The 1,153,433-nt window shown below is 44.9% G+C and overlaps 1 protein-coding gene across 1 annotated transcript; it reads right to left on the bottom strand.

Annotated features, from left to right (window-relative positions):
• Nucleotides 1-443,864: 443,864 nt before the first annotated feature.
• DPY19L1 (dpy-19 like C-mannosyltransferase 1) lies at nucleotides 443,865-987,525 on the bottom strand. The gene is made up of 22 exons (XM_078688229.1): nucleotides 987,121-987,525; nucleotides 951,512-951,536; nucleotides 926,827-926,914; nucleotides 853,435-853,572; nucleotides 818,179-818,299; nucleotides 796,995-797,088; nucleotides 763,673-763,730; nucleotides 707,991-708,082; nucleotides 694,294-694,393; nucleotides 685,369-685,446; nucleotides 676,307-676,393; nucleotides 657,940-657,999; nucleotides 654,252-654,332; nucleotides 653,174-653,275; nucleotides 646,675-646,746; nucleotides 631,009-631,076; nucleotides 614,469-614,493; nucleotides 577,607-577,726; nucleotides 531,480-531,654; nucleotides 492,094-492,193; nucleotides 475,936-476,061; nucleotides 443,865-444,459 (listed from the first exon to the last, which is right to left on the bottom strand). The coding sequence occupies exons 1-22, from the start codon at nucleotides 987,449-987,451 to the stop codon at nucleotides 444,303-444,305; spliced, it is 2,298 nt and encodes a 765-aa protein (XP_078544355.1). The 5' UTR covers nucleotides 987,452-987,525; the 3' UTR covers nucleotides 443,865-444,302.
• Between the last annotated feature and the right edge of the window lie 165,908 nt (nucleotides 987,526-1,153,433).

Here is a 1,153,433-nt window from a genome sequence, read left to right as displayed (position 1 = left end):
GAGGCAATGTGTAAAGTATTTATGCAGCACTTCAAAGAGAAATAAAGTGAAGACACAACTCAAAGAAAAACCCACACCAATTTAGAACAATAGAATACATTTTAATGAATAAAAAAGACCATAGGACAAAACTACAATCAGTAGAACTGGACATATGCAGTTTCAATCATTTCAGTGAATATAGCCCCAATTAGCACAAAGATCTAACTGTGGATATCTGATCCTGCTAGACTTGGACAAAGTCACAAGTTCAGGCCGACCACTATGTAGCACAGGCTGGATACAGGAACCTAGTTAGGCCTGCTGAACAAGAGTTCCTTAAATCCTGGTTGCAGAGCGTCGTTAGGTCCCTCGTTGAGGCTGTCATGCAGACAAGGAGATGCAAGATCCGGGTCGGAGATGACTTAGACAGCATTGGTTCCAGGGAGCTGCTAGGCTGGGATGCAAGGTACTGAGTCGGCGTCAAGAATGTGGTCAATGCGGGGGCTTGCAATGCAAAGTCCTGCATCGAGTATTCATCGCGCACTGGCTGGTTCCAAAGAAACTGTGGGGTTTGTGATGCGGAGTCCTTCATCATCTCAATCGCGGATGTCATTGAAGAGGGGCTTTCAATACAAGGGCCTGCATCAAGATGCATTGCACAGCGGCAGTTCTGATGAGGATGCAAGCTGCGAAGGCAATGCAATGTCCTTGCGACGAGTAAGTCCACGCAGTAGGGATGATGCATTGGTTCCGCTCAGGTTGTGCTACGTAACAGAGGAGTTACATAAATTATGCTGAGCCCACAGACGGGCTTGCAGGGCACCTTCAGGCCCATTTCCAAGGTTCTGGAACTAGGGTGGCACCACTTGGCAGGGCAGGTCTCATAGTTGCAGAGTCCAGGTGGTGATTACAAGAAGCTAGTACTTGGAGTCACTCTGGCAGTCCTGGGTACCGTTTGTAGGTGCAGTCATTTTCACCAAAGCAAGAGGCAGCAGGTCAGTACAGCAGAGTGGCAGTCCTTTCAGTAGCACTGTTAATCAATCACATTTGTATAGCACTTGGCTGCTTTGTCAGAAGCATCCGGTTCTCAAATATCAGAGGCTGGGCACAATAGACCTTCTTCCTTGCAGAATCTTCCACAGATCCAGAAGTGTACTGAAGACTTGGGAATAAATATCCAGGGCCTCATTTATGTATTTTTGCAGTAGGACAGCACAGCAGGAAGGCTACCGTACGGCAAAAGAAAAGGGCAGGAATGCGCGGTATCTATGAGATACTGCGCAATCCTGTCCTTTTCCTCTGCGCTGGTGCACAATAGGCTGCCCTGTGCCAACGCCGGCACCTTTGTCCCATGTTGCAGGGGTGCCTGCGTTGAGGACATGATTGTTTTTAAGCAGGAAGGGAAACCTTCCTGCACAAAAACAATCGCAAGAGGATTTTTCCTTTTTCTCTGTGTGCTGCTGAATGCAGCACACAGAGAAAAAGGAAAAACGAGGAGAAATAAATATATTTCTCCTCGTTGTGAATCCTTTATGTCTCCCCTGGGGAGCCGTATGTTTTTGGCGCTGCCTCAGAATTACGATTTCTCATATATCTGGGGCAGTGTCAAAATGCCATGGATGTTGCTGGGAACGCCCCCAGCAACACCCATTGCACATCCCTTTAATGCATAACACTGTGTTAAAGGGGACCATATTTACGAGGCAGCAGTAAGCAAGTAAAATAGTGCTGTCTCGTAAATATGGAGCAGGCTCCAGCACCAAGGAACTTCACAAAAAGTGAAATTCCGACGGCGGAACGGGCCTCATAAATGAGGCCCACAATAGGTATACCTGGTGCCCACTTTGAGGTGTCAGGCATCGCCTTCCTTCCTGTCCTGGCCCTAGCTTGTCTGGTGTCACAAAAGCCCAGTGTCAAACCCGTTGTGTGAGTGCTAAAGCAGCATGGTAGGTGACAGCTCCCCCCTCATTTACTCAGAGTGCCCCATCCTACCAGCACTTATTTTCCCTTTGTCTCACTGTCTGGGAGGCATACATAAAGACCAACTGCCAGCTACACTGTAACAAGTTGGACTCAATGGATGTAAAAAGACTAAGTTGAAGTAGAAACATTTATTGAAAACATCCTAGCCACAGCTGAAGCAACTGTCAACTTTACAGTCTCACAAACCATCAGCATTGTGAGTTCTAGAACTCTCAGCATGGAGCATTCCAATAGGAAAAGCAATGGAAACAGAGGTTGAGGTGGAAGATACTACATATATTCCTTTTCTAAAAATCAGATAAGAGAAATGAAAACTAGACAATAAATGAACCAACATGCCAATGGTGTGGGTGAATAGTTGTACAAAATGTTAACATAAATAAAACATAATATCAAAATATGAATTACAGGAATTAAAACTATTTATCACTAAACAGCTCATTCGCTTACATAGTCTTTGAGATTCCCCTGGGGATAAGAAGAGTGAGCACTCAATCTATGTATTTCACTTCTAGGGGCATATTCTCAAGGAGCTATCACCGAGTTAACGGCACTTTATTGCAGCCAAAGTTGCAATAAATGTATCGCCCCATTCACAAGCTGGTGTTAACAGCCCATAACACCAGTTCACCTTCAATAGCAGCCGCAAAAAACATCGCCACAGATGACCCCGACAACTATCACTAATAAGATGCAGAGTAGGCGTTCCCGTGCCAAAAGCCGCAACAACACCACTCCGCAACATTCTCAACGACCAGCCAGATTTGCAAAAAGACCACGAAACATGCGATAAGGCACGTTAGCTGGAGGAAATGAACACCTTCCTTGACCTGGTGTAAAGTCGGACGGCAGCCTGCACCACATAATGGAGCCCAGCCCACAGTCACACCTGAAGACCAACAGATGCCATGGAGCGACTGAACATGCGGGCCGGAGACCCAAGAGGGCCCCAACACCCACCTCCACCACCCGCAGGACCACCCCCACCCCCGGACACCCACCGCCCCCCCCAGACCAACACTGAGGCAGCACAGACAAAGTCAGCGACCCTCCGAAAATGGACCAACCTCACAGACCCAACACCAGAGAATGTCATAACACACTACATGCTCAAAGGGACAACCCTCCTCCACATCCTGACCACTATTACCCACAGGCTGACGGTACCAACACAGCAGATAACCAACATCCCACCGCAGACAAAGCTGCTGGCTTTGCTGCACGTGTTGGCCTCTGGTACGCTCCAACTAACATCTGCCTGAGATGGAGGAGTCACACAGCCAGGCCAATCCAAGTCCCTCACAATAGTCCTGAATGACACCATCAGCTTGGTACCCCAGTACCTATACTTCCCCCACACTGCGCAGGAACAGCTGGAGACCAAGCAAAGTGTCCACGCCACAGCTGGCTTCCCGCACGTGTCAGGGGCAATTGACTGCACACATGTCCTACTAGTGGCCCCTGGCAACACTGCATACAATAAGCGCAACAGGAAGCGCACGTATACCACCAATGTGCAGGCAACGGTGGACCACCGGGGAATCTCCGCCAACGCCGCAGCAAACCACCCAGGCAGTGTGCATTATTCCTACACCTTCCGACAGTCCACCATCAACCTGCGCCACCAGGATGGCACCTACGGAAATGCACTGCTCGTTGGCCAGTACCAAATGCACACACCTCACACCTTAACTCCACGATCATGCAACACACAACACAGGAAATGCACATGTCACAAGCTCACATTCAACATGCACACCCACCAGGCACGACAGCTCGACTCACTGTGGGAACCTGGGCCAGTCATGTACATTAGCCATCAACGACATGGCACCTCAGCCACACAATAGCAGAATGTCGGAAGAGGTGGGGACTCGGCATGTGCGAAGGAGGTAAGGGACCCATGAATGAGAAGGTACACAATGCCAAGTGTGGCGTGAATGTGATGGCTAGACTGCAGTATGCAGACCACACACATATCCAAGTCGACATACACCGCTGGTGTATGGAGTGTAGTGGGCAGTGGACGCAACCATGTCACCCCCGCCAGTGGAGAAGATCGCAGAAATGTAGCTTGTTACGTCCCCGTCCCATAAGCGTGAGTAGAGAGGGCTGGCCTGGCATAAGTCAGACCAGCATAGGGGTGTGAATAAAAAGCATGCAAATCTGAGCGTGGTCGTCTTACGAAATGCCCAATGTCTCTACCAGGGCGGCACCTCTCACCCCGCCACAAGGCTGACGCCATGAGTGGTGTCGCCAGTGATCCTGTGCGCCTGCTGCACCCTGGGACGCTGGTCCCTGAACCAGTTCTGCCCGCCCTTGCGCACCCAGGCCTCAATGCCCACCTGCCAACACCGGCGTGTGTCGAAGAGGGCCCACCACGTGCTGGTGCAATCTCCAAGCCTGTGGCCTGCGACCTTGGCAGCCACCTCAGACCATCACGGCCTCCGCAACACAGGCCTTCAGTTCTCTTTTCTCGTTGGCGTACTCCACCAGTATGCACAGCAGACAAGTAAGTCACACATTTGGAACTGAGTCTTGATTACACCAGGGCAGAGTACAATAATTATGGCTGAGTGTATGTCACAATACACCCTTCGACGTGGTGCCTCCAGGTCTTAGTCGTACATCACAACCGCAAGATTCTGTGAGCCCAAGCAGACTACTGCTCTCGGCCTACGCTGCGCTCGAGTAGGTCACATAATTGGAACTGGGCATCGATTATTCAAAGGCAGAGTACATATCATTGCATGCAAGGAGAGGCGTAAGAGGATGACGCGTTGCATTTGGGAGGAAAAATGGATCATCATTACAGAGGTGATCTAACACTACTAACAACTGCCCTGGTGTCACTAACTCTGTGCATATCGAACTTACGACACATGGCTGTGGGCCAATGCTGACCGCTGCCACCGGCCTACACTGCGGTCCAGTAGGTCACAGAGTCTTGAATTGACAATGGCGGAGTTCATATCAAGACAGATTGCATCCCCTCTCAGCCCCCTTGCCACTAAGTCTGTTCCCCAACATTCATGGACACACTCTGTTCGTACATTGGTGTTGTCTATGGACTAAGGGGTAGTTTTCTTCCTCATGTAGCTGAAACAGAATTGGTGGTGGCAACGAGGCTGTCGCTTTCCACTCCCCCATTTGCTGCTTCCTGATAACATCAGACCTCTGCATCATGCCCTGGAAGACACCTTCTACTGTCCCGCGCAAGGCTCTGCCACATTCACCTTCGACATCGACGAAGACCCGCTCAGTCTGCGTGGCCCTACCTCAGCGGACCGCAAGTCACCGGCCAGTGGCAGGGTGCCTTGCCAGCCACTATGCATCCGGAGCCACTAACTCTGTGATGGATGGATGGACCCTTTCTTCTGTGATATTGGATGACCTCTGAGACGGTGGTCTTGGGGTCATCAACACCATGTGTATGTGGCCCTGCGCTGTCCGCTGCCTCTAGCCTCAACTGCGGTCCACCAAGGCTCACACATCCAATCAAGTCCTGACCGGCCAGGATGTGGCATCATCGCAGGAGGCACACACCACCATCGCCAGAACCCCCTCCAACCGCCATCTGCCAGAGTCTAAACAGTGGTACTGGCAGACTAACGGAGTTGCTTACACCTGTCGTAGATGCCATCATCTGCCTGAACCCCTGCTTAGCATTCCACATGCCACTGACTCAGTGCACCGCAACTCATGGACCGTTGCTGATTGAGTTTTGTGCTGTGAAGAGGTTGCGCAGCAATGTCACCTCAGGCAGTGTGGGAGACCTGGGATGTTGATGAGGAAGATGATGCAGGTCTTACACACCCCACTACATCTGCATCAGGAATATCCCAAATGGACACAAGCCTAGGCATTTTCATTACATGAGCGCGCTCAGCTCTAGTGCCCCAACCTCAATGCACTGCAACTCGCGGACACTTCTGTTTGCATGTTGGGGGACCTCTGTACTTGCTCTGGCTCCCTCCATGTTGCACAGCAGTTGACTCTGTTATGCAGGTCTTTTATGTTTCCATTGCACTGGTGTCCATTGTTCATGTTGTTGCCAGCACCAAGTACTCCATGCGGCCTGGCTTATACTCACCCCACACACATCCAGCACAGGCATCACTGTACATATGGCCCTGCCAATAAAGGAGCCGGGCGCACGTGCCAGTAGCCAGTTCAACATAATATCTGCGTGTGTCCCTGTGGTCTTGCCCTGGGACCTATGACATTATATTGTGCTGTGTACAGAGGACGCAGACATATCACCGCAGGCAGTGGGTTAGAGCTTGGAAATATAGTTTTGTTGTCACCCACTCAATTCATAAGGGCAGTGGACTGGGCCATCGTACGCAGAGCCAACATGGGTGTGTGACTGATATATGCAGGCCCCTGGGCGTTGTTCTATACTGGGAATGTGCATCTGCATGTATCTCTATGGCAGTGTAGGTCTCCTTTGTGGGGTGTAGGTGGTCCCTGAAGGGTATTGGACACCCATGTTTGTGATCTAGTTCGCCTTCCATGGGTTCGGACCACACCCACACCTGTTCGGCCACCTCCTTTTGGCATTCTGACACCTGGCATTGGGGTGCCATGTGTGGGTCAGTGAAGTGTTGTGAGCCAGCCATGCTTGAAGGTGCTTCATGCTGTGGGGTCTTTTGTAGGGGCTGGGTTCTCCTCTACATAGCTTGACTGCCCTGGTCTTGGTGGTGGGTTGTGTGGGATGTCCATGGGCTGTTGTAGGGCGTTGGTGTCGAAGGTGTGGTGGTCCTCTACGGCAGCACTGATGTGTGGTCTTCTGTGCTCTGCTGGGGGGTGTTGTGTGTCCCTCTGCAATGTGAAGGGGCGATGCATGTTGACATTGTGTTGACATGTATGTTGGTGCATTGTTCTTGTTTACATGCAGACTGAATGTCAATGTACATAGTGACTGTTTTGGAGGTGCAGGATTTAGATGCGGGACAGTGTACATTTGGACTACATGACGGATGTGAGGTTGTACGCGTACATTTCCATTTCACAGTTTCCAGCTCTGTCAGATGTAGTAGGCCTGTTTCTGCGCATGTGCGGATCCAGTTGTGTCCTCTGTTCTGCAGTGTCGGGGTTGGATATTGTACCACATTGTCGTCATTGTGGATGTGCTGTTATTCCTATGTGTGTGTGCTGCAGTGTGCCACGGGGATGAGGGACATGATCCAGGGTCATTGTGGGTGTGCAGTGTGCTACACATCGTTGTGCATGTGGGCCATTGTGCCCTTCTCCCCATCCCCCTAGTCCCTGGTCTTTACTCACCCTGTTGATGTTGTGTCAGGTCCTGCCGAGCTGTGTCAGCACTCCTGACTCCTTGCACCGTCTCCACAATGATGACTGTGGCCTCCATTTCCTCCAGCTCCTCCTGTGGTGCAGGACTCCCACCTTCTGTCGCCATTGCTGCCTTCCTGTTGGCAGCGGCTTTGTGCCTGGTTTAGATTTTCACATCATGCCAGCGCCTCTTGACCTCCTCGACACTCCGACTGCTAATTGTGGGTCAGTTGATGGTAGCGTTCTGTCACCTCTGTGACGCTGATCTGGTTTTGCTCCTGACTGTACCCTGTCTTCCTCTCCCTCTTCTCCCTGGCCTTTGCCAACCCTGCTGTACCTTGCTGGTGGTCGTAGGGCTTGTGGGGTTCAGGTTGGCCTCTGCGCTGGGTCAGGATGCATCCATGTTGCTACGCACTTTGGATTGTTTCTGGTGTGCTGTTTTTGTATCTTTTATAGTGCATTTTCCCGCCAGACGTGTGAAATTTGCAGGCCTGCCGCTGGTTTTCGCTGCTTTTTGTATCGGGATTGGCCTCATCGCACTTTTTTTACATTTGCTTTTCGCATTTTTGCGGTGTGTCGTTGATTTTAACGCAGTCAGTTGACGCATTGTCTGGAGACTATCGCATGGTACTGCCATGTTGTGAATACTTGGTTAACACTGTGTAAATTTCCCAAGATAGATTGCAATGTTGAAGGTTGTGTTAAGTTACTTTTGCGATGTTTATCACACGTTCTTGAGAATATACCCCCTAGAGTTACAGAAACCTGTGTCAACTCCTCTATACTCACTATCATTTGTAACATGATCAATTTCTTTTTCTAACTGCTTCGCATAACTAACCTTAGAGTCACCTTATTTTTCATTAACCTCCTCATATTGTATGGTCTATATGTCAGGTTGTTTATAAATCTGCTGTATAATTCTATAATTCCTAGAAAGGATCGATACTCATATTTATTCTTTGAGGAAACTAACTTCAGTATGGTGTCTGTCAATTCTTTCTTTGGATGCTAGTTTTCTCAAAGCAGAAAAACATTCTTCAACTCACTCACCCTCTTTCTGTGACCTTTTAACAAGATTATATAATTCTAGAATAGGGCTTTTATGAGTAAGATAACGTATGTCTAATTTTTAAAGCAAATATCAAAAGCATTAAAATCTCCCGAATCTTCCAGGCTCAAATCTGATGTGTTCTAAAACTTGTTGATCTTCTGCACCCACACAATATTGTATTTGCACAAATGTTCTTTCCAACCCCAAATTTGGTCCACAGACTGCTGTATAGTTTATAAATACTTTTTTCCATTATCTCCCTATTAGCGGAAGATCTCTGGGATTTGACAAGAAGAAATGTGGTAGAGTTACGTTTTGCATGTGGGTCATGGTGAAAAAAATTGTACAGTCGAATTACAGATAGTATGTGCATCACTGAAAATGTTTTCATAGCTCCCTGTAAGCATGTGGATCGCTGTAGAAAACTTCAAATCCTGTGACAATGTGTGGAACCATGATGAATTAGAACATTACAAATTTCAGCTTTTAGACTCCTAAGTTCTACTGTTAAAGTGTGCGGATCACTAATAAATAAATGAATCCACAACTTTAATTGAAGAAATCATGTTTTAGAGTGTGTATCACTGTACTAAATGGTGATACACAGCAGTTGCGGCTGCTGCCAATATGCAGTTGTGGGGCGGCAGACCAGTGGTGGTGGTGGGGGGTGAATTAAAAAAATTACCTAATCCTGTAGCCGCCTCATGCTTCGTTGCTCCCCCATTCTCCTGCTGCTCCCAGCAGTCCCTGGGACAGACTTCCTATCGAATCCAGATGCTGCTCTCATACTATGAGAGCAACAGCGGATAGGCATGAGTTGGCTGGTTTGACGCTACGCTCAGGCAGAGGGAGTCTCTGCCGTTTCTCCACCCGACTGTAGAATACAGCCAGGTTAGAGAATCCTATGTGTGTATGTCTGTTTGGCCGGCATAATACGGCCAAACAGACATCCACACTTAGAAGTGCAGATAGCACTCCATCCCATAGCCAGGCCCCTCCTCTCCCTGCACAGCTGGCACAGCCAGCACCTGAAAATAAAACAGTAATAAAATATATTTTAATTTTTTAGCTGCCTGCTCCAAGCCAGTGGGGTGATGCTCCTCCGCCAATGCGAAGGAGCCGCCGCTGATACACAGTATATTTGCCTCCAACCATAACATTCAAAGGCTTATTTACACGCCCCTTGCACCGCCAGTGCGCCACTTTTAACATGGGAAAAAGTGACGTACGGGCGGCGCAAGGGGCTTGTAAGTAAGCTCCTAAGTCTCTATGGGACTTATTTACAAGCCCCTTGTGTCACTGGTGTATCACTTTTAGTTTAAAGTATTTTATTAGAAGATTATTGTATATACAGTACAGTACCAGTACAGTGAGGGTAAAACATGTAAGTTCCAGACGCCGTAGGGATTACAATAGGCGTGACAACGATAGTTAATGGTCGGTTGGGTGGCTGTTCCGCGATCACATGCTTGGTGTGTCAAGTAACGCTTAGTGTTGTGTTACCCTCAAGAAGAGGAAATGAAAGTGGGAAGGTGAGGGGGATAGGGGGAAGTGTGCAAAGAGAGAGAGAGGGGGGTGTGGGGGGGTGTCGAGTAAGTTTGGTGGCAGTCGTGTGCCAAGCCTTCAGGACCTGCGGACGCTTCTGTGTGCTGTCTAGGGGGGTTTGTGCGGTTCCAGGATCTTGTCCAGAGAGGCCCACATTTCCACTCTTGCCTTGTAGGTGGGTGAAACTTTTGCTGTCATATTGTCCGCCCCCCTGAGGAAGGTCACCCAGTTGATCCATGCTTTGAAGGACGCCCTTCCTGTGTCTTTCCAGTTTGTTAGGATTGTTTTGACCGCTGCTGTAAGTAGAAGGTCTACCAGGTCCTTGTCCTCTATGGATTCGAGTTCAGGTGTCATGAATGCAGTGGTTATCCCCACGACGTTTGTCTGTATGTTGTGTCCCACTACCTTATTAATGAGGTCCCACACCTTGACCCAGAATGTCCTGACCTTGGCGCAGTGATAGATCAGGTGTGCAAGATCGCCTTTTTCCTTGCCGCAGTTCCAGCATATGTGATTCTCTCGGACTCCGACCGCCGCTAGGCGGGCCGGAGTCCAGTACGCTTTATGGAGGAGCCAGTATTTGGTTTGCGCTAGTTGGGGGGTTACTTTGTTCTTGGATGCTGAGGCCCACAGGTGGTGCTTTTCTGTGTCGCTGAAGTTCCTGTTGTACAGTGTTTCCCAGAACTCTAACGTTTTGGCATTTAGGTTCGCTGTTGTGGGGCTCAGGAGTTTATATAGGTGGGATGTCTGATGGCCTATCTTGTTTAGTTTTCCCATGTATTGTATGATGGATGGGACTTCCTTGCTAAGGTTTGCTCTTGTGAGTGCTGCTTTGATTTTAAGGAACCCGAAAAATTCGATATCCGGTAGGTTGTGTAGGTGTTTCAAGGTGTCGAATGTTAGTGGTGTGTCGCTCTTTTCTAGTTGTATGGGGGTAGAGACTCCCCTCCCGTACCAGGCCTTCTTATCTAGTGTCCTATCCTTGTATTTTATCTTAGAGTTGAACCAGATAGATTCCCACTTCGTGTTTTTGATGCTTTGTTCCATCTTTTTGTTGACCTTGAGGAGGGCTGTCCTGGTGTTTTTAAGAATTGTGTTGTTGGCTTCGGGGTGTTTATTTGACGTGAGCATGGCAATGGGGTCTAATCCATCTAGGGATGCTCTCTCTAGTGATAGCCACACTGGTGTATAGTCTGGGGCCGGTGTGAGCCAGTATCCTCCCTGTTTGGCTAGGCATGCTGTTTGGAAAGTTTTAAAGTTAGTGATGTTGAGTCCTCCTAAGTTTTTGCTTAGTCTTAGCTTTTGCAGGCTTATCCTGGGCTTCTTATCTTTCCAAATGAACTTGTTCGTCATGTTATCGAGTTGTTTATGGAAGTCTTCTGTCACCATGAGGGGCAGCATACTGAGCATGTAGTTCACCATGGGGGTTACCATCATTTTGAAGGCTTCTACTCTACCCCACCAGCTAACCTCACCTCCACCAGCAAGGATCCGGCAGTTATGATCGCACTGGATGCTGAAAAGCATTTGACGGGGTATCATGGGCCTTCCTCGAATTATGTATGCAGAAATTCGGGCTAGGAGCCAACTACAGAAGGATGGTAATGGCACTATATAATGAACCGAAAGCCCGGGTGGTAGTAAACGGAAGCACATCCGAACCACTAACACTGGGGAGAGGAACAAGGCAAGGGTGCCCCTTGTCCCCACGCTAGAACCAATACTCGCCATGATCAGATACAATACTGATATAAAAGGTATACCAGTAAAGGGAGACATTGTCAAACTAGCAGCCTATGCGGATGATATTTTAATAATAACAGAGAACCCCGCCACATCGATAGGGGCCCTTATGAGCACCATCGAGGAATACGCCCAAGTCTCAGGCTACAAATTAAACAAGGACAAGTCGGAATGCAAACCCCTGAATGTCCACACCACTAGCGCAGTCCTAGGGAATGCAGGGCTGACATGGCAAAAGAAGCCCCTAAAATACCTGGGCCTCTACTTTGACAGAGATCTCAAGGCTACGCTGGACCATAATGAAGTCACCTTACTCAAGAAAATCAAAGAGAAATTGAACTCCTGGTGTATCACTTTTAATATGGGAAAAAGTGACGTACCAGCGGCGCAAGGGGCTTGTAATGTCTTAATACTATTTAGTTCTTCTTTTAACCACTAGGAGAAGCTGTTGCTTAATTTCGCTGGATAATCACAGAGAGGGCACTACAGCAGTTGGCTGAAAGTTGTACAAGACCACTCTTCACGTGAGTTCTCTTATTGCACAGGTTTATATTTAAAACGATTTTGAATTGCCTTGCTTAACTATAATTGCTTTCCAAATCATGGGTGGCAACCTTCATGTTTGCAGTCTATTGTTAACTATTTCTATCTAGTCGTTTTATTCTGTTTGATGACATACAATAGCTTTCATGAATTTTGTTTAACTGTTGTCAGGAATATGTTGCGCTTCACATTTTCTGACTAGAAAACTTGAGTTTGTTTTTCAATATTCATTCTTACACAGCCTGCATTCTACTTTATATGCACGGAAGCAAATAAGTGATGTGTGTAATCTGATTTAATACTTGAGGAGATAGCTGCCTGGCACGTCCTAGAAACAAAAGCTCCTGCTGACAAGTGTATAATTAATTGAACTTGCGGTTTCTGAATACTTTTTTAGAATGCACACTTATAAAACGTTTCGTCGAGCATGCCTGAGTGTTTGCCAAACTAATGATCTGTTATGTAACCAACCACACTGCCAGGAATGTTCACGTGCAAATACTTCTTTTTTTCTTTTTTTAAATACACATAGCAGTTCATCTTCTCCTCATAAACTCCTTGTTCTTAACCTTTGCCCCAGTTTACAATACCTTAAAGTCGAGCAGGGTCTTTTTCCTTTTGTTCTCTGGGCATAGTTTCAAGTGATTTATTTTTGTTTGAGAGAACACACATTATTTTCTTTTTTTCTCCAAGTTGCTTGTCATCATGTCCATTTCTTTTTGAACATCTCCCATCAATATTGGTGTGTTTGTGTATCTTCACTTGTCACTTGTCAGCAATGTAACAAGTTGGTCTCAATGGAAATACAGAGTCTAAAGCTGAAGTAGAAACGTTATTGAAAAAAAACGGAGCTACAACTGAAGCAACTGCCAGCGCAACGGTTTCACAAACCATCAGCATTATGAGTTCTAGAACTCTCAGCATGGATCGTTCCAATTACAAGGCCAATGGGAACAGAGGTTGAGATGGAAGATCCCACATACACCTAGTCATGTCATTTGTGCAGCAAGTTAATATAAATGGGAGGAAATTAACTTCTTGAGGGATACTGGAGCTTTCCGCACTAAGGTTAAGAGGAACTTCCTTAAGCCTGATGAGATACTAACTGGGTCCAGGTTTGGTAGTCAGTGGCGAGGGCATGGAGTATCCTCTTGCCAGGGTTGACATTGAGCTCAATGGCATGGCTGCATGATTGATTTTGCAGACAAGGCAATTATTTGATAGCCCCTGACTTGAGGCCAAGACCTAGAATAGAGTGTCCAGATAGGTCGTTTTTAAATTACTCATACAAGACTTCGGTGCTTTGTTCTAAAGCCCGTGTGTTTTTTATTTCACTTCTTTTTATACTTTTTGTAAACAAGACTAAACTAATATTCTCATGCCTTTTGTCGGGCCACACACATTTTTTACAAACATATTTACACATTCAAAACAATATATAGTATTGTAACATCACAAAATGCATGATAAAAATCACAGTGCAATACATATTACATTAGATAAACAATACAGATATAGATCACCAGTCCGTAATTTTACAAATACACCTGGCGGACACTCAAACATAGTCCCAAAGTATCCTGCCTTTTATCCTGCCTATGTGTAACGCTCAGGGAGAACTTGATTCAAAGGGTGTAGGGGGACAAAAAGATGTATAAATTCCCTCAATGCCCACCCAGCTGTTAGTCCCATGAGCACAAGCCAACGCGTTTCAAACCCTATTCTGCTTGAGGGTTCTCCTCGGGACTCGGACTTGGTGGTCTTTGTGAACTTAAATTAAAGCCAAATAATGTTTTTTTTAGTATTGTATCACTCACCCTCACCCAACCCCCTATGTAGATTATAATAATTTTTATTTGACCTACTTTATTTCAGCTACTGAAGGGCTGCTTCCGTGTTACACCATTTTTCTCCATTTCTCACTGCTGTATTGAAATAGGACATAATTATACTCTAGGGCAGAGCACTTTTAGCCAGTAGTCATAGATAATTTAAAAGAAACATATAACATGTACTTTAATCTTTCTTTCTTTTTGTGTCTGGTGCCCGATTTCTTTTGAACACTGATTCCCGTAGGATCTCGTTACTAAAAACCACGCAAATTACACTTGCGTCAGAGGCATGTAGATTCAAATTCTATCTTTTTGGCAGCTGTTCTCTTTCAGTTGCACTTGAGAGCTTATCCACGCATATTTTTCTAAACACATTTTGAGCACAGAGGGGTCCCAGCATTTAGCAGCCCGTGGTTGGTTTGCAGTCGAAAACTTTCATAGTTACTGCGTGCTACAGCCCCCAGTCACTTGCCTTTCAAATGGGTGTCATTGTTCTCACTGGTCCTTGCTCGTTCTGCTTCAACAGACGAATTTCAGTTAGACTGTTTTTTGAAAATCATTTGCAAATTTTCAAAGCCTGGAGAGGATTTCAAAGCAAGCAACTTGATACATTGCATTCGGGGTATCGTAGATCGCAAAGTTGGAAATTCTATCAAGTGTCTTACAACTTCACTATTTTTGATCATTCATTAAGCCCTCTTATTGCAGTGTCAAATTTCATAATCAGAAATGCTTCCCTTTGGGTCAGCAGTGTGTCATAGTCACTTCTTAATGTTGATTTAATTGAACTAAGAACTGTCCATTTGAACTCATTCTCAGAGTGGTTGTTTGCAATGAAATGATTCACTATTGGTGCTGTTAAAACCGTATTCTTTAGTCTGGAACGATGTTGTATGATCCTTTGTTGCACTTCCTGACTGGTTTTGCCAATATACAACATTTTGCATGGGCAAAAGATCGGATATACGACATTTCGGGTCTTACTATTGGTGAAATCATTATTGCGCCAATGTGGTCTAGTCCAGATACACACATGCTCTAGACCATTCCACCACATTTGAGTTACTCACATAACCAAACCATTTCAAAATGGTGCCGGCGTTAATCGACCGGAAACTAACAGCCCTATTTCTAGCTCCAAACAACAACCGCGGAGTTAATGGCGGCTCGTCCACGATTCCGACATGACCGCATAGAATCAAGAATACTATTCATCACATCACATCACGGCAGGTAAGACACAACTGTGTCAGCACGGAACCGATATGAAGATAGGACACATTTCACTTTTATGCACCGGAACAGTTAAAAACTTAGTGCTTGATTCACTGCAAAGTTTAAAATTTCTGCTTTTTTTCCACAGCGTGCTAGATGCACATACTAGCATTCAGGTGACTAATAATATTGTACCCACTGAATGCGTTTAACCAGAATCTTTCACTTTTTACTCTTTGGCTCACTTTTTTTTTTAACACATGTTAACTTACCAGTTTTATTTATGAATGTCCCAGCACGCCGTTAAAACATCATCCACATCTTGTACTCGAATTACGGGGTCACCATTGACATCCTGTTGCATTAAACAGATTATCGCACTGAATAGAGTCTTTAAAAAATGTACATTAATTGTAAATAACAGTGAATATCTACGTTTGTAGCATATTATCCTCATATGAGTTCATTAATTTTTTGATTTAGATATTCCCCTGATGAAGTGCACTTCAGTGCACCAAATGCATTGGGAATGCCATTTGAAAATGTGAATGTCTAAATGAACAACATATATATTTGATGAAAATAAAATTTTCGAAGAAGCAAATGCATACAATTTATCCTGAATAAATAATTATATTAAAAGAGTAAACAATCCAGAACATTCATTGGACAATTAATGCTTAAGAAATAATCGCATCAGCGTTCAGAGCTGGTACTAGAGGGTCATCCTCTAAATTTAGAGGATGCTTATATTGAACTAGTCCAGATAGTGCATAGACCAAAAGCTTCCATGTTCACTAAGACCTAGAATAGGGCACAGGCTGCACATCAGTCTCAACGTAAGACAGGATGGCTCCTCTTTTGCAAGATTCTGGACAAGGTAGAGTACAAGAAATGGCAGACTCCGGGAAGGCAAAACCCCTTGGAGGTCATTGATTTTGCTCCAGAGAGAGGGAAGGGTGAAGCTCCAGAATCAGACCAAGAAGTTAGAGTCTGGGTCGCTTCCAGAGCTGCAGAGTTTGCTGGCAGCAGAGGGGCCTACCTGGGAAGGTTTCCGCAAGGCACAGTAGGAGTGCACTACCCTTGTGGGACTTCGAAAGGAATCCCAGTAGCAGGTCAGTAAAGTCGTGGTCGGGAAGCATTATGACTGGGAGGATGGCACACTTTATTGTGAGCCAGTAAATCGTTAGCCAGGAACTTGCAGGAGACTAGCGGTTGCATTAGCACACAGGAACTTCCTGTTGTCATTGGTTTATGAAGTGTCCTTAGCAGGACACATAGGGACTAGAAAAACCCAGGTTGGAGCCTCTGTTCTACTGCCCAGGGATGCGTGGAGGCACAGAGTGGTTCTTTAGGAACCGGTCCTGCATGTCAGATGAATGATAAGACAGGAGGGAGGACTAAGCCATAATTAGTGTCTCTACTAGTCATAGGTGTTCCATTTGAGTGGGTGGGAATAGACAGAGTTTCTCTATTTAACCCCTGTTCACAGGTAGGCAAAAAGTATATCTGGGTTGTTGTGGATCACATCACCAGGTACTGTGAAGCTGAACCTCCGAGGATTATGACTGTAAGGGTGGTAGCTAGAGCTCTGCTGGGGAATTCTTCTAGCGTTGGAGTTCCAAGGATGTTAATGTCTGACAGGTGAACCAATGTCATCTCTTCAAATATGAGAGAGATGTGGGAGCAAGCTGGTGTGAAATACCACTTCTCCACAGCATACCACCAGGAAACCAATTGTTTGGTGTAACGGTTTAACAAGACACTGAAGAGCATGATTTGAACTCTGCCAGAAAACCTAAGGAGAAGGCCAGAGATTTTGCAGAAGGTGGTAGGGTTCAGTCCCTCTGAGCTTCTGCATGGACGCCCAGTATGGGGTCTACTCACGTTAACCATACACACACAAAAGGGGGCACCAATCTCAAGAAACTCCAAATAGGATGTCAAAAGGAGGAGTATCTCACAATAGTGGTGTTTAAGTCTGTCCTCTGATATGAGAGGAACAAAAACATTTGAAGTTATGGTTTCACACACTCACCCGGGTCTCGTGCTACATCATCAACCAACCTACACTCGCCCAACTGTTGTTATAGGGGGGGAGTGGGCTCATCAGCATAAAGCGAGAGCTCTTTGTGAAAAAAGTGTACAGTGCAAACTAAAAATATAAGTGAGTCCATATAAGAAATGAATGCAGGTTAAAAATCCTAACCTCAGACGAGAACATAAAACTTTAATTTGAGCACATCGGTGATTGGATATTAAAATAGTGTGGGGATATCTAAGTTGATAATGATTCCAGTCCCTAACCGGTCGACATGTTTCTGTTGCTATTCTGCCCAAATAAATGTGCTCGTCATCGGGCAGGACCAGAACAATCGAAACCACTGCTACGTACTCACGCCTTACTCACCAAGTGAACATGCAAGCACATTCCGAGGTGTACAAAAATATAAAAATCAAGAGAACGTGGACCTGTGATGTAAATTCAAGTCCTCATTCAGTGTAGTTCCATGGGCACCCAACAGAGGGACAAATATCACCCCACAAATGAAAGGCTGGGGGCTCGCACCCTGTAGTCACACAGTTGACTAGGGGCCAATGCCCGCTCCATCAACTGTATGGTCCTGTGGGAGTGCCCTGCAGGACACGCAGTTGATGGAGTGGGCATTGGCACCTTGATGACTGTGTGACTACAGGGCGTGCCCCCCTACCTTCCATTCATGGAGGGATCTATGCCCCTCTATTGGGTACCCCATGGACCTACACTGAATCAGGAACTGGCTTTTATGTTTCAGGTCCCCTTGTTCCCATTTCTTTTTTCTTATATTTTTTGCACACCTCAGAGTGCATTTGTATGTTCAGTTGTTGAGCAAGGTATGAGTACTTAGCAGTGACTTCGATTGTTGTGCTCCTGGTGATTGCTGAGCACCTTTATTAGGGCAGAATAGCGGCAGAAACATGTTGAACTGTTGGTAACTGGGTTCATTATAAACCTTGAGTTTTTACACAGGCAATTCAAAGTGTGTTTGTCGATTCACTGAGAGGTTACAAGGAAGGGGCCTGGGCACATCTCAGGAAGGAGAAAAGGCAATCATAAAAAGTACCTTTTGATGCAGATATCCAGACACTCCCATGGCATGTGTTGTGAGACTGATGGAGCAAGTTCTCAGAGAAAAGAGACTTGCTCGGAACCAATCCGCTCGATTAACTCACTGACAAGTTATTAACAAAGTTTTGTCAAAACTAATATCCAACTACATGAACATTTTTAGGTTAGTGAAGCCTGCGTATGCATATACTAATGCTTATAACATTGAAGAACGAATAATACTGCTTTAAACAGGAAACTGTTTTGCGCATACGTCAACTACATGTACATAGGATGACGAACTAATGCTTGGAGGGAAATTCTTTCGCATGAGCAGAAGCTATTAAAATGGCTAGTTGAAGACTCGCGTGCATGGCACCTGCTTAGCTGACATAAAAGCAAGCTATTTTACTAATACTAATGCGGGGAAAAGTTTAATAAATAAATTGGGATAGAGTAGAGGTGGGTGGTATACAGTGAAACACATTATTCGAGAAATTACCATTTGTCTTTTGATTTTATCATTAGTGTGTATTTGAGCCTTTCTCGCATAACTAAATTGAGCAGAGGGATGCGAAGTCTGCGCTTGCCCACTGTGGGAAATCATGACGGCCATTACAAAGCAGTTGAAAAGGAGCAAAATATCAAGTGCAACATTGTGGGAACAGGATGGTGCAGAGTTCAATCATGAAGAAACACATTCATATTAAAGTTTAATTTGTTGCAGTATCGTTACATTTAGCACATGGGAATAAAATGTATGAATAAAAAGTAAGGGGTTGGGTTTACGAACAATGGTTTAGCTGAAACTTGTGACATGTAAGCATGGTGTGATGAAGACCCCCCCCCCCCCTTTCCCTGACCAATCAAATTTCGTGTTTTCCCAATATTGAAACATTAGTGGGTGGAACATGCAAAACGAAAGGCATAAATAAAATAGCTTTAGTTAGTTAAAAAAAAGAGTGAATTGTCGGGGAGATGCTGATGATGAAGCCTTGCTGCTGGGAGAGAAGCTGACTGCTGGGAGATGCGGGAGATACTGAAGAAGAACTGATTGCAGAACCTGAAGCTGAACTTTCAATCCTAATTAATTGGGTTAGAGCTAAAGATTGTGGAAGAATTTCGAGGAGGACGAGAGGGTCAGAGAGGGGTGTGACCCAACCGTTAATATCTTAGAGAGGTTAAGTATCCTGTCCTAACTCCTGTCCTGAAGTATTTGTCTCCTGTCCTGAAGTATTTGTCTCCTGAATCTATCTCAGGGGATTGGTGTTCCACACCATCCTTGGTAACTATAAATTTCTGTTATTTGCTAATGTTTCTTTATCTTTTCTTTCTATCCTCTCTCTTTCGGCATTGAGTTTTTGTGTAAGTCTGAGATAAATGCATTGTGTTTATCAATTCAATTTTCTCTCCTAAGAATGATGGTGACTGCACTGTATTGAGATTGTTCACATACATCTGAAAATTTAAATAGAGATTTTAAAACTTTCTTGAGTCGGTGGTGATTTACTTAAAAGTATAGAAAAGTTAGTTTATGTTAATTATCACCATCAACTAGTTCAACTAATGGTTCATCGACCAGAGGAAAGAACTTGTTGATCTATGAAGGGTTAGTTATAAATGAAATGAGATATTGATTAAACTAATCCTAAACAGTTTGTGAAAAATTATAAAACTTGACAGAACCAGCGGTTTTCACCACTGTGAGTTTTATGGTCCCAGGTGAGTAGATGGTAGTGGAGTATCTGTTATTGGTGAACCGCTGGATCAGTTTTCTGGTAGCAGAGCTATTGTTAATATTGACTAGATTGGTGATAAGTATTAATTATTGATTATTGATTTATGTCTAGCATAAAGAGTTAGCGTAGTGTTTTATGTTGTCTAGAAAAAAATTAGGGGAACTGTGGGTGGAGGATCAGAGGTCATGAAAAACCTGTGGGTTAGGTCAGTGGGCGGAGTCAGAGCTGTGGCAGAAAGAGTAAAATATCCCCATTTTTAGTATTTGTTTGGTATTTTACTAACCGGTTAGAGCTTATTATGTTATTTAATTTAACCAATGGATACACATGTTTATTTAAGGTTCAATATGACATTAAAATACATTTACAAAGTGGGATATGTTCCCAATCACAGAATGTCCCTAATATCCTTAAAAATAGAATCGCAAGACATTTGTCTCCCAGCCATTGAGTTTCTGTCATCAGCACTTCTCCTCCCTTTTTCCACAAGTGCAGTTCAGATATGATTGGCAAAATATCCTCGTTTGCAAATGTTTTCCTCATAATTATGTCTCTGCCATATTTGCCACATAATACATCATCTGCTGCATAAGATGACGATTTTAACTAGTAAATTGTTTATAGCTCAAACGGATCAAAAGTTCCTAAAAATTGTGACATGTGCTGCTGTGAAGTTGAGGGCCCTTTGCAAAGGTTGACAAGGTTGACGGGTCACCTTTCTCACTGATGTAGTTGTAGGTTCCACTGGTACTAATAAGGAAAACTCTTTGCACAGACTGTTAGCATGTGTACAAATAACAAAATAATATATAGAAAATAATATCAGAACATTTACAGCACTAATACCAGTGTAGGGTGTCAGACCATTTTAAATCACACATATTACACAGAGACAATCAATCATACCTGTGTAAATAACTGTATTGGAAATGGTAACTAAGACAAAGGATGACAAGGTGTAGGAGTCACATGACAACCAAACTAGTAGGCTGCATAGTTTTATAGTGATTGGTCTGGAGAAATACAAACTCAGAATTTCAAACGTAATACCGTAATACCAGAATTGATTTCTACCCAAATGAACCCTTTTTCTGCAACATTAGGATAATCAAAGAATGGGGAAAAAAACATAACGCTCTAATTTATACCTTGCAGTTTGCATGCAGCTCTTACATCACAGTTGAGAGCTCACTGTTCTATGTTAAGATGTTATCTTATTAACTGCAAGTAACAATAGGGTCTCTCTGACAAGAGCAACAACCCACTGACCTATTTACATTATTTGCACTTTATGATCTGCATGGTACATGTTGTTGGCAGCAGGCACATGAACTTTCTGCAGTTCCTTTCCATGAGTCAAAACGTCCACTAGACAAAATACCATCTCTCCACTAAGAACATTAATCACTGGAGTTATCATGAAATTTGTATTGCTGCACAAAATTGTTGGAGGCCAGGAATGAAGCAGCAAGTGCCTTTAAAACTAATTAATACTTACAAACACGATGCCCCCAACCTGAAGTCAGCGTCAGCCGCTGTTTATGCAGGTAACGGCAGTGGGCAGTGGGGCAGGGTAAGGGGGGATTTCGAGGGACGATGTAGAGGATAAATTCATTATTTATTTCATTTTCCCTCTGCATCGTCCCTCCGCCCACCGCTGTTACCTGCACGGACCACGGATGGTCAGCGCCTGGTTCAGTCACACTGCACTAGAGCCATCCTGCTGGAGGGTCCTTTGACCTCAGTTACAGAGTCACTGTCACTCTATGGTGTGCTGCTTCATAGGCCTGCCTGCAAGACTGGATGTGAACTTCAGAATTAATAGTGGCGGACAGGCCTTCAAGGATAACCTACACCTGCCACTGCTAGGGTCCACCACCTGCTGGTGCTAAGACACCAGGGCTTTTAAGATCTTGCGGGGTCTTCTAAGGTCTAGCGGAGTCTTCTAAGGTCTAGCTTGAGAATGTGCTCCCTCAGGGGGAGGGGTCTGGTGGACTGGTCATGAAGGCTGAACCTGGTTTCCCAGTTCCAAATTGAGCAGCTCTTACCATAGTGCCACATCTTCTTCCCCACTGAACACCATACTGCCCCACTGAGAGAAAATTGCACTGCACTTACCCGCTATAAACACCTGTATGTGACTCAATTCAAATTACGCACTAGACAAGAGCAATATGCTGCCTAAAAAAAGAACATCATCCTAGAAAAACCATTCACTCATAGGAAATGCAAGACTAAGTAAACCATGTGAAATGTAATTAGGAACGACATGGTTACCTTTCTCTTTTTGCACTCATTATTCAGAAATTAGTGAGTGTTTTTGCCTGAAAAGTTAAGTCCGAAATACAGGGCCCAGAAGGGACACGTTTCAATGTCCATTGCTTATATCCTTACATAAAAACGTAAGCAGTATGGTTTAAAAAGACCACATTGTAAATACAGAGCCGCAGTATGCATTTTGATTTCCAATTCACCCATCAAGCAGATATTTCAGTACCTCCAGTAATAGTGCACTTTCCCACCAAGGGAATGCAATATTGTTCAAAGAGCGACGAGAAAACAAAAGTAGTGCTTCACTGGCAAACACTGTAAAGTGGCACTAATGTGTTTAGGTGTGAATAAATCAATCGGGCCACCTTGCAACCATCTGTCTTGCTTTAGTTAGTGAGTTAGTTTTCAGATTTTGAATGTTTTAGTTCTCTACCCCGAGGCTGCACTTAGAAATTGTCGGAAAAGGAGACGTTTGCAGCAAAAGTGTTGTTTTAGGTCTCGGCCTGACATAAGCCGCGCATGCGCTGTTTCGTCATACAAGCCTTCTTGGAATCAATACGATTCCAGAAGCCTCGTCCCAGCTCCACGTTCAGCTTTGTTTCATGCGCGTCGTTTGGCGTCACAAATTATGCCAAAGGCAGTGCAATGATTGCACTGAAAGCATGTCGATCGCTGCTTGTTGCCACCCTGTCTCCTTTGATCCATGCCCAGCGGGACTGGATCGCTTACTGGCGGCGGGAGACAGTGTCTCCTAATTAGCCGCTAGGCACTTTTTTGTTAGCATTCGCCTTTGGCAAAGGCAGCCACGAATTTAGTTTTTGCATCACGCTTTCACTTAAAGTGAAAGCACGATGCAATTATAAACAAGCGGCTGCCTTTGCCAAAGCCGAGAGCTTGTTTTTTGTTTCCTTTGGCTAGTGCTCCCTTTTCTGGTCTCTCTTTTGCCGCATTTCTCCCACCCTTGTTCTCTCAACCTATACCTTTATCTCTCTGCTCGCCTCTATGTTGTTTCCTATTGGCTGCCTCTCTTTGCCCTTCTCCCTCTCACAATGTGTGCATCTCGAGCACCACTCTCTCTCTTACACTTTTACATTGCCCCTTCTTGCTAGCTGTCTCTCTCTTTCTCTGACTTACCAACTTTTTTCACTCCCTCTTCTGTGCTCTCTCAGTTCCACCCCATTCATCTGCTCCCTTTTGGAACCTATCTCTGCCTACATGTTTCTCTCGTTTGCATTTCATTCCCCTCATCTCCTTCCAACTCTACCTTCACTTACCGTTGATCGCTCTCCACATGCCACAGTGTACCAACGAACACATTTCCCAATAGAGGCAGTATGAGTAAAACTCTTTGATAAATCAAGCCCTTAGTATGTTACTCTTTATGCCCCAAACCCTGTTGCACTGCTATTTCGCTCTGTTTGTCTTTATATTTGCCATGATCTACCAGCTTATCTTTCCTTCATTGTATCTCTCAGTTTCTCTCCCTTCCTCCTCTCTCTCACAGTGTTGCTCTTTGCCTCTCTCTCTCCCACCCATGTCTCTTTCACCACCCCGCGCCTTGCACTACCAGTCTTTGCCTCTCTCGCCCTCAGCCGGCTCCCCTTCCTTCACTCGCTCTCTTCCCCACAGCTGGATGTAAATTCAAACCCTCTCTGGGACTGCGCTCGGCACTCCCGCGCCTTTTCACTCAATTGCTCGCAGTGTACTCCGTGATTATTGTTGATGGAATTAACCTTCATTAACCTTTTATTTCCCTCTCCTAATAGGCTGGAGTTTACAGTATTTCTGTTCCATTCAGTTAGCCTGAATGGCATCCGGGCTGCGAGGGTGCAGTCTTAGGAAGGGTTGATGACCTCTCCCCCCATACTAGCCAATGCCACAGCACGCTCCCTCCCACCCCAGCTCAAGGGCAGCTCGAGAGACCCTCAAGGAAGGTGTCAATCCATTCATTGGCGCTATCACCAGATGCAATGGCTTCTTTCTTCCCAGAGGGCAGCCTGACCGGAGGTCCTTTAGGCAGCAGGCTCAAACTAAGTGGCTTAACGCAAAATGAAGCCTCTCCCCCTGACCGAATTGGGCGATGGCCTCCTAAGACTCACGTATCTTAAAGATGTATTAGACCGTCCTTGGCTGAATAGGGTCCCCTGAATGGAGAGTGCCCCCTGTACATTAGGGGCTAAAGGCTTAGGCTCCTGTTACACTGAATTTCATTTCAGGATGAATAAGATGGCAGGTCAGGTTGACATTGTCCCAGTACTAGGTTGCGAGTTCCATCAAGGACAATCACAAACTTCTCAGGTCTGTGTATTCATGGTTCTGCATGTGGGGTGGACCAAGCAAGGCTGTTTTTTTCTCGAAATCCATGCTGGCTCTAAGCCTAGAAGGCAATTTCCTTGTTTTTTTGTTTCAGAAGCATAGTCTTATGTATATCCCAGTGCACTTATATCAACTGGCTAACTTCCTCTCCTGGGAGAGTTCATTTGAGCAAAAATGTCTTGAGGAAATTACAAAAATAGATGTCTGATACACTAGCAGTTTTCACCGGGTGGCTATGCAACATGGAACGTAGTGAGGAAAAGATATGAAAGGTCTTTTATGCTTGAGCACTGATGGTGTGAATGATTTCAAGGTAAACAAGCATTAAAAGTTCAATAGGTCTCGCCTTTTATCAAGTTGAAGCAATTTGCTTAGCTATACAATACCATTAGCAAAGCGAATGGCTTTAACTTAATCAAAGGCGAGACCTATTGCATTTTCAATGCTTGTCTTTTTCGGATCCGTTTCACAGGGGAGCAGAGAAGGTAATACCTGTTTCTTCAAGTCTTGGTTTTCACAACATGAGGAAGAGCGAGACAGAAAGAGGGGGAAGAGGAGGACCAAAGGGGGGGGGGCAGCTTCCAGCGGCAGGAGAATTGGACGCTGTCCTTGTCTTCTTTGGGCACAAGGAAAAGACAGAATCCTTTTACTTCTCTGCCTGTTCTAGTCCGTCTGCAAAAGCAGAGCCTTAGCCATCGGCCTTGGTGATTTCTGCTGTCCGGGAGGTATGTTTAAAATAAGAAAGTAGGGGAACGGACACTATGACATTAAAGAAGTGTGGGCACGCCGTGCCCTGCCGATCACACCCACTTCGACCACTGAGTATACGAACGGTGATGGTGTTTTGGCTTTTCCAGATCATTGTACCTTTAATGAAAGGATACTTCAGAATTTGAGAAATCGAATGAATGTTTTAGAACCAAATCCTAGGTTGACACAATATGAAGCTTTGGAAGAATGGGAGATTGAGCCATTTGAATGAGAGAAATTCAGAAGAGGTAGGAGATTTAGAGGATTTTTGCCAAGATATCCGTATGAGTCACGTGGAGATCAGATGAAGCGATGGAGAAGAACTGTGGTAAGAGGGTTTGTATCCAGTGTTGATGACTGAAAAGTAGTCTGGAGGCAAGTGTAAGGAAAAATCGAAGCACATGAATGTGTCAGGGTATTGTGAATCAGATGATGAACGGTTGGAGGATATTTTAACTAAAACCCCTTCACTGTATCAAGAGATTCCTAGCAGGGTCACCGCGAGTGCACCAGTGATGGGAATGCCATTAGTTCCACAGATTTTGCATGATACATCAAACAATAGGGTGTTACAAGATAGTGAGAGAGAAGCTCTGAATAAGACTAGAGAAGAAATAGTGCAGAAAATAAGTCAGTTGAATTTAAGTATTGAAGCTTTGACAGTGCCAGTGACAATTGGTCCTGTGAGCTCATTGTATGGAGATAACAAGAGTAGTCCAAAACCACAAACAGTAACAGAAAGATTGAACATTTATAGTGAAGGGGAATTGTTCTTGAGCTTGTTTTTCTTGTGCAAAAGCATGACTAGAAGAGCCAAAATGTTCCATGAGAAATTAACAGAGATTGCTTCAGAGATTGGAATAGATACAGAGAGATCGAAGTTGTTGCAGAAACTATATCGAGTGGAGTTTACTGAAAAGGATTTATAAAGTATAAATACTTCTGGTAAAAGACTTCTAATAAAAGAATTGATGAATATTTTGAGCAAATGGGGAGACATTATTAAATGGAGAACTAGGTGGATGAGAAAGAAAGAGGAAGCACAAGCTAAAGAAGCATTGTCTGCATTTCAAATAAGGGAGTCAGAAAAGACTGAAAGGGTATGTCCAATGAGGGAAGTACCTGGCGGTGGATATGTTGATGTTCCATGGAGGAGACAGGATATTTTGTCATTTACGAATGATTTTCCCAGGTTGGGAGAAAAACCTGTTGAATGGTACAAGCAAGTGGAAAGGTTTGTGAAGGTTTCAAAGGTATTGTTGAAAGATTCGGATAGTTTATTTGATATTGTGGTTCCTGCTGAATTATGGACCGAGTGTAAGATTACAGTTGATTGGCTGAGTGAATAATACGCAAGAGATTCCAAAACAGGAGCACTATCAGAAGAGGAAGTATCACCAAGTGATTACTTTCTTAAAGGGAAAAATTCCTCCTAAAGAAACAGATCGGGTGAAAATAGACCGAATGACACAAGAGCCTAAGGAATCTGTGTATGCGTATTATGAGAGGTTATTACAGGTGTTTAAGCAGTATAGTGGCTTTGGAAATATTGAGGATAAAGATATGAGACATTTTGTATATTGGTTTGTATATGGTTAGAAACCGGAGATTAGTCAGATGATTCAACCACACATGTTGTGTTCGCAAATCAAGTCAATTAACGAAATATTGAAATATGCTAAATATTGCAGTGACGGCATTGAGGCAAAACATAGAAAGTAAAAAGAGAAAATGATGTGGGCACAAGTGAAGTTGGCAGAGCAGCAAGAAACAAATGTTGTTTCTCAAATTGATAATCAGACGAAAGGGCAGAGTCAGAATGAACAAGTGTTGAATGGTGGTAAAGGAAGAGGACAAATGAGTAGAGAGGCAGCGAGGAAGAAATTTCCTTGTCATGCGTGCAGAAAGCATGGACATTGGAAGAACGAGTGTACAAGTATTCAGTATAATAATGGGGCAAATCTAAATGTAAATCCACAGATGCAGAATTAAGTGGTTGTGAACCAGCAACAGCAGCAGCAGGTAGTTACTCCACAGTATCAGGTGCCACAAGCTCCTATGCCAAACCATGTGAATATTCAAAAATACAGTGCGAACACTGGATTTCACAGAGAAAGTGGTAAGAATACCGCTGTGGTTTCACAATATTTGCAGCAGAACAATGAAGATAACTTGAACTATACACAATGACGGTGCCTGAGGGGGGAGGAAGAGGAGTGTTTGCTTGGCACATCCTTGCCGGTAGATCAGACTGGTCCATTTATTAATGGGAAACTAGAAGGAAGTGACATCACTTTTCTATTGGCCACTGGTGCTACCCGGTCTACTGTAAGAACAGCAGACATCCCAAACCTACACCTCTCGGGATAGACTATCCAAGTTGTAGAAGGATCAAACAAACAGATTAGAACCCCAGTTATAAGACCAATGGAAGTGCATATTGGAAATTGTAAAGATATGCATCAGTTGTGGTATACGATTCAAGACCAGTGAATTTGTTAGGGAGGGACCTATTGTGCAAGATGAATTGTAATATTTATTGTACTCCTGATGGTGTTGCTTTTCAAACCCCTCATGAAGATGTTGTCTATGGGGGCGTGGCTAAGCACGCAATGGCGACGGACGCTACTAGGTAGAGCTCCGTAAACAGCTCCCCTTCCCTGCGCCATTTCTCCGGTATTTTTCCCTGTGGCCGCCCGAAATTGGAAGCGGACCCCTCCGGAGCCCACTGCGGCACTCTGGGCGGACTTTCGGTCCCGGACGCCGACGGGGCCGACCCCAACCTCTCCTGCAGCCCTCCTGCGGGACTGAGCGCCACCTGGCCGGCGGAGCGACCAGGGGGGACCGCGGCTTGGGCCTAGCGTGCAGGCCCAAAAGGACTGACTGCACCGCACTGCCTGAGACCCGCGGGCCGCCCACTGCCCCGCCGGTAGAACACACAGGAGGTCCGGAGGCCACCCCGCATAGCTGCGGGACACCCGGGGCGGCACTGGTCGGACTGCGGAGCAGGCGCTCCCCGCCCATGCTGCGGCCTCCACACGCCTGCAGCCCCGGATAGAGGTGAGGCACACCCGGGCCCCCACTTGACACGCCCGCAGCAGCAGGGAGGCGGGGAGCGACCCAGGAGAGACACGGGGAGTGGCGGGAGCCCCGGCCGGACGGAGGTGAAGCGCACCCGGGCCCCCACTTGGTAAACCCGCAGCAGCTGGGAGGCGGGGCACGACCCTGGAGAGGCACGGGGAGTGGCGGGAGCCCGGGCAGACAACAGCCCTCCCCCGGGACACCACACCGCAGCGAGCCCACCAACCTCTCACAGGCACTGAGGAGTCGACGTGGAGCAGCCGCCCCCAGGCCCGACACTGAGGACTTGAGCCCCCGGCCTGGGAGTCGCGCCGAGGACGGAACGGCTGCCCCCCCCCACACCGGGGACGCACGGAGAGACCCTTGTCACCTCCTGCCTGGAGGAAAACGGGGCACACGTGTTGGGAAGATCTGGCCTGGAAAGGTGACGCCCAGACCCCACGGGCGCACTCGCTGCACACGCCGCCCCGGCCTCCGCCACTACCGGACCGACGGAATTCAGCCTAAGGGTGGTGGGGCGTGGACCCCCCCAGCCGCGACGACGACAGCCCTGCTTGAAGAGGCGACTGCTGACCTCTGACCCCCCGCCCAGGAGAGAAGCGCGTCCGGAGGTGCCACCACCGAAGTGGGCGACGACCCTGCTGGACAGACACCATCTGCACATGTCCGGGGGAGTGCGGACACGCACCGGGACGGGTGGGGACCCGTCAAAGGGAAAAACCGACAAACTGCTATACAAAATGGCCGCTGACCAATTGGCCGCGAGACTGGACAGCGTGCTGGCGGCAGTGGAACGCATGGAACAATCGCTCCAGCAGACCAGAACCTCTCTTGAGTCCAAAATAGACGGAGTCGCTGTGGACCTGACCCTCCTGCGAGACGACCACAGGAAATTATCAGATCGGACCAAGACCCTGGAAGGCGCAGTGAAGGAGATAGAACCCAAGGTCGCCCAGACGGACAGACAGGTGCAGGATCTCCTGAACAGAGTGGAGTTCCTGGAAGACAGGGCTGAGGACGCGGAAGGGAGGGCGAGACGCAACAACGTCCGACTCGTGGGGGTCCCTGAAAAATGGGAGGGGAACCACCCAGAGCGGCATGTGGAAGACTGGCTCCGGACCCTGCTGCCCGAGGGCTCGCTATCTCCCCATTTCGTTGTGGAACGCGCTCACCGAGTGCCGACAAGGCCCTATGCCACTGGCGCCAACCCGAGACCACTGATCTTCAGGATCTTGAACTATAGAGACAGGGACACGGTGCTGCGGGAAGCTCGACGTCTGGGAGACATACGTATCGAAAATGCGACAATCATGTTCTTTCCAGACTATACCGTCCAAGTCCAACGCCAGAGGCATGACTTCATGGAAGTGAAGCGGAGACTACGCACCGCAGGCCTCAAGTACTCCCTACTTTTCCCCGCCAAGCTGAGAGTGGTGGCGGGGGACAACACCTACTTCTTCGGCACCCCCGAGGAGGTCAGTGAGTGGCTTGACGGGGGCACGGACGCAGCACCTAAACACTCCTGTGGGGGTGGGCCGAGACCCAGGCTGCGCGGGCCTCGGCGCCGCCGTAGGCCGAGAACCCAACAGTCCCAGCACCAGGAGGAAGGGCCGCGCCACTCTCCCCCGGTCGACCAGATGCTCCGGGAACAGCGAGACGCACTCCGGAAGGTTTCCCAGCTGAGTGACCCACCCTCACAAGAGATGGTCTTAGACGACGGCCAACGGACGATACCAAGTGATGACGACGAGGCCATCTACGGGATCCCGAACTCACAGATCTCCGTCGACCTGCCTGATGTAACGCCACAAACCTCTGACCTGATTCACTGATTCCGAGGGTGAAGTTTGCGATGGTTAGGCCTTGGAGGGGGGAGGCCGGCAGTGGCCGAATGGACGATGGAGTGCGGCTGACACCTGCTACTGCTGGGGATGTCTCCCTCCCCCCCCTGCCTGCCGTTTGAACAGTGGACACCTGGAACTGTGAGTACTGCCCTTGTGGCGCGGGTGGTTGATGGGGTGGGTCATGGGGGGGTTGCCACTCGACATACACCCAGCACTGATCGCCCCGTGGGCGGGTCTGGGCGAGAAGGGGTTCCTTCCGGCGGAGGCCCGCGGCCCGTGGCACGGGACACTCTGCCCCACACCTGCAGAGACTCACACTGCTGAGACCACACACAAACAGAGTCCTTTTGAGCATCGGAGCACGGACTGCGGCCGCCAACGCCCGGCGCTGCTAGGCTCAGGGAGGGGATATGCTCTCCCTCACTAACTACATATCCTCCTTGCCGAGACTGTGCTTGGCGCACACTGCCCCTTAGACGAGTAAGGTTGTTTCTCTCACTTGAGAGCATGGACGGTGGCCCGTTTTGCCACTGCCCTTTTGGTATTTTAGTGGGATACGCCCGCTGTTGGTTATTGTTATACATTGTTTTTCCTCACCCTAATGTCTTCCCGAACATTGTTGAGTGTACTGAGGGGGGGGGAAACGGGAGAAATGGGGGAACGGCTGTGGGAGCGCCTGGCGGAGCTGCTGTTCGTAGAACTGTTGGGGGGGAGTGTAGGCTGCCAGTATGACTGCGATAAAGCTGTGTACCTGGAACATTAGAGGCATGCACACACCTGCGCGTAGGTATCAAATATACTCCTACCTGAAGAGACAACATGTGCAGGTCGCACTCCTGCAAGAAACACATCTGAGTGGGACAGAGGTGGATGCGCTGCGGCGAAGATGGAGGGGACAATTGTATGCCACTGATTACTCCTCGTTTGCCCGCGGAGCGCTATTGTGGGTGAAACCGGGCACTCCCTTCACAATGTCCGAGATACACACAGACCCCGAGGGGAGGTATGTCCTGGTAAAGGGCCGCATGGACGGGCAACCAGTAGTCCTGGCGTCCATATACGCTCCCAACACTGATCAGGGTACCTTCCTGGCGCGCGTCTCAGAGAAACTGGCACCTTGGCATGGAGTCCCGTGGATACTGGGAGGCGACTATAATATGGTACTGGACCCTGCGAGGGACCGCTCGGTCCCGCCCAGGCCAGAGGCAGCATCCCTGGGGGCCACAAGGGCACTCACGCAGTGGGCAACACAATGGGACCTGAAAGATGCTTGGCGCGCGCACAACCCAGACGCTAGGGTGTATTCATATTACTCAGGGGCACACACGCTACATGTCCGCCTTGACAGGTACATGGTATCAACGGAACTATTGCCACACGTTACTGACTCCCAATACCTAGGCCGGACACATTCGGACCACAACCCTCACACCCTGCACGTGGCTTGGGACCGCCCGCACCCACCCATCCCTACATGGCGGCTACAGCCTGCTTTGCTATTAGACGGCCCCTTTAGGGACTCCCTGCAGGCCTGCGCAGCGCAATACTTCGAGGATAACTCGGGCACAGCGTCCTCCCCGAGAGTGGAGTGGGACGCCTTTAAAGTGGTGGTGCGGGGGCACTGCCTGAGCACTCAGGGAAACATACAGAAAAAGTTGGAGGCGGAACTGCGCAGGGTGGAGGCGGACTTACTCCGCTGGGAGCGGGAGGCGGTGGGCGGCACGGGAGACCGACTGAGGGAGGCCCGAGCAGAACATGAAGCATTGCTGGAAAGGCTGCGACGCGTCAACTTCGCGGCTCACTCGGCGCGAACACACCAATACAGTGACAAGCCCGCTAGGCTATTGGCCTGGCTGGTCCGACAGGAGAACCGCACGGAACCAGTATCCGCCATCCGCACGGCTGAGGGAGACATAGTGTACACCCAAAATGAGATACATCAGGCGTTTGTGGGGCACTACCAGGCCCTCTACAAATCACAATTACGGGTTTCCACGGCCTACATTGCGGATTACCTTGCGGACATCCCACTGCCTTCCCTCACGGACGCGCAGAAGGGCGCTCTAGGGGCGCCATTCACCCCAGACGAAATGCGTGAGGCAATTTTCGCGTTATCCAATGGCAAATCCCCTGGCCCGGATGGTCTGCCAGCCGAATTCTTTAAGGCGTGTTCGGACTTACTGATCCCGGAGATGCTCAAATTGTACAACAACGCAATTGAGGACTCGACACTCCCGGACTCGCTCAATGAGGCGAACCTGGTCTCACTACTGAAGCCAGGCAGGGACGGTACACACATGGGGTCTTACAGGCCGTTAGCCATGCTGAACACCGACTATAAAATCTTCACCTCCCTCCTGGCCCGACGCTTGGCCCTGGAGGTCCAGACCCTGGTGCATGAGGATCAGAATGGCTTCATGCCGGCGAGGAGCACCTCTCGCAACCTGCGTCGCCTCTTCCGGGTTCAGGAAGCGGCCACAACACATTGGCCGAGATCAGGGTGTCTGGTCTTAGACCTGGAAAAGGCCTTTTACTCTGTGGAGTGGCCATACCTGGGGGCAGTGTTGGAAAAATTAGGTATGGGAGATGCCTTCGCGGAAATGGTCGGACTGCTCTACCAGAGACCCAGTGTCCGAGTGCGGACGGGCAAGCTCCTGTCAGAGAAGGTCAGGGTGCGCAGAGGCACCCGACAGGGCTGCCCCCTATCGCCCCTCCTTTTCTCTCTGGCCATTGAACCCTTGGCGGCCTTGCTACGGGACAGAGGAGCGGAGTGGGGGATCCCACTGGCCGATGGAATGCACACGGTTTCGCTCTATGCGGATGACCTGCTGCTCTATGTGCGGGACCTCACTGAGATGCCCGCCGAGCTGTCGGACATCTTCCAGACCTTTGCGGAGGTCTCGGGCCTCAGGGTCAACTGGACCAAGTCGGGCATATACTCGTTCAGCCCGGACCAGGGGGAATGCGATGTACACCTCGGAGGGACTCGGCTTACATGGTACCCGACCACGTTCAAATACCTTGGGCTACACATTTACAGGGATCCACAACACATACTGGAAGGTAATTTGACACGTGCCATCTCCTCACTGAGAGCCCAGATGTCCTTCTGGAAGACCTTGCCATTGAACGTGCCCAGCCGGATAGCACTGTCTAAAATGATAGCGCTCCCCAGGCTACTCTACCACTTTGCGAATATCCCAACATATGTCCCCTCGCGGATATTCCGCGACCTGGAAACAATGCTTCGCGGCTTGATCTGGAACACGGGACGCCCGCGCGTGGCCCTGGCTAAGCTATATTCCCCAACTACGGAGGGTGGACTGGCAGTCCCAAACATGGAGCTATATTACCTAGCTGCACAGCTACAATGGGTGACGTACTGGCTTAACGGCACCCACCTTGCCGACACGGCCACCGCGGGACGTCAATGGACCCACTCCCAGGTGTGCGCCCTGTTCCATCCGTTAACTAAGGGACCTCGCCCCCTACCCCTGCACATGGCTGTGGCCCGCAAGTGCTTTGTCCGTAGCCTGAAGCTGACGCAGGCCGTCAGACCGTATGCCCCGGCCCTCCCACTGCTGGGCACCCCCAGGAGGAACGGGATGATAACGCCTCGCAACCTGGAAAACTGGACCGCAGCCGGAGTGGAGACCTTGGGCGACCTGTATGCTGACGGGGCCCTGCTTCCATTTGCGGAATTGTCGGGGAGCACAGGCCTACCGGCAGGGCAATTCTTGCTCCACGCGTCGGTACTGCGGGCATATACTGACTCCTGGGGGGACATCCAGGAGGAGCCACCGATGCATTATCTAATCCAATACCTGCATGTTATGGGCAGAGGCTCACACATTACACACTGGTTGGCACAGGCGCTTCTCATCCACACAAAGAAATCCACACAGCAGATCAGGGACAAATGGGCAACCCACAGAGGGAGGGACTGGACGGATAAAGAGTGGAACCTGGTTCTAGCCGGCCCTGTGAACGTCCCCCGCAACTCCCGCTTCCGCATTATCCAGTTGTACATATTGCACCAGGCTTACTTGACACCAGATAGGATAAATAAGTATTTTGCAATAGACACTGCCGCATGTCCTAGATGTGACTTGCTGGGCGCGGACATCCTACACATGCTCTGGTACTGCCCATCTCTGGCTACATACTGGGGGGAGGTAACATCGCTCCTGACTCACTGCACGGGCCCGGGATTGCCTGACACGTGGGAGGCTTGTATCCTCGGGTTATATAAAAGGACTAAACTGAATAAAACACAAGCCCGGTTCTGGGATCTGGGCCTCATCACGGCAAAGAGACTGCTCACTAGGCACTGGAAACGGCGGGAACCACCCACCACAGCACACTGGTTCGCATCCTTCACCAACTGGGCTAGAGCGGAGAGCACAGCACTTCGCCGGGAGGAAATAGCGGGCCTACGGCAATTCCCGATCGCGCAGCATTGGGATGGCATCCTGGGGTCCTTGCAGGGAGAGGGTGCGATCAGAGGACTCACGTAGAGCAAGCTGTGCTAGACGAGCGCCATGGGGTGATAGCATAGTAGGAGGCACCGCCATCACCATCGCGCATCGCGCCCCCCCCCCCCAGCCCTGGACACCGACCACCGCGCGCGCAGGCCGCAGACGCGGACGGCCACCCGCACGAGTGCTCTCCAGCCGATGTTCCCTCACCACTCGTCCCCAGCTCCGAACCGTTGCACCGCTCTCGTAAGTACACTCCACCCCCCCCCCTTCCCCTTATATGTTTATTTGTTTGAAGTATCGGACTCCTGAGTCACAACTGTAGCCCCAGCACCCCTCCATGCCATGGCGGACAGACGCCATTAGTCGCGCCCCCGACGGCGAGTCCAGGCGCGAACGACATTTGCCACCAAAACAGCTGGGCTACCCCACTTGACTGCTACTCGCGCCACTAGCCTGGCAGGCGACAGGCGAGGCACCACGACCCGCTGGAGCTGTCCCAATCCAAGTTTGCGTTTTCTTTGCGCGAGTGCTCCACTGACCCACTAATAAACTGCCACACTGTCAGTGTTCACTGCACCATACAGAGGGGTCTTACTTTAGCACCGTGCACGCAGGACAAACACGACGCGGCGCAGCTGCGGAAGCGACACAGGGACATGCTGATACGAACTGTTTTGTTTCGTTTGTTGAATTCATGGTTTAGTTCTAGTAAAATTGTAAAATAAGACGTCACTTACGAAACTGTATAACTACTGACAGGAAGTGATGTGACTGCAATATTTGAAGTTCAACCTGCCGGCAACATGAGGGGCGCAACAACACGCCCTCCTTTGCAGTCCTTCACCCTCGAGATCTACTGCCTTTTTGCAGCCGGCCCGCTGGGTTGTAGGCTTGGCTATATGTACTGCACTTTTTTTTTGAATACTAATAAACGTCTTACAAAAAAAAAAAAAAAAAAAAAAATGAAGATGTTGTCTATAAGATGTTGTTAGCTATGCAAAATACAGAAGTAGATGAGATGTTTTAAATATTGACTGAAAGCAAATTGCCAGAAGAATTGAAAACCACAGTGAATCCAGATGTGTAGGATTTTTCAGGAAAAGATATAGGGTTAATGACAAATACTGATCAAGTGAAAATAGTGGTGAAAGAAGGTGCAGTTTATCCAAACACACATCAGTATAAAATGAGCCCAGAAGTAAAAGCAGGAGTTGCTTCAGTAATTGAACAAATGATTGAACAAGGAAGTCTGAAAGAAATAATGGGAGGTCCTTGTATTTCGCCGATTGTGGGTCTCAAAAAGCTTAGTGGTAAGTACAGGATAGTACAGGATTTGCGAAAGATTATTAAGATTGCAGTGCCTTGTTTCCCAGTAGTGCCAAATCCAGCACTAATCCTTTATCAGATAACTTGGGATGCAAGTTGGTACACAGTGATTGATTTGTGGCAAGCATTCTTTTCCATACCTTTGCACCCGGATAGCCAGTATTTGTTTTCTTTCTGGTTTAGAGATTGTCTTGGCAGATTCCGAGTTCCTCTAGGGTACACAGAAAGTCACTCGATTTTTAATCAGATCTTGAAAAAGTATGTCTAGAGTCATTAGTAATGCCCGGGTAATCAGTTTTGGTTCAGTACATTGATGACCTACTGGTGGCATCAATGACACAAGAAGGTTGTGTCACTGACACAATTGCATTACTGAACCATTTGGCCGAAGGAGGACACAAAGTGTCTCCAGAGAAACTGCAATTTTGTCAACAAGAAGTTAAGTATTTAGAGCATAAAACAGAAAGAGGAGTTAAAGAAGTGACCCCTGAAAGGATAAAAATAATCAAACAAATGCAACTACCTCAGACACAAAAGGAGATGAGAATGTTTCTGCGAGTGGTTGGGTACTGTCGGCAGTGGATACATGGATTTTCCCTGTAGGTGAAACCATTGATACAATTGACTTGGAAAAGAGCAAAAGATCTGATTGATTGGTATGATGAATGTTTGGAAGCATTTGTAAAGTTGTGAAATTTTCTGTGTGAGGCGCCAGCCTTGAGAATGCCAGATTATTCAAAAGAAGTTGCATTATTCTGTTGTGAAAGGGAGAGTTTTGCACTTACAGTTTTGACTCAGAGGCATGGACTAAGCTGACGTCCAGTGGTGTATTTCGCTGCCACTTTGGATCCAGTGGCTTCAGCTTTACCTGGCTGCCTGTGCTGCTACTTGCGTGAGTCTGGAGCAAAGTGAATCGATTGTGATGGGACATCCAGTTAAGTGCCTCAATAGCCCAAGTATTCAATACTGGAGGTCTTGGGCGTGGGAGGTGATTCCTATGTTGGCGTGGTTCTGAGAGGTATGATTCCAGTCTGGAATCATATCCGGCAGAACCCCGCTATTGAGCCAACAGCACCTTATACACGGCGATTGAAACGTGAAGCACACATTAGCGTCTCCCCCCATCCACTTTAAATGCGAGTCCCTACTTAACCGGACGTGCCAACATAACAATCACCACCCACGCCCAAGACCCCCAGTATTGAATACTTGAGCTATTGAGGCACTTATCAAACAGGCATGCAACCAATGTCCTGATGATGATCCGTTCATTCGCTTAATGGATCAAAACGCCGTAGACACCTTAAACACACCTTATACGCCTAAACTTTCATTTACTTCACTGTAAAGGTGTTCTTTTTGGGATTTGTTTTCATGATATTATGTATTCTTTATGTCTTACAAACCAAAAACGCTTTGCCTGAGCCCTCTGTTGTTACAGGGAAAATCCATGTATCCACTGCCGACAGTACCCAACCACTCGTTTGGGTACCCCTGTTGTTTGAAAAAATTACATTCCTGACAAAAGTAAGGAAATTAAAGAGTATATTAAGAATATTACAAGAATTCATGAAGATTTTAACCAACTGGAGGTTGACAGTGTATGGGAAAGACTAACAAAAAGTATCTCTTCAATAGGGAATTGGTTTTCTAAATTTGAAAAAAGTTTTCTAGGTCAAATAAATAATACCAGTAGTTACAATAATGACAATAGTGCTAATAGTAATGATCACATGCAAGTTTTGCAAAGGCAAAGGAAAAAGGACACATGCAGGAATAGATGGGAAAGGAAAGAAAGAGAGAGATAGAAGAAATCCAATTAGAAGAGATAAAAGGTAAATTATATAAAAGAATGAAAGAATGAGAAGAAAGGAAGTAAATGATGAAAATATAAGAGAAGAAGAGGAAATTGAGAATTATTGATGTTAGCATCCGGAAGGGATGGGTAATTTTGTGATGGCTCAAAATGCCATCAGAGAGGGGATTGATGGAGCAAGTTCTTGGAGAAAAGAGACTTTATTTGGAAGCAATCAGCTCGATTAACTCACTAACAAGTTATTAACAAAGTTTCGTGAAAACTAATGCGCAACCACATGAACATTTTAGGGTTAGTGAAGCTTGCGTATGCATGTACTTACGCGGATAACAATGAAGAAGGACTAATACCGCTTTAAACAGGAAATCTGTTTTGTGCATGCGTCAACTACATCTACGTAGGATGACAAACAAATGCTTAGAGGGAATTTCTTGCGCATGAGCAGAAGCTATTTAAATGGAGACTTGAAAACTCGTGTGCATGGTACTAGCGTATCTGACATAAAAGCAAGCTATTTTACTAATGCTAATGCAGGGAAACGTTTAATAAATAAATTGGGATAGAGTAGAGTCGGGTGGTATACAGTGAAAGCATATTATTTGAGAAATTAACATTTGTCTTTTGATTGTATCATTAGTGCATAAGTGGGCCTTTCTAGTAAACTGAATTGAGCTGAGCGCCTCGAATTCTGCGCATGCCCACTGAGAGGAGCCATGAAGGCCATGAAAAAGCAGATGAAAGGAAGCCAAAGATCAAATGCAACATCGTTGGAACAGGATGGTGCAGAGTTCAATCATGAAGAAACGCATTCATATTAAACTTTAATGTGTTGCAGTATCGTTACATTTAGTACATGGGAATAAAATTTATGAATAAAAAGTAAGGGGTTGGGTTTATGAACAATGGTTTAGCTGAAACTTGTAACATGTAAGCATGGTGTGATGAAGATCCCGTTTCCCTGACCAATCAAATTTCGTATTTTATCAATATTGAAACTTTAGTGGGTGGAACATTCAGAACGAAAGGTATAATTAAGATAGCTTAAGTTAGTTAAAAAAAGAGAGAATTGCTTGGGAGATGCTCATGATGAATCCTTGCTGCTGGGAGTGAAGCTGACTGCTGGGAGATGCGGGAGTTGCTGATGAAGAACTGATTGCAGAACCTGAAGCAGAATTAATTGGATTAGATCTGAAGATTGCGGAAGAATCTCGATGACGAAGTAAGTGTCAGAGAGGGGTGCTGATGGTATCTTAGAGAGGTTAGGTATCCTGTCATGAAGTCTTTGTCTCCTGAATCTATCTCAGGGGACCCCTACCAGCCCTTTGGCCAGGGGTTTGGTCTTCCACACCATCCTTAGTAACTATAAATTTCTGTTATTTGCTAATGTTTCTTTATTTTTTCTCTCTATCCTCTCTCTTTCTGCATTGAGTTTTTGTGTAAGTCTGAGATAAATGCATTGTATTTATTAATTGAATTTTCTCTCCTAAGAATGATGGTGACTGTATTGAGATTGTTCACATACATATGAACATTTAGATAAAGATTTTAAAACTTTCTTGAGTCTGTGGTGATTTACTTAAAAGTATAGAAAAGTTAGTTTATGTTAATTATCACCATCAACTAGTTCAACTAATGTTCCATCGACCAGAGGAAAGAACTTGTTGATCTGTGAAGGGTTAGTTATAAATGAAATATGGATTAAACTAATCCTAAACAGTTTGTGAAAAATTATAAAACTTGACTGAATCAGCGGTTTTAACCACTGAGAGTTTTTTGGGCCCAGGTGAGTATAGTAGTGGATTATCTGTTGTTGGTGAACCGCTGGATCAAGACTACTAGCTTTGGAGACACTCCTGCTGTGAGAGTGTTTTTTAAGAGGAAGAGAGAGTAGCGGAGTGGATAATTCAGAAGAGTCAGAACCCCAACATAAAATTCAAAGACTCAGACCCTAAGTCCTATTTAGGGGTCCATTATGACGTCGGGCGGTGGCATCACCATGGTGCTGGCGGTGCGGAAACATGCATTTTTCTGCCCGCGAGCAGCGGTACTCACATTTTCCATTTTAGTATGGCCAAGCATAGACCAATTCCCATTTGCCGCTGTGCGACACGCACCACTATTAAAGTACGCCTACCCCCGTGGTGGTTTGAGCCGATTGAGACTAACCGCCGTGCGGAATGACGTCCGCCACGCTCGACAAATTAGGATGGCCCAAACAAGCAGACGCACCACAGTGGAGACACCGCCCAACCAGAGACGGCAGAAGCTCGACTGCGGAGTGTGAAACCAGAGTCCCACTCCTCTCCACCCAGTCACGACAGCCATTGATCCAGCTCTACACGTTTTTCCGGTGCTGTATGTGCTACATCACCAGCAACTCATGGACCACCGCGGACGCCGCCGCAGGAACGCAACTACACACACACAGCACATGGGCTGACACAGGGTCCAAATCCACATCAGACACCCTGCTGTGGACAGGAACACATCCACAAGGGCACCCACATATGACCCACCTGCCACCAAGTCACCCCTCTGCATCCTGGACACACACCTACCGCGATCTTACATCAATGTACCGGTCACGTCACCGCAGCGGAGAACACAAGGGAATACATGCACACAATGCAGAAGGCAGGGCCAGTCCCAGTCATGGGCAAGGCATAAAGACCACAGGGCCCCACCTCTTCCCACCACACATTAGCACACCTCATGAAGGCACATGCCATGTGCCCATCCTTTTCACCCCCATGCACGACAAGAAGCCAGGTCAAACCACACCCTGCACCACACAACAAACAACAAGAGAGACAGCCACAGCAGGAGTAGCTGCACAGGAACACACAACACAGTAGCACAGGGCCAGGGAAGCACACACCACAACACCACCACACTCATGGAAACAAACATGAGTACAAGCACCAAATGAACACATCCAAGGAACAAACATACAAATGGGCACACAACCTGCATAGTCACACATACATACCACAGACTGACACACAGACACATAAACACCCCAAATGCCAACAGCAATGGAGCACAACAGATAGGAAACCCAAAGTGGGATGCACACAAATGGAAGGCCATGGAGACACACAACAAGCATGTGCACATCACATGCAAGATAAGGAACACAGAACAACCCCTCAGACCATCAAACAACACATGGCTGCTACAGTCAGTGAAGTCAAACCACAGGCATCACAGTGCAAAAGCACAGGGAGACAGCAAGGCAATCCAGGTATAGGCACAAGAATGAAAGGAAGGCCCGGAAGTGAAACTGGGAACAGCCACACGTGCATACAACCACCTCACAGGAGTACACCAGCAGAACAACACACAGGGCCCATTGACACACTCCATGACTACCAAACACCAGAGGAATGTACACTCATACCTCCCTCACACCAGCAGTAGAGACACCAGTGCCATACACACTGAAGGCTGCCAATACTTGCCAGTCCATACACACACAAACAAACACACACCATGGGTGCAGCCACAAACATCATACACACACAGGGATGCCACAACAAATGTCTGCATCAAAACAACACACAAACACATAACACAATTGTAACACACACAGAACCACAGCAAACACAGACAGACCCTGTTAGAAAAACTGTGGAAAGGCAATGGTAGCAAGACACAACCGGAGTGCACAGCCTCATCACTCAGAAACAATGCACACACAACATACCACAACACACACAAGAAGTGCACCATCACAGAACAACACACCCATATCAAACAAACAACAGATGCCCAGGCAAAAAAACAGAACAAACACTGCAGGAGATCAGGGGATGCCCACCAGGCAATGACAAGGCAACATACACACAGCACTGTACGCACAACAAGCAGTGTGTGCACACCAAGCATAACAGACACACACAGACATGAGTGACACAACATCAACCCACACAACACAAATCAGCACAGCACAAACACAACAGTACACCCAGGAATTGAAGCAATACCGCAATACCACAGCCAATACACATACATACAACACAACAACAACAGATGCACACATCTGGGATACAAAGGTGGAATCAACTTGACTAGAGGGCTGGGCAGCACACACAGCTGAACAGCAGATGAGCAACCATGACTGCCAAACAGCACAAAAACATCACAAATAAACAATTAGGGAAATATTCTGAGTGGCACAAAGCTCCTGGCCAAAGAACTGTATCACACAGCACAATGTCACAAATAAAGTGATGAGGAGGCACACACACACATACAAACCAAGGTGACAGCCGACATTTAAGTGAAGTGTACTGCAGGTCAGTAGTGGATATGGCAGGAATGCACCAAACACAAACAGAGGGAGTCCAGACCCACACTGGGTAAGCATAAGAAGCACACATAGGGGATGGCATTACACCACACACAACATGCCATACTGGAGGCAAAAAGGCACCATGTGCCAGCAATGTATGACAAAACACAACTACAATGGCAATGTGGAGCAGCAGGTCTGCACAGTCTACACAAACAGAATCAAGACACATTGATGATCAACCAAGCACAACACTGACGTGCCAGTCACACACTCTGCACACTCACAAGTGACAAAAACAACAAGTAGGAGTCAGACAGAACTGCACGGACACACCAACACACTGCACAGTGCACAACATACAACTCACACATGTGCATACAACCACATCCACAGGGCTGAACAATCCAAACAACAGGCACTCAACTCCTGGGTGACACATGTGTGCAGTTGACAATGCAGGGGCACACACACATATCAACACTCCCGACAAAGTCACCCCCTTCACACTGCACATTTCTTGACCACCCTAGAGCACACATTGAAAGTAAGTCATGGGACTAGGATGACTGGCCATCACAAGATGACCATACACATACACAGCTGGGCACACATAAAGGAATAACACATATACATGATGACATTGCCCAGCCTGCATGCAAACCTGTGCACAGAATCACACCCTGTGTTGGCAGTATCCCCCAACCTGACATGTGAAGAATGTAGCCAACATTTACAAACCATGAAAATGACAGCTGCATTACAGGTAAAATTGACTTCACAGACTCAACAAGTATCAGTGTCAGAAAGAACTGAAGTCCCTGTCACCCCAGTGAAAAAAGAGTAGACGAGCAAAGACATTGGCAATGGTGAAGTGCCATACAGAGCATGGGGCACAGTCAACCATATGCACACACCAAAAGAACTTTATTCAGTAAGGACACTGACAAAACAGACAACAGGAGTAACTGTCTTTATTCACATATTGCACAGATAGGCACCAACAGCAGAGAAATGCAAGGTACAAAATGCAGAGCATATCCATGAGAATCTGCACACGCAAGGATAAGACAGGAAGCCCAGTGTCCATGGCAAAGTGCAGAGCAAGTACATGAGAGGCTGCACAGGGAATAGTCCAACACAGCAAAGATCAACAAGGCCAGTGTCCACGGGAAAGTACAGAGCGAGTACATGAGAATCTACACAGGCAAGGGCAAAACAGGAAGGCCAGTGGGCAGGGCAAAGTGCAGAGCAAGTACATGAGAGGCTGCACAGGGAATGGTCCAACACAGCAAAGAGCAACAAAGACAGTCTCCAGGCCAAAGTGCAGAGCATGTCCATGAGAATCTGCACAGGCAAGGGTAAAACAGGAAGCCACGTGGCCAGTTCAGGGTGCAGAGTGAGTACATGAGAAGCTGCACAGGGAATAGTCCAACACAGCAAAGAGCAACAAGGCCAGTGTCCAGGGCAAAGTGCAGAGCGAGTACATGAGAGGGTGCACAGGGAGTGTGTCCGAATGTACCCTTCCATGGGTAGCAACACAGGCAGGGGGGTAACAAGGGGCAGTACAGGCCCACCTGTGTGAGAGACAGGTGTGCGAGGGGGAATACCACTCAGACTTGGCTGTCAGGCGGACTGGGAGCTTGCTGTGTGTCAGGGACAGTTGGAGCACTTGACTGGGGAGAGACAGCGGCCCAGGTGAGGTAGTGCTATCAGTGGCTTGGCAAGCCGGAGGGTTGCTTGGACCAGGTGGTGGAGTGGCACATGGAGGTGGAGTCATGCGGATCTGAGATACAGTGTGGCTGGAAGATTGTGGCTGTGTGCCTTTCTACTTCATGGGGATTCAGAATGACTTCCCTGTACTGGGATTAATGGAAATTTTTGTGGACACAACAGGCACATACACCAACAAACCTGCCTCAGGTGCAGACACTGGCACTCCCTCTAGGTATGTGCTGCATCCATCGGAATGCTTCTTCTGGCTTCACCTCTGACCCACCTTCCCATGTTTGCCAGGTGTACCCCCTACAGTGCCCTCCTTCCCCTGCTTCACTGGGCTTGGAATGTGAGTCGAGGGGGTGGGTGAATCTGCCTTCAAGCCCTTCTTAGGTGTACCCTTGCCATGCACCACCTCAGTGGGCACAGAAACTGCATGCCTCACTTTGCGAGATGCTTTAGGGACAGGAGAGTCATTTGCTGGGGATGCCTCTGAGGCATGTGAGCCTGAGGTCTGCTTCTTTGCTTTTTGGGCCTTGCTTTTGCCTGATGGGCTTTTGTCTTTGCATTCTGGGGTGGCTTTGCTCTTCTGTGGGGATGGTGTCTGCTGGCGGGACCGCTTGGGTTGTTTCTGCTGTGTGCTTCGTGAACTGTATTGTGACTGTGACATATGTGAACCTTGGTCACTATCATCAGACGTGGCCACTACCTGAGGGTGGGCAAAAGCCCCGGAGCAGGAATCGGAGTATGTGCCTGTTGAAGTGCAGACGTCACTGTGGAGGACAAAGCCTGGACAGTACGGTGCAGCCCACCCACTTCGGAATGTATGCCCTCCATGTAAGCAACCACCTGGGCTAATTTTTTGTCATGGTCAATGAAGTCATTGAGGAAAGCTGTCTGGCCCACTCAAAGCTGGCACAAAAGTTCCACAGACTCAGCACTGAGGGCAGCAGGGGGGACAGGGGCAGCAGTGTCAGGTGTGAAGGAAACTCGTCCCCTCTTACTGACCCAGACTCGGGCAACACCAGAGTAAGTGGCTGGGAGGGTGGGCACTGGCCACTGTGTGGTTGAAGATGATGCAGAGTCTCCATTCCCTGTGCCCGCAAACACGAATGCATCACCGCTGGCATCAGATGATGTGGTACTTTGCATCTCAGGCTGTGATTCCTCCTGCAGACTCCGGTCCCCCTCTGAGGTGCTGGTGACATCTGTGTCACTGGGCTCCTGTGCAGCTGTAGTGCTAATCTCACCCCAACTGGTGTCCGGCTCCTGTCCCTCCATGACCACTGGTGAATCTGCATGAGAGAGAGAGATGCAGGGTCAGGTTTGTGGCAGCAACAGAACAAACCAATGCAATCAATGCAATACAAAAGAGGACCAAATTGACATGTTGCACACCACACTCTGCAATCACATTGCGACACCTCACTACATAGACCCCAACAGTGCATGTAACCCTGATTCTCTGCCATGACTGAGCCATGTGATGGCCACACAACACAACCTGCCTGTGGCAGTAGTCTACAACAGCTAGGGACATGGTGGGGCACACCACTTGTTGCCACTGACAGACCTAGATGGAACAGGAGAGGGTAACACAGACACCTATTACAACATGACAGTCCAAAATAGCAAAGAGCCCATGCCAACCACCATGTTGTACTCTGGGGACCAAAGACTGGTGCACATTGTTGTCAGATGTCTAGGCCTCAACATTCTGGGTGCATGCAATGGAATCATTGATGAAGTCACACGCAGATTGGGAACACTGCTGTTCACTTCCAATGTGATTCCCCGACTACCCCAATGCTGAAGAACCTTGAAGAGCACAACTCAGTCTGCAATGGGAATGCACAGCATGGAGAATTACCTTTGTAAGAACATTTTGGGCAAATGCATGACAATGGCACCAGCCCAGCAGCCACTTACATGACACTGCACCACTCCACTAACATCACATAGGCCAGCGCTGGTACATGCCCTTTACACATGCAGCTCTCCCAGCCAAAGTCACCCTCCACAAATACTCACCCCAGCCTTGCTGCTGATGCTCCTTCAGACGTGCATCCTGCTCAGGCTGAGTCACCGCCAAGATGTGGCCCATCAGTGGTGTCATGCTGCGCCATGCCAACTCCCCAGTGCGAGGAAGCAGCCCCAAGGTCATCTCTGCCACATTCTTTGCCAGCCGGCTGATGTCGTCCCACCTCTTTTGGCAGTGGGTGCGCCGTCGGTTGGAGACCCCCAGAGCTCGCACCTTTGCTGCAATGGCCCTCCACACGGCCTTACACTGGTGTACCTTGAGCTGCAGGCATGGTAGAGAAGAGGGGCAAATGATCAGTGACACAGTGGGATGTACCGACATCTACCAGTATAGGAGCAAGATGCAAACTCATTACAAATTCTACGATATGTCCATCCTACACTAGGGTACACCTCACATGGGACATGTGCATGGGATTACCTGATGTGATTGCATTCAGTTGTGAGGGGGAACACAGTCCCTGCACATCTCACACACATGCAGATGCCAGCACTGAAACTCCTATGTGACTTGGACACATCTCCAGTCCTTTGCATGTCTGGGCACCACATTCATCGCATATCAACCTGTGTCTGGGGGTGGACTCATTGTGTCCAAGACTGCGCAGCACTCAATGTCCCTGCCCTGTGAATCTATGAGTATGTCATGTGTGTGGCATTGAGGGACATGGGCTCACAAACAAAAAATACCTCAACACAAGGCCAATCGTGTGCAATCTACAGGGCTGAGATGGTGCATAGCTGGAGTGCAATGTGAATAAAACTAGTAAGGACACAGTTAGTGAAGTGATGTGACCGTCTTGGTGGGCGAGCACTTTTCTGACCATCTGGGCTCACACTGAGATGGACAACAGGGGCACACACAGCCATTCAGCCAAGCAATCACTGTCCTGGCACCTGCATGACCAACATACTGCGTCACTGTATGGTTGACAATGCAACACACTTCACTTATACCTACAATTGCAGGAAGGAAAACCTGTGACATTGGGACACACACTCCTTCCCCCTGGAGACAGCATGTTTGTCATATGCTGGATCAGTCCAACTACATGTATGCCCCCGCCCTACTCCTCCGCTTTTGATTACTTACCATTACATGTGGGGCACCACACAGCCTTGGGTACTGTGTGAGCACCTCGTCCATAGGACATCCAGCTCCTCGCTTGTGACTGGCACAGATCTTCTCTGTCCTTGCCATCCCTGTGGACATGGAACAACTGTGGTAGAATTGGGTGGAAAGGGGTCTCAGGCAGCAGTCCCTGGAGGCAGCAGCAGATGAGGGGTCTCAGGCAGCAGTCCCTGGGGGCAGCAGCAGATGAGGGATCTCAGGCAGCAGTCCCTGGAGGCAGCATCAGATGAGGGGTCTCAGGCAGCAGTACCTGGAGGCAGCAGCAGCAGGTCAGAGGTCTCTGGAAGCAGGCTCTGTGAGCAGTGGAAATGTGAGGCTCCCTCCCACAAATATATAGTCTCCTGGGGTTGTTTCAAATGTGCCAAGCTGCAGCAATTGGTAGCCCAGGTCTGCTTCATTCAAAAGGATCCAATGACTGCCTCCGCGGTGGTGGAGCACGCCTACCGCGATTTTCAAAATTGCATCATGCCACCGCAATCATCTTTCCCATTGGCTCTAGGGCATGCTTCAGGGCGGTGATACAACGCTGGGGCCAGGCGGTAGCTACCGTGAATTGGGGGCCATACAATGACATGAGGCACCGCAATTTGTGTGGCGGAGCATGCCAACCACCATTTGGGTATGTCTCCATGCCAATGACTACCGCACCTGTGTGAATGGGGGGTACCGGTGACATACCGCCGGAGACAGGCGGTAGCTACCGCAAATTGGGGGCCATACAATGGCATTAGGCACCACGATTTGTGTGACGGAGCATGCCAACCGCCATTTGGGCATGTCTCCATGCCAATGACTACCGCACCTGTGTGAATGGGGGGTGCCGGTGACAAACTGCCGGGGACAGGCAGTAGCTACTGCAAATTGGGGGCCATACAATGACATGAGGCACCGCGATTTGTGTGGCGGAGTATGCCAACCACCATTTGGGCATGTGTCCATGCCAATGACTACCACACCTGTGTAAATGGAGGGTGCCGGTGACACACCGCCGGGGACAGGCGGTAGCTACCACGATTTGGGGGCCATACAATGGCAATGGCCATCTGGCACACATTAACAGTGCACAGTGGCCACATGGTCAAGGGAACATCATTGTGCACACAATGCCAATGTTCCATTGACTCCACTGGTGAGTACACATCGATTGTTTGTGTATGTGTGTCTGTAGGCGTGGGATTAGGGACGACCGTGACACCAAGTTGAGGGGTTAACGATGGCTTTATTTTTATCACCCTGGTAGGTTTAGACATTAAAGTCTTTCTGTTCCTCAGAGTCAGTCTTTCACGGGCAAACGCACTGGGGTCCGTGGCGGTGGTCTGTTTTCTCCTTTCCTTGGTCGTGGAAGGGGTTAAGGTGGTTCTGCCGTGGCTTCGGAAGATGGACGGCTCTCCGTGGCTTCAGGCTCCGGTGCATGTAAGGGAACCAACAGAAAAGGGAGCCGTTAGGGTTCAGTCCTCAATGAGGTCGCACCAGGGGGGTCCGGGGGATGTGAGGGAAACCCAGTGTACAGTGCCGCTTCACTCTACAGTGCTCTCGGTGCTCGTGAAGGGGAGGGGAAAAATAGGTAGACGAAGGGGTGGGTAGGGATGCGCGGAAGGGGAAGGAACACAACACAGGGTAGGTACGAACTGGGGCTGTACACGATCTACACGTTCTCACTTCGCCTCCCCAACCAAGCCGCCCAACGCCGCCGTACCTGTGACAGCCACACTCCTCCCTCGGGAGCGTGGCACGGCGGTCCGCAGGGTCGTTGGCCTCCTGGCTTCTCTCCGTTCCTTCCGGGTTGGTCGTCTGGGCTGGGCTTCTTCACGCTCTTCTCCTCGCTCTTCTCCTCGCCGCCTCCGTACTCCGTTCCGCTCACTTCCGCCTTTCTCTCCTCCTCCTCCGGGGTGCTTGCACACCCGACATACAGGACTTCCCGGCTTTTCTCCAATCCCGTCGCCCTTACGTCACTCTGGGGCAGGTCCTCCTTATTCTCAGCATACGCCCAGTTAAAGGAGCCGCTGATGTTATCTTCTTCTTCCGGATAGCACCGTCCTTCGTTCCGCTGACCTGGCTGAAAAGAAGGAGTCGGTGGATGGTCAGCATTGCGAGGGTCCCACCAGTCATGTATGGCAGGCGCACCCACCACGTTACACTCCTCCCCCCCTGGATTCTCCCGTTTGGGGGGAATCGGCATCCGGGAAAGGAAGTCTGCGTTCCCATTGTCCCTTCCTTTCCTGTGTATCACTGTGAAAGAGAATGGTTGCAGAAACAGAAACCACCTTAGGATCCTTGCATTCTGTGACCTGTTTTTCTGCATCCATTGCAGTGGGGCATGGTCTGAGAAGAGAACGAAGGCCTTGCCTTCCAAGTAGTAACGCAGTTTGTCGACTGCCCAGCGGATGGCCAGGCACTCCTTTTCCACCGTGGGATATTTACGTTCCCTTGGGTGTAGTTTCCGACTCACAAACAGTATGGGGTGTTCCACACCATCCTCACCATCCTGGGACAACACTGCACCAATACCGCAATCGGATGCATCAGTAGCAAGGAAAAATGTTTTTTCGAAATTCGGGGGTATGAGGACCGGACTGGTAGTCATAGCAGTCTTTAGCGCCTGAAAGGCGGTTTGGGCTATTTCGGTGGGAGGCATCGGTAGGGAGTTTTTGACGTTTTTCTGGAGTAGGTCAGTCAGGGGACTGGACAGGGCAGCAAAGTCCTTAACGAAGCGTCGATAATACCCAATTAGGCCTAGAAACGCTCGTAGTTCCCTTTTTGTAGATGGAAAGGGGGTCTGGGTGATGGCTTTAATTTTCTCCTCTTGTGGGGCTATCACTCCTTCCCCAAGCATGAATCCAAGGTATTTCACCTTGGGGAAAGCAGCTCTTGATTTTCGTGCGTTCACGTGCAACCCCGCTTCCTGTAGAGCCTTCAAAACATTGGCCAGGTGTCCTAGGTGTTCCTCCCATGTGGTACTAAAAATGACTATATCATCCAGATATACGGAACTATATCGGACATGGGGAGCTAACACCTTGTTCATAAGCCTTTGAAAGGTGGCAGGGGCACCGTGCAGTCCAAAAGGGAGTACATTAAATTCAAAGAGTCCATCCTCTGTTGCGAAGGCGGTTTTGTGCCTGTCCTCCTCCCTCAATGGGACCTGCCAATAACCCTTGGTAAGGTCAAGGGTAGTGATGAAACGAGCCTCCCCTATCCGTTCGATCAATTCGTCCACCCGTGGTATGGGGAACGCATCGAAGGACGAGATAGCATTCAAAGCACGGAAGTCCATACAAAAACGGGTGGACCCGTCAGGTTTCGGGACCATGACTATGGGAGAAGCCCAGTTGCTCCTGGAAGGTCGTATTACCCCCAGGTGTAGCATGTCCTGTACCTCCCTCCTCACATCTGCCCTTTTTGCCGCCGGTATGCGGTATGCCCTTTGTTTCACTACCTGTCCTTCCTTGGTTTTGATCCGGTGCTCTGCTAAATGTGTACATCCCGGGGTGTCCGAGAATATAGCAGAAAAAGGGCTCAACGTTTGGAACAGTTCCTTTCTTTCTGCTTCCTTCAGCTCGGTGTTTACCGGGAGATCCCCCAAGGTGGTGGTTGGGACGCTGGAGGGTAACACCAGATGTGCGGTTCTAGGAGGTGGTCCTAGCCACCGTTTGAGATGGTTTATGTGGAAAGTTTGTCTTCGAGAGGGAGACATTTGTAGCTGGTAGGTTGTTTTCCCATAGGTGTCTAGAACTTTGTATGGACCCTTCCATTCACTTTTAAACTTTTGTGTTGAAGAAGGAAGGAGTACAAGGGCCCAGTCCCCTACTACTAGGGTTCTCCACTTCTTGCCCTTGTCATAATATTGCTTCTGGACTCGCTGGGTTTTTTCCAGGTTTGAATACGCTAAGTCTCTGAGCTTTCCCAGTCTGGACCTCAGTTGTTGAGTATACTCCAGAAGACTCCTTTGTTCGGCCGCCTCCTCCCTCTCCCAGGCTTCCCTTGTGATTTCAAGGAGGGATCTTGGTTGCCGTCCATAGAGGAGCTCAAAAGGTGAAAACCCTAGACTGCTCTGTACTTGGGCTCTCACTACGTACAGGGCTAGGGGCAACATCCTATCCCAATCCTTGTTTTCCGCGCTCAACAATTTTTTTAGAGTGGTTTTTAGAGTCCTGTTGTACCTCTCCACGAGGCCGTCCGTTTGAGGATGGTAGGCGGACGTTCTGATGTGGTGGAGGTCCAGCAACTTGCACACCTCCCCCATCATCCGAGAAACAAACGGGGTACCTTGATCCGTTAGGATCTCACGTGGAAACCCCACCCTGGAAAACAGCTCTACTAGTTTTTCCGCTACGTTCTTTGTGGTCGGTGCACTGAGAGCAAAGGCCTCAGGGAACCGTGTATTGTAATCCACCACCACTAGAGCGTATGTATGCCCTCTGGTGGTCCGGGGTAAGGGACCGATGAGATCCATCCCTACTCTATCCCATGGGTTGCCGATAATCGGCAGAGGTTGTAGGGGTACCGCTGGGGGTCGTGTCAGGTTCTTTTTCTGACAGACTTCACACTGCTTGCAGTATGTCTCCGCCTCTTTGTATATCCCGGGCCAGAAGAATAAGCGTACTATGTTCTGGGTTGTTTTTTCTGCCCCACTGTGTCCGGCCGTAAGGTGAGTGTGGGCGTAAAACAGGATCTGTTCCCTGAACTCTTTTGGTACGACTAGCTGGGATGGATCGCCCGCTTTCCCTTCTCGGTACAGTAAGTCGTTCACTATCCTGAACCTGGGGAACCCCTGGGTAGGGGTACTTTGCGCGACATGAGCCGCTTCCCACGCATTCAGTAGGGTAGGGTCGTTAGATTGCGCAAACTTAAAACCCCTATCCAAAACCCATGGTTCGACCGACAGGTATGCTTCGGCCGGGTGGTCTTCAAGTTCCCGTTTGAAAAGGGACAAAAAATCAGGGTTATCCACTCCCAATATGAGTTCTTCGGGCAAGGACTCCACCACCCCCACCTTCACCAAACAGGGCTCTCTACCTATCGGGTGTATGGTTATGTGGGCTAGAGGATACGACTTAACGTCACCGTGTACGCATCTAATATGCACGGTGTCCTTCCGGCCTATCTGGTCAGGACGTAACAGTTTCCCCTGTATTACCGATTGCCGGCACCCTGAATCTAGGAGGGCCTTTACTTGTTTGTGATTTATCCGTACCTGTACGTAAAATGAAGGACCCATTTCGGCCGAGTACATCACGGCTTTAGGTATGTAGCCGACCTCCATAGGTTCCTCGGTGCTTCTTCGATGGGAGCACATTCGGGCTATGTGTCCCCACTCTCCGCACTCATAGCATTGGGGCCCTCTCATGGGGGAAGGTCCTTCCTGTCGATATTGTCGGGGTTTAGGAGGTTCGGGGACTGGTTTCTTTTTCTCCGGTTTGGCAGTACTCGGGTTCGGCTTGCCGCTCTTGTCCATATCCCATGTAAAAGACCTGGGAGCTGCCCTATTGTAATTGGAGGCCATCTCAATGGCTTGTGCGGCCGTTAATCCCGGATGCTGTCTGAGCCATCTTTGGGTGCCATATGGCAGTACCTCCATGAACTGTTCAAGGATAACACTGGTCATTATGTCTTCCTTGGTATGGATGTCGGGTCTCAGCCATTTCTCTGCCGCCATTTTCACCCTCAGGTACATGGTTTTGGGGTTCTCACCGGTGATTCCTTTCTCTTTTCGGAAACGGAGCCTGTATGCCTCCGCATCCATGCCTAGATGGTCTAAAATCACTGCCTTGATGTCGACATATGAGGTCGTACCGGAATGGTTGGCCACTTGATATGCGGCCTGGGCTTCTCCTGTCAACAAGGGAGCCAGGAAGAACGGCCATTTCTCCTCAGGCCACCCACATGCCCTCGCCGCCCGCTCAAAGTTCAGCAGAAATGCGTCCGGATCTTCCCCAGTCACATATTTCTGCAGGGCCACTCCCGAGGGGTGATGTCCTCCTAGTCGGGGTACCGCTGCGCTTGGGGCCTGTACAACTTTATGGAGATTGTCCATCTGTTGTGTCATGGACGTTCTGAACAACTCTCTGTCGGCATCCGCCGTGTTGATTTGCTGACCTATTGCCCATTCCAGTTTTTGTTGCCCGTCTATGAGGGTCTGGATTACTTGTTCCATTGCCATGGTCGGTTCTGTGGAGGTGGATCCCTCTTCTGACACCAGTGTAGGCGTGGGATTAGGGACGACCGTGACACCAAGTTGAGGGGTTAACGATGGCTTTATTTTTATCACCCTGGTAGGTTTAGACATTAAAGTCTTTCTGTTCCTCAGAGTCAGTCTTTCACGGGCAAACGCACTGGGGTCCGTGGCGGTGGTCTGTTTTCTCCTTTCCTTGGTCGTGGAAGGGGTTAAGGTGGTTCTGCCGTGGCTTCGGAAGATGGACGGCTCTCCGTGGCTTCAGGCTCCGGTGCATGTAAGGGAACCAACAGAAAAGGGAGCCGTTAGGGTTCAGTCCTCAATGAGGTCGCACCAGGGGGGTCCGGGGGATGTGAGGGAAACCCAGTGTACAGTGCCGCTTCACTCTACAGTGCTCTCGGTGCTCGTGAAGGGGAGGGGAAAAATAGGTAGACGAAGGGGTGGGTAGGGATGCGCGGAAGGGGAAGGAACACAACACAGGGTAGGTACGAACTGGGGCTGTACACGATCTACACGTTCTCACTTCGCCTCCCCAACCAAGCCGCCCAACGCCGCCGTACCTGTGACAGCCACACTCCTCCCTCGGGAGCGTGGCACGGCGGTCCGCAGGGTCGTTGGCCTCCTGGCTTCTCTCCGTTCCTTCCGGGTTGGTCGTCTGGGCTGGGCTTCTTCACGCTCTTCTCCTCGCTCTTCTCCTCGCCGCCTCCGTACTCCGTTCCGCTCACTTCCGCCTTTCTCTCCTCCTCCTCCGGGGTGCTTGCACACCCGACATACAGGACTTCCCGGCTTTTCTCCAATCCCGTCGCCCTTACGTCACTCTGGGGCAGGTCCTCCTTATTCTCAGCATACGCCCAGTTAAAGGAGCCGCTGATGTTATCTTCTTCTTCCGGATAGCACCGTCCTTCGTTCCGCTGACCTGGCTGAAAAGAAGGAGTCGGTGGATGGTCAGCATTGCGAGGGTCCCACCAGTCATGTATGGCAGGCGCACCCACCACGTTACAGTGTCATAGATTGGTCTGTACTCCCTCACATGTCACTTATGAATTTGATGGTCGGTGAGGCAGGACTGTGTTGTAGTGGACTCTACAATGTGTACACATGTCAATGTGTTGAGTTGCAGTGATAATCACAGCAATGCTGGTCTCACTCTATGATGTAGTCACTTGCATTATGTCTGCTCATACACACAATTGTCAGTTCTGCGCCAACTGTGGTCATTGTGTTGTGGATGTGTGCCAGGTAAAAAATTATGCATTAAGGTGTGACAGGTACAGCAGCTAAGTATGAGCCAGTGGTGTTGATATGTTACACAGTTGCTGGATGCCATGCTCCGACGCGTGCACATGTGAAATGTGACCATATCATAATGTGCATTCACATTGACCTATGTGGTGTTTGAGGTACTTGTGTATTGTAATTAGAGAAGTGTGCCCTTTGTGTAGCTCAGACGTCCACACATGTAAGGTGGTGTGTCACTCAATTATTTGTTTTCGCTGTATCATCCAGGACATAATATGCTGTGCACATCTCATGATGTATTGCACTGACATGTGTCCACTTTCATCCCAACTAGGAGGAGGCCAAATCTGCTTTGTCACTTGACAGTACTGGAGGATATGGAGGATGTGGCGATTATCCGCAAATTCCATCTTGATAGAGCCACCCTGAAAACACTTTGTGATATGTTGGAGCCCCACCTGCAGCCTCGCGGGACATATCCAACAGCTGTCACCCCAACTTATAAAGTGATGGCAGCCCTCCACTTTTTTGCCACTGGATCATTCCAAGGGACAGTGGCCAGCACTGGTGGTATGTCTCAACCGATGTTCAGCATGGTGCTGCGTGATGTTCTGTCCGCCATAATGATACACAAGGACAGATATATCCATTTCCCCAGGAGTGCTGAATTGCCAGCTGTGATGGGAGACTTCTATCCCCTTGGGCAAATCCCCCATGTTGTTGGTGCCATTGAATGCACACATGTCGGTCTTGTGCCACCACAGGCAAGTGAGCACTTATTCAGGAATCGCAAACATTACCACTCCATTAATGTGCAAGTGGTGCGCCTGGCAGATATGATCATCTTGCATGTGTGTGCCAGATTCCAAGGCTCAGTCAATGACTCCTACGTCCTGCGGAACAGCATTGTGCCCCAGCTGAGGGCTAATCTGCTTCCCGAGCATGCATGGAGTGTGGGTGAGTATGCCTACTCGTATGGCGTGCTGGATGTGTGACCTGCTGCCCTCTACCTATACAACATTGCAAGGTCTATTTGTCATACCTAGGTGGCTCTGCATATCCCAACCGTCAATGGCTGCTGAGCCCACTGCAGAATCCCAGGACCCCGGCTGAAGTCCGCTACAATGAGGCCCATGGGAGGACACGTTGTGTGGTGGAGCATACTTTTGAACTGCTCAAGTCATGTTTCCGCTGCTGGACAAAACTGGAGGTACACTTGCATACCCGTCCAGGAAGGTGTGTCAGATCATAGTGGCATGCTGCATGCTCCACAACCTGGCCATTCACAAGGAGATTCCCCTGCTCCCAGATGATGATGAGGACCCAAGGCCTGAGTCTAGTGATGAGGACAGTGGAGAGGAGGAAGGTGGTGACATGTATCAACAGCTCATCACCCGCTACTTCACTTGAAGGTGGGTGACAATGTAAAACATACCCATTGTCTGGTGTTATTGCTTCTGTCATGAAGGGGTATGTGCGAATTGTAATAACAGCCAGTTGTAAACTCAGCAGTGGGTGGCCATGCTACTGGGACATGTCATTTGTGAACGTATACGGGACGTGTATGTTGACACTTGTTGCCCATTGTGACGTCTGCATGTTGGCTTATGTAGATGGTAGGTGTTGTGTAATTTCTGTGATGCCACACTAACACCAGTGATTGTGGTTCTGTTGTGTTTCCCTAGGTGCCTTAAACTTATCCTTGCTACATACAGTACATACTCGTGATACACTATGGACATGTTGAAGACTGTTGTTTTGAATGTGGCTTCTCACCAATAAGCCACACCCAATCACTGCACTCCCACCAGGGAGGCAAATATACCACTGCACCTTTGAATAATATACACTTTTGAGCATGTCTAACCACCCCTGGCACAGCACGACTTCAACACAAAACAAACAGCACCTTTTGAAATGGAGTTGTATTTAACAAAATGCAAAGACTATCACTTTTAGAATAAGGCTTGGGGTTTATTACATAATACTCTGTGAACAAAGACTGTCTCAGATACCAAATGCATTAGATTCAAATGTATGTAGCAAACTTATAATCTGAAGGCATGAATCAATAGTTATACTGATTAATAAACAATCAATAACTGATATAAGGTAAAACACACTAGACATCCTGCAAGAGATCAGAAAGATATATATACAGAGTAGAAGAGCACTCTGGATGTGCACCTCCCACACCACAATGAAAACACCTCAAATGATCACAGCCACTGGCTCACATCACGAGGACAATAACCACAAAACTCAATACATCACCTGATGCATACACTGCTCACTTCTGGCCGGGGGAAGTCTTCACACAGCCGGGGATCAGAGCTTAGCAATCAGGATTCAATTCGAGATAGACACGTCTGCCCTCATTCGGAATCTAAACTCCCAAACTTCCACCGGAACAGTGGAGGCTCCCCCTTTTAATAGAAATCTAAACATAAAGAAGCTTCTAGCAAGCCTCACCATCTTGTTCCCATGAGAGCCCGTACCAGGCTCCTCCAAGGCCACGGCATCGGTTGATCAGGCCTTTGCTTTGGCTTCGAGATGGACCATGAAATTTCCTCTGATAAGAACCGGTTTTCTCCAGTCAGAAAAGTGTGAAAAACAGGAGGAAAGCAAAACATTCCCTCTTCAGCTCTGCAGCTTCATGCAGGACAGAAAGGCCCAAAGCAAGATGGAATTGAAAAGCAAGATGACTTGAGAGCATGTCAAAGGCAATAGTCAGCAATGCCATTAAGCAAGGTAAAGTCAGAAAACAGAATGGTCAAAGCAAATAGTAAGAACTCATAATTGTTACCAATGCATAATACAATACACATTCCTGAACAACTGCACACCTTTAAATACACATCCCACACGCTCTGCTCTTGGCAAGACTGTTCCACTCTGTAACAGCTCCCACTGAAAGACAGCAAGAACAGAACAGAAGAGAAGCAGGCAAATGCAGGACCATCCTACATTAAGGCTAGGGTAAAATAACACACTAAAATCAATTAAAATGGTGGTAGTTGGAGGTCATCATATGGTGCCAGACTACAAAAGTGTCTCTTTCACTACAACTGTACATCCTGCACTAAAGACAGAGCTGACACATTGTGTTTAAGGTATTTTATTTCCAAAGTTGACATGTGAGGGGGGTGTACATTTACATTGAGGTGGAAGGTGGAGCATTGAGTTGACAGTCATGCTAAATGAGATGAAAGAGTAGTTACTACATTGATGTGGTGACCCAGTCCAACAGAAAGATGCCATTCACAAAGCAGTGTGGGGAAGGACAGTCCAAACAGCCAATGCAGTGGTGAAGAGGGTTGCCATCAGGGCTGGCGTTTGGCAGGTGCTTTGTTTCCAGATACTCCAAGGCTCTTCTTAGGACGGCCCCTTGGTCACTTGGCATGGGTGGGCCCTGCTGCAGGGCCATTGGTGTCTGAGGACTCACCCCTCTCTGTGGCAGCAGGGGAGCAGTCATCCTGTGGCTCACCAGAGGGAGGTGGAGGTGTTGAATGTGGCGCAAGCCTGTCCCTCAGTAACGCCACGTGCTGGCCCATGAGGTCCGCTATTTGTCCAATGCGGGTGTCGATGGACCTCATCAGCAGGATGAGATCGCGTAACATGTTGTCCGACCGGCCACTTTGTCCCTGGGCCTGTTTGTATGGCCCAAGGACTCTGGTGATGTGTTCCAGGGATGGGGTCCCAGCATCCTCGTGTCTGGGGGTGACCCTGGCCCTCCCACCTACCCTGCTGCCACGAACCTGTTGCCTCTCCACTGTGGGTTCCCGCACACTCTCCCAGCCGTCCTCAGTTGGTGGCGTGGGGTGGTCATCCTCTGTGACAGGGAGGGTGTTGCAGGTGGCACTGGTGGAGGTGGTGGCGGTGGACGCACAAGCCGTAATAGCAGGGTTCTGCTGTGCAGTTGGTGTTGCAGCAGATGTGGTGGTGGGGAAGATGGGGTCCTGGGACCTGTTGCTCCCTGGAACACCAGATGGGCCAGCCTCAAGCTCATCATCCTGAGAATCCTGGGAGTCTACTTCCGAGTGTCCATGTAGCGGGGGGAAGACTGGCTCTGCAGGTTTCTGGTGTTGTCCTCTTCAGTAAGTTCTTGGTCACCTGTGGATTAGATGAAAAATGGTCATTGTGGTGCACTCTGCAAGCTTTGTGTTAGCTGTGTGTCATCCACTGTTTATACATTACACAATTGACTGGTCATCACATTGTTTGCTATGTGCACTACTGTGCCTACTGACATGATGCAGTGGTACATGCATTACTAGTCCATGATGTGAGGTATCATTGCATACCATGCAACTCGTGCCTTATTCATGTTCACAGGGACCTGTTGCCATGTAGGGACCAGCACAACATGTTTTCATTGTTGACCCCTTGTTGATTTGTCTGACCTGGCAGACATCACATCTGGCCATGGATTGGCCATTGTATTCTCCTGCATACTTTTGTCCTGTCATGTGCATATCTTGATTTCTGCCACCACACATGCTTTGTCATTTTTTAAATGGTCCTTGTTGGTTGGTCCCCTGAGGATGCACTAATCAGTGAGGGCTGTGCATGATTGTGCCCAGTCTTTCTTGTACATGTACATTGGTGTGTCACACTTTGGTGGAGTAGTGTGGCTCACTGGTTAGAGGCGGCAGGCCTGAGAGCAGAAGTCAGCCTGGGACCAGGGTTCAATTCCCGACGCGGCAGGGTCGTGGACCTTGGTCAGCGGACTCGATAATTCTCACTTCAGTGCTTACTCTAATCATGGGTTCCACTCGGCAACTCTGGGCATTAGCTTGCCTAATCTCCACAACGGCCCCACCAATTCCGGGGATGCCTGGCTCCACCTTGGGGACTCCCACCAAGGGACCATCCCACAGGGAAAGCCAGGACGGGTTCCCCAGAGTTATACAGCGCCGGGACGCCCCGTTGCTGGGGCAGCTGTGCGCTTTACAAGTATACTACATTTACATTTACTTTGGCAGCTGTGACAGTTTTCTCTGCTTACTTGTGTGCACACTGTGCGTGGCAAGGGGGGTAGGTGTGCATATTTGTGCAATGTGAGGGCTGGTGTCATATGGCACCATTTCTTTTGTGACAAATGTGTGGGTGCACGTACTGGCTACTTACCGGGTACATGCTCACATTTGGCTTTGTGAGGTGGCACATCTGTGTGTGTGTGAAGGACGATTGCATTCTGCTCAGTGGTGTCATGGGAAAGAATAATATGTCTACCTACCTAGTAATTTGCTTGAGGTGGTCCATTATATACCACATGCATCTGTGTGGTATGGAGAGCTCCATCTTGCTGTACTGGGGGACAAGTGTACATGGTGGGAGTAGTGGTACAGGCCTCCCACCCCCAGACAGTTCTCCCAGTGAAGATGGCTACCTACCTGTTAGATGAGGGTGAACAATGCAATGGCTGCCATATGCTCCTGGGTGGGAGGGAGTGCTCCATCCTGCTCAGGCGTGGGACAAGGGGACTGTTAGGAGTTACAGTGCAGGCCTACCACACACACACACCCCTTCCTGGGAAGATGCTACCTACCTGTTAGGTGAAGGTGAACAATGCAATGGATGCCACATGCTTCTGGGTGAGAGTGAGTGCACCATCATGCTGGGATGTGGGACAGGGTGCATGGTGGGAGTAGTGGTACAGGCCTCCCACCCCCAGACAGCCCTTCCAGTGAAGATGGCTACCTACCTGTGAGCTTGTTTGGTGTACCGCAATGGCTTCCAAGTGCTTCTGGGTGGGGGAGTGCTCCATCCTGATGGGGTATAGGACAGGGTGCATAGTGGGAGTAGTGGTACAGGCCTCCCACCCCCAGGTAGCCTTCCCTGTGAAGATGGCTACCTACCTGTTAGATGAGGGTGAACAATGCAATGGCTGCCACATGCTTCTGGGTGGGGGAGTGCTACATCAAGCTCAGGGGTGGGAAAGGGGGCCTGGTGGGAGTTGTATTGCAGGCCTCCCACCCCCAAACAGCCCTCCCTGGGAAGATGGCTACCTACTTGTTAGTTTGATTAGGGTAATGTAATGGGTACCACATGCTTCTGGGTGGGTGGGAGTGTCCATCCTGCTCAAGGGTGGGACAAGGGGCATGGTTGGAGTTGTAGTGCTGGCTGCCTGTACACATGCCACCATGTTCATGGTTGTGGCTATATTTGGGGTGAATGGGAGTGGGTGAATGTTGTATCTGTGAGCCATATTTGTTTGTGAATGTGTGGTGCAGATGAATGGGATTTGTTGTGGGTGTTGTAGCTTAGTAGTTGGGCAAGACAGTATATATCAGTGTGGTGGTAATCACTTGTTTGTACTTACCAGCCTCCACTCCCCCGGCTACTCCTGTAAAACTCTCGGGATGCAGTATGGCAAGCACCTTTTCCTCCCATGGTGTGAATGGTTTTGGTGTAATGGGAGGGCCACCACCAGTCCTCTCAGCCAGCCCCCGGATCGTACTTCTCCTCTCTTTGACAACCCTCTTCAGATCATGCCACTGCTTCATGATCTCCTTCTTGGATTGCTGGGTGGTCCCTACTGCATTGACCCTTTGAACTACCCTTCCTCACATTTGAGTCCTTGTGGCTAATGGTGTCTGTTGGACCAGGCTACCAAACAGTTGTGGTTCCACTTTGACTACCTCATTTACGATGACTGTCAACTCACTCTCTGTGAATTTGGACATTTTATGTGTTGCCATGGTGTGTGATGTGCAAAGTGTTTGTTGGTGCAGGGATGTGAGTGGTGGGATTGGGGGGGTGTATGGTGTCGTATGTGCTTGGGGCTTGGTGGTGCAGGTGTGATGGTGACGGTGGTGGTGGTGATGTGTGTGTGCTGTATTTTTTGCCTCTCCTCTCAGATCTGGTAAATGTCCTTCTCTTCTGGAGTGTTGCAAAGGATTGTGGTCAGGGAAGGGGCTGGTTTTATACTCGGCTATGTGGGTGTGTCCAAATGGGGTATTCCTGTCAGGTGTGTTGTGTGTGTTGTCCTGGGAATTGTATTTTTCTTTTTGGCATGTGTTTGTGTCAGTGGGATGTGTTTTGTATGTTTCTGGGCATGGCTACTTTGACCGCCAGTTTTTCCACGGTACCGGCGGGCTGTTGTTTTCTGCTTCCATGGCGGTCGGGGTGATTTTCCGACCGCCATCCTAATAGGCTCCTTAGTGTCTAGAAATGAATTATAAGAAAAGGAGTTTGAGACCCCAAAAGTTGTCATCTGCCAAGCAGCTGTGTGAGGAGGGGAAACTCTGCAAAACCTATGACTGTGACCAGGACTGGAGGCCAAGGCCTGCTAGTCTCCCTGTTGGGTGAGGAGACATTCCTCAGGGAATCCAAGACCATGTGCCCTGGAGCACTGGTCCGGTTGTTTACCATGTCCAGGATTGAGCAAGTGATGCCCATATACCAGGAGAGGGCCACTTTGAAAATATCCTGTTGTGCGGCACTAGCTGAAGCCTTGTGTGGTGACCCTGTATGCCAGGAGGGGCCACTGTGGGAAAGACTGGCATGTGGTGCACCTCTCAGAACCCACTCCTCCCATAGCCTGCAACTACCCTTCTGTACTTTTCTATAACCATTCATTTCACTTTACCTATTCCCACCACACTCTATGTCCATGCTTCTCTCTGTCCCCTCCACTCTCTGCTTCATTCTCTTCCTATCTGTACCTCTCTGTCCCCTAGTTCATTTCACTGCCAGTACCTCATGCTGACCCTGTTTCTCCCTGCCTGCACCTCACCCAACCCTCCCTTTTACCTGCAAGCACCACACTCTGTCTATACTTCTCACTGCCTAAATCCATTGCTGTGCCTGGACTGCTTGCTGCCTGCATCTGATCCAGCCTGCACCCATGCCGCACCACTCCCAACCTATAACTCTCCCTGCTCATACTTTTTCTAACCATAACTTTCCATGTACCTGTTGCAGCAGTCCCAGCATACAGCTCCCAGCTGCACTTCTCTTCTTGATACTCATTCACAAAAGTAAACTGACACTTTACATAAGTTTACAACTTCTCAATAGTCACACACTACAATGCCCTATACTGATGTGTGCAGAGTTCTCAGTCCTGATTGCGGAGTCTCTGGGTGTGGCGAACGCTACACTCATAAGTATAGGGAGTGCAAAGTCATAAAACTCAGCATATAGTTTGTGAATACAGAAGAGTAGTAAACTCACACAAAGGTGCCAGTTTACCTTTGTAGATCAGAACCCTTGTCCAGTAAAAGTCCCTAACCTTACATTTCACTGATTATACTTATCCCTCTACCTACCTACCCCTCCCACCACCTCTTGCAGCCTACACCCAACCCACACCCCTACCAGCCCATATATTACTCATCCACAGCTCTTCCTTCCTGCATCTGTGCTTGCGTGGACCTCTCCCAGCCATATGATTTCCTGCCCATACCACACCCAGACAGCTCTTTCCTCAACCAGTATATTTCCTTATTCATAAATCTCCATGCTTGTAGCTTTTACTCACTACACCTCTCCATGCCAATATTGGTCCATGCAAACATCTCTCCCAGCTCACAAATCTTCTTTCCCACACTTTTACCTGCCCATCGCCTGTGCGCACCTCTCCTTGCTCATAGTTATTCCTGACTATACTTTTGTCTGTTTGTACCTTTGCTTCGTCAAACAAAGTTTTGAGAAGACTCTCCATATCAGTTCCCGCCAAATGAACCAATACGAAAACGGTGTTTTCTGGGAGCTGGTAGACTCCACATTTTTCTCAGTTACAAACAAAGAGCGACGCATCTTGCTTTTGAATGTCTTATCAGTCTGGTTCTCATGGTACAGGAAGCTCCTCTCACCATCTCACTCTCCATGGCTGAAGCCAAGTTCTCATTATTTCGACTACCTATCATTCTAATACAATAAGCAATCAAACCAATTCTAGCTAACAAACCATCCAATAAGACACCTGCAATGAAGAGAAAAACAAGACACTAAAAAATATTTATGAAAACGCAACGTGTGCAACTAGGGCTTGGTTACAGTTTAAGCTAACATAAGATTTAAGGTGGTTTCTGAGCAAATGCCACTAATGAGAGTAAATATGTCAGTTACATTTTAAAGAAGGTATACATTTTCTATTTATTGTGAATACATTGATTATAGTTCAACTAGATATTCAGGTGACCTTTTGTTTAATAAATTTAGTTCACCTAAGTTGGCAGGATATGCCCAGACGTGGGTCCCTTGCTCACTTTACCACTGGATTCAAGCTAGCCTGGCTGATAAAGGGTGTTCTCCAGAAACCGGTCCCAGGATGCTTGTTTCCAGTTCAGTGAAGACCTAGCTTGGCAGTTCGGGATAGACTGTTCCCATGAGGCACAGGGTCAAGACTGATTTGCATATAGTTGGGTCTGAAATGAGGTGGTGAAATGAGTTAAAGAATGATGATGGATTCAATCAAGATCAGTGACTGGGGGTGAGTGTCAGCGCTCTGTCCATCATCTCTTTGTGTTTGTGTTAATAAATAAGGTCACCTACTACATTATGTTAACACAATGCTCAAAGACTAATTCATTCAAACACACGTTGAGTATATAACTTGCATATAAAGGGGTGGAGCCCTAAATTACTCTGCTCCAATACCTTCTGGCTTTGCTAACGTGTATTTATTATGCAGTTAAACAAATGTAACCCAAGTACTGTGTAGCTGGAAATGAAGGGCAAGCCGGGTGGTAGAAACTGCTTTTGATTTGAGCAATCTCCAATGTACTTAGAGACCACTGGTTCAATGATACATCTGAGGACTTGCCTGAGAATGTTTTATTTTCTCTGATTAGTTCCATTCCACAATGAATTGAACCGCAGATGGGGTAGTAATGGCCCAGTGGGTGGCACAATTATCTTTGCTCTGATAATCAAAGGTGCCCAGTAAACTGACATTGCATATCAGGCACCAATCTTTCAGACACATTCTCAATCATTGAAAACAAAGCATTTGTTAACGTTTTCCTCAGATTATGATGGATCAGCAAAAAATGTAATGGTTGCATCTTTTACATTTAATAAAGTAATTACACTTTTGCAAAGGAAATATATCGCTCTTCGATTAAAAAGGAAGTCTGCATTGGGAAACAATCTTACAAGTACAACACAAGAAAATAGCTTTCCAAAGAATGGCACTGAACTGCAACCAAACCATGTGAAAGGTTCATGTTTTGCTATAAGACATTCCAATGCCAATCAATGACTGAAAATGTAGCAACCAAGACTGCCAAATAACTACAAAGAGCATTGTTGTCATATTTGCACAGTACATGATTGTCACTTCTCTATCCTTCTCATTTTCCCTTGACAAGAAAAATAATAAACATACTAGGCAAAGAAATGTATAATACGTTCTCAGTTTATAGGTCCTTAAAGGGAATGTGTTCCTTGTTTTTTTGCATTAAAACCAACATGAACAATAAGGGTGACCAGATTGCTTTTATAACTAAACTTGAATTGTACAGTGACCACACCAAGGTTGGTTCCAAGTTCACAGCTCCCACATGACTCGAGGTCACATGGTCACAACACATCGATTCCAGTCTTAGGCTTTCAGAAAACATTGCTTTCACGTATGTTAGTCCTATTGGTTTCATTGAACCGACGCAGCTTAATGTACTGATTTATTAATAGAATTCCTGGGCTTAAAATTAGGAGTGACATGGTATAATATGAAATCTATATACCAAATGATCTACTTTTAATCAACTAAATTGCCAGCATACTACTCACAAAGTATGTTATCGTCTTCTTTGCATGTGTATTATTTTGTTTCTATGTTATATCGTTGGTTTTGCATCCATCATGTAACTTTCACACACAGACATCTGAACTGGAGGGACATGTTTGAATTAAAATTTGACCCGATTCAGAGATTCGGTGTTGTCAAGATCATAACATAAATGAATGTGACCCCTAAGTTTGGTAAATGATGGATTTTATGGGTCTCGCAGAATCCCAGACGTACTCCTGCATATCTACTATTGGTATAGGTTTCCAGTGATTCAGATTTGAAAGATTTGCTCATGCAAACTTCCTAGCAGGAGTAAAATATACGTAGGAATATGTTGCGGAATTGCACACGTCCAAAATTCTTTATTTTCTCAACACGGTGCTCCTTTCCCATTTCTATTCTAAATGTTTATTTACTCTTTTTTGAGTTAATTTAAATGCTTATATAGAGTGGGAATTTATCTGATGGAGGTATGCGTATATCCACTTTCCTGCATGTTTTCAGGTGTTCAAAGACATTTACAGAATGACTCATCGTGAACTGTTCGATGACCCAACCCTAAATTTAGGGTAGTTGAAAATCTGCTGCCATCATAAGTTCCTTACATTTTAAACTTCTTCTGAAAATTCTACTTTTTTATCTTGAGTTATAGAATTTACAAAAGTAAATCTTTATGTACTTCAGTGACAGTGACATTATTGTGCAGAGATAAGTTTGTGAATCAGACTAATTGTCATTAATACCTGGCTTGAAATATCATTCATGACAAACAAACCATACCCGACTATGACCCACAAAACCATTACATTCAAACAAAGGCTAAACCGACACAAAAATTAGTGAACATCAAGTTACAAAAAACGAGCTAAGTATCCATTTTTATGAAGGTACTCATTGATCTAGCTCTTGTTATGTACCCCAATATAGGGCTAAATAGCTAAATGACCTTTCACCTACATTTGTCCTACCTTGCTCTGCATAACAGTTCTAGCACTGACCTTTTAACCTGTTATGTGCTGAATAAATGTAGATCTGTTTCCTTGAAACTAGCCTAATTTATTATGCATGAGGAGTTTTAGAAAAGTCCCTGCACATGAAGTACATTACAGGATTAACATACTCTGAATTAAAAGTCATGGTCATCTTCATCCTAAGGCGAAATAACTATTTTGCATAATTGCAGGTATTGATTTAGACTCATTTACATAATCAGACTCACAACATATCGATTGTGTTAGGAACTCCGAGGCTATCTTTATGGTATAAAAGAGCCATACCAACACTAGATAGACAGAGGAGAAGTTCTCACACTAACACATGACGCTAAGGTCCCTGCATGCAGAATCTCCAGCATGCAGTAGTCTTACATCCCTTGCAGGGTGTTCAACTCAAGACCAATACGGGGTCCTTCGTTCTCTCCAATAAGGTAATGGGTTTGGCTCTTTCCTAGGGGATTCGTAGCTTTACACCTACATACATGGTAGGTACATTTAGGAACACTTAGGTAGGGTTGCATCCCAGGAGTACGCTTGATTACTGTCATGTTAATATGCCTGCATATATTTACTGTTTTAGCACCATGGTAGAATTCTACCTTTTATTTACTCTGTTGGTGCTTGTAATCTTATACATCTGTTTCTGTCTAATGGTTGTCGTAGCAACCATGTTTTATCCCCTTGCCTGCTTCTGTCAGCCGTCGGCCGACGGGAGCGCTACCGCGCTAGTGCTGCCGTCGGCCTATGGCCGACGCGGCCCTGCTCATTTTGCGGAAGTGCCGCACTGCTGCAAAATCGCGGCCGCAGGAAAGGGGTTAAACTAGAATGACGCTGGTTCAATAAATGCTTATTACAAACTTCCCCATCGTTTATACTGTGCATCTCTCTGAGACTAAGTGAGCATGACCGACTGAGGAAAAAGTACTGTACTGTTTCCACGATTCCTCACGGATCAAGGGTGGTCATGTTCAAAAGTTACCAGAAACTATTCGCTCCTTGGTATGGTTAGGGGGCTTATAGTGGCACTGTGAGCTAACTGGTCTAAAGACTAACATATCCTTTGGGGGTGTCTGGAATCAGAATGTACACCAATCCCTTAGTTTATGTTGTCTAAATGCGCAGATCCTATGTATTTTTAGGAACTACACAACACTCTCCCTCACGAAAGTGGCTGGAACCTTAGCAGCAGTGCCCGTGTGCTTTTATTTCCTAACCCTATGTGAATATTGTTTGCATCATGGTTTATCTATATGTGTGAAGTGAGAAAATGAAGTACATTTTTAAAGCTTTTAGGCAAATTGATTTAGATGAAAACGTTTTTATCTCCTAAGTGACTGTGAACACGAGGAACGAAAGTTCTCTTTACTGCATCTACCCCACTTCCACTAAACTTAATGATCAGTATTTGAAAAGTAAATTAGAGACATTTTTGGGGCTTTAAGAATTTACAGAATACCTTCCACAGAAAATTCAGATAAAAAGTTTCAGATTTTCTTTACCTCTGCCCTCACATGATCAAATTCCCTTTTCACACACCAACCAATCCATCAGTTCCATAGGGACCTGTTCCACCTCTAAGGTACAATTTATGATGTAAGCGGTGCACAGAAAGTCCAAAAGAAAAGTATAGCTCTTGGGGACTTCCTATGACTCTCTGAGATCCACATTAGTTCTTCTTTTTGTTGTTCTGCTATTCTTTGAAAGATCTAGAACAAGCATGCTTAATTTAAGGCAGTGTTTGCAGTGCTCGGCACTGGCACTTAATTCTCAACACAAGCACTTATAATCCGCATGGTGGCACTGCTTGTCTGTTTTTCAATTGAACACATTAGCAGAGTGTTTAATAAATTTAAAAAGGAATAATACCAGCACATCCAGACCATTCTTACAGCTTTGGGTGGCCTGGAGTATTCATAAATTGTATTTGTGGCAATGTGATGATTAGTAGCAGAGCTTGTTCTGGAATTTAGGAGCGAAGTCAGGGGCTGGCACAAGCCACATGCCCTCTTGTGAAATATCTTCCTATTTGTAGGAGAATGTGCAAATGCTATGAAGACACATGGAGCACTCTTGTATTACCAATCTTTTGACTCAGTGTTATGGTGCAACTTACTCCTCTCCTCTCTCCCTCCCTCGGTGTAGTAGCTGCCTGTATGGTAGGGTTGGGCAGAGCTCACAGAGTTTTACTCCGCTGAGTTACATAGAAACTCCTCAAAATTCCACATACTTCGGCTCCCCTCCCCCCATCGCCCCCCCCCCCCCCCCCCCCCCCCAAAAATAGCTGCAGTCACACTGAAGCATATTGCTCCCATCAGGATGGGCAGTTGGGCAACAGGTCGTGATTTGACTATACTGCAAACTCTCCGGTAAGAAGGCCAGTCTGCCTGCAACTAGACCCCCTTTCTATTGGCGAGAAAATGTTGGGAGCTGCCACCAATGCTCTCTCATGGTTAGGGCATGCCCCTATAGCCCACAAGGAACCACTCCACTTGCTTTAGGCCCGCAGAGTCAGACACCCCTCCTTACCTGCAGGCAGCAGTAAGAGTTTGCGAGCTGGGGGGGGGAGGCAAATTCCGGGTGGCACGCAAGCAGCCCTCTGCCCTCAATGCCATCTCTGGTGATCAGAGGATTGCACGCAAGCACCAGGCAACTCACCGTTGGACCCCCGCACAGCAGACCTGCCAGTCTCATCTCCCGTGGGTCACCTTCTTGTACCAACCCTGCTTCGCCGCCCCCACTGTAAACTCCGGTCTCCTCCAGCGATGCTCCGCTTTCCTCCGCAAAGCCGCTCCAGTGACAGCGAGAGTCCTAAGTGCCTTCAAGACGTGGCGGATGCCATTTTAATTATACCACATGGTCACAGATATATCTGCCGCTTTGGCCCAAGGGCCGCACTCAAGGGACAATGCTGCATCTGCTGCTTCACAGGGTTAACTAGGAATTCTGCCCTCGGCCCGTTTAGAGGCATCGGTATAGAGAAACAGGGCCCAGGTGCTGGAGTTCAGGGAGAGTAACACCTCTTGACCATTATCCGCCCTTGCCATGCCCCCCTGAAGCCAGGCTGCAGATAGAGTTGTTTTAATCTATCTGAGAGGAGGCCGCCTGCCATTGGCCCTCACGCCGTGCAAACCCTCTCTGGGTGCATGCAACCCTAGAGGATCACATCAACGCCTCCTGGATAAATGCAAAAGTGAAAACACACCACAGACTCATTGCGCTTTCACATCATCCCATGCAAGGAAAACTCTAAGGTGAGCAGCTCATGCAGCATAGGTGGAGTTTTTTTGCCGAGCTCCAAGCAGTGTGGAGTGTCAAAAATTCTGTGAACTCTGCCCATGGAGCAGAGTTTACCACCTAGGACTACTGTATAGGCTAGTACACACCTTTGCTTACTGTCTCCTACTATGCCTGACCGCTGTCACTGCTGAAGTGATGGAGTTCATTCTACATTCTAAAGTTTGGCAAAGATACGTTTTTAAGAATCTGGAGAGACCTTTACTGGCCTTAGTTATATTTCCTTCTGAACAGTCAATGAATTATGGGCCACATGTACAATGCAAAACATTGTAATTCTCTAATTGCAAAAAATAGCTAATAGAGAATCGCAATTAGGGCCATGCAGTGAAATTGCAACTTGCAAAGCATGCAAGTCACAATTTTAGGAATCGCATTTTGCAAATATAAATTGTATGAATGCAGGCACAATTTGCGAATGCAATTTCCAAATCGGGAAAAACACTTCCTGGAACAAGGGCCACATCCAAAGTCTAAACACCTGCACCAGGAAGTCATCATCAGTGGCTGCCAGAGAAGGACAGAGATAGAGAGAAGGTGTGGCAGGATCCTTTAACTACTGAATACATTGTGCCTCTGGAAATAACACCCCTACACCAAACAACAAGGCAAGCCTAGAAGGAGAGAAGGAGACAGGGGGTGAGGAGAGAAAATATAAATTCAGTGAGGAGCAGATTGAAATCCTCATCGATTAATGCAGCACCGACCACAACTTGTTGTTTGATAAGGCCTCCATGACCCGCCCTGAGGACCAAAAAAAGAAAATCTGGACTGACATGCTGGCACAAATCAATGCTGTTGGGGTAACTCAGTGCTTTGTGGAGGGCATACGCACGAGGTGGTATTACCTCAGGTCGAGGGCCAAGGAGAAGTTTACCAGATGCCTTGCACAGACCCAGGTGGCAGGGTGTGGTGGCAATATTGTGGAGGATGGCACACGTTGCTACTATCTCGCAAGCTATATTGGGTGCATATTGGAACGCACCCCTACTCTTGAGCAAACACCTCAAATGTGATTTAAGAAGGCCAAATGTCTGCTCAATGTAACTCCTGGTGCTATGATGTGCATTGTTAAATTGGCGCTCATTTTGGGAGGTGGGAAAAAGGTATGATGTGAGTATCCATAGATGTAGGACAAAGGCACGGTCACCTGCAATAAAGATATAGTTGTGAGGCTACACGACATAATGAATAGTTGACAACACATATATCTCTAAAGATCTTTCTATTCTGTACCTTATGGATATCCATCATCAAATTCACCTCTTTCTAGTCGTTTGTTTATTCCGCTGTGCATAAACATGTTGAAGTCATGGGTGCTTCATGGATATTGAGACACAATTTAAGTTATGATACTATGGGCAGTGCATACTATCTGAATGTTGATGGGATGTGTGCTTTTCCTGTTTCAGAAAATGTATTTAAGACGGGATGGGGGACATATGGGCACATGTGTCCCATCTATAAACCCTATTACATGGGGAAATTTACAATTGTGTAAACTCTAATTTGGTATTATGCTTTTCCTGGGTGCTTCTAGGTAGACATTTGTGTTGTTGAATGTGGAACGTGGTACAAAACGGGGTGGTGATGGACAGAGCATCTGAAGCAATCAAACACTCACACCCAGTCAACAGATCTGGGTTTAATCCATCACCGTTCTTTAGCCCACTCTGCCACCCCAGTTCAGACATGGCCATATGCAAATCAGTCTGACCCTGTGCCTCATGGGAACAGTCCAGCACGAACTGCAAAGCCAAGTCTTCCCTGGACCGGAAACAAGCTTCCAAGGACCGGTTTCAGGCATTTCAGCCGTCTTCAGCTCGGCTTGCTTGAATCTAGTGGCAAAGTGAGCAAGGGACTCACGTCTGAGCATACCCTGCCAACTTATGGCCATATTTTCATACATATGGCCCTATTTTCCTCTTTAGTGCAGAGCTCTAAAATAAGTGTCCAGGATTTGTATATGCCCTTAAGGAATAGCAACTTCTTGTGTAAAGAAAACAATCTTCTAGATGGGATAATCTGATAGCCAAGTCTTTTAATATGGTAAAGGAAATAGCTTATTAATTATTCCCTAAACACCAATTAGGGATTCGCCTCTATCCTAGATCAAGGGTTTAGACAAGAAATCAATCAATCAATCAAGGAACTTGTAAAGCGCACTACTTACCCGTGAGGGTCTTAAGGCGCTGGGGGGGGGGAGGGTGTGCTGCTACTGCTCTAAGAGCCAGGTCTTGAGGTGCCTTCTGAAGGTGAGCAGGTCTTGGATCTGCCGCAGATGGGTGGGGAGGGTCTTCCAGGTCTTGGCGGCGAGAAAGGAGAAGGATCTGCCACCGGAGGTTGTTCGTTGGATGTGTGGGACGGTGGCAAGGGTGAGGCTGGTGGAGCGGAGCTGGCGTGCGGGGGTGTAGAAGTTGAGTCTGTTGTTCAGGTAGGCTGGTCCGGTGTTGTGGAGAGCTTTGTGTGCGTGGGTGAGGAGCTTGAAGGTGATCCTCTTGTTGATGGGGAGCCAGTGCACGTCTCTTAGGTGGGAGGTGATGTGGCGGGGGATGTTGAGGATCAGGTGGGCGGAGGCGTTTTGAATGCATTTAAGTCGTCGCAGGTTTTTACCTGGGATTCCTGCTTAGAGTGCATTGCCGTAGTCCAGCCGGCTGCTGATGAGGGCTTGGGTCACCGTTCTTCTGGTTTTGGTCAGGATCCACTTGTAGATCCTGCAAAGCATGCGGAGGGTGTTGTAGCAGGAGGAGGAGATGGCGTTGACCTGCTTTGACATGGAGAGGGAGGAGTCGAGGATGAATCCTAGGTTGCATGCGCGGTCCGTGGGTGTTGGAGCTGTTCCCAGAACGGTCTGCCACCAGGAGTCGTTCCATGCAGAGGGGTTGGGGCCGAGTATGAGGACTTCTGTCTTGTCTGAGTTCAGTTTCAGGTGGCTTTTCTTCATCCATTCGGCGACGGCCCTCATTCCCTCGTGGAGGTCGGTTTTGGCGGTGTGTGGGTCCTTGGTGAGGGAGAGGATGAGCTGGGTGTCGTCGGCGTAGGAGATGATGTTCAGGTCGTGCTGGCGGGCCACTTGTGTGAGGGGGGCCATGTAGACGTTGAACAGGGTCGGGCTGAGGGATGAGCCCTGAGGTACGCCGCAGATGATGTTAGTGGCTGAGTGCAAGTGATTGTAAGTGAGAGAGTATGAGTAAGTCAGAGTAAGAATGAGGGAGAGTGAGTGAATGAGCATGAATGAGTGACTGAGTGTAAGAATTAATGCCAGTGAGTGAGAAGAAATTAGTGCAAGAGAATGAATGAATGAGTGAGAGTAGGTGTAAGTCAGTGAATGTAATTGTGTGAATAAGAATATGGTATTATGGAGTACAAGAGGCTACTTTTGACATACTACTACTACAACTACTACTACTACTACTACTACTACTAATAATAATAATAATAGCATTTCTAGGGTGCAACAGCGACCTCAAACAGAGTTGTCCTGATCCTTCGTGGTTAACAGCAGATGAGGGAGGTCCAACCTAGGTACTAGCATTGGCTAAAGTTAAAGTTAAAGTTGAAGTTAAAAGATTTATAAAGCGCTCGTAGACCAAGCGGTTTCTTGGCGCTGAGGACGAGAGTGAGTAGAGGGTTGCCTACTCAGCAAAAGCTTGCAAGAAAAGCCAGGTCTTCAGAGCCTTGCGGAAATCCATGTAAAGAGCTGTGGTCCTAATGCTGAGGGGTAGGGAGTTCCAAAAAGAGGGAGCCAAGAAGGAGAAACTCATGCCACCATGTTTCTTCCTTCTACAACGGGGATGTGCAAGAGGTGTTTAGAGGAAGACTGAAGGTCACGGGTGGGGACATAAGGCTTGAGTTTGGTGGATACGAAAGTGGGGGCTGAACCGGCTAAAGCCTTGAAAATCAGGCAGCCGAGTTTAAAAAAGGAACGTTCAGAAAGTGGTAGCCAATGTAAAGTTTTTAGGAGCGGGGTGATGTGGTAGTGTTTGGGAAGTTTATAAACCAACCTTGCAGCCTGGTTTTGGATAAGCTGGAGACGGTGGAGCTCGTACGCCGGAATTCCGACGTACAGAGCATTTCCGTAATCCAGACGTGATATAACCATGGCTAGCAAGATTAGTTTAAGTGCCTCGTTGGAAAAAAAACAGGACATTTTACATATAATGCGCAAGTTAAGAAAGCATGCTGAGACCATCGCACTGACTTGGTTGTGCATGGAGAGGTCGCTGCTGACTCTAATGCCAAGGCTTTTGACAGAGGCTGAAGGAGAGAGAGGGGGACCAAGAGAAAGAGCCAGAATATGGGGGACCAGGGACTGGAGACACCACCAGTAAGTACAAGCTCAGTCTTGTCAGGTTTGAGCTGAAGGTGGTTGGAATTCATCCAGTCGCTGATGAAAATCCTAACTGATTGGAAAATTGAAACAGAAGAAGGAGAAGAAGAGATATTGAAATTGAGTTGGAGGTCATCAGCGTAGTTAAATACTGTAACGTCTAGTTTTTGAAGGGCAGAGATAAGAGCGAAGATGTACAGATTGAAAAGGAGAGGAGAAAGCGAAGAACCTTGGGGAACACCACAGGTGATAGGACAAGCAGCGCCAGAAAAGCCGGCTAACTGGATGGCCTGCTGACGGTTCTCCAAAAATGAGGAGATCCAGGCTAAGGAGGATCCCTGGAGGCCAGCACACTTGACACGGTCGATCAGAATGGTATGATCGACCGTGTCAAAGGCAGCCGAAAGATCCAGGAGGACCAGGGCCTGAGAAGAGTTAGCGTTGGCTCTGCATCCGAGTTCGTCTAGCACAGAGAGAATGACAGACTCTGTAGAGTGCGCGGGACGAAAGCCTGCCTGATGGGGATCTAGGAGCGTATTCTCAATAAAAGAGCTGAGGCAAGCTGTAACATGGCTCTCTAAGATTTTCCCCAAAAAGGGAAGCAAGGAAATGGGACGGAAGTTACAAGGGAAAGAGAGATGGCCCCTACCTTCTTCAAGATGGGAATAATTGTAGCCAATTGAAAAACGTCGGGGACCGTCCCCAATGAAAGGGAATTGTTAAGAAGTAAAAGAGGGGATCGGACAGACAGAAAAGGCCTCCTTTAATAGGTGAACAGGACAGCTATCAGTCGGAGAGCCAGATCTAACTTTGGTGAGTAAAGAGATGAAATTTTCCCTAGATATGTGAGGGGACTGTTCAAAAAGGTGGGAATTAGGCGAGGGATCAGGGCAGAAGAAATTGGGTGAAGGAAAGGAGATATTTGCTTTAATTATGCTGATTTTATCAATGAAATACTCATTGAGAGAATTACAGAGGGCTTGTGAAGGCGAAGGGTTAAGGGTGGCTCTTGCAGATGTGGAAAGGTCATGGACAATGGAAAAAAAGTCTTTAGGTTTGTTAGAAGAGAGAATTTTTGATGTGAAATAATCCGATTTAGTCTGAAGAATAGATTTTTTGTAATCATGTAACAGAGTGAGGTACAGCGATCTTAAAGTTGGGGAGTACCTGAGCCTCCAATGACATTCAGCTTGCCGGAGGGCCAGTTTTTTTTATTTTAACTTGGGATTAAACCATCTATTAGAGTCATGGAGGCGTCGAGTCTTGAGGCGTTTTAGAGGGGCCAGCTGATCGCAGGCTGAAGAGAGCCAGTTATTAATTGTGATTGCCTGGGTGTGAGGGGAAAGGTCATATAGGTTAGGACATGAGGATGAGAGGGAAGAGCAGAGAAGGGATGTGTCCACTCGTCCCCAATTTCGGGCCCAGGTATTGGAGAGGAGCAGGGGTTTACTAACCTCCACGAGGTCAAAGGAAAATGAAATAAGGGAGTGGTCAGACCAAAGACATGGGCTGATGATCAGGGTAGGGATATTCAGATTGTTTGACCAAACCTGGTCAAGGATATGGCCATGAATGTGGGTCGGGAATGTATGTGCTGGGAAAAATTCAAGTTGCAGAGAAGATCAGTGAACTCTTTGGAGTGGGGATCCTCCCATGGGTCGGAGGGCTAGAAGTTAAAATCGCCCAGCACCAGTTAGCGAGAGTTGTTTACAACAAGCATAGCCAGCAGTTCCCCGACTACCTGTGAAAAGAGGGGCATGGACTGCGGTGGGAAGTAGAAAAGGACACAGGTTAAAGGGGCAGTGGTGGAGGTTGATTGGGTAATGAGGAAATCAACCGCTGCAATGATGGGATAGGGCATAGGCAGAAACTGGAAGTTCGAGTGAATAATTATCGCGACTCCACCTCCAGCTTTCCCAACCGGATGGCTAAAGAGCCAGTGCCTCAAGGTCATTCTGAACTCACGTTCTGACTTGATCAGAGGCATATGGGAAGTCAGGGAGTTCCACAGTCTGGCCGTTCCCACAGTGAAGGACCTGCCTCCCATATGGGACTTGGAATAATGAGGTACACAGAGCAGGTGCTGAAAGTTAGATCGCAGTGTACGTTCTTGTTGGTATAGGCAGAGCCTACGCTTAAGATAGCCCATGCCACCATATTGCAAAGCCCGAAAGGCCAGAGTCAGGGACTTAAACTCTATACAGGTAGCCAGTGAAGTTGTCTGATGTGCAGAGAGATTAGGTGACGGAACTCGATGAATTCATCTCGCTGCCGCATTCTGTACCATCTGTAATCTATTAATCAGATAGGCAGGCGGCCCAAGGTAAAGACAGTTTGCGTAGTCCAACCGAGATGTCACAGTAGCGTGGTCTATGATCCTGCAACAATCCTCCAGCAATAGGTGCAAGGATTCCTTTAAATTTCTCAACTTCCCAAAGCACGAGGCTGATTTATGATGGACTTGGGCAGAGAAAGAGAGGTCTGTCTCTCATTTGACGCCCAGTTTGTTCACTATGTTTGCCTGTAAAGGTGGCGATCTCATTTCTACTGACCACCAAAGTCCAGCGGGGAGGAGATGTCTGGCCGAAGAACAAGACTTCCGTCTTGTCTGTGTTAAGTTTTAAGCTGTTATTATTCATCCAGCGTGAAATGTCCTTCAAACACCCCCTAAATCTAGTAAAAGAAACAGCAGAGTGATCCTTAAAAGAGAACACCAGCTGGGTGTCATCCGCATAGGAGACTGCCTTCACATCCCAAGAAGCAATGAGAGAGGAGAGTGGCACCAGATAGGTGTTAAAAAGCAATGGGCTCAGGGCCGAGACTTGAGGCACTCCGCACCACAGTGGCTTAGGTTACGATTAATGAGATTGGAGAAAGACCCTTTGAGAGCGGTCTTTAAGGTAAGACTGGATCCAGGAGATTACTACCCCCTGTAAGCCCAGCTGTTTGAGTCTGTCCAGTAGGATTGGGTGCGCAACCATGTCGAATGCAGTGGACAGATCTAAAAGGACCAGCATCGGTGAAGCACCTGCTTCTACCGTCATTCTTACAGAAGCCGCCACCTCCACCAGCGCAGTCTCGGTACTGAATCCTGACCAGAAACCGGACTGAGTGTCATGCAGGATGTTATGACCTTGTATAAAATTGGAAAGTTGGTGCTGTGCCAGTTTTTCCACCATCTTCGCGGGTGCTGGCAGTAGTGAGATCGGGTGGTACTTGCTAAGCTCAGTCGGGTCAGCAGGCTTCTTTTTTTTAAAGGGGCAGTCAAAGTATGTTTCCAAATATCAGGGAAAATGCAGGGGGAAAGCGAGGTATTTCACATGTGATTTAAAACAGGGTTAATCAAATGAGCCAATGTCCTGAACAACTTTGGGGCAAATCCCCAGGTGAACCAGACTTGCATTTCATGATTTCAGCCAGTGACTCCTGCTGGGAAATAGGGAGGAAATCTGAGAGGGTTCCCTTAGTATTTAGGATTCCCTGTGACTGTGGCTCAGCCATCTCATCCCTTGCCATAAATGCTGCATTCTGTATTTTGTCCTGATAGACATCTGATAGCTTCAGGGGGAAGGGAGAAGGCTGTATATTACCCTCCATCGCAGAAGGCTTGGTGAGGAGCTGACTATCCTAAAGATCTCTTTACTAGAATTTTCTGCGCTATTAATTCGCTTCGCAAAGAATTCCCTTCTAGCCTCCCTCATCAGTTTGTAAAGCTTTTCAAGGCTTCCTTATAGGCCAATCTAGCCACCGGACTATGATCTTTCCTCCAGAGGCGCTCCATCTTTTTACACCTGCTCTTTTCCACTCTGAGGTCAGCCATGAACCAGGGGGCAGATGGCGATTCTCTTGGGGTCGTAACTGATCTCACAGGTGCCACTGTCTCCAGGGCGGTAGAAATCCATGTATTAAGTGCGGACGAATCGTCATTGAGATTGCTAGTTAACCAAGGCAAACTCACTGATAGCACTGAACTGAGGGTCTCAGCTGGTAAATTTTTCCAGTTCTTTTTTAACATAGTGTGTATACCTCCACTTGGTTGAGTTTTCTCCAGGCTGAAAAAGAGGGTCACTTGTGGCATATGGGGAGCATTAAAAGCAAAAGCTGGTCACTGGCATATTGTATGAATAATATTATCCATGAATAAATGCTAGACTTGGTACAATGGAGGTACTATTTGACAGAAACTTAGCTCTACACCTGGGGAGTGTCAGGTTTAATTGGGTTGGTACATCAAGAAAGGACTTCATATTTAATGAGAGCGCTTTCAGAGTTTAAGGCTTTTTAGCACATTCATGTGAATATTGTGTTTTAAAATACACTAGTTGACCCCATATTTATTAACTGTTCTAGGGGGAACAATGCTCCCTACTCTCCCCCCCCCCCCATGAGCACCCCCATGAAGAGGTCTGGCTCACTTGCCTCGCACTACAATTCAGAGGCAAATATATTACACCTCACCACTACCAAAGATAATGCCAGCACTCTAATGTAGGTGGTTTCTAAAGTACACATTTGCCTGTATTACGATAATCATACAGTTATTACAGAATTATAGCAATGTCAATTATTGTGATGTCATCAGAGTTAAAGTCATGTGTCCGATGATTCGGGGTCATGAACTGCATGATATCACTTCCTGGGATGGTATTAAGGTCAAAGGGTGTGAGATGTCACTTCTCCTACCACTAGAAGTTTGGTAAAGCGATGGCCATGCTGCCATCTTTAGACTTATATCTATAAATAATTGCTAAGTAGGATTTTGTTTTAGCACCAGTGACACTTCCAACCCTGTGACATTCAAACTTGACGTGCCAGTATGTTATATATATATATATATATATATATATATATATATATATATATATATATATATATATATATATATACTGTATATATATATATATATTATATATATATATGTAAGTTGGACATTTGACTCGTACAAAACCAGAGAAATTGGGTCATGATAGGTAGTTGAGCTAACTATAACTTGCGCCCCCACAATGCACTGCTGATCACGGCACATATTACATCATTCATGACATGGTCAGTGACATTACTGATGACATCACTGATGACATCTCAAACGCCAACAACGATGACATCACTGATGACATCAACCAGTGACTGTGTATTTCTGTAAAGTTTAAATATGTTTTGTATATATAAATGCCAAGGCGTATTGAAGAATGAGTGAGTGTATGATTGTCTGAAGGGATGATTTAGTAGGTTCGTGACTGATTGTATAAGTGAGTAATTAAACATGTCTTACTGAATGCATGGGTTAGTGACTAAACTGTGTGAATGTCTGTATCAGTCTGTTATTTGGTTTGTAAGCGGCTGCATGGGTTGGTGAGTAGCTACCTGAGTGTCTATATGGGTTATTGATTAGTTGTCTGAGTATCTATATGGGTGCCTGAGTGTCTGTGTGGGTGGGTGAGGTATGTGTGACTCTGTGCATAGATGTGCGACTGAGTGATTCACTGGGCATATGGGTTCAAGACTGCATGTGTGAAGGGCTAAATGGGTATGTGAGTGTGTGTATGGGTATGTTGGTGAGTGAATGGATGTCTCAGTGGTACATGTGTGAGTAACTACATATGTGAAAGGCAGTATATGTGAGTATTGGAGTATATAAATGTCTTTATGTGAGAGTGAGTGATTGTGTGAGTGGCTGTATGGATGACTGTGTGCTTGTATCAGTGATTGTATAAAAGAGTAAGTATGTTTTAGTATCTGCATGAATAAGTGAGGTGGTATGTGTATAACTGTATAGGTAAGTAAATGGGTGTGTGCTTGATCCTTTGCACGACTGACTCAGTCTGTGAGTAACTCTATGGATGAGTGGCGGGTGTGAGTGTCTGTATAGGTTTATGAGTACATATGATAGTGCTGTATTGATTAGTGACTGCATGTATTAGTGAATGTATAGGTGAATGAGTGGATGTGTGTGTGTAGACCTAGGAATCAGTGAGTGGGTATGTAGTAACTGGTAATGGTGTGTCTATGGTTTCGAAAATGGCGGTCTGTATTTTATAGTGGGTGTATCAAAGGTTATATTAGGGTATGAGGAGGTGCATCAGATTATCACTTGGATGATGTCATCAGTGATGTTATTTGAGATGTCATCAGTGATGTCACTGACCATGTCATGAATGATGTAATATGGGACATCATCAGCAGTGCATTGCGGGGGCGCGAGTTATAGTTAGCTCAACTAACTATAACGGCCGAATTTCTCTGGTTTTGTATGAGTGAAATGTCCAAATACCTATAACGTCCCTGAACCCTGTTTTTTTTCAGTGTATTTCTAAGGACACTTACCAGCAGAGGAGGCTGGGACACGCAACTCTCGCCAGCCTGCAGCCGCGAGTGGAGCGGCGGCGGCAACTCGACCCTCCACCAGGTGCTTTCCCGGTTCCCCTGTGTTTGGGGACTACATTGCCCAGCAGCCCCTGGTCCTGGCGCGCTTGTGACGCTACCGCTGCGCCTGGAGGCGCTTAAGACCACGGACCGTCTCCCGCCCCGCGGGACGCGCGCGGGCGGCGCCGGGCTGAGCCCGGGCAGAGCGCGGGCCATCTGTGGCCAACAGGGGTCAGCAGAGGTCGGGTCGGGACACGCCCCTTGGCTTGAGGATGGGGAAGCGCAAATTAATCAGCAAGGAGAGCGAAGGTAAGAAGGCCAAAGTACCCCGAAAATCGGAAACTATCATATCCTACCTTACGTCAGCAGTGGGGGCTTTAAATGTTCAAATAGCCAACGTGGAGAAGGAACTGGGTCTGGACTTGCCATTAACCCCACAAATTGACCCACAAATTGACTTAGAACACTTGCTACCCTCGGATTCTGACCCACCTTTTCCATTAGAACCTGATATTGTAATAGTTAATCCCCCACAAGTACACCCTATAGTACAGGCCCTATAGAAGCTTTAGAGAGGGAATGCGGGGCTCAGTCTAAGGAGGATGACTTTGCTAAACGGATTGATAAATGCAACTGTGGGGAAAGAACTTGCAAACACCCCAAAGCAAGATCTGACATAACTCCTTGCTCCAGTCTCCCCGCCAATTTGGCGGACATAGTAGAAGGTCTATTTGAAACCCGCTTGGAGCCGGCACTTGTGACCATTGCTAAGGACATAGTGGACTGCCTGAACTCTTGTGTGGCAAATATTATTATTTTTTTTTTAATTTTACTTTTTATTGTTGCATCAAAAGTATCACAAATGAAAGGTAGGTACACGGGCTGGCTTCAACATTCGGCCAATGCCCGCCAGTTATGCAACTTTTTGTTTTTATATTTCCCAGGATCCCAGTTAAATCAAGTAAAAAAGCGTAAGGTTGTAACAAGACTTATAGTTTGTACATAAAGACTGAGAAAAACAATCCCCGAAACAGCCAATTCCATGTCCACCTCCCCCCCCCCAGGTCTTCCCCACCCTCTCCTGATGTATTGTCACACACTAGTCATATCTGGGTTGTATAATACATTCCATGACATTGCCTCCCCTGGTCTCCTCCGTTGGGCCTGTGTCACCAGGCCATTCCCCCGAGGCCCCCACTTAGGTTCCCTGTGGCTTCACTCCAATCCGTGGTATTGTCTCCATTTTGCCCAAACTCTCCGAAACTTGTTTGGGCAGCCCCTGGCTTTATAGGTCACTTTCTCCGCCGCCATGTATAAGTCTAGCCCTCTCCTCCATTCCTCTAAGCCTGGCGGTTCGGCAGCTCCCCAGTATCGTGCAATGTCTCTCTTTGCCACCACCAAAGCCAGTACCAGAAAAATGATTAGGGGGCGGGTCAGGTCCACTTCGGTTGTCAAACCCAATAAAACCAGCTTAGGGTCGCGTGGTAGCGTAGTGCCTAGTATCTCATCCAATTCCACAAATACTTCTTCCCAGTACGCTTGTATGATATTGCAACCCCAGAGTGTATGATAGAAATCGCCCTCCTTCTGATGGCATCTAAGGCATGCTGTGTCCGTGACCTTCCCCATTTTGAAGAGGCGTACCCTGTCGAAGTAGGCTCTGTGTAGCACCTTCAACTGTATGAGGCGAAGCCTAGACTTAATCGCGACTTCGCGCGGGTGCATCAGAACCATTTCCCAGTCTAGGTCTTCCATGGCCCCGGCATCCGCCTCCCATTTGGCGCGCAAGTCTTGCAAGGTACCCAGCATATTGTTGGTCAGCATTCTATTTGTAAGGGATACCGCCCCCCTTCCAATCTGCTCCTGCAGTAACCTACCCTCCAGCGGCGCGTATTCTAGGATGTCTGTGAGAGTGATATTTTGTGCCCTCCATGCATGTCGCAGTTGCGTGTATCTGTAGTACTGTGTGGTATGTAAGCCAAAGTCTTGCCGCAGTACGTCAAATGTTTTCAACTCTCCCCTTGTGATCACGTCCCCTACTGTTGAGATGCCGATGTCATCCCATCGTCGGAATCCCTTCAATTTGTTAAGTTCCCCCAGCCATCTACAGTGCCATAGCGGCGTCTGCCGGGTGGGTCTCTTGTCTCATCCCATGCGTTTGGTTGCCCTGCGCCACGCGGTCAGTGTAATCTTGGTAGCCGGGAGAAGTTGCTTCCCTCCGGTTCCTCCGTATAGGTAATATAGCACGTTAGTTGTGGACCATTTCGACCTTTCCAGTGCGTAGGTAGGGTAATCTATCGCCGCGTGGAGCCATTCATTAATCGGATTGAGGTGCTCCGCCCAATAGTATGCTTCTAAGTTGGGCAGGGAAATCCCTCCACTGTATTGGTGGCGCTGCAGTGTAGTTAAGGCCACTCTCGGCTGTTTCCCCAGCCATAGGAATGCACGTAGGTCAGCGTGGATTGTATGTAGAGTTTGCACCGGTAGTGGATAGTATTCGTTTTGCAGGGCATAGAGGAACTTCGGAAGCAACACCATTTTATATAGCGCTGCGCGGCCTAATAGAGTGAGCGGGAGCTGTCTCCACCGATCCATTTCCGTCTTTGCGCTTGTCATGATTCGGGCCACATTATTGTTAAAGGAGAGCGAACTGTCTAGTGTAATGTATATTCCCAAATATTGGAAGCCCTCCGTGGTGTGGATGAGGAGTTCTGGCAGGCAATCGCTTCGCTCCCCGCCTTACGGGTCATATAGAACCGACTTATGCCAATTAATCGTATGGCCTGCCCTTGCACCGAAGTCAGCCAGTTCCTGGAACAGCATCGGGATTGTGGCGTCCGGGTTTGTAACAAACAACAGGACGTCATCGGCATATAGCGAAATTTTCTCCTGGGTATCCTCTGATTCCCAACATGCAAAGCCTCTAATACCCTGATTCTGTCGGATCCTGATCGCTAAGATTTCTATTGTCAGTGTGAAGAGTAGGGGGGACAGTGGGCACCCCTGGCGTGTTCCCCTGCCAATACTGAATTCGCGCGACACCCTGCCATTGACCCGCACTCGTGCCCTCGGGGCTGAGTACAGGACTTGAATCCGCTGTAGAAACTTAGGGCCAAAGCCAAACTTCCTCAGCGTCTCTATCAAGAAGGGCCAGTGGACCGCATCGAAGGCCTTTTCTGCATCCAACGAAAGGAACCAGTGGGGCTCGTTCCTCTCTCGGACTTCCTGCAGCCAGTTATGCGTGCGGCGGAGATTCAGTTTAGTGGCCCTGTCTGGGAGAAAACCTGACTGGTCCGCATGTACCAAGCCCACTATCACCCCCGAAGGCGTCTAGCAAGGACAGTGGCCAGAATCTTTGTCTCCATATTGAGTAGGGAAATCGGGCGGTAAGAAGCACATATGTCCTTAGGTTTGCCCTCCTTGTATATTGTGACAATTGTGGCCAGGGCAAGGTCGGGTGGCAGGCTCACCGCCTGGAATGCCTCGGCGAATAATGTTTTTACATGCCGCTGTAACAGGTCGGCCGTCCGTTTGAAAAATTCCGCTGGGAAGCTGTTGGGCCCCGGCGTCTTCCCCGGTTTCAGGGATGCTATGGCCTCTGCTATTTCCTCTAGTGTCATCTCTGCATCTAGGTCCATGACGTCCTCAGGTGACAGGGTCGGGACCTCCATTTCGCACATATAGTAGCGAGCTTCGTCCTCGTTCCCCAATTGCCTGGCTCGGTAGAAGTCTTCATAGTATGCTGCGAAGGCCTCAGCTATAGCCTCGTCTGTGCATGCCGACCTATTCTCTGTCAGTGTGATCCTATCTACCCATCTAGCTGACCTTTCCTTCCTGCTCAGCCACGCCAGAAGTTTGCCCGACTTATCCCCTACGTCATACAATCGGTGTAGCGTAGCCAGTGCCTGTGTGCGCGCTTCCCCAGTGACAAGGTCTCTATAGTGTCTTTGTGTGTCTAGTAGCTTCCTAAGTATGTTCTCCTCCTTTCTATGATGGTATTCTGCTTCAAGTGCCATGATCGAAGCCTCCTCACTAGAGACAGTGGCCTGGATCTGCCTCCTGGCCTCTCCTAGCCTGCTGTGTATACGATCCCTGAGGACCGCCTTCATTGCTTCCCAGAGTGTGACCCCTGATTGGACTGTGCCCTCGTTTTCAGCCATATATACCTTTATGTCGGCCCTGATACCCTTCAGTATCTCTGGCGTTTGGATCTCCCAGGCTGGCAGACGCCATTCCCTGTTCCTTTCCCTCTTCCCCCGTCCCAAGTGTGCATACAGTGGGGAGTGGTCCGAGATTCCCCGTGCCTTGTATTCCGCTAAATCGGTCACAGAGATATCCTGTCGGGACGTGAATATATAATCTAGTCTGGAAAATACCCTGTGGGCCCCGGAGTAGAAGGAGTAGGCCTCTCCTGTTGGGTGGAGCCATCTCCAGACATCTGTGAGTCCTAGAATTTGCATCTGTCGGGCGAGTGCTGTGTCGTGTCCTATTGCAGGTGGCGTCCCCGATCTGTCCCTTGCGACACACATCACGTCATTGAAGTCTCCCCCCACTATTTGAATTGTGTCCGCCGTATCCAGAAGGATAGCGGTGATTGCCTTAAGGGTGCGTGCCTGTAGCTTCGGGGGGGCATAGACTGAGACTATCGTGTACCTGCGCCTCCTCCAGACTCCCTGCACTCCTGCATAGGTCCCCTGCGGGTCTAGCCATGTACGAGTGATAGTGAACGGTGTGGATTTGTTAACAAGGATCGCCGCCCCCCTGGAATCTGATGTGTAGCCTGCGTGAGCTAGAAGTACGTGCCTGCCTCTTGCTATAAAAGCGCAGTGATTGCCTCTGAGGTGGGTTTCCTGGAGTAGGATTATGTCCGGCGCTAGCCGTTTAAGGTAAGCATTTACCAGGCTTCGTTTAATCTTTGACCCAAGGCCGTTTACATTCCATGATAGCACTGTGATTCCTGCATCACCAGTGCGTGCATTATCTAGTGGGTCTGCCATTGGGTGTTCCCTCCTTCCTTCCAAGTGGGTCCCCCGAGTAAGGGCGGCTCATGGTGTGGCATGGTGTGGTGCTGCTGTTTCCTATCTGGTTCCCCCCTCCCACCCCAATTCCCCTGATCCCCCAACTTGCATGTGCTGAAAAACCGTCCCCTCCCTCCCTCCCCCTCCCCACCTCCCTCCCCTTCCAGTTGCGTCCCAACCTGGGACCGAACCATCCGCGGGAGAAGGCCTGTCGCCCTCCCACAAAACCTCCCCATCACACTCCAAACAACTGTATAAACAAGGAGAACAACATAGGAGGGTGTGTCAACTTGTGTGTTCCCGGGAACCGGGCTGCTATCTCATTGTCCCCCGGAGATCTGTGTTCATGAGTGCGAGTCCTGAGTGTCCGTTGCGGGACCCCTTCCCGACGAGTCCTGTTCCAGGAGCTGTATTTCAGTGACCAGAGGGTGTATTGAGTCGCCAATACCGTCTTCGTCGTCCCTTCCGGATTCATGATCTTCTGATTCGTCCTCCTCATCTCCTTCAGATCGGATGCCCTTCCTCAGGCTGCTGAACCTGGAACCCGCCGTCGGGGTAGTACTCGGGGATACCGATCTGCCCCCTCTCCTTTCGCTGATACCCCGTGTCTGGTAGGGCGTCGCTGGCTTACGCCTCCTTGGCTTTCCAGATCGTCTACGTTGTGGTTTCGGTTGTTCCCAGCGCAGTTTTTCCCGCAGCGATCTGTCCATTTCTTCCCTACCGGCTGTCTCCCTGCTGTTCAGGATAGGGCGTTCTTCAAGCCATTGCCAGGCGTCCTCCGGGCATGTGAAAAAAATGGTTTTGTCTTTATAGATTACTTTGAGTTTTGCCGGAAACAGGAGCAAGTATGCTATATTCAAGGCTCGGAGCTTCATCTTCACAGAGTCAAAGAAACGGCGTTGTTTGGACACTTCCTGGCTATAATCAGGGAAGATCATGATCGTGGCGTTTTCAAAGCGGATTTCCCCCAGTTTCCTGGCTTCACGAAGTATTAGGTCCCTGTCGGCATAGTTCAGGAATCTCGCTATGACTGGTCTCGGTCTCGCTCCCTCTGGTGGCTTGGCCAGGAGCGCCCTGTGTGCCCTTTCAATGACGAAGCATGCTGAGAACTGCGCCGCTGGGAAGGTGGTCCGCAGCCACTCGCGGAGGAAGGAGGCCATATCTCTCCCCTCGAGTCCTTCTCTAAAACCCACAAATCGAAGGTTATTGCGTCGCGATCTATTTTCGGCATCGTCCACTTTCCATTGCAGGTGGCGATGTGAGGCCTGGAGCTCTGCCATGTCCTTTTTTAATGCCGTGATCGATGCTTCATTGTCTGCGACTCTAGTTTCGGCCACTGTCACCCTCTCCGTTAGATTTCGAAAGTCCTGGCGCAGCAACGTTATCTCGGAACCAACTTCTCCAATTTTTACTTCCAATGCCGCCCGTGATTCCTGGATGTCGCTCCTGGAGGCTTGGATGGCCGCCAGCAGCATTGCTGTTTCTGTAAGTGGTCCCGCTGTTTCCGGTCGTTGCTCCGTAGCTGGTCGTGACGTCGCAAAATTGTCCATTGGACCCTGTTTCGGTGTCTTAGGAAGCATGTCCCTCTTCCCCATGGTGGTCCTCGTGGCAGGCGGGCTGCTCTACTGGGGTGCCGCCTGCCGCGTTTGAAGCCCGTTGATTACAGTGGACTGTCTGTCTGGCGCCTTCGTTCTCGAGGCCGTCGCTATACCATCCTCGGCGGTTTCGTGACAGTGTCCTCCGGGGTGTGGGGGTTGTGGCGCTATATGTCTTGCCTAGTTCTTCACTCCCCTCAGGGCTCCTGGTGGGGTGACCCTACTACCCCTCTAGCTGGCACCCCGGTGACTTTCTTCCCTGTGCCCGGTCTGCAGTCGCTCCGGAGCCCGTCCCTTGGTGCCATCCCAGTCGCGTTTCTGTGAACAGCGGCGTGGAGTGTGTGCCCACTTGGTCTATCTCCGTGTGGCCCTCAGGGCCGAGTTGGCAGAGGTGGCCAGCTCGTTTCCTCTCCCACTGCCCGGGTTGTGCGTACGATCCGGTTCTCACCCTTGTGGTGCCGAGCTCCTCACAATGCCCCCTCGTGTAGGGAGGGGGGGGGGTACTGCCTCCTCCCCCCGTTCCTAGTTACCCCACCGCGGCTTCAGGGTCTTCTCTTCCGTCTGGCAGTGTTCAGTGACATGTCGTGGGGAGTGCAATGGTTGGTGTCCCATCCCCCGCCACTCGCGCGACCCCGCTGCTTTTCCGTTCAGTACGGGCCAGATTCCCAGTCAGCGCTGCCCCTGGCTGGGACTGCTTCCTCTGCTGGTGCCCTCAGTGTTCTGCCACCTACCCCCGTGGGTCTTCCTTGTCGAGCGGCAATCGTGCAGGTGGTTGTGGGTGGGGGGGTGGGGAGAGGGCTCCTCAGTCGACTCAGGTGTCACTGATTGGGGGGTCGGGGGTATTCTCCGTCCCGGGGGGGCCGTTGCGACAAGGGCTTCCCCTGGGCTGTCCCGGCCTCCGACTAGGCTCCCCCTGGGCTCACCTCCGCGGCAGGTCTCCGATGTCTCCAGCGAGAGCGGGCCAGCTCCGCCGACTCTGCCGCCCGTGTCTGTCTTCGTCGGGAGTGGGGGGTGAAGGGTTCCTCCCGCTCTCCGCTCCCGGATAACGCCTCCGGTAGGTGTTTTGACTCGCGGGTGGAACCCGCTCCGCTCCTTCCCGGATCTCCTCGTCTGTGCACCGGGTCCGCACTCAACCGGCCGCCATCTTGGTAAAGGCGGCCGGATTTCGATCTGGAGCTGCTGTTACTTTGCGGGTGCCTTTCTCCGCGCCAGAAGGGGGTCCGGGCCCAGTCTCAACCACGCTATTATTCCTGCTCCCACCCGGCGATCAGGCCGACTCACGGGTCAGGTTCGCTCCGTCACCACGGCTGCTCATCCCCCAAGCGCCATCTTGTCCTGCACGGGCGCTCCCGGTCAGAAGGTGCTTCTGCCGATTTCGGCGAGTTCCACGCTGGTGTCGGTATTACTGAAATGAGCCCCTGTTGTTGTTTATGTTCGCCCACCGTCTGGCATAAGGTGCTTTCTCCAGGGTGGTATTAAAGACGGATTAATGTGCAGTCCGGCCGGAGCTCCGGCAAGACACGTCCTAGCCGGCCATGCTGTTGGCCACGCCCCGTGTGGCAAATATTATTAAGAAATGTGAATACATTGATGTTTTTATGAGGGAATTCAGAGCACAACATACTGCCCCAAAGCACATGAAGCAAACTAGGGAGTTGCACGAGAGTCCACCGAATGCGGGTAGACAGAGGGTAGCCACAATTGTCCACTCTCACAATACTCCACAAACTCCTAACAACCAGACTAGGTCCTGTACGACTGAAGGGTCTAGGTATAAACTACCTCTTGGGGGTCAGCAGACTAAAAAATGCGATGGTAGATACGAATGTCTTGTAAACGGGTCTGGTAATGCAAAGTCCGCACATTGAACCTCCCTCCAGACGCCGCACCGCTAGTGGTAATCCTAACTGGGGTACCTCCCTTAACTAACGGCCATGTGGAAACGGAGAGCGACCTTTTGATCAGGACAAAAAGGTGGTGCTCCCAGTTCAGCAGCAGGAGTGTTGATGTTGCTCCAAACATTATCATGGCTAGACGGGTTGGATGGGTCGGGATAAGAGACAAATGCATAATGGGTGATTGTGTGGTGGTTAATTTCAATAGGCCAAACATTGCTGATAGTTTGCTGTGGGATGGATCTGAGATTGATGGCTCCGGCATCAGGCCGCTTCCCCTGGGTTACTTCTATCCCCCCTTCTCACCCACAGCTTCACATTCATAAATCAAGAATATCACTGCTCCCACGCCCCCTTTTGAGAGAACCTGCTACAAAGCCTATCACCTATCAAACACGTCAGGCCACACTGATGGCAGAGGGTTGGGTCACTGCCCCCCAGGGACACTCAGGCACTCGCAGTCTAGGAAGTCAACCCGGCTTAATTTTGTCAACTAGATTTTCCCCGCTTTCCAGTTTGGAAACTAATGACTGACTAACACATACACGGCGGGGTGGTATAGAGCACAAAATGCAGGATGATCGCAGATCCACCCACAATTTTCTCAGCTGGAATGTAGCGGGGCTTAGAAACAAGTCTTCTGATGAGTGATGGATACAATTTGTGTCCCAACATGACATTATTGCACTCCAGGAGACATGGGACACTGGGGACAATATTAGTCTGGACGGGTATAGCAGCCACTCGGTGAAGGCGGTCCCAGGGCTACATGGAAGACCGAAAGGAGGCCTGTATATGTTCATATCACTTAAACTGACTGGTTCCTTTAGAAAGTTAGACACAGTTTCAGTTAATCTACTGTGAATAGAATGGCTCAGTCCCAATTACTTAACTATTTTACTGGTACATTTTTATAATGCCCCTGAGAAGAACATGGGGAATTCCCACCTATGCTCTTTGGCAGGCTTTTTAGATGATTACAAGTCAACACATAGTGCCTTATTCGAAGTAATTTTAATGGGCGATTTCAATATACCCCAATGTGATTGGAACTGCCTGGCAGAACACCAAGTGGGCCCTCCTGGATCGATCACTACCCACTTCGAACATACACCTCAAGGAGAAATGCTGGAAGATTTGCTTGCTAATATGAATTTGTTTGAGGTAGATGGGGCAAGGGGGGAGGATGGGGCTCCGACATTCATAGGCAGAGACGCTGATACAGTGATCGATTTTATCTTTGTCTCAGCTGGTATAATTAATGTGACCGCTTCCCATGAAGTTTTAGTTTCAGCCTTCAGTGATCACAATCCCCTGGCACTGAGGCTGGTCCTTGGGAACTTTATGGATAGTCGAGTAAAGCAAATGGCTGATTGCACCAATAATTTAACTCCCATAGATCAGGGCAGGAGATTAAACTGGGCGAAGGTGGTCCCTGATACCTTCGCCCAGGATCTCGCTACCAAGGTACATGCGGACATGGAAGTATGCTTAGATCACACGGCAGCTGATAAAGACATCATTGGCTCCTTTGTTGCCATTTTTACCCAAATTAGTCAGGTCTGAAGTGTAACAAGAAGCAGGTAGCTTCAAACCAACCAAGGTTGTTTGATGCAAACTGCTCGAAAGCCCATAAAAAATTAATGCAAGCACTAAAACAAACACCTAGAAATAGTGAGCTTGTTGCTGGGCGCAAAAAGAATTACAAATGAGCTATGGCCAATCATAGAAAGGCCATTAAAAAGGAGGCCTGGGATAATCTCATGTCAACTGACGTCCTCAAAGACAGTAGCAAATTTTGGGCAACAATTAATCATTCTTACTTCTCAGGATTGGACAATTCAGTTTTGGATTGTGTGATCCCTGATGAGGATTGGGTTGCCCATTTTAGTAAGATCTATGATAGTAAGGAGGGCAATACGGCTGAGATGGGCTTCACACACAGGGATCCAGCCCCTCCTATATGATTTAATGAGGTAGAGGTCCAAAGGGCCATAGAGGAGATGACTAAAAACAAGGCTCCTGGCCCAGATGGGGTGCCCGCAGAAATATATAGGACCCCGTTAAAGTTCTGGGTAAAGACATTAACAAATGTCTTTAATTCCACAACTACATCAGGATTCCCTCTGTCGTGGGCCACCTCCACAATAATACCCATATTTAAAAAAGGCTTGAGAAGTGATCCGGCCTGTTACAGGCCGATTTCACTGATTGACTCTGCCGTCAAGTCCTTGGGCAGAGTCATCCTCCACAGACTGGGATATTGCCTGAAGGAGAGGGGGATCCTTTCTGAACTACAATATAGGTTCAGGGCCAAAAGAGGCACCCTCGATCAATGCCTAAATCTCCATATGTTAATCTGCAAATACACCCAGGCAAAGGAGGGCCTGTTATATATGGCCTTTATGGACCTGACATCGGCCTTCGACCTGGTCAATCGAACTAAGCTGTGGTCCATCCTGCTCAATTTGGGGATAGATCCGCCATTGGTAAATTTTCTAGCTGCTCTCCACCACGGTCTCGTAGCATCCATTAGAGTTAACAAGGAGGGGAGATGCACCAGGTTTTTTAGCTCAAAACGAGGAGTCAGACAGGGCTGCATCCTGGCGCCCCTCCTTTTTACTTTATATATAAACTCACTGGAAAAATCCTTGGAGGGGGCCACATTGGATATACCGCGTGCAGGAGTCCCAGCACTGCTTTACGCGGATGACGCAGTGCTACTTGCCCGCACGGGGCTGGGGCTGCAGAGACTCCTGGATGCTTTTGGGGAATTTATGCAATCCTTAGACCTCCAGGTAAACAATAAAAAATCGCATGTAATGGTTGCAGGCAAACGACCAAAGGCTCTCAAACTAAAACGATTTGCCTGCAATGGCGAAGAGGTATCCAGGGTCCCGGTATTTACATACCTGGGCGTCATTTTTGACGAAAAGGGCTCATGGGTTCCCCAAATAAATGCGAAAGGCACAGCTGTTACCAGATCTACCTCGGCCTTACTCGACTTTGCAAAACGCTTAGGCTCACGCCCGACCGAGGCTCTGCTAACAGTATACAAGTCTAAATGCCTCTCAATAGCAATGTATGGCGCATCATTATGGTTCTTTTACCTCAAGGTAAATTGCAGATTATAAAGAACAAATTCCTCAGATCCTTATTAGCGGTCCCCCAATCCACCCCAGTACTCTCTGTCCATACTGAGTTAGGCCTTGGCTATATTTCTGACCAGTTACATGGCCCCATTAATCTGTTGGGCCAAAACCTGGCTTAACACCGAAATCACACTGAATCACACCATTCTCAAAGACTGTAAAATGGTTTTAAGAAAGAGCAAACAAAATCCCACGGCTAGCATACATAAAAAAAAACTTTTTGTAAATTGGGTCGGCCTGACCTATACGCATTCCCAAATTTGCTCCAGAAGGGAGATGTGAACTGGATCAAGGCTAACTTTCTGGGATTAGCTGAGCAAGAACGGTAGGCAGCAGAGGTGGCAAAACCTGGCGTAAGAGCAAACTATATGCTCTTGACCGCCCCACTAATTGAACCCTACTTAAAGATCGTTACCATCCCGTTCCACCGCCATCTTCTCGTCAGATTCAGATTTAATATTATTCAGTTCTCCCTGGGTGACTACCCAATATAGGGTAAATCAGATCAGTCCATCCCTTGCAGTTGTAATAATTTTTTTGATCAGTCTTTAATGCATTTTATTATGTTTTGTGACCATTTTACTGATATCAGAAAACAGTTTTTGGCTCCATTACTGAGAGAAGCGGGATTTACACAAGTGCGACCCGCACTCTTGTATTTACAACTGCTGGGCAGCACCAGGGTAATCTTTGGGGTTGCAAATTTCCTGGTTGCTGCCATGTTTATCAAGGCGGAAAGACAGTTGTTGAACATTCTAGAGGTGTGATTTCATTTTAATCAGTTTTTACCTTTTGCATGTGGTGTTATTTACCCATGTTATGAACTTTTATGATGTACTGTTTTTACTGATTTCTTAACATATGAATTGTTTTTAAATTCACTAATATTGTTATATAACTGCTTTTATGATTTTAATTAATCGAATAAAGCTTGACTTGACTTGACTTGACTAAATGCTAATTTCTAACTATAACATCCCTGAAACCCATGTTTTTTTCAGTTAATTTCAAAGGTTTTTTTAAAATGCTAATTTCTTACTATGACATCCCTGAAACCTATGTTTTTTTCAGTGAATTTCAAAGGTTTTTTAAATGATAATTTCTAACTATAATGTCCCTGAATCCTATGGTTATTTTCAGTGAATTGCTAAGGTTTTTTTAAATGCTCATTCCTAACCATAATGCCCCTGAAACCTATGGTTTTTTCAGTAAATTTCAAAGGTTCTTTAAATGCTAATTTCTAACTATGCCTACAGAGGTAGGACATGTGCAGAAAGAGGAAAAAAGGTGCAGAAAGAAGCAAGAGAAATGTTGAAAGAGGCAACAGAAGTCCAGAAAGACTAAGAAAGATGCAGAAAGAAGCAAGAGATATGCAGAAAGAACCAACAGAGGTGCAGAAAGAGGCCTTCTTGCACTTTTTGCTGATTGGTACTGGTGGTAACTGACTCTAACTAACCAGGCCCAGAGCCAGTGCTATGCTGAAAGACACTTATAATACAGGGAAAACACATACATACACTAGGGTACACTATGGGTTGGGGTACCCCTGTGATTGGCATGAACTCCCCTGTAAGGCTCTAGTACAAAATAGGGCAGGGGGAGTCAAACGACCTCTAAGTCCCTAGCATATAATAGGGCATGGCAGTTTAGAGGCCAGCAGCACTTTTCTGCACTTGCGTGTGTGCACTTAAAAGTAGCCCTGTGTTTGCAGAAAGAGGCAAGAGAATGGAAGAAAGAAGCCACAGACGTGCCAAAAGAAGCAAGCGAGGTGCAGAAGGAAGCAGGTGAAGTGCAGAAAGAACCAACATATGTGCAAAAAGATGCAAGACGTATGCAGAAAGAGGTAGGAGATGTGCACAAAGAGTCAGGTACAGAAAGAGCCAGGAGGGATACAGAAAGAAGCAAGAGAAGTACAGAAAGAGGCAAGAGAATTGCTGAAAGAAGCAACAGAGGTGTAGAAAGAATTAAGAGAAGTGCAAAAAGAGGTAAATGAGGTATAAAAAGAAGCAAGAGCAGTGCAGAAAAAACAGAGGTGCAAAAAGAGGCATAAGAGGTACAGAAAGAGGCAGGAGGGGTGCAGAAAGAAGAAAGAGAAGTGCAGAAAGAAGTAACAGAGGTGCTGAAAGAGGCACAGAAAGAGCCAGAGAAGTGCATAAAGAGGCTACAGATTAATGGAGGACACCTGTACAGACCGGTACTGAAGCACTATTGCCTCGTGCTAGACAAATATAAAGGGTGTGTCCTTTTGAACTTTTCTTGTAACTTTTAACCTGTATAACCTTGGTTTTAACTTGCGGCATAAATCATGTAAAGGATTTGTCTTTCCTGCACTGGCACTTAAGACTGTTTATAGCCAGCCGGCCAGCCGATTACCTGACTGCAGTGCCCGTATGTAAGAGCGGGTCTGCCATAAACCGGTCAGCATGCTAGTGGCTGCACAAAGGGGGGATAAAAAAGGATGCTGACAAGACCGCATAGCAGACGCGTGCTTCGGGCACACCAACGGCAAGCCTGTCTGTGGCCACCGGCGTCCAGAGTGCACCCTGAGCCAGGACCCCTGCCCGTTTTTCTAGAATTACCTACTCAAGGAACCAACTATTGGTACTGAACAATGATAAGTGCAAGAATCAATTCCAGTACACTAACAGCGCACTCACAACTCCCTTTACCTGTCTGCAATTTAAATATTTCTGGGTCAAAAACACTCATTTACTCTTAGCCAAGGCAACAAGCCTGCCTGCTGAGGTCTTCTAACCTCTGTATACTTCTAGCCTTAGTATCAACAACATGGCAGATAAAAGCATTCTATCTGTCACCCCATCATGTGACAATAAACAGTGAGCTATAAAAACAGTGGCGCTTAAGGCCATCTTACTTAATGTGGGATCTGTCATCAAACATAAGCTGGAGTTAGAATCCATTTTGCAACTTACTAGGCCCAACCTGATTTTCCTCACTGAAACATGGGCTTTGCCCACTTCTGAACCAGATTGGGTAGAAGCTTTGCCCCCTGACTAATCACTCGCCTCGGTGCCCAGAGTGGGACACCTGGGAGGAGGTATTGCTATCATATATAGAGCTGAACACAAGGTCAAATTTGAGCAAGTACCCCTTTCTGGAGCTGAAGCCATGAAGTTTTCTATCAAGATTAATAACAAGGCTTCCTTTCCAGGTCAGCTCCTCTACAGGCCTCCAGTGCCAACCTTTTATTCAGGGCTTACACGCCCTCCTGGAGTCCTGCATAGATACCCTTTCTTTCACTATGCTTGGTGATTTTAACTTTCACCTAGAGCTTCTCACTGACCCCACAACTGCGACACTTCAATACAATCTAGAGAGCCATGATCTATCTCATATTGTAGTGGGCTCCACACATAATGCGTTACACACACTGGATGATATTTTTACCAACCACACCACAATCAAGATTGACAGTATACTGTCGCTCACTTGGACAGACCATAGGGAAATAATATTTAATCTCCCTATGGAGCTCACCTTGACCCCCCAGTAAGGCATCCACGCCCATCCTCACACGGTCCTGGCGGAATATCTGCCCCGGCACACTTGACAACCTGCTGGCCAAAATTTTTCCAATGCTAGCATCTAACTCCCACACTGATGCATGCAAATTTGATAACTGGATCAGATCTGCCATAGATCAACTGGCTCCTTTAACATCGGCTCCCCGACAGAGACACAAACTCCCTGCACCTTGATATTCTTTAGAGCTAAAAACTTTAAAATCTAAATGTAGGCGCAGTGAACGTGAGTGGAGGATGGGCTACATCGCTGATGCTAAAAACATATTATAATAAGACACTAACTGAGGACAAAGCTGCTATTATTGGAGACAAACGGGTATTCTTTACGACTAAGATAAAGGAGGGTAAGAACTCGACTAAAGTGCTCTTTAAGACTGTCTCAGAGATATCTAAGCTCCAACAGGGAAATCGGTTCTCCCCTGATCAAAACCTGTGTGATCAAATTGCCTTGTTCTTCCAATCAAAATTCCAAAATATCTACACGGAACTGGAAAGTTTGGACTCCGCTCCCCATAACTCATTTTTATGGGATACCAAGGTGGATTTAGTAGCCCCCAATCTCCGGACCGGCTTTTCGGTACGGACACTAGATTCTGTGAATGATCTCATACTGACCACTAAGTTTGGCTCACCAGAGGACCCATGCTCACCGAATATCATTCACAGTGTCTCCAAATTAATCAGCGCAACACTCACCCCTCTCCTAAACACCACCATAAAGTTTGAGACTTTTCCATCACCTTGGAAAAAAGCGTGTGTTTGACCCGTCTTAAAAAAAACCTCCTTGGACCCAGGGGACGTCACAAGCTATCGGCCAATCTGCTGCCTGCTGCTCGCAGCTAAGGTGTTGGAGAAAGCTATGAATCACAAATGTTATCTTTTTATGTATTCTAATAATGTGCTGAATAGCTCACAACATGGCTTCTGCTCAGATCATTCCACTGCATCTGCACTGGTAATAGCCACAGAGGAAGGGCGCTTACAAATTGACAGGGGTGGCAGAGCTGTCCTGATCCTACTTGACCTATCAGCTGCGTTCGACACGGTTAATCACTCAGTTCTAATGCAACGGTTGAAGGCTAAGGGGATTTGAGACAGCACACTGGCCCTCCTCTCCTCATTCCTGCTAGGCAGAGAACATAAGGTCAGCTGGAAGAATCTTAAATCAGACACATTTCATCTCCCGTGTGGAGTCCCTCAGGAGTTGGTGCTCCTATTCAACATATATGTGACTCCACTGGCTAAACTGGTTAAAGACCACGGTTTCTTGCTTGTGTCTTACGCCGATGACACACAAATCATAATTTTCATTGCTTCCAGGGAAGATGCGCCGTCAGCTAGATTCCATAGCTGCCTCGATCACATCATACAATGGATGCGACTCAACTACCTTTAACTAAACAAGCAAAAGACTGAAGTCATGGAGTTCGGTACTGGCTCACCCATCTGGAACTCTGTGTGGTGGCCAGCAACAGCAGGATGCTGTCCTACAAAAGCGGGTAAAGTAAGAAACTTGGGCATAGTTTGTGACACACAGCTTAGATTCTCAGGTCAGATTAACAGGTCACTTCAGCCTGCCACTTCACACTAAAGATACTGCAAAAGATCCTACCTTTTCTTCCGATGGAATTGAGGAAAACTGTTGTTTGTGTTGGCACTTGTGTTGTCCCAGATTGACTACTGTAATGCCATTTACCTTGGGATTGATAAATGGCAGTTAACTGAACTGCGATCTCTGCAGAATGCGCCAACTCGAACCTTATTGAATAGCTCCAAATTCAATAGCATATTGGGGCCATCAGGAACCTTCACTGGCTTCCAGTTAAAGAGCGCATTGAATTCAAGGCACTGTGTCTGATTCATAAAACTTTGTATGGAGGCAGTCCAACGGAATACCATAAATTATTCCAATGGTACACCCTTAGACGCTCTCTAAGATCAGCCAATCAGGCACTGGTAACTGTCCCTAAAATTAAGATAGCGAAATGGGGAGGTAGATGCCTCTCTTATTTAATGCCCAAACTCTGGAACAAGCTGCCTCCTCACATCAGATCCCAGCCAGTTCGGTAGAAATTCCATGGCCAACTGAAAACCTGGCTTTTTCCCACTCAGTAACGATCTGACTTCCGGACTCCACATTTCTCCTTTGCTCTCTCCAGCGCCAAGACGTCGCCACATTTGAGCTCTTTATAAACTTTTACTTACTTACTTACTAGGTACAGAAAGAGGCAAAGAAGGTGCAGAAAAAGGCAGGAAAGGTGCAAAAAGAGGGAACAGGGGTGCAGAAAGAGGCAAGAGAGGTGCAGGGCCTGGCCATGTGGGTGGGGGTCAAGGGGCCATTTTGAAGCCAGGCAGTGTGCTCAGGCCTGCATCCAGTTTGCCTTGCTTTCATCCATTATGCCCAGGGGTAGTGAGTGGTGCATGGACCAAGTCTTTCTGTGGGGTGTCTTGAATTTAAACATCATTGAGGGCATGGATGGCATTGGATTGTGGTGATTCTTGTGTGTTTTTCGACTTTTGGGGGTGTTGTTGGGGCCTGGCCATGTGGGTGGGGGCCATTTTGAGGCCTGGTACAGGCAGGGCCTGGCCATGTGGTTGGGGGTCAAGGGGCCATTTTGAAGCCAGGCAGTGTGCTCAGGCCTGCACCCAGTTTGCCTTGCTTTCATCCATTATGCCCAGGGGTAGTCAGTGGTGCATGGACAAAGTCTTTCTGTGGGGTGTCTTGAATTTAAACATCATTGAGGGCATGGATGACATTGGATTGGGGTGATTTTTGTGTGTTTTTTGACTTTTTGGGGTGTTGCTGGCGCCTGGCCATGTGGGTGGGGGCCATTTTGAGGCCTGATACAGGCAGAGCCGGCCCATGTGGGTGGGGGTCAAGGGGCCATTTTGAAGCCAGGCAGTGTGCTCAGGCCTGCACCCAGTTTGCCTTGCTTTCGTCCATTATGCCCAGGGGTATTGAGTGTTGCATGGACCAAGTCTTTCTGTAGGGTGTCTTGAATTTAAAAATCATTGAGGGCATAGATGGCATTGAATTGTGGTGATTTATGTGTGTTTTTTTTAACTTTTTGGGTTGTTGTTGGGGCCTAGCATTGTGGGTAGGGGCCATTTTGAGGCCTGGTACAGGCAGGGCCTGGCCATGTGGGTGGGGGCAAGGAGCCATTTTGAAGCCAGACGGTGTGCTCAGGCCTGCACCCAGTTTGCCTTGCTTTAATCCATTATGCCCAGGGGTAGTGAGTGGTGCATGGACCAAGTCTTTCTGTGGGGTGTCTTGAATTTAAACATCATTGTGGGCATGGATGGCATTGAATTGTGGTGATTGTTGTGTGTTTTTTTACTTTTTGGGGTGTTGTTGGCGCCTGGCCATGTGGGTGGGGGTCAAGGGGCCATTTTAAAGCCAGGCAGTGTGCTCAGGCCTGCACCCAGTTTGACTTGCTTTCATCCATTATGCCCAGGGGTACTCAGTGGCGCATGAAACAACTCTCTCTGTGTGGTCTCTCTTCTATTAATGTAAACATCGATTTTTGATTAGAATTGCAATTTTTATTTTGGGTCTTTCCATTTTTGGATGTGTTGTAATAATAATAAATGTCTAGTTGTAAATATAATTGAAGCACAACATATGCAACATTTATTTAACTGATGTTCCTCTGGCTTCCTTTGCTTTTAGGTGCACAAGAGAACCGCATCAGTCATCGTTCATCATCAGTGCCAGGAAGAAGTCCTGCAGCGGTGTGTGCAGCACAACGTCAGGTGACGTCACGTGTGGCCACAGACAACTCTGCAACCCGTGCAACTGCGGCCTGCTGTTCTGACATCTGAAGAAGATGGGCCCAAAGAAAGGTGGCCGTAGCTCCTCTACCAAGAAAGTTGCCAGTGCCACTGCCAGTAAGAAGGAGCAGAAGAAGCAAGTGGCGCCACTTACCAAGGAGATTGGTGTGCCCACAGACACCTTTTTTGGGTAAAAAAAACCTACGCCTGCAGCAGCAGAGGTGTCCGCTGGGGACCAAGCTGGGAGCAGCACCTCCGCTTCATTGGTCTCAGTGCCACCATGCCAAGTTAGGCCCAAGGCCATGAGTGCCGCAGAGGCAGCCACTTTAATTGCTCAATCACCATCGACCAGTGATGTTGGCATTGACTCATCGCAAGAAAGTAGCATCCAATCAACGCAGGGTGTAACTCATCTGACGAGTGTTCAACCACAGTCGCAACGACAACCACAGGTGCAACAAGGAGAGGCGCAAGTAGAGGCGCAAGTAGAGGCGTAAGCAGAGGCACATGGGGAGGTGCATGGTGAGGCGCATGGAGAGCGCAAGTAGAGGCGCATGGAGAGGCGCATGGAGAGGCGCATGGAGAGGCACAACTGCCCACAATGCTTGTTCCTCCAGAAGTAGCGACACATGTGGAAATCGAGATTCATGCAGAGGTATCAGCCAAGCAAGCCACTCCTCCGAGTCCTGATGATCCATTGTTGTCTTCCAGATCCCCAGCAAGGAAAAGGTCAAGGAGGGTTAGTACAAGTTCTTCTTCAAGCCCCCTTCCTTTTGATGATCTCGATTGTGATTGGCACCCACCAATGCAGTCTGAAAGGGAGGCACGCCATGAGCCGACAAAGTTTGGTAAAAGGAAGGTTCCCGCAAGGCTTCCATTTATGGGTGATGATGAAGAAGAAGTAGAAGTGATGTATTCTGCTGCTGATAAACAGTCTGACGATGACGACCCAGTCATCACAGTCGACACTCCAGCCGCAGCGGGCATGCAGTAGACAAACATTTTTACCCTATCCCAAAATGCTGCCCTGCAGGATGTGGGCAATGAGGCACTGGTACCACCACCAACACAGGTACTAACTACTACACCAACAAGACCTACAGCTGCCATATTTTCAAGTCAGAAGGACCTGCAGGGACCTTCATCCAGCTGGACCTCCATTACCTCAAGTAGTGGTGCTGTAAGTGCACAACAGAGTCAAATTCCACCACACCCATCCTCCACTTCATCTGGCATTGAAAGTAGCACCTCCACCACCCCCAGAAATCTCAACTCCCCAGTTTTGGACTTCTTTAGTATTAGCCAAAAGGCCAAAAGCTTGGTACCAACTATGGTACCGGAGGCCAGAGAGGTCATCTCCAAAAACACCACATTATCCAGTGGAAGGCACACCTAAGTAACATTCGGAAAAAAGCCAAAACTACAAATCCAAATGTATCCATTGATATTGTATCTGATGATGACGAGGAGGTGATCGTGCAGGGGGGAGGTGAAGAACCGGGAGACATTTTTTCTGGTACACACAGTACCCCAGGCAGCAGCACTGCAGTAGTAGTGCTCACACGCTCCTCTACCCCAGCAACATCTAGGAGGCAAAGTAAGAGTCTGGTAGAGACACCAATGCGAAAAAGTACATCAATGAGCCTAACTGGGTTGAAGAAGTCTGGATCATCATCATTGCATATGAAAACGGTCCAGAGCACCATTAAAAGCATGTTTTGGTCGGAGGCGCCATTTGAATGCAACCACCCAACGGCACGTCTGTATAACGCAAAGCTGGCTAAAATGCTGGAGCTGGACCTTCTCCCTTTTTCTTTCGTGGAAGGGGTGGGTTTTCTAGAATTTGTGGCAACAGTCTTCCCTAAATGGAAGGTTCCTAGCCGGTTCTATTTTGCCAGAGTTGCGGTTCCAGCACTACATGAAGATGTGCTGGAAGTGATTGGGTCAGCTTTGCAGAAGAGTGCTGTTCACACTGTCCACCTGACAACAGACATGTGGACCAGTTGCCAAGCCGGTGCCAAGAAGTCGCATGATTGGTTATGTTTCCACGAATAATGGCAGTAATATAGTTAAGGCCATGCATGATGGTGGCTACTTCAGACTGCCGTGTTTGACGCACAGCATTAACATCATTGCTTAATATTTATATATATAGAAAACACAGTCAGCAAGTTACTGACCACCTGCTGAAGAATCTGCACACATTTCAGACATTCTTTTAAGGCCCCGAAGCAAATAAGGATCATTCAACGTGGCCGTGGAGTGCCAGTCAAAGGACTCATCCAGGAGGTGGCAACACGTTGGAACTCAACCTTCTACATGCTTGAGCGTCTGTTTGAGCAGTACTTGGTAATCAATGAGTATGTCACTAGCATTAACATACGGTCTGCTGCTATTAAAGACATGAGGCTAGAGGCGGAAGAATGGGACCCAGTTAAAAGCCTGACAGACATGCTTCGTCCTTTTGAGGTCTTCACCCGTGAAGTCAGCAGGGAGGACTGTATTTTGGGCAAAGCTATCCCATTGTTGTGCATGCTAGAGCAACAACTGAAGGCGATGTCTTCAACGTTCCGAGCTGATGTTCACAAACAAGAAGCAGATCAGTTGGCGGAGAGCTTATTAAGCCGCCTACTTGTCAATGAAAGGCGTAAAAAATAAATTCAGAACAACATTACATTTGTGCCACTATTCTGGATCCACGGTACAAAAAGGCACTGACCTGCAAAGTATTCATTCCTTTTGATGAAGAAGATGTTTCAAAGTACAAACATTGGCTAGCTCTGTCAGCCACTCGGTTCGAAAAAGAGCGGCAGGAAATTGAAGGAAACACCACAAGTACTACTGAAGCAGCAGGCCATCCAGCGTCAAGGTCCACTTCTGTGGCCGAAGGCACTCACTTTCCCTCACAGCCATTACCAACAGCAGCAACAGTATCATCCTCACCTCCACCAGGCCCAGCCATATTATTGTCAGGAGCGGATTGGATAACTCAGCAAGGGTTTGCTCGCTCCAGTGTTGATGCAAAGGCAACACATGGTACGCAAAGTGGAGCACCCAGGGAGGCCCTTAAGTGGATGGTGCAGGCCTATCTGGACGACCCAACAGAGGTCTACATTGATCATGACCCATTGGTGTATTGGTATGGGAAAAGGCCTCACTGGCCACTGCTCAGCAGGCTGGCTATAAATTATTTGGCTTGCCCACTCGCAAGCGTGTCTTCGGAACAAGTTTTCAGTGCTGCTGGTGCCATTGTCACTTCAAAAAGGACCCGCCTCTCATCCAAAAATGTGGAGAGGTTAACAATGATCAAGATGAATCAGCACTTCATACCACCAGATTACAAAATACGTGAATCCACGCAGGAAGAAGAGGACACCGACTTAGGTGACGGAAGCTCTACTCTGTTAGCTGACCTAATCCATGTTCAATTCACAGAGTTTGAGGACGAGCTCTACTTCCCTAACAACTAGGCTTGAAAATTTTACTTTTGTTTTCTTCCGTCCTTATTGACTTTTATTTCTGTGTGTCTTTCTTTGATTTGCAACTTTTAGCACAACAAAACTTTAAACACAACAAATCCATCAGCAGCACTGTCTTCGTCTTATGTTCCATATTGAAGGTGCCGCTGTCTGAATTCCTGAAGTTCACAAGTTCACAACTCAGTCATGCTCCTCTATCCTCCTCCTCCAGACTCCCCCTATCCATTTCCCTCAAGGCAGATGGCCGGATTACGCAGAATCTAGAAACTGTCGCTTTAGTTCGTACACGATTCCCCTCAAAAGAAGTGGGACTGGAATGACTCACTATGCTGACTGCACCTTCTGAAATTGACACGAGAGGCTTCTCTGTGGCCCTTCACTTATGAATAAGATGCTGACAAGTGGAACAGGTAATGAATTATGAGATGGCATGCAGTGGACAACACTGGCTGTCTGGCTCTGATGAAAGCAATTGTTGTTTGTTGTGCATGAAGTGAATCCTATCTATGTGTTCTGTTATTATTATTTAATCTTTTACACACTAAATGTAACTCAAGCTTACTCTTTTACCTTGTTTAATACAAATTGTACTTCTACTGCAGGGGCCAGCCAATACGTAGCATTTTTCAATATGGAAAATGTCCTTGGACTCACTGTGTGTGTAGACTGTGACTGCATGAACACCATTGAGTTTGCCAAAATACCATGATGATGATGATGAGTCTTGATGATCAAAGTTACATAATATCTTTATTCTTTACACAGTCACTCACTGGAATGGATGGGTCATCATCGTCGGTTTACGGAAGAATTATGGCCGTTTCGTGAGTGGCAAACAGGTCAACAAGTCAACAACAACTACAGCAGACCTAAATGTCTGTCTAGTCGTGGTATGGGAGTGGTCGAGCCAGTGTAGTGTTATGCCAGAGAGTCAGAGACCAGACAGCAGTTCATGTAAAATTGCGGCTATGTGGCTTGCTAGATAAAATTAGATATGCTTTGTCTGCCAGTGTCAAAGAGGTATGCTACATCATCAGGTTGGTTCACTCAGTGGTGTCTACCTTGACCGTCTGCATGGCCCTGGCCTGCTGTGTGCTAATTACTATCCGTGAAAAGGAGACTCAGATCTCAGAGTACGCACTTTAGAAATGATGCTTGTATGTAATACTGTCGCCTCTGAAACTGAAAGTGTTATTTTTGCACTAAACACCGTACCTTATATTTTTTTCTCCGTGATGTTTTAATATCAATTCCTCTTTTTCCATCAACAATTACAGGCCGGCTTTTACCCTGTTCGATGGGTAAAACAATTAACTCAGGCTTACCATTAGCGATCCGCAATTCTGCATCCGCAAGGCAGGCAGTGGACAGTGTGCCTGGTCACCAAGATTGATCGACGGAGCGTCAGATGGAATGGAGGAGTACCGCGAATAAGAGGAATGGCTGGATGCATGCAACTTCCCAAATTGAACAGGAGTCAGGACAACTACAACATACAGTTATAGTTTCCTCTTCACTTCTCCTTATCTTTTAAATAATGTTATTGTTGTGAACTTCTATGAGTGTGACTCTGTGTGTTTGTTTGCTCTCTGCTTGAAATTCATCCCTCCAGCTGTTTGATAAGTTTCTCTGCTATTTTTAAAACTAATTTAATGTACTAATAAGTGTTTATTCTCTCTGAGGGCAGATAGGCAAGTAACATTGCGTAATTACTGCAGTCCTGTACTGTCACATTGTTTTTTCATAGTTAGTAAGTTGTAGTAAGTACTACTTTTCAGTAACCTAACCTTCCATTTAGCAAACAACTTCAAGCATGCAGTAATGCATGCACTTCCTTTAGGTCCCTTAAAAGATTTATGGATATCTTCGTATCCAAAGATTTGTTGTTCTTCATTTGTTGTTTGTACATGCTGTGTTTTTTTTCCTCTCTCCACAAAACTTTTCCCAAAAAACCCCGTTCCCCTCCAATTATCAAACCCTATCCCTCTTCACCCGGGCTGTGTGGTTTTCATTGAGGTGTGACTAAATGACAAAAATAATTCCACACACTTGCTGGGGAGGATAAGGTGCAAGCAACCTCCTCAAATCAATTTTAAGGCAGCTAGATGAATCCTAGGATATTGTAATTCTGCTTAAAAAAACACCAATGAGTATTTTCAAATAAAGTCTGAATTTCATGCCCACCATCGATTGGATCCATCGATTCGTCAACAGCATCCTCCTACATGTCAAGAAATGTTATGCTGCTGTGTCACTGTTCTTGTTGTAATCATCCATGCAAATATTTTTTCCCATACTTATCTTCAGCATTGCTTAGGCTACAAATATACTGTTCCTTCAAATACTCCTCTCAGGCCACTCAATGTCTCATTTCCTTTTTTTCATATGCTGCTACTGCTAGTGTGGTACCACTCCTACTACCACCACAACAATGGAATTTCTGTCCTGGATGGATTTCATGGGCAACCGTAATTGCCATTTGCCATGCAGCCAGCGCTGTGCCTAGCTCTATTCTCAAACACGAATCACAGGTAAGATAACCATTTTGGGGAGGTAGAATAATGGGCTAGGACTCGGAGGAGAGGAGAGACTGACAGTATTACTAGTAAAGTACTAGTAGGCCAATCGAATTCACTAACTCTGGTAGTGGCACTTTTGTACATTTTTAGACGTTTTAGATAATTCATGCTGGTAAGTTTGAGGAAACCAAACGTGCAGTAACCCCCGCAAACCACCCCACAAAATAATATGAACGCATACACTATGTTGAAGTATGTAAAATAAATAATTATATTTTCCCCAACAAAAATAAACTATTCAAAAGACCCAACTCACCCCCCTCCCTAACCCCAACAAATGTCCTTATGAATGTCCCTCAAAGGGTCCCAACTCCCAATTCCCACCACCCCCCAACAGTCTTTAAAAAAGGGGCAAGGGACAGTCACTTCCAGCGGTGTCCTGTGGACAGGTGGTCCCGCAACTCTTTGCAGAAGTCCTGGAGCTGGCGCTTCAGCTTCTCCACTGTGCCCTCCAGATAGTCCACTCTCCTGCGTAGACGGCGCTGACGTGCCATCCAGGCTCTGGGGGGGGCAGCTGGTGTTTTACTTGCTGCTGCGTGGCGGCGGCGGGAAGCTGTCTGACCACGGCGCCGTACAACTGGAGGCTGCTGGCTGGTGGCCCCAGGGGAACTGGAGGAGGATGCAGTAGTTGCCGCCTCCTCCTCCTGCTCCTGAGCCCACAGCCGCTGATATTCAGCACAAATGGCCTCCAGCTTCCGGGCCCTGGCACGGACAGCCATCTCCTTCCTGGTGAACTTGTTTTGTGGAGCATCTATATGAAGAAAGAAAGAAAAATACTGTAACCAATACTCTTTACCATTAATACAAAATAATTCAACAGAAAGTTGTCTCACAGTAACACTAGCAACTTGCAAGCACAGTATAACATTTTGGCATGTATCTTTCCGCCGTCTTTGTAGGCCTGTAACATTAGTGGGAGTTTCAGGAATTCTACTAGCAGCACTATGGACTCACTACATAGTCAGAGAGTCAGAGAGTACACCAGTCTTCATCTTTTTTTCTCTTGTTTTGCCAAAGAAATTACTTGTATGTGAACTTGTGGTAGCCGGCATAATGCCAGCTTAGTCAGCTTGCACCCAAGAAAAACAGACACAAGCCATGATGACGCAGACTCGCATTACTTTAAGCAGTACATGCTTGTGGGGATAGGGAAGCTCTTACTTTTCTATAGGGGTGGCACTGGCCATACTCGGCTACATCAAGGGCTACTGCGCAATGTAATTTATATTTCGCACTGCCCCCCGGGCCTTGACTACTACAAAAGGAAAAAAAAGATTATTCATTTCTGATCATATATCCAGCCGATCACATGATCTTTGCTTATATGATGGATGACTTTAGGTGCTTTGTTTTGATAGATTGAGTGAACAACAGCGATAGTCCACCCATCATTGACACAGCTGAAAGAAAATTATTAACATAGGGAGTGAGTGTGGTACCCATAATTGCCGGAGGAAGGGACTTGACTTGATATAATGTCAACTATACAATACATACACAATATATGCTGTGCTTGCAAAGTAAACTACTGTACTGTTAGTCAAAGGAGTATTTCTGAACAATCACAACTTCTAGTATTAGGATTTCCTCTGCTTTGCTACTCTGGCACGGACATGCTGTTCAAAGTAACACTCTTCATCCACTGAGCGTCTGCTTTACATACACCTCTGCTATCTATGAGGAAGAAGATACCATCCAGGCTTCCAAAGTAAACGTCTATCGTTCTTCTTAATGTCTCAACTGTACCAACTTTACTTTTTCTCAACAACCAACTAACACCCTTTTCATTTTATTTGGTAAACCACCGTCTTGACTTGCATTTGAGTTTCACCCAAATGATATACTGCAATGCACACCACACATGCATTTTCTGATTCACCCACACAGGCAGTCATCTTTTCTTTCTCCTCCAACCATCCTTACTTCAAGCAGCCATGCATCTGATTCCTTCCTATCAGCCACCTCTGCATGCATTCAAAAACACGTATCATTCTTTACAGTCATAAATGTTACGACTCACTCGTCCTTCCTTGCACCCTTTTTTCCCTTTTAGTTCATCACATCCCTCAAGTTCATCTGATCTGACTTGGCTTCACGATAAAAGTTTCACAGCTGAGTTGAAGTCAAATAGAGGGGGCTGTTGCTTACTCGAGAACTACAGCCGCTAATGCTATTGCTAAGTCAAGGGTGACTGTCTTCTCGGTGATTGGCAAAAAAAATGTAGTTCTAAAGTAGTAACTGTTCTTAACAGTACAGTGTACTTGTACTAGAGTACTGTCTACTGCACAGTACATCATACACCCCTTTGCGAGCTTACTCTAAAATGTCAAGGAGTAAGGAGTATAATAACTTACCACTGCCCGCCGCTGCTGAGCCATCCTCCACAGCAGCTCCTCCTGGTGGCACTTGTGGCGCCGCCACATCAGCCCCTGGAGTAGTGGATGCCTCCGCGCTGCTAGCCCCGGCACTGGTGGTAGGAGGTGCCGCATCAGATGTTGTGATGACGGCTGGAAAAAACATGTCATATTGTTATATGCCATACACCACCCCTTATTTCGTCTCGTAATGGAAGAAAATGTTAATACATAAACAATTTTTAATTATTTGGCCTGAAAAAAAGTCACAATTTTGGGCACAACTGATGAATGCTTGCTTTTTAAAGTGCACCATTTTTCTAATTACAGACAGAAGATTCCATTGCCCTTCTGCCAACAAGAGCTTTTCAATTTTCAGCACCTACTCCTCAGATTCATCACCAGTACTTGAAGTTCCAACAAAGTGAGGGCTCCCGCACAGTTACTATAATAATTAGATGTGTTAAGTTGAAGTATATTCTAGGGAAGGGTGTTTAAACTTTAACGTCATCTATCACCACTGCTCGCTGGGAATACTGCGCTATTAAAAATAAAGAAATTGTTTTTTTATTTCTTATTTGAAAATAAAACTTTAAAACTAAAAAACACTGTGTGGTTTTTGTTCACGAGTGAGTGAGCGGAAGGGTTTGCAGTTGCACTACTACACTTTACAAGCATGCTTCCGTGACTCTAATAGGTCGGAACTCTGTAGTCTTCTTCTGTTCTTTTGGGCCGTATAATCATTGGTCAGACACACTAGATAGTCGGTCAGGGGATTGGGGGTTCAACTTCTGTTCTGACTGAGGTATGTGGAAAGTCGAACTGCACCTATCATCAACAATGTCCTATTTCTCTTATCCATACTTCTGTATGTGGAGAATAGTCCCTGAAACACTAGCGGTATGGTATGTGCTCCTATCAAATCAAAAAGCCAACTACTAGCTTATTCTTGGTGGACATTGGCATTTTGTTGTTGGAAATTGTCAAAGCACTAACATTAAGAAGACTGGAATAGCCAGCCAGGGCAACCCAGAGGACTGCACTCAGTGCCTAGAGCTATTGCTGGATCAGAGTTTTGTTTAACACCGTTTGCTGACTGGGCAAGCTTAGCTACCTACACAGACCGACTCATAATAATAGTAAATAGTAGTAGCACAGAGAGGGATAGTAGAGGCAGGATAAGAATGTAGAAACAGTCTACAAGAAGATCAAAGACTATTTTGTAAAAAATAGAATTAGGGAACAGTTTGGAATGAATAGGTGCTGTAAAAGTTCGGGAAGTATAATTATTAATATTAACACCAGAACAACTTACTGGGGTCAGCAGAAGAGACCGCAGAGGACCGATCCTGCCCACCTTGTTCCGCCGGTGTCTCTGTCGTGGTCTTCTTGCCCCTGGGAGGTGCTGATGATCATGAAATAAACACAAACATGGATGATTGTTTTTTTGAAATATTTGATTTCTTTGACCACAATCTAAAATTATCTCGGGGAAACAAATTCCCAACAATTGCACTACATGTATTGACCTATCTGATCTGGTCAACTAAGATAGATAGTACAGTATTGCTGGATTCGCAGACCGTCTACTTGGAAAGTTATGTAATCACTAACTAAACCAACAACAAAAAGGTTCTACTATGACTGCCAGCACTCAGCAGCACGCAATGTGACAGACACAGTTCGTCAACATGATTGCAGACCACTAAAAAATGTCCTACTACTAAATAATAAGTCATAATATACTCAACCTATAAATCCACCACTATCTCTTCTTAGTGGCAGCAGGAGTACAAAGGAAGGACTAGACTTGAGTCTCTAGTCTCTTTAGCATTACGCAGTTCTGTAAAGTACTACACTCATACATAATCAATCAGGCCAAATGAGCACAAAGTTACAAACAAGTAAGTATAGTAGCAACGCCACTGAGCAGGCGAGCACCTGCAATCACAGAAGCTATTTAAACATTAATTTACCTGCAATGTAATCGAATCAGCAGCATTCTTGCTCTTCGGGAAAAAAAAATATTAGCAATATAACACAGAGCAGAAGAAAACAAAGTAGTTATTAAATAGCTACTCACCAAGGCCAGGGTTCTCTACGCCTAGCAGGTGGGGCAGGTCCTGCTCTCGGTCAAGGACGTCCGATCACCGGTGCGTCGCCTGGTTATAGGTGCGCCGGACCCCCGACTCCCTAAACATGGCCCGGTACACCTTAGCCCAGAGCTGGCGATGCTCCCGGAGGCCATACCCTAAACCGGGCCTGCCTCCTGCTGTGACGGTCTTCGAGAGGTGGCCCTGCACATAAAAGATAAGTGAGGCCACCTCCACCGTACTAGACATCTCCCTGGCTTGAGTATCCTTCGCCCTTAAGCGCCCGCAAGGGAGCCGGCTACGGGGTGCGGGATCCTTCCCCTTAGACTTGCCGGCTCCCTTTGCCATGGTCCTGGGTGAAAGAAGAAAAGAATAGGGGAAAAAAAGTAAGTAAAGGAAAAGAGAGAGCTAAACAAAAAAAGTAGTTATTAAAGTAACAAAACGTTGAAAAAAAAACAAAATATAGATGTAGAAAAAGAGAGGGATAGATAATGAGGAAAAAAGATTAAAAAAAGTTCAAACGAACCAAGGATTGCAAAGATTAAAGGATAGAAAAAGCATGCCCAGATCCATAGCAATGAATGAAAAACAAGGTGGCCGCGCCCATTGAGGACCGCGTGGGTAAGTTCGCGCGATATTACCCCCGTGAGCGCGCAAAAACGCACGCGACCATGTAATCGCGACCCGCGCACAACGCAAGCATGCAACTAGCGCTCGGAAACGGAAATACGCAACGCAAACAAGTTGGCCACGCCCATGTACGACCGCATGGGTAACTTCGCGCATGAAAGCGGCCCACGAACACGCAGAAAAAAAATCCGCAATTTCGCACAAATTCGGGGATTATGCAGACCTCAAATTCGCTTTCGCACGAATTCGAATACCACGAATTCGCAAATTTCGCCCATACTTAGAAAAAGGATCAGAGGTAAAGAAAGATGCAAGAGTGGTGCAGTAAGAGGGAAGACAGGTGTAGAAAGAGGCAAGAGAGTTGCATACAGAGGGAAGAGGGACACATAAACAGGCAAAAGGGGTGCAGAAAGAAGCAAATGAGATGCAGAAAGAGGCAAGAGGCAAGTAAAGTGCAGAAGGAGGCAAGAGAACTGCAGAAAGAAGCAACAGAACTACAGAAAGAGGGAAGGGGAGAGAGGCAAGCGGGGTGCAGAAAGAAGCAAGACATCTGCAGAAAGAAACAAAAGAAGTGCAGAAAGAAGGAACAGAGGTGAAGAGGCAGAAAGGGTACAAAAAGACATAAGAGGCGTACAGATTTAGGCAAGAGAGGTGCAGAAAGAGGGAAGAAGGCAACAGAAAGAGGTGCAGAAGGAAGCAAGAGTGGCTTGCACACCATTGGTACCAATTTAACACCCATATTTAGCAATAAGTAACAGGTGACCATTCTAGGTTTGCAAAGGGCCTTCCACCACGCTGTAACACTTGTTGCTGCATTTTTGGTAATATTTGGGCCATTTGAGCTAGAAACAAGGCTTTTTTGTCAAATCCACAGATTAGGGAGCAGATGATGAATTATGTGGCTAATGCAGAAAGTGTATAATTATGCGAAAGTTGGTGCAGCCAAACAGTTGCATAATTCCAGTGGTCCTCCTCAAACCTCTGACTAGGTCCACAAGTGCTCCTTAGTGATTACTTCTTTTTTTGTCTCACTGAGTTCACAGTTGACCTTCTATGGAAACAGGGAAAACTAAACCTGAGGTTACCACTCTACAACACAGACTATCATACCACATAATTACTCTCCATAACACATAATCCCACTCTACATAATTGCTATAAAATAAATACCACATACTTTCTATCCACAAAATTTCACTGCACAACGTACATCCACTCCACTCCAAAAAACATCAGTAGAAAACTTTTACATTTACAACGTCTATAGCTCTAAGTCTCACAAATGTGAAACCTATCACATTGCAAACACTTCTTTAAATAGTAGCCGTGTTTGCAGAGTGGTGGAGAAAGGGTGCTGGCCTCCAACCAGCGCTCAGGAATTCCACTGCGTAGGACTTACAGGAGGTACAAGGAGGGCTTCTTGGCTCCCAAAGTCCCTCCGAAGGAAAGTGGACTTCATCCCCCATCCCGTAGTCTGCCAGGAGGAGCGTTTGCAGAATGGTACAGAAAAGGGGGCATGGCCTCCAAAGACGTCTTAGCAATGCCACTGTTTGGAAGTTACAGGAGATAAAAAGAGGGGTAGTTGGCCCCAGGCCCGGTTCTAGCAGGGGGGCCGGGTGGGCCAGGCCCACCCAAACATGACCTTTGGCCCACCCAATCACTGCAGAAGAGGCGTCGAGAGGCCACGGAGAAGGCACCTGTTGCTTTCTCCATCTCAACATCAGAATGTCAAAATGTTGTTTTCATTGTCTCTAAAACTGAAATTGGGCGAAGTGTTTTGGGGTTAGAGGTGGGCGAGTAAACAAATTAACCAGGAGAGCCGAGGTCTGGCTTGTCTCTTAGAGCCCATGCCAAGCAGAGCCCTGCAAATGTATGTAAAACATACAACAAACATCATGTATAATATGATACAGCCTCCTTAAAATTAAAAAAAGTGTATTTAACACGTGGAAGCGTTGACATTAATTTGTCAAAATATATCGCTACACCAAGAAGTACTTATTAAAAGTGGTGGTTTTAAACATGAACTCACTCATTCCTACCCCTTTCCTCACACATGTGACAGCACCATTAGTGAACTAACAGGCTAGACAGTTGGTACGTGGACCCTGTTTGTAGCCCAGATTATTAAAGAGCAACATTAGTAAAATAAATGAAACACAATAGATTTTTATATAGTTGTTTTTTTGATTCATGTATTTGAATGTGTTTTCATTCACAGGTATGAAGAAAAACAAGTTTTAGTGAAATAAAATATTTGCTCAAGGTCACACAATTTAAGTGGGGATGCTGCAGTTTATCCAGGTTTTATGCTTTAACTTTGTACGAATCAGCCACTAAATGGCTATCTGTCTCTCCTTTTTAGGTCTCGTGGCGTTTACAGTGCGTAAGCGCTGTCTCGCCGAGACATATTTTTACTGAGTCAGCTTCCCAGGAGACAGCACCTGGCCGCGCGCATTTTCTCTTCGAGGAGGCGATTTTAGCGGGCCACGCACACGCGAACACGCGCGCTGTGGCCAGCTGCTGTCTCCTGGGAAGCTCCCACACCACACTTGCATGCGCATACACAGACACACACACGAGCGCCCATGCACGCACGCACATACATACAGAGACACACCCCTCCACGCATACACACGCGCCCACACACACACAAGTGCACCGAGGCCCCCCCCCCGCCGTCGCACACATAAATACACACACGAGCACACACACACGAGTGCACCAAGACCACCCCCAGCCCTTTTCAACTTACCGGACCAATCTCGGGGGACTCCGCTCTCCGCACGCGGCAGGCACCGGGCATGTGCAACACTTGCGCAACCTCCTTCTGGCGGCACCGGGGCTCTCTACCGCTCACAGGAGCCCCGGGCCGCGAGACGCTTTCACTCCGCCTGCCTCCTCTTCCGGTCCGGACGCGGCCCCGCCCCCGTCACAGGCGACCTTGCCTGACTTCCGGTGAGGCTGCGCATCGTCCGCGGTGCTTCAACGCTCCCCCCCACCACCACCACAGAGCGTGTCTCGTTATCGTCGCTTTATTGTGGTTTGGTGCTCCTTGTTTAAACAGGAATTGTAAATACCTGTTCAGTGTGCAAAGAAGACCACCCTCTCCCAAAGCTGGTGGATGACCTCCTAGCGTGACAATGCAGCAGACTTTTTCCATTCGTCATGGAAGGGATCATTTCTGTACAACGTGCATTTGTGTCTATCTTTATCTGGATTAGAAACTTTAAAGGGTTGCGCAATTTGAGCACAGACTATTCCGTGGTTGGTAAAACACAAGTCTCCTTTATGACATGTCACTGACCAAAGACGTGGTATTTCAAAGGCAAATGGCTACCGACTTCATGTTCTTTACTGGAGGTAAATAAATATATAAAACTGCAATTTATGTCGACCCAAGCAAAATGTATTGCGGAAGCCTGAAAGCTACTCGTCCTCGTTTATAAAAGCGGACTTATCGCTGAGTAGCCGTGCTAATCCCACTTCTAAAAGTTTAATTAAAATATGTGTTAATATTCACGAGCAGGCAAACCTCAAGAGAATCCCATGGTAGTCAAATTAGGAAATGTGGTGGATAAAACAATGAGATTTCTTCACTAAACAAGGGCTGGCTAGAACCAATATTAGCCGCTGCCAGACTGCCAGCAGCAGACGCCAATAGGTTATCATGAAACCGCTCACATCATTGTAAACCAATGAAATTTCTTCCACAGGTTCACTTTGCTGTGAGCCAATAGGATTTCTTTATCAGGTCCTCAGCTCTGTTGGCCGATTTGATTTCCTAAACAGGCCTCATCAGTCAGAAGAAAGCTGGCCAGTATATGTTATTAAAAATGACTTTTTTGGTCCCAAATTTTCTATTTTTGTTCAAGCTTCTTGGCAGTCTGCCCAAATACAGTCTTCAACTGTTATTGATTTAAGAATAAGAATGAAAAGAGACAATGTTCTGAGGGAACATAGCATCAGAAATAATGTTTTAAGTCCTGCTATATTTAGCCTATAACTGCTATATATTTTTTTGTTTCAGAATGATATCGAATTTTATGTGCTAAAAGTAAAAAAACGATGTACCTGATAAAATGTTGAGTGCCACAATTAAGAAGGAAGCCCCAATTTCTGATGTGGGCTGATAAAATGAGTGGGAAGGGAAGGTGCAGTCCTATAAAAAAGAGGTGGAGTGGTAACATTTCTAGGAAAGGACATTTCGTAGATTTATTCTGTTGCTTCGAATGAGATCAAACTTCGTGGCCTCTCCTCTGCTAGTTCTATTTGATGCTTGCTCTTGTATCGGAAAGCTTCAATTTGTGTATGGGGGAACCTATACCACGCGACTGCAACCATTGTAAATGTCACTATCTTTTGATTTTGCTAAAAATAGGCATAGAGTATTTTTCTTAGAGAAGCTTTCAAGCCAGTCCAGTTCATTCATTGGTCTTTTGTGGTGTCATTCACATTTCATTTCGGGTCACCACAACATACAGCTTAGGGCAATGGGTCAGCCCACATCAGCCTTTTGCTAACTTCACTGAGGTGCATCATCAGAGCTGTGTGAATAATAACAGCTGTGAGCCCGTGCCTGAGGTGCATCATCAGAGCTGTGTAAATAATAACTGCGTCAGCCCCGTGCGTGAGGTGCATCATCAGACCTGTGTGAATAACAACTGTGAGCCCGTGCGTGAGGTGCATCATCAGAGCTGTGTGAATAATAACTGCGTCAGCCCGTGCCTGAGGTGCATCATCAGAGCTGTGTGAATAATAACAGCTGTGTGCCCCTGCCTGAGGTGCATCATCAGAGCTGTGTGAATAATAACTGAGTTAGCCCCTGCCTGAGGTGCATCATCCACATTGCTCATGTCACCCAAATTCCTGCACTCTCTACCACACTGCTTTCAAGAACAGCATACTCTTGCACACACTCTCACTGCTCACCAACTCAAAGTTGGCTAAAAAGTTTATGCAACGCATTGTCATACACAATGCCAATAACTCAAACTTTAATGCTGCGAGACCTATTGCATTGTAAATGCTTGTTAAGTTAATGCTCTGTTTTTACCTCCCAGGTTTTCTGCTGTTTTTTATATAGTGTGAACTCTACCTGGAGATATTTAAGCGCTTCACATGAACACCAGTTACATTATACAAGGTCACATTAATTTCTTTTAGTCATTGGAGATTTTCCCAGAATCACAGGATGTTGATCCAATGCCGAGACTCAAACCTAACTTGTTCACTTCCAAAGTTGGAAGCTCTCGCCATAACGCCACATACAGAGTAGATTGAGGGTGGCACTCAAAAGGTACATAATAGCTCGGCACATTATGGGCTCAAATTTCCAACAGGACCTCTAACTGAGGCAGGCTTAAAGGCTCAAGCCTGAATGAAGCTTTCAGGCCAGCCTTCCTAGTGGGAAATGTCAAGGCTTAGGTATGGTAAAAAGGACCTCCTTAACCTTGAACTACTCTTACACTCTGCCTGGAATCCTGGTGCTGGTGCTAAAGCCTAGCTTGCTGGAGATTATAAAAGTTGGGCTGTTAAGTGTAGACATCAGCTCTTACTCTAAATAACTCTCTAGACGCTCTATAGGCCTGTTTGGAAGAAGATATGAAGTCAAACTTGGGGTTGTAGGCTATCTTAACCACTTTGGTGCTCATGACGGCTCCAGGCTGTCATGAGTCACGGTAGTCGTGTGCTCATGATGGCCTGGAGATGTCAGAACGTTGTCACTCCGCCCACGCCCGATTAATTCCACACCTGTGCGGGCAAATTAATGAGTGGGCGGAGTTCTGATGGCTCTAGGCCGTCATGAGCACACGCCTACCGTGACTCATGACTGCCTGGAGCCATCATGAGCAGCGCGGCGACGCACATTAGCCCACCCAAATAAACCCTTGGCTCATCCAAATGAAAATTCCTGGAACCGGGCCTGGTTGGCCCCCAAGGACATCCAGGAGGCGCGTTTGCAGAGTGGGTCAAGAAGGGGGAGGGGCCTCCGGTGAAATGCCAGCTTCTGTTTTTTTTTCTTTTGTTAGAAGGGGAGTGTTTGGCCCCTTTCTCTTAATATGTTTTTGGCCTTGGAGACCTCATTCCCCAGGGCCTGAGGATTTTTTTTTTTAAATAAACGGGAAGGGGATATGTGTCCCCCGTTCGCTGGGTCACTATTGGCCCAGGGACCCCATCCCCCGGAGCCTGCCTTCCTTTTTAAAAAATAAAGAAAGAAAAAATATAAAGGGGAGGGGAGGGGGGCCGAGTGCCCCCCTTCCTAAGGCCAATTATGGCCCTGGGGACCCCATCCCTCGAGGCCTGCCTTCCTTTAAAAAAAGAATAATTAAAGAAATATATAAAGGGTAGGGGGCCACTTCTGGTCCTAGTGACCCGATTCCGCAGGGCCGGCCCTCATGTTAGCCCCAATGCTCCCACAGTCCCTGCCCCCTCCCCACCTCCTGTGGGAGCCAGCATTGTTTTTGGACAAGTGGAGCTGCTGACATGCAGCTCCCTTTGCCCTTAAGCAATTCTGCTTTGCTTCATTGAAGCGAGAGCAGGTTTCCTGCTGGCGCTTCAAATAAGCAAAGCAGAGTTTGATATGGCAGGGTGGGAGCCGTGCTCCAGCCCTGTCATAGCAAACGGCAATGTCCTGAGGTGGGATCCCTGGGACATTGCAGGAGCCGGCCCTGGCAGGTGGGGGTCCGCAGGGCCAAGGAAGGCCCCAGGAGGGGGACTGCGTGGCCCCCCTCCCAACACTTTAAAGGGAGGTGGTGGTGTCCGGGGTCCACAACAGAACACCGCACTTCCTTTATGTGTGCCCCATGGAGGTGGTGGTCCTCAGGGCGTGTTGGGGGGCTCGAGCCCCCACACAGTTTTTGTTTTAAATAACAGCCCCGGGGAGGTGCCAGACCCTGGGGGGGCAGGAGTCCCCCCAGGATTTTCTTTTATAAAAAAGGCCTAGATTGTGGCAGTCCCCAGGGCTGCAGGGGCCTCCGTGGGCCACCTCTACGTAATTGGGCATTTCCCCTGGACCTCGCCCATCTGGGGGCTTAAGAAAAATAAAGCGTTGGAGGCCGTGCTTTGTTTTTTGTTCTGTCGGATTTGTGCACCCAGCACGAATTCAGCCGATTTAACAAAATAAATGCTTTTTATGGCCCTGTGGGTCCTTGTGGGAACCCCTGAGCAGGCCTAGGGGGCAGGGTGTTTCTACCCTGCCCCTTTTCTCTATTTTCATGTTTTTGTCTACTCATTTCTTCTGACTCACAATATATATATATATATATATATATATATATATATATATATATATATATATATATATATATATATATATATATATATATATATATATATATATATATATATATATATATATATATATATATAAAACCAAGTATATCTGTGCTTCTAATTTCTAATTTTTAATGCCAAATTGAGTGAACCTTTGTTTTTTATTGATTAATCTTTAATGAAATATTCATCCTCTTTACTGCTGCTGCTATTAGGAAAATGAATGAATTTATGGTTATTTTAATTAACAATTAACTCTTTGATTGTTTTTTTTATAGGGATTGTATGTAATCTGTTTGAGTATTTATACATCTATTTATAGATATTTTTTTAGTGTGTATGGTTGGGTTATTCATTCATTTGAACCACTCTTTTATTGTGATTTTTATTGGTTTAACTGGGTCCCTGGTTTTACTGGTTTTGGTCCGATGATGGTGTGGTTTTGGTGTTTGTGATGACTTTTTTACTTGCACACTATTTAAATGTATTTAACTTTGCTACTTTGCACATATTTTGCACTTTATGCTGGTTTTTCACCATTTCTCAGAATTTTCTCAGTTGTCTGCAATCGAATAATACTTTTCGAATTTCTTAATAAGTCTATATTAAGAAAAATAATTGGCATCCGTTTTTTTAATTATGTCGTATCTGCTAGGTTTTCTTTCCTAGGCAGAACATCTCACATTTTACACTTTTGGTTAAATGCTCCATTCTCCTCTGTTATCATGTAATATTTGAATTTGGGATTGACTTTAATGATAAATAAGTGGGCACTTGCCCAGTATATCCAAACTTTTTATAATTGTTTTAGATAACCATGAATGAATTTCACATTCATGTTCATCCTCTATACAGGGTTAAAAAAAAAATTCTGATATACAGTTTTTCAGAAAATAACTTTTCTTTATTTTATGTTGGCTGCTATTACGAAGTGTTTTTCTTATATTATGAATTCCTTTGTACATGCATTAATCAAATTTGTGCCTTTGATATTTACATGTATTTGATGTAAGGCATTACGATGTATTTAAGCCAACTTGTATCCCTATATGTCTTTCTTCACTCTCCATGGAATTTTTTGGAGGTAACATGGTGGAGTATGGGAGTATTTAAACTATGCGGGGTTCCTGGCATGTCATGTGATCAAGACCGGGGTGACCAGGTCGAAACGCGTCATGTTGGGAGAAAGGAGAAATAAAGCACTTTAATTTCACTTGATACCTGAGTGGTGGTCCGTTCCTGTCTTTACGTCTTGCCAAGTACTTCGAGGTGGACAGGATTTGGTGTTTTATATATATATGCCCTCGGTAACAGGCTTAATTTGGTGGTAAATATATATATATATATATATATATATATTACCTACTGGCGGTCGCCAGTAGGTATATATAGTTAGGATTTTTTCTCTATGGGATTTTTGAAAATTCTATGTCTAATAACTTTGGCGTTTGTGGACGGAATTGGCTGAAATTTTCAGGAAAATGGAACATTTTGTTTCTGAGCAGCCCCTGAAAATTGGGGGGGGTTCGTCCAGGGGGGGGTCGAGAAAAAAGGGGGGTCCCAAAACGTGTTTTTAACATTGAGTTTTCCATAGGGCGGTTGGCCTCACTTTTAGCCCGAACGGCTGAATGGATTTGCACGAAACTTGGCAAAATTGTAGGGACTGTTAGCCCGATGTGCCTTTTGTAGGTCTCAATATATGTGCTCCAGTGGATTTTGAGTAATTTAGGTTCAAAAAAAGATATATATCTGGGCGGAGCCTAACCACACATCTGATCTGATTGGCTGTCAGCACTTCATCCAAGAAGTGTTGGCAGCCATCTTGGGACCAATATACATGATAGCACCTCATTAAAAAGCATTGTAGTTAATAGAGGGTTTTAGGACTTTAGTTACATTATAAATCATTTGTTGATGGTACCATACTCGTTTTAGGAATTGTGGTGGGTTCTAAGGTGATTTTACCATGTGAAAAAACCTTCTGCTGTGATATCATGAATATTGTTTGAAAGAAAACTAATATCTCATGATTTTCCCACAGTGGTTTGGAAGGGGATCTATAAGCTAAACTGAAAGCATATTTTCTGTAAATTCACATTATCTTTCTCAGTCATGTGAAAATGAAGTCTGACATTCTCAGTAAAACATGTACATCCAACAAGGACAGAGACTGTCAGTTGATTCCTTTGTGTTCTACTGCAGCCTCCTAGAGTGTTCTAAAGAACAACTAGAGCGCTAACAGTCCTACTTATTACAAAGGTATGGCACACCTGGAGCCATCGTGATGGGAATAAAGTGGTAACTCTTAAAACATTTAATTTAAAAAGGAACAAAATGAGGGGGTATATTATGCAATAGAAGGTATTATTAGTGCTGCAGAAAGAAAAATTAGGGCACATTTTGAGTGACTTTTCAAATCCTCTTCTATTTCATTAAAAAATTCTGACATGCAGTCTCCCAAAATGGCCACCAGAGACAAAAGAGCCCAAATGTAGCCCAAATATCACCCAGATGTAGCCCAAGTATAGCCCAATGACAGAATGTCCCAGAGAGTTCTAAAGAACAACTAGAGCGCTAACAGTCCTACTTATTACAAAGGTATGGCACACCTGAAGCCATCTTGATTGGAATAAAGTGGTAACTCTTAAAACATTTAATTTAAAAAGGAACAAAATGAGGGGGTATATTTTGCCATATGAATTATGATTAGTGCTGCAGAAAGAAAAATTAGGGCACATTTTGAGTGACTTCTCAAACCCTCTTCAATTTCATTAAAAAAATTCTGACATGCAGACTGAAACATGCACTTTGAATACCAGCAGCAGACGTCCCTGGTGAGCAGTAGCTTTACTACAGTGATCTAATGTGCAACTAGAGTGCTAACATTCAGAATTTATGGCAAATGTGTGACACATCTGAATGCCTTCTTGATGGAACCAAAGTAAACAAGCATTGAAAATGCAATAGATCTCGCCCTCGTTTAAGTTAAAGCCATTCTGTTTGTAATGAGGTGGCTTTTTAGCTTTGCTTTTATTAGTGTTTTTTCAACTTTCATGTAAATAACATGCATCTGTATGCATATAAGTATATGTATGCATGCATTTATGTTTGTATTTATATAGATATACAGATGATATATGTTTATATATGTATGTATATATATATATTCACTGAAAAAACCATAGGTTATAGACCATATATAGTTAGGAATTAGCATTTACAAAACCTTGAAAATTCACTGAAAAAACCATAGGTTATAGACCATATATAGTTAGGAATTAGCATTTACAAAACCTTGAAAATTCACTGAAAAAACCATAGGTTATAGACCATATATAGTTAGGAATTCGCATTTACAAAACCTTATTTTACTCACACAAAACCATTGAAATTCCATATATAGTTAGTTGCACTAACTATATATCGCGCACCCGCAATCCACTGCTGATGATGTCACATATTACATCATTCATGACATGGTCAGTGACATCACTGATGACATCACTGATGACATCTCAAATGACATCACTGATGACATCACTGATGACAACATCCAGTGACTGTATGTTTCTGTAAAGTTAAAATATGTCTTACATATTGAAGAATGAGTGGATGTATAAGTGTCTGGATGAAGGATTTAGTAGGTGCATGACTGACTGTATGAGTGAGTGATTAAATGTGTCTCACTGAGTGCATGAGTTAGTGACTAAACTGTCTTAATTTGTGCATCATTATGTCTGTTGTTCTGTAAACTGTTGCATGTGTTGATAAGTAGCTATATGAGTAACTATATGGGTTATTGATTGGTTGCCCAAGTATTTGTATGGGAGACTGAGTGTGTGTGTGGGTGGCTGGGAGGTGTATGACTCTGTGCATAGATGTGTGAGCAGTTGATTCACTAGATGTATGGTTTCAAAAGTGCATGTGGAAACAGCTGTATGGGAGGTTGACTGTGTGCATGAGTGTATTGGTGAGTGAATGGATATCTCAGTGCTACATGTCAAAGTAAGTACATATGTAAAACACAGTACATGTGAGAGTTGACATATATAAATAACTGTGCATAAGAGCCAGTGAATGTGTGAGTGGCGGTATGGATCATTGTGAACTTGTATCAGGGATTGTATAAGAGAGTAAATATGTGTTAGTATATGTTTGAATAAGTAAAGTTTGTATAACTGTATAGTTGAGGAAATGGAGGTGTGATTGATTCTTTGCATGACTGACTAGGTGTGTGAGTAACTCCATGGATGAGTGACAGTCTGTGAGTGTCTGTTTACACTGATTGTATCTAAGGTTATATTAGAGTCTGAAGAGGTTCATCGTATTATCACATGAATGATATCATCAGTGATGTGATCAGTAATGTCAAATGAGATGTCATCAGTGATGTCATTTGAGATGTCATCAGTGATGTCATTTGAGATGTCATCAGTGATGTCATCAGTGATGTCACTGACCATGTCATGAATGATGTAATATGTGACATCATCAGCAGTGGATTGCGGGTGCGCGATATATAGTTAGTGCAACTAACTATATATGGAATTTCAATGGTTTTGTGTGAGTAAAATAAGGTTTTGTAAATGCGAATTCCTAACTATATATGGTCTATAACCTATGGTTTTTTCAGTGAATTTTCAAGGTTTTGTAAATGCTAATTCCTAACTATATATGGTCTATAACCTATGGTTTTTTCAGTGAATATATATATATATATATATATATAGATATACTGGGAAAAAACATTTTCAGGGACCTTATAGTTAGTGGGACATTTCTCTCATACAAAACTATAGAAATTCCCCCATTATAGTTAGTTCAGCGAACAAAAGCTCGCGCCCCAGTGGTGCACTGTTGATGACGTCACATATTACATCATTCATGACATGGTCAGTGACATCACTGATGACATCTCAAATAACATCACTGATGACATCATCCAGTGATTGTGTTTGTCTTTAAAGTTTAAATATGTATTATATATATGCCAAGGTGTATTGCAAAATGAGTGGGTGTATAAGTGTCTGAATGGAGGATTTAGTAGGTGTGTGACTAACTGTTTAAGTGAGCAATTACATGTGTCTTACTGAATGCATGGGTTAGTGACTAAACTGTGTGAATGTTTGTATTAGTCTGTCTGTTGTTGTATAAGCTGTTGCATGGGTTGGTCAGTAGCTACATGAATGTCTATATGGGTTATTGATTGGTTGTCTGAGTATTTGTATGGGTGCCTGAGTGTGTGTGTGGGTGGGCGGGAGGTGCATGACTCTGTGCATAGATGTTTGAGTGGTTGATTCACTGTGTGTATAGGTTCAAGAGTGCATGTGGAAACAGCTGTGTGGGTGGGAGAGTGTATGTATGGGTGTGTTGGTGAGTGAATGGATGTTTCAATGGTACATGTCCAAGTAACTACATATGTAAAAGGTAGTGTATGTGAAAGTTGAAGTATATAAATGACTATATGTGAGAGTCAGTGATTGTGAGAGTGTCTGAATGAATGAGTGTATACTTGTATCAGTGATTGTATAAGAGAAGAGGTATGCATTTGTTTCTGTTTGAATAAGTGATGTAGTGTGTGTATAACTGTATAGTTAAAACGGTAGTCAGTATTTTACAGTGTGTGTATCAAAGGTTATATTAGAGTGTGAGGAGGTGGATCAGATGTTCACATGGATGATGTCATCAGTGATGTCATTTGAGATGTCATCAGTGATGTCATCAGTGATGCCACTGACCATGTCATGAATGATATAATATGTGACATCATCAACAGTGCATTGCGGGGGCACGAGTTATAGCTAGCTGAACTAACTATAAGGAGGAATTTCTATGGTTTTGAATGAGGGAAATGTCCAACTAACTATAACGTCCCTGAAAGCTATGGTTTTTTCAGTGAATTTCTAAGGTTTTTAAATGCAAATTTCAAATTATAATGTTCATTAAATCTAAGGTTTTTTCAGTAATTTTGTTTTTTTTGTGTAATATTTTGTAACTTTAATATCCAAAAAATCGTTTTGTGATTTTTTTTTGTCTTCTAATTTCTTAGGTATCGTACCTATCTCGGTGTGTGTGTGCATTCAGACCGCCATATTGGTAAAGTCGTGAAGGATGTGTGTTTCAGCCAGCCCACTCGGCTTACGCTTACAGGGAGGGAACTACAATGCTACATGTCCCAGGTCTTCCCTGTAGTGATCTGCTGATCCAAGGTCTAGTTGTCAGCATGCCACAGCCACTCCCTCACAGCTGGTTTATACCCACACCACACCCATGCAGCACAGGCGTCACAGGACATGTGACCCTGCCAATAAAAAGGGCCGGGCGTACGTGCTCAACGCCATTTCCACTCTCTATCTGGGTGTTTCCGTGTGATTATTATGTTGGTGGCAGCCGTGGCACTTTGGCCAACACGGTCCTTCTGCAACGTGGCAATGACTTGAGGTGCACAGAGTTGGTGGCAGCCAAAGCTCTTTGACCAACACAGGCCTCCTGCCACGTGGCAATGACTTGAGGTGCACAGAGTTGATGGCAGCCGGGGCATTTTGGCCTACACGGGCCTCCCGCCACGTGGCCGTGACTTTAGCTGCACTGAGTTAGTGCCACCAGAGCTGAGCGTGTGTGAAGCCTGCAATGAATACATAGGCCTCGATACACCATCCTGGCAATCAAGACCCTATTTGAATTGTGAGCTCGGCTGGACCGCGTGTACCTCAAAGGCAGCTGGCTGTATAGAGATGACTACTCGGTGCAGTGCAGCAGGATGCGCAGGGGGCCTGTGCCACGGAATCCAGCGACGGCTGAGGAGGTTGCTCCGGCATGTGGTGGACCCTCTTGGAAATACGCCAGTGGCGGCAGGTGAGCATTGAGGTCTGGGTGCACAGGGTCAGGCAGTCATCGCTGGGCGGTGGACTGTTCTGGGGACCAGGACTGGGATGCTTGTGAAAGATGTAGGAATCATGCACACTGCCTGGGAAGTTTACCACAACATTAATGTGTAGAGGCCCTGGTGGTCCAGTTTGCCTGCACATTGTTAGAATGCGTGTGGTTTCTGTTGCAGTGATTGTGTGCAGATTCGGCAGGGGGCACAAGTAGTACATGTGTGCAGTCAATTGCCCCAACACGTGCAGGAAGCCTGCTATGGCGTGGTTACCTTGCTTGGTCTCCACCTGTTCCTGCGCAGTGTGGGTGAAGTGAACATGCAGGTGTATCAAACTGAAACGAACCGTGATGCTTACAGGTATGATAACTCCTGCATAATGAGACCGTAACAGAAATTGTGTGGTTGTAATGTTCCTATTCTTTCCTGCGAAGGTTATGACCATACGAACTTCTGTTACGGTCATTTTGTGCAGGATTGATCATACCTGTAAGTATTCCGGTTTGTCCAAGTACAATACATTGTACCATATTACATTTTAACCATGCTAACGCTTGACCATTGTCTTCATTTATCCAACAGGTTTCTGAATACGGAGTTTTGGGATTTCCAGGACGATCTACAGTTATTTTGATCCACAAGTTGCCCTGATGATGTTCCCCGTTGGGAATGACACTCGTTGTTTGATGTTTTTGTGTTGTTCATTTATGTTTTTCCATTAAAGTACTGTTTTTCCAACACTGTTGACTACTAGACTTCATGACCTGGCGCACCCCCATTTCAGTGACTACAATCTTGGATCTGGAGCACAGAGGCGTCAAGCAATGGCTGGGGTTGGCTGTGCAGGAATACTACAATTTGGGATGAGCGAGTGGTGTGGATACAGGGGCCCTATGTTGCTTTTGTGGACATGCACCCAAGACGTGTGAGGAAGTTTGATAGGGTTGGCTGTGAGACACCTTCGGCTCTGGCAGTTGTTAGTTGGAAGGTACCAGAGGCCAACAGGTGCAGCACAGCCAGCAGCTTTGTCTGCGGAAGGATGTTTTTTGTCCGCTGTGTTGGTACCATCAGCCTGTGAGCAATGTGGCAGTGTGCAACAACTTGAGAATGGGGCGATAATTTTTTCACCACTTTTGCGGCGCTAAAGTAACGATAAACCCAGCGATAAGTCCCCATTGTTGGGTTATAGAGTGACTCTAAAAGAAGCCCTTTTGTTTATTAGGACTTTGTTGTAGCTACATGCAAATCACAAGAAAAAAAGATGAAAAAACAAGAAAAGTGGGCAAATACCCTGACCCCCTAGGCCTGCTCAGGGGATCCCACAAAAACCCACAGGGCCCAAAAATTATTACTTTTTTTTTTTTAAAGCGGCTGGGTGTGCGAATCCGGATGAAAAAATAAAGAAACCGATGGGGCGTATTCTCAAGGACTTATCGGCACTTTAGAGCAGCAAAAGTGGCGAAAGAATCTTCATCCCATTCTCAACCTGGTGCAAACCGCCTGTTTTCCGCAAAAAACATCGCCACGAATGAGAGCGACAACTAACGCTAATGATATGCAGAGTAGGCGTCCCCCGTGCAAAAAAACACGAAAACACCACTTATCGATATTTTCAATGACCAGCCAAATCTGCAATGCAATCCAAAAACAGGCGATAAGCCGTGTTAGCAGTAAGAATTTAACATCTTCCTTTTACTGGTGTAATGCAGGACGACTACCTCCAGTATTAAAGGGTGCCCAGTCCAGAACTACATCTGAAGACCAACACATGTCATAGAGCTACTGATCATGCAGCTCCGCCACCCAAGAAGGCCACAACTCCCACCGCCACCACCCTCAGGACCCGCTTGCCGACCAACCCCCCACTACCACGAGGCAGTGCAGAACAGGACAGCAGACCTTTCTAAAATGGCATGGCCCCTCAGACACACAATAGTTGAATGTTGGGAGAGGTGGGAACCAAGTATCTGTGAAGTAGGCAAGTCACCCATCAATCACAATGCACACAATTCCAAGTGTAGCAGTGATGTGCTGGACAGACCTCACTACTCAGAGCACAGACCTCTCCATGTGGACATATATTGCTGGTGCTTGTATTTTTGTGGACAGTGGATGCAACCATGTTACCTCAGGCAGTTGGGAAGATCTCAGTCATCTAGCTGTGTCATCCCCCCCTGGAAGCAGAAGCGGAGTGGGCTGGTCCAACATACGCCACTCCAGCGTAGGAGTGTGAATAACTAGGCTGGGCCTCTGTGCGTGGTTCACTTCTGAGCGGCATCCCTCACCCTGCCACGAGGCCGCCAGTGTGACCGCTGGCCTCCTCGACACAGGCACCCTCCGAAACTAGCGGCACAGTACCGCAGCGTTATTTCTGTACAGACTACTGTCGTCAATGTACACTGCGTACAGCAGGGCTCACAATTCAGATCGAGTCACGATTTCAGATGACGCAGTCCAGTAGGCAACAGACATTGCTACCAGTGCGGCCCACCCGGAGCATGCATCATCACAAGCTGCACATAGGCTGAATGCTTCTGGTGCCACTAACTGTGCAGCTCAACTTAACACCACATGGTTGTGGACACTTGCTGACTGCTGTCTTCAGCCTACACTGCGGACAGCAGGACTCACAATTCAGATCGAGTCACGATTTCAGATGAAGCAGTCCAGTAGGCATCAGACATTGCTACCAGTGCGGCCCTCCCAGACCATGCATCATCACTGGCTGTGCACACGGTGAGTGCTTCAGGTGCCACTAACTCAGTGCACCACAAGTCACTGCCACGTAGTCTTATTAAGGCAGAATTCATTAGGCAAAAGACATTGCTCCCAGTGTGGCACGCCCCGACCTTGCATCATCGCTGGCTGCGTACACGCTGAGTACTTCAGGTCCCACTAACTCTGTGCAGCTCAAGTGAACGCCACATGGTTGTTGGCCCTTGCTGACCGCTGCCTGCGGCCTACACTGCGATCAGCAGGGCTGACAATTCAGATAGAGTCGTGATTGCAGATGACGCAGTCCAGTAGGCAACAGACATTGCTACCAGTGTGGCCCGCTCGGACCACGCATCATCACTGGCTGCGCACATGCTGAGTACTTCAGGTCCCACTAACTCTGTGCAGCTCAAGTCAATGCCACGTGGCTTTGGGCCCTTGCTGACCGCTGCCTCCGGCCCACACTGCGGTCAGCAGGGCTCGCAATTCAAGATTAGTGCCAATGCAAATTGTGTAAGGGAGTATAATCGGTTGAGAAGACCAAATGCTCCCAATCTGTGCAGCTCAAGTCAATGCCACATGGCTGTGGGCCCTTGCTGACCACTGCCTCCGGCCTACACTGCGGTCAGCAGGGCTCACAATTCAAATTCAGTCTTGATTCATTAATGTCAGTAAACAACTAACTATAACGTCCTTGAAAGCTACATAGATCTGCAATGTATTCCATACATATTTAAAAAAAAATCTTTTTCAAAAACCTTTATTGAGGAAAATCAGGACAGACACAGTACATTGTGCAATATCGCAGTTTAACTATACAAAACAAAGAGCAGGTCAAGCGTTCAGTTACAGGAAGGTAACATCTTGCAGCACATTAAAAGATCATGAAGGTGATATCACAGCTCCACAGCACCAAGGTCCCACCCTCACGGGGAAACATACATAAAGCAGTGACAGCAGTAGGGGACTAAAAAGGAAGGGCGAAGGCGCACATGGCAGGGGAAAGAGCAGTCACTGCTCAGCGCCGGTGGCTGCCGCAGACTCAGGGCCGGGGGGGAGTGCGGGAGAGGCAGTGCCACTGGGGTGGGAACGGGAAAGGAGGTAGGTGACCAGAGGGCCCCGGATGTCAACAGGTCGGGACCTGGCAGGCATTAAATCCCAGAACTCCGATAGGAGAGTCTGGCACCGAGAGGCATTCTCCAACCAACTCTCAAGCTTGGGAGCAGGTCGGTGACCCCAACACATGGCCACCCTGCACCTAGCAAGGACCAGCAAAATTGCGATCAGACAACGAGAAGCGTCAGGACAGTATTTGACGAAACCGAGAAGGCACAGAGGTGGATCTGAGCGACCTGTAGCACTGGTGATATCAGAAATGGCGGAATACACCACCTGCCAGAACTCCGAGACCTTAGGACAAAGCCAAGCTAGATGGGCAAAGTCCGCCGCAGGAGCAGCGCAATGCACACAATTTTTGCCAGGAGTAAGCCTGAGCCTGTGGAGCCGCACCAGGGTGCAATAAAGCCTGGGCAGGTACTTGAAATGGATTAGACAAAGCCGGTAGTTCGGTGACAGCTTCTTCCTCTGATTACAGCAATACAGCCATTCAGCCTGCGAGATGTCGGTACCAAGATCAGCACCCCATGCCTCCCGAGCATGATCGGAGGAAATGGGGGCAGACACTAGAGTGAAAGCATATCATTTGGTGACTAATTTGTGCGGGGACGAGGAAGTATAGATGAAATCCAAAGCCAGCATGGTGGGCGGGGGCTGAGGGAAAGTGGGGTGCAGTTTCCGGCACGTGGCACACAGCTGGTAGAATAAAAGCATGTCCAGTGGCCCCGAGCATCAGAGAGCGAATAAAAGGTGTTTTAAGGATATAGATCCGCCACCGTCTCCAAGCCCAAGCGCGTCGCACTAATAGACATGCTGGAAGCACGGAGTGAGGGAAAGTCCGGGTGGTTCACTATTGGCATGGAGTTGGCAGAGAGCAGAGGGACGCCAGAAAGCCGGCGCAAGCCAGTCCAGGCCCATCGCAGCGTCTCGACCATGTCAACCTCGGCCTGAGGGCGCACCGTGGGTGCAAACAAAGCTGTGGACAGAGGCCATGGAGATGCTACATCTGTCTCAACTGCGACATGAGGCTGATAAGGAGAGGGGTGGATCCAAAAGTGCAGGAAGCTGGCCTGGGCACACACGGCATAGAGCCTGAAGTCAGGCGCACCCATCCCACCGGCAGACATGGGTAGAGTAAGGATGACATAAGCTGGTCTTGGCTGTTTACCCGCCCAAACAAGCTAAATGATTAGGGAGCGTAATTTACTAAAGAAATGAGAAGTGAGGGGGATAGGGATGTTTAGAAACAAGTAAAGAAATTTAGGAAGGACAACCATTTTGCCGATTGTGATGTGGCCACCAGAGACAGCGGAAGCCGGCTCCACGATGGAATCCTGGTTTCCAGCCAGTCTACCGCACACCTAGAGTTTGACCTCCAACGTTTATCCAGGTCTTTACTCAGCCAGATACCCAAATAGTGCGTGGAGCCAGAAGCCCATACAAATGGAAAATCAGGTGAGAATGGCACAGTGGCATCAGTCAAGGGAAATAAAACCAACTTGCTCCAGTTCACCTGGATGCCCGACAGCCCGCCAAAGCGAATGATCTCCCGGACCAGAGGGCTATGGTTCTCTTGAGGATGACGGACATACAGAGTCACTTCGACCGCATACATTGAGACAAGCAGGGAGCGGGACGAGAAACCAATACCCCTGTGGGTGTGGTGCTGTCGCAACCTGGTGGCCAGGGCCTCCATCGCGATAGCAAAAAGCATAGGCGAAAGCGGACACCCTTGATGTGTGCCTCGAGCAATATTGATGGGGTCAGAGACTTGGCCGTTAATGCGGAGACGTGCCGAGGGATTGGTGTAGAGGAGTCTAACTTTACGCAAAAAGATTTCACTGAAACCCATGCTCGGCAAGTTGTAAAATAAAAAAGGCCACTCCAGCGTATGGAACGCCTCCGTGGTGTCCAGCAAGGCAGCCACAGCCGGTAGGGTAGGATTAATTTGATGCAACACAGAGAAAATTGTACGGAGGTTGTGCGAGTTAGCCCTACTGGGAATGAAACCCGATTAATCGGGAAGAGCCATGGTGGGCATAAGTAAAAGAAGGCGGGAGGCGATCAATTTAGCAAAGATTTTGTTATCTATATTTATTAGAGAAAGGGGTGGTATGAGTCACGACGGTCAGCAGGCTTGTCGGGTTTAAGAAGCAAGGTTATCAGTGCCTCACGCAGGGAAGGCGGGAAGAAACCAGTATCGAAAGAGTCACTACACATTGCTGCCAGATGTGGTTCCAAGAGATCGGCAAACGTTTTGTAGAACGAGCCTGGCAGGCCATCTAATCCAGGGGATTTATCTCTGGGTAAACTACTGAGGTCCAGCCAATATTTCTTCCCTGGAAAACCGTTCATCAAGGAATTTGCTTTGGTAGTCTTCCAACCAGACCAGTGCAATGGAATCGAAATATTGATCGAAATCCTCATGTGGCAGGGAAGTGCCAGCAGAATAGAGTTGTGAGTAAAAGTCAAGAAAGCTGGATTTTATGTCCTCCGGAGAGGTAGTCTTGTCCGGGCTGCCATCACTTAAGACCGTGGCATAGGAAGCGGCGCGTGGTGTGCACAGAAGGGTAGCGAGAGTGCGCCCTGGGCGGTCGCTCTCGCCAATGCGGTGCGCCCGACCCTATGTGCCCAAAAAGAACAGATTGAGACCAGACTCATCTGAGAATTCAGTGTGTTTTTGGTGCAGTAGCGTCAGCGTCTCGGGACTGGTGTGTGCCGCCAGGGCGGCATCCAGATCCTTGATTTCCTCCTCAAGCCAGAGTGGTACGAATAGATCGAAGGACACCGAACTGTTTGGGAAAACATTCACCCCGAATGACTGCCTTAAACCCTTCCCATAAGGTGGAAACAGACTCCACGGAGCTCACGTTGAGATCAAACTAGTTTGTAATTGCGGTTTGGTTATCCGCAAATCCCAGAGAGCGTTAGGGGGGAGGCGCCAAGTAAAGACCCATCGCAGGGATCGAGGAGGGCGGAGATGGATTTGGACCGGCGCGTGGTCAGAAAAGGGGCGAGCCATGTGCACCGCATCGGCGAGCCAGGACAAAGCGCCCGGCAAAGTCAGCCAAAGGTGTATGCGTGACCAACAGCCCCTCGTGCCAGTGAAGCAGGTGCCTTCCAGCGCGTCGGGGTGGGAGTGGCGCCAAGCGTCTTAGAAAGCATTATCGGTTAGAATGGATGTGAAAGCATCTCCTGTAAGAGACAAATGTCCACTTTGTGTCTTTGTAGATGTGAGTGAATCAGTCGGGCATTGTGGTGATCATTCAGGCCCCGGACGTTCCAGGACCAGCAGACTACATCAGCCATAGGGGGGCAGGTTTAGGTGTAGCACCACACAGCGCAGGAGGCAAGCCACGCAAGGAAGCACAGCTCACATGGGGAACGGGAAAGACCGAGGACGGCAGCACCCGGCACAGGCGAAAGGGAGAGCAGACAACTTGAGACGACCCACGGGGAAAGTCCAGAATCCGGACTGTGCGGGAGAGGGGCGCAAGTGTCTAGCTAACAGGCATGACTCGGAGTGCAAATCACCACAGTGAGCAGTAAAAGCACCACACGGAACAAACCGCATGTGAGGGGAGGGAGGGACCATTAGAGCAACAGGTTGACCTTCAATACATGACCTGGGAGCATGAGCAGAGCAAGTCACCCTGGTGGGTGATGGTGCCTTTGTCTCATGCGGCATGAAGAATGGAGTCCAGATCCCGGTAATTCAAGATTTTGGCACTGATGTGGCGTGGAGGCAGTCGGGGCTGGGAAGTTTACCGAGAAAGCAATGAGCACGCTCCACGATAAAAACCGGAGAGAGGACATCACCAAAAAGTTCCTTAATCAGCTGTTCCACAAAGTCCTCCATCCTAGAAATGTTGGTTGACTCCGGAAGACCTGTGATGCGGAGGTTGCTCCGCCGGGAGCGGGCCTCCAAATCCTCATTCTTGTCCCGGATAATGGCCAAGATCTTGTCCATCTGCAGTAGTTTCTGCCGGTCTTGCAGCATCTTCAGCATCCGAGACCCTGGCTTCGACGTGGAGTATCCGGTTGTCGTGGGAGTCGACACAGGCCTTCACTGTGTCCAAACGGGTTGAAAGTAGGTCCAGCTGGGTGGCAATACCTGCCACCGTTGATTTGATGACCAGCATGATGGCCTTGAGGTCGTCCTCACGATTTGCGGGGGCCTCCATGGTGATAGCGGAGTCGGCACCCTCGGCGCCCTCACTGTTCTGGCGAGAAGACCTCTGGAGTTTGAAGGCTATCTTGGGTTGTTTTGGGTCGTTTTTCCCCATGATGAGAGGCCCCGGCAGCAGAGGAGCAGTCCACACGAGGCGGGATATAGCTGAATAAAACCAGAGGCTCTCAGACCCCCAACAGCCAGCTGCAGGAGTTCAGTGAGAGGTGAGTAGGTACACACAATGACGCCACCAAGGAGTTGAGAAAAGTCACCTTGAAGAGCATGAAATGCGTGGAGTCCCTGGGAGTGGGAAGTGACGTGGATGAACGATGGAGCAACCAGGACAAGCTCCCCCCGAGACACCAAGCTACTAAGGTTGCCAAGCAGGGTAAACAACAGGTTGCAGATCAGTTCAATACAGGCCTCCAGCCGATTTCCACAAACTCACAGAGAGCAAGTCAAAAGAGGGCACTGCCAAAGCCAAAAGTCGAAGAGCCCATAAGAAGAACCAGGGTGGTGATACAACACGCGCCCTGCCGCCAGACCAGGGAACAAAACTCAGAAGGCGATGATTCGGCCAGGGTGTACCTGGGAGGCAAAGCCAGGGCAGCGAGGCATGTCCAGGCACCAGGCGAAGCAACTGGCGGCAAAGCAGGGACTAAGCGACCCAGAGGAGCCCACAGGGGCAACAGCAACAGTTAGCAGGGGTGCTTTAGGTGCAGCAGTGGTGATATTAGGTGGGCCAGTCAGGTGGCAACAAGAAGGAGACAAACCAGAAGCTGGCGGGGCCACAGCAGGACTAAGGCTCGATCTTGTCAGTGCAGCTCCCAAGCGAGGTGCAGAGCCGGGACTGGAGGCAGGTTGGGAGCAGAAGGCAGCGGGCAGCGCCCACACGGCTCGGGAAACAGATGGCCATCAAGGGGGGAGCACACCTAACTGCGGCGAAAGGTGAGCAGGGAGTCGCGGGGGGCCCTACGCTCGCAGTACCGAGCCCGGGTACTTGCGGCGGCCGCGCGGAGCAGCCGGTAAGCCGCCAAATGCCTGGCGCCTACCCCGCAGCACACCAGGTTGGGCGGAATGACCCACAAGCCTCCACACCTGCCTGCAAGGCTACAGTAGCGGCCCCACTCACCCACAGGCAGCAGACAGTGTCCCAGCGGCGTCATGTGATCTCCAGCAGTCCCGGGCAGAGAAGGCCCGACCTCGCGGTCCAGAGGTCGTAGGCCCAACGTCACAGAGTGATGGTGCCACACCACTGCAGGTCACAGCCGGGAGGCAGCGGCGTGATGGTTCATGGTAACGACCAAAAGAAAACGAGCCAGGGGCTGGCGGGGCCACAGCAGGACTAAGGCCCAATTTCGTTAATGCAGCTCCCAAGCAAGGATCAGAGCCGGGACCGGAGGCCGGTGGGGCACAGAAGGCAGCGGGGAGCGCCCACGCAGCTCGGGAGGCAGATGACCGTCTGGTAGGGAGTATACCTATCTGCGGTGAAGGCAAACGGGGAGTCGCGGGGCCCTACCGAGCCCGTGTACTTGTGGCGGCCGCGCGGAGCCGCCGGGAGGCCGCTAAGTGCCTGGTGCCTACCCCGCAGCACACCAGGTCGGGCGGAGCGGCCCGCAAGCACCCAACCCCGCCAGCAAAGGTACAGCAGCGGCCCCACTCACCCGCGGGCAGCAGACAGTGTCCCAGCGGCGCTCAGCGATCTCCAGCAGTCCCCGGCAGAGAAGGCCCGACCTCGCAGTCCAGAGGTCCTAGGCCCGACGTCCCAGAGCAATGGCGCAGCACCGCCGCAGGGCACAACCGGGAGGCAGCGGTGTGATGGTTCAGCGCCTCACTTGCGGGGAAGTCAGAATTCAGCCTCAAAGTGCAGTCAGGGTAGGGATGTCGACAGGATTTTTATGGATTATTGAGCTTGGCCGGCAGAGCCCACTCAGAGTGCGGCCATCTTGCAGCCGGCCAAGCCACGCCCCCCCTATTCAATCATTTGTTCCGTATGCCTACACTGCGGTCAGCAGGGCTCACAATTTAAATTCAGTCTTGATTTATGAATTGCAGAGTGAATTGTACTCTATGTTCCCGGATTTTGTCAAGAGGAAGTGACAAAAAGCATTCCTCGATGTCTGTGCTAACTAATGCCTTAGATATACACTGCGGACAGCAGGGCTCACAATTCAGATTGAGTCACAATTGCAGATGATGCAGCCCAGTAGGCAACAGACTTTGCTAGCAGTTCAGCCCACCTGGACCATGCATTATCACTGGCTGTGCACACGCTGAGTGCTCAGGTGCCACTAACTGTGTAGCTCACCTCAATTCCACGTGCCTGTGGGACCTTGCTGACTGCTGACTCCGGCCTACACTGCAGTCAGCAGGGCTCACAATTCAAATTCAGTCTTGATTCATTAATTCCAGAGTCCAGTAAACAACTAACGATAACGTCCCTGAAACCTACATATTTCGACAATGTATTCCATATATATTTCATCTTTTGTTCCATACGCCTACACTACGGTCAGCAGGGCTCACAATTCAAATTCAGTCTTGTTTATTAATTGCAGAGTGAATTGGACTCCATGGCCTCAGATTTTGTCAAGAGGAAGTGACAAAAAGCATTCCTCAATGTCTGTGCTAACTACTGCCTTCAATCTACACTGTGGACAGAAGGGCTCACAATTTAGATCGAGTCGCGATTGCAGTTGACACAGTCAAGTAGGCAAAAGACATTGCTCCCAGTGTGGCCCGCCCGCACCACGCATCATCACTGGCTGCGCATAGGCTGAATGCTTCTAATGCCACTAACTCAGTGCACCACAAGTCACCCACATGTGGCCTTGTTGAGGCAGAATTAATTCGGCAGAAGACATTGCCTCCAGTGTGGCCCGCCTGAACCACGTTTCATCGCTGGCTGGGCAGACGCTGAGCGCCACTGTTGCCACTAACTCAGTGTACCACAAGTCAACACCACGTGGTTGTGGGCCCTTGCTGACCGCTGCCTCCGGCCTACACTGCGATCAGCAGGTCTCACACATATCTCATCAAATCCTGTCTTGCAAGGACACGCCATCATCGCTGGCTACACACACACTGAGCTCTTCAGGTGCCACTAACTCTGTAAATAACAACTCATAGACCCTTTATGATTTGTGCTGTAGACACTGGGCACAACAATGTCACCTCAGGCTGCAGAAATATGCCAAAGGGACATTAACAATTTCTTCACATGAGCTCGCTCATATCTGGTGCCCCCTAACCCAGTGCACCACAACTCGTGGACCGCAATATTTTAAAAACTAATTCTTTGTTGATATCAGCTCCTATGTTAAAAGTTTGGGGGTGATTCGTCAGGAGGGGCTGAGAAAAAAGGGGGTCCCAAAACGTGTTTTTTCCATGTTAATTTCCATAGGAAACTTTAAACAAGGCTACAGGTCGAACGGGTAAACGGAAATACCCCAAATTTTGCAGGTAGATGGGTCTTGGTCTAGAAAGCACGCTTTTGTTTATTTGGTGTAAATCCGTTCAGTAGTTTTTTGAGAAATATCGAAATTTACAGATATCGATATTTGGGAATTCCGCCATCTGATTGGCTGAGGCGTTACGAGTATGAGCTTGCTGCTGATTGGCTGCGAGCGCTGGGAGCGGTTGCAACTAGGAAGTGTTGACCGCCATTTTGTGATTCCGTTGAAGCATGTAAGGGGAAAAAGGGCAGCAAAAAGTGGGAAAGAGGAGGGTTGGAGCGCTGTGAGGTCTGTAGGGTGGTTAGGGTGTGCTGTAGAGGGAGTGTAAAGCAAAGTATTTACCCCTACCGGTATGAAAGTGCTGTTTTGCCCACTGTGAGATGGTTCTGAGATGAGGGCCCGGTGAACTCAGCGATGAAAGCGTGCGCTTAAACTGTGAGCTGAGTGCTCTGTAGCATCCTGGCAGAAGTGAAGTATTTACCCTTACCGGTGTGAAAGTGCTGTTTTGCCTACAGTGAGATGGTGTTGAGGTGAGGTATCGGTAAAGTCGGCGATGAAAGTGTGTGCTTAAACTGTGAGCTGAGTGCTGTAAACTGATGTGCTGTGGGCGCTGTAGCATACAGGCCGAAGCGAAGAGTTTACTCCTACCGGTGTGAAAGTGCAATTTTGCCCACTGTGAGATGGTGGTGAGGTGCCGGCACACCTGGGGATGAAAGCGTATGCCTAAACTGTGAACTGAGTGGTCTATAGCATACTGGCAGAACCGAAGTATTTACCCTTACCGGTGTGAAAGTGCTGTTTTGTCTAGAGTGAGATGGTGCATAGGTGAGGTACTGCTAAACTTGGGGATAAAACCGTGCACTTAAACTGTGAGCTGAGTGCTGTAAAGTGATGTGCTCTGGGCGGTGTAGAATATTGGCTGTTGTAGCATATGTGTGCAAGTGGTGTTAGTATGCGTTTAGAGTATAGCGGAAGTGGGAAGCAAAGTACTCACTGGTACCGGTCTGAAGACTCGGGATGAAAGTGTGAGGGTAAGTGGTGAGTTTATTGCTGTAAAGTGATGTGCTGTGGGTACTGTAGGATACTTGCCACTGTAGTATACCTGTGTAAGTAGTGTTAGTGTGCGTTTATACTATACAGGGAGTGAGAAGCGAACTACTAACCCCTACCGGTCTGCAGACTCGAATGAAGTGTTTTAGGAAGCAGGAATAAAGAAATAATCATGAAGAATATAATGCAGACTGTTGCAATGCCACTGAATAAAAATGGTGAAATTAGGTGTGTCTAAGAAAGTGGCTGTGTGTGATAAAGGCATGGCGTTTGAAAATTATATAGAAAGTGTCTTTATTTAAGTGCCATAATTGGACCCACTGGTGCAAGAGCTAGGGCATCCAGCTGATGCAAGGTTGACCCACTTCTGCTGTATTCAAACGTAAGCTCCTTTATCAGTGAATTGCATATTACATGTTACAGTTGCATGTGACATAAACAATAGCTATTACACTTGAATGACTCTAAATTCTATAAGGAAAATAAAGGTGCGATACGATTTTCCACATATATTCTTTAAGAAAAAGAAAGAACAAAAAAAGAAATTGCAAAATGTAATCATCAAACTTTTTAGGTACCCTGACAGTGCTTTTTTGTAAGAGAAAATTATCAACAGTAGAATAGTTAGCAATCTGTTGTACAGTAGATTCAATGTGGTACGTGTCAGAATTGGTACTAGTTCTAATCACATTGGAACTTTGAGGATAAATATAAACATTGCGCTTCTGAGAAGCAAATTCGGTACCTTTGTAGTCAAAACATACATTATTTTATTCAGCTGTTACAAAAAAACATTTTTGTGTAGAGTGCTAAGGCATCGAGCTGAGACAAACTCCAACCGCTTCTGCTGTAGTCAAATTGAAGCTCCTGCATCAGTGAATTGCACATTACATGTTACAGTTCTATGTGACCTACAAAATAGCTTTTAGACATGAATGAATAAATTGTATAATGAAAATAAAGGAAGTTTACGATTACCACACTGTGCCAACCAGTTCCTAAACAAAGTCGTCTTTTTTCAATATTATTGTGAGGTTCTGAGTAGAGGTTGACTTTGAGTACATTTGTGTGAAAGGGCTTTTTGAATAACAGGGAAGAAGAGAGGCGTGTGCACAAAGAATAGACGTAGTTTCTAAATGGGTGTCTAGTTTAGGCTAATTTCTGAAGTAAATAGCGTATTTGCATAGGCCGTACATCACAGATCCCTGTTTAAAGTGGAGACGTAAGGGGCAATAATGAAGATAGAGTTCAAATGTCGGAGTATACTTAGAAAGTTGTTATATGAAAGTAGTAGGATTGAAGTGTATTATAAAAAATTTACAGGTAAAAGGAAAAAAAGATGGAGAAAAATCCATTCAAGAATAACATGAGTTTCTTACAAGTCTTGGAGATTCCAGTCCAGAAGTTCTTCAGTGGCTTGAGATGAGTACTGTTCCAAGAAGCTATTGTTGCCATTGTCTGAGAAAAACGAAGCGATCCAATGTATATCCTCGAAGGGACAGTAATGTTCTTCGAATGTTGGAGCGGCAATTTGAATTGGAAGGCAATCTGCAATGTTGTGAAAGGTCGCACGTTGCAGGAGATCTTTCCCGGCTGCGCAGAAATCCCATTCCGCTATGATTCCTTTTTGCATTGCATTCGCCATTCTCCACTGCCAGAACAATCACGTTCATGGTTTTCAAGATAATGCCTTACCTGCTGGATATTGGGAGCGATTGTTGGGATGTTGGCAAGGCATACATCCGTTCACCAGTCAAATGGGCAAGTTTTGCAATCAAACGATAGTTGTACGCATATTGCTTAAGGGTAGATAAATGTTATGTTGTAGCGAGCTCTGAAAATAGATAGAGGCAGGTCGCTGAAAAGTTTTCAGGTTTTTTACAGCATTGATGTAGCTTGGTGTAGAGGCGTATTCTGTCGGACATAGTTGTTTCCACAGAGAGCATAGCCATTTTTAGAAGTAGAATTAGTAGTAGGATGGCCGTAAAGAGAGCGAGAATTATGGGCACTGTTCCTGTTATTTCAGAGATGATCGAATGAATGTAGTCTGGTATTAAAAGAAGAACAGTTTGAGCACGTGTTAGAAGGCCGTAGGAGACTGTGTAAAAAAAGTGTGCCAGACCTTGAGTGGGACGTGTTGAAAATCATGTAACAATTCACAAAGTGTCATTGGTAGTTCGTATTTAAAAGGGAGTGTATTTTACTTGAAGTTTGTGGTATTTGCAGTCGATACATTTCTTTTGCAGAAGTGAGAGAGAGTTCTGTTCTGAACAAAAGCGCTTTTAGTTTGGTTTGTTTCTTGAAATCTGTTTTCAAACGAAGAATTATAGGCCAAGTTGAAGTTTGGGATTTAGTTTGTGTGGGTGGGAATAGACATTGTCACAGGATGTTACTGTGTTTGAAACAGTAAGGACATGGGGTGTGCCAGCTCACATTCCGTAGGAGTGCATGTTATTGAGAAGCAGATAACTGCCGTTAGAAAGCTGTGTGAATGTTAGTTTCATTGTGGGAGTTGCTTTCTTTTAAGAAAGGATGCAAGGTTGGGGGCTGTAAGCTTAGAAGCGCTGTGTAGTTGGACATTCTTGGATAGTAGTGAATGACTGTCATTGTGGTCGCACTTTTCACCTGTGAGAAAAAATTCTGTATGCTCTTTAAGACAGTGATATAAATGGGAGAAACCACTGTTTGTGAATAAACGTGCTACCTTATATAATCACATACAACATGACAAACAACATGTGCACCTAGCAGACACAACAACACTACATACTGTGGGAAACCTGGCTAGCCATGTACACAAACTGAACATGCCATGGCACCTCTGCCTCACAATGCAGAATGCAGGGAGAGATGGGAGCAAAGTATGTGTGAAGCTGGTAAGTAATTATCGGTTATAAAAGTATATAATGCAAAGTCTTGAGGGGATGTGCCAGACAGAGTTGAGCATGCAGAGCACAGACATGTACATGTAAACAAACAATGATGGTCTATTGAGTGAAGTGGACAGTGGACGGAACCATTATAGTACAGTCAGTAGGGAAGATTATGGAATGGTAGCGCGTAACTGCCTCCTCCATCCCCTAAATGTTTGGGTAGTGGGCTGGCTCAGCGTATGCAAGGCTAGCGTAGGGGTTTGATGAAGTGGCACGTTTCTCTGGGTGTGGTTCTCTTCCGGATTGGCAAACGTGTCTGCCAGGTCTGCGCAGCTTACACCGCCAAGAGGCTGACACCGTGAGCGAAGGTGGCTGCATCAATGATGTTACTACATACCGATGAATGAGTCACTACAAAACTAAAATAACAGTGACAGAGTATTTGGTGGAAGTGTAAGGATACAAACTGGTAAATTGAACGTATAAAATACAAATTTGCTGCATACATCGTCTATAAGGGTTTGAAGCAGTCTATGCCCTAAGGCCTATTTTAATGCATGAGTACTTAGGTAGTGAATGAATGATTACAGTTCTGCAAGGAAAGAACCTGATTGAATTTATAACAGCCTCAGTTTTACCACAGTAGACAGATAAACACATACTGCTGAATGGCTCACTACAATATTGAAACAGTAGTGTGAGAACGTTTGCTGGAAGTATAAGGATACACACTGAGGAATTGAACGTATAAAACATAAGTTTGCAGGTGCATAGAACAGTGCATGCACAGTCTATAGAGGTTTGAAACAGGCTATGGACTAAGGCCTCTTTTAATTCCATGAGTATATTGATACTGACTGGATCATTACACTTCTGCAAAGAAAGTTCCTCACTAAATATATTACAGCTTCAGTTTTACCACGGTCCAATGGAAAAGAACATACTGCTGACTGGCTCACTACAATACTAAAACAGCAGTGTCAGAGTGTTTGGAGGAAGTCTAAGCATACAAACTGGGGAATTGAAGGCATAAAACACAAGTTTGCAGGTGCATACAAGACTGCATGTATACTCCATATGGATTTTAAACAATCCATACCCTCAGACCCACTTTGCATATTTTAAATCAATACAAACATTTAAAGAATATATAACTGAATCTATAAGTGCTTCACTTTTAGTACAATAAATACATTAGTAGATAGTGCTCAAACCTTTATTATTTTTAAACAATACATTTATTCTATTAACATCTCATAATTTAACACACATTCCAATACAAGTTAATCAGATATGTCATTCAGATCAATTCAATTGTTAGCAGTTTCTGAATTAATTTGTTCTAAACTTTCAATATAATTTAATACTTCCAGAAATTCTCCATCAAAGCTTTCGTCTTTGAAATCACACCTCATGTCTGCAGCACTAATTTTGCCTTTTTCACTCTCATTGCCTGTGACAGATACGATTAGTTCTTCAATTATACTCAAGGTAATATCCAAAATCTCCTCAGTATGAGACTGTTCTCTTTCCATATTTTTTCCTTTATGTTCTTGCTCCTTGTATACAAATATAAACAGTTAATTTTATCACTTTTCGTAATATACAATACAAAACTACCATTTTCACCTATTTTGGCCTCCAAAAAATACTATATAAATACTATTATCTCATAACATTCCATTAGTAGAGTTTTAGTCCTTTGCAAAGTTATATAAATATAATTACTTATAAGGATATCCTGTTCTTAGCTTTTCTTAAATTTTGAAACCAGTCACTCCTAATGACTATAGGAAAAGACTCAGGCTGTTATAGTAAAATACACTACTAAAAAATGTAGAATATGTCTATTCACCTTACCCATTCCAAAATAGTAAATGTGTTTTACTAAAATGCAAAAATACAATTCATTGTCCAGAATTACACTGTGTATCTGTGTATATTTAGACATCATTATCACACTACTTTTTGAATACTTCATGTGTTTACTCTATCTCTATTCCTCATCTATAACTTAGTCTAACCCTACTAATTACCTACCCCTTCAACTTTCGAACTAGCCTCTCCTCTAGTATTTATCTGCAACCTTGTAGCTTGCGGTTCTTTATTTTTCTCACTGCTTATAACTTAAAACTACGTAACATTCAATAACCTAGGTCTCTCAGTTTATTGTCTAATTTTTATATTATTAATTTCCTTGTGTTCTTCTACTAACCTTTCTTTATGCAGTTGCTTGTTATCTATTCTGTCAATCCTTGAATATCTTGTGTTTTTCACTAATGTTCCTTCTTAATTCAAAAGTCTTTCTAGTATTCCTTACTCAATGTGTTCTTTTCCATTACGACCTTGCTTAACACAAATTTTATCGTTTCTTGTTTTAAGTTAGAGAAAATACATCGACTGAGTACATTCAATATTGTCTATAATGTCAGGTAAGTTTACTTACTCACTAACTTGTCATACAACGTTCTTTAACTCTCACAGAAATATTTGCACTTTCTCTTCAGGAATGTCTAAGGAGCAATTGAAAACGGGTCCGAACTTTGCATTTTGCGATGCAGGGCGCGCTACAAAATTCGTTTTATTAATTTAATTGTTTACTTACCTGCAATCATCCAGATTCCATTGTTTATCACCCCCCAGCCTGCTCTTCCCCCAACCCGCCTGCCTGCCCCACCGCAACTTTCGGTCCGTGCCCTGCATAGCATTTTGCGATGCAGGGCGCGCTGCCAAATTCGTTTTATTAATTTAATTGTTTACTTACCTGCAATCATCCATATTCCCCTGTTTATCACTCCCCACCCTGCCCCTCCCCCGCCCCACCTGCCTGCCCCACCGCAACTCCCTCCACGGGCCGCGGCTGACAGTTACTTGTACTTATCTTAAGCATAATAAATAATAAAAAAAATTATATATTATAAAATTATCACCTGTGGAAGACACAAAAAAATACAGTTACAATATATATTTTACAACACAAAATAATTTGTAAACCATTTCATTTGCCTTTTTTGCTGTTCTCAGAATATATTGAATTTCACTAGAAACAGTGAGTTCAATAGTACTCATCACATAACAGCGGGCAAAAAATAGACAATCAATAAGATTATCTTTAAAAAAATTCAACATTCTCAATAACAATTTAAAAAATAGAAATAAAACATATCTTAAATGTTTTTTTCTAAGATCAATTTCTTACGTAAATATGAAACATCTCAAACAATCATAAAATAACAAAACATCATGATTAATTTTCATACACTGTAAATAATGTTACTTACAAATATATGCTGACAAAATACACAACAAAAAGTCCTTAATGGTTTCACATACTTTTCCTTACAGCCAAATAGTATATATCAAATCCTTTGGTTGGAAGTTGTTCAATAGTAATCCTAATCGTCCGCCTCCCAGCCTTCTGATCCAAAACCACCGGCATCATCTACGGGTCCCCCAGGACTCATCCATCAGTCTGTCGCTGTTCAACATCTACATGGCCACCCTCACCCAAGTAGCCCACCATCACAACTTCAACAACATCTCCTACACAAACAACACCTAGCTCATCCTCTTCCTCACCAAGAAGCCACATACCACCAAAAGCAACATCCACAACACAATGAAGGACGTCACCAAATACATAAAGAGCAGCACTGTAAACATAAACTCACACAAGATGAAGGTACTCATCCTCAGACCCACCCCCTCAGCCTCGGACAACTCCTGCTACCTGACTACACTGTGAACAGTACCAACACCTACCAACCATGTCCACAACCTAGGATTTAACCTCAACTCCTCCCTTACCATGTATAACCAAGTCTACACCGTCTCCTTGTACTGCTTTGACACCCTCCACATACTCCGCAACATTTACAAGTGGATCCTAACCAAAAGAAGAAGAACAGTGACACAGGCCCTCATCAGCAGCAGACTACACTGTGGCAAAACACTCTACACAGGAATTCCAGCCAAACACCTACAACAACTAGAACAAATCCAAAAGACCTATACCTGAGTGATCATCAATGTCCCCTGCTGCAGCCACATCGCCCACCACCTGATACACCTACACTACCTCAATATCAACAAAAGGATCGTCTTCAAGCTCCTCACCCTCACTTACAAAATACTCTGCAACACCAGACTAATCTACCTTAACAGCAGTAATCCTAAAGGGCAAATTTTGATCTTAAAATTTTGCCTTTAAAAATATTAGGTAAGAATTTGGTAACTCTTTGGGCAAACGTTGCTTAAACACTACTTGACTATCATTACAATGTATCCAACCTTTCAGACATTTTAAATAAACAATGTAATGTTCAGATGTGGTAGAAGGTCCATCATGAAAAGTAATTGCAACAGCTACAAAAGTTCTTCCTGATATTGAACATTGACCAGCTACAACATTTTTAATTAAAGTTTCCAATTTTCTTCCATCAGCTCTACAACATTGCAGCATTAAAATATCATACTGTCCATATCTTTGTATAAGTAATGTTGATGACATTTCTGATTTATATTGGCTACACTCCATGTTTTGACTTGCTCCTCTAATTAGATTGTTAAAAGACACGGATTCACAGTCAGGTAAAGTCAAATATATGAATCTTTCAGTGTCTATGTTAGTGCTACATGTAAACAAACAATTTTGACAGTCATGTTGCCATTTATAAGAAAGGCCAAAAAGGTTTTCAACATCTATACCTTCATCTTCCAGTACACCAAGCATGAAACATTAAAAATTCCTGACAATCTTGCTGAATATTCTGCGTAAATTGAGTAGAACCAGAACATATGTCAAAACATTTACAATATGAGAAACACTTTGTATTTTACTTTTATCACTACTACATTTCTCATAAACAGAATTCAACAATGAACAGAATCTTTGGACCCGATTTTCTACAATTTGCTGTTGCAAACTTTCAAGAAAAAACACAAACATTAACAACTACATTAGCATAGCAGTTGACACCGCAACTATTTTCAAACCGATAACCAACATCCTCTTCAACACTGTCCTTTCTCTTTTTGCATGCAGGCGCAACTTCATCTTGTTTTTTTTCTTTCTCTACAGTTTCACTACAGATATTCTCAAATCTTCTTCTTCTACATACCACACGCTTTTCAAATACTGGATATTGACCTACATTGGGTGCATATTCTCTTCTTAACCTATTATACTCTTTCACACAATTTGCATCTGCACTAACCTTTGTCTCATCAAAATCAATCAAGTACAATCCAGATAAAGTTCTGACTCGAGACAAAGCAACATATGCCATACCTTCTTTAAACACGGTACTTCATATATTCACTAAAGCACTATCTACACTTAAACCTTGAGATTTATGAATGGTCACCGCATATGCCAAAGAAATAGGAAACTGTTTTCTGCAGACATACAAACCTTTTACAAGCAAAAATCGAGCTGGACAACAACTAAGTTGTTGTACTTCAGCAATTTCATCAAATTAGATTTTCAAAAATTCAATCCCATCTCTATTTACATAATTAACAAAATCAACAATTTTACCCATTGCTCCATTTACTAAACCTTTTTCCACATTCAAATTATGTCGGAAAATTACCCTACAGTTTACACATGCATACAAATTCTTTTCTAAACCAGCAGTTTTACTTATCGATTTCTCTAAAGAATCCAATTTCCTCTTCAACTTTTCACTCAAAATATTAGTGATTCCTTCATGTTCTATTTTATCAATTGCTTCCAATTTTATAATTTCTTCATTTTCCAACTTTAACATTTCTTCATTGAATATAGATTATTCACGCAGTGTTGGAATTAAGCAGATTACATATTTGTTTTCCGCAATTCTCATGTATATTTTCTCTGGGAGAATATTTTCATTTGGAAACAAATTGGAAAGTAATCGTCTCTGTAAAGCTTGTTTGCCATGTTCGGTCATTTTTCCAATTCTTATATCTTGAATAATAGTTCCATAATCAGCATCATTTGCCTGTCGCATATTTGTAATAAGTTCCTTATACTGAAAATATGACCAAATGTTTACATTTTCAATGCTCCCCAAAGACTTTCTAGTATCTTCATGCACCAGTGTTTTAAACACTGGTTGTCCTTTTACAGGAGTAAGTTGTAGAAGATCTCCAAAAACTATGACGTGTTTTCCTCCGAATAATACGTGATATTCTGTTTTAAGAATTTGCAGCATTCTTAAATGCACAAAGGCAAGCATTAAGTTTGATACCATGCTTACCTCATAAATAATAGAAGTTTTATTTTCCTCAACACTCTTGAAACTTCACAAGAAGCTTCTCCAGATAGCTTGTGGTATTCTAATTAGTTTTCATGCTCTACTGGTAGCATTAATAAACGATATAAAGTAATTCCTTTAATATTTTGGGCTGCTAAACCAGTTGGAGCAGTGACAACACAAGACACATGCAACTCAGTTCTTTTCTGTAGAAAGCTTGTGATTACTTTAATTAAAAAACTTTTTCCTGTTCCAGCTTGTCCACTCACATACATACGGATAGGTTCAAATGATGAGCAAGAGCACTCTTTCTTCTCATGAAGTAATCCATGCTGAATCTGTTCTCTCACTTGCTCATATATTTCTTTCTGCTCAAGATTTAGTTGTTCTTCCAAGTTTCCTAAGTTTGTTACATCTTCTTGAGCTTGATACATTGTTGTTTCCACCTCTTCCATAGCAGTTGCTGCTTCATTTTAAACAATTGGTTCTCCTAGTGGGTCCTGACTCAACGGAGCAGAAGTTTGACTGTCTTGAGAACTATCTCCAGCAATCTCAGCTGCAATTGTAGCTCCTTGCTCAATTTCGTCGTTCAACATTTTCACATAATTAGCAAAAACAGGACATTCTATAGTATCTTTAGTTGCATTGAAGGAATCTTCATAGCGCTCAAAATCTCCAAGTAATTCCAATTCTGAACGCCATGGCTTGAAAAGTTGCATAAGAGGTAAATAGTAAATTTCCCTTTTGTCAGGTGTTTCGCAACTCAGTTTACGGTAATTAATCAAATGTCCTTTTCTTTCTTTCACCAGACATCCATCAGAACCAACCACGGCATATTATTGATGTTTTCTGTAATATTCCGTTTAAAAATAAAGTTTTGCAGCACTTCAGAGAGACAAATGTTCTCAAGATGATGACTTCTATTTGGATAATATGTATCCAACATATTTGTTTTCACAATATCTGTACTTTCTGGCTCTTTTTCAGCTAAATATTCAATTTCTTGTACAGATTTAAGTAATCGGTTTCGTGTTGCAGCAAGACCTAGACTCACCCAAATGATTCTTCTAGATTTGGAGTATAGACTTGCAGATGATAAGCGATCCGAGCATTCATACACTCAAATACTCGATGAGATAACATCTTAAAACTGTAACTGTATAATTACTTACTTAGACTCTTCTCGTGGGAAATCTCTTTCCACATTTCCTTCAATTCCGTCTTTTCTGACTTTGTTATGTACGATGTCACATATCGAGCAACAGCAATGGAATTGTCTGCAACATATTGAATATCCATATTAGCATTTAAAATGACTGGGTTGTAGTCATTTATGTATTTTGACTCCATTTCTTCTTAAGTTGTAGGTATTTTTTGGAGACTTTCTTGTGATAGTATGTCGCAAAGATGACATAAAACTGTTCACTCTTCCTTTCGATATTACAGGTCGTGGAAATGCAAAATGGCATTTGCTGTAGAATTTGTCCTTAGATTTGTACTTTTGATGACAGTATTTCCCACAATGATGGCTTTGGAATCGTAAGACTTGTTGTCCTAAGTCCTTTTCTTGTGTACTTTTAGGTACATAACATGTAGCATATTCCTCAATAAAAGACAACACAGTATCATCTGAGTCTGTTCCAAATTTGGGAGCATCTTTGATCCATATTAGCATATGTATGTGAGGAGCACCTCTCGCTTGATACTCCTTTCTCCACAAGAAATCCAGAATCTCTCCAAGAGGAGGATTTTTTTTATTGGCGATAAAAGACATAGCATCGAATCTATGATTGAAATACCTGCATATATTAACAGGATCCAAAGAGCACAATTCTCCAGGTGTCTTGTATTCGATATTTAGTATATTTGGATTTGCCTCTCGAAGAAATTGAAGTAAATCATCCCAAGCATATTCAGCACAGCTTAGAGTAAGGAACCATGTAGGAGTTCCTAAGTTCCTTAGCATACATTTGAGTTCTCCGTGACGATGGTACCAGTACTCATTAGTACCACGCTGACATGCCATCAGATTAATCAGCTGACATTCCAAAACATTATCATTCTGCTGTACTTTATCCATAAATTCCTTTGACGAAACATTTTGCAGATGTACACCTGTTTTCAATATATGGTTTACTGCATAAGAAAGTCCAGACAAATCACTCTCAAACAAAAGATGAAACTAATACGGAATACATTGTCGAAATCTTGGATCTTCTGCATATAATCTTGATGTCCGGTATTCAGATGCAGGAATCTGCACAGGTCGTTCATCATATCATCCTCCTTTTCCTGTAGGAAACAACTGAGGGAAACAATGAGCTTCCAAGCTTTTTTCGCATACACTAATGGGACTTCCTTTTGCTTCTTTCATTTGGAATAACTCTATACCATTCCCCATCATTTCTTTGGAATGCAGTGGATGAACACTGTAATGTTCGTCGATTTCTTCAGTTCTGGACACATCCACTTTTTCAATTTGTTCAGATGGCAAGTCACTATCTTCTTGTACAGTTATTTCTTCTTCTCCCACATACACATTTTTGTAATATTGATTATTTTTGACCAGATACAATGTTGCCTTTTTTACTTTCCTAAAATCCACTAATTCTTGCCAGATGTTCTTACTCTTAGTAGGAACGCCATTAACAAGAATAACTAAAGGTTCATCCTCTACATTTTCTACACCAATAGTTTTAATATTTTTCTTTAAATCTAGAGGCAAATATACAACTCTTCCCTTTAATCCTCTCTGTAAATCTGAAGGAAGCAATTTTCCTGTCTTAGGCTCCATACGAACAATAGCCTGAAATGGATGCGCACATTGAATAAGAATAGAGTCATAGGTATTTAAATCCATCAGTTCAGAAGGAACATTTACCAACTCAAGATTATTATGCACAGCTCTAGCAGGCATTTTGTTCTCATATAATTTGTTATAACAATATTTACAAATACGCTGATCAGAACCCAAATCAAAACAATTTTCAACCAACAAATAAGTTGCAAAATCCTTCCACTCATTATTATTTTCCTTTTCGCTTTTTAAATACAAATCAACACTCCTGGTCTGATTTTTATAATGAATTCGTCGACAACAGATACAAGAATAATTTGGACTTTCAACTGAAATCACCATAAACTTTATAATTTCTTGCTCAAAATTTTCTACACTGCAATGTTCTACATTCTCTTCCACATTTTCTTCTATTAATGTCTCAGTTTCTGCACTGTGCTGAGGACCAAAGTAACTAACCTGAATTTAATCACAAACATTTGTTACATCTGATACAGATCCACGCAAAAGAGCACTGTTAAACTTTTTTAACATTAGTGCTGGACTTTTTGCATAATGCAATGTTCTCACTAATTTCCTCAGTTCAGAATGTACTGCTAACATCCTGAAATGGTGAAAAACATTTCGACATACTTTTTTAGAAAGACAAGCCAGAGAATGACCTTGCAAACCAGTATTTTCTCTCACTCTCCAAGGGTCTAGTCCTTGCAACATCTTAATCTTTTGTTTAACACTTTTCTTAGTACGTCCACAACATTCTATGTACGTAAGAAATTGGGTAAAAAATCAATAGATTCTTGCCGCACACTGCAAATACTACTACAATTCCAAGTGTATACTGGAGCTTTAGGACGTCTCCTTAAAACTTCACCAGCTAAAACCTCTTCTGCATTTCTAGGAACAATTTTCTCTTTCTCAATAGGACAACCATTTCCAACCTCATAAGCATGACCACTAGTGTCAACTGCATGCAACAAATCATTACTCTGAAGATAACTTTGTTCATTAAACAAAGGCTCAGAACTTGAACTATGTTTCCATTCACCCAAAAAACTCACAAAAATTACTTCTGTTAATTACTCTTCTCCACTTACTTTTGGCCTTCAATAAATGAATTGGCTTATCTAGTGATCTAATTCTATTGATCACTAAAATGAACAATTTTCTTTTCAATTCCAAAGCTTTCTCAACTACATTTTCTATACCTTTGTTCTTCTTATAAAATACTGTTTTTTCTTACATACCTTAATTTCTTTAATTACATTTGACACAAATCTATTATAAAACATTTTTTTCCTAATTTCCATAACTTGGTTTTTCCTCCTTTTATTATACACAGTTTTCTCTGCACTTGATTTTCCATGATTGTTCTCTTTATTTGTATTTTTCTTTTTCGTTGCAGATACACTAATAACAATTTTCTGTTTGTGCACACTACTCTTAGTCTTTAATATTTTCCTCAAAAAAGTGTTCCTTGTCTTACCAGGACTTTCTTTCTCTTTGTTAACACATTGCTCTTCATGTAAATCTAGTTGATGACTTCTCTTCAAATAAACACCTTTCTTTCGTTGTTTCCGCTTTTGAAACTTAGTAGACATCATACAGTTTTTTCAGTATCGATAAACAGAATCTATAATAAAAAATATATATAACATTACAAAAATAAATATATCAAATATTCTATTATATTACTTACAAGAACAGAGGGAGGATTATGAGGACAAACGTGGGACTATAAAAATAAAAGGACTTACAACAAAAGAGGAAGGAGTATGAAACAAGGGAAAATATATCCAAAAAGGGGAGTTTAAACAGACACTGCAATATAACGGAATAAAGGAAGTATGAATAAACTGGAGAGTATGAATAGGTAAGGGAGAGTATGAAGAGAAAGATAGAAATATGAGAAGAAACAGTATAAGAAGAAAAAAAGAGAGTAAGAGGACAGAGGGGGCACTATAAAAGGAGAGAGAAAGACTCTAAAGAAAAAAAGAAGGAATATGTGAAAAGATACGCAACTTTAAGAACAAAAAAGGAATACTAGCAAAGGACAGTATGTATAAGGACAGAGAGAACAGTACCAGAAGAAAGTATGAACAATGTCAGGAAAAGTGGAGCAAAAATAAAAAAGGGGTAAACAAGAACAGAAGAAACAGTCTGAGGTGAAAAGAAGGAGTATAAACAGATGGAGGATTATAAAGAGTGAAAAGTGTATGACGAAAGAGGCAGAAATATGACAAGACAAACAAATATAAAGAGAGAGGTCAGTATGAAAAGACAGTGAATATGAGGAAAGTGCTACAGAGTGTATAGAGTGAATCAAGGAGCAGTAACAGATGTGAGCAAACAATATGAACAGGTTTAAGAAGTATAAACAGAGAGGACAGAAAATGAAAATAGAAAAGAAATATGAAGAAACAGTGGAAAATATGACCACAGAGAGAAGGAATATAGGACAAAAGGTAATATAAGAAAAACTCAGTAGTAAGAGGACACATTAAGAAGTAAGAGAAGAGAGAGGAGAATATGAAAACAGAGAGCAGTATAACAACAGGGGGTAAGATGAGGAGAGAAATGTCATAATAAGAAAAGACGACAATATTAGTAGAGAGTGCAAAGTATAAGAAAAGATGGAAGAAATGTGAGAACCGACACAAGAGTATTAGAAGAAAAAGAAAAGTATGAGAAAACAATAGGGAATACCTGCAAAGAACAGCAAGAATTAGAAGAAACATAGAATATAATAACAGAAGAGTATATATGAAGAAAGACGAAGGAATGTAAAAAGACACAGAGGCCAAAATATAGAGAAAAGACAAATATAAAGGAAGACTGACCGTATAAGCAGAGAGGGAGTACTACGAGAAGACAGTAACAACTATGACGACAGTGGTGAATATAAAGACAAGAGACAATATAAACAGTAGGACAAACATGCAAAAATAGGAGCAAGTATGAAAAAAAGTATAAATAGAGAACAGAATATTACAAAAGGAAGATAGTATAATGAGAGAGGAAGGAGTAAGACAAGAAAGGAGGGAGTATGACAAGAGAGTGTAGAAAATATGCAAAACGGAGCGAATATGGGGGCATATTATCAAGTCTGGGTGATACAATTATCGCAACTTTATCGACAGGAAACTGCCGCTAAAATGGCGATAATGGGCTTGATAATATGCTTTATGAAATTCCAATCGAAGCTCATGTTAGATGTGAAGAACATCTAACATGAGATTCGATTGGAATTCCATAGAGCATATTATAAAGCCCATTATGGCACTTTATCGGCAGTTTCCTGTCGATAAAGTGGCGATAATTTTAACGCCCAAGCTTCATGATATGCCCGATAGGGGCATATTATCAAGGACCGCTGTTAAAATTATCGCCGTTTTATCGGCAGGAAACTGCTGATAAAACGGCGATAATGGGCTTGATAATGCGCCCTTGTTAATTCCCATAGAAGCCCATGTTCTGGTTTTAACGCCATTATCACCATTATCGTCGTTTTATCAGCAGTTTCCTGTCAATAAAACGGCGATAACTTTAACACCGGTCATTGATTATATGCCCGTCAGTGCCATATTATCAGTAAAGGGCGATACATTATCACCGCTTTTATCAGCAGGAAACTGCAGCTAAGGCGGCGATAATGGTCTTGATAATATATCCTTGTGAATTCCCATAGAAGCCCAGGTTAACACCATAACCTGGGCTTCTATGGGAATTTACAAGGACATATTATCAAGCCCATTATCATCGCTTTACCGGCAGTTTCCTACCGATCAAAGCGGCGATAATATATCGCCCTTTATTGATAATATGGCCCATAATTTCTTAATGTACACAGACGCACAAACTGATATTAAACAAAAAAACATAACAGCATGCATTACAGCAAAACACATTTACTACTATAAAACGTTTAACAACGGACGAATATAGGGGCATATTATCAAGACAGGCGATAACATTATCGCCGCTTTATCGGCAATTTTCTAGCCATAAAGCGGCGATAATATTATGTCTTGATATACCCCATAATTCCTTAATGTACAAAGATGCACCGCACACATTCCCATACAACTTATCAACTCACCTTTCAAATTGATTTGTAGATTAAGAAGAATACCACTCACACAGTGGATATTCTTATACAGAATCTCTCTAGTTCAGTTTTCCAGCGGAACCGTGAAATGGAACATTTTCCCTCTCATTTTACACATACATATATATAAATAACCAATTAAAATCCATTACAAATTAATTCAAAACAAAACACACATTTCTATTGGTTTAACATTCCAAACCTTTCCAACTGACATAACTTTCCACCCTACCCCCAACAAATCATGCAAAAGTCAACTGTCAACAGAGGTCAAAAGTTCAGCACTGTATAAAACACTACTCCTCAACAAATTTAGACTATGCATAAGCACTTACTTATATGTACCAATAAAGCGACAAGGTCTCATTATAAGCAACCAAGATATAAACACATAAACTTGATAGATATCTGTAAAATATTTATATTTAATTGATTTTTATTGCTTACATACACTTATGGAACAACTTTCAGAATTCGCACTGTACGCGCACAATAAATATACCGTCTATCTATCACTAATTTTTTACAATCCCCGGAGACCCCATCCACCGGGGCTCAAATATTACGTTCAAGACCGTGGGGAGAGCCCCAAATCCCCCACGGTCCCAGCCGGCTCCCTGCGTCCTTCGGGAGCCGGAATTGCTTTTGGTCAGAGAAACCAGCTTACATACTGCTCTCCCAGACGAAAAACAATCTGCTTTCCTACTTCAAAGAGAACTCTCGCCCAACCATAGCAAACAGCAGAATCCCAGGAATAGGCACCCTATAACACTACAGGAGCCGACCCTCGGAGATGGTGCTCCCCAGGGCCATCAAAGGCTCAACAAAGGCCATCAAAGATTTTGACCTTGGGGATCATTGTAAATCCCCTTAAGCAGTCCTACGGGATCAGGAAGTCCTATAGCAAATTGCAAACTTTTCTGATCAATCTACACACTCAATCTACACACATATACAAATTAAATAGAAAATCACATTTATTCCCACATTAAATTTAAAACGAAACACACATTTATATTGCTTGAACTTTTGCATCCTTTCCAACTGACAAAACTTTCAACCCTTCCCCAATTCCACAATCTGCCAGTTACCATAGAAACACTTCAGGGAACACCTAACTCAGCACACAGGTGAAAAGTTCATCATAGATTGTTGCAAATTAAAACAGCAAGTATGCTTGACTTGAGAATATACCAGCTTATCTTATGTAACGTTCTTTTCTATCAGTTTTTCTTAACCAATAAAAATAAGGCTTTTAAAAAACAGAAACATGCATCCGAGTTTTCTGTAAAATGTTGTCAAACAACCAATCATTTCTTTTCTTTTTTCAAAACTGCATGTTGCCCATCATTTTAGAAAAATCTTACTTTTCAAACTGACATTTCATTTACAGAGCCCATCAGAGTGCATCCAGACCTCTCTTCAAAATGCTTACAGTGTGGATTGTGGGACACAGCTATATTTTCTGGAGCCAAAGGTACGCACAACAGAAAAGAATTCACAAAGACCTAGGTTTACCAAATGTAGACATTAAATGGATTGGACAGAGAGGATTAAAGTGGTACCAATTGATGCCATTGGTGAAATCCTTTTTACATCTCCAACACCCTGACCTCATAAATGTGCACTGTGGTGGCAATGACCTAGGCACTTTGACTGGGGTAGGTCTAGAAATGCTTATGAAGGACACCTTTAGAGAATTGATGGCACTTTTCCCCCAAACTGCCTTTGTCTATTCTAATATATGCCAAAGGCAGAAATGGAACTAGTCCAACCACTATTGTCAACAGATTGAAAAAGCTTGGAAACATGTGAATAAATCTGTTTCAGCCTTTCTCCGAGACTATCGAATGGGGTCCATTTACAACAACAATCTGCGTTTCAATATCCATGGCAACTATAGGAGAGATGGTGTACATTTTACAGATGAGGGGAAAGGAGTCTTCCTCATAAACTTAAGACTCTGCATCGGTACTTACTTGTAGGTACTAAAATCTCCCAATAAACACAATGACTCTTTTTAGAGCCACACAACACATAAACAAATACACTTCATAAATATCTAAAATTATTTTTATTTTTCTTGCTTAGGTACGCTTACAGGACGACTTCCAATATTCCAGCTGTACGTCGTCCATACGTGCTTGGTACGCGTACGATAAATCTACCATGAAAAAAAATAGCCTTTATGACTAATTTTCTATAATTCCTGTGGTGTCTGTGGCAGGAAATCTCATCGATCACAGAGAAAATAGGAGGACGGTAAAATGAAAGTAACAGATATAATAAAAATAACAGTGAAAAACGACTAAAATTGCGGTGGACGGAGTACGTAATCAACGTTTGGCGCCTCGGCACTACGTTTCAAATAAATATAGATAAAATATGATTATTAATATATTACAAAAGTACAGCAGCGAATGACACACACGACCCGGGAAAAGAAAGCGGCAAATTTAATACCTGAAATAAAGAAAGGTTTGCTTGTTGAACTTGAAGAAAAAGAAAAAAACTTGGGCTTCGAAACGAGGCTGCGCATGCGTAGAGAGTAGAACTGCTCCACAAAAAAACCCGGAAAGTTTTACATACTATCATAGAAATATAGCTCTTTTGTTGACCAGTAAACTTAGGTGCATATCATCAAGGACCGGTGTTAAAATTATTGCCGTTTTATAGGCAGGAAACTGCTGATAAAATGGCGATAATTAGCTTGATAATACGACCTTGTTATTTCCCATAGAAGCCTATGTTAACGCCAGAACATGGGCTTCTATGGGAATTAACAAGGACGTATTATCAAGCCCATTATCGCCGTTATATCGGCAGTTTCATGCTGATAATATGCATTCTAGTTCTCAAAAAGAACTCTTTTTTTGTTTCTTTTAGCCCCAATGCCCCCACGATCCCAGACGGCTCCCCGCGTCCTACCAATCTGCTTTCCTACTTGGAAGAGAGCAGATTAACTTGCTCTCTCTTTCAAATAGAAAAACGGGTTGCTATGGTAAAGTTGGAGCAGCGACGGTACGGCCCTACCATTCCAACAGCAGTGTCCCGGGAGAAATGGTGCTCCCCAGGACCATCAAGGGATAGAGTAAGGGGACCGCGTGACACACTCCCAACATTAATAAAAAAAAACAGACAGTGCAGGTACCCGGAGCTGGAAGGTCATTTTACATATTACTGCCCCAGAAAGGTGGCGTTCCCCGCGACGTGTACGGGGAGAGAGGGAGGGAGAGCTCAAAACATTTTTTTTTTTTAAAAAGCCCCGAGGGTGCCGCTCCCCGAGATTACTGGGAGTAGGACCGTAACCCCCCGCATACTTCAAAATAAAACCAGAGGAGTGGCATTCCCCAGTGATCGGGCACCTTACAAGCCCCCATTATGCAAAAAAATTGCCCCCGTAATTTGCCCCCCCGGGACCTAATGAATAAAACGGACTTCTAGTTTTTATTCACCTTTTCCACCATGTACGAGTACTGCACGAGTACCCCGTGATTTTTTATTTAAAATAATTGAGACTAAAGATCCATGTACCATCCCCTGAGCAAGACTATAGGGTCAGAATGTTTCTACCCTGCCCCCTTTCCTTATTTCTCAACTTTGTTTTACTGTTTTCTTGTGACTCGGTTCTCACGACAAACAAGATGGCTGCCAACACTTCCTGGTTTGGAGTGTTGACAGCCAATCAGCATGCAGCTCGTGCTCGTAATTGTACGGATTTCCGTACGCATACGCCGCGATTTTTCTTTTAAAATAAAAATAGACCCTAAACATCCATGTACGACCCCCTGAGCAACCCTAGAGGGTCAGAATGTTTCTAGCCTGCCCCCTTCCCTTATTTCTCAACTTTGTTTTACTGTTTTCTTGTGACTCGGTTCTACCGAGGCACAAGATGGCCGCCAACACTTCCTGGTTTCGAGTGTTGACAGACAGTTGACAGCCAATCAGCATGCAGCTCGCGCTCGTAATTGAACAGATCTCAGTATGTGTGTAGAACTTTGTCTCTAGATATTGCTATGATTTTACTTGTAATTTTCTCAGAAACTACTGAATGGATTTACACCATTTAACGAAAAGCACAATCTGCAAACCGAACTCTACCTGCCAAATTTGGTGTAATTCCGTTCAGCCGTTCGGGCTGTAGCCCTGGCTAAAGGTCCCTATGGAAAATTGCATGGGAAAAACACGTTTTGGGACCCCCTTTTTTCTCGGCCCCCACTTCACGAATCTTCCCCAAACTTTCAGGGAAGGAGCGGTACCGAGCAGGCCATTTTCTTGGAGAAATTCACGAAGATTCATCCACCGACGCCAAAGTTATTCCAAATAGAACGTTGTGGATATATATATATATATATATATATATTTATATATATATATATATATATATTTATATATATCCACAGCTACCCTTCTCCGTTGAAAAGGGTGAGGGGACACGGCAGGGTTTCAAAGGAGTTCTTTATTTTGTATTGGCGTGACGCGTTTCGGCGGTTGCCTCATCAGATGCCTCCGTTGTTGCAATCTCAAAGTTTTTTCTTTTTTCTTCTTTCTTTTATTGATTATGCCCCTCCTTCTAAAGTAGCGTAGGGCTCACCTGCACCACATCTCGTTAAGGAGCACTCGGCCAATTCATGCTATGCGGACTGCAGATCTCCCATCAAGCAGTTGGTTCTCAATGTGGACGAATGCTCCCACACAGTCGGATTTTTTCTTCTTACTCGCGGTGAGTGACTGAGTTTGGAGAGGGGTAGGCTTGAGTTTATTATTACTATATATTACAGAAATAGCGCTCATGGGATTTTTTGTTTTCACCTAGAAAGATTCAGGGCACTTCATGCAGCGATGGCTGAGAAAAATGGGGTTTAAAAAAGGTGTGCTTGAAATGTTAATTCCCATGGGACCTACCAACATGATTTCAGCCTGAACCACTGGATGGAATTACACCAAATTTGACAGAAGGCTAGATTTTGTACCATAGATTGTGCTTTTTGAGGTCAAGCATTCAAGACCTCTTGTATATACTTTAGTATATACTTATTTGTGTATGTACTTTGTGGACTCTGGAGATCAGCCCCAGGACTGGTCTGCTTCCGCTTAGGGACTTTTTTTCTATTTCACTGCCTCTATTTAACTGTCTTGATAGAAAACAACCAGTAGATGTCAGTAAAATACCAGAATTGCTTTTTGCTTGTTCAACTGCCTCTATTTAACTGTCTTGATAGAAAACGACCAGTAGAGGTCAGTAAAACACTAGAATTGCTTTCTGCTGAGGGACTTCATTTTTTTTCTTTTTCTGGCAACTGCCTCTATTTAACTTTCTTGATAGAAAACGACCAGCAGAGGTCAGGTAAATACCAGAATCACTTTAGCGTTCTCTGTATTACAGTCCATAGAAATTGTCTTCCACAAGCATTCGTAGACAATAATATTTTTTTCAATTCTTGTATTTTCAGTGATATGACCACTAAAGAACCTGATTTTATATTAAAAACAGAGCTTTGGACTATACCATTTCCCGCTGGAAGGCAATATTTCTCTTCATGTGTTCCCATACCTGGCATGTCACATAGTTTGATGCTTACTTTCCCTCCATGTTAAAGAACAGTAGATGTTTTAGCACCCAGGCTACTGTGCTGCATAACTAAATACATATAAGGTCCCAAAGGCGAGACTGATTGTATTGCAAATGCTTGTTGTTATTTGGTGTAAAATCCGTTCAGTAGTTCTTAAGAAATGTAAGTTGAAAAATATAGTGATATCTATGTTCAAGGATATTTGGTGGCAAAATTGCGGGTAACTGGGAATGCACAAGTCAATAAGAATGTTGTGATTGGTTGTCTGTAACCTGAACAGAAAGTTGCCATTTTATCAATCAGGGAAAAGTTCCCGAGGTTGGAAATTTCTGTGACAGCTGACGTAAGAGCTTAGGGGGGTGGTACTCTGATCCCCATGTTTCAAACAATAGGGGTGGTGGTAACACAAGTTATGAGTCCAAAATAGATTTTTTTAATCATGCACGATATTCGCAATGACGGCGTGACTGCTAGCATGGCTCCCATTTAACATCACAGGGAAATCACGAAGATCGCGGTGACATTGTGAATATTGATAAAAATAGAAAATAAATCAATATATATATAGATACACACACACACTTGCCAGTCACAGGCTCATGTACCCACTCAGACACTCATACACCCACTCACATACCTACTCAGATACTCATGCAACCACTCACAGTCTAACTCAGAGACTTGTGTACCTACTCATATACTCACTTGGGGAAACATACACCCAATCACAGACCCACTCAGAGACCCACTCTGAGACTTATGTGCTCACTCACAGCCCTACTCAGAAACTCATATACCTATTCACAGACCCACGCAGAGACTCAGGCACCCATTCACAGACCCACTCAGACACTCATGCACCCACTCAATCACCCATTCAGAGACTCACACACTTACTTGCAGAGCTACTCAGAGACACATGGACCCACTCACAGGTACACTCTGCGACTCAGACACTCATGCACCCACTCAATCACCCAGTCAGAGACTCACACACTTACTTGCAGAGCTACTCAGAGACACCTGGACCCACTCACAGGTACACTCTGCGACTCATACACCCAGTTACAGACCCAGTCAAAGCCTCATACAGCCACTCAAACAGTTATGCAATCACTCATAGATCAGTTGCAAACTCATATATCCACTCACATACCCACTCAAACACTCATGCACCCACTCGCATACCCATATAGAGACTCAGGCACTCAGCTGCAAACCCACTCAGAGACGTTTGCACCCAATCAAGGAGTCACTTAAACACTCATGCACCCAGTCAAAGGCCTACTCAGAGACTGATGTACACAGTAACAGACCCAATCAGAGACTGATTTACCCAGCCACAGACCCATTCAGAGATTTATGCACCCACTTACATAACCCAATGAATCATTTACACACACTGTTAAAGAGATATTGAGAGACTGATAAATGTTTTTATAGAGTTATTTTAATAGTGATGTATCTAGTGTGATAGTGTGATAGACCTTCACAAACGTTGCAGGGGTGCTATAGTTAGGAATTAGCATTTAAAATACCTTAGAAATTCACTGAAAAAAACAAAGGTTACAAGGACATTATAGTAAGAAAATGGAAATAAAAACACCTTAGAAATTCACTGAAAAAAACAGAGGTTACATGGATGTTACAGTTAAGAAGTAGCATTTACAAAACCTTAGAAATTCACTGAAAAAAACAAAGGTTAAAGGGACGTTATAGTTAGGAAATAGAATTTTAAAAACTTCACTGAAAATCAAAGGTTGCATGGGCATTATAGTTAGGCTCAGGTTTCACTCATATAAAACCAGTGAAATTCAGCAGTTATAGTTAGCTGAGCTAACAATAACCTGTGCCCCTGCAATGAACTGCTTTTGACCTCACAAATTACATCACTCATGACACGGTCAGTGACATCTCTTAAACAAGGGGCATCAGAGGTATACAAAATCAGGTTGGCCTCCACTCATATAGATACTCAACAAAAATGCCTGATTGAGACTGACACACAGAAAACTTTTGCATTCTTGGTCCACTGGGTATCAACTATACCTCCTGGGTAAAGCTAGGCTTATATTATTTTAGTCATACCCACAATGTGTGTACATTTATTTTTACCTTCAACCACAATCATATCCCAATAATCCTAAGGATTGAGGATAATACTGGCACACTTGTCATAAAATATGTGAAGAAGGCTGTTGCACTCTTGCTTCTCCCATGGACTCTCTCTTGGCCCAGATCCTTCGGCTCCATGGTTTGTGATCTGGGAGGGCCCCACGCATTAAAATGCACCTGTTTATCAGGATTTGCGGGGAAGGGGCTGTCCTGATGGGTCGAACTTGAGCTGATATTTTGAAGTATAGCCTAGGCTATGATTCCTTCCCACCGCTGTTTTCACTACAACATGTATCTTCTATTTGCTTGTATTCAATAAACGGACATTAAACAAAAAAATGTGAAAAAATGTGAGGTGGGTCAGAAAGTGCCTCACGTAAGCAACCACCACAGAGCTGCTGGTAGGTACTCACCAGTGTGCTCACTTTGCCATCATCAGCACTTTTGTGACAAAAAATATAATAAAAGTGACCTAACTCAAATTAATGTGAGAATGAGAAAGTGTAACAAATAATGGTGCTAACTATCATCTGTACCCCGTAATGTGTAACAATGAGCCAACTGAACTCCCCATTAAAATAGATTGTGAACCCCTATCATATGTACTTATAGCTTGTCTAGGGTTCGCTCCCAATTAAAACAATGGCATGTTTAGACCATTTTAAGCTGAACAGCCGACATGTTTCACTGCCTTATGGTTTTGCAGCAATTTCATCAGGGCACAGGGGTACATCTCCACCTCAATAATACTGGACCTACAGTTGTTAGTAAAAACAGAGAAAATGAAAGGTAATGCCAACGATAAACGCTCTTAAAGAACAACACATTGGGGTTCTTGTCAAGCCCCCATGTGTTGACCATCCTTGCATATTGTGTCAAATTAAAAGAAACACAATAATTACCGGGTGACTGCCAGGTGGACACCTACCAGCAACACACAAGGGAGGGCCTTACCCTCATGCAACTTTGAACGGCAGGGTAACGCCTGCACCTGTGAGTAAATATGGGCACATCAATGTTGACCATATTCGTTGGGCAGAACTATGAGGAATGAAATACAGACTCAACATTCAGCCTCTTCAATTCAAAACTGCGGGAGTACCCTGATTTTATACACAGTCACCAGATTGATCCAGCAACATACATCCAGCATGACCAGAGGCTTTTTTTATCAGATTTTTGCTGAGATGTGCAATCCAGCATAACCAGAGTTTTTTATCACAGTTTTGCCAAGATCGCTCTCCGATAAAAAAAACTATCAAAAAAGGAAAGAAAAAAGGGACACCCACACCTGCACACTCATCCATTTTTTAAGACTCATCGCTGGGACTGGGCATATGTGCTTCGTTACCCGAGTCATCGGTAGTCGTGGGCCGACCCAGAAGGAAATCCGAGGTCACATCCGCAAGGGATCCACACAGGTGCTTACTCAATGAATATCTGGCATCGCTGAGCTAACATTAACTCACGCCCCTGCAATGCACTGCCTATGACCTCACAAATGTCATTACTCATGGCATGGTCAGTGACATCACTGATGACATCATCCAGTGACTGAGTGTTTTTAAAGTTTATGAGTGTTAAATATGTATACCAAGGTGTATTGGTGAATCAGTGGGTGTATGAGTGCCTGTATGGATGACTCGGTGGGTGCATGACTGGCTGTATAAGTGATTTAATATGTGTCTCAGTCAATGCATAGGTGAGTGACTGGTTGTGTAAATGTCTGTATCAGTCTGCCAGTTGGTGTCTAAGTGATTGTATGGGTATGTGAGTCGATATGAAAGTAGCTGTATGGTTGAGTGATTGGTTGCCTGAGTACCTGTATGAGTATCTGAGTGTCTGGGGGAGTGTTTGACTGTCTGTATGTATGAGTGAGTGGGTGTGTGATTCAGTGGCTGTATGGGTTAGTGACTGCATTTGTGAGGGTCTGTATGGGTGAGTGAGTATATGAATGGCTGTGTGGGTGTTAGTGGATATGGCAGTGGTATATGGGTGAGTAACTGGGTATGTGAAAGTCAGCATGGGTGGGCGGTGGGGTATATATGTGACTGTAAAGGTGAGTGAGTGAATGCAAGAGTGGCTGTATGGGAGAGTGTGTGCTTGCATCAGTTACTGTATAGTCAAGTGAGTATGTGTTAGTATCTGTATGAGTAAGTAAGTGTGTGTGTGTAACTGTATGGGTGAGTAAGTGGCTGTGTGATTGACTGCATGGGCGAGTAGGTATGTGAGTAGCTCTATGGGTGACTAACTCAGTGTGTGAATGGCTGTATAGGTATATGAGTGGATATGTCAGTGGCTGTATTAGTGAGTGAGTGGGTGTGTGAGTGGCTGCATGGGTGAATGAGTGAATGTGTGTAAATCTATGAATCAGTGAGTGGGTGTGTAAGTACTGGTGAATAGGTTTTTGAATGATTGTGTGAGAGTGGGTGAATGAAAGATTCTATGAGGGTGTGAGTGGTTGCGTTAGTGATTTTATGGATGATGTCATTCAGTGATGTCATGATTGATGTCATTTGAGATGTCGTTAGTTATGTCATCAGTAATGTCACTGACCATGTCATGAGTGATGTAATATGTGAGGTCATGAGCTGTGCATTGCTGAATATCACTGGTTTTGTATAAGTGAAACCTGGGCCTAACTATTTCATCCCTGTAACCTTTGTATTTTTCAGTGAAGATAGATAGATAGGTAGAGAGATAGATAGATAGATAGATAGATAGATAGATAGATAGATAGATAGATAGATAGATAGATAGATAGATAGATAGATATGTATATATATATATATATATATATATATATATATATATATATTACCTACTGGCGGTCGCCAGTAGGTATATATAGTTAGGATTTTTTCTCTATGGGTTTTTTGAAAATTCTATGTCTAATAACTTTGGCGTTTGTGGACGGAATCGGCTGAAATTTTCAGGAAAATGGCACATTTTGTTTCTGAGCAGCCCTTGAAAATTTGGGGGGGGTTCGTCCAGTGGGGGCCGAGAAAAAAGGGGGGTCCCAAAACGTGTTTTTAACATTGAGTTTTCCATAGGGCGGTTGGCCTCACTTTTAGCCCGAACGGCTGAATGGATTTGCACGAAACTTGGCAAAATTGTAGGGACTGGTAGCCCGATGTGCCTTTTGTAGGTCTCAATATATGTGCTCCAGTGGATTTTGAGAAATTAACGTTTAAAAAAAGATATATATCTGTAACAGCGGACCGGATAGCGCTCTGGTTCGCGGACTTTTCGCGCAACGGAGCTTTGTGAAGCGAAGCTGATTGGTTCTCCGGCGTCTGTCAACATTCCAAACAGTCCGTAGCGGCCGCCATCTTGTCTCTCGGTAGGATCGAGAGACAAGAGGAGGTCAAAACAAAGGGGGAAATAACTATAAGGGGGCATAGTAGATCCTCGCTGACCCCCTAGGTTTGATGTGGAGGTTTTAAAAGGGCCCCGCGGGGCAAAAAAAAATAATAAAAATAATAATTGAACGGCTGAATGGATTTGCACGAAACTTGGCAAAATATTAGGGACTGGTAGCCCGATGTGCCTTTGCTAGGTCTCAATATATGTGCTCCAGTGGATTTTGAGAAATTAACGTTCAAAAAAAGATATATATCTGTAACAGCGCTCCGCTTCGCGTAACGGAGGTTTGCGAAGCTGATTGGTCATTCTGTCACTGGGCTATAGTTGGGCTACATCTGGCTGATATTTGGGCTACATTTGTTTTTTTGTGTGTCTGGCGGCCATCTTTGGGCTACATTGGGCTACATTGGGCTTCATTGGGCTACATTCGGCTAATTAGCAAATAGCTCATCGCAAACTAGGAATGGTAAAGAATCGCTATTTATTCCTTAAAGTTCGCTATTTAGGAAATGCAAATAACTTTTATGATACATATGGCGGTTCATCTCTAACAAGATAAGAAGCATAGGGATAGATTTATGATGACTGGCGCATCACCAGGGATGTGTTAGTCATTCTGTGCCGCTGTTCCGTCACCTATGGTGTGCTGCATTTACAATGCGGCGCATCATGGGGCAAAAACAGCACAGATGCGTGATGTATCTGTGCCGTAAAGGTGGCGCATTGCTGGAGTTGTATCGCAAGTGTGATGAAGCTCCAGCAAGGGTCGGGGGTGCCCCTGTCGCAGGGTTTCTGTTCTCACACAGAACTGTGGACAGAGGATTGGAACCTCGGCGAATTAGGGTGTCCCAAAACTCACGTTAGTAATCAAAAACTATTTAGCAAGCTAGGTACAGTGTCACATTGGATATAACAAACTCTCAATGTTTAGACAATCCAGAATATGAACTTATAGTACCTCAGGATACGTGGAACTCATGAACAGTCGGTCGTTATATATTTCTTAGAAACCAGAACATGGAGTTAAGAAGAACACATGTGTATTTGAAATGTTTATTTACTAATGCCGTCTTCTCAGGCGTAGTACCTTAGATAATAAAAGTACACATATTATCAGTAGCAAAATTACCAGCATAGTTACTAGTACATAAAAAGTGAATGGTGATAGTATGTTAACATGCTGTAAATGAATAAGAGTTAGCAACACTTATAAGCAGCCGCGGGCCGTGGAGGGAGTTACGGTGAGGCAGGGAGGCGGGGAGGGGGAGAAGCAGGGTGGAGAATACAAGTACACATATTATCAGTAGCAAAATTACCAGCATAGTTACTAGTACATAAAAAGCGAATGGTGACAGTATGTTAACATGCTGTAAATGAATAAGAGTTAGCAACACTTATAAGCAGCCGCGGGCCGTGGAGGGAGTTACGGTGGGGCAGGGAGGCGGGGAGGGGGAGGGGCAAGGTAGAGAGGGCTCCACCCTGCTTCTCCCCCTCCCCGCCTCCCTGCCCCATCGTAACTCCCTCCACGGCCCGCGGCTGCTTATATCTCACCCTCCCTAATACACATATTATATTATTTGCTAAGAAGGTCTCTTTGTGTTGGTTTAGGGCGTGTCCATACTTTAGTGTCTTACATTTGAAGGAATCACATCAGCATACACCAGCTCTCTCTTCATGTGAACCGCATCAACTGTTGTGTATGTGTGTTCGGCAAAGCAATATAAAACCCGCCTCATGCCCAGAATTGGCAGAAGTTGCACTTATGTTATGAGTATGAAGTCGTGGAGATCAGACCTCATAACAATTCTGTATCGTGTTGTTCTTGAAACTTTAGCACTCGCTGTACAGATATAGTTTAACAAGTAAAGCAGATAGTAGACCAATAACATATTATTCTCATGTAAACCACGATGAACTACTAGGTGGAAAGCTAAAGCAACAACTAAGTGTCGTGTGCAGAAGTTGCAAAAAAGGAAAAATGGCGTTTAAACCGGTAATGAGCCCATGCTAACTTAACACGGTGTAAAGATATCCAGGACCTAGATGACACCTCCTCATGATCCGGAAACGAACTGAATAAGATAATAGAAGTGCCATCTCATGAGAGCAGATTGCAAGTTTATATGTGGACGGTCCGCAAGGTAAAGCATTAAAAACTAGGAAAATTCAATGCTAAAGAAAAATAAAACAGCCAAGTACTTTATCGAGTCTTAAGCCAATAGGCAAGGTAAATAATAAAAACTTGACAAATAAGTCAATGAATTGTCAATGAAATGCTAGTACTCAGCATATCAAACATGAAAAAGGTCTATGACATAACTGTGTATGCAAAATAAGCTGCAACAGCCTCCAATAGGAAGTCACCGTCTTCATCCGAAAACAGTTCAGCCATCCAATTTAAAAGCGGAAAAGAACATACGTGCTCTCCCAGCACCGGATCCTCTATCACCATCAGAGGACAGCTCGGTGGGTTTTCAAGAAAGCTGTGTTCCAAGAAAGACTGTGCTGCCGCCAGTAAATTCCAGGGACCAAGTAGTCCATGCATCAATGCCACAGCCATAATCCTTTCGCCAGGACAAATCAACTCGTGAGTAATGATAGGAGTCATCAGCTGATTAAAGTCGACGTCAGGAGAAACCGGTCCGCAGAGACACAAATCAATGGCCCAATCGAAATCACAGGTCAGGCAGTGAAATACAGGCTGGACACAGGTGAAGTAGGAGAACCGAAAAGATAATCCATATGCCGTGCTTAATATCGCCAACGGCATTGTGCCATAATATTCTAGCATGCGATTGCGGAACAGTGTCAGCAGCTGCAGGGTCGGAGGTTGCATAGGAGGGACATCCATATTTAAAAATGTAAAAAAGCACAAGAGCGTCCGCTGGTAATGCAAGTAAAAATGCAATCCACGAAGCAGAGTGGAGAAAATGGAATGAAAGGGAGCAGGGATGACTCCAAAGATTTTCTCAAATGAAGTCACGAGACCACTGGTAACAACTTTAAAAAAGTGTGCCAGGGATTTTGTGGAGGATGCGTTAAAGATAGTCGGAAACATGTTGCTGAAATTGAAAGGCAAACCTGTGTACGGGTGTTCGCTATGTGAAGTACGAAAGTTTCACGGGCCGAACTCAAGGCCACCTCTCTCTGAGACAAAAGAGCTCTTATTCTTGTCATGCCGTTGAAACGTGTCCCAAGGTTGGTATTTGTGGCCAGATTGAAAACTCCCTATGTTCATGTGTGGGAGGAAATAGAACATTTCTGCAGCAAATAACCCGTTCACTTACTGTTACGATAAAAGGAATACTTTTTAATTAACTCAGAACAATCTTCATTATTGAGCATCAAATAACTACCATTTTCCAACAACTTGAACGTGGGGATGATAGCAGGAACTGGCGTGCCTTGCAACACGCAAGCCATATTTGGTCGGTGTTTGTTGCATGAATCGTGTAACTGTATGTGCCTACACATTAGTGAATGATCTGGCGTCTCAGTGCATTCCTCTCCATTCAGATAAACTTCTTGATCATCTTTGAAACATCTGTATGTGTATGGAAGCGACCAGACCTCATGAACAAAAGCACTACCTAAAGGTTCATAAAGACCTATTGGTATATATTTCATACAATTTGAAAACTTATATAAAGCAAAAGGCAGCGTTATTAAACCGTGGATAAGGCATGTTGCCAAAAAACCCGCAATCCTCTGCTGATGATGTCACTGAGCATGTCATGAATGATGTAATATGTGACATCATCAGTAGTGGATTATGGGTAATAGTATCTCTAGTTTACTCCCCTATAGCTGTCTTTCTTTTAACATAAGTGTGTGTTTCCTTCCCTTATACTTACTGTTTTTGGTTCGCTTCCAGTTCGCGTACCAGCGAGCGAACTAGGAAGCGAACTAAGAGAAATAGAGGTTGGCACAGTTCCAAATATTGTACCAATTTTTTAATAACGGGGAGGTAGTTCTGAAAAGAACTTTTTTTTTTATTTTTCTGAACATTTTTTTACTGTTTTTGAATTTTTCGGGACAGTTTTATATTTTTTTGGGTTTTTCTTGGAGGGGGCAATGAAAACGATTCATTGTAAAGGGCTCAACAGGAGCAACAAAACAAAAAAAAGAAGTATTTATTATTTTGGGCGTTTCGGACAAACTTGCATATGATAGTCAATAGCTCTGTTGATCAGAGTGATGCTTCTTTCTCCGTAGGAAATGAATCCATCGCAAAATACGCAGGTGTGTTTTACTTCACCAAATCTCATTTGTATATTTGGCACCATCTCCCTGCCCTCTGGTCCCGTTACTTCCGGTACAACAGATCTTCTGGCCATAATAGGGAGATTATCTAGGTCGTTCCGAAACTGTGCAGCACTGTAGTTGTTAGGATGCCACCTAGTCATATGGCGATGCATTGTGTAGTTTCCGAAACTGTATTTTTTGTCGGTCCCTCTGGACAGTCTATCTTGACATATAAGGCAAGTTACGTATCTTGCATTTACTTTTTTCTGACCTTTGGGAATTTTAAAAAATTGCCAAATGAAGTTTTCTTTCCGGTGAGACGTCTTGGGCTGCTCAGGCAAAAACTGCCTCTCTTCGTGCTCGTCCTCCTGTTCCTCTTCTTCTTCTTCTTGTTGAATTACAACTTGAGCAGGTGGCCCACTCTTCCTTGGATGTGGTGGAGGTGGTGGGGAAGCACCAGCTGAAGCTACTAAAGAAGCCATTGCTCAGTGATCACAAAGGGTCTTTCTCTCACAATGATGAAAGTCAGAGTGAGGAAAGAAGGAGGGATTTTCATCATTTGGGAAAAACAAGAGTTCTCAACCAATCAAAAGTGTTCATTTTAGATTATATGACCTAGTCTTACATCATTAGGAAACCAAAAGTGAAATGAACCAATGAAAAGTGTTATTACCAAGTCACATGACTTGCTGTGTTTACGTTAAGCGCTTTGCAGGGCCTCCCGGTTTGCTTCCAGAAACCTGCGCTTTGGCACTCGCTTCGCGTACCAGTTTGCTAACGTAGCACGTCATATGACGTATCAAGCGACAACGTGGAACGTCATGCGGACGGGAGGCGTCACGATGTTGTTTTCTAACGCGGCACTTGCGGTAAAGAAACGTTTACCGGCTCGCGGTCTATTTCGCGGCATCAAGGTCAGCTAACGGGAAGCTTCCCGATTCGCGAAGCGGGAACGAAGAAAAAAAAATATTTTAAAAAAAAATGATTCATAAACATATAAAATATATTTTTGGATTTAAAGAAGAATACATTTTACAGCTACAGATATTAGCTGTTAAAAAACCAATGAAATTCACAGAAAAAACCATAGGTTATAGACCATATATAGTTAGGAATTAGCATTTACAAAACCTTGAAAATTCACTGAAAAAACCATAGGTTATAGACCATATATAGTTAGGAAATAGCATTTAGAAAACCTTATTTTACTCACACAAAACCATTGAAATTCCATATATAGTTAGTTGCACTAACTATATATCGCGCACCTGCAATCCACTGCTGATGATGTCACATATTACATCATTCATGACATGGTCAGTGACATCACTGATGACATCACTGATGACATCTCAAATGACATCACTGATGACATCACTGATGACAACATCCAGTGACTGTATGCTTCTGTAAAGTTAAAATATGTCTTACATATTGAAGAATGAGTGGATGTATAAGTGTCTGGATGAAGGATTTAGTAGGTGCATGACTGACTGTATAAGTGAGTGATTAAATGTGTCTCACTGAGTGCATGGGTTAGTGACTAAACTGTTTTAAATTGTGCATCATTGTGTCTGTTGTTTTGTAATCTGATGCATGTGTTGATCATTAGCTATATGACTAACTATATGGGTTATTGATTAGTTGCCCAAGTATTTGTATGGGAGACTGAGTGTGTGTGTGGGTGTCTGGGAGGTGTATGACTCTGTGCATAGATGTGTGAGCAGTTGATTCACTAGATGTATGGGTTCAAAAGTGCATGTGGAAACATCTGTATGGGCGGTTGACTGTGTGCATGAGTGTATTGGTGAGTGAATGGATATCTCAGTGCTACATGTCAAAGTAAGTACATATGTAAAACACAGTACATGTGATAGTTGACATATATAAATAACTGTGCATAAGAGCCAGTGAATGTGTGAGTGGCTGTATGGATTATTGTGAACTTGTATCAGGGATTGTATAACAGAGTAAATATGTGTTATTATATGTTCCAATAAGTAAGGTGTGTATAACTATATAGTTGAGGAAATCGAGGTGTGATTGATTCTTTGCAAGACTGACTAGGTGTGTGAGTAACTCCATGGATGAGTGACAGTCTGTGAGTGTCTGTTTACACTGAGTGTATCTAAGGTTATATTAGAGTCTAAAGAGGTTCATTGTATCATCACATGAATGATGTCATCAGTGATGTGATCAGTAATGTCAAATGAGATGTCATCAGTGATGTCATCAGTGATGTCATTTGAGATGTCATCAGTGATGTCATCAGTGATGTCACTGACCATGTCATGAATGATGTAATATGTGACATCATCAGCAGTGGATTGCAGGTGCGCGATATATAGTTAGTGCAACTAACTATATATGGAATTTCAATGGTTTTGTGTGAGTAAAATAAGGTTTTCTAAATGCTATTTCCTAACTATATATGGTCTATAACCTATGGTTTTTTCAGTGAATATATATATATATATATATATATATATATATATATATATATATATATATATATATATATATATATATATATATATATATATATGTGTGTATTTTTTTTATCCACCGAAAAAAAACAAAGGTGAAAGTAATGTTATAGTTAGGTGAATTTGTAGTGTGAACATTAGTGTTTTGAACTAAACAAAACACAGAAATTCACTAGTTATAGTTAGCAGCACTAAATATAATTTGCGCCTCCGCTGTGCACTCCTTTTGATCTCACAGATGACATTACCCGTGGCACTTTTTATGAAATCATTTATGTCATCACTGATGACAACACTGATGACATAATCCAATGAGTGTTCTTGTTTGTTTTCTAGTTTAGATTGTGCCAGATAACAGATAAATATTCAATAGAAATGTGTAATTTGCTCAGTTATTGTAACTCTGATATCAAGAAATGTCACCAGCAATCTTATTTTGAGGCGTCATTACTCTTGCAATGATGGTTGTGCATGGTAGAATGTGTAGAGGGACTGGGCTCTCTGCTGGGACAAGAGAGAGGTCTCTGCTGAGACATCTCTCTGTAATGATGGGTTTGCATAGTAGGGTATGGCGAGGGACTAGTCTCTCCTTTCAGACCTTTCTCTCAGATGACAGGTGTGCATAGAAGGTTATGAGGAGGGACTGGCCTTTCTGCTGAGACCTCACTTTGTAAGGTTAAGTGTGCATAGTAGGGGGTGTGGAGGGACCAGGTGCTCCTTTCAGAACTCTCTCTCAGATGACGGGTGTGCATAGAAGAATGTGTGGAGGGACTACTTTTTCGGCTGAGATCTCACTTCGTAAGGTTAAGTGTGCATAGTAGAATGTGTGGAGGGACTGGGCTCTCCTTTCAGAACTCTCTCTCAGATGATTTGTGTGCATAGTACGGTGTGGGGAGGGACTGCCCTCTCCTTTCAGAACCCTCCCTCAGTTGACAGGTGTGCATAGTAGGGTGTTTTGAGGGACCGGCCACTCTGCTGAGACCTCCCCCTGTAAATATAGATGTGCGTAGTGGGCTGTAGAAAGGGACTCAGCTCTCCTTTCAGTCCTCTATGTGCATAGTAGCATGGTTGGATGAGCCTTAACTCTACTCAACACTCTTCTCATACCAATGAGCATAAGTAGTAGAGTCTGATAAACACCATATCCAGTAAATCTCCTTCATACAATAACAAGTGTGCATGCAAGAGTGTATTCAAACATGATTTACTCCTTCCTACTTTTTACGATCCTATGAGAGTCTCGTGAGATCGTAAAATTAAAAAAAAAAATTGCCTTCTAATCATCACAGTATTTATTTCTTACACACTTCCTCTCAAAAACAAGGACAATAATATGTATTTCTTCTAATACAGTGTACTGAGAACTCATCTATGCCTCTTTACTATTCACGATTCCACAAGAGTACAGTGAGATCATAAAAATATGTCAAAAACAATGCACAATTATAATCTTTACAATATACATTTATTATCTTCACTGTAGTTATCCTTTAGATACCTCCTCTCTAAATCTAGGTGAACAGCATGCCTTTCGGCTGCCCCCTTATGTAGCTTTTTTACTTAATTCCCACAACACCTCCTCTTTTTCACAGTAAACAGTACTGGCAGCCATTTCATTTCTAACATTGCAACTGCCAGCCAATCAGTCTTTGCTCTCATGAGACTCATGAGAGCCTTTAACTTCCATGAGAGCGTGAAGGCTCACAGGAATAATTAGGCTGCTATCCAATCACAAACCTCCATTTAATATTTTGCTCTCTTGTGGGATGACTGCTCAAAAAATACTGAACGGATTTACACCGTAATAACAAAAAAGCACAATCCGCTGACCAGATCTAGCTTCCTGATGAATTTGGTGTAATTCTGCTCAGCAGTTTTTGTTCTAGCCATGTCTAAAAAAGTCTATAGAAAATGTATGGATATTTTGTGTTTTGGAACCCTCTTTGTTCTCAGCCACTGCTGGACGGATCACCCTGAAACTTTCCAGGAAGGACCTGAGGTGGATGAATTTTCTTTCAGAAAGTTTTGTGAAGATTTTTCAAACGGAGGACGTTTAGACAAGTATTGCTGATTGGATTTTCCTGAGAACTGCAATTTAACCATTTACCTGCGGGTTTTTCCCCCCTCAGTGTTGAGCCCATATTTGGCTATTTGAGGCAGTTTGCACTTATACCTCCTTAATGTGTTGTCCACATAACGTATCTATGCCAAATTTCATCTTTTTTTTCCAATATCATTGGAATTCTAAAGGTACCTAAAGGTTGTCGATTCCCCCAGATGGAACGAGAAAATAGGCAAAATCAAGATACATTTTGAGTTTTATGGAAAAAATGGGAGAAAAGGGCTCCAGATAAAAGTGTCTGTTTTTTTCCTAATAATGGCAAACGGTTTACTGTACTAAGGTCACCATCTTTCCAGCTTTCAGAAACATCCAGGTTTGAACCAAAAAAACTATATTTTTCCACAGGATTGCATTTTTCATGGAGGTAAGCCATTTGGGTGAACTAGGACAGCGATAGATTTCTGAAAAGTTGGCAAAATTATGAATTCAGCAAGGGTTCATATGTGTAGATCCCTTGCTGGTTTTCTAACTGTTGAAATAGAGAAATATCTATTTCATCTCGAATTTACAAAAGCAGTATACCATTACATCCCCTAGTGGGTTGGTAGGTTCTCCAAGAACCCTAGGTACCCAGAGCCAACAACTGAGCTGCGCCGTACAATGGTATTTCATTGTGTATCAAATATAGATCATTTATATGGTGAAATATGTAGAGTGAAAAATGGTTATCGAAGAAACTTATGTATTTGTGAACAAGATATGGATTTTAGGAGTAGTGATTAATTGCACATCTCTGAATTTTTGGCTAACCCTTCTAATATGTTATGGAGAGGACATTTACCAAAATGTCTTCTTCCTTTCATAAGGCACAATTGATGTACTAATTGATGTAGTGAACATCAATTAGTAATAAAACATTTTCTACTATTCTATGTTCCCGAAGGTCTTCCAATAAAAATGGTACTTTACATTCTGGAATCTGTGGGGAGCCACAACCTTCCTTATTACTATGAACCCCCATGTCTCCTGATAAAAATGGTAACTCACTTGGGTGGGTAGGCCTGGTACTCGTGAGAGAAAACAGCCCAAAATACAACATGGACACATCACATTTTTCCACTGAAAAATTACCCTTTTTTTCCAATGTCTGTAGCTGTGAGAATTGGGCCCGAGCTCATCCACCACCTATGGAAACCTAGCAAACCTGAATATTTTTGAAGAGTAGATATGTAGGAGACTATAGTGTGGGGTGACCTGTGTGGCTCCCATCAGTTTTGTTCTCCCCAGAGACCCTTAGAGATCGCAAACTTTGACTTAAAAAGCAAATTTTTCTCATATTGCTGTGATGGAAAGTTCTGGAATCTGCAGGAAGTCAGAAGCTTCATTCCTTCCATCAAGCATTCCTCCAAGAATTCCAATGAAAATGGGACCCTACTTTAGTGGGTAGACCTAGAGCCTGCAAACAATGCAAAATGAACACTTTACAGTTTTTCACAAAAAAATGACCCTTTTCTCTGTAATATGGGTAACTGTGAATTTTTGGGCTTAGCTCAGCCGGCATCTAGGGAAACCTAGCAGACCTGGACACTTTTAAAAACTAGTTACTTAGAGGAATCTAAGGTGAGGTGACTTGCATGGCTCTCACCGGGTTTTCTCACACAGAATCCCTTGCAAACCTCAAACTTTGAATAAAAGAACACATCTTTGTCATTTTTCTGTGATGGAAAGTTCTGTAATCTGCGATGAGCTGCAAATTCTCCGATACCAAGAATTCCCCTAACTCTGATGATAAAAATGCTTTCTTGCTTGTGTAGTTAGGCCTAGTACCCATGACAGGAAACAAACCCAAAACATATCATGAACACATTATATTTTTCCACAAAACAATTACCCTTTTTTTGCAATGTTGGTAGCTGTAGATTTTGAGCTCTAGCTCAGCTGGCACCTAGGAAAACCTACCAAATGTGTACATTTTTAAGAACTGGACAACCAGCCGAGTTCAGGATGGGTTGACTTGCTTGGCTTTTACCCAGCAGTTTAACCCAGAAGCCTTTGCAAATCTCAATGTTCGACTGAAAACACAAATCTTTGTGAGGAGATAAACTGCTGGAATTTGTGGGGAGCCACAAATGTCCTACCACCCAGCATTCCCCCAAGTGAACAATTAAAAATACTACCTCACTTGTGTGGGTAGGCCTAATGCCTAATGATAGTGAGAGGAAAGGGGCCAAAACAAAACATAAACACAGCACATTTGTGCACTAAAAACAAACCCTGTATTTGCAATGTGGGTAGCAGTGGATTTTGGGACCTAGCTCAACCGGCACATAGGGAAACCTAGCAAGCCTGCACTTTTTTGACAACTAGGAGAGTTCAGGGTTGCATGGCTTGCCAGGATCTCACAAGGCAATTTAACCCAGAGGCTTTTGTAAATCTCAAAGTTCAACTAAAAACACACATTTTCCACACATTTCTGCGAGGAAAACGTCTTGTATCTCTGGAGAGCCACAAATTTTCTACCGCGAGCATTGCCCCAAGTCTCCCAATAAAAATACTCTGTAACTTGTGTGGGTAGGTCTAGTGCCTGTGACAGGAAAGGGCCCAAAATACAACATAGACACATCCCATTTTTGCTCTGAAAACTGGCCCTTTTTTGCACTGTGGGTATCTGGATTTTAAGCCCTTGTTCAGCCGGCACCCAGGGAAGCCTATCAAACCTGCACATTTTGGAAAACTAGATAACCAGGGGAGTCCAGGGAAGCATGACATACATGGCTCTCACCAGGTAATCCAACCCAAAAGCCCTTGTAAACATCAATCTTTGGTAAAACAAATATACAGACAAACATTTCTTCATATTTCTGCAACATGAAGTTCTGCAATCTGTGGGGAATCACAAATTTCCTACAGCTCTAAGTTCCCACATGTCTCTCAAAAAGAATGGTACCCTACTTGTGTGGGTAGGGCAAGAAACCACAACACAAAAGCCCTGAGAGGTAAGCAATAGGGGTAGCTGTGGTATTTGGGGCTGTGCTGTGGCATCACCCAGGCAGACATACAAACCATACATATTTTTGAAAACTAGACAACCTGGGGGTGTGCCTTGTGTGGCTCCCATGAGGTTTTCATACCCACAAAGCTCTGCAAACCTCAAACTTTACCTGAAATCACTAATTGTCCTTACATTTCTGTGCTGAATACTTCTAGAATCCACAGGAATAAACATAATTCCTACCACCCAGCATTACCACACTAGTGTGGCTGGGCCTAGTGCCCACAACAGGAATGGATCAAACCAAGGTTAATGGGAGTCCTTTCAGTTTTTGCAGAGCACTGTGGGAAAGTGAATGGGATCAATACAAGTTATGCTACTATGGACTTCTGCGGATAAACATGAGGGGTTACTAATCATAGTATCAGAATACTGAAACCAGGCCTACTGAAGGTGAGCCATAAAGCCTCTGCATGGCACTAACAGTTTATGGGCAATTCATACACCACACACAATACTTTCATACCACCAGCCATGGGTCCAATCCAACACATTCAGTGCACTCATATCAACATTCCACCGCAATTCAAGATCCCCTCTCATTCATACACCACAGGACCAAATGCCCAATCAAATCAACTCTTACCCAGCCATCAACCAACTTGCACACAAACACACCACAAGCAAGCCTCTACACACATATGTCCAGACATGTTAACGGGAAAACTGCTTTCTTCATGTCAGCAGTCCTGTACCACTTTAATATAATGCCTTATAGGCTCTTCAATGCTCCTGCCACTTTTCAGCTCTTGGTGAAATATGTTCGATCAGTGCTTGTAGAATTATGCGTGGTTTATGTACCTTGATGACATTGCTATTGATTACAGTTTGTGACAGGACAAAATGGAGGTCCTGGAACAGGTTTTGGTTATGATACATGAAGGGAAACTGACCATCAGGGCAACCAAGTGCAAGATGGAGAAATCCTCTGTAGTCTACCTTCAGCATCAATTGGGCAATGGCAGGATTTGCACATTGGATGCTAATATCCTGTGTGTATTAGAGTGGAAATGTCAGACAGTCAAATAACTTTATTTGATTTGTTCGAATCATAAAAGTTTGCATACATACATAAAATAAATAGGTTTTCATAAAAACTTATGCAAGAATTTGACACAGAATACATATAAAGACTTCAAAGTTTAAAACTTTAGAACAGTGTACACTTTGCCTAGCTTAAAAAGTAATAAACACATCCTCCTTCATGGTTCTTGCTCCCCTGCACAGATTCTATATTAATCAAGTGAATTCATCAAGTCGGTTTTCAATGCATTAATACGAAATAAATGAAACTATAAAATCATTTAAAACTTAATTTCCTAATACATTTCATAGTGTTTCCTAATTGATAAAGCTGTTCAATGAAGTTAAGCACAGGGATACAAATAGCAGCAGTAGATAAAGATCGTTAATAGTTAAAGCCCTCCTGGTAACAAAGGGGTCGAATATCGCTCAGGCCAGGCTTGATGAAGTGTGCCCTTGGATCTTTATAAAGTGTGCAAAACAGCATAAAGTGCATAGTGCTTTGTTGGGCTCAATTATTGCAGGGACAGGGAGTTAGTCTCTCACACCAACTGACCAGTTTGGGAAAAGCCACAAGAAAGTGCAATGTGCAGAGACGAAATCTAGCCATAAGGAAACGTGATTGTACCTGGATATGGAATGTCCTTCTACCCAGACTCAAATGAGAGCCTTTCTAGGACTTGCTGGATACTACACAAATTTAATTGCCAAATATAGGTCTATAGTTGTGCCTTCGTCAGTCCAGACATCCAAATAAGCATCCTAAGAAATCGATATGGAGTGTGGAGTGACTAAAGGTCTCTAAGGGCCTGACCATGGCGTGATGCAATGCTCCAGTGATAAAGGCACTTGACTACTGTCAGCCCTGTAGTACATACTGAAACTACTGACTTAGGAGTTGGTGTAGTATTGGTTCAACTTGATGGCAAGGGTAGTGTGTGTCCAGGTTCATTCACCCATTGCCGGCTTCTTTCTAGGGAACAGAACTAGGTTGCCATTGCAATTGCTGCCATTACTCCACCTATTAGTAAACCAGCTCGTAGTAAGAGCTACAGTGTAAGCGCAAAGGCAGGGACTGCAAAGAGGCAGGGTCAACAGTCTGCAAATTTTAGGAAAATGTGCATGCAACATGGGACCAGCTTTTTTATGTTAATACTAAATATGTATGTATTTAATAATTTATTTGAGTTTGCCAGACCCATAACTGCTTGGAGAGTTCAGTCTACAGCATATCAATCAAAATGCATACTACAAATATTGGATGTCGGACTTGCATGAACATAAAAATTTCCATTGACGATACATACATTATGCCCCACGTAATATCTAAATAGAAAGCCTCACGTTATCCATCTTTTGAATCAAAACAAATATTTTAATAAGATTGAGAATGAGAACAGTCTTTTGTGCAATTAATCACTGAAAATCAATTGAAAACAAACCAGAAGAACTACCTAATGTTACAGAAGACTCGAGGGTTTCTTGTTTCGGCTGTTCAAGCAGCCGGGCTGACAGAGGCAGGAAAATCTCAAAACATCTGCAAGTCTGTAAAGTAATATTGAAACATTAACTCTCTGGGCATAGAATCGTGTTGTGGGATACGTTAGGTGCTCAAATAAGGCAAATCAAATCAAAAATCACTTTATTCGGTTTTGCAAAGAAGACCATAAAAGTTCATAAAAATACATTTCATACATTAGTTCAGTTTAAAAAGACTATTAAAAAACCATGAATTTAAAATGCATTTTGTAACATCCTTAAAAGAAGAGGATAGACTCTTAGTACCAACCCTTATAGTCTCTTCATACATTTGATTTTTCAGAGGTTAGACCTATGGCGTATGCAAAATTTCAAAAAACGTACAGTTGCTTTTGCTATCAATTCATTTTCTAGATATTGTAACGCCAGATAGGCTGGGCGACATTGGCGAAGGCCCCAATATTTAAATATGGGCAATAGCCATTGTCTGCGGGGTGCCTCAAAGAATTTACAAAATAAGACTGTATGTATTGTCGACTGCTTTGATTGGGAGTCACAAGGGCACAATGACATTTTTGAAGTCCAATCATTTTGTGTGGGAAAGCAGACCATTAAGTGGAACATGTTGAACCTGAAGCGTGTCAGAAGTAGTTTTTCAAATGGGGTCATGTTGTACAGCAAATAAGGTTCAATAGATGATACTGTTTGAACTAATAGACATTGTTGTACAGAGGATTTATGGATTTCTTTTAGCAGACGTGTTTGGTGCAGATGTGATAAACATGCTTTCCTCAGATCTTTTTTGGAAATGCTGTATAAAGATAATGGATCTGTAAAATAATGTCTGTGTCCCATGTCTGTAAGAAAGGCTTTTACGTAGGCTGTCCATTTCATCCGCCCATAGTGCTCCAGCGTCTGAATGTCTTGAATGATCAGTCTGGTTAAATTGCATTGTTCAGTGACCCAAATTCTTCTCCAGAGCATTATAGGTTGTGTTCTTATAATGTCCTCTAGGTGGTCTATGCCCAGCTCTTCGTGACAGGCGTATGTAGAAGAATTTTTCGGCAGCCCCAATAGGTATCTTAAGAAGGCATTTTCTATTTTTTGTAATTCAGTCACGTTTGCGTGTCCCCATATCCCTGCCCCATAGATAGCAGTACTAACACACTTTGCCTTGTAAATTTTTAAGGTTTCTAGAGGTGGCTTGTGACCCAGTTTTTGGACAAATGTTCTCAAGGCCGCTGTTGTTTTTAGAAATGATAGTTTTCTCGCCGAGATTGCCGCTTTCCACTTAAATTTGTCGTCAATGACAATTCCCAGGTATTGGTAAGTGGGTGTTCTTTCCAGAGCTTCCCCTTTCACGAATAATGTTTTAGGTTTCATGTTTTTCCTCCCCGCATGCATAGTAAAAGTTTTTTTAACATTTAAAAACAAGTTCAAGCTCAACATGAATTCACAGTATCTATCCAATTCTCGCTGCAGTTCCACAGATGTTCTCGCTAAAATAACTGCGTCGTCGGCATATAACAGCGCGGGTATATGCCGACGACCGACAGAGGGGAGGTCTCTACTTCCCTCAAGCAATGCTGTCTCAAGGCCATTTGTGTAGAGGGTGAATAGAAAGGGGGCCAGTACGCATCCCTGTCTGACCCCCTTTTCTACCCGGAAGCTATCTGACAGTTGACCCTTTGTCCCAAATCGCACTCTGCCTGTTGTTCCAGTATAGAGTTCTCGTAGGAAATCTACAATAGGGGGATCTACTCCCATATTCAACAGGATCGTCCACAGCCTTGAATGTATGACACAATCGAAGGCTGCGGATAGGTCCACATACACCATGTGAAAAGCACTCCCCTTGGCCTCTAAGTATTTTCCTGCCAATAGGGTCAGGTTTAGTGCTTGGTCCACAGTTCCTAGACCCTTGCGGAAACCATATTGTATGTCTGATATAACATTGTTTGTGACTGCCCACTCCTGGAGTCTCTCGAGAATTATCCGACCAGCGACCTTCCCGAGAGAGTCCAGGAGGGAGATAGGCCTATAACAAGTTGGTGAGTTTCGGTCTCCCTTTTTGAAGATTGGGACAAGTACAGAGGTCTTCCATGATTTTATCAGCCCTTCTTCTAGGGATGCGTTTAAAACATTTGTCAGGAGCGGGGACCAGAGTTCTTCCTCGTATTTATAAATGTCAACGGGAACCCCGTCGGGCCCCGGGGCTTTGCCTAATTTAGTGGATCTTAAGGCTTTCTGTACCTCGTCGTGCGTAAACTGCAGGTTTAGTGGATAGATAACTTGCTTCAGCAAGTCCGTTGTTTCCATATTATCTGGTGGACTTAAACCAAAAACATTTGAGTAGTGTTTTACCCAATCAGTGTTGGTGATCGCGACATCAATAGAGGGTATATCCTCCTTCCCTGTGAGGTATGGTGACCTTACTATTTTCCAGAACTCAACACTGTCTTTGAGTTCTGTACTTTTTTTTAGACACTCCCAGAGGTCAGTTTTTATCTCATGTTTTCTGTTTTTAATTGCTAAGGCATATTCTCTCCTTAGAGCGGTAATTTCCACCCTGTCTCTATCCTTACTGGCCAATGCTTTTTTTAGTTTTACATGTGCTTTCGTACAAGCTGAATTGAACCAGCCTTTTTTATCACGGATAATCTGTTTGCAAGATCTAGTTAAAGCCTTTTTTATCTTTTCTGTGATGATGTTAAAGCTAGCTATTGTCTTGGAGCTTTCTGCCTCACGGTCTAAACAAAGTGATATCTCATTTTTACATGCTGTAACAATTGTTGAAGTGGTCGCTTTTTTATCAACATTTCCCCATTTTAGGGTGTAGCCATTAAGAGACCCCATCTCTAAGTTTTGTTGATGCAGTAAGGAAAAAGTATCAAAATCTTTTAGTTTTCTTTGTTCTCTTAGACTGATTACAATCGGGAAGTGGTCACTTAAAGGATTTTTGGGTACTTCGAATAATTCTATATTTGGACCTTTATGTGCTGAGATCATAACGTAGTCTATCAGACTCGTCAGTCCCCTGCCATTAAAGGTTGGAGTGAAAGGTACTTGAGAGGTTTTTTGTTCGTTTGCAAAACCCAGTTCTAATTCGGTTACAAATAAGGCAAAAAAGGTACATTTACCATTTTAAAATGATCAAAGAGAGACATCACATTTATCATTAGAAGAACATATAGTTAAAATTTGAGAAAATCAAGTACTTTCCGAAAAACAAATTCATGGTTGCCAATGTGGCATACGTTGCCATTGCATAGAAACATTTGCCTGCTGTGCTTCTGAATAGCTCATTCGCAGCGAGTAAATTCTATTTTTATAGTGTGAGCAAGAGCAGCTGAGCATTGCGGTCTAGCATCATACCAAGCACTGATTGCTAGGTGAGCAGTCCTGTCACAAAGCCTGAATATACTAATAAAAAGTCCGACACAGGAAAAATCTGTATTTCTATTGCTTTTGGACACGAACGTCGACCTTGGCACAAACATGGGCAAATGGAATGGAGCTCTGGTAGTCTCAAAAGTCTTCGTAAAGCTAACTATTTTTAGAAACAGAAGTTAAGTTGACATCAAATCTTTCGGAGTGCTGTGCAAGCTTTGAATTTATATATGGAGCTGAATCCCAAAACATTTTTGACTGGCGCTAATACACGGCCTTGGTAATAAGTCGTTTCATCACCCTATTTGTGGCGATGGTCATTTCAGATCAGAAAGTTTGTACATATTTGTTATGTTGAATTTTGCTGTGGCGGTGAAGTATTGTGTTTTGTATGCTGCATTGTCAAGTTGTTTTTGTTTTTTGTGGTTGCTGTCTCGAAAACGGATTTGGCTGTTTAGTTGTGATGCGCCCTATTATGTTTTTGCTATCTTTTTATGTTGCTTTATTTTATGCCATTGTGTTTTTTCGGTTCTTCACTTCAGATATGTCAACTGTTACATTTCCAGTCAAAAGCAGCACATTATTTTTAAAATTCCAATGATAAACAACCATTTACCAAGTGTTAGGTGGTGAAATACTGATGTTTGAGTTCTTCAGCAATTTTAAGAGACAAATCAACCCAAAACTGTGGCAGAACAATGTCTTGAAATGAGTACAGTCTCTATCCCCCACATGCATCATTCCGGCCGTTTGCGAATTCCAAATTGCGAAAAATAGCGAATCGCAATTTGGAATTCGCAAAACGGGATGCATGAATATTTTCTATTAATATTAGCGATTCGGTAAAAATCGCATTTTTTACCGAATCGCTAATATTATGCGAATTCTAATTTGCTAATTCGCATTTCCCATTGATTCCTATGGGCCAAAAGGCCCATAGGAATCAAAGGAAATTGCGAATTTGCAAATTAGAATTCGTATAATGTTCATGCATTCCATGGGTGCAGGGGGGGGTCCAAAGGACCCCCCCCCTGCACCCCTGAAATGTATTTTTAAGTGGATGTTTCACACACACATGTCCTAAGGACATGTGTGTCTGTAACATGACAGTTTTAAAAATGCATTTTTTTACGTTTTTGAAGATTTTTGCAAATTAACACGAGGGTCAACCTCGTGTTAATTTGCACTTCCTAATTCAAAATTCGCATTTTTTTGAAAATTGATGCATTGCCTTTTTTAGAGAATGCAAAAAAATGCGAATTTTGAAATACTTTTGATGCATCCCAAAAACGTATTTAGGAAGTGCAAACGGCCGAATTTACCGATTCGCACCGTTTGCACTTCCTAAATAGGTTGATGCATGTGGCCGTGTGTTATATCCTTTTGTGATGGTTGTTCAGTTGTGTGACATCAATGAAGCTTTGGTTGTTTAGTGGGGTTGATTATTTGTACTTTACTTTTTTCAAGTAACTGGCATACAGCATTGACTTTATTTCTGTTGCTTGCAGGCTGATATAATGGGCTGAGCGAAAGTCTACTTATCAATTTACTCTCCTCGTGATTTCCGTCTTTGATATATTTGAGGGATTTGGGTTCAGGCTGCTTGATTCCTATTTTGTCAGGTGAACGAAATTTACGGGGACAAGTACTTATTTACAGTAATACAGATAAGTCAGTTCGCAGTTCATCCAGCAATACTTTAAATTTACTAGGGGTGGGTGGAACTTTACACCTCAGAGTTACCCAAAAGCTCTGCGAGACTCCGCAGAGTTTCAAGAGTGGCAGGATTGTGGTCGGTTGTGCTGATCGAGCTGTAAAATCAGTGTGAATGGCACCACGCAGTGTGCCAGAGGGTGCTGCTTCTTTCTTCCACTCAGTAGATTTTATACTCGAGCTGCAGTTTTCTCACTCCAAGTGGCAGCTTTCTCAATATGAGCAGTAGCGACCTGCCGCGACTGCACACATTGAGAAATATTGTCAGGAGGTGTTCTAGCAATTGATTTTCTTGCTTGCGCTTGCCAGCTTTCTGTTGGCAAGCCATGCATGAGAATAAACTCAGCCCCACAGCAGTTGATGGAGTTTTTCTAAAACTCTGTGCACCCAGCGCTGCATGGAACAGGCAAAATTCCACAAACTCTGCTGGAGCAGTGAAGTTTACCGCTCAACCCTAGAATGTACATGCATGAAGGACATTGTGCGTTTATTAAGAAATATAACTATATGGTATTTTAAAATATGTGTATTATTACAGTAAATGAGTGCTTTGAAGCTAGAAAGCTAGAATAATATTTCACAGAGAAGTTCGGCAAATGTTACCCGTCCAAAAAGGGCTGCAAGGTACCTTCTTGTATACACAGGGGCTTATCATGCAACATGACTCATTCCTTATCCTATGCCCCAGCACGCAGGCACAAAGCTGCCTTGGCAGATAAAACGTGTCTGCCACCAGGTGTGTGGGGGATTTGGCACATAAAATGAAGGGGGCCAAGGACCCTAACCCACCCGCGGTCGGTAGGGAAGTACCTGCCGGGGCGGTGACATGGGGAGGGGCAGGGGGGGGTTAGTCATGTATGGATTTTGGGATGCAGTGCACGCAACGAAATTCGTTTGATTTATTTAAATGTTTACTTACCTGCAAACTTCCATTATCCATACATTACTAACCCCCACCCTGCCCCTCCCCCTCCCCACGTCACCTCCCCGGCAGGTACTCCCCTACCGACCTCGGCTGCCCTAACCTCTGCCACTACTGTCAGATATTTCCAATGAAAGGCTTAAGGAACAACTGGGGAGATCTTGTCTGCATGAGCAGGTCCTCCAAAATGGGATTTGTATATACCCGCTCAGCAGTCATCTTTTGAGGAAAGCTTCATGCCTCCTAAAATGATGGCACATTCACCAAGTCTCCCTTATTCAGCAGCAGGTACATTATTGCTTCCAGATAATGTGAAGCTCTATTATGCACTGTGACTTTGCCCCTCTAAGACACAGACCAGTCCCGGCTTAATGCTTGGGTATACTCAGACCAATGCAAACTGCCTGATAATGTAGCTCATTACGAACTATGCATTTTTTTGACTATTGTTAGACTTTACATCCTTGGCACAGCATTCCCCCAGGCTTTTTTGCCTCCCGTCTCTTTTTTTGTTTATTGGCACTTTCTGTATTTATGTACATTACAGCAGTAATGATGGGATTGTTATACGCAAAAAAAGTGCATACTTTACATCTTGGCATGAGATCAGGTAACATCAGGTCTACAATCTCTCGCGTAGCCTCAGAGTCGATGATGGGTCTAAGGGACAAGTGGTGGGGTATTGTCAGCACCCATACGAGGCAGACTTTTTTGTATGCTGAGATGTTAGGCGTGCTCTCTCTGGTAGCACAATGTCATGGGGTGGTGGTATGCCTGCAGTAATATAAACTTAAACAAACCTAGGGTATAAAACTGGGGTGCACTGTGTCTTTATATTGCTACCGTTTGGGGGTAGTCGCCTAATTGATGCTTTGTGACAGGGTGGCTAGTTAGTAGTGCGCAGGTGGAAGGAGGGGGAGGGAAAGTGCCGGAGATCACCCCCATGAAGATGTAGTTACGGTCCGCTCGCAACTGTCAGTTGCGACCCGCCGGGTGACCCGGCCCTCTGCAAGACATCCCAGGCAGCCGTAGGGGCGACTAGTGCCCCCGGGGAACCGGTAGATTGGGTCTCCGGCGTCGTCAGTGTTTCTTGTGTGAAGCAGTGGAGTAACATGACCCATGGCATAGAAAGGGGATGTTTATGAATTCTCTCAACCTCTTCTGTGCGGAGTATTTCCTCTTCAGCTGCTCCCCACTTCTTGACGCCACCCACCCATGCCGCTAAAGGAGGGCCCCAGGTGTTTTCCAATGCAGACTGATGCATCGCTTAGCGAGGAGGAGCAACAAGGACGCAAAGCACATTTCCACCTTAATGTGTTTGCGGCGTTTGCAGATTCCAAGGGCGCTAGCTTCCTATGTGTATAGGTCTGGGAGTCCCGTGACCGTCCTAAGTGTGGTGTGGACTGTGTCCCAGTAGCTGTGGAGCGTCGGGCAATCCCATAGCAAATGCTGGAATGAGGCATTAGGCTCCGGGCATCTGGCACAGGTGAAGGAACCTCCGGGAAAGTCCTTTTGTAACTTTTCGGGGGTAAGATAAGCCCGGTGTAATACAGGCAGCTGTATGTTTTTAAAACAATAGTTCCGGGACACTTTTTTAGTGAATTCTAATGCCCAAGTATATTCCCTATCATGAAGCGGCCTACGGAAGTCTGTTTCCAATTTCTCCCGGAGGGGTGCAAGGGTGGGTTGCTTAAGGGACTGTATGGTTTTATATATCCATCTAACTAAGTGTCGCCCGGGTGAGTAGGGGGTTCTGTTTCTACTAGGAGAAACTGTCCCCTAGGGAGGTCAAAGTCTTCCACGAGCGCCTCAAAGGTTTGAAGTTGTTCGTTGAGGTATAGTGAGCCTACATCCGTCAACTAGTGTACCGACCATGTGCGCAGCCTCCGCTCCGTGTAGTGTACTCGATCCTTAGAAAACCCCACCAGCAGCAGAAGGGGGGAGTATGGGGGCAGCGCGCGGTCCATTCTATAGATGTGCGACAGACAGGCATGTGCTGTCATCACCTGGTGTGGCTTGGTCGGAGGCGGAGCCGCCCCTGGTAATAGCATTCAATTGATGGTTGGGACATGGACTCGCTTGTTGAAATTGTTTTTGTTGGCATTAGGACTCTATAACTTCCGCCTGGTAACCAGTAGGAAAGTGCTTGTGCTCTCTCCTGTAAACATGGTAAAAATGGCACACACTCAACTGGAACATTTAATGTACTTATAGGTCCCACGTAAATGGTGCAACATGTTTCCAGGGCAGGTAAATGTAATGCTACTAGCAGGCAGCAGCACCCATTGAGCCACCCGCTAAAGTAGCACTGCAAAACATGACTGCCACTGTGTAGCACAGTTTTAGACTATCATTTCAACCTGGCAAAATAAGCTTTCTGGCAGGCCTAAATCTTCCTTCTTAATACATAGAAGTCACTCCAATGGTAGACTCCAGACCAGGGTCGGCTTTAGCTCTGGTGGCGCCCAGTACGACAATCATTTTTGGGGCCCCCACACCTCATGACCACCTCCTCAGATTCTCACACTATCACCGGACAAAAATGCTCCTCATCTCTCTAATCATAAGTTATTACTAAACACAGCTCATCCCTACTGAGGTCAGGGCCACCTCCACAGGTCAGCATCCAGTGCAGCCGCATCGGTCGCACTACGCTAAAGCAAGCCCTGCTCTGGACAGCCCAGAAGACAGGGTACAATGTATTTAAAAAGCTTGCAACTTTGTTGTTTTTAATGTAGCTGCATAAGTGGTTAATTGAAGGTTTGTTAATCTGTATGACAGAGTCCCTCAGTGTAACACCTGGTATTTTATGAACAGAGCCAGACCTTTTAAATGCTTTCTGGCAGCAAACTCTTTTCATGTACGTTTGTTGTGTGTTTTTTCCACCTATTGGCTCAGTAACACTTGAGTATCACTTTAACTTTAACAGCATTTGTTAAATCATTTTATCAGTTGACTGTTTCTACGACGCTGATCCATGCTGGTGTGTTATATACAATTCTGAATGGACTTATTCTGTCAGCTCATGTGAGCAGTTTATAGTGCACTATGGGAACATAATGTGGTTTTTCGCTGTCAGCACGATATGCGGTTCAGTCTATGCATGATCATTCTAGTTTCTGATTTAAATCTGAATGCACTCTTTCATGGCTGAACATGCATTGCCACTTTGCAAGAAAAATACAGTACTTATTTTCACACATGAATATTGTTGCTTTGAGTAGATTCTCCTGGTTCTCATGCATATTCTTTCATGTTTAAGTTGACTTGGAATGCTGAAAGCAGATAGAACGTTTTTAGGTTAGTCCTGTGTAAAAAGTCAAGAGAGCAAAATGCCACTCTATGTTGCTGATCCTTTAGAATACATTTTGCTATCCACAAGCGATGGTTTATGAAGGGACGTTTTAAGGGGCATGTGTGTAGTATAGATGAAAGGACGCTCCAAGCTTGGGGTGCCTGTAAACTTTAAAATGCGTAGCTTTTAAATTTGAAGAGAGTCCTTTACCTTGAGCGTGGGATGATGGCTTCTTCAGGCTGAACAAAGTGGTGGTCCCTGTTTAAAAAAGTTTTAATACTCTCACTCCAAGTAATAGTTTAAAGAATCTAAAGGGCAGCTATACTATCAGGTTTAGGCAGTACGTGAGACACACTATAAATTACAATCACTAGTATGATTAAGTATTGGCACATCTGCGACAGTTTGAGATGAGTAAAGTTCAAGTTTTATTATTATTTTAATCTATGCATATTTATTAAAAATTGTTAAAAACATTGGTTAAGAAATCACACAGTGTGAAAATACCACAAATAAAACAAAATAAAAAAGTCAAAGTAACAGTTGACGCGTTTCGGTGCTTCTATGTATCTACACCTTCTTCAGGACAATTCAACACAATTACTTGCGGATCTAGAAATTAAAAAACAACATTTAGGTATTTCGCTCGAAGTGTTTTACTTATCTTTTTATACACTCTTTATTGCCATAGGTTATTTCATTTTTATCACTCTTTGTTACTGCATTTCCGCCCCCTTTAGTCCTACCAGTATGTTTTTCATACTCGATTGTCTTTAGTTACTATGTATTAGCATTAAATAGGTTCTTGTTCTACCTTGCCTTGTGGATGTCAGGCCTTGATCCTCTTGTTATTAATAACCTTTGATGGGTTAACGAGGTTCTATTTGTTTCCAGTCTCGCAATAATGTCCACTAATAAAAGACACAAAAGTATATATAGCCATTCAGGTTATGTGAAATACAGCCCCTTTCACTTATGGACATGCTATCTCTTCACATCCCTTTACCTTATTTTAATTCTTGGTGGAGATATTTAGCGAACTCGGAGGAGCCACCGTAGTACAATCAAGATGGTTTTTTTTTTAATGAATTATGTTCCTATATGCATGGGAACAATACAATAACATTAGGAACTACAAAGAATTTTTACCAAGTCTCGCTCCTTTACAGGTCTGTTGTTGGTTTTTGTCCTACTCACCAATATGTTGTCTGGCAGGATCTAGCAGATGCTTAAGGTTTTTCAGTAATTATCCCTTCTTGCTGCTTGGGGTTGTTGGCGTTCTGCAAGGTCAAGGGGATGAACGGAATATTTATTCTCTAATGTTACTCAAATTGCGTTTTTCAGAGCTATACTTAATTTCAATTCAAAGTCTCTAATGTTGTCCCCCTGTCCATTCTCGTATTTTGTATTTTGTACCGGGACACTCTTTATCGTGTGCCTGTTTATAATTATCATTCCTTCCCTCTGGCTTGCCTTATGTCATATAGCTAGCCTTGAATCTGTTCAATGTAATTAATAAACCACCTATGTCATAGCTTTCAACACTACGAAAGCCTAGTCAGTTGCCGTCTATTTTCCTGACCTGATTTAAACAATATGAGTACTCGGGTTTGAGAACCGAGACCCGAGTTAAGACCCCACTTTACAGAGATGTCACATACCTTAAATATAGAAGTCGGCCTCCCTGCTCCTCCGTAGTTCCTCGTGGTTATCTCGGTTTTCATGCGATATCGCCATACAAGAAAAGTCTGGCGTTTTTAAGCCGTCTCTACCCCTATCGACCCGGAAGTAGATATAGCGACATACCGAGCTTTCGATGTTTTGTACCTAAACTAATCCTGTATATGAGCTATTCGTGTTTTCAGTCACATGCACGTATCCATTTCTTTGTGGTGTTCACTTTGCACTTACTATTTTTAATTTCATAAAGTCGGTATTTTTACACACTCGGTCATGACCCGGAAGTTCTTAAACGGGTTCGATATTGTCTTATGACTGTATATATATTCTTAAAATCCATACATTTTCTTTAATTACATATTGCACAATATGAAATCCGCCCATTTTCATTGTACTCTACGCTTATGGTAAACCTCTTATATTTGTAGAGGATATATGGTTCAATAACGGCGGACATCTTGGATAGGGGCAAAAATCTCGGGAGATCCATTATCGCACTGGTTCTATTGGTTAACATTACTACAATCTATTGGTTGTTTCCCTAACATGAATAAAGTACCGCGTTGGCTATATTTTATAATTTGTTTCAAATTATGATTATTAACATGTACTTGTTTTTACAAAAATAAAATAAAATTAAATAATATTATAATAGCCTATTCATGCAAGTCATTTCAATGAATGTTGATATAATTTTGGGACATTTCACACATATCTTTTACATTTTGCTTTAAATCATGAATATCAACATGTGCTTGTTATTTACTAAATAAAACGATAACATATTACATTCAAGTCGTTTCAGTAGATCTTAACATATTCTTGGGGCCTTTCATACATATATCGTTTTGTTTGAGGAACTTATGCATAAACCGCATAAACGTTTATTTTGGATGCAAGGGTGCAATTTGCGCTAAGAAAATAGTGATATATGCCGGGAGTAGGTGCAGGGAAAATCCTACCCCAAACGTACATTTAGCAAGTGTGAGTGGCTGCTTGTGGTTGCTAAATGTGTTCTGTTGTATTTAGTACTATTTCTTAGTGCAAAATACCCCTTTGCATCCAAAATGGACATGAGGGGTAATTGTTGTGCTAAGATATAGCGCTACACCCAGCATTACTCTTCATATGTAATTCCCAGTAATCTTGCATACTTCTTTGTTAATTTCATGTATTTATGCTACACAATATTATATAAATTATGCTCACGCCTAGTAATCTCTGCAGTGTGGACTTGCTCCTTTCCTTTGCTCAGGCAGGACTCCTGGGACAAGTCAAGCAGTTCCTCCTCCAGATCAGACTTCGGGTAATTTCTCCTTACCGACTAGGAAACTGACTGTTAGGCAAACACCAGGCCTGGTTGCACCGCCGTACTCTCGGTACCCTATGGACCACCCCTCCAAGGTCAGAGAGAACCTGAACTAGAACAACAATTGGGCCAGCAGTTTAAACTTATATACATAATTAGCAGAAAGAAGATTCTTTGGGGCATATTTACAATAAAGAGGCGAAGCATGTCGTTAAGCCAAGAAGGCTAACAGCACGCTTCATCACTTTAGAAACACAAGGCTGCACCATATTTACTAGAATACGGTGTAGGCATGCGTTTCCCACTGGGCTGGTGCTAACTTTAGCTGCCTAGTGCCAACACAGGCAACCTTGCATCATAGTGCAAGGGTGCCTGTGTTGAAGGTAAGATTGTTTATGTGCAGGAAGGTCCCCCTTCCTGCACATAAACAATCTTTAAACGCCATTTTGAAATTCTATGTGTGCTGCTTGATGCAGCACACATAGAAGTTGCAAAACAGCATTTTTTAAAAATGATTGTTTATGTGCAGGAAGGGGTACCTGCACAAGGCAGCACAGATGGAAACAGCAAACATGAGGAGGAATAAAGCATTTCTCCTCGTTTCACCAGTTTAAGACCAGGATTTCCCTGGTCTTAATTTTGTCGCTGCCTCCTATTTAAGCCACCCTTGTAAATAGGGGGCAGCATCAAAATCAATGGGTGTTGCGGTGAAATGCCCACCACAACACCCATTGCCCTCCCCTTTCATGCTAAGTACAGCGTGAAAGGGTGCCTTATTTTCAAGGCAGCATTAAGACACGTTAAGTGGCTTAACGCTGCCTTGTAAATAAGGCGAGGCCCCTATCGCCATCACAACCTCACTAAAGTGACTATAGGGACTTGTAAATCTGTCCCTTCGTCTGCCTGCAAAGTAGTACTTTGGGTCGGTTCCCTTCTCATATGTCCTTCTCATGCGGCTATCCAGTCTCAGCCTTTTTCTTGAGTGATGTTCTTCACAGCAGGGATGTCTTCAGGTGGGAGCATTCATATCAGAGTCATAAAGAGGTGTGAACAGTCTGCACCTGACTATGAACAGCCACACTGGGAAGTGATCTGGAAGAGAGATGATGGAGCGAGGGTGAAAACAAACATTTTTGTATACCCCTCTCAAAGGGCCCGATGTAGGTAGGCAAATACCGGTCGGAAACGGCCGAAATTACCGATTTTCGGCCGTTTCTGACCGGTATGTGGATATTGAGATGTAGGGGCATGTAAAATTACAGAATCGGTAATTTTACCGATTCTGTAATTTTACCGATTCGGTAAAATACCGAATTGGTAAAATTACCGATTCTGTAATTTTAGATGTAGGTAGCACTGTTTTCAGTGCTACAAGGGTTTAAGAATTCGTTATTTACCACCAACTAGAAGTTGGTGGTAAATAATGAAAACCCTTCAAAAAGCATTTTTTTTGCTTTAAAATTTGTGCCATGTTGCTGACATACATGCCCTAAGGGCATGTATGTCAGCAACATGTGCACCCATGCACAATTGAGGGGTGCAACAGGGTGTCAAAGTGACACCCTGTCCCCCTTGTAAATTCGGTACTTTTACCGAATCGGTATTTACCGATTCGGTAATTGGCATTGATTCCTATGGGCCTCAAGGCCCATAGGAATCAATGGCAATTACCAAATCGGTAAATACAGATTCGGTAATTACCGAATCTTACCGATTTGGTAATTTAAAAATAGAAATTACCTACATCCCATTTGCCTACTCTTAAATACCGAATCGGTATGATTCGGTATTTAAGAGTAGGTAAATCGAGATTACCTACATCAGGCCTTTTGTCTCTTTCCCATAACAGTAATATGCATTAATCATGTTGTTTTGAAATTAACCAACCTAGAATAGAATGCACACACACAAATACACGTGGGGTACTAATTTGCTTGTGTTGCTAATCTAAATATATTAATTGAGTAAAATTGTTATACTGACATAGTTCGCAAATATCATAATCTAACGAAAACCTGTGTATGTATGCTTTTTGTATGTCTTATTGTGGCAGAAATTATGGAGAATGGTAAGAAAACAACGCATAAATGTCGCTAAAATGCTAGGTTATAACTAACAGGGTTACCTTAGAATGGGGGGAGGTAAACAGAAGGGCTATACTTCGAAATCTAACGTTTAATTGTGTTTGTTTCTATAATAGTTCCCAGTATGGCCCATACGGCCTACTAGAAAATGGAGGTTTGCGAGACTTCAAAACTGTGGTGATCTACGCATGCGTGACTATGCTCATGAGATGTGCAAGCAGTCTGTGCCTGTACAGCCTGGGTCAAGGTCAGCTTGGCCTGGAGTGTAAACGAGTGCCAAAAATTTGTATGACCGCGTCGTGAGCCTGGGAATTAATCCTAAAGGGACAATTTTAAGGACACAAGTGAAAAAACTGTTAAAGAACAATCAAAACCTTATTCTTTGATTATAACGATGACTTGGTGGAAATATGGACAATAAGGAGATGAGGTTATGCTCATCCACCCCTTACATGGACCAATGAGAGTGGGCGAGGACCCTAAAAGTTTCAAATCTTAGATAGATAAGTTAGGGAAAAAGGGTATAAAAGAGGACGTTTGGAAGTAAGAAAAAGCTTGCTTTTGAATTTATTTTCGCACCACGGCATGCTATCGGACTGAGTCATTTTTTCCATGGTGCAAAGACTTTGAAATTTTTCTTGACTTTAACTTTTAATGGGTGCGGAGTCCGGATGGGAGGTGAACATCAAGAAAGAAAAGAGAGGTGGTTTTTGGGAACTTTACTGTCCTAATCCTGATGTCCATTTACTAAAATCTTGGTAATATGGTTTTAACTTATTTTTCTGAACTATTCTGCTAATAAATGTAAACTGTTTGAATTTAACTTTTCTTTTTTCCAGGTTATTAAATGTTTTAGTGATTATTGAATTAAGGCTAAATAAAAAAAGGTCATGCTAGGAGAATATGTCTTTAAATAAAAATTGAATAAATGGGGAATTAAGCTGGTCTTGTTGTCCATTAGTTAACTTTTACTAGCTGATCCATTGACCAAATGGTGGGGTGTTTTAATGTTTTCTTAAGGATACAACCATGGTAATATTGATAAACTGCAGATGTATATAGTGTACAAAAAGTTAGGATTAATTATAATGAAATAAGACATTCCGCTAAAATCCAGCATCTCTTCCTCTAGTCTTCACTGATCCTGGGAGCAGGGTGAATTGTGTGTATGAGTGACTCACAGTGTTACGGGCCCCACTGATGAGTAAAGTGTGCTAGCTCCTAGGAAATATAGTGATGGTTTAGAGGTTTAGTTTAGAGCCACGCTGGATCAGAGACAAAGGGATGTTTCCATTTTAAATGAATATTCACACCCTGGCATAGAAACTGCAGTCCAACTCTCACCCCAGCCATCCACCTAATTGCAGTCTCTGGAAGACTAATAAGCAGCTCTCTGTATCAGAAAGGATCTAAACTAATATCCAAGAAAAAGCCTGTCATCTGGGCTTTCTCCCTCCACTCTAAGGAATGTCAGCAATACACTTTCGCTGTCGAACAAAGCTATCTCACCTCTATCTTGTGTACATCGCCAGGTCAGGGGCTTCCAAAATGAGCCCTCCAGACCTTTGTCACGCTGATCCACTTAAGCAATGCATGCCAAACTTCACTAGTATACACGCACACATCCAGGTGCATGGAATTTTGGCGTTAGGATTCCAGGTTCACTGTTAGCAGCGGCACTAGGTGAAACAGTCAGTAGGGTAACAGTAAAATGACATGGGAATAAAGTAGAAGTGGGCAGGACTCGTGGAGTTTCACTCAGCTTAATTGTGCAGAGTTGCAGGAAAACTCTGCGAGATTCAACTGAATCCCTCCAACAGGCAGAAAATATGCTACTTATGCTGTAATTTAGCACCCGTTAGCACGAGGAATGCTAAAGATCACAGCCAACAATTTGAGTTGATTTTGCTTCCGCTCATTTCGAAAATCGACATGAGCTTCAGCAAATCTACCCGAACAGCAACCCTCTCTGACTGTGACGGCTCACATCTGCCGGCGTTGTAAAATGGTGCCCAAATGCTCCGTGGTGACTGGAAATCAAGCCAGGGGCCAGCACATCGCTCCTACAAGTGTGTGTTGTGGAGCTTTGCACTGTTCCTGCGAGGCATACATGGAAGAGTAATTCTTCCATACACTGATTGGCAAAATTTGGCAGGACTTTTGTGTTGCAAGAGTAACATGGAGTTACCCAAATTCTAACAATTCCGTGAACGGAATTATAATTCTACCCCGGCCCAGAACAAAGGTCTTGTCATACCATAATCATTATAAACCAAGGTCTGCAGCCACATTCGCTTTATATGGGAGAGACTGTGTCAAGTCTGTAGCTCTTTTGTGAACAAAGACTGTCCACTTGGTTCACCCCAGTAGGTTTAGGACAGGGCCAGGACCATTCATGAGTAAAGGGCAGGCCTAGGCCTGCGTGGACACAATAGATGAGCATGCTACCGGATAGTTGCAGTCAGGCACGCATGACGGGGTTCAAGACTGTACACCATGCAGGGGACATTACCATTACAGGAGCTTTGAACCATGAAAAGGAAATGAACAGAGTCTATGAGGCTTTTATTCCCAATTTATTGTTCATCTCTTTTGTTTTAAGTTCCCCTGATTGTCCCCCTCAACAATACTTTAAATAGCATTTTATGAATTAGAATTTTCCAAACACTGCATTAATGGAAGTGAGGTCTAGACCACCCTCATATAAACAAACAATGGTGATGGCACAAGCAAAAGGGTGAGAGGAAGATCTCTTAATATGTTAAGGAGTGTTTTGAGAAATTAATCTGCCCACCATTTAATTCTTCATGTTTATAATGATTTTTGCCCTTTGTGGCAGCAGCTCCCCTGCACCAAGGGCAATTTATTCCCCTCACAGGAACTAGTTTTACAGCACACTTCATCGGTATTAGAGTTTCTGGAGTGCGTTGTATCATTTTTAATGTCTGGTGTGAGCCAAGACCTTTTGTTTTTACTAAAATATGTATAAAATACTTTCATATGGAGGCAGTCAGTCACCTTTCTTCATCCATTGGTCTGTGGTTGTGTCATTCTCATTTTGCTGAAACTCAAAAAGGAGTCACCCCCAATGCAAAGAAAAGGGACGGGAAAAATTAGAACTGAAAACAACGGAAATTCCTTTTTCTAATTGAGACCTTAACTATTAATTAATCCATCTTTAGAATTGAAGCTTTAAAAGAGCCTTCAGACCGTATTTGGTATTGGGTTTCAAACATATTGCTAAAACTCAGCCATATAAATAGACCCACTTTGTTATACTAAAATTTAAACAGAGCAGTCCTTTTGCCATTAAAAATCGAATATCTATATGTCCGTAACAGTTTTCATGAAAAAACATTTATTCAGTATATTCTTCTTGTGGTTCTCTTTATTAAAAAAAACCTTTCGGTTACTTTACAAATCCATGGGCCTTTAGAAATACCGTAAATTACAATTTGTCAATTCAAAATCCACATTGATTATCGAAAAAACAATGTAATAATACATGATATAATTTCATACAAATATCAATATTAAAATAGATTAAAAAAACAATAAACAAGAGTTGACACTGCGTTTCGGTGAAACATGTACAATATCCTCACCTTTTTATTTTATAATTACTTTATGTTTGCCTTTGTGTTTGGAGCCTGATGTGATAGCAGGATGCATCTAATGCATATTAAATCTATATCAGATTCCATCTCCTGCCAATGCCTTTGTTAATTCTGTTTGGACTGCTTTTCTTTTCTTGCTGCTTTTATTTCACAGCGAACAAGATCAGATCACATCCATTTCTTTTCTTTTCTTTCTTTCTTTCTTTCTTTCTTTCTTTCTTTCTTTCTTTCTTTCTTTCTTTCTTTCTTTTTCTTACTTTCTGTTTCTTTCTTGCCTTGTTTCACTCTTGTCTTCTTCCATCCTTGCCTTTTTTCTCTCTTTCCTTCTCTCTTTTTTCTTTCTTTTTTTTGTTTTTCTCTACTTGTTTCTTTTTCTTTATTTCCTTTTCTCTTTCCTTCTCTAATTCTTTCATTCTCTTTCCTTCTGTCTATTTCCTTTTTCTTTTCAATTGCGTTCTTTCATTCTTGCCTTCTTTCCTTTTCTCTTCCCTATTTTCTTTCTTTCTTTCCTTTCCTTCTCTTTTCTCATTCTCCTTCCTTCTTCGTTTCCTTCTCTTTCATTGTTTCCTTCTTTGTTTACTTCTCTCTTTCCTTTTTTCTTCTCTCATTCATTTTTCTTTCTTTTTCCTTCATTCTTTCTTTCTTTCTCTCCTTCTTGTGTATTCTTTCATTGTTGTCTTCTTTCATTCCTTCTCCCTTCCCTTCTCATTTTCGTTTTTTCTCCTTGTCTCTTTCCTTCGTTACTTCACTCTCTCTTTTCTCCTCTTTCCTTCTCTCTTTCTTTCCTACTCTTTTCTCTTACTTTCCTTCCCTGTTTCTTTCTTTCTTTCCTTCTCACTTTTCTTCCTTTTCTCTTTCCTTCTCTCTTTCTTCCCTTCTCTCTTTCCTTCCCCTTTCCTTAATTTTTCTTCTTTCTTTCTTTCTTTCTTTCTCATTCCTTCCTTTTTGCCTTCTTTTTTCTGGCATTCTTTCTTTCTCAAAGGCAGGGGCTTGCAGCAATGCCAGATAGATTTACATTTTTAGGTCTGTGTTATCCAAGACCTTTTAATTTTACCAACATTATGTGTAGAACACAGTTACATATAAAGGTTTCAGCCAGACTTCATCCATTAGTCTGTTGTTGGTGTCATACACATTTTTCTTCCACCCTCTCCATCCTGCATTAAGGTTCAATGTATTCGCTCGCTTAAGCCATTGCCTAAGTTCCCTCTGAGTTATGACATGCTACCCTTTCACAAGGAACACTTCCACACGCAAAGTTGTTCCCTTCAGTGCTAGGGATATTATGGTAATGTTTGGGGAGTTTTTTTAGACCCCAAACGCGTATTTGCGAGTAGGAAATGGTTTGTTTAGATTGATGAGGGCCCAGCATATACCCTAGCAATAAAGTTTTGCAATAACCATGAAAAAAAGGGCCAACGCCAGATCAATTGTCTTTGCCAATGATTGTTTCTTTTGATACGGTGTTGTATGACTCTGTTATATTATCAAGTAAAAACCAAGTGGTGTCCCACACTATAAGTCCCAATGCTACAATTTCCAGGACTACTGTATAGGAATTGTTGTGAATCTGTCAGAGAAACACCAACAAACAACCTATCTGAGAATGCTCAGATGCGAGAAAGACAAGAGGTATGAGGTTCTAGTTTAAGTGGTACACCAAAATTATTAGACTCCCACAGTTTATTATAAAAATGTTCACAATTATAGCAAAAGAGGATTAAAAAGGCTGTTCTCAAGAGGTTTTTTGTAAAAAGTGTGTACAAAGTTTTATTGTTATTTCATACAGTTTGGTTTATCAGTGCGTTAAAAACATGGATAAATACATATCTCAATACTGTTGACAATTTATACAAAATGTATAACATATAAAACATAATACGTAAAACAAGAATCAGAAAAATGTCGACGCGGCGTTTCGGATTTCATCATATAAAAACACCTTCTTCAGGACAGATTCTAGGTTAAAAAAACACAAAATTAACAAACATTGATTTTCACAGTGTTTTCTTTGTTTACACATTATTAGAATTGTCCCTTATGCATATCAAACTATAAAGCTCACATGACCTCTTCCGTTTTAAGTGTACACACAGTTAATCTAGTTAAACATTTGTAGTCTGTTACCTCTCCCTTTTTCTTAGTCTTTCAGTATATATCTATGTAAGCTAACCTCTATACTGTCTTGTAATCATAATAACCCCAAGGCGTCACATACCTCGAAAAGAATAGTTTGTTATGAACTCAATGGTAGATTGGAGTTCGTACTGCCTCAGAATCCCTTTGAATATATGGGTCTGTTGACTATCAGTGCTTATTGTGAGAATAATAGCAACTGACTGAAAGGTAGAAAGAAAATAATCAATATGTTGTCTGCCCCATTTCCTAGGGCCTTCCCGCCTGGCAAGTAGAAAAACTTCTATTACCTTAAACAATAATAAGTGCGATGATACACACTGTCCAGGGGAGCCACCGGATTAAAAGAGAATACTTCTTGATTGTATTTCTGTAAGTGAGATGATAGTTAGTGTTATTGGATGGTTTTTCTATCTTTGTTCAGTGTGTATCTTTCATAAGGCACAGGACTCACCATTCATAGGGTAAGTGAATTGCTGAAACAGTAGACCTTCTTCTGCTGCATTTAATGGCACATAAGGACTCGGGGTTGACCTCCCGTCTTTCTGAAGTTTCAGACTCACTCTGTAAAAAATTTAGTAGAGTTTTAACTCCCTGTTTCTTGTCGACATATAGGGATATATCTGAAGGATTGGTCCTTGTTGTATGTCTTTTTGTCATTCTTTACATCTCTTTACCCCCTCCTATCTCTACATGGGGGTGATTGAATGAATACATGCGGTAAAATAGATAATACTTGCCATCGCCGCGTCTTGTGTAGACTAACTAACACAAACAGTGCGTTATCATAACGGGGGCAACCGGTTTCGGATTGGCTAGAAATCAACCAATCGAGGAGCTCGAGGAGTAGCCCCATCAGAACTCCGCTACTATAAATTATGCGGGGTCAGTCGCAACGCTATTCGTCTCTTTTACGCCCAGAAGACGAAACTGGCGACGCTGTCCGAGTGAGGAGCAGGGAGGCTGTTGTACACTCTGAAGATAAGTAAGAATAAAGCTCCAGTAATGCCTGAATATCGCAGAAAGAACAGTAGGCCCATTTGAATACCCATTACTAATGACTAGCTGACTTAAGCCTTCAATGTAAACCGGCATTTATCATAAGAAGGTTGAGCGATTAGGGCAGCAGATACTTCTTAAAGAGGGTGTCTTCTTGCAACATACATAATAAATCACGAGGAGATCACCCATACAGATGAACAGGGTTGTATCCAATTAGAAGAAGTTCATAAAACCTATGACAAGCGGTTCTCAAGCAGGCATATAAGGACGTAGAATCACTCATCCTGAGGACTGAAAACTGCTCACTATATGAAATTAAGTCCACTAAATTACGTGGGCATTATGCATGAAAAGATATAGGAACATACAGGACTATAGATAGAGTAGCCGCTGTTAGGCCAGCATAAAGAGCAGAGCGGTTACCTATAAAAAGAAGGGTCAACAGTAGAAAGTGAGATATACTTAGAATGGATAAATCTCACCGAGCATAGACAACTGAAATGATAATTTACATCAACTATAAATCCAGTTATAATAAGGCAGCAGTCCAGTATATCAATTCCATTGGTAACGATAATAATATCAAAAAGACATACAACAAGGACCAATCCTTCAGATATATCCCTATTTGTCGACAAGAAACAGGGAGTTAAAACTCTACTAAATTTTTTTACAGGGTGAGTCTGAAACTTCAGAAAGACAGGCGGTCAACCCCCGAGTCCTTATGTGCCATTAAATGCAGCAGAAGAAGGTCTACTGTTTCAGCAATTCACTTACCCTATGAATGGTGAGTCCTGTGCCTTATGAAAGATACACACTGAACAAAGATAGAAAAACCATCCAATAACACTAACTATCATCTCACTTACAGAAATACAATTAAGAAGTATTCTCTTTTAATCCGGTGGCTCCCCTGGACAGTGTGTATCGTCGCACTTATTATTGTTTAAGGTAATAGAAGTTTTTCTACTTGCCAGGCGGGAAGGCCCTAGGAAATGGGGCAGACAACATATTGATTATTTTCTTTCTACCTTTCAGTCAGTTGCTATTATTCTCACAAGAAGCACTGATAGTCAACAGACCCATATATTCAAATGGATTCTGTGGCATTACGAACTCCAATCTACCATTGAGTTCATAACAAACTATTCTTTTCGAGGTATGTGACACCTTGGGGTTATTATGATTACAAGACAGTATAGAGGGTAGCTTACATAGATATATACTGAAAGACTAAGAAAAAGGGAGAGGTAACAGACTACAAATGTTTAACTAGATTAACTGTGTGTACACTTAAAACGGAAGAGGTCATGTGAACTTTATAGTTTGATATGCATAAGGGATAATTGTAATAATGTGTAAACAAAGAAAACACTGTGAAAATCAATGTTTGGTAATTTTGTGTTTTTTTAACCTAGAATCTTTCCTGAAGAAGGTGTTTTTATATGAAAAAAGTCGAAACACCGCATCGACATTTTTCTGATTCTTGTTTTACGTATTATGTTTTATATGTTATAAATTTTGTATAAATTGTCAAAAGTATTGAGATATGTATTTATCCATGTTTTTAACGCACGAATAAACCAAACTGCATGAAATAATAATAAAACTTTGTACACACTTTTTACAAAAAACCTCTTGAGAACAGCCTTTTTAATCCACTTTTGCTATAATTGTGAATTTTTTTATAATAAACTGTGGGAATCTATTAATTTTGGTGTACCAATTAAACTAGAACCTCTTACTTCTTGTCTTTCTCGCATCTGAGCATTCTCAGATAGGTTGTTTGTTGGTGTTTCTCTGACAGATTCACAACAATTGCTATAAAGTAGTCCTGGAAATTGTAGCATTGGGACTTATAGTGTGGGACACCACTTGGTTTTTACTTCACTTCCCCCTGGTCCCAGACAAACCCAGATAGGGGGCCTCCTAATTTTTCTGTTATATTATCAACATTGGTTGCAATTCCTTTATCTTTCTCCTCTTCAATATTTACTTGCACTAGCTTGCCTAATTCCATGAGAAACATTAGGTGGATGTATTTATATGGCCACCTCGCAGAAACAATGGCCGTTTCACAAACCTTCCAGACACCTCAGCTCGTCCAGACTCATACTTGCACATACCCCGCACATACATAAAAACAGATCTTGTAGTGAAGCCTTCACCTACATCACTCCTGAAGTGTGGAACGACCGGCTGCTACACACAAGAGCCTCCTCCGCACTTGAATTCCACAAGAAGATAAAAGATCTGACTTTTTTGGAGTAGTCTCACAAGGCAGTAGGTGTGCCTAGAATCACATCTGCTCAGTGCCAATTGAACCCCAAGGTGATAGTGCGCTCTACAAATCTGCATAATATAATAATATGGTGGTCAAGTCCATCAACCAAATGCGGTCCCAATGCTCCTTGAATAACTTTTTCCATGAAGGAGCCGTAGGAAGGGTACGATTAGACTGGAATGTTCACTCCAAAATCGGACCAGAACTAATGAAAGACACCCAAATCACTGAGCAGGGATACAGCACTCTCAAGTGAGAAATAGGAAAGCAAGCTAATACTGGATTGTAAGGAATCATTGTGCTGCAACTCATTATTTAAAAGGAGACACTTATCACGCACAAACGCCCTCTCAAGTCCAAGACTTTAAAATAAGAGCGTTCACAATATCCCAGTAAGCATTGGAAGAGCAATTCTGTGAACACACCCGAGTCCTAACGAAGCCTGCCCCCTAACAAAAAGACTGCATCTATAAAACTGGAAATGCCAATAAACTAATATATGAGACTCTTATTAAATAACCATTCCTTAACAGTGAATAAACAATATAATTTGATAATACCTTGGACAATCCTCCTCCGTAGTAGAGGACCACTGATGACCTTGTTGTGACTAAGGAGAACACTACAAGGAAATAAAACAAAACAATAAAATGTGTTCTGAAAATAAGTAGCTTGGACAGATATATCTTTTTGACATGATGCTTACTGAGACATTTTATAACTCTTCTACTGTAATTGTTAAAGTTTCTTCACTGATTGGCAGCCTTTCTTTGTGAAGAATTAAGCACACAACCTATAGATATGTTTTACAAATCATTCAAGATGATACAAATTATAGAAATGTTAGAAACATGACTCTATGTTCTATTGAAGTCTTTTATAGAAGTGCTCGATGCATATTTTTGTCTAAATGTGAATGCAAGTAAGCCCCAGACTGGGTTTTGGTCCTTAGTGGATAAGACTAATTGAAGCATTCTAGTGATGGCTTTTGTTTTTTCTCATCCAGAAGTGAAACCCATATTCATTATTCCATAGTGCTCAAGCTGCACCTCATTGAGAAATCATCCCAAAAGGTCTAAAATCTGTCTTTGATTGCTTTTATTTCCATCTGGAAGGGACCTGGGTGGCAATTATGGCTGGACTGTTCTTATTGATGCAGCGCCAAGGCTGATTTGCATTTGACTGGTCACTGTCTGGAGTAGAATAGGGTCTAAGAAAAAGATGAACTCGAAGGCGATCTGAGTAATTACCAACGACTGATATTGATATAAGCATTCCATGATCACTATTTTGTATTTTTATTGACTTACCTTAAGTGTGACATGTATACACTATACATAGGTTCCATGCTTACTTTGCCAGGCTCAAGTTGTATATCACTAAGGTGGCCCAACAAGGCCCAAACTGTTCTAATGTTTACCTGTGTGCCTCACTAGGGAGGACCGGGCAGTTCACGTACTTGTTTTTTTAACTAAAGACACTTAGCCATGGGTAACACTGAACCCTGGATGACACTGCATCATTAAAGATACTGAGCAAACGGCGATAGTAAACATCAGTGAAAATTAGCCACGGATGCTACAGATTCACTGATGTGACTGCCTGGGAGCCTGTAAGTACTAAGACACGCATAATACAGTGGCGCTACTATTACCAGCCACTGAATCAGGAAGAGGTATGGCGCTGCGGCCAGGGCGACTGACTCCGGAATCTGGGGATCACGGTTCGATCCCCGGTACCGGCGGCAGATTAGCCCAGCACCATGTGACTCTGGGCAATAGTTTGCTTAATCTTCCCGACGGGCCCCAGCGCCTAGAGACCTTCACGGGTGATTGTTCGCGCTTTACATATGTGGATTATTATTATATAATCTAATCTAGATATGATACTGAAACAATAAAAATACTGATTAAGGGGCCCAATTCACAAAGGGTCTCCACACTTGTGGCTGAGGCCTGCAGTCATGGGGGAGTCCCTTCATTTGGGGGCGTAATCTCTGCAATGAGAATTCTCATTGAGGAGATTCCGCCCAAGTTTGGTCACTCCCCCACAACTGCGAGGCCTCCATCATGAGGGCAGAGACCCCTTGTGACCCAGGCCTAATGTATTGTGTTGATACTGAATCATCAATAAAAGTGAACCACTAAATATTGTACCATTGACTATAGAGACACTGATGGTACTGGGAGGTTGATGACACTGCACAACCGATAATACTAAGGTATTGATGGCAATAGGCAACTGATGATAAAAATATACTTAGGAGCGATGCAGGTCTTTGCAACGGGTCCAATCCACGCAGCAGAGGAGGTGTTTTGGCTCTGCTCTGGGATGAGTTGGTGTCTGAGGTCCAGTATTTATATCAATTGTTCCTTTGAAGTGTGGGAGAAGCTTCTAGAGGTTTCCCTCTGGAGTCCCTTGGCATCCTGCCTTCCCTGGCTCTGGACCAACTGCAGGGGGTGTGCAGTCCTTTGTATGGATGCAGGACACAGCATATTCAGGTATAAGTGGGGCTGCATCCAGCTCCTCCCTCCCATTCTGCTAGGAAGGGCCCACCCAGGTACTCCTAAGCTCTCTATTGTGTGTGGTTGTCTAGGAGTAATACACTAAGTCCAACTATCAGCTACACCCAGTCATGTAACCAGAGACAGGCTACAGGCACTAAATGGGTAAGGCAGGAAAATGCCAACTTTCTAGGAATTACATATTAGGAATTGTAATTTAGGTGGGGGCGTGGCCAAGATGGCAACGAGCACGGACATGCTGAGCTGAGCTCCGCTCCAGGCCCACCATAAAAATGCTGCTTAAATCCTGCTCTGGCCGAGAAGAAACAACGCTTCCCGTTGCGGAAGCAACCCTGAAGCGGATGCAGCAATTGCCAGTGGGAAAAAACGAACTACGGGGCCGCAAGTAGACCAAACGCTGAACGGACCAGTGACGCAGACTGAGCACCGAGACCCAGCCTGGGCACGTAAAAACCCGGTGTATGCTGCTATCACTCCATGCTGCCTGAGCCGGAAACCAACTGGTAGCGGCCAAGGGTGTGGAGAGCTCTTAGGACCGCGCCGGTCTCATTGGAGGACCCGACTGTGCTGCCCATTAACCTATCGCTGAGACGTGCCAAAGCGAGGAGTGAAGCAATCCTTGGCCGCCGGGGCACCGACAACGAGCTGGGCCGCGCGTCCTGCATGAGAGCTCACTCGCCCATTGTTGACAAGGCATCGTGCAGCTGAAGGTAGGAGCCCACTGTGAGGCGCACTGAGACTGTGGTGGGTGCACAACAACACTACCCAGAGTCCACCGTCCTCGTTGGCAGGGCCCGAATTCCCCATCCATACAACGCACCATGCAGCACATGCAACGGAAAAGAACGCTATGGAGCCACAAAGACGACGACGAAGCACTAGGCAGCACGGCCCATGAGACGGTGGTGGGTGCAATGCTAAAGCGCACCCTTGAGGAAACATATTGTGGGGTGTACTGAGGTCCCGGTGAGACCACAACGATCCTATTCAGAGTGATCCTGAGCCCCACTGGTCTGAACGCCATGACAAACTTGCACGCACACCACACTATGAAACAGGCGAGCTAAATTGCTCCTGCACTGGTGCACACTTATACGGCGTCAACACCATACCGAGCCTTGGTCCCCTGTAGTTTGTGGGCTCATCGGTCCAAAGATCCCAGCATACATCTTGGGTGCCATTCATTGAGAGGCACTGGGGAACATCGATCCAGTGGCGCACTACCAAGATCACTCCAAAAAGCCAGAGAGAGATTCTCAACACCCCACGGAGCCCCCTGCACATGCAACGTGTGCTGCTAGACAACAACGTGCCTCCTCACCTGAGGCTTGACTATCCACCGTAATATTCCGGACAGCCACTAGTCCGCAATGCTAATTTCCACGCTGAAAACCACAGAGTACAAATAACTTCAACACGTACTCCCGCACACAGATACCGCCGGGATGGGGAAGCCCAGAACAGAAATGTCTCAGCACAGCCATCTGACACAGAATTATTGGCTTCAGGTGCAAAGGGCACGGAGCTCCCTGGGCCCTCAATCCTTGGGGACTGCAATGACCAATCGCATCAGTTTGATGAGCTGATGGCAGCAATATTAGACATCAAGACCACCCTAAGTCCGAAAATCGACTCACTAGGTGTGGACATAGGGTTCCTTAGGGAAGACCACAAGAAATTGAAGGACAGGGTAGAAGAATCAGAATCTACACTGGCGTCTATGCACCCCACAGTGAATGCGGCAACAACCCAGCTGCAATCTCTCCAACAAGAAGTAGACTACCTGAGGGCCCGCGTGGAGGACCAGGAAGGTCGCTCACGCAGGAACAACGTGTGAATAGTTGGCCTCCCTGAGCGAGTGGAAGGACACATTATGGAGCTCTATCTGGAGGACTGGTTCTCCAAGGAAATCCTACAAGGCAAGATCTCCAAATTCGTCTTGAGTGAGAGAGCCCACAGGGTGCCAGGGGTACATCCACTACCGGGCAACCCTCCCCGGCCACTGGTGGGGAGGCTATTCAGCTACCAGAATAGAGACCATATTCTAGAAGCAGCCCAATCCCTGGGCCCATGGCAAGACCAAAATGCCGCAGTCCCCATATACCCGGACTACATCCTGTCGGTGCAATGACCTACGTCTTTTTACTTGGAGGGTAAGAAGTGCCTAAGAGAACACGAAATGCAGTATTCACTACAATACCCAGCCCGGCCACGCATCCACCACAAAGATAACACTATCTTTTGCGCCACTCCTGAGGAGGCCTGGGCTTGAATAGATCAACAAGGATTAGCACACATGCTGCCCATGATGACAACAGACTCTCACCAAGCCTGCAAACTGGTAGAATCCCACAGGGGCCATGGCAGAGGTAGACTACGTCAACCAATGAAAGCCCAGCTAGCTCAGGAACGTGCACAAGCCATAAAATCAGCAGAACATATTGGCAGCCCCACATCCTCCCAAAGATTCAACTCAGACTGGGACACGGCAATGGACCAAACATTGCTCCTTACTGCCTCACAGCATGAGGCACTATTGGGGGGCGGCCCGGCCCTCACTGCGGAGACCACAAAGGCACTAGGCTGAATAATTAGAAACCTACCTGTGAACACACATCACAAACCGCACATAGTAAGCAAGAACATTGCCAGATCAAACTATGTAAGGCAGCCAACTGGCAGCACTACTCAGACCTGCTAAGCCCCCTCTGGAAAATAATAAGTAGCTGATATAGTACCTCTATTATTCCTAACTGTTTTCATACCCACTGCTCTCTTTTCTCCCTCCTCCCCTCTCTTGTGCTAATTCTATTCTCAACTCTTTCCTTTTCTTCTTGGGTCCCTTTGCCTCCTTATAATTAAGCTACTCAAAGTGAAATATTTGGGACGCTATTCGACAGTCTATGTTAATGTTATCTTTTATTTGCATGAATTGCATCTCAGTGCAGATGGGCAATTGCCCGTTGGCAAGTCGGCCTGGGTTGGGATGTGGGGGAACTTTATTGTTCATATCGATCTCGCTATTCACTAACAGAGTGCAGAAAGTGTGGGCTGATTGCATGCTTGATTGCTGATTGCATCCTTGATCCAGCCCCCAACCTAGGAGGTTGGGGGCTGGTTCAAGGGGGGCCGGGATCATGGCTGTAATCCTGCAATTGATGATTCCTCTTTTGCCAAGTAGATGGCAGACAGGGATTACTCTTTATTAATCTGGAATGTACGGGGCTTGGCTGGGTGTGCTAAACGCCACAAGGTATATCAGTATTTACGTAGTCACTGAATGTTGTTTGCACTATCACAGGAACACATCTAACCCCGCAAACTCTTGCATCCCTGCGTACATGCTGGAATGGTACGGTCCTGGGAACCACATACTCAGGATATGCCAGAGGCACACATATATGGGTGGTGCCAAGGGTCCTGATGCAGGTATCACACTCTAAAGTCGACGCACAAGTTCGATATGTAACCCTGGAGGGCCTCTTGAATGGATTTCCACTGGCACTAAAACCCCTCTATGCCCCAACTTTGGTCTAGCCACATTCTTGCAATCAATCACACTGTCCCTGCTTACAGACCCCATGGTGCCCAAGTACTGGGGAGGGGACTTCAATGGAGTCCAGGACCTCAGCCTGGACCGCTCGCGCCCTCCCCGTCCAGGTGCACAGTCCAGCAAACTAGCGCAACACATGCAATATTGGACAGCTAATATTCAGGTACATGACGCATGGCGCAGCAAACATCCTGCGCTATGCACCTACTCATATTATTCTGCAATCCATGACCTCTATACTCAGATAGATAATATATACTGCTCAGATAACGCTCTACACAGCATATTGCAGAATACTTAGTGCACACAATTTCAGACCTCAACTCCTTACAGCTACACCTATCATGGGGGTGCGGCGGCCCAAGATTTCGACCTGGCGACTACTGCTTGCGGCGCTCGCTGACTCAGTATATCGCACCACCCTGTCACGATCCATCGATTCATATTTCCAAACTAATTCAGGCACGGCCTCATCCGTTGGGGTGGAAAGGGACGCCTGTAAGACCGTCCTCAGAGCGCATGCCATTAAGACCACGTATGGCTCCCGTAAATCACTGACGGACGAGCTCCAAACTCATGAGCTAGAAAGACCTGCTCATACCCACAGACCCCCACATTGGTTCCTCACTAGCCCAGGCTTGCCTTGCATATAAAAAAGCACTAGACGATCTCTGTGCATTAGACTATAAGACATACTTAGCACGTAGACACAGAGGGGGACAAAGCAGGTAAGATGTTAGCGTGGCTCCTAAAGACTGACACTTCCCAACCTCCCATTACAGCACGACGTACACCCACAGGGATCACCGTGAACAACCAGGAAACAATCAACCACTTCTTCTATGAGTACTATACCTCATAATATGCAGCCCCAGCCACTTCTGAATCTACCTCTATACAGAGGTTCCTGTCGGAAATTCACCTCCTGCAGAGCACGAAAACACTATGGCTTACTTGAAGACTTTATCACGAGATCACCAAGGCCATCGGACAACTGGCAACAGGCAAAACTCCAGGGATGGACGGTTGGCCGTCGGAGTTTTAGACTACATACTCCGAACAGCTAACTCCCCGGTTGGCCAGCATGTACACTGAGGCATTCGAAAAGGATGAGCTCCCGTTTACTCTGCGAGAGGCGACACTGGTGGTGCTGCCAAAGCCAGGCAGGGACCCCCTTCAACTGTCCTCATACTGCCCACTATCGATGTTGAATGTCCACTATAAAATCCTAGGGAAATTACTAGCTAAAAGACTGGTCAAGGCCATCCCCGTGTTGGTTCACAAGTACCAAAATGGCTGCATACTGGGGAGAAACACAGGACTAAATTTACGTCGGCTCTTTACATTATTAGAATGGCAAAAGGAGAGCCAGAGATGCCCTGGATAGCATCTTTGGATATCGAAAAAACATTCAATACATTGAGCTGGCGCTACTTCTTGGCAGTACTATCTGGATTTGGCATTGGTCCAACTTCTTAAAGTGGATACGACTGTTATATAAAAAACCGCAGCCAGGGTGAAGATGGGTCAAACTTTCTCCACACAAGGCACATGGCAGGTATGCCCTTTGTCACCAATTATCTTCGCCCTGGCCACGGAGCCGCTGGCATGTAGTGTGCGCCATTGTGTGTCGGAGTGGGGCAGACACTTAGACCACCAGTGGCACATAGTGTCACTATATGGGGAAGATGTGCTGATCTATCTACGCTATCAGATCGAAGTGCTGTGAGAGTTAATAGACTTACTGAATGAACATGCACAGGTCTCTGGACTACGAGTTAACTGGTACAAGTCCGTAGTATTCCCAATGAACATCTCCAAACCAAAGGCATAACGCACCACATATGCCACTTAAGTATCAGGGGGTCCAAGTCTATCACTCAAGTGCAGACACAATAGGCAACTTGGGGTGTGCTATTAACAGAGACCGAGCAGCTCTCCCATTTTTGTTGAATCTTCTCTTGTCCACCATGGGATGAGTGGCCATCTCTAAGATGCTAGTGCTCCCGCGCTTGGTCTATTTTATCTCTACACTCCTTTACTGCCTGCCACAGAGGCTATTTAAAGATTTGGAGTCATTTCTAGTCTCCCTGATATGGGGGAACTCCAGGGCCAGGATGGCTCTTCATAAATTATACTTACCACTGTCGGATGGTGGTCTAGGGGCACCAAACTACGAATAGTATTATGCTGCTGCACAGCTACATTTGCCAATGATATGTCTGGCAACACCACTGAACTAGTGACAGCAGCCTAATCCTGGTAATAATCAGTAAAACTGGAGTGGCTATCGGGCACTAACACCATGATACAGAAGCAAAGAGGTAATATCCAAATGGCGACAGCCAGACGTAACTGGGCTAGGTATGTGCTGCCAAAAAAACAGGCCAAGCCTTACGCTCCTCGTAAGCTGTTAGAGGTCCTGCTGGGCACGTTTGTCTGTCACAGCCACATGGAACTTGGGGCCTGGAAGGGAAGAGGACTAGACACAAGGGACGACATGTATGCGGACTCACAGGTACCAACGTTTGAGGAACTAGTGACTAATTATGAGGTGCCACAGGGCTCGTTCATGTTACATGCATTACTTACACGCCAATTCCTACAGACATGGGATAATGACCGCACTGAGCCCCCCACGTCGCATCTCATGCAAACATTACTGATGCACAGGCGAGGTAGGCAAGCAATAATTACAATATATAACTCTTCCAGGCTAGATGATGCACCCTCACTAATGACACTGCACGCATACTGGGACACTGAATTGGCCACCACTATTACCAACAAACAATGGGCGCAGTGCGTCAACCACCGTAAAATTATATTGACAAATGCCAGGTTGAAGTGCACCCAATTTAGTTATCTGCATCACACCTACCTGACACCTCATAGATTGGCCCGAATGTACCCAACTACCAATGATATATGCCCCAGGTGCCGGGACCCGGAGGCAACGTTCATGCACATGGTATGGATGTGCACATGTATTCAGACTTCCTGGACTGAAATTGCTGCAGTACTCATCGAAGCAGCAGATGTTCAGGTGGAGGTGCAACCCACTCATTTCCTGCTGGGTATCAAAAAACGCAGTGCCTCCCACAAAGGTCTCAATAAATCTCAAGATCTGGGCATTGCAAACGCAAAATAGCCATGGCATGGTAAGCGCAACTAGGACCCAGCACACAATCATGGCTGCTCAATCTTCGCAGGGCATTGGTGTCAGTTGGCCATTGCAGCACGAGCGTCCGCAACTCCACGAATGAACCCCACCCAGTGGCAATACAACCTAACACTTGTAGAGACAAAGATATCTGCGGCGCGCCCTCCCTAGACCCAACACATAGCCCAGTTAATTGACTCCATAGAAATATATTCCTATGCACGCACAATTGCAGCACATATTTGAACCATGGCAAAGGGGTACTGCCTGATGCCCCAGACGGGCCTCTTGGTTGCGCTCCTTACCCTGCTCCTTTCCCCCCTTCCCCCTCACCACGTGAGCATCCATCCAACCACACACACAGCCCCGAGACACACATCACCAGCAAATGAGATTATGACTGGACCAGTTAGTTGAGATTGACCTTAAGTTTTTTTTTTTTTTTTGTTATTCGCATACAGTTAAATTGGCTAGTGTAACACCGGAAAATTCCTCATCCTATGTGATTGACTGTATACAAAGTCTACTGTAAAATTGTTAGATGTCCAATGCTAACGAAGTGCTAACCTTTACAGTATTCAATATCTTCGATATCCAACCTAAGCCACTTAAGCAACTATCATTGTAATGCTTTCATATGATTATCGTCATACATATGTTATTTGTACAAATTGTTGCAAACCAATAAAGATCATTTACAAAAAAATAAGATTTGTAATTAAAAATTCAACTTCACCATAATTTGGAATTTTAAATTAGGATTCCAGAGACATCAAACATGAACTGAATAGATATTATTATTTGGAAATTACGCTCATAAAATGTAATAAGGCAACTTCAATGTTGTCTATGGGACAGATAGGCCTTGCAGTAGTCAGAAACTAATTTAAGAGTTTTTCACTACCAGGCCATGTAAACCGTAAAGGTACATGTCCTGCTGTTCAAATACATTGCACTTGCCCTCTGGGCTGTCCAGAGCCAACCATAGGAGTGACTTCTATGAATTAAAAAGGAAAGTTTGTGCCTGCCAAAAGGTGTATTTGCCAGGTCAAAATGGCTGTTTAAAACCGCACACACATGGGCTACAATAGAAGGCAGGAGACTTGTTTAATAGACTTCTTAAGTAGGCCGCACAATCAGTGCTGCAGGCCCACTAGTAGCATTTAATTTATAGGCCCTGGGCACTTGCAGTGCCACTTTACTAGGGACTTACAAGTAAATTAAATAGGCTAATTGGGGATAGGCCAATGTAACCATGATTAGAGGAGAGAACACAAGCACTTTAGCACTAGTTAGCAGTGAAAAAGGGTGCAGAGTCGTAAGACCAGCAAGAACGAGATCGGAAAAAATGGAGGAGGAAGGCAAAAGGTTGGGGGCAGACCACCCTAAGGCTGACAAGTCTAGCAGGCTCTCATTGCATTTCACTAGCCAAGTGATCAGCAAACTGCTGAAAAGTCATTTCAACAGGAACAAGAGTACCCCAAACAGTTTATCAGAGTGTAGGAATTCTAAGCTACCCATGGGTTGAGGGCAATTGGAGAATATAACTACAGGTCAGAAAAAGAGTATAAAGAAATGCTGGTGACTCATGCTTATCTAACTGAACTGCATCTCATTCATCTCATTCTTACACTGCAAATATAATCAGAATAACATTGTGTTTCCTCCTATTCTGCTTTAAATCTGCTCTAAATATAGTGTGCAGCATTTTTATCTGTATATTTTCTTTAAAGATTGTAAGTGGGTTTATGTTAATAAGTTAGGGGCATTTAGGTACTGTGTTTCTAGACTTAGCTGTGCCCCCAGTGTGCTTTAGGTGCAATGATAGCCATTTTTGTGACACTGATTGGAATCTGTAAACTTTAGAGCGTATCGAAGATTGTGTTGTGATTTGTTTCATCTTCTTGCCTTCTCAGATGGGTAACCCTTGACTACCAGAATTCCAACCCAACCCCCTTCTATGTCAATCACTCTGACTGAAATTTTGTACCAGGCATGTAGCATGCATCCTTGAAGCTGGAGCCTCCAAAGTGAGCTCATCTAGGCCTATCCAACCATTTCTGCCATACAAGTTAGCCCTTAAGACTAAGTTAAGGTGGAATGTTAGTTGCGCCTTCATGGTTTGGGCCTACTAGCATAAGATAAGCCCTTGACTGAGATCCATGCCTCCCCCCCCTTGCTCCAAGGTGGATCCTCTGTTGGTCGTCAGTGAAGTTCATTAAGGAGCCCCTGGTTGGTTTTTCACAGGGGCCTTTGACCTTTTCTGTAATGATAGCTACATCTGATCAATGAAAATAGTTGGTAGCTACTGACAAGCTAGTAACTTGTGCACTGTTACCAGACACCCCCTTGCCCAGCTTTATTGACTTTAAACATAATGTCCATGGAGCCCAATACTATGGTTTGAACAAAATATTGTGACTAGAGGTACTATGATAGGGATGCCATGTGCATCAGTAAGTGCATGGTCTTTGGGGATGTATGAACATGTGTGTGAATGAATGAGATAAATGTGTATCGGTGACTGAGAGCCTGTGTTGCATGTACTTATGGCACATGACGTACCTATGAAGGAGAAGTTAATCATCAGAGGTTATCCTAGACGTGTAGTCGGGGAATCTTACAAAAGAGCATGTTTCTTTAACAGGGACCATCTTCTGAGAAAAGAACAAGTTCCTGGGACATCTTGTTTGATCTGGCAAATTGTGAATTCCAACTGGCAAATTTTGAGCAGTGAGATAGACACGAATTCTAAACTTTTGAAGCCGATGTTTGCACTTCAACGCAATGAAAATATCAAAGACATTGTAGTAAGTTCAAGCTTTAAAACAAGCCTACCCTCGGTTTTTAAAGACAATAGATGGTAATCAGCCGGTGGTTAGAACTTATAGCTCACCCAATGTATAGCATGTGATTCAGTAATACAGACTGATACCATTACTCATAATGGATTTACAGTGAAAGCAAAAAGATTAACCAATTGTAAGACCACAAATGTGATTTACCTCCTTCTGTGTCCATATGGTTTAAGATGCGTAGGAGAAACTTCAAGATCCATGTCCACTTGTTTAACAGAGCACCATTCTGCTATCAGAACCTCCACATTGTCGGCCCCATTAGTTAAACACTTTTTGTATTCGCAACATAAACCAGAAGAGATCAAATGGTTGATCCTGGAGAAAATTGAAAACTCCCAGGTATCCATTAGTACTCACATCAGGAAAAGAAGAGAAATGTGCTGGATTTTTACCTTGAATACATTTCAACAAGGCTTGAACAACAAATTCCCATGGGAAAATGCCAGCCGTTATAATAACAATCTATTGTTTTAACACCATTGCATTAGTTTTTTTTCATATGTTCTCAGGCCTCTTGATTATATGGAAACTATTAAGAAAGATTCTGTACATCTAGTTGCCATTTTTCTTTTTCTTTTGGAAGTTTTATTTGCATTAGCTTTTGCAGAACAGTCCTCTTTCTACTACCTTATTTAAGCTAAGATGTAATGAGTCCCAATTCAGTAGTTAAGATGGGGCTGTCAGACAAATTAGCACCGCCTGCCCCACATAAGGCAGAAGCCAAACGGACTTCGGTTTCTTTATGCGTTTCTAAATGGCTATAGCATTTGCATCCGGAGTGACATTCATCAAGTTAAAACAAGTCTGTTTCTTTCCTTAGTCAACAATGCTACGGGGTTTAAGATTATATTTTACATTTTTAATAAAATTGTGTCTCTTTGTATGTATTTATCATAATTCGGATCAATACATATTCGGCTTTGCAGCATTCTTTTATCTACTGAAGCTATTCATGAATTCTCAGCTTGAGAAGAGCTGCCCAATTATATCTTGATTCCATATTGAAGGGGAAAGGTTGCGCTGGAGAATATTTGTGCGCACTCCCACAGGTATTCCACCGCTTTCTGATGTCTAGACTTTTTCAGTATCTTCAAGCTCTTATTTGCACCACTTAGGCTCCTAACATATCTACGAAACTTGCAGGTTGTGAACCTGTTTTGTGACCTTTATTTCAGTTTCTAATTTGTACCCCTTTGAGGTCTTGACATATCGACTCAAGCTGCATGCTGATCATTTGTTTTTTGTTCACCAATGAATACGTTTTGGGTACAACCTCACTATGCGTGCACTTAATCATCTTGTAGCATCCCTTGTGATCCATTCATCATGTTTTGCATGTACCATCTAATATGCAATGAACTCTAGCAACAGTTATTTGTAACTGTGTTGTTTACGTTTGAATTACCTTATGATCCCCTGCAGTTTACATAGAATGATTTGTTTATAGACGCAAGACCTTTGGTTTAGCTGCTCGTATACCTTTACCGAGTTGCATCCGAGAGCCAAACCATGGGGCCGATTAGGATGGCGGACGGATGCATGACCGCTGGGCTGGAGGCGGCGGAAAATGCACCTCAGCTTCCGCCAGCAGCGGGCCTTCCGTCCGCCATATTAGGAAGGGGAACTGGGCACATTTACTGTCCGCCGCATAAAAACGTGAACCGCCGTGGGAACACACCAGACACCACGGCGGGCGGAGCCATTCCAGGCTCACCGCCGTGTGGAATGACGTCCCGACTGTCCGCAACATTACGATGTCGCAAACAAACCAGAACACCGGAGTGGAAACACCTCCATTTCATAGACGGCAGAAGCAACACAATGGAGAGGGAAAGCATTGCCACGAGACCCACTGCACGGACCCGAGCGCCATGGACCCAGCCCTACACACCTTCCTGGCCCTGTTCCTACTTCACTACCAGCAAGTCATGCACCATCATGGACACCGCCACAGGTATGCAAGTATGCAATACACACATACTACGCCACAGCATGCATGAACACTGGTACCTGTCCACACCAGACACCCTGGTGGGGACAGGAACACACACAAGTGCACCCACACCAGTCCCACCTCAGCACAATCACCCCCCGCATCAGGCACACGCTGCCCACGCAACACCACAGCCAGCCCACGGATGGACTCCACTGCTCTGTCGGCGGTTGGGCCTGTTACCGCGGCCACTCCATCCGCGGCGGTCGTTTTTTCTTTGGTTCCGTCCACAGTCGGCGGTTTTTGGAGACATCCGTCCGCCGCGGTCGGCTTTTGTTGGAGGGGAAACCTAATAGCACCGCCGGTTTCCTCACGGTGCGGGCGGACGGACATTTCCCGCGAGACTGGCGGTCCGGACGATTTCTGTCCGCCATCCTAATCGGCCCCGATATACAATATTTCTAAACGTTTTTCACTGGAGGTTCTTTGATTATCAACATTGACCAAATGTCTATGTTTACCTTCGTGAAATGGGCCTAATAATCGTACCATAGGCTTTCCAGTGGGGATGAGTCCCCCTGTGAAAGACTGCACTACTTGGGGAACAGTTTTTGCCGCAGTATATACCAGAACTCATAGTACTCCCTCATTAGCTGTTTTGCGAGAAGCGCTTAAACAGATCAAAAATGAGCACGAGGCAGCCCCTGCCCAGGATTAGGGGATGAAACCGATGGGCAATTTTGCTGCAGTATCCGCCAGTATTAAAGGGGAAGCAGCAGCAATTGCTATATGCCAGTGACTCACAAATTTGGCTCCTGATAAGCTGTAGCACAAATTGCCAAAAATAATCGAAAAAACCTGCACAGCAGTGAGTAGAGTTAATTTGGGGACTAGACCTAGTAAACCATAAATAAAGAGTAAATCTGAAAAGGATAACTCAAAGCAAGCACCCAGCTCTTCTACGAAAAAGAAGTGGAATATTAAGAAAAACAAAAAAAAGGATAAAGCCTGGGTTGGATCTTCTCACTGAGAAGTGCTATAATTTGAACAACCGTGAAACTCTTAAAACTCCTGACAGGTATCAGGATACTGATACATGTTCATCTCGTTCCTGTCAGAAGTCACCCGCAAAAAGATCAGAGAGGGGTGGATGTCAGAACGCATATCAGAGAAACTGAAGAAGGGCTTGCAATGCTCGTCTGACTATATATTTAAAAAGGAGGTTACACTTAAAAAGCCAAAACCTAAATTAAAAAAGAAGGTAGCGGGACTCAAAATCAAGCATGCCATGAATATTGAGGACACTGCTTCTGAGTGGGGAATTTACTCTGACCGTGCTGGACAGTGAAGCAGAAGTCACAATAGTTCACCAGAACCTGATGGATGATCTGGTGGCAGTAGCGTTGAGTGAAACACCGGATACTAGGATGAGTGTTGTGCCTCATTTATATGAGATGCAGCTCCTAACGGAGGGGGACATACTTTGACACATTGATGTTCTGTTTTGGGAGAATTTGTCACTCAGATACACTATTCTCTTGCCCTAAAAAGATTGGTCACCTGAATTTGTGATGGATTGCCCAGAGGGAGAAACAGTTATTTCACCAGCTTTTTCTGGCCTCGTTTTAGAATCACTAAAATGTTCATACGCTAAGGAGTGGGCATAAGTGCTAGTTCATGAGTTATACTGCAACCATTTGAGGTGGGATAACAGTGCCACTTATCATGTAATGCCAGTGAGGTTAGCCCCCCAACCTCGAAGACAACACCCCATTAAAAACAAGGCTAAACAACAAGTTAAAGAGAGTGTCACTCAACTTGAATATCAAGGTGTAATAGAAAGTTACACCCTTCCTATGAATAATCTCTTGTTTCCAGTTATAAAATCAGACCATTCATATCATCTAGTTTTAGATTACATACATCTAAACACAGCTACACACATATTTGCAGTACAAAACAAGCACTGCGCAACACTAATGAACAATATAGTGCGTAAAAATACAAAACAACACTAGACATCTCAAATTAATTTTTGTGTCAAAATATAGCACCTGAAAGCTCATACTTGACTACATTTGGCACACAGGCTTGTCAAAAACAGTCCTGTTGTTTTCCCCAGGGGTATAAGAACAGCCCACGGTGACAGACTAGGCAATGTCCTATGTTGATGACATTTACTTAAAGGATAATGACCTTTCTACACACTTGAGAAGAGTGGATTGCATTGTTTTGTTAAATTCGCTTACATGGGCTACAGATTTTATTTAAAAATTCAAAGATTCCCCACCTCAATGTCAAGTGAAAACCCTAGAGACACATTTCTTAGAGAAGTGTGTGCGTTTACAACTCCCGGACACATTGAAGAGATTTCAGTTCATATTGGTTTACTATTAGCAGAACTTACATTCCAGATTACACAGAACGGGTTAAACCATTCTATGACTTGATTTGTCCAGATTTCTCAAGTACACATTGGACAACTAAACACTTACACACACGGGTAAACACAACAAACCTGGTGATCCGAACTCCTTTGGGACCTTATATGTATTTAGCTATGCAGCACATTAGCCTGGGTGCTAAAACATCTACTTTTCTCTAACATGGAGGGAAAGTTAGCACCAGACTGCGTGACAGGTCAGGTATTGGAACACACGGAGAGGAATATTGCCTTTCAGCGGGGAATGCTATAGTCCAAAGCTCTGTTTTTAATATAAAAGCAGGGCCTTCAGTGGTCATATCACTGAAAATACAAGTTTTGAAAAAAATATTATTGTCTACGGGTGCTTTGGGGATAAGCCTGTCCACTCGTGCCAAGCTACCAAAGGGAGCAGGGCTTATCTAAAGTGTTTATCTCTCTTACCCTAACTAGAAGCAAGGTCCCTACTTGGACAAAGGTACCTACCTCGGCCAACTAGAGATCCCCAGTTCTAACAGTGAGTGATAAAACATGAATTGAGAAACACTCTTGCCCTGATGGCAATGCCATCAGTAAACTAACATGCAAGTCAGTGATCATGTGCACCCTATATGTGGGCTCAATTCTTATTACACATGGAGCAAGCGTTTAGTCTATTTAATCAAACGAAAAAGTTTCGTACAGCAGAAATGCTGAACTCACATATTTGAACGTGCACTCATGTGAGAATGAAGAACAAAGTTACAGGAAAATAAAATATTCGCTAATGACCACGCAATTTGAGATTGGTTCAAAGGTCAAGTAAATGACAGGTCGAGTATGCTAGATGTCCCTTCGCTTCCCTCCACAAAATAAAGTTCACGCTCACTGCCTCTTCCACCCTAATCCAGGTTCATTGTTTGCTGCAGACAATTTTACTCTGAAAAAATGTATGATTGTACCTATTTGGAACCAAAAAAAGAAACTATCCCGTAATCAAGAAGAGGTCGAAGTTGACATGCAAGCACAAACTGCAAGGACAGTTTGCTTGTGACCAGCTCTTTCAGCACTCAACCAGTGGGCAACATGGACTGATTTTCTTGGAAGCACTGAATGGTGTCATACGCAGCCGTTTTTATGAAGGTGCTCATCTTTTTTCCATCCCCATTGCTCTACAGCCAGCCTGCAATCTGCTTCTTTCTGCCCTGAAGTTCAGTCCTCACTTCTACTTTGGCATTCATGTGGACGGTAAAGCTAGTGCAATACTTCACCAGACAAACATACCCTTCACAAAATTAACAGAGTTCTCCATTTGTATTTCTCCTCCAATGGAAGCTGACATGGGTAAGCTCTTCTCTTGCAGCTGTGATGCACCTACGCAAATGGTGTTGCCATCTCTTTTTTTCAGAGTGATAGCTCTTTAGTGTGTCTTGGGAAATTATAGAGAGGACAAGCAAAAATGATGTGGCCAATTGTTTCGATCGTTGCGGAGCAGCACGGACAAGGCTGTGTAGTAGACAGGGGCTGGTCCCAAGCAACTGTGAAGGAATTCACAGGAAGACAACCAAGTCTGAACTGTATATAAAGGGTTTTATCCTGCGGGAACTCCAGTATTGGGTTTTAACCACTTCTTTGCTAGGCACTTGGCCTACATCTCTAGTTTCAAAAGAGCTTCCCAGGCCTATAGCTGTTAGTAGTGAGCTAGCTTCATTATGCCACCTAATCTTTTTAAAGCGATCAAGCCTGGAAACCTCATCAAGGGCTGCCATATAATGGGAAAGCTTGGGTGTTAGCCTAAGATGCAACCAAAATAATAAGGGGCGCAACCTAGCTTTGTCCACAATAGTTTATCTACCCATATCTAATCGCAAAGGATGGAGTGGTGTGCTCTGGGGGAGTAAACATAAAGATATTAAATATTTGTTTTCAGTAGTAAGCATACTTTCAGTATTTTCCAATCACCAGAGTTCGGCCTCATAAAGAGCGGAACTCACTACCTTCTGCTCATAGTTCTGCAATGGGACAGCTATTGGCCTTGTTTGGGAAGTTCTATGTTCCCGAATCAGCGCCCCAATGGCCGGTCTCTGCTGGAGGTTCCACTTTGAAATGTGATCTTTCCATACCATTTTCTCGGATAGGGGGCGCAACCTAGCTTTGTCCACAATAGTTTATCTACCCATATCTAATCGCAAAGGATGGAGTGGTGTGCTCTGGGGGAGTAAACATAAAGATATTAAATATTTGTTTTCAGTAGTAAGCATACTTTCAGTATTTTCCAATCACCAGAGTTCGGCCTCATAAAGAGCGGAACTCACTACCTTCTGCTCATAGTTCTGCAATGGGACAGCTATTGGCCTTGTTTGGGAAGTTCTATGTTCCCGAATCAGCGCCCCAATGGCCGGTCTCTGCTGGAGGTTCCACTTTGAAATGTGATCTTTCCATACCATTTTCTCGGATAGGGTAACACCCGAATATTCAAAGGTAGCCACTCTCTCAAGTGGTAACCCCTCCAGTAGTATTTTGCCCTTGAATGTTCTATGTGGATTAATTAACAAAATTTAGTTTTTGAAGTACTAACCTCAAGACCTCTTTGATCACAAAAGGCCTTGAAACGATTCAAGAGCAATTGCATACCACTGGGCATTTTCGACACTATCAATGTGTCATCTGCAAACAGAAGAGTAGTCACCTTTACTCTCCCCAGCACCGGGTCATCCACTGGCACATCTGCTAAGTATCAGACAATGCCATTATTAAATAATGAGAACAGGGTGGGGCCTGCACACACCCATGTCTGATGCCCCTTTTCACACTGATTGGGTCCGACAATTGCCCCTGATCTCCCCAGCGGACCCTGTCGTAGTTGACCTCATGAAGTTGGACAACCAATGCCAGGAGCTCTGGGGAAGGCCCAGCTCCTGCAAGACACAGCACAACTTACAGATGAGGATGAGATCAAAAGCAGACCTCAAATCAATAAAAGCAATATATAAGCCCCCCCTTTTCAATAGACATGGGTTTCCAGGCCAATAAGCTAAAACGAAAGACCTGATCGATCGTGCTAAGCCTCCTTCTAAACCCTGCCTGGAAGGGGGCCAGAATATCTTCCTCCTCTATCCATGCTGTGATTTTTACTAAAAGTGCCCGCGAAAAAACTTTCTGTGCACCATTGATCAGACTGATGGGCCTGTAATTGGTTGCTAGCGAACAATCACCTTTGTTAAAAACTGGGATCACCTCGGCTCCCTTCCACACGGGTGGAATGGGTGCCCCTGCAGCAATACCATTTGCCAAAGCCCAGATGTATTTGGACAAATTTGGGATATCACTTAAAAAGACATCTCCGGGGATACCATCAGGCCCCGGAGCCTTATCCCTCACAATGGATTTTATGCTGAGTGTAATTTCAGCTAAGGATAACAGACTTGAGGTCCGATGGCTGCTATGGTCAATGAAGAAAGCTTCATCAGTCATTTGTCCATATCCAGTATATACAGCATAAAAATTATCATACCAAGTGGATATAGAGATATTATTAGAGGGTAGGATTGGTTTTTCTGCCCCCCTTGTCACTAGAAGCTTTTGCCTTGGTTAATGCTACCTTGTTGTATCTCCTTACTTCTCATATTTCTGGCAGGATATTTGCTCTAATGGCGACAGGTAATTTAGATCTTAAGGTCCTACACTCCTCAGTGAACCAACTAAAGCCAGCTCTGGTAGGTTTGGGCTTACTCTTTGGCCAATGGGGCACGGTAAAATAGGACATCAGTTGCTTGAAAAAGGCTGAGTGGCACTCTGTGATCTTAGAAAGCCCATCCTGCTGCTCAACTAATCTTCCCAATTTACTGTAACTATCTAATAGTTCAATCTTTATGTTTTCCATTTTCGCTGTGTCAATGGCGACACGCTCCCATTTTATTCGCCTGTTGTTATTCGACGGGTAGATCTCCCTAGTAGTGAGTTGTATGCTTGGGGTAGTTTAAGCCAATGCCCACAATGAAGACATTGTGAGCTCAAGAGGGTTGTGATCACTATCAGTGGTCACTCTAACCACTATATCCAACACCACAACTTGGCATCTAATAGAAAATAGTCCATTCGACTCAAACTAGCTGTCCTGTTATAAGTATTCACCCCCTTCCTATGCAACCTTGTCCGCCCATGTGCTGCCCTAAGCCTATATTGGAGCATTAGTGCATGAAGCTGCAATGCTGTACATGTCCAATTTTGCATAGGTGGTAGATCAAGCTCCAGTGTACACTAGAACTCATCAAGCTTGCTAAAGTCCGATATATCCTCTACGTCTAGCGGTTCGTAGGTGACATTAAAGTCACCTGCTATTATCAGTGGGTCAGTGGACTCCCTGCCCTCCAGAAAGACTTCTAGCAATTGAATGGTAGGAGACCTTTTGCCTACTTTAGAACCTCGCGTGTAGACATTAAAAATATCTAATCCAACACCATTCCAGCCCCTAATGTGGATGCCTAGAATATACAGGCAATGAATATTGATCTCAGGTAAAGTTAATTGGAGATCTATTTTGACCAAGATCACTAGCCCCCCAAACTTTCTTTTTGTTGAGTGCTGAGCGACAAAAAGTTACATACCCAGGTATAAAAACTGGAGTGGTCGACCAAGTTTCCTGTAGAATACATATGTCGTATCGTTCTATGTATTGCACCCAGTGCGCAAGTGCCATTTTGGACTTCACACCAGCTATATTCCAGGATACCAGCGTAAGCTCTGTTGTGGAACCTCCTATTTACAAGCGTAAAAGCTAATTCCCTTCTGAGTCACAACTTGGGTGTGAATCCAGGGCTAACTCCTGTGATAGACAAGAGCCTTCTTTGAGGACACCAGTATCTGTTTTTAAGTGTTCATGGTATCCTTCACCTGAGCCTTTCTCAGAAGTTAATATATGATTGATTAGAGGCCTTGCTTTTTCATAGGTCAGTCAATCAACAGTAGCAAGTGGAGAGTCAGACCCATTTGAAATGTCTGTGCTGCTGTTGGTTAGTGACTGAGAAGAGGTTTGAGGGCTATATTTTATTTGGATACCGGCTGGTGTCAGGGAGCAGCATCTTGCCTCTAGGGCTACAAGATTGCGGGCAATATTCTCATCTTTAAAAAGTAGCTCAATACAGTTTATTTTAGAGGTGTGATCAGCAAGTCTTTTAGCCCATAGAATGTCCTCTCTGATGACTAATCTGCATCTCCTCACTTTACAGATCCAATGTATAGCTTTATTCGTCAGGAAGTCTTTATCTTCATATCCTGTTCGTGAGTTGATGTGGGGCACATTGGTCATATATATGCTCCTGCCCTGGTTTTGAGCCAGGTGTTGACTATAGCTCACTTTTTGGCCATTGGTGGTTTGTATTCTGCAGCTTTTACAGACCATTCTTTTTGAGGGTCGAGACAAAAGGGCGTGTGGGAATAGACATTAAGGGGACTATGGGTTTTATGTTGGTAGCAAATCCTAGGGCACAGCCTATTTGTGGCTTAGAATGGGATGTTAGAGGAATGCTTCTCTCTTGGAGAAGCTTAACTTGGCCAGTGAGTGCTGCTAATAGTGTTTTCAGAGAAGTGACCTCAGCCCTTAGACCTAACACAGTTGAGACCAAAATCTTGTCCCCCTTCTGACGATATATGTGAAATGCCCTTAGATCACTTGTGCTTTCAGTCAGAATATTCCCCTCAGAAACGATACTTCCTGATTTGATTACTTCATTTTATTTGTCATGGTCCAAATTCTGTAGAGGGAGAAACCTATTTGTCAAAATGATATTGGTATCAATTATTGAGTCAATATTATCAGTAAAATCAGTGGTACCTATAGTTTCATCTATAGAATTAACAACATTAGTGACAATGGATGGTACACTTTTCTTGAATGTTTTAGATACAATTGTGTTGGCACTAACATTTGGATTAACTTGGATGGCTAGTGGAGGGTTTCTATTGCGACATGTATTCCGCTTTGTAAATATCGCCGATACATGTCTCACAGGAATAGGGGAGTAAATAGAAGAAGAATTGGGATTCAGAATGGGATTGACAATGGAAGATGTGTTGTTAGGATTCGATACCTCCACACAAGGGTGCAAAGTGCCAAGTGTATCTGGAGGAGTGACAGGAGTCAAGATTTCCTCACATTCCAATAATAGATGATCAATACGATCTAAGACACCATTAGTTGCTACTGATATACGGGCCAGTTTGCGTCTAGTGGCCTTCGGCAAAGTCCTTCAGTTCCTCCTTTCCCTCGATCATAGCTGATTTTCTTTTACCCATTGGATTTTAGATGTTTTGTTAATAAAGGGTTAAAGATGACAGTAAAATAAAAATACAAAAATGGTGTAAAAAAAACCAACTAAAATCAATACAATCCTTAGGATCAATATATACAACCAGCAAACATTTTGGAGAGATCAGAGAGTCTGAGGATTAGAGCCAAGAGTGAGAGACAGCAATGTCCCAATATGAGTCCAATAGATGAGGATCCAGCCTGTATGTACCAGGATATTAAACGAAATAGGAAGCCAAAAGAGAACTGGCAAGAGCATTTCTAACAAACCTCACAGTACTGCTGTCCCCAGGGCACAGAGCCAAGAGAGGTGGGCCTGCCCTGTCTCTTCCAGGCAATGACGGGCAAGGACGGGCCCGCCCTTGGGCCGGGCTTTTCCTGGGCGTGGCCCGCGCTACAGAGGTCTGCCGTTGTTTATATACGCCTCCAGGCGCTGTCAGGATGATGAGACAGTGACCAGGAAGAAAGGGAGCATGGTGATTGGAGTCCCGCGGACCAGCTGCTGCTGGGTTCTCACCCCATGTCTGTTTCAGCAAAAGAGGACGGTCCCGCGCTGGGAGGCCTGACGTTGTTTGTATGCGCCTCCGGGTGCTGTCAGCATGACGAGGCAGTGAAAAGGAAGCAAGGGAGCCTGGTGATTGGAGTCCTGCTGACCCACTGCTGCTGGCTTCTCACCCGTGGTCTGTTGTGGCAAAAGCAGTGCGTCCCGCGCTGTGGGGGCCTGGCATTGCTTATTGCATTTATACGCCAATGCAGAGATGCATATTGCACCAACAGAAAAGCTCCTGATGGCAGTACAGGCAGCTCTGGTGAGAGAGAAAGCATTGGCTCAGGGAAAACGCATCATTGTCATGACTTCAGTTCTGCCCTTAGAGGTTGTGACAAAGGCCACTGTTCCTAACACCAAGGCTTTACATCCTAGATGGATACAGTGGGCCAACTCACTGCAACTGATGTAGATTACACTTTTGACTCTATACTACTAAAACAAGCATTTATGAAATATGAACATGAATATCCACGGCCTACTAAAGCCATGGCTCTTGATAAGTATGATTACATTATCTATACTGATGGTTCTGCCTAGCTCGCCATAGAGACAAGGCACCAATACTTGGTGGTGTGCGCCACAGTGAAGAGTTGAATGCAGGATGGAGAATTCGACCCTTAGAAAACCTACACGCAGTCACTCGGTGTCTCTACGGAGCTCTCTACTCTGGCTGAACTTAAAGCTCTAATTCTAGCACTTGAGAACACGGATTCCGGATTCCCCTCATTTATAGTGTATGATTTGTATTATTGTGCCTAGTCTTACAAAAAGTACTTACACTATTGGAACCAGAATAGATTTAGAGATTCTAAAGGGTACACAATAAAGCACAAGATGGTTTAATGGCTAAGCTAAAAGCATGCTTGTGACGGGCTCATGTGATTCACACCTTGACTCATTAGCATGTAGGAAAATACATTGCAGGGAATTCCATGGCTGATGAAGCCACAAAAGCAATTGTGCAAACTGCTGCAATGCTGCAATTACTTGTTCAAGTACGAGGATAGATCGAGGCATCATGGTGGCTTTCAACACTGCATGTGATGTTACTTACCTGCCAAAAGGCTTTTCAACAAAATACTCCTACCGGTTAGGTGCGCAAAACATTCCATTTGCTCAGATTCCCGGAGTGGGGGATCGAGTAATACATAGTTCAGATCGCAGGTTAGATTTAATCATAGCAGCACATGAGGGTCTAGCATCTGCACACACAGGGGTGGCAGCTACAATTTAATTATTGCAGCAACACTTTTGGTGGCCAGGTCTACACAAACAGACTAAGTACTTTGGGGCACATGCATCAAGCGTTTATCTGTTCGTAAACATAATCCCAATTAGTGAATGCAATGCCATTCATTCCTAAGGGCCTGTAGGCCCATAGGAATGAATGTAGTCACATTACTTAATAGTCATTTGCAATTTCGGAATTGCTATTAGGTAATGTTAAGGAATCGCACATTTTTTTGCGATTCCTACATGCATAGCATTTTGCAATTCCCAAACAGCAAATCTGTCAAATTTGCTATTTGGAAATCGCAAAATGCGGGCTTAATGCATATGCCCCTTTGTTCTTAAATGCAACATCTGCCTGCAGATGAAGGGTTCCACCATAGCGCGTCCACCACAGACGCCTCTACTGATCTCCGACAAGACACTCGTTTGTGTTTACCTGGACCACTGCAGTCCCTTAAAATCATCTAGAGCTTACAAATACATTTGGTAGCAGTGGATTCCTGCTCTTGATTCCTATGAGTCTGGCCACAGTGATCGGCTGACGCGCGGATTGTTATAAAGGATCTGCAAACCATTATGTAATTGGCACATTCCATTCAGACTTACAAAGACACCATGGGAAGATTTGGGTGTGACCGTGCGGTTCTCTTCCCCCTACCATCCCGAGGGAAACACGTTAGTGGAAAGGAAGAAATGAGGCTTAAAGCAGCCTTTAAAAGAAAAGGTATTAGGCTCCGGTCATGGTTGGGTCCATCACCTATATGGGGTTCAGAGAGCCCTTAACAATCTGCCTAGAAAATCCCTTGGTGATCGGACTCCCTATGTGATCCTGTTTGGGGTTAATATGTGGGTACCTGACCTCGACAGTCCCAGAGCAGTGGCGGTAGGAACACTGTTTGACATCAATCAACATTTGGCTGTTTTACAGGAACTGAGCAGCTTCCGGGACATATAGAGCAATGTCCAAGTGAAATACATCGCCACTGAAAAAGTGAAGGAAGCACCAGCGACTCCTGGTTGGATTCCAAAAATTGGGGACCTGGTCGGGGAGAAAATTGCTGACAAGAAATCATTTGGGTCATCTTACAGACAACCTGTACCTGTCCTGGCAGTTGAAAGTACCAGAACTGTATTTTTGCCGCCTCTTGCTGGTTGCGATAGCAAGATATTTGAGTCAATGGATCTTTTCAAACACATTATGCGGTCGGTTTTACACAGTAGAGTGGAGAAGTGTGGCTCACTGGTTAGAGGAGGCAGACCTGGAAGCAGAGGTCAGCCCAGGACCAGGGTTCAATTCCAGGCTCGGCGGGGTCTTGAGTCCTAAAATGTCCATGGACTCGACAATTCTCACTCCAGTGCCTACTCAATTCACAGGTTCACACTCTGCGACTCTGGGCAATAGCTTGCTTAATCTCCACAACGGCCCCTCGCGGCGGGATGCCTGGCTTTCACCTTGCAGATACCCTGCCGGGGTTATCTCACAGGGGAATACCAGGACGGGTTCCCTAAGCAAGCGCTTAGAAACCGCTTGGTGATTTGCGCTATATAAATTCCTGTACATTTACATTAGGCGACGTGGGATCCTGAGAAGTTACCTGTTTCCTCTCACTCCTATACATAAGGTTACCATTGAAAGCATTGATCAGCAATAAAGCTTCTACTCCCCGGCTGGGGATAGCTAGCAATAAAGTATCTCTTCTATCGTCTACATCGACAACTTCTATTCAAACAACTTGTACAGAAACACAGATTTCAAATCAGAAACCCGACACGGATGGTGTCCACGTCAATGTACCACAATTTGAGTCAACTCCAAGTTCTACACAGACTCCAGAGCTGCCAAATATTGCCTCCAGTTACTTTATTGACTTTGATGACGTCTTTTCAGATTCATCTGAGCCACCTCCACCTCCACTTCTCTGAGATAAATTGTGTGCATTCTATTTTTGTTCCTCCTTGACTATGCCTTTGGATTACAGTTATATTACATTTCCTCCTCCTTTGGATTGGTTTTTTGACAGTCGTTTTCCTGCTTCTGAACATATACTATCTCCCAGAGTGCTCTACTTTATAATTAGTGTACTTGGTTTTAATACCCCCTTTTTCATCACACAAAGTGCAAAGAGACCTGTCCCTGGTGAACAGTTCTGCAGTTCCATTTTCTGACAGAATTGTTTGGGATAGGGTATCGTATGATATAGATGGGCCAACTGAACGTTTGCAAATTCCATATGTATGACGCATTTCCTTAAATAAATTCATCACCCCTGGTACTGTCTCTGATGATTGGGCTATTGATACAGGGTATGAAATGCTAGGAAATCCACAGTATTCTACTGTTTTTTTAATTCTGATTCCGTGCGATGGCATGATTCATTTTGATGAAATGTTCAGTTTTACACAATATGGTCATCATTTCTTGTATACTCCAAGTGCAGTGTTTAATTACACAATGGGAACACTGCCCCACACCACCATAGGGTAGCTCACAAACATTAGTACAGAAGTTTGCATATTTACCCAGGGTCTTATTTTTATAAGCTCATCCCATCACAGGCAAAGAAGAATATGCTCACTGATACCAAGCTGATTTATTTTGCATCATTTTTGTCCTTGCTGTCCAGTGTACCTTTGGAGGGGCACTGTAAATTTTAAATCCATTTGGGGGACTAAAGATTGGCAGGTTCAGGGAAAGGAGGCTTTATTTTGAGCATGCCTTATACCACATCAACCGATTTTCCTGAACAAAACATCGGGGCATATTCACAACAGATTGTCAGAGAGTGAAGTGATGCCACAATTAGTAAGATCACGGTCAGACATTCTGAAAATGCAGGGATGCACTGTATTTACAATAATATGGCTCACCACTATGTTTCCCCTAACGCTGGCACTAAATTTAGCTGCCTAGTACCAATGCGCGGACACCCTTGCACCATATCATGTTCTGGTGGCAATAACCCCTTGCAAATATGCCCCATTATGTCTTGGTCTGGTTAAGATAAATTATTTGAATACACCAAGCATTCCCACATTTGAACTGGCAACGGTTCACAAATTATGAGGAGGATACATTAGACACTATGCTTCGCAACAGAATGCAAAATTCATCAGGGACCAATCGGGAGGGATGGTCAGTGGGTCAGTTAGATACTAATGGATGTCAGGCATGTTTCCTAGGTGACACCAAAGGGTTTAAAATCAGCAGGTTGAACCTATGTTATGTGAAGACATAACACTTAGGGGTGGTAACAACTGACAGTGTTGGGAAGTTGTGCCTTGTTTGGCTAAAAAACTCAACATTGTCCCAGGTGAAACAATACTTGTCCATTCTTTCTAATTACATTGGACCACAGGACTTTTTAGTAGGTCCTTGAAAGTCACATCAAAAGAGCAATATACAATGAAGTGTGGAAGGTTTCTCATTAGGAGACTGCTGAGTGACTGCAAGAAATTAACAGTGCTAATTCAGAAAAGGCACTAGCTGTAGTCGATAATGGTATGGCTGCCTTGTCCACTGTGATTACTCTCTAGGTAACATTATGTCGTCTGTGATAGACATCATACAGAGTGGCATGTCATTTTTACAACATGGGCAGTCACAGCTTAGATCAATTATGTTTCGAGCTAGACTCTTCAGACACTTGCACTGGTCACATTCCGTGGCTACACCTTAATGAAACTAGCCTGTTTTTACCATATAATCTCACAAAACAGCAAATCATCATGCCAAGAATAGACGTGACATACACTACGTTACATATTGAGTAGTTGAAGAAATCACCACTCACTGTTGCTTAAACACCTTCTGCGGATTGGATAAGCCATGGGTTCATTTCTCTGCCAATTTCGAGATTTCACTTCCAATACTGTTTAAAACACCATCAGGTAGGCAGATATGAAGCGGTAGGAAAAAGATACGTCCACAAATCATGGATCTTACCATTTAGATACCATTGTAAGAATTGTTTTTCTTAGAGGGACAGAATGCGAGAGCACTTTAGGGCATTTCTTAGTTCGTATGGAGGTTTTGCTTCATGGTGCATGTAATGCATCCATGGCAAATGTATCCTGCTATCTGAAGGGTTCAACAGCTGCTGTGATCTATCCAACTTTCTGATTGCTCTAGAATGAGAGTTATTTGATGGTGAACAATCAAGGTTGCTGTGACAAGAGACTGGGCATCGCCTATCTGGTGACGGTTTCTGCAGTTGTGACTTATTGTACCCAAGTACTGTTTCCACTTGCCTGCACAGCTAAGGAAGCAATGCTTTGGCCTTCGATAAAGCTTTCAAATGTGTATTTTGATGTGTTGAGCAGACTGAAAGCCTCATTGTTCCAGAAGGAGGTGGCTTTAACATCTGCAAAGGAGACATTTGGTCTTCAAGTTGCAAGGTCTTCTTCTGAGGTACAGTCGCTATTCCACACTAATTTTCCACTACATTTTGGGGAACTTGTGCACTGCATTTGTAACATATCTAGTACTACGAGAGTGACACACGTTTTTAAGACAATTGACGCTGGGTTGATTAGTACCTTCCAGACAGTTTTTAGAGTTATTCAATCATTCATACACTCCATGCTTGGAAGTGTTTTTGGAGGTTTTCCGCTGGTCCTGTTCCTGATTGTCGGAACTGTGCTAATACTTTTTCTGCTCCAAATGGATGCCCCCTCACAAGGCCAAATGGAACTGGCACTTCTACATGTGCTCCTGTATCATGAAGGCATGGTACAGTGTTTTGGCACACTCTTGTTCAGGAACTAAATGAACAATGGTTCCTGTGCCTCCCTCTAGGCATACACCATGCATGGTAAGAGGATGTCCCACTTATTTCACAAGGCATCAGGTATGCCGCTAATCATGCCTTTCAGGATCTATTGAATCACTCAACAAGCCCAATTGGTATATGTGGATGGTACGGGGTGCAGAACTTGTAAGTTACTCCACACTCCGTCCACATATTCCTTGGGGAAATCCACTCAGGTAACAATCCCCATTAGGGCCTTTGCCACTGCAGGTACAGTCATGGTTCTCAGAGGGATTGCCTCCAGATACCTAGTGGCATGATCCACCATAACAAGGATCAACTTATTGCCTGAAGTAGTCTGGAGAGCCATAGGTCCTACAATGTCCAATGCCCACACTCAAAGGTTGTGCCAATGATAGACAGTGGGTTACGAGGGGCTTTAAGCCTCTGTTGTGTCTTCCCACTAGCCTGCCAAGAGAAATTTCCTGAGCCAGCTCCAGTAGGAAGGCCCTGTCACATCGGGAGACCACCGACCGGGGCCCTTGTTGTCTCATACACAGAAACCTTAGGTTCACTGTAAAGGAGGTTGTCCTCCAAGTAAATGTAGTGTCTACAAGACGCATCACCAGCTGCTTGAACTCCAGCCTGATGCCCTCAAGGGTAGGACATTCCCTCTCTGCCCAACAGGACTGCTCCTTGGTGTGTCCCCCTTCTACATGCCATCCAGCAATAACCGGCAGGTTAACAAGGGGAAAATGTCCTCCTCAATGGGCTTCGGGATGGCCACCACAGGTGCCCCATCCACCTCACTGGGAGTATATTCAGGGGCTTGTTTCCCACAACCCCAGCCTTCCCGCTTTTTAGCAGCTGATGGGGCTATTATTCTAGGCTCAAGCCCTTTTTTACTCCCATCCTGGGCAGCCATGGACCTTGTTGTAGCACAGATCCAATCCTTCCAGGTAGTGTGCTCAAGGTCTTTACCTAGCAAACAGTCCACAGGAATAGAAGGGCTCACTGCAACTTTCAGAAGTCCTGAACCCTCCCCCCCACTCAAATGGAACAAGGGCCACTGGATAGTGACTCTTTCTGTTGTCAGCCACCACAACTTGGTGGAAGGCATTGGGGATAACCTGCTCTGGGGAAACCAGCTGTCTCCTTACCATAATCCTACTGGTTCCCGTATACCTCAGAACCTCAACACCTTGACGATTGATGTTGACCTATTGACTATACTTTGTAATATGTGATGGCACATAGATCTTAAGAACCATTTGGCTGTCACCCAATGACACTATGGTAACACAACTAGCTTCCTCCCTCATTACCTGGGGCAAACACCTCCCCCAGCACTATACTAGCCACCCCTAGAACTTTCTGCCAGTGGGAAGTGGTGTTCTTTTTGGACACTTGGGATCCCCCTTTTAGTGTCCATACTCGTAGTACTCATAGCACTTAATGGGCTTGGGCTTTTGACCTTTTCTTCTGGTGGCCAGTTTGGGAATGATATCCAGATCCTTTCCGCTGTGAGTTGTTTTAGGGGACTTTAGAGAATTCTGTTTTTTATATCCAACCGCTCCTTCATCTGATGAGAACCCTGACCACCCTTTTGGGATTCCCGCCCAGATGCTTTCTTGGACACTCTGGTGCTGACCCAGATGTCTGCCACCACAGCAAGCTTCCTGGGTCAGAAAGCTTACTATCCATCATGTGTAGGCACAGCTCTGTAAAACAAATATCAAGCAGTGCTCATTTAAAATTAAGTTGTACAGCCGTGAATAATCATCTACTTTGCTGCTCCTCACCCAGCCCTTCAGTGCCTTACCAGCAAAGTCTAAGCAATCAACCCAGCTCTGTGTGGATAGTTTGTGGATGGCCCTAAATCACTTTCTATACTTTTCAGGGGTCAGCCCAAATGTACTAGTCAAGGTGGCCTTCATTGCAGTTTAGCATGTCTGGTCCCTCACCTCTAGTGTAATAAGAGTGTCCCTCCCCACTGGGGCATACACCTCCATAAACTACCAACCCAGACCTCCTCTTGGACCTTGTGCACTCTTAGAGCCACTTCATAAGCTACAAATCCACGTCATCCCCCAAATCTTTGGGTATTCTGAATCTTGACTAATGTGAAGACACTAGGGGTGTGCTGCCATCTTTACTGTTGTTGACCCGACTTCCAGGGCTCTTATATCCAGCTCTCTGATGCTCAACTCGTGGGAGAGCGTCTTCCCTTCCCGAGCTAACTTCCTCTCAGCCAGAGCCTGCTCTTTGTCAAGCTTAGCAAGCTCCAGTAGCATATTTCTTTCCTTCCTCCTGTTTGCCACCTCCTCTGAGGACAGATTCCTGCTCTGGGAACTACCATTGCGTTTGGCAAGTTGCTGCCCCCCCCCCCACACAATAGCAGTTCCAGACACTGCCTAGGCTCCAAAATGAGATCATACTCTGCATCAGGAATTTCCTGCTCCTCATCTAGGTCATCATCCCCTGCAACTTGATCCTCCACCCTGGCCCTTAAGGCCTTATGAGGCTCCACCTTCTTGGTGAAGCCTCTCATTGAGACATGACACTCCTTGCAAAAGATCTCCATCTGAGCCACAGTATAAGACTCTAACTGGGACAGATTAAACTTCACAACTTCAGGTGCAGGTGCTGCTTCTCCAGAATGAGACATCATTTAGCAGAAAAAATCAAAAGGCCAATTGAGAAGACTGAAAAAAACTAAAATTGGTCTTAGTACAGAGTTGCAGTGAACATTTGTTACTATGTGGTATTGCACAAACACAAGTCCTATCCTCCCCGCTGATCACCAATGTTACCCATACCAGGCGGGAACTGTCACTCTAATCAGGGTAAGCAAAGTATAAACTAAAAGATAGCCTGTGATCACCCTCTCTAGATTTGCAATGAGATGTCAAGTGTATTGAAAGAGGCAATGTCTAAAGTATGTGTGCAACACACATACATAGCAACACAATGAATACACCTCAAAAAGACTCCACACAGGTTCAGGGAAATATATTAATATAATATGAATAAAAAAAGACCAAAACAACAAAAATCCAATGTATAGAAGTTGAGATATTGAATTTCAAAAGAATAAGTGGAAAATAGCACTCAGTAGCAAATGGCACTTCAGGGGTTATTTGAGGTCATGCTGGACCGGGGCAAAGTCAAAGTTCGGGCCAACTACAATCGAGCACCAGCCGGTTACAGGACTCACACAAGCCCTGTGAAAAAAGTACCTTTGGTGGTTTTAACAGCGAGATGCATTGTGAGATGTGCTGATGTGGGTCCCGCAAGTAGAGGATGATCTGATTTTCTTCAAGCACTGCTGGCGATGCTTTGGTTCCGTAGACAGGTGACAGAGTCAAGAGGTGCTGAGCGATGCGCCGGGTTTCTCCAAGTCGGAGAGCAGTAGGGCAAAAAACAGAAAAGTAGGCATTCCAGATTATCAGTGCAGATGAGTCCCTTAAGCAGCACAGCAGTTCTTTTGGCAGAGCTTTAGTTACAAGTCCAGTAGTGTCTAATGTTAGGGGTTCAGAGATCCTGTACTTAAAAGTGCCTTTGATGTGGGGGGACTTCAAAGCAGATCTTTGAAGTGCAGAGGTCCTCCTTTCAAAATAACCCTGTATGCCAGGTTACCTATGGGGGGGTATATCAGCCCTTTGTGTAAGGACAGGACACTACCTCTTCAGTGAAATGTTAGCACTGTCCTTCCATTCTGCCCAAGCGGGGCCAACAGAATGCAGATTATGTAGGGAGTTTTCGGGGCTGGTTGCCACGCCCCCAGCCCTTTTCCTTCTTGGCAGCTGCTTGGGCCATTTTTTCAGGCTTACTTGACTCCACTTTTTGCCAATGTTAGACCTGTCTTCCCCCAAACTTTGTGTCTGCTTACCTCCTCTTTTTGCTGATTCTTTTTGTTGGCCTTAGGACTCTGAGCCCTTGAACACTGCTAACCTATTCTAAAGTGCATGTGCCTCTCCCTTAAACATGGTGAAATTGGTATATACACAATTGGCATGTTTAATTTACTTGTAAGTCCCTAGTAAAATTGTATACCTTATATCCAGGACCTGTAAACTAAATGCTACTAGTGAGTTTGCTGCACTGATTGCGCCACCCACACAAGTAGCCTTTCAAAACTGTCTCAGGCCTGCCCTTGCAGGGCCTTTGTGTGCAGTTTACTTCAACTACGACTTGGCATTTAGAACCCCTTTTCAAGACTTAAAATCTGCTTTAATTACACATATGTTACCTCTAAGGTAGGCCCTAGGTAGCCAATAGGGAAGGGTGCTTTTGTTCCTCAAATATGAATTAACCTTAAATAGATGAAAAGAGAGGGGCATTTCGAAAAACAGGAACAAGTTGTTTTAATTAAACACAGGGGCCGAGAGAGTATCACCAGAAGTGCATCTGAAGACAGTTTCTGAGTACAGAAGTTTTGGCCTTACATATATACATTTTGTGGGTACAATAAAACACTTTGAAATTCTTTGAAAAGCATCATATTTATAAACAACAAGTACAACCACCTGATAAGGGGAACACAGATGGCTCTCTACCTCGGGGGGGGGGAGCTGGTGTGGGCCAGTGTATGCATGTCCAGACATCCGGTGTGGTGAGCGTGTGCTCACCCCATGGGGTGTACATGTCATGTCCTGATTGGCTGAGTGTTCCTAACTACATGTGGCATCTAACTTTGTGGTATTTTGGGAACACGCGCCATTGGCCAAAACGTTTTATTGGGGCCAATCTCCATGGCCCGTTTGTGGTGTTACTACCTATGTGTGGGATTGATCAGGGTTTTCCCTGGGGGTGCATTTGTCTTTGGGTGAAGGGTATCCCCACCTGTGGTTTGTCAATCTATAGGATTTGGCTTGGGTCGCAGGGGCCTGTCTGACCATGTATCTCTGACTCAGAGTTGATAGGGATGTTATCTCAGATGAATTTGACAGCAATGAGATGAGTTAGTAAGTGCATGCACGGGTGCCATGGAGGACTTTGAGATCATATTTACTGATATTCTCATTATTATACATACAGTTGTTACATCGTACATCAACATTGCATTCACTGAGATTTATGTCATTATGTGTGCATGAATTACGGTGTACATCGACATTGGATTTACTAGTATTGTTTGTGCATAGGTTACAGCATACATCGGTATTGAATTTACTGATATTTACATCATTATGCATGCATAGATTACAACATACATCGATATTGCATTTTTCAGGGTGCACATTGCTTTCATATTTATCTATCTCAACACTGTGTAAGTAAAAGTTAGATATGTACTTTTAAGTTTTGCATGTCCTGATAGTGACAAACACGCAATTTTATTTTTCACTACTATGAGGGCTCCCGCTCTCATAGGTTAGCACTGGGAATTCCTTTAAACACTTTTATACTGGTAATTCCTGATCAGAAAGGAGTGGATGCATCATGTTTCATATCTTTTGAATGGTACTGATAAATCCTCTATACAGGTAAAGTTGAATTTATATTACTACTTTAGAAATTTCACTTTTAGAAAGAACAGGGTGAAGACTGATTTGCATATGACTGGGTCTGAACTGAGGTGGCAAAATGAGCTAAAGAACGATGATGAATTCAACCCATATCTCATAGTGGCTGATGGTGAGTGCCTGAAAAGTGTCAGCGCTCTGTCCATCCTCTCCTTGTGTTTGTTTTGTTCGCCCTAAGCTTGCAGGGTATGTCCATACTTGGGTCCCTTGCTCACTTTGCCACTGGATTCAAGCTAGCCTGGCTGATGAGGGGTATTAACTCAAAACCGGTCCCTGGATGCTTGTTTCTGGTCCAGGAAAGACCTGGCTTTGCAGTTCAGCCTGGACTGTTCCCATGAGGAACAGGGTCAAGACTGATTTGCATATGGCTGTGTCTGAACTTGGGTGGCAAAGTGAGCTAAAGGACGATGATAGATTCAACCCTAATCTAATAGTGACTGGGGGTGAGTGTCTGAAAAGTTTCAGCGCTCTGTCCATTCTCTCCTTGTGTTTACTTTTAGAAAGTGGGCATTTCTCTGCTCTTACTGCTTTTTGTGCCTTGCTGCCTGTCTCCCATACACATCTGGGGAGTGTGACAGCTACACTTTGTGCATTCCCTCGAGACAGCCACAAAGACGGGAAGGGTGGGTATGACAAAGAACTCATCTGCATTCTGATAACAGTGTCCTGTTTCTAAACACAAAAGGCTGATTACACCCTACTGGTAGTCTGGAGTCAGGGCTTGTAAGAAAGGTCCTATGTGCACTTCAAAGGCCCTTCTTTGAAGTTACCCCACTTCCCTGCACAACTGGGTATAAGTACTGGGCCTATGACCCTACCAAGACAGTACTCTTCTGGACTTGAGGAGAACTCTGCTAAGAAGAAGGAGTCCTGTGCTCCTGCAAGGACTGTCACTCTTTGATACTGCTGTTCTGGAAGACCTGCTCTTCTGCTCTGATGTGATGCATGTTGTCTTCTACTTGTTACCTTCTGCCCTGCTTAGGAATAGGACCCATCTCACTTGAACCCAGAGTGAATCCAAGACCTTGCTTGCTTACCCTGTGTTTTGAAGTCCCAGGGACATCAGAGACTTCCTACAGCTCTGCAACAGCACCTGGACTCTGTCATCTGTGAGTCATGTCCTGCCAAATCGTGCCAATTCAGACTTGGGACCTTGAAAGTGAGCTTCTGCAGCGCCAAATCAACAAAACGGATGCATCGAAGACTTTGTGCCGATCGGAACTGACATATTGCTCTTCGACATCGACGACGACGCATCAATTGCATCATAAATGGGTTCGTTGATGACACCTTCATCCACTCGCAGATCAGAACCAAAGCATCACCTCCATTCATGGGCTCAACAATGATGCATTGCCTCTTCTGCTCCTCGCATTGAGTCATCAACGTTGACGCTTTCTCCATCAAGATACTTTTTCAGCGGGACCTGCATGAGTTCTGTAGCCAGCCTGACCTCCATGGTCAGCCTGAACTTTGGATTTAACCTGGTCTAGCGCAACCAGTTTGCCGCTAAAAGACTCTAAGCACTATATGTGGATTTAATCTTTAAAAATCCATAACTCCGGTTCTACTTATTAGATTTAAGTTGTGTTTGTCTTGGTTTTCTAATAAAAATATAACCTATTTTTGGAATATGTTTTTGGTGTTTATATTGTGTTACTGTGTGTGTGTGTGTGTGTGTGTGTGTGTGTGTGTTTGTGTGTGTTTCACAAATACTTTACATATTGCCTCTTAAGATACGCTTGACTGTTCTTTGCAAGCTACCAGATAATGAGCACATGTTATCTTTTAGTGTGTAGATGACTTACCCTGACCAGAGTGGTAGTCCCTACTTGAACAGGGTGCATACCTCTGCCAACTAGATACTCCATTTCTAACAGCCAGCCATGTACCTTGTGGTCATACAGATCCATTCAGGAAAGACTAACATCTCAAGGTGTCACCTGAGCTCCACTTCCATCCAGACATTGTGCTCTAGGTTGTTGCCTAACAGACAATATATAGGCATGGCAGGACTCACAGCTACTTTTAGAGAACCCGATAACCCCCCCGCCCCCCACACAGGGAACCAGAGCGACTGGGTAGTGACTCTCGCAGTTGTCTGCGACAATGACCTGGTGGAATTTATTAGGGATGATCTCCTCTGAGGACACCAGATGACACCTCACAGTAGTCATACAGGCACCAGTGTCTCTCAGAGCCTCTGCCCTTTTCCCATTGATGGTGACCCACTACCTATACTTAGAAGTATCGGAAGGTATGCAGGCTTTTGGCACCATCTCTCTATCCCTTAGGGACACTAAGGCAACCTCTGCTCTCTCCCACAAGCTAAAAAGGATCATCTTCTCACCAAGCACTTTGCTGTTCAACCAAGGTGTCTGCCCACCGATGGGGTGCTGTGCCCTCTTGGGACATTTGGTCTCTCCCTTGGAGTGCCCATACTTGTAGTACGTTGGGGGGCAAACCTACTTGTCTGCTTATCAAAAAAAACCTTCTTTGGTTCAGTTTGGGACTGGTTACCTTGGGAATTATTCTGGGGGCCTTTAGTGAACTCTTTATTTTGACATTTTGCTCCCCCCTCTTTCTTCTGGTGGGGTCCCTGACCACCCTTCTGCAGCTCCCACCCGCATACACTTTCGGACATTTTGGTGCTGACCCAGAGGTCTGCCTTCTTTGCAAGCTCCCTGGGGTCACCGAGTCAACTTTCGATCTGGTGCTGGTGGAGCTCTGTAAAACAGACGTTGAACTTGTGCTGTCTCAGTATCAGATTATACAACCCAGAAAAATCATAAACATTGCTGCCCGCACCCAACCATTCGATGCCTTGCTGGCGTAATCAAGGAACTCCATCCAAGACTGGTTCTCCAACTTTTGGCTATCCTTGAATCTATTGGGCTATTTCTCTGTGGTGAGCCCAAATATGATAACAAGGATGGTTTTCATGGGGGTATACTTCAGCTGGTCCCCCACCTCCAGTGTAAGCAGGGTATCCCTCCAAACTGGGGGCATGTGTTTCAAAGATATGCCCCCAGTACTGTTCTGGGACCATGTGCATCGTGAGGACCACCGAATTAACAGAAAAGCACTTGTCAATTTCATACCCTACCACATAGCTGGGCACCAGATCTTTAGCTATGTGGACTTTCCTACCACCTCAGACATGGGTATGTTGCCACCATTACTGCTGAACTCTGATTGCTTAGCTTTGATGGTCAACCTCTCATGTCTAGCTCATGGGCCATTCTCTTTTTTCCGATGGCCAGTTTCTCTCTTGCCTAGACTCTCTCTCGGCCATCCTTTACTCGGCCTACATTGCCAGTTTCTTTTCCTACAACTTCAGTTGGGCCATCTGCAACCTAAACTCTCTTTCAGCCTTCCTGTCCCCCATCTCCTCTGGGGACAGGCTTTGTCAGGACACACTGCTTCCTGCTCTGGAAGAGATTTCCAATTATGGCGACAAGTTATCCCCCTCCCTTGTGTACTGCATTTCATAACCTGCACCGATGCCCTGCTCCTGCTCTTCCACATAATCCTCCTCATTCCAGTTCTCTGTTGCTGTCAGTAAATGGTGAGCTTTCGACACAGCCCTCAGAGTTTTCTGAAGCTCCTACTTCTGGGTGCCCTTTTTTGGTTGGAAGTCCCCTTTCTTTTCACAACTCTGAGTTCACCAACAGTGTAGCTCTCCAGGTTGATGAGCTGGATTTCCATTTCTGCCAGTATGGTAACAGGCAGTTAAGTAGAATGAGGGTGAGTTTGGAAAAAGGAAAAGAGCCAATCAAGAAGAATTTGAAAGCACCTGGAAATAGCATAGCAATCTTTATCTGGGATTTTATTGATACAGAAGATCACTGTATGGCACAGCACAAAATAAAAGTAGTGAATCTCACCGCTGAACACCAGTGTAGGAAATTGGGTTACTGGTTGATGAGATAAAACTGTACTCGAGTAGCAACCACAAATCTTGTCAAAAAGAAACACAAGCAACCCCAAATTAACCTGTTCTTAACCCCCTGGTAGATTGGCACAAAAGCAGTCAGACTTAATTTACAGGAAATGTGCAACGTATTTATTCAGCACTTCAAACAGTAATAAAGTGAAAACACAGCACAAGAAAATCCCACACTAATTTAGAAAAATTTGAGTTAAATTAAATAAATTATTTGACACCAAATCAACAAAAAATCAAAGCAGTGGAAGCAGAGATATAGAATTTTAAAGATTTCAGGTAAGTATATTGCCTAAAAGCACAAAATGCCATACATGGTCCTCGAGTCATTTGAGACTGGGTGAAAGTCACAAGTTTAGGCAGACCGTCATGGAGCACAGGCCAGATACATGCACTAGCTGAAAACGTTACCTTCTAAAGTCCAGTGCAAAGAGTACCATTTGCGCGCAAGGAGCAGAGAGAGCTGCATGGATGTTTATCGCTGTATCGCAAAGAGCAGGGCACGGTCGTCGCTGAGTGCAAAGATCATGTTAGGCGTCGAGGACTACCATTGCTTGAGATTCGAGTTGGCGGTCCCCGCAGACAGCCAATGCTGTAGAGCAAAGTGCGGATTTTGCATTGCTGGTCATCACTGGAGGTCACCATAGCGCAGTCGGGTTCAACTGCCTTTTATGTCAACAGTCGGCATGGTCGGCAAGATCTTGCCATGAATGGGCTCGTTCACGGTTGCAAAGAGTCAAAAACCTCAAGATTTCCCCTGTCTTCAGGTGGGTGTTCAGATCAAAAGGGCAGTTTAAAACTGCACACAGGCTGCAATGGCAGGCTTGAGACATGTTCAAAGGGCTACTGAAGGGGTTGGCACAATGAGTGCTTCAAAATAAAAAACTAGGTATGAAATAAACAGGTGGTCACGTTTGTTTAGGTTGAGGTGACTCTTTTGAAAGGAAGTCCATAAGTGGTGAGCAGTAGTGGCTTTTCTGTGTTTAATTGTTGATAGTGGCTCTGCCCTACTGTCGTTGAGCCCAAACCCTGGTTGTTTTGTATTAAATCAAAAGTACAGCACAGGCACAGAAGCAAAGAGATTCCCATGCCCCCACACCACACCCCCCCATGCAAATGAGCGAGCGCTCTCTTTATAGCACCGGTGGTACATGTGCACCAGCACTATAGGAATTACAGAAAGGGCTGCACAAACATTGTTTCATTGTATATCTTTGTAATTATAACTCTACCCAAATGTATTTATAATACCATTGAGAAAGAGGCAGCAAACAGCCACCATCTCTAATATGTATATGTCCCTGCCACTTCTCTAAATGATTGTGATCCTTCTGAGCAAAGATTTAGGGCTTCATTTATGAAAAGTGATGCATCGCTGTGTGAAAACAGTGATGCATCACTTTTCATTGCGCCCTCCCTGCGGCATGCTGGATGCATCATATTTACAATATGACGCATCATGTTGCATGGAGTTACAGATACGTCAGTATTTCTGACGCATCTGTAGGCGCAAAAAATGACGCATTGCTGGAGTGTGTTCCAAAAGTGACGCAACTTCAGCAATGTGCCATTTAACATGGGCAAGTTTCATTTCAATGGGCCTGCGTCAGTCTTACGCCTGCTGTGAGTCAGGCATAAGATAATGACGCATTTGCGTCCTAGAAGTGACACAGTGAAATTTCATAGATTTCATAGATTTCACTGAGTGATTTCTAGGAGGCTTACTTCCGTCAAAACACCCACCCTGCATACATTATACCTGGCGCACACCATGTGCCACCTGCATGCATCCCCCTGGCCTTAAGGCAGCCCCATAATTTCCTCACCACCACAGTTTTCATAGGAAGCCATGAAAACTGTGGTGGTGAGGAAACTCGTAATATGCTTGGCAGTGCCCCGCATATTGCGGGCCTCAGACCTCTGCGAGACTGCCGGAGATCGCAGGTCTCTGGCAGTAGCAGCGGTCCTATGGCGGTCGAATGTCCAACTTGTAATAGAGTGGTGAGACCGCCGGTGCGGAAGTGCCCGCACCACCACCGTGGCTACGGTGGTCCATCAGACGTCCATAATCATTATGAGGATTAAAGGGGATCTGTATTTAGGATGCCATTCCGCACCAAGTGAATACCAATAAGTGCATAGAGTTATTTACTGGGTGCAGTGTTATGGCTCCATTCCAAATTCCATACCTTAAGATATCACAATAATAACATGATATTCACTATTCTGAGGTGCAGAACTCGGAAAGTTGAAGTTTTACTCCGCTAAAAGTTGACAAGTAGTACCTAGAGAAATTTGTAAATGGAAAAACTATTGTTTGCATTAGTTTTATCACAGCTTTAAATGCTAATTATGATGCAATGTTTCACCCTTTAGAATAAGGTCTGAAGTTCTAAAACATAGTTCATGGTGCTGAAAGTGGTTCCTATGCACTTTTTCACAGTATTTGGACAAAATATTGAGTTGTAAATATCAGGAGACAGAAATATAGGGAAAACAATATCATGATACAAAAATAATGTTGTGCAGAAATATCATGAAGAATATTGGTTTTTTCAGGCCATTAATATTGTTGTAAGAATACTTCGTCTCCAGCATGCTCCTGGGTCTTTTATTTCCCAACTTTCTCAAATCAATGGAAGGCGCCATTTATGAATTTATTTGGAAAGGGAAAGAAACACAGAGAACCAATGAAAGTCCTAAAAATAAATATGACCTCTGGGGGGATGAATATCCTTTATTTCCTTTGCTACCAAGGAACCTATTTGATTGTGCAGAGTGCATGGTGGCTCAAAACACAGGAGCCCAAACCCCCCCCCCAATGGCTTAGACTTGAAGCTAGTCTAATTTCACCACTCCCCCTCAGCTCAACCCTCACAATCCACAACATTTTGAAACTCTTGCTCACTCACACCAAATCAGAAAGGATACTGTGACATAAATCCTCCTGTTAAACAAACATTTAGACCATCATATACAGGACTCAACTCTTACGTTACTGTAGTATAATTGAGCAATTAAAATAGATGTGAAAACTCTATTCTTGGAGAAGTGGGCCGAAATAGGTAGAAACACCATCTTTAACTTAGGATCATCCAACAACCCAGTACCCTTCTCTATTCTGCAAAAGAAATTCGACCTACCTAAAATTTGGACCTCCCCGTTGAAAGCCAAAATGACTTCTGCCCTTTCGTAATCCAGATTCTGGTCTATTCACAAACCATACTAGACCCCTTCCAGACCACAAAAACGGTGACTAAGAGATTCGATTCTGATGCATGCTGGCAGTGTGGGGAGGCCCTTGGGGTCCTTCTACAGATGTTTTTACATGCAAGATGGAATCTCCACTATGGACCAACATTCGGGATCACTAACATCCAGATAGAAATAGAGTTGAATGAATGAATGAAAAAGATGTTTATAGTGCAATAAATGCCAAATGGCATCAAGACTTCTTGAGGACGACTTTAGGTCTACAGGCCAACCCATGTGCAAAGGAATTTGACTATTTCACCTCCTTGACAGATCTTCTCCTCTTCCTGGGCACCAAAACTGTACTCTCTGATTGGAAAGCCGCTACACCTTCAGCTGACTAATAGTGGTACTTATTATGCTCAGTCAGAGGCGCCGACAACATCCTACACTCTAAATTTAAAGTACCCCTCATCCCTCCGACGCTTACCCCTTTGAAGTCCCACGCTTTACCTACTGTTGCACAGACTAGAGTGGGAATAGTAAATCTCACCCTTGGAAGTCCACTGCATTTCCTACTGTTGCACAGACTGGAATGAGAATAGTAAATCGTACCCCTCCGAAGTCTAAAGCTTTCCCTACTGATGCACAGACTAAAGTGGGTATAGTAAATCTTAGCCCTCCGAAGTCCAATGCCTTCCCTACTGTTGTACAAACTGTAGTGGGAATTGTAAATGTAACCCCTTCGTAAGTCAAAAGCTTTTTCTACAGTAACACAGACTGGAGTGGGAACAGTAAATCTTACTCCTCCAAAGTCCAGTGCTTTCCCTACTGTTGCATAGACATGAGATGTAATAGTAAATCGTACTCATCCGAAGTTCAATGCTTTCCCTACTGTTGACCTGTTTGAAGTGGGAATAGTATTTAACCAGTCTGAAGGCCTACAGTTTTGCTACTGTTGCACAGACTGGAGTGAACCTACTTTTGCTATTATTTCCAGACTCCAATACTTTTTCTAATATTGTTTAAATATATCTAATATTATTATTTGTTTATATTTTTTATTTGAATTTATTTACTGGCAGTCGCCAGTAGGTAGTTATAGTTAGGACCTAGTTTCCATAGGAAAAGTATTTTTTGACTTGCCTATGAACTTTGGCGTTGTTTGACCAATCTTCATGAGATTTTCCCAAAAAAGTGTCAAAGTAGGTTCTCTGTGTCATGCAAGGTTTGGGGGTGATCCGTGCAGTGGGGAAATATAAATAGGGGAGCGAAAAAAGGGTGTGTTTGTAATGTTAATTCACATTTGAATGTGTTGTCGAAACTAAAGCCCGAGCCTCTGGACGGAATTACTCCAAATTTGGTAGACAGGTAGATGTTGTTACGCAGATTGCACTTTTTTTTATTTGGTATAAATCCCTTCAATAGCTGTTGAGAAACATAAGTTGAAATATATAGATATCTCTGGCCGCGCAGCCCTCACGAAAAAAGATGAGCACTTGCAGGAAAATGCACTGCTCTGATTGGGTGCCAACACTTCAACCAGGAAGTGTTGGCGTCCATCTTGGGACTTAGCATCACCAAATTTGTAGCAAACATTTTTTTTAAAAGCAAGTGTGGGTTCCCAGCCTTGGTTTTTAATAACCCCCGGGTGGCCAGGTCCCGGGCATATCATAAATATAGAAGGGGCTAACGGGGCTCCTCTCCTCTGGCTATTCAAAGCCCTGGCGCAGCAACCTCCACGGGGCTACTTCTGATAAACTGGGGGGCCTTGCAGACCCCCACTTGCCCCTGGGTCTGCCACCTCCCCAAGGCTAATTTAATCAATATGGGAAGGCATCATGAACCCTCCCTTCCTGTTTAGGGACCGCCATCTCCCCAGGGATAATTTACATATCATGGGGGCCTCGTGGAGCCCCTCTGCCAGGGGAACCATCACCTCCCCAGGGCACACTTTTTTTAAAAGTATTGTGGGGAGTCTGTATGTCATTCCCCGCTGCGCCAAAGAATGCCACCTCTCCGGGGCTAAAATAAACAACAAAGCGTGGAGGGCTCTGGCCCCCCAAAGCAGTCTCAGGTACTGCCACCTCCCCGGGGTGGTACAAAAGGGGATGATGGACGGAACGTTTGAGCAAATCAAACACTCACCCCCAGTCAACTGATCAGGGTTTAATCCATCACCATTCTTTAGCTCACTCCACCACCCCAGTTCAGACATGGCCATATGCAAATCAGTCTGACCCTGTGCCTCATGGGAACAGTCCAGCCCGAACTGGCAAAGCCATGTATTCTCCGGACCGGAAACAAGCATCCTGGGACCGGTTTCTGGCATTTCAGCCATCATCAGCCAGGCTAGCTTGCATCCAGTGGCAAAGTGAGCAAAGGACTCACGTCTGAGCATACCCTGCCAACTTAGGGCGAACAAAGTGATACAAAAGGGGATGATGGACGGAGCGTTTGAGCAAATCAAACACTCGCCCCCAGTCAACTGATCTGGGTTTAATCCATCACCATTCTTTAGCTCACTCCACCACCCCAGTTCAGACATGGCCATATGCAAATCAGTCTGATCCTGACCCTCATGGGAACAGTCCAGCCCGAACTGCCAAAGCCATGTCTTCCCTGGACTGGAAACAAGCATCCTGGGCCCTCCCCCAGGGTGAACATATAATAATTAAGGGGGTCAGTTGCGGACACCCAGCCCTGGGGACCACCATCTCCCCGGGGCAAAACTGATCAAAGGAGGAGTCCGACCCCAGGGACATTGCAGTTTGCTATGGCTTGGCTCCCATTTTTTTGCTAAAATAATTTTTAAAAGGATCAGGGCTCGGGTGATAGGGTCCGCGGGTCCCAAAATGGTCCAGAGAAGGGGGGCCATGTGCCCCCTCCCTAAAAAAAGAAAAAGAAATTGCAACTCACAGGAGGCTCTGTCCACTTTCTCCACTACTCAGCAAATGCACCTTCTGGTGCGCTCCTGGTTGGAGGATTAAGTCCCCTTGGCTGCTGATAAGGGACCAACAAGACCTCCAGTTACCTCCAATATGTCCCACACAGTGGGATTGCTGACAGGTGGTCAGAGGCCACACCCTTTCTCCATCACTCTGCAAATGCGCCTCTCAGCACACTGCTGGTGGGAAGATGAGGTACCTTTGCCTCCTGAGAGCCTCCAGACTTAAGTGGACTTCATCGCCGCAGCAGTATGGTGCCAGGAGCAGCATTTATATAGTGGTTCAGAAAGAGGGCGGGGTCTCTGACAACCTCTCAGCAATGCAACTGTCTCGGTCCTACTGGAGGTCACAGGAGGGCTAATTGGCCCCCAAGGACCCTGAAGAGTCAAGGGGACTTTTTCCTCCAACTAGTAGTGTGCCGGAAGGTGCGTGTGCAGAATGGTGGAGAAAGGGGACATTGCCTCTGACAACTCCTCAGCAATCCTGCTGTGTGGGACTTACTGGAGGTAACAGGACTGGTAATTGGCCTCAAGGATGTATTATATATATGTCTGTACATGAACATACACACACATATATATGTGTCGGTGTGTTTATATAAGTGCATATTAATATATTATATTAAATATGTATATTTATGAAATGTTCATTATATTAATGTTATATATTAAAATATTTCACATTCACTATTTTAAACATTTTTGTAACAATATTTGTGGAAAACGATATTTTTTTAATTATTTTTGTAATTACCATTATAAGTCTTGGGACACAATATTTTAGTACAAAATATTTTTGACACAATGTTTTTGTAAACGATATTGTTGTTTTCGATATTGTGTCAGTGATCCCTTTTCAGTTTTCACTTTGCATTATGTGCAAGATTTCATGAAATTGATAACCCAATGACCAACAGGTTTCAGCCGCTCACAAACCATGTTTGTAGCGCAGGCAATCCTAATAATTACAATAACTTTACCCATCAAAGCCCCGAGTTTAATACAATGCACAACAGAAGGCTATCAGCTCTTAAAAGTGCTCCTCTTTAACTGGAAAAAGTTTTAGAGCCAACACAATTTCATTCGACCTCAGAATGCATATCAAAGCTGCGCTGTAAAAGGTCTCCTTTTGCGCCCTAGGACGCATTCTGTAGGCTTTCAAACACAGACATCTGGAGCAAGTATAATGAATCAATAATGATTTGGCGCCATGTGATACTTCAAGGAGCTTTGAAGTTTAGGGATGGCTGTAAAAGTACACTTTTCTTTTATCTTTGTTATCGTTCTGGAACAAGCATTGTTTTTGAGTCACTAGTTTTTTTTCTATTGTATGACAGCACCAGAACTTGAGCAATGCTTGTCCTATTTGCACTTCAGCAGATCACAGGAGTTACATTATTTCGATCAGATGAAGGGGGTAAGGTAAGAGCACCCCACAGGCCTCGCTCTGAATGCATGCGTCACGGACCACCAACTTAGAAATGAACAAACACAGAATGTTCGCCCTCTACATTTTGATTTTCACACAATAAATCAAAGGATATCTCTAGAGCAAAACTCATCGCAATAAACGTCTCACTTTAGACCGTAGTGATTTTAGTACATTTATATTAGTTGTCATCAGGGATTCGAATCAGAGGGGTAGGGCTGCACAAATACACATCATGTGGCAGGAGATTGACGTTTCACCGGACCAACTTATGTGGTAATACTGGGAATACTTTTTCTAAAAGTACATACCCTCAGTATAATTAAGGGCATAAATGCTTTCGGTGAAAAAAAGCAACACCAATTTCTGGGGATACACTATGGAGATTCACTTAGGGACCAATCGAGTTAAGTATCTACATGGCAAAAATAGAAAGATGGTGTTGCTATATCATAAAATTCCCCATGTTTAGCTATGGAAAATCATCAGTGCATCGAACAGCCAGCCCTCAGGGTAGCAATAAATAACATCTCCTAAAGTAAAGGGAGAAACCGTCCTACAACTACCAACACATTTGAATGACCAAGTCAACCAAAGAATGTTATCACTACAATTGCACAAATAAGACTGTCACAAAATACACAAAGATCTGAATCGTAATAGCATACATTGTCCTGGACACCAAAAAGGAGTAAATGAGAACAAAGGTAATTTACACGCAAACTGAATAAAACACGATTAAATGTTGATTTTGTTCAGAGCAAAGCAGCAAATTAAATAGGCCTAAGCCAATGTCTACCCACAGTAGTGACCTCAAACGGCACTATTATAAAGACCATCAACGAGCTGCATCCATAACCAGGTCCTAACTAGTCAAACGTTCTTAAATGAATCAAATGAATTACCACATCCTTAAAATGAGAATTAACTCAGGACCCAATTTAGAGTTTGGTGGACACAGTACTCCATTGCACCTAGAGTCCGCCAAACTCTCAGCCTGCCCACCCTCCTTTGAGTCAGACAGACAAACAGGTTTACGCCAATGGAGAAACATTTACCAACACCAGCATTGTTGAAGTTAACTTTCACAATTTTGTACACATTCCACCAATGGCCACCGCTCAGTCAAACTGTGCACCACATACTTTTACCACACAAACATGCATGCCAAATTTCTTCCCACCTTTCATTTTGTAGAAAGGTTTTTTTTTTATCTGGCCAACACCACCCTCCCAAAAAGTACTTCTCTAATCCTTTTCGTTTCATCATACCAGCCTTTCTGTTTATGCTGAGCATCCAAAAACATTTTCTGACTATAAAATCAAGGACATGTAAAAAGATCATTCCTTTTTAATCAATCAAACAGTATTTGTATAGTGTGTCTTTTCACCCCTGGGTGTATCCAGGCTCAAGGGTTCTGAGGGCCTTAGTTGAAGAGCCAGTCCTTGAGCCGCTTCCTGAAGTCGGCGAGTAAAGGAGAGGTTCGATGGTGGGGGTATCATTCCAGGACTTGGTGGTGCTGTAGGAGAAGGAACATCCTCTGTTGTGGCTCTGACGTGTGCGAGAGAGGTAGAGCGGAATTTTCTGGCGCGTTGGTGGAAGGTCAGGCAGTGGTTGATGTAGGTGGGTCCAATGTTGTGGAGGGTGTGGAAGAAGGAGAAGGACACTGCTTTGAACTGTCAATTCATGGAAAGTTGGCTATCCAGGATGAATCGAGGCTGTGGGCATGTCCCACGGGGTTGGCATTGATCCAAGCTTGGCGGGCCACCATGTGTCATCCCAGGGTGAGGAGTTATTTCCGAAGATGAGCACTTCCTTCTTCTCTGTCTTCAGCTTCAGGCAGTTGGAGCTCATCCAGTTGGCAACGCTGGCCATGGTGTTCCAGAAGTTTAATTTAGAGGTGGCGAGGGAGAGGATGAGTTGGGTGTCATCAGCGTATGAGATGATATTGAGTCCATGGGTGCGGACGATGTTAGCCAGCGGCATCATGTAGGCACTGAAGAGGGTGGGGCTGAGAGAGCAGCCTTGGGGGGTGCTGTAGATGATGCTCTGGGGTTCAGAGTTAAAGGGCGGTAGGCAGAAACCTCTGCGTGCGTCCTTTGAGGAAGGAAGTGATCCACTTGAAGATGTCGCCCTGGTTGCCAGATGCTGATGTGGTGGAGTCTAGTGATGAGGGCGTGAATAGATAGGGGGTTGAAGGCCCCCAAGAGGTCAAGGAGGCTCAGGGCTGCAGTCTCACCACAGTCAAGGAGGCATCTGATGTCATCAGTTGCAGCGATCAGGGCGGTCTCAGTGCCGTTGTGTCAGAACCCGCTGTCATTCAGTCATGAACAAGAAGTCAGTGAATGTATTTATTCATAAAATCCCTCGCAGTGTAAGACAAATGGGGTGAGGTAGTGCAAGGAGAGATTCCAAGATGGCTGCACTCAGGAAAGGTCAGCCGTCTAGTGTATCTCCCTGCCACCAGGTGCATCCATCGGAGTTTTCCCCGAACGTTGCCTCAGGAATCTCACACTTCAGCTGAGATTCCAGAGGATTACGCAGCATATCTTGAAACGGCGTGAAAGTTAGTCAGGGTAGAGGCGTCGAGGATTCGTCGTTTCTGAAATGTAGTGCGTCGTGTGAAATTCCTGAATTTAAGTTCTTGAGAGTCGTCTGACTAAAGTAAGACTGTTCCTAGATTGATATTGTTGCACTTGCGAGTTTGGAGGAAAAAGAATTACGCACAAGGGAAGTCTTGTGAGGAACCTTATATTGCATGCACTAGTGAATTGGCACGTCTTGTTTAAAAGTGCATGTTTATTTTATGGAGCTTCTGTGTGAAGTTAAAAGCGCAGGATTTAATATTTAGTTTTACAAGGTGAAAATTCTGTGTATGAATCAGAGAGTGGTATTGTGTTACCAGCAGTTTCTTTTGCTCTCCCTTGACTGAACATGCATTATTATTAGAGGTTTAATTACACAAAAGAGTTTATTTGCGAGTTCGATAGATAAGAAGTCAAAAGTTATTGCTTAAATTATTAGTTAAGGTTACAGGCTCACAAGAATACTTACTCACATCTTAGTTTATTTCTGAAGATGTAGTGAAGCCCGGGTTTCATTAGTTCTGTAAAAGAAAACAAGTTCAAACATCAGAGAAAAGAAATACAATTAGAGGTTAATATAAATACGAGGAAAAAAAGGAGAGTTGCTTGAGGTACGTATAGGAGTCTAAAGGTTAAGAGAATTAGAAAATAACAGATTAACTGAGATAATAATGGGCTAATTTTTCTAATTGCAAAAAAAAATTAAATACGAAGCAGTTTTAATAGGAGGGCAAACTCCTTTTAGAAGAGAAGCAGAGGCCAAGTGAAAGCAAGTGGGTAGTACTAATATTGAGAATTAGAGCTGAATGATTAGGAATGGGAAGAGTAATGTATATTTAACACCTTAATTAGTTTCACCAAAAGAATCACAAAGAAGACTGAAAGAGCATGATGAGAGTCCGAAGAAGGAGAAAAACCTGGTGAAGACTTGGCAGTCTCTTCTCAGTCCCAAACCCCTTTCCCAACCCGAGGGTTTATTGCCGAGCAAGTATATAATTTGGTGGCGGGAAAGTCTTGGAGAGGCACTGGGATCTGACGTCATTCTACTCCGTTGCAAATGGCCTAAATGTGTTCTGACATGTTGTTGGAGCTGAAGCCAGATTGGGAGGCATCGAGCAGGTTGTTTTTTTTCTTGGTGGTTGGTTAGCTGGCGATTGATGGCTTTCTCCAGGTTTTTGGCAGGGAAGGGGAGCAGTGAGATGGTGCAGTAATTATATAGTTCGCTGGGGTCGGCCTAGGGGTTCTTCAGGAGCGGTGTGACCTCTGCATGCTTCGAGAACTGTGGCTGTGGAGATGTATGAATTGAGGATGTTTGTGAGGGCATTGGTGATTTCGTTCCATCACAGATTGAAGACGTGGTGCGGGCAGGGATCTGTCGGTGCTCTGGAGTGGATAGAGTTCATGACGTGGTGGTTATTTATCCACTTAGAAATCCACACAGGAAGGAATTTTGTAGAGGCTTTCTTAGCCCTCAACAATTCAAAGTGAGATACATTAGTAGGTGAATGTGAAGTGGTCCTGACGTCACTCTACTCCGTTGCAAATGGCCTAAAGGTGTTCTGACATGTTGTTGGAGCAGAAGTCAGATTGAGAGGCATCGAGCAGGTTGTTTTTTTTCTTGTTGGTTGGTTAGCTGCGATTGATGGCTCTCTCCAGGTTTTTGGCAGGGGAGGGGAGCAGTGAGATGGTGCAGTAATTCTTTAGTTCGCTGGGGTCGGCCTAGGGATTCTTCAGGAGCGGTGTGACCTCTGCATGCTTTGAGAACTGTGGCTGTGGAGATGGATGAATTGAGGATGTTTGTGAGGGCATTGCTGATTTCTTTCCATCACAGGTTGAAGACGGGGCGCGGGCAGGGATCTGTCGGTGCTCTGGAGTGGATAGAGTTCATGACGTGGTGGTTTTTTATCCACTTAGAAATCCACACAGGAAGGAATTCAGTAGAGGCTTTCTTAGCCCTCAACAATTCAAAGTGAGATACATTAGTAGGTGAATGTGAAGTGGTCCTGTAAAGCCCAAACATGGTCCTAATGGTATTCTGCATATCACAATTACAACCAAGAACCCATTGTATGCTCTCACTCACCACTCTATTCATATGAGCACCCAGACCATTTGTTTGTGAGTGGTAGAGAGAACTTTTCAGGTGACGAATACCACTATTTTTTTAGAAAACGTTCAGCTGCAGTACTCACAAATTGAACACAATTCCCAGAAACAATTGTCTTAGAGAAACCTTCCTAAGAAAAGTATCCTTCATAAACGCCACAACCATTTTGGAATTAGGCTCTTTATCAAACATTAGTTTAGGCCACTTAGAGTAATGATCAAACATAAACAAAATTAAATCTAATTATGAGGCAAAGCATTGAAATGACCCATGAGTTCAATACCTAACTTCCCCCAAGGGCCTTTAGGTAACTCAATAGGTGTAAAAGAGGAAGTGGATTTTTGTCAGATTACACAATTCTTTACAAAATCATCAATGTCTGTGAATGCGAGGCCACCAAAATGATGCCCGTAACCTACATTTAATAAGAATGGCACATAAATGTCCTTCACGATCTTTAATAACACAATTGGGCCAAGAAGAGACAGTGAAGCTAATCTATTGGACCGCTTTAACAACCCATCTTCAACTGACAACTCTTCAGCTATTACAGTAAAAGGTTGACATTATGAGTTAAGGTTTTTTATCTATAGGCCACCTCTCAATTACAAAGTATAGAACTTGAACAAGAACAGCATTGGCAAATGCACAATTTCTTGACACAGAACAAGGACCCATATTTTGAATTTCAATTGTAGCAACTAAACAATCTTCCAGATCATCATCTTTCCTGTCATTTTCAATTCCCATGCAATATAATTTACTTTTGGATAGAAACCTGAACAGATAATCCACTCTAGTGGTTTTCCAACAAGGGATGTGAACAAAATCAAATTTATCCTGTAGCAGTTTATTAGAAAATCTTGCAACTCCTAGCATACTGATCTTAACTTTCACACGGTTAAGACTGTATACCAATAGATTATCGGTCTAAAGAATAAAGCGTTCCCCCAAACAAAACTGCTAAACTTTTCTTTGGCCCACCAACAAGCAAGAAGCTCTTTTTCAACTACAGACTAGAGAATTTCAGTAGTTTTTAGAGCATGTGCTGCAAAACCAGTATAATTTCATTGCAATCAGTTTTCTAAGTAAGAACAGCACCCAAGCCATAACTGCCTCCATCATCAGTCAAACAAAAGGGGAATGAAATATCAAAAGGTTTTTAAGGCTTACATACTCACTGTGATTTGATCTGTTGCAAGCATTTTGACAAATATCATCCCATTCAAAATCCACACCCTTCTTCAGAAAATTAATTTCGGTCTTTTCTTAGACGCTCGTCCATGAACAGACGGAGCCATAGAGACGAGTTTGGCAACAGGGAACCTGTGCCAATAAGCTGGGACTCATAAAAGCGGCGGGAACAAGTGTGACTGCAATCCACACAGCGCCCGGCGGCGCTCGAGTGCGGGACGCCATAGGAATCCCTCAGCATATCGAAGGAATCGAATGATAGTAGAGGTCGTATATACACCACGGCATTGGACTTATAAATTGCACCAAAGGTTAGATCATTGGAGAAACCTCGACCTTCTGGCAAAAGTTTAATTGTGTCTTTTGGTCCTGATGAGAACCTCGTAAATATGTGGGTTCGAAATGTGTAGACCCTTGTTTTTTCTCCAAACAATTGTTTGTTCAACTCATTTGGTTGTGTTGTTCACGTTTAGTAAATTGTTTTCTAAAATTGTGAATATTTTATGAGGAAACTGTGCACAATGAACTAGGATATCAACTATTGCTTTGTTTGGTTTCTCTGTTGGGGCCCGGTATTTTGAGATTTGATCTAGGGGCCCTAGGGGCGGATATATTGCTGTTGTGTAGGTTGAGTGTTTAGGGTGAATGAGGATTTTGGTATGAATGAATCTGTGTCATCGTGAGTGTAAGGAGTGTGTGGCTTTGTGGAAAATCCTATTCTGTTAACTAATTTTTTGTACTTTTTTTCGTGGGTATTTCATAAAAATTGTCTGGTGTTCATGAAGTACTATTGTGTCTTTTTACAAATAATGAATTAAAAAGAACAGGTGCTATTGAAATAAAAGCTATTGAGTAGCATATGGTTGCATCGATTCCTTGATCTTGCGCCAGTAGTTGAAGTGTTGATAATTGTTTATCAGTACTGGCATTTGGTTTGTTTTCTTGGTCAAAAGGGCTCAGCCTTACTAATTCAGAGCCACACCCTTTATTGTTATATAGGTCTTATATCTTAGAAGCATAATTAAGAATGAAACTCAAGTTAAATTCAGTCAACCGCTGAAAAGATTTAACTGTTGGCCTATTAGTGGGTGGAGATGCCTCAATAATTACACTCCCCAACCCAGGTTTACATTTTATTCCTGCACAAGAAATGATATGGCCCAGATATCCTACACTGTCTTTCAGAAGTTCACATTTATCCCTTTTCAGAAATACACCATGAACTCTGGGGTTGGTAGGACATCTCTTCAAAATAGTATCATGAGAACTATAATCAGAAACAAAATACATATATCATCATGAACAATGGACACAGCTCTGACATCTCTAAGCTGATCATATATGACACATTGAAAGAGAGAAGCTGCAGAGGCTATGCCAAAAGGCATGCAGCAATCCTAAAATGGAGCAACAGGCAATGCAAAAGCAGTGAGGTGTATTGAATCAGGATGAAGTTTGGCCTGATGATAGACTGGCATCAAGTCAACATTGGTGAATCACTTAGCACCTGCTGTTAAAGCTAGTAACTCCGTAATCTTTGGTAGGGGATGGAAATCTATCAAGATCTCTTTGTTAAGGCTTCTTAGATCAACACAGACATGTAAAGCTCTATTCTGTTTCCGTGCTACCAAAGTGCTGATTCAACAGGTTCTATATACTTTTGTCACACATTGATAGCAACTCTTTCAAGACCATCTACGCTGAAAGGGACACCTCTCAACTTATTCTTGACAGGAATGGCATCCTTCGAGAATATTGTGGGAAATTGTTGTCCCCATGCTTGAGCAGTGCCCTGACTTTTGACTACTGAGGACCCCCCCATCCCCTCAGCGCCTTGAGACCCTCATGGTTGAGTAGCGCACTTACAATTCTCAGATTGATTGATTGATTGATTGATTGATTGATAGTATTGATCCTCAGCTCCAAATTTGAGGATCATTTCAAATAAACCTTGATGAAGCCAACCAATAATATTTTAACTTTTTATAGCCACTGTTAAAACTGGTACCATTGGTGTGAGTCTCCATTCAATTTTTCACAGATTGCCTCCTCTGTTTTTGATATGTTTTGCTGGTTTAGATGCTTTGGTTACTGTGCCACTGCTATTCAGTGCCACAGTGCAAGTGATTCCTATGTTAAATTGATATATTGATTAGTGACTCCATGATTGGGTTATTTGATTTACTTGTCAGACCCTAGTACAGTGCACCATGTGTGCCAAGGGCCTGTAAATCAAATGCTGCTGGTGGGCTTGCAGCACTGATTGTGCCACCCACAGAAGCAGCTTGTAAAGTGTGTCTCAGGCCTGCAATTGCAGAGCCTGTGTGCAGTCTAGTACTGCCATGTCGACTTGGCAAATGCACCATTCTTGATAGTCCCTAAAATCTTCCCTTTTCTACATTTTAGTCACCCCTAAGGGGAGGCCCTAGGGCAGGGTGCATTGTATGTAAAAGGTAGGTCATGCCCTGATCTGTGTGGCATGACCTGATAGAGAATTACAGCCTATTTAATTTTTCACTATTGCCTGGCTATCTGCCCCCATAGGCCAGAATGGACAGTTTGAATATATCATCTTATAATCCTAACTGACCCAGGGAACATGGTGGAAATTCAAATTTAGTGTGCCTGAACAAAGAAAGATAAAATACATATTTAAGTGAAGTACGTTTTAACATTCGGTGTTTGAAAATACCACTTTTAGAAAGTGGGTATTTTCTTGCCTAACCATCCAGCCTGCCTCTGCTAGCTTCTGTATTGTATGTCTAGCTTGTGAGTGACAGGGGCGGCTCCAGGAGACAGGGTGAGTCAGCACAAGGCTGAATAGATCCATCTGCATGTAGATGGGTGGGAGGAGTAGCACCTGGGCTTGAATAGGACTGTGCCTGCCTTCCACATTGCTGGCTCCACCTCCTGTGGTGTGTCTGATGACCCTGGCCCACCCTGCCAAAGGAAAGAAGGAGTCCTGTAAACAAAGTGCTCCAGGACGGCAGAGAACTGATTTGGACTAGGTACAGAGCCCTCTGCTTTTAGAGGACAAAGGATTTTGCAGTATAAATATGGGGACCCAGACCCCAAGACTTTAAATCACTTCTGGAACAACAAGACAAACCTCTGCCAAGGAGATGAACCAAGGAAGCTGTAGGAGTTGGACTGCCCCCCCCCCCCTGCCAGTGTGCTGTGTTGCTGTGTTGGCCTACAGTGGTGTCTTCAGTGCAATGGAGAGGAGAAGGAACTTTCAAAGAACTTTCATCATCTTGCAGAATATTACTCCAAGGGCTTGAACTTGTGTTTGCCTCCTGCTGAAGTCTCAGGGACAAAAGACTTCACCACCAGCTCAACTCTGAATTTCCTTGCTGGGAATTCTGTCTGCAGAAGCCTGCGTGTCGCTGGAAGCTGGAAGCGAGACTCAAAGAGAAGAAGTGTGTTGCATCGCAGCTGTTGCCGTTGCATCGCCAGAGAAGCATGTCGCCACCGCAGAGGTCGCCACCGCACCACCAGAGAAGCATGCCTTCGTCAAAGCTGCTACCCGACGCATCACTGGAGAAGCGTGTCGCCACCGCAGAGGTCACCGTCGCATCACCGGAGAAGCGTGTTGCAGGGCCGGTCGCGGCTCCAAAGCTACAGAGTTCGCCGCACGGCCACCGGGCGTGCATGCATCGTCTTCAAGTCATCGCATCAAAGGCACAACCTTTTCGCACCGGATTGTCGCATCGCAGCGCCATTTTATCGCATCGCACCGGAATGTCGCATCACTACAAGGCACCATCATATCGCATCATAACTGGAACGCAGTACGAAAATCAACGCATCACCTCCTCTCCGGTAAAAACCAAGACGCATCCCCTACTCTGCGCAAGCATTGAGGCGCGATGTATTGTCTCCCCCGAAGCAAGCAACCAACGCATCTCCAATCCTGAAAACCTTTTGTTTGTTTTGCGTTGCGCATCCAGGTACTTTTGTGAGAACTGTGTCGCATTTACAATCAACACAAACTAAGTGACTTATATCATCTTTAAGTCTGTTTTGAGTACAGTAATGTGGATTTTTGTTGTTTGTGGTCTTGTGTTAAATCTATATAAAGAATACTTATTTTTATAAAACCTGTGTTGTGTCCGTCTGTAGTGTTTTCACTATATTACTGTATGTGTTCACAAATGCTTAACACACTGCCTCTGAGACAAGCCTGTCTGCTCGTGCCAAGCTACCAAGAGGGTGAGCAGGGCTTATCCAGTAGTGTAATCCCCTTTCCATGACTTATAAGCAAGGGTCCCTATTTGGTCAAAGGTGTATACTATTGCCAACTAGAGACCCCCAGTTCTAATATTGGTGGTCAGCGGTGAGGATTTGGACTTGCATTTGTGACTGATATACAGTGATTGGTGTACACTGCTAGTGAGAGCAGACCAAACGCGACCACATACTATTTTGGTAGATTTTTTTTTCCCTCTGATTGTTATTTTCCCTGAGAACTGCCAATTCTTACTGCCATGAGCAGAACAGCATCTGTTGCATCTGTGAATCTAGATTTTGAGGAAGGGAGGTTGGAAACCTACAATTTGAAACAGCTCAAGCATCTCTGCAGAAAATTTAAAGTTGCTACCCAAGGCATTTCCAAAAAGGATGACTACTAAAAGGTGCTTAGGGCCTGGTTGAAGCAAGAAATCGCCCTGAACTGGTGGTGGAGCTAGTTGGGGATGCAGATGGGCAGCTGGATAGGCCAGTGTTTAAAGCCAGGGAAGGGGTACCATCCCCACCGGGCAGTAGAGTCTCTTGCAAAGATCTGTCCCCCAGAGAGCTGTAAGACAGGTAGAGAGCTAGGGCGCACAAAATGGAGATGGCTAAGCTTAAGATAGAAGGTCAGAGGGAACTAGAGAATAATAGGTTGTCCTTGGAGAAAGAGAATAAGATTGTAAAATGAGGGAATGTTGATGGAGTTAGACATTAAGGCAAAGGGGTAAAAGATCAATCCCTCTGGTGGCAGCGCACCATCTGGGCCTTCAGTAGGCAGGGTCTATATCCCAGAGGATGTCATCAAAGATTTCCATAAGCATGAAGATATTGGGCAGTGGTTTGCAGCCTATGAGATAGCAATGTTGGCCCACCAGGTCCCTGAGAAGGATTGGGGAGTGGGGTTGTGGGGCCGCTTTGTGAGTGAAGGGATGGATACATTGTTAGACCTACCCAGTGACAATAGGATGTCTTATGCCCACATGAAGGAAGCCCTGAAGACAAGGTATGGTTTGACCCCATAACTACATAGACAGAGGTTCAGGAATTGCAAGAAGCTTGAAGCGTGACGGCCCCCATTTGAGGTGGTGGAGCGCAAGAGTGGTGTCACACACCTGGTGAACTTGCAGTCTCCTAGGTACCCTTTGTGGGTCCTGCATGTTAACCGCCTGAAACCCCACTTAGAACGGTCCAAAGTGGGCATTCTCCTAGCGACAGATGATGGAATGGAGGAGGAGATCGAGCCTCTTCCTGACCTCCTGTCTGCAACAGAGCAAAATGGGTCAGTGGATGGTGTCAGCCTCTCTGCCACAATGACCACTGAACAGTAGCAAGATTGTCGTCAATTGTTGGACAATTCTCCGATTTGTTCTCCCTCGTGTCACTGAGTGGTGAGTTCATGATGTGGACACTGGAGACAGTCCTCATGTGAAGCAGAAGGCTTACAGAGTGACTGACAGGGTCAGAGCTTACATCAAGGAGGAGGTCTCCAAGATGTTTGCCTTAGGGGTGATTGAGTCCTCTAAAACCCCTTGGGCCAGCCCAGTGGTCTTGGTCCCAAAGGCTGCCACGCCTGATGCCAAACCCGAACTCTGGTTCTGTGTGCACTACCGAGGGCTCAATTCAGTCACCTGGACTGATGCGCACCCTATCCCCAGAGCTGATGAGCTCAAAGATCAGTTAGGGCCTGCACAGTACCTCAGCACGTTAGATTTGATGTCTGGGTACTGGCAGATCGCCTTAACAGATAGGGCCAAAGAGAGGTCCACATTCTCCACACCAGATGGGCACTATCAATTCCGGGTTATGCCCTTTGGGATGAAGAATGCCCCTGCCACCTTTCAGAGGTTGGTCAACCAGGTGTTGGCTGGACTGGAGGATTTCCGTGCCGCCTACCTGGATGACATTTCAGTGTTCAGCACCAGTTGGGAAGAACATGTGCGCAATCTCTGGGAAGTGTTGATGGGACTGCGCAAGGCAGGCCTCACGATCAAGGTGAGTAAGTGCCAGATCGGGTAGGGTTCCATGGTGTACTTGGGACACCAGGTGGGGAGCGGCCAGGTAGCGCCCATTCAACCCAAGATAGATACCATCCTTGCATGGGAAACCCAAAAGACTCAGACACAGGTGAGAGCCTTTTTAGGACTCATGGGGTACTACAGGAGGTTTGTCAAGGGGTATGGCAACATTGTTGCACCCTTGACTGAGCTGACTTCCAGGAAGCAGCCCAAGAAAGTGAACAGGACTGACACCTGTCAGAAGGCTTTCGACGCCCTGAAGACTGCCATGTGCACAGCACCCGAGCTTCAGATGCCGAACTTCTCAAAGGAATTTGTTGTCCAAACACACACTTAAGAGCATGGTGTGGGGGATGTTCTTTCACAGATTAATGAGGAGGGCCTAGACCAACCTGTAGCCTTTATCAGTAGGAGGTTACATCCACTGGAACAGAGGTGGGGTGCAATTGAGCATGAGGCATTTGCTGTGGTCTGGGCACTGAAGAAGTTGAGACCATACCTGTTTGGGACTCACTTCCAGGTTCAGACAGACCACAGACCCCTCAGATGGTTGATGCAGATGAAGGGTGAGAACCCAAAGTTGTTGAGGTGGTCCATTTCCCTACAGGGGATGGACTTTACGGTGGAACACCGCCCTGGTACAGAACACGCCAGTGCTGATGGTCTGTCCAGATTTTCCCGCCTTAGTGAAGAGAACTCCTAAGTAAGCATGGGCGGAAAATTCGTTCCGCTCGCGGATTTTGTGGATTTTCGGTAAGTTCGCAATCCGCGAGATTCGCGTATTTCCCGCAAAATCCGCGAGCGGAACGGATTGGGTCAAAAGTTCAATCTGACTTTTTGTAACTATTTAGAATGGCGCTGGCAAGCTACCAGAGCCTCTAAAATAGTGAAAAAAAGTCAGCTTCAACAGGAAGCACTAATAGATAAAGTCAAGCAGGTGCTAGAGTTGAAGCTTAAATTCAGTTACACAATCATTAATCACCCCAAACTTGGGGTGATTAATGACTGTGTAACTTAATTTGACCTTCAACTGGAGCACCTGCTTTACTTTATCTATTAGTGCTTCCTGTTGAAGCGGACTTATTGCTGAGGGCAGAAGGGCACAAAGTGGGACAGAGGGCAAGAGTTAGGCAGAGGGCAGAAGGGCACAGAAACCAGTGGGGCAGAGGGCAAAAGGGCACAAACAAGAGTGGGGCAGAGGGCAGAAAAGCACAAAAATAAGTGGTACAGAGGGCAGAAGGGCATAAAAAACGAGAGGGTGACAGTGATGAACCAGGCAAAAAAAAAACTGCGAACACGCAAAGCGCCCCGCGAACACGCAAAGCGCCCCGCGAACACCCGCGAACACGCAAAAATGAAAAATCCGCAAAATTCGCGAGAGTTCGCGAATTTTGCGGATTGCGAATCCGTAAATACGCAATTTTGCGGATTGCGAATCCGCAAAATTCGCCCATACTTACTCCAAAGGGGTAGGGTAGTTCTCCCCACATTTCAGCTGCAGGAGACACGTGTTAGACCTGGTACCATTGGCGTGAGTCGCCCTCCATTTTTCACTGATTGCCTCCTCTGTTTTTGATATCTTTTGCTGGTTTAGATGCTTTGGGCACTGTGCCACTGCTATTCAGTGCCACAGTGCAAGTGCTCCCTATGTTAAATTGATGTATTGATTAGTGACTTCATGATTCAGTTATTTGATTTACTTGTCAGACGCTAGTACAGTGCACCATGTGTGCCCAGGGCCTGTAAATCAAATGCTGCTGGTGGGCTTGCATCACTGATTGTGCCACCCACAGAAGCAGCTAGTAAAGTGTGTCTCAGGCCTGCCATTGCGGGGCCTGTGTGCAGCCTGGCACTGCCATATCGACTTGGCAAGTGCACCCACTTGCCAGTCCCCAAAACCTTCCCTTTTCTACATTTTAGTCACCCCTAAGGTAGGCCCGGAGGCAGGGTGCATTGTATGTAAAAGGTAGGTCATGTCCTGATGTGTGTGGCATAACCTGATAGTAAATTACAGCCTATTTAATTTTTCACTATTGCAAGGCTACCTGTCCCCTTATGCCAGAATGGGCAGTTTGATTATAACATTTTATAATCGTATTTAGGGGGGTGGGAGCGCACCAGACACTCCCCAACGTAATTACCTCTTGCATGATGGTTCATGTAGTTCATTATTTCTCGCTCAATTCAAAGTGTTCATAGCCAGTGCTGTATTATTAGTTTCAATTTGTATCCCTAGACACGTGTTTCATGATTCCTCAATCGTCAGTAGGGAAAAAAAAGCAAAGTTCATAGGTTGCAGGGCGTGCTGCCTCATCTCTCAGAACCAGTTCCACTCACAGCATGAAGGCGCAGGCTCCCGAGCTTGTCAGCTCACAGGAATTTTATACTTTTTAGGGGGGTGGGAGCGCACCAGACACGCCCCAACGTAATTACCTCTTGCATGATGGTTCATGTAGTTCATTATTTCTCGCTCAATTCAAAGTGTTCATAGCCAGTGCTGTATTATTAGTTTCAATTCGTATCCCTAGACACGTGTTTCATGATTCCTCAATCGTCAGTAGGGGAAAAAAAAGCAAAGTTCATAGGTTGCAGGGCGTGCTGCCTCATCTCTCCGGACCAGTTCCACTCACAGCATGAAGGCGCAGGCTCCCGAGCTCGTCAGCTCACAGGAATTTTATACTTTTTAGGGGGGTGGGAGCGCACCAGACACGCTCCAACGTAATTACCTCTTGCATGATGGTTCATGTAGTTCATTATTTCTCGCTCATTTCAAAGTGTTCATAGCCAGTGCTGTATTATTAGTTTCAATTCTTATCCCTAGACACGTGTTTCATGATTCCTCAATCGTTCGTAGGGAAAAAAAAGCAAAGTTCATAGGTTGCAGGGCGTGCTGCCTCATCTCTCAGGGCCAGTTCCACTCACTGCTTGAAGGCGCAGGCTCCCGAGCTTGTCAGCTCACAGGAATTTTATACTTTTTAGCAACCTATGAACTTAGCTTTTTTCCCTACTGACGATTGAGAAATCATGAAACACGTGTCTAGGGATACGAATTGAAACTAATAATAGAGCACTGGCTATGAACACTTTGAATTGAATTGAGCGAGAAATAATGAACTACTTGAACCATCATGCAAGAGGTAATTACGTTGGGGCGTGTCTGGTGCGCTCCCACCCCCCTAAGAGTATTACATTTTTGTAAGCTGACGAGCTCGGGAGCCTGCGCCTTCATGCTGTGAGTGGAACTGGTCCTGAGAGATGAGGCAGCACGCCCTGCAACCTATGAACTTTGCTTTTTTCCCTACTGACGATTGAGGAATCATGAAACACGTGTCTAGGGATACGTATTGAAACTAATAATACAGTACTGGCTATGAACACTTTGAATTGAATTGAGCGAGAAATAATGAACTACATGAACCATCATGCAAGAGGTAATTACGTTGGGGCGTGTCTGGTGCGCTCCCACCCCCCTAAGAGTATAAAATTTTTGTGAGCTGACGAGCTCGGGAGCCTTCGCCTTCATGCTGTGAGTGGAACTGGTCCTGAGAGATGAGGCAGCACGCCCTGCAACCTATGAACTTTGCTTTTTTCCCTACTGCCGATTGAGGAATCATGAAACACGTGTCTAGGGATACGAATTGAAACTAATAATACAGCACTGGCTATGAACACTTTGAATTGAATTGAGCGAGAAATAATGAACTACATGAACCATCATGCAAGAGGTAATTACGTTGGGGCGTGTCTGGTGCGCTCCCACCCCCCTAAGAGTAAAAAAATGTTGTGAGCTGACGAGCTCGGGAGCCTGCGCCTTCATGCTGTGAGTGGAACTGGTCCTGAGAGATGAGGCAGCACGCCCTGCAACCTATGAACTTTGCTTTTCTCCCTACTGCCGATTGAGGAATCATGAAACACGTGTCTAGGGATACGAATTGAAACTAATAATACAGCACTGGCTATGAACACTTTGAATTGAATTGAGCGAGAAATAATGAACTACATGAACCATCATGCAAGAGGTAATTACGTTGGGGCGTGTCTGGTGCGCTCCCACCCCTCTAAGAGTATAACATTTTTGTGAGCTGACGAGCTCGGGAGCCTGCGCCTTCATGCTGTGAGTGGAACTGGTCCTGAGAGATGAGGCAGCACGCCCTGCAACCTATGAACTTTGCTTTTTTCCCTACTGACGATTGAGGAATCATGAAACACGTGTCTAGGGATACGAATTGAAACTAATAATACAGCACAGGCTATGAACACTTTGAATTGAATTGAGCGAGAAATAATGAACTACATGAACCATCATGCAAGAGGTAATTACGTTGGGGCGTGTCTGGTGCGCTCCCACCCCCCTAAGAGTATAACATTTTTGTGAGCTGACGAGCTCGGGAGCCTGCGCCTTCATGCTGTGAGTGGAACTGGTCCTGAGAGATGAGGCAGCACGCCCTGCAACCTATGAACATTGCTTTTTTCCCTACTGACGATTGAGGAATCATGAAACACGTGTCTAGGGATACGAATTGAAACTAATAATACAGCACAGGCTATGAACACTTTGAATTGAATTGAGCGAGAAATAATGAACTACATGAACCATCATGCAAGAGGTAATTACGTTGGGGCGTGTCTGGTGCGCTCCCACCCCCCTAAGAGTATAAAATCTTATAATCCTAACTGACCTGGGGAACATGGTAGAAATTCGAATTTAGTATGCCTGAACTCAGAATGATAAAACACATCTATTAGTGAAGTTGGTTTTAACATGCTGTGTTTGAAAAGACCTCTTTTAGAAAGTGGGTATTTTACTTGCCTAACCATCCAGCCTTCCTCTGCTAGCATGTGTATTGTATGTCTGGCTTGTGAGTGACATGGGCTGGGGTGGCTCCAGGAGACATGGTGAGTCAGCACAAGGGTGAGTAGACCTATCTGCATGTAGATGGGTGGGAGGAGTAGCTCCTGGGCCTGGCGTGTCTGATGACCCTGGCCCACCCTGCCAAAGGAAAGAAGGAGTCCTGTAAACAAAGTGCTCCAGGACTGCAGAAAACTGGTTTGGACTAGGTACAGGCCCCTCTGCCTTCAGAGGACAAAGGGTTTTGCTGTATAAATATGGGACCCAGACCCCAAGACTTTACATCACTTCTGGAACAACAAGACAAACCTCTGCCAAGGAGAAGAACTAAGGAAGCTGTAGGAGTTGGACTGCCCCCCTGCCAGTGTGCTATGTTGCTGGTTTGGCCTATAGTGGTGTCTTCAGTGCCAAGGAGAAGAGAAGGAACTTTCAAAGAACTTTCATCATCTTGCAGAATATTACTCCAAGGGCTTGAACTTGTGCTTGCCTCCTGCTGAAGTCTCAGGGACAAAAGACTTCACCACCAGCTCCCCTCTGAATTTACTTGCTGGGAATTCTGTCTGCAGAAGCCTGTGTGTCGCTGGGAGCTGGAAGCGCGACTCAATGAGAAGAAGCATGTCGCATCGCAGCTGTTGCCGTCGCATCGCTGGAGAAGCGCGTCGCCGCCGCGGAGGTTGCTGTCGCCTTACTGGAGAAGCGTGTCACAGGGAATGTCGTGGCTCCAAAGCTACAGAGTTCGCCGCACGGCCGCCAGGCGTGCACGCATCATCTTCACGTCATCGCATCAAGGGCGCCATCTTATCGCATCGCACAGGATTGTCGCATCGAGGCACCATCTTATTGCATCGTAACCGGAACGCAGTACGAGAATCAATGCATCACCTCCTCTCCGGTAACGACCAAGACGCATACCCTACTCTGCGCAAGCACTGAGGCGTGACGCATAGTCTCCCCCGAAGCAAGGAAGCGACGCATCTCCATCCCTGCAAACCTTTTCTTTGTTTTGCGTTACGCATCCAGGTACTTTCGTGAGAATTATGTCGCATTTACCATCAACTTGAACTAAGTGACTTCTACCATCTTTAAGTCTATTTTGAGTACAGTATTGTGGATTTTTGTTGTTTGTGGTCTTGTGTTAAGTCTATATAAAGAATCCTTATTTTTATAAAACCTGTGTTGTGTCCGTCTGTAGTGTTTTCACTGTATTACTGTATGTGTTCACAAATGCTTAACACACTGCCTCTGGGACCAGCCTGTTTGCTCTTGCCAAGCTACAAAGGGGGTGAGCAGGGCTTATCCAGTAGTGTAATCCCCTTTCCCTGACTTATAAGCAAGGGTCCCTATTTGGTCAAAGGTGTATTCCATTGCCAACTAGAGACCCGCAGTTCTAACAGCAACCTACATTTTCCCTTCAATATGTTTCTCCTTAAATTCTGAAACATGTCCAATGTAGCCCTTAAGTTCAGTCTTGCAGCCCTCGTTAGACACTGGTGAGTGATTAGACAGATAAGAATGTCTATTTATTCATGTATCCTGAATTAATTCTTGAGTGATCATAGTAATTCTGGCACCAGAATTTACAAACAAGTGCAAAACCTTGTCATCTACCTTAATGTCTACCAAAGGACCAATACATTCAGAGGGATCTCCTCTCAGAATTGACTCATCACTTTCACCACCAACAAAAATCACATTGTCATTTTCATCATGCTGTGAATCCAGCCTATCATCATTACCTTTAATCTAAGAAACACTCAAAACTTTAGAGCAAATGTCTTGGAAATTTGAGAAACTTAGGCAAAATGTCCAACTTTATTAGACTCACTGTACAAGAATCACCATTTTTCCCATGAGTTGGATTTGGACATCAAATGTGAGTGTATTTGAATTTTTAAAAAATCTGCTATGGGATCATCATTAAAAAAAATCTGGTATGGGATCATCATTGTATGGCTTTTTATGTCGATCTGAATGGCAATGGACAGCACACGAAGTTTCACCAGGTTTGACTTTGTTCTTTAACAGACATCTAGGATATTTCAATACTTTTTGCCATCTTAATAGTTTCTTCCAAATATGGATTGTCCATGGACAGACATTTCTGTTGAATGCTCTTGTCACTGCATTGACTGGAAAAACGCACAAAAACTAGTTGATCACTTACAATCTTAAATTGACATTCAGAAATTAGTTTGCGCAGAGATGTCATATAAAAGCCAACACCTTCTGTCTCCATTTAAAAAGTGTGTGCCTTAAAACGCCCAGACTAGGTTGAGTGAAATCCAATTTGAAGCTTTTTAACTGCCACCTTATACTCATAAATGTCTTCACCTTCTGCGGGTGGCAACTGAAGTAAACGTTTGAATGAGGATCTCCCCTTCAAAACCTAGTGAGTTTAACAACATTAATTGTTTCTTTCAGCTCCAAACCTTAATGCACCAATAGACCCAATGTAAGTCTCAAAGGCGTTCACAAATCTCCCCCAAGAGACTGTAGGACCCCCTGGCATTTCAAACTAAGGAGGTGGATTGACACAGTGTATAGTGAAACAAACGTTAAAAAAAACAATATCTGTGTAAATTTCAAAATACAGGGCAGAGTTATAGCAAAGAAGCAACAATAACAACCCAACAAATGAGGGTGCAAATTACACTGCATTTAGAGAAACCAGGAAAACTTTACTGATAACAATAGCAAAACATTTACATATGTATATTGTAATGCCGGCTCATATCAGTTGCAATGCAGTAAGTTTAACCATAATAACCATTCTGCAAATCAAGATTAAGTAGGAGAAAAGGCCTGCATCCTTGGTTGACTTTGCTTTGTCAGTTAGCACCGGAAAGCCTGCTAACAGTGTCTGGAAACAGTGCACCTTGGGCAACGTCAAATCTGCACAACTCTGTTAGTGAGCTTCCCCGAGTGTTCCACACCTTTCCTTTTTATACACTAAAGGTTGGCTTACAAAATGTTGCATTCCTTTCCTGGGCCAGTTGTTTTCGTGGTGCTATCAGTATTTTCTCTGACCCAGGATCTTCTCAACTCCTACCAACTGCATCTTGTGCCTTTCTCTCACTGGTACCAATCATCCTCCCAGGGCCTTTAAGCTAATCTCTTGTTTGTGTGGGTCAACATAACTTCAACGGTATGTGTCGCTTGATACACATGCCTTGGCATGATACAGTTAACACAACACCCTGGCAGAACATACAGTTTTGTCTATTTGAAGTGGCAAAACAAGCATCACAAGATTATCTGCTATCTCAGCATGGTACATGGGTTCTTTGCATGCATTTTCACCCATCAACACTGGCTAAACTAATTAACCATTCCACTTCACAATGTCTTCCCGCACTCTATTCCCTATATACTGCACAAAGGGTTATTATCAACAAAAGCGAATTGAATTATGGGAAATACCACACCACAAGAGAATGCCAGGAAAAAACACACATTTTGAAATGTTTAAGGAACCTCACTCTGGACCCGTAGAGGGGAAAAAACGAAGGTGTGTACATCACCACACTGAAAGAATGTAGAGGTCTGCGGGTGTGCTTGAATTGAATTGAATTGAAATAGTTCTTTTATAGCGCATGGCTACCCGGAGGCATCCCAGCGCTTACAGCTTGACGAGAAAGTCAGAGGTGGCTGGAGTAAAGAAAGATTAGATTGTAGGAAAGAGCTAGGTTTTTATTTTTTTACGAAAGGAGAGGTGGTTAGGCTCCTAACGAAGGGGGAGGGGCAGAGAATTCCACAACATTGAGGAGTTGTAAGAAAAGAGACGACCACCCGTATGAGCCTTGTTGATTCTGCTCACTCGAGCCAGGTTAAGATCATTGGAGCGGAGGTTTCTGGTGATTTTATGTGGTTTGATCAGGTTGGCAAGGATCGGGGGGCCTTTGCCCTGCAGATTTGTATGGGCAATACATAGGGCTTTGAAGTGTACCCGTTCTTTTATAGGTAACCAGTGGAGAGATCTCAAAGCTGGCTTGGCTAATGAGCGGTAGTTAGCGCTCGTCAGCAATCTAGCGGCAGAATTCTGCACTACCTGTAGTTTCTGGATCACCGAGACCGGAGCTCCCAGGTAGAGCGCGTTAACGTAATCCAGCCTTGACAAGATCATGGCTTGGACCACGATTTTCTTTGCTCTATCAGGAAGTTGAGGGAGGATTTTACGAATAGATTTTAACAAACCAAAGCAGGTAGCCGTGTGCTTGTCACCGTGCTAGTAACAGTGCATTAATAAAACCCAGACACACTGACCTCGCATTAATCCTAGATGAACTGGTGTACACATCACTGGAATATATGCACATGTAATCCACAGGCGTTCATATGAACTTTGAGGACCCAGTGTGCACAATACCAGGATATATTCACATGCAAATAGAAACATGTGTGCATATCACTGTTGAAGAACATTTCTTTGCTGAAGAACAGATAAATAGTGAAGAGATAGTTTCTCGCAGAGGCGGGCCACCGTAGGTGGCTGAGGAGCCGTCGCCATAACCCCGCGTCGAGCCCCCAGTGCAGCTAGGTGGGGGCAGGAGACGGCACAGGAGACGCCAATTTGGCACGAAAACGGGGTCGCCCCAGCAAGCAGGGGAAACCCCGAAAGGTGCCCGGCTCAACCCCCCCCTTCTCTCGCATCGCGGCCAATGGGGGGGACCGGGCAACATTCGAACCCCCCAATGAGGAGGATTCTTGTAGCCTGAGTACAGCCTGGGTGGGGGCATACATATAAGCGCCGCTCGCCCAGGTATGCTCCTATCTACAGGAGCGGGGGGGCAGCACTGCGCACGAAGAATCTTGTAGTGGACAATGACGCAACACCGTGCAGCCCCACGTGGAGGACCGGCGAAAGGAGAGTGCAACCGGAGCCCACCCGGGGCTGAAGGAAGCTCGGGGAATCGATCCCGAGCAGGAACAGCACCCCCCATTTCCCCGCACCTTACCTCGCTCCAAGGCACTGGGGGAGAACGGGAGGAAAGCACAGAGCCCGCCCGGCAGCACCATCGAGTGGGAGTAGAGTGCCCCTCAGAATCCAGGGAGCACGAGTCAGCAGCAGCGAGCGCCCTCTAGGGGAGGAAGAGGGCAATAGGACACTGAAATAAGACCAACAAGCATTGGCAGAGCAGGGAGGTTTTCTGTTGTGGGGACTTTAGCTTTGGTGCGTAAAACACAGCGGCTGCACCCCGCCACCAAGTGCCACAGCGGACAAGTTTGGTGCAAGGTCATTGGCGGCAGCACCCCGCTCGACACACAGAGAGCCCTCACCTAAAACCGCGGCACCCCACCCAGAAGGGATGGCCAGGAGAGGGGGCACACGGAAGGGCCAGGACGACCTGAGCGACCTGCTGAGGAGGATACGCGCAGCCTCAGAGGTGCATGGCGACGGATGGTTACAGGAGCACATCGACACGAACCCGGAAGAGGGGACGAGTGAGACGCAAGCACGCCCCCCTCTGCCAAGAGGAGCAGGATGTGGCAAAGACCACGAAAGCACCAAAACGGACCCAGCCAACTGCAGCCAGCACGGCGGCGGCGGGACCGGACAAGGGGACCAACGACACACCAACCAGTGGTGAGCATATTAGCGCAATTATTCAAGAATGTTGTAGAGCAATGTCGCCACTGTTATTACAAGGGTTAGGGGTGCAGAACGCTGGGAACGCAGGGGCGGCAGGAGCGCAGATGAGCACGGGACAGGGGCCAGTGCGACCGGAGGGAGCAACAACCTCGCAGGGAGGGGATGCCACAGGGGCTCCTTGGTACTTAATCAACCCAGGCGCGGCGCGGCAGCAGCAGATAGTGGAACAGACCGCAGCCGCTCCGGAAAGGGAGGGGGGTCACCCACAGCAGCATGGGGAAATGTCTAGCTCCAGGGCGGACCTCCCACTACAGTAGACATAGCCGGGGCCTAAGCGAGACCTTCACCGGGCCCCGCACCTATGACCACCAGAGCCACAGGCCTGGCTAGCCTCATTCCCTTGGCTGTAAAAGAAAGAATATGGCGCAAGGAGTTCATAGATATCTTCTCGCTACTGGAGATACAGTTAGAGGGGCTAGACTTGACAACATGCGACAAGAAGGAGGAAGACAGGAGGGAAAGGAGAAGGGAGTGGAGGGAACGGACATTTGACAATTGGTTAGATGCGTTCCGGATAATGGCATGCATCATAGTCGAGAAGTTCCTGCGCTGTGCAGCTGACCTATGGCTTTATGAGGCGAGCATACACAATGCACAAAGGCAGTTCCAGGGTGAGGCATGGCTAGAATACGACAAGGGTTTCAGGCTCAAAATGCAGACACACCCGGAAATGGAATGGAACGAGGAAGACGCTTCCGGTTTCATCCATAAAATGATGGTAGCGAAGAACGCTAGGTCTTGGGGGGAGGGGCGAACACCCCTTTCGTGGATCCTTTCAAAGAGGGAAAGGAAGGCCGTTTCAGAAGCACAAACACATCAGCACAGGGAAGGGAACGCACACAAGCGGACCACCAGCAATATGCTGGAAATTTGAGGCCAACGAATGCACATATGGGGCAGTATGTAAATTCTTACACACATGTTCAGCATGGGGGGAGGACACCCGGCGGCAAACTGTAGGCACAGTGATGACCCAAAGCGTGACAAAAGGGAGAATAAGAAGCAATGAGGCATGCAGGGAGGACAGGGAGGGTGAAGCGCGACAGGGTACCCCCCCTTGCATGGTCCCCCATCAACACACAACGACTACGCGCGCTAGCCAACAGATACCACAATAAGTCAGACGCGGAAATATTGGTACAAGGATTTGAGAGAGGTTTTACTATACCATTCAGAGGCCCCCTCTCCCCCAGCTGCGAGAGAAACTTGAAATCAGCAATGCAACACCCTGGGTTGGTAGCAAGGAAGATAGAAAAGGAGAGGCAGCTGGGCAGGATTGAGGGTCCCCTCCCAGCCACAGCCGGTGGGGAACTGGTCATCTCACCACTGGGGGTGGTGCCAAAGAAGGAGGTAGGGCAATTTAGACTGATCCACCACTTGTCATTCCCGGATGGGTTGTCAGTTAATGATGGGATTGAGTCAGAGGTGTGCCCGGGGAGCTACTCCACGATAGACGATGCAATAGACTTGATAAGGGCCTCGGGCAGTGGCACGCTCATGGCAAAGGCAGACATCGAGTCGGCTTTTCACCTTCTCCCAGTCCACCCCGACAGCTTCCACCTGTTAGGTTTCAAGTGGGAGGGACAGTACTACCATGACAAAGCAATGCCAATGGGTTGTTCAGTGTCATGTGCCTACTTCGAGCTATTTAGCACATTTATTGAATGAGCATTACACGACCGCCACCCGGCGGGCGGGAAGCTGCATTACTTAGATGATTTCTTATTTACTGGCCCAGCAGAGTCCCCCGAATTCCGAGACACCTTGGGGGCATTCATCAAGCTCGCAGGAGAATTAGGGATTCCCTTGTCCAAAGACAAAACCGAGGGGCCAACGACAAAGATCACGTTCCTAGGGATAGAGCTGGATTCTGTCTCAGGTACGTCCAGGCTCATCCCCCCTCCCCCCCCCCCCGAGAAGGAAGAGGACTTCAGGCGAGCGATAAAAGGCCTGTGTGGGTGGGAAAAAGCCACACTAAGGGAAATACAGCAACTCATTGGGAAGCTGAATTTCGCCACCAGGGTCATCCCAGCAGGCAGAGTGTTCGCAAGGCGATTGACAAAACTCACGCGTGGCCTCACACACAAGCACCACCACGTTCGCCTGGGGGCAGAGGTAAAAAGGGACCTGGTGGTGTGGGATTCCTTCCTAGCCGACTTCAACGGGGTCCTGATCTGGAGGGAAGGTTGGCTCACCTGCAAGCAGGTCGAGCTGTACACTGATGTGTCAGGGAGCACAGGGTTTGGCGCGATCTTGAGGGACAAGTGGTGCGCGGGGCAGTGGCCCGACAGCTGGCACAGGCAAGGCATAACAAGCAATATAACTTTCTTGGAGCTTTTCCCATTGTAGTAGCTCTGGTGATTTGGAGGGAGGAACTTCAGAACATGAAATTGACCCTATGGTCTGATAACAAGGGCCTAGTTCAAGCAATTAACAGGGGATCGGCCAGGTGCCCAAACACACTGAGACTAATGTGACGTCTGGTTACCTTGCAGTTGGAAGGCAACATAGACCTGCGGGCAAGGCACGTGCCAGGGGTGGAGAACGAGATAGCGGACGCCCTATCCAGAGACCAGATGAGCAGATTCAGGGAACTGGCACCCAGGGCAGACGCAAAAATGACCCCCTTCCTGCCCCAGCTGTGGAAACTAGCAGGGCAGACCTCTCAGAACTGATCACCCACGCACTGACCCCCGGCGCGGCGAAAAGGTACAACAACTACGTAGAGACTGTGTTGAGAGTAGGGGGCATACAATCACTGGTCAACCGGGTGACACGCGCAGGGCGGCAGAGCAATTTATTTTCTGGGCATACAAGAACGAGAGGTCCAGGTCATGGGCACAAGCCCACCTAGCAGCCGTAGCGCACCATGCAAAGTTAGAACAGGACACAACCCGATTGCATCACACTACATAAAGACGGTAATGAAAGGCTGGAGGAAGGAAGGAAAGAAAACGGACACAAGGCGCCCAATAGATTTCAAAAGATTAGGGGCGCTGCTAAAAGCACTGGAGAGCGTAGCGTCAGGCGAATATGAGCGGCTGCTATTCAGGGCAGCATTCACCACGGCTTTCTTTGGAGCAGTCCTCATCAGCGAACTAGTGGCCCCCTCCAGGGAGGGCCTGGCCGAGCGCTGCCTACAGGCGAGTGACGTAACTCCAAGAGCCGGGGAGTAGAGTTGGTGCTGCGGCGGTCAAAGACAGATAAGGCGGGTAGAGGGGTCACAGTGAGATTGCATTGCATTCAGGACCGGGAACTCTGCGCGGTATGCGGCCTGTTGGCCTTCAAGACAGTACGCCCAGCAGGAGGGGGCCCCCTACTCAAACATAGGGATGGGTCCCATCTGAGCAAATTCCAGTTTACAGCGGTAATGCGCCTCGCCCTTAGCAAGGCGGGCCTGCAACCAGAGGACTTTGGGTCTCACTCATTCCGGATAGAGGCGGCCACAACCGTGGCACAACACGGGATGCCCGAGGCAGGCATACAGGCAGTGGGGAGGTGGCGCTCGCTCACATACAAGACATATGTGAGGCCCCAGCTATTATGAAAAAGTGGGCACGCGGGGGGAGCCGCAGGAAGACGGCAGCCTCCCTGATGGCGTGGTGAAAGGCTACGCTGAGAACGGTTGGTACGGAGGCACACCGGAAGGCGGTGCGCCAGAATAGGTCCACTCACCTTCAGATGCCGCACGGCTGGGTGAGATGGCCTAAGGACAGCGGCTCTGGGATGCCTCACGGCTGGGTGACATGGCTACGAAGGGAAGGAGTAATATACAGAGACGGCGCTCGCAGTCCAGCCCCCGCCGGATGGCAGGGCACAACAAAGTCGGGAAAGGTAGCAAGGCGGCCTAACTCTGGGACAATGGATATCCCCTTCCTGCGCAGAGGAAGCGCAAGTAAATCCAACCTACACAAGAACCGCCCCAGAAGGGCCAAAAGACAATAGCAAGGAAATGTATGATGACATAACATGCAAATGCAAGATATACCTGTTTCCTTGTAACCCTAATAAACTGCGGCCAACAAATGACCACCACAAAGACAAGACATGTAGTGGCTTTCTTGGCGGGAGGGGAAGTACAAAGAAAAGGTATTGGGAATCACTGTGGGAGTGGGGCAGAGTGCGTTTTTTTTTTCACAGACATAGACAACACATGTCACAATTAAAGATGGCGTCACATACAATTTCCTGCGTTTGTGTGATGCATTTTTACAAAACTGACCCTACGTGACTGACATGTAGATGGCAGCACTTTCTGGACATACACAGACTCCAAATCAACGTCAACCAGCTCTGCACGGGATGCACATTTCATTCCACCAAGTCGCTGGCACTGGTGAGGAATTTGGAAACACCAAGTAACCCGAATGAGGGAAAACCTCACAGCCAGTCTCCACGAAGCCAGGAGAACGTCTGGACTGCAGGACTCCCTCCAGGAAGAAGAACCACACTCCTCACAGCTGCAGTACCACCAGGTAAGAAGAATCACACTCCTGATTCGAGGTGAAGAGATGTTCAGATAACTTTACTGCAGCATACGACCTATGAATGCTTCAGGTCCTCCTTGCCACAATAAGCTGTGTAGTAAAGACATCTGATATGTTGAGTAAGTAAGAAAATGCAACCATTCAAAGTAGATGAATCAACAGAGCTATCTATATGTGTGCACAGCCAGGAGGTTCAACTCCAACAGTTGCATTCCAATTGTTAAACCACTAAACTTTTCCAGAAAGCACAGAGTTTCCCAGCCTACCGTGCACAGTGGAAGCATAGGAGAGGCAACAACTAAATGAACATTACATTTTCTAAATATGAATTCTTTTTTTATATGAATATGCAACCTTGACAATAAAACAACTACCGAAATATCAATCTGTTATGTGACATGTCATCCTGGTCAATTCCTTTGTGGGTGAGGCTGAGAGGACACATAATAGAGGCAGTTCATAGGTACAAAGCAGTGTACTCTTTTACTTTTGATGCTGAAGACACCGGGTCCATGCTGGGTGTAAATGATATGATGCAGCTGTGAAAAAGTACTCCGCCTATTTACAGTGAAGAGTATCTATAGCTATATTCACTCTGTTTCAGGGCTGGGATAGACAGGGATCCCTGTGTTCTTGGCAGATGTCCAAGAATGAGTTAATATACAAACCGACCAATGCCATGCCTCTGGGTAAATAAGGGGACCATAGGGGCACAGAACACGAGGCATTTCCCCCTCCTTCTGAGTGAACCATGGCTACAACAGGAACAAGAATTGGCAGGGGATCGAACAGCCTGATGGTTTATTGGCTGCCATCTTGGGGATAGGTTATCCCAATATGTAAAGGGACAACCCTATGATATGGCAATCTTAAGTAACAAATTGTACTCTAGTCCTGACAATAGCATTAAAAAGACTGCATCAGTGAAACAATAATGAAAGGGATTGCGTCCTGTAAACAAAGTCTATGTGAAAAAATAGCACCGTAGTATATTGCAATGAAAGCACTTCCTTGGAGGTGAAACAATGAAGGAAATAATAACTTGATGTGGAAACTAAAACGCTCTTCTGAGATGATTGAAAATGCGGTAGGCACTGTTGCAGATCAATGGCTGAAGGGGACGGACTCTAACAAGCCAATGGTTGAAAGGTCTGAGCCAAAACCAACTCTATTACTATTGCAAACAATTGTCCTGCACACAACTCTGCTTTCAAACCAGGCCTAAAAGATCATTTCAATTTCTAGCAATGTATTGGCAAGAACAGCAGCAGAAGCTGAGCATCAAACAAAAGAAGATATTACCAATATGTATGCATAATTCGTATGTTGGGAATGCAAATATGTTTTGACGAGAAATATATATGTTAAAAAAAAAACAATACAGGTATGTGGAGGGTCAAGGGGAATATTTAATGACCTGTCTGCTCATACCCCTGAATATAATATATAACACACAAAAGAGCAGACCAGGTCTGGGAAAAAGTGTGTAGCTGTGCTGACAGGGGTGCAATAAAAGGATGCATACATGACCACAAGATGCTGAAAATCACTGGCTGGATGAATCCCATCAGACCACCCTCATGGTGGATTTAACGTCATGTGGGATGTAACTGATCATTCCAAAACTCAACCGACCATATAGTGCCGATATGGAAATGGATGTCAGGAAAACAGCCGTGATATCCATCATGAAATGATATAAACTAAAGTGCAGTGCTTACGTGACAGTAGTGAAATAAAATTGACTACATGGGCGTTATAAAGTATTCCAACCGCACTCAATGTGTCAAAAGTTAAAAACCCGCCGGGTAGTAAGATTACCCTATGGCGTTAGTGAAAAGCGGTCAACTTGTTTCAGCCCTAGGGGCATTGCCCCGGCTTTCTTCAGGACCATAACCAAAGATGCTACTGCAGCCATGAATGAAGTGTAAAAACGACAACAAACAATGTACTGTAAACAAGGTACATATCTACCAGGAACCATCACAGTTGAGTGCCCACTGGAAGGAAAGGAGAACATCTTCTTCCTAAAGAAACAACATTTGTTTTACAACAACATCGTGTATCAAAAATGCATCCACATACATACACACAAGCCGCACAGACAGAACACACTTGCAAGAATGATTTACATTCAGCATAATATGAGAAGCTTAATAGCTCGAACAACATGAGGCATTTCCTCATGGTGCTACTCACCCAGCTTTGTGTGGGTGAAGACCTCACCTCACCCGGCGACCGCTCGGGAATATGAGGCCCCGCTCTATAGTGTAGAAAAAAGGAAACCATGAGTGCACAGCTCTATGGTATCCACGCCAAATCGCTCTACACACCAACCCAACAGACGTGTGTTAGTACCCCAACTGTTTAACCTTATCAACCTACATTGATGTCCCTAGGACGTTTTAGAGATCCAAATGCTAAAGTGCCCTTAGTCTCATTGTACATGAAAAAGTACTGAAGTTGTTCCTAATAGGTCATGGAAACCTGTCTAGAAACACAATATGCAGTCATGTGCGCCCCTGAAATGGTAATAAGAAATGACCATAGTAAAGAGTTCTATAGATACACCACTATATAGCAACACAGTCCTTCATGAAGACCTACGGACTCGTGGGCTTAACGGGCCGTCTTAAACTGAACCACACGAGTTGGCTCAAACTGTACCACGAGACTTAAACAACACGAGTTACCCCAGTTCAAACACTAACAAATATGGGCTAACTGCAGCGAGAGACAAAATCACCAAGAGACTAACCTGTCCGTCTGTGCCTCTGGTGGTAAACCGAGCGGAAGTGGAGGTGTTGGTCAGACCGCCCATCCTACTTAAATAACCGCCGATAATTGACAAATGTGGCCGTAATCGCCATTAAACTTCAGCAGACTATGGCGTGGAAAAGGAAACACTGCTCTCACGCGCATGCGCAGTAGCATGAAACAAACTATAAACGCCAGCGTGATAGAAGAGACACTGCTCTTGCGCACATGCGCTGTAACGTGGCGCATAGTTCGTTTTATCTATGTGTTTGATGGTGTTTGTTGAAAGAAAACACACACTGGGTGTTTTACAGAGACTTCGCTCTTGTGGGTGCAGTTGGGTTGGACGAGACGCGGATATAGTAAAATCGCTGTTCACATTAAATTGAAGGGCATGTAGTGAGTGGTCACTTTGGTCTTTGAGAAAAAACTAGATCCTTACGTATATCCGGATACCAGCCCCTATACGCGTGTCATCCGCCCGATACTTATTTATGTGTAAAGGGATTAAGCTGAGGAATCTCGGATGGAGTGTTCGTGGTCTGGGGAAATTATGACCCCAAAAAACAATCAACAGTCTGTGTAGAATCACTCTGAGATGGAGTGTGACATCCGCTATACAACTGCTTTCCATGCAAAATGCTATGCCTCACAGTAAGAACTAATAGTCAAGTCCTGCAGAGGCGCTGTTAGATGAGGCACACCGTGGCCCTAGTATAGGGTCATAATGTACATGATTTCAAGGCATTCATAATTGTCTCGGGTGTCACAGAAAGTAGGTGTCAAAATGGGTTAACAGAGGGGGGCATCCACAATTATGTTGGGTGAGCTTAGTGGGTGCAACCAAAAGTGCGTTGCATCCATTCCAAAAAAGACCCGCAACTAAAAAGTTGCTCTTAATTCTAAAAAACAATACAGGTATGTGGAGGGTCAAGGGGAATATTTAATGACCTGTCTGCTCATACCCCTGAATATAATATATAACACACAAAAGAGCAGACCAGGTCTGGGAAAAAGTGTGTAGCTGTGCTGACAGGGGTGCAATAAAAGGATGCATACATGACCACAAGATGCTGAAAATCACTGGCTGGATGAATCCCATCAGACCACCCTCATGGTGGATTTAACGTCATGTGGGATGTAACTGATCATTCCAAAACTCAACCGACCATATAGTGCCGATATGGAAATGGATGTCAGGAAAACAGCCGTGATATCCATCATGAAATGATATAAACTAAAGTGCAGTGCTTACGTGACAGTAGTGAAATAAAATTGACTACATGGGCGTTATAAAGTATTCCAACCGCACTCAATGTGTCAAAAGTTAAAAACCCGCCGGGTAGTAAGATTACCCTATGGCGTTAGTGAAAATCGGTCAACATGTTTCAGCCCTAGGGGCATTGCCCCGGCTTTCTTCAGGACCATAACCAAAGATGCTACTGCAGCCATGAATGAAGTGTAAAAACGACAACAAACAATGTACTGTAAACAAGGTACATATCTACCAGGAACCATCACAGTTGAGTGCCCACTGGAAGGAAAGGAGAACATCTTCTTCCTAAAGAAACAAAATTTGTTTTACAACAACATCGTGTATCAAAAATGCATCCACATACATACACACAAGCCGCACAGACAGAACACACTTGCAAGAATGATTTACATTCAGCATAATATGAGAAGCTTAATGGCTCGAACAACATGAGGCATTTCCTCATGGTGCTACTCACCCAGCTTTGTGTGGGTGAAGACCTCACCTCACCCGGCGACCGCTCGGGAATATGAGGCCCCGCTCTATAGTGTAGAAAAAAGGAAACCATGAGTGCACAGCTCTATGGTATCCACGCCAAATCGCTCTACACACCAACCCAACAGACGTGTGTTAGTACCCCAACTGTTTAACCTTATCAACCTACATTGATGTCCCTAGGACGTTTTAGAGATCCAAATGCTAAAGTGCCCTTAGTCTCATTGTACATGAAAAAGTACTGAAGTTGTTCCTAATAGGTCATGGAAACCTGTCTAGAAACACAATATGCAGTCATGTGCGCCCCTGAAATGGTAATAAGAAATGACCATAGTAAAGAGTTCTATAGATACACCACTATATAGCAACACAGTCCTTCATGAAGACCTACGGACTCGTGGGCTTAACGGGCCGTCTTAAACTGAACCACACGAGTTGGCTCAAACTGTACCACAAGACTTAAACAACACGAGTTACCCCAGTTCAAACACTAACAAATATGGGCTAACTGCAGCGAGAGACAAAATCACCAAGAGACTAACCTGTCCGTCTGTGCCTCTGGTGGTAAACCGAGCGGAAGTGGAGGTGTTGGTCAGACCGCCCATCCTACTTAAATAACCGCCGATAATTGACAAATGTGGCCGTAATCGCCATTAAACTTCAGCAGACTATGGCGTGGAAAAGGAAACACTGCTCTCACGCGCATGCGCAGTAGCATGAAACAAACTATAAACGCCAGCGTGATAGAAGAGACACTGCTCTTGCGCACATGCGCTGTAACGTGGCGCATAGTTCGTTTTATCTATGTGTTTGATGGTGTTTGTTGAAAGAAAACACACACTGGGTGTTTTACAGAGACTTCGCTCTTGTGGGTGCAGTTGGGTTGGACGAGACGCGGATATAGTAAAATCGCTGTTCACATTAAATTGAAGGGCATGTAGTGAGTGGTCACTTTGGTCTTTGAGAAAAAACTAGATCCTTACGTATATCCGGATACCAGCCCCTATACGCGTGTCATCCGCCCGATACTTATTTATGTGTAAAGGGATTAAGCTGAGGAATCTCGGATGGAGTGTTCGTGGTCTGGGGAAATTATGACCCCAAAAAACAATCAACAGTCTGTGTAGAATCACTCTGAGATGGAGTGTGACATCCGCTATACAACTGCTTTCCATGCAAAATGCTATGCCTCACAGTAAGAACTAATAGTCAAGTCCTGCAGAGGCGCTGTTAGATGAGGCACACCGTGGCCCTAGTATAGGGTCATAATGTACATGATTTCAAGGCATTCATAATTGTCTCGGGTGTCACAGAAAGTAGGTGTCAAAATGGGTTAACAGAGGGGGGCATCCACAATTATGTTGGGTGAGCTTAGTGGGTGCAACCAAAAGTGCGTTGCATCCATTCCAAAAAAGACCCGCAACTAAAAAGTTGCTCTTAATTCTAAAAAACAATACAGGTATGTGGAGGGTCAAGGGGAATATTTAATGACCTGTCTGCTCATACCCCTGAATATAATATATAACACACAAAAGAGCAGACCAGGTCTGGGAAAAAGTGTGTAGCTGTGCTGACAGGGGTGCAATAAAAGGATGCATACATGACCACAAGATGCTGAAAATCACTGGCTGGATGAATCCCATCAGACCACCCTCATGGTGGATTTAACGTCATGTGGGATGTAACTGATCATTCCAAAACTCAACCGACCATATAGTGCCGATATGGAAATGGATGTCAGGAAAACAGCCGTGATATCCATCATGAAATGATATAAACTAAAGTGCAGTGCTTACGTGACAGTAGTGAAATAAAATTGACTACATGGGCGTTATAAAGTATTCCAACCGCACTCAATGTGTCAAAAGTTAAAAACCCGCCGGGTAGTAAGATTACCCTATGGCGTTAGTGAAAATCGGTCAACATGTTTCAGCCCTAGGGGCATTGCCCCGGCTTTCTTCAGGACCATAACCAAAGATGCTACTGCAGCCATGAATGAAGTGTAAAAACGACAACAAACAATGTACTGTAAACAAGGTACATATCTACCAGGAACCATCACAGTTGAGTGCCCACTGGAAGGAAAGGAGAACATCTTCTTCCTAAAGAAACAAAATTTGTTTTACAACAACATCGTGTATCAAAAATGCATCCACATACATACACACAAGCCGCACAGACAGAACACACTTGCAAGAATGATTTACATTCAGCATAATATGAGAAGCTTAATGGCTCGAACAACATGAGGCATTTCCTCATGGTGCTACTCACCCAGCTTTGTGTGGGTGAAGACCTCACCTCACCCGGCGACCGCTCGGGAATATGAGGCCCCGCTCTATAGTGTAGAAAAAAGGAAACCATGAGTGCACAGCTCTATGGTATCCACGCCAAATCGCTCTACACACCAACCCAACAGACGTGTGTTAGTACCCCAACTGTTTAACCTTATCAACCTACATTGATGTCCCTAGGACGTTTTAGAGATCCAAATGCTAAAGTGCCCTTAGTCTCATTGTACATGAAAAAGTACTGAAGTTGTTCCTAATAGGTCATGGAAACCTGTCTAGAAACACAATATGCAGTCATGTGCGCCCCTGAAATGGTAATAGGAAATGACCATAATAAAGAGTTCTATAGATACACCACTATATAGCAACACAGTCCTTCATGAAGACCTACGGACTCGTGGGCTTAACGGGCCGTCTTAAACTGAACCACACGAGTTGGCTCAAACTGTACCACGAGACTTAAACAACACGAGTTACCCCAGTTCAAACACTAACAAATATGGGCTAACTGCAGCGAGAGACAAAATCACCAAGAGACTAACCTGTCCGTCGGTGCCTCTGGTGGTAAACCGAGCGGAAGTGGAGGTGTTGGTCAGACCGCCCATCCCACTTAAATAACCGCCGATAATTGACAAATGTGGCCGTAATTGCCATTAAACTTCAGCAGACTATGGCGTGGAAAAGGAAACACTGCTCTCACGCGCATGCGCAGTAGCATGAAACAAACTATAAACGCCAGCGTGATAGAAGAGACACTGCTCTTGCGCACATGCGCTGTAACGTGGCGCATAGTTCGTTTTATCTATGTGTTTGTTGGTGTTTGTTGAAAGAAAACACACACTGGGTGTTTTACAGAGAATTCGCTCTTGTGGGTGCAGTTGGGTTGGACGAGACGCGGATATAGTAAAATCGCTGTTCACATTAAATTGAAGGGCATGTAGTGAGTGGTCACTTTGGTCTTTGAGAAAAAACTAGATCCTTACGTATATCCGGATACCAGCCCCTATACGCGTGTCATCCGCCCGATACTTATTTATGTGTAAAGGGATTAAGCTGAGGAATCTCGGATGGAGTGTTCGTGGTCTGGGGAAATTATGACCCCAAAAAACAATCAACAGTCTGTGTAGAATCACTCTGAGATGGAGTGTGACATCCGCTATACAACTGCTTTCCATGCAAAATGCTATGCCTCACAGTAAGAACTAATAGTCAAGTCCTGCAGAGGCGCTGTTAGATGAGGCACACCGTGGCCCTAGTATAGGGTCATAATGTACATGATTTCAAGGCATTCATAATTGTCTCGGGTGTCACAGAAAGTAGGTGTCAAAATGGGTTAACAGAGGGGGGCATCCACAATTATGTTGGGTGAGCTTAGTGGGTGCAACCAAAAGTGCGTTGCATCCATTCCAAAAAAGACCCGCAACTAAAAAGTTGCTCTTAATTCTAAAAAACAATACAGGTATGTGGAGGGTCAAGGGGAATATTTAATGACCTGTCTGCTCATACCCCTGAATATAATATATAACACACAAAAGAGCAGACCAGGTCTGGGAAAAAGTGTGTAGCTGTGCTGACAGGGGTGCAATAAAAGGATGCATACATGACCACAAGATGCTGAAAATCACTGGCTGGATGAATCCCATCAGACCACCCTCATGGTGGATTTAACGTCATGTGGGATGTAACTGATCATTCCAAAACTCAACCGACCATATAGTGCCGATATGGAAATGGATGTCAGGAAAACAGCCGTGATATCCATCATGAAATGATATAAACTAAAGTGCAGTGCTTACGTGACAGTAGTGAAATAAAATTGACTACATGGGCGTTATAAAGTATTCCAACCGCACTCAATGTGTCAAAAGTTAAAAACCCGCCGGGTAGTAAGATTACCCTATGGCGTTAGTGAAAATCGGTCAACATGTTTCAGCCCTAGGGGCATTGCCCCGGCTTTCTTCAGGACCATAACCAAAGATGCTACTGCAGCCATGAATGAAGTGTAAAAACGACAACAAACAATGTACTGTAAACAAGGTACATATCTACCAGGAACCATCACAGTTGAGTGCCCACTGGAAGGAAAGGAGAACATCTTCTTCCTAAAGAAACAAAATTTGTTTTACAACAACATCGTGTATCAAAAATGCATCCACATACATACACACAAGCCGCACAGACAGAACACACTTGCAAGAATGATTTACATTCAGCATAATATGAGAAGCTTAATGGCTCGAACAACATGAGGCATTTCCTCATGGTGCTACTCACCCAGCTTTGTGTGGGTGAAGACCTCACCTCACCCGGCGACCGCTCGGGAATATGAGGCCCCGCTCTATAGTGTAGGAAAAAGGAAACCATGAGTGCACAGCTCTATGGTATCCACGCCAAATCACTCTACACACCAACCCAACAGACGTGTGTTAGTACCCCAACTGTTTAACCTTATCAACCTACATTGATGTCCCTAGGACGTTTTAGAGATCCAAATGCTAAAGTGCCCTTAGTCTCATTGTACATGAAAAAGTACTGAAGTTGTTCCTAATAGGTCATGGAAACCTGTCTAGAAACACAATATGCAGTCATGTGCGCCCCTGAAATGGTAATAAGAAATGACCATAGTAAAGAGTTCTATAGATACACCACTATATAGCAACACAGTCCTTCATGAAGACCTACGGACTCGTGGGCTTAACGGGCCGTCTTAAACTGAACCACACGAGTTGGCTCAAACTGTACCACGAGACTTAAACAACACGAGTTACCCCAGTTCAAACACTAACAAATATGGGCTAACTGCAGACGTTAAATCCACCATGAGGGTGGTCTGATGGGATTCATCCAGCCAGTGATTTTCAGCATCTTGTGGTCATGTATGCATCCTTTTATTGCACCCCTGTCAGCACAGCTACACACTTTTTCCCAGACCTGGTCTGCTCTTTTGTGTGTTATATATGAGAAATATATATGGACATATTGAGGAGTTTGAGTAATGAGCAGCATGAGCAAGGATGGGCTTAACTGTGTGAGAGGAAAGAAGGCGACTTTCCAGAACATAGTGACAAATGGCAGAATGCAAAGAAAGGGGGCTGAAGGGAGACCTTTAAGCATTTTCAATGTGAGGTGCTGCAGAGAGGGCAGCAGGCTCCCAGCAACATTAAAAACAATGTCTCCTGGATTGTTGAACCCTTAGCCCCAGGAGAGATGACCATAGTTTTTAAAGAACTCCGAGCTGGAACTGTATGCTGTTTATCTGAAGTGCAGGGCAACGTTGTGGTTGGGCCTATAGCTGCAATTTATTGCCTGAAAAATGTTTAGTAAAAGGCTCAATGATTTTTTTGATTTTTTTTTATAAAGAAGGTTTTACTGAATATATTTTATGACAACCTGTTAGAACAGGGGTTTCTAGTTGGGAGTGGTATACACTGTGTCCAAGTAGGGACCTTTCCTTCTAGTTGGGATAAGAGAGTTACACACCCAGATAACCCCTGCTCAATCCGTTAGTAGCTTGGCATGAGCAATCAGGCTCATCTCAAAGGCAATGTTTAAAAAATTTCCAAATAACACACACAGTAACACAGTGAAAACACTACAAATGGACACCACACTCGTTTAGAAAAATAAAGTACGTTTTGTAAACCAAACAAAACCAAAATGATAAAAATCCAACATACACAACTCTAAATATGACTTTTATAAGGTTTTAAGCAATTCTGTCTATAGAACTCTACGGATTCAGTGATTTTACACAAAGTACCTCAAATGCTTCAAAATCCACAAGGCAAAACAGCCGCAGAGGAGGGAAGCATTGGAAAACATAATGATGCATTGGTTTCTGAGTCCACAGGGAGGCAAAGCATCAGTTCTGTTGCACGCTGGAGAAGTTTTGCATCGAATCCGGACTGTAGGGGGAAGTGATGAGCTGACAATCCAAGATGGTTATGGTCTGTGGGGCGATGCATGGAAATCTGGATACGCTGGAGATCGATGCGGCGGCGACCAACAGGCGCTGCATCAGTTTCTTCAAACGCGGTCCACGATCTGTTGACCTAGTCAGCCGCACAGCAGGGCCTGCGTTGGAGTCTCGGACTTCAAGGACACTGTGCATTGAACTCGGGCTGCGGCAGTATCTAAGGCCACTGGAATGCGCTGCGTCGATTACTTTCTGCCGGGCAGGTGTGCGTGAAAATTTCTTCTGCACGGTGGTATTGTTTCAGAAAAACAGGGTCTGGAAGTACGATGCATCAATTTTTATGTCTTCTTGATGCATTTTGCAGCAGGAACAACCTCCAAGAGCCCAGAACAGGAATTGGCACCACAAGACAGGTCAGAACTCCCAGCAGTGTAGTTCAGGGATGGAGCAGATTAAGTCTTTGATGGCCCTGAGACTTCTTAACAGGAGGCAAGCACACACCAGTCCTTAGAGAAACTTCCCAAGAAGGATACACAGCGAAGTCTAGTCCGTTGTCCTCCGCAAAGCAGAAGCAGCAACTGAAGGCCAACCCAGCAAAGCAACACACAGCAAAGGGGCAGTACTCCTCCTCACAGTTCTTCAGCTTTTCTCCTTGGGAGAGGTTCCTCTTGATCCAGAAGTGTTCTTAAAATCTAGGGTTTTAGGTCCAATACTTACACCCCTTTTGGCCTTTGAAGCCTTTGTAGTTTACAAGTTCCTGCCTTGCTTGGGCTTGGCTCCAGACCTACTCCAGGGGGGTACAGATAGCATTGTGAGAGGACACCTATTAAGCAGTGGCGGGCTCTCAATTTGGACATTGGAGCGCCGCCCCACTGCTTTCTCGCAGTGCAATAAGCAGAAAATAAAATGGTATTTTAAATACCATTTTATTTTCTGCTTCTCGCGGCTGCAAGAAAGCTGAGGTCAGGGGTATGCATGGTTGGGGCGGGTGGGAGGGATTGCCCCTTGTGCCACTTTTGCATCACTTTCAACATGCGAAAAGTGACGCAAAAGTGGCGCAAGGGGCTTGTAAATCTGCCCCAGGTTTATATCTTTCATTAACTCCAGTCACATTTTTTGCACAACCTTCTTTGCTTCTGTTTGCTGTGGTTAAGCATTTACCATTCTTTTCGAGTTTGTGTGCTGGAGGATATCCTTTCCTATTTGTTTTGATTAGTTTCTAGAGCTATATGGTGAGTTTTCATGTGTTATCTTGGGGAGCTAAGAGGTGCAGAAAGCTCTGTCCAGTGTTTGGAAATACAAACAGTGGGATAAGGGCTCCAAGGAGGGAGCGGAGCGAGACCACAGGTGTGAATGGAATTCAAACAGTGTGAATTTGGTACAAGGGACGCTGAAGTGGTGCACGGGGCTTTTAAATCTACCCCCCTGACTCCTGGCCTTTCACAGATTTCCTTCAGCTTTGCCAAGAAAACTCCACAAATCTTTAGAGACAGCTCCCCTTGCCTCGAGTACACATGTGAGGCACTTTTGTCCGATGTGCTGTTGACAATGAGACAATGCTGATAGCCGAACTGAAGCTACGAAACGTACATATGCTACGGAACATTAACCCTACATAGAACAGTTCAGTTGCACTCACATGTGACCTTCCTCCAGGAATGATGTGATGATTTTCAGCTCTTCCGAAAAATAGAATGCTGCCTCTTGGAGCACTCCTCGCACGCTTTAATAAAGACTTATTCTGGAGCGTTTGCTGTAATTTAACACCACCTGGAGCCCTAAGGCGTTTGCTTTACTTCTCCTTACAGGAGCATCGGCCCTTACTTCCATAGAGTGTTAAAACACAGCTGGTTAAGAAACTGCGCAATGCAGGTGAAACGCCTCAGTGAATCGAATGAATGCCATCTGTAAATGTTACAGGTTTACCATCCTTCAGGGATTAATAAAGTCTGAACTGCTCAATGTGGGTGACATAAACACATTGGATTGTTCACGCGCCATCCCTGACAGGGGTGCTGAATAAAAGAGCTATAAATTATTTGGATACATCGCATATGAAAGAAATGCACAATACTTTACTAGAAAGCGCTGTAAATGACTTGGATACATAAGTTATGTCAGGGGTGCAGACAGAACAGGTGCCCCCCACACCTAGAGGAGGGGCGCCCTTAGTAGCGCCACGGGGCTGAGCCTCCTCCGGGGACCCCTGGACAAGGAAGGGGTTGGATGCCTGCAGTGGTATCATCATGAGGCACGGAGAAATGAAAGCTAGCAGAAACGAAACTTAGCGGGTATTTAAGGCTGTGACCTGGTTTTTTTTTGTTCTCTTTGTCCCCTCGGACCACAGCCTGGCCACTGCAGCATCGTTGATGTGGAGAAAGGTTCCGGTTGGCAGCGGGCGGAGGTGGCAGGCTGAGTTGGAGGGGGCTGTGGCGTAGTTTAATACTAGTTAAGTTTATCTTTTCTATAAATGTTTGCTGTTGCTTTTTAATTGTGTTTGGCTGGTCGGATTGTGTGGCTGCCACGTTTCTCATATGTTGAGGTTGTGTTCACACTTTCCTCTCCGGCGGGGGTTATTATGTGTTTGACTAGGGGGGCTTGGGGGAGGGAGCCGACCGCCGGGAGGTCTCCTCCCCCGGGCGGTTTGGGAGGGCTGCGAGGGGTTTCACTTTAAGAAGTGACAGAAGTTTCTAGATTTGGGCTGGTCTAGTAGGACCAGTATAGCCCAATTATAAACTCCCCTCCCTCTGCCTCCCAGCCACCATTTTAGGTTTGGTGACCTGGTGGCTAGGAGGGCTTGTAGAATTTTTGTCTTTCAACATTTTGTAGTGAGTAGTGTGAGGTGTTTAGGTGCTTTGGTTAATCTTGTCTGGTTTACTGTGGCGCTTTATTTACGTGATGGAGGATTACCGCGTTTTGGAGGCCATGCGACTGCTGTCGGAAGCAGGTCGCATGGACTTGTTGGTGGGAGGGGGGCCGGCGCGCCCCCAGCGCCAGGCCTCCGCCGGCGTGTCAGCGGCTGTATTGGCGTGTTCTCCGCCTAAAAAGAGGCGTTCTGCCCAGGTAAGCGAAAGGGGCCGGTCCCGTACGAGGAAACCGGCCCCTTCATTGCAGGCGCGTGTGGCGGCGGGGGAGGGGGGAGTGCCAATAGCTTTAGGCGCTCCCGTAGTTAGTTCTGTGGAGGCGCGATCGGCCCCTTTGGTTTTCCCGCAGCTGCAGGGTGGGGCGGGAGGCGCTCCGGCGGCAGGATACGCGGCTTCCATGCAACCGGGGCGGGCGCCTGACGCGAGTGTTATTGCCTCAGAGGGGCGGGAGGGGCTAGGCTTGGAGCCTGCAGCGCGCGCTTCCATTGACATTTTACCGGCCAAGCGGGGGAGGGGGGGTCGGAGAGGGAGCAAGAAGCGCTCCGCGTCCGACCCAAGTGAGGTGCGCCGCGCGGTGCACGAGCTCGTTGTGTCTGCGCGAGGGGGGCGCAGGGGCTCTGTACAGTTGGAAGGTCGCTGCGGAGCAGCTCAGCAGCGCGTCATGCCGGGCTTGAATGTTTCCCAGCATTTTGTTTCTGAGACACAGTTTAATGTTGACCCAGGCGCTCACATTATATTAACCCCTTCTGTACCAAGGATTACTGTGGCTGGTGATAGGGTTTCCTGTCAGTCTGTAGCAGGTGGATTGGGAGGGCATGTTGGTTTGGAGATGCAGGCTGGCCAGGTTTTTCTTCCACAGGATGTTGTTGCTGAACATGGGGAGGTGGACAGTAATGTGGGCAGCCCGTTGTTATTCTCTACCCCTGGTTCCTCTGTGGGTGCTGTTTTGTCTGTTGGTGGGGGATCCAGGGGGGAGGGCGAGTGGGCACAGATGGGTGTAAGTAGTTCTATGTCTGGTGTTGATTTGGGCCGGGATGGTTCACGGGCTGGGGGTTTTGTTTTTCCTGGTGTTCAAGAGGGGAGTGACCTTTTGCGGAGGGATGGTAACAGAGTGTCACTAGGGGGTCTTGGCGTCTTTAGTGGTGAAGGCACTGGGTCAGGTCCTGTGCATGGCCCGGGGTTGGGGGGAATTGATAGGGCTGATGGGGATGCTTTTGTAGGGTTTTCTCATCCGGATGTAAGGTTTGCAGGGGCTGTGGGTGTCTCGAGCACGTTTTTCGGGCATGAGGGGATTCCCAAGCTGGTGAGTGGGGCACCCATACAAGGGGATGCTAGAGGTCCTTATTTCATGTTCGGTTCTCCTGGTTGGGAGCAGTTCGGCACGGCAGGTTTGGCGCAGCGCGGTTTTCACAGGGACATTGAGGGCCAAGTGGGGAGTACGGGGGCCCCTCTTCAGGCCTCCTCTTCAGCGGCAGCGGGCGATAATTTGGATGTGAGTGATGAGGAAGAGATGATAGGCGACTCTCCGATTAGGGGAGGGCCTTTGAGAAGTTGTATTAGGGGACGTTCTTTGGAGAGGTTTCAGGGGACGATGGGTGATGCTAATATGCAGAGGCCAAGGTCTATTTCAGGTGTTGTATTCAGGGACCCTAGCACACCAGTCCAAACTTTTTCTTTTCAGGATAGGACTAGGGGCGGAGGTCCAGACTTGGCAGGGCGCGGTCCAGTCCCATCTCGCCAAGGGGAAGTGAGGAGAGTGCCTAGCGCGGCCCTCTCTGTTCCACCGAGGGATCCCGCCGCGGCCAGCACACGAGGGTCTGGCGTGACCCCGCTGGCCCCAACGAGTAGCAGGTATAGGTGGCAGGCCTTGCCGGCGGCTATGGAGCTGCAGAGTCAACGCGCAGGGAGGTACAGGCGCGTACAGTCTGCTCCCCCTCCTGGAGTTTCAAAATCATTTAAATGTACGGTGGTTGATACCGGGTTGGGTAAGACCCGTGGTGATTTGTTACATACCAGTGTCGATACAGTGGTGTTGGACTACGACGAAGAGAGTCCTGAAGAAGGTGAAGTGCGGGATCCGGAAGGGGGGGTGCCCTCTCATGTTTCTTGTAGTGTGTTACAGGCTCCAGTGGTCCAAAGTCAGGTGCAAGGGAGAAGAGAGCACGGCCCATCGAGTAGGGCGCCTCGCAGACCGGATGCATCGACCTCGGCGCCACGGGCGGAGCCATCGAGAGTGGTCTCTCTGTTGCCAGGTGAGCAATCAGCCACACAGGCCAAACCTACGATGGTGTCTGTGGGTACAGGTGGTGAAACCGAAGTGGTTATGGGTGATGGCCGTCTGGTCAAAGGTCGTTATGTAAAAGACACTGCAGTTGGTACAGATGATGTGGTAGACGTTACGAACAAGGTGGAAAGTGGTGTTATGGCTGGTGCTTCCAGCAAGGTTAAAGAGCCTGTGGCCAGTAAGGAATTAAAAATCAAGAAGATGCCTTACATGGGGGTTACGAAACCGTTAGGTGCTCATCTCATGTTAAGTACCAAAGAACGAATTTGGAATGGTGAGTATGTGGAACTCCTTAAGCTACTGCACCGGGAAGTCCGGTCTAAAGAGGGGTCTAAGGAGGAGGAGTTTGAGCTGGCTAAACGCCCCAGAGTGCCTTTGACTATTGAAAACTGGACAGCTGCATTTTTGATTTATGCCAGTGTATATTGCGAAAAGTTCCCTGAGCGCAGCGTGTCCCTTTTTAAATACATGGACGTCATTCGCAAGGCACAGATCACCGGGGGTGGTTTTGCTTGGTCTCAATATGATGAAGAATTTAGGGCCAGGATGGCTTGGGACCCTGAGGCTAAGTGGGGGGAGCTGGATAATGACTTGTGGCAACACACAATGGGGTCAGCGTCAGGGGGGAAAACCATTTTCACGGCCAGTGGTTTGCCGTTAGTTTATCGGCCCTTTCAGGGGAAGCCCACCCGGGGAGGGGTGGGGGCCACTACAACCTTGCACTCAGGGTCTGGTTTCTGTTGGGAATTTAATAGGGGCTCCTGTACCAGGGAGTATTGTAAATTTAAGCATGAATGCTCAGGTTGTGGTAGGAAACACCCGTTGTCCAAGTGTTGGGACAATCAGCCATCGGAGGGTACACATGGAAAGCACACGGTTTCAGGAACATCAAATACGACTTCACAGTTTTCAGGAGGAAGGGGATACAGAGGTGCTAAGGGTGCTGGGTCCAAGGGCTCGTACGCCAGTTAATTTAGAAAGGCTGCGCATTGCCCTCCATGGTTTTGAAGATCAGTCAGCAAAAGTTACACTGTTAGAAGGTTTTCAGTTTGGGTTCCGGCTCGGTTACTTAGGTTCTAGGGAACGGAGGTGGTCTGCCAATTTAAAATCAGCTTCTGAACATGCCACAGTGGTACAAGACAAACTTAATAAAGAGGTACAGGAAGGGAGGATGGCTGGCCCATTTCACGATTGGCCGATCCATAACTTGATTGTTTCACCGGTTGGAGTTGTCCCGAAGAAAGAACCAGGACAGTTTCGACTGATTCAACATTTGTCATGGCCTGAAGGGTCGTCTGTTAATGATTTCATTGACCCAGAGGCAGTGTCTGTCTCTTACTCTTCAGTTGACGTGGCCATGTCACTTGTTGTGACTGCGGGCGCAGCCGCTGAGATGGCTAAGTGTGACATCAAGTCTGCTTTTCGGTTGTTGCCTGTCCACCCGGACGATTGGAGCCTTTTAGGTATTCAATTCGCTGGAAAATGGTACGTGGACAAGGCTCTGCCGATGGGCTGCTCCATATCATGTGCCTTGTTTGAGTGTTTTAGTACTTTTCTGCAATGGTATTTTTCCCATCAATCCGGTCATTCACTGGTAACTCACTATCTCGATGACTTTTTCTTTGTCGGATCCCCGGGCTCCGCGGAGTGCCAGAAGGCTCTGGACACATTCCAAGGGCTCATGGAGGATCTGGGAGTCCCTTTGGCTCCTGAGAAAACAATGGGCCCTGCCACTGTCCTCTCCTTTTTGGGTATTGAAATAGATTCTGTGGTTATGTCAGCTCGACTGCCCGAGGACAAAAGGGTCAACATGGTTGAATTACTGGATGTGATGTTGGCAAAGAGAAAAGTGTTGGTGAAAGAAATCCAAGTGCTTTTGGGCCATTTGAATTTTGCTTGCAGAGTGGTGAGAGCGGGCAGGACCTTTTGTAGAAGACTGGGCAGGGCTTTGGCAGGTCATCATTTGCCCCACCATCGTGTTCGTCTGTCTGCGGGGGTTAAGGAGGATTTGAGAATGTGGAAGTTTTTCCTGAATTCATTCAATGGTGTCCCCTTGGTCAGAGATGTTGATTTTCAGTGGGATGTACAAATGTTTTCGGATGCTGCTGGCAGTGATGGTTTTGGGCTCTTTTGGAATGGCAGATGGTGTGCGGAACGTTGGCCTGATGAATGGTTGAATGGAGGTCGCAGCATCACTTTCCTGGAACTGTTCCCTTTATTGGTCGCCTTGACCCTGTGGGGGGAGGAATTGGCGCACAAGAAAGTGCTGTTTCGTGTGGATAACATGGCGGTGGTGGAGATAGTGAATCGCCAATCGGCCAGGGACGAACAAGTGTTGAAACTTATGAGAGTTTTCGTTCTGGGTTGTTTGAAACACGATATTCATTTTCGTGCCTTACATATTCCTGGCGTGGACAATGACATTGCGGATGCTCTGTCTCGTTCACAGTGGGGGAGATTTCGTGGACTGGCGAGGGACGCAGACAGATCCCCGACTCCGATGCCGAGTCATCTGTGGCACATCGGCGAGGTCGGGTCGTACAATTGGTGGTAGGTTCTCTGTCTGTGTCTACGCGCTCTGCGTATTCCCTTGCGTGGAAGGAATTTCTGGAATCTGGTGCTGTCAGAAGGGATGATCTGTCGCGTCGGTCGGATGATGTTGTCAACTTTATACTGGACCTCATGGATAAGGGTTTGACCAAAGTCACCATTGCTGGGAAACTGGCGGGGATTGCTTTCATGGGGAAGTTGTTGTGGGGCTATCCTCCATCAGCGGGGGAAATTGGTAGGAGGATGCTTGAGGGTTGGGCCAGGGAGCAAGGGCACGTTGGTAGATCCAGAGCCCCTCTATCTTGGCAAGTTCTTGCCAGGTTAATCACAGTTTTGCCTTTAGTTTGTTCGGATGATTTTGAGGCATGTGTTTTCTCAATGCTGATGGCGTTCATGTTTTTTGGTGCTTTCAGGGTATCGGAGTTGTTGGGGTCAAAATATAAGTGTGGATTGTTTTGGAAGGACGTTTTTTGTTATGATGAGGGAGTGCACGTTTGGTTGGCCAGTTCTAAAACGGATCAGACGGGTAAGGGGAAAGGTGTGTGGTTACAGGCCCGTGCTCCGAAGCTTACTTGCCCTCTACTGCTGGCGCGGCGCTGGCGTTCATTATGTGGGGGTGGCGATGACGTCCTGGTTTTCCAACATATCAATGGCACCCCTGTAACACCTTATCAATTACGAATGGTTTTGCGCAAAGCACTACAGCACATAGGTCTCGATGGCAATCTTTATGGTACTCACTCTTTCAGAATAGGTGCAGCCACTGAAGCTTTTAACAGAAGTTGGTCCGAAAGGGATATTATGCGATTGGGGCGCTGGTCTTCCAACTGTTTCCAGCGTTATGTGAGGAGCTCCGCTGAGGAGGCGCATGCGTCATCCTCCTTCCCATGATTCTAACTCTTTTTTCTTTTTCAGGATCCGTTGCTGGGCCTCGCTCCTCGGTGGTAACGGTCTGGATAGTGGGGCATTCCTTTGTCAAGTGGGCCAGAGTCCAGGCAGCGAGGAGTTACTTTGGCGACCTGCTTGGTTTCAATGATCGTATGTTTAACGTTCTTTGGAAGGGTAAAGGCGGGATGCTCTGGAGAGAGTTAATCCCTTGTTTGAACAACAACATGGTGGGCGGGTTATGCCCGGATATTTTAGTTATTCATTTGGGAGAAAATGACCTATGTGCGACGAAAGGTGTAGTCTTGCTGCGAGCCATGAAACGTGATTTAGGCCTCATTAAGGACCTGTGGGCTGGGTGCCATGTGTTTTGGACAGAGTTAATTCCTCGCAGGATATGGAGAGGAGCGGTAAATCCCAGGGCTGTCGATCGGGCTCGGAAGAAAGTGAATTCAGAGGTGTCTCGCTGCTGTAGGTTCCTTGGTTTCAGCAGGATTTCCCACAGGGATATTAAGTTTGAGTCTGTTGAATTTTTTAGGGATGATGGAGTTAATTTGTCCCGTGTGGGCATGGAGCTTTACTTGTTGGAGCTTCGTGAGGTCTTAGCCCGGGCGTTGGCCATGCAGCGCTGATTTTCTGGTTCCTCTTTCGCTTCGCGGTTGGGGGGGCAGAAAGGGAGGCGTGTCTTCCCCGCCCCACCTTTCTGGGTGGCGGTGTTTTCGGGTATCATTACGGTTTTAGGCAGATTGCTGGTTGAGTATTAGTTCGAGTATTTCTTTGACAAGTGCTGAGGTATGTTGGTCATGGTTGACCGTTAAGTTTTGTGAGGGGGGTATCTGCAGGAGTGCAGGGTCAGGCAGGGTTTATGGTTATGGAGGACCTGACCGTTGTTATTGCAATTGTGGTTTGACGAATAAAGTTTTAACGATGACGTATGTTTTGTTCAATGACGAAATGTTTTATTGATGATGTAATGTTTTGTTGATGACGTAATGTTATAATGCTGTTATATTGTTTATTGATGTATTGTTGGGAGCGGGAGGGCTCAAATGTTTTAGGGGTGGGGGAGGGTTCGGGGGGCTGAGTTTGTAGTTATTTATTTATTTAGTGAGGTTTAGTTTTGTAAGGCGTTGCCAAGGTTTGTATTTGTAATGTGCACCTGTGTCTTAATAAAGCGGCCTTTTACACACACAAACAACTTTTGGTCTACTTTTCTCCCACCCCTCGCCCTCCCTCCCAAGGGGGGCTTGGGGGAGGGAGCCGACCGCCGGGAGGTCTCCTCCCCCGGGCGGTTTGGGAGGGCTGCGAGGGGTTTCACTTTAAGAAGTGACAGAAGTTTCTAGATTTGGGCTGGTCTAGTAGGACCAGTATAGCCCAATTATAAACTCCCCTCCCTCTGCCTCCCAGCCACCATTTTAGGTTTGGTGACCTGGTGGCTAGGAGGGCTTGTAGAATTTTTGTCCCACCCCCCCTCCCTCTCTTTTTTGCATTAAATGTTCCTTTTTTCCCCTCGCTGCTCAGTTTTTTCCCATTTTTGGTGTTTTTTGCTCTAATTTTCTTTTTAAGTAAAAGGCTGTTTTGTGGGCCATCGGTGTGCAGGGGTTTTTATCTTGTATTTGTATCTGTCGCTATACACAGGTGCTGTGCGGTGTTTTCGGGTATCATTACGGTTTTAGGCAGATTGCTGGTTGAGTATTAGTTCGAGTATTTCTTTGACAAGTGCTGGGGTATGTTGGTCATGGTTGACCGTTCAGTTTTGTGAGGGGGGTATCTGCAGGAGTGCAGGGTCAGGCAGGGTTTATGGTTATGGAGGACCTGACCGTTGTTATTGCAATTGTGGTTTGACGAATAAAGTTTTAACGATGACGTATGTTTTGTTCAATGACGAAATGTTTTATTGATGATGTAATGTTTTGTTGATGACGTAATGTTATAATGCTGTTATATTGTTTATTGATGTATTGTTGGGAGCGGGAGGGCTCAAATGTTTTAGGGGTGGGGGAGGGTTCGGGGGGCTGAGTTTGTAGTTATTTATTTATTTAGTGAGGTTTAGTTTTGTAAGGCGTTGCCAAGGTTTGTATTTGTAATGTGCACCTGTGTCTTAATAAAGCGGCCTTTTACACACACAAACAACTTTTGGTCTACTTTTCTCCCACCCCTCGCCCTCCCTCCCAAAAAGGGGTTTGCTGCTTCGTGATCTTGTTCACATTTTCCACTCGCCTGCATGTGTTATTAGGTGTGTGTTTAAAAGGGTTTTTTCGGTTCTTCGTAGACGGCAAACTTAGCTCAAGGGTGTTAGACAAAGCAGGTTAAAGTGATTTGCCCAGCAGTATCACAGGATGTTGTGCTGACGCTGGGACACGGCTTTGGCCCCACAGTTGGAAAACCGGCAGCGTTAGCCGTTAGTCACATCTCTTTATTTGTTTTCTATTTCAAAAGAGGATTTTATACTGATTTCCAATGGGTTGGAGTTCCATACTAAGGAGACTTTTTAAAAGAAAGATTGGTCTATGGGTTTAGATTTCTCCATAGTTGAAACCTTTAGAGGAATTGGTTGTCACTGACCTACTAAGATTCATACCTGCTTCAGAGGTAGCTCATCAGTGTCTTTTGAGTGAACATTTAGATTAAATTAGCCAGTATAAATTGCCCGCTTCTCGCGTGGCTGCTGCGTTTCTTTGCTGAGTGCACGCCCGCATGTGGTGATCGTTTTCATGCGATTCATCTGATTCTTTACCCTGGGTAACAGTACGGGTGAAAGTCCGCGAAGGCTGACTTTCGTGAATTCTGAACCTTTCCTCTCATCTGCGTATGTTATAACTGAGAATGGAATTTGTACCGGTGTAGCTAATTTGAGGTCACAGTCTCCTGCTGTCTCAAGATTCCATTGGTGGGGCTGGGCTTCTGACAACACAGACACTAAATATAGTGGTGGTATAAAACCCCACGTACACGCGATGTGAGAAAGCGGCGTCTGCTGCGACAGCAGCTCTTAACACAAATATGTTAAAGAAGAACAGGCCATGTCTTACTGAGTGTTGTGTCTACCTGCTCCCCGGCTTGTGTGCGCTGGCTGCTGTGGCCGCGCAGGGGATGCTGGGAGAATATATGTAAATGAATAATACTGCAAAGGCTCTGGTTATGGCCGGCCTAGATTATTTCATTTTCAAATTCGAATGGCCCAGGGATCGCCGAGACATGCACACTTTATTCAGAACACAAGTCTAGCTTTAAATTCAATTTCCTGATATTATTTTTACTGTCAAATATTTTGGATGTGTACAGTTTATGTCATGCCCTTGAAAGTGGCTGTTGGCCAATTCTACTTCGTGTTTACATGTGTTTGGGTGCACGGGTGTGCATGCATACTTGTTTGTGTGGCCCCTTTTATTGTTTAACAATATTCTGGCTGCTTTCCGTGCCTAGAGGTGTGGCAGCCGTTCCAAGGGCATGCAGTTGCATTTCACTTGTGCAGGCAGAGTCAGTTTTCGGGCAGGGGAACGGTACAGTTGCTGGGCAGAGGCCTTCAGTCCTGACACCGGTGCTTTGGGATTGAACAGGTCGATACAAATTGGCAACTTTCATTCGTGGGTCGGGTGCTGGCACATTTCCTCAGAGGGGAATGGTCGAAGCTGCAACTGATTTAACAGTCGACGAGCTGTTGTCATGATTTGACCCATGTATTGCATGAGGGGAATACATCTCGCAGCCCAGCGGGTTTTATACACAGCCAGCGGCTCGCAGTGCCAGACGGTGTTGCCGCTGGACTGCAGGGGGTTTGGCTGGGGCGGCAGAGCATTTGAAAAGGGGGGGCCCTCGGCCCCCCCGCACGCATGGCGGCGCGGCGACCACCTCACCCCCTCTCTCCTCGGGTCCTTCGACGGTGGGGGCGTGCCCTGGGGGCGCGGCCCACCGCCGATTGGCCGGCGCCCCTCCTGACCCGGAATCAATGGACTGGTTCCGGGTCGGGGGGGGCGGGCGTTAGGAGGGGCCATCCGGCCCCTCGGGAATAAGAGGTAGGGAGCGCCCAGGAGACCCCCTTGTCCCTGGACGCTCCCTCGCTGAACGTTGTGCCCCACGTTCCTTGGTGTTGGGTGCCGGATTGGGGGGGAGGCGGCAGCTAGTCGCTGACCATGCGGCTACGGGCTGGGGGACCCAGGTTTTGGACCCAGGTTTTGATGCAGCATTGGTGGGAGGGCTCTCCGTGCTGGCTCAGTTCCAGGGACGTGCTAGCCCGGTTCCAGGGACCAGGTGTTCGCAGAGACGTCCTAGGGCATGGGCAAAGTGGGCTCTGGCCCAGGGCCCCAGCCTTTCAGGGAGTCTCTGATACAGCAAGCTCTATTCTACAGAGTTGATTGCCCTTATAATCATGGATAATTCTTAAACAGGCTGTTTTAAATACCGTTTTCCATTTATTTATGTTTAAAGTGGGTGATGTGTGAGAGTCTATTATGGATATTTTGCAGAGAAATATTGTGTTAATGTTTTATGCAACATCCTTAAAAGAAGTTTCTTTTTGATAAAAACAAAACCTCACATATGAGAAATAGGAGGGTGTCTCAGAGATTATTTGCAGTAATCTTCGGAGCTGCTGCTGTGTTACAAAAAACACACATAACGTTCTCTTAATGTTAATGTAAACGCCATTTAAAATTGGGACAAGTGTGTCTGTGCACTGCCTGTGACCTTGCCAAACAGGGCATGGAAGAGCTAAAAATTGGATCATAATTTCAAGCTCTTTCGGACAGGGTCCCCCAAAATACATTTGGCCCAGGGCCCCCAAAATCCTTAAAATGTCCCTGGAGGTTTGGGACTCCTGCTCTCCATTTTAGTCAGGTTTGCCTTGGTTGTGCAAACATGACATAGCGTATAAATCACAAATGTTGTGCGGGGATGCCCCATGATAGCTGTCCGGGTAATTAAAAACAAATATGCGGCGCTGCAATAACGAGTGCCACGCCTATATAGGGACGGGGGCACTGGGATAGCGGCTTGCTGCTAGTGCCCACACTGTCATTCGCTCGCACCCGTTCACACACCACACAATCCCAACCCAAATGATACTCTGACACGTGGTTATGGGAAAGAACTGTTGCAGGTTTATTTTCATACAGCACGTATGACATTTAGGTGGGTCATCTTACAGGCGATCCAAAGCAGGCAGCCCCTCGCTGACCAGCATGCCTAAAGAGCCTTCTTGCACGGTGAGTTGATGCTCTGACGGTGCAGCACATTGCCATCCTCGTTATACTCCCGCCCCCCCCCTGTCAGGGCGGAGCGGTGTGGCACACCCCCGGTCGGTTCAGGCCCCCCGTCCGCCCGAAGGACTAACGGGGCTCCGTCGCGGTTTCCAGGAACCTCCTGCGGCTCCTGGTCCTTGGCTCTGACACCCTTACTGTGCCATGCAGAGGTACCCTTACTGTACCCTTCTGCCGCAGAGGTACCCTTACTGTACCCGTCTGCCTCCAGATCGCCCTGTAACTCCGCCTGTAACACAAAAAAGAAAATTACAACATTCTATCCACTGCCCGCCGTGCGAGGAGCTGGGTCAGGGTCAGGGAGGGAACATCGCTTGGACCACAGGCGGGCAGGACAAAGAGGCCTGGCCGAGGGCACGCTGGGTTAAATAGGGGGGGGGTATGCCCTCCCAACAGGTGAGCCCGCCCCCTTTGGCCAGCGTCCGGTGACCGCGGGGAGGGGCCAGGAGCCCGCTTCACCTTTCTCCGCCCACCCTACTCTTGCACAGGCGGCGCTGCGACTAGTGGCACTAACGCGCTGCCTTGCCCATGCTCCCCTGCGGGTCACGCAGTCAGTGGCATAGTGCCCACACCGTCATTCGCTCCCGCCCGTTCACACACCACACAATCCCAACCCAAATGATACTCTGACACGTGGTTATGGGAAAGAACTGTTGCAGGTTTATTTTCATACAGCACGTATGACGTTTAGGTGGGTCATCCTACAGGCGATCCAAAGCAGGCAGCCCCTCGCTGACCAGCATGCCTAAAGAGCCTTCTTGCACGGTGAGTTGATGCTCTGACGGTGCAGCAGATTGCCATCCTCATTATACTCCGGCCCCCCCCTGTCAGGGCGGAGCGGTGTGGCACACCCCCGGTCGGTTCAGGCCCCCCGACCGCCCAAAGGAATAACGGGGCGCCGTCGCGGTTTCCAGGAACCTCCTGCGGCTCCTGGTTCTTGGCTCTGACACCCTTACTGTGCCATGCAGAGGTACCCTTACTGTACCCTTCTGCCGCAGAGGTACCCTTACTGTACCCGTCTGCCTCCAGATCGCCCTGTAATCTGCCACAGCTCTGGGGGAGGCCCCCGTCGATGACAGCGCCCCCCACCAACTCAGCTACTTACAACCTGCCGCTGTTAGTGCCTCTTGCATATCCAGGAGGAACATATCCATCCCTAAACCTGACAAGTGCACCCCATCCCTATCGAAGTACCCTTCGGTCTTTTCCTGTATGAATGCATGTCTAATGAAACCCAGGCCTCTCCTCTCCATGAACTTCTGCATGGATCTGTTGACTCTCCTGCGGGAATGCTCTATCGCTGCTGGAGATCTAGCTCCCCTCCATTCTCTACGGGGGGTAATTTCTGACCACAGAAGCTCAGCAGCTCCGAACCTGCTGCTCACTGCTCCGAAGTCCCTCTGCATGACCTGGATCAGAGCTCTCCTCCCGAGCGTGACTAGATCGTTCCCTCCCAGGTGGATGATGAGGACATTGGGGGGCAACCCCTTAATGCAAGTTGTTGCTCTAGCTTGGACCTCAAGTTGCCCCATTTCATTCCCGGAAGGCCCAACCATACAATCTGCGTTTGTGCAAAAAACCGGGTCCACTTCTTGAGTGCTGCCCAACGTTCCAATCTGGTAACATACGAATGTCCCATCACCCACACGCAACAATCAGCTGTAAAGAGAGCAAAATACTTCAAATAAAGGGGGAGAAGGACGCCGTACTGTCAGCACACGTAGTTTAATAGTTCACACTACACACTGTTTACTGAAAATTTGTAAACGAACACTCCGCTAAATGGTATATACTACAAAAGAAAACGTTCACTGCAAAACATCCTGGCTGTAGTATATGCTGCTCAAATAATACATATCGCGCACATCACGTTAACAACAGAAATCACACCCTCCGCTGCTGCTATTCCTAAGGACGAATGTAACGCTGGAAACAGGTGGATGACCAACGTCCTACTCTCTTGACTCCATCGGCCCCCATCCCTGCCTTAAATGCTGCCGTGGCCACACCAATCCTAAAGGAGTGACTTGAGAATTTCAGACCCGATCCCGAGAGCCCAGCTCTGGCCAGGGCTGCCCCCATAATACGTTCCAGCTGTAACCTGGTTAGTGGTGACCCATCGGCATGCATGAGGAAGTGCCCAGCTAAGAGTGGCCTGATCTTCAAATATTCCCTGACCGTGGCAACCGGGCAGTATCTGGGATCCCCCAGCGCCTGAAGCACTATTGTTGAGCCCTTACCGGCCTGATCAGTTTTGGATTTGCGGATGTGGAGCACCAGGCTGTCTCTAGCACAGACATCCAGCATATCCAACGCTGCCCCAGATCTATCTGTTTTGGCTTTGGCTACTAGCTCGCTCACCCTAAAGGCGCCAAAGAACGCCAGGCAGAAGGCTGTCGAAAAGAGCTGAGCTTCGAATGGGGAGCTGGTGACTGCTGGCAGGGCATCTATCATACGCTGTAGTGCAGGGAATTCAATTGCAGCTCTCTTGTCAGCTGGCCTTGCCACTTCTCGCGCGCACCCCTTGAGTGCTGCCCTCACCCTGAAGGAACAAGTGGGGTCGTCCTCCCCGTTAAGTCTGGTGTCGTGCTTCACTGCTGCCAAGTGGCCACACACCCATGAATGTGTCCTGCCAGTCTCCCTGGCCCATACCACAAAAGTCTCAACCTGCTCTTGCAGTCCCACCGCTGTTGCTACTAAGGACACTATCACTGCTCTGAAAGCAGCTAGCTGCGCAGCATATCTTCTCTGGGTGGCCTGTGCCAGCGATCGTTGGCCCATCTTCTTCAATCGTTCCCCCACCGAAGTAGTCTCTATAGCGGTGCCGGGAATGGTGTCATCGCCGCCCTCGCCCGCGGCCAGGCCTCTCGGAAACGGAGCCACTGAAAGCGAGAGAGAGCGTCAGCTGCCACATTCTTAACACCTTCAATATGTCTTGCCCTAAACTCAGTGTTATTCTGCAGACCTGCCCTAGCTAATTCCCTGAGCAAACTCAGAACTAAGGGACGAGTGGCTGATAGCCCATTGATGGCCTGAACTACGGCCATGTTGTCTGACCAAAGGACTACCTTTCTGATGCTAAGCCCGCCTGGCCACAAATGCACTGCTGCCACTATGGGAAAAAGTTCAAGAACCGTTATGTTTGCTGTTACTCCCTTCTTTCGCCACAAATTGGGCCAACGCATCGCACACCACTCTTCGCCAAAGATAACACCAAAGCCCTCCCTACCAGATGCATCTGAAAACAAGCAAAGTTCTTGGCTGCTTTCCCAAGGTGCCCTCCAAATCACTGTACCATTAAAGTTCTCTAAAAATTCAGCCCACATTTCCAGATCCGCTTTTAGACCAGGACCGAGGCGCACCAGGTGGTGTTTTCTACTTATGTTGGCTGTAGCCTTTGCCAACCTTCGGGAAAAAACCTTGCCTGCCGGTATAACTCGCGCTGCAAAGTTCAGCTTGCTTAACAGACTCTGCACCACTTCTAAGGTAGCCTTACCCCTGCCAACCAATGACCTAATGTCATGCCTCAAATCGCTAACTTTGTCAGCCGGGAGCCTGGATTCACCTCTGATGGTGTCCAGCTCAATCCCCAAAAAAGTCAGTATCTGCGCTGGACCTTCTGTCTTGCCAGGGGCAAGGGGCACCCCCAAATCAGCTGCCATTCTTTCGAATGCACGCAAACCTTCTGCGCACTCCTGGGTCCCAACCTTGCCGACAAAGAGGAAATCATCCAGGTAATGTGTCACTTGGGAGATGCCATGTTTGGTGGTCAGAACCCACTGGAGGAAGGTACTGAAGGCCTCGAAATAGGCACATAAGACGGCACAACCCATTGGCATGCAGCGATCAAAGAAATATGCGCCCTCCCACTTAAAACCTAGCAGGTGTTGACTCGTTGGATGAACAGGTAGGAGGCGGAACGCCGATTCGATGTCGGCCTTCGCCAACCACGCCCCTTTCCCAGTCCTCCTTATCATGTTTATAGCCATGTCCAGTGAACAATAAGACACAGAACAGGCCCCCTCGTCCAGCCAATGATTAACAGAGTTGCCCTCCGGGTAGGATGGATGGTTGATCAAGCGATATGCTCCTGGCTGCTTCTTAGGCACTACTCCCAAAGGTGAGACTAAAAAGTGTTCAAGGGGTGGGGCTGCAAAGGGACCCGCGACCCTCCCCAAGACCACCTCCTTCTTTATTTTCTCACTGACCACTAGCGGGAGTTCTCTCGCTGATTTAAGGTTCAATGCATCCCTGCAACCCATGGGTCCCCTGTATGGTATCTTGAAACCATCTACAAAACCCCCAGACAAGAGCTCTCTCTCCTTCAAATGCGGATACAATCCGACTAATGGAAGAAAATTCTGCAGTACAATAGGTGAAGGGCCCTTGGTGGCTCCCTGGGGTGGGCTCTGCCTAGCCGGGATCGGTGGGGTACTGAAATCTGTTGTCCTTGTGGTCCGTCCTCCACCCCCACCCCTACTGGCGTGCCCCGTCTGTTCTCTGGGCCTGAGCGGGAGGCAAACTTTGGCTGGTGGTGCAGGTGATGGCTGCATGCTGAGCACCACATTTGCTACAACTATGGGCGAACTTGCCCGCTCTTCCCCAGGTGCATGCCCCCCGTTAAACAATCTGCAGGTCCCTGAATTGAATCGTCTTGGTCCAGACCTCTGGCCCCTACCCCTGCCCCCACGAAAGGACTGCTTAAAAGGGCGCCTAGGGAACTGTTCCCATCTCCTGTTGTCTGACTCACCCTGCGCCTTGTATGGTACATCTTTCTTTTCGCTGACTGTTCTGCACATGTGCTTGATCCAGAGTTGGATTTCCTTCTGATCCCACCCTAACTCGGGGCAGACAGCTATTGTCTTCCTGAAATCCTGATCATACAAAAACCATCCCATCCCTCCTGACTCTCTCGCCTCTTGCTGGATGGTGTTAGCGTACTCCATCAGTGCCTCGCTCTGGGCCGGGTCCTTCTGTACTATTACCGCTGCTAGGATGTTAAACGCCTCAGTCCAGCGCTTGGACCGCGGGCGGGCAGGACAAAGAGGCCTGGCCGAGGGCGCGCTGGGTTAAATAGGGGAGGGGTATGCCCTCCCAACAGGTGAGCCCGCCCCCTTTGGCCAGCGTCCGGTGACCGCGGGGAGGGGCCATGAGCCCGCTTCACCTTTCTCCGCCCACCCTACTCTTGCACAGGCTGGCGCTGCGACTAGTGGCACTAACGCGCTGCCTTGCCTATGCTCCCCTGCGGGTCACGCAGTCAGCGGTATATCTGCGGTAAAACAGCGCTGATGGGGTTTTTTGAGGCCGCGCTGGAAGGAGGCCCGCCTGTAGGCACAAGAGAGGCGGCTTATGGCGCAAATCTGGGGGAAAGCTGTATTGATCTAGCAAAGCTGCTCCGCGTGTGGGGGCGGGAGTATATATACAGAAAATCAATGGCTTACTTTTTCTCTCTTTCTTGCTTTTATGTTGGTGATATCCAGAGGCGCGCTTCGCTGAGAAGGAGGAAGCATGGTGTACAGGGTCGTCTGGCGGGCGAAAGCTTTCCAATGGCCCTGAAGCAGGCACATCTCGCTAAATGCCCACAACATTTTCCAGCAGCTATATTAGCATCCCCTCAGTCGTATGAAGAAGGACGACATATCGGAAAAGAAGGGGCCTGCATCAGCGTGGTGTTCATTGGCAGCTTTCATGGAGGCTGTCCTGGTATGTATATGCACTAGAAGTCTGCTTGGTTCAGCTGGGAACCGGTTGTCATGCCTGGCCTGTGCAAAGCCAGGCAGTACCTCTCCTTGCACACGAGTTGGCGGAAACACAACAGTCATTCTTTATGATTTACTTAAGTTCCTTTATATGGGTGGGGACTGGATTAGAAAGTTTGGTCTGCCATTTTGTATGACACATGAGTGGCCATTGCTGGGAAAGTAAAGCCAGTGGAGGCCTGCTTCCAGATTTGATTTCTAACTTTTAAGTATGGTATGTCCCAATACTCCCACCAGTGGCAATGGTGGTGAATTCACTCAAGAAATAAACAACATTGAACCTAAATTAGAACAATAACAGCAGGCATTCTTCTACTTCATTTAAGTTCCTGTTCGTGTGGGCAGGGACAGGACCAGGGTTTGGTCTGCCACTGTAAGTACTTTCCAATCAGGCCATACTGGGGGAGATAAATCCATTGGACGCTTGCTTACTGGTTTAATATTTCTTGCAGGGCTGTGCACCCTGTCAGTTCTAACGTCAGCCGTTGGTCACGGTTAACAAGGTCTGGTTACAGCAGTGAGCCTTAGTTGTTGCACTCAGGTTATTGTGCTCAAGTGGAACTGCGTGCCTTACCATGCTTAAATCTAACCACTTGGCTGGGGGTGATGGAATAGAGGGTGAACTAATTCCCAGCATTGATAGCTAGTTTCTTCTTGGTATTCATAGTCCTACTAATCAGTCTTCAGAGCGGGTATGGGATCCTTGTACAAGTTTTTATTCAACAGTTTTCATGGTCCTCCTAATCAGTCTTCTGAGCTGGTATAGGATCCTTTTAAAAGTTGTTATTCCATAGTTTGGACACTCAATAGAATATATTCCCTTCGTCAAAAGTGGTTACCACAACTTTCAGTGCCACCATACTAAAGACAGTAGCAGTACTCTAGCGCAGTAGCGGGAACAATTATATGGTTCCTAGTAAACTCCAAGGTATTGTTTATTTAAGCTGGATAAGTTGTTTAGGCTGGACCGGTGACTACATTTACGTGGTTTGCATAATCTGGCAAATCATCAAAATAAATAAATAAATAAATATCTCCAGCCACTGCTTACCTTGAACAATGCCAACAGAAGCGTTACTTAGTGTTGGGCACTTAGATTGAGCCAACATGTATAAGCTTAGGAGACTTAAACGCAAACTCTGAATGTGAAGTGTTCCCTCCAGATATTATAACAAAATCCAGTACATTGGCTATTTCTCAATGATTCATGCCTTATATGTGCCGCTTGGTACCAGGAGCTTGGTACAGGTGTAATTTGTGTGATCGGCAGTGCTTATCTGAGTTGTAGAGGGTTTTACTTTCTTCCCTGGTATGTTGTTCTGTCAGGGCTCCCCGCGATGCTGACTGATGTCCAGCACGTGCAAAATTTCATTGGCCATCAATGCAACCATAAAGGGGCCTCTTTCGCATCTTAACGTTTCACCTCTATTTTCTTACTTTCAGTGTGTCTCTTGGTGTGAGTTACTGGGCTCACATGCCTGTGTAGGTGGGGTTCATAAAAGATCTACCACCAATTTCACTGTTATATCAAATATATTATCGACACAGAATGTGTTATAGCGCTCTATCGCTTAACAGCCATCAGCGCTGAGGCATTCTACTGCCCTAACTCACAACATATGGACTAAGTAGATTCTTGGGCAGGCTGCCTGTGTTCAGGTACCCCGGTGACCTGGATCTTAAGTAATGCAACTGTTCACGGTGTGGAAAGGTAGGGCCGAATTTGACCAAGAACCCTTCAGTATTTGCCCGGCGATAGCCGCCTCTCATACCATTCGAGATTACCAAACAAAGAGGCAGGCGCTGGAGACGGAAGGCAGGAAACAGGAGTTTATTCCGACGGAGCAGAACACGTCAAATCAGACAACAGGGTATCTTCTCGAGGTGCTCTAACCGCATCTCTGAGGCCTGGCCTCTTATACACAGGTTTATGGCTTTATTACATACACTGCATCCGTAATGTTTCTTTGAAGGACAAAAAAGACATTCTCGGAATCCCCGGTCCATGCCCGTTCCCACACATATCTACAGTAGAGTTCCCACCCCGATCTCAGCATGTGGTGGTTATCGCGCAGCTGGACATTCCGCTGGGAACGGGGATGTGTGTGATCAGTCGGATCTTCGGGGTGCGAAAGCATTGATTAATCCCCGCTCCTTTGATGTGAGGCGAGGTCCTACTGTAGGGGGCAATAAACTGCGTCTGTTGGGCTAGGTGATGGCCTGGCATCAGGCCGGACAATCGGGCAGGGAGGAAGAGGTTACCAAAAGGGCCTGTTCTTTGAATGAGATGAAAGAGCGAGGGGGTTCAGTACGGGATGTGGCTCGGAGACAGGGTCGCATTAGAGGTGCGTTTATGGCCCAAGCAGGAGAGACCGGGGGCTGTCGGGGCGCGGGGGAATGCTTGCGAGGCCGGGGAGTGAGGGGGAGAGACGCGCAGGCTATTGGCAGTGGGCAGAGAGGCCACGACATACAAAATGGCTGCCCCTTACGTGCATGATGGGGCCTAAAAGGGACAAGATGGCATGGCCACTGTTTCACGATTTTCACTTTACTTTCAACAGTGGCTGTGGTGAACATGAATGAACGCCGCTTATATATACCTAATTTTAGTCATTTTCCACAGTCCCCAGTTTTTATCATAAGTTAGTTCATTCCTGTTCATGTCACAGGTGAGGATGTACAAGCTGACATTAGTTATACAATTCGCCTTGGTAGCCCATATGTATTACAGGCAGATGGAAATAATTCTGCTATCAATGCAGACAGAATCGTACATAACCATATGTAGTCAATGTGAAGGGCGGGAAGACAGTGCATACAAAATTACATTAGCTGCGTCATACGTTAGACCTTGGAGGCGGGGACATTACTTTAGACGATTTAGGAGATTCGTTCGAATACAAACATGATGTTATACAAAAAAAAATGTTCTGGCAGGATAAGGGCTATTATCACTTGAGGTCTGGACTCCATGGGGGTCAAAACTAGACAGCATGTTCATGTGCATAACTGGTGTTCAACAATCATCAAGATACAGAGTTAACGCCTTCTTAGTTATCCATGTACAGTTGAAAGTGACCGGTGTAAGGTTTCAAAAGCTCAATTGGGTGGTAATCAATATAAAACGGTTGGGAGAGGAATTCAACTTAATGCAAGGGGCAGTCAACGGGTGGCAATGTTCAAAAAAAGGGTTTGTCTTTCCAGTGTCTTATTACAGCGAGCCATCACTGGTAGGCTCTCATTGTTTTTCTTCTTTCGTTGGCACTGTTGAGCACCGGCGGTGGAGCTATGCGTCCAGCTCGGATTCAGATTTCGCGTTGCAGGGTGTGGCGACTCTTTGCTCTCGGACCACAGTCCTGTTTGTCCTGTTACCTAACTAATCTACCATAGGTACTTTAGTCGGGGTACCCGTATTCCGTTCTTCTTTCGGGACAAACCCTATTCTATCTTTTGTGCTGTGGTTCTTCTTTAAGTCAAGTTCAAAAACTCCATATGGAAAAAGGGGTGATGGGGGCGTGCTTTGGGAGGCCGAGGGAAAAGAGGTGGAGTGGGATCGGGTCTGAAACGGACCAAGGAGGGTAGAAATTTCAAGCAAGTGGGCCCACCAATCGGGCACAATGGGCTGGGACTTTCGGCACGAGCTCATCAACATGCAGGGGCTTCTGGACAGCCCTTCTTTCCTTCACTTTCCACGTTGAGAATGGTGCCTTGTCCCGCAACTCTTTGCTCTGTGGCTCCACCTTGGTCGAAGTCATAGATATTCCCCGATCTGCAGCCAGGCTGTGCGTCACGTCCGGCCCCTCTCCTCCGACGACCGCACGTTATCTTTAAATGCGTACAAAAAAACAAGTCTTAGAAAACTGGCAGGGGAAGATGTTTACACACTTTAATTTCTCTCCCAACCCCAAGTAGTTGGGGAAACGTTTATTGGTCACGATAGGGTGGATGCTTAGTAATCCTTACATCGGTGTATGCTGTTAACTCATGCATCATTGCTGTGGTGCAGGTCTGCAAGTATCTTTCTATTTTCAAACATCATGTCTGTCTGGTGTTTATTCCTGTTATATTCGCGAGCGTGTCAAGAAGTCTGATATCTAACAATTACATGGTTCATCGAATTCAAACCGGCCCCTCCAGTAGAGACTCGTGTTTTTCTAAAACAAATCCTGTTAAGCTATATTTTTCTTCAAGGTCTGCTAATTCATAAAAAGTGTGAAGTGCTTATTATCATGGGCTTACAGCTACTTTTCCGACAGCAACGGCTAACTTTTATCAGTTTTCGGACGATTTATCTTTAAAAACAAGGTCATCAGCTACAGTCTTTAAGATTTTCTGGGACGGCTGGTTACAGAACTGGGACCATTCTGGAAAACGGGGACGTTTCGGATATTCTACTTTTGTGCAATGGGCGGTGGTAATCCAAATGATGAGGGTGGTGTTACTAAAGCACTAAAACAAAAGCCACTGACATATAGTTCCCTTTTAAGGGTCAGATTAGGGGACATTAGTCGTTTTACCTGTCCTTTCTTTCTCAGCCAATTAAGTTCCATCATTTTACAGAAAGGAGAGGTAGTAATATGGCAAAATACGATCGTTTTGTTTCTGTCAATTTGTTCAAACACTGTCGTGTCTAAAGCCAATTATACCTGTGCCGGCCAGGTACAGTGTCGTCATTTATTCAAAAGGGAGCAAGGGAGCCCTCAGAGGGAGAGAGCGTTGTGTGCACCAAATAGGCTATTAGTACACGTACAACATAAAGAGAGAGAGAGAGAAACGTGTATAATAATAGGTTATTCAGTGCACACACATATAGAACAGTACTGGTCGGTTTCACGTATAGAACACAAGCTGAGGGAAAACATAAATTCACAGTTTACGTACACACAAATACCAGATAGGGTGCGACAGTACATACATCAAGTACGGAAACCTAAGACAGAACACAGAGCTATTTTGGGCAAAAGGACTTTGTCATGCATGTTGCGTATTCTCAGTATTCCCTTTAATTCATTTTGGGGGTCGAGCTCTTTGTTCTCCTTCCTTCCTAATAGTAGACAATTTTTGTTGGTAACCTCGCTTCAAAAATACTTACTCCTTTTTAATTGGTCGGACACTAGTCCAGTCGCGCTTATACTCACGGTGGGGTCTTCCAACATCTAGCAAATGTTGATCCAAGCTGAGGTAAAGGAGGGGTGTCAGTCGGACGTGCGATGGTACAATTCTGACTTTTCTATGAGGGCGGAAGAAGAAGGGGTAAATCTAAAAAATAACAATATCCCTAATATCTGGGCTGAGGGGGATTCTGGATGAACCCCAAACCGGGGTACTCTTAACTTTTCTTATTTAGTCAGCACATAAATTGACTCACTGGTGCGCATTATTTTGGGTGTACATTTGGGATATCGGTTGGGGTTTGGTTCGTCGTACTGAAATAAGCCTTCAAGTTTCTGGTGTAGGCCGCTCTCCCATTCGCTAGCTCCAGAGAGAGTCGTTCCTAAGTAAGGAAAGTGCTATATTTTTATTCGTTTTTCACATGTAGGTACCATGTTCGGGCTTAATTTCCCTATCCCACTAACCGTTCGATCAAACGCCTCAATCATACAAAAAGCATTCTTTTATTGACCCAGACGTGCGCCACACATACGCATTCATACCGTACAAATCAGGGCCCATGCGCACATTCATACCATACAATTTTTCACGCTCCCAGAGATAGCTCCTACATATAATGTACCGTCTCACAGAGCTAGCCTATTTTCCTCGCGTTGAACACGGTGCGGTTTTAGGTCTTCTCCATACTTCAGCTGAAATTCCGATGTAACCTGCAAAAAAGAAAAAGGGGGGGGGGCAGCGTTCAAAGCACGTCAGCGCGCATAAACACGAAAATGTTTTTACCTACCACGTACTTGACTTATCTCTCTGGGATGCAGTCCCTTGTGTCTCGGCATTGAAGCCCAGAGGAACTGGTAGTGCGGCAAAGATGACCAATGGTAGTCTGTTTATTACCTAGATCGTCCGAGGGCGGTAGTACAGACCGCGTGTAGGAGAGGGTCAAAGGTCAGGGGTATTCAGTATAAGGTGGGGGGTGGCGGATTCATGTTTTCATTCGAGGAAAAGAAATGGTTTACGGTGGTATAGGGTCGTTCCTGTTCGCAGAGCATGGTATTTGAAAAAAAACCTACCCTATCAATCTAAATGACTGTTATGATGCTAGTTCCATATATATTTTTCTTTTAAAACCTTGATTGTAAAGATGTCAGCACTCAAATACGGGCCTCCAACCATACAGGCCGGCCACGGGGCAGACGGGAAACGCATGAGGTAAGGAGAGATTACACTGTAGTATAGGAGTACGTAACGAGCGAGCCATTTTAATTGAAAAAACTAAACATGACAAATGGTTGCAGGATCAGTGAAGGTTGATTTTATAATTGAAAGTATAACAGGATCAGTTACAATAAAATCGTTCATACGCATACCATGGGCGAGTATCATGAGTATCATTACTTCGAAGCTATAATAATACAATAATCAACAGTAAAAAGTCCGACATCAATAGGGTTGTCCGCATGCCCAGTCAGTACTCTTCCCCGCCCACCATGTGCACAAAGACCGCATACATCCCCCATAACATCAAGGTTAAGTAACTAGAATCGTCCTAAGGAGTTGCAAGTCCCGCCCATACTGGCGCCATTTTGGTCGAGGCCAGGCGGGTCCAGAGTATAGTTCAAATGCCTCCAATAACTAGCGGCCGGACCAGAATCCCTTTCGACAGTTCAAAAAAATTCCGTTAACGCCAGCAGAAAGGACAGGCGGCATGAACCACGACTTAAAGGTGAGGAAGGCAAAATCTTCCCTACCGGGTCACGCTGAGGTCCCACCGGAGCTGATCGAGTCGGCAGTCTACAGTGTCTCTTAGTAATTCGGACAAAAGCTGGTGTCAGCATGAGAGCACCACCATCTAGCGACAACGTTGTGGCCACTCCGGAGAGCGGGACAGCAGGCGTATCCTTCCACAGATGCGCTGAATCAGTCTTTCCTACGGCACCAGATGTGGATAAGGCGGCGGTCGCCCGGGGCAGCGGCATATCCATGGGGTATAGTCGAGCAACAGTGGCGGTTGCCCCCACCGGAAGCCCGCGGGAGTCGAGGGCCAACGACTCTCGTAGAATCTTTAAAACTGAGAGGACGTCTTCAAGAGTGGGGCTCATGCCCGAGCAGGCAAGCATCCGAGTTCCATGGTAGCCCAGAGCCATCCTAGTGGACCAGTCCCAAATCCGGGGAGCCGGCCGCCATCTTGAGAGCCCCCCTCCAGCAGCTGCCCTTCACCACGGCCACCGGAGCGGGTCCCCCGGCCAGTCAACCACGGGGGCCCGTTGAGTGGAATGCTAAAGGCAATCTTAGTGCGGGAGAGGAACCTCCACCTGGGGGGGGGAGAGAGGGGGCCGTCCGCGCCGCCACTCCGCCGGCGCCCCGCGCCCTCTCCTGGCGAAGGTATACAAAATGGCCGGACCCACGACCCTGAGTTTAAGAGTCTCATGCTCGATCGATTGAGCTAGCCGGGCCAGGCAACAAAGGGGGGGGAGCCATCAGCAAGGCATCCCCCGCACACAACTTGCTGGACATCACCTCTGGATGATCCGGGGACGGGCCTCGGCGCGTTGGGTTGCCTCCGGCCTATTCGCACAACGGCCCTTCACCCCAGGCCGCCACCGACGCTACCTCGCCGGCTGATGGCTTTTGTAGACTTTCTTATAGCCCAAAGCCTACTACAAAGTAGCCCAACATTGCTACAGCGTCAAGCAGACGGCGAATACATGGGGATTGATGTTGCAGCCGGCTGCCATATAAATAGTTGTATAATAAATAGTTGTATAATAAAACGTTTTAACATGTTACTTTGCTGGAGTGTTGTATATATTTATAATATTTACATAGGGTTTGTCGTTATTTGGGCGGGGTGGGCGGCGGAGTCGAGCTGTCTTGCGGCCATCATGGCGTCGAGCTCGGCTCTTCTCACTAGTTTCATATTTCTTATGAGGGGTTGTTCCTAATGTTTCTATTTTAGCGGGGTCAAAAAGATCCCATCAGTGGCCTACTGATTTTGCTCGATTCCTTTTGTTTTTCCTAACGATTTTTATGTTATAGTTTGCTAGCACGATACAACGGCTAATCCGTATTTTTATATATATGTCCTTTTTATTAGGGGTGTCCTCCGGTGGAGCCGGATGATCTACCTCCAATAAGCGGTCCGGGCTGAACCAACTACTGAACAATGGGGAGAAGATAGGCATGACGGGTTACAATGGGGACAAAAGTCTGCACTACCTATCCTTCACTACTTTGCGGAGACTAGGCAGAATATTTCTATTCTACAGTATTCGCAAATAGGGAATACCCAAAGATAGAACTAATTCCAAACAGTCAATGTTCGGACAAACAATCAATCAAATGAGGGATAAAAATAGGCACGACGGATTACAACGGGGGCAAAAGCCTGCGTTACCTATCCTTCACTATCCGCAAGGACTAAACAGAGTATTGCGACTCTGTGCTTTTTTGTGAATAGAGAATAATCCAAAGAGAACCAATTCCGAACGATCAATGTCTGGCGGCAGACTTATGGAATTCCCTTCCTGTTCATATTCGGGCCCTCAACAGCTTGACCCTTTTTAGAAGGGCCATCAAAACCCACTTGCTCATCTCTGTAGGCTAATATCCCCCTCTGTCAGCTCTGATCTGTTGTGTTGTTGCATATGATCAGGCGCCAGGACGCCCCTTCGCTGGGGCAGCTGTTGCGCCTAATAAATGTTATTAACATAACATAACATAACATAACATAACATAAACAATCAATCAAATGAGGGATAAAAATAGGCACGACGGATTACAATGGGGGCAAAAGCCTGTGTTACCTGTCCTTCACTATCTGCAAAGACTAAACAGAGTATTGCGACTCTATGTTTGTTTGCAAATAGAGAATGATCCAAAGAGAACCAATTCCAAAACAGTAAATGCTTGGATAACAATCAATCAAATGGAGAGCGAAGCAGGCACGACGGATTACAAAGGGGGCAAAGGCCTGCGTTACCTACCCTTCACTATCTGCAAAGACTAAACAGAGTATTGCGACTCTGTGCTTGTTTGCAAATAGAGAACCTCTCAGAAACAATCAAATGAGTAATACTAGTATTTTCAAACAATCAAACAATCAATTCGCAATTTGTCGTGTTACACGACCTTACCCGGACCGCATGGACGGTTTCTCGTCTTCCGCTTCCAGCACCTGATCGTCCTCTATTCTCCGTAATTGCTGTGGCACTCCTGATGGTTCCCAGTCAGGACCGTAGATCACTCGAGAGAGGTCTGCTCGGAACCAGTGAAGTTCGGATGATCGGCTGCCGGACGAGGGTCTATCGGGCAGGTGCACTTCCCGATCGTTGCAGTCGTTCACTCTGTCGTTGGGACCTCTCTCACTGGATCCACGTGTCGCTGATGGGCCCCACGTTTGGGACGCCAATTGTGGAAAGGTAGGGCCGAATTCGACCAAGAACCCTTCAGTATTTGCCCGGCGTTAGCCGCCTCTCATACCATTCGAGATTACCAAACAAAGAGGCAGGCGCTAGAGACGGAAGGCAGGAAACAGGAGTTTATTCCGACGGAGCAGAACACGTCAAATCAGACAACAGGGTATCTTCTCGAGGTGCTCTAACCGCATCTCTGAGGCCTGGCCCCTTATACACAGGTTTATGGCTTTATTACATACACTGCATCCGTAATGTTTCTTTGAAGGACAAAAAAGACATTCTCGGAATCCCCGGTCCATGCCCGTTCCCACACATATCTACAGTAGAGTTCCCACCCCGATCTCAGCATGTGGTGGTTATCGCGCAGCTGGACATTCCGCTGGGAACGGGGATGTGTGTGATCAGTCGGATCTTCGGGGTGCCAAAGCATTGATTAATCCCCACTCCTTTGATGTGAGGCGAGGTCCTACTGTAGGGGGCAATAAACTGCGTCTGTTGGGCTAGGTGATGGCCTGGGATCAGGCCGGACAATCGGGCAGGGAGGAAGAGGTTACCAAAAGGGCCTGTTCTTTGAATGAGATGAAAGAGCGAGGGGGTTCAGTACGGGATGTGGCTCGGAGACAGGGTCGCGTTAGAGGTGCGTTTATGGCCCAAGCAGGAGAGACCGGGGGCTGTCGGGGCGCGGGGGAATGCTTGCGAGGCCGGGGACTGAGGGGGAGAGATGCGCAGGCTATTGGCAGTGGGCAGAGAGGCCACGACATACAAAATGGCTGCCCCTTACGTGCATGATGGGGCCTAAAAGGGACAAGATGGCATGGCCACTGTTTCACGATTTTCACTTTACTTTCAACAGTGGCTGTGGTGAACATGAATGAACGCCGCTTATATATACCTAATTTTAGTCATTTTCCACAACGGTAGCACGTTGGGGCCTGCCGGCACAATGTGAGCTGCTGAGTGGGTAGCTTGGTCACTATGCGGTGCCCTGGATTTCCAGTAATGCAACTGTTTGCTGAAGCGCGTTGGGGCCTGCCGGTACAATGTGCGCAGCTGAGTGGGGAGCTTGGCGGGCTGAGTTGTCCAAGTTCAACTGTATGGCCAAGCTCAAGTGCAGGTGTAATGTCGTACCTAATTTTCTCAAATGACAGTGGAAAAAAAGGACATGTGGAAGTTATCCCACATATTTTAAGTGTTTGCCATTTAAAAACGGGCAATGGTGTCCTGGTGAGAACATGGTTAAGGTCGTTGCAAAGCAGGGCCTACTGGCACGCTCCGCTCAACGAATGTCACATTAATACGTGCTCGATGATCTGAGAATGGGATTAGTGATAGTTCTCTTGGGTATTTAGCTTTTAGCTTGGGGGCTAATAATACCAGCAGTATAGGTTGGGAGAGCTCCAGTCCAAGCGGAACATTTATCAACTTGTTCAAAATAATTTAGCAACTCCAACAATAGGCACAATTTCTCAGTTTGCTCAGTCAGGAATTTGGCGTTATTCTATAAAAATGAAACAGGCAGGTGTTGTAAAGCACCATCAGCGTCTGGAGAGGAGGGTGAGTACACCGGGGAGCTTCTCACCCTGTGGCGGAGCGCTGACAGTTAATAAAAATCAGGGATGCACAGCAATGGAGGTGCAGCCATTCGATGGACCTCAGGAGGGGGTAGATTCCACATGTTTAGTGGGTCGGTGGGGAGGAGGGACTGACCTGCCGTTTATCCTGGACTCTACTGCCCTAACCCACAACGAATGGACTGGGAGGCTGCCTGTATTCTGGTACCCCGGTGGGCCGGTGCGGTATGCAGTACCCTGGATGTCAAGTACTACAACTTTTTGCTGTAGCGCGTTGGGGTCTGCCGGCACAATGTGCGCAGCAGAGTGGAACATTGGTGGCCGAGACGGCCAAGTTCAAATGTACGGCTAAGTTCTAGTGTACAGCGGAGTTAAAAAGTTAACATATAAAGTTCAAATGTACGGCCAAGTTGTTCTAGTGTATGGCCGAGTTAAAATTAAAGTGTAATGTTGTGCTTAGTTCCCTTACTGCCGTTGACATGTTGATTCAGCTAAAGTGTGATGCTGCGAATAATTCTTATATATCCAAGAAGGATACTTTCTTTGATAATGGTCCGTGATAAATTACTTGGTTTGATGTAAATAAAAAGGCTACGCCGTGGACAACATACTTGATTATGAGAGTTCTTGGGTGTAACGGGTGGTAAGGTGATGGAATTTGGGGAGGAGGGAATGTCACGTTGTGTGCATACTATGCAGAATCAAAGCGCTGTAAGAATCTTGAATGCCTAGCATACGACGGGGTTGCAGAATACTTTAAGGGCAAAGAAAGCTTCGTACGTGGTTTCAATGCACCGAAGATAACTGGGATGCATAAAACATTACTGTGAATCTCATTACTTCACTCGGACGCCCCATATATAGAAGGGATGTACAATATATTCATGGGCCATGCATGCAGAATTCTATTTCTTTGCTACTAGTCCAAACATGTCAATCTGTCTCTCCTTCTAAGCAGGTCACGTCAGTGTGCGGTGCGAGGAGGCCTGACTGAGTGACTGGGCGCTGTGAACCCCGTGACTGCTCTGCACTCACTCGAGAGGATTGTTTTTGACTTTGGGAGACAGAAAACGCAATGACGGAAATGGAGCGGCTTTGACTTTCATTCCACAAAGTCAGTTGAAAAAACTGTATCGGGCCTATTGGTATTTACCCTCCTACAACCTCCATGGGGCTGGAGAAAGATTTCCCAGTGACAATATATGCCCTCTGTCATCCCACATTTGAGGTTTAGCTTTTCTGTTAAACCCAGGACCACTGGAATTATGTGATTGTGCAGCGAGGTGATTTTCGCATCATTATAGATTTGCTGTATTTACCACATAATCCATCATGAGCTGCATAATCTGCAAATTTTAACAAAAAGAAGTTTGTTTCTAGCTCAAATTGTTCAAAAGTTACTAACAACACAGTGGCACGTGTTGCCGCACAGTGAAAGGCCTTTTTGCAAAGTTTGACTGGTCACCTTTCTGTTGCTTATTGTTATATTTCGGTGTTAAACTGGTACTAATGAGGTGCACCAAATGCTCAGACTGTGTTAACAAGTGTATAAAGTACAAAATAATGAAGTAATACTATTAAAAATGGTGCTGAATTACGTTGCAGAAGTTGTCTTTTCTTGCCGGGTAATTAATTCAACCATGGCACATAATTTTTCCCTCTCCTGACACATAATTCTAGTGGCCCTTGTTATACCCCACACTTGTCATTAAATTTCACTTTAATTATGCCTCCTGGTCAAGTTGTTATGCTCCTTCCAATAATCTTCGCTTACTCGTTGTCTGACAAGTCACTTTTCTAGATAGATATTAGGAAATTCGATTTGGAATAAAGTTATGTACTCAGTAATAAAATATGCAGGCCGCAAGCTCTTAGTCTTTTATATGCGAAGGCCACGACGCAGAGCGCCAATTAAAATGCAAACCTAAAGTTGTAAGTAAGAATATTTCATGCCTGATAAGAAAATTTCAAAACAATCAGATGCAGGACTTTTAATTGAAACATCAAGTTTGTTTCATTCTATTAAAGGGTATGTGAAACAAATAGCCTTCAACAAGAATTTTTCTTCTGTCATTGTCTGTAAGCGTGTAGGTAGGTACAAGAACAAGTTGACGTATCTTGTCCAAATGAACAGTATTCTGCTTTGTATGTTAAATAAGGTTACATTTGAAATGCTGAATGGGCATAAAAATTGGACTATAAGACTCAAGGCCTTATTACGAGACCCTGTATTCATGGTGTCGGTCTGACCCCCGCAGTCCACCTGTCGTATTACGAGTGCAGTGGTCATACCACCAGCAGCCTACAACAACACCGCCTGCACAGCCAGGATCCTGAATCCTGCATCCCGCAGTGCTGGCGGTGTGTGAAATGAGGAGGAATGGAGGTGGTGCCAATCCTGGCACAATCGTTCATAATATGACTTGCCCTTCCGCAAGCTATTTCATGGCAGTGCTCCTGCCATGAAAAAGCTGGCGAAAGGGCAAGGAGTGGCACCCAACAGGGCCCCCAGGCAAATCTGCCCATGGGGGTGGGTGCAGGGGGCACATGATGTGCCTTCACACCACAAGCGCATGGCTGTATGTGCACTGTGTGGCATTCAGGACAAGGTGCATGCCACACCATGTACGAACAACCATTCAGTGCTTACTCTGCGGCGGTATGCTATAAAAGCTCTCATTTGAACCTAACATACCCACTGCCATGACACTGCCGGAACACCACCCCCCCATCCTGGAATATACTTGTAATCTGGCGGGTGGGTGCACCACAAGTTTGGCGGTCTTTCTGGAACCGCAGCGGTGGCAGTCGTAGCCGAAGACCGCCAAACTTGGAATAAGGCCCTCAGTACACGAATGGCATGATTATGCTGTAACGAAAATGCTTAATACATTTTTATTTCACAAGAGCAATCTGAACTCAATGACAATAGCAAAGTATCAATGTTGGGCAAATAGAGTGGCTTGATATGAAAATACTATTTTTAATAGATTGTAAGGCCACAGGAAAGGGCCATTGGACATTACCTTAAATAAGATTGATCTCAAATAAATCAATTATTAAAACTATTAAGTACAAAGAAAGTGGTGATGGTAGTATCCAAATAAAATCATGAATGTACTATGATTAGGTTGCGGGGGAAAAATATCTTCTAGAAAAATATTGTGACAGTAATATCCGGTGATAAATATTGCCAACAAAAATATTGGGCTTTCATACTTTGGACCTTATTGCGACTTTGGCGATCGTCCAATGGGACCACCACTGCAGTAGTCCCAAGTAGACCGCCAAGGCCGTGGTGAGCCCGCTCACTGCATTATAAGTTTAATCCAGGGCAGGTGGGTGGTGCAGCAGTGGTCTCATGGCAGTGGCTGTGTTAGGCTCATAGGAGAGCCTCAACAGCACACTGCTGCATGAAAGCGCATGCAGCACAGTCCTGAATGGTGTTGCATGCACCATGTCATGCATGCCACACCATTCAGGAACTAGGGTGCAATTCAAGGGGGGAAAACATGTGCCCCCGCTCACATGCACCACCAGGTCCAGATTGATTTGGGGGCTCTGTTAGGGCCCCCTAACTTGCGTGTCCACCATCTTTTTAATGGCAGAGTCCCTGTCATGAAAAGGGCAGTGGATATGCAGTTTGTGATATGCTCTGCAGTGCTGTAATCGGCACTGCCAGCATATTCAGGCATCTTTACGCACCGCTGTGGAATCCTGGATCCAAGACAGAGGTGGCAGTCTTGTGGAAGTCCGACTGCCACCATCATAAATTGGAGGGTAGACCCGCAGTGGTGGTGGTGGTCGAACCGCCACCACAAGTACAGCTGTCTCATAACCTGTCGTGTATTTCTATAGGTTCTGAATCAGTCCCCCTATTCCTGACCCTATTCTGGTTAAACTAACTATCAAGTTAACTAACAGTCAGCCCATGAGGCAAGAAAACCCCCATGATGCAGATACCGTTATCTGACGCAGTCACACTCCGGCACAGGAACGTGTTATCTGATTAGGTCATAACGCTTGAGATCTAATTAGACAAGCGACATTCCTCCAGCCCCTGATAAGGCATACGACGTTCTCATAACAAATCAAACCTATGACAACCTGGAAAATCCGTGCGGCCATTGTTTTGATTTCACAGAGAACTTTAGTAAAGAATGTGCTAACGAGCAAGTCGTATGACATCTTTATTGACGTATCTATGTCCATCCTTACGTCAATCTCGGCACCTTTAAGGTATAAATATTGCCGACCTTGCCCTATGCAAACACACACGTGGTGACAAGACGGAGCAGCCATACTTGCCGAAGCCGAGAGCAGAAGCAGACCCCGCTGGCAGCAGCCCCGCCTTCCTGACGCGCTGAGAGACGCGCTGCTATCTCAAGCCGAGAGACCCAGCACCGGCGCTTCTGGGCAGCCCTCGCAGGCAGCCTGGAATATCGAGAGCAGAGAAAGAGATACCATTCCTCATTCATCCTAACTTCCAGGTACAGAACTGAATAACCCCTCACAGAGAATTCTTTAGTTATTCACTTGGCAAAAACAAACTTAACTTAAACTGTAACTTTCTATTCCCGCCCACGCATTAGACTTAGGTCAGGTACACGGGGTAGGCGTATTTAGAAACACCAGTTGAGTACGTTTAGTCAAATGTATATGTGTATGTAAATATATTTTAATCATTTTAAACATCATATGGCTCAGAAACCATATCAATGTTTTTACAGTATTATTTTATACTATTGCTTTTAATGTATGCACTTTACTTAACTATAAGTATTGCAATAATATCGATCCATTTCTCTTGTACGAGAAAAGAGACTGATCAATAAATAACACCTTTTTATTGAACACGCCCGTCTCTTCCTTTTCTCTACATTCTGATGAGACTAAGAATGCACGTACTGACTGAGTAAAATAATTGCCTTGTGCTCACACGACTCTCGAGATTGACTCTTGATTAGGGGAGAGCAAAGTTGTCATGTTCTATGGTTGTCAGAAACTAAATCCCTTCTTGTCTAATCAGGGAAGTTAATCCTTCCTTGAACATTCGAGAAAGTTTCTAGCGAACTCTGAGCTTAGCTGGCAAACCCAAAAATTAAGTCTAGTATCGACAGTAGTAGACCTAGTTAACGTCTGGCCTAGGCCTTTACTGCTGTAGGTACTATTCCAATGCGCAGAGCCTATTGGGAAAATAGGAGCTACACTACATGGCGCCCAACGCGTTTGGAAAGGGCGATAAAACTAACGTAAGACATTTAGAGTAACTCAGTCGTGCTTTCTCACTCAGACCCCTTTTCCCAAATACTCCAAAGACGTCTGGAGTGGGTGAAAGGTAATATCCTCCAAAACCTCGCAGGAGGGAACTCCTATGTATGGTTCTTGGTATAGTCAACGTTGAAGGATACACCGTTCCAAAATATTGTGCATCTAATCTTTGTTCCATAAGAAACCTGATCTGCAAACAAAAGACATAAGCTTCCTGTCGGTAAAATGGCAGAGAGTGATGATGAAAGAGAGGCAGTTAGATTAGCAACTGAACTCGCAGATGCTGATGCTACCATGCAAGCAGCAGACCCGAATATAACACTCATTCCGGTCATTAAAAGGAGATCTATAACCTTAAAACTTATAGAAAATGGACTGACACCTAGAGGTGGCACAGTCATATTCGTAATCGAGGCACACGAATATCGGCAGACAGAGGTATACTATTCATGGATACATTTTCCGGCAGCAAATGCTGTAACAAAGTACTTCCACTATTACAAAGTAGAGGAACCTCCTGAAACGTACACTCCTTTCGAGGAGGTGGAAGTACCACTCAAATTCCAAGAGCATTTGCTCTTATTTGATGGCGCCCTAAAACATAACAATCACATTACAAGGCTCGGTCCTTTAGGAAGACCAGGAGCAACGTGGCCGGTCTTAGCCGGGTACACACCACATCCAGACATCGAAAGAATGCCTGCAGCAGAGCTGTTAATACAGCTAAAACAACTACTACAAATTCATAGACAATTAGTTCAGTATGTAATGCGGACTTCAACAATTCAGCCAGCGATTAAACTTCCACAGCTGACCCCTCACCAGGGGAACACAAATAAAATTACACCACAGAACATCCAATCCTGCCTAGGTAAAGTTCCAGCTAAACGGGAACAAATACCATTCTGGTTGGCACAGAAAATCACCCAAATAGAGGCGGTGTTTCCTGACACCACCCCGCTGGAAAACCACAGGATTCTGACTATATGTCTCCCAATGGGAATCGCACCACACATTGAGGACTGTGACACTTGGGGTACAGTCTTTGCTTCCATCTACACAAAAACGCACGGTGTTCCATCCATTTCGGTAATACCAGATGTGCTAAAACAAATTCAAGATGAATACGGTCCAGAACCTGCTTTAACTCTTGGTATGAAATTACTAAAAGACTTCAAGCAGGTCTCGGCTATATTATTAGCCAACATAAAAGGTGAGGCAGCAAACGTGGCGATCCGCCAGAGGTTAAAAGAGACAGATATAGCAGACCAACCAGCTGAAATTGCCAGAATCATAGAAAAATCCTATGAAGAACTAGGCAGAGATAGTCTAGGTGGAATACCAGTAAAACCGCAACTGACTACAAGTCCAGAAAAAATATTTTTTAATAATAATTCACCAAAAAAGAACTGGGATGGAAATAAACAATCCAATCCTAAAGAAAAGAAATTCCAGTCCAGAGGAAGGTCTCCGAGGCGAAGAGAGAAATCTCCAAACCAAAGACAGAGGTCACCACAGAGTGACCCCTCTGGGAATAGATATAACCTTAGAAATAGGGATAATATTAAAAAACCTGATAGATATCAAGACATTGATACACGTCCCTCTCAATCTTTTCAGAATTCCTCGCAGAAATCGGAAAGAAGAGGACGATCAGAAGAGCACGCCAAGTCCAAAGACAAGGAACCTGCTCAGCTAAAAAAGAAATTACAATTTCCAAAAAAGAAGGTAGCCAGTATCAAGGTAGTTAACAATGCCGAGAATACTGAGGACACAACTGAAAAACGGAGAGTGGGCTCAGACAATGCTAGACAGCGCAGCAGAGGTGAGCATAGCTCGCAAAGTCCTTATGAATCATCTGGAGACAGTGGACACGAATGAATACCTTCAAGTGGAAACTGCAGACACCAGAGTTAGCAAGCCCCACAAGATATACGAGATAACATTACGTATAGAGGGAGATAAGACTAGGAAAATAAGGGGACTATTTTGGGATAACCTCTCCAAAGGCTATGACATCCTTCTAGCTGAAAAAGACTGGCCACCAGAGTTTGTCAGGGAGTGCCCTCATGGCGAAGAAGTAATTATGCCTGCCTTCTCGAATCAAATACCGATTCATAAAAAATACACACTTGCTAGAAAGTGGGCAGTGGCCTTAGCACCTGCTTTATATAAAAATCATGTAGGATGGGATGAGGATACTCCTCCTCACAAAATCCAGTTAAAATCACAACCAACTGCACAAAGGCAGTACCCAATTAAGCAAGAAGCTAAAAAACAAGTAAATGAAATACTAGATCAGCTAGAATACCAGGGGGTGATTGAAACTTGCACCTCACAAATGAACAATCCTTTGATTCCGGTCTCCAAACCAGACAATTCATATCGTCTAGTTTTGGATTACCGACACCTTAACACATGTTGCAAAACCTTTGCAGTGCAAAACTCACACAGTGCTGCACTAATGAATAACATAGTGCGCAAAAAATACAAAACTACCTTGGACATTTCCAATGGATTCTTTTGTCAAAACATAGCACCGGAGAGCAGATATTTAACTGCATTCTCAGTAAATGGCACTCAAAAACAATTCTGTCGGTTAGCCCAGGGGTACAAGAACAGCCCGGGGGTATTCTCAGCGAGAGTAACAGAATTACTACAACTATATGATGATGAAACATTATCTTATGTTGATGACATTTACCTAACAGATGATGACTTGGAGACTCACTTGAAAAGAGTGAACACCATAATACTTGGGTTCGCTGCAGAGGGTTACAAATTCAACTTCAAAAAATCCAGAATTGCCCATCTAAAAATTCTATACGAAGGATATGAATTATCAAGTATAGCCTGGTTGACAATTATTTAAGAACTAGAAGAATTAAAAAATCTAAAATATGAAAAGACGTATCCTCTGCCAATCGACATTCTGCCTCTACGACATTACGCCTGTGTAATCTATACAGACGAACATGCATACAACCCCACATGTGAGATTACAAAAGAAGTGTGGCGCGGAGGTAAACTAAGACCTCTATTAACAAAATCACACTCAGTAGAAACTAATTCAGAACTACAAACTTAAATAATAGCTTTGAAAATGGCGCTAGATAATGCGGATCGCGAATTCCCGACGCTTATAGTGTCAGATTCATATTACTGCGTCAAAGCATATAACAAGGATTTGCAGACATGGATTCAGAACGGTTACAAAGATGACACAGATGCACCAATAAAGCAGAGACTGCTCTGGGAACAAGTAGCTCTTTTGAAAAAAGAACTACCAAAGACTCACGTGACTCACTCACTGAGTCATCAACGTGATGGCGTTCACGTTGTAGGGAATTCATTGGCTGAAACAGCCGCAGCGGCAGCCACTAAATCGGCTCCCGTAGATCGAAAAAAGCGTACATTAAAATACATTGACGGTGAAACAATGCTGGCGGTGAAAACGTCATCAAAAGGCGACTGCTCAGCGTTACCGATCAACTATCCACTCAATTATACATACATAATCGATGCAAACTCCGTCCCTTTTGCTCGAATCCCTGGAGTGGGGGATAGAGTGATTCCAAACATGGACAGGAGAAACTTGTTAATCGCAGACGCACACATGGGCGAGGGTCACAGACACCTTAAATTAAAAGATTCTCTGGAAGAATTACAATCACGGTACTGGTGGCCAGGCATGAGCCTGCACTACACCATGTTTGTAAAAAACTGCCCAAACTGCAACAGAGATCGCAGTGGGGAGAGAAGCAGTTTAATACCTCGTCGTATCAAGGCAGATAATATTACCAGCAAAAAGAATGGCTTGCGATTAACATATACAGGCTAGTTTCCACTTATAATGTAGATCACCAGCACTCGGCTGACGTCCGGACTATTATACAAGATTTGCGAGTCTAAATGGCATATACGCTAAGAGCATGCTACGTTCAACCATTGTTTTCACTCAGGCAATCCAGCCTGGGGGGGGAAACATGGCCAAATGAGCACAGCCCAGCGGGAATCTTCTCACTTCCTTCCTGAGGGTACGGGATGGTGTAAAGAAAAAACCAAGGCAGAAAGCAATCTATAATGGAAAGGATATTAGGTTCGGGAGCTGGGTGGGTCAAACATCTAATAAGTGTCCAACGTAGTCTAAATAACTTGCCAAGAAATTCTCTGAAGGGATTCAGTCCGTACGAATTATTATTCGGAACTAGGATGTTGATCTCTGACCTTGATAGTCAGACTTCAGTGGTAATAGAAAAAAGCTTTGATGTCAAAGACCGTTTGGCTATTTTGCAGGACTTAAACAAAACAAGAAAAGACCTGAGCAACATACAGTTGAAACAACAGCCAACAACCACTGAAGAATCACCACCTGTCCCAGCAAGACCTGTCTGGATTCCAAAAGTCGGGGATCTAGTCAGGGAGAAGATCGCGGTAAAGAAGGAATTTGGGCCTTCTTACAGAAAAGCAGTTCCTGTCTTGTCTGTCAACGGGACAAGATCAGTTGTACTACCGCCACTTGCTGGAAAAAAGGAGAATCGAGTTGTATCCATCGACCTGGTAAAACCACAACATGTGGCCGATAACAAACAGTAGGCCAAGTGGACTCCCAATAAGTAGCAGAACACCAAGGTTTGCTACCAGCACAGAGGTCCTATCAAAAAGGCTCATCACATTTGAAACGCCTGCAGAAGAACAAGAAGGACTATGCAACAATGCAATAGAACTAAGACCTCTGAAAACCCAAATAAAGACATTTAGCAGAGACACACCAATCTATACTGAAGTACCAAGTGAAAATGCAAGGAACAAAAATCCTGAAGCAATTGGAACAATTGACAGAACTGCATCCGGGTACTTCATCAACTTCGATGATTCCTCTGACGGCTTCAGTGAATCAAAGACACAGCCATCATCAAAATCCTTTAAAGACAAAGCTAAGGAACTTTTGAAACATCTGAAAGAAACATATCTGGTTTCTCCATGGATTGAATTTTGGGTGGGTTTTGGTGCATTTATCCTCATACTTTGGCTCATCATGGTATTTACTTTGGGACGCTTCATTGAGGGAAAATATGCTAAAATGGACACAGCAAGTCAGAACATCAACTTGGTCCTCAAACCACACACATCTTCACACGTCGAGAAAAGAGAACTTTCTTCAGAACTTTCTTCAGCCAACTTCACAGCCAATCCGATACCTGGTGGGGTAGCCTGGGACAACACTGACTATGAAATTTATGGTCCGGTCGAGATCCTGAAATATCCACACCAAATCAAGATCTCTTTGAGTGACTTTGCAAAACCAAACTCATTTGCTGATGATTGGGACTTCGAGAGTATTAACAACATGATGTCTGACTTAGTAATGTCTGCTAAATTTACAAAACATGATTATTTGCAAGGTTCTACAAATTATGATAGTATGTATTGCTATAACCATTATGGTAACCATTTTTTGCATAAATCTGCACAACCTAGAAATGTTTTAAATTATAATCAATGGGAACATTGCGCTACACCTCCAAAAGGGAGCTCTAGAACCGTGTATGACAAATATTCATATTTTTCAGGTTTTAACATAAGTAATGCTGAAACATTTTATTTTAAATTGTCAAACAAGACAGGGATGAAAACCATGATAACCAACACAAAATTGATATATTCAGATTCATTCTTTGAAAAAATGAATACATTTGGATTTGATTATTGGGACAAAAATGTTGATTTGAAAAGTGTTTGGGGTACAAAAGAATGGCAAGTACAGGGTTTAGAAGCTTTGTTTAGAGCCTGCATGATCCCAGAACAAATGATATTTTTAAATGACACTGTTCAACAAACCACCTGTCTTGGCTTAGCCAAAATCAAAGATTTAAATAATCCGTCTATTCCAAAGCCAACAATGTTTAGCAATAACTCTGATACAGATGAAGAGATAGACGTAAACCATATATTAAACAAAAACAGAACACATCCTGATTGGAAACAATGGTTGATCTGGCCCACAGATACAAATAACTGTCAAGACAGATTCCTGAATAAAACACAGGGTTTTAAAATGACCAGGCCAGACCCTAGATATCCCCAAAGACATCACCCAGGGATAATAACAACCTACAGTGTGGGCAAATTATGCCTTCAATGGCTACAGACTTCCACACTGCCTGAAATTAAGCAACACCTAACTTTACTTACTGATGGTGCTGACTTGCGTGATTTCATAATGGGACCACGCAAACAGCGTCAAAAGCGTTTCATAGCAGCCTCTGTTTATGCAGCATACAATGAGGCCTGGAAGGTTACTCAAATTGAGACAGCAGAAAGAATACGGGAAATTGACCGTATTAATTTGGAAAAATCACTTTCTGTAGTGGACAATGGGTTAATGACTCTGTCCTCCAGAATTGTTTCATTGGACAGCATTGTGTCTTCAGCAATCGATATATTATCGCAAGACTTACTGTTATTACAACATGGTCAGTCACAATTGCGTTCCATTGTACAGCTTGGCTGGACGTTACAAAATCTGCGTTCAGGCTATGTGCCTTGGCGTTTAATCAACACAACGTCACTATTCCAAATCTTTAACCTTACTGATAGACAAATCGGTATGGCGCAAAAGGGTGCTGATTATACAATCTTGAGCATTGAAAAACTAGAAAGATTACCAATGACAATGTCAGAACGACCTGTCAGTGAATGGATAATACACGGAATCATAAATATTCCAATCTCAACCTTCAGGTTTCAATACTGCCAAAAATATATACAGGCTGGCATGTACGAGAAATTGGGAAAGGGGTACCTTAAAACAACTTGGAACCTGCCCTATTCACATGCATGTGTCAGTAATAAAGGACAGAAAGTGTTTCTTAGTGGCAACAATTGTGCTATGTCACTAAGCGGCACGCTTCTGTGTAACGGAATTAGTTTGCATGGAGCCTGTGAAGGGAATTCATACAACCTTTCATGTCACCAGCAAGGCGCACCTACAACTGAAATAGAACCATTCTTTCAAAGACTCTATAATGGGAGTTACATTCTTATTGTAGACCGCAGATGTTGCAGTCTTATGCCCGGGACTCCTTATCTAGTAACTACAACGGCGAAGGTCAAGTGCTGTGGACGCTCTTTATTCCCCAGCTCCTTTCCAGACAGGGAGGCAAGGGCATGGCCCAGTTTGAAAATTACTTCTATTCGAATAGACACTTTAAGCAGAATGAAAACAGTGCTTCTTCAGACGCCTACAAGGCTCACGTCATCAAAAGAAACGTATGATCTACAAGTCGCAAGGACGACTGCAGAGATACATACATTATTATCAACTAATTCCCCCGTACATTTCGCGGAAATCCTAAGCGAAATCTTAAATATTTCTGATACCACTGGGGTCTCAGAGGTATTTAAGACAGTATTTTCGATGGCATTAACACCATTCAAAGCCATACTGGGTATTTTTCCAGATTTCGTCCATTCGATTTTTGGCGGACTTCCCCTGATCCTGGGACTAATTGCAGGAATCCTATTCCTAGTCCTTATTTTTCGTTATGGCAACCCATGTCACAGATCAAACTCTCGCGACAATGGAAGATACGATCCTAGCCATTGGATACCGGGACCGGATATCAAAAATCCTGGGACTCTCCCGGCTTAGAGACCTGAACATGACTTGGTTTCTATCATTTCGATCAATGTGGCAAAGGTGTGTTTTACCTGTACTAAGGTGTCTGCTATGCGGAGAAGAATGCGTGTTAGACACCTGTCTGACGCTACAATCGGATGCGCCGGTGGATGCAGATACACTGTTGGTTCCTACCAAGGTTCACGCTTTGTGCTGCCCTCAAAGGCTGCCAATCCTGATGACGGCATTCCTGGAATCTTCACCACTGCGATTGAAGAGTAGTGAAGTTCAAGATGAAAGCAGCATCGAACAGGTACGACCTTCTGCCAGCAATGCGAATCAGAATGTCAATGGAGACAATCATGCGCACGAATGCATGGTTACACCTATTTCCGACTTAGTGGAACTTTCCCATGAAGCTGTTGACAGTTTTTTCGAAAGCCTGAATGATATGATGTTCTCTCCAGAACAGAAATAGAGACTTTTGAGTAAAACTCGCACACGGCGTTCCCTGAATTCGGCCTTCAACTTTAAAAATAAAGTCACATGAACAATTTCACTCCAGTTCACGGACAGCAATTTTTTCAGCATGCCCCTTAAAATATTTTTCTACATATTTTTTCCCGGGACACTGATCTTCTGCTTAAAGTAAGAAACTATTCCTAGAGAACTAAAATTTCTATTTTTAGATACTTTATAGACTTTAGCTGCCCGCTGGTAGGTTCACAAATATTTTATTATGTGATGAAATGGTCTCGGACTTCCTTTCTGTATAGCCATATTAAGAGCCATTTCATGTGTATTTCTCATATACCGATAAGCAATAATGCATAAAAATGCGTGTTTACTTTTGCATTTAATTCATAGCTTAAGTGCATACAATATATATGACTGCAATTTTTCAGTATATTTGAAAATTTCGAAATGCATTTATGTATTTTGGGGTGGTAAGGTATACACTATACTCTATAGTATGTTGTACTATGTTATACTATGCATAGATTAGTAGATATGACCATAGTTAGCGTGGAGTGGGTGTCGTGTATTTCTATAGGTTCTGAATCAGTCCCCCTATTCCTGACCCTATTCTGGTTAAACTAACTATCAAGTTAACTAACAGTCAGCCCATGAGGCAAGAAAACCCCCATGATGCAGATACCGTTATCTGACGCAGTCACACTCCAGCACAGGAACGTGTTATCTGATTAGGTCATAACGCTTGAGATCTAATTAGACAAGCGACATTCCTCCAGCCCCTGATAAGGCATACGATGTTCTCATAACAAATCAAACCTATGACAACCTGGAAAATCCGTGCGGCCATTGTTTTGATTTCACAGAGAACTTTAGTAAAGAATGTGCTAACGAGCAAGTCGTATGACATCTTTATTGACGTATCTATGTCCATCCTTACGTCAATCTCGGCACCTTTAAGGTATAAATATTGCCGACCTTGCCCTATGCAAACACACGCGTGGTGACAAGACGGAGCAGCCATACTTGCCGAAGCCGAGAGCAGAAGCAGACCCCGCTGGCAGCAGCCCCGCCTTCCTGACGCGCTGAGAGACGCGCTGCTATCTCAAGCCGAGAGACCCAGCACCGGCGCTTCTGGGCAGCCCTCGCAGGCAGCCTGGAATATCGAGAGCAGAGAAAGAGATACCATTCCTCATTCATCCTAACTTCCAGGTACAGAACTGAATAACCCCTCACAGAGAATTCTTTAGTTATTCACTTGGCAAAAACAAACTTAACTTAAACTGTAACTTTCTATTCCCGCCCACGCATTAGACTTGGGTCAGGTACACGGGGTAGGCGTATTTAGAAACACCAGTTGAGTACGTTTAGTCAACTGTATATGTGTATGTAAATATATTTTAATCATTTTAAACATCATATGGCTCAGAAACCATATCAATGTTTTTACAGTATTATTTTATACTATTGCTTTTAATGTATGCACTTTACTTAACTATAAGTATTGCAATAATATCGATCCATTTCTCTTGTACGAGAAAAGAGACTGATCAATAAATAACACCTTTTTATTGAACACGCCCGTCTCTTCCTTTTCTCTACATTCTGATGAGACTAAGAATGCACGTACTGACTGAGTAAAATAATTGCCTTGTGCTCACATGACTCTCGAGATTGACTCTTGATTAGGGGAGAGCAAAGTTGTCATGTTCTATGGTTGTCAGAAACTAAATCCCTTCTTGTCTAATCAGGGAAGTTAATCCTTCCTTGAACATTCGAGAAAGTTTCTAGCGAACTCTGAGCTTAGCTGGCAAACCCAAAAATTAAGTCTAGAGGAGGAGCTTGGCGGGCATCCGAGATGGCCGCGTGAGCACAGCGCTCTCCGGACCCTCGCCGCTCCCGGCATTTTATCCTGGCTGAATCCTGATTTCTTGCAAGAATTCGTGTGGGGGACGTTTGGCTGATTACCCTGGCACTTTTCGGAAATTGATTTGGATCTCGTATTCCTGAGATATGGTGCTCTGAACTTTTGGGCTCCACCCTTGAGGTGCGCCCGGGACGGGGTGCGGTTCTGTGGCCGTCCTGCAATTGAACAACAACGGCAGGAGATCTGGCCTTGTGGGTCCCCCCTTCCTAAGTTTCGGTTTCGATTCTGTTCCGACTTGGGCCACGGGTGTGGATATCGTGTTGCGGCTGAGACTTGGAGGCAGATCGGCTGTTGGACTTTCATGTGACCTATTTGCTGGCTTGGCGACCTCTACCCGAGTTGTGCCCCCTTTTTAGTGTACTTTTGATCCTGTACTTTGGGTGTCGGGCCCGTCGAACCTGGTGGCTTGTCCTGTGACGCATCTTCAAAATGGCGGGCAGAGGGGACAGAGAGACGCGCAAGACGAAAACACCTCTGCGCGGAGCTCCAGTTCAATCAAATGTCATGGACCGTTATACCCATTCTAAGGGGTCCCCCGGAGCTGCCCTGCCTGGTTCCAGTATAGCGTCCGAACGAGTTTTGGAAGAGTCGGCGGAGCCCTCCCTACAGGATATCATGGGCGCCATCTCGGGTGTGAGGGAATCCATCGGCCTACAGTACGAGGCCTTGGCCCATAAACTTGACACCGTGGCTATTGAGGTGAATCTGATTCGTGCTGATCTCGGCAAGACGAATGAGAGGGTACAATCATTGGATATTAAATCGTCTAGCCTTACGACGGACGTCTCAGAGCTCCAGACAGAGATCGGAAATCTCCGTCGGGGGAACGACTTCATGACCCGTCGCCTGGAGGATTTTGAAAATAGGGCGCGTCGCTGCAATGTTCGCCTGGTTGGTGTACCGGAGAACCCTGAACCCCACTCGGTGGATCTCCTGGTTGAGGATCTGGTCTTGAACCATCTGGCCCCTTCTGGTCTTACGAAATTTTTCACGGTGGAACGCGCACATCGTGTTCCAGGGGGCAAAGTCAAGCCGGGAGCCCCGCCGAGACCCATTGTAGCGAAGCTTTTTCATTATAGAGACCGGGACGCTATCCTGCAGGCCTCGCGGGTGAAGGGCCCGGTGGCCTTTGAGAATGCTACGGTGAACTTTTACCCGGACTTTTCTCAACAGGTTCAGAGGCAACGTATGGAGTTTCGTGGTGCCAAGAAACGTCTTCGGGATCGGGGCCTACGTTACGCCATGCTCTTTCCCACCAGACTTCGGGTCGAATACAATGAGCGTACCCTTTTCTTTGATCGGCCAGATGCTGTTAATGACTGGCTGGACTCATTGCCTGATCGTCCTCCTGAGACTGACTCCGCCGCTCACCCGGGTGGTGCCGAAGGTGGTGTGGAGATCTAACTGTTCGGCTCTTATGTCTTATTTTGTATACACTATCAGGAGTGTTGGCCGGCGTCCCTCTACATTGTGATAATTCTGTCTTTCGTTTGTTATTTTTGTTCTTGCTGAGGTCGGGGGGAGGGTGGAACGGAGACCTTTCCTCCTCCGGGGTCTTTGTGTAGAATAGGGGTTCTTGGGCGACAGGCACACTGCAGGTTGGGGTGGCTCTTTAGCTTTTTGCAGGGGTGCAGGGTGGGGGGTGTTTCTCTTCAGTTTGGGGGAGGGGGGTTGGGAAGTTTTTTCTTTTCTGTGTGTTGTTTTCAAGGCGAGTTGCTCCTGTGTTTGCTGCTGTTTCTGATGTCTAGCTCATGGACGAGGGGTTTTGGCTCGGGCGGCTGGGATGGGGGGTAGAGGGTTGAAATTTCTTTCCTGGAACGTTAATGGCCTGGGAGATCGTATTAAGCGCAGTGTTGTCTTAAAATGTATACGACGTTTGTCACCGGACATTGTTTTCATGCAAGAAACCCATTTGATTGGTAATGTTTGTTATGCAATGAATAGATGGGGCTACCGCCTTGTGGCGCACTCGGGGTTTACCTCCGGATCTAGGGGTGTGGGTATTCTTGTTCGAACCTCCCTCCCCCTGGCGATCGATGAGGTGATTCACGATGATCGTGGGAGATATACTGTCTTGGTGGGTAGATATGAAGGCCGCACCCTATCTCTCTTCAATGTTTATGTTCCCCCGGGTTTGCAGGCTTCTACTTTTACTGATTTGGGCCGTGTTTTGTTAGATCTCCCTGATAGTACTCTCTTTCTGGCCGGTGATTTTAACTCGGTGCTCTCCGGCCTTCACGATCGCCATCCCCCTAGAGATACCCCGCAGGCTCAGCAGTGGTTGGGTGGGTTTCTAGATACCTTTGGCCTTGTGGACTGCTGGCGACTGTTGCATCCTACTCAGCTCCAATACACCTTCCATTCTGGGGCTCATGGCAGTCTGTCTCGGCTGGATTATTTCCTGATGCCCGCGGCCCAATCATCGGCGGTTCGTGAGATTTTACATTTGCCAAGGGGTATTTCTGATCACTCGCCGCTCTGGCTTCGTTTCGAGGTTGGAGTAGAGGCGGCGGGCCGAGTGGCTCCCATTAACCCTTGGTATCTTTCCTCCCCTGAGACTCGTACCCTCTTGCTCAAGTCCATGGATGCATATTTCCTGGAAAACGAGGGGTCGGTCTCTTCGGCTGTGTCCCTGTGGGAAGCCTTTAAAACTGTGATTCGTGGACAGGCCCTTTCCTTGATTGTTGAAGCTAAGAAGGCTGGGAGGAGGGAGGTGGTGGACCTCGAGGGGGAGATCTCTGCTTTGGAGGACGAGTTAGAGTCTGGTGTCACGCCTGAGAAACTCCATGCCCTGGGTCTAAAACAGTTTGCATATAAATCCTTGGTCACTGACGCTGCGAAGGTGATGTTTCGTGAGCAACAGGGCAGATTGTATGATGTGGGTGACAAGGCGGGCAAACTCCTAGCGTGGTTGGACAAGAAAGAAAGAGTTAATCGTGTGGTGCCCGTGATTCAATCTGCGAGTGGTGAGAATGTGATTGATCCGACTGCCATTGTTGATCGTTTTGCGGAATATTTCCGTGTGGTATATGCTCCCGTGTCTGTAAGGGATGTTGCCGACTCCCGCCTTCTTCTGCGTGATATCACTTTGCCCTGTGTCACCGACTTGGACCGTATTGCTTTGGACTCCCCTTTTACGAATGATGAGATAGCCACTGCAGTTCGTTCGCTCCGTTCGGGCAAAGCATTGGGCCCGAACGGTTTGCCTATTGAGTTGTACAAGTTGCGCCCCGATAGGGTGGCGCCGTATCTTCGCGCCATGTTTCTAGAATCTCGTGAGCGGAACATACTTCCTTATGATCAGCGTCTGGCGACAATCGTCGTCATCCCCAAAGAGGGTAAACCGCGTGACCTCTGTTCCTCGTATAGGCCCATATCCCTATTAAATGTTGAACCTAAGGTATTGGCTAAACTTTTGGCGACCCGTCTCCTTTCGGTTCTCGGGGATTTGGTCCATCCGGATCAGTCTGGCTTTATCCCGCATCGAAACACTGCTCTGAATTTACGTCGCCTCCACGGCGTGCTGGCGAGGGCGGGGCTTTTGACTGAGCCGGCCATTTTGGCGTCCCTGGATGCCTCCATGGCCTTTGACACTGTGGAGTGGCCCTATTTATGGGCGACTCTTGAGAAATTCGGATTCGGGTGCGAGTTTATTAGCTGGGTTAGACTATTGTACGCGGAACCTCTGGCACAAGTTGTAGTGAACGGTAGAGTGTCGGCTCCCTTCTCCTTGGGCAGGGGTACCCGTCAGGGTTGCCCCTTGTCCCCTCTGTTGTTTGCGCTCGCTCTTGAACCGTTGGCGGCCTGGCTCCGTTGGGAACCATCCCTTAAAGGGATTCGTTGGGCCCCGGACTTCGAAGACCGCGTCTCGCTTTATGCGGACGACATCCTCTTGTATCTTACTTCCCCTCGCAAGTCTTTATCTGTTTTATTTGACGTTCTTGCGTCCTTTGGCGCTAACTCAGGCCTCGTCATCAACTGGTCTAAGTCCTGTGTATACGTTTTATCTGGTATCTTGCCTCCGTTGCCGAGTAGACTTCCTCTTCAGGTGGTCCGGGATGGCTTCAAATACTTGGGGGTTTTTGTTACCTTGGACCCGTCCCTTCGTTTTGATCGTAATCTCCTTCCCCCGTTGCTTAGGCTCCGTTTGGACGTTGCCCGTTGGCGCAAACTTCCCTTGTCTCCCCTGGGTCGGGCGGCCCTGTTTAAGATGATGTCACTACCGCGGTTTCTCTACGCTCTCCAGAATTATTACGATCCTATCCCTAAGGCCTATTTTCGGGAGATTGAGAGCCTTCAGAGGCAACTTATTTGGGATGGGCGACCGCGCATTGCTCTCGCGAAACTTTCCATCCCGTGGTATGATGGGGGCATGGCGCTCCCCGATGTTAAGAGATACTACTGGGCTTCCCATCTGTCCGCTATTAATCACGCTATGTTCTCGCCAGGTCGTAATCCGGCGTTTGAGATGGATAAACTTCAGCTTCCGGGAGGTGACTTTAACAGAGTGCTCTATTCTCGCTCCGCTGGGCGCCATCTTGTGGGACCGACTTTGATTGCTTTGTCGGTGTGGCGTGCCGCGAATGTGAGCCTGGGCTGGGAGGATCGCTTGACGTTGGCGACGCCGCTTTATGCTTCAGAACGTCTGGGCGGTCTTTGGTCTTCCAAGGGTTTTGACCGTTGGGACTTGATTGGGATCTCTAAGGTGGGGGATGTGTACTCTAAGGGTTCTGTGCGCCCGTTTCAGGCCCTCCAGGCTGACTACGGCCTGAGTAGTCGGGAATTCTTTCGTTATTTACAGGTCAGGCACGCTTTGGTTTCGGTATTTGCTCCTGGTGAGATTCCGCCTGACTCTTCCCCCCTTGAAGACCGTATCCTTGACGAACATCTTCCTGATAGCACTATCTCCCTGATCTATAAAAAGTTGATTAACAATCGGACTGACTTATTGGCCCGACTTCGGGAACAGTGGGTGGGAGATGGGTTGGAACTTGATGATGAGGATTGGCAGTCTGCCCTCTCCTCCCCGAAGGAGGTGGCTATCCCGGCTCGACTCCGTCTGGTCCAATTGAAGATCCTTCATCGGGTGTACGTGACGGGACCGCGACTGATGGTGATGGGCTTTTCCTCCGATGGATTGTGTAAGCGTGGATGTGGTTTGTGTGCTACTTTCCTGCATATTCTTTGGGAGTGCCCGATGGTGGCTGCTTATTGGATGGCTGTGCTTGATCTGATGACTGTGGTGACAGGGATGTCCTTGCGTCCGGAACCTCGTCGCTGTCTTTTGAATGTTTGGGAGCCCACTGACTATTCGGTGGCACAGACTAGATGGGCCACCCTGGGCTATATGATTGCGAAGCGAGATATTGCGCAACTCTGGGGGGCCTCCAGGCCCCCTGCCCTCTCGCAATGGGAGGATAACATGGATTGGTCCATGTTCCGTGAGAAAACTGTCTATGTGGCCAGGGGCAGACCCAGGGCATGGGTGAAGATGTGGGGTAAATGGAATGAATACCGTGGTGACATTTGTACTCCTCCCCTTGTGGACACTATCGAGATTACCCTGTCTCCTTAGGCTAGCGTTCTCGGAATCTTCGTATAGGGACTGAGCTGGTGTTTCCGGCTCCCCCCCCCCCTTCTTCCTGATCTCTGCGCCCCTCCCCCCCCCCCTCCGAACTCCTTAGTGCTTAGAATTTTGCTACTGCACTTCCGTTGCTGTCCCCCCCTTGCGTCCCTTGGGCTGACCTTCAGTGATACACTCTCGCCTTTTTGTATGTTTGTTCTTTATATACATAAAACCTGTTTTTTGCTCTGTATATAATGTGGAGTATTGCATTGTTGATTGACTGTTACCTCTGCGGGCATATATGATATGTGTCTACTCCTTTTTAGCGGCTGGCCCGTGTGGTTGTAGGCCCATCCTTGTACCTTCTTGCTTGCTCAAATAAAGGTTTTTTAAAAAAAAAAAAAAAAAAAAAAAAAAATTAAGTCTAGTATCGACAGTAGTAGACCTAGTTAACGTCTGGCCTAGGCCTTTACTGCTGTAGGTACTATTCCAATGCGCAGAGCCTATTGGGAAAATAGGAGCTACACTACAAACCGCTGCACTCGAAATAAGGCCCTTTGTACGTAAACTACACAACTAGTATAAAAAATAATGTTGTAGACAAGAATATCGTCAAAAAGGTAAGTAGTTGAAATATATATTCACTGAAAAAAACAAAGGTTAAAGTGATGTTATAGTTTGCTGAATATGTCAGTGCCAAAATAACATTTTGAACTAAAAAAATCACAGAAATTCACCAGTTAAAGTTAGTAGAGCTAACTATAACCTGCGGCCCCACTATACACTGCTTATGATCTCACATATTACATCACACATGATGTTCTATGACATCATTCATGAAATAACTGCTGACATCTCACGCACCCACTGGGGGCACCTACAAACTACAAGTTAGGGTTTACAGGGAGAGCCTGGGGTCCCGGTGGCACCAGCCGCCTCATGGAAGGGATGGGAGCCACCATTCCTTCCAGAGGGAGCAGTTGTTTTTGCATTTTTTCCTTCAAGTGAGAGCAATGTCTTTTTCCCTGCCTGCAGTCTGCGGACCGGTGAACAGAAGTCTGCTCCCACCCAGCAGGAGCATGTTTAAATCCCCTACCGTTTGGGAGCAGACATGTCATTCCTGACTGCACTTCAGCAAGCAGGGAAGGAATGTTTTCTCCCACCTAGCAGGAGACTTGAAAATGATCCCTCAAACAGAAGAAAATATATGTTTCCCTCCCTGCGCTAGTGTTGTGTGGCCCGCTCCCTTTAAAGTTTAGTTCAGCCCCGTGTAATTGCGTCCTTGGGGCCTACAAAGGCTCATGGCAGGCATGCATGCCTTCTCCCCTTATTTAGTATACCTGACCATGAGGGATGGGGTGCCTGGGCCCAAAATTAACTCCGAGAGGCTGGCCATCATATTGTTTAAAAAAAGTTTTTGCTGTGATTCTGCAGGAGTCCAGCAGGATCAGGACAAAAGGCCTTTTTTTATTTTGGCCCCAGGGGAGTCCAGCTGGGATCCCCCCACAAGGCCTATGGGAGCAGGGTATCCCTACCCTACCCCCTTATATTCTGGGGCAGGGGTCTAAAGACTAGTGAACAGATTTACTCCAAATCGAGAGAGTACCTCGAGCACAAGCTTCCAGATATACAAATATTTTTTAGCCTTAAGGTCTCAAATTCTACTGAACAGATTTACACCAAATCGCAAAAAGCTCATCTGTGGCCCAAGATCTAACTTCCTGCCAAATCTGGTGTAATTTTATTTTTACGGTAACGCTGCCTAACCAAGTCTATGGGAAATGCATGGGGATTTTGTGTTTTGAGACCCCCCATTTTCCTTGGCCCCTCTAGATGGATCACGTCGAAACTTTCCATGCATCCAGGCAAAAAAGAGAAACTATTTGGAAAGTTGATTTGTCAAATGGTGAAAAGTTATTAGCAACACATAAAACATATTTCCTATGGAAGACTGCTGCAATCCCGCCAGGGAATGGCAGTTCCCTGGTGGCTGTGGCAGGGCAATGGTAGTCAGACCGCCACATCCCCGCCAGAGTTGCGATGGAGCCCTAAATGTGTTTGGGTGGGCTCTAAGCTATTGACTTAACACTTGATTATGAGTCTGGCTGTCCACAGACCGCCAGACTTGTGGACAGCCAGGCTAGCAGGGGCGTGGTGGTAATAGTCTCCTGACTGCCCTGTTACAATTAGGACTGTAGGACTGTCATTGCCCCACCGCAGCCACCTGGGAAAGCCATTCCCTGATGGTGGTGCAGTGGTGTAGAGGCAGCAATACGCTTGGCGAAATTGCCATGGTCTCACCAAGCATATTACAAGTTTCCTCTCTGCCAAGGTTTTCAAGGCGGTTAATCCTCCATGAGTAACGTGGTGTAGAGGAAACAAAGGTGCCTCTGGGCCATGGGGTGCAGGCAGGTGGGCACAACATGTGCCCCCCCTGTGTTCATGCACCGCAGTTCCTACACAGTATGGACTGCACAGTCCATGCCGTGCAGGAACTGTTTTTGGCATTCTCATTGTGGTGCCCATTTTCTGAGGCACTGCTATGGGAACATAAAAAAAAGCCCACCTGACATGAGAAACACTTGTAAACTGGCGGGCGGCCCGACCATGGGTTTGGCAGTGTGGCAGCGGGACAGACCCAGGGCGGCATCTCCAAATACGTATTCAGATCCTTAAAATGGAGCTCTTTTGTTAGGTCTGCGGGATCTCAAATTAAAATTGCCTGCAGGTTTCCCCTTTATTTTAGAGAATTCTTTTATTCAAGGTGTCTTTGGAAAGGTTAAAAACATAAAACGATGTCCTAAGAGTATGCAATATACTCCAACATCTAAGCCCGACATGTTTCAGCCATTAAGTATTACCAATATAGGTCATATGGGTTTCTGCAGGGCCAAGGCTAAAGATCCTTAACTTATTTAGGGCCTGATTACGATGCCAGTCAGATCGCTCATCTGACCACCGTGGCTGCAGTCTGATTCCGACCACCAAGGCCGTGAAAGCTCCATGGTGGTCTCATCGTCAGCAGTGCCCCGCTCCCCGGACATGTCACTGCAAGTGGGTACAAATGCAGAGGAAACATGTGCAGTTGTATATACATGCATGACACATGTAGGGGCATGCCTTGTGCACCATATACCCTATTGCTGGAGTGTGGCAATATGTGCACAGTTCAAGAAATGGGGATACATGCCACATGAAGACTTACCTGGATTGCACCACGCACAGGACCGTCCACATCAGAGTGCAGCTGCTGAGGTGTAGGGTGGACCTGGAGGAAGGGATCCATGTTGGAGTCCACCAGGGAGAAGGGGAATTAGCTGAGGATTCCACCCTTTTCCCTTTGTTTCCGGTGACTCGAGGCAGAAGGTCGTACCGCTGCGGTCAGGTACTCAGAAACCCACATTATAATCCGGATGGCTGTCGGATCTCCTTCTACTGCCCTATAGATGAGGTTCCTCTCCGACTGCCACCTCAGCAGTCGTAGGAAGGCTGCCGGAGCCAGCGGTCTGTCACCAGTCGGTCAGAATACAGGCTGGATGCATCGTAATCCGGCTGTAGGACTGACTGCTTTCAATGAGACTTTTGGCGATCTAACCGCATCCAACAGGACTGCAGAATGTGGTCCAACTGGCATCATAATCAGGCCCTTAGTCTTACCGACCGAACAATATTTGTGCAGTCAAATCATCAGTGAATCTTTCCACATGCTATGTGCAATGCATGCTTATACAAACCATACATAGAGGATTGCCCTCATCTGAATATCTGTAAGAATAGGTAATGAGAGACATTGATTATGAAGAGAAGCTTACAACTATGTCTATTGTGGTCACTCATAGAAACATCCGCCCTCCTAAATTACACTGTAAGGGCTCATGCAGCATCATAGCTATCGTTAGTCATGGTAAAGAACAGACACACATTAAATTAAGCATTACATGCTACTCCTTTTTGTATTTCTTGGGGGCAACACTGCCGTACTTGCCCACTCATAAATTCTGAACAGTATTGGACTGACCTCTCTGGCACTGCCACATGGGATGGCTGGAAAGGGCCAGTATGCGGGCCATTATTTAGTCCTGTCATGGGATAAAAGAAGCAGAAATAAAATGAATGTTGCTTAATGGTGATCACCTCCTGATTTTTTGCCATGAATTCTATAAATCCCCAGGCCCATCTGCCCTAAAGTTCAGTCAGATCATGTGAATTTGTCCTCTGATTAGTTTAATATTGTTTGCTGGCGTGACCATTTTCTACAAAAACCTGTACCTGTGAGGAGATACTGCTGTGAGGAGACATTGGCGCGAGCTGAAATCGCCCTTTCCAGCCTCGGACCTCGCCGCACCCGCTTCGCGGGCGCCGCATCGCCTGTCAGCGTGAGGGGCTGTACGGCTGACATCCAGTGGGAACTGGGGACTTTCCGAACTGGGCTGAGGCAGGCAGCGGGGCTGCGAGCGCTGCAGGGACTCCATTTCCCAGGAGTCCCTGCGTGACCGATTGCCAGCTTCCGGTCCGCTCTCCCTGTTGTCCCGCCCACCGCCCATTGGAGCCCTTTTTAAAACTCTACTGCCCTTTTGACTGTGGGACCCATTTTCTACAAAAACCTGTACCTGTGAGGAGATACTGCTGTGAGGAGACATTGCCGCGAGCTGAAATCGCCCTTTCCAGCCTCGGACCTCGCCGCACCCGCTTCGCGGGCGCCGCATCGCCTGTCGGCGTGAGGGGCTGTACGGCTGACATCCAGTGGGAACTGGGGACTTTCCGAACTGGGCTGAGGCTGACAGCGGGGCTGCGAGCATTGCAGGGACTCCATTTCCCAGGAGTCCCTGCGTGACCGATTGCCAGTTTCCGGTCCGCTCTCCCTGTTGTCCCGCCCACCGCCCATTGGAGCCCTTTTTAAAACTCTACTGCCCTTTTGACTGTGGGACCCATTTTCTACAAAAACCTGTACCTGTGAGGAGATACTGCTGTGAGGAGACATTGCCGCGAGCTGAAATCGCCCTTTCCAGCCTCGGACCTCGCCGCACCCGCTTCACGGGCGCCGCATCGCCTGTCGGCGTGAGGGGCTGTACGGCTGACATCCAGTGGGAACTGGGGACTTTCCGAACTGGGCTGAGGCAGACAGCGGGGCTGCGAGCGTTGCAGGGACTCCATTTCCCAGGAGTCCCCGCGTGACCGATTGCCAGCTTCCGGTCCGCTCTCCCTGTTGTCCCGCCCACCGCCCATTGGAGCCCTTTTTAAAACTCTACTGCCCTTTTGACTGTGGGATCCATTTTCTACCAAAACCTGTACCTGTGAGGAGATACTGCTGTGAGGAGACATTGCCGCGAGCTGAAATCCCCCTTTCCAGCCTCGGACCTCGCCGCACCCGCTTCGCGGGCGCCGCATCGCCTGTCGGCGTGAGGGGCTGTACGGCTGACATCCAGTGGGAACTGGGGACTTTCCGAACTGGGCTGAGGCAGACAGCGGGGCTGCGAGCGTTGCAGGGACTCCATTTCCCAGGAGTCCCTGCGTGACCGATTGCCAGCTTCCGGTCCGCTCTCCCTGTTGTCCCGCCCACTGCCCGTAACGCCCGCTATATCTAAGGCCTAATCTTCCGCAGCGCGGGACGCAGCTCGGGGCGAAGACCGGGCAAAGAGCGGGCCGTTCTAGGCCGTTAGAGACCGATTAGGGCCGGGCCGGCCCACCCCTCTAACTCCTGTTGCAACTTAGGCTTATCTCTAGCATATTTTATTGTATCCCTCTTTTAATACCATCTTATATATCACCATGTCCCCGAGAGGAAGCAGAAGTAAAACTGCGGCTAAAAACGGGCAACTTACTGGCCCTATAGATAGTTTTATCATGAGGGCAAACTCATTTATAGACCAGAGCATCTCACTCATAGAACGTAGGGTATCCCAAGACCTACTAGAGGCCAGAAGATCCTCTATGGGACACCTGGCAAATGTAAGAACGCCGGTCTCCCATAGGGACCCAAGGCAGAGTGAGGGTGGGGGTAAAAGGCAGAGCCTTCCAAATACAGTCGACTTATCGGTTTCGCAACTCTCGGAAACACAATTAACTTCAGACTTAGAAAAAACTCCAGACTTAGCCCCGCAACTCACCCCGGAAGAGGTAAGACAGGCAAGAGGGAGGAGGGCGGGAGCAATAAAGAAAAATAAACTTGTAGAAATAAGTAATATAACAACAACCAAACCAACTGTATCCCTAATTGAGATAACAGAGAATACACCTAGCCCCCCTTTGCTGGAAAATCAGAACAGGCATTCGGTGATGATCCATCGCACACACGATATCTCACCTCCTACTAGCTTAGAAATAGTACCTAACGCTCCACTAACAAATGAGGTAGTTTACAACCATAACACCGAATTACTATCAAAAATCGGAGACCTGTTGCAACAAACCTTTAATCCTATACAAGTTAGATTAACTAAGATAGAAACAGCGATAGCCGAAGTTTCAGCTCTGATGAAACCAAGCCAAAAACCTAATCTAATCCAGGAGCCACAAAAAGCAGCGGTAGCTAAGCCACTCTGTTTAACCCCCACTGTCCAAGTGAAAAATTCGACTCCTTCACTGGCAGTAGTAGCTAAGCCCATAAATACGACAGCGGTTAAGAATAAAACAACAGAAAATCCATCAACAAATCCCTCAAGTATAACAATCAATACCCCTCATGAACACACTAACATAGGCACGAAAACAAAACAATCCCAAATAAACAGAGAGAGGGAGAGACAACCGCCGGGCATAATACGCCCGGTTACCCTTCCGCCAGAAGCGAGCCCATTTGTTGTCATAATGACAGGCGTCCCAGAATTGGTGGATCAAAATCCTGAACCAAACTGGTCGCTAAGAAATAAGATCCAGCACTGGCTTAGTATAAATCGCCCACCTCCGCCCTACTGTTCAACTAGAATCCTGATGGTCAGAAGAGCTCCCTGGGTGGGCCATGGGAAAAAAACAATACAGGGCGACTGTATTTTAATTACCTTTGAAGACCCCAGAGTAGTCGAGTACATCTGCTCAGGCGAGGACTTTAGTTTAAATGGGGGGATCGGCACAAAGCGCCTCTCCTTTTTCTACCCACCAAGATTTCCGGATGGTTCCTCTCTGAACGATGGACCCTGGTACACAGTGGGTCCTCGTTACCGGGGAAGAGAAAGGGATGAGTGGAGAGGGCAACATCAGAAGGGGAACTATAGAGAACCATCTCGATGGGAGGGTTGTAATGGAATACCATTAACGAACAGGTATAGTGGCCTAGAGTCAGTGGACTGACCATCACAGCCTGAAGACCCTGGGAGCCAAAATCCAGAGAACTCTGACACCTTTCATAATTCCCAAAGTGGTAAAACCTCTAGAACTGACTGTCCACTTTTGGGTATTGTTTCCTGGAATATTGCTGGACTACGCCCAAAGATTGAAGACGGGAGTATCATGAACCTTGTGGGTAGACACCAAATTGTCTGCCTTCAGGAGACATGGTCACCGACAGAACTTCACCTTTTGGGCTTTAAGACGTATTTTTCCCCCGCATTGGTGGGGCCCAAGGGCAGGCCAAAGGGAGGACTAAACATCTATATAGCCAACACCATCCAGCAAATAAAAATAACTACCATCGAATTGGATGATAACTCCCAGATTCTCTGTCTTTCCCTACCCAAAAAAGAGTCGGTTGTCCTCATAAACTTCTATAACAACCTTGAGGAACAACACCTCCTGAGGGTGATAGTAAATCTACACGAGAAACTATCTACCCTAAGGCAGGAAAAAGGTGAAAAGGGCCCCGTATTCTTTCTATGGGCGGGGGATTTCAACTTACATCATTGCAATCACCTGGGGAAAAACTGCGCAGGGATGGTGACTGAGGAGGGTAATCCCCTCGTTCACTTCTGTCACTCTAAATTGGGTACTATGATGAATGACCTCTTATCAGATCTGGACCTCCAAATAGCTAACATCCCAGACGGTAGTACCAGCCACCTAGAACCAACCTATGTGGGAAGGGGGTTTTATTCAACGGTCGATTACATCTTAATATCGGCTGGTCTCCAAGCTAGAGTTAACCATTTTGAAGTTATCCCAAACACTTTGAGTGATCATTCAGCTCTCAAACTGGAACTGAATTTAATCCAGCAACAATCTTTACCCCAAATAATAGCAAAAGCACTGACTCAGAATAATATAAATTTGGGACAATTAAACGGATTCACAATAAAGTGGGGGAAGATAAACCCTGGAGAACTCACCGAAGAGCTGATAAAATCGACATATCCCCAGATCAAGAAATGTCTGGACCTAATGACGGCAGACGAGGAAGTCCTTAGTAACTTCTCCAAAATCATGGAAAAAATCAAATCCTTACTCACAGCAAGACCAACAATCCGATCCTTGAGCAACAAAGGCTGGTTTAATCATGACTGCACTCAGGCTCATACTAAACTCAAGCTAGCGTTAAATAAAGATGATAGAGATCCCCATCTAATCGCCACTTTAAGAAAGGAATACCTTGCCATACGAAAGAAGAGAAAGGCGGAACTGAAGCAGGCCTTGTGGGACGAACTTCACGTTAGTGCCCAAGCAAAAAACAGTGAAGCATTTTGGAGAGTAGTGAGGACTCCATTCCTGGCAGATGAAAAAAAAACAAAAATCGAAGTTGCCATAGATGAGACTGTGTGGGTATCGCATTTCTCTAAAATTTTCCAAAAGTGCGCAATAAACCAAGAAACTGAACGAGAAAATCTCCCAAACGTGACATATCCCATACAAATAGAGTTTGAAATCTCGGAGATCCTTCTGGCCCTAAAATCAAGTAAAAATGGAAAAGCTCCAGGGCCGGACGGAGTCCCGGTCGATCTTTTTAAACATAACACAGACCTTTGGGCCCCTATCCTTACTAGGGTATGCACGGCAGCTGCAAAGAAAGGACTTTTAGCGTCTTGGACGAGGTCCGTGATGGTTCCGATTTTTAAAAAGGGAAATCGCCAGGACCCGGCCTGCTACCGCCCGATATCCTTGTTGGATTCGTTGGGCAAGATAGCAGGCAGGGTAATCTTGGAGCGACTCCAGCAGTGGGTGGAAGAGAGAGGTATTTTGTCAGATTTGCAATTTGGTTTCCGGGAGGGCTTCGGGACAGTGGAACAGGCCCTAAACCTTTCGATCATTATGGGGAAGTACATACACGCAAAGCAGGACAGACTCTACATGGTCTATGTGGATCTGTCGGCTGCTTTCGATTGTGTCTCCCATAAAAAATTATGGTCCGTGCTGTCAGAAATGGGGGTGGACTTACCACTTTTAAACTTTCTGAGAGAGTTGTACTCTAACCCCTCTGCGAGAGTCCGTTTTGGCACAAAGGGCGAGCTATCGACGTCATTCGGAGTGGAGCGTGGAGTCAGGCAAGGATGTGTCCTGGCTCCCTTCTTATTCTCCCTCTATACTAACAGCTTGGAGGTTGAGCTTTTGAGGGGTGCCCAGGACCTCCCACAGGCAAAACAACGCCCGATTCCAGCTCTACTCTATGCGGACGATGCCGTCCTGCTGGCACGGACTCCTCGCGAACTTCAGAAGGTACTCTGTAGATATTCTTCGTTTATGGGTAGTCTTGATCTCCATATAAACGTGACAAAGACCTTTGTAATGACAGCAGGCACAGGGAGGAAGCAGCCTAAAGACATAGTGCTTAAAAACCAAAAAATAGAGTTCACATCTGATTATTGTTACCTGGGCATCACGATAGATGATAAACTATCCTGGAAAGTGGAAGTCGAAGCCAGGAAACATTGTTTTAAGAGAGCCATAGCAGCTCTGGTGTCCTTCTCACAAAAACTGGGCAAACGACCACCCCTGGAATTATTAAAAATTTACAGCGCCAAATGCCAGTCAACAGCATTGTATGGGGCTGGCGTCTGGGGCCACACAGATGTCTCAGCACTACAGGTTGCAGAAAATGCATTCCTGAGGTTCCTCCTGATGGCCCCAAAGCGATCCTCAACATACGCGTGCCACGTTGAACTAGGCACGCCATATGTTGAGGACCTGGCAAGAATTCAACCATTGCTCCTTTGGCGGCGCATCTGTACCTCGGAAAAAAATGCATTAACTAAGAGGATAGTGGCAGATGCCATGACATTAGACCACTCCCTAAAAATAAAATGGCTCGCCTATATTAAGAATTTCTTCGCGGATCTAGGAGTGGAGTATTATTACTCCACCCCGGAAAAGATCAGTGAAATTTCAAAGAAAGAGTTAAAAGACCTGGCCCTGGGCCATTTGGACAACTTAAGGCTCCTCTCTGAAGCAGGCAAACCTTCTGTCCATCACGCCATAATGGTCCAGACCACTTTCTCTATCCAGCCCTATCTAAACCTTGAAATGAGTATTTTTGATCGTTTACTTCTGACAAGGTTCAGATTAAACCTATTTCATAGGCTAGTAGCTTTCCCTGTAATGAATGCTTGGGACTCGACCTTACCCCTCTGCCCTTGCGACGAAAAGTCACTACAATCCACCCTACATGTAGTCATGTTCTGCAAATTTTATAATGAACATCATAAATTGTGGTTACTGTCTTTGTTAAAATCTTGGGGTTTTAAACAATGTCGTCCTGCTATGCTATCCCTACAGTTTTTAGACACAGAAATTACTTGCTATCATGTTCTCAACGTTTTGAAATGTATATTCAGACATAGGAAAAATTTGTAAAGTAATGTCTATTAACCAGTATATTTAAAATGAAATATGAAAATAATCTCTGTGCGCTAAATTGTACCGTATTGCTAAATTGTACTGTATTGTAAAATTTTATGCTCATAATTTTTAAAAATGCAAAAATTCATGTATTAATATTGCTTTTATGGATTTCTAAATTTGAAATTCCGAATAAAGAAAGTTTATTATTATTATATATATATATAGCAGAAAAGTCACAGATGTAACTTGTTCAATCATTGTTAGTCACTATTATTTTCCCTGGGGAATTTCCCATCCAATACTTGTTTTAACTTTCCCATTCTATTTGCAAAAGGGCACCACCTACATGTAAATCATTATTTGGCCGTCCCAAGGGAAGCAGTCAAGCCTGAGTTGCAAGACCCCTTTCAATGAAAACCAGAACCTTCTACATATTGCTCCATTCCTGAGCTGTACTCTTCGTCTCCAAACCACAACTCTCCAGTAACCTTGATCACTTTAAATTTCAGGTATTCCAAGACAATACCTTTCCACACAACAGGTTTCTGACAACCACCCTCTCAGCATACCTTTAATATCCTTTCTCACACAGATATACCACAACCCTCACCACATCACAAAACTCCCACGACCACAGATCTGTCAACAATCTTGACAAAATCTCTACTCCACTCTTCTCTCACATATCTATCCTTTCTAAATGTGTTATTCCTCACCGCACATCTCCTCTACTCCTATTGTATCCACATCACAAATCCATCAAAGCACCATCAGCAGCAAGTATCTGTCATACATTTCTGCAATAAAATGAAATGAATAGGGAATTTATACAGTGCTCTAAACCCATAGGGATTAAGGAGCTGCAAATCATAGGTGTTCTCTCTTTCTCTTCATACCACAATTTAGCCCAGCCCTACACCTCTCTACCTCTCTACCTATACAACAGATCTACAATACCCATCCATTCTATACCATCCATCTTGTCCCAGGTACAGATCACCTACAACCAGCCCTCTCTACAACAGACCCACACACCCCTATTCAAACACTGTTTTTTACTGAGTGGATGTGGTATTCTTTCCAAGCAAGCAATGTTCTGCAGTCTCTCTATGTCACATTACAGAAGCATTCTGAATAAAGCATATTTTTGCCTTGTTCGCTGCTTGTATGGATCTGCAGTTCCTTCTTGTTGTACGAGACAAAGGCCACAACTGCCTAAGTGAACATCCACCTCAAGTCTACTGAGGGGCACAATTGGGCTACATTTGCACGGTCTACAGATAGTCACATGCTGAAAACTAAAGAAGAGCTGTAACAAAAGCAATACAGTTTGTAAATGACTCCCATCAGCTCACTGAAACACAGTGTTATATTTCATTTTAATGTAACCTTGTTTTGCAAGGTCACTCCAACGCCATGGCACTGTGTTCCCCCCAGAACCAGAAGCCGTAGCTCAGTTCTATTGGCAGCAGTGTCTGCACTAGGCTATGTTTTGGTTAAATGAATGCCTAAGCAAAATAACAGAGAAATTAGTCAATACGCAACTAACTGCTTTTTTGCAGGAAGCCAATATTTTATATACTAGTCAATCGGGGTTCAGGCCTGAAAACTCAACAGAATCGGCACTGCTACATACCACAGAAATGTTAAAATTTGCCCTGGATCAAGGGAAGAATGCAATGCTGATTCTGTTGGGTCTATCGGCCGCGTTTGACACAGTCTCCCATGACATCTTGGTAGACCGACTAGCATCCTGTGGCATCTCATACAAGGCCTTGGCCTGGCTAATATAATTTCTTGAAAACATGAAACAAATAGTAACCCTCAGCCACTACCATCGACGCAGAAAGCTCTGCTCTCGAGTGTCCCACAGCGCTCAGTCCTGAGCCCAACACTTTATAATATATATATGGCCCAACTGGTACTACAATTACCCTGAGGGTCCTCAGCATCATCAGCTCTTAGAACCCTACACTGGCCATCCGTACATAAAAGGATTCTCTTTAAGATCACAGTAATCACCTTCAGAACTTTTAGGTCAACAGGACCGAAATACCTCAGGACTAGAATCAAACCAGTAGCAAGTAGAGTTAAATTCAAAGTTCTTACCTTAGCGTTTAGAGCATTGAAAGGTACCTGCCCTACCGACTTAAAACTCAGACTCCCCCGCTACCATCAGGAGAGACATCTACGCTCTAATTCTCGGCTTCAGCTATCCATTCCACGAGTTAGGAAGGCCAGACTTGGGGGCAGATCTTTCTCCGCTGGCACGGCGAAACTTTGGAACGCCCTGCCTCTGGTCATTCAATCTGCCTCGACAGAAGCAAGCTTCAAGAAACTCCTAAAGACCTGGCTTTTTATGCAAAAAACTTAATCCATTTCACCTAGATTCCTCCCAGCTGAAAGCACTCTCTTAGCGCCGGGACACCTCCTTGAGAGGTAGCTGTTCGCGCTCTACAAGCATCTGTAAAAAAAAACAAAAAAAAAAACATATGTTACCCAACGAATACTGATTTAATCTAAAAACCTTCTAGCACCTCCGAGTTTTCACTTGAAGTCTAGAGGGGGAAAGTCAATGGCAGTCCAGGGGAACAGTCTACCCACCCATCTCAGATTCCCTCAGTCAGATTTCATTTTCAAGAAACCTTTGAAAACATGGATCTTTGCAGCCCCATATAGTCTAGTGTTTTCACTCATCAGATTAGTTTTTTTTATCACTCAGTCTTCCTATTCTCGACCTCTCTGCATTAGCGCCATGATGCTCCTAGGAGTGAAAGCGGCGCTTTATAAATTACATCATTCATTCATTCATTCAAGTCAGAGTCTCTCACAGTAGACTGTCACATGCCTTGTGGTGATGAAAGCATATATTCCTCTTTTTGTCTGTATGACCATGACTCAAAACTATCTTGAAATACCCACCCTTTCTTCATCAGCATAACTGGAATATACCTAAAGAAGGCTGTATTTGTTCCTGTATATTACAACTCATGTCAACACCCATGCAGTGATCTCGAGGACTGTGTTCAGGCTCATCCAGAGAATGGTTGAGGCGTTGACCTGGGAGAGGCAGCGGTTCAGCTGAGCTCTTGCTCTGTTTGATGTTGTCTCGTCTCTCTCACCCCAGCTTCATGCAGAAAGGAGTGGAGGCTCCTTTCTCCCTTAATCTACCCTGTCTGCTGCTCACAGTCTGGAGTGTTGTCACCGAGGTTCACTGATCCCATTTCTGCAGGTGAAAAGTGGGGACAGGGGATTGTTTTTACAAAGATAATTGTGAAATTTGAATTGAATTTGGTTAGTTGAAATTATGCAGCTGCTTAAAATATCTGTATATGTGATGCTATTGAATGTATTTCGGCAAACTGAAGGTCTATAATCATTAAAAAAAAATCAAAATATTCCTGAAATAAATCCACAGTAGACTAGTGTTTACCTTTCACACATTATTACCACATAATTACATTTCATGCATCATTACTATATAATCATTCAGTGCGTGTCGATCATAAATATAATAAAAAGATTTAGTTACACCCAATGCTGCACAGAATTCGGCAATGAAGGCGAACCTCCAAAGAGTAATATTTGCTTTAGACTGCACTAAAGACCTTACTCAGCTTACAAGCAGAATGCAAGAAGCGGAGCTTCTTTGGGGCAATTTATAATAGTCATTCATAGCAGCATGTCCAGCCAGGAAACACAGGAGGAGGTGGACAGAAAGGGAAAATTCTGCAACACAGAGTAGTATAGGAGTAGAGGAGTGTGTCTCAGACCATGACAAGGTTTTGGGAAAGCATCCAAGCTAGTTTCAGAGACAACTAAAAACTAAATTTTAACAAGGATCCTACAGTATATAAGTGCAGTCGTCTCACAAAGAGGTTGGTCGAAGAGATCCCGAAGTCAAGTCAAGTCAAGTCAGATAATTTATATAGCGCGCTACATACCCAGAGGGTCTCAAGGCGCTTGAGGAAGGGTGGGGAGTTATTTGTCGAATATCCAGGTTTTAAGTTGCTTTCTGAATGCTAGGTGGTTTTGAGTGAGTCAGAGGTGGATGGGAAGTGAATTCCAGGTTTTGGCCGCCAGATAGGAGAAGGATCTACCTCCCATGGTGGTTTTGTTGATGCGTGGAACAGCAGCAAGGGCTTGGTTGGAAGAGCGAAGCTGGCGGGAGGGGGTGTAGAAGGAAACTCGCGTGTTGAGGCATTCGGGTCCAAGTTCGTAAAGTGCTTTGTGTGCGTGGGTGAGGAGGCGGAATGTTATCCTCTTATTGACAGGGAGCCAGTGGAGGTCTTTCAGGTGATCGGAGATGTGGTCTTTACGCGGGATGTCTAGTATGAGTCTAGCTGATGCGTTCTGGATGCGTTGGAGTTTTTTCTGAAGTTTTGCGGTGGTACCGGCGTATAGGGTGTTTCCGTAGTCCAGGCGGCTTGTAACCAGTGCGTGGGTGACCGTTTTTCTGGTTTCGGTGGGGATCCAGCTAAATGTTTTTTTGAGCATGCGAAGAATGTTGAAACAAGAAGATGAAACGGCGTTGACTTGTCTGGTCATCGAGAGTGAGGAGTCCAGGATGACGCCCAGGTTCCGTGCGTGGTCCGTCGGGATAGGTGCTTTTCCAAGGGCCGTTGGCCACCAGGAGTCGTCCCAGGCGGAGGGGGTGGTTCCCAAGATAAGGACTTCTGTTTTGTCCGAGTTCAATTTCAGACGGCTGAGCTTCATCCACTCTGCTACTTCTTTCATTCCTTGATGTAAGTTGGTTTTGGCGGTGATGGGGTCTTTGGTGAGTGAGAGAATTAGTTGCGTGTCGTCAGCGTAGGAGATGATGTTGAGGTTGTGTTGTCATGCGATGGTCGCGAGGGGGCTCATGTATACGTTGAAGAGGGTGGGGCTGAGTGAAGATCCTTGTGGTACACCGCAGATGACTTCAGAGGCCTCTGATTTGAACGGTGGGAGGCGGACTCTCTGAGTTCTTCCGGCAAGGAACGAGGTGATCCATTCCAGTGCTTTTCCTTGGATTCCGATGTTTCTGAGGCGTTGTAGCAGGGTGCTATGACATACTGTGTCAAAGGCTGCGGAGAGGTCGAGGAGGATGAGGGCGACTGTGTCTCCATTGTCCAGTAGAGTTCGAATGTCGTCCGATGCTGCGATGAGTGCGGTCTCAGTGCTGTGTTTGGCTCAGAAGCCGGATTGTGAGGAGTCGAGGGCTTTGTTGGTTTCGAGGAAGGCGGCGAGCTGGTTGTTGACTGCTTTCTCGATGACTTTGGCCGGGAATGGAAGGAGCGAGATGGGGCGGTAGTTTTTGAGTTTGGTGGGGTCAGCTGTGGGTTTTTTCAGAAGGGCGCTGAGTTCGGCGTGTTTCCAACTTTCCGGGAAGGTGGCGAGGTTGAGGGAGCAGTTGATGACGTCTCGGAGGTGTGGTGCTATGATGGAGTCCGCCTTGTTAAAGATGTGGTGAGGGCATGGGTCAGTGGGGGATCCTGAGTGGATGGAGTTCATCAGGCGGATGGTGTCCTCAGTGGAGATTGGGTTCCAGTCATTGAGGATGTTCAGGGGGGTGACGGTTCGGCAGAATGTTGGGTGGGTTGGTCTCCGGGTTGGTTGTCGAAGCTGTTGTGGATGTCGGCGATTTTGTCGTGGAAGAACGAAGCTAAGGAGTCGCAAAGGGTTTGAGAGGGAGTGATGTCGTTGGAGTTGGCAGTGGGGTTGGTGAACTCTTTGACGATGTTGAATAATTCCTTGCTGTTGTGGGCGTTGTTGTCTAGTCTGTCTTTGAATGCGGCTTTCTTGGCTGTACGGATCAGTTGGTGGTGTATGCGGGTGGCGTTTTTGAAGGCGTCCTTGGTGCTGGTGTTTGGTTTTTTTTTCCAGGCCTTCTCGAGGGAGCGACAGAGTTTCTTGGATTTCTTGAGCTCATCGTTGAACCAGGGGGCGTATTTGCTGCCTAGTTTGGTTTGGCATTTTTTCAAAGGTGCTAGGTTGTCGGCGCTGTTGGTCAGCCATTGCGTGAGGTTAATGGCTGCTTGGTTAGGGTTCGATGAGTAGGAAGGGGGGTTTTGAAGAAGCGATGTGGAGATCTGATCGATGGTGATTTTGTTCCAGTTTCTTCGCAGAGTAGGTTGAGGGTGGTTGTGGGTTGCGGTCTTTTTGTAGACAAAGTGAACGCAGCTGTGGTCCGTCCAATGGAGAGCTGTGGAGTGACTGAAGGAGATGTGCTTGCTGGAGGTGAAGATAGGGTCGAGTGTGTGTCCTGCATAGTGTGTGGGGGTGTTAACAAGTTGTTTGAGTCCAAGGTTGGCGAGATTGTCCAGAAGGGTGGTGGTGTTGCTGTCGCTGCTTTTTTCCAGGTGAAAGTTGAGGTCTCCCAGTAGAATGTAGTCCTCGGAGGGGAGGGCGTGTGGGGTGATGAAGTCAGTGATGTCTTCACAGAATTGTGAGCGGGGTCCTGGTGGCCTGTAGAGGAGTGTGCCTCTGAGTGTGGTCTTGGGGTCGCTGAGGATCTGGAAGTGAAGGTGTTCGGCGATTGCGAGGTTATCGTCAGAACTGGTCGTGACGCGGATGGAGTTCTTATGGACGATGGCGATGCCTCCTCCTGTTTGGTTGGTGCGGTCTTTTCGGATGATCTTGTAGCCGTCCGGGATGGCTATGGTGATGTCTGGAGCTGAAGAGGCGTTCATCCAGGTTTCTGTTAGGAAGGCGACGTCTGGAGAGATGGTGTCGAGTAGATTCCAAAGATCGATGGCGTGACTGTGGACCGAGCGAGTGTTGAGCAGGATGCATTTAAGGTGGTTGGTGTCGGCTCTCTGTGCTCTGTGAAGTGCTGCTATGACCTGCGCTCCCTCAAGCAGAAGGTGGCAACCAGAAGAAAGAAGGTTACAGGTGGAGGAACAAGCACAGATCCACCTCCAACTCCTATGTAAGAATTATTAAAGACAACATTCAAGCCTGAAACCATTTCTGGAGTTTTTAATATCAACACTTTAGCCCCTGTATTTGATGTTCCAGATTAGTTATTTACAATTTACTTACATACATATATCTAAATTAAACACCAAATTTATAACTTCTAAAATAAAGTAACTCCAGACGGTTTTGATAAAATGTTGTTTTCTTCTCAAAATACTCAATGTAGTATTTCTTCAAATAGATGCGATAGAATATTAAATTTCAGGCTTTCAAAATATTCAACACAATGAATTGTTGGTAATGCAGCACATATGCATTACACCAATACTTACATACAAAACATTTAGTTATATGACACAAATCGGTTCCAGCACACTCATAACAGATAAGTCACAGGATTCTATATAAAAGCAAATTGTGCTTTCAATACAGTTTTTTCCACAACTTGTTTGCACACGGGGTGAAGAAAAAGTATCAAAGTCCAATCGTTTTGTATCTTGTTCCACAAGAGGTTCTCTTTATTGTTCACAAAAAAACTTCTTCCATCACAAATATAGCCAACGCGTTTCGTCTCTCTATGAGACTTCTTCAGGGCTTCATATCTATGTTGTGGCCTATGTGTCCTGATTGATGCTTCGTAGTCACAGTAAGTATTTTGTACATAGGATGGTACTTCACATAAGCTCTTTAAACCGGCATGGTAACCGTCCATCCAGCAATCTCCCGAAAAAGTAGTACAAAACATTTAGCTTTAACTTTCTGCCTTCATGCCCTATATAAAATATCATATTAATGTAACATATATGTTTTCAATATAACTGAGATGTAAAATGAAACAATGTTGTTGATCTTGAATTAATATTTGCAACTTTTCAACCATGTTGATTGTTTTTACCAAATGTATATGTTCAATGCCTTTTGATCTAAAACAGCTCAAACTACTCATACAACACCGCCGGAAACAGAGGTTATTGGTGAAACAGCCTGTCACTCACGAGCTGAAATTGCTTAACGTACCTACACAGACTGAAAGTGGAAACAATTTACAATAGAGGTCTTGGATATATTCCCGCTCTTATTTGTCTCGGGAGATTATTAACATGTGGTGCAAAGAGCAAAAGAAACAAGACTTCATAGTTTCTTAACTGTGAAAAAATTCACATCAACAATTCAGAAATAATTTGATCAGCACACACTGATAGTAACAAACAACTTCACAAAAGGAGATTTTTTTCGATCTTCTTTTATTCTTTTATTTTCTTCACATGCTACCCTGTAAAGAAAATAAAAGAATAAAAGAACGTCGAAAAAAACTCATTTTGTGAAGTTGTTTGTTACTATCAGTGTGCGCTGATCAAATTCTTTCTGCAACAGACTGAAAGTGTACTAATCAGCAAAGAGGCAACCCCTACATGAGACCAAACTACCACTATATCTTCCTCTGTAATAACTCAACAACAACCATCACCATCCATTCCTACTTCAGAAAAAGAAATAATGGTTTTATGGCTTAGTAAAGCCTAACTACTCCTGCTTAATTCAATGCATTGGAAAAATCCATGTAAAACATGCAAAGAAAGAAGCACAGGAGTACTTCTGAACTGAGTAGAAATATTTCTGGAGGTAATGAAGCCCTTAAATTAGGCTTTGAAGAGTTAACTTTGGATTTAAAGGATCCGGCCATACAAATAGCTCAAGACTCTACATCGTAAAGCCACCACTAGAGGCACAAAAACACTCACCTCCAAACATGTGCTTATTATGTGAAAGATTGACTACAGCCACCTCAACTACGTTTTGGAGAACTGTTAACATGCAGGTGGAGTTGGTATGACACAGTGGTGATATAGCAAGAAGCCTACCCCTAAATAGCAAACAACATATAGGAAATGCAAACTGCTAATACAGTAATTAGTGAACCAAGGTTAGTTGGGCAAACTGAGGCAGGCTGAAGTGTGAGCAGTGTTACCGTTGGCGAGCCAGCTATATCAGGGAGCACTAGACACCAAAGTGGAGAAGGGCAAGGAAGGGCTACACAATGTTCAACACAAAGACCAGCTACTGGACATCAAAGGCCGCCGTTCAATGACACAGTTTTAAAATAAAGAATGCAATACTGTTTATTTATATTTAGATGCCATTGCTATACTGTAGTAATATGTTCATAAAATATATGTTCTTCATCTTCAATCATCAGAAATCTGTGAACAAACAAGGTGCCTATTATTTTTCTGCACACAGTGGGGCACGTGTGGGTAGTTCGCTCTGGATCCCACAAGTTTCGGGGGAGGTAGCCTCCCCCTTACCTGCAGCCTTCGCGGGAATCGCCAGCACCTCTGGATTCCCACTGCTCTTACCTGCAGTCATCGCGGGAGTCACTTGCCCCCCTCAGCCCCCGCTCTCACATGTCGCCGCGGGCGTCAAACGCAGGGACCGCCAAGGGTAGCACATGGGCTAGCTACACCACTAGCTGCACATTGCTGAATCATCCTCTAATTCACCCCCATTGCTTTGCAAACATTGGAATCACCCTTTAAGTAAACTGTTTATCCACTCAATAATGTTCCTTGCCTGCCTGTGAACAACATTGTACGACCTTTTTCTAGGGGTTTGGGGATGAAAGCATGCAATCAGGATCCATGGTCTTAATGCATATATACTGTAACTTGAAAATTAATAAAGTTGCTTTTGAATTTATGAAATACCCAAATGTGGAGACTAAGGTTAAATGTAAAATAAAATGCCTAACAACCATCCGTCTGCAAGCTTTCCTCTTCCTGGACAATCATTTAGTACACAGTGTTTAAAGAGATAGGAATTATGAGTGTTCCCAGGGTACTCAGCAACTAGGTCTGTGACTAGATATGTAGCATTACATACTACTTATATATTTAAAGAATATTGACTCTTTATATATCAAAGCACATTCTCTGTTTCAGAGGCTAAACAAATTACAAACAGGGTGCACCATCTACGCATCCAGTCACTTGGGGGAAATGTGCTATTGCACACAATAGGATTTTTGTAGCTTCCAACGCAGCAGGGGTTCTTTGAAATGAAATGTGTGAAATTATTCTAACTAACATTGTATCAAGACATTTTTAAAAACCCTGCTTTAGATATTTTGTGATATCCCTCCTGCAGCTGCAAAAGTGTTTTGGTAGATACCAGAAGGTAAAATGGGTTTGCTGCACAAAACCTGAATGTTTGCACCACTGCGTTGGGTAAGCCTGTCTAGTGGTCGGTCCAAATCATTCATTAAAGTTAGAATAGTCTCTTTGGTAGAACTGTACCAAGCTTAAATCTCCTCCTCTATTTTTTGAAATAGAGTCCCCCTCTGTCTGAAAATCCTTTCTCTCTTCCTTCACTAATGAGTTCCAAGGTCAGCATTGAGTGCAGCCATTGTGAAATACTTTAGGGCATTTTGTATACCCTTTTATCCTTTGCACCTGGTTTCCACTGTTTCCAATTGATGGTATTTCGAACATGCAAAATGCTGGGCTTTAACAAATTTCCTATTTTTTTTCTACATTGAAATTCTGATTTGCAATTTGGTAATTTCATTTGGTGATTCAGTATCTTTCTATCGCAATAATGAGGAGTCGCTAAATATTTGGTGTGGTGCGCTAATTTAAAGAAATATGCCATTAGCACTTTTTTAAACACAAACATCCTATTTAAGGTTCGCTAACCCATTTGTGGCTGGTTGGCCACTTGTTTTATTTTCATACATAAGGCCCTTAGTTACGTGAATATTTTTTGCACCACACTGCAAGCATTGTGAAATAAACAAAGCAGTAAGCATTGGATGGAACACTTTTTGCAGAAGACTGGGTCCATATCAAGTTAATGGGTGAAAATGTATAGAGATCAGTACTGGTGGGCCCCAACCACGTGCACTAGTTGGAAGTCATACTTTCCTCTTGATAAATGCTCATGCAGTACATATCCCTGGAAATAGCATTACTGCAGGGAGGAATTTGTAACATGAATGATAGTTTCATTAGATTTATTAGATGAGAGATAGTTAAGCCATAGAAGTTTATTTTGCCAATTCTCCTATGCCAGTCTAGTCTGTGAAATGCAGTGGGACATTACAGAAGGATCAAAGGTCTGCTGTTTGCATAGACCAGGGATCACATAGAAGAAGATTGGAAAGGTATGAGTCGACCAGGGTCGTGCAATATGTTTGCTGAAGCCAAGAAATTACTGTTTAGTGCCATATTGTCTGCTTTCCTCATCACTTTGGTTACCTCAAAATGGATGTCTTAAGAAAGACTACATTTTTGAAGTGAGAGAAGTAAGGGAGACCTGAGGGAAATCCACAGGCAGCCATTACAAATAATAGATGCTCAATCATTTTACACACAGTGCAATAAAACAACCCATGTTGTATGACCTTGCTTTTTCCTGTAAGAGTTTAAGACGGGCTTCAATAAACTCTAAATTAATGTACAGAAAGCTATGAGAGGTTCTCGTGAAAAACCTCCCAGTATGAGTTGCCTTTTCAGAACATTCTGACTAATTCACGCAAGTGTAGGGGGGAATCTACTGATCTGCGAAATTAAGAAACTGCTGAAACAGATGGTGCGCCAGCTTTAAGTAGTATTGCTGCTGTCCTGTCCTTAATCGAAACCTACAGCATCCGTTTGGAAGCAGATGTTAATATCGCCAGATGCTAGAAAGAAATGCATTTTTCTCAAGTAGCAGATGTGTTCATGAAACACGTTCTGTAACGGTGTATTTTGTCCAGGTGATTTTTTTGTATTGAAATGTTCATATTACAGCTTAGGAATACAACTAAAATGCATCCCATTACTTTCCAAGTGGTTGCGCGTGAATAATTGGCAATGCTTGAATAGGGGTGCAGTTATATATCAAGTGCTACAAATCCAAAACAAATATCGCATACAATCAGGAAGAATTTTCTCTTTTGTTTGAGATCGTATTAAAATAGAAAGAAAATAGGCAATCAGCTGCATGATAGTGCTCAAGAATTTCCAGGACAAATTACAAATTCCTTGTAGCTTGAATCACGATTCCAGTATCATACAATACCATCTGCTGTTTCCACCCTAGAATTCTCGAAAGTTGTCCAAAATCTTTTACGTGGAGTCAGGGTTATGCTGGCAACTAAATCAGGTAAGTATCCCTAAGCTCTTCCTCCATCAGGAAAGAGACATGTTAAAATCTTCCATTCACTATAAACATCCATTAACAACACATTCTTAAAATTCAGTAACAATACATTCTAAACCGCCATTAACAAAACAAATATTTTTAAGCAATGCAAAAATGACTTTTACGGTTCTGTCCACTAAATACACATAAAAAACAAAGAAGGACTAAACTTATCAGAAAAAGCCAGCCACATTTATTACGATTACAGCATTTACCAACTAAGGTCCGAAGTCATTGTAAAAGTTTAAAAAAAACTCAGGAGAGTCTAAGGATAAAATTCAACGCTCTAAGTTGCCAACTGATGTAGTAAGTTGTTGTAAAGTTAAAAAAAGTAGTGAAAACACTTAGCGATGTCTGAGGATAAAGCTGCAGAAAAGTACAGTGGGTGTTCAAGAGTATGAGCTTTTCAGCTTAAAAAGACGATTAAGTAGATAGTAGCGACTAGTAGTTATTCTTTAGCCCTTTTAAAGATATTTAAATGTTTTGCACATTTGAGATTTATACAAGCATCTAACCTGATGCCCTAACACATGGTGGAGAACCCAGTCCCCCTCTTTTCCACAATCAGATTGTTAGAAACAGAATTCCAAACGTACACATGAACAGTAGCACCAAACCTTGGATAGTGGACACAGATTTTGGTTAGACATGTTTCAACATTCGACGGAAACCAATGTACTCCCCTTCCTCCCTCAACCTATTATGAAGTGCTATCCGCAACACATTTAAATGGGGAAAAGGTGCAATGGTCGGAAAATAATATGAGGAGCTAATTGTAGCCAGCATTGCAGGAAAGGAGAAGTGTGAAGGGGAGCTGAGGTACACCAGGCTGTAGCTGATACAGGCCTTATCTTGACAAACTTTGTGTTGCCTAAAGGCATGTCTAACAGTAGCGGCCTGCATGGCTCGTGGGTGGGCGCGTGGGGGCGAGCGGGGAGGGGGATGGTCAATAATAAAAATATATATATATATTAAAACCTACCTTACTGACGGCCCAGGTCCTGCATCTTCACTGCTCCTGCTGCTTCATACAGGAACAGGAAAAAGGCAGCCTCCCTCCCCTCCCCTAAGCCAATCACAATGCTCCAGTGGAGCATTGTGATTGGTCAGGATGCCACCCAGCCAGGGGCTGCAGGGGATGGCATGATCTCCATGTAGGCTACAATGCAGCCTATATGGAGAAGTGCAGAGTGCGCATGACTGGTTTGGGCGGCCCGAGAGGGCCGACCAAACAGTCTATGTGCACTCAAGAGTGGGCAAACCACTTCTACCCTGCCCGGGCATCTCCGCCCAGCCGACCGTCCCCAATGCACAAACAAACATAAAATGGTAATGCCCAAAACTGTGAGAAAGCAGTGGGGCGGCACTCCTCCGCCCTAGTGGAGGAGCCACCCTGATGTCTAGAAGAGTTGACTGGTCAGCCAATGTTGGCTGCTAAAAGCACCTAGTGAGGTTACATTAAAAACTGATGAAAGAGGGAAGAAAATATGTCTGTTTTAGCAAATGATTGAAAAAGGCTGCAGCAGCAATCTAGAGCCACATATCAATGAAATAAAGAGTCCAGATGAGATAGTAAGTTTCAAAGTGGAGAAATTGCTCTGGTGAAATTCCAGATCTGGTTTAAAATAAAGGAAAAATTTGGGGTGGCGTGGCCAAGATGGTGGACGGTTGAGACATGCTCCCGAGTCTCTCCATCCCCCACATGAAAATATCCCAGCCCCTAGCTTGCACACCAGAATTTTAGACTCGGATTGAATCGGTCCGGCCCCAACAGCTAATTGGGCACCGGCAGGGCAGTCTTTTTTAGCCCGCAGCACCAGCAACACTGAAGACTTGTGGTTGCAGAGGACGACAAGACCTGACCAAGATGGTGGCATGAGTGCTCTGGAGCTGAATGCCAGTGAGCCCCATCCATGATGCCCTGCAGTGCTGTTGGAGCTCCAGGCGGGCTTCTGTGAAGCAGTTGCCTTGGTGGGAGTTGCATTCCGGAAACACTTGGTGCTCCCCAACTGGGAGCCATGATGTACTCCACGTTGGCAGACTTGCTCCCAGGTCGTGGGAGGAGAACGCAGGGAGTGCCTACCTGCAGTAAAGAGATGTCCTTGAGTCGGTGGTCGTGGTGAGGGCCTCCTCCAGGGATACTGAGGGCGGGACCTCAGCCCACTCTACATTTACATGTGCCCATAGGGTCTTGAATACTGAGCACTAGCAGGCACATACTGACTTTGGGGACTGCTGTTTAGGTGTCTATCAACCCCCATCAGGAGATGCAGACCCCCTATTGAGGCACTTGAGCACAGCAACTCTCTTGGGAGATCCAAAGGGCCCCCGAGAGTGAGCCCAAGTAGCCTATGTCCCATACCAGTGTAATGTCATTCAGAGAGACATAGACATTGAGCCTAATTAAGCATTCTCCACGTGGGACCCGGGTTTTCAACCAGAATTCCACTACGGCCTGGGCCCTATTGTGCATTCCTTTCAAGCATTGGATTACCACCCTGTGGGGGTTCTGCTATCAGCTCTCCTCTACCTGCAGCTAATTGAATACTGTCCTTCCTTCTGATTGTAGCTGGTGATCCCCAACATGCTGCTACCTGCAGGCTTCTAAGGTGGGCTCCCTGCAACCTTTTATTTATTTTTATTTATTTTGAAGGTTTTTTATAGCACGGACAAGACCCTTGCAGGTATCAGAGCGCTTTACAGGCAGATGTGAATAATCGAGACACGCATTGCAAAAAATATAGTGTAGAATAAAACAGTAATAGTAAACTAATCCAAATTGAGAAATGTATACAAGGATATACCAATAGTTCAGGTGAATTTGGCCATGAGAAAAGATTTCAGTTCTTTTTTGAAGAATGCCGTGGAAGGGTTCCGTCTCATTTCTGGGGTCAAGGCATTCCAAATCCTGGAAGCCATTCCTGAGAAGGTCCGATTGTAAGTTTTCTTCTTAGCAAAACATTGTGGTTTCAGTAGCAGGTTATTTGAGGTCCTGGTGGATATGTTACCACAAGAGAGCACCAATTTATAAGCTAAGTAACTAGGTGTATTGTGATGTAATGCCCTGTGCGTCATACAGGCAATTTTCAAGTGGATTCTCGCCTCGAAAGGTAGCCAGTTGAGGGTACGAAGGTCAGGGGAAATGTGACAGTTTCTTTTGGAGCCTGTGATGAGTCTTGCCGCTGGGTTGATTGAAGCTCTTAGAGGGGCCGTCGTCAATCTGGGAAAGCCCCAGAGAGCGACACTCCCATAGTCCACTCTAGGGATTACTAACGCTTGAACTGCCTGCTTGAAGTCATTTCTGGGCAGGAAGGGTTTGAGTTTTCTCAAGTTGTTCATCTGAAAATGTGCTCCTTTTGTGGAGGAGCTGATGTGTTTCTGCATATTTAATTTACTATCTAGAATTACCTCCCAGCGATTTCGCTGAGTCGATAATGAGATTTTGAGTGCTGTCAAGTGTTCCATCCACTCGAGGATGATGGTTGATTGGCTGGGTGGGGGGTGTTATTAAATGGAATTTGATTTTAAGGGTGTTTAGTTTCAGATGGTTTTGGGCTGGCCAGGTCTGTGTTTGTTGGAGCGTTGACTTGAGAGATTTGATGTACTCAAGTGAGTGGATCTTTATGTAGAGGTGTATATCATCTGCATACATGGGATAATGGACATTAGAAGACCTGAGCAGTTCGGTGAGTGGTTCCATAAAAGGGTTGAAAAGTGTAGGTGAGAGGGATGATCCCTGCGGTACTCCTAAGGTGACTGGAAAGGGCTTGGATAGGGATTGATTAATCTTGAATCTTTGTGTTCTGTCTTGAAGGAAGGACGAGAACCAATTAAGAACAGAACCAGATAGTCCCATTCTGTATTTCAGGAAGTCTAGCAAGTTGTTGTGCTTGACGGTGTCAAAGGCCGAGGATAGGTCAAGCAAGATTAGTAGACAGGCTTCATTTTGGTCCAGGATTTTTAAAACGTTCTCTATTATGTTGATCATGGCTGATTCTGTGCTGTGTCCTGCACAGAATCCCGATTGGTATTGTTCGAGCAAGCTGAACTGATCTATGTGGTTGCCAAGCTGCGAGTGAACACATTTTTCAAGCAGTTTGGCCAAGGTGGGAATGTTGGATATTGGGTGATAGTTATTCATGTCAGAAGGGTGAGCCGATGGCTTCTTTAGGATTAGGCATACCTGGCTTGCTTTGAGGATTTCAGGGATGGTTCCTTGAAGGAGCGAGTTGTTTGTAATCTTGGTCCATAGAGGCAATATCATTGGAATGAAGTCTCTTTAGTATGTTGCGGGAAGAGGGTCTGTGTAGTGGTTGGATGGATTCAAGGCCGTAAGCGTTTTCAATATAGTTTCTTCACTGTAGGTATTGAAGGATGAACAATAGAAGATTGGACTCGCACAGCCAAGTGGTCCAAGTGTAAACAATTGTCCAGTTTATGGCGTGCTGCAGAGGTATTGCTGTCTGTTCCTAACAGCGTAAATGATACGAACTATTGCAAAACAACCCAAAGTAAGGGATTGCTCCTCTGTGCACAGCTGAAAAAAACCTGTTGGTTTTTATTCCAATCAACAGTTTAAATAAAGATGTTGAAATCAAAATGCTTCAGTTCTATTTATTTCAGATCATTCTCTTCATGATCAGATTTCTTCTTTTTTCATTATAAGGATTATCCAATACATCATCTTTAATGCATCAATCACCGTAACTTGTGTTCCCAATGCATTTCGGGCGTGAACTACGCCCTTCATCAGGGGGTAATTCTACAAGTAAAGAAAGTGTACATTTCAATATTGTGCTGTTCTGATATATTCTCTATCTGTGGTTATGTCAAAGAATCCATGCGTAATATTGTTAATGATACCATCATGATGCAAAAAAGTGGTGACTCTGTGGAAGTAAGGAACACGTGTGTGACGCATGCTGCATTGATGAGTGCATGCTCGGTTGAAGAACATAGACATTATCTCGGCACTTAGTTGCTTTTATGCACCATGTGGAACAATCCATGCTGTACTCAATGGTACACGGTGGGAATTATTAAGCTAGTGAAGATTAATGCAAAGCTTCGTCATGTGTTAGTCTCATGATTATAAGTCAAGTGATGATAAATCGTGACGTCTAGAGAAAACAAAGTGCTTCGTGGCAAATCAAGCATTGGGTTAAAAGAAAGTTAACAAACTCACGCGGTGACGCTGGAATCAAGTTATGCCTGTAAATCAAGCATGTACATACGGGAATTAATCAGATGCCGTGCGGTAGTGAATAACGCTTGTCCTCATGAAGGGGTACTTACTTGAAAATTTTGGTGATAGTTAGCAGTGCTTGGAAACGGCGTGATGGAGGTTCGGCAAGGTTTTGGTGAATGTGAGTTAGTGACAGTTTCATGCAACGTCTATGCGCTGCAGGACTTACGGAAATAAACAAAGGAACGTGCAGATTACTCCGAGTACGGGCGCCATCTTGAAGTGGAGGATGAGTAAACAAAACGCCATGTGCTGTATAGTAAAACGAGTGTTTGTAACAATAAACAAAAATTGTTAGCAACAGAGTTACACATTTCAAGAAAAGCTTAGAACGCTGGTAGTTATTAACATTTCAGCAACATATTACGCCTATAAAGTCATAAATGTTCTGCAACGATAGATGTTGTACACATGTCGCATCTGTAGTTCTTTCAAAGATAACACGAAAATTCCATTCTGTCATTAAGCCCGTGCAGCTGCATCGTGCTCATGAAACGGATCCAATAGTTTTCTATCTTGAGTAAAGTGTTTTTATTGTTCACACTGGGTTTGATGACCTCTAAAATGAGGAACTTCAACTGAGCTACAGTATGATTGTTCTCCATGAAGTGTAATGATACAGTGGATTTGGCATTTTTAGTCCTGATGCTACTCTTATGCTCCAATATCCGTGTGCGTATCTTCCTCTCCGTGTGTCCCACGTAGCTGGAACCACAGGGACATTTCAACAAGTAAATTACATTTGATGTGTTGCAGGTTGCGTTCACTTTCAGTTTGATCTTTGTGCCTTTCATGGGGTGATGAGTGTAATTTCCTGGAATGATATTGTGGCAATTGCTACAATTGTATCAATGTACTAATCCTTTGTATGTCACTATAGTGGGACTCTCCGTGGGTCTGGTCAACATTTCTTTGAGGTTCCGGCCTCTCGTGTAAGCAAAGATCGGTTTTTGTTCAAACAGTCCTTTGAAATCCAGTTCTCCACTCAACAGTGGCCAGTGTTTTAGGATAATGTTTTGGTATTTTTGACTGATGATGGAGTATTTTGAAACTACTACCATCCGTTGGTTCTCTTTCTTCTCTTTCACAGACAACAGGTCCTTCCTGTTTATATTTTTACATCGGTCTTCTGCTTTTTTGAGGATATCAGTCGGATATCCTCTGTTCTTGAATCTGTTGAGCATGGCAGTGATTTAGTGTTCGCTTTCTGTAGGCGTAGAAACGATGCATTTCACTCTGAGGAGTTGAGAAAATGGTAGATTCTGTTTTAAAACAGGTCTGTGGAAGCTGTTATAGTGCAAGATTGAATTACGGTCTGTGGTTTTGCGAAAGAGTGTGGTAGATATGTTTCCCTGCTTCAATTGTATTTTGACATCCAGAAAATGTATACGTTCTTTGTTTACATCCCAAGTAAATTGAATGCGTTCATCTATTTGATTCTTGTTATATAGAAATATTTGCAATGAATGGCTTGAACCAGACCATAGAATGAAGATATCATCAATGAATCGCAAATATAATTTTCCATGTATTTGCCAGGAGGGGTCATTCAAGATGTTTGCCTCTTCGAAGGATTTCATGAACAGATTCGCATACACAGGCGCTGCGCAATTCCCCATGGATGTGCGACAGAGTTGTAAGAACCACTTGTCATTGAAGTTGAAATAGCTATGATCCAAAATGAATACCCGGAGTTCCATCAGTAATACTTGAAGATCTCCGTACAGTGTAGAATTTGCAAGTACTTGCTCTACTGCTTCCAAACCAAGATTGTGAGGGATGGATGTGTATAAAGATCGCACATCCACTGTGCGCAATAGTATTTCTTCTTCTTTAAACAGGGTGGAACAGGTGTTGAGTTTGACTAAAAAGTCTGTTGTGTCTCTGATGTATGATCTTGTGGAAGTGACAAATGGCTGTAAGTATTTATCTATGAATTTTCCAATTGGTTCATGGATGCTGCCTTTGGTTGACACTATCGGTCTGAAGGGGGGTTTTGTGGAGTGTTTGTGTATTTTCGGCACCATATATAGTACGGGTGCTTTCGGATTAGTTTGAAGAAGAAATCTTTTAGCTTTATCGGTTATGGTGCCATTGTCAAGAGCTTTCATGATGATATTGTTTAGAATAGTAGAGAATTCAATAGTTGGATCTGCCTCCAAGGGTGCATATGTATTCACATCAGTTGTGTGTAAGTTGACTTGTTCTTGATAGTACAAAGCGTCCATAATCACTAAGGCTCCTCCTTTTTCTGCGTTTTGGCAGATAATGGACGTGTTGTTGGCTAAGTTTTGTAGAATATTTCTATCTTTGATTGTCAGGTTGCTTTGTTTGGAGCTTTGTTGGAAAGTTAAAGCTCCTATGTTCTGTTTGATGAGATTTTTGAATGTATCGATGATTTCATGACTCAGCGGTGCCATGTACGTGCTATGTGGTCTCAAGCCTCTGAGAATATCTTCTTCTTTAATATGTGGGGGTACCACATTCTGGAAAAAAAGTCGGAGTCTAATGTGGCGTAACAGTTTAAACGCACTCATTTCTAGTTCTAGTGTGTTTGTCATAGTAGTTGGAATAAAGGTTTGTCCTTTTTGTAAGGTACACATTTCTTCTGTTGTTAGTAGGTGTGAAGAGATGTTAAATAACTAGATTATTGTAATCTCTTACTTCTTCCTGCTGCCCTTCTTGTTCTTGACTTCTGTTGGAGTTTTGGCTGTTTCTGCGGGTTTTGCCCGCCTGGGTCTGCCTGTTCTTCTTGGCCTTCCACTAAAAAATGAACCGCAGGTATAGATGTAGTTGGCACTTGTCCTTCTGGACGGGTAACTCGTGGTGCGGTCTGTGGTCTTGTTTCTCCGTCCGAAGACGATGTTTCATTCTCTGAATAAGGATTATATGAACGATTTGGGCGTTGGCGGGCATACACTTCTGCCCAAGTGAATACCTCGCCCAGCTTGTAGTCTATGGTGTCACGTTTGAATTTGCGAATCTTCCGGTCTTGAATTTCTTGTGTATGTTTGTTTAATTGTATGTTGATATCGTCTAACATTTTGGCAAAATCTGTGGTCTCCATGGAGTTTGTCAGCTCGGTCTTTATGTTGGAAATTTCCAAGGCTAGTTCTTCTAATGCTTTCGAAAGTTCCTCTATGATAAGTAAAATTAAGTCAAGTGAGCACTTGTTGAGAATGGCGTACCATTTCTCAACAAAGCGGGAGTTGTTTTTACACAATAACGGTTTCAAAGGGACTCTGAGGCCCCTGGGGATCCGTTGGGCACGATGATACCTAACGAGTGTGCTGGCATGTAGTTTTTGGTTGGATTCCTTTTTCAATAGATAGAGTAACTGCTTGATGTTGCTTTCTTTACTTCGGGTGTTGGCTACTGGTGATATGTCTTCTTGAATCAATCCATAGATCTTGGTAGCTTCATCTGCTGTAAAGGCAAAGGTATCTGCTTTCCAATCTGTGAGATTCGTGATTGAATCGTAATTCATTTTGTAAAGCTGCGGCGTGCTGTGTCCTGGGATAGAAATTTGTAAATGAACAATAGAAGATTGGACTCGCACAGCCAAGTGGTCCAAGTGTAAACAATTGTACAGTTTATGGCGTGCTGCAGAGGTGTCGCTGTCTGTTCCTAACAGCGTAAATTATACGAACTATTGCAAGGCAACCCCAAGTAAGGGATTGCTCCTCTGTGCACAGCTGAAAAAACCCATTGGTTTTTATTCCAATCAACAGTTTAAATAAAGATGTTGAAATCAAAATGCTTCAGTTCTATTTATTTCAGATCATTCTCTTCATGATCAGATTTCTTCTTTTTTCATTTTAAGGATAATCCAATACATCATCTTTAATGCATCAATCACCGTAACTTGTGTTCCCAATGCATTTCAGGCGTGAACTACGCCCTTCGGCAGGGGATAATTCTACAAGTAAAGAAAGTGTACATTTCAATATCGTGCTGTTCTGATATATTCTCTATCTGTGGTTATGTCAAAGAATCCATGCGTAATGTTGTTAATGATACCATCATGATGCAAAAAGTGGTGACTCTGTGGAAGTAAGGAACATGTGTGTGACGCATGCTGCATTGGTGAGTGCATGCTCGGTTGAAGAACATAGACATTATCTCGGCACTTAGTTGCTTTTATGCACCATGTGGAACAATCCATGCGGTACTTAATGGTACACGGTGTGAATTATTAAGCTAGTGAAGATTAATGCAAAGCTTCGTCATGTGTTAGTCTCATGATTATAAGTCAAGTGATGATAAATCGTGACGTCTAGAGAAAATGAAGTGCTTTGTGGCAAATCAAGCATTGGGTTAAAAGAAAGTTAACAAACTCACGCGGTGACGCTGGAATCAAGTTATACCTGTAAATCAAGCATGTACATACGGGAATTAATCAGATGCCGCGCGGTAGTGAATAACGCTTGCCCTCATAAAGGGGTACTTACTTGAAAAATTTGGTGATAGTTAGCAGTGCTCGGAAACGGCATGATGGAGGTTCGGCAAGGTTTGAAGAGGGTATTGAAGGATGACCAGGAGGCATTGTTTTTGAGGTCAAACTTTGCGGAGCATAGGAGAGGGGCCCCTAGCAGGGGCAGTGAAGTGTCCATGTGAGTAACTGTGTGAGATAATAGGTCGTTGCGCAAGTCAGACTGTATGATTTCTGTTTTCCTAGTAAAGAAAGAGGCAAATACCTCGCAGTTGGGTAATGTGTCTGCGTTAGCTTGGGGGAGGTGCGAGACACTCGTAGATTGAGATTTAATTAGTTCGAATAGCTTTTTGGGACGATTATTGGCTTGGTCTAATTGCTTACTGAAGAAGTCTGCTTTTGATCTTCTTATCTTTCTGTAATAAGAATTTCTTTGCTTCTTAGTAGCTTGAAATGGTCAGAGGATGGTACCGATCTCCATCGTCGTTCCATTACTCTTAATGAATGTCTTTCTATGTTTAGCCCACCATCAAACCAGGGTTTTGAGTCTTTTGTGGTGACTCTTTTCAGCTGTAAGGGGGGTATGTTGTCTAGTACCCTGTTCATGGAGTTGAAATAATGGTTAGTCAGATCTTGTACATCGGATAAACCATCTGGTTGAAGCATGAAGTTAAGACTAGAGGATGCGAGCAGGTTAGGACCTACATTATTTAGGTTTCTCTTCCAGATTTTCTTTCTCAGGGGTTGAGCAGAGAGTAGTTTAAATGATTCATTGATGTGGAATGTGATGGTTTAGTGGTCCGACCAATCCAAGGGGAGGATCGATTCCAGCTGGGTGCAGTCCTCTTTGGAGATTACAAGATCAAAGGTTGAGCCTTTATCATGAGTGGGGCTGTCACAGATTTGGGAGAGGTTAAGGTCTGAGTGGAACGCTTTGAAGCTGTTGACCCCTGGGTTGTCAAGGCCATTCCAGTGGAGGTTGAAATCTCAAAGGAATATTTGAATATTTTGTTGACCCACATTTGTAGCTAGGATATCCATGAAAAGTTCAATGAAGGTGACTCTGGAGGGTGGTAGAATGCATGTAATGAACAAATTGATTTGTTGTTACTAGTGATCTCTAAGCACATGTATTCACAGGAGGTAGATACCTGGGAGTCAGAGCGATTCACAGAGAGGTTGCTCCGATGTATGCAAGCAATACCACGTCCTGGCCTCTCAGTTCTTTCAAGTCTTGTGATGTGATGAATTGGGGAACTGGTATGTCTAGGATGGGTGTGGATGATTCATTTAGCCATGTTCATGTAAGAATTATAAGGCCCAGATCATTGGTGAGTATGAGGTCGGCTATGTTGGCGGCATGTTTTGAGGCTGACCTACAATTTAGAAGCATACATTTTAGCCAATGTTTGATAGAAGTTGTGGTGGGGTAGTGTAATTTGGGGACTCGCATGTTTTCATCTCTACTTCTGGAAATGTGGCTAGTAGCTCTAAAGATATTGGAGGGGATGGATTGGATAATAGAAAATCTATGTGAGATGTCTGATTGCACCATATTAAGTGGCAGTGACGGGAGCTCATAGGATTGGAGTAAGGAGGTTAAGTCCTTCTTTGAAAGAGTATTTAACCTCCAGATCGGGTCGGATGCGGCATTGGGGCAAGGTACTATTCTCCACCTTCGAGGCTTATATTTCTGGGAGCTTACACGCCGCTGTTGGGTGAGTTTCAAGTGATTAGTATGGTGGAATGCCTCAGATTCTAGTGTGGAACGCTCACTGGAGGAGGCATGTCAGATGCTGGCATTGAGAACATTCACCCTGAGCAATCTAAGGCTAGTCGGCGGGGGAGCAGTAGAAACCATAACCAATAGAATACCAGAGCTTCTACCACATAACTGTGCCAAGACTCAGAAACCATAGCCAAAGAACACCAGTCAGTACTGGAGTCACTCCCTGGGGATCCAGTTAGAGCAGCGTGGCTGGGAGACTGGCTGTACCTTTCCTTCTTTTCAAACATTAGTGGGTGGTCAGGCGGAGGTGGAGAGGCGGGTCTTGGGCAACTACACACCTCTCTTTCACTCCACCATTAGGGCTCTCTGCTCTGGACATGATCTCCACTTGAAATCCTAAAATGGTTACTGGTTTTGTTTTCCTATTTTCTTTCACTTTATTCTTTGGGAAGCTACTGGCAGCGGTTTCCTTCTCACTTATATTGGGAGTATCACTGGCTCCTTTCCCATTTTATTCCATTAGCTTCACACTAAGCCCTATGTTCACTCTTGTGTCCACTCAATAGCACCACGCGTCATTCCCTCCAATGTCACATGATCTGTTGATACTCACCCTAATGTTAAGGGTTTGAAAAATCCTATCAAGCGGCGTGTTATAGTATCTTATCTGGAACACTGGGGCACTCACATTTGTCTTCTAAAAGAAAATCATCTCCTCAATAGATAGCAAAACCCATAGGCTGCGCTACAGAGCCTTTACATCAGCAATATTTCTCATCAAATTCTACTAAAACTGCAAGGGTAGCGATTTTTGTCTACAGCTCCTTTCAAGGGAAAATAGGCCCCAAAAAAACAAGCTGAAATTAGATGTAGGCTTATTCTGTGACAGTGAGTCCCATACATTTACTTTATGAACTGTTTACACACCTAATGAAGGACAAGAATCTTTCCTTTGTCGTGCAGTAATTGAGGTCCTAAACATTCCGGACTGGCTGATCCTCTTGGGAGGGGACTTAAATTTAGTTTTCGATAATGATTGGGACAGATGAGCCCTGCGTCATGGACAGGCTGGGGTCATCTCTCGGGAGGGTGCACTTTGGTTGGGGGACATAGGTTTAATGAATATCTGGCATTTTCTACACCCACAAACACTAGACTAAACATTTACATTTTATTCCTTTTCCAGGCGCTTCCTTTGGAGCTCCGTCCTTGGATGATTCAGACTTTCCAGTGAGAGATTAATCACTTTGTTTGGGCTGAGAATCACACCACATGCGGAGGGAACTAAGCTACAGGTACTCCAGACGAGGGAGGTCTAGGCATCCCAAATATTCCCGGCTATTATCAGGCAATCCAGTTCAGGTATCTTTTAGAATGGTCCCCTATGGTAACTGAAAAGCAGTGGCTTTTCATGGATAGGGCGGTGGCAGGACAACACCTATGGAAAATCTCTTGTCTGCATAGAAGTGCGCACCTCAAAAGCCTCTACCTCTCTCTTATCACTACAACCGCTCTAGAAGTTTGGGGACAGAGTGGCCAAGCGAGATAACCCAGATTCCACCCCAGGATTAAACTCCATTGTTTTCCAACACTAAAAAGAACGGTGATGGATTTAACCCTGATCTTTTGACTGGGTGTGAGTGTTTGATTGATTCAGATGCTCCGTCCATCACCACCCCCTTTTGTACTGCTTTTCCAACACTAAAGCCAGAATGGACTTCGATCTATCGGCCATCTATTCGATGAAGAAAGCCCATTACCCTTTGAACATTTGTGCTCTGATCATGCACGATCCGAAACGGAGTAGTTATACTACCTTCAAATAAAACACTGGTTGGTGCATATTTAATCCATCCTAACACACAACGATTCATTACCTCCTTTGAGAAGTGGATGCTGTCTGAAATGTCCAACACACACCTCATAACTGAACTACATGGCCTCCTCCGCTCTGCTACTAGACGCCTAAACCCACTAGTCAGAAACAATAGGAAACAGAGATTGGCCGTTCATTAACTCAGAAAGAATGTAGGGATATATATTACCATGCTAGACACTTGGCACACAATACGGCCAGCTTTAAGACAGCTACCAAGCTACAAGTTCACCACATACTGGTTTCTTACATCCAGTCATCTACATAGGGGCAACCCTGTTAGCAAGCCAGATTTCTGGCTCAATTGTGACTCCCCAGGTACATTACTACACTTACCATGGGAATGCCCGAAGCTCACTTCTAACTGGACACAGGGGCTTGGCGATGCTAATATTTATCTCGACGAACAACAAAAAGGATCATTTCCCACCTTAAGCTTTAACCAATCAAGGCAATTTGTTTTACAAAGCAGCAATAAAAATGACCCACACGTAGTTATTGAGATATGGGATTCCAAAGCTAAACAATTGTTATAACTATATATAAAAAAAAGAAAGATAAAAAAAGTGAACATCGATTTGCACTATTTCGTGATACTCTCAATGATAAGCCAATAAACACATAGAATTATAAATATTTACATCTAAATATTGTATTCTTCAACAGCAGTTAAAAATATTAATTGTCTACAAACACAGAATATATATAAAAATGAATCATTCTAAAGTGCTGGTGCAGGTGATGCAAATCTCTTATAAGACGTCACTCTTAAACATATTCCTATACATTGGTACAATGAGTGGGAAACATCCTTTACAATGGAACCGCTACAACGCAGTACCGTTACGACGCAGTTTTAACAACGAAAGTCGTTACAACGACTTTCGCTGGAGGGCGCTCTAGGATAGGGGATAGTTTAATTTACTATCCAACACCTTCCCTGCTATCCACGGGGACTGGTGTTGGAATAGTAAATTAAACTATTCACTATCAGCGCCCCCCCCCAACGCAAGTCGTTATAACGACTTGCGTTGTTAAAACTGCATCGTAAAGGGACACGTTGTAACGGTACGCGTTGCACCGTCATACATCCCAATAAACACTACAATCATCAGTACCACACTCCTGTTAAAAATTTAATTTAAAAAACAGCTTTGGCGCTAAACGAAACCTTTCAACGCGGCGTTTCCATGAAAGATGAACTATTTGTCACCTTCTCCAGGACAATCTTTAAACAATTAGAAATCATCACTACAAAACAAAGGAATGATAATTTTAGTATATGGAAGGCTTATCTTATTAAAACGTTCATATCACAACAACAAACTGTTTATTCATTGACATATTGCGATAAAATATATTGACAAGCTAAAAGCAGCTTTGGAAATACCACTTATGAATAAGCAGCACTAAGGAAAAAACCCAAAAGACCAGTGTTGCCGATTTGTAAAAGATTATTTATACCTAGAAAGGTGGACGCATACATAGAGGATGTCAATTGAAAGATGGCGACACCAATAATCTAAACATATCATACATGTGCTTAAAAACACACCTTATAGGATTAACACAAAATTAAAAAGTGTATTTCATCCCCTTACATCAGGGATTAACTCTCTTTACAACGACTTTGAATGACTTCTACCCAAAGAATTGGTAAACTTGGGTTAGAATCTGTAAAGAAATATAATGTATTTTTGGGAAAGTTACGGAAAAATCCAATTGCTTTCGACATGGTAAATATTTATTGACGTATATCACCCAAGAAACCTACTTGTAATAATAAATTGATAGGATAAAATGTCCATCCAAAGGTGGCTAATGCCCACAAGTCTGGATGTCCCTTTTAATTAAAAAAAGACTGTAAAAATCCTAATCAATCCCTCAAATGATAACACATTGTCAATCAAATGTTAATCTCACCTTATATGGCAGTAATATCTGGAGTATTACTCTCAATTGACGGAACTCCAATATATATCCAATTGTTTCAATCGATTAGATATTTGCATAAAAAGAAGACAGAGCTCTGAAATATAAAAACATAAAAGATATATTTCTAGATGTCGCTGGTTGCCTCTATATAACGGAAATATACACCTAGGAGCGAATATTAATACTGAGTAGATGTCTCATTGAGATCAATCAATCAATCAATCAATCATGGCATTTGTATAGCGTACTACTCACCCGGAAGGGTCTCAAGGCGCTGGGGGAGAGGGGTCCACTACTGCTCGAAAAGCCAGGTCTTGAGTAGCTTCCTGAAGGTTAGGTGGTCCTGGGTTCGTCGAAGGTGGATAGGGAGGGAGTTCCATGTCTTGGCTGCCAGGTGTGAGAAGGATCTTCCTCCGGCGGTGGCTCTGCAGATGCGTGGAACGGCGGCGAGGGCGAGGCTGGTCGACCGAAGCTGGCGGGTGGGCGTGTAGAAGGTCAGGCGGTTATTGAGGTACTTGGGGCCTTGATCGTGGAGAGCCCTGTGTGCGTGGGTGAGGAGTCTGAACGTGATCCTCTTGCTGACGGGGAGCCAGTGCAGGTCTCTCAGGTGGCCGGAGATGTGGCTGTGACGGGGGATTTCCAGGATGAGTCGTGCGGAGGCGTTCTGTATGCGTTGGAGTCTTTTCTGAAGTTTGGCTGTGGTTCCGGCGTAGAGGGTGTTTCTGTAGTCCAGTCGGCTGGTGACGAGTGCCTGGGTGACAGTCTTCCTGGTTTCGGTGGGGATCCATCGGAAGATCTTTCGGAGCATGCGCAGGGTGTTGAAACACGATGATGAGACAGCGTTGACTTGTCTGGTCATCGAGAGGGAGGAGTCCAGGATGAAGCCCAGGTTGCGTGCGTGGTCCGTTGGCTTGGGAGTGGTACCCAGGGCAAAGGGCCACCAGGAGTCATCCCAGGCGGAAGGTGATGACCCCAGGATGAGGACTTCCATCTTGTCTGAGTTCAGTTTCAGGCGGCTGTTCTTCATCCACTCGGCGACGTCTTTCATGCTTTCATGTAGGCTGGTTCTGGCGGTGGCTGGGTCATTGGTGAGGGAGAGGATCAGCTGGGTGTCGTCAGCATAGGAGATGATGTTGAGGTTGTGTTGGCGTGCGATGGCCGCGAGGGGGCTCATGTAGACGTTGAATAGGGTGGGGCTGAGTGATGATCCCTGTGGTACGCCGCAGATGACTTCTGTGGCCTCGGATCTGAACGGGGGGAGGCGGACTCTCTGGGTTCTTCCGGCGAGGAACGAGATAATCCACTCCAGTGCCTTCTCTTGGATTCCGACGTTGCTGAGGCATGGCACTAGGGTGCGGTGGCAGACAGTGTCGAACGCTGCGGAGAAGTCCAGTAGGATGAGGGCCGCTGTTTCCCCGTTGTCGAGCAGGGATCTGATGTTGTCGGTGACTGCGATGAGGGCGGTCTCGGTGCTGTGGTTGGCTAGGAAGCCGGACTGCGAGTGGTCGAGGGATCCGTTCGTCTCGAGGAAGGCGGCAAGCTGTCTGTTGACGGTCTCCTCGATGACTTTGCCAGGAAAAGGGAGGAGTGATATGGGGCGGAAGTTCTTGAGGTCGGTGGGGTCTGCTGTTGGTTTCTTCAGGAGAGCGCTGAGTTCGGTGTGCTTCCAGTTTTCTGGGTAGGTGGCGGTGTTGAAGGAGGCGTTGATGATGTCCCAGAGATGGGGTGCGATGATGGAGTTGGCCTTGATGAAGACGTGGTGGGGGCAGGGGTCGGTAGGGGATCCGGAGTGGATGGTGTTCATCGTTCGGGTGGTGTCTTCGGTGCTGACCGGGGTCCAGGCGCAGAGGGTGGTGGTGGGGGGCGTTAGTTCGGTGGTTGGGTGCATGGTTGGTGCGCCGAAGCTGTTGTGTATTTCGGCGATCTTGCGGTGGAAGAAAGAGGCATGTGAGTCACAGAGGTCTTGCGAGGGAGTGATGTCGTTGTTTCCGGCGCTGGGGTTGGAGAGCTCTTTGACGATGCTGAAGAGTTCCTTGCTGTTGTGGGAGTTGTTGTCCAGTCGTTCTTTGAATGCTGTCTTCTTGGTGGTGTGGATCAGCTGGTGGTGTTTACGGGTGGCGTGCTTCAGGGCAGTCATGTTGTCTGTGGTCTGTTCGTTGCGCCAGGCTTTCTCAAGGGTGCGGCAGTTCTTCTTGGAGTTCTTGAGTTCGTCGGTGAACCAAGGGGCTTTCTTGCTGCCGTGTCCGTTGGGAGGGGTCTTCAGTGGTGCGAGGTCGTCTGCGCAGTTGGTGATCCACTGTGTGAGGTTGTTGGCTGCTACGTTGGGGTCCGTTGTGCTGGCTGGAGGGTTCTGGCTGAGGTAGGTGGTGAGCTGGTCGGCGGTGATCTTGTTCCAGTTCCTGCGAGGAACCTGTTGCGGGTGGTTGTGGGTCGTCGTCGTCGAGATAACATAGATAATGCTTTAGGGATACCAACGTTAATCACTTTGCAATATATCCACAGAAATAGTAGCTCACTTGGATTAAAGGTACTGGTCTAATAGTCTCTGCTAATTCATGTTTATTAAAGTTCCTTAAATAACATACTACTAGTACAGTATTAAACACTTCCACAATGGGCAAAAAGAACCAGTAACACACATGTTTTTACGAGCACTGATCTTCCCCTCACTGGTAACAAAGCTTACAGTATAAAATAATAATATTAAAATTAAGAAATTGAAAAAGACCCCGAAAGGCGTAACTATGCAAACAAACTAAAAACATTTAGACGTATGATGTATTTACCATTCATGATGCGACCATCCGTATCACGATGCACTTCCTCGGGACACAGCTTTCAAAATTCTACACTGTTATGCGTCATCTATATATGACGCTGTTCTATGACTACGTTCATCTATGTCACTGTATGGGCCATCGTCAAACAGGGCCTACACTGGCGGCTATCTTAAAGGTACTAATACCCCACTGCCTCTATCTGTAGCTCAGGTATTGTTGCTAAGTATATAGCCGTAAGGACCTAGGTTCAAACAACCATTTAACAAAAGATTGTTATACCAAAGGCTTCCATTCCTAACATACCAAGATGCCTGCTCAAAGTAAAGAAACTGAAATACACTCACCGATCCCCCAACACAACAATAGTTATATATGTGGTGGCCATATTACTGCCTCTACAACATTACCATCTTGATGGCAGTGTCGCAAGGGACCGCATAGTTTCTACTAATATAGTCGGTAGTAAATACGATAACAAGGCCAAAGGTATGGAGTGGTGTGGCTCACTGCTTAGAGGCGGCAGACCCGGGAGCAGAGGACGGCCCGGGACCAGGGATCAATTACCGACGCGGCAGGGTCTTGGGCCAGGGTCAACGGACTCGATAATTCTCACCTCGGTGCCTACTCTAACTAGGGATCACACTCGGCAACTCTGGGCATTAGCATGCCTCATCTCCACAACGGCCCCCACATACGCCGGGGATGCCTGGTTTCACCTTGGAGATACCCAGTAGGGACCATCTCACAGGGAAATCCAGGACGGGTTCCCCAGTGGTCTACAGCGCAGACATACTCCTTCGGGAGTCGATTCTAGCGCTTTAGAAACCCACAATCAATCAATCAATCAATCAATCTACTCTAAATCAGCCATCAAAAGCAGGTAGCATAAAATAATTTCTATGGATGTCATAATATGGCTAAGGTACATGTACACCTATATTACCCTGCAAGGGAAGACAGCCAACCTCAATTATTTAAAGAAAAATTCATATGAAGGGGAAAGATTTTAATTTTATCATCATAAATGGCTACACACACTAACAACTCAAGCAAGTGGACAGTGAGCAAGACGAGATTAGTACAAGAGGAAAAATGGAATGGAGAAAGTGACCATATCGGCAGAATGTTATATTAGTCTTTCCCACTCCTCTCTATTGTTTAAACTGCTGATATAAGTATTAGATTTTGACATGTAAGATTGTTCTCTTCTTTTCCTTTTTGTTTCTGAATCACCACCTCTAGCATTAGTCTGTATTGCTTCCACTATAGGAACCCTATGTGAAGGGTCCGGAGACCTGGTAGGTATTATGTGGTTACTGCTTACTAAGTCAGTGTGTACCAAATCATGTTAGAAAGAAAAATTTCTTTCTAGAGTCCCCTCACTCACCGGGGTTGCCCCACGGTGACATGCTTCATCATTGGGGCCATCCCAGTTCTCTACGAAAAGGGGCGTGCTGCGACAAGGCGACTACGCTGGAGCACTGGTTTTGTGAGATGACTATGTGTGGTGCAAGTGTGGTGATGGTGGAGTGGGTGTGAAATTAAAAATACCGTGCTAGTGGGCCTCAACAATTTATTTTGCTCCTAGTGTGGTATAAAAAATTAAAAAGGGGTAACACTGTGTTCTAACTTTTACTGAGCTAGATCAGTGTCATGGTCAACATGTTTCAAGCTCCCCCAAGCTTTTCCTCAGGACCATACAGGGTCCAGCCCTGTATTGCCACTCCTGTTTTCAAATGAAAAAGTGTTTATAATAATAAATACTAGTTATTTATATTAAACGCTGTTGATAAAAAAACATGCGTGTAGTTGTACATACGGTTTGTATTTTACTTGGAATGATAAAAGAGTGTTTGTTAACACCCCATGATCTTAGGCAAGGGCAGGAACGCCTCGTGGAAACATTGTTCCTATCGGCAAACCCGCTCGGTACTACCTGGTGCTTCCTCACCCGACCGCATGAGTCCACACCCACTCCACCATCACCACACTTGCACCACACATAGTCATCTCACAAAACCAGTGCTCCAGCGTAGTCGCCTTGTCGCAGCACGCCCCTTTTCGTAGAGAACTGGGATGGCCCCAATGATGAAGCATGTCACCGTGGGGCAACCCCGGTGAGTGAGGGGACTCTAGAAAGAAATGTTTCTTTCTTACATGATTTGGTACACACTGACTTAGTAAGCAGTAACCACATAATACCTACCAGGTCTCCGGACCCTTCACATAGGGTTCCTGTATTGCAAATACTGACTGGAGGCCGACCTGGTTGGGTTTAACCTCCTTCTCCCTCTATTTTTTTTGTTTTTGCTTCCACTATACACAATTTTAGGTCATCTATTGTGTATTTCATCTCTATCCAATATTCCACTAAAAGGGCATTTTTACGTCTATTTCGTATAGCTGACTTGTGGCAATTAAGTCTAACACGTATTTCCCTGGATGTTTCATCTACATATCCTTTATTACAAGGACACATAATCAGGTAATTTATGTTCTTATACGACAATTAACAATCTTTTTCAGATGGTGTAAAATGCCATCGCATTTAATGTTAAGGGGTTGCCTATATGCAGCTGAGGCCTGGTGATCAATTGGCTCCAATGGCCGACAACATGGCAAGCTCTGACGGGCAGAGCAAAAGTGTCCTGACATTGCCCAGAGGGCCATATGCCCAACAGCAGGCCATCGGAGCCGCTTCCTCCAACGGCAAACAGTGCCTGGCCTGATACTGCTGCCCGCGAAGCCCGAGGTGCAGATGGAGGCTTTCCTGATGCTCTCCTGGAGCAGGCATGGAGGTGTCCCAGTGCTGGGTCCTCCTGGCTCAAGGCACGGGAGCTGGTCCCTGTTGGGGGAGCGAGGTTTCATCCACTGAGCATCCCATGAGGAACAAAACAAGAAATGGGACTGGGCCAGTGACTTCCTCGAGCGAGGGCAGGCCATGGGAGCATATCAGAGGTCCAGGACGGGTGCGGCTGCTGGAGACGTTTGGCCTTCTTGCTTCCTGCAGTGTGGTGCTGCCTTTGAGAACTGTGTGCAGTGGGGGACTGTGGGAGCAACCTCCCCCTGAGAGGCACTGCACCTTTTGGCCTTGATTGGAGTGGCTCGGTGCCTCGGGTCTGTAGGTCCCATAGGGGCCCCTCTGGTATTGTTAAGGCCCAGAGGCCCAATAATTCACCTATAGGGGGTCGGGCCTAGGATGCATAGGACTGCTTGAGGAGGACTGCTTGGAGGCCCCCCATGGCTAACTGATCGCTGGTACCAGCCCAGGGCCTGCACTGGTGAGTGAAGATGCTGGCCTGATCTCCTTGGTGTGAGCTGTTCCCCACGAGGTCCACACTCCCCCTCCCCCTGTGGGCCTGGAGCTCCTCTGCTGAGCCTCAGTGCAGCTCGGAGAGGCCCAATGGATCCCAGGCCATTGGAGTGGGTCCTCTAGCACTTGGGGTCAACCACCTACACCTACGCCGGTGGCCATCGGCTCCCCCTTCTGCACTGACTGCTGGGGCTGAGTTCCACACCGGAAGGGGCCGGGTCTTCAGCCTACTTCTCCTGAACTGCATCTGGTGAGGACTTGCCCTTGAGAGGTGTCCCTCCCCCTTGCAACAGGAAAATCAGTTCCTTAAGGATGAACTGGTCCAATGTCACCCTCCCCACCCCCCATGGTTATCTGAGGAGGGGACTGAGGCGGTTCCCAAGGGTACACAATCCATTTTTCAACCTTCACACTTTGATGATTTTCTAAATCAAACAAGCAATTCCACTACCGGAAACTCTAATCCTGGTCAAGTCACAGTTCTCATTCCCACCCCAGTGGCTTTTGCCCCACATGAAATATTTCTTGGGGATAGTCACACATTTGGTGCACTCTTGAGTCAGTGCCAGTTGCAGTTTTTCTGTAAACATAGAAGCTGTCTCTCGGATACAACTAGGATTGCCTTTATCATATCCCATCTTGTGTGGACAGTTCTAATTGATCTATTCCACTCATTGAAAGCGATGACCCAGTTTTACATGATTTTGGAAGGTTTAAAGAGATGATGCACCATCTCTTTGCTAAGCACACCTTTGTCCAGACCAATGGTAATGAGTTGTTAAACTTACGTCAGGGCATTAAGGATCTTCTTACCCACATTATTGCCTTCAGTAGACTATATAAATATATATTATAGAGGGTTAAAAGATGATTTAAAGAATTCCCTGGCACACATTGTAGATTTACTATCAGATTGTTCCTAGTTCATTGATTTAGTTGTCATGATTGACCATAGGATAAATGAACAAAAGGGATAACGCCCCGAGGGGCACCCAAAATGCTAGTTGTATGGTCTGCACAGAAAGAGACTGAGTCTAAGAATCAGTATACTACAGAACTCATCAAGGTCGGGGGCTTTTGCAGTCCTTTGACTGCAGCGGAAAAAGAACGTAGAAAGAAACAGCATGAGAATGCTCTATCAAACTGAAGGGAATTCGGAAGACTAGCTCCTTGATATCTGACATGGTGCATGAAAACTAGAGAGCCTGGTTGGCATACTGCTCAATCATTCTGTGTGGTTCTTAAACCGACCTTCCATTACTTGGCTAATACTCCACATAAAGTTCCATGATATTTAACAATACCAGCCACCCTTATCATTTCAACCCAATAGAGGCAGGTTCTACCAATGCGCTTTGATTCCAGGGCTAATGGAAACTTCTTAGATCTAGCCTTGCGCAGTTCTTTACATATCCCATGGATTAGAAAAGATGAGCCAGAGTGTGTTAGAGCTGCAAATGGCTCCAAGCTCTCTTCTGGGATGATGGTATATCAAACAATTCCATTATCTTTAGTATGTTAGAATGGGCATATTGAGACCGTGACCTTTGATTTCTTAAACACCTAATTTTGGCACTATTTTAGGGATCCTTTGGCTTCAACAGCATAACTCTATCATTAACTGGTCCCTCCAACGTGTTACCTTGGGATCCCCTTATTGTCGAACTCATGGCTATAGTGGACCACATGGAGCTCCATCTTGCTTGACTTTTGCAGCCTCAAAACCAGTCCCTTTGAACCAGCTTTCAATAGAATACCAGGACTTTCAAGGCATTCTTGATGAACAGAGGGCTACACAGCAACCTCCCTATAGGGAATTTGATTGTTGAATAGACTTAATTCCAGGCGCTGCCCTACTCTGAAATCGCATTTACGCTCTCTCGAAGCCAGAGACAGCACACTTAAAAAATAACTAGATAGCATGCTAGTCTTAGGGTTTATACGATATTCCACCTATCCTGCGTCATCTGCGCTCTTCTTCATTTCGAATAGGGACAGCGGTTTGTGGGCGTGAATAGACTACCGAGCATTGAACAAAGTGACCGTAAAAAACAGATATCCATTATCATTAATTCCTGACTTGTTAGATCAGGTTCGGGAATACATGGTGTACACCAAACTGGACGTATGTGGTGCATACCAACTCGTTCATGTAAAACCTGGGGATGAATGGAAGACTGTCTTTCGGACTATATTCTGACTTTTTGATTATATAGTTATGCCATTTCAGTTGTGTAATGCCCCAGCAGTCTTCCAGTACTTCATAAAAATCTGCCATATTTGCTGGACATTTGCATTGTCATATATATCAACGACATCCTGATCTATTCACGAAATATGATTGAACACAGAAACCATGTTAGGACAGTCTTGCAATGACTCCAAGAACATGCTGTTTGTGTAAAGCTTGATAAATGCACGTTCCATACCCAGTCTGTTGAGTTCCTGGGATATATCTTCAGAGGGTGAGACCATGGACATAAAAAGGTCCAGGCAATCTTAGATTGGCCAGCACTGACCAAGGTAAAAGAGAACTTGCGTCACTTTTGCACCACTGGTGCGTCACTTTTTGTGAAGCACCAGCAGTGTAAAAAAGTCGCCTTCTTGCGCCATATTTACAAAGTGACACATCTAGTTAGATGAGTCACTTTGTAAACCTCTGTGCTACATCATACCTGCGCCAGGTATAATGTATGCAGGGGGGTGTTCCCAAGCAAGAAAGGGTCGTAGAAGTGACGCAGTGAAATCTACCAGATTTCACTGCGTCTCTTCTAGGATTCAAATGCGTAAAAATCTTACGCCTGCCTCACAGCACGCGTAAGACTGACGCAAGCCCTTTCACATGGGGCTTTCCCCATGTGAAAGGATGCATTGCTGGAGTTGCGCCACTTTTGTGACACACTCCAGCAATGCGTCACTTTGGCGCCATACAGATACGTCAGAAATGCGGACGTATCTGTAACTCCTTGCGACATGATGCGTCATACAGAAAATATGACGCATCAATCATGTCACAAGGAGGGCGCACTGAGAAAGTGACGCATCGCTGCTTTCACGCAGTGATGCATCACTTCTCATAAATGAGGCCCATAAAGAGCTTCCTGGGTTTTCAAAACTTTTTGCGATGAGTTGTCACCCATTTTTCTGACATTGTAAGCCCCATTACTAGCCTCTTAGGAAAGAATGTATCTTTTGACCCGTCCCATGAGTCTAATGATGCCTTTAAATTACTTGAGGAGAAATTTACAATGGCCCCAGTGCTCTCTGACAACCATAGCCCATGTAGACTTACTTTGTGGAGGCAGATGCCTCCCAGTTTGCTGTAGGAGGAATTGTATCACAACGCGACAACACAACAGGACACATGCACCCAGTTGCCTTCTTTTCCAAAAAGTTATTGCCAGCAGGACAACTCTTCAATTTGACTTATTATATTTTCAGATACTCCTGATGAAGGGCACATGTAATGCCTGAAATGCATTGGGAGAAACCATTTGTACTGCAAAACTTTGTTATTATGCTCTTTGAGTTATTTCAATGAACTCTACGTCATCTGCAGCTTTTGCAAATGAAACAGATTGAACAACAACCTACATCTCACCGTTCTGGATTGATAAATGGACACATAGATTCAGTCATTGTTTACTTTTGTTTAAAGACTTATTGATTTGGTAAAACTTGTTTCGTACTGCACCAAGAATTTTCTTGTTTTTTCATCGCAGTAGGTGCCATAGTTCACAAAACCAAAATCTTCGAAGCAAAACTAAAAAATAATAAAATGAGTGCTAAGAACTGAGGCTGCCGCTGGTTTCTTCTCCAAGATTCAAGACGGGTGTCGCTACACTGGCCAGAACTGATTCCCCCCCCCCCTTGATATTCTCGGCTTCCGTTTTCACAAACCTCAGAACGGTCACTCAGCCAGTCTTGGACAAAACAACAGCTGTTCTTGACCACAAATTATACTTCGCTGCACCAGAAACAGTGTGGTCCGGGAAGGCTCCCTCCGATTCGTTAGACGTGACAGCTGGGCTCTTCTCTGCATCCAAGATATCTCGATAGTCAGATAGCACTGCAGGATTCACCAGATCCGGAGACACACGACGGCAATGAGTAGAGTGCACCCTCCGCTACTTGTTCGTGACTCGCACAGCCGTCCGAGTTGCCAACAACACTTGTTCAGGGCCGCGCCATCTCGGCTCCAAACTGCTGGCTCTCTCGAACGCGCGGATCATCACGTGGTCCCCGGGACGGAGATCATGAGCCTCTCCAATGGAATTGTCGGGGAGTGCTTCTCGAACCTGTTGATGAATAGAAAGTAAATCATTTGTTAATCGTGCCAAATAATCGTTCATCATTATACAAGGCACATCATGTATCAAACGAGGGTTTGGAACTCCCCAGATATTCATAGGCCTTCCAAACACCACTTCATAAGGTGTGAGGCCAGATCGGGAATGTGGCACTGATCTGATAGACAGTAATGCCAAAGGCAAAGCATCCGGCCATTTCAAAGACGTGGATGCCACGATCTTTGCTAGCTTCAGCTTCAGAGTCGCATTATACCTTTCTACTAGACCTGCTGACTGCGGATGGAATACAGCATGACATTTTTGCTTGATTCCCAATCCTTTCAGGATGTACTCCACTATTTTCCCAACGAAATGAGGTCCATTATCCTTCCACAAAAATTTACAAACACCATAGCGTGGGAAGTACTCTTTGAGTAACACCTTAGCTGTTGTCAATGCTGTATTATCCTTTGTGGGGTAAGCCTCAATCCATTTACTGAAGGCACACACCACCACTAGGACATACTTGAGGTTATTACAGCGCTCCAGCTGGATGTAATCCATTTGCAGTACTTCGAATGGTGCAGTAGGTGGAACAAACCCTCCTTTAGGAGTATAAGTCCCTTTAGCAGGATTGTACTGTAAGCATATCAGACAGGTCTGCACTACTCTCTTGGCCGTGCTGGCAATTTCAGGATGCTCCCAAACTCGTGTAAGCAATTTGGTAATTGCAAGAGCTCCAACGTGTGCCAGCCCATGTGTCATTTGAACCATTGCTTGCAAATAAGCAGCAGGCGATTTCCATCGTTCCATATCTTTGCTACGCCAACAACCCTCATCGTCCAACACTCCCTCTGTTGCCCAGGTTGCTAGTTCTGCTTCAGATGCTGATTTTTGTATGTCTAATATTTCTTCTCTAGCATCATGCCATCGCTCAGCCTGTGATCTCACCACATACATGGGAGACACATTTTGTAGCATAGCAGTCTCTCTCGCTATGCGATCTGCAAAAGCGTTTCCTTGTCCTATTTTGTCTGTCACTTTCTTATGTGCACTACATTTGATTATCACTACTTTCTTTGGACATAATAACGCATTCAGGAGATCACGTACTAATTCTCCATGCATAATATGCGATCCATGCGAGGTCAAAAACCCTCGTTCCTTCCAGAGTAGGCCAAAATCGTGCACTACTCCAAAAGCATAACGGCTATCAGTGTAGATTTTCACACACAATCCAGCACTTAACTCACATGCTTTCGTAAGGCTATCAACTCAGCTGCTTGGGCCGATTTATGCGGTATTCGTGCTGTTTCTACCACTGTCTTAAGTGTCGTGATCGCATAAGCTGCGGAAGTCGTGCCATCTGACAATCTTAAACACGACCCATCAACCCACAGTTCCCCATCTACATCTGGAAATGGCGTATCCTGTAAGTCGATACGACCCTTTGTTTGTTCTTCGGTCAGGAAAACACAGTCATGGTGTTCTTCCTTCTGGGTCTCAGCAACAGGATATGGCAATAAAGTAGCAGGGTTCAACGTGGCACACCTCTTTAGTGTAATATGTGGCGCCAACAGTGTTAACTCGTATCCTGTTAAACGAGCACTAGTTAGATGCTGTGTTTTCGTTTGGTTCAATAAAGCATCTACCGCATGGGGAACTAACACCAATAATTTGTGTGACAACACTATTCCCTCACTCTGTCGTATAGCCACAGCTGCTGCTGCAACTGCTCGAAAACATCCAGGCAGTCCTCGAGCGACAGGGTCGAGTACCGCCGAGAAGTACGCACAAGGCTGTTTGTCTCCGTGTGTCTGCACTAAGACCGACAATGCACACCCATCCTTCTCGTGTACATATAATGTAAAGATCTTCGTGTAATCAGGTGTACCTAACACTGGTGCAGAACATAGGGCTTGTCTCAATTGTTCAAAAGCATTCTGACATTCATCTGTCCATTCAATGGGGATCGGTGTAGTTTTGGACAACAATGCTATCAAGGGTTTTATAATATGTGAAAATCCTAGTACCAATTGTCTACAAAAAGACGTCAAACCTATGAAAGCACGAACATCTTTCTGAGTGCAAGGGACTGGCGTAACTAAAATTACTTGGATTCGATCTGATGTCAGTCAGACAAAAGATGACCGAGGTAGGTCACCTTTGGTCTACAATATTGCAACTTCTTCCTTGAAACCTTGTGATTGTTCTGGGCAAGAAAAGAAAGCAGAGAAAGTGTACTCTCCTCACATTGCTCCTGTGTGTCTGCTGCTAATAAAATATCATCCACATATTGAATAAGAGCCACCCCAGACTGTAAATCAAACTAATCAAGTTGTCTTTTTAATGCTTGGCTATAGATGCTAGGGCTCTCTGTGTAGCCTTGAGGAACCCTACAAAATCTATATGATTTATTATTTAATGTAAAGCCAAACAAATATCGGCTATCAGGGTGAATGGGAATCGAAAAGAAAGTGTTTTTCAAATCGATCACAGTAAAAGTGGTGGCTGTGGGCGGAATCAAAGTAAGTAAAGTGGTAATATCTGACACCACTGGATACTGGGACACTACTATCTTATTGATTTCCCTCAAATCAATGATAAAACTATAAATTTTAGTGTCCGTGTCTTTCTTGAGGATCGGAAGAATTGGACTGTTACACACATTATAAGCAACTTCCTCCACCACTCCTGCCGCAATCAGATCATTTACAATATGTGTCAAAGCAACTTCGCCTTCTCTAGAGATTTTATACTGAGCTATACGAGGCAAAGATACTCCCTCCTTTACAGTAATGCGTACGGGAGGGATGATCATTTGACCCACATCGGTATCAGAAGTGGCCCATAAAGTACTTGGGAGACACGCTAACGCATCGGCCTCTTGCATGAGGCACGATCTCTCAACCTATGGATAATTCTCATTCAAAATAACCCGTACCCCTTCAGGGGCACAGCGTATGGTTGCACGAAAATGTTTTAGCATATCAAGTCCCACAATATTATCTGGAGTGTTTGGAGATAACAAAAACGGACATGGAGCAACAAATTTATCAATGTGAAATGTAAGGGGTTGGGACAGTGGGCTAAGGGAAGATGTACCATCGAACCCTATTGATGTAATCATTTCGCCAGACAGGGGAGCCCTTGGAACCAAGTGTTTGGACAGAGCGCTACGAGTAGCTCCTGTATCGACCAGAAACTGATCAGTAGAACCCAAAACATTCGCTGATATATAGGGACCCCTTTGATCTACTGGTACTTCCACCGATTCCATACCCCATCCTACGCAATCCTATGCATAATGACTATCCTGTGCCTCAGCAGATTCCCCCTCAGCTATCTGATACTGATTCCGTCGATCAAAAGTATTATGGTCAGTCTGACCACGACCTCTCGCTTCAACCCTTCCACGATCACTCGCTCCTCCGCCCCTCGATCCTGTATAACTATTCCGAGACCTTCCACTCCCTCGACCACGCTGGTTCCGTTGTTCTCGAAGCACCGGACAATTCGAAGCCCAATGTCCAAACTGTTTACAGTACGCACACTGATGTTCAGAAATATCGGTATGGGGAGAAGACGCATCATACGATCCTCGTCTACCCCTATTGTTCCCTCTCGACTGTGTGGCATAAACCTGAGCCAACATCACCTTCGTTTTCAAATCCTTCGCTTTCTTATCACTACTTTCCTTAGCCTCCAATTCCTGCCGTTCATAATACTGAGCCATAGTCAATAAAGATGCAGGGGTTGCTGTGGTCCATGAACTTTCACTAGCCTTTAAACGTTTTGCAATCTCTGGTAGGAGATTAGCTACATACTTATCAACGAACAAATGCCTACCCGTGTCCTCCGTTAATAATTGACCACTGTAATCATGAAACGCTTCCTCGAAACGTGAAAAGAAGTCAGAGACCGTTTCGTCCGGCTTCTGTTTGCAAGACGCTAACACTGTCCAATCAATTTTCTTAGGGGGAACAAGCGTTTTTAATTTATTCAAAATAGCCTCTGGGAGGTCCAAGATTAGTTGACATGGTTTACACGCGGGTTCCCTGTCTAGATCGGCTTGAGCCATAGCTTTCCAATCTGCACCTAGAATCGTTCTATCGTCAAACTTACGAATCGCCCTCCACATATCAGGAGGCAATATCAACCCAAAGAAAAGATCAATATCAACTAATGTCATAACACATGAAGAAATAGCACCTTCCACTCCTTCATAGAAAGCTGCTGGATTTTTACGGGGGTCAGGCAAAGCATTCTTAAGCGCCATAACATCGGTTCTATTCCAAGGTGTATAAACCCAATTATATATGACATAACCCTTTGCATCCGCAGACAGTTTATTATCATCTGTACCTTGGCCTTTAGGAGGAACATACAAGGGCGCAGCTTCTCGCATAGGCATAACATTAATCGCAGCGTTCTTATCTGTTCCAAAGATAGGGCACTCTTTGGATAGTTCCGTAGCTCCAGACAGAGACAAACCCGATGTCTTTTTCAACTCCCGTAGCCGTGACACTTCATCCCGTAGCTGAACCAAGCGCTGTAAAAACGTATCCGCATCTGTAAGAACAAAGAGACCTTTACAAAAGTTATCACGACCAACTGATATATCCTTAGGTTCCAATTCAGAGGAATACCGTCTAAACCGTTCGACAACTTCATCTCCAAAATGATCTAGAAAATACAATCGTTCCATATCAGACCATTTACCCATATGATCATCAATCTCTGAAACGGTTATAGAATTTGTATTAAGTTTACGAGCAAGCGAGCGCAATTCCGCAGTTCGATCGGCAGTTAACCTAGTACGCTGTTTATTCTGATCATCTTCATCCGATTCCTCATCCGGAGCCGTAGGCGGAACATACGGAGGCGGGCAACGATCTAATAATGAAAAATCATCTGATTCATTAGTAAGGACAGGATAAAGAGGACGTCGGACCGAAAACTGACCATTACGTTCTCGAGTCTCCCTCTCTTTCTGTTCCTGGAATTCTTTCTCCTGCAACTGTAAAGCTTTATCACGAGCAGCCTTTCGCTGCTCGTTATCCGCCAAGGCTTGTTCACGCTTCATTCGCTCACGCACTGCTTTCTCCCACATACGCACACAATCAAACATATCCTGTCTAGACCTGCGCTGAAACAAACACTGCTCCACATACTGAACCTTTCGTAAGTCAAACGACCCATGTAGTGGCCATTGCAATTCACGATCAGATTTGGTATATTTGTGCCATAATGTGCTATACATAATTGGGGGGAGGCAAAATTTTATGTACATTTCGTGATTAGGTGTTGCCTCTGGGGGAGCCGGCTGAGATTCTTTTAATCGATAATTGGTACCATTTCCATGACAGCACATTCCTCGGAGTGTGCTTAAAACAGGCATGTCAAAATATCACGGAAACGCGATATTACAAAAATGGCACTTAATATGTCTTACACATGGTGCGCCGTTCAAACAAATTCAAAATCAGAGAAATATCCCTACATGCCTGCCTATGTGAGGTGCACTCCACATATAAGTCAAATCATAGGTCCAAATGTTAGCTAACTCAAACAAATTCAAAAAGCCACAGTAAGTGTCAGTAGACTACCTTACCAATCACAAGCTTACCAAAGATTCTCAAGCGCCCAGGATCCAACTGCCAAGCTCTTTAACCGAATCAGCCAAACGGGCACTGCACGACAACCCAACCGATCAGGATCTCAGTCGAGGACCAGCGCCACCTGGAAGGTCAGATCAGAAGGAAAGGAAAACCACCGTGGGTGCCAAGACTCGGGTCACTCAGTGGCAGCGTACGCGTCCATGGCGAGTTTCCAATCCTTCGTCGCGACCTCTCCTTCGGGCATCCGAGTCGCCGATGAGTCCCTTTGTGGTTGCCAATTGTGGTATCGGGTTCAGTCAGGTCTACATACTCTGCAAAAACTCTCGAACACCTTAGAAACAGAAGTTGGCATGGAAACTGGAAATGCAAAAGACAAGTTTATTAGAACCCCATGGGGTGGTGGTACATTCCTACAGCACCCTTCGGTAATGCAAGAAGTATCACACCGAACATCGGTGTGCGACCTCTTTTATACAGTTTAACAGCAATAAAAAGAATAGGCGGTATACTTTTGAACAGTTTAGGTACATATAAGGGCATTTTTGGAACACAGCCAACATGTGGGAGGAGTTTAGAACCACTGGTCAGTTTGGGAAACATTCCTAAGAGGTGACCACTCATTAGTCCATTCGTATGAGTACGCATGTGCAAGATTGACCAGTGCTAAAAATAGTCTGTTGCTGGGCAGGGTAATTGGTCAGTGGTACAGAGGAAGGACAAAAGGGCATGCTGACCACGAGGCCGCATGTTCATACAAAATGGAAGCCAATGAATACAAAATGGCTCCCGCACGTTTTGGTCAAGTTAACAGTGAAAGTTCGTGTAGCTGAGCTAAATGCTAACTCAAGTGCTGCCAAATTACGACATTACATGGGATCAGGGTCCCAATACTTATACCCCTAAATCCTTTGTTCACTGAGGGGAGAGGGGCCTGTGCCCAGTTCAAGCCAGTTCTGAAGTACTCTGTTTACCAGACTTCTACTTTCCTTTCATCACGCAGGGCAGGCACATCAGACGCCCCACAGGAGGTGGATCCAGCATTGTAGAAGGCAAGTACAGCCCAGGAGCACTTTGTTGACAGTCTTCCTTCTCTCCTTTCAGTGTGCAGGGCAGAGACATCAGACACACCACAGGGGGTGGAGCCAGCATTGTAGAGGGAAGGCCCAGCCCTATTCATTCCCAGGTGCAACATCTCCCCCCCATCTAGATGCAGATCTCCCTATTCACCACCGGGTTGCCCCAGCCGGTCTCCTGGAATTACCCAGCCCTGTCACACACAAACCAAGACAAGGAATACACAACCTCGCAGAGGCAGGCTCAAATGGTTAGGCAAGCAAATACCTACTTTCTAAAAGTGGTATTTGCAAACACAGAATATCAAAATAAACTTTACTAAAAGATGTATTTTATTATTCTGAATCCAGGCATACTGAACTAGAATTTATACCATGTTCTCTGAGTCTGCTGGTATTATAAAGTGTAATAATTCTAACAGCCCATTCTGGCCTATGGAGCCTTGCAATAGTGAAAAACGAAAATGGCTGTAATTCACTATTAGGACATGCCACACACATCAGGGCTTGTCCTGCCTTATACTTACAATGCACCCTGCCCTTGGGCCTACCATAGGGGTGACTAATATAAAGAAAAGGGAAGGTTTAGGGACTGGCAAGTGGGTGCATTTGCCCAGTCAGCATGACAGTATCAGACTGCACGCAGGCTCTGCAATGGCAATCTGCAATGGCAGACCTTAGACACATTTACAAGGCCGCTTCTGTGGGTGGCATAACCAGTGCTGCAAGCCCACTAGCAGCATTTGGATTAACACGCCCTGGGAGCACACAGTGCGCTGTACTAGGGTCTGGCAGTAAACCAAACATCCAATCATGGAACCACTAATCAATACATCAGTTCACAGTAGGGAGCACTCGCACGGTGGCACTGGACAGCCAATGGTGCCAGGTCTAACAGGTCCCATTACAATTGAACATTTATGAAGCTGTTTTCTACTGCACTATTAAGGTAAAGCATAGTTTGCTTTTCCTATAGCTTTATAGAGTTCTCTTATGATTCGCATTTAGTGCGCACATTTATGGTCATTTTATTGATTTATTTAGAAATCCTTGGCGAAGTGTTCACTGATTCACTTCACTCCTGCTTGAGGTCACATGATTAATTGCCTTGCTGAGTTTTTTGAAAGCCGTCTAGGAGCCTCACCAATTTCATGCAAGGGTAAGTTAATAAGACTGGTATTTTGACTGTATAGATTTTGATTCAGTTTCTGTGGATGTTGGTTCTGAATTGTTGCATTATTCATGTTGCAGACCATCTCTTTCATGATTTGTGTATGGATTTAGTCCATTCCCGTAATAGGGATCAACCATTTATTGGACTGCCCTGGCCTCTTTAGGCACCAACTATGATTAGTGTTTCCAATACTTTTTATTTTATTATATAACTCGCACCAGAGAGACAGGCTCTAACTGCATTTTACAAGCAGGAACAAATCTGAGAAATAAACTGGATGAACTTGGATTATACTATTGATTACGTGTTTAAATGTTTCACAAATGTGTATTCGGCTGTGCAACTCTTCTGTGACACATAAGTCATGTGTCACAATATCTTGATTGAAGATCAGGGAACAGACACTTTATTTAGAACCTGATTAATTCCAACACAAATTATTTTCTTTCTAAATGACACAGTTTAACAAATGCTTGGCCTATGATTTGCTAAACTTAAAGAAATGAATTCTCTCAACATTCCTTCCATTGCCCGATTTGATAATTGGCAACAATTAACAAACTATATTGAAGACTTGCTCAATAGTATGGTACAGAATGATACATTTAACTTCACACTTTCAGGTCTAAATGGGTGGTTATTGCCGCCAGTGGACACAAATGGTTGTTATGCTTGTTTTTTTAATTCCACACGGGGCGTTAAGGCAAGCAGACTTGACCCTCACTATTCCCATTCTCAACACTCAGGAATAGTCGCAACCTATTTGGGAACTTAGGGAAATGTTGCCAACAATGGTTGGAACATTCCACACTGTCTTCAGTAAAACAACATATTTCCCTCCTGTTGGAAGACATGGACCTATCTGATTTCTTGTTGGGTCGTAAGTCTTTTAACTCAAAACGATTTATTTATGCAACTTACAATGAAATTTGGGAATTGTCACAAATGGAAGCAGCTGCTGTTTGAGGCAAATTGATCAAGATAATTTGGTAAAGTACTCGCTGTTGTTGATAATAGCATTAATACACTGTCTTCTTGCATTTAGTTTGAATAACAACATTGAGTCTTCTGTTACTGCTATTCTGAAAAATTGCATGTCTATATTATATCCTGGGCAAAGTTAGCTTAGATCTAGCATGCAGTTAAAATCTACACAACTATTTTTACCTTTGAACTAGGGGTGGGCGGGATTTATGTAATCGTGTTACGCAAATCGCTGCGAAACGGTAAAAAATCTCTGCGAACACGCGGAATTGCTTGTTTGCGATGCTTTTATACTGTTCGCAATCGCTGTTTTCGTGCTCGGAGAGAAATATCTCGCGGACATGCATTTGAGACCGCAAACAAGCAAAAAATTTCGCAAAGTCGCGGAACGCAGAAATTTGGGCAATTTAGCGTTCTCCACGGAACGCGAAATGACCAAAATTCCGTAAGCGGAATGCAATTTACCGCCCAGGCCTACTTTGAACCTGACATGTAAACAGCAACTCATGGCCAAAAAGGATGCCACTTACACAATGTTACATAATGAGAAGTTAGAGAAATTGCCTTTTACCGTAGCTGAAACACCTTCCACTCTATAATTGATTCACAGAGCAATATCTTTGCCAATTTCCCTATTATACTTCACTTTTTGCATGAAACATTTACCGGTAGGCAGATATGAAGCCCTGGGTGGGAGCTTTATTCCCAAATTGTGGTCACTTCTGTTTGATTACTGATGTGAACAGGCGGACAGAGAGGTATTCCTTACCTGAAATATGCAAATCTTCTGTCGGCAACTCGCTTCTTTGTAAACACATTACCATCCATGGAGCATGTAATACTTTGGAAGCAAATTTGGCCTGTTTTCTAAAGGGAATACCAGCCCCTTCATTTCTCCCCCCATCACTGTCCTTTCCAGTGGAAGTTATTTAGTGTTAAGCAATCAAGACTGGTGTGGAATGAAGCCCGGCATCCCATATGTCCTCTCTGTTTCCCAGATTGTGACCTGCTGAAATAATGTGCTATTCCCTCCTACGCGTGTGGTTTTTGATAGTTCGTTGTGGCCTTCTATTCCAACTTTGAAGTCAAATTTTAACAAGCTAAGCCAAATCAAAGCTTTATTGTTTCAAAATGATGTGGCATTAACATCAGCCAAGGAAATCTTTGAACTGCAGGTTGCAAGGACATCCAGCTAAATACAGTCACTTTTAAGGACAAATCTCCAACTGCATTTCGGTGAGCTTGTCCGAAAAATGTTAATGCTTCCAATACTGTTGAAATAGTGAACTTTTTAAAAACAATCAGGACTGGCTTAGTCAGTACCTTCCAGAAAATTTTCAGAAAGATACCAGCCTTTGTACATTCCCCGTTTTCGGGTGTTTCGGGGGTATACCCTTGTCGTTATTCCTCATTTCTGGCATTTTGGTTTTATTTCTGTTACTCCAAAATTGATGTTCCATTTCATAGCCCATTGGTAATGGAACTATCACCGGTCCAGCTGTTCCGTGTGCGCATGATACGATACTTTGGAGTACCTTTGCTCCAGGAACTGAACACTGACTAGTCATTGTCATTCTGACTGGCCTGGCTTACCTGCATACAAAGATTCACAAATAGCCTTATGTTCCTAGGAAAAGAGGACAGGTTCTCTCAACAGGCAGAGATTGCCAGGACCAAGATCATGGTACTATTCAGCAAGGCTGTCTTATGGTGCCCTCACATATCCCCTAGACGTTGTCATGCCTCGCCATAGGGTAGTGCTCCTTCCCGGGCTGGCGCTGAAATATCCCTAAGGGTCCCCTGAAGAGTCCCTTTGGTGGAGATCTTTTAGAGAGGCTGCCATATGATGAGTGCAAGTGAGGTGATCAGTGAGGTGGAGAAGTGATATAAGATTGAGAATTAAAACTGATAAGAGAGGTACTGCGCTATCCTTTAATGAGGGGACCACCCTTCCAGAAATAAAAAACCTATGACAGGTAAGTGTTACCATGAAGGTTTTAAAGGAACCCTGGTAGTCAGTTTGTCACAACGGGGTTGAGGAAGTATCTTATAGTCGTGGGAGGGGGAACTATCTCAGGTCACTCCCTCAGTGGTAAGTCAACGTTTCGCACCTAGATGGATCGTAAGGATCCATGGCGCTTCGTCAGGACAAGAAAAAAGAAAACCTATAGTGATGTACTACCCCAAACTAAGTTTCCTTCATAAAGCCTTGCTTCCAAGTGGTTAATCTTTCCTATTTATCCCTCCTTTTCGTAGGTTGTTCCGTCCCACAGAGCACCACCCCATTTCTTGTAGCCTTACAATAGTCCCATTTTAGCACCTGCTTTGGGAACTTCTTTTTTCTTCGTCTAAGAGCACATTCTCACTGTTGACAGAGATTTTCTGTAAACAGGGCTGCATTCTTGTTATCATCTTTTCACATTTGCTTTCATTCAAAGACTAAGATCAAATGTCCGATGCTGTTTCCCTAAGAGTATACACACAAGAAGGGGTGGAGAGAATAAAGTTCACATATAACAACACAAAACAGAAAAAAATCAATCTGTTTTGGAAAACTGCCCTCACTCACACACCGAAGTGTGTGACATGCTTCATCATCGGGTCTGCTTACAAAAAGCCCTGGTGTAGCCACACTCAGGGCGGAGCATAGGGGAGGGGGTAAAAATAATAAAGAGACCACAGGACACAATACAAAACAAACAAACAAAACATATATGGTGATTGATCAGTGAATATCACCCTGTGACTAGGACTAGTGATACAACAAAGTGCAGATGACAAGGAAGTGCTTTAAAACTGGTTTGAGGATACCAATCAAACCTTTATTACTAGGTTCCACAACCAGGATTAAAAGAATTAGGATGGGTAGTGTTTAGAAGAGAAGATTAAAGTTCTCAAAACACCCCTCCTGGTACTGCTTGTGCCAACATGTTTCGACCGACTTACTGTGCCTCAAAAGGTCACCCCGGTCTTCTTCAGAACGAGCGTCATTCCCAGTCCTGACCTGGCCCACCCGCAATTCGGTCAATATGCCAAAGTCAGCTGATCTCCAATACTCCTGACTAAATCGTCACATGTGGAGGAGGTTCCCAACAGCATGGAAAACAAATAAGAGTTTATAATGATTCAAAACTCGAAAGGGCGCCTGGCAGGGGAGTCTCCCAGGAACACAACTGTTCCGAGGGAAAGACCTCACTCTGCTGCCTGTTACCGGATCGCCATGAAGTTTCCCTAAGAGTGACAGTTTACTTTTCTTCAACTGACTTTCCATCCATCTGCCCCGGTGTAATTACAGCATGTGATGCCAGGGTTTTCATTGTATTTAGGATAATACCAGCCAATTGTCTTGTGCTTTCATTAAATCTATAAATCCTTAGATAATTCATCCCCATTTAACCCGCAGTTCCCAATTAGAAGCCACTTCAAAATAATCCAGTGTTAGACGAGTGTGTCTTTTTTTAGAAACACATCTCACTATTGAGAGAGCAGGCATTCTCTCCATTTAGCTTTCAGTCACCATTTTGTGACTTGGTGAGGGGAGCATCCCTCTCTCTCTCTCGCTCTTGCACTCACTCTCTCTCTCTCTCTCAGTGCACCATGCAGACCTGTTTTGTCCCTCTGGCCCAAGCATGCGTTATGTTGCTTTGCAGTTTACAAAGGTGCAGGGAATGATTTCCTAGAACCAAAACACCATGTTTTGGGGAAGAGTAACTAGGCAGTGGGTGGTCGTTAAGGAATGGATTTGATCGTCCACCAGGGATTTAACATATTACAACCCCACTAGAAAACAAGCATTGGCAAAGCCAATAGGTCTTGTTCTTTTTGCCAATGCAATAGCAAAAATCATTGGAAAGACAGTGGGTCTGAATTGGCAGCCAAATGACCAGAACTATTGGCTGTGCCAATGCTTGTTAATTACTGGCGGATTGGCAACCCTACTGACCCGGCCCGTTAAAGCCCTGGTCTTGGTTCCCTGTTATTATGGCACACATCGCTGTCTTCTTGGCACTGTAAGAATATTCTGAATTCCACATTTCTATCATAATGTAACCGTGATTGGAAGAAAATATGATGTAATAATTAAAGATATTAGAGAAAGAAAGAACTAAGGAAATAGGCATTAAAAAGAGCCTGCGTATTGAAAGAGAACAAATACAGCATAACATTCAAGTAGAAAGTTTGGTTAAACTTGGTCCCTTTCTGTGGGAGTGCCACTTTATGCTTGGTGGTAGGACAACCACTGGGTTCAAAGTCTTACCGAAACGCGAAGGCACCTTTACATTAAATAACTGCACATAACATCTTGTGACACTTGCTAACAATGATCACTAAAACTGCACAATTATTTACATACCACATCTCCATTCTGTATTAGAGAAGAAGTGCTCATGCAGATGTAAAGGGAAGGAAAATATAATTTAACTTCTGCTGCCTAGCTCAGTCTCTTACATGAAAAACAGAATGCACCCCAAAGCAAAACATGCTACTTTCAAAGGAAAAAAGACATTACTAGAGGTATGTAAAAATCAAATCGAAAGATTAATCTGAACAGAAACTTCACATTGCTCTTGGAAATTGATTTTTTTTTCAAAATGTGCCTTGCATTTAATGTACACAGGCGCCGGATTTGCAGTCACCGACACGGTTCAGCCAAAACAATTTGCAATGTTCTCGCAAAATTGACTCAGGATCCCGATGCAGAAAGCGCTGCTTACCCGACACCAGAAAACAGCAGTGCGTGAGAATTTTCTTTTTCTTACTCGTAGTGAAAGTAGGAGGCCGATCAGTGTTTTGCTCCCTGTTCAGTGGCCGGAATCTAAAGCCCACTGGAAGCGTACCGGATATGAACTGGCCTTTCTCTACTCCTCTTCCTCCGCAGTGTGTGCCCATACAGACTTTTTATTCTAAAGAGGCCATCTCGATTAATCGTTTAGATAAGCACTGCAAATTCAAATCAACAATGTCTTCTTATGGACTGTGGGGGGGGCCCGGGCAAGACACTCCATGTGTCGATGTTCGGAACAACTGTCTATTTTGATACCCATTTTTCGTCAATTGTACCCCAATGATGCCACACAATACCTTAGCGGCTGAGAAGGAGAAAAACAGGTGAGAAAGAAAGTTCACTTTCCCCAGAGTTCCCTTGGAAAATGGGGGCTCTGAACCATTTCCCTGAAACACTGAAATGGGCAGTCCTTGAGCATGTGACATTAGGCCCCAGGGGTGGTGATATATCTAGTGTATTGAATGTCAGAGAATTGAAGTGGATTCATATTTTTAATTCTGTATCTGATGGTTTAAATGAATCTGAAAGCAGCTTCGCACAGTTGGCTAACCTATGAATTGAAGAGTTCTTTTTTGTTCCTGTTTGAATCATGGGTTTTTCGCAACCATGTAGGGTAGTGCCTTTCACTAACCTGCGAGTATTGTGCGCATTACCCGATGGTTGCCTCTTTGTCAAAAACTGTTGTGACACTGACACTGTGATGTCTCTACATTATGAATACAGGTGTTTTCAGTTTATGAGAATTCTAAGCATTTGGGGCTATTTTTCCAAACGTCCAGCCCTTGGGAATATGTAAAACACTCGATGGACACTATCATGTGAATTAGTTTATGACAATGCAATATAATTGGGGCTATTTCTCAACTGCCAAGTCCTTAGGAATATGTAAAATATTCAATGGTCACCCCCGTGCATCAATTGCTGTGAAAATGATGCACTGTACTGCTTTTGGATGTTGTCTATGTATTTTGAGTAACATGCGATTTGCATCCCCCTGTGCATCTACTGCTGTGAAAATGATGCACTGTATTGCTTTTGGATGGTGTTTATGTATTTTGACTAACATGCGATTTGCACTGCAGAAATTCAACTGCCAATGGCGCTACTGAAATTTTTTTTTACATATATTGCCAAGATTACCACTGTCCAAATTTATATATATCTGTAGTAATCTTGGTTAATGTTATTTCAAGCGTGATAATTTTGGCGACCTGTCGGTAAACTCAATTCTATTGTCCCTGCAATTATTTCTGCCTGATGAATTAATGCCTTTGGTTCAAATAACAGGCCACTGTTTATTCACTTGCCGTGTGAGCAGAGAGCAATCTGTTTTACATTTCCTTTAAAAAAAATCTCGGGAGAAGGCCCCGCCCACCCCGTTCCAACCAGGAAGTTTCTTTCTACACTGAGCGAACGCTAGCGACTGCGCGACTAAGTCTGGAAGTAGAACCGTTTTGAGCCCTACGGCGGCGGTGTCAGGTGAGAGGCGGTAACATAGTGTGCCAACGATTACGATACCGAGGAGTAGGAGCCCGATTATAACACGGGGGTCATTTGATTTTTTGCAGATGGTCACCGCCGATACCCTCTATACTGGTGGCAATTAATTTAAGGTGAGCTGCATTCTTAATGCACTTTTGAACACGCTATGGCTAGCATACTCCGTTTTGGCATCAATAGTTTACCCCCATCTCTGTTATTTCGACCTCTTTAATTTTCAGAATTAGACTACACAGGGATCCATTGATAATGCAGCCCATGCGCTAAACGACAAATAATTTTCTGACCTGTTTTCCAGGTGAGACTTTCAGGTATCCCAGGTTCACCCAACTAATGATTATAATGTATTCCAACAATTAAGTAAAGGTAGCCTGTATTTGACTATGTCTCCGTTTTTAGCAGGGCTCTGTTAAGAACATAGAGGAAGATATAAAACAATCACAATTTTTTGAACTCAAGGTGCGGTATGTTTTTGGCTTTCGAAGCAAAATGCATATAAGATGTTCCCTTTAGTAACTGCGATAATAACACTAGTATGTTTTTTGGACTAGCAGGCACCCCAGCGAGCCGCCTATAACGATTCTGCCCTAATTGTGAGCGATATAGTCCACCTTTCCAGTAAAGCCAAGGCAGCTTACAATTTGAATTGGATACTCGAGGTATGATTATCTCGTTGTGTATGGTCACGACAATATCGCGGCACTACAGGCATATTGGGGACTTTACTGTGTATGTAGATGCAGTATGATTTTTTCAATTTTTTGAATCATACTTCACAATAGGTTGTTGAACAAGACGTCGGAGCCCCCGCGGCTGAATTATACTCCGTTTGGAGATACGCACCTGGCAGGCGTATTCACTCGTCACTGGCACCATTTTACTAATGGGTAGGTTGGCAATCCCAGCTGGCACAACCCCAGTGGTAGCATTTACGTTAAAGCAAACCTAAGAGAGGTGATTTAAATAGCTCTGGGCCGTCTGTGCATGACCCGTTAATGTTTATGGTTTCTTTTCTTTTATGATCTCCACTTAGGAATACAACCTTAAGTTCTGGGAACCATCAGGATCAAGAATCTATTTTGGTTCATCTCCCTTTGTGTGATAGGTGAGTTCTCACTACACTTTAATGACTCTGGAGGTCACCTCCAATCGCAGTGTTCCACACTCGATATGTCCAGTGGATTGAAGACAACATGTCCTCCCCCTTCCCCCCTTTTTTTAATTATCCACCTGCCTTGTATGTATCAAAAAGGTAGCTGTGTACTAAATAATCTCTCAACTGTTTTTTTAGGAGGTTGCCCACCCACAACCATCCCGTCCTGAAGAAGACCCCGTTGTAAGGACTAACATCCTACGCGTCTTGTGGGTCGAAACGTAGACGTTAATATCTTCACCAACTCCTACCCCCAAGCTAGACTAAAGCAGCTGAAGGCGAGCTAGGTGGTCTACACCAATTTTATCGTGGACTCTATAAGAGCACAATATCGTGGACCTTGGATCAAGGAATCACATGAACATTTGTTTTTGAGTTTTGATGAATACTTATCACGAACAAATCTGACCATTTCCCTATTCCTTCTTAAACCTTGGCACTTTCCCTCACCTCACCCCCCTCCTTGTTGTGTATGTGGGCACATATATAAGAATTTTGTATTGTGATGTTGATGAAATTCAACCAATGAATGGTTACAATGCAAATTTGAAATAAATCTTTTTGCATTCATTTATCTGTCTTTTTTGGAAATAATTGTTTAAAATTGTAATTATTAGTTCTCTGTCTGGGACCCTCTCTTATATACCACTTAATCACCCAGGTCCCTTGACTTTACTGGGTCTAACCCTTTGTGTATACCATTGTTTGTACCGGCGCTGGCCGGTGAGGTTATCCCACCTCTTCTCAGAGGTATTTGGTCTGTTGTCAATCCATCTAACGAACCCCCTTTTTAATTTCCTCCCATGATTCACAACTATGGTAGATAAGGAAATACTCACCTACACGGAAGCATATATAGATCAACTACTTCATGATCCTGCCAATAATTTTCTGTCAGCTAGTACACCCATTGTTGACATCACTCTCAACGATAAAATCTCCCAGCTTGAGAGGTTAGAGAAGAAATTAATACGTACTAAGTTACATGGTCACTTCCTTGCACAGTGCCTCCAATCAAATATCATCCCTGCAGGTTTGCAAGTACGAGTAGAGCCTGCCATCTTTGTTGACATCCCCAAATTTCGGGAGGGCTTTAGTTTTGTCGCGAACAATTGTTCGCGACATTGGATGGTGCTCAGCATTGAGACTGCAGCTGAACAGGTCACGTCCCTTACCAAACAGATTGCAGAATTGAAGGCTACTATTGCGGGGGATAGTACTCTCATTAATTCAAAAGAGGCCCTATCGAAGCTGGTAGCTACGTTACAGGACTTTGAGACCACTACCATCAAGAAAAAGCTTGAAAAATTAGCAAAAGATTTGAAGTTCTACGATAAAAAGAAAACGTATCCATACCTATCTGACGAATATTACCGACAGGACCAACAGGGTCGGTTTATGAACCGTGGCTACAGAGGTGGCAGATACAGAGGGCGTTTCACCAATTTCTCCGATTCATCCTACAGTTCTGGGGAGGATTCAGATCAGGCAGGCACCAGTGGATCATACGGGTACCAGGAGAATTACCAGCCTCAGTATCAACCGAATTCTTTTTTAGACCAAGGTACATGGAGACCACCTCGCGGCCGAGGCAACAACTGGAATCGCGGCTCCGGACGAGGCCAGCAGGGTCCACCGACACAATGGGACAACGAGAGCGGCAGAGGCCGTGGGATGAAACAAGTTCGCTTTCCTCCGGAGGAACACGGCGAACGCTCAACCAGACGCAAGAATTACAGGTGGTAAACAACATCGAGACACCCGTGGTTAATATATCATCTCAACAATTTACGGAGGAAGAGCTGAGGGTCCTAGGACGAGGCTTGTCATTCGTTCCGACGACCCCACCCAACTGCTTCAACACACTGATGGAACTATCGAAATTCTTTAGAAAAATAAGATTACATTTTTTCTTCAAGAACAGACCACCATTCCAGATGAAATCCGCAACGGGTTTTCGGGTACCTTCTACCTTTGTACCCCCGGCGAATACAATGAGCCATCAAATATTGGCCTATGAGAACATTGTGACTGATGAGGTCAAGAGAATCCTGAGTGAGAGGACATACGTGAAATATAACATAAGGAAGACAGAAAGAGCAGCCCTTGAGACTCTGAAATCTAACTGTAATATCGTTGTGAAGCCAGCGGACAAGGGTGGTGCCATCATTATCCAAGACACTACCAAATACAAAGAAGAAATTTGGCGCCAATTAAATGATGGTATCAGTTACCGAAAGCTAAACTCCGACCCCACTAAGGAGTTGGCGGCCGAAATCCTACGGGTAACACAAGAGGGTCTGCAACAAGGTTTCCTTACGGATCATGAATACCAATATCTCAATCTGCAACATCCACGCACCCCCACCATCTACACCTTACCCAAGGTGCATAAAGACATCCAGAATCCCCCAGGGCGGCCCATCGTCTCCGGATGTGGTTCCATCCTGGAGCCACTCTGTCGGTATGTGGATTTTTTCTTAAAACCTCTAGCTGAAGGAACTGCGACTTACCTGAGAGATACTACACATGTCATCAACTTGGTAGATGCCAAACCTTTCAACCCTGAAGAGGAACTATTGGTAACTTGCGACATTGTGTCGCTATATACAAGCATTCCCAAAGAGGAGGCACTGATTGTGGCTACTGCAGCCCTTGACAGCCGGCCAGCCCCTGTACAAGTACCGACCAGCTTCATCATCCTTCTGTTAAAAATAGCAATGATGAGGAATTTTTTCACCTTTCAGAATGTATTTTATCTGCAGACAAAGGGCGTGGCAATGGGGGCAGCCTTTGCCCCGGACCTGGCAATTCTGTTCATGTCCTTCTATGAAAATATCTTTGTCATGAACGTCAGCAATCCTTTTCAACATCAGATACGCATGTGGATGCGATATATTGACGACGTTGTGTTCATTTGGAACGGAAGCGAGGAAGATTTGAACCGCTTTCATTCATGGCTCAACCTACAATCCCCGGATATCCAATTCACAATGCATGCCAGCAACACCAGGATTGATTTTTTGGATATTAGTATAATAGCGGAAGAAGGAAAACTGTACACCACACTCTACAGGAAGCCTGCTGAACGCAACTCGCTGTTACTGTATTCAAGCCACCATCCACGTAGTTTACGTGATAATTTACCACATGGGCAGTTCCTTCGGGTCAGGAGGAATTGTAGCAGGAAGGAAGACTACATGGCTCAATCGGATGTATTGATGACACGCCTAATCGAAAGAGGCTATCCCAAGCGGTTAATCAAACGATCACGGAAAAGGGCATGGTTCAGCCATCGTGAGACACTTCTCGAACCCTCTTCACGCATGGACCAAAAAAGGAAACGCATGATATGTGTTACCACATTCTCTACAAAAAGTCAGGAAATAAAAAAAACAATCAACAAACACTGGGGCATAGTCGGCAAGGAGTTGGAAATCCCTGAGGTACCCATGCATGCTTTCAAAAAGGCTAGATGCCTGAAGGACTATGTAGTTTCATCCTTTTTGGAATGTCCCAAGGCTCCTACCCTGGCCTCCTGTTGGAAACAATCCCCTATAGTCGGACATTTTAGATGTGGTAGCTGTAAAGCTTGTCCCTCAACCATCCAATCAAAGGACTTCACATTCAAGAACCACCATCACACTTACAAGACCCACACTAACTGCAACACCACTAATGTTATTTATGGGATAATCTGCCCGTGCAATTTAATATACGTAGGCCAAACCCAACAACGGGTGAAAGTTAGATTTCTTACACATTGCAGCCGCATAAGATGCAAAACACCGGGAGCACCATTAATTGAACACTGTCAAAGAGAAAATCATCTCCCTGAAACACTGAAATGGGCAGTCCTTGAGCATGTGACATTAGGCCCCAGGGGTGGTGATATATCTAGTGTATTGAATGTCAGAGAATTGAAGTGGATTCATATTTTTAATTCTGTATCTGATGGTTTAAATGAATCTGAAAGCAGCTTCGCACAGTTGGCTAACCTATGAATTGAAGAGTTCTTTTTTGTTCCTGTTTGAATCATGGGTTTTTCGCAACCATGTAGGGTAGTGCCTTTCACTAACCTGCGAGTATTGTGCGCATTACCCGATGGTTGCCTCTTTGTCAAAAACTGTTGTGACACTGACACTGTGATGTCTCTACATTATGAATACAGGTGTTTTCAGTTTATGAGAATTCTAAGCATTTGGGGCTATTTTTCCAAACGTCCAGCCCTTGGGAATATGTAAAACACTCGATGGACACTATCATGTGAATTAGTTTATGACAATGCAATATAATTGGGGCTATTTCTCAACTGCCAAGTCCTTAGGAATATGTAAAATATTCAATGGTCACCCCCGTGCATCAATTGCTGTGAAAATGATGCACTGTACTGCTTTTGGATGTTGTCTATGTATTTTGAGTAACATGCGATTTGCATCCCCCTGTGCATCTACTGCTGTGAAAATGATGCACTGTATTGCTTTTGGATGGTGTTTATGTATTTTGACTAACATGCGATTTGCACTGCAGAAATTCAACTGCCAATGGCGCTACTGAATTTTTTTTTTACATATATTGCCAAGATTGCCACTGTCCAAATTTATATATATCTGTAGTAATCTTGGTTAATGTTATTTCAAGCGTGATAATTTTGGCGACCTGTCGGTAAACTCATTTCTATTGTCCCTGCAATTTTTTCTGCCTGATGAATTAATGCCTTTGGTTCAAATAACAGGCCACTGTTTATTCACTTGCCGTGTGAGCGGAGAGCAATCTGTTTTACATTTCCTTTAAAAAAATCTCGGGAGAAGGCCCCGCCGACCCCGTTCCAACCAGGAAGTTTCTTTCTACACTGAGCGAACGCTAGCGACTGCGCGACTAAGTCTGGAAGTAGAACCGTTTTGAGCCCTACGGCGGCGGTGTCAGGTGAGAGGCGGTAACATAGTGACCTAGCACTAGGACACCCCCGCGCCGCACGGCCACCAGCTGCTGCGTGTGCCTTCCCGCTCTGTGCCTCGCCTGCCCGTCTCTGCCGCGAGACCACGCCCCCTGCCTCCGGGCCGCGTGGTCTGCACTCGCTTCCTGCCCTGTGCCCCTGTCTTTGACTTGTCTTTGTTTTTGTCCGTTTTTATTTGGTATAGTTTGCTGTTTGCTGTTTTAATTGCATTTTGTTTCTCCCCCTTTGCTTTTCCTGGTTTGCCTCCCTCTGACGCCCCGTCTCATCCCTCCCCGCTCCCCGCTTCCCGCCACCACCGCTAGCCCCGCCCCTTTTCTTTCTGTACCCTCCCCGCTCCCGCCTCCCAGCTGCTCTGCCCCCCCGCGCACTTCGCCATATATGGCGACCGTGCGAACGCGCAGCGGTCACGCGCAGCGGGCGCGCCGATTGTGCGCCGAAGGCGCGCCAAAGGTAAGCCCGTCTGCGCCCGTCCGCGCCTGGACCGCGCCCAGTGCCAGGACCCCTGGCCCCCACCGACGCAAGACGACCCGACGGACCTACAACGCCACCGAACTCATCGCACTCAACACCGCCGGCATCCCTGGATGTTACCGAGCCACCCCGAAGCACACCCACGGACCCTTCAGCTGCCACGCCTGCAAGTTCACCTGCGTCCGGACCTGCCTCGCACCAGCACCCGCCAAGTCGAACACCAGCAGCATCCACCTCAAGTGCATCCTGCTCAACACCCGCTCCGTCCACAGACACGGCATCGAACTCTGGAACCTCCTCGACACCACAGATCCAGACGTTGCCTTCCTCACGGAGACCTGGATGAACGCCTCTTCAGCTCCCGACATCGCCATCCCAGAGGGCTACAAGATCACCCGGAGGGACCGCACCGCCAACCAGATGGGAGGAGGCATCGCCATCATCCACAGGAACACCATCCGTCTCACGACCAGCACCGACAACACCCTGACCACCGCCGAACACCTGCATTTCCAGATCCACACCGACCCGAAGACCACCCTCAGAGGCACCCTGATCTACCGACCTCCGGGGCCACGCACCCAATTCAGCGAGGACATCGCCGACTTCGTCAGCCCGCACGCCCTCCCCTCCGCTGACTACATCCTCCTGGGGGACCTCAACTTCCACCTGGAGAACAACAACGACCGCAACACCAGCACCCTGCTCGACAACCTCGCCAATCTTGGACTCAAGCAGCTGGTATCCACCCCCACCCACCTCGCCGGACACACACTCGACGCAGTCTTCTCATCCAGCACAGACATCGACTTCAGCCACGCCACAGAGCTTCAATGGACGGACCACAGCTGCGTCCACTTCACCTTCAAAAGAACGACGACCCACCACCACCAGCAACAGGCTGCCCGCATGTCGTGTTTTGGCAGCTCCTGAGTTAGCGTTTAGCACAGCTACACGGTCTTTTCTGTTAACTTGACCAAAACAAACGGGGGCCATTTTGAATCCCTCTGACTTCCGTTTCCTATGAACACGCTGCCTCGTGGTCAGTGTGCCCCTTTCGTCCTTTCTCGATACCCATGGTCACTAGTCTGCTCGGCAACAGGCTATTTTTAGTACTGGTCAAGCGCACATGCGCATTACGCACCAATTGGTCACTCTTTAGGAATGTTCACACTAACTGACCAGTGCTGTTGAAACTCCTCCCACACGTTGGCTGTGTTCCAAAAATGACCTTATATGTACCTAAAATGTGTAACTTGTAACCGCCTATCTTTTTATTACTATTAAACTGTATAAAAGAGGTCGCGCACCAATGTTCGGTGTGCTACTTCTTACATTGCCGAAGGGTGCTGTAGGAATGTATCACCACCCCATGGGGTCTTAATAAACTTGTCTTTTACCTTTTCCAGTGTCCGTGCCAACTTCTATGCTAAGGTGTTCGAGAGTTTAGTAGAGTATGTAGGCCTGATTTGAACCCAACTCCACAATTGGCGACCACGAAGGGACTCATCGGCGACTCGGATGCCCGAAGGAGAGGTCGTGACGAAGGTTAGGAAACTCGCCATGGACGCGATCGCTGCCATTGAGTGACCCGAGTCTCGGCACCCACGGTGTGTTTTCCCTTCCTTCCGATCTGACCTTCCAGGTGGCGCCGGTCCTCGACTGAGATTCTGATCTTGGATTGTCGTGATGTGCCGTTTTGGCTGATTTGACCACAGAACTTGGCAGTTGGACTTTGGCCGTTTGAAAATATTTGGTAAGCTTTTGAGTGGTGAAGTAGTCTACTGACACTTACTGTGGCTTTTTGAAACTTTGAATTTGAATTTGAATTTGTTAGCTAACGTTTGAATCTTTGAATTTGAATTTGAATATGTGAAGTGCACCTCACATAGGCAGGCATGTAGGGATATTTCTCTGATTTATTTGATTTGAACAGTGCACCGTGTTAGGTGGCATTTTTGTAGTATCACGTTTTCGTGGTACTTTTTGAAACATGCCTGTTTTTAGCACACTCCGTAGGATGTGCTGTTCTGAAAACGGTACCAATTATCGATTAAGTGCAAAACAGCCGGCTCCCCCAGAGGGGACTCCAAATCGTGAAATGTATGTCAAATTCGGTATTCCACCAATAATGTATAGTACATTATGGCATAAGTATACTAAAACTGATCGTGAATTACAGTGGCCACTATATGGGTCGTTTGACCTTCGAAAGGTACAGTATGTAGAACAGTGTTTGTTTCAGCGAAGGTCTAGACAAGATATGTTTGATTGTGTGCGTATGTGGGAGAAAGAGGTGCGTGAACGAGCGAAGCGTGAGGAAGCCTTGGCGGAGAAAGTGCAGCGGAAGGCTGCACGTGACAAAGCTTTACAGCTACAGGAGAAGGAATTACAGGAAAAGAAAGAGAGGGAGAGACGAGAACGAAATTTACAGGTTAATGGTCAATTCCCTATCAGGCGTCCTCTTTATCCAGTCCTTACTAATGAAACGGATGATTTTTCATTACTAGATCGGTGTCCGCCTCCGTATGTCGTACCTACGGCTCCGAACGAGGACTCGGACGAGGATAGTGATCGAACACAGCGTACCAGGTTACATGCGGAACGAGCTGCGGAATTACGTTCATTTGCACGAAAATTAAATACTAATACTGTTACTGTTTCTGACGTTACTGAACAAATGGAACAGTGGCCTGATAAAGAACGACTGTATTTTTTTAGATCATTTTGGAGATGAAGTTGTTGAGCGGTATAGAAAATATTCTCTCGAGTTAGAACCAAAGGAGATATCCAAGGGTTGTGAGAATTTTCGTAAAGGTCTTTTTGTTCTTTCAGATGCGGACGACTTCTTCAAACGTTTGATTGAACTACGTAATGAGGCGACACAACTACGGGAGTTGGAAAAGTCGAAGAATTCGTCTACGTCCGGAGCGACGGGGATATCTAAAGAATGCCCTATCTTTGAAACAGATAAGATCGCTGCGATTAATGTTAGACCTATGCGAGAAGCTGCGCCTTTATATGTCCCTCATAAAGGGGATGGCACAGATGATGATAAGAGATCAAAAGACGCGAAAGGGTATTTTGTATATAACTGGGTTTATACGCCTTGGAATAGAGCAGATGTTATGGCACTGAAGAATGCTTTACCTGATCCCCGTAAAAATCCTGCGGCTTTCTATGAGAATGTTGAAAGTGCAATTTCTTCGTGTATCATGACGTTAGTTGATATTGATCTATTTTTTGGGTTGATATTGCCCCCTGATATGTGGAGAGCGATTCGTAGGTTTGATGATCTCACGACTCTCGGGGCCACTTGGAAAGATCTTATTCAGGCTGATTTAGATAGAGAGCCAGCATGTAAGCCGTGTCAATTAATATTAGACCTTCCAGGGGCCATACTAACAAAACTAAAGACTCTTGCTCCCGCTAAAAAGATTGATTGGACTATATTAGCCTCTTGTAAGCAGAAAGCGGATGAATCAGTTTCCGATTTTTTCTCTCGCTTCGAGGAAGCGTTCCATGATTACAGTGGTCAATTATTGACAGAAGATACGGGCAGGCATTTATTTGTTGATAAGTATGTGGCTAATCTCCTACCGGAGATTGCGAAACGATTGAAAACGAGTGAAAGTTCATGGACCACAGCGACCCCTGTTTCTTTATTGACTATGGCTCAATATTATGAACGACAGGAATTGGAGGCGAAAGAAAGTAGTGAAAAGAAGGCGAAGGAATTGAAAACGAAGGTAATGTTAGCTCAGGTTCAGGCTACGAGAGGGAACAATAGAGGGGGACGAGGATCGTACAGTAATGTTCCTCCCCCTCGTTCTGACATTTCTGTGAATCAATGTGCATACTGCAAACAGTTTGGGCATTGGATTGCAGACTGTCCGGTGTTTCGAGAGCAGCGTAATTTGAGGGGGCGAGGAAGTGGAAGGTCTAGAAGTTATTATGGAGGGTCGAGAGGAGGTTATGGCACGAATGATCGTGGGGGATATGGAGCAAGGGGTCGTGGTCAGTCAGATTATAATACGTTTGATAATCGCAATCAATATCAGATAAATGAGGGTGGTCCTGCTGAACTACGGGATGAGCATTATGCATAGGATTGCGTAGGATGGGGTGTGGAATCGGTTGAGGTACCAGTTGATCAAAGGGGTCCATACATAGATGCACATGTTCTGGGTTCTACTGATCAATTTCTGGTTGATACAGGAGCTACTCGTAGCGCTTTGTCCAAATACTTGGTTCCAAGGGCTCCCCTGTCTGGCGAGGTAATTACAGCAATAGGGTTCGATGGAACACCTACTTCTAGCCCATTGTCTCAACCAGTTGCATTTCATGTCGATAAATTTGCTGCCCCTTGTCCCTTTTTGTTGTCTCCAAATACACCAGATAATATTATGGGACTCGACATGTTAAAACACTTTCGAGCTACTATTCGCTGTGCCCCAGAAGGAGTGCGAGTTGTGTTGAATGAGAATTACCCAGACTTTGAGCGAGTGTGTTTTCTCTATGAATCTGAAGTATTGGCCTCCTTACCGAAAACGTTGTGGGCCACTTCTGACACGGATGTAGGACGAATGGTCATTCCTCCAGTGCGTATTACTGTAAAGGAGGGAGTATCTCTGCCACGTGTCCCGCAATACAAGATTTCTAGAGAAGGTGAACTTGCTTTAATACACATTGTAGATGATTTGATTTCGGCAGGAGTAGTCGAGGAAGTTCCTTACAATGTTTGCAATAGTCCAATTTTACCGATCCTTAAGAGAGATACAGATACTAAGGTTTACCGTTTCATTATTGATTTGAGGGAAATAAACAAGATAGTAGTGCCTCAGTATCCAGTGGTATCTGACATCACCACATTGCTTACGTTGGTTCCACCGACGGCAACTACTTTTACAGTCATCGATTTGAAGAACGCCTTCTTTTCGATCCCTGTACATCCTGACAGTCGATATCTATTCGGCTTTACATTAAATTATAAATCGTACAGATTCTGTCGAGTTCCTCAAGGCTATACTGAAAGTCCTAGCATTTATAGTCAAGCATTAAAAAGGCAGCTTGATTCCTTTGACTTACAAGAAGGAGTGGTTCTCATTCAATATGTGGACGATCTCTTACTTGCTGCAGATACTTTAGAACAATGTGAGAAGAGTACTTTTTCCTTGCTTTCCTTCCTGGCCAAACATAATCATAAAGTTTCGAAGAAAAAGCTACAATATTGTAGACCAAAGGTGACCTACCTCGGTCATCTTTTGTCTAAGGAGGGCCGTGCGTTGACACCAGATCGGATTCAAGCAATATTAGATACCCCAGTCCCTCGCACTCAGAAAGATGTTCGCGCCTTTATAGGTTTGACGTCTTTTTGTAGGCAATGGATATTGGGTTTTTCGCATATCGTTAAGCCATTGTTGGCATTGTTGTCTAAAGATACACTGATTTCCATTGAATGGACGGATGAATGTCAGAATGCTTTTGAGCAATTGAGACAAGCTCTTTGTTCTGCACCAGTGTTGGGTACACCTGATTATACGAAGATCTTTACATTATATGTACACGAGAAGGATGGGTGCGCATTGTCAATGTTAGTGCAGACACACGGAGACAAACAGAGGCCTTGTGCATACTTCTCGGCGGTACTCGACCCTGTGGCTCGAGGATTGCCTGGATGTTTTCGAGCAGTTGCAGCAACAGCAGTTGCGATACGACAAAGTGAGGGAATAGTTTTGTCACACAAATTGTTGGTGCTAGTACCCCATGCGGTAGATGCGTTACTGAATCAAACGAAAACACAGCATCTAACTAGTGCCCGTCTGACAGGATATGAGCTAACGTTGTTGGCGCCGCACATCACACTAAAACGATGTGCAACACTAAATCCTGCTACTTTATTGCCGGATCCTGTTGCTGAGACCCAGAAGGAAGAACAACATGATTGTGTTTTTCTGACTGAGGAACAGACAAAGGGTCGTATCGATTTACAGGATACGCCATTTCCAGATGTAGATGGGGAACTGTGGGTTGATGGGTCATGTGTGAGGTTACCAGATGGTACGACTTCCGCAGCTTATGCGATCACGACACTTAAGACTGTGGTAGAAGCAGCACGGATACCCCAAAAATCAGCTCAAGCGGCTGAGTTGATAGCCTTAACGAAGGCATGTGAGTTAAGTGCTGGACTATGTGTGAACATTTACACGGATAGTCGTTACGCTTTTGGAGTAGTGCATGATTTTGGCCTACTTTGGAAGGAACGAGGATTCCTGACTTCACACGGAGTACACATCATGCATGGAGAATTAGTACGCGATCTCCTGAATGCACTGTTATGCCCAAAGAAAGTTGCAATAGTCAAGTGCAGCGCACATAAAAAGGTGACGGACAAAATAAGACAGGGCAACGCTTTTGCAGACCGCATTGCGAGAGAGACCGCTATGCTGCAAAATAATTTCCCCATGTATGTGGTGAAGTCACAAGCTGAGCGGTGGCATGATGCTAGAGAAGAAATACTCGATATACAGAAGTCAGCATCAGAGGCAGAACTTGTGAAATGGGCCACCGAGGGAGTATTGGATGATGAGGGTTGCTGGCGTAGTAAAGATATGGAGAGATGGAAACTACCCATGGCCTATTTACAAACAATGGTGCAAATGACACATGGACTGGCACACATTGGAGCTCTCGCAATTACTAAATTGCTTACACGAGTTTGGGAAAATGCTGACATTGCTAGCACGGCTAAGAGAGTAGTGCAGACCTGTCTGATATGTTTGCAGCACAATCCTGGACAAGGGACTCATACTCCTAAAGGTGGGTTTGTTCCACCTACTGCACCATTCGAAGTACTACAAATGGATTACATCCAGCTGGAACGCTGTAATAATCTCAAGTATGTCCTAGTAGTGGTGTGTGCCTTCAGCAAATGGATTGAGGCTTACCCTACGAAAGACAATACAGCATTGACAACAGCTAAGGTGTTACTCAAGGAGTACTTCCCGCGCTACGGTGTTTGTAAACTTATGTGGAGTGATAATGGCCCTCATTTCATTGGAAAAGTAGTGGAATATGTCCTGAAAGGATTGGGAATCAAACAACGATTCCATGCTGTCTTTCATCCGCAATCAGCAGGTTTAGTAGAACGATACAATGCAACTCTGAAGCTGAAGCTAGCAAAGATAGTGGCATCGACATCTCTGAAATGGCCGGACGCTTTGCCTCTGGCATTGCTGTCCATTCGATCAGTGCCACATTCTCGGTCTGGCCTCACACCCTATGAAGTGGTGTTTGGAAGGCCTATGAATATATGGGGAGTTCCAAAACCTCGTTTGATACATGATATGCCTTGTATAATGATGAACGATTATCTGGCACGATTAACAAATGATTTGCTTTCTATTCATCAACAGGTTCGAGAGGCGCTCCCTGATAACTCCACTGGTGAGGCTCACGATCTCCGCCCTGGGGACCACGTGATGGTCAAAGTCTTTGAGCGATCCAGCAGTTTGGAACCGAGATGGCATGGCCCTGAGCAAGTGCTGCTGGCTACGCGAACTGCTGTGAGAGTCACCAACAAGAAGCGGTGGATACATTCAACGCACTGCCGACGTGTCTCTCCGGATCTGGTGAGCCCTGTGGTGCTATCCGACTACAGAAAGATTTTGGATACAGAAAAGAGCCCAGCTGTCACGCCTGATGAATTGGAGGGAGCCTTCCCGGACCACGTTGTTTCTGATAAAGTGAAATATAATCTACGCCCCAGGAAATAAGATTTCTTTTGTGCTCTTTTTGAAACTGGTTGGTGACCGCTCTGAGGTTTGTGAAACGGAAGCCGGGAATATCAAGGGGGGGGGATCAGTTCTGCCCAGTGTAGCGACACCCGTCTTGAATCCCGGAGAACAAATCAACGGCAGCCTCAGTTCAGAACCATCGTTTTTATTTTTCCCGCTTAGTGTTGTTTTTGAAGAGTATTGTTTTATGAACTATGGCATCTCCTTCGACACGAAAGAGGAGAATTCTTGGTGTTGTTTTGTTTGTCTTGACCATAGTGGTGATCGCAGTATTAGCTTGGACTATAGAACTGTTGTTTCCTGTACGAGAACATTTACTGCCCACCACTCCAAGTCCGTCTGAACATTTTCATTTCACTCTGCCTTTTCACGAAGAAAGACATAGGCAGACTTATTTGAATAACAGTTTTATTAAGATTTTGCATCATACTCATAACATGACCAATACGTCCAATTGTTGGGTATGTGGAATGTTGCCCGGACACCAGAAGAAGGGAGGAACACCACTCATTCCTCTCCCGTTTTCTCATAATGGTTCTTGTCATGCTTGGTACACTCTTCTTTTTACTCTGCGATGGCCGACGAAAGGTGGATTACTTTTTCGGTTGAATAAAATATGCTATAACGATAAAGATGGCTATCCACACGCTGAAGGAACTAAATTCGAATGGGAAGAATACCGGCCGGACAATGTCTCTACACCTCGTGTATATACGAATCAAAGACTTATAAATGTGACGAGCTCGCATATAATAACCGTTATCGATACAAAAGCAGATTTGTGTATTAGAAATAAAGGTACAATCCCTGTAGGCCGCAGTGAATGCAATATTACACTTACCTTTGATACACCGACTGGAATTGCATTTGTAGCTTCACATAACACATATTTCGTTTGTGGAAATAAGGGATACCATCGTCTACCATTGGGATGGTTGGGAACGTGTTATATAGCATTTGTATTACCACCTGTGTTTATTGCTCCTCCCATGTATCACAATGATTATGTTTTGTATCATGATTTCATATTGAATAGAGTGAAACGAGCAATAGATCTTGATGAAATAGACCAGACTGATACCACTTTACAACAATATGTAGATTTTAATTTGGGGTTATTTTCATTTGTAGGAGCTGCACTGAATAGCAGGAAGATAAGGCGGCTTACACGTGTGGTGGAAGCCGTCGCTAATGAAACTGCCTCTGCTTTAGGGAATATTACTGAGGAATTACAAATTACCAGAATTGTAGCGCTCCAGAATCGAATGGTTCTAGATGTGATACTAGCTGATAGGGGTGGAGCATGCCGCGTCATCGGAAGTAGTTGTTGCGTGTACGTACCAGATAACTCACCTTCTGTATATGATTCAATTACAAAATTACATAAGATAGCTGCTGAGATCCACCCAGAAAATGGAACATGGACCTTTTCTGGTTGGTTCTGGACCCTGCTTAGTACTTGGGGTTGGAAATTATTAACGATTCTCTGTGTTTTTATTGGAGTACTATTTTTCCTTTGTCTATGTATTCAATGTGGCCCTACATTATGTTCTGTATGTATCACAGCCTGTATTCCGTCCAAGCGAGCTATTGTTAAACAAGAGAAACTGATCAATGATGAAGTATTGAAAATAATGGCTATTAACATTGAGGATGAACATTCTGACTATGTCCACTATGAGGTAGCTTTTGCTAAACGCTAAAAGGGCCGTCTGTCGTGTTTTGGCAGCTCCTGAGTTAGCGTTTAGCACAGCTACACGGTCTTTTCTGTTAACTTGACCAAAACAAACGGGGGCCATTTTGAATCCCTCTGACTTCCGTTTCCTATGAACACGCTGCCTCGTGGTCAGTGTGCCCCTTTCGTCCTTTCTCGATACCCATGGTCACTAGTCTGCTCGGCAACAGGCTATTTTTAGTACTGGTCAAGCGCACATGCGCATTACGCACCAATTGGTCACTCTTTAGGAATGTTCACACTAACTGACCAGTGCTGTTGAAACTCCTCCCACACGTTGGCTGTGTTCCAAAAATGACCTTATATGTACCTAAAATGTGTAACTTGTAACCGCCTATCTTTTTATTACTATTAAACTGTATAAAAGAGGTCGCGCACCAATGTTCGGTGTGCTACTTCTTACATTGCCGAAGGGTGCTGTAGGAATGTATCACCACCCCATGGGGTCTTAATAAACTTGTCTTTTACCTTTTCCAGTGTCCGTGCCAACTTCTATGCTAAGGTGTTCGAGAGTTTAGTAGAGTATGTAGGCCTGATTTGAACCCAACTCCACACGCAGAAGCTGGAACAAGATCACAGCCGACCAGCTCGCCACCTCTCTGAGCCAGCACCCTCCTGCCAGCTCAGCGAACCCCAGCCAGGCCGCCGACAACCTTGCGAAGTGGATCAGCAACTGCGCAGACGAGCTCGCCCCGCTGAGGACCCCGCCCTGCAGACCCGGCAGCAAGAAAGCCCCATGGTTCACCGACGAACTCAAGAGCTCCAAGAAGAACTGTCGAGCCCTCGAGAAAGTCTGGAGAAGGGAACCAACACCGGACAACATGACCACCCTCAAGCTTGCCACCCGGAAGCACCACCAGCTGATCCGCGCCGCCAAGAAAACTGCATTCAAGGACCGGCTGGACAACAACGCACACAACTGCAAGGAACTCTTCAACATCGTGAAAGAGCTATCCAACCCCAGCGCAGGAAACAACGACATCACCCCATCGCAAGACCTCTGCAACTCCCTCGCCTCATACTTCCACAACAAGATCGCGGACATACACAACAACTTCAACAACCAACCAACGCACACCACGACCGAACAACCACCCCCCACCACCACCCTCCACGCCTGGACTCCGATCAGCAACGAAGACACCATCCGCACGATGAACTCCATCCACTCCGGATCGCCGACCGACCCCTGCCCTCACCACGTCTTCAACAAGGCCGACGCTGTCATCGCACCCCACCTGCGAGACATCATCAACACATCCTTCGACACCGCCACCTTCCCTGAGAGCTGGAAGCACGCCGAACTCAGCGCTCTACTCAAGAAACCCACAGCGGACCCCACCGAACTCAAGAATTACCGCCCCATCTCGCTCCTCCCGTTTCCAGCCAAAGTCATCGAGAAGACCGTCAACAAGCAGCTGGCCGCCTTCCTTGAGACGAATGGATCCCTCGACCCCTCTCAGTCTGGCTTCCGAGCCAACCACAGCACCGAGACCGCCCTCATCGCCGCCACCGATGACATCCGAGCCCTGATGGACAACGGAGAAACAGCGGCCCTCATCCTCCTAGACCTCTCCGCGGCATTCGACACTGTCTGCCACCGCACCCTAGTACAGCGCCTCAGCAACGTCGGAATCCAGGAGAAGGCTCTGGAATGGATCATCTCCTTCCTCAACGGAAGAACACAGAGAGTCCGCCTACCACCGTACAAGTCAGAGGCCACCGAAGTCATCTGCGGCGTCCCTCAAGGATCCTCGCTGAGCCCCACCCTCTTCAACGTCTACATGAGCCCCCTCGCGGCCATCGCTCGCCAACACAACCTCAGCATAATCTCCTACGCCGACGACACCCAGCTGATCCTCTCCCTGACCAACGACCCCACCACCGCCAGAGCCAACCTGCACGAAGGGATGAAAGAGGTAGCCGAGTGGATGACAACCAGCCGCCTGAAACTGAACTCAGACAAGACGGAGGTCCTCATCCTGGGCTCTTCACCCTCCGCCTGGGACGACTCCTGGTGGCCTCCCGCCCTGGGCACCGCACCCAAACCGACAGACCACGCACGCAACCTGGGCTTCATCCTGGACTCCTCCCTCTCCATGACCAGGCAAGTCAACAACGTCTCCTCGGCGTGCTTCAACATCCTACGCATGCTACGAAAGATCTTCTGGTGGATCCCCACCGAGACCAGGAAGACCGTCACCCAGGCCCTCGTCACTAGTCGACTGGACTACGGCAACGCCCTCTACGCCGGTACCACCGCCAAGCTCCAGAAGAGACTCCAGCGGATCCAGAACGCCTCAGCCAGACTCATCCTCGACATCCCACGAACCAGCCACATCTCCGGACATCTGAGAGACCTACATTGGCTCCCCGTCAACAAAAGAATCACCTTCCGCCTCCTCACCCACGCACACAAAGCCCTACACGACCAAGGCCCGACCTACCTCAACAACCGTATCAACTTCTACGCTCCCAAACGCCACCTCCGATCAGCCAACCACGCCCTCGCCGCCGTCCCCCGCATCCGAAGAGCGACTACAGGAGGAAGGTCCTTCTCCTACCTGGCCGCCAAGACCTGGAACTCCCTCCCGACCGACCTGCGCCTGACCCAAGACCACCTCTCCTTCAGGAAGAAGCTGAAGACCTGGCTGTTCGAGCAGTAGCGGCACCCCCCTCCCCCCAGCGCCTTGAGACCCTACGGGTGAGTAGTGCGCTCTATAAATGTCTGTGATTGATTGATTGATTGCCAACGATTACGATACCGAGGAGTAGGAGCCCGATTATAACACGGGGGTCATTTGATTTTTTGCAGATCGTCACCGCCGATACCCTCTATACTGGTGGCAATTAATTTAAGGTGAGCTGCATTCTTAATGCACTTTTGAACACGCTATGGCTAGCATACTCCGTTTTGGCATCAATAGTTTACCCCCATCTCTGTTATTTCGACCTCTTTAATTTTCAGAATTAGACTACACGGGGATCCATTGATAATGCAGCCCATGCGCTAAACGACAAATAATTTTCTGACCTGTTTTCCAGGTGAGACTTTCAGGTATCCCAGGTTCACCCAACTAATGATTATAATGTATTCCAACAATTAAGTAAAGGTAGCCTGTATTTGACTATGTCTCCGTTTTTAGCAGGGCTCTGTTAAGAACAAAGAGGAAGATATAAAACAATCACAATTTTTTGAACTCAAGGTGCGGTATGTTTTTGGCTTTCGAAGCAAAATGCATATAAGATGTTCCCTTTAGTAACTGCGATAATAACACTAGTATGTTTTTTGGACTAGCAGGCACCCCAGCGAGCCGCCTATAACGATTCTGCCCTAATTGTGAGCGATATAGTCCACCTTTCCAGTAAAGCCAAGGCAGCTTACAATTTGAATTGGATACTCGAGGTATGATTATCTCGTTGTGTATGGTCACGACAATATCGCGGCACTACAGGCATATTGGGGACTTTACTGTGTATGTAGATGCAGTATGATTTTTTCAATTTTTTGAATCATACTTCACAATAGGTTGTTGAACAAGACGTCGGAGCCCCCGCGGCTGAATTATACTCCGTTTGGAGATACGCACCTGGCAGGCGTATTCACTCGTCACTGGCACCATTTTACTAATGGGTAGGTTGGCAATCCCAGCTGGCACAACCCCAGTGGTAGCATTTACGTTAAAGCAAACCTAAGAGAGGTGATTTAAATAGCTCTGGGCCGTCTGTGCATGACCCGTTAATGTTTATGGTTTCTTTTCTTTTATGATCTCCACTTAGGAATACAACCTTAAGTTCTGGGAACCATCAGGATCAAGAATCTATTTTGGTTCATCTCCCTTTGTGTGATAGGTGAGTTCTCACTACACTTTAATGACTCTGGAGGTCACCTCCAATCGCAGTGTTCCACACTCGATATGTCCAGTGGATTGAAGACAACATGTCCTCCCCCTTTCCCCCTTTTTTTAATTATCCACCTGCCTTGTATGTATCAACAAGGTAGCTGTGTACTAAATAATCTCTCAACTGTTTTTTTAGGAGGTTGCCCACCCACAACCATCCCGTCCTGAAGAAGACCCCGTTGTAAGGACTAACATCCTACGCGTCTTGTGGGTCGAAACGTAGACGTTAATATCTTCACCAACTCCTACCCCCAAGCTAGACTAAAGCAGCTGAAGGCGAGCTAGGTGGTCTACACCAATTTTATCGTGGACTCTATAAGAGCACAATATCGTGGACCTTGGATCAAGGAATCACATGAACATTTGTTTTTGAGTTTTGATGAATACTTATCACGAACGAATCTGACCATTTCCCTATTCCTTCTTAAACCTTGGCACTTTCCCTCACCTCACCCCCCTCCTTGTTGTGTATGTGGGCACATATATAAGAATTTTGTATTGTGATGTTGATGAAATTCAACCAATGAATGGTTACAATGCAAATTTGAAATAAATCTTTTTGCATTCATTTATCTGTCTTTTTTGGAAATAATTGTTTAAAATTTTAATTATTAGTTCTCTGTCTGGGATCCCTCTCTTATATACCACACAATACCTTAGCGGCTGAAAAGGAGAAAAACAGGTGAGAAAGAAAGTTCACTTTCCCCAGAGTTCCCTTGGAAAATGGGGGCTCCGAACCATTTCCCGCGCCTTAAAAAGTCTTTGCAAAGCAAGTACTTTTTTTAATAAATATATATATACATATATATATATATATCCAACATTTGCAGTCCCAATTTGGGAAAGAGCCAGCTGAGAACACAATTCGTGCATCAGATCTTTATTTGAAGAACAGCATGCCAACAAAGGATCTTTTGATGGGCAAAATATAAACCAAATCCAAGCCAAACGCGTTTCGAGTTGCTCTCTTCTTCAGTGGCTTAAAGGAAGTGCAGGGGGAAAGCGTTTCACAGGTGCTTCTACTCTTAAACGCCTCCCGCCCGGTTGGGCGTGGCCGCAAAGCCTCTTGGGAGACGTAGTCCACACCACATTCAAACCTCAGTAGGTACGTTATCCCCTTGTAACAATTGTCCTGACATTTCTGGTGCCCCTTCTCCAGTACCTTGTCCCGCTTTATTGCTGTGGTTCCTGGTGTAAGCACGCATCTTACTGCCTCGGTGCGTGCTCATTCTCATCCGCTGTTTGGCCACATCTAATGACGCCGCCGCGGACCCGCTCACAAGCAGCAGTCGGCTCTCTCCCACGACCCGGGTAGGCCGTTTAACATCCAACATTTGCAGTCCCAATTTGGGAAAGAGCCAGCTGAGAACACAATTCGTGCATCAGATCTTTATTTGAAGAACAGCATGCCAACAAAGGATCTTTTGATGGGCAAAATATAAACCAAATCCAAGCCAAACGCGTTTCGAGTTGCTCTCTTCTTCAGTGGCTTAAAGGAAGTGCAGGGGGAAAGCGTTTCACAGGTGCTTCTACTCCTAAACGCCTCCCGCCCGGTTGGGCGTGGCCGCAAAGCCTCTTGGGAGACGTAGTCCACACCACATTCAAACCTCAGTAGGTACGTTATCCCCTTGTAACAATTGTCCTGACATTTCTGGTGCCCCTTCTCCAGTACCTTGTCCCGCTTTATTGCTGTGGTTCCTGGTGTAAGCACGCATCTTACTGCCTCGGTGCGTGCTCATTCTCATCCGCTGTTTGGCCACATCTAATGACGCCGCCGCGGACCCGCTCACAAGCAGCAGTCGGCTCTCTCCCACGACCCGGGTAGGCCGTTTAACATCCAACATTTGCAGTCCCAATTTGGGAAAGAGCCAGCTGAGAACACAATTCGTGCATCAGATCTTTATTAGATCTTTATAAGAGCACAATATCGTGGACCTTGGATCAAGGAATCACATGAACATTTGTTTTTGAGTTTTGATGAATACTTATCACGAACGAATCTGACCATTTCCCTATTCCTTCTTAAACCTTGGCACTTTCCCTCACCTCACCCCCCTCCTTGTTGTGTATGTGGGCACATATATAAGAATTTTGTATTGTGATGTTGATGAAATTCAACCAATGAATGGTTACAATGCAAATTTGAAATAAATCTTTTTGCATTCATTTATCTGTCTTTTTTGGAAATAATTGTTTAAAATTGTAATTATTAGTTCTCTGTCTGGGATCCCTCTCTTATATACCACACAATACCTTAGCGGCTGAAAAGGAGAAAAACAGGTGAGAAAGAAAGTTCACTTTCCCCAGAGTTCCCTTGGAAAATGGGGGCTCCGAACCATTTCCCGCGCCTTAAAAAGTCTTTGCAAAGCAAGTACTTTTTTTAATAAATATATATATACATATATATATATATATATATATATATATATACCTGCTCAATGTAGGTACTTCTTGGATCAGTCCCTCGTCAGTTCGCGCACTTCCGGCAGGAACCCAAGCCGGTACGAAATGTCCAAAGTTTTTAGAAAATGCAATGCATCGTTTGACCAAGACACCGCTGATTGTCGAAACGCGTAACGATATCATGGATTAAACACCTGGTGATTCATACTTCCCTCCGAGTGCGCATTTTTCATTTTCTAAAAACTTTGGATATATATATATATATATATATATATATATATATACGCACATACATTCAAAGCCAAAGATACTTCTCAGGAGGACACTGTAGTTTGCACCACTCACTCTCCCTGCCAGCGCTGCCAAATACCAACAGTATAAATTGGAAAATTCTGGAATATTCTGTTTTGCTTTAAATGTATATTGTGTTGTTAAACACTGTGCATGTGCTCTGTATAAAAATAGACAGACCGTGCCACCATGCAGTGGACTGTCATAAATATGTGCACATGTTAAGAAATACAGTGTCGAGGATCGTTCGGCAAACACCGGCACAAACTATGCACTGCAGTTTGGGTTCAATGTCTGTGCACCATAGTCGCCGCAGTATGGTACATAGACTATGAGCACAAAATGCCCATTGATGGATGTTTACGTTTTGTCTCCAGAGCTTATCCCGGTGCATCACCCAAATATTCAGCACAAGTCAAAACAAAAGAGAAGGACCTGTAATAGCGCAGGGCCCAAGGCACTCATAATGATGACACGGACACAGACAGTTGGTTGGTAGAACTGGCCCACGGCACATGCGCCCAGCCCCTTTTATTTCCAGGGTCACATGCCCAGTGATGCCTGTGGTGGATGGGTGTGGGGTGGGGTGTAAGCCAGCCCTCTGGGAGTGGCTCGTACATCAGAACAACTAGAACAGTGACCAGCGGCCACTACATACCTCCCAAACGTTATTCCAACTGGAAACAATAAAGTCCAACCTGTGGGAAAGAATACAACAAAATTACAACAACTTCCGCTGAGTCTCTGTAGCTGCATTAAACATTAAAAGCAAAGATGATGGCACAACAGCAACTGGGACCAGTAGTCCTATTTGGCACAGTTCATGGGTGCCCTGCGGGTCCGGTCTTCTTTCAACTCTGTGCATGGAAGTCGACTCCAAATGTCTTTCTAGGCATAGCTCTCGTGGTGACGGATCAGGTAGAGTGATGGAGGATTGGATAGATGTTTTCACCAATCAGTCCTAGGTATCGTTCCATTTCCACACAGGCAGGTCTGATTCTCTCTACGAAATGGTGGAGTAGTTGCAAGGCATCCCTCTCACTAGGATGCCCCTCTCACAGGTATTCCTCTTTCACTGGATGTCCCGGAGGCCCTCTTCACCAGGTTTCCACTGGCCTGAGTGCACTTCGCCGTGTTGCTCCAATGCTACCCGCTAGGTGTGTGGAGGAAGCTCTACGAGTCCCCCCCTTTAAGTCCTTAGCTCCACCTGTAGGGTAGTTGTTTACACCTGCCACTTAGCACGAGTTCATCATCTTCCTGGGACCTGCAGAAGGGCGGCTGTAGACTCATCTCTCATGGCGGGACCCGCTCTCACCGGTGTCCCCGAGGCGTTTGCCTCTGGGTCGCCACGGTCTGGTGTGGAGTGATCGGATCCTCTTTTTCAGGACGTCTGAGCAGTCTCAACATCCAGCCTCCTGTGCAACCCCAGAGGTGGATGTCAGAAATGGAGCAGCCTGCTCGCATCTGCAATCACCAGGTGTTCTGAAGACTGATGGATAGGTAGTTTGGTAGTTTCTTCAAGTGCCACCTGTGTTCTCCAGGTATTGTGCTCCATGTCAGATGTTCTTGCACTTGTCACCTGTGCCTTCTGGTGTGCGAGTTGGCAGATCACCCACTCCTCTCATCTTCTTTCTTCTTGTTGAGATGTCTTCTGCATTTCTTCACAGTGGCGTCATGCCACGCAAACTTCTCCTTCTTGTTCTTTCACTTTGAGATGCGGTAGTCCTATCTCCTTGCTCGTCTTCACTGACCAGGCCTCTCCGTGTGATGTGCACTTCGCATGGGTCTCCTTGGTCCTGTCCTACCCATAGGACAATGCATTCTACTTCCTTCGGTGACCAGACCTGCCGTTGCGACCTCCTCCTTGTCAATACTCATTCTCGGTCTTCATTCTTTTATTCCAGGTCTTTCTTCTCTGACCTCTTCTTTGGTCACTGTCATTCTGACCTCTTCTCAGGTCACTGCTTCACCGACCTTTTCTCAGGTCACCGTTTCGTCGACCTCTTGCAGGTCATCCTCCGCTGACAGGTCACCTCTGTTGGGTGCGTGCTCCCAGCACCTAAATATCACACCAACTTGGCTCTCTTGTTGCCACGTCCTCTCTGGCTGGCTTCACAGGAGTAGTCATGCTGTGTGACCACCTGGGCCCTCTTTCTTGCAGGGCGCTGACTCTCATGCTCCACTCCGTACCGTCCATGTCTGGGGTACATCTTCGGCGCAATGTCTTCTCCTTGCGCTCTTTCCTCATCTACTTGGGATGGAGTCCTTTCGCCACTGGCTGCGCATGTAGCGCTCTTTCTTCAGTCTTGTCTGTACTTGCTGCCTGAGGCTATGGCTCTGTACCTTTGCCTGCCATCCAACAGGTGCAGTATTTTCTTGTGGTCACTAGGTATCACTGTCCCCTCCTTCCCGGCTACACCACCACTTGATTGTTCACTCAAATTCTCCCCCATGCAGCTCTTCACTCTGCAAGCATCAGCGTTGCTCCCTTCAGTGTGTAGGTCTTCCCTTAACTGTTCATCATAGCAGCTCCTCTGCTGCTGTCTGTCCAGTGCACCCTAGTTCTGCCATTTTATTAAATATTCATGTCTCTACCTGGGAGCAATTCATGCCATAACTCGTGCAGCAGGAGTTCTGTCCTTGCACTTAACTAACAATCTCACTCATTTTTGGCCTTGCACAGTGTTAATGTGTCCTAGTTCAGCTTGGCTCTGCCCACCTGCGAGAAAAAAATATCCCTAGGCCGCCAACTCGCTTCACGGGACACACCATTCCGTGATTGCCAGGCCTTGTAGCGTTGGAGACTCTGATTATTTAATTTTTTTATTTTCGAAGTTTTAAACAGCGCGAACAAGATCCTTACAGATATCAGAGCGCTTTACATAAATATGGGATATAAAGACAAAAGAATACTTAACAAGGGGTTTTGTGCAAAGAAGAGCAGCAAGTTATCAAAAGAGAACAATGCAAGGTAGCAAAGGTGAATAGGTGGTCAGGCCAGTCATTGTAGTGAAAGGAGAAATAACGAGTCTCAAGATTTCCTCAGCCTATATTCATGTGAATTTAGCCTAGAGGATCGATTTAACTTCTTTTTTGAAGGATGCAGTGGATGAGATAAGCCTGGTTTCTGGAGGGAGGGCATTTCAGATCCTGGGTGCCATCCCTGAGAAGGAGCGTTTATATGTTTTTTTCTTGTGGAACCTTTGTGTTTTCTAAAGGAGAGTTTCTGCGCTTCTTGTGGCTCTTGAGCCACCCGAAATTGTCAATTTCTGAACGAGGTAACTGGGCGATTGTGGTGTATAGCCTTATGTGCAATGCACGCAATTTTCAGGTGTATTCTAGCTTCGTATGGCAGCCAATTCAGGGATTTTAAGTCAGGAGAGATGTGTGAGCGTTTTTTTGATCCAGTGATGAGTCTCGCTGCAGCATTAATAGAGGCTCTTAGGGGTGCGGTTGTCGATAAGGGGAGGCCGCAGAGGGCGACACTTCCATAATCTATCCGAGGGATAACTAGGGCTTGGACTGCGGTCCTGAAGTCATTGGCTGGGAGGAAGGGTTTCAGCTTCCTCAAGGTATTTATTTGGAAATTAGCTCCCTTCGTTGCATTGCTGATATGATGTTGCATATTGAGATTGCAGTCGAGGGTTGTGCCTAAAGATTTTGCTGAATCCACGATGATAGGTTGAAAGTTGAGTGCAGTGAGATCTTTAAGCCAAACCTGAGCGATGGGGACTTTGGCGGAAGGTGCTATTAGGAGGAATTTTGTTTTTAAAGCGTTCAGTTTGAGATGATTCTCGGCCAGCCATGTCTGTGTGTTCCTAAGCGTTGAGCTGAGTAGTTTGATGTCTTCAGGGGGTTGTATTTTAAGGTAGAGTTGGGTATTGTCTGCATACATGTGAAATTGCACATTAGAAGCTTGAAGCAGTGCGGTGAGTGGTTCCATGACTAGATTGAACAATGTTGGGGATAGGGAGGATCCTTGTGGGACACCTAGTGTTACTGGAACGGGTGTGGACATAGTGTTGTTAATCTTGAATTTCTGAGTCCGGTTATGAAGAAAGGAGGTAAACCACTTGAGTACTGTCCCTGAAAGACCCATTCTGATATTCAACAGATCAAGTAAGTTCTCGTGTTTGACCGTGTCGAAAGCTGATGAGAGGTCGAGTAGGATGAGGAGGCAAGTACCGTTCTGATCAAGAATTTGAAGCGTGTCATCAATTATGTGTGTCATAGCTGATTCCGTGCTGTGGCCTGCTTGGAAGCCTGATTGGTGTGAGTTGAGGAGGTCAAAGTGCTCGATGTGTTTTGTCAGTTGGAGGTAAACACATTTTCTAACAATTTGGCCCAGGTAGGGATATTGGAGATAGGGCGATAGTTGTTTAGGTCGGTAGGGTCAGTTGTGGGTTTCTTTAGTATGGGCGATAATTGTCACACTTTGAGGGAGTCCGAGATGCATCCTTGTTGAAGTGAACTGTTAATGATTTTGGTCCAGAGCGGGAGAAGCAATGGGATAAAGTCCTTTACAGCGTTTGCAGGTAGAGGGTCAGAGAGGTAATTGGAGGGCTTCAGGGTACTGAGAATCTTGCCTATAGTTTCTTCCGTGTAAGTATCAAAGGACAACCATGTAGCCTTGTTTTTTGGTTCAATGGGTGTTTTGCTGAGGGGGCGGAGTATAGGCTTAAATCAGTGAGGAGATCTTTCCTGATGTTATCTGTCTTTAGGTTAAAGAAAGTAGAGAATTCTTCACAGGACGGTCATGCTCCCACTGGTGTCATGGGCAGGGCATTTGCCCGCACGGCCGCACCTGAATCCACTCACCGCGGGACTCGTGCTCTGCCGCAGGACCTCCTCTCCTTAGTAGTAACTCTTTTTTTTCTTTATAACAGGGCTGTGCAGGAAGGTAAAGTGCACGTTCGGTGCTTGGGGAGGGAGACTTCTTCCACCTCCCGACTTCACAGTACAGGTCTCGGTGGTGCTGGTCGCACAGTCTTTTTCCCCGCTCCGCCCCTCGCAGCAGGCCCTCTCAACTCACACGCTGCGTGGGGACTAGATTTGCTGACTAACTCTCCATTGCTTCGCCTTGGTGCCGGAAGCGGTGTAGGTTCCCGACCAATGTCGCCTCTTCTCGCCGGCAGTCCGTTCAGCCTTCCGATGAGCACTACACCAGCCGGAGAGGCACCGATTCTGAACACCGCTGCTTGTTTCCTACATGGCCAATGAGCCTTTCTTGTAAGTTCATTTCTTTTCTTGAGCCATGTGGGGCCTTGATGCCTTGCCGGCGCCAACACAGCGCTCTCCTTCCTGCACGGTGCTCATTGTGCACTTAGCTCATGTGGGGTGCTCTCCGTCCGCTCTGTCTTGTTTCTCCCCTCTGCACTTTTTTAGTCGTTCTACAGTGCCGGTTGGGGGTCCGCCTCACTGCGGGCTTCTTGGGGTAGTCTAATTTTTCCCCCACGCTGGCACTTCACACTGCCCGATCTCTTCAATGCACTGCTCGGGCTCACCTCCTGCTCCTCAGGCCGTCACTTCGATGCGGGGTGGGCTCCCACTCAGTTGGCTCCTCAGTCAGGGCCTCAGCACGTTGGTGGCAGGGGTCCTGCCACAGGCTCTTTACAAGCCTCGAGGGTGATCAGGCTGCTGGCCGGGGGGTTGCCACCGGCTTCTTTACTCACCGCACAGGGCTCTGACTTTCCCCACGCAGGTCTCACTGTAGTCAGGTGCCGTCATGTATTCACAGGCACATCAGGTGCAGGGTGGGCTCCGGATCACCTCTTCCACCTCCTTCAGGCTCGGGGCTCTTCACATGCCCCACAGCCTTTAGGCGTGTGCTGCCCCGGTTCCCGGGGTTGCCCTTGACGCAGGCATAACACTCCGCCTTCAACCAACAAGGCGGCTGCACAAGCGGGCAAGTCCTGCTCCGCACCAATATACTAGTGCAGGACCCTAGGCCCTCATGCATTCATAATGATAACACGGACACAGATAGTTGGTTGGTAGGACTGGCCATGGTCCTATGCGCTCAGCCCCTTTTATTGCCAGGGTCACATGTCCAGTGACGCCTGTGGTGGATGGGTGTGGGGGAGGGTGTAAGCCAGCCCTCTGGGAGTGGCTGGTACATCAGAACAATTTAAACAGTGACCAGCCGCACACTACAGGACCCAGGGGCGCAACTAGACCCGAACTTCGGTGGGGGGTGCTTAAACTCCCAGTCAGGTCTGGCCCTAGCACTGGTCGCACACGGTAAAAAATTTTTGGGGGCGCCGCACCCCCCTTTTCCATGAATTCCCTCAGTACCACTCACCAACAATGCACCTCATTTCTCTATAGCACCTTTCTGACAAACATTTCATTTTTTTATAGCGCTACTCATAGTACACTCACACTCATTTGTGTGATCTGCATGGTACACATTCTTTGTAGCAGGCACATTAATCCTCTGCACTATGTGGGCAGGAGTGCCCAACTAAGTTCATGGTGAGCGATGCAACAGTGTGAGAGTAGGGTAAGAGGAGTGACTGCAGGGTGAGTGAGGTGACCTTATGGTGCAGATGTAGGTGCAGAGTGGGATGAATGAATGCATGGTTAGTGATGGACTTGTTTGAGTGAGATTGCAGATTGAGCAGTGAGGGGGACAGGTGGGTGAAATGTCACATAAGTGCAGGCGAGCAATGTGTTTGTGTGACTACAGGGTGAGGTAGAGGGTGAACAGCGCAAGTGCACTGTGTGGATGATGCGTCCGGATGATGCGTCAGATGTGTGTGGGGGTCTATCATCGCCTCTTTAGACAAGTGCTACAGGTGAGTGGCCCAACAGAAAACCAAGCCTTCATTACTTTCCGCACAGGCGATTTGGACCCTTGCAAGCAAATTGATGCCCAGGATTTTGCCCAAGCATTACCTGGTATCTCCAACAGAGATGCCTACATCGTGGTGTTAGCCATGGCCCTCGGGGAAATGCAAAGCGAGGTACATGCCTTGCATCAAGAAAACCAGATGGGCTAACATGGGTTTCACTTAGTTTGTTTCAACACAGGGAGCTTCCTATCCCGAATTTCAGGTGACTAAGATCATTGACTTGGCTACAAGCAAAGAGAATGACTGTGGCCATCATTTTGTATAGTAGGTGATTTCAGCCCGCTTACTAGTTAAAAGGGTAATGATTCCTTGGATTAACGCTAGCCAGTTTTGCGGCAGTGTCTGTGTACCCTATTGTAAACAATCCCATAGTGCCCCTAAATTCAAGATGGGGAAACTGTTCGACCCTTGGGAAGAGCTTGTGTGGCTACCAAGAGATGTGGCCAGGGTAATGAGCACTCCCCTCTACCTTGGTCACTCCAAATCAATTCTGGGGACAGCTTTCCTCCCACTAGGTTTGATGCCGGTCTGACAAGTAGGACCAAATGGAGGGCCTGTCCAGTTGTGAGCTACATTTGCATGTAATGAGGAGGGCCCTTTGAAGTGAAATAAGTACCTAGGTACTGCCCAACTGGTCATCCTACCGAAGGAATAAAACACCTCCCCACACCCAGGCCATTGTCAATGCGCCAAGAGCAGTTGTCACAACTCATGAGGTCTAGTCACCACCAGCTTGGTGACAGTTGAAGGCTAATGCAAATTACCGTCCAGGAGCTTCAGGAAGGAAAAAGTTACCTCTCTAAAATAACCTTTTCCAAATATTCATTAAAAATCTGACTTCACCATCGAGTTGGACTTTTAATAAATAGTAAAAACAGTCCTTGAATTAGTTTTTCTAATCAGTCAAATTAAGGCTAAGAAATGTATGCATATTACATTCATGATTAATCTGGGCAGTAACTACACAAGCTAAAGGAAAGACTTATGTAATTTAAAGGCTTGTGCTATTCGCTGCTACTATGTCCAATTCTTCAGGTTTAAAGAGAACTACAATTAATTTGCAATTAGATTTGGTATACAAGTCAAACCAATGCACTCTAGTAACTTATAAACAAACCAATGTAAGTGTCTATTAAGTTGCTGCCTAAGAGATTGCTGGAATGCAAAATTAAAGTGATCGCCAAAGTGTCGCGGTTTAAGGTCCGCCCAGCGGATGACCAAATCCTCAGGAGAGAAGAATGGACCTCCACTCACCCTTAGGGTACAACCAGATCCGACTATAACCAGATTACTAGCTAACTACCCATGGGGGAGAGAGGAGACAGCTCAGGACCACCAGGAAGAGGACACGTTAAGACTAAACCCAAGAATGAGGGAGCTTCAGGGATACCTGGTCTACGAGCTGCGGCCCTTGGGAAAGACAAACAGAGAACAAGACAAGACTCTCAATAAAGAAACACTCCACCACTCTAACCTCAAAATCCCCTTGAGTACTAAACAACCCCTCTGTTGTGTGCTCCCCAGACTCACCATAGCTACCGACGCACATATGTTAGTTAGGATTCCAATGTTGTGTAGAAGAAAACTCAAAACATTGAAGTCCAAGCAATTAGTTGCTGTAGACATGCGTCTGTCCTCCAAGGCAACAACTTAAATGATTGCCTGCAATGTAATTTCCATAGAAACAGAGCGCATAGGAGTCCAGGATACCACCAACAAGGAGTGACCCCATAACCCCAACAGTCTTACTGTCAGCTGTGGAAGGGAAATGCACAGCACGAGAGACAAATGGGAAAGTGGTCCAGGTGATCTGCTCAAGTCGCTATCCCTGGCACGAGCAAAGGAAAAGCAGAAATGGATAGCTTCTGGCTCAAAATAAACAGAGAAAAAAGAACAAACAACCACCGCGTAATATGGCAGCTTATTGCGTGATTGCACCCTTAAGAAAAGAAGTGAACAAACGTGGGGTCTGAATATCGGGACCATGAGACCCCCAGACTGCTGTGGTGCCAGCTCAGCACAACAAAATTATATTTTGAGCAGGTAATCTTCCGCATCTAAAAAGGGATAAACAATAAGGCAGAAGGAAGTGCAGACCTGCGCTACAAGTTCCAAAATAAAAAACCGAAGTTAAACAGCAAACAGGCAACACCGCAACACGGTACCGTAACCAACCAAAAGGTCTCCCAAACCGTGATGCTGCAGCTGAAGAAAGCCGTCTGGAGAGGAATCTAAGCAGGGAGGCGTGGCAACCAGGAAGTAGATTGCCAAGCACCTGAGCTTGGGAGCAGACGTTCTTAACTATCATTACGCCACATGACGTGGTCTGAGAATGCACACAACCTACTCCCAGAAAGGTGCATTCTGGGTATCCTTAGTTTCAGGGCAGACAGCATAATGTAATGGGGACAATTCCTAATGTGTAACACAAAGGATGCACTGTTTATCATTGATGAAGAAACTCATGACAGAACCGAAACCTTGTGCTATGTTCTTCTGAGAAAAGACTAAAGGGCAGATGTATGAATAAGTGGTTGCAAATTACTGGACGTAAATTTTTACAACCAATAATGAATTTTACGAACGGACAATGTGCTAATATATTGATTCATAAAATTCCAAGTTGTTGTGGGCCTCAATTTGACCTACGTCCTGAAAATTAATGTTTGTCACCAACTACGGTTCACTATGACCAGAGGGCATTACAGGAATGGTGGCCTACAGGTGCCAGTAGAACACCATGTCTGAAATCATCTTTCTCTAAAGTAAATTCCTTTCCCTTTAGCGAATGGATTATCACCTTAATTGGGGTTTCTGTAACTTTTCAATATTTTGCGACCACATTTTGGTCGTAAAAGTCCTAAAACAATATTATATACATAAGTATAAATGGAAAAGCCTAAGAATAAAACATGAAACAAACTGTGGATACTGAAATGTCCTACAATAGCAGCCGCTGCTTATAACACCACTTCTTCAATATAAATATACCACTGTGTACACCTGTTGGACTTGGCCCTTTTGGCAGGTTGACCCCTAAACTGTTTGCATCCTCCTAGCCTTTTCTGTCACCTGGTGTTGGTGGTTTTAGGCCTCTGGGCACATTAGCACTGCTGTCCAGTGTAAAGTGCGTGCGCTCTCTGTGTTACATTGGTGAGATTGGCTTGCCCTCCCATAGGAATGCATGGGGGTTTCCCTGATAAGGTGTGTTAGTGGTAATTTCTGTTATGAGAGGAGCAGTGTGGTCAAGTCTGGTATGGTTGGAATTGTAATAATAAATGCTGCGCAATGGTGTGCGCAGATTTATTATGGCTATAGGAGAAATGCCACTTTTAGAATATGGCATTTCTGTGTGCTATGTGTCTGCCTGCCAATGTGAATTGCATGTCTGGCTTGTGAGTGACAGGAGCTGGGAGGTGTGTGGCTCCAGGAGGGGCAGGGTGAGTCAGCACTAGGCTGAATGGGACATCTGTGCTGGGAGTAGTAGGAGGGGTAATCCCCTGACTCTGAATAGGATGGTGCCTGCCCTAGTGAATGCTGGCTCCACTCTGATGTGGTGTGTCTGATGACAAGCCCCAACCTGACAAAGAGGAAGAGGAGCACGCAAAACAAAGTGCTCCAATTCCCCCTGAACCAGTTACAACTGGTTCCCCCATGCCCTGCACTACAGACAAAGAGATTTTTCAGTATAAGTATAGGGGCTGTGACCCCATGACATTTTTCTTTCCTGTGCTATTCTGTGCTGGGGGCTTGCTGCTGCTGAAGGCCAGGAGGAACCACCATGGGGGCTTGCCTCCCTGCTGGAGGGCCCTGTTTGCTGGCTTTCCTGGGCCCAGCTATGCCCCTGGCCCCTGGAAAACTCTTGCGCCCTGTGAGCACTTTTATTTTTATTTCCCTGGGCCTCAAGGACTTTTCCTTTCTTTGCCTGCTGGACTCCTTGTTCTGCCTTTGCCCTGGACGTTTTTGGGCATAGCTCCTCGTGAGCACTCTACTTCCATTGCCCCAGAAGAGAGTGAGGAGCTGGCGGCGTGCAGCGCGCTGCTGCTGTGATCCGAGGGAATCCTGATGTGGGAATTCCCCCTCATTGCTGGAAAGGCGGGTGCCCACCCCGCATTGCAGTACATTTTATTTAGAGGATTGTCGGGAGCCTACCCCACTGTGCTGTGCCTTTTGGATGGCTGGTGCCCACCCCACAATGGTCGCTGGTTTGGCAGGTGCTCACCTCGCCATTATCTTTAACTGAAGCGGGAGCCCACCCCACGAATCACTGCAGCAGCCCGAGCCGCTGAAGTCAGGCAACCTTGCCTGGGACGTGGGCGGGGCCAGCAAGGGAAGCAGAGTCCGGAAGCAGGAAGTCCGGCGGGAGCCCACCTCGCCTTTATGGATGCCGCGTAAGGCGGCAAGGGAGACAGGAAATGCCCAGCGGGGCCCCCGTGAGCTGTTGGGAGCCCCAGAGCCGACAGGAGCAGAGAGGTCCCGGTGAGCACTGTCCCGCCGAGGAGACAGAGCAGTCCTGCCCGCAGTCCTGGTGAGTAGGGGCTTCTTCCTTGTTGTTAGTGCCATTCGAGGCACAGTATCAGTGCATGGACGGTCCCGCGAGAGAGCGGCCCGCCCCAACGATGGGCATATTGGTTGTAGGAGGCCCAGAGGGGCCCATGCCTAAGATTTTACAGCTACCCCGCTTAACAGTAGGCGACTGCAACAATGTGGGCCCAATTTTATGGAAAGAGGCCCAGTGGGGCCCCGTGGGCACAGAAGTGCCAGGGCCCCTTTACCTGATTCACAGCTGCGTCGCACCAGCACGGGCAGCTGCCACATTTGGCGCCTACTCGTTCCAATGGCACATTGAGTGCCCAGGCCTACAATTCTTCACAGCTGCACAGCAATTAGCGTCAGCTGCAACGTTTAGGCCGATAGTTCTTGGGGGGCATTTTTAGTGAGATAGGAGATGCACTCCTCTGCCCCAGCACAATTGTGCAAGTGGACAGAGGGCATTTGAACCCTAGAGAAGGCCAGCTGGCTTGGGGGGGGGGGGTCAACAGTGGGAAGGTGAAAGGGCGCTAGGCCCTAAGGTGATGTATGCACCTTGTAGTGGTGTTACTGTGGTGCACTACTGAGTTCCTGCCTAATATGTTTATGCCACAGATATGGCTATGAGGTCTAGGCATAATGTGATTTATGCATGATGTTATGCTTACAATGATGTATGTATAATGTGATTTATGCACCATGGTTTTGTTGTGTGGCGTTTTAAGCTGCGAGTGAATTTTCCCGATTCATGCCCTTATATAGGTGCAATTCACATTGCCCTTATATAGGCATAGAAATCAATCCCTTATTTAGGCATAGCCCATGCTACCCAAATACAGGCATGGCTACTTCCACCCGTACCAAATGTCACAACAATTTCTTAGAAAACCAGCTTAAGCAGTTAGGGAACTTCCCCTTGCTTGAATATTGATTCGTCCAAGGACTCAGTTGCTTTACAAAGAACAACTATTCACTAGGGGTTCTTTCCTGACGTTCATATACCTGACTTTACGTCAAACTATTGCATTCCTAAACACCTTCAAGGTATAAATATATCTTTACTTGCTCTAACAAGATACAGTGGTTCGGAGCAGTTCGAAGACCTTCTTGGCCGACGCAGCTCACTACAGCAAGTGCCGAAGGAAGCCGACTCTCCAGCTGACGCACTGATCAGGAAGTTGCCCTTCTCCTGCCGAGAATCCAGCTCCAGTGTTTCCAGCTCCCCTTGCGGGGTGTTGGGAAATCGATTTCGGAGACAGAGATACCAGACCGCCTTCATTCTAAACCAAGGTATGGAGCTGATTAGAACCTAGAGTAACCTTTGGTAGATTCTTGGCAAAAAACATCTAAACCTATGCTACACAAGACTTACTTCTTCCCGCGAACTAGACTTAGGTTAGGTACATTCAGGTATGCATATTTTAGAAGCACCAGTTGAGTATTTTAGTCAATGTTATTTATGTATGTAATTTTATATGGCTTAGAAACCATACAATGCTCTTACAGTATTATTTCATATTACTGTTTACGCTGTACGCATTATACTTTGCAGTCTGCATAACAATTGTAGCAGTTCACTTCTCTTGCATGAGAAAGAAGACTGTTCAATACACCTTTTTATTGAAAACGCCCGTCTCTCTATTTCTCTGCAACTCTGTAGAAACTAAGCATGCACGATTGACTGAGTAAAATACTTATCTATTGTTTCCGCGACTCTGAGAGATATATTCTTATTCTTGGGAAACAAAGTTGCCATGTTTATGCGGTTGTCAGAAACTAATCCCTTCTTGTCTATTCGAGAAAGTTTCTAGTGACCTCTGAGTTAGCTGGCACACACACAATTAAGTTTAGTATATTTGATAGAGACCTAGTTAACCTCAGTCCTACGTCTAATCTATAGGATATATTATTCCAATACCCAGAGCCTATTGGGTATATATGAACTACACTACAGTTTATGCCTCTAATAATCTCTATGCTTCTTAGGAGGTTATGTCATAATGTGTTTATTCGGGTGAGGCCTATTGCATAATGTGTTTATGCTTAGGCTGGTGTCTAAGGCTAATGTGATAATGCTTAGGTCATTATTTTACCAGTAATTACTGGTTGTGGTTTATACTTACTTACCTGTTCTGATGGTTCTGACCGTGGCCCGATTAGCCTGGTCCTGTATATAATTCCCCTGTGAATATTGCCTAGTGCTAGTTGGCACAGTGTAAATGTGAGATTAGGTTTCTAATGTGTTTATGATAATACAAAGGCAATTTCTTTTATATAACCTTGTGTGGAGTTTCATTTGTGGTGTGCCTAGTGTGTTGCTGCTGTGTGTGTGTGTTGCGCAAATGCTTTACACATTGCTTCCGGGATAAGCCTGACTGCTCGTGCCAAGCTACCAAGGGGGTGAGCAGGGGTTATCTTTGGCATGTAACTCCCTTGCCCTGACTAGAGTGGTGATTTCTGCCTGGCTTTCGCACACGCCTTAGCAAACCAGAAATCCCATTTCTAACAGTACCTCTTTCTGTATTTGAATACTTAAGTTTCAAAGTAGTGTTTGAATTGGGTTCAATTGAGCTGATTTGCATGATAAATAGCTGCCACCAAAATATATTACTTTGAACTGTCTGGATGGGAATACACATATTCTGAACTGAGCAGTCCCCTGCAAGGGTTGTCTTTGCCTCGGACATAAACTTCTGCCACTCCTTTCTGAGGAGGCAATCCCTGACTGAACCCTATTGACAGGATATCTGAAATTATGAGACCTAGTGTACATGGGTTTGTAGTGGGCAGTTTGGAAAATAAGCTGGAGAAGCCATTGGACTCGCTTGACAACTTTTGTGAATGGACCTGTATGGACCATACTGTTTTGGCATACCAGTATGCAGTCACAGTCTCCCCAATTCCTTCAGTTTAGGATAAAACTAGAAGCCCAGCTGAGACTCTGCTGTAGCTCCTCAAACTCTTAATCAGTGGCTGAGGTGGGATACTCCTATTGTGTGCATGTGAAAAACTGAGTGGTAGCTGTGTGATGAGTACTCTCATCCCCATACTACCTTGTTATTTTTATTTTAGCCTGTAGTTGGGGGAGGGCAGCACCTGGTTCACTGTCTAGCTACCTGGATCCATAGCAATCCTCACAGTGTGTGGTGAGTCCTGTGTGCTTAGGTCTGCAACCCAATTTATTTACATAACACTTTGCACATAAGTTGGTGTGCCTCACTGGTTTCCATAAATGCACACATAAAAACCACTTCACTGCAGTCACATTAAAACCTATTATGTTACTGTTGATTGATGTTATGCTGTCTGAGGATCACACATACTTAACAATAATGAATTTCTAGCAGCATTTGGAAAACGTTCATGTACCTTACTGTCATCTCCAAACTGCAGTGTATTTGCTCTTTGTCTTTTCGTTTAATTGTGTTCCATAGTTTGCAAACATTTGAACATCACACCCACTGAAACGTGTCTTAGAACTTTGAGAACCTAATATACAAATCATGTCCAGGGGTCCTGGCTTTCACTGCTATATTTTATATTCATCCACTATTGTGTTGTTCATAGGTTTTTGTAGAATTTTTTCTTTTAGTAATTGTCTTTTATTTGTAAATAAACAATCAATCTGCAGTGTTATCATACAACTCTGACTGGACAGTCTAATCTTTATTTTGTTGTACCTTCACTTCTCCTTAGGTTGTCCTGTTTTTTAGTGTTTATTTGTGTTTGTGCAGTGATTATTATAATGCACATATTACATTTAAAGGATATGTAATGCACGGTGTGTAGTGCTTTTCCACTGGCAGTATGTCTATTCAACATTTTAGGCTGCTTTAAGTGCAGAACATCTGTGTACTGCAGTCTTGCTCAAACTCGCATCTAATTATCCTCTCACAATCATTCCTTCAGGACTCAGTCTTGCTTATAAGGCCATTAATGGATTAAAAAGGTAAGAGTGATATATTCAAACGTTTTCATAAACACATTTCTGAACACAGTTTGGGATTATTCACCTACTCCTTACTGAATATTATGAGATTGTAGGGGTGGTCAACACTGCCAACAGCATAGAATCTTGTAAAACATTTAATATTTTGACTTGTACCACATTAATTTTTATCCCTGTGTTCTATGGCATATGACACTTGTTGCTTTAAGTTGCTTTTATGCGCAATTGCATGTTGTTAGAAATGGGATCTCTGGTTGGCTAAGGCTTGCGCCAAAGCCAGGCAGAGACCACCACTCTAGTCAGGGCAAGGGAGTTACACGCCAAAGATAACCCATGCTCACCCCCTTGGTAGCTTGGCCTGAGCAGTCAGGCTTATCCCGGAGGCAATGTTTAAAGTGTTTGCGCAACACACACACCAGCAACACACTAGGCACACCACCAAAGGAACTCCACAAAGGTTATATATAAAAATAGCCTTTGTATTACAAGAAACACATTAGAATAGTAATCACACAAGGTACGCTGTGCCAACTGGCACTAGGCAGTATCTACAGGGGATTATTTACACATGACAGGGCCACTTGGGCCACTGTCAAAACCAACACAAATCACAAATTGTAAATGTAGCACAAATAGTAAATGTAGAGCACAACTAGTAACTACTGGCCCAATAATGATCTAAGCATTATTACATTAGGCATAACACATTAGGAGAACATATTGCGCAATGGGCATCACAGTAGGCATCCCAAGCGTAAACACCTTAGGAAATAATTGGCATAAAAACAGTGTGCGCCAATTGGGGGCAAAACGCACTGAAACCTGCCCCAGGGCACTGGCCTCTCACATGGGCTCACAATGCCCAATGGCCAGAATGTCAGGGCGTAGGAAGGGATACTCAATTAGCCTTAGGGCCACAAAAAGCAGTAAAGCCAAGGTGCGCAACTGTACCACCTAAACGTGGGCGCTGCCCACCAATTGCTGGGCAGCTGGGAAATCAAAAGATGGGCATGGCATTCTCTATCCCCCACTGGGAATCTATCAACATAAATGTGCCCCCAAATGCTGCAGATGCCTGCGCCCTCGCAGGGCAGTTGGAAAAATGCGGCAATTAAGTCTGGCACTCCAGGTGCCTCTTGGGCCCCCACTGGGGCTTCTCAACACAATCTGCCACCCAAATCCTACTTCAGGACTTTACAAAACAAATGGCCCTCGGCGCTCTAAACACAAATATGCAACCGTTGGAGCGGCCCGCTGTCAGGTGCGGGACCACTCAGACAGCAAGAAGAGAAGCCCCTACTCACCGGGCTCCTTCAGTCTCCGTGTAGCGCGTCTCTTCCAACCGCGGCGGAGGTAGGCACCGGTAATGTGCCTCGGGCCACCTCCGCCTTAAATACATGACTGAGCAGGATGTGGGGCTCTCCTCAGTGCCTGGGAGCCCCGCTACCTCACCGATCGCCACTGAAGGCTCTTCTTCCTGCGCGGGCTCTCCCTCTTTACCCGGTAAGCAGGAGCAGGACAATGCAGTGGTCACACCGCTGCTGCGGGAGCCCTGCCTCCAGGTTCCCTCGGCCCTTCACTTTTCTCCTGCATAAGTCCCAGTGCGGGGTAGGCTCCTGCCTGGGTTTTTTCAGCTGGCGCCTGTCCCAGCGCGGGTTGGGCTCCTGCCTGGATCTTCCGGCCGGCGCTCTACTTCCGCCTCCTTAGTTTCCTGTTTTCAGGCACATCCAGCGTGGGGTGGGCTCCCGCCTGGATTCTCCTTCCGGCTCAGGGGAAGCAGGCCACGCCTTCAACCAGGCACGACCACCTGACTTCCTCTGGGACGATCCCGGTAGTGCCGGGGCTCCTCTTCACTGAAGCGCGGGGTGGGCTCCAGCCTTCATTCAAAGCAAATATAATGACGGGTGGGCACCCGCGCAAAAACAGGCAACACTCCAGGGTGGGCACCCACCCTCAAGGCACCAATGCAGGGTGGGCTCCAGCTCGGTTTTCAGCATACATTAGCGGGGTGGGCTTCCACTTCCCCTCTGCACACTAGGGGTTATCCCCATGCCAGGGGTCCCCTCGGGGGCCACCCAGCAGAAGGGTAGGCACCCGCTCAGGTCCAATAAGCAGAAGAGCTGCAAATAAAAATAAAATAGAAGAACTCTCAGTAATCAAGGCACAGCGCTTCTCAGGCAAAACGAAGATACAGCACCCAGTTCAGAAAAAGTCCTTTCAGGAGCAAGGGGGAAAGGCTGGGCCCAGGCATGCCAGCTCAAAGGGCCCTCCAGCAGGGAGGCAGTCCCTAGTGGCGGTTCCTCCTGGAGCCCAGCAGCAGCAGCAGGCCCCTCTCAAGTCAGGAATAGCACACCAGAACATTTTCATGGGGTCACAGCCCCTATATTTATACTGCATTTCCCTTTGTGTCACAGCACAGGGTTTAGGGATACCAGTTAGAACTGGTATAGGGGAGCTTTGGAGCACTTTGTTTTGCCCAGCTCCTCTCTCCTTTGTCAGGTGGGGGTTCAGGGATTAGACGCACCACAGGGGGGTGAAGCCAGCATTGTGGAGGGAAGGCACAGCCCTATTCAGGTCCCAGGTGCAACTCCTCCCTGCCATCTAGTTGCAGATCTCTCTATTCACCACTGGGCAGACTCAACCTGGCTCCTGGAGCCACCCACACCATCCAGCACCTATGAATCACAAGCCAGACATGCAATTCACATCAGGCAGGCAGACACACCGCACACAGAAATGTCAACTTCTAAAAGTGGCATTTCTCCACCAGTCACCATATATCTGCGCACACCATTGCGTAGCATTTATTCTCACGATTTCATACCTACTAAATTCGCCCCTGCACTCCTCTCATACCAGGAATTACCATGGACACACATATCCCCCATGCATTCCTATAGGAAGGAGGGCAGGCCAATCTCACCACACACACTCAAGAGCGTGCACGCACGTTACACTGGGCCACAGTGCTAAAGTGCGCAGAGGCCAAAAAACTACCAGTATCAGGTCACAGAAAAGACAAAGAGTTTAGGGGTGAACCTGCCAAAAGGGCCAAGTCCAACACATGTTTACATTTGGATGGTGCTGCTGTTGTGTGGACATTCATTCGCCACAGGGTTCTCAATGTAAATGCTCACTTTAAGGCAATTCCGACCATGTAGCAGACATTATATTGTATTCTGGCGCTTGATGTTTGCTATTAACATTGTAACTGTGGGCTCCAAACCCCAGCAGTAAAGTGAAGTTAACAGAAAAGGCAGGATTAGCTGAAGATATCACATATAACAATGGGATACATTGCAGCTATGATTTATTTTTAGTACGTATAAAGTCTTGTATCATATTTTCACCACTTGTGCATACGGACAGCCCTCTTTTCACATGTACCTGTTGCGTCACCATGAACCAAATGTTTCAAGCCTGGGTGTGGTGTTAGTCAGTTTGCCTTGAATAGATACTGGTTTGTTAGAAAATAGGATGATGTGTCAAATGGTTTTGCCTATTCTGTGTCAGTGGATACATGTTATTGATTATATTGGCCAAGATTCATCCGAGCTAGCTATTTCACCAATCAGTGAAAAGCTTAAACACCGCCAGAAGATTAAATATGATTTTAATATTGCCAGATCCGCTAGTGTATATAAAATAATTGGATCATACCTAAAACATGCTTCTAGACCCTGCACCTTTAATCCAAGTACACAAAACTGGACAAAACAAAAGGAAGAAACAATATTTTAGTGATACCCCTAATCAACAAAACTCAAGCAGAATAATCTTAGACCAGCCTGTCTTGTATATCAAAGTTACAGTATGTAGACCCCTACAGGAAGAAATGAAAATTACTTATTCTCTCTCACGTTCCTTTCTCTGAATGGCGTTTTCGTTTATGATTGTGCAGGTGTTTATCAGTGTTTACTTGTTTATACTGAAGCAGGCTGGTTCCCTTTTGATGGGGTTTTAACAAGTTTGGTAGGTTTAAACCGAAAACAGGATAGCCTACTTACCCGACAATGCCACAGTTGAGATGGGCTTCAATTGTTCATCCACGTCTACCCAGTAAGTCAAGAAGGCTCAAGTCAGGTCAGATTTATACTGCACTTGTTGCTATTGTGTCCCTACATATTCAATTTAAGTCTCTACTATGACTTCAATGCACCTGCATGTCCCAGGGGGACACTCTTGAAACATTGTACCATGATGAGAAATTCACACAAGCAGAGGTGGAAGGAGTTGGAAAATGATACCCGCACTCATACAAGTTGGGTCCATAAGGCTGTGGATGGAAAATGCACTGAATTATTATTTCGCACCAGGTATCCCTTACTCTTTCCTCCCTTCACAGTTTCAGAAATTGATAGCAAGATAACATTAAGTCCCTCATTATGAGTGGCTTCTTAATTCGATGGTGGCGGTAAGAGCAGATATCAGCCCAAAAAGAATTCCTATTAATTTACTTGCACCCAAAGATTTCAACTGCTCAAAGTAGCCAAAAACTCTGAGTCAAAGTCTGGGCCAATTGAGGAATTACTGGACGAAATGGACAAAGAATTACCCATTCGCTTGATAATTCCGAATTTCGCAGTGGAGCTTTTGAAGTCTAGCAGGGGAAATGGGCAAGATTTTTCCCTTCTCTGAAGTTACTGGTAACACCAGTGTCAGTAACTCTGGAATGGGGAAAGTCTAAACAACCTCCTGGGCTACTCATAATGAAGGCCTTGGTGGTAAATATCAACCAGAACAAGAAAATTGAGCAGACAGCCTTGAGTGTTGCAACAGGTTATATAAAAGTTTTATTATCACTGTCAAACTTCACAGTATAAAGACTCTTAGGTCTACAATATTGACATCTTGACTGCTAGAACGAGCATACCATGTTTGCTCTCGAGGCACTGCACAATTGGTAAGAAAGAACTTTAAAGTCTGCTTGTCATGCCCGGATTTGGATGTCCATGTTTAGAAAAAATTCAAAAGCATGATGGCCTGAATACTGTAATTAATGTTGCTCCTAATAGAACATCACAAATAGGCCATTAATACCGAACACTGTTTCATTTTGTGTGAAAAAAATAATTTAAAAATATTTCCTAAATATAGTTCATCATTTTTATTAAAAGATATCTAAAATTGAATGTTTACTGAAATATAGTTGACCGTTCGCAATAAAGTTATTTAGTTTATTGAATATATGTAGATGGCTGTCAGTCTTTCGCTACCTTTAAGACTTTGTAAACATTGTTCTGAAAACAAATACTGAAGTGTGGTCTTGGGTCCCTGTTAAGTATGGTACACAGGGGAGTCTTATTGGCATTGTAAGGATCTTCCACATCCCAAATTTCTGGCATACTGCAACCAGGCCTGCAAGAAAGTAAGATATGATGATTAAAGCAATTAGAGAAGAAAGAGCTAAGGATATAGGCAGCAAGAAAGAACCTACGTATTGAAACATAACCAATGAATCAAGGCATTAAAGTAGAAAGAATAGTAGAACTGTATCCCTTTCTCTGGGAGCCCCATGTTAATGCTAGTGGTAGGATGGCTGCTGGTTTGAAGTCTTACAGAATTGCAAACACACCTTAAAGAAAATCTAAGAACACAAATTAAATAATAACATTTGTGCACATTATGTGACACTTGGTAATAATAATCACCGAGGCTACACAATTATTTATAAAACAAATCTACATTCTGTATTACAGAAAGAAGTGCTCATGCAGATGTGAAGGGCAGCAAAATATGATTTCATTTCTGCTCACTAGCTCAATCCAACTTGAATGAAAAACAAAATGTGCCTCCAAGCAAAATATGTTATTTTCAAATGATAAGACATTATCAGATGAATGTAAAAAATAAATCGAATAATTTAGCTGAACAGAAACTTCAAGTGATAACATTGCTCTTGGAAATTGGACTTTTTTTTCAAAATGTGCAATTTTTTAAAATGTAAACATGCCCAGTTTTGCTGTCAGTCAGACCATTCAGCATATAACCACTTACAATTTCTTTTGCAAAACAGACTAAGGATCCAGATGCCCGTGAAGTTCTACTGATTAGGCACGACAAAAAGAAACCAGCAATGCATGGCATTTGCTTTCACTCACTCATGATGAAGGAAGAGGACCAATTTTTTTGTTTTGCTCCCTGCTCAGCAGCCACCTACTTAGACGCCTACGCACTTTCTGATGGTCAAAGCACAGAGCAGGAACCTTTTGCCCACCAGAAGCATACTGGTTACATACAGTGCTTGACTGGAGCTAGTGGTTGTCGATTGGGGATCCTGGCACTCATTTTGTGTGGCCAGCAATTATTTTTCTGCATCATACATTTACTGAGACAAGAGGGGGAAAAGCAAAGCGAAAGACATTGGAAAGGGAAGACAAAAAAACATCACAAGGATGAAAGCAGGCACCTGCAAGCATAAGATAATGGGGCAGGCATTGTCTGGTACTCGATTAAAGAGGCACCAGGTGGATTCCAGGTTACCAGCCTTGGTATTCTGTGCTCCAACATTTAATTTAACAGGCCGCGGGCTTCAGCATTCATTCTTTTACAAATTAAGCACAGCTATACTCACTGTATTTTCCCTATGCCCCCTACACAGAGTGGACCCACACATACTGTTTTCCCTAGTCCGGTCATCCTGGGTAATTGTCGGAATAAGTTGAGCAACTACAAAGCAAGCAATGACCTGTGCTTAATGTGCATAAAAACATAAGTGCCAGGGCCCAAGGTATTTCAAAGGAGGTCACTGCAGTGTGGGCCACTCATTCTTCCAGCCAGTGCTGTCAAATGCCAGTTTCAAGGGCACCTATTAACACCACACTCTCACAACTGTGGTCATTTGGACTATCCCGAGTCACCCAAAGATGCAAGAATGACCTGGACGCACTGATATCAATCTTTTTTGTAAACACATTTATTTGTTAAACACACCGCTCATTTCCTCTGAATAAAACTACACAGACTGCGTCACCATATGGTTGGCTGTCAAATATGTGCCAGTATTAAGAAATTAGTGCCAGTGCTGAGCACAGGGAAACAGCAAAACAAACTAAGCACTGCAGCAGTGGAATTCGATATTTAGGCATCCTGTTCATCGCAATATGGTACACAGACTGTAAGCACAATGCCTGATTGATAGATGTTTAAGTGTTATCTGAAACGCTTTACCCGATGAGTGACATTAGCAGAGCAGGTTAAAATAAAGACCAGGATACACTTCTTCCTTCCCTGCGGCCTCTGGAGAAGCTTCTCACTGTCAGACAAAAATCACAAGATTGTGGTAGCGTTTTTCAGAACATGCAAAATGTGTGAATGTCACATGAAAATTATTTTGGATAATTAGTGTTTTTAATGATGCACAGAGACGTAACCAATGAACTAATGATATTGCACCTGAAATGAGTTTCATAGGTCATTTAGAAGTGTGAATAATACTATGAATAGTTATGGCATATTTTTGTGCAACAATCAAGTGGGGAATGGATCACTTGTCCTGCATAACCTGGGTTAGCAATTCATCGTGTTCTGTGTCCCAATAAAAAACCCTCATTCACGTGTAAAGGGTGGACTGTGTCAGTATATCTTGATTCTCCGCCTTTTAATCACGTGACAGCATCATCATGGGGTTAGTGGTCGTGTTTTTTCCACCTGGAGGTATGCCCCTTGTTAGTGCAGTAGTGATCAGTGATATAGGGGTCATAAGTGGATTAAAAATACTCGTACAGCCAGTAGTTGGTTTAATGGTTCTGGATTCGAGATATTGGTTAAAAATGAAATGCAGTGCGTTCTGAGATTTAGTTATGGGTCTCCCACACTTTAAGAGTCCTTAAGAAATGGTTGACATGTTTCAGCCCCTGTTACGCCTATGTAGGTCAGGTGGGCTTTCTTCAGGACCAGGGTGAATGGTGTGGTGAGACAGTGGGTGTCTCAAGGTGAATTGACCATAGAAAATACATTTTATTCTCAAGGTAGTGTGGGAAAAAGATATACTAATCTGTTTCCATGTAAGGTCCAAAAGTACCTGTGAACAAACGAACAAAGGAGAAGAAGGGGAAAGGGGACACAAATATATACAGAGTTTAGTTAACCTCTAAATGGTGCTTTTTGTAAATATGATGTTTAGAGGTTAACAGGTTAGCAACTGAAAAATGGCAATACTTAATCACAGGATGACTACTTTGATTTATTGGCAAAATCTCTCTACCAGTTCATCAGACAAAGATTGATTACAAAAAGTGCTTCATGTAAAGAAATAATCTTTTTATGGCTAAATATCTCTGCTCATTCTGCATCCAAGAGATCTTGGTATCCCGTAGTGAAAAGTAAGCCCCCTAAAATAGGCAAAGAACAAGTGTACTTTTTTACCGCTATTATGGGTGGTGCGGGGTTGTAGCTCTGAAAACTCATAAGTTCATTGAGTTACAATTTAAGAGGTACTTGGCTCGTGATGTCTAAATTGGTGGTTCGTGGAATTGGGTTTTTGAGTCCTTCGCGCTAGAAGGCATTTGTGCTGAGAACCCGGTTGTATTGGGAACAGCACGTTGTCTCCAAACTAAACTCACGGGCCAGTGAGTCTTTTATCAGCCTACTAGATAAAAGATATGGATCCAGTTAGGCAAATACAATTATACATTATGGTTTTGAAGTCGGCTTCGTTCCAGGCGGTGGCTGCTACCTGCGGCTTTCAGTTGGCACGACTTGTGCTGACTCTTCCGTCCTGACCCCGGATATTACGATGTCTTTCCGGGTCGGAAACAACGGCTTCCTTTTTTAGGAAGAGGACAGACGAACCAGCGAACGAGACAGAAAGGGGTCACTTGGTCAGACCAGGAACGACAGGTCCACACCAGGAGCATGATAGGAGCGAAGCCAGGGACAAGCACGACACCCTCGTCATAAATTTAACAAACAAAACCCTGACAATTAAACAAGATAAAACAAAGGACTCGGATATGTTCCCAAACCCAACCTGGACATCGTTAAGCTGAAGTGCGAAATGGCAGAGTTCTGCAGGAAGCTGAAAGTTTAAAGATTTCTTCAACAACCAGGAAGAATACACTCAACATGGAGTCACGACTCTACGCAGGAAATCAAAATTCTGTCCTTTGAATACCCAAATCCCAATTGAGATACTTACCTTTGAACAGGCCACTATGAAAGAAATAGATTACCTTAATGACAATATTAAAAAACCCTTCAAGAACATTTCAAGAGCAGAACAACACGCCTGGACCCTAGACACACTAATATTCAGCACACTTTGGGATTTCAAAACCCGTAGGCATTTAGTCCTGAATGTTGCAGGCTAGCATTACCCAAAAAATATTTTGAATACCACAACACACTATACCAACAATGTCATGGAACTTCCATGGGCAGCACATTTGCCCATAGTGTGGTCGGTCCATACGTCAGTGATTTTGAAGAAACACACATACAGAACCGCAACTATCCATTCAAACACCAGATATTACTCTGGAAACGCTACATAGACAAAATCATCCTCATCTGGGAAGGTGATGTGGAAAGCCTAAAAGAATTTCACATGTGGATGAATACTAGAGATGAGTGTTTAAAATTCACATACACGGCTGACAAAAAGAAACTTGATTTTCTGGCCATAGCTATCTATGCCGACAATAACACTCTACAAACTAAAACATTTTTCAAACCTACTGCTAAGAACAGTTTACTCGTACCAAAGCTTCCACCCACAACCACTAAGGGACAACCTCCCTTACAGCCAGTTCCTACAGCTAAGACGTAATTGCAGCAAAGTCCAAGAGTATAAAAAACAAGCGGATGATCTCGGTGACAAACTTAAAACCCAGAATTACCCATGGAGAGTTATCAACAAATGTAAAAAAAAGGGCGCATAACCAACACAGAGAGAACCTCCTAGAGATCACACAAAAAATACCGGAAAAAGATCAAATGACTTGTGTGTCAACCTATATCATTGCCTCCAACAATGTGAAGAAAATAGAGAATAAAAACTGGAGAATTGTGACCTCCGCCTCAATCAAGTGGCCAACACCAAGATTTGCCAACAAAAGAACACGTAACCTCGGAGACATGTTGGTACACACTAGACCAGCCCCCAAGAGGCACCAAGATTAAATACCCCAACTATGGAACCATTCGCGAGTCACGGGTCACTATCCATGTGGCTCATGCTCTGTATGTAACTTGACAAGAGCGACCAAATCCATCCAACTCCTACCTGATTTTGAGTGGACCATAAGAAGCCACACAAATTGCAACACCACGCAAGTGATCTACATGATCACATGTACGTGCAATACGCGGTACATGGGCATGACGTGTCGCAGAATAAAACAGAATATGTGAACACAGGAGCAATGTTAAATGTAGAAGGAACACTACCAAAATGAGCAACCACTACATTGAAACGAAGCATACGGTGGACGCTTTAAAGTGGATAATACTAGAAACCCTCACAACTAAAAGTCCTCATGCAGAAAGAATTCTGTTTGAAAGAGAACAAAGATGGGTACACAGACTGAAAACCGACACCTTGGGATTAAATGATCACATCCAATGGCTGAGCCTGAACTACTAAATTAAAGGATGACAAACACTATCATGAAGAGCACCAATGAACCCAATTCTGGCCCATGTTCTGTTTGCTTCCATTAAACATCATGGTTTAGCACTCCGCTAGGACTCACATAATCAACATTTAAGGCACCACTGATAATGATGAGATCCATTTATCAGATGGATAGACATTACAATACAGTGTCTGAAGGATTGAGATAGTGTTCTGCCTTTACCTTACAACTTCACACGATATTAGTCTCATAAATATCTCTGCACGTTTCCCCAGTGAATCCATAATTTCAACTGACTTGTGCAAGTACTAATACTAATTTATCACTACCGATTTGCAAAAAGATCCCATGTAATATTTTTTAGAAGAGAAAGACTACTCCTCTCCCCCCATAGTCTTCCTTCACTTCCACTGTTTAAAACATACATAACATCGACCCAGAAAGACATCGTAATATCCGGGGCCAGGACGGAAGAGTCAGCACAAGTCGTGCCGAATGAAAGTCACAGGTAGCAGCCACCGCATGGAACGAAACCGACTTCAAAACCGTAACGTATAATTGTATTTGCCTAACTTTATTCATATCTTTTATCTAGTAGGCTGATAAAAGACTCACTGGCTGCCCGCTGAAGTTCTAATGAGAAACTTTAAAGGTATGTGTGGGATTCTTGAAATGAGCACTTTGCCGAATATTCATTAATATAATACCGCACCTAGTACACCATCCACAACGCATGGCAGACATGATCACACGCAAATATATGTACGCACATTTGACTCTGTTTGCCGTTATCGCGCTGTTTCCAACTCTACCGCATTACCAGCATTTAATGATTACTGTTGCGTAGACTCACAAACTCAATCACTTGAACCTTGAGTTTAGTTTGGAGACAACGTGCTGTTCCCAATACAACCGTGTTCTCAGCACAAATGCCTTCTACCGTGGACTCAAAAACCCAATTCCACGAACCGCCAATTTAGACATCACGAGCCAAGTACCTCTTAAATTGTAACGCAATGAACTTATGAGCTACAACCCCGCACCACCCATAATAGCGGTAAAATAGTACACTTGTTCTTTGCTTATTTTAGGGGGCTTACTTTTCATAACGAGATACCAAGATCTCTTGGATGCAGAATGAGCAGAGATATTTTGCCATAAAAAGATTATTTCTTTACATGTAGCACTTTTTGTAATCAATCTTTGTCTGGTGAACTGGTAGAGAGATTTTGCCAATAAATCAAAGTAGTGGTCCTGTGATTAAGTATTGCCATTTTTCAGTTACTAACATGTTAACCTGTAAACATCATACTTCCAAAAAGCACCATTTAGAGGTTAACTAAACTCTTTGTATATATTTGTGTCCCCCTTCCCTCTTCCCCACCTTCTCCTTTGTTCTTTTGTTCACAGGTACTTTTGGACCTTACATGGAAACAGATTAGTATATCTTTTTCTCACCCTACCTTGAGAATAAAATGTATTTTCTAAGGTCAATTCACCTTGAGACACCCACTGTCTCACCACACCATTCACCCTGGTCCTTAAGAAAGCCCACCCGACCTATATAGGCGTAACAGGGGCTGAAACATGTGGACCTTTTTTTAAAGACTCTTAAAGTGCGGGAGACCCATAACTAAAGCCCATATGTATGAAAACATTTCCCCACAGACACAGAATGGGTAAAACCCTTTGATACATATGGCCGTCAATCTCAGAACGCACTGCATTTAATTTTTAACCAATACCTCGAATCCAGAACCATTAAACCAACCACTGGCTGTACGGGTATTTTTAATCCACTTATGACCCCTATATCACTGATCACTACTGCACTAACCAGGGGCATACCTCCAGGTGGAGAAAGCACGACCACTAACCCCATGATGATGCTGTCACGTGATTAAAAGGCGGAGAACCAAGATATACCGCCACACTCCATCCTTTACATGTGAATGAGGGTTTTTTATTGGGATACAGAACACGATGAATTGCTAACCCAGGCTATGCAGGACAAGTGATCCATTCCCCACTTGATTGTTTTACATAGTATAAGGAAGCTGAATGGATCATAGCTTCTTCTTTCTCCCTCCTCCTTGATTATTTATATTTTTGTGCAACACATGCCATTCTTAAAATGGACGCACTTTCTGATGTTTTTTCATCTTACTCCCGCTCTACACCGCTTCAGTGTACCGCTGCAAACCCATCTCTCTCCCTGTTTCTGCGGAAAATCAAGCAAATGACGTAAATGTGTAAGCAAAATATAACATTATTAGAAAATGTGTATTGTAAATGAAGCTTCATCAGTATAATTTTCAAGGACTTCCGCTGGATGTTCCGCTGAGGTAGACCAAAGAGACCCATATACTAACAGATAAGCCAATAGCCATCCCAATTAATTTTTGATTGATACAGGAGGTGCCCGTTCTACAGTTCGCTCTGTGGAACTTTCAAACCTTCCACTCGCGGGTAGAGAAGTCAAAGTTGAAGGGATCAGTAATAATCAAATTGTCAATCAAGTTACAGCAGATGTGCCATTTAAAATACGACAAATGCGGTATAAACATCGGTTTATTCTATGTGATTCAAAGCCCAGTGAGCTCACTTGGAAGGGATCTTCTTTGCAAGATGACTGTTATTGCACACTGTATGGTGTTGCAGTAGACAATCGGGATGAGGATTTACTTTTTAAACTTAGCGAACATGACTCTAGGGTTGGGATAATAAAAAAAGACCTTCCTCCTGATTTAAGACTCATGGTCACAGAAGAGGCATGGATTTTTCAGGAAAGGAAATTAGATTGATTAAAACAGTAGAACCTTTGAAAATAGAAAAGAACAGATGCAATAATTACCAGAACTAGACAGTACAGATTGTCTAAAGAGGCGAAGGAGGGAATGAAACCAGTGATTGAGAAAATGATTGAACAGGACATTCTTCGAGAGGTTCTTGGCAGTCCATGCAATTCTCTTGTAATAGGGATTAAGAAACTGAGTGGCAAATGGGGAATTGTTTAAAGCCTCAGAGAAATTAATAAACTTGTGGTTCCCTGATTTCCTGTGGTACCAAATCCAACCATGACATTGTTTCAAATTCCAGCAGAATGGTACATAGTAAATGGTTTGTGGCAAGCGTTCTTTTCAATACTAATGCATGAGAATTCTCAGTTACTTTTTGCATTTACATTTTTTAATAAAATTCTCGTTTGGTGTAGAATCCCGTGAGGGTATACCGAGAGTCCTTCGCTTTTCTCGAAAATTCTGAAAAAGGATTTGGAACGTTTGAAATTACTGTTTAATTCAGTCCTAGCCCAGTACACAGATGACCTTTTATTAGCATCCAAGACAAAGGAAGATTGCAAACTTGATACCATTATATTGTTAAATTATTTGGCAGAAAATAGGTATAAAGGCTCCCCAATAAAAACACAGTATTGTGAGAAGGAAGTTATCTATCTCAGACACCATATTGCAAAAAGTTTGAGTGAAAAGTCACACAAGAACATGTTTCTTCAATTTTAAGATTGAATCCCTGACCATGAGATTTGGATTTTTCTAGGACTTGTTGGTTATTGTCGCAAGTGGATTCCAAATTTCTCTTAGATTGCTAAGCCTATAGTAAGGCTGACATGAAATAATGTTCAAAATCCAGTACCACTTGTTGACGAATGCCTTGAATAATTCAAGAAACTGAAAGAGCTTGTGTCATGCGCCAGCATTAATAATGACTGACTATAACAACATTTTCTATTTGTTTTGCTATGAAAAAGATGGATGTGAACTTTCAATTCTTGCTCAGACACACGGAGGGGTCCTGGGTCCAATTGCTTATCTTTCAAGAGTGTGGGATCCAGTTGCTTTAAGTCTTCCCAGATATCTAAAATGTATTGCAGAAGGTTATTTGGCCATTGAGAAAAGTGAAGGAATTATAATGGGTCATACTTCAATTGTTTATGAACCACACTCTATTGAATCATTTAACAAAAGCAAATCAAAGCACATTGAAAACAGCAAGCGATATGAACAGCTAATACTTGGAGAAGAGACAATTTAGGTTCATAGGTGCAATGTCCTGAATCAATAAAGACTGCTTCCAATTTGAGGTACATGTGAAGGCTGAGAAATATTGTTGATGACGGGTTGGAGCATGACTGTATTGAGGTGACCAAGTTATGCACAAAGCCAAGACCAGATATAAAGAAGTCTCATTAAAGGACTTAGATTTAACAATGTTTGTTGATGGTTCCTGTATGAAGGATCCATATAGAAAAGTAAGAGCTGTTTATGCAGTATATTCTATTTCAGAAACATGGGAGGCATCCTCCTTACCAAATGTGACTTCAGCTGAAGTATGAGAATTAATTGCTCTAACAAGAGCTTGCTGCTCGTCAGAGAATTTAAATGTGATGATCTATACTGATAGCCCATATAGTTTTGGTGTTGTGCATGACTATGGTCAACTCTGGCCACTAAGAAGGTTCATGACATCTCGGGTGCTCCAATAAAGAATTGTTTGTACATACTGAATTTGTTGGATGCAATTCAGAAATCAAAAGAAGTGGCAGTTGTAAAGTGCCAAGCCCATAAGGCTGGCAAGGATTAGGTCACTTTCGGAAATAAGTGTGCTGACCAAAATGTAAGGTATTGTGCCTTGCAGGAAGACCCCATCATTCAGGAGTTCCACAAATTATGTTGCACTGTAGGATTCAAACAATGTAATGTATTAGTTTATGGATTCATTGCAGACTTCCTTGACTGAATTGAGGTATCTGCAGGAAGATGCTCTTGATGATGAAAAATTCAAATGGATAAAATTGGATTACAAAAAGTATCAAGATTTGTATGTAAATAAGGATCAAAAGTATATTCTATCTAACTCGATGTTACAGCCTCTGTAAATATTTACATAATCAAGCTCATGCAGGGAGGGTCAGTCTAATCAAAATATTCAATAAGTATTGGGAAAACAGGATCTTGACAGGTAGCTGAAGATGTATGTGACCAATGTTTAGTTTGCCATTTAAAGAATCTGGGTAAAAAGACTGTTATGAATCACATTGGCAAATCAGAAGGCCCATTCACGAGATTACAAGCAAACTTTATAGAAATGTCACTTTGTAATGGCCTTAAGTATATTTTGGTAATAGTCAGCTTATTCTCAAAATGGGGTTGAAACATTCCCCATTAGGAGAGCGGATAGCTTTACAGTAGCCAAAGTGGGCCTCTGACTTCTGGCGAAACTCATTGTGGTACCTATTTAAAAATTCAAGAACTTCAAATAATCTGTACAGCTTTTGAGATCAATCAAAGATTCAACTACAGTAATTGACCACAATCCTTTAATGTTGTGGAGAGGACGAATGGTACCCTGAAGAACAAACTAGCTAAAGACTGCCTCGACAGGCTGAAATGGCTTGACACACTTCCCCTTGTGCTGCTGAATATGAAAAGTACTACGAACAGGAAAGTTAACTCATAGCCCCATTAAATCATCATGGGTAGAGCAATGATATTTGCACATGTACCTACAGCTGCACTAATTTCAATAACTGATTATATCTGTCTGGATTATTGCAAAGGTCTGGCTGATGTGTAAAAATGTCTCTCTCGCCAGGTAGATCCAGTCACAGAAGACTATAGAGACACTCCCTGCCACAATCTAAAGACAGGGTACTGGATTCTCATCGTAAAGACGTCCGCATGGACGTTTGGATGAGCAGTGGAGTGACCGTATCACATTATACTGACCACCAATTGTGCAGGTATGCAGCAATGGATCCAAATTGCTCAGCTGAAAAGAGTTAGAACAGTTTAAACTGTGAAAGAGGCAGATATTAATGATTAAAATGCACCGACTGCTGAACAAGGTGACTCTTCATTTGACAGTTCAGGTCAAGTTCACGGTGTGTATCCAGAAGGGGGTGAAGAATGTGTAACTGGTGAAGATCAAGATGAAAAAGAAACTGGCAGAGATCAATATGAAAAACAAGTTGGAAATTGATAGAAAAATCTAAAGCGACAGTTTAAAGTGAGTGAAAGTTCTGAAGAAGAGCTTGAAACTCCAGAAGTCCAGTTACAAAGTGGTCAGAGTGAAGGGCTGTTGCTATAAAAAAAATAGCATGGGTGCCATCAAAAAGAAGCAGGCTCTGATCTAAAAGATAAGCTTGAAACAAGCTGCTGAAAATCAGAGTTGAAAAGACCCTCATTCGGAAGAAGAACATTTACTGTGGAAAGAGCAGATGAAAGACAACCTGAATAGTATATGAGATCAAGTGAAAGCTGAAGGTGTGAGAGAAACGGAGAAATAAAGACCTTCACTAAAGAAATTGGAGCTAAATAAACTCACAGGAAGCAGAAACACCGTGAGCCATAGTCAAAGGCAAGAAAGCAGTCAGCCTTGGAGACTAACAAGAGTGAATCATTGATCAGTAAAAGATTAGCTAGAAGGAGAGTTCCTAATCGAAAGTATCCTTCACAAAAATGGACATACCTGGCTACAATATCAGAGGATGACACAGATGAAGATGATTACTTCCCACTGAACAGGTGCCATGATTACTATGAGAATGACCAAGATTAAGAGCCTGGCACAGAAGAAGAAAAAAACACATTGAGGGTAAAATAGAGACTTTGAAATATTGTGCTTTGACAAAGAATCAAGATAAAACACAGAATGCTGTTAACATTTTGTAAGGACTGAAAGAGATGTCAAGCTCAAACAGATTAGGGAATAATAATAATTTAGTTTTACATCCAAGATTGAGAATGGAGTGAGGGAAACATTTGAAATGTGTATGGTAAGATATATTCCTATGGAAGGAGGTAAGGAAGAATTTGTTGGTGAAAGCATATGTGACAAAACCTATGATGAAAGTGGGGAGTTTCTAATCGGGAAAGAACCTATAATGAACTTAATATGTTTGTAGGAAACTGCTTATTTTAACTTGCCTAAGAATTGGGTGGGTGCACGTTATTCAGTTTTATTTTTTCTTATAATGTATCACCTTTTTGTGGCGCATCGTCAGTGAAAAATCCTAAAGGTCTGTTTGCCTCTGCACCTGCATCCATAATACGGTGTGAGCACAAAAGCAAAGTGATTTCCTCAATTGCATTTGGCCATTCCTCTAAGTAAATGGGGGTATTACAGAAATGGTTGTACTAGTGTCTGCAGCCCCTTTTGTAATACTTTAGTACCAAGGGGGCTCACACAGCTGTTGTCCCTCCGGGACACTATGTGTAAAAGGGCTGCACATATTTAATTTTGTATTTAGGTTGGTGGGATGACAACAAGGTATGGGTGGGATTGAGAATGAGGGGCAGGCAAAATACAGGGCAAAGACAAAATGTGCTAATGCACTCTCATTACTCTAGAGCATCTGAGTTTCATTTTAGTTAGTTTCACAAGGCAGCTTCTCATCCTAGGGTTAAGGAGGCTAAGACAATTTTATGGATCCGGCCATAACCAAACCGAATTACTTTGGCTATCATGTAGTAAGCAGTATGACTGTCCCTGTATTAGTCTGCAGAGCCTACTTACAGCAAACAGCAAAACACAAAGGGCACATCAAGATGTGGCGTGTGACTGAGATAATCGGAACGGCAGCACAGGGGCAGCAGACATGGTCAAGAAAGTAAGGTTACAGGAGCAAAAACATGAGGTCCCCACTAGTACTAGTCCGAACATGGAACATCAAGAAAACAAAGTTCATTGGAGACAAAAAGAGGCTGCTCATGTAATGCCCTACTCAGCATGGGCAGTAGAATCGTGAATTCTCAGAGGACCTGTGCAGATTCTTGGAAAATTCACTATGCATATCAACTACATGCACTTCTTGTCTGAGACCTTTAAATGGGAAAGGGTATAGGCACCATCAAGCTTGCAACGAGGAATATGCTCCTGCTGTGCTGGTCCTACCAGTGGAGTAATCTTGGAATTTCTAGTTGCAATTTTACTGGATAGTGTCCTGTGAAGATTGAAGTTTTAAGAGAACAACAATTGCTCCTGTGGATAGATATATAACACTTATGATCATCGCACCAGTAGTAGAGGACACTTCACGGAGAGCCTTACTGAATTAAAGCACCAATACCAGTGCCAGCATCGTCTGCAATGATTCGCCACTACTACGGGAGGAATCATTTAATCCATTTAAGCAAGCTTACCTGAACAGAGAGCGCCCTCGTGTGCATTCTGTCCCGTGCCTCTCCAGCTACTCAACGTTAAATTGTACTACGGATCCATTGGACCGGCTTCATGCACATGCGTGCCTGCTCACTTCACCCTTCTCAGGGCTCCCGGCTGGGATCCATGTGAGTTTTTTCTTTCACCTTTACTACACGTGCAACAACTTTTTGATACCTAGCAGCCAAGCCCCCTTCAGGTGTCCCCACATTGACAAGTCCTGAGGAGACCCGACATCCACTATGGGTCGAAACGTCGCCGACAGCTAAAAAGACACAGACCGCTTACAATAGTTGCCTAAATTTTCCAACTGCTGTATATTGATTGGACATACTTTGCTTGGTCGCCTCTTTCTGTTGAAATCAAATGAAAAATAGAAACCTTCCTTTTCTATATGCTATTTATTTTTTACTTTAATAGTGTAGGTTCTTTGAGATATTCACTTGGGACACACAGTCACTTGCTATACTATGTTTGTAAATATTTTGTATATTATGTAAAAATTATTTTTAGCTTATGTTCGTATAAACTATGGAAATTCACTACCATACTGACTAAATGTGTAGATAGCCTCCTTCTTTGACGTCCTACATACCACCCACATTGCCATTGTGCTTAATACTTTTCATAAGTGTTATATATCTATCCACAGGAGCCGTTGTTGTTCTCTTAAAACTTTATACCCAGGCTCCAAGTGAGTGGGGTTCCCTTGTTTCCTTTCCCTGTGAAGATTGAAGGCATATTCGTGAAGAAAGTCGGAGGGTGTCTTAGTGTTTGGGTCCAGCTTGATCATGAGCTAAGAAGCCAATCAACCAAATTCTTCACGGACAAGGCAATCAAATTCTATGCAACACCTTAATGCCATTCTCTTTCTTAGTCACATCAAGCATGTTACTTACATTCAGTAACACTCTTTCTGATAGAGACTCTATCTAGCTGTGGATTTCTTGCTTTAGAGTATTTCCCAAGAGTCAGATTGGATCCGGAAATCTTTCCGCAGCACATCTGGATGCTGGAAAGTTGAGCCGTGACACTTCTCCGCTCCATAAGTGACATGCGGGGTCTATATAGGCACCACTCCTGCGTGATGACATTTTTATTTATTTATTTTTCACATTTTTAGAGCGCACTGTTACCCGGAGGTGTCCTGGCGCTGACATCAGTTTCTTTCGAGACTGTCTGCGCCCCTAGATGCAGAACCCCAAAAGCAAACTGACAGACTAATGTGAAGATTCCTAGACATAGGATTTTATTAATTGGTAGCATACAATCAAAGAATGGGGTGGTTGGGAGGGTCGGTAAGGAACCTGTGGCTAGATAGTGTGTCGGTCAAAAAGAGCGTTACTGAAGGTAAACAACTTGTTCTTCTAATAGTGACTATTAGTCACAGATTCCTCACCATTTGAATAGATATCAAAACAGTACCTATTGGAGGAGGGTCTGTGAATGGACTCAATGAACTCAAATGAGAAAGTCTTGCCAGACCAAACAAACTTGGCTGCCCAAACAATAGTGCTTAGTGAACTTATGGAACTATACATTTCTGAAAAGTAGGCAAAAATCTTAATTCAGCAAGGGGTCGTTTATGTAGATCCTTCAAAGTTTTTCTTTAGATACTAACAATTACATTTTTTTTAAAATGCAATTGAGTTAGAAAAAACAGCCATTGTGCCAACATTTTCACCTTTCTAACTATAGCAGATATACCGTTGCTTGAGAGACCCAGTTCTCGGGGATGGAGTTTTCTGCAGTCCCTGCATATCATGCTGGGCTCGCCTCTGTCTCTTTCTCTCATCCTCAGCATCTACGATGTGAACATGAAGCAAGACATTGCAGTTGTCACTATGATGGTCTTCAAGCAAACAGAGTTTACAGACCAGGTGTTTGTCCTTCTGCGAGAATTTCTGGTGACAATTCTGGTAGAACTGTGACAGAGGATTCCTCATTAGGCCCCACAGGGAAATTCTTTCCCTTCTCTCTCAAATTCTCCTCTGGTACCTCTTTGTTGGTGTTCTAATCGGAATTCGGTGATCTTTTGCCAAACTTTCCTCAAATCGTATTCCTCGTGTTGGAGAGCCTTCAGCCAAGAATCTAGATTCAATGGCAGGAAAAGAGCTGAAGATGGTGACGGAAAGTGGGAGCTTCTAGAGGCAGCAGAACACCACCACAAGGGACATTAAATGGGGGTCCGTTGACGCCCACCAAGCACAAAAAACAAAAACTAGAAAGACTACAAAAATTTGGAAAATTCTGGACCCGACCACTAGATGGTGGAAAAAAAGCAGCATGTAAATCCAGAAAAAAATCAGGCTGCAAAAGTACATGTTCCACTTTCTAACATACCGCACCCTGTCTTAGGGCTCATTAGGCCTAACTTAGAGGTGACTTACATACATCAAAAAGAGAGGTCTGGCTTTGCCATTACTTTAAATAGCAAAGTTCAGTTAGTAGTTGAAAAACTGCCCTCACATGCTGCAGTTGCAGACTGGGTCCATGTTTTACCTCGCCCCACTCGGGGTGCCACAACAAGTGCTGAACTTCCTCGGGGGCACTCAACTTACAAGTCTTGGGTATCCTTGGTATCATATACCAGGGCCTTACAAGTAAGTTAGGATATATCAATTGGGTACCAACCAATTAAACATACACCGTTTTAAGAGTCGGAACACATGCACTGATTCCCATTTAGCAGGGCTCAGGGCATTTCAGAGCCATTGCATCAATACCCAGCAGTCAAAATAGGGGCAAAAAGTGGGGGTAAACCTGCAAAAAAGCCTGTTTCCTTACACTCTTTAATAAAGTTTCACACAACTTAAGAGTGACATTCAAACAAAGCCATGTAACAACCACTAACTGCAAGCAGGGACCTGCGCCTTAATTTTCTCAAAACTAGTTTGACCTTCGGTCATGCTCGCGGACGTCAAGGCAAGAATCGGCAAACCAAATGCTGCCTTGATTCAGCTACAGAAGATCTGGAGCTCCAAGTACCTAACGCTGCAAACCACGATCAGGCTTTTTAGCTGTAAAATCTGTCCTTCTCTATGGAGCAGAAACTTTGAGGACAACAGTGACCACCACCAAAAAAGTCCAGACCTTCATCAATACCTGTCTAATGAAAATCCTCCAAATCGGTTTGCCAAACACCATCAGTAACAACTACTTATGGCAACAGACTTTCTGACTTGCTCTCATGAAGAAATCAAGAAAAGACGCTGGGATTGAATAGGTCATACCCTCCGCCAAGCCCACATCAAACACCACCAGGCAAGCCCTCACCGGAACCCTCAAGGAAGAAAAGGCATGCCAAGAAACACCTGACATCGAGGCCCAAGGCTGACTACAGAGAGATGGGTTACACCTGGAGTAGATTGAACGAAAAGTCCAGGACAGAAATGGCTGGAGAGACCTGGTTGATGGCTTATACCCCATGAGGGGTAGTGGGCATAAGTAAGTTTGCTCCTCTAGTGGGAAAACTCCATGGGTCAGATGTACAAAAACACAAACGGCAATTCGGTAACATGTTACCGAATCACAATTTGTGTTAGCGATTTGGTGTTTGGCACGGCGTATTTAGGGCATCCTTTCCAACAGTAATACATACCGGTATGGTATGTATTACTGTTTTGTGACCGAATTCTGGCAAACAGAAATACTTTACCACCAGTTTAAAAGTGGTGCTAACCTATTCCCTCTACCCCTTTGAGAATGCTAACAAAAATATTTTTTAAGAGCGGACAGTGGACTGGGGACCACTGCCTGCTCTTAAAAAATGACACTTAAATGTTTCATTTTCTTTTTTTAAACACACCCAATTTTTCTTTAATAAAAATGGGCTTCTCAACAAAAAAAGAAAAATAATTTATTTATTAAAAAGCAATCACAGGCACGTCAGTCTGCTGACAAAAGCAGGCCACCATTCCTGTGATGGCGCCAATTTCCAATGGGTTGCAAACTGCGACCTACCTCATTAATATTCATGAGGTAGGTACATTTGAGACCTACTAGGAATAACTATTAAGGAATAAAATGTTTTGTACATTAGGAAAACTGATTTCCTAATTGCGATTCGAAGATAATCGCAATTATGAAATAGGTATTCCTGGTCTTAATCCATCTGGCCCCACATGAACTAACTAATCAAAGCCAGCAGTTACCAATGCAAACTGCACTGGCTCTTGGAGTGATTTTGGTAACCATGCAGGACCATTGTACAGAAAGATTAAAGGAAGTAATGTGGTTCTCAAAGGATTATGACCGCTTATACACTGAAAGGGTATGTGGTTAGGTGAGTTTATACATTTTTCAGGCCTGAACATTTCACAACGTGTGCATGCTACTATAGTGAGGAAAAACAACTCAGCAGTTCGCACCAAAATATGTCCTCTCTTTGGTGCCACTGAGCCAGGGACCTATTACACTTGATGCATTTGTATCGGTGATTAGCCTGGTGGCCTCCAAGAATGTGTTAAATCCATGGTTAGGTAATTTATAAATGACAAGCTCAAATTAATTTAGTAACCGTTTATTGACGCAGAGGATTTATTACAGACTATTTTTTCTACCTTTATTGTATGGTATTTACACTGGCTGCAAGTCATAGAAGGAGGGCCCACAAATAGTCTATTTTATCAAGGGCTCTGAATTGGCTAACAAAGGAATCTCAGTTATTAGCTACTGGTCAGCAGTCAACACTGACGTGGTCGCAGATAGAGGTATCCACCAAGAAGGATTAACAATGTCCTTGATAATACCAGCTAGGTAATAGTACATCATCATATGTTCACACGAAGACTCTGTAGTGGACAATCTCGGATTGTTTGAATGAGAATAATCAACACTTTCCTGCATTTAGGTCCACCTTGACTGATTTAGCTATTACAGGAGCTCATATGAACAACATAACAAGCATTGGCAAAGCCAAATAAGTCGGGCATTTATTTGTTACATGCTTAGTAATTGATGGTTGAGTCTGTGTGAGGTTGTTGTGATGGGAGTCATTCAACACACTTTGCATAACTAAAAGTTATGCATAATCGATTTGATTCTGCTTGCGTGTATGACCTTTAAAAAATGCCAGTACAAAATCTGTTTTGAGACAGTGAGTGTGCTTAGAGATGGCAAATTCTTTGTTGTCTCCTGTTTATCTGCCATCACTCTTCTACGTCTATTGTCTTAATAATATGTATATAAATCAAGTTCATCGTCAATACTTTATTCGATAAAAAAAAAAAATCATACAAGTGACCATAAAAAAGAGAGAAAACCCAAATCATCACAGTTGTACATTAATACACCTATACATAAAACATATAAGTATGGATGTACTCTATAAGAAGAGTATCATAGTTAGAATGGTATAAAAAGACAGCACAAGCCACACCTTAATAGCCACGACTAATGATCAGAGCTATACATTCCCATAAGAAACCTTGACTTATTAAAACAAATGTTGTGTGTTGCTAAAAGTTGCATGTATAAAAAGGCAGGCCTAGCTTGATAAAAAGACAAGAGTAAAAACAGTGGTTTTAAAAACTTATGTCGAAGAGTTTTATAAAAAGGACATATAAAAACAATGTGCCAAGTATCATGTTTAGAAAACTGGTCGTAAGAACAAAGGGGCAATTCGGAAAACTTGTATCAAGTTTCCTCAGGTTAAAAAAGCTGGTGAAACATACCCAACCTGAAACATGTCAACAAACGACGCTGATGATTTGAAATTTTGAGGAGCTATGGCTCCATCGCGGGTACAGTTTTTACCATGACAAATTTACAGTATGATGGTTTGGCCAAGGTTGAGGCTTCCCTCTTGGCTGCCACCCTGAGAAGGAAGGTCGGCTTTAACCAAGCAACGTCTTGTTTAATGATACTCATTGGATTGAAAAATAGCTCTGGTCTCCCAAGAGCTCGAAAGCTCTCCTTAATAAATGCCAACAAAGGTATATTGTCCAAGGTGTCCAGCTCCATACAATTCGAAATGAATGGCATGTCAAGACTTCATTCTTCCTTTAACCAGATAGCACACCACAGCAAAAGGGGTTGCAACCGAATCAGGTTAGCAATGTCGCTCATACCAAGCTCTTCATGTAGAATCTTGGTAGTGGTACTTTGTTCAACACGCAAGAGGCCCCTAAAGAATGTATTCTCTAACACCACAAGTCTAAATTTGCACAATCCCAGATCTCACAATCGAAGGTGGAAATTGGAATACACTTGGGTTTATAGAACTCCAATATACTTTTCAATGGATTCTGACCCAAGCGGGAAGACAAATCATTTACTCCTGCCTACACCCTCTTACGACATCCAGTATTCTTTTTTAAGAGTTGCCAGCTGAGACATGAATCCATTAAGATTCCTAAATATTTACAATTATCAACCTTACTTAAGATCTGACCCTGCACAGAGAAAGTAGGACTTTTCCTGTGTTTCAGCCCCAAAACCATCAAATGGCTTTTTAAAATTGTTAAGAAGGTCCATACTGCCCATAAAATATCCAAAGAGATCCAACAACCGCTGCAGGCTTCTGGCAGGGCAGGCAATCAAAATTGCATCATCTGCGTATCTAAGAGCCGGAAGCAATCTACCCTGACTCTTGGGACACTTAGTCCCGGTTATGAAAGTACCTAAGCTAAGCAATTAACATATATAGTAAAAAGAAATGGGGCCAGAATGCAGCCCTGCCAGACCCCCCTACTGAGAGCAAAATGCTTAGTGCATTCCCCATTACTGCCATAGCAGACTGAGGCCGTCAACCCACAGTGCAGGTCCCTGTGAAAATCTACCAGACCCTGTTCTACCTCCATGGAGCTCAGTTCCGCCCAGAGCTTATCATGAAGGCAAGATGAAGGGAACCCATTTTTCACTCTGGTATATTTTTTGATAACAAGATGAAGATTGAGATTCAGCTCCACCATGCCCCTCCCCAAATGAAACCTATGTTGGATGTCAAACAATATATTGTGGTCCTCTGCCCAGAGAGTTTGTATTTTCAATATGACTCTACCTATAATCTTGACCACAACATTGATTAAAGAAATGGGCCTGTAACAGGAGGAGTCTCCATCTTGAACACGGGTACCATATAAAGGAATGACGCCATGCATCAAGAAGAGAGCAACTAATGGCAGCATTATATGGAAAATAAGAGGAGGGGCCCAGAGATCCACAGTGGATTTAAACATGTTCCTGGGGACCCCATTTTCCCCGGGAGTCTTTCCTACTGGCAAAGACCCAATAGCATCTCTAATCTTCTCCTAATGAAGCGTTAGTTTGGCACCCCGTACAGGGGGAGAAGATGGAGCAACTGGATCATCCCCTTGATATAAAGCTGTCAAATGGACGATACGAGACGATACTCAAATTGTTTTATCACTACAACGAGGATCGCGCTTGGATATGACAGCGAGATGTCATGACTGCTTGAAGAGCGTAGCGGAATGGATGGCCTCCAATTGTCTTAAATTAAACGCCGGTAAAACTGAGGTTATTTTGTTTGGAAATAACCCTAACATCTGGACCCCAGATATGTGGCCAGAGGCACTGGGAAATCCACCTATCCCTACTGGGAAGGCCAGAAATCTGGGTGTGATTATTGACCAAAACCTGGACTATGGGGACCAGGTTAGTGGAGTTGTATCATCCTGTTTCCATATCCTAAGGATATTAAGGAAAATAAAAAGTTTTCTACCAGCGGAGGGATTTAGGACAGCTGTCACTGCCCGTACACTGTCGCGTTTGGACTACTGCAATAGTCTGTATCTCAACTTGAGAAAGAAGCATGAATACAGACTGCAGTTGGTTCAAAACGCGGCAGCAAGACTTTTGCTCGGGACTCCTAGGTTTATGTCAGTTCGTGAGGGGCTGAGACAACTACACTGGCTGCCGGTACCAAGACGTGCCCAGTTCAAGGCTCTGTGCACAGTTTTTAAAGCCCTGAACGGCATAGGCCCAAAGTTTTTGAACACTGGGATAAAATAGTATGTGCCGGGCAGGGCACTTCATTCAGCCGCCAACAGACTAGTTTTGGTACCTCGTGTAAAGAAGGCCAGGTGGGGTGGAAACAGCTTCCTCGTCTGTGCGGCGAAAGCCTGGAACAACCTGCCCTGGCATCTTAGAAATACATCAGAGCTTCTTTCATTCCGAAAGGGTCTCAAGACCTGGTTGTTCATGGATTAACTGCCCCCCCCCCCGTCTAGCCATGGAGTCAGTACGCAGCACCATGACACCCTCGGGCATAAGCGCGCTTTATAAGCTCATAAATAATAATGGTCCTCTCATGCATGGGAAGTGACTAGAGCAGCTTGGTCCACCACTGGATCCTCCTCGAAGAAAGGGTGGTTAGCCACATACCAAAACAAGGTACTATCTTTCTGAGGACTAGCTGAAATAAGGTCCTCCTACAACTGTACATTTAGTTTCCTGTTTTTTGCACCTCTATCAATAGCCCTACACGCTCTTACCTCCCCTGTCTCTCAGAATTTTTTTTGTTGTGGCTAAACGTGCCTTATATCATGTATGTGTCTTTTAAATGCCTTGGCACAGTTATCCTTTAACCAACTGCATGAGGAGCCAGTCCTAGCGGGCTTTCAAAGGGCAGCATTAACACAGATACATATCTTATCATAGGAATATAAAATTCTATGATGGGGAGCCGCTACATTCAAACAGGACTGATACTCTGCAAAGCAGGATGTAACTAACTTGGTATTAAAAGTCTCAGGGATAATTTAATCCCATTTCAATCTTCTCCCCAGATCTATGGTTTTAACTTGAGCTTTGAAATGGTGAGAAGATTCTACTACTTCATTTCCCAAGAGAAACTAGCGATCCGAAGGTTCTGGTCACTAGAAGTGTTCCAATTTATTGAAAAATAGTTAAGGGAGTAGAATAAACCCACAGAGACATATAGTTAATATAGGACCCACATCCAAGACCCTTAAAGGTAGGGGCGTTTTGTACCCACTAGTAGGCTCTCTACACTCATAAGAGTATCCCCTCCACTGCAAGGCCTCCACCACATGCTACGACTTTTTTGAGATATTTATTATAGTTTGCGCTTAGGTCCCTGTAACGGTTTGTCCACATAAGGTATCTACGCCAAATTTGCATCCTTTCCGAGGGGTTGGCCTAACGGCTAAGGCGCTCGACCTCGGACCTGGGGATCTGGGTTCGAGTCTCGGTAACGACGCCAAAAACCCCCTGTGATTCTGGGCAAATCACTTAATCCCCCCGTGCCTAAAAAAAATGAAAGTGTGTCCTCATGTAACGCAACTGGTGCTATGTAAAGCGCTCTGATAACTGATTCGGTTCGGTTCTAGTTCGCGCTATATAAAACTCTGCAAAAAAAATAAAACATTCTTGCGGATTCTAAAGGTACCCAGGGTTTGTGTATTTCCCTGGAGGGGACCAAGAAATTAGCCAAAATACTGCAATTTTTTGTTTGTTTTAGGAACAATGGGAAAACATTGCTGCAGAAGAAAGCGTCTGTTCTTTCACACAAAAGGGATCAACAAAGGGTTTGTGGTGTTAATATCACCATTTCCCCAGATTTTGGGAAGAGGCAGACTTTTGTCAGAAAACCTAACTTTTTTACACAGTTTTGGAATTTTACTGGGGCATTTCCAATTTTTTGTGTTTATAACCTCCTTCCAGTTAGTGGTAGAAATAGGTGGAAAGCAATAATGGATCCCAGAGAACTATACATCTCCGAAAAGTAGATAAAAATATGATTTCAGCAAGGGGTGGTTGGTGTAGGTATTTCTATAGCCACTAACAATAGAAATAAAAAAAAATTGAATTGGAAAAAACAGCCATTTGTGCAAACATGTTCACCTGTAACTTCTTCTAAGTGTGGCAGATTTTTGAAAGCAATATACCATTAGGTCCACTGGACCCTTCTGGTTGCGGGGATAGAGGACCTGTAGGTTCACCAAGAACCCGAGATACCTAGAGCCAATAACTGAGCTGTGTCTTGCAATGGTTTTTCATTGTGCACCGGGAATTTAGCAATTCATTTGGTAAAATATAAAGAGTAAAAAATAGGTACCAAAGAAACATATATATTTCCAAAATGGGAACAAAATATAGAGTTTAGAAGTGGATATTTCCGAAATTGTGGGTACTCATATAAGCATGTGAATTAGAGGACGTTTTTCAAAATGACTTCTTTTCTACACATGGTCTTATATTTGGAAGGCAGAAATGCAAAGAAAGTCAATTAGTAATAACACTAGTTCTACTATTCTGTGTTCCCCAAAGTCTTCCAATAAAAACTGTAGCTCACTTGTGTGGGTAGGCCTAGTACCCGTGACAGGAAATGGCCCAAAATGCAACGTGGACACATCATGTTTTCCAGTGAAAACTGAACCTTTTTTTGAAATGTGCATAGCTGTGGAATTTGGACCCTAGCTCTGCCGACACCTAAGGAAACCTAGCAAACCTATACATTGTTGTTTAAAACTAGACATTCAGGGGAATCTAGGATGGGGTGACTTGTGTGGCTCTCACCAGGTTCTGTTACCCAAAAACCCTTGCAAACCACAAACTTTGCCAAAGAAACACATTTTCTGTGATGGAAAATTCTGGAATCTGCGTGGATCCACAAACGTCCAGTCACCCAGCATTCCATAAAGTATCCAGATAAAAATGGTACCTCACTTGTGTGGGTAGGCCTAGTACCCGCAACAGGCAATGACCCAAAATAATAACCCCATCTGCCCCTGGGGAGGCAGAAAGACTGTCCCATTTCTGTATGGGGTGGGAGCATTGTCAAGCCCATTCTGGGCAGCCCCCACCCCTATGTATAAAAAAACATAATTCCAGGTGCCTAGTGGGATTTGTGCCCCCCCTGAGGGGCAGATCGGGAGTAATACCTCCCATCTGCCCCCCGGGGGGGGGGGGGAGCAGAAAGACTGTCAAGTGTTTTGGGGGCGGGTGGAGGTATAGGTCATGCCCATTTTGGGCAACCCCCACTCATACATATGAATATTAAAAAAATCCCGGGTGTCTTGTGTAATTAGACTGAATTTTGTACAAAATGATCGTCATTTCAGTGAAACATCAGAACAGCTTTGGAAGCTGGGGAAGCTCTTCCCCAGCTCTTGAGGCTGTTTTAGTTCAAAGGAAATCCCTCTGGCACCCACAGCAGAAGAATTTCCTGCACCATGTACGCCGATGGCCGGGAGCCATCTAACGCACATGAGCAGTGTTGTGTCGGATGGAACCCGGACGTCTGACGCACCTAAGTGGTCGGCCAAATTATATTTAATGGCCAACTCATTCATCCTTTCACCCTGTGAGCTATGCTTGAGATGGACCTGTTTATGAAAAACATCCTTCTCCCGACCATTTTCCTCATAAAGATAGCATCATCGATGTTGGTAGAGAATAAAATCACTAAGGATCAACAATGCTATATAATTACTGGGGTGGGTAGAACAGAAAAAAAGTAAAAAGTGGGAAGTGAGACCAGCATGTCCTAGGACTCCTTCCCATGAACCGCATTGTAAATATTAATGCACAAAAGCTTACTATTATTCTAAAAAAAGAGGAGGACCACAAGTATATGGGTGGGGAAGTACCCGTAATCGCTTCTATTTTATAAGACGGATCAAGTTTTACAAAGGTCACAAATCCCCCTCTTGCTCTGCCACTGGGAGAGGGTGAAGCATTAATAGAGAAGGAAGCATAACCATCTATTTCGATCCACTCCTTGTGTCCCAGGTCTCCTGAAGGGATACAACGTCATAACGGGCAAGAGACTTTGACAAGTTTGGATCATCAAATTTCCGTTGCAAACCTGCTATATTCCAGCACATAACCTGGAAAATCCCGGAGGGGGTAGACACAATATTAGCAACTCTAGAGTTGAGGTCCCTCCCCAGTCTGTCTTGATCGGTCAGTCCGCTTAAGGGATCATAACGATTAGACAGGGCAAGATTCAGGTCCAAATTTCTAACATGAGCATTATCAGGAGCCTTATAAACAACTTGAAGAATGACCCACTATCAAGACAACCCCAGGATCACAGGTTTATAAATATATCCCAAAGGCAGAACTGTGCTACGACTAGTGACTACTGAGCCCAACCTTGAATTCGAAAGCATGAAAACAACCCTTTAGGTGTTTCAAGAATCAACTTCAATGCAGTCACCCCTAATGGATTAGGGAGAGCTGCCTATCCAGCCTACCCTACGTACAATCATTATCTTATCAAATGGCATCTGTCTAACTTGAGGAGGGACATTTGGAGCAAGCAGGTGAACAGTCTTATTCTTGAGTTGCTGGAAATAGTCTTGGACAGGTGTGGATAAAATCGGAACATTTGCCAAAACGAAAACATGAGGGGTACAGGAGGGAGGGAGATGCAAAATGGAAGTGGAAGGGGAGCAGACCTGAAGCACCCATGTCGGAGCTTTCTGAAGGACATGGGGAACTCCCTGCTCTGAGTGTGGTGCACGTGAAGCTAACCTAGCCACAACCCCTCGGACTGCACTATCGACTCTCCCTGAGGTATGTCCACATGCTGAAGTTTTACAAGTAGTGTTTCCAATAGCTGTTAAATCCCTCACATTATCTGCTCCAGAAACAAGTCCTTTTGTAGTAAGGAGATGTTCACTCATACTTGGCACTATCTCAGGGGGGACGTTTACCTGAGTGATATTATTTGGAGTATTGGAAGTCACTTTACGCAAGATAGTTTCCATCTGTTCCTTAGCGGATCCAACAGAACTTATCAAAGAGGAAATCCTGTCTTCTAATGCATCAAATATATGGGTAAAGTTCTCAAGAGCCGCCAATATGCTCATTTCCAGGATACCCTGAACATATGAATAAACCAGTCATTTACATCAACCACCTGCCACCTTATCGATTTCTTTAAATCACTTGAGCTAAGTTGAGGGGGAGGCAGTGACACCCCTTTTTTATTTTTGCGTTTAGATCTAGGACCACTCACTACAGCACTACCTCCCACTACCCCATGTGGTGCCAACTGAGCTTGAGCCTGAACTTGTAGGTCTATCCGGTGAACCAGGACTTCTAAATCCGAGTCAACGTCCTGGGTCCCACTGTCCGAGGGTTCCTGGGTCACACAGGGCAAAACAGTTACCGGAGAAACGGGTGCAGGATCCGCTGCTGTAAACAATGTGTCCAGGCCCTGCCTCAAGTGAGTTATTTGTTCTTCCACAAAAAATATATCTTCAGCAAGGGCACCACAGCATTATTAAAAAAGATAAAATCGTAATGCTTATCAATAGTGTTTTTAGCTTCCGCTTTCCTTTAACCCATGGTGGTGGAAGAGATAAATCTATCAACTAGTGTATACGCTTGTTAGGGTACTGTAAATAAAGTTATCCTGGACAGGCAAGAGATAGGCCCAAATAACCATATGAAAACTCATACAAGTAATGTCAGAGTACCTCTACCAAATAGGGGAGGCTTGATGCTAAAGGCCTTCTGAAAAAGTAGCAAGAACCAAGATGGGTGGCCCAGGCCAGCCCCTTCCAGGCTCTGACGGAGGCAGGTGGGCCCGCCCTTGGCTCGGGCTATGCTCAGGCATAGCCTGTACGCGTCCCGAGCTCGATGCTGAGGCACTGCTCTCCCATCATGAGCCAGTTGACACAGAAGTCTCTAGGTGCAGGGCACGGTGGGGAATTGAGTTCCCAAAGGTATATGTGGTCGTAGGGGGCCACAAGCTCCTCTTCCAGGTCGTTGGGTGTCACGCTCTCTCCTTCTGCTCAAGCCGTAGTAGTATTCAACCAAAATGGGATCCGAGCCACCGTTGTCCTCTCATAACACTCACCCCTCAACATGCCGACCTCCAGAGACCTCCCTCACTGATATAAATCAAGTTAAAAAATGGCGCTTTAGTTTATATTTATGTTTTAGTTTTATAAAGGGTGCAGGTAACAAAGTATCCTGGCACTGAGCAGAAAAGCAAGAGGGAGAAAAGTGGAGATACCAATTAAAGAGATGTGTTTTAAGGGCCTTGCAAAAGTGGCGATGGCTAGGTTCGGCGGGGAGGTCGGGTGGCAGTTGAACATGACTTCTTCTCTGTAGAATCCAACTTTGTCAGCACATACTAGTAATCATTGATATAGTTTTTGTAACTCAGGATGCAGTCATATGCTATGTCAGATGAAATGTGTTACCTATTACTAGAGCTTAAGTAAGAACATTCCACCAAGAACCCACCTCGTCATTCTATGCATGTAGCAATTGGACACCACAACTTGTTAACAAAAAAACTAGGAACGCGCAGCTTCAGACAATGGCGCAAACTTTCACCGGCGTCCTTTGCAGAAGCATTCCATGTCCTCCCGCAATCCCCAGATAACACAGTCGAGGAACACCTCAAATCTTTTCATGAGGCCATCAAGTTAACCTTAGATGCCACCATACCCATAAAGAAGGCTGCAACTCTGGCCCGCCGGCCACAAGCCGCCTGGTACACACAAGAATTGAAAGCAGAAAAAAGTACATGTAAAGTACTGGAACGCACCTGGCGACGATCTAAAACACAATCTGACAGGGATAACTTCAAAGAGATGCAGAGAAAATACCATAACAATCTCAGAAACACCCATAAAAACACATAGCATCTCAATTGGAGCACGCTGATAACACCTCCAAAACACTCTTCCAGGTTCTTAACTCCCTAGTCAACCCAAAAGCCTGCAGCTCTGAGGACGAACCGTCCCAACTACTTTGTGACAATATAGCCAATTTTTTAACACAGAAGATTGAGGATATCTACGCAAATTTCTCCCCTCCCAGTTCCCGAGAGCCAGATACAGACCTCCCCTGATCAGCTCCCTTGCGCACTCCCAGCTCCCGTTAAGAGCGTTCCCCCTTCTTACCACAGGAGAAATCGAAACCCTGCTCAAATCAGCTAAGTCAGGGTCCCCCAAAGACCTCATACCGGCAAAAATTGCTAAAACTCTTGCTGCTGAACTTGCTGGACCTCTGGGGGTAGTTTTCAACAGCTCTATCACTGAGGGCAAACTTCCGAAAGCATGGAAAGATGCACAAGTCATGCCAATTAGGAAAAACCCAAAACTACCACCGGACGTGATCACAAATTACCGACCTATCTCCTTGCTCCCGCTATATAGCAAGCTGTTGGAGAAACATATCAATAAGCATCTCTCTTCTTTTGTTGAAATCTCCAATTGCCTTGACCACTCTCAGTCAGGATTCCGTCCCCGGTATAGTACGGAATCTGCCCTGGTTAAGGTTCTAGATGATATTAGATTGCAAGCCGACGGGGGTCGAGCAGTAATTCTTATACTGCTCGACCTATCCGCCGCCTTTGATACCATCTCGCATCAGATTCTTCTAGACAGATTGCTCACTATTGGCATTCAGGACACAGCCTTGGACTGGCTAACAGACTTCCTCAAGGACCGAACCCAAACCATTAATCTGGGCCCCTTTAAAGCTAAGACCACCTCCGTGACTAAGGGAGCCCCTCAGGGATCCTGTCTTAGCCCCACCCTGTTGCCCCGCTGACCGTTCTGCTTAGGAAGATCGGGTTTACCCCGGTCTCCTACGCAGACGACACACAGCTGCTCCTTGCCTACGATACCGATGCACCCAACATCCACAAAATATTCTCTGAAGGCATGCTCAGCAGTAAGACATGAATGAGTCAAAATTTCCTCCAGCTTAATGCATGCAAAACAGAGATTATGCTATTCACGGAGGCAGTCACCAGCTGGTCCCCGAGTTGGTGGCCGGAAGAACTAGGTACGGATCCAACCCCTAAACCGGTTGTAAAAAACCTTGGGGTACTTGTTGATAACAAGCTTAATATGGAGAAACACATAGCACTCACAAAACGGTCATGCTTCCATGCCCTTAGCCTTCTAAGGAAAGTCTTTCATTTTCTTCCCCTGACCACTCGTAAGACTCTTATACACGCATTAGTACTAAGCCGGCTGGACTTTAGCAATGCCCTTCTTATTTCGACGAAAGACTCTGCATTACAGGCCTTACAGGTGGTCCAAAATACAGCAACCCGCCTAGTCACTAATACCCCTCCCTCCCGGTGAACAACCATTACAACGCAACTATTACAACGACATACCATTACCACGCAACTATTACAACGCAAGTCATTACAATGACTTGCGCTGGGGGACGCTCTAGGATAGGGAATAGTTTAATTTACTATCCAACACCTTCCCTACTATCCACGGGGACTGGAGTTGGAATAGTAAATTAAACTATTTACTATCCAGCACCCCCCAACGCAAGTCGTTGTAACGACTTGCGTTGTAAAACTTGCATGGTAAAGGCATGCGTTGTGAAAGCATGCGTTGTAATGACAAACATCCTCCCTCCCTCTTCTTCACAAATTGCATTGGCTCCCTGTCCGCAAACGTATCCATTTCAAAATCTGCTGCTTAGTTTTCAAAGGCCTCCATCAGCTGGGCCCGACATATTTATTAAACAAGCTGACGATATATACCCCCTCGCGCAAGCTCCGCTCAGATGGCAAAGGCCTTCTAGTCATCCCCCGTTTCAAGAAAACCAAATTGGGAGGAAAAGCTTTCTCCTATCTCGCGCCAAAAATGTGGAACCAACTACCTGAGACACTTCGCCTAACCCACAACTACTACAGTTTCAGGAAGAAACTGAAGACATTCCTGTTCTAAGCAAGATGATCTTTACCTCCATAGTCTTCAGCGCGGAGATACCCCATGTGGGGCGATTCATGCGCTCTATAAATCATCTAAATAAATAAATAAACAAGATATCTGCATAACCACAATAAAATATATCACATTGAATTTTTTTTATGTTTCAAATGAAGCCTCCTATCACTCTCATCATATTAGTAATACACAGTAGATAGAATGAGAAAGCATGATAGAAGGTTGAATTAATCTCGAGTGTAGTGTCGGAAGATAACTTGGTCTTGCCGCTACTGCTTTTGGTTTTAGGCATGGTGTAATGAAACTTTCACTAGTTGTTGCAAAGTACTGCAAATATACAGAACTAGAATCCCACCTGTCATAGGACAGAATGAGGAGTGAGTGCACTCAATGCACACAGTGGGTGACGAGGCAGCAATGGGATTGTCAGGCTTCTGCAGAGAATCATGGTATTATGAAAAGATGCATTTATGTGATCACAATCCTCCCTATATCGACTTAACTCGCTAATCTACCAATGGAATGGTATGAAGTGTCAAAACTTCATATGTAATTGGCTGATACTTCCAGCACCAAATGGTTTCTGCGTTGACTGTTTCAAATTGCGACTGAGACCTCCAACAGGGAATGAATGAAGGGCACTGACTTAACTGCTCCTTTCTGGGGATATTGTTATATTGGGGACGTTAGCTCTGGAAGAAAACCTAGACAGACATAAAAAGGTATATTTCTGGGAGAATCTGTTCTGTGTTTCATACAGTTGGGTACAGAAAGTGTGTCACACAGGCTCCAAATCCTTTCCATATATGTGCTGTGCAGAATGCCCTCTACTTCTCTACCTGTCGGCATGGACTTTTCCTTAGTCTGCAGAAAATGGGCATAAGTAGTAGTACAAAATGTTGGTGCGATGAAGAGACGTAAATGTAAAACGTGCAATGGTAATGACGTGCAACAGCTGTCATACATTGAGATGGAGATTACAACTTTTATGAGTAATCTGAGTTTCAAATTTCTCTCTTATTGTGACGGACACAATTAAGAAATGGCATTCTATTGAAGGATCTAAGTTAACCCTGCTCCTGCGTGAGCACTCCTCATTCTAATTAAAGTAAAGTCAGAATGCATGCAAATCTTATGTTGCTACACATACAAATGTTGGCGAGCAGCCTTATGCATGTAAGTTTATATATGAGATGCCTGTCATGACAAAGTGAAAACTATAATCAATAAAAACAGATTTGACCAAAAAAAAAGGCAATCTATTGAAGACAACAAATAGAAATGAGATCTACGTTCAAAGAGAAGAGGGAACTTAGCTAGTAGTTCAAGGTGTTGAGATAACGTTTATCAACTCTCCACAGTTATGGTGCAAAAAGAACAAATTCCATAAACTCTGTTTGAGGTTGCTTTATACTCACTTTGTTTTCCTCACACACCATGAATCTTCTAGAACGTAGAACTGAACTCCCAGTTTATTCAGATTTGCCTTCACCTCTTTTGCTGGCTTTCGACTATAGACTGAATACACTAGTTTAGTTACGGCCCTTCAAACAAAAAGGAAAATATTGATATTAGACTGCATTGAAAGTAAAAAAATAACTATTAGTCTATTTTTGCGTTAATTACATACTGACACAATAAACCAATACAAAACTCAGAAGTTCGGCCATATGATTTCAGAATACTCTTGTTAGAGAAGGAAAATGTAATCCTTCTAATTAAAGTGGGTCACAGCTTTCAGAAATATTTATACAATGTGTCATATTCCCCTAACCGTAGACTCTCTGAACAGCTCTAACAGAAAACTATGCACCCGAAAACATTATTTTAGAGCACACACTTTGTCCTCCCACCCCCAGTTCTCATCCCCCTACCAGACATCAGCTGCAGTTATGTTAATAGAGAGAGATTATTTTTACAACATGTACTGTCTTTGAGTGTTGCAGAGTAGTTTTAGAGGTGAGAACAGTCATATGGTTTTATATTCCATTAATAATTTTCGAATTTTTAATTGTTTACGTATGGATATATTTACATTTTTATAATGTGATATGTATAGGTGTTTAAAGTAAGCTGGCCCCTTTTATTTTATTATTGTATATGCCTGCAATGTAATGCACACATGTGAGTGCAATGTCTAAAGTTTAATTAATATTTGTACATTAATTTAATGTCTACATTTGTACGATTTAATTTATATGGATATATACAATGTCTAAACTCATATGACCAACCTTTTTTACGTGCAGGTCTTTCTTTTGTTTTTGTATTGTTTTTATTGGCATTTTGAATGAATGAATACACATAACAAACAAGGATCAATTCACTTCGATATCACATTACACATGCCCATAACTTTACCCCTTATCACAATATTTATCTGCACAGGACAGTAATAAAATGTCAAATACAATCAAATAGTATCGATGGATGTACATATTAGTAGATATGATGTGGAAGGGCCCCATATATCCTTTGGTCTAGAATTTTCCGGCAATTCCTCCGCATAACTGGTAAGTTGTTTTTTTACAATAAACTATATCTTTTTTCCACAGTTCGAACTTCAGGGGACGTCTCCTACCCCCAGTAAATAGACACCAGCTTCTTTGCTAGAAGCAATGCACCTGCCACAAGTCTGCGCTTTGAGGGACGCAGGTCTTTGAGCATGCCCAGTAGGCCTAGCTGTGGAGTACAGGGTAGCTGTTCCAGTGTCATTTCAGATAAGGTATGTGTAACCTGCAGCCAATAATGATGTACAGGCTCGCGTGACTAGGCCAGGTGCAGGAAATCAGCATTAGGGTCATAGCATCTAGCACAATGCGTGTTCTCTCGTAACCCATACTGCTTTAACCGAGCTGGGGAATAGTAGATCTGCTGTAAGTACTTAAAGCGGATTATTCGTAGGTTGCAATTTGATGTGAGCTTATCAGGTAATGCACAGCAGAATTCCCATTCACACATGGTGAGGGGCATCGATAGGACGGCATTCCAACTAATTAAATCAACATTCGTGGCTTGCAGTGTTTCTTGCTGGGTGGTGTTATATATCAGGGTAACACGTTTCGTGTGCCCAGAGTTAGTGAGTAGTGCCTGCAGTGATAACAGCGACTGTGGTTCTTGAGGAAAGGATGGCTAGAAGGCTTTCACAGATGCTCGCAATCGATAATATATACACAATAATAATGAAGTGTGTTTCGGATCTCCCATCAATGTGTCAGATGTGAAAAAAGTCCCTTCAGGGTACATGTCGCCCACATTCTGCAGCCCCACCGTCCGAAGCAGGCACAATGCCTCCTGTGTGACTGAGAGATCTGGGTGCTGTAATAAGGGCAGTGATGGTGCATATAAAGGAGTCTTGCCCGCTCCTGCACTGAGAGCTTGCCATGCGCACGCTGTGCTGTGTATGGTTTTCATCTCCTTGGTGTTGGGAGCATGGTGTGAGTGGAGTAATGAGTACGGCGGGTATCATCGCTCTCGATTGCTATGTGCAGGAGGCACTTTTGTGGATGATACCAATTATGCTCGAAGTGGGCGTGTGCGCATAAATAATATAAGTAGAGATCTGGGGCACCAAAGCCACCTTTCGCATATGGTCTAGTAAGTGTGCGCCAGTTCGTTCTAGGTTGTCGACCAGCACATGTAAGCGTTATCATGGCAGAGATTAGCGTTTTAAGGTATTTTGATAAATAAATATAAGAACTTAGGGAGTATAACCATTTTCATGAGTGCTAGTCGGTCGGCTAAGGACAGAGGGAGCCATATCCATCTCAAAACTTTTTCCTGAAATTCAGAAATTGCAGTGCCATAATTCTGTCTTATAATTATATCCGGGTTGCGATGTATTCAAATGTCCAATTATTTAACTAGATCCACCACACCATTGTAAAGGAAAATCCAGAGTAAGAGCGTTCATGTCGGGGGAATATAGTTGATTTAGACCAGTTAATACTTAAGCCTGAGTATCTGTAAAATGTTATATATGCCCGGATAATTGATGCTAGATATGGGCAGGAATCCTGAGGTATATCACTATGTTGTCTTTACACAGAGATATAGACAATGGATGTTGGCGGAATCGCAATCCTGCTGCAGCATGATGTCTAATTATGCAGGTGATAGCTTCCAACGCCAGAGCAAATAGGATCGGTGATAGAGGACAACCCTGCCTTGTTCCTCTGTGTATATGCAGTATCTCTAAAGGAACATCATAAGCTCGAATACGTGCAATAGGGTACGCATATAGAAAGTGAATCCATCACACAAAGGCCTGGGGCATACCCATGCAAGTTAATACAGTAAACATGTATGTCCATTGTATTGAATCAAATGCTTTGGCAGCATCAAGTAATACTGCCGCTGCCTGTAGTGATGGATCCAGATGGTGAAGAACAGTAAACATTGTACGCAAGTTATGTGTGGTGGATCTAGTGGGGACAAGGCCCGACTGTTTTAGTAACACCAAAGATAGTAATAAGGGCTGGAGGCATGTTGCTATTATCTTTGCTAATATTTTGACATCTGTATTGATAAGTGGTAGTCGGCCCTCACCATAAGCCCGGGCTACCCAGCGTCTAGACATGTTGAATTTCTGGATCAGCTAAATTGTGATATTCAGTTATGCGCTCTCTAATCTGGGCTAGTATCGAGGGGCCTGCTTATGCCTCACAGTCTCTCGCTAGCCCAGTTAATTCAGTTTCCAGTGTCTTAAGACAAGATTTAATTGATCTTAGTACTCCGGCTTGAAGTCCAATGCAGGCCACCTGTATCGTAACTTTGAAGCTTCCCACAGTGCACCCACTTTAGCCATGGAGCCCTAATTTTCTGTGAAATATTGTGTAATTGCCGTACAGTTATCGTCACTAAACACTATGTCTAATAGGGAGGAGGAGGCTTGGAGTTTCCATTTGAATTGTCTAGGTGTATGTGTGAGGAAAGTCTGGGATAGTTTTACCGGAGAGTGGTCTGATCATGTTCTTGATAAGTGATTTATATCAGTAGTCCAGGCGCTAAGTTTTCCCGATATTAGCCAATAATCTATATGTGACCACATATTGTGCACTGTGGAAATTAAGATGCCCTCCCTCCTCCCAGGGTGTTGCATTCTCCAAATATCCACCAATCCGCACTCCTCCATACCGTTATGGAGCAACTGAACAGAGCGTATAAAATGCCAGTCTGCTGCAGGAGATCTATCTTGATCGGGTTCAGTGATGCATTAAAATCCCCTCTCCACAAGATCGCAGAGGGATGCAGGGCGTGTAATTGGCTCCATATTCTGTCAAAACAGCTTGGGTCATCAATATTGGGCCCATAGGAATTGACAATTGTAAACAACTGGTTGCTCAGCCGACCCCGTATTATGGCAAATCTGCCTTAGTCATCTGTCTCAGTGTGTATAATCTAGAATGGCGTGCCCTTCTTAACCAGAATCATGACACCCCTAGAATAAGAGGACTAAAAGGAAGCAAATTTGACCTGAGCTCACCGGGTTCTCTACGTGTGTGCAGTCTGTGGTGTAAGGTGCATTTCTTGAAGTAATGCCACATGGATATTGTAACGGTCTAAATAGCAGAATATTTGTCTAGTTTTTGGGGGTTATTTAGACCACATACATTCCAGGTCAAAAAAATAATAAGGGCAGCCATGTGGTCCAATTTCGTGTATGTCATCAAAGGAGTGTGGGGGTGCGCGTCCAGAGTAGCATGACACTGTGAAGAGAAAAAGGTCCAAACATTAAACAAAAGAACCCACCCACTTCAGCATTAGAGGATGCCAAAGCCATCCCTTTAGAATGAACACAAACCCACTGAACAAATATATCAACCAAGCGAAATCAAAGAGAAACATAATCACGTCAGAACATTGAGCGTGTGGGTCACACCCTTGTGGGACGTCTAGAGGCCGGATAGCCTCTGGATGGATAGAGGTGACCTGGAACTCAATTAAATTCAACCAAATGTTTCAGAACACATGCAAGGACTAATGACCAATGACAGTATATATGCACATGCAGGGAATAGTTGGGATAGCTCCGTGTGCGTACACTATGAAGGAGTAACCTTGCACTATCATCATATACTATGTACAGCACATTACAAGTACGAAGTCAACCACTATGTAATGATAAAACATGTGATCAGCATAAAGTAATACAGCCAGTCCTCCTTCCACACCCTCAATAGAAACCTCCGTTCAGCCAATCTTGTCCTGGCCACCATCCCACTCTTCTACAGTAAGAGGGCGGGTGGAAGGTCCTTCTCCTACCTCGCAGCCAAGACCTGGAACAACCTCCCCCTCCACCTCTGGCAAAGCCCCACATTGCTCCGGGTCAGGAAAGACCCCAAGACCTGGTTCTTCAGATGACCCCAATGGAACGGCATAGCCCCCCCCCCAGCACCTTGAGACCCTAACGGGTGAGTAGTGCGCATTACAAACCTCTGATTGACTGATTGATTGGTTGGTACAGGGTTTCGTGCACTCGTCATTTTCAACCATTGTCTACATCCTGGTTTAATCGAGGGGTGACGTGTTTTAAACTGGGGCGAGTTTTTGTGAAATCCATAGCTGACTTTGGTGTCGTGAAAGTGTTTTGTTTCCCGTTGAAATCCACATGTAGTCAAGCAGGGTACAACATCGCATATGTGACCCTTATTGCCTGCATTCTCTTCTTAACCTGGGCAAATTCTTGTCTAGTGGCCTGCACAGCAATAGTAGAGTCAGGGTAGAACAACACTTTGTTTCCCTGAAATTGATCAGTACCTTTAGTTCTAGAGAGTCTCAACACTGTATTGTAGTTGCGATAAATCAGCATAGCATAGGTCTCGGTGTGCAGGCCATTGGACGTCTTGCCTGCAGTGATCAGTGTGCTCTCTCGACCACCAGCATAGAGGGTAGGTGTTTAGGTCCAAATATTTCGTGCAGCATGTTTTCTATATAGTCTTTGAGCCTACCCGTGTTTGTTGATTTCGGAACTACCATAAAACAAAGATTGCTGCTCTCAATCTAGCCTTGAGGTCCTCGTTATTTGCCTGTATTACTGCTAATACCTGATGTTCAATTGTTTAGTGGTTAAAGTCGGAATATCATCTTCATCAATAGAGACGTGCTCTTCAGCTGGTGCCAGCAGTGTTGAATGTTTGTCCAGTTTTGCTGCCATATTATCAATCCTGCTGTTCAACGCATCAATTTTCCCATCAATCGATTGCAGACTTTGTGGTATGGTGAGCAGCGGGGCTTCAAACGAGGGGGTATTGGGGGTTGAAGGTCCTGTTCCGAGTCAGAGTGTGCATGCTGAAGCGGCCTAGAAGATATTATCGCCTTGAATGTGGGGCAGGCCTGCTGTTTGTCTGTCTTCCCCATGCTGAGGCCACACAGGAAGTCTGCAAGCAAATTAGTACAGTTGTCAAAAGCGCTATACTTGGAACTTCGCCACAGCTGTGATAGATACAGAGCAAACTAGGTACATCATGTGCCAGTCGCAGCTGCCTCAGAATTGAACAATGAATACCATATCCCTTTGTCAACCAGATGATTAGGAGCCTATGGCAAGAGCGTCTCTGTGTAATTAAGTGTCTTGTCCTAGGATGGGTATGCCTTTCCCACCACCACCACGCGCCTGAGAGCAGGGCACCAAAAGGCCAGGTGGGGAGCACAATTTGTGGTCACTGTACACTCTAAATTTCAGGCACCAGAACCACAGCGCCGCAACTGGCCGTAACACCAATCTAGTATGAGAGGGGATTTTATATCTGGTGTTCATGGTAGTTCATCTCCTCTCCCTCTAGTGACAGGACAGTCCTCCTTCGCAAGGCCATTGTCCTAGGCTGCAGCACCCTGCTAGTCTCCTCAAAAAGCTCAGCATCTGCCTCCTGTCGGCCATCCCAGGGTGGTCCTACCTCAATCCTTCAGGGAACCGCGCAGGTCCAGCGAGCAGGGAATTTAGGGCCACAGCGCGTCCCCGCCACCGCAGAGACGTCAGCTGGCAGGGTCGCAGCCACCAGGGTAGTCTGCTGCAGCGATTTTGTCTAGCCACTGACGATCTCCAGCGGGGGCAGATGACGAAGCGTGGGCAAGCTTCCCTCCTCAGGTGCGCTAACGCCAGTCTTCGAGCCCCCAGCAGGAGGTCCAGAGCACCGCACTAGGCCAGGAGCTCATGGCCACTGCACCAGAACAGGACCAGGACAGTTACCAGTCGGGGCACCTACCTACAGCCAATATGCCTTCATGTCGGGCCTCACCTCAGGATTACACAGACAGGTAGGCTCCAGCAGCGAAGCGAAGCGAGGTGAGGCTCACGGGAAGGGCCGCTCACCAAAGCATTCCACTACGAACGCAAGTGCCGCCAACATTTTCTTCCTCAGCGTCTCCAGCGCGTTAATGGCTAGTAATCAGTTCACCACACCTGCACGGATTCCAGCAGCACCCAGTCACTGCCTCCAGAGTTATTGTTGATTATTCTTGCATGCGGAGGATGGATGTTGTTATTTTTGGCAGATTAAATACCGGATTGTCAGTCCCAGCCAGCTGAGCCGCATTAACACATAGCCAGGGCACAAGTCCTAAAAAAAGAAGTGGTGTGTGTGGGGGGGGGGGGGACACGCTGACGTCACAACAGGAAGTGACGTCACGAAAGGTAGCTTGCACCATCAGACTCATTGCCTCCCCTCGCTCACCCCATAGCAAATGGAGCCACACATTCACTCTTTGGCCTCTCTGGGGCGAGATCTCGCCCCAGAGAGGACAAAGAGTGAATGTGTGGCTCCATTTGCTCCAGTTATCGAGCTCCCGGTTAAATAATTGGGGGGACGCAGTCCACCCGCGTGGTACCCCGACTCGAGCCCTGCACATAGCTCGAAATATGTTGGAAATCAAGTCCATAAATTGGAAACTGCCTCTTGGGGTTGCTGGGCCTGCACAAAATAGCTATTGTGAATTTGCTGTTCACATTGCAGGAGGCGTAACAGCCCGAGCTGCCAACTTCAGAGCCAGTGGGAACCAGGTTCAAGTCTTTGTGTCAACATCCTGTGATTCTGGGCAAAACACTTAATCTCCCTGTGCCTACAAATTCAGTGCCTTGATACCCTCACAGGTGATTTGATGCGATTTACATATCCTGGATTTGTTGTCAGCATTTTCTTACTTTTTCTCTCTAACTCAGAGTTCCTTCTTGCTGTGTGTTGTCTCTGTGGTAGCCAACTGGTTATCCATGGAAGGAAATGAAAGATCATATAATTTTGCATGCTTTTGCTTAGGTCAGTGTCCTCTACAGTACATTTTTGTAAACCTACAATGTTACATTCAAAGGAATATCGCATTCTCGTTTACTTTTATTTTGCACTGGAAGAAATTTAAAGTCAATCCTTAAGAAACATTGCCTCCGTGCTCCTAAAGTTTGCCTATTACTGTGTATGCTCTCATTTACAACTACAGAAAAGACAGGCTAGACTACCTTTCTGTGTATGATGAATGAAAAGTCTTCTTTATATTACAGTTGATTTTGTATCATTTTCAGAAGTAGCCACATGTTATCCACATGATATGCTGTTCTCTTTTAGAGGTTTTCTGTTATTGTGACCTGCCTTTTTAATAAATTTGTACACTTTAATTTCTTTTTTGTTTGACTCTTACATTGGCTCTAATCTAAATTACTGCAGATATGTGCTGTCCACATAAAATAACTAAAAAAGAGTAAAACTTTCACTGGCAAGTGGAAGTAATATATCACTGTGAGATACAGACCAAGCGCCTTTGCTCTTCAAGCCTCTATAAGTAAGTAACAGCCACTGTGGAAAAAAACTGCTACCAGTGGCTAGGGATTTCTTCAGAATATTTGTAAATACTAACCCTTTTGCGTTTTCTACATCTTCATTTTTACCTCTAAGGAGGATTGTAGTCTTTACACTTGCCTCAGTCCTCGTGTATTTAATAAATGGAAAAGCTTTCACCCATGTGCAAGCCACTTAAATGATCGGGTTACTTACCTTCCTTTTTAACTCTCTTTCTGGTGGATAATCTATCTAACTGCAGATTTCTCAGCTTTAGAATATCCCCAGGCACCAAACTGGGACTGAAAGACTTTTCAGAACAACCCTTGCGCGCCTGTAGATCATGTTGTGTGGCTCCACAGTTAAACCGCTCCGCCCCAGAAGTGATGGCTGAGCCCGTCTATTAGCACTATCCATGCACCCTGACAACAGTTTCTTTCTTGATACTGCCACATCCTCAGACACAGAGCTCAAACAATTATTTGTGCCACTGTGCAGATCTCAAATTTGGGATCTTTTTAGATGGAAGCAAGTCTATTCCGCAGAATAGGAAGGCGAGAGGGCGGTTCTGTGGGTAGATAGAGTATCCACCAGAAAGAGTTTTACCGAATGTAAGTAACTTGTTCTTCTGATGGATACTTCTAACTGCAGATTCCTCAACTTTAGAATAGATACTACAGCTGTACCGCCTCTGGTGGTGGGTCTGTAGAATGACTGACCAAAATGTTATGCAGGATTGAATGGCCAAAATGCCCTTCCGATCAGGCCTGGCTGTCAAGGCAATAATGCATTATGAATGTGTGCATTGATGTCCACGCTGCAAACTGACAAATATCCAGGACAGGTACTCTGTGTGCAAATGAAGTGGTAGTACCCTTGCACTGGTGGAGTAGGCCCCCTGTTCTTCTTGAGGCTGCTTCTTGGTCAATACCCTGCTTATGTTAATGCAGAGGAGTATCCAACTGGATAAGGTTCTCTTTTGGAGCTCTGGAGCAAATTAATGGAAAAAGTTCACAAACTTCATTTGATGCACAAACTACTACGGATGAACTCTTCGAAGACACTCAGGACCTCAGGGGGACCACTTAGAGATGCGCAGATTGTCAAGTAAAGGGCAGTCGCAAAGTCTGTGCTAGGTCCAGCTTGTAGGAAAATACTCCATTTGGCATAGTTACCCCCCAATTTTTGCTTGACTGATGCATCTTTGACTAAGTGTGCACTGGCTTCCTATTAATCAGGGTTCTCAAAACATACCTTTATTTTCACAATTGTCATACCTCTAGCACACATGTAAGTCCTTGTAAAAGGTACCAGTGGTACCAAGGGCCTTGTGACCCTAAGGGCTGCAGCATATATTGTGCCACCCTAGGAGACCCCTCACCAAACGCATGCACACTGCCACTGCAGTCTGAGTGTTTTGGTGCATATAAAAGTGAAGAGTCGACCTGGCACACATCCCTGAGTGCCAGGCCTACCAACACTTCAAGAGGCATAGGTGAGACACCCCTACAGCAAGACTTACAGCACTAAGGCAGGGTGCACTATACCTCTTGTAGGAGAATAACTGCATGAGCAGATATGCCCCTATAGTGTCTAAGTCCATTCTTAGACATTATAAGAGCACAGTGAACCCATGCTGAGCACATGCGCTGGGAGAGTGTTAATACCAGTTCCACAACTCCATGATAGCTTCACTGAATTCCTAGATGTTTGGTACCAAACATCTCAGATTAATGAATGCACACTGATGCCGGTGCTCTTTATATTAATAAATGCACTCAAAGGTACCTCAGAGGTGCCCCTGAAAACCTACCAACCTCCTAGTGTGTGCCTTACTGCAACATCTAGACATGTTTCTGACTATCTGAGGTGGGAGCTTTTGGCTCTCGTGGGTCAGAAACAAAGCCTGCTCTGGGTGGAGGTGCTACATACCTACCACCAACCAGGAACAGCATTGAAGGGCGGTAATCCTCAAAGGCTTCCCATCATTTGGTATGTGACCAGGGCTTCTCCAGCTAGTGGAGATGCTCGCCTCCCTGACCACTTTTGGTGGCAAGGTTGGCAGGAAAATTAGTAAGCAAAAGAGGTGTGTCCATTCTCAGCCATGACCACCCGTAAGGTGTCCTGAGGTGAAGTGAACCCTCCTTTTAAAATCCACCATATTGGCTGGAGGATTTCATCCAATAGGGTTAGGGATATGCCCTATTCCCAGAGGGAGTGGACATACAAAGGACGTAATCACCCTAAAGGTAAGTAGCCCATTGGGTACTACCTTCTGACCACTGTAACATCCCTAAAATTTAGGGAAACCCATGGACCTTAATCCTCAGTTCCTGACAACCTTCGAAGTAAGAGGACATTCCAGAGCCATCCAGCAAATGATGACTTGGCCACAGTCCAAGCAGCCTGTCTGCAGCCCTCAAGGATCCTGCGAAAAACTACTCATGCCGCAACCCAACAACCTTCAAAAGTCTCCAGCAGGACTACTGCCTTCAACAAAGACCACAACTCTCGAGAACAGCAGTCCTTTTGGACAAACATACTCCAAGAAAGGCTTTGTGACCTGTGGAACACCGAAACCCTGCTTCCGGATCCACCACTGCACCCGATGCCTACAGCCCGACTCCAAGTGGCCCACCAGTCCCAGCGAGGTTCCTCAGTGGTCCAGACTCCGGGTCCATTGTTAGCTAACCCCTCCTGTACTTCATGACAATGCCTGGAGGCCCAACACGAAGGTCCCCCTAACCGCGACCGGCTACGGTAAGGCTTTTCCAACATCAAAGGACACACCAGCACCCGCAGCCCCCAGGCCTTAGAGAGCCCAACCGATGGGGTCCTGGTTTCCTTCAACATCAAAACTTACCTCCAGAGCTTTAGCTTCCTGGTCCGAGCCTTCAGGCTTTGTTTGAAACCGTCTTCCCCTACTGATTTGTATAGGGCGCACGATGCTGGGTTAGCACTTTGCTCCTGGCCGCCCCTGTGCCGCTGAAGGTGTATGTTTGGTGCTGCCCCAGGCTCCCCGCTCACTGCTTGTCCCAACCCCCGGAGGTTGACCTCCAACTCTGCTTTACTTACCTGTAAGTTGTAGGACTTCGAGTGGTCCCAGTCTCCATTGGTTAACATTGGGCACCCGACTCCCAAATTGCACCCGGCCGCCACAGTGCTGCTGGTGGTGCAGTCTTGGTGCTCACTTGAAACTTGCCCTGTGCCGATCTAAAAACCCAAAGACTGGGTTTGTAAGTAAAGTACTTACCTGTGACATTGCCTTCTTATTTTACTCCTATCGGATAACATTGCTCGACTGAAATATTGCACTAAGTGTACATTTTTCGTGCCTTGCAAAGTATTGCTATTTCTAAAAACTGTATCCACCTTGCTGAACTAAAGTCTTGTATTAAGAATTCATTTGCTGCATTGAAAAGTATTGCCAATTTGAAAACTGTATTTACCTGCAACTAAGTTCTTTGGTTCTAGTAACAATGACCCGTCCTATCTTAGCTTTCGAAGAAATCTTAAAACTTGTCTCTTTTAGTGGCAAATGGTTCTTGATTGCTCTCTTCTAGCAATTTGTGTGCTAGGCGCCGGGAAACCGTTTTTGGGTAGCTGTGCGCGTTACAAAACTAATTTAATAATAATAATAATAACAAAGTAACATTTGTACAAACCATTGGTCTCGGATTTAGTTATTTCAGTGCCTGTAATCATTGCTTGCCTGAGTGTGTACACCAAATGCTTAACACAGCCCTCTGATAAGCCTAACTGCTCGCCCACACTACCACAAAATAGAGCATTAGTATTATCTACTTTAGCTTCTATAAAGGCTCTCGGGATCCATTGGACTCAGAGAACACTATGTCTTACTTTGGTATAGTATATACAGGGCAGCTTCCTACACAGCTGCTACTTGACAGCTGGCATTCTTCACAAGATTACCTTCTTCAGCATTTTTATGTCCATAGAAACACACAGGGAATCAGGCTTATGATCCTTGGAGACCTTTCTGCCCCTGGATTTAAAAGTGGAAGGCGACCAACCTCCACATGTCCTTCACACGGTCAAAGATGCCAAAAGCACTGGCATTGTGGAAGCCTGTGTTTTGTTAACAAGGTGTCAGGCATTGACGGAATGCGTTGATCGTATAACCCGACACCCCATGGAGATAATACACATATTGTATCAAAGGTGCAGAGTTCACAGCATTTGTTACCCTACTATCAGTAATTTTGATGTACTTGAACAACTGTATGGATTGCATTTCTATACAATATATACAGATAAGCTAATAAAGAACAATTTGAGAAAGATGCCAAGAGCAATAGGTTTAGTCCGCCTGGTATCCATTCACAAATCGAACAGTGTTCTGAAGAAGTGGGTAGAGATGTTTACGGTTCTGCAGCCTGTGAGTTATTGACTTCTGAAGACATGCCTAAGTCTTTTCTAACAAGCGGAGTAAAGGTTCCCAGGCTTTGACTTTCCAACTTTTGCAGTAGTTCCTGTCTGCTTTCCTGAAACATGCCCAAAATAAAATGTATTGGGGCGAACTATTGATGGGGGAAGGTCTTCTGCCACACTTTTGCAGTAGTTCCTGTCTGCTTTCCTGAAACATGCCCAAAATAAAATGTATTGGGGCGAACTATTGATGGGGGAAGGTCTTCTGCCACACTAAATTTAGGCTTTCACGGTCGGGGCAGGGGGCAGTGTTGAGTGGGGAGTGTACTATGCCAATTCTAGTGTCCACCCACATCTAACCCATTTAATCGAGTTTGAAGTACCCTCTGTATCAGCAACAAACTCAAAGACAGAGGCCTGGAGGGAAATAAGCAGGGGCCTTCAGCAACCAGACAGGGGATATTTTATCCCTCTGAAGGGGAGCACAACTTATACATGTGTTTCAAACAGAGCTATCAAGCAAGATTCGACACTGTGGTGTCAACTGGAGGTATAAGTCCCCCTTCACTACCCCCCCCCCAACCCTGCATATTCTATTGTTCTCAGGGGTGTCATCGTTGCTCATTCAGATACGCCTACTGTGTGCTCCTGGGAGGAAATTCTTGCCGGGCTGACACAAGATGAGAGATGGCAGAGGATAACGCAAATTAACCTTCAGGAAGGTACAGGGTAACTTTTTATTAGTAAGTCTGCCTTAATATTTATTTGACTTCACCACTGAATTGAATTTCTGATTACTATTAAAACTAGTAGTTTAATCATTCTTCTAGCTGGCCTATTCTCAAGATACAATATTTGAATTTTAGTCTGTAGTTTTTTTTACATAGGATACTGGGCCTACCACAGTGAAAATAGCTTGTAGGGTCTTGTACTTGTATGGACATAGTAATGTTAACACCACACACCCTACCTTGTGGGCTATAAGGTTTACGTAGGGGTGACTAACAAATATTTAAATGGGAGGTTTTTACCTTTTGAAAAGGGTTATTTTAACAGGTTGAACTGCAGTAGTCAGGCTACAATGGCAGCCCTGAAGCCATGTTTTCCTATATCACACTACTAGATGGCACAATGGGGCATATGTATGAAGCCCATTTCCCGTTCGCAAACGGGCCGATTCTGAAAGGGCCGATTCTCAGAATCGGCCCGTTTGCGAAAGGGAAAAGGCCTATTGGGATGTATCATCCCTAAAGGCCCTCGCAAAATAGGGAATCGCTAAATGTGCGATTCCTTATTTTGCGAAAGCATTTAAGGAATCGCAAATTGCGATTCCTTAAATGCGATGTAAAAAGCACCCAAGTTGTGCGATTTCTCCTTAAGAAATCGCAAATTACCACCAACTTGAAGTTGGTGGTAATTTGCGATTACTTTTAAAAATTCACTTTTTTGCATTTTTCAAAGTGCCATGTGGCGCACATGCATGCCTTTGAGGCATGTATGTGTGCCATATGTGCACACATGCACATTTCAGGGGTGCAACAGGGTTTCCTTTTGACACCCTGGCACCCTTGAAAATGCATTCTCAATTTGCGATTCTCTAATTGAGAATGTCTTCCCATTCATTCCTATGGGCAAATCCTACATACATAGCGTTTTGCAATTCTCAAATAGCGATTCTCTATAAATCCCTGTTTGAGAATCGCAAATGTAATCCTTTGATAAATATGCCCCAATAAGAGGTGGAGTCGAAAAGTGACATTTTAACTTTATAAGCCATGGGTGCATTTTTTACGCTATGGCCGTATAAGAAGCTAAATATGCCAATCGGGGATTAGATCATTTCTAAAGGTTTTAGAGATCAAAGTGCATACACTGGGCATGGGACAGCAGTGTTTCAATGTGCACAGTCTAAAACCAACCAATCAATTCAGCAAAAAACGGGGGCGACCACACAAAAAGGGGCATTCTTCCACAGTAGCCATCACAAAAAAAATGAGCATTATGTCGCAAGCGCAGCCTAGTGGAACATGACCATCTAACTTTTATTAAAGTTGCAGATTTTAAGTTTTTCCTAGTTTGTGGACTCACAACCTCTGCTTGTCTTGTACTACTTTCAAAAGCACCTGGAGGGAAAGTGTGAATTTTCTCTCTTGTGATTTATCAGCCTTTGTGCAGGGCCCTGCCACAGCTTATAAAAGGAGGGCATGATTCTGAAGGCATTCTGAACTGACTGGTGCCCAAACGAACCAAACATTATTGACGTTATGTTTCCAAAAATGTTATACAAATTGTTAGAGACTTCAATATTAAAACACAGTTGCCTTATATACTTTCTTATTCTGGCCCAATTTATTTGCACCAGTACTGCAGCTTGATGATATTTATGACTACTGAGGCAATAAATGAACACTTGCTCTCCCTTGTGCCAGTATCCATGTTAGACTGAGCAGCACTGGTTTGGTTTTAACATTAAACGGACTTCTAGACAATCAGCTCTGACATCATAAGGAGGGTAACAGATCACAATGGCAACTGCACTGTAATGTTTGTACTTGCATTGGATGTTGTAGTTATTTTTAAAGGTTCTAAAGTGGCTCTGATGCTGGTTTTTATCTTTTTTCAAAGTAGTGGGTATAGCGAAACATATGATCAAAGCAAGTCCCTTTTCAGAAAAACTTAGTTTTGTGGTGGTACCCGAATCCAAACACAATATGTTTCTGTCAATGTCTACCACTTTGGCTCCCTTCGTCCTGTAGGTCATTATTTTAAATGTCAGTGTAGGCCAATAGGGAATCCATGAAGGGAGAGTTTGATGGGCTTTTGTAATTTATCATAACTGAACCATTTTGCAAACCTGATACCAGAGACCTCATAAAAAATAACTCATGTAAAACAGTAAGAAGTGGTAATGGATTAGTTGATGGATAATACTATTCTAAAAGATTGACTGAACTATCTGAGGAGCAGGTATAGTTCTATGTAAAAGAAAATTATGCCAACCTTGGTGTTATGTCTCTAATACCTCTTAGGAAATGAAGCAAATCTCAATGACATTTGACTAAGTGTTTTATAAACGGTTTCCTAAAACTGAAGGCATAATTTGTAATATTGTGGAAAAAGTCAATTAGCTTGTAAATATGAAACTAGGTAAAGAAAATGTCAAATATGTAACCAGCAATGTGAAACTAGAACACATTTCCAGTGTGTATGAGTTAGTAAAAAGAAAAACGGACTTTCAGGCACACAATTGATACATATGAGGGGTAGTAGGGCCTGTGCTTGCAAGTGAAACGAGCTTACCATCCTTGACCCCCTATCCTGCTACACGTCCACTGCGGCCAAAAAGCGAGTTGAACATAATCAATACAGTACTTCATGCAAAGGTAACACATTACCTATCAACTGTAATTCTCAAAAATGTACCTTAGGTTAGCATCTTCATAATGAGGGTGATTTACAATCGATCTACCGGTAGATAACTTCACACTTGCCATTGTAGGCATGGCGCCAGCAAACACGGCATCTAGAACAAAATGGAACAAAAAACACATTGGACTTTTAATGGCCAAAAAATAAATAATATGAATATATATATTTAACACAGAAACTCACCACAGTCAAAAACAGAAAATGAAAATACACGAGGCTTGCTGAAAATTCCAGAACCTCAAACACCACAAAACCGTTAGTCACCAAGATCCTAAATCAGTAAGAAGCATCAGCGAGAAACCAGGCCTCAAACGCCACACAACCTCGTCGCCAAAGGCAATGTAACCTAATGGCGAAGTCACAAAATTTCAAAGGCATCTGATTCACAATCTCTGTTCTTGTTCTGTTCCATTAACAGTTCTACTCCACACAATTTGGTTAGAAACGTCTGAAAAAAGGAGCAAAGCAGGATGACTAGGTCTAAGTGGAAGTTAGTGTAAGATACGCTGACAGAAAACACCGCTGATTTCGCTCCTTCTCCTTCCTCGCGGCCAAAGCATAGAGCGCCCTTCCGCTCCACCTCAGACAGACAACATCGCTCCCCATCTTCGCAAGAAACCTCAAAACCTGGCTCTTCGACAGACCCCCTCCTTGATGGAATGGAACCTGCACCCCCCCCCACCCCTAGCGCCTTGAGACCCTTACGGGTGAGTAGTTGCGCTTTAACAAACTCCTGACTCTCTTTTCTCATACATTTTTCAACACTTAAAGCAATGTTTAAACAATTAAACTAAACACCATAATGACCTTTGCACGACTTTCGACGCCAGAAGCGCAGATCCATGAAGTGACTGACTCTGGTGTGTTAAAAAAAGATAACTAGGGCCCTAAAGGGTAACATCCCTGACAAAGTCACCTGAAGCCGCCTACCGGCGGGCAGGGGTACTGCTATCAAAATCTTCCAGATCACGCCTGAAGCCTGGAATTTCATGGGTAAGGAATCTGCTGCTACATGTCTCTATGAGATGCAAACAATCTAAAAATATATCACGGAGGGCTGGAAAAGGGATTCAAAAGATAGGCTGGATATTTTTTCTCTAATATCAGGAAGTCTTCGGAATAGATAGATTATTAATTGATTAAGGTACTGTTTAGATAGTTAAACATCCTACAACTTTAACCTTTCTTCAGCCAGAAACAAATATTTGGACCTAACTGTAGGAGTCAGAGACATAAGTGTAGGAAAGTGTCCCTGTTTGCATGGTTATCCCCCACTTTTTGCCTGACATCTGATGCAACCTGACTTGATGTGTCCTACGTCCCTGCCAACCAGGTTCCCATGGCCTGTGTTCTTTCCCACAACTGTACCTTTGTATCCACAATTGGCACATCCCTGGCCACGGGTAAGCCCTTTGTAAACGGTACCATGGATACCAAGGGCACCGTGACCAGGGAAGGCCTCTAAGGGCAGCAGCACCCATTTTATCACCCATAGAGACCCTGTATCTTAACACCCACACACTGTCATTGCAGGCTGGGTGTTTTGGTACAGCGAAAAGTGAAGGGTCGACATGGCACACATCCCACTGTGCCTTGCCTGCAACTCACTTCCGGAGGCCTACCTAAGGCAACCCTCTAGCAGGGTGCACTAGCCCGCAGGTGATGGTACAGTGGCATGAGCCCTGTACCCCTACAGTGGCTAAGTCTATTCTTAGACATTGTAAGTGTAGTAAAGACACAGAGTATATGGTCTGGGAGTTGGTCATTACGAACTCCACAGCTCCATAATGGCTTTACAAAAAACTGAGAAGTTTGATAGCAAACTTCTCAGCACATTTAACCCACACTGATGCCAGTGTGGGATATAATGTACAAAGCACTCAGAGGGCATCTTAGAGATGCACCCTGAAAAGTGAACAGGCCTGGTGTGGTTCTTGAAGGGCTGCCCGCCATTTGCCACCACCAGGCAGGTTTCTGGACTCTTGGGTAGAGAGCCTTTGCTCTCTGGGTCCAGAAACAAGCCCATCCTGGGCAGAGCTGTCATCCCCCAGGACGGGCTGGGTCCACGGGGGAAGCCTAAATGGCATGCCGCCTTTGGGAGATGTCCAGCCTTTTGTTGCCCCAAGCAACTGCCTCCCACTGGTGCTGCACCCCACTTTGGGCAAGCAATCGGCTGGAAAATGAAGCTAGGTAGAGAGGTGTGCCCACCTTTGCCAACTCCGCCCTTAAGGTAGGGGAGGAGAGGTGAAGAACACATCTCAGTCCCCTCCATCTTGGAGATGAGGGGACTCAGCCAATTTGGGAGATGCTCATGCCCCCTCCCACTTGAGAAAAGTTTCAGCGCTCCGTACATCATTTCCTTGTGTTTGCTTTGTTCACCCTAAGTTGGCAGGGTATGCCCAGACGTGGGTCCCTTGCTTACTTTGCCACTGGATTCAAGCTAGCCTGGCAGAAGAGGGCTGTGAGCCCGAAACTGGTCCCAGGATGCTTGTTTCCGGTACAGGGAAGACATGGCTTGGCAGTTCGGGCTGGACTGTTCCCATAAGGCACAGGGTCAAGACAGATTTGCATATAGCTGTGTCTGAACTGGGGTGGTGAAGTGAGCTAAAGAACGATGATGAATTCAACCCATATCTGTGACTGGGGGTGAATGTCTGAAAAGTTTCATCACTCCGTCCATCATCTCCTTGTGTTTGCTCAGTATATTTTACCTACCTGTACCAAGTCCTGCTCGGTTCTAAAAGTAAAATTCAAGTATACCTTCTCTTATACTTACCCAATTGGTCTGGATTCCGTATCTGAGTGTGTGCATCACTCTTGATTAAGTGAATATATTAAATGCTTAACACACCCTCTGGATAAGCCCAACTGCTCACCCACACTACCACAAAGAGAGCTGTTACTACTTACCTAGTTTAGCCTCTGCCATACCTCTAGGGACTCCCTGGACTCTGTGCACACTATACCTTACTTTGGTATGGTATATACAGAGCCAGATTCCTACAATAAGTTGCTGTTTTCAGAAGTGCACACATGATGGGTAAAGTGAGGGACTAGCTAACGGAGAGGAAATAGGCTGTCTTTAATCACTCCTCGGGAGAAAAAAGACATGGATGAGAGACACACAGAGGGTAATCCATTTATCTTAGTTCAAGGAGATGCCCCCCTAGTCAGTTATACTGCCCTGGCTTATAAAGACGTCTGCCTTTGGCCAAGTTTATGTCATACAAATGCCAGAAACATACCTAATCACAAGCAGATGTGCACGTCTTCCTTTAAAACCTCTTCTTTAGATGCGTGTCTTTTTGAAACACGTCTGTAGCGGGATTACTTTATTCACTATTAGTTGCAAACTGTAGTGTTTTCAGTACCATAAATGAGTTAGCTAAAAAAACAAAAAGACTGGCAACAGTTGTCAAGCATGGGAATGGGGCACTTTGCAGCAAAATATATAGTTGTGCTGTTTTAGTTTGTGAAACGTGTTGTGTCAAGCTTTCACCATTCAGACAGGCACACAATTCCAACACACTTGCGCAACTCCATCCTGCACTGAATATTAAAAGCGATGGTGTTTGGAATATATTATACAATGAATAATGACTCATAAGCAAGGATAAACTAGCCATTCAGACAGAATAAAAGATTACTAAAAGATCAAATATGATTATAATTGTTTGGATTCTCCATAGAAAGAAACAATAACTAGATCAAATCTGAAAACAAGTCTGTGAACCTTGCATCTCATCAGCAAGCACGCTAAGTGCGAGAAACAATAAAGAGATGAGATATCTCTGAAAATCAAAATGTAACAGATTTAATAAGAGACAAGTCTTCCATGCTGCTGCTTTCCACAACAAGGCCACACAGTGTCTGCCCCTTCCAGACAAAACCATAAATAGCTGTAGGAAAGTGTCCTTTTTTGCATGGTTACTCCCCACTTTTCGCCTGACATCTGATGCAATCTGATGGATAAGCCCTGGGTCCCTGCCAATCCGGATCCCAGGGTCAGTGTTCTTTACCAAAACGGTACCATTGTACCCACAATTGGTCAATCTCTGGCCACAAGTAGCCCCTTGTAAAAGGTACTATGGGTACCAAGTGCACTGTGACCAGGGAAGGCTTCTAAGGGCTGCACCTTAGGCCCGCTATTTGGGGTAGTTCGTGCTAAGGCCATCATAACTTTTCGTCCACATAAGGTATCCATGCCAAATTTGCATCCTTTTTTCCCAACATCTTGGGGATTCTCAAGGCACTCAGGGTTTGTGGATTCCCCTAGACGGGACCAAGAAATTAGCCAAAATACAGCTACTTTTTTGGGGGGGGAGGGGTGGAAGAAGTGCTGCAGAAGGAAGCGTCTGTTTTTTCCCCTGCAAACGGCATCAGCAAAGCATTGAGGTGCTAAAATCACCATCTTCTCAGCTTTCAGGAACAGGCAGACTTGAATCAGAAAAACACATTTTTCAACACAGTTTTGCCATTTTACTGGGACACAGCCCATTTCCCTACATTTCTATGTGTTCATCCTCCTTCCAGTTAGTGGTAGAATCATGTGTGAAAGCCATGGTGGATACTGGAAAACAATACATTTCTGAAAAGTAGGCAACATTCTTAATTTAGCAAGGGGTCATAAGTGTAGATCCTTCAAGGTTTGCCCGTAAAAGATATGAGTTGAAATAAGAAAATCAGAAGCCAGGTTCAGAGGAAATGCCAATCGGGCAAGGCTGGGAGGCAGGAGTGGAACCGGGCCCCTGGGAGACCCAGGCCCTGGTGCCACCTGACTGAGAACTGCTGGACCACAAGGGGATCCTAAGTACCCTGACACTAGTAATCCGGAGGAAGGCTACCAGCATTTCTTGTAATCCGTATGCACTGAGTGACAGAGGAGACCACTGGCAAGAACGTACCCAACCTTCTGGAACCTGACCTGGGCTTGAGGAAGCAAATGAGCCCTCATCAGAATTTCAGACAGGAGAGATGTTGGCTTCATGTCCCTTGAAACAACAGCCAAGGCTGACCAAGCAGTCCATCCCTCAACAGACCAAGAGTGCCTAATCGATGTACGAGTTACTTACCTTCGGTAACGATGTATCTGGTAGAGACTTTGTCTATCCGCAGATTCTTTAACTTAGAATATCCCCAGGCGTCAGACAGGATGCAAAGAATTTTTGCAGCAGCACCTCTGCGCGTTGGGGGACGGCGCCACACGACCCCGCCCTGATGTCGTCGAAGTACGTGACATCCGCGAGGTCATATAAATCCCTGCCGGTGCGCTGTCAGTTTTCTTCGGAGAAACTTTTCCGCTGCACAATGCGGAGCCACCAACAAAAAACTGTGAAAGTATGGGAATAGTGTGCGAGGGGTGAAAATCCGTGAATAAAGAAGGAGGATGGTAGAAGACACCATCATAAAAGACAGAAATAGACACTGCCTACATATAAGTGGAAAGCTATGAGAAAGAGCCCCGCAAGCTAAGCGAAGACCCTTGCCCAAGTGCAACAAGGGAAGAACATCCCAAAAGACAGAATTAGACTGATATTGCCATGTAGACCTATGCAGTCTAGTAAGAACGGAACACAGAAAGAACAACAGTCCACTGTAGGAAGGTTTGAAAAGACTGGCCTTTTCCCTATAATAAAGGAGGTTGGAAACGGAGCACAACCGATCCCGAAAGAGGAAGACCAAGAGGAGACCAGGACCCCGAGTTAATAGAGAAGGCGGAAAGAAGGGAAGGTAACTGGAGAGGAAAACGAATCTCCTCGTGAATCAAATGGCACCATATTACAGGAAAGAAGCCCCTCAGCAGAAGTTAACTGTATATGGAAAAACTCAGAGGGGTGCAACAATCTGAACTCCCTTGAGAGATAACCCAATGGCAACTGAAGAGGCTAGTGGAGAACACCACTCTGCAAGGTCCTCGCAGAATGGGGAGGCTGGGCGGGCGTTAAGGAATCTGTGGCTAGACAACATCTCTACCAGATACATCGTTACCAAAGGTAAGTAACTCGTACATCTGGCAGAAGATTCCTTAACTTAGAATAGATACCACAGCCATACCCCAAAGGGGAGGTGGGTCTGCGACAGAACCATAGAAAGTGCCAAGCATGTGATCCGGCAACAGAGTGACAGATAAAGGGGGAGGCTGTGTCGGAACAGCCAGACAGCAACCCAAGCAGCTCGGAAGAGCATAAATAACGGGAATGCTAGGCATCCTAAAAAATGCCATAATAGCGCTACACCATATCCGTATAAAAATGACAGTTAGAACGGCATGAGCCATAAACCCGAACAAAGAAAGAGAGAGAGAAAGAGAGGAAGAAGGACCTCTGTCCGCTAAATGGCACACAATGAGTACACCGACCAAAGGTCGAAAAGAACCTGAAGAGATTCAACCAGAGCCTAACAGACTAGCCTAGAGAAGGAAGGCTGAAGGAGCTGGTGCCAAGAGCCCAAAGGCAACAGCTAGAACCCGAGCAATGTGTGGGGAATATCAGGCAAGACAGGAAACACGCCAAGTGCACACCCAAATCCCAAAAAGGGAAAACAGGGGCGAATAGCAGCACTTTTTTAAACCCGCTGAAGCAGGTAGAACAAGCATTTGCAATGCAATAGGTCTTGCATTCGCGAGAGTTTGAGCTATTTTTGTTGTAAATGACATTGCCTTTTATTTATGCTTTGGTTTTTGAAACATAAATAAAAGCAATTATCATTTACAATGCCAATAGGTCAAACTCGCGTATATGCGAGACCTATTGCATTGCAAATGCTTCTTGTTACCGAAAAGCCCTTTCCACAGCGCATACTGGCTCTTTTAACTTTACTCACAAAAACAAACAAGTACAGGTAAAGAACAAGATGGCTTTGTGTTACCAAAAGTACAATGCTCCAGCACTGGAGTTATAATCAACATAGTGGCAGAACTTAAATCCCAATGACAGGAGTCAGGAGGCCTCACAAGGAACATATTAACCTGTAATAATGTGCTAGAATCTGTTGGAGGAATATGGTTAAAGACCAGTGTGCACACTGATGAGAGGCATGCGAGTCCAGGACAGTGTCACCTATGAATGAGCAGTGCGGACCCTGAGTAACAGTCTCTTAATCATACAGTTTTGCCATCTGCACTAGTCCTGTTATCATCAGCGCTATTCTTATTGTTGTCATCGGCACTAGTCTCGTTGTCATCGGCACTAGTCATGTTGTTATCAGCACTAATCTCTTTGTTATCATCAGCGCTATTTTCGTTGTTGTCATTAGTGTTGTCATCAGCACTAGTCCCATTGTTGTCATCAGCGCTATTCTCACTGTTCTCGTTAGCACTAGTCCCACTGATATCATCGGAGATATAGTCATTGTTATCATCAGTGCTATTATTGTTGTCATGAGCACTAGTCCCATTGTTATCAGAGCTATTTTCATTGTTCAGCCTCAATTGCAGGTCACTCCCATAGCACAAGGGAGATATTCATGACCTCCTCGCTGACTCCCAGCCTGATGCCGTTTTCCTCACAGAGACTTGGTTAAACGATAGCAGCGGTCCCGATATTGCTCACAGACTTCCCCCTAATTACACGTACTTGGAAAGAATCGTGCTCCTACACGTGCAAATGGCATGACTTATGTTTCAAAGACTTCAAACTCTTGCTCTTCCCTAACTTCACCCTTTCTGGGACCTTAATCTATCGCCCCCCAGAACCAGCAGGACCTTGGGCGGCTGCACTTCCTGACCTCATTGCCCCCCTACTACTACAAGCCACTCATTTTTTGATATTGGGTGACCTGAATTTACATTTAAATGAAACTTCTTGCCCCACCAGCTCCAATCTCATTGCCGATTTGGCCGCTATGAATGTCATTCTCCACAACTCAGGCCCTACTCATAAAGCTGGAAATTTATTAGATCCTATTTTTCTCAACCTTACTACTATTTCGTGCAAAACTGCTACTCCGATTCCATGGTCCGAACATTTTCTGGTAGAATTCCAGGTTAAACATGAACAGTGCCTTAAGAGTTCTTCTCTCCTGTCTGGGTCAAGAAACTGTAGAAACGGGAAAGACCTAGATATTAACAGACTTAACCTCCTTCTTAACAAATCAATGCCGGTTACCTCGATATCTAACTTAGATGACGATGAGGTCATCCATAAATGGCTAACCTCTTCTATTGACGCATGCCTCCGGCAGACTATGAAGAAACGTAATTTTCATCGCCCTCCAGCCCCTTGGTTCTCAGAAAAAATGAAATGTAAAAATTAAGAAAGATGCTGGCGAAAAAACTATGAGCCAGCAAAAAAATCCATGTATAAACGGGCCTTAAACAACTATCACTTAATGTGTAGGGCAGCTCGGGTGGAGCACCCGAATCATACTATTTTACATTCACAAAACTGCCCTAAAGTATTGTTCAAAGTAGTGAAGGAACTATCTGGTGCAGCTTGTCAGCCCGAACCTCCAAGTTTGGACTCTAAACAATGTGATGCTCTGGTGGAATTTTTCGTAGAGAAAATCGATAACATCTACTCTGAATTTAACAAAAAGACGACAACATTAATAAATTCGCAACCCAATCACCCTGCAACACAATGCCTCTCACAGGAAGCCATTCAAGCTAACAGTGACGTCCTACTAGACAAATGGACCCCACTTGATATTTCTTCCTTCCGTAGTATTCTCACAAGCATTAAATCTGGCTCCCTCAATGATCCGGTTCCCTCCTCTATACTTCCAAAATTTTACCTACCAATACTCAACATTGTCATGGAAGTACTTAACACATCATTATGTGAGGCAAAGGTTCTGGCGGCCTGGAAACACGCTATGGTCCTCCCCCTGCTAAAAAAGGCCAACTCTGACCCTGAGGTCCTCTCTACTTCCTGTTCTCTCCAAAGTTCTAGAAAAACACATCAAAATCCAGCTTACGAATTTTGTTGAGGCACAAATTATCCTGCATCCGTCCCAATCGGGCTTTAGAGCAGGCTTTTCAACAGAAGCGACACTTCTGGGAGTCACTGAGAACATTCGTCAACAGGTTGACAGGAGAGACGGTGGCACTTATTTTATTAGATTTAAGTGCAGCGTTTGACACGGTTTCTAACACTTTTCTCCTAAAAATCCTCCAATCCAGTGGCATAACCGGCACGGCACTCAAATGGCTGTCCAGTTTTTTGTCAAACAGGACCTTTCAGGTCTTTTCCTCAAGTGCTCATTCCAAGACTCAGGTTTCCCAGTGTGGAGTCCCTCAGGGCTCCATACTCAGTCCATTGCTCTTCAACATCTACGTTAGCCCCCTGGCTACGATTGCTGCGCAAGCTGGGCTAACAATATACTCTTATGCAGATGACACCCAGCTCATCTTCTCGCTCTCCTCCAAGGAGACCTCAAAGACATCCTCTCTCCAGCCGGGACTAAAAAAGATTGCCGGCTAAATGCACGCAAACAAACTAAAATTAAATGGTGGGAAAACTGAACTCCTCATTTTCGGTAAAAATAAAACTCTCTGGGGCCCCCATCATTGGCCACCACAAATGGGCGATCCTCCCCTCCCATCACAATCGACTCGTAACCTGGGCGTTATCATAGATGACCAATTGTCGAAATTGTCGATGAAGCAGAAAGTGATTAAAGTTGCCTCCACCTGCTTTGGTTCTCAAGCGGCTTAGGAAAATTCTTTGGATGCTTCCTTCCTCCACACAAAAAACTGTCATCCAGGCCTTCGTAGTGTCCAAATTGGACTACGGCAATGTACTTCACCTGGGGGGCGAGCAAGAAAGTGCTGTGCAAGCTGCAAGTAGTCCAGAACTCTGCAACTAGACTGCTTTGCCAGTTTCTCAGAATGGCGTCTACTTCAGTCTTACTTTGGGAACTACACTGGCTAAGAACTGACAATCGTGTCAAATTCAAAGCCCTCTGCTATATGCACAGAGTAAATTTTATTTGGGTTTAGCTCCCCACTATCTTCGTGCTTTGGTGCACCATTACCATCTCCCACGCCAACTACTTCGATCCTCTAATCAATCCAAATTTCAGGTTCCCAGGATCAAACTAGCCAGAATGGGAGGACAGTCCTTTGCTTATCTGGCTCCCTCCCTTTGGAACTCTCTACCAATTCATTTATGTCTCGAAAAGCACTACCTTAAATTTCGCAAAGGTTTAAAAACTTGGCTTTTTAATCAGTAGATCCTGCTTATACCTCTTGTCTTGCGTGCCCGTAGGCGCCAGGAAACCTCCGGGTAGCTGTGCGCCATATAAATTTAATAAATAAAAAAATTATAAAAAATAAAATTCTCATTGTTGTCATGGGCACTAGTCCCATGGCTATAAGTGCTATTCTCATTGTTGTCATGGGCACTAGTCCAATTGTTATCATCAGTGCTATTATCATTGTTGTCATGGGCACTAGTCCCATTGTTATCATCAGTGCTATTCTCATTGTTGGCATCGGCACTAGTCCCATTGTTATCATCAGTGCTATTCTCATTGTTGGTATGGGCACTAGTCCCATTGGTATATTAAGTGCTATTCTCATTTTTGGTATGGGCACTAGTCCCATTGGTATCATCAGTGCTATTCTCATTGTTGGCATCAGCACTAGTCCCATTGGTATCATCAGCGCTATTGTCATTGTTGTCATGGGTACTAGTCCCATTGTTATCATCAGTGCTATTCTCATTGTTGGCATCTGCACTAGTTCCATTGTTATCATTAGTGCTACTCTCATGATTCGCATCGGCACTAGTCCCATTGTTAACATCAGTGCTATTCTCATTGTTGGCATCGACACTAGTTCCATTGTGATCATCAGTGCTATTCTCATTGTTGGCATCGGCACTAGTCCCATGGTTATCAGTGCTATTCTCATTGTTGACATAGACACTAATTCCATTGTTATCATCAGTGCTATTCTCATTGTTGTCATCGGCACTAGTCCCATTGTTATCATCAATGCTATTCTCATTGTTGGCATGGGCACTAGTCCCATTGGTATCATCAGTGCTATTCTTATTGTTGGCATGGGCACTATTCCCATTGGTATCATCAGCGCTATTCTCATTGTTGGCATCGGCACTAGTCCCATTGGTATCATCAGCGCTATTCTCATTGTTGACATCGGCACTAGTCCCATTGGTATCATCAGCGCTATTCTCATTGTTGTCATGGGCACTAGTCCCATTGTTATCATCAGTGCTATTCTCATTGTTGGCATCGGCACTAGTACCATTGTTATGATCAGTGCTATTCTCATTGTTGGCAGGAGCACTAGTACCATTGTTATCATCAGTGCTATACTCATTGTTGGCAGGAGCACTAGTCCCTGTAACAGTCACCCGAATATAAGGTCCATGGCCAGCTGCATATCTGATGGTCACTGAGTTACATTGGTAAAAGGTTTCTGCTCCAGTCCACCCTGCCTGTAGCACAGCGCCTCACTGTGAGGACAGAGGATGAGGTGTTAAGAATAAGAGAACAGAAAGCGCACCAGCAAGAAAGTAGATGAGGCACATTCGGGCTAATGAAGTGTCCGAGACCAATGGAATAGGAGGCAAAGAAACACTGAAGGCTACGCATCTCCAAAAAGATCAAACAATAGGAACCGGTGGGTCGCACACTTCCAGCTGCACTCACAGTTTTAATTGCATTTACATAGCACTTACTACCCGTGGCGAGGCGTTGAGTTATGCAGGACATACTAAATAGCCCACACTACCTCTCAGAAGTCATCCCACTTACATTTACTGTCACTCCCTTCTAACTTGTACAAAGCTCTGCAGTCTAAATATGGCTCGCGCTACTGCACCACGCTTCCCTGTTAAATGGATCCCAAAAAAAAGAAGCCAGCAAGTGGTGCGTGCACACGCGCCACTATGAGCCATGTGGTTTTAATTATCGCGCCCGTGTCTGGATAATTAAAACCACATGACGGCCGGTGCGCGTAATAGACACCAATAGGCCATGGGCGGAGCAATGTGTCCGCCTTTGGCCTATTGCGTGCTGACTTTCATTACAAAGCGATACCAAAGGGGATGATGGACGTAGCGTTTGAGCAAATCAAACACTCACCCCCAGTCAACTGGTCTGGGTTTAATCCATCACCATCCCTTAGCTCACTCCACCACCCCAGTTCAGACATGGCCATATGCAAATCAGTCTGACCCTGTGCCTCATGGGAACAGTCTAGCCTGAACTGCCAAACCATGTCTTCCCTGGACTGGAAACAAGCATCCTGGGACCGGTTTCGGATTCATAATCCTCATTAGCCAAGCTATCTTTAATCCAGTGGTCGAGTGAGCAAGGGACCCACGTCTGGGCATACCCTGCCAACTTAGGGAGAACAAAGCGATATCAAAGGGGATGAAGGACGGAGCGTTTGAGCAAATCAAACACTCACCCCCAGTCAACTGATCTGGGTTTATTCCATCACCATTCTTTAGCTCACTCAACCACCCCAGTTCGGACATGGCAATATGCAAATCAGTCTGACCCTGTGCCTCATGGGAACAGTCCAGCCCGCACTGCCGAACCATGTCTTCCCTGGACCGGAAACAAGCATCCTGGCACCGGTTTCGGATTCCTAATCCTCATCAGCCAGGCTATCTTGAATCCAGTGGTAGAGTGAGCAAGGGACCCACGTCTGGGCATACCCTGCCAACTTAGGGTGAACAAAGCGATACCAAAGGGGATGATGGACGGAGAGTTTGAGCAAATCAAACACTCACTCCCAGTCAACTGATATTGGTTGAATCCATCACCATTCTTTAGCTCACTCCACCACCCCAGTTCAGACATGGCCATATGCAAATCAGTCTGACCCTGTGCCTCATAGGAACAGTCCAGCCCGAACAGCCAAACCAATCCTTCAATACAAGACGCACGCTAAGTCCAATAGTGTGCCACAAAAGTAAAAGCACAAGCACGAGCATGTGTGATTCCTAGCTCGATTTTCAAACCCACTCCAAGAGGTCTCTCCCTGCGCACTGCAACGCTAGGCGCGAGACCTAAAAATGCAGCAAGCAAACGGGCATGGAGACCTTAAAGTGGCGTAGACAAAAAGCATAAGAGTGCCCGACAGGGCAGTATGAAGCCAATGTGGGAAACAACCCACAAGATAGACTTGCAGGTAGTTGCCAAGGACCACTGACAGCAGAAGAGCTGTCCTGCAGGCATAGCTTTTACAATAGTAAGAGACAATTTGGAAAGAATCGTGGGAAGAGTCTCAGAGTCCGACACCAAACACTCCAGAAAAGACATGTACAGTGTCTAATACCAAAATGGAAGCAGTTGTCAAATTGGGAAATCACCCCAGTAAGCGGAAGCAAGGAGGACCTTATGGGCAACTTGCAAACAACTCAGAAAGCTCACCCGCACATGGAGACATAGGTCCAGACCTCGCAGACTCGAAAAGAGGTGGCGACGCAGGAAGGGGAATACCATGGCAACCGGCATGTATACATAAATGTATAACATAAATATGTAGAGACAGAGCTAGCCAGGAGCATGAACCATGTCCATACCGGATCATACGTAGCCCAGTAAGGGCAGGCAGGACCTGCTTAGAAGAGGAGATCATGAAACCTCCCAAGGAGGTGGAACAGGCAAATGACAGGATAACCCATGGCGTATAGAAGATGAACACCTTACAAAACCTTACAACAGACCACAAAGGGATGCATGGAGCCCACAGGTTCTCCAGGCCCGGTGAGTTAAGGAGAGCTATATAATAGCATACAAGTACTCCACATGGAGTATGCACACCCCAAATAACGGGGAACACCTCTTGGGGCAATAAAGCCAAGCCAAAAGAGCGCAGTAACAAACCAAACCCGTGAACATAAGTTCCGAGCCCTATGACATTACCGAGCTGAGCCACCGGCTCAATACCACAGTCAGAGGACCAGACAGAGCAAACTGTGGAACACTGCCATAGCAGGCCAACAGTCAGTTCAAAGCAAAACGCATCCAGGGATGCCAATAAAATGGTAATTACCCATGACCACAGAAAGAAAACGTAAGGCTCACTGCCCATGTTAAACTCAGAGCACATCTATAAGGATGCTAAATAAAAAGGTACCACCACGGAAGACAGGCAGAAGAAGACCTGAGTGGGAGGATGAAAGCCCGCAAGGAGCCGGTGAACTGCCAATTCGGCATGAGCATCAAACAGCAAAACCCCAGCAAAGGGTAAGTCAACCAGTCGCTCCCGGATATATTCAGGAAGGACGCTATCTCGCAACCAAGCATGACGCCTTAAGGCAACAAAACCCGCCATAGCTCAGCCTAAAGAATCCTCAATATCTAGGCTGAGTGGATTGTGAATTCGGCAAGGTCGCGGCCATGCTGGAGGAGGTGAAGGAGACCAACGCGAGCACCTTCAGAGGTGGCAGAGTCCCACAGGGCAGAGGTAGCCAGAGCGAAATCACACACTGTATTTAAAGACCATAGGGCTGCACTAGTGGATGCAAAGATGTTCCTACCCCATGACTTAAGCCATCAGGACTCCCAAAGGTAGGAAGGGTTAGTTGGGGCAGATAAGGAAAGAAAGTATGTAAAACAAACCCCTGCGCATCAGGGTGCACAAAAAGATAAACAGGATCATGTGGAGCTGGACGATGGTGGTGCAAAACTGAACAAGCCACCGCGTCACCTGAAGCAGGCCGAACCCAGGTACCCAAAAGGGCATCATAAAGGGAAGCCTCAAAGGGGAGAAGCGGCTCCACATTCCCAGACCCATGGTGAAGGACCTCAAGCAAGGGATCCACAGACAAGGGGGCAGAAGGGGGTTGCATGTTTAAAATGCGAGTGGCCAATGAGACCACTCTCAGAAAAGCCGCACTAGCCTCAGTAGCCCTCTGCGGAGGAGACAACAGCTCATCAGCGGGGGAGGGATGTAAGCTGACCCTCCCAAGACACTGAGGGTGCAACCAATGCCCCACTGAAGGGAGCCCCATTGAAGAATGAGGATCCTGATGGGGCTCCTGGGGAGGCGAAGAGCCTGCCGGATCTGGAAGCACCTGAGGAGGCTCCACAAATTCCAAGGGGGCACTGGCAAGAATACCTCTGCCGTTGCCATGCATGAGGGCGACGCCGAACTCTCTCCAGAGGCCTCCAGAGAAGAGTCCGCAACCTGGCATCGACACAGCGCCAAAACGATGCATGCCAGCACTGATCGTGCCTTGGCAGTCGCCATCTCGGTTGCATCCGGCGCCGTCCGGCACCGAAACCACGACAAGGTCCCCTTCCAAAGAAGGAGCAGGAGCCGGAGAGTCAAGCTTTCGGCGCCACTCCGGAGTCCACTCAGCCTCAACCACGACAGGCTCCGACTCCGGAGAAAGAGCGGAGGTCGAGCCGGGGAGGCGAGCCTACGGCACCGGAACAGCTTCGACCCCGGCTCCGGACAGGCAGCCGCCTGCCCTGAAGGCCAGGGTGTGCTCAAGGCAGGGCTATGAGCACCGACAGGCACCTGCGATGCCACAGGGAGCCCAGCAGGGCTATGCGACACGGTAGAGGCGCTGTGGGTCATTGAGGGGGACCCAGCTGGTCCGCGCCCGGACGACTCCATGTGGACCATAGAGGGGGATCCTACCGGGCCGCACTCGAACGACACCACATCTCCAACGTTCCTGGGGGGCAAAGGCTCAATTGACACAGGGGGTGAACCCACCGGCGAGTCCGTCAGGGATCCCACAAGAAGTGGAGGCCCCAAGGACGTCCCAGGAACGGGAGAGGACCCAAGGGAGGCCTGCAAAGCCGTGGCATAAGCCTCCATTTAGGCCCGAGTCGCCCCCACACCCAGAAAGGGCGGATAGAGGGGGGCGACTGTTGGGAGCGCACGTCCGGAATGTTCCAGGAACCGGTGCCCCTGACAACAGAAGAAAGGGAGGTCGAAGACCTCGGCGACATGCGCCTCAACTTACCAAGTGGTGAGCGACGGCCCTGGGCCCCAGAGGGCGATTGACGGCGGAACCGGACAGTAGAGGGACCTACCGACGATGAAGAGGTCAGGGGACGAGACGACTCCGACCGGGACAGCTGTGCCGAGAGAAGCTTCTACGGCGCTCCGGACGAGACTTCGACTTCAGGCGTTGGCAGGCTTCCCAGTCCATGGAGTCATGGTGTTCGCCCAGACACCACATACAAATAAGATGCGGGTCCATCGCGGACATCTGCCGCGAACAGGAATTACAAGTTTTAAAGCCCGAAGGCATCGCGCACTGTTCCTGATACGAAGTGTCGAAAAAAAGGCCTGAAAACAGGACAGAGAAACCGCTCACTCCAGATCCGCGTTGCACGTGGAAAAGAAGGAAACTGACTTCAGCGCACCGGAAAGGACTTATATGGCCTCACTGACGTGGACGTGGACGACATCAGGGCGGGGTCTTGTGGCGCCATTCCCCAGCGCGCAGAGGTGCTGCTGCTGCAAAACAATTCCAGATCCAGTATGACGCCTGGGGATATTCTAAGTTAAGGAATCTGTGGCTAGATGTCTCTATCAGATAGGAATATATGGCGCTGGCCGGACCCTCCCCAGGCAGGCTGCTCTGCACTGTGATGTGATGTCAGTTTCGTCTCCCTGCCTGCTCTTGGGGAAGGCAGGCTCGGATGAAAGGCCCATCGGGCAGGGCCTGGAGGCAGGAGCAGACCCTGGTTCCTAGGGACCAGCCTGTGCACTGGCAGCACCCAGCTGAGAACCACAAGGGCGTCCATAGTACCCTGTTCCGAGTAATCCGAAGGAAGAGTACCCCCTTTCTTATAATCTGTGTGCATCGAGTGACAGTGGGGGACCGAAGGCGCAAATGCACCTGACCTCCTGGAGCCCTGGCTGGGCTCGAGGAAGCAAATGAGCCCTCAGTGGGACTTCCAGGGCAGCCTGACCATCTGGTCGCCCCACTGTAATGTATTGCGCCAGAAGGCCAAAGGGCTCACAGGACGGCCATCTGGTCACACTGTGCCTTAACAAAAGGGTTTACACTTCTCCGTGGAGGGGGCGGGGACTCTGAGCCCGGGTCCTCAGAGCCCCAGCTGGGCCTCGGGCACAAGGCCGCGAGGGGCCTGGATAGAGGCCAGCTGGTACCTTGACATGCCGGCATTGCAGGGGAGGCCTCCCTGGGCCTGACAGACCCCCGTCCCGGGCGTCAGAAGTGTGGCAGGCCAAAGGACGGAGCACAACCCACTCCGGGGCATGGCGGTGCCCCGGGACCTGGTCAGAGGTCCTGGACCAGGGCGCGCCCAAGAGGCCTCCCCGGGCCCCCATCCCAGATACTTTGAAACACTGCAGGAGCAGGACAGGGCCCAAGATGCTGGGTCCCCACCACAGGGCCCCGGTTGGAGCTTCTGAACCCTGCGAAGCCTCCTCAGGCATTATGTACTCCTGTCCCAGGACCTTGGTGGAGCGGCAGGCCAGAGGACAGAGCCCAGGGTTGGAGGGACTGCCCAGGGGCCCAGTGAGGCCCCAGTAAGACGTCCTAGACCGAGGTGAGCAGGGGAGGCTTCCCTGGGCACCCAGGACCCATTCGGGTGCTTGGACATGGGGCTGGACACAGGACATGGCCCATGCTTGGGGCCCCCACTCCAGGGCCTGCTGGCGCCCCAGTCACAGCTTCTGGACCCAGCCAAGCAGGGGAAGCCTTCCAGGGCCCAATGGACCCAGTCCCAGGAGCTTAGTGGTGCAGCAGGCTAGAGATCAGAGTCCAGGGCGGGAGGGCCTGCCACATGCCCTGGCAGGGCCCCAAGACCTGATAGGAGCTCCTAGACCCAGGTGCGCATGGGAGGCTTCTCCAGAATGAGCACACAGCACAACGGGACCCAGAATAGGGGCCCCCACCCCAGGGCCCACAGGGGCCCTAGTCGAAATTATATGAATTTGGCCAAGCAGGGAAAGCCTCCCCAGATGGATGAAGCCCACCCCGAGACCTTGGCGGTGCGGCAGGCTGGAGGGCTGCTCGGGGGCCCATTCAGAGCTCCTGGACCTGGCAGTTCAGGGGAGGCCTCCCGGGCCTGCAGGACCCGATCCGGGATGCTCTGCCATGCAGCGGGCCGGAGGTTGAGGCCAGGACGAGGAGGCCCTCATACCATGGCCCCTGATGGGGGCCATCTAGTCGCTGGCTGAGAACTGCCAGACCACAAGGGGGTCCAGGTACCCTGTCCCTGGTAAACTGGAGGAAGGCTATCCCCGTTCTTGTAATCCATGCACACCGAGTGTCAAAGGGGACAGAAGGCACAAATGCATCCAACCTTCTGGAGCACTGGCTGGGCTCGAGGAAGCAAATGAGCCCTCATCGGGGCTTTCAGGACAGTCCGGATATCTGGTCACACTATTGGAAAGCATGGCATGCAACCAGATGGCCTGTCTCAAAGGACCCAGCCGCCCATATGCTCAGAGCCCCAGCTGGGCCTCAGGCATAGGACTGCTAGAGGGCCCTGACGGAGCTCCGACCCTGGGACCGCAGGCACCTTAATATGCAGGCGAAATGGGGGACAAGATGGCTCCAGACCCAGGACAAAGGCCCAGGACCCAGGCCCCAAGATCAAGGTACCAGGACTCATGACTCAGCCCTACTGCACAGTCCTCAGGAACTGGGCACCAGGACCCGGGCCCTGGGACCCAGGCCCCACGAGCCGTGAACCCAGCCTCAGTACCCAGGACTGAAGACCAAGAACCCATGACCGAGGTACCGGGACCCAGGACCTGGGATCCAAGCTCTGTGGCTCAGTTACTCTGCCACGCGGCAGGCCTGAGGACAGAGTTCAGGATGGGGGTCCCCCACCCTGGGCCCGCCGAGGCCCCGGACCTGGGCCTTCTGGTCACTAGCTGAGAACCGTCAAACCACAAGGGGGCCAGGGTACCCTGGTCCGAGTAATCTGGAGGAAGGATATAGCCCTTTATTGTAAACTGTGCGCACTGAGTGACAGAGGGGACTGAAGGTGCAAATGCACCGACCTCCTGGAGCTCTGGCTGGGCTCAAGGAAGCAAATGAGACATTATAGGGACTTCTAGGGCAGCCCAGCCATCTGGTTGTCCAATTGGAAAGCACGGCATGCGACCAGATGGCCAGGCTTAGGGGCTCCTGCCACCTGGGGACTGGGAGCCCTAGCTGGGCCGTAAGAACAGGGTTGTGAGAGGGGCCCTGACCCGGGCCCTTGGGCACCTTAACAAAGAGGCGAAACAGGGGACCAGATGGCCCAGGACACAGGCCCAAGGCCCAAGGCCCTGGGACCCAGGAGCCATGACCAAGCTCCAGTACCCAAGTCCTGAGGTCCCAGTCCCCTAGAACCAGGCACCAGGACCTGGGCCCCAGAACCCAGGCCTCGGAACCCAAGCCCCAGCACTTAGGACCTAGGAGCCATGAACCAAGCCACTGGACTTAAGGACCAAAGACCCGGCCACCAGGACCCCTGTCCAAGGCCCTTGGCAGTGCAGCAGGCCGGAGGATGGAGCCCAGAGAGGGAACACCCAACCCGGGGCCTGGTGGGGCCTGTTCAGAGCTCCTGGACCCGGCCAGCCAGGTGAAGCCCCTCCCTGGGCCCAGAAAATTGGTAGTAACACTTGTTTTACCATTTTTGTCGCCATAGATTTTGGACCCTAGCTCAGCCAGCACCTAGGGAAACCTAGCCAACCTAGGGCTATCCAGGGTGGGCTGACTTGCGTGGCTCTCACCACGTTTTATTACCCAGAATCCCTTGCAATCCACAAACTTCGACTATAAAACCACATTTTCCTCATATTTCTGTAATGAAAAGTTCTGGAATCTGCAGGGAGCCACAAACTGTCATTCACCTGGCATTTCCCCAAGTCTCCTGATACAAATGGCACATCATTTGTGTGGGTAGACTTAGTGCCCCCGACAGGAAACAGACCAAAATAAAACATGGATGCAGCACATTTTTCCACTGAGAATGGACCCTTTTATTCCCATTGAGCCAATCGGCTCATTTTACTTTGAATGTAATAACGTCAGTGCACCATGGGCACGATCATCATTACACTCCAAAAAAACAAGCATTTGCAATAAAATAGGTCTCGTATTTGCAAGAGTTTGAGCTGTTGGCATTGTAAATGACATGTTTTTACCCATGTGTTTTTTTGGGGGGACTGGAGTGGATGCAAGTAGTGTGGAGTAAAATGATGTGGGTTGAATTGTATTTATTAGTTGTGGAATTCTGAGGGGTGGAATTGTGTGGTGTGTAGTGGAATTATGAGGCATGGTGAATAGATAGGGGTGAGAGCTGCACAGAACAGGTAGAAAGGAAGATAGAGACAGATAGATAGTTAGTGCACAAAGTGGTGAATGAACTCCAGACAGAGAAGTAAGAAGAGTAGGTGAGAAAGAGGGAAAGAAGGGGAGAGCAGGCCATGAATACATAAAGAGGGAGCTTCTGTGTATGCAGAAGACAACCTAGGAAGAGGAGGATAGCATGGGTTTGAGAGACGTAAATGTTGAAAAGCCACACGAAAGAAAATGTGCTGTGGAATTATGAGGGTAGCAATTAAATGGTATAAACTGTAATGGAAATATGTAGAGTGAGATTGTGTGTAATGGACTTAATTATATGGAATGGTATTGTGGAGTGGTGCAGGGTAGAGAGAAGAGGTGCAGGGAAGGGAGGAGTGGTGCAGGGGATAGTGGAGAGGTGTATAGTGGTGTAGTGTAGGGCTGAAATGCAGTGTTTCAGAATAGATTTGAGTGGCGTAGCGGGAAGTGATGCAGGTTAGAGAGGTGTAGAGTGCAGTAGGGTGGTGTAGAGTTGAGTACAGTGGCACAAAGGCATGCACTGTGCTGAGGCAGGATACTGAAGAATAAAACAGTAGCCCCCACAGGAGGAAATAAACAACTAAAGCGTAGGAATACAGTACTTGGCCGGTGCTCCATGGGAGAAGAAAAAAACCAAGGACTAAGTTAACAAGGCCTTTGAATGAGTGATAGCCCAATGCAATGCTTTGTCTTGTCAATGCATATCTTTAAATGACAGCATCTATTTCCTAGTAAATCACAGTTTGAAAAGTCTAATAAATCACTTGTCAGCCTCCCAAAACAAAGAAAGGGCATGTCACCCTCCACTTGATTCGCCTCTTCCAACTCTATCAAGCCACGCATTAAAAATCACATTGTTTATTTTTTATTTGGCAAGTAAGCATCCATCCTAACCCACATGTTGCCTTTTATTAACACAGTGACTTAACAGTTAAAGTGACATCGCAAATCAAACGGCAGTTAGTAAAGTCACACTGGCTATAGAGCGAAATCGTTCTGAAACATTGCTTTTTAAAGAAGGTAGGGTGTTAAAGCAACGTGTGTTGTTCCTAACAGAAGCATGGGTTTTTAGGGTGCAGAAATTACACTATAGGCTGACAAGAGAAAAGACATTCCAATGGACAGGGGCATGCTATCTGTGTGCTAAGTTGTTTACAGATGACAAATGTTTATGCGAGTAACTATGGTCAAAATAGATCTTGAGATTTAACCATTTTCAGGTGTTAATGGGGAAATCACAAACATCATAGATAATGCTCTGACATATATAACCCACCAGTGAGGTTATTATGAAACAAAGTAATGAAACCTAGTAAACAAACACCCCTATGTGTGTTGTTGTTGTCTAGTGTGTTTCACATACGAGACAGTGAGCAGGCCTTTTTAGTGGAGCTATACACTTCAGTGAATTGATGTCATGTTGTCGCACAATCTGTGTCACCTACTCACCTACCATTGCACTATTTGTATGCCAGCAGTTTTCAAAAGGTCAAAGTTCTAAACATTTTTTGCATCCACCACAAGTCTATTACATTTCACATCACTGAACCGTAGCGGCATATCATGATGCTATCTACCACGGTATAAATGTTTTCAAAACATGCCTCAAACATACTATAGCTACGTTCACCTTCAAAACACAAAGTTCGGGTTTCTAAAGTCGCTCAGCACTTTACAGCTGTTAATTGACAGAAACCATAAAAGAATTGTTGATCCTATAATAAACAAAAGCAGCAGCTTGAAAAAGTGCAGTAACTACAACATGTGGCCAAACGTCACCCAATACTTGCTAGTTGTTGGCTAATGCTGCAGTGGCAGCCAGCACGGGTCTGGGGTGAGGAGGCAAGGGGGTAAGGAGGTATATTAAAAAAAAGAAAAATTCATTTACCTCCAAGCGACTCTGTCCTATAACCAGTTCAGAAATGTTGCAACTATTTTGAGACCTATTTTTAAGACTAGAAGACGCCCCCAAGCGAGCACGACATCTTGTTTCCTGACTTTTTCTCCCTATAATTTTTTTGTTAATTTTGGCTCAGTTCAATTCAATTACTTGAACATTCCATTTGAAAACAAAGATTTGTAAAAGTTATGTCTAGAGCTATAAATGTTTCTCCGAGGGACATGGGGTCATATGATAAACTTACCATTCCTAGCCCGTTACTTTGTACAATAAAGACGGATAATTTCTAAATTCATCTGATTAAACGGGCAGTGGCATAAGGGACCTGAATAGCTGCTCAACAGTACCAGCTACTTGAAAAACATAAACTAAGCACCTCTCTCACCACCTTTTTCATGCATCACACTGGTAAGTGATGTATGCCATAACACGATAGCCACATTCTGAGCTTTCACTTTAATATCGGCCGTGCCCCTTTTTTTAGACGCGGCTTTTAAAAAAAAAAAGTGCCATTAAAGGTAACAAGCAGAATGTGGGCACTTGTTAAAAAATAAAAAAAATAACCACTAAACAAAAAGAAACAAACCTACAATGTAATGAAACTGTAGTTGGCTGGTGCTCCTCGCTTACAAACGGAAGTGATATATTTTGAGCACCAGCCAATAAGGAGCCAGGAAACAAGAGCAATAGAGTTTTTAATCAATGGCAAGCAGCAGATGTAATTACGCTCCGTAGAGTGATTACAGCAGGTCTTGGAGACAGTGAATGCGCGCTGATGCTCAACCTAAAAATGCCCCGGGCAGCAGGGGAAGCTCTTCCCCTATTCCTGAGGCTGAAAAATACAAAAGAAATCCCTTTGGTGTAAACAGCAGAGAGATTTCCAGGACGTGTGCAGAAGACGGAACGGTTACATCCTCCGCACATGGTCCCAGTGGCGGAAGACGTAACCACTATGTCCTTGGCACACAAAGGGTTAAGAATGTAGGATTGAATATTTGACAAGATAGCCTGGTATATGATGTCCACTAATGTAAATGGGCAACTTGTACCAGTCCAGACAACGCTTATGGTGATTTAAGAGGTCTCAGACAACCTCAGGAAGCTATCCGAGTGTCTGCTGTGGTGAGCAGTCATCAGGCTTATTCTTGAAGGAATGTAAAGCAGCTTGTTTTACCAGAATGTAATCTTATAGTATGGATTAAATGAAACAAAACCAGACAAAGTATTTATAAAAATATGTATTTATTACGTAACACTCTCTAGCACGTTAAAGTAGGTCCTATAGAGCTAGACACAAAGCACACAATACTTTAGCAAAGAAATCACAGTAGATAGCACTAATACACAGTGGGTCCAGGAGGAGGGGACCAAACCATATACTAAGAAAGGGGTAATAGAACCACGACTCGAGTCAAGACAATGACAAGGTAAGTAGATAGGGACACCACGGAGAGCGTGTGCAGTATGTAAACACGACTGCGTGCTCCGTACAAGTCTATGTGCAAGTCACAGTGGAATTTTAAAGATTAGGGACCCTTCCCAGTGGACCCTGAAGAAACCCTGTGTAAGACAGAAGGTTGGAGAGCCACCCCATCTATGGATACCATGGTACTCAAGATACCTATCCAGGGGAAGTCGGGTGCATAGGTGTGAAGTGGCGTAGGAAACCGTAGTCGAACCCAATGGAGTACTTCAGAAAAGTGCCACTGCTCGACGAGGAGAAAGTGTCTGTGGATTCTTAATGAGGAGTACCTGAAAGCAGAGGGGACAGAGTCTATGTCACTCGGGAGTGACCAAGAGACTTGGAAGACGGATGCCCTCCGATGTTGGGTGCTTCAGGAAGAATGACGGTGACCTTGACTCTGCAGCTGCGAGGACCAGTCGACGCTGAGGATAACCAGGACCCGGATACGAGCTGTCCCAAAAAGGATGTTGAGTGCTGAGGGTTCAGTGTCCGGTGGGAGCACCAACAAGCCTTGGCAAATGCAATCCACGCAGGAAGTCAAGAAGGTGCATGGGTGGGAACAGCAAGCAGAGAGTGCCCAAATGATAGAAGTGCAGTAGTTTCAGTTCTGAATCGTATCTCACAACGAATCTGGTGACCTTCACCTAGGTACACCCTTAAGTATGCTTAAGTAAGGGTTGGAAAGATTCAGGGGACCCTCCTAATGGAAGGTCTGGACAGGGGGGAAGCTACTCCAATGTCCTTTGTCCAGTTTCGTGCCAGAGCAGGAGTCAACGGCTCTACATGAGCCCCCTCGCACAACATCAACATCATCTCTTACGCCAACGACACCCAACTGATACTCTCCCTCACCAAAGACCCCCTCACCGCCAAAGCCAACTTCCAGGACGGAATGAAAGATGTCGCAGATTGGATGAAGCTCAGCCGTCTGAAGCTCAACTCATACAAAACGGAGGTCCTCATCCTCGGACAATCCCCTTCCGCCTGGGACGACTCCTGGTGGCCCACGACGCTGGGCACCGCACCGATACCCACGGATCACGCACGCAACCTGGGATTCATCCTGGACTCCTCCCTCACGATGACCAAGCAAGTCAACGCAGTCTCGTCCTCATGCTTCAACACCCTGCGCATGCTCCGAAAGATCTTCCGGTGGATCCCCACCGAAACCAGGAAGACAGTCACCCAGGCCCTCGTCACCAGCCGACTGGACTACGGAAACGCCCTGTACGCAGGAACCACAGCCAAACTCCAGAAACGACTGCAACGCACACAGAACGCCTCCGCTAGACTCATCCTCAACATCCCTCGCCACAGCCACATATCTACCCACCTGAGAAACCTGCACTGGCTCCCCGTCAGCAAGAGGATCACGTTCAGGCTGCTCACCCACGCACACAAAGCGCTCCACAACACGGGCCCCGAATACCTCAACAACCGCCTCTCGTTCTACAATCCCACCCGCCAGCTCCGCTCCACCAGCCTCGCCCTCGCCGCAGTCCCTTGGATTCGCAGAACCACCACCGGAGGAAGATCGTTCTCCTACCTGGCGGCCAAGACATGGAACTCCCTCCCCGCACACCTTCGACTGACCCAGGACCATCTCACCTTCAGTATACATCTCAAGACCTGGCTGTTCGAGCAGTAGCGGCACCCCCCACCTCCCCCCCTTCAGCGCCTTGAGACCCTTACGGGTGAGTAGCGCGCTTTACAAATTGATTGATTGATTGATTGAACGGCTCCCAGGACTGGTTTAAACTGGACTATACACAGGGACACCAAATGTGCCCCTCATGCAGACTTTCAGGCGCTGGCAAGTGCATCTACCCAGCCCTAATACACTAAATCCTGTCTGGGAGGTGGTAACACCTCCCTGTGACAGGATGTCTATTGTTCTGCCTTCCCCTGCTCGAGCATGGCTCAGCAGCAGGAAGGCAGAAATGTGTCTCCGGTCGGCAGCAACCATTTTGTCCTGTCCGGGACTAGAAGGCTGGTACCGGGACCACTGAGAGCCTAACGAAGGGCTCTACTGGTGCTTTGAATCATACCTCCGACACTGTCTAAGGTGTGGGATGTATGATTCCAACATGTTTGATACCAAACATGACAGGATTAGTTGCGGCCATTTTCGAGATGGTCATCGCGCAATTATGGGGTGCACCTCTATGTAGTATATGGCTGCTTCACTGACAACCCAGGAGAATGGAATCCGAAGGCTGCAGGGGGGTCCTGCTCATGCAGGGGCACCCTCTCATTTAGAACCAAGCACCCAGCCCTCAGGATTGTAAAGGCCTGCTATAGGGGTGACTTATAGGTTGTAAGTGCAGTGACCCTTAGATATAGTAAACCTATATCTTTAGTAAGTGGTGCATGCAGCAACTTACACAGGCTTGTAGTTCGATTCTGAATGGTCTCTCATGGGTGGCATAATGCTTGCTTCAGCCCAATGCAGACGTCTGGGGTACCTGGTACATGGGTACCGAATACTAGGGACTGACAAGGGCGCCCCAGTATCCAATCTGAAATGTACCTAGGGACTGAACACAACAGTTTAGGTAGAAATCAGCTAGACTGGGGTCCTGATTAGCAGGATACCAGTCAGACTAGTCAAAAACAGCATCATATCAAGCAAAAGGTGGGGGTAACCATAAGAAACAGATCCTACTTTCCTACAGATTCTAAATCTGTTTCAGTGTTTACCTCTAATAAAAAGGGCTATTGCCTTGGTAGTGAGATTTTTTTCAGTGTTTATATGCTAAATCTGATTACAGAAAAGCACACCAACTGCCTTTGGCAGTTGAATAATGTATAATATATTAGCAATCCTTACTGCGGTTTCTTTCCTCTAACAGCTACTGTTTTCTCAAAGCACATGGATTTTTATCAAGCTGAGTGGAAAAGCCCATTCTAGCAACTTGATTGGGGGAAAACAAAGAAAAATCTGATTTAGCAAGAGTTTGAGTTTTTATTTTCATAAGAGGATTGAATAAATTGAATGAAATAAAAGGTGTTTGCTTTGCATGTGGCATTATGAAGGAGTTATAGTATATAAGAACTTTAGGTATACTGGAATCCAAATCTAGTAACTAAAGACTAAAACATTTTTGCAGGGATGACATCAGATTTATTTCCTACACAAACAAGTACACCAAGCCAGCCAGATGTAAGAAACATCAGTTTATCAAAGTCACACTTCGAAAGAACATGAAGGGGGAGATTCATAAACCTATTTTTAAGAGCCAAAATGAATGCATTTATTTAGATGATGCACATACCACTAACTGAAAGAATGGAGCAGTGTATAAGAGGAAGGGGGTTAAAAGAGAAACCTGGGGAACAGGGAGAGTGGGATACAAAACATTTGAGGCACTGGGAGTGGGATTAATGTTTACAGTAATGCATTGGGCAGCATACGGAAAAGGGAAATGGTGGGCAACGGAAATTGAGTTAGGTAAGTAAAAGGATTGGGTATTCTTTTGCAGAGAGTGAAAAAACACTCCAGATGATCACAATGCAAAATGGTAATCGTCTGTTTTCTCCTTTTCTGTGTAGATTTTCATCAGAATACTAAAGCTACTCCAAACTTCGTCATGTGGATTATCCACAGGAAAGACAAAGCACAGTAGTAGTACTTGTTGGGAAAATCTCAATCTGCACAACAAACATTTGAATAATTCCTCGCCCAGAAAGGAAAATCTTGCTTACCTTGAACAATCACTTCACAGCTTGCAGTTTTAGATTCACATGCTGTGTACACTCCTGCTCTCTAGTGTTTTGGCATAGATATTTCAATTTGATATTCTACTGAGAAGAGGTTTTTGTACTGTGTGACTCATGATGCCTCCCCTGAAACCCACAATGCACGTACACAGATCCCACCATCCTATGTCCCCAAAAAATATGGGGATATACATACACAATTATACGGAACCCAGAGTACATTTTATTTATCCTAAAAATACAGAAACATCCGTGGAGGCTTCTGGATCGGCAATATATTTTACAGTGTCATTTGTAACCCTGGGCAAAGCACTACGCTAAGCTAGCGTAGTTTGCGAAGTTTGAGCTACTTCGCACAACGCGAATTGCACGTAGCACAGTGCAAACACGCGTAGCGTAGTGCAGCAGTAATTTTTTGCTTGCTCGCAGTCCTCAACGTCATGTTGGCAACCGCTAGCAACCAAAATGAGGTTTCCTTTTGCGAGTGGTCGCATATGCTTGCGAACGGTCGCGATGAGAAACTACCAGTCCGCGTTGAGAAAGCTGTCGCTCGAGTAGAAATCTACTCGAGCGGCAGAAAACGATCGCTTGCACTGTGCAAGATGCAGTTTGCACTGATTGCACAGTGCGGACAAGCATCTGGCACTGTGCAATCAGTGCAAACAGCATTTTGCACAGTGCACTACGCAGTTTGCGTAGCTACGCGTAGTGCGAAGTGCATTTCGCGTAGCTACGCGTAGAGCTAGTTCGCAAACTACGCCCAGGCTTAGTCATTTGCATAAATGGGTATCTTGTTATCTCATCTCAAGTCCCATTTCAATCGTTTTACACTGGGGTCACTACCCTCCTAGGTATTAGGATACTGTGGCATCTAAGCCTCTTTATACAAACCGATTATCCTCCCAAAGAATTTGCATATTCTGGGCAGCACAACATTCATGGTAACAGAATGAAGTATTGTGAAGCTCAATTTTGTTCTGCGTGCACTGTATGGCACAGACGTACTGGCCAGTTTCGATTGTCCTTATCACTGCTTTCCTTCCAGCAGGTGCTGCAGCAGGATTCGCGCCCGCAATCCAGTTGCTGTTTACCCCTCTATCAGTGAGCCATTCACTGGCATGCTCGTCAGGCCCTGGTCGTGAGCCACACGCTGGCACAGGAGAGTGTCTTCCTCCACTGGACACATACTTTGGTTGGGCCCCGGGGCCTTTCAATGATTTAAGGTTCCTTTTCTCTTCTCTCCTCCCTAAGCGAGCGCTAATTTCTGCGGATTCTACCCTCTCCATAGCACTAAGGGTCTCTGGATTTTCATGGTACAGAACCTGCCCACACGAGCTTCTATTGTTTCAGGCTCCCTCCCTCAGCCCAGTGATTCCCAGGATTAACCACAGCATACTACTATGCAATAGGTGAGTTCTACTCCTTGCAGATATGCTCCTGCTGCGCCCTAATTATACACCCCCTTGGGAGTTTCTATGTTTAATTAGGGACACTCTGGATGCCCTAGGATCCTTTCTCCTATTTTATTGAAGTGTCCACTGAAGCCAGAATTGACTCCTGCTACTCTGTTGGCTCAGGCAAGCCTACCTTCTATATAACTTGATATCAACCTTAGACAGGCCCTTTTGTGCTCTTCCCTGATTACTAATTTCCAGATATCGGGGCTGGGGGGGGGGGGGAGGTAACGCCCCGTCCTAATGAGGACCTCACATTGCTAGAGGTTGAAAAGTCGTTGACAATACAACAGACGTAAAAAGGATCTGTTCTCTATATTGCAACAGTTATTTAAAGGAGTGATATGTCTTTTGTGTGTGATGAGCAAATCTTTTCGCCTTTTTATCACCTATCCCTGCACTTCTCTTCACTATGTGTGAGCACTGGCTCTTTGCTATATAGTATTGATTGCCTTCCTTCTTCTTCCTTGCCTTGGGCAATTGATTTTGTATCTTTAATGATAAGAGGCATAATGTTATTTTATTGTGATTAATGTCCCAGCAAACACTGTTTTTCCATATATAGCATTACCCCAGGTTCGCTAAGGTTTTCGAGTTTACCCTTGTTCATAACACTGACCACTTTTAGAAAGTTGGAATTTTCTTACTTTAACCATTTGGTGCCTGCTATTGGTCACACATCAATCTGGGGTGGGTGACAGCTGGACTTTGTGAATTCCCCCTAGACAGCCACACACAGTGGGAGCTTAGGTGTGACTTGATGGGCCATCCCAGAAAGATGGGAGGGATGGCCTGGACCCAACCTCACTTAAACTTAGATAGGCGGTGTCCTGTCCCCATGCAAAGGGCTACATACCCTTCTGTACTTAGTCTGGAACCAGGGCAGGAATGGTGGACCTCTCTGCACTTCAAAGACCTGTCTTTGAAGCCCCCCCCCCCAACTTCAAAGGCCAAACCTAGCATAAGGACTGAACCACTGAGACCATGACTTCAGTTCCCCTCTGGAACTTTGCCAGGAAGAAGGACTGATGTGCTGCAGAAGGACTGTCACTCAGCTGGACTGCTGCTTTGCTGGACTCCTGCTCTGCTGAGCTGCCCTGCTGCCTACTGTTTTCTTTCGTGGGTGAGAAGGACTGGACCTGCATCACTGGAACCCACAGTGACTCCAAGGGCTAGCTGGCTAGCTTCCTGATCTTAAGTCTGAGATACATTAAAGATTTCCAACGTATCTGCTTCTGCACCTATACTGTCATCAGTGAGTCTGCCCCATCAAGTGGTGCCTAAACAAATGTACATTATCCGAAACAAACTGTATTTCTTCAATCACATCTTAAAGTGCTCTGTGGACTGACCAGAGACAATTTAAGACCATATATGCATGTTATCTTAGCATACTGTTTTATTGCTTTATTATTTTTAACCATTATTAACACAAACAAAAACATACTACCATACATTGTCAGTTGGCCTGAACTTTTGACGCTGTCCTGGTCCAGTTCTACTAAATAACCCAAGCAGGCACTTATTGCTTATGCGCGCTAGTTTATAGTTTATTCTTTAAAAATTCCTATCTCAAATTCTTCTTATTGGTTATTTGTTGTTTTGGTCTTGCTTTATTTATTTAATTAAGTTTTAGTTTTTTAAACTGGTGTGGAATATTTTGTGTGGTCTCTTCACGGTTTTGATGTTTGAAGTGTTGCACAAATACTTTACATATTGCCTCTAAGTTAATCCTGGCTGCTCTGTGCCAAGCTATCAGAGGGTGAGTACTGGTAAATTTAGGGTTTGCCTGCCTCTCACCCTGATTCAGAGCATCTAGCACAGAAACCTGCTTCACACAGTGCCCTTGCCAAAACTCCACCAGGTTAATATGCCATGCCACATTCAAGCAAAGCAAAGGAAGCAAATCAACAGATGCAAGATCTCCACCTTCAGAACTGACCCAGGACCCGACTTGTGCTCCTGACCAAACACTGACTTACTAAATCCACTGGAACTATAACCACACCCTCCATGAGAGACCAGTACCATCAAAATTGTCAAATACCCACCTGATTGTGTATTTGATAGATCTAACTATCGCAGGACCACAAGCTGACATAATCATGCTGAGAAGTAGGTGCAAGGTAATATATTTGCACAGAATAAAAAATTTAAATGATGCCTCTGTTTGCTAGGTAGAGTGTCTCGAAAGCAAAGCGTTGGATAATAGGGAGCCTCTGAAGAGCTTGAGGCACTGGTGTATTACAACCCTATTGGAGAAACTGTAGGAACGATTTTGCTGCCTTGCTTAGGATCATTTGGAGTCTTTGGAATAGGAAGAGCAGAGCCTTGGTTAGTGACATTTTGTAAAGTATAGAAGAAACATGAGAAGGACGATGGTGGACTTTAGCTTTGTTTTGGAAACCTATCATGGGAGAAGCAGCAAAGACTTTGCAAAGGATCTCTGCTTGTTGGTGAGGATCTTAGGGGGTGCAAATACAAAAGCTCTTGCCTTTCTTGGTGGTGCCCTATTCTTGAAGAGAGTGAGTGGTGAAGATGGTGAAGGGAATCCTTATACACTTTTGAGAGAAGATTAAAAAGCGGGTCATGTAAATGATGATGGTGCAACCAATGAAAGGTACACAAACTCAAATTCTAGTGACTTGGGAGAAGGAAATGAGCAATGCACTAATTATAATGACAAAATTGGGCTTCTGAAACAGCCATAGGGAGCGAAAGTGAAGGTTTCAATGCGACTCCTGCCCCAAGAAGGAAAGCAAAGAAGGTGGGAAGAACATCAATACTCCTACATATTACATTCTAGAATTTGTTTTAAAATAAAAACCCTTGGAGCAGACATTACTGTAGATTATATGAATACACCACCATCAGTTATAAGAATGACAAATGCTGACACTAAAGTCGACCAAAAACCATAAGATAACATTTTCAAATAAACGGATGGTATCCTACATCCTCATGTTTTATATTATAAAAAGTGAAAGAGTAGGCCTTTTATACTCCTCTGCTCCCTCTATCCGGTCCTCGCATATCCATTTTACTCCTTGTACTGATGCCCTCCTACTCGTCCTGGCCTTATGGATGCATTTTAACCAGAACATGCGGTTAGTCATTTATCACTTTTTTATGCATCAACTATATTACAAACTGTGCAACTGTGAAAATCTGTTTGCATATTCACCTACAATTGCAAAGTTGCAGATTAACATCCAGATAATCAGGAAACGGCACTAATACACCGCTTAATGGCGAAACTCCTGAATTAATGCTTCTTCTGCCTCAACAAGACCATCAATTTTGCCTCACAACAGTAAAAAAAACTATTTATATACTCGGCACCGTTGCTCTAAAGGCCCTAGGCTTCAAAAAGTATTGATAATTGTGTGTAAAGCAATACACTGTATACAATCGTCCAACCAATCCTAACAGCTTCAATGTTACACCCCATCTGCACTCATTGTAATGGAATCAAAACATAGATTTTCTTAAGAATTATGTAAAATTCTTTTACGAAATGTAATAGTCAGCGATAAACATATATTAAGATGAAGGGTGTGTGATATTACCTACCAAAGAAAAGGCTGAGAATAAACATGCTCAAAATTGCAGTCCTTAAAATGAGTACGGAAAATATTTGGAAAATAGAAAAAAGGTCCACAGGACTAAGAGTCAAAAGCACCAGTTTCTTCTTCTTAGACAGGCCACTCACAGGACTTCAGTTTCCTATAGTTACAATGTGGTACAAAATGTACCCTCACATACATATGTTTAGTGCTCGATCATTTTTATTGGCATTTAAATAACGAAAGTACAGTACAAAGATGCATATGCTTTGCGTCCAACAAGATGTATACATAGTTTGAAATAATTCATTGTATTACAGTACACAGCATAAAATCTGTGCAATACTACAACATCTTACCAAAGGACAACATAGTGCGGAAAGGGTTGTGTGCCTTTAAAAATTCCTTTTAATACAGCTAATTGAAGTAAGACAAGAGAGAATCTGCGAACATGTCTAAAGATGGCAAGGAATGTAGCAAGGTGTGGCACCCGACCTGGTCAGGCAAAAAATGAATGTTTAAGAGGATACTCTACCTAGAACACTCTCTCACAGAGTTAAGAAGAGCTCTCACTGATCAGGAGGATCGCAACAGACGCACCAATCTGCCCATTTTTGGTCTGCCTGAGGACACTGAAAAGTCTGGTAGTTTGGTTATTGACTTTCTAATATGCTCATGTACATATGTTTTATGTTCCCTAGGTCCAAGTCTCAAAAGCTGGTAATTCTTCCATCAGGAAGCAAATATGCAAATCCCATGGCAAAGTCATCTAGACTGATGATATAGCAGAGTGATCCCAAGACGGTAACTAACAGTACAACTAATACAATGGCCTAAGGCATACATAAAGAGAAAATTAAAATCAGACACTTACAGTAAGTTTATGACAACCTTTTCTATGAACTGTATTGTGCCAAAGCAATTCATAATTAAAGAACATTTTGTGATGAAAGGAAAGAAACACTGCACTCAGGGACAAAAATGGACACATAAGAAATTAATGAAGAGTGGGAAACAAAACTTAATAATTGAAACGGGTGGAAAATGTCTCAGTGTGTTCTGATGGAGGGTTGACATTAGGCCTGGGCGGAGGTCGCGGAGTTCAGTGACAAAAAAACTCAGCGGAGTTCCGCAAGTGGCTAAATGCGGCACAAACTACCGCTCGCGCCGACCTTCCTGCCGCTCGGGTAGAAAGTTTACCTGAGCATCAGCTCGCGCTCACCAATTTACTGTTGGCCAGAACGAGCAGGGAAAATACTCCACTCCGCGAAGTGGAGTTCTTTGTACTTCTCAAGCTCTGTGGAGTGCAGAAAACACCAAGAACTCCTAAATCTCCGCAAACAGAGCGGAGTTCACTGCCAAGACCTAGTTGACCTCAGCTGTGCAAAACCTGAACCCCCTCTATTATGTCATGTGGCACAAAAAGTGCCCTACAGTATGTTTGATATATGTTGATGATGTTACAAATCACATTAGGATACATTGCTGAATTGGCGTATTGTGATTTAGGGTTTAGAATCAGTCTTACTGTGAATGTTAATATGTGAATGAGGATATACAAGGACGTAGCACCCATACTCATGAAAAAGATTAGCCTTTGAATGTGCAGAGTACCAATATAAAGTGTCTTATATCTTTCTTGTTTAGTTGGGTCAGGAAGTCTCTGGCAGATTGTAATAAACAGTGAGAGACAGTGCCTCTTATTGAGTGGTAGCTCACATTTTTGGACTGATGCTACTGGGTTTTGAACTCCACTTATTAGGGTACTTTTGCCAAGTCCCCAGTGTATGTTCTCGGACCCCTAAAATATGGTACAACCTGTCAATACCTAATTGGCATACTGTACTTTCTAGTAAGGCCTTTGTGCATGGTGCAGGAAAATTCATTGTATGTCATAGAAAGTTAAATGTCAACTGTGGACTGCAGCACCCATTGTGTTGTTGTCTAGGCTGGCAAGCAAAACATGGCTTCAGGCCTAAAAGTGTAGGCTGACTGCTGGAGCTTTTAACCAGTCACATAAACCTTTTTGACAGGAAGAAATCATACTTTTAAATAAAGCTCTGTGGAGTGCAGAAAACACCAAGAACTCCAAAATCTCCGCAAACGGAGCGGAGTTCACTGCCAAGGCCTAGTTGACCTCAGCTGTGCAAAACCTGAACCCCCTCTATTATGTCATGTGGCACAAAAAGTGCTCTACAGTATGTTTGATATATGTTGATGATGTTACAAATCACATTAGGATACATTGCTGAATGGGCGTATTGTGATTTAGGGTTTAGAATCAGTCTTACTGTGAATGTTAATATGTGAATGAGGATATACAAGGACGTAGCACCCATACTCATGAAAAAGATTAGCCTTTGAATGTGCAGAGTACCAATATAAAGTGTCTTATATCTTTCTTGTTTAGTTGGGTCAGGAAGTCTCTGGCAGATTGTAATAAACAGTGAGAGACAGTGCCTCGTTATGAGTGGTAGCTCACATTTTTGGACTGATGCTACTGGGTTTTGAACTCCACTTATTAGGGTACTTTTGCCAAGTCCCCAGTGTATGTTCTCGGACCCCTAAAATATGGTACAACCTGTTAATACCTAATTGGCATACTGTACTTTCCAGTAAGGCCTTTGTGCATGGTGCAGGAAAATTCATTGTATGTCATAGAAAGTTAAATGTCAACTGTGGACTGCAGCACCCATTGTGTTGTTGTCTAGGCTGGCAAGAAAAACATGGCTTCAGGCCTAAAAGTGTAGGCTGACTGCTGGAGCTTTTAACCAGTCACATAAACCTTTTTGACAGGAAGAAATCATACTTTTAAATAATGTATTTGTCACCCGTTAGTAAGCCTTCGAGCTACAAGGCTGGTGACTAGATGTTTGAAAGAGGAACATATAAGAATTTAGTTTTACTCTTTCTACAGTGACTAGCTCCAAACAGTGAATTACACTGGAAAGGCTGCAACTTATTCTATTAAAAAAACAAGTATTTGCAATGCTATATGTCTCGCATTTGCCGGTTTCAGCTCTTGCCATTGTAACTGACAATGCTTTTTATTTATGTGTTGTTTTTCAAAACCAATAAATAAAATGGCATTGCTATTTACAATGCCAATCACTTAAACTCTTGGAAAATGCGAGACCTATTGCATTGTGGGATTGAACATTTTCAAAATTAACGTTACTTCAAACATGTAAACAAATAAAATTCAGGTCTATGCTAGTTGCTTAAAACTTTTTTTCCTAAAGGATCATATTTTTTCAGCATGGAGTTATTTATTACAGTGAAAGATACTGTTAGTGCACACTATAGAGAAAACATTTACTCATTGTTTTTAGCTTCATCTACATGTTAAACCCGAGCATTTGATATCAATTATTCCACATTTATACATTGACAAGGCATTATAACTTTTTATATATCTATGCGATCTGGGTCAGGCCATAGCACGTCACAAACCAGAACTTGTTGGAAAAAAAAAAAAAAAGAAATGAGCAGCGGCAAGTACCGATGTGGGTTATACAGCACCAACCCCTGCATCTGTTTCACAGCCAAATCTGCTGCGATGAACCCGGAGGAGCACGCAGTCACATGGCTCAAATGTGTGGGAGTCCATCAGTCCAGACCTCCCCCAAAAAGTCTATATGCGACCCAGAGTAATTTCTAAAGTCATCACTCAGAAACGAAGTAGTGTTGTGCAAGCTCGCCAATAGATTGGTTCGGGGATTGGCGGAAAAGGTAAACGAAAGGTAAAGCACAAGTTTTCGTTCTAACATGGCTGCGCAGGTTGTATAGGGCGGGGGTTGTCTGCAGGCGGGCAACTCGAGCCAAATTTCGGGGGGGGGGCTGAAAAATATTTCGGGGGGGGCTAATTCTTCCAAACTTAGACAAGAGTGGCTGTAAAAAGGGGTGAACACACAACAAAAGCCTCCTTTACAACTAAATGGTCTTCTAAAGACCTGTTAAGTACTCGGATGCGGCTGCAATTAGATGCTCGCCAGCCCGCGAAGCTGTCTTCGCCCGGGCTGACACACACGACGGGGGGGCTGTAGCCCCGTGAGCCCAATGGGTGTTGCGCGCCAGGTTGTCTGTCCTGGGGCACCTCGGTCAGACAGAGGTGGACTTTGTTCCAAGTAGATTAACTTTATCCAGCCAGTTAAGAAATGAGTGGCTAGGTAGGACAGGACGACGCAAGAGGGCGTCTTCTCAGTGCTGCTTTTCTAAAATATTCTAATAGAAGAGCGGTCTGGCTGGGCATTGAACTTATCAGTATTCTCAATAACAATGCTATCTAGTTTGCTGATTGTTGTGTTTATCGGTGTTTGTGTGAACGCAGCTTCACCGAACGCCTGACCACATTAAAATAAATAATCATTGAACTTGCGACCGGAGGCGTTGCAGCAATAGAAAACAACAGCTGGTGTTTTCCAGCTTGGGAGGGCTGATCGTTTTTAAAATAAATACAGTTTGGACAATGGAAAGCGTCGCCGACGTGAAGCTGTGCTGCGCTGAGTCTGGGAACACAGAAAGTAGTGCCCGAAGGAAGACATGAACATTGTAAGTGTAAACACACAGTACTTAGTCTGTGCTGCATCGGAGGAAACCGGTAATGTAAAGGAGGAACAAAGAGGAACAACTGCCTATTAGCAACCAAGGATTTGTAAAGGACGTGGACAGAGACAAATGGAAAGCAATGGGCAAGAAATGGGCGGAGTCCAACTTCCAGCGCAAGAGCTGTTTTGTTCGACCTAACAAGCTAAAGTGCTGTTAATGTGCTATTTTTGCATCCTTGGTTTGGAATAAGCTACAGAGATGGCCCCACTAGTGTTTTTTATATTTATGAAACATCTACATTAATGGTGATTTTTTTAAAGTGACAGAATAAGTAACTTTTAAAAAGTTATACGATCCCTGCCTGAAGACCCTGAAAGCTAATGAGCATTAGCCTCCCTGCAGCTGGCCTGTCAGGACTTCTTTGATGAAGTGTGAAATACTCTCAGAGCACAGACAACAGCTTGAGCCAGGCAGGAAGGCTCGGAGGAAGATGTGACATAGTTTAGCCCAAGAAGGGCAGTTAAGGAGGGACCAGGAACTTCACTAACCTGAAAACTATAGTTAAGTGATAAAGGAAGCCTAGAGAAGAGGGGTATTTTCATTCCTCAATACTCTGTTCTAGCTTTAGTTTCAGTGGAGGAAGGAGCTGGCCTTAGAACCAGCTTGGAGTGGTTGAGTGAGAGGGAAACGGCTTATTACTTTAGTCAGACTCCTAGGTGTGCCAGAAGCTTCCTTCAGTAGAAGAAAGTGTATGCCCAAATGGATTTTACTGAGAATGATGGAATGTGGGGTCGTTTGCAGTGAGGTAAAGAGGAGGTGCTGCACAAAAGGGAAAGTTTTCACTTGGGAGCTTTTTGACCATTTGTATATCCTGGATTCATCCCATACACTGGCTAATGAATTGTACAAAAGTAGCACTTCACCCCAACACCTCAGAACAGTTTCTGAACCTATAGCAGAACAAAAGAGGATTATGTGGAGACCTGAAGGGTTGAACCTACTCCCACTTGTACCCAAGACAAAAACATAGACTCTAACAATCAGTTGGGTAACTACCTGTATGGCTACAAGGACATCAAATGTTGCAAGAGGCCTTTTTCCTGAAGTGACCAGTTAGAAATGGACCTGGACCGAATCTTGCTGGTGGCCTCTGGTGTAGCGCGACCTGTCCTCTAAGTGTCGTCTTGAGGTACTGAGAGTCTTAGAAGTGATTAAAAGGAATTGGTACTAAAAGCCTGAAAAGTCAAGATTTTGAGAGGGCTTTGTTGGACACAGCTTTAGGCTTTCCCCTCTGGAATATTTTCAGTTTAAAAAAGGAGATTAATTCCGATGGTAGAAATCTTAACAGGGCGAGGGAGCAAAAATCTGCCTGCTGAAAGGACTTAAGTGGCTGCAAAATTTGAAATTTCCCACTCTGAGCTTTTCCTGCCAAAACCAACATCTTGGGTATGATCTTATCCAGCAGCAATCTGGCTCCAGGAAGACTTTGTGGATATAGCGTTTAACCAGGCCCAACTGGAGGATTTTGTCTTCCATGAAAAGGACTAAGTCAGAAGGTACAAACTTTAACGGGGGCGACTTGCTTGGTGTATTCGACCTCTGCTCCATAATTGCACCTATGTCACATTCAGCCACGAACATTGAATTTTGATTGGTGCATTACTTTTGGTTTGCATGTTTCGCATTAAAATGTAAAAAATGTATATCTTCTGTCCCTCTTCTTGGATTTTGGTGTTTTGTTTCCATGTTTCATAAAACATATTTCTTAATTTTTAGAAATTGTGCCATAGTAACTAGGGGTTGAGCCCAGGTTTACATTATTGAAACTGTGTGTTTTGCCTGATGGGATTTTGGAACTTAGTACATGGGTATGACTTATCCTTCCTAATTATTAACCCATTTTCTTACAAATGAATTCTTAGCCAAAGTTGTTTGGACATCAGAAGTAAAAAATGATTTTATGTTTGTGAACCAACCAATTCTCTTGCTGTGGTTAACATGTTGCCAATAATGTCAGTCCTCTACTTAGGCATTAGTAAGGCACCCACAAATCTGTATGGTTTAATGTTGTTACCTAGGTCCCTTTGGACAGTAAGTAAGCATTCAAATTGTATGTCCTTTTGAGAAGAGAATCATTCAATGATAAACAGGATTCACCAAGGATTCCTTAAGGATCAGGGCAGCTGCTAACCTCTTGATGTGCAGGCAAAAAGAAGAAACATATGGTTATGGTTAGGAGTGGATCTATCAGTGCTTTTTGTATGCTGCCTCTTCTCGACATTACTATGAGATAAGAAGGAGGTGGGCTCGAGTGTGAGGTACTGTGGAGTGTAGACCATGAGAGAAAACAATGTTTACTGGGATCTTCACCTAGAAACAAGCAAACTGTAGAGTGTGAGAAAATACTCAGAGACAAGACTGAAAAGACCTCTGAGTAGAATTAAAAATACAAAGGAATAAACAATTAAGATAGCCAGATTAACTTACTTGGTTTGGTATTAAATTTTATCCATTCTAATAATTCTTCCTGAGGCACATTGCTAAATTCTCCCATGACGCTCCACTGGCTTCGGAGATTTGTTACTCCTTGTATGGACATTGACACCAATATAAGAAAGACAAAAAACTGGTGTCTAATTTTGCTGGGGAACCATCTAAACATCTGAAAAAGAAAATGTCCACAACTTAATTTGACAGAATATCAATCATTAAAGTACAAGTCAAAAAAATTTAAACCAGACCCTCATTACCATTGTTATTACCAACAGTATATTTATTAATATTGAGGACAATCATAGGTACACCAGTTCTAATCACTCCCACATTAATGATTTTCAGGGTGCATGGCAGTACCAAATTGAATGACGTGGCGAGGGGGAGGCATGTTTTTTTTTATTTTTGGCCATGGCAATAGCTTGCCACTGCATCACTTATAAACCCCTTTGTATAACCTAAAAGGTCGAAAGAAAACTAGGATATGGACCCCAATTACCACTTCCCTGGAGAATAAGTAGGAGAATAGAGGGTAGCCTTTCAGCCGAGGCTTTCTTGGGGGCGGGCCTGGTTCGCCTTTAGGGAATTGCAGCTCACACTTGCACTTTATTTGTTTGGATGTATTGCATACTTTAGAAATATTTGTAAACTTGCTGCTGAATATCTATATTTATTTTAAGGCTTCATGATGAGTTTTTGCTCAGATCTTGTTAACTTATCAAAATATATGAGAATAAAGGTGGGCCGGGGCAGTGGGAGTGAGGTGGCCCTCCTGTACAGAGGATCCGGGGGAAGACAACTGGGCCCGCCTGGGTGGAGTGCGGGCCCTGGTTCGAGGGTACCTCCGGGTGGGGAGCGGGCCAGCTCGGACTCTGAGGTGTCTGCGTGGGATCCTGTGAGGACAGAGTGCCGGACCTGACTTGGTTGGATACATACTGCGGGTGGCCATGACGCGGGACAAGGGCAGTGGCGTTGCCGCAAAACATGGTCCCATTGACAAATTTACTGGACCGGGTGGGGCGGCTGGGGGGCAGCAGGAGTCTGGGCCGGACAATGCGGCGTTGATGGCAGAAATCACTCAGTCCCGGGATATGCTGGACGCTAAAATATTATTAACAAAAAACAATGGCCCAACCCGGAATAGATTATTGGCTCAATGAATCAGTACTCACAGTTAATAATTTTTGTTAACTCAATGAGTGTTAGAATTAATCACCTCTTATAGATTTAATCCAAAAGTATTCATTGCACTTAAAAAGCATCCACCTCAAGAAAACTGATTTATTCAAAAAATATATATATAGGAGTTTTAATGAATTGCTCCAACACAGCGAGAAAAATTTCATATATACATTAGTAAAAATTTCAAAAAACGAACGGTAACAAAGCGAGCAGAGTGCTTCTACAAGGGTGCCGGAAAAAAGAAAGAAAAGGTGGTTTTGAAAGAAAGGGTGTAAGCCTCAACAGAATAGTGACATAAGGTTTTATAAAAGTCGAGAAAACAGTGCTGTACAAAATTCTGCAAAATATAGATTAAGGCCACTGATTGCTTATTTCACTTTTAGCATTTATACATTCTTTGACTGGCATGTATAATGTCTGAAAAAACAGTGGTCCTATTTATTGGAGAAGAGCGTCGACGTTTCGACCCGTCTGGTGGTACAGGGGTAGCTGGGGACCTCGACCTGCGGGTCTTCCTCAGGACGTATATGACACAAACTTCGTACCGTGGTTATAAAAAGCTGTGAGCCTACAATAAATTAAGGCAATATTCAGGTGGGTGCATGAAATTAATACTTAAAAAATGAGAGGTACGTCGACCTCGATTGATTTCTTACCCAGAACTTCTTTATATGGGATGGTCAAGATCCTCCTAGATCTGGATGGTCTTAACAATCTGATTGGTCACAGTCCCACTCCTACAGTTCCTAAGATGGAGTTAATATATTAAGTTGCTAATCTAGATGAATATCTGTAATTGTTGTTTTTCAAACACCATTAATAAAGGCTTACCGAGTTAAAGGTCGTTTGCCTTCCACATAGTTATTCAGTGGATGATGTTGAAGATAGCATATAGGACTTAATCCGTTACTGCAAGGGAACATATAATGAGTGTGTTTAACCGTGATATCATTCAGTAATTTTGATCTATTAGTATGGAGGGTAAAGGGAAAAATTCATACCTTACAGTATTCTTATACTTCATAAGATAGTATAGGTGAGGTTCAATCTCTGCGCCAAGATTTCTGCGAAAACAGGCAGAGATGAGTGTTACCTGGGTTATGTTTGTTTAAAGGAGGTGGCACAGCATATTATAGGTGGCGGATACCTCGTAATCTGTTAATTACCTTTTGGACTCGCAGAATGGCCGCCCTCACTTGGGAATGTTCGCGAAAGTCGACATTATCCAAAACGAAAAAACGGGACGCTGCATGAAAAAACATAAATTCAGGTCAGAGTCGCTGTGGTTGTCTTACAGCCTCAAGGACTCTAATTTGGATAGAATACCGGGAAAATCTTACCGAGTGTGTTTGTATGTTGGCGGCGACTGTTCAAATCCAGGGGTCTCGTAACGCGGTGACGTCACACGGACGTTTTGAGCGCTCGAAGACGAATAGACAAAAAGAAAGGACTCAGTGGAGTTCTCGGTTGGCCCGTGGATATTGTATCTTGTGGACCAAAACACCAAGAGTAGGTCGACGTAGAAAAGGGACTCAGTGTGAATCTTGATGGGCCCATGGTCATTGTATTTAATAATACAATACGTCACGGAAGGTTGAATACTGAATAAGGCGCCCACTCAATAGATCATCTGTTATTTAACACTGCTACTTGTTTGCTGATTTCTTCATATTCATTTAGCCCCCGCTTTATAGTGTCGAATAGATATATAAAGCGGCACTCACGGAGGCTCAATACATGACTGAAGTCTCCTCCTCTGGGGTTTGGTGTTACCTTTTCAAGGACACACCATTTGAGACTATCAGGTGTATGTTCAAATTTTGTAAAATGCTCCACAAGTGGAGCCCCCTGGGTCTTACATTTGATGCGGCTCACGTGTTGCAATATGCGACACTTTACTTTTTGTGTAGTTTGTCCAATATATACGAACCCGCAAGGGCATGTAATCGCATAAATAACTCCACTTGAGTTACAGTTACTGTGTTCTTTTAACTCGTATGTGTAGTTGTTGTGTTTGAAACTTTTAATTTCTTGGGTTAATGGACAAGCTTTACAATTTCCACATTTCACGTGGCCCTTTACTGGTGGGATCCCCCATAGGACAGTTTGACTGGGTGGGTTTTTACTAGGCAGTAGAGCTTTCACAACATAGTCTCTTATATTTTTTGCCTTCTTAAAAGCATGTAATGGCAAAGGGGCATTCCCAATTTCATCAGCGATCATATGCCAGTGTTGGTTAATTATTTTTTTGATCTTGTTACTCTTCGTGGAATAAGTAGTAACGCACACTATCCGATCCTCTTTTTGTTTCTGATTATCTCTCACTTCTAAGAGGTGTTCTCTGTGATTATACCAGGCGCGTTTACGTGCCTGTTTTAAGAGCCTGATCGGGTAGCCTCTATCTATCAGTCGGGATAGGAGGCCTGCTGATTCGCTGAAGAAATCCTCCTTCCTGGTGCAGTTCCTACGCAACCTCAGGAATTGTCCAAAGGGGAGGTTATCCCTGAGGTTGCGTGGATGGTGGCTGCTGTACCGGAGTAAGGTGTTCCGCTCACTACTCTTACGGTATAGGCCGGTGTATAACATACCCTGATCAGCATTGATAGTAATATCCAGAAAACTGATTTTGGACTTATCAAATTCTACGGTGAATTGGATGTCAGTTGACCGTGTATTAAGCCATTCATGAAAAGAAGTTAATTCCTCTGAGGTGCCATTCCATACAATTAAAACGTCATCAATATAACGACGCCATAACCCTATGTGGTTAAGGTAGGGGTTGATATCATTAAGAACATGTGCTTGTTCGAAGGCATCCATAAAGATTATGGCCAGATTGGGGGCAAAGCTTGCCCCCATCGCCACTCCCTTTGTTTGAACATAGTACTTGCCCAGGAAAGTGAACAAATTCTTAGTCATAGCCAGAGTTAAAAGTTGAATGATAAATTCTGTCGGTACATGGTGGGGTGCCGGACGTGAGTTTAGGACTAACTCAATAACTGTCAGTGCTTGCTTTTGCGGAATATTTGTATATAGAGATTGGATGTCCATTGTAGCAAGTAGACTTATACTTGGGTCATATGGGCGTCCATCTAGGAGCTGGATGGTTTGCATCGTATCTTTAAGGTACGTAGCTGTCTCCTCTGCTAAAGGTTTTAAGAATGTATCAATATACTTGCACAGGGGCTCCAGGAGGGAGCCACAACCGGAGATGATCGGTCTGCCCGGTGGATTCTGCATTCTTTTATGAATTTTTGGCAAAGTATAAATGGTAGGTGTTCTGGGATGTTTGTTATTGAGATATTCGTGCTCATGTTTATTGATGAAGCCTAAATCTAATCCTTGTGTGGTAATGGATTTGATTTTCTTTGTTATTTCATTAGTCGGGTCCCCTTTTAATTTAGCATAGTTACCTTCAACTTCTAGCTGGGCAAGAATTTCATTTGTGTATTGGTCATAATTTTGTACGACAATGGCTCCGCCCTTGTCGGCAGGTTTAATTACTATATTGGCATTTTCTTTTAGAGTAGTGAGAGCTATTCGTTCTGCCTTAGTAATGTTATATTTAACATATTGTCTCTCTGACAGAGTGTTCTCTACATCTCTCAATACCAATTGTTCAAAGGCCAAAATCTTTGATGACATTTGGTGAGCAGGGGGGTTGAATTTAGATGGGGGTCTCAGGCCACTTCCAGAGAAAACGGGATTGTGTGGAACTTTTTGAAAATAATGTTTGAGTCTTATTTTTCTAAAGAAGTGATGTAGTTCCACTTTAAGATTAAAGGAATTGGGCATCGAGGTTGGTACAAACGAAAGGCCTTTTTCTAATACACTCTGCTCATCTTGGTCTAGCTCATAGTTTGAGAGATTGATTATTGGATTCTCAGGTTTTCGGACTACCATCTGTAGTGTTGTCTCCTGGTTTGTATCTCTCCTTGTGAGTGTGTCTGACCTCTGCCTTTGGTTTTCCCCCTGCCTCTGTTCCAGTTCTGTGATCTTGGGCCCCTGGGCCTCCCCCAGGGACGTCCTCGTCCTCGTGGTTCCCACCATTGGTCCTGTTCTAAAAAATTGGTTTGGTCTGGATAGTGGTTACCAGAATTGGTTGTGTCAGTGCTAGTGCCTGCTTGTTCGGAGTCACTATCAGTGTTGCTACCAAAAGAGGATCCTGAAAAGGTAGTGAATTGTCTGTATCAGTGTTGCTACCAAAAGAGGATCCTGAAAAGGTAGTGAATTGTCTGTATCCTCGTCTACCTCTACTGGAGTAGGTCCCTGGTTGTTCTCTTATATAATACCCTTCCTGTAGGTATGGGTATACAACCTTTTTATCAAAAAATTTAATGTCTTTGGCTACCTTGTCTAGCTTTGTGGCTTGGGTGTATAAGTCAAATTCACGTATTGTTTTTTCCACACGTTCTAAGGCCTCTTTGGCATTAATTAGGGCTTTGTCTTCGATGATCTCTTTTTTGAGGTCGGCTATTTCTTTTATTAACCTCTCAGCTTCTGTCACAGCTGTCTCGATCCCCAACACCATCCAATGGCGTGAGCATGTATTAGAAACAAAGCTGAAATGTTCTTTAAACCTAGGGTTATCAACAAAAATTGCTGGTTCGTTCCTCACTCTTAACCCTACTGGGATCACGTTTGCTTTAAGATATTTTGCCAAAGTATGCCCGTGGAGTCTCGTTCTTATTAATTTCTTTTCTAGACGTTCTAATTTAGCAACTTTCTCATTTAATGTGATATCAGTGTTGCTAGTATCATTTCCCAATATACCACTAGCTCCTTCTTTGCTCAATAGCTGGTCAATATAGTCTTCCGTGTAAGACAGTGTTTCTTTTTCGGACATGGTATTCAAAAAGACACACTCTGAAACAGATTCACAAACATATAATCCGGTCCCGTAAAAGACGGAAAGACAAAGAGTCAATCAACAGTTATTACATGCGACAATTAGACATTTAGAAAAAACCCTCGCAGGAGTCCCTGCACAAGGTAACCATTATAAAAATGGGGTAACCCAAAACCGGTTGTTGGACCTGGGTAATCGGAATTATTAACAAAAAACAATGGCCCAACCCGGAATAGATTATTGGCTCAATGAATCAGTACTCACAGTTAATAATTTTTGTTAACTCAATGAGTGTTAGAATTAATCACCTCTTATAGATTTAATCCAAAAGTATTCATTGCACTTAAAAAGCATCCACCTCAAGAAAACTGATTTATTCAAAAAATATATATATAGGAGTTTTAATGAATTGCTCCAACACAGCGAGAAAAATTTCATATATACATTAGTAAAAATTTCAAAAAACGAACGGTAACAAAGCGAGCAGAGTGCTTCTACAAGGGTGCCGGAAAAAAGAAAGAAAAGGTGGTTTTGAAAGAAAGGGTGTAAGCCTCAACAGAATAGTGACATAAGGTTTTATAAAAGTCGAGAAAACAGTGCTGTACAAAATTCAGCAAAATATAGATTAAGGCCACTGATTGCTTATTTCACTTTTAGCATTTATACATTCTTTGACTGGCATGTATAATGTCTGAAAAAACAGTGGTCCTATTTATTGGAGAAGAGCGTCGACGTTTCGACCCGTCTGGTGGTACAGGGGTAGCTGGGGACCTCGACCTGCGGGTCTTCCTCAGGACGTATATGACACAAACTTCGTACCGTGGTTATAAAAAGCTGTGAGCCTACAATAAATTAAGGCAATATTCAGGTGGGTGCATGAAATTAATACTTAAAAAATGAGAGGTACGTCGACCTCGATTGATTTCTTACCCAGAACTTCTTTATATGGGATGGTCAAGATCCTCCTAGATCTGGATGGTCTTAACAATCTGATTGGTCACAGTCCCACTCCTACAGTTCCTAAGATGGAGTTAATATATTAAGTTGCTAATCTAGATGAATATCTGTAATTGTTGTTTTTCAAACACCATTAATAAAGGCTTACCGAGTTAAAGGTCGTTTGCCTTCCACATAGTTATTCAGTGGATGATGTTGAAGATAGCATATAGGACTTAATCCGTTACTGCAAGGGAACATATAATGAGTGTGTTTAACCGTGATATCATTCAGTAATTTTGATCTATTAGTATGGAGGGTAAAGGGAAAAATTCATACCTTACAGTATTCTTATACTTCATAAGATAGTATAGGTGAGGTTCAATCTCTGCGCCAAGATTTCTGCGAAAACAGGCAGAGATGAGTGTTACCTGGGTTATGTTTGTTTAAAGGAGGTGGCACAGCATATTATAGGTGGCGGATACCTCGTAATCTGTTAATTACCTTTTGGACTCGCAGAATGGCCGCCCTCACTTGGGAATGTTCGCGAAAGTCGACATTATCCAAAACGAAAAAACAGGACGCTGCATGAAAAAACATAAATTCAGGTCAGAGTCGCTGTGGTTGTCTTACAGCCTCAAGGACTCTAATTTGGATAGAATACCGGGAAAATCTTACCGAGTGTGTTTGTATGTTGGCGGCGACTGTTCAAATCCAGGGGTCTCGTAACGCGGTGACGTCACACGGACGTTTTGAGCGCTCGAAGACGAATAGACAAAAAGAAAGGACTCAGTGGAGTTCTCGGTTGGCCCGTGGATATTGTATCTTGTGGACCAAAACACCAAGAGTAGGTCGACGTAGAAAAGGGACTCAGTGTGAATCTTGATGGGCCCATGGTCATTGTATTTAATAATACAATACGTCACGGAAGGTTGAATACTGAATAAGGCGCCCACTCAATAGATCATCTGTTATTTAACACTGCTACTTGTTTGCTGATTTCTTCATATTCATTTAGCCCCCGCTTTATAGTGTCGAATAGATATATAAAGCGGCACTCACGGAGGCTCAATACATGACTGAAGTCTCCTCCTCTGGGGTTTGGTGTTACCTTTTCAAGGACACACCATTTGAGACTATCAGGTGTATGTTCAAATTTTGTAAAATGCTCCACAAGTGGAGCCCCCTGGGTCTTACATTTGATGCGGCTCACGTGTTGCAATATGCGACACTTTACTTTTTGTGTAGTTTGTCCAATATATACGAACCCGCAAGGGCATGTAATCGCATAAATAACTCCACTTGAGTTACAGTTACTGTGTTCTTTTAACTCGTATGTGTAGTTGTTGTGTTTGAAACTTTTACTTTCTTGGGTTAATGGACAAGCTTTACAATTTCCACATTTCAAATAGCCGACCTCAAAAAAGAGATCATCGAAGACAAAGCCCTAATTAATGCCAAAGAGGCCTTAGAACGTGTGGAAAAAACAATACGTGAATTTGACTTATACACCCAAGCCACAAAAGCTAGACAAGGTAGCCAAAGACATTAAATTTTTTGATAAAAAGGTTGTATACCCATACCTACAGGAAGGGTATTATATAAGAGAACAACCAGGGACCTACTCCAGTAGAGGTAGACGAGGATACAGACAATTCACTACCTTTTCAGGATCCTCTTTTGGTAGCAACACTGATAGTGACTCCGAACAAGCAGGCACTAGCACTGACACAACCAATTCTGGTAACCACTATCCAGACCAAACCAATTCTTTAGAACAGGACCAATGGTGGGAACCACGAGGACGAGGACGTCCCTGGGGGAGGCCCAGGGGCCCAAGATCACAGAACTGGAACAGAGGCAGGGGGAAAACCAAAGGCAGAGGTCAGACACACTCACACGGAGAGATACAAACCAGGAGACAACACTACAGATGGTAGTCCGAAAACCTGAGAATCCAATAATCAATCTCTCAAACTATGAGCTAGACCAAGATGAGCAGAGTGTATTAGAAAAAGGCCTTTCGTTTGTACCAACCTCGATGCCCAATTCCTTTAATCTTAAAGTGGAACTACATCACTTCTTTAGAAAAATAAGACTCAAACATTATTTTCAAAAAGTTCCACACAATCCCGTTTTCTCTGGAAGTGGCCTGAGACCCCCATCTAAATTCAACCCCCCTGCTCACCAAATGTCATCAAAGATTTTGGCCTTTGAACAATTGGTATTGAGAGATGTAGAGAACACTCTGTCAGAGAGACAATATGTTAAATATAACATTACTAAGGCAGAACGAATAGCTCTCACTACTCTAAAAGAAAATGCCAATATAGTAATTAAACCTGCCGACAAGGGCGGAGCCATTGTCGTACAAAATTATGACCAATACACAAATGAAATTCTTGCCCAGCTAGAAGTTGAAGGTAACTATGCTAAATTAAAAGGGGACCCGACTAATGAAATAACAAAGAAAATCAAATCCATTACCACACAAGGATTAGATTTAGGCTTCATCAATAAACATGAGCACGAATATCTCAATAACAAACATCCCAGAACACCTACCATTTATACTTTGCCAAAAATTCATAAAAGAATGCAGAATCCACCGGGCAGACCGATCATCTCCGGTTGTGGCTCCCTCCTGGAGCCCCTGTGCAAGTATATTGATACATTCTTAAAACCTTTAGCAGAGGAGACAGCTACGTACCTTAAAGATACGATGCAAACCATCCAGCTCCTAGATGGACGCCCATATGACCCAAGTATAAGTCTACTTGCTACAATGGACATCCAATCTCTATATACAAATATTCCGCAAAAGCAAGCACTGACAGTTATTGAGTTAGTCCTAAACTCACGTCCGGCACCCCACCATGTACCGACAGAATTTATCATTCAACTTTTAACTCTGGCTATGACTAAGAATTTTTTCACTTTCCTGGGCAAGTACTATGTTCAAACAAAGGGAGTGGCGATGGGGGCAAGCTTTGCCCCCAATCTGGCCATAATCTTTATGGATGCCTTCGAACAAGCACATGTTCTTAATGATATCAACCCCTACCTTAACCACATAGGGTTATGGCGTCGTTATATTGATGACGTTTTAATTGTATGGAATGGCACCTCAGAGGAATTAACTTCTTTTCATGAATGGCTTAATACACGGTCAACTGACATCCAATTCACCGTAGAATTTGATAAGTCCAAAATCAGTTTTCTGGATATTACTATCAATGCTGATCACGGTATGTTATACACCGGCCTATACCGTAAGAGTAGTGAGCGGAACACCTTACTCCGGTACAGCAGCCACCATCCACGCAACCTCAGGGATAACCTCCCCTTTGGACAATTCCTGAGGTTGCGTAGGAACTGCACCAGGAAGGAGGATTTCTTCAGCGAATCAGCAGGCCTCCTATCCAGACTGATAGATAGAGGCTACCCGATCAGGCTCTTAAAACAGGCACGTAAACGCGCCTGGTATAATCACAGAGAACACCTCTTAGAAGTGAGAGATAATCAGAAACAAAAAGAGGATCGGATAGTGTGCGTTACTACTTATTCCACGAAGAGTAACAAGATCAAAAAAATAATTAACCAACACTGGCATATGATCGCTGATGAAATTGGGAATGCCCCTTTGCCATTACATGCTTTTAAGAAGGCAAAAAATATAAGAGACTATGTTGTGAAAGCTCTACTGCCTAGTAAAAACCCACCCAGTCAAACTGTCCTATGGGGGATCCCACCAGTAAAGGGCCACGTGAAATGTGGAAATTGTAAAGCTTGTCCATTAACCCAAGAAATTAAAAGTTTCAAACACAACAACTACACATACGAGTTAAAAGAACACAGTAACTGTAACTCAAGTGGAGTTATTTATGCGATTACATGCCCTTGCGGGTTCGTATATATTGGACAAACTACACAAAAAGTAAAGTGTCGCATATTGCAACACATGAGCCGCATCAAATGTAAGACCCAGGGGGCTCCACTTGTGGAGCATTTTACAAAATTTGAACATACACCTGATAGTCTCAAATGGTGTGTCCTTGAAAAGGTAACACCAAACCCCAGAGGAGGAGACTTCAGTCATGTATTGAGCCTCCGTGAGTGCCGCTTTATATATCTATTCGACACTATAAAGCGGGGGCTAAATGAATATGAAGAAATCAGCAAACAAGTAGCAGTGTTAAATAACAGATGATCTATTGAGTGGGCGCCTTATTCAGTATTCAACCTTCCGGGACGTATTGTATTATTAAATACAATGACCATGGGCCCATCAAGATTCACACTGAGTCCCTTTTCTACGTCGACCTACTCTTGGTGTTTTGGTCCACAAGATACAATATCCACGGGCCAACCGAGAACTCCACTGAGTCCTTTCTTTTTGTCTATTCGTCTTCGAGCGCTCAAAACGTCCGTGTGACGTCACCGCGTTACGAGACCCCTGGATTTGAACAGTCGCCGCCAACATACAAACACACTCGGTAAGATTTTCCCGGTATTCTATCCAAATTAGAGTCCTTGAGGCTGTAAGACAACCACAGCGACTCTGACCTGAATTTATGTTTTTTCATGCAGCGTCCCGTTTTTTCGTTTTGGATAATGTCGACTTTCGCGAACATTCCCAAGTGAGGGCGGCCATTCTGCGAGTCCAAAAGGTAATTAACAGATTACGAGGTATCCGCCACCTATAATATGCTGTGCCACCTCCTTTAAACAAACATAACCCAGGTAACACTCATCTCTGCCTGTTTTCGCAGAAATCTTGGCGCAGAGATTGAACCTCACCTATACTATCTTATGAAGTATAAGAATACTGTAAGGTATGAATTTTTCCCTTTACCCTCCATACTAATAGATCAAAATTACTGAATGATATCACGGTTAAACACACTCATTATATGTTCCCTTGCAGTAACGGATTAAGTCCTATATGCTATCTTCAACATCATCCACTGAATAACTATGTGGAAGGCAAACGACCTTTAACTCGGTAAGCCTTTATTAATGGTGTTTGAAAAACAACAATTACAGATATTCATCTAGATTAGCAACTTAATATATTAACTCCATCTTAGGAACTGTAGGAGTGGGACTGTGACCAATCAGATTGTTAAGACCATCCAGATCTAGGAGGATCTTGACCATCCCATATAAAGAAGTTCTGGGTAAGAAATCAATCGAGGTCGACGTACCTCTCATTTTTTAAGTATTAATTTCATGCACCCACCTGAATATTGCCTTAATTTATTGTAGGCTCACAGCTTTTTATAACCACGGTACGAAGTTTGTGTCATATACGTCCTGAGGAAGACCCGCAGGTCGAGGTCCCCAGCTACCCCTGTACCACCAGACGGGTCGAAACGTCGACGCTCTTCTCCAATAAATAGGACCACTGTTTTTTCAGACATTATACATGCCAGTCAAAGAATGTATAAATGCTAAAAGTGAAATAAGCAATCAGTGGCCTTAATCTATATTTTGCTGAATTTTGTACAGCACTGTTTTCTCGACTTTTATAAAACCTTATGTCACTATTCTGTTGAGGCTTACACCCTTTCTTTCAAAACCACCTTTTCTTTCTTTTTTCCGGCACCCTTGTAGAAGCACTCTGCTCGCTTTGTTACCGTTCGTTTTTTGAAATGTTTAGTAATGTATATATGAAATGTTTCTCGCTGTGTTGGAGCAATTCATTAAAACTCCTATATATATATTTTTTGAATAAATCAGTTTTCTTGAGGTGGATGCTTTTTAAGTGCAATGAATACTTTTGGATTAAATCTATAAGAGGTGATTAATTCTAAGACTCATTGAGTTAACAAAAATTATTAACTGTGAGTACTGATTCATTGAGCCAATAATCTATTCCGGGTTGGGCCATTGTTTTTTGTTAATAATTCCGATTACCCAGGTCCAACAACCGGTTTTGGGTTACCCCATTTTTATAATGGACGCTAAAATAGGCGCAGTAGACTCGGATGTCATGCTACTGCATCAAGACTTGCAGAATGCCACGTCCTGCATTACGGAGGCAGTGACTCGGATTTCAGGGGTAGAGGACGACGTCGCGGCCCTGAAGCGCAAGGTGGCCAGTATGGTAAGCACTCAGAAGGGCCTGGCACTTTGAGCCGAGGATGCGGAGGGGCGGGCTCAGGGGAACAATCTCGGGCTCAGGGGAACAATCTGCGCTTTGTCGGTTTTCCGGAGGGCTGCGAAAAAGGCAATATGGAGGGTTTCTTGACGCAGTTGTTTGAAAGCTCGCTCACCCCTGATGCCATATCCCGGTGTTTCGTGATAGAGCGGGCCCACAGAGCTCTCAAGCAGAAACCTCCGGTAGGGGCCCCCCGCGGCCTGTGATCGCCAAACTTTTGAATTACCATGACCGTGATGCCATACTGAAACAGGCCAGGGCCAAGAAACCCTTGCTCTATGAGAACCAGGGCATCTTGATCTTTCCGGATTATACCCGCTTAGTACAGCAGCAGCGGCAGTCGTTCATGGCCGCCAAGGCCCGTCTCAGAGACCTCCAGCTTCCATATGCCTTGCTGTTCCCGGCCCGCCTGTGGGTGGTGTTCCAATCGCGCACCCACTTCTTTGATACTCCAGAGAAGGTGTTCAAGTGGACTGATGAAACAGTGAAGGTGAGAGTGCACACACCGCCGGGTCTGGAGTCGGATTCTTCTCTGAGCGATTTAGGCCCAGATCGCTGTACTGGGGTGAATGTATGACATTGTTCTGCATTCTGTCCATCAACTGTTGTTTGTCACCCCGAGTGGGACGGGTATGCTCAGACGTGAATCCTGTGCTCTCCACGGCACTGGAGTCAAGCTATCCTATCCAAACTTCCCCCAGACTGGAGGCACGTGGAGGTAGTGGTGTTTCACAAGCCGGGCTGACCCCCGGAACATCATGGCTCCTACCATCCAATTTCTCTTCTGAACGTGGAGGCCAAAGTCCTGGCCAAAGCGTTGGCCAACCGGCTGCTGCCTAATATATCTGTGCTTGTACACCCAGCTCAGGCCGGCTTCATGCCCCAAAGGGCGACCAGGCACAATGTAAGGCAGGCACATGTGGCGGTGGCGGCGGTTTGATGCACTGGGAAGCAGGACGCACTTCTCCTTGCCGATATGGACAGGGCGTTTGACTCGCTGAGCTGTGTCTATCTGTTCGCGCTCCTGCCCCGACTTAACCTCGGGCCTCGCTTCCTGTCCTACCTGCAACTTCTCTACACTGATCTGACGACTTCAGTTCGAGTGGCGGGAGAAATCTCTTCCAGATTTCCCATTAGGTGTGGCACCCGGCAGGGTTGCCCTCTCTTACCATACTTGTTCTCCCTGGCTATGGAGCCGTTGGCGGCGTGTGTGTGCATTGTTGCGCAATTGAGTGGGCGCTGGGGCTGTCCGATAGGATCGCGCTGTAAGCGGATGATGTCTTTTTCTTCCTTACGGATCTCAATAGGTTGGGCCGCGCCTCCAGCGGATAATGCAGATTTTCCGAGAAGCGTCGGGGCTTTACATGAACCCTCGCAAGTCTACACTATCGGTGCTGGGGAGAGGTCAAGAGTGGGCGATTGGGCATCTACACTTGAGGTTCTGTGAATTCTGAACCCGTGGGTCACATTTTGTGTATGGCAGCCATTTTGTGGTTGCCCTCACATAGGCCGATGACGGTGGCTGAACTAGTCTTTTAAGGACATGTACACCTTAGCTCGAGTATGTGCTGACTCCTGTTTGACCTGAGTGAACTGACCCTGTTGCCTGAAGCTGAACTTGTTAAACCAGTTCCTGCCCTTTAGCTGATCAAGATTAAGGATCAGAGCACAGGACATCATAAAGTTTTACTGCACACAAACATGCCTTATCCTACTTCTATCTGTTTCTGTTTCTTCTTTTATGGTCTATTTACGATATGGGTTGTGGTCCTTTTTATTATGGGTTTGTCCGGCTTGTCTAAAGAAGAATGTTGGGTTTGTTCAATGATTGATTATGGGCCGGACAACTGCAAAATGGGTTTGTCGTCATGCAATACTTTCATTGTGGAAACATGTGATTGGTTAAACTGTAAACAAGGAATGTTTGCCTGAAGCATAATGTTTGGCATAAAAAGGGATGACTTGCTTTGTAAAGTTGAGCAGTCTCCTGAGAACTCATACCGTGATGATTTCTAGGACTTCTGTTACTGGCTGCAGCCAATAAATTTGATCTTTGATGCCACTCAGAAGTATCCTGTGTCTCTGTATTCTAAGACAGGTGAACCCGAAGACTTTGGGCGTGCCCCTGGCGCCGCTGGGTTCTAAAACCCGGTTCTTCAGTTGGCGCTTCCAACGTGGGGCGACTTCAGCGGTACCGGTCCAAGCCTGAAGATCGTGAGGAGCTTCGTGAGGAAATTCTGGAGGACGGCCACCACTTCATCGACCCCGGCATGTCGAACGTGGACTGAAGGTCTTTGCTGCGAGGCTTCCCGCTTTCCTGACGGCTACGAAGGACTGCTGCCCTGACTGTCGCCCTGTCTTGGACCCATTTGTGATGCTTTGTACGGCGAGATGATAGACGGGTCTTCTGGTGGCGTGACTGATACCTCAATTAAGTATAAGTGGGTCGCTCCCAGTCCTTAGTTTTTGGTTCCTTGGTTCTTAGTTTGTTTGGTCCTTAGTTTTGATTTGAAAATTGCAATTTCAAAAGCCGAGGGAGTCGTATATTTGCGAGACTAACGTTGTAGATAATCCCTTGAAGTTTGAAGCTAGATTAGTGAGCGAAGATGCCTAGTCTTAGAAAAATTAGGAGGATATTCTGTTGTGGTTGTAACAGGGATTCCAGATTGGAGGATTCATGTCCGATACCTCCAGTTGGAACTCCGACTTATGAGCTCTATTCTAAACACGGCGTGGGCCCCATTACGTTTAATGAAGTATGGGTCCGCTATACTAGAAAAGATGGCGTCTTACAATGGCCCCAACATGGTAGCTTTGATACAGAGATTTTAGACAATTTGGAAACTAATTTAGGAAGAAAGCCCGGCCGGCAATGTTTGACTCCTTTCGCCTTTGGCGTAAAGAAGCCAGACAACGATAAATTAAACAAGCTAAAGGAGATAAAAGAGAAAAGGATGTATCAATAATGCAAGCTGCTAGGCAGTTTAAAGAAAACGAAGAAGATAAAGCAATTGAGGTGTCAGATAGGCAACATAATATGGCTATTGATAAATGTTATCCAGCTTTGCCATCTCTTCTTGAGAATGCAACGAAGGACCCTGAGAAGGATCCTTTGATGTCACATTTGTTGAGATTACCACCCCCTTATGCACAGAGTGCTACGGCACGTCCGCAACCTCTAGTTGCACAACCTCTTGTTGCTGTTCAGCCACCGGCTCCTCCTCAGCTGGTTCTTCCTCCTACGGCGCAGCCTCCTCTGGGGCCGCCGACATTGCTATCGGTTTTGTCTGGAACTACTTTGCCTTATTCTCCTGTACCTTCAACTTCTCTTGCTACTAACCCTACACTTCTATCACCTCAAAATACTTTGTCTCCTGTCCTTATGACAGCTTCTCCTTCTGCTCGACAACGAATGACTGATACTGTTATTGGTCTTTTGTCTCCTTTCTTTGGGTCATTTAATATGACCCCTGTTTCTGCGCGTAAACAAATGCGTAGTCAGCTACCTGGTCCCGAAGAGCGGGCAGTGTTAGATCTCTTGGCTCGCAGATGGGTTTCGAATGTTTCGAGGTATAACTTAGAGTCAGTTATGGATGTTTTCCTGCAGTGGGAAGCACCCAAGCAAAGATATGTGTTTGATGTAATGTGTACTTTCCTCCGTGAGGAATGGGCAGATAATGATTTGGGTTCAGTTCCCGTAGAGTTGCTAAATGTCCAGTCTGAGTTTGCGAAAGGGACGCAGTTGCGATAGTACTTGCGTTTAGAAGCAATTTCCCCTCTCAGCGATTGTTTGAGCCTGATTCCGCAGTCAGGAGAAAGGTACGACAATATCCAATGAGAGAGGTTCCCCCAGTTTGGAGAGAAGGGGACGCAAACGCTAATCCGCCTGTTCTGCCTCATTTTCAGAGAGTATGGGTACATGTGCCATGGAAGAGAGTAGAAGTTTTGGCCCTTAAACAGTCTTTACCTGATCCCCGTAAGAATCCGGCTGGCTATTACAAAGAATTGTCCCAGACAGTTGACGCATGCATTATGAATTTAGCCGACATAGATATGCTATTGGGTAATGTAGTACCTCAACCTCTATGGGCAAAGATTCGTCATGAGGATCATGCGGTTGAATTAGGTGACTCATGGCTCAATATTGCTGCTGCGGACGCTAGACAAGTTGGTGGTTCTAAGCCTGAGCCTCTAGTGGCAGATCTACCTGGCAGAATTATAAATCTTATGAAAACGATGATGCCAGCGTTACGAGTGAATTGGGACAAGTTAGCGGCATACAAAAAGAAGAAAGATGAAAGTGTGTCAGATTTCTTCACTAGGTTTGAAGAAACATTTATAGATCATAGTGGTCAGGACATGAGTACGGAAGGTGGACAAAGATTGTTCGTAGATAAGTTTGTCTTTAATTTACTTCCAGAGCTTTGTAACAAGTTGAAGGACTCAGAGTTCATGGGTTATTTCTTCGTCGGCTCAGATATTGGCGACTGCACAGTACTACGAGAATAGGGATAAGGATGAGAAAGATAGAGTAGAGAAGAAGACTAAAGACTTGAAGACAAAGGTCCTTTTGCAGCAGGCGTATCCGCCTCGCTCGAATCAGCAAGAGTCACAACAACGTCCACAGTTTCAGCAACCTCCACAGTTTCAGAGAATATCACAGAAGCCTGAGTATTTTGCTCCAAGACCACCTTTGGGTCTGAATCAGTGTGCGTATTGTATGGAGGAAGGTCATTACAAGAATGAGTGTCCTGTTTTACTGCAGCGCTCGAGTGGTATGCCGGCCCCAAGAGGTCGTGGTGGTTTCCAGCAAGTATCTAGAGGTAGAGGACGTGGTGCGTTTCCTCAGAACGAACGTTCTTTTCCTCCTCAGAGTTCAATGAATTATTTTGATCAGCAGAATGTACAGACTGGCAGATCTACGCAATACTACACTAACGATTATTATGTTGAAAATGAGGGTATTAGTTATAATGATTGCTAGGACAGCCATGGACAAAGAGAGGGAGTAGTGTCGGTTCCAGTAGATCAGAGTGGGCCTTATGTTGCAGTAGTTACATCAGGTGTGGTAGCGCCTTTACTTTTGGATACTGGTGCAGCAAAGAGTTCTCTCATGCACTCTAAACTCCCTGGCGCACCTTTGTCTGGCTTAACAAATGTTTTGGCAGGATTTTCTGGCGCCCCGGTACGTAATCCAGTTTCTAGTCCTTTGTCTCTTTCCATTGGGCCTTGTGAATTGGAAGCACCCCTTATTCTAACGACAGGTTGTGGTGAGAATTTGTTGGGTTTGGATTTGTTAGAAAGATTGCATGCGACATTGTATTGTTCTCCTTCGGGAGTACATCTTACATTGGGTAAGAAAGTGATCTCTCCAATGTATTTATCTAAAGATCGACTTCATCTGGAATTGCGTTCTCTCCCTGATACTCTTTGGGCTACTGGTCCTAATGATGTGGGTCTTTTGGAGATTCCACCCTATGTTGTTACGCTCAAATCGAATGTTAAATTGCCACGTATTCCCCAATATCAGATTTCGAGTGATGGTGAAAGAGCGCTTTTTAGCGATTATCTGTGATTTGATTGAGAAAGGTGTGATTGAAGAAACGAGAGGTAATGTGTGTAACAGTCCTGTTTTGCCTGTCCTGAAACGCACTGACTCTTCTCAGCCACCTGTTTACAGGTTTGTGATCGATCTTAGAGAGGTTAACAAGATTGTTGTGCCACAGTTTCCAGTTGTTCCGGATATTACTGCTTTGTTGACTTTGATCCCTGCTTCAGCTGCCTGGTTTTCAGTCATAGACTTGAAAAATGCTTTCTTCAGTATTCCAATTGCTGAGGAGAGTAGAGATATTTTTGGCTTCTCTTTAGGAGGCCGAAGCTTCCGGTTTAAGAGAACTCCCCAAGGCTATTGTGAAAGTCCCTCCATTTATAGTCAGGCTTTAAAAACTCAGCTCAATACTCTTGTGTTACCTGCTGGTGCTGCTCTTATACAGTATGTGGATGATCTGTTAGTGGCCGCTGATGATGAGAAAACTTGTAAAGAAGCTACTCTTTCTTTGTTGCGACATTTGTCGGACTTGCATCATAAAGTGTCACCTTCTAAAATGCAGTATTGTCGCCAAGAAGTGACCTACTTAGGTCATCTCTTGTCAAAGGAGGGAAGAAGGTTGACCCCAGAACGAATTCAAGCGATTGCGCAAATGACTGTACCAAGCACACAGAGAGAAGTGCGTGCTTTCTTGGGTATCACGTCGTATTGTAGACAGTGGATTCCAAATTTCTCTCTATTGGCGAAACCTCTGTTGGCTTTGACTTGTAAAGATACACCGAATCCTCTTCCGTGGTCTGACGATTGTCAGAAAAGTTTTTCTGAATTGCGTGATGCGTTGTGTTCTGCTCCAGTGTTGGGTACTCCTGACTACAGTAAGCCTTTTACACTCTATGTTCACGAGAGAGAGGGTTGTGCATTGTCAGTTTTGACTCAACAGTTTGGTGATAAGCAGCGTCCATGTGCGTATTTCTCGTCAACTTTAGATCCGGTAGCTAGAGCGTTGCCAAGCTGTTTGAGAGCTACAGCGGCAGCGGCTGTTTCCATCCGACAGTCTGCTGGATTGGTGATGGATAATACGTTGGTTGTGATGGTTCCACATGCAGTGGATACTTTATTAAATTGAACCAAGACTCAGCACCTTACTAGTGCGAAGTTGTCGGGTTATGAGTTGATGCTTTTGGCTAATCATGTGCACATCAAGCAGTGTAATGTATTGAATCCAGCAACATTGTTGCCGATTTCTGTGGATACAGATGGTCAGGAACAGCATGATTGTTTTTTGAGGACGGAAGAGGAAACGAAGGGTAGAGTCAATCTGAAAGACACTCCTCTTTTGGATCCTGATGGTACGCTATGGGTTGATGGGTCATGCTACAAGCTCTCGAATGGTGATACGACTGCAGCATATGCCGTGACGACATTATGCACAATTGTTGAAACTGCACGAGTGATCTATAATTCGGCACAAGCAGCAGAATTGATTGCATTAACGAGAGCGTGTATTCTGTCTGAGGGCAAGAGAGTGAATGTGTATACCGATAGCCAGTACGCGTTTGGTGTTGCACACAGTTTTGGACGCGTGTGGAAAGAAAGGGGATTTCTCACATCCCATGGGACTAAGATTCAACATGGGCAGTTGGTGAATGAGCTTCTTGAGTCACTTACTTTGCTGAAGCAAGTTGCGATTGTGAAGTGTAGTGCTCACCGGAAGGTTACGGATGATGTTGGTTGAGGTAATGCATTTGCGGATGAAGTTGCGAAAGAAACAGCAAAAAATGTGATGAGTCGAATGTATGTTGCAGGCCCTGCGAGATGGATTGGTGCAGTTGGAATGTGTGAAGATACGATCGAGAGTGTGAAATCAATCCAGGCTGAAGCCACTGAAAATGAAAAGAGTGTGTGGAGAGAAACTACGGGAAGATTGGATTCGACTGGTTGTTGGGTTGAGTTATCAGAACACCAAAGATGGATGTTGCCAAATGCGTATGTGCTTGCGGTGGTTACGATGGCACATGGGTTGTCTCACATTAGTGCGAAAGGAATTTGTAAGTTGTTGGCTCCAGTATGGCAGAATGCTGGAATTCCAAAATGTGCTGAGATTGTGGTCAAGAATTGTATGGTGTGTTTGATGTATAATCCAGGTAAGGGAACTCCAACTCCAGCTGGTCACTTTGGGCCTCCGACGTATCCGTTCGAGGTTCTGCAATTGGATTTTATCCACATGGAAAGGTGCAACAATCTGAAATACGTCCTCGTAGTTGTTTGTGCCTTTTCTAGATGGGTAGAGGCATTTCCCCTAAAAGATATTACTGCCTCGTCCACAGCTAAAGTCTTGCTCAAAGAATATTTCCCTAGGTTCGGATTGCCAAGGATGGTGTGGAGTGATAATGGAAGTGAGTTTGTGGGGAAGATCATGAAGAGAGTGTGTGAGGTTTTGGGCATAAAACAGAAATTCCATGCTGCGAATCACCCCCAATCAGCTGGACTAGTGGAATGTTACAATGGCACTTTGAAGCTAAAGTTAGCCAAAATTCAGGTGAGTTCTGGTCTCCAATGGCCCGATGCTTTGCCGTTGGCACTTTTGTCAACTAGAACTACAGTGCATTCCCGAATCGGACTTAGTCCATATGAAATAGTTTTTGGACGCCCGGCGAATGTGTGGGAAGTGCCGAGGCCAGTGAAGTTTAGTGACATCGAGTATCCTGTGTTGGTGGACTATTTGTATGACCTGATGGCTAAATTGCGTGTCTTGCATCAACAGGTTCACGATAACTCGCCACCAGCATCTGTGGACCCAGCTTACACCATCAATCCCGGTGACTGGGTCCTCGTGAAAAATTTTCAACGAACCAAAAACGAGCAGCCCCGCTGGACCGGCCCCCACCAGGTGCTCCTGTTGACAAGAACCTCGGTGAAGGTCTTCGGGAAGCGGAATTGGGTCCACGGCGTACATTGTAAGAGGGTGCCTTTACCTCTGCCATACGACCAGTGGATCCGTGAAGGTATTGGTGACTCAGAGACAGAATGGGTGCCGAAGTTCATGCCGTTTAGGGATGCACATCTAGTATGGACAAAGTCTGAACGAGAGGACGACGACATTTTGCAAGCAGCTGTACCTCCGCATCTGAGATTGTTCACCACTGAGCCTGAACTTCGGTTTAAAGATCAGACAGTGCCTGGTAAAGGCCGTTATAATTTACGACCAAGAAACAATGGACAAATAAAAACATAATTTTTCCTTTTGTTTTTGGAGAACTGCACTCTCTCATCCAAGAAACTGTTTTGGCCTATTTTTCTTTTTCGAGCTGCCATCCGAGCTCAGCTGTAGGGTCGCGGTATAAAGACTTGGGATTGCAGCCATGTAGACACAAGGTTGACGGTTCTGGTTGGTCCTAGGGCGTTCCCTGGACTGACAGACGCATTCCTTAGCGGAAGAAAACCAACTGCCGCGAACAGCACGGTTAGAGGATGGAGTCTTTTGTGATGGAGAGAGCTGCCGAGGAAATGAACTTTAAAATGAAACTGTGTAAATTAATGCATAGCAAATGTTTTCTGATAACATGTGTTCTGATGTTTTTAAGCATGACGTTAGCATTGGTGGGTTGGATTGTTTTTACTACCCAATTGACTTCTGCACCCACCTCCCAACCTATGTCTTTTCCTACTACTACTTCTTTGCATTCTTTTCATATCTTACCTGAAGACGAGCAGATTAGAAGGTCGGAATTTGTGAATAATTCTTTTGTACAGCTTCTGCATCAACACCAGTTGGTAGTGAACACCACTAATTGTTGGGTGTGTGGTCTTATGCCGCATACTACGGATAGAGGTATTCCCTATTTGGTTCTACAGTTTAGTCAGAATGGGTCTCTATGGGCTTTCCAAACGATGTTTATTTATGCCATTGAAGTCTATCCCCTGCGTTTCATGAGAGATAACTCAAGTAATAAAGCCTTGGTGAAGGGAATTACGAATATGAGTAGAGATATCGAAACGTATAGGACTATTCCCAAGGATGAGTTACTAGCATATGTTGGTTGGAATGCAACCGGATATAGTATTAGTCTGGGTGAGAAGCAGAGACGGAAGAGGTCACCTCCGATTTGGATCGTACCCCACCGAGGTCATTTTTGTTTGCAAGGTAATGGCAAGAATCCGAGAGCTCAGTTAGGGAAGAGTGTATGTACTCAGACGTACGTTTTTGCGTCTCAATCTTCCCCACCGTTTTTAGCAGCTAAGGGCACGTATTTTGTCTGCTTCAACAGAGCATATACATGGTTGCCCCCTGATTTCTCGGACACATGTTATGTGGCGTATTTGTTGCCCCCTACTTACACTGCTGCTGCAGATTACCACAGAAAGAGAGTTGTTAGAGGTGTCTTCGATCAGGAAGATACCGCTGGACAAGAAGTGGGGACTTCTTTAAGGGTTTCCTGCCGTTTTGGGGACCTATGGTTAACGGTAGGAACATACGCCAATTGACAAGAGTGGTTGAGTCCACCGTAAATGAAACTACCGGTGCCTTTAGTAATTTGACTGCTGAGCTTCAAGCGGATCGTCTTATGACGTTACAGAACCGTATGGTTTTAGATGTCATACTTGCAGATCGAGGTGGAGTATGTAAAGTGATCCAATCGAGTTGCTGCGTTTTCATTCCAGATAATGCTCCTACAGTATACGAGGCCATTTCCAGACTGCATAAGATCTCTGAGTCTATACATGTGGACAAAGGAGATTGGTAGTTGACTGGATGGTTCTGGGGACTGTTATCCACTTGGGGATGGAAGATTCTGATGGTCATTGGTACGGCTTTAGCGATTCTTTTTCTGTGTTGTCTTTGTGTACAGTGTGGTCCTGCCATATGTGGCCTTTGTGCTACTACGTGTGTAAGGAGACCGCCTGTCCCATGATGCACTGGGCCAGGGACAGACTAATTTGCATATAGCCAGGTTCTGAGCTGGGATGGGGCAGTGAGCTAAATAACGGTGATGGATCAAGCCCTGATCTTTGGACTGGGTAAGAGTGGTCTGCTTAATTCAGACACTCTGTTCATCACCACCCCCTTTTCTGAATCGTTTTTGGCCACTATAGGTGTGGCAGGGTATACTCAGACATGAGTCCCTTGCTCACTGCTCCATCAGGATTCAAGCAAGCCGGGCCGACGAGGCTGAAATGCCAGAAACCGGTCCCCGGTAGCTTGTCTCCTTTCTGGTGAAGAATTGGCTTGGTAGTTTGGTCTGCCCTGTTCCCATGATGCACTGGGCCAGGGACAGACTAATTTGCATATAGCCAGGTTCTGAGCTGGGATGGGGCAGTGAGCTAAATAACGGTGATGGATCAAGCCCTGATCTTTGGACTGGGTAAGAGTGGTCTGCTTAATTCAGACACTCTGTTCATCACCACCCCCTTTTCTGAATCGTTTTTGGCCACTATAGGTCTTACAGGGTATACTCAGACATGAGTCCCTTGCTCACTGCTCCATCAGGATTCAAGCAAGCCGGGCCGACGAGGCTGAAATGCCAGAAACCGGTCCCCGGTAGCTTGTCTCCTTTCTGGTGAAGAATTGGCTTGGTAGTTTGGTCTGCCCTGTTCCCATGATGCACTGGGCCAGGGACAGACTAATTTGCATATAGCCAGGTTCTGAGCTGGGATGGGGCAGTGAGCTAAATAACGGTGATGGATCAAGCCCTGATCTTTGGACTGGGTAAGAGTGGTCTGCTTAATTCAGACACTCTGTTCATCACCACCCCCTTTTCTGAATCGTTTTTGGCCACTATAGGTGTGGCAGGGTATACTCAGACATGAGTCCCTTGCTCACTGCTCCATCAGGATTCAAGCAAGCCGGGCCGACGAGGCTGAAATGCCAGAAACCGGTCCCCGGTAGCTTGTCTCCTTTCTGGTGAAGAATTGGCTTGGTAGTTTGGTCTGCCCTGTTCCCATGATGCACTGGGCCAGGGACAGACTAATTTGCATATAGCCAGGTTCTGAGCTGGGATGGGGCAGTGAGCTAAATAACGGTGATGGATCAAGCCCTGATCTTTGGACTGGGTAAGAGTGGTCTGCTTAATTCAGACACTCTGTTCATCACCACCCCCTTTTCTGAATCGTTTTTGGCCACTATAGGTGTGGCAGGGTATACTCAGACATGAGTCCCTTGCTCACTGCTCCATCAGGATTCAAGCAAGCCGGGCCGACGAGGCTGAAATGCCAGAAACCGGTCCCCGGTAGCTTGTCTCCTTTCTGGTGAAGAATTGGCTTGGTAGTTTGGTCTGCCCTGTTCCCATGATGCACTGGGCCAGGGACAGACTAATTTGCATATAGCCAGGTTCTGAGCTGGGATGGGGCAGTGAGCTAAATAACGGTGATGGATCAAGCCCTGATCTTTGGACTGGGTAAGAGTGGTCTGCTTAATTCAGACACTCTGTTCATCACCACCCCCTTTTCTGAATCGTTTTTGGCCACTATAGGTGTGGCAGGGTATACTCAGACATGAGTCCCTTGCTCACTGCTCCATCAGGATTCAAGCAAGCCGGGCCGACGAGGCTGAAATGCCAGAAACCGGTCCCCGGTAGCTTGTCTCCTTTCTGGTGAAGAATTGGCTTGGTAGTTTGGTCTGCCCTGTTCCCATGATGCACTGGGCCAGGGACAGACTAATTTGCATATAGCCAGGTTCTGAGCTGGGATGGGGCAGTGAGCTAAATAACGGTGATGGATCAAGCCCTGATCTTTGGACTGGGTAAGAGTGGTCTGCCTAATTCAGACACTCTGTTCATCACCACCCCCTTTTCTGAATCGTTTTTGGCCACTATAGGTGTGGCAGGGTATACTCAGACATGAGTCCCTTGCTCACTGCTCCATCAGGATTCAAGCAAGCCGGGCCGACGAGGCTGAAATGCCAGAAACCGGTCCCCGGTAGCTTGTCTCCTTTCTGGTGAAGAATTGGCTTGGTAGTTTGGTCTGCCCTGTTCCCATGATGCACTGGGCCAGGGACAGACTAATTTGCATATAGCCAGGTAATGAGCTGGGATGGGGCAGTGAGCTAAATAACGGTGATGGATCAAGCCCTGATCTTTGGACTGGGTAAGAGTGGTCTGCTTAATTCAGACACTCTGTTCATCACCACCCCCTTTTCTGGATCGTTTTTGGCCACTATAGGTGTGGCAGGGTATACTCAGACATGAGTCCCTTGCTCACTGCTCCATCAGGATTCAAGCAAGCCGGGCCGACGAGGCTGAAATGCCAGAAACCGGTCCCCGGTAGCTTGGCTCCTTTCTGGTGAAGAATTGGCTTGGTAGTTTGGTCTGCCCTGTTCCCATGATGCACTGGGCCAGGGACAGACTAATTTGCATATAGCCAGGTTCTGAGCTGGGATGGGGCAGTGAGCTAAATAACGTGATGGATCAATCCCTGATCTTTGGACTGGGTAAGAGTGGTCTGCTTAATTCAGACACTCTGTTCATCACCACCCCCTTTTCTGAATCGTTTTTGGCCACTATAGGTGTGGCAGGGTATACTCAGACATGAGTCCCTTGCTCACTGCTCCATCAGGATTCAAGCAAGCCGGGCCGACGAGGCTAAAATGCCAGAAACCGGTCCCCGGTAGCTTGTCTCCTTTCTGGTGATGAATTGGCTTGGTAGTTTGGTCTGCCCTGTTCCCATGATGCACTGGGCCAGGGACAGACTAATTTGCATATAGCCAGGTTCTGAGCTGGGATGGGGCAGTGAGCTAAATAACGGTGATGGATCAAGCCCTGATCTTTGGACTGGGTAAGAGTGGTCTGCTTAATTCAGACACTCTGTTCATCACCACCCCCTTTTCTGAATCGTTTTTGGCCACTATAGGTGTGGCAGGGTATACTCAGACATGAGTCCCTTGCTCACTGCTCCATCAGGATTCAAGCAAGCCGGGCCGACGAGGCTGAAATGCCAGAAACCGGTCCCCGGTAGCTTGTCTCCTTTCTGGTGAAGAATTGGCTTGGTAGTTTGGTCTGCCCTGTTCCCAATGTGCACTGGGCCAGGGACAGACTAATTTGCATATAGCCAGGTTCTGAGCTGGGATGGGGCAGTGAGCTAAATAACGGTGATGGATCAAGTCCTGATCTTTGGACTGGGTAAGAGTGGTCTGCTTAATTCAGACACTCTGTTCATCACCACCCCCTTTTCTGAATCGTTTTTGGCCACTATAGGTGTGGCAGGGTATACTCAGACATGAGTCCCTTGCTCACTGCTCCATCAGGATTCAAGCAAGCCGGGCCGACGAGGCTGAAATGCCAGAAACCGGTCCCCGGTAGCTTGTCTCCTTTCTGGTGAAGAATTGGCTTGGTAGTTTGGTCTGCCCTGTTCCCATGATGCACTGGGCCAGGGACAGACTAATTTGCATATAGCCAGGTTCTGAGCTGGGATGGGGCAGTGAGCTAAATAACGGTGATGGATCAAGCCCTGATCTTTGGACTGGGTAAGAGTGGTCTGCTTAATTCAGACACTCTGTTCATCACCACCCCCTTTTCTGAATCGTTTTTGGCCACTATAGGTGTGGCAGGGTATACTCAGACATGAGTCCCTTGCTCACTGCTCCATCAGGATTCAAGCAAGCCGGGCCGATGAGGCTGAAATGCCAGAAACCGGTCCCCGGTAGCTTGTCTCCTTTCTGGTGAAGAATTGGCTTGGTAGTTTGGTCTGCCCTGTTCCCATGATGCACTGGGCCAGGGACAGACTAATTTGCATATAGCCAGGTTCTGAGCTGGGATGGGGCAGTGAGCTAAATAACGGTGATGGATCAAGCCCTGATCTTTGGACTGGGTAAGAGTGGTCTGCTTAATTCAGACACTCTGTTCATCACCACCCCCTTTTCTGAATCGTTTTTGGCCACTATAGGTGTGGCAGGGTATACTCAGACATGAGTCCCTTGCTCACTGCTCCATCAGGATTCAAGCAAGCCGGGCCGACGAGGCTGAAATGCCAGAAACCGGTCCCCGGTAGCTTGTCTCCTTTTGGTGAAGAATTGGCTTGGTAGTTTGGTCTGCCCTGTTCCCATGATGCACTGGGCCAGGGACAGACTAATTTGCATATAGCCAGGTTCTGAGCTGGGATGGGGCAGTGAGCTAAATAACGGTGATGGATCAAGCCCTGATCTTTGGACTGGGTAAGAGTGGTCTGCTTAATTCAGACACTCTGTTCATCACCACCCCCTTTTCTGAATCGTTTTTGGCCACTATAGGTGTGGCAGGGTATACTCAGACATGAGTCCCTTGCTCACGGCTCCATCAGGATTCAAGCAAGCCGGGCCGACGAGGCTGAAATGCCAGAAACCGGTCCCCGGTAGCTTGTCTCCTTTCTGGTGAAGAATTGGCTTGGTAGTTTGGTCTGCCCTGTTCCCATGATGCACTGGGCCAGGGACAGACTAATTTGCATATAGCCAGGTTCTGAGCTGGGATGGGGCAGTGAGCTAAATAACGGTGATGGATCAAGCCCTGATCTTTGGACTGGGTAAGAGTGGTCTGCTTAATTCAGACACTCTGTTCATCACCACCCCCTTTTCTGAATCGTTTTTGGCCACTATAGGTGTGGCAGGGTATACTCAGACATGAGTCCCTTGCTCACTGCTCCATCAGGATTCAAGCAAGCCGGGCCGACGAGGCTGAAATGCCAGAAACCGGTCCCCGGTAGCTTGTCTCCTTTCTGGTGAAGAATTGGCTTGGTAGTTTGGTCTGCCCTGTTCCCATGATGCACTGGGCCAGGGACAGACTAATTTGCATATAGCCAGGTTCTGAGCTGGGATGGGGCAGTGAGCTAAATAAAGGTGATGGATCAAGCCCTGATCTTTGGACTGGGTAAGAGTGGTCTGCTTAATTCAGACACTCTGCTCATCACCACACCCTTTTCTGAATCGTTTTTGGCCACTATAGGTGTGGCAGGGTATACTCAGACATGAGTCCCTTGCTCACTGCTCCATCAGGATTCAAGCAAGCCGGGCCGACGAGGCTGAAATGCCAGAAACCGGTCCCCGGTAGCTTGTCTCCTTTCTGGTGAAGAATTGGCTTGGTAGTTTGGTCTGCCCTGTTCCCATGATGCACTGGGCCAGGGACAGACTAATTTGCATATAGCCAGGTTCTGAGCTGGGATGGGGCAGTGAGCTAAATAACGGTGATGGATCAAGCCCTGATCTTTGGACCGGGTAAGAGTGGTCTGCTTAATTCAGACACTCTGTTCATCACCACCCCCTTTTCTGAATCGTTTTTGGCCACTATAGGTGTGGCAGGGTATACTCAGACATGAGTCCCTTGCTCACTGCTCCATCAGGATTCAAGCAAGCCGGGCCGACGAGGCTGAAATGCCAGAAACCGGTCCCCGGTAGCTTGTCTCCTTTCTGGTGAAGAATTGGCTTGGTAGTTTGGTCTGCCCTGTTCCCATGATGCACTGGGCCAGGGACAGACTAATTTGCATATAGCCAGGTTCTGAGCTGGGATGGGGCAGTGAGCTAAATAACGGTGATGGATCAAGCCCTGATCTTTGGACTGGGTAAGAGTGGTCTGCTTAATTCAGACACTCTGTTCATCACCACCCCCTTTTCTGGATCGTTTTTGGCCACTATAGGTGTGGCAGGGTATACTCAGACATGAGTCCCTTGCTCACTGCTCCATCAGGATTCAAGCAAGCCGGGCCGACGAGGCTGAAATGCCAGAAACCGGTCCCCGGTAGCTTGTCTCCTTTCTGGTGAAGAATTGGCTTGGTAGTTTGGTCTGCCCTGTTCCCATGATGCACTGGGCCAGGGACAGACTAATTTGCATATAGCCAGGTTGTGAGCTGGGATGGGGCAGTGAGGTAAATAACGGTGATGGATCAAGCCCTGATCTTTGGACTGGGTAAGAGTGGTCTGCTTAATTCAGACACTCTGTTCATCACCACCCCCTTTTCTGAATCGTTTTTGGCCACTATAGGTGTGGCAGGGTATACTCAGACATGAGTCCCTTGCTCACTGCTCCATCAGGATTCAAGCAAGCCGGGCCGACGAGGCTAAAATGCCAGAAACCGGTCCCCGGTAGCTTGTCTCCTTTCTGGTGATGAATTGGCTTGGTAGTTTGGTCTGCCCTGTTCCCATGATGCACTGGGCCAGGGACAGACTAATTTGCATATAGCCAGGTTCTGAGCTGGGATGGGGCAGTGAGCTAAATAACGGTGATGGATCAAGCCCTGATCTTTGGACTGGGTTAGAGTGGTCTGCTTAATTCAGACACTCTGTTCATCACCACCCCCTTTTCTGAATCGTTTTTGGCCACTATAGGTGTGGCAGGGTATACTCAGACATGAGTCCCTTGCTCACTGCTCCATCAGGATTCAAGCAAGCCGGGCCGACGAGGCTGAAATGCCAGAAACCGGTCCCCGGTAGCTTGTCTCCTTTCTGGTGAAGAATTGGCTTGGTAGTTTGGTCTGCCCTGTTCCCATGATGCACTGGGCCAGGGACAGACTAATTTGCATATAGCCAGGTTCTGAGCTGGGATGGGGCAGTGAGCTAAATAACGGTGATGGATCAAGCCCTGATCTTTGGACTGGGTAAGAGTGGTCTGCTTAATTCAGACACTCTGTTCATCACCACCCCCTTTTCTGAATCGTTTTTGGCCACTATAGGTGTGGCAGGGTATACTCAGACATGAGTCCCTTGCTCACTGCTCCATCAGGATTCAAGCAAGCCGGGCCGATGAGGCTGAAATGCCAGAAACCGGTCCCCGGTAGCTTGTCTCCTTTCTGGTGAAGAATTGGCTTGGTAGTTTGGTCTGCCCTGTTCCCATGATGCACTGGGCCAGGGACAGACTAATTTGCATATAGCCAGGTTCTGAGCTGGGATGGGGCAGTGAGCTAAATAACGGTGATGGATCAAGCCCTGATCTTTGGACTGGGTAAGAGTGGTCTGCTTAATTCAGACACTCTGTTCATCACCACCCCCTTTTCTGAATCGTTTTTGGCCACTATAGGTGTGGCAGGGTATACTCAGACATGAGTCCCTTGCTCACTGCTCCATCAGGATTCAAGCAAGCCGGGCCGACGAGGCTGAAATGCCAGAAACCGGTCCCCGGTAGCTTGTCTCCTTTCTGGTGAAGAATTGGCTTGGTAGTTTGGTCTGCCCTGTTCCCATGATGCACTGGGCCAGGGACAGACTAATTTGCATATAGCCAGGTTCTGAGCTGGGATGGGGCAGTGAGCTAAATAACGGTGATGGATCAAGCCCTGATCTTTGGACTGTGTAAGAGTGGTCTGCTTAATTCAGACACTATGTTCATCACCACCCCCTTTTCTGAATCGTTTTTGGCCACTATAGGTGTGGCAGGGTATACTCAGACATGAGTCCCTTGCTCACTGCTCCATCAGGATTCAAGCAAGCCGGGCCGACAAGGCTGAAATGCCAGAAACCGGTCCCCGGTAGCTTGTCTCCTTTCTGGTGAAGAATTGGCTTGGTAGTTTGGTCTGCCCTGTTCCCATGATGCACTGGGCCAGGGACAGACTAATTTGCATATAGCCAGGTTCTGAGCTGGGATGGGGCAGTGAGCTAAATAACGGTGATGGATCAAGCCCTGATCTTTGGACTGGGTAAGAGTGGTCTGCTTAATTCAGACACTCTGCTCATCACCACCCCCTTTTCTGAATCGTTTTTGGCCACTATAGGTGTGGCAGGGTATACTCAGACATGAGTCCCTTGCTCACTGCTCCATCAGGATTCAAGCAAGCCGGGCCGACGAGGCTGAAATGCCAGAAACCGGTCCCCGGTAGCTTGTCTCCTTTCTGGTGAAGAATTGGCTTGGTAGTTTGGTCTGCCCTGTTCCCATGATGCACTGGGCTAGGGACAGACTAATTTGCATATAGCCAGGTTCTGAGCTGGGATGGGGCAGTGAGCTAAATAACAGTGATGGATCAAGCCCTGATCTTTGGACTGGGTAAGAGTGGTCTGCTTAATTCAGACACTCTGTTCATCACCACCCCCTTTTCTGAATCGTTTTTGGCCACTATAGGTGTGGCAGGGTATACTCAGACATGAGTCCCTTGCTCACTGCTCCATCAGGATTCAAGCAAGCCGGGCCGACGAGGCTGAAATGCCAGAAACCGGTCCCCGGTAGCTTGTCTCCTTTCTGGTGAAGAATTGGCTTGGTAGTTTGGTCTGCCCTGTTCCCATGATGCACTGGGCCAGGGACAGACTAATTTGCATATAGCCAGGTTCTGAGCTGGGATGGGGCAGTGAGCTAAATAACGGTGATGGATCAAGCCCTGATCTTTGGACTGGGTAAGAGTGGTCTGCTTAATTCAGACACTCTGTTCATCACCACCCCCTTTTCTGAATCGTTTTTGGCCACTATAGGTGTGGCAGGGTATACTCAGACATGAGTCCCTTGCTCACTGCTCCATCAGGATTCAAGCAAGCCGGGCCGACGAGGCTGAAATGCCAGAAACCGGTCCCCGGTAGCTTGTCTCCTTTCTGGTGAAGAATTGGCTTGGTAGTTTGGTCTGCCCTGTTCCCATGATGCACTGGGCCAGGGACAGACTAATTTGCATATAGCCAGGTTCTGAGCTGGGATGGGGCAGTGAGCTAAATAACGGTGATGGATCAAGCCCTGATCTTTGGACTGGGTAAGAGTGGTCTGCTTAATTCAGACACTCTGTTCATCACCACCCCCTTTTCTGAATCGTTTTTGGCCACTATAGGTGTGGCAGGGTATACTCAGACATGAGTCCCTTGCTCACTGCTCCATCAGGATTCAAGCAAGCCGGGCCGATGAGGCTGAAATGCCAGAAACCGGTCCCCGGTAGCTTGTCTCCTTTCTGGTGAAGAATTGGCTTGGTAGTTTGGTCTGCCCTGTTCCCATGATGCACTGGGCCAGGGACAGACTAATTTGCATATAGCCAGGTTCTGAGCTGGGATGGGGCAGTGAGCTAAATAACGGTGATGGATCAAGCCCTGATCTTTGGACTGGGTAAGAGTGGTCTGCTTAATTCAGACACTCTGTTCATCACCACCCCCTTTTCTGAATCGTTTTTGGCCACTATAGGTGTGGCAGGGTATACTCAGACATGAGTCCCTTGCTCACTGCTCCATCAGGATTCAAGCAAGCCGGGCCGACAAGGCTGAAATGCCAGAAACCGGTCCCCGGTAGCTTGTCTCCTTTCTGGTGAAGAATTGGCTTGGTAGTTTGGTCTGCCCTGTTCCCATGATGCACTGGGCCAGGGACAGACTAATTTGCATATAGCCAGGTTCTGAGCTGGGATGGGGCAGTGAGCTAAATAACGGTGATGGATCAAGCCCTGATCTTTGGACTGGGTAAGAGTGGTCTGCTTAATTCAGACACTCTGCTCATCACCACCCCCTTTTCTGAATCGTTTTTGGCCACTATAGGTGTGGCAGGGTATACTCAGACATGAGTCCCTTGCTCACTGCTCCATCAGGATTCAAGCAAGCCGGGCCGACGAGGCTGAAATGCCAGAAACCGGTCCCCGGTAGCTTGTCTCCTTTCTGGTGAAGAATTGGCTTGGTAGTTTGGTCTGCCCTGTTCCCATGATGCACTGGGCCAGGGACAGACTAATTTGCATATAGCCAGGTTCTGAGCTGGGATGGGGCAGTGAGCTAAATAACAGTGATGGATCAAGCCCTGATATTTGGACTGGGTAAGAGTGGTCTGCTTAATTCAGACACTCTGTTCATCACCACCCCCTTTTCTGAATCGTTTTTGGCCACTATAGGTGTGGCAGGGTATACTCAGACATGAGTCCCTTGCTCACTGCTCCATCAGGATTCAAGCAAGCCGGGCCGACGAGGCTGAAATGCCAGAAACCGGTCCCCGGTAGCTTGTCTCCTTTCTGGTGAAGAATTGGCTTGGTAGTTTGGTCTGCCCTGTTCCCATGATGCACTGGGCCAGGGACAGACTAATTTGCATATAGCCAGGTTCTGAGCTGGGATGGGGCAGTGAGCTAAATAACGGTGATGGATCAAGCCCTGATCTTTGGACTGGGTAAGAGTGGTCTGCTTAATTCAGACACTCTGTTCATCACCACCCCCTTTTCTGAATCGTTTTTGGCCACTATAGGTGTGGCAGGGTATACTCAGACATGAGTCCCTTGCTCACTGCTCCATCAGGATTCAAGCAAGCCGGGCCGACGAGGCTGAAATGCCAGAAACCGGTCCCCGGTAGCTTGTCTCCTTTCTGGTGAAGAATTGGCTTGGTAGTTTGGTCTGCCCTGTTCCCATGATGCACTGGGCCAGGGACAGACTAATTTGCATATAGCCAGGTTCTGAGCTGGGATGGGGCAGTGAGCTAAATAACGGTGATGGATCAAGCCCTGATCTTTGGACTGGGTAAGAGTGGTCTGCTTAATTCAGACACTCTGTTCATCACCACCCCCTTTTCTGAATCGTTTTTGGCCACTATAGGTGTGGCAGGGTATACTCAGACATGAGTCCCTTGCTCACTGCTCCATCAGGATTCAAGCAAGCCGGGCCGACGAGGCTGAAATGCCAGAAACCGGTCCCCGGTAGCTTGTCTCCTTTCTGGTGAAGAATTGGCTTGGTAGTTTGGTCTGCCCTGTTCCCATGATGCACTGGGCCAGGGACAGACTAATTTGCATATAGCCAGGTTCTGAGCTGGGATGGGGCAGTGAGCTAAATAACGGTGATGGATCAAGCCCTGATCTTTGGACTGGGTAAGAGTGGTCTGCTTAATTCAGACACTCTGTTCATCACCACCCCCTTTTCTGAATCGTTTTTGGCCACTATAGGTGTGGCAGGGTATACTCAGACATGAGTCCCTTGCTCACTGCTCCATCAGGATTCAAGCAAGCCGGGCCGATGAGGCTGAAATGCCAGAAACCGGTCCCCGGTAGCTTGTCTCCTTTCTGGTGAAGAATTGGCTTGGTAGTTTGGTCTGCCCTGTTCCCATGATGCACTGGGCCAGGGACAGACTAATTTGCATATAGCCAGGTTCTGAGCTGGGATGGGGCAGTGAGCTAAATAACGGTGATGGATCAAGCCCTGATCTTTGGACTGGGTAAGAGTGGTCTGCTTAATTCAGACACTCTGTTCATCACCACCCCCTTTTCTGAATCGGGTTCTAAACCCCGGTTCTTCACACTTTAGGTGGCAGTGGGGGGCCCTAAATATCTGGGGGTGTCTTTATCAGAGGTGCCGACCGTCTCCTGGGAGCGGAATCTCGCGCCAGTGTGGGAGCGATTTCGGGCAGATCTGAAGACCTGGTCACGTATGCCGCTTACGATCTATGGCAGATCGGCAATCTTTAAAATGGTGGCACTCTCCCGGCTGTTATACCAACTGCAAAATCACCCAAACCCTATCCCTCCCAGATGGTTCCGGCTGGTGAACTCTGTGCTGGGGCAGTTTTTGTGAGAAGGTGGTATTGTGCATGTGGCGCTACGCACGTGCTTTCTATCCACTTATTGTGGAGGGTTGGCGACCTCGGACATCCTCTCCTAATACCAAGCCTCTCACCTTCTGGTCCTGAATGAGTGGTGGTATGGTGACAGGGGGGACCAGGTATATGCCCTGGAACGCTATCTTATGGGGTCTCATACGCTGCACACTATTCTTTACACGGCGCTGTTACGAAGCGCACTGCCATTGGCCACACAAGTAGTGTTTCGAATTTGGAGACAGGCTCTGCGCCGTATGGGATGGTGAAATACCCTGACTGGTAAAACCCCCTTGTGGAACAATGGGCGGCTGCCCAGCTGTGCGACACTACAGGGCTTTCGGGATGGGACAACATTGGCATCTCAACCCTGGGGGATGTACTGAGGGGTACAACCCTTAAGTCCTTTCAGGATCTTTGTAAGGAATTTGGCATGCCTCGCTCCCAGTTTTTTAGATACCTCCAATTTAGTCATGCACTGTCCCCCAGCTTGGAGGGCTTGGAGTCCATCCCTGACTTTAGCCCCCTAGAAGCGAAAGTGATCATGGAGGACTTGGAGACGAAGAAGATATCCCGCATATATCAGTCATCAGTCATGCACTGCTCCCCCACATTGCAGAAGCTCCGGGAGACATGGGAGGAGGATGTGGGCGAGCTAGAGGAGGAGGATTGGAGGGATGCTCTGGCTGCCCCCAGGGGCGCGGCCATAGCAATGCCCCTCCGTCTCATCCAATTTAAATACTTACACAGAGTTTACTTCACCATGGTTCGGCTGTGGTGGGCGGGAATGATTGCCTCACCGGAATGCCTCCACTGTGGCAGGGAGGAAGGGACGTGCTTGCATACAGTCTGGAGTTGTGGATCCCTGGACGGGTTCTGGAGGGGGGTCTTTGCCTGTTTATCCGAAGTACTGGGGTGGGAGCTCCCACGTACGCCACAGTTTGTATTGCTACATGTGATGGATGGGGTGGGTGGCAACGTGTGCAAAAGGCACTTGATGCAACTTGGTCTCGCGTTGGCCAAGAGAGACATTGCCAAAGCGTGGAAAGATCCACGGGCCCCACCGGTGGCCGTATGGAAAAAGGGGTTGGATTTTTGTATTGTGTTGGAGCAGCCGATTTCGTGGCCAGGGGGTGCCCGTGAAAACATTATAAAATTTGGAAACGGGCAGATTATAGGGGCCTGTGGCTTGAGCCCTCCCTTGGTGCTGGATGACCTCCTGGGGGTGTGATGAAGGGGTCGGGTGTTGCAGGGGAAAGGGAGGTGGGGGGGCCTGGGAGGCGGATGTGCACATGTAGCTATTTATTCTGTGCAATTGATGATGTGTGTGGGTGAACCGTGGTGGATCTTGGGGGCTGTTGAGACGGGGGAGCGGTAGATTGTTAAGTGATGTTCTGTTATATACTAGCTTGTTCTTGTTCGTAAAGAAAATTTGATTGCCTTTCAGCTGATGTCATGTTTCTAACCTGCAGATGTCTCTGGTGTGCAGAGCCCTGCAACATATGTGCAGTCTGTCAATAAAATCTGTTTTAAAAAATATATATATGAGTATACAACTATCAATAATTCCAAATATATCAATAAATGTATTTTTATTTTTTATTATTCTTTTTACCATGATATCACATAATAAATGTACACAGCAGTTAATGAAATAAATTATACAAGCTTCCTACGTTAACACGATTTATTTAGTGCCAATTACTAGGCCCACAAGTGAGGTCCAGCCACCACCAGATCCAACCGCTTCAACCACCCATTCAACATGAGATCGCAATTGACATAGCCATAATTCCATTACAATTCCATTCCAATAATGACATGCTGAATACCTACCCATAACAGCATAAAGCAAAAAGTACCCATACCGCACAGAAATAGTTAGATTAATACATACCTTATTTTTAAATCAACTTACTTGAATACAATGCAACAAGAGTTTCGATGGGTGCACCAAAGTGCTGAAATCTGTCCCGCCATAAAGCTTGGGGACAGTGTAGGATGGTAGAAAGAATTACAGTGAAGGATGTGGGGACCTTCCCTTCTTTGGTTGCTGCCCTGGTTTCTGTTAGTTTTGTGGCAGCAAGCCCACCAGTCACAGGGTAAGAATGTCCCTGGACTAGCACAAAATACAAAACCACAATCCCCTGATTTCAAGCTGCATCTTTTTTGCAGGTACACCAACACTTTCTTTCGGTTGAGCACTGTGCAGGAAAACAGAGGCCAATTGTGAAGTGGATGAATGAAAATTCCAGGGACAGCAGAGTGCAGCTGATAAAATAAGCAGCACAAGAGGTAGATGCAATATATAAATTACCTGTAAATTAAATATCCGTGGAGTAAAAGTTATTTGGAAATAGTGAGGTTGCAATAGTTTTGAAAAAGGATTATTTTTTGGTCTGTCTAAAATGTAAGGTTATTATTACAAGGAACTGTATCATTATAGGTTTGATGTGCGAGTCTCTGCCCTCCCCCTCTTGTGTATTAGGATATGCATAAATGCCGGAAGACAGTGGCAAAGAGTGTCATATAGACTGATACTGGCATTTTGTGAGCAGGACTGTATTTTCATTCTGTGCAGGGAATATGATGACATTAGCCTAAAGTCCTCACATCGCTACGAAGGGCCATGTGCAGAGGGTTAACATGCTTGGTGACAATCTCCATACTGTTGACCTTGCTCCTTCCCAATTTGGGAATATAAACAAACAGGGGAAATGCAATAACTCACTTGGAAGACTAAACTCCTAGAGGCTGTCCCATTGGGCTGGCGAAGCAGTCTGGCCCAGCACTCCGTTCTATTCATGCTTTTCTGCAGGCTCATCCAACATATAAATGACACTCCAGCTGAGGACATAAAACTTTCCAGCGAGCGTGGTGTGGCATCAGTCTAACTGCGATCATGTGTTGGAAACCTGTAGAGACCTTTGTTGGCTCTCCATTGAAGAGCACACCCAGTCCATGTGTCTATGTATAGAACACAGGGTCTTCTTCAGGAAAGAAAGACAGAGCTTTCTAAGACTCTGCACATCTACACTTCTAGATGTAATCTGCGGTCTGCGACTCACTCCATTTTGCAAGCTACTCATTTCTATAAAGAGTGCATTGGAAGGTGCTTCTCTGGCCCCTTGACCCCAAAGTTTGGAACTAGGGTCACCTCCTTTTCTGTAGGGTCTCCTAGCCTATTCCTCTTCTGTTAACCCCTTTGTCCTGGTTGACAGAACCTCCACATATATCGCCCATTTTCCTCTAGCCACTGTCCTGTTCCTCAGCCCCAGGAAACTAAAGTCTGGTAGAAGTGTGCTTCACTATAAAAAAAAAATATAAATATATTTTAATTCCAGCTACAAGGTACAGTTATATTTATCAGACCAGTTATCTTTTTTCTAAAGAGCAGCGAGGCTGGACATGTGTGTTACTATATGTCTTCTGTGCTAGAGGGCTGGCATTTTGAAATAACACTCAAAATAGACTGGTTCATGGTTCTTGGATCTCTAAATCTTGGCTCGTGTAGAGTAGGAAGTCCATCTCTATGAATGTACTAATGACATTTGATAAGGCACGAGCAGAATTAAGATATACAATCTTTCGATCAGATGAGTGGCGACGAACAACAGAGTAGCCTTGAAGTCAATAAAGGTCTCTCAGAAAGGGCGTAGCAGGACCTTGTAAGCATGGAGAGCACCGACTAAAGGTTCAAACAAAGATAGTGATGGTCCATGAATAAGACAACTTTAGACATGATAGGCACTGTGGTACAGTCACAAAATCTTCCTTCACTAGAAAATATTTATTGACATAAAAGAAGAGCTGACAGTCGACAGAAAAAGTAACAATGTTCATATATGTGTTTCCATAAATAAACCAGAGTCCAGGACAATCCCCCAGAGACACATCCATTATTTACAGTATATTACCTCTGGTGTGTTCGGCCTTAAGGTGAGCTGGGTAATTCAGTCCTCAATGCATGCCAGTTCATTTACCACTGCCTAACATCCTTCAAGCAAGAGACGCTCATATATATTAAAGAGTTACCAGCAAGCTAATAGCAATGCTGTCCCGTCAGCTAACCAGATGTCCCCAAAAACCAAGAACCCCTTGGCCCATTTTCAGGGGGGAAGCAGTAGGCCTTTACCCCAGAAGGGTAAAGGGCTACAGTTAATAGTCCTAGCCTCTTGATATACGTCAGTAAAAAAAATTGTTGTCCACAGATTTTTATTTTTGAATTGTGTTTTTGTCTCATTAGAGAAGTAATTTAGCATGGGTAGACATTACTAATCAGGATTGAATTTTTCTGGAAGGCATTTTTTAAAAATGGCGAAAGTGTTGCAGTGATGATGTGATATTTCAGGAACCATGTGACCTATATACCTCATTGTGCTATGAAAACATAGGTTTTAGCGGTCAAGTAGTCTTACTGAGACAGAAAATAATCCCTCAGAGAAACACTACAGCCATTTCCCAAAATGGCGGCTCTATATGTTGTGTTTTTAGCCACAATATTGGTGATTTATTTTAATATTGTTTTTGTTTCAGGTTTTCCGTTGATTCAAATTTATAAATATGAGCGAAGCAGGTGGTAGCAGAGGATCTTTACCTCCTGACAGTGTTGCTAACTACATAATCTGAGGTTTCCTTCAAAGAGAAATGTGTCATATGCCAAACCAATCCGAAAGAAATGCTAACATCAACTGCAGCTGGAAAGAAGAGAGTTCTAGATGCTGCAGAAATACAGAAAATATGGCATTCTAAAAAGATTGAGACGGATAGGTTAAGAGGATTAAATATTTTATCATTGTAACAACAAGTCCTACAAGTCGTATACAATGAAAAAAAGCCTGGAAAACATTTATCAAAAAAGCAGAAACCAGTGAATCACTAGAATATGAGTCTTCGGAGAAGCAATTACAACCAAAACCAATGCCCATCCAATTAAAGATGAATGGCTACTCCTCGTCCACCTTCAACAACTGATCAGAAAGCAGAGGATTTTCAATGTGCTATCTGTAATTTAGCCAGAACAAGGGACAAATGGACTGACAAAATTACGAAGTACAGAGTATGTGAGTCTCAAAGGGCACACATGTCTTTATCTGCAGCTATTTTCTTCCAAGATTACATTTTCAGCCTAGTAGCAAATCTAAACAGCAAGGTGAAAATATTTGCAGCAGATTTGTATGCCCACACAAACTACATGAATGCATACATTTGAAAATATGTTAGTACAATGAGCTTCCAGCAGCAAGGTGAGTATGTACAATTACATATTTTGTATTTTGTCAGTCTAACAAAAAGAATAAGACACTTATGGTGTTCTCAGCTGATTTGACTCCTGAAGTTCTTGCTACCAAAATAAGATCACAGGATGCAGTAAAATCATCAGGAACCAATTTAAGAAATGTCTGAAAGATTTAGATTTTGGACGAAATTACACATTTTGTGATGCCCCAAAGCGCTGCAAACAATGGGAGTCAACAAGAATGCCTGATGTTGTCTTAACATTTTTTACATAATTGTTTAATATCAGCAAAGCAAAACTATTACAAACTAATGTTCTTGAGTTCAGAACGAACGCCAACATCATCGATGATGGCTTCAAAGATATATGTGAAGTGGAAGACAATATGTTAGTACAATGAGCTTCCAGCAGCAAGGTGAGTATGTACAATTACATATTTTGTATTTTGTCAGTCTAACAAAAAGAATAAGACACTTATGGTGTTCTCAGCTGATTTGACTCCTGAAGTTCTTGCTACCAAAATAAGATCACAGGATGCAGTAAAATCATCAGGAACCAATTTAAGAAATGTCTGAAAGATTTAGATTTTGGACGAAATTACACATTTTGTGATGCCCCAAAGCTCTGCAAACAATGGGAGTCAACAAGAATGCCTGATGTTGTCTCAACATTTTTTACATAATTGTTTAATATCAGCAAAGCAAAACTATTACAAACTAATGTTCTTGAGTTCAGAACGAACGCCAACATCATCGATGATGGCTTCAAAGATATATGTGAAGTGGAAGACAATCCCATTAACTGACAGGCTCATGCTGTGCAAATGTACTGTCTTTTTCAAATCATGTTTCATTAGTTATATCACAGCAAAAAGAAAACTCTGCAACATATGATGAGTGCCCACGAAATCTATGACATGTGCAAAAGCAGAGAGCTAATCACTTCAATAAATAGGATTGGTGTATCAACAAGTTATAATGACATAGTATGGAGCAGCTGTAAAATCTTGTGAATCCTATAGCACACCACTTCCAAAGTTACATTACGAGGAAAGGATTTACATTTGCTGCAAGGAATGTGGAATTCCTATAGCTCAACGCCCTGAAAATATTGTTTGGTTCAGGGGCAACAGGTTTTCATGTGTATTTTGTCCTTGGGACAAGTAGGCCCAACCCCCTGCAGCACAAACACTTGGGCTGCCAGTTTGCAGTACCACAGTATGGATCAGGAAAGGGCATGGTCTGATGGATCGGGGAAGGGCACAGTCTGAAGTCAAGGTAGTAATTTTGCCCATTTGTTAATGCTGTTCAAACTTGTTTTTATGGTTCATTAATTGAAAGCCTTCATTATTAGGGTGAGCGCTCTAAGTAAATGTTGTAAGCTCTGACTGTACTGCTGACAGTGTTTCCAGTATAAAAATGTGTATAAACGTTTTCAAAGTTTAGCAATATGAGGCTATGTATAATGCTCCCAGAATGCTCTCAGATTTGATGCAAATATTTGCAGAAACTTGAAAGCAAGATTGACGATTCTTTTCTTTAAAAATAAAATGTTCATAAATAAATGAAAGCAGGAAAAAAAACATGTTGCTAAACTACTGTAAAATTTCAGGTACCATTTCTCTGCAGAATCATTTAGTAACATGTGTTAAAGCATGCTAGTATTTCCCAAAAAGATTCATAATGGAAAATAAGTTTAACCAGTTTCAGTAAGATTATGGGAAATAACAAGAAACAAGCATTGGCAAAGTAAGTGGGTCTGAAATTGGTGATCAACTTTTTAGTGTTGTCAATGTGTATATTGTTTTGGCATGTTTTTTGTAAATCTTTATTGGTGTGAGAGCTGCCGGGCCTTCACCATTATAACAAACATTGGCGAAAGGAAAAATTGTTTGCACACACTGCGCCACCATAGTTACTGGCCCTGAACAAAACTACTTTGTGTGCCGATACGCTTCTTGTGAAAAAGCAGAATGCTGTCACTCACAGTGAAGCGAGTCGATACAGAGAGAGAGAGAGAGAATTTTAATAAACACAAAAGGTCATGGTCAACGTCAGACCAAATTAGAGGTCCAATTATTAAAGAAAGTCTCTAAAGTGCACCCATGGTATATGCCCTTGCATTAGGTGCAGCTATTTGGCTTTCGTGAATTCCCAAGAATTTACATAAGTAAGACAAGAATTAGTACTCCCAGAAAAAAATTGTTAACTGTCAACAACTCTTCTTTAATCTTTTCCCATACTGAGAAATATTGGAAATTTACTCCTGACATTGGCAAACATAAACCTTCTTCCAGAGTTGGGGAAAAAAGTGGTTGGAGGGAAAGTGAACTTGCAAACACTCAGATTTTCGCATGAGCAAATCTACATATGCATATTTGCTCATGCTAAAATACAGTTCACAAATATTTTCAAGAAGTACTATTTCTTATCCTACTTATGTAAATTTTAGGGAATTCACGAAAGCGGTATAGCTGTACTTAATGTAAGGACATATATACCATGGGTGAACTTTTGAGACTTTCATTAATAATCGGGCTCCTAATTTGGTCTGGCGTTGACCATGACCTTTTGCGTTTATTAAAATTCTGTCTCTCTCTCTGTATCGGCTGGCTTTACTGTGAGTGACGTCATTCTGCTCTTTCACAAGGAGCATATCGTCACACAAAGTAGTTTTGTTCAGTGCCAGTAACTACTGTGGCAGTGTGTGCTTTTTGAGACCAAAAACAATTTTTCCTTTTGCCAATGTGTGTTAAAATGGTGAGTGCCTGGCAGCTCCCACACCAATAAGGTTTTACAAAAAACATGCCAAAACAATTCACACGATGACAACACTAAAATGCTGACCACCAATTTCAGACCTACTGGCTTTGCCAATGCATGTTTATTTTTGTTTCCCATAATCTTATTGGCACTGGTAACACTTATTTTCCATTATGAATATTTTTGGGACATACTAGCATGCATTAACACACGTTACTAAATGATGCTACAAAAAAATGATACCTGAAATTTGACAGTAGTTTAGTGATTTTTTTTTTCCTGCTTTCATTTTTTCATTAATCTTGCTTTCAAGCTTCTGCAAATATTTGCAACAAATCCGAGAGCATTCTGGGAGCATTACACATATCCTCATATTGCTAAACCTTGAAAAAGTGTGTACACATTTTTATACAGGAAACACTGTCAGCAGTGCAGTCAGAGCTTACAGCATTTACTTAGAGCGCTCACCCTAATAATAAAGGCTTTCAATTAATGAACCATAAATACAAGTTTGACCAGCATCAACAAATGGATAAAAATATTACCTTAACTTACTTCAGACCGTTCCCTTCCCTGATCGATCAAACCGCGCCCTTCCCTGATCCATACTGTAGTACTGCAAACTGGCAGCCAGAGGGGTTGTGCTGCAGGGGGTTGGGGCTACTTGTCCCAAGGAATAAATACACATGAAAACTTGTCGCCCTTGACCCCAAACAATATGTCCAGGGCGTCGTGCTATAGGAATTCCACATCCCAGGCCATTTCTAACATTCCCCTAAACTGCAACAATGCCCCCATGGACGTAGTAGTCTCATTGTCCTTTTTAAGTTGATGCAGTGTGTCATTGACAGTGCTCACAAATAGCTCTTCTCTGCTGAAAGGGGTATTTATGATATTGGCTTTTACTTCTGCCTTGAACCTTGAGATTCTTAGCCATGAATCACACTGTAGTATAATATCTGTCTTCATTTGCCGACTTGCCGTGTCCACTCCATCAAAATGCCGATTTCTGGCATGCATTTGTCATATTCTTGCCCTCTTCACCAAGGTTCGCAGCTCTCTTCTTGCATTGCTCGGGCAGGTGCTTCATAAGCTCTGCCATCTCCTCCCAATGCTGGTAAGCATGGCTGTTTAGGAGGATGTTTGAATTTGCAATACGCCATTGACTGGATGCGCTTCTTTCAAATTTTCTGCACGAGGTCCATCTTTTACTCTCCTTGTCAGCAGTTGGTCAAGATGTGGAAGGGATGTCCGCCCTCTTACTTGCTGCAGAGATGGTTGCTCCGAATTGTTGCCTATATTCTAGGATCCTAGCATAGGACCTTTGTATAAATCAAGGTGGCAGGTTTTACTTGTTTTCTTTAGTAACAGTCTACTTCTTCGTCAGGGGAGGCCGTCTCAACCTCATGCCACTGAGTTTCTGCGTACTCAGAGCATTTTGACCCCTGAAACATACCCAGTCCTTCCTGTTCTTCTTCCTTCTCACTGAAGAGTTGTTCTTCCTCATCCCAAGGTTCAGGTGTAATAAGAGGTTCTATTTTTTCAATGTCCATCTTGACCTAGACTTTCAGCACCAAAGTGTTTTGAGGGATTCTAAATTCCTTTAAGGATGTGTCAAAATACTTTTTCTTCAGCATGAACGTGGCCATTTCGGCCTAGAGGTGCCGCATTTTCCTCTCGACCTCCACCAAGCATTTTTCCAGGTCGAGGGTCGACGTTACTTTTTGTCGATGATGTATCGGTCGTTGAGCTTCTCGTCTCATCCAGAGATTTTTTTTTGCTTTGACATCAAAGCGTTTTAATTTCCTTCGTCTTTCGATGAGTGAATCTTCTTGGGAGAACTTCCTCCTGCAGTGTCCCTTTTAAGGGATCTGACGGGTTCTTTGTCTCTGAGCCTACTTTCAGTTCGCAATTTGTTAGATGACAAGGCTCCCTTCGATGCCTTTCTATCTAATTTTCTAGACTCAGGCAAGGCCTGTTTTTGGGTGTTACCTATGGCCTACTTGGTCGCCTCTCCCTCGACTTCGACCATTCTTGGGTCAGATGTTTTCTTTTCTGTGCCTTCAGTGATGTTTTCCTCCTCGCTGCTCTACAGCCTCATGTCTCTCAGGGATGGTGTTGGTTTTGGTCCCTTCATGGCGTAGTGTGTCTGCTTCTCCTCCGTCCTCAGCATTTTCAACTTGAACCTGGCACATGCGTTGCAGTCGTCGCTTTGATGATCAATCAGCAGGCAGAGGTTGCAGTCCTGGTGTTGGTCCTTCTGCGTGACCTTCTGGTGGCAATTCAGGCAGAACGGGAACAGAGTCTTCTCCTTCATGCCTTTCAGGGAGCTCCTTGTCTGGGCATTCTCTAAACCATCTAGGGAAACTTCCCCTTCACTCCAAGGATCTCCTCCAGTACCTCATCTTCTCCAAATTTCGTCAACTTCCTCGGCAAACTTCTTTTGAACTTTTTTCTTCCTCGTGTTGGAGAGCCTTTAGCAAAGCATTCACACCCAATTGTACGAAAAAAAAATTATCTGATGATGGCGACCAAGAGAAGGAGCTTCCAAGGGAAGGCCTACAACGTCACAGGAAGCACCAAATGTCGAATCCGTCAACTACCAACAACGAAAAACAAAAAATAGAAGAACTGCAAAAAAGTGGAGCATTCCAGACACAACCACTAAATGGTGAAATAATGCACAGCATGTGAATCCAGAAAAGAGTCACGCTGCAAAACTGACAATTTCTTCTTTTGGTTTCATCATCACACAATAAACGAGGAAAGTTGTGTGAAACAATCAAATGTAATGACTCAGACTCCCTGCACACTCTGTTAATAATTACATACAATGCATGTGATGACAGTGTATAGTATACTTTACATTTAACCTGTCATATTGTATTTGCAGCATTTATTTGAATTGTAATGAACCGATAGATAAAAAGACAATTTATTTTCAGTCTGCCATTATAAACTGTATGTATATATTTTACAAACGCTAAGTTGAAAACCAAAAGCATGTCACATTTGCCAACTTCAAAAACAATATCTTACCTGTCTGGAACATATCAAAGAAGACATAAGGCACATGTGAGGTGTTAAAAACAGCTTCAATCGCATGATAAAAATAGCAAGCATAGCATATGCTATCAGTTGCAACGCGTGAAACACCAGCTGCAGAAGGTACAAAAAAAAAAAGACCATCAATGCCATCAACAAACATTTGTCATAATTCATCTAGAAAGAGCAAATGGGAACAAACACTTAAGAAACATAAAATCTGTGCGTCTGCAGTGTGATGTATTTGCTTGAATTTCCAAAATGCAATTAGAATACCTAAATGCTATTGCCTCTCATTAACTTTTTTTGGGAATGTTTTACAAACTTTCATGAGGTCTCGCTTGAGGAAGGTTTTAATTATGTGCTGTCAAAAAACCTCTTGTGTACAATACCAATATTTATAGTGGACATTGGATCAGTCAATTGTTTATTATTAGTTTGCTTTCTAGTTATTCTAATTTGCTTGCTTTTCATTTAATGGCTTGCCTTACTTTTCTTGCGTTAATTTCACCACTTGGACAAAGGTCCTTTATCATACTTTAGACTGGAAGACGTGTATCCTTTCACTGTTTACGTTCAGGGAACAACTCTTTTTAATGTTTCGGCACTCCACCAGACTCATGTGTGGTACTTCAGCCTTTACATTTCTGCCCCCTCCACAATTTCCATGTTGTTCATGCACCCTGCTTGTGTTTTTTTTTATAACCACCCCCCTAGGCTCCCTATGTTGCTCCTCTGTGCTGATCTTAGCTTACCGAATCTAGGCAGTGGTGTTTACTTGTTCTGCCCACCTGCCCCCATCCTCAATTTCTCCGCAGACCCACACGGTACAGATAAAAAATATATATATTGTATTTTAACGATGTGAGTACATAAACCTGTATTCCTTTTGCTTTAAGGTCAAAGTCATTTTCTTTGCATTGTTCTGTCACAACGTGCACTGATATATTTTTAGAACTAAATATGAATATCACTTTCTTATTAATCTAGAGTGCCCCTTAGTCCCCACACGCTTGCACAATTCCTGCATCTTGCAGCAAAGCACAGCCTTGCTTTCGATGTAGGCAATCAGAAGCGGGATTTTAATAAATTAAAGTCAGCAGTGTGCTTATGTATCTCTTGCTTCAGGGACATCTCATATTTTGCCCCTGAGATGATCCTGCCACCTACTCATTAGATAAGTTTTACTGAAAGTAATACGTTTCTGTCACATGTATATGCCCTGTAGGTTTGTATAAAGAGGTAAATGCATATAAACTATTCAAATCTCCATGCCTTTTAACAGTCCATGCTCCAACTGGCAATTTTTGGGCAAGAACTCTGGTCAGTTGAATTACTATTTCCAGGGCTTTAAGTGGGAAAGAAAAACTGGGAGTGCTCTAAAAGGAGCGTGGCTAATTTCTTAAAGGGGTGTGGCCTATCCGAGTAGGGGTGCGGTCTAAATCAAGATAACTAGTATTGTGTGCTTAAGAAAATCATGAAGTCGCATTCAGCAAAGGATAATAAAGTAGGCAAAAAAGTATATTTATTAAGTATAAGCCATAAAATACCAAACACTTTAAAGAAACATTTGCTATTTCCAAACTTAGAATTTAAAAACCATCTTCACTAAAGGATGTGTTATTAAATTCTGAGTTCAGGCAGAGGCGCAACTAGAGCCAAATTTCGGGGGAGCTAAGAAAACATTCCCGAGGGGGGGGGGGCTGAATCTTTAAGCAATAGTCAGAGTGGAGCTGCAGGGGCTGTTAGAAGGGGTGAGACAACAACAATTCTTCATTAATATGCAAATGGTCTTTTAAAGACCTGTGAAGTGCTCGGGTGCGGCTGTGTGTGTGCCCGGGAAGCATCTCATCCCGGGCTGCCACATATGACGGGGGGGAGGGGGCTGAAGCCCTTTGAGTCCAATGGGTGTTGCGCGCCTGAGTTCAGGGATACCAGATTTCATATGTCTATCTTGCTGTTATTGGAAGATATGCAGGTAAACATGTCACACAGCATTCCCCATGTTATACTATAGGCAAGATAGCCTTTCAATAGTGAAAAATGAAATTGGCAGTATTTCACTATCAAGACATGTTACCCACACTAGAAACACCAAACAAAAACCGGGACGTCTGCTCACCCTACCTTTGATCTTTGAGGCCCGAAAATAGAGACCCCTAGAGACCCCTTTCGAGGCCCTCCAAAAAGAACTGTGGGGGCTCAGCCCCCCACAGACCCCCCCCCCCCCACTTAAAGCCCTGACTATTTCCTCTTGATTATCTGGTGTGATACTCACTGCTTTTGAATTGAACACACATTCAACTTTTTGACTTCCTAACATGTTGAGCTTTCTATTACCATGATAGGGCACTGGCCATCAAATCCACTCTGCAAGCAGTAGACAGAAGAGAGATGCTTTGGACTCCAGGGGATGACCCGTAAGAGGTAAGGGAGATGTTTCTCCTAGGGAGCTGTGGTTCAGCACACCTCGTCACGCGGACTGTGGAATTGGCTCGATGTGTGAGCACGATTAAGCTAAAAGATTAGGTAAAGACTAATTGTGATCACAGGATATTTGTTTGCTTACTTGCTTTGCACGGCCTGTATTGTTTTATACATCTAAATATGTTGTTTAAAAACAAAAAGTGTGAACATATTTGTCAAATGGATAAGCAACAACAGGGAAAACAAGTACGTAGGTTAGGTAGGACTGGGATAGGTCCTGTGAAGAGAAAACGTGTTGAGTGTGAATCCATGGTTTTGAGTGTGTTAGCTCTAGAAACAGAGTGATTACAGGTAAGAAATACATGAGTGCCACATCCTGAAACACAGACCCTAGAATAATGAATGTGGTGAGAAAGAGGCCCTCTAATCTAGGCAACCAACCCCTTCACAAGCCTCTAGGGTGTGGACTGATGGTTCATAGAATGCAAAGGGATTTTGGGATGTGAGTGTGCAATACCTTCATTTACTCCACAACAAAATTAGTTAGAAGAACTATAAATGAGAGAGCCCTATCCCATTATTTTCCTTCTCTTTTCCTACCCCCTTCATGGGATGAGCCGTGGGCACAAAGCAGTTAGACCCTATTCTTGTTCTCTAGGTGCAAGTGAGGAATAAGGCATAGGTATGAAGGTACCCAAAAATCTAAACGTAGCTTTAGTGTTCTGTGCACCTTACCCCTGCTAACCAGTAGCAAAGTGCCTATGCTCTCTCTTTTTAAACATTGGAACTAGCAATAACCCTAATTGGCATATATTTCACTTACCTACAAGTGCCTAGTATATAGGACAAAGCCTACCATGGTCAGACAACCTGTGCAACTTATTTTTGACAGCTAGACTGCCACCAGGGTCAACATTACGTTTACACCAGTTGGTGATAACTGGGATCAAAGAGAACAGACCAGCAAACTGCTCCAGCACCTGCTTACACTCTCTGTGCTGCTGGTCTGTCAATTTGGGAGAGAGTACAATTCACTCCACTGACTCATCTTCCACATTGTGGGAGAGAAGGTCTGGCAGTGGCTCAGTCTCCTCCTCTTCTCCTTCATCAGTGACCATCAGCATGGTCATGTCTGCCCTGTCTTGGTAGAGCTTCAACCTATTGACGTACAGGACCTTGTGGGGATTCCTGGGGGTGTTAAGGTTTACCAGGTAAGTAACCTTGCCCTTCTTATCCAAGCTTGGACAGGGCCCAGCCCACTTGGTCTGGAGGGTCATGGGAGCTACAGGCTCCAACACCCACACCAATTGCTCAGGCATAGTAGCCTTTTGTTCATACCAGAGCTTCATCAGATCTTGGCTGGCCTCCAGTTTCCTGCTTGCTTTGTACATGTGGTCGTCCATGTGAAATCTCAGGCCTAGTACATTGTCCAGCACGTTGTCCTTGGCTTCCTTGAGAGGCTTTTCCCAATGCTCTCTCACCGGACACACTGACCCACCTTAACCCCTTCAGCGCTAATGACAAGGGTAACTCGTCATGGAGTTTCCATTGATTTCAATGGAAAGTCAATGGGAATGGTCGACATGCCTTAGCATCCAAGTGGTTAAAGGGTGCCCAAAAACAATTCAAAGGGGCTGAAGCAAACCCCATTTTGTGGCACCACTGTGTATGCAAACAGTAGAGAATGTCCCATATCCTCCTGAGTTTGTCAGACAAACCCATGATCATGCCATTCAGGAGCTTATCGAACCTTTCAATCAGACCATTAGTCTGGGGATAATATGGGGCGGTGAACTTTTAGATAACACCACATTCATCTCACATCACCTTCAGATAGGCAGACCACCCCCTTTGGCAAACCCACTCTGGTGAACACATCAAGTAGGGCCCAAGCCACTGAAAGAGCAGTGACTTTTCTGAGGGGTTTTGCTTCAGGTTATCTTGTGGCATGGTCCACTACCACCAAGATATATCTGATCCCTGAGACAGTTGGTGGGTCTAGGGGACCAACAATAGCCACCCCTCCCTTTCAAAGGGAGACTCAACCACTGCCAGTGGTATCAAGGTTGCACAGGAGCTGAAACTCCTTTACTTTGGCTGTCATATTGGGCCACTAGAAATGGTTAACTAACCTATTCCATGTCTTACACTGACCCAAACAGAGGAATTATATAAATGCATGGGGGACCACCCCATCATGGTGGCTCCCTCCTTGAGGTATATAGAACCCCCTCATCACACTAGCACTAGATTTAAAGGAATCCACTGACATCATCCTGCTCTTGCCTGGAAGCAGTCTGCCTCAAGCACTCAAGAGTGAGACACTCTCTCTGTCACTGACACAAGTCAAATCTGGAGGGTCCACCACCTCCTTGCAATTTTCCAAGTTGGACAGATCTTGCAGGGGTGGAATCCCTACCTCAGAGGTCAAATCCTCCCCCACAGGGTCAGATTCCCCCTGCACCTCTGCAGTTCTTTGGGCTGGCTCACCAGACGCTGTGTCTTTTCTTTTGTCAATGGAGGCTTGGCCCACTGTTTCAAGTGTCCAGCATTTCCTTTCTGTGAAGCCTGTGATCTAGTTACAGTACAGACACACTTGGCACCCTTGTATGGACCATCCTCTCCTGCCCTAACCAGACAGAAACTTCAAGATAATTTCCAAGTAGACACTCTACTGGGAGGGCAGGACACACAAATACCTTCTTGGGGCCTGTCACACCTCTCAATTCCAAACTCACCAGTGCCATGGGATGGAGTTTGGCTCTGCTGTCTGCATAAGTCACCTGGTGAGAAACACAGGTACGATCTGCTATGGAGAAACCAGTTTCTTTGTGATCATGGTCACACTGGCTCCTGTATCTCTCACCCTCAGTTCCAATGATTTTAGGCCTCTGCCTGTACCTCTTAATGCTGGGATGTAAGGCGACCAGGGCTGCAATTTCCACCCCACCCAGGGAAACTAAGGTTGCCTCTGTGAACCCCTTCCCATCTCTGAGACAATTTCCACCAACACACCATTACTGACAATCCCCTGGGACTGCCCACCAATGGGAGGCTTCTTTGTGCAGGCCACATCTTTAGCTTCCTGACTGATTCCAGCCATAACACCTACCCACCTTTGACAGGTCAAAGAACTTTCCTGCTTTGTCAGGGTGAAGACTTTCCTTGATACCCCAACCCCTTGAATGGAGTGGCTTGCCCCCCCCCCCCTTCCCCTGTACAGGTTTTTGTGGGCCTTATGAGAACACTGGGGGCAGACTACCTGTCAAAAATAAAATCTACAGGCAGTCTGATTATGTCAAAGAGAACATTAAAGCTGAAGTAAGCAAGATGCTGGAATAGCAAGTCATTACTCTCCGAGAGCCCATGGACCATCCCAATTTTCTTAGTCCCCAAACCTCAGACCACGGGCGGTAAAACAGAGTTGAGGTCTTGTGTGGACTATAGGGGCCTCAGTGCAGTAATCAAGACAGATGCACATCCAATTCCTAGGGTTGACAAATTGATTGACAGGTTAGGGGCAGCTAAATTTCTCAGTACTTTTGATTTCACGCACAAGTTACTTACCTTCGGTAAAGATATATCTGTAGGAAACAGTGGTAAGTGTTGGATTCCTTACTTTAGAATATCCCCAGGCGTCAGACTGGATCCGGAAAGTTTTGCGTAGCAGTACCCCTGCGTGTTTGTAGGCATTGTCTGCGGCTCCCCGCCCGTCGTCGGCGTCGTTGGCGCCGGGATGACATCGTCAGAGTACTTAGACGCCGTCCTCGCGCGCTGACGTCAGTTCTTGTACATAGCTTTCCGCGCCAGGAACACAGAGCTATGTCAGAGACCAACACTTGTGCCATAAAACTAGGGCCCTCAAAGGGAATACCTTAACCCTAGATGTCGGTTCGCAGAACGGGGAGGATGGGTGGGGCGGTAAGGAATCTAACACTAACTACTGTTTCTTACAGATATATCGTTACCGAAGGTAAGTAACTTGTGCATCTGACAGAAACAGGTTAGTGTTAGATTCCTTACCTTAGAATAGATACCCCAGCGATACCAACCCCGGTGGTGGGTCAGCGAACCAAGATCACACCAGAAAGTCCTGGAGAACGGAACGGCCGAAAAAGCCATCTCTCCGGTCTTGGCTGTCCAGGCAGTAGTGTCTAGCAAACGTGTGCTGCGAGGCCCACGTAGCTGCCTGACAGATGTCCTGCAAGGGGACTCCCCGACCCAGGGCAGTAGTAGCCGCCGTGGCCCGAGTGGAATGGGCCCTCAGCCCAACAGGGGGCTCCTTTTTAGCCAAGGAGTAACAGACCTTGATACACAACACAACCCACCGAGAGATGGTTCGTTTGTGCACCACCCGTACCTTCTTCGCGCCCACGTAACCAACAAAGAGCTGGTCGTCCACCCGGAACTGGCGTGTGCGATCAAGACAGAAGGAGAGCGCACGTTTTGGGTCCAGACGGTGGAGCCTTTCTTCCTCTTACGAAGGATGCGGAGGCGGAAAGAAGGTGGGCAAGGTGATGGACTGCCCGATGTGAAAGGCCGTAACCACCTTGGTCAGGAAAGAAGGACATATTCTTAAAACAACTTTGTCCGGATGGACAGAAAGGAAAGGAGGCTTAGAGGATAGAGCCTGGAGCTCACTCACCCTCCTGGCAGAGGTGATGGCAACCAGGAATGCAGTCTTAAGAGTTAGAAGACGGAGAGGTAAATTGTGAAGTGGCTCGAAATGAGCACACATCAGATAGGTGAGAACAAGGTTCAAGTCCCACTGAGGCATCACAAAAGAACCGGAGGAAACATGTGCGTGATGCCCTTCAAGAATGTATTTACAAAGGGGGCGTGGCCAGCAGCATGCAGGACTAGACGTGTCTCCCGGGAGCTCCCGGCCGACATCTACATATCCGACGTAATCTGACAACGCCACTAACTGAAAATCGCCCACAGACTGTCGGGGAACGCCTGGAGGGGAAAGAGCGGTCCGGAGCGCGAATACTGAGCCTCTGGAGAGAGATAAACCGAGCTCTACGCGGCGCCTGAGGAGGAGAAGATCCCGCCGGCCAAGATGGCGGCTTGGTGAGAGGATTAAGATAGGGTGCAACATCATACCGGGCGCATGTGACCGCTTGGGTGGAGAACGGCACGACCAGATGTTGAAGCCTGACGAGCCTGGAGGGCCACAACCACCCTTGTGTTGGCCGGAACGCCTAACGGTCAAGGACCCGTAACAGGACAGAAGTACACCGGCGGAAACAACTGCCCCAAGGGCGTGGGGTGCACTGTGACCGGAATCGGAGGGGACCCCGTCTGCCGACATCTAGACTTGGGCGTAAGAGGGGCACCGGACCACAAACTGAGTGTACCGGGGGCGGCGGAAAGCACCGGGGCACGGGACGCCCTTACACAAGATGGCGGCCGCCGCACCCAACTGACGACCGGAGAGGAGCCCGGAGGTGCCAACGGCGAGAGTGACTGGTTCCCTGCCCATGTCGACTGCAGCAACGGCCCAGACAAGGTACAGAGGGTGCGGCCGGAGCGGGGGAGTCACAGGAGCCGAGAGCCTGGAGGTAGCCGACCTTCACCAAGATGGCGGCCACAGCCGCCGCAGATTGCCGTGCATGAGCAGTGCAAACCACTGGAGGAGCTGCGCGGCCGAGGGAGCGGGAACTTGCGGTGTGATGAGATAGGACCGCCGACGCACCACAAGGGGAGACTGTGGCAGACCCCAGACCCTGCGTCCACCACCTGCGCGGACATCAGGACACACGGGAAGCCGTGGAACAGCGCACAGGGATAAGCCCACGAACTACGCTACCTACCACCACCCCCCTGCCGACACGCAAACCCTGGGGGGCGAACGCTGAACATACTGGGGCAATACTCTCGAAGCGAACCGCTGGAATTGAGAGAGGACGCCCTTTGAAGGCGCAGGAGCTGCACAGTGCACGGTGGTGACTCTGAGGAGGAGGTGCTAGGACGGCAGCAACACCACGGGCCTGGTGGTGGTCTGAGACTGTGCTCGGCGGCTAGGAAGCCGGAGGCGCTCATAGGGGCCTCGCTTGCAATACCATCTCTATAGAGTGGGACTGATTCATGTACATTTGAAAGACTGCGCCACAAACCGACTAGAGTAGCGACAAGAGGTGGTGGGGCGAGCAGAGCGGGAGATCAGGAGGAGGCACACACCCGGAATATACATTGCCAGACCGACGGGGAAGAACCAGAGTGCCAAGCCAGTACAACACTCGGAACAGTCATCCAGGGACGTAAACGGTGGGGCTAATCCGCAGAAGAGCCAGCAAAGGATATCGGACATAGGGCAGACCACGCCCGGCGCAATTGGCTCACTGTGAGGCATACTACGAGGAGGCAACCAAGACAGATCTGCCTACACGCTTCGACGCAGGGCACACCACTGACTCAGTAACGATGGTGAAGAAAGACCCCCCCCACCCAAGAACCCCAAACAAGGCACGCTGGACATCTTTACGGCGCCGAGAACATCCAAAGACAACTCGGGCGCTGCAGCGGAGGGGGCCACTGACACGGACAGGCTACTGGCAGCAATCCAGGCGTCTAGATCGGACATACAGGAATCCCGAGCAGCATTGGAGGTTAAAATTGGGGAAGTGGGCTCAGAGGTCACGCTACTGCGCCAGGATTTCAAGAACCTCTCCGCCAGAGTGACCGAGACGGAAACGCGCATTGGTGAGGCAGAAGATTCGATAACGACAATCAAGAAAGACATGGCGGAGCTTCAGGCGTCACACAGACAGCTGCTCTGGAAGGTGGATGACGCGGAAAACAGGGCACGACGCAATAACCTCCGATTCGTAGGTTTTAGAGAGGGAATCGAGGGGAACAACATGGCGACATTCCTGCATGCATGGCTCACGGACACCTTCCCAGGAGCCCGCTTTTCATCTTGCTTTGTGATCGAAAGAGCACACAGGGCGCTCCTGGCGAAACCTCCGGAGGGCGCAAGACCCAGACCAGTAATCGCGCGCTTCCTAAACTTCGCCGACAGAGACTTAATATTACGGGAAGCGAGGAAGATGGGCGACATCCGAGTGGAGAACACCAGCATAATGATCTTCCCAGACTATAGCCAAGAAGTCCAGAAGCAGCGGCGCTCCTTCGACTCGGTGAAAGTCAAATTGAGATCATTGAACATTACATATATGTTGCTCTTCCCGGCAAAGCTCAAAGTCATCTACAAAGATAAGGCACACTTCTTCAATCACCCGGAAGACGCGTGGCAATGGCTGGAGGAGCGACCGATCCTTAATAGTCGGGAAACGGCAGGGAGAGAGGAACTGGCAAAGGCAGCACAAGAAAAGGCGCGGTGGAGCTCCCCACGACAGCAGAGGAGGAAATCCAGGAGACTACACTCGAGATACACGGGAACCCCGTACCAGCCACGCCCGTCGGCAGGGCCCAGGAGAGGTAGATCTGAATCACCAGGGACGTCGAGAATGGCTCACAAGACACCGATGGGGCCCCGGAACCAGGCTTGTTCGGAGGGAGAAAGGGACCTCCTCAGGGACTCTGATGTGGAGAATGAGATGTCGGACAGTGACCAACGTTCCTTACACCCATTAGAAACAGAGATACGACAGTTGGAACAGGACTTATCCGATAAGAACTGCAGCACGGTACCGACCACACAAGACTCACACTCGTGAATCTGGAAGAGGTGGAAGATTTGATTGTCGGTCGGGACACGGACATGACACGCAAGTGGCCACAACCCTTTTTGTTGTTGTTTTCCTTTGCTTTTGTTAACTTTTTCTGTTTTCAGGTACTGTTTACTTGTTAGTTTAACAGTTTTTCCGCCGCCTTGACACACGCTCAGGGAGTGGTATATACCCTGGCTGGGATACACACCCAGCTTGGGGGATACATCACAGGCTAATATAGGCAGATCTTGTGGGACATAGTTGAATAGAGGGGGGGAGAGGGGGGGGTGACAGACCGACTTCTACTGACAGCTTGAACCTTGATGAGGTCGAGTCTGGAGGGGGAGAGAGGTGGGGTGGGGGGCGGGAGAGGGGGCAGAGGAGTTTCAGCAAGTTGGGGAAGTTGGGGGGGTCATTGGGAAGGGGTACACACGAAGAAACATGGTCAGACACATGAGAATCGACGTGGTCACACACAGTGGCGAGGGTCTCCTACAGATCTCCAGAAGAGTTGCACAGTATGGCAGGTACACTAACGACCACAGAAAGAATGCACAGGGGGATCTCTATTTTGACATGGAATGTTAATGGACTAGGGTCCAAAATAAAGAGAGGATTGGTAAATTCATACATCAAGAGGCTCGCCCCGGACCTTATCCTCCTACAGGAAACGCACCTGAGGGAGGGAAAATGTACATTCATAGCGAGGGGGAGATACAAAGTATTGACCCATGCGGGCTACACGTCAGGCGCCAGGGGAGTCGCAATACTAATTAACAAAGCGCACCCCTTTAACGTAACTCGCACATGGAGTGATCCACAAGGTACATACGTGGGGATACAGGGGACATGGAATAGACTAAGCATGACAGTTATCTCAGTATATGCCCCGCCAAAACTACAATCACGCACACTCAGAGAGGTGGCGTCTATCCTGCTGGAAACGGCAGACACGATGCAAATAGTGGGGGGGGGACTTCAATGACGTAATGTCGGAAGAACTAGATCGTTCAGGACCCACACGCAGAGGGGGGACACAAACAGCGCTGGCGAACTACATGGCAGAAATGGGACTCACTGACACATGGAGATGGCGACACCCGACGCAGGAGACGTACTCCTTCTATTCAGGGGCACATAAAGCCTTCTCCAGGCTAGACTACATTTTTGTGGCACGGCAATACCTGTCAGAGGGAGATGAGTACACATACAAAGCAAGGGGAATATCGGATCACTCACCCCTATATGCGAAATTAGGGAAAAACACGGAAAGAAGAGAGACGGAATGGCGCTTGGCAGCATGGGACATTCAAACCCCAGAGATAATACGTGGTCTGAGGGCAGACATAAAAGTGTACGTAGCGGAGAACGAGGGTTCAGTAGACTCCAAAGTTACCTTCTGGGAGGCTATGAAACCTGTGTTGAGAGACAAAATTAAAGGGAGACTGAGAGACGAGCGAAACAAGCAGTACAGGGAGGCAACGGCGTTAGAAACTGAAATCCTGACTCTAGAAAGGGACTACCATACAAACAAGGGGGTAGGTGTACTGAGGCAGTTGCAAGACAAACAAAGGGAGTATAGAGAACTGGTATCTAATGAGGCGAAGACGCAATCGCTAGCAACGTTACACTGCCTATACGATGTAGGCGACAAGTCAGGCAAGCTTCTGGCATGGTTGGGCAGGAAAGAAAGAGCAGCACGGTGGGTGGCCCAAATCAGGAGGGATGAGGGAGGCATGGAAACAACCGACAAGGGCATTGCAGAAGCGTTCGCATTGCACTATGAGAACTTCTATAGAGGAAGAGACCTCGGGACAGTGGACGAGGCCATGCAATATATGGAAAATGTGGAGATTCCATGCTTGGAAGTAGAAATCAGCGCCCCACTAGAGGCGGGTATCACGCGGGAGGAGATAACCACAGCCATTAATAAGCTGAAAACGGGGAAAACACCAGGACCCAACGGGTTCCCAGCGGAATTCTTTAAAAAAACAGCCGACTTACTGACTCGTCACCTCTTGGCCCTATACGTCGAAGCCTACGAGACAGGGAGCCTCCCACGAGATCTAGCATTGGCAACCATAGTACCGATATACAAACAGGGCAAGCCAATGGAAGACTGTGCCTCGTACCGCCCCATCTCACTCCTGAATATGGAGGTGAAAGTGCTGGCTATGATTCTAGCGGCACGCCTACGAACAGTCATTCCTGACCTTATTCACACAGACCAATCCGGGTTTTTGCCGGATAGAGCGACTAAACTCAACCTCAGACGGACGCACAACTGGCTCCAAGAAGTGAAAGATAGGGCGGAGCCGCACTGGTTCATGTCCTTGGACGCGGAAAAAGCGTTTGACGCAGTGCACTGGCCCTTTCTTATGGCGGTACTGCGACGGTTTGGCTTTGGTCCACACTTTCAGAACTGGATAGGGCTGCTGTACACGGCACCGAAAGCTCGGGTACGAGTGAATGGGTGCTTATCGCGAGAATTTCGAGTAGAGAGAGGCACCAGACAAGGATGCCCGCTGTCACCTCTGCTCTTCACGCTCACGATAGAAATATTGGCAGCCAAAATTCGACAAAATCCGGAGATCCATGGCTTTACGTGGGGTGAGATAGGGGGATCCCAGGAAAAAATTTCACTCTATGCCGACGATGTATTGTTATACATTACGAACCCCGAGGTCTCGGTAGGGACGCTGTTCAGAGAGTTAGAGGGTTATGGGGCAATGGCGGGCCACACCATCAACTGGCATAAATCAGTCCTGTACACGCCGCAGGGAGCAGTGCAGGGTGTAGCGCTACCGGACCACCTGCTCACCACTGCGGAGGGGTTCCAGTACCTTGGGGTATATATCACAATGGACGTGAAGCTCTCATTCCAGAGGAATGTGGGACGAATAATGAAGGAGGCAGTAGAAGACATGGCGCGATGGAGACAGTTACCGCTCACCCTCCTGGGAAGAGCGGCGATGTATAAAATGATCACATTACCCAAATTCCTCTACGCACTTCAAAATGAATACTATCCGCTCCCGACTAACACTATCACCAAAATCCACGCAGACCTGCGATCATTTATATGGTTAGGCAAACAACCACGCATCGCACTTCAGACACTCCAACGAGCCTAGAGGCATACTACTGGGCGGAACACCTGACCCCCATAAATGACTGGTTGCATGCACCTGCGGACCACCCGACGTATGCATTGGAAAGGCATAAATTGTCCACGCACAATGTACTTCACTATTTGTATGGCGGGAAGGCAGGGAGAACGCTTTTGCCCGCTACGGTGATTACGATATGAGCGTGGACACGGGCCACAAGAGCCACTGGGTGGGAAAAGCGACTAACACGTCAGACACCACTATGGCACTGCAAGTGGCTCACAGAATTTCAAAAACTGAGAGGCTTCAACAGGTGGGATGACATAGGGATATCTACTATTGGGGATGTGATCAGGAACGGGGAGCTGAAGACATTCGCGATGCTGCGAGCTGTGTTTGGATTACTCCACACACAACTATACAAACACCTGCAGCTAGCACATGCCTGGAAAGCGCAGAAGATATCACTACAGGATATACCAGAATATTCACCTTTAGAAGGGAGACTCCTACAGGGACAGATGGTACACCAGACAGTATCCCTCACATACAAAACACTCACAAATAATATGTTGGGAACCCTGGCGAAACTCAGAGGGATATGGGAGGCGGAAGTAGGGGAAATGGAAGACCTAGACTGGGAGCTGACACTGATGCACCCCAGAGATGTGGCCATTAAGTCACGGTTGAGGCTGATCCAATTGAACGTGTTACACAGGACATATTTCGATAGGAGGCGCCTCCTCAAGATGGGTAAGATAACAGACGCCACATGTCTGCGGTGTAAATCCGAGCAGGGAGATTTCTACCACACTATCTGGTCATGCGAAGAAATACAAATATATTGGTCTCACATCTTCACTGAATTGGGGGAGGTACTGGGGATAGAGCTAACACTGGACCCGAAACTGGCGCTACTGGGAATGGTGACGGAAGTAGACCTGCCTCGCCCGCATATCACCTTCCTGGTACTGGCACTAGTAGTGGCCAAAAGGGACATTGCGAAATACTGCGGGGTGGCGGAGAGGCCCGAAATAGAGGAATGGAGGAGAGGGCTGGATCTCTATATGGCAGCAGAACGCGTGACATACAAAGCTAGGGGCTGTCCCAAATAATTCTGAAAGGTGTGGAATAAGTGGAGACAATATCATGGCCTAGAAGTGGGGTGATAGATGAAGGCACGTAGAGGGGTGGAAGGCAGAGGTGGGAGTTGGGGACCACCTGATAGCGATAAGTGCCGGAAGGAAGGCAGGGACGCTGAGAATCCAGAGACACCGAACATCTGGGGTGCTATGCAAAGACGGGGGTAGGGAGACAAGCAACTGTATACTATACACAAATGGAACTGATGAATAAGTGACACGTAGACTGATGGAAAGGGGATCTGACTGTCTTCCCTTTGAGGGGGAAAAGCTTTCAGTTTGTAGATACGTAGGGGTGTGAGGGGAGTGGGGGAGTTGAGGGTGGAAAACAAAAAGCAGGGTTGGAGGGTCACAGGTGGGGCTTGTAAGCCTTAGCACGATTCTACACTGATTGACGTAATGTGTCGCCGCCCGGCCTCAGGGATGTGGGCATGAAGGCTGTGGAAGGGTGACATACTGTAAATTGGAGGTGCTGTTGTGGGCTTGCTGCGCCTGTGTCCTTTTATTCCTGCACAAAAAATAAAGTTTAAAAAAAAAAAAAGAATGTATTTACAACAGGGGACCTGAAAAGAGAAGGCTGATCAGGAAGCCTCAAGAAGGCAGAAATGGCAGAGAGGTAGCCCCTAAGAGTGCCCAGAGCAGAGCCCTGCTGGACAAGAGAAAGAAGGAAGAGGAGAACCTCTGAAAGGTGGGCAGAAAGAGGATCCACAGTCTTTGCTGTGCACCATGCCACAAATTTGTTCCACCTGCAGGCATATACCGATTTTGTGGAGGAACGCCTGGCTGCCAGAATCACATCACAGACTTCAGGAGGCAAGTCAAATGGCCTCAACTCAACTGCCGCCGCTCAATCTCCACGCATGGAGGTGGAGGCTGGAGACAGGTTCGGGTGAAGGACCGTCCCGTACAGCTGGGACAGAAGGTCCTCCTGATGAGGCAGACGAATCGGGGGATCGACTGACATGCTGAGTAGCTCGGGATACCAGTACCTTCGTGCCCAGTCCGGAGTCACAAGGATGACTTGGGCCCTGTCTCGCCTGATCTTCTTCAGCACTCTGGGCAGAAGTGGTATAGGGGGAAAGGCGTGCAACAGATCGCAGCTCCACTCACGACGAAAAGCGTCTCCATGCGAGTGCCGCCTTGGAAAATCCAATGCGCAGAACTGATGACATTGCGCGTTCTCTTCGGTGGCGAATAGATCTAACCAAGGCTCTCCCCACTGCTGAAAGAGACCTTGCGCCACGTCTGAGTTCAGATGCCATTCGTGATCCATCATGCACCGGCGGATGAGTTTGTCCGCATTGACGTTTATAGAACCTGCCAGGTGTTTAACCACCAGGGTGACGCCCTGGCGTTGCAGCCATTGCCAGAGGCGCAGAGCCTCCTGACAAAGAGTCCACGACCCCACCCCGCCCTGTTTGTTGGAGTACCACATGGCGGTGGTGTTGACCGTGAACACCTGCACTACACTCCCCCGGACAGAGGGGTGGAATGCCTTCAGTGCAAGACGGATCGCCCGCAGCTCCAGAAGGTTGATATGGAGCCGGGACTCCGCCGGAGACCAGAGGCCTCTGATCTCCGCCTCTCCCATGTGGCCCCCCCAGCCCAGGAGGGACGCATCCGTCACAACTACGTGCTCCGGTTGGGGTAGGGAGAGGGATCTGCCGCTGACCCAATCGCGGTTCGTGAGCCACCACTACAACTGTCTTGCAGTGCCCTCCGAGATCAAGACATGGTCGGACAAGTTGCCCTGATGCTGGGCCCACTGAAACTTCAGGTCCCACTGCAGAGCCCGCATCCGCCACTTGGCGTGATGTACCAGAAGGATGCAGGAGGCCATCAGCCCCAGAAGCCGCAGCGTCAACCTGACCGAGACTTGGGATAAAGGCTGAAAGATCGGAATCAGAGCCTGAATATCCCGAACCCGCTGTTCGGGAGGATAAACCGAAAACTGCGCCGAGTCCAGAACCGCTCCGATGATGAGGAGCTTCTGAGAGGGGCACACGTGTAACTTCGGCACATTGATGTAGAACCCCAGCAGGTGCAATAGGTCGGCCGTAGTCTGGAGGTGGCCGACGACTGTCTGGGGCGAGCCCCCCTTCAACAGCCAGTCGTCGAGATAGGGGAAGACTGATCTGCGCAGATGAGCTGCGACCACCGCCATCACTTTCGTGAACACCCAAGGGGCGCTGGTAAGGCCAAAGGGGAGCACGGTAAACTGAAAGTGCTTGTGGCCTACCGTGAACCGCAGGTAATGCCAGTGGGCCGGCAGGACGGGGATATGGAACTATGCATCCTGCAAGTCCAACGCTACCATCCAGTTTCCAGGGTCTAGGGCAGCTAGGACCTGAGCTAAGGTCAGCATCTTGAACTTCTCCTTCCGGAGGAAGACGTTGACGCTCGAGAGGTCCAAGATAGGGCGTACGCCTCCTTTGCCCTTCTTGGGTACCAGAAAGTAGTGGGAGTAGCAACCACGTCCTACTTCTGGCCCAGGAACGTGCTCGATGGCCCCCCTTGGCCAAGAGGGCCGTAACTTCCTCCTGCAGAGGTTTCAAGTGATCCCCCGACATGCGGTGGTACTGCGGTGGCATGGCTGGAGGGGTCGCCTCGAAGGGGAGGGAGTAACCCCTTCGGACGATTTGCAGCACCCACCTGTCCGATGTGATGGTGCGCCAGTGGAGCAGGTGATGGCGAACCCTGCCCCCCACTGGTGTTGAGTGGACCTGAAAGCACGGACTAGGAAGGCTTTGAGGCGGATGGTGCGGGGGTGGATGTGGACTGGCCTTGCCGTTGTCCCCTGGCACCGCCACGGCGGTTCCCACGTCCGCCGCCGTGCTGAGGTTGGTTTTGCGGCCTGTGGCTGGCAGGACATGAAGGGGCGCTCCTTCCTTGGCCATGAAAGGGGCGAAAGGCAGAAGTTTGCTGGCGCTGGCCCGACAAGCCCAAGAACTCTCCTGGAGCCCTGGAGTCCTTGAAACGCTCAAGCGCACTGTCTGCCTTGTCACCAAAAAGGCGACGGCCATCGAACGGCATGTCCATGAGCGTGGCCTGGACATCAGCCGAAAAGTTGGCAGACCTGAGTCAGGCGTGGCAACGAACCGCCACCGTCGTGGAAATCGCTCAACCTAGCGAGTCTGTGGTATTCAATCCACATCGTATGGAGTAACGCGCTGCATCCCGCCCTTCCGCAAGGGCTTGAGCGAGCTTTGCCCGGGCCTCCGCCGGGCACTGCGGCAGCACGTCCGCAATCGTTTCCCACAGAGAGTGGGTGTAACAGCCCAAAAGGCAAGCGGTGTTGACAGACCGCAGCCCCAGACTGAGTGAGGAGAACAGCTTCTTACCAAACTGGTCATACCCTTTGGATTCCTGATCTGGCGGGGCAGTCGGGAAGGCGGTCTGGGAATTAGAGGCCTGGATAATCAGACTCTCAGGGGTGGGGTGGGTGAACAGAAAGCAAGGGTCGCCCGGGGCCGGGCGGTGGCGTCGGGCCACGTTCCGATCTACAGGAAGGTCTGTAGCGGGCTTGGACCAGATGCCCAGCAGAACGTCCAAGAGGGCTTCATTAAACGGCAGGAGAGGCTCCGAGGAGCTTGCCTGCAGTTTGAGCACCTCAGTGAGGAGGTTAGTCCTCACAGCCGCCACGGTGAGCTCAAGAGCCAAGGCCTTGGCCACCCTCGCCAACACCACGCTGTAAGCAGCCCCCTCCTCCGTAGCCACGGTAGGAGGGGAGACAAATCCAGTGTTGGGCGAAGTGTCCAGTCCACTGGCCTCCCCTAGCTCAACTGCCGAGTCCTGATCCAACTGGCACTCCTGTGCCTGAGGGTTCTCAGACCCCTCCCAGTCCTCCCCGACATCCATCTCCTGGTAGTCAGTGTAAAATGATGGAGTCAGATCGTAGATGATTTGCTCATCCCTCTGCGTCGGAGCCAGCGCTGGATGGCGCCGGTCCGTGCCGGATCCGAACCGGGGCTTGAACCGGGGACGTCGTCGTCTGGAGACGGCGTCGGGCGACACCCTTGGTGAAAGCGCCGGTGAAGGGGTCGGGAGGTCGACCGGCGTCGTCGCAGATCCAGGCCTGGCTCCTGACGGCCCCTGCGGCATCGGGACCGGAGTCGTCCACGGCGTCGGGCCGAAGCACCCAACAGCGCCGGAGCCGCCAGACCGCTTGGGCTCCCTGACTGATCCACGGGGCCCAAAGGCGCCTCAGCGGAATCCAGCGGAGGGAAGCACGACCTCATGGCCGTGAGTAAGGCGCTGATCTCCTCCGGCATCGCGTGGAGCCCAGGGACCGGCGGGTATGGAGCTGGACACGAAGCTTGCGGCTCCGGCGGAGCCACGTAGGCGGTGACGTCCGAACCCCCGGCCGCATCGCGCGATGTCGCTTCTTCGACTTCTTGTGCCTCGACTTACCTGAGGACTTTGAACCAGACGAGTGGTGTCGACTCGCCGAGCTGTGATGACTGCGGCCCCGCGACCGGTCCCTCGACCTCCTCCTGGACCGGGACCTTGAGCCTCGCGGGGCCGACTGCCGGATCTCGAGTTGCTTACCGGACCGCTCCCGACTAACTTTCGACGTCAAGGCCCGCCAGTCGGGGCACGACTTGTCATCATGGTCGGCCCCAAGGAAATAAAGGCACCGACGGTGGGGGTTGGTAACCGAACAGGGCTTGAACCCGGGCATCCCTACCGGCACTGGAGTCGATAAACAACTCGATAAGATCCAAAATAGATCGAAAAAAGTTAGTCAAAAAGTGACTAAGGAGTACTGCTCTTCCCGAATCTGCGCTTGCTGGCACGGAAAAAAGAAGAACTGATGTCAGCGCGCAAGGGCGGCATCTAAGTACTCCGACGACGTCACCCCGACACCAACGACGCCGACGACGGACGCGGAGCTGCAGACGAAGCCTACCGACGCGCAGGGGTACTGCTACGCAAAACTTTCCGGATCCAGTCTGACGCCTGGGGATATTCTATGGTAAGGAATCTAACACTAACCTGTTTCTTTGAGATATCAGGGTACTGGCAGATTGGTATGACCCCAGGAGCAAAAGAGAAAACTGTATTCTCAACCCCAAATGGGCATTATCAGTTCACTGTTATGCACTTTGGACTAAACAATGCCCCCACCACCTTCCAAAGGTTGGTGAACAACATTATTGCTGAGTTGGAGGCTTTTAGTGCAGCCTATCTGGATGATATTGCGGTCTATTGCTCTACTTGACAAGTTCAACCCTTACAGCCCAAGAGCTAGACAATTGTGGACTGGATAGCTCCAACCACCCAGTCTCAATTCTGAGCGATCCTTGGCTTGACTGTGTCCTACCGGAGGTTTGTGAAGTCCACTTGGGCACCCCTCACGGAACTGACCTCTAAGAAAATGCTGTAGCAAGTAAACTGGACAGAGAGCTCTCAAAAGGCTTTTGACACTCTGAAGAATCGATGTGCTCAGCACCTATTCTAAAAGCTCCAGATTATTCAAAACAGTTCATAGTGCAGACAGATGCCTCCGAACCTAAGACAGGAGTGGCCCTATCCCAAACCAATAACGATAGTCATGAACAACCTGTTGCTTTCATTAGCAGGAGATAATTCCTCAGAGAGCAGTGCTGGTGTGCCATTAAGAGGGAAGCCTTTGCAGTGAATTTGTCCCTGAAGAAGCTGAGGCCATACTTGTTTGGCTGGCAACATCCTTGTTCAAACTGACCACAGGCCTCTTAGATGGCTAATGTAACTGAAAGATCAAAACCCCAAACTGTTGAGGTGGTACATATCCCTACAGGGTATGGACTTTACCTTGGAACACTTAACTGGGACTGACAATGCTAATGCAGATGGCCTTTCTAGGTTTTTTCACTTACAAGATGAAGACTCTCTTGGGAAAAATGTGTGTCATCGTCTTTCATTTGGGAGGTCATTATGTAGGGAAGTGCCCTTTTCGACTTCATCATCCCTACTTTCGGCCTAGTATTTCATGTGATTTTAACTGGAAGGGCAGTGGGTACATGCTAACCAGGTCTGCAGTAAAGGATCTCTTTCCCAAAACTGTGCTATTGTTTCTCCCATTGGTGATACCTTTAGTACCCTCAGTAAGTCCCTAGTAAATGGTACCTCTGGTATTTAGGGCCTGTATACTAAAAAAGGGCCCTAAGGGCTGCTGCACGAATTGTGCCACCCTAAGGGACCCCTCACCAAACCCATGCAAGACTGCCATTGCAGGTTGCGTGTTCTGGTGCAGACCCAAAAGTGAAAACACGACATGAGACACATCCTGTGAGCCTTGTTCACTAACCCTGCATATAATATTTGTAAGTTATCCCTACAGCAGGCCTTACAGTTCTAAGGTGGGGTGTCTGATATTACATGTGAAGATGTAGCTTCACATGATATGCTCCTGTGCGGGACAGTTTAATTGTGACCAGTACAAGTGATCAGGGAAGCCATTTTAAAACATATGCTGGACACTGGTGTAAACGAGTTCCCCAGCTTAATGATGGCTTCACTGAAAAGAAGGATATTTGTTATCAAACATCGCGTATTAATAAATCCACACTGGTGCCAGTGTCGGAGTTAGTGATAGATGAACCCAGCGGACACCTTAAAGGTTTCCCCTGAAGAACTACCAGCCCCGGATGCAGACTGACTGCCTTTCATCAGCCAGACACCAGAGACGAGTTTCTGACCCTCAAGGGTGAGGGTCTTTGGTCTTGGAGGTCAAAAACCTGGCCTCCTTGGGCTGGGGGTGTTTTCACCTACTCCCACAGGATGACCTGAAAAATATCATCCCAAGGCAGGGGAGCTTCAAAGCGCCTACCAGCTTTGGTGTGTGAATCTGGTTTCTCTCACAGGAGAAGAAGCCGACCCCCTTTGTCCAGAGCCATTTGGCACCTGAATAGGCAGGAAAAGTAGCTATGAAGACAGGCATGACCAATGCCACCCTAAGGTGGGTTACCTGAGATGGAGATGACTATTCAAAGTTAGCCATATTGGTGATGGCAAAATAGGGAATTCTGGGACAGGGTTATGACCACCTCCCCGGGAAGTGGTCATATTGGGGGAGTAGGGACCCAAAGGTTAGGCAGCCATTGGCTTCTACCCTACACTGCCCTAAGGATCCTACATTGAGGATTTAGGGGAACACTGGCATGACAAAAAGAAGAAGAAGGCCGAATAGTCGCGAAAAGCAAGCACTGTGGAAGAAGCAACGGACTTGATGCCAACCCTGCTGGACTGTCTGCTGTTCCCAATGATTGAGCCAAAATCATCTCATACTGCAAGCTGCTGTGCCTCCAGAAGCCTGGGAGGACTGCCAAGACTCAGGAACTCTTGTGTATCAGCGGAACTGCTTACCTGCAGCCTGCAGGCACCCAAAGAGACCATAGAAGACTCAGAACTGCCAATACCCGACAAAGGAAAGCACCACTGCACCCGTGCAGCCTAGGTCGAGCTGAAGTGGGTCAACGGTGCCAGCGTGGTCCCCCAGCCCACCAGAAATGAAGCCAGACCTGGACTTGCCCACTGTGGACTTCCCGACCCCTCATGCAGTCTCTGTTTGCAGGCACCCTCTGCCGCGAGCGTTCCTAATGCCTGAAGACACTTTTGCATCTGTTGCCCCCGGCCCGTACAGAAGACCAAAGGTGTCCCCACATGCCCAAGCATTGTGAGACCTGAGCCCCCATTGTGACTCAGACAGACTGGCTTGCAGTGTAAGCCTGCAGCCTCTTTTCGACCTGACCGATTCACAAAGGATAACATTGGGCACCAGATGCTGAAAAGCACCTCTGTGCCCGGCTGACCTAGTGCCGCCCAAGGTGACCTTTGGGTGCTGCCTTAGACTTTGCCCCACACTCACCTTAAGTCCAAGAGATTGGTCTTGTAAATCGCTGTACTGTAACTGAATGCCGTAATTGTTTTTCTTCCCATAGGATAACATTGCAGCTCCTGAAAAAATGCACTAAGTGTCAACTTTATAAGTGCAAAAGTATTCCTCTTGAAAACCGTACTTACCTGATTGAATTGATTCGGGTGCCTTAACATATATAAAGATGTGTGTTATTTTTATAAATTGGTGTGGATGTCCCTATTGAGTCGTTTGTAACATTTATTGACTATTGTGTGTATTCCAGATGTCTAAGAATCCTCTCTGATAAAACTACCCTCTAGAAGAGCACCTTGGGATTGCTAGAACAAGCTGTTGTCCACTGGCAAGGGAATACCTGAACTCTTTGCACTGTATATCTGTTTTTGGTATACCATATAAAGAGACAGCTTCCTACAGGATCCCTTTCCACCCAGCACAGTCTGCCAGGCTATCTGTGTGTGTGTGTGGGGGGGGGGGTAATCATCCTTTCTGTGGGGACAGGACACTGTCTATTCTAGTGAAGTGTATTCCCTTCCATCCTGCTCAGTCAAGGCCATCAGAATGCAGATGTATGTAGATGGGTACTCAGACAACCCTATCCTTCCTGTGTTGCGGCTGTCTAGAGGGAATGCGCAAAGTGTACCTGTCACCCACCCAATATGTGTATTGAAGACAGGCTGTCAGGTGCATACAGCATATGCAAATCAGTCTTGACTCGGCTCTCCATGGGAACAGTCCAGACTGAACTGACAGGCCAGGTCCTACCTGGACCAGAAACAAACATCCTGGGACCAGTTTCAAACCCCTTCTCAGCCAGGCTAGCTTGACTCCAGTGGCATGGTGAGCTTGCAACTCAGGTCTGGGCATAGGCGTCCCACTTAGGATGGTGAATGCAAAAAAACTAAATTGATGGACAGAATGCTGAAACAATGTCAAACCTTCGCCCCCAGTACAGAGATCTGGGCCAAAATACATTGTTTGTTTGCACACCATGCCATTCCAGTTTAGACCCACCCATATGCAAATGAGTCTTGACCCTGCTCCTGCTTGACCCAGTTTGGGCTGGAACAGTCCAGCCCGAACTGCCAAGTCAGGTCCTCCCTGGACCGGAAACAAGCATCCTGGGACCAGTTTCAGGGTATTATCCCTTATCATCCAGTCTAGCTTGACTCCAGTGGCATGGTGAGAAAGGAAACCACGTCTAGGCATATCCGTCCTACTTAGGACCACATATGCAAAAAGAACAATTGATTCTGAAACAATGTCAAACAGTTACCGCCAGTACAGAGATCTGGGCCTAAATCCAAGCATCCTGGTACCAGTTTATAAGCCACTGGATTCACACTAGACTGGCTGATTGGGGGTGATACCCCAAAACCGGTCCCAAGATGCTTGTTTCTGGTCCATGGAGGAATTGGCTTGGCAGTTCCGGCTGGACTGTTTCCATGAGGAGGAGGGTCAAGACTGATTTGCATATGGCTGGGTCTAAACTGGGGTGGCATGGTGAGAAAAAGAGTGATAGATTTAACCCAGATCTCTTGACTGAGGGTGAATGTTTGATTTATTCCACATTCTGTCCCTTATTTGTGTGTCCTTCACTTTCTAAAAGTGGCATTTCTGAAACAGTAATGTTAAATCCAACTTCACCAGAAAGGAGGATTTATCATTACCATTCCAAAGATATGAAACATGAGAAAGCTCTACCACTTTGATCAGGAATTACAAACTAAATGTGAATTAAGGAATTCCCAACGCTAGGCTATGAGAGGGGTAGGCCTCATAATAGTTAAACATTTATTTGGGTGTTTGTCATTATCAGGACATGTAAAGATTAAACACACGTCCTACCTTTTACTTGCACGGCACTCTGCCCTTAGGTTTTCTTAGGGCCTAATTTAGGTGTGACTTATATGTAATAAAAGGGGAGTTTAAGGCTTGCAAGTAGCTTCAATTGCAAAATTAAAGTGGCAGTAAACTACACACACAGTTTCTGCAATGGCAGGCCAGAGACAGGTTTGAAAGGCTACTTATGTGAATGGCACAATCAGTGCTGCATGCCCACGAGTAGCATTTTACTTTCAAGCCCTTAGTATATGTTACACCACTTTACAAGGGACTTACAAGTAAATCAAATATGTCAATCAGGTATATACCAATGGCTCGATGTTTAGGGAAGAGAGAACATGAATTTTAGCACTGGTTAGCAGTGGTAAAGTTCTCAGAGTCTTAAAGCCAAACAAAAAGGTCAGAAAAGGACGAGGAAAAGGGCAAAAAGTTTGGGTTGACCCTTCAGAGAAGGGCAACTCGCATCACAGGGCAAACAAAACAAAGTAGCATAATTAGATAATCTGTGGGCATGAAAAGTTAGTGGAGTTCCCTTCTCTTGATTAGCTGACCAACAGACAACATAAACTGTTCCATCTCGGAGTTGAAACATTTTTTTCAAACAATGCCACATCGGTTCTGGTTTTTTCACACATGACTCTTTCATTGGGTATGGAGGACACACACTTATTCCGTTGAGTCACTTGAGTGTGGAGTGCACGATGGGCAAGATTTCTAGGAGTTTAGGATCAATATCAGCATCTATATGGAAGACAAAAAGGTGTGGTGCAACGGCCAGGTAACCTGCAGCTTTCTTGTTCATTTTGGAGCAACCAGTAGCCAGCCATTAAAAATAACATCCAAATATATACTGAGATTCTGCCCACCACAAGAAAATCATTGGTGTGTGTATTGGATTAAGCTAAATAAATGGGGTCCTTGTGTTTAGCACTGAATTACTAAATAACTGGTACGCACACTGTAATCCGTGAATATGTGCAGGTCTATACACTGAAAAATGCCTTTGGAAATCCATTTATCTGCTCTGTTTGGATGTTTGAGCTGGTGTGCATCTTTGAGCATATGTCGGACCAAAGGGTTAACGTGTGGGTGTGTTAATCAGTGTGAATGTATATTCAGGTACACAATATAACTAGGGGAATGTAAAGATTGTGTAACTTGTTGTAGCATAATTATGCTAAATTACTCTCAATTACCTGTAAGTACAGGAACTGCATCTCGCGCTCAAAAAGTTACCCAAAAGGTGCACTCAGGTAAAAGTTCAACATAAAAATTTAATTTTGAGTCGATTTCCGGTTTGCCTAACTGCTAGTGTACAGTTTTGGGCTCAACAATTATTCTATCGGACTGCAGTGGTAACAAATATACCTGAATAGCCACTCACTTCCACAAATTGCACAAATGGTACATTTCAAGTTAAAATGTATCCCCGAAACCTCCAAAATTACGCAATGTAGCATAAGGGCGTAATGTTGTAAAATTCGCAGAAACTTTGCAAGCATACCTAAAATGTTGCCCTAGCCTAAATTATTACTAGGTTTGTACATTTGTGCTTGTTGGGGACTTTGAATGTGTCCTCCCATCTTTGCCTGGACTCTAAGTGTCAGTGATTTTTTATTTTTATTGTATAACACATGAGCTTTGCTGTCTGAAGAAAGATTGGTGAAAAAGTGTGTGTTTAACTTTTGCAATTGTATAATATGTTGACAGAAATGTTGTCCTCGTTACTCTGATACTTCTGACATCGAACCTCATTTCATCAAATAATTTGGCTTAATTTCTGCAGACCTAATATATATTAGTTCGTCACACGGGTCTGAAAGAAACAATTAACTAATTCGGTGAAAGTTGGGAACTAATTGTGCGCAATAGGTCATTACAATTACAGGCATGAGCTTATTCCGTGGCAGAAAACACTATTGAAAGTATTTGAGAATTTGTTAAGAGTTGATTGATTACAGAAGTCAATGTTTACTCTTTTTCTTCCACGCACTGACGTCTGAACTAATCAGTCAAAGGTTCACACAATGAGAGCAGAAATAACTGAATAGCTGTAATACTGGTTTGTTAAAAAATACAAGGAGTTGTATTAGTAAAACCAAGGATCAGTTCTATAATGACAACATATTTCGTACTGTCAACTCTCTGCTATCACTATATGACAGGTGTTACATTAACACATCGTGATCTGCAGACTACCTCACACTATTGCCAAAGCTTTGCCCCTCCACTCACAAACCCAAAATCACCTCAGCACCCGGTCACCCTCTGTGTCTCTACAAGGCCGTTTTACTCCCAGGACTGCCTCCCCTAGAACCCTTTCCTTCTTCGTCCTAGGAGCTGCAGACTGCCTCCCCTAGAACAATTTCCTTCTTCGTCCTAAGAGCTGCAGACTGCCTCCCCTAGAACACTTTCCTTCTTAGTCCTAAGAGCTGCAGACTGCCGCCCCTAGAACACTTTCCTTCTTCGTCCTAAGAGCTGCAGACTGCCTCCCCTAGAACACTTTCCTTCTTAGTCCTAAGAGCTGCAGACTGCCGCCCCTAGAACACTTTCCTTCTTCGTCCTAAGAGCTGCAGACTGCCTCCCCTAGAACACTTTCCTTCTTAGTCCTAAGAGCTGCAGACTGCCTCCCCTAGAACACTTTCCTTCTTCGTCCTAAGAGCTGCAGACTGCCTCCCCTAGAACACTTTCCTTCTTAGTCCTAAGAGCTGCAGACTGCCTCCCCTAGAACACTTTCCTTCTTAGTCCTAAGAGCTGCAGACTGCCTCCCCTAGAACACTTTCCTTCTTAGTCCTAAGAGCTGCAGACTGCCGCCCCTAGAACACTTTCTTTCTTAGTCCTAAGAGCGGCAGACTGCCTCCCCTAGAACACTTTCCTTCTTCGTCCTAAGAGCGGCAGACTCCCTCCCCTAGAACACTTTCCTTCTTCGTCCTAAGAGCTGCAGACTGCCTCCCCTAGAACACTTTCCTTCTTCGTCCTAAGAGCTGCAGACTGCCTCCCCTTGAACACTTTCCTTCTTCGTCCTAGGAGCTGCAGACTGCCTCCCCTAGAACACTTTCCTTCTCCGTCCTAAGAGCTGCAGACTGCCTCCCCTAGAACACTTTCCTTCTTAGTCCTAAGAGCTGCAGACTGCCTCCCCTAGAACACTTTCCTTCTTAGTCCTAAGAGCTGCAGACTGCCTCCCCTAGAACACTTTCCTTCTTAGTCCTAAGAGCTGCAGACTGCCGCCCCTAGAACACTTTCTTTCTTAGTCCTAAGAGCGGCAGACTGCCTCCCCTAGAACACTTTCCTTCTTCGTCCTAAGAGCGGCAGACTCCCTCCCCTAGAACACTTTCCTTCTTCGTCCTAAGAGCTGCAGACTGCCTCCCCTAGAACACTTTCCTTCTTCGTCCTAAGAGCTGCAGACTGCCTCCCCTTGAACACTTTCCTTCTTCGTCCTAGGAGCTGCAGACTGCCTCCCCTAGAACACTTTCCTTCTCCGTCCTAAGAGCTGCAGACTGCCTCCCCTAGAACACTTTCCTTCTTAGTCCTAAGAGCTGCAGACTGCCTCCCCTAGAACACTTTCCTTCTTAGTCCTAAGAGCTGCAGACTGCCTCCCCTAGAACACTTTCCTTCTTAGTCCTAAGAGCTGCAGACTGCCGCCCCTAGAACACTTTCTTTCTTAGTCCTAAGAGCGGCAGACTGCCTCCCCTAGAACACTTTCCTTCTTCGTCCTAAGAGCGGCAGACTCCCTCCCCTAGAACACTTTCCTTCTTCGTCCTAAGAGCTGCAGACTGCCTCCCCTAGAACACTTTCCTTCTTCGTCCTAAGAGCTGCAACTTTTCTGTGCACCTTTGAAATGCTCTCAACCACCAGCTTGTTTCAACTGAGTGCGCCCCCTAACTCCACTTTTCCTTCCAGAGAGTTGCACCTGAACAGGTAAGCAGCAGATGAATTGTAACAACTCTTCTCGTTTTTAAAAATATTCTCCATAACAGGATATCGGCTCCAATATTATGTTCGCTACAATAAATCACTATTCTCTCAAGTACACGTAACCTGAATACAACCTTTCAATTGGAGCTGGCAGTCAAGAATACTAGTTTAAAAAAGTCACGGAAAAGATTCCGAGTTAGTATTCTGTGAAATCTGGGACAGGGCTGGAAGTCAAGTGTCATCTTTTTAGTTTATGCTCCAAAGTTTAAGGCAGTCGCAGCCCAACCCTCTCTGACGAAAGTGTACCAAAAAAAAAACCAAGAAGTCTCTAAAGAGGTCTGGGGGCAGCCTTGGGTACAGCAGAATGACACCCAACTTCTTCAGGGACAGCCATATCCAACATCCAAAATCTTAGGAGAAAGCAATGCAATTAAAATCCCACCCCAAGATTGTTTTAATATAGCATTAGAATAGATGAGTTGTCCTTAAGCAAAAAAAAAAAGTAGTGGTCGATGAGCAAAGTAAAAATTTGTCCTCACTGAGTGAAATAATTATTTCAGCATAGGAAGAACCCGGAATACAAATGATGCAGCATTGTAACAGTCATAATATGAAAAATTAAAAAAAAAAAGAAAACTTAAAAAACGTGGACAGGTTCCAATTATACTAGGAAAAGGAGCTATGCTGACAAGGAAATGTCATTAACTCTGCTTGATGAAATATTGGTTACATGGAAACACATTTTGACGTTGAGGACTTCATGACTTACGTCATAAACATGCTTCAGGCCAACCCGACCTCTGGCAGCATGAAGGAAGGAGTAGTGGGACAGTGGCCACTTAGAAGGGATTAGCCTCCGGGGAGGGACCAGGAAACACTAGCAACACAGATTATCTTTCACAGCGTCCCTTTTAAAGTGGAAATCTCAAATGGGGTTGCTAGGAACAGCAACCAGAGACTCTCAGTACGCCCCACAGCAGTTGCAGAAATATAAGATTGACATTTTTGTCCTTTTCTGAAGCACTAGGACATGGTCCTGAGGCCTGCCAGTTCCGAAGTGTATCTGGGCACGTACCGTCTGAAAGAATAAATGCGGAGCCACTTTCATACACTTTCCTGTTATTGTTTTCCTTCTCACTGCAAGAGCAGAACTCAAACTTTGAATATCTCGCCTATTACACCCCCTGAGGAGTTTGGCTATCAAGGTGACAGAGGGCATAAAGGGCGAGCAGTTTACCAATAAGCCAAGCGCCAGCAAGGGCCGGGGATTGCTGCCACGCTACTCCCTCCAGGACCTTGAGCTTCCTGTCTGGTTCTTATCTTTTTTATTTCTTCTCTGCTCATGCTGCGGGGATTTACCTCTCGACCTCGCCGTGCAGTTCTCTGATATCAAAATAGAAAAAAAGATGTTCTTGTTTGGTTTCAAAAACACAAAGATTTTATTGCGAGTGTCAGTATCGCAGAGACAATGTAAAAGGTGTAACAATGCTGCCATCTACTGGCAACATTTTAGTTCTTTCTGATTACACTGGAAAGGTGCTTTTGTCTGGTTGAACCCATAGCTGCCAACGTTTCAGATTGCTAAATGTGATATTTTCATAATTTCAGTGTCATTATGTGACATTTCAACGACTAGGAGTGACACTTTCTCGCAAGCAAAATCAAGCAATGAAGATGAGGGAAACATTTAAATATCAGACATTGCACTAATTTGAGCAACGAGAAACTCTAATAAGATTTTAAAACTGCTCCAAAGTACCATAAATGGATGGACACTAATCGGAGACAGACTGCGTGACTGCAGTTCTCGGTAACAGAGGGAGGCAGGCACTGCCGCTGCTCAGAACTTTATCTCATTGTTAGATCATTCATGGCTGAATGCTAGCAAAAAATCAAGTTTTAAAGCATGGCATGGTAAGTGCAATTAGGAGGTTATACCCTCACTCAGTCTCACAGCAGCCTGGATCACATCAATGTCCTTTAAAGGCTGCTCCACCCACCTGGGATGGACACCAGGCACGGCAGCCCAGCACCTGCTCTCACAACACACATGGAGGGTAAGAGAAGGCTTCAGTATTTGCAGCCCCCATGCTGGGTGGTGGTGAAATGCTCTAGGAGGGGAGACTGCTTAGGCTAGGGTTGCCACCTGGCCAGTTTTATACCAGCATCAACAGTATTTTGATGTCTCCGTTAGTACAAAAACATGCGAAATCACTGAAAGACTGTATTTTTATTCATTATCTTTTCATACTTCAAACAGCAAATATAACGATAAAAAGCAGTTTTTCATGTGTTCTAAGCTACGTAAATAATTTGTGGTTAATAACTAAAGAAAACAAAGGCAACAACGCGATGTTACAAATAAATATTTCGTTTTTTGTTTAAAATCCTATTTAGTATCATACCCGGGCATGCCAGACTCTTAAAACAACAGCAACTGGCAAGTAGAGTCATATTGGGTATACTCAAGTCTGCCCTGTGTTGTGGCGGGGGAGAGCCTATTTGAGCTGACGCCCTGTGCCACAGGCCGGCAAGTGAGATGAGGAAGGGCAGTGGTGAAATGAAAAAAGAGCAACTTGAGTGCAGTGTTTTCCATATTTAGTGGTAAATTAACTTTGAAGGGTTTTTGGAGAATTTTGTTCTCTGACTGCTCCCGACGTGGCACTTTGACACCTTAAGTGATTTACTGCGCTTTGAACCTTTCAGCATAACACAATATTGTGATCCCAACGGGAAAAGAATATCTTTAACATCCATGTGCAACCACTGAGATCACAATCTAGAATTCACCACGCGTTAACCTGGACGAGGGAACTTTAAATCATTTGTATGACATTTGGCAGGTGTTATTTAGAGTAAACAGGTCACCAGACCCGCGGACTCGAGTGCCGCCGCACTCAGCACTGACCAGCTTTGGGCTAGGGGTGGGCGGAATTTGCGTAATCGTGTTACGCAAATCTCCGCGAAACGGTAAAAAATCTCAGCGAAAACGCAGAAATTCCGCGAACACGCAAAATTGCATGTTCGCGATGCTTTTTTCCAGTTCGCAATCGCTGTTTGCGAGCTCGGAGGGAAATATCTCGCGAACACGCATTTTGAGAATGCGAACAAGCAAAAAACTTCGTGAAGTCGTGGAACGCAGAATTTTGGGCAATTTTGCGTTCTCTGCGGAACGCGAAATTACCCAAATTCCGCGAGCGGAACGGAATTTACTGCCCAGGCCTACTTTGGGCAAGCTTCACATGAGAGGCTCCGAGTAGTCGGGCTGACTGACACACACGCTGGTGACCGAGCCAGCAAGGTTGTTGAGGCATAAGTGCATTAAAAAGAGCCTGCCATGCCAATAAATGATATGCTACAGTTACCGGCTGCATATACAGTGTGATTAACTTCAGACAGCGTGCGATGCTCAACCCTTTTTTTTCATCATTCATCTTAAGTTATTGTTGTGAGTGTGTGACTGTCTGACGAATGGCATCAAGGAAAATTATACTAATCAGCGTATGGTGCGCTTTTTATTATAAAGAACATTTTATTTGAATTTTAAACAAAAGCAGAGATACCGGCACTTTTAAGAGATTTTTAAGAGATTTTTAAGAGATTCTTTTTTAGAGATTTAAGGCACTTTGCATTATGCACAAAATAAATATGGCCAGAGCCCCGAAATATCTGATGACACTGGTCCACCCGTACCTTCCGTCTCGATCATTGCGCTCCTCTACCCAAAAGAAATTTACTATTCCCAGATTTAAGCTTTCCCGCATAGGAGGCAGGTCTTTTTGCTATCAAGGCCCAATGCTGTGGAACTCCATGCCTCTTGCAGTCCGGATGGAAGATAACTATGGCAGATTTCGCAAAAGCCTAAAAACCTGGCTATTCAACATCTAAATTTCATATTCCGTAGTGTTGCTTGTCCTTACAAATCTCCGCGCCGGGAAACTCTTTGTGGGTAGCTGTTGCGCGTAATAAATGCAATAAAATAAATAAATAAATAAATACCGCACTCCACTTACTCTTTGCTGCAAGGGTGGCAGGCAAGCACAGCAATTCAGTAAACTGGCGGCAATCAGTACCACTCGGATTCTGCTGTAAGCCACAGCAGTCTAACGCCGGGCATTTAGGTCAGCAGGTCAGCACAGCTGCACAGCCTGGACAGTGTTGTGCTGCTCTGGTGGGCTATTGAAACTGGATCCATCCCATTAGCGGCGCCTGCCTCGCCCGGTTCAGTAACTCTCAGCTGGTGGCCGCCGGTGGGGTGATGGGTCATGTCCGGGATTATTCATTTGGTTTACAACGCAGCGGTGAGCTGCCTGCTGCTGCGCTGCATTGCCAGAAGCCAACAAACATTCATTGCTGTTCGTTCGACTCCCGCCCACGGGAGCAGGATGTCCCCGGCCGCCAATTAACAAGCTCATCCTAACTGACTGAGTCAGAACTGCCATTAGACGCACTGACTTCTGACATACGTTGCGGTGTGTCTTGGGTGAAGAATCCTCTTATCAAGTGTTGTTACATTGTTACCGAGCAGCTAGGACTGCCTGCGAGCAGACTGAGCCAGCCCCCCAGCCCCCAAGCCTGCCAGACTGGCACTCCAGCTTAAGTTCTGGTGTGCATTTAGAAGCGCTCCGGCTTGCTGAGGACGCGCTAGACTGCATGACAATGCATTTCAGTGCTGGGATGCGGACCACCACACTGAAATGCGTTAGTCTAACGCCTGATGCGTGGTACTTGGCAGGGATGGAAACCACTCTCTATAAAATGAAACCGCAGAAGTCTTAATCAGAAGTAGAACTCAATATATGAGGAACACTTCATCTTTTATCACGGTCATGGAGAGAAGGAGGTCTCTGTGGCTTATTTCTCATTAACCAAGAAAAGGGCGACTCCTCAGTAGCCACAGTGATACTGTGCACTTTACTATACACATTATAAGCAAGGCACAAAGAACAGGTTACTTATCTATAGTAACACTCTTTCTTGTGAAAACCATCAAATCGCAGATTACCCACCTTTTGAATACTTCCAGGTACCAGACTAGATCTGGAGAGCATTTCCAGGAATGTTGCAGTGCATTGTAAGCGGCACTATGTGGCTCTGCAGTGACTCTGTATTGCCCCAGAAGTGGAGGAGCAGAGCTGCATTTAAGGGTCACCACAGGGAGCTGATGTCAGTTCCCTTTGTTTTCGCTCTGCCCAACCCTAACCTGGAGCGGTGCTTTCAAATGTATTGGTCTTCTGACATCTTCAAATTCTTACTGTGACAGTGTGCTAGGGAATGCACCTAACCGTCCCCACCTATCTTCCCCCCCACCCCCCACCCCAAGAACACAGGATAAAAACGTGTTGGGACTGCAGGAAGCAGATGTTAGTCACGGAACTACATAAGGTTGTGCGGTAAGGACAAGACTTTGCATCTAACGAATATTTGAGAAGGAGAGGGGAAGCTCTCAATCTTTGAACATTAGAAGAGGTCATGGTTGAAGCACAAGTCCGGCTTCATGTCACAGGGACTGCCCATACTCCTAATTGTGTGGCTGATCTCATGAAAAGCCTAGCAACTGCTAGAAGTAATCCTTAGCGCGCCAAAAATATAAGAATCCAAGTGGGACTCAATCCCTGTTCTGAAACTCGAAGTCTGGCTAGAAGGGCCAAGGCTGTCAAGATAAGGATCTTTCCCCTCTGGTGTCACCTACGTCAGACCAGGTCCATCAACTGGACCCTGATACCCCAAAGGCAATGGGCCATTGGGCCATTGTCGACTCTGCAGCTAACAGCAGTTGTCCAAGAATCCCGCAGCAATTGTTTCAGGGACTACTGCCCTGCCCCAACCACCCCTCGTGGTACATCTTTGGGCACAGAGAGCCCCACGACCGCCGGTCAAACTTCCACCAGTCTGGAACCTGGAAGTTTTCTAAAGGTGAGGGATTGGCAGTTAGAAGTGTCCTTCAGAAACCCCCAATTCAAATTTGAGCAAGAGGCCAGCAAGAAGGCCAAAGTCACAAGAAAAATCCTGATAAAAGAAGGGCAACATTAGGGACACACATGAATAGCAAATGGTATATGAACACAAAGAACAATCCGAAAAACTATAAGTTGTGACATAACCTTCAGAAGTCGAAGCCTGCTAGCATACCTTTAAGACAAGAAGTTACATCACAGGAAGAAAGGTAAAGGCCAACTTGGTTTTGGATTTTCAGATTGCAAATACTGGAGCGAGAGCCATCTTGGAGAAGGATGGATATGAGCTTAGCTCCAACTACTGTACAGCGTTGGTTAAGTACCCAGAGGGCTCCAAACATATTGTATTTTTGATGCTATATAATTCTGCATCTTTGTGCTGTCTTGAACTCTCTATACTCGCTAGTTACAATTTAGGAAACACTTGTCAACAAAAAAATGACTTGTTTTTCACTTATTTTTTTGCAGTTTTCTGTAGTACTGCTACACGTGAAAGGTTTTCGTGCATAGTGCATGTAACATCAGAGACTACAGTAATGCTAAACGGTAGGCGATATTTGATGGTGCACTACAATAGTTGAACTGTAGAGTTAAAGAGATAATACGACTATAAGAGAGCGTTAGTTCAGGTGAGATGGGAATAAACGAGTTTTAAACTGAGAGGAGGCCTGGTTGAATTCTAAGTAGGGAGCGCTATCAACTACTACATGTGCCATCGGCGAACAGTGCTGTAGTGTCAGACAGCCGCGACCCGTGCAGGTAAGAGGCTGGTCAGAGATATGTTAAATGTGAGGTCTCCAGATGAAGCCTGGTCTCTTCCTCCACTGCACTGCATATATGGTTAGCGTTCCTGCTGGGTATAGTAAAGCATCCATATGTAAGACCCTGTACACCGGGGGAGAGATTTTGAATTTGGTTCTTGCCGGCACTTGCAAGTGTGGTCTCTTCAGTGCTGATGTAATGGGGCCAGATTTTCTCTTAGAAGATAGAAGTTGGGTCATAGCATTGCCTGAGTTTAATCAAGCTATGACTAGTGCATGGACAGCAGATTGTAGCTGGTATCAATAGGAATTTTATTCCCTTTTGTGAGTTTAACAACGTGTTTTTAACGATTTTGTTCGTTTGCTGATGTCATGTGAGTTAACGTAGTTCAGAGAGAGGGGGCAGGAAATCAACAACTACTGAAAGGTATTGAATGCCCTTTAGAGAAACATTTTACCATCTTCAGGGATCCAACAGTGAAATAGCTGTATTACAATGCCCCGTTCTACGTTGGCAGTGAACTAAAATGAGCTTCCCAAACTACAAATGGCGGGCACCATACAAGACCTGTGGGTTTAATCAATGCTGGGGCGAGCACAGACATTTCTTGTCTCTTTCTAACTACCAGCATTGGTTTCACTCCAGCTGTGAGACAAAGCTGCTGCAACACACGTGTGCCATAGATCCCATCATGCCTCTGAGGAGGGGGGGGCGCAGTTTTTACATTTGATTCTGTGGTTTAGGCACTATCCTATAACAGTACTGTTTCAACCACCATCAACTGGTTGAGACAACTGAGTGCTCTGCTTATTTCCCTGGGCCTGCCCCTGCCTATCATGTACACTCTATTCTCTATGGTCCACTAAAGCTGTCTTTGCACCAGTGATCTAGCCCCTTGTTTTATTCAGGGTGGGAAAGGTAGTACATTCTTGGCTTTCAAGGCCTGCTCCTGCATGCCCAAAAGTGCTGCTCCCTGCAGCAGTCCGGTACTACTTGTGATAGACAGAACGATTAATATTGGGAGCAAGGGAGGCCAGACCACATCACTCCAAAACTAACAAAGCGTTTCCCTAGTTCCCTGAAGCTTACGTTCTTTTTAAAGCAGCTGGCATTTCGCTCAATGATGTGGACGGCTCAAACATTAAGGGGGGGGGGGAGCTGGACATTACTCAATTACACCGACCACTGGGAATTAATCTGGGAACATTCCATTCCATCATTATGCAGGTTATGTATCATTACAGAAAGGAAGAAATCATATGCGAATCAGTCTTCGTTCTGCACTAAATGGGGCAGTTCCGCCACAACAGCTGGGCTCTGAATTGGAACATAAGCAACCTGAGACGCGATTGCAAAGTACGTACTGCTGTGCAGACTCCAGACTCTGGTCTACTCCGCATGGAAAATAAAAGTCTCAGCAGGATGAGAACTCCAAGGAGCAAATCAGCTCTGCTCCAAGCACCCCCCAGAACGTCCAGCTTTCTATTCATCAGTAGATCTCTTATGGCCTATAATTAGCTGTCAGTAGACTTGTGCACCATTCCAACACTGGCGGAACACAAGTGCAACATGTATGTATTATTCACGGATCTAACTGAGTTATGTAGAAAAAAACACACCCTAAACAAATAATGCCATTACAATCAAGCTATATTTGGAAAACTTCGGATGACTTCGGATTTTGTCGAAATACTAAGAATGGAAACTGGAGTTGTATTCATTAGATGTGGGTTTCTCATTACATTTCCAATTAATTTGACGATGCTAACCTTGCTTGACTTATTCAACAGGGCCGTGAAAGTAATTGCCCTTTTAAGATTTATCGAGCCCCACCTGCCACCCTAATCTGGTTGCTTCAGCTGTTACTTGAGGCTACCAGAGAGAGGCGGAGTGAGGGCGACTCCAAATGTGTCCATTTTAATCGAAATCAATGTCACAATTTACACAGCATGCATTCCCTAGGATAGGAACACTGACATGTTGAACAGATATAAGGCATTCTGAAAGAAATTAAGAAATGTGGTGCACATGTGTTTTTTGTGCATTATTTTAACCCACAGGAACCATGCTTTGTTGAAATCCGAGTCCAACATATCTAATGTTTTCATCAGTGAGAACACACTCAGGAAATTATATGTGAAAAGCCGTGAACAGCAAGTCTTACCTCACAATCGCCAGCACGTTCACTCCTGAAAAGAAAATGAAACCATAAGTACACTTCAAATGAATGGAGCATTGTCTTGGCATCAAAAGGGGACATTAAAGTGAATTAGTCAGTGCAGATTCTTATCAGCTGGTGACTATTAAAAACAAAAGCTAAGTAACTGTAAAAATATGACTTTCCCATACTTATAATCATCTTAAATAAGGTGGCTTGATGGACAGAGCACCAAAGGGGGACATTAAAGTGAATTAGTCAGTGCGGATTCTTATCAGCTGGTGACAATATTAAAAACAAAAGCTAAGTGTTAGACCTGTCTGGCCTTTTGCGTAGCCCCTCCTATTATTTATTTATTTTGTCCCCTTTTTGCCCCTCATACCCTTTTCATCTTTTTGTGTCCACTAGATTTTTATGGTGTTGACCTGGGGGATAGATGCTCTTTTGCTCCCATAGTCTTTTACCTCAGGCCTAGGTGCCCTTTTCTGTCTGGAATTTACTCAGATCTACAAAATGGTGTTTTTCAACTGCCATCCCCTGGAAAGCCCCATAGGTTAACATAGAGTCTTCTAGAACCTTCTGGACCCTACTGGAACCTTAGTGGTCAGACTATAAAAGGCTAGGGGCAGGGTGGCCATTTTGTGTAGCCATTGAACTAGTCGGAGTGCAGGCTGTGGGTTAAGAGGATTAGGAAGCTTAGAGGGTTGACTTCCTGTGTGAGGGTTGCTACTCTTCTGCTGTCGCTGCCCCTTTCCTATAGACCTGGCCCTGCTGAGTGGGGACTTCCTGACCACTATATCTGGCGTGGAAGTAAACTACCGGATTCCTGAGCTTTGTGAGAATCAATGATCAAACGAAAAGTGAGCAACCCAGATACACCCTTGAGGGCTTGGGTAATTAAGTAGAGGGGTAAAGTTGCCTTCAAGGGATATGATTTGATTTAGAATCAATTAATTAATAGGACTTCATTTAGGAGGAGAAATCAATTATCCTCATGTGTAATTAATACATCAACATACAAGATGGCGGCAGACCTCTGATCACTCTGTCTCAGCCGTGCTGCCGGTCAGACTGATCCCGACCCCTTTGATACATTAGGTAAGCAAAACGCGCTGGATTCGGTCTTCAGTGTAGCGTTTTTTAACCAAGTCCTCTATACTTACGCTGACTGGCTACCTGTCCTTTATCGTTTTTTCACTTTAGAGACTGCAAAAATAAATGATTCAAGCGTCCAATGGTCCCACTTCACGATATTGCTGCATTGAACAAGGTAGCTATTCCTTTTCAGTGACACCTTCTATAAGCCTCAATACCTCATTCATAATTTGTTAAGTAGTTTACTTATTTATTATCCCTTTAGATTATATCACGTTGTTGATACATCTACCTGACGCCACGAGGATTCCGCACCCAAAGCCCATACTGTCATAGACAGAGGTGTGTAAAAACTCCTGTTTTAATTTAATTCTGAGTGTATTAGAGGGACCCTATAAATATATTCACGGTCCTCTTCATTCTTTCCAGTGTTTTTAACTTCTAGTCACAATCGTACACCTCCCGTGACGGTCCATTTTGTCCTCTGTCACCAACCTGAGGCTTTGGTCTGCCGTACCACTAGGTACTGTATACTTTATGTGAATTTTGGGCACCTTTATAAGCTGTAATTACTAGTTTTTGGTACTAAGCAATTAGTCCTGTTTGTTTAGGCATCGCCTCCGGCTGTCAAAAGTCCATCGCCGTGACTCTCATTGTGGCAACTGTCTCCACCTCGGTATGTTTGTGAAGCATCCGCATTCATTTTATTAAAGTCAGTGCGCTAGGCACTTTGCTCTGTTGTGACCACTCGGGTTTGTTGGAACTAAAATTGTTCTTCCTCCAACATGTGAGATTTGACAAGTTTTATTGCATGAAGTAAGCAGTGTCGCTATGCTCAGCATTTGTCAATCAGCTGTTTTTGTTTACTTAAATTTTTTTCTAAATGGTCTAGTTAACATTGACATTTGTACGATTAAATCTATCCTTGCACAAGTAGTCTCCAGTCTGAAGATACAATTCAGTCCCAAATGTTATAAATAATGAGCAATGCCATTGTTTTTTCAAATCAGTGACGCAATAGGTATCTATGTTTGTCTCTGTAAGCTTTAAATATGTCTGTAGTGTTTATATTAGTGGTTTTTGTATCTATGTAGTTAGGTTTGTCACATGGGTGTATCAATTAATTTCTTCAAATCATGATGGACATGTAATTGTAAACATTTATGTTTCAGATTACATTACAGCTCTCAGCAGTGTATAATTGACATCAGTCCTGAGGATGGTCTCGATAACTGTGCTCTAGGAGACCGAAACGTCGACACTCGTCTTATCCCTGCAGTGTTTGATTCATTTTGTTTTGGGATAGATGCTCTTTTAAGTTTTGCTGTGTCATTTATTAGTTTATCAGTATCATTTATGTACCTGCATTTCCTTCCCTGCTTTTTTGAATTATTGCTGATTTAAGAACTTTTGATAAAATTCATTTTTATATACACCTTTGTGTTTTGTTGTTTATATGTTTTGTATGTGTTAAGATTTGTAAATGTGATTCAAGAAAATAGATCTCTTGTATGTTGATGTATTAATTACACATGAGGATAATTGATTTCTCCTCCTAAATGAAGTCCTATTAATTAATTGATTCTAAATCAAATCATATCCCTTGAAGGCAACTTTACCCCTCTACTTGTGAGAATCAAGGCCTGGATTGGAAGGAATACGCGATCCAGACTCTACCTGGGTCCGTACATGACATTGCCCGTAATTGGCCCTCACCAGTTAAGTTCAGGTGGTAATGGAAGTGGACCTTATCCTCTCCTTGACCCGCTTCTGAATGGGAGGGCACCGCTGCTGAGTGAAGTGGAGGAGTCCTGATCGTGACCCTGGTAGTGTCAGAATAGCCGTTCCTTGGTTGCACTACGGGGCAATCGTGAGGCCAAAGAGCCGAATCTTGTCAGACGCTGCTCCCTTGCGCAGACTCACTGTGTAGAGTCCGGAAGCGTCTGGGAGAGGGCGGAGTGTCTGCGGAGCTCCGAGCGCTGGTGGGCAGAACCTGCCAAGAACATCGCCGCCAGCGAGAGGAGGCCGGCCCTGCGCCACAGACGCTGCACCCCTGCGCAGGCCCGGCGTGTGCCTGGTGACGGAGGTCTCTTCAGTGAGGAGACAGCGTGACGCGGACCCAGCAGTTCCACCCAGACCTCCCAAAGTTGGCGAAGAGGCTCGCTCACCGAGTCCTGGTGAGATTCTGAGGAGAGGCGGAAAGTCGAGCGCTGCTGTCCGCAAGTAAGGAGATTCTAAGGGAAGGCGGGAAAGTTGGAAATTAGATGCCGGTCATCCCTCGCTAAACAGGCTGGATGAGGCAGGGGCAGAGCCCGAGTGAACTGAGCTAGAGCTGCGGGGCAGACTTGGAGAGACAAACATTGATGGGCATTTATGATGCGAGCAGTGCATTGATAACTTGAACACCTTGGCGGTCCACTGTGGAAAGCCCTTGTGAAAGGCTCTTGTTCTTCATTGCTAGGGATAAGCCAGTTATCAAGCGCTTTAGTAACTGAGGCAAAGGGGAGGGGAGTTCCTCAATCCCATTGATGCTTCGTAACTCTGGTTCAAGTTGCCAAATGGAATGCCATTTAATCTGTATCTCATTTAATGCCTAGGATTCGCCTATTGGGGGAATTCAGAAGTAGATGCTAAATCTTTGGTGCTTGGAAACCGGGTACAAACAGGCCATCACTTGTAAGTGCCGATCATGAAGAGGGGAGGTATTAATCTAAAGTATCAAGACAGTGCATCCTAATGTAATCATTGTGGGAAGTTAAAATGTTAAGTGGTGGTTGAGCTGAAGTTTCATAGTGTTACAGGAGATGCTGTGGAAAATGTAAAGATGTACAGTGTAATTAATTGTTAAAATACAAACAACTGAGAAAGATCTATATAAGAATTTTATAAAACAGCTCGTATTTTTACACAAAGATTGGTGTAGTGTAATTTTTGTGTGGAATTGCATTGAGTTACTGCTGGGTGGTGTGCAAACTTTACACATGTGCCTCTAGTAATTGACTGTCTTACCCTAGGCCAGGCTACCCTAGGTGACCTGACAACTCTAGGTCCAACACTAAGTAACTGTAAAAATATGACTTTCGAGATACTTATAATCATCTTAAATAAGGTGGCTTGATGGACAGAGCTTCCTGTAAGTTGCGTTTGTGAAAGAGTCAATGGTGGCTTAACACGTGCACGCGATGTGCCAAATACTTCTAAAGCTCCTTATAATTTCCATTCACAGGTAGCACCTACAAAAGTAGCTGTTGGTGTCCCCAGAGAGCCTCAAAGGTGTGTCAAGAAAGTGCAAAGTATATTTGGTTAACACCAAGAAAGATGTAACTTTATATTTGCAAATATGTGCAAAGGCTTTCCCACAAATCTGACCGGCACGACAAACTCACAGTTAAATGATGCAGGCTGAAGGCGTGAAGTAAATGTGGTCAAGTAGAAGCATTATTTCTCGTTTTAAGAGGGTGCAAGAAAGAAACGTGAATATGTAATTGGAAATAATTCTCACCGAAAACAAATGATGGAAATAAAGAGAAAACTTTAGCCTTTGTGACTATCAGGGGAGCCTCCTCTACTAAGGCAGAGGAACGTCGCCCCACAGCTCTCAGAGCAGGAAAAATGAAAAATAAAATGATAACTTTGTATTTCTCATTTTATTTTTCCTAACTACGAAGCTGGGTTAGGGCGGTGCCGGCTGGTGTCGGAGCCTGTGAGGAGTAGTTTGTGAGCATAACGGTTTGAGTCGTGTGCACTTTGTATGTTCCCCACAAGGCTGTAATACACAGCCAAGTGGGGAACATGCACAGGCTCCCAGTCCCATCTGAGCGCCGAACCACTGCACTCAAACCAATCACAACACTACATTGCAGCTTTGTGATTGGCTTAGGAGAATCTGTATGCTTCCTGCTTCCACGTCTCGCCCGGAAGAGAAGCAATGACGGAGGAGAGACGGTGACCGTGAGGATGCAAGTGTTTTACCCCCTCCCCCGCCAGCCACCCCCATTCCCTGCCAACCACCACTGACTGAAACACAGTGTTCTGCAATATACAAAGCAAAAATTGGGATCCATAGCAAACCCATTCCAGAGGAAAGAAGGTGCTTAACGGGCATACACCTTTTCTTAGTGAATCTGTACGTAATGGAAAAAGGTTTACGGACACCAATCGCAGACGCAAACCAGTGAACTTTCACTGAAACCTGAAAACGGGTCTGCTTCTGAAGGCCTGCTGCAGCGTATTAATGCCACATGAAAGTATTGGGGGAGTAGCTACTGGTATAGGGAGTTATCATAATCAAAATCTTTATTTCGGTTAAAAACAAACCATAAAAGATACACAAGTACATATAATCTTTAAAACCAAGGGTACAAAACAGTTTCCAAATTATCAGGTCCATTTTTTATAGTCAATTGATCATAATTTCGCTCTATACAAGGTAATTGCAATATTAAAAAAGTAAAAAAATAAATACCAGGGGTACTGTTATTAATTAATATTGCCTAGGATATTAAAAGGTATTAAAACACACATGATATGTGTACTATTACTTCCATTCCATATGACAAAAAGTTAAAAGACATGATTTACAAATGGTTTCGATATCTTTACATCGCTCGTAAATCCAATAGCCCCTCTTCAACATTATTATTATGATGACTAATAGCTCACTCAACACCATGATCTATTACAGTTTCAGACCTCGCCTTCTACGGGCTATTTCCACAGCAAAAAGATATCGACTTACGCTGAATACAATAGCCTGGGTTGTGTCACCTCTAAACACTCTTTCTGCTTCCTTAATATGTCTAAATCCTCAAGTATGTAAGATTCATAGATGACATTTTCATCGTATGTAAAGGTGATGTAGAATCCTTGGCAAATCAACTAGAAATACTGAACAAAAGAAATGATCGGATAAGCTTCACATGGCAAATCAACCACAAAAGTATCCAATTCCTGGATGTGGAAGTCACGAGAGATGGAAATCGATTTCGGACGAATTTATACCGCAAACCCACAGATAGGAACAATCTTTTAAAATACGAAAGTCACCATCCTCAAACCCTTAAAACACATCTGCCCTACTCACAGTTTCTCAGGGTCAGGAGAGTGGTCTCAGACACACAAGAATGTCAAGAACAATTGAAATTAATGGAACACAGATTTCAGGATAGGGGATATCCAACTACCGTTGTCAAAACAGCGTTAACAAGAGTATCACATAAATCGAGAGAAGAACTACTGACGCACAAGAAAAAACAAGCAGAGAACAGAATCACATGTGTCAGCAAATTTTCAAATGTGAGTTGTCAGTTCACAAAGATCATTAAAAAACATTGGCAGATGCTAAAATTAGAAACGGATTTCAAAGGAGCATTTGATAAAGACCCTTTGTTTGCCCACACCAGGGGCCGGAATTTGGGAGAAATGTTAAAAACCAGAGAAGAACAGCCCACGTTACATTCATTCAGAGGAACAGTCCCATGTATGAACTGTAGCAATTGTCACAACATCATGAAAGGGAATACAATTTCCCATCCAATGAAAGGACATAAAAATCCCATAAAGGTCAATGCTACGTGCGATACTATGAACATTGTATATATGTTGAAATGCCCGTGTGGGTCAGTATACGTGGGACACACGGAGAGAAAGTTCAAGACTAGGTTAACAGAGCACAAGAGCAACATAAGAACAGGCATGCTTAAATCGACTGTGGCAACACACTTTTTGGAAAAAAGACACCACATCAATCAATTGCGGGCTTGCATCTTGGAAATAGTCTCTAAAGTTGAGGGTCCCCTCAACAACAAAAAATTTACTTAAACGTGAAAACTACTGGATCTATCATCTTAACAGTCTCAAGCCAAATGGGCTTAACGATCGGACCGAATTTTTATGCTATCTGTAACCGTGCCAATGTTAACAATGTAATATGGTAATCAACTATTATGTTTCGCAGGTTTAAATCAATTTATTTTTTTCTTGATATCAATAGTGACATATGGATATAACTCTACTGTTTACATGGAGACTGGCTGGAGCATGCGCAGCGTTAGACTCTTAGAGACAGGTACCCGATAGTCAATAAAGTTACACATACAAAAAAAGCGAGTCACCTTTAACACCCATGCGCGTAACGCGCTTAACGTAAATACCAGTCATACATCGGTCCCGTAAGACAGACCGAACAAACCTAACGAGGAGATAGGACGTCGCGTTAGAAACGCACACGAGGTAAGAAGAATCACGCATAAACAGAGCGCGTTAGAAGCAGACACCCAGCTAGCCGTTAAGCGGCCGAGTTTAACTTAATCGGTAACACGCGACTCATCTGATTAAAATGCGAGAACCCTCGTAGAGTAACCATCAAATAAAGGGGACCCTGTGAGCAGAAATTATAAGGAATTTAGAATACCAGCGAGCGCGTAAATGACCAAAACCAGTATGCACTGGGATAGATAGAGTATTGGGTATTAAGTATGTTTATTTGCACATTTCAGATTTTCCCTGATGAAGGTGCATGTGGCACCGAAATGCATTGGAATTAAATAAAAGCGTTTGAAGATGGTTCAGAATATGTGAACAAAAACATATGTGCAGGGCTCGAAAATTCCACTCGACCGCTCGCATAGTCGAGCTAAATTTAACAAGGTCGAGCTGTTTTTAGGTCCTACTTGCCCTTTCTGGTGAGTAGGAAAACAAACCAACTTTTATCCTGTCTGTGAAAACGGATCAAATGTGACAAGATAACAAGATTTAAACAAGATTTGTGGAGAAGTGTGGCTCACTGGTTAGAGGCGGCAGATCTGTAAGCAGAGAACGGCCCGGGACCAGGGTTCGATTCCCGACGCGGCAGGGTCGTGGACCAGGGTCAGCGAACTCGATAATTCTCGCCTCGGTGCCTACTCTAGTCAGAAACCACACTCGGCAACCCTGGGCATCAGCTTGCCTCATCTTCACAACGGCCCCCCCAGACCGCCGGGGATGCTTGGTCGCACCTTAGAGATACCCATCAGGGACCATCTCTCAGGGTGAGCCAGGACGGGTTCCCCAGCGGTCGAAGCGTGGAGATACTCCTCCGGGAGTCGATTCCTAGCGCTATATAAACCCACAATTAAATTAAATTAAATTAAAGGCATTTTTATTGCTCACAAAGTTAATGAGCAATAAAGATGCCTTTAAATCTTGGTATCTTGTAACATTTGCTCCGCTTTCAGAGACTGAGGTCAAGTAGGTTGCAGTTAGGTCGAGGACATTTTTTAAGCTACTAATCCTGCAGGACTAGTACTATTTTTTGGATTTTTCAAGCCCTGATGTGGATGAAAAGAATAAATCGAACCTTGATAGTAACACATGAAGTTTAAAGTGAAATTATTCAACAAGGAAACTGTGAAAAAAATCATTTGCTGAATATTGTTCAGCCCCAATATCTGTGCCAAGGGTGAGAGACTTATGGATCAATAGGTCTGCTACACTTAGAAGTATTCAGCCACACTCCGGAGGGGAGTGTTACCCTCGCGCATGAAAAAAGACACAAAAGAACACTAGGTGGAGCACATCCCGAATCTTGAAGCTAAATCCTAAGAGGCGACAGATGGGTCTTATCGACTTCTTCCTAATATGGTGATATGCGGGCATATAAATAAAACATGAGCCTCATCCTCCCTTAAATCCATGACACTCAATTCACATTTTTCTGACATATCATTTCCCTTACAATCTTTGTTACATGCCCATTTAGCTGTATTGGATTTAATTTGAAGTATACCATAGCGAAATTTCAAATACAATGATTTAGCTACGGTTGGTAAAATTTCGTCCATAAAACATTCAAAGTTGCTCATTATTTTCACATCAAAAAACTTAAGGGTTAATACTCCAATTTTAGGATTGTATAATGTGGAGGTAAGAACAGAATCCCAAAACCTTTCTCTTAACAATTTTTTACAACTCAAGGTCAATGATTGAGGATCTGTCCAATAATGATATAAGCTTCAATAAGAGGAGAGGTAGGGAGAGTTAAGCAACACTCTTATTCCCCGGTTATAATCAGTAAACAAGAAAAGAGTGTCAAATGGTTATACCAGGCCACAATCAGGAGCAGCTAAGAAAGTGGTTGACGGCCTCACTCAGGACGTTAAGGAAAGCCCTCACTCACCACCTGGTGATGACACGTTTCCTCATTGGGCCCCACCAAAGAGACCGAGTGCCTCTTTGGTGTGCTACAACGCCAGATTTACTACGTAGCAGGATAGTGAGATTCAGACGTGTTGTGCAAAGTAAATTTAACTAATGAGTGGTGAGGGTTTAAAAAGTCAGTAGTGTATCAGAAATAATTTTATTCTTTGATCACTAAGGACAGGTTTATTAAAATGTATGTGTTTGGAAAAGAGTCCACAATTAATTAAGTGGCAGTTTCCGTACAAATCAGTCGACATGTTTCAGCCATGAAACGGTGTAATGTTACCAGGCATTCTTCAGGACTTATTGGTGTATTAAACCCTGGCGGTATGGACGCGCTGAGGCCCACCCTTACCTAGGGACGTGAAATAGTTATTCCAGAGCCGTAACCCCCTTCGGGGTCCAGTTGAGGGTGATGCAGGTACACTGAGGGTGCCAAGCGTCGAGGGCGGTGTGCCAATTACGTTCCCAACCCCTCCTGTGACCCATGGTGTACTTCCCTGACACCACAAAAGTGCAGAAACCATAAAGCTGGAAGCCTCCTAAACCAGGAGTAATTAGGAAGCAAATCTTTCTTCTTAATTTTTTTGCACTTTTTCACCGTTTTTTGGTTATTTTCACTTTCACGTCCCTAGGTAAGGGTGGGCCTTAGCGCGTCCATACCGCCGGGGTTTAATACACCAATAAGTCCTGAAGAATGCCTGTAATGATATAACCCAAGCTTAATGAGCCAATTTTCAATAGGGATCAACCATGCCAACCGAGTCATATTCCTTATTCTCATAATTTGAGTGCTTCCCTGTAGTCAACTAGTTCATCTGTTGACCACAGACGTATCCAATATAACAGAGTTCATAGGATGGCATGATCATCGGAACGATGTATGTTCAAATCCAGAAAAAGTGAGGCTAGAGGGGTACGTCGTGGTACTGCTAATAGCTGCCTAAAAAAGGTATTTTCATGTATTGAAAAGGCATGTTTAGCGGCGTATCCCCATCATTCTGCCCCATAAAGTGTGGCAGATTGGGCTTTATATTTAAATAGCTCTATTGCAGGGGTTACGGCTCTGGAATAACTATTCTTATGCCTTCTCGCTATTGGGGCTGGGTTTTGTGTCAAGATTGTTTTGCTTTTGTCAATTTGAGACTTCCAGTTCATTTTTGTGTCTAGAGTAATACCCAGATAATTAAAACTTTGCACATATTCGATCATTTCATTATTAATAGTAATTGATATTTTAAAACTCTTGTGGGGACTGATTGCCATGTACTTTGTTTTATACGAATTAATCTCCAGGCTCTTGTCCTCACAATAGGATTTAAAAGTGTTGAGTAAATTCTGTGATCCTCTTGGAGTCTGCAAGATTAAAACAGTATCGTCTGCAAATAACAATGGGGGCACTACTTGGCCACCCAACTTGGGAGAGTCATGCTCGCAGCCCAAGAGGGTGTCTGGTATGTCATTAATGTACAAGGAGAACAAAGTCGGTGCCAGCACGCATCCTTGCCTGACACCTCTCTTTATATCTATACGCTCAGATAGTTCTCCATTTGGGCCCCATCTCACCCTAGCATAATTACCCTCATGCAACCTGATGATTTGTTAGAGAATTTCCCCTGGGACACCCTGATCCCTTCATCTCGTCCACAGTTGCCTCTGGGGACTAGATCGAAGGCCGCTCTGAGGTCGACAAAGGCCACATACAGGTGAGAATTCCTAATGTTGATATATTTCCAAATTATACATAAAAATCTAAAAACTTGATCGACAGTGCTAATTTTCCCTCTAAAACCAGCCTGGTACTTGGTTAAAATAGAATTTTCTTGAATCCAAGCGCTTAGTTTACTTAGTACTTGGCGTGCAAATACCTTTTGAAGAATGTCAAGCAAACTAATAGGTCTATAATATGCCGGGTTAAGTCTGTCACCCTTTTTGAAAATGGTCACAATTTCAGCACCCCTCCATGTCTCAGGGATTGGAGCACCTCTGGCAATTTCATTACTGAGGGAATTAATATACGGGGCCCATATCATATCCTCGTGTTTCCAAAGGTCCCCAGATATCCTATCCGGTCCTGGTGCTTTCCCAGGTTTAATTGCCTTGATGGCTGCCACAGTGTCTGCCATGCTAAATGATAGGGGTGTCACACTTGGATTTGGTCCTGCTTCCTCATTAATAAACCTTTGCTCATTTCCTCCACATGAATATAATGAGGAGAAATGTGAGACCCACACATTCGCTTCCAAAAACATAACCCTGGACGGGGTCCCTTCTTTTTTTCCCCTGGCTATCAAACCCCAGAATTAAGTCTGGTCTTTTAGTTTACAGGCTTCTAACAATTCTGACCAGACTTTTTCATCCCAGCCTTTTTTTGCCCTTGCTATTGTCCTCTAATATAATTTCCTTTTTTCTCTTAGGGTTAGTATATCATTGCCCTTTATGGCCACTATCAGTTCCACTTTGGCGTGACGGCATGTTTTATCATACCATGATCCATTCTTTAATAAGTTACTTTGACCAGTATTTACTCGTTTAATAGCTTTAGTGAGTATTTCTCCAAGACCCAGTATCATTTTTCCATGAACCTCTATTAAAGAAGTTTTCTGGGCTGAGTGATCAGCCAAGGGGGACATTAGCTTTATCGCTCTGCGATTATTGGACAGTAAAGGATCAATACTCGAGGATTGAGGGTGAGATATCCCCTCCATGGGCAACTTAAATAATATATTTGTAGGGGTCAAATTGAGTGGATAATGGTCGCTCTCTATGCGATCAACCACCTCCAGGTCTATCATCATCGGCCAGAGGGTTATTGAGACCATTATATAATCTAGATGACTAGCACAACTGCCCCGTCTAAAAGTAGGTCTACTCGGGCAATCTTATGGCAAGCGGCCATTACAGGCAGGCAAACCAAATGTCACTGTCAGGCGGAGCAGCTGAGATGCAGCTTTTGAACAGGGTACTGTTGCACTGGTCTCGATTCCGGGGATATTGTTGGCATTGTCTTCTATCAAGGATACTTTCCAGACCCATTATAGGTTTGAACTTCTGATTGAAGTCTCCTCCTATAATCATCGCGGTCTTATGATCAAATCTAGAGATGACATTATCAGCTGTGCTATGGTCTCTGATTCCTTGTTTGGGGACTGAGGTCTGTTATAAATATATACGATGCAAACCTTTCTGTTATTAGTGTCTGTGAACTTTATAACAAAAATATCTGGACTATTACAATCAATCTGCTTGAAATTAGTTCCTAGTGTAATCTTTGTCCAGATGATCAGGCCGCCCGAAGGTCTTCCTTTCTTCACATTGATTGCGGGTACATAGAAAGATCTATAACCAATTTTGAAATAATTTTCAACCCCCATGTTTCTTGGAATAATAGGACGTCCCCATTGTCAATATATTCATGAAATGTGGGATCATTTAACTTTTTCCTTATGCCAGCAATGTTCCAGGACTTTAATTCGACCTGAATTTGAGTCTTGGAGCCCAGTATATTACTTTCCATACTTATTACTACTTTAGGCGCTAAAATTTTGGGATCATTATTTACGGGCAATTTGACTTCAGTTAAACTCGGGCCCTCAGGTGTATTACCTTCATTTTTCCCTTCCCAAACAGTAGTATTAGTTTTATCCTTTATATCTGGAATTTTTATGCTATTCTCCAGGCTGCCCATTTTGGCAGGTTCATTGTTCAGGACTATATCTATTGCACTAATATTCGTCAAATAGTTCCCTTCGGTGCTACTTGTCCTTTGAGTGTAACCTGATCTATTACTTAAGGCTATATGTTTATTCCTTTGGGGATCACCCATACTAGTGTTGACACCCTCCCCGTTTGAGACGCCAACCCTTAGAGCTACTAAGTTCCATACTGCTTCTCCCAGTCATTCCACATCACCCATATAACTCTGCAAAACGGTTGGTAGTGAAAACAGGGAAACTATTATTTGGTCTTTCCATCATCCCTTCCTATGTTCCTCCCAAGGAATGGTAGGCCGGTAGTGACATAGGAACTAGGTTGTAGAAATAGCTTAAATCTTGTGTACGAATTCCACTCTAATCTCTAAAAAGCCGTTGGTCACAGATAAATCTCGCTACACGCCTATCCCTGAAATTTACAATAATAGAATCCCCAAGTATTTCTTTGGGTCTTCGGCCTACCCAATTAACTCTTCTGACAAGCAAGAATTTCCCATTCATGTCTCTTGGGAGTGGTCTATTCTTATTTAGCCAAAATGTCACTTTATTTTTTAGTTCTTGGCAGGATTCGATTTTTCCACTCTTTAGTGCAGGTACGCCGGTGAGTACAGCATCGTATGGTAGGGAATCTGGCGGTAGGTCAAAAGTAACAAGGGACGGTTTCATGTACTTATCATTATTATCCCTCGCTTCCGGTTTCTTAACTATACTTTTGGGGCTAGTTTGCCTCTCCATCTCTCGCCTACATGTATTGCTACTGGGTTCATGTATCCGTTTACCAGGGGCTATATTTGTAGTTTTGGTAGTAGTTAAGACGTTTTGGGTTGTAGTGTCTAGAGTTTGCACGGCTGTTTGAATAGTTGTGGCTACAGGAGCCGTTACAGATACCTTTGGTGTATTTAATGAAACTGCGTCAGTTTTCAATCTTTCTTTTGCCTGCATTTTATCAGTGTTTTTAATGAGAAAAAGTTGTCTAGGGTAGTTTGTTCAAACCTCTCCAACCTTTCATTAACCCCTTTTATCCTCTCAAGAAATGGGAGAATCAATGATATTACAACTTGCTCTATCTGAGTGATAGATCCTCCAACTTGATGAGAGGCAAGAATGGGTTTAATTGCCCTGCTGTTATTTGGGGTCATTGGGTTACTAGCCGATGGCATGGCACATGACACTATTGTAACCGAGTTCGTAATTGGCCCTGTCTCCATAGGCATGGTCTTGGTAGTTTTCGGTATTTTTGAACTTCTCCCCTTTTGGGCATCCTCCACTCTTTTTCTTTTTATATTGGCTAGGTTATTAGCCTGTGTCTGTGGGTAAGTTGTTACAGTTTTGCGTGGGTCGTCATTTACGGGAGCGTGCTCAGCTAGAGCTGTGATTTCATTCACACTTTCCACTGGACTTGTTAGGCTATCCTCCTCATTAATTGATACATTTATATTAGTATGCCTTTCCAAGACATTTGGGGAGGTAGCTAGCATTAGCGCCCAAGGGACAAGCGTCTAGCATACATTGGTTCTACTGAAAGACGCCGTTCAGTAATGGCAATCTCATGTTCGAGGACTGAGGCTGCCCTAGTAATGAACTGGTCCAACGTGCCACTCACCGACGCCCCCAACCCTATTTTCTTCCCTTTTCCTGTGCGAGTTGCCATTAAAACCAAACCTGGACCAAATATCAGTACTCAGTAACACAGCAATAATTGGCAGTATAAGATGTCATAGATATTGTGCCTTACAGTTTTGTAAATGTTCGGGGGATGGCCCAGCCCAACCTTTCTCCAGCCTTTGACAGCCTTAGACGGCCCCGCCCTTGTCCCGGGCTTCTCCCGGCACGCTCCCGCGCAGCAGGTATGTGGTTTGTTAAATAACGTCGATGAGCAGTGGGCGGAGCTCAGTCACAGGTGCAGGTGTGGGCAAACAGGGACTCCTGGGACTTCGAGTCCGTGCTGATATCCTGCGCGTTTCAGCTACAAGCCCCCAGAGTCCAGACAAACAAAAAAGCACCTCTCAGTAACAGTGGCCTCACCAGACGAGTCACTGTATGCTCCCTGATGTAACTCACTGAATGTTGACATTTATTTAAAATAAGTAATTGCCCCCAAACACCAGACCCCTTCTGAGTTAGGCGCTGCTTGTAAAAAACAGTTGCAATTGAACAACTGTGAAAGCAGAGACGGAGGTGTGCTGTGTTTTCTTCCATGCATTCACAGCCTTTCACAGGAACAGGCAAAAGGAGTCCACGCTCAGAACGTAGCGTTAACTCTAATCACTAATGGACTGCATCCTTGCCTTTGACCCTTGTAGGAAAGTGGGTTACTGGTTAAGAAGGAGGGGGCCAGGACCCTAGTCAAGCAGTACCCACAATTCTTGTCAGGATGAAACGCGCCACCCCAAATTAACGTGTGCTTAACCCACTGGTAGCTTGCCAGAAACACAGTCAGGCTTATCTTAGAAACAATGTGTAAAGTATTTTTGCAGCACTTCAAACAGTAATAACGTGAACACAAAACATAAGAACATTCCCACATCAATTAAGACAAAAAAGTACAAAATGTAATGAATTATTTGAGACCAAAACAACAAAAATCCAGTCAGTAGAACCGGAGAGATGCATTTGCTTATGCAAATATAGTTTAAAAAGAAAGGGCAAGTAATAGGTGGTATGCAAGTCGTGTTGGTAGAGAACAGAGTGATCGTAATTTTGAGGTATATAAATGTGTTGTGAGTGTCGTAGGGGAAGCCCTGCAGTTGAGTTGCCTTGTGAATGACAGTGATGCAGAGACCTTAGTTTGTGCTGAACATCGGCACAGATGACCGTATGCTCTTGAGGGACCACTGAGTCAATGATGAGTGTACGTTGAGCCAGAAGTTCATGATGCAAAAAGGATCACTAAACAGAGAGGTGACTTCAGGATGGCAGTGGCTGATGAACAGAGTGTTAAGTTTGAGTGAGAGTGTAGTTGATATGGATGTGATTGTTGGTGTTAGCGGGTTTTGTGTGAAGTCATTTGTTCATGATGCAAAGAGGATCACTAAACAGAGAGGTGACTTCAGGATGGCGGTGGCTGATGGACAGAGTGTTAAGTTTGAGTGAGAGTGCAGTTGATATGGATGTGATTGTTGGTGTTGGCGGCTTTTGTGTGAAGTCATTTGGTGTGACTGTAGGAATGATCGATATTAGGAATACGAAGGTGGTTGGATCTTTGACTACTTCACCTTTTCCGTCACATTTCTTCTTTCCACAACATACTGCACAGAATATTGTGATGCTTTCCCTTCTTTTTATTTTAGCTCTTTTTCTCTTTTCACACGTAACTTCAGTTCTTTGTACCCGTTTACCCCTTCTTTCCATTTCTTGCTGTTTTAGCTACACAAAAGAAGTGTGCCGGATACCACATACTTCATGTGCAACGCATGTTTTATGCATGGAATTCTATGGAACGGTATCACAACCTGTAATAAACCTAGCTCTTCCCCATGCAAACATAAGCGATATTTTAATTACAAAAATACATGTCAAATATCTTATCAGTAAACATTTTTGAAAGAAGATGAAGTTACCTTTCTTCTAATACTTTGAATGACTTTATCCGTGGTTGTCGTAAACAAACGAAGATGTTATCAAGTGTCTGTAAACAAAGAAAAGAGAATTACTCCAAAGATAATTTCACCATCATATATTATTTATACTAAATGACTAATTAGTTTACTGCACTGCAAGTACATTTAGTTGTGGGCATGTGCTTAGTTCATACATCACTCCTGGGGTCACGTGGTATCCTTTGGGACGGCGTGTGCGTAACAGTTTGGGATGAGGTGCCGGCTGAATTTGAAGCTTCAGGGGAGAGACATCGCCACGGACAAGGGTTGGACATTAATAGACCCAGCTAATTCTCTAAACCAGACACTGAAAAAAGCAGTGACTTATAAGCGTGGACTTGTGATGCACAATGAGTCATTTACACACCTGCAGTGTAACTGGGAAACATCATCCATGACAATGATCGCCTATTCCCCAGCCTAACAGAATTACCTTGAGAGGCAGTGTCGCTATCACAGGGCTAACCATTCAGCATTGCCACCTTTGACCCTGCAATACAAACGTCAAACCCACATCTGTTTATTAGGTTTGTTTTGGTTTAAATATTTAATTGTGTTGTTGAGGAATATTCATAAAACATGCTGTACTCCTGAACCGGGTACACAGGAAGGGACAGTGCTTTAAATGGGAAAAAAGAAGTGCAGGTAATCATTAAAATGATCTAGAGGCGTGGCAAGTGGGCGTGGCTATGGCCGGGGTTAAGGCCAATATATGATGATACATAATGACTTTTATACCATTTGCAGCACATACCAAAACACAACAGAAATGCATTTCTGTTAACAAAACAGGTTAAATTATTACACAAAATGAATGGCAAACAGGATAATATGTTGAAAAATGCCCTTGTTTTATAATATTTGCAACTTCTTAATGTCATACCGTTCTTTGTTGTTGTTTGGGACAATGCTACATATCCTCAAGTGTGCACACACACAAAGAAATAAGCAGACGTACACAAAAGCGGCTGAGCTAAGGACTACAGAAGCGCCTTGGCTGTCAGAGACAGCTTCTTCTCGGACATTCTGGTGCCCACCAGCACTAGCAGCCAATGAGCTTACCTTTCATGAGTACTGGTAGTCTCCTAGGCAATGGCGAAGGGCCGGTATTAACAGTGATAAAAATAAGAAGTGCCAGTACCGGCCCATTTAAAGCACTGCCCCAGCCCTTTTCCCCACGGCCTGGCTCTTCCTGTCCCTTTCTGGTTCAGTGTCTTTACATCCACATCTACTCTCCATTCACGATTCGCCTCTCATTTCTACCCAGCCTCTAACCTTCTCTCCCTGGTTCTGCCCTCTTACTGCCACCTCTCACTTACTTTCGCCACAAGTCTCTTACATTTTGTCAGTTTTTTTCCCCACTTGCCTCCTATTCTCCCCTCCATGATGTACCCATACTCTAAATTTGCCACCTGTCCTGTAATTTGTTGTCCTATATTTCATTGTTTGTGTTGATAGAGCACGCTTACTGTTGAGGCATGGATTTTTAAATATTTTTTCCAGTAAATAAAAGCATATATAATTTTTTGACTTCAAACGTACAAAACTATTTCCAAGCTGTGAAAGTGTGTGTGTGTGTGTGCGCGCGCTTGTATGCGTGTGCATGTGACTCTGTGCATGTGTGTGTGACTGTGTGCGTGCATGCTCCACCGCGCCCTGTAAATTCTGCAGGGCAGTGTTTTAAACTGAATTTCAGGCATGTGGTTCATCAATAGCTAAAACAATTACTTCAAGAAATACAGCAGATTTGTATTTGTATTAAAATACAATTCCTAAGCATCCATTTCAAAACTAAACCAATATCTGGTATTGTTTTATGAAAAAGTGGCAATTCTAACTTAAGCTGTCACCTCACTTTTTAACAATTCTCCCTCCCCTTCCTTCTATGTTCATCTCGGGTGTCACGGGAGCTCATTTCTCGAGTGTTGCAGCGTTCGCTGCTATTTATTGCTCTTTGGGCAGGGCTGCCTTCACGTCACACCTAGGGATTCCTCGCTGTTATCATGTAAATTCGGCCACACAAAGGAAAGCAGTTCCTGTGCTAAAAAAACCAAAATAAAATAAGAAAACCGGCTTTGGGAAAGATGGACTGGCTTACTGACCAGCAGCCCCACGCCAGGCTATTTTACCACCTAACAGAGGGGGACGAGGGGAGGGGGTGGGCTAAAGCACTTTCAGCATAATGATCGTTTCATACCCAATCAACAGTGCAGGGTCTGCCTAGGCCCTGCACTGTTATTCACGGGGTTAATCAAGGCCTCCCCAACCCCTGCAGTGTGGGGAAATTCTAATGGGCACCACTGAAAGTTAGCAGCATCTCTGCAAAAGGCTCCTTCAGGGGCTCGGTGCGACTGCAAGATCCAAAAGCAGCGCAGCATTTGTCCCGCATTGAAGGCGATACCAAACGTTATCCTGCCATGCCATCTGTCAGGGTACCGGTACTCAACCTTGACTAAAAAAAAGTGCCGGTACTGACAGCTAGAAAATTCGGAAGTGCCGGTACTCAGTACCGGTGAGTACCGGCCCATTTAAAGCACTGGGAAGGGACGTTTGTTCTATTATCACGAACAAGATGCGACGCTTCTCTCTAAATATGGTCATGATTTACGACCCGGTAAAACAATGCAGTAGTTGAAAAGAAGTGTGTTCCTGGGCTTGACGCGTGGTGGCGCCAAACTTGTATCAGGCATCATAATTTGCTTTGCAGGGATTTATGTAAGGCCTACTGGGCCACTGGAATTATGCGGTGGAGGAGGAAAAAATTGCGTGGCATGGTTGACTAACTTATACAGCAGGAAAAGGCAAATTATGCGGAATTTTTTTTCACACTTTCTGATAGTATTTCATCATTATTTTGATAGTTTTATACGAGTTACATGTTAACACTACCTGGGCAAATATTTCACTTCTTAGTAAGGGTTTGCACCCAAATATAACAGTGAGCAACCGAAAGGTGATACCCAATTTCTGCAAAAGGCATTCCAATGCGTGGCAACATGCGCTGCTGTGTTTTTAGAAAAGCTTGATCTGTTTGGGCTAGAAACATATTTTTTAACTGCGTATTAGGCTGAGCTGGTGAATTGTTTTGTTAAAAGCAGCAAATCCATAATTATGTGCAAAACGCAACGATGCTGCACAAATCCTATAATTCCACTAGGTATGCCAATAGTATGGCGAAGCGGCATCTTGCTATAGGACTTTGTATACAGTGCACCACGGTTGTAGGAATGAGTACCCAAGGCGAGCATAGATGACTCAGCTAACATTTTTAAAAGCCAGATTGTCTGATTTACCCTGCAAAGGCTGTGAAAACCCATACCTGCAGGTAACAAAATGACATGTCTTCTGGCAAGAAAGTAGCTTCTTACAACGGACTAATGATTTTCACAAAGCAAGAGCACTAATTTAGGATCTACTGAGGTACAGCAGAAGAGGAATTGAGACTTTTTAGGATTTACTGAGGTACAGCAGAAGAGGAATTGAGACTTTCGAGGAAAAGAACCGTTCGATGTGTATATGCGGCAATAGTAATGCGGGTAATACGGCATTAGTACAGATGCTTCATTACTCTGTACTCGAGAACCGGTAAACAAATCTACAAAAAATGCTCAGAACACAAACGTTAAACAGCAGAAAAATAGACGACGAAAATGTACCTTTAAATAAATGGAATTTACTATACCATGCTTTCACATGTACACAATTCGAAACAAGCAATAGAATAAGCTTAAGGTAATTTCAGCATATTAAGCCCTTCACGCTTCTAAAGAAATACTAAGAATACTGAACACTGCACATCTGCAACACGGTCATAGTAATTATTAAAGCATCAAGTTTAGTTGTGTTATTATTTACAGGGGCAGCAGGAATGCCAAGGACGCCACGCATCAAACTAAACGGGAAAGAGTGACAACAATACAGAAACAAGCGGCAACATAACATCATGAGGAGTGGAGAACACAGTCTTTGCTGGAGATTAACACTTTTTCTTACCAGAAAAGCAGAGTGTAAAAGGTTTTTCACCTGTGCTCACGAGCAACTTGGAAATGGGCACCAAAGGAGCAAGCCAACGTGAACAAAAAGTATGATGGGGAAATGTACAAAGAGACCTGAAAATGGGCGATGTGTTATTTCCGGTTTAATAAATAAGGATAACAAAGTCTTAGGAGTAAAAAAAACGGCAAAAGGACACAAATTATAAGGGAAATGTATTTCATTTATTATATTTAAACAACATATAAAGCGCTCAAACACCCGTAGGTGTCTCGGCGCTAGATGCTGCAGAAGGTGAGGCTTAAGGCTGGAAAAAAACCTTTTAGTTGAAAAGCAACGTTTTTATTTGTTTCCTGAATGATAGCAGTGTAGGGCTAGCCTCAATCTGCGAGGGAAGAGAATTTATTTATTTATTTATTTATTTTGAAGGTTTTATATAGCGCGGACAAGACTCTTGCGAGTATCAGAGCGCTTTACAAGTCAAAGTAGAAGGCAAGATATAGTATACAACGATCTATGTGAGTAAGTTATATATAGTTCTTAATTGAGAGAGAAACAGTACTAAGCTATCAACAAATAAAAAAATACAGTGAATAGTCATAGAGTTCACGTCTGTGATGCATGTGGTGAACTTGTTCCCGATGTTGGCTGTTTTGTCTGAGAGAGACAGTAACAACTTCATGTTGCTGTGTCAGCTTGAGGATGTTTATGTTGCATTGTTATGTTTATCTTGTGAGCTCATATGACATCACCCAGCGGGGTCATGTAGATATTGAAGAGAGTTGGGCTGAGCGAGGAGCCCTGCAGGACTCTGCAAATAGGACCCTGCGCTTCAGAGGCATAGGGGGGCATGTTGATGGGTTGTGTTCTTTGGTCAGGAAAGAGCAGATCCATTCGAGGGCAAATCCCTCGATGCCTGCTTTGTGGAGTCATTGAATTAGGATGGGACGGGAGTCAGTGTTGAAGTCTGCTAATAGGTCTAGCAAAAATGAGGGCTGCGGTTCCCCCCTGCTGAGGATTATCCAGATGTCATATGTTATTATAAGGGTTGTTTTCTTACTGTGGTTGGGTCTGAATCCTGACTTACTTTTCCCAGGACTTTGGCTGGGTAGGGAAGGAGTGATATTGGTCGGTCATTCAATCAATCAAGCCATAGATTTGTAAAGCGCACTACGCAGTTTAGCAGTGGCAAATACGAAACTTCTGTCGCCCCAGTTGGTTCTCTTGGGTCTACGGACGACAAGAAGATTGGCACCTGCTGAGCGAAGAGATCTGATTAGAGTGTATACCTGAAATTACTTCTTCAACAGTGGCGGCTGGTGACATTTGAAAGTGGTGGCCGTAAGAGATGAGTGCGGTGCGCTGTGGCGAGGGTAGCCTGAAAATTTTGAAAAAAGAGCGGCCAAATGGTGCATCTTCATGGATATTTGAGAAAGCAAGAATGTTAATAAAGCAATTGGGAAAGTGTAGCAATTACATCAATATAGAGATTTTGTATGATAATATAATGTAGGTTGCTGCTTATCAATATAACCACAGATCTTCATTAAAGACTTTGTGATAAATAACAATGCTGGGTACCTCACATATTTCTTTATTTATAGATATTCTGTAAAACAAATCCTTAAGTTACTTCCCTTGATTAAGAGTTTGTATTAACACGGTTACATGTTACTCTATCCTTTGACACACAATATATAAAAAATATGTGAGCAATTCTAGAAAAAGTTATTAGCCAATGCCAGCATCACTGTTTTAAGTGCATTGAATCACCTTGTGTTTTGCCTTGTAATTTTATAATCTACTGCACTTTAAACGCATTTTCACATGACCACACATTATTATCACATTTTATAACCAGAGCCCTTATTAATGCTGCAGAGGAGTGATTAGCATTTTGAGGCAAACAAAGGTGTACTTAGTTAGTGGGACATGACCCCGATGTCATTAAATTATATCCATGATTTATGATCTTCTGTAGCACTGAGCTAAAACTTTGAGTGATAATGAATAGATTATAAACTAGTTGAATCAAAATGATAAGGAGCACAGCTGGTGCTCAAAGTTTATTTTAAATTACAGCACGCAACTCTGCCATGGATACAAGGAGGAAACTATTCTCAATGTACTTTGTCAATTAACAATATGACCACGTACTGAGATTTACATTATGGTGTCTGCAAATACCAAATAATTTAGAGTGAAAAAAACGTTTTCATAAGAAAACCTTCACCAATAGGTGTGATTTGTCACAGCATCCAACTACCAACTCACCCAAAAGAATATCAAAACTTAGAACCATGACTCACATTACGTAATGATGTACACTCTGTCCGGTGCCCGCTTTAGATGAATTCCAAACAACCTACATGCATGGAATCGGTGTTTAAAAACGAAACCGCACAACCATAAATACCTGGCTCTTTGGCGACACACTATTCTTAGTGTGAAGTTCTTCAGTGATCTGCTCTTCAATAATAACGTACTCGATAAACTGCAAAACATGGTAATGTCAGTAAATAACCAGCCGGCTGACTAATTGTTTTACAAATTATGTCTGCTCCGTGCCGACAGCCTGCCTTCCCAGTCCGAGACTGCCCACGTGCTGACTGTAAGTAGGGTGGGATTGGGAAGAGATGAGCTAGGCCCTTGTTCAGGTCAGGTCAGGAATGCAGGCACGCTTGGGTCTGTGATCTGCCGAGAGCAGTATAAACGGTGGGTTTCCGCCATGGTCGTCTAGCTGTCACTGGAGTCCTGGTCCAGGCCTTTCCTATTCTCCCGTTTGGTACGTGCCGCGCTCCCGGACTATTTATTGAGAAAGGATGCCTGCTGCTGCACAAAATCAATGAAAGTGCAGGCTTTTCCAGCCTGCTTCTGGACGGCTGCCTCGGCTTCCCGGCCGCACACCACCCTGTTAAAGTATGCGCTGCGACGAAGCACGCAAGGAATTTGCGGCAGTCCTGTGAATGTTTAAATAACATCTTCGGGATTCGGACCGAGTCTTAAAAATATCATAAAGTGCGTCAGTATTAACTTTAGGATGCAGGAAGGTGTCCTCTGTAGTCTGTAGCGTTTAAATAAGGATATTCGTGATGTGGATGAAGTAGCTCTTCCCTAGTGTCCACCCCGAAAGAAGCTATCTCGCCAATCCTGGCGCTGCCACTGCGCCAGGATTGGCTAAGAGCAGGGTTACTGCCTGCCCATAATCAGACCCGGGGGCCCGGGTCCCTCGCACTCTAATTCGCAATAGGGGGGGGGGGGGAGGGAAGAAACTGTACCGTGGGCATGCGCAGGTCAGTACTAAAAATCCATAGCCCAAAAATTTACATGCGCACACTGCAGCTAGCGCTGTTTGTGCTGCGCTGTCAATCACTGCCACAGCCCCGCCCCCACACCTTGCACGATGTCGGGCTTGTCCCGATTCCAAAGCTCTCTGAGTTGCCGGCTTGCCGCAGGCAGTGCGCTCAGATTAGATAGACATTTAGACTCAAGATTTTTATTATTGATGAATCATTCCTGCCTGAATGTTAGTGTGGCGGTCGTCCATGGCTAGTGGGGCAACGCCCCCAATGGACGCACCGCCACTGTATCTTCAAGAATACCAGCATTGTATTGGGAAAGGCCTTATAGGCAATACAGAGAGCTTTAAATGTAGTTATACTTCTAGGGTAGCCAATGGGGCAGTCACACCACGTTAGAGATGGGCTTGAATTTGGGAGTACCCGACAGTATCCTAGCGGCCGCATTCTGCACCAACTGCAGTTTGCTAAGGACCATTTCCTGTGAATTAATTAGGAGGCTATTACAGCAGTCAACTTTGGACATAACCAGGGCGGAAATCAACTTTCTCCAGGCACCAGCCGGGATAAACAGCAGCAATTTCTTTACCATTCTTAAAACATAAAAGGATGAGGAGACCACTGCGTTAGCATGATGTTTAAAAGATAGTTTATCGTCGAGAATGACAAATAAGTTCCTGGCTTTAGTGACCGGGATTGGGTGTGATCCCAATTTAATAGTACATAGTACATTAAAGAGTTAAGTATTAGGTACCAGAGGAGGGGAGCAAGTAATAACTAAAAGGAGGAATGGTATTATGGGGCCCCTAACATCCATGTTAAAGAAAAAAAACACACAGTTACTAGCATTAAAAAAAACCTTGTGGGTAGCTGAACACTGCCAACTACAGGCTTAAATGAAAAAACAACGAATAAAGCTGATTATATTTGTCTGGTCCAAATTGGACATATAGTTACTTACATCGAGATTAATCACACAAAAGTAATCCCAGAGTAATTAATGGTGTAGAAAAAGCATATGAAACCGGGAAAATGTATACAATGATGTACTTATTTTATTAATGAATACGGCACTGTCTTATGACAGTGCGTAGAGCCAAGTACGTTACAACTAAATGATTGTTGACTAAGATATATTGAATTTCGTAAGGCCCTATGCAAAGGATATGGGTGCTGGTCCCTGTGGCTTGTAATCAGGTGAAAAAATGATCTCTGCCAAGGACTGTTTTCAAGCTTATTATAAGTGCTTTAAAGTTGCATTAGATTCACCATTTCAGGCTATATAAGCTTCATAGCTGAGTGCATAGGGTTCCTATTGTACACTCTCCCTGTGACTTCAAAATCTGGTTTTGTCATGCATTTGAATGTCGACTATTTACAGATTGGTGTTGAGGTGCCCACCATGTAATGCACATCTGTATGAATAAAGGGGTCCAAAAACTTTTTGCAAATTCTGCCTGTTTTTATTACAATATGTTACTTATGTTTCATGTATTAGGATGGGGTGCTTTTAGTTCATATACTTATTGTACGTGTAGTGTTTTAGTTTAGGCTTAGTGGTTTCCTATGTGGGTAATTATAGCTAAGAATTTAATTGACTTTCTTCTCACACTACATAATGAATCACAGGTTACCGTTCTCACATTGCCACATGAAACAATATAAATACATCATCTTTAGCTTTCTCATACAGAAAGGGCCATTTCAGCAACAAGGAAACTTATAGTATCTTCTAGGCCACAGACTAATGACAAGATGGGTTGCTGAAGAGTCTGGCCTTGTAGGCATTAGGCAGCATTCCTACCCCAAACATGTATGTGCCACTGTAATCCACCTTACTTGATAGACTTTTCAGTTCTATTTTCTATTAGCAAAGACTTACAAGGGAAAGGAATTATATGGAATAACATATTATCTACTTTTATACTGTCCAATTTCTACAAATTTTACCTGATCACAATTCCTGTGATATTTGGTACTATAATTTTTCATATATATATTATATATATTCTGTATTTGATTGACATCTAATAAAAGCCTATAAAATACTAGCGCAAATTTCCTGCGTGTGGTCGCTTTGGTGAAAGGGAATAAATATGCTTCAATGGCAATGTGTGTTCCTAATGTAGATTAATTCTAGGTAAGTTTCGAGTAGATGCATGACACCACGGCCCGTATTACTTAAGGGCACATTTTCCTTGTTTGCACCACACTGCACCATTAAACAGGTGTGCCTTCTGCAAACAAGGAAAATGCACCCTATTATAAAGAATGCGCTGCCAATAAAGCAACCGCAAACTAAGAAAAGATGGTCCGTGTTTCACAGTGCAGGAGGCAACCTGCCTGTATGCTGAAGAGAGATTAGAGATCCCTTTGCAAGCGGGTGTAGAGTGAGTGCGCCCGCCTACAGGGGGGAGGTTAATGGGACCCTTTTATCACTTGAGAGGGCTGCCCTCAGGGGCACACTAAAAGTGCACCACAATTTTGTGGTGTACTGTCAGTGTGCTTCCTAAGGGCATGGCTGCCTTTGAACCAACGGTACGGGCACAGAGGCAAAAATATTCCCTCATTTGCATGGGGCCACCATGCAAATGAGGGAAACGCCTTTTCACAGCCCCTTATGTAATACCAAACTTCCCAGGGGTGCACAAAACTGGTTTACATGCCTGTTCCGTCCCCGCTGCACTTTCTCTAATACAGCTACACATGTGTGTTTTCACCGCTCCAAAAGTTAAGTTGGTATACATGTACATCATGGGTTCTAAGGTCACAACAAAAATTTGAGCACTCACATTAGCTGTACTTTAACGCCTTACATGCTTGTGACGGAACCACTCCGTCACGAGCCACGGGTGGCGTGTGCTCATGACGGAGTGGTTCCATCATGCCACGGCCGCTCCGCCCACGTGGCACTGATTCCCCGCCTGTGCGGGCGAATTAGTGAGTGGGCGGAGTCGTGACGGAACCACTTCGCCATTAGCACAGCCACCAGTGGCTTGTGACAGAGTAGTTCCGTCACAAGCATGGCGGCACCGCGCAACCCCCCACTTCCCCCCAGCGCCGCAGCGGAATTACCGCCGCGGTAAAGGGGTTAATTCAAGTTGTGACTGGATGTGTATGGTGCTGTTTACTTTAGCAGGCAATTTGAAAACCAACACTAGCATTTTGAAATCATGAAAAGCACTTGCAATTTAATTCTATGGGCTATAAGCAGCTAGTACAGCCCTTTGTTCACAGGGGTGTAATTTGTAAAATCTATTTGAAATCAGTAAACATTGGCAATTACATTTGCTGGGATTTTAAAGCAGAAAGGAGAATTTTGTAGTTAACAACATTATTGAATGTGGTCATGAACTATAATATGGACATTAGGATGTGGGAGAAATAAAAGAGAAGCACATTTATCTTTTTCCGAAAAAAATTCTGGTATGTTAAGAACTTAGTTTAATAACTTTTCTTCTTTTTGGATAAACCTTACATCAGGGAAGAGATAAATAATCCAAGTATTTTCCACTAGGAACATCATAAGTGTCTTCTGGCAGGTTATCGACTGGAATACAATTTCTCATTTTTGGGGGATTTTGTGTCTGGGGAGGAGCAATGCATTTCCTTGTATTGGTTGGCGTTCTGCTGAGAGTCTGTGTGCCCTGTGAGTGTAGAACTCTTCCGGTCGAAGATCAATAGGCATGACTGTGTCCTAAGCCACTGTTTGTATATCTTCAGAGTAACAGTAGTAATTGCATAGAAGTTGTTGCACTTCATAACCGTCAGCATATCCTTTTGTTCGAAAAGATTAGGATTTCTGGTGGAATTTGTGTCAAACTCCTTCTTGCTCTTGACACTACACTCGTGCCTGTAAAGTGGATTTGATATGGGTTTCGCTAAGGCAGAGATGACGTTAATTTTGTTCCTTGATCAGCTCCTTGTAGTAAAATCAATTTGGTTCCTTCATGCTAGGCTGAATATTCTATCTTCTTCTGGATTAGGGTGCTGATGTACAACTGCTGCTCTCACTGTCCAGAGAAGAACACTTGTTTGACTTGTGCAGATTCTGTGCTCATGGTATGCCTTTTCAGGTGAAGATTATCTTCAGATTGATGGCAGCTTCCTTGTGGATTGTAATCAGCTTTAGTGGGAGCTCCAACTTTCAGTATTCAGCTTGGCTTGATCTGATGACAATCGGATGGCTCTTTTTCTTTAACAGCTCTTTCCAGCAGATATTTATTTGTTTCTTGCTAGTGAATTTGCTCTTTTTTCCTAAGTGCATTAGTCGATTTATATAGCACAAAAATAAAAGATGCGATGAAGCACTTTATCTAAGATATGATATATACTTTAACAATGCACAAAATAGTCTGCATTACAGACATACGCAAAACAGATTACAATGTGCAAACTTGTTTTTAGAGGAGCATGGAAGATATACAAAATATTTGCGATAGTCTATGTAAAATCCATGTATGGGATGACATACTAATAAAAAATGACTTAAAAAAATTAGGATCGGCTTGATTCGATACTGGACTGAATCAACGGTGTTCCTGTACATGTGCATTTTCGGTCCCTTGAGGCAGCCTTATAACCTTTTTCCAGAAAATTACTTCACAAGGACAACATAGTTCAGCTAAGTATAGCATATGGGCTACCAACGTGGTCTGAAAGATTTGTTCAAAGTACAGAGTCACTGGGTGCCATATTTGAAACAAAAGTATAAATGTATTTGGCTGCAACGGTCACCTTAGATGATATATTGGAAAGGTCCTCCATGAGTTGGTTGCTGAGAGGTGAATGCTGAAAAGGTGGCCAATAGTTGAACACACAGCTTCGAAACTACTTTGCACTGATTATAACATGGTACCATATTCCAACTAGTTTTCAAGCTTACCAACACAATTTTTATGAAGATGTTCTCCTATGTGTGTATCAAGCTACTAGGTATGCAGATCTTGGGATTATTCACTTATCCTTTCTGTAGAAAGGATATTTTCTGCTATTCCTCCAAAATCTGGAGACTGTTAAGTGTTCAAGCTCAGCAGGCACTATGTATGAAACAAATCTCTACTTATGGAAGTAGTCAAAAGGGATTTTTTATTGTTTTTTTAATTGTTTTTTTGTTGCAGAAATGAACACCATTTATGAAAGTTTGTGAAAGGAATTGTGATATTAATTAGGAAGGGGGTTAGGCCAAAAGAGTTATAGAGAATCTGTTCTCAATCCTGATAACTATGGCACAAGCAAGGGGCAAGTTCCAAGGAAAAGTGTGTAAAGTTCAAAGAGTATCAATAACTTAAAAGTAAAGAAAACAACACAATCCCAGAACCAATGCAGAATAATTGAAAAGAAATGTAGCAAACAAAAAGGCACCGAGTGCCATATTACAGAAGAGCCCTGGGGGAGCAACTGCAATTTGTGCACGCTTTGCGTGCCCCAGGGGAACTTTTGTATTACAGAATGGGCTACAGATGCTTGTGTATTCCCTTCTGTAATACAGATAGTGCTGGCCCACAAAGCGCCAACGCTATCATCAGATGGTGTTCCCTCATTTGCATGGAGGCATGGCCACATGCAACTGGGGAAGTCCCTTTGTCTCTGAGCCCACTTTGTATTACAGATGCCGTAGCAGAGGCAAAGAAGCAGTCAGGAGGCACACTGAAGTGCCCCAACTAAAAGGTGGTGCACTGTCAGTGAGGCCCCGGATGGTAGCCCTCTGGATGAGGGAAAGAGGGTCCCATGGTACTCCAGGCATTCCCTTGCAAGCGGGGGCAGTCATCACAGCACCGGCCCGCAAGGGGATCTCGAATCCCCCTTACAAGTGCAGGCAAGTTGCTGTCTGCACAGTGAAACACAGAGTGGCTTCAAAGCAGCCGCTCTACTTTACATATGAATGTGCTGCCCCAAGGGCAATGAGAGTTTGTGGCTCTCCCTATAGAACTGTGACTGACCTGTTTCCTATGAATGTGGCAAGGCTTGTTCCCAGGAGGCCTTTCTGTACCCGGTCAAGAAATGTTAGTTTGCAATATCAGTAAAAACACAGAAAAAACTTGGGAGCAGGGCTTTGGATCCCTCTTGATGGGCAAGGAAAAGAAAAAATTACATCAGGACGCAGAGGTGATGCGTAAATACTGATAGATGCCATCTCTTCCAGGGGTGGGACCAAGCTGCCACCTGCTGGTACACAGGAACTACTAAAAGAAAAGTGTCCAGGTCCAGCCTAGTGGACTGGAGGATTCAAAAAGTGAAGAATTGAGGATTAGAGGTATTCATAAGAACTTAGTATTTTAGTGGGTACTGCATCTCAAGAGACATTACTTATGCAAAGTAGACTATCCACAGGGGAAGGTTTGACATAAAATGAGTAATACTAGTGCAAATCTCTGTAGCAATATCTCAGCATTATGTCCTGAATTTCAAACCTTGAGCTGAAACTACTGCTGCTCTAACGGATAGGTCCCTGATTTTAACTCTTCTTTTACTTAAAACTACTTTAACAACCTGAAAGGCTCAAATAAGACATATCAAATAACACCTACATAAGCTACTGCATCCAAATTGGCTTTGCACTACAGAAAAGCTGGGCCGTGACTTTCAAAATGAGATTCTAATGCAGGGGTCTCAAACCTTTTCTGTTATGAGAGCTACTTCTGATCAGTGAAAGTGAGCTACTGAAGGCCATGGAACTTGTGCATTGTTACCAGACACTTCCTTGCCCTGGTTCAATTACTTTAAACTTAATGTCCATGGAGCCCAATTCTAATGGTTTGAAAAAAGAACTATGACTAGGGGTACAATGATAGGGCTGCCATGTTTGTTAGTGAGTGCCTGGTCTGTGGGGATGTATGAACATGTGTGTGAATGAATGGGATATATGTGTATGTGTCACTGAGAGCCTGTGTTGTATGTACTTGTGTCACAGGACATAGCTGTAACCATATGTGGCACCGTTACATGTACAACACAAACATACAACCATTTTTTTTAATGTGAGAAACTTAAAGTGCAGAAAAAATGTTCTGCAGAAATATTCCTAATAAGGAACATTTTTCTCCACTTGATGGATCATTTTCTGCACTTTAAATTTCTCAAATTTTAAAAAATAACTGTATTTTTCAGTTATAAATATGGCAGTGTGTCTGCCAGCCACTGGGATCAAGATGCCTGCTGGGTGTAAATGTACCACTTTGAAATGGGAGAAAATGTAACTGAAGAGTTTACTTTATGTTTATTTGCATTACATTTAACTCATCATTTAAAATGTCTCCCACATCAAAGTGTTTTTACCACCAGCAGGCATATTACTCCCAGTGACCAGTGGACATGGTGCCATATTTGTAGAAGGAAAATACAGCCATTTGCTTAAATGTGAGGAATTTAAAGTAACATGCTTCATTAAACACGAGGACCTAATTGGCTTAATTTAAAGTAGAAAAAAACATGAACATAATGTTTCATAGAAAATTTTTTCTTCACTTAAAATTTCTCCCATTTTAAAGAAAATCACTAGTTTTCAGTTACAAATATGGCACTGTGTCCACCAGCCACTGGGATAAAAATGGCTGCTGTTTGTAAATGTGACACTTTGAAAAGAGTGAACATTAAAATTAAAAGTTAACTTAATCATTAAGTTAACTCTTTATTTTAGTTTTCTTTCATTTAAAGCATTCAGAAATATAAGTTGAGAATGACTTTTATTTAGAGTTAAATACCTCAGTGCTTCAGTTCTGAATCTCTGTGACTCACATGGGCCATACATCTGATTGAGCACTGCTCATTATAGGGCTCTGCTATCTGCAGCATGATAATAATGTAAAATAAAAGTAGCCTTTCCTTAACTTTAAAAGGAAAATACAACACTTATTTATTTATTGCGGCTTTTACTTAAAAATGAACTCAAAACTGGGAACTATTTGGAAGGCTTCTGCGATCAACTGGTTTGAGACACCTGCTATAAAGACTAAGAGGGTGCAACCCGACAAAACCAGAAGCACGCAGAACTCCTTCATGTCTATCTGTTTCTCCCCATACCAGACTGTGTGCCTACTTCAATCGTTAATCTGTGACAAAATGAAAACTTTGTATGTCAATGTCTCCACATTAGGTTATATAATACACACAAAATGTTAGAAACTAACAAAAGTTCCTTCCGATCAACATTGATCCCAAAATCGTCGATATTGTTCATGAAGGTAACTCAAACTCAGCAGTAACAAAATAAAGGAACACAACTGCTAGATCTTATGTGTGCATCAGTAATCGTGACCTCTTCTGTTTAGAACAACACATTGGTAAAGCATCTTAAGTATTATAATTAAATACACAGTGTTGAACGCAAACTTACCCTCATAGCAATAGCACCAAAAACAATGACAGTCACAGGAAGCAACAGTGTCTTTGTGTATCGGAAGGGAGTCTGAAATACAGCAAAAGAATGAGCGGCCATTTACAGTGTGGTAAGTATTTAACTACATAGTTAGAATATCATTCACAGTGCTTTTAAAACATAATCCCTTCAGGCTATTGCATTGTGAGAGTAACAAATAGGTGAGGTCCAAAAATAGCATTTTACAGCATCCCTTATTAGGCATTCATTTGCTAGAAATATATAAATAACTTAAGGCTGTGACATGCAGTTCAAAAGAAAGTGAATATTGAACCTGGATAATATTCTTTGAAAAACTATATGCTTTCCTTATGCTTCTGTTTGCTCCTGAGGAGTTTCTGGCTCTTTCGCTGAAATGTCCACAAAGTATCCTACAACATTATGGTTTACTATTTTACATTGGTAAACTCTCCCCCAATACAAAAGAAGAAATAGATGCACAACCACTTGACTTTTTAAAAACTTAGAATGTGTCGAATGAACATGGGTTGGAAATGTCCAATTCTAGAAGGTATGGTACCTTTACAGATTTCATAAAAGGGAAGGGGTGGAAATAGAGAAGGCTATGAAATTATGTGATAAATAAATAATGCAAATCAAAAACAAGGACAAGAAGAATATATTCTGCACATTTTATAAGAGGGCAGCCTTGGATCTATGCAGTAATGGCTCTAGAGAGCCTGTCCTCCAGAGTCAAAATATGAAATGTAAAGCTGGCACAGGTAAACAAGCATTGGCATAGCCAATATGTCTCGCCTTTGGGTCCCTATAAGTCTTCAGCCATGCAACAGTTGATGTTGTTGCACCAAGGATATTGTGGTGCATAACTAAATACTTATAAGGTCCCAAAAGCGAAGCCTATGGCTATGCCAATGCTTGTTTTAATGTGTCTATGTCAGTTGAAGACCAACTACTCCCCCCCCCCCCATTTTAAAACAATCTCGGAAGACCTGCGTCCTATTAGGGTCAGTCAGTGGTGATGGATGTCAACAAATTCTGCGTACCTCACTCAGAGAGAGAACATTTGCTTGCCCAAATTGTGATTTTTCAGGTCTCTGGTAGAGAGTTAGTGCGAGTGGCCTTTGTCTTCCTGCGATATATATTTCATGAAACGGCTGAAATCAGAGTGTTCACGGGGGTTAAACCCCGTACATGATATATACATCGCTTCTTCCCAGAATAGGAAGATATGGCCCTGGGCTTAAAGTGGGGCGTGTCCCACCAGTGCTCAGCACCGACAATAACTAGACTTGGACATTGAAACAGGACCTGATTGGGCTCTGTATTTATATTCTGATCTGAAACAGGGACTCTTTCTCGACAATGTGTGCAGAACTCCTTCTGAATATAATTCAGTGATGCATTCCTAGTTAGAATCCACAGGGATGACTTCTTGCTGCATGGTGTGTGTGTCCCTATTTTACAAGAGCATTTTCTTTTCTCAGATAAAGTTCCAAAACTCCACACTTAGAAGACTTTCCAAGTGAAACCAGTCAATGTTAGCCAATGGAAGGACATTTACTTAGCAGGTATGTTGTGTTTTCGTTACTTTTTCTTACTCAGTGGTGGATCCTGGATCCAGTACTGGTGCATCTCCTGTAAACAGTTGAAAGAATGCCTTTAAGCCATATAGGCGATTTTTAAGGAATATTTGTAGTTTGTGAAAATAGACACTTAGAAACTTTCCTGGTGAATACCAGACAGTGGATTCTTATGGAAGGAAATTCAAGTTACTGGTAATTACGGTTAGAATTACTTTTCATAGTCAGTGCTGGGCTAAAAGATGAAGCACTGGGTTCTCCCCTGATAACAGGTGAGTAAATCGGAATTCGTTGTTCGATTGATTTTAGATGAATATTTTAAAGTTCCAAAACTCCACACTTAGAAGAATTTCCAAGTGAAACCAGTCAATGTTAGCCTATGGAAGGAAATTCAAGTTACTAGTAAGTATGGTTAAAGTTACTTTTCAGGATCAGTACTGGGCTCAAAGATGCAGCAGTGAGGTCTCTCCTGATAACAGGTGAGTAAACCGGAATTCGTAGTTCGGCTTATTTTAGAGGAATATTTGTAAGTTTCAAAAATCAGCACTTGGAAACTTTTTCAGCAAAAAGCAGGCAATGATATACTATGGAAGGAAATTCAAGTTACTGGTAAGTACGGTTAAAATTACTTTTCAGGATCAGTACTGAGCTCAAAGATGCAGCACTGAGGTCTCTCCAGATAACAGGTGAGTAAATTAGAATTCGTAGTTCGGCTGATTTCACTTCGGTCCAGTATATATAGAGCCACTTTCCTACACCATCCCCTCCCTTCACCACTGTGCAAACACGCCCTCTAGCGTGTTTTAAGTTGTGGAAATAATTCCTCTTCAATCCTGAGGGACCCTAGAGTCCAACTAGCCCACTAGGTACATCCAGGAAGCTTGTAACGTTGTCTTTAGGCTTATGGTTTTTGTTTGCTGTATCCACTCGGGTTATTTGCTCTGCAGCTAGTGACATGGCATTTTCTTTGTTTTCTGTAGACTTAAATTTAAACTTTGGTGACCGGCATCTGTTGACATAAGGTATGTGGATTACTCAGTTGTTTATTATGTTGGGGGTCCATGTGTGGCGATTCTTTTAGTGCATTTCATGGGTATTGTTTACTCTTTTATTGTTTTGCAGCATTCAAAAAAACCTCTATTCAGTTCAGGTAACTTAACTCGTCATACCTTATGCTCCGCTCGTGTGGCACTCAGTTGTTTATTATTATGTACTTATCCATTATTTTTTCCTTTGTCAGCTGGGCTGTACACACGTATCCTCCATTTTCATTTCTCTGATGTTCTTCAGCATAGTTAATTAATGCATTTTTGCGTCGAAATTTAGGGGTGCAGCACTGACCTTTTATTTGTATCTCTCCACTCACTCACTGGCCTTTCCTGGTGATGGCTTCTCACTGTTCTATATGAGGGGTTATGTTATGTTCAATCCCTGTGTTGTCTCAACATTTGGTAGCAATGAACATTTGGACCAAACATGTATGGCATATTTCTGTACATAAGGTATTACATACATATTTTTGTTTTCTCTTCATTGTAGTGGCCCCCGAAGAAGGGACATGGTGTCCCGAAATGCATTGGGCCACCCTGGAATGCATTGCCTTGCGTTTTGTACAAATTGAATTGCTTAGTTTAAATGTCAGCTGATTGAGAAAATATGTATTACATCAATGTATGATGTATATTAAGGATGTTCTAATTTTCTAATGTTGTATTTTGATTTTGAATTGTGCAAATAACAAACCACGATTTAATTGACAACAATTTTGTCTTGATTGGTTTTGTTTAAAGAAGGATTAACATAGGAACAGTTTCCCAGAAATATACATAAGCTGTTCACAGTTTTTGAAACTTTTGTACAGTAGTGCACACAGTTATTCAAGTGAGAGCTCTCTTTGGATTCATGCACACGTGGGATTGGCAGCCCACAAACACTGTGTAGCACACTAAAAACACTTCAAGCACAACAAACATTTGTTCAAGCATTCTTTCAACATTGGTTTAAATTTTCACAAACCAGGTGTGCACCGCATACTTCTTTTTTGTAGCACATCCAGTAAGCGCCACAGAGCTGTGTAACAGAGAGATATAAAAAGGGGCACTGCCTGCACCACCTCGCTTCCAATCACAGAAGCAACTAGGCAGGATAGATTACCTAGTGAAATCAAAACATTATTTATAGAAGAGCTGAAACTGCACTGCACTGCTTAATGCTATACTGCAGTTTGATGAACCACCTTCATTGTGGAGGGATAATTGAGTTTGCAGCCCCAAACAATTCTTAAAAGGACCGCTGGTCGCTCCCCATGCTGCACGGCTCCTCCTAGGTGTCCGTGACTCTCCCCACTGCTGCGGCTGCCGAGGGTTTGCCACTGGTGTGCCCCTGGTATCTGTTTTCTTTTGTCTCCCCTGCACTGATATTCTGTTATTTCCCAACAGTGCCTGTTTCTTATATTTTGTTCTGTATCTTATATTTTTGCTCTTAGCGATCTTTTCTGCGCCCCTGCCCTCTGTGCCCCCCCTCTGCTGCCCGCTTCCCGCCGCTGCTCCCCTGCGGCCCGCCCCCTTTTGCCTCTGTGTCCCGTGCCCTCGTCCATTGACCACCCCGCTCCCGCCTCCCAGCTGCTCCTCCCTCCCACTTCGCCTCTTATGGGGGAGGCCGTGCGGAAGCACGCAGCGGGCGCGCCAAAGGCAAGCCCGTCTGCGCCCAAGAGGTGCTAGAACAGGAAGGAAAACTCAAATGTGAGCTGGGTTGGCTGATTGGTATTGGAGGGCGGAATTTGCAGCATTTCCCACTGCAGAATTCCGCAGTTACCTAATTACTCAGCGAGGAGAGGAGTTTGGTTTGTTGCGCTGGTCGCTCTGGTTTTTAGCATTGGGCGCTTGTCCCGTGGTGCAAAATCAGTGTGAACTACACCACGCAGCGCACCAGAGGGCACTGCTTCTTTCTGCCGCTCAATTAAATTTTCTACTAGGGCAGCAGCTTTCGCAACATAAACAGCAGCTTTCTCAATGCACGCGGTAGCGACCCGTCGCGACTGCCCACATTGAGAACTCTTGCCGGGAGGCGGTCTAGTGCTCAATTTTCTTGTTTGCACTAAACAACTTAACCACGCGCTAGTTGGCAGAATTTTTCCGAAACTCCGTACTCCAAGCTCGGCGGGCAAAACTTTAAGAGCTCCGCTTGGGGAGCAGAGTTTATCACTCATTACTACTGATTAGTCTATCTAGGTGTATCCCTTTTCTGAAATTTCGGAGAAAGTTGGTGTTACCTTTAAAAGTAGCTTTTATAACAACAGCTGGAACTTTTCTTTTTTAATAACATGAATAGGACAGCTTTAAAGGCACAATAAGAAGTCTTTCATTCATTCAGCAATGAGTTTTATTAAGGGGTTGTCTGAGAAACCGAATGCTGATAGCATAAACATACAGAAGCTTTGGAAAGGCTAATGGGCCTACAGGTGCCTGAGCAAAATTGATAGAAAGGTAATAATAAGGTCCAACATATACTTTCGAGTTTCAAACTTCCCCATAAGCAAACTAATTGTTGTACCGACTATACCTCACTTCACATCTTGATAAGTTCTCTAGTGGAAGCTCTTGTGAACGCTCCAGCTAATGGATTTTAGTACTAATTATAAGTTGGTCTCCGAGATAAAAGATTTGATTCAGTAGAGGATTCAAATTTTTGTTTTGATGTGTGCTCAAAAGTTAAATGTTTTGGTTATACGATTCTGGAGATCTGGTAGTCTCAATGATTGACAGGTTACAGTTTACCAGTGAGTTAAACCATGTGTTGATAGGTAATGTAGGTAGACACAGTAGTAAGGACTCTGCCTTGAGTGGACTGAGTGATGAGACATCCACATTTGTATGTCATCAAGGGCTCTGGCCAAGACTTTACCTTCTGTGGGGAAGAAGACTTGCAGGAAAAGCTGTGTGGTCATGCGTGTAGAAGGGATATGTGATAATCCCTGATACTGTAGACAAGTGGCTCCATATATAGACAGAACAGGGTGGGAGAAACGATTGCACCTGGGTAAACTGCTAGCTGGAACAAAGTAGGCTAGAGAGGGAGTCTGCTAATATTTCATGGGAAGGTCCAAAACTAGGGTTGGGCAGTGCCAAGAAGAAAAAAGAATTCTCTCTGGCACTGTACAAGCTTCGCAGTTGATGTTACGAAGACCAAATGATGGACGAACCTATGAAGGGAAATAGGCTTACTAATAATTCAAAGCTATTCATCATCAAGAATTCTATCACCAGTGTTAAGGGTAAATGGAAAGAATGAATGAAGTAGGGGCACTTTTTCATGGTGGGTAAATGATTTGGAAACATTCATAGCACGTTAAAAGGCAAGTGAAGCTGCCAGGAAGGGCTTGTGGTGCTTTGCGAAAAGTAAGTTTATGCTTTGTACTAGGATTTCTCTGCAAAGGGTACCAAAACCCCTCGGGCTCAAATTGCATTAAATAATGTAAACAATAATACTACTACTACTAATACTAATACTAATACTTGGTACAATGATATCAAATCTTAAATACCATTCTTACAGAACTAGGTTTTGCACTGGCTACGGAAGTGAGGAAGGGCAGAGGAAAACACAGGAGGAGCAGTTCCCCATATCCGAACCCAAACATCTTAAAGGAAAATCATGAATGTAAATGTGGGGCATGCATGTATACTTTTACATGTGCAGAGAAGTAATGTTGCAATAAAAAGGTATCTATTAGCAATCGTCCACTGCAAATAAAACAAATATCCTCTGGCAGCACCGGCAAACCAGTGGAAATAATTTGACATAGCGTCGTTATTGTTTAAAATCAGAACTACGAAATGAAACCATGAAAATAAAACAAATACATTTAAAAAACAAGATATAACTTTGCTTGAATTGTGTCTGTAGAGCAAACTTACCTCTGTTTCCATGAAGTCAAACTCAGCAGCACAAGTATACATTAACGTATGAAAATCCTTGTACCCTGTGATTTTCGACCATACGAGATTGGTAATATGTGCCTAAATGAATACAGAACATATAGTAAGGAGATATAGAGGTTCACATTGAATACCAAAGAATGGCATAAACGCATGTTAAATAATGAAATACCATTAAAATGTTAACATGTGTGCCACTCTGTTTTTGGGTGAATTCAAGTCAGTTTTCCACCCCCATACTCCCCCTCCCACCCCCCCAACTTTACAAACATCCTGAAGCCAGAGGACTTGAAACTTCGACACGAATTCATCTCTAAGAAATACAACTGCATAAACACACATGCGCTCTGCCTCAAACAGCAGATAGCAAGATGATGACACACATTATCGCAGAGAAGCACAAGGCATTTCAGCGTAACCTAAATCAGGTTTAAAAACTACAACCAAGAGAGAGTATCCATGATTGGCTGAGAAGAGTCAGTAACAATATGGTGCACAGACAGTGAAATCATTACTGTACAATTTTCAGAAGATGGTGCTGATTATTATTTGTAGGGCTCCTGTTTGGAAAGGCAGATGCCATACTCTGCCCCAGTGCCAGAAATCTGACCAATTTTGTCTGAATCTTTTTCAGATGATATAATATGTATGGGCCTCAGAGATGGCAAAAACATTTTCATGCACTAAAAGCACTGTTAAGGCGTCCAATAGTTTCACAAAGAATTCCAGGTGGGAAGTATCACTACCTAAGCGAAAAATAAAAAATGACTGACTCCTTAGGAAGTGATTTAGAGAATCACCCAGTGATACACATATGTTCACCTACAGTTAGGGTAGAACTTGAATAGGTCATTGCAAATGATGGAAATTAACAGACGAGGCAGAGGCACAAAGTTTGTCTAGAAATATACCTCAATATTATACTTGCCTTGGACAACACACAATTCTATATCCCACAGATTATTGCACGCTTATGTACGCCTTATTTACAGATGATCTTGAAATAACAATTTAGTAAGATAAGACACGGTTGCGGGTTTTACTGTGATGCACTTACGTCATCTGTTCCTCTGGTCAGTTTAGGTGTGACGAGCTTAAGAAAGGTTGTTCCAATGGCCAAAGCAAGAACTTGCGATAGCTGCAAAAGTAAAAGGACTTGTGATTCTTTCACTGACATCTCTAATAACATTATTGCATCCAGTAACAAGGGCAAAAGTAACCCAATGGCAAATGCCTCATTTTAGTTCAAAGTAAAGGGTTCATATTCTGTAGTGCATCCTATCCCACATAAATTAATAGTAAACACTAGAAGAACAGATTACTTATTGGATTTGGCAACAAGCGTGTGGCATACTATAAGGAATATGCATGAATATTGGATCTTCAGCATTTTGGACATTATCAGAATGAATATCAGGAATTTCAACACCTTTAAAGAAAAAAATCTAACATCTAGCAAAAGGCTGATAGGCTGTGCAATTTCAACATTGACCTATTAATAACACTTTATCAACATGTCTCATAGAAATTTGTCAGAGAGCAGTCTAAGCAAACATTGTTTGAAAAAATACAAAGCGGAGAGGGTATGTACTTTATTGTTATCAGTAATTTATGCGAATGGCCATATATATGACAATATCACCCGCATAAGCAAACTAGAGCATAAACATTTCCCAGCCAGGTGATTCCAGTTTGAAAGTCATACAGAATAGCTATCATCTTGTTATGGTATGTGGAAGACAGGAGGACATTTTGCGACTAGGGAAGCTCCACAGTCGAAGCATTGTTTTGGAAAATAAAATTTTCTTCCCCAGCATGAGATGTTCTCTGGAGCCTCCTACTTCTAATAAGGGGAACCCAATTTCAGGTGTGTACCGGGCAATGCTATATCACCAGAATTTGGTTTTGCAAGCAGGCTGAATAACCTGGACAGGAGCCAATCGAAAGTAACCAAAAAGGGAAATGCAAAAAGGAAAGTAGGTTTTTCAAGCAGCGATCCTTGCAGCTGCCATGCTTATGTAACTTAATAACAAGTCAAGATGTCCTTAGCCTAGGCACCAAAAAACAAAAAGTGTAATTCACAATCAAGTGTAGTCCAAGTCCAGTCCTTAAAAAGCCCTTGGTTTCACTTCAATCCAGCAACCAGAATTGTTTACATAGATTGCTAATTAGGAAAATGATAAACGACTTCATACCATCTCAGTTTAAGTCCTTGGCCTCCAACGGTCCCCTGGGGAAGGTGGCGCGTCATACGGTCACAGTACTCCAACAGTTATCAATCTGGATCATGACAACAGTCCATAGCCACAAGTCTCAATCCAACTCCCAGGCAATGTGTTGGAAAATCCTCATGCTATGGCACCCCTACAGCGACTGGTTCCTGATCACTTCCACATTGTACCAGTTCAGGGGTAGCTACTGGGAGACACAAGGGTCCCATTAGACTTCCACAGTGTTGGGCATAGAAGCAAACGTCCACAAGAGATGTACCTAATGTGTGCCCCCAAACAAATCACATCCTAGCATGATGGCCACCCTTGTGTCCCTCAGTAGCTACTCCTTAAGTGTTCCAACATTGAAGCAATCAGGACAGGGTGTGAGTATTTTCCGCCACATTGCCTGGGAGTTGGATGGAGACCTGTGGCGACCGACTGTTGTTGCCATGAGCCAGGAACATGCGTTGGCCCACTTTCTGAGAGCTTGGGGAAGCAAGGGCCCTTTTTGGATTGACAGCTGTTGGAGTAGTGTGAGCGAAGGATGGCCACCAATGGGGAAGCTAGGGCACGGAGCTAGATCACCAGGATGCCAGAATAGGGGTGTCATTACCATGTGTTGGAGAAAGAAGAGAGGGCAGGGCCAACTCTCAGGCAAGAACTTCAGCTACATCCTTAGGATGGATAGAAAACAAAAAGGAGATACAAAGGTCGTCAAAAAGAAATGGAAGCATAAACCCTCCCAAGTGTATTGTATGTTGTCTCGATCTTTTTATATTTATCCTTAGACTTCAGCACCTATCTTGGGAGAAATAGGTACAAAAAAGAGGACATTTGAGAGTATGGGATCTGCATCACAGATGTCAGGCCGGTGCACCGATTGTTTTTGTTTTCAATTGGATCTTTTTCTACTTTTAATTACATCAATAGACCGGAAAACAAGCACTTTGCTTACATTTATAGCGTTGTTCCATCTTAAATACCATGTATGTACTTAAGTGTCCATCATCCCACACCTTATCTTCCCAGGAAGGTGCAATGATTAAACTATTCCAGCACACTGCAAACAATAAATTCTAGCAATTGCTATGAAAACAAGTGCAGTTAAAGGAAAACTGCAGAATTCCATAGACTTTTGAAATATTCAACAGGAATAGAAAAAGAGAGTTCCAAAACAGACTAGCACAGTCCCTAAAAGTCACTGTAGTAAAATAACATTCTTGAGAAAACAGCCACATTCTATCTGGGCATAGAGTCATCGTGCTCAGTGTCATCGTGCACTTGAGCAATAATCTTTTTTTCTCACGTACTAAAAGTAACACCTAAAGCAACAGTTGATTGATAAAATATAAAAAAACATGTTTATAAGATAAAACCAAAAAGAGCTCTAGGGAAATACATAAAGAGGTCACAGGAGAATTTTTCTATTTCGATCACAGCTCCATCAACAGTTGAATGATTACTACACACTAATAAAAACACCTGGGAACAGGCATATGGGAGCAAGTAGAAATCGCTGAAGAAGCCACGCTGTGGGGAAAGGAGCAAGAGGCAACGGATTAAAGGGCAGAGGAAGAGGGAAGAAAAGAATATGCCCACGACAGCTAGGAAATATAAGGATCTCATGAAGGCTTGCTCAATAGGGAAGAAAATTAAATATCGCTTATTTTGAATTCATCAGACAGAATCCAAAAATAATAAGTGCGAAATAAAATAAAGGCAAAAGTGATGACACTGTAAGACATCACGGACATTTCACTCCAAATTGCACACAACCCTGTTAGCAGGCACAGTGCGTCTGAGCACACAGGTAAAATTTGAAGAAAGAATTGGGATATTAATTTCCTTATCAAAAGATTAAAAAATGTTGGTACTGTCTGCAAAAAATATTACAAGTTCTAAAAGTAAAGACACAAAAAGTATACAACTTTACGCTTAATCCACCAACATAGCTTTAAACAGCCTAAACATGGAGAAAAATCTTGGGAGTCCAGAGCCCAAGTGTGTAAAGTGCCTTGTGCACAAACTTGAGAGGCAGTTTAAACTAATTGTTATTCAAAAGCAGCTAAAACCAGAACTTTTCAATCTTGCTTACACAAACTTTATGACATAGGAACAGTATGTATGTATGTATTGCGTATGTATTGCGACTTATATAGCGCACGTATCACCCGAAGGCATCAAGGCGCTTGCTTAGGGAACCCGTCCTGGTATTCCCCTGTGAGATACCCCGGCAGGGTATCCACAAGGTGAAAGCCAGGCATCCCGCCGCGAGGGGCCGTAGTGGAGATTAAGCAAGCTATTGCCCAGAGTCGCAGATTGTGACCCCGTGAGTCGAGTAGGCACCGGAGCGAGAATTGTCGAGTCCGTGGAATTTTTGAGCCCGAGAACCGCCGAGGTAATTGATTGGGCACACACAACGGTTTATAGAACTACATAAATACAAATTTGCATTTTTTATAAGGAAAAGAACAAAAGCCTTTTTTTCTAATCCTTTTCATAAATTCAGGTAGTAAGTCAGTAGTTCCTTACCCATATGATAAATTCACGTCTATGAATTTGAATAAACCAACTTCTTGCCTCAATTATCACCTGCAAAATAAAAAATAAAAATTATATTGATAAAAATTCTAACTAAATATGATTTTGTTTACTTTTGCCACATCTTTTTTAAAACGCTACTACGATTTCGGTTCTGTCCAGGAAATATAGTATGGTAAATTGTCATGGTGAGTTCTCTAAAGTGTGAAGTTCCAGGAATTACTGAGCTCACCACAACAGGGAAAGCGAACGGCTCCTGGACACCAGCGTTGATGAAATCAAGTTCACAAAAAAGTGGTTTCACTTACGAATCCTTAATTCTTTGAGCAGACATGGCCAAGCAGATAAAGCCTTAGCACAAGTAGTGGGGTGAGTGAAGGTACAATGAACACAGTTGTCACTGTAACAGTCAGGTATGGATGTTCAGCCAACAGCTGTGTGGTCTCAACAGCTTTAATAATATCTCAGACAATCTAAAGATATTTACAAGACAAACATGCAGGGAAATTCGATGAACAAAACAAAACTCAAATGTATTATACATATGTAATATGATACAGTAAAGGCGCAACAAATCATTAATCTCACACTGAAAATAGGGATATAGTGTGGGTTTACAATCTAGCGCTTAGAGCAGATGTAAAAATAATACAGGACTGAAGCCATCAGCCCAGGCTAACCACTATGAAATATCAGCACTCAATGCAAATGTTCACAAAGATTTATCATTTGGAACGATGGGTCTGTACCAATAATGGGAAGTACAAATACAATGAAAAGAGTACAAATACAGGATTTCCCAGTTCGAAAACAAACTGATGAGGTTTATGGATACAAACACCGTGGGATAAAATGGAGAATTATACCCTTTCAGTAAACACTAAATACGTTGGGCATCTTTGGGTATTCAAAGGAAGTTTGCAAACCATGGGCTAGATGTAGGTGGCCTAATACTAGTCGGTAACGGTGAAATTCGTTACATTTCACCGTTACCGACCGGTATTTAGGTATTTGAGATGTAGGGAGGATTCGGTATTAAGAAATCGGTAAATACTGATTCCTTAATACCAATTCCTTATGGCCTTGAATTGAAGTAATCGGTAATACCGATTTCTTAAATGCAATGTAGGTAGCATTTAAAACAGTGCACCTCAGCCTTAAGGAATCGCTATTTACCACCAACTCCAAGTTGGTGGTAAATAGCGATTCCCTTTCAAAAAGCACTTTTTGCTTTTTGAAGTGTGCCATGTGGCACACATCCATGCCCGTAGGGCATGCATGTGTGCCACATGAGCACACATGCACATTTCAGGGGTGCAACAGGGTGTCCTTTGGACACCCTGGCACCCTTGAAATACCTCCCGGTATTACCGATTCGGTAATACCAAATCAGTAACACAGAATGTCTTCACATTCATTCCTATGGGCTTCCAAGCCCATAGGAATGAATGGGTAGGTATTCGTTATTACCGAATCTCAATTACCGATTCGGTAATAACGAATATTGAGAATTCGGTATTTTTTACCGAATTCTTACCTATATCTGGAATACCGATTCCTAAATACCGAATCGGTAACATTCGGTATTTAGGTATCAATATTTCCCAGTTACCTACAGCTAGCCCCAAATGTTTGTTAGGAATCTTTAAAAAATGCAGCAGAAAACAAACATAATATTGTAGACAGGATGAAAGGTTACCTGCAAGGCACGGGACAATATTTGAGAGATTATGCTCATACTTCACAGTACCGTGGAGATAAGCAGACAACACAGGGGTTGTGAGATGTGCTGGAACAAAAGTCCAGGCGCAAACAAGGTTTACCGAGGACCACAAAGGTCACTGGGTCGGGCTTGCAGGTTAGCCACACAGATGTTGGCCCGCAATATGCAGGTCCGAAAGGAGCAGAGAGAAGAACTCCAGTAATAAAAGCTGGTGAAGGGAGATGGATGTTCACAAGACTCCACCTGCTCACCTACTCTTGCAACAGTTGCTCTGTTTGGCAATCTGCCTCCGCCTCTTGGTTAGAGGGCATGAGGGGCCCTTGGATTTTCTCAAACACAAACAGCCACAAGGTTTGTGATGTGGAAACGTGTACAAAAATCTCAGGCTCCCAGGAGTCCTTGGACTGGCTGTAGGCAAGAAGAACTTCAGGAGGGACAGGAGAAGAAAAGAAAGGAGGTTATAGTATGATTTAATTAAGTTGTGAGGAACAACCTTCCTTAATTATATGTAGCAAAATAGTACCTAGAAAAAACAGACAAAAGACACCAAAATGCCTGCCCTGAGAGACAGATACCCCGAAGGTAGAGACCCAAATACAATGGTCTTTCCGAAAAAGGGTGAAGGTCCTCACTCTTTCCCAAACATGCACCATAGTGACTAACAAGCTACACACAGTGGGCTCCTCCAGAGATCTTTGAAAGGAGTAGAGATATGTGCCCAATTACGGCCGATGCACAGGGGATGAAGAAAAAGGAGTAAAGGTGTGCCGGGTAGGGAGATTGAACAACCTTTATTAGTCCCTATCATATGATTAAAAGCAGTATAATCTGAACTTTAAGATGCAAGACCCTCGGTTAGTGCCAACAGGCTTTTCCCTCTGTTTATGGCCCTAACTGGTCAGCGGCTCCAGGACAGAGATGGCCCTCTACCTTTCTACTACAATCCCTATGTTAGAATAATTATTTACTGTGGTCATTGAAGTCGTGAAAGGGAGAAATATATCCCTAGCCGATTTAATGCAGCTCATTGTGGTCCTTTTGACTCATCAGGGCCTAGATTAAAGCCACCTGGCAGAGACCAGTGTTAAAGCAATGATCTCATTTCGTCATGACCACCTCATTAAGAAGACTGGCCGACTGCACAGTTCCCGAAGCATACTGTAAAGCTGGCCCTGAACACTACATTTTCGGATGAGTCATCTCAGAAGTCATTATTTTATTTTATAATCTTTTCGTAGATTTTTTTCTAGCAGGAGAAAATAAAATAAAACAAAAAAATAAAATGGAAAATTGAAGGAGGTTGACAAGCATCCGAGAAATGGTGTCATTTAGATGACAATCACAATAAAAAACAGTCCGTTCATTCAATACAGTGTTGCAACAGGGTATTAATCTTCAAAAAAGCATTTCCCACCTCCCAACCATCTCACAAAGTAAACATGAAGTCAACTACAAATTACTGCTCTTCTCGCGGTCCCTGGAGTGTAGCAAGGTATCCCATTACAGCCGGTGGATCCTTGCTGTTCTCCGACACATCATATAGTCTCTAAATGCAGTGGCGGTTCGCCAAGGGAGTTCTGCAGGGCGGTGAGATGGGGGAGAGGCAGGGTGGGGGGTAGTGGAGTCCGACATACGAGGGACAGGAGTAAGGTAAGTAAGTAAATAAATAAAACAATTTACCTTGCGCGCACTGCATCACCAACAAGGTAAATTGTGTTATTTATTTAATTACTTACCTTACTCCTGTCCGTCGTCTGTCGGACTCCACTACCACCCCACCCTACCCCACCCTGCCCCTCCCCCTCCGCATCACCTCGGCAAGCCGCCACTGTCTAAACAGACCCCAAATGTCCCTAGGCGTTGATTTAGGCAATTGTAGAGCTGAATAGTTCTAATTTCTCTCCTTGGTCCCTTCAACCATTGTGGTGCCACTCGGTACAGAGCAATCGCTAACAGCAGTTCCACAAATTTTTTCAGAGGACAGGTAGATATCTGCAACATAATTCAAGAGCAATGGCAGCTTTGCACAGCTCAAGTGAATAGGATTTATTTCATTGAGCGCAAGAACAACTTCTGGCCAGAAGTCATGTATTGATGGGATAAGGAAGTGCACAGCCTGATGAATAAAATCTACTGGGTCTCTGGAGCACCTGCAGCGAGATTCCGGTTCCATATGATGCCATCACTCAGGAGTGTAATATACTCTGTTCAGGAAATTACAGAGGATACATCTATGCCTTTGATTTATAGACAGTTGTTTCATTTGATCATAGATGTAACCCCATGTTAAATTGGAAAGAGTCATCCCCAGATTCATCCCACATCGCACCCTTGTGGCATAATTGGTCTAGGGGAGCAACCCATCCACCATCTTGTATAGCCTCGAAACCCAGCCTTTGGTATTGGTAGATAGATACATCTGCGTCAGTGGGAGAAACTCTTGAGGTTCTTCGGGGAAACAGTCCTACTGGGTAGAGGTCATTTGTTAAAGCCTATAATAAGTGAGGGATCTGGAGTATTTATTTCCCCAAGTAATCAAACTTGTTTTGGTGTGATGAATCTACCACGTGGGAACAAATGTCCCCTTTTAGTGAGTCAATGTCCCCTTTTAGTGAGTCAATGTCCCCTTTTAGTGAGTCATAGTCGTGTAAGATTACTAACTTATATGTAGACTGAGATAAGGCCGGGTTGTCAACATTGGGCACTGAAGAGGAATATACAAAAGGAAGGCCGGTATCATGCCCAGTGCGTAAATCAAACCGTCTCAATGAATTTACTAGGTTCAGGTGCCTTAATGGCTAGAGCAGGGCCAAGGGACCCCCATGTAAAGTTAATCACTTTCGTTTTGTAGATGTGGTGCGGACCCTGTGGGTTAACCCAATAAACAGCATAATGTCCCTGCGAAGCTAGAAAGTAGCCTTTAGGGACAGAGAGAGGGTACCCACTCTGCTCATATGACAATGTAAGCCTCTCTTTACACAGTTGTGGAACGTTACCATCCTATACAAACCTAGTAAGTAAGGTGCAAAGTCTGACAAACAATTTTCTACCGGGGGAATGATATGAATGAAACAGCACTTGTATAGCGCTAACTACCCGGAGGCCTCGTAGCGCTTATGACAGGAACTTAATTAGCGAGGGCTCAAGGCAGGTCAGCAGAGTGTAGCATACAAGTGTGTTTTCAGGGTTTTCCTGAAGGAAAGATGGTTTACAGTTTCCCGGAGGGGCAAAGGGAGAATGTTCCAGAGTGTAGCCGCAGTATGTGGAAAGAAGCGGCCACCCCAGCGTGCTTTCCTGACTCTGATGGGAGTAGCCAGCTGGAGGGAACAGGAACGAAGGGAACGAGATGGAACATAGGGAGTGACCAGGGACTGAAGAATTGCGGGGCCAGTGCGATGGAAGGCCTTGTGTAATATACACATGGCCTTAAATTGTATTCTTGCAGCTATAGGAAGCCAATGAAGTTCCCTTAAAGCATTCCTTGCTGACTGCCATCGGGAAAGGTTGTAAAGTAGACGGGCCGCACTGTTTTGGGTGACTTGGAGCCTCTGAATGGTGTAAGCAGGGGCTCCCATGTAGAGGACATTCCCATAGTCCAGGCGAGATAGTATAAGGGCCTGGACCAGGATCCTCCTTGCCTGAAACGGGAGCAGAGGAAGTACCTTCCTTAGCATCCTCATCAACCCAAAACAGGTAGCCGCAGTCTTCGTAGCTTGGACCGAGAAATTCAGGTCGGTGTCGAGCCAGATCCCTAAGCTTTTTATTTGGGATTTGGGAATAGGGGGCGGGCCTAAACATGGGGGCCAGGAGGATGCAAAGCCCGAGGGGGAGGGATTACCCAACAGGATGACATCTGTCTTCTCCCCGTTAAGTTTTAGGCATGAAGATTGCATCCATCTGGAGACAGCCTCCAGACAGGAACCTAGGGTGCTAGACGATCCCTCCTGGTGGTCTAAGGAGACCACCAGTTGGGTATCGTCTGCGTAGGTGACGATACGCACACCGAAGGGATGGACTATCCTGTCTAGGGGTTCCATGTAGGCGTTAAACAGAGTGGGGCTCAGGGAGGAGCCCTGAGGAACCCCACATCTGAGAGGGTGTTTAGGGGATACCACCTCGCCCTCGAAGACCTGAAAGAAACGGTCAGCCAGGAAGGATGTCAGCCATTCTAGGGCTGCGTCCGACACACCCATGTCCGCCAGGCGTTGTAAAAGCGTGACATGGTTGACTGTGTCGAACGCAGCGCTTAGATCTAATAGAATGATGGCAACCTTTCCACCCTGGTCCAACACAGTTCTTGCTTCCTCCGTTACCGCTAGAAGAGCGGTTTCTGTTCCATGTCGAGGGCGGAACCCTGTTTGAGAGGCACGCAGAAGGCCATTTGATTCCAAATGGCTCATCAAGGTGTTATTTACGTGCCTCTCTAGTAGTTTGCTCAGCCAGGGGAGCAAAGAAATGGGGCGATAATTCGCCAAGTTGTTCTGGTCCAAGTTGGGCTTCTTCAACAGAGCCCTCACCATTGCGCACTTCCAGGGAGGAGGTACGGATTTTGTGGTGATAGAGGTGTTGAGGACGTCCAGTATGACCGGGCGAATTATGTCCATTACCTTAAGGAGGGTCTGGGGGGGTGCCGAGTCACTAGGTGAGCCAGAGGTGATTTGTGGGATAAGTCTGTCCAGAGCCGGCATGTCCAAGAGAGGGATTGTATTGAGCAGACAAGGAATAACGGTAGCCGGGGTTGGAGGGGCAGAGGGGTCCAGAGCGCTGTTAACCTCTCCAAAAGAAGAGTATATGGTCTGAATTTTTTGGGAGAAAAAATTAGCCAGGTTATTACAGCGATTCTGGGCACCCTCAGCGGAGGGGCATTCCGTTGGAGGTGAGATAAGGGATTTAACAATTTAAAAAATTTCCCTTGGAGCATTAGCGGCAGCCTCAATTTTGCTGCCGTAATAGGAGGCTTGTGCTGTTTTTAGCTCCTGTTTATAGAGCCTAATAGCCGCTCTATAATTAACCTTCCTGTCTTGGGAATAATCTTGTCTCCAAGCTCTTTCATATTTACGACAGATTAGTTTCCTAGATTTAAGGTTAGGAGTGAACCATGGAGCAGGTTTATGTCTTTTTATGACATTGGTGGCTCGCACGGGGAGGACCATGTCAAGTGTAGAGGAGATCCAACCATCGAAATTGTTGGCTGCTGTATTGACATTCAGTACCTTCATCGGGGGATCTCTAACCAGGGCGGCTTCCCATTCAGGGATGGGGAGTGAAGACCACTTCCTGCCTCGCTGTTTAGCAGGATGGTGAGTGGGGATAAAAGAATATGTGTGCCAAATAAAAGGTACTAAAAAGTGATCGGTCCAAGGTAGTGGAATCGGGGGTAGCACCGTGAGATCATCACTGTTACTGTAAATATGGTCCAGAAGATGGCCTCTATTGTGGGTTATATGAAAACCCTTTTGATGAAGATCCAGTGCTAAAAGATTAGAGCGGAGAATATTGGCTGCTGTGTCGTGTGGATCATCGAGGTGCAGATTGAGGTCCCCCAATAAAGTAAAATTGGGTGAGGACAACACAACACTTGCGGCGAGATCCGTTATTTGAGCAATGGAGTTTTTTAGAGCACCAGGAGGACGATAGGCTAATATACCTGAGAAGGTGGTGGTAGGAGAGAATTCTAACGAAAAGTGAACACTTTCGCAGGTTGGTGAGGTGGTGGGGGTAATGCGGCATTTATAATTGTCTCGGTAGACAATGGCCAGTCCTCCGCCCCTCCCGGTCTGACGATCTAGTCTTTTTAGTGTAAAGCCCTGGGGAGTAGCCCACCCAATAGCTGGATCATTATCTGTGTGAAGCCACGTTTCCGTTAGGAAGAGGGCGTGAGGATTGAGCTCTTCAATCAGTATATGTATTTCCGTGTGATGTTTACAAACGGACCTGCAATTTAAGAGATACAATCTCCATTCCAGGGCAGGGGAAGGGTGTAACGTGCCTATATTCGACAAGGATGGGCTCCAGTTACAGTTTTTACAGAAGTAATTGGTATCAGATGGGTAGAACGAATGGGCACAATGAGGACATGTAGGAGGGCGAATGGCAAGCAACGAAGGGACATCGTAAGAAAGCAAAGGTTGAGCCATAGCAAACCAATCTACCCACCGGTCCGCCGGAGCGTCTGGACGCGGACTGGCGCAGACTGGCTTCTCTCTGGCGCCTCTCCGCCGCGTCAACGGCGCTACCGCTGCGCGTCACCGCTGCACGTCACCGCTGCGCGAGTGATTGAAAACTAAATAGGTTAGGCGGAGTGGGAGACTAGCGCGTCAACCCACCAAATATGGCCGCCTCCGATGGAGCAACCAGGAAGTTGTGCCGCTTGCCTCCCTCCACAACAAACAGCACTGGTAGCTGCGGTGGACCGGGGAGTGAGCGAGCACACAACAGGTAAGTAAATTTCACAAAGTACACTTTTAAAATCAGTACACTTTAAAATCGTTTTTACATCAGTCTAAGAACAATGGCTAGCAGGAATACAAGGAGAAACGCTTGTAGCAGTCCTGCTTGCTACCAAGCGCCAGCGCAACTAAATTCACAGTCAATTTTCGAGCGCGCTTCCAACCGGCCCTTTTGTGATCAGGGCGGAGTGGGAGACTAGCGCGTCAACCCACCAAATATGGCCGCCTCCGATGGAGCAACCAGGAAGTTGTGCCGCTTGCCTCCCTCCACAACAAACAGCACTGGTAGCTGCGGTGGACCGGGGAGTGAGCGAGCACACAACAGGTAAGTAAATTTCACAAAGTACACTTTTAAAATCAGTACACTTTAAAATCGTTTTTACATCAGTCTAAGAACAATGGCTAGCAGGAATACAAGGAGAAACGCTTGTAGCAGTCCTGCTTGCTACCAAGCGCCAGCGCAACTAAATTCACAGTCAATTTTCGAGCGCGCTTCCAACCGGCCCTTTTGTGATCAGGGCGGAGTGGGAGACTAGTGCGTCAACCCACCAAATATGGCCGCCTCCGATGGAGCAACCAGGAAGTTGTGCCGCTTGCCTCCCTCCACAACAAACAGCACTGGTAGCTGCGGTGGACCGGGGAGTGAGCGAGCACACAACAGGTAAGTAAATTTCACAAAGTACACTTTTAAAATCAGTACACTTTAAAATCGTTTTTACATCAGTCTAAGAACAATGGCTAGCAGGAATACAAGGAGAAACGCTTGTAGCAGTCCTGCTTGCTACCAAGCGCCAGCGCAACTAAATTCACAGTCAATTTTATGTTATGTTATATGTTATGTGTATGCGTAAAGCACACAATCCCGCCAAGGGTATCTTGGTGCTGAGCAGGTGTGTGTGCCTAGCCCTGACTATGGTAGGTTGGCTAATTAAAGCCAGGTCTTCAGCTTCTTGCGGAATTCACTAAGATAGGAGGAGGCTTTGATGTGGAATGCTAAGTCGTTCCATGCTTTAGGAGTGATGTAAGACATGGTGTTCCATGGTGAGGTGTTCCTGCTGAAGATCACTACTTCTGTTTTGTCAGTGTTGTGCTAGTTCTTTGTTGTATTTTATTTTTTAGAACCAAGCAACACTTGGTACAGAAAAGTGGAATTGTACTTTTCAAGACATATTGTTCAACAAGCAAGCTGTATGAATAATGACTTTTGTTACAGGTTTGTGAAATATTCAAATAGAGTTAAAATTACTTTTGGGTTACTCTTGATTACTTCTTAGATCACATTTTCTACTCAGTGTGATATGCCTAGATATCACAATGGGACATTTCCTAGATAAAAGGTAAGTAAAACAGTTTTCATAAAACCTCAGTTTCTTATGTTTCCATACAAACACCCTCAACACTTGAAAGTTTTTCAGAGGAAAAAAGTCAATGCAATCCTATGGAGAAAAATTAGGTTATCGGTTTGCAGGTAAGTAAATGGTCTTTAAGGTTGAGTTTCTGGGGTTAAAACCAGGGTTCCCCCAGGGTCAAGGATGCACTCAAAAAGCACCGTCAGCGGCACCGGGGCAGCCAGGTGCAGAGTGCTGAGGCCCAATGTTAACCTATGGGGCTAGGGGGTCGGGGTTGGTGGCTGCTCTCAGGCATGCCACTGGGTTGAGGCAGCAAAGCTCCTAGAGTTAAGCTCAGGGCACAGAGGGATTCGAGTTAGCACACAAGGTGCACCCACAGCAGCACAAGGGCGGCCGGGTGCAGAGTGTTGATTTGGCATCAGGTGCCCTGTTATTTTCAATGGGAGTTGCCCGCTTTGTATTTTGGCTACAGGCTCGGTCCAGGAAGTCTTCCGGGAGGAACCAACAGCAAGGCAGGTATGCTGGAGGGCTTGGGGACGTAGTACTCGGACTCTGAACCACTGAGAGACATCGCTGGGACCAGTGGGCCACTCGGACTCAGGCTGTAGGCAACGGGTGCAACGGTGGTTCCAGGCATCGGTTTTCTTTACCTTCAGCAGGCTCAGAGTCTTTCTTTTGAGATTCTTGTGAACAGAGCTGTTATTCACAGGAGATCCAGTCTTTGTTGAAGGCAGTCAGTCCTCCCAGGGGTTCTGGAGGACGCCGGCTGGAGTACAAGGCGACGTTTGGCGCATATATTTGGAAACTGCAGACGGGCCGGTAGGGCTGGAGCCAAGTCAGTTCTTCTCTGCAGTCTCCTCTGCTGTGCGTCTTCTTTCTTCCTTCTTCACAGGTTGCAGGAATCTGCCTTCTGGGTTCAGGGATGCCCCCTAAATACTATATTTAGATGGAGTGTTAGGGGTCTCAAGGTAGTAGCCAATGGGCAGCTGACCTTAGGGTGACTACACCTTGGTGTGCTCACCCCACATGGGGGAGTGGGCACAATCCTTTATCCTGATAGAGTGTATGCCATCTGCAAGATGGTGGCACCGACGAGTGGGCTTCACCTCGCCTCTCCCACCTGAGGGGTGGGGTTGGCAGGGGTGGGCACACCTTCTAGGCTGCTCGAATTTTGCACACCTGTCCTCCAGCCGAAAAGAGGATGAGAAAGGAAGGGGGCCTGCTCCTGAAAGCAGGAGAAGCTGGGAGTCGCGTTACAAAGGCGGCAAGGCCTTTGAAGTTCCCCTGCCACAGATGGCTCTTCCTGACCTGGGGGAGGTGTGAACACCTCTGCCCAGGAAAGGCTTTGTTTCTGTGCCTAGGGAGCGATGGCTCTCACCAAGGGGGGCCAGAAACATGTCTTGTGGTGGCAGGCTTGTGTTTACCAGACAGAGAAACCACCAGACGCTGGTCGTTTTTCAGGGGGCATCTCTAAGTTGTGTACTGTATAATAAATCCCACACTGGCATCAGTGTGGGTTTATTATGCTGAGAAGTTTGCTACCAAACTTCCCAGAATTCAGTAAAGCCATTATGGAGCTTTAGAGTTCGTAATGACAAATTCCCGGACCATATATCTTTGTGGGTTTACTGCACTTACAATGTCTAAGAATGAACTTAGACAGTGCAGGGGTACAGTGCTCATGCAACTGTACCCTTACCAGTAGAATAGTGCAGCCAGCTAGAGGGGTGTCTTACCTATACCATAGGCAGTGGGTTGCAGGCATGGCACACAGGTATGTGTGCCATGTCGACTCTTCACTTTTTTCTGCACAAAAACAAGCAGCCTGCAATGGCAGTATGTGTGTGTTAAGGTACAGGACCTCTAAGGGTGGTACAATATGTGCTCCAGCCTTCAAGAGTCCTTCCCTGGTGACACCCAGGGTACCTTTTACCAGGGACTTCTATTTGGCCCCGTGGGGGTACAAAGGCATCTGTTTCGGGAAAAAACACTGGCCCTGGGAACCTGATTGGCAGGGACCCAGGCCACATCAAGTCAAAGTGCATCAAACATCTGGCAAAAAGTGGGGTGGGGGTGTTACTGCAACAGAAACCCACTTTGCTACAGGGGGCCTTGTCACAGAGGTAGAGTATGAATTGTGTGTCATCTGCGTGGGAAAGGATGTTGATGTCATGTGCGCAGATGAAATTGCCCAGAGGGATTATGTATATGCTGAAGAGGTGGGGCAGAGGGATGAGTTTTGGGGCACTACACAGATGAGTTGCAGACTTCTGAGGAGTAAGGTTTTAGGCTGATCACTTTCGTTCTATCCATAGGAAGGAGTGGATCCAGCAGATAGTGGGTCCTTGGATGCCAGTCTTGTGCAGGCAACTGATGATGGTGGGGTGTGAGACCATGTCAAATGCTGGAGATAGATTCAGGAGAACGAGGGCTGCTGTGTCTCCTCTGTCAAGGATAATACAGAGGTCGCCTTTGGTGGGGCTGAGTGCTGTTTCTGTATTCTGGTTGAGTCTGAAACTGTACAGCGTAGAATCGAGGAGTTGGTGGTTGCTGAGGTGGTGAGTGAGACAGTGGTTGATTAGTTTCTCTAATACCTTAGCTGGGTATGGTAGGATGGAGATTGGTCTATAGTTGGAAAGCGTGGCTGTGTCAGAAGATTGTTTGTTGAGTAGAGTGATGATGGTGGCTTGTTTCCCGGTGTCCAGGAATGTGGCTGTGTCGTTGGAGGTGTGAGGATGGGTATTAGTGATATCTGATCGGTAGGAGTCCATTGGTGAAGGAGTGGTGGGGCAAGGGTCAGATGGAGTCCTTGAATGGATAGTCTTCAAGGTAGTAGCGATTTCGATGGTGGTAAAGGCAGACCACAAAGCCAGGGTTTGTTAATCAGATGTGATGGAAAGATGAGTTGTGATGCTGATGGGGTCTGGTTGAGGGTCAATGTTGCTGTATATGGAGGCGGTTTTGTTACAGAAGAATTTCAAGAGTTTGTTGCAAACGTCTTGTGAGGGCATGACGTTGCTGGAGGCGGCAGGAGGCGTGGCAAAATCTTTAATGATCTTTAATGATGGTGAAGATTTCCATTGCTGCGGTTAGTGCTGGCATCGATGCGATCTGCAAGAGCTGAGCTCTTTTGGTGGTAGTTCGTGGAAGAAATATCAGTAAAAAGGTACAGCACTTGAGAGTAACATCATCTTTATTGGGGCTACTCTGCCTGCCATGGAGAGTGCAAGTGTGAGCCAATCAGAAGCCATCAATAAAAATAAAGTTTACTGCTTGCAAAAGAACTGGATGCTGTATCTGTCTCAGGTGCAAGCAATGTTGCATGTATCACACACTTATTCATTGGCAAATACCATTAAATGGAAAGCACAGGTTAAGTAAGAATTAGCAATAATGAACTCACACAGAAGGCAGACTTAACACCTGCAAAAGGAAGAGCAAGTTACACTACATTTAGAAGGAGGAAGGAAAAATTCTACATATGCATAAACAATGACAAATATTCAATGACAAACGGGGCCTTGATTACAAAGTCATAAAAATAACCACGTGATAGTTCGGCAATATCACCAATTATTTTTTTTAAAAAGACATTGGAATAAGGTGCACAGTGAACAGATTTTCAAGGTGCAGACCTATGTTCATTTGAAAAACGGCCTTGGCAGTTATCTGCCTCAAAAAATAATAAACCAATTGAAAATGAACAGGGCAGAACTATATTTCAGAAGGGAACCCGACCCGTGCAAATACTAAAGAACAGTAGTACTCAGGGATTCACTCTAGATACTGTATACAACATTTTAAATCTACATGGTGTATAGATACATGTGCTACATTCAAGGAGGTAATATTTTCAAAGCTGTAAGAGCTTTATGGGTTAAGCACTCATGAATGTTAATTGCTATTCCTCATTAAAATGGGAATATATCCTCTTACTAAACTGGATCTCCCTCCTCCCTTCCTTACACCCCCCAACCAATGATCCTTACTAACATAGTTCAGGTTCGCCATCATGAAAAGAGGTCTGATTGTTACACAGGGCTCGCATCTCATCTACTGTTAATATTCACCCTGGTAGGGCAAACATATTACCTCCAGTCGAGCTAGTATCCATATGTGGACAGAGGCCTGCCAGTGGATTGACTCATCAGTCTAAAACCAAATACATAATGCCTCGATATGGGATGCCACTTACTTGATATTATTTATTTTTTTTCCTCCATATTCCACCGTGAGAATGTCAAGATATTTACTTAAAGACATTAAGGGCCAGATGTAGGCCGGTCGGTAACGGCCGAAAATCGGTATTTTCGGCCGTTACCGACCGGTATTGCAGAAATGGTATGTAGGGCACTGAATTTTACAGAATCGGTAAATTTACCGATCGGTAAATTTACCGATTCTGTAAAATTCCGAATCGGTATTTTTACCGATTCGGTAAATTTTATATGTAGGTGGGACTCTTCTGAGTCCCACAAGCCTTACCGAATCGGTATTTTACCATCAAATCCAATTTGATGGTAAAATACCGATTCCAGTGTGCATGCACATGTGTGCATGCACACCTATGCCATATGACAGGCAGACCTGCCCTTAGGGCAGGTATGCCTGCCACATGGCACCCGAGCCTCTTTTGGGGGGGCCAGAGGGTGTCAAAGTGACACCCCCTGCACCCTTGTGTAATTCGGTATTTACCGATCCGGTAAATACCGAATCGGTAATGCCCATTCATTCCTATGGGCTTCAAAGCCCATAGGAATGAATGGGCATTACCGATCGGTATTTCTCAGATTCGGTATTCCAGCACATCTGGAATACCTACATACCCACTCCTCTGATTTACCGATTCATAATTACCGAATCGGTAAAATTCGGTAATTATGAATCGGTAAATCAATCCTACCTACATCTGGCCCTTAGACCCATATGGTTCCTTGTTGTACAAATATATTCAATGAGATATGTTTTAATGTTAAGCGTTAATAAATATTTAAGTAATAATAAAAAAAAACTCATAAATGACTAACATAATTGTAAAAGTATAAGGAGTTAGGTCCCGGGACGTGGGGGGGGGGCTGGACCTTCTTAGAACACTAATATACAATTTGCTCCCCTCACACTTTTTTGTTGCTTGATATTACAAGTACATGAATCAGGACTATTTCTGATTATGTGGGTTTATTTAGTTTCACCCTTTACTTTTCAATTTCAAATACAAAAAGATTCATCATTGCATGTATGAGAAACACGAAACATAAAACGTTTAGACAAATATATAAACTACAAATGACAAAAAACTTATCAAATTCGAATTATGAAACAATACATTGCACATTATTTAGACATTGCAACATTTGTTCAAATTACTCAAATTATAAACGAAATGTTAGTATCAAAAAAAGGGCTCTTTTTCGTAAGCTCATTGAAGGACAAAGAGTCTGAAAGAAGGCTAATGGGATACAAATCAATGAATCCAAATCGCAGTTAGTCCTGTTTGTTTTTTAGCCTTCTTTGTGCCGACGCGTTTCGAACCCGTTAATTCATTGAACGGGGTCTCATCAGGGCCTTGTCACTTCTAATGTCTGTGTGTTATGTGCAAAAAGAGAAAAGAGAACAACGTCTTAGTTATGTTGTCCTGACCCATTTCGCTTCACTTTCACTCTGCCTTTGGACAAAAACATACCTGTAGCTTTGCTTGCGGCCGGATTCACAAGGTTCAACGGCCTTCTAGCTTTCTGACTGTCTCTGGGAAATCTGTAAAAATAGTTTTACCTATTTAGAAAAATTATAGATTGGGAGGTGATTGACCCTAGCGCATGGGGGGTGCCACCGATTCATACCTGTTATTGGCACCGCGCTCATGAGGAGTTTTCTTCGTCAGCCCCTTTTGGATTGTCTGTCGTCTGTTTCTCTGCTTATTGGCTTGGACTCCCTATTTGTGAAAATTCGGAGTTACTTTAGAATTCACATTTAAAGCGTGCTTGTTTTTTAACGTGTGCGGAGGTTCCGAAAAACACTCTACCTTCCAGGGAAACGTCCCTCGGCAAGCGTGAGTCTGCTCTCAGGGCGTTGTTCTTCCATTTTCTTCAGTCTATCGAAAAAAACGGGGGGGTTTGAGTCATTCTGTGTCTCCTTGCATTTGTACGGAGTGTTTGATTCATTTTAGCCCATTTGCTCCTACCTTTAGTAATGAAACGTGGAGCACGCAATTAAAGCTTCTGGCAGTCTCCGGAGCTCGGCTAGTCTAATGCTTCCGCGTTCCAGACGAGATTCATTAGTGTCAGACACCTGACTGCCAGCGTCATAAAGAGCTGTCAGCTAAGCGGTCCAGGACTTGTGGGACTTGTAGTTTGGGGTGATGAATGTACCATCATTCAAGAAGGATGTTTGTTGGAAACGACCCATTATTGCGCTGACTCACACGAAGCACTATTTGAGCATATAGATTTTGGGGAAATTAAAGCCTAGAGACTTCTGACAATGTGTTGAGCCCACTTTGGGTGCTATTGAATTTCAAAATTAAATATGCCTCTTTTGTTAGAAGCACATTTTCAGTGTCTGGGGGGCATTTCATCTGGTTAATGCTGTATAATACAGTCCATTTAAAATCAGTTTCTCGATGGTTTTTCTCTGTAAAATGCTGCACCATAGGCGCATTTGCTACCTTGTTCTTTATTCTGGATCTGTGCTGCGTGATGCGAGTATTCACTTGTTGGTTGGTTTTCCCAATATAGATTTTGTCGCACGGACAAACAATTGCACAACATTTCTTGTCCGGCAATTGGAGAATCCTACATTTTTCCATTTGGTGTTTTTGTGGATAAATTCAACCCCTTCCATTGTGGTGTCGCAGGATACGCAGTTGCCACACTTATGGTGTCCCACTATTGGTTTGAGGCCCCATTGAGAGAGCAAGTCACTTTTTGTTTTTGGAATTCGCACATCAGCACGTACTAGTTGCTGACCAATGCTTTGGTTCTTTCTATATGCGAATATTGGCCTCGGGAAGGGACATTCAAGTTCCTCTAAGAGATGCCAATTTTTCAGGATCATTTGCCTGACTTTATGGGTATCGGGGCCATAGGTGGTCACACAGACCATCTTGTCAAGCTCTGGTTTTTGCTATATGCTCAAATAGTGCTTCGTGTGAGTCAGCGCAATAATGGGTCGTTTCCAACAAACATCCTTCTTGAATGATGGTACATTCATCACCCCAAACTACAAGTCCCACAAGTCCTGGACCGCTTAGCTGACAGCTCTTTATGACGCTGGCAGTCAGGTGTCTGACACTAATGAATCTCGTCTGGAACGCGGAAGCATTAGACTAGCCGAGCTCCGGAGACTGCCAGAAGCTTTAATTGCGTGCTCCACGTTTCATTACTAAAGGTAGGAGCAAATGGGCTAAAATGAATCAAACACTCCGTACAAATGCAAGGAGACACAGAATGACTCAAACCCCCCCCGTTTTTTTCGATAGACTGAAGAAAACGGAAGAACAAAGCCCTGAGAGCAGACTCACGCTTGCCGAGGGACGTTTCCCTGGAAGGTAGAGTGTTTTTCGGAACCTCCGCACACGTTAAAAAACAAGCACGCTTTAAATGTGAATTCTAAAGTAACTCCGAATTTTCACAAATAGGGAGTCCAAGCCAATAAGCAGAGAAACAGACGACAGACAATCCAAAAGGGGCTGACGAAGAAAACTCCTCATGAGCGCGGTGCCAATAACAGGTATGAATCGGTGGCACCCCCCATGCGCTAGGGTCAATCACCTCCCAATCTATAATTTTTCTAAATAGGTCAAACTATTTTTACAGATTTCCCAGAGACAGTCAGAAAGCTAGAAGGCCGTTGAACCTTGTGAATCCGGCCGCAAGCAAAGCTACAGGTATGTTTTTGTCCAAAGGCAGAGTGAAAGTGAAGCGAAATGGGTCAGGACAACATAACTAAGACGTTGTTCTCTTTTCTCTTTTTGCACATAACACACAGACATTAGAAGTGACAAGGCCCTGATGAGACCCCGTTCAATTAATTAACGGGTTCGAAACGCGTCGGCACAAAGAAGGCTAAAAAACAAACAGGACTAACTGCGATTTGGATTCATTGATTTGTATCCCATTAGCCTTCTTTCAGACTCTTTGTCCTTCAATGAGCTTACGAAAAAGAGCCCTTTTTTTGATACTAACATTTCGTTTATAATTTGAGTAATTTGAACAAATGTTGCAATGTCTAAATAATGTGCAATGTATTGTTTCATAATTCGAATTTGATAAGTTTTTTGTCATTTGTAGTTTATATATTTGTCTAAACGTTTTATATGTTTCGTGTTTCTCATACATGCAATGATGAATCTTTTTGTATTTGAAATTGAAAAGTAAAGGGTGAAACTAAATAAACCCACATAATCAGAAATAGTCCTGATTCATGTACTTGTAATATCAAGCAACAAAAAAGTGTGAGGGGAGCAAATTGTATATTAGTGTTAACATAATTGTAAAGCATTCAAAGATGTACAAGGAAACAGAAGCATACACTTTTACATTGTCACTTGTCATGGCTCTACTATATGTTTGCGAGCCACTCTGTTTTGTCGTATTCAAATTACGAACAGCAGTTTTTCATCTCAATCATGTCATACAGTACCCACATATTGAAAATACAAATACAACTGATAAGTACATCGCATATGAAATTTTTGTAACCTCTTTGCGAATGGTTTCTTACTCACCTCCTGAACTGTGAAGGAAGTAGGATTAGCAGTTTACAAGCTATGAAATGGTTAGGTAAGATGAGCATCGAATGCTTCTTCTGCAAATAATACTCTGTGCAACACTACTCACCCAGCAGATAGCTAAACAATAGGAATAATATGATGTCAGCAGCATGGAATTTCCAAACATTAAAATCCAGGATAGCGAAAGAGACGCCTAAAAACAGAAAGTACGATAATTAATTGAAATGCAGGCATAACCCAATTTTAGGGAAGAGCAAATGGAAAATCCACACAAGCCAATTCGTGCAAAGTTGGACAGTTTGCTTTGGCAAAGGCAAGCAAAGGGTTCCAACTTTTTACAAAGCGCATTAAAGCCATCTGACCTGCTGCAAGGCATAACAGTCACCTGCACGAGGCAGGGTATCCTGCATAAACATTATCTGTTTGGCAGCCCTTTGTGGTTTTTGGGATGTGTCTCCCGCTTGTGCTAACTTGCTAAGACTTCCCCACCTTTGCACTTCGCTTAGTTCAATTAATGGCAATATTCACTGCAGATGCAGTAATGCCCAATGCAACTGTAAACTCTGGGTGCAAGAGCCCCATAGCCGCAGCATACGAATCTGTCAACAAATGCCCCCTCCCCTCCTCCCTCCGTTTCTGTCCCACTGGCTGTTGTGTTGCTTCATGCTAACAACGTCCAAATGTGTTAGGTTGCTTTTCGATTGCAAGTGTAATTAACAATTTATTAACAAACATCAAGTTGATACCCTATAGAGAAACAAGTAACAGAAATCCCGACAAAGGATGTATTTTGGTATCATGGCATTTTTCCTTTAATGAAAATAACTTATTTGGTCTATCTAAACCGTAATGCCATAGAAATATTACAATATCAGACAAAAGATGAATGGTAACAGCCAGCATGTATATCAATGTTCTCAGACAGTGTGCAAGTTGAAGGTCTAGGACAGAATATGCACATACGGCCTAGCAAATAGAGGCAGCGATTGCGGAATGCGCCGGCCCCATTGGCGGATTTCTTACCTCAGGAGTTAGAGGTGATCCATCCCAGGATGCAGTCTCAAGAGCTAGTTTTACAAACCCTAAAATATGTACTAACTGGGACTGGTTGGTTAAACGCTATTGGTGTTATTCCTTTTCTGGCCCAGCAGTCTCCACAGATCCTCAACAAAGTGTAGGCACCCTGCAGTGCGCTTTGTACTGTATGGTTGGTGCAGGGGAAAACTATGGGCAGGCTACTGGATTACATGATAGACCCATCCATGGAGGTGGCTACTGGGAAGAGGTACCCTTAACCCTGCATCGTCAAGTCTTCAACAGCCGCGAGCACCATCACAGGACTGTGGGGGGTCTTTGGCTGGTGAAGAGGTAGGAAAGCTCCTTTCCATCTTGAAGGCTTCATTGCTGCACTTGAGGCCAAGCATTGCTTATCTGAGTACAAAGGAGAATATCTTCTCCAGCAGAGAATGACAAAGTTGAAGTTAAGAGGCCGTCTGCAGTTGCCCCACTTGTTAGAGGTTGCTCTAAACACACCACCCCCTTCATCTGCAGAATGTGATGATGGACCCTAAGTCTCCCATATCTGACAGATATACAGTGACCATTGACTGAATGGGGCTCCCATGAAGGTTAGAACATTTTTTTCACAAACATCAAGAATGGTTTCATAACCAATTCTAAATGTGTAGAACAATACCCATTTTCAAATCAGTTTGTTTCAGTTTACTTATTCATGTTTTAAGGCGCAGGAAATCAAGTTAACCAAATCCCCTTCTGATAACACAATTGCCATATTTTGATTGTTCAAAGAGAAACCAACCAAGTGTTTTTTGGGTGACCTAACTTTAAAGAATACGTGTTGGTTCCTGTTTAAAAACTGTATTTCTTCTGGGCAATGCTAAACATCTTCCTCTAATATATTTTTCAATTACTTCACCGGCAGTGAGTCACGGCTACTTTGATTGGATTTTACATTACTCACATTACCTTTTTGCTATAACCTCCTGTTTGCCATTTCTCTTCTTTAACTACTTTGTCCCTGCTGCTCAGACAGGATGAGTGCTGGTGTGCTTGGTGATGTTTGGAATGTTGGATGTTTGATGATGTCGGAGAATGCATGGGTGCCTAGTGGGGTTTGGAGTGTCAGTTGGAGTGTGCAGGCTGAGCAGCAGGGAGGCTGCTCCAGGTGAAGCATTACATAGATTTTACCATCTGCTACTTACCTTTATCTGAAGCGGTTACCTTATGACTAAACCAATAAATTGTTTCTCCATGATCTGTCTACGAAAACTCTTTATATTTAACACTTTTCTATTCCAAGTTTTAAGTGTAAGTAAAAACCTACCACAGACAAAAAACGCACAAGACCCTCCGGAAAGATATTTTTTATGTGGTTCAACTGTCATAAAGTAAAACCTCTCGTGTGTCATATATGTGCCAGCAAGTTTTGCATTGCTTCGTGTAAATCATATTGACAGGTGTATACCCCTAATTCCAACCTCCTGTCCTCAATCCAATATTTTCAGTGAAATTAATACGAACATTTTGTAAAATAAAAAATAGGGAAAAAATAATAAGCTGATACACTCGCCATCACTATAATTTATGTAGAAATAGCCCAAAACTTTGCAGATATCAATCCAATTATGAAGCCGCTCAATGCTTAATGTTCACCATTTATTGGATATCCAACTTTCGAAGCTGGGTAAACAATTAACATGTCTGAAAAAGCCCCAGCTACTTTACTGAATGGGTTAATGAACAAGTTAAATACCTTCAGTAACGCTTCTTTTGGTGGGTATGCTATTTACCTGCAGATTCATCAACTTAGAATAGTCACCAGGCTCCAGACTGGAACCAGAAAACATTTTCCAGCGATGCTCCCATGCACCACTAAGCGGCACTGCGTGGCTGGACGCTGGCTCCATATATCCCCAGTGAAGGAGAGGAGCTGCATAAAAGCACCATCAGTGCCTGTAGACGTCAGTTTCTTCGTTATCTTTATCTGAGCTCTCAGACACAGAGTGTGAACAATTATTAATACCTGTGTGCAGAGTCCTAATTTGGGGCCTATTTAGATGTTAAAAAGAGGCCACTGTATAGAAAGGTTGGAGGGTGGTGAGGAAACTGTGATAGGATAAAGCATCCAAAAGAATGAGCATTATTGAATGTACGTAACTTGTTCTTTTGATGAATCTGTGATTAGATCGAGTAACTACCAGAACTAGCATTACCAGACAAGTAACTTGTTCTTCAGATAAATACTTTTAGCCTCAGATTCCTCATCTTATAACACACACCAAAGCTTGAAGGGGTTGTGTGGTGGACTCAGACCAAATAGTCCTGCAAGACAGAGCAGCCAAAAATCCTACCCGCCTGCCTGACTGTCAAGGTAGTAGTGATTCTTGAATATATGCAATGACACCCATGTCGCAGCCTGGCATATGTGAAAGACAGGCAGCCCACAGCATGCCAACCCAGTGGTACCAGCTTCAGCTCTGCAGAAGGGGCTTTTCATCCTTACAGAATCTTGTCCAGTGTGTAGAAAATCTTAATGCAGAGGACTATCCATCTCGACAAGGTCCTCTTCTGCACAGCCTTCCCTTTCTTTGCCCCAAAGAACCAAAGAATACTGTGTGCACGATCAATTAATATAAAAGCTTAACGCCCTTTTGGGGTCCAGTGGATGAAACGTCTCCATCCCATTCGAGGGGTGAGTGATGGTAGAGAAAGCAGTCAGGGTCACGGATTTCCAAAAGTGGAAAGGAGTCACCACTTTTGTGCAAGAAGGCCACCTGAGTTCTCAACACCAATTTATCAGGAAAAAATGGTAGTGTGGGGCAGATGCCTCAACAGTGCTTAAATCTTACTCATGTGATGATCTGAAGTAATCACAATGAGGGAGACAGGCTTCGAAGTAAAGAGATACAGAAAGCAACTATGCATTCACACAAATGGCGTACAGAAGATACCATTTAAGACCCAGTTATGTCGCACTGTGGTTTATGGTGGGGGGAGAGACATTTCTTTCAAACCTTTTATAAACAATGTCACAACAGGTGATTTAAACGAGGACGGTTGGGCCTCTAAATGTAACAAGGCTGAAAGGGCTGACAAACAAGTGTCCTCTGTAAGGCCTTGGTGGACCAAAGACAGAACAAAGAAAAGATTATCAACAGCTTGGCTGGTAAAGGGTCGATATGGTGGCTACCATACCATGCTACAAACGTATCCCAGAACCAGGCATAAATGGACTTCAGGGAAGGGCATCTGTTGGTGAAGATTAAATCGACCACTTCAGGTGATAGACCAACTGCTGCTCAATTTTCACGTATAAAGGTGCAGATTGCACAGGTTTGGGTGTAGGACACTGCCCCGCTACGGCAATGGATGATGCTCTTGAACAGGAGGCCTGATCGGAGAACAGATGCTTCTGCCATGAAGTTCAGGGTACCACACCATCCTGGCATGAACCAGAGCCACTAGGATGACTCTGGTCGACTTTTCATGATTCTTTTTAGAACTCAGGGAAAGAGAGGCAGGTAAGGGAAGGTATACAGAAGCCCCATGTTCCATTCTGCCAGAATGCAACTCCTAGTGAGGGTTCTTGTAGAAACTCTAACGCACAACATCTTTGTCACTGAACATTCTTGGCAGTGGAATTGCCCTGTGTTATAGTAGGATGTAGATACCATCTGTAGGATACTGTCTGCTTAACTTGTCCTCTCTGGCATTCAAGCAACCCATCAGTGTTTGTTGATCAGAGCTGTGTCTGCATACCCCACACAACGGTAGAGGCGAAGAGCCTTCTGGAATAGGACCCAAGACCCCACTCTGTTCTGCTTGTTGCAATACCACATGGTGGAAGTGGTGCTGTCCCTGGGTACCTTCATCAGTCTCACCCAAATGGATGTCAGGAAGGCAGCCAGATCCAGTAATTGGCGCGCAACTGTAACAGATTGATATGGAGCTGGGCTTGAATCTCCACCTCCAGCAGATGGCCTCAGAAAGCCAATAGTGACATGTTGGTCACAAGTGTCAGCTGTGGGTTGGGCAGGGAGGAGTGGCTGATACTGTACCAACTGTGTTTGAGAAGCCATAACTGCGGATTGCGAGCTGTCTCTGGCATATTATGGATTGCTCTGGAAAGATTTCTTCAGTGCTGGGCCCACTGGAACTTCAGTTTCAATTACAGAGCGTGTGTAAGACACCTGGCATAGTTGTCCAGGAATATGCAGGAGGCTAAGAGTGCAAGAAGCCTGAAAGCGGCTCTCACCGAGATCCAGGACAGAGAATGAAACATCAAGATCACAGCCCGAATAACCTGGACTCATTGAGGCGGAAGGAAGGCATTGAACGGCACTGTATCCGGGAAGGCCCTGAACTGACTGTATCTCAGACTGCTCCAATGAATCGTAGCCTCGCCGAAGGAGTCAGGTGCAACTTCACCTCACTGATCGTGAACCCCAAACATTGCAAAGAGGTTCCCCATCGTATGGAGACAGTCTTCGACTTACTGTGACAAGCTCACCTTCACCAGCCAGTCATCGAGGTAGGGAAAAACTGGTATCTCCAACCTCTGGGGATGTGAAGAGGCCATGACCATCACATTTGTGAACACCCACAGGGCGCTGGTTAGACCAATGGGGAGCACGGCAAACAAACAGGTCATGGGTAACCTTAAACCACAGATAATGTCTGCGAGTCTGGAGGACAGGCACATAAAAGTACACATCATGCTGGTCCAAGTCTACTATCCAGTCCCCCTGACCCAGAGCAGAAAGAACCTAGTTTAGTATAAAGCAAAACCAAAGGGAATGATGGACGGAGTGTTAAACATTGCAAGCACTCACCCCAGTAAACAGATCTGGGTTTAATCCATCATCATTCTTTAGCTCACTCTGCCACCCCAGTTCAGACATGGCCATATTTAAAGCAGTCTGACCCTATGCCCCATGGAACAGTCCAGCCCGAACTGCCAAGCCATGTCTTCCCTGGACCGGAAACAAGCATCTAGGGACCGATTTCTGGCTAATCAGCCGTCATCAGCCAGGCTAGCTTGAATCCAGTGGCAAAGTGAGCAAGGGACCGACGTCAGGGCATACCCTGCCAACTTAGGTCGAACAAAGCTAGTATAGTATGAGCATTTAGAATTTTTCCTTCTGCAGGCAATCAGAGGGCGAAGATCAAAATAGGTCAAAGCCCTCCGTCCTTCTTCTGCATGAGAAAATAGCCACCGCAATAACCTATTCCTATTGCTGCCATCCACTCAATGGCCCTTTTGGACAGTAGGGCTTGCACCTTTAGCAGTAAGATAGATGCATGCCCTCTGACAGCCTCTCTGATGTGGGCGGAAGCTGTGGAGGGTTGGAAAGAAATGGAAGTGCACAGCCCGTTTAGACGATATGAAGGACCCGTCTGTGAGATGTGATGGACTGGCATCCTGGGAGAAAACATTGGATCCTGCCTCCCACAGGATTGTTGTGTGCCACTAAGTTCAAACTATTGCGGCCTGTAGGTTGCTGTTGCAGAAGAGCCGGCCTGCGAAGGTCGGTGCCCCTGCAGATCTGCACATTGTCTGCCTGATCCTTGATGCTAGCTATAAAGGAGCGGGGGGGGGGGGTGAGTGGTGTTGTCAATATGTCAAACCCCTGGAGTAAATTCGGAAAGACCGAAAATGAGGAGTTAACTGTTTTGCAGGCGTCAAAAGACCTTAAGAGTGTCTCTGGCCCAGCTTTCCTTGAAGCACTTCAATCAGCTTTTTTGCCAAACAAGCAGGAGCTATCAAATGGCATGCCCATGAGGGATGTTCGTACATCTCCAGAGAAGCTTATAGATCTCATCCACATGTGCCGATGAAGTACCACACTACTACCGACTGAGTGTACAGACCAGCCCGAATCACATATTTAGCTGCTAACTGGTGAGCAAGAACAAAGTTTACACCAAGTGCCAATCACGGCATAAGGCCATATCAGTTTGGGTTTCATTGAATGGCAAAAGTTAGCTCTGTCTGAAGTACTTTAGTCATCACTTTTGTTTTAAGTTATACATCCAAGATGTCAGCAGTACTTCTGAGGACTACAGCAAAGAAAGTACTCTAATCCATGTGTCGCCCAACAAGGGAAATTCACCCAGTATCGGGTAAAGTATAAATCCCACTAGTCTCATGCAAATCCAAATAAAACTGCCATCAGAAAGTGGTGTTAAATCCTCCCCATCATCTCCATAAGGCGGCACACTCTGGTCAGAGTCAGACCTTAAACACTGGTGGAGCAACTAAGGGCAGCTCTGATGTGGAGGTAGGACCTTGTCTGAGTCAGAGAGTTCAGGAACTGGCTGCACTGGAGTGACGTCAGAGCCCGACGTCGGTTGGGGTTGAGGCGAATTCGAGTCGAAGACAGACACTGTAGAATCCATAGGATCCAACTCTGGCTGGCAGGATCCGAGTTGATGAGGAAAGAAACGATGCAGGACTTGGAGGCAGAACATGAATTGGCACCAGATTCATTGCAAACCCAGAGGCAGGTTCCAGGGACTTATGGGCCGCTCACAACTAACTGTGAGATTGGCTCCTCAATCAGAGAATGGGAGCAAGAGTAAGTGGCACTGTAACAACCCTTGAAAAGTCTTGAAACGTCTTGTTAGATAGAAAGTGGTGGAATGGGGTGGAGTACACTTGCCTTCTTGTGTTTCTACTTCAATTTGGACTGCGATTTACTGAACAGATTTCTGTGCCTTCTTTCAATGTTCAGAGATGTACAACTTTGCTTCACTATCTAGATTCTCATTTGAGTCCATGAGAGGACATTCCTCACAAGACACAAAGCCATGCCTGAGCCAAAACACCAAAGGCACAACTCATGTGGGTCAGTCACCAATATCTGTTTAGGCCAGTCAAGGCATGGTTTGAAACCTTTAGTCTTGGGTGAAGACATCCCCATTAGATTCGCACAGCGGAAAAATTCTTGAAACAGGCGTTCCAAGGAGCAGAAAGAAAGGAACTGACATCGGTACCCAGCGTTGGCACTTATATGTGACAGTGCTCAGTCACTTTTGGGGTAGAATGAGGCCAACCTAGGGCTAAACAGCATCACTAGGTGGTGTCCACGAGCACTGCTGTGAAAATATCCAGATCCAGTCTGGCACCTGGGGGATATTCCAAAGGTGAGGAGTCTGTGGTTGGTAGTATCCACCAGAATCCTACCTCGGGCAAGAGTAAATCTTCATGCAAGTCTTGTGCATGAAACTACAAGCAAATTGTTACTGAATACACACAATGTATATGTTTGTAAATGTCCATTAACTTTTACAGTAAGACATTTAAGATGGGGGAAGCCCAAAAAGTAAAAGGTACACGTGATGATAAGATTAATACTTTTTTCTTGTGTTCAGAAAGTGCAATCCCCTGAACCAGAACATGTCTGACCCCTTCTTCACAATAAAGCACTCAAATGTACTAAACAATGAACACGTAAAGCTGCAACTTGTGCCTATGTAAGGAATGAATTTCAAAAAAATTAAAGCATGTGGTTTAGCTTCCTACATAGACACAAATGTTAGTGCAATTGGAACATGACCTCAACTGCCCCTTCTCTCAGAACGACAACACTTGCCTCATTCACTGGAACAAATGTCAGGGAGGTCCTAATGGATGGAGCAGAGTTCTTTCTTGATTTCTTGATTGGTTAATGTTTATGACACCTGCGTAGCCCGAGCTACTGCATTTATCCCTCATTTGGTAAGCTTGGTAAAATAGGTTTGACACCAAAGTCTGGTATCCCTGTCTGTTGTTAGCCATTTTATGTACAGTGTTCACCCCTGTGGGAAGAAAATCTAAATGGTCATGACAGCGCCCCCATGTTTCAGGAGAGGTAGAATTCAATCCAGCTGTCCTAACAAGAAAATGTTACCTATAACAACTGTCAGTATCGAGGAACTCTAGGATAACAGTGTTCCTTCAGGTCCTACTCATTCCCGGGGAACTCAAGAGCATTGAGAGAGGAGAAAAAAAACCTCATTGGGAGACATGTCTGATTTTATAGACGTACCAGCTCTCTTACAAAGACCAGAAGGACACTGGGTTATTTGACTGGTAGCACAGCACTGAAAATATCCGCAGGAAACAATTTTTTTGAATAATGACTGTACAGAAACATGAATAATTACCGTATGTATTCGAACAATAGCAAGCATTTTTGCTGGATTCACAATTCCGATTACATAAACAGCAAATAAGCATAGAATCTGCAAACAAAAATAGAAAAAGCATGAGTATTTAACACGATTTTCAAATGAATTTCAATTATTTCAGAGAAATAATTTACGCAAAATTTACAAAATTATATATCAAAAACTTCAAAAAGAACAACATTTTAAAGTGCCTTGGGAAGTCCATTCACTGGTTGGCAGTGAAGAACAGAGGATATTTTAAAATAATGATGCTAGTGTTTAGTTGTTCACCTAGAATTTGGTCCATTCGACCTTTTGAGAAATTGGGTGGTTGGTTGAATGTGGGGTGATCCCTGTCGAAGGAACAGCCACAATTCCTTTCAGGGTGAACCACAAACGTCACTAAATTAACCTGTGCTTAACTTTCTCGTGGCTTGGCACAAAAGTAGTCAGTCTTAACTTAGAGGCAATGTGTAAAGTATTTATGTAGCATATAAACAGTAATTAAGTGAAAATACAACTCAAATCCCACACCAATTTAGAACAATAGAGTACATTTTGATACATTATTTGACACCAAATTGAAAAAAATGCAATTAGTAGAACAAGAGTTATAAACTGTGGAAACACAAGGTAAAAACTAGAGCCTAAAAGATCAAAGTGCCAACCACAGACATCTAGTCATGCAAGACCGGATCAAAGTTAAAAAAATGTGGCCGACCACGGAGCACGGGTCGGATACAAGAAGTTGATTAAGCCCAGGTGGAGCTTACTTTCAGACTTAGAAGTAATTCCGAAGAAAAAGTTCTGAAAAGGTAGGTAAACTTAAGTGGGGCACGGCTGCAGGTGGTGTCCGAGGAGGGAGAGTCGTAATCAGGGAGCTGCTGCAGGAAGTCATGGTGAAGATGTCTAGGTTCAGACTTAGTCTTTTTGTTGGAAGACGAAAATCTCTGCCAGGACAAGGCAGGAGGCTGTAGGCCGACGAAAGTTCCAGGAGACAGGATATCCCTTTGGCAAAGGACTGCTAAACAGGATCTGCTGCTATAAAGAAGAACATAGCAGGAGCTATTGCGAACACAGGCAGACCAGTGATGCACCTGGGCCAAATAAACGAGCAGGTCGGTCCCGGTCTTCCCTTGGATCCCAGAGCAGTTTTCAGCCACATTTTTTTAAAGTACCAAGCTTTGGATTTTAGCTATCTGGGCACCTTTATCACCACCAATGAGGGACCAGGATGGAAGGGGCACCAGTAGGGGGAGGGGGTTAGGACTCACTAAGGTTGTCTCCAGGTGCAGGTTCAAGATGGTGGGAGCCTGTTATGTCCCTGTGGCTCTGAACTGGAGGCCAGCAAACTAGCCCTTAGTGTTACTGGTAGTACTGGGGTCAAGTGATGAAGCAGGGCAGTCCTCTGAGGGTTCAAGGCAGGCTCCAGGCAGCAAAGCAGTCCTTCCAGGTGAAGGAACGCAGTCTTGTGGAGTACACAGAAGGCCACACCAGCAGACAGCCCTCTGAGAGTCCTTCCACAAGTCCAGATAGTGAACTTCAGAGTGGGCCCGAGGGTCCTGTGTTTATAGATGGTGCTTTCTTTTAAGTAGAATTTTCTAGAGGACTCCCTTTCAAGTCCTTGAAGTTTCCTGACTCCCCTGCTCTGGTTCCAAGCTGGCTGCAGGGACAATGCAGTGTTGACACTTTTTGTGTAAAGGCAAAGCACATTCTATTCAGCTGCAAGTGGGACTGTGCCAACCTCCTCCCCTGCCCCCCATCCAGCCAGTAGATGGCCTATTCAGGCAACACCTAATCCCTGTATTGTGTGACAGTCTGGGAGGAACTAAAAAAGTCCAACTACACCCAGTCATATGACCTAGAACAGGCTGCAGGCACCAAATAGCAAGTGGCAGGAAAAAGCCAACTTTCTGAAAGTGGCATTTTCAAAATTGTAATATAAAATCCGACGTTACCATTGAAGAGGATTTTTTATTACAATTTAACAGATAACAAGTACAAGATGCCCATCTCTTCCATATCAAAGTTAGCACTTGTTAGAAATGGGATTCTGATTGGCTATGGCATGCGCCTAGGCCAGGCAGAAACCACCACTCTAGTCAGGGCAAGGGAGTTAAACGCTGAAGATAACCCCTGCTCAACGCCATTGGTAGCTTGGCACGAGCAGTCAGGCTCATCCCAGAGGCAATGTGTAAAGCGTTTGAGCAACACACTCACACAGCAGCAACACACTAGGCACACCACAAAAGAAACTCCACACAAGGTTTTATAAAAAATAGCCTTTGTATTACTCATAAAACACATTAGAATGCAATCACATATATACACTGTGCCACCTGGCACTTAGTATTACCTTACAGGGATTAAATACACTGTCATAACCATTAGATCTCACAAGTAGTGGAATCGAAAACAATCAGTAATTACTGGCAATAGTACACTCAGCATAAACCAATTATGCATATATCTGCAGCAGCGCACCAACGTACCCACTTTCAGAGGGCACACATGAGGCAAGTACAGTGTGGCATAAACACCAACAGCAATGCACGTAGCAAACATTATTAGTGAAAACAACCAGCAACTACTGGCAACACTGCATCTAGCAAAAAACCCTTCGGCATACATCCTACTCATCGACATTTCATAGAAGGGCATATTATGCAGAACATAAGTATCACTTCAGGCCCACCTTACTCACAGCCATCCGCTGTGGTACACCATAATCACTTATTAGGTGCACACACAGCCCCTCTTGTGATGCAATGGTTGCTCCCACACAGCATGGAACATCGAGGCCACCGACCGAGGTCTCGTTCTGACCTTACACTTAGGGCCCATGCAATTCTTTTTCAACTACCCTACCCAACCCGGGGCCCCTACTGGGCTATCCCAGGTACGCAGAGAAAGGCAGAATGCTCACCACCACCCGGTGAGGGTGCAATTGCCCGCATCCATGCGGTGCAGCGATTCACTGGCAAAGAAATGGCAGGGCCCTTCACCACCGCGGCCCAGTTCTATGTGACCAGGGGCTCCGCCCCACTCACCACTCCTTGGATGACCGAGCCAGGTAGGGTGCAGCCATCCGATGCGGTCAACAAACCAGCGGTAAATGGCGGTTACCTCATCCCCTTTCCTGCCGCTGCTGCTGCGGCGGGTGTCAGGACACGGAGGGAGGTCTCCGTCTGCCACACACGGGGCTCTCCCCGTCACAACGGGAGCCCTGCCAGGAATCAGGCACAGGGTTGCCTGACTTCCGCTCCGGCCTCCACCCTCTGCTTCGAGGTTGGCTTCAACTTACAAGTCGGCCCCGCCCACAGTCAGGCAACGGGCGCCTAACTTCCTGGTCGCGTTGGCGGCTGCTTTTGCCGCACTTGAAGCAGAGAAATGCAAGAAAAAATGCTCACAAAGCACCTCGGGTGCAGCAACGCAAGCCCATGCCAGAGGCTCTCACTAAAGGAATCCTGAAGCGCAGCCCGTGCTCCACTGCAGTGGGGGCCAACCCCGCTGAACAAGAGATTTCTCAGTGCTCCCCTAGGCGCACTTAGTAAAATGATGCAGCACAAAGCACTCTGCCTGCACTCAAGTTCAGAGGGCACAATCCATGGGAGCTCGGCCTGTCTTTCTCCTGGAGACAGCGCTCTTTTGCCCCCAAGTCCACAAGGGCAGAGCTGGGCACAGGCAGGCCAGCACGTGGGGCCTCCCTGCAGAGGGGCAGAAGCTGGGTCCCACAGTGGTTTCTCCTGGCAGTGTCAGTCCAGTCTCAGTAAGCACCAAGCAGTTCACCAGACATGGGGTCATAGCCACAATATTTATATTGCAACAGTCTTTGTTCTTCCCCTTCACAGGGCTCTGAGTCTGGTCCAAACCAGTTCTAGGGGCACCTATACATGTCCACAACACCCTCCTTTGTCAGTGTAGATCCTGGCCCCAGACACAACACAGGGGTCGGAGCCAGCATTTTGTGAGGCAGGCTCTGTCCTATTCAGGCCCAGTTGATACTCCTCCCACCACTCCAAATGCAGATTGGCCTATTCAGCCAGGCCCTCTGGAGCCACTGTACCTTCCCAGCCCCTGTTACTCCAGAGCCAGACATGCAATACACATCAGGCAGGTACAAAGACACATAGCACACAGAAATGTCCACTTCTAAAAGTGGCATTTCTAAAATAGTGATAATAAATCTGTGAACATCGTTACACAGCATTTATTACCACTATTCCAAACATACCAAACTTGACTACGCTACTCCTCTCAGATCAGAATTTACAACTGAACCACTTATAAGGGAATCCCTAATGCATTCCAATGAGACGGCAGCCTCACAGTAGTGAGAAACCAAAATGGCTGCTTATTACTACCAGGACATGCCGCACACTTAAGGCACATGTCTTGCATTTTACCTACAGTGCACCCTGCCCATAGGGCTAGCTAGGGGCCTACCTCAGGGGTGACTGATATGTAGTAAAAGGGGAGTCACAGACGAGGCACCTACTTTATGTGCCATGTCACAGCGGCAGTAAACTACGCACGGAGGCCCTGCAGTGACGGAGGCCTGAGACAGGTTTGAAAGGCTGCTTTGGAGGGTGGCACAAGCAGTGCTGCAAGCCCTCCAGTAGCATTTAATTTACTGGCCCCGAGAATATGAGATACCACTTTACAAGGGACTGATAGATAAATTAAATAAGCCAAACAGGTGTAGACCAATCTTACCATGTTTACCAAAGAGAGCACATGCACTTTACACTGGACAGCAGTGCTAAAGTGCCCAGCGTCCTAAAACCACCAACACCAGGTCAGAAACAATTACAATGCCTTTTATTTATGTTTTTAAAAAGAAAACAAAAATAAAAGGCATTGCTATTTGCAATGCCAATAGCTCAAGCTCGCATCAATGCGAGACCTATTGCATTGTAAATGCTTGTTGTAAAGTGCGGTCCAAATCCTCTGCAAATAAAGCCAGGGTCTTCCAAGCACTCAATTTTTTCCAAACAGACCGAGTCTCTGTGCCTCGGTGTAAAGGCGTGGAAGACTTCAGGAGTTGCAGCATCTGGGGCTAGATCGGGCCAATAGATTTGTTGTGCTGGTGATAAATGAATGTGGCGTTAAAATTGTATTCATTGAAATGCCACTGTCAACAGTGAAAAATACACCATGCAGAAATTCATCATACAGTGTAATATGGTGCAAACCTCAAGCTCGAAACAATCTGCTGTTGACAAACTAGAATTCTGCAGACAGCTTTGACTGTCAAATTCCGATAACAGAATTATGTTTGCGTGATACGATCACTGAGGCTGACAAATAACTGTTTACATGATACATCACTACACCAAAAGCTTTTTCTTGTCTGTTTACATTTTATAATGGCTATACGTAACACATCAACTCTAAAATAACCTATTTTCTTACTAATATCCTCTAAACTGTTCCTAAATTGATTTCCTTCAGTAGAGTCAATATAAACTTGTAAGGAGAAACAGAATGTTTCATATACGTCCTTATTTATTATGCTTAAACCTCCTTTACTATAGACAAACCAATCATGTCCCCGTATCATTAATGCTATTTATAATCATTAGTGTTTCTTCACGCTTTGGAAAGATGTCACTATAGAGAAGAAGTAGAGGGCAAAGAAATATTTAAACAAGAAAAACAAGCACGGTCAAAGCAGACACGTGTGCACATCTCCTGCCCCGGCAGGCACGCATTGTGCTGAAAGTGCTGCCTCTGCAGAACAAGCACGCGGTGGGAGCGTGTGAGTGCGGAAAGGAGACGCCATGCGCGTGCACATCGTTTGTCCGTGCGCGCACTTGGTTTGTCTCCCTTCGCTATCAAAAGCCACAACAATAGAGTCTCGCCAAGGGGATGCAGCGCATGCGCTGCATTCGCTAGGCGAGACCTAAAAATACCAGGAGGAAGGCAAAAGTTTCAGGGACGACCCTGCAAAAAGGACAAAGTCCAACAGCACTTGTTAACAGTAATAATGAAACACAATATAATCCTATGGGACAGGTATGCCTCACAGTAGTGAAAAACGAATTTAGCAGTTTTTGACTACCACGAAATGGAAAACTTAAAAGTACGTCAAACATTTTAATTACAATGCACCCTGTACTATGGGCTACTGAGGGCCTATCGGTAATATATGCAATAAAAGCGGTGTTTAAGGCTTGGAAAGGGGTTATATTGCCAAGTCGTATTGACTGTTTAACACTGCATTCAGGCTACAATGCAGGCCTATGGCTTATGCTGATGACACTCAGCTGGTGTTTTCATTTAGAGATCACTCTGACTCCAGTTTTGCCAGCTTCCGCCATTGTCTTAGCAATATATGTTCCTGGATGACCTCTAATCATCTCAGACTGAATACTGATAAGACTGAGGTCCTATTCTTCAATCAGAAAACCTCGCTACCTGCCACTTTGTGGTGGCCGACTGTGCTTAATCCTCCCCCCATTCCAGTCCAAACAGTACGCAATCTGGGCTTTCAATTTGATAACGCTCTCTCCTGCAAAGCTCAAATTAATAAGGTCTCGGCAGCGTGCTTCGGGAAACTACGTATGATTAGGAAGATTTTCCCATACCTCCCGCTGGATGCCCGTAGAACCATCATCCATGCCCTGATCACCTCACACTTGGATTATGCCAACAGTCTCTACGCCGGTGCCCCCTTATACCAAATTGAACGTATGCAGATCGTTCAAAATGCGGCGGCGAGACTGATTGGCAACATCCCCTATCGACATTCTGTTGCATCCTATCGTAAGAAGTTACATTGGCTTCCTGTTGCCCGTCGTATTCAATTTAAGGTTCTGACTCTTGCTTTTCGGGCCCTCAATGGGTTGGGTCGGGGATACTTGAAAAAGAGACTTATATTATCCCAATCGGTCAGATCTTTGAGGTCGAACAACTTGCGTCTACTGGTCGTCCCTCGCTTTCGCCGTTCTAGAATGGGTGGCAGAGCGTTTGGTTTAATGACAGCGAAACTCTGGAATAGCCTCCCATTGGACCTGAGGTTTATTTCATCTGAATCACTATTCCGGAGCAAACTGAAAACTTGGTTCTTCACCACCTCTTAAAGTGCTTTATTCTTTCCAAGTCTGCAGTCTATAGCGCCGGGGCACCCCCGTTGGGGGTAGCCGAGCGCTTTACAAGCTTCATAAATAATAATAATAATAATAATAGGGTAACTTCTAAGGGGCTAGTTAAGTGAGTGGCACAATAAGTGCTTCAGGCCTACTAGTATCATTTAATTTACAGGCATTGGGTATTTGGTACGCCACTCTACAAGGAATTCATAAGTAAATTAACTATGCAATCAGGTGTAAACAATTTTACCATGTTTTAGGGAGTGAGCACTTTAGCACTGGTTAGCAGTGGTAAAGTGTACAGAGTTCTAAGGCCAACAAAAAGGAATTCAGCAAAAATAAGAGGTGAAGGCAAATAATTGGGAGTGACCCTGCAGAGAGGGTCAAGTCCATCACTACCTCTTGCACAAAATTTCCCTCTACTAACGTGGGAGGGTGCTATGTTTTGCAGACCTCGGTCTTCTCGTGGTCTGGTCGACTAAATATTAATCTTGATATGACCGCAGTTTTCAGCTTTTGGGTCCAAATCTTTTAATATTGTATCACTATTTATGAGTAAGAAGGAACTTCTCCTTCTCTTTTAGAAAGAGTTAAGATGACTTTACTGTTTAACAAATAATTGTGGATGTCAACATCACTGTTTCAATTATTGCCGGATGTGGTTTAGTGGGCTCTGTGCGCTGTACAAATCCATAAGTAAATAATTGTTTCACAATATTTGGCAGTAAATGATCTGACAAATAGTCAAGCACCTCATACAGACAATTTTGCACAATTCTTCCAATGTCTAACCTGCAGTTAGGAACCTAGACGTTGCTCAGAAAAAAGACAATTAACGAACCATGCCGTTCTATGACAATTGGGGTCAAATCAACGTGGTATTACAATACCTTGTTTTTACCTCAGATAGCGTAATTAATGAGAGCTCCATATTAGCTGTGCTTAGCAACTCAAAAGTTAAGTTATGTAATATCAAATCATATGGTTCTGTCTCTCCACTGTTTGCATGGTTTCATAAAAACGCGTAAATAACTGCAAGATAACGGTTTGGTAAAAACATTTGCAAATTTCGTGAAACTGAACAGGCACTTAACGATGCCCCTAGGATAGCCTACGTTCAGTTATTGCAATTTCGCTACTCACAACCCCGATTGCTCGCTCAAGCATAGTACCAATGCATGTGGGTCTATATGGTTGTGTAGGAAGTCCATTCACTTTACGTTTGCCCATATTAGTGGGAAACAGAATAGAGATCCTCGCCTGCGTTATCTGGATGAAGTTACCACATTGGTTATTAGAGGGTGGCCCAGCCGGCCTTATACGGGCGAAGATGGGCCTGACCTTGGCCCAGGCACGTCCCTCGCCACAGAACACAAAATGTGCTTTAATTGCCGGCAGGTGTGGCTCGTTGGAGGACTTGCTTGCTCTGATTTATAGTGGGACTGGTAGTCTCCCCACTCGCGGTAAAAGCAGCTCCTATTACATACATCTTCTATTCCCACAAACATTTGGGCATATAAACCAAAATTATTAATTGACATGTAAAAAAGATGCTCACAAAATTATAATTGCAAGAAAAAAATATCCATCACAATTAGAAAGACACCGAAAAAATGAAACAGACCAGGAATAAATGTTTCTTAAAGTATTTTGAGTTGCACAGAAAAGAGAAAAATTCAGTTAGTCACCCAAAGAAAACAGTATTTTGAATATTATAATGAATGTACTGTACCAACTGGTGAGACGGCAAGTTTACAACTTTTTTCCGTTTAATACCTAGGCTTGTAAAGCAAATACAGTGTGTACATTTATAAGTGAACTTTATTACCTGTGTTAGAAGGACAAATTGTGCAAACTGCCATGATATCATGAATGCAACATTAGACAACACAAGTAATATCCAGATTCTAGCACGAATAACAGGAGACCTTGAAGAGAAAAAAAAGAATTAGCTGGTTAAGAGATAAATTATCGAAAACATTTACATTCAAATGAACTATTAAAATAGAGACGTCCATCTGTAAAGGGAGTCTCAAGTCAAACAATTTTACACTTAACTTACACATAGAAGATTTATTTACTTAGCAGTAGCACGAACTTATTTTTAATGAAGGGACAAGGTTTTGTTCCTTGAGGGACAAAAGGTTTTAGAAAATATCAAACCGTACCGACGGCTTTTTAGTACCCCAGGTATATCATGAGAGCAGCAAATGTTCTCAGCCCCCAGTGGCCATTTTTATAATTCCTTAAGTATAGTATGGTACGTAAACAGAAGATTAACAGCCAGATTCAAAAAGCCAAAATCGTCTCGCAAAGGGCCAGATTCTGAGAATCTGGCCCTTTGCGAGCGCTATTTTTGCATTTGGGATTCATCATCATCTCAAATGCAAAAATCGCAATTCTAGAAATCGCTACATTGCGAATAATTGCATTTAAGGAATCTCAATTTGAGATTCCTTAAATGCAATTCATGAACAATTTTAAAATTGCGAATTCGCAATCTGGGGCTGCCATTTACCGCGAAGTCCAACTACGTGGTAAATAGCGAAAACGTAGAAAAATGCACTTTAGTGCATTTTTCTAAGTTGTATGTTACACACACACATGTCCTTTGGACATGTGTGTGCGCAACACCAGTGTACATTACCATTTCAGGGGTGCTACAGGGTGTCCTTTGGACACCCTGGCACCCTTGAAATCACTCCTTATTTGTGATTCGCTATTTGCTTATCGCAAATAAGGAATGACTCCCCATTCATTCTTATGGGCCTTGGGCCTTTAGGCCCATAGGAATGAATGGGACAGCCATTCCTTATTTGCGATTAGCAATTAGCGAATCGCAAATAAGGAAGCAGTAGAAATCGCAAAAAATATTGCGATTTCTACATGCATCCCGTTTTGCGAGTCTTTAATAGCGATTCCTTCAAAAATCGCTATTAAGGACTCGCAAAACAGGACTTTGATGAATCTGGGGGTTAATGCATTTAACTGCATGAACCCAGCTTTCACCGAGAAATAAGATAAGCACATGTTAAGCTATAAAGTAAAAAAACTATTGTAGATATCGAGGATCACAGGCAAGTAAATGTGTATTGTCTCTCACGGAATCATTGATAGATTCACTTCTTTCTGAGCATTATTTTGGAGTACTGTGAGATGTTCTCTCCTTTGAGAAATATGCTTCAGCACTGGCCTATTCCAGCATTGCTCAACACTCAGGGAGTAGGGAGTGGAAGACTGAGGGGTGTATTATTCAAACCCATCTTTTTATGTTTGGATTTTCTTTCTTTAATTAAGCATTTGTTTTTATTGTGTTTAATAGATTCGAAGACAACCATTCTCAGGCCATAAACAGCAGGAAATATCATTATAATACCAATGCACTCATGAAAACTTCACCGGACACAAGCTCATGTATGCAGAACAGCTCTATAAAAAGAGCATTTTGATACACCACATTAAAAGGCTTGTCTGACAGAATTCGAAAATACTCCCACCACAGACCCCAGAGCTTAGCATGCTTACAGGGACATTTTCCTGCGGCACAGATGAATTCCCCCCGTATAAAACACGTGTCCATCCTTTGTATCCTTCTAAGGGAATTGTGGAGAGGGAGCCATTCAATAAGAGCCAACATTGAGTAATATTTCTTTTGCTGAGTAGGAATCAACCCATAAGTGATCATACGTCGATTATGTCTCTCTTCCTCCATGATAGCCAGTAGTACCACCTTGGGGGACAGTTACATTTTCCAACAAAGAACAGCTCACTAAATATGCGATGCCCGCAACCAGTAATTTTGAATGTACCATCCCAATATCATGTAATTGGCAAAAATAATCCTACCCATCCTCCATAGACGGTCCGTCTTTCGAAAATATTTCATTTGAATTGTTCGCAAATTCGATGAAATGGCTAGTTCTCTGGAACTGCTACATAAGTATCCGGGTCAAAGGACCTCCATGGAAGCTTGCAGAACTCTATGTCTATGTTGGGAGCAAGAGTATAGTGGAGGTCCTTTGACCCAGATTCTTACGTATCAGCTGGAAACCATTACTGGTTCTACATTCGCAAAGGGTACTTCATGCTGCAGCATGCACAGGTTTCGCCTCTCTAGTATGCCATCTAAAGTTCCCAATACAGTTGAGGGTCTATAGTGACTTGCATTCCCAAGCACTGAAAACTGTCCTCAGCCACCCATAGCTGGGACTGCAAACTCACCTCCAGATCACTACCCTGCAGTGATACATAACAGATTTGTTCCAGTTTACCACCAGGCCTTAGACACTAACATGTTAAGGATTTCCATCAAGAGTTGGCCCATCTATCGTGGCAAGCTTTCACACAGCAACAGGTTATCTGAGTGAATATGCAGCTGTCTGTATCTTTCCACAGAATAAAACCCGTAGTAAACCAACACGCCAGATCAGGCAGCAGAAGGCTCGATGGCATGGTCAAAGAGCAGTCGCGAGAGGAGGCTCTCTGTTGGGTGATCGGCTCTATGTGGAAAAGGGCAGATAGATCAGTGTTTACCTTACTCAGGTGATAATTTCAATGTAGAAGAGATGGACGTAAGCTAGTCACTGGGACTTAATTTTCAAGCACTGCAGGGCCCTGATTAGGTACTCTCAGTTCAAGTTGAAGAAATCCACTGAACTAACAGCTGAAGAACCAGGCAGATCATATCTGACAGCAAGGGCCTAGTGCAGCTGATGTAATTCAAGCCTAGTCGCCATATCAACAAGTTTATTTTAGGTCAAGGTTGGCTAAAGCTCTTAACTACTTCGCTAGTTGGTAGAAAGGGCCTGAGCAGAGACATTGGCTGCAACTGGGCAAGTCTGAGTTTTAAACAGCCTGCTCTTTCTTAGTCGACCAAAGAAAACTAAAAGCTCACGGCATTTCTTAAATTCCTCCATCCTATCAGTGAAGAAATCGTATGATCCTTTGGCTTCCAATGTGTGCAAGACCTGCTCAGTAGGAGATGGACAATCTAAGTAGGCGGTATGCGATATGATGTTACTCGAATGGAAGAGCAATAGCACCTTCCTCACTTAACAATGCTATCCAACATTTGACCCTAACCTATTTCTTGCATTCTCAACAGGGTTCCAAACACAATTTAAAGACAGCATGCCAATGAGGATGACCATAAATGCATTTTAAACTTTACAACCAGCTAACTTTTCCTGTAATTACAAGCTTTAATTTCCCATAGACCGCTGTACACTAAGGTGTTCTACACGCCTAGCTTACACTGGGTGTGCAATATGTGCATATTACAGTGAGGCATATGTATTGTAAAATAGAAATACTATGTTTGCATTTTCTCAGAGGCCAGTGAATGGTGATGATTCACCTGATAAAACATTTCTTCTCTTATTTTTAGGTCTAGCCTAAGTCAACGCACATGCGCTGCTCAGCGAGACTGCTGTAGTTGGGTATGGAAGAGAAGCCCCTCCCACTGTCCACCCATGTTTGTCATTGTATGTCATGTTTGTTATGTACGTGTCCTTCCTAACTGCTGGCGTCTGATTCGTACCAAGGCTTCTTAGTCCCTCCTTACTACAGCCTTGTCTTCATCTGTAACTTGACTGGCCCATTTACTTCGGTTATTACTCTGTACGTGTTCTTAAGTGTGCAAGTACTACTTTCTTTATTGAGTTTCTCTTGCTGCAGGCACGAAGTGCTTTACTGACGTTCAGCGCGCCGTTCCCTCTTTCCCTTTTGAAGCAGCTGGGACAATAGCGGACGCTTCTTTGAAATTGCATTTAAATGTGAGACCTATTGCATTGCAAATATTTTTAGGCACGGGGAGAGTAAGTGATTTTTCCAGATTCACACGATGTGTTGAGCCTCTCACCAGACCCGAACATGGTTCCCCAGCTTCAAAGTCTCTCATGTAATGAAATAGGGATTATTTCTGAGTTTCCTTTCGGCAGTCTGCATACATTGCTGTGACTTTATCAGACAGTAAACTGTAGGTCGCAAGTTTGCAACATCTTCTTGTCGAAGCATAATAAGAATGGCTGTTCACTATGTTAAATGTATTATCCTTTACATTTTTCGTTTAGTATGGAATGAGAAAAACTGAAAATCAAAGCTCAGTCCTAGACTTGTAAATACAGATTTCTTATTGACAACCAAGCTAGAAATGTGCAGGTAATATTTATAATATTTTATACAGAAAGCCAATTCTTTTTACGATCATAAAAACAAACTCTACATCACTCAAATAAAATACCAGCTTGATCATTCTTTTCTCTTTGTTGCATTGGCAAGGCGCCGATCGTTAGCCTATTTCAGTTTTCTAAAATGAATCAAAACAGAGGTAGTCCAATACGGCGTCCACCGCGGAAGCCACCTCCCCTAAGTGCTTCCTGTTGCTAAACTTGTTCGTACTCTTGCATTCGCAAGACTAAATTTGTTCTGTCTTACATGACCATTCAGCCTGAGTCGATCCTCAGGAATGGCGGAAGAAGAGGTTCGGGAGCCTCTACTGGGCAGAGCTCCTAGAAAGATTGCAAAGCGGGAGGCTGGAGAAAGGTGCTGGGTTGCTGCGACCCCAATACCTTCGGACAAAGGCTTATAGAGCTGGGACTCATGCGTTTGCTGGAGTTCGGTGGGTAAAAACTTTTCCACACGCACCCTCGTTCCTAGCGGACTGCTATTGCAACAGTCCTGGTGTCCAGCTTCAGCTTCAGCCTCTGCCCAGACACCTTCTGCCATGGCCCCCTTCTACGATACCACCGTCTGCTAGTAACCAGGCTCAGACATTCACAGCTCCAAGTCCCTTGTGGTGACCCTGAACTGAGAGTACTGTGTCACACAACCCAGTATCAGATTACTGTAGCCCGTGCACACAGATCCCCGTCCATCCATCCAAACCCCCTACTGCTCGACTAACGAAACTCTTGGGTGATTTCGTACATCATTTTTGGATAAACGTATTCCTGGTCTTTGATTCAGTTAACATCCAACACCATCTGAGAATCTGGACGTGCTATGGTAATGTCCACTTTTTGTGTGGTAATGCCTGTTTGTTACAGACCAGGTCCTCAAATTACTAATTTTGCATGTAGCAGGTAGTAAGAACTCCGCAGAACGGGTGGTAGCATTTGAGGTGCTCACGTGTAATCATAACTATGTGTTTGCTCAGAACTTGACTAACAAGGCTGATAGTTAATAATCCCTGACTGAGCGAAGGCTTTTTATTTGTTTTTATAAAATGCGAACCACTTTAAGTTGCTATTAGAGCTCGGGTTGCATAGCCTGTCCGTGAGGTGCTGCTGTGTAAGTAAGATCAGGGCAGATCTTGTGAGTGACAGACCGACCTGGATGTTTTTTAAGACTGCCTTGGATTACAGACCGTGGTTAGTATTTCCCACGTAGGTTGAAGGCTGACTGCTGCTTTCTGAGCAGGTTGAACTGACATGGCCCAACCATAGGCCCACTGCCCCAGGCTGGTCACGGCCTCTTGCAGTGTGGGGTTGGATTGAACATTTTTGCCAGGGTTGATTTTGTGTCTAGTAAGGCCTGCTGCAACTGTGCAGACAGTTGGTCTTCTGTGGAAACCATCTCGGGGGCTGAGGATAGTCTTAAAATGTACGAATTGTAGTGCTGGTGTCTAGCTCACTGCAAGAGCTACTTTCTCAGGTTCTCGACTTCACTGCAGCCTGATCTGCTGTAAACGTCGCTTGGCAACTGAAGTGTCCAAAAATTGCTGTCTGTTGCCACTTTATGCAAGTGCTCAGGAGAATATATATTTGCACCACTTATTGCTGTTTTTTAATGTAATTATGCACTAGTTTTCAATATTGGTATCCTTTTCTCCGATCTAGCGCTTGGAATGCCTTGTGTGCAGTCAAATATTGATTCTGCACTAATGTAAGTTGTGCAGGAGCAAAGTCCTGTCTCTTGGGAGCTGACTGACAACATATTGAATGACAAACAGAACGTGTCGAGCCTCGTGCGGAGTCAGTCCATTCATGACATCTGGTGTTTAAGGCACCTTTCTGATCTGTCCTTTCGTGTCTTAATTTTCCGCTTTGTGGGTGGTATTTTTGGAGCCTGGGTCATATGTGAGGGCACAAATATTCTGAACTGTTACTTTTATGGCTCTGGCAGCTGTATTGTTGGGAATCGTCATGAGTAAGTCAGTTATAATATATATATATGTCCCTATTCACCCAGCTAATACAGCAATATCAAGTGGGGCGATCATGCATCACGGAGGTTGGGCATAGTTCAGAGCAGCAGTGGCCATAGAGCTAGACCTCTTTGAGAAGATCTTCATGCCTGGTGAAAGAGGAGTTCCACCCCAACTCTGTCCCCGCCCTCCTTCAATCTGTTAGCTCAGCACGTACTCCCTCCAGTGTCTGGCTAGAGGTGGAAGGAGGAAGGCTTTCTTCCTTGCGCAAGTACTTTGGCACAGCTCTGTCATCGGCCAGAAGAACCTATCCACTTATAACAAGCATTTGCAAAGCAATAGGTCTTGCATTTTCTCGAGTTTGAGCTATTGGTATTGTAAATGACATTGCCTTTTATTTATGTTCTAGTTTTTAAAACATAAATAAAAGGCATTGTCATTTACAATTCTTAAACTCTTGTGAATGGAGAGCTGTTGCATTGTTCTGAACAGCTTTCCAAACACATAGGAACGCGGCTGACTAAACAAAAGAGCTGCCCTGGTTGTAAATGATGTTTCCTCCAAAACGCTTCCATTCTTGCCATACGTTGGTTGATCCTTTCAAAATGTTGAGAAGTTAAAGAGGTTATACAGTTGTCTAGAATACATTTCATATTGGTTTTAGTGTTTATAATGTAGGGTCTGGTGGCTCAGTGGACAAATGGATGCACTCTATTTGATCTCATGCTCACAGGTTCGAACCCAGGAGGGTCCACTCAGCCATTTATCCTTTTGAGATCAATAACATGAGAACCACTGAGTTGGGTAGTAATAAAACTCTTACTTCAGCGCCAAGATACCCAAAGATGAATATGTTGTTTATAAATAAGTTACGTTATTTTAGTTAGTAAGATCAGTCCCTTATAATGAACATATCTTTCTCATTTGAAAATAAGAATTTCTAGACTTCAGTGTCCTCATGTGGTGGTAGTAATGCTTATTCTAATATTTAGTACTCTCTTTCTATGACTTACAAAATGTCACTTCCAAACTTTCCACCTCTTCTTTTTCTTGATACATTTGGCCAAAAGAAACTGTAATTGTGCGACTCCGAAATAAAATTATCTGTTCTTTATATTGTGTGTTACTGTTTGTGATTATATACTCATCACCTATGATATGAAAATGTTCTGACTTCTGTATTTTCCCTTAGAAATAGAGTAAGGACCTCAACAATTACCTGTTCGGTCTCAGGACTCCCATTCTTGGCCAAAATACTAGAGTGCTGCATCAACTCCCAACCTAATAAATCTATAAAACTCAACAATCTGATCGATGAGCTTCAGTCACGGGTTTGAGGTGGGCAGCCCCCAGGGAAGCCCTCCTTCAAACAAACAGATGATACAGTCAGAAATATGGATAACTGAGACTCATGCTTGCAGATATTACTTGGCATCTCAGCAGCATTAAATAGGTCGATCATGAGATTCTTATCCGCCTCTTGAATAACTGTATGGGCCTCGAAAGGAAAGTTCTAGAGTGGTTAAAGTCATACTTGGAGACCGTTCGCAAGTGATTAAAGCAGACAATGTATTCTTAAACTCTCTAAGTCTCCTAAGGGGTTTCCAAAAGGTCTGTTCTAAATCCTGCACTGTTAAACATCAATTCCCAAAAGACTGAATTTTTAATTTCTCTCCTAATCAGTGCTTAATTTGAGCCAGAGTTTCCACTTATTTGGTTTCTGGTGCTCGGCACAGTCGATTAATTGTCAACACCACACTTAGGGCAGTCTGCTACAAGGTGGCGCTGCTCATGTAATTTAGAGATGAGCAGTGTAACAGTTGTTTAGGAAAACAATATACATAAAAAAACTACTAATACTAGCCTCCCCAGACATTCCTTTAGCTTTGGGGACCAGGAATAATCTGAACTGTTGCATTTACATGCACAAGAGATGGTTAGCAGTTGTTTTGGCAACGATGACAGGGGCGTTGGGTGGTGCAAGCTGCAGTGGCCTCCAGGTCATAGCGCAGGCACTTAATATTTTACAAATTAAGCACTGCTCCTAATGCATCCCCGACACTAGCTGAAGAATTGTTAACCTCGACTAGCTTCGTAGGCTGCCCTGATACCATCTGACAGAATGCCAAATGAGCCGAGGTGTCAACCTCTTCTTGCCCGGTAATGACCTGAAAATGTGATAAATGCTATGGTGCCATAAATACTGGACTATGGAAATGCCATTCTAGTCCAATCCCCAAAACACACACTAGCCCGATAAAAACTGGCCTCAGGGGAAAACCTATGTGAAGGCATCACTACCTGCCTGATGAAGGGAGACCCATATTTAAAGTCACTGGCCTAGTACATAAACATACATTTTGATCAAATCACATTACTTAGCTAAGAAAATTAAGCACTGTGGAGAATTACAACAGCAGAAAAGAACAAACTCACTAGTATCTGAAAGCCGAAGGTCCAGGAAAAAATTAACCTTGAACAAGTCATTTTCTGGTTGTGCTCTTGTTAGACCTGGCACCCTGGCATGGGTCTCCCTTCCATTTTTTGCTGTTGCCTCATGTGTTTTTGATGGTTATAGATGCTTTGGGCACTGTGCCACTGATGTCCAGTGCCACAGTGCAAGTGCTCCCTATGGTAAATTGATATATGGATTAGTGACTCCATGATTGGCTGGTTTACTTGTCAGACCCTAGTACAGTGCACTGAGTGTGCCCAAGGCTTTAAACCAAATGCTGCTGGGGTGGGCTTGCAGCACTGGTTGTGCCACCCACAGACGCAGAATGTAAAAATGTGTCCCACATCTGCCATAGCAGAACCCGTGTGCAGTCTGGTACTGCCATGCTGACTGGGCAAGTGCACCCACTTGCCAGTCCCTAAACCTTCCCTTTTCTTCAAATTAGTCACCTCTATGGTAGGGCCACAGGCAGGGTGCATTATAGGTAAAAGGTAGGACATGCCCTGGTGTGTGTGACGAGTTTGGTATGCCTGAACTCAGAATGACAAAATGCATATTTTAGTGAAGTTGGTTTTATGACTCTGTCTTTGAAAATACAACTTTTAGAAAGTAGGTATTTTCTTGCCTAACTATCCAAGCCTGCCTCTGTTAGGTTGTGTATTCCTTGTCTGGAGTTTGAGTGACAGGGGCTGGGGGATTCCAGGAGACAGGGTGAGTCAGCACAGGGCTGAATAGAGAGATCTGCATGCAGATAGGAGAGAGGAGTTGCACCAGGGACCTGAACAGGGCTGTGCCTTCCCTCCACAATGCTGGCTCCACCTCCTGTGGTGCGTCTGATGTCCCTGGCCTACACTGTGAAAGGAAAGAAGGAGTTTTGTCAACAAAGTGCTCCAGGACTGACCAGAACTGGTTTGGACTAGGCAAAGGAATCTCTGCCTTCAGAGAACACAGGGAAAATGAGTATAAAAGAGGGGACCCAGACCCCAGAACTTTAGATCACTTTGGGAAACAATAAGAACCTTTGCTGAGGAGAGGAACCAGAGAGAAACTGAAGTAGGAGACTATCCCTAAGCTGAGTGCTGTTTGAGAGATTGGCCTGCAGTGGTTGCCTGACTGCCAAAGAAAGGAGAGAGGAATGTTGTGCTACTTTTCAATTCAACTAGTAAAGGATCTCCAAGGGCATGAGATAGAGCTTGCCTCCTGCTGAAGTCTTAGGGACAACAGACTTCACCCACCCGATCCCCAAGAGTTCTTTGGAAGTGCCTGCTGTTGTGCTGGGCCTTCTGAGGGACTGCGTGTTGCAAGGAGCTGGAAGCGTGACTCACGAACAAGAAGTGTGTCGCTGCCGCAGCCACTGGAGAAGAGTGTCGCCGATGCCGCTTCACCTCGCAGAAGAGCCTCGCATCGCCGGAGAAGACTGTTGCTGTTGCATCAGAGGCCGTCGCATCCGTGAAGAAGCGTGTCGCCGCCGCAGCCGCTGTTGTCGCATCACTGAAGAAGGGTGTTGCCCCTGCAGCATCGCCGAAGCATTTAGCATCACCGGAAAAGAGTGTAGCCGTTGCATCAGACGCCGTCGCATCCCTGGAGAAGCGTGTCACAGGGCCTGTTGCGGCTCAGAAGAATTGTTGAGTCGCCGAACCGCCGTCAGGCGTGCACGCATCGTGCCGCATCAAGAAGAAAACGCCATTTTTGTTTCATTGCACCGGATCTTCATCGCATCACGGTGCTGCTGATCGCATCACCACAGAAGCGCAGTAAGAAACAGACGCATCATCTCCCCACGCCGAGAATAACCAACGCATCCCCTACGCATCAGTCGGGACCCGAAGCATCACCGTTCCTGCGTGTAAGAAACAGACGCATCACCTTCCCTGCAACACTTTCATTGTATAGCGTACATTGAACTTAAAGTGTCGCATTTTACATCTAAAGAGAACTAAGCTTTTTCTACCATTTTTAAAGTACAGTATTGTGGATTTTTGTCGTTTGTGGTCTTGTGTTAAGTCTATATAAAAATACTTATTTTTATACTACAACTTGTGTGGTGTTCATCTGTAGTGTTGTCACTGGGTTACTGTATGTGTTCACAAATGCTTTACACACTGCCTCTGAGATAAGCCTGCCTGCTCGTGCCAAGCTACCAAGGGGGTAAGCAGGGGTTGTTTTAGAAGTGTAGCCCCTTACCCCGACTAGACGCAAGGGTTCCTATTTGGTCAAAGGTACCTAGCTCTGCCAACTAGAGACCCTCAAATCTAACATTGGTGGTCAGCGGTGAGGATTCTGGACTTGCATTTGTGACTCATACAGTGATTGGTGAACAACTACAGGCCAATCTCGCGGCTCCCTTTTCCTGCTAAGATCTTGGAAAAGGTGATGAACATCCAACTCAGTGCATTTCTCCATCGTAATAACTCTCTGGACCCATCACAATATGGGTTCAGGACTGATCATAGCACTAAGTTGGCTCTGTTGAAATCCACCGAGGAAATTAAAGAGGCCTTAGATGGAGGAGGTAGTGCTGTACTTATTTTATTGGACTTGTCCGCGGCCTTTGACACGGTCCATCATAAGTTATTGATGGACCGGTTGTCTGTGATCGGTGTTGAAGGCATAGCATGGAAACTCCTACAGTCTTTCCTAGCTGATCGGTCCCAAAGTGTAGATCTGGATGGTAATTCATCTAAACCATCCACACTCTCTTGTGGGGTGCCACAGGGCTCTTCTCTCAGAACAACGCGGGAGTCATTAGATACTTTGGCTTCCAGCTCACCTCCTACGCTGACGACATACAAATTGTGTTGTCGCTGACTAAGGGAGGTGAGAAAGAGACTGGGGACCGCTTCCATGAATGCATGAGGGCAATATTCAGTTGGATGTCCTCCAATTGTTTAAAGCTTAACTCCAACAAGACCGAGGTCTTAAAGTTTGGGAATAATCCACAGGTGTGGACACCGGAGTTGTGGCCGGAAGATCTGGGCCTCTGCCCTACACCCACTAAGAAGGCCAAAAACCTTGGAGTATTAGTGGATAACAAACTCACGATGGGGGATCAAGTAAGCTTGGTGACCTCAGCCTGCTTTATCATTCTTAGAATCATAAGGAAAATCAAGATCTTCCTGACCAAGAGCAATCTCAAGACAGTGGTCATGGCCCTTAGAACATCGCGTTTAGACTATTGTCCGAAACGCGATGTATCGCATACAACGCATCCAAAGCGCCTCCGCCTGACTGATCGTCAACGCACCCCGCCGCAGCCACATCACCTCCCACCTGAGAGACCTACACTGGCTCCCCGTCGACAAGAGGATCACCTTCAAGCTCCTCACCCACGCACACAAAGCACTTCACAACGCCGGACCAGCCTACCTGAACAGCAGACTCAGCTTCTACACCCCCGCCCGCCAGCTCCACTCCGCCAGCCTCGCCCTCGCCGCTGTCCCCCACATCCAACGAACAACCTCCGGTGGCAGATCCTTCTCCTACCTCGCCGCCAAGACCTGGAACACCCTCCCTACCCACCTACAGCTGACGCAAGACCTACTCACCTTCAGAAGGCTCCTCAAGACATGGCTCTTCAAGCAGTAGCCGCACCCCCTCCCCTCAGCGCCTTGAGACCCTCGGGTGGGTTGCGCGTTTTACAAGTAGATTGATTGATTGATTGATTCTCATGCTCAGATGTGTGCATTGCTTTGTAATGTATTTAGCAGATGGTGGGTGTGCAAAATTTGGGCTTTTTCAAGGAATGAGCTGGAAAGTAGATTACACTCTTACACTGGTGCTCTGCTCCCCATTTATCAGACTCCAAACGGGTGACTGCCAGTTCCTGACTTTTATTGGTGTTTGTAGGGAATCCTCTTTAAAGCTTCTGTGACTACAAAATAATCTTAGCTCGCAAGGTATGGCAAGTCGCCTGCTCTTGCAGAAGCATAACATTCAACAAGTAGAATGGCAATAGCATCCTGTAAAGAGAAACATCTACATCAGCAATTCATGTGTGGAGTACATGTGAATGCTCTGAAACAAAGTACAAAGAGACATGTTCAGCTGGAAAGCAATCTGCTCTCAGTACTTGCACAGTGATGTATTGTCCACACAAACGTTACTGTGGAGCCCAGGAGATCTTTCCAGCTAGTGCTTGATAAACGTTTGCAAGGTTTAGAGCCTTTCTTTACTAGAAAAGCTTATTAAAATATTGTCTGCTGACAAAAGGTTGATCTCGAGTCTCAAGTAATAAGTGGTGGAACTGAATAGCAGGCATCTGAAATCTGAAGCACGTGCTCTGAATTATGACGTATTGTTGCATTTTGGCAGGGAACTTGAAAACCAGGATGGGCAAGAACCCTGAGAAACCAATACTTAACACTGATTAAAAAAATGTCTGTGGCAGAAAAAAATAAGCATTTTGGAAATTCTTTCTGGTGTTACTCCTCGTAAAAGGGTGCACAGAAATGTGAAAGCTACAGTCATAGAACACTGAACTGAGGGATGACAGCGCAAGTACTCAAGCAGCATGGAAAAAACTGCCTTTAGCGTAAGTAGCACTTTGTACATATTTGATCAAATTTGATTAACTCGTTTAGCTCATATATGTAACAGCAGAGTATTAGCATCAATATTGCATGGGACTGGTGATAGGTACCAACAGGTGAGCCCTGCATACGATCTCAATACCAGCATGAGTTGGTTGTCTTTTGTTGTGTGTATGTAATGCGTTTATTCATGAATGAAAAGAAACACGAGTGGTTGCATTCATGTTGATTAACACAAATAAAATTCCAATTGGAAAAAAACTACAACCACTATTCTATTCCCGTTTTTAACTGATCGTATGATGTACGCTCGCATGTGTACAGCATGTTCTAAGACCGCATATATCTTGTTCTTCAGCCCATTAAAAGTACATGGAAGAAGAAAAAAAGGGTACCTGAGAATGTGAGTCACGATGAACATTTGAAGAACAATAAATGGGTACGAGAAACTTTCACGGAGTGGTGGTGTCCACATTACACGTGTGCACTGAAATAAAAACAAAAAAAGAATTAAGTGAAGGCATAGGTTTGCTTCAGTTCTGTCTATTTGCACACAGCGAGACAACCGGTCACATTCTCCCATTAATGAAATAAACTTAAATACAATGGTAACACAGCTTAACAACAAACACCGACCCACAAATAGATCAGAGACACAACAGAATACAAAAACAAATTACTGTGCACGACTGCTAATTTTATCAATATTTCTTTTTCTTGATGGACAAATAGCACCCAGGCATCCATCATTCCATAGATATGCGTAAAATGTATTGCTTTGTTGCGTAGTTTCAGCAACTCATGTGTGCTGTTTTTCAATGAATGAATGAGAATCTTAGTTTTCTTGCGCTTGTACATATGTATGTGACTAGAAATGTTCCAATGGGATAGACCGCCTCACACTCAATATTGTAGCATCGTAGTAAAAGAAGCCACAGAAGTTCAACGCTGCTGACAGTCCTTGGTTTTCAAAAGGAGGTGGTCAATAAAAGAAGTTGGAAGAGAGTAAACGGAGACAAGCAGTCTCAAAGCTGGGTGCTAGAAGATGAAGTCAGACGACCTAGCCCCCCTGAGGACCCCGCCGGGCAGACCCGGCAGCAAGAAAGCCCCATGGTTTACCGACGAACTCAAGAACTCGAAGAAGAACTGCAGAGCCCTTGAGAAAGCCTGGCTCAAAGCCCCAACACCGGACAACATGACTGCCCTCAAGCTCGCCACCCGAAAACACCACCAACTGATACACACCACCAAGAAAACTGCATTCAAGGAACGACTGGACAACAACGCACACAACAGCAAGGAACTCTTCAACATCGTTAAAGAGCTCTCCAACCCCAACGCCGGAAACAACGACATCACCCCTTCGCAGGACCTCTGCAACTCCCTCGCCTCCTACTTCCACAACAAGATCGCGGACATACACAACAGCTTCTGCACTCAACCGACGCACGCCACGACCGAACCACCACCCCCCACCACCACCCTCCGCGCCTGGACCCCGATCAGCACCGAAGACACCGTCCGCACGATGAACTCCATCCACTCCGGATCTCCGACCGACCCTTGCCCTCACCACGTCTTCAACAAAGCCGACGCTGTCATCGCACCCCACCTGCGGGACATCATCAACACCTCCTTCGACACCGCCACCTTCCCAGAGAACTGGAAGCATGCCGAACTCAGCGCCCTACTAAAGAAGCCGGCTACATAACATTTCATAGCACAATTTCATCAATGAATGCTAAAATCGGTACACAAAACTGAGGATATTTGAAACTGAATTTAATTCAGCTATATGCAATGATGTCAATTACTTTCACATGTGTTATATTTCACATTTCATTAAATACATAGTAATTTCCACCATAGTTCATAGAGTCATCATTCAATACAGTGCTCTGTGGGTGTCAAAGAAAAGGGGGTTTGATTGAGTAAGGTAGGGTGTGGTTGGAATAGGTAAAGGGACAAGGAAAAGGAATTGTGTCCTGTGAACAATTCTGCATCAATCTAAGAACATTTCCAGTCTCAAATAGATCACAAGGTTCCCTACATAAACATTACACGGGGGCCATATATGGCTAATTGTATTTTGGCGTGTATGTTGGAGAAGATACTGTCGACGTTTCGACCCCTGTGGTAAGGGCAAGTAATTCCTCAGTCTAGGGTCTTCATCAGGACTAAAGGAGTTTGAGCACCTAAGGAAATAAATACGGATATCACTCAGTTGCTTAATTAAAAGGGGCATCTATAAATGGCCCACAAACAAGTGTACCTACATATATTATGGCGTTTGTGATGTCCCACTTCAGTTGGAGACTCGCGCCGCTAGAAGGATTCTGTAGAAAAACAATTTATCATTAGGAAGGATGAAGGGGGGCAACCACGGATGGAAGAGAATTAAATGGGACCAACAACACTTACTTATGTTCTTCTGAAAAAGAGAACTGTAGGTGTGTGTAGAGTCCCAGATGAGTTGAGGACTAGCGTTGTTGAGGTGATTCTGTAGGTAAAAATGTACCCCATTAGGAAGGATAATAAGGATGTAAACACTCTGTGAAACTGAGTGTCTAATGTGGCAAAAGGCACTTACTTGGTGTTCCCCTCCGAAGGGGAATTACTGCTCGTGTCTGGTAACGATGTCAGTTAGTGGAGGAAGAAGGGTGTAGATCAGTCACACCATCTGAAAAAATTAATTGAAGAAACGGTCGGGACCTTGCCAAGTTGAGTCATGAAGGCTTCCCTAATAACAAGTAGTTTTACTACTACCCGGAAATTAATTGGGTTGAATTAAAATCTAGATCACCATCCATTTGTTGACAAGACGGGATCTGAAAACAGGTGGGGACCTTACTAATGTAAACCGGGTTGTGCTCATGGTGCACGAAGATTACTCGTGCTCTGAGTGCCAGCCTCTTTCTTTCGCAAAAATGGGAACCTAACGAAGTCACGAATGATATCAGAATTGAAGGGGACGTACTAATCGAGACCCCTTACTAGCTCGTCAGGTCCCCTGTATGTTCCAATACTGAAATATACATCGAGCGGTTCCGGGACTGACATACCTGTGTCCCTGCTGGATTAAATCCTCAGCGGAATACATCGGAACAGTGGTGTTCCGTGTAGAAATGCTACCCGAGGGGGCGTATCTCTAGGGGCGTGGCGGCAAAACCACGCGGTGCTGCAGCTAGCTGCTGACAGTGTGAGAATGTCTCGAATGCGCACGCGTGCTACCGGAGACACTATCTCAATGAAAAGTCCGGAACCGATAGGGAGTGTAGTTTGTAGTATTCCAAGGGATAACAATAGACATTGTGATTACCAATGGCATAATATACTTTGTAGACAAACATTTCAATAGAATTATTTCAGCATAGAACATTATTCAATGTGTGAGAATACTCAGTAACCATTTGTCTACAGTGAATATATAAACATGCTCACTTATTAGTAAATATAAAAAGGTTCAGTATATTCAACACACTTCAAAAACATTTATCGTTGGTGAATTTTACTGTACATATACACATCCCTTGAGACCCATGGGGCTGTAATATAGTACCTATAAAGAGCACTATATGATCATCAATCAATCAAGGGTCAGATGTTAAACCTGCTAACTGTGAGTAAGTAGTATCAAGTTCATTAAGACCATTGTCCACAGTGTCCAATATATGCATCCATTTACATTCTCTCAGATTGAGCAGCGTATTAATATCCCCCCCTCTTGGTCCAATCACAATTTTCTCAATCACCAACCATTTGAATGATTCTGGAGTGTGGGCTTTGGACACAAAATGCTCAACCAAAGGGGAACCGGGTGTTTGACATCTTATACGGCTACAGTGTTGTAGAATCCGTTTCTTTACATGTTGTTTAGTTTGTCCAATGTATACCAAGTCGCACGGACATACTATGGCATAAATTACATCACTCGTGTTGCAGTTCGTCATGGATTTAAGATTCACCTTATGATTCCGATAGGACCACACCTTGGTCTCTAAGGTAAGTGGACAAGCTTTGCACTTGGTGCATTTGTAGTGACCCACTACTTGGGGAAGGTTCCAGATGCTTTGTAAGGTGGGTTGGGCCGGAGTTTCTAAGAGTGAACGCACCACTCTATCCCCGATATTCTTCGCTTTTTTAAAGGCTTGCATCGGAGCTTCTTTGCAGTCAATGACATCTGACACCAGGTTCCAGTGCTTATTCACTGCCTTCTTGATCAGATTGCTCTTTGTGCAGAACGTCGTAACACATACAATCCTATCCGGGTTGACAGGGCGTTCTCTAGGTTTCAGAAGATCTTCGCGTGAAATAAACCATGCCCTCTTTCTGGCCCTTGTCACCAGTCTCCTAGGGTACCCCCTTTCCATGAGTCTACTGATCAAGAGATCGGACTCCTTGAAACAGTCCTCTTTGTAAGAACAATTTCTCCTCACCCGGAGGAATTGGCCAAATGGTAGGTTGTCACGTAGACTCCTTGTATGATGACTCGAATACCGTAACAGGCTATTTCTTTCCGTAGATTTCCGGAAGAGGGTAGTGTACAAATGGCCCTCTTGAGCCTTAATGCTGATGTCTAAGAAGTCAATAGAAGTTTTACTCATGCTCATGGTAAATTTAATGTCCTGTGATTGATTATTCAGCCATGTAAGGAATGAGTTCAATTCAAATTCGTCTCCAGTCCACAGCATCAGCACATCATCGATATATCGTCTCCACATCCAAATGTTGTTTTCATATGGATTTCTGGATGTTAAGATGCAGTCCTGTTCATATTCCGCCATGTATAGTATAGCCAGGTCGGGAGCGAAGGCTGCCCCCATCGCTACTCCCTTGCTCTGGACAAAGAATTCATCTTGAAATATGAAGAAGTTTTTCTTCATTGCCACCTCCAATGAATGAAGAAAAACTTGGCGGAATATGTCATCATACAAGGAGTCTACGTGACAACCTACCATTTGGCCAATTCCTCCGGGTGAGGAGAAATTGTTCTTACAAAGAGGACTATTTCAAGGAGTCCGATCTCTTGATCAGTAGACTCATGGAAAGGGGGTACCCTAGGAGACTGGTGACAAGGGCCAGAAAGAGGGCATGGTTTAATTCACGCGAAGATCTTCTGAAACCTAGAGAACGCCCTGTCAACCCGGATAGGATTGTATGTGTTACGACGTTCTGCACAAAGAGCAATCTGATCAAGAAGGCAGTGAATAAGCACTGAAACCTGGTGTCAGATGTCATTGACTGCAAAGAAGCTCCGATGCACGCCTTTAAAAAAGCGAAGAATATCAGGGATAGAGTGGTGCGTTCACTCTTAGAAACTCCGGCCCAACCCACCTTACAAAGCATCTGGAACCTTCCCCAAGTAGTGGGTCACTACAAATGCACCAAGTGCAAAGCTTGTCCACTTACCTTAGAGACCAAGGTGTGGTCCTATCGGAACCATAAGGTGAATCTTAAATCCATGACGAACTGCAACACGAGTGATGTAATTTATGCCATAGTATGTCCGTGCGACTTGGTATACATTGGACAAACTAAACAACATGTAAAGAAACGGATCCTACAACACTGTAGCCGTATAAGATGTCAAACACCCGGTTCCCCTTTGGTTGAGCATTTTGTGTCCAAAGCCCACACTCCAGAATCATTCAAATGGTTGGTGATTGAGAAAATTGTGATTGGACCAAGAGGGGTGGATCTTAATACGCTGCTCAATTTGAGAGAATGTAAATGGATGCATATATTGGACACTGTGGACAATGGTCTTAATGAACTTGATACTACTTACTCACAGTTAGCAGGTTTAACATCTGACCCTTGATTGATTGATGATCATATAGTGCTCTTTATAGGTACTATATTACTGCCCCATGGGTCTCAAGGGATGTGTATATGTACAGTAAAATTCACTAACGATAAATGTTTTTGAAGTGTGTTGAATATACTGAACCTTTTTATATTTACTAATAAGTGAGCATGTTTATATATTCACTGTAGACAAATGGTTACTGAGTATTCTCACACATTGAATAATGTTCTATGCTGAAATAATTCTATCGAAATGTTTGTCTACAAAGTATATTATGCCGTTGGTAATCACAATGTCTATTGTTATCCCTTGGAATACTACAAACTACACTCCCTATCGGTTCCGGACTTTTCATTGAGATAGTGTCTCCGGTAGCACGCGTGCGCATTCGAGACATTCTCACACTGTCAGCAGCTAGCTGCAGCACCGCGTGGTTTTGCCGCCACGCCCCTAGAGATACGCCCCCTCGGGTAGCATTTCTACACGGAACACCACTGTTCCGATGTATTCCGCTGAGGATTTAATCAAGCAGGGACACAGGTATGTCAGTCCCGGAACCGCTCGATGTATATTTCAGTATTGGAACATACAGGGGACCTGACGAGCTAGTAAGGGGTCTCGATTAGTACGTCCCCTTCAATTCTGATATCATTCGTGACTTCGTTAGGTTCCCATTTTTGCGAAAGAAAGAGGCTGGCACTCAGAGCACGAGTAATCTTCGTGCACCATGAGCACAACCCGGTTTACATTAGTAAGGTCCCCACCTGTTTTCAGATCCCGTCTTGTCAACAAATGGGTGGTGATCTAGATTTTAATTCAACCCAATTAATTTCCGGGTAGTAGTAAAACTACTTGTTATTAGGGAAGCCTTCATGACTCAACTTGGCAAGGTCCCGACCGTTTCTTCAATTAATTTTTTCAGATGGTGTGACTGATCTACACCCTTCTTCCTCCACTAACTGACATCGTTACCAGACACGAGCAGTAATTCCCCTTCGGAGGGGAACACCAAGTAAGTGCCTTTTGCCACATTAGACACTCAGTTTCACAGAGTGTTTACATCCTTATTATCCTTCCTAATGGGGTACATTTTTACCTACAGAATCACCTCAACAACGCTAGTCCTCAACTCATCTGGGACTCTACACACACCTACAGTTCTCTTTTTCAGAAGAACATAAGTAAGTGTTGTTGGTCCCATTTAATTCTCTTCCATCCGTGGTTGCCCCCCTTCATCATTCCTAATGATAAATTGTTTTTCTACAGAATCCTTCTAGCGGCGCGAGTCTCCAACTGAAGTGGGACATCACAAACGCCATAATATATGTAGGTACACTTGTTTGTGGGCCATTTATAGATGCCCCTTTTAATTAAGCAACTGAGTGATATCCGTATTTATTTCCTTAGGTGCTCAAACTCCTTTAGTCCTGATGAAGACCCTAGACTGAGGAATTACTTGCCCTTACCACAGGGGTCGAAACGTCGACAGTATCTTCTCCAACATACACGCCAAAATACAATTAGCCATATATGGCCCCCGTGTAATGTTTATGTAGGGAACCTTGTGATCTATTTGAGACTGGAAATGTTCTTAGATTGATGCAGAATTGTTCACAGGACACAATTCCTTTTCCTTGTCCCTTTACCTATTCCAACCACACCCTACCTTACTCAATCAAACCCCCTTTTCTTTGACACCCACAGAGCACTGTATTGAATGATGACTCTATGAACTATGGTGGAAATTACTATGTATTTAATGAAATGTGAAATATAACACATGTGAAAGTAATTGACATCATTGCATATAGCTGAATTAAATTCAGTTTCAAATTTCCTCAGTTTTGTGTACCGATTTTAGCATTCATTGATGAAATTGTGCTATGAAATGTTATGTAGCCGACCACACTTTTTTGTAATTACACGTTGACCCAGGTCGGTGAGTAAAGGGTTTACCCCGTTATTACCTACCACTACTAAAGAAGCCATCAGCCGACCCCACCGACCTCAAAAACTACCGACCCATCTCGCTGCTCCCGTTCCCAGCTAGAGTCATCGAGAAGACCGTCAACAAGCAGCTGGCCGCCTTCCTCGAGACAAACGGATCCCTCGACATCTCGCAGTCTGGCTTCCGGGCCAACCACAGCACCGAGACCGCCCTGATCGCAGCCACCGATGACATCCGAGCTCTGCTCGACAATGGAGAAACAGCGGCCCTCATCCTCCTTGACCTCTTCGCGGCCTTCGACACTGACTGCCACCGCACCCTAGTACAGCGTCTCAGCAACGTCGGAATCCAGGAGAAGGCACTGGAGTAGACCACCTCCTTCCTCGCCGGAAGGACACAGAAAGTCCGCCTCCCCCCGTTCAGATCAGAATCCACCGAAGTCATCTGCGGCGTTCCCCAAGGCTCCTCGCTCAGCCCAACCCTCTTCAACGTCTACATGAGTCCACTCGCAGCCATCGCACGCCAGCACAACCTCAACATCATCTCCTACGCAGACGACACCCAGCTGATCCTCTCCCTCACCAACGACCCCGCCACCGCCAGAGCAAACCTACATGAAGGGATGAAAGAGGTAGCCGAATGGATGAAGAACAGCCGCCTGAAACTGAACTCGGACAAGACGGAAGTCCTCATCCTGGGATCCTCACCTTCCGCCTGGGATGACTCCTGGTGGCCCCCCGCACTAGGCAGCGCACCCAAACCTACAGACCACGCACGCAACCTGGGCTTCATCCTGGACTCCTCCCTCTCCATGACCAGACACGCCGTCTCCTCGTCATGCTTCAACATCCTACGCATGCTACGCAAGATCTTCTGGTGGATCCCCACCGAGACCAGGAAGACGGTCACCCAGGTCCTCGTCACCAGCCGACTGGACTACGGCAACTCCCTCTACGCCGGAACCACCGCCAAACTTCAGAAGAGACTCCAACGGATCCAGAACACATCAGCACGACTCATCCTGGACATCCCCCGTCGCAACCACATCTCCGGACACCTGAGAGACCTGCACTGGCTCCCAGTCAACAAGAGAATCACCTTCCGTCTCCTCACCCACGCACACAAAGCCCTGCACAACCAAGGCCCAGGATACCTCAACAGCCGCCTCAACTTCTACGCTCCCAAACGCCAGCTCCGATCGACCGGCCACGCCCTCGCCGCCGTCCCCCGCATCCGAAGAGCCACCACAGGAGGAAGGTCCTTCTCCTACCTCGCCGCCAAGACCTGGAACTCCCTCCCGACCCCCCTCCGCCTGACCCAGGACCACCTCGCCTTCAGGAAGCAGCTCAAGACCTGGCTGTTCGAGCAGTAGCAGACCCCCCCTCCCCAAGCGCCTTGAGACCCTCCGGGTGAGTAGCGCGCTATACAAATGCTTTGATTGATTGATTGATTAAACACAAATTTAGAAAATGGCATATATGGCAAAAAAGCAATGTTGTCAACTAATTCGGTCTTTATTTAACCTTAACACACAAGAACTGAACATTTCTCTTGTTGGTATAATTATACAATGGAGAGTAGGGGGACAGCTATATTGCACATATTGAACAAAATTGTTCAAAAGTGTGAGGTTATTTGAAACACCAGCAACAAAGAATCTCTCTCTCTCTCTCTCTCTCTCTCTCTCTCTCTCTCTCTCTCTCTCTCTCTCTCTTTCACTCTCTGTCCCTCACTCTCTTCCTTCCTTCCTTCCTCCCCTCACAAGACCAAAAGGACAACATTCCAATATATTGAAGTTAAGATATTGAATTTTATTTATTTATTCCCCCCCCCCATCCCCAGGCAGAGAATATATGTTGAGTGTCGATTCTAAAAAAATAGCTGTAGAAGTATCTTTTAACAAAATATCCAAATATCAATATCACAATCAGTGGCTTAAGTAAACAAATGTATCACAATGCAGCAAGACGTTAAATAGAGAGGTATTAATTTAAACAGTTATAATAAAAGACAGTAGATAAAGTGACCAGTGCAATAGTTCGACACTAAAATGATAAGGCATCCCTGCGGGTAGATATTATGGAATATTACTAAAGACATATATACAAAGTTGACAGTACTAAAAGAGGCAAAGTGACTTGTGCATGTTTGTAGAGAGGGACAACTTATCAGCTGAACTCTCCAGCTTCCAAAATTGGTAAATTAAGCCAGTGAGAAAGATGACCCCAGATGATTAATCCTTTTGTTTTCATCTGAGTCCCTTTTTAGCGTATATTGCCTTCTCTAGTGAATGAATTGAGTAGAAACGGGCTAACGAATGCATTAACACTGGGGGGTTAGGATCAATGTTCCCTCTAATTTTTTTCCTCTGTGTGCGGCAGTATAAGGTCTCTGTGCGCTGCAACTAAGGCTATGTGCGCCGGGAACCAGACCGCGTATATGGTGCAGCGCCTAATATCACACCAAACCTTTTTTTTAAAAAGTGAAAAGAGAGTGCATTTCCACACATGTAGCGCCACATGAAGTGTCTTAAGGTAGGTTTTCAATTTAGATATACACGCAATGACATGAATTGGTTACACAGGCAAGTACACTTTGGGTTTAGAAAAGCACAGGACTCCAATGGTGGTATCATAATAAGATTTTACTGAAGATCCTCAGCTCAAGGACGATTCATAGGGTGGGGAATGTTGGGAGCCTATACAAGTTTACATATATACACAATTACATAACATATTTACAATTAGACATGCAAGCTACGGAGTAATGTCTGGATATCCCGTCAGAGATAGTTTGGCACCAGTCCAAAAACAAGTCCCCTACAGCAAGTCTCCGTAACAACTTTTGGGTTAAAGTGAGTTGTAGTAAAGTTGCAGTCGGGGTAGTGAATGCTTTGCAAAGGCTGGTCGTTGTTGAGACTGCGAGGTAATGGTTTACTGTGATTAATATTTGAGCTGGAGAGAGATGTTTGTCTGGTAGCAGTTTTGACTCATCATAAAGTAGTACAGATGGTTAATATGCTGGTTACAAAAATGTGCACCATACACATAACAGAACTGTATTTTATGTGGATAGCTCAGTAAGTTACTGCTTTTGTTGTAGAGAACCTTTTGTTCCTTGCAGTTTATAAGTTACAATTATGATATAGGACAGTCACCTATGAAGTGTCAAAGAGCTGCTTGCAAACTGTATGGTATAGTTTAAAGATATATGTTTTTTCCTTATCTTTCACTATACTAATGATTGCAAAAAGGGCTGGTTGGGTAGAAATACATTCTTATTAGTAAAGACAACAGTATGTGGGGTCTTTATTTTCCTAATTGCGTTCAACGAAGGGCCATCAAATGTATTTCCGTTGATGTCTTCTCGCTGTGGCAGAGTTAATGTTCCTTGGTCGCTAAATGCAGACTTATGTTCTTCTTGGGTTAATTGCCACAGATGAATCTGAGATTTAAGTAGCAGATTGCTCATGCCCTATAGGATCATCAACCAGATTGATGGTCTCAACTTTCCATTGCCTGTACTAGATCTGTGTGGTTTGCTAGAAAATTGAGCGCAGCCAGGAGTTCTCCGTTTCCTCTACGGAGTCAATGATGGAGTTTGTATGTGGATAGCACTTGTTTGGGTGGGGTCTTGGCGTTGAATAAGAATAGCTTGGTGCGTGAACCTGGGCCTGTATAATGATAACTTTATCCACTGACATTTCACTGTTTCCAGGGGCTGTTACTTTGAAATTCATAGATGGACTTATGCTGGACCGTTGATCTGGATTCAATAGTGAATCTGACTTTTGAGGAATGAATGGATTGGCAGTTCTGCAATATTTTCTGTCGTTGAATACATGACTGCTGCGGAGCCTTTTAAAAACATAAATTTACAGCAATAGTTAATTTTCCCAAATGTCTGTATTGGCGATATCAATGGATTGCCATGGCCTTTACTTGCTTTAGTCGTGTTATCTGGCACAACGTCTGTCTGGGGTTTCTATGCGATCTTTTTTTGATTCAATCATTTCTGCGCAGCCTGTTGTCCGATCTTATCGGATTTAATTTTTTCTGTAGACGCCTTGGTTCCCTTTATTAGTCAAGCCTGTATTGCAATCTTAACAATAACTGGGGGCTTAAATGTTTTTGGTATGTTTGGTGTGTCATGGAGGAGCAAGCACAGAGCTCACTAACCTTGTGGGGCCATCTCAACGAGAGTTGCGCTCAACTCAGTATGGCTGCACTAGCACCCACCCTACCGCAGCCCCTTTTCAAGATTCTTGAATTCCGGACTTCAATTTTGTTCAAGACTGTGCACTGGGCCACAAGCAACAAGCATCTCAGGGCATTTCATGGCAGACCCCTTCAGTAATTCAGCCTCAAGCGATTCAGGGTTGAGCACCATTCTCCAACCCTGAGCACTCCCCGGCTTCCAACTGATGTAGACCTTCTTACCTCTGTGCCTTTACCCACTGTGCGCCGCTCTCCCAAGATAAACCAAGCAAAAGCAGGCGAGGGAGGGAGGCTTAGGAGGAGAACTTCATGGCTTCACAGCCCCTGTAAAAACCTCACTGTATGCCTCTGTTCTCTCCACTTGATGAGGCTCTCCGGGGTTGATATGAGCGGGTACTGGGTATAAAAAGGAGGCCCAGAAGATCAGAGGGAGAGCTTAGCCCGCTAAAAGACCTCTGAGGACTGCTGAGAACCGCTGTGTAGCACTGCTCTGTTGCTGAACCACAACCACAGTCTCCAAGATTTTAAAAACTTTTCTTTCACTTTTCCCATTTGCAAGAGTATCATTTGCAACAAAAATGTTTAATAAATTGGCCCAAATATTTTTTTTCAGAAAATGAAAAAAATGTCATTGATTCATGGAATCTTACAGAGTGTTTGCGTACTTTCAAAGCCTACGATGTCCAAATCTCTGACTTTGCATGTGCAAAACAAAATTCACAACACTGAAAAGGCATGTGCAAAACAAAATTCACAACACTGACAAATGTCGTGTTCACGTGTTTTTATAGATATTCGTTTGGGAGGAGAGAATTTATATATTGGTCCTGAAGAAGGTGGTATATTTCAATTAAGACTACTAAAAAGCGTTGATGGATTTTTATTACTATGACCCACAGTGCTTGGACAAGTATAATATGTCATTGAACATACTCAACGATACCCAATGACACACTTAGTGGGAGTGTAACCCTTTCTAAATAATCAACTGCAGTTTCTTTCTGTTAATTTGCCTCCATTTGGGTTTTTAATTATTCGTGGATATATTGTTATCTATATGTGATATATTGTTGATTATTATCATGTATATGTGATGTATTATTGATGGTATTATTTATGTTATATAAGAGGGCATACTGGTGGATTTCTGCAATATAGTTTTATGATTTTTTTAAAATAGATTGAGTCCATTGTGTATATGTGCTTTCATAAGGTCCAGTGGTAGCAAATGGTTGAGTGTGTGAGGCCGGATACAAGAAGGGTATTTGTTAAGGTCTTTTAAGGGGAATCTTTTGGTAATTTCTTATTAGAAGTCTCCATCCGCCACCATCAGAGCATCAGGAAACCTTCATAAATAGCTATTCATCATCATCATTCTCCTCCTTTGTCTAGTACGTTTCTTGCTAGGCAAAATCCTGCAAGGAGCTAAGTAAACGTAGTGACCTTTCACTCATGGTGTGGCATCTCTCTCAAACCTAACAACACAATCCACCTAAAAATGCAATGTGCATGTGTCACCACCCGCCTTCCCTATCAGAAGGCGCTTCGCTAGACACTTCTCTATTTCCACCAGTCATCTCCATTTCTCAATGACATTGACTAGGCAGCCACATAACACACTTGCCAAACCATAATGGAAACTGCTTTTGTACTGCACTACTTATGAAATGTTATGCCGCCTATTTATATCTATACTTTATTTCATCATTTGTATTATTGTGTGGCAAAGAATTGAGCCCATCTGCTCAGAAAGCATTTATCAGAATGTCCAGTCACAGTTGTGTTCATTAAGTTTCATATGTGGGACTTGACTGTGCGCGAGCTCCATACGTGTCTATGAGCGGCATCAAGAGACAAGGTAGGTGGCCGCGCACGTGGGCAGGCGAGAGGGAGCAGTGATCGGGAGACACCCTCACTGAATGTTGTCTAGTGGCTGTGTTTTAGCCATGAAACAAGGAGACTTCACATCTAATTCTGGGTTTACCATGTTAAAGCTGGTTCTAAATATTGTATTAAAAATATCTCGCCATGCACTGGTGTTTCCCTTTGATGGATACTTTCTTGGCATTGCCATCAAAATCCTCCCACCCCAGGGCTGGCCTAGATGGAAATTGTGGCTTCAGGAGATAGTTTTTATTTCGGATTCTTCATTTGGCTAAATACTGTGTACTTGGGTATTATTATTTGTTAACCTTATTTTTCTTCTCCCATTTTTTTGCCGAATTAAGGAGCACTTCGAATAAGACTTAAAGGTTCTAGTAAGTGATGGATTAAAATACTGGACTGGAACCAAACACACTCTAGCCTAGACAATACTCACGGGGAAACAGTCCTGTCTCACAGTCTCCAACAAAATCTCCCACAGTGGAAGTTGTAAAGCCTTTGGGGCAAACAGCACAGCATTGCAGTCTTGGATCTCCTACTTTACAAAATGTTTTGACCATGGCCAAATTATACTCGTCCTAATTATACTCGTCCTGCACTTCCGCCCCTTATCTGTCAATATGCAAGATCTTCAGAGCAAGCCTAGTATCAAGATCTATTCTTAACACTTGCATCACAATAAATATGTGAAGATTTGACATTTCTAACACTTCCCAGTGTTTGAAATGTATACCAATGACTACTGAAGTCATGAAGTTGTTGCACACTGTAGAATTAATCCACCACATTCCTTAGCACTGTCTTGTCTGGCTAGTGTCTACAGAGGCTAGCTAGTAAGTCATTCAGGTTAATTCATGGTCTTGGCTGCATTTAAACCTCGGAGGAGGCGCCCCCACCCCAGTCAGTGGTTTAGGGCTACTTAATTATAGTAACTTGCATTCCTTTTCATTAACACAAATTATTGCTGGCTGCTGAGAGGCAATTATTCACAGCCCACAGCAAATGGGGCACAAAGACAACACAGGGACACGCAGCGAGGTGACCCGAGGAGACAAGCCTGGTCGCATATGACTCCATATCCTCCTGCTCGCTACCTCTTCTTTGCTGTGCCATTCATGTCTGACATGCAGCAGGTGGCTCTGGGGCAAGGGGCAGACAGGCCCAAAGTGGGGCAATGTTAAAGATGGGATGGCTGGCCAACCGAGTAGTTACTCTGCCTCTCAAGACCAACCGACAACACGTAATAGCTTTTCACTGCAAAAAGAACACAATTAGGCAGCAGATGTGCCCTCGGAGAGACCCGTGGCATTTGTAATTGGCACCCAGAGTTCATAGGACTGCAGAACTTGTCTGTATTACTCGAGCAAACACACACATGGTCTAAAACAAAATGCACACGGAGAGCGGCTGCCAGTCGCTTGAGGGTGTTTCATTTCTTCCAGCAGTAGGAAGTGTGAAGATGCAGGGGCGAAAGAACACAAAGCTTATTAACATTCAAATGGTCTTTTAAAGACCTGTGAAGTACTCGGCGCGGCTGTTGTGTGCCCGGGAAGCTGTCTCAGCAGGGCTGACACACCAAAAGGGGGTATGGGAACTGAAGCCCTTTAAGCACAATGGGCTTTGCGCGCCTGCAAGCACTATGTCTCTGCCTCCCGCCTGAATTTCACGCCACTCGCGTTTAACCACTACCGCGCTACCGCGTTTTCCCGCTGTGCGCTGGAATTTAAAAAATGCGCGGTTTGTGACAAAGTCAGCTCGTCATCCGCGTAGCGCAGGTAACGCCCATGACGAGCAGGCTTTGTCATCCGCATCGAAGGTGTTAAAAAGCGGCGGCGCGAACGGTCTTGTAGGGATGTCTTTGTCACAGTGTGCGCGCTAAGTCCAGGACACTGCACGCTCCGTGTGACAATTTATTTATTTATTTATTTATTTATTTTTATTTATATGCTTCTATAGCGCCTGAATAGACCCCCGAAGGGGTATCTCCGCGCTTTGCCATACAAAAGAAAACCAGCTACTCTGCCCAGAAACATTTCTAGTGGGTGGTGGGAGGAGAATGAATTAAATGCTGGAAAAAAGGTACGTTTTCAGGGTTTTTCGGAAAGACAGGTGGTCAATACTAAGTTTTAGTGCGAGGGGCAGGGTGTTCCAGAGAACAGGCCCTGTGTATGCTAAAGCCTTGCCTCCTTGCCGAGTTTTTTTAATTTTTGGAACCTTAAGGAGCTGGAGGTTGCTTGATCGTAGTGAGCGTCCAGGAACATAAGGAAGGAAGGCCGAGGTGAGATATTTCGGCCCTTTCCCCATCAGGCACTTGTGAATTGTACACAAGATTTTGAATTTGGTCCGCAGTCGCACTGGCAGCCAGTGAAGTTCCATCAGTAGTGGCCGGGAGGGAGTCCTAGATGGAGCCTTCATGACTAACCTCGCGGCCGTATTCTGGACCACCTGTAGTTTGTTAAATTGGCCTTCATTAGCTGACAAAAGAAGGCCATTACAGTAGTCCAGTCTACTGACGACCAGAGCCTGGACCAAGGTCTTTCTGTGGTGATCTGGGAGGAAAGGAAACACCCTTCTCAGCAGAGAAATAACCCCGAAACAGGTACCAGCAACCTGGTTGACGTGTTCTTTGAAGGTCAGTGACTGATCAAATAGCACTCCCAGATTTCTTATGGTCTGTTTAGGAATAGGGGCAGGTCCTAGTTCAAGCGGCCACCACTCATTGGACCATAGTGTTGCTGCTTCCCCATAGAGTACAACCTCTGTTTTGGTCACGTTGCACTGTAAGCAGTTGTTGGCCATCCATTTGGAAACTGCCCTCATGCCTTCTGCGAAAGTTCTTTGTAAAGCAGGAGAGAAGGTCTTAAAAGGGAACAGAAGTTGGGTGTCGTCGGCGTAGGACACCGGTATAAACCCAAAGGATCTCACTAAGTCAGCCAGGGGGGCCACGTACACATTGAACAATGTGGGGCTTAGGCATGAGCCCTGTGGCACACCCCTGGTGAGCTCCCTAGCGATGGATTTATGGGAGCCCAATCGGACTTCCTGAGAGCGGCCCGAAAGAAAGCTCTCCATCCAGGACAGGGCTGTACCTCCCAGTCCTATCTCTCTCAGCCGACAGAGAAGCAAATCGTGAGACACCGTATCGAAGGCAGCGGATAAGTCCAATAGCACCAGAATCATCGACCCTCCACTATCAAGCGTCATCCTGATGTTAATGGTGACGGCCAGTAGGGCGGATTCGGTGCTATGGTTGGGCCTAAACCCAGATTGTGAAGGGTCTAGGCCACCCGCTGTCTCGATATAGTTAGAAAAGTGGGTGTTCACGTGCTTCTCTGTTAACTTGCCGATGTAAGGCAAGAGAGAGATAGGTCGGAGGTTAGATAGGTCCGTCCAGGGTAGGGTCGCCTTCTTCCGGATTGGGTTTACTACCGCAGTCTTCCATTCCATGGGGACTTGGCCTTTGGCCAAGGAGGTGTTGATAACTGCCTGGATCGAGGGGCCTAAGATGGAAATCAAAGGGGCCACCATTTTGGCAGGAAGGAGGTCGCTGGGGGAACCAGTTTTCATATGGCCAATAAGTGTTGCCAGATTTAGATCTGTGACGGGGGGAATGACAAACAGGGAGTTTGTGGCCTGAGTGCCGAGTTTAACTTCGGGAATGGGTGTAGTAGCCCCACCTTTAGAGGTTAAAATTTTGTCATAGATCAAATTTATTTTTTCCTCGAAGAACTCAGAAATTTCGTCACAGAGTGGTTGAGAAGCATCATCGGTACTTTCAGTGGCTGTGGGTTTAATAAAAATTTTTAAAATTTTAAATAGTTCGCGCGGACAGTTCCCTGCCTCCTCCAGTTGAGCGGAGAGGTGAACTTTCCTGGCTAGTTTTATATTTTTATAATATGCTGACTGAGCCTCGTGAAAAGCTTTCCTGGCCTCTTCATTTTTAGATGTTCTCCATAATTTTTCTAAGCGTCTGCATTTTTGCTTTTCTTTCCTAAGATCAGCTGTATACCATTTCTCCTGTTTGGTATGGGGAAATTGTTTGTGTAGTTTAAGGGGGGCAATGGTGTCAATAGCAGATTTCAGGGACTGATTAAATTTCTCTAATGCAGACTCAGCAGTATCTGCCTCCGTGACAGTCGGTTGCACCCAGTATTTGTGCAAATTGGTCACTGAGATTTTATGCCATTCTCGACGAAGAATAGGTGGGGGCAGAGCTTTCTGAGGTCGATTGATTGGTCCAGCCAGATAAAACTCAATCAAAAAATGATCTGACCAAAGGATGTTTTTAGCAGGAAGACAACGTATTTTGGTGCAGTTTGAGAATATAAGGTCGAGGGTGTGCCCACCTATGTGTGTGGCACCGTTGTTGCTTATTTTAAGCCCCAGGTGGGATAGGTCAGTAGTCAAATGAGTAGCTTCCGGCAATTCTGGGACGTCCATATGTATATTAAAATCCCCGAGGAGGATAAAATCCTCCTTGGCTTTTATATGGGGAGCAAGTATTTCCAGAAGGAGAAGGGCGAAGTCCGGATTGGGAGTGGGTGGACGATACAGGAGGGCTCCTCTCCAGGAAGTACTTCCTAATGTGATTTTAAAAATCATGATTTCCAACGTTGGACTACATATTTTATCTAAAATGGTTGTCTTTAGCGTGTCCTTACATATAATCGCTAAGCCACCTCCTGTTTTATTGGGCCTATCAACATGCATAATTCTGTATCCTGAGGGAACACCCAACACAACAGCAGGTGTTGTGTGGGGTTTCATCCACGTCTCAGTAAAGAAACAAAGATCAGGTTGTTCCGCATGAATGAGATCCCAGATCTGTAGTTGGTGCTTAGGCATGGAACGCACATTTAAAAGGAGACATTTAAGTTCCGGGGGAGTAATAGTGATAATATCTTTGTCGCGAAAGCTATTTCCTGTCGAGTCTGACTGGAAACGACATTGGAGGCAAGAAAAGCTCCCTTCGAGCTGTTTATATTGTAACCGAGTATCACACTTCACCCTTGGCTGTAACAGTCGGAGGGTGTGGGGTGAGTAGGTAACAAGGTTAATACCTTCGCTGTCGGGAGGCATCGTGGAGTCGCCTTATAGCCTCTGTGCCTCTGTTCTGCCTCGTCCTGTCGCGGACGGGCGCAGACGGGCAGCTCTTTGGCTGGTCTTCGGCGATGCTGCGCGCGAACGCTGCGCGCTCACAAGGGGCGATGGCTAAATAGGCCCTCCAGATAGGTGCACTAGAGCGCTAACCGCTCGTGGAGTGTCCCGGCAGGAAGTGACTGGCTCTCCCTGGCCCGCCCTCCGCGCAACGGTACTGGTTACCGCGTCGGAACGGGGCGGGTCAGGAGGAAAGACGAGCACAGGCTTCCTTAGGTGAGTAAATATCGTTCCCCTCCTCCTTGTACTCAAGAAAAGGGCTATGGGGTTTTATTCTCCCCAGTGTCAATATGTGCGTGGTATAAATGAAATGCGAGTCAAGTGTCAGTGCTCAATTAAAAAACATCGTTAGTGAGTCAACAGATGTACTTTAAAAACGAGTCATTAAAAGACAAGCAATTCGCGTTTTACACCCACCACAAAATAGAACATACACGGGCACAATTGCGGTAGCTTTGAAAGGCTAAGCGGCGTAGAGACTCTGCCACCGTCTCACGTCCGCAGCTCACCTGAGTCAGGGCTCCGCCTAAATAGGCCCTCCAGATAGGTGCACTAGAGCGCTAACCGCTCGTGGAGTGTCCCGGCAGGAAGTGACTGGCTCTCCCTGGCCCGCCCTCCGCGCAACGGTACTGGTTACCGCGTCGGAACGGGGCGGGTCAGGAGGAAAGACGAGCACAGGCTTCCTTAGGTGAGTAAATATCGTTCCCCTCCTCCTTGTACTCAAGAAAAGGGCTATGGGGTTTTATTCTCCCCAGTGTCAATATGTGCGTGGTATAAATGAAATGCGAGTCAAGTGTCAGTGCTCAATTAAAAAACATCGTTAGTGAGTCAACAGATGTACTTTAAAAACGAGTCATTAAAAGACAAGCAATTCGCGTTTTACACCCACCACAAAATAGAACATACACGGGCACAATTGCGGTAGCTTTGAAAGGCTAAGCGGCGTAGAGACTCTGCCACCGTCTCACGTCCGCAGCTCACCTGAGTCAGGGCTCCGCCTAAATAGGCCCTCCAGATAGGTGCACTAGAGCGCTAACCGCTCGTGGAGTGTCCCGGCAGGAAGTGACTGGCTCTCCCTGGCCCGCCCTCCGCGCAACGGTACTGGTTACCGCGTCGGAACGGGGCGGGTCAGGAGGAAAGACGAGCACAGGCTTCCTTAGGTGAGTAAATATCGTTCCCCTCCTCCTTGTACTCAAGAAAAGGGCTATGGGGTTTTATTCTCCCCAGTGTCAATATGTGCGTGGTATAAATGAAATGCGAGTCAAGTGTCAGTGCTCAATTAAAAAACATCGTTAGTGAGTCAACAGATGTACTTTAAAAACGAGTCATTAAAAGACAAGCAATTCGCGTTTTACACCCACCACAAAATAGAACATACACGGGCACAATTGCGGTAGCTTTGAAAGGCTAAGCGGCGTAGAGACTCTGCGGCCTAGAGACTGCGGCGTAGAGACTCTGCCACCGTCGCACGCATGTTCGTGGGAACAGTAGTTAGGATCCAACCATGCGGAAGCAATGCACAGCCTAAGGACAGCCATGGCAATGAATATTAGTGCACCTCTGTTCTTTCTGCCCATCGAATCTGTTGTGCCCAACATTATAGTGGAAGATGTTAAAACTAAATTGTGAGACAGCACCTGTCTCAAGAAATGTTGGATTTTGTTTATTAATGGTTCTAGTTCGACACATGTGGCAAACATGTGGATTGAGTCGGCCATATACTCAGCACAGCGAGGACAATAAGTACCGGAACCCCATTTAGCAATCTTGCAGGGAGTGAAATATAAAAAAAAAACAAGTCTTATAGAACTGTGCCTGAAAGTTGGAGGATAACAAATCGGTTTGAGCGGATTTAAGTGCTAGACAGAAAACATTATTAGTGATGTTCAGTTACTGTTGCCACTTGGAGGATATTATAGACCGATCATCAGGCATTAAGCTGTTAAAAAAGTTTAAAATTATTCCAATGCGTGGAGGTGTATTTCCACAAAGCTTCTCAATCAGATCACAGTTAGTAAAACCTGAGGGGCCCCCTGTCTTTCGTAAAAAAAAAAGATTTAATAGCTAAATACTTAAAAGATTCCCTGTTATCTAATTTATAAAGAAGTTGAAGATCTTTAAAGAACAAGACCTCATCGGAAGAGCAGAGGTCTCCCAATTTCTTTACTCCCTTTTCTATCCAGGTTTGAAAAAAAGATGAACTAAAAATATCCGGTAGGTTAGAATTGTTTATAGTGGGAGTATAGAAATGTAATCTACCTATACCAAGAAGCTTGCGTACAGCTGAAAAAACTTTATAAACACCAATTAGGGACTTGAATTTTACTCTTTTATAGTAGCCCAATTCCAGCTGCCGCCACAAACAGCCCCAAGCGTCGGGTCCGAGCAGGAGTTCAAAAGGTAAAGGCAAACCGACGACAGGCAGTGGGGAGGAATCTTGTAATAGTATGGGGCACGATTGAAGGACAGGAGCCCAGTAATATAGTTTTAAGTTGGGGAGGGCCCACCCCCCTCTTTCCCGAAGTAAGTAAAAAAAAAATTAAATGCCCTTCTAGGTTGGGAAAATGCTCATACAAATTGGGAGAATAACTTTTCAAACATTGCGAGTGTCGGCTTATTGAACTCTAAAGATATAGCCCTGAATAGGTATAGTATTCTTGGGAAAAATATCATTTTCAGCAGATTGCATCGCCCAACAATAGAAAGGTGTAAATTGTTGAGACGGTTTAAGGCTTTCCTTGTCTCAAAAATAAGAGGGTCCGTGTTGTGACTCACTATAAGATCAGTATCGGCTAATATATTAATACCCAGGTATTTGACTTTGACCACTACTCTTCCATCATTCCAGGCGATTTTGCTGTTAATTATAATTTGAGTTTTTCCTTTATTTAATTTATATCCAGATAGGGAGCCGAATAGATGAGCCTCCGCTTCGATTACTGGAATGGCTTTCTTTGGATCCGATGTGACCAGGGCCAGATCATCGGCATAGGTCATGATTTTAGGATCTAAACCAAATGTACTCACTGCTGGTATAGCTTGGTTGCCTTCTAGATTTTTGATAAGCGGGTCGATATAGATGGCAAAAAGTAGTGGGGAACAGGGACAACCTTGACGGGTCCCTGGCGTGATTTTAATTTGTTCTGTCAATCCCCCATTGATGGATACCATCGCCATAGGAGTGGTATATAATGCCTTGATGGCTTGCATGGCATTGACCCCAAAGTTCATTCTCTGCATGACACCCCAGAGATAGTTCCAGGAGACCTGATCAAATGCTTTTTCAGCACCTAGAAAAATTGCGGCAATAGGGCCTCCTGAAACTTGTGTGGCGTCAAGCAGAGTATTGAGTCTGCGGATATGTTCTGTGGTGCCCCTAGCAGGGATAAATCCATGCTGCCACCTAGATACTAGACCTTTGATTCTAACCGAAAGCCGCGAGGCAAACATTTTAGAGTATGTCTTCGAATCACCATTACTAAGGGTAATTGGCCGATATCAGCCCATTACCTTTGGGGGTTTATCTTTTTTAGGAAACACTATAATCTTGGCCGTAGACCAAGATTGAGGAGGGGGAACACCCTAGAAGGTTTGAGTCACTACAGCATTAAGAGTAACTTTGATTTGTGGGAAAAAAACTGTTATCAAGGAATATCTTTATCCATTGCTTCATCTGGGTCTAGTAGCCTTCATCCTGTAGAAGTGCTCTTTCAAAGCTCCAGGACGAAATTTCCTTAGGTGTTATCAACCCCCGAATATTGAGGCTTAAGGGATAATGGTCAGAGAGAATACGGGGAAGCAATTCGATTTCGCTATAATGAATTAAAGATAAAGAAACCAAGAAAAAATGAAAACGTGTAAAAGATTTATTAGGTGCAGAAAAAAATGTGTAACCAGGTAGATTTGGGTATAAATAAGACCAAACATCCACCAACCCATGAGAATATAGGAGATTCTAAAATGCCTGAAGCACTTTGGGTTTGCGGATGGTCTGGAGGCATTGAGAGTTAAATCCCCAATTACAAGGTAAATTAATATTGAGATCCCCACATAAGATGATAGGCAGGGGACAATGTGCCAATTCGACTGAAACTTGGTTAATCACAGTAGGGTCATCAGAGACACTCCCATATATAGAGCACAGGGTGAATGAGAATGTGGGAGTAATACAACATTCAGTGAGCATCCATCTTCCTAGGGTGTCGGATTTAGTTCGTATAGATTGAGGGAGATAATTATACTGGGCTAAAATAGCAACACCCCTGGTGCGAGTCCCTTGTGTAGTACCTCCAATAACTTTATATCTAGGTTATTTAAAAGATTCAATTGGGACCCTTCAATGTGTGTCTCTTGGAGACAAACTATATTGGCCACTAATAGCCGTAAACTTTGAGCTACCTTTTGCCTTTTTCAGATATCATTTAACCCACAAATATTCAAAGATAACATTTTAAGATTTGTTGTATTCATAAGTGTTTGGTAATTTTAAACCTATGAGTCAAAAAACCAATGTGAAAAAGAAATCCGAAAAAAAAAGCAAGAGCGCCCACAAATTGGGCCATTGGGATGCGCATGTCAAACCATTAGAACTCAGGCATATTGAATACATAAAAACAACTATCAAAGATTTGGCCTTCCACTCGTAAGCGGCCTCCCCACCATCCAACCCACCTCTTGCACCCAGCCCTCCCCTCGCACCCTCCTCCCCCAAACATGAGCAATCAGGAAGTTCCTGAATGATAGACCCTGTCGTAACACCCCGCCATCATTGCCTTGCCAAGAAAGGTACTTTTCAGAATTAGCTATGTGGCCTTTGTAAAATCTACGCCCAAAAAAAAAACCTACGGCAAAAAGCAAAACAAAAAATGAAAAAAAAAACAGAATGTATAAGGGAAAATCTTCTTGATCACATAATTCTATACTTCATAATAGGCTAAATACTTTTTTAATAAATGTTTAGCTGTACCCATACTTATGCCTATTTTATTCACTTTGGCGTTTTCTTAGATTTAAGTTCCGAAAGATATTCTTGTGCTTTGATTTCTGACATGAAAATTTGTGGTGCGCCATTCAAAATAACCTTCAGTTTAGCAGGGTTCATGAGGAAGACCTGGGCACCCAGCTGTTGGAAAGGAGTTATTAGTTGTCGAAGTTGCCATCTTCGCTCCACAGTAGAGTGGCAGAACTCTGGTTTGGCAAAAAAGGATACCACTTCAAAAGATATCTGGGAGTACTGCCTGGCTTGATCGAAATTTTGCTATCTTAATAGGAAATATCTAAAGCAAACCAGGAATGCTTGTGGTCTTGTAGGATCGTTGGTACTGCCTGACTGTTTTTTTAGCATAAGGGGAAGCGATGAGCTCATTGGATTTCGTGTTCCCAACACCACTCAGACTGGTCGGAAAAAGCCCCCTTTAGAAGCTTTATGATGTAGCACCGAGGATCTTCCCCCTCATCTCCTTCCTATTTGTTCTTCTAGTTTCCATGCAACGTCAGACAGGTGATCACTTTGGGCAGCACCTTGGTTTTTAAGCAGCACAACGTCCGCTTCAAGACTTTCAGTTCGAAGTTCTACCATCGTCACTCGATTCAAAAATGTCCAAGCATGTTTTGTTAAGTTTTCGAATACTCCCTTGAAGTTTTTTGGCAGCACACTTAGCCTGGTGGTTATCAGCCTGGACCTCCTCCTGAAATTGTTTAATCGAGGCCAAAATAGCAGCTAAAGTTGGCTCATCAGGTTGATCGTGTGGAGCCTATGTAACACTGTTTGTTTTGATGGATTCATCGTTCTGGGAGAAAGAGAGATGGGTCCCAGACTAGTCCCATTAAAGATGATCCTTTTTATCATGTTTCTTTCCTTTACTCCTTGCCCCCTGGAATTTCTGCTTGCAAACTTTGTTTTTCCCTTTGGAAGCGTTGCTGTAATTAGATTCCGATATGTCACTATCGCTGAGCTTGCATCTGCCGGGGAGTTTGACCCATCTGATACCGAAAAGAAATGCTCCCCCATAGGATCAGGGGAGCCTGGATTTGATATCCATTGTGTACTGGTATTTTTAAGATCATTTGAATCAATAGGCATGGGACCCCAGATGTTTTGTTACTGAGTGGCATATACGGTTGGAATCAAATTGGAGTCAGTCTGTAAAGATAGGCCTGAAACTTCCCTGTTCAAATTAGGAGTAATTGTATCGATTGCCAAAGACCCCTGACTTCTAGCTCGCAAATCTCAGTTGATGATGAGGGAAAAATCGAGTGCAGATCTGGGAGCTCGGTCTGAGCAGCTAAACCTGAGTTTGCCCGGTTACTTTCAATATGGGGGTTGTTTGTCATCCTTGTCCCGTTTCCAGAACCCATCCCTGCAGTAGAAAATTATTTTGCTACAGAAGGTTGTAAGGAGCTTCCTTTCTTTAGAGGACCCCCGTGGGTAGATTTATTTAAAGTCTTTTTAATGCCCACAGTCTCTCTTTTATTTTTAGGAGTAGGTTCTATTTCGGCAGGAATGGGCCCAACATTAACACCGGAGCTAGGATTAGCTTTTGGCTTACCTTTGGCCCTTCTGACCCTCTGGAATCCATACCCCACTCACCAGCACACAAATCAGGGTCAGGGTAAAGTTCGCCAGAATCAGCGGTGTATGCCTCCGGGTCCGGTGGGTTTGGCGAAGGACTGCGTCGTATCACCTGAGAAACCAGCCAAGCTGTGAAGTTACTAAATACCTTCACGGAAAGAGGAGGCAGACTCGGCAAGTTAAAGGAAGGTTTCTTTTATTAATTTACTAAATTCGCGGGAGAGCGCGGAGCGTCTTCATGCCTCGGTACTCGCGGTCATTCTGCGCATGCGGGCTCACTCGGCTAGGGTGTCTTAGCGCGTTGCGTCATCACGCAACGTGCAAAGACTGGAGCGCGACTCTACATATCCCCCCTTTTTATACATACACAAAAGAGTTCTCTGAGTCCTCTGAGTCACAGGGGTTTAGCATCCCCCCAGTTCAAAGTCTTTGAAGTGATTAGGTCTGACCACCACTCTACCCGCGCGTGTGCGTCTTACCGGTGTGGAGACTTCTCTAGTGCAGTTCTCAGCAGGGCTCACCCCACTATCTGTTGGGGACTCTGCTCTGCTCTTTTCGGAGTCCCCATCTTCTCTCTCTGCGTTTCCTCTGCTGCTGGCGTCTCTAGCTCTCTCTCATCCTCACAAGATCCTTCTTCTCCTTGGGTTTCTTCACCTGCTGCAGTGCATACTTCACTTCTTTCAGCTCCCTGATCTTGTAGGGTTCTTCCTTCCTCCATAGGCCACTGTAGGATCTTGTTGATTTTTGCCATGCGGTCTTGGGACCACACGTTCCCGTCGCTGAGTAACGCCGCTCTGTTGTATACTTCTTCCACTTGCAGAGGCGGGCTATATTTGCTCTCTCCTTTCTTTCTTAGAACCGCCAGTTTGACTCTCACCCACTCTCCTCTTTCAAGGGCTGCCTCTTTCATGTTTCTTCTCCGATTGTAATGTTCAGTATATATTTTCTGAGCATTCTCCAGGTTGTGTTGAACCACTGCCGGAGACCATTTGCTGGTGATGGTCTTTTCTCTCCAAACCACATTGTCCTTAGTGAAGGGATGCCTGCCCCTCAGGATCTGGAATGGGCTGTACCCTGTTAATGTGGGGGTGATCCGGTACGCCCAGATCATGATCTCCTTTTCCCAGTCCTTGCCCTTCATGATGGTCGCTTGGATGGACCCCCATAATGACCCGGTTGAATCTTTCTACCTGTCCGTTGCACGAAGGGTGGTATATGGAAGTGTGCTTGGTTTTGATCCCGTTCCTTTCCGTATACTCATACCACTTCTCCAAGGTAAATTGCGGCCCGTTGTCACTCAGGATAGTTCTCGGGATCCCTTCTCTCAGGAATACTGAGGTGAGAAACTTTATTATTGTTTCAGTGTCCATTTCTTCTTGGATGTGAACCTCAGGCCACTTGAAATATTTGTTCACCAAGACGCATACATATTTCGGCATTCCTTGGTTGTCTAAAATCGGTCCCAAAATGTTGACTGAGATATCCTCTCAAGGATTGCGAGGTTGGTTAAATTTGCCCAAGGCTGGCCTCAGGGGTTTCAGATTTTTGTCAGCTCCTTGGCACTGATCACAGCCTCTCACTTGCCTCTCCACTTGTATGTCCAGCCCTGTCCAGTACATTTGCTTCACTCTCATTTTGGTCTTCACTATGCCGAGGTGTCCCTCGTGTAGCTGGGCCAACAGGTGCTGGATCAATCTCGTAGGAGGCACCACTTTGTGTCCTCGGTATAGGAAGATTCCCGAATCACTCACCGACAGCTCCTCGCGGACTTCATAAAATTTATGTAGTACCTCCGGTAACTTTTTCTTTTCGGGCCAACCTCTGATTACGTACTCCTTGACCTCACGGATTTCGGTGTCTCCGTCATACGCTTGGGCCCATTCTTGCTCGCTAATCGCCCTTTCTGAGTCTTCCATTACCGCTATAATTTCTTCATTCTCTGCTTCGGGGCTTCTTCCATGGCTGAGGCCCTGCTTAGGTAATCAGCTACTTTGTTGCGTGTCCCCGGAATGTATTCTACATCATACCGGTACTCCAGTAGTTTCAGCATCATTTTGGCTATGCGTGGGGTGGCGGTCGCATGTCAACTGGAGGTAAGGACTTTGACAAGGGGCTTGTGGTCTGTCTGCAGTCGAAACCTCGTGCCCCACAAGAATTGCCTGAATTTCCCCATGGCCCATACCGCCGACAGCATTTCCTTCTCTATGACGCTAAATTTCTGTTCTGTAGGAGATAAAGCTCTGGACGCAAAGCTGAGGGTCTCTACTGTTCCGTCTGCTCTCTCCTGCGCTAGGACTGCTCCCAGTCCTTTCTCACTAGCGTCCGTCGTCAGTATTGTCTGTCCCAGGGGATCATACCCTTGTAGTGGTATCGCCATACTTATGTCCCTTTTTAGCTCTTCAAATTCCTTCTGTGCTTCTTCGTTCCACTTGAACGCTGTCTTGTCTCTTATTAGCTGCCTTAGTTGATGTGTTTTGGTGGTAAAGTGCTGGACGAACTTACTGTAATACTCGGCCATCCCCAGGAAGGATCTCACTTCTTCTTTGCTATTGGGAGCTCTGGCATCGCAGATCGCCTTCACGTTTTCTCTTTTCGGATTGATTCCGCATCCTCCTATCTCGTGCCCAAGGTATGTGACTGATGTAATTCCCAGTCGACATTTCTCCCATTCTGCTGTCAAGCCATTCTTTTGTAGTACACTCAACACCGTATTCAATTTCTTGTCATGGTCTTCCTGGTCCATCCCCATCACCAAGATGTCATCCTGAAAGTACTGGATGCCCTCAATGTCCTTGAACAGGCAGTGCATTAGCTTTTGGAACACAGCTGCTGCCGAGGCGAGACCAAAGGGCATCCTGCGAAATTGATAGCATCCAAACAGCGTTAAGAAGGATGTTAGCTTCCGGCTAGTTGGGTGCAGGTCTATTTGGTGATAGGCGGATGTTAGGTCAATGGTGGAGAACCACTTCACTCCTCTTGTTTTTCTCAATGCGAGGTAGTGGGAATTTCTCCACAATCAGGCACGTATTCAGTTCTCGAAGGTCCACTCACAGACGCACCTTGCCATTGAGTTTCCTTGCCACGACTAAGGGCGCTAGCCACTCCGAACTGTCTATGGGTTCGATTATTCCTTGGTCTTCCAGCCTGCGAAGTTCCTGTTGCACCGCTTCCTTTACTGCAAGGGGAACATTCCTCACCTTGTGAGACACAGGATTGGAGTTTTCCTTGAGCAGGATTTTGTGTGTGAACTTCTCCAGTTTGCCGACCTTCCCTCCGAACACCTTCGGGAAGTCCTTTTTCATCTTCTCCAGGTCCGGCCAGCACTCATGGTCTGTCATCAACACTTGTATGTCTCCTCCCGGGTCTAGTTTTATTCCCAGGTTACCTTGATCCATCCATCCTAACACTGATGGACCCTTCTCCGCTACGTACAGCTTGCACTCCGCTGTCCTTCCTCTGAATTCGAACGTTATAGTCCTATACCCCACCATGGGGATGGGCGTGCTTGTGTACGACACCGGTCTTATGTCTGGAGGTTCTAATCTGGGTCCTAGGCTGGGCTCGAACTCTTCCTCCCACACCGATCTTTGTACTATAGTGTACGGGGATCCTGAGTCTATTACAATCTTGATCTTCACTCCTCCTATCAGCATGTCGCATTGAGGTTTGCGGGAACGCTTGCTGTCTATTCCCAACACTTGCTCTTCTATGCACAACACCAGGTCATCGTCCTCCGGTTCATTCTCTTCTCCTTCTGGTTGGTCTTGTGCAACATACTTCACCACCGGTCTCTTTACCTTCCTGCGACACACCTTTTCGTAGTGACCTATTAGGCCACAGAACATGCATTTCGCACTGAACGCAGGGCAGCGTTTATCTTGAGCTGAGTGCATCGGGCTTCCACACCTGTAGCACGTGGTCTTGCTTTCTGTTGCCTGTTTTCCTGTCTGTCCAGGTTTTCCCGCCCATCTGTTCGCTCCTTTACTTTCTCCGGGCGTCGTTCTGTTTCTTCCTGAGGATTCCGAATCCTCCACTCTGTTCACCATGGTCCTCTGGGCGGTCTCTCGTTTCGCTGCTTCGGCACATCGTTTCGACAACTCTGCTTTCTTTACCATCGCTATGACCTCCTTCAGCGTCGCTTCCCCGTGTGCCCACAACTTATCTTGTACCGTCTTATTGGTCGTGTGCATAACAATTTGGTCTTTTATGAAGTCGTCCTAGAGGGCCCCGTACTTGCATGTGATCGCCAACCTTCTCAATGCTGCGACATAGTCGTCTATGGACTCCCCCGCTTCTTGCTTCCTTTGCTGGAAGTTGTAGCGATCAATGGAGACACACACCGCTGGACGGTAGTGATTGTCCAGGCCCTCTATGGCGTGCTTAAAGACGTCCACGTCCGCTTGTGGTCTGGTCGTGGGCACTAAGTTGGTGAATACTCTTATCCCTTCTGGGCCCAGGTTGTGCAAGAGTATCCTCCTCCTCCTCGCACTGGGGAAGGGCTCACCATTTTCATCTTCCAGGGCTTCTAGGTAGTTTTTGAAATATTCCCTCCAGTCTTCCCATTTCATCTGTAGTTCACCTGGTTTGGGCAAGAACGGGATTGGCGCTGTGAGTGATGACGCCTGTGTGCTCATTCTGGCCTGCTCTTCCTGTTCCGCTCCCTGGCCTCTTGGGCTGCCTGGCGCATTCGCGCTCCCACCTACCGCCGGATTCGGTTGGGGTTCTCCTGCTCCCCCTTCCCTGTGGTCATCTGGTTCCGCCAGGGCCTCTGTGGGGCAATTTCAACCCCTTTCTGTGCTTCTCCGCCCGGTCGCTGCAGTTTCCAGCCCTGGTGCACGTGGTGGGTGCCCTTGCTTCTTTGCGCTTCTGCTGCGCTCTCCCTGCGACCTTCCAGCTTTTCTGGACTTTCTTTTCTCTTCCTGAGCTGTCCCCCTTTCAATTAGGCCTGTGTGGAGTTGTTCCCTTTTGCCTGTGCTGCTCTTTCGTTTTCTTTCATTTTTTTTTTTCTGTAGTGCTCTGTGGATAATCCCACTCCTTGTCGCCACTGTGAAGTTACTAAATACCTTCACAGAAAGAGGAGGCAGACTCGGCAAGTTAAAGGAAGGTTTCTTTTATTAATTTACTAAATTCGCGGGAGAGCGCTGAGCGTCTTCATGCCTCGGCGCTCGCGGTCATTCTGCGCATGCGCGCTCACTCGGCTAGGGCGTCTTAGCGCGTTGCGTCATCACGCAACGTGCAAAGACTGGAGAGGGACTCTACACAAGCGAAGAAGAGTCTCAAAAGGACGCTGCTCCAGAGACGATATGTGAGAAGTTGGCCTGGTAGGGGATGTTTCCAATTCTGGAACCACCTACTACCTGACCAAACAATCCCCTTATGGTGTCTGGTTGTAAGTCAACCTTATTAGACAAGCTATCCTAGGGGTAGCATGGACTAAGCAGCCTAAAGGCTTAACTTAAGAGGTCGTGTTAAGCGAGCTGTTTTACCACATACAATCCTGTAATACCAAATGAAAGGACACCACACAAGTATATATTATAAAAATATATGTGTTTATTACTAAAAACAATCCCCAGTATTCTTTATGAATAAAGGGGCACAAGCGTTAAATCAAAAGCACTGTTTAAACATACAAGTTGCACAATTATGGATGAGGGCGGGGGGCCACTCAAACCATATACTAAACAAGTGGTATAAGAGAGGCCACTCGAACAGTGGTTAGGCCTAGGGCCTAGGGAATCGCTGGGAGCAGTCAGGACAAGCAATGCTGAAGTCGGGAATGGCCCTCGGGATTCGGGAGATGGGCGGAAAGCGCACGCATGCACCAATGTTAACCAATGGTGCGTAAAAGTCAAATAGTTAAAGTTTAAGGACACTTCCGCTGAACCTAGAGGAACAAAACTTAACACACAGACCCTAGAGGTGTGCACCAGTGTGGGAACACCGGCGGAGCAAAGTTACCTCACCCACAGGAAGTGGGTGCACAGGGTCGAAGTGGCGTCGGGTTTTGACACGCAGGCTCTTGGTGCTTGAAGCTGAAAGGGCTGCAGGCAGGGTGAAGACGAAGTGTCCGGTGGAGTCCAAGGGTGGACTCAAGTTGTAGAGTACCTGAAAGCAGAGGGGACAGAGTCTGGGTCACTCAGCAGTGACCAGGGTGGAACCAGGACGGAACCAGGCAATGTCGGGCGCAATCAGGTGGTCGTCGAGGCGCTTCTCTTCGCTGTCACGTGGGCTCTGGGGCATCTGCGACGTCCAGGAGCAGGTCACGATCTGTCCCACGCAGGCTCTCACCGTCGGTGCAGTCGGCTTCCGGTTTGGAGCAAACAAGCCTTGGTAAGAGCAATCCACGCGGGATTGGAAGATGGCGTCTCACTCGGACCGGGAAGGTCAGAGTCGGGGCTCCCTTTCAGGGGAGCTGGTGTGGATCTGGAGCAACCAGAATCACGAGTCTTCTTTTGTAGTTCGTCGGCACAGGGACCACAAGCCAGCTGGCAAGTGACCGGGCCAACGCGTTGAGCCAAATCGTGCCAAAGGGCCCCACGCAGCACTCGTCGAGTGTGGAGGGCTGAACTTCGGCTCAGGAGTAGCTCAGGGTGGGGGCTTCTCAAACCCCGGTGTACAGCTTCGAGGGTCACTCGTGGGCTGCACGGTCAGCGTCTCGTGGTCACTTCAAGATGGCGTGCCCCACGCTTCCGGTCGCCTCCACGGGTCTCAGCTTTGCAGGGACTGTGGATCGGGCTGTTAGAAGCTGGGCAGGCTTGATCTCGTCGATCTCAGTCGCTCGAGTTCCGGCGGGAACTGCAACTAAGTAGACGTCGAGGGCTGGATGGTGCCTGCTGCTGCAGGGTGGTCACTCCTTGACCACAAGGGAGATTCTTCGGGCTTCCACGTTGAGATGGAGGGCGAAGGGTCCAGAATATCGTTTCAAATGTTTCTTCCAGGAAATCTGATGTGCATTGGCACTGCTCCCACTCTTATTCGAATCTGGTGGGCGTGATTACCTGCTAGGTCCCCTCCTATGGGTGGGACCCAGGAAGTGGGTGGATACACCCCCTTCCTTTGATCCAGGCCGCCCTGGCACGAGGGCTGGAGTGCCCCAGAACCGGTTTGGCCGGATTATGCAAGGGGCAGCCTTGTGCGCCCCAGGCAGTGTCTGGTTTCTTTCAAACCTCCCTGCTACAATACACTATCTCCTGTCTGGAGGGCGGTGACACCCTCCTGTGACAGGAAACCCTTTGTCCAGGACCCCCTTGACTGGGTTTCGGTCAGCTCCAGGGGTCCAGACATTTGTCTGTGGCAGAGGCATCCATTTTGTGGATCTTAAGGCCTTTGGAGAAATCAACCGCATTAAAGTGAAGTAACATGTCTTACCCCTCTAGAGGGGTGGAATGCCATCCCCGTCGCCAGAACTGGCGAGGGGATGGTATTCCAAAGCGTATGACACCTTACACGACATGTTTTGATAAAGCCAAACCAGAGTTGCTAAATAACCGCGAGGATTATAAGGCACTTAATAGTATATGGTATGGCATTATCCTGAAACAGCTTAGGGATTTGTTCCCGACGGCTGCAGACAGGCTCAGCTCATGCTAGAGCTCCATCTCACATAAAAACCATGCACCCAGCCTCCAGGATTGGTGAGGCCTGTCTATAGGAGTGGCTCACAGGTTTACATGTGTCCAGATATAGGTTTAGACATAGGTATACTATATCTAAGCAAGGGGTGTGTACACCACCTTACCCCAGCTGAGTGATCAGCCAGTTGTGTCAATTTAAGAACCAGCCAGGGGTGGCAAAAGATATGCTGCAGCCCCTGGCAGGCCTTAGTGGCTCCTGGGCCCTGTGCACCTATAGTGCATTCTACAGGGGCTGACAAGGAGTCCATTTCCAATTGGTATGTGCCTATAGCACATGTGTCATTAATTTAGTGAGAGAACAGCAGGCTGGGGGTCTGATCAGCAGGCCCACAGCCTCAGTAGTCGAAAACCAGTGAAGCAAAAAGCAAAAATTTGGGGTGACCATAGGATAGCAGACCCTACTCTCCTACACAACCCCCCCCCAAACGCAGGGACATTAAACTAACCTTGACCAGATAAGTCTTCATGTTCTAAGTGGAAGTACCTGGAGAGACCATCTGCATTACCATGGTCAGTCCCTGGGCGGTGCTCCACTGTAAAGTCCATCCCCTGTAGGGAAATGGACCACCTGAGCAGTTTGGGATTTTCACCCTTCATCTGATTAAGCCATAAGAGGGGCTTATGGTCTGTTTGCACCAGGAAGTGAGTTCCAAACAAGTAGGACCTCAACTTCTTTAATGCCCAAACCACAGCAAAGGCCTCCCTCTCAATGGCTGACCAACGTTTTTCTCTTGGGGTTAGCCTCCTGCTAATGAAAGCAATTGGCTGGTCTTGACCATCTTGATTAAGTTGTGAGAGTACAGCTCCCACCCCCAACTCAGAAGCATCTGTCTGAACAATGAACTGTTTGGAGTAGTCAGGACTCTTTAGGATAGGTGCAGAGCACATGGCCTTCTTCAGGTCTTCAAATGCCTTCTGACAGCTAACTGTCCACTGAACCTTTTTTGGCATCTTCTTGGATGTCAAGTCATTTAATGGTGTCACTATAGACCCATAGTTTTTCACAAACTTTCTGTAATACCCAGTCAGGCCCAAGAAGGCTCTGACTTGTGTCTGGGTAACTGGAGGAGCCCAGTCCTGTATGGCCTGGATTTTGCTTTCCAGTGGCTGAACCTGGCCTCCACCTACTAGGTGGCCCAGGTATACAACCTTACTCTGCCCTATCTGGCACTTTGTGGCCTTGATAGTTAGGCCTGCCTTTTGCAGGGCCTCCAAAACTTTCTTCAGGTGGATCAGGTGATCCTCCCAGGTGGAGCTAAAGACAGCAATATCATCCAGATAAGCTGCACAAAAGTCATCCAACCCAGTAAGGACTTGGTTCACCAACCTTTGAAAAGTGGCAGGTGCATTCTTCAAACCAAAGGGCATTACCACAAACTGATAATGCCCACTAGGGGTAGAGAATGCTGTCTTGGCCTTTGACTCCTCAGCTAGTCTGATTTGCCAGTAGCCAGCTGTCAGATCAAATGTGCTCAGAAACTTGGCAGAAGCCAATCTGTCAATGAGCTCATCTGCTCTTGGAATGGGGTGAGCATCTGTCCTAGTGACAGCATTGAGACCCCTGTAATCCACGCAAAACCTCATTTCTCTCTTACCATCTTGGGTATGAGGTTTTGGCACCAGGACTACTGGGCTGGCCCATGGGCTCTCTGATGGCTCAATCACTCCAAGCTCCAACATCTTTTGCACCTCAGCCTTGATGCAATCCCTGACATGATCAGGTTGCCTGTAGATCTTATTCTTGACAGGCAGACTGTCACCAGTGTCCACAACATGGGTACACCAGTCAGTTTGGCTGGGTGTGAGTGAAAACATTTGCCTGTGAGCCTGCAAAACTTGTCTGCAGTCCCTCTGTTGCTGGTCAGTGAGACTGCCTGCCAAGGCTACTCCATCAACTGAACCATCATCAGGGTTCTGGGAAAGCAGGTCTGGGAGAGGGTCACTCTCTTCCTCCTGTTCCCCATCTGTGGCCATGAGCAAGCTCATGTCCTCCCTGTCTACAAATGCTTTCAAGCGATTCACATGGATTACCCTGTGAGGGCTCCTGGGTGTTCCAAAGTCTACCAAGTAGGTGACTTCCCCTTTCTTCTCAATAATAGGATAGGGTCCACTCCATTTGTCTTGGAGTGCTGCTGGAGCCACTGGCTCCAGTACCCATACCTTCTGTCCTGGTTGGAACTCTACCAGTACAGCCTTTTGGTCATGCCAAGCTTTCTGCAATTCTTGGCTGGCCTCCAGGTTTTTGGATGCTCTTTCCATGTACTCAGCCATCCTGGAGCGGAGACCAAGTACATAGTCCACTATGTCTAGTTTGGGCTTTTTGAGAGGTAACTCCCATCCTTCCTTCACCAAACACAATGGACCTCTCACAGGGTGGCCAAACAAAAGTTCAAAAGGGCTGTAGCCAACCCCCTTCTGTGGGACCTCTCTGTAAGCAAAGAGCAGGCAGGGTAAAAGAATGTCCCATTTCCGCCTGAGCTTCTCTGGTAATCCTTTTATCATGCCTTTAAGGGTCTTGTTAAATCTCTCCACAAGCCCATTGCATTGTGGATGATATGGGGTGGTAAACTTATAGTTTACTCCACATTCCTTCCACATTGCTTTTAGATAGCTGGACATAAAATTTGTCCCTCTATCTGATAGTACCTCCTTAGGAAAGCCCACTCTTGAGAAAACTGCAATGAGGGCTTTTGCCACCACAGGTGCTGTGGTGGTCCTTAGGGGAATAGCCTCTGGGTACCTGGTGGCATGATCCACTACCACCAGTATGAATCTGTTCCCAGATGCTGTTTGGGGGTCCATTGGACCCACAATATCAATTCCAACTCTCTCAAAGGGGACCCCCACCACAGGTAGTGGTATTAGGGGGGCCTTTGTTGTGCCACCTGACTTACCACTGGCTTGGCAAGTGACACAGGAGCGACAAAACTCCTTGACATCCTCTGACATGTGAGGCCAGTGAAAGTGTGGAACAAGCCTGTCCCACGTCTTGTTCTGGCCTAAGTGTCCTGCAAGGGGAATATCATGGGCCAAGGTAAGGAGGAATCCCCTAAACTGCAGAGGTATCACCAACCTCCTGGTCATGCCAGGCTTGGGGGCTCTAGCCTCTGAGTAAAGGAGTCCCTCATCCCAATACACCGTATGGGTACCTTGGGCATCCCCAGCAGCCTCAGCAGCAGCCTGCTGTCTGAGGGGTTCAAGGGAAGGGCAATCTAATTGAGCCTGCCTCAGGTCTGCCCTTGAGGGTCCCCCTGTCCCCAGAAACTCAACCTGGTCAGGTTCAAGCTCCTCAGAGACAGTCTCCTCTTGGACTGCAGAATCAGTTTCCTCTGAAACCTGATCCTCAACCTGGGGCAAGGTGGAAGGCGAGGCCTTTCCTCTCTTGCTCCTTCTCTTGGGTTGTGGCTGGTCTATTGTCTCAAGATCCACCACTGGTTCAGGAAGGCACTTCTTAGCCTGAGCCCTTGTCATGGCAAGGACATGCTCTGAAATCCCTAGCATTTCTGCATGAGTCCTGTACTCCACTTCTGACCATGCTGAGCTTTCAAGGTCATTGCCTAACAGACAGTCTACTGGTAGGTCTGCACTCACCACAACCTTCTTTAGGCCATCAACCCCTCCCCAGGAGAAGTTCACAACTGCCACACTATGGGAGGTAGTGGAGTTGCTTGCATTGGTTACTAGGTAGCTCTCTCCTAGTACAATCTGTCCAGGGTCCACAAAGCCAGGGGTCACCATGGTGACACTAGCACATGTGTCCCTGTAAGCTTGAGCCAGTTTCTCATTTATTAAGGGAGTCTGCCTGTATTTGCCCAGGTTAGTGGGGCTTACTGCAGTGGGCAACTCAATGTCCACATCATACAGGAGAACTGCCTGTGTAGGGACTCTGACTAGGCCAGATCCTACTTCAATACCCAGGGTCAACCCAGCTACACCCTTGGACTGTGTTCCACCACTGCTTACTGTACTTGGGGTTGCAGTTGCTTTAGGAGCTGTAGTGGTGGGAACTGGATTTGCCTTGGTGCACTCACTGCCCCAGTGTGAAACTGATTTGCAGGTATTACACCAAGGTGTCTTTGGACCTTTGTTCTTCTTCTTCTTGTTACCATTTTGGGAACCACCCTCCTTACTATTAGTTTGGGGGCCTGAAGACTTCTGGTCTTTTTCTTTATCTTTCTGATTCTGATTACCACCCTTCTGGTCTGTTTTCTTCTGGTCACCACCTTGGTTCTGGGGTTTCTGCTTAATCCTTGTTCTGACTTATTTGTCTGCCTTCTTTCCCAATTCTTGGGGAGAGGTCAGATCAGAGTCAATAAGGTATTGATGCAACAGCTGGTTTGTACAGTTATTAAGGATCTGTGTCATAAGATTGTACAATCCTGTATAGTCTGAAACTTTACTTCCCTGTAACCAACCCTCCAAAGCCTTAGTGGCACACTCCACAAAATCAGTCCAGTCTTGGGTCTGTGCTTTCTGGGTGTCTCTGAACAACAACCTGTATTGCTCAGTGGTTAGGCCATACCCTTCAATGAGAGCACTCTTCAAAACAGAGTAGTTTTTGGCATCCTCAGGTCTAACTGTGAGGAGCCTGTCCCTCCCTTTCTCAGAAAAGGAGTACCACAAAATTGCAGCCCACTGATTCTCAGGAACCTGCTGTACCATGCAGGCTCTCTCAAGAGCAGTCATCCATTTGTGGATGTCATCCCCTTCTTTAAAGGGGGGCACAATTTTGGTCAGGTTTCTATTATCATAGGCCCTGTCTTTTTCTCTTGGAAAATTGCTGCCACCAGTGACATCTAAGCCACTTAATTTCTGCTCTCTTGCCAAGGCAAGTTTAGCTTGAGCTAAGGTAAGCTTAGCTTGACTCAGGGCTACCTCCTCTCTCTCTATCTGGAGTCTGACAGCCCTCATTCTAGCCCTATGCTCAGCTTTCTGAGAAGCACTCATGCCTCTCTCTGATTCTCTGGAGGCACTAGAAAGATGAGAGTCCCCTGAGGGAGATCTCACTCTTCTGTTGCCTGGGAGAATCATATGTTGGGTTCTGGGGAGGTGCTGGCCCTCTCCATTCCCCAGTAGGTCCAAGTTGGCCTGGCTAAGCCTACCAACTGGAACCTGGCTACCCTGATCCTGTACTCCTAAGTCCTCAACCTCTGAGTCCTCATCCAAGTCATCATCATCCTCCTCTTCAAGGGGATCAACTGCAGGGGGGTTCCCTCCAGTTCCTGTATCTAGGGAAGCTGCTTTTGCCTTCTCTAAGTCATCCTGTTCTAGGATTTCTACCAGGATTAGGCAGGTGGGGCTTCTGCCCCTTTTTAACCCTCTTGCTTTGCACAAGGCAATCAAGTCTCTGCGGGTTAGTTTGTCATATCCAAAAGTTGCCTGGGTAGGGTCAACTGTCACAGGACTAGACCCTGAGGCCTTTCCTGTGTCAGACATGGTTACTAGTGAGGTGTAAGTGGTGCACTTACCTACACTAAGTGTTTTCCTACTGGACCTTGCTAGTGAGTTGTAGTCAGGGGTGTGCTACTCCCTTCAACCTACAACTACTAAGTTCAGTAGAACTTAATATGCTAAGCTTTTGATTTTATATGTACCTAGAGGTACTTGATGTGATCTTTCAATTTGATATAAAGATTGCAATGGTAAAACAACAGCAAGCTCAAATCCGCACCGCTGCTCACCAATGTGAGAAGTTGGCCTGGTAGGGGATGTTTCCAATTCTGGAACCACCTACTACCTGACCAAACAATCCCCTTATGGTGTCTGGTTGTAAGTCAACCTTATTAGACAAGCTATCCTAGGGGTAGCATGGACTAAGCAGCCTAAAGGCTTAACTTAAGAGGTCGTGTTAAGCGAGCTGTTTTACCACATACAATCCTGTAATACCAAATGAAAGGACACCACACAAGTATATATTATAAAAATATATGTGTTTATTACTAAAAACAATCCCCAGTATTCTTTATGAATAAAGGGGCACAAGCGTTAAATCAAAAGCACTGTTTAAACATACAAGTTGCACAATTATGGATGAGGGCGGGGGGCCACTCAAACCATATACTAAACAAGTGGTATAAGAGAGGCCACTCGAACAGTGGTTAGGCCTAGGGCCTAGGGAATCGCTGGGAGCAGTCAGGACAAGCAATGCTGAAGTCGGGAATGGCCCTCGGGATTCGGGAGATGGGCGGAAAGCGCACGCATGCACCAATGTTAACCAATGGTGCGTAAAAGTCAAATAGTTAAAGTTTAAGGACACTTCCGCTGAACCTAGAGGAACAAAACTTAACACACAGACCCTAGAGGTGTGCACCAGTGTGGGAACACCGGCGGAGCAAAGTTACCTCACCCACAGGAAGTGGGTGCACAGGGTCGAAGTGGCGTCGGGTTTTGACACGCAGGCTCTTGGTGCTTGAAGCTGAAAGGGCTGCAGGCAGGGTGAAGACGAAGTGTCCGGTGGAGTCCAAGGGTGGACTCAAGTTGTAGAGTACCTGAAAGCAGAGGGGACAGAGTCTGGGTCACTCAGCAGTGACCAGGGTGGAACCAGGACGGAACCAGGCAATGTCGGGCGCAATCAGGTGGTCGTCGAGGCGCTTCTCTTCGCTGTCACGTGGGCTCTGGGGCATCTGCGACGTCCAGGAGCAGGTCACGATCTGTCCCACGCAGGCTCTCACCGTCAGTGCAGTCGGCTTCCGGTTTGGAGCAAACAAGCCTTGGTAAGAGCAATCCACGCGGGATTGGAAGATGGCGTCTCACTCGGACCGGGAAGGTCAGAGTCGGGGCTCCCTTTCAGGGGAGCTGGTGTGGATCTGGAGCAACCAGAATCACGAGTCTTCTTTTGTAGTTCGTCGGCACAGGGACCACAAGCCAGCTGGCAAGTGACCGGGCCAACGCGTTGAGCCAAATCGTGCCAAAGGGCCCCACGCAGCACTCGTCGAGTGTGGAGGGCTGAACTTCGGCTCAGGAGTAGCTCAGGGTGGGGGCTTCTCAAACCCCGGTGTACAGCTTCGAGGGTCACTCGTGGGCTGCACGGTCAGCGTCTCGTGGTCACTTCAAGATGGCGTGCCCCACGCTTCCGGTCGCCTCCACGGGTCTCAGCTTTGCAGGGACTGTGGATCGGGCTGTTAGAAGCTGGGCAGGCTTGATCTCGTCGATCTCAGTCGCTCGAGTTCCGGCGGGAACTGCAACTAAGTAGACGTCGAGGGCTGGATGGTGCCTGCTGCTGCAGGGTGGTCACTCCTTGACCACAAGGGAGATTCTTCGGGCTTCCACGTTGAGATGGAGGGCGAAGGGTCCAGAATATCGTTTCAAATGTTTCTTCCAGGAAATCTGATGTGCATTGGCACTGCTCCCACTCTTATTCGAATCTGGTGGGCGTGATTACCTGCTAGGTCCCCTCCTATGGGTGGGACCCAGGAAGTGGGTGGATACACCCCCTTCCTTTGATCCAGGCCGCCCTGGCACGAGGGCTGGAGTGCCCCAGAACCGGTTTGGCCGGATTATGCAAGGGGCAGCCTTGTGCGCCCCAGGCAGTGTCTGGTTTCTTTCAAACCTCCCTGCTACAATACACTATCTCCTGTCTGGAGGGCGGTGACACCCTCCTGTGACAGGAAACCCTTTGTCCAGGACCCCCTTGACTGGGTTTCGGTCAGCTCCAGGGGTCCAGACATTTGTCTGTGGCAGAGGCATCCATTTTGTGGATCTTAAGGCCTTTGGAGAAATCAACCGCATTAAAGTGAAGTAACATGTCTTACCCCTCTAGAGGGGTGGAATGCCATCCCCGTCGCCAGAACTGGCGAGGGGATGGTATTCCAAAGCGTATGACACCTTACACGACATGTTTTGATAAAGCCAAACCAGAGTTGCTAAATAACCGCGAGGATTATAAGGCACTTAATAGTATATGGTATGGCATTATCCTGAAACAGCTTAGGGATTTGTTCCCGACGGCTGCAGACAGGCTCAGCTCATGCTAGAGCTCCATCTCACATAAAAACCATGCACCCAGCCTCCAGGATTGGTGAGGCCTGTCTATAGGAGTGGCTCACAGGTTTACATGTGTCCAGATATAGGTTTAGACATAGGTATACTATATCTAAGCAAGGGGTGTGTACACCACCTTACCCCAGCTGAGTGATCAGCCAGTTGTGTCAATTTAAGAACCAGCCAGGGGTGGCAAAAGATATGCTGCAGCCCCTGGCAGGCCTTAGTGGCTCCTGGGCCCTGTGCACCTATAGTGCATTCTACAGGGGCTGACAAGGAGTCCATTTCCAATTGGTATGTGCCTATAGCACATGTGTCATTAATTTAGTGAGAGAACAGCAGGCTGGGGGTCTGATCAGCAGGCCCACAGCCTCAGTAGTCGAAAACCAGTGAAGCAAAAAGCAAAAATTTGGGGTGACCATAGGATAGCAGACCCTACTCTCCTACACGATAACAGCACAATCTGGACTTCAAGGTTCACGCGTCTCGAGGCTTTTTGCCTCCTTTGCAGCGTCTAAGGAACCTGAGGTCATGTTTGCGGTGTTTCTAAGTGTTGCGATACAGATCTGCAGGAGCACCGGGAGCAGCAGCCAGACGCCAATGCCAACAATGACCATTCGTGCCGCACGGTCACGAAGTCAGGCCGCATAGCTGATGGCCGAAGAATCCCGTGGCACAGGCGGCGGTGAGGCGGAGTAGCACACAGGAACCATCTTGCTGTATAAATGCAGTCAAGTGCTTAGAAGCAAGAAGAGCTAAAAAACTCACTTTTGCTTGTTAACTTATGCTTACAGATTTTCCTACAAAAATGGCAAAAGACACTCCTTGTGTGGCACTATGCATAAAACTCTGGTAGAAAAACAGACATTTGAGGTAAGCAGTTATTGAAGTGTTGTAGAGTGCTCCATGTAAAGGAGCTGCTTTCCAGTTAATTTTTGCTATCTACCCAGGGTTCCCTACTCCCTTTTTTGCATACTTTATGCAGCACTCAAAACCTAAAAGGGCAATATTTTGACTTGTACTGGGTGCTCCTTTGTATCTAGACATATTTGTGTCTCCCTAACAAGCTGTTATGAGAGTGAAACACATGTGTCAGGGACTGCTTTAATTCATTTCAGGTTAGCTTGGATGGTATGCCACCGATCCAAAGCTGTAATACTGCACCTGGAGTGGCAAAAGGTTTTTGTCATCTTTCAGCTCCGCCTGGATGACACTAGCTAATCCTATGCTAAAAGACATTGCTGAAAACAATGGCAACATACTTTGCCCCTGTTCTGTCTGTGTGTGGATGGCACTGTGCTAATCCTAACCATAAGAACTCTAGTAGAAAACGGGCATTTGAGGTGAGCAGTTTTGGCATGTTGGTGGACTTCTAGAGTGCACCATGTAAAAGAGCAGTTCTCCACCTAAATATTGGGGGTGGGGGGGAGAGGGGTGGAGAGAGAGAGAGAGAGAGAGAGAGAGAGAGAGAGAGAGAGAGACACACACACACACACACACACACACACACACACTCTGGTAGAGAGCACTCTACAACACCAGCGACACTCTGAGTTTGCTCGCCTCAAATGTCGGTCAATACCAGAGCTGCTCTCCACCTAATCTTGGGAACTACTCAGTATTCTCTCTTTTTTTTGTGCTTAATTTATGCATCACTCTAACCCTGAAATGGTATTGTTTTGACTTCTACTGGGTGCTCCCTTGTGTCTGGATGAAGCTAAACGTCTCTGAAGAGCTGTAATGACAGCGAAACATGTGTCAGGGGTTACATTTATTCATATACACATATACATAAATATATATGTATAAATAGATGGATAGATAGATAGATAGATAGATAGATAGATAGATAGATAGATAGATAGATAGATAGATAGATAGATAGATAGATAGATAGATAGATAGATAGATAGATAGATAGATAGATAGATAGATAGATACACAAACACATTTTTACTACTGTTGGAAAATAGACCTTTCTGAAGGGTCACCTCATACTTTTTGCCGTCCTCCTCCTCTTTTCCGGATTTTATTTTTCTTGGCTTTTGGACTCTGCTCACATTACCACTGCTAACCAGTGCTAACTTGCATGTGCTCTCTCCTTTAAACATGATATCATTGGTTTGCACCTGTTTGTCATATTTGTATTACTTGTAAGTCCCTTGTACAATGATATACCATATATCCAGGGCCTATAAATTAAATGCTACAAGTTGGCCTGCAGAACTGATTGTGCCACATATAGGAGTAACCTTTCAAACCTGTCTCAGGCCTGCCACTGGAGGGCCTGTGCGTGCAGTTTACTGCTATTTCGACTTGGCATTTAAAACCTATTGCCAAGCCTTAAACGCTTCTCCCAAACTCTATTCCCAGAGGAGCTCAAGGAAAGATGGGCTGAGAGGGACCTGAGGCTGCAGCTGGCCCAGCTGTCTAGAGAAGAGAGAAGAGCAAAGACTGACAAAGCCCTGGCTGAGGAGAGGATGGCTGAGGCTGAAAGGGCCTTAGCCAGAAAAACATTTGGTCTTAAGCAAAATAAATTGGCCCAAAAGCTTAGTTTGAATGAACTGGGCTTAAGCAAAGTAAGTAGAGTCCAGTAGTGGCAACGAAACTACTGCATCCAGTGCTAAAGATACAGTCCATACACCCAGAGACTTGATGCCTACTTTTAAAGAGGGGGATATCATACCCCAGTTGTTTCAGGCATATGAGGTGCACGGCATCCCTGAGGAGAATTCAGGAGCTGGCATATGGAGTCATATTCCTGGTGGTGGGAGGGACGACCTACTGGCCCTAGAAGAGGGGGGTAGATTGAGGTATACCCCTGTGTAGGAGGCCCTGGTCTAGAAGTATGAATTTACCCCCAGAAGAGTGTAGGCTGAGATTCAGGGACAGTCATAAACTGTTTCACCAGTCCTGGGAGGATTATGTGGGCTATTTTTGCAGAGCACTGGTTGGATGGATGAAGGGGAGCACGGTAAACACTACTGAAGGGCTGTATAATTTAATTGCGAGAGAGCACATGTTCAGTTATTGTTTTCCATGGGTATGCCAACACCTGTTTGAGTATAAATTCTCTGACACCAGGGAACTTGCAAAGGAAGCAGGCATCTGGGTGAGTACCAGAGTGTTTGAAGAGGCATTCAGGTGAGATCCTAAGGGAATTGGCTCAGGTTTCCCCCCCCCCCCCCCACTCGTCCCCCAACGGAGGCCAGGAGAAGTTCATAGAAACCAAGACAGGTCCCAGTAAGAAGGGGGGCTGAGACCCAGGGTGCCGTATTCCCAGCCCCAGAGCTTGGGTTGTTCTCAAAGGGAACACCAGAAGGGAGCCGAGTCTGTACCGTAAGACCATCCACTGTGGGGAGCCCCACAGTGTCAGCAGGACTGGGGGGGCGCCTGCCACAAATGCCCAACCAATTCTGGTTTCTGGCAATACCACCACACAGAGGAGGATGCAGAAGCCCAGATGGATGGGTAATAGGTGGAAACAGTCCACAGTGGGAGGACTAGAAGATCAGGCGTTGCCAGCTCTGACTTCAGAGCACCACAAGACTGACCCTGGTGAGGTCACTTCTGGCCCGGGGGCAGGTTGGGGCTGCTCCATACACTATCACAGGAACAGAGGGCTGGAGATCTGTGCCCGGCAGACTCTTGCACAACACATGGAGAGTGTGTTTCCCTTGGGCGGGGTGTAGTTAGACTTTCCTGGAAGTGGTGACGTGCCAGGCATATGTTCAACCTAAGGGTACAGACCCTGGGTCGAAGGGTCAGGTTCATGAAATCACCTCTGCACTGGTGGAAAAAGCAGCTGGCACAAGCAGCTCAACAGTTTTGTTGTTTGGTGGTACCACTCCCGGAAGGAGGGGACAGAAACCCGGATGCAGGTGCAGGGGAAGAAAGGACTCACCCTTGTTCAAACGAAGGGTAAAGACCCTGGGTTGAAGGACCAGTTTCAGGATACCACCATGAACTGGTGGGAGGTGGAGTGGAGAAAGGATGCAAAGCATTTGGGGCTATTGGCCCCCACTCTGAGAAACCACAGAGACCCCTGGAAGGCCTGGGGCCTGGCTCTTGGCATTGGCAGCTGTCAGTGGCCTCTGTTGGTTGCTGTCCTTATGGCCAGAGCTTTCCTTGGGTTGGGGACATAAGTCAGACCCAAGGGGTGGAATGGGCCAAATCACTTTGATCGCCATGGGGGTACTATCTGCCTAAATGGATGCATATGTGAGCAAGTTAAAGTTAGGTGCTCCACAAATAGGGTACACAGGTAAAGAGAAGCATTCTCCATGGGTTAGCTCAGTCGCCTCTGAGACTATAGACAGAGGCATCGAACTGGGTTCAGTGAGGCATAGACCTGCAAGTGCCCCTGCACTAGTGGGCTATTGTCTATCGCCCAAGCAGGGAAGTCCATCGAGCTATTGATTAGTGTACCCTGGCTTTAGGCTGGAGGGGTGTCGTGTTGGCAAATGGCCTCTCTGAAGTGTCAACTCAAATTCTTTGCCTTCCTCCACCCCATTTTCTGATCTTCTTTTTGTGTACTTGAGGACTCTGTGGACTTTACCACTGCTAACTAGTCCTGAAGTGCATGTGCTTTCACCTCTAAACATGGTATACTTGGTTTACACCTGTTTGACATCATTGATTTGGTTTTAAGTCCCTTGTAAGGTAGTACACAATATACACAGGGCCTGAAAGTGAAATGCTACTAGTGGGCCTGCAGCACTCATTGTGCCACCCATAGGAGCAGCCTTTCAAACCTGTCTGAGGCCTGACACTGCAGGGCCTGTGTTTGCAGTTTCTGCACTTACTCTTGCCATTTAAGACTACTTGCCAAGGCTTTAACTACCCTTTTACTACATACATGTCAACCCTAAGGCAGGTCCTGGGTAGCCCTAAGGGCATGGTGCTATGTAAGTAAAACGAAGGACGTGTACCTTTATGTTTTGCATGTCCTGGTAGCAACAAACAGCAACATTTGTTATTGTGAGGCCTAACCCCTCTCATAGGCTAGCATTGGCAATTACTTGATACCCTTTTTTACTGTAATTCCTGCTCAGAGAGGAGTAGTTTTTTCATATCTTTCAAATGGTAATGATACATCCTCGGCATTGGTGAGGTTGGATTTAACATTACTTTTTTAGAAATGCCACTTTTAGAAATTGTCAAATATACAAATGCTAGTACTGACTTTACTTATACAGAATCTATGTTTACCTTTGTGATCACGCAAATCAATTACTGTGATCACTATTTATTTTCATCATAGTCAGCAAATCAATTATCAGTTTTCTGAAAATAGTCGTAGACATTAAAACTACAAACATAAATAACAAATAGTACATCAACCTTTTTTGGTGTTGATTACCCACATAACATTTAATTTAGCATAACAATATCACATAAGTTTCACAAATGAAAACAAATTAATATGTATCAACAACAACAAAAGGTGTACCCCAATTCTGAGATTTGAAGCCCAACAGGAGCTGACATCACTAAGTCATAAGTAACCGCCACTCCGAATTGGGCCAAAACAACACAGTGCATAAACCATCTGTAAGTGGACGGGCTGCTTCCAGGGATTTTGCCTGTTATGCCATTTAATCAACTCATTCCCTGTTTGCCAGTCATTTCTTTAAAAGTGCACTCCCTGATCTAAAAAACTGTTGACTGTTTCAGACCCTACACCAATTTTACGGTTCTCCTCATGACTCAGAACTGCTGGACACTTATATTGACTTCCGGCATAAGATTGCCAACAAATCACTTGTCTAGTGTATGTGAGATCAGGGTGAATTGTTTAACTGGAGCAGCGGGCACTTAGTTCAATGCATTTGAAGTCAGGTCAATCTCTGTCTTTGCACATAGTCAATGCACTTTATTTACTGCAAGGGGGTCTTTTGCCGGGTGTCTTGATTCCAATGTGGACAATTGTCTGTGCTTAAGACTCTGTGTGCATTGCAGTCTGTATCCAAAACATGTTTGGAATGAGTGGCAGCTAAACTGTGCATTCTATCTAGACAGCCACAACATAGTAAGGATAGGTGTGTCTGGGTACCTATCTACATACATTTGCATTCTGATGGTCTTGCCTGGGCAGGAAGGAAGGGAGGGGCTAACATTTCATTTCAATAGGCGTTGTCCTGTCCCCCACACAAAGGACTGATTAATCCCCACAGCCAGTCTGGCAGACAGGACTGGGCTAAAAGTGCGACTCTGGCATTTCAAACAGCTGCTTTGAAGTCACCCCAACATCAAAGGCGCTGAATCACTAGCGTCATTAGATACTTTGAACTCCTGAGGCGGAAAGCCGGGAGCAGACAAATCTGTTACGATTTTTAATATTTGAGTGTCACTTTACCTTGTTGTGTTTTTAAACCTGCACCTTGTTCTGTGGCTCTGCTACTCCTCCCAGACACCCGCGCAGCGGAGTTTAGCACGGCCGCGGGACGAAAAAGTCCTTTGCCGCCATTACTGGCGAGCCCACAGGCCACGCCCCCTTTCCCGAGGCCACACCCCCTGACGACCGTATTTAAAGCGCTGAATCACTAGCGTCATTAGATACTTTGTACTCCTGAGGCGGAAAGCCGGGAGCAGACAAATCTGTTACGATTTTTAATATTTGAGTGTCACTTTACCTTGTTGTGTTTTTAAACCTGCACTTTGTTCTGTGGCTCTGCTACTCCTCCCAGACACCCGCGCAGCGGAGTTTAGCGCTGCCGCAGGACGAAAAAGTCCTTTGCCGCCATTACTGGCGAGCCCACAGGCCACGGCCCCTTTCCCGAGGCCACGCCCCCTGACGACCGTATTTAAAGCGCTGAATCACTAGCGTCATTAGATACTTTGAACTCCTGAGGCGGAAAGCCGGGAGCAGACAAATCTGTTACGATTTTTAATATTTGAGTGTCACTTTACCTTGTTGTGTTTTTAAACCTGCACTTTGTTCTGTGGCTCTGCTACTCCTCCCAGACACCCGCGCAGCGGAGTTTAGCGCTGCCGCGGGACGAAAAAGTCCTATGCCGCCATTACTGGCGAGCCCACAGGCCACGCCCCCTTTCCCGAGGCCACGCCCCCTGACGACCGTATTTAAAGCGCTGAATCACTAGCGTCATTAGATACTTTGTACTCCTGAGGCGGAAAGCCGGGAGCAGACAAATCTGTTACGATTTTTAATATTTGAGTGTCACTTTACCTTGTTGTGTTTTTAAACCTGCACTTTGTTCTGTGGCTCTGCTACTCCTCCCAGACACCCGCGCAGCGGAGTTTAGCGCTGCCGCGGGACGAAAAAGTCCTTTGCCGCCATTACTGGCGAGCCCACAGGCCACGTCCCCTTTCCCGAGGCCACGCCCCCTGACGACCGTATTTAAAGCGCTGATTCACTAGCGTCATTAGATACTTTGTACTCCTGAGGCGGAAAGCCGGGAGCAGACAAATCTGTTACGATTTTTAATATTTGAGTGTCACTTTACCTTGTTGTGTTTTTAAACCTGCACTTTGTTCTGTGGCTCTGCTACTCCTCCCAGACACCCGCGCAGCGGAGTTTAGCGCTGCCACGGGACGAAAAAGTCCTTTGCCGCCATTACTGGCGAGCCCACAGGCCACGCCCCCTTTCCCGAGGCCACGACCCTTCTGGCCCTTTCCCTATGAGATAAAATGTGTATCGTCAGGAAGCGCAGCGGACGAGCGCAGCGGGAGCGCCGTTTGCGCGCCGAAGGCGCGCCTAAGGGAAGTCCGTCTGCGCCCGTCCGCGCCAGGCCGGGCCCAGGGCCCTTAAACGCTGGTGGAGTGATTACCTACACACCCGACCTATTACGGTCCCTATGTCCTCCTGTTAAACACACCTGCGAAACTCTAACCAACTATAGAGATAATAGCATCGCATGTCGTGCGTGTAACTTCCATCTCGATACCCCGCAATTATGTGGCCAGCGACCCAGACCCAAAGACCACAAGACAACTCGCTCTTGGCTATTTGGTAGTCTCAACTGTAGGTCGCTCTGTAAACACAAAAGGGACCTCTTCGACCTTTTGTCCGACAACTCCCTGGACGCTCTCTTTCTTATTGAGACATGGCTACATGCTAGTTCTGGCCCAGACATCGCCGAAGCCCTACCATCCAACTACGCCATCATTCGTCAGGACCGACCTTCCGGCAGCGGAGGTGGGATTGCAGTCATTTTTAGGAAAACGCTGCAATGACTTCTGGAGCCTATTCATCTTCCTGCAAGTGAGGCGGCTCTCTTTAAACTTCAACTTCACCCGACCTTCACTTTCACTGGCCTTCTGATTTACCGCCCGCCTGGCCCCACTCTACCTTGGGCCACACAACTAGTGGACTGGATTGCCTCGGTAAGGGTGAACTACAACCATCTATCCGTTCTTGGAGATCTAAACATTCATTTTGACGATCCTGCCAACAAACCAGGCACAAACTTTATTCAAGATCTCGCCGCCATGAATCTCTTATTAGGGAACTCAGGTCCTACTCACAATAAGGGACACCTTTTGGACCCTATTTTTTCCAGCCTACCCCAGCTACAGTGCCAGCAGGCTCTGCCCTTAGATTGGTCAGACCATTTCCTAATAAAATTCCATCTGGGAGACCACTTAGCCGTCAGCCCCACCAGTGGGACCACCAAGTCCTTTAAAAGAAACTGGAAAAATCTGGACATTAAACGCCTTATGTCCACTCTAATCCTGACTACTCCAGAGGAATCCTTAAACACCGGAGACATTGAATTGGCAGCCACCAACGTCAATAAATGGCTCCTAGATGCCTTAGACACCTGCCTGCCCCCAGCCCACAAAAAAAACACTTCCCACAAACCACCTGCCCCGTGGTACAACGAGCAGCTGAAAGCCTCTAAATCTAAATGTAAACGACTAGAACGCCTGTGGAGGAAGGAGTACTCCCCGGCTGCCAATCTACAAAAGTGAGCTCAAGCTCTACCATAAAGCCTGCAAGAATACAAGATCTAATTACGTTACTAAATCCATAACTGAAGCTACTAACAAATCAAAAACTCTTTTCAATCTTGTAAAAGAGCTTGCAGGCGCAAACACTTCTTCCAAACCTCTTCCCCTTGACAGCTTTCAATGTGAGGAACTGGCAAAATATTTCACTTCCAAGATCGAGACCATTCATCAAGACATTACAATACAACAGCGAGCCCAATCTACAAGTACGCAAAACCTCAGATCCAATACAGATGTCACCCTGGTTCAACCTCATCTGTCTCACATGCCTCTTAATTCGTGTCCCGAGATAGACGTCCAAAGTCTACGGGACATCCTAGGAAAGGTCAAATCCGGGTCGCCAGTTGACCCTCTCCCGATCTCCATTCTTAGACTCTTGGACACTCCTCTCCTTGCCGTGCTAAGCCAAACCTTAAACCTATCCCTTTCCACGGCCACAGTCCCGTCATCTTGGAAACACGCCATGGTCTCCCCCCTCCTTAAAAAACCAGCGGCTGACCCCAAGATCTTGGCTAATTTTCGTCCAATATCCCTCCTGCCTGCACTCTCCAAAATTCTGGAAAAGCATGTCCATGAACATCTCTCCAAGTTTACTGAGGCAAACAACATTTTGCACCCCTCCCAATCTGGTTTCCGAACGGGATTCTCGACGGAAACCACACTACTTGGAGTTGTGGAAAACCTCCGACATCTGGTCGACACAGGTAACACTGCCGCGCTGATACTTTTAGACCTCAGCGCGGCGTTCGACACCATCTCCCACAACACACTGCTCGCTTCCCTCTACAAGATAGGCATAAGAGGAAAGGCATTAGAATGGATAGCATCTTTTCTGACGCTTAGGACATTCCAAATCTCCTCCAGCAATGCGACATCTAAGGTCCATTTTTCTCCGCATGGGGTTCCACAAAGATCAATATTAAGCCCCTTGCTTTTTAACCTCTATGCAGCACCGTTGGCCCAGTATGCTGAATCCGCAGGTCTCATCATGTACACATATGCTGACGACTCCCAAATAGTTTTCTCTCTTTCAAATGACAACCAAGATATTCCTTCACGCCTTCAGGCAGGCCTTTGGAACATCTCATCTTGGATGAACAAAAACATGCTCAAACTCAATGGCAGTAAAACCGAGGTTCTGATAGTAGGCCCGATCAGAACCTCTGGAATTCCAGACACTGGCCATCTGAAATGGGCCCACTGCCAATACCATCGCACCAGGTTCGTAATTTGGGCTTTATCATTGACAGAGAACTAACCATGGAGCCCCAGGTGAACGCCCTCTCAGCCACCTGTTTTACAATCTTAAGATGGCTCAGAAAGATCATATGGATGCTCCCTGGTGACACTCAAAAGACGGTGATAAATGCATTAATTACCTCCTGCTTGGACTACGGGAATGTCCTTTATTTGGGGGCATCCCAGGCAATTACAAAGCGCATCCAACTGGTTCAGAATGCGGCAGCTAGGCTGCTTTGTAAATGCAATAGGAGAGATCGAAAATAGGGTCAAATTTAAGACTCTCAGCCTCATGCACAGAATAAAGTGGGGCAAGGCTCCCAAATATCTCCAGACCCTTGTGCACACCTACATGCCTGCCCGCTGCCTGAGATCTGCCACCCAAGGTCTCTTCTGCGTCCCTAAAACACGTCGGGCAAGGATGGGAGGTAGATCTTTCTCCCTCCTCGGCCCAAAACTCTGGAACTCCCTTCCCCAACCACTCCGTCTTGAAAACAGGTATTCTTACTTTCGTAAAGCCATTAAGACCTGGCTCTTTAACCAGTGACCTCCTCTGACCTCCCATTCATAATCTTTTCCTACCCCTCCAGTTCATTATTCTGCTTAGCGCCGGGAAGCCCTTTTTGGGTATCTGTCGCGCTCTATAAGCCAAATAAATAAATTAAATAAATAAAAGGCACTTTTGGGTATAAGTACTGGGTCTCTGATCCCGCCCAAATCAGACACTACTGGACTTGTAACTAAGCTCTACCAGAAGAACTGCTGTGCTGCTTAAAGGACTCAAGTGGACTGCTGGTCTGAAATGCTTGCTTTTCTGTTTGTTGCCCTGCTGCCTGCTGCTCTGACTCTGGTTCACTCCAAGTGAACTCCAAGGCCTTGTTGACTTGCCTCCTGTTGCTTGAGACTCAAGTATATCAAAGTTTCTACCCCAGCTCCTGTGCCTGGCTCCCTGGAGGTGGCCCAGATACTTCCAACACAGATTTCAAAGTATCTCATGTCTGCGTGTAGCGGAACCGGCACATCGACCTGGTTGCGGGAACTAAAATCTGAGCATTGCATCGGAACCAGTGATTTGCCTCCAGAGATCGATGCATCGGGCAGCTTATCACCACAGTTGCAGTTTGGTGAGATCGACACATCCCCTCGACTTTGTGGCAGAATCCAGAGCATCGCTCGAAGCCTCTCGACTCTGACACAGGTCTTCAGAACTGACGTATCGCCTTCACTGCGTGGAGAAGATGGACGCATCCTGCGCCTGCGGAACTCAACATCGACGCATCTTGTTGTTTGCAACCAGGACAGATACTTTGTTCACCAGGGCCTGTGTGGGTCCTGTAGCAGGTGGGCGCTTCATCAGGGTCGACCCAAACTTTGACTTTGCCCCAGTCCAGCACGATGTAAAGTAACCTCTTTTAAAGCTACTTGCCTCTAAGCACTTTACTGCATTTATTCAATTGAAATTCAATATCTCAACTTCAATACATTGGAATATTGTCATTTTGGTCTTGTTTTATTCATGATATAATAATCTATTTTTCCTAATCTGTGTAGAGTCTTTTGTGGTGTATTCATTGTGTTACTGAGAGTGTGTGTGTTGAACACATACTTTACACATTGCCTCCTTAGCTAAGCCTGCCTGACTGTTCTGTGCCAAGCTACAGGAGGGTGAGCCCAGTTTATCTTTTAGTGTGTATCTAGCTCACCGTGACTAGAGTGGTGGTTCCTGCCTGGAATGGATGTATACATCAGTCAACCGGGAATCTCATTTCTAACAATTCCTATATACATCTTGAGAGAAAGAGCAAGAAGGGGTATTGAATGAGGGGGAGACTGAATGGGAAAGCAAGATAATGAGAGAGAAAGTGACACTGAGAACCTCAGAGTTCGCGGATGAGAGATGTAGCACAATGACCTATTCTTCATATTCCACCCAGATTTTTCACCTTTTTTTGGACTATATTTTGGCCAGTATTAGGACTCTGTGTCTTGTGACTCTGCTTATCAAATTACCATTGCATGTGCTCAGATACGAAGTGGTATTGATAAAATTAGCTTCAACAAACTGGTCTATTTAACTGCCCAATAAGACAACTGTAGATGTTACAAAAATGCACTTATGCCATGGAAGTTAAATGTCGTATGTAGGCTGGAGAGTTTGATTACATTGCCAACATACAAGTCAAAAATATCAGTTTGAAAATAAAGGCTGAAAGAGGATTTTAGAGAGCCAGTATCAGCATGATTTCCTTTTCTCAGACATCTATACAGACCATAAAGGCTGACAGGCTCTATTGGGTAAAGAAAAATGTATTTACAAGCTAGAGTTGTTTACGTGCCTCTTCAAGGACAGCGTATAGAGAAATAGTTTTTAAAAAAAATCCTTACCAATTAAAAACAAAAAGCTGCAAACCCCCACCCACACTGAGTAGCATACTTCACCATAGGGGTACTTCTTCAAAAGCACATCTGGTGCTGGCCGCTTGATTCAGAGCTCTGTATTGACAGCGAGTATTTTCGGATCCTCAGAGGGGCAGTGCTGAATTCTACCATTTAAATAGGATAGGTATTAAAGTTTTATGGAAGTAAAGGCTATCCCATACAAAATTAAAATCAAGCAAAGAGAATGTGGTCGATGGTATTTGTTAGGCTATCTCCATCACCTATTGGTAAACTATCAACATGTTGCTACACTTCTTAGCAATTGACTACATTACTGGGCTTTTCTTCAGGACCTGTCTGAATCTTCTTCACAGTGCACCATATCCTATAATCATATCTATGCAGTGTTTGAACAAATGTGAAGTGACCTATATAATAACATGATCCTAAAAGTCCTGCAAAGAAGGTGAGGCACACACTGTGGCTTATTCTTAAAGCAGAGGTGCTTTGACGCTCACATTCATCCCTATTGACTTAAACCAGCAAACAGGATCATGTTAAAAAACATTTTTTTTTAAACAATGTTAGAATATTGCGAAAAAGCTCATAAGTGACTCATGCAGGCAAATTGTTTTTCTTTACACAAAAAATCGTGTCACCTTTTATGGTCAATATTCAATAACAAAGCCAACAGGTCTCATCCATTGCCATTGCAGTTTTCCGATGTTGTGCAGAATCAGCAAATAAAATGCTATCCCTAGACCTGGAAAGACAGCCAGTTTCCAGGAGGGGAGAGAACCAGTTTGTACCAATTAAGGTGGAAAGAGAGCTAAACAGGGGTGTTCCTGAGAAGTTGAAGACTGGCACCCCTTGTGGCAGAAGAGTTCTGCCATACTGAAACAGAGTTTCCATAGTGATTTACAGGAAAATAAGAAGTGCTATAAAAGGAGGTGGGGAGCTAGGAGAAAGTAGCCAGGACTGAGGGGCAGAACTTTTCCATTCACTGGTTAGTGCACAGGATACATCTGGCGCCTCAACAATCACAGCTTTAGAACATTCCTTAAGATGGGAATATTGCACCTAAAGAAGTCCCTGTTGGAAGAAAGTTAAGCAAGGACTACTGACTCTGCTGGAATTACACAACTCAAAGGCTTCTAATTCCTGCTCAGTGAGAAATGCCCCTGACTTTTTCTGGCCCCAGGGGTCAGGTGGCATCCTAATGTTTATCTGCTCGAGAATGACAAATAACGGAAGTACTCCTGCCTTCAAGAGGGCCCAATTAACCACAGAAGACTAGAACTTGTCATCATCTGGGTGGGGAGTGATTAAGTGCCTAGAAACCTGCTCTGTGGAGCTGGAGGATTTCGAACTAACCAAGAAAAACGTTCACAGAATTAGGGGATAAGTGGGCCATTTTCTACCACCTCTGGAGGAAAGGAAGAAGGTGCTGTTGCTTGCCCTGGAAGGTTGCACCCTAGGCGGGCAAAAGGTTTGTCCCCCATTTTTGCTGCGCTGAAACTAGTTGAAAGGGACCTCACTCTGAAAGTTTCAGGCCTCGTAGAGACCTGCTTGGTTACAGTTTCCATCAATGCCCCAGTTGAGGATTTCGACGTATCAGACTTTGAGAAACCATTGCCAGCGATAGCCTTCGTCCTTGCATACTAGAAGATATTGACATCCATTTCAGAAAGTAAGTCGGAACGTAAAATCTTTGACTGGGATGACCTACTTAGAGTATCCAGTGACCACTCTATTACAGTCTGCCTAAAATTGTGCCTAGGTCCCAGTCAGCAGCAAAACTGGGTGATTTTCGACTTTAAACTTTAAAATTCACATCTTTGGTTTCCCTCAACCTCTTTTTAATGATCTCTCTGCTCATTAAAATGGTCTATATTCTCTAACTTGGTTTTGAAATGTTATTGTATAGTGTTCTTTGAAATTGTCAGTATTGCTTGTATTTAAAGTGCACTTCTCCAGGCCCTACCTGCTGCTAACGCCACAGCTACCAGAGGTCGAGCAGATATACTCTCCTAACTGCGTTTGGACATTAACAGAGTGGATGTTTTAAGTTAGTGTTTGTATCCTTCCCAAATGAATAATCCTATTCTTGGCAAGGGGCATCTACCAAAAATTGAAGATTCTGTATCTGTCTTAGTTATTTGATGTGAACATTGGCTATCCCACGCAACCAGACTCCAAATAAGGAACTAATGGTTCAAAGAAAAAAAAAAACTATATTGTGAATAAAATATTAAAAAATCATGACTCGTGAGACATACTTACTTCACCGTGGTTGTAAAAGAAGCACAGCACTGTAACGAGGCCTCCAAGTCGGCTCATACTGTGGTGAAAAAGAAGTACTGCTTTAAATATTTTATTTTTCTTTAAACAGTTTACTGTGCAAGGATTTATGTTTGTAAAATATGTTCTTACATGTTAACTAATTGCATTTAAAAAATAAACTCTGTAGCAAAATTGTCAAAATAATCATGCAAAAATACAGTCTCACTGAAATGGCATTTGATTTGGTAGCAATTGAATTGGATTTTTGAAGAATAATTAAGTCAGTTCATTTATCTTGTTCAGCGGATCAGTTGCATCATTTTGAGCAGCACAAAACTATATACTATTAGGTGCCTCGAAGTGCAATACCATAGATTGAAGCGTTTTGAAAATGTTATTTTTGAACTAGCTGAAAGTCAATTTTTCCCCTTTTTAGGTCGAGCCTAGTGCAGCACGCACGCGCTGCTCTAGGAGATGACCTTTAGAAACCAGTCTGCACTTTTCAAGCATTCGTGCTTGTGGTGGCATCCAACTTGCGGGAGCGAGCAACAGCGCGCAGGGGCCATCTGTTTGTAATTAACGTGGCTGCGCGCTTGTGTGTATATTTCTTAGCTTTCCCTTCCACTGTCTGCCTCACCCTCGATTGTCAACCGGTTCTTTTTCAACAACTGTGTGGCTTTTTAATCTCTGCCAATTTCTGTGCTACATATCTAGCAGCTGTACTTAAAAAAATCTTACTTTGTTAAAGTATCTGTTAGCATGTATTTTTGTATAACACATTAAAACATTAGCTGCTCTCTACACACACCATATAAACAAGCACTCTCTCCTAGCACATACAAGTGATAGGAAGGATGAAATTTCGAGTCAGCCCTGCTTTCATTTGAACCTGTGGCTGCTGCATGTGTACAGGTTTCTGGGGCCATCTGTTTTTAATTAGCGTGGCCGCACCCGCTTTTTTATATTTGTTTACTCTCTCTCCCCATTCCTGTCTCACCCTTGCCCTCCCTTGTTAACCGTCTTCTCCAAAACAAGTTTGTGGCTTGTTGATCTCTGCCAATAACTGTGCTACATATCGAGCAGCTGCACTAAAAAGAATCGTATTTTGTCAAAAGTATCTGCTAGCATGTATTTTAGTATAATACATTAAAACAGGGGCTGCTCTCTACCACACCATATAAACAAGGGCTCTCTCATAGCACATGCCGCCTCTCTTCTCAAGTTATAGGAAAGATGAAACTTAGAGTCAACCCTGCTTTCACTAGAACCTGTGGCTGCTGCGTGTTCACAGATTTCTGGGGCCATCTACAATAACAACACAAGTGCACAATACCGAAACATATCTATATATGGATATTAGCAATAAACTTCTAATAGACTGGTTTATAATAAATACAGATGTGTATTAGACTTATCTCATGCACTTATGCCATATTTACCACAGACTTGTTAAGTAATATTTTGCAATGGCATTATTACAAAAATATTATAAGATATTGCAACAGAATGAATATATTTATAAAACATGTATAAATGTACATCATAAATATTTGTTTTTCCACTCAACTTACTTTAAAGTACTAAAAATGTTAACTGAAAATTCTTGCAATAAAATTTAAACTAACAAACACTTGTCAGTTATTCCTGGACAAACCACTGCCAATATCTTTGGTTACACACTTATAAGGTGCCAAAAAAACAACACATATTAGCGATGCCAATCGCTCAAAAATAATAACCAAACTACCAAGCTCTAATTGGGTGTTTTATGTATGCTAACAAAATATTACTGCACATTGCTTAGAAGGTACATTTTGTATTTTTAGCATTCAGGCGACTTTAACATTAAAACTAATTGTAAAGCTGTTCCACATTTGCTTTTTAAGCAAAAAAGCTAGAACAAGATTTTTCAGGAGCTCGCAATTCATTACATTGTAGTAGTGTTTAGAAACATAGTTCTGCTACAAAAACATTGCCATAGCCAATACGTCTCGCCTTTCAGAACATAAAAGTAATTGATTATGCAGCACAATATCCTTGGTGCAACATCAACTGTTGCATGGCTAAACACCTGTAAGGTCCCAAAGGCGAGACCTTTCGGCTATGCCAATGCTTGTTTCTAAAGGCTTTGTATACAAATGAGGTATCATTACAAAAATAAATGAAACCATTACTACTACACTTCACCATACCTTTGATTATTTTTTTCAGGTTTCATTTAACCCCATTTACATCTAATACTTTCAACAGTTAGCATATAGACGTCCATAAAATAACATGCCCTACATACTTTTAGGTACTGAATGTTATCACCCTGAGTCCGAACAGTGAAGCGCAGAGTGTCCCTAGCTACTAATTGTATACCATGAATGTTCCTATAAACTTTTCACCTGAGTTTTTTTCCAGCTTACAGGGAGATGCACAATTGCACCGGGTGAGATAAACAAAAAACTCTTGTAATGTTAAAAATAAAGAAAAAAACGGGTAGGGCGTGAGGAATCGGGCATCACATTTCAAACGTGTACCAAAAGTGCACAAACAATGTGTCGTAGTAAAAAAAAGACAAGAGATAAAATATAAATATGGCGTACATTTAAATGGTCTTGTGTTACAATTGTTGCTGTATTATGTGCAAATCTATAAATAAACGGAGGCATGGTTGCAAATCTTTAGTTATGTTTCACACCTCAAAAAGTACAAAATCTCATTTTTGCACTAACTTTGTGCCAAATATTGGTGCATTTTGGTTGAACGAACTTCAGCATGCAAAATTTGGTGCCGATTGGTCAAATATTTCAAAGGTTATAAGGGGTGAGTGGTTCGAGGTGAGTTCAAAAACATATATTTTGCATTAAAATGGATTTTCCCATAGCCAATTGAAAACAACTCTGAAATTGCCAAACAGAATTCCACCAAAATGTACTGCTTCAGCAGACTTTTTATCATCTGATAAGTTTTGTTGAATTGGTGAATTTATGTCCATCCACAATGGAGAAAAAAGCAAAAATATGACGAGAGTGAACCTACCCTTGCTGGATACATATGTATAAGAAAAAAATGAAAAATAATTACAAAAAAAGGGAAAACATAAAAAATCTTGCATTTACATACAACAACCGAATTCTCCAAATGTTTAATAAATACTGGGAAACAAACAAAAGAAAAGAAACTGATAAGTGGACTGATAAAGCTGCAGTATGTATACGTGGGCTGGCATTACATCCACCACTTATGCAGACCCCTTCTCAGCCTTTCTTACTGGCAAGACAGACTTCACCCATTTAAACACCTTTGCCCTTATACCCTTCCCCCCCATCAACCAGGACTAAGCGTGTAGCAAATACAGCCCCAGACATGCCAAGAAAGAGTGTAGAACAATTAACGAGTACGGGCATTATCAAGCAGTTGAGGAAGAATAACTAGCCCAGCGGAGCTTGTTAAAAACAAAACAAAAAAATCTACCTTGCCCAAGAGTGAGATGGTTCAGGTGTCTCATATCTCCTCCCCTTAGTCATGTATGAGTAAATCATCATTTAAAATTGGAGCAGCTTACTGCATCTCCGACTTCAAGTCCAGGGGCGGCTCCTCTGCTATGGCAGAGGAGCGCCGCATCACTGCTTTTAAGCAGTGCCAGGAAGAAGAAACATAAAAGGATAATAACTTAGAGTTATTGTCATTTTATGTTTCCTGCCTCTTTTGCGGGCGGGTAGTTGGGTGGGGCTGCTCTTCACTCGGAGGAGGGCAGGGAAAGAGTGGTTTGCCCACTCCAAGGTGCGAAATAAGTGTTTGGTCGGCCCTCTTGTGTCACCCAAACCAGTCATGCGCACTTTCCCTGTTCTCCATGCAAGATGCATTACAGCCTGCATGGAGAAAATGCCCATCCCTCCAGCCCAAGGCTGAGCGCTGTATCAAAGATAACAACAGAAGGCGCAGGCAGTCTGCTGTCATATTGTATGGCAGTAGTTGTTGCTAAGTGTAAAGAGAGTTGTCGTGCTATACGAGACATGTTGTGCACCAGACTTTGTATTCCTGAACCTGTATGCTCTACTGTTGAAAGGTTTATCTGACTGTGCTAGTGGTAAACAGAGATGGTATGGTACAGTACAGCCGCTTTGAGTTCACTGCGCATGCCTGTAGTAAGTGTAGTCTTGCTAACGGATAATTCCATGTCTGTACACAGAGCACAGGAGATGCTACCATGTCTGATTGGAAGTAGAACATGCAAACCAAACCAAAAACGGATGAAAAACTCTAAACTGACATATCAGTGGTGATCGGCTAGCAAAGGAAATACTGAACGTTAAATTTCATCTGTTTCTAATTTTTCATTGGGTTTGACATTATTCCTTTCAGTTGAATGTTGTTCCTATTTTACAGCCTCCTCCAGTACCCGGTCCCTAAATGGTAAATAGCTGCAAAGTTAAGGCAGATGCGTCACATGTACGGAGCAAAACACAAGGAGGAGACGAAGCGGATCAGATCTGCACACAGCTGCAAGGAAGCAGGCACTGCAGGCGGACGCGGAACCGGGCCAGAGCATAACCAGGCTTTTGCTTTTAATTACGGCCCGGTCGCGACGCCCCCAAACAGTGCCTGGCCATGACTTGTCACTTGATCAAGGTGGGTTTGCATGAAATGCAAACGATCACTCACCTGCGGGCACCTGGCGCCGGAGGCAGACACAGCCCGGGGCAGGCTACAAATAATTAAATTATGGGGTGCCTTCAGGCCCCGCTCCAGCCTCTCTTTCTCAGTCGTTTTACTCTTTGGCCTCCTCTGCCTCGCAGTCACACGCACTTTTTATTGCGCGACCCCCAAAGCGCTTCCACATTATCACCAGGTACACGGACTCCAGAATCCTCCCTAAGGGTGAATGATTGTACCGCGGCACGCCGCGCAGGCACGAAGGCGGAAACTAAGAGTAGACAACACTGCGCGCTGCATGCGGCGCATGGTGCAGCCACCCAGGTGGATTTTTCATAAGCAATAGGCTAGTCTAAAGTAAATAAAATAGGGTGACATGACACCACAGACACGGACGGTACGTAACGTGCCGAACCACCAGCAGCTGCATTTTATGCAGATAGTTGTGCTTGTTGTTTGCTTGGTCACACGCCAGGGTTCAAACCAGCCCCTTGTCACAAAACCGGCCTCCACCCCATCCAGCCTACCGGGGGATTGCCCGGTGCCTGGAATTACCAGTCCGGCCCTGGGCCATCACATTTTCTATCTTTTCACCTTGCCCAAGTATGGTTGTTAATCTTCTTTACCACTTCAGGGCCTTATTAACCCCATACACACAACCTCATGTGAAGACCGGAGGGTATTTGTTTTCCTCTCCCAGCAAACATCGATGGCAGCAACCCCCAGCCTTTCTTAACCCCTTCGCCGCGTGGCTAATTACCCCGCAGCGCTGGGGGGAGGCAGGCGCGCGCAGCGCCACTGTGCTTGTGATGAGCTCAGCTCGTCACGCTGCATGGTAGCGCTGTGCTCATGACGAGCTGAGTTCGTCATGACCACACCCGTTTGCGTGGAACACTCAGCACAGCAGGGGAACTATCCCAGCATGTAAGCGCCATGCGGGTCATGACGAGCTCAGCTCGTCATGAGCACTGCGCAACCGTGCCTCATGACGAGCTGAGCTCGTCATGAGCACGGGAGGGGTTAAGGGTGAGGTTGACAAAAAAGAATAAAAAACTGATTCAGTGCCATCTTTATAATGTGCAAGAGCGCCAGTCCTCCGAGCACCAGCATCCTCTTGATATTTATTTTCTTACCATTTCCATCTGTATTTATTCATATTTATTTTATATTTTGAGAATAAAATTGTATATTTCCACATTTATTTAACTAATAAACATGCATTCATACTTTGATGACTGTCGCATTTTAGCAAATTAAGCAGCAAGATATAACAAAACACTACACCGGCAGGTAAATATTAGCATTACATACAAATATATGTTAACATATGCCTGCATTTAAGGGAATCTGATCCTGTTTTTAATTCCCTAGAATGTCTATCTGCTTAGCAGTTGGTTTGAATTCATGAAGGACAACAAGGACTGTCACTTACAAGAAGCACACTTTTCGGGATTTTTCTGCTTTACAAAATAAATACAGACATGAAATAGATTGTTTACTGCCTGTATTTATCTATAAAAATCAGTAAAAATGGAAAACTGGAAGCTGTATTTATAATCTGTAGAACCCACATTTAAAACATGTCACGAAAATACTGATACTGTGCGGATTGCAAATCTCAGAGCAAACTTGAATTGAATCGCCGAGGGAGACCACCACTTGCGAAAGTAGTATATATATATATTGAGATTTGAGCTCAGTATTACATAATGGCCGGGAATTCATTGAACGAAGCGAGAGTTCCATTACAAACGCGGTTCAACTGTAACATATGAGACGTTTTTCTTGGCAGTTTAAGTTAGGGGAATTGTTGTCTGGGAGAAGCACTCAACTTTAATTATGAGTGTCATTCATACTAAAGAAGGTGGAAATGTGTATGTACATGAAAATGCTGTTAATTGTAACCGTCCGCCAGTAGATGGCAATGAGTCCCCATTTTATGTGCTCGTTTAGTATCGCTGCTTTATTGTGGCTTCATCTTTTGCTGAAAATCTTCTGTACCACATTTTAATAGCTATAATGTTCTTTTAACTTGATTTCAAACTAGGCTTAGGTGAAATTTAAATAATGCCGGCGCAATCCACTTAACTAGGGAGTTTGTCGCTAAACGGGTTACTGAGATTCTCGAAATTGCACAATTACCTCGCTTTCTTAATTACGCGCAAAGTTTGCAGTGAAAATTGCAGCGGAACAAAAAACACAAGCTGTTCATGGTGCTTTTGTTTTTCGCACTTTTTTTAAAGCGGAAAAGGCATCCTTGCCTCAAGCATTGATAGGAGGACACATTTTGCCCTAATACAGGAGTAAAATGGCAAAACACGTTTCGTGTAATTTTGCCACAATTTTGCGTAAATATGCAAACGCAAATTTCACACACTCATAGTTTTAAGGAAATAATGTATTTAGATAATGATACTTTAATTTTTATTTTGTATTAATTAGTGTCATCTGACATCACGTTGAAATTATATTGCTGAATCTGACATTTCTCAATTTGAAATGATAAGACAATAGAACAAGTAATAGAAGTTTTAAAACCCATTCTATATCTTCGTTACAGCTGTTAATGCAGCATCATACTATGTGACTGTTCACAGACACTGCAAAATAAGGTCTTTTAAATTGCTCATGTGCAGACTACCTTTCTGCAGCTGCAAAATGTATAAATAAACGAGTAGACCTGGGACTCACCCAGTTTTGAATACCAGCTCACAACCCGCCACAGAGGCTTAATAGAGTACACCGTAAACAAGAGGCATGCACCCCCAACCTGGCGGGGGATCAAGAGGATAACAAACACCCCCAAACCTTTCGAGGCTGGGGAAAAAAAAACTTTCCCGGCCTTACCAAGGGAGCAGTAGTTGGCACCGCACTCGTGTGTTATGAAAAAAACACAAGCATCACCAATGCTGATAGGTTCGGGCATAAAACGAAAGTGCCTCTTCAGTCAATAGTGAGTTAAGGCACACAGTAGATAGTGTGTGTCACTCCTTGTAGTGTCCTGCCAGGACACAGTCTAGTTGTTGCAGTGTAACTATACACTAAACACCCACCCACCACAGACGTCACTGGGTCAGGTGACGCTGTTAATAAAAGAGCCTGAGCGCACGTGCTCGAGGCCAGATCTGCTATCCCTAACTGGTGTCCGTGTGTCTCATTTCCTACACCATGTGGGCCTAAGGCCCAACACTACATTGGTGACGAGGCGGTAACGCAATGCCACGCGTGCCGTGAAAAGCTGAACAATCCCCGGAAAGAAGAAGGGAAGTGCCCAGGTGCAGGGCACCCCCCTGGGGAAGCGGCGCCGGCCGCCGAGAGGCCCACGGGGCGTGTGCTGTGCCCCGGGCCTGAGGATCCATGGTGAGGTGTCCGGGAGTCCACCCCGCACCTCTGTGCCCAGCGTGAGCCTCCATGCGCGAGGCGAGAGTGGAGCGGACCGACCGGAGCCTACCCGCGTCGGCCGCGACTGAGCCCCTGCCTGGGGCGAAGAGAGAGCCGAGCGGAGCCTACCCGCATCGGCCGCAACACAGTGACCCATCGGTGCCGAGCGGACCGCCCAGTGCCCACCTGCGACGGCCGCGAGGCGGAGACCACCACCGGAGAGGTGCACCGGCCGGACGGAGCCCACCCGCCATGACCGCGACAAAGCATCAGGCCCGTCGGCCGAAGGTGAGCGGAGGGGGCCACGAATGCCAGGAGCGACCCCCTTTGCATACGGCACAACTGCGGTGCCCACCCGCATGGCCTGCGTGCAACGCGGCCGTAAAAATAAACTCGGAATAAGGCAAGGCCAGCGGAGCCCACCCGCGGCCTGCCTGAACACCTCCCCTCCCCCGCCGCGCAGCGTGTGACTTTCTGGCGAGCTGCGGCGGCAGGGTGAAAAGACTGAAGGCCGCACCCGGCCAGCAATAGGGGATCTAATGAGGGGCGGGCAGGAAGCACAACTGCTGCCCACATACAGTACATAAAGCGGAGCCCACCCGCGTTCGAAGTACATGCCCGACCGCTGCGTCTAAAAGGGGAGGGGAACTCATGGCATGCCCTACCTACACCACCTGCTGTGTCCCGCAGCGAAACATAAGATGCTCCGACAGTCAAGGGGGTGTGATGAGCCCCTGCTGGAAGCGGAGCCTCCCCGCGTCGAGAGATGCCCCCAGCAAGTGAGCCTGCTGCACAAAAGAGACGGAGTGTAGAGCCGCCACCCACCCCCACCCCACCAGGGAAAACAGCTTTGCCACGAACGGAGTAGACAGACTCCAACAGCAGCACAGACCCCCACACCCGCGCAGCGTGTGAGCTAGTAGGCTGCTGCGGGCGGCAAGAGGAGCCAGCGTGTGGCCAACAGCCGACGGGAGCAGAGATGACAAAGTGCCCAAAACGCAGCCAGCATGTCACGGTAGGAGTGCTGACTTTCCCCCCACCCCCTTGCAGCAGGAGAAGAGAGAGTCCAAGGCAGCCTGTGGCCGTGCAAAGCAACCAGCCTGTATTGAAGCACTGACAGTATCCAAATACGTCCGGCAGTGCCGTGAATTGCACTGTGGGCCCCCCCCCCCCACACTGACTGTGGTATTACGGTGACTGCATGACCCCCTGAAAAAGAAAACTGAAAACTCACCGGAGCATTTGGAGTAGGCATGGAGCAACGAGGACAGCCGGTACACGGAACCGAGTCAGGTGCAAGATAGAAGGTCTCCTAGTTAACCCTACCCTGCCATCTAGTGGCCGTTTTGCGCCACTGCAGCTTTTAAAGCGAAAAATAAAGCCCATGGTGGGAAGTCAAGCCTGCAACTAAGAACACTCGTTTGCTGCAGCCCACAATCAGTGCCAAGAACAGAGCTCCACAGAAGCGAACAAGCCTTGGGTCAATCAATTGCACACACACACACCACAAGGAACTGCAACAAGCATTGCACAAAGCAGTCACCCTAGGACTGTAGCTACGCACAGTGTCAAGAGCCACCAGCATTCTGCCACAGAAGCAATCTCAGGCTGCTGCGACCTACAGCAAGAGCATCAAGGCAGCTCCACTGATGCACAGTAGTGCACCAAGAAAACAGACGCACAAAATAACTGCACAACAGCACAGCACTGCGCAGCAACACGCAAGGAGTGAAGGAACTCCACGCACCAGATAGCACCGGCGCAAGCCTGCAACTACACAATGTGAGACTGAACTAACCGTGTGCAGGAACACTGCCATGCCCAAAGGACGCCACGTCAATACGCAACCTCCTGAAGACAAAAGGGAGACCGCGCAGAAAACAAGCCAGCAACGCAGTAACACGCCACGAGGCGCAGGAACGCGCCAGAAACACAAAACTAGTACAGACCAAAGGACTCCTGGGGGCCCAGTGCAATCAGTGAATCTGCAAGCCACCTACTTACTGGGTCGGACCCCCACACTACAGAGTCACACGTCCCAGTGCCGGCATTTTCATTCAGCAGAGCCCTGCAGATCCTGGAAGACTGCCGAGGAGCCCCCCCCTGCTATTTGGTGGCCATCCAGCACCATCACACCTACACACACCAAAGAAACAAGCCTTACACAAACCCACGATGGGTCAATAGCAGCGAGGGGCAACGGACTGAGTAACGCCCCAAGGAACCAAGCAGCAAGTAAATGCGCAACGCAACACAACGCAACCACAACTAGAATCTACTACCACGCAGCAAGTAAGTGCGCAACCACGCAGAGGACACCCACGCACACCAGCAAAGGGTCTGCAGATGCCACTTCCAACGCGACGTGGAAAAGAGCCACGAACGCCTCACTAAGCATCCAAGCACTGACAGAACGTCTGGAGGAAACGACTGCCAAGCACTGGAAGAACGTCCAGGGAAAACGAGTGCCGCGATCAAACGACGGAGAGAGCAGCGACGCCTTGTGGCCACAGGTGTTCACCGCAGCCTCACCTACTACCGCCAACGGTCCAAAGCAGCAAGTCCCTGACACCAGCCAAAGCAGCAAGTACCCAATGACTCGCAACAAGCGTCCAAGAATTCCACACCCGCACGACAGGACTGCGCAGCACTGCGCCGGAACGTGCCAGGAATCCAGGGCGCCAAAGTGACGCTACACAGCGACACGCCAATGCCACGGGACAGCACACAAAGGTCCCCAACAGAGACAGCCATGTCTCGCAGCAACCGGAGCGCCATCGTCAGCACGCCTGGCAGCATGACCCAAGGTTGCACCAGGATCGGTGACGCAACCCTCCTCCGCGCAGACAAAGCGCGCCAACGCCAAAACACCGTGACGGTGAATAGCGACCCCAAAGAAAACAGCATAGCATGACAACTCATGCCCAAGATGAGAACCGACCACCCAGTCTGGTCACCATGGAAAGAAAAGCAACAACAGAGAAGATCGCGACAACTGGTCCAGTCAGAGAAGAGAAGAACACCATGCCGGAGAGCTATGCCCAGACCAGAAAGAAACAGGCGGAGTGCACGCCTCCTGGGGAAGACTGGTCGGGAAGGCCAACGACAGCAAGAAGACCAAATAACGTCGCAAGAAGGAACATGGAAAGCAAGGGCGCGACGCCATAAAAGATACGACGACAGGTCTAGTCACCAAGCCAAGTGAAGACAGTGTCCTACCACATGGACAAGACCACGGGGACGACATGTAGAGGGCCCGCTACATGGAGAATCCTGGTTAGCGTGAGAAAGCAAGAAAGAAGACCGGACCGCGTCGAGGAAGTGAACGAAGAGGAAGAATGGAGAATCACATCACTCCACAGAGGAGGAGAGAGAACTACAGCACACAGGAACATCGGTGCTGTCCAAGGAGCATCGTAACAATCAGCACACAGGAACATCGGTGCTGTCCAAGGAACATCGCAACATCCGCGTGGATCCCAGTAATCCCTACAACCTGCATTCGAGGAGACCAACCACTGAAGAACTGCATGGGTGCCCCGTGAACCTGAAGCTTACCGAAGCAGAGCATACCCGAGCACTAGACAATCCACCCTTGTGGACTACACAATACTCGACTGTGGCCATGTCCGAAGTTCGGCAGCGACCCGTACAGCCCACGCGATCAAGTGGCGGTCCAGGGGACAAGGGCCTCGGCCGCATATCCTGTGAGAGAGGAATCCGGATGGGAGAGGTGCAGCAGCGGCAGCTCCACGACAGGCAACAGGAAGCATGAAGGCCCCAGGTAATCACCTGGCACTGAGAAACGGTCTGTTGAAGACACTGAACCCATGTCCTAACGGCAAGACCATCCTGGCGGACGACATCAACACCCCCGAGGACATCATGAGAGACTTGGCGGTGAGTCCGTTGGCAGTTCGGCAGCGACGCCTTTGCGCGGCTCATGCAAAGCCCGCACGGCCCACCCGGTCCCGCTGTGTCCGGCAAGAGGGTCCTCCCAGCGTCTCTAGTGAGAGAAGAGTCCAAGCAGGAGAGGCCAGTCTTCAAGGCTCCCGTGAGAGAGGAGTCTGGCAAGGAAGGCAAGTCGGAAGTTTACTTGGCCGGACGGAGATGTGAAGGCATCAAGATCAGCAAATCCAAAGAAAGACCACTCGTGACATAGTCGTCTCCTACAACCAACAAGCGTTGTCATCCACTGGACTAGGAACACCTGCGAGACCCCTCAAGGGTCACACCCTTTCTGCTCCCAAAGTGAGAACACTGTACATAAGCGTCAACACAGCAAGACAAGGATGATCTGAAGTACACCGCCGAGGTGAAGCTCATCTGACTGACTTTGTAGTCCTGGAACTTTCAACATTCTCCCAGCTGATCGCCTGAAGAAGATCTGTTGGGGCTATCAACTGTTATTGTTCTGTTTTCTTACAGGTTGGACATTCGCTTTTCCTTTCATTAAAGTTGGGGAGGAATGTAGTGTCCTGCCAGGACACAGTCTAGTTGTTGCAGTGTAACTATACACTAAACACCCACCCACCACAGACGTCACTGGGTCAGGTGACGCTGTTAATAAAAGAGCCTGAGCGCACGTGCTCGAGGCCAGATCTGCTATCCCTAACTGGTGTCCGTGTGTCTCATTTCCTACACCATGTGGGCCTAAGGCCCAACACTACACTCCTCAAAATAAGAGAAAGAAAAAAATTAAAGGGCGTCAACAAAAGGATAAAATGGAAAAATAAGGGACAAACTCACTCTCCCCGACACTCATCTGCATTCATTTTCAGATGCAGCGACACACAAAGCACAATACGAGGATTAACAGCCACTCACTGTCCCTAAGCCAGGCAAGGAGCTGCCCGAATAACGTGTATTTCTTGTACCGGCGACATCTCTTGGCTCGCCTGTCGGCTAATAATGTTGTATCTCCAAAACAGTCACTTTTAACCACAATCCTTCCGAGTCCGTCCTATCCCTGTGCGCCCTACTCCGAAGTAATCTGGACTCGTCGTCATAACTCTTGATTCAGCTACATTCCGACCCCATTGCTTCAATTATGTTTCTCGATCCTGACTTGACTCCTCTAACTTTCCTGGATTTCCTGACCAAGGCACCTGTCTCTTGTGATGTTTCACATAAAGCGTTTCAATGGAAGGAAAAATCAACAGACTTTGGAAAAATTAAGACACTGAGCAAATATATACAAATAAGAACTGTGATCCTTAGTGCTGTTTTTGAGGAATTGTACTAAAAAATATACCGTGTGCACCAATACTATTCCCTCACCATGATGCTCTCTTACCGCACAGTGTTTTACCAAAAGGTGCCCTATTGCATCACCTTTTACGTGTAAGCCCACTGAAACAATACAGTAGGTATTTAGAAACTTAACCGAGAACTCTAACATTTACTTAAAATACTGGTAGCCAACAGCGATCAACCGAGTGCCTGACAAAGAAGTGCTTGCAGGCCCCCAAGACCTGAGAATTAAATATAACATCTGATAGCTCCACTGTGGGAAATGCCACAGTTCCCATTTCAACACTTGTGTACTACAATCGAGGGGTGTCTCTTTTTCATACAAAGTGTACTACGTAAAGGCCCAACCCTTCTTTTGTTGTACGGTCTGCCTAGAGACAGCTTGGAGGGTTTTGGCAATCATGAGGTATTTTGGGAAGTTATATAAGTAAACCCATTTGATGGAGTATGACCTTGTGCTCAGCCTAATGCTAGAGCTATGCTTAACTTGCGTCAGAAGCTTATTCTCCTGTTGTCCAATCAGTGCCTGAGAATAGTGAAAAGCTGTTGTCTGCATTGTGCTTCTGTATGATAAAAGCATGCATTCTCCATCTCATGCTATGGCACTTTAGTGCAAGGAAGGCTTGCACAGATACTGTTTCACATATTACATGTTTATAAGGAACCTTTTTTCTGTCCTGCAGTCCTGAGCCCTATTTTTGGAAGAAGCTTGCATTACAGCCTCCTGTGCTGCGTCTACATTTGTATTGTGGAGGCCTAAACAGTTGCTGCACGTGCATACTGATTTTAGTGTCGGAGTCTTGCAATGTACTGTTGCTTCCACTGACATATTGTTAGGAGTCTAAAAAGAACTGCTGTTATCTGTGCTGTGACTGTTGTGAGTGCTAGTGAAACTTGCACAGCTGCTGACTATGCTGCACCTGTACTCTGAAAGGGAATCCTTCTCTCTGGACAAAGCTAAACAGTTTATAGCCTTTGCTAAATGTTAATTTTGCCTCACTCACAAGATGCTATCCTGAGCCCAACCATTCAATGTACGTCCAGCCAGTCAATCTACATTAGCTCTGTAGTGTTGCGAGCCATGAAGGACTCCCACACTTGGGACACCCTTAAGGGGAGTCTAGCAGCATTCCCCCATGAGAACCAGCAACATCAGGCACACAACCCGTCTGTTCGCCGACCCATACTTTAATTCAGATAAAGGCACTATAACGCATGACTTGATCTTTTACACTAATAAAACGGCTAAATGGCGCAATGCCTTCACAAGAACGCTCAACATAAAAGGTACGAAAAACATCCCACATGGCACAAAAATAATGACCTCACCATCAAGAAGATGCAGAGCAGAACTATGCATCACCATATATAAAACCGGAATAGTGCTGATACAGGCAGCGAACAGTGAACTTATGAAGTTCGACAAGATATTCCCTTCTATAAAAGAATCACTAGAGGGCTTAAGACACCAAATACACCCAACCCCACCAGAAGTCACTCATGATACGATTTATATCAATCGAACGGGAGGCTGCGTGGAGCCAGCTACTAAACCTGGAAAGAAAACTGATACAGGAGAGATTATATCGAAAAATAAGACAGAACGGACAGGAAGATCGACGAGTCTGGAGAATAAAGAACAAGACCAACTCCAAAGAGAAGAGCCGACACCGCTTCCAAACACCGAGCCTTCCCACGCAGAACACACAGTGGTGCCGAGTGAACCACTCGATGTAAACCAAGAAACAGATAAGATAGGAGATAACAACCGTGCGCTACCTACCGCTAATACTATACTAAAACCAGGTAGAACCTCACCTACAAAAACACTCCTATCTTTACATAACTCAGACAACTCACACAACATCCCAAGAAGGAATGGTACAGACGACCAAACAGAGGATATACAGGAAATGACTGAGGCACTAAGAAAAGATCGAAAACCGAGAAAAGCGACATACAACCCCTGGACACACAGGCTAACCATCCCCAAGAAACTAATCAGGAACCAGAAGGCTACTAAGGATCTTCAGAAACTAGTCAGCAACATGACACAAATCACAATTAGTACTTTACAAGCGATGAAAGAAATACTGGAAATGACAGCAAGCACCCATTCTCAGATCACAAATATTCAAGATCTTGTACACTCCATACATAGAAAGAGCAAAGAAATTGACATATCACTAGCGAATAGGAACAACCGACCAAAAAGGACGAAGGCCCTGTCCAAGGAAGATGCCACTGCCTTACTCCAATCCTATGATTCGCCTGATCATGAAGAAGAGGAGAACATCAAAACAGTTCCGATTGACCCTAATAGAACATCAAGAAAGAACGATAGGAAACTTAACCATAACAACTTACAACAAGTCCTGCTTAATTCCGAACACGAAACGCTGAAGATTAAGAACCCTGGGAAACAACTGACATGCCTCCTACTCAACTGTCGATCGGCTACAAAACATGCGTCAGACATAGCAGACCTCATCATCAACAAAGAAATTGATCTGGCAATTCTTACAGAAACGTGGCTATCGGAATCATCATCCCCAACCATGGATCTCTTAGTACCACCTGAATATAGCATTGTGAGACTAGATAGACCTATAAAGACAGGAGGAGGAATTGCCTGCATTCACCGATCAGAGATAGAGGTCAATCAAATTCAATCTGACCCTCTAGAATCTTGCGAATACTTAGGTCTCAATATAAAATCAGCAACGAATCAAAGATGCAATCTACATGCGTTTTACCACCCGCCAGGAGAGAACGCTAAGTTCATAGAACAGTTAATGGAGATCATTATGACCAACTCTAACACGAATGCCAATAACATATTCTTAGGAGATTTTAACTTACATTGGGACGACTGCAATGACAAGCTAGTCAACACGCTTAAGGATTTCCTTGTTGAGCTAAAACTCAACCAAGCATGCACGGAACCCACACACTCAAAAGGAGCAACACTTGACTGGATTATTTCAGACATCAAAAATACATCAATCCTCTCAATAGCCCCATGTGACTGGTCGGACCACTATGCAATAACATTCCGGATACCCATATTGAAAAGGGGCAAGACTGTTCAACCTGCCAATGTTAAAAAATGGATCCGAGACACTAGAGACACTAATATTGAACTACTAGTACAAAGCTGTGAGAGTGACTTAAAGCCACCCAGCAACTTACAGAATGCAAACGAGTTGACAGAGCATTATATAACCTCAATCGGGAACATCGTCAACAACACCATGCCATTAAAACTAAAAAGAATAACGGAAAAGACGAAGAATCCATGGTTTGACGGATCATTGAACGAAGATAGGCGCAAACTAAGAATGGCCGAAAGGAAATGGAGACAAAACCCTTCATCCCCTGAGCTGAAAGCCCTCAGAAAAATTAGAAACCAATATAACAAAAAGATCATCAACTCCAAAAAGGAATTCATAAGATCGGAACTGGATAATGCCAAAAACAGACCACGGAAACTGTTTGAAATCCTGAAACAACAATCAAACAAACTAACCAAAACAGCGCATGAAAACGTAAAAACATCCATAAGTAGCGAGGAATTTTCTACATTTTTCACGGAAAAAGCCAAAGCGCTTGAAACGGAGCTCTTAAGCGCAGCAAATAACCTCCCCATTCAACCACTGACTACGAACGATCCCAATTCGACTACAGTGTGTAGCACAACAAAAAACAATGCAAAGTGGGACACATTCGAATTATACAATCAGAACACGATCGCCAAGATGCTCGCGAAAATCAAACCCAACAACCACTATCAAGATCCCCTACCTGCGAAATGCTTAAGAGAAATCAGCCACATTGTGGTGCCAATCTGGACCAAAATAATAAATGCATCACTGTCACAAGGGACCCTCCCAGACTGTCTAAAAACTGGTCAAGTTGTTCCATTGATCAAAAAACCTACTGCAGATGCTACTGACCCGAATAACTTTCGACCAGTAACCAACATCCCTCTATTGGCCAAACTAATTGAGAAATGCGTGCAGGGCCAGCTGAGCCATCACATCAACAAGTTTTCCCTACTAGATGACTGCCAATCAGGATTCAGATCAGGGCATAGCACGGAAACAGCGATCCTCCATATTGTCGACGACGCGCTACTGGCTCTTGATCGAAATCAAGCATGCTTGCTAATTCTCCTGGACCTGTCATCGGCATTTGACACAGTAAATCACGAAGCTTTACTGGACAGGCTACAAGACAGGATGGGAGTGTCTGGAAATGTGTTGAAATGGTTCGAATCTTTCCTACGGAACAGAACACAACGTTTCCTGGTCAATCATTCAATTTCACCATCCTGCCCTAACTCAATCGGAGTCCCACAAGGATCGACATTATCCCCTGATCTGTTTAACTTGTATGTTGAACCTCTTACAACAATTCTCAGTAACTCACAGGTATCTTATCATATGTATGCGGATGATACGCAAATATATATAAAGATCACCTCCCTTGAAGACATTGAGCGAATGAATGAAATATTAAAAAGGGCATTGCAATGGCCAACTACCAATCATCTGAAGCTAAATGCTCAAAAAACAGAATTCTTACTAATCTCTCCACCAAAGTGCGTTACGGAAATAAAGGAATGGACCAAGTTGGTGACTGCGCTCAACTGCACCCCGACTCTAGTCAACTCAGCTAAGTCGCTAGGAATCACTTTAGACGAGAGTCTTGACATGAAAACTCATATTAATTCAATGGCAAAAAACGCTCGCTTCCACCTGAACTACCTAAGAAAATTGAAACCATTCATCTCTGAAGCAGATTTGAAACTGGCAATCCAATCTTTAGTCATCTCTAGGATTGAATATGGTTGCACCACCTTAGCAGGTCTACCAAAAACATCCACAGCACCACTAAAAGCCTGCCTCAATGCTGCGGCGAGACTCATCACCGGATCTAGGAAGTTTGACCACATCTCCCCTCACCTGAAAGCGTTGAATTGGCTACCCTATGAGGCCAGAATTCAACTAAAGATAGCATGTATCACCCACAGAGCACTCCACTACAATACTCCTAGATACCTATCCAAGAAAATTGAGCTATCAGGAGGCAACAGACCGGCCAGGAGTGCCAAAGAGCTGGTGCTGCGCCCAGCCATATTCAGAAAGAAAAAAACTTATGACAGAGCATTCTCAGGAGCTGCCCCCAGGATTTGGAATTCATTGCCTCCAAGCATTAGGAAGATTCCTAATACCTCAAAATTTAAGCGAGAAGTGAAGAGCTTCTTAATGAGTAAATACCTTATATAGACAAGGTTATGTCTCACTAGGAGATCGAATGCTAGCAGAAAGGGAAGGACTGCCGTGAATTAGATGAAAGATAATGATGGTCTGATACTGTCAACTTTCCTTTTGTAACTAAACTGTATACCAATTGCTACCTCTTGTCAAAACTAATTCATACAACTATCTCACATCCTGAAACTATATAACCGCTACCTCATAGGTATGACAAAAAGGACAAATGACATATCCTCATGTTGTAAAGTTAATTCGTATTATAATCAACGAACCTGAGTGGAATGTAGTTACTTAAGCACTCACTATAGCCATATAACTATCTACCTCATATCTATTTGTTTGTTTAATGGTTATCTTCTTGTTAATATTTAAACTACTTTTATGTGAAGCGCTCTGATACCCACGGGTCTTGTTCGCGCTATATAAAACTTTAAATAAAATAAAATAAAATAAAATAGACGGAGAGTTACTGTTTGTAAACCAGCATATTTGTGTCCGTGTCTTTATTGCTGCAAATGCGCCTGAGTCACACTACACTGGCGAGGAGGAGGCCACACAGACCCTCCGAATGTATCAGCGGGCTCTCTCACTTCTGCTCCCAACCTGCCTCATCGCCGTCCAGCCTGCGGAAGCAGCACACCGCGAGGCCCAAAAGATACGGCTCTCACCGAGTGGGCCCCTCACCCCACCCCGGCCCGCAAAAATGGCCTGGAGGGGAACTTCTCTCACCAGCATTCATCACGAGGGGAGCCCACCCATCCTCACTGTATTCAGCCCTGCAGCCACCTGCTGATCACCTCAGTGGGCACACCCTCCCTGCCCTGAGTGCCGCGGCATTTCTCCTGTGGCACCTCACAGCCAGTCTGACACATCAGGAGACTCACATTCTGAGGACCCCACCACTACGTTGCATCACCTGAAGCCATTCCCCCCAGCCTGATGGGCCACGTTCACACGGTGGCACTCCTGCTCTTCTACAGGACCTCCACCACAGAGCCACCTTCCATGCCAGACGCTGATACTCACACCTCCTGCTCCTACCTGTGAGTACCACGCCGCCCATCTGTTTTTTCCAAGCAAACCTGCTCCCATTCCCGTGAGTAGCTGACCCAGCATGTCGTCCATCCTGGAGCCCTTTACTGTAACCAGCTCCCCCCCCCCACCCGACACAAGCTGCCAGATGAAAAGCCTGGGTAGAACACCTCAAGATGTACTTCAAAGCAATGGACATTGAGCATGGCAGAATGTGACCTCTGCTTCTTCACCTGGGTGGGGCCAACGTGCATAAGATCTCCAAATCCGTAGTTGAAGCAGGTCCACCCGCACAGACATAAAGCTCAAAAACACTATTTCTGCCCATGTTGAACTCTTTGCAAACCCTGATTATGAACACTTCCTCCTTCGCCACACAAGGCAGAAACCAGACAAATCGGTGTACATGTTCCACGCCTGCCTGAAAGCTCTAGCAAGCACTCGGAGAACGCATTTTGCAAGAGCCCAACATGTCGATGCAGGAAATCCTCTCCCTAGGGCAGGCCAAAGAGCTTTCCAAAGCAAGGGCGGCCCACAAGGAGAAGGCAGTCAATGCGATAAAAAAAAAGACCTGGAAGACTAAGTCGGAGACAACCAAACCCAAGCTGACCCTGCAGGTGGAGCGGGGATCCCTACCCCCACGGCAGTGACTACCTATGGTGGGCTAAAAAGTGCGCCACATGCGGGAAACTGAATAATTTTTCCATAGTATGCCACTACACCAAGAGACAGCTCCGCACCCTACAGAAACAGGGCACATGCTCCGTTGATATAGACCCCTAAATCACTGGCAGAAACCGATATTGATGACGATGAGCAGGAAGTTGATTACGTGGTGCAATCCATCGAACCAACAGACGGAACATCCCAGTCCGCCCCCAAGTGTCTCCTACAAGTACAAGGCCTACCAATCACTGCTCTAATTGACACAGGGGCCACAATCAACATCTTGTCTGCTGATCTGCATCACAACCTGCCTTCCCTGCCTGTGCTTTGCTCCACTAGATGTCAAGGTTTACACTTTCAGCAACAGCTCACCCCTGTGGCTTGCTGGTGTTTTTCACACTGAAGACACCTACCAGGCCACCACCACCAAAGCCAAAATCTATGCTTCCCAGGAAGGTGCTAGCTTCCTCCAGTGTCACCAAATCAACCACCCAATACCTAAAACAGGTGAATTTCGCTTTCAGCATCCATGCAAGTGACATCAATAAATTCAACCAAGAATTTGCCACCTACTTGGTGGCATAGGGTATTTGGTGGCTTAAGGTGTCTCAAGGGCAAAGCTGTCCAACCGCATAGCTATGTCAATTGAAACTATAGCACTCTGTCACAGGCGGATAGCATTTCATGTCAGCCCCAAGTGGAAAAAGAACTAAAGCACCTCAAAGAGGCTGGCATAATAGATAGGTGACAGGACCTACTCCAAGGGTCTCCCTGGCTGTAGTGGCCAACAAATCCAAGCAGTAGGACGCCGTGTGGTTCTGTGTTGACATAAGGGTGATTAACCAGGCCATCAGAACAAGAACGTCACATGACACGCACAATAGATGACATTATCGGAGAGCTCTAAGGGTCAAAGTGGTTTTCCAAAATGGACCTCCAGCTGCGCTATCACCAGATACCATTACACCCAGACTTGCATTCTATAACAACCTTCTCCACCCATGTGGGTCTCTGGAGAAATAACTGATTGAACTTCGGCATAATACTGCTGCCGAGGTTTTCCAGCACATAATCTAAGAAGCGTTAACCAGTCTCCCAGGAGTGTTGAACGTTAAGTGAATACATCTTGGTGCACGCACCAACTTTGAACAGCCATTTCAGCTGCCTACTGGGAGTATTTGCCAGACTGGTGGATCCTGGCCTAACGCTTCAATTAGAAAAATGTGAGTTTCTACAAAGAAGCATCAATTGTTTTGGCTACCAGTTCTCTGGACATGGCACAGGGTCTGTTCTGGCAAAGGAGAAGGACATTCAAGACGACCTGCTACCACTTCAGTGTCAGGGGTCTGCAGTTTTCTAGGTATGGTGACCTACCGCAAACAGTTAATGGGGAGAATTGTAAGAACAAGTCTTTCGTAATACAAAAGAAGCATTGTCAGCTGACACGACCTAAGCATACTTCATCCTCAGGAGTCTCAACTGGCAGTGGACGCAAGCCCCATCGGAGATGAGGCCGCATTGCCCCAGCGTCAAAACTGTGGCGGATGAGCCCCTGTTGCCTAAGTGAGCTAAACGATCACGCCTACTGAACTACTTGTACGGCCACTCCTTCACCATCTACTTGGATCACAAACAACTGATCCTGTTATTCAAGGCTTTCGCATCCATATTGCCACAGAGAAACAAGAAGTGGATCCTGCAGTTACAAGTGTTCAGATTCACCCTGGAGTACCGGCCAGGCACCTGCAATTCAGAAGACTTCTTGTCACACCACACTCAACTGGCCACCACATTTGAAGCTAAAGAAGCTAAGGACACCAAAGAGTAACTCTGCCTCATTGTAGAAAGATCCAAACCAATCCCTATTTCCCTGTCATACATCATGGAAGCCACAGAAGACTACGACTGCCCGTAGATCGCCATCAAAGCAGTACGAAACGGCAACTAGAACACCTTACACTGTCATTCTACCCATTGCACATAAGAGGCTCTACAGTTCTTGTACTATGTTCGGTATTCTATCTCAGTGACAGCAGAGGGCTGTCTCCTCTGATGACCTGGGTTAGTCCTCCACAATAACCTAAGGCATCAAGCAGTTCACCTGGCTTATAGAGCTCACCAAGGGGGGGGGGTTTAAAAGTAAAAAATTGGCTCAAAAGCAAAGTCTGGTTTCCCGACATGGATCAACAAGTAGACAAAGACCGTCAAAGACTGCATTGCCTGCCAAACAACCGGCCAACTTGAACCTACAGCACCCATCATCACGAAAGAGGGGCTCACCACCCCGTGACACAGTGTCAGCGCCCATTTCGGGAGACCACCCAACAGCTCTTTGATGCTCATCCTCATAGACGATTTCTCCCTATACCCAGAAGAGGAAATAGTACCATCCACCTCTGCATCTGAGGTCATATGGAAGTATAAAAAATCATGGCTGCTCAAAGGCTGATCAAGGAAATCTGCACCAATAAAAGCCCACCATTCAACAGCAGGGAATGGGCTGGGTATCTCGGATCTCGTAGCACAAAGCATCAACGTATCACAATGAGGTGGCTCCAAGCCAACTGAGAGGTTTGTAAAAACTTTGAAGAAAGTAATTCGCATGGCAGTTGTGGAAGATAAAAACATGGAGCGAGCCATTTACAAATTTCTTCAAGAGTATCGGCTGATACCTTAATCCACCAACGGCAATGCCCCTAGCTGCCTGTGCCTCGGGCGGGTAAAGTGAGGCACCATTTCCCACCACCCCCTATGGGTAGATCGCCCCGAACCCACAAACTGCTCCAACTCCTGGCCAGCAAGCGACAACGATTACGCCTCGTGCCAGCTGTGTGCCAAACATTGCATCGTTTGCCGAAGAGATTAGATGAACGCAAGGGATCAGCACCCTGGGGGCAAATTTCACCTGCCAATCTAAGCAGCGCCTTGGACTGCCACAGCCGTAAAAAGTACTAGGATAGCTGCCAAGAAGGAGGCAGAAACCATCACTCGGAACATCTCACATTTCAAAAGGGTGCCAGCAAGCCACGATGGTGAGCTGTAAGCCAACGCGTCTCTGGAAGACAGCTCTCCAGGTAGTCCGAACATCCCAGGGGGGCAGCCAAGGAGAGACAAGGTGACATGTAAGTTCTGAACAAACTGCCTTCTGCACCACCAGTCCATACACAGCAATCCAGAGGACACAGCCCCTGCACCATGAGTTTTCCCGAGGTGGGCAGAGCCGACCAAGCATCAACTCAGAAAGGAGGCACAGGCTGGTATCACCTAAAATCCAGCCCAAACCCGTCACAATAGTATGTAGACTTCATATTTGACAAAAGGGGGGCCAACACAACTATTCCACGAGTCCCTCAAATCTAGCCAACTTTATGCTGTTTAGTGACCGTAGTTAAGGAACGTTCTGCCATGCTGAGTTTCAAATATCCCTAGATAAGGGATGAATATAGTGTTGTGAGCCATGAAAGGCACCAACACTCGGGACACCCAAACAGGGGAGTCTTCCTGCATTCCCCCATGAGTGTCAAGACAATGGTTAGCCCTGGTGTCCTGCGTCAGGCATTTAAAAAGTACGACTCATTTAGGTGGGGGATTTATTTTTTGTAAACTAGCATATCTGTATGCGTGTCGGTATTGCTACAAATGCACCTGACCCACACTACAAACTCGAATATGAAAAGACCTCAGTGTTGTTTCTGACATTCGGGATCATTCATGGTAATTATGGTGCACAAAGACTTAAATAAGAATAGCCATATTAAAAAAACATGATATACGAAATGAATAAAACAAAACTGGTAAGTAAAGAATTGTTTGGGGCACTATAACATTGAAAACCACACACATGTACATAAAACTAGAAGTGCAAAATTTTAGGAATTATACATAAAAGTGGAACCACTCATAAATGACTTTGTAAATAGTACCATAATGCATGAATCAGATAGTTTCAAATGGGTGTCCTGTGGTATTAACACCTAGAAAGTGCTTCTAAAGATTAAGGGTTGTTGGTGGAGGATGAGATGTCAGTGACAATGGTGTTGTGGAACTGTCTATTACAGTACCGTATCGGGGAAAAAGCCAAAGTAACACACAGCTCCTACCATAGCAAGAAAGAAGGGGCTTCTATGTTCACTGTAGGAAACCGTAGAACCTTTTAGTTACTGTGGTATTTTTTAACCTGGAGGCCCCCTTCAGAAAAGGAAAAGCACAACCTTTAAGAGAAGGTGAACAATTGAACGTTCAATATAAGCAAATTAAAAAACAACACTTTCAAAGTGATTAAAACGAACACTGAGAGGTGTTAAGACATTGATAACACAACTTTGGCTAAACCAAAAACTAATCAGAAATGCAAAACTACTGAACATGGCAAGACACAGTAAAAAATAATGAGCTAAGGCACATTTGTGTCTGATGGCCATAAAAAGAAACCAAGAGAAAAGTGTGGCCATGGACCATTAAGATGTTCCTTGCATTTCTGAATATGGGGGAGTGTATGTCATTGATATACTGAAAAGATTGCAAAGTGCTTTTGGTATTAGGGTGAGAAGCAAGACAGCATGGCTGTAAGCCCTTGAGTAGGTTTGAAGTCCATTTCTAGGTCGAAGTCTACCAGACATTGCAGATGTCTGGTTGCAAAGACATACTGGGGACGTTCTAAAAGCTTACCTAGGAATGCATTTGTACCATTGACTTTTTATTTTGTCACTCGAAACCTACTATTCTCTATTCGCTGGCTCTGCTTACTTTAACTCATCCAACATGTTTTTGTCTCTCACATGGAGCCTAGCGCCTTACCATCTCTCTGATTGGCTTCTTCATTTCTTCCACGAATGCTCAGGAACTCTTTTTTTCTTTTTCCTGAAACCCTCCATGAGAGTGCATGTTTTTCTGTGAGGGATACATTTGTATGTGAGGTGGTGTGAGGGGTTTGGCAGAGTGAACTCGGTTGTGAAAGTCTAAGAAAGTGCATTGCTGCACAAGCACCAGTCGCGCACTTGCAATTTACTGTGCTGTAAGGACCTACTCCAGTACTGCAAGAAGAGCGGAGGGCAATGTTACAACACCGCTTGCAGTGTGTATAACGCAGTGCTGAGTTTCAATAGTGGTTATCAGTTTATCTACCTGAACAAACGCCTAAATTGCGCTGTGGCAGAAACTGCGCCACTCTTCCTTAAGTCTCTGCCTCCTCTCATTCATGCTGTCCCTATTTTCACTCACTCGTGCCTGCTTCTTCACATGCCTTACTCTCTTTTTTCTTCCACATTCTCTTCTTATCACCTTCCATCCACAAAGCAGCCTGACTCTGGGAAGCGTGTATGGGGAGGGCTCTTTCCTGAACAGACCCCGGGGAAGGACATTTATTTATATTTATTCACTCCCGAAAATGGCTAAATGCATGTCACCTGCTTTGAAGATGAAATTAGCTAGATGGGAAGAAATGGCCCGATGGATGGTAAATCACTGCGTCTTGTCTGAACCCCTCCCAGCATTCATTGTTTCTTCTGTGCTCCTTCTGTGCTTATCTAGCTCGTGATCTCCTAAATCATCTACAACATTTTCCCAGTGTCCAACAGACTTATTAACCTTTGGCTTACTCAGATGTATGCAAGTTTTCTGGAGGTCACTGTTGCATCCTTTCTGCTGTCACTGCGTACCTTCAGGGATTATAGCACACTCTTCTATAGCTGGCTCCTAATTCAGCCCATACATCCTGTCTGTGTTGTTGGAAAGATAGCACTACCATCAAGAGCAACATATAGGACCACCTGCAAGGGGGGGGTGGCCAAGCAGGCCAAGATGGCGACAGCATTCCTCTAGTGCTCCGCAAGGCAGCCAGAGATTCCTGACCCCTATTATGCCATAAACTGATCATGCAGCACGGCAAACCCCAGCACAGTCCAAGAGAAGGAAGGGAGTGTCTGCGACCCCGTCGGAGTGACCAGGGAGCCACGGATATAAGTGTAGGAGCCCACGGCGCGGCTCGGAGACCAGACCGCAAAATGGCAGCATCCGTTGCGCCTAAGCGCGCCCGTGATCGGGACGGGGGCACGGCCCGCCTGTTGTGGTTCCCCTGAGTCTACTGATGATCCCCGTGGAGGATCCGAAGGCCATCCAAGCGGAGCCACTCAGTTGAAGAGGGCTGGTGAGAGCGCTGCCGCGGCGGATAGCGGACCCCCGAATCACCGGGCGGGAGAGATACGCCCACATTACACAGTACGGCAGCGACACCCATACCGAAACACACAGCACCGCGGGTGGCACAGCGGCAGCGGGTGATGGCAGGCCCGCATAACAGGCGTTAATCTCCCAGGAATAATGGCCTCCCTCCCCCGCAGCGGTGCCAGGCCTCGAGGCACGCGGGGGAGGCGACTAGCTCAAAGGGTGGGCCCCAGATGCGCGTCTCCACACAGGTCGGCACGCCGGGATTCCCCGGACCATCCAAATGGATATCCAGACATAGCGGGCCCCCAGCCTGAAGCGGACACTCTTGGCAGCCTGTGGGGCATAATCTAACCACAGAGCCTGCCAGTGGTCTGACCAGGAGAGCCCTGCGACCCACCATTGGAGTCACTCCTGATAGGAGCAGTACCAGCAGCAGACCATGAAATGTCTCAGCGACCACTCGAGGACCAGGGTGGGGGCACGGGCGCGAGCTTCTGCCTTCCATGGAACCCTGAGCAATTCAGCATCTAGGAACCTCCACAACCCAGCGCTTCACACCCCAGGGCCACAACACCGATGACACCTGTCGGTGGTGTGTGACGGGCCGTCACCTCGACACCCTTCTCCACGAGGAGACAGAGGGCCCCCCCCTCATCGGCGCAAGGCTTCGAGGCGCACAAGGGAGGCACACACTCGAGGGGAAGACTGCATGAAGGGAACAACAGGAAGTGGTGGTTTCAACCTCCCTTAACAACCGAACGTGCCACCCAGGCCACAGTGGCGCCCTGACAATACAAAGTTTGAGTCCATGGCCCGTAAGGAGTGATGTAGCTGCTGTGTCCATAGGCTGCCATCCCTAGGAGGCCCAGAGGTGAGACGCCGACACCACCCCAGACGGGGCTGCGAGGGATCCAGGTAGTAACAGCAAGCAGAAACTGCACTTCGAGCAAGGGAGTCCCCCCAGCACATCATAGCGACCTCGACGGGCAACCAGGCAGCGTCAACAAATCGGATGCACAAAGGGAGTTCTGCGAGTGATCGCTGATGGCGATCAACGGAGGACGTAACCAGAATGGGACGCCAACGGACGACGACCACGGCTCAGGTAACGGGGCACCCAAGGGTACCGTCCCCGACGCCGCAAACCTCACGACCGGGAGGGGACTTGACAAGTTCAGACTTTATGTCGGCCAAACTAGACAAAGTCCTAGCGGCGATTGAACAATCAAGAGTGTCCATGGAACACAAGTTCGGGGAACTGGCCACGGATCTCAACCTACTCCGGGAGGACCACAGGAAACTGGCGGACAAGGTAAAACAAGGGGAATCGACGCTACAAACCCTAGAACCGCAAGTGCAACAACAACAAGATACCCTGAAAAAACCTGCAAGCGCGGATGAAGATTGTGGAGGACAGAACGGATGCATGGGGAGACAGGAATCCAAACACTAAGATATACTCATTCCACTCCGTCCCACAACCTCAGGGTGCGACTCAACAGATTCCTCTGCTCAGAGGCATTACTCCCGCAAATATGACACATTGACTACTTAGGCAGAGTTTTGTCCGATCATGATGCACACACCGTGATCCTTAGATGGAGGCCACCGCATACCACGATGCCCACGTGGAAATTGCCCCGGGAATGCCTCACAGACCAGGCGTTCTGTCATACACACAGTGAACATATCCAGGGATATTTCTTACTTAACGTCAACAGGGCCTCATCCAGATCGGTGGAATGGAATGCATTCAAAGTCGAAGCAAGTGGACACTGTATTCGACAGATAATAGGGGTTCGGCAGGTGCTAGAGCAGTCACTACGGACTGCGGAACTACGATTAGCGGAACTTACGAAAAAGCTAGATACGGAGGAGGCTACCCCTGCACAGTTAGCGACTGCGAAAACAACATATGCGGAAACCATGGATGACCATCACAAATACAATTTCAGAGAGTATGCTGCCCGAGCACATAAAGAGGGAAACAGAGCAGGTACACTTCTAGCCTAGCTCGTGATACAAGACACGGACATGCCACCTATCGCAGCACTACGGGACGAGGCTGGTACTATTAAACAATCACAAGTAGATATACTTTGCATCTTCCACGACTATTACACAGGCATCTACCGTGCCCTGCCACAGTTATCGCACCTGATATTAACCCAATTCCTCCACTCCACTCCCCTACCAGGTATTCCACCGATGAACGGAAAGGTACTAGACACAAAGATAACCTCCCCGGATGTTACCAGCGCAATCAGGGCGTTGGCATGTGGGAAAGCACCAGGAATGGTCGGCTTCCCCCTTGAATACTATTCCGCCTTCTTGAGACAGTTGTCGCCACAACTAGTGATCAAGTACGATGATGCATTGAAGAGAGGCGAACTCCCCAGTTCGCTCAGGGAATCTACTCTGGTGACATTCCTCAAACCAAACAGATTCCACACTCCCGTCCTCATACAGGCCCATAACGTTACTTAATGCGGATTGCTAAATTTTAGGGAAAATATTAGCAGACCACTACATCCAGGTCCTCCCGCAACTGATCCACCCAAACCAAAATGGCTTTCTTCCCAGGCGTAATGTATCGCAGAACATACGTAGGCTCTTCCATATACAGGATAGGGCACGGGACCACTTCTGCGAGCCGCATGCCTTATTTTATACCTCGAAAAGGCCTTCGATACGCTCACGTGGCCCTATTTATTCGCAACCATTTGTAAGATAGGTGTTGGCCCAACTCTATTGGCATATACGCAACTTCTCTAAAAGGGCCTCACCACCAGGGTGAAAGTAGGAAAGTACATTTCGATCCTACTTGCGGTGGAGCGGGGTACGAGGCAGGGGTGCCCCATGTCCCCCCTGCTTTTCGCCTTGGCCGTGGAGCCCTTGGCCATTTGTCTAAGACAGGAGGGTGAAGCCTGGGGTATCCCAATTGCGGATACGATTAACCTTTTGATTTATATGCGAGATGTCACAAGTGATCAATATGGACAATATTACATACCTTCGCAGAGGTCTCCAGACTAAAAGTTAATTGGAGGTAATCAACGATCTTTCCGCCCAGCCCGCACCTTGCTCCCTCGGAGATCACGATAGGACCCCAGACACTCGGGTGGAGTGCTGCGGCACCCAGATACCCAGGAGTGAGACTGTATCACTCACCTGAAGACCTCTACGATGGGAACCACTGTAAGACATTGGCAGGACTTTGAACGGCAGTAGCCTTTTGGAAGACCCTTCCCTTGGCTCCCATAGGACGTGTAGCCTTAGCGAAGATGATAATGGTGCCCAGGCTGCTCTATGCCTTTACCAATCTCCCGGTGATACCACCCGGGCCTTTTTTCAAGAACTAGACACATTACTCAGGACATTGACATGGGGGGGGCGGTAGACCTAGAGTGGCCTTACGAACCCTCTACTTGCCTACAACACAGGGGAGTCTGGGGGCCCCATCCTTCGAGGCCTATTTTCTGGCGGTTCAGATCCAGTGGCTCTCCCATTGGACAGCAGAACGCCAAATAGAGGAGACATTTACTAATGACGGATGGATACCTCTCCCGGCCATCCAGAAACTGCTGGTGCCGGGAACCAGACCAACGAGCACACACCCCTTACAAGTAACAATAGCCTGTAAATGCATGCTGCGCATACACCGACTTTCAAGGGGTACACCCCTATACTCCCCATTGCTTCCATTAGTGGGATTCCCACAGAAAGAGTACTACTACACATCCGGTGCCCTCCGGGTATGGATGGCGCACAAGGTGACAGAGATAGGAGCTTTGTTTGAGGACGGGCAACCGAAAACTTATGCTCAAACGGGCAATAGTTACGATCTTCCCCCAGGGCAATTCCTGGTGCACAGACAGCTAGTAGGCAGTGCACGACAATATTGGGATCTTACCATGGGGGAACCACCGACACACCCAGTGCTACACACCATCCTCCGAATGGGCAGAGGGAGACACTTAGTTACCTGGCACTATAAAGCAATAAGGGAACTGATAACGGCCCCACTACAGGCCCTACACCAGAAATGGGAAGACGAGATAGGTTGAGCGCTTAATGACAAGGAATGGGAAAAGGCCTTAAAACACCCAAAGAGAGTATTGTGGAACGCACAATTCAAAAACATACAATCCAACATTCTACACCACGCCTACTTAACACAGCATACGCTCCATCGAGTTTTACCCAGACAAACATTTTGCGTGCCCCAGATGCCAAACGCCAGAAGCAAACTTCAAACACATGTTCTGGGACTGTCCTGTGCTTCAGTCATATTGGGGCACTATACACCGGGTTCTAGAGGCGAAGGTCCATCTCATCCATATCACCTCATGGGAGTCCTGTGCTCTAAGGATCTTCCGCAGGCGCACGACAGAAAAGGTGCAGTGCCGCTTTGTGTTCCTGGCCCTGCTCCTGGCAAAGCGGGGGATAGCCATGTACTGGAGGGCACCAGCAGGACCCCCACAGGCAGCCTGGATCGGAGGGGTTAAAACATGGGGGGCAGCAGAAGAAGCCATATTGAGAGACGATGAGGTGAAGGGGATTTGTAAACACCCCATCTCTATGGAGTGGGCGATACTCCTGTTCCAGTTCACGCAAGAGACAACACAAGATGGTTCACCCAGGGACACAGCAGCCCAGTCCTAAACCCCACCCCTCTACCCGATAGAATCAGCACATAACACAGCGCAATAGCTGCTCCAAATGAAAGGCCGATCATGCATCGGGAACCCACTTGATTGGCTCTCTGACTACTGCAGGGAAACATAGCCGCACTGTAGATGTCTCTCCCATCCCGAATTTTGACACCATAGACACCTTGCGGACGTACTGGTACCTACCACACATTAAATACTTATCACACCATATCTTTTTATTTTTTCCCTTTTTCCTGCAAACTCCCCGGATTCGCCCCAACCCCCACCCCCCTCCCCACCCTTGGTTCACAGTTTCATGTTCACCCTTTGACACCACAGAGTAGGAGCTTACACATTGGGAGCACACACATGGACATTAAGCAAGGAGGGGCACCAATATGGAGTGGGGGACTACATACCAACCTGCACCATTGCGGAAACCCACTCAGTCAGGCACCCAGCAGCAGCCACCCCACTACATCCCACACTAAATTCCTAGTAGAGTAATACCGATGTACGACGGGCTAACTCTTGATCGATACAGGCGATGTATAATGGGATGGCGGTTACATAATGTGTCTTTATTATTTGCCTGTCGGTATACACCTGACGTACCATCTAACTTGCACATGCATTATGTTGTACCATGAAGAATAAAACTCACAATAAAAAAATATAGGAAGACTTGCAAAATCTCATTTTGTGATATTTCTATTCAGAAGCTTTGAGTATGCTAATTCAAACTGTGGAAACACCCACGTTTTGCTTGAGCGATTTTAATTCAATGGAAGTAAACTTTATAGTTTAGCAATTTTAAGGTAGTCTCACTTTAAATGTTTCTTTGTCAAAAACAGGTTTCTCTTGAATATGTGCAACAATCATAGACTCTTTTGCTCCACTGAATAGTTGATTTGCATGATGTGGGTGACATGTTGCAAAAAAAAACATTGAAGTATCCTTCCACGTGGTTCTGGGCTGATCTCTTGATAGAGGGCAGGAGAGGGCTTTACAGCATGTAGAGTGTCACGCCCTCCTATGATTTACGAAAGGAACCAGAACACGGTTGGTCGTATTGCTTTGCAAACCTTTTCCTAGGCATACCCCTGTTAGCCTCTTCTTTCAAATGTACTTTCCAGACAAAGCTTTTGTGTTTGCTGTAAGCAACTCCTTTCATACTGTACAGAAAGAAAAAAAACTTAGCAGAGCTAATAGGTCTCCAATGCAAGACCTATTGGCTTTGCCGTTTTGTGTTACCTTCTGAAAGTAAAGTAAAGCAAAAAAAAAAATAGTTGATGTGAATGTAGGCATAAGGTCTTTGTTAAATATGGCACTGGGAAGTAACATGCACCGGTTTGAGAAGCAACGAGCATGTACACCGCATCACCCGAGGAAGATCCAGCCACATTCAGGGATTCCCATGACTGAGGCGAGGCTTTGTTCCTTGAGGCAGCTTCCATAGCTCAGAAGAAAAACTATGAAGGGACTTCTACCATTTACACACAGCACAGCGGAACTATCATTAACAAACGTGGATACGAGAAAAATACACTCAAACTTCAAATACATTTCCAGAACGCAAGTATCCCTATGCTACTGGCATTGCTTCCGCCACATTAAGGAAACTTGCATGGGAAGACGTTGATGATTCACATGCCTGTCACTCACAAAAGAGGTAGTGGTCAGGTCGATCAAAATAAGGCAGTCAGTCCTACACCATTTTTGTTGGCTTTACCATGGGCCCATGGAGCTTCTGAAAGAGGCTCCATGATTGGCTACCTTCGCTTTGAACTGCCATTGTTTAATTCGGTTGTCGCTTTCTAAACCGGCAACATAAACACTGATCAATATATAACATGCCATCATTTTGAGGGAATGCTTAATATTTCTCTTTAAACATTTATACTTTGTTTCAATTTATGTATATATACATTTCTGTTACATCAAGAACAGTAAATAGGATTGTGTTTCCACAGCAAGGCATTCACTGACGAGAAAGAAGGGCATTAACAAACTGTTCATAGTCAATCGAGGTCATCCTCTGTGTATACCGGTTATCACTGTGGCTGTATGAATAGCCCCTATCGTTGCTTCTTTATAATAATAAAGATGATACACATATGTAATAGAATAATAACCCAAAAAGCCTTCCATTAGGGGAATAATACAATATATTTTAAAAAAATTATATATAAGTATCCATAAAAATACTTAGACGGTTATCAGAAAACAAAAATGATGTCTTACCTTAGATATGCTCCATATAGAAAGAATAAGGACATAAGAAGGCCATTCAAAACAAAAATCAAATTGACATAAAAGTAGGCAGGATCTCCCATTCCTATAAATAAAAGAATAGGTTAACATACCAAAACACAAGGAGACATTATTTCAAAACTAGGTACATTGAATACTTAGAACGAGGCCTTTTAATAAGTCATGTATTTAATGTCACTATTAAATTCATGCCACAATATCAATTTTATAAGCAGGAAGACTTCTCTGTGCTTACTTTGTACATGGCTGCTGAAGAGAAAGTAAAAGAAAATGTCTTTATTCACATGCTAGCTGAAATGATTCACTGTCACTGGACTAAGAGGAACAGACCCTCCTGCATACCACTAGCAACTATGAATCACAATGCTTCTGGTGAGCATTTATCAATCTAAGACAACTTCATCTGCCTGACCAGAGAATCTCTTGTAAAGCCCAGGACCTTCGACCTAATTCACTAAGATTTTTCTATGACTTCCTCTTGTACCCCTAACTTCCTCCTAAGTTCCAGGAGTAATACGAGAGAAAGCTTCAGAAAACGTACTTAATCAGAACCTCACTACATTAGACAAATTACATTACACTGGGAGTAATTCACAAGTTTTATGTGACTTTCTCTCTTTGTACTTCTGGTTAACTCCTGAATTCCCTACCCCTGAAATGTAGTAGCAAGCCAGGTGCACAACAAGAGTGTGTCATGCCTACTCATAGCATCTTTGTGAATCAGACCCCACTGTGTTCCCTGCAACCCCTTCACCACCCCCTTGTCACCCTCTGGGTTTCAGTAGCCCCTGACAGCTGTTCCGACGATGGCTGTTTCTTGGTTATTAGGCTACACAGACGTCGAAGATACAGGTTTATTAATTGCTTGCTGGCAGCACAAAGTGGGATTGAAACGGAATTCGTATTGTGATCAGGATCATCTCATTAAGTGTAGGGTGAATTTAGGATCATACCTTTAAAACCAATGACATAGCATTCGAAACCCTAAGATTGGCCAGCTTGAGTATTATTTAGCAGAAAATAATTTTCAATACGTTCTGTCACATATCAGCATGGGTATCAATGTCTACACAAACCATTAATGAAACTGCATGTTAATACCGCTATATTGAAGGTCTCTAGAAAAGGAAATCACATGTTATGGTTGTTAGATGAACAAGTTACTTACCTACTGTAACTCTCTTTCTGATCGAGACTATCTAGCCACGGATTCTTCACCTTTTGAATATTCCACAAACACGTTAGACTGGACCTAGAGATGTTTCAGTAGTACCTAGGCCCATTTAGCTGGCGCCATGCTGACGTCTGTTGCCTTCGAGAGGTCATGATCAGTAAACGGATTCCTAGACTTGGGATGTTATTAATGGATAGAGTCCAATCCCAGTAAGGGGAGGATGGGAGGGTTGGTGAGGAATCTGCAGCTAGATAGACTCTGTACCAGAAATAGCATTAACAAAGGTATGTAACCTGTTCTTCTGATCGAGACTTCTAGCCGCAGACGTCTCACCTTTTGAATAGATACCAAAGCAGTACCTATTGGAGGAGAGTCTGTGAATGGGCTTAAACCTGAAAGTCCTTTGGGACAGAGTGAGCCCTCCAGATAATAGTGCTTTGTAAATGCATGAAGCTACCTGCCATATCTAGGACAGGGACCCTGCTTGCTAGTGAAGCGGTTGCAGCTCTGGCCCTGGCAGAATGAGCATGCAGTCCACACAGGGGCTGCTTTTTAGACAATATGTAGCAGATCTTAATGCAGAGCATGATCTAGGATGAGATGGTGCTTGTCCGCAATACGTTTGCATTTTTCGCACCAGCGAACCCCACGAAGAGCAGATGGTCCACCCAGTGTTCTTTGGTATGATCTATGTACAAGATCAGTGCTCTATTGTGGTTTAAACAATGGAGTCTCTCCTCCTCTTTAAGAGGGGTGTGTTGGAGCATAGAACATTGTCACAACTTTTGGCATCTTACATCTGCAGACTAGGAAGACTGGGAAGAAGGTGGAATATGGTGCATTAACACAAAGAGCCTAAAGCGCACTGACACACTTTGCAGAGGTGATGGCAATGAGGAACACAGTCTTGAAAAGAAGTAGCTGTATGGGGCAGCTGTGAATCTGTTCCAACTGAATGCACATCAAGTACGTTGGACCAGGTTAAGGTCCCACTGGGGCATCACAAAAGGAGAAGGGGAGGGGATGTTGAAGCCATTTCAAAAATCGCATCACAATTGGTAACTTAAATAAGGAGGGCTGGTCTGGTAACTACAAAAAGGCCAAAAGATAACCCTTAAGCACAAAGCAAAACCAGGCTGAGCAAGAGTCAAAATAAACACAAGAGCATCAGATAATTTGGCCTGAAAGGGCTAAATCAGGCATGTACCACACTAAATGGCAAATTTGTTCCAAATACCGGTGTATATAGTTTTCATCGAGGGATGCCTGCCTGCAAAGATGACATCAACCACTGCTGCGTAAACGGAGTCTCTGGCTCAGCTCTACAAGGTTTGCTTTTCACTCAAGGATGACACAAGTGAACTTAGTTCAATGCACCATGCTTGAATGTGAGAGATAGATTTTTGTAATCCAGCAGAACTCCATCCAATACTTAGTAAAAACGGTGTCAAAGGTTTTTGGTTATGAACAGTCCTTAAACAGGGATCCAGGGACACAGTGATGATTAGAAACAAACCTCTTTCGTTCTCTTCAATAATACAGACGCAAGATGGGCTAAAATATACAGTTTATTTCAACAGGTGTACCCCATTAATCAACACATCTAAAATAAACACGCAGGATACGATTAAAACCGCACAAATGCACATTACAAACAATAAAATAAAACTAATATTTCTATCATGGTTAAAATGTAATCTAAAAACCAAACACCTAAAAACCTATTCTATACGCTAGAGTACGAGAGCATAGAAAGTAGAATAACTTCCAGCTAGATTTTCTTAGAGATAATGGGTACACTGAATACCTTGTTTATAGCAGAATGCTATAATTATCAGGAGTCAGTGAGGCCGTGTTCCCTGCGAAAGGCAAACACGCATTCATAATCGACTACTCTCTGGGTTGGGCTCAGTATCAGCTTTCAGTAGAAAGTGCGATACAGCACCAGAATCTCTGGCAGGCAGGATACTCTTCTGGTTTGGCAATATCTTGCTTGCAAAAATCTGGAACAAAGGGCCTCGCCTGACAAGTGGTCAAATGTGTCCTTTTATATTGTATTTTATTTAGGAAGGAATTTTCAATGTCACCTTAGGAATGTTTGATTTAACGAGTAAGCGTCAAGATGCTAGTTTACGATGCATGCTTTCATTTAAACATCTAAGGTAAAAGACCGACAATTCAGACTACACTATTTTGACTACTGTTCTTTGTTTGACCTTGAAATTGAGATAACAAGACACTTGCTCCAGGCTGATGTCGCATCAGGAGTTTTGTTGATGTCTTTATCTAAATGACTTGACCCTTTCACAGTTCTGAGAAAGATAACGACAAACAACATCTGCGTCAAAGGCAGATTTAGCAAAAATACAGACAATTTAGTCGTAGCCTACTTAAAATGTAGTTTGGTCTTATGTCACCACCTCCAGAGGAAGGTCAAAGTTGTGGACTCTCATCTCCAAGCATTAAGGAGGAGGTTGAGATGGTGCAGGTGCAGGCGCAGAATAGTGCCCTGTTGCAACAACAGCAAGTCGTCCCGGAAGGGGCAGCCTGATTGGAGGGCAGAGGCTGCTGAAGCACAGGAGTTCTAGATACCAAAGTCTCTGTCCCCAATCCGGAGCCAACAGGATGATTGGGCCTGGTCATTCCTGATCTTCCTGATCTTCCTGATACCATTCTTGCCCTTCTTAGGGCAAGAATGGTATCAGCGGGAAGGCACACAGGAGTCCAGAGTCCACTCGAGGGGGAATTCTCCTCCGTGCAAGAAACGCCTTGGAAATCCAATGTGCAGAAGCACTGATATTGCGCATTCTCAGCAGTGGTGAAATCCAGGTTCTTCCCAGTCACAGAAGAGACCTCTTGCTACCTTTGGGTGTAACTGCCACTCGTGATCCGCTAGGTGCCGGCAGCTGAGTTAGTCTGCCCTGGTATTTAAAGATCCTGCCAGTTGGTTCACCATCAGGAAAACTCCTTGGAGGTCCAGCCACTTCCAATGGTGCAAGGCTTCCTGGCACATGGGCTGTGACCTCACTCCACCCTGTTTCTTGCAGTACTGCATAGCAGTCTGTTGTCTTTAAGCACCTGAACCACCCTCCCTTTTTTGGACGGAAGGAAGACTTTGAGCTCCACACGAATGGGCCACATCTCTAGAAGGCTAATATGGAGCCCAGACTTCCACAGAGACTAGAGGCCCCTGATCTCCACCTCTCCGAGAGAGCCACCCCAGCCCAAAAAGACTGTACCCCCTGTCACCCCTGTAAGCTCTGGGTGGGAAGGAAGATGAGTCTGCTGCAGGCCCAATCGAGGTCCAGCAACCAACACTGCAGATCCTTTGCAGTCTCCTCCAAAATCTGAACACGGCCAAAGGTCCCCTTGATGTTGGGCTTCAGGTTCGACTGCAAAGCCCACATATACCACCTGGCTTGCTCAACCAGCAGGATGCAGAATCCCATCTCAACCAAGCAGCCTTTGAGTCAATTACACAGAAATCAAAGAATGAGACTAAAAGATCGAGATCTTAGCCTGAATGTTCTGGACTCTCTTTCCCGGGGGAAATGCAGAAAACCAAAACCAGAATACCTCTGATAAAGGGGAGCATATGAGAAGGAATTCAGTGTGTCTAAAGCATGTTGACAGTGAACCTTAAAGATGACAGGATGTTTGCTGCAATCTGGAAGTGGCTGATGACAGTCAGTCTTCAAGGTAGGGAAAGACTGGCACCCCTGACCTCCGAAGATGTGCTGCCACCACTTCCATCACTTTCCTGAACACCTGACGGGCACTTGTGAGATAAAAAGGGAGCAAAACAAACTCAAAATGCTCCTTTCCCACCAACCAAAGGTAACCCCAGTGCGCCGGCAGAATGGCTATATGAAAATAAGTGTCCTGGACTACCATCCAGTCTCTAAGAATGAGGGCAGACAAGCCCCGGGCCAATGCGCGTATTTTGAATTTCTCCTTCCAGAGTAAGGCATTGAGAGAGTGAAGGATTACAATAGGCCGCAGCCTTCCCTCTTTCTTGGGTACCAGAAAGTAGCGGGACTAACGACCACAGCCCACTTTTGGTGCAGGCACCCTCTCAATAGCCCCTTTGGACAAAGGGACTTGCACTTCCTGCCGCAAAAAGGAGAGACTGTACTCTGCCAGTCACTATGGGAGCAGGGTGGTTGGGGGGAGGGGCAGTGGAAAAAGACGCTGGGAGGAAAGGAGCGGTAAGGCATAGCCCTTGTGAACAATCTGTAGAACAAACTTGTCCAAAGTTATTGCTTAACAGGGATGGGTAGAATCAGTGGATTCTGCCTCCCACATAGTGGGTGTGCTCCTGTAAAGACAATTTAAAGAAGCTTGGTGCATCTGGGGCTGGTCACAAGGGCAGTGGGCACCACATGCTCTGTCGCAAAACTGCTGGGTTCCCTGCGAAAGCTGGACAGGATAGCCGTAGGGGTCACTGCAGCCAAATCAACAAAAGGAGCAGTGGGACTGTTGTGGTTAGCGAGGAGGAGCGTAAAAGGCCCAAAGAGCAAGCAGTAGCCCTGCATTTTTAAAAAATGCTCCAAAGAGATAGAAGCTTTGTTCCTGAATGGATGCGTTGCATTGAAGTGCTTGTCCATCACGGACTGGACATTACTTGAAAATTGAGTTGATCGCACACAGATGGCGGCGAAGGGCAACAGAGGTGTCTGTGGACCGTCCAATGTAGTCGGTGGTGTCTAAGCCACAATAAACTGTGAACTTGGCTGCATCCCCGCAGTCTTTAACCTCCTGAGTGAGAACAGGCCTGGGATCTTTGGTTACACTAGGGAGGATTTGTACCATAAACCCAAAAGAGCATGGGACTAACATCCTAACACGTAACTGGCATTGAAATACCTGCGGGCCAGACGGATGGACTAAAACACGTTTGCCAAACCTATCCACCCACTTTGATTGCCTGTTGGGGGAGTGGTATGAAAGGTGTTAGACTTTGATCCAATCAATGAAAGCTCGCACCACCAGGTTGTCAGACAAAGGGTGTTATTGATTGACTAAGGGGGGGGGGGGGGCAAGGTTTGGCCCACACCCCCAATAAGGTATCAGCCAGAGCTTCGTTAAATGGAAGAAGGGGATCAGAAGATGTTTGCCCCAGTTGGAGGACCTCTGTCAAGACATTGGTCTTAACCTCCATGGTTACAAAGCAGATTCCTCAGTGGCAGGTCTAGGGGGTTAGAGGAGACCGAGTTCAGGGGAGGCATGGAGACCCCTGGCCTCCTGTAGGACCACATTCCAATTATCATCCAAGTTGAGTTGAGCAAATTCATCATCTGGGTCATAGTCACTGTCAGAGTCTGTCCCACAACAGGAATGTAAAGTGCATTGTTTTCCTTGCAGCGGTGGCAAATCAAGAAGCGAAGAGGCACCTTAGTTGTAAGCATGCATGACCTTGGTCACAGTGGACTAGTGTCCACTGGGAGCTAGATAAAACAATCGGGACCTCCTCCTCCGGCATCAATGGAGTCGGCATCGTAATCAACGAGGCCCTAGCAGGCATAGGTCCTAGCGCCAGAAACAGAGACAGAAGTGGAGCCTCATGCAAGTTGCAGAGGGTTTAACTGGTGGCGAAGGTCGTTGAACTTGACAGAAATCAGCTGTTTGACTTTGTTTGAAAGCTGGCCTTCTCAACTACGCCCATTGGAACCTCTATCTGGCTAAGTATAATGCATGAACTAGACCCTAAACTCACTTAATACATGCAAATACTACTTCTGGAGGTAGAAGATTGCTTTATAAGCCTAGCTAGGGACCGGTTGAATTTTCAACCTGCGTAAAGTTTCCAATTTAGGCATAGGCATACAGCTAAATACCTATCATTTGTGTACGTCTGCTTCCCTACTCCTCTGGAGATCAGTTACATGTGTGAAAATCACACATCTTACAAAGTAGAAAGAAACATTCTGGTGTTACACATAATAGGAGGAAAGCTACAATCAGTAGCTTTCTGACTTGTAAAATTTGCTTAGAGCAGAGTCTGGTAGGTGGTTGCTCTACCTACATAAATATTATTTTGCTAGACGTCGAAATGCATGCTACATCTGAAATTAACGACTGGGACTAGGCAATAAAATAATAAATAATAAAGCTACCACATCAGTTTCATTTCCAGGTAATGTGTTACATAGTTATGCAGTTAAGACATTGTCAATGCCAATAGACCTGGCTGAATTTCCAACTAGGTATTTAATAAGGCCACATCTATGGAGAATTTTACTTCTCCCACTCCCTACTGATGTTAGTGACTTTGCTTCTATAGCCTCCTTACTCTTTCACTGTCTGTCTGTAGTGCAGACCTCACATCAATTGCACTTACTCAGATCACAAACTTTCAGTTGGAACACATTATTGAAGTATTTCACATTTCTTTCCCAGTTTCTCTGCAACCACCATGTTGTGCAGCAGACGGAAGATGCAATTAAGCGGAGGCAGGTGACAGCTCTCATGTGCAGTTTGATGTGGTGAAATGACTGCATAAGATGTTTTACATCCAATTTTTCTATAGAGATTTCAAATAAAATTAAATTTATTTGTGGATTATGGCCAAGTATCTTTTCTGAGAAACAGCAAGGTACCCACTTGTTAAAATCAGAAATTTGTATTGATTTGAATAAAAACAAGCATTTATGTTTTAAAAACCAACACGTAAATAAAAGGCATTGTCATTTACAATGCAAATAGCTCAAACTCTTGCAAATGCGAGACCTATTGCATTGCAAATGCTTGTTCACATTACAATACTTCAGAGCTACATACTCTGATCGTGAACTGTAAAGTGTCACGAAAATTCAAACAGAGAAACAGTGTGTACAGTGGTTAAATGAAGGTAATATTCACATTGGCTGACTCAGGTAGAACACAAAAAGAAACATAGGAAGTGTAGAAGGACCAATCATCTGCCATAGAGTGCTCAAATGTACCGGTCAGCAAAACCTACAAATTGTACCACTGTTAAAGATACAATGTACCCTACTGTTCCACTATGTCAATCTTATTTGTTTTTAAAATGTTCCCTTGACCCATAGTGTGGTTCTCTACATTAATATGGCACTCAGCCCATCACTTAAAAGAAGTACTTCTTCAAGACCCACATAGTGAGTGTTTAACTTTAACAGTGCAGACATGTCAATAGGACAATATTCTATATTAATCCCAATAATCCAGATTTCCCATTATAGTTGTTTCATCCTCCTTCGGTCGTACAACACCCTCGGAGTGCTTAGCAAAGGGTTAATTTTGGCCAAAAACCCTATAGGCATGTCCTCTGCATACCAACCTAGATCCTCATCCTGATTACAGTTAATCTTGTGGGTAACCATTCCAAATACTAATACGAGATCTTCCAACACCACTGAGTGCTCTTGCACGCTTACTCATTCAAAACTGGAAATATTTTGCATTACCCTAAGCAAACGTAATCCATGTCGTAAGAGAAAGTTCTGGATCATGAGAGAAGCTTCCCACGCAGTAACAAGTTAAATTATGGGATCTCAAACCCCCTGTTTCAATCAAACTATGGGCTAGGTCGTGTTCTTACTAGGAGATGTGTAGTGGTTTCTCTTGTGCTTGTTCTTTGGTTGGTAACAGCTTGTGGTAAAATTACATGCTGAACATCTAACCCATCGCACAGCAGCTTCCTGAAGATATGTGCACTGAGATGCTTAGAGTACACCGGGGTTACGGGGGTGCGCCCCAGGTGTGTTTGCCCCTGGGGACTGCCGGGTGGATGTTGGAGTTGATTGACCTCTACCTCGGGGCTACTCTAACAACCATGACAGTTTACTGTGCAGTTTACCCGAAAACAAAACAGTTGCTATTTCATACTTTGTTTTACAAGAGGAGCCATTCTGGTGCGAAGGGTGCCATAGCACCTAAGGGTTAATGTTTGAATGGGCTAATCTCAGGCGGGTAGGTCTAGTAATTGAGGTGGACGTCCTTGGACCCGTGAGCACCTCAGAGAAGACATATGACAGCTCACTAGGACGTGCTGGCCGGAATGTGCTAATCCTGGAAGAAAGGAAAATCGTGTTGGAGGTGCTGGGATGAACCCGCCATTGGGGATGAGATGAACCCACTGTCAGGGCCATGTGGTCCAATAGCTCACCCTGAGATCCCTAAGGGAGGGGCCTATGCCTTGAGGGTCAACGTTCCGGGGACGGGATGATAACTGATTTGCACGAGATGTGTCGGTACCTGGAGTGGGATCAACAGGTGGTCAGATTCCTAGGGGAATATGGGCACTGGTTCGCAGGGGTTTGCTGGCCCCTGGTGGATGGCCTTGGCTCTGGCGTGGGCTTATCCTCGTCCCTGAGATCACTCTGTCACTGGGTTGACATCCCTGGGGCAGACAGCAGACAGCTCACCTAGCGGTCTATCCGCACACTGAACATCTGCCGCTCCCACTACAGCTCCCGCCTCAGCACCATTAGGTGTAATGGAGTAACCCTGTAACCCTCAGAACCAGAGCGGGTAATTAAACAAAAAACAATGGTTCTGTTGGGAACACATTTCAATTGAGCACAGTACTTAATACGTAAATATAACCAAATATCCAATGAAGGATATATACGAACAATGAATACGGACCACAAGAGGAAAAAAGTAATTCTTTAGTATTCAACTTTTTATGGATTTGAATTCTACAAAGCATTAGGCATGCTGTCCAATACAAACAAACAATGGACTGTGAATACATGAGGGGTGTGGGTCGTGACTGGTGACTGAGTGTTACAGGTGAAAGAACAGGGTGCAATTCGGCTGCACCCACCATCTTCCTTCCACCTGCCCTGGAGCAGTGATGCGGGACATCGCTTACCGCCTTATGGCAGTGTGAAATCATCAAACGCTTTACGGCAGAGTGGCACTCTTTTGGTCGCTTTATGGTGGTGTGACGCCCTGTCAACCTTTTACGACAGGATGGAGCACCTATCCAACTGTTTTACAACAGTTTGGTATCTCTATGCTTGTACCAGAGGAGCGCTTAACCACCAGTCACCATGGCTTTAATAAATAGGCCAACGTTAGCCTGAATTGCATGCGAAGAGCTATAGCCCTGGCGGTAGCTATTTATTTGTGATATATTGGCCTCTAATTCTTAATTCTAAGATTTAGTATATCAACATCCTGTACCATACATGCCAAGGTTTTAGAGCAGACAAGTGATGGGAGATTAAAAAAACATATGTTTGCAATGCAATAGATCTCACATTTAAATGCGAGACCTGTGGCATTGCAAAAAAGCAGTCGCAATTGTACGGGCAGCTTCGAAACTGAAAGTGTGAACAGTGCGCTGAATGTAAACAACGATTCAGAAAAGGGGGTGGTGATGGACAGAGTATCTGAATTAAGCAGAACACTCATACCCAGTCAACAGATCAGGGCTCGATCCATCACCGTTTTTTAGCTCACTGCACCATCCCAGTTCAGAACCTGGCTATATGCAAATTAGTCTGTCCCTGGCCCAGTGCATCATGGGAACAGGGCAGACCAAACTACCAAGCCAATTCTTTACTGGAAAGGAAACAAGCTTCCGGGGACCGGTTTCTGGCATTTCAGCCGTCGTCGGCCCGGCTTGCTTGAATCCTGATGGTGCAGTGAGCAAGGGACTCACATCTGAGCATACCCTTCCACACTTGTGGTGGCTAAAACGATTCAGAAAAGGGGGTGGTGATGGACAGAGTGTCTGAATTAAGCAGAACACTCGTACCCAGTCAACAGATCAGGGCTCGATCCATCACCGTTTAGCTCACTGCACCATCCCAGTTCAGAACCTGGCTATATGCAAATTAGTCTGTCCCTGGCCCAGTGCATCATGGGAACAGGGCAGACCAAACTACCAAGCCAATTCTTTACTGGAAAGGAAACAAGCTTCCGGGGACCGGTTTCTGGCATTTCAGCCGTCGTCGGCCCGGCTTGCTTGAATCCTGATGGTGCAGTGAGCAAGGGACTCACATCTGAGCATACCCTTCCACACTTGTGGTGGCTAAAACGATTCAGAAAAGGGGGTGGTGATGGACAGAGTATCTGAATTAAGCAGAACACTCGTACCCAGTCAACAGATCAGGGCTCGATCCATCACCGTTTTTTAGCTCACTGCACCATCCCAGTTCAGAACCTGGCTATATGCAAATTAGTCTGTCCCTGGCCCAGTGCATCATGGGAACAGGGCAGACCAAACTACCAAGCCAATTCTTTACTGGAAAGGAAACAAGCTTCCGGGGACCGGTTTCTGGCATTTCAGCCGTCATCAGCCCGGCTTGCTTGAATCCTGATGGTGCAGTGAGCAAGGGACTCACATCTGAGCATACCCTTCCACACTTGTGGTGGCTAAAACGATTCAGAAAAGGGGGTGGTGATGGACAGAGTATCTGAATTAAGCAGAACACTCGTACCCAGTCAACAGATCAGGGCTCGATCCATCACCGTTTTTTAGCTCACTGCACCATCCCAGTTCAGAACCTGGCTATATGCAAATTAGTCGGTAAGGCATAGCCCTTGTGAACAATCTGTAGAACAAACTTGTCCAAAGTTATTGCTTAACAGGGATGGGTAGAATCAGTGGATTCTGCCTCCCACATAGTGGGTGTGCTCCTGTAAAGACAATTTAAAGAAGCTTGGTGCATCTGGGGCTGGTCACAAGGGCAGTGGGCACCACATGCTCTGTCGCAAAACTGCTGGGTTCCCTGCGAAAGCTGGACAGGATAGCCGTAGGGGTCACTGCAGCCAAATCAACAAAAGGAGCAGTGGGACTGTTGTGGTTAGCGAGGAGGAGCGTAAAGGCCCAAAGAGCAAGCAGTAGCCCTGCATTTTTAAAAAATGCTCCAAAGAGAAAGAAGCTTTGTTCCTGAATGGATGCGTTGCATTGAAGTGCTTGTCCATCACGGACTGGACATTACTTGAAAATTGAGTTGATCGCACACAGATGGCGGCGAAGGGCAACAGAGGTGTCTGTGGACCGTCCAATGTAGTCGGTGGTGTCTAAGCCACAATAAACTGTGAACTTGGCTGCATCCCCGCAGTCTTTAACCTCCTGAGTGAGAACAGGCCTGGGATCTTTGGTTACACTAGGGAGGATTTGTACCATAAACCCAAAAGAGCATGGGACTCACATCCTAACACGTAACTGGCATTGAAATACCAGCGGGCCAGACGGATGGACTAAAACACGTTTGCCAAACCTATCCACCCACTTAGATTGCCTGTTGGGGGAGTGGTATGAAAGGTGTTAGACTTTGATCCAATCAATGAAAGCTCGCACCACCAGGTTGTCAGACAAAGGGTGTTATTGATTGACTAAGGGGGGGGGGGGGAGGCAAGGTTTGGCCCACACCCCCAATAAGGTATCAGCCAGAGCTTCGTTAAATGGAAGAAGGGGATCAGAAGATGTTTGCCCCAGTTGGAGGACCTCTGTCAAGACATTGGTCTTAACCTCCATGGTTACAAAGCAGATTCCTCAGTGGCAGGTCTAGGGGGTTAGAGGAGACCGAGTTCAGGGGAGGCATGGAGACCCCTGGCCTCCTGTAGGACCACATTCCAATTATCATCCAAGTTGAGTTGAGCAAATTCATCATCTGGGTCATAGTCACTGTCAGAGTCTGTCCCACAACAGGAATGTAAAGTGCATTGTTTTCCTTGCAGCGGTGGCAAATCAAGAAGCGAAGAGGCACCTTAGTTGTAAGCATGCATGACCTTGGTCACAGTGGACTAGTGTCCACTGGGAGCTAGATAAAACAATCGGGACCTCCTCCTCCGGCATCAATGGAGTCGGCATCGTAATCAACGAGGCCCTAGCAGGCATAGGTCCTAGCGCCAGAAACAGAGACAGAAGTGGAGCCTCATGCAAGTTGCAGAGGGTTTAACTGGTGGCGAAGGTCGTTGAACTTGACAGAAATCAGCTGTTTGACTTTGTTTGAAAGCTGGCCTTCTCAACTACGCCCATTGGAACCTCTATCTGGCTAAGTATAATGCATGAACTAGACCCTAAACTCACTTAATACATGCAAATACTACTTCTGGAGGTAGAAGATTGCTTTATAAGCCTAGCTAGGGACCGGTTGAATTTTCAACCTGCGGAAAGTTTCCAATTTAGGCGTAGGCATACAGCTAAATACCTATCATTTGTGTACGTCTGCTTCCCTACTCCTCTGGAGATCAGTTACATGTGTGAAAATCACACATCTTACAAAGTAGAAAGAAACATACTGGTGTTACACATAATAGGAGGAAAGCTACAATCAGTAGCTTTCTGACTTGTAAAATTTGCTTAGAGCAGAGTCTGGTAGGTGGTTGCTCTACCTACATAAATATTATTTTGCTAGACGTCGAAATGCATGCTACATCTGAAATTAACGACTGGGACTAGGCAATAAAATAATAAATAATAAAGCTACCACATCAGTTTCATTTCCAGGTAATGTGTTACATAGTTATGCAGTTAAGACATTGTCAATGCCAATAGACCTGGCTGAATTTCCAACTAGGTATTTAATAAGGCCACATCTATGGAGAATTTTACTTCTCCCACTCCCTACTGATGTTAGTGACTTTGCTTCTATAGCCTCCTTACTCTTTCACTGTCTGTCTGTAGTGCAGACCTCACATCAATTGCACTTACTCAGATCACAAACTTTCAGTTGGAACACATTATTGAAGTATTTCACATTTCTTTCCCAGTTTCTCTGCAACCACCATGTTGTGCAGCAGACGGAAGATGCAATTAAGCGGAGGCAGGTGACAGCTCTCATGTGCAGTTTGATGTGGTGAAATGACTGCATAAGATGTTTTACATCCAATTTTTCTATAGAGATTTCAAATAAAATTACATTTATTTGTGGATTATGGCCAAGTATCTTTTCTGAGAAACAGCAAGGTACCCACTTGTTAAAATCAGAAATTTGTATTGATTTGAATAAAAACAAGCATTTATGTTTTAAAAACCAACACGTAAATAAAAGGCATTGTCATTTACAATGCAAATAGCTCAAACTCTTGCAAATGCGAGACCTATTGCATTGCAAATGCTTGTTCACATTACAATACTTCAGAGCTACATACTCTGATCGTGAACTGTAAAGTGTCACGAAAATTCAAACAGAGAAACAGTGTGTACAGTGGTTAAATGAAGGTAATATTCACATTGGCTGACTCGGGTAGAACACAAAAAGAAACATAGGAAGTGTAGAAGGACCAATCATCTGCAATAGAGTGCTCAAATGTACCGGTCAGCAAAACCTACAAATTGTACCACTGTTAAAGATACAATGTACCCTACTGTTCCACTATGTCAATCTTATTTGTTTTTAAAATGTTCCCTTGACCCATAGTGTGGTTCTCTACATTAATATGGCACTCAGCCCATCACTTAAAAGAAGTACTTCTTCAAGACCCACATAGTGAGTGTTTAACTTTAACAGTACAGACATGTCAATAGGACAATATTCTATATTAATCCCAATAATCCAGATTTCCCATTATAGTTGTTTCATCCTCCTTCGGTCGTACAACACCCTCGGAGAGCTTAGCAAAGGGTTAATTTTGGCCAAAAACCCTATAGGCATGTCCTCTGCATACCAACCTAGATCCTCATCCTGATTACAGTTAATCTTGTGGGTAACCATTCCAAATACTAATACGAGATCTTCCAACACCACTGAGTGCTCTTGCACGCTTACTCATTCAAAACTGGAAATATTTTGCATTACCCTAAGCAAACGTAATCCATGTCGTAAGAGAAAGTTCTGGATCATGAGAGAAGCTTCCCACGCAGTAACAAGTTAAATTATGGGATCTCAAACCCCCTGTTTCAATCAAACTATGGGCTAGGTCGTGTTCTTACTAGGAGATGTGTAGTGGTTTCTCTTGTGCTTGTTCTTTGGTTGGTAACAGCTTGTGGTAAAATTACATGCTGAACATCTAACCCATCGCACAGCAGCTTCCTGAAGATATGTGCACTGAGATGCTTAGAGTACACCGGGGTGACGGGGGTGCGCCCCAGGTGTTTTTCCCCCTGGGGACTGCCGGGTGGATGTTGGAGTTGATTGACCTCTACCTCGGGGCTACTCTAACAACCATGACAGTTTACTGTGCAGTTTACCCGAAAACAAAACAGTTGCTATTTCCTACTTTGTTTTACAAGAGGAGCCATTCTGGTGCGAAGGGTGCCATAGCACCTAAGGGTTAATGTTTGAATGGGCTAATCACAGGCGGGTAGGTCTAGTAATTGAGGTGGACGTCCTTGGACCCGTGAGCACCTCAGAGAAGACATATGACAGCTCACTAGGACGTGCTGGCCGGAATGTGCTAATCCTGGAAGAAAGGAAAATCGTGTTGGAGGTGCTGGGATGAACCCGCCATTGGGGATGAGATGAACCCACTGTCAGGGCCATGTGGTCCAATAGCTCACCCTGAGATCCCTAAGGGAGGGGCCTATGCCTTGAAGGTCAACGTTCCGGGGACGGGATGATAACTGATTTGCACGAGATGTGTCGGTACCTGGAGTTGGATCAACAGGTGGTCAGATTCCTAGGGGAATATGGGCACTGGTTCGCAGGGGTGTGCTGGCCCCTGGTGGATGGCCTTGGCTCTGGCGTGGGCTTATCCTCGTCCCTGAGATCACTCTGTCACTGGGTTGACATCCCTGGGGCAGACAGCAGACAGCTCACCTAGCGGTCTATCCGCACACTGAACATCTGCCGCTCCCACAGCAGCTCCCGCCTCAGCACCATTAGGTGTAATGGAGTAACCCTGTAACCCTCAGAACCAGAGCGGGTAATTAAACAAAAAACAATGGTTCTGTTGGGAACACATTTCAATTGAGCACAGTACTTAATACGTAAATATAACCAAATATCCAATGAAGGATATATACGAACAATGAATACGGACCACAAGAGGAAAAAAGTAATTCTTTAGTATTCAACTTTTTATGGATTTGAATTCTACAAAGCATTAGGCATGCTGTCCAATACAAACAAACAATGGACTGTGAATACATGAGGGGTGTGGGTCGTGACTGGTGACTGAGTGTTACAGGTGAAAGAACAGGGTGCAATTCGGCTGCACCCACCATCTTCCTTCCACCTGCCCTGGAGCAGTGATGCGGGACATCGCTTACCGCCTTATGGCAGTGTGAAATCATCAAACGCTTTACGGCAGAGTGGCACTCTTTTGGTCGCTTTATGGTGGTGTGACGCCCTGTCAACCTTTTACGACAGGATGGAGCACCTATCCAACTGCTTTACAACAGTTTGGTATCGCTATGCTTGTACCAGAGGAGCGCTTAACCACCAGTCACCATGGCTTTAATAAATAGGCCAACGTTAGCCTGAATTGCATGCGAAGAGCTATAGCCCTGGCGGTAGCTATTTATTTGTGATATATTGGCCTCTAATTCTTAATTCTAAGATTTAGTATATCAACATCCTGTACCATACATGCCAAGGTTTTAGAGCAGACAAGTGATGGGAGATTAAAAAAACATATGTTTGCAATGCAATAGATCTCACATTTAAATGCGAGACCTGTGGCATTGCAAAAAAGCAGTCGCAATTGTACGGGTAGCTTCAAAACTGAAAGTGTGAACAGTGCGCTGAATGTAAACAACGATTCAGAAAAGGGGGTGGTGATGGACAGAGTATCTGAATTAAGCAGAACACTCGTACCCAGTCAACAGATCAGGGCTCGATCCATCACCGTTTTTTAGCTCACTGCACCATCCCAGTTCAGAACCTGGCTATATGCAAATTAATCTGTCCCTGGCCCAGTGCATCATGGGAACAGGGCAGACCAAACTACCAAGCCAATTCTTTACTGGAAAGGAAACAAGCTTCCGGGGACCGGTTTCGGGCATTTCAGCCGTCGTCGGCCCGGCTTGCTTGAATCCTGATGGTACAGTGAGCAAGGGACTCACATCTGAGCATACCCTTCCACACTTGTGGTGGCTAAAACGATTCAGAAAAGGGGGTGGTGATGGACAGAGTATCTGAATTAAGCAGAACACTCGTACCCAGTCAACAGATCACGGCTCGATCCATCACCGTTATTTAGCTCACTGCACCATCCCAGTTCAGAACCTGGCTATATGCAAATTAGTCTGTCCCTGGCCCAGTGCATCATGGGAACAGGGCAGACCAAACTACCAAGCCAATTCTTTACTGGAAAGGAAACAAGCTTCCGGGGACCGGTTTCTGGCATTTCAGCCGTCGTCGTCCCGGCTTGCTTGAATCCTGATGGTGCAGTGAGCAAGGGACTCACATCTGAGCATACCCTTCCACACTTGTGGTGGCTAAAACGATTCAGAAAAGGGGGTGGTGATGGACAGAGTATCTGAATTAAGCAGAACACTCGTACCCAGTCAACAGATCAGGGCTCGATCCATCACCGTTTTTTAGCTCACTGCACCATCCCAGTTCAGAACCTGGCTATATGCAAATTAGTCTGTCCCTGGCCCAGTGCATCATGGGAACAGGGCAGACCAAACTACCAAGCCAATTCTTTACTGGAAAGGAAACAAGCTTCCGGGGACCGGTTTCGGGCATTTCAGCCGTCGTCGGCCCGGCTTGCTTGAATCCTGATGGTACAGTGAGCAAGGGACTCACATCTGAGCATACCCTTCCACACTTGTGGTGGCTAAAACGATTCAGAAAAGGGGGTGGTGATGGACAGAGTATCTGAATTAAGCAGAACACTCGTACCCAGTCAACAGATCAGGGCTCGATCCATCACCGTTTTTTAGCTCACTGCACCATCCCAGTTCAGAACCTGGCTATATGCAAATTAGTCTGTCCCTGGCCCAGAGCATCATGGGAACAGGGCAGACCAAACTACCAAGCCAATTCTTTACTGGAAAGGAAACAAGCTTCCGGGGACCGGTTTCTGGCATTTCAGCCGTCGTCGGCCCGGCTTGCTTGAATCCTGATGGTGCAGTGAGCAAGGGACTCACATCTGAGCATACCCTTCCACACTTGTGGTGGCTAAAACGATTCAGAAAAGGGGGTGGTGATGGACAGAGTATCTGAATTAAGCAGAACACTCGTACCCAGTCAACAGATCAGGGCTCGATCCATCACCGTTTTTTAGCTCACTGCACCATCCCAGTTCAGAACCTGGCTATATGCAAATTAGTCTGTCCCTGGCCCAGTGCATCATGGGACCAGGGCAGACCAAACTACCAAGCCAATTCTTTACTGGAAAGGAAACAAGCTTCCGGGGACCGGTTTCTGGCATTTCAGCCGTCGTCGGCCCGGCTTGCTTGAATCCTGATGGTGCAGTGAGCAAGGGACTCACATCTGAGCATACCCTTCCACACTTGTGGTGGCTAAAACGATTCAGAAAAGGGGGTGGTGATGGACAGAGTATCTGAATTAAGCAGAACACTCGTACCCAGTCAACAGATCAGGGCTCGATCCATCACCGTTTTTTAGCTCACTGCACCATCCCAGTTCAGAACCTGGCTATATGCAAATTAGTCTGTCCCTGGCCCAGTGCATCATGGGAACAGGGCAGACCAAACTACCAAGCCAATTCTTTACTGGAAAGGAAACAAGCTTCCGGGGACCGGTTTCTGGCATTTCATGTAAACAAAGCACGTTGTCGTGCCTGAAGTAGGACAAACTCAATAAAGAAAATAGTGCTTACAACACTGAAATAACACGTACCGTGGAACAACCGAAGTAAAGGGGCCAGTAACCATGGGAGGTTACAAATGAAGAGAAGGCGGTAGAAAGGAGGGACTAACAAGCCTATTAAGGAATCAGAAGCCAGCATTTACGAAAGACAAGGACACAAGGCAATGAAAAAATATGCGCGGAGCTTCTCTTCCATACTCTACTACAGCAGATTGGCAGAGCAGTGCATGCACGCTTGCTCAGGCTCAACCTAAAACGGTATGGCTTTCGATATTCCCTTGTTTTGTCAACAAACATTCACACAAAATATCCAAAACACTCAGAAATATTAAATGAATTACACATTATAAAAGTAAGGCAATCTTTGTAATTGTTAATACTTTTTTATTCAAACTTCAAAATGTAGTAGGAATCTACATTAGGAATAAGGAGTTGTTTTTTTTGGGACTCGGACGCCCCATTGTTTGCAGTGTGTTCGGACCGAAGATACATTCCTACCCACAATATGGGGTTGTTCCGTTATTTTTTACTACTAGGAACAAATGCATTGGACGTTGGGCAGAGTCTTGTGACTGTTAACCACCATGGTCACGAAGGTGGCATACTGGACAGGCACGAAGGGTCCAAAAGGACTCCAATTACTACAGACATGGGCTTCATAATAACCAAATGAGACAATGCGCCCCAATGGGAGGGTGAGTGACTCACCCATCCTCGGGAAACGGGCAAGACGAATAGACTTCAGTGCCAAGCAGGAAGAGGCCTCTTACAAGGCAAGAGGCTGTGAGAAGAAATATAAGAATACTAGCTTACCAGTCGCGCGTTGCTGTGATCCCAGAAGAAAGGAAATTCAAGGAAACTCGTTATGATAACATTCAATTTAAAATTGTGTCATTTTTATTGAAACTTATTTATTTTAATATGGAAAACATTTCAAAGTGTCGTTTTAATTCTATTTATTTATTACAGTGCTTGTGGATACACGATTTTTTGTTTTTCTGTCTGGTGCGTACATCAGTATTTGAAAGATTATGAGGGCCCTGGGGGGCGGATATTTAAAAAAAAATTATGCCAGAAACCTTCGCGGGGCTGTACTCAACAACTTCCCAAAGTTTCCTGGCGACCGGATGAATGCTGTTTTAATTCTATTTATTTATTCGAGTGCTTGTGGATATACGATTTTTCCGTTTTTCCGTCTTGTGCGTACATTACATCAGTATTCGAAAGATTATGAGAGCCCTGGGGGGCCGATATTTAAAAAAAATGTTATGCCAGAAATCTTTGCTGGAGTGTACTCAACAACTTCCCAAAATGTCCTGGCGATCGGATGACTGCTGTTTTAATTCTATTTATTTATTCGAGTGCTTGTGGATACACAATTTTTTGTTATTCCGTCTTGTGCGTACATCAGTATTCGAAAGGTTATGAGGGCCCTGGGGGGGGGGGCGATATTTAAAGAAAATGTATGCCAGAAACCTTCGCAGGAGTGTACTCAACAACTTTCCAAAGTTTCATGGCGATCCGATGAATGGTGTTTTAATTCTATTTATTTATTCGAGTGCTTGTGGATACACGATTTGTTGTTTTTCCGTCTGGTGCGTACATCAATATTCGAAAGATTATGAGGGCACTGGGGGGCCGATATTTTAAAAATAATGTATGCCAGAAACCTTCACGGGAGTGTAGTCAACAACTTCCCAAAGTTTCATGACGATCGGATGAATGGTGTAGTGATGCATAAAGGACAAACAAACAGACAGACCGACAGACAGACATACATTCGTTTTTATATATATAGATTTGGGGGCCTTGGGAGGAGTGTTCTCATACGATTTAAAGAGGATCCATTTACCTTAGGGACTGGAAGGGTATTCATCCAAGGCGATGTGTTATATTAATGAAGGATCTATGCCTGACATTGTTATGTTTATTATGTTGTAAAGATAATTCTTTTGTACATGTGGAAATAATAAGCAGAGTTCTATAAAAAAAGTAGATTTGTACAATTATATATTATTTACAACTTTTTAAAAACAATCTTAAACCTTTTTACCTAAGCTGAGTTATAAAACAAATAGATTTTTAAAATGATATATTATTTACTTTTTAATAACAATCCTAAACATTTTTAACTTTAAAAAAAAATAAAATGGTGAACGAGCACGAGTAAAAAGAACACACAGACTTGGTTTCATTTGCAAAAAAAGTTATGAACTGATGTGTGATGGTGGAGAAACTCCCCTTTGCCAGGCTCTACAGAATGTATTTTTCATAGGACTTCAAATCAATATTCTTCAGAACCCAATCAGAAATCCACCAAATTAGAACTTGCCTTCGCAGCTCTCGACAGAGCTAAGCCCATATCCCCTGTTCACTGTCCAACAGGTCTTGGTTTGAAATCTCGTTAACTCTCCAAGCCATCTGTAAACACGGAACATAAAGCCCAAGACCACCTGTGGGATAGAAAGATTTCAAAGAACTCAGGGCTCTGAACTAGCGCTTTACAACATGACAGTATTTATAGACATAAGCTACATGCAAGTATTACACGTTACGAATCTGAGAATTTACTTAGTGTACTAATCAAAACAACAGCCATAGTTTCCATCGAGTATCATCGATGTCCGATTTCCCCAAATGTGTAATGAACTTTCGATGAAAACCTAACACGGGACTCAAGTCATATGTCTTTACATCATTTCTGTGTCAGCCAAATACACCTGCTCAATTGTGCACCGATATGAAAAGGTGGGAAGATTTTCAGAAGCAGAATTAAAACACAGCTATGAACCGTGTTGTCTTTGAACGGATTGAGACAATGCTGATCTTGTTGGATTTATGAGGAATTGCCCGCCATTGAAAGAGGAGTGGGTTCTATCAGCTACCTAAACTGTTGGATTGGATAGATATATATATATATATATATATATACACACACACACATGTATACAGATATATTACCAACAAAGTCCACAAAAGGGAATCACGTACTCTCAAGACGCAAAATAGTTGTATAGTTTAGGATGTAATCAGCTTCTCTGTAACTAACTAACTAACAGAGAAGCTGATTAAATCCTGAACTATACAACTAATTTTGCGTCCCGAGAGTACGTGATTCCCTTTTGTGGGCTTTGTTGGTAATTTGCTGGCCTGCTGCTTCACCTGCAGATGTACCACCTTCCACGGGTCCGTGGTTGGATAGAAGCGCGAGTTTGGAGATATATATATATATATATATATATATATATATATATATAGATAGCTCCAAACTCACGCTCTATATGTATATTTGCTTGTCACGATCCCATTACTTCATTAACTTTAGCTTTTTCCAGGTATCACAGACGGCACTCGGGAGCAATTTTTTTAATGATTTTATATTTCAATCACCAGTGCACTAAGGGGACAGTCTACGTGTTTCGGCGATTGGCTTCCACAGGACCATAACGTTCGCGTGGCTAACTTGTCCTTTGATAAGTGTTCCTGACCATAGTCCATCACTTATGTTTACATTTTGGTCATAACCAACTAGACCACACTTCCACTTTATCTAATCAAACAATTTTTATTTATTTATTGAAGTTTTGATAGCGCTAGCTGGACCTGAGGGTATCAGAGCGCTTCACAGCAAATACAGATATGCAGTCAATGATAATAAGCAAGACAGGAATCAAGAACAACAAGCAGGAAATAGAGTCAGTACGACAGTCATAGGGACTTTGACCGTCCGGCGTGGGGGCCTCCTTAGGCACCAGAGTGTTCAAGGAAGAGGGCTTTGAGTAGCGATTTGAATTGCGGGAATGAGACGGTCATTCTGATGTGAGGGGGGATGGCGTTCCAGATCCTGGGGGCATTTCCCGCAAAGGATTTATTCGAGGTTTTGCGTTTCTGTGATTTCAGAGGGATGAGTAGTAGTGTGTTGGAGCTTCTGAGGTTCCTGGATTGACCCGCCCTTTTGAGTTTGGAGGCCAGGTATTCCGGTTTGCCTGTATGCAGGGCTTTATGTGTGAGGCAAGCTGTGCGGAAGTTGGCTCGTTGGTCAATCGGGAGCCATTTCAGTTCTTTGAGAGCTGGAGAGATGTGGTCAAATGTCTTAGTTCCTGTGACCATTCTTGCTGCCGCGTTGAGGGTGGAGGTGAGAGGTCCTAGGTGCGCCTTGGCAGTTCCAGTTAGCACTGCGATGCCATAGTCCATTCTGGAGAGCACAAGTGCCTGCGTGGCCTGTTTCAGGTCTTTGGGGGGGGGAGGAAGGGTTTGATTTTGTATAGGAGTTTCAGGTTCAGGAACGCGCTTTTGGCTGTTTTAGAGATGTGTTTGTTCATGTCCAGTTTGGGATCGAAAGTGATTCCTAGGGATTTAGCGGAGTCTGTAGGCGTTAGAGAGACGTTGAGGGCATTTAAGGCTTTGAGCCATTCCACTATTTGTGGGTTTTCATCTTTGTTCGAAATTAGGAGAACTTCTGTTTTTTCTTCATTCAGTTTGAGGTGATTGGCTGCGAGCCACTGTTGGACCTCCACGAGTGTCGCATTAAGTCTGTGAATGTCTGCGATCGAAGTGGTTTTCAAATAGAGTTGTGTGTCATCCGCGTAGAGGTGGAAGGGGATGTTGGAGTTCCTTAGAAGTGAGGTGAGGGGTTCCATGTAGATGTTGAAGAGTTGTGGTGAGAGTACTGACCCTTGAGGGACTCCTCTACTGACGGGGAGGGGGTCAGATTCGAAGTTGTTGATCTTTATTTTTTGAGTGCGGTTGTTCAGAAAAGAGGAGAACCAATTTAAGACTGTCTTTTCGATGCCCGCTCTCTCTCGGAGGGCGTTGAGTAGGAGGGTATGATCCACTGTGTCGAACGCGGCCGAGAGGTCGAGGAGGATGAGAAGGCTACATTGGTTGGAGTCGAGTGACATGTGCAGATCATCTAGGACATTTAGGATAGCGGTTTCAGTACTGCAGCCTTTCCTGAACCCTGATTGGTGTGGGTCCAATAGATTAGAATCCTCAAGATGTTGGGTTAATTGTGAAAGCACGCATCTTTCAAGAATTTTGGCTAGGAACGGAAGGTGCGAGACCGGTCTGAAGTTGTTCAAGTCCGTGAGATCCAGGCCAGGTTTTTTCAGAAGTGGTGTGACTTGACCTAGTTTAAGGCAGTCAGGGATGACACCCTCGTTCAAGGAGCTGTTGATGATCTTGGCCCAGATAGGGGCTAGAGTGCTTTTCAATTCCTTTGTCAGTCTCGCGGGAAGATGATCGAGGGAGTGAGATGAGGGTTTAGCGGCGGCGATAAGATTGCTTATCATTTCTTCCTTAATCGGCTGGAAGGATGCCCAGAGGATAGAAGGGGTTAGTGGAGGGTTGAGGTTGGGAGCAGGGCTAGTGCTGAATGAGCGATCAATTTTGGCGATTTTTTCGTTGAAAAAGCTTGCAAAGTTTTCGCATTGGGTCTTGGATGCTACTAGGTTGGCTGCCTTAGGGATGGAAGTTTGGTTCCTAATAATGTTGAAGAGTTCTTTAGGGCGGTTTTTGGCATTGTCTAGTGCGGAGCAGAAGAAAGATGACTTTTTGCTCTTGATGTGGGTATAATAGTTTTTGCGTGCTGTCTTGAGTTGGTCTCGATGGAGGGCGGTGGGGTTGGTCCTCCAGGTTCTTTCCATGGCTCTTAGATGTCTTCTTTCCTCATTGATGTCAGTAGAGAACCACGACCTAGAGGTGATGCTTCTGGATTTTTTTAGCTTTAGAGGTGCCAGCTGATCCAGGGCGCGTTCCAGATTCGAATGGTAGAGCGAGGTGAGTTCCGAGGTAGAGAGGGACTCCGTCGTGTTCGGGAGGAGTGTGGAGAGACCTTCTTCTAGCTTGTCTTGGGGGATTCTGCAAGTGTTCCTAACCCACTTAGGGGGGGCTTGGGTGGGAGGGAGGGATAGGGCCGGCTGAAGGATGTGAAAGAGAATGATGTGGTGATCTGACCAGTCCACCGGGATGATGTGATCAATCGAGATTGCATTTTTGTTCGCAATGATGGCATCCAGGGTCGCTCCACTGTAGTGCGTTTCCTCTGAGCAGTGTTGGATCAAATCATTGTCTTGTAGAAGGGTGTTGAGAGATTGGATCAGTGGGTTATTGGAATCATTCCATCTTAGATTGAGGTCGCCTAAGATTAAACTGTTGTCACTGTTAAGTGCTGACTGGGTGATGAGGTCTGAGAGCTGATCTTTAAATTCCTTGGAATTGCCTCGGGGATGGTAGAGGAGATGGCATTGCCGTGAGCTCTGACAGTGAGATTTGATGTTGACCGACAGGCATTCAAAGGAACTGTATAGGCAGGAGGGAGCTTCGGAGATGGAGAGGTCATTCTTGTGGATAATTGCTATGCCTCCACCTTTGTGTAGGGGCCTGTCTTTGCGGATAATTGAGAAGCCGGGTGGCACCAGCATGTCCAGAATGTGGAGGGATAGGGTGTTTAGCCATGTTTCCGTGATGAAGGCTACATCCAGGTCATGAGAGAGGATGGCTTCTGCTATTTACGTAGCATGTTTGACTGCAGACCGGCTGTTAATAAGCATACAGTTGATGGGGGGGGTCTTCTTTCGCTTTTCGTTTGTCAGGCTTGGCTCTGGGTATGGATGAAAGAAACAGTGGAGGTCTTGTGGCTCTATGGGGGTGGGGGGGGTTCTACCCACTCCGGTGATGACTTGTATCGAGGAGGTGTGATTCAGGTTTGTGAGCGGATCCTGGGCTGACTCGTTCGGGGGGAGTTCGGGCGAGGCGACGGGAGCGCTCACTTCCTGAGGGGAGAGGGAGGTTATAGTCCTTCTGGGGTTGACTGTTTGCGGTTCCGTCTGGACTTTAATGCGATGAGGCAGGGAGCTTGGGTGCGGATGGACCCAGTTGGTAGTGGGAAAGTCATTCGTAGGGGGGGGAGGGATGTGAGGAGGAGGGGCTGTATGGAAGGGCAATTGGAGATTCCCTAGAGCATATAGGGTTTCCTTCAGGCCAGTGATCAGGGTCGCGATCTGAGCCTCAATAAGGTCGAGGCGAAGTGAGAGCTCGGGTGAGGGGGAGAGGAGGGGAGGATCTCTGTGGTGGGGAGGATCTCCCAGGGGGGGGTTTGAGGGCCATTGGTGTATTTGGAGCTGGGGAGAGGGTGGGTGGGGGTCCTTTGGGGATGAGTGGGGGCGGACTACTGGGAGTAAGGGAGTGATGTGAGGAGGGCGGGGGTGTAAGGAGAGGGTGAGCTGGGGCGGGAGAGGACGTCGGATTCACAGAGTGGGAGAGCAATGAGGGGTGGTGAAATTGGGGTGGGTCTCTAGTGGCGGAGGATAGGTAGCTAGGGGTGCTTCCGGGGGTGGGGAGAGAGGAGTTGGAGGTCCTCTGGGGCTGGGAGGGTGGCTGAGTAGTGGAAGGTTGGGGGTGGGGGATGGGAGTTGAGTAATAGGGGGAGCAAGGGCTGAAGGAGTAGTCTGATTGGCGGAGTGACTAGGTCGAGTAGAAAGGGGACGTTGGGGAGGTGGGGACATTTGAGGGTTGGGAATTTGTAATGAGCTAATATGTGTGGGGGGGGTTTGTGGGGGTAATGGATAGTGGCCCTCTTAAGTGTGGGGAAGAGACAGTCGAAGAACTCTAGGTTCTTGTCTTTCGCCTGAATTAGAATGGTGCCATTCTCATAGATGGTGATGGAGATGTCTCCAGTCAGAGACTGTTGGGTCAAGGGGGCGATAGTTAGTTTGCGATTATGTTCTGTGAAGGTGGTTTTGGAGACGGGGAGGGATGAGTAAAAGATCGTTGTCCAAACGTCAGGTCTATTGGAGTGGAAAATGAAGTCCATTTTCCTCTGACCTCTAGTAGTGCAGTGGTAGGTGTCAACAACTAGCATTTCAGGGTGTAGCCTAATTATGTTCTGTTTGAAGCGTTTTTTTGCTTTGAAGGAGAGGCTGTGAGGGAATGTTATGGCGAAGGTGTTCTGCCCTTGAGGAGATAGGTGGTTGGAGGAGGGGCAAAGATGCGTGTCCAATTGTGTGGATGGGGGCATCTTAGCTGGGGTGAGGGGGAGGCGAGACCTCCGGGGCAGGTAAGGGGGAGAGTAGGACGGGGGGAGGAGGGTTTAAGAATCGCAGTAGAGGTAGAATTGGTGAGGAGGTAGCGGGTGCGTGCTAGGGGAAAGGTGGATCGGGGAAGGATGCGCGGGGTGGGTCGGTGTTTACAAGGGGGTAGGGGAGGGCTATCTAGCGAAGTGTGGGGTTAGCGCCCGGGTCCTGGGGAGATTGGCAGTCTGCTCTGGTCAAAACGGTGGTCAGCGAGATGAGGGGTGAGCTCAGGCATCGAAAGTCGTGCGAGGTGTTGAGTGAGGAGGGGTACAAGAGTTCCTAGTATAGAGAGAGAGACGGGTGATGGATGGCGGAGAGAGGTTTGCTGCGGGTACAGGTGGAGGCGCGCTGTCAAATAGGGTCCCTTAAGTCCTATGGCTGTGAGAAGTAGAAACGCCGGAGTAAGTGTATTTATCCAATCGGATTCCGATCGGTTTCCTGCCCAAAGGTGACCGGAATGATCTGGCTCACCAGCGTTAAAGTCATTGGTGCTAGCGAAGTGGGTGGTCTCGGCGTATGAAATGAGCTGAGTCGGTCCAAGAGCCCTGCTCAAGTAGTAGGTCGAGATGGGTTGAGATAAGTCAGGTTTTTCTTGTTCTCGAGATGTCCCGGGTGGCGGCCATCTTAGGGCCAGGCAGTTTTTATTAACACTCGGTTAGGTACTGGCGTGGAGGGCGGGGGGGGGCGTCCCAGTAGGATGTCTCTTTGGTCCACTAGCTGTGGCAACGATCTCGCGGAGCGGGGGCCTTTATTTTTCATTTAGAGCTCACCTGTGGCTGTAGTAGGGCTTCTGGTTGTGGACGGTCGGCCATCTTGGGACCAGGCAGTCTTGCCGGTGAGGATCTTCGGGCCAGGGGCGAGGTCTGCCTTCTGGATCGAGCTCTACCGCCTCTCGCCGAGATTGAGCAGTGGCGCTTGTGTGGCGGGATGAGGAGGCGTCCCTTCGTTGTAGTTGCCTATGGGCAGTTATGTTCGGGGATCAGGACCGTTCCTCCCGGTGGAGCCGTCTCCGTGTGGCTCTTCAAGTTTTAATGACCCCCAGGTAAGCGCGGGGTGAGGAGGGGCACACACTGCTTGTGGGGTGGGGGTGCGGGTCTGCGTTTTGAGCGGGGACCGGGAGGTCGTGAAGGACTCTGGCTTCCTTCAGTGCGGTCCCTCTTTTCGCTGGATCACGCTGCCCCACCCGACGGTGCTTCTGGGTCCAGGCTTCTGGGTCCGGGGGCAGCCGGCGTCGATGTGCGGGGGGGGGGGGGAGTTGCAATGGGGTCGCTCCGGTCGGGATTTACACCGACAGTGATCCCTTATCCCGGAGCTCGCCCCCCTTACTCCCACCGCGCGGCCATCTTGCCGCGCGGTGGGAGTAAGGGGGGCGAGCTCCAATAATTCCCCAGTATTCAGGGTAGCAATAGATGTAAAGTACATTAATTCAACATAGTGTTTGAATAAATTAATTTTACAAATCATACAGAAAGTTTGACAATTTGGTTCAATTTATTATCACAGTGAAGTACTTTCTTAATAAAGTAATTTTTATGCAATGCATGTGCCTATTTACAATTATCTACAATTCCAGTACGGAGGATCCCCTCCTACCTATGTAAACAGACTGCAGATAATATGCATATATGTAACTAACTACAAACTGAAGACAAAAAAGTGGGGATTGTGTAGGGAGATGAGCAGGTAAAGATGAATCTTAAGTATTGTGCAAATGTTAGATTCTAAAGTTAAAGCGGAGGGAGATCAGAGGATAAAATGGAGACAAAAGTTAACATGCAAGTTCAAATTGTGATCCAATGAAATCCCTATACTGTAAACAACCAATAGTATTATTAAAGTGTCAGGTGAGCAATCCCTTTAAAGTGCAATCTTTATAAAGTGCATGTGTGCTTTCAGATTGTTTATTCAAATCACAATTCATGAAATTCACAAATTTTATAAAATGCAAATTGTAAAATTGTAAAAAGGATTGTAAAAAAGAAAAAGATGAAAGATGTTGTGCACCTGGAGATACTTAAGTAGTACTCCATTTCATTGATAATAAGCAGCAGTTCATTTTTATTTAAAAGTGCTTCATTCTTTGTTACCAACATCATGTTATAAAGTGCACACGCCTCTCACTTCATATTTCTCTAAGGATGTGGTTGGTTCTAAGGGGTATTGAACTGTCAATAAAGTGCAGAGGTAGTTATTAGCAGCGTCATTTCATAAAGTGCATGTGCTTTTCTCATATTCGCATCATAATCTTTCTAAGAACAACAATATAAGCAATTATTAGAAAATGTGTTTGTTCTGGACCCATCCCTGTAATTACAATTAAGTCCAATGTTTATAGCTGCTATAAATTATCTTATAAGTGTACATGTAATTCTGCATGAAAATTGTACCCCATTGGTATCTCGGTGGCCACTGAAATCATTAATCTCAATTCCATTTTCCTCAACAGTAATGCTCGATCACCTCTTCTTTCATTTTTCTTTATAAGTTTAATTCCAAAGTATTGAAAGTTCTTGATCTCTCCGTGATGTTCCTCTCAAAAATGTTTTGCAATTGGGAATGTGTAATCCCTATTTTTCATGGCTCGACGATGTTGCAGAATTCTCAATTTGACTTTGTTTACAGTACTTCCCATACATTTTTTTTTGCACGGGCACACCACCAGCACATAGATTACAAAGTCTGTATAACAGGTGATATGCTCTCTTATCTTATCAATTTTTCCAATTTGCAGTTTGTCTTCTTTTCGGTTGGCTCGGTGTTCACATGCTTTGCATTTGGCACATTTCCTCAAAAGTCTGGTTGACTGAGCGAATTTGTCTTATTTTCTGTTCTAGGAGAAAAGTGGCTTTAGTTCGGGTATCTCCCAAAGAGGCAGTCTTACTGTAAAATATATGTGGATAATCCACCAGGTTCTCATTCAATGATTTATCCAGTTGCAATATTTTCCAATGCCTCTGGATTATTTGTTCATCTCTTTGTTTTGTTTATTATGATGATTAATCTAGTTTTCTCTTCTTTGTGTTCCACACTAGATTTTTTGTTACCAGGAGCTCGCTCCTTGGTTTCAATGACGCTTGTCTCATGGCATCTTCTATTACCGCCAATTAGTATCTCCTGAAAATGAATCTGTTCTTCATTTCCATTATTTCATCTTTGAAATCCTCATCTTCTGAGCAATTCCTTCTTGCTCTCAGCCTTTCGCTGTAGGGGATACTCCATCTCAATTTCTCAGGATGTGCCCTATTTCCATGTAGGATGCTGTTACATGATGTTTTTTTCCTATGTAATTTTGTGCAAAGTGCATATCTCTTTTCATGGCCTCAATGTCTGAAAATGTAATTTGTTCCCTACTAATGGTATGAGTAAAAGATAGGTTTATATAATGTTCATTTAATGATGGGGTAAATCACTCAAGTTCTCTCCTCGCACCTTCCCATATTATGAAGAGATCATCGATAAAGCGTGTACATAATTGAACTTTTTCTAGTTCTGTTAAGTTTCTCTTCGTCCAAATGGTTTCCGTTTCCCAGTAACTCATGAGGAGGTTCGCATATGTCTGCCCGAATGACGTCCCCATTGCAGTACCCTATTGTTGTAAGTACTGGCTGCCATTGAACATAAAAACATGCGAGACAGAACTGTAACATCTCAATCAACAGCTCTATATGCTCAAGATGATATGTTGGTAGTACAAAAAACTACATCATCAATTAAAAACATAGTCATGTGTGATACTGGTGGCACCCTAATCATATCAAACACTCTACAAGTGCTATACTCTTAGAAGGGTGTCAAGTGGGTTTGTTCAGAAAGATATAAAATGATACGGGCAAAGTAAAAAATATAGTTAAAACCAGCCGCGGCCCGTGCAGGTAAGAGTGGTGGGTCCGGGGAAATTTGGATGGACGATGACAAGAAAATGAAATAATTAATCTTCCCTCGTCATCGTCAGACAAGATCATTCAACTGCATACACGTTGCATCCATATGCCTGTAATAAAAAAGTATATAATTCTCATAGAACAGTATACATGCTTCCTAGCCAGCAGGTACGCTTAGAAAAGACACAGAAATTGTTTTTCTTTTTTTAGTACATTAGTATATCCTATGCAGCCCATAAAAATAGGATTCTTACTTTTGAAAAAAAGGCTCTGATAACTGAATTACTGAAACAAAGTCTTAGATTAAATAAGCAAGAGTAATACATTTTTTTAAAGAATAACGAACTGAAAGAAAAAAACAGTACGCTAAGAAATATCTGGACCACTAGCTAGGGCACTTAATTGTCTTTTAAGGAGGATGTTCACCCGTAATCAGACCAATTGCAGCTGCTTACATTGGCTGAGGTGGGCTGACATATTGCATTTTGTGTGTGTGGGTGTTTGGGGACCAAAATGTGAATGACAGCTAAACAGACCAATAAATGAAAAGAGACAATAGTGTAAGTGCTTTTTATTTTGAATTTTATGAATTAATTAGGCTAGCAAAATAGCTGAAGTTGCCTTTAGGCAAGGTAAAAAAAGAATGTATTATATCACACAAGAGGAGAGATAAAGGGCATTGGTGGGCTCACGTCTGCCCTTACTCACTAATCAAAACACAAAGATGGTATGACACCCCAGCGCTAAATCCCAGTTTGCTATTTAGCGAAACATGAAAAAGGGATGTGTTGACATCCCTATTACCGCTACCATTTTCACTCCCAGTTTACTGGCAATTCCAAGAATTAGACAAAGATGGCTCACTCACGTTCTGTGACATGCTTCATCAACCCCTGGTAAGGTGGTACTACCAGGGCAGATTCAAACTCAGGCTGGGACTAACCTGAGGGAGTTTTTAGATATTTCATATGTTTTCTGGAGAATACTAATATCCAGTTGAGTGGTTAAAAACACCTTAGATAGACCACAAAAGTGTCCTTTATTCAGGTGGTATCATAGGTAAATTAAAAAATTACCAAAGGAGTAACTACTGGAGGGCATATATGGGTATAATGACCAAAATGCATCACTGTATAGGAGTAAAGATTAATGCCAATATGTTTCTGGATCCCGTTGGCCTATTCGCCTATGGCAGTCATCAGGGCTGTATCTATGAGTCCCTATACTGCAAGTAGTCGGTGCAGAGTACCAAATAGCAAAAATATTTGCAGAAGACCTACCTCTCAAATATGATCTTTCAGTTAGGAATAACCTAAGAATACACAGGATAAAGAAAGATAGCAGTAAGACATCCTTAATATGCTAATAAACGGGGGAAAAGAATGACTGAGTTAATTTTACTTTGTTATGAAATACCAGCATTTGTAAAGCGCACAGCTACCTCTGGAGAGGTATCCCGGCGCTGGGGGCCCTCAGGAATATTAAGCAAGCTATTGCCCAGAGTCACATGGTGCTGGGCTAACCTGCCGCCGGAGCCGGGGATCGAATCGGGAACCCTGTGGTCCGGAGTCAGGCACCCTGGCCGCTGCGATACAAAAGGGGATGATGGACGGAGCGTTTGTAAAAATCAAACACTCACCCCCAGTCAACTGATCTGGGTTTAATCCATCACCATTCTTTAGTTCACTCAGCCACCCCAGTTCAGACATGGCTATATGCAAATCAGTCTGACCCTGTGCCTTGTGGGAACAGTCCAGCCCGAACTGCCAAGCCATGTCTTCCCTGGACCGGAAACAAGCATCCTGGGACCGGTTTCGGATTAATAATCCTCATCAGCCAGGCTATCTTGAATCCAGTGGCCAAGTGAACAAGGGACTTACGTCTGAGCATACCCTGCCACACTTAGGGCGAACAAAGCGATACAAAAGGGGATGATGGACGGAGCGTTTGTAAAAATCAAACACTCGCCCCCAGTCAACTGATCTGGGTTTAATCCATCACCATTCTTTAGTTCACTCAGCCACCCCAGTTAAGACATGGCTATATGCAAATCAGTCTGACCCTGTGCCTTGTGGGAACAGTCCAGCCCGAACTGCCAAGCCATGTCTTCCCTGGACCGGAAACAAGCATCCTGGGACCGGTTTCGGATTAATAATCCTCATCAGCCAGGCTATCTTGAATCCAGTGGCCAAGTGAACAAGGGACTCACGTCTGAGCATACCCTGCCACACTTAGGGCGAACAAAGCGATACAAAAGGGGATGATGGACGGAGCGTTTGTAAAAATCAAAACCTCACCCCCAGTCAACTGATCTGGGTTTAATCCATCACCATTCTTTAGTTCACTCAGCCACCCCAGTTCAGACATGGCTATATGCAAATCAGTCTGACCCTGTGCCTTGTGGGAACAGTTCAGCCCGAACTGCCGAGCCATGTCTTCCCTGGACCGGAAACAAGCATCCTGGGACCGGTTTCGGATTAATAATCCTCATCAGCCAGGCTATCTTGAATCCAGTGGCCAAGTGAACAAGGGACTCACGTCTGAGCATACCCTGCCACACTTAGGGCGAACAAAGCGATACAAAAGGGGATGATGGACGGAGCGTTTGTAAAAATCAAACACTCACCCCCAGTCAACTGATCTGGGTTTAATCCATCACCATTCTTTAGTTCACTCAGCCACCCCAGTTCAGACATGGCTATATGCAAATCAGTCTGACCCTGTGCCTTGTGGGAACAGTTCAGCCCGAACTGCCAAGCCATGTCTTCCCTGGACCGGAAACAAGCATCCTGGGACCGGTTTCGGATTAATAATCCTCATCAGCCGTGCTATCTTGAATCCAGTGGCCAAGTGAACAAGGGACTCGCGTCTGAGCATACCCTGCCACACTTAGGGCGAACAAAGCGATACAAAAGGGGATGATGGACGGAGCGTTTGTAAAAATCAAACACTCACCCCCAGACAACTGATCTTGGTTTAATCCATCACCATTCTTTAGTTCACTCAGCCACCCCAGTTCAGACATGGCTATATGCAAATCAGTCTGACCCTGTGCCTTGTGGGAACAGTCCAGCCCGAACTGCCAAACCATGTCTTCCCTGGACCTGGCCGCTGCGCCACACCTCTTCTCTGTTGTTATATGCTCTGGGGAGCCTATTGTTTGTACACCCAGAGGTAAACTGTGATTAAAAGCCTTAGCAATATATGTCACTAATCCAAAGTGATCAGGTGAATATAAAAGCATTCCTTGGAACGACATGCATAAGTGGTACAGCAATACGTGAAGAGACACAGGGTTATTTTTACCTAGTTATGTTGCGCTAATTGCTGCATGGTCTGTTCGGGGTGGGTCTGTCCTGTAGTCACACTCTAGTAGTAGGGTTACATGTATCATGTGCATTTAGTAACAATAAAGCACGAAACAAAACATACTGAGATCATGTCACTAGTTTTGAACCAACACAACAGTGAGAAAAAGAGCCTTTAGCGCCCTTGTGAAATCTTTATCTCACGCTGTAATTACGTTTTTTCCACTTACTTAGTCAAGTTAGAGAATCCACATTGATCCTACCGAGCCCCTTCGAACAGTCGACTGGTGGAAAATCCCTGTCAGGAATTGCTTAATTAGGAACCGCCCGCACAAGGGAGTGTTCCATTTTGCTAATGACCCACACCAGTTGTACATGCCAGAGGATGGGAGAAGCCTGAACTAAACTGTGGGGTGGTGTGAGGAGTTCCTCAATCACAGTTGGCAGAAGTCCATAACCCCACACTCAAATGCAGAATCGCTCCCATTCCTGTTTTTTAAATGGGACACTTGTGGCAGGTTTTTTGTGAGGAGTAGCTGCTCTCAAGCCCTCAGTCCTTGAGGGTGTGTCTACCCTTGGTAGCGGATGTGTGTTTGGGACGCCGCTGGCACGTCACATGTGGTCTTTGATGAGCCATATGGACCTTGCTGGCACGTGATACGTGATGTAATCGCAGGGTCTTAGTTCATACTCAACAATTGAAACACATGTCCTGGTGTTTTCGTGGTGGGTCCAGGGGCATATAGTCTGTAGGATGCAGTGGAAACATTAGTTTGTGCAAGCTTCATTTACACCTAAAATAATGTCATACGGAGTTGCCCCATTCCAGCTCCAAAACCACTCTGTCTTATTTGTACCCCACAGACCAGTTTATCCTCCCTGTTTTTTTATAGGTCTATGAAAACCATAGCCCCCTTCCTGTGAAATGTTGTATATCTGTAGGAGTGACCGATCTATTGATGTTCTTGGTTAACAAGTTCCCTCATCTGCGCAATGATCCCCATGGGATATCATCATTCAGCCTATATTTGTCAGTGCATAAGGGGAACACCCAGCGCTGTTCAAATATTAGAAGTGATTTGGTTACATCTGTTTTCAGCTGCTCCAGCTTTTCTATTATGTACCATTCTATATCATTTTCTGTCTGTTTAGCATTTTCACAAAGAAATAGTCTTCCTTGTACAGAACATGCATATCCACTTTATGGAAAGGTATTGCCCGTTGGATCACCTTGTGGTATGCCATTGTGTCGTCTGGGGGAGATGCCCTGAGTAATGGTACAGGTCTGGATCTCCCAGGGGATCGAGATTCACAGCAGTGTCATGGGTCATCTGTATACACCGGGCCTATAAGGGTTGCCGGGCCAAAATGGCTGTCTTCCCCAAAGGAGGAGTGGTGGGATCCCTCTGGTGAGTGTGTAGATAACAGAGGTGGTGGAAGTGGTCATAGAATAGAAGAAAGTGGTACATAGGTGAGAGCTGGTGCTTGTTTGTGTCTTGGGATTAGCAGCTGATGGGGGCACTCCAAAGTCAGCAGTCCCTTGAAAGTTAGTTTCCTCTTGGGATGGATGAACTGCCACTAGTGCCTTGTATCCAAGTCACAGTCTCTGTAGGATTGGCTGCTTGGAATCGTCAAGCTGGCTGTTGATGATGATATCCTCGAAGAAGATGATGGCTTTGGTGCTGGTGGCGGCCTTGGAGTGGACAGTGGCCTCAGAATCGAGGGTAGCCTCAAGATTTGTTGGAGCCTGGGCGAGGGGCAATGCTCAGACTGCAGCCTGATGGCTGTCTGGTGGTGGGAGAACTCTATGCCCAACTCCTGAGAGCGGTGCTCTGTCCCTGCGTGAGGCCTCCTGGGAGTCTGTACAGAGGGGCCATCAGTTGTCGATGCGAGGGATAGGCCTTGTTCTTCTTCCTCCTGGTGTGAGTCGGAGAAAAACACCGCTATTTATCTAGGCAACAGCTGATGGGGTGGAATGTCAGAATGCCTGGCGACCTCGCCTTCTTGTTGAGCTGGGCCTCTTCTCCAAAGAGGTCAGGAGATGTCATCAGAGGCATGCCTCTGAATCGTCTGGTGAGTCTATCTTCTTTCTCACCGATTCTAAAGTGTCTTTTCCAAGTGGGAGGTGAAGAAGGCATGTCACGTAGTATTGCTGTGATCAGATGAGAGGCAGAGGTTGCACACCTCATGTCGATTGGACCACAGATATTTGGACTGAATAGAGACCATCTTAGAATGGCGTTCGTTCCATTACTTTGAGTGCTTTCTCTATGGAGAAGCTGTCGAAGTTGAGGGGCGTGAGGCCCGGACAGGGCTAGAAACCCTACAGTTGGGAGTTGATGGTTAAGTCAGTCTCCAGAGGCTGTCGTTGAGAAGAACAAATGTTTTCTCTATGATCGGAATCAAGTTTCACCATACCAGCCCTAGCGGAAGCATGAAGAATGCAACGTCACCCGTAGCCCAGGTAATTTGCATCAAAACCCAATGACGGAAAAATCTATCTAATATGAATTCAGCGCCCAGGTGCATTGTCAACTAAGGGAGGAGTCACAGTGCGTCTTGTGACTTGGTAGAATCGTTTGAAGAAAAACAACTTGCAAACGTCTGAGCCCAAAACAAGAAAGGAGTATGAAGAGCATATGCATCTACGGCAACAAAAACATTTCCTTTCTTGACTTCTAAATACACTAACTCCAAGTCAAATACTTTAAGTGATACATTTTTGTCGACTTTACCTGTACAAGTTTAATAAATAATAATTATTTGCAGCAATCCCTACAGGCTTTCTTCATGTTTAAAAACTCCCTTAACTGCAGAGGAAAAACAAGTATCTGCTGGTGGGCTTGCAGCACTGGTTGTGCCACCCACAGAAGCAGCCTGTAAAGTGTGCCTCAGGCCTACCATTGCAAAGCCTGTGTGCAGTCTGGTACCGCCATGCTGACTGGGCAAGTTCACCCACTTGCCAGTCCCTAAACCTTCCCTTTTCTGCATATTGGTCACCCATACGGTAGGCCCAAGGGCAGGGTGCATTGTAGGTAAAAGGTAGGACATGCCCTGATGTGTGTGGCATGTTCTGATATTGAATTACAGCCATTGTCATTTTTTCACTATTGCAATGTTACCTGTTCCCCATAGGCCAGAATGGGCAGTTTGATTATAACATCTTATAATCCTAACTGACTCGGGGAACTAGGTAGAAATTCAAGTTTAGTATGCTTGAACGCAGAATGATAAAATACATATTTTAGGGAAGTTGTTTTTTACATTCTGTGTTTGAAAATACAACTTTTAGAAAGTAGGTATTTTCTTTCCTAACTATCCAAGCCTGCCTCTGCTAGGTTGTGTATTCCTTGTCTGGAGTTTAAGTGACAGGGGCTGGGGGATTCCAGGAGACAGGGTGAGTCGGCACAGGGCTGAATAGAGCTATCTGCATGTAGAGTGGTGGGAAGAGTTGCACCTGGGATCTGAATAGGGCTGTGCCTGCCTTCCACAATGCTGCCTCCACCTCCTGTGGTGCATCTGATGTCCCTGGCCCACACTGTTGAAGGAAAGAAGGAGTCTTGTCAACAAAGTGCTCCAGGACTGACCAGAACTGGTTTGGACTAGGTCCAGACACCCTCCGTCTTCAGAAAACAAAGAGAATAGAAGTATAAATATTGGGGCCCAGACCACAGAACCTTAGATCTCTTCTGGGAAACAGGAAGAACCTTTGCTGAGGAGAGGAACCTGTAGGAGAGTAGGGTCTGCTTCCTATGGTTACCCCCATTTTTTGCTGTGATTCACTGGTTTTTCAACTTTAGTATGGCTGTGGTCCCGCTAATCAGGCCCACAGCCTAGCTGTACTCTCTCTACATTGATACCATGTACTTTAGGTACATACCAGATTGGTTACTGGATCACCCTTGTGAGCCGCTGTATATGGACTCTAGGTACCCAGGGCATAGGTGCACCCTAGGCCTACCAGGGGCTGCATCATGTATTGTGCCACCCCTGGTTAGCCTTCCAAACTGACAGCACAGGTCTGTTCTTACAGCCTGGGTAATGTGGTGTAATCACCCCTTACTTAGATATAGTATATCTATATCTACCTTATATATAGACACATAGTAACCTATAAGTCACTCCTATCGCAAGCTTTAACAATCCTGGAGGCAGAGTGCTTGGTTTTGTGTGAGAGGGTGCCCTACCATGAGCTGAGCCCCTCTGCAGCTTTCGGAACCATCTCCTCATAGCTGTTCTATGATCTAGCCATACCATATACTCTTAAGTGCATTATAATCCTCGCGGTTAATGCTAACTTTGGTGTGGCTTTATCAAAACATGTCATGTAAGGTGTCAAACACGTTGGAATAGTATCCCCCACCCCCCGCCAATTCTGGCAGCGGAGGTAGCATTCCACCCTTCTAGAGGGAGAAGATAAGAGTCTGCCCTCCTGCTGCTGGACGAAACTCCGGCAGGGGAGGCCTGGACAATAGGTTTCCTGTCCAGGGAGGAGCTGGCACCCAGACAGGCTTTAGTGTATTGGGGCAGGGAGGGCTGCATTCAGTGAATGCTTTCCAGACACTGCCTGGGGCACACAAGGTGCTCCATGCATTTCCCAGTTCAAACCGGTTGCTGGGGCACTCAGCCCCAGCTCTAATGCGAAACTGGACAAAGGGGAAGAGGTGTAACCACCCCCTCCCCAGGTCCACCCATTGGAGGGACCTTAGAGTTAGTCCAACCCCTAAACTTACTATAAGTATAGAACCCCAGTCGCTAGGACTTTAGATTACCCTGGAAGAAACTCTGCAACATATATCTTGGACCTTAGACATTCCATATCGACTGGAAGGCGGAAGAAATCTCCCTTGTGGTCAAGGAGTGACCACCCTGTTCAAACAGGCACCAACAGCATCTTTGCCGGTCTGCATTTTCGAGGCTCCCGCCGGATCCCGAAGAATCTGCGACACAGGACACAGACTTCCAGACATCTCTGACCTAAGCTCCCAACAAAGCTGAGACCTGTGGTGGACACGAGAGACGTGGGACCGGAACTCCTGGACATACTGCATTTCTGCTACTGCACCGACTTCCCGAGGTATCCCGAAGGTGTGCATTGGGGCACTTGAAGCCCCAGCCCGAGCACCTTTTGCACCGAAGCTCAGAGGCCCACACTCCACGAGTGTCCCGTGGGCCTGCTTTGTGCATTTCCGCGTGACGCGTTTTTGCGGTTCCTAGTCTGTTGGCTAGTGAGCCCCCAAGAAGACCAATCCTTGCTTTACTTTGCTTTCATGGTTGCACCAGGCTTGCTCCAACTTCTCCCCAAAAGAGAAGTTCCTCGGACCTTGCTGGTCTGCATCGAAGCCCATCTTGCGTGGATTGGGTTTGCCAAGGCTTGTTGGATCCAATCCGGATACCGACACCGCAGTCAACTAGATCCTTTGTAGGACAGCTCGAATCCAGCTCCTGGTCATCGTCGACGCCTACTGGTCCTCGTGGCTGAAGAGACAAGCTTCACCTTTTCACCTGAAATCACCCGACATCTGGTGGCATCTTCCTATCGCCATCCTGGTCACTGGCTAGTGGCCCAGACTCTGTCTCCTATGCTTTCAGGTTCTTCACATCTCCGATCCACCCGGACACTTTTCCTCTTGACGCTTGCAGCACTTCTTTGCAGCTCTTCATAGGAATCGACGGCGAAACCAGACACCAAAAGGTACCTATGCACCCGGCTTCCCTGGGTGAGGTAACACGAGTACTTCAGTGCTCCCGTGGGTCTTGACTCTCGAAGTGTCCTAGTCTAAAAGGGTTCCATCGTAGTTTACCTAGAAGTACCCTTAAACTGTAAATTTGTAACTTGTTCGTTCTCCATAGAAAGTCAATGGTAACCCGCGGCTGTGTTTAGACAATGCACGTGTCTCCCGTGGGCCTCCTACATCCTAACCTTTGGTGGTTCAAGGCAACCCCAGCAAATCCACAGGTCCTAGGCCTGCCTTCTAACTCTCACGTGGTTCTTATACCACTATTTTAGTATATGGTTTATGAGGCCCCTAGGGCATAACGTATACTGTGCAACTTATTGTATACTAATTAAGTTCCTGTATAGTACGTTTACCTCTGACCTCATAAAGAGTGCAGAGGGGTTGTGTTTAGAATAAATACATATATATTTGATATATACCTTGTGTGGTGTGCTTTCATTTGGTACTCAAGAGATTATAAATGGTAAAATAACTCGCTTAACTCGTCTCCAAGTCTTAGCCTGAAGGCTGCTCTGCACAGCTGCCACTAGGATAGCTTTCTATAAGGTTGACTTTATAACCTATCATCAATAAGGGTCGTTTGGACTGGTGCAAGGTACCCACTAGAATAGTGGACATCATATACCAGGCCACCTTCTCACAGAACCAGAGAGAAACTGAAGGAGGAGACTATCCCTAAGCTGAGTGCTGTTTGGGGAATTGGCCTGCAGTGGTTGTCTGACTGCCAAAGAAAGCAGAAAGGACTTTGTGCAACTTTTATCACCTTGTAGAAGATCTCCAAGGGCTTGGAAATTGAGCTTGCCTCTTGTTGAAGTCTCAGGGATAACAGACTTAACTAACCAGCTCCCCTGAATTCCCTGTTATACAAAAATTGGTTCTGTCGGATTTGCAAACAATTTCTTTGTTCCTCTTCTACTTTACTTAGTATATAATTATATATACATTTTCCATTATTAAATCATGGAATCACTTCATGAAAGATTCACACACCACACATTTTAACACAAAGCAAAGGAATCCGGAACAAGAGAGAGAGACAGACGGCTGCTGTCACGCTCCATAAGTGATCGCGGCTGCGGCACTTCACTGCGGAACTCTTCACCGGACGGTGAAAAAATCCTTGTAAACAGATTCAACGTTTTGAATATAGAAGAGGGAATCACCCCTTGGAGGCAACGACTAAGACGCCTCGAGTACTTACCTTCAGGTTGTCCCCCCCATTCTTATGTCCTGATGAAGACCCGAACCGGTCGCTAATAAGACAGCACCAATCCCAAGGGTCGAAACGTCGACGTTATTCCACCAATTGGTCCTCACTACATCTCAGCAGAAAAATATGTATAATTACACTGTTTGAGAGAATTGAAGTAACTGTTGGACCAGTGTTTTTAATTGTAATTCTATGAAATTGTATCACAATATTGTTCACGGTTAATCACTGATCACGTTATTCACTTGTGCACCTTTTCTATTGACACTGCTATTATTGTGTGGACAACCGAACCTTAATGTCTAAAAAACTTTGCAAAGTGATTGAATAATTACAACTCTGCTTTGTGTTAAAATGTGTGGTGTGTGAATCTTTCATGAAGTGATTCCATGATTTAATAATGGAAAATGTATATATAATTATATACTAAGTAAAGTAGAAGAGGAACAAAGAAATTGTTTGCAAATCCGACAGAACCAATTTTTGTATAACACGTAGTGCCCAGGTTCTGAGGGTCACTGGGTAACCCCATTAAAATTAATGGACCCCTGAATTCCCTGGCTGGGAATCTGAAGTGCCTGATGTTGCACTGGGCCTTCTGCGAGACTGCGTGTCGCAGGGAGCTGGAAGCGCAACTCACGGAGAAGAAGCGTGACCCCGCCGCAGGCGCTGTCGTCGCATCACTGAGAAAGGGTGCCACCGAAGTGCCTCTCATCGCCGGAGAAGAGTGTCCCCATTGCAGCAGTCGCCGTCGCATCGCTGGAGAAACTTGACGCCGCCGCAGCCGCATCACTGAAAAAGGGTGCCGCCGCTGCCGCATCGCATCACCGAAGCGCCTTGCATCGCCAGAGAACGGTGTCGCCGTCGCAGCAGACGCCATTGCATCACCGGAGAAGCATGTCGCAGGGCCTGTCACGGCTCAGAAGATTCACTGAGTCACCGCACGGCCATCGGGAGTGCACGCACCGTCCCTTCATTGTCTTTTTAAGAAGACGCCATTTTGTTTCATTGCACCGGATCGTCATTGCATCGCCTCGGAAGCGCAGTAAGAAACCGACGCATCACCTCCCTGCACGGAGAAGAACCAACGCATCCCCGCCCCTACGCAGCAGTAGGGAACCGACGCATCACCGTTCTTGTGTGTAAGGAACCGATGCCTCACCTTCCCTGCAACTCTTGTTTGTATAGCGTTACGCATCCTAAGGTACATTGAACGTAAAGTATCACATTTACCATCTAAAGAGAACTAAGCTATTTCTACCATTCTAAAGTACAGTATTGTGGATTTTTGTCATTTGTGGTCTTGTGATAAGTCTATAGAAAAATACTTATTTTTATAATACAACCTGCGTAGTACATCAGTAGCGTTGTCACTATATTACTGTATGTGTTCACAAATGCTTTACACACTGCCTCTGAGATCAGCCTGCCTGCTCGTGCCAAGCTACCAAGGGGGTGAGCAGGGGTTATGTTTGGAGTGTACCCCCTTACCCTGATTAGACGCAAGGGTCCCTATTTGGTCAAAGGTACCTATCTCTGCCAACTAGAGACCCCCAAATCTAACATTTACCATACCTTGTTGTTGACTTTTTGCTTTTGAGCTAACATACATGCATTTGCATTTCTTGGTTTCCGGCTCATCAGACTGTGTTCCAAGGGTGCCTGTTCCCTGCACTTGCATCTCGGGGCTTGCAATTCTCCAGGAAATAGAGGTTATTAATGGGATTGTTATAGTATTGTTATTTGATTTCATCTTCATTTAATTTTTTGTTTCTGCTCAAGGAACTATTGATGGTATGAGAACCCGAGGACTAGCTCCTTCAAAAGGCTGTGTGCGCAAGATTATACATGTTTAAATGGGGTGAAACCTTTGCAATATTTCCTGGAAAAGCCAGTCAGAAATCATGCCTTCTCTGATTCAGTTGCATCGTTTAATTGATGATCTTTCTTCCGACCTAAGTCCAGGGTTAATGAAGCACCACCCACTGCGGAAAAGAAAATACCAAGGCAGCAACATGTGTGTTTTCTATTCCTGGGCTCGAACTCCATTGCGTTTCACGTTGCAAACATTTAATTCTGACCTAAAGGCAGACAACCAGAAACCGCCAGTGCCATGTGCAATATTCTCTATAGGCCTAGCTGGATGTAGTGCCCACTCCAAAGGAATGACACGTGCAATGTCGTACTTAAGAAGCAAAAGCATAGTAATGCATATCCAATTCTACAATACTGTAAACTAGTACTTACAAAACATTCCATTCTGAATGACAGAGTTAGGGTATTTTCAATAATTCTGCTTTATTGTGCGGTACAAGAAGACCAATGCATTCTTGCTACACACCTATTATTTTTTTAAGTGAATCTAGTTGTGTTGCTGCTTTCTTTGCTGCACCATTCACTTCTTTGGTGGTCCTCTGCCATGTTTTTTTTAAAATAATTTGAGCGTGGATTCAGCAGCCGTTAAGTCTCCCAAACTTACTTTGGGACGGGATCACCATGGACGCCTTGATGCTGTAGTCATAAGGCCGTTTTATTTGGGAGCGCACTCGGTGTACATAAAACCTGCCTGTCGCCGCACAGACTAATAAACCCTTACAGCACTCTAACAAATATTAACTATCCCCTCCGCTGCTACACAATTCCCACCCCCTTTAACAATTCCTTATTTAACTTCAACTTGACAACTTCTGTTAGTGACGGGCCCTTTTGCCCTTTCTCCAATCATGTTTCTTTGCACCGAGCCAGCCTGTCTGTCCCTGGACCAAGCCTGTCTTTCTTTCATTCCTCCATTCTCCTCTTACTTTCCGCTGTTACCTCTAAACTCGCCCTTAGTGCCCTTCAATGAGCTTAACCCCTATGACTAATACCCCTTTCTCTGACTGCATCTCTTTCCCAGTGCCCAACCTGCTGCTTTAGCCTATTGTTCCTGTACCAGGGTGGGTTGGTAGGCTCAGTGTTTCCCTAGAGCAACTGCTCGGTCGCAAATCCACCTCTGTGAATTACCACTCCCAAATCTCCTTGGGTGAAGTGGGCAACACCTTCCAATCCACCCAAGGCCCTCCAAGTCCCTCAGTGTGTGGTGTGCAAGTAAAATTCATGGGAAATAACACAAGTGAATTTACCAATAATGTGAGGTTATGTAATTACCGCCAATCTTATAATTATGGTTCAAGCTGAAAAAATATAACTTCCATCAGAATCTAGACAACCGAAAGTTCCACAATAAAGGCCTAACTATTGATGTTTATGCATTACAGTAAATACAGCCTTTTGTTAACACATTGATATTCAATGGGTTTTGAAGCAATTATTTTGGCACTCCTGCTGTTAGCAGGATGTCAGTTAAATACATTCTCGAGCCATCCTCACACAGGTCAGGAATTGAAATGGGGCAACAACAAAAAAAGAAAATAGATACATTTCTTTTGTTTTCAGCAATTCCTCAAGCACGTAAACTCCTTCCATATTACGCCATCGCTAGATAGTTGTAGTAGTGATATGACCCACGGATTTGGTGCTTTACGTGTCAAAACGTTGACAATTCTCTATTCTGAGATTGGGCACCAAATTTACTATGGACTGAATTCTTCTGATTTACAAGCCAATTTCGATGTATTTATCAATCTAGATAAATTGCTCAAGACTTGGCACACATTACATATTACATGCTTATGCCAATTAAATATAATTCACTTTTTTTACAGTAACTTGTTGGTATAATTGCTGAAAAATAATTGCTTTGTAATTATGTTTCATCATTTTTAAACATAGGAACAAAATTCACATAAATACACCACACCATGCCACATAATTCCATTCAACATAATTGCACTCAATGTCACACACTTCCACGTCAGCAATTTAGCTCTACACATTTCCATTCCACACCACATAATTTGACAATAAACCACATAATTCAACTCAACAACACAATTGCACAACACATACATCCAATTCACACCACATAATTAAAGTCAACTACATACCACTCCACAACACAAAATACCATTTCACATTACACTCTATGACACACAATCCAACTCCACATAATTCCAGTACACTCAATACCACATATTTACTATCCATTACTATCCATATACTTCCACTGCCCACCATGCCACATAATTCCACTAAACAAATCCACTCCACACCACACACAATTCACAACTAAGAATTCCAATCCAACCCACAAAATCCCACTCCACACAACATCCACTCCACTCTAAACCAAAAAACATGGGGAACAAACAGAGCAAAGGAAAAAACAACACAATGCAACGCAACCCAATATTGGCAACTTAGTAATGCATTCTCTATGTTACTTTTTTTTTTTTTTTTTAAGATTTTTTATTAAATACCAGGTGCAACTTTCAAAATAGCAAGAATTCCATAATTTCATAACAATACAATAAAACGTTTTTGATTCAACGCGACCGAGACTGCGTGCATAAATACAACAATACATACAAAGCTTTAGTGTATAATTAATGGGAAACATCCTTTACAACGCAACTTTTACCACGAAGTGCCTTTACGACGCAACTTTTACAACGCAAACCATTACAACGCATTGCGCTGGGGGGCGCTCTAGGATAGGGAATAAGTTTAATTTACTATCCAACACCTTCCCAAGTGTCCACGGGGACTGGAGTTGGAATAGTAAATTAAACTATTCACTATACAGCACCCCAAAGCGCTATGCGTTGTAAAGGTTTTCGTTGTAAAAACCGCGTTGTAAAGGCATGCGTGGTAAAAGCATGCGTTGTAATGTCATACATCCATAATTAATGGGTGGGGTATTGGCACAGGGGGTTAAGACAACCAGCAGGAATATACTTAAAAACATTCTAATTGATAAGTTGCTAAATTAAGACAGAAATACCTCACAGGGTAGCTTGCTCTATACGTAAGTCCCTCCATCTTTTAAGAGGGGCCCATAGTTTTTGTCCTAAATCTCTTGTTTTCCTACCCCTTCCTAGATAAAGGGTAGCTTCTAGATTATGAATCCCTAACAGGCGCGAGAGCCACATCTGAAAGGATGGAGCCATGCTATCCTTCCACCCTGCCGCTAAAATGATCCTGAGGACCGCAACACAAATAAAAACGAACCCTTCCTCCTCTTTATTCAGTTTTAGCTTCACATCATACCCCAGAATCATTAAGGTAGGGGATAGGTTGATCTTGATACCTAGCAGCCCCTCCCAGAATTTCTGAATATTATTAAAAATCTCAGAGTTTGTTGAAATGATAAAACATGTGGACAAGGTCCGCTGGGCCCACAAGACATCTTGGGCATTTATCGTCTTCTCTCATACCCCACATGAATAGTTTAGCTGGGGAGAAGTAAAGGTTATATATTGTCTTGTAATGTTGAGCTCTCAAATTTGTAGAACGAAACCATTTCACGGCTAGTTGTAATGCCTTATCCAGATCTGCATCCGGATCCCCTAATTTCAACATCCAAGCAGCCTCGATTTTATTCAGGTCATTTTGGAGTGTTGAAGTTAGTTCTTTATAGATCACTTTTATTTGGCTACCCCCATCCAGCACATATTCCAGCAGATTGTATTGGCCACCTGGAACGATGCTAGATCTCCCCCTGGTTAACGTATTGTGTATTTGTAGAAACTTAAAACCTTGAGTATCTGGGATTCCGAATCGCCGCTGAATCTCATAAAAATCTATCAACATGTTTCGATTAAATATGTCTCCTATTCTTCTTATTCCTTGATTCGCCCAAATTCTCCACAGTCTATCACTGCTGAGATGGGGGAACAGGTTAGAGTTCCACAGTGGAGTATAATAATTCAGCTTCGGAATTCCCAGCTGTTTCTGAATAAGTTTCCAAATCTTCCAGGAACTGTCTAACACTTTATATCTCTTTTTATTATAGTAACGCCTTCTAAACAAGACGCCAACAGCTTCCTTGCCTAGAAGTAGCTCAAAAATAGAAGGAGGAAACCTTTTCCATAAGCGGAATAAGCATCATTTGCTACACAATCCAACAAAATAGCTATCTGGCTAAAAAGGCAGGCAATCAAATAAAATCTAATATTTGGTGCCGCTAGGCCCCCTTGGTCCAGCGGGAGTGATAGATATTTCAGGGACCGTCTAGATTACCCGTACTGCCAGATGAATTTCATAAAGGTTCCCTCAATTAATTTCAGTACCTCCTCACCCACCCAAAGCGGTATAGAGCGAAACAAGTACAATATTTTGGGAAAGAGGGTCATCTTGATGACATTGACCCTGCCTATTGTAGACAGATGTATATGATCTATCCTTTTTTACTCCGCACTGATCGTCTTAACCAATGGAGTATCATTTTCTTTGACAATTGAGTCAATATTAGAGCTAATCTAATCCCCAGATAAACTGCTGAATCCACATATCTTCCATCTTGTTTCTGAATATTATTCGAGCAGATTATCTGGGTTTTGGATTCGTTAAGGTGATAACCTGAATACTGGCCAAATTCCGTGGTGATCTCAATAAGGGCGCTCATAGCAGACTCTGGCTCTGATGTTAAGGCCAAATCGTCCGCATAAGCCAACAATTTTGTCTCTAGCCCCTTACACACCACTGGTTTGATCCTTTCAGACCCTATGATCCTTCTAACCAAGGGATCAATATACAGGGCAAATAAGCTAGTCGAGCAGGGACACCCCTGTCTGGTTCCCCGGGCAATCTCTATTTCTTCTGAGGACCCACCCATTAATTGGATTCTTGCTACCGGGTCAACATATAAGGCTTTTATAGCCCTCATAATATTCGGGCCAAAGCCCCTCTGGTCCAATATCCCCCACAAATACCTCCAGTTGACACGGTCGAAGGCCTTTTCCGCGTCCAAGAAGATCATGGCCATCTGCCCCCCGTGACAGCCTGAATATCAAACAGCGTAATAGCTCGTCTGATATGATCGGTTGTATCTCGACCTGGTATAAAATCGTGGTGCCACGGGGAGACCAGACCACCAATTACTCCTCTCAGCCTTCGGGCCAAGACCTTTGAGTACATTTTGGGATCAGTGTTAATAAGGGATATTGGACGATATGAAGCTGGGTCTTCCTTGGTCTTGCCCTTTTTATGAAAGACAACGATATTCGTCCCCTTCCAAGATTCTGGAACCTTCCCTGAGCACATAATTCCACTAAATAGATCCAATAAGAGGGGGGCGAGCACGTCCTGCAGACATTTATAAACCTCGATAGGTAAACTATCAGGTCCAGAGGCCTTCCCAGCAGCAAGATCCTGCAGGGCTTCTTCCACTTCATTTACAGTCAACTCACTGCCAAGTGATATTTTATCTTGCTCTAATATTTTATGTCCGATATCTGCCGGGCCACTGTTAACCATGGATGCCCTTATCCTCCTCCCTGTAGAGATGCTGATCACATTTTTTTAAATAAAACACACAAGATGATGGATGGAATGTTGCACAATGGCAAAACATTCACCCCCAGTCATAGATCTGGGTTTAATCCATCATTATTTTGCTCACCAAGCCACCCGAGTTCAGACATGGCCATATGCAAATCAGTCTTGACCCTGTGCCTCATGGGAACAGTCCAGCCCGAACTGCTAAGCCATGTCTTCCCTGGACCGGAATCAAGCATCCTAGGACCGGTTTCTGGCTATCAGCCGTCTTCAGCCATAATAGCTTGACTCCAGTGGCGTAGTGAGCACGGGACCCACGTCTGGGCATACCCTTCCCACATAGGGTGAACAGCAAAATACACAAGATCATGGACGGAATGTTGCACAATGGCAAAACATTCACCCCCCAGTCATAGATCTGGGTTTAATCCATCGTTATTTGGCTCACCAAGCCACCCCAGTTCAGACATGGCCATATGCAAATCAGTCTTGACCCTGTGCCTCATGGGAACCGTCCAGCCCAAACTGCTAAGCCATTTCTTCCCTCGACCGGAATCAAGCATCCTAGGACCAGTTCCTGGCTTTCAGCCGTCTTCAGCCAGGATAGCTTGACTCCAGTGGCGTAGTGAGCACGGGACCCACGTCTGGGCATACCCTTCCCATATAGGGTGAACAGCAAAACACACAAGATGATGGACGGAATGTTGCACAATGGCAAAACATTCACCCCCAGTCATAGGGTGGGAAGTTATTTAAGTGCCTCAAATTGTAAAGCGCTCTGATATCCTTCGGGATCAAGTTTGCGCTATATAAAACCTTATAAATAGATAAATAAAAATAGATCTGGGTTTAATCCATCGTTATTTTGCTTACCAAGCGACCCCAGTTCAGACATGGCCATATGCAAATCAGTCTCTGGCTAAAGACGGCTGATAGCCAGAAACCGGTCCTAGGATGTTTGATTCCGGTCCAGGGAAGACATGGCTTGGCAGTTCGGGCTGAACTGTTCCCATGAGGCACAGGGTCAAGACTGATTTGCATATGGCCATGTCTGAACTGGGGTGGCTTGGTGAGCAAAATAAGGATGGATTAAACCCAGATCTGTGCCTGGGGGTGAATGTTTTGCCATTGTGCAACATTCCCTCCATCATCTTGTGTGTTTTGCTGTTCACCCTATGTGGGAAGGGTATGCCCAGACGTGGGTCCCGTGCTCCCTAAGCCACTGGAGTCAAGCTATCGTGGCTGAAGACGGTTGATAGCCAGAAACCGGTCGTAGGATGCTTGATTCCGGTCCAGGGAAGACATGGCTTGGCAGTTCGGGCTGAACTGTTCCCAAGAGGCACAGGGTCAAGACTGATTTGCATATGGCCATGTCTGAACTGGGGTGGCTTGGTGAGCAAAATAACGATGGATTAAACCTAGATCTATGACTGGGGGTGAATGTTTTGCCATTGTGCAACATTCCCTCCATCATCTTGTGTGTTTTGCTGTTCACCCTATGTGGGAAGGGTATGCCCAGACGTGGGTCCTGTGCTCCCTAAGCCACTGGAGTCAAGCTATCCTGGCTGAAGACGGCTGATAGCCAGAAACCGGTCCTAGGATGCTTGATTCCGGTCCAGGGAAGACATGGCTTGGCAGTTCGGGCTGAACTGTTCTCATGAGGCACAGGGTCAAGACTGATTTGCATATGGCCATGTCTGAACTGGGGTGGCTTGGTGAGCAAAATAACGATGGATTAAACCCAGATCTGTGACTGGGGGTGAATGTTTTGCCATTGTGCAACATTCCGTCCATCATCTTGTGTGTTTTGCTGTTCATCCTATGCAGGAAGGGTATGCCCAGACGTGGGTCCCGTGCTCACTAAGCCACTGGAGTCAAGCTATCCTGGCTGAAGACGGCAAATAGCCAGAAACTGGTCCTAGGATGCTTGATTCCGGTCCAGGGAAGACATGGCTTGGCAGTTCGGGCTGAACTGTTCCCATGAGGCACGAGGTCAAGACTGATTTGCATATGGCCATGTCTGAACTGGGGTGGCTTGGTGAGCAAAATAACGATGGATTAAACCCAGATCTGTGACTAGGGGTGAATGTTTTGCCATTGTGCAACATTCCCTCCATCATCTTGTGTGTTTTGCTGTTCACCCTATGTGGGAAGGGTATGCCCAGACGTGGGTCCCGTGCTCACTAAGCCGCTGGAGTCAAGCTATCCTGGCTGAAAACGGCTGATAGCCAGAAACCGGTCCTAGGATGCTTGATTCCGGTCCAGGGAAGACATGGCTTGGCAGTTCGGGCTGAACTTTTCCCATGAGGCACAGGGTCAAGACTGATTTGCATATGGCCATGTCTAAACTGGGGTGGCTTGGTGAGCAAAATAACGATGGATTAAACCCAGATCTGTGACTGGGGGTGAACGTTTTGCCATTGTGCAACATTCCGTCCATCATCTTGTGTGTTTTGCTGTTCACCCTATGTGGGAAGGTTATGCCCAGATGTGGGTCCTGTGCTCCCTAAGCCACTGGAGTCAAGCTATCCTGGCTGAAAGACGGCTGATAGCCAGAAACCGGTCCTAGGATGCTTGATTCCGGTCCAGGGAAGACATGGCTTGGCAGTTCGGGCTGAACTGTTCCCAAGAGGCACAGGGTCAAGACTGATTTGCATATGGCCATGTCTGAACTGAGGTGGGTTGGTGAGCAAAATAACGATGGATTAAACCCAGATCTGTGACTGGGGGTAAATGTTTTGCCATTTGGCAAAATTCCGTCCATCATCTTGTGTGTTTTGCTGTTCACCCTATGTGGGAAGGGTATGCCCAGACGTCGGTCCCGTGCTCACTAAGCCACTGGAGTCAAGCTATCCTGGCTGAAGATGGCTGATAGCCAGAAACCGGTCCTAGAATGCTTGATTCCGGTCCAGGGAAGACATGGCTTGGCAGTTCGGGTTAAACGGTTCCGGGTCCAGACTGATTTGCATATAGCCATGTCTGAACTGGGGTGGCTTGGTGAGCAAAATAACGATGGATTAAACCCAGATCTGTGACTGGGGGTGAATGTTTTGCCATTGTGCAACATTCCGTCCATCATCTTGTGTGTTTTAAAATTTTTTAAATACCTTTCGGATATTTGCAGATGCCACAAACTCCTGATCGCCTTCACATATTTTAGCTATTACATTCCTACTTTGTCCCTTCTTTATTTTTAATGCCAATAGCTTCCCAGCCTGCTCCCTGTCTCATATATCCTACCCCTATGTATAGTCCTCAGCATTTACCTGTGCTATCCATTTATTTAAGTCTGCCTTCAGAGTCAGAATTTTTTGATGACTTTCCTCGGCCTCATTTCCCCCCGTGATATCCCTCAGATGTTGTTCTTCTGCCTCCATCAACTTCCCCACTAGCCCCTCGTAATTTTCACGAGCCTCCCTTCTCTGTCTAGCCGAGAAACTAAGTGTCTCCCCCCTTAAAGCCCCTTTAAAAGAGTCCCAGACACAATTACGGGAGGGGCTAAATCTATTTGCAGCAAAGAAATTTCCTGTCCATTCTTTAAGATGATCAATAAACTTGGGATTTGCCAACAGTCTCCTCTCGAATGTCCAGACAGATCTAGGTATGGGAGCTATATTCTGTTCATATAAAAGAACCAACGGATTATGATCAGAGATCAATTTTGGCAGTTTTTTGATACCCACACTTGAGGCTTCTGTGGAAGAAACAAGAAAATAATCCAGTTTGGTATACCTTTTGTACGGATATGAAAAATACGTACATCCTGGATTATACTGCTCTTTACATCCCCACACATCTAACAAGCCGTAGGAATTGATAAGCAAACACAAAGCCCTTGGTTTACTACCCACATACTTTGCCATTCCATTAGTATCGAAGGTCTACATCGATATTAAAATCCCCACACACGATTAGGGGGGACGACCAGTTTAAGAGTTCTAATTCTAGATTGTCAAAAACCTCTGGCTCGTCCTGATTTGAGCCGTATATAGTCAGGGCTCGAAAAATTCACTCGACCGCTAGCATTTGCGAGTTAGATTAATTCAGGATGAGCTATTTTTAGGAAAAAAGGAGCAGAGAGGCGCACTCAATGAAATTAGTAATGTGAGAAGTCCATTAAATATGCAGATCTTCTGTTTTCTTGAATATATTCTTTATTTTCATTCACATAAAAACGGCACAGCCAACGCGTTTCATCCCCAATTGTGCCTAGGGAATTTCGTCAGGGCATATATGTAACGATCCGGTTGATGCGGTGGTCCTAGAGAAAGATGCTCTATGGAAGCTGATGTGGAAAAAGATCACAGTAGATCGCAGTGTTTTCCTGAGAAAAGTGAGCCACTCAAGTCCGGTTCGAATAGAAATTCGCGTCCCGCCGGTTAGCTGAGGATGTGACTTGAGCTATTTTTAGGTCCTACTCGCCCTTTCTGGTGAGTAGGAAGATAAACTGACATTTGACCTCTGCCTCTGAAAGCAGAGGAAATGTGACAAGATAGCAAGATTTAAAGGCATCTTTATTGCTCACAAAGTAAATGCTCAATAAAAATGCTTTTAAATCTTGTTAACTTGTCACATTTGTTCTGTTTTCAGAGTCAGAGGTCAAGTGCATTTCACTTAGGTCGAGGAGATTTTGTATGTTACTAGACCTGCAGGTCTAGTGCATTTTTTATGATTTTTCGAGCCCTGATAGTACATACAGTGACCCCGATCTTAAGCTCCACAATTGCCCATCTACCCCCCGTATCTGCCTGGGTACGTACCATACCGCCCAGACTTATTTTACCCAGAATTGCCACCCCTCTAATAGATGATGTCTGATTGGAGCATGCCAAGAGCTCAACACCTCTGATACTAAGTAGATGTTTTTTTGCCCAGGGAAGATGGGACTCCTGGATACAGATCACGTCTATCTGATTAGTTTTTACAAAATGCCCCAGTCTTTGTCTCTTAGACCAGTCTTTTAAACCCCCTACGTTGATTGAGCAGATCCTACGTTTCCCCATTAAATCTTGGGACTTGATCACCTATGCACTGTCTCAGCACTTCCCCATTTATTGCATATATCAAACTAATCAGAATATCCCCGAAATCGAATACCAAGCACCTGGTATTATCTTTTTTTGTTTTTGCCCACCCTGAAGTGAACCCCCCCTGGCCCCCTTCCCACCCGTCCCCCCCTAGAATCCCCCACTCCTGCCCACCCCTGCTCATGGCCCCCCTTCACTTGACCAGGATGCTCAGACGCTAGTCTGTGCATGTGATGAGCGCTGTGTAGGTGGACAGTGACTACCTCTACATACATACACTAAAACTATGATTTGCTAGCTGACCCTAGTGACGTCTATGAACATATCAGCTCTACCCGATAGAGAAAACACTCACATCCGACATTTAATTGAAACAATTGAAGCACCAAAAAAAAACAACCTAAGCCCCCCTACCCCTTATATTCCAAACATATTCTTACAAAACACAGAATACAAACTATTCCCCGTCCTTCTCCCCTAGCCCCCCGATATATACATCCTCCTCTTCATTTGCCCAAGGACTCCAAATATTCTTTGGCTTTAATCTCTGAACCAAAATATAAGGTGGTACCATTATTTACCACCTTCAGTTGTGCTGGATTGACCAGGTACACCTGAACTTTCTTGTCCTGAAAAGGTTTAATGAGCTGTCTCAGCCTCCAGCGTCTCTCGACTGTCACATGACAGAAGTCAGGCCGGACGAAGAAAGACACCCCGCCGCTTGACCTTTTGGCGTCTGGCCTTGCCTTATCATAGATCGCTTGCCGCAGGAGGAAATTTCCATAGACGACAAGTAGGGCCCGGGGTCTATGCCCCTCTTTTGCTGGTGCCCGAAGCTTCATTTGCCCAAGGACTCCAAATATTCTTTGGCTTTAATCTCTGAACCAAAATATAAGGTGGTACCATTATTTACCACCTTCAGTTGTGCTGGATTGACCAGGTACACCTGAACTTTCTTGTCCTGAAATGGTTTAATGAGCTGTCTCAGCCTCCAGCGTCTCTCGACTGTCACATGACAGAAGTCAGGCCGGACGAAGAAAGACACCCCTCCGCTTGACCTTTTGGCGTCTGGCCTTGCCTTATCATAGATCGCTTGCCGCAGGAGGAAATTTCCATAGACGACAAGTAGGGCCCGGGGTCTATGCCCCTCTTTTGCTGGTGCCCGAAGCTTTAGCGGGATACGGTGTGCCCTTTGGATCTCTGCTGCCCAGTTCCACTCTGGCAATTCCGGGAAGACCCCCTTAAAAAGATTAATTACATACTGTCTGGGATCAGACCCTTCGAGACCTTCCTGCACACCCAGTACTCGTAAGTTGTTTCGTCTATGTATATTTTCAGACTCCTCCAGTTTCCACTGGATGTCTTTGATTTGAGCGCCCTGAGCCTCCACCAGCGATACAGCATTAGCTGCGTCTGTCCCAACGATCCTTTCCTCCAAGTCGGTTACCCTATCTCCCAGATTTGAAAACACCTTGGATACTTTTCTCACCACCCCCTGCATTTTCCTCATCCCTGCCTAGGCTTTCCAGCTGCCTTGTCTGGTCTCCTCCCTATGAGCCAGGATAGCCTGGTGTATTATGTCGAGAGTGGGGGGTATAGCTTCCTCCACCATAGGCGCCTTTCTTGCAGTCCCTGTCAACGGGGTAACTGAAGAGTGATCCCACGACAGGTCACTTTGACCCTTGTTGCGACTCGACTTATTCCGAGCACAACTCTGCTGTGAGGACTTCACAGCTGTTGGAGGGAGCTATAGATCACTGTCTAACCCATCCGACTCGAGACTGCTACCCCCTTGCGAAGCACTCAGTAAATCATCTGACCATTCTGCCCCTTCAGATAGAGAAAAGAAGCAGTCACTTGGCTCTTTTTCCACAACATCTCTGCCATTTCCCCTTGTCAAATCAGCTGTGTCATTATTTGAGATCACCAGTAGGGGCTGTATAGCACATTCAAGAATCTGGGGGTGCTCAGTGATCTGCACCTGAGATTTCAAAATATTCTGCGCCTCAGTTCCATTGGTCACCGCACTTTAGTCATTTTCAGAGCCCGTTTGCACGTTACTGGCATATCCACTGGCGTCTATCACTGTTTCAGAGGAAATAGTCCAGGGGAAAGAAGAGGGTAAACCTCTATCTGTCACACTGTCAATGCCCGGAATGTCAGGGTTAGTGTTAGTATTGGTGATGGCTTGTGGGACCCCCTGTTGACTGAGTGCTTGGCTCACCTTGTCACACTGGGCACTGCTCTCATGGCCCGTAGCACCACCAGCCATCCCAGTAGCCACTCCATCCTTCCCCTTCTACAGCAGTTCCACAACCGATAGTGCTGAAGGCCGATTCCTGGATGAGACTCCGCCTCTTCCCCTTCTGTTTGCGGGCGCATCAGGGAAGAGAAGTTTGTTTGCCTGCGGCGGAGGGCTCTCGCTGCTCGCCGCCGAATCCATTGCGTTTCCATCACGCACCTTTCGAGCAGCCGCCGCCGCAGCTGCTTTCGCCATCGCCGCTGCCGACATTGCCTTCGGAGCCATCGTGATGGGACGCCCTCTGCTACTCGGGATCAGCTGTCCGAGCAACCGCAACAGGTATTCCTTAATCAGGCGTTTCAGCCAACGCAGAGCTGTGTCTAGGCGAAGGGCTCCAAGGACTTCACGAGTTAGCTTCTGGAGCATCTAGATTTGGGGGAGGATCCAGGGGGGGCGGGGCTCGGGGGTGAAAGTACTGTAGTGCCCCTCTCCTCGGATATCATATTAGCGACGGGTCAGCAGCTCTGCTGTCACTATCCACCAGCACAGTGAAACGACCAACTAAGCGGCCACCATCTTGCCCCACCCGTCTCTCTCAGCATTCTCTATGTTACAGTCAATTGTTGAATACCTAGCTCTCGTCAACATATAGTAATTTCTCAATGTACATGCTACACTGAAATAATTCAGCAAAATGAAAAATCACAATGAGTAGAAAATAATTACTAACCTCAGGATAAACATTGAACCTCTTCAAGGAATTAATGACTAGAGGATATTCTGTGCTTGCGTCCTCTATTATACTCTTAACACCAATGACAAAGGAAGGTGCTTCGATGATAGTCTTGTAGAAAGAATAATAAAACCCCTGCGAAGGAAAAAGAAACCAATTTGTGAAAATTTCAGAACATCCAGGTGTCTTGGAACAGAGCACACACAAGTACATGGAACGCAAAAACAAATTAGAAGGAAGTAATTAAGACTGTTGAGCATTTTTTTTTTTGCCATCAACCTGAAATCATTTCTTTGCTTAGCCTAATACATATCTACCTTTTGACAGGTAACACTAAACCCTTGCCTAAGTTTTTAGTTTTCTAAGGACAGTTCAGCTGTTACCAGACGTTATGTTATCATCAGAAAAAGTGGTTTAAGAAGCAGTGCTGAGCAAGGGGCTTAGGCTTGTGTGAGCCTTTTTGCTTTGCAGGATTGCTTATACTCAACACATTACACCTGAGTTGGCCATAGTGACAAGTTAATAATAACATCGGATCAGTGTATTGTAAAATGTTACAACAAAAGCAGTAGACCTGGTATATTTATTTTGTACAGTATTTGTTAATAGCAGACCACTAGGAGTGGATTGTTATTACTATTGCTAAAGCCTGTAGAAAGATATTTCAATGCAGTTGCACAAAGTACTGTATTAGACAAGGGTTTGTTTGTTTGTTGGCTACCCTTGACAAACCTTGGGAGTAAAAAGAGTTTCACTGTGAAAATCCTTGTTACCGTTGTATGTTGTTTTGTTAACTGGAACTTTGGAAATGCTTCTAATTTTAGCACCCGGTAGCCGATGAAGCAGCAGGTCAGTGCAATCTCCTTCACTTGCTTCCTCACCCTCCGAATGCTCAGGAAGATCTTCACATGGCTTCCACCCAGCACCAGGCGAAGTCACACAAGCTTTCGTCACCAGCAGACTAGACTACATCAATTCCCGCTATGCAGGAAACATCACCCAACTCCTGAAGAAACTCCAGACCTCCAGAACACAGCAGCCAGACTCATCCTCTACCTTCCCAGACAAACGCACATCACCCCTCACATCAGGAAACTCCATTGGCTACCAGTTGTGAAGAGATGCCGGTTCAAGCTACTGGCCTATGATTACAAGGCACAACACAATGAAGCATCAGCGTACCTCAAAAAATGAGTGAATTATCATCAAACGACCAGGGAACTCAATTCTGGATCCCTCTATCTAGCAGCTACCCACCACATCCGCCAGGCAAACAGCAGAGGCCGTTCCTTCTCCCACCCGGCAGCTAAGACATGCAACTCCCTGCCCCTGTACCTCAGAGCCTCACCATCACTTCAGCAGTTCAGGAAGGATCTGGAAGTTTAACCAATAAGATCAGGATGCATGATCCTGCAGCACCCTCCCACAGCACCTCGAGACCCTCACGGGTGAAGCAGCCGCGCTCTTCAAATCCTGATTGCTTGATTACGTGGAATCACACAGATTACATTAGGTAAGGGTTTTGGTGTTGGTTACCCAAGCAAACAAATTTTGGGGATACAAAATCGGTACTGTGATAATCCTCGATTGGCTCTCTTAGGAGTAACTGTAGATTATTTAGCCAAATATAATTTTGTACATATTTGTAATTACATTACTTTATGCCAGATGTCTGCTTTGCTGTAAAGTTTATGCGTAATACAGAATGACTGAATTGGTTAGAGGAGAGGATGTGGCGTAACAGCTAGGGCAGTCGGCCTCAAATCTGGGTTCGAGTCTCGGCAAGGACATGCAACATCCTGTGATTTTGGAAAAATCACTTAATCTCCCCGTGCCTAATAAAAATGAATGTGTCCTTGTGTAATGCAACTGGTGCTCCTGTAAAGCGCTCTGATAGCAGATACCTTCGGGTCAAGTTCCTGCTAAATAAAACTCAATTAAAAAAAAATGGTGACAAGTCAGAGATAAAGGCTATAGGCTTCACTGGTTCACTGGGAAAACGTACACCATGTGCCGTAAGTCTGATCGGTTTCCTCTGACAGATTACCACAAAAGAAATAGGCCAGACCAATTTACTGTGAAAAGCTTAGGTTAATATCAATAGGCAGTTAGGTTCAGATTCATATTATACTGTATTAAAGCATGTAGACCGGAATTTTGTTACAGGGAATCTCATACAATAACAAAGTATTCAAGAGGAGTTATTTACCCCATTTGACAAGCGCTGTGGGTAGATTTGCAGCCAGATAATCATGGTTAAGTCCACTTAGTTTGGGTTGAATATTACTTTGCCAACTGTATAATTCCATAACTTTATGCATGATACTTGTCTTGTGGAAAAGCTTATGCTCAATGATAAAAGCTATAGGGCTATTTATTTACTTGAGAACAGTTCTGTCAAACGATGTAGGTCTGATCCATTTATTATAAAACGTTATGAGAAATGCAGAAGTGCTGGCATAGTTATTGCGAATCCATCAAAGCAAACAAGAACAACCCAATATGCCTACTAGGAACCAGAGCTTTTACATGCATGCACGACAATGGTTCAATAAGGAATTGTTTCAAAACAATGCCGGATGCCAGCAGACGATGGCCTTGGTCGTGTTAGACCCAAGTGCCGCCATCGACACAGTATCCCACAAGCTACTCCTTCAGCGTTTACGGGTGTGCGGACTGGATGGGGTAGCACTACAGTGGATGTGGTCCTTTCTGGCAGATCGTAGTTTCCAAGTTGTTCAACACCCCAATCAATCAAAACTCCTGCCCCTCCATCAAGGGGTCCCACCTGGATCTACTCCTAAATACCACAATTTTTAATCTGTACATTGGACCTTTGGCTATGATTATGGACAGATACAAGATCTCAATTGTATCGTACGCTGACTACACACAGCTTGTGGTGACCCTTGCACAAGACTCCGGGTAGTCTGCAGTACAGTCCTCCTCTTGTCTCAATGATCTGGCCGCATGGATGTCGAACCACTGCCTTAAATTGAATGGCAGCAAGACAGAGGTCTTGGGAAATCTCCCTTCATCTGGGGTACAGCCTGGTGGCCCCAGGCACTGGGGCCTATTTCGAGCCCAAAAACGAGGTAAAAAACCTGGGAATATGGCTTAATCCTAAACTCTTGTTTGAGACCCAAACTAGAAAGGTGGCAGGGAGATGTTTTGACACCCTTAAGATGCTAAGAAAAACCCTAGACATCCTTCCTGTATCAGCAAGAAAAACCATAGTTCATACTCTGGTGACCTCGCAATTTGATTATGGGAATGTCCTCTATCTGGGTGCACCAAAAGACTGCGTGCAACGACTCCAACGTATTCAAAATGCAGCGGCACGCCTTATTCTTAATATACTGAGTCGATCTTCAACGACACAAGCTCTCAATTCCCTCCATTGGCTGCCAATCGGGAAGAGAATTTTCTTCAAAGCCATGTGCTTCTGTCATAAGAGCCTACAGGGGAAAGGCCCCAGCTACCTGCATGATTTCCTCACCCCGTACAATCCTGGTCGAGAGTTAAAATTGACAGGAGCACAATTACTCAAGATTCCCAGGATAAGGAAAGCTAGGATAGGCGCACAATCTTTTGGCTATCTAGCAGCCAAGAACTGGAACACACTCCCTTTCTGGTTACAAGCCGAGAAACCTGAACCAATCTTTCGCAGAAGACTAAAAACCTGGCTCTACAAACTTTAGTCCAGTTATTCGCCCACTCTTACTGCTGTGCTTCTAGCGCAGAGACATACCTCTTGGGGTAGCCAGGCGCTCTATAAATGAACTATTATTGAAAGATAGTAATGGTTTGAGGTAAATACAAGTTCTCAACAACGCCAGTATAGGTTATGAAATACAACACTGCACTTTCAATCAAAACAAAATTATTTTTTATAAACCTTCATAACATATACAATGGTCAGAAAGTGAAAAGCAAGTGCTCGATGCCCCCAGTGATTACACAACAAGGATTGTGATTCAAGCAGATTATGTTCAAATAGCAAATAACTAAGATCAGATCAACAGGGTTGGCTTTCTGATTCAAATTGAATTCCAGAGCGCAATCCCCAACATATTGTAATGGGACCTACTTTGTTTACTATAGTGTCAACGACATTTTTACACTGTTAGTTACATTAAGGTCATCAACAAGACAGTTAAAATTGCAAGACACAGTTAAAATTGCAAGACACAAAACTGCATGAAAATGTCCTTTTGGTTAAAGTTCGAACACGTGGAAACTGCCATTGGTGTGCAACAGGCTTCTCCCTGCATCGTTCATTAAGTTGCAAGGTCAGACTTAAATAGAAGTCCAAACAAAGATTCACAGCCAACAATCATGTAGTTCACTGAAAGTATGGAACAGTGCATGTCTGTACTCTAGGATACCATTGCAGCTTTTATCCTTTAGTCAAAAGCAGAGTTAAAACAGTCCCAGCAGTGAGGACAAGCAATGGGGCCAAGATCTTGGGAAAATTAAGACCTGTTGATAGAGAAAAAACTGGCCTTGGGAGCACAGTCCAGTAATACAACGAGCACCAAGTACAGAAGGTCAGACAGTGGAACTAAATAAATGTTTTTAGATACATACAGCTGAACTACGGTTCGAGAAAATATATATTTCTACAGACTAAAGGACACACGCTGGGGAGCGGTTAAGGGAGAGTGAAGGATGGTATCCTCCACAAAAGTGAAGGTAATAATGACAGAGGATTTATCTAGTCAGAAGTTAGGGATTTGAGAGCGTTTGTGACTTTGTTTTTATCGTAGGCAGCTTACCTCTCAATAAGACCGAATGGTATATTCCACTAATGTTACACTGCATTTGGACGAGACCGAGTCTACTTAAGTCTTTGTGCTGTTTGGCATACATGGTTAGTTAATACTGGGCCATATTTTATGGTCTGGCTAGACAGCTCAACTTTCACCAGGCAACTATGTGAACATTACTAGAGAGGAGCTTTGGCTCCACCCACATGATGAGACCCAGGAGTACATGTTTTGATTGGGTAGAAGTTGTGTGCTTTCACAAAAGAATTGCTTGCTCTCCACACAGCTGTTTTTGTTTATTTATCTAGCTGCCTAGCCTTAACGTTTCAGGAGCACACACATGCAAGTGGAATGCTATTTAAGTGTCTTAGGTAACTTATGTTGCTTTTCTCTGGCAGCAGAAGAGATGGTAGAAGGGAAGTCGTAGACCAGCATGGATTTTTAGGTATGGATTGACAGGGCAGCTGTCATCTAACATTTTAACCTACAAAAGTAATATTCTACAGACCTCTGCTTCTACACATATACATATCTATTCCCATGTTTTTGATTTGTAAGGCTTGACATTACCATAAAACATCACTTTAAAGCCAACCTATTGGCATTGCCAATGGTTCTTTAGGGTGGTCAAGGCCTACAACTAGAGTATTTAGAAAACATCAGAGGCACTCTAAAGACAAAGCCTCCCTAGGAAGAATGGAAAGAAAACTCTCCCACACAATACGAATTCAGAGACACACATCTATAAAGCTTAAAATAAAATCTACAGTCATCAGATTTAAACTTAGCTTATGACTTATGAAAGTGCTCAGTTATTTTGTAAACTGCACTTAGCAGCTGAGGGGTGCACTATTTTGGAAAGTATCTAAACAATGTATTTATGCAGTTTCTAAACATGGTTCCAGTGCTTTCACCAAGCGCACCAATATAGTGTAGATGTTTTCTTTTCTGTGTGTTATAGAATGCATTATACAGAAGCATTGTCAAAGCCAATAGGTCTCACTCTTTAAAAGTTTTAACTCTGCCAATTTGGTTTTGGTTTCCTAGATGAGCATGGTGTATGCAATTGGTAATGCTGCAAACAATCCATTCAACGACATCTGCCGAAAAATTACATACTCCCCATATAAACATTTTAATGGATTTTCTCAAAGCATAAGAAAACTGCTCTAGATTGGCCTCTGCAGCTATTATTGAATATACTTCTGCTTTAAGAAAATCCATTCAAAGACAACTGCTATGGAAGTTTGCAGATATGTGGCGGCCATCTTTGAATGGGTTTTCTGAAAGCAAATGCGTCCAAAGATACCAACTGTGCAGGTGAAATGGTTAAAAAAAATCAAGATGGACATCCACCAGTAAGCAGCAGGCGGTGCTCAGAAAGAGAAGTTTTTAAAGGACAAGTGGGGACTGGGTGGGCCATATTTTACTATAGAAAGGAGAACGGGGAAGCGGGCGACCCAGAGAGGGGTGGAATATAGCGCAGCAAAGGCATTTAAATTCAAAGACTGACATCAGCAGTGGAAGGATTTGTACCCTCCAGTCAAAACACAGTGAGACTGAAGTGCTCCTTGGGTGAGACAAACACAAGAAGAGGAAGGAGAGTCATCGAACCAGGAGCAGGGAACAGGGGTAGACAAGGAAGCCATCCATGATCAGCAAGTAGCTGACCCAAGGTCCATTCTATGTATTGCACTGTAAGGTTCACAATAGGTCTTCAGCTAAATCTATGTATAAGAGAACGAAAAAAAGTGCTTAAATGAGGGGATGTTTTTGACCTGTAATCCGTGTTCTTCTTATCGGCATTTCTCCTCGAGACAGTTATGATTTATGCAATTTTGTAAAGTACAGCTGCTTTTCCCGTAAAGGCTCATGCTTTAGTACATGTGCCGCAGCTATTTGGTAATATTTTTCTTTCAATCAAAAACCTTATGCACAACTCCAGGATGCGTCAACCAGTAAGTCAGCATGAGATAGGTCTTGACTTTCAACCAGTATGCAGCAATCTAACAGATGCTGATCTACACAGATAGACTTTGGATCCCTGTACCTTGAAAGGCACACAGGACACATCAATGTATAATAGAACTGGAGGACAGAAGCCAGTTCAGGGGAAAAAAACAATTGTTTCATGCAACAGCAATTAAGAAGTACATATAGAAAACAAAAGATGAAGCCTACAGTTTATTTCAAAATTCTGAAACCAAACAAAGAGGCCCATTAAGGATGGCGGGTGGATAGCCCCCGCCGGGCCGGCAGTAGTCACTGCTGGCCCAGCAGGGGCGATCTGCCCGCCATCCACTCCTCAAAGACCCCCCGACATATTAGGATGGCTGGGTGGTCCGCGGCGGACGCAAAGACCGTCTGCCCCTTTGCCGCTGGTCGTCTCGGCGACCGTGCGGGAAACATGGTTAATATGGTGTCAGCGTTTGCAAGACACCGCCATCCATATTAGGATTACAGTGGAGATCAGCCTTTCTATAGCGGCATTGCCGCCATGGAAAGGCATATGGTCTTTGCCTTTGGAGGCCCGTAGCGGGCCCCCAAAATGAAATTGAAGCCCCTTCAAAATGTCTATCATACAGTCATGAAAGGACAGCACTGGAAAGTGTGAAGTGCAATCCAACGTGAGAATTAATTGCTTTTCATACACAAATTTTATGCCATGCAAACTGATAAGTTTAACTAAAGGTTGGAGATACGCATTAAAAAGTGATGGGCTGAGAGCGGAGCTCTGAGGAACTCCCTGCTTAACTGCACCAAATGAGGATCGAAAAGGTGGTAAATTAATCGCTTGTGATCTTCCTTCTAAGAACTGTACCAGCCATCCCAGAGCTCGTCCACTTACTCCCAACTTAACCAGCATGGTGATCAAAATTTCATGATTTACAGTGTCAAATGCAGCAGATAGGTCAAGTAACACAAGAACTACCTGATGTCCCTTGTCCGCAGTCATAAGTAGATCATCCAGTGCGGTGACCGGTCCCCCTTCCGTTCCATGAAGAGGGCAAAACCCTAATTGAGCCTCATCTAATGAAATGTTTTCTTTCAAATATTTAGAACATTTTTTGCTAATAAAATGTTACTAGGGAATGGCAACAGAGAGATAGGTCTGATATTGCTAAGCACCAACAGATCTGCCGAAGACTTCTTTAAAAGAGGTAGCAACAATGCCTTTTCCCAATCTTGGGGCACAGTAGTGACCTCCAATAGACTGGTTGTATATAGCTGTTAAAGGACCAGCAGGATATTCGACTAGGAGCTTCCAGACTCTAGGATAGTACAGGCTTTAACAGAGAACTAGCAGAAAAAGACTTTTCAATGTCAATAAATGTACTGCCTGATAGAGGAACAGTCATCTAGCTTCATTAAGGAAGAGCCTGCAATGGGAGAGGTCACCACTCTTTCCGACAGTCAATCAATCAATCAGTAATGTTGCTTAGCCTGGGCTCAGCTAATGGGTGTGTTTACAAAATGCATGTGCATCTAATGCACCATAGAATAGGAAAAATATTCTACGTAGAAGATGCTAACTTTTGTAAGCAGCCTTGAGTTATTAGAGAGCATCATGTCAGCATGATAATTTTTATACTTCACATTGACTAGAGTGTGCACCAGGTACTAAACTATGTACGTGTCTTTGTTTTGCTTCAGAAGATTGGCGATCTGTAAAGGTTTTGCCACAGAAAAAAAGGGTGCAGGTAGTATGGTCTTTAGTTCCTTCAGATCTTTGGGTATTTTTAGAAAATAATGTCTTTTTTGACAACTGTTGCATAGAATTTACAGTGTTCTGGGTAGATTCTTTTCAATACTCTGGAGTATTTCCCACGAGTTTCACTGTTTACAAACAGTGTGCCAAGAATGAACTCGCTCCATGAAGTAAGAACTGTTTACAGTACCCAGTTCTCTACTGATATCAACGTCATTTCTTTATGTAGCTTTGGTGTGTGTCTGCGGTTTAATACAAATAAAGGCTGTCCGTAATATGGCATTTATTTTGGAATTGGCATTCACTATTTTGGCATTCTCTGAACAGCTGTATGCAGATTAAACGCTGTGCTCCTGCAGGGCTTCCCATGTATCTGTGGATGATGGTTAATGTGAACTATGCTAGCTGTTAAGCATATGGTATAGGGTCAATGTTGCACAAAAACATACTTTCTACACTTAGGAAGTTGTATCTGTGATGGTAGTAATGATGGTTGATATTCTCCAGAGCCATTTTGTATTTACTGTCTGCCCTCTAATACCATATTAATTTATAGACTAATAAGCGGGATAGCGAATTGTGGATGATATCAGTGATGTCATCAATGATGCCACTGGAGGTGCCATCAGTAATGTCATAAATGTCTTAGAACATATGAGTGTTGTCATATGTGAAGTCATAAGCAATGCATGGCAGGGCGCAAGTTATAGTTGACACAGCTAACAATAACTGCTGACTGCATCTCAAAAAGCTGTCTCCACCTCCTGTGGTGAACTTGGCCTTTAGTTCAAAACCTTAATCTTGTCACTGAGAAATTCACCTAATTATAATGTTACTTTAACCTTTGTTTTTTCCAATTAATTTCTAGGATTTTTTTAACGAAAATTAATTATTTTTTGCCCGATCTATTGTAGACTACCTGAATAATATATCTTGTGTGCGGACATTATTTTGAAAGAAAATGGTTTTTGTATTGAAATACAACAGGAAAGGGTGCACAGTTTGCAAAACGTTCCTAAAAATAATGTATGCGTATAAAAGAGAGTAATACAACAATATCTGTGTTGAGATTATCTGTCTCCTTAGTTCTGGTAACTCATATTGAGACATCTTCACAGCAAATGCATTATTATTCTAATGCCATACTTTTCATAGCCTTTGTATCTGTTTTCACATTAAAATTATAATGATAATTCAAACGAATAATCGTTTTTAGCGATAATGTATACTGTTAGAAAAATTTTTTTTAGGCTAGCTAGGGTATGCACCTAAGCCAGGCAGAATCCACCACTAGTCAGGATAAGGGTGTTACACGTCTAAAATAATCCCTGCTCACCCGCAAGTGGTAGATTGGTATGAGTAGTCAGGCTTATCTCAAAGGCAATGTGTAAACATAACAGTAACACAGTGAAAAAACTACAAAAAGCACACCACACCAGTTTTAGAAAAATATCCAATATTTATCTGTGTACAATAAGACCAAAACAATAACAATCCAACATACGGTTCTTCAAAATACCAATAATGCAAAAATAGACTTTAAATGCAGTTCCTTGAAGTTGAGAGCTCCGTCTAGGGGTTTCGCAATGTCGTGTACACCCAAATCCAACAGTTCCGGCTGACAGCTGCAGTGCGGGCCGGCTGTGGAGGACGTGGAGGCTGCAGTGTGAAGCGGAGCAGTACAGCACCCGCAGGTCGCAGTGCAAACAGCAGATCAGTGGTGGTTGTCCAGTGGCGTCGGAGAGACCAGGGCTGCGGTGCGAAGTCGTGCGGTGCTTGTCACGGTGCAAGCCACGGTGCCAGTTGGTGGGCTAAGACTGCAGTGTGTGGTGGGATGGGCAGTGTGTCATGTAACTTACAAAAGGTGCCCCCAAACCATGGTGCTTGCAGCGGTGTGATCGATGAGACCAGGGCTCAGAGTGAAGTCAATCGGTGCGTAGTGCAGTGCCCACAGGTCAAGGTGCAAGCAGCGGCTCAGTGATGGCGCGAACATCGTCATCCGTGAGACCAGGATTGGGGTGCCCTCTTCGGTGCCTTCAGGTCACGGAACCGCTGCCAGTCTCAGTGATGGCATCGGACGGCAGTTTCCCTCTGTGGACACTGAAACACAGTCCCAGAGGCGCTACCCAGAAGATGTTTAAATCTTTGATTTCCCTGAGACTTCCAACAGGAGGCATGTTCTACATCAAGCCCTTGGAGATACTTAGGTTGCAGAAATAACAGTCCAGTCCTTTCTCTGCCCAAGACAGAAGCAGCAACTGCAGTCCAACCCAGCAAAGCACACAGCAAAGTGGTAGTCTCTTCTCACAGCTCTTCAGCTCTTCTTCCTGGGAGGTTCCTTAGTCCAGCAGTAATCTAAAGTTCTGCCGTCAGGGGCCCAAAACGTATATCACATTTATGTTTGAAGCTGGCACAAAGTTCACCTGGCACACATAAACCAGTTCAGCCTGGCTCAGGCCAGGTACACCACAGGAGGTGGAAACAACTTTGTGAGAGGCAGCCACAGTCCATTCAGGTACAAGCAACAACTCCTCCCACTACTCTAAATGTAGCCAGGTCTATTCAGCCTGGCTAGGAGTCACCTAGGAAAGGCAAGACACACCTCAACCCCCCCCTTGTGTATGTCTAGTGTGAATACACATCCCCAGCTCCTGTCACTCTGCACTCAGACAGTGAATACACAAATGGCAGAGGCACACAGAATGGTTAAAACAAAAAAAATGCCTACCTTCTAAAAGTTCTGTGTGAATGGGGGGGGTTGGCCCTTACCTACGACCACCTGGGGCCTTAGACAATTGTACCCACAAAACAACATCAGGTGATTGTGAGATTTAAACACATCTTTACTTATGCAGGAGGTACATTGTACTCAATAATCATGACCTCAAATTTGTTTTAGTAATGATTGAACACAAACGTTTTTTAAACTTTCACATTTGGTGCAATAAAAGAAAGGACAGTCCACATTCAACTCGATGGATATACAGTGAAAAATATTTGAAAAACATGTGAAACATGGAAAGATAAATCACATTTACACTGTGCTAACGCAAAATGTATACATGAACTAGGCTAAAATTGCATCTTCACTAATCCAAGATTTTACAAGACCAGAGCATTACATTCACAGAAAATGCTCTTCGTACTGAAAGGGTCCATATTTTTCACTATATATATCCATCGAGTTGAATGTGGATTGTTCAATCATTACTAAAGCAAATTTGAGGTCATGATTATTGAGTAAAATATACCTTCATACAGAGAGCTGACGTAATCCAGTCTCGAAAGTATGGTGTCTTGGATGATGACCTGGTGGGTTTTCGTGTCTAAGACTTCAAGCAATGGTTTGAGTCCTTGTAGGAGTCCAAAGCAGACTCTGGCTACCGATTTTGTTAGTACCTGGTAGGTCAGGGCAGAGTCAACCCAGACGCCCAGATTTTTTACAGTCTGTTTGGGCTTAGGTGGGGTCCCTAAGGTGGACGGCCACCTGTGTTTGCTCCAGAGGTGAGTGCCTTTGCCTGCGAGGAGGATCTCAGATTTATTGACATTCAATTGTAGGCAGTTGGATGTTATCCAACCTTGCGATGGCCGTCAGGTCGTTTTTAAACTTGGCAGCTTCTTGTACGGAGTTAGCGGATAATGCGACCACAAGCTATGTCTCATAAGCATAGGAGACCACAGTTAGACCCCTATCCTTAGCCACTGCTACTGGAGGTTGAATGTAAATATTGAATAAGGTGGGGCTCAGAGCGGAGCCCTGTGGAACCCCCTGACACACAGCGTGTGTCTGAGAACTGAAGGGGGTGGGAGGGGGCAATCACTTGGAAGGATCTCTCAGCTAGGAAGGATGAGAGCCAGTTCAGCACCGCACCTCCAATATCGTTTAGGTGCTGCAAAAGGATCTGATGAGACACAGTGTCGAATGCAGCACTAAGATCAAGAAAAATCAGAGCTGAGGTGAGACCTTCATCCACGGAGCTCCGAAGATGTTCGGTAACTGCCAGTAGGACAGATTCAGTGCTATGGCGTGGTCGAAAGCCATTTTGCGAGGAACCCAGAAGTTCATTAGCTTCTATAAACGTAGTAAGGATGGAGTGGATATATGATTCAGCAATTTTAGATACCAGAGGAAGAAGTGAGATGGGGCGGAAATTTTCAGGCTTGGGATCATCCATTTGAGGAGGGGGATCACCGTGGCATATTTCCAGGAAATGGGGACTACAGCAGAAGACATAGACGCATTTATTACATCGCAAAAGGGTGGAAGCAGCTGGGGTAGGAATTTCTGGAGCTCATCTGGTTTGAGGGGGTCAATGGGGATCTTTATTTAATTTTATTGCAGATAGTGGACATTACTTCCCGGGAGAGTGTGGGGAAAGTGGATAGAGAGGGGGCGGAGATAGTCGGGGTTAAGGTAGCCCGGACATGGTGAAGTTACAGTTGAGGGTAATTTAAAAAAAAGAGCGTTTTCGCAGTCCACAATGTCCTCCCTAGTGAAAATGCAGGTTTGGCAAGTTTTAAAAATAATTTTGATGCCTCCATCATGTGCGCACACGCACACACACACACACACACACACACACACACACACACGCACACATGCACAAACACGCAAAAATGAACACACACACACATAAGGGAAAGGTTTTTGTTTAAAAGGGTTTAGGGTGAGTATGGGTTTTTGGGTGGCAATGGAATTTTTAGGATTTGGGTGGGTGTGGGCTTTGAGTGGCAGGGGCATTTTTAGGGTGGGTATGAGTTTTGGGGGGCAAGGTTAATTTTAGGGTTTAAAGTGGGTATGGGTTTTTGAGTGGCAAGAGTAATTTTAGGCTTTAGTGTGGGTATAGATTTTGGGGTGGCAAGGTTAATTTTAGGGTTTATGGAAGGTACTGGTTCTGTGGTAGCAAGGGAATTTTGAGGGTGTAGGGTGGGTAAGGGCTTTAGGGTCGCAAAGGTAATTTTAGAATGGGTATGAGTTGAGGAGCTTTAAAGATGTGAGTATATATATATATATATATATATATATATATATATATATATATATATATATATATATATATTTAGACATACCCACACATTCATATGTATTTATGTGTGTGTAAATATATAAAAATATACATAAAAATATATACGCATATATTTAAAATATTACCTACTGGGAGTCGCCAGTAGGTAGTTATAGCTAGAACCTCTTTTCTATTCAAAAAGCGTTTTTTCTTTTGCAAATATCTTTGGCGCCTTTCCAAAACTAATGGTTCACTCAGGTCAGCCCGTCTTGAAAGTTTCAGGGTGATTTGTTGAGCAGGGGCCAAGAGGGTCCCAAAATGAGTTTTCTCCATGTTCATTTCCATAGAAAACTTCAGACAAATCTGCAACCCGAACTGCTGAACGGAATTACACCAAATTCTGCAAAAAGGTAGGGCCTGGTTCAGAAAGCATGCTTTTTTTTTAATGGTGTAAATCCGTTCAGTAGTTCCTGAGAAATTAAAAAAATAAGAACATTGATATCTGGTGGCTGAGGAGGATTTGCGAACCCTCCAGAGCATGAGCTTCTTTCTAATTGGCTTGCAACACTCCAAACCAAGAAGTATTGGCATACATCTTGTGACTCAGTAACCGAGTAACAAGAAAATAGTTTTGAAAAAAAGATAAAAAACAAGAAAAGGGGCCTGCTCAGTGGGGTCCCACAGGGACAGAAATCGTGCTGAGTGCGCGAACCCCGGCAAATTTTTTTTTTTTAAACGAAGCGCCGTCTCCCGCTCTCTGTTTTAATCAGCCCCCAGGTGGGCCAGGTCCCAGGGGCGATCAAACAATATAGTGCTGGCCCCACTGGCCTTTCTGTACCCCTTTTGCCTCTTTGTACACCTCTCCTGCCTCATTCTGCACCTCTTGCCTTTTTTTTGCCATTCTCTTGCCTTTCTACGCCTCTTTTTGCTTCGTTCTGCACCTCGCTTGCCTCTTTCTGCACCTCGCTTGCCTCTTTCTGCACCTCTGTTGGTTTTTCTGGACTGCTTTTGCTTCTTTCTGCACCTCTGTTTCAAATGATTGCATCCCTCTTGCCTCTTTCTGCACCTCTCTTGCCTGTCTGCCCACCTGTTTCCTGTTTCTGTACCCCTTTTGCCTGTTTCTGCAACTCTCTTGCCACTTTCTATAGTCATCTTGCCTCCTTCTGCACCTCACTTGCCTCTTTCTGTACATTTGTTGGTTCTTTTGCACTGCTCATGCTTCTTTCTGAATGTCTCTTGCAAATGTCTGCACCTCTCTTGCCTTTATCTGCACCCAGTCCCTCTTTCTGTACCCTTGTTGCCTGTTTCTGCAACTCTCTTGCCTCTTTCTGCAGTTCTCCTGACTCCTTCTGAACCTCTGTTGCCTCTTCATGCACCCCTGTTGCTTCATACTGCACTTCTCATGCTTCTTTCTGCACCCGTCTTGCCTCTTTCTGCACTGCTCTTGCTTCTTTCTACACTCATTCTGTACCTCTTTCTGCACCTCACTTGCTTCTTTCTGCACCCCTTTGCCTCTTTCTGTACCCTTATTTCCTCTTTCTGCATCTCTCTTGCCTCTTTCTGCACCTCTCAGCTTTCTGCACCTCTCTTGCCTCTTTCTGCACCTCTCACCTTTCTGCATCTCTCTTGCCTCTTTCTGCACCGTTGTTGCTTTAATCTGTACGTCTCTTGCTACTTTCTACACCCCTCTTGCCTCTTTCTGCATTCCTCTGGTCTCTTTCTGCATCCCTCTTGTGCCTCTTTCTGCATCCCGCGTGCCTCTTTCTGCATCCCGCGTGCCTCTTTCTGCATCCCGCGTGCCTCTTTCTGCATCCCGCGTGCCTCTTTCTGCATCCCGCGTGCCTCTTTCTGCATCCCGCGTGCCTCTTTCTGCATCCCACGTGCCTCTTTCTGCATCCCTCGTGCCTCTTTCTGCATCCCTCGTGCCTCTTTCTGCATCCCTCGTGCCTCTTTCTGCACCTCTCGTGCCTCTTTCTGCACCTCTCTTGCCTCTTTCTGCACCTCTTTCTGCACCTCTTGCCTCTTTCTGTACCTCTCTTGCCTCTTTCTGAACCCTTTCTTCATTCTGTACTTCTCTTGCTACTTTCTGCACCTCTCTTGCTTTTTTCTGCACCTCACTTGCTTCTTTCTGTACCCTTCTTCCATTTGTGCACCCTTCTTCCCTCTTTGTGCATCTCCCTTGCCTCTTTCTGCACCTCTTGCCTCTTTTTGCAGCCCTCTTCCATCTTTCTGCATCTTTCTTGCTTCTTTCTGCACCCTTCTTTTCCTGCACCTGTCTTGCCTCTTTCTGCTGCGTTGTTGCCGCTTTCTGCACTTCTCTTGCCTCTTTCTGCACCCCTCTTGCCTCGTTCTGCACCGCTCCGTTCTTTCTGCACTGCTTTTGCTTCTTTCTGCACTGCTCTAGCTTCTTTCTGCACATCTCTTGGTTCTTTCTGCACCCCCTTGCCTCTTTCTAAACCTCAGCTGCTTCTTTGAGCACTTCTCTTGCTTTTTTGTGCACCCCTCTTGCCTCTTTCTGTACATCTGTTGCTTCTTTCTGCACTTCTATTGGCTTCTTCCTTTTTGTACACAAATTTACAGAGTATGCTGTTTTAAACACAGGTAATCAAGTATTTGTATGTTTATATTTATGTAACGAGTCACTAGGTAAAAGCAGAGGCACACACATGCATACTTTCAAAAACGTGGTCAGACTTACAACAGTGCTATGCTTAGGATTGCTGTTATATATTTGGTAGGCCTAATATTGAGCAGTCAAGGAATTTTGAATCTTTAAGAGAAAAGTGAGGTTGAAGACATCTTGGGAGACGGATTAGTGTTGTCACTTACCATGTCATGAGTGATGTAATATGTGAAGTCATCAGCAGTGCATTGCGGGGGTGCGTATTCTAGTTAGCTCAACTAACTATAACAGCCGAATTGCTCTGGTTTTGTACGAGTGAAATGTCCAACTAACTATAACGTCCCTGAAACCTGTTTTTCCCCAGTGATATATATATATATATATATTACCTACTGGCGGTCGCCAGTAGGTAATTATAGTTAGGACCTAGTTTCTATAGGAAATCCGCAAGATTCTATTTGGAATAACTTTGGCGCCGGTTGACGAATCTTCGCAAAATTCTCAAAGAAGATGGGGCACTCCGCTCCTTTCCTGAAAGATTGGGGGTGATTCGTCAAGCGGGGGCCGAGAAAAAAGGGGGTTCCAAAACTGGTTTTCCCCATGCAATTTTCCATAGGGACCTTTAGACACTGCTACAGCCCGAACTGCTGAACGGAATTACTCCAAATTTGGCAAAAAGGTAGTTTGGTTCGCATATTAAGCTTTTTGTTAAATGGTGTAAATCCATTCAGTAGTTCCTGAGAAAATCAGAAGTAAAATCATACATATATCTATAGACGAAGTACGGGACGCGTACAGAACCCGTACCTTCCCGAGCACAAGCTTTATGCTAATTGGCTGTTAACACTCTAAACCAGTGTTGGCAGCCATCTCAGAAAAAGAAATGTGACAAATGCGAAAAGGGGGCAGGGTAGAAACACCCTGACCCCCTAGGCCTGCTTAGGGGGTCCAACAAGGACCCCCAAGGCCCCCAAGAAAAATTGCATTTTTTTAAGCCCCCGGCGGGGCCAAATTGCGGGGGCAATGGACTCTTCGTAAAGGGGGCCCAGAGGGGCCTCCCATGCCGGGGAGCGCCACCCCCGGGGCTTATTTTAATAGGGTGGGGGGTTTCTGAGGCCCCCCAACCCCGGGGACCGCCACCCCCGAGGCTTCTTTTATTTGTAATAATGGGGGCCCCTCCCAACCCCGGGGACCGCCACCCCCCGGGGCTTCCACAAAATGTATGCGGGGGGGCTCGCGCCCCCCCCCCGCAGCCCGGGGGACCGCCACCCCCGGGGCTTTTTTTTTTTTAATAAAAAAAAAAAAACCTGTGTGGGGGGGCTCGAACCCCCCCCCACACGCCCCGGGGCACTAATATTTAAAATAGGGGGGTCCGTGTCTGACCCCCCAGCCCCGGGGACCACCACCCCCGGGGCTTATTTTAATAGGGTGGGGGGTTTCTGAGGCCCCCCAGCCCCGGGGACCGTCAACCCCGGGGCTTCTTTTATTTGTAATAATGGGGACCCCTCCCAACCCCGGGGCCCGCCACCCCCCGGGGCTTCCACAAAATGTATGCGGGGGGCTCGCGGCCCCCCCGCAGCGCGGGGGACCGCCACCCCCGGGGCTTCAGGAAAGGAGCGGAGCGCCCCATCTTTTTAAATAAAAAAAAAAAAACCTGTGTGGGGGGGGGCTCAAACCCCCCCACACGCCCCGGGGTACTAATATTTAAAATAGGGGGGTCCATGGCTGACCCCCCAGCCCCGGGGACCACCACCCCCCGGGGCTTTCCTGGAGCCTTGTGGTGGCCCTGGGGACCGCCTACAGTGTCCCGGGGTTGCCCACCCCTAGGACACTGCTGTTTGCTATGGTAGGGCGGGAGCCTTGCGGCTCCCACCCTATCATAGCAAACTGCTTTGGTTTTTGAAAGAGAGAGAAGGAAACCTGCTCTCTTTCAAAAATCAAAGCGGATTGCTTTTCTGCATGGGGAGCAGCATGTTAGCTGCTCCCCAAGCAGAAAAGCAATGCCGGCTTCCGCAGGATGCGGGGAGCCGGCATGGACCGTGGGGGGCTTGGGGACCCCTCCACGGCCCCCAACAAGGAGGGCCAGGCCCAGGGGGATGGGGTCCCCGGGGCCAGAAGTGGCCCGGGAGGGAGGCCCAAATTATATATATAAAAAAAAAACAAGATGTAGGCCGGCCCCGGGGGATGGGGGCCTCGGGGCCTTAAGTGGCCGGAGGTGGGGGCTACGCAGCCTTCCTCCTTAAAAATAATAAATATGTGGCATGCCCTGGGGGATGGGGTCTACAGGGCCCAAGATAAAGAAAAAAGAAGGGGGGCTACACAGCCCCCCTTCTTGAAAAAAAAAAAAACGGGATCGGGGAGGAGGTCACGCCCACTCCCTGCGCCACTCTGCAAACGCGCCCCCTGGTGCATACTGGAGGTTCCTGGTGGGCTAGTTGGCCCCCAGGGACCCCCAGTATGCAAGGGAACTTAATCCCCAAACTTAGGGGCCTATTACGATGGCGGATTTCCCGCATCCACCGGGCCGGCGGAAGCCACCACCGGCCCGGAGGATGCGGGAAATCCGCCGCGGAGCCTTGAAAGACCCACCGCCATGTTAGGATGGCTGGTGGGTCTTACAATCTGTCCTCCGCTTTTCCGCCGCGGAAAAGCATTAACATGGCTGGCGGTGTCTATCAGACACCGCCATCCATATTATGATAGAGTACAAAGTATGCTTTTCCGCGGCGGCTTTTCCGCCGTGGAAAAGCATACGGAGCTTCAGTTCGGAGGCCCGTTGCGGGCCCCCTGGGTGAAGGGGGGGTAGGGGTGCACATGGGGGGTACCTATGGTACCCCCCTGCATTTGCGTGGACAAAGCGGCAGGCACCGCGCGGTGCCTGCTGCTTTGTGCACGCAAATGCCGTGCATGCACTTGTAAAATTGCGGCGGGTGCAGCTTGAAGCTGCACCCGCCGCAATGTTAAAGATTGAGGATGTGACCGCCAGGGTGGCGGTCACATCCTAATTGCACAGGAGGGAACTCCGCAGGCAATGCGGAGGTTCCCTCCGACGCTATGGTGGCGGACGGACTCAGGTCCGTCCGCCATCATAATCGGACCCTTAGAACGCGCTACAGGGCGCGTTTGCACAGTGGTGAAAGTAGGGGGCGGGCTTGAGGTGATGTGTGCAAACACGCAAGTCAAAAGTCAAAGTCAAAAAGTACTTTATTCGGTTAAAAAGCAATAACCATAAAAGCAGCAGAAAGTGACAGTTCATTCACAAGTTTGAATAGTACAGCAATTTACACGGGGAGATATTAATATAGTACATAGTATTTGCATAGTATTTACACTGTTACAATTCGTTTAAACAAATTGATTTCCGATATTTAAAAACCTGTTTAAAATACTCGGATAGCGAGACAACAGTAAAAACATTGTCCATTTTTTGCAATTCTAAAAACGCTGGGCGACATCTATACAAATTCATCTCCTTTAAAATAGGGACGATCAATTTTCTGCGTGGCAGTGTGTAAAATTTACAGAAAAATAAGACATGTATGTTAGATTGTACTGATGTTTCATCACAGGGGCATAGAGGTAATTCATTAGACCACGAGTTCATTTCAGGGAAAGTAAATAATCTAAAAACAATATTAAATCTAAAACGTGTTAAAAGAAATCTGTCGTAATTGGGCATATGTAGACTTAAATATGGCTGTAATTTATCTCTGGTTAGGATTAACTGGTGTGAAGTGACAGAGTTTTTCTTGGTTTCTTCAAGCAGTCTTTTTTCTCTAAGGCAGTCCATACACAATTTTTTCAGAACTTTTCTAGGAATGTGTACCATAGTAGACGGATCATCAAAGTATTGTGAATGGCCAATTTCCTTCAGGAATGTTCTAATATAGTTTAACCATTCAACTCCGTTTACTCTACCAAGTTTTGAAACATCCTGTAATATGGCACGATTTAGTACACATTCATTCACAGTCCAGACTCTGTGCCATAGGAGAATGGGTTGTATTCTAATTATGTCTGAAATATACGGCAACCCCAGCTCAGCATGGCAAGTAAAAGTCGCTGTACTTTCTGGTAGTGATAGATTGTGCCGTAGAAATTTATTTTCAACTGTTTGGAGTGCTTTTATGTTAGAATAACCCCAGAGTCCAGCTCCATACATTGCCACAGATACACACGTAGCACTATAAATAGTTAAAATTTCCCTGATCGGTTTCATGCCCAATTTTCTTATGAAGCTCTACAGTGCCATAATTGTCTTAGAAAACAAGAGCGTTCTTGCCTTCACCGCACTTGTCCAAGAGCCGGTCTCGTGGAACAAGATTCCAAGATAGGGGAAGGTAGATGTTCTTTCTAATGGGGCGTTATTTATGTACATCGATTTCATTTGTTTTTTAATGCGTGTGCCACAATTCATAGAAAAGGTCTTACTGCAGTTTATTTTTAAATCAAGGCTTAGCATGAACTGATTAAAGGATGTTATCAGTTTTTGCAGGGCTATAGGGGTATGAGCCATTAGGACGGCATCATCTGCATACAGTAGTGCAGGGATAAATCTCTTTCCAATCTTAGGCATATCCCCACACTCTTGCAGCAGATGATTCTCCAGGCCATTTATATAGATAAGAAATAAAAAGAGGGCCAGGACGCACCCCTGACGCACTCCACGTCCTATTCCAAAGGACCTGCTACATTCCCCCCCTTTGCCATAACGCACAACAGCAGTGGCTCCTGAGTATAACTCCCTTAAGAATTGAATTATCGACTTTTCCACGCCCAACCTTGACATCAAGTCCCATAGTTTAGAGTGAGACACGCAATCGAAAGCCGATGTAAGATCAACAAATATAAAATACAGACGCTCCCTTTTTATCATGGTGTATTTCTGCTGGATCAAGAATAAATTTAGACCCTGCTCTGTTGTTCCTATACCCTTTTGGAATCCAAATTGTAAATCACTAATTGCCCCAAACTCCTCTGCCCAGTTTTGCAGTTTAGCTAAAATCACTCTGCCAAGGATCTTTATTGATGAATCAAGGAGGGATATTGGCCTATAACAGGCACAATCTTGTCTATTTCCCTTCTTATAAATGGGTACAATAATTGATGTGAACCAGGAAGGATTCAGTCCCCTCACCAGAGCTGCATTAAAAAATTGTACAAGTATCGGGCCCCAGAATTCACTGTTTGCCTTGTACAAATCTGCCGGGATTCCGTCTGGGCCAGCCGCCTCGCTGCCTTTTGTGGCTTCCAGACTTATTAAGATCTCGGGTAATGTTACCTTCAATTTATGTTCTTCCTCCACTAAGTCGCCTTCCAAGTTTAGGCCTGTATTTTCCACCTCATCTATGGGCATGTACAGGGTGGAAAAATGTGCGACCCAATCATCCTCATTAATCGCGATTTCCAACCGAGCTTTAGTGGTTTCATAAGGAAGAGGGGCATTTACCACCCTCCAGAAGGCAGATATATCTTTTGTTTGTGAGGCTGTACAGAATTCTTCCCATACTCCCTTTTTAATGACATTTCTTCTATCTTTTAGGGCCTGATTATAGCCTTTCCTTAAATTTCTTATCTGGATAATGTCTCGTGGGTCCTTATGTAATGCATGCTTAAGCTCTGTGAGGGCCTTAGTACAGCTCCCATCGAACCATCTGGTGCCTTTCTTTAGACCGTTTTTTGACACTAATTTCAGATTCTCTTTGATAGTAGATGCAATAATATTAAAGTGCACTATTATACTTTCACTATCGGAATCTTCGTCTAAACAAATTTTAAAATTATCAGCACGAGTGTTTACCAACTTTTTAAGAAAATCTTCCGGTACCACCTTACTCCACTTGAGAGTATATCCGTTCTGTCTCCCTAGCGTAACATCTGGGCAACCTGTCCAGTATCATTATAACGAGCCAAACAAAAGTTCTCAATCTCAAGTGTTTGCGGTAAGTGGTCACTCATTGGTGCATCCAAGATTTTAAAACTGCCTAACTTATGACCATAACCACTTGAGCAAAGGCTAAAGTCTATGGTAGTGGATGCTCCCCTTCCAATAAACGTTAGTACAAAAGGTACTGGTTGATAAGTCATTTCATTGACAAAACCCAAATCATAATCAAACAATAATTCATTCAGTAAGTCCCCGGTCTGTGTATGTTTAAAATGTGAAAGATTAATGTCCTGCTCCAACATTAAACCACAGATACCTTTACATCCTTTTGTGCATAATGGACAGTTAAAATCACCCCCCCATAAAATCATTACTTTCTTTTCCTTGCTGTCTAATTCACATTGTAGGTCATTAGCTAACATTTTCAAAATGTTTCGTGACATACTGCCTGGAATATTGTTGTAAAAGTTTATAATTACAAAGCACAATCCAATTTTAGTATCTATTGCTAATTTATGGTAAAAATCACATTTAGAATAAAAACGTATCCTCTCATATCCTAATCCATTTGAGACATACGTAATTAAACCACCCTTAGGTCTTCGATATGTACCACCAACTGCTGGAGTACAGAATGTTTTATAACCATTTAAATGTATCTGATCTATAACCCAGGTTTCTTGGAAGGCCATAATGTCCAGACCATTTGTAACAGTCTCCCAGGAAGGATTAGTAATTTTTGTTTTCAATCCTGCCACGTTCCAAAACATCATGGTACATAAGCCTTTATTTAAATCTGTGCCACCGTTATTCCTGGTATCTACTCCATTGGGTTTTTTATTCTCTCTCTCCAAGATATTGATCACATTTACAGTATCATTTATATTTGGTGAATTTTTTCCGTTTTCCTGCCTTATGTCAGGTGGTAAATCATTTACATCACTGTCCATTGGCCTACTGTGGGTGGGTAAAGAAAGAGAGGGTTGTAATACCTCGTTGTCTGACTGTCAATCTACTGCCTCCAAATCGCTAAACCGATTGAAGCAGGGGATTGAGAACGGAACATATTGTGGGTCCCTCCATTCTGAGTGTTGATATTGATCCGCGTGATGTATTCTTCCCCCCCTTCGTTGAATTGTAGTCCATCCATCATTTGCCTCCCTATACGTTTCGTGGCCCCACCCTCCCCGAGGATAATTTGAGCCCCTCATCCAACTCCATCGATTGTCCGTGGTCTGTGCTGGCAAATAGAAAAAGGAGAGTGGTCTTGCCACAATTGTTACTCCATTATTCCTCTTAGCCCTTAGACAGATATGATCCACTGATCTGGGGTCATCAAAGGTTATCACCACACAGTCTCCTTGTATTCTCTTTTTGGTTTTCCCCACCCAAGGAACCCGCTGCACCATTAAAATGTTACTGGTTATATTCGGTGGGAGGGGGTGGTTAGAATTTAACCAGTGAAACACTTTATTTTTAAGTGACCAAACTGATTCAGTGGCCTGGGCAGCTAATTCGGGAACCCCAGTTAAAATTACCACGTATGGGCAGGCATCTGGTGGTAAATTGATCCCTCTACGTTTTTCCATCTTGTCTAGGGGAGGTATCTCAGCAGTGTGGATAGGGGTATTTACGGTCTCTGGTTTGTTTTTATTGACCTCAGTCATTGCAGTGGATTTAACTGAGTCTTTACTTGTCGCAGGAGGGCAGGGATTTAGCAGAGGTGTTTTAGGGGCTGATTTTGTAACTTCTGCTAAAGATTTATTTGTTATTTGTAATTTATTTACAGCGAGGGTTGGATGGGCTAATTTTTTAGTTTGAATCGGACGCAAGGCTTCTATGTCCTTATGCAGAACATTTAATTGAGTTTCTATTGCCAGAAGCTTATTTTCCAAAGGAGACAACAGGGTTTTAATAAGGGTTTTTAATGTCAATATGAAAGGATCTTCCCTCTCTATGTTAGTAGCTGTACTATTGGGTGTGGAGCTATTATTAAAGATATCCGCCAGAGTATCATCTAGGGTAGAGTCATCAATAGCCAAAGGCATCGTCGAAGGGCCAAGTACTTCTTTCCTAGTGGCCTCTCTGGGAGCTCCCCTCATTGGCTCTGTACTGTTTACAGGACCTAATTTATGTACGGGTGTTCGATTTTTCTTTTTGAGAGTGGGAATGTTTTTAGTGTGCCTATTCTTTGGGATGGCTCCCTCCCTTATCCCTTGTAGCTCAGTATTACTGCTTTCCACCTGGGGGTCTATTTGTGTAGTAATTAAGATGTTCCCTGATGGAGCCAAATACTGTGATTCAGAGGAAATAGAGTCCCGGAGTTCTGGCTGGGTAGTCATATTGTTATGGACCTCTACACGTATTTGCCCATAGGTCATCTGGCCCGCAATGTTTTCAGGGCTGCGGGCATCTGCAATATGGCCCATAGATGACCTTTTAGCAAATGCTAGATCCTGGGACACCCTTCTCTCCATAAGCACAATTCCTTGATCTATCAGTGTGTTTGTACGTATAATGAAGTCATCAAGGGTCCCACTCAGCTTTGTCCCTCCAGCTGCAGCCTTGCTTCTGGTTTCACTAGGCATAATACTGAATGTAGTAAGTCTGGAATGGTGATCTTATAGTCAGGCTCAAAAAGTCATGAAGAACAATATAAACCAGTTTTATAAAGAAATGCCTACCGGTCCGGGATACCGCAGAAAAAATGGGCAGAGTTTCTGGCCCAGCCTCCTTCGGCCTCAGACGGCCTCAGACGGCCCGCCCTCAGCCCGGCGACCGCCCACGCGCGTCCCGCGTGGCGGTACAGGCGACACCCTTTTCAAGCGCCTCCGGGCGCGTTTACGGGCGTTGCCAGCTGAGGGCTCCTGGGGATTGTAGTGTCACGTCCCACCCGCTCTGTGGCTGCGCCTGATGGGATACGGCGCTTGCGGCGGGGGAGAACGGCACCAGGCAGCAAGAACAGCGTGTCCTCCTCGCAACCCCGTCCCAGGTAAGGGCAATGCAAATCTGAGCGTTCCGTAGCTCAGGGAAAGTTTTCCAGCCTCCATCAGGTCTCCGCATTCAATTAAGGCAACCCGCCTGCCAGTACAGGCGACGCCCTTTTCAAGCGCCTCCGGGCGCGTTTACGGGCGTTGCCAGCTGAGGGCTCCTGGGGATTGTAGTGTCACGTCCCCCCCGCTCTGTGGCTGCGCCTGATGGGATACGGCGCTTGCGGCGGGGGAGAACGGCACCAGGCAGCAAGAACAGCGTGTCCTCCTCGCAACCCCGTCCCAGGTAAGGGCAATGCAAATCCGAGCGTTCCGTAGCTCAGGGAAAGTTTTCCAGCCTCCGTCAGGTCTCCGCATTCAATTAAGGCAACACGCACTGTGGCACGTTTTAAGTTAGGGAATTATTTCCTCTTCAATCCAGAGGTCCCCTAGGGGCCAACTAGCCCAACAGGTACCTCTAGTAAGTGCCACGGAGCTGCGTTGCAGAGTGTTGTAAAAAGAGGGCGTGGCCTCTGAACACCTCTCTGCAACGCAGCTCCCTGGCGCATACTGGAGGTACCTGGTAGGCTAGTTGGCCCACAGAGGACCTCAGGATTGAAGAGGAATTAATTCCAAAACTTAAAACGTGCCACAGAGCGTGTTTGCACACATCACCTCAGGCCCCGCCCCCTTCCTTCACTATTGAGCAAAATATTCCTCTAAAATCAGCCGAACTACGAATTCCGATTTACTCACCTGTTATCAGGAGAGACGTCAGTGCTGCATCTTTCAGCCCACTACTGATCCTGAAAAGTAATTCTAACCATATTTACAGTAACTTGAATTTCCTTCCATAGTCTAACATTGACTGGTTTCACTTGGAAATTCTTCTAAGTGTGGAGTTTTGGAACTTTAAAAAATTCCTCTAAAATCAGCCAAACTACGAATTACGATTTACTCACCTGTTATCAGGAGAGACCTCAGTGCTGCATCTTTCAGCCCAGTACTGATCCTGAAAAGTAATTTTACCGGTACTTACCAGAAACTTGAATTTCCTTCCATAGGATATCATTGCCTGCTATATAAAATATATATAAATTAAAAAATATATAAAATAAAAAAATAAAAAAATTTAATATTTTTAAAAACATATTTTTCAATTTATATTAAAAATATGTAATGCAATTTAAAAAATAAAATATCTAAAAATAAATACTTTTAAACAATGTAGTGAATCAGTATAAAAAAAAATAACATTTAAAAATTTTCATTTACAAAACCTTTGAAATTCGCTGAAAAAACCATAGGTTTCAGCCACGTTATAGTTAGGAATTAGCATTTTAAAAAACCTTAGAAATTCACTGAAAAAAACAGGTTTCACATAAGTTATAGTTAGCTGGGCATTTCACTCATACAAAACCATTGAAATTCCCCCGTTATAGTTAGTTCAGCTAACTATAACTCGCACGCGCGCAATGGACTGCTGATGACGTCACATATTACATCACTTATGTCATGGTCAGTGACATCACTCACGACATCACTGATGACATTTCAAATGACATCACTGATGACATCATCTTTGTGAAAGAGTGGCAGACCTCCTCTCACCCGAATATAACCTTTGATACACACATTCAAAAATAGAAACAAAAATTTTCAAAAAAATGAAGATACCAATACCAGTTACAACAACCTATTAGGTAATTCCAACATCTACATATGTTATTATGTTGTTATTGGCCTCTTATATAGCGCATGACTCACCCGGGAGCATCTCAGCGCTTACCTAGGTGAAAAAACTGAGGGGAAAAAATTAAGTATCAAAGCCAGAAGAAAACTTAAAATAAGAAGGCCTTAAGTAGTTTCCTAAAAACCAGATACGAGGTGGACTTAAGCAGAGTTTCTGGTATGGAGTTCCAGTACTTAGGGGCGATATATAAGAAAGCTTTAGCCCCAGATCGCGTCCGCCGGCTACGCGGAATCATCAGCAGAGCCCTTCAATTAGATCTCAGGTTGTGGCAGGAGGTCTGCTTACAAAGTTTGTTTTGCAAGTATCAGGGACCTGTTCCACTGATGGCTTTAAAAGTGAAACAGCTAATTTTTTACTGGTAGCCAGTGGAGCTCTTTTAGCAGGGGGGGTGATGGCGAACCCGGGGGATGGTTTAGGACCATCTTTGCTGCTGTGTTTTGGATGACTTGGAGTTTTGCTACCAAGGTTTCACCCACTTCAGCCAGTAGGGCGTTCCCGTAGTCCTGTCGGCTCACCACCATCGCCTGGACCACCGTTCTGCGATGTTTCACTGGCAAGTATGGAATAATTCTACGAAGTAGTCTAAGACTATAGTAACAAGAGCCTGTTACTGCCGTTATCCTTCATAGTCAGTTTGTCATCCAATTGTATTCCCAGGCTCTTTACTGATGATGAAGGGTTAGGAGCAAGCCCCAGCTGGACAAGCCACCAATAGGCAAGATTCAGATCCTGCGTTTTCCCCAGAAACATCAGCTGTTTTTTCTGGATTACGTTGGAGGCAGGAGTCTGCCATCCAATTTGAAATAGCCAACATTCCTGCAGAGAAACGCACTCTCTCTTCATTTAGATTTAATCCAGTGGGGAAGACCAATTGAGTATCGTCCACGTACGATACAATCTCAAACCCATAAGGTCGAACAATCTTGGCCAACGGGTCCATGTAAACATTAAAGAGAGTGGGGCTCAATCATGAGCCCTGTGGAATTCCCTTATCTAGTTGGAATTTTTTTTACCTAAAAGGGCCCAGCATGACCATTTGCCCTTTGTCGGCCAGAAAACTTGCTAGCCATTTCAAGGCGAGGTCCGCAACACCACACTCCCGCAGCCTCTACACATGCTGCGGAGAGGTATAAGAGAATGAGCATCACGGATCCTCCCTTGTCAAGGGTCAGTCTTATTGAATCTATGACCGCCAATAAGGCGGTCTCGGTGCTAAAGCCCGGCCGGAAGCATGACTGCGAAGGGTCCAAGATATTGTTGGACTCTAAGTAGTGGCTCAGTTGTTTATTTATATGGGTTTCCAATATCTTCCCCAACAAAGGTAACAAAGATATCGGTCTGTAATTATTCAGGACCTTCGGGTCTGCTGTGAATTTTTTAAGAATTGGGCGAACATGGGCTTCCTTCCACTCTGTTGGAATAGAACCCCTAGAAATAGAGGAGTTAAAAATCTCCTGAATTGGGGAGGCACAGATGGATGCAAGAAGCACCATGGTATTTGGGGGGCATAAGTCACTTGAGGACCCTGATCTTGATGCGTGAAGTTGGTGACTAATATCCTCGAATGAGATGGGTTCAAAATGATTAAGATGACAACCATGACAACCATGCGCCGACATAAGGACATCCGAACACCCGGTGGAGCTAGTGTAGTTGGCACTCCTGGTGGGAAAGTTAAAGTAAATTAATGAGATTTTATTTTAAAAAATACGTCGCTAAAGAGTCACAAAACTCCTGTGTTTCTAAAGGTGACTGTTTACATGCTTGAGGAGAAGCAGAGTCTTTGACAATATCAAAGAGTGCCTTAGATGAGTTTCCAGCCTGTTCTATTTGCAGCTGTATAAATTGCACATCTAGAGGCTTTAATTTTTTGATGGTAACAGACTAAGGCTGATTTATAACTGAGTTTATCCGCCTCCTCTTTAGTTCTTCTCCATCGTCTCTCTAGGACTTTACATAAAGATTTATCAGTTTTTAAGTCCCCAGAGTGCCATGGGGCTGATTTTCGTTGAAAAACAGGCTTCTTATTGCACTCGGGAATGACTACATCCAGAGTCTGGGTCATGGCCAGATTAAATCTGGCCAGCATAACGGAGGCGTCCTGTATGCCTTGTCCGTCGAAATCTTTATTATTGAGTGGAAACATCTCCTTAAATACTTCCAGGGTAAATTTCTGCCAAAGTCTGCCTCTTTGTGATGTTGAAGGTTTAGATGGCTTCCCAGTGGAGGCATTGGTGTTAAGAGGGCATGAAAATAAGATCAATTAGTGATCCGTCCAGGTCAGGATATGCGAAAAATGAAACTTTAAGTGTCTCATATTAGTAAATATAGGATCCAGAATGTGACCTGCACTGTGAGTAGGGCCATGTACCTGTTGGAGGAGACCCATATCACATAGGCTTGAGGTCAGCGTAGATACATCCGGATCAAATAAGGCCTCTCCATGAAAATTGAATTCACCCAATAAAATAAAATTACTGGAGACCAGGACCTGCATAGCTATGAATTATGTCAAATAATTGACAAAGTTTGATTTCGGGCCAGGTGGATGGTAGAATAGAGCTCCGTCCCATGTTTCTGTGGGTGACATGGAGACCCTAAAAATACCCACTTCCATTGTGTCATTGCTGACAGTTGATAGCCATTGAGTTTTTAAATCATCTTTAAAGGCTATTCCAATGCCACCTTCCAAGTTTCCCCCTCTATCCAAATGAATGAACTTATAATTATCAGGGATAGCTAAATTAATCGCGGGACAGTTATGGGGGGGGGGGGGTTTAACCATGTTTCTGTTAGAAAGCATATGTCAGGGGAATAGGTAGACAACATATCCCAATAGAGTGTTTTGCCAGGGATCTGACATTGCATAAGATATGGCTAGGTCCACTATAGATTCGCGAGCCATTTTCACTAAGGTCAACCCTTCCATACACATCCACTCATTCACCAACAGTTCTATATAGTCACTCATACATGTACTCACTCATCATATGTACTCATACACCAATACATCCTGTTACACACCGATACTCATTAATAGTTACTCACACACAAACACAAACATCCATTTACTTAAATATACAGCTATACATACACCACTACACTTACTTCTACAGAAACGTACACATACTTACTCTCTTAAACAATCACTTATAGAAAAACATACTTATTTATACAGGAACTCTTCCAATCTCTCACTCTCACATATACTCACATCAATACTTACATATACTAGTTTAAAACATATGTAGTTACTCATAATGATACTATTGATACAGTCATTCACTCACTAACACACCCATAAACACACTCATCCACCAATACAGTCCTGCACACATGCTGTCTTCAAAACACATACAAACAGTGAGTCAGTCATTCATGCATCTGTGCGCCAAGTAATATCCCCCACTAAACCATACAGACACTCATTCTGATACTAAAAAAAAACAACTAATAACCCATATAGACACTCATGTAGCTACTCGCCAACCCATGCAGCCACTTATACACACAGTGAGACACTGATACAGATATTTACATATTTAAAATGTTTTCGCTAATACATGTATTCAATAAGATACACTTAAGTCAGTTATACAATCAATTTTACAAACAAAACATCCATTTAGACACTTATTTACCCATGTATTCTTCCATCGACCTTTAGATATACATATATAAAAAATATTTATTTTTCAGAAAGACACACATTCACTGGATGAGGTCATCAGTGATGTCATTTGAGATGTCATCAGTAATGTCATGAGTGATGTAATATGTGACGTCATCAGCAGTGCATTGCGGGCGCACAAGTTATAGTTAGCTGAACTAACTATAACGGGGGAATTTCTATGGTTTTGTACGAGTGAAATGTCCAGATAACTGGAACATGTGTGAAACCTATGATTTTTTCAGTGAATCTCCAAGGTTTACTTAAATGCTAATTCCTAACTATAACGTGGCTGAAACCTATGTTTTTTTCAGTGAATATACACACACACCACAAGTGTTTATATCTACCTGTACATTTATTTTAGAAAGCATACCCCTTTAGCAAGCATGCTTTTATTGTGAAAATGTGTTTTACAGCAAAATATAAACCCTTTATCTATATATAGAAAGGGTTTAACCTTACCTGTAAAATACTTACAATTGCTTGTAAAACCTTTACCATGCATATTCCCTTACCATTTATACTTTTATAACAAAATTTGTTGCAAAGGCATGCGAGGTAAAGGCATATGCACTGTAAAGGTTATGCATGGGAATGACATTTGACCTATAAAGGGGCCGTTGTAACGGCATGCATAACAACGGAATGTGGGGTTCTGTCATACATCGGTATCAAATCAATAGTAACTTTAAACTTTATTACAAAAAACTTTTTAAATATTACAAAACTACAAAAAAACACATTAACAAACTATATCAACAACACTAAAACAAAACAAATAACTTTACTAATTTATAATATTTTCATGCGACTCTGATGAGCAACCACCAACAACTACTGGATTTTGACATGGGCAGACCTTCCGCTAGCTCTCTTTTAGCCACATTGACCAGCCAAAGAATCTTTAGTTTGACAATTTTGTTTATATCCGAGTAGGTGGAAAAATAGTGCCAATAAAGCTTTCTCACCTCTAAACTTTGTCTACAGTTTTTTTGTTGTTTTTTTTTTAGAGTTCATAAAGCATAGTTTGAGCAGATTTAGGTCATGCTGCTGAACTGGGGGGAACTGTTCACATGCTTCTACATACTTTCAACCTGAATACACTGTGCCCACACAGGAAGTTACTGCTGAACAACAATAATATGTTTGTTTATCTTCACCAGGCTCGTTTCTGCTGCTCATGTTAGCAGATAATGGTTTCCTCAGAGACAGATGGATCTACACAGGACAAGCTAGTATAAGACAACCAATGTCGCCTATGCAATAGAAACATTATCACTTCTACAATTAATAGTTTTTTTCCTGACTTCTCACAGTTATTTCCTGTTTTTTCAAAACTGAACAAGACTTTTCTCCTTCATATATTTTGTCACATTGTAGTTTTCTTTTTCACCACTTCTGTTTTCCATTTTCCTCCTACAAAAGGACAAAAAAAAAACCTAAAAACATTTCAATTACTGGTAAATAAATGATAACCGTGATTCATAACTATACTCTCTAAACTGTTCTACATTTTTCACCCACAATCACATATTTATATCTAGTGCACTACTATCTTCTTGTTCTTTTCAAACATTTCATGGGGTGAGGTATATGTACAGTAAGGTTCATATAAACTAAGGCTTGTATTAAGAGATTCCACATTCTTTGTTTTATACTGTAGGAAAAACTGCCTCCTTTGATTACAAGTGCATGCAGTTTGAACACTATTTTTTTACAAAATCTGCAATACTTGCGGAGATCTTTCTACATTCAAATGACTACCTCTCACAAACTATATCGTGAAATCCACACCTCTACAAACAGCTTTTTACTCAGTAAACCTTTTGTAGAATAGTTTAACAACAGTAGTGCACTTACCGTCACTGATCAACTAAGTTCATAAAGTACTTTAATAAATACCTGAACTTGGTGCTTATTCTTAAATGCAGCTGAAGACACCAGTTCCTTTTAGTTCCAAATAAACCATATCGGATGAGCACAAAACAAAAAAATGTCCTTCTCCCCCAAAGTGCCAAGGACAATTAGAGATATCTATAATTCTGAAGACAGCAGAATGAAGGTAAAGGAAGTATATACATCATGTTTCTTCCAGTCACAATCAATGTAAATACTTTTTGAATGGTTTCCATTCAAACATTGAGAATCAATAATCAATGCAATCTATGAACTTCTATTGTATCGATTAAGGGCGAAAACAGAATGAAATAAGCTTCCAGCATTGCACTGGCTTCCTGTGCAATAAGGAATACGTTTCAAATCCCTATGCTTAGCAAATAAACCTGCTATAACTTTCACACAGTTTGTCAAATTCCGGATGAACATTGTAACTAACAGTCACAATACGACAGGTTTTGGTCATTTTGGGAAATATAGATCACTGACTGGTAGATTTGGTTCCTTTCTAATTGAGCATATTATGCCAATTCATTTACTATGAAACTTTCATTCTTATGCTGAGGCACAGTATGCAGAGATCTTCCAATTCACACAAATAGTTGCATAAACTCTATAAATGGAATTATAAATCAGTCAATCCTTTTGTGGAAAAAAAGCATTCTTTCAGTATTGGGTTGCACTGCACCAGTGAAAATGCTGATACTTCATGTGAGTGGTTAACATTTCACATTGTTCAGCTCTTGCCAAGTCAATTTTCGAAAAAACTAGAACGCATTATAATTATTTTATCAAGGGCAAGGACCTGTCCCATAATCAAGTGAATTACCCTGGAGTCTACTTATGAGAAGGCAGCTTTGGCTCTACTTGATTTTGAAAGCAATTATTTTGATTCACAGCTCCAACATTTACCCTTGTTACTAAATCAAACACCTAATTATCGGGTTGCCACTCTGACATCCTTCTGAGCCATTTATTTCTGGCACTGAAAAAGCAGCGTCCGAGATTCCCCTAATTGGGTTCAATGATGTCCGAAATCAAGAAGCGGACGATATAGATGGTAATAAAGTAAGTCCCTCTGTTTACATCTAGTGTCTTCTCTTCTTTTTTCCAACCTACGATGTGAAACCGATTCAGCAGGATGGATTGAGGGAGACAATGAGGATAATAAATGGAGGAGAAACATTTTTTCTCTCGAACAAAGCTAGAACTCATTTCGTTATCAAGGTGCGCCAAATTCTACTTTATGGTAGAGGGACATGGGTCGCAGGCCGCAGTACGTGGAAGGGTTTCAATACTTTGCCCCAACCTCTAGCCGATTATTAATAATCATAGCTCAGACTTGTCAAGGAGAAGTAGGAGAGAGCTGACAGAGTATGAGCAGGCTGAAAATATTGGCATGTAATGAAGTCATTCAGCAATGTGAGATTTTGCTTAACACAATATAAGTTACCATGTAGACGATATATCATTATCATTGATGGGTAAAATTCATATTACTAAATTAGGGTTCGAAATATCCACTCGCTGTGGCGGCGAGTCAGATTTAATCAGGATTTTTAGGACCTACTGGCCCGATTCTGATGAGTTGACAACAGGTGTTCTGCTTGCTTTCAATGTGAATGAGCAGGAAAGATGCGGTTATATCTTATCTTGTCACATTTGCTCACTTTCAGAGACAGAGGTCAAAAGTCAGTTTGTCTTTCTAGATTTACTTTTCTTTCTGTGACTGAAGTTAGAGGATTTTGTACAGTGAACTGAGTGACAATCGCACTCCGCAAAGCATGTTCAATGAAAAGCAGTAAGATTTCAGGCTTTTTTTCTAACATTGAAGTAGCTAATAAGTGAACTGCTCAAATATATTTCACACTTTTGTAATTCTGTGATGAAACAAAAGATTCATAGGATCAAACAAATCGGAACACTTTACTTGAGAAAGTGCATTTTTTAATTCTTTTTGATGACACCCAATTTCCAAACATTTTTTGTGTGCTTTATAGTTTTAAAAGTAAAAGTACACATTAGTGGGAATGTTTTGTGGCCATTTCAATGGAAAACGTGCTATCAGTAAATGACAGTGCACTACCACATCATGCTTTAGTAAAATATTTATTATTTATGAAAAGTGAATTTAAAATATGACCTCGAAAATAGTCCTGCTTGTTCCCAGATGACAATAGAATTAGCAAACTGAGAGACAAGCCAGGGATCATGTTTAACCTATATGTGGGCTCAATTCTTACTATATATAGAGCAAATGTTTTGTCTAGTAAATAGTTTTTTGGTACAGCAGAAATAGTGAACCTGCATATTTGAAGGTGCTCCCATATGATAATGAAAAAAAAGGCGGCTCTATAAATCAACATATTTGCCTAGGATCACATAATTTGAGACGAGTGCACGGGTCAAGTACATTACAGTTAAGTCAAGTCGATTATTCAAGTTACTAGAACTGCAGGTCTAGTAAAATTTTTATGATTCTTTGACCCCTGGAAATCAAATGATTGTTTGAGAAGTCATCACAAGTACACTGATCTTCTACTGGCCATGTCACATGTAGGAGAAGTATATAATCGACGCATAGAGGAAAGCAATTATAGTCGCATACAAAAACTGAATGATTGTATATTGTAACTGCATCTTGCACCAAGACTAAGAGCTAGGTGTTTTAGATTTGCCGCTTGCAAAAGACGCATAATTAAACACTGGCTGTAGCCACCTGGACGCTGCATTAGACTATGGAACAGATGTTAAAGATTGGCTAGTAGCTTACATTAGTATTTGTGAGGACACTTTTGCTACTTTGATTTTGATGCAGTACAGATTAATGTTATTTCAGTCTCTTAAAAAAAAAGCATTTTAAAAAGTTTAAAAGATATAGGTTTTCACTGGAAAAAGATAAAAGTAAATGAGCTGGAGACTTCATTTTAAAGCAATGAATTTTATGATATCACTTTTACACTAAGGAAATCTGAACTTGTGAAGAACTATTGCTGTCTAATGCATTCTGCAGAGAGTTCTGTAAAAGATGTGTGCTGGGAGAGAAAGAAATTTCCAATAAGGTATACTTTGGAAATGAAAGAACAAAAAACACACTTTCCACTTCTGAGCGCTGATGGTTCATAAACAAAATCGGCCAACTACCCTCCATAGGGTAATGAGTGGTCTCAAATCTACTGCAAAGGAACTCATTACGCGTTTCGGTCTCATTGGACCTCTTCAGAGGGGTGTAGCCCATTCTGATAAGCAGAAAATTCATAACCACAAAAAATGTGTTTGAAACTAAAAGCTAATTTCTGCACATTTAGAATGAAAAGCAACCCCTGACGCGTTAGTGGCAAAAACTAATTTCTTTAACGTTGAAAAAAGCATAACCATCACTTTTGTTCAAAATATACAAAAATATCTTGCACTTTCTTTTTGGATTCTGGATCTGTTGCTTTATCACCAACAAACATGGCAATTAAGACAAGCACTGGCAAAGCAAACAAGTCATGGCTTCTGCAGTGCTTTTTTTGCCACAGCTGTTCAACCCAAAAACAAAAAAAACAAAAAGAGGATAATGTATATGCACAAATGTATTATCATGCTCACACATATATGTGTCACAATGCTACTACGGCTCTGCACTTGCCATAATATCTGTGTCTACCAAGCCATCCAAAAGGGGGGGTGGGGAGTGAGGGAGACAGGGGGGGGGGGCAAAGATAGAGCTTAACGGTCACAATTAGTTAATTGATGGTGACATGTCACAAGTGTACCTCTAAAAGATGTATTTCACGTGCCGCCAGTGATTGAGGCAACATCAATAAAGCATTCATATAATGGATAACAAATTGGTTCTGAATAATGGAAGACTATCGGGCACCATCACTGCTTTGTGTCCAGTGGGCAGCAAGCAATTCTCCCAACAGAAGGTAGAAATGATTTTGGATGGAGATGATGTAAAAGGCAAAGAATAACAAAGATCCCAGAATAATTTGAAATACAGGCAGTCTCCGATGGAACCCAGGCAGTCTCCGATGGAACCCATGGTCACAAACTGCCACACAGTAGTCTAGTCAAGAATCTGGAGTAGACCAGATATCAACCTTGTACTATACTCAACATGTAACATATCAAGCCATTTCTTCATAATGTTCCAAATGAATCTTTTTTTTCAAAGTAGTTTGATCCGATTATGTGGCAGATATTTTAGAATTAAAGAGTGCCTAAACTTGCAAAAGAGCAAACAAAATCCAAAGGAATAACGTGTAACAAAAATTCAAGTTGCCACTTTAAATTGCAACATTTATCCTGTTAATGATTACAACAATGTTTGCTATCCTTAAAATCTTCACGACAACCTCTTCTGGAAGGTGGTATCTGGGTGATCTTAACAAATAGATTCCTTGTTTTTTTCTTGGCACAGGTTATCCAAGTTAAGGAAAGCTATGAACTTAGCTAAAGATCGGTAAACATGTCTTCTGAAGAAGTTTCAGTATCAAATTGACCAAACATAGGCTTTAAATGCAGTGTACAACTTGGAACTCTGCAGAAGGGTACAATATTTTTATTCTGAGGTTTGTTTCTTGACAGCAATTAAAAAGAAAAAAAAAAGACGCACCTCAATTTTCTTGCTTTTCAAACTGAACAGAATTATTTGGGTGGGGGTAGGTTTAGAGTGTTTTACATAATTTTGAAATAATATGTGGGGCTCTCCGGTATGATGAATGTAGTCATGCAGTCAACAACTCTTTTCCCAATACCTCAAGTTTAAACACTGCAACATTATTAAAATTAAAGAAACACACACAGGATGACAAGTGCAAATGAGATCACTTTTTTCTGAATATTTTAAAAATTGTGCTAGTGGAAATGATCTGAATGTTAGAGCAAGACAAAATGTTCATCTAAAACAGCATAAAAATACGCAAAGTGAACCAATTGTGAATAATAGTAACTGAGTTTTAAGTGCCATCTAAAGAAAGAGAAGTTAATAAAAAAATGGAATTGTGAACAATGCAAGGTTTTCTCTTACCAAATAACACCACATTGACAAGAGATTCTGGAAGGCACTTGGGAAATACCTGAAACTTCAGAACTTCTTTTCCACTGAATACCAGAACATCCAACAACCTTTCCTGAATGTATGTTTGATTGTTCAGCTATTTACGTTTGCTATGGTGATATTGTTAGAACTGAGGGCCTCTAGTTGGCAATGGTATACACCTTTGTCCAAATAGGGACCCTTGCTTCTAGTCAGGAAAAGGGGATTACACTCCCTGCTCACCCCCTTGGTAGCTTGGCACAAGCAGACAGGCTTATCTCAGAGGCAGTGTGTTAAGCATTTGTGAACACCTACAGTAATACAGTGAAAATACTACAAATGGACACCACACAGGTTGTATAAAAATAAGTATTCTTTATATAGACTGAACACAAGACCACAAATGACAAAAATCCACAATACAGTACTCAAAATAGATGTAAAGATGGTAGAAGTAACTTAGTTTAAGTTGATGATAAATGCGACACGTTTCTCACAAAAGTACCTGGATGCGTAAAGCAAAACAAACAAAAGGTTCGCAGGGAGGGTGATGCGTTGGTTCCTTGCTTTGGGGGAGGCGATGTGTCGCTCCTCAATGCTTGCGCAGAGTAGGGTATGCGTCTTGTTCCTTACCGGAGAGAAGGTGATGTGCTGATTCTCAAACTGCGTTCCAGTTACGATGCGGCAAGATGGCGCCTTGATGCGATGCAACAATCCGGTGCAATGTGATAAGATGGCGCCCTTGATGTGATGCGACGATGTGATGATGATGCGAGCACGCCAGACGGCTGTGCGGCGAACTCTGTAATTTTGGAGCCACAACAGGCTCTGCGACCCTTGCGGTGGCGACACCCTTCTCTGGTGATGCAACGGCAAACAGCTGTGACGAAGGCACGTTTCTCTGGTGATGTTGAGGCAATAGCTGCGACAGCAACTCGCTTCATCTCGTTGAGTTGCGCTTCCAGCTCCCAGCGAAATGCAGGCTTCTGCAGACAGCATTCCTAGCAAGGAAATTCAGGGCGGAGCTGGTGGTGAAGTCTTGTAGCCCTGAGACTTCAGCAGGAGGCAAGCACCAGTTCAAGCCCTAAGAGAAATACTCTGCAAGATGATGAAAGTTCCTTAAAAGTTCTTTCTCCTTTCCTTGGCAATAAAGAAACCACTGCAGGCCAACCCAGGCAAACAGCACACTGGCAGAGGGGCAGTCCAAACTCCTGCAGCTTCCTTGGTTCTTCTCCTTGGCAAAGGCTTGTCCTGTTTCCCTGGAAGTGATCTAAAGTCTTGGGGTCTGGGTCCCCATATTTATACTACTATTCTCTTTGTTCTCTGAAGGCAGAGGGTCCTGTACCTAGTCCAAACCAGTTCTGGGTGGATTCTGCCAGTGTACACCTTCTTAGTTTGTCAGTGTGGGCCAGGGTCCTCAGACACACCACAGAAGGTGGAACCAGCATTGTGGAAGGGATGCACAGTCCTATTCGGGTCCAGGTGCTCCTCCTCCCACCACTCACTCTGCAAGCAGATAGGTATATTTAGCCTTGTGCTCACTCGTGCTGACTCACCCTGTCTCCTGGAGCCACCCCAACCCCTGTCACTCACAACCCAGACATGGAATACACAACCTAGCAGAAGCAGGCTTGGATGGTTAGGCAAGAAAATGCCTACTTTCTAAAAGTTGTTAAAGAAAAATATGCCTGTGTCTCACATTTTTTAAAAGCTGAATGTCTTTGCTAAATAGCCAAACCCATTGATTTCAGTTTGAACTGGTGTATTTATTTTCACCTTTTTATTATCACTATTTTTTATTCTTAGTTGTTTCTTTCAACCTGGAAAGTTGTATGCCGTGTCATATCAATACATCCTTGTTCTCAAAACAATTTAACAAACATACTTAAATAAGACATACATGTGCAGTACAACATATATCACAAACACTTTTTACATGAAAAACATTTTAACAAAAAAGACATCCAATACATATATAGCTATTGGTGATGTGCTTTCGATTATGATCCTTAACACTCTTTAATGTCTATATTCGCTATCCAATCTTATACAGGGCAAGTTGGATTTTTGTGAAAAATTGGAGATTTTTCTCTCTAATAACGAATTTAAATTATTCTGTAGTCCGCTGTATATTTATCTGCCGACGTTTTTCTGTTCCTGGGCGCGAAGTACCAGGAAACTCATCAGGACAATTGTATTTAAACAGCAATGGCGATTTCTGTAAGGGTATGTGACATAAAACAATTGTTACAAGGGGCTCCTTTCTATTTACCTTTTATTCACTAGTCTCATTGTTTATGGTTAGATCATTTACCTTAGACTTATTATTTATCTTTCTCTTCTTTGCATATTTTAAACCAGCAGGTAATTATTTGCAGAAGGCGGTAGTTCTGTGTGAAACAGAAGAAACTGTCATTATTGTGCATTTGTATTACTTTATTTAAATGTTTATGCTGTTAGCAGCTGTCTCCTTTCTAAACGTGGTATTTTCAACACAGAATGTTAAAATAAACTTCACTAAAAGATGCATTTCATCATCCTGAGTACAGGCATATTAAATGTGTTTTCCTACAATGTTCCCTGGGTCAGTTAGGATTATAAGATGTTCTAATCAAACTGCCCATTCTGGCCTTTGGGGACAGGTAGCATTGCAATAGTGAAAAACTAAATAGGCTGTAATTCACTATCACGTCATGCCACACACATCAGGGCATGACCTACATTTTACATACAATGCATCCTGCCTTAAGGCCTAACTTAGGGGTGTCATATGTAGAAAAGGGAAGGTTTAGGGACTGGCAAGTGGGTGCACTCACCAAGCCGACATGGCAGTACTAGACTGCACACATGCTCTGCAATGGCAGGCCTGAGACACACTTTACAAGCTGCTTTTGTGGGTGGCACAATCAGTGCTGCAAGCCCACCAGCAGTATTTGATATACAGGTCCTGGGCACACATGGTACACTATACTAAGGTACGACAGGTAAATCAAATAATCCAATCATGGAGTTACTAATCAATACAATTTACAATAGGAAGCACTTGCACAGTGGCACTGAATAGCAGTGGTGCAGTGCCCAGAGCATCTAAACCAGCAAAACATATCATAAACAGAGGAGGCAATCCGTGAAAAATGGAAGGGAGACTCATGTCAATGGTACCAGATCTAACAGATATTATAACCTTTTAATTTAAGGCCTCTTTGCTTATTAGACTATTAACATTTCCGGGAACTCAATTCACAGGAATAACTCTGGAAGATCAATGTGCCAAAACAAGAAAACCGTGCCCAAGTTTTGAATCAGTGATCCTACATGAAGTTAGTTGGAGCATTAGAACAAAAAATACCCGTAAAAAAAGCAGTTTCTTTAATTTGAATGCAATTGCACATGCCTCAAAGAGGGATTACCCCCAGTGACTCAGAATATTCGTTGTGGATGCTTTGTTTCCATATTAATGAGGACATAGTTTAATATTTTTCTATTGCAGCCACTTACAATAATTAAGAACCAAATATATATATATATATATATATATATATATATACACACATACACATATATATATATTCGTGTGGTTCAATTTCTCAAAGGGGTTTCTGCAGCTGGTGGATGTGTAGCGGCCGTCCCGGTCACGAGAAGGAGCCCATCGCGGCAGTGAGTTCAAGGCGGCATCCAGGTGGTGCTGCCCGTTATGAAACAAAAGGGAGCTGGGGTCATGCAGGGAAGGCCAGCTCCGAGCCCCGGCTGACAGCGCACAAGGCAGGGCAGGTTTTGTCATGGACATTTGCATTTTCGAAAGGCTATCACTGTGTGATGGCGTGCAGGCGCGCCCACTGTGGAAGATGAGGAGAACACTACATCGCCCAGAAGGCCTTGCAAAAGGCCACGCCTACTCGAGCAGGTGATGAAGCATTGAGTGCTCTTCAGTTAGCGCCTACAGCCACCATTTGCCGCAATACGCCACTGAAGAAAGGAGGATTTCCTGAAACGCGTCTGGCGTTTATTTATGAACATTGATGCTTTCCTGATAAACCTGCTGGCAGGCTGCTTCAACCAATAAAGTGGGCTGTAATACATACCTTTGTGTGGTTCAGTTTCTCAAAGGAGTTTCTGCAGCTGGTGGATATAGATATATATATATATATATATATATATATATGGAAATAGAGCCACAAGGAGATCCACAGTTTAAAATCAAAATGGTGGAAGAGATGGAAGTTAGTCTCAAAAAAGAAGAAAAAATAAAAAATAGAAAAAGCTACAAATTTAGACGTGACGGAGATGACTACGCGAATGGGCAGATTTTTACCTTCGCTAGAAGATTCCATGCGAATGGCTACTGCGAATAAACGAATGTGTCGGACAATGGACAATGCTGATGACAGAACAAGTCAAAGAACAACCGAATCCTTATCAGCTTCGGACTTCAGTTCGGCAGTAGAGAGTGGATCTGAGTCTGAAAATTCAGGAACCAGACCAGTTCAATCCATCGTTAAGCTCACGTTGGGGGAAGAACTGGAGATTTTAAAAAGCAGCCGCAAAGATACCCTGAGATCAAAAACCAAGGCGACAACCAAAACAGGGCAACAAGAAGGAGGGCCCGTAGGCAAGCCAGGAGTAGGAACAACAAAACAGGGGAGGGGCAGAGCTCGCAAATAGACAAGGTCAGGATGGCAGGATGTAGTAACCATTCTGCCAGTTCTGGTACCGATGATATGAATACCATCATCAATTTAGCGAGCATTGACCTCACAATAGCGGAGCGACAATTATTGTCATTGGGCTTATCTTACTGCCCGGAGTCCAATTTCAGTTATACTCCGACCCGAGCTGATATCTACAGATTCATAAGAAAATTAAAATTAAAAAAGTTCCATCAACAACGAGGTGCCCAGCAAGACAATGCAGAAGTCATGGCAACTCAAAATCCAGCACTGCAGGGGCTATGTGGAGCGGATTACAATCTCTTATATGAAATTAAGGGGTTGGAAGGTTCTGAGGGAGAGATAAGTGATTTTCCCAATCAATCACAGGGTAAACCTGATATACAGCCATCGCAGATTGCGGGGTCCAATGTCAAGCCTATCACACCTTTTAAACAAAAATCAAAATTTGTACCCATCATGGCAAGGGACTCAATTGAGGTTCAGTGAGCAACTGGTGGCACAGGTCAAGAAATTGAGTAATTTGACTACCAATTTGAAAAAGAAAGTCATGAAATGAAATATTGGCAGCTAATCAAAAAATTAAAGGACAATGACCAAATTATAATAAGAAACTCTGACAAAGGAGGTAATTTGGTGTTATGGCCTCGTAAGGACTACATGGAGGAGGCTTACAGCCAGTTGAATAACATTGAGTGCTATAGGAAGGTTGCATATACCAAGTTTAAAGAGACTCAAGAGGCATTGTTTGCGCAGTTGTTGGCTTGGAAAAGTCTAGGGTTGTTGAATATGAATGAATTCAAATATTTGAAGAAAGAACACCCAATGGTCCAGGTTTTGTATTTTATACCTAAAATACATAAAAATCGCGATAAACCGCCGGGAAGACCAATTATATCAGCATTCAATGGCCTCTTGGAAAATCTCCAGATATATAGACTTTTTTCTGCAGGACTCTGTTAAAAGCCTGAAATCATTTGTGCAGGACACAAGCGACTTCTTGGGCAAAATACAGCATATGAAATGGAAGCCCACCTATCTTATGTTAGCACTTGATGTTTCTAGTCTATATACGTGCATTAAGAACCAAGTTGGCATGCGAGCAATTGAGTACTTCATGTTAAACAGGCCAATAACCTTTGTTCAACACTCCAGGATGATTCTTAGAATGTTGTTATTTTGCCTGGAAAACAATTATTTCTTATTTGATGGCAGAATGTATCAGCAAATACAGGGTGTTGCAATGGGGGCCAGATTCTCCCCCAGCTATGCCTGTTTGTTTATGGGTTGGTGGGAGGAGCTGGTCCTCAGGCATCAACATGAACATACATACAACAGGAGTGTAGTAACTTGGCTGCGCTATATTGATGATTTATTTATAATTTGGGATGGTGATTGGGACAGTGCTTCGGATTTCATTGAGAAACTGAACGACAATACAGTCAATTTGCGATTCACAGCTGAGATTAGCAGGACTATGGTTACTTTTTTAGATGTTAAAGTTGAAGTGAGTGGAGATGAATTGACCACTACCCTATACCGGAAACCTACGGCAGGGAACACTTTGCTACATGCCTCAAGTGCGCATCCGTTTGATTTAATCAGGAGCATTCCTTATGGAGAAATGCTCCGTATCAGACGGATCTGCACTAGGGATGAGGACTGTTATGATAAACAAAAGGAATGCCAAGATAGGTTTCTAAATAGAGGATATAGTGCTGATGTGATTGAGACAGCCATTAACAAATCTAAATCATTGTGCAGACAAGATTTGCAGAAATACAAGGACAGACAGAGCACTAAAGATGGACAGGAGGAACCTGTAAGGCTTATTCTCAATTTCTCCAGACAGGAGAAACAGATTAGGGGAATAGTGAGAAAAAACTGGCCTATTATAAGAAGTGACCCAGTAATTGGCGGGTTTTTGCCCATCAACCCATCAATTGCTTTTAGAAAAACAAACAGTATGGGTGAATCACTTGTAAGGAGCAGTATAGAAGCTAAACCAAAAAGCTCCTGGTTAAAAGCAAGAAAGGGGTTCTTCAAATGCTCTGTCTATAAAGCATGCCAGTACGGGGTGAATACCACCTGCTATACAACGGCATATGATCCAGCATATGGCAAAATTTAATTTGCACTTAACGGGCAAAACTGATTTTGCGGTATATGTGCTTACCTGCAGTTGTAATCTGAAATACGTGGGAAGCACTAAGTTATCAGCGCATAAGCGAATTTTACAGCATATTCGTGCAATCTGTAACAATGATGAAAGTTATCCAGTGGCACGGCACTTCAAACTCCGTCACAACAGTGATCCTAAACATCTAAAGTATTTTGTAATCGATACTGTATTACCACTTAAAAGGGGTGGAGATAGAGAATCCAGGTTAAGGAGTCTAGAAACAACATATATTCTGAGATTCGACTCCAAACACCCAAATGGATTAAATAACAGCGAATATCTATACACCTGCTTATGAATAAGGCTTAGGACTGTTTTTCAACATATGTATAATGCACAATTTTATTTATACAGTGTGTAGTAGTGGCAACAAGTACATTGCAATAACTTTTTTACTGTAAATTGATGTCCAACCTGATGGTAGTAACTGAACATATGAAATTGAAACTTTCACTATCGCCACCTTCCGGGATTCTTTTAGATTGAGAAATGGATTTTAGGATGATGTTATTTATATATTTATTATATTAGGATTGGTTTTAGAAATCATTTAATGGAAAGTATACATTTTGATATTACTTCATGTTATTATGAGTGATTTTCTGATGGATCAACCTTTGATAAAAAATTAATATTTCAAGTCCTGATGCCATTTCCATGCACTTTAAACGAGTCTAGGAATGTTAAGCACAATAGTCACTTTATTAGGAATCATCAATTAGGACTCAGGTTTTTAATGATGATTTTTATTTCACTCACACACATATTCACATATAGTATTTTTTCTAAATGTTTCACCAATAGTATTTATTTTTCTCTAGACATAGGAGGGATTCATTGGTATTTATGCATTTAAGCGGCTATTTGTTTGTATGAGATATTTATTTTCATGCATATTTATTGAGGAACAAAATCAAGCATTTAAGCTGTTATTTTACCATTGATATACATTTGTATGAAATATTTCTTCTATGTCGATTGTTGGTTGCACTGCACTAGCACTTTAAAAGCGATGCAAAATGTCAATGAGTTGTCATGTGATCAAGGGAGGGATCTCCCGAAACGCGTTATGGCGGCATTGGCGAAATAAATTGATGCACTTACTATACTGGGTCCACGCTTGTCTGTTTGTACAGAAGTTGAAGGCGAGTTGGAGTAATATATATATATATATATTCACTGAAAAAAACATAGGTTTCACACCAGTTATAGTCAGCTGGACATTTTACTCGCATTAAACCATTGAAATTCCCACGTTATAGTTAGTTGGACTGACTATAACTTGCGCGTGCAATGCACTGCTGATGACGTCACATATTACATCACTCATGACATGGTCAGTGACAGCACTCATGACATCACTGATGACACCATCCAGTGAATGTGTGTCTTTCTGAAAAATAAATATGTGTTACATATGTATATGTAAAAGTTGATGGAAGAATAAATGTTTAAATAAGTGGTTACATGGATGTTTAAAAAAAATGATTGGTTAACTGGCTTATTTAGTGTATCTTAGTGAATACATATATTACTGAGTAATGTTTAAATATTCAAATATATGTATTAGTGTTTCACTTTGTGTATAAGTGGCTGCATGTGTTGGTGAGTAGCTACATGTGTATATATATGGGTTATTAGATTTTTTTTAGTATCAGTATGAGTGTCTGTATGGTTTGGTGGGGGTATTACTTAGCACATAGATGCATGAATGACTGACTCTCTGTTTGTATGTGTTTTGAAGACAGCATATGTGCAGGACTGTATGGGTGGATGAGTGTGTATATGTGTGTTAGTGAGTGAATGACTGTCTCACTAGTGTCTTTATCAGTAACTACATATGTTTTAATCTTGTATATATGAATATTGATGTATATATGTGAGAGTAAGAGATTGTAAGAGTTCCTGTTTAAATACGTATGTGTTTCTATAAGTGATTGTTTAAGAGAGTAAGTATGTGTAAGTTTCCTTAGAAGTAAGGTGGTAGTGTGTGTATAGCTGTATATGCAAATAAATGGATGTTCAATAGTTTATTTTCATGTGTGAGTATGTGTGAGAGTATCTTTTGGATGACTGTCGGTGTGTAACAGGATGTATAGGTGTATCACTACATATGATGAGTGAGTATATGTATGAGTGACTGTATAGAACTGTTGGTGAATGAGTGGATGTGTATATAGATGGTGGAATTATTGAATTGGTTGTTGTAACTGATATGGGTATCTCCATTTTTTTGAAAATTTTAGTTTCTATTATTGAATTTGTGTTTCAAGGGTTACATTACAGTGAAAGGAGGTCTGTCACTCTGTCACAAGGATGTTGTCATCAGTGATGTCATTTGAGATGTCATCAGTGATGTCATGAGTGATGTCACTGACCATGTCATGAGTGATATAATATGTAACGTCATCAGCAGTGCATTGCACGCGCAAGTTATAGTGAGTCCAACTAACTATAACGTGGGAATTTCAATGGTTTTATGCGAGTAAAATTTCCAGCTGACTGTAACTGGTGTGAAACCTATGGTTTTTTCAGTGAATTTAATAGGTTTTTTAAATGCTAATCCCTAACTATAACTGGTGTGAAACCTATGGTTTTTTCAGTGAATTTCAAAGGTTTTTTAATAGCAAATCTTTATAGGTATGAAAAGTAATATTTTTATAACAAATTTTATATTGTATAATTATGTAATAGTATTTTTTTAATGTTTATTTATTTATTTATTTTTATTTTTTTGCCCCGGAGCGCTCCCGGGGCGCGTACCGATGCGCTCACCGGGGAGCGCAGTGTTACGGCTCGCCCCGGAGCGCGTACCGGTGAGCGTCCCGTTAGCGCTATTGCCGCGAACGAAAACAACATCGTGACGTTTAGCGTAGCCGCGTGATGCGTCTTATGACGCACGGCGTAAACGCACCCGGAAGCGCCCGGGCGTATACGATCGCGCAACGTCCTGACGCGCTTACGGTACGCGCCCCCGGACGCGCCCCGGGGCGCGTAGCGTAAGCGCGTCGGGTCATGTGACCTGAAAATAACACTTTTCATTGGTTCAGGACAGTTTTGTTTTCCAAATGATGAAAGCCCCCACCTATTTTCCTCATTCTCACTTTGTACTTAGAGTGAGGAACACCTGTTGAAAGACCTCTCTGTACCTATTTGTCTGAAAAATGGCTACAGTAGCAGCAGCTGCAGGAGCATCTGCTCCACCTCCACCACCACCACCACCACCACCACAAGGACCACCACAACTCCACAGTGGTGGAGACCAAGAAGAGGAGGAGGAGGAGGAGCAAGAGGAGGGGGGGGGTTCCTACCAGAAGATACTACCCCATATAAGCCAAAGGAGCACTTTATCTGGCAGTTTTTTTCCATCCCAAAGGACAAGAAGAAAGTTAATGCGCCAAAGGCGACTTGTTTAATCTGTGGTTTTCAACTTTCAAGGGCGAACCCTAACAAAAAATACTCTTTTGGCAACAACACCATGATTCGGCACATGCAACGCCGGCACCCTAATAACTATGCTAGGGCAGAGGTCAGGGAACTTGCCAAAAACCTTGCCCAATCTTCTGCCAGCACCTCCCAAAGTAATGAACCCACCCCATCGGGTGCAGAAGCGAGGGAGATGTGCTCAACTATTCAAACCAAGTGTTCCAATTTTAAAATCGTTTGCATATTTTGTGGAGGGTTAATATGCTATGGTGAGCAAAGCATTACACTTATCACCCGTGCTTGGGATCACCACAAGTGCCCAAAGAAACATTAATTTTTTCCTGTTTTCTTATTTTTGCTCCAGTTGAGCCATTTCCAATTCCCTGTTTTTTGTTTCTCCCCAAAAAAATACAAAACTGTTCAGAAAAGCCAAAAAAAGTAAAAAAAATTCAAAAAACAATAAAAAAATAAAACAAAAAGAATAAAAAAAAACAGTTCTTTTTAGAACTACCTCCAATTTATAAAAAAAAAAGCTACATTTTTTTAAAACTGTCATTCTTTTTTCTCCAGGGTACGCTCCCCGGTGCGCGTACCGGACGCTCCCCCCGCAAAAATCGAAAAAAAAAGTAAATTTTTTTTTGCCCCGCGGGGCCCTTTTATGGCCCCCACATCAAACCTAGGGGGTCAGGGGGGTCTACCCTGCCCCCTTTTGGTCATTTCCCCCTTTGTTTTTGCCACCTCTTGTGTCTTGATCCTACCGAGACACAAGATGGCGGCCGCTCCGGACTGTTTGGAATGTTGACAGACACCCGAGAGCCAATCAGCTTTCCGCTCGCGTACTCGCGTAGCGCGCTGGTACGCTCCCTGGTGCGCGTACCGGGGCACGCTTATAGATATATATATTCTTTTTGAACCTAAATTACTCAAAATCCACTGGAGCACATATCTTGAGACATAGCAAAGGCACATCGGGCTACCAGTCCCTACAATTTTGCCAAGTTTCGTGGGAATCCATTCAGCCGTTCGGGCTAAAAGTGAGTCCAACCGCCCTATGGAAATTAACATGGGGAAAACATGTTTTGGGACCCCCCTTTTATCTCAGCCCCCGCTTAACGAATCCCCCCCAAACTTTCAGGGAAGGAGCGGAGCAGAGCTGGCCACCTAATTTGAGAAATTCGCGAAAATTCGTCCACCGGCGCCAAAGTTATTCCCAATAGAATGTTGCGGATTTCCTAAAGAAACTAGGTCCTAACTATAACTACCTACTGGCGACCGCCAGTAGGTAATATATATATATTACCTACTGGCGGTCGCCAGTAGGTATATATAGTTAGGATTTTTTCTCTATGGGTTTTTTGAAAATTCTATGTCTAATAACTTTGGCGTTTGTGGACGGAATTGGCTGAAATTTTCAGGAAAATGGCACATTTTGTTTCTGAGCAGCCCCTGAAAATTGGGGGGGGGGTTCGTCCAGGGGGGGTCGAGAAAAAAGGGGGGTCCCAAAACGTGTTTTTAACATTGAGTTTTCCATAGGGCGGTTGGCCTCACTTTTAGCCCGAACGGCTGAATGGATTTGCACGAAACTTGGCAAAATTGTAGGGACTGGTAGCCCGATGTGCCTTTTGTAGGTCTCAATATATGTGCTACAGTGGATTTTGAGAAATTAACGTTTAAAAAAAGATATATATCTGTAACAGCGGACCGGGCAGCGCTCCAGGACGCGTACTTTTAGCGCAACGGAGCTTTGTGAAGCGAAGCTGATTGGTTCTCCGGCGTCTGTCAACATTCCAAACAGTCCGTAGCGGCCGCCATCTTGTCTCTCGGTAGGATCGAGAGACAAGAGGAGGCCAAAGCGAAGGGGCAAATGACCATAAGGGGGAATAGTAGATCCTCGCTGACCCCCTAGGTTTGATGTGGAGGTTTTAAAAGGGCCCCGCGGGGCAAAAAAAAAAAATAATAATAATAATCGAACGGCTGAATGGATTTGCACGAAACTTGGCAAAATTGTAGGGACTGGTAGCCCGATGTGCCTTTGCTAGGTCTCAATATATGTGCTTCAGTGGATTTTGAGAAATTAACGTTCAAAAAAAGATATATATCTGTAACAGCGCACCGCTTCGCGTACTTTTCGCGTTACGGAGCTTTGCGAAGCGAAGCTGATTGGCTCTCCGGTGTCTGTAAACATTCCAAACAGTACGTAGCGGCCGCCATCTTGTCTCTCGGTAGGATCGAGAGACAAGAGGAGGCCAAAGCGAAGGGGCAAATGACCATAAGGGGGCATAGTAGATCCTCGCTGACCCCCTAGGTTTGATGTGGAGGTTTTAAAAGGGCCCCGCGGGGCAAAAAAAAAAAAAATAATAATAATAAAACGGCTGAATGGATTTGCACGAAACTTGGTAAAATATTAGGGACTGGTAGCCCGATGTGCCTTTGCTAGGTCTCAATATATGTGCTTCAGTGCATTTTGAGAAATTAACGTTCAAAAACAAGATATATATCTGTAACAGCGCTCCGCTTCGCGGAGATAAAATTATATCTGTATTACCTAGCTGTTGCTAACACCAGTTAGCGACGGCTAGTAGGAGATAGCGACCATCTTGGGCCCCACTTTGCATGTGAGTGATATTTATCACTAATGACATGCAAAGTGGGCATGCCAAGATGTTAGCGACTGGAAACAGTCGCTAACATCGCTATCTCCTATTATCAACTTTTGGAAATATTCGAGATAAGCGCGAATATCTCCAAAAAGTAACAGCTGCCCTGAGCAGTTCTTAGCCATGTTATCCAATGGGAGGTGGATAACATGGCTAAGAGCATTAGCTCGGTAATGCATGAATATCGCTGAGTTTTCAGCGATATTAATGCATTGCGGTCGTTTTTTATCGTATTTGCGATAAACCTTGATAATAGCAAGGTTTATCTGCGATAATTTCTGACGGTAAAAAAATCTTTGCAATGCATCGTTAGGGATAAATATCGCTTAACTTTGGTAATATGCCCCAACGTCTGTTAACGTTCGATTCGAAGGAAATCAGGAAGTGTTGAAAAACATTGTCTGCGCCATCTTGTCTTTTTTCAAATGCCACACTTTTGTCGTGCACTGCAGCCATTTTAGATGCCTTGACCAGACCCACTCTGTGCACGCTGTCGATCCTTAGCATGGCTCCCCACCCTCGCAAGCATCTCACCCAGGCAGTGGTCACCCCCGCTCTCTGTCTTATGCATGGGTAATAAACCTCCCCCCATCTGCGCTGCTCTTCCCTGAGAATCACACCCTGTGCCCGCCCGACACCTCTCTTTCGCCCTATTCACTACCGCACCCTCTGACACTCCTTTTCCTCTGTGTCCGATTGTCCAGGCCGGTCCTAGGCTATCAGCTAGCCCTGCAGATGTAGTTTATGGCCACAGCTGTAAAGAATCACCCCTCTTCAAAGGAGTTATAGTAGATCAAGGCTCACACTCGATGAGATCCGTCACAGCAGAAGCGTTGCTATTATCTGAAAACCATCCTGTATTGTGATTGGGGAGGGGACCGAGCGTGAAGCGGAAGATTCCAGGGATGACTCTTTGTACATCAAAGTTTTTACAAGTATGTGTCACATTAAAAATATATAGCACTCCGACAAAGTAGTAAGATTATAAAACTTTAATAATTTATAAATATATACAAGAAAACAAAAATAGTAATAACATATAAACATTTTTAGGGAAAAACAACGAATGTAGCGGTCGGCTGTGCGAATAGTCCCAACGCAGCACAACGTCCAGATTTCCGGCGTGGGGCGTCGCGGGGGGTGGGTCATCAGTAGCAAACTGTTGTGCGAATAGTTCCAAGGCAGCAGAACGCGCCGAAATCTAGATGACACGAAAGTGATGTCTAGTAAGTTGCCACCCAGCAAATAACGGCGTGGGGCGTCGCGGGGGGTGGGTCATCAGTAGCAAACTGTTGTGCGAATAGTTCCAAGGCAGCAGAACGATGGCACCAAGGTGATGTCCAGTAAGTTGCCGCACTGGTTTTGGTATCCTACAATGCTGCTCCGAATAACGGCGTGGGGCGCCCCGGGGGAGGCGGCGTGAACGGGCCTCTCCAGGTGGAGTGTCATCTGTTGTAGTGGGGCGCCCCTTTACCGTTTCAGTTGCCATTCCGTCCGTTTTTGGTCCACTGTGTCAAAAGCCGCAATTCAGCTGAGTTGCGCCCACTCTTGCGGTGCAGCGATAGGCGGCTGTCACAGGACTCTCAAAATGGCGGCAGGCTCTTTCCTTTTTGGGCCTGGTCCACTGAAATGGCCCTGGGACACCTTGGAAATCGGACGCTTGTCTGCTAGGTCTTGGACCCCATTCTCGAAAGCGTCCCCTCCGCCTTGAGAATTCATCAAAGGTTTTGGGGGCCCGACTCCTGCAGGCTTCTGGTGGAGAGCGGCTGCCATGATTGCTCGCGGAATGACCACGACGGAGCTACGAGATGGTGGTGCTCTCATGCTGACGCCAGTTTAGTCTGAAACATCCAGAAACAAGGTGGGGCTTTCATCGTTTGGGAAAAAAAAAAAAGTTTTCATCCAATGAAAAGTGTTGTTTTTAGGTCATATGATCAAGCCTTCCATCATTAGGAAACCAAAAGTAAAATGAACCAATGAAAAGTTTTATAAACAAGTCACATGACCTGTTATGCGGCATAGGGTATAAAATGCGGAGAAAATACGTTGGCACGTGAGGCGGCGTCAGTAGCGGACCGATGTGCGAATAGGCCGAAGGCAATACAACGCGCCAAGATCCGGATGGCACCGAGGTGGTGTCCAGCAAGTTGCAGCACTGGTGTGGCCATCCTACAATGCTGAAAGTCGGCGTGGGGCGCCCCGTTGGCCTGTGAGTTTGCGTCAGTAGCGGACCGATGTGCGAATAGGCCGAAGGCAGCACAACGCGCCAAGATCCGGATGGCACCGAGGTGGTGTCTAGTAAGTTGCCGCACTGGTGTGGCCATCCAACAATGCTGAAAGTCGGCGTGGGGCGCCCCGTTGGCCTGTGAGATGGCGTCAGTAGCGGACCGATGTGCGAATAGGCCGAAGGCAGCACAACGCGCCAAGATCCGGATGGCACCGAGGTGGTGTCTAGTAAGTTGTCGCACTTCTGTGGCCATCCTACAATGTTGAAAGTCGGCGTGGGGCGCCCCGTTGGCCTGTGAGATGGCGTCAGTAGCGGACCAATGTGCGAATGGGGCCAAAGGCAGCGCAACAATATTTTCTGACTGACACCACAAGGCGCTGAGATGCCAAGATCCGGATGGCACCGAGGTGATGTCTAAGTTGCGGACTGATGTGCGAATGGGGCCAAAGGCAGCGTAACAATATTTTTTGTATGGAAGATACCACTAGGCGTTGAGATGCCAAGATCCGGATGGCATCGAGGTGATGTCTAGCAAGTTGCTGTACTGATGTGGTCATCCTACAATGCTGAAACTCGGCGTGGGTCGCCCCATTAGCCTGTGAGATGGCGTCAGTAGCGGACCGATGTGCGAATAGGCCGAAGGCAGCACAACGCGGCAAGATCCGGATGTCACCGTGGTGGTTTCATAGTTGAGAGGCACTTCATCTGCAGTGGGGCGCCGAGATCCGAATGGCACCGAGGTGATGTCTAGCAAGTTGCTGTACTGGTGTGGTCATTCTACAATGCTGAAAGTCGGCGTGGGGCGCCCCATTAGCCTGTGAGATGGCGTCAGTAGCGGACTGATGTGCGAATGGGGCCAAAGGCAGCGCAACAATATTTTCTGAAGAGAAGACACCAAAAGGTGCTGACATTCCAAGATCCGGATGGCACCGAGGTGGTGTCTAGCAAGCTATGCAGTTGAGTTGTGTGCGCACTTGCGGCGAATAGGTCGAAGGCAGCATAACAATGTTTTTTGAATAGAAGACACCACAAGGCGTTGAGATTCGGTTACCACCGAGGTGATGTCTAGCAAGTTGCCGCACTGGTGTGGCCATCCTACAATACTGCTCCGAATAACGGCGTGGGGTGCCCGAAGGGGGGGGGAGCCGGCGTGAATGGGCCTTCCTAGGTGGAGGCTCGTCTGCTGTAGTGGGGCGCCCCTTTACCGTTTCAGTTGCCATTCAGCTGAGTTTCGGCTGCTCTTGATGCTACAGCGACAGGCGGCTGCAAGAGGACTCTCAAAATGGCGGCCTGTTCTTTGGATTTGGGCCTGGTCCACTAAAATGGCCCTGGGACACCTTAGAACTCGGACGCTCGATTTTTTTTTCCTTTCCTGTACATGCAAAAAAAAGGTAAATGCCCGGTACGTTACACGCTTCATCTGCCACGATGAACTCTCCAGAGGAACCGAAAAAAAATATAGTTGTGGTAACTATACCATGCATCGTCATATGGAGAGGTGGCACCAATTAATTATAGTGCTGCATAAAAGAGAGATTTGGAGGAGAACCCCTGACCTGCTAGTACATTCATCAAAGAAGTGGCACTGAGAGCTTCAGAGGCAAGGGAAACGGTCCCAAATATTTAGAAGAACTTTGGAAAGATTAAAATGACATGTTTAGATTGTGGCAAATTAATTTCATGTGGACAGATGAGTGTTACTCTAATAAATACAGCATATGAACATCATCATAGTCGATGGTTGGTAGAGACATTTTGACTATATCCTGGACCTGCCCGTCCTCGCCCAAAATGGCGCCGGAATAAATGGGACTCGTAACTCCTTGTTGTGTACTGGTTGCAGAACCTTGAAATCACGAGATACGTACGCAGTTTTGAAGCACATGGCGGGCGGGGACGAGAATTGATTGACTATTTCGACATCCCTATTGATATTAAGTTCTGATGTGTTATTGATTACTGTACTGTTGAAAGTTCGAATTAACGTCACCCATGGTACTTGCCCGCAAATGTATATCTAGATAATTTTATTGTAACTGGCCCTGTCGTATTTTAATTATAAAATGTACGTCCACCGATTCCGTAACTGTTAGACACCTTAGTTCTTGCAACCTAATGGCCCGCCCGTTACGTTCCTCTACAGTGTAAATGTCTATTCATCATATACGATTACAGTTTGCTCTGTGGCAGGCCCACGTGGTTATAGGCTCGTATTTGTATAATGAAATTTTCACAATAAAGGTTTTTAAAAGAAAACATGGTAGTAGTATATACATTGGTAAAGTTTTTAATAATAGTGACTGTTTTAGAATCATTAAAAGGCAAGTGAAATAAAGCAGACCAATTACATGAAGGGTAAAAGGTATAATACGAAGGAACGCAGTAAAGATAAATGATCAAGGGCTGTTGTGTTTTCTATTCCTGCAACATAAAGTGATCGATAAGAATCTCATATTCAGGCGTATCGGCGACTAAGACAGCAGGTCGACCCTCTTTTGCTCAACGGCTCCGTCATGGGACGAAGAAACGCTCTTTTTCTCGAAAAAAGAATATATTTTACTTGCAGGACAGTTGTAAAATTTCCGGGAAAGTACATTAGCCTGGAACATTATAACATATATTTAAGAAAAAATAATGTTCGGAAGTAATGAAAAGCGTAATTTTTAGGTCATATGACCAAGCCTTTCATCATTACAATAAGAAAAGTAAAATGAACCAATGAAAAGTTTTATTAACAAGTCACATGACTTGTTATGCTTACGTTACGCGCTGCGCGCCCCGGATGACTTCCGGATGCGCTAACGCGGCGCGTCATATGACGCATTACGCGACAACGCAGGTACAGAATATAGTCAAAATGTCTCCACCAACCAGCGGTCGGAACACAACCCCTTTCAGCAGGCTAAATAGTTCTGTTAAATGACAACAGAAGGGACAGGCAACAAGAACCATCAGTCAAAGAGGGGAGGGCTAGTTCTTCTCTACCGGGTTACATTGGGGCGCTACCGGAACTGATCGAATTGGTAGTCTACAGTGTTTCTGGATGTTTCAGACTGAAGATGGGGTTAGCATGAGAGCAGCACCATTTCGTAGCTCCGTCGTGGTCATTCCGCAACCAATCATGGCAGCCGTTCTTTATCGTTATTTTGGGCGGGGTGGGTGGCGGAGCCGAGCTGTTTTGCAGCCATCATTGTGTGGAGTTCAGTTCATCTCACTAGTTTTGTATTTGTCATGAGGGGTTGTTCCTAATGTTTCTATTTTAGCGAGGTCAAAAAGAGATCCCATTAGTGGCCTACTGATTTTGCTCGATTCCTTTTCTTTTTTTTTTACACGATTTTTCGTTATCTGCAAAGACTAAACAGAGTATTGCGACTCTGTGTTTGTTTGTAAATAGAGAATGAACCAAAGAGAACTAATTCTAAAACAGTAAATACTTGGATAACAATCAATCAAATGGAGAGAGAAGCAGGCACGACGGATTACAACGGGGGCAAAGGCCTGCGTTAACTACCTTTCACTATCTGCAAAGAGAGAGTACTCCTAATAGAAATGAGGGGGGGGGGCACCATTCAAAGCAGATCAGTGTGCATAAACACGAAAATGTTTTCACTTACCACGTACTTGACATTCGACAGCTTATGATATTTGCTATTAAAAAACCATTGAAATTCACTGAAAAAACCATAGGTTATAGACCATATATAGTTAGGAATTAGCATTTACAAAACCTTGAAAATTCACTGAAAAAACCATAGGTTATAGACCATATATAGTTAGGAATTAGCATTTAAAAAACCTTATTTTACTCACACAAAACCATTGAAATTCCATATATAGTTAGTTGCACTAACTATATATCGCGCACCCGCAATCCACTGCTGATCATGTCACATATTACATCATTCATGACATGGTCAGTGACATCACTGATGACATCACTGATGACATCTCAAATGACATCACTAATGACATCACTGATGACATCTCATTTGACATCATTCTTGTGCTAATACGATAAACCTCTTCAGACTCTAATATAACCTTAGATACACTCAGTGTATACAGACACTCACACACTGCCACTCATCCATGGAGTTACTCACACACCCAGTCAGTCATGCAAAGAAACAATCTCACCTCCATTTCTTCAACTATACAGTTAAACACACCTTACTTATTGAAACATATACTAACACATATTTACTCTCTTATACAATCCCTGATACAAGTTCACAATGATCGATACAACCACTCACTCATTCAGTGGCTCTCATGCACAGTTATTTATATATGCCAACTCTCACATGTACTGTGTTTTACATATGTACTTACTATGACATGTAGCATTGAGATATCCATTCACTCATCAATACACTCATGCACACAGTCAACTGCCCATGTAGCTGTTTCCACATGCACTCTTGAACTCATACACCTAGTGAATAAACTGCTCACACATCTATGCATAGAGTCACACACCTTCCAGCCACCCCCACACAAACTCAATCTCCCATAGAAATACTTGGGCAACCAATTAATAACACATATAGCCTCTCGTATAGCTAATGATCAACACATGCAGCAGTTTACAGAACAACAGACATAATGATGCACAAATTAAGACAGTTTAGTCACTAACCCATGCATTCAGTGAGACACATTTAATCACTCACTCATACAGTCAGTCACGCACCTACTAAATCCTTCATCCAGACACTTATACATCCACTCATTCTTCAATATGTAAGACATATTTTAACTTTACAGAAACATACAGTCCCTGGATGTTGTCATCGGTGATGTCATTTGAGATGTCATCAGTGATGTCATCAGTGATGTCACTGACCATGTCATGAATGATGTAATATGTGACATGATCAGCAGTGGATTGCGGGTGCGCGATATATAGTTAGTGCAACTAACTATATATGGAATTTCAATGGTTTTGTGTGAGTAAAATAAGGTTTTTTAAATGCTAATTCCTAACTATATATGGTCTATAACCTATGGTTTTTTCAGTGAATTTTCAAGGTTTTGTAAATGCTAATTCCTAACTATATATGGTCTATAACCTATGGTTTTTTCAGTGAATATATATATATATATATATATGCCTGTTTTAAAGGTGCCCAATCGATGAACGGCACTCCGACGCCAACAAAAGGTAAAAATCCTTTATTTATTCGGTACGGGTGCTTACAGCCTGCTGAATCCTTTCACAGTTTTAACACCACATGTGCCTGACGCGTTTCAAAGTCATAAACTCCTTCCTCAGAGGCCGGTGGTGTTAAGAATAGCAAAGTCCGGGACCTCCCAGCTCCCTAAATACAATAATTTGCGTGCCCCTGATGGGCTGCTATATATATATATATATATATATATTCACTGAAAAAACCATAGGTTAGAGACCATATATAGTTAGCTGGACATTTTATTGACATAAAACCAATGAAATTCCATATATAGTTAGTTGCACTAACTATATATCGCGCACCCGCAATCCACTGCTGATGATGTCACATATTACATCATTCATGACATGGTCAGTGACATCACTGATGACATCACTGATGACATCACTGATGACATCTCAAATGACATCACTGATGACATCACTGATGACATCTCAAATGACATCTCAAATGACATCATCTAGTGTCTGTGTGTTTTTGTAAAGTTTAAATGTTTTACATATTGAAGAATGAGTGGATGTATGGAAGACTGAGTGTGTGTGTGGCTGGCTGGGAGGTGTGTGACTGTGCATATCAATGTGTACTTGTATCAGTGATTGTATAAGAGAGTAAGTATGTGTTAGTATGTGTGTGAAAAGTATGGTGTTCTGTGTTTAACTGTATAGATGAGGAAATCGAAGTGTGATTGATTCTTCACAGGACTGACTAGGTGTATGAGTGCATATGATAGTGTTGTAATAATGAGTGACTGTATGTATGAGTGATTGTATGGGTGAATGAGTGAATGTGTGTGTAGACGTAGGAATCAGTGAGTGCGTATGTAGTAACTGGTATTGGTGTGTCATGATGTCATCAGTGATGTCATTTGAGATGTCATCAGTGATGTCATTTGAGATGTCATCAGTGATGTCATCAGTGATGTCACTGAAGTATGGTGTTCTGTGTTTAACTGTATAGATGAGGAAATGGAAGTGTGATTGATTCTTTACAGGACTGACTAGGTGTGTGAGTAACTCCATGGATGAGTGGCAGTGTGTGAGTGTCTGCATAGGTGTATGAGTGCATATGATAGTGTTGTAATAATGAGTGACTGTATGTATGAGTGATTGTATGGGTGAATGAGTGAATGTGTGTGTAGACGTAGGAATCAGTGAGTGCGTATGTAGTAACTGGTATTGGTGTGTCATGATGTCATCAGTGATGTCATTTGAGATGTCATCAGTGATGTCATCAGTGATGTCATTTGAGATGTCATCAGTGATGTCATCAGTGATGTCACTGACCATGTCATGAATGATGTAATATGTGACATCATCAGCAGTGGATTGCGGGTGCGCGATATATAGTTAGTGCAACTAACTATATATGGAATTTCATTGGTTTTATGTCAATAAAATGTCCAGCTAACTATATATGGTCTCTAACCTATGGTTTTTTCAGTGAATTTTCAAGGTTTTGTAAATGCAAATTCCTAACTATATATGGTCTATAACCTATGGTTTTTTCAGTGAATTTCATTGGTTTTTTAAAAGCTAATATCTATAGCTGTAAAATATATTCTTTATTACGTGACGTATCACGTAGCCACGTGAGACGCCTCATGACGCGTCGCATAACCATGACGTATCGGCTCTGCAGCGCAAACAAAACCCGTAACGTAAGCGTGCCGGAGCACGCTTACAGATATATATATTTTTTTTTAACCTTAATTAGACAAAATCCACACGTGCACATATCTTGAGGCCTTGCAAAGGCACATCAAACAAACAGTCCCTACAATTTTGCCAAGTTTGCTGGAAATCTATTCCCTTAATTTTTTTTTTACTGTTTCTCTTGGTTTTCCCCTTGTTACGCTTACCGGGACGCTACCCGGTACGCGAACCGGACGCTCCAAAAACACAAGATGGCGGACTCCCGTTACGCTGCCGGTTAGCTGCCCGGTTCGCGTACCGGGAAGCGCCTCTACCGCGAAAAATCGCGGGGGACTTTAATATCCCCCTCATCAATCCTAGGGGGTCAGGAGGGGTTTACCTTGCCCCCTTTCCTTCATTTCCCCCTTCTTTTTTCACCACATCTGGTCTCTCGAACCTACCGAGAGACAAGATGGCGGCCGCTCCGGACTGTTTACAATGTTGACAGCTACGCTGCCGGTTAGCTGCCCGGTTAGCTGCCCGGTGAGCTGCCCGGTTCACGTACCGGGACGCGCCTCTACCGCGTAAAATCGCAAAAAAAAATTATTTTTAATTTTTTGCCCCGCGGGGCACTTTAATATCCCCCTCATCAATCCTAGGGGGTCAGGAGTGGTCTACCTTGCCCCCTTTCCTTCATTTCCCCCTTCGTTTTTCACCACATCTTGTCTCTCGATCGTACCGAGAGACAAGATGGCGGCGCTCCGGACTGTTTAGAATGTTGAAAGACACCGGAGAGCCAATCAGCTTCGCTTCGCGAAGTTCCGTTACGCGTCAGGTACGCGAACCGGGGCGCTAACCGGAGCGCTGTCACAGATATATATATATTTTTAAACGTTAATTTCTCAAAATCCACTGGAGCACATATATTGAGACATAGCAAAGGCACGTCGGGCAAACCATATCTACAATTTTGCCAAGTTTCATGTAAATCTATTCAGCCGTTCGAGCTAAAAGTGAGTCCAACCGCCCTATGGAAAAATGAATGGGAAAAACGCGTTTTGGGACCCCCCTTTTTTCTCGGCCCCCCCTTGACGAAACCCCCCCCAAATTTTCAGGGGCTGCTCAGAAACAAAATGTGCAATTTTCCTGAAAATTTCAGCCAATTCCGTCCACAAACGCCAAAGTTATTAGACATAGAATTCTCAGAAATCCCATAGAGAAAAAATCCTAACTATATATACCCACTGGCTATCGCCAGTAGGTAATATACATATATAAACATATATAATCTGCATATCTATATAAATATAAATGCATGCATACATATACATATATGCATACATATGCATGTTATTTACTTGAAAGTTTTAAAAACACTAATAAAAGCAAAGCTAAAAAGCCACCTCATTACAAACAGAATGGCTTTAACTTAAACGAGGGCGAGATCTATTGCAATTTCAATGCTTGTTTACTTTGGTTCTATCAAGAAGGCATTCAGATGTGTCACACATTTGCCATAAATTCTGAATGTTAGCACTCTAGTTGCTCATTAGATCACTGTAGTAAAGCTAGTGCTCACCAGGGAAGTCTGCTGCTAATCATGGTTTGAAACCATTTTCCCGCATTTTTTATCCCGCAGACTTTCAGTCCGCATACCATTATCCCGCAAGGTCATTGACCTCGCATACCATTATCCCGCATTTTTTCAAAACGCATGTGCATTTATCGCGCATGCCTTTACAAAGAATTACGTTTTAAAGGCATGTATGGTAAATGCATTTGACGAGAGAGGTAAGTGGGTTTGTGTTAATTTTTTCGTGGGTTAGTGATTGTGTAGTGTAGTGTAGTGTTGTGTAGTGTAGTGTAGTGTTGTGTTAGTGTAGAGTTGTGGTGGTTGTTTAGTGTAGGGTCATGCTGGGGTAGTGTTTTAGGGTTTAGGGTTGTGTTGTAGTGTTTGCGTAGTGTAGGGTCATGCTGGGGGTAGTGTTTTAGGGTTTAGGGTAGTGTTGTAGAGTTTGCGTAGTGTAGGGTCATGCTGGGGGTAGTGTTTTAGGGTTTAGGGTTGCGTTTTAGTATTTGCGTAGTGTAGGGTCGTGCTGGGGCTAGTGTTTTAGGGTTTAGGGTAGTGTTGTAGTGTTTGCGTAGTGTAGGGTCATGCTGGGAGTAGTGTTTTAGGGTTTAGGATAGTGTTGTAGTGTTTGCGTAGTGTAGGGTCATGCTGGGGGTAGTGTTTTAGGGTTTTGGGTAGTGTTGTAGTGTTTGCGTAGTGTAGGGTAATGCTGGGGTGTAGTATTTTAGGGTTTAGGGTAGTGTTGTAGTGTTTGCGTAGTGTAGGGTCATGCTGGGGGTAGTGTTTTAGGGTTTTGGGTAGTGTTGTAGTGTTTGCGTAGTGTAGGGTCATGCTGGGGGTAGTGTTTCAGGGTTTTGGGTAGTGTTGTAGTGTTTGCGTAGTGTATGGTCATGCTGGGGTGTAGTGTTTTAGGGTTTTGGGTAGTGTTGTAGTGTTTGCGTAGTGTAGGGTCATGCTGGGGTGTAGTGTTTTAGGGTTTTGGGTAGTATTGTAGTGTTTGCGTAGTGTAGGGTCATGCTGGGGGTAGTGTTTTAGGGTTTTGGGTAGTTGTGTAGTGTTTGCGTAGTGTAGGGTCATGCTGGGGGTAGTGTTTTAGGGTTTAGGGTAGTATTGTAGTGTTTGCGTAGTGTAGGGTCATGTTGGGGGTAGTGTTTTAGGGTTTAGGGTAGTGTTGTAGTGTTTGCGTAGTGTAGGGTCATGCTGGGGGTAGTGTTTTAGTGTTTAGGGTAGTGTTGTAGTGTTTGCGTAGTGTAGGGTCATGCTGGGGGTAGTGTTTTAGGGTTTAGGGTAGTGTTGTAGTGTTAGGGTAGTGTTGTAGTGTTTGCGTAGTGTAGGGTCATGCTGGGGTGTAGTGTTTTAGGGTTTTGGGTAGTGTTGTAGTGTTTGCGTAGTGTAGGGTCATGCTGGGGGTAGTGTTTTAGGGTTTAGGGTAGTTTTGTAGTGTTTGCGTAGTGTAGGGTCATGCTGGGGTGTAGTGTTTTAGGGTTTTGGGTAGTGTTGTAGTGTTTGCGTAGTGTAGGGTCATGCTGGGGGTAGTGTTTTAGGGTTTAGGGCAGTGTTGTAGTGTTTGCGTAGTGTAGGGTCATGCTGGGGGTAGTGTTTTAGGGTTTAGGGTTGTGTTGTAGTGTTTGCGTAGTGTAGGGTCATGCTGGGGGTAGTGTTTTAGGGTTTAGGGTTGTGTTGTAGTGTTTGTGTAGTGTAGGGTCATGCTGGGGGTAGTGTTTTAGGGTTTAGGGTAGTGTTGTAGTGTTTGCGTAGTGTAGGGTCTTGCTGGGGTGTAGTGTTTTAGGGTTTTGGGTAGTGTTGTAGTGTTTGTGTAGGGTCATGCTGGGGGTAGTGTTTTAGGGTTTAGGGTAGTGTTGTAGTGTTTGCGTAGTGTAGGGTCATGCTGGGGGTAGTGTTTTAGGGTTTAGGGTTGTGTTGTAGTGTTTGTGTAGTGTAGGGTCATGCTGGGGGTAGTGTTTTAGGGTTTAGGGTAGTGTTGTAGTGTTTGCGTAGTGTAGGGTCATGCTGGGGTGTAGTGTTTTAGGGTTTTGGGTAGTGTTGTAGTGTTTGCGTAGTGTAGGGTCATGCTGGGGGTAGTGTTTTAGTGTTTAGGGTAGTGTTGTAGTGTTTGCGTAGTGTAGGGTCATGCTGGGGGTAGTGTTTTAGGGTTTAGGGTAGTGTTGTAGTGTTTGCGTAGTGTAGGGTCATGCTGGGGTGTAGTGTTTTAGGGTTTTGGGTAGTGTTGTAGTGTTTGCGTAGTGTAGGGTCATGCTGGGGGTAGTGTTTTAGGGTTTAGGGTAGTGTTTGCGTAGTGTAGGGTCATGCTGGGGTGTAGTGTTTTAGGGTTTTGGGTAGTGTTGTAGTGTTTGCGTAGTGTAGGGTCATGCTGGGGGTAGTGTTTTAGGGTTTAGGGTAGTGTTGTAGTGTTTGCGTAGTGTAGGGTCATGCTGGGGGTAGTGTTTTAGGGTTTAGGGTTGTGTTGTAGTGTTTGCGTAGTGTAGGGTCATGCTGGGGGTAGTGTTTTAGGGTTGTGTTGTAGTGTTTGTGTAGTGTAGGGTCATGCTGGGGGTAGTGTTTTAGGGTTTAGGGTAGTGTTGTAGTGTTTGCGTAGTGTAGGGTCATGCTGGGGTGTAGTGTTTTAGGGTTTTGTGTAGTGTTGTAGTGTTTGCGTAGTGTAGGGTCATGCTGGGGGTAGTGTTTTAGGGTTTAGGGTAGTGTTGTAGTGTTTGTGTAGTGTAGGGTCATGCTGGGGGTAGTGTTTTAGGGTTTAGGGTAGTGTTGTACTGTTTGTGTAGTGTAGGGTCATGCTGGGGGTAGTGTTTTAGGGTTTAGGGTAGTTTAGTTGTTTAGTGTATGCTAAAGGCATATTCGTTCTAAAAGTTTTCGTTATTTTAATTTGCGGCCTAATAGTACATGCGGGATTTATTTTGCGGACTGATGGTATGCGGGATTTCGTCATATATTCGCTAATCATACTTTCTATGGCAAAATGAACCCCTTCATTTTGTTCCTTTTTAAATTATATGTTTTAAGAGTTACCACTTTATTCTAATCAAGATGGCTTCAGGTGTGCCATACCTTTGTAATAAGTAGGACTGTTAGCACTCTAGTTGTTCTTTAGAACACTCTTGGACATTCTGTCATTGGGCTATAGTTGGGCTACATCTGGCTGATATTTGGGCTACATTTGTTTTTTTTGTCTCTGGTGGCCATCTTTGGGCTACATTGGGCTACATTTGGGCTCCAACATATATATAGCCCAATGTAGCCCAATATATATTTTTCAAAGTTAATTTTCGTAAAAACCACTGGAGCCTATATCTTGAGACATAGCAAAGGCACATCGGGCTACCAGTCCCTACAATTTTGCCAAGTTTGGTGTAAATCCATTCAGCCGTTCAGGCTAAAAGTGAGGCCAACCGCCCTATGGAAAATTGCATGGGAAAAACACGTTTTGGGACCCCCCTTTTTTCTCGGCCCCCCCTTGACGAAACCCCCCCCAAATTTTCAGGGGCTGCTCAGAAACAAAATGTTCCATTTTCCTGAAAATTTCTGCCAATTCTGTCCTCAAACGCCAAAGTTATTCGACATAGAATTTTCAAAAATCCCATAGGAAAAAAATCCTAACTATATATACCTACTGGCGATCGCCAGTAGGTAATAAATATATATATATATATATATATATATATATATATATATATATATATATATATATATATATATATATATATATATATTACCTACTGGCGGTCGCCAGTAGGTAGTTATAGTTAGGATCGTTTTCCATAGGAAATCCGCAACATTCTATTGGGAATAACTTTGGCGCCGAATGAGGGATCTGCCTGTAATTTTCCTTAACTTTGCCTCGCTGCGCTCCGCTCCTTCCCTGAAAGTTTCGGGGGGATCCGTCAAGAGGGGGGGCCGAGATAAAAGGGGGGGTCCCAAAACTTGTTTTCCCCATGTTAATTTCCATAGGGCGGTTGGACTCACTTTTAGCCTGAACGGCTGAATGGATTTCCACCAAACTTGGCAAAAGTGTAGGGACTGGTACCCCGATGTGCCTTTGCTATGTCTCAAGATATATGCTCCAGTGGTTTTTACGAAAATTAACTTTGAAAAATATATATTGGGCTACATTGGGCTATATATATGTTAGAGCCCAAATGTAGCCCAATGTAGCCCAAAGATGGCCACCAGAGACAAAAAAAAACAAATGTAGCCCAAATATCAGCCAGATGTAGCCCAACTATAGCCCAATGGCAGAATGTCCCAGAGTGTTCTAAAGAACAACTAGAGCGCTAACAGTCTTACTTATGACAAAAGTATGGCACACCTTAAGTCATCGTGATTGGAATAAAGTGGTAACACTTAAAACATTTAATTTGCAAAGGAACAAAATGAGGGGGTTCATTTTGCCATAGAAATTTTATATTTGAGCGTAATATATATATATATATATATATATTCACTGAAAAAAACATAGGTTTCACACCAGTTATAGTTAGGAATTAGCATTTAAAAAACCTATTAAATTCACTGAAAAAACCATAGGTTTCACACCAGTTATAGTTAGGTGGAAATTTTACTCGCATAAAACCATTGGAATTCCCACGTTATAGTTAGTTGGACTCACTATAACTTGCGCGTGCAATGCACTGCTGATGACGTCACATATTACATCACTCATGACATGGTCAGTGACATCCCTCATGACATCACTGATGACATCTCAAATGACATCACTGATGACATCATCCAGTGAATGTGTATCTTTCTGAAAAATAAATATTTTTTATATATGTATATCTAAAGGTTGATGGAAGAATAAATGGGTAAATAAATGTCTAAATGTATGTTTTTTTTGTGTAAAATTGATTGGTTAACTGACTTATTAAATGTATCTTAGTGAATACATATATTAGCGAGTAATGTTTAAATATTTAAATATCTGTATCTGTGTCTCACTTTGCGTATAAGTGGCTGCATGGGTTGGCGAGTAGCTACATGAGTGTGTATATGGGTTATTAGTTGTTTTTTGAGTATCAGTATCAGTGTCAGTGTCTGTATGGTTCGGTGGGGGATATTACTTAGAGCACAGATGCATGAATGAGTGACTCACTATTTGTATGTATTTTGAAGACAGCATGTGTGCAAGACTGTATGGGTGGATGATTGTGTGTATGGGTGGGTTAGTGAGTATGTGTTTTTATAATTGATTGTTTAAGAGAGTAAATATGTTTCCGTTTCTGTAGAAGTATGTGTAGTGGTGTGTATATAGCAGTATAATCAAGTAAATGGTTTTTTGATAGTTTTTTTGCATGTGTGAATTTGTGTGAGTAAATATATGGATGAGTATTAGTGTGTAACAGGATGTATAGGTGTATGAGTACATATGATGAGTAAGTACATGCATGAGTGACTATATAGACCTGTTGGTGAATGAGTGGATGTGTATGTAGATGTTGGAATTACCTAATAAGTTGTTGTAATTGGTATTGGTTTCTCCTTTAAGAAAATGTTAGTTTCTATTTTTGAATGTGTGTGTCAAAGGTTATTTTATGCTGATAGGAGGTCTGCCACTTTGTCACAAGGATGTTGTCATCAGTGATGTCATTTGAGATGTCATCAGTGATGTCATCAGTGATGTCATGAGTGATGTCACTGACCATGTCATGAGTGATGTAATATGTGACGTCATCAGCAGTGCATTGCACGCGCAGGTTATAGTGAGTCCAACTAACTATAACGTGGGAATTTCAATGGTTTTATGCGAGTAAAATTTCCACCTAACTATAACTGGTGTGAAACCTATGGTTTTTTCAGTGAATATATATATATATATATATATATATATATATATATATATATATATATATATATATATACACACACACACACAAACACATACACACACACACATAAACATACACACACGCACACAAACAAACACATACACACACACACATAAACATACACACACGCACACACACACACACACACACACAATAGTATGACCAAAGCCTGATCAGACATGACGAATTCGTGTTTTCGAAAATCAGCAGTCCAGTAATACCAGAGCTATATTTAATACCCAAAGTGCACAAGGACATGATAAATACACCAGGGCGCCCCACTATTTCAGCCATCTGGAGCGCTCTGGAAAATAAATCAAAATGTGGACTCATTTTTAAATGATTGTGTGAAAACACTTTCAATATGTATACTGGATACAGGAGATTTCCTTCGGAGGATCTATGATGTTCCGTGGAAAGAAGATTTTTTTACTAATTATGATTGGCGTGCCAACATTCTATACAAGTATTAAGCATGATGACAGCCTGAAGGCAATAAAACACTTTCTAGGAAGTAGCCCTTTAAATATCTGGTCACACACTCAGATGTTGTTGAAAATGGTAGAAATATGCCTTCCACACAACTACTTCATGTTTAATGTAGAACTCTTCCACCAAATATGCGGTACAGCAATGGGCACCTGCTTCGCCCCAGCTATGTGAATTTGCATAAGGGCTGGTGGGAGGAGGAGCAGGTGGTCGAGGTAAAATACCAAGACATATGGCAGGAACACATCATGCATTGGAGTAGTTTTGACAGCTTATTTTGGGTATGGAAGGGCTCCGAGGGGAAGCTAAGGAATTCATTAAGAGACTACTGGTGCACAATTTGAATCTTAGATTCACAAATGATATCAGCAAAAAATCTGTTAATTTTCTTGATCTCACAGTATATATTCAAGATGGGAAACTTGAAACCAAACTTTTTTGTAAAGCAACAGCGGGAAATGCGCGGCTTTATCCAACTAGCTCCCATCCCAAAATTTTTATTAGAAGCATGGAGAGTGCATAAGCACTAAAAGAAATTGCAGTAATCAAGTAGAGATGCAAAAAGAGATACTATGTTTAAAGAAAAGGTTCAGAGCCAGAGGATACAGATGAGTGCATTGAGTCAGCAATTTACAAGGCAGGCAAAAAACCAAGGGAAGACATGTTATTAAGTAAGAATAACAGCAAGGAGAGGGATGAAAATAAGACTACAAACCAGTGTAGATTAATAACAACTTACAGTAAACAACAAACCAATCTCAGAAACATCTTGAACAAACACTGGCACATTATACGTCATGACCCAATTTTTTTTGTAACGTAGTCCAACGTAAACTGCAGATAACATTTAGGTGTGCAAAATCCCTAAAGCAAGCTCTTGTAAGTAATATGCTAAAGGATGCTAAACCAGTAAAATCAACAGCATCATGGCTCACTAGAAAATCAGGTTTTTTAAAATGTGTTAAATGTAAAGCCTGTATCCACGGCAAAAATACAAACACGTACAAAATGGGTCTGACGAGCGCAGTTAAAAAGATCAAGGGCGAATTCAATTGCAAGGCGTATTTTGCGGTCTATGTGCTTCAGTGCCCTTTTGGCCGGAGGTGTGGGCAGTACAATTCTAGCAGTGCACAAACGTATACTTCAGCATTTAAAAGCTATTAAGAATGGCGATAAGTCATATCCAGTAGCGCGCCATTTTGAAAGTGTGCATACCAAAGATGTGAAAGGTCTGACAATTTGTAATCGATGCAATCCAGCCCAATAGTAGAGGTGGTAAGCGGGAAAAGAAATTAGGAAAGTTGGAGTCCTGCTACCTTATAGAACTAGACACCAAGGTCCCGGTAGGATTAAATATGGAAGATGATTTCCATACATACTTGTGATAAAGTATGCCATAAATGAACTTCATAATCCCGCAGTAACTATGTGTATATATGTTTGTATAGGTCATTTATTAAGTTTTATTCAACCTTATTATTTAGTTTTTTGAGCACTTGCACACTTTTTAAGACAATAGTTGTAAAGTTGTTAGCAAAGCTTTCAATGAAATCTTTTAATGGTATTGCCCACTTGGGCTTGATTATAAACATGAGTTAGTCAATGCAGTTGGGCCTTGGCCCACAGGGGCGGAATATTTTGAATAATGTCTAAGAGATAGGCATTTACATGCATTTATCAAATAAGTTTTGGAAGTTAAATTAATCACTAATATTCTGTATTGTTTTGAACTGTGATTAGAAACTACAAGTCTGTTTTCACTTAAGATTTTGTAGTCCTCATGTGACATGCAAGCAAATGTGTTCATAAAGTGAATTCAAACTTTACTTCGGCATTGGTGAACAAGGCTGCAGGACAGCCGAAACGTGTCCAATGGTGGCCGGCAAATAAACACGTTTTACACAGAATGAACTGTTAGCTTTCCAAATCATTAAAACTTTAAACATATTTGGGGGGGTTTTAAATAAATGCAGACACCCTGTGTCTTTTCCCCAAGTGTTGAAGCACCTTGTATAATGTCATCAGTAATCTGACGGGGAGTGTCTTCGTGGGTAAGTCTCGATCCATGCGGACGATGGCCAATGAGCTCGATTCCGAGGCTGCGGACAAAAAGCTGACCGTTGAATCGAAATAGGTGGAAGGGTGGAGAGAATAAGAAGACCCACGTTATAATTCCTAATTAAGAAAAGGAATTCGGTCATATACAACCTATGGAATAATCCCTAAATTCTCCTGACTGTAGGATAATAAATTGGTGAGGATAATAAACCCTAATTGAGCTCTGCATACAGTTTCAAGGAATTGATCAACTCCATGAGATGAATCTCAACAAGAGCAATAAGATAAATTAGTGAACAATACTAAAGAAGGTGGTGTCAACCAGTGTTTAAGCCACCGAAACGCGGCCTCAACAACTGTTTTGCATTATATTAGGTTTATCCTTTTAAATTAAGTGCATGTTTTTATTGAATACCAACTGATAAAAAAACTATTGTGTATAGGATGGTCTATGATTAGACATGTTGTAATGTATACTTTATTTTAATTTTTGCTAATGAGGTCTTTGATGTATGGCAAATAGGACCATTGCACACACGAGACACAATCCATTGTAATACGTTACGTGGTCTCCCTCACAAAAGTATTATAGCCATCATTGATGAATTACTGTGATTGTTACCTTTTGTAAGATTTTATACAAAACTACTTTTTTCAATAAAGGTGGAAGTATTTTAATGATATTAAGGCTTTGTGTATGAATGTACTGTTTGCAAGTGGGTGAATAACATAAGGCAGAAGTGTAAGAACATTTACAGGGAACTACTCTTTATCAGACAGAATGCCAATCCTGCGTAGGTTCATCCACAGAACATCATATGTTAAATGGGGAACTGGGTCAAACCTCTTTGTCCACCATCTTTCTAGGCAATGTTTGGGGTAACTCACAGGACAGCCGATGGGGGATCTTTGGGGTGGATCCCTGTAGCGAGTTGTAAGGCGACAGCTCCTGCACTTATCGGGCTGTTGACTGTACGCAGGTTGGCAAACCTGTATGCTGTGCCGCTCTAGCTGTCACCAGTGTGCAATTAAGTGACCCTGTATGCCATGGGGGCTTCTGTAAAGCTGTTCTGCTGATAGGGCCGTTGTCCTTATGGGGAAGGCCAAAAGAAAATTACTGTAGAGTGCCAAGGACACCCAGCGGCAGCCTCTGCAGAGCAGTGTGTGCGATACTCACCGAGGCAGCCACTTCAGCCACAGGGTCTGCGAGAGCGAAAACCCCGGTGACTCCGGTCAGATAATCCCTGCTGGTGCGGGAAAGGCTGAGCAAAGGGCCAGAAGACCCCGGGGGAACACATCTTCTGGATAGCACTTCAGTGCTAGAATCAGGGGACTGTCATTAAACACTAGAGCCCTGACCTCAGGAGGCTGTGTGTATTATTTGTGTATGCCATATTTTAGTTTGTGGTCGTATATACTCAACTTTTCATAAAAGACAGTATTTGACAAGACAATCAGTTATTGCTGTTACTAAACATATTTTGAGTTGTGAGCCTGTGCTCAATCCCAGTATCTATCTTTCCTTTGAGAAGTCTAGGACTGCTCAACCGCCCTACCACTGAGAGTCAAGTGTTGAAGGAGTGCTTGGCCCTGTTGCTCAGGATCCATAGTATGACAGGCAGTGGAACATAAGAAGGAAAAACTCTCAACACCCACGGTGGGGCGCAGTAGCTCCAGCATGCCCCGTGGCCCACTGAACTGTGTTCTGACAGTAGCTATAGTGATATTGTACAATCTCTGCTAAGCTCTTGCAAGACAGCTGCCACAGGTAGCCTCATGACACTGCTGGCATACGAACGCTCAAATTGTTTTGAAATGCAGTATTGAGAGGTTTCTGCAACATGAAATCTTAATTGTGAGACTACTCATGCAAAAACGTTTCTGAAACTCCTGCCAAATGAGCTCTCATGAGAATGCTACCACAGGTCAAGCCCACAGGAAGTCTTGCCTCACATACAGAGGCATTTGCCGTGCTATATATATATATATCCGTGGTTGCCAGGCTTTCACCCCCATCTTTCACAATGGGTACCGGGCTGGGTCCAGTGTGAGTATATCTTTGCTTTTTCTTCTCACTCGACCAGTGTTTTCACTCTTTTCACGTGGCTGCGCAACTCCACAATTTCAGATGACCCTACATCCATACGTCCTGTAGACCCTATATCCTATGAAGCGTCGAAACGTTGTTGACAAATGTATAAAGCGAACCAATGTATCAGCTCTCACTATCGTATACAGTGGCTGTAATCATTGTAAATTTATAGATGGTCGCTTTTTTGAAAATGATGGAAACCAAGCTATATATGTCACAAATTAACTAGTCTTTGTTTTTGGTTCCATTCACACTGGGTACACTAAGCACTGCTTCATAATATGTTTTTGCTTTTTGTGTATATTTATACTCTATAAAATATTGATTGTAAATACAAAACGTAAGTGTTCTTGGTCTCCTTTCCTTCTGACATCTACGTAACCTGTAGCCATTGCGATTGTGCATTGTATTACCAAGATAGATAAGCATTTTCCCACAGGAACCACGGTTTCTGTCACACATTACAATGGATAGGAAGCAAGCCAGACTTGGTGTAGTCCATTTGATATATATTCTGACATAATTAAAACAAGCATTTTCAAGGCAATCAGTCTTGCCTTTAGGACCTTATATGTATTTAGCTACACATCACATTAGCCTGGGTGCTAAAACATCTACTGTTCTTTAACGTGGAGAGAAAGTAAGCACCACACTGCGTGACACGCCAGGTAAGGGAACACATAGAGAGAAATATTGCCTTTCAGTGGGAAATGGTATGGTCTAAAGCTCTGTTTTAAATATAAAATAAGGGCCTTCGGTGGTCATGTCACTGAACATACAAGATTTGAAGAAAAAAAAAAATTTCTATAGGTGCTCGTGGAACACAATTTCTATGGACTGGGATCTAGACAATGCTAAAGTGATTCTGGTATTTTACTGACCTCTGCTGGTCGTTTTCGATCAAGAAAGTTAAATAGAGGCAGTTGCCAGAAAATGTTGGTTTTTTTTTTTAAAAGAAAGTCACTCAGCAGAAAGTAATTCTGATATTTTACTGACCTTTACCGGTCGTTTTCTATCAAGACAGTTAAATAGAGGCAGTTAAACACAAAAAAAGTCCAGAAGCAGACAAGTCCTAGGGCTGATCTCCAGAGCCCACAAAGTACATACACATATAAGTATATACTAAAGTATATACAAAAGGTCTCAAATGATCGACCTAAAAAGGAATGCAACAAAATCAAATTACCTTACATAGCCATGGAGAATAGACTCAAACAGCAGGCAGCAATGGCATGAAGAACCACCACCTTAATAGTATATGGGCATTCTCTGTGATGAAACCGAACTAGAAATGTTAGGGGACATGATTAGTTGCACTCTTTTAACACCTCCCTTGTAAACCAAGCAATATCTGCTCTCACAAAACAAAAAGGCGAGCCACCACTGAAGGTGAAAGACAACAAAAGTAACATATTGCTTGCCACTGCTGTATTAAAAAAAAAAAAAACTGAACAAAATAAAAATCTTTAATGAAACTGGATGGAAAAAAAAGACAAAAGCAGTGTCAAACAGCTGTCCTTGGTGGTACAAGTGACTGTCGCTTTGGAGGTGCGCTAAACTGCTCATAGTTGTTTTGTTATGAAAATGGACCCAATAGTTAAATTCCTGTTTCGAAGTGACTGGAAGTGGAATAAGAGTAATAAAGTATGGACTGAATGCATATCAATGGTCGGGCAATTTCTTAGCATGAGGTATAACGCAGCCGGGCGCTTTTGGGGAGGGTGGGGGCCCATTAGGGGCGCTATTGTTAAGCCTCAATTAATCAAATCGAACACCATATGCGATCACAAGAACCACAGATTAAAAATGATTGCCATTTAAGACTAGTCGATGGTCTTAGAAATCAGAAACTTAGGGATAGCCAGGTCAATTAAAACTAGAAACAGCAAAACTATGAATCGTCCTCATGAAGGGCAGTGGCAATCTGCTTTACATACAAAACTTTTGTCACATTTTAATTTAAAATGTATTAGCTGATAATATTTAGCAACTACAGAGTTGAGTTCTCACATAATAAATGTAAAGTACAATAAAAAAAACTAACCATTTCAGTACGAAACGACATTTCTCTTTCCAGCGTTGACAGATGAGAAAAATGACGATCATTCTCAAAAAGATTGGAAATATGGGCCCTGTATAAAGAAACAAAAAGGATGTTGGGTGTCGATTTTTTGAATGTGAGAAGTTATCAACAATTGATGACTTGTAACTGATGGGAAACATTTTTTGAAAATAGATGTCCAATGTTTACTGGTCACCAGATGAATACCACTCCTCTATTCAACTCTAGAACCACGGGGCAGAAGTAAAACAATGGTTAACAGACTAAGCACTGCCATAATCAATTGTGAAAAATGACAGACACCGTGCACAAAGCTTATATAACATTTACACCAGTTAAGTGTATCACAAATACTACTCGTGTATAAGCTAATTTATAAGCTCCTTGGAGAACGGCATGCATCATAAGCAGATTTTTTTACTTTGATTATCTTCTCGCCTATTCCTCATCTCTACTTACTATATGCATCTTGAGAGGAGAAACCTCACCACAGTAACCATTATCAAGTACCTATCATGAATAAAACTAACAGAAACCAGCCCAGTACCCAGGTGTATCTAACCATTTCAGCAATAAGAGTTACTTATGGTCATAAAAAATCACCCCTAGTTACTAATATTAGTGATGTAATAGTGACCACCCAATTCAAGATTGTCAGCAGTGACTGCATCAAGCAGGGTTGCCAACAGCAAAGTAAACAAGCATTTGCAAAGCAACAGGTCTCGCATTTACGCGAGTTTGAGCTATTGACATTGCAAATAACAATGCTTTTTTTGTTGTTTTTAAAACCTAAATAAAAGGCACTGTTATTTACAATGTCAATAGATTGAACTCGCATAAATGTGAGACCTATTGTATTACAAATGCTTGTTGTAGGTTCAAATTAACTGGTTCCTCTCTTTGCAGCTATAATGGGGAATGCCTGTGTGTGGCACTGGGCCGAAACATTGGACTAGTGTTCTGGCAGGTTTTCCAAGCACCTCTAGTGGTTCCAGGTCATCTTCGTGTTGGGTTCAGGGCAGGCAGAGGAGTGGCCGGTGAGCGAAGGGAAGCCTCTGTGTAGCACCCAAGGACATTTCCTGGCCAGAGCCTCTCCAGTGGTGGGGGAACAGGTTGAACATTAAGTTAACAGTACAGACCTACTCACTTGCTACAGGCTTCTGAAGACGATCCAGACAGTATATTTACTACTTCAGGCATCAACGTACTTATAATAAGATCACTGAGACAAACACGGCACTGACCCTTATTCCCGTGTTGTGCTGGGAATCTACCAATCCCAGGGGTCTGTGCTTTACTTGGAGCCTGCGGAGAACCCTGCCTGGAAGGTCTACACATGCAATCCATCTCGGGTGTAGCACCCTCGGTTACGCAAGTCTCACAAGTTCCATATTTATACCCTATGGCCTACGCTCTCCTAAGGCAACAGAGTTGTCTGTATGTGTTGAATGTATCCCCAAAAAATACTTGTTATAGCCATCTACAACATATCGTCTGTGATAAGGAACCATTGTCAAGAGATGAACCGAAAAACGTCCAGCACTAAGTGTGTATTAAACTATAGCGTTTTTTGCAGTGTTACATAGTACATTTTTACAGCAATTTGAACAGCATTTTGTGGGGGCTGTGACACGGGGAGAGAGGACATAAAACTGAAACAGAGGTTTCTGCTGTAACTAGGTAGTAAATGTTACAGGTGAGGGATGGAGCGCAGACATAATTTAGGCAGGCAGCAGGGAAATATTTTCTCCACTATTGTCAGTGACCTCTGTTGAGTAGCGTTTCTTTTTTCTACTGATTTCTCAGTGTGCCCGTTTGTCCCTTGTACGTCAATTCTCGCAGTCTGATTCACACTTTAAGGGGGTAGAGTTTTTCTAAAACGTGACTATTTGGCCACTATGCCATGCCACCAAAACAAAAGTAACATTTTGACGCAAACAAGTTTTAATGCTGCAAATCAAATACAAGAGGTCGTGGTGGGCACATCACGTGAATCTAAAACTCAATAAGAGGCAAACAGTTGGTTACGGGTAAGGTACATTTTCCATTTCCTCCCCAAATGCAAGAGCCCTGTGTAGTCTATCAAAGGCCCTCCTCTTGAGAAACACTGCCTCTGTCATGCTAATTTACTAGAAGCGTAGCAGTGCAAAATGTGGATAGACCCCAACGCTAACAGTCCATATTATAAACTCCAATGCTAGCATAGAAACATAACCTGTTGGTGAGGATTGGCGGGTAAAGACGATCATGTGAGGGGTCCATTAATGGAATAGCAGGGGATGTAGCTGGTAAGCAGTGACTTGCAGGATGCATGGGTTCTGTAACAGACACACCATGGTTGCTATGGGTGAGGAATGGAGTATACGGGGTGAGCTGGCTCCAGCATGCTTTTGCTGTCAGATGCCCCAGGGCACAAGTAGGCATCCACTTCTGTCAGGGCAGCTGATCGCAGCAAAAAGGCAGAAGTGGATGCCTGCTTGTGCCCTGGGGGAACTGACAGCAAAATTAAAAGCAAAGCTCACATGAAGAGGCATTTTCGTTGCTATGACAACAAAAGCTTCGCAAGATGGCTCCAGACTGTCCACAGTCCGAAGGACACTCGCATGCTGTCTGCTATGGACAAATAGCAAGAGCAGCCATGTTTGTCCATGCAGACGCGTGCACACAAGCCCTTCGCAGAATCGATTCCAAAAGGCACTCGCAATAGCGAGAGCAGCGCATGCGCTGCTTTCACTAGGCGAGACCTAAAAAGCATTATCAATTTGAAATACATCTCAACGGATAATAAATAGCAGCCATAGCTTCAGTGCCCCCGGCACAAAATTATTTATAGGAGCCACAAGCATCACCACTTTATTTATCAATCAAATAATACCTTTAAATATAATTTGATAATTCAACCATTTTTCTCCAAACGCCTTATGAGTTCTGAAATTAAGGTCTCAAATATACATTTTTTTCTCCCAAGCAATAGCTCCTATAGTATTAGACCGGGCTGCAGACAGGAGAGCTACTTACAGATAGCCGGAGAAAAACCAGTAACTCGAGCTACTCTTTGGAGACCCTGCTTTAACAATTAAAAGGAGAACAAGGATTCCTGTAGTTGCAATCCTGCACAAAATAAATATTCAGATCCATCCCTGTCTGGACGATCTTCTCCTAGTTTCCAATTGCGCTCTGAAACTTATGCTGGACAGCTACAACAATCCCGGAGAATGTGCAGGTTTCTGATCAATTTCAAGAAATTGAAATCTAAAACCCTCACAGAGCCTAGCATATATTGGAGCTTGGTTCCAGACTGATTCGGGATTTGTCTGCCTTCCAGAGGCGAGAGGTGGAAGCTGGTTCACAGGATGACAAAGCTTTTAAAGTGTGATCAAGCACCTGTAAGAGAATCCCTGCGAGCACAGGGAGACATGTTAAGTATTGTTTTCAGTTCTTGCAGAAGTTTCTCCGTCTAAACCAATCTGCATTAGGCTGATGTATACAGTTTTCTTTTAGGCAGCTTCACCATTTGTTGTTCCTTGGGCCATATGTCACTGGATCCTCTAGAACTCCACATTCTTCAGCACTGGCTGCCAGCTTCCAACAAGTTCAAGGTTCTTCTTCCTGCAAGATAATCTCTGAGAGCGCAACTCCAGTAGGAAGTTCTCCCCGGCCGATTTGGAGGAGAGGGTTTGGGGGGGGCGGGCTGCTCTTCCCCTCAGTCAGTGGAGGTACAAAGGTTGCCAGCATCAAGGGATTGGATGCTGTACACGGCCCGCATTCAACACAGGGAGTTTGGATGACTGACTAATTTTCCATATGTCTAACTGGAGAGAGCTTATAGTAGTGTGGTTGGCTTTTCAGAGGTTCCAGTCCAAGATCTTTCAGAACAATGTACTGGTGAGAACGGAAGATGCAATAGTAATTTTGTATCTGAACAGGCAATTCGGAACCATTATTTAATTCACCCATACGGAGAATAATAGATTGGACAGAGAACACCGTCTCATCTCTAACAATTCATACGCAATGGAGGAAAATAAGGAGGGAGACATCCTGAACAGCGGTCTTCCTTCATCACAAAATTTGAGAATAAAGAGGGGAGTATTCCAAATGATTTGTTAGAGATTTGGCAACTACTGAACAAAGCAGACTAGTTCAATGCTTTTCATCCCAGGTATTTTTCTGGGTTCCACTACCCTCAGGTCGCAGGGGTGAATGCATTAACCGGTCAATGGCTCAGTGGCCTGATTGCATTCTCTCTGATTTCTTGTCTTTTAGAAAGAAATCAGAGATAGAGGGCAGAGGTAATTTTAGTTTGTCTGTTTGGCCTTGAAGACATCGGAATTCCCTGCTAATTATCATGTTAATAGCCCAGATGTAGTTTCTTCTTCGCTCTCCAAATCCAAATCTGCCTCCTCCTGTATTACCCCTTATATGTCTCCAGAGGTTGAGATTAGCAGCTTGCAAGTTTAGAGGGAACGGCTTAGAAGGCTACATTTGTCTCAGGCCATGAAAGAATACATTCTGGCTTCCAGCAGGTGGCCCACTAGAAAATCTTAGGTTCATCACTGGGTCTCCTTTCAACCTGGTGTAAACTTTATTCTTTTTCTCCTCTTCTGTGATCCCCTTAGAGTTCACTATGCTGCAATTAAGACTTTCGGTTCTCCTTGATGTGCTCTTTCTGAAGTTGAAGTGTGGGTTTCTACATTGTTTAAAGGTTTTGAACTGTTGGGACCCAAGGAAAAAGATGCATTCCCGCCTTGGGACCTTTGGAATGGACATAATTCAGTGAGCTTTTACCTGGTTTATAACACTCCTTAACTTAAGGGGTTTGAGAATCATATTGTTTTGAGATTGCGTCCTCAGTTTAGTGAGAGTGGGTAAAATGCATTTGACAAGAACTTTGAATTTTAAGAAGAGTGACTAAATTGTACTGTAAATTAAATAAAAAATGTATAACTTGGAGATGAGGCTTGTATTTCGTATTTCGTATTTTCGTATTTCATAAACTTTTATTCGATTATAGAATCATATAATCATAAAAAGTACACACACATTTTTTTTTAACTTAAATCAGAAAATAAAAACAGTATGCAGATAAGATCACAAAGATGGAGTTTTTGGGATGGTAATATAGTCTCTCTAAATTGAAATTAATACAAATTTAGTTAGAAACTTTGCGACGTGTTGATATAACTACTTTAAGAAAGGTCGCTATTAGTTTCGCTTCTTGTGGGGATTTCGGGGATTGTAAATGGGAAAGTGCTGGGTACGATTGTCTAAGTCCATTGGATCGGAGGATAGGAATGATCCATGTTTTTCTTGCTGATCTGTAATATTTGCAAAAAAGGACTACATGAATCGTGGATTGTGCAGAAACTCCATCGCAGGGACAACTCACCAGATTACGGGACCAGTTCTTCGTTTCCGGAAATGAGACCAGTCGGTAAAAAAGGTCAAACCGGAGCCTTGTAATTAGGAACTTTTCATGGTTCGATAACAGATATGTCAAATAGGGCTGGATGAGTTTCCCTGTCTGCAGTTTACAGATTTTTTCATTTTGTATTTTAGTGATCTCTATTTGGTTGCGAAGTTCCCTTAAATGGCCCATACATATTTGTTTCAACTGCTTCTTCGAGATGTCTTCAATTGAGGGTGGTTCAAGAAAGTAGTGCTCACAGTCAAGGTCTACAAAGAATTTATAGATATAATTCAGCCACGGAATTTTACGCCAGTGCGCTAGGCCAAGACAGTCGGAAATAAGGGAACGGGTAATGTGACTTTCAGGATTACACCATATTCGCTGCCACAATAAGATGGGCTGGCTTCGTATGGTGTCGACTATATATTCCATCCCAAGCTCCCGATGCGAGGCTAAAATCAGGGAACTTTGGGGGAGAGATAGAATGTATTTAATAAAGTCGTTTTCGGTGACCTGGAGTTGATCGATACCTCCATAGCCCCAGATACCTGCTCCATAGGTAGCCACACTGTGGCATTTTGCATAGTATATAGTTAGCAATTCCGCTGGGGCTGGTTTGCCTAGTTTTCTTGAAAAAGCAGTTAGTGCTGAGGTAGCGCGGCGAAAATTAAGATTTCTAGCTTCCACTGCCTTGCGCCAGGTCATTGTGTCATCCACTAGAATGCCCAAGTATGGGTACACAGGGGTTTTTTCTAATCTGGTGTTGTTTATAAGTATGGGCTTGGAGACTCTTGGCCTTGGGCCAATATTCATTGTGAAAGTCTTTTTGATATTACCTTTAAGGCCAAGTGAATCCATGAAACTCACATACTTATTAAGCTGCAGCTGGAGTTGGTTCAAGGTCCGTGCCAGAATTACAGAGTCGTCGGCATACAGGAGAATAGGTATAGGGCGGTGGTCTATTTGCGGGAGGTCCTGGCTCCCTTCCAGCATGGCCTGCTCGAGCCCGTTTGTATATAGGTTGAACAGGAAGGGAGCCAGTACACATCCTTGCCTTACTCCTCTCGAGATTTTGAAGGATCGTGAAAGTTCACCGCCAGTGCCAAATCGAACTCGACCTTCTGCATCGGTGTATAGTTCTCTTAGGAAGGCTAATAGAGGTGGGTCCACTCCAAGGTGCGCTAGGATCTGCCAGAGCTTAGCGTGTTGTACGCAGTCGAACGCCGCGCTTAAGTCTACATAGACCAGGAAGATGTTGCCTCCTTTAGCGCGCGCGTACTTTCCAGCCAGGAGGACGAGATTTAGGGCCTGCTCAACCGTTCCGAGTCCCTTCTGGAAACCATATTGCAGGTCAGTGATGATGTTATTCTCCCGGGCCCAAGATTGTAGTCGGTCCAGGAGTATTCGGCCTGCAATCTTGCCAGTGGAGTCCAGAAGGGAGATCGGCCTATAGCACGCGGGGTCATTTCGGTCCCCTTTCTTGAAAATAGGCAGTAGTGTTGATGTTGACCACGAGGGGAAAAGACCGATTGAAACCACTGCAGCCATGACCCGTGTGATTATTTTCGACCAATAGTCGACGTCATATAGAAACAGGTCCATGGGGACCCCATCTGGACCAGGGGCCTTGCCTGTTTTTGAAGCCTTGATTGTCTTTCTAACCTCATTTAGACTGAAACGTAGGTTGATTGGATAGATGTTACTCTTAACCAGGTCGGGTTCATGCATTTGGGTTGTTGGTACGACATCTGATGATATTTCAAAGATTTTTGAAAAATGAGAGACCCAGTCGCTCTCGGTTATTGCCACGTCGAGATGGTCAAGATCGCTGATGTTGGCCAAAAATGGTGATCTTATGGTCTGCCAGAAGGCAGTACTGTCTTTCCTTAGTGCAGTCTCATGTAATCGAAGCCATAGGTCTTGCTTAATCTGTTTTTTACAGATTTTTCGAGCAGTGTTGTACTTTTTCCTCAGTTGGGAATTTTTTTGAGGATCTCTCGGTTGCTGGTGTAAGGCTTTTTTGAGAAATGTAAGGGCCTTCCGACAGGCGGTATCAAACCATCTCGTGGTGTGAGGTCTGGACTTATTTTTTGGATTAATGAATAGCTCGTCCCTTATTACAACCTGGATAATTTGAAAAGAGGTGACAATTAACTCTGGGGGTGTCTCTGGGGACAAACAGTTGGTTAGCCAGTTGTGTGTTTTTGCGAGAATCCTTTGTGTCATCTCTTTCGGGTCTATCTTGGTCCATTTAATTGCATACCCGTTCAGCTTCTTCAACGCCAGCGACTGTTGATCGAGGGAGCTAGCTTTTGTGGGGAGTATCTCAACTTGGTTCATATGTATTTCCACACTAAGTGGGTAGTGATCGCTGATTGGATTAGATCCGATCTTGTAGTTGCTTAGTTGCCCTTTGTATGAGTTTGAGGCTATAATGTAGTCAATGGTAGACAAACATCCTCGCCCATGAAAGGTGGGTAAAAAAGCCTGTTCCGGGTTCACTAGTTCGTTTACAAAGTCAAGATCTAAAGTAAAGAGGGTTTCGTTTAGTTTGTTACCACCTAGGGTGTGCACAAAGTGTGCAATGGGATTTCCAAGTTCGTTGTAAAGCCCGCAGTTCCCGTTTTTGTGCTTTGGGCACAGCGTGAGATTAAAGTCTCCACCCCAGATGAAGTAGATTGTACGATTATTGTTGGTTGTTTGGAATGAAGATAAGTATTTGACTATTTCGTCTAGATGTAAACAACATTCCAGAGGGCATGAGTTATTATAATAGTTTATGAGGAGATGTAGGTTTCCTTTCAATGATGTTGACTGTGTGATTTGTATGATTTGAAAAATGGGTGTTTCCTTTAACAGTTTCACAGTAAGGGGAAGGGTATTGGAAATGTAGGTCGTGAGACCGCCTTTGGGTCTGCCCATTGTACCTGATAGTGCTTGAGTGAAGAAAGTTTTGTAGCCAGCTAAATGGAGTGGTGTTGTACACCAGGTCTCTTGTAGGCACAAAATTTGGTGGCTCTTTGCTGTGTCCAGCCATGAGGAAGAAGTTATTTTTGTGTTTAGACCTGCAACATTCCAGTAAGCGATGGCAAATCTCAAGGTTGAGAGTTCCTTCATGGTGTGTGCTGGTCTATCGGGTTGTTAGCAATCGTGGTGCCTGGTGCTTGTCGTGTTTTGACACAGGAATACTCGGATGAAACTTCAATGGCTTTGACTTGCTGATGGCACATTTTGTCCCTGAATGGTCAATCGACCATTTCGAGACAATCAAAACGGTTACGGGTTGGGAGGCCCTGCCAACCTTCGTAGGTTTGATAGGGTCTTTCTTGCCAGTAGGGCCTCTGGTGTTCTCTAGACCTATTTCTCGGCCCACCCCTACCTTCATAATCATATGGGAATTCCATCTGTTTCCATGGCACTTGATACCATGGCTCTTGGTTCCAAGGTTCTTTAGGGAACTGGTGCCATGACCAAGGTGGAGGATTGCGTTGTTGTTTAGCTGGGGGATAAAAGAAGGAGAGATGACAAGCGTCAATCCCCCCTTTTTTTTCAAGCTGGGGCCAGGCACAGATGTAGTCCACTGTTGAGGGATCTCTACATGTTACAATGATGCAGTCTCCGCGAATTGTTTTTGAAGTTTTGCCTATCCAGGCTACCCTGCGGGCTGTAGTGACCCCTCCGGATAGGTGGGATTCGAGAGGTCTATTGATGCTTAGCCACTGCATGGCCTTGTTTTTAAGTGACCATGCCGTTTCAGGTGTGTCATCTGTTAGCTCGGGTACACCTGTGAGAACTATTGTGTATGGGGTGGCTTCCGGAGGCAAATGGGCAGGGCGTCTAGCTGCTACCGTTTTTTTGGATGTATTTTTAGGAGTCGGTTGAGAGGGCAGTGGTTTCGATGGAAAAGTTTCAGCCCTTTTTTCTGGGCAGGCTCTACTGGTGTCTGTATTTGTCGACGGACCTGGGGTATCTATCATGTCTGGGTCTACATTTACTGATTGCTGGATGGATAAAGGAGAAGGTTTCTCTCTCTGGAGTTGGGGCGCTTTGAGTGCCGCTTTTGGGAGTGAAGTGCTTTGTTTGTGATTTGTCTGCGCTAAGAGCGTTGGGTTTGCGCGTTTCACTGTTTTCTGTAAGTGTTCTTGGTTTTGTTTTTTAGGTGGCTGTAGGGCATTCCGCTGACCCTTTGTTTCTATACGGGTGTTTGTATCTAGAAGAGTCGCCGAGATTATAGATAGCTGAGCTTCAAGATTCCTAATGCTGAGTTGGATAGGCTTTAGGTGTTGGTATAATAGATCTTTTGTCATGGTAAGGACTTGTGAGGTAATTCTGCAAGTTTTGCATTGGTTTTCAAGATGGTCGGTTGAAATTGCCTTGTGTGGTTGATCGGTTACTGGAAGAAGTAGTATGCTATGTGACGTAGTGAGATTTGAATGAGATAACGGGTGTTCTGAGCTCGAAATATTAGTACCTGATTCTTCACTGATTTGTAGATGTTTATTTGGGATTGCTCCTTCCCTTTCATCTTGTTGGAGCGGGTTTTCATTTAGCTGGGCGGCCCCCTGAGTATGGCGACCGGCTAGGTCAGGAGTAGTTTCCAAATCGTCAAGTGTTATAGAAAAATCGGACTCAGACTGTGTGACGGAGAGATTTACTACCGACGGTACTGTGTTTGAATCTGGTGCTAGTAAGGTCATTGGAAGTGAACAGTTTTGTGTGCTGAGATGAATTGGAGGAGTAGCGTTTGCTATGGCACCCAGAGAGGAACGCTTCGCATTAGCGCTCATGAGATCTAGTGATACTCTCTTTTCCATTAGGGCTATACTCTGGTTTATTGTCTCATGAACCCGCGAAATGAATAGGTCGATAGGACCTGTTACTTGTGCTACCTCCTGTGCATGTTTGGATTTTGGCTTAGTGGTGCTCCTTGTTTTTGGTGGCATGATGATACCTGGTTTCTGGTACAGTGATGGAAGAGAGATGGCCCGGTCCGGTCTCTATCGGGCACTAACGGGCAACAACGGGCCCGCCCTTGGCCCGGGCTTCGCCCGGGCTTCGACCCGCGCGCGTCCCGCGTTGCGTAAAACGGTCTTTCTGTTATAGCTGTGAGGTTGAGAGGGGGCGTGACACTGGGAGGGGGCGCGGCTCCCTCGGGAAGAGGACCAGCTGTTGATGTTGCTTGCTGGTCCTCGCAGTCCCGGGGCCGCACCTCTCACCTCCTCTGCGGCCTCACTCTCGCGCTGCTCCTAGCGTCGGTGGAATGTCCTGGATAGCGGGAAATATGAAAATGAGCTGCTCCTGCAGCTAGCAACAAAGTTCTGAGGACCAGGAAACTTGTAACCTCTTTGCGAGCGGCACCCGCGAAGCGGGGGCCGCTAGAGGTTATGGACGCGGCAGGGGGCGTGGCACTGGGAGGGGGCGCGGCTCCCTCGGGAAGAGGACCAGCTGTTGATGTTGCTTGCTGGTCCTCGCAGTCCCGGGGCCGCACCTCTCACCTCCTCTGCGGCCACACTCTCGCGCTGCTCCTAGCGTCGGTGGAATGTCCTGGATAGCGGGAAATATGAAAATGAGCTGCTCCTGCAGCTAGCAACAAAGTTCTGAGGACCAGGAAACTTGTAACCTCTTTGCGAGCGGCACCCGCGAAGCGGGGGCCGCTAGAGGTTATGGACGCGGCAGGGGGCGTGGCACTGGGAGGGGGCGCGGCTCCCTCGGGAAGAGGACCAGCTGTTGATGTTGCTTGCTGGTCCTCGCAGTCCCGGGGCCGCACCTCTCACCTCCTCTGCGGCCTCACTCTCGCGCTGCTCCTAGCGTCGGTGGAATGTCCTGGATAGCGGGAAATATGAAAATGAGCTGCTCCTGCAGCTAGCAACAAAGTTCTGAGGACCAGGAAACTTGTAACCTCTTTGCGAGCGATGAGGCTTGTCATGAGCAAACATTTCTTCAAAGAGAGGGATTTCTTGCAAATTTTATTTTCCAGTGGGAGTCCCGATACGTACCTTTACCATGGAATATAAATGAGATTTGTTTTGACCCTTCCAGTAACATCCAGAAAGGCCATGGGAAAAACAGAAAAATTATTTGAAGAGGGCTGTATTATTCTCTCCAAATTTAGGCTTCCCAAAGAAGACCAATTAAAAAGTGTAATCGAAATAGCACTGCCATAAGGTTCGCAGTAACAATTCTGGGCCCAATTACAACTTTTGGCGGTGCAGGGGTGGGCAGCCTGCCTTCACCATGCCCCTGCACCGCCAAGAGTTGCTGCCACCCGCCAGCCAGATTACAAGTAATTTTGTGGTCTGGTGGGTGGCGGCGTGCCCGCCCCCACAGCAGTGTCTCCTGCAAAGGCAGCGATGACTTTGGAAAAGGCACTGAAATTGGGAACACCAGACAGGTTCCTGCACGGCATGGATTGTAAAGTCCTTGCCATGCAGGAACTGGCCTGCATGAACTTTACAGTCTATGTATGCATTCCAAGGATGAGGAGGCACTTTGTTTCAGCACCATCAGCTTTTTCATGGAGGAAAGACCTCCATGAAAACGCTAGTGGCCCTGAAACTTGTAATATGCATGACAGTGCGGCAGCGGCACCACCTGCATCTTCCAATGGCCCGACTGCCGCGCCACCACTAGGGAACGGTAGCTCCCAGCAGAGCAAGCAATCCAATTACGGTCTGACTGCTCAACACTTAGTAGGGCGGTCGGACTGCAGGTGCCGCAGTGGCTGGACCGCCACGCGTCTGGCGGTCTCGGATTGCCAGACTCGTAATTAAGCCCTTCGTGTTTTCTGAGTTTGCCAATGTGATCCACTGCAATACAGATACACTGCTCCTTGTTAGGTTTAAAGAAAAAAAAATCTGAAATTAAGACTTAGTTACGGTGAGCTGCAACATGGAAAAAAAAGAAATTGGGAGAACAGACATTTAACCCCTACAGTGGTGAGCATTCTACAAACCTTGAAGGGGAATTTACCTTAACATTGCTGCCTTAGATTAATATATATGCCATAGAGCTTACTGAGTACTTTTTCTAGAATACCAAACCAATAAACAGTTGTCAACAGTTTTTTTAAGCGTCTCTAACCAAAGCGCCTACAAGTGTAACATTCAGATCAAAGACATAAATGAGAATGGATGAATCCATTAGACCAAAATATTCAAATGCCTCCTCAGTCTGAAGGGGGAGGGATACATCTGTAGACATGGTGTTAATCATCATCACATAATTACGTAGATGATTATACAAAAAGAACTGCATACCCATCCAACATCTCCATTGACAGAGCATTACGGATCGGCGATATGTCTGTGTTAGCTTCTTCCTGGGAGCTAGTGACTCCATTACTACAGCAAAAAGAAGGCGTGGTCAGAGGCAGCATGGTTCCTTACCACTTTGAGGTGCATTTTTAGGTTCATTACCAAAAATTATGTAGAGGTATATTTAAATAGTGGTATAAGTAGGGGAAAATTCAAATTTGTGAAGTTAAGTTAGACGAAAGGGGTCATTCATGGTACTGTCCACAGGATTCAGGGAGAAAACATACATTTTCTTCTGGTGCAGCAAAGCACAACTGTTTAGCTAAGACATGCACCAAATGTTGTCGGACCGCTGTGTGCCACCAAAAAATTATTTATTTTTTTTAATTGTTTTTATTGTGGCGAAGATAAGAGGAAGGCACAAAATATACAATCATCGACTCAGTTCTCATGTAAACAGTAGAAATAGTCCCAGAATCAATACACAGCCGTGTATGGCCCACATCCCGGAGGCAGGGCGGCGCAGGAGTAAACATACATTCGAATAGGGAAAAGTGCAATTGTGCCTGAAATAACAATAAAACAGTGTCAATGTCTACGCCATTTTTCTTATGTTACATTCCTACACTACGTAACAGCTAGAACTATAACGAACTACCCCATGAATGACATTTTAGTGCAGGTCCGAACATAACAGGAGAAACATGCAAGGGCCAGCTAGGGCGCAGTCACCACAATGTTGTGCGGCCTATAGGGAATCCCATCTAATCCAAACATAGCTGGCAAGGAACAGTGGCGTGGCTACCATGGGTCGCTGCACCTGCTAAAACACCTCACTCTAGACCCCCCTCCTCCCCCTCACCAGACTCCGAGGACGCAGAGGAAAACAGCTCTGCGCTAGTGGCGTCTGAGTCATTCTCCCTCATCCCTTCCATACACATAGTTCTCCAGGCGAGTAAGTCATCCTGGAGTTTCTCGTCCCTGCGAGAGTGCTGCATGTGCGTTTCCTCTGCCAAGGTCCATTCCTTGACATCCCGCAACCAATGGGAAAATTCAGGCGCTCTCTGACCCATCCAGGTAATGGCCACCGTCTCCTTGCCAGCACCAACAGAAGTTGCAGCAGTTTATAAGACAAACCTTTCTTTTTCGGTTTAGGCACTAATGCTAGCAGGCAGGGAAGTGGGTCTAGTTTCAATCTAAGATGGGTGGTACGGGTAATGAATACCACCGCCCTGCGCCAAAAATCCTGGACCAACGGACATTCCCACGCTAGGTGCAGGAACCCCGCCCTTGCCATCCCACACCTAGGGCAATTGTGACGTCTGACGATATACGGTGGAGGGAGACAGGTGTCATGTAAGTACGGTGAACGAAATTAAAGTGTATAAGTTTAAAGCGGGCATTGCAGGACACTTTACGAGTCAACATTCCAATCCGCTTCCTCTGGGCCGGGTCCAATCCTATCCCCAGATCCGCCTCCCATGCTGCCCAGGCCGGCGCTAATGGGGGAGTCGAGTCTCGGCGCATGGCGGAATAAAGGAGGGAGATCAGGCGCCTACCCCTCCCACATGACAAGATGACGTCCAGAGTATGAGTGAGCTGGGGTGCCTCTGGGAATGGGGGCCACGTCGTCCTGGCCACCTCCCGAAGACTGCCATAGTGTAGGTATTGGCCCTCCACAAGATTAAAGGAGTCCATGGCCTTCTCAAAAGACACAAAGGAGTCATCTGGGTAGAGATCCGCCAGGGTCTCGCAGCCGCCCAAGCGCCATTCCCTAAAGGACATATTCTCCTCCAGTGCGAGTACCGGGGCCAATATCCAAAGTGTAAGCTCCCTATGGAACGGCGCGTGTCGCAGAACCCTCTCTACGAAGCGCTGCCAAATGTTGGCCGTATGCCTCACTACATATGGCAGAGTATCGTCTGCGCCTCGACCCTGCATCAAGGCCTTCTGCAGGTCCTTAGTAGTAGCCGCGCCGGCAAGCAGTGCCAGCTCCCAGTTCTCGTGTTCAGCAAACCACCGGGCGGCCGGGAGAAGCTGTGCTGCATAGTAGTACAAGTCAAACCTCGAGGCTTCGAGGCCACCCTCATCCCAGCACCTCGTCACTGTGCGCAGCGCGACCCTGCTTCGTCCACCCGCCCAGAGTAGGGAGGTGAGAAGCGAGTTCAGGGTACGAAACACTCGGGGCGGCAACGGACACAGAGTATTCTGTAACACATAAAGGACTCTGGGGAGCATCACCATCTTGGCGACTGCCAGCCGCCCCATGAGGGAGAGGGGAAGCGTATTCCAGAAGGCAATAGATTTACAGAGGGCTGCGAGGATCTTGTCTATATTATGCGCCAGGAGGGCGTCGTCAGAAGCCGCCACTTGAATGCCCAAGTACCGGAACGCCACCCGTTCGCATCTGAGGCCGGAGTATTGGTGATCCACGTCTGAGACCGGGACAGCGTCCGTCAGGGGAAACACCAGAGACTTATTGACATTCATACGCAGCCCAGAGGCCGCACCAAAACGGTCCAATAGCCGCATTAAGACGGGGAGGGCCTCCACCGGGGAAGTCAAGTAAAAGAGCGCATCATCCGCGTAGAGTGAGATAACATTCGTAGTATCCCCCACCACTATGCCCCAGTTATGCAGGTCCCTACGTGCAGAAATTGCGAGGGGCTCAATGGCAAGAGCAAATAAGAGGGGGGAGAGGGGGCAACCCTGTCGGGTGCCCCTCCCCAATGACCATTCATCGGATCGTGCCGACCCCAGTCGCACCGAGGCTCGGGGCCACCAAAACGTTTGTTAATGTATTCTTAAGGAAAGGGCAACACAGAGAAATCCATTCACCTGTTTTTGAAAATTAATATCACAACTGAGCAAGACATAGTTGCAGCCTCTAATAATGAACAAGGAATAAGAGGACACCACTTGGGTAAATAAAGAAACCAGCCCAATGTACTTTATAATAAAATAGGCAACTATGACTGGGGATTAAACAAACAATGGCAGGTCTCACCACAAAACAAAATCATAGGTGTCAAGATTTTGGCGCGAATTTATTTTTAAATAATAAAAACGAGGCCAAATGTTTAATGGGTAACTACAGGTGACTTAAAGTTTCTCACTTTCATGAGCAAAGAAATGCAGACAACTGTCCTGGTCTTTTATACGTCTCGTCAATAGATGCATGTTTAACGTTTCTTACAGTAGCTAAAATAAACATACAATCTAAATATTCTGCAATAATCCTGTGCTGATGTTGGCGGTTCTTAAGTAAAGCATTGTCCACTTGTAGAAGATACAGTACCATACAGCCATAACAACAGGAAGAGAAAGAAGCAGATTTCTCTTATTTGTTGTTTTGAGAGACTAAGAGTAAAATTCAAATAAGGAGAACTAATACACAGAATTTGAAGTTCAACAACCAAGAATCAGTAATTAGTGTGAAATACAAAGCAGTCACCTCACCAACAACAACACCGAGATCCTCAACAGTAAACAATGATACGTTAGCAATAGTTAGTCCCATCATTGAGGGAAAACTGTTTTGCAAAGGAATTCTGAAGGTTTTGAAGAATTTGACTTCTAGTGTCCTTTCCTAGTGACAAATGAAGAGGAATGCTAACCCCACCTCCTGCATAAACCCTTCAAACCTCAATCTCTAAGCCAGGGAGAGACTCCTCTCCCATGTACATTGGACTAGCACCCACAAGCAACCAGTTATCCACCCAAAGAACACAACAATGCCTACTAGCTCAGCCGTAGAGTACACAGTTGCTCCATGGCCATTAGAAAGGGAAGACCACCCAGGAACAGAAGGAAATGACAATGTTCAACAGTCAGGTTTATTAGAATCCATGCCTTTTCTCTAACTCCATTTACACACCAGCAAAAATCTAGTTCACCTCTAAGAAGCAACACAATACAGTCCCTCCAAACATTTATTCAGGAATCCACAGCACCTTATACCCATGCTTTGCTCGGCGAGTGCCTAAATGCATGGATGGGTCAGTAGGTGCATGATGAACGGATGCCTGCGAGTGAGTGCCTGGGTAGGTGGCTGGATGAATGGGCGAGTTCATGGATGGGTGTAGAGGATAAGGGCATACTGGAAGGGTTGAAGGAATGTGGAGTCAGTTTGTGGGGAAAAGGATAGGGCGTGAGAAATATGGGTCTACGCAATTCAAGCATGATGCTCTGCTATGTGTGAAAGGGATTACTGTCTTAATAATAACAGTAGAAGGTCTATTTGGGTACCCCACTTCTTGGCTTTGAAAGTATAACACATTCTCCTTATACAGACGCTGTCCTCGTTGGCTCGTGAGGAGACGCAAGGCCTTTCCTAATGTAGTAAGGGCTTTGCAGGGACATGCACATCCACAACAGTCAGCTCCCACCCTGGTCATTACATGCAATGGCTCAAGCTTCACCCATGTACTGAAGATCGCCAAAAGCTCTGTCATAACAAGGGAAAGCGCTCATTGATCAGCTTAATGCAAGATCTAATTCCAGATATTTTCCAGAGGGGTTGGTGCCACATCATATATGGCAGCCCGATTGGTAAACGTTCAGGACTGGATACTGCTCCATGAAAATCGATAAGTAGGCTTTCAAAATCTCTATCAACAATCTTACAAAGCCATAGCAATGATGCAAGTTAGTTGGTAGTCTAAGGAATATATTTATTGGAATCAGCCTACGGTTGCCTTTTTTTATGCAAAACAGAGTGCCTGGTGCCAATGATCAGTTCGCTATTATATTGCCCATGTGTGACAGAGTAGCAGGATATTTTCACACTAATGGAGTTAGGATGCCTTAATGCTTTCAGATGAGTTTAAGTTGTTCTAGTCTGTTTTTAGTACTGTATTCTCATCCAATTGTTTTTTTACAGTAAAACAGTAGTTCATAAGTGCTTATATTACAATGGTTTACATCAATTCACATATATAAAATTGTACAGGTTGTACAGTCCGCTATTTCAAAAAGGCCTGAACGGCCGTTCTTGTTGATTAATTAAATTCTTTTAGAGCATAAAAACAGTAGCCATCCGGGTTCATGGGAATAAGAAATGGCCTTAGACGAAACTCAACGTTGTAAGAGCGGGAGGGAGTAGAATAAAGATATAAGCTGGAAGTCTGAAGGAGGTCTTTTCGATGGCAAGAAATGCCAGCATTTATGCAGTAGCGATCATCTGTTGAACACATTTGGCAACACAGTGGTCCTTTCTGATTTTTTTTAACCAAAGCTGAATGACTGAGTGGTAAATCAGAAGGTGAAAAGTCAATACAAAATCTATGGCAGGTACGGAAAGTGTTAAGAGCAAACTTGGATGGAGAATGTCTTTAGGAATGTTACAATGCTAACAATGTATGATTGTAGAGTTTTTCATAAATGGATACATGAAAGATAAAGGAATGCACTGGAAAGGTAACTTTTATTGCCATTTGAGGTATACCATTCAAAAGGTCTATTAGACATCATGCAAATAGGCCTATCCCTCTAGCAATAAAAACATTTGAGAGAAACTGGGCAGGAACTTCCATTTACTATGGTAAGTATTGAACGTATTGAAATGGCAATTATGAAATTAAATGTCTAGAATTAAGAACTAGTTGTCCGAAATCCTACTACTGCTAGCTCACACTCTCCGACAACCAGCACCTTAGCAGTGAAGTCGATCAGGGCAGGACTCTAGTGACATCAACAGATCAAGGAGCTGGCAAAATCTAACCCACAGATCTTGTTTTATAGGGAGAAAGCATACAGAGGCTATACTTACTTAGAACATTGGAATGTTGAGAGCTCCACTGATAACAAAGGAGCAGCAGAGGACTATGTGAACTGGTATAGGCCCGCTGCTCTCAACTTTTCAATGTCCTAATACACAGCAACTGCCTCTTTCCACAGCCTCTAGGAAATATACTATTTAGGCAGATGAAAGCAAAAGTCAGAGGCTGTGTGCAGGAGGACACACACACACTTCACCCTTCCCTCCTCCTGTAGCTCAGTGTCATTAGAACTTCAGATGAAGGGAGGGGTGAATGCTGCTTAGCTCCTGTGTCTCCCTGGCTTGGCTGGTCTACAAAAAGCAGTTTAGCTAAGCCGGGGAGAACCAGGGGCTCACTTCAGTCCCCTTTCACAGCTCTTGCTGTGCATGTTCAACAGCTAACAGCCATGCACCTGCACAGGCTGTTAGCTGTGAAACAAAGGCTTCGGAGTCCGAGGGAGATTTCAACTTCCTCTGGCTCCGAGAGGCGTTTGTTTTTTTAATAAGAACATCCTGCCCTCCGGGGGCGGAATGTTCTAATAGCTTTATAATCCGCTGTAGATGGGCTATACTGGCCATTAAAGGCCCGCTCCCTTGTTAGAGGCCCTCACCCTTGCTCGGGCCTTTAATGGCTGGTATGGCCCACTACGGCAGGATATAAAGCTATATTGCCCTTTGTCATACTGAACGCAATTGGATGGACCAATTTTAAATAAGTTCTTGACTTTGATAAAGAAGACTCCAAGAGCAATGACCAAACATTTTTACATGACGCATATTCAGAGTTACGGGGGAAAATGACACTATAAATAATATGGAGCAACTGTGGCAACTATATTAATATAGTTTGGCAACTAATTTTGACATCGTTTTTGCATAAAAGAAGTCTTTTGCAATAATTCATCAGTTTATTTTGGGAATATGATGTGTTGTTTAAATATGAGAATGTGATTTTCAGCCACATGTCACAACTGTTTATTTGCAGTTACTTTTGTGAATTTTCGTCATTGTACTTGCTGTTTTGTGATTTTGTAAATAATTGTTCATTTTTTGAAATCTTTGTTGTATTGTTTTTTGAGATTGTACAGAATGTGATTGGTCTGTTTAGGAGATCATGTGTTCTTTTTCCAAAAACTAATATGGTATCCAAAAAATAATTAAAATTAATCAGCCGCAATCAATGGCTGGGATAAACGCATTCACTTTCGTTTATTTCCTTATATAAGTAACATTTCCTCAATAATTGGCGGAGAGGGTACACTAATTGTTTTTCCTCGTTAATAGGCCCTACCCTCTCTCCTTCATTTTATTGGGCCAAACCCCTCCTTTGTATAAAACTATAAATAATATAGCATAAATCTGGATGAGGGAGGAAGTCCAATAGGAACGGAAGTGTTTGGACCAAGACAGCCAGCAAGCAGAAAATATGTATTTGTATTCCTTGACCTTGAAGCAACATACCAGCATCACAAACGGAAGATTTTTTTATTTTTTACCAGTGTGGGGGTAGAGGAAATAACTGCAACTGTAATAACTGCTGTGTCACATACTGTCACCAAATAAGGGTTGGATACAGAACTCTTTAATGGGTCATGGTCTAATATTGTTCGGATCAATGGGACAGGTGGAGTTCCTACTGTTTTGGGTACCATGAAATAAGCCTAGTGTGTGTTTCTTTAACACTTACAAATTTGAAACACTGGACCTTTAGAGATTCTAGTTTAACAAGCATTGGAAATGCAATAGGTCTCGCATTAGGAAAGTTTGAGCGATTGGTATTGTAAATGACACTTTTTTTTATTTATGTGTTGGTTTTGAAAATAGCAAATTTAATAGCTTTGTCAGTTACAATGTCAATAGTTTTAACTTTTGCAAATGTGACACCTATAGCATTTGTAATGCAATCTGCGTTGTATTTACGTGACTTACATGTATTGATATTACAAATAACAATGGCTTTTAATTTTGTAAATAATTAATACTTAAATAAAAAAAAATTTAATTTATAATGGCAATAGCTTAAACGTTTGTAAATAAATTTTGTGAAGATTATGTTCAGTGTATTTTATTGTGACGAAAATCCAAGAACATTGCATTTGCACCTACACACACACAGAGCCACACACACACACACATATAGATGTGGTGGTGGTGGATCTGGGGGATATGGTGGTGGTGGATGTGGTGGATGTGGTGGTGATGGTGGATGCGGTGGTGGTGGTGATGGTGGTGGATGTGGTGGTGGATGTGGGGGTGGATGTGGTGGTGGATGTGGTGGATGTGGTGGAGGATGTGGTGGAGGTGGATGTGGTGAAAGTGGATGTGGTGGTGGTAGTGATGGTGGTGGCTGTGGTGGATAAGGTGGTGGATGTGGTGGTGGTGCATGCGGTAGTGGTGGAAGTGGTGGTGGATGTGTTGGATGTGGTGGTGGATGTGGTGGTGGATGTGGTGGTGGTGGATGCGGTGGTGGTGGTGGATGCGGTGGTGGTGGTGGATGCGGTGGTGGATGTGTTGGATGTGGTGGTGGATGTAAATGTAAATGTAAATGTAGTATACTTGTAAAGCGCACAGCTGCCCCAGCAACGGGGCGTCCCGGAGCTGTATAACTCTGGGGAACCCGTCCTGGCTTTCCCTGTGGGATGGTCCCTTGCTGGGAGTCCCCAAGGTGGAGCCAGGCATCCCCGGAATTGGTGGGGCCGTTGTGGAGATTAGGCAAGCTAATGCCCAGAGTTGCCGAGTGGAACCCCTGATTAGAGTAAGCACCGAAGCGAGAATTATCGAGTCCGCTGACCAAGGTCCACGACCCTGCCGCGTCAGGAATTGAACCCTGGTCCCGGGCTGACTTCTGCTCTCAGGCCTGCCGCCTCTAACCAGTGAGCCACACTACTCCACTGTGGTGGATGTGGTGGTGGATGCGGTGGATGTGGTGGTGGTGGATATGGTGGTGGATGTTGCGGTGGATGTGGCGGTGGATGTCATGGTGGATGTGGAGGTGATGGTGGATGCGATGGATGTGGTGGTGGATGCGGTGGATGTGGTGGTGGATGCGGTGGATGTGGTGGTGGATGCGGTGGATGTGGTGGTGGTGGATGCGATGGATGTGGTGATGGTGGATGCGATGGATGTGGTGATGGTGGATGCGGTGGTGGATGCGGTGGTGGATGGGGTGGTGGTGGTGGTGGATGGGGTGGTGGATGTAGTGGTGGTGGGTGTGGTGGATGTGGTGGATGTGGCGGTGGATGTGGCGGTGGATGTGGCGGTGGTGGTGGATGTGGCGATGGTGGATGCGGTGGTGGTGGATGCGGTGATGGTGGTGGTGGTGGTGGATGCGGTGGTGGTGGTGGTGGATGGGGTGGTGGTGGTGGTGGTGGATGGGGTGGTGGATGTAGTGGATGTGGTGGTGGTGGATGTGGCGGTGGATATGGCGGTGGATGTGGCGGTGGATGTGGTGGAGGTGGTGGTGGATGTGGTGGTGGATGTGGTGGTGGATGTGGTGGTGGTGGATGCGGTGGTGGATGCGGTGGAAGTGGTGGTGGTGGATGTGGTGATGTTGGATGTGGTGATGGTGGATGCGGTGGTGGTGGTGGATGGGGTGGTGGTGGTGGATGGGGTGGTGGTGGTGGATGGGGTGGTGGTGGTGGATGGGGTGGTGTATGTAGTGGGTGTGGTGGGTGCGGTGGATGTGGCGGTGGATGTGGCGGTGGATGTGGTGGTGGATGTGGCGGTGGATGTGGTGGTGATGGTGGATGTGGTGGTGATGGTGGATGTGGTGGTGATGGTGGATGTGGTGGTGGTGGATGTGGTGGTGGTGGATGTGGTGGTGGTGATGGTGGATGCGGTGGTGGTGGTGGTGGATGCGGTGGTGGTGGTGGTGGATGGGGTGGTGGTGGATGGGGTGGTGGATGTAGTGGTGGTGGATGTGGCGGTGGATGTGGCGGTGGATGTGGCGGTGGAGGTGGCGGTGGAGGTGGAGGTGGCGGTGGAGGATGTGGTGGTGATGGTGGATGTGGTGGTGGATGTGGTGGTGGTGGTGATGGTGATGGTGGATGTGGTGGTGATGGTGGATGTGGTGGTGGTGATGGTGGATGTGGTGGTGGATGCGGTGGATGTGGTGGTGGATGTGGTGGTGGTGGATGTGGTGGTGGATGTGGTGGTGGATGTGGTGGTGATGGTGGATGTGGTGGTGATGGTGGATGTGGTGGATGTGGTGGTGATGGTGGATGTGGTGGTGATGGTGGATGTGGTGGTGATGGTGGATGTGGTGGTGATGGTGGATGTGGTGGATGATGTGGTGGATGTGGTGGTGGTGGATGTGGTGGTGGTGGATGTGGTGGTGGTGGATGTGGTGGATCATTGAGGTCTATTTTGCATCAATGTATAAAAGTTTCTAAATAACTACACAATAATGTGAAAAGGTGGCGCATAATTTGTTGCATTCACAATGTACCGTATAATTTGCTTTTCAAAGCCACATAATAGCGCTGTCGGATAATTCGGCCCGGAGTTGCAGCATTTTGTCAGTCTCCTCCCCACCCTGCGGGTCATCAATGACATTGTTCAGTACCGGGATCTGGACGAAAACAATTGACAGTGATTGAGGGGAGACGGGGGGGCGGCATGTGGCCAATTTGTTCAAAAGAGAAGAAAGGGTAAGCTAAAGCAGTGCAGGGTGCGCAGAGTATACGTGCTGGAGAGAGACTCAGTGCTCAAGGTGCTGGTCGGGGTGAGGGGGGCTGGAGATGTGGTGACAGAGGGGAAAGGGTGGGTGAAGGAGCGCGAGCTAGTGCTGGAGAGAGTGGCAGGAGGGGGAATAGAGGTGTTGGAGATGTGGAAGAGAGAAAAAACAGCAAGCTACTCCTGGATGACGGGCGTGGGAGGGGGGCGGTGCTGGAGGATGGGGGGAGGTAATCGAAGAACAGGGCGAGAGAAAAAAAATCAAAGTAAGTGCAAAAAAATTTAGAGGAGAAAATACCATTACCGGAGAAAGGAAAGGCTACAGTCTGAACCCGTGCTCAAGGGGGATGGGGAGGGGGTCAGTGGTGAAGGGGAAAGGGAGATTGAAGTCGGTGCCGGGGAGGGTGAGAGATAGGCGGGAGCAAGATCGACGGCGGAGTCGGGTTCAACGTTACAGCTGGTTGTGGGCAGAGAATGGAGAGTGCGTCCGGGGAGGGGGATCGGTAGCGAGGGCTGAGGAGCAAGAGGGGTGAGAACCAGCGGTGAGGGGCAGAGTGATCCAGTGCTGGCAGATGAAACAAGACGGAGGGCATTGCTGTGGGGAGGGAGGGGAGTAGAAATGAGACACGGCGGGAGGCGGCGGAGCGGGGAGAGCGGCATGAGGGTGTGAAGCAGCAGGGGCGTTTGAAGTGAAGCTAAGCTTCACTTCAAAGGTGTGGGAGGAGTGCTGCTGGTGATTAACTGGCGATTTGATGATGTGCACGCGCATTTTAGGTCAATGCGCTTGCGCATGGACCTAAAAGCGCACGGGCACAGCATCAAATCGCCAGTCAATCGCCAGTCTAGGTAAAGCTTATTTAAGCCGCTATATATCTCGCTCCCGCTCAATGCGCATGCGCATTGAGATAGGTCGCTCGACCTAAAAAGGCATCTTACAGTAGTCGATTTAACAAATCTTTTGCAACATAACTGCTAAAGAATAAATCGGTGGGAGGAAATGGTAGTATTTGAACTAACAAAGGAGCTTCTACCGAGGAGGGAAGAGTCTGGCACAACAAGCATCTTTCGCTTACAAAAGCATTATTTCCCACTCCCACTGAAATAGGTCCAGGAGTCTCTTATAAGGGGCATACATGTTCCAGCAAGGGATTGATTTCATTTTCTTCCTGACAACATCATTACCAATGCTCATTCGTTTTACTTTAGACCACCCCTTATTTAAACTAAGTCACATTTCTAGGCAAACATTCACTCTGGGTTCTTTTTTGCACAATTATTATCATCTGTTCTAGTTTCCTATGTAACTAACGTCTCCCAGATATTTACTTATACTTACACAATCACTTTGACTGCTCTTGTGGACACCAGACTTTTAAAACAAAGTCTTAAGGGGCACGATGGAGGAGGTGGAAAAAGCAAAAAAACAGAAGGCGTGTTCAGTGTGTACAAACTGGAATTATGTTTTACAGTACGAGAACCAAATGATGTCTTACGCTTTTAAAAGTGTTTTTAACCAATAACTGGACTATAAATACTCATTGTATAACGAATAGTAATCAAACAGAACCTTACCAATGCAAAACTCCGGCAAAGGCAGCTGAAAAAGGAGGAGAAAATTGATTATTTTCAAACATTGTGAAATGACTGGGTTAGAGTTGAACATTTACTGCTAAAGATTTAAATCCGAAATCTACAGGGTAAACAATTGCTCTTTAGTAGCAAGTTTGAAGGTTGCCCCAACATATAAAGATATGTTTCTACTAAACATGTAAGCACACATTATTTTGAAGCATATCATTTGTTGGTTCTAAGTAACAAACTATACAATCAATCAATCCTCGACCTGGAAATCTGAAGCAATTGTAATCAGGATGCTCAACTTTTTGGCGAGTAAGTCACAATATTTTCCAAAACTCTACATTATTAACTATACAATCAATATTGGTCTTTTGTTGTTACCACGGGCAATCCAACAGTACAGTACAGTATTTTGCTTTCTGATATTCGTAAACCTTTCCCTGTATTTCCCAGTTTGAAAAATAAAACCGTTCTGTTGCTAACTAAGCCAAAACAAACATGAAAAACTGAAAAAATAACAGGTTACCTATCCGATCCATTTTTCATCTCTGGGTTCTGGTGACATTTATAAATTACCCAGGTTTAAATCTTGTTATTTACAATGTCACAAGAACCCCTAGATGGCAGCTCATGGCAGCTCATGGCCAGATTACATGGTTCTATTATATATTTTGTATTCTCTTCAACCAAATAGACAGGGAATCTCGGTGGAATACATATAAACTACAAAACGTCAGATGAAGGGAGGTTATGGTTAAAAGTTTCTCTCTACAAACTATTGAAATCGACCAGTTATGGCAAAAAATGCAACTACAAGTTGACCCAAATGAGGTGCTCATGCCCACACTTGTGGTGTCACATTAAACATCACGAACAAACAGATGTTCTGACATCTTTGAGGACAGTATGTTTTTTTAAAAAGCCTCCTAATCTCTCCAAGTGTTCGTCAATCTAAGTAAGCCCTGATGACACATGGCTCTCTGTACCACTACGAGCTAGAAAGATGTTCACAAATTGAGAGGACTTACGGTGGCACAAAATATCAATCACACCGTAACCCATTTTGATTACATTGACGATCAGATATTGCATTTCAGAAATACAACAACAGTGTCTTCATTTGATTTCAGTGTGTTTTGTATACATGGCTCTTGTAAGGGTTAACCCTCTTTCCTGTCCTCCTGCTGAGGTAAACAGTGGCATGGTGCCTAGAGCTGCACAAAACTATGGGTGGGCGGAGCTCGCGGATTTTCAGTTCTCGAAATTTTACAGAATTATAGAAAAACTCAGTGGAATTCCAGAGTTCCATGCACCAGCGAAGTATTGCTCAGCCACCTCGACTCAGGATATTAAAGGTTTACTCATGGGCCCCAGTGCAAGTAATTAAAATGGACCTTACTGTCAGCCAGTAGAGAAGTTTAATCCAACCATAATCGTTACTTAAATGCTATGCCCCGGTGACACTGCACCTGCTGCACTGCTGCTAGATAAGCCCCTGCACGCGACTACCTCTCAACAGAATCAAGCAACATCTTGTCATAGCCTCTTCTCTTGGCTATTCTGTCGTCCACACACCTTCTATAATCATTGCCTATTCTAACAGAAGACACTAACTAACAAATGAACTCATGTTGCAGTCTGGTGCACACTTACCTTCCACTGCAGAGCACACACCACCAGCAGCAGCAGGAACACAATCCACTGCAAGGCCATTGTGTGGCAGGGCAGGCCAGAGCAGGTACTAAAGGGGGGGGGGGGGGCAATCCAGTGATCCATGGTGAACCAATGCAGTCAAAGAAAGACGGGCGAGGGCAACCACTTCCGGACGAGCAAGCCATGCAAGATGAAGACAAAGAGGGGCCTGGTAGGAGCCAGGACTGAGACGAGCTCAGCTCACCCGGGAGACCGAAGCACAGGGAGGGAGGCAGGCTCAAGAGTGGGCAGTCAGGAGAAAATTAGTGAAAACAAGCAAGCACAGGTCTGCTTCGGTCCCATTTAAAACTTTAAAGGGACCGGGGCGTGGCTGGCGCTCCGCTCTGAGATGGCGGATCGCGCTTGAGCTCCGGGACGTCAGCGCTGTTGGGACGAGTTTAGGAACCCCTTTGAAGACTCTCCATCCTCCGCTCCTGGCATCTTGCTTCGGAATATGCCGTGACTGTGCTGAGGGGCGCTACTTGTACTGAAGTGGGCAATACCTTGCTATTTTTCAGTGTGAAGCTCCGTCGCTCTGATTTTGCGAGCGGCCGCCATTTTGTTTCCGTGGTGGCGTCGCTGGTATCTTTTTCCCTCAAGTGCTGTGGCGGCTTGTGGACGTTTCAACTGCCGAAATGAGGTGACATTTTATTTCCATTTAGCCCATGGTGCTCCCACGGTTGTATTACTTTGCTTGCATCCATTTACATGATTTACTATGTACAACAGAGGTTTTTTTTCTCTTCTTCTCTGCCCCTCAGTTGAGCCTTTTTGCGTTTTTCTGACCACCTTGACATGCTGTGTTTCTCAACCTGATTTAGAGGTTTGCCGGTCAGCTTGAAGACTCTGATATTTTACCCTGTGGTGGAGACCGTTATGACATTTCTCTTTTCAGTTCCTCCTGTTCGCCATTTACTGCGGTGATTCTGTGGTTATATTATCTGCTTGTTCTCCTCACGCTTTCTCCTGTCAGTGAGCCTTGGGGAGTTTGCCACTTTTTGGTCTTTTATTGCGGGCTGGTCTCATGGCCGACAATATGGGTCCTCCCTCCACCACCAAAGATTCGAAGGGAGCTCTAAAAAGATCTAAGCAAACTTATCCCACTCCAGAATCTTCTCAGAAAGACTCCAGTGCCACTTTGGATACTATCTTATTGCGTCTAAATGCAGTACATGATATTGCGCAATCTACAAAGACTAATACTGTTTTATTGCAAGTTGAGGTAGCAGCTATCAGAAATGATTTTAAAGCGTTATCTGTCAGGGTTGATGCCACAGAGTCCCGCATTAGTGGTGTGGAAGATTCTACGTATCAACATTCAAGGAATCTTCAACAACTGGAACGCTCAATGGCGGCTTTGAGGAGAGATCTCACGGAGTAGGAGGATCGTAATCGAAGAAGCAACTTACGAATTTTTGGTTTGCCTGAGGAGACAGAGAAGTCTGCCTCATCCATGATTGACTTTCTATCCCAATTGCTTACTTCGACTCTACAAATTTCATTTTTGAGAGACTTTGAGATTGAGAGAGCTCACTGTGTTCCTTCGTTCAGGTCTAAGTCCTCGACAACTCCTAGGGCTGTCATCTTCAAACCACTGCGTCATCAGCATTCCGAGCAGATTTTGGCCCACATGAGGAAGGTCAAGTTTGTGACTTGGGAGGGTCATCGAATTTCTATCTCACAAGATTTTGCCAGAGACACTGTCATTCGTAGAAAGGGATTTCTCAATCCACGGAAACGTCTTATGGACATCCACATCCCCTTTTCTTTTGCTGGTCCTTCCAAATTTCGTATCACACTCCATGGTCGTTCTAGAGTTTTTGATGAACCTTCCGAGCTTTCTTCTTTTCTAGATAACCAATCTGAATCACAGATGGACTCTTCTTCTGCTCCTGGTTCTTCTGGAACATGATTCCTTTATGTTTCTTTTTTTGTGGTTTCTTCATATTCTTGTCTACAAGATGTCACTGTTTCAGTGCTGCAAGTTGTTTGGGACTTGGCCCTCTTTTTCAGTTGTCGTGCAGTTGTCGTGCTTTTTGTAGCTCCAACATAACAGATGGTGTCTTCTCCTGCTTTTTGTTTTTCTGGGACGCGTTTCTTTTAGCTGTAATAGGTCACTGTTTTTCGGTTTCATAGGTTGTTTGTGTCTCATTTCACCTGATTAGGTGCCTAGTTTCTACTATTTCCATCTTTCTGGTTCCATGTAGTTTTTAAGCTCCCTATTAATTTCTTTGTTCTCTTTTTCGTTTCGCTTAATTCTGCTTTGTGTACCTCTCCGTACACGTGGGTTTTTCTTTCGTGATTTCAATTATTTTTCTTGTACAATTTAATGGTTCTTTGTCCTTATCTTTGATATTTGCTTCATGTGGTACTCTCTTGTCCGATCATAGTCTTGACAGACTTATTTAGTATTTTCCTCTTCCTCTTGCGTAGTATTACCCCGCTTCGTGTTATCTTGTTGGTTTTTGCCTCTTCTTGCATTGTTTTTTTTTCTTATTGTAGTTACGTGCCCCATCTGTATTTTTGGTCTTATCGGTGGTCCTTTGTCTATTTGTATGCCTAGGCATTTTCATCACATTTTATTTTCTTCTGTTTTCTCGTTTTAGGGCTGTTTTATACAATATCTTATTCTTATTTTTGTGTTGGTTATATAATCATAGGTATAGTTTATTGTTTTTTTAATATTACAACACTTACTCAATTTCCTTACACCTATTTATTGTGTTTCATTACTGTATACCTTAACTATGCATTCTATTCAAATGTTTCATTGTATATTTCTTCATGATGTTTTTTGGTTATTACAGTATTTGATACGTACTAAGTTTGCATATTTGCTATGTTTAATTCATTTATTGAGTGCTTATATCTTATGTACATAGTTCGTTATTTTACTTCTACCTTCATGAATTATATTGTTAGTTTATAGATTATAGCTCATAGTTATTTATGATGTTGTTCTTATCGTATTTTTGCACTCTACCTTTATATATTTACTAAGTTTGCTCCATATATAGTATATTTGCTTATTCTTCACAATTAATTGTTTGTTCTCTATTTAGTTTGCCTTACTTCTATTATTATTGCTTGTTCATATATATTCGCGATGTCTTCATTTTGTTGCACCTTTATATTCCCGTCTTCCTCTTGCTTAGGGGCTTCTTACTATTTTTCTCTCTTTTATATACTCTATACTGGAATTACTTTACATCTACTATTGTCTCTTCTGCCTATCATATATTTTTTCTTGTCTTCAATAGGTTTGTTACTTACAATCTTGTTCACTCCCCAACAGTCCTCTTGCTTCCCGCATCCATGTCTCCTTGAGTATGAGTTTGGTCCTTTATAGACCTCCCCTGGTGGGTCTTCTCTCTTTACTATTTCTACTCTTTTCTGTAGCTTCTCTTTCTCTTTCTTTTTTCTTCTCCTCCTTCCCTGTCTTTTTCTCTTTCCTCTTGGATCCTCGAGTTGTGCTTTCTTTTTCCGTAGAGAGTGGTTGGTCTTATGTGTGTGTGTGTTATTTGTGAGTATGTTATTAGGAATTTCATTTCTTTTATCATGTTTCTTGTCCGATTTTTATTTTCATGGTAGCATATGTCTGGTTTGAATGTTGTGTCCCTTAATGTTAAGGGATTGAACCACCCGGTTAAGAGGGTCAAGGTTCTTGATTATTGCCAGTCCCTGTCCTCGGACTTAGTGTTTTAACAGGAAACGAAAATCTCCTATAAAGAAGCGTTGTCATTACGGAAAGAATGGGTTCTTGATTTGATGTGTTCGGATGCCCTTGGTAAAAAGAATGGGGTCATAACACTTATTTCTAAAAAATCTGGTTTGTCATTCATTTCTGCTGAACATGATTCTGAGGGTCGTTGGTTGCTGTCTAGATTGTCTAATGGTTCTAATGATCTCTATGTTTTAAATATTTATACTCCAAATGCTGATGATCCTTCTTTTTGTCAACAGATTATAAAAAAATTAACTCTTACTCCGCATAATGGTAATTTGATTGTTGGCAGTGATTTTAATTTGCCACTTGATCCAGTGCTGGACAGAAGTTCTGCTTCTTCTTTCCGCCCTCCTAGAGCTCATAAACAACTGCTAAACATGTGTTCCTCAGTAAATCTTCAAGATATTTGGCGTCTCCATAACCCTACCGGAAGTGACTTTTCCTTCTTCTCCTCTCCTCACTCTAGCTTCTCTTGTATTGATTATCTCCTAGTTCATTCGTCTCTAGTGCAACATTCTTCTTCACCGTACATTCACCCTATCCTTATCTCGGATCACGCGGCTGTTTTTTTTTCTCTTCTAAGTTTAGTTCCCAAGAGAAAGCCTTCCTTCTTTTCGGCGTACGAATGATAAACATTTGTTGCAATCCATTAAAACTTTGAAATATTCCTACAACACTATCGTTAGAAAACGAGCTCATATTGGGGGTCAAGTCCAGAAATCTAAACGATTACTCTTGAAGAATCGAGTCGAGTTTTAAATCCTCTCAAATCTCTTCTATTACTGATAAATCTGGTATTAAAAACTTTCAGACTGCGGAAATTCTTGAGGTGTTTCGGGATTTTTATAGTTCCCTCTATACCCCCACGAACCAGTCGTCCTTTGAAGCTTGCCAAGAGTTTTTAAAAACTATTCCTCTTCAAACTGTATCTATTGCGGATGGTGAGAAATTGGGTGGCCCAATCACATCTGATGAAATCATACAGGCTATCAAATCTCCTCGGTCTGGTAAAGCTCCAGGACCGGATGGTTTTCCCATTATGTTTTACAAAACTTTTCCCTGGTCTATGGTTCCTCGTCTTAAAGCTGTTTTTGAAGTGTTTATTCACAACGGCGCGGTTTCGGGCACTGCGGCAGATGCTACTATTGTAGTAATTTCAAAAGAAGGGAAAGATGTCTCAGATCCCAAAACCTTTCGCCCTATTTCCCTTCTTAATATGGAGACCAAAATCTTTACCAAGATTCTTGCTAAACTGCTAGATTCCTATATTCCTTCTTTGGTTCATTCATCCCAAACGGGTTTCGTGAAGGGTAGGCTTGCTAAAGACAATAGCCGTACTTTCTGTCATATTCTAGGTACAGCTAAGCGTTCTACGCTTCCAGCTGCTGCCCTTGCCTTGGATGCCGAGAAGGCATTGACAAGGTTTCTTGGCCTTTTCTCCATGCTGTTCTTCGTGCACATAATTTTGGTGATGCTTTTGTTAATATGATTATGTCCTTATATGCTCAGCAAAGAGCGAACATCCGAGTTAATGGGGCTACCTCTAATTTTTTCAATCTTCGTCAAGGTACCCGTCAAGGATGTCCCCTATCCCCGCTTTTATTTTTATTAGCTATTGATCCCCTTCTTAGACTCATTAATCTACATCCGGACATCAAAGGATTAGCGTTTGGTCAGCACTGTATAAAAACAGCTGCTTACGCGGATGATGTTCTTATTTTTTCTGATGATATTGTCTCGCGATTCCCGCGCTTCAAGATATTATTGCTAGTTTCTCTAAGGTTTCTGGCTATACCCTTAACAAGGATAAAACTGAGATGTTCCCCCTAAATGCTTATGGTTTCCCAGCGCATATGGGTTCCGCTGGCTTTAAAATGGCAATCTAAACAACTCAAATATCTTGGGATATGGTTTTGTAGTACTCTCTATGATACGGTGGCGTATAATGAGGCGCAAACTCTACTCAAAGTTCGCCAACTTTTAGATACCTGGTCCCCTAAATATATTTCTTGGTGGGGTTGTATCCAAACTTTAAAAATGATGATTACTCCTATTACTAATTTTGTTTCCTCTATGCTTCCGGTGAAATTGTCCCCTTTTTCGTGAGATTGACTCTATTGCTTCTACGTTTCTCTGGAGTGGCAAGAGGGCTCGAATTGCATACAAGTCCTTGAGGAAACCTTATGAGATGGGTGGCTGTAATTTTCCTGATTGGGAGAAATACCAGGTAGCTTTTCTAGCTTCTCAAGGTGCTTTATGGTTTTCCTCTATCCCCGCTCACACACCTTCCTGGGTGTTCATTGAGCAGTATCTTTCATCTCCTTTACCAACTTCTTCCTTTTTATCAACGTCCACTTTATCTATCCCTTTCTCCCGCTCGATTATCTTGGATACTATTGCAGCAGTTCGAGCGGTAGATAGAAAGGTAACAACCCCGATTCATAAATCACGGTGGTCTTCTTTGTGGTGTAATCCTAGAATAAAATTGGTTATTGATCCTGCGTTGATCCCTTACTGGACTTCTAAAGGAGTGTCGTTAGTTCGTCATTTATATGATTCCAACAATGATCCTTTACCCTTTCTCCTCCTTAGCCCAACAGTTCTCTCTCTCCAATTTAGATTTCTACACTTTTCTAAAAATTAAAGTAGCTCTTTCTAAAGTACGCCTGGAGCCCAATTCTCCCATTATTGGGTTATTTTCCTTGTGGTTAAGATCTGGTCATGTGGCTTCCAAAATGTATAAATTCTTGTCTTCTACTTCATCTACCTTACACACTGTTACTCAACAAAAGTGGTTACATCATTTTGATAAAGATCTTACTGAGCATATTTCGCCAGAAACATGGCAGTTGATTGGGAAACTTTCTCTACGAGATAAGATCGCTCCTTCTTTAGCCCAATCTAAATTTTCTCTATTAATCTTCTCCATTGGACTCCGGTGCGTCTCCATTCACTAAAGTTGAAGGATGATGATCTCTGTTGGAGCTGTGGTCTGGCTACTGGTGATTATTTACACATGTTTTTTACATGTTCTCTCTTACAGCCCTTCTGGGATCTTATAAATAAACATCTTATTTTAATTTTTAATACCGATTTTCAGCTCTCCTTTCCTATGGTCCTTTTGGGCCCATTGGCTTCTCGAATGGCTTTGCCTTTAAATACCTTAGATTTGCAATTATTAGATCTGTTATTGACAGTTGCGGTTAAGGTCATACTTATGGAATGGAAGTCTTTTTCTTCCGTGTCATAGCATACGTGGTGGGCATGGGTTTCGTTTCTACGAAGTGCACACATTTCAGTTGATGTGGCTCGTCTTACTCCTACTATCTCTAGTAATGTCTGGAGAGCTCTTGACACTTACATGGATTTAGCTTCGAAGGGATTGGTTGCCCAGTATCCTTTTGGATCATCAAACTGATTGCTGTTTGTTATTTGTGTGTTATGTTTTTTTGCAGTACTATAGTGGATCCTTCTCTTCCTTTTTTTCTCTCCTGCCTTTTTCTTTTCTTTCCCCCTTTGTATTCTCTTTTTTTCTCTTTTCTTTTTCTTGCTATCCTCCTTTCTACTTTTCTTTTTCTTTTCTTTTTTCTTTCTTCTTATCTCTTTCATTCTTAATAGTGATACCGTGTACGAATATTGTGCTTCACTGACATTCCCCTTATGGTTTTCTTCTATTTTTCACAATTATATTGTTTGCGGGAATTATCTGTTCTTCATTCGAACATGTGTAATGCACCGTTGGATTTTGTTTGTATCACTTTATATTATATTTAATTATTTCTTTTCTTTCTTGAAATTTAATAAACTTATTGAACAAAAAAAAAAAAAACTTTAAAAGGACCTAGCAGACAGTCTATCCCTGAGACAAGCAGACAGGAGCAAGGTTACCATTTGACCAAAGTGAAACCAGACTCCTCTGCCTTGTGAATGGTCTCGCACAGTTGTCTGTCATCAAGAAGAAAGTGAAACTAGAAAGCCAGCATGGCGTACTCCGCACCAATTCTTTATATGGAGCTGCATCCCCATGCCAGCTTGCCGACCGGTCAGCTGACTGAGTGCTGATCAACGGCAGTGACCTGGTTGGACAGTCAAGGGTGCAGTAGATAAATGCAGACCTCATGCTAGTGTGTGGAACTGCCATTTTTATTTAAGGAGACTGCACAGCAGTTGTCGGGTGAGCGGAGAGCACCGGTAAACTCCGCTACATGGCTTAAGCAGAGTTTTTTACGGAACTCCGCATTCCAATCGGAGTGGCAAAATCTCAGTGAACTTAGTCTGCAGAGCGGAATCTACTGCCCAGCCTTACACAAAACAATACCAAAAGTCATTCTCATATTAGGCATGGTCCTTGTAATGAACCATTAACAATGCTTCAAATAAGATTGCTTCTTTCAATTCGGTTAGTTATCTTAAGGAATTAAGCACATAATGAATAATTCCTGCATGAAACAAGACTAATGAAGCTGGATTCGCTGTGTGGGGAGTTCTGCCCCAAGGCTCTCATCTGATCATATTAATTTTCAATGCGGAATTAAATGTGGATCTGCGAAAAGCAAGGGTCTTTTGCTTCCGGTCATACATGTCATTTAAAGTCTGCTACTGTGGCTGCCTGGTAATTCAGCACCTATAAACAGCAGACAACAATAATCTATGTGTGCAGGGCACAGCAAGAAGTTGATCTCAGACAAGGTGGTTCGGAAAGGCCGGTGCTGTTCGGCACTGGGAGGCGAAAGTGTCTTCTAACATAGCCACCATGGACAACTAATTGCCTAAAAAAATTGAACAGGTAAACAGCTGTTCTGCAGTAATAGTTTTGAGAGAATGCTGCTGCTTTCCTGTTTTTTTTTTTTTTGCTCGGACGGTCAGGTGGGCCTTCATGAAAGCACCACAGGCTCCCCTCCAGTGGTAAATTCCATAAATACTGGTCTAATCCCCCTTCTTTTTTAATCACTTTGCTTTCTCTGCCCTCACTGTGTGGGTGCACATAGCAGCTCTCTCATGGTCCTTTCTGTATTGTTTACTAGTGGAGGCTGGAAACTAATTATTTTGTCTTTTCTACCACTTGGTTCCACTTGCTGCCTCTTCCTGGTGTATAGTGGTGCAGTAAAAGTGCAAAATGCCATCCCTCAAAGTGACTAAGCTCTCAACGGTTGATTGGCTGGTAAATGGGTTGAACTAAAATGGATACAACACTTCCAACAAAGCAATGAGTAAAGGGAGCTGAATAGCTCACTCACTCCAAGTATGCTATGTTCAACCCTTAAGCAATAGTTCCAGCAAAGAATCCCTATAAGAGGCTCACCCTAAGCTTTTCACAATGTATATTTTACAGCCACACAGTATTATTTACAAGAGGTCAGGAGATAGCAAAAGTCATCTGGTTGTTAGAATAATACAAGTCTTTGGAAGCAGATAGTTGTCTATCTTCATGAGATGATAGGCAAATTATGTAGCTTTAGATGAGGTTTTTCCAACGGGTAGCTTGTGCGCTACTAGTAGCTCCACAACTATCTATAAGTAACTTTCCTTTGTGCAGCCAGCCTATAAAAATTAGAAGCTTTTGCTTGAACTAATATATGTACACCAAAATTGAAAAGCATGTTTTTGATATGGAAAAGGGTGAGATCTATTGAGTTTGACAGGCTTGTTTACATAAGTGGTGACAACCATGTCTGATAAAATGAAGTAATCACTACTCCTAATCCGGCATATGGTGGTCACTAACATAACATTGTCTGAAGTGCTGACTATTACAACAATAATAGTAGGCATTTTTATTGACTAGGAGTAGCCCCCGTTACAGAAAAGTTTGGAAGTACATGTTCCCATCTCACCGTCGCACCCACGTCTTTCTTTGCCCGTCCTCACCTCAAACCCCATTACTGCTTCCCTCTTCCCTACCTATGGCCTTATCAGAGCGCTTTATCTTCTTTACTTTAAACATGGCTGAAAATAAAAGCACTATGATGCTGTCAACGTTAGACGGCTCATATAATTTCTTTAAAAATTCACTTTGAGATATTGCACAGCAGCCAGATCTCTGCGCAACGTGGTTAAAAAGGAAAGCATTAACAAGGCCAATAGATCTCATATTGGCGAGACCTATTGGCTTTGCCAAACCGTGTTCACATTCTGCTTACCCAGGGAGCTTAGCAAAAATGTTTTCTTAAGGAAATACGCCACCATGTGGTACATGCGACTGATTATTATCCAACATACTGATTACAACAGAGAACTCTGGAATTCTGTTCCGTTTCCAGAAAGACCGAATATTTTTTATGTTCTTGCTTGCTTGCCGGGAGCGGTAAAGCTCCTGCCAAGCCACAGCAAACAGCTATGTCTCGGGGGATGGGCACCCGAGGACATAGCAGGAGCATGCCCTGGGTGATGGCGGTCCCCAGGGCCATCTATAGCTCAAGGAGGAGGGCCCCCTCGTTTCTAACTGGTAGGGCCCACTCCGGGGAGGTGGCGGTCCCCGGGGCCGAGAACAACCCCTGTCCCCCTCCCAAATTAAAAAAATTATATATATATATATATATATATATATATACATATATATATATATATAGCCTGCGAGGAGTCTGTATTACACGTACACGTCAGTGCAGAAGACAGAGAGTCCTTGAAGTCACACACATTGCAGGTCGAACTCCGTCTGATCAAACTTAGGAGCACTGGCATCGGCGGAGTCGGAGCTGTGGTGTTGTCGCAGGCAGCGTGTCTTGCTCAAAGATGCTGGAGCGCAAGCATCCGAGTTGATCATGCGGTCATCAGCAGCCCGAGACTTCTTAACAGGAGGTAAGCAAACAATCCTTGGAGAAACTTGGAAAGCAGGATCAAAACAGCAAAGTCCATTTCCTTCACTGCTCACAGTGAAGCAGCAACTGCAGGACAACCCAGCCAAGTAACACACATCAAAGGGGCAGTACTCCTCATGACAGCTCTTCTTCTTGGCAGAATTCTCAATCCAGAAGTGTTCTGGGGTTATAGGTTCAATACTCATGCCCCTGTTAGCCTTTGAAGTAGGCAAACATCAAAGGAGAGTCTCCATAGTGCACAAACGCTCCCTTGCCCTGTCTTGGCTCCAGAAACACTCTAAGGGTGCGGAGACTGCATTGTGAGAGGGCAGGCACAGCTCTGTTCATGTGTATGTGACAACTCATCCCATCACTCTAGTTCAGCAAGACCCATCAGCCTGGTGATGGGCCATCAGGGTATGCAGGGCACACCTCAGCTCCCTTTGTGTGACTGTCCAGAGGGAATGCACAAGCAAGCCCCTGTCAATCGAAACCAGACATTTATTCCACAGGCAGGCCGAGGCACAGGATGGTAAAACAAGAAAATTAAGTGGCATTTCCAAACACACAATTTAAAAACCACCTTCACTTAAAGATGTGTTTTTAAATTCGGAGCTCAGAGCGCCCAAACTCCAAATCTCTAGCTTTGAAAGTTACACTTGTAAGCGGTTACAAGGTAGCTCCAAAGATAGCCCACGGGAGAGCTAGTCCTTGTAATAGTGAAATACTGCCTATTTCGTTTTTCGCTATCAGGACATGTAAAACATTTCACACACAGTGCACCCAGCCCATGGGGTTACCTCGGGGTTACCTTAGGGGTGCCCTACTTGTAGTGAAAGGAAAGGTTTGGGCCTGGCAAGTGGGTGCACTTTACAACAGCACTCACAGGCACTGCAATGGCAGGTCTGAGACAAGATTACAGGGCTACTCATGTAGGTGGCACAACCAGTGCTGGAGGCCCACTAGTAGCATTTGATTTACAGGCGCTGGCACACATAGTGCACTTCACTAGGGACTTACCAGAAAATCAAATATGCCAATCATGGATAACCAATCATAATCACATTATACACAGTCGGCACTCAATGATTTTGTTAACTATATGCAGGATCTCGATTTACATGTGAACCAGAACAAGACAGTCATAATGAAGTCTGAGAGGAAATCAGGTACCTGCCGGGCAATGAGAATTAAGGATTCCATTTTCAAACAGACCAACACTTTCTCATATCTTGGTGTACCCTTTGACCAGGAGGGCACTTGAAGTCATGCAATTAAAATAAGGTCGCTGCTTTTCAAAAGCGTCTGCATGGCCCTCCGCAAATTAGCCATAAGACTCTGTACTAACACGCCATGTGAAATGCTTACCATTTACAAGGCAAAATGTCTTAGGAAAGCATTATACGGGTCAGGCATATGGGGTTACGGAAATTGTATGGCCATACAACTAGTGGAGAATGAATTTCTAAGACACCTACTTGCCACCCCTAAATCGGCTACAACTTGTCTTCCACAAGGAGTTGGGAGTTTTTTCCTGGTTGACCTGATCAAGACCCAACCGATTCTGCTCTGGCAATAAATATTGTCATCAGAGCACACCCGTTTAAATCGGCTTGTCATCAGGAATGGTTTATACTCAAACCACTACGTACAAATTCCTTGGTTAATATACATTAAAGCGCTTTTGCCAGGACCTGGGGCACCTAGAATACTTTACCAACCCTGATTGTTTAGCTGAACTACACAGGAAATAACTAAAGGTTGACTGTTTGACTCATTTTGAGAATATCAGGTTGTTCTTTCCGGAACCAAACAATTGGTCCTCCAATTTATCAAATTGTCCCTGCGACGTCTCAAAACAGACGACTATGCATGTTGTATTTTTTTGCAAACTTTATTTAAAAAAAATTTAGGAACTTTTATATACTCAGCTATTTAAAGCATCTATACTTTGTTCAATGCCGCCCGGCCTATTTATTCTTACAATTAGTATCGACTATTGACATTTGTGCAAGAATGTCATCCTTTTTATGGAGTGTTTTTTTTATACAAGGAAGGAAGGCACTTTAACTTAACGAACAAGCTAGCTAAACGACGCTGTATGTGTAACCCTAACAAAAATGTTTTGGACTGGGCAAGTGGAACAGGATCGTATGGCGGACCTTAATTTGAGGTACTTACCCTCCTGTACGCTGCCCTATGACCTTATATATATATATATATATCTATATATATATATATATATATAGACGTCTTCTTTCCTCCAAATGATCTTATGCTAATATAACCTTTATGATGCTTTTTAAACTGACCTGCTATGAATTGTTTTTAAGCTGGAAATGAACTATTAGATTCCAGTTTTTTCTATTACAGTAACAATGTAAATACTATTTGTTAAAGGATTTATAAGGTTTTTAAGATCGAAAATGAATGTTAGATTCTGGTTTTATGTATCACAGTAACAATGTGGATGCGATTTGTATCAGGATTAACATGGTTTTATTTGTGATTATGTTATTATCTGTATATTTATCTGTTTGCTGCTTTTATGTTCTAATATTAAAGATTTTTACACATACACTTTATACACAGGGAACATGTGCACTTTAGCACTGATCAGCAGTGGTAAAGTGCCCATGTAAACAAAATAGCAAAATCGAAGTCCAGCATACATTAAAAAATACAGGAGGTAGAGGTAAAAATACATGGGAAACCACGCCAACGATGTACGGTCTAACAGTGTCAATTTCTTGTAAGTGAAAATGAAGCTAGCCAAAGAAACATTATCAAATACTTTTTAAAAACTTTATAGGGTAAAGTATGTTTATGGATGTAAGTTGGGAATTCTATATGTCCACGGAAACATGACTTCCTTGGACAAGAGCTTTTTCAAATACATTTGACAAAATTCCACAGCACAGAAGGTCTATTTTTAAAACCATTTTTTTTGCCAGCAATTTGTTTAACCATTTCTCATGTTTTCCCCGGAGTATGCACATAAAAACTCTTTGACCTGTGGATAGGTTTTTAATAGATCGTTTCACGTTCTTTCTTCGAGTCATGCATGTTCCAGACACAGCTTAATTTTTAGACGAAAGAGTGATGAGTAAATAATTTACTTAGGCGAGCCTCTCAATGAAGACAATATTTATATGGCAACAAGTCCAGAAGTCAACAAATGCCTACATGGAGCAATAACAACAATGATTTTGAAATTACACGCAAATAATTTTACAAAAGTCTACTCCTGAGGTCACTTGAGCATAAAGCCCAAGAAAAACTGCTTTCTATTTCCAACAATCAGCTAAAATCTCCCAAAAACGTTTTTTCATTGTCCCAGTAAGGCAGCAGTGATATTTTTTTTATCGAAAATGTCTCAAAGGTGGAAAGGGATGAGAAGATCCGAAAGAAGGATGAAGCCCGGTCAGAAGTGGAAAAGACCACAAAATTGAGATTTGAATATATGGAATAGTTCCAGCCTACCAGCACATACACAACATTATTTCCTGAGTGTTTGTGTCCGCTGAAGACTCAAACATGGCAGGTTATGTTACATAAACCAAATTCTTTGTCACAAACAGCAATCAATTTTTTAAACACACAGACACATTTGTGCCCCAATCTTCCCAATATCACTTCAGTAGGTACTTCAAATTGCTGTCTTTTGTGAAGTCCACATAACCCCAGTATAAAAACCTTCACTCTGGTTAGGCCTTTGCACTCTTTATGTTTGTACTAGAATTTCTCATGGACGTTGCTTAGTTTAATTATTAAGCTATGTTTAACCTTCGCGGCTACAGCTTAGGAAGTGAAATGTGTTCACGGAGATAAAAAGTGAACAACTAATCTAACATTCAATATATATTTTTACCAAACAGCAAAACACTATTTTTAATGAGTTCTCAAATCAAAATATACTTTTATTTGATTAATTAAAAATCAAAAGGACAACCATCATAAAACGCAATGCTTTAGAGTATACATTTTAAAAACGTAAAAAGGACTCGAGGTCAACATCACAATAAGTGGCAGCTTATTATTTTAAAATAATGACTAATATAACAGTGCATTTGGAAAATATGTGCTAATTAATTGGCTACTTGGCTAGATTCGCTTTTTGCCAGTTCTTTTGCCGTGATTTTCCAAAGTAGTATGGCTCTGCAGGACAGGGGAAATCGACGACCCTCCAAGACACTTAATGACCGCTGCTCTACATGTTCTTATTTGTTCCTTCCTTAGAGCCTCCCAGAGAATGGATTTTCGAGTTTCCAATAAGAAAGGGCAAGTACATAGTAAATGTAGTAGTGGCTCTTCCCCTTGACCCGAGAGGCGGCATTCCTTGGATGGCCATGTTTGTTTCCATTTTGGGGTCAAATCCTTTGAGGGGGAAAGATCCCATTCGTCGCAAAGTCAGATAATACTTTTTCTGGTGGGACAATTGTTCAAAATGGTATTGTTGCAGCTTCAGCCTCTGGTAGGCCTGTATCACAGCCCAGGCATGATGTTTTTTTGAGTAGGTCGTTTTATCAGTTAATAAAGAGGTCCGCTTAATGGTGTTATTGACTACTGTTAGAAATGGGATCTCTGGTTGGCTAAGGCTTGCGCCAAAGCCAGGCAGAGACCACCACTCTAGTCAGGGCTTGGGAGTTACACGCCAAAGACAACCCCTGCTCACCCCCTTAGTAGCTTGGCACGAGCAGTCAGGCTTATCCCAGAGGCAATGTGTAAAGCATTTGCACAACACACACACAGCAGCAACACACTAGGCACACCACAAAAAAAACTCCACACACGGTTATATATGAAAATAGCCTTTGTATTACCATAAACACATTAGATCATAAATCACACATATACACTGTGCCAACTGGCACTGGTCAGTATCTACAGGGGATTATATACACATGACAGGGCCACATGGACCACTGTCAGAATCAGCACTTAGTAGAAATAGTAGATGTAGAACATGGAATATTAATTGTAGAGCACAACCAGTACCACTGGGAAAAGTTAGGTACACACTAAGCAATAATAATCACATTAGGCAGAACTCACGCAATGAAACAAACTCACTAGCATAAACCATACTAGGCAAAACAACCTCCTAATCATAAAACACTGGGAGAGGTATAAAACAGGGTGCATAAATACCTTACGCATACGTCACATTAGGCATCATGTAATTACCATCATAAACACAATATACAATCACCTTGCACAAGAATCACATTAGGTACTGACCCCAGGTCAACTGGCCTCTCACAGGGCTCCAATGCCCAATGTCCAACAATAGTCAGGGTGCGCTGCCTAGGCAGTGAAAGCAAAGGGCACAGGTGCACAACCTAAGCGTTTCAGCTACCCACTAAGTGCTGGGCAGCCGTGGCAGGGAGCATGGGCACCAGCGTGCCCCCCGAGCCCCGGTCTGGGACTCTAAATTAAAAAAAAGGCCTCCAAGAAAATATGGGGGTGGCACTGCGGTGCTCCTGAATCCCCCTTGGGGTTTGAGACAATATGTTCCCAGAAGAGGAAACGTTGCAGCAGCCCGCAACTGAGGCGCTGGACGGCTCACCAGGTCAGAGCACTCTCCATGCTCTCAGGGCAGCCCCCTCTACAGGCTCCTTTATTCAAGTACTGCCCACGTTGGAGCGGCCCGCTGTCTTGCGGGGCAGCTAAGGAACCACAGGGACGAGTAGGCGGGTGTCCTACGAGCACCAGCACTGCGCCCCCACCAAGCCCCACTCACCGGAGCTCTCGGGCGTCCCTCGGCTGTTTCCTCCCACCGGCTGGACACATAGGGCACGCACCGCGGCTGCGGGAGCCCTGCCTCTGGGAACCCTTAGAGCTTTGTTGGGGCATACGTCGCGGGGCTCTCCCTCACACAGGGGAGCTCCACAGGTTCACCGGCCGCGTCTCCTCCGGCCTCTTCTGTAAACGGGCGGGGTTTCTTCCACTTACGGGACCTTCTCTTGGGCCGCACTGGGATTGGGCGGCCTACCCAGCTTCCGGGTGGCCCGCCCCCAACCAGGCAACAGCGCCGGTCTTCCGGGTCCCTCTGATAGCGGCTCGGAGTGAATTTTGTAGAGCGGCTCGGGCCACGGCGGTGGTTCTTCTAGTGGCGGCAAGGTGCGGGGTGAGCAACCGCCTTAAGTAAATATCCACAAGCGGGGTGGTCACCTGCCACCACCTTCAAATACAGTCACCTGCGGGGAGGGCACCCGCCAGGGTTATTCAAACACAGCAATTACGCGGGTTGGGCTCCCATCTCTAACGAAGTATGGGGGTATCCCTACACCGGGGATTTCGCTCACAAAGAGGTGCAGCTCGGCGCTGCAATTATAAAATAGAAGCGCCAGAGCAAAGTCTCGAGCACCGACCCCAGGACAAGGGAAGTGCTGCCAATCAGGTACAGACGCACTGCCATGGAGGGAAAATGTCCAAGGCAAGAGATGGTGCGCTCTGCTCAGTAAATGAAGGTCAACGCGCTTCTTCCAGATGAAGGAAAAGTTCAGGGAAAGTCCTGGAATGAAGGGGGGGGGCAAAGGCTGGGCCCAGGTAGGTCAGCTCACAGGGCCCTCCAGAAGGGAGGCAGTCCCTAGTGGTGGTTCTTCCTGGCACCCAGCAGCAGTAACAGGCCGCCCTCAAGTTAGGAACACCAGAGAACATTTTACATGGGGGTCAAAGCCCCTTCTTATACCACTAAATCCTTTGTCTACAACTGTAGGGCCAGGGGAGAACCAGATACAACTGGTTCAGGAGCACTTTGTTTTGCTCAGCTCCCCTCTTTATTCACAGGACAGGCCAGGGACAGCAGACAGGAGGTGGAGCCAGCATTGTGGATAGAAGGCACAGCCCCATTCATGTCCCAGGTGCAACTCCTCCCTCCCATCTACATGCAGATCTCCCTATTCACCACCGGGCAGACCCATCCTGGCTCCTGGAGCCATGCACACCATCCCGCCCCTGTCAATCACAAGCCAGACATGCACTCCGCACCAGGCAGACACACAGAAGTGCCAACTTCTAAAAGTGCCACTTCTCCACCAGTCACAATAAATCTGCGCACACCATTACGCAGCATTTATTCTCACAAGTTCGCACATACCAAACTCGCCCCTGCACTCCTCTCACACCAGGAATTACCAGGGACACACACATCCCCATGCATTCCTATGGGAGGGCAGGCCAATCTAACCACATGCACTCAGATTGCGCACGCACTTTACACTGGGACACAGTGCTAAAGTGCGCAGAAGCCAAAAAATACTAGTATCAGGTCATATTTAAAGGCAAATAGTTTAGGGGTGAACCTGTCAAAAGGGCCAAATCCAACAACTACGCTTTTAAATCCGGGGGTCCGTTGCTGGGGTGAGCCAAGCATCCTCTAGCTGTAATGCAAACAGGGATTCCTTCAGGGCTGTTGTGGTTGAATTGACTAGGCTCATTTGGTCTTTCTAATGAGTTGATCAGCAAAGTACCAAAAGAACACAGTGCTAATTGCGAAGTATGTCATTTCAATGGAGTGCAAATAGGGGTACATGTTGAAACCAGTGTGTCGTACATTAAAATATGAATACAAATAAAATTGTAAATATGTAGCTATCAAACTGGGTCGTTTGCCACTGAGTAGATATGAACGGACATCAGAGAAACCGAGAAAAGAAACTTTACTTGTGTGTTGGTTAATACGGGTAATGAACCCTAGTTGGGATACACCCCTTTGTTGATCTATATACACTATTGTTGGGGGGAATGGATGGGGGTGAAGGGGGGAGGGGAGAGGAGATGCCGACCCCAGGTCGATCCAATGGGCAGGTGTGGGAAGATTGAAGTCCATCCGAAAAAAGGCAATTTTTCAGTACCCTTTCCTGCGTGTCACCCCCTAACTAGAAAGGAATTAACTAAGGACCCCCTTTCAGGCATCCTCCTTCCCTTATTGAATTTGCTCCTTGAAGTGGGCAAGTTGGCCTCAATGCGGTAGAACCCTCACCAACGAGGGTTCTGTAGAATATATTTGGTGTGCGGTGATTGTGCTCTCGCCAGAGGAGTTAATTGGGAATTCCACTCGTGGTGTGAGATTTGCCGAGGAGAATGGTGGAGGTGATGTGAGGGGGAGTAGGTCATTTGTGAGTGATGCAGGAAGACTTGGTTTGGGTGCCAAGGGTGATGTTGGTGGGGGAAATGGAGTCATACTTGTAACCCCAGTAGGAGGTATGGATGGTGTTCCTGTGAGTACATGGGAAGTACACCATGCCAGAATTCTCATACTGCAACGTTACCCTGAGGACGAGTTCAAGAGTTGGAATCAAGCATGAGGTTTTAGTATCTTCGTGTGTTTTGTTTTTTTCCAGTTTATTGCTAGGTGGGATTGCTTTCTCAGTCCCAGTCGTTTCATGTGCACCTTCAGTTTTAAGTGGTAAGTTTACTTTTCCTTCTGTTTTGGTTTTAAGGGTAGAAAGGAGGGGGTTGTGTAGTAATGTGGATGGGCATGTTGGCCTCAACGCAGGTAAAACCCTCACCTACGAGGGTTCTGTAGAATGTATTGAGTGTGGTGATTCTACTCTTGCCAGTGGAGCTGTGACTGGAGAGAGAAGGATCACGGTTTCTTTTGGCTTCGTAAATAAATTAATGCGCAAGACACTCTGCGTCTTCTTTAACACACTGCTCAAGGTTTCTATAATAGAGTGTAAGCAGATACCTTGCCTAGCAGCAGCCGTTACACCCAGGCACTGCAAATTGCAGCAGAGATCCGTATTTTTCTGTTGGTCTGCATGGAAAGTACAAGAGATGCTAGAGTCACCCTTCATTCCACTGCTTATTATGAGCTGGTGAGAGTTATATATACACACAAGATGGTCTGTCTTCTGAACATAGAGTAAGGTGGTTATTCATCAGCAGCACAGGTATATCTTGCGACACAAATGTCAGTAAGAAAAGCCCATCAACATCATTAGCATTTCAGCCGAAGTGAACTACGTGAGGTTTGGTCTGCAGTCTTTGACAAGTGTGGGTGGTTGTTCCCAAGGCCTTAAGTAGATCATGGCCAATTCCTACATGTCGATGCCAAATCCCAAGGTTAAGGTGCCCTACTTCACATCCCAGTATACAGTCCAAATGAATCTAGTAAGATGAAGGTGCAGGGTCAAGTGTAAAGCAGTCTATTCATTTAGAAAGAGGATCATGATGGAAGACGAGTCTTCCAGAGGCACAAAGTGGCCAGAGTATCATATGTCGCGCAATGCAGCAGATACAAAGCACGGTCAGTTTTGTGGATTTTGTAGAATTTTCCTAGCCTCTGAGTGGGTTTAGTAAGGAAAATTAGGATGGCTTAGCGAGTTAAGCACTTGTTGCCATTTGTATAACATGCAGGTCAAGAAGTTGCATACTAGTAAGTATGCCTCTCATCACCAACGTGCTATTGTAACGTCTTACTTTATTTCAAAAAGACAAAATGGTTAACATGAACCGCACAAAAAGGTTAGCATTCTGAATAGCTGCTATGATCATAGGCTAACAACCTCTCATCTAAAAACAAAGACGGTTTGACCATGTATTTCAGCTGCCGATTAGCAGTTTATCTTTTGGAATTCTCTATCACGTGGCCAATCTCTTAATAATGGACAAATTGAATGGTTTTGAACTTGAATCAGCTGGATTTCGCAATAAACTAAAATTTAAGAAGCTCTCACCATATCATGCGATTTGACCCCTTAATGTGCCTCCCAAACATTTTCTAAAAACAGCGGAGTTTTGTAAGGGAAAGTTGGAGCAGGGATGAGGTCGTACAAGCCAGAAAAGGAAGATCAATCATGGTAACCAGACCCATTTGATGCCTTTTTTGTGGTTCTATAAAAGTAGAGGGGCGTGAGGGGACTCTTGGGTCAGGACTCCTCTATACTCTACCAGTATCTGCCACTGGCCAGAGCTTACTTAGCTCCTGTATCAGGCCTACATTAAATAATTACCCTCTTAAATAGCGAATCAACTGCTTCGAACAATGCAATAATATCTAAGGAAAAGAATAATAAATACAAGCAACATTCAAACTGGTAATTACATATTTAAATACTTATTCCTACTGTAGAAGATATTAAAAACTTAACTTGGTTGCACTACAATAGTGTATTCTCTTCAAGCTCAGACATAGACTTACACTGTAGGTGCCAATGTTAACCTTTTACTTCGATCCTTTGTTATATGGAGGATCAAAATCCCCCTAAGAAAACAAATTCAATTTGTAGTTATTGTTGACAAATATAAAGTGATTGGGATTCTACCGACAGCAATCACCAGAAAATTAGCAACAAAAAATAATAAATTAAATAGTGTAGCAACCTGTAAAGCATTGAGCTAGTACATAAGTACAATGGGGAGAAAAAAACTGGCAACGGCTTCAATGTACGAAACAAAGGACCCAAGAATGTGCCTCTTGGTTTAGGTTTGTATTTGTTGGCAACTTTAAATGTATTTATTATTGCGACATGGGTCTTAGCGACTCAAAATCTCTGCATTAGGGAGACTAGTATTGATAAAGAAGGGGGCTTCGGCTCATGGTGTCAGTCGAGTTTGAGGTCGCCAGGAAAAGTGGAACTTATTAGGACCATTTGAATGCTTCTCTCGAGTTCTCGGTTGGTGAGAAGGAAGTAGGACTCAGGGACATGCTTATCGAACACTAGAACCCTGACCTCAGAGGACTGTTTTTGTTAGTACCCTGAGAGGTAACATACATTTATTTTGCAATGACACATGGGACCTATTAGCGGAGTAAAAGAAATATGGAGCAGAATACTTTTTAAGAATGGTTCAAGTAAATGGAACCTAGAGAAAACAGAATATAGAAATTCTCTAAGAAATTATACAGCCATCATTAAAAGGTACACTAATAACCTGCACGTAAATTAGCATATGTACATAATTAGAACAATATCATTTATACTGTGTTCTGTACTTTGGGTTGGTTTTCAATTCTTTTCATTTCAGCTCAGAACAATATTTTCTCATTATCAGGAATTACCATGACCGGAACATAAAGCAAACCCTGGGGACAGTGTTCCGCCTGACATGAGTAACTAAGAGGTTCCCCCAAGAATATTGGTCCTGACAAAAGCCATCTACCCGGTGAGGGCGCAGGTGGGCTGAAACATGTAGACCATTCTTTTACCATAAGATGTATGGAAACATTATACATACTATTTTCACTTCCACTTTTATTTTAACCTTACCCTCCGTATCTTTTTCTTTATTAAATCATTTTTTAGATAAGAGGTAATATTAAATCACTCTTTTATTGTTGGATTTCTGCTTTCATCTCAGAATCACCTTCTGGTGGAGGAAACAAGACCTAGTGATGATGCTACCAACCATTAGTAGGCCGACGGCAAAGCATATACCACTGGCAGAAAACGGCTGCTGAGGGTCCTACAGACATTTTTTGAGATTCCTCTAGATCACATGGTCCCACTCTTTTTAACATTTTATTGTTTGGATATGACAAAATTTACTTTTTTGAGTATATAAATACTCCTTTTTTATAAAAGCAAGTATTTGGCTGGACAATCACTTATTGCTGCTAGTGAATGTATTCTGAGTTGCAAGCCTCAGTTCACCCCATGCACTGGACCGTGGACTGCTCGACGCATGCTGCTGCTACTGAGAGTCAAGTACTGGGCCCAGTTGCTCTGGACCCATATCAAGTCTGGCCCCACAACATCAGGAGTAAAAGGCCTTAACCGCCACAGTTGGGCCCAGTAGCTCCTCCTTGGCCCTCTGCAAGGGGTTCTGACATTACCTGCGGGCCTCAAAAAAGGTACTCACCCACTCACTATGGCTAATCAATTTCTTTCAGGACGAGACAGTTTTTACGTCTACTGGCCTGACCTGGCAAGTTAGCTCAACAGCTGTGCTAATTATAGCCAGCTTAGTGTATCAACAGCGGGAGGCTCTGGGAGACAGCAGGCTAAAACGTTATTAACAACTTTAATGGTGGGAAAGAACAGGTGTTGGTTGGCTGATTAAAGCGTGGACTCGGACTGCTGACCTTACGCGGCAATCAGCCAATCACAGAGCAGCTCTCCTTTGTGCCGTTCTTTTGTGGATATGGTGTTCATTACTAGGGTGTGATTACACACTCCTCATTGGCTAATTACACCTGAGAAGCATGTAAACTGTGTTTTCCAGTCCCAGCAAGTTGTCCTCCTTGATCTGTGGTGCCAGTGTCAAACTGGTTGGGCACAGTATAGCACCAAATTCCAGTTGTGCCACATTTCATAAGTGGCCACTTGGTCCGCCAGACGTCGGCTTGTGCTTACCAGGGCGTTTTATAGTCCAGAAAATCACTGTGCCACATATAGATTTTTAAGTATTGCGACAAATAGACATAGTGTAATTTGTAGCTTAGCAACACAGATGCCTTTGAAGGCTGAACGTAGCAGTCTTGCTTTTAAAAACAAGTGTGATTAAAAACATGACTTTTCTGCCTGGTTGAATAACTGGGTAAATTGTGTGCAATAATTGGCGCAGTGCAGGAATTGTTTTTGAAAAGAACCCACACTGTTTTTTGTTTGCTCAAATTGATAAGCTCTTGTTAAAAAGTGTTCAAATGAAGGGCTACCATGCTTGAGCAAAAGGTGTTTTGTTATATGTTACATGTTTTGTCCTAGTCATGTCTATGAGTCATTCATATTGATGTTGTCTATTTATGTTGTATGGACCCCAATTCATTGAATGTTTTGTTGGGTCACAAGTTGTTGTTGTTGTGGTGTGTTGCGTACAAATTTTGAACGAAGATATATTTAATTCTTGAATGATGAATGGAAAAAAAAAAAAATCAGGAAATTAAAAAATATTTTTGGATACATTTCGAAATAGGGCGACATTGATTTGTTTATTGTACCATTTGGATTTTTTCTTGAAAGAATTATCAGTATAGGCAAGGCAATAGTTTTGGACAAAAGAACCTGGCCCGAATAAATCAACCATCATTTCATGGAGGCGGTTTGTAAACATAAGAACCAACACTGGCATACTATGGCAGAAATTTGTATTATGTGTTCTTTCTAGGGCAGCTCAAACACGAAATAATTCACCACTCAGCACCTTCCTTCTGTGCCCAATTCAGATTTTAGTTTAGCTACCTGAGAGTATATATCACTGTAAAATACGTACACCTCTCTATCCTGCCCAGCAGGAAATACTATCATTTTTTTGTCACTTAAATTTGTAATTCAGGGATTACAAGGCAAACTCCTTACTTTCTTAGACCAGAGGTCTTTTTCATAGAAAGTGAGAACAGAGTGTGATTGTGATGGTGTGTGATACTTTGGGGTCGATTCCAATGTCGTTCGAAAGTGCTCCGAATCGGATTCGGGTTTGTTGAATCAGATCCGGAACCCTTGTTTCCGACCTAACCATGCACACTTCCCAACGACAGATTTCGATGCCTGGAAACCGTTAGGGCTGTCCAAATCTGTTCTGAAAAGCATTCAGACAAGTCGCGTCTTTCTGCGTCGAACTGTACAGTTCTATGAACTCTGTTTCCGCGCGGGTGAGCACGATGACCAATTCAGACAGCTGTTCCGATTCTGTATCTCCGGAACAAATCGGCTGCCGGAATAGGTCTTTGGGGGCACATAGCAGACCCCCCCCCTTCATCCAAGGCCCTCCGAATCTGGCTTGTGGGATTACTCATGAGTTCCCTCTCCCCCACCATGCACAGTATGGCAGGTACTATGGGGTGCCCGCCACAGGGTGCACAATTTTCTCCAGCCTCCCCTTTCATCAATGGGAACCTGTGTTCGGAACACAGACTCCCATAGAAGAAAATGGAAGTCTGACCGACTCTTATCCAGCAGCTTCCGGATGCATCCAGATCGTTTGATCGGAATCACCCAATCAGAGTCGTTCAGGAAGCATTCCAGAACCGATTCGATCAGAATAGGCCCCTTTGTATGTGTGACTGGAAGGGAGTGTTGACATACTTTCACATTCTGTCTCTCAATAGCACAAGCTACAAGAATGTTGAAAATGTAGCACACACCCTCATCTATGAAATGGACAGAGGAGAAAGTCATCAATATATTTTTTTCTTTTTTCCCCTTCTATTTTTTGAACGGAAAATAATTGTCCTGCATATTCCGAAAATTAAAAGGTCTTTCCAGAAAATCTTTCAAAATGTAACTTTTTAAAAATGTGAAGCAATTAAACAAGACACATGAGTCATCTATCTAAAACTGGGAATACATACTCTCATTTACATTCCCACTAAATAGTGGGAACCCCATAGGAAAAACTGATGCAGGTTCATATTTTTGACTAATCGCATGATTGGAAATTTGTGGATAGTCTATGTGCCCCTTTGAGAAAAGGCTTTTAAAGAAAATGGTTCAATGTTTGGAGTCTCCAAGTTAATCAATTTGTGGTGTGTAGGGGATTAAGTGACCTCATGGTAAATGCGTAGTTTATGTACAGTGTATTTTACCGATGAAGAGACTAATTTTAGATGATTTAACTTTTGGCTGTATTTGGAGCTGAGGTATACAGTCATGTGGGTTTGTTTAACCTCTAACAGGTTAATAAGTAGATGACACCTCTTCCTCATTCAGGTCCCTCGCTCCGGCCCTCTGGAATTCTATCCCTATTGAGGCCCTCTGGAATTCTATCCCTATTGAGGCACGCGCCACTCAAAACCATTGGCACTTCCGGAAATGTATTAAAACCTGGTTGTTGGGGAGGAGCATAGCACGGGACCAAGATGGCCGCGTGATCGTGTAGCTCCGCTAGACCCGCTCCTTCGCTCGTCTATCCTGTCATATATCCTGATTCCCGAGGACAGCATTCGATGGGAGAATAGTATTGCTGCGTCCTGGTGAAATTGTGGCTCGAGGGGTGCATTTCTACCCCCTCAAATCGTCGTCCGAAATTTTGGGCCTTCCCGTCGCCGGTACAGCGGACTCTGGTGTCATTGGTGGCCGGGACCTAATGCGACAACAGCGGCGTGGCCTACCGGAAGTGGTGACCCCAGCTGGATCCACTCCTCGAATTGACTTTTGGCGACTGGGCGATTCGGAGGTGACTCTCACAACCTGATGCGACTGCTCGTGCCTTGGTCCCCGGGCTGGGTGCCCGTGTGAAGAACAGTCGTGGGTGTATTCTGGCGCATCTATAGCTTAGTTGCCTGGGTCCCCGGAGGTCGCTCATCATGACGGCTAGAGTGGACTCGGAGAAATCCTCTGTTAAGGGTGGCAGAACTCAGAGATCCGTCCAGTCCAATAAATTGGACAGATATACTCTCCCTAAGGGGTCCCCGGCTGACCAGAAGCAACCTCTAGCTACCGAAACTACCTCACTGAGGACCGCCGCCGAGCCTTCTTTACAGGACATAATGGAGGTTGTCACCAGAATCGAAGCCTCTATGGCAACTAGAATGGACGCGCTGGATAATAAGCTTGACTCGGTTAAGATTGACTTTAACCTATTGCGCACGGATCACGCTAAGACGAGTGAGAAAGTGAAATCCCTCGACATCCTAACCTCAAGCCTGGTTGATGATACCACAGAGCTACAGAGAGAGGTCCGTGCTCTTCAGGCGGCGCGGGAGGAAACCAGAAGGCTCCTGGACGATTATGAGGAGCGCAATCGTCGAAATAACGTCCGCATTTTGGGTGTTCCGGAGACTGCGGAATCGCGCACGCCGGACCTATTTGTTGAGGACCTGATTCTTAATCACCTGAAACCTAAAGGCCTCAGCAAGTTTTTCACGGTGGAAAGGGCTCATAAAGTACCAGGCGGGCCGCCAAAAGTGGGTGCACAGCCTCGACCCATGATTGCTAGGGTGCTGAACTTTCGGGACCGAGATGCTATTCTGCAGGCCTCGCGGACAGACGGCCCACTGCGGTATGAAAACGTCACAGTGTCCTTCTTCCCGGATTTCACCCAAGCGGTACAGAAGATGCGCCAAAATTTCCACCACGTCAAGCGGAGGTTGAGAGACAAAGGGATCAAGTACTCTATGTTGTATTCTGCTAAGCTGCGAGTCGAAGCTGATGATCGAACTTGGTTTTTTGATAAGGCTGAGGTGGCGTCGGACTGGTTGGACACTGTTAGACCTGATGACACGGGGAGCAACAGCCGGACACGGAGGACATTCGGCAAGGCCCGGAATGAGAGACCTTTCTTTAAATTTTTTTCTTGATCTCGTTTTTATGAGGGGGAGAGGAATGGCCTTTTTCTAAAACTGTATTAGAACTGTGTCGGACTGTATTGTTTGTCTCTTGAGATGGCTATGTTTGGGGGTCGGGTAGCGGGCTGCACGGCAGGCGCCTCCTATTCCTACTTTTAGTAACCATTGTTGGGTGGGGCGACAGGCACACTGCTAGTTGGGTTTGGGGCGTAGTCCTGATGCAGGGGTGCAGGGAGGGGGGAGGTCTTTTGAGTTGGGGAGGCGGGTTGTTAGTGGGCTTTTTTTCAGTTTAGTTTCACGTTGCATTGGGCGTTGAATGGTGTGCGTGTGCATGACGGAGTTGGGTGAATGTCTGCCTCTTCTTCGGGATTGGGGATTCGGGTGCTGAGTTGGAATGTGAATGGTTTGGGGGACAAGATCAAGAGGGGCATGGTCAGCCAGTTTATCAGGCGTCACTCGCCAGATGTAGTACTTCTCCAGGAAACTCACCTTGTTGGCAATCGCTGTATGGCGCTCCATAGAGGGGGTTATAAATTAATTGCACACGCCGGGTTTACGACGGGCTCACGAGGTGTTGGGATATTGGTGAGGAGGGCCCTTCCCTTTGATGTGCAGGCTACGTGGTCTGATCAGAGGGGCAGATACGTGGGAGTGTCGGGGAGAATTGGGGGTAAAGTGGTGACTTTCCTTTCTGTCTATGTTCCCCCTGCCTTGCAATCTGACACTTTTAGAGATCTTGCTAATGTATTCCTTTCGCTCCCACTTGGCCTTCTGCTCTTGGGTGGGGACTTTAATACTGTTTTGGATGGCAACCTTGATTGCGTCCCGCCGAGGACACTGCCCCGGCACGTCAGTGGCTATGTGAGTTTTTGGATTCTCTGGGACTGGTCGATGCCTGGCGCCTTTTGAATCCTACACTTAGGAGTTATACTCATCTTTCGGCTGCTCATGGCTCCATGTCACGACTTGACCACATTGTCTTACCAGCTGCGATGGCTGATAGTGTGCGGGAAGCGCGCCATTTGGGTAGGGGTATATCTGATCATTCCCCGGTCTGGGTCCGAGTGGAGCTGGGGCAGCCCATGGTTGGCAGGATTGCACCCATTAATGCCTGGTATCTTCGGGACCCGGTCATTAAGAAGGAACTGTGTGGTGCCTCCGAGCGTTATTTTCAGCATAATCGGGGGACGGTGGATTTGGCCCAGACTTTGTGGGAAGCCTATAAAGTGGTCTTGTGTGGTGAGGCGCTGTCTCTCATTTCTAGTAAGAAGAAGAAGCGTTTGGCGGACATTACGGCAGCTGAAACTGAGGTTATTCATCTGGAAAGGCAGGCCGCGGCTGATGCGACGGCTGAGATCCGACATCAGCTGCGTCTTAAACAGGACGAGTATCATGGGTTGTCCAGAGAGTCGGCGGTGACGCAGCATAATGATGTCCAGAGTAGGATCTACGAACATGGGGACAGGGCCGGCAAGCTCATAGCTTGGCTAGAACGGGGGGATTGCGCGTCCCGGTTGGTTCCTGAGCTTGAGGGTGAGGGTCCGGAGATTTTGACAGACCCACAGTTGATAGCTGACTCCTTCGGTTCCTATTATAGGAACGTCTATGCCTCGTCGGATGTGCATACAGGTCTTGAGCACGCTGAGCTGATTCGGGATATCATTATGCCGGCGCTGTCGGAAGACGACCGGAAATATATGGATTCCGCGCTCACGGACGACGAGATAGGGGGCGCCATCAGGAGTATTAATTCGGGGAAAGCGACGGGCCCTAATGGTATCCCCATTGAACTCTATAAATTAAATGCTCAGAAAATATCACCACATCTGAGAGCTATTTTTCTTAAAAGCCGGGAGGTCGGGGTTCTCCCTTATGATCAGCGCATTGCCAACATTGTTGTGATTCATAAACCGGGTAAGCCCCGTGCCGCCCGCCCTATCTCCCTGCTAAACGCGGAGCCTAGGATACTGGCCAAGTTGCTTGCGATTCGGTTGGTCAAGGTGGTTTCTACATTGGAGCACCCAGATCAGTCGGGCTTTATGCCACGCCGTAACACTGCACTCAATTTGAGACGCTTGCATGGCGTCGTAGGTAGAGCACACTGTCGCATCCCGCGGTCCTGGTGTCTCTTGATGCCACCATGGCCTTTGACCGGATTGAATGGTCGTATCTCTTCGCTGTGTTGGAAAAATTGGGTTTCTGGCCCGAATTTATTGGATGGGTACGTTTTCTTTATGCTGCTCCCTTGGCTTGAGTGGTAGTAAACAATTGTCAATCCGGTGATTTCGAGTTAGAGAGGGGGACGCGGCAGGGGGGCCCTTTGTCTCCCCTTTTGTTTGCATTGGCGCTGGAGCCCCTGGCGGCATGGATCAGGTGGGAAAAGATGATACGCGGCTTGCGGTGGTCCCCTGAGTGGGAGGATACGATCTCTTTATATGCTGACGATGTGCTTCTCTATCTCTCTACGCCCCGTTCCTCCCTTGATGTCTTCCTTGATATTCTTAGAGTGTTCGGTGAGTTCTCGGGATTTGCTATTAATTGGTCTAAGTCGGTGATGTTAGTGTTATCTGGCGATCCACAGGTGGTTCCGCAGAACTGCCCGCTCCAGGTGACTACCGCCGGTTTTGTGTATCTGGGTATTTATATTTCTCTAGACGCCAAAGCGAGGTATACGAAAAACCTGCTACCGCCCTTGGTTAGATTGCGCACTGATGTGGAGCGTTGGCGTGCATTGCCCTTGTCTCTTTTGGGTAGGTCGGTACTCTTTAAAATGTTGGCTCTTCCGCGCTTTTTGTACGTTCTTCAAAACGCTATGGACCCTGTGCCTGCCAAGTACTTTAGGGAGGTTGAGACACTCCAGAGACTCCTCCTTTGGGGAGGCAGCTCCCGCATTGCTTACACTAAACTCACTCTCGCCTGGTATGATGGCGGTATTGGTCTTCCCGATTTTCGGAAATATTATTGGGCTTCCCAGTTGGCAGCTATCAATCAAATAGTTTACGGTCTTCCGGGAGACCCTGGATATGCTATGGATCGTAGCCAGTCCCCTGGGGGAAATTTTCTCCGAGCTCTATATAATCGGCCGGGGCGTTTTTCCCTTACGGGCCCTACTCTGCACGCAATAAGAGTATGGCATGCAGCTAATAGGAACCTGGGGTGGGAGGGTAAACTGACCCTTGCGACCCCTCTCTTTGACTCTGCCAAATTGGGTAATCTGTGGACCACCAAAGGTTTTGACAAGTGGGAGTTGATTGGGATTAGTCAAATCAAAGATGTCTGGGGGAAGGGGGAGATATTGACTTTTGATGCACTTCAGAAGAGTCACCACCTACACGCTAAGGAACATTTTCGCTATTTACAGGTCAGGCATGCCCTCTTGTCTCATGTCCCGTTGGGAGACCCCCTTCCAGATGCCTCCCCCCTCGAGGATCGTGTCTTGGATGGGCATCTGCCTGTTAAGACAATCTCCATGATCTACCGTAAGTTGGTTAACCACATGGGTGATCCGCTGCAGTCTCTCAGAGATGCTTGGATGGCAGATTGATTGGAGATGGATGAGGAGGACTGGGTTGAGGCGATTTCTTCCCCCAGGGTTGTAGCGGTGCAAATGAGATTGCGTTTGGTGCAATTGAAGATCTTGCATAGGTCTTACGTGACCGGTCCTGGGTTGGTGAGGATGGGATGGACCACAAATGGTGAATGCAAGAGGGGCTGTGGGGAGGTTGCTACATTCCTACACATTTTGTGGCACTGTGATTACGTCCAGGCCTATTGGCGAGACATACATGATGTTCTGCGGACTGTCTTGGGTTGTGAAGTGAGCTTGGAGGTGCGTAGATGTCTCTTAAACGTCTGGGAGCCCACGGACCTTAATCAATATTTGAAGCAATGGGTCACGCTAGCCTGCATGGTCGCAAAACGCAACATAGCGCAGCTGTGGGGGGCAGCTCAACCGCCTCGACGGGCTAAATGGTCCCAGGATCTTGACTGGTGTATGTTCAGGGAGAGGGCGGTTTATGTGGCGAGGGGTTGCCCCGAGAAATGGACAAAGATATGGGGACCGTGGAATGTATATCGGGGAGATATTTGTGTTCCTCCGGCCAGACGGACTGACTCTGGTGCCCTGGACTCCCCTTGATCCCTAGCTGGCAATATACTGCGTCTATCCTGTTGTCAGACGCCCCTTGCTCCTAGCACTCTGTATTAATGTCGATTTATTCCCAATGCAATTGTTATGTTTGTTTCATGTTTATTATCAATAAAAAGAAATATATTAAAAAAAAAAAAAAACTGGTTGTTTGCCTCTATTCCAGGGTCCAATTCTTAGGCCACTTTCTGTGCTCTATCCCCCTTCTGTCTGGTTATCCGCAAGCGCTGGGACGCCCCGTTGCTGGGGCAGCCATGCGCTATATAAGCCCATTTAACATAACATAACATTTAATGAAGCAGCATTAAAAAAAAAAAAAAAAAATTTTAAAAAAGAAGAACTTGCACATACAATGATGGATTGGGACGAAGGTTTAAATATGAAAGAACTTGGGACAAGTTGTAACAATGAGAAAAAATACGATCTCACAGTATATAATAATGTATAAAGGGAAGAGACACGCATAAGTAATGCACTGTGCAATCACACCATTGACCATAAATGTAGATGAAACATAACAAATTACCTTGTAGTAGGACCACATAATGAGTTGACAAGCTTCTCAGAACATAATAAAGCACAAGGCCTGGTAGCAGAAAACCTATTAAATTGGTGGTAGGAAAGCTTTGGGGCTTTGGATTCATAGCGGAATCATGATTGACCTGACTGGCAAAAGCATGCGATTTGCTCACTGGCTGAGAATTCCAAGAACGAGAAAGTGACTCAGCTCATAGGTCTGTCCAGTGAAGTGTACCCAGACTTGAGACAGCCACAAGCACCCAATGATTTAAGTTAATAGATCCCTATTGGTGCTACTGGCGTTTGCTTTTATTGCTCTTTCATGTGGTGCCCGTTTTAAGTAAGGGAGAAAAGTTACTCTACGTTCACACTGTGATGTTCGTGCTCCTATATGCGGTATATCTATTGTGTTTGGGGAGCTTCTTCTGCTCTTGAAGAAAGAGGGGACGGGTGTGTGCGGCTGATCAAAAAGTTTGGGGGCTTTTCTGGAATATTTAATATACTGGTATACTTGCAAGTGCCCACTATCTCTGATACACAGTTCTTAGGAGGTACTTTAGTGACAAATTAACATTTGCTAGTAATATGGTTAGGCCACAGTTTAGGGGTTGGTGTTGATGCAAATGTTTTTACGAAATTTGTGAGAGACCAATTTGTGGGCAAATTGCATTGCAGGTAGGTCATCTGATCTGATCAGTTATTACGTCAGTGATGCGTTAACGTTTTGGAGCTTTTCTGGCACGTTTATTTTACTGGTATACTTGTAAGTGTCCACCATCTCTGATACACATTTCTCTGTAGGTAATTTAGTGACAAATTCACTTTTGCTAGTAAAATGGTTAGGCCACAGGTTAGGGATTAGTGGCGCTGCAAATGTTTAGAAGAAAATGTGTGTGAAATCAATTTGTGGGTCTAGTGCATTGAAGTTAGGTCAAGTAGATAATTCAAGTCACTAGACCTGCAGGTCTGGTAATATTTGTAAGATTGTTTAAATACCTTATTACAGTTGACTTGTGACGGTTGCAATGCATGCTGCCCGAGCCAGCAGCCAGGGTGAAAGGCAAGTCACAGAGCATTACTACATCTACAGTTTAATCAAGGGGCACAGGAACTGGCATTTCCTTATTTAGCGCTTAGATACCCCTGGGTGATAATGCGCTTTGCAAGCTTATAATAACATAACATTTATTTTACTAACTTGAAAATGGGATCTGCAGAAAGGAGATGTTTATGCTGCATCTTTATTTTGTTCCACACTATAGGTCATTTCATGAAATATAAAATCTCTGAATGTTTCCAAGCAATCTGAGCTATAATTTTTTAACTAGAGTTACATTAAACTGATTGGAGTAACATTTTACAAAAAATATTAACTGCTTTTTGGGGTGTTTAATTTTGCAGTACATAGTTTACTTTTATTCTAATGATCAGCAATGAACATGAAAGAGGAAAACACCAAAATATTTAATTTTTGGGGGAAGGGTGATGGTGCGACCATGTATTATAAGGAATAAAATACCACTTGCTGAATATTAAAATGATATACCAAGTCGCCTTGGAGTTCCATGACCACATAAAGGAACACTGCCTTCGGTCTCGTTTCTCTAAGGAGCTCTTCATTAACTTGCAACATTTATATGAACCAAATGGGGTAATGTATCCCTCTTCATCACAATCCCAAATTTATGAGGATGTAACAAGCAGGGACAAGTTTTCAACAAACACTACTTATCAAAAAACTACTTAGCAAAAGTGTGTGTGTTTGTTCCACATTGCTGTACAGGTGTGTGCAACACTTGAGTGCATATGTGAAGCGGTGCATGTCCTGCGAGGTTAGTGTACATCTATTCTTGACGGTTGGAAAGGAATGCGGATGTCCTGGATGGGTTGAGAAAGTGGTATTGTACTACATGTGTGAATAGATGTCGGTCTCTGGCTTGGATACTGTAATCCTGCATGGGTAGTTGGGGTGTCTGTGTCCATGTCCATCATAGTTGGATGGGATACTACTACTCAACATGACCAGAATTGTGGAGTAGTAAAAAAACGGAATGTTAGTGCCTGGCAGGAACTGGAAGCCTATTACATTCCTCCATTTTTGTTGGGGGGTTTCGGAGTCCAGCGAGGCAGTAGTTGGGTGTGAGAAAGTACTACATGAGTACAAATGGTGTAGGTGACAGAAGCATGTTTTGGATGGCTGGACAGGGGAATAATCGCTTTAAGTGAATGAAAGGCGTGTTAGTGTCATGTATGGTTCAACTTTGTTTAGGGTAGGCGAGCGTGCCCTGGGCGTCTGCGGTTAACAGCATATGTGTAGCAATGTGTTGAATGTCTGACCAGACATTTACTCCGTAGTTAGGACGGGAAAGGGCATGCTGGCGTTTGCGGATGGTGCTACTGCCCGTTGGAGATGTTAATGTCCCACAAAGCTTAAAAGATGTGACCTGCATGTCGTTTGGCTCAGCTCTTAAGAGAGGAGCGTCCCAGTCTAGTCGCTGTCTCCGCCCATGGAAGTCTAAAACCTCCTCCGGTCCCCCTCTGTCTTACCGAAGAAGATGGTGCTGCAGATGCGGAGCCGGCGGCCCGACAGGCCCAATGCTATATCGAGTAAACGTTGCAGACGGAAGAGGCGCCTTGTCTCTTCTTCCTCTGAATCGCAAGGCCCTATGCTGCTGCTGCTGCTCACGCTGCTCGTGGTACCCCCGTCCCCCTTGCTGCAGGGCGAGCAACCTTGGAGCGGAGGGCCGCCTCTGCAGGGCGGACGGGACGGGAACTGGACAGTTTCAGCCACCCATCGGCGCCTGGGTACGGGCTCCTCCGGTGGAGGCCGAGGGCGGCCAAGCCCCCTCCCGCCCCGGCAGGCTCTCTTCGGCAGCATACTCCCGCCGGCACCCGCTGCTCCGGCTCCAGCCCCTACGAGGCGCAACCAGGTGGCGGGCGGCGTGTGTTCTATTGTCAGGCTCAGGGAACGTCATAGAGGAATGCCCGCCCACTGACCATAACTTGAGCCATTCGGAGCACCGGTTAGCTCAGCAGAGCCCCGCCCAATACATCATAGTTCCGCCTCTTACACAGAATTCTGTCCCAGTATACCAGAATTTCGCTCAAAGGGGATCCGCCTAGAAGATTGTAGTCCCGCCCACCTCTGTGACTTGTGACTTTTATTGGGGCTGTAGCTGAATCGCCACTTTGTCGTCCAAGAATTACTCCGCCCACTACTCACTTTCTCTGCCAATAGTCGCCCAAATTGAAATCGAAATTGAGTGTGTAGAATAACATGACACTGCCACCGAATAGGAGGTCCTGAACCGGGTAGATCAAAACGATGGTACACCGGCTTGGTTTCCTTGGTAGCAGTGGAGCAGCGTAATTTTGGCTCTACCTTTTGTGTGATTAGGCTAAAATATATATTTCTATGTGGCCTCAAGTACTCGTGTGATATAACATAAATGTAAATGCACCTGAACAGATACAGAAAGGCCTTTACTGTGTAATTTCGACTTTATTATGAGTGTGCATATTGTAGTGTTCTGGTAATGTTCTAGTGTTCAACATGGGCTAGTTTGCCAGCCAGTCCATTGAGGACTGGCCCCTACACCCACCCCATATCCAACGCAGGCGTCACCGGTCAGGTGACCCTGACAATAAATAGCCAGAGTGCACATACTTGTGGCCAGTTCAGTAACTATACCCATGGTGTCTACGTCAAATATTTATTAGCATATGGGCCTGGGACCCACAACGGGCGGGCGCAGCGGGCGGGCGCAGCGGGCGCGCCGGCGGCGCGCCAAAGGCAAGCCCCGTCTGCGCCCGTCCGCGCCGGACCCGGGCCTAGGGCCACAACCCCTGGTTCCCTCGGTACAACCCGCCTCCCACCTTACTCATCCCTAATGCTGACTGATTTACGTCCACCGCTTACAGATAGATGTACTAAATATAGCTTGGAATCTGCTTTACATATTACTTCCTTAGAATGTAAGCACTGTCAGGCATCCATTCCCCTTGTAAATAAACCTGCGGAAAGCCACAATCAGAGACATCTCAAACAAAAAACTATAATAGCTCTCATTAATGTCCGCTCTCTGGCCAAACACAGGCAAGAAATAGCTGACATACTCCTAGACAGGAACATTGATATAATGTTTCTGACTGAAACCTGGATGGACAAATCGTCAGATCCAGATCTTGTGATAGCCGTCCCTAACGGATTCAGAGCCTATAGACGTGATAGACAGGGCAAAAGAGGAGGTGGGATAGCTATAATTGCCCGAGACACATATAACATCCGGACTTCACCAATACCCACAGCGACATGTGAAGCGCTACAGTTTGATATTTACCTATCCTCCTCATACAATTTTAGAGGCATGGTATTATATAGACGGCCAGGAGCCCGTTCTGGATTCCTCACAGAGGTTGCCACTATCTTGGAATCCCTGGCAACGGAGAAATCCATAACAGTACTGGGAGACTTTAACTTCCATCTAGACAGAAGTGAGGAAAAAGACACCCTGTCCCTTCTGTCAGAAATGGAGGTTTTTGGGCTCTCACAACTTCTGAATAAACCCACCCATGCTGCAGGGCATACTCTGGATGATATTTTCACTAGTTTGGAAGTTCTGCAAATTACCGATGTCCTCCCAATGACCTGGACTGACCACCATTTGGTCTTAGGTACTATAATAATTAAAGAGGCACCGAACTCAAGAACATCCCCCCTTAGACGTGGACCTTTTAAAGTCTGGAAAGACATTATTTTCTGAAGCTTAAGGTTTCACTGGACGAGACTAAACCTCCTCTGTCCAAAGACCCAGAAATAGCAATAAAGCAATACCAAGATTGGCTGGATCAAGCCATTAACAAACTAGTACCGATCAAACTTATATCTAGAAATAGGAATTCCCCTTCAGCACCTTGGTATTCTGAGGAACTAAGAAAATATAAACAACTCTGTAGAAACAGAGAAAGGCACTGGAGAAAAAACTATGATGATGAAAGCAAAAAAATCTATAAGGAGCTCTTAGCCCAGTATAAATCTTTGATCATGGAGACCAAAAAGAAATATTTTAGTGAGCAAATTGAGAGCGCAAAAAACTCCAATAAAAGGCTTATTGAGATAACCAAGCAGTTTCTAAGGGATGGGACTACATCTAGCCCCAAAGAACCAATTGCACAGCATCATGCCGCCCCTGGCGTGCATGTTTTCTTCAAGTCTTAGCCATTTCACCATAATATTCCAACTTTTTTCCATGATTATCAGTTTCTCTTGAATATACTTTTCTCACTTTTCTCCAAATCCACAAAACCGAGTGCAATGCCAATTTTCAATTTTCTGATATTCCAACTGTGCCTCAGGCCTCTTGAAAGAATACGAATAATGCCATGTTCATCACAAGCAGTCTTTATTCGTGTTAAAACCCAATGCATTTCGGGCCATAGAGTGCCCTTCCTCGGGGGTCACTGCAATTCATAATAAAACTATAATTAGCACTATGGTTCTCCAAAACATGTATTATTGCAACTCATTTTCATCAATGCTACGTTTTATGCTACAATGCATGTCCCTATTGCATTCTTTTACCTTTCATTTCTCCCCACCAAATGACTACATAGCACGCCCGTCTTTAACCCTGATTGTCTGTCCCACTACAACAGTGCACGCTTTTCATGTAATCCCATTAAACGTGCCTCCTCTCTCCATAAGTGTTTTCTAATTCCTTACGTGTGTATTTAAAAATCCCCAAATGAGAACCCGTTTCCTCGAAAAATACTTTTACTAGTAACAGTTGTAAAGATAATAAAAACATGCATCTTGCACAATTCCTTTACTGTTCTCTGAGCACTAACAAACACACTCCACTGTTTTTCCGTTATATTATCGAATTAGAAACATTCTACCAATTCCCTACGTACCTGCTGTGGTTGTTTATTTAAAAAACCACCCTTGCTCGCCATCTTCCTCAAGTGGTAAATCATTCAATTAGTCCCGCCCTCTGTTTAAATCCCTCTACCCACGTGCTCTCTCTCCCAATCGGTGAAGATTAGAGAATGCTTGCCCTTACGTGCCTCTTCCCCTTCACTAACTACAATTCCCGACATGCATATCTGGAATCAATGTTACATGAAAACATTACATTAGTGCTCATTTAAAGAGTGTTGCCACATGTTAAAATCCATGTCTGGAAATAATGCGTGTTAGTTCAATGACGCTTGCGATGAACCGCGATCTTATTATCGACTGGTGGATTTTTAAAGTCACCTTTCATTCTGTTCTTCGTGTACCATTCTTCACCAATGGGTGCAATCCCAAATTATCTTTACAACTGTTACTAGTAAAAGTATTTTTCGAGGAAACGGGTTCTCATTTGGGGATTTTTAAATACACACATAAGAAATTAGAAAACACTTATGGAGAGAGGAGGCACGTTTAATGGGATTACATGAAAAGCGTGCACTGTTGTAGTGGGACAGACAATCAGGGTTAAAGACGGGCGTGCTATGTAGTCATTTGGTGGGGAGAAATGAAAGGTAAAAGAATGCAATAGGGACATGCATTGTAGCATAAAACGTAGCATTGATGAAAATGAGTTGTAATAATACATGTTTTGGAGAACCATAGTGCTAATTATAGTTTTATTATGAATTGCAGTGACCCCCGAGGAAGGGCACTCTATGGCCCGAAATGCATGGGTTTTAACATGAATAAAGACTGCTTGTGATGAACATGGCATTATTCGTATTCTTTCAAGAGGCCTGAGGCACAGTTGGAATATCAGAAAATTGAAAATTGGCATTGCACTCGGTTTTGTGGATTTGGAGAAAAGTGAGAAAAGTATATTCAAGAGAAACTGATAATCATGGAAAAAAGTTGGTATATTATGGAGAAATGGCTAAGACTTGAAGAAAACATGCACGCCAGGGGCGGCATGATGCTGTGCAATTGGTTCTTTGGGGCTAGATGTAGTCCCATCCCTTAGAAGCTTATTGTAACTGATGGCAGTGGGGCAGGCCTAATAACCTTTTTGCACGCAAATGGAACGAAGGCAAGAAAAACATGGGACAAACTAAGAAATATGACAAAAAGGTGTGCATCCCTTCACCACTGAAAAATTCATAACCAAGCAGTTGGCAGGAAATGCCCCTGACCTTAACCCCCCGTCTTCACAAATCTTCTGTGATTCCCTAGCATCTTTCTTTTTCACAAAAGTGAATGATATTTATTCCGCGTTTACCTCTTCTGCTACCCATAGCACCAACGATATAAATACGCCACTTATTAGTAATACACTCTCACAGTTTGTGGAAATCTCAGAGACCCAAGTTAGAGACATTATAAGCTCTATTAAATCGGGTTCAGCAGTGGATCCATGCCCTTTGAAAACCGTGCGCCCAATCATGGATATTTTGATCCCAGTTATAACACAAATCTGTAACCTTATGTTTAGTACTGGAACTTACCCTAGCCCATTAAAAAAAACCCTGCTGAAGCCCCTTCTGAAAAAATCTGGCCTAGATAAAACAGAGCTAAAAAATTATAGACCAATCGCCAACCTTCCTTTTCTGGCTAAAGTGGCAGAAAAGGCCATGAACTTCCAACTTGCAGCTTTTATTGAGCTATACCACCTTCTTGACGAAACCCAATTTGGGTTTTGCAAGTTCCATGGAACAGAAACGGCTCTAATCAAGGCTGCGGACGACATTAGAGTCATCCGAGACCAAGGAGGCTCAGCACTACTGGTGCTTTTGAACCTTTCGGCAGCCTTCGACACGGTCGACCATCAGATTCTGGTCGACCGTGTTGAGAAGATGGGTGTGCAGGGCCTAGCCAAGGATCTACTAACGTCATTTTTGACGGAAAGATCACAAGCAGTGACGCTGGGACCGTTTGAATCAGCCGAATTGTCCTTGCCGTGTGGGGTACCTCAAGGTTCATCCCTAAGTCCGACACTATTCAACATCTATGTGTCGGACCTAGCTAAAACCATCAAAGCCCATGGGATGAACCTTACCTCATATGCGGATGACACCCAGCTGATTCTAACCATCAAAAATGACGGAGAAACAGTGGCGGAGAGTTTTAAAACAGGTATGCTGGCAATCGGACAATGGATGTCGGCAAACTGTTTAAAACTGAACTCCGAAAAAACAGAGGTGGTAACCTTTGGACATCTCTGTCCCAGCTGGTCCCCAGTTTGGTGGCCAGCATCTTTCGGAACTTTGCCGATACCAACCCCTAAGGTGAGGAACTTAGGTGTTATCTTTGATAACGACCTGAATTTCATGGCGCACGCTAATCAGACAGCCACCACGGCCTTCTATGAACTACGAATGGTAAAAAAGATCCTGCCTTTTCTCCCAAAGAGCGCAGGTAAGACACTGGTAAGCGCACTAGTCCTGTCTGCATTAGATTATTGCAATGGCTTGTTAGCCAACGCCCAAATCAGGGTCATTAAGAAAATGCAGACAGTGCAGAACGCAGCTGCCAGACTTCTCTCGGGAATTCCCAGATATAAATCTATAGCCAACACCATTAGAAGCTATCATTGGCTCCCCATCAGGAACAGAGTTAAATTTAAGACCTTATGCATAGTTTATAAATACCTGCACCAACAAGCACCTCAATTCCTGAGAGACCAGCTTACCCCATATAATCCTTCCCGATCTCTCCGTTCAGCCAACTCAAATGATTTGGTGGTGCCCCGTACTAAATTGGTCACTTGGGGAGATCGTCGCTTTCTGGTTGCTGCCCCGAAATTGTGGAACACACTCCCCCAATCCACCAGAACAAGCCCAAACCTCTTGTCATTTAGAAAGCAATTGAAAACTTGGTTGTTCAACCTTTAAAAAATATGAAGCCCAGTATAGGAGAAGTCTGCAATAGTAATAGCGCCGAGACGCCTGCGGGCAATTGTTCGCGCTTTATTAAATATCAAAAATAAAATAAATAAATAAAATAAAATAAACATTACAATGGCGACCAGGAGTCTGACCCCCACATGCTGTGCCACCTTAACTGCCATGAAGGAAAAGGGTGTATAGCTCCATAGATGCTGCTGCCCTAGAGTGCCAGGGGAAGTTAGCCTGCCGCACCATGATGAGGGTGAAACCTTTCCTCGCTTGGCGGAGAGAAAGAAGACTGCTCATTTTCAACACCCCACCCTAACTGCTGCTGTCCACCTGCTGCAAGGCTGTGAGAAATAACAAGCAGAGCAAAGAAGCCCACGTAGCGATATTGGCAGGACGTCGATGTGGGATGAGCCCGGCCCGAGGTGAGGCATAGCCAGAAACAAGCCTGGCACAGTGCGGCTACCAAAATAAAGAGAGATTCCCCTGTGGCCTTATATTTTCATATTCGACATAGTTCAAACTATAATTTTTGTTGATACAATCCCATTAGACACACAGATAACGTGAAAAGCTATTTTTCGTTAATTTCTTTTATTACTTTACTTTTTTACACATAGGATACTTTCATTTTTTACTTTTTTGTTGAATATTTTCATCATATAAACATTTAATAAATACTGTACATAATTCAAGTATCAAAAAGGATACAAACAATACTTAAAGAAAAACCCTGTTATCCACACATACAATAACAATCACTCACTATTCACGCATACTCGATACTGTTACCAACACAACATACAATTCAACCAAACATATTCTGTGTTTGAGGTAGTCCACATGGTTTGAAAGACTGAATACGCCAGGTCTTTTGATACTCGAATTATGTACAGTATTTATTAAATGTTTATATGATGAAAATATTCAACAAAAAAGTAAAAAATGAAAGTATCCTATGTGTAAAAAAGTAAAGTAATAAAAGAAATTAACGAAAAATAGCTTTTCACGTTATCTGTGTGTCTAATGGGATTTTATCAACAAAAATTATAGTTTGAACTATGTCGAATATGAAAATATAAGGCCACAGGGGAATCTCTCTTTATTTTGCTTACACTGTCCTCTCTCTTCCCTGGCCCAAAGTAAGTCTCAGAGGGGGTCCCATTTTTTTGCTGTTACAGTGCGGCTACCAACCACCGGTGTCCAACCTCACTGGTAAATACATCCACCGGCAGGAGTGAGGACCCAAGGCCACACCAGCAGTGAGAGCAACCCCTGACCACAAATGGCCTGAACTCGTGAAGGGAAGTGCAAAGTTTGACCAGAGAGGTGACAGTCTAAGAAATACCATCAGGACGAGGTGCCTGAGCAGGAAGTGAATGTGGAGCAGCAACACTTCTGGAACGTTTCGCTGCCCCATTATCACCTACCGGTCCAGGAGAGGGGTCTGCCGGCATGAAGAGATGGTTTGGCCCGGCAAGAGGTGTCCCACAGTGTGAGCCTGCTTCCGGCAGTAGAAGGGGCACCACCACACCACTCAGAGTGCTGCACCTGTGTTGTATCTGGTCTTCAGTGCAATACACCTTTCATGCTTCCCTGCCTTGCTGCTGAACCAGCGTGGATGTACTGTGAAATGTTGGTGTGCGCGGTGAGGTAAGGAAAGTTGGATTGCCTGGGTGTGCTGTGTCAGTTGGGTGTATGGGATGAGCAGCGAGGAGGCTGCTCCTGGTGGGGCTCTATGTTTGATACCAATCTACATCTAAGAACTGTATCAATAAACCTTTCATCTTATTCTTCACCTCGACTAAGTGAACTTATTACATTTGGCGACGATTGTGAAGAATCTGCCTGTGCTACCTCAATGGATTGTTACTCACAAAGCTTAAAGTACTTCAAGGTCAAGCACCTGCTTTGTAATTGTAACCTATACCAAAGGGGATGATGGACGGAGCATTTGAGCAAATCAAACACTCACCCCCAGTCAACTGATCTGGGTTTAATCCATCATCATTCTTTAGCTCACTTCACCACCCCAGTTCATACATGGGCATATGCAAATCAGTCTGATCCTGTGCCCCATGGGAACAGTCCAGCCCGAACTGCCAAGCCATGTCTTCCCTGGACCGGAAACAAGCAAAGGGAATTTTCTTTTGATTGCGGTATGCGTTATGATAGCCTACTGGCTATGTGACCTTCCCCTTGTGCATGGATACATCACCTACATTGTTACTTTACTTTACAGTACTTTGTTTACAAGTTTCAGTAAGGGAATTGTCATTAATTGAAGTATGCGTGTGATAGCCTACGGCTATGGGACTCGTGACCGAAATATTTCCCTGCATTTTATCTTACTTTCCAGTATTTTAATCCCCTGTGCGTTGGATATACTACTACGATTTTATGACAGTGTGCGTTTTTGACTTTTGTCACATGGTACCTGTGCGTTATTTCACACTTATTCACAGTCATGTTGGATTTATTTTCAAAATCCAACAGGGTGTAGTTTTCACCCCTCTTTTACTTCTCTCTAGTTTCCCTACTCCAGGGATTATGTGTTCGATCATAACCAACCTTTTCCTTGTGTGTGTGAGTAAAAGAGGCCTTCTTTGTGTCTCTGGTTTGGGAGTGCTCTTTCTTGTCCTTCTCGTAGTTGCGCTAATTATTTTCTTTGGTTGACGTTCACTGCTTATCATCTTCATGCTAGTCTGGCCAACTGGTGTCCTGCTGGTAACTCTGATGTCAAGTTCTTGTATTCGTCAGTGTGTGTTTTAGTATTGCTGCGCGAATGATGGGAACCATTCTCTTCCTTATTCTTGTGTATTCCTTGCCCTATTTTGTTCTCTTCTACAGCCCTTTGTTGCAAGATTTTTTATTTTATTGAAACCATTGTTTGGCGTCTTGCATTTTCTTATTTCTATTCTTCATTTGCTCCAAAAAGGGTAAGAGGTGTGTCATGCCAATCTTTCTTAATTAATGCAATGTCTTTTCTCTTATGGATTTATGGCATGATTTCCCACTAAACGTTTGGGTTCTTGCTTTGCTTGTTTCTTTTACGTGTTCTGCAGCATGTTCACATCTATGTTAATTTATGCCATTGCTTTGCTTACTTATTGTATTATCTTTTTGTTATTGTTCCTTAAAGGGGAAAGGTGTGTTGTATCTGGTATTCAGTGAAATACACCCTTCCTGCTTCCCTGCCTTGCTGCTCAGCCAGTTGGGATGTACTGTGGTATGTTGTTGTGCATGATGAGGTATGGGATGTTGGAATGCCTGGGTTTGCTGTGTCAGTTGGGAGTATAGGCTGAGCAGCGAGGAGGATGCTCCTGGTGGGGGCCTATGCTTGATACCTATCTAAATCTAAGAACTGTATCGATAAACCTTTCATCTTATTCTACACCTCGACACCTGCCCCATTATCACCTACCGGTCCAGGAGAGGGGTCTGCCGGCGTTAAGAGGTGCTTTGGCCCTGCAAGAGCTGTCCCACCATGTGAGCCTGCTTCTGGCAGTAGGAGGGGCACCACCACACCACTCCGAGTGCTGCCCCTGGCAGATGTCCTTGCAGCCCCTGCAAAGGGTGACATGCCCGCAGCAAAAGGAAGCTGCCTCAACACCTGTAGAAGTGGCTGCAGTGCCACCTGGCAGCTTTTGATGCACTGCACCTAGCAACAGCAACTTATACATTAAGCAGTCCTAAACGGGGCTAAGACAGTGAAAGTGACATATACTGCCTGCCCGAATATGCAAGGAGGAGAGAGGTCCGGGCAGAAGGCTCCCAGTGTCAGGAATGCTCCTTGTCTGATCGCACATGTGGGTGGGGGGGGAGCAAGTTTGGACTAAAAAGGGTGAGCAAGCAGGGAAGAGTGCTTTGCGTTCTTGTACACAAGTGGGTGACTTCCGTCCTTGCCCTTTGAGCTTACCACTCACTACCGGGTCCTGTTGGCGGTCAGCATCGGGCTGCTCCTCGTCAAGTTGCCTTCTCCTTGGAAGGTTTCCACGTCGTGGCTGGCCTCACTTCCCTTCTCGGGTCATTCATCAGCCTGCAAAAAAGAAAGAACGCAAGAAAGACAACAGTTAAAGAACCAGCAGTTCTACCGGCTAACACGTGAGGCTATTATTAGCTGAAGAGTCTCCACGACATTGGAGGCTCCATTTCCTTGTGCAAAACTGCAAGCTGTAAAAGAAAGTAAGGATAATTAGAATAATCACTATGAGCGGGGTGTGGCCTACTACTGAGTGAAATGGTCACACACTGAGCTGGCTCCTCTACCCGTCAGTGTATAACCCAATTATATCCAACATCATCCATCCCAGTCCACACCCCCATCACCCCGGCAGCTGGTGGGGTGCGCAGGGATTCAACAGGGGACTAGCCACGGTATAGGAATAGTATGAGGGAGGACTGGAGCGACTTCAATCGGCTCGAAGACAACTGTAAGATGGCAGCACCCTCAGCTGACTCTCCTTGCCGGGAAGGGATCTGAAGCAGAGGTAGCGGAAAGAAGTGGTGTTGCTCCCTGCAATCGATTTTCACCCCAGTCGGGAGTTCGACCAAAAACATGCCTGACGGCGCCGACTCTGTTTCCCATGTGAGCTGGTATTAACGGGGTGCCCCTAGTGCCGGCTGGCCAAGAGGAAATGTGGGTGTGATCATGCCGACAAGGAAGAAGTTCAGAACCCCTCCCGATTGACGGATTGAGGGCCACCTGGGTCTAGCAGAAGAGGTAGGTGGCTTCCGCAGCCGGGGGGGTTGGGGAGCCAACAACGCGGGGGCTGCGGCAGGAGAGAGGAGGCCAAGCCCCCGAATTCGAATGACTGCGATAGTCACAACCGGCAACAGGGGGGCTCAAGGATTCCCCCACTACAATCCACGTGAAGTGCCCTGCCACAAGACTGTGTCCTTCCTGGCCGCACAGACACAGACCACATCTCGCAACCCTCGTTCCAGTAAGTAAGCAAGATAGGGCTGGGCCATACCATATTCAGGAGAGCGCGCAAAGTACCTGGACAGCGCACAATTGATCTGGGGAGATGGGGGTTCTACCCCAGGAGTGTAGAGTGCTGTTTTCACGCCGTGGTCTGGTGGCCAAGAAGACCCCCTCAAAGACCACCACTAATCTCAACTCCGGTGGGGAGAGGGGTGCTGGAGAGGTTTTAGGGGACTCGCACAGAGTGCTATAGGCCAGAGACAAGGGTCTGACCCCGGCCCCGGACAGTCATGGTGCGCCCTAAAGGCCCCCACCCCGGAGAGTCTAATGAAATTGATAAATATACAATTTCGCTGGGGATGGCAGAGGATACCAGTGCGACTGCAAAACACCCTATGGCGTCTGGTGTAATGCGCTAGACATCGGATCCCTCTATTAGAGACATCATGAAAGCAATAAGGGACCTCAGGAGTATGCTGCAGCCTAAGTTGGATGCTGTGACAGAGGAGGTGAACCTGCTGTGTGAGCACTTCCGAAGCATGGCAGGGAAGTTGGCCTCTGCTGAAACAAACATAGGCAGCCTTCAGTCAAAAACTAAATGCTTGGCGGAACAGGTGGCCAGACTGACAAAGCAGTATTCAGAGTTGTTGGCTTAACTGGAGGGCCAAGAAGGAAGAGCACGCCATAATAATGTCCAAGTGCTGAGGGTCCCCAAAGGAGCGGAGGGGCAATCCACTGATCATTTCCTTGAGGACTTGATTCTTAATACTCTCCGCCCCAAAAGACTGTCCAAATACTTTTCGGTTGAACTAGCGCACTGGGATTTGGGACCACTACCACGCCATGGAGCTCCCCAAACACAATCAAAGCTCATATATTTAACTATAGGGACCGCAACAAGATTCTGCAAGCAGCCACGTTACATGGGGACTTACAGTATGAGAATGCCACAATCAGATTTTTTCCAGATTTCAACCTCCAGATGCAGTGCCAATGCCAGCAGAGGACCATTGACTCAGTTAAAAAAGCCCTCAGGGATAGAATCGTCAAATACATGATGATGTATCTGGCTAAGCATCGAGTAGTCGCAAAGGACAAATCACTACTTTTCATGACTCCTGTAGGTGCTTGGGACTGGCTAGAGGGCCTGTAAAGTTTAATTGTTGTGCTCATCATGGACAGAGATTGCAGGTAGCACTGGCAAGGATGTCGCCCACGGCGAGGTGGCACTGTGAAACCCAGATAGTGTTAGTATGCCAGTGACGAGGGAACAACATAAACACATACACATCTGGGTGTCGAATGTAAATGGGTTGGGTAACAGGATTAAACGCACCCTAGTCCTTCAACACATTAAGCGCCTCTCCGCAGATATTGTCTTTCTCCAAGAGACGCACCTTAAGGCCAATCATTATAAAGCATTGGACTGATTTGGGTATAAACTCCTGGCCGATGCTGGTTACTCCACGGACTCATGGCCGGTGGGCATCCTGGTTAAAAACTCACTCCCACTTGCGATCTCTAAGGTGTGGTGGGACGCCCAGGGTTGTTATTTGGCCTTGACGGGCATGTGGGAGGGACACTCCTTGAATTTGTGTTCTCTTTATGTACAGCCCAAGCTTCATGCAACAGTTTTTCCTAAACTATGTGCCCTCTTCTTTGAGCTCCCACTAGGATGTAACTGTTGGGGAGCGATATGAAAGCAGTGATAGATCCCGATCAGGATAGAACAGGGTAGCGAGGGGTGGGTGTCAGCAATTGGGGTGGTAGATCTGTAGAGAACTCATAATCCTCACCAATCTCTATGCACTTTTTACTCTGCCCCCCATGGTTCTTTTACACGCCTCGATTACCTTTTCACCCATCACAATCAGGTTTGACATTTTGAGGGCACTATGCAATTTGCATGGAGAATCTTAGACCACTCCCAAGTGGGGGTTAAACTTAGGGGTCCAGTTGTAGACAGGACAGCCTTTCCCAGACTTGACCCCTGGTACCTCTGGGAAGATGAGATAAAAGAAAAATTGTGTTCAACAGCTGAGCTATACTTCCTAGAAAACTAGGCATCAGTGTCATCCCCATGCATCCTCTGGGAGGCCTTCAAGACAGTAATTGGTGGACAGGCCCAGGCTCTAATTGAAGGGAAAAAGAAGGAGGCTGTGATAGAATACATGATTACAGAGCGGGACATCCTTACCCTTGAGGTGGAGGTTGCAGAGGGAGGGGGACTCGAAGGTTGACATAGACTGCAGCTGCACCACCATGATTTGCAAGCCTTGGCGGAGAACGCGGCTAAGTCATATCCCCTAGCCGGCTGTACGACATGAGGGATAAGGCCTCCATATTATTGGCCTGGCTCGAAAAAAGCGATAGAGATAGAACATGGTTGATAGGAGTCAGATATAGGGCGGAAGTCCTTCAGACAAGGAGCTTTGCCATATCAAATACATTCGCCACCTATTACGCCGATTTGTATACACCGGTTAGTACGGCTGACTGTGAAGAGTTTTTGAGGGAATTCCAAGGTGGCGAATGTCTTTCAGGCGGACCCCACGGTAGAGAAGATAGAAGCAGCCATCAGGGCCCTGCAGTCTGGGAAAGCGACGGGGCCTAATGGGTTGCCAATGGAACTCTTTAAAAGTATGTCTGGGAAAGTAGCCCCACCAATGCTGTATATGTTTAAAGCAGCTAGAGGAATTGGACACCTACCGGAAAACCGGCACATGGCTTCATTTGTGGTAATTCACAAGGCGGGCAGATGCCCGGAGGAATGCAAATCCTACAGACCAATCTCTCTTCTGAACGTTGAGGCAAAGGTCCTAGTCACGGTCTTAGCGACTAGGCTCACACCACTCCTCTCGTCGATTATGCCATGTATGAGCACCCATCACAACTTACAGAAGCAGTACGGGGTCCTGCACTTGACCACCCCTGCCACAGGCGCCTCTGTCAGCACTGAGGGCACTAGTTGCCAGGGTGGAATTTCATAGTATTGAATGGCCATATCTGTTTGCTGCTTTTGCTAGACTGGGTCTTGGCCCAAAGTTTTGTGAGTGGATCAGGTTTCACTATCAAGCACCTATGGCTAAAGAGAAAGTGTATGGTGTGCTATCAAGACCCTTCCCATTGCGAAGGGGCACCCGATAGTGCTGGAACCATTGGCATCAGGGTGGACCCGCTCATATGGGAGGTCTCATCTAGGGGCAGTTGGGAGGAACGGATCTCCTTATACGCAAATTATATATTGTTATATGGGTGCAGGGCGTATTACTCGATAACAAGCATTCTGCAAATTGTTTACCTCTTCTGCAGCTACTCTGGCTACAGAATTAACTGGGCCAAGTCTGTGGCTTTTCCCCTGTCAGGTTCTCCCCCGAAACCCCCATCAAGATGTGAGGCTCTGATTGAATGAATGGGCTTTAAGTACCTCTGAATCTTCATGACTAGGGATCAGCCACTGTTTTTGAGACATAACCTTGCCCCACAGTAAGGCTGTGTCTGAATGGATGTGGTGCACTGGCGTACCCTTCCTCTGTCCTTGTTGGGGCAAGCAGCCCTATATAAAATGACTTCTCTGCAAAACACACCATCCCCAATTCCTCCAGCCTTTTTTTAAGCAGATAGATCAGGAGCTTCACAGATTACTGTGGCAGGGAGGGTCCCCGCATATTGCACTAAAGAAGCATTAGAGGGTAGTCTATGATGGTGGCCTAGCGATCCAAGACATCAAAAGGTATTATTGGGATCACAGCTAATAGTGATTAATGACTGGGTGTATTTGGACTGGGATGAACCAGCCTACAGGGTGGACAGAGACGCGATGCCCACTATCAATTATGAAACTATTCTATACACCCTCAGGGGGAGGCAGAGCCTCCCGAGACATACATCCACTGTGGTTGAGTGCTGAACTGAGATTCACCTAGGAGGGCAGGACACATTAATGACCATGACTCCCCTTTGGCATAGCGATCGATTGAAAGAGGTCTCCAACCTCCTGGGCATCTCGTGGTGGGCAAGGATATGCACTGAACGCTTGGGTGACATAAGGAGGAATGGGGCTTTGACACCCTGGTGCAAGAATAAGACCTGACAGCCCTACCTGCAAATGCGCTTGTGAACATTACTGCTGATCTGATACTTGGCTATTGAAAAGGACTGGCTAATGAGGTGCATTCTGTGTGTCATCAGGTTGAAGCTGCCACATTCCAGCCTCACTAGGAGCAGTGCCATGACCTTAGTCCCGAAGACTGGGTTGTAGTGAAAAAGCATGTCTGGAAAAGTTATCACTGGAGTGGACTTTTCCAAGTGATCGTTTTATCTAAAAATTCTCCAAGTTTTCAGGGCCTTTCTGAAAAGCAGAAGATCAGGCAAGGGAGGCTGGGGGCTGATTCCAGATCGGGGCTGCTCTGACCATGAATGCTCACCCGCTTTGTCTGGTCTTCCTGAATTTGGGGATTTCTCAGCGCCTTGGGACCTCACGGGTAAGTAACGCGCTTTAGAAGTACTCTGATTGATTGATTGATACATTCGAAATTGGCTGTTGTGGATCTGAGACACCTCTTTGGGGAGCATTCTTTTAATCTGTTTGTAGGTTCATTGTTCCATGACACTGAACAGCTTTGAAAAGTATACATTGTGATTTTAAGACAATTCTCTGCCGTAGCGGCAGCCAATGAATATCTTTCAGAATAATAGTGGCTGATGATCTCTTGGATCCATTCAATGGCAATTTTGCAGTGGAAATCTGAAATGAAATCTGTTTAGGAGCAGTTCTGGTGCTCCTAGCAGGAGGGCAGTTCAGTAACCAAACCTGCCTAAAATAACACATTCAATTAACACTTTGGCAGTGAACGGCAGCAATTGAAGAACCTTCGAAGGCCCCGGAGTAATGAGAAGCATGTGCCAGCAACTTTGTTCACATGACATTCCATATAGACCTTCTTGTCGATAGTGACCCCCACATGCTTACACCCTTACTTTATCTTGTTAATACGAGGCTGAAAGGTCCAGAGCCTTGAGCTACGTTCCTCCTAAGTCCCATAGGATTTCATATCCAACTCCAGGATCTCCGGACCGACCTTTTTCTTGAACACCGCAGGACACACAAAGGACCCAATTTTCACCTCCAGCATCCATGTAAAATGCAGCTATGTCACAGAACTCACATGGATTGATCACTACATTGCCCACTTCAGCATCTCCAGCCCCTGCACTGCCACCCCCAAGATAACCAATGCCCCCCATCGGAGGTGTAACAAAACCTCTGAGACCAGCTGGGTGACTGCCCTCAAAAACTCCAACCCTGCTGCCAGGAGTGAAAAACAGAGAAAAACAAAACAGGGCTTTGGCTGATAAACAGTAAGGCTAAGCCAAAATTACAAGAAAAACAAAAGAAGGGCCAATACTGAACCTGTTATTCAACGTAATTAATAACAGTCCCACTACGAATAAAACATACCGGTCCGTGATTTTACTAACGTCACTAGTTGTTTTATTTCTTTAACACTAGTATGCATTCAATTTTTGATTTTTAGAACACTTTTTTTTGCATGTACAAATTTTTCAAAAAACAACACAATGGGTTTACATATATACAATATTTATATAAAGCACATCCTACCAAACACATTCATACATCTCACATTCCTATGTACACAAAAAACAATATAAACTCCTGTCAAAAAAGTATCTACAAGTTGCTACACGAATAGAATGAATTACATGAATTATGCAGCTATTTGAATTCAATGCAACGAGAATTAACTTCACTAATTCTCAAATTCAGAGTGGTATTAAATGGAATTTGACAAGAGAGTACTGTCCAACTTAAGGCAAGTCAGGTCGGTCGACGCGTTTCGAACTCCTACATTTTATGGAGTTCTCATCAGGACCAGAACGTTTTCTAAAAGGGAAAACCCAAACGACAAATTTAGGACATTCCCAAGGTGGCTCAATGGGAAAACAAGAAATAAACAAATACAAAAGTGAAAAACCGCCAAACCACGCTACATAGCCATACCTTTGCACTGTGGTCACACCATTTAGACCAACATATTTCCACAAAAACGATCTTCAAACGAATAGTGGCAATACACAGAAAAGACAATGAAACAAAACATGACTGTCTGCCAAAGATGTGCCTCGGTAATGATTGTACAGCGAGGTAAAGGTACGAGCACTGACCTTTGTAAATGAAGGGCAGGGCACCTGTGATGGAACACGGAGAGAAAATATTTAATAAACAGTGGCTTGGGTGAAGAAAAGAGGATGGGGGAGAATAGTAACGAGGGGCTTACCTGAGCGGGGCTGCTTCAGGTAAAGCCTGCGTCGCTGATTATTCAATAGCGCAGTAAGCCTGTAAAAACGAAATTGACAGGTAAATGACTGCGGGGCCCGGGGGTCGGATCCACTAGGCAGGGGACGGGGAAGCGGTAAAGCTTACCGTTTTCAATCGGAACATTCGCGTTGGACGCCAGTTAGTTGAGACGTGCAGGAAACCTAGTCCTTCAGCTGTGTTTACTAAGGTCTGAAGCGACCACGTGACCGGAACGAGCAAACACTCGTTTCTTGAGGTTTTTTTTCTTTTTTTCTTTCATGAAACTTTACAAACGCTGACAGAGGAAGAAAGGTGCAGGGCACAGTATCATTGAGCACAAGAAAGTGAAAAAACACAGACACAAGGGGAATTCAAGGCTGTACTTTAAATATTTCAGAGATTGCATTCAGGCCAGTGGAGGCAGTGTCATATTTCATTATAAGCAGGGCTTCTCTCTGACTCAATCTTGCCTCAATGTCTCCTCCTCGTAAGTCACTCTCAATTTTTGATATGACAGTCCATTTAAAATCATCTTCTTGATGTTGTTTCGTCAGCCAATGTAGGACAAGAGGTGCATTATGCGTCTGATTCCTGAGGCGCGATTTGTGCTGCGTAATGCGTTGTCTTGCTTCTTGGGTAGTTTTCCCAATGTACAGTTTTGGGCACGGGCAAACAATTCCATAGATAATGTTTTTAGTTTGACAATTCGTGAAAGAGGCGTGCTTCCAATGAATCCCATTAAATGTGAAGAGTGAGCCTTCAATGGTTTGTGCACAACAAGTGCAATTGCCACATTTATGATGGCCAGACACTGGTGGTAATCCTAACATACCTCTCAATGAAGGTTTAGGAGTAGTTGGTAACGCTGCCCTTACAATGTGGTTGGCCACGCTTTTATCCTTTCTGAATGCGAAAAGAGGGGGAGTGGAGAGGTCATTGTGAAGATCCTTCACTAAGTGCCAGTTTTGAATTACTAGTTTGCGTAACTGATGTGTCTGGGGTCCAAATGTGGTAACGCATACTGTCCTCCCTTGATCTTGCCGTGTTTTCTTTTTAAGCAGTGTTTCTCTAGGGACCCACCATGCCCTTTTCATAGAGTTTTTTAGAAGCTTTTTCGGGTAGCCCCTCTTGCTTAATCGTTCAGACAATTCATTGGCATGGCGAAAGAACTCCTCTTTGGTAGAACAATTACGCCTAATTCTTAAATATTGGCCGAATGGTAAGTTTTGTCTGAGGCTTCTCGGGTGTTGACTGGAAAAGTGAAGGGCTTTATTCCGATCTGTCGGTTTGCGAAAAAGTGTGGTGCCCAGTTTCCCATCTGATGCAAAGACTTGCACGTCCAGAAATATTATCTGATTGCTGGAGAAGTTAAAACTGAATTGGATGTCCACCATCCTATGATTTACCCAGATCATGAATTCTTGCAACTGCTCACTCGTACCTGACCAGATCATAAAAACATCATCGATGTATCTGAGATATTTTGAAATGTATTGGAGGTAAGGATTGGCATTGTAAATGAATTTGTCCTCATATAGTCCCATAAACAGAATGGCTAATTCTGGGGCAAATGGACAGCCCATCGCTACTCCTTTGACCTGATAATAAAAATTTTCATCAAATTGGAAATAATTTTTGGTCAAAGCAAATTTAGCCAATTGAACTAAAAATGAGGTGGGAACCCTAGCAGGTTGTTCTCTTTTGTTCAAAAAATGAATAATTGTTTCAATCCCTAGATCCTGTGGAATCTGCGTGTATAAAGACACTACGTCCATTGTAACTAGTAGTTGATTAGTTGGGTCAAATTGAATGGATGAAAGATGATTGAGGAAAGATGTCGTATCCCTTAGGTGAGCTGGTATGTCATCTATGAACGGTTTCAGAAAAAAATCAATATATTTTGAAACAGGTTCTATCAGAGATGAACACCCTGAAATAATAGGTCGACCCGGAGGATTCACTTCGTCCTTGTGGATCTTCGGGAGGACGTACAACGTCGGAATCCTTGGATGTTTATTCTGTAAGAAAATAAATTCCTTAGGTCCCAATATGCCCAAGTTGTTTCCTTCTTGGAGGATGCATGATAATTCCATTTGCAGGTCTTTTGTTGGGTCTTTATTGATCTTTTTATAACATTGTGGGTCATTGAGCTGGCGATAGACCTCTTTTTTGTAGTTGTTAACATCCCAAAGGACTATGGCTCCGCCCTTATCTGCCTCTTTTATTACCAAAGAACGATCATTTTTAAGGGTAGAAATAGCCTCTTTTTCTGCTTTTGAAATATTGTAATGCACAAATTGTTTTTTGCTTTCTAGAGCAGATATACCTGACATTAAAGCCCTTTCAAAAGTAAGTACCTCCTTGGGGATTTTTGTAGACGGAGGGGAGAAGGAAGATTTCTTACGGAACCCAGTCACTTCATTGTTTGCTTGTATTGGATTATCCTTAAAAAACATTTTTAATCGGATATTGCGACAGAATTCAAGGATTTCTAATTTCATTTTGACGAAGTCCGTTGCTCGAACCGGTACAAACGATAACCCTTTCTTTAAAATGGAAATTTCGGAAGGTGTTAATATACGATCAGACAGATTAAATAAAGGCAGGATGTCTAGCTCCGGTAGTACTGCCTCCTGGTCCTCATTTCCCATGGTTGGTAATTGGGACGCGTCCGGCCGCGCCCTCTGCGTTGGCCCCTTCCTAAAAAAGGTTGAGGATTAGATTGTTGCTGGTTTCCTCTATATGATTGATTAGTTCTTGTATCACTTTGGTCTGTCTCACCTCCCGAGGAAGAGGACGTGTCAGAGAAGGTCAAGAATTTTGTGCGAGAACGTCCTTGATTTTCTTGAAAAAACCGTCTTTGAGTTGGTCTGGAGTAAAAGTCAGGCTGTAGGAATGGATACACTGTTTCCAATGAAAAGGTCCTTTGGTCCAGATCAAATTTACTACCTTTTTGTGTAACTGTATAATCTTTGAATTCAAGTATTTCTTTTTCTATTTTTTCAAGTAATCCCTTAGCATCAGTGATGAGTTGGTTATTTTGAATTTCTAATTCCAGCGCTGAAATCTCGGCTAATTCCTTTAGGGAAATCCTCTGTGCAGTTTCCACAGTAAGGACCATAAGGTCCCTACTGCACTTGGTTTCAATGCCACTGAAGAATTTTTTGTAATCAGGGTCATCTGTGAAGACCATCGGAGTATTACGGATTTGTAGGCCAGATGGTATTGTACCTGCACGTAAATGAAGGAGTAGAAAGTGGCCGTGTAGGTCCGTTCTGATTTGTTTTTTCTTTAGTCTAGTCAATCTGTCAGATTCGTTTTGCGTCTTGGCAGTAGTGCTAAGGGAGGCCGAAGCAAAGATTGGCGGTTCACTAATTAGTTTCTGGATGTGGTCCTCGGTATACGAGAACGTATCCTTATCAGACATCACAAATAACAGTAAACGTATAAACACAAATGACAAACATGCAACAAACAGGAAGACAAACGAATTGCACCAAACAACTGGTAACCTCAATCTATTTAAGACAAGGTAATATCCCCAAGAAGCCTCGCGAACCAGCGTCCGCTCTCATACAGAGAAAAACAAAACAGGGCTTTGGCTGATAAACAGTAAGGCTAAGCCAAAATTACAAGAAAAACAAAAGAAGGGCCAATACTGAACCTGTTATTCAACGTAATTAATAACAGTCCCACTACGAATAAAACATACCGGTCCGTGATTTTACTAACATCACTAGTTGTTTTATTTCTTTAACACTAGTATGCATTCAAGGAGTGAAAAACATCAACGCCTGGTTCACCAATTGCGCAGACAGCATCATCCCCATCAAGAGAAACATCCAGAGAAAATCTTCCAAAAAGCCCAGCTGGTACACCCAAGAACTAAGAACAGCAAAACAAGACAGTAAACATTTGGAGAGGAGATGGCGCACCAGCAAGAAAAACCTCCAACAGGGCAGCCTTCAAGACCTCTCTCATCCTCTACCACCATCTGCTGAGGGCAACAAAGAAGATAGCCCTTGCCGCACTCATCGAAACCAGGCGCCAAAAGCACCAAGGAACTTTTCAACATAGTTAAGGAACTCTCCAATGCAGTGTCTAGTGAAAACAACATCACACCCTCACAGGAGTTGTGCGACAACCTCTCCCACTTTTTCTATGACATGATATACAACCATATACAGATACGTCTAACCGCAACCCACACCTACGGACTTCCTCGACAGATACACTCCCACCGTAACCAACACGAACCACACACTGACTACCAGGAACCTCTTCTCCATCCAGGACACCATCTCCACCATGAAATCTATCCACTCAGGAGCTCCCACAGACCCATGCCCATACCATATCTTCAACCTCGGAAACTAAAGGATCGGCCAGGAACTCACCACTCTACTCAACTCCTCTATCCCCACCGCAACATTTCCAGATGCCTGGAAACTTGCCAAAGTCAGACCACTACTCAAAAAACCCTCAGCCAACCCCAAAAAACTCAAAAGTTACCAGCCAATCTCCCTGGTCCCATTCCCACTAAAGGTCCTGGAAAAGATCCTCAACAATCAAATCGTCACACACCTGGAGTAGGTCCAGCTACTCAACATCTCCCAAACTGGCTTCCGCAGCAATCACTGCACCAAAACCGCCCTGATCCCAGCCATCGACGACATCCAAACCCTCCTCAACTGAGGAGAAACGCCAGCTTTGATACTCCCTGACCACTTGGCAGTCTTCGACACCGTATCCCACCATACACTGATCGAAAGACTCCACCACACTGGCATCCATAGAGATGCGCTCAGGTGGATCACTTACTTTCTCCCCGGAATAACCCCAAGGATCCACCTCCCACCTTTCACCTCTGAACCCAGGGAGATCGCCTGCAGTGTCCCTCAGGGTTCACCCCTCAGCTCCACACTCTTCAACCAATATATGGCCCCACTGGCCAACCTCTTCAGATCTCACATTCTCAGCAAAAAGATCTGCACAGACAACATCCAAATCATCCTCTCACTCACTGACGACCCCACCTCTGCCAGAACCAACTTCCACAGATGCATGGCAAACATTGCCGACTGGATGAAGAACAACTACCTGCAGCAACACATGGAATGACTCCTGGTGGCCATCAGACTGAGGACCGGCACCCACTCCGTTCAACAACGCCAGTAACCTTGGAATAATCATTGACACCAAGCTCACCATGAAATCACAGATCAATATTGTCTCCTCCGCCAGCTTCCCCACTCTGTGCATGCTACATAAGATCTTCAAATGGCTACCCCTACACACAAGACCCTTTGTGACACAAGCATGCCTCACCATACCAGCAATATCCTCTACGTAGCAATTGCTGCACACCTTCTACAGAGACTTCAGGCCATACAGAGCGCCACAGCCAGCCTCATCCTTGGCCTTCCCCGATGAACCCACATTGCACCCAACCTCAGGAAACTCAACTGGCTCCCCGTACAGATAAGATGCCAATTCAAGCTGCTGACCCATGCACACAAGGCTCTATAGAACCATGGACCAGCCTACATTAACTTCCGCCTGAACTTCCAGCTCATATATTGAAGAAGCCTCCTTCACTTTCAAGTTGGCCCCATTCCTACATATGATCAGAAAGCAAATATGTTGTCACATGGCAGAATAATAATAATATCTGAAATTTGGGTAAGCCCATTCATCTCCTTCTGGAGAAGGCCCAATGAATTTAGGAGCTTTTGTATTCCCATGAAAGACTGCTGCAGACTGAGTCTAGTTTTGTGAACCATTTTGTGCTAACTTCCAGAGGAATGGCTCTGAATGAATATACTACTTTTGGGAATATCAGCATTTTGATTATATTACAGCATCCGATTATTGTTAGATAAAGATTATCCATAGACTTCATATTGCTATTGATCTGGCCAACCAGTAGTTCAAAATTCAAGGAGATGATTCGATCCACATCAGCTGTCCAATTCACACCCATGCAAGTTACAGTATTGATTTTACAAGGATCTTGCATTTTAATGTACCTTTTTAATATTTGTGTTTTCCCACTGTTTAAGAAGTGCCCAGATAATTCATAAAAATATTTGGTTTTCATCTCAGTTTCTTTTAGGGAATTTTCAGTATTTGTTGTTATTAGTGCATTGTCCTCAGTGTACAGCATTAGCTTAGAAGCACGACCTTTAAATATTATAGGTTTGATCAATTTCTGTATGCATTGTTCTATATACATATATATATATATGTAGCAAACAACAACTAGGAACAAGGACACCCTCGCTGTGTTCAATGTATGTTTTAATAGTTACTAATTTGAGCCCCATTATCTGGTGCTTAATGATGAACGTAGCTCCAAACCCAATCTTAGACAAAGTGCTCTATAGATAGGTCCATGTTGCTCTTTCAAAGTCCTTCAGCATGTCAAGCAGGACCATTGCCAGTGGTGTACTGCAGATATTTGCAGTATAAAATAATTAAATGGCACGATCGATATGATGAACCATGCACCTTCCAGGGATAAAACCATGTTGACACCAAACTGGCAATGACCCCACCTAATTGCAGTGCCATAGCTTTAGAGTAGATTTTTACAATGATGTTAATTAGCAAGACAGGTCTATATATTAGCCTGGGCATATTAGAGGTTGCCCTTTAAAAAAAAAATAACTGTATATGCTGTTGACTGTGACTGTGGGAACAATTACCTTGTGGTACTACCCTAAAGATTATACTTGAAAACCTTGGAAAATGGATTTTGAAATTTCCCTTCGAAGTCCCCAGGCATCCATCCTTCCCTGTCCTGGCTCCAGACTAACTACAGGGTCTACGCAGTCCTTTGTGTGGAGGCAGGACACAGTCTATTCAGGTGTAAGTGGGGCTATGCCCAGCTCCTCCCTCACACCCTACTATTGATGGCCCATCCTGGCACCCCTAAGTCCACGCAAGTTGATCTAAGAGGAATGCACAAAGCTCAACTTTCCGCTACAACCAGTCATGTGACCCAAGTACATGCTACAGGCACTAAATTCGCTAAGTTAGGAAAATGGCAACTGCCTAGAAGTGGCATTTTCAAAATTGTAATTTAAAATCACCATAAGTTAAGATTTTCTATTACAATTTCAAAGACACCAAACATGAATTAGTTATCGATACCCATTTGGAAATTACAGCTTATTAAATGTAATAAGTTAACTCCAATGTTAGTCTATGGGGGAGGTAGACCTTGCAAAAGTGAAAAACAAATTGAAGAGTTTTTCACTACCAGAACATGTCAAACTTAAAATTACATGTCCTAATTTTAAATACATGGCATCCTGCCCTCTGGGCTGTCCAGAGCCTACCCTTGGGGTGATTATATGTATTGAAAATGAAGGTTTGGGCATGGTAAAAGGTTTATTTCACTAGGTTGATAACCGGCAATGGCAGGCCTGAGGCATGTTTAAAGAGCTACTTAAGAGGGTTGCACAATCAGTGCTTCAGGCCAACTAGTAGCATTTAATTTACAGGCCCAGAGTATTAATAGTACCTCTTTACTAGGGACTTATAAGTACAATAAATATTCCAATTGGAAATAAGCCAGTGTTACCATGTTTTAAGGGGAGAGCACATGCACTTTAGCACTGGTTAGCAGTGGTAAGGTGTGCAGAGTACTAAGGCCTGCAAAAATGAGATCAGCAAAAATGGCGGCAGAAGGCAAACCGTTTGGAGGAAGACTACCCTAAGGCTGACATGTCTAACAACAATGTTTGAGAGAAGACTTTCTTCTTTCAAGATGGAAGGTGTTCCAATGGATACAATGAGAACACATTTTCTATAAACTTTCTTATAAGCTCATACTACCTTCCTCAGCATTATGAGAAAAATGTCTGATAATCTGAGTAAATTTGTATTTCCAACATCAATAGTAGCCTGTCAGTTTATTCCCCTTTGTTTTACTCCAGCATCACAACAGTGACCTAATGAACAACTAGAGGTCTAGCATTGTATATTTAAGACAACGATGTGGAACACCCAAAAGCCATCTTGATGGAATCAAAGCTGTAAACATGAAAGCATTTACCTTAGAAATGAACAAAATAAGGGGTTGCTTTTTGTCATTGAAATTATGGTAAGTGCCTTCGAACGCTAAAATCAGGACACGTTTTCTGTGAGTTCTCAATTATCTTCATCATTCATGGCAGTAAAACATTTTGACATGCGGGAAGATATTGTTATATTTATAATGTATATATTAGTTTTTATCGTTTGCTCTTCGTGGTTTTAGTTAACTGAATAAAGTATTGTGACTGACTGACATGGAGAGTGAAACATGTACTTCCAACACCAGCAGTAGTCTGTCAGTTAACTCCCTATGACAGCTTCTCCACAGAGTTCTAATATATAACTCGAGTGCTAACATTTTGTATTCAGGACAAAAGTGAGGCACTCCTAAACACCACTTTGTTAGAATAGGAGCTGATGAATGTAAAGCCTTTCCTGAGGAGCAGGCTCTAGTAAATGATCATTGAGATGTTAATGCAGGTGTGAACCCGCAGATTAAAAATGTGAGGCGAGGTATGGGTTTTTAGTAAGTTGAGGCTTAAGGTATTAAAGGGGCTAAAATAGTGTAGTGTATCCTTTCAATATCTGTTTACTCACCCTATCCATCTTCTCAGTCGCTTAAAAGACCACACATTTTAAAATAGTAATATTTTAGTAGACAAACTTGTGTGCTTTGGGGGTTGACCACCTGCATAGAGTTAGTTACTAGGTCAATTTAGAATACAGAAAAAAAGCCAGAAATTCACTGAAAACCCCAAAGGTTGAAGTCACGTTATAGTTAGGTATTAAAATGAGACAAGAACTAATGTTACAAACCTAAAAACATTGAAAAATGCTAGTTATAGACTAGATTAGTCATCTAACTCTACTATTTGCCCCATCATGCACTACTTATTACCTCTCATATTACATCACTCATGATGTTAAATGACATAATTGCTGGCATCACTAATTACATTTAACAAACAACATTGTTCAAATTACTAATGAATATCATGATCCTCCAAAAATATGTACACATTTAAAAAAAGCAATGGGAGGTTGTGAATTAATGGAAATGGAGGGCTGGGAATGTTTGTAATGAGGGATTTAATATTTAAAGTTATAAGCGGTGCATGATGGGGTGCAAGCTATAGATATTTGACTAAACTAAAAATAGTTATTTTCAGTGAATGCACACACACACACACACTCAGTGTTCATAGCACAGCATTCCTCACAAAGATAGTGTTTGTATAGTTTGTCTGGGCTGATCTACACTACGAGAACCAATCCGGGTCTCACAGTGTGGGTTGGACATGTCCACATACATGCACAGACACATAAATATAAGCAGAGATTTCATCGAAGAGGTGGCACTCCAAAAATCCTGGTATCGATTAATGATTTATTGGCAGCAGGGAAAAGGGTAACACGTCACGTCTTTCTTCTGCATCACAACCAAACAAAAGGCATTATTTTATGTACATCTAACTGTGTCATGAAAAGTGAAAAGAGACTTGCTGGTCTGCTTCAATAGAAATAGAAGGCATAACTGGAATCAATATTACATATAAATGTTCCCTCTATTTGTGGCAGTGTAAGGTCTCTGGGCACTATATTCAAGGAATGTCTGCCAAGAAACGGACCCCTCCAACGAGCGCAGCACTCATCTACCAGAATCAGTGGCATTTTCCACTCCAAACCTTTGTTTACAATCAAACCAAAAAAGAGTCATTTTTACACAGACTGCTTCAAGTAATGAGGTATTAAGGCAGTTATGTGATGTAGTAACACATCCCTATGACATGTTCTGTTAAGTGGCACCTACACCCCAGGTTTAGAAAATAGCAGGTTTCAGAAGGCTGAACAACAAAGCCTGACATCAGACTTGCATATTATTTCGAGACTTAGAAACCATTTCACTCAATTATATAACTCCCCCAAATAGGTTTAAAGGAACTGGTATATATTATCATTTGGATGGCTCATTTTAACTGCAAGAGTAACAAAATGAAGCAACACCTTCAAAAATATACTCCAAAAATGGGTTTTGTTTCGGTATCCATAAGAAATATACCTGTGCTGATACAACTTCTCCCTAGTATGAAGCATGGGCACTGGGCTCATAATGTTTCTCAAATGGGTGGCAAACTCTTTCCTTTTCAGTCTGTTCATGCTACTCATTTTTATTCTTGTTTTGTGTCCCTTGTGTCCTTGTACTTCTCCTTTCTGTCGGGTCCTAGCAGCAATAGTAGGACACAGGCTCGACATTTCATTTACCTACTTTATTGGCACAACTGTTCCCTCTCGTTCCCCACTCTACTCTGCCTTATCCTGTCTTCTACAACTCCCTTTCCGGTCCCTCCCCTGTCTCCACCCCCAACTACTGGACTGCTACTTGCACCATTACATCATTACATCTCCCCTCTTCTTAAACAAATGCAGAACAAAATCAGGCCAGCAGCCGCTGGACATCTCAATGCCAATACGAGACATTTATAGTTCCTCAATCAACCGTGCAGGTCTACGGATAGTCCGTCGTGGTCTCAGATGTGCTTCCGGGCTCTCATTTTCACCATCAGCATGAGTATCGGGCCTTGACAGATCATCACTGGAAACTGCACTCTCACTGGTCAGGATTCTTGAAGGGTTGGCAAAGGCATCTCTGACCGCCGAAGAACATTTTTGAAAGTGTGAGACTCCGCAGTTATCATAGTGCCCTTTTGCTGGGTAACTACTAACGGCTCAGCCCTGTAGCGACAGTCCGGTTTCCGCTGTTGCTCTTGTTTGACCACAACTTAATCTCCTTCATGAATTGACGGGGTTGTGGCTCTCCTCCGAGCATCCGTATATGACTTCATCTTTTCTTTGTTCTTTTGATCAGTGGCAGCAATGTCATCATGTTCCAGTGCGTGATTGTCAGACTGTAGGGCATCATCCAGAGTGGGTATCTTGGTCCGTATGGATCGCCCCAGCATGAGAGTGGCAGGGCATTTGCCAGTGGTCGCATGTGGAGTTGTGCGATACGCCCGCAAGACTTCATTTAGGGCAACTTGTGGATCTTTCTTGTCAAGTGCCGCTTGTTGGAGTGTCTTTTTTAACGTGGCCATAAACCGTTCAACCATTCCATTGGCTTGCGGCCATAGAGGTGTTATCTTGTGATGCCTGAAGTTAAGGAGTTTAGCAAATTCCCCAAATTCTTGGCCCATGGACAATGGTGGTCCATTGTCCATCTTAATAGTTTTCGGTATGCCCCACGCAGCAAAGACCTCATCCAGGACGGCGATGGTAATGGCAGCTTTTGTGGACGAGACGAACTGGGCGATGGGGAACCTTGAGTATTCATCCATGACAACTAGAACATACTTCCCGGACTGAAGAGGCCCAAAGAAATCCAGCGCGACATCTTGTCAGACGCCATTGGGTAACGTGGACATTTGAAGGGGAGCGGGAGGTTCTCCCTGGCTCACCAGTTGACATTGAGGGCAATCTTTGAGAGTCAGCTCAACCATCTGATCCAATAGTGGGAACCACACTCTCTCTCTGAGCGCTCTTTTAGTGGCCACTATTCCGCGATGTCCTTCATGGGCTAGGTTAATTACACCTTGGCGCAATTGCATGGGGATGACTATTCTTTGGTCTCGGAGCACAAGTCCGTCCTTCATGACAGATAGTTCATCTCTTACATGTTTGAATGCACTCAGTTCTTGTCTCTCACCCGGATCTCTCATTTCATCTTCATTTGAATGTCTCCAAGTGTTTGTTCGGAGCCAGAGTTCCACTTGTTGCAGGACAGCATCTTGAGAGGTGGCATCACAGATGGCTTCCGGCGGGACAGCAGGTGGCTTAGCTTGGTCAACCCCAAAGTGGATATATTCTTCTGCTAAGGAAGGCCCTGATGTGCGTGCGATTTTGGGATGCCTCGACATGTAGTCGGCAGGATTGTCAGACTTTCCGGGATTGCGGATTTGGTGTATGTGTATTCCTGAAGACGGAGGCCCCATCGTTCTATCCTGGGGGGCATCTTGGCTCGTGGGTTGCCAAAGATGGTGGCCACTGCCTGGTGATCCGTGACCAGCGTAAAATGCTTGCCATACACAAAGATGTGGAAATGTTCCCAGGCCCACACAACAGCCAGGCTCTCCTTCTCGGGCTGGGAGTATGCCTTTTCCTTGTCGGTGAGACTCCTGCTGGCATACGCGACGATGTGTCTCTGGTCAGTGTCATGATCAAATTGTGCTAGGATTGCTCCTAAGCCAACAGGGCTGGCATCAACTGTAATTTCTGTTTTCCTCTTGGAATTGAAATATGCCAGGTTGTCTGCCTATTCGACCGGCCTTTTGATCTCATGAAAGGCTTGTTCGCATGATGGTGTCCATTTCAATGGCTGTCCCTGTTTGGTTAGATTTCGCAATGGGTAGCTAATTGTGGCATAGTCTCTTATGTACCGAGCACAATAGCTCGCCATTCCTTGAAAGGATCTCACATCTCCGACGTCCTGAGGGCTCTTTGTATCATTCAGTGCTGCCACTTTCTCAGGGTCTGGCTTCATCCCTGCTCCTGAGAATATATGTCCAAAGAATTTCAACGTGGACTTGTGAAATTCACATTTTTCTTTGTTCCGTGTGAGATTAGCGTACAAAAGGGCATGACAGACCCTATCTAGTACTGTGTCATGTTCCTACACTGTTGCGCCATACACCAAAATATCATCGCTGTAATTTAGAGTATTGGGAATGTGGTGAATTGTCTTTCTTATGGCTTCTTGAAAAATCTCCGCAGCAGAGGAGACTCCAAAACTGAGCCGTTTATAGCGAAAAAGTCCAAGATGGGTAGCAAATGTAGTGATATACCGTGATTTTTCATGTAACTCTAATTAGTGGTACCCTTTATTAAGGTCTAATTTGGAAAAGACTTTGGCTCCGTTGAGGGACGCGATCATATCGCTCAGATGCGGCCCAGGATGACGCTCTCGCTCAATGGCAGTTTTGGGTACCCTCATGTCAACGCAAAGGCGCACTTTGTCTGGGGTACCCTTTTTCGGCACGATCACTACTGGTGAAACCCATGGAGTGGGTCCGTCCGTTCTCTCGATGATATCCGCTTCTAGTAGCTCTTGCAGTTCGTCTTCCACGGCCCTCTGGAGGTGAAACGGGACCCGTCTGTGATGTTGGGCTACGGGAGTCACCTGCTCATTATTGTGTAAGCGCACTTGACAGCGAGCCATTTTTCCAAGCCCTGTGAACAGTTTGGGAAACTTGTAAATGATGTCCAGGTCATCACTTACACGATAGAGGATTTCTACCAGCCGGAGCCGTTCAGCAGTGGGAAGGCTGAGAAGACTGTCCGCTTCTGGTCCCTCAAACACATGTATGTGAGCAGGTATCGTGTGGTCCTTGTGAGTGAGCATGGTTGCGAACTTTCCTAGACAAGGAAGCGGTTCTTTAGACATCCATGTGTATACCCTCATGTGTGCTGGGCTTTGTGGAGGAGGTGGCTTCATTCTGCGATATTCCGTCACTGGAATGTAGTTCAGAGATGCACCGCTGTCGAGCAAAAATTTAGCCGCGTGATCACCTACGCGTATGTCAAGTCTCGGGTATTTCTTGAGTTGATCAGGGTCAGGCACCGTGCAGATGTACTCATCACTATCCTGTGACACAGGGGATAGCGACCGTGATTCTTGCGACGGTGACCTTCTCGACCAGTATGATTTGTGGGACGCCCCACTTGATTGTGATGATCCTGTAGAGGAGCCTCGGTGATCTCGGACTGCTTTGGCATGATGGCGTGTGGTGGTTGGGCGAGAAGACCTGCCAGGGTCTTTCTGTTTGTCTTTCCTATATTCTCCACAGACATTTTCAAAATGATTGTCTCTCCCGCATTTCCGACATTGTTGTCCAAGGGCAGGACATGCATCAGTGTGAGGGAAATCATATCCGCACTGGTAACATTTGAGCGGACGTTCTCGTCTCCCATCCCTTTTGCTAGAGTCATGACGTCTGCGACCTCCGTGTTGATGACGATGGGTTTTTGGTCTTGACGTTCTGTGCCTGTCCCCGAGATTGTCTGCGGGTTGTGCATGATTGAAGTCGGAAGGCTTGTTCACGCTTCTCGGTGCGTCCTGCCTCCATCTTCTTGGCATGTTCCCCCGCTTGGTCGTGAACTCTGGTCATCTCTTCAATCTCATCGAGAGTGTAGCTTTTCTTTAGAAGTCGTCTCCTTAGCGATTCTGATTGGCAGCCCTCTATAATGCGTAGCCTGAGAGCATCTTCAGTGGAGAATGTGTCAAATTCACAGTATCGGGCCAACCGTCGAAGCCGTGTGATGACCGTGCTCATTTTCTCTTCCTTCTCTTGTGATGCGAGATTGAAGGTGTACCTCTCATAATCAACATTCCTTTTGTGTAGAAATTTCCTGTTTAGTGTGTCGGGCACTTTGGTGTATGATCCGGCATCTCCAGCGGTCAGTTCTTTTATGAGTTGACCAATATCCTTGCATACGAGGTTTCGCAAAGCGATTAACTTCTGATCCTCCTCTGTCACGTGAGAGCCTTGCATGAAGTCTTCAAAATCTTCGAGCCATTCTTGCCATGGGAGGCTCATTCCTCCTCCAGCAACAAGTGCGCGCGGTTCCTGAGGGCGTAGAAATGAAACGCTCATCAGGCCTGGTCGGATGGTGCCAGCTGGGTTTTGGGCTCTGCGTGACGGTGATCCTGACATCTTTGCGGCTAATTCTGTTGTCTTGCGTGTTTATTTTTTTTTATTCAGTCACTTTGCTGATTTCACGTGGTATCTTGCTGCACGTGTCCACTTGTGAGGACAGGGTTCTTGTTGAATACCTCGCTTCTTTTCTTTTCTTATACTCTGGCAGTCTCTGCACCAGTTCGTGGCGCTAAATTACGTATTTTGTACTTGCATTTGCTTGTGCTTGTTGATGAAACCACTTCTTATACTTGTATTTGCTTGTGTTTGTTGATGAAATCACCTCATGCACTTGTATTTGCTTGTGCTTATTTATGAAAAACACTTTTTCTACTTGCATTTGCTTGTACTTGTTGATAAAACTACTTCGTGCACTTGTGTTTGCTTCTGCTTGTTTAGACGAACACTGCCGCCTGACTTCAAAATGGCCGCCGACTATCCCTGACAGGGGCTAGGTGCAAATGGCCGCTGTACTCGAAATCTCGCTCCCTGCGAGATCTGGCTTGCTTCTGGACACCCCGGGGCCTCATTATTCATAAACAGGCACTCACCAGGCACGCAATCACGGCGATTCACGGGCACCACGCAGAGACTCGGGGTGGCCTCCCGACGTCACACAGCGAACTCCTGGTCAGTCAGTGCACACGGTAAGACCGGAGTGGGCTCCCGGCGTCGGCGTTCACCTCTCCTGGGCACCACACGTGGCGAGTGGACCCTCTGCATACAGCGCAAGTTCGCGCTACTTTTTCACTGCTCACAGGCTGGGGAAGCTCAGGGCCGGATAGGCAACACTGTCGGCGTCGGCTCTGCTGGGGGCCAGGTGTACAGGTGACCGCGCTTGTCGCAACAGCAACAACACGGACGCCCGCGTCACGGGAACAGATCTGTCGGCCTCAGGAAAAACAGCGCGTTCAGGGCATGCGATGAATCCCACTCTCGTCGCCAGTTGTCGGGTCCTAGCAGCAATAATAGGACACAGGCTCAACGTTTCATTTACCTACTTTATTGGCACAACTGTTCCCTCTCGTTCCCCTCTCTCCTCTGCCTTATCCTGTCTTCTACACCTCCCTTTCCGGTCCCTCCCCTGTCTCCACCCCCCAACTACTGGACTGCTACTTGCACCATTACATCATTACATCTTCCATTCTTGTTTTGTGTGTCTGGGGTCCTTGTACATCCTCATCCTCTGGATGTTCCCTTGTCACCTTCTGATAGCGTTAAGGTGCTATATGTAGTGCCAACTATGAATGGGGAATAAAAGTTATGAATAGAAAGTCCCAATGAAATCCAGGAGAATGAGAAGCACTGCAAACCTGCATTCTTCAAATGTGAAGACAAGGAGGATGATGTCAGGCAAAGAATTTTTTGAAGAATTCAGTTTTAAGAAGCCTCCTGACCAGCAATATTTTGTTTCAGTTCTGAGTTGGGGGATCGAGGGCATTCCACATTTATGTGCCCATTTCTCCAGATGATTACAAAAAGGGGGTGGTGATGGACAGAGTATCTGAGTTAATCAGAACACTCCTACCCAGTCAACAGATCAGGGCTTGATCCATCACCGTTTTTTAGCTCACTGCACCATCCCAGTTCAGAACCTGGCTATATGCAAATTAGTCTGTCCCTGGCCCAGTGCATCATGGGAACAGGGCAGACCAAGCTACCAAGCCAATTCTTCACTGGAAAGGAAACAAGCTTCCGGGGACCGGTTTCTGGCATTACAGCCGTCTTCGGCCCGGCTTGCTTGAATCCTGATGGTGCAATGAGCAAGGGACTCATGTCTGAGCATACCCTTCCACACTCATGGTGGCCAAAATAATTACAAAAAGGGGGTGGTGATGGACAGAGTATCTGAGTTAATCAGAACACTCCTACCCAGTCAACAGATCAGGGCTTGATCCATCACCGTTTTTTAGCTCACTGCACCATCCCAGTTCAGAACCTGGCTATATGCAAATTAGTCTGTCCCTGGCCCAGTGCATCATGGGAACAGGGCAGACCAAGCTACCAAGCCAATTCTTCACTGGAAAGGAAACAAGCTTCCGGGGACCGGTTTCTGGCATTACAGCCGTCTTCGGCCCGGCTTGCTTGAATCCTGATGGTGCAATGAGCAAGGGACTCATGTCTGAGCATACCCTTCCACACTCATGGTGGCCAAAATAATTACAAAAAGGGGGTGGTGATGGACAGAGTATCTGAGTTAATCAGAACACTCCTACCCAGTCAACAGATCAGGGCTTGATCCATCACCGTTTTTTAGCTCACTGCACCATCCCAGTTCAGAACCTGGCTATATGCAAATTAGTCTGTCCCTGGCCCAGTGCATCATGGGAACAGGGCAGACCAAGCTACCAAGCCAATTCTTCACTGGAAAGGAAACAAGCTTCCGGGGACCGGTTTCTGGCATTACAGCCGTCTTCGGCCCGGCTTGCTTGAATCCTGATGGTGCAATGAGCAAGGGACTCATGTCTGAGCATACCCTTCCACACTCATGGTGGCCAAAATAATTACAAAAAGGGGGTGGTGATGGACAGAGTATCTGAGTTAATCAGAACACTCCTACCCAGTCAACAGATCAGGGCTTGATCCATCACCGTTTTTTAGCTCACTGCACCATCCCAGTTCAGAACCTGGCTATATGCAAATTAGTCTGTCCCTGGCCCAGTGCATCATGGGAACAGGGCAGACCAAGCTACCAAGCCAATTCTTCACTGGAAAGGAAACAAGCTTCCGGGGACCGGTTTCTGGCATTACAGCCGTCTTCGGCCCGGCTTGCTTGAATCCTGATGGTGCAATGAGCAAGGGACTCATGTCTGAGCATACCCTTCCACACTCATGGTGGCCAAAATAATTACAAAAAGGGGGTGGTGATGGACAGAGTATCTGAGTTAATCAGAACACTCCTACCCAGTCAACAGATCAGGGCTTGATCCATCACCGTTTTTTAGCTCACTGCACCATCCCAGTTCAGAACCTGGCTATATGCAAATTAGTCTGTCCCTGGCCCAGTGCATCATGGGAACAGGGCAGACCAAGCTACCAAGCCAATTCTTCACTGGAAAGGAAACAAGCTTCCGGGGACCGGTTTCTGGCATTACAGCCGTCTTCGGCCCGGCTTGCTTGAATCCTGATGGTGCAATGAGCAAGGGACTCATGTCTGAGCATACCCTTCCACACTCATGGTGGCCAAAATAATTACAAAAAGGGGGTGGTGATGGACAGAGTATCTGAGTTAATCAGAACACTCCTACCCAGTCAACAGATCAGGGCTTGATCCATCACCGTTTTTTAGCTCACTGCGCCATCCCAGTTCAGAACCTGGCTATATGCAAATTAGTCTGTCCCTGGCCCAGTGCATCATGGGAACAGGGCAGACCAAGCTACCAAGCCAATTCTTCACTGGAAAGGAAACAAGCTTCCGGGGACCGGTTTCTGGCATTACAGCCGTCTTCGGCCCGGCTTGCTTGAATCCTGATGGTGCAATGAGCAAGGGACTCATGTCTGAGCATACCCTTCCACACTCATGGTGGCCAAAATAATTACAAAAAGGGGGTGGTGATGGACAGAGTATCTGAGTTAATCAGAACACTCCTACCCAGTCAACAGATCAGGGCTTGATCCATCACCGTTTTTTAGCTCACTGCACCATCCCAGTTCAGAACCTGGCTATATGCAAATTAGTCTGTCCCTGGCCCAGTGCATCATGGGAACAGGGCAGACCAAGCTACCAAGCCAATTCTTCACTGGAAAGGAAACAAGCTTCCGGGGACCGGTTTCTGGCATTACAGCCGTCTTCGGCCCGGCTTGCTTGAATCCTGATGGTGCAATGAGCAAGGGACTCATGTCTGAGCATACCCTTCCACACTCATGGTGGCCAAAATAATTACAAAAAGGGGGTGGTGATGGACAGAGTATCTGAGTTAATCAGAACACTCCTACCCAGTCAACAGATCAGGGCTTGATCCATCACCGTTTTTTAGCTCACTGCACCATCCCAGTTCAGAACCTGGCTATATGCAAATTAGTCTGTCCCTGGCCCAGTGCATCATGGGAACAGGGCAGACCAAGCTACCAAGCCAATTCTTCACTGGAAAGGAAACAAGCTTCCGGGGACCGGTTTCTGGCATTACAGCCGTCTTCGGCCCGGCTTGCTTGAATCCTGATGGTGCAATGAGCAAGGGACTCATGTCTGAGCATACCCTTCCACACTCATGGTGGCCAAAATAATTACAAAAAGGGGGTGGTGATGGACAGAGTATCTGAGTTAATCAGAACACTCCTACCCAGTCAACAGATCAGGGCTTGATCCATCACCGTTTTTTAGCTCACTGCACCATCCCAGTTCAGAACCTGGCTATATGCAAATTAGTCTGTCCCTGGCCCAGTGCATCATGGGAACAGGACAGACCAAGCTACCAAGCCAATTCTTCACTGGAAAGGAAACAAGCTTCCGGGGACCGGTTTCTGGCATTACAGCCGTCTTCGGCCCGGCTTGCTTGAATCCTGATGGTGCAATGAGCAAGGGCTGCCATGTTTTAGCCACTTTGATGGGTGTTGCCGGATCAAATTGTGAGAGAAGGACTAAAGTTTCCTCGTGGGACTGAGGTTTCAGACCAATACCAGCAAATTTATCAATCCTTTATCCTACTCAGATTTATGCTTGAACCTGTCAAGATGAACTACTCCTCCAATCTAGATAGAACAGAAACAATGTGAGCTTCCACACTTCTCTGAACCCACCACTCTCCTTACACTAACAACACATAGATTAGAAGTAGTTTGGGAAGAGGGGACTGGACAAGAAAAAGAAACAAAGACACTGGATATTGTCACAATGCCTGGTTGCACAAATGCAAAAAGAACAATTGATGGACAGAATGCAGAACAATTTCATACATTCACCACCGTACAGAGATCGGGGCCTAAATTCATCATTTTTTTGCTCACCATGCTACTTTACAGTCTGAACCCAGCCATATGTAAATCAGTCTTGACCCTGTGCTCCATGGGAACAGTCTAGCCCGAACTGCCAAGCCAGGTCCTCCCTGGACTGGAAACAAGCATCCTAGGACCGGTTTTGGGGTTTCACCCCTCATCAGCCAGGATAGCTTGACTCCAGTGGCATGGAGAGCACAGGACCCAAGTCTGGGCATACCCGTCCCATTCGGTGTGACACATGCAAAAAGAACAATTGATGGACAGAATGCGGAACTATGTAATACATTCACCCCAGTACAGAGATCTGGGCCTAAATTCATTGTTTTTTGCTCATAGTTAGACTTGAACTGCTGGTAAGTTCATATGACAAAAGAAGACTTTAACTATGGCTGTGATATTTGCTTTGCAATCTAACCTCTGTTATACATAATATACCTACTGACAATCTCAGTTTCATTATTTTTCCTGAGCTGAAAAGTAATTAGAGCGGATAAAATAACTGTTGTTGGATGCGACCTCGACACCAGGTCTATGTGAAGACATCTCTAATTTCTTCGAAAACAAAATTCAAAAGGTATATGACACATTCTCCGCACCAGCTGCGACAGAGAAATCGGAATTCTCTTTGGTCCCTAAATTGGTCCCGTCCTTGGTACACTTCTCCCCTATCTCGCAACACGAGGCTCTGACGGAGATTGATAGGTGCAAATCTGGGGCCCCGGATGATCCTTGCCCACCTAAACTATGGAATAGGATATCCCTGACTTTGTTACACTTACCCACATCTGGAACACATCCCTCTCTACCGGAGTTTTTCCTGATGTTTGGAAGCATGCCACATTGCTGCCCTTAGAAAAAAAAAACAACGGAGCTATAGCTGATTTTAGCAATCTCAGGCCGGTTTCGCTCCTCCCTGCGCCAGGCAAAATGTTGGAGAAACTGGTCCAACAGCAATTGAACCAGTTCATTGAAAATAATGCCTTCCTACATGAAACACAGTCGGGTTTTCGGCCGGGTTTCAGCACTGAGACTGCTCTCATAGAGGTGCAGAATCAGTGAGGTGGGCTCTAGATTCAGGGGCATCAGCAATGCTGGTGCTCCTGGATTTATCTGCAGCATTCGATACAGTCGATCATGTCAGACTGCTGCAGAGACTGGTAAGCATTGGCCTGGGTGGCGAGGCACTGGCCTGGATAAGTCCTATATGTGCAACCGCTCCCAGAAGGTTGCTCTCCGCCATTTTACATCCAAACCCAAACTTATTAGATGTGGCGTCCCTCAGGGCTCAGCCTTCAGTCCCTTACTTTTTAATATTTATCTGGCCCCTCTTTTTACCTTAATAGCAAACTGGGGTGTCAAAGCGATTTCATACGCTGATGACACACAGTTTGTTTTCTCCTACAAAGAGCAGGATGCCTTTGGTAATTTTAAGGGCTGCCTTCATGATATTGCCATCTGGATGAATATTAACAAACTAAAACTAAACACAGGGAAAACGGAGGTGATCTTCTTTGGAAAAGATCAAGTACCTGCGTCCGACCTGTGGTGGCCCACCGAAATGGGACCCTCACCGCTCCCCAGTACTAGTGCAAAAAACTTGGGAGTAAGATGGGATGATGGCCTCTCCTTCCTAACTCATATTCAACAGGTTACGTCGGGCTGCCTAAACAAACTTAGAAATCTTCGAAAGTTTCTGGATCTGCTGCCTGCAGATTGCCGTAAAGCAGTAGTCCATGCTACCGTACTTTCAAGACTAGACTACGCAAATGGCCTATATCTTGGACTGCCTAAGTATGCAATCCAAAGGCTACAGATGGTGCAGAATGCGGCTGCGAGACTGATCAAACATATTCCGTTTAAGCATCGGGTCTCTCCGCATCTACGCAATCTTCACTGGCTTCCAGTGGTAAGCAGGATCGAGTTTAAGGCTCTAACCCTGGCATAGAGGGCACTCCAAGGTAAGTGCCCTAACTATCTTAAACTAAGGCTCTCCCAGTACCATCAAGTGCGGTCCTTACCCTCAAACACGCTTAACTTGCTCTCTGTCCCCAGATTTGCGAAAGCTCGTCTTGGGGGGAGATCTTTCTCTGCGAGAACAGCTAGGTTGTGGAATGCTTTCCACTCTCGATTCGCAATGCCAAGTCAGAGACCTGCTTTAGGAAACAGCTAAAGACGTGGCTCTTTGATCAGTAACTCCATCTACTGATGCACTCTCTGGTCTGTATCACTTAGTTCACGTTTGCTGCTCACTATGCACTGGGACACCTCCGTGTGAGGTAGCTGTTTGCGCTCTATAAAACTTAGTATTATTATTATTGTTATACAGATTATTATAGGTTCTTCGCTAAAGCGAACAACCAATAGACATGTAATAAGAAAAAGGTTTCTTAATATTGTATAGGTCACCTAAACAAACATCAATCATATACTCATTCAAATGAATACCCTGAATATCACACTTGTTCTAAATAACATATAAGTCTGTGCCAGATGTGATTCTACTACTTACCTTCTAGAACAAAATGCAAGTGCTACTTTGAGCTTTTAATTCTAATGAATGACGAATTCTGTAAACAAAGCACAAACTAACAGTTCATAATCTAAATGGATGGTTCCTTATGAAAAAGAAACAAGTGCAAAAGAATTGTCGTCCACAGTCTTTAATGAAGAAGTCATGAAATAATATTTAAGTGCAAGTTTATATCCTTATATCCTTATACAAGTGTTGTGCTACAATACTTTGCTGACTCCGGATAAGCCTTTCACAGATTTTCAGGAATTAAAGGTTATGCTGATTCCAAATTTCTAACAGCAAGTCCCAGCTGCAACAACTATCTATCACAATTGCCTACCACGGACGTTATGGTCCAAGAAGTACTTGCTCTTAAGCATACAGATTTCTGACGTCATTTACAAGTGTTGTGAGAGATCTGTCACTCCTTCATGATTTCACTCAGGTGTTACTTGTAGTGCATCCATGAGTGAAGCAAGGCTTCTGTTTAGTGGTACCATCACTCTGTGCACCCCACCAACCTCTTCAGATCCTGAAGATACTCATGTTCAGCTGATTAAAAATAAAGCATCTCAATGAGGGATCGGCACACAAAGGTAAATGCATCCCACACAACCTGACAGAAACAAAGGGGCTCATTAGTATGGTGGGCGGACTATGTCTGCCCGCCATACCGGTGGGAAATGGGACCGCCGGCTAAGGATGCAGCGGTCCCGCACATCCCAGTAGGATGTGCCCCCACACTGGATGGCGCATCCCTCATTTCTAACATTGCAGTGGGCGGTGCTGAAAGCACCGCCCGCCGCAATGCCAAAAATGCATGTTGTGCTTTATAAATGCACAACGTGACAGGCACCGCGCGGTGCCTGCCACGTTGTACATTGAAACGCATAGGTACCCCCATGTGCACCCCACTTTCCCCAGAGTCCCTGGGGACCCGCAACGGGCCCCCGCAAGAGATTCCCGCATGCCGTTACGTGGCGGCAATGCCGCCACAGAAAGGCATGTTGCCACCCACATCTTAATATGGCTGGCGGTGTCTAACAGACACTACCACCATATTGAACCCTTTTCCGCCCGGTCGACTTGTCGACTGGGTGGAAAAGCGGCGGACGGTCTTTCCGTCCGCCGCAGACCCCCCAGCCATAGTAATATGGTGGGGGGGTCTTTGCAGCAAGGATAGTGGGCTGATCGCCCCCGCCAGGCCGGCAGTGGCTACCGCCGCCCAGGTGGGGACGATCCGCCCGCCATCCTAATGGAGCCCAAAGTGTTCTGAATTCTGTGCTAAACTCTGCTATGAGCTACCACTGCCAGGGCACACTTTCTCAAGTTCATGCACATGTTGCCACTTTATTTTAGAAAACATGAAGTTTACATTTTTTGGGGAAGCCTACATAGCTAATGTTGCAATAGTCTAAGCATCAAATTATGAAACATCTTGTGAGTTCACTATGAACTCAATGCGAGAAGTTTTTGAAGGCGGAAGAGAATTTTGGGGAATACGGAGAGTTGCATGTCATTGCTATTGAAAACAATGTTACTTTGAGTAATGAAACGAAGGTTTGAGCCATTGTTTATTTATTAATTTATTTATTAGGCCCACTAATAATCCCTGAGGGGATCACTAGGCATCTTGGCAGTAGGGGATATTACACTGTATGATGGTAAAGTTATAGGGAGTGTTTTAAAGAGAGTAAGATCAGAACAGGCACGGATGGACAAGGGCAGCTAATTCCAGTGATGTGGGGCTAGGAATGAGAAGGAGCGTCTCCCAAACCTAGTCGTTCGAATATGTTTGATGATACGTATGATGATTTCCACATTTTTCAGATCGGTAGATGTACTGAGTTTTAGGCTACCAGGCTAGGTAAAGGGGAGAAAATTCACACAGTGCCTTCCCAGGACTAGAATATCTATTCTTTCACCATGTAGGTACCTAGGAAGTCTAGGCAATTGGTGATATGGAAAAGCATTCTGACTTAAAGGTTTTGTTATGCAGGCTCGTAGTGCACAGCCTCATGTTTTAATTGGTCCTAGGCAAATAAGCATAATTATCAGGAACATTTAACACTCTTCATAAAATATGCATAGACGGCTGTTAGTAAGAAAACTTTGTCAGGTGTGCCCATGTGTAAAAAAGTCATGCACAATAACTCAGCAGCATATTTTGCTTAGAGTTTCCAAGGGAATGTTGCTGTTTTGCCTAATGTCTAGTTTCACAGTTTCTGCAAGATGCTGTCTGTTCAAATCAGTCTCCTGAGAGCATAAAAAAACAATAATTAAGCGAAACAGATCAAACACAATAATTGGTATTTATCTGCTGTCATAAGACAAATTTTGTGTTACCTAGTTTTAATGTATGTGTAGGACAAAGTGTATCTTTACTGAATGAATGAAGTCTTGGCCTTCATTGCTATCTTATGAGCCTCAGGCATTCCATAGCTACACGCCAGTTTGGCTGGCCTGGGTAGCATGCGCACATCCTCAAAAAATCAGTGGTCTGGAAGAAGGGATTGCCTGCAGGTGTTATTTGGGTGTCATTTTCAATCCAGTAGCTGGAGTACACAATGTTTGTTTATTTTAAATAATACATTTACAGATGCTTAGCTCTTTATTTCTTACACCTTAAAAAGACAGCCATACAGCTATCTGCTCTCCTCTCTTTGTCGTGTTCTAATCCCTAACAAATAAAGCTCCCTCCACATGATTATTATTAACTAACAACATAAAATATAAACATAAAACGAGTAATTAATTAAAGCAGATCAAATTAAAACCAATAATACATTTAAAATATACCTTACGAAATGTGTTTTTAAAAACACGTTAGGAATACATTAACAATTAATACAAACTCAACAAATAATTTACATAAGAGTCAATTTACAGAACAAATAATCAATTTAAAGGGTACTTAAATAATAAACTAATTAAATATTTAAATAATATAAAATTAATTTGTTAAACAATTTAAATATCTTTCTACCCTATTCCAATATAAACCCAACAGTCTGCTACTAAATTGCAGATTGATAATTAAATGTAAACAATGTTTGGTTTGCGGCACAAAAAAGTAAACCAATTATATTAATATTGATTACAACTAAACTTAATATAACTAATATATATATATTTCACATTAATTAAACGTATTAAATATAACTAGAATAAAGTAAACAATATTATGTAGAACAATATTTTACAAAAATGATCTTATATGCATAAAAATGATATTCTTTCCTTCTATATTTTGTTCCTCAATGCTTTTGTATTGACGATGTTTTTGCTACTATATTTTTGAGTCATTATTTGTGTCATTTACAACACCTTTAGAGATGGACAAACTTATGACAATGCCATTATACTGAGCTATAGGTATTGACTGTAGTTCATTCTTGTCTGCTCCATTCTTTCTTCCTTTCCAGCTCTCTATTTGTTCTTAAACTATGATTTTCCCCCTGGATCTCTCCGATGCTATTTTTAAATTTGTGATTTATTTTCTTTAGTACATTTTCTTTCATGACTGAAGAATAACTTCTTAGTGCTAGACATGGGCATCTTCTCACCATCACCCCGTGGTAAATTGCATTTCATAATGCATTGCTCTCAGATCACACCCTTTTTATAATATGCTCATTTTGCCTTTAGTAGTTATATCACTGAGGTATTTTCCCTCTTCATCTGGTCATCTAATTAATACATCTTGAAACTCAGGACATTTTCTTCATAAAATGTTTGATGCAGACCATGCACCACGCTAGCAGATTTACTCTATTCTGTCTATAATAAATCTTTATCCTGTTGATGAAGATCCTCAAGAAGAGTGCACAATGCTCTAAGTTATGGGTTAGCAATGAATCATACATTGATAACCCAACTACATATATAAATGCTGGTTAGGGTTGGACCTCTCTCTCAACACTACAACATTTCCTGTCCCTCTTCCCACTGCCTATTTCCACTTTTGGATGTTACAGTAATAAAACTCCAAGCTGCTTCTCTTGTATCCAAATACCCTCTTTCTTCTGGTGTCCAGCTACCAGGTTGGATATCTTTACCCTAAGTAAATACTTTTTCATACATAAACTGAATCGTAGCTGCTATCTCTCATACCATTGTTTGAGCTTACTTAAGTGCATCCCCATTCGTCTTTTTTGCTTGGGTGTTAACTCTTGCAGATTGTTGGCCCTCTGCAAAGAGGGATTCTCCCAAACACTTCCAGCCTTTTTGCAAAGTTCAGGTTTTAAAAAAAATCAATGTTTGGCTGGAACTGAAAATCTCACAATTTTGAGGGAAACTAAATATGGAGTATAGCATACAGGATCTTTTTCCACAATAATAATATCCCCATGGTGGATGAAATTCAGTCAGTTGATTGCAATCCATATTTTGCACTCTAAAAAGAGGGCATTGATATTGAATAAAGTGTCATGACTCTAAATGAAGTCAGCTCCATTTGTGGATCAGAATATATAATGAAAATACTGTGAAGCTGTTAACGTGCAGTGGTTCTACCAAGTATACGCATGCAGGCCTCATGTTGTTGGGCTGATTAAAGAAACTGAATGTCATGGAAGCATGTGGCAGACACAGGACAAAGGTGTAGAATTATGATTTCAGATAACGTTTATTAATGGTTAGCTTTTAAGGTAGACTAACTTTGCATCACTTCAACATGTATTTTTATCACTATAATTGAGATTATGGTGTGAGGCCTGACAGTAACACTCCTCAGATAATATCTTTGATTTTCATGATTCTTATGAGCAATTATAAAATATGCCACTGAAAATGCAGTGCACACTAATATAACTTTTAGTTATCACTTCATATTTGAACATATGGGAATATTAAACAATGTTAATCAGGTAGAAGTCCCTCCTGCCTAGGTGTAATACTTGTTAGAATTATATCCGGGGTATTGAGAAACCTCATGTTTAGGTCCATAAATGTTTCTTTGATGCACTTGAAGGCCTATGCTGTGCTTTTGAAGCCTTTATATTCATGTTTAATTATCAAAACATAGTACACTCTCCATCCTATAAACAAGCATTATAATCGCATTCCATTATATACATACAGAGCCGTGGGTGTCTAAACTACAGATTAATTAATACCCTTATGGAGTCTCCTTTCTCTGCACCATAAACATACTATGTATAGAGGAGTTCTAAATTGAAGTGAACAAAACTACTAAAAACTGATTCCTTTCATCAGTGCCATCTAAACATTCAGGAAACACTTACTAAACAATACACAAAATATCAATTCACATACATATACATTTCAATTAGTTAAGAGAAAAAGAAAGAAAAAAGAGAGAGAAGAGCAGGGAGAACCATGAATTAGATAAAAAAGAAACACATTTTAGAAAAATATCACAAATTTATTATAAATGCATAGAATTAAATAAGCACGCTCAGATAAATAATTGCTGGTATACAAAACAATACATTACATGGAAACCAGACAAGGTGGCAAACAACAAAAAAGTGTTACAATAAAGATACAACATATACAAAAAGTTATGTGTCCTTTGAAATTAGTTGGCCACATTTGCGTCGACGGCGTTTCAACCGCAGTTAAGTTGTGCGGTCATCATCAGGACAAGATATGTTCACTGAGCGTCAAACAATTTCTGAAATTACAAGTATATTTTATCAAACAATTGCTATTTGGACTCCCTAGAGAAAACAAAAAAGAAAGAGAAAAGAGAAAAGAGAAAAAGTTAAAGGAAAAAGATCCTGGTATTGTAGTATAGAAAATTAGCCAAACTCACCAGAGGAAAAAGAAAATAATAAAAGTCTTCCAATCCACCCCTCACGTGAAGATAGATGCCACCACCACAATTGGTTTATATTTTTTTTAAAATTGAAGAATCACCTGTGTTAAAAATACTATGCGAGCGAACTCATTCAATTTGGAAGCGCTCTCAAGGAAATTCAAGTTCAATTGCTGTAAACAAAAAAACGAATTTAACCAGGCTGTCCAAATTTATAATGACATCATCCAGAATTGTTATGATTGCCACTTACTTAAAAACGATAGTCCGAGGCACGCAGTAGAGTATCAGCTTCAATGCTTCGTGTTCAAGCAACAAATTCAGACAGGGAGCGAAGAATCAATCTTCGTTACTCATTCTCACCCGGCAATAAGCTTAGGGAGAGAACATATTTCTGTAAGTATCACTAAGTTTAATATGACTGTCAAGGGTGTCTCTCACGAGACCAGTAAAATGACCGAACAGGTAATTCTATTCTCCACATGTCTGACAAAACTAATTTGCAGAAAAACTGAATGACTATTGTAATTTTTGGCATCATAACGTTAGGATTACTGACAAGGACAGTGTCTGTTAATTTCCGTCTCTTTCCAAAATTTCATACAAAATAATGACATACAAGCTTGTTGCAGAATAACCGCTCAAAATTAGTGAGGATATGGAATATACCGTACACCAAACACAAGTCAAGCGTTACATCATTAGGCAACCCATAAACGCATGATTCACTGTCCCACAGGCACAGAAACTTTTAATTGAAGCCGCGTGAAAAGTTAAAACAAAACCTCAGAGCGAGCACTAAAAGTAGCAGATTTATCGTCAGTAAACGAAAAGTATAACCTCCTCATGTAAAGCGCCCTCGATTCCAAAGAGTAAAGAAGTACCTCAAGACCCCAGGGTGAGCACAAATAAATTGCTGATTTACAGTCAATTGGCCCAAAATTTACCCTCGTCATTTAGAATGCCCTCGATTATAAAAGGGGAAGACAAGTAACTTATATAGAATCCTACATTACATATCAAATTTGCAAAGCATAATTGTTAAAGGGAAGGAGCAGAGGCCACTGCCTACACTTACCACGAATAGTTTACTGCCACTCGAATTCGACGGGTGTGAACAGGACTCGAGCCTGCTGCATTTAAATAGGGATAAAGTCAAAAATAGAAGAGAGATTATGAAAATTACCAGAGGCGCCATCACACCATAATACAGATAGAGAAAGGACTTCAAGTTCTTTTGTGTTAATCTGCAAGCGCCATATTGTCAGGGCTTATAGAGTCCACTGTTCAATCCTCACAGAAATGTGAGGAGAACAGTTCTCGATTCCCACGAGCCAACAGTTATCAAATCTCACGTTATCTATTCATGCGAAATAGCACTATGGTAAAATAAATAAAAAAATTCGAAACGCGGAAAGATGCGGAAGGCATCATTTAAACAGATAAATCACGGTGTAAATGATGGCTCTCAGACACAAGTGGACATTCCACCTGAAAAGGCACATCAAGCCAAAAATGTTCTCATGAAACCGTGGTCATAACACAATTGACCGTAAATCAGCTATTTTTTTACGCTCACCCTGGGGTCTTGAGGTACTTATTTCCCCTTTGGAATCGAGGGCGCTTTACATGATGAGGTTATACTTTTCGTTTACTGACCGTAAATCAGCTACTTTTAGCGCTCGCCCTGAGGTTTTGTTTTAACTTTTCACGCGGCTTCAATTAAAAGTTTCTGTGCCTGTGGGACAGTGAATCATGCGTTTATGGGTTGCCTAATGATGTAACGCTTGACTTGTGTTTGGTGTACGGTATATTCCATATCCTCACTAATTTTGAGCGGTTGTTCTGCAATAAGCTCGTATCTCATTAATTTAGTATGAACTTTTGGACAGAGACGGAAATTAACAGACTCTGTCCTTGTCAGTAATCCTAACGTTATGATGCCAAAAATTACAATAGTCATTCAGTTTTTCTGCAAATTAGTTTTGTCAGACATGTGGAGAATAGAATTACCTGTTCGGTCATTTCAATGGTCTCGTGAGAAACACCCTTGACAGTCACATTAAACTTAGTGATACTGACAGAAATCTTTTCTCTCCCTAAGCTTACTGCCGGGTGAGAATGAGTAACGAAGATTGATTCTTCACTCCATGTCTGCATTTGTTGCTTGAACACGAAGCATTGAAGCTGATACTCTACTTCGTGCCTCAGACTATCGTTTTTAAGTAAGTGGCAATCATAACAATTCTGGATGATGTCCTTATAAATTTGGACAGCCTGGTTAAATTAGCTTTTTTGTTTACAGCAATTGAACTTGAATTTCCTTGAGAGCGCTTCCAAATTGAATGAGTTCGCTTGCATAGTATTTTTAACACAGGTGATTCTTCGATTTTTTTAAAAATATAAACCAATTTTGGTGGTGGCATCTATCTTCACGTGAGAGGTGGATCGCAAGACTTTTATTATTTTCTTTTTCCTCTGGTGAGTTTGGCTAATTTTCTATACTACAACACCAGGATCTTTTTCCTTTAACTTTTTCTCTTTTCTCTTTTCTCCTTCTTTTTTGTTTTCTCTAGGGAGTCCAAATAGCAATTGTTTGATAAAATATACTTGTAATTTCAGAAATTGTTTGACGCTCAGTGAACATATCTTGTCCTGATGATGACCGCACAACTTAATCGCGGTTGAAACGCCATCGACGCAAATGTGTCCAACTAATTTCAAAGGACACATAACTTTTTGTATATGTTGTATCTTTATTGTAACACTTTTTTGATGTTTGCCACCTTGTCTGGTTTCAATGTAATGTATTGTTTTGTATACCAGCAATTATTTATCTGAGTGTGCTTATTTAATTCTATGCATTTATAATAAATTTGTGATATTTTTCTAAAATGTGTTTCTTTTTTTATCTAATTCATGGTTCTCCCTGCTCTTCTCTCTCTTTTCTCTTTCTTTTTCTCTTAACTAATTGAAATGTATATGTATGTGAATTGATATTTTTTGCATTGTTTAGTAAGTGTTTCCTGAACTATTGTTAGGATTATATATTGACTGCCCCTGGTTCAAGTTGGTGGGTTGGCTCTGTAGCTGTTCATGATCTAAACATTCAGGACCGTATAAATCAAGCCATTAGTATTGCACGTTAGTGGTACTCATATGTCCCCCCCGACTCCCCATTTGCAACTCACTCTATCCCCCCTGAAATTGACAACGTTTTCCACAACGTATTTGCTATTTGCTGCTGCACCATATTCATGTATTTCAGGATAAGGAGTGTCCCCAGGTTCCCTCAAAAATCTCAAACGGATCCAGCAGTTTTATATAGGTATTTTATAACCCACACCTTCTGCCAGATCTTTGTATAAGCCATATCTCAATTGTTGCTTTATTAATTTCCTTTTTTTAAAAATATTTTTATTTGTCAACAAGACTGCATAAACAACAAGCCAAAGAGGAAAATAAATCTCCATACACACGGCATATAAGAAAGAAAAATAAAAAGAAGGTTTCCCATTAATCATACAAAAAATAAGATACAGATATATAAGTAAAACTAAAGTCAAATTCAAGTTTTATCTCTATTACAATAATTCTTAGTTCAGATATAGATATAAAGTAAAAAATAAGCCCCCCGCATAGCGTTCAGTTTAGTCATAGATTGGACACCCCTTACATTTGCCAATGCATATTCCATCTCATATGTTTCCCAAACCAGCATCCATCAATCGCTTATGAGTGGAGAGTTAGGGTTAATCCAGACCCGAGCGATTAACAACCTAGCTATTACACGCAGTATCAAAAGTAAGCTAGACAGTCTATGATTCGTATTTTCAGGACCAATCATAATTTCCCTGATCATAAAAGAAGGGTCCGTCCCCAGCTTCTGAGGACATATTTGGCCCACCTGCTGCCAGTATCTATCTAGTTTAGGACATGTTACGAACATGTGTGTAACATCAGCTGCATAGAGGTCACATCTAGGGCATTTTATTAGAGTGCTTACAGAGCCCAGAAGAGCCGACTTAGCAATTTTCTCTGGTGTATAATAGAGAAGGCAAATAGTAGGACATTGTTGTGATCCTATATTAGTGGAGTGGACAGAGTTAATAATTACACTTTGTTGTATATTATTTGCCATAACCCCTGCACTCAGTATCTTACTCCACCGTTCTGCTAATTTATTACAATCCTCTTTTCTATAGCTAGAGAAACATTTATACATATGACTTATAAGAAATTTTGCCTTTTCCTGATATAAATTATCCCAAATCTCTGACTTGGATATTTTTGTCAAATTTAAATGTTTCATCAAGTATCCCTGATTTCTAAATATTTAAAAAAACATGTATCCTGGTAGTTTAAACAATAGTTGTAGATTCTCAAAGAATGCAAACCCCTTATAGTCATACAAATCACTGAGAGATGTAATGCCATTGCTAGCCCAGCGTTTACTAGTGATATCCTGAAAAATCTCAGGGAACATTGGATTGCCCCATAAGGGGAGTCTATCATGATAACATGATAAGTCACATCTAGATAGAGTAGCCCTCCATATAAAAGTGATATCTCTCAAGGTCTTAAATTTAACCCGTTTAAAATAATTTGGATCATTCTATATAGGTACATAGTACTATTCTCTGCCAACATAAGTTGATAACAGAAAGTAGAGTATAAGGGGTTTCAAAGACTACAGAAACAACCAGCAAATACGGACCGAAAGAAAATTCTAAAGTCTGGGAAATCTATTCCACCCTGTTTAAATGGGAGTTTGAGCAACTCTATAGCTCGCCGTGCTTTTTTGTATCCCCAGATAAAACTACTAAAAAGACCCTCTAATCTTTTAAAGAAAATATTGGGCACCTGTAGACGGATAGATCGAAAGAGATACAAACATTTTGGTAATATTTACATTTTGATAATATTTGAACATCCGATGATACTAATTGGTAATTTAGGCCATTTTTTCAATAGGATAGCCGTGTCTTTAATTAAAGATTCATAATCAGAGCAAATATCAAGTCTATCCGTGAAGATAGTTCGACCCCTAAATATGTAGCAACAGAGCAAACACCATATATGAGTTCCCTAGATTTAAAATTAAGAATTATTTGAGTTTTTTTGGTGTTAAGTTTATAGCCTGATATCGTGCCAAACCCAGTTGCTTCATCCTCGATTAGTTTTATCGCTTTAGCTGGCTCAGTTGTGAAAACCGCTATATCATCAGCATAGGCAATGACTTTAAGCGAGGTTGCGCCATATGACATTGGTGTAATTTGAAGATTAGATTGTAGTGCATAAAGAAATGGTTCAATAAAAAGGGCAAATAAAAGGGGGGAAAGTGGACAAACTTGCTGTGTACCACAAAGAATTGGAAAATCAGATGATTGTAACCCTAAGTACATTAGTTTAGCTTGTGGTTTATCATATAGAGCCTGAATCCACTGTTTGTACACTCCCTTCACCCCAATGTTTGTTAGTATATCCTATAAGAAATCCCAAACTACCCTATCAAATGCTTTTTCCCCGTCTAGAAAAAGCATACCAAGAGGAAAATTTGTTTTTTCTGCAAGTTCAAAAGCACACATGGCAGTGTTAACATGGGCAGTGATATCTCTACCTTGAATAAAACCATGTTGATGAACAGATACCAAACCCGACATAGCTGGAGCAAGACGGTTTGGAAATATTTTTGTGAAGATTTATGCATCCGCATTAATAAGTGAGATTGGCCTGTATGAGCCACACTCATCAGTGTTTTTTCATTTTTTTTTAGAAAAATACTATTCACGTTAGGTTCCAGGATTCGGGTACTATACCATTGGTTTTGATATGTTGTATAACTGATCTAAATTGTTCAATTAACAGATCTTTGAATAGTTCATAGAATTCCAGAGGTAGAGAATCTTCCCCGAGGGAAGTGTAGATATTGCTAAACCTACCTCTTCTCTACTAATGTCCCTTCCCATTGTACTTATGGCCTCCAAGTTTAATGTAGTCATATGTATATGCTGTAATTATTGCTGTATGTCTTCCTCTTTTGTCAATATATCAGAGGTGTACAATTCTTGATAAAAATTTGAAAATTGTTTTATGATCTTTTGCGGTTCTGTATGCAGTATACCATTTGCCGCTTTTACTCCCCTTATATAAGTTGTAGCCCAATTGTTGGCTAACTTGTAAGCAAGGACTCTCCCTATTTGTTCACCAAATTCATATTGTTAGAGGCGATGTTTGTTAAAGCTAGCTGCTATTCTTTCCCTAAATACTTTTTTAGTAGCCACTCTGAGGTCTATCAAACTAAATAGCAGTTGATCCTGATTATGCGACCCAGGCAGGACAGCCTTCATATGTTCTATTTCAACCCGTCGTATAGCTAGGATACCTTCTTTGGTTGTAATTTGCTTTTTTTTAGTTTGTTGTAATATATATTGTTGTGTAGTTCCTCGAATAACTGCTTTCCCAAGTATCCCAGACTATCAGTGGAGAAGCCGACCCTATATTTTCTTGAAAAAATATTTCTAATTGTTTCCTAACAGTGTCTATATATATATTGTCTGATAGCAAGTATCTTGGGAAAGAAAAATATCTATTTATTTTGTCTCCTGCTAAGACATGGAAAATTAACATTAAGGGGTATGATGAGATGTAATGTGTGGGCATATTCCTAATTCTGATGTCAAGAGTACCCATGCCATATCAATTCTTGAGTACAAACTATGTGGGGAGGAATAATACGTATATCCTAGAGCATTTGGATACAAATATCTCCATGCATCCTTAATTAGCTGCAAGCGACCAAGTTCCACTATTGCAGCCCTTTTTTTCACATTCTGTGGGTGGCCCCCTGTCTAGTTGTGTCAATACTGTAATTCATGATTCAATTAAAATCCCCATTATCACCCTTCTCCCTTCCAATTTAACAATTCCATAGTTAATACATCAAAAATTGAAGGGTCATCCACATTAGAACCATATAATGCAGAGAGAATATATTTTTTGCCCCATATTTCCACCTGTGCAATTGCCCATCTGGCAGCCTGATCAGTCAAGGTTCTCTGTATCACACATGAAAAACGCTTCTGTTTTAATATTACCACCCCTCTAACAGAGCATGTCTGGGACGTGCAAGCAATTGTTTATTAGCCCAGGTGTGACAAGAGATTACGATCCTTGTAAGAAAGATGTGTCTCAGTTAGCAAAACAAACTGAGGGCTATACATTTTTAGCTCTTCACGCACCAATTTCCTTTTAAGTTTGCTGTTAAGACCAGCGACATTCCAAGCTATGCATTTAATCTGATCCATTACCCAAATTTCTTTTTCGCCTCATATGAATTACTACCAATTATTACAGATAGTTTTGTTCTCTTAATGCTTATACTCTTTTTATTAAAGACAAGTTTACAGCTATATATTTTGTGAGCCGTCTTGTTGATTTTTTTAATTGCCCCTCCCCATACCATCCTCCCCAACCCACCCTGTATTGTGAAGGAAGAATAACCCCCTTGAAGAGCTGCTACTATTGCAGCTAAAGGAAAACAGGTCATCAAGAACGGCCCTCAAGCAAGAAACCCGCATCCACAAACTATGAAAAATAGAAGAAAATGAGAGTGAATAAGTAAATAGAAAGAAGAGCAGTGAAACTCAACAAGAGGAGCCTTTCCCCACTTCTCGGCTTGCCACCTGCCGATAGCCTCTTCTGCATCGTTAACAGTTGAAAAGAAATACGTTTGACCACCCCTCAGAACTTTCAGACATGCTGGTTCCAGTAGAAACATTTGTGCATCGACAGATTTTATGGGTCCGATTAATTGTCGCATTTGCCACCGCTTGTCCATTGATACCTTACTCGTCTGATCGCACGGAAAAGCTAATGCAGTCAGTTGTTATAGGGGAGCCCGGACGAACTTTTAGATAAACAGCCTGACACAGCAAGAAGTTGGCAAAATATATTAGCAATGGCCTTGGAAAGCGGGATCCCTGCTTTTGCTGCCCTAAAGGGAGCCTGTACGCCCTTTGGATCTGACAATCCCAGTCCCAATCCCCTAAATCCGGGAAGGCTTTCTGAAAGAGCAGCACCACAAAGGCACAAGGATCTGCCCCCTCCTTCCCCTCTGGGATACCAAATAGTCTGAGGTACTGCTTACATTAGCAGTTCTCCAAGTCCTCAACTTTAAGTTTTAGTGCTTTAATAGAGGTATCATGGGATTGAGTCAAGTCCATCGTTTTTGCCGTGGTCTCCTCAGTGTCCGCCACCCGCTGCTGAAGTTCTGCAATATCACTAACAAGTGTGCCAACCCTGAGTGTCACTGCCTGCAGAGCCTGTTGAATACCATGATTATCAGTTCTAAGCTGGGCATAATGCTCCTGAGCTTCTTGCCTCTAATCTTTTAAAGCTTGCAGAATCGAAGCAAGTAATGGTTCTGCATGGTCAGAGAGCTGCTCGATTGGTGAATATGTTGAGTCAAAGTTAGATGGCTGGTCCTGAGATAGAGCAGGTCCAGAGATTCCCGGCGTCCCAGACACAGTAGCAGTGACGGTTCCTCCATGGGTGCGTATGGGCGCCGCCCCCCCCTGCTTTCTCGCCGTGCTAGAAGGCAGAAACAAATGGTAGTTAATTATTGCCGTAATAATATAACTACCATTTGTTTCTGCCTTCTCGCACGGCGAGAAAGCAGAACTTCCTGGTTTTGGTTTACTGTGGGCGGTGTTACTCGAGGGCAGGGGGGGCAGCCTGAGGCCGCCCAAACAGACAGTATTAACAACAGTGGAAAAGCCACTCCCCCAAGCCACTCCCCCCTACCCTTGAGTAACACTACCCACTCACTCTCACTGTTCTCTCTGTATGCTGCAGCAGCAGCATACAGAGAGAAAATAACGTAGCCTGAGGCAGCCGGCCGCACCAATCAAAAACGCGGCGGTGGAGGGGAGGGAGGCTGCCTGCCGCGCCGCCTTCCTGATGACGTGCTGCAGGACTTCAAACCAGGACGGCGGGAGTCGGGACGGAGTCTCCGGACGGTAAGTTTATTTATGTTTTTTTTTGGGGGGGGGGTATATTTGTAAGGAAGTGAACTAACGGGTATGGCACTTCCATTGTCTACGTTGTTTGCACAATATGTCCTTCAAATAAGGCGAAGAGGAAGTCTTAAGACACTCCCGATCCTCGTAAATGTGCACGCACACAAGGCTCTCCACGACCTGGGCCCCAAGTACCTCAACAAACGCCTGACCTTCTACACGCCCACCCGGGAAGTGTCAGCGAATACTTCTTTATTTCGTGAGGTGAATGTATATTGTTCATCAGACCTAGTTGGCGTTTTCTTATTGCCCTTAGGATATGTTGTTTTTGTATTTCTCTTTTTAGAAACAGTGTTAGCTGTTGTCTTAAGCGTTGTTTCCATATTTTGAGGTATCAGAATAACTATCAGTCAGCCCTTTCACCTGTTCATACGCCAAGTCCCTCATAGCTGATCCCTCATTGCTGGACATATTGGCACTGTTAACAGTGTTAACAGTGTTAACAATACTACAAGCAGCGTGCAGCCCTTCCTGTATGTTTTTCTCGCCCAGTTCGCTAGTAATCAGCTCTGTATTTGTCTCATTTGCAGCTCCCTGCACAGTCATTGTATCATCTGACAGCACTGGGTCACTTTCAGGGGCAGCCAGCCGCCTTTGATTGTTGAAAACCAGACTCGAACATATGCTCTAGACCAGTTCTGCCACTAATTTGCATAGTAGAATTTTTTGCCGTGCAAATTTGTTGCCCAGGGATAGCCTCCGATAAAATGCCAGCAATTTCATTACTACTGGCATTCTCAGAGGAAATGTTTGTTGCCAGGAGCTCTGATGCTTTCCCTGATTGTAATAGACAGAGTATGGGCTTACCGACTTTTGAAGCGTTGCCCCCACGGGGTCTCGCTGATGCCACTGCCTTTGATGTTTCTTTGACAACATTAACCTCCTCAGCGGCAGTTAATCCTGTCAAACACGGCAACAGAGGTGTCTGCCTGCCTGCTCGAGTTGACGTTACCGATGCCTTTGGCGGAGCCAAAGCTGTTCTGAGGCTTGTATCTAAGCCAGAGATTCCCAAACGATTACCCATTACTATATGGGCAGTCAAGGGTAAGTGAGAACCATAGGTAGTTTTCAAATACTTGCGAATTGCTTCCCAGTACCACTTGAGCAATTCACAGGACCATAAAATGTGCAGTATGTCTCCAAGCACCTGACCACATCTCCAGCAGTTGAAGTCAGAACTTAACTGGAATATTAGCTGCCTACATGGGGTCTGTGAAAACATAATTGCATAATATGTATTTCAGTGTTTTTCTTTTTCATATACCATTGTGTGCACCAATGTATTATATAATCAAATATGGATGTCATTTCTTAAGTTTCTTTTAGCCTCAATTTTGCTTGCTAAGTTTCATCTCTCTAGGAGGCCCAGAAGTCATTTTTTTAGGTTATATCACATTAGCACATTTCTGTGTAGCATGAACTCATTTTCAGTGCTGGCATTAAGAAGCAAGATGTTAGAGAGAATAATAAACTTAGGGCCTGATTACTATGTCTGGGGGACTTGCGTCCACCCGACAACAACTCGGTCCTGGGACTGACTGACCTCTGATGAATGTGAGGTCAAGCATCTGATACAAATCTGATAAATATATAGCCCTCATCTGTATCTGGCACTTTGAATGTTGTTAATATGCTGGTTGTTTAATATGAAAGCCATATCTGTATGCAGTTGAGAACTCATGAACTATGTACTTACATGAACAAGGTTCCTTTTTTGGGTTTAGCTCTTGTAAACAGGCTGCTATTATTGTGATGCCTTTTACTACTGCTTCATGAGTTTTTAGCTTTATTTTTCGTTTTTGGTCTGTGTTTGTCGAAATAAAGATTGTTAAATAAATAATTTTTATAAAGCATGAGCACCAGGATTCGTAGCAAAGTCCCTTGAAAGATGAAAGTATAAGAGAAAAACACCATCTGCTCTAGTCAGCATGGCCCTTTCACAAGACCCTTCGGGTGAAGAATGAAGCTAATCTAGTCGCCCCCCACTCCTTCTCAAGACCCTCCAGTGATAAATGAAGGCTTGTTGAATGCAACGGATTCTTTGAGTGTGAGAGTGCAAAACCTTCTTACCTTCACAAGATCAGTTAGAAGAATTATAACTGAGGAAATCCTTTCCAGTTTTTCTGGCTCCCTTACTATCTCCCTTCACAGGATCAGCTGTGGGTACAAGGCTGACTGACCCCATCCTTGTTACCCAAGTGTCAGAGCGGAATAAGGAGTAGAAATGCAGGCTGAAAAATCTAAACATAGCAAGCCACAACTGAAAGGAATTCCTGTACATACTATGTACCAACAATACGGTAAACATGTGTGCAAATATTTACGCAAGTGGGCGGGACTAATGAAGATGGGAAGAACGTCTTTTGTGGGCATGGTATAGAAAGATTTGCTAAGAAAAGAAAATGAAGGATTCTTGAACCAAGGTAAATGCTGAAATTGGCCTCCCTTCTTAAAATGGAATGAGGAGGCACACAAACATAAGCTTGAATACCTAGTATTAGGCATGAGAGATACCCATGAAAAATTGGAATACCAAATTTGACACCTTACAGACAGAGTTAGGGCTTATGCTCCATTTACTCTGACTCCCCCTTATCTATGTCCACAGATCACTGAATCACTGGAGGAGGAAAAAGAGAGGGATAACCCAAAGGAGAAAGAAGTGTTGGACATGTTCCCAAACTGGCGGAAAGGACCGTGAGTTCAGTCACTAATGCACCTGGAATCGGAGCAGTGTCTGCGGTACTATTGGTGACCATTGGCTGATACTTCTATAATGTTCATAACAGCGTTTACACTCTGCTTAAATATATGGGACTTGACCGGGTACTCAAACATATCAGGGGAGGTGACAGAGAGGAACAGCTGCGGATCTTAGAATACAGGTACAGAATTGACCTAAATACAAGAACAACTTTTGGGCTAAACGCTGAAGAGGAACTGGTTACCCATATTGGGTTATAATTCAAAATTGGATTCCTGGGTACATATCATGCACTTGCAATAGATTAATCATTCTTACCATATGTATATTTGGTGTACAAGCGGACCTAATTTTATTAGTGGAAGACTTGCTTTTGCGTCATAATTTTAGAATTACATTACTGATTGTGCATTCATATGCTGACATGTTTGGGCATGAGATCATATTATTGGTTTTCTTGGTGCCTGGCTAATATCAGTTTCATGACAGTCTGCTTTCAATGTCCATGCTGACATAGCAGACCTTTGGATTTGTTGGGTCCCCGGAGTTTTGTATATTTTCACGGACGGGACCACATAGCCTTGCCTGTAATTTGAATCGTGGTAATGTGTGCAAACTATTGTTTTCTGTATATATGTGTATATATAATTGTGTACATATACAGTTATAAATCACAGATGTGCCGACGCATTGGGTCCCCGGAGTTTGCTTAAATTTGGTTCATTTTATTTAACAGACGGGACTACCCTAAACGGGGCATTTTGCACAAGCATATTGTAATTTTTTACACATGTGTGTATTTATTTGGCACATAGTGGGTGACAAATTACAACATTTGACTTCATAGACAGGATGTTTTCTATGTTGATACAACGCTATGCCCGTAACAAACTAATCACGGCTATTGTATTTTATTATAACTTTTGGCCTCTTAATTCTATCGAAAGAGCTTAAAAGAATTATGTGTTTTTGAATTTGCATTAATGACTTTATATCATGAATTGTGATGATTTTGATGACAGGATGTCACGCAGTCTGTTTACCATGCCTATGATGATGTGTATAAATAGTGCAACCTTCAAAGGAAATGTTGAACTTAACAAAGGCCATTTTGGCTGAAACTCATTGTTCTTTGTTCTTTTTCGCTCCTGAATAAACACTTGTGGTGGATTTGGTGTGCTGCTTTCCTTCTTATTGGAGATTGGATGTTTGCAAGTATAAATATATATATATATATGCCCGGTGAGGGACAAAACGAGTCATGGCTACTGCATCAATTTGGGAGTTTCAATAAACATTGCAGTTTGACAAACTTCGGTGGTCCGCGCTCATTCTTTGAGCCCTGGAAACTGGCAAATCGAGAAGGAGTTTGGTTGGATATATATATATTCCCTAAAAAAATATAGGTTTCAGGGACGTTATAGTTAGTTGAACATTTGACTCATATAAAACCAGAGAAATTCACCTGTTATAGTTAGTTGAGCTAACTATAACTCGCACGCCCGCAATGCACTGCTGATGATGTCACATATTACATCACTCATGACATGGTCAGTGACATCACTGATGACATCTCAAATGACATCACTGATGACATCACTCATGACATCACTGATGACATCACTCATGACATCATCCAGTGAATGTGTGTTTCTGTAAAGTTTAAATATGTTTTATATATATATATGCCAAGGTTTATTGAAGAAAGAATACATTTACAAGTGCCTAAACGAATTATTTCGTAGGTGCGTGACTACCTGTATAAGTGAGTGATTGAACATGTCTTACTGAATGCATGGGTTAGTGACTAAACTGTGTGAAAGTCTGTATTAGTCTCTCCATTGGTGTGTAAACAACTGCATGGGTTGCTGAATAGCTACATGAGTGTGTATATAGGTTATTGATTTCTTGTCTGAGTATCTGTATGGGTCCCTGAGTGTCTGTGTGGGTGGGTGGGTGTATGACTCTGTGAATAGATGTCTGACTGGGTGATTCCGTGCTGTATGGATTAAAAAGTGAATCTGGGAAGGGCTGTATGGGTGAGTTAGTGTGTCTATGGGTGTGTTGGTGAGTGAATAAATGTCTCAGTGGTATATCTGTGACTAACTACATATGTTTTAAGCCAGTATATGTGAGTGTTGGAGTATATAAATGAGTATTTGTGAGACTAGGTTATTTGAAGAGTGGGTGTATGAATAAGTGTCTGCTTCTTTCACACATTGTATAAGACAGTAAATATGTGTTAGTATCTGTATAAATAAGTGATGTGGTATGTCTATAAATAACGGAGTTGGTGTGTATAACTGTATACATGATTAAATGGGTATATGATTGATTCTTTGCATTACTGGCTTGGTGTGTGAGTAACTCTAGGGACGACTGGCAGAGTGTGACTGCATGTATAGATGTATGAGTACATATTATAGTCCTGTATTGATGAGTAACTACATGCATAAGTGACTGGAAGTGTATGCAGACCTAGGAAATAGTGAGTGCTATGTAGTATACGTATACGGCATTCTTCTTTGTATGTTTCAAAAATAATAGTCAGCATTTCAGAATGGGTGTATCAAAGTTTATATTACAGCATCAGTATGTGCATCAGATTGTCCCATGGATGATGTCATGAGTGATGTCATATGAGATGTCATCAGTGATACACTGACCATGTCATGAGTGATGTAATACGTGACATCATCAGCAGTGCATTGCGGGCGCGCGAGTTATAGTTAGCTCAACTAACTATAACAGGCGAATATCTCCGGTTTTCTATGAGTCAAATGTGCAACTAACTATAACGTCCCTGAACAGGCCCAGCCCACTTTGCATACGTATAAATAGGATAACCACAATGCCACACGTCCCTCTTCTTCCACACTGCCTCAGGTGATATGCCGCATCCACCTCGCATATCACAATGAGCAATCAAAAAAAGAAATGGATCCATGAGGTGTACACCATCCTGGCAATCAACACGAGCTCTAAATTGTGAGCGATACTGCCCGTCATCTACGAAAGGGATCCATGAGGTGTACACTATCCTGCAATCAACACTCCAATTGAATTGTGAGCACTGCTGCCCGTATTGTTTGCTCACACAACAATGACAGCAGGTAAGTAGAGTGGCCTGGGTGCACCGGGCCTCCAATTGAGCGTGGTGGGACGGGTGGGGTGCATCACCCTGGCTGCGCAGGTGCGAACAAACAATGTTACCGTGCGTAATGATGTGATCTCTGACCTCATTCAGTCTCATCTCTGTCTCATTTTAAAGACCTGCTAGACAGTACTGTCGGCCTGAGCAAGCGGGCAGCGCTGCCCTACAGACATCTCTTGAGCATGGTGCTGCGGGAGGGGATGGGGTGCATCACCCTGAGTGCGCAAGGTTAAAAGTTCACAATTGTTTTAAGTTCGAACAGTGCCTTCCAAATACAAGTAGCAGGTGTGGTTGAGTTGAACAAATGTTATCCTATAATATGTACTCCACGTGCAAACTGCTTTTTCTTAACCAATCAAAAGGATGCTTTTCCACAAAACGAATGTGTACCCTACTTTTAAAAAACAATGCTTTTCATCTCCCAATCAGGTACCGTTTTGTATGCGAAAAGAAACTAGTTCTCCATTTTTAAACATATCTCTTATTCTACGAAGGAACTGCATGAGCTACAGACATCTTTCCATACCTTCCAGCCATACCTTCAAAATGCTAGTGTGGATCGTAGGACATAGCTATATTCTCTGGTGCAAGAGGTATGCAGAACAGAGACATATTGACTTAGACCTAGGTTTTCAAAATGGGGACATTAAATGGTTTAGACAGGAAGGATTGTAGTGGCACCATTTGTTGCCTTTGGTTAAAACCTGTTTGCATCTCCAACACCCTGACCTCATGATTGTGCACTGTGGTGGAACCAACCTAGGCTCATTCACTGGGGTAGGTTTGGAAATGCCTATGAAAGACACCTTTGGACAATTGATGTTACTTTTGCCTCAAACTGTCTTTGTATATTCCAATATATGCCAAAGACAGAAGTGGAAATGGTCCAAACAATTTTGTCCTCAGATTGTAAACTCTTGGAAGAAAGTCAACAAAGCTGTGTCTGCATACCTCAGAGACCACAAAATGGGCTCCATCTACAACAACAACATATGTTTTGATATGGCGGATGTATACAGAAGTGATGGAGTACACTTCACAGATCAGGAAAGCCGAGTTTTCCTGAATAACTTGAAGCTGTGCATCCGTACTTTTATGTAGCTGCAACTAATGAACACAAGGGCTCTTTTTAGAGCCACCCTATAACTTACAACTTAGGCCCACTATTTTAGGGCCAGATAACGGCAACTCCCGGACCCTCGCCAAAATGTATTCTCCACACAGCTGTGGCGCAGCTGCCAGACCATCTCACTTTGCAGCACAGACCTCTCACTTTGACACCCGGGGAGTAGTTGGCACTTTCCAAATACCATGTTGATTTACCTTTGCACTCCCTATGCAACACCACCTAAGCACCATATACAAGTTGAACACATGTGGCACAGTGCCCAGAGCACATGCCTTCACAGCATACCACACACAGTTTAGGGTCACGGTTTCATCCCAGACTCCAGCAGCAGCTCAATTTAACAGCATGACACTCTAGGCAATACCTCACTTAATTTCCATACCCCACACTTTCAGACCGGTAGGGGTCTGTAGTTCAGCGACTTTACCCCGAGTCCGTCAGCATCTCAGCTTACACCCCCAGTGCCATCACACCCATAGGAGTGAGTAGTTAGCACTTCACAAATACCGAATTGATTTGATATGCGCAAATTTACTTTTGCACTCCCTCTATAACGCCCCTAAGCACCCTACACAAGCCACAATGTTCAAAACAAAAGTTCATCCAAGTAGCTATAATTACATGCTGACACTACTTGCACAGATGTGGCCCAGTCAGAGCATATGACTTCACAGCATATGACACACAGTTTGGGCTCACGCTTGAATCCCCGAGTCCGGCAGCAGCTCAGTTTAGCAGCATGAGACTCTAGACAATACCTCACATATTTCCCGTACCCCAGGACTTTCAGACCAGTACGGGTCAGTAGTTCATCCAAGTAGTTATAAACACATGCTGACACTACTTCCACAACTGTAGTGCAGCGGCCACAGCACATGACTTCACAGCATAAGACACACAATTTGGGCTCACGCTTTAATTCCCGAGTCCCGCACCAGCTCACCTTACCAGCATCAGACTCTAGGCAATACCTCACCTAATTTCCGTAGCCCAGCACTTTCACTCCGACAGGGGTGAATACTTTGCTTCGCACCCCCTCTATAGCATACCCTAAACACCCCACAAAGGTTACAGTGCTCCTACTATTCTCTTTCACACTTTTTTCACCCTTTTTACCCTTACTCGCTTCAACGGAATCACAAAATGGCGGCCAACACTTCCTAGTTGCAACCGAACGCACCACTTGTGGCCAATCAGCAGCAAGGTCGTGCTCATAACGCCTCAGCCAATCAGATGGTAGAATTCCCAAAAATCGATATCTGTAAATTTTTATATTTCTCAAAACCTACTGAACGAAGTTACACCAAATAAACAAAAGTGTGCTTTCTAGACCAAGACCCTTCTCCCTGCCAAATTTGGGGTAATTCCGTTCACCCGTTCGACCTGTAGCCTTATCTAAAGTTTCCTATGGAAATTGACATGGAGAAAACACATTTTTTCTCGCCCCCCCTTATAAATCACTCCCAAACTTTCAACATAGGAGATGATATCAACAAAGAATTAGTTTTGAAAATTTGGCGAAGATTTGTCAATCGGCGCCAAAGTTATTGTGAATGGAATGTTGACATTTTCCTATGGTAACTAGGTCCTAACTGTAACTACCTACTGGCGACCGCCAGTAGGTAATATATATATATATATATATATATATATGTGTATATATATATATATATATATATATATATATAACATATATATATATATATATATATATATATATATATATATATATATATATATATATATATATATATTAAAGAGCTAGATACTTTTTTATTCCCCTCGAGTTCTATTTTAGTTCAATGTGTTGATGACCTGCTTTTGGCTTCTGCTACTCTCAAACCAAATCAGGTATTTGTTAAGCGCGACTACTCACCTGTAAGGGTCTCAAGGCGCTAGGGGTGTGGGGAGGGTTCACAGGTTCCAGTCCATCAAGAAGGGGGTCTGTCAAAGAGCCAGGTTTTGAAGTTTCTTGCGAAGATGGGGAGCGATGTTATCTGTCTGAGGTGGAGCAGAAGGTCTTTCCAGGCACTGGCTGTGCGGAAAGAGAAGGAGTGGCCTCCCGATCTGGTCTTTCTGGTGTGGGGGACCACAGCGTAGGAGAGCTGGGCTGATCGTAGGGTCCTTTGGGTGCGTGGAATTTGAGTCGGCCGTTCAGGTATGCTGATCCGGTGTCGTGGAGGGCCTTGTGAGCGTGGGTTAGCATCTTGAAGGTGACTCTAGCTTGGATGGGGAGCCAGTGGGTGATGTGGCAGTGGCTTGGCAGGTTGAGGACCAGTCTTGCAACAGCCTTTTGGATGTTCTGTAGCTTGCGGGTGAGGTTTTTGTTTATTACGACATAGAGTGCGTTGCCATAGCCGAGCCTGCTGGTGACCATTGCGTGAATGACGGTCTTTGTGTGTTTGAAGGTCTTACGTAGGAGGCGGAGGCTGTGGAAGCAGGAGGACGAGACAGAGTTGATCTGGCGGTCCATTTTGAACTCTGAGTCCAGGATGATTCCCAGGTTTTGTGCGTGGTCCGTGGGGGTGGGAGGGCTTCTGAGGGCGGGGGGGGGCACCAGATGTTGTTCCAGGCATCTGGGTTTGGGCACATGATGAGTACTTCTGTTTTGTTTGTGTTTAGTTGTAGGCAGCTGTTTTTCATCCATTTGGCGAGGGCTTCCATGCCTTCACGAAAGTTGTGTCTGGCAGTGTTGGGTTCGTTGGATAGGGAGAGGATGAGTTTGGTGTCGTCTGCATATGACACAATGTTGAGTCCATAGGTTTTGACGATAGGGGCGAGCGGAGCCATGTAGACGTTCAAGAGCGAAGGGATGATGGAGGACCCCTGGAGGACTCCGCGGGTGGTAGGTGTAGGGTCTGAGAGGAAAGGTGGGAGTCTGACCCGCTGCGTTCTGCCGGAGAGGAAGGAGTGGATCCAGTCAAGGGCCTTGTCTTGGATCCCTGCGTCGTGGAGTCTGCGTATTAGGGTGCGGTGAGAGACTGTGTCGAACGCCGCTGAGAGGTCGAGGAGGATGAGGGCTTCTGTTTCTCCTTTGTCCAGTAAGGTACAGATGTTGTCTGTTGCAGCAAGGAGGGCGGTTTCCGTACTGTGTTTTTTTCTGAAACCGGATTGGGAGGAGTTGAGGATGTTGTACTCTTCGATGAATGTGGCGAGTTGGCTGTTGATGGCTTTCTCGATGACTTTCGCTGGGAACAGGAGCAGGGTCTGTAATTTTTGAGGTCGGTGGGGTCCGCCGAGGGTTTTTTCAGGAGGGGATTGATCTCAGCGGGTTTCCAGTCATCAGGGAACGAGGCGGTTGCCAGGGAGCGGTTGAATGGTGTGGCAGAGCTTGGGTGCCATGGTGTCGGTGGCTCTGTTGAAAATGTGGTGGGGGCAGGGGCCCGTGGGGGCCCCGGAGTGGATTGACTTCATCGTCTTCAGTGTGTCTTCGATGGTGAGGGCTCTCCAGTTGTCGATCGCTGGCTTCAGGGTGTTGGGGGTGGTTGGTGAGGGTTCAGTGTGTTGGTTGTCTTTGTCGAAGTTTTCATAGATGCTCTTGATTTTGTGGTGGAAAATGGTTCTGAGTTTGTCGCAGAGGTCTTGTGAGTGAGGGATATTGGTGGACTCGCTGGTGGGTTGGGCAAACTCCTTGATGATGTTAAAGAGTTCTTTGCTGTTGTATGCATGAGTGGAGATTCTGCCTTCAATCGCTTTTTGCCCTCGTTTTTCTGATGAGTTGGTGGTGGACTCTGGAGTTGTTGTAGGCTTCTCTGGATATGGTATTCCTCCAGGCCTTTTCGAGGCGGCGGCAAGTGCGTCTCTGGACTCGCAAAGTTCGGTGGTGAACGATCTAGCTTTCTTGGCGTGTGTGTTGTTGTTTTTCTTGAGGGGGCTATGGTGTTGGCGCTGTCGGAGATCCATCTGTGCATGGTTCGGGCTGTGGTGCTGGTGTCGTAATTTTCCATGATGGTTGGGATGGAGTTGCTGAGTGATGAGGTTAGCTGGTCGTCGGTGTTTCTGGTCCAGTTTCTTCGTGGGAGCAGGTGCTGGTGTCTGTGGATGGTGGGTGTTCTGAAGGTAAAGTGAACCGATCGATGGTCAGTCAATGGGAGTTCGGTGGTGTGGCTAAAGGTGATGGAGTTTCCTTTTGTGAAGAGGGGGTCGAGGGTGTGTCCTGCTGAGTGAGTGGGTTCAGTCACGATCTGGCGGAGTCTAATGTTGTGGAGGTTGTCCAGGAGGGATGTGGTGGTGGGGTCCAGTTGGTTGTCGAGGTGGAAGTTGAGGTCTTCCAGTAGGGTGTAGTTGGTGGACACGATGGCATGCGGGGAGATGATGTCCGTGATGGAGTTGGCAAAAAGTCTGCAGAGTCAGGGGGTCAGTCGATGAGGGTTCCACGGAGGGTGGAGGTAGGGCTTGCCAGTATCGTGAAGTGAAGGTGTTCAATCAGGTCTGTGGACTCGTCGCGGAGTGTGTTCAGGCGGAGGATGGATTTGTGGACAATGGCGATTTCTCCTCCAGTGCGGGTGGGGCGGTACTTCCTGGAGATCTTGTATCCTTGAAGAATGGCGATGTCCAGTCCAGAGGTGGTGTTGGTTCGGTAAAGAATGCTATGTCCGGGGTAGTGCTGTCGAGGAGGTCGCAGATTTCGGTGGCGTGTTTGGGGAGGGATCGGACGTTGAGGAGGATGCATTGCAGGGTCTTTGGTTTGGTTGTGTTCTTGCGGGCGGATTGCGCTGGGTCACTGGTCTTGGTGGGGCTGCAGGTGTGCCAGCAGCGGTGACAGCTGAAGGGTCTGTGAGTGTCGGCTGGTGATGCTAGCTTGCAGTTGTTGTTGCAGCCTGGGTTGACAGCATGGAGTGCAACTGGGTGATAGTGTTGGCAGTGCAGAGATCCAGGGTTCCTGGCGCTGGTCGTAGTCGGGTCACAGAGGGGCGCAGACGGGCTTGCCATTGGCACGCCGGCGGCGTGGACGCTGCGCGGCTGTGCAGTGTCCGCCATTAAGTAGGGGTTGGGGAGGGCTGGACAGCTGGGGGGCGGGAGCGGGGACGGGATCCGGATTGGGCCGGTCGCACTGGTCATGCTGGGGGGGAGGGGCCATGGCGGCAGCAGCGGCAGGGGAAAACAGGCTAAAAAAGGCAAAAAGAGAGAGGAGAGAAAAGTGAAAATAAAGCAGCAAAAGTGCAAGAAAGAGTGGAGGAAAGACACAGAGGACACAGGAGAGTGAAAGGGGGAGATTGAGTTGAGGGTAAAAAACGAGTGAAAAATGGAGGAAAGACACAGGAGAGTGAAGGGGGAGCTTGAAATGTGGGGAAAGCAACACAAAATGAAGGTTAAGACCCAGAAGGAGAGTGAAGGGGGAGATAGAAGTGAGGAAAAAAACGAGTAAAAAAGGGGAGAAAAAGCAGAGCAAGTGAATGGAGACACAGGTCCACTGGACCACCAGGGATGAGGCGCAGTTTAAACCTGCAGGTGGAGGAGGGCCTCGAACACTATCACTCGAGAGTGCAGGGGCTCGGGGAAGGCCTCACTTAATGGTGGAGCTGCGAGGGAGGGAGAGCAATTTCACTGACAATGAGTCAGTGGTCTTGCTTGCCTGTCCCCGCAGTGGGCGCCATTAACTAGGAGTCCCGGAGGGCTGGACAGCTGGGAGGCGGGAACGGGGAGGGGAGCTGGATTAGGCTAGTCGCACTGGTCATGCTGGGGGGAGGGGCCACGAGGGCAGCAGCGGCAAGGAAAAACGGGCTAAAAGGGCATAAGAAAAAGGCAAAAAGAGAGAGAAAAGTGAAAATAAGGCAGCAAAAGTGCAAGAAAGAGTGGAGGAAAGACACAGAGGACACAGGAGAGTGAAAGGGGGAGATTGAAGATGTGGGTAAAAAATTAGTGAAAAACGGAGGAAAGGCACAGGCGAATGAAGGGGGGAGCTTGAAATGAGGGGAAAACGACGGAAAATAGAGGTTAAGACCCAGAAGGAGAGTGCAGGTGGAGATAGAAGTGAGGGAAAAAATCGAGTAAAAACGGAGAGAAAAAGCGGAGCAAGAGAATGGAGACAGAGGTCCACTGGACCACCAGGGATGAGGCGCAGGTGAAACCTGCGGGTGGAGGAGAGCCCCGAACACCAACACTCGAGAGGTAGGGGCTCGGGGGAAGGTCTCACTTAATGGTGGAGCTGAGAGGGAGGGAGAGCAATTTTACTGACAATGAGTCAGTGGTCTCGCTCGCCTGTCCCCGCAGTGGCCGCCATTAAGTAGGGGTCAGGAGAGCTGTGAGGCGGGAGCAGGGAAGGGAGCTGGCTTGGGCCGGTCTCAGTGGTCGTGCTGGGGGGGGAGGGGCCACGGGGCAGCAGCGGCGGGGAAAAACGGGCTGAAAAAGGCAAAACGAAAAAGGCAAAAAGAGAGAAAAGTGCAAAGAAGGTAGCAAAAGTGTAACAAAGCGTGGAGGAAAGGCACAGAGGATACAGGAGAGTGAAAGGGGGAGATTGAGATGAAGGTAAAAAATGAGTGAAAAACGGAGGAAAGACACAAGAGAGTGAAGGGGGGGGAGGGCTTGAAATGAGGGGAAAACAACAGAAAATGGAGGTTAAGACCCCGAAGGAGAATGAAGGGGGAGATGGAAGTGAGGGAAAAAACGAGTAAAAAAGGAGAGAAAAAGCGGAGCAAGAGAATGGAGACAGAGGTCCACTGGACCACCAGGGATGAGGCGCAGGTGAAACCTGCGGGTGGAGGAGAGCCCCGAACACCAACACTCGAGAGGTAGGGGCTCGGGGGAAGGCCTCACTTAATGGTGGAGCTGAGAGGGAGGGAGAGCAATTTTACTGACAATGAGTCAGTGGTCTCGCTCGCCTGTCCCCGCAGTGGCCGCCATTAAGTAGGGGTCAGGAGAGCTGTGAGGCGGGAGCGGGGAAGGGAGCTGGCTTGGGCCAGTCTCAGTGGTCGTGCTGGGGGGGGAGGGGCCGCGGGGCAGCAGCGGCGGGGAAAACGGGCTGAAAAAGGCAAAACGAAAAAGGCAAAAAGAGAGAAAAGTGCAAAGAAGGTAGCAAAAGTGTAACAAAGCGTGGAGGAAAGGCACAGAGGATACAGGAGAGTGAAAGGGGGAGATTGAGATGAAGGTAAAAAATGAGTGAAAAACGGAGGAAAGACACAAGAGAGTGAAGGGGGGGGCTTGAAATGAGGGGAAAACAACAGAAAATGGAGGTTAAGACCCCGAAGGAGAATGAAGGGGGAGATGGAAGTGAGGGAAAAAACGAGTAAAAAAGGAGAGAAAAAGCGGAGCAAGAGAATGGAGACAGAGGTCCACTGGACCACCTGGGATGAGGCGCAGGTGAAACCTGCGGGTGGAGGAGGGCCTTGAACACCAACACTTGAGAGTGCTAGTGGCTCGGGGGAAGGCCTCAATTCATGGTAGAGCTGCGAGGGAGAGCAATTTCACTGACAATGAGGCAGTGGTCTTGCTTGCCTGTCCCCGCAGTGGCCGCCATTAAGTAGGGGTCGGGGAGGGCTGGACAGCTAGGTGGCGGGAGCGGGAGGGGAGCAGGATTGGGCCGGTCGCACAGGTCGTGCTAGGGGGGAGTGCCCGCGGGGGCAGCAGCGGCGGGGAAAAACAGGCTAAAAAAGGCAAAAGGAAAAAGGCAAAAAGAGAGAGATAAGTGCAAATAAGGCAGCAAAAGTGCAAGAAAGAGTGGAGGAAAAACACAGAGGACACAGGAGAGTGAAAGGGGAAGATTGAGATGAGTGTAAAAAAGAGTGAAAAACGGAGGAAAGACAAAGGAGAGTGAAAGGGGAGCTTAAAATGAGGGGAAACAACAGAAAATGGAGGTTAAGACCCAGAAGGAGATTGAACGGGGGGAGATAGAAGTGAGGGAAAAAACGAGTAAAACAGGAGAGGAAAAAGCAGAACAAGAGAATGGAGAAAGAGGTCCACTGGACCACCAGGGATGAGGCGCAGATGAAACCTGCGGGTGGAGGAGGGCCTCTAACACCAACACTCGAGAGTGCTAGTGGCTCGGGGGAAGGCCTCAATTCACGGTAGACCTGCGAGGGAGGGAGAGCAATTTTACTGACAATGAGACAGTGGTCTTGCTCGCCTGTCCCCGCAGTGGCCGCCATTAAGTAGTGGTCGGGGAGGGCTGGACAGGTGGGAGGCGTGAGCGGGAGGGGAGCTGGATTGGGCCGGTCACACTGTTCGTGCTGAGGGGGAGAGCCCACGGGTGCAGCAGTTGCGGGGAAAAACAGGCTAAAAAGGCCAAAGGAAAAAGGCAAAAAGAGAGAGACAAGTGCACAGAAGGCAGCAAAAGTGCAAGAAAGAGTGGAGAAAAGACACAGAGGACACAGGAGAGTGAAAGGGGAAGATTGAGATGAGGGTAAAAAAACGAGTGAAAAATGGAGGAAAGACACAGGAGAGTGAAGGGGGAGCTTGAAATGTGGGGAAAACAACACAAAATGAAGGTTAAGACCCAGAAGGAGAGTGAAGGGGGAGATAGAAGTGAGGGAAAAAACGAGTAAAAAAGGGGAGAAAAAGCAGAGCAACTGAATGGAGACAGAGATCCACTGGACCACCAGGGATGAGGCGCAGTTTAAACCTGCAGGTGGAGGAGGGCCTCAAACACTTTCACTCGAGAGTGCAGGGGCTCGGGGAAGGCCTCACTTAATGGTGGAGCTGCGAGGGAGGGAGAGCAATTTTACTGACAATGAGGCAGTGGTCTTGCTTGCCTGTCCCCGCAGTGGCCGCCATTAAGTAGTGGTCGGGGAGGGCTGGACAGGTGGGAGGCGGGAGCGGGAGGGGAGCTGGATTGGGCCGGTCACACTGTTCGTGCTGGGGGGGAGAGCCCACGGGTGCAGCAGTTGCGGGGGAAAACAGGCTAAAAAGGCAAAGGAAAAAGGCAAAAAGAGAGAGACAAGTGCACAGAAGGCAGCAAAAGTGCAAGAAAGAGTGGAGGAAAGACGCAGAGGACACAGGAGAGTGAAAGGGGGAGATTGAGATGAGATTAAAAAATGAGTGAAAAATGAAGGAAAGGCACAGGCGAGTGAAGGGGGAGCTTGAAATGAGGAGAAAACGACGGAAAATAGAGGTTAAGACCCAGAAGGAGAGTGCAGGGGGAGATAGATGTGAGGGAAAAAAACGGGTAAAAACGGAGAGAAAAGCGGAGCAAGAGAATGGAGACAGAGGTCCACTGGACCACCAGGGATGAGGCGCAGGTTAAACCTGCGGGTGGAGGAGAGCCCTGAACACCAACAATCGAGAGGTAGGGGCTCGGGGGAAGGCCTCACTTAATGGTGGAGCTGAGAGGGAGGGAGAGCAATTTTACTGACAATAAGTCAGTGGTCTCGCTCGCCTGTCCCCGCAGTGGCCGCCATTAAGTAGGGATCAGGAGAGCTGGGAGGTAGGAGCGGGGAGGGGAGCTGGCTTGGGCCGGTCGCAGTGGTCGTGCTGGGGGGGACGGGCCGCGGGGCAGCAGCGGCGGGGAAAACGGACTGAAAAAGGAAAAACCAAAAAGGAAAAAAGAGAGAAAAGGGCAAAGAATTTAGAAAAAGTGTAACAAAGAGTGGAGGAAAGGCACAGAGGACACAGGAGAGTGAAAGGGGGAGATTGAGATGAGGGTAAAATGTGAGTGAAAAACGGAGGAAAGACACAAGAGAGTGAAGGGGGGAGCTTGAAATGAGGGGAAAACGACAGAAAATGGAGGTTAAGACCCAGAAGGAGAGTGAAGGGGGGAGATAGAAGTGAGGGAAAAAACGAGTAAAAAAGGAGAGAAAAAGAGGAGCAAGAGAATGGAGACAGAGGTCCACTGGACCACCTGGGATGAGGCGAGGTGAAACCTGCGGGTGGAGGAGGGCCTTTAACACCAACACTCGAGAGTCCCAGTGGCTCGGGGGAAGGCCTCAATTCATGGTAGAGCTGCGAGGGAGAGCAATTTCACTGACAATGAGGCAGTGGTCTTGCTTGCCTGTCCCCGCAGTGGCCACCATTAAGTAGGGGTCGGAGAGGGCTGGACAGCTAGGTGGCGGGAGCGGGAGGGGAGCAGGATTGGGCTTGTCGCACAGGTCGAGCTGGGGGGGGTGTCCTCGGGGGCAGCAGCGGCGGGGAAAAACAGGCTAAAAAAGGCAAAAGGAAAAAGGCAAAAAGAGAGAGATAAGTGCAAATAAGGCAGCAAAAGTGCAAGAAAGAGTGGAGGAAAGACACAGAGGACACAGGAGAGTGAAAGGGGGAGATTGAGATGATGGTAAAAAACGAGTGAAAAACGGAGGAAAGACAAAGGAGAGTGAAGGGGGGAGTTTAAAATGAGGGGAAAACGACAGAAAATGGAGGTTAAGACCCAAAAGGAGAGTGAAGGGGGGAGATAGAAGTGAGGGGAAAAACAAGTAAAAAAGGAGAGGAAAAAGCAGAGCAAGAGAATGGAGACAGATGTCCACTGGACCACCAGGGATGAGGGCCTTGAACACCAACACTCAAGAGTGCCAGTGGCTTGGGGGAAGGCCTCAATTCATGGTAGAGCGAGGGAGGGACAGCAATTTCACTGACAATGAGGCAGTGGTCTGGCTCGCCTGTTCCCGCAGAGGCCTCCATTAAGTAGGGGTCGGGGAGGGCTGGACAGCTGGGTGGCTGGAGCGGGAGGGGAGCTGGATTGGGCCGGTCGCACTGGTCTTGCTCGCCTGTCCCCGCAGTGGCCGCCATTAAGTAGGGGGGTCGGGAGGGCTGGACAGCTGGGAGGCGGGAGCGGGGAGGGGAGCTGGATTGGGCCGGTCGCACTGTCCGTACTTGGGGGAGGGGCCGCAGGGGCAGCAGCAGCGGGAGAAAACGGGCAGGAAAAAGGCAAAACAAAAAAGGCAAAAAGAGAGAAAAGTGCAAAGAAGGCAGCAAAAATGCAAGAAAGAGTGGAGGACAGACACAGAGGACACAGGAGAGTGAATGGGGGAGATTAAGATGAGGGTAAAAAACGAGTGAAAAACGGAGGAAAGACACAGGAGTGTGAAGGGGGAGCTTGAAATGAGGGGAAAACGACAGAAAATGGAGGTTAAGACCCAGAAGGAGAGTGAAGGGGGGAGATAGCAATGAGGGAAAAAACGAGTAAAAAAGGAGAGAAAAAGTGGCGCAACAGAATGGAGACAGAGGTCCACTGGACCACCATGGATGAGGCGCAGGTGAAACCTGCGGGTGGAGGAGGGTCTCGAACACTAACACTCGAGAGACAGGGGCTCAGGGGAAGGCATCACTTAATGATGGAGCTGCGAGGGAGGGAGAGCAATTTCACTGACAATGAGTCAGTGGTCTTGCTCTGGATCATTAAAAGGAGGATTCCATCGATCTAGGGCATAAAGCTTCAAAGGAAATGTTACATTTCTGCCTACCCAGGGGGCGATAGCTTAGTCATTAAGTATCTTCTGGTAGATGCCACCTGACCTCTGAATGATCTGAAGCTGTTTACAAGCTGGTCGCCATGTCGCCTGTAACTATATTCTTGCCACTAGTTCTAGACTCTGACATTTCTTATAACATGAGTCATGTGTCTTATAACATGAGTCATGTGAACCTTCTCCACACAAGGCCACTTCTTGACAAGCACCATGCCTCTGACGTAAAGCCAGGAACTTCTTGTGTTTCATTGTTATTTCCTTTGAGTAATCTGTGTAGAAAAAAAGTTATTTTTGTTTCTTATAATGACTTGACGTGCCTTCCGGAGCCCTAAAAACATGCTGTGATAGACTTTGGCGTGTTACAGAACTGACTGTTTGTCTGCTTAATTCTGTGAACCCCCTCAAACTCTACTGGTGGAGAAAAATCACATAATGAAAGTTCCTATACGAAGTCAGCGAGAACTTGCTACACGTCTCGTTAGTCCATGTTGCAAGGCACTCACATCACTCTCACATTCTCACGCCTGCTCCTGTCCTCCTAGTCTGTGAGTTTCTTTTGATTGTTCCATACTTAAGATCCCTCATTTGCATTCGGTGCAGCAACATCCAGGAAACACTTCAGCTCAAGGCAAGTAACTCCCCTTTTGCTTAATGTGGAGCTAAGGGTAGGTGGCCTTGGTTGGATGAATCATGCCTATAGTGCTTGATCAGAACATGAAAGGTGTTTGTTGCAGAAAGAATCCGCGCAGTGTAGAAGTAATTCCATTTGAAGGTAATGGAAGGCTCAAATGTGATGATATGAATATTGAAATACACGTTGCCATGATAACTAAGAGATTGGTGGTTGTGAGAGACAATGCAGAGCCTGAATTCTGTTCTGAAAGAGAACAACTGATTTACTCATGTGCTCAGATAGAAGGGAGTCTTGCTTTCTTTCAATGCTGGAAAATATGTGCGTTTTAAATGTATAACTGGACAAGAATCCGTGTAAAGACAATTGTGCCTGGATGTGGGAGGTTTGAAAGACTCTAAATATAGAATTTGACTGGCTCTATAGTGATTCAATTTAGAGCAAACTGAAATTAACTAATTTTGAGGGGATACTTGGTGTTCGAAAATGTCATTAAAACTGTTCCTACAATATGTTAAATCTTATCTTTTATTGTGTGCATTGAAATTAATGTGCGCAAAAATCAATTTTAAAGCCCGAAGACATGAATCTAAGTGCAGAATCCTTTCAGAGTTTGAGGCTATATACATTTAATTTAAGAGTGCTGCTAAAATGTCCTTAACAAATAAAATTCCTAAACCCATGATTCCAAATACATCACTACCTAATATCCCTTCACGGGCCATTACGTATTCAAAGGTAAATGAAGTGATAACAACGAACCAGATATTTTTTTAATTTCTTAAAAGGTGTACTGCTTATATTATCAAAGACATAGCACACATCCCACGTACTGATATTTTTTTCTTCTAACTTTTTATCGGCTTCAGTTAGGTACATAATACTCATAGAAGCAGACCCAATCACACTTAAACGTCACCATCCATATTACTTGGAATACTGAAATTGCTAAATGTATTCCTCTGTTGATCATTTATCTATGGATTACTGCAGCAAACAGTTGTACAAAAGCCTAACTTCACTACCAAAGTAACTCCTAAACGATATCAAAACATAACCAAACAAAAGAGTAACTACATGGCAGCTGAAAACATGCATAAAAATTCAGCAAAGCCCATGGGCTGAAAAATGAAAGGAAGCAGGAAAGATAACAATGTAGAGGCCATCAGTGCATATATATGTCACAGCTAAACTACATAACCGGCAATGGAGCTGGATGGAAACTGACATCAATACCAGAGAAGCCATGAAATACAATTTAGGTAAAACTGTGTCCCGAAGTTAAGCAAGCATTGGCAAATCAGTACATCTGGGCTGGGTGTAGGGGGTCTTTAGCATAATGGTTGAATGTGATTCTCTGTATTGTATTTGTGGAAGTAGTGATGTGTGTGTTGTATAGGTGGCATGTGAGGAAGCTGTTGTGTATGTGGTAGTAGTGCTGTGTGTATGTTCTTGTGTGGTATTGGCGCTGTATGTGATAAACAGGATAATTATGAAGCAGGGATCACAATTATATATCCCCTGATAATTAACACATCCTCACTGTTTTCCCCTGTTAGGTTATTTCAGGTCAGGCCTGTTATAACAGGAAGAGAGGCCCGAAATGCAGAAGCCAGTGTTATAAAAACTGATTCTGCATGTTATGCCTTATTTTCATATTGAAAACTGTGAATAGGACGTATTTATCACATATGCTAAATACCTCACCTTGGGAGAATGTTATTTACTGCTTTAGGTAAATACTCACCCTAGTTGGCAGAACTTGTAATGAGGGCCGGTGAATTAATTGTTTGCCTGAAATGAGTCACTAGTTTTACGATTGTTTGATCACTACTAACTCCACACTGAGTTATACATCACTATTAAAAATAGAACTGGGTGCAAAGCCTCCAAGGATGTATGCATCAATAAGTTCATCTGAATTCCGCCTTTCGTGTTTCTCCAGACCCAACCCCCAAATAGAAGAAAATAATTATAAAAACGAAGTTAATTCTACAGTTCAACAATGATTGAAAGGAGTGACACTAAGCAACAGATAACCAATTAATATAATAACTCACAAATAGAACACGTCTCTTTAATCATCCCTTTGAGGTGGAAATATATCTACAGATAATAGGGGAGTACATGAACTTGGAGCTGGCTAACAGAGCCCAAGGGGGTCAAGAGGTATTGGTGCCTCAGCCAATTTGCCCGAGAGATTTGGATGACAAATGGGTTGGCTCCTATATGGTACTCAGTAAGATTCTTGAATTCAACTACCTTATTGACAGAAGTGCCACATGAGAATCTCAGAAGGCGTTCCCTGTGAGCCAACTGAGGCAGAAGAGACTACATTGTTAGTATCCTGGCAATGGCAGAAGAGTTTATGGAAGAGAGTAAGCCCCTCCCAGACTACTTGCACAGCTATGAGAAGGTTGGCTCATTAGAAGGGGTAAAAGTTGCCCTTGACCAGGCTCCCGAACAACACTTGGAATGCAAGCAGGTGTTGGGAAGGTTTGCTTAGATCTTCTCACTCATCCTAGGGTTCACTTCAGTCTGTGCCCGTGACATACATACCAAGGTTAAAGTGTAAACTGTTTAGGATCTCAGGAAGAGGTGGCAAAGATACTGGATCTGGGAGTGACTGAGTGCTCCCCTAGTCCCTGGGCTTGTCTATTGACACTAGTTGCTAAGCAGATGTTCAGTCATTAACGCACCTTAACATCTGCATGCACTATCAGCCCTCAATGCTATCATAAAGACTGTTGCTATGACATCTACCATGCTGACAAGCTGGTGAACAGATTGGGAGTGGCCATGTACCTCAGTACTTCTGATCTGACCAGTGTCTACTGGCAGATTGCTATGGCACCTGGTATCGAGGAGAAGGCTGCATTCTCCACACTCTAAGGCCGGAAGGCATCAATATGTTCAAGAATATGCCCTTTGGGTTACAAAATGCTCCAGCAACATTCCACCACCATATCAACTATGTATGGTCTGGCCTGGAGGAGTTCTGTGTGGCCTGCATCGATGACATTAATTTCAGTAGTTATATCAAAAACACAGGGGGGAGGTAGAGCCAATCGTTGGATTTGTGCTCCAATGATATGCAAATAAACAAAAGAAATCCAACTTGTGCTGGGGAGGTTGAGTGATCAAATGGATAATGAAGCACTCATTGTTTGTGAAAATACCCCTCACACACCAACAGGCCCCTTGGTGTCATGCTTCATCATCGGGGTCTTCGCACCCCTCTATCGGGATGCGGCGTGCTGCGACCAACGGCTACGCGGGAGCACTACAGGTGTTGGCTATGTGTGGTGTACAGTGTGTGGGTTATGTTTATAAGTGAGTAGGGTGTGCGGTGAAAGTTAAAAAGTACCTGGCGCTAGAGTGAAAAAGAAAAAATATTTTTATTCTGTGCTCTGGCTGGTACTGTTAAAAGAAAGTGCAGGGCGAGGTCAGACCTGTTATATTGATGAACAGGACCTCTAGTGTGCTTTTTGTGTCGACATGTTTCGGAGACAAGCTCCTTCTTCAGGACAGGGGCACAAACTCCCTTCCCTACTCACGTCTTCTTTTACATAAAAAGTGTATTTACATAAAAAGTGAAAATTTTAATCGGCTAAGTGTGCCTACAGCGGTCTGCTAGAGGCACAATGACCTGTAGAAAGACAAAAAGACAAAAATATGTCACCTAATGGTTACCCATGTAGCGGGTAGTTCATGCAGGTGCAGTCACCTGGAACCTCACCATTTTGCTTATATTAAGCTTTGAAACATAAACGACTCACAACACAAACAACATAAAACACATAGGATACTAGGTTTTTACTGTAAGTTTTTTCATACTTCTGAAGCTTGATTTGTTGGCTTCATGAGCAAATGGGACGTCGGGGTGTTGCATCAATGGCTATCTGCAGTGAAGAATGAGACTTTTACAATTCATTCTGTTACACTTACTTATTTAGATGGTTTCAGGTTCTCGTGGCCTAATGGTGTTTCATCGCTATTGATACTCACAGAATCAGGACGCTCTGGTCACCGTCTTACCCCGCACGCTGCTCCGCTGATGTGGAGACAGGTAGCGGTGATCGTTTATTTATAGCCCATTTCGTTAATTAGGCGGAAGGAAAGAGCGTCCCATGTATGGGTATTCCGCTCTGTGGCCATACAGGGTGTCTGTATGTTACAGGCGAGGTAGCATAGGATCAGTGTCTGCGAGTGCCGCTGGTCGTTTGTGAGCATGCGCAACCACTTTCCACTGATCTAAAGTACATGCTTACTCCGAAGCTGTCTATGCTTCGCGCATGCGCAGCTCGTATGCGCACGCCAAGCTCCGTGGCTGCAGTGCGCGTGTGAGGTCTGCAGAGTCCCGATCTAATCACGGCCTGGACGGAGAGACTAGTGTGACGTACTATTGGCATTATACTGATTGATAGAATCCTAGTTTCTGGGGTCGAAAAAGCAATGCCCTAATAAGCAGACTACCATTGATGTTTCTAGTGTGCGTGCTATGATTAGGATTATGGTGGCATGGTAGTGGTCCAAGGCTGGACGATCGGTTAGATTAGTATATACCTATACAATGGACCATATGTATGATTTCAGAGTCTCAGATACTTGGAAAAACGTGGTCCTATTATATCTAACCCACCGAACATCATTGTTTAGAGTGGACAGTCATTATTCAGTGGTCTCTTATACCGACAATTGACTCCATGGGACGTCATCGTTAAGCCCATGCAGATGGGTGCCCAGACGGAACACCCAACGTTGTTCCTTTTGAAAGAGGCCCACATCAGAGGGTATCTGTTCAATGATGGTCCATTTTAGATCGTTTACGCAATGCTGGGAGGTCAGGAAATGAGCAGCCATTTTAGTAGTACTTTTTTTACAACGCACATTACTCTTATGTTCATTCATTCGCGTTTTCATGGCTCGTGTGGTCATGCCCACATATTCCAGATTACATGGGCATTTTATAAGATAGATCACATTTCTTGAATTACAATTTGTGAACCTCCTTTGTTCCCATGTTGAGCCATTGCTGAAGTTGAGTCTGGTACTTTTCGTGGTGAGATGACAGCTGCTGCAATTCCCGCATGGGTAATGTCCATGGATACTCATTGTTGGTTGTGTGGGTACCATTGTTGTTTTCGGTCGGGTGTTAACCAAAATGTCTTTGAGATTACGCCCCCTACGGTGTGCGAACATCGGTTTTTCCAGGTTTAGTTCGCCGCATGTAAGTATTCTCCAATGCCTGTTAACTAATTTGGACACCTCGTTGGACACTGTGTTGTACGTTGTGATACAGATGGGTCGTTTATTTTCAATAGGATCCTTGATTCGTTCCTCCAATAACGCCTCTCTGTTATTGTTTTTCGCCCTCTTGAACGCTTTGTTAATAATCCTGTTCGGATATTCACGAGATTTGAGTTTCTCTTTCAAATCTTCCGCCTGTTTTTTAAATTGGCACAAATCTGTACAATTACGCCTTAGGCGTAAAAACTGTCCATATGGCAAGTTTTCACGCAGATGTCGGGGGTGAAAACTGTCGTACCTCAATAAACAGTTTCTAGAGGTTGGCTTGAAGTGAGTCGTGGTTTTTAACATCCCTGCTTCCGCATAAATGTTGAGGTCCAGAAACACCAAGGACTGGTTTGAAATGGTGATTGTGAAATTCAAGAAAGCGTTCTGGTTATTGAGCCATTCCAAAAAAGTCATTGCAGACAAATGATCACCTTCCCATATGACCAGAATGTCGTCAATATACCTCTTCCAGCATTTTATCTTAGACCTGTATGGATTCTGTTCATGCAGGATTTTGCTTGTCTCAAGGTGGTGCACATAGAGACCAGCCAGGCTAGGAGCAAATGTGCTTCCCATGCTGGTCCCATGGCATTGTTGGTATATGGTGGTCTTATACTGAAAAAAGTTTTTTTGCAGTGCCAAGGAGATGCATTCCAAAACCAATCCTCGAGGAGTTTGATACTTCCACGGTGTGGAGAAGAGCACCTCCTCAATTATTAGTAGTGTTTCATCATGAGGGAGGCTGGTGTAAAGGCTCTCCACGTCGAGTGAAAGCAGTAGCTGTGTATTTGGATCAAAAGTTGTATCTTGTAGGAGTTGTAAAACGGCCTTGGTGTCTTTTAAGTAAGTACTGGTTGATTGTACTAGGGGTCTCAAAAACGCGTCAGCGAATTTCGACAAAGGTTCCAAAATCGAGCCGATGCCAGAGACTATCGGTCGGCCAGAAGGCTGGTTAAGGTCCTTGTGGATTTTAGGAATGCTGTAAAAATAAGGGATGCGTGGTCTTTTCTGTTGTCGGAATTCTCCTTCCTTTTTGCTCAACCAATCATGTGTTACGCCTTCCTCTATCATCCCACCGATTTTGATCCAAAGGCTCTCCGTGGGGTCTTGTTGCAGTACCATGTAATTGCGTCTGTCCGATAGTAGTCTTAGACACTCGTTGTCATAATATTCTGTGGATTGTAACACAATGGCACCACCCTTATCAGCTGGCTTAATAACTATGCTGGCATCATCCGCTAGGGTTCTCAAGGCAAGTTGTTCTTCCTTTGTTGTATTATGGAAGGTGCGTGTGGATGAAACATCCAGTTTGTTGACATCGGTTAACACCGCTTTTTCAAAAGCCAGTAACTCGATAGGGAGTGCTGAATCGGGAGGGGTAAAGATCGACTTGGGTCTCAAACCTGTATCGGTTGTCATGGCTGGTGTCGGTTTGTCCATAAAGAAGGCTTGTAGTTTCAGTTTTCGGACAAATTCCTTCATTTCTAGGTTCACCTTAAACATGTCCGGTCTTTGCGTTGGTACAAAGCCCAAACCTTTATTCAGTACCTGTCGCTCGATATTTGTTAGGGGTTTGGACGTTAAATTCACCACTAGGTCCCTCTCTGGTTGCTGGTTGATGCTTGGTTGGGCAGGGAGCCTGTCATGCTCCTGGTTTGTCGGGGGTTTCCTTGGTCAGACCGCTGTAGGCACACTTAGCCGATTAAAATTTTCACTTTTTATGTAAATACACTTTTTATGTAAAAGAAGACGTGAGTAGGGAAGGGAGTTTGTGCCCCTGTCCTGAAGAAGGAGCTTGTCTCCGAAACATGTCGACACAAAAAGCACACTAGAGGTCCTGTTCATCAATATAACAGGTCTGACCTCGCCCTGCACTTTCTTTTAACAGTACCAGCCAGAGCACAGAATACATTTTTTTTTTCTTTTTCACTCTAGCGCCAGGTACTTTTTAACTTTCACCGCACACCCTACTCACTTATAAACATAACCCACACACTGTACACCACACATAGCCAACACCTGTAGTGCTCCCGCGTAGCCGTTGGTCGCAGCACGCCGCATCCCGATAGAGGGGTGCGAAGACCCCGATGATGAAGCATGACACCAAGGGGCCTGTTGGTGTGTGAGGGGTATTTTCACAAACAATGAGTGCTTCATTATCCATTTGATCACTCAACCTCCCCAGCACAGGTTGGATTTCTTTTGTTTATTTGCATATCATTGGAGCACAAATCCAACGATTGGCTCTACCTCCCCCCTGTGTTTTTGATATAGTCTAGGCAGCGTGCAGCTGCGGGAGTTATACCCCTAACTCTCCCCACAACACATAATCACACATACTAGGTACCTGTAGACCGCAGCGGTCGCAAAATATGGAGGACGAACATGGTCTAACCTTTGGCGAAGACGAAATTGATAGAATCCTGGCAGCAGTTAACCCTTTTGAAGGACTGACCAACCCCGAACCCGGCCCGAACATTGACGACTGGAACGAACTGGTGAAATGAAGACGGAATCAGATAAAGGCAGCACTGCACGGTCTGATAATGACACAATACCTAAGGAATAAGATGGGACCTCCGGGTTTGATCGTAAAAAACGAACCCTTCATTTTCCAAACGGACATGCAGTTTAAGAAAGAATGGTCATTAATTTCTTGGCACTGTACCAGGGACTGGTTAGTTTTGATCATAAAAACAGCAACCAGGATCACACAGGAACTAAAAATTGACATTGGAAAGATTGAGGTCAAACTCAACACGTATATGTCAACCGACGAGCTCAAAAACAGACTAGACGAACTCAACCAGCAAATGACAGAGTTCGAGTTCACCCTGAAACAAAGCAAGCTCAATAAACTGGCCAAGGACAAAGATAAATTTACACCTGAAGGGACTTATCCATACACTAAAGCTGATTATGTCTCTACAAGAAATGACACAGATAGTGATGGGTCTGACAACAGCACCGCCAGTTCAAATTCCAGCGGTGGCAGAAGGAATCGCCAGAACCGAGGAGGTTGGAGACAGAGGAGACAACAATTTCCAAGACAACGTGGGTGGAGAGGTTACCCACAACAGTACCCACAATACGTGGGACCACCACCATTCCAGCCATTCCAGTTTATTCACCCTACAGATGCCCAAGGTTTCCCACAATGGAACCAGGACTTCAATGGAGCCTTCTACGGTCAACAGCCTTTTTTAGGCTCCCGCCCGGGGACACGGGGGAGGAACCGGAAAGGCAACAATGTGACATGGGAAGAGGCAGACCAAGGAAACCCCCGACAAACCAGGAGCATGACAGGCTCCCTGCCCAACCAAGCATCAACCAGCAACCAGAGAGGGACCTAGTGGTGAATTTAACGTCCAAACCCCTAACAAATATCGAGCGACAGGTACTGAATAAAGGTTTGGGCTTTGTACCGACGCAAAGACCAGACATGTTTAAGGTGAACCTAGAAATGAAGGAATTTGTCCGAAAACTGAAACTACAAGCCTTCTTTATGGACAAACCGACACCAGCCATGACAACCGATACAGGTTTGAGACCCAAGTCGATCTTTACCCCTTCCGATTCAGCACTCCCTATCGAGTTACTGGCTTTTGAAAAAGCGGTGTTAACCGATGTCAACAAACTGGATGTTTCATCCACACGCACCTTCCATAATACAACAAAGGAAGAACAACTTGCCTTGAGAACCCTAGCGGATGATGCCAGCATAGTTATTAAGCCAGCTGATAAGGGTGGTGCCATTGTGTTACAATCCTCAGAATATTATGACAACGAGTGTCTAAGACTACTATCGGACAGACGCAATTACATGGTACTGCAACAAGACCCCACGGAGAGCCTTCGGATCAAAATCGGTGGGATGATAGAGGAAGGCGTAACACATGATTGGTTGAGCAAAAAGGAAGGAGAATTCCTACAACAGAAAAGACCACGCATCCCTTATTTTTACAGCATTCCTAAAATCCACAAGGACCTTAACCAGCCGCCTGGCCGACCGATAGTCTCTGGCATCGGCTCGATTTTGGAACCTTTGTCGAAATTCGCTGACGCGTTTTTGAGACCCCTAGTACAATCAACCAGTACTGACTTAAAAGACACCAAGGCCGTTTTACAACTCCTACAAGATACAACTTTTGATCCAAATACACAGCTACTGCTTTCACTCGACGTGGAGAGCCTTTACACCAGCCTCCCTCATGATGAAACACTACTAATAATTGAGGAGGTGCTCTTCTCCACACCGTGGAAGTATCAAACTCCTCGAGGATTGGTTTTGGAATGCATCTCCTTGGCACTGCAAAAAAACTTTTTTCAGTATAAGACCACCATATACCAACAATGCCATGGGACCAGCATGGGAAGCACATTTGCTCCTAGCCTGGCTGGTCTCTATGTGCACCACCTTGAGACAAGCAAAATCCTGCATGAACAGAATCCATACAGGTCTAAGATAAAATGCTGGAAGAGGTATATTGACGACATTCTGGTCATATGGGAAGGTGATCATTTGTCCGCAATGACTTTTTTGGAATGGCTCAATAACCAGAACGCTTTCTTGAATTTCACAATCACCATTTCAAACCAGTCCTTGGTGTTTCTGGACCTCAACATTTATGCGGAAGCAGGGATGTTAAAAACCACGACTCACTTCAAGCCAACCTCTAGAAACTGTTTATTGAGGTACGATAGTTTTCACCCCCGACATCTGCGTGAAAACTTGCCATATGGACAGTTTTTACGCCTAAGGCGTAATTGTACAGATTTGTGCCAATTTAAAAAACAGGCGGAAGATTTGAAAGAGAAACTCAAATCTCGTGAATATCCGAACAGGATTATTAACAAAGCGTTCAAGAGGGCGAAAAGCAATAACAGAGAGGCGTTATTGGAGGAACGAATCAAGGATCCTATTGAAAATAAACGACCCATCTGTATCACAACGTACAACACAGTGTCCAACGAGGTGTCCAAATTAGTTAACAGGCATTGGAGAATACTTACATGCGGCGAACTAAACCTGGAAAAACCGATGTTCGCACACCGTAGGGGGCGTAATCTCAAAGACATTTTGGTTAACACCCGACTGAAAACAACAATGGTACCCACACAACCAACAATGAGTATCCATGGACATTACCCATGCGGGAATTGCAGCAGCTGTCATCTCACCACGAAAAGTACCAGACTCAACTTCAGCAATGGCTCAACATGGGAACAAAGGAGGTTCACAAATTGTAATTCAAGAAATGTGATCTATCTTATAAAATGCCCATGTAATCTGGAATATGTGGGCATGACCACACGAGCCATGAAAACGCGAATGAATGAACATAAGAGTAATGTGCGTTGTAAAAAAAGTACTACTAAAATGGCTGCTCATTTCCTGACCTCCCAGCATTGCGTAAACGATCTAAAATGGACCATCATTGAACAGTTACCCTCTGATGTGGGCCTCTTTCAAAAGGAACAACGTTGGGTGTTCCGTCTGGGCACCCATCTGCATGGGCTTAACGATGACGTCCCATGGAGTCAATTGTCGGTATAAGAGACCACTGAATAATGACTGTCCACTCTAAACAATGATGTTCGGTGGGTTAGATATAATAGGACCACGTTTTTCCAAGTATCTGAGACTCTGAAATCATACATATGGTCCATTGTATAGGTATATACTAATCTAACCGATCGTCCAGCCTTGGACCACAACCATGCCACCATAATCCTAATCATAGCACGCACACTAGAAACATCAATGGTAGTCTGCTTATTAGGGCATTGCTTTTTCGACCCCAGAAACTAGGATTCTATCAATCAGTATAATGCCAATAGTACGTCACACTAGTCTCTCCGTCCAGGCCGTGATTAGATCGGGACTCTGCAGACCTCACACGCGCACTGCAGCCACGGAGCTTGGCGTGCGCATACGAGCTGCGCATGCGCGAAGCATAGACAGCTTCGGAGTAAGCATGTACTTTAGATCAGTGGAAAGTGGTTGCGCATGCTCACAAACGACCAGCGGCACTCGCAGACACTGATCCTATGCTACCTCGCCTGTAACATACAGACGCCCTGTATGGCCACAGAGCGGAATACCCATACATGGGACGCTCTTTCCTTCCGCCTAATTAACGAAATGGGCTATAAATAAACGATCACCGCTACCTGTCTCCACATCAGCGGAGCAGCGTGCGGGGTAAGACGGTGACCAGAGCGTCCTGATTCTGTGAGTATCAATAGCGATGAAACACCATTAGGCCACGAGAACCTGAAACCATCTAAATAAGTAAGTGTAACAGAATGAATTGTAAAAGCCTCATTCTTCACTGCAGATAGCCATTGATGCAACACCCCGACGTCCCATTTGCTCATGAAGCCAACAAATCAAGCTTCAGAAGTATGAAAAAACTTACAGTAAAAACCTAGTATCCTATGTGTTTTATGTTGTTTGTGTTGTGAGTCGTTTATGTTTCAAAGCTTAATATAAGCAAAATGGTGAGGTTCCAGGTGACTGCACCTGCATGAACTACCCGCTACATGGGTAACCATTAGGTGACATATTTTTGTCTTTTTGTCTTTCTACAGGTCATTGTGCCTCTAGCAGACCGCTGTAGGCACACTTAGCCGATTAAAATTTTCACTTTTTATGTAAATACACTTTTTATGTAAAAGAAGACGTGAGTAGGGAAGGGAGTTTGTGCCCCTGTCCTGAAGAAGGAGCTTGTCTCCGAAACATGTCGACACAAAAAGCACACTATAGGTCCTGTTCATCAATATAACAGGTCTGACCTCGCCCTGCACTTTCTTTTAACAGTACCAGCCAGAGCACAGAATAAAATTTTTTTTTCTTTTTCACTCTAGCGCCAGGTACTTTTTAACTTTCACCGCACACCCTACTCACTTATAAACATAACCCACACACTGTACACCACACATAGCCAACACCTGTAGTGCTCCCGCATAGCCGTTGGTCGCAGCACGCCGCATCCCGATAGAGGGGTGCGAAGACCCCGATGATGAAGCATGACACCAAGGGGCCTGTTGGTGTGTGAGGGGTATTTTCACAAACAATGAGTGCTTCATTATCCATTTGATCACTCAACCTCCCCAGCACAAGTTGGATTTCTTTTGTTTATTTATTTATTAATTTCAGTAGTTCATGTGAGGACAACCTGAATTACCAGAAGCAGGTGTAATTGAGAATGCAGGGGGCTAACCTGATCACCAAGGCTATGAAGTGCCAGATGGGTCTGTCCTCTGTGACCTAACTTGGACATCAGGGGGGTAATGGAAAGATTCACCCTTTACTGGCAAATGTACATGCAATACTAGATAGGGAGGATCCTACAGCAAAGACCTAGGTCTCATCAGATATTGCTGAAAGATTGTACTTAAATAGGGGACCATATTTGACCCCTTGAGGGTTCTGACTTCCAAGAAGCAGCACAGGAAAGTGATCTGGACTGTGGAGTGTCAGAATACCTTTGATGAATTGTAGGCCACAATGTGCAATGCATTAGTCTTCAAGGACTCTGACTACGGCTAACCCCTTATTGTGCAGACCAATGTAGTAAATAGGGTAGTTAGAGAGCTCTTTCACAGCTCAACACGGAGATCAAGGATAACCCGGTTGCTTTCATCAGCTGTGCATTGCTGCTTAAAGAAAAGAACTGGGGAGCCATAGTCTGGGATTTGGGCATTATCAGACCTTGCTAGTTTGCTACAAAATGTGCGCTCCAGGTGACTCACAAACCATTCAAGTGGGTGATGGCTTTAAAGAGAGAGAACACCAAGTTGCTCAGTCAATCAATCAGAATACAGGATTTGGACTTCAATGTGAAGCACAAGTCAGAGTCACAGTGTGGGGATTTTAACGGACTTTCTTCTCAGATTTCCCAATATGATAACTGGGAAGTCTGTTGTCCAAAGGTTCAATCATGTGCACCCTTTTCAATTAATGTGACTACCATCAGGTCGTTGGGCTGTAGAGGACTGTCAGTGGTGGGAGTGATGAAGCTTACAGGGCAAGGCAAGCATTTATGCTTGTCCCTGTTAGGGAGACTTGTCTTCTGGCCTCTTGCACCTCTTGTTAAATGTGTCTGCCAATCCCCTGAAACAAATGTATGACGTTACAATGCACACATTTACAATGCATGCCTTTACAATGCAGTTTTTACATCGCAACATCCTTTACAACACATTCTTTTACATAGCATGCCATTACATCGCATTTTCGGAAACTACCTTTACAACGCATTCCATTACATCGCATTATACCTTTACAACGCATACCATTACAATGCATACCATTACATTGCATTTAAGGTAAGTGTTGGATAGCACAGGGGTAATATTTACTATTCTAACTCCAGTGAGTGCAACAGTAGGGTAAGTGTTGGATAGTGTAGGGGTAAAAATGACTATTCTAACTCCAGCGAGTGCAACAGTAGGGTAATTGTTGGATAGTGTAGGGGTAAAAATTACTAGTCTAACTCCAATGAGTGCAATAGTAGGGTAAGTGTGGGATAGTGTGAGTGTACTATGCGTTGTAATGGTATGTGTTGTAATGACTTGCGATGCAATGCCTGCGTTGTAGTTACATCCATTGTAATGACATGCGTTGTAATGACATGCGATGTAAAGGATGTTGCGATGTAATGACTGCTATGTAAAGGTGGTGCAATATAATGACTGCGTTGTAAAGGTTGTTTCCCCCTGAAACTGGGTCCTTCGCCCTTCAATGTGGGCTTTTCCTGGCCACTATTTAGTAGACGGGCACCTGGCATAGGTTAACATGTAGTTTCTTTTGTAACCTTGTTTTGGGTATCTACTACCAGTAGACTCCCCTCTCCTCCCCACCTTCCTGTTGACACCTTACAACAATAAAGTGGCTTCACCAGTCTGAGTGGAATATGCAAAAGGACCAGAATAACCCTGAACTGATCTCTGAAGTGACTGTTAGAAAACACAAATTGAGTGCCATATTATCAAGAAAGGGCGATACATAATCGCCGCTTTTATCGGCAGGAAACTGCTGCTAAAGCGGCGATAATGGGCTTGATAATATGCCCTTTTGAATTCCCATAGAAGCCCAGGTTCTGGTGTTAACCTGGGCTTCTATGGGAATTCACAAGGGCATATTATCAAGCCCATTATCGCCGCTGTAGCGGCAGTTTCCTGCCGATAAAAGTGCGGTAATAATAATAATAATCCGCATTTGTAAAATGCAAACACTCACCCGTAAGGGTCTCTAGGCGCTGGGAGCCATCGGGAAGATTAAGCGAGCTATTGCCCAGAGTCACATGGTGCTGGGCTGACCTGCCGCCAGGGCCGGGGATCGAACGGTGATCTCCAGATTCCAACATCAGTCGCCCTGGCAGCGGCACCACACCTCTCCCCCATAATGTATCGTCCTTTCTTGATAATATGGCCCTGTGTGTGTAAATTTAGTATAAAGATGGTGGAGATACTGCCAGCCTGGTGCCATGATTTCTTTACCAGACTTTGAAGTTTCATAGTAGTGGCAACTAAGAAATTCTAAGTCTCTAATCCCACACAATCTCGCTGAGTAAGCATTGGACTGCCCAAATTTGCTACCCTTGTCGCAAAGTGTTGAAGGGTTAAACTGATACAATATGAGCTCAGTTGCCGTGACTGGCTAGGGAGTTCCCAAAAAGCTACCACAAAAATGGAACTAAATCCCACTGTTAAGGGTGCAAACAGCTGATTGGTCATATATGATGTAACCCAGGGTTCTCTACCTTTTCACTAACAAGAACTACTTATGTTCAATAAAAATCATTGCGAACTGCCAATATTATTATTGTCATGCACATCAGACACGTTTAAATTAGTGGCTACCATAGGGAAGATTACTAGCTGTGATTCCTTCGGTGCAGCATTGCCAACAGTAATGAAAAAAAACTGTGTTGATTTGGAATTCCTCTACAAGGGTAATACATAACACCCACAACTACATAACACCCACAGCTATAATGTCCCCTTCACCAGCGTAATAATATTAGTAAGAAGTGTCTAATACACACTTGTGAAAATACACACATTTTAGTCAGATGCACACTTTTCAATGTTTGTATACATACACTACTTCAACAAAGCAAAAGGTTCTGGGCTGCGCAAAGAAGATCTACTTACAGGTAGCTGGGAAGCAACCACTAGCTCATGAGATTCTCCTTGCCAAAGTCTGGTGTAGACCCATCAGCTGGGCCTTTTGTCACTGACCAGTCTGAAATGCTGCGTGTGTTCCAAAAGCCTTTAGTGTATGTTCAAAATAAACCCCCATGAAACAAAAAACATTACTTCTGTAAAAATCAAACCCCTTCTTAAAACAGTGAGAGTTTTGACATTCAGCGGATGAAATGCGACCATATATAATTGGAGAGTTACTGTCTCAAGTATTAAAACTCCTAAGTATGGTAAAAAACAAAAACGTACTTAACTTTTTACTTGTTTTTATAGATATTTGAAAACGCCTCAGTTTGTGGTGAGGAACGGTAGATGCTCAGCAGCATGATAAAGAACAAGAACAGACTGGTTTTAAACAACTTCGGGGCATATTATCAAGGAACGGAGTTAAGATTATCGCCGCTTTAGCGGCAGGAAACTGCTGCTAAAGCGGCGATAATGGGCTCGATAATATGCCCTTGTGAATTCCCATAGAAGCCCATGTTCTGCTGTAAACATGGCCTTCTATTGGAATTCTCTACGGCATATTATCAAGCCCATCATAGCTGCTTCAGCTGCAGTTTCCTGCAGCTAAAGCGGCGATAATCTTAACTCCGTTCTTGATAATATGCCCCTTCCATTTTATCACGCAAACCTAAGAAACCCAAGGCATGTCCTCAGTTTACTTTCAAAGAATTCGAATATGCCACTTCAAACTAAAAATAAAATAGGTGAAGCGACGATTTATTACACCAGTCCAGCTCAAGAGACGTTTCTACAGGCTCTGCTGGGTACCAGCAACGGTGCCTGTTCCTAATGTCCATAATAAATCCCTGAAACTAAGATGGCGGGGTAGAGAAAAACTGCTTAGGAGGTCAGCCAATGCAAGAATCTTACAAAGGAAGGCAAGTCACGCTGGAAGTAAAAGAAAACGATGGCTAATGGGCTTAAAAGAGGGGGTTGTGGGAATATCACAAAATTCAAGCTTATCGGTGATGCACACTGAAAGTTCCAATGAACATGAAGGGAGCTCCAGGATGTCCTCACACGTTGAACTCTCTCCCATCCTACAGCTGAGACACCTCAGACAGCTCTTACCAAGTGACTTCAAACACAGGGAAACACTAATGGAAATGATGGAGGAGAAAAAAAGTCAGGCATTCTAGTTAGGCGGTCCCGTTCACGAGAAAAAGGAAACTGAAAAGGGGAGTTTTGCAAATAAAAACATCCCGTGAGTAGTAACTATGAGACTGAAGAAAATCTGTTGAAAAAATGCACTTCAGTAAATAAAATAGAAGCTAACTTTATAATTATAGCCACTAACTACCTTTATGAGATAACACCTTCATTCTCGAGGTGGTAAAAATTTCGCTTCTGTCCGCACAATAACTTAAAAAGGTAGCAGAGACACGAGCTTGTGCAAAGATGCAAGCATGTTCGCACCAGTGTTAGAAAGTCTTTGTTTCATGACCTCACAGCCACTTGCCCCAATTCACATCAGTGACATTGTCAGAACTCCTTTCAGAGGCCAACGGGCAAGCAGGGGCCACTGGGCCCAACCGTGGGCCTTGAGGCTTTTTACTCCTGATGTCTTGGGGCCCGACCTACTATGGGTCCTGAGCAACTGGACCAAGTATCCCTTCAGCACTTGACTATCAAGGCTCACTCGGGAAGTAGTAGAGGGTGAACACTGGCTCACAACTCAAAATACTCTCAGCAACAGCAATATCTTATTGTCCAGCCAAATACTCACTTTTGGGTCACTGTACTTCCACTGCACATGGGCACTAACCTGATCGGCACAGCAGATGCCTGCATGGCTGCCCGACCTGGCATACAGGGTCACCACCTCTTCACAGTGCACGGGCTATGGGCCATTTCACACAGCAATCCATCCATGGCGCCCCATCCTGACATACAGTGTCGACCAGCCTTGCTGGTGCACACACTTTGACCTGATCATCACAGCACTAGTTACAGCTCTCTTTCCGCCGGCCCCACCTGGAATACGGGGTTGCCAATCCCTCACGCCATAAAGACTCCAGCCCGATTGGCACATTAATTGGCACATCGATATCCATAGCTCACTTCACAGTGGCCCTCTGCTGGTGTACGGGTGTTGCAAACTTTGTTGTGCATACAGGCATAGACCTTATCAGTACAGAAGTCATCTCCTCACACCTCGCTCAGGGAATCCACTCAACAGGATTCCCTCCAACGCTCTCCTCTTCCTCACAGGGCACACTGGTCTTGGCAAGCAGGCAGGTGCTGGTGCTCTAGGCTCCAGGGCAGGTGGTCTTGCATTCCCTGGGTAATGTCCCCTCACCCTGCATGGAGATTAGCAGGCCTTGGCTCCCACAAGCAGAAATCTTGCAGAGCATCTGCTCCTCACACATCCTGACTGATTGCTTGAAATTTTACACTTTTTGGAGTCTCAAGCTCCCCTTCTTATTATCAATTTCCAGACATCAAATGAGATTTAGGATCCAAGTTTTTGAAGTTTATGTTGAGGGGCGGTTTCTTTTGAAGTGCCTACACTTGTGCCCTCTATTTCTCTAAATAGCAGTAGTTCACAGCCAGAGCCCAAAGCTGACAGTCCCACAGCACAGGCCATGGGAGTGGCTATAGTTCACACCTGGATGTCAGCCACAGTGATATGTGTATCAAAAGGTTACCCGAAGGCCTAAGCCCCACTGTTCATGATTCTCTTCTCAACCCCATCTCCTTCCTGAGATGTGTCCAAGCCCCTTCCTTGTGACCTCTTTCTGAATGAAAGAGTTCCCTTTGAAGTGTACAGGGTAGTCATGCCTCTCCCCTCACCAGTTTACAGGAATACAGCAATTCACAAATCTGTTTGAGGAATTCCACTACCTTCACCATGCATATGTGAGGCTACCAAAATGAAACCTATTGTCTGCCATGTATTTTGCCATTCACACACGCACATTCACCCAGCACATGCATTTAACCTACACGTATTGCATAGCACTGTACACTTCATGTACTGTACCACTCACAGGCATACATACACCCAGTACATGTGTTTAACATGCACGCACTGCACACCACCACCATCCTTGGTGTAACGTACCACTCACAGGCTGTCAGAACCCCTTTCGAAGGACCACGGGGCACACAGGGGCTACTAGGCCCAACCAGAGTGGTTGGGAATTTTACTCCGGGTGTCCTGGGGCCCGACCTATTATGGATCTAGCTCGACTGGGCCAAGTACCCCTTCTGCACTTGACTCTCCGTGTAGCTGTGGTTGAGCAGTCAAGGCTCCCTCGGTGGGGATGTAGATACAGGTGAGTGAACACGACTCATAACTCAAATCAAATCATGCTTTATTCAAATTGTATAATGCATTCATAAAAGCCAAAACACTTTAAATATAAAAAACATTAAAACATTTTTTAATAACAGCTTTAAAAAGTATATAATGAATCTTGGCAAGTGCAAGCAAAACTAAGTACATTAATGCATAAGCTGACCAATTCATCACAGGTGTGCAACAAACGTCCTCCGATGAAAGACTGCTGATAGATAAGAGGAAATTGTACATCAGAGCAAAGGGGTGGACAATAATTGTAAAAAAGAAACACTGGGCTACATTGTGCAAATGTATGCTCATGTAAATAGGGTAATAAATATCTATTCCACAGGGTCTTGTAAAATTTACAAAATAGCACTGCTTGCATTGTGCTTTGGTCAGACACATTATCACAAGGGCATTTAATAAGAGACCATGATCAATAATTGACAGATGGAAAGGTTATCAATCGATGAAATGTGTTTAACCAAAATTTGGTGAGAAAAATGTATTTCTTGCATTCTGGACAAAAACTAGATAGGGTTGAATATCATAAGTAAGCAGCATCATTTGGTTATCGAGAACACTAGGTTTTACGAGCTCAGACGTGAGGCTGGGATTCTCAAATAGAGAAAAGCAAGCCTGTTTGAGGTCTTTTCTACCGAATTACCTAACAAAAGTCCCAAAGCCAGAACTATTTTATTTAATTCATTTATTTTTATTCAAAGAGTTTTATATAGCGCTGGCTAGACCTGAAGGTATCAGATTGCTTTACATGAGAATCAACAATGTAACAGAAAAAGATCAACAATTTTACAATATATCAAAAAATAGGCGATACATTAGGAGAGGATAGAAAGGAGAGAGAAAAGTAGTGGAGAGGGCAGGGGAGGGGAGAAAGGGAGGAAAAGGGAAGAGACAACAAGGAGAGAAGTAAGGAAGTCTGTCTAAAGACCGACTGGGTAGGTGACGACCAAGGAGGGAATCCACGGCTCATCTGCCCTATAACTAAACTAGGTAGCTCCATTGGGCATCGGACAAAATAGTTCAGTCTCAATACATTGAGAGGGGAGAGAAGGAGACACATAAATATAGGTAGGGTGCGGAAAGAGATGACAGGAGAGATGAAAGGAAGTCTGTCTGAAGACCGACTGGGTAGGTGACGTCCAAGGAGGGCACGCCCAAACTTTCTCCCCTATAGCTAAATCAGGTAGCTCCTTCGGGCATCGGGCAAAATAGTTCAGTCTCAATACATTGAGAGAGGAGAGAAGGAGACACATAAATAGAGGTAGGGTGCGGGAAGAGATGACAGGAGAGATGAAAGAAAGTCTGTCTAAAGACCGACTGGGTAGGTGACGTCCAAGGAGGGCACGCCCAAACTTTCTCCCCTATAGCTAAATCAGGTAGCTCCATCGGGCATCGGACAAAATAGTTCAGTCTCAATACATTGAGAGAGGAGAGAAGGAGACACATAAATAGAGGTAGGGTGCGGGAAGAGATGACAGGAGAGATGAAAGAAAGTCTGTCTAAAGACCGACTGGGTAGGTGACGTCCAAGGAGGGAACGCCCAAACTTTCTCCCCTATAGCTAAACCAGGTAGCTCCATCGGGCATCAGACAAAATAGCTAAATCTCAATTGACATGGGAAAATTCACAGATAAACAGGGTGGGGACTAAGGGCCAGGACAGGTGAGGGCAAAGGTCAGTAGCAGGAAAGTGGAGAAGAGTAGAGTGGGGAGGGGTAGGGGGAGAAGTGAGATAAGGTCAGGAGAGACGCAGGTTTGTTGTGGCTGTAATTTTAGGCAGGTACAGGCAGTATTTCTGGAGCGATCACTGTGTGGGATGACGGTATCGGAGAGCGCCCAAAGGTGACTGCGGGCCACTATAATAGTGTCAGGCTTGGCATGCTAGGCTTAACATCGCGAATTATATTCGTTTCACCTTGACACCAATGGAAAGCAGAGCTGTTCACGGGGAACCTCATGTGAGCCTCAGCCCAGACGCCCCAGAGGGTAGAACCGCCGTACGGGAAGCAAGGTCCGTTGTACTCACCTCCGCTTTCACCGCTTCTCACAGCTCAGAGCTGTAAAGGGAGAGCAGCCCTAGTAGTGCCACATTCAAAGTATCAGGCATAGGCCCCAGCGGCCATGTTAAAGTCAGGCGTTCTCAAATGGTCTTCTGATGGACAAGGATGCGAGGGTATCACTGTGGCTTCTACCTGCACCATCTGAGTAACCCGGTGCTGCCAGCTGCTGCCGCTCAGTTTTCTCTAAACAATGTCAATGTTAAAGTGGGGTAAGAACTAAAAGCATCAACTCTGCAGAGTATAACCATTATGGAAGATACATTTTCCAAGGATAATCCAAGATTGCGGTCCCCGATTTATTGTGGTGATCCCTGTGAGTGTTCTCGGGGCTGTGCAGGCCCCCAATCTTCAGCTACGGAGGTGGGTATCAGCTGGCATGCGTCGCTTCAATGCCGCTCCCGGGTGGTCTCGGAGCGAGCAATGGAGACGCCGTCTTGACAGTAGATGGTTCAGAATTATCTTCAGGATTAATTTGCTTCCAAACCAAGGCTCTAACTCTAGTATGTGAAAAAGAGCACTCAGAAAAACTTGGTTTTGACCAAATTGATACTCCCACATTTGGCGTCATTCTGGGCGTACCTTGGTTGGAATATCACAACCCAAAAATAGATTGGGTACATCGTACAATTACATTAGACACTCCCCTTTGCACTACTACCTGTTACCAAGAGGCACAGGAGATTAGAACACCTTTACACTGTGCCCTTGCTCAGGAAGAAGAGGCCTCAAGGCTACCTAAGGAATATCATGACCTTCGAGATGTTTTTGATCACATCAAAGCTACTCAATTGCCTCCACAGAGGCCATATGATTGTCATATAGACCTTCTCCCTGGGGCTACCATTCCTTGAAGTTGAGTTTATTTATAAAGTTTCTTTAATAGAGTCCAAGACTCAATACTTAAAAAGATATTCACTATTGTTTTTCGTTCCCAAAAAGAATTGGGATCTGCGAGTGTCTGTGGACATCAAATACCAATATCCCCCTGCTTTACTTCTAGTCCTACTTGACAAGTTAGAAACTCTACTATCTACAAAAAATTAAACTTGCACGGGGCCTACCATTTAATCCATATTAAGAAAGGCTACAAATGGAAAACCACCTTTAGAACTAAGTTTGGATAATTCGAGTACACAGTGATGCCCTTTGGCCTTTGTAATATCCCAACGGCATTTAAACTTTTTATGAATGAGGTTCTCCGGGAATTTTTGGATGTGTGCGCTATCGTCTATATTGATGACTAGCAGCCCGTACCGACGTTGTCCGGGTATGAATTGCTGCCGGCCGATTGTCGCGTCCATTGGCCACGCCCCCAGAACACGAAATATTGCCCAATAAAAATGAACATAACAAATGCCTAAATCCTAATATGTGAGCGGCCTCCATAGAACTTCTGGCGGGAGGTGTGTCTAAAAGTGTATCTCGGTGCTGGCCATCAATGAGAGAGACCTGTGCATTTTTCAAATGGGTGGTGAAACAATATGAGTATGTTGCTGGAGATGTGGCCCGCCGTGCCAGCAAAGTACTTACCGGGGAAGGGATAGGCACTTTCTTGCTATTTCCGTGGAAAACAGAGTTCTGGTGGGAAAATATGCGTAGGAATTTTAAGTCATATGTTAGTATCTGCCCAGTCTGTGCTCACAACAAGCGAATTATATATTCTAATTGATTGGAAGTGCTATGATCCCTAGAAGCGCTCATGGGAACCAGCATCTTTTGTTCATGCTCCTTATCTAGTGCGGCACTTTCATGCTCTCCATCCCACAAAACCTCACCCTGTAGGACGTCCTGTGGGAGGGGCGACTGTCACACACATACCTAGCAACAGGCAGACCATCTACGTGATAATTACCCCCCTTCCTGACAGGTATATTTAGTCTCAAGTATCGGTTGCTGTATGTTCTCGGGTTATATTGTGACAAACATTAGCCTTATCAAAATTGATGCTTAACTGTCTGGAAACTTAGTAAGCAGCAGAATGCTCTAGAAGGCTCCAATCTTCCATTAACCCAGTGGTGCACCTGTTTTCAATTAAAGTTAATAGCTTTTGCTGTTAATGGCAGTTGCTGGAAGTACCTATTAATTAGCCTCACACATTGCCTGGAGCTGTTTTGGATGTTCCATGAACCCGACAGTGTTTCCTGCCTATTAAAACCACCACTTACAAGCATGACTCAGATGCTAGCAAATTCTAGTATTTTTCTGGTCACATGCTTCCATAGGCAGCTGCCATTTTCTATAAATGGACCATCTTAGCCCATTAGTTTTGCTTGTCTCCCTACTATTCCCTCATCTGTTTCTTGTGACTGGCTCCTCTTCAGCGCTTCTCCAGAATGACGCCCCAGCTTCTCCTGCATCCCACTGCACTCAGCGGCTTCTGGCTGAATCGAACATTCTGGAAAGACAGAAAGAAAAGAGATTATAGAAAACAAGAATACAGTTTCAAGGTACTCTTGTTATAATGGATATGTCCATATATGCTCTGAGCTCAGTAGCTTTCTTGAATAAATCCTTTTCATGAGACAAAATTTTGTAAGCACTCATTAACCTTGTCTGACAGTGCTCTGTCAGACTCCAGTTATTCCTGGGCCTTCCTCGTGTGCTTTTTCTCTAGTTTTTAAGCAGGCTGTTCTGAAGAATTTAACTTGCCAAGAGTACTACTGCTTGTGACATCGCAAATCATAGAACTATTTTAGAATGCTGTGTTAGGAAATCTTGAGTGTTCAAATGGATTGTAGGATAGAAGCGCGAACGGATTTACCACGCATGCCTCTTCTAATCAGCCCAACAAGGAATGCATCTTAATCACGCATTTCTTTACCATGTGTGCCTTTACCACAAAATTTCGTGGTATAGGCATGAATGGTAAAGGGGTATCTGTGGCTAAGGTCACCACTACCTCGCTCCCCCGACCACCCCACACCCCTGCGCCTGCGCTATCCCTTAAACTGCCCCAACCCCTTCCAATGCCCTAAAACCTACCCTGACCCCAGCACTAAAACTTGCCCCAACTACCCATTCCCCTCCCACTACTCTAAGGCCTGAAAATCTGACACTAACCCAACCCTCATCCCCCTCCACTGTCCCTTAGACTACCCCTACCCCTTCCACTGCCCTTACACCTACCCCGAACCTCACCCAGCCCTAAAAAAACTAAACAGCCCCACCTACCTCACTGCAACATCTACCTTCTTCCGTCTTCCAGCAGCTGGACCGTACACTGCCTTAACCACGCATATGAGGGGTCGCGGCATATGCGTGGTTGAGGCAAGCGTAATAGAGCTTGCGTAGTTGGAATATGCGTGTTCCAACTGTTTCCCATTCAACTGTACCATCCTCTGTGAACCTTGGTGAGATTCCAATCTCCAGCCAAGAGAGGGTTTAGAAGACTCAGTCATCGGAAAGACAGTACCTTGTGTAGAGGCCTGTGTAAGGTATGGGTTACTAATGGGCTACATAATATAAGGAAGAAAAACCACCTCAGCATTGTATACTTGCCTATACCTTTGTGACTTGCAGGTACTCCCTGACGGGAGTATCATAAGATCTGAGATGGGTCATAGGTTCACTGCAGTCACCGCAGGGCAGATCCACAGTATCTTGTGTCTTTCCAAACCCCAAACCAATTTCACCCTGGTGTCGAGCACAGACCTCTAGGAACTACCTGGGATTCAGTTGAGTGGCTTGTTACACTATGTACCCGATATGAATGAGAGCACTGCAATAGTCATATGTGATAAATACAGGAAGCGATAAACATGTTTTTAATACAGTTCGTACTTTCATTTGGATCACTGATACAATATCGAACACAACAATATAAAGATACAGAACTATTGTGTCAAAAATATTGATTAAAGAAATACTGTTTTCCTATACTTATAATGGTAAGTACAAAAATATCCGAAGGGAGATAATTGGGAGAAACGTTTACTGATGGGGTGTGTGGGCGCAGAGGACCTAAAGATGCTATTAATGGACAGCGCCGGGGTCTCCAAGGACCAACTCTGTGCAGATGACCACAGTGTGAAACCGGATGTTGGATGTGGTGCTTTGCAGGGCACTCTTCCATGGAAAGTTACTGGTGTGGATATTTGCCCCACTACACCGCTGTGACACTTGGGGTGACCTGTACCCGAATGAGATCTTTATTTCCATTGAGGACACCCAGTAGGAGTTCGTTGTGGAAGCTGCCCATTTTGTTCAGTATGCGGGACTGGCCAAGGTTGCCAAGGAGACTTAGAGGACTTTCCTGGCAGCCCCAACTATATTTGGCACTCTTGGGGTGATTTTGACTTGTGCGACAGGGAGTGCCCCTATTATATAAATCCATGGGTGTGGATGTAATTCATGGGACACTGTGATTGTGGGAATCCTGGGATGTAGACCTGGGGGACACACTGATGGAGGGGAACTGGGACAGGGTGTATGTGTTGACCTATAAAGTCTCTAGCAATGCGCGGTTCAAGTTGGCTTTTTTCACTTTCCTCCATCGTACATATATGACCCCTTTGAGATTAAGCCACTTATATCCTGACCGCACCTCTTCTTGACCTCGATGTAACATCGAGTGGGCAGTTTTGATTTGCATTTGACCTGGAGTTGCCCATTAGTGCATTATTTCTGGAACAAGGTCATGGATAGGCTCACGCACAACACGGACCTGTGCAACTGGCACTGATATTGGCTAGAAGACTAAAAGCTATTACAGGGCGGGGCAAAGGGCACCCTTACTATCCTACTGGGTAAGGGATGTTACTGAGTGGTCTCTAGCTGAGGAGATTTATATGAAGGGTAGTAGAACTGATGCAAAGTTACAGGACGATATTCAAGTGTGGGTTGGGTTAAGTGATCGTTTCTGGGATCCTGAGAGTATACTGAGTGACAAATAAGGAGACACAGATGGTTAATAATGTATCTGTTTGTACCTGACCAAGGCAAGTCTTGATCCACTTGTTAACTGTATCTATATATTATTCCAATGTCATGCAATGTGTCGAAACAATTGACAATGATTCTCCCCTGTATTGGGCTACGCCCTATCTAAGATGTTGAGATTTGCTTGAAAGGAAACCATGTGGATGTCTGTTCACTGACTACTTTGTGCACCTAGGTATGTATAAGTGTTTCAATCAAAAGAGTTTTAAAAAACGATCGTGAAAAAATATTGTTTCACACTAATATTGTTAAAAAACATACAAAAATAACATTCTTTAATATATTTATATATAGTTTAAAATAGTAAATCTAAAATATTTTAACATATAACAATAATAATATGATGTAAATTAACTACATTTAAATAACATGTAATACTATATATGTATACTTATATAAACACACACACATAAATGTGTATGTTTATCTATACTAATATTATAAGGAGAGAGCCCAAACCTTTGAGGCGGGTAATCTCAGTAACCACAGCACCAATCACAACACCCAATACAGCGTTGGAAAGGGCAGTTGCAGCAGAAGGACATAGGCTATGCAGACGCCCACCATATACATTTAAAAGGTAAAAGAACCGTGCCAGCAAAGTAGTCCCTTGTGGGCGTGTCTGCGTTGTGCTGTGGACGTCTGCTGGGGGCGTGACAAACGCTGGGGGCGTGTGGTAGGTTCCGCCCTTCATGCCATGTCTCATATCGTGTGCTGTGGGCGTGTGCTGGGGGCGCGGCATTACGAAAACGTGTGGTATGTTCTGCCCTTCATGCCATGTCTCATATCCTGTGCTGGGGGTGTGGGCGTGTGCGGGGCACTGCATTACGGAAAAAAAAAGCGAGCGTACATTCCAGCTCTGGGTGTGCTTGCCCCGCACTCCCAGTGCCGTGCACCTGCTTTACTGTATGTAGGTCAGGCATGGCGCTATTCCCAAGGGCCGGAAGGAGCGCAAACAGGGGCCATTGTGCAAGAAATCTAATCTCGCCTTATCGTTTGGTGACGCCTGATGCGCACACTGGAGATTTACCACTTCTGTTGCGCACAGGTCTCGCTGGACGCACATCCGGAAACAAGACCCGCCTCCACGGAAATAGCAAGAAAGGGCCTATCCCTCCCCCGGTAAGTACATTGCTGGCATGGCGGGCCACATCTCCAGCAACATACTCATATTGTTTCACCGCCCATTTGAAAAATGCACAGGTCTCTCTCATTGATGGCCAGCACCGAGATACACTTTTAGACACACCTCCCGCCAGAAGTTCTATGGAAGGCGCTCACATATTAGGATTTAGGCATTTGTTATGGTCATTTTTATTGGGCAATATTTCGTGTTCTGGGGACGTGGCCAATGGGCGCGACAATCGGCCGGCAGCAATTCATACCCGGACAACGTCGGGAAGGGCTGCTAGTATATACATATACATATACATATATATGATGTAACAGTATAATTCAAAATATATATTTAACATTATAATACATTTGTGGGTAAAGCTTTAGACTTTGGAGGGGTAAGATTTACTATTCCACTATGGAGTGGTGTGGCTCACTGGTTAGAGGCGGGTGGAGTGGTGTGGCTCACTGGTTAGAGGCGGCAGACCCGTAAGCAGAGAACGGCCCGGGAACCAGGGTTCAATTCCCGACGCGGCAGGGTCGTGGACCAGGGTCAAAACGGACTCGATAATTCTCGCCTCAGTGCCTACTCTGATCAGGGAACACACTCGGCAACTCTGGGCATTAAGCTTGCCTCATCTCTACAACGGCCCCCCACAGACGCCGGGGATGCCTGGTTTCACCCTGGAGATACCCAAAAAGGGACCATCTCACAGGGAAATCCAGGACGGGTTCCCCAGCGGTCTTTAGCGCCTAGATACTCCTTGGAGTCGTAGTGTGCTTTACAAGTACACCCACACATTTACATTTACATTCCCACTCTAGTCTGAACAGCATTAGGGAAAGTACTTCACTTCAAACACATACCTTATTTGAATACACTATTAATTTACAACAATTATAAAACTCTTAACATGAACATTATTAATGAACTCAAACAATATTATATATAAAAAAATTATTAAAAATGTCAATGGTAATTAACATTTTAATAATTAATTATCAATTAACATTGTTTTTCATTTGTTACTTACTTAACTTCCCTCAATACAGCCCACAAACCTAGCAGCCCACATGCAAAATATAACTAAAATAAATAAGTGTAACACAATTAAAATAGTTAATAATCAACCAATAATTAAATTAATAATTAATTACTATATAATTATTACTTAATTAACTTCCCACCTTATGCCGCTACAAACCCAGCAGCCCACACCTAATATATAACTAAAAATATATTAATTACGCAATTTACATACTTAATAATCAATGAATTAATGAATAATAAATTATTAGGTAATTGTTAATTTTACTTAATTATCTTTCTACACTATACCCTTACAAACCTAGCAACCCACTACGACATATAAATTACTATTTGCAATTAAATTAATAATCATAAATCACCTAAAATTACAAACTGTATTTAAAAGTATTATTAACTTACTTGTATTCAGCCCTCTCGAAATAACATATAATATATTAATCAACACGTTTTGTTTACTAATATTTGCATTTCACGACATTTCTAGTATCTAGCGGAAGATTGACAATGTACTTTTAGTAACATTAACCCGAGTGTCTTAATATGGCCGCCGAAAACGCAGGTAGTGTACTACGCATGCGTCTGCCACATCTACGCGGTGTGACGTATTTCTGCTTTGGTGGGAAATCTTTGCTTCTGCTCACTAGTGCCAGAAATTGCCGCTTTAAATCTCACATGCTAACGCTGATGCTGCTGCTTGTACTAAGTTTGTTCGTTCTGCTTAACTATTAATGCAAAAGTTAAAATAAAGTAATGGAGTTAGAGTAAAGATAGGTGGTATACAGTGCATTCATTATTTTTGTATTCTAATGAGTCTTTCTTTGACTTTGTCACTTGCTCGTATTATAGGCCTTAAATGAGATGAAAACTACATATTGAATAAGCCGCACCTGCGCAACAAATCCCTGAAAGTCATGGAGTAATTGGCATTGAATGGCTACCAACACCCTTCTTACCCACGAAGGTTCCTGGGAACCTGCTCTACTGACCTCTAAAGAGGAAGCAAGACGACTCAAAAAAATACAATGTATATAATGTGTATGCCAATAGTGTTGGGCGGAATAAAGTCATGGAAAAATAAATTGTGGGTGGAGACTTGATCAATTCAAGTCAATTGAAATGATCTCATCTTAGTATGGTGTGATGACCTCTCCTTGTCTTTCTGACCAATCATTGAAGGGGAACACATAGACTTGCAACATTTAGGGGTGGTACATTGCCCTCGAAATCGTATAACTAAGGTAGGTTTAGATAAATTGTCCGACTTGTTCGAACAGCTGACCTGTCACTGCCCCAACGCATGCTATAGGAGATCAAGAGCAGAGGTGCTGGCAGAGCACTCTGTCAGAAGAATCGAGGTGTTGGGGGAAAATTATTGATTACCCAGTCGGGGTACTAATTGGCTTGCTGAGAGAGAGGGGTGTGATGCTGGCGTTGCACTTAAAGGAGGTCACCTGTCCTGATCTGCACTTGTCTTGTCCTGTGGGCACCTGATTAGGCGGGAACCTGGCCCTGGTCTTTAGCCCCAGCCCGTGACCAGGAATGATCATTGCATCATTCTAGGTAAATATAATCCATGTGGTATGTCCTTGTGCTATTTCCCTTTCTCACCCTTCCCAGGTACCGATGTTTGAAGGTGGTACTGTGATGTCTTACAAACTTTATGTCCTAATGATTATATTCCTGCTTTTAAAGTTTATGGTCACGGTATTGTGGCCTTTTTCATTTTGACTCAGAAAATCTTTCATAGATAAATCTTTTAAAACTTTCCCCGAGTCTGTGGTTATTACAGGAAAAGTAAATGTTTTTAATTATTATGTGTTTATGCTAACTCCTTCTTCGATTCCTAGGACTTATAGTAAAGGTGACAAGGATTGGTAAGTCATGGTTACAGGTATAAGTCCTAAAAGGTCTCAAAGTACTGATAGGTGATTAGTTAGTAAATCACAGGCAGGACTGCTGGTTCAAAGTGTGAATGTTTATGGGCCCAGCTGGTAAACTGAGTTAGTTGTCCCGCGCGCTCTATCAGTATACTTTTCTGGTAGCGGTATGATGGTTAGGGATTAGTTAAAAATAGGTAGTTAGTTGTGTATCGACTATTAATTATTGATTATTAATTGTTTATTGATTTTATGTACTAACCAAAATCCGCTTGTGTTAAGTGTTGTCTGATATATCCCGGGATAAAGAAATCGGTCGATAAATAGAAGCCATACTGCTGTGAGTTTACTTGCCTTGAGGAATAGGTGTGTTAAGTTAGGTAAAACTTGAAGCACTAGTTAGGGTTTGGTAGCAAGGAGTTCGCTGGTAAAACTTTGGTCTTATATCACCTAGAAAGGGTAATTCTGAAGGAGTAGCCGGTTCTTTTTGCTTAAAGTGAAGAGTAAGAGGAATTAGAATTGTCGTATTACCTTGCAAAGGAGGGAGTCAGTCGCGGGTGCTGCACTGGCGTCATAGAGAGCTGCGCTGGGATTGGTGGAAACAGCAGGTGTGTAGCCGTGAGGAATTTGTAAAGGAGGGGTGAGAGCAGAGAGTGAGATTCACGTTACAGAAAAGCCGCGCTATCATTGGTTAATGCTGCTTGTAAGTTTAAACCGCATTGGTCATTAAGATTAAAATATGCGCTGGTATTGGAGAAATATTTCTGCAAAGTAAACTACCGAATCAATTGAATTAATTTACTTTTCGTGCAAATTAAATAGCGGTATATGTGGCATTTAGATCCAGCATTTATAGGAAATCGTCCCGATAGAAAATATCTAGGATTTGCTAAAGAACAACAGATTTGAGGAAGATCTTATATCATGTACGGAGAAAAAAGAAAGATGTCGCTTTTCAACAGAATAAAGAATTATTTCAAAAAAGACAAAGCTATTAAAACCAGAGAAGGGATTATTATTCCACCACCTAATTTGCCCGCATCATACATGATGGTAGAAAGGGGCTACCACATATGTGTGTGGTTAGAAAACTGGATAGAGTATACTAAGGAAGATGGTATTTTGGCATTTCCAGAACATGGCACCTTTAATGGTAGAATTTTGTATAACTTAAAAAATCGTATGAATAAATTAGATCCCAGACCAAGAGTAATGCAATATGAAGCTCTAGAAGAGTGGGAGACAGAGGCATTTGAGCAAGAAAGGTCCAGAAGTGACAGAAATTGGAGTAAATGTTATCCTAGATTTCAGAAAGAAACAAGAGATAAGCAAATATAATGACTAGTGGTGATTCAGATGATGATTATTTAGATGATTTATTAATGAAAAATCCACCACCTTACCAGGAAGAAACACAGAGAGTTACTCCAAGTGCTCCGTTTTTACAACCACCTTTAGTTCCGCAGTTTATACATGAAACCTCATTAGAAAGGGTACTTCAAGAAAGAGAAAAGGAAGCTTTAAATAAACAGTGTAGTGAATTAATTCAGAAGATCTCTCAGTTAAATACAAGTCCTGATGCCCTGACAATACCCGTAACAATAGGTCCTGTAGTTCCTTTATATAGAGATAAGCAAGCTAACCCTAAAGCTCCCGTTCTGACTACATCCATAGTACAGCCAAGAAAAGAAACCCTAATAGTTGATGATCAAGAAAGTGAATGCGAGTCGGTAATTTCCCTAATGGATTTACTTATACGAGAACCAGTAAATGACTCGATCAGAAAAATTGCTCCCCGATGTTCAAAAGAGGTACAGATTGAGACATCAGGAACAAGACATGCAACTGTGGTAAGTCCAGAAGAATTAGATAGATGGACCCGAAACATAGAGAAGCTGAACGCACAGTCAAAGGTATTGGACATATTCAAATTGAGGGTGGAATTAGAAGAAATGGTAGCAGGAAATGTGGGATTGGACAGACTGAACTCATTTGATGAAGATGAATTATTGTTTATATGCAGAAGTATTACTCGAAATACAAAAATATACCTTGAAAAGTTAATGAATTTGGCTTTGGAAATGGGAATTGACATTGGTAAATCAAAGGTATTGCAGAAACCGTATAGGGCTGAATTTTCTGACAAAGATTTAGAAAACATGAATGTGTCAGGACGAAAATTGCAGATAAAGGAATTGTTGTTGTTGTTGCAAAAATGGGGCGATTTATTTTAGACAAATGGAAAGCTAGGTGGACAAAGTAGAAGGAAGAGGCACAGGCAAATAAAACGACTTCTGAATATTTACTAAAAGAAACTGAAAAAGATGAAAGATTGTGTCCAATGAGAGAAGTACCCGGAGGAGGTTATGAAGATGTCCCATGGTCCCGACAGGATATTTTATCATTTACTAATGATTTCCCAAAGCTTAGAGAAAAACCTGTAGAATAGTACCGACAAGTTGAAAGATTTGTGTTAGAAGGTGGTTCTGACACTAGGGGCCGCCTGGATTTTTCACTTTTTGAGCACCTAATTGTTGAGCTTTTACTGTGGGGGAGTCTCATAATCTGGGACTCATTCACAGTGAACTCATAATGAGGGAGACTGCGTGGAGATTTTACTGGTGTCCCCCTGGCGTGACTAGGCTGCTGCGCAGCAGCTGGAGTATGGGGCACGCGCTGGTTATATGCAGACACATGTGTACGTGCGTGTGTACACGTGTAGGGGCTGCGCAGGGGAGATTCCTAGCGTGCGCAGTCCAGGAGCAGGTACAAACTGAATGCTGTGACAGGACCTATGCAGAACTGGGTGGTGACATACAATAGGCTTTATGCACTGGAAAGAAACATGCCAGGGAAAGTCAATGTGTTTTACTGTGTTTTTCACTTCATTATTCCCTTATGGGGCGGTGGAACCCATGGCTAGAGTAACTTCCACAAGGCCTACAGATTCCAGACACGCACTAAAGTCCTGTGTAGCGGATGTGAAAATAAGTATTCTGCAGAGTCCAAAGTCATATTTGTACTGCTTTTGGGTCATCCAGAAATGTCATATTTCTCTGAGTCCCTGGCTGGAGTCTGGCCCTTGCAGGTTAGATTAATGACCTTTCTTCCCAGAGCGAAGATCTTCCTTCCAAGGAGAAAAGATAGGTGGAGCCACAAGCCAATCCATCAACTGCTGCTGGGTGTCAGGCATCAAGCTGAACCACGGTAAAGGCAGTGAGGGGGGAAAAAGTTGGGTTTCAGAGGCCATATGGCCAGAGACACTGGACGCCGCCATTTTGAACAACCCAGAGACTGGACAAGAAGAAGGGAGCAGGGGCAGGAAAGTGATGTGTTGCTGTTTGATAGGACACACAGAGACTTCCTGCCAGCCCCTACTCAACTTTTAAAAAGTACATGGACAGGAAGAGAAGCTCTCTCTGGGGTATGGTCTGCTGAGGCGAAAGGTGCGGAGCCTGGCAATGGGCAGTTGGAAGGAGGTGCCCCTGACTGCCTCCCAGGGCCCTAACAGCGCCAGAAGAAGATCCCAGGACCAGTGCGCAGAAGCAGGGGCATATGCGCAGGAAGAAGAGAGGCCCAGGAGGAGAGCCAGGTGAAAGGCTGGCGCAGGGAGCTCCCAGTGGCTAGGGTATGCCACAAGGAGTTGGAAGACGCGAAAATGGGGCAGATCGGACCCCCAGGGGCTGAGATATGGTCCCCGGAATGTAGGCAACCTTTGACCCCTAAGAAGACCAACCATGAAGCGCTTGGTGCTCCGGGCGCCAGTCTCAGATATGCCCCCGGGGTGGGTCAGGTCCCGGGGGCTGCCCCCATGGAGAAGGGAAGCAGGGGAGTGCCGCTGCGCTCCATGTGAAGTTGCCCTGCATGGGGGCCTGGAGCCCACCCTGGCCCCACAAAAAGATGGATGCGGGGGAGTGCTGTTGCACCCCCCTGCTAAGATGTCCGGGGTCCAGGACCCCATCCCCCGAGTGCCTCGCCGAAGACAGGGAGCGCCATCACGCTTCCTGTGGGGAGGAGGAGGAGGAGCCTGGGACTCCATCCCCGGGCCCCGAAGAGAAGCCGGGGGGCGCCGTTGTGCCCCAGTGAAGAGGGCCCCGCAGAAGTAAAGTCGGGGGAGCACCGTCACGCCCCCGCTAAGATGTGCCCAGGGGGCCCGGGACCTCATCCCCGGGCCCCGGAGTGATGAGGAGGTGGGGGGAGTGCCGTCGCACTTCCCCCCAAGAACCTCCAGCCAGTGAGCCGCCTCCGCGTCTGCCCGCCAGAGCGGGCAGACCTGAATATACGCGCTGGCTCCCACGGCCGCACATAACGGGACGGGTCGGGAAGGAGCCGGCAGGTTATGATCCAACCGGGGGTGGGCTCCCCAGCTGCCCTCACCTCTGCAATCGGCGTGGGGTGCCCGGGTGGAAGAAGGGCCCCGTGTATAGAAGGGGAGCGGAAGGGGCCCGGGTGGGACCAGGCCACCATCACCAAGCGGAGCGGCCGGGGGGTGGGCTCCCCGAGCCGCTGATGGACATACCTTAGGGGTCTGGGTGGGATCGGGCCTCCCCAACGAAGCCTGGAGAGGTGTTACTGAAGCCACAGAGGTGAGATCGCGGCTCTCCCTAATGCAGCGGGTGAGCCACTGCTACCAAATTAACTGCTAAAGAAGAATCGCCTCATAATGCCTTGCTGCCTGCAGGGTCAAAAGAGCATGTTCGTTGCTTGTGGTGGCCCCAGGAGAGCGGGGTCACCTTCACACATGTGCTAAGGTGCTGGGGGAGCTGCTAGAGAAGCACAGTCTCCCCCCTGCACGAAGAGGAAAGTCCCACCCTCGGTGTCTTGGGGACTGGAGAGAATAACCCCTCAAGGGCTCAGCATGCATTTTAAACCTTCGGGGATGGAACCTTTGTTCTTCAGCTGAGAGTGAATGAAAAATGCTTCATGGAGTGAAGGGCTGAGGTGTTGGATGTCTGGAAGAAGGCATCTCCTGGAGGTGAAGAGGTGTAATTGCACCACAAATGCTTTTACTAGTGTTATTCTTTATAGAGAGACTGAAGTTCATGTGTTTAATGTCAAGTACATGATTAAGGTGGAGTCTTAAGCAAAGTGGATTTAAGTGGCTAGACATTCCTGCTAGGGTATCTGACTGTTTTTACTTAAACCTGTGATTTTATCTGTGATGCCTTTAGGGGCTGTAATTGCAATGCATTCTAATGATATCAAAATGTTATGAGAACTGTCACTGTAAAGTGATACTTAAACCTGTATTCTTGCTGCTGCGCTTAGGAGAAGAACCCAGACTGTTAGCCCTTAAGATATAGAGGTGCATACCTTATGGTCAGTAGGAAATGCTCGGTCAGGGTAGTGTGTCACCAAGGCAGGGTTACCTATTTTAAATGCTGGTTGAAGTACTGGGGTTGTTTGTCACTGGGATGGTGCCCGTGCGCAGGGCCCTTGCTCCAGGTTATGATCCACTAACTGCATTGGGGCAAGATGATGTTCATACATGGGAGTGGTGGTACTAGTCCCCACCCCCGCTTGCGGGAGGGGTGGAGATGTTATGCAATGTCACAAAGTAATTCCAACAGCTTATGTATATTTGTAAATTGGTGCATAGTATTATGTAGTGTGTGTGTTTAATAAATGTACTCTTACTTTTATAAAGCAAAGTACAGACTGGACAATCAATTATTGAGTATTATTTCTGCGCACTTGCAAATGGCGATTACTAGCCCACACAACCTCCCTTGAGTAAGCCTCAGACTGCTCTGCAATGCTACCCTCTGAGAGTCAGGCGCAACAGTTGGGTGTTTGGTTCCCAGTGAAGGACAAATGTAGTCATGTTGTGCAGGCCTCACAGATGCTGCCTCGTTTTCCAACAGTTTGTGAAAGTGTTGAAAGTGCTGTTAAAAGATTTAGATGGTTTATTTGACATTGTTGTTCCTGCTGATTTCTGGACCAAGTGTAAAATTACAGTAGATTGGCCAAATGATGAATACCCTAGAGATCCTAAAACAGGAGCACCATCAGATGGTGTCATGAAGAAGTACAATCAGGTGACTTACTTAAAGGGAAAGATTCCTCCAAAAGAAACCAATTTGACTAAAATAGACAGAACTACCCAAAATAAAGATGAATCTGTACATGCATGCATATTATGAACGCCTCGTGCAGGTATTTAAATAGTACAGTGGTTTAGAAAACATTAATAATATGGACCTGACACATTTTATTTATCGTTTTGTATCTGGATTAAAACCTGAAATCTCCCAAACAATTAAAGAGCATAAACTGTGTGGGCAAGCAAAGCCTGTCGACGAAATTCTCAAGTATGCAAAATACTGTGAGGATGAAATTGATAATAAACAAAAGAAGTTAGAAGAAAAGGTAATGTGGGCTCAAGTAAAAATGTCAGAACAACAATAGCTTTAATTAAGTCAGCAGGCAAATAATCAGAAAAGAGGGGAAGGCCAAAGTGAAGGAAGTGGGGGCAAACCTAGAGGGAAAATGAGTAAAGAAGAGGCGAAGAAAAAGTTTCCTTGTCAAGGGTGCGGAAAATTGGGGCATTGGAGAAACGAGTATAAATTAATACAGAATAATAATGTCCAAAATCAAAATTTAAATCCACAGACGCAGAATGAGGTGTCAATGAGACAGCCGCAACAGGTAATACAGAATCAGTTGCCCCAAGCCCCTATGCCAGATTTTGTGAGCCAACCTAAATACAGTGTGGACACCGAATTTCGGGAGGGAAGTAGCAAGAAAAATATGTTAACCCCACAGTTTTTTTTACAGGACACATTTTTTGAAGATGACACATATTGACGGTGCCTGAGAGGGGGGGGAGAGGATTGCGTACTTGGCGCATCCTTACTCGTAGATCAGTCAAGTCCTTACATTGAAGGGAAAGTGGAGGGAAATGATATTACCTTTTTGTTGGACACTGGTGCTACCTGTTCTACTGTAAGAACAGCAGACATCCCAAACCTACCCCTCTCGGGAGAAGCGATCCAAGTAGTGGGCATTTCTAATAAACAAATTAGGACCCATGTCACAGAACCTATGGAAGTCTGTATTGGCAACTTCCGAGAAATGCACAAATTCATAGTGTGCAATTCTAGCCCTGAAAACTTGCTAGGAAGAGATCTATTGTGCAAGCTGAACTGCCCAATATGTTGTACCCCAAATGGTTTTGAAATTCAGACTCTAGATGAAGACAGAGTGTATAAAAATATGCTAGCCCGACAAGAAGCAGAAGTTAAATAGATGTGCATAGAAGATTTACCAGGAGAACTGAAAACTTTTGTGAATCCTGATGTATAGGATTTTTCAGGAAAGGAAGTAGGCCTAATGGCAGATGTCGATCCCAGAAAAGTGACAGTAAAGGAAGGTGCAGTTTACCCGAATATTCGACAGTGCAAAATGAGTCCCGAAATAAAAGCAGGTGTTGCACAAGAAATAGGGCGTTTGGTTGAACAAGGCATTCTAGAAGAAATAATGAGCAGTCCTTATAACTCACCTATAATTGGCATAAAGAAACCAAACGGAAAGTACAGGGTGATCCAAGACCTCCATAAAATTAATAAAATTGTTGCCCCATGTTGCCCAATAGAACCAAATCCAGCAGTGATTCTATATCAAATACCATGGGGAGCAGTATGGTTCACTGTAATTGATTTATGCCATGACTTCTTTTCCATCCCACTGCATCCAGATAGCAATTTTTTTATTTTTGTTCAAATTTGACGAGCATATTTACGTTTGGAATCGTGTTCCTCAGGAGTACACGGAAAGTCCATCTATTTTTAATCAAATTCTGAAAAAGTGCCTTGAATCACTGGTGCTGCCCAGACAATCTGTCCTGGTGCAGTATATTGATGACCTATTGCTGGCATCGAGAACCCGAAATGACTGTGTGATTGATTCCATTGCATTGTTGAACCATTTGGCAAAGGGTGGACATAAAGTGTACCCGGAGAAATTGCAATACTGTACAACCTCAGTCAAGTATCTGGGACACCAGATAGAAAGAGGGGTCAGAAGAGTGACTTCAGAAAGTATCAAAATAATTCAAAAAATGAAGCTACCCCAAACTCAGAAAGAAATTAGAATGTTTCTTGGAGTTGTAGATTACTGCAGGCAGTGGATTGTGGGATTTGCAGTGCTTGCAAAGCCATTGATTCAAATGACAAAGAAACGAGCAAAAGACCCAGTCGAATGGGATGATGAAAGCATGACTGCCTTTTTAAAATTGTGTAACAGTCTGTGTGGAGCTCCAGCATTAGGGATGCCTGACTATTCAAAAGAGTTTGCACTGTTTTGTGACACAAGAGGCAATTGTGCTCTTTCAGTCCTCACCCAGACCCAAGGGTTAATGCGACGACCTGTGGCATATTTCTCTGCAACATTAGACCCAGTGGCATCAGCACTGCCAGGTTGCTTGAAAGTGGTAGCTGCAACGTGCATGAGTCTTGAGCAAAATGAATCTACCATTATGGGACATCCTGTAACAGTGTATGTTCCACATTCAGTCGTGATTCTGCTAACAAGAACACGTACTCAGCATCTAACTCCCAGTTGGATGACTAAATATGAAAGAATTATCATTGGTTCAGAAAACGTGACAATAGTGAGGTGCACTGTTCTTAATCCAGCAACCTTATTGCCAGATTCTCACTTTGAGGAAGTGAGAGAAAAAGTCGAACATGACTGTATCGACTTAACTGAATTCAGTACTAAACCTCGTGCAGACATACAGGAAGAACCTTTTAAAGACCCAGAGCATGAGTTATTTGTAGATGGCTCGTGTATGCGCCATGAGGAAAGAGTTCTAAGCGCAGCTTATGCTGTGTGTACATTATCTAATATAGTCGAAGCATCCTATTTACCAGGATTCAAGTCTGCACAAGTAGCCGAATTGATTGCTTTAATAAAAGCGTGCAAAATTGGGAAAAGTTGGAGAGTAACCATTTACACTGATAGTCAGTATGGTTACGGGGTTGTACATCACTTTGGCCAGCTATGAATTCAAAGGGAGTTCATGACTTCTTCAGGTACCCCTGTTAAAAATGGACAGTTTCTAAAAGAATTACTTGAAGCAATTCAATTGCCCAAAGAATTGGCCGTGGTCAAGTACACTGCTCACCAATCTGGACATGACAAAGTGACAGCTGGCAACTGTTATGCTGACCAAGTGGCCCAACACCGTGCCAAATATAAAATGGCACTAAACAAGAACATCGAAGCATGTAGAAACAGCTGCCAACTTATGCTATTGAGAGGTGTGAATACATGGGAAGAAGTGGAAGATTTACAAGGTGAAGCAGAGCCCAAAGAAAGGGAAGACTGACAGAAAATAGGGTGTCAGATAATACCTGAAGATGGCATAATAGTCTACCTAGATGGCAGACCAGTACTACCTGACTGTATGCTTGCACCAATGGCCAGAATGTACCATGAGGACACACACATAGGGAGAAATGCAATGGTGAGGTTATTCAGACGGGACTGGTTCAATGCGAAGTACAGGAACATAGCTGAGGGTCTTTGCCAGCGATGCCTAACATGTCAGCGAATCAACCCTGGTAAGAAAACAGTAGTGTGTCCTGGGAAAATTAGGAAAGCAGAAGACCCATTTATCAGACTGCAACTTGACTTCATTCAGTTACCTGCTTGTCGAGGATTAAAGTATGTCTTGGTCATTGTCTGCCTAGTTTCAAAATGGGTGGAAGCATACCCTATTCTCAGGAATGACAACTTAACTGTAGCCAAACTCCTTTTGAGAGAGCTCATTCCTCGGTTCGGTTTTCCAGTAACGATTGAGTCAGTCCGAGGAAGACATTTTAATAATGAAGTTATTGCTCTGATCTGTGAAGCATTTACAATTGACCAATAAATTGCACTGTGCATACCACCCAGAGGCTTCTGGTGTGGTAGAACAATTGAATGGCACAATCAAAGCAAGATTGGGAAAGATGTGTGAATCTACCCAATTAGAATGGTCTGATGCTTTACCTCTTGTCCTGATGGGACTCAGAAGCATTCCAGACAAGAAAACAGGCTTGAGTCCCCATGAAATACTCATGGGAAGGGCAATGAGACAAGCATGTGTGCCAGGACATCAGCTGTTAACTATATCTGATGATGTAGTATTGGAGTACTGCAAAGGGTTGGCTGGCCAAGTGCGTTCTATGTCTCACCAGGTTGAGGAAGACGCTAAAGCCAGACATTCAACTCCAGCACACGATTTAAACCCTGTAGATTGGGTAGTGATAAAAAATCACACCTGGGAATCTTGCCTAGCACCAAGGTGGGGAGAGCCACATCAAGTGATACTGGTCACCACCACAGCTGTAAAGTGCAAGGGAATCCCCAACTGGATCCACGCAAGCCACACTAAAAGGATAACCAAACCTGACGAAGTTGAGGTTGAAAGTTGTGCAGCTGAAGGGTCTCAAGAAGTTGATCCTCAAGTAGTTGACAAAGAACAACCGAGTACCAGTCAGGATCCCAGTGGCTGACATACCTGAAATAAGAGTGAGAACAAGAAGCCAGACATATTTAGATAGTCAGACTGATAGTGAGGACGAGATAGGTATAGAAGAACGTACTTAGATTACAAAAATACAAGCTAATGGTAATCGTGAGGAGGACCAGATAAGGAAAGAGCAATATACTCAGACCAACAAAACCCCCACCAGAACTCTATTGTCTGAGGAGGGACAGATAGGCACTAGACAAAACGCACAGGTGGAAGACAATCAAGAAACTGCAAGACCTGTGCAGGACCAGACAGAATTAGCAAATAGGGTTCAAGACGAAGAAAAAACTCCAGGCCCAACAAAGTCATAACCTGAATCAGGTCAAATTAGTTTAGAAGAATCCATCCAGGTGGAACCGTCAACCATAATAAGCCCTGGACAAGGTCAGTAAGAGAGGATACCTGAGGTTGATGAAAATCAAGTTGTTCCACAACTTAAAGAAAAGAAGAGAACATTTGAAGAATCAGAAAGCACAGTGCCAGCTAAAAAACTCAGAAAAGGCGATAAATGGCCTGGTTTTGTTAAAAGACTGAAATATTGCCTAGTGACAATAGGTGAAGAACCTGAACAGGTGGACGAAGTAATCATTCCAACTGAACCGTCTACACGCAATCATAGGAAAAGTCCACGCCTGAAAAAGCAGTACAATAAATTCAAAGGCCCTGAATGGACCTACGTCATCATTGAAGATTTCAAAAATTTGGAAATCAGTGATGAAAGTGATGAAGAATTGGTTGCTGATCAAAATATTGAAGAAGTGAGGCCAACTTGAGATAAAATCACAGGTGTATTCTGTGTAAAATTCTCAAAGAGTTAAGCCTCCTTAGTTAAAATGACTGACAAAAGAGTTACTGGAAACTCGAAAAGAAGTTGTATAAAGACATGCTGTAGGATGTGTATGTGTAGTGTATTTATAGTACTGGTAGTATGGCTAGAACTGACAATAGCAATACCTTACTTGATGGCTGCTAAACAGAATGACACTAGTATACACGGAAAGATAGTGCACCACAAACAAGAGAGAGTAGTCTTAGAAGCACCAGATGAGATAGAATTACATCACGTTAGAATCTGAAACTAAACTAATCTGAATGTATTCGCTAGTCTATTAGTACATTATGTAGAAACTATGCAAATTAGTGATTGTTATGTCTGTATGAAACTACCTACTTCCGTAGCTGAAGGTGTTACCTACCATCATTTAGCCTTGACCTATAGCATTCCCTGTAGCATATTAACTAGCCTGTTTTTATAAAATTGGAAAATTACAGTATTATTATTCTAACATAGATGTCATTTTCCCTCAAATTCCTATACGTAGAAAAATGAATCCTGTCCTTAGTGCTAAAGATTCCCAGTTCTTTGGTGAATTTTTCCTAACAATGAAAGAAATAGATATAGCAAATGCACACAAAGACAATTTAATATGTAATTTACACGAAGAGGATTTTTTTTTTTAATTTAGTAGAGAAAAGGAGGCTGGATTTCCATAGAAAAGCCACTGAAACGAAACCCCAGATACCCAAATGAGCTAAAAGGGAGGAATTTATGGCAACTGGCAAACCTCATGCTGCTATGTCTTTGGACTTTGAAAAGAAGGGGAAAATCTGTCTCCATAGAAAGAAAACTGAGTATAACAATGTATTCATTGGTTCCAGTGAATGTGAACACAATTTCCTCATAATTGGGGGTTGGGGACTAAAAGGGGGAACTGATCCAGTATTTCCTGGAGTCTATTATATTTGTGGGAACAAAGCTTACTTTAAGCTGCCTGGTCATTGGTATGGAAGTTGCTATTTCGGAATAGTATTCCCAAAGGTATACCATGTAAAAAGAATCACTGGAAGCAATGAACATGAAAATGAACTAACACAATATAAAAGAGCTAGTTTTGCAGAAATTGTAGGTGATATATTTAGTGCATTGATACCTTCAGTGGGAGATTACAGATTTACTTGACTCGAAAGACCAATGCATCTGCAATCTATGCTGCTACTAATGCGCCTCCTGCTCTAATAATTATTTTAAAACGTACCCGCCGACGGACGCCCCTCGTGTAGGGCTCCTAGCGGTTATTTTCAACAAAAATTGAATTTTTTACTTGTTTATTTTCCTGCACTGTAATTATGTCCACATTGAAATTTGAATGCTAAATTGATTTTGTGTGACTGTAGGGCTACCAGAGGCGTGATCCCCGTTCCACCACCGATTATTCGTCTTGTTGTGGAGGGATAGACCGCCATACTGGGAAGGGCTACACCGGACTTCCACGTGAGAGGTTAGCAGTCTAGCTGCTCGCCTACTCGCCTACTTAAACTCGTGGCTCCCCTCCCCATTCAGATTTACTTGACTCGAAAGACCAATGCATCTGCAATCTATGCTGCTACTAATGCGCCTCCTGCTCTAATAATTATTTTAAAACGTACCCGCCGATGGACGCCCTTCGTGTAGGGCTCCTAGCGGTTATTTTAAACAAAAATTGAATTTTTTACTTGTTTATTTTCCTGCACTGTAATTATGTCCACATTGAAATTTGACTGCTAAATTGATTTTGTGTGACTGTAGGGCTACCAGAGGCGTGATCCCCGTTCCACCACCGATTATTCGGCTTGTTGTGGAGGGATAGACCGCCATACTGGGAAGGGCTACACCGGACTTCCACGTGAGAGGTTAGCAGTCTAGCTGCTCGCCTACTCGCCTACTTAAACTCGTGGCTCCCCTCCCCATTCAGATTTACTTGACTCGAAAGACCAATGCATCTGCAATCTATGCTGCTACTAATGCGCCTCCTGCTCTAATAATTATTTTAAAACGTACCCGCCGACGGACGCCCCTCGTGTAGGGCTCCTAGCGGTTATTTTAAAAAAAAATTGAATTTTTTACTTGTTTATTTTCCTGCACTGTAATTATGTCCACATTGAAATTTGACTGCTAAATTGATTTTGTGTGACTGTAGGGCTACCAGAGGCGTGATCCCCGTTCCACCACCGATTATTCGGCTTGTTGTGGAGGGATAGACCGCGATTCTGGGAAGGGCTACACCGGACTTCCACGTGAGAGGTTAGCAGTCTAGCTGCTCGCCTATTTAAACTTCATGCCCCCACGGAAGCGCAGCGGACGAGCGCAGCAGGCGCGCCGAGAGCGCGCCAAAGGCGCGCTCAAGGCAAGCCCGTCTGCGCCCGTCCGCGCCGCGACCGGGCCCAGGGCCACCCCCCCTGCGCAATTTACACCCTCAAACCGATCTCCACCCATCCGGTACACAGCGGACCAGTTAAAAAATATAAACGTAAGGGTATTTCCACATCATTGCCCTACTACGCCTTGTATGCCACTATCTATATCTGGTAACACTCCATGTCCAGCATGTCATTATTCTCTCCCAGATTTCCGCTCACCTACACACCCTTCCTCTTTGAAATTAACGCACCCCTACTCGGCTGCCCTTATTAATGCCAGGTCCTTAACTAGACATAACTTAGAAATCCGGGAATTGATTACCAATTTGGACCTAGACATTCTGTTTATTACAGAAACATGGGGTGATGCGGCCTCTGGACCAGACTTTTGTTCTGCCACTCCCGAGGGTTTTCTTGTATGTAAACTTGACAGGCCCTTGGGTAGGGGCGGGGGACTCGCCATAGTCCATAAAGCTAAGTTTCGCCTACAAACCGAACCAATGTCCACTCTGACTAGCGAAGTTCTCAGGTTCTCCATTACTCTTAATAACAACCAGGTCTTCAGGGGCAGTCTTCTTTACCGACCTCCAGGCCCACGCACTCGTTTTCTCTCCGATCTTGCTGAGATACTAATACCGTCCACTGATTTGCCGGATTACACAGTCCTGGGAGATTTCAATTTTTATCTTGAATCTCCCATGGACAAAGACACGACTCAACTCGTTACTGATCTGGAAGCACTAGGACTACACCAACTAGTCACGGTCCCGACCCATCAGGCTGGTCACACTTTGGATAGGTTGTTCACCAATAACGTCGCTATATCATTCACCAGGGTATTACCTCTGACTTGGTCAGACCATGATGCTGTCATCTTTAGTATTAAAGCACATAACCCCAATCCGGCACAATCAAAATCTCAAGCTGTGCAGAGTATCCTTGATTGGAAAAACCTAGATCTTCCCCTGCTCACCCAAGTTCTTGTCTCCTCTTCTTTTGTGACTCCGGCTGACCCTAATCAGGCATCTATCAAATACCATGATTGGCTGTTGGACGCACTTAATGAGTCGGTCCCCACTAAGAGAATTTCCCCAAATCGTTCCACTAGATCGGCTGCATGGTTCTCAGAGGAACTTAGACTGCAGAGACAGCACTGTAGGAATCTTGAGAGACACTGGCGAAAACACTATAATTCTCATGACAAACAGAGCTATAAAGCTGCTATAGCCATATACAAGCGCGCCATAATCTCTCAAAAAAAGGACTATTATCTATCCCAGATAGAGCTTGCACAAAATCGCTCTAGAAAACTGTTCCAAATAGTAAACACCTTTTCCACTCCTCCCTCTGTCTCTGCAATTGAACCATCCCAAGACCTCTGTAACTCCTTATCCGAGTACTTTACCAATAAAGTTACCAACATTTATGCTACTTTTTCCTCACTAACCGGTTCCACAGGCTCTGATCCTTCATTTACTTCTACCCCGGTTACTGGTCCTACCCTTTCTGTGTTTCATCATGCTTCTCCAGAAACCATCAATAAACACATAGCAACCATTACCTCGGGCTCCCCGCTTGACCTATGCCCGCCATCGGTATTTAACTTACTCAGTGGACTAATTACACCCCCGCTCACTGAGATTTTCAATTCTATGTTCCTTATGGGTGAGTACCCTCAGATTTGGAAGAAAACAATAATTAAACCTCTGTTAAAAAAACCTTCACTGGATCCAGCAGAACTAGCGAGCTACAGACCTATAGCTTGCCTCCCTTTCCCAGCAAAAATCGTTGAATCACTCATGAACCGCCAACTTTCAGATTTTATTGATCAGCACCACTTGCTGGATGATACGCAATTTGGATTCAGAAAAAGCCATGGGACAGAAACTGCACTGATAAAGGCGACTGATGAGATCAGAACTATTCTAGACCATAATGGGGCGGCTGCACTCATATTGCTCGATCTCTCCGCCGCCTTTGACACGGTCGATCACTCCATCTTGATCGACCGTGTCTCAGCTCTGGGGGTCAACGATCTAGCCAGAGATCTCATTGCTTCTTTTCTGTCAAATCGCTCCCAATCTGTGAAACTTGGTCATTTTTACTCGCCCACATCCACACTACCCTGTGGAGTGCCCCAGGGATCCTCGCTAAGTCCGACACTATTTAACATCTGTGTGTCGGACTTGGCGAGGGTCATAAAAACGTACGGGTTAAATCTGACTACCTACGCAGATGACACCCAATTGGTGTTGGCGGTCCATAAGAATGGTCAGGCAGTTGCATCAAGATTCCAGGAGGCTATGCTAGCCATAGGCTCCTGGATGCTGATGAACTGCCTAAAATTAAATTCGGATAAGACAGAGGTGATGACCTATGGCAACCTGTCTCCTGCTTGGTCTGACATCTGGTGGCCTATTGATTTTGGCCCCCAACCAGCACCGGTTGCCAGGGTCAGGAACCTGGGGGTTTTATTCGACACCAAGTTAACATTTATCCATCACGTTAACATGGTGATTTCATCTGCTTTTTTCACCCTCAGAAAAATTAAAAAATTACTTCCCTACTTACCTCCAGCTGCAGGAAAAACACTGATATCCACTTTCATTTTTTCTAAGTTGGACTATTGCAATGCCCTCCTGTTAAATGGTCAACAACAGGTGGTGGATAAATTGCAAGCAGTCCAAAATGCGGCAGCTAGGGCTCTTCTGTCCATTCCCAAATACCAATCCATTTCGGCGGCCATACGGCGACTGCACTGGCTTAGAGTCAGAAGCCGTATAAAATTCAAGGCCCTCTGTATTGCATATAAGGCCATTCATAATGTAGGTCCTCAATTCCTAATAAATGCCTTCAGGATTTACACCCCCAGCAGGTCTCTCCGTTCGGCATCCGGCTTCCTCCTTCCTCTACCTCGTAACAGAACAGTTGCCTGGGGGGATAGACGTTTCTTGGTAGCCACGGCGAGGCTGTGGAACACTCTCCCCCTCTACATCAAAACCAGTCCATCCCTTTTAATTTTCAGAAGACAGCTTAAGACATGGTTATTTGATCAATAATTTCACTTTCATTTATTTCAGTCAATGTATAATCTTCTGCGCCGAGACACCTTCGGGTATTTGTGCGCAATACAAATTTAATAAATAAATAAATAAATAATTCTGAATGCACAAAGAATCTGTAAACTGTCTACAGTGGTGGATCGCTTATCGACTGACACTGCTGGAGGATTCTTATTGATCAATACCAAATTGGTTGCGATCAGATCAATGGTTTTAAAAAATCGACTTGCTCTTGATATATTATTAGCAAAAGAGGACGGAGTTTGTAGAATATTGAAAGCGCAACATTGTTGCACTTTCATACCTGATAAAAGTGTTGAAATTGGAAGGTATGTAAGAAAAGTTACTCATTTGAAAGAAGAATTGAAACCACTGGAGGTTGATAGTGCATGGAAGAGACTAACTGATGGTCTCTCTTCTGTTGGTAATTGGATTTCTAATGTAGGTAGAAGTATTGAAGGTAAAGTACTGATGCCAATAATAGGAATATCACTAATGATATTAGTGATAATGATTTAGTGCAAATGCTGCAGAAATAGAAAAAGATATACAGTAAATGAGAATAAGAAGAAAAGAAAATTAGATGAAATTCAAATGGAAGAATTAAAAGGGGACATATATAAGAGAATTAAAGTTTTCCGGAATGAGAGTGGAAAAAGAACTCCCAAAGGAATTGCGGAAATTGAACTGGGAGAGTGTTGAATTTGGCATCTTGTTCATTAATTTGTGATGATATAAAATATCATCAAAGAGGGGATTGATGGAGCAAGGTTTCATATATGTAGAAACTTGCTTTATTCAGCCCTCTCGAAATACCATATAATATATTATTCAACTAGTATCTAGGGGAAGCTTGACAGTGTGCTTTTAGTAACATTAACCCGAGTGTCTTAATATGGCCGCCGCAAACGCAGGAACTGTACTACGCATGCGTCCGCAACATCTACGTGGTGTGACGTATTTCTGCTTTGGTGGGAAATCTTTGCTTCTGCGCACTAGTGCCAGAAATGGCCGCTTTAAATCTCACATGCTAATGCTTATGCTGCTGCTTGCACTAAGCTTGTTTGTTCTGCTTAACTATTAATGCAAAAGTTAAAATAAAGTAATGGGGTTAAATTAGAGATAGGTGATATACAGTGCATTCATTTATTTTTGTATTCTGTTGTGTCTTTCTTTGACTTTGTTACTAGCTCATATTGTGGGCCTTAAATGAGATGAAAACTCCATATTGAATAAGCTGCACCTGCGCAATAAATCCCTGAAAGTCATGCAGTCATTGGCATTGAATGGCTGCCAACACCCTTCTCACCCACGATGTTCCTGGGAACCTGCTCTACTGACCTCTAAAGAGAAAGCAAGAAGACTCAAACAAATACAATGTATATAATTTGTAAGCAAATATTGATGGGCGAAATAAAGTCATGGGAAAATAAATTGTGGGTGGAGACATGATCAATTCCAGTCAATTGAAATGATCTCATCTTAGTATGGTATCTCATCTCGTCGTCTTTCTGACCAATCACTGAAGGGAAACACATAGATTTGCAACATTTAGGGGTGGTACATTGCCCTCAAATTGGTATAACTAAGGTAGGCTTAGATAGAGAAATTGTCCGACTTGTCTGAATAGCTGACCTGTCATTGACCCAATGCATGCTGTAGGAGAACAAGAGCAGAGGTGCTGGCAGAGCACTCTGTCAGAAGAATCGAGGTGTTGGGGGAAAATTATCGATTACCCAGTCGGGGTACTAATTAGCTTGCTGAGAGAGAGGGGTGTGATGCTGGTGTTGCACTTAGAGGAGGTCACCTGTCCTGATCTGCACCTGTCTTGTCCCGTGGGCACCTGATTAGACAGGAGCCTGGCCCTGGTCTTTTTGCCCCAGCCCGTGACCAGGATTGGTCATTGCACCATTCTAGGTAAATATTATCCATGTGGTATGTCCTTGTGCTATTTCCCTTTCTCACCCTTCCCAGGTACCGATGTTTAAAGGTTTTACTGTGATTTCTTACAAACTTTATGTCCTACTGATTATATTCCTGCTTGTAACATTTATGTTCACGGTATTGTGGCCTTTTTAATTTTGGCTGATAAGCAAATCATATAGAATAGGGCTATAAGCCTGGGAAAAACCTTTTGATGCACATATCACTGTATCTGACATCCAGGTGTGAACTCTCGTCACTCCCATGAATTGTGTTGTGTGTCAATCAGCTTCAGAGTCTGGACTACTGTGACAGACATTCTTTCTAGGGAAAATAAGACAAAGAGATGTGGGCATTCAAAAGAAGCAGAACACTAACATAAGACACTGACCCTAAATCATATTTAGGTAATTTAGAGTCTGCTAGAGACCCTAATGTTGCCATCTGCCAATCAGCCAGACTGGCTGTGTAAGAAAGGGAAGCTCTGCAAGACTTCTCCCAGTGATCGGGACTGGGGCAAAGGCCTGCTAGTCTCGCTGATGAGTGAGTGGACAACATCTAGGAAAATCAAGACCATCTGCTCTGGAGCACCAACATCTGTCTGCTTGCCAAGATCAGTGTGTCCTATGAGGAAGAGAAGAGCGTTGGAGGGAGAGTGGTCCAGTGGGAAGCCCTACTGTGAGGCCTGCCACCCCGAGGTAGTCTTCGCCTACCTTAGGGGTGACTGACATGCAAGAAAAGGGAAGGTTAGGGTTGAGTAAGTGGGTGCACTTGCCAGGTCGACATGGCAGTTACAAACTGCGAGCAGACCCTGCGGTGGCAGGTCTGAGTTACCTTTTTACCAGCTACTTCTGTGGGCGGGGCAACCCGTGCTGCGAGCCCACTAGTAGTAGCATTGAGTTTACAGGCCCTGGCAATATCAGTGCACTTTACTAGAGACTTACCAGTAAATCCAATATGCCAATCAGGAAAACACCATAACACAATTTACAAACAGGAGTGCTTGCACTTTAACACTGAACAGTGGTGAGAAAGTGCACAGAGACACTAAACCAGCAAAAACAGAGTCAAAACCAGGAGGTCAGAAAGCAAAAAGACAGGGGAAACACGCCAAAATATGTCAAGTCTAACAGTGTGTGTGTGTGTGTGTGCGTGTGTGATGTGTGTACGTGTATGTGTGTGTGTGTGTATGTGTGTGTGTGAGTGTGAGAGAGAGAGAGAGAGACAGAGAGAGTGAGAGTGAGACAGAGAGAGAAGGGCAATGGGCTGATAATAGCAAAAAAGAAATAGAGGTAAAGAAATAGAGGTAGCCAGAAATGACTAAGATATTTAGAGAAATGAAGGAAAAGGGAAAATAAGTAGTGCAAAAGAAAGAGGATGATGAGCGGTGAGGTAGTGAACCAATGGTGAGTTACATTAAGAGATTAGTTAGTGAGAGGGAGAGAGTGGTGGGGTAGAGGAGGGGTAGAGAGAAGAATGAGATAGGTAACTTAGAGAAGGCTGAGAGTAAGCTAGAGAGATAAGGTAGCAGAGACATGGAGAGAAGGATAGAGATTTCAGGTATAGGTAGAGATAAAATTGTGTGAGAAGTGAAATAAATGTAGGCACACTGAGTTATAGAGAGAGGGGCAAGGGCATAAGAGAAACACAGAGAGACATGAGGTTGAGTGAGGTATATTGGGTATATTGAGAGAGAGGTGAGATATGCAAAGGTGAGATAGAGAGAGCTGTGAGAGAAATAGAGAATGAAGGAACATGGATAAAGAAGTTAAGATAGGGTTAAGGTAGAAGAGGTGAGGTGAAATAAGGGAAGAGAAATTGCACAAAGTTTATTTTCCAATATAGGTGGCACCAGTTTCTAGAGAGGTAGGGATAAAGCTGAGCAGGCTAGACATGCACACTAAGGCCAGATCTAGTTTTCAGGACAACATGGTACGGCAACCTAAGTGGCTGTGCTACGTTTTGCAAAGGGAGAAAGCAACACAGGGCTGCAAAGGTGTGCCTTTCTGCACAAAAACAATTGTCTCATGGTGCAAGGGATGGTGCAAGGCACCAATTTGTGCTCCCGTGCCGGCAGAGAAAACTGGAATGCGCCCTATTTCATTAATACGGCGCATTCCTGCTCTTTCCTTTTGATGCAGGGCAGTGACGCAAATTATCTTGCGGTGCTGGCCTACACCAAAAAGTAGTAAAAGAGGCTCTGAGTTTCTTTTAGGCATGCCCAGCTGTCAAATTAGAACAACAAGCTGGTTTTTTTTATGAGGGAAGTCACTAGGGCAGGAATATCGACTGTCCCACTCACTTTACTAGGGTTCCCTTAGAAGGTTGCTGCTCTGGGCACTTGCCCACTTTGCCCATGCCTTAAAACGTTTCTGTTCATAGGTTAAGGAGAAGGATGGATGTTATGAACAGATGATAGGGGTGGAAGCAGTTGCATGTCTGGTGCAGACTAGTGGGACTAGTGGGACATTACTAGAGCTACCACCTTGTCACCCTAGTAACATTCATAGAAGGCTGACACCCGAGGTCAGAACGAGTTCCTGCTGCTCGACAACAAATGCCGCTGCTCTCCCTCGTGCCCAAGCTCTGGTGGCAAATACGGGGATCCTCCAATGGCGATCACTGTGCCATATGAAAACTCAACAACATGTTAAACAAGGTAGCACAAACAATACATAACATAACACAAAGGGTCAACAAGAGCAAGGACAGCAACAATGAAGAAGTCATGCTAGAGGCAGACTGCGATTGATCTCCAGCCTTTGTACGGAATATACCAATCAATACCTCGCACTAAATCTAAAGTTAATTACTGTTTATTTTTGTTATCCCAATTATGTTAGAACTTTTTCACATATAACTCAACGCCTAGCGCTTGTAGCATCACCTCTGAGGAAGAACTTGTTGTAAACTCAGGAAAAATGACAAAGATAATACAACTCCCTCTTCAACGGCTTTAAAATCCATTCTTTTTTGCATCTTTCCACACGATCATCACACATTCGTAAAGCAGGCAGCGCTGCTTCTCACCCCACGTGTGGCCTTCGTGACATCGCACCCCGAGCACTGCCAGGAGACCCAGCTGCCGAGGTGGGGAATGCGCTCGCTCCTGCAGGCGAATGCAATTACTTCTGTGGCTTTCATTGTCTGGACAACCAGAAACAATCTCTTTCTTTCAGTGTCCTCTTTCACGTTCGTCCACGGTATATTTGTTTCACAGGTTAGCTTTCTAGGCCGCCCTCAATTACGAATGCTGCGTGTTTTGTGAGTGCTCACAGGATTAAACAGTCTCTTGACACTGTGGGTCCTGTCGACATGTTAGTGACAGTAGGAACCTAAGATCTGATGCTACCGTGTAAACAGACGTCTCCATGATCGCACCATCGCACCGCAAGTTCCACCCAGTTACACACAGATGTGCACCTGCCAAAAAACACTCCAATCTCCGAGCTCAGCCCTCAGTGGCAGGGAAGTTGTTCCTGCAAGCAAGCTGAGGTGATGAACACATTCCTCATGAGAGTGCTACTGATTCTGCATCAAATCACTGGTGTAACGGAAAGTGAGGGGACCTCCCTGCACGGTACTTATGGGGGCCCCTTCCGGGCTCTATCAGGAGCTCTCCCGGCCAGAGTTCAGTGCCGAGGGGGCCCCTATGAGCTAGTGCCCCACCCCCCGCACCCCGTGGGCTGCGGGGGCCTGTGTTACGCCCCTGCATCAAATGCTCCGTAAAGCATCATTTGGGTGCAAATGTCTCTGTAAATTGCGCAATACCCACGTTACACTTCCAGCACACGCAGGGGTATATTTACTAAAGGGCTTATTTACAAACCCATTGTGCTGCAGTGCGTCACTTTGTGTAGCTTTTCATGGCTTCGTAGATATGGTGTAAGGCAACGCAATGCAAGTCGCTGCCTTGCTTTACTCCGCGTCAAAGAGGCCTTCCAAGGGCGTTGCGGTGGGTATTCCCTCGCAGCACTCATGGATTTTGACGCATACCCAGATTTACAAGGACTTGGAAACCTACGAATGCTTCAAAAGCCTACGCCTCCCCTGGGGGACGTAACAAGGCGAAATACCTTTATTTCTCCTCGTTTTTCCTCTTTCTTTGTGTGCTGCAGCACACATAGAAGGAGGAAAACACCTCTATTGATTGTTTTGGTGCAGGAAGGTGTCCCTTCCTGTACTAGACACCTGCACTAAAACAATAATTCCTACAATGCAGACACAATTGCCGCATGGTGCAAGAGTGCCTGCATTGGCGCATGCCAGCCAAAGCGGTGCCAGCACAGTGGGAAAGCACAGGAATGCGCCCTATATCATAAATACAAGGCATTCCTGCCCTCTCCTTTTGACGCAGGGCGGCGCTGCAAAGTGACTCACTGCACTGCCCTGAGTCAAAAACTTGAGGCCCAAAGTTTTAGTGCTGTTTGAGTCACAAAAGTGACGCAGAACGATGCAAAATCTTTATGATGATCCGGTGGCACAGGCCTGCCAATCCTATCAATGAGGTGACACGAAGCCACCCTGTGTGGCTTTGCATGGCCTCATAAATATTAAGTAAGTCAAGGCAGCGCAAAGCTGTGAATTGCCTATTCTACCTTAAGGAGGCATTCCATGGGCATTGTGGTGGGCTTTCCATCTCAACACCCATAGGTTTTGACACATTCCCATATTTACAAGGATCTGTAGACCTGGGAATGCTTCAAAACTGTGCGCCTCCCCAGGGGAGGCAAAGCGAGGAGAAACAACTGTATTTCTCATCGTTATTTTCTCTTTCTATATGTGCTGCATTCTGCAGTGCACATAAATATGTTTGCTGTTGGTCTGATCTTGCTGATCAGATGCCACCTGTTGTGCTTTTACCAAAATTGTATGCAAAGCACATAGCAGTGTGTTCTTCTGCAAGTGTAACCAATGAATTAGCATCAGTGTATGTAAACATGTGGAAACCGTCTTTATAATGTGCTACCAAAAACCTAATCTACAGGCCTGCACAACGTTGACACTAAAGTATTAGACAAATGCTTACACTTTTCCATGGTTCTGAAAGAAAGCTGCTCTCGCAATGCAAGGCTTGCTCAAGAACCTCATTCAAACTGCACATGATGCTAGCTTAGCCACAAGCGCTTGAGCATATCATATTTGGCAGTAACACTGGTACGTGCTCATCCCTAGACTATAAATTGCAGTCCCTTCTATGGAAAGGTACTGAGGCTGATACTGTGCATTAGCCTGGGCAGTCCCAAAGTGTCACTTACACAATAGACGTGGGCAGCAAAAGTACATCTTAGACCATATAAGGTAACACATTGTTTAGGCCTCTTTTGATTGGACAAAATGTTCTATGCTTAACCTGTATTGCATACATAATGACGTTCTTCCTTTTGTGTTTTGTATCAATAAACACTGTGAAAGACTTCCCTTCTTTGGACACTCAGCGGCTATGCTGACTGTCTCCGTGATGCACGTATTGCATAGCAGCTTTGCATTACTTAGCGCCAAGGGGGCATACCATGGGTGGTGCATGGGCGTTCCCATGCAACCACCCAAGCTTTCTGATGCTAAGCCCAAATTAATTTAATAAGTAGACAGAGTTTGGCATCAGAAAGTAGCAGCCACTGCAAGTGGCGCTCTGAAGGGGAAATACTTTCATTTTTCCTTCCTTTCCTGACTTTGTATGTGTGCTGCACTGTGCAGCATAGGAAACACCCGTTACAACGAATGTATTACATCGCGCTGCCATCGCAACACGACTATTACTTCGCGGCCGGCATCACAACGCATGTTATCCGGACGCATGGTACTACATCGCAATAACATATACATCGCTAGCGATTACATCGCTAAGGATGCCAAGGTGTGTTAGCTGTGTTTTTTAATGTGTCATTGTGCGCGCACATGATAATATTTAATAATCACTGTATGAGGAATATTGCCATGGTGTGCTAGCGGTGTTTTTTCATGTGTCATTGTGCGCGCACATGATAATATGTAATAATGACTGTATGAGGAATATTTCATAAAAAAACGCATAATAAAAGAAACACGCACATGATCAGATGTTCATATTTAATCAACAGTGCGCATATGTCAGTGTAATAACAGCGCAGATGTTCATATTTAATCAACAGTAAATATAAATATTTACAGCGCACATGATAATATTTAATAAACACTGTATTACCTGCTAAATATTACAGTATTACCAGCGCAGATTATAATGTTTAAGAAACAGTGTATTAACACCGCCTCAATGACAGGAAGAGGATGTGGTCTGACTATAGCTCTGCCGACTTTGGTGCTGTCAAACAAGGTTCGAGCCTCCTATCAACCCCTTATATCAAGTAATTTACAGCGCAGAATTTAATAATTAATAAACAGTGGCTATGTTCTTTTATGTTAATATTTAATCAACAGTACGCATCACCTCAATGACAGAAAGAGGATGTGGTCTGACGGATAGCTCTGCCGACTTTGGTGCTGTCAAACAAGGTTCGAGCCTCCTATCATAACAAGTCATTTACAGCGCATAATTTAATAATTAATAAATAGTGGTTATGTTCTTTTATGTTAATATTTATTCAACAGTACGCATATGTAAATATAAAATAAACATTTACAGCGCACACCTGAGGCTATAAATGTTCTTTATGACATTGAACCTGGATTGAACCCCATAGTACTACATGTTTATCTAAACCCCATGCCCCCACCCCTTCATCACTAGCATTAAGAACGCTTGCCAAAATGTGACCATCATTTCAAAATGTTATTTAGAAGACCATTTTGACCTGCGCTCCTAAATAAAAGGCGATACTGGTTTACCTTGCCCTCATCTACTCTACATGCCACAGCTGTCATAACCTGTTGAGCTGAGGCTTCCAGTTTTCCGTAAACGTTCTGTATGTGGACCAACCAATCCGCTTCCTGAATACACTAATCTCTGCCATGTATTTCCTTCCTAAGGAGCACCTACGACTACCTTAGCCTCTTGATGTCCATTGACTTCCTATTAATCGACTCAAATTTGTATCACCCATTACTTTTTTCCTTAAGAAATCCTTGAACTTCTGCTTGTTTTTCTGTGTTTCCTCACAGACCCCAGAGTCCTCGATCTCAGCATTCTTTCTGATGTTCATGAGAGTTCTTAGCTGGGTGGTATAGGTTAAATTTGCCTCTGTGTCAAACCAGAGGGTGGTTGTAGTCCCACTCCCTCAACAATAGTTAAAAAACATCTGTAATCGTTTCACGCTGGTTAACTTTTGAAACAAGAATAGTGTGTAACTATTTTTGAAGGATTTGTGGATTTCCCAAATTGTACAATATGTTTTCCCCTGTCTATGTTTACTTAGCTAGAGTACTGTATGTAGCGCTCTAGTGTTTCTGAGGGTCTCGGCTGAGCCCCGGAAACACCACCACACATTGTATCACCTCCTGGCCAGGCGTGGCCAGAAGGCTATAAATAAATGGTCGGGAGTCGCTCGGGACTTCCGGTCCGACCCAGCAGTTGTAGTCCATGTGTCGTTATTAGCAGTGCCCATATCCTTGTGCAATCCCCGTCCTTTGCCCCGACCGGCTGGTGTCCAGGGTAGCCCGCGCCGCAGTAAGCTGACCCCCCTACACTGGGGACGAGGGTAGGATCACGGTATTTGTGCCCAGAAAAAGAAGAAACGCACCTGTTATCTGGCGCAAACCCCTGTGACCTGCCGCGCACCAAAGACGAGGCGGCCAAAGCGAGCGTCTGAAAGATCGGAAGACCGCAATCACCAACACCGGTAAGCAGCGTGTTTCAGAGCTGCGTGACGGCACCGGTGAAGCGAGCAGCAAGAGAGCGCATACCCCAGCGGCAGGCCCGTTCCGCATCTGAGGCCTAGCCGCCGGATCTGGAGACGCGCGCATGCTCAATGGAAGCTAGGCCAGCCCCGGGGGAACAACGCAGCGCGAAGGAGCGCCTGTAAAAGAAAGAGAAAAAAAATCACACGCTCCACACATACAACCCAGTCACATGAGGAGGAAGATACCAGACACCCCAACAGCACACGAAGACACAACAAGTACTGGCAAAAGGAAGGCAGCAAACAGACATAAGACAACAAGCATTGGCAAAGGGCATAAGACAACAAGCACTGGAAAAGGGAAAGAAGCAAATAAGCATTGGCAACACAAAACAAAGCTAGGAGAGAGGACAATCACCACAAACAAGCAGTGGCAAGACCCACAACAGAAACCGAGAAGTGCTCTGAGACCTCAAACCACATAAAAGTGAGCGCCAGATTACAGACAACCCGCAATGTCAAACCAGCCAGCCACAGCAGCAGCGGGACAGCAACAAGCAGCACCCCCTGCACAAGCAGCACAGCCTCCGACGCAACATTCAGCACACTCGCAGATTTAAGCGCTACCACCATTCAGCGAGCTGATCGATCCTGCAACAGCAGCCCCACGATGGGCAGTTTGGATTGGGCAACTTAACAACTACTTCGTAGCAACTAGAGAGACAGATGAGGAAGTTAAGAGATCATTACTGGTACACTTTGGAGGAGTTGAAATATACAAACTCTTTGCGCACCTCCCAAACACCGGAGCAGCCAACGACTATAACGCTGCAGTCCGAGCGTTAAATGCGCACTTTGACCCTCAGCTCAACCCGCACTATGGGCGATTCAAATTCTGACAGTCAAGGCAGAGAGAAGGAGAAACAATGGATGCCTTTCATGCACGCCTTCGAGAATTGGTGAGCACCTGCACAGAAGATGACCCAACAAAGGAGGTCACTGCGCAACTCATTCAAGGCTGCCGCAACAAGCCACTGAGGACGCTAATACTGCATCAACCACGTATCACACTAGAAGAAATTCTACTCCTCGCTCAATCGCATGAGTTGTCAGACATCCGGGCAACAGCGATGGAGGCAGCCCTCAACCCACAGGCGGACGCTGGAGCCAGTGTGAAGACCGAACGAATAGAAGCTATCCGCACCCCCAGCCAGAGCGGGAGAGGACGATGGCCCACCCGAACACCACGGCGTGCACCATGCGGCTATTGTGGGCGCGAAGAACACAATCAAGATGGCTGCCCCACGAGAGGGAAGACACGTTCCAAATGCGGTGTGCCGAACCATTTTGCAAGTGTATTGCCCGAGGAGGCTTCCGGGGAAGGAACCCCTCTGGAAAAAAGACGATAACGGGAGTGGTTTGGCACCTAGCCCTGGACGAGATGCAATCATCACGACCCATGAAGACTCAGCCCCGCTACTACTCACGTCTGGACGACTCTTCCACCGAAGAAGACAACAAATGCTATTTCGTGTCATTCGCGAGTGACTTGAAGAGGAGACGAAGACCTCAGCCTAAATGCCAAATCAAAATTGACGGGTCATCAGTGACTGGGTTAATAGATACAGGAGCAACAGTGAATGTGATGGGTCTGCAGCACTACAAAAACCTCAACCCAAAACCGCGACTGACACCATCCAAGATCCGTATCCTAACCTACGGAAGCCAGAAGCCACTTACCCTAAAAGGCAAAATGGTCGTACAGGTGAAGTCGGAAGACCGGGAGGTCACAACAACATTTCATCTTGTCAACAGACAGGCCTATTTGCTCGTCGGAAGCCACACTGCAGAGGCTCTCAACTTAATTGCTTTCGCCAATGCCGTAAAAGTACTCCAGATGGACGACAACCTACAGCTATTTCCATCACTATTTGAAGGACTAGGAACGATCAAGAGACAGCCGGTGAAGCTACATATCGACAAAGCCATTCAACCTGTCGCGTTGAGACACCGGAGGATCCCATTTCATCTGAGACCAGCCGTCGAGCAAAAACTCACCCAACTAGAGAAACAAGGGGTCATTGAAAAGGTGACAGGCCCGACACCGTGGGTGTCACCCATGGTGATAGCTGAAAAACCCCGGCAGCCAGGGAAGATAAGAATCTGCATAGATATGAGGATACCCAACAAAGCAATAAAACGGGAGAGGCACATCACGCCCAGCATGGACGACATCCTAGCAGACCTGAACGGATCACAATGGTTTTCGAAACTAGACCTAAATGCAGGATATCACCAACTAAGGCTAGCCGAAGAAAGCAGATACATAACAACGTTCTCAACACATCTGGGTCTTAGACGATACAAAAGATTGAACTTTGGGATATCATCAGCCGCCGAAATCTTCCAAAACACCATAAAGGAGATATTATCGGGGCTGCAAGGCATGTTGAACGTGAGCGATGATATCCTAATACACTCCAAAACAGTTGAAGAAAATCATCGAAGACTTAGAGCCACCCTCCAGAGATTGGCCGACCATGGAGTAACATTACACAAGGACAAGTGCAAGTTCTTCCAAAAATCAATAGAATTCTTTGGATATGTTTTCAACTCAGAAGGAGTCAAAGTAGACCCCAGAAAACCACACTCAATCAGACTTGCCCTGGCACCAACAACAGCATCAGAAGTGAGAAGTTTCCAGGGCATGGCCCAATACTGTGCGAGATTCATCACAAATTTGGCAACTATTGCAGAACCTTTGCGGAATTTGACAAAGAAAGAGAGCCCGTGGAGGTGGACCAACATAGAAGAAGAAGCCTTCAACCAAGTCAAATCCCCACTACTAGCTGGGACCACCATGGCCTAGTTCGACACATCGAAACACACTGAGATACTGGTGGATGCCAGCCCAGTGGGATTGGGAGCTCTGCTTACACTAGAGCCAGGAATCTGGGCCCCATTAGCGTTCGCAAGCAAAGCACTAACCGCGACTGAAGCACGATTCTCGCAGATCGAAAGAGAAGCACTAGCGGTGAAATGGGCATGCAACCATTTCCACCTTTACATCAGCGGCCACCCGTTTCGGATGGTAACAGATCACCAACCGTTGATCCCATTATTCAGGGGTACAGCTCCTCATCCACCACCTCGAATTGAACGGTGGGCCATACAAATACAACAATACCAGATGGACCTTGTGTACAGACCCGGAGCAAAGAACCCCGCCGACTTTCTATCTCGACACCCAGCTGCCGCTGCAGAACTGGAAACAGAACAGGAAACACAAACCGAAGAATTCGTGAACATGGTATCACAATGGGCGTGCCCCCAGGCAATGTCAGCAGACACAATTATAGCTCATTATGCGAAAGACGTAATCCTTCAAAGAATCACTGAAGCAATACAATCAGGATCCTGGGAAGGATTCTTAGGAAACATCCAAGGCTGGAGCGAAGCAGACCGGACACGGTTGGGGCAGTTCTGGAAAGTTCACAACGAACTCAGCATCTCAGAAAATTGACTCATCCTAAGAGGATCCCGTGTGGTGATTCCTCTGGAGCTTCAAGAACAAGCGACGATACTTGCCCATGAAGGACACCAGGGCACACGGAGAATGAAGTCCAGAATGCGAGAGAAGATATGGTTCCCCAACCTTGAGAACAGCGTCAATACAGTGGTACAAAACTGCCGAGCATGTCAGCTAACCAGCACCCCTGAAGTTACAGCTACCATCATCACCGAAGACCCAGCACCATCTCCATGGTCGTGGGTCAGTCTGGACTTTGGAAGCTTTTCAGAGGGAAGAATCGCAGTGGTGCTAATGGACAGCTACACTAAATATCCTATAGTGGACCTAGCACCTTCCACCAGCTTTGCGAACGTCCAGCCAATTCTGAACAAGTCATTTGCCATGTTTGGAATTCCAAGTGTTCTCAAAACGGACAACGGACCTCCGTTCCAAGGAAGCGAATTTAAAGATTTCTTACAAAGATTGGGAATAAAGCACCGTCGCATCACGCCGCAATGGCCCCAGGCCAATGGGGAAGTTGAACGATTCATGAGGACCATCAACAAGATTTTGAGAATAGCCACAGCAGAAGGGACCAATCCTGAAGAAACTCTCCAGCACTTCCTCAGCGAATACAGGAGCACACCCCACAGCACCACTCAACGAACCCCCTGATCACTCATGCTGGGGGGGCCGAGGCGTGACCTGCTCCCCATGGCGGAGAATTGGGCTCCCGAAACATACAAGCCAGAAGTCACCCAGCAGCGAAGACAAAAGAACAATGACAGAGCCAGTCAGAGGAGAAGAGCAAACGGCCGGACACTAATCCCCGGGGACTCAGTGCTCATACGAGCCCGAAGACCAGGCGGAAAGTTCCGTACCCCCTATGAAGCGGAGCTATGGACAGTCAAATCAACGAAAGGCACAGCTGTCACAGCACACGAAATGGAGAAGAAGTGACGAGAAATGTTTCTTGGTTCAAGCGAATACCCTCTGCACCCAGCGACCCACAACAGAAGACATGTCACCCGCAGGAGAAGCCAATGTATTTGCACCAGAAGGTTGGAGACAAGAATCATCGGCATCTACTCCTGTGAGGGCACCACCGTCACCGCAAGCAGAGAGCCCTGAACGATCTTCAGCTCGAGGACAACACCAGTACAACCTCAGGCCAAACCCGAGGCCTAGTCAAAGACTGGCAGACTTTGCATGCTAGATCATCCGCATCTAAGTTAATCAAAAGACTAAGTTGGGAAGGGATGTAGCGCTCTAGTGTTTCTGAGGGTCTCGGCTGAGCCCCGGAAACACCACCACACATTGTATCACCTCCTGGCCAGGCGTGGCCAGAAGGCTATAAATAAATGGTCGGGAGTCGCTCGGGACTGTCTGGGTCGGGACTGTCTGACCCAGCAGTTGTAGTCCATGTGTCGTTATTAGCAGTGCCCATATCCTTGTGCAATCCCCGTCCTTTGCCCCGACCGGCTGGTGTCCAGGGTAGCCCGCGCCGCAGTAAGCTGACCCCCCTACACTGTAGTCACAATCAAACCTTGTACAAATATCAGTCTATCCTCATGTTCTCCACCCTATTTCCTGAAGCCAAAGGAGGTGTGCATTAACACTATCCTAAAATGCAGGATAGGATAGATCTGAGAATAGTTGTCTTACTTTTGCTCCTTCTGAATGAAATGTTTAAGCATCTTTAAAAAGAACTGGAATGATGGTGCAGTTTTATAGTATTAAAATCATTTATCTAATCCCATCCCCAGACACCCCCTTTCTCATCCATCACAAAATTACACACTTTCCATAATTTTCTCTCAAAAATCCTATTGGGAAAAACATATTTGCTAGAATAAACGGTGAAGCCTTTTTCAGACCAACAATCTGCTCATTGAAAAAAGTGATGAGTATCAAAACAAAACATTAGCCTAGGAAATAGTGATTCATCCAATTTGAAAAAGGAATTTTCAGTAACAAGCTTGTCCTTACCATTCTAATTTATAATACCTGCTCCAGTATGCAGTTATTAGGAAATGGCTAACCTGCAACATGTGTTTAAGACTGCCATGTAGCAGCCCAGTGTAGCCCTGTGTGAAAAAGAAACCGTATAGCCATGCTTGCATTTAAAATGTCAGATTTACAACTCAGTAAGTAATTTATAAATGTAAATTGAAATTTTAGACATGTTTGCTTACTATGTGAATCTTAAAAGTAAAATGTTGCTCTACTTGCACCCAAGGAGATAACATGGGCCTAGCGGGCATCGTTTGTACAAATTCGTATGGCCAGTCATGCTGCAGTGTTTTTAAAGATCAATTTGGGCTTAAACCTATATTGATTATGTTCTGTTAGGAAATACAAAGAAACAACATTTTCACAGAATATCTGTAAATTCAACTGACGAATTGGATTTTTTTGTTATCTACATTGCTAACAATCCTGTAAAGTCACACCCGACTAAAAGTGGAACAGCCAAATCTTGGTTGCTTAGGGGCATATTATCAAGGGATTTATCTCCGCTTTTTTGGCTTTAGAAGCCAAGAAAGTGGAGATAAAATTATCTCCCTATTACCTAGCTGTCGCTAACACCAGTTAGCGACAGCTAGTAGGAGATAGCGACCATCTTGGGCCCCGCTTTGCATGTCAGAGAAATTGATCACTAATGACATGCAAAGTGGGCGTGCCAAGATGTCAGCGACTGGAAACAGTCGCTAACATCGCTATCTCCTATTACCAACTTTTGGAGATATTCGCGCTAAGCACGAATATCTCCAAAAGCTAACACCTGCCCTGAGCAGTTCTTAGCCATGTTATCCAATGGGAGGTGGATAACATGGCTAAGAGCATTTGCTCGGTAATGCATGAATATCGCGGACTTTTCAGCGATATTCATGCATTTCGGCCGATTTTTATCGCTTAGGAGATAAACCTTGATAATATCAAGGCTCCTAAGCGATAAAAATCGTCGCTACACTGCGATAAAATTATAGCCGCTAAGCCAACATAGCGATAATTATCGCTAGTTGTTGGTAATATGCCAATTAGTCTCTTTCTGCAGCTTTGACTTAACTGCGATTTGAACACCACAATATCTCCTTGAAGAGGTGAGAAACTGAAAAAATTCAGAATGTTCTCTGGAAATGCCCTTTTTGTCAGTGAACCCCTCTTTTTTGCCACATAAGTTTGTTAATTGATTTAATTAAACTTTCCTTTGAGAGGAAGGGGCACTGGCACGGCCGGACTGGTCGTACCGGATTTCATTATTAGCCATTTACAAAATAAATACATACCACGAAAACAAACAAATAAAAATAGAAGATTTTGTGTCGAGGGGAACGGGCGGGGGGAGGGGGGTGCAGGGGTAGAGGCGGGTTCACGCGGCAAATACAAAAAACCGCATTGTTTTGCACTGCGAGGTGATGTACTGCGGGGTGATGTGCGGGCCAATGGGAAGCAACACAATCACGTTGCAAAAGGATGCGATGTCGTTGATCACGATGTAATGGACGGGGCGATGTGATAGACGCGATGTTACAGCGTGCGATCTAGCTGACCACGATGTAACGTCATACATCCTGCAGCACACATACAAAGTGGGAAACAGTTTAAAGTTAGTCTAAGCATAGTACTTTATACTGGAAGGCTATCATTCCAGTACAAAACCTATGCTAAACTCACACAGACACCCTTGTACTATGGTGCAAAGGTGTGTGCGTGGTGCATGGCAGCTAATTTCAGCGCATGCACTGGGAATCTGTAAACATGGCGCTCTCCTGTTCTCTTCTTGTGCAACACAGCACATCTTTTTTGCCTGCTGTGCTGCTTTGCATGAGATTTTAGTAAATCTGTACCTGGTTTACTCAGGAACAGCGTCTTTGCACACAGCCTAAAACTCTGCCATATCAGGAGGTGTTCACCCAAAAGACAGAGCCAAAATGTCCTGGAAAAGGAAGGCTCAATCTGGAGAAAACAATCGAATGCCCGGCACTAGGAGTGGAATTACCACTAAATGGAATCTCTGCTGGGACATCCACTCACTTACTCAAATCACGACAGGACAGCCAGCGCAGAGCCACAGGGAGACAAATCCCTGCTAGAACTTTGGAAGTAGATACCTAATCAAAGAGGGACGGCAATCGGTAGTAGAGCAGCACAGAATATCTGGGGACGAATCCTGCCCAGTCCGAAGGAGCCATATACCCCACCTGCCAACCTAGAGCCACCACTGATGTGGAGCAGCACTGAGAAAAACCAGCAACAGGACTCAAAATTAGAGCACAGATATCCACTCCTCACAAGCAAGACAATCCTAGAAAGGTTGAGCCCATTTGTACTGTGGAACAAGGCACCAAGACACAGAAAAGCCCATAGTAAAAATAGACCCTGGATATGAGGACAATCATAAGGTCATAAAAAACCTAATCAAACTTGAGGGTAGACACCCCACCGCTACATCGGGAATCATTCATCCCAAGACGCAATACAGAGGCCAAGCACATTAAAGGGAATATTTCAAACAAAAGCAGGCGGCAGATTGGGGAACAGGGTCTCGTTAAGGGCATGCGCCATGGGTAGTATGACCCATATAGAAACTTAAAATAGTTCATAGCGGAGAAACCGAAGATGCTCAAACAAAAAGGAAAACAGTCTTTCGACAGATTCTTTAGAAGGCCGTGAGAGGGAAATAGGAGAATTCCAGCCTTAGATGAAGAATAAGCAAAAAATGTTCCATATCGTGGTTTCAGCTCGGAAATAATCAATTGAAGAGGTTGACATCCTAACAAAATAAGCTTCATATTCATATTTACACGAATATTCTTTTGCAACGTAGTTACAGCTATCACTGCACAGAGGACAGGGGCAGCGTCTGGAAGACTGTCTCCTGACTTCATTGAAGGCAACAGTGAATGCAATTTCTAATGAGACGCAAGGTAAGTTTGTAGGGATGAAATATTGGAATCTACCTTATGTCTGCGAGCAGGGCTGCACCCTCTATTTGGGGAACCCTACTGTGTCTTCTCAGTTGAGTTAATTATCTGTAAACTCACCCCAACATTATTGGCAAGATTTTAGCGCTAGAGATCCGGACAAGACATCAAGATCACACCAGATCTACCAGCGGGGTTTGTAAAATGATGAACATGACCCCTCAAAATAACCAGACATGCCAAAAACATGATGACATCCCAAACCTACCACCAGCAAGGAAACTGGTGACAACCATAGTGGTCCTCCCAATCTCTGGGCCATTAGCATGGAGTGGATCCAACAGAGGTGAGTTCATGCCAAGAAGCCTGGTAACGCGGGATGGGACCAGTGCCTCAACCCCAGAACATGAGTCATGCACTTTAGCAGTGCTGGTACACTGTTACCACAACTTAGACAAGTTCCAGCATCTAAAGCACAAACCATATAGGAAAAGAATACATGCGGGGAGAGGCAGCCTCTAGGCTGAACCAATGAGGCCCTCAGGTAAGAGCATCCATCAGATTCCAAAAACGTCATGAGCAGAAGTGACCTATTATCAGAATTAATCAGATCACATCAAAGGAGGAACACAGGATTCAATATTCCCCATCTAACGAGTATTTCCAAGAACCAGAGAGGCTAGATAGATGTCCGAAGACCAAACTCATGATTGGACGGTGTTAGGCCATAAATATTCCAGAAAAATGGAAAGACAGCATCAATGGCCCTGGGAAAAGACCATAAACATCAGGGACATGTCAACTGAAAAAGCAAAACGGTTCCTGAAGTGAAGAGGTTGTTCATGAAACGGAGATCTGCAAGAGGAGGAGACCCATGCTTTGACAGCTGTGATATTTTTAGACCTGTTGGCTGATGACTGGGTACAATAAAGAGCCCATAGATGACAGATGAACACCATGAGATCATATGAATGAAACCCCACAGCCGTGGCAAGTATTATCCTCGCCTGCAGCAGCTCGATGGAGGTAAGCAATAAAATACTTTCATGTTTAGGAGAATTGTCATAACAGATTAGGTGATAAAATATAAATGTACCCAGAAGAAACCTACACCCAGCCCCACGTCAGAACAAGATGCTACTGACGATGGGCATCAGTCACCTAGGCACTATGGTCCCTTCATCAAGGACCAATGGTGCCACTACAGGCCCATAGTAATGTAAGAAAAAGGAAGCCACCTGTACATATCTCCCACACTACCAGCAAGGCTTAAGAAATAGAATACAAATTGAATAGGATAAAAGACATTATGATGATAAAGCATAGTGTGGCTCCTCCACGAGGGCGAAGGAGCGTTGCCCCACTACTTTCTGGTAGGCGGTCCTGTAGGAGTCTAGGGGAGGAGTGTCTTGCCCACTCTAAGTGCGCTGACTGGTTGGTCAACCCCAGGGCCGACCAAACCAGTCATACGCTTGCAGCATTTATGTAGGATGCATGCAACCTGCATAGAGAAAATGGCCTCCCAATAGACGTCTGTGAGGTCAGCCTCCTAGCCAATCACAACGCTGCTATTGCAGCATTGTGATTGGCTTAGGGGAGGAGAGGGAGGCTGCTTGCTTCCTGTAAGGGGAGGCGAGAGGAGAGATTAGACGCAAAGCGACCCGGGACCGCAGTAGATAGCAAGTTTAATTAAATAAATAAAAATTACCCCCCCTCCCCAAGCAACCCCCTCATCCCCGCAACCCCCTCACCCCCATCCACGAGTCATGCCGGCCACGACTAATTCTGTCTATCTCCTGCAGCTTCCCATCTTCATAGGGAGGATAGTCTATATGGAGAAGGCACATCCAGAACTGAAGGGTGTAGAGTGACAAAGAGAGGATGTGTCACCCCATATTTTGTGACCCTGTAGTGAAAGTGGCCTGGAAGTGCATAATGGCAGAAAACATGTATAGTTCATTCAGGCGTACAGGTGTTAGGATGAGCAGGATCAACATCTGCCATAGAACAGACGTCCGTACCCCACCCCAAGCAAACAAATAGGCTTGTCACACTGGATAGATCCTTGCAACACCTTGCGATTGAACAGACTTTGAAGCAGACACAGGACGGTGCCAAAGGTGGGACTTAACGTCATTGTCATGAGTGATGCTCTCAGGAGGTCCAACAGTGAAGCCCAGGTACCAGCCACATACATCTACCCTGGCAGAACTAGCCACTACTACCCAAGATCAGTAGTTCAGACAGATATGAGCATGCACAAACCTCAGCTTAAGCTTATAAAGCCCGCAGTCACAACCAACGCTCGAGTTTCCGCCAAGCGCCGCGAGGACATTTGAGTAACCAATATGTTAAATCTCTGCTACCGAGATGCATAATGTAATCTTACACCGTAAGAATTTGCCAAGTGTCCAGACTTGAAACCTGCACCACGGGGACAGCAAGGGGCCGCTTCTTGCCAATGATCGTATTTTACATGTGCCTGGAGTCAAAGTACACGCGCGCTGCCTCAGGACAGAAACCAAAAGAAATCATTGAAAGCTGGCCCGCCGCGGAGGGCTCACGTTTCGGAGTCGAAAAGATTACTGCATTAGGGCACAGACAATGGCACTGCGACCAGGCTCCGGCTGTCGGAGATCCCCGGGGACTCGCTTTACCTACCACCGCGGCGCCATTTGGGCACTCCCCGTCCCCTAAACACCAGACAGTACCAAGAGATGCATACAAAACACGTGAAACGACCATCACTTGCATTCTCCACCCGCCGCCCCCGAGAACCGAATATGCCTAAGCGCCCTTGAACTATGGGCGACCACATGTCTGGATCTCAGCCCATGCTGGGCACAGTGAACTCCACTCCCTGCCTGTACCAGTGAGCGAATTCTGAAATGCGCGATCGGTTCCAACGAACCACTGTATCGCCGCTCGACTAGCGAGGGGATCTGGTTGGCGCCACAATTCGGCCGCCACCACCGGTCCTTTGTTCCAAGCCCCTCGCGATGCGCTCGGTGGTGAGCGCGCTCCGTTCACATTCGGGCTTCTGCGGTTGGACCTGCCCTTATTAAAATGACACCGCATATAAACGCATTCAATAGCATAAATAAACAAAAGAAAACCTTGATATCTTTGAACAACACTTTAGCGCTATCTCCCTATCCCTCACACAATCATTGAATCCTACCCCCTCACCGCCTCATTCACACGGCTCATCACCCCCCAACATCTCCTCTGCTCCCTCTTCCCATCTCCCTGATTCACCCCAAATTTTACCACCTTCTTCTCCCCTCATTCCCCCAACCCTCCCTTCACCCCTTCCAGATTTACCCTCCTCCTCTCCTCCCTCCTACCTCATTACCCCCTCCCTCCCTTCGCCCTCTACCACTCACCCCCCGGTAACACGCCTTTCCAATATCACACTCTCTGCTACGCACCTCTCTTCCTATAACTCCATCTTCTCCCCTGCTCCCTCTTCCCGTCTCCCTGAATCACCCCAAATTTTACCACCTTCTTTCCTCATTCCCCCTTCCCTCCGTTCACCCCTTCCAGACTTACCATCTTCCTCTCCTCCCTCCAACCTCATTACCCCCTCCCTCCCTTGGCCCTCTGTCACTCACCCCCCGGTAACTCCCCTTTCCAATACTACACTCTCTGCTACGCACCTCCCTTCCTATGACTCAAATACCACCCCATCTCCGCTCTCTCCTCGTCCCCTCACCCCACTCCCATGCAACCCCCATACTTCTCTAACCCCACTCTCATGCAACCCCCATATTTCTCTAACTGCTCCCACACCTCCTCAAACATTACCCCTCTCTCTCACCCCCTTACTATCCTCAAGTACACACAATCTTCCATCTACGCCAATTCCTGCTGCCCCCACGCCACTTCCACTAAACTGCTTGCCCAATAGTAATACCTCTCCCACATCCACCTCCTATACACTCCCACTCTCCAATAAAGATCCTCCCCCTCAACCTAATCCAATCCACACCTCAACACCCCCTTACAGCGAACCTCTCCTTTCATCCCTTGTTGCAGAACTCTCCTCACTCAGAAGCGCTATCTCTCTCCTAACTAAAGCCATCGCCTCTACTCATACCTTTTCTCCGACCCCCTCACAATACACCCTATCCCCACTCATTTACACCAATCCCAATCTCAACTCTTCAACCCTCGACCCCCCTAACGTGATTACTAACATCAAGACTCCTCCGCTCACTAACAGCTCCTCCACCAGTTCCACACCTGATCAACGTTCCTCAATCATTCCAATCCATAATGCCATCACGCCCCACTATCCTCAACTGGATATGTGCCTAACAACTTCAGAACTTATAACTTCCACGAACTTACCTTCCGCTCCCTGTTCAACCTCTTCCATTAAGCCACTTCTTCTTCAATCTACTTCCACTATGCACCCCACTCATCAATCTACTATCCCAGTTCTCCTAGGTACAAGCAGACTCCCCCTTCTTACGAAATCCCCTAGACCTCCCCAACTTCTGAGACCTATCCCCCCTCATCAATCTACTATCCCAGTTCTCCTAGGTACAAGCAGACTCCCCCTTCTCACGAAATCCCCTAGACCTACCCAGCACCTGAGACCTATCCCCCCTGTCCCTCAACACAACAACCTGACCCCTCTCCCCTCCATTGCATGTTGATCAACTGCCGATCCGCCTCCTGCCACGCCACTGAGATTGCAGAAACGATTCTCAGCGAAAACATCGACATAGCATTCCTAACTGAAACCTGGCTTACCGCCCACTCCACTCCGATCCTCGACTTGCTTATTCCCCCAGGTTACTCAATCATCAAGAAAGATAGAATCAAGCAAACAGGAGGAGGACTTGCGCTAATTTTTAAAACTGAACATAACATCATGCTTGTCGAGTCACAAGACCCTTCATCCTTTGAATACCTTTGCGCAGATCTCTTTATTCACGACTCCCCCACCACTCGGCTGCACACCATATACCACCCCCCTGGAAATTGTATCTCTTTTACTGAAGAGATGTCTGACCTCATTATCCAATCATCTCTATCACACTCTAATAATATCTTCCTTAATTGCGGGTTTATATAGCGCTAGGAATCGACTCCCGGAGGAGTATCTCCACGCTTCGACCGCTGGGGAACCCGTCCTGGCTCACCCTGAGAGATGGTCCCTGATGGGTATCTCTAAGGTGCGACCAAGCATCCCCGGCGGTCTGGGGGGCCGTTGTGAAGATGAGGCAAGCTGATGCCCAGAGTTGCCGAGTGTGGTTTCTGACTAGAGTAGGCACCGAGGCGAGAATTATCGAATCCGCTGACCCTGGTCCACGACCCTGCCGCGTCGGGAATCAAACCCTGGTCCCGGGCCGTTCTCTGCTTACGGGTCTGCCGCCTCTAACCAGTGAGCTACACTTCTTGGTGACTACAACGTCCACTGGAATAAAATTGATGACCCTGCTATCATCACTTTTAAGAATACCATGGACAACACCAACATGACCCAACTCTGCCATTCCCCCACTCACAACAAAGGTTAAACCCTAGATGCTATCATAACTAGCAATGATCTAGCCTCCCTCTCTAGTATACTTCCTATCGACTGGTCTGACCATTACCTTGTCCTCTTCAACGTGAACAGACCCACAAATCACCCCACCCCCATCAACACCCTACCTAAGAAACCTACACGCAACCTTCACCTTATCCCTCTTGATGAACTGGAATCCACAATTAAAACCTGCTTACTTCGCCCCCCTCTCTCTGACAGTACTAATGATCTAACCAACCATTATAATAACTCTATTCTCCAAGCCCTTGACGGAATTGCCCCAATTAAACTCAAACAACAAAAAAACAACCCTTCCAAATCCTGGTTCAACTCTGAACTTAATAATGAAAGAAGATCCCTAAAACAATCTGAACGTGTTTGGAGATATTATCCCACCAATGACAATCTTACCCTCCTGAGAACTGCCAGAGCCCAATACAAAAAACACATCTACAATAAAAAAGCCTCCTTTCTCCGGTCACAACTTGACCAAGCTAAAAACCTACCTAGAGAACTCTTTAGCATTGTTAAAAAACAAACCTCCACTGGCCCTCCTAAATTCTCAGCCTCTATTGACAAATGCGAAGAAATCGCCAGCTTTTTTAGTAACAAAGTCAATAAGATAGAACTATCCTTCTCCTCCCTCCCCCCTCTCTCCAACCCTCCCACATACAACACACCCTTCCCAACACCCCTATGTCTCTTTCGTCAACTCTTCCCACTCTCCTCGACCCATCTCTAACCCTTCCGGTTTTCGCGCATCCAGACCTATCTCCAAATGGACTCATAACTAAAAACAATGCTTCTTGGAGTGAATTTTGTCCAGTTTCAGTGTCTTCGATCATTAACATCATGACTAACCTCAAACCTTCCTCCCATTCCAAAGATCCTCTTCCCGCCCATTTGGTCCAAGACCTCAAATCTACCATTGCCCCTATTTGGACCAATATCATCAACTCCTCCCTTGCCACTGGTTGCGTCCCAGCCTCCCTTCAGCTTGGTCAAATCTCTCCCATCCTGAAAAACACCTCTGCAGACCCAAACGACCTTAACAACTTACGCCCTATCTCTAACCTTCCTTTCCTCTCTAAAGCCCTAGAAAAATGTGTCCTATCACAACTTGAGAACCATATCCTTGACTTCAATCTCCTTGATGTTTTTCAATCAGGATTCAGAAAAGGTTGTAGTACAGAAACTGCAATGTTAAATATCACAGATGACATTCATCGCTCCCTTGACAAAGGTGAATCCTCACTACTGATCCTCCTTGACCTCTCGGCGGCATTTGATACTGTCCATCATACCACCCTTCTAAACACCCTCAAAGTTCGATTTGGCTTGGAAGGCACTGTACACAAATGGTTCTGCTCATTCCTTCAAAACAGATCACAGCAAACCAAGCTTAGCCACTTCCTTTCTAATCCTCAACCTGTCTCACTCGGGGTCCCTCAAGGATCCATCCTTTCCCCAACCCTTTTCAACCTTTTCATGGAACCACTCCCCCTCATTCTCAAACAAGCTAAAATAAGTTACCACCTCTACGCCGACGATACCCAATTATACTACAAGATCAAATCCCACAACGACATCCTTCACCTAAACGACACCCTGACTAAAGTACAAGCCTGGTTCCATCTCAACCATCTCAAACTGAACCCCAAAAAAACAGAAATCATTCTTTTCACCCCCAAAAACAATACCCTTCCCATCCAAAACTGCATCGATGATATCAAAGCTCTCAATTGCTCCCTCTCCACCTCTAACTCTGTTAAATCCCTTGGCATCAGCATCTACCAGAATCTCAACTTCATCCCCCACATTAAAAATGCCGCCAAAAGTGCTCTTTTCACCCTTCTCCACCTCAAGAAAATCAAACCTTTCATTCCAGCTGATGATTTCACAATCGTTGTCCAATCGCTAGTCCTCTCCAGGATTGACTATGGTAACGCCACCCTTGCCGGCACCCCTAATACCCATCTTGCACCGATTAAATCTGTCCTCAATCTAGCTGCCCGACTTATCTCTGACTGTAAAAGATTTGACCACATATCCCCCTTCCTCAAAAATCTTAATTGGCTCCCAATTGAAGGAAGATCCTCTTACAAGATTGCCTGTATCACCCACAAAGCTCTTCACCAAAACACCCCCGTCTACCTTGCAACAAAACTTGATAAAGCAGGCTGCACCAGGTCCCTGAGAAGCACTGACTCCCTTCTCCTGATCCCACCCAGACTTAAATGTCAAAAAACTCAATCCCGTGCATTCTCTGGTAATGCTCCTACCATTTGGAACTCACTCCCCAAAGACCTTTGCTGCAACCCCTCTTTCTCTCTTTTCAAAAAAGAACTCAAACTACTTCTCCACAACAAATATTGGGGTACCTAGCATCCACTCTTTCTACTCGTGTACCCCCACCTTGTCTGAATCCAACATTACCTCCCCTGTTAATTGCTTCGCCTATTTTTAATTTTTATCTGTCTCTCACTCCCCCCTTATCATATACTTATTGCAATAATGTATCCCTTTGCTAATTCTGCATATATTGCTATTTTATCTTATTGTGTCTAACTCTGTTGTAAAGCGCTCTGATACTCCAGGGTCCAGCAGCGCTATATAAAACCTTTGAAATAAATAAATAAATAAATAAATAAATCAGCCACTGGCATTAGCAAGAGGGGAAATGAAGGAATTTGAGGAGGAATAAAGAGACATACAATGACATTAGCAGCAAAAAACATGCAGAAGGTCATCATACAACGATCTTAGGTCTCTGCAACAGTCCTGAAGACCTGTACTATTTACAACTAAAATAAGCAACTAATGAGATCTAGAAATGGGATTATGTTTATGACTGCACACTCAATAAATAGGGACCCCAGGCAAACACGGATAGCAGAAAACAGGTGCAAGGTATAAGCAAGCTTTAGGCACAGGGCCATGGCTATAGCAGGATAGTTACCCCTGACCTCAAACAGAAAGATAGAGCTCACAACTAGGGGTGGGCAGAACTTGTGGATTTTCACTCAGCAGAATCCTGCAGGGTTACATAAAAACTGTGCAAGATTCCACTGAGTTACGCGAGCGGGTGAAATTCAGCTGTTGCGCTGTACATGCTAGTTTTTGGCACCAGGAGCTTGTTCTTTGCTGTAAAATCAATGAGAACGGCACCACACGGCATGCTGGAGGGCGCTGCTTCTTCCTGTCACTTGAGTAGAGTTTCTACTTGAGCAGCAGCTTTCTCATCGAGAACGTTGCGACCTGCCACGACCACCTGCGTTGAGAAATCGGACCGAGAGGTGTTCTAGCACCTGAAAATCACGCAAATTCTTGCTCACGCTTGCCAACTTAAAGTTGGTGAGCTGAATGCAAGAAAAAACTCTGCCACAGGGTTGATGGCGGAGTTTTGCTGGAACTCCGCATTCCAAGTGGATTGTAGAGTGGGCAAAATTATGCAAACTCCGCTGGCAGAGTGGAATTTGTCACCCATCCCTAGTCACAACCTCTAGGTCACACACCACACAACTAGGAAAACTGCTTCAAAACTTGGAAGAGAAGGAGACAGAGTACAGAGCAGTTAAAACATATGAGAAGAAATGTGTCAACTTTTGATGTTTCACCTATTAAAAAGTTCCTCAAAAAACTTTGTTATATGCCAGACATTGAAATTGGCACAGAACCATGGCTATAAAAGGATTTGAACCGTTAGCCTTCAGACTAAGAGTCAGACACCTGAACCACCTGCCCACAAATAACCTAAAAGCTTACTTATACCAGAAACGGGGTGATTCTTGTCTATTGACCCACCATGAACAAATTACAGTTTAGGAACTGTTGAACAGATCCACCACTATAAAACCAGTTGTCCTGCTCCGCTGAACCCAGCAGGAGTGTTGATGAAGAGCAATGTCATTTGGATCGGGCACCCACCCAGCTTAAGTGCCAAAGAAAGGGAGTCCCAAGCTGCCAATGTAAGTCTGAGCAGGCATCTACACCCTCCAGCATAGTAGACAGGGGTAGCTAGCATAAGTGAAAACAAACTAATATATAAAACTGTTATATTTTTGACAATTTAAGAGATCATTTAAACATTCTGTGAAGGAACACAGCTTTAGGCAGTCACAACATCTTGGAAATGAAACAGGGAGAAACAAGGAGAATAGTCATAGCTAATTCATTGGCAGGTTCCCTGTTCTCACCATTGCTGAACCAAAAGTGGTGCTTGTGCAGATTACCAGGTGGGTTTTGCCAAATATTGTTCTTCACAAATTAGAGTGCCACAATTACTGTAAGCACTTACCTCCTTCTACGACTGATAGTAGTCTGCACAGAGAGCTATTTGAAGTCCTCAGCAGGAGGGCCACCTGCACCGCCATTGACAACCAGAACATGGTGGCCATCTATTTGACTTAAATCCAATCAATAGGACAAAAGTGGGCTGCTCCTGAGGGTCACTGGTGGCTCTCCAGCCATTGCTGTCAGCTCGCTGTTGCCTCTGTTTCCTGCAAGCTGCAGGGCTGGCTTTAGGGTGATGTCGTCGGTGTGGCCACACTAAGCACTGACTTCGAAGGGGGGCACTGACCTCAGAGGGGAATGCTGTGTTTTGCAAAAACTTAACATTTTAATTCACCTCGTGCAGAGTTTCTTGTGTGTCCAGCGTTCAGGCAGCAATCAAAATGTCAAGATAACTCTTGTGAATAATGTTCCTGCTCAGGGGCGGCTCCACCGCTATGGCTGAGGGGCGTTGCCCTACTGCTTTCAAGCAGTGCACTGCAAAGGAAACATAAAATGATAATATCTTATTATCATTTTATGTTTCCTTTTGCTTTGCGGGCAGGCGGGTTCGCAGAGTAGGCAGGAGAGGAGTGGTTTGTCCACTCCTAAGTGCACAATGACTGTTCGACCGTCTTAGGTCACCCAAACCGGTTATGCGCACCTTCCCTGTTCTCCATGCAGGCTGCTTTATAGCCTGCGTGAAGAACAAGTCCAGGCCCCCACTCCCTGGTTGAGCGTCAAACCAGGATGCTCAAAACCAATCACAATGTTGCATTGCAGGGGAGCCTGGGTGCTAACCAATTACTGCGCTGCACTGCATCGTTGTGATTGGTCATGGGAGCCTTTTCTGTGCTTCCTGTGCTTCGAGAGCAGGAGCAGAGATGCAGGACCGGCACAGCAAGGTAAATGTTTACTTTTTTTACCACCCTCCCTCCTCCTGACCCTCTCCCCGCGCACCCACCACCCCACCCACAAACCATGCTGTCCGCCACTGTTTTTTCTGCTAGAGAGAGAGATTGGAGTTTTGTCTACTGGCAGATTTGACGTTCCATAAAGTTTCACAGATGGTTAATATGCCTGCTGCAAAGAACAGGTCTGTATTTTATGTTGATAGCTGAGAGGATTAGTAAAGCCTGCATTTACCAGTGCTTTAAAATAAATTAAATGTATGTAAAAGAAGGGTTATGGTGAGATGAGGGGCACTTTTGCTGGGTGGTATTGAGGGAATCTGAGGAGAAGCGACACAAAGGGATGTACAAAAGTTCCCCGGGAAGAGTGACGGAGAGGGGTGTGTGTGCTAGTGAGTGGGGGGAATCCCCTAGTTGGAACTAGAACCCTCACACACCCAGCAAGCTAGGTGTCATGCTTCATCATATGGGCTCTGGACCTCTCAGTCTGCTCCCGTGGGACTGGCAGGGGAGGTATAGTACCTTCAGTGGCAGCAGTCGGAACGGGTTCACCTACCCCACGAACAGCGTCTAGGCAATGACGCGGAGACCCGTTCGGACTGCTGCCACTGAAGGTACTATACCTCCCCTGCCAGTCCCACGGGAGCAGACTGAGAGGTCCACCAGGGATCCGGTTTAGGGCATTCACATTGCAGCAGGACTGACTAGCCTGCACCTTGGTATTACTGACGTATACCTGCCTGCAAGTGTTGACCCCCTACCTCTATTTTTTGTATATATTTGTCACTAGTATTTTCACTGTGTGGTACGATCCTGCTTAGGTCCTGAAGAATTGCCACTAGGCAAGAAACATGTTGACCGATAACTGAGGGTAGTAGTCCAATTCACCCTAATAGTGTTAGGGTCATTGTCTCTCCCCTCCCACACCACCGTTTTTAACCAAGGGAGTCTACTACGAGAATAAATTCGGTATGTAGACTGACTCACCTTTTTTAACCTAACCCCCACGTCACGACCACACTCCACAGGCCCTCTCACACGCATGCACCATATGGCGGGAACAGAAGATCTCCGTTAAAGAGCCCCGGTTTCGGGAGCCCGTCAGACATTGCAGCGCCAGTCTGACGAGGAGCAGAGCCCATATGATGAAGCATGACACCTAGCTTGCTGGGTGTGTGAGGGTTCTAGTTCCAACTAGGGGATTCCCCCCACTCACTAGCACACACACCCCTCTCCGTCACTCTTCCCGGGGAACTTTTGTACATCCCTTTGTGTCGCTAGTCTATAGGACGAGTACACTGGACCCCATAAAATATTGTCCTATCCATATCCCTCCTTCTTGTTAAAAAAAAAATCTGAGGAGAAGGTCTGGGGAGAGAGGTGGAGTAGAGGGGTGAGGGCGGTAAAAAAGATTATCGCACTGGGTGCCATGAGCGCTAAAGCCAGCCGCTATGCACTGTACAGCGAGGACCCAGCCTCCAAGACCATGGGCGGTACTCTGCGAGTTCCAGGAACCACCATCAGCTGTGCTGGGTCCGCACACAGTAAAGATAAAAGATGTGGTGGGCTATGAGCTTCTGCATCCTCCTCACACCCCCTTTTGAAGCATGTCGACTCTGGTACATGGGTGGCACAAGTTGTTTAGAAGGTTCCGGCTTTCATAGATTTATGGATAGGGGCATGGCCTGGTGAAGGAATTTCTATTTTAAAACCTTTAGGTGGAGTAAGGAATGGGACAAGGCAGTAGATGAGATGTATCTTTTTGAGAAATATATGTCTGCAGCAGCCTGGAAACAATGACAACATATGGACACCAACAGACCAGCAGGACACTGCACCTCACTTCCTGCAGGGGAAGACAAGAAGGAAATGGCACAAAGGTAATTTAGACTTAGGGCAGATTGGGGATAAGCTCCCCCGACAAAGGCCTATCTGCCCTCGCTTTTTTGTCCTTCCATTGACTTGCAGTTAAACAGTATTAGTTAAGGTTTGAAAGGGGAGTGAGTGACCCTGCAGGGTCCACCACTGAATGTATTGTAGTATTCCAGACAACTGAACTACAAAACTCTGGAAGAGCTTTTTTTTTTTTTAAAGAAGAATTGGAAAAGACAATATGTTGTGGATCTAGAATGTTAAGCTATTTGCTTTGCCAACGCTTTTTTTCCAATTGCATGCACGATCATTCTAATAAAGAAAAAACATTCCAAGTAGGGGTTAGTTCTATTCATTAGGCATTGGGGCGGTGCCCCATTATTTATTGGTGGAGAGAAAGAAGAGTTCATGAATACCCATGTGCCTAACTGCTTTCCAATAATAAGCCTACCAGAAATCATGTTTTTTGGCAGCAGGGTTACCTGAGCATGTTTGCGTTGGGTGAGGTGTCCTTCATCCTAATGTAAAAATCCAGAGCTGTTACTTGTGTAAGGGGCGTGTCCAGTTAACAGCAGCGTTGGAAATATCTTCCCTAGAAAGGTGATTGCTATGATCCACGGCAGAGTCAGAAAAATTCCTCCTTTGCAAGGGGCAGTACTGCCCCGCAGATTTAAGGAATAAGTGAGAGGCATCTATACCAAATTTGAATGCTGATAGGCCTCACAGACATCCCAGAAACAAGCTATTGTATTGTAATTGCATTTATATAGCGCTTACTACCCCTGACAAGGCGTCGAAGAGCTTTTTCGGTGAGTAGCACGCTACTCCGGGACCCATAGAGGATTAGTGTTGAATTAGAATAGTGAAAGATGCAAGTACATTTTAAGTGTTGGATAGGTTAGTCAGGTATTTGGATTTGGAATGATAGCAGAAGGATAAAGGAGGAAAAAGGTTTGTATTTATATAGTGCTTGTTGACGCACATTATTCAGCAAGCCCATAAAGGATTAGTGGTGAATTAATAGGGTGAAATATGAAGTCATTTCAGTGGTGGATATCTAGTCAGATTATTGGGAGTGAGAAGGATAGCGGAGGGATAAAAGGGGAAGAAAGGTTTGCATTCATATAGCACTTTGTTACCCCTGATGGTTGTTGAAGCTCTTTTCTGGCGAGTAGCACGCCACTCTGGAACCCATAAAGGATTAGTGTTGAAAATTAGTATAGTCAAATATGAAGTAATTTGAGTAGTGGATGTGTTATTCAGTTATTTGGGTTTCCGTTTTCCCTCGACTAAAGGATTAGTGGTGAATTAGTATAGTTGAATATGGAATTTGAGAAGTGAACCTGTTAGTCTGTTAATCTTGATTGAAAAGGATAGTGGAGGGATAAAAGAGTGAAGGATTTTTTTTTAGGTCTTAGCAGTATGAGGAGGCTTTTAGATGGGTAAAAAAGGAGTTTTGAAGGGGAGGAGTCAGAGGGAAGAGTTTAGAAAGGTTTATTTTAAGGGATCAGTATAGTAAAAAAGAGATGTCAGATGATGCAAGGAGGGGTAGAGTAGGAGAGAGTCTAGAAAGGGTTATTTTGGCTATCATAGTAGTGGTATGGGGTTTGGGATAAATGAGAGAGTGGATGTAGAGGATATATTGATAGATGTATAGGATGAGAGATAGGGGAGTGCATTGGAAAGAGTAGTAGAAAGAAGGTTGAGATTAGTCAGAAGGTTAGGCTAGAAGATATATTGAGCTAAGTATAGGCTGAGAAATAGGATAGTGCATTGGAAATGCTAAATTAGAAGAAGTTGATAAATATATAGATCCATAAGTACATTGATGGTATATAGATACATAAAGGAGGTAAGTATATGTAGATTAAAGATATTGATAGGAGGCACAGGATGAGAAATAGGGTAGTGCATTGGATATGCTTTTTCAGGAGAAAAGTCACAGGCACACAGATCCAGTACATGGAAGGTGCATAGATGCACAATGGAAGTATGTTAATGTAGACCAAAGATTACTTTTATTTATTTATTATTATTATTATTTCTCTCTCTCAACAACATAATTATTTTATATGTTTATACAAAGTAGTACACAAAGATTGGGACATATCTATAGTGAAAAAAAATGCTTATATATAGAGGGATATGCTGTAAATTTCTGTTTGCGTATGGTGCTTATGTGGGGAAGAGCCAAATCTTGAGTAGTTTTCTTAAGATAAGGTGGTTGTTGGTGGACCTTATGTTGGGGGGTAAAGAGTTCCATAGTGTGGCTGCTTGAACAGAGAAGGATGTGCCACCCATGTTTTTTTTCTTGTATGGTGGGATTTTGAGGCGAGATGGTACTTTAGAGCGTAGGTTCCTTTGTTGAATGTGTTTGGTGATTTTATTCCTGATGAAGAGTGGTCCCATTCCATGTATTGCTTTGTGGGTGATACAAAGCAGCTTGAAAGTGGATCTTTTGGCAACCGGTAACCAATGCAGGGCTTTCAAGGCAGGGGAGATGTGGTCTCGCGGTTTGAAATGCAAGAGTAGTCTGGCAGCCGAGTTCTGAATCCGTTGTAGTCTTTTCATGGTCGTTAAAGGTGATCCGTGGTAGAGGCTATTGGCGTAATCGAGTTTGGACAGAACAAGGGAGATGGTAGCTTGGACCTTATATGGAAATCCCAAATGAGGGAAAATTTGTCGCAGTGTTTTTATAATTACAAAGCATGATCTTGCTAGTTTATCCACTTGGGCATTCATCGACAGCATGGAGTCGATGGTCATTCCGAGGTTTCTTACTTCCTTCTATACTTTAGGCAGTGATCCCAGTTCATTAGGCCATGCGCAAGCAGGTTGTTATGTTTCCAATCGCCACACGTGAGTATTTCAGTTTTTGAACCATTTATTTTGAGATGGCTCCAAATCATCCACTGATCCACTGCTCTGAGACAGCTCAAAATTGGGGATTTTCCAATGTCTTTGGGGCCTTCCAGTTGATGGAGTATTTGCGTATCATCTGCATAGTTATAGAACATGAGGGGTAATTTATTGATCAGTACAGGTAATGACTTCATGTAGATGTTGAAAAGCATGGGCAAGATGATAGAACCTTGAGGGACCCCTGCTTTTGTGGAGTACGGTTTGGAAGAGAAAGGTGGGGTATGGATGACATTAGTTCTGTTTCGAAGGTAGGATGCGATCCAGTCTAAAGCAGTTCCCTCTATGCCGGCTTCATAGAGTCTTTGTTTCAGAGTGTCATGGTCAACCGTGTCAAATGCAGCTGAGAGGTCCAAGGGGAGTAGTGCGGTAACCCCGTTGCGGTCAACTGTATTCTTCAGGTCATCCCAGATGGCAAGGAGGGCAGATTCAGTGCCTCTTCCCGGACGGAATCCTGTTTGAAATTCTGAAAGTATGTAATTCTCTTCAATGAATTGTGAAATCTGGGCGAACGCTGCTCTTTCTATTTGTTTGCCCAGGAAAGGTCCATTTGTAATGGATCTGTAGTTGTCAGGGTTCGGCGGGTCCAAGATTGTTTTCTTCTGTAAAGGGCCTATGTATGACTTTTTGAGTTCTTCTGGAAATATTCCAGTAGTTAAGGAATCGTTGATGAATCTTCTTACTGGAATGGCAGCAGAGATTGTTAAAAGAATTGTCTGGAAAGTTCGTGGCGGACAGGGGTCAGAAGGCCTGCCGGCAGGCCTGCTTGCTTTGACCAGGTCCATAAATTCATTGTGTGAAATGTGTTGGAAGGAACGGAGAGGCTTGATTAGAGCATTCTTGGATTGTTGTTTTGTACAAGGGTTAGTGCTGGTAGTTTGTTTCTGTCTTAAGTACGAGTCCAACGTGTCTGCTTTGTCCGTGTAATGATTTGCCAGTTTGCCTGTGAAATCTTGAGTAACAAGATGAGTTCCTTCTAGGCAATTTGATTTGCGAAATTCATTGAGTATTTTATAGCATACTTTATTTGCACATTTAGCATTTTGAATTCTGTCTGAATAGTACCTTTTCTTATCTTTTTTGATAGCCGACTTGCATAATCTGTTCATTTTCTGTAGGTGAAGTTTGTCTTCTTTGGCGTTTGTTTTGAGCCAGGTATGTTGCAGCTTTCTAATTTGTTGTTTTATGTCTTTTATTTCTATGTTTCTCCAAGGCGCTTTTTTTCTTTTGTTCTGTTGTGTGGTTTTGAGTGGTATCAGGGTGTCAAAAGCTTCATATAGCCACTCATATAGATTTTGAATAGAATTTATGGTTTCCACATTTGTACTGGGTGTTAGTTGTGTTTCTAAGTGTTCCAAATTGAGTTTGTTCCACGACTGATAGGTGGATGGATGTAAGGTAGTTTTAGGTGAGTCGCTTAGTGTTGTTTTATGTTGGAAAGCAAGCAAGTGGTGGTCTAACCATGTGACTGAAGTTATGGTTTGAAAGGTAACTAGTTCAGTATTAGCAAAAATGACATCTAGGATATGTCCAGCGGTGTGTGTCGGATTGTGGGCAATCTGATGCAGGTTCAATGCATCTAGGCTAGTGATTCTTGTTTTTGGATGGGTCATATTGGGTTTATCAAACAAAATGTTAAGGTCACCCAAAATGCATAGGTTGAATGGTATTATTATCAGGTTTGAAACTGTGTCTAGAAGTGTGTCTGGGAATGTTGCCTTGCTAGGTGGAGGTCTGTAAAGGAGCAGGAAGTTACAGGAGGAAGACGATGTAGGATTGCATCTTGTTAGAAGAGCCTCACAAATCTTTATGAAGATATTGTCAATTTTAGTGATATGTATTGTTTGCCTGAATACAACAGCTAGACTACCTCCTTTTTTGGCTATACAATTTTGGGTGATTGTTTGATAGCCTAGAGGAATGGCTTCATGCAGGACTGGGGCCATATCCTCTCCCAACCATGATTCGGTTATGAATAGTATGTCTGGTTTTGCATCGGTGAGAATGTCGTAGATGTGATGCTTGTGTTTAGAGAGGGATCAAGCATTTATTAGTAGACAGTTTAGTGAGTGGCCTTTGCTGTTAGTGGGACTTTTTTTGTAGAAGAGTGATCAGTATTGTGTGGGTTTGTAGCAGGTGTGTTTTTAGTGCTGGTATTAGCTGTATTAGGATAGCAATTGTTTAGCTGTTCTGTATCGTGTTCCACATCCAGCATGCTAAGAAGGCATTTTGATGAGTCTGCGTGTGTATGTGTTAGAGATGGTGTTTGAGAGTGAGTTGGAGTGCTGTGTTGCTTTTGTGGTGTAACATTGTTGTGAAGTAGACATGAGGAAGCAAAGTTGTGAGGTGTGGCATGTTCGGGGTTCGGGGACAAGAAAGGGAGAATTGGAGTAATGAAGATTAAGAGTAAGTAATCTATACATTTAATGTTATCAATCTCAGGTTATTCATAGCATCCCAAAAGCTGCTGAGGTAGTAATCTGTTGCTGTGCTGTTGGGACACCTCTCAAATGAAAGTCAAGCCAGAGAGTACTGGATTGTGTTAAATATCATGCCTGCTCAGTGATCTGTGTGTAACTAGAAAGTCACATATGCCAATGGTTGTGGCAAAGCTCCCAAAATTGGTAACTTGGATGCAGAGATCTGTTTTCCTCTGGCAAGCCACATTTCACAAAGAGCTGATTTAGACTTTCATTACTCTAGGATTGATAAAATAATTACCACCGTACAAAAACATCAGTAATTCACTGTGATTATGTATGCTAGTAGAGCAAAGTTGAAATATTGGGAGCAGTGGTAAAACACAAAATAATGGATGACCCACAAAGAAACTCTGGCCACATACAACATTGCTTCTCAGCTGTAAGGGGCCACCCTCCAAAACTCCCTAATTTTTATGACAGTGGGTGTTAGAAATGTGGGTCTCTAGTTGGCAGTGGTATACACCCACTCCAAGAAGGTACCCTTACTTCTAGTCAGGATAAGGGGATTACACACCCAGATACTCCCTTATCACCCCCTTGTAGCTTGGCATGAGCAGTCAGGCTTATCTCAGAGTCAATGTGTAAGGTATTTGTACATAACACACACAGTAACAGTGAAAACACTAGTTTAGAAAAATTAAGTATCTTTATCTAAACCAGACAAGACCAAAATGACTAAAAATTCAACATGCATCAGTCAAAATATGACGTTTAAAAGGTTTTAAGCAATTCTGTCCACATAACTCTCTGGATGCAGCGATTTTACACAAAGTACCTCAAAATCCACAAGGTAAAACAGCTGCAGAGGAGGGAAGAGTCGGGAAACACAGCAATGCGTCGATTCCTGAAGCCACAGGGTGGCTATACATCAGTTCTGTTGCATGCAGGAGAAGTGTTGCATCAAATCCGGACTGTAGGAGGAACCGATGCCTTGAAATCCAAGGCGGTTCTGGTTTGTGGGTGATGTGTCAGAAAAATTTGTGTCAAATCTTCGGATTGTTGGGGTACCTGAGGGGAGTGAGGGAGTAAACACATTGCAATGGGTTGAATCATTTATTAAGCAAAATATGCTCTTGGAATTCACTGGAGATTTAACACTGACCAGGGCACATCAGGTTCCACCTCGCCTCCCACCTAATTCTAAGTTCCCTCGTACTATTTTGACTAACTTTGCTGATTACTGCGTGAAAGAGAACATTCTGGCTAAGGCAATTCAGCAGAGACAGTTTTCTATTGATGAGGGGACTAAATGTCGGATTTTTGCAGAAATGTCTGTAGTGGCTGCACGCAGGAGTAAAGAGTTTGTGAAACTTTTATATCTCTTCAAAGCACAAGGAGCACAGGCTTCTATCTTGCAGCAATCAAAGTTTAGGGTGCTGGTAAAAGGAAAATTCCATATGTTCTCACCCATTGATGAAGCCTAGGAATTATTGAAAGAGATTTCTTTTTTAAAATGAATTTGTGGGTTCTCTTGACTTTCAGCGTTTTCATTATTTTGTGGGGGGGTTGGTCACCCTTGGTGTAGGTCTAGGGCACCTCACAGTGAAGTGGGGGGTAGATGTGGGTTGCAGGGTTGACCACATTTCTTGGGGTTGTGGGGGTTCACGGGGTTTGGGGTGGGGGGTCCGGTATTATGGCAGTTACAAGAGCAGACGCAAACTGGACTTAGATGATTGAAATATGAGTCTGATCTAGAATGTTTACTGGATATATTGGAAACATGAATACAACTAGAAGTTGTTGCATTATATTGCTAAATGCTAATGGTATGTTAAATAGACAAAAATATGGGAGGCTGATTAAGATGGCTCACCATGTTAAGGCCTCAAGTCCTCTTCATCCAAGAAACCCATTTAAAAACAAATTTATGGTGTTTTCTAAAGCTTATTTCGCCTCAGCCTGGATGACGATGAAAGGGGTAGCTATTTATTTTGTAGAGATATGGCCTGGGAAATTGTCCAAGTAAAGAGAGATCCCCAGGGAAGATTGATTTGGGTCATGGTGAGGATAAACTGGAGCATATCGAATTTTATTAATTACTATGGTCCAGTTATGGACGATCCATCTGTATTGTCAACGTTACATGAACTTCTTATCGGGGTCGCCGGTCAGATTGTTTTGGGTGGGTATTTTAGTTATATTCAAGATCTGAGAGAAGACACTTCAAACAAAAACAAGAAACAGCTGAAGCCTTAGACTAAAAAAGTATTTTAGGCTTTAATACAAGATCTTCAGCTAATCAACTCTTGGTGAAAAGTTAATCGATGTTTTCGCTGTTTGGCTGAAGGTGAATATTTACAAATTGTACATTTTATGAACAAATATAATCTTGTATCTTGAGGTGCTCCAGCTAAATTGGCGACTGTGTTATTTAGGGTAAATGTTAGAGGGGTGGGCAACTGGTACTGGCTGCTGCGCTCCCAAAACGAGTCGCCCGTTGGTTGAGAAGTTTTTGGAGAGAGTAACCCTGGAGACCCAATGTTCCTTTTCAAGTCAGGAGTGGCAGGCCTTATCCCTAACAGGTAGTAGGGCTTTAAGAGCCGCCAATCTTAAAAGAATGTCGTTCTTTTCCAGCTGGATGGCTTACTTTACCCCCAAGACTTTGAATAAGATCTATCCTGAGGTGGAGAATTGATGTTTTCGCTGTTTGGCTGAAGGTGAAGAGGGATGGAGACATATATTCTTCACCTGTACAAACCTAGAGGTGTTTTGGGACAAGATCTTTGCAACCATAAGTCAGATATTCCAGAAATTGCTTGATCCAACAGCGGAGGCGGCCCTCTTTAGTACATTTTTAGCTATATCGACTCTTGTTACTCGCTCCTTAGTTTTACAAAATTTGAGATTGGCAGAAGCACCTTCACATGAGAAATGGTTAAATAAGATGAAGCATACCAGTACCTTTGAAGAAGCTTATGCAATGCGCGTGGGGGCAACTAAAAAGTTTACTGAGACCTGGAAATACTTAATTGCTCTCGAAATTTAAGACGTTGTTGTTGCCAGGTCATTGGTTGCACTTTAGCAAAAAAATAAAAAAGAGAAATACAAAAGGGGGGAAAACTCTCCTTATGGCCACTATGGACATGTAGATTAAATACCAGATTTAAAGGCAATAGTTTGGATAACTGTAAAACTATGCCAGTTTACTCTTACCTTTTCTCTGCCTAAAGATTCTGGAGGCTAATTTGCATTTGCCTTCAACCTTCACCTAGCTGGTGAACAGTTCTGATGTGATGTGAAATCAGCTAGAACACACAATAACAAGCCACTGGGTCTAATACAGCAATAAAGTATTGGGGTGTACCTTTCTTAGGGAAACAGCTCCCAGAGCAGAGGCAATGGCCTGGGTGCAGTTAGGTGCTTTTGTTCCAGTGATAGGAAGACCAGTAGGGCTGTACCCATGAACTTAATTTACGTCAAAGGTGCCTTCCTGTCTCAAACCGGTGTATATAAAGCTGCCGTCATAACTGGTTGGAGTGACTACAGTGGAGGAGCCGCTCATTACTCTGACTACACTTCTGGGTGGACACACAGGCTCTGCACAAGGGGAGAAGGGTTTCTCAATCTCAGATTAATGAGTGAGGGGCACTAAGAGATTGTGTGCAGTAGGGCACATGGGAACTACTGCAAAAGTGGGTATGGTTACCCAGGAGAGCTTGTATCCCATTGGTCAGGATGGGCCAGCAGTCACACAACCACATCCTAGTGCAAGGGGGCACCCCAATACTTCTTTTGAAGAACACTTCTGTACTTGTGGAAGAACAGAAGAAGGGCCGCACCTAATGTTTGGGACTTGTGAGGAGACTTGAAGGGCGAGACATGCTTCCCCTTTCGCCCAAGACAAAGAGGTTAACACAAAGGTAATTTGGCTGACTTCCTGTGTAAGATACAGGGCTGTGAGAAGCTGCACAAGGCCTTTTCCCTGAATAGTCCAGTTTATCACTTCCAACTGGACATGCCTTGGACCCTGATATTGCCTTTCCTGGAGTGAGTATTGACCCCCTAAGTGCTGTTCACGAGGTCCCACGACCCTTAGCTGTATCTAACTGGACTTCTCTGATCACCTCCGGAATCCTGTGACTTAAAAAGTGTTTGGACTTCAAGACCTCTGAAGACCAGGACAAACCTGCCAAGCCGATCTACCCAAGGCCTGACCTCACCGGGCTGAGGAAACAGTTTTCCCCTGCTCATAGCTTTTCCGCAGCAGAAAATCTGACCCCAGCACACATGTATCCAGCCTCTTGGGGTCCTGCCAGAAACAGCCCAGCTGGAGTATTTTGAGATATGAAAAAGACATAAAATTCAAAGGTAAAAATCTTGACCAGGTGAAGGTGCCAAAAGTATCTGGGTGAGACCTCATTCAAGTCTATCTAATGTCTATGCAACACTGTGGAGCCCTCCTCGAATACAGACTGCTGCCTTTCCCCACTGAAGGATTTTGACTTCTTGAAAAAAATCTGACCCAATGTAAAACCTCTTTCCAGTGGGAGGGCAGTACAGAAGAGTGGGCACTTGAAAAGGAAGCAGACCCCCGGCACACATTTCAAAGACTGAAATATTCAATTACATTTTTGTGTCTGGAAATGGACTATAAGAATAGGAGCTTGAAGCCATCAATATTATCAACTCTACCAAACAGCCAGATCAGCTGTATGTCAAGAAGGAGAAGCTCTGCAAGGTTTCTGCCTGTGACCAGGACTGGGGACTAAGGTCTGCCAGACTTCCAGCAGGGTAAGGGGACATCTTCCAGGGAAATCCAATATCACCTGCCCTAACAACTGGATCACCAATACCTGCCTGCATGCCAATACCACAGTCCCCTGTGAGGGAGAGGAAAGCATTTAGAGGGAGCGATGTCTAGTGGGGATTCCTAGCATGTGGATCCTTATACTGAGGTCTGAGTATTTGTCTGCTGCACCGATTGGGCTATCGATCGTGTGCAAGTTAAAATCTGTGACCCTGTATGCCAGAAGGGGCCGCTGTGAAAAGTGTATTACTATTGTGCGGCAGCCAGTGTGCAGAATAAAGTCAATTATCCCGTATGCCAGCGGGGGCTGCCGTGAAGAGCGCAATACTGATGTGCCAATCTGGCCATAGCTCATGTGTAGAGTAGGTCAGTGAGCCTGAATGCCAGAGGGAGGGCCATGGTGAAGAGCAAGGGTTTCACTGATGCCATAAAGAAAGGCCACCATAGTGACCCTTGTGTGCTCAAGCCCCGACTGAAGCATCAGAACCTGATCAATCATCCCCCTATATGTGAGAGAGATCAGAGGCACTTTCCACATCATCAAAGGGAGAAACACAAATGGCCAGCTGCTGTCCCTGCAAAGCTGAAAGTGTCACTCACCACCGTGGAGTTCCACAATGTCCGAGCATGGAACACTCCTGTGGACACCAGTAGAGCAACTCCGCCTAGAACAGGCAAAACTGATTACAGGACTGAAGGGCAGAGGGGAACTTTTTCTGTCTCAGGGTGCTGTGAGTACTGGAAAACTTTTGACTTTAGTAGAGTCGGAGTTGGTCTCCTAAGACATGGACATCTAGTGGGGCCTAACCTGAATGACACCTTTTGTGAATTTGAAATCACCACCACCAATAGAGAGAGGAAAGTGGGACTCAGGAACCTGCCTATCCAACACTAAATTGCTGACCTCATGAGGACTGTGGGCCAGATGTACAGCGTGCAAAATTGCGCCTTGCAAATTGTGAGACATTTGAGAGGCTCAATATGCCATGTACAACAGTGTGGAACACACTGTTTGCGATTCCCAACGGGGTCGCAAATTGCGAGGCTCATTATTATTAACAAGCCTCTCGCAATTTGCGAGCCCATTGGGAATGAGAGTCCCTCCCAGGTATGGTGGGCCGCTGGGCTCAGCCGACCACCATGTCTGGGACTGCTTTTAAATGAAGCAGTTTTTTGTTTTTTAAATGCAGTCCGTTTTCCTTTAAAGAAAACAGGATGCATTAAAAAAAAAAAATGAAAAGTTTCTCTGGGACCACTGCCTGCCCTTAAAAAATATTTTCAGAGGCAGTCACAAAGTGGGAGGGGTCCCCTGCGGCCCACTTTCAAATTGCGACTGCATACCCACTCTCTATTTTGAAGGCCTAAAAGTGTTTGAAAAGGGTTGTCTTTTAAGTGCCCCTAACAATCCGCCCTCCTCTCTCTGCCCCCTGCCTCTTAAGCACTGTCATGTCTTGCTTCTCATATATTGTTTTTAACACGATATCGCAGCGTGATTGTTGGGAAATCTGCAGCTCACACCCCTTTCATCTAACTGACCAAGCTACGCCCCTGTGCAGAGTAGCCTGGTGTTCGTGAAATACGTGCTTTCAGAACCAGGAAGCAAATGAGCCCTTTTTTTTAACCCTAAACCTGCATAATTTAGTTGAACCACCAGATGGGGATCTAACTCCACAAAACTAGCTACCTTCGATTTATAAATCAAGCGACAGATCTGCCTGTATGCACAAAATTACTTTTTAAAACGTTATGACTAAAAACATACATTTAAATTTACCCCATATAATTTCCTTCTACGGCGTGTTCTTATTCTTGTAGTGTTACTTCTTTAGAATTAAATATCTGCGCCTAGGCACACTAATCTTAAATGTTTGTTAGATATCCCAACCCTATCTATTTTCCCACCCAGCTAGCTGAAGCGGTGCTTTGCTATGAATACATTTTTCTGTTGCAACTTTACAGCATTCTTTATCATTTTACGTCTGCGTTCGATGGAGGTTCTTGGAGAAACAGACATACACAAAGATAAGTGGAGCCAAAAACACATTCATAATCAGGCAGAGGAATGTTGAAAGATCAGGGTGCTCTTGAAAGTTGAAATATGAGCAATGTTGCCTGGTAAGTAGTGTTTTCAATCTATGAAGCACTTGACATATTGCACCGAAAATGACAGCCGCGTTTAAGAGTCAAAGTGGCTTATTTAGAAGCCCCTGGCGCAGCCGGTGCGTCACTTTTAATATGGGAAAAAGTGAAATACCTGTGTCGCAAGGGTCTTGATAAATAAGCCCAAAGAGTCATACGCCTCGCTCGTCCCAAACCACAGTAGCACCTGTTGTGTTGAGCACAGATGCTTATTGTTTGCGAATAAGATCGGTTCTCATTAATCTATAAAAATAAAAAATACCTACAGGTTAAAAAAATGTTGGGGTCTCCAGAAAAACCACACCTTAACATGAAAGACCCCGAAGGGAACTACTTTGTGTGTGGATGTATGTGTGAAGGGGATGCATGCCATAACTCGCAGTGAAGTCAGCCAATGGCTGAAGTGGGCTGAAACATTGATCTTAATGCATGATGAGGTGGGTGGTAGAAAAACATAATGATACCAACCACAGACTACTGGATAATGGATGTCTGGCTGAAACCCCTATAAGTAACAATTAAATACACACGATTTTAGCAAAATCAAAAGGTCCTGCCTAACACAGACCTAAAAATAATCAATCAGTCTGGCATTGGCTGCCAGCCTCTTACCTATGAGAAAGAAAGATAGGAAGAAAGACCGAAAGAGGGAAGGAAATACGGAAAGAAGGAATGAAAGAAAGAATGAAAGACAGAAGGTAGGGAGGGAGGAATACAGAAAGAAGGAAGAAAATAAAGATGAAAAGAGAAACAAGAAAGGAAGAGAAAGAAGTTAAGAAAGAGAGAAGAAAAGAAGAAAGGAAATACTGATCGAAAATGAAAGAAAGAGAGGAGGAAAGAGGGCGTGAAGGAAGGCATGAAAGAAGGCAAGTATAAAATAAGGCAGAGAGAAAGAAAGAGAAAAAAGAAAATAGAAGAAGGAAGGAAAAGTGCACTGAAGTATTCCTTGAACATAAAGCCAACTATCCCTACAAACCACACTTGGATATGATTAGCAGTTCATCTAATAGGAAGCTTTTTATTCCGTTTTTTGTGGGTTTCCTGTAATTAAATGTCTGGTGTTCTAGATGGACATTGTTACCCACGCACGAGTCTAGATGCCCATTTTATCTCACATTAGAGGAATCTATTGCACGCTTCCTGTTCTTCTGCCCGTTTTATGCTGACACTATAGGGAAGTGGGTAACACCAACCTGCTGCAATTTGGAAGTAAGAGGGCACATAGAGGCCTTGTAAATTTTAAAAACGGATACTGGTAGTGCCGTTATTTGCACTATGGCGAAATGTCTCGGGTGTGCAGGGCGGATGAGGGCCAGACTCCTGGCTACTATTACCCCAGATAAGAGCTGTGATTCTATTGTACAATGTAGGGGCTGATTAGTTCTACCCACGGGAGAGGACAAGTGTCATTTCTGGAAAGAGTATGTATGCCATGTAGATGGAACACGGTCTAATATGGTGGATCGTGAAGGTTTGTGTTGACTGTGCTCACTCCTAGGAAATGACTTTGATGCCAGTCCCTCTGAGGATTCTCCTACTGTCTCTCCAGTGTTCATAGCTTGATCAGACTTTGTTACAAACATTGGCATGATGTGCCTGCTGTTTTGCAGATGATCATCCCATGTTTTAATTGTTTTATGCTGTTATTATCAAATCAAGTATTATATTTTCTGTAATGTGCATTATTAGTAGGAGTCTTTTATTGGGTGAAACCAGGTAGTATGCCAACTTGGGGGCAAATTAAAGCAATTGAAAAGTTAGATATTACTAGCATTTTATACATTGGATCTGTATTTTTGGACTAATATAATGTAGCCAAGTAATTTCTTCTATGTAAACGTTATGTATTTTTGCGCAAAGTCTCTTGCCAGCTGTAAATATCGTATATAAGTGTATCTAATGTATTTATGACCACACAATGTATTTTCGCATGTGTTTTATATGTGATTCTATGTGCTTTTGTGTTTTTAAGCCAAAATAAAACTGAATGGATTGATTGGAAAGACAGAAGGAAATAGAAGGAATGAAAGAGAGAGAAAAAACGAGAGAAGAAAAGAAAGAAAGAAAGAAAGAAAGAAAGAAAGAAAGAAAGAAAGAAAGAAAGAAAGAAAGAAAGAAAGAAAGAAAGAAAGGATAGGAAGAGAGTATAAAAAAAGCAAAATGAAATAGAATGAAAAATAAGGCAGCAAAGAATGAAACACTGAAAGGAGAAAGAAAAAAAGAAGGAAAGAAGGCAAGAAAGAAGTAAAGAGAAAGAAAGAAGGAAAGAGAAGGAAAGAAATAAAGAAGGAAGAAAAGAAATTAGGAAAGAAAGCAAGAAAAAAGTTAAAGAGGCTAACTTAATACAGAACTGTTTCAAACGGACTCAATCTGATCTGGTATGCTATGAAATAGCAGCCTCTAGAAAAGCAAAACATTCAAATAGGAATTTACAACAGTATTCGCTGGTGATGAAACCTGATAACAATGGAATTTGCTGCAGAAGTGTCCTGCTATTGCACCAGGCTCTAAATACAAAGGCAATACTAAAGTAATTATAAAATTAAAACAAGCATTTGCAATGCAATAGGTCTCGCATTAGGGTGAGTTTAAGCTATAAGCATTGTAAATGACAATGCCTTTTATTTATATTTTAAAAACGAAAATAAAAATAAAAGGCAATGTCAGTTACAAGATTAATAGGTCAACCTCGCGCAAATGCGAGACCTGTTGTATTACCTGTATGTTCATTTTTCTTCATAACCCCCTCGGGTAAACACTGCTTCATGCAAGGCGATTCCCCGCCCCGGTGGGACATACCTCCTTTCCATGGTCCTGAAGGGCTGATCACAACATCTCCTTCATCAAAAGCATGTTCCATGTTATAACACCCACCCACAGCCTCTGTGAAGCTCTGTTATTCCCCATTCTTCCCATTAGCATGCTACGTGTTCCTGTGTTCAAGTGTCTGACCTAACCTTCCCTGTTCAATAGCTTACCTTGATCTGGGATTTGCTTTCCCCATCCTCTGGGAAATGCAAAGTGTCATTTCATGCCGCCTTAGGCTTATAGGAGGTTGGGGGGGGGCGTAGGTTCTGAGCAAGCAAGAAATAAAGCGGCCCCCAGACTGCTGTTTGTGGTGGCAGTGAAATATG

Source organism: Lissotriton helveticus, chromosome 4_1 (assembly GCF_964261635.1).
Source record: "Lissotriton helveticus chromosome 4_1, aLisHel1.1, whole genome shotgun sequence".
Taxonomy (NCBI): domain Eukaryota; kingdom Metazoa; phylum Chordata; class Amphibia; order Caudata; family Salamandridae; genus Lissotriton; species Lissotriton helveticus.
This window is presented reverse-complemented; position numbering and strand designations above follow the sequence as displayed.

What these genes read in the sequence shown, in the direction of transcription:
- DPY19L1 (XM_078688229.1), bottom strand. Translation starts at nt 987,451, where the DNA reads ATGCTGCCGAAGAGAGCCTGCCGGGGCGGGAGGGGGCTTGGCCGCCCT. An exon ending in AATTTGTCCTTCTAACACAG is followed by an intron (nt 685,447 to 694,293) that starts GTAATAAAGTTC and finishes TTTTGTTTGCAG; the next exon opens with ATTCTATGCTTATTTGCTGT. An exon ending in TTCAAAGTATTAGAAGAAAG is followed by an intron (nt 614,494 to 631,008) that starts GTAACTTCATCT and finishes TTTTCTTTTCAG; the next exon opens with GAGTGAACGTGCTGGCGATT.